At 41.8% G+C, this 1,130,692-nt stretch overlaps 10 protein-coding genes and 2 long non-coding RNA genes across 46 annotated transcripts; 6 read left to right on the top strand and 6 right to left on the bottom strand.

Moving 5' to 3' along the window:
• Window positions 1-19,367: 19,367 nt before the first annotated feature.
• On the top strand, window positions 19,368-66,692 carry ccdc117 (coiled-coil domain containing 117). 6 transcript variants are annotated; one of them, XM_072587189.1, is made up of 7 exons: window positions 19,368-19,482; window positions 20,698-20,814; window positions 39,388-39,747; window positions 46,138-46,185; window positions 55,158-55,412; window positions 57,335-57,472; window positions 65,521-66,692. In XM_072587189.1, exons 3-7 carry the CDS (start codon window positions 39,431-39,433, stop codon window positions 65,729-65,731), a joined length of 969 nt encoding a protein of 322 aa, XP_072443290.1. In that variant the 5' UTR covers window positions 19,368-19,482; window positions 20,698-20,814; window positions 39,388-39,430; the 3' UTR covers window positions 65,732-66,692. The 6 variants fall into 6 exon arrangements, with proteins under 6 accessions (XP_072443290.1, XP_072443286.1, XP_072443291.1 ...); XM_072587185.1 differs by having other exon boundaries at window positions 46,135-46,185; XM_072587190.1 differs by lacking the exon at window positions 65,521-66,692 and adding an exon at window positions 57,569-59,146 and having other exon boundaries at window positions 46,135-46,185.
• A 10,394-nt stretch (window positions 66,693-77,086) lies between these two features.
• LOC140487650 (uncharacterized) lies at window positions 77,087-111,717 on the bottom strand. The gene is made up of 13 exons (XM_072586934.1): window positions 111,604-111,717; window positions 106,736-106,906; window positions 106,107-106,226; window positions 101,885-102,055; window positions 98,851-98,952; window positions 97,609-97,791; window positions 95,261-95,392; window positions 94,687-94,922; window positions 92,947-93,085; window positions 89,464-89,645; window positions 82,753-82,828; window positions 78,164-78,385; window positions 77,087-77,614 (listed from the first exon to the last, which is right to left on the bottom strand). Exons 1-13 carry the CDS (start codon window positions 111,715-111,717, stop codon window positions 77,555-77,557), a joined length of 1,908 nt encoding a protein of 635 aa, XP_072443035.1. The 3' UTR covers window positions 77,087-77,554.
• A 1,369-nt stretch (window positions 111,718-113,086) lies between these two features.
• On the bottom strand, window positions 113,087-116,848 carry LOC140487696 (uncharacterized). The gene is made up of 3 exons (XR_011962868.1): window positions 116,780-116,848; window positions 115,155-115,320; window positions 113,087-113,181 (listed from the first exon to the last, which is right to left on the bottom strand). It is a non-coding gene; the product is annotated as an uncharacterized lncRNA (long non-coding RNA).
• Window positions 116,849-117,256: 408 nt separating this feature from the next.
• On the bottom strand, window positions 117,257-161,850 carry LOC140487649 (uncharacterized). Its single transcript, XM_072586933.1, has 6 exons — window positions 161,524-161,850; window positions 131,050-131,160; window positions 130,514-130,607; window positions 126,111-126,233; window positions 121,012-122,703; window positions 117,257-117,330 (listed from the first exon to the last, which is right to left on the bottom strand). Exons 1-6 carry the CDS (start codon window positions 161,848-161,850, stop codon window positions 117,257-117,259), a joined length of 2,421 nt encoding a protein of 806 aa, XP_072443034.1.
• Window positions 161,851-168,960: 7,110 nt separating this feature from the next.
• Window positions 168,961-500,548, bottom strand: osbp2b (oxysterol binding protein 2b). 14 transcript variants are annotated; one of them, XM_072587169.1, is made up of 16 exons: window positions 500,269-500,548; window positions 456,791-456,862; window positions 441,458-441,666; window positions 293,165-293,415; window positions 252,753-252,951; window positions 235,571-235,618; window positions 223,184-223,301; window positions 221,833-221,899; window positions 216,684-216,851; window positions 197,099-197,344; window positions 187,502-187,622; window positions 185,316-185,419; window positions 180,417-180,512; window positions 177,914-178,098; window positions 174,923-175,143; window positions 168,961-174,369 (listed from the first exon to the last, which is right to left on the bottom strand). In XM_072587169.1, exons 1-16 carry the CDS (start codon window positions 500,529-500,531, stop codon window positions 174,227-174,229), a joined length of 2,511 nt encoding a protein of 836 aa, XP_072443270.1. In that variant the 5' UTR covers window positions 500,532-500,548; the 3' UTR covers window positions 168,961-174,226. The 14 variants fall into 14 exon arrangements, with proteins under 14 accessions (XP_072443270.1, XP_072443271.1, XP_072443272.1 ...); XM_072587170.1 differs by having other exon boundaries at window positions 456,791-456,859; XM_072587171.1 differs by lacking the exon at window positions 235,571-235,618 and having other exon boundaries at window positions 500,269-500,547.
• Window positions 500,549-513,152: 12,604 nt separating this feature from the next.
• mzt2b (mitotic spindle organizing protein 2B) lies at window positions 513,153-544,727 on the top strand. 3 transcript variants are annotated; one of them, XM_072587166.1, is made up of 5 exons: window positions 513,153-513,496; window positions 515,797-516,038; window positions 520,563-520,711; window positions 530,478-530,660; window positions 543,200-544,727. In XM_072587166.1, exons 2-5 carry the CDS (start codon window positions 515,857-515,859, stop codon window positions 543,379-543,381), a joined length of 696 nt encoding a protein of 231 aa, XP_072443267.1. In that variant the 5' UTR covers window positions 513,153-513,496; window positions 515,797-515,856; the 3' UTR covers window positions 543,382-544,727. The 3 variants fall into 3 exon arrangements, with proteins under 3 accessions (XP_072443267.1, XP_072443268.1, XP_072443269.1); XM_072587167.1 differs by having other exon boundaries at window positions 513,157-513,494; window positions 530,478-530,609; XM_072587168.1 differs by lacking the exon at window positions 530,478-530,660 and having other exon boundaries at window positions 513,174-513,494.
• Window positions 544,728-551,922: 7,195 nt separating this feature from the next.
• LOC140487849 (uncharacterized) lies at window positions 551,923-712,117 on the top strand. Of its 6 annotated transcripts, XR_011962951.1 has the most exons (7): window positions 551,923-552,061; window positions 564,476-564,583; window positions 566,432-566,512; window positions 642,327-642,429; window positions 703,316-703,452; window positions 709,299-709,355; window positions 711,942-712,117. It is a non-coding gene; the product is annotated as an uncharacterized lncRNA (long non-coding RNA). The 6 variants fall into 6 exon arrangements; XR_011962954.1 differs by lacking the exons at window positions 703,316-703,452; window positions 709,299-709,355; window positions 711,942-712,117 and adding an exon at window positions 695,302-695,357; XR_011962953.1 differs by lacking the exons at window positions 642,327-642,429; window positions 703,316-703,452; window positions 709,299-709,355; window positions 711,942-712,117 and adding exons at window positions 577,751-577,826; window positions 589,964-590,063.
• Window positions 712,118-715,603: 3,486 nt separating this feature from the next.
• On the bottom strand, window positions 715,604-939,830 carry aifm3 (AIF family member 3). 6 transcript variants are annotated; one of them, XM_072587160.1, is made up of 23 exons: window positions 939,745-939,830; window positions 934,647-934,782; window positions 836,194-836,464; window positions 803,053-803,269; window positions 801,286-801,395; window positions 798,852-798,961; window positions 794,997-795,041; window positions 792,498-792,594; window positions 788,658-788,770; window positions 785,619-785,705; window positions 783,755-783,846; window positions 779,754-779,884; window positions 777,263-777,378; window positions 775,366-775,437; window positions 773,859-773,922; window positions 773,124-773,200; window positions 772,636-772,753; window positions 766,025-766,123; window positions 760,253-760,328; window positions 758,355-758,393; window positions 750,287-750,391; window positions 748,333-748,353; window positions 742,801-743,675 (listed from the first exon to the last, which is right to left on the bottom strand). In XM_072587160.1, exons 3-23 carry the CDS (start codon window positions 836,222-836,224, stop codon window positions 743,636-743,638), a joined length of 1,860 nt encoding a protein of 619 aa, XP_072443261.1. In that variant the 5' UTR covers window positions 836,225-836,464; window positions 934,647-934,782; window positions 939,745-939,830; the 3' UTR covers window positions 742,801-743,635. The 6 variants fall into 6 exon arrangements, with proteins under 6 accessions (XP_072443263.1, XP_072443261.1, XP_072443260.1 ...); XM_072587159.1 differs by lacking the exons at window positions 934,647-934,782; window positions 939,745-939,830 and adding an exon at window positions 870,004-870,287; XM_072587162.1 differs by lacking the exons at window positions 742,801-743,675; window positions 748,333-748,353; window positions 934,647-934,782; window positions 939,745-939,830 and adding exons at window positions 715,604-718,553; window positions 870,004-870,287.
• A 52,010-nt stretch (window positions 939,831-991,840) lies between these two features.
• On the top strand, window positions 991,841-1,052,490 carry lztr1 (leucine zipper like post translational regulator 1). Its single transcript, XM_072587158.1, has 21 exons — window positions 991,841-992,093; window positions 997,919-997,981; window positions 999,134-999,190; window positions 1,000,437-1,000,516; window positions 1,001,858-1,001,966; window positions 1,002,424-1,002,507; window positions 1,005,696-1,005,753; window positions 1,007,024-1,007,163; window positions 1,014,754-1,014,955; window positions 1,018,502-1,018,546; window positions 1,023,017-1,023,127; window positions 1,024,030-1,024,122; window positions 1,024,363-1,024,458; window positions 1,024,992-1,025,157; window positions 1,029,389-1,029,558; window positions 1,029,995-1,030,151; window positions 1,037,089-1,037,215; window positions 1,040,479-1,040,628; window positions 1,041,828-1,041,933; window positions 1,044,056-1,044,136; window positions 1,050,424-1,052,490. The coding sequence occupies exons 1-21, from the start codon at window positions 991,945-991,947 to the stop codon at window positions 1,050,538-1,050,540; spliced, it is 2,361 nt and encodes a 786-aa protein (XP_072443259.1). The 5' UTR covers window positions 991,841-991,944; the 3' UTR covers window positions 1,050,541-1,052,490.
• A 5,995-nt stretch (window positions 1,052,491-1,058,485) lies between these two features.
• LOC140487846 (uncharacterized) lies at window positions 1,058,486-1,075,778 on the top strand. 3 transcript variants are annotated; one of them, XM_072587154.1, is made up of 7 exons: window positions 1,058,486-1,058,778; window positions 1,063,304-1,063,532; window positions 1,064,414-1,064,537; window positions 1,068,196-1,068,425; window positions 1,068,770-1,068,846; window positions 1,070,941-1,071,057; window positions 1,073,634-1,075,778. In XM_072587154.1, the coding sequence occupies exons 2-7, from the start codon at window positions 1,063,311-1,063,313 to the stop codon at window positions 1,073,866-1,073,868; spliced, it is 1,005 nt and encodes a 334-aa protein (XP_072443255.1). In that variant the 5' UTR covers window positions 1,058,486-1,058,778; window positions 1,063,304-1,063,310; the 3' UTR covers window positions 1,073,869-1,075,778. The 3 variants fall into 3 exon arrangements, with proteins under 3 accessions (XP_072443255.1, XP_072443257.1, XP_072443256.1); XM_072587156.1 differs by lacking the exon at window positions 1,058,486-1,058,778 and adding an exon at window positions 1,058,826-1,060,014; XM_072587155.1 differs by lacking the exon at window positions 1,058,486-1,058,778 and adding an exon at window positions 1,060,030-1,062,016.
• Window positions 1,075,779-1,086,459: 10,681 nt separating this feature from the next.
• On the bottom strand, window positions 1,086,460-1,107,282 carry sirt4 (sirtuin 4). Of its 3 annotated transcripts, none has more exons than XM_072587151.1 (4): window positions 1,107,183-1,107,282; window positions 1,098,991-1,099,785; window positions 1,095,772-1,095,897; window positions 1,086,460-1,094,620 (listed from the first exon to the last, which is right to left on the bottom strand). In XM_072587151.1, exons 2-4 carry the CDS (start codon window positions 1,099,783-1,099,785, stop codon window positions 1,094,570-1,094,572), a joined length of 972 nt encoding a protein of 323 aa, XP_072443252.1. In that variant the 5' UTR covers window positions 1,107,183-1,107,282; the 3' UTR covers window positions 1,086,460-1,094,569. The 3 variants fall into 3 exon arrangements, with proteins under 3 accessions (XP_072443252.1, XP_072443253.1, XP_072443254.1); XM_072587152.1 differs by lacking the exon at window positions 1,107,183-1,107,282 and adding an exon at window positions 1,100,303-1,100,372; XM_072587153.1 differs by lacking the exon at window positions 1,107,183-1,107,282 and adding an exon at window positions 1,100,179-1,100,194.
• A 105-nt stretch (window positions 1,107,283-1,107,387) lies between these two features.
• Window positions 1,107,388-1,125,304, top strand: ctu1 (cytosolic thiouridylase subunit 1 homolog (S. pombe)). The gene is made up of 3 exons (XM_072587150.1): window positions 1,107,388-1,107,439; window positions 1,119,954-1,120,461; window positions 1,123,293-1,125,304. The coding sequence occupies exons 1-3, from the start codon at window positions 1,107,410-1,107,412 to the stop codon at window positions 1,123,820-1,123,822; spliced, it is 1,068 nt and encodes a 355-aa protein (XP_072443251.1). The 5' UTR covers window positions 1,107,388-1,107,409; the 3' UTR covers window positions 1,123,823-1,125,304.
• Window positions 1,125,305-1,130,692: the final 5,388 nt, after the last annotated feature.

Below are 1,130,692 nucleotides of genomic sequence, written 5' to 3'. Positions count from 1 at the left end.
GGTGGTCATATCTAGGAGGAGCAGAGATGCATGGAAATGCCATCAACAACCTAAATGTGGGAGTTCAGTGGCAATTGGCTTGCCACTCCCATTACGATGAAAACTGACTAAACTGCGATCCAATTAGCTGGTTGCTGAGCTTCTTGACCTACAGCAAACTTAGAAAGTGGAATCCCATATCACAAGATCAGGGGTCATCAGATTCTGGGTACTAAGTATCTTCAACCAAAGCCTAGTACTCATGGGATCCATGTCAAGGTGGTTATTTTGTTTCTTGCAGAGTAGAGTTTGGGGGGTCAGATGCAAGGACAGGAAGTGGCTTTCATGATATACCCTCTTATCCCCATCTGCGTTTCATATTAGGGCAAATGGAACTCCCCCAAAACCCAGCAGGCAGATTGCCCTATTTTCCCACTCGAGAAATCAGGCACTTTTCCTCCTTTGTTGGGAAAGCAGATAATTTGGGGTAGTGATGACTTGAGGCCCTTAGGTGACTACTAATTGATCACTTAAGGGCCTTAATCGCTGATGAATCAAGGAACTTCCCAATGGACCTTTTCTCTCCCAACACTGAAGTGATGAGAGGGATAAGTATCACCCCAGGGCTAACTTGCCCAATTATTTTGTCTTTTCGTCACCTCTCTCACCAGCTCCAGTGAGGGATAAAATCTGCTGAACTGAAACAACAGCTGATGGTACACAGTAGATTGACTAAACTTAGGATTGCAGTGAGAATGAAGGTCAAGTTTTCCACAAACTGAAGAGGTGAGGAATTATAATTGTGGCTTAGCAGAGGATATAGCAAACTGGGAATGTTATAATGCACCCTGTCTATTTAGTAGTCCTGTTTCTCAAACTTATCGATATGAAGGAAGATATCGGCTTCCATCTTTTTTTGTATATTTTTTGGTCACATGCCTAGAGTGTACTGTTAACACGTGATTATCAAAGTGTGGACTCAGCAAACACTGTGATATCCCCTTTGAGAGGTCACCCACTGTTACTATGCAATTTGAAATGAGTGGCAGGGAGTATGAATGACACTGAATGCAATTGAATATCTGCCATTAGGGAGAGAAGGCAGCATTACCAATCTATTCAACTTGAGAAGCATCACATTCTTGTTCATTGGTAACATCCACAGATGCTCACTTATCTGCAGGGAATCACTGGATAGCAATCAAAGAGGAAATTAAAGCAATAAAACAAGAGAATCTCAGAGAAGAGGTCGCTGGGCAGAACTGAACTCAACCATTTAAATACTTCCTTTCTGTCAACATCCATTATGAAAGGATTGATCATTTTCAGAGCAGGGCATTGCATACTTCATGCACTCACTGAGTTCCCCCAGGTTTTCATTAAGTGCAGCATCAAATCCAGGGATAGGAAATAGTGATTGGATGATAACAGATTGCACATGCTAGCCAAATAAATGTGCACTCAATTTCAGCAGGTCACTTTGGTTAGTTCTTTCCTGCGTATTTGGTGAATAACAGAGAATACACATTGTAACAGTGGGTGACCTCTAGAAAGGGGTATCCCAGTGTTTGCTGAGTCCCCACTTTGATAATCACAGATGTGTTAACTGTATGCTCTGGGTATGTGACCTAAAGAATGTACTAGGTAAGGAGGAAGCAGATCCCTTCTCTCATATCCAAAAGTTTGAATAACAGAACTATTCAACAGACAGGGTATATTATAATATTTCCAGTTCGTAATTCCCCTGCTGAGCCAATGTTATAACTCGTTGCCTCTTTAGCTTGTTTAAAAATAAAGCTGGACCTCCATTCTGACTGCTATCTTAAGTTTTAGTTTCAACAGATATAATAAGGACAAGTGTCTGAACTTTCTCTTTGCTAGTGGGGCATTTCCTTGATCAGGATCATATGATCTAGTTGCACAGCACAGATAAGTTCCCATTTATATTAACTGTCAACATCACTACTAAACATTACAGCAGGAGATCTCTCTATACTTAGTCTGCTACTTCTGTAATTTATGCTTTAGAATCACTGCACAGAGCAACCAGTAAGGTAGTCTGTACCCACTATCCTCACAAATGTCAACTCATTGATGATGACACAAGTCTATTGGCAATATTCTCCAGTGTATGTTAGTGGAATTAAAGATTCAGAAAGTCACAATCAAACTATTCTGTGCTTGAGTCAAATTATATCTTGAATAGTGTGTTTAGTCTGGTCACCAAGACACGCAGCAGATATTCAAGAAGTGGAGGCTGTCTACAGAGAAGGGCCATGAGTCTGACTGATAGTTCAGATCTCTAAGACGATGAATTCACATTTTTTCAGAAAGAATTTGTTTTACAGCCTTGAGAAAAAGACATTTTGAAATATCTAATCTTGTAAAAAGAAAATAATTTGTATTTATACTGCACCTTTCATGACCCCAGGACATCAGGACCTCTCAAAAAGTGCTTTATAGGCAATGAAGAAACATTGAAGTTCAGTGTCTGTTGTAATGGAGGAAATGTGACAACCAATTTGCTCACAGCAAGGATCCAATAAAACAGCAGTGTAATAATGAATGTAATGATAATCTGTTTTATTTAATGATGATATTTGAAGGATTGTTGGCTGGGATACTGTACAGATATCTCCTGCTCCTCCTCTTTGCTTATTGATTTTTTAAAAAATTTGCTCTGAAAGGTAAGATGGACTTCAGTTTAATGTCTCATCCAAAAGTTAGCAGTTCTGACATAACAGCAATTCTTTAATATGAGTAGCAGCCTAGATTTCCATCAAAGTATAGATGATACAGTGAAGGATTAAAAGAAAAATCTGGAAAACTAATTTAATTTGTTGAAGAATGTTGAGGGCCAGAACGTCAAGCTCATTAAAGATAAATTTAGATTTGTCTTCATATAATAGGTAACCAACAAATGGCATGGCCTCGCCGATGATAATAGAATATTTTAAATAATCTGTTTCAAAGCAGAGGAGTTCTCCTGGTGTCCTAATCAATGTTATCCTTCATCCAACACTTTAACGGTGGAATCTTATCTGAACACTGTGACCTATGGCAAGATGTGTGGCAGAATCAGGGAACAACTTCAGTGATGCCCGTCTTGATGTTGAGGTAATCGCTCTTCATAGAATCCCTATAGTATGGAAACAGGCCATTTGGCCCAACAAGTCCACACCAACCCTCCGAAGAGCCATTCTCCAACCCTATTACTCAACATTTACCCCTGACTAATGCACTTAACCTACACATCCCTGAACACTATGGGCAATTTAGCATGGCCAGTTCACCTAACCTGCATATCTTTGGACCATTGGAGGAAACTGGTGCACCCAGAGGAAACCCATGCAGACATGTGGAGAACATGCACACTCCACATAGACAGTTGCCTGAGTCTGAAATCAAACCCAGGTCCCTAGCGAATGCTAACCACTAAGCCACCATGCTGCCCTTTTCGCAAGTGGCACAGTGAGACACATCTAGGCAGTGATGAAATATCAATTGATGCTCATATTGATTTGATAAATGTCATGTAAATACCGCAACTTGCTTCATGAATATTCAACTCCCATCTTGGCAAACTTACTAAACAAGCTTGATGTTGGGAACACTCAACAAGGAAACCAAAGTAAGAATCTGGTGGATTCGGTTCACTGCTTGCTCTTAACAAATCTCCATGTTGAAAACTGGGCATCGATATCTTAGGGCATGCTTCATAGGCATCACCCATATGCACCCCACATCCAAGGACATTGGCATCTGATATTGCTAGACTCTAAGAACTCTCATGGCATATCTCCAGGTCACTTCTGCACTTCAATACTGTTTTGTGGACTGTACCAGCAACTATCATTATAATGCTGCAACAAGGATACCATTGTTCAGGGACACACACTCAGCTCATGGACTGAACTAGTCTGCATTTAACTCACTCTGACCCTACCTGGATACTCATAGAAACCCCGTCTTGCAAGATCTTGCCTTACCTTATTGTGCTTTGTCCTGTTAGCCAGATACCAGGTTCATATTACAGCTGCCTTGCCTTGCCATGCCATTTAGCACGGACACAAAGTCAGGAAGCTTGACTAGTTGTCAGCAGATCTCAGTCTTGTCAAGGGGGATAGCCTTCATTCAGGGGATCCCAGTGCAATACACTAAGGGAAACATCTGATATCAGTCCAGGTCCTGCTTGTGGCTGTCCGTATCCTCTCATGAGGGGTAAGGAGCAGAATGTTGGGCAGCTCATAAACTGTCTTGATTCATTCTGTCCTACATGTTGCTTTCAATCTGGAATGAGAGAGTGAGAGACAGAGAGAGAGAGAAAGGGGCAGATATTATGGGAGAGGAAAGTGGGTGGCACAGCTGTTACTTTTGGTACAGGTAGGGAGGATCCTGAGTCAGTGAGTAGACAATGCAGAGGGCATGCAGGGTTAGTAGTGTCGGGGTTTGGGTGTGTGAGAGCAAATAAGGAAAGAGATTGCAGACATTATTGAGAATTGTGGAACATGACCATTGATGAGAGGCATGTACAGTAACAGAGTGTGTGTGAGGTATTAGAGAGAAGATGGTCGAATATATCCTGGCAGACTTTGAAAACAGATTGAATTTTTTTTTCTCCCTTTAGTACTTCTCCAGATGGCTGAGTCCATTTGAACCTGGGTGGTAAACTTGGAACATGGTCTGCTATTGTAGCCTCCACGGCTGGTCCTGGGTTCAGGGGAAGTTCTGCATGAGCACCATCTCATCCAGCATGACCTCTAGGACCCTTCTCCGAGAGCAGGGCACTGACTTCACCCAGTCTGCCATGTCCAGGGCAAATGTCAGCAACGATGCAGGCAGCTCTGGACTGACTATGCTTATCCAGTGCTCTTAAACACAATGTAGGCACAAGGGATGCAGGTGAATTCTACGATATCTGGAGAGAGTCGAGATCTTCCGGAAATGCATGTGGCAAAATGAATGTGAGAGATACCATAGGGACCAGAGAGGTAATGATTGAGGTGAGTTTGATAAGATGGGGTGAGAGAGCTTAGATTAGAGTGGTGCTGGAAAAGCACAGCAAGTCAGGCAGCATCCGAGGAGCAGGAAAAATCGACGTTTAAGGCTAAAGCCCTTCATCAGGAATGGAGGCAGGGAGTTTCTGGGGTGGAGAGACACTGGAGGCTCCCTGCCTCCATTCCTGATGAAGGGCTTTTGCCCAAAACATCGATTTTCCTGCTCCTCAGATGCTGCCTGACCTGCTGTGCTTTTCCAGCACCACTCTAATCTGGATCTGGTTTCCAGCATCTGCAGTCCTCACTTTTGTCTAGGGTGAGAGAACTTGCCAGCCTTGTGATAACAAACTCACCAGGGAAAATAAAATTCAATGCAACACAGACTTAGTGAAGAAAAACTTAAGATTTAGACTTAGGAGCAGACAATCCAGTCAATGTCGCACTGATGTTTCTGGAAACTTGCTCTGTGCTAATTGGCTGCTGTGTTTCCTGCCTTACAACAGACTAGATTTCAAAAGGTATTTCATTGGCTGTAAAGAGCTAAAGATATCCTGATGTGAATATGTAAATATGTCCAACATCTTGCATGCCTTGTCTGCAAATGCAGTACATTGTACTGTCTTTCTTCTTTTGCCTTTGTTTAAACTAAAACGTGTGGTTCTTTGTTTTATTCATAAGTCTCGGAGAGCCTGCAGAAGGCAATTGTCACAAACACCAAAGTGGGAGAGTACCTGCCATTAGATATTCCTCTCACGTTATGGACATAGGGCTATCGTGGTGCTAAGTTAGTGACCCAACCTTTTAGCCAGGAAACCAAGCTCAAAGTCCCACGGTCTCCAGAGGTGTGTCATAACATGTCCGTACTTGTTTTTATTTAATTCTAGCACTTTGTGGATATAGGGCTTTGTGGTGCAGTGTCCCACTCTCTGAGTCAGGAGGCTTAAGGACAAGTGCCACTTACTCCAGAAGTGTGCAATGTCATGATTGAACAGAATGATTAGAAAAAAATCTATTCAGCACTGATGCAGTGGCAGTGCAACAAGTATGACATTACTCTGAAGTACAGCAAACAGAATCAAGCTGTAAGGTGACTGTAGTTATTGAGATTACTGAACTGAAACATTACAAATAACTTATAATGTTGATCTAATAGTTCAGTTAAAGCGTATCTCAGAAATATCAATAATTGTACATATGTACATCAATCAGAACATAAGAGCTCCCTGATAGCTATGTTAGCAAAAGGCAACAAGAAAACAAAGCATACTGAATAAAATGTTCCTGAGTCAGGTCCCATGCTGCGCTCAGTTTAGATGTTTGAACTCATATGATAGTTGGATAATTATAATTTCTCAGAGCTAAGGAGCACTAAATCTGTTCCAGTGCTATTCAATGTCCAATAATTCACACTAGAACATAATCAGGATAAGATCACATCAAACAATGGTGTGACCCACTGTAAATCAGCCTGTCGATGTTCACCATTCAGGCTCTCATAAAGATGGTTGTAACATATAAGACATGCCATTCAGTCTAACTGGTTTATGCTGGTTTTTATGCTCCATATAAGCATTATTCCATCCTATTTCATCTGATCCTATCACCATTATTTCGAATTCCTTTCTTTCTCATGTACAAACCTAGCTTCCCCTTGAATGCATCTGTTCAACTCCCTCAACTCCTCCATTTTGTACCAACTGTGGTTCCTTCTGAATACTTTCTCTCTACTTTATCAAAATTATTCGTAATATTGAAAATCTTTATCAAAACTCCACTTGACCTTCTCTTCTCTGAGGAGAACAAGTCTGGGTTCCCCAGTATCTTTATCCATGGTACCATTCTAAAATATCTGATACCAACTGTAAAGCTTTGACATTCTTCATGAAGAGTGTTGCAATACTTAGCTGAATCCTAGCCAGTGTTTTATAAGAGATTTAGAATAATTTATTTGTTTTTGTATACAAGGCCAAGAATCCCCAATTTTTTTAATTGTTTGCTTAACTTGACCTACTGTGCATATGCCCATGTTTTCTCCTGTAAAACTGTCGCATTTTGTTTATAGTATCCAGGGTGACCGATGATGCCAGATTTTCTCAGAATTTAGCTGCATGTACTGTGTCCCATTTGTGGGCCTTCTGGGACACCATTTGTCCCAATTCCTCAGGGCTCTAACTGAGTAGATGGCTTGGGATCTCCTCTTGCTACCTGCCCAACCCTCCTTTGGTTCTTGCATATGCGCACTCTTCTGCTACATGGTCCAAAGCTAGTGCAGTGCACATATGTTATCATAAACCACAAGGAAACAGAGGGAGTTCTGATAGGTACTCCCCTCTCTGAAAGTCGTCTGGCTTAAACAGGTGAGTGTTTTGTGTTCCAGCAGCAACAGCAGTATTCTGAGGTATGAATCTAGGTTTTTGGGTCCAGTACAGGCCTAAGGTCCAGGAGATATCTGGTGATGCTAGAGAGGGAGTCGTTGGAGGGTTATCAAACAGGCCTGATGGAAAAGTGCATTACTCCATGTCATTCTTCCCATTGAAAAGTATAATTTCACATTTCTCCACATTAAATACATCTTCAAAGTTTGGGAGAAGATTTGTAGCTCGGGTGCTCGTTGTTGTGGTTCTGTTTGCCGAGCTGGGAATTTGTCTTGCAAACGTTTTGTCCCCTGTCTAGGTGACATCCTCCGTGCTTGAGAGCCTCCTGTGAAGCGCTTCTGTGCTGTTTCCTCCGGCATTTATAGTGGCCTGTCTCTGCCGCTTTCGGCATTCATGCAGGAACCGGAGTTGTTCGTATGTGGCGCTTAGGCGGTTGGCACAGGATTCCCATTTCCTGGCTGTCTTAGCGTCTCTCGCCCGTAGGTGTTCAAAGTTTGGGAGAAGATTTGTAGCTCGGGTGCTCGTTGTTGTGATTCTGTTCGCCGAGCTGGGAATTAAATACATCTGTCATATGCCTACTCATTTAAGCACACTGTGTCTCTGAAGTTGGCTGCTTTCTTCCTCATTTTTTTTAACCATAAACCCAAGTGTTTCATCTGCAAACTTTGAAATTAAGCTCAGATTATTGATATATATCTAAAAGATCACAAGAAAATATAATTTTATAGACTATAGTTGAAAGAAATGGACATATGAATTGGGAGAAGTAGGCCACTTGGTACTTTGACTCTTCTCCATCATTCAGTAAGATCAGGATTGCTTTTTAATTAATCCATATTTCGTGGCTATCCCTCATAATCTTTCACTTCCTCACTGATCAAGAATTTATCTATCTTTGCTTTTAAAAATTTTAAAGACACTAACTTTTGAGGAAGAACATTGCAAAGATTTAAAACCATCCAAGGAAACAAAAATCCCATCTCTGACTTAAATGGACAACTCTATTTTTAAATAGTGACCCCTGGTCTAGATGCTTCCACAAGTAGAGACATCCTCTCCACAAATACATTGTTAAGGATCTTGTATGTTTCAATCAATTTTCTATTTCTCTTCTAAATTCCAGTGGATAACAAGTCTGGTCTGTCCAACGCATCTTCATAAATGACCTACCCATTCCAGTTATGAGCCGAGTGAACCTTCTTTGAATTGTTTCCAGTGCATTTACAAATCCATTAAATAAGGACACCAACACTAGATATACAGTACTCCAGATGTGTTCTTACCAATACCTTCTGTAATCGAAGTGTACTCATCCTATGTTTGTATCCAATTTAGAGTCAGAGATCTACAGCACGGAAACAGACCCTTCGGTCCAACCCGTCCATGCCGACCAGATATCCCAACCTAATCTAGTCCCACGTGCCAGCACCCGGCCCATATCCCTCCAAACCCTTCCTATTTACATACCCATTCAAATGCCTTTTAAATGTTGCAATTGTACCAGCTTCCTCTGACAGCTCATTCCATAGACGAACCACCCACTCCGTGAAAACGTTGCCCCTTAGGTCTCTTTTATATCTTTCCCCTCTCACCCTAAGCTTATGCCCTCTTGTTCTGGACTCCCCCACCCCAGGGAAAAGACTTTGTCTATTTATCCTATCAATGCCCTCAATTTTGTAAACCTTTATAAGGTCACCACTCAGCCTCCGATGCTCCAGGGAAAACAGCCCCAGCCTGTTCAGCCTCTCCCTATAGCTCAGATCCTCCAACCCTGGCAACATCCTTGTAAATCTTTTCTGAACCCTTTCAAGTTTCACAACATCTTTCCAATAGGAAGGAGACCAGAATTGCATGCAATATTCCAACAGTGGTCTAACCAATGTCCTATACAGCCGCAACATGACCTCCCAACTCCTGTACTCAATATGCTGACCGATAAAGGAAAGCATACCAAACGCCTTCTTCACTATCCTATCTACCTGTGACTTCACTTTCAAGGAGCTATGAACCTGCACTCCAAGGTCTCTTTGTTCAGCAACACTCCCTAGGACCTTACCATTAACTGTATAAGTCCTGCTAAGGTTTGCTTTCTCAAAATGCAGCACCTCGCAGTTAACTTTTCTCTTGTAATAAATTATATTCTGTTAGCTTTCCTTATTACTTGCTGAACGTGCATATTAACCTATCACAATTCATACATAAAGATAGCCAGATCCTTCTGAATGTAGGGGTTCTGTAACCTGCCAACAAAATGGACAATTTGACATTTTCCCACGTTGTAATCCATTTGCCAGATCATTACCAACACAGTTATCTGAATCTCGCTGTAGAGTCCATACATCCTTTTCACATCTTGCACTCCTAACTGTTTTTTGTCATTAACAAACTTAACAATAGGGCTAACAAAATAGGGCTCTTTGCTTTCAACTGCAGGAAGCTCCTCATTGCCAATCTTAAATAATTCTTAACTTTCTTGCTAATGTCCATGTTATTCAGAGGCTGGGAACATTCCACCCTGTTTCCTCAGGACAGCAGGGGTAGGGAATGGAGGAAAATCAATGTGCAATTAATTCACTGGATTAATTAGGTTGGTTTCAGGATATTGAATATTTAGTTAAAAATTTAAAGCAGTCCGTTTCCTTAAGCTTAGTGTTGCAGATGACCTTTTGTAATTCATCCTGAATTGTCTTTTGCTGAAGGTAAAAAAGACAAAACATTAAGCTACACAGGGAGATTAAGGAATGACAAGCAATCACATGTCAACAGCGGTGAAGCTGGAAAAGCACAGCAGGACAGACCGCATCTGAGGAAAGTCAATGTTTTGGGCTGAAACGCCTCTCCGAACAATCAAATGAGGTGTAGCAGAGATTAGATCCAGAGTAAAAACTCTCACTGTGCAACATCATCCTAGAGGAAATTTCAGCTCTCTCCTTGGCTTGGTAAAACCATAAATGAGTCATAGATCTACAGCACAGAAAAAGGCCCTTTGGCCCAATATGTCCATGCCAATCAGAAACCAATATCTAACTACAATATTTTTATTCCATTTTCCAGCATTTGGCCCATAGCCTTGTGTGCCTTGGCATTGAAAGGGCACTTCTAAATACTTCTTAAATGCTCTCAGGGTTTCTGCCTCTTCCATCCATACACTGAGTTCCAAATTCCCACACCTTCTGGTTAAAAAGACTTTTCCTCACATCTCTTGTAAATCTCATGCCATTTTCCTTAAATCTATACCCTCTAATCATTGATCCTAAAATAACTCCAGAGGCCAGTATCCCATCACTGGTACAGCTCTGGGTATCAAAATAGATTAGAGACAAAAAAAAACTGCAGGTGCTGGAATCCAAAATAGACAGACAGGAGGCTGGAGGACACTGCAGGCCCTGAAAAAGGGGCTTGGGCTCACGCTGTGTTCTTCCAGCTTCCTGCCTGTCTATTGAGTATCAAAATGCCAGACACTCCTATTTTTATCTGACAGGTAGAGCTCCCTGAATGGGACTGTTAATCTGGTCCAATTAGGGTACTCATTCCACCTGACCTCATTACAATCACTATGGATTCCCTCTGCCAAGGGGAAAGGTTTTGTCCAGTCTACCCTATCAATGCTCCTCATAATTTTATACAACTCAATCATCATCAGCTCTTCTTCCATGAGAGAACTTTTTTTTTAAATTCCCTAGATTACCAAGTCAGAATTTGTTTTGGTTGAAAGCATTTAGAAAGTGGTGTAATACGTGTCGGATTGAGAGCAGGAGAAACTTCTAAACACAGAGTGGTTGAGGTTATTGGTTTCACTATGAGAGCAAGTTTGGAGTCAGCCACATTGCTGTGTGTCTGGAGTCACATGGATGCCAAACCAGACAAGGACGTCAGATTACCCTCATGAAACATCATTCCCATGAAAAATGGGGAGGGGGTTTAAGTTAACAAAAAGGGAGTGGGGAGGGAGTGCTTAAGAAAACCAAAATGGGATCTTGGAGACTGCCTTTCTCCTGGTTCCCATGGCAACCCTCTGACTAATGAGAGCGAACCTGCCCTCATCTGAGGACTAAGATTAACAGGTAACTAACTGTTGTTGCTACATCTTCATGCCAGTGTTGATCCCATGAATCAGACTCTCTTCTCATAACATAGTAATGGTTTACAATTTAACCAGGTTAGGATTACAAAGAAGATTTGCATTCCAGATGCTTCTGAGCATGATTGATTTGTTTTGTTGCAAAAAAAACTTTGTTTACAAAACGTTTAAAACTACATTCCCACACATTTCAAATTCGACATTTCAGAAATCGCAATAAAACAGAACTGAAAATGCTGCATACTTAGGTGCTTCCATCCACTTGCCATATTTATTCTATGCATTCAGTGGCAATCGTACAACCTGGTTATGCATTCAGTGGTGGGCATACACATTGCATGGTTCTGTAAGTCACAAATCTCTTGGTGTACTATGGTGGAAAGGCCTTTCCCCACTGTGACTTTGCAGTGGCTGCCCCAAGCTACTGAGATTGCTCATTTGAAATGAGCTTTGGGCTGTGTTAACTCTGTCCGTTAAAAACTGGATTAATATCATGAATGGACTTCATGCTTATTGTATCCTGTGTGCAGACGACAAAGTTCTGAAGAAGGGCCATTGTACTGAAGGTGTAAACAATATTCTCTTTTCACAGCTGCTGCCAGATCTGCTGAGTTTATCCAGCAATTTCTGTTTGTTTTTGCAGTCTATGGATTATGTATGTTGATGGAATCTTTGGAGACATTGCAAAATTTCAAGGGCCTTGGTGTTACAGAACTTGCTTGACTCTGAGAGACAAATACTGGATTAGTGGTGCTGGAAGAGCACAGCAGTTCAGGCAGTATCCAACGAGCAGCGAAATCAACGTTTCGGGCAAAAGCCCTTCATCAGGAATAAAGGCAGTGAGCCTGAAGCATGGAGAGATAAACTAGAGGAGGGTGGGGGTGGGGAGAGAGTAGCATAGAGTACAATGGGTGAGTGGGGGAGGGGATGAAGGTGATAGGTCAAGGAGGAGAGGGTGGAGTGGATAGGTGGAAAAGAAGATAGGCAGGTCGGACAAGTCAAGGAGACAGTAACTGAGCTGGAAGTTTGAAACTAGGATGAGGTGGGGGAAGGGGAAATGAGGAAGCTGTTGAAGTCCACATTGATACCCTGGGGTTGAAGTGTTCCGAGGCGGAAGATGAGGCGTTCTTCCTCCAGGCGTCTGGTGGTGAGGGAGTGGCGGTGAAGGAGGCCCAGGACCTCCATGTCCTCGGCAGAGTGGGAGGGGGAGTTGAAATGTTGGGCCACGGGGCGGTTTGGTTGATTGGTGCGGGTGTCTCGGAGATGTTCCCTAAAGCGCTCTGCTAGGAGGCGCCCAGTCTCCCCAATGTAGAGGAGACCACATCGGGAGCAACGGATACAATAAATGATATTGGTGGATGTGCAGGTGAAACTTTGATGGATGTGGAAGGCTACTTTAGGGCCTTGGATAGAGGTGAGGGAGGAGGTGTGGGCACAGGTTTTACATTTCCTGCGGTGGCAGGGGAAAGTGCCAGAATGGGAGGGTGGGTCATAGGGGGGTGTGGACCTGACCAGGTAGTCACGGAGAGAACGGTCTTTGCGGAAGGCGGAAAGGGGTGGGGAGGGAAATATATCCCTGGTGGTGGGGTCTTTTTGGAGGTGGCGGAAATGTCGGTGGATGATTTGGTTGATGCAAAGGTTTGTAGGGTGGAAGGTGAGCACCAGGGGCGTTCTGTCCTTGTTATGGTTGGAGGGGTGGGGTCTGAGGGCGGAGGTGCGGGATGTGGACGAGATGCGTTGGAGGGCATCTTTAACCACATGGGAAGGGAAATTGCGGTCTCTAAAGAAGGAGGCCAAATGTCAGACACAAAGATGAAAGTCACTGCTAACCCTCCGCACTATTCAATTGCTCCTCATACACTTCCACTTTTATTTCCTGACAATCTGATGAAAATTCCAGTCTTCTGATTTTGTAATTGTGTAATTGTGGAGTCTTCTTCCTTCAGGTGGTTAATTTTATGTTTTAAGATTTACAAAATATTACTGTTCATTAGTTTTTCTGTTTAATCTAGTCTTTCTAGCTCTTTATTTTTCTTTCTGTATTTGGTTGGACTCTAATTCACCTCCCTTTTTATTTGTTATATCAGTTTTGTAAAAGGAGACTGCTGGTCCACTGTTCACTAAAACTCTGTGTCCTATTGCTGTCACTGCACCTTTCAGTTACTATTTTGAGCTGAAGAATTCAGAACTATCTTACAGCACCTGTTGCAAATGGCCTGTTCCAAAACATCTGATTCATTAATTCAATGTGCTGAAAGCATGTAGGTGCATCTCAGTAAGATCAAGTTTAAATCATATTTCAACATTTACAGGAACCCCATGCCCTTTTAAGTAATTTCCTTCCTCCATAATAAATGTGCACTATAATAGCAAAAATAAACACTCAAATTTGCTTTTGGTTTCCTTCCTTTCTGCTTGTGCCTTTCCTCAGAGGCAACAATGTTGTGCAAGGCTATTTGTGCCAAATTAATATGGTTTCAACTGTGAACAGTTGTTAAAGGAATAGTCAGTCAAAAAACAAGAGCATTGGATCCTAAAATCAGCACTAACTATCTGTTCTAAGGTTTAGCAGCATATTGGATGCCTTTAGATTATGCCATACAGTAAGTGATGTTTAAGCAACAAGTTGGTGTTCAACTATCTCAGTTATTCTGCATCAATTCCCTCTGCATCAATGTAAAAGGTTTGTCATAAATAAGTTATGTGAAACTAAAACTTTTACCAATAATATTCAGTCCTGATTTTGTTTCCACGCTATCAGAATATTACCCACTCTCTTTTCCACACTGCCTTCACACTCTTCACTGAAAAAAAAACTACACAACACAAATTTCTCTCTATTTGGTTTACTTTATCGCAGTTGTTTATTTCTACTTACTTCATCTGTGTCATTAAAATCATTTATTACTATTATCACCATATCCCTCAGTCTCCTCAAACTCTGAAGCTCACTGTTAAAGGCAATCTGGAACCCTGTGACTTGATATCCTGATCTGGTTCACTTGTGTTCAGCATTAAGGCAATGATTCATATTTGGAATAATTGTACTATGCTGTATCTTGTTGATGTACTCGAGGTATGGCTGACCCACATTCTGTAATAATCATACATGGTCTATTTCTCAGCTGTAGAAAAATCAATGCCATCCTGTTTCTTCAGAATGTCCCGTCAGGCACAAAGACAATGCAAGATCACAGCTGATCTGTTGTTCTGATTACCATAATTTTTGGCTTCCAGCTCCTTAACCAGAATTTCTGCACTGGCTTTAAGGTTGGCAGAGTTTTCACTGTATGTTTATAGTTGTACTATCTCTGCTGTGAATTTCTCCTTTACATTTGTTATGAGAATTGTGTCCTAAAGCTGATATATCTGTTATTATCTTCCTTCACATTAACAATTTTGCTGGCAACACTCATTATTGCTCTCTAACTGAGTAGAGCGATTTCCCAGTCAGGATTCTTAAGTACTTTACAGTTTTTTACTTCACTTTCTGCATTTTTGTTGGACTGAGAATGCAGTGGAGAACACATCAACTGGGTGTTGCTGACCTCTAATCTTCATTCATGATTTAGATTAGATTAGATGACTTACAGTGTGGAAACAGGCCCTTCGGCCCAACAAGTCCACACTGACCCTCCGAAGAGCACACAGACCCATTCCCCTACATTACTTAGATTAGATTGGATTACTTACAGTGTGGAAACACATTTAAGACACATTGTTTGGTACTAATTCTTCTGGGAAAGCATGTATTGCAAAGATCCTTTTCAGTGTTCTCATCAGAGTCTGCTGCAGGTGAATGAAGTCCTCACACTTCAATCCATCTTGAGTAATAGTCGACTAGAGCTAAATACATCTTCCCTCTAAAACCAAATAAATCTGTTGCTAGGCTTTTCCTTGGCCTTCCCAGAAATCTTGATTAATTAATTTATTCTGTAGGTATTTGGTTATGTATGACACGTTAGGCATGACAAAATCTAATCCTGTATGCCTTGGGAAATGCCTGGTCACCATACTGTTTTGTTCTTGCTCAACAATTTCTGATAACTAGATGTCTCCTGTGGAGTTTCTGTAAGATTTCTCTTCATATCGACTTTGGTATAACCATCCTTTGGCCATATGGCAATAAGTCTTCCATTATTTTCAATTTTTTTTTTCTCATTTTTTCATGGTACCTTTCTATTTTTTCCAGTCTCCTGGACTATATTTGAAACACTTTATCTACTGCACTGAGGACAATCCTTGAAAACAGAGCTCTCTGATCTTTGTGCACACCTTGTCAGGCTTATCAGCTGCAGGAATTTGTCTAAGTCTTCCTTTGGTTGTTAGTGGTTATTGCAGTAAAATAAGACTCTACACTGATAGGGCCTTAGTGTGATTGTTGAAACTGTCTTCCCTGCCACTGAGTTCTTTTTGGAGTTCTTTTCATTATCAAGCTCACTGCAATACAGTTTTTACGTATCAGTTGCCTCCTAACAAGGTGGAAAACTGAGAGACAGGATCAGCCTATATGATAGCTTGGAGATTATCTAGGGGACAACTGGAGAAGGGTATCACTTAAGGCTCCTTGGCATTCATTGGAAATGATGTAAGCATCTGTGTAAAAAGTGCTTGCAACTTCTCATACAATTAACATGAGTTGTCACCCAACCTGATCTATTGCATCGTTGCTCCCGCTGTGGTCTCCTCCGTACAGGGCTGAGAGAAACTGAAGACTGCAGATACTGGAGAGTCAGAGTCAGAGTCAAAGTGTGGTTCTGGAAAAGCACAGCAGGTCAGGCAGCATCCGAGGAGCAGGAGAGTCGATGTTTCGGGCATAAGCCCTTCATCAGGAACATTCAACATTCATCATTCCTGATGAAGGGCTTATGCCTGAGATGTCAATTCTCCTCCTCCTTGGATGCTATCTGACCTGTTGTGCTTTTCTAGTGCCACACTTTGACTCAGCTGTATATAAGGGAGATCAAACACAGACTTGGGCACCAGTTCATGGAGCATCTGCGCTCTGCATACATCAACCAACCCGACTTTCCAGTCGCCATCCATTTTAATTTCCCCTTCCACCCCCACCCCCAGCAACATGTCCATCCTTGGCCTCTTCCACTGTAAGAGTCGGGCCAATGTAAACTGGAGCATCAACACCTGATAATTTGCCTGGACAGCTTTCAGCCAAATGGCCTCCATGCTGGCTTCAGCAGCTTCAAAATCCCTCCATCCCCAGCCTTATCCCATGTCTGGCCCTACTTCTCCTCCTCACCTCCTTGACCTGACCCAACGAGTGCATCTTCCTACTCACCTATCCGGATATTCCAAGTACAAAAGGATACTCCAAGCAATAATAGATCTGAAATGCCAACTGCTATCATAACCATGGAACCCCAGTGCTATAACATTGACATCACTACTCTGCGTAATATCTGGTGGGTAGATGCATGTCAGCTCAAACAACAAGATGGCAGATGCACCTTTTTCTGGAAACGTTAATCTGAGAAAGAAAAGTGTAGGTTATTAGTCGGGGGTAAATACAGGATGGGGAATGGGTCTGGGTGGGTTACTCTTTGGAGGGTCAGTGTGGACTTGTTGGGCCAAAAGGCCGATTTCCACACTGTAGGTATTCTGATTCTAATTCTAAATCTAAAAGAAGAGACTCCATTGGGTTCTCTCAGCCAGCCTACTGTGTACTAAACAAGTTCCTTATAACCCTTGTCCATCATTCTGGATTAGTGGTGCTGGAAGAGCACAGCAGTTCAGGCAGCATCCAAGTAGCTTTGAAATCGACGTTTCAGGCAAAAGCCCTTCATCAGGAATAAAGGCAGTGACCTTAAGCATGGAGAGATAAGCTAGAGGAGGGCGGGGGTGGGGAGAAAGTAGCATAGAGTACAATGGGTGAGTGGGGGAGGGGATGAAGGTGATAGGTCAAGGAGGAGAGGGTGGAGTGGATAGGTGGAAAAGAAGATAGGCAGGTAGGACAAGTCCGGACAAGTTATGGGACAGTTACTGAGCTGGAAGTTTAGAACTAGGGTGAGGTGGGGGAAGGGGAAATGAGGAAACTGTTGAAGTCCACATTGATGCCTTGGGGTTGAAGTGTTCCGAGGCGGAAGATGAGGCGTTCTTCCTCCAGGCGTCTGGTGGTGAGGGAGCGGCGGTGAAGGAGGCCCAGGACCTCCATGTCCTCGGCAGAGTGGGAGGGAGAGTTGAAATGTTGGGCCACAGGGCGGTGTGGTTGATTGGTGCGGGTGTCCCAGAGATGTTCCCTAAAGCGCTCTGCTAGGAGGCGCCTAGTCTCCCCAATGTAGAGGAGGCCGCATCGGGAGCAACAGATACAATAAGTGATATTAGTGGATGTGCAGGTGAAACTTTGATGGATGTGGAAGACTCCTTTAGGGCCTTGGATAGAGGTGAGGGAGGAGGTGTGGGCACAGGTTTTACAGTTCCTGTGGTGGCAGGGGAAAGTGCCAGGATTGGAGGGTGGGTTGTTTGGGGGCGTGAACCTGACCAGGTAGTCGCGGAGGGAACGGTCTTTGCGGAAGGCGGAAAGGGGTGGGGAGGGAAATATATCCCTGGTAGTGGGGTCTGTTTGGAGGTGGCCGAAATGTCGGCGGATGATTTGGTTTATGCGAAGGTTGGTAGGATGGAAGGTGAGCACCCCCTTGTCCATCACCCTAATCCCCAGCAGCATCAGTCATCAATCCATATGCCCCAACTTTAGACGCAATGGATGTGGCCAAAGAGGAATTATTCAGTCTTGTTCACTTTTTAATCAGATGTCGAAAAGGTAGTCATGCTCATTATCCTTTGGTGATATCAATGCTAGAACTGGGACAGCCACAAAACTCTGTAATGCCATTCTGGAAAAGGAAGGAAGGCAAACGCCAGAGTCATCCTCCAAACAAAATGCCTCAAACATAGATTGGATTTCCTATAGAATAATTACTGCACATAAGTGGCTCAAAAGCACTTTGGGATATCCTGATTTCTTTTCATTCATTCATAGGATGTTGGTATTACTGTCCATCATTAGCTGCTCCTGAAAAAGTGACGGTAGTGTTAAACTTTCTTCTTGAACTGCTTGAGTCCATTTGGTGTAGGTACCATAGTAATGCTGTTAAGTAGGCAGCTCCAGAGTTTTGATTAAGTGATAGCGAAGAAACACTGATTACATTTCCAAGTGAGTGGCTTGGAGATGAATTTGCAGATGGTGGTGTTTTCGTGCATTGGCTGCCCTTGTCCTTCTAAATAATAGTGGCAATGGTTGTAAGGTGATATATAAGAAGCATTGAATTTCTGCAGTGAAATGCATTATACAAATGAAAGTCATTTTTATTCAGCTGATGTTGAATGTTTTCCAAAATTACTTATATCTGTAATTCTAGAAAAGCCAACTCCATTAAAGAAAATTTAACAGAACTGGATTCGCCAGACTTTTTGGTACACCATAAAAGTTTTGTGGGCAAATTGTAAATAATTGTGGGTTGCAATTGGTGAACTTTGTTGTCCCATGCTTGACTTTTTGATATTAAAAGTGAATTTTAAACTGATATTTTAAAAACTTAAACCACTTAGTTTTATTAATGTAAATAAACTAGACTTCACCAAGTGGTTTAAATTTTAAAAATGGATTTCAAGGAATTTGCCCTGGCTTAAAATAAATCTTAAATGAGATTTTGAAAAGAATATTTCTCACTCCATACACACATGTTTGGGCTCCTTTAAAAATTAAACTTAAATTTTAAAAGCTTCTTACAGACAGACAATCAGGCAGATGATCAAAGCCCAACCAAGCAGCCATTGTCAATGCCATCAGCGCTTTAAGTGTTACTTGTCACGCCGTCATGCGCCGATGTTGGCCTTTCCGCCCCTAAAAAAGATGGCGATTTTAGGGGGAGGGGAAGCGCCCCGCTGGCTTTGCTTCTGCGCGTGCGTGAGGCGCCCGATTGTTAGACTGCGTCTCGGTTTGTTGCCGCGGTGACGCCATGACGTGGCGGTGGAGGCGAAAACGGCGAGGCAGAGCGGGCGCGGAAAGGAACGTGACGGAACCTTGCACGTCCAGGTAGGTCAACAAAGTGAGTGAGTGAGAGAGGAAGGGGAGGAGGAGGAGGAGGAGGAGCTGAAAACGGAGGAGGGAGCGGGAGAAACAAACAAAACCCGCGAGGCGATGTCGTGGTGATTGGAGGTCGGTTAGTTGACCGTTGAGCCCTCGTGCTGGCTTCAGGGACTCTCGGGGACAGGCGCGCGGGAGTTGGGGGGGGGGGTCGTTGCTGCTCGCGCCTGTCCGCCCGCTCCCGCCGCGCGCCGCGCGCCCTCCTCCTCCTGCAGCTCCATCAGTTCGTCCATGTGTCCTCTGACATAGCCCGGTGTGTGTGTGTGTGTGTATATATTGGGGAGACAGGCGGCCTACTTCAGGGAACACCTCTGGGACACCCGGACCGACCAACCACCCCCCCCCCCCCCCCCCCGAGGACATGCAGGTCCTCGGCCTCCTCCACCGCCAGACCCTGACCACACGACGGCTGGAGGAAGAGCGCCTCATCTGCCGCCTAGGGACCCTCCAACCACCCGGGATGAATTTCTCCAGCTTCCTCACTTCCCCTCCCCAATCTCAGTCCAACCCCTCGAACTCAGCACCGCCTTCCTAACCTGCAATCTTCTTCCCCCCTCTTCCCCCCCCCCCCTCTCTTTCCCCCCCCCCCCCTCTCTCCCTCTCCCCCCCCCCCCCCCTCTCTCCCTCTCCCCCCCCCCCCCCCTCTCTCCCTCTCCCCCCCCCCCCCCCCTCTCTCTCCCCCCCCCTCTCTCCCCCCCCCACCGGCCTGTCACCCTCCTCCCACCCAACGTCCCTCCTCCCTACCTCAGCCCGCTGGGCCCACCCTGCTCCTTCCTGAAGCAGGGCTCATGCCTGAAACATTGACCCTCCTGCTCCTGCTGCTGCTGCTCGGATGCTGCCTGACCTGCTGCGCTTTTTGCAGCACCCCACTTCCAGCTCCTGCGTATGTCATGTAGATGTGTCCGAGCTGTCAGTGCAACCGTGAGTAATTAATACCGTGGACCAGCAACGATCTGAAACGATTATTTCGCGTGCGTCACGTTTTTGTCCCCCCCCCCCCCCCCCCTAGCGCGCTTGTAACGGGAGTGGCTGTGAATTTTCATCAGTTCCTTGGTGCATTCGTAAGAGATCTGCCCTCGGGCCGTTTTCTGGCGCACCGTAGGCAGAAGCCTGTCCACACTCTCGGCGATGTGACAGCCCAGCGTTTTTTTTGCATCCTGGCAGACTGCCCCCGGATGGAGCAGCCCGAGGTGTAAACCGGCCGTGGGTTATTGCAGTACCTTCCGGTCGCAGCGTTATAGATGGTCTTGTACCTGCTTTGACAGCGTAAGGGTCGAAAAGGTGAGAAACGTCTAGAACAGACAAAAGCCAAACGCCAGGAGGTGTCCACGGTGCCAGTGATAGGGCCATTTGTAACAAGTAGTTTACAAGGCCGTACTGATCCCATAGAGTATTAGAGGTCGGCAGCACGCCGTTTTTTATTTAAAATCACGTTTGATCATCTTTAAACCATTTTCTCGATGCTTTGACCCAAGAGGGACTGTTATGGATCAGTGTTTATGTCGGATAACTTGATTGTGTTGCAACTAATGCACATAATGTAGTCTCGCCTTTCAGAACGAGGGTCTTATATTCCTTATTTTTAAAAAATCTAACCAGCCTGTTTTTTAAAAAAAAATGTAACACCTCTGGTCCAGTTAGGAGTTGAGTATGAGCCTTCTGGTCCAAGGGTATGAACCTCCTGTGTTCTGCACATACTTGTAATGTTTAACGTTAACGTTGTAAATGTTTTATTATGAAGAATAGACCTCAAATCGATTGAAGTTCCATGTTACAGGGCAGAAACCCAATTAATAAGCCTATCGAGTATGCACCTCTGCACCAGGTAGTCAGTTATAAGGACAGGCTAGGAGGTTGAGAGGTGACCTTACAGAGGTTTATAAAATCATGATGTATAGATAAGGTGAATGGCAGTTGTCTTTTCCATAGGGTGGGGAATTTCAGAATGAGTGGGCTTATTTTTAAGGTGAGGCGAAAGGTTTAAAAAAGACATGAGTAAAATCTTTAGTGAGTCATAGAACAATATAGTGCAGAACAAGTCCTTCGGCCCTCTATGTTGTGCTGACCTGTGAACTATTCTCAGCTTGTCCCCTCTACACTATCCCATCATCATCCATGTGTTTATCCAAGGATTGTTGAAATCTCCGTAATATGGCTGAGTTGACTACATTACCAGGTAGGGCATTCCACTCCCTTACCACTCTCTGCATAAAGAATGTGCCTTGTGTGTGGTATGAACTGCCAGAGGAAGTGGTGGATGCAGGTACAATTATAACAACATCTAAAAGACATTTAGATAAGTACATGAATGAAAAATGTTTTGAGGAATATGGGAGTAGTTTAGTTTGGGATTATGGTTGGCAGGGACTGGTCGGACTGAATGGCCAGTTTCCATGCTGTGTCCCTAGACGCTAATCGAATTAGGTGCTGGGAGAGTGATTTGGCCCATCGGATCTTCTCCACTTAATAAGATCAAGGCTGATCTCTTTGTCTATATTCCTTGATAACTTTTAGTCTCATTCTGCAGCAGTGGTCCCCAATCTTTTGAAGCACAGAATCACTTTAGAATTTAAGTCTAACCCTAAAAAAAGACAATAGTAACTTTTTAGTGCTTTCTAAAGCTAAATAAAATAATTGTTTAATTTGTCAACCTCTCACCAAGTTTTGGTATGACACTTGTGACTACACGTTATCTACTAGTGCTTTAAAGACTGGATAATAGTTTGAGAATGCTAGTTGTATACTGTGCGTCAAGTAGATATCTGAAATGTAAGTGTGATACTTAGGCTTGATTATCTTCACATGGGCGAACAGCACCAAATAATTCAGAGAAACAGCAAAGTCAGCTTTTTTTTAAAAGTGAAGAATGGAAATAGGTGTTGTTCTGAGTCTGCGAAAATGACCTGACTTCTGATTCATCATATGTAATTATCTCCATATAACCCTTCTTTGTAAATTAAACACCTTATGGAATTTGGTAGCCAAACCACCACCATCTATTTTGAAGTAATGGACTTGAGACTAACATAATATTTTCCATTACATTTAAACCCAGAAATCCCCTGTTTTGAATTCCATTGCTAATTTCCTCAGGTGTGGATAGATGCTTTCTGGGTGAAACAATTTTTCTTTGTCTGGATGTCTTTTTTTTTCCCAGTACGTTCTCTGGACCTAGGAAGTATTGATTTATTTTTAAATTTAAGAGAATCACAAACTCAGTTTCAGTTTAAATGCACTCTCACCACTGGACATATGTGCTCAGTCTCTATCCTTTCAATGTAGTTTGCAGTTCTGATGTTATACCTGTAAATAACCTGAAGTTAAGCAACCACCTATTGTTTGAAAACTTGCTGCACTCTTCCTTGATTTTAATGAGTGACAGTTTCAGGCATCAGATCTTACCCCTAGACTGAGAGAGAGAATTGTTAGGAAGATGTCAGTCACATACCACAGGAGGTGGCAGTCTGGTGGGAGGAAGACAAAAAAAAAGTTTTTGCAGGACCTTCCCTCTACTTCAATGTGATGGATTAGTTCCCTGCAGGCAAAATTGAGTTAGTTAAGAAAGCAATTAATTGAGGTGATGAATGGCTGTTGCTTGAATTGAATTTACAATCTTAACTGTTTTTAATATGAGAAAAGTCCACAGTTTTGCTTGCTATTGATTGCTGGTGGATCATACAGTGGTAATTGACAGGAGGAGAAATTGGGATAATCTATGCAAAATCCAACAAAGGCTCCAGCTGTGACAGTAAGGCTGGTGCACGTGGATCCAAGATGGCGGCGACCCAGCAAGTCTGAGTCTACAGTGCTCCTCCCAAGACTTGGGCAAAGTGGGTCACCCACCCCCACCACACTCACCAAATCATTTAAAATAACTGTTTAATTTACTTAGTTGCTCAGTGTTGAATTTAAACAATTTAATCTTCAGCAAAAATGACCAAAGGGAGGGGAGCCCGCAGCTCTCAGCAAGCAGGAACCCCTCCCCCACCCTCTCCAGCTGCAGCAGAGGCAGCCGCCCCGGGGGACTTACCTACAGTGGCAAGCCTCATGGAAATGATCTCTAAACTCGATGCGAAGATCGACGCTTTCATTGAAGAATCCCGAAGTCGATGAGACTCACTCTCGGCCGCGCTGCAAAAGCACGACCGAGACATTAAAGAAATCGAGCGCCGAGTCGGAGGGGCGGAGCTAAAGGCCGCGACCTCTGAAACTACAGCGCAATCGGCCGTGGATCAGGTCCGGACTCTCGAACAGCGAGTCCGGACCTTAGAGAGTCATATTGATGACCTCGATAATCAAGGTCGTTGAAAAAATATTCGTTTGCTGGGCCTTCCTGAACGGGAAGAGGAAGGCCAGCTTACAGCGTTTCTCGACCAGTGGCTGCCACAGCTTTTAAATCTGGAGGCTGGATCAGGCCAGGTAAGGGTGGAATGGGCCTACCGGGTCGCAATACGCAGGCCTGGCTCGAACCAGTGCCCTCGCCTGGTCCTGTTCCGGCTGCAGAGCTATAGGGAGAAGCAGATACTCCTAGAAGCCTCTAGAAATCTTGGAAAAGATTCCCAAGCCATGATCTATAAAGGATCCAAGATCATGTTATTCCAGGACTTTTCCCCAGCTCTGGTCCGAAAGAGGAAGGCATTCGATGAGGCGAAGAAGTGTTTAAGGGACTTAAGTATTCAGTACTCCTTACGCTACCCAGCGACGCTACGCTTTAACCATGAAGGATCCGTGTATAACTTCGGATCGCCAGAAAAGGCTAAGGAATTTTTGGACTCTCTTAGATAAATTGTAAGAGACAATGGATGTTGGTTTGCCTTTCCCCCACTCCGGTTTATATCTTCCCCCCCCCCTTTTTTTTTCTTTTTTCTTACCTTACTGTTTAATATTATCTTGGGGGGGGGGGGGAGGAGGAGAGGGATTTATTTATTTATTTGTTCTCTATTTAACTCTGTGTGTGTGTGTATATCTTATTCTATTTTACCTCTGTCTCTAGGAGCAGGATTGTTTTTCCCTTGCTATTTTGTATTAATTATTTGCTGAGGTTGTAATTTTATAGTTATATATGTTTATACATGGTTTTAACATTACCAAATATATCCAGGTGTGGGTGGGGGTAGGGTGCTCACTGTTAACTCTAGCTTTGTATTATATCTGAATTCTCCTCATCCTATTGAGGAGCGCCTGGGTCAAGGGTGGCGCAGTGGTTGGGAGAGGACACAATGGACCTTTGGAAAGGAAGTGACGCCCCTTGGGAACAAGGGGGAAAATCTCCATTTAAATACGTTCTATACATTTTATTTTTTTTTTGTTATACTGTTGAGAGTGTATTAGAGAGCCTTTATTTTTGTGTATTTTATATGCTCTATGCTTGGGATGTTTTGGATAGGGTTTCCCCTCCCGAGGAGTCTTGGATTTGCCCGGATGATTATGGTTGATCAGTCGGTTAAGTGGTGCACCTGGAATGTCAAGGAGAGTAATTTGCCAGTCAAAAGGAAGAAAATATTATCAAATCTTAAGAAAGAAAGAGTTGATATAGCTCTCCTACAGGAGACACATCTGTTGGATAAAGAACATTTGAAATTACGACATGATGGATTTGATCAGGCCTTTATTTTTTCTTCTTTTAGCTCAAAAAGTAGGGGAGTTGTTATTCTTATTCGGAAGAATTTCCCAAAATCCTAAATCGGATAAAAGACGAATCTGGACGATATATTCTGATTAAAGCCCTTATAAATGGAGAAGGATATGGGATTTTAAATTTGTACTGCCTGCCCACCCCCCGGCACACCCCTTTAAATTTATAACGGAAGCCTTCTCAAAATTGATGGCTCTTGGTGCCCGTCATACAATTATAGGGAGAGACTTTAATTGTATTATGGATCCAGAAATAAATAGGATTCCCAAGAGTACTGCAGGAGTATCTCCCAGATCTAGACAATTGGTGGATCTGAACAAAGAATTAGGATTAGTAGATGTATGGAGATGTCTTCATCCACAGGGCAGAGATTTTTCTTTTTACTCCAATCCAGATAAATGCCATACCAGAATTGATATGTTTTTTGCCCCCTCGATTTTTTTTAAAATTCCATATCATCCTGTAAAATAGGTAGTATAGTAATTTCCTACCATGCTGCTGTATATATGGAAACCGAGGCGAGAAATAATGGGACATCCCCTTGGCATTGTCGTATGGACCCCTTCCTAATGAAAGACTGTAAATTTGTAAAGTACTTTTCTCGAGAATTTAAAACTTGTTTAGAAATTAATTTAGGTACAGCTAGCAACCCATCAATGATATGGGAGACCATCAAAGCTTATGCGTGAGATTTGATCATCTCCTACTCAGCGACCCAGAAAAAATTAAAGGGAGAACAACAGCGTCTGCTCGAAGCTCGCTTAAAAGCAGCTGAAACTGCATACGCTGACAGATCTTCTATTAAATTGCAAAGGATTCCGGCCCTTAGGACAGCTCTAAACACTACGCATACCCAAACGGCTAAGCGGGAAATATTATTTGCAAAACAAAGGTTATATGAATATATGGCGACAAACCGGATAGATACTTAGCAAAGAGAAAAGGCCCCTCAAACTATCACGTCTATCAAGGAAAGTACGGGTATTTTGACTCATCATAAAAAGATTAATGCAATCTTTAGAAAATTTTATTCTGATTTATATAAATCACAGGATTGTGAAGACAGGACCAGGAGGATGCAATCATTTTTTAAAAATTTGACCTTTCCGGGCCTAACTCCAGAACAGGTAGCGGTCTTAAATGCTCCCCTAACAGTCCAAGAAATACTTGACACAATCAGGCAACTTCAGAGCAGTAAGGCACCTGGCCCAGATGGTTTTCAAGCTGAATTCTATAAAGAATTTACAGAAATATTGGCTGGTCCACTTATGGGCATGTATAACTATGCATACAGTCAGGGCTGTCTCCCGCCTTCGCTGAAAGAGGCAAATATCTCTCTTACCCTTAAAGGAAAGGATCCAGAAGATTGTACATCATACAGACCAATATCCTTGCTAAATGTAGATTTTAAAATCCTTTCTAAAACGTTAGCATTGAGACTAGAAAGGGTACTGCCATATATCATAAAGGAGGATCAGACGGGGTGTATTAAGGGCCGTAGATCATCCAATAATATTAGAAGGGTTTTGAATATGATTCAAGCCTGCCATCAGGGAAAGATACCAGGAGCAGTACTTTCATTAGATGCGGAAAAGGCATTTGATAGGGTTGAATGGTCATATTTGTTTTACACATTGGAAAGGTGTTTACCAAATGGGTCCCAACATTGTATCGTGATCCCAAAGCAGTTGTGGTTACCAATGGATTAGGTTCGGATAGCTTCAGTGTGGGTCGGGGCTGCCGTCAGGGATGTCCTCTCTCGCCATTGTTATTTACGCTAATAGTTGAGCCACTAGCAGAAGCTATACGGGCTGATCCTAATATAATGGCCCTGAGGATTGGTACAGGTAAACATAAAATTACCCTGTATGCAGATGACATTCTTCTATTCCTCAGTAATCCTCTGATGTCAGTACCTCGCTTAATCCAAGTTATTAATACATTTAGCGCATTCTCAGGCTGTAAAATTCATTTCTCAAAATTGGAGGCTATGCCAATGAGTGGCCTTGCTATGATACCCCACTTAATGGATGGATCCCATTTTCCCTTTCCTTGGTCCCGGAGGGTTTCTTATATTTAGGCATTTTTATTACCCCAGTATTTGGTCAGTTGTATAAGGCTAACTTTGTGCATTTACTGGAAAGGATAAGGCAGGACCTCCAGCGATGGGGAGACCTTCCAATTTCCTGGCTGGGTAGAATAGCACTAATTAAAATGAATGTCCTGCCCCGTCTCCTATATCCTATGAGAATGCTTCCGGTGATGCTGCCGAGGCTGGCATTACGTAAATTATATGGCTGGTTGGGTTCCTTTATCTGGAATCATAGACGGCCCCTCATTAAGCTGAAGAAGCTACAGCTCCCACAGGCAAGGGGAGGATTGGACTTCCCAGATTTTAGGAAATATCAGTTAAGTTCCGTATTAAGTTACATAGCTGATTGGGTCTTGTTTGATCCGCAATCAATCTGGCTGGACATCGAGGCTTCTCAAGTAAAATGCCCACTTATTAACCTTTTTATTTTCAGACAAGAGGAAAATCATTACGGATTACTGTAAAAACCCTATAATACTAAATACAATTAAAGCTTGGAATATAATGCGGCAAAATGGGGGCAACTCACATAAAACATCCCCCTATGCGCCGATAGTGGGAGCATGGGGATTCCAACCGGGGTTTACAGACGCCACTTTTAAACTGGAGATCCAGGGGTATCTCATGTCTAGGGGACCTATTTAAAGGTGGGGTCTTGATGTCTTTTGAACAGCTGCGTCAGAAATTCGGATTACCTAATGGAGACCTCTATCAATACTTCCAAATTCGAGACTATATAAAGAAGAAGAATACGTAATTAGATAGTCTTTATAAATCAGATAGAGAATGTAGAGTACTACGACCAATGGGGGTATCCTCCATCAGTACTATTTCATTTACTACATGATGAAGTATCGGGACATATGGACAATCTGCTTAAAACATGGGATTAGGAATTGGGACTAGAAATCTCTATAGAAACGTGGAATGACATTTGGGAAAACGCCAGAAGAATCACCATCTGTAACAGAACTCAGGCTATCCAGATGAAGATACTTCGTAGGGCCCATATAGCACCAGATTGATTGGCAAAATTTAAGGCAGGGGCATCTCCAGTGTGTCCCAAATGTAAAATAGAGGTGGGCACTCTTGTACATTGTCTATGGACCTGTCATAAGATCCGCAGATATTGGACTAAAGTAGCAAGTACCCTGACAGAAATTTTAGGAACGGAAATTAAAGTGGACCCCGTATCTCTCCTTCTTGGGCTTTTTGAACTTATCCTCCCTGGACATGCATGGGAAGAGACTATTTTCTATTCTCTCTTTCTGTGCAAGGAAAAATATTTTGGTAAATTGGGTGGCTGAGGGCCCCCCTGGACTTTCAAATTGGCACAGATTAATTATGGAATGTATGCCCCTTGACTTCCTTACAAATATGATGCACTGAAAGACTGAATTATTTTATAAAATATGGCAGCCCTTCTTGAATTATATGAATACAGATATTTCGGCTATCCTAACAAGGGCTTCGATTTAATTGAGATTACGAACCTGGCTGGTCCGGGGCCCCTTGGGAGAGGAATCCCGCACGAGTACGGGTTTTGTTACATTTGATGTTAACACATTCCGAGCATGTATTTCACTATCCAATTTCTGTTATCTGCTGTTTTTTTTTCTCTTCCACTTATTTGAATAATGTAAGAGACTTAAATATACACTCTGGTTAGTTGTAGGTTAGATTAGTAGTTGAGTTTTGTTTATTTTTCTCAGTATTTTTCTTTTGTTAAATTTTGGTTATTATATATTTAAGATTTAATTGTATATGAATGTTTTTACTTGAGAGTTTTGTTTATTTTTGTAAACTTGTAAAAATGTTAAATTTCTAATAAAAATATCTATTTTAAAAAAAAAATGGTTGGTGCACATCATGTGATGGAAGCCAGATTCTTGAAATTGATTTTTTTTCAAGCACGTTTTGAATTTGCTTTAGACATCCTAACCCCTTGTGTTCTTTCAATAGACAATAGTGCAGGAGTAGGCCGTTCCGCCCTTCGAGCCTGCACCACCATTAAATATGATCATGGCTGATCATCCTTAATCAGTATCCTGTTCCTGCTTCATCTCCATAACCCTTGATTCCACTATCCCTGAGAGCTCTATCCCAACTCTTTTTCTTAAATAAATCCAGAGACTGGGCCTCCGCTGCCCTCTGGGGCAGAGCATTCCACACAGCCACCACACTCTGGGTGAAGAAGTTTCTCCTCATCTCTGTCCTAAATGGTCTACCCCGTATTTTTAAGCTGTGTCCTCTGGTTCAGCCTTCACCCGTCAGCGGAAACATGTTTCCTGCCACCAGTGTCCAATCCTTTAATAATCTTATATGTCTCAATCAGATCCCCTCTCAGTCTTCTAAACTCAAGGGTATACAAGCCCAGTCGCTCCAGTCTTTGCGTGTAAGATAATCCCGCCATTCCAGGAATTGCCCTCGTGAACCTATGCTGCACTCCCTCAATAGCCAGAATGTCTTTCCTCAACTTTTGGAGACCAGAACTGCACACAGTACTCCAGCTGTGGTCTCGCCAGGGCCATTTACAGCTGCAGAAGAACCTCTTTGCTTCTATACTCAATTCCTCTTGTTATGAAGGCCAGCATGCTATTAGCCTTCTTCACTACCTGCTGTACCTGCATGCTTACCTTCATTGACTGGTGGACAAGAACACCCAGATCTATCTGTACTGCCCCTTTACCTAAATTGATTCCATTTAGGTAGTGATCTGCCTTCCTGTTCTTGCCACCAAACTGGATAACCATTCATTTATCCACATTAAACTGCATCTGTCCACTCACCTAACTTGTCCAGGTCACCCTGTAATCTCCTAACATCCTTATCACATTTCACCCTGGCACCCAGCTTTGTATCATTAGCAAATTTGCTAATGTTATTGCTAATACCATCTTCTATATCATTAACATATATTGTAAAACATCTCCTTACAGAAAGATATATGATATGTCTTTAGTTACCTTCTTTTACAAACTGCTGGGTTGGTCATGCCAGTGGATCCATCAAAAGGTTGCAAGAAGCACTTACAGTATATCAGGTCCTGCTGTAGATGCTGAAAAATTCTGAAGACAAACATTTAACTCTCCTTGCTCCTGTGGAAGCGCTGAGTGACATGTTTTGGATTACCATTATTTTTCTATGCTTTTATAATCTTTGTGTGAAGAGTCAGCAGCCATTGTCATATAGCTTTAATTCCTCAACTGAGTGGTTTTTTTTTTTGTTTTTCAGAAATTGTAAACATGAAATGATGCTTTGCTGCAGGCCTTACTTTATACTGATTTAGGGACAAAAACTTGAACTTCCAAAACTCTGTTCAGTTCGTCAACTTTGTTTGTCTGAAGATTCTCTTGAATAGTATGCTATCCTAATGGTTGTACGGTGTCATTCCAAATTCACCTATCTACTTATCAATGTACTTCGGTGACATTTAATGCACTCATTACCTTTTTGCACTTGTGAACAGAAATTCTTTTCCCATTCTGCATAGGAATTGTTCAGTTTTGGTTTCTTTTTATATGGTCCAGGTTTGTCACTCATTGTTACTTTACCTTGCAATTAATGATGTCGCTGTGCTGTTGGCCACGCTGCAGATAGGCTTCAGGATCCACACTTCTGGAACACCCAGAATGTTACTGCTGCTTTCAAGTGTAGATGCTCAGCTCTGGTCATGATTTGTTTCTGCAACCCTGTTCAGCTTGCGTTGCATGGATATTGAATGTCAAATGCAGCTGCTTTCTCCAAATTTCTTCTTCTTCTTCCTGCGTCTACCTATTTAAATAAGTAGTTGAAGAAGAAAAGGCTGCAGAACGGCAAAGATTGGGCAGAGGTGTGGGACTAGCTGAGCTGCTCTTGTCGAAAGTCTGTATGGATGTGATGTAGCCTCTTCAGTCCTATATTTATAGTACTACAATATCACACATCATTTCCTAGTATAGTTCTTATTCATTTGTTTTGCATCCCACCACAAGCTTACTTTACCTTGCAAAACCAAAACCTGATACAACAAGCTGGCAAAGCCGGCGCTTTTCTGTAGCTGCTTGGCATTTGGCAGCAGAAATCATGTGGCAATGTGACGATCAACGTGCACATGGGTGTAGAACATAGAACATAGAACAAGACAGCACAGAACAGGCCCTTCGGCCCACGATGTTGTGCCGAACTTCTATCCTAGATTAAGCACCCATCCATGTACCTATCCAAATGCCGCTTAAAGGTCGCCAATGATTCTGACTCTACCACTCCCACGGGCAGCACATTCCATGCCCCCACCACTCTCTGGGTAAAGAACCCACCCCTGACATCTCCCCCATACCTTCCACCCTTCACCTTAAATTTATGTCCCCTTGTAACACTCTGTTGTACCCGGGGGAAAAGTTTCTGACTGTCTACTCTATCTATTCCTCTGATCATCTTATAAACCTCTATCAAGTCACCCCTCATCCTTCGCCGTTCCAACGAGAAAAGGCCGAGAACTCTCAACCTATCCTCGTACGACCTATTCTCCATTCCAGGCAACATCCTGGTAAATCTTCTCTGCACCCTCTCCAAAGCTTCCACATCTTTCCTAAAGTGAGGCGTCCAGAACTGCACACAGCACTCCAACTGTGGCCTAACCAAAGTCCTGTACAGCTGCAACATCACTTCACGACTCTTGAATTCAATCCCTCTCCTAATGAACGATAATACACCATAGGCCTTCTTACAAACTCTATCCACCTGAGTGGCAACTTTCAAAGATCTATGTACATAGACCCCAAGATCCCTCTGTTCCTCCACCTGACTAAGAACCCTACCATTAACCCTGTATTCCGCATTCTTATTTGTTCTTCCAAAATGGACAACCTCACACTTGGCAGGGTTGAATTCCATCTACCACTCCTCAGCCCAGCTCTGCATCATATCTAAGTCCCTTTGCAAACGACAAATGCCCTCCTCACTGTCCACAACTCCACCTATCTTCGTATCATCTGCAAATTTACTGACCCACCCTTCGACTCCCTCGTCCAAGTCATTAATAAAAATTACAAACAGCAGAGGACCCAGAACTGATCCCTGCGGAACTCCACTTGTAACTGGGCTCCAGGCTGAATATTTACCATCTACCACCACTCTCTGACTTCGACCGGTTAGCCAGTTTTCTATCCAATTGGCCAAATTTCCCTCTATCCCATGCCTCCTGACTTTTCGCATAAGCCTACCATGGGGAACCTTATCAAATGCCTTACTAAAATCCATGTACATGACATCCACTGCTCTACCCTCATCCACATGCTTGGTCACCTCCTCGAAGAATTCAATAAGACTTGTAAGGCAAGACCTACCCTTCACAAATCCGTGCTGGCTGTCCCTATTCAAGCAGTGTCTTTCCAGATACTCATAAATCCTATCCCTCAGTACCCTTTCCATTACTTTGCCTACCACAGAAGTAAGACTAACTGGCCTGTAATTCCCGGGGGTTATCCCTATTCCCTTTTTTGAACAGGGGCACAACATTCGCTACTCTCCAGTCCCCTGGTACCACCGCCGTTGACAGTGAAGACAAGAAGATCATTGCCAACGGTACTGCAATGTCCTCTCTTGCTTCCCACATAATCCTAGGATATATCCCGTCAGGCCCGGGTGACTTGTGTATCCTCAAGTTGTTCAAAATGTCCAACACATCTTCCTTCCTAACAAGTATCTCTTCTAGCTTAACAGTCCGTTTCACACTCTCCTCTTCAAAAATACGGTCCCTCTCGTTCGTAAATACTGAAGAGAAGTACTTGTTCAAGACCTCTCCTATCTCTTCCGACTCAATACACAGTCTCCCACTACTGTCCTTGATCGGACCTACCCTCGTTCTCGTCATTCTCAGGTTTCTCACATACGCATAAAATGCCTTGGGGTTATCCTTGATCTTATCCGCCAAGGATTTTTCATGCCCCCTCTTAGCTCTCCTAATCCCTTTCTTCAGGTCCCTCCTGGCTATCCTGTATCCCTCCACTGCTCTGTCTGAACCCTGTTTCCTCAACCTTATGTAAGCCTCCTTCTTCCTCTTTACTAGACATTCAACCTCCCTCGTCAACCAAGGCTCCCTCACACGACCATTTCTTTCCTGCCTGATAGGTACATACATATCAAGGACACGTCGTATCTGCTCCTTGAAAAAGTTCCACATTTCCACCACATCCTTCCCTGACAGCCTATGCTCCCAACGTATGCTCCTCAAATCCTGTCTTACAGCGTCGTAATTTCCCTTCCCCCAATTGTAAAATCTACCTTGTTGTGCGCACCTATCTCTCTCCATAACCAAGGTGAAAGTCACAGAATTGTGGTCACCATCACCAAAATGTTCACCCACTAACAAGTCCACCACTTGTCCAGGTTCATTACCGAGTACCAAATCCAATATGGCCTCCCCTCTGGTTGGACAATCTACATACTGCGTTAGAAAAGCTTCCTGGACACACTGCACAAACACCGCCCCATCCAATCTACTTGATCTAAAGAGCTTCCAATCAATATTTGGGAAGTTGAAGTCACCCATGACTACGTCCCTGTGGCTTCTGCACCTTTCCAAAATCTGTTTCCCAATCTGTTTCTCCACATCTCTGCTGCTATTGGGGGGCCTATAGTAAACACCCAACAAGGTGACTGCACTTTTCCTATTTCTGACTTCAGCCCATACTACCTCCAGAGGCAGATTCCCCTCAAACTTCCTTTCTGCAGCCATTATACCATTTCTAATTAGCAATGCCACCCCCCTCTTTTTTTACCACCCTCCCTAATCTTACTGAAACATCTGTAACCAGGAACCTCCAACAGCCATTCCTGTCCCTCATCTATCCACGTTTCCGTGATGGCTACAACATCGTAGTCCCAGGTACCGATCCACGCCTTAAGTTCACCCACCTTATTTCTGATATTCCTTGCGTTGAAGTATACGCACTTGAGCCCATCTCTGTGTCCGCAAGTATTCCCTGTCAGTGCTACTTTCTTCACAGCCTCCCTACAGTCTTGGGCATCCTGACACACAGCTAGCTTACTAGCTGGACTACAAGTCCGGATCCCATCCCCCTGCCAAATTAGTTTAAACCCCCCCCCCCCCCCCCCCCCCCCCGAAGAGTGCTAGCAAACCTACCCCCCCAGGATATTGGTGCCCTTCTGGTTCAGGTGCAACCCGTCCTGTTTGTACAGGTCCCACCTTCCCCAGAATGCAGTCCAATTGTCCAAATATCTGAAGCCCTCCCTCCTACACCATCCTTGCAGCCACGTGTTCAACTGCACTCTCTCCCTATTCTTTGCCTCACTGTCACGTGAGTGGCAGGTGGTGAGATAATTGTCAGAGATTGATTGACCAGGGCCGATTGCAACCTGCATGTTGGATATTGAGACTGCACAGCTTGCTCAGAATGTCTTTTGGTTTTGGAAGTCTTTTGAATCCTAAAAAGTACTCTGACTCTTTGATTTGTGACCTGGATTTGAACCTGTACTGCCACTTGACTAAATTGTGGCAGTTTTACAAATCTGATTTTCCACAATCCTTACTGCTTTTAGATGACAATTAGTTTTGTGTTAAAATGCATTGATCTGGCATCAATTGTCATTTGTCAAGGAGCAATTTATTGTTTGGTTGGGCTAGAATTTATTGCCCAGAGTGCCAGTTAAGAGTCAACCATATCTGGCCAGACCAGGTAAGAAAGGAAAATCTTGTGGCCATTGACAGTGGTTGCCATTAGGATAGATTTTACTTTTACTTTTTTATTAAATTGAAATTTTAGTTCATCTCATATGGTGAGATTTGAACCCATGTCTCCAGAACATTAGCCTAGGTTTCTGAATTACCAGTCCAATGGCATTACTACTGTATGATTATCTTCCCCCTAATTTTAATTCTGAAAGATCTTGATTCTGTTGTATTCATTCATGGGATGAGTGTCGCTGGCTAGACCAGTATTTATTGGCTCAGAGGCTAGATGAGAGTCAACTACATTGCTGAGAGTCTGGAGTCACAGACCAGGTAAGGGTGGCAGTTTCCTTCCATAAAGGACATTAGTGGACCGGATGACAATTGACTATGTTTTCATGGTCATCGTCAAACTCTTAATTCCAGATTTGTATTAAATTCAAATTCTACCAGCCAACCTGGTGGGATTCAAACCTGGTCACCCAGCTATTTACTTGGATCTCTGGCTTAACAGTCCAATAATAATACCACTAGGCCATTGTCTTCCCAAAGATATAATATTATAAATTTCCTAATATAGTTTCTTCTATTTATTCCTTTCATATCTTGAGAACTTGGATTAAATCATCCTTCCTTTTTCTGAATTCTCGCAAAGACTAATTTGTTAAGTCTGTCCTTGTAATTTAAAACTTGAAGTCTCAGTATCATTCTAAATCAATACTGTTCTTCCAAGGTCAGTTTATTTTGCTTAAGATCTGGTGTCCATGTGCTGTATCCTGCTCTATTTTCCTTATGTGTATAGTGACTGACCTACCATGTCCCCACATTAGGCAATACTGTTGGAAGTGGATTTCATTCACTTTTTAATCAAGTCAGTATTTTTGTGATTTTCTAATGTTAGCTTTATCTTAGCATAAAAGTTAGATATGTGGCTTTCTGTTGTATCATCTAAATTTAATAATGTAGACCTTTCATAGAATGTTGCTAATGTCCTGTATGTAGAATAAATGTCATTATACATACTGTCTCATGCTTCTCAGTCATTTTCTAACCTAATTAGTGTTTGACATCAAAACTGTGAGCCTCAACCTAAGTTAGTGGTGTTTTGTAAAATAGAAACTGCAATTTTATCAAATGTGTTTTGGAAATCCACATGTACAATTGATGTACATTCCCCAGTTCACTTTTTTTTTTCTCTCATTAGAAGCAGTGAATGAGACAATCTTTGGTCAAGTGTGGCCTACCATTTGCAAAACAGCGCTGGTCATCTCTGATCAACTGAAAACTTCAAATACTCAGCCACCCAATCCTTAAATATAAATCTACAACATGTTAGGGCGACTGGTCTATAATTCCGCAACTTGCCTTCTCATTTTAAATATTAGAAGAAGAATCTGTCCGGTGTGGAATCAGGCCCTTAGGTCCAATAAGTCCACACCTACCCTCCAAAGAGTAACCCACCCAAACCCATTTCCCTACCCTATTACTCGACATTTACCCCTGACTAATGCACCAAACCTACATATCTCTGAATGCCATGGACTGTTTAGCATGGCCAATTCACTTAACCTGCACATCTTTGGATTGTGGGAGGTAAGCAGAGCACCTGGAGTAAATGTGCAAACTCCACACAGCTAGTCGCTCAAAGCTAGAATCGAAATCAGGTACCTGGCGCTGTGAGGCAGTAGTACTAACCACTGAACCGCCTCAAATAGTGAGTCACATCTGCCATTTTCCAATGTATACCCAAGATAGTGTACCCAAGATAAAGGAATGTAGTAACTTTTGTCTGCTCCATTCAGATCCCTCCTGATTGAGCACCTCTATTAAATCTTTTCTCATCCTTCTGTTTCCTCCAGAAACAGACTGGCAAAGCTGGGACTATCTGTATAACTGAAGTTCTTTTAAAATGTTTTCTGTACCTTCAGATGCCTTTTTAGCCTTCCTAATATGTGGTGCTCAAAACCTGATTCTATTGTCAGCAACAATGAATAAATAGCTTGTATTTCTATAGTACCTCTAACATAAAATGTACCTATTAGCAGGTAGGTTGAAAATCAGGGGATTGTGACTTAAAATGATTGGAAAAAGCACCAGAGCCCTTTTGAGGTAAATCTCCATTCAGTCTGCAGTAACCTTGAAGTCCTGGTTGCCTGTCATTTTACTTTACTACCTTGCTGAACGCTGACTTCTCCTGAATTATTTCAATGTGAGCTCAAGGCACTTTCAGTTAGGCACTTTCCACCCTTATGCATTCAGTATAGAGTTTAGTAGTTTCAGATCATAACGTCTTTTTTTTTCCCTTTTATTTTGTTTCCTTTTTTCTTTGCATGTTTTGGATTTCCTTTTTGTTTCTCTAGTTTTTGGTTTTGGGTGGCAGCTTTTCCATCATTTTGCCACTCACATCTTTCCCGGCCATATTTATCCATCATGGTTCTCAGTATCAATCCTTTGATCATTTAGTTTATCCTTTTCTTTGGGACATGGACTTGAAATATTATTCCTTTCTCTGTAGTTGCTACCTAACCTGCAGAGTATTTTGGAATTTTCTGTTTTTGTTATTTATTTTGTGTGAATTTAATAGGCAAGTAACTCTGCTTTCTAATGTTGTGTAAGATGCACCAATGCTGAAAGGAAATTTTTCAGAAATGTTGAACACCTATGGTTAAGTAAGTGTTGAAGGCAGTGAATATTCATTTGGTTTCTGCCTCCGACTTAAAATGAAAAGTAAAAAGTGAATTGTGGTTGTAAGTATTGAGTTCCTGGAGCAATTCCTTTACAAATCCTGGCAATGTTTCTAAGAGATTATCAGGTCAAATTTGCCTAACCTTCATTAAAGAAAATGACTCCACATTTGGATTGAAAAGAATTTTATACCCTAAGTTAAAGTTTGCATTCTCAATTTTACTGCTTACAATTTCTGTCTGTGCCACACAGGACCAAGCACTCTTGAGTGGTACCTAATTCAATATCTTAACAGTCACTTGCTACATGACCAACTCGCTTGCAGTGTTGTGCACCACCTGCTAGATGTACCAAAGTAACTTTCCAAGGCTACTTTGATAACATCTTCCTGACCTGCAACCTCCATTGCCTAGAAGATTTAAGGACGTGGATGCTCACCACCTGCAAGTTCCCCTCCAACTTGGGGTCCTTCAATTAAGATCCTGGAAATCACTTCCTAACAGCACTGAGAGCTTATATATGCTCCCCACTTGCACCCCCATGGACTGCAGTGATTCAAGAATATACTTTAGGGCAATTTCCACTGGCCTGTAAATTCTGGCCTAGCTGGTGATGTCCACATCCTGTAAACAGATACTTTTATTTTGAAAAAGAAAATTAGCCTTGAAGGAACCTGTGTTGAATCATTGTGGCGATGCAATATCCTTTGTTTTTGAATGTCGATTGGTAAGGAAACATGTAGTTTGATTTTCATGAGCTGAACTTTTTTCATGCGTAAAGCAGATCTTTGTGGTAAGTGAAGAATGTGGAAGTCATCCTAGCTTTTGTGACAGTGTATTTTACCAGGGAATGGGCAAACAAATACAGCTAGCTGAAGAATTGTTTTTGGATGGTGTTGACTTGCCGAGTACTTTGTTTGGCATTCTTCTCATCAGAAATGAAGATAGGTGTTATTACTATTCTAGTTTTTGGGTGATATCTGTATTATCTAGCTGCTTAAATGCATCTGGAATTTTATGCTTTATATGTTCATGACCTGCAGCAAAATATTTACATATGTGATTCTAAACTTTTTTTGTGTGTACCCTTGTGATACCTTTAACCAGGCCTGTGCACCACATTTAATTCCATTCTTATTATTAAAATGTTGAGTTAAACCTTTCATTGTAAATAGTCTGAGCGGGACAGTGATGTTGCTGGGTGAAACTGCATTCACTGTTATTGCATTAAAGTTGATGATGTTGTATATGTCTTGATGGCATGAAAGTTCCTGGGACCTTGAGTCCTCGCACCTGTTTGAAGTGTGTCCATGCGTCCAGTCAATTTTGGTCTGGTATGGTGAGTTGTATTTAGGAAATCAGTGGCTACCAAACATATAAACATGCTTTATTAAATAATACAGCATAAAATGCTCATTTACAAGGCTGGTGATAAAATGTAAAGTCTAATGTGCACAACAATAAGCTACCAATTTTATAAACTGAACGAGATATAATTACTCTATGTAGCAGAAATGTGTTCAAGTTGTAAACCAAAAGTCTGCATCATTGAGCATCTTAATGCAGCAATACAACTTTTTTTAAAAATACATGAAAATGTAATGAATAGCTATGATTTATTAGCTGCTGTATAGATCTTGATTCATTAAATTAGAAAGATGTTCTAATGCATGGTTAACATCTCATTTAATATTTTAATTTGCTTTGTCTAAGACTCCTCATCAAAAAAGATTTCTTGTTTTTTTTTCTTACATTGGTTCTCCTCTTACAGGGACTTACCTTTTAAATAACTGAACTCTGTTGCATTGTCTGCTATGGTGATGGCACACAGCCTCTGTTACAACTCATTGACACCCTCTGGCAGGCAGCTGTTTCAGTCTCCCACACTGGAAGTATATGGGAAGAATGCATCATGTGCTGCAGCACGTATCCAGGATCCACTGTGCTGGCAGACAGACTGTTTTGTACCAGCATACTGTAATTCCACTACACATCTGGAAGAAAAAGGCTCTAAGCAGGGAGATGGAATAAGTGAAAGCATGGACACCAGTATGGAGTCTCCAGGATATAATCCAATGGTAAATGGAATGAGAACAACTACTACAAAATCTGAAGTGAAGCATCCTCCTTTGTGAGTATTAAAAATCCTATTACTATCACTGGCAAAAAGAATCTTGATTCTACCCATTTTTGGAGTAATGGGAGAAGATTTGAGTGCCTTCTGTGCCATAGCTAGTAGTTGAGGAAGAATAGTTATTTTGCAAGACTAAGGAAGTTCTGATGAGTTTTAATGTCTCTTTCTATATTACTATTGAAGCTGATTCCCAACACTGTGATGCAACAGCAGTGTTCTAATTAGATGTTTTAACATGTAGCTCGAAGGGGAGGTGGGGATTAGGAATTGAAATGGAGGTAGAATTTTATTGCCTTCTTCACACATTTGTTCAAGAACTTTCTGTACTTTGAGGTCGAAGTAAAAGTATTTTGAAATGGAAGAGTCTTTAATCTTTGACCTTCCTATTATGAGCTTGTCAGAAAGGATGGGGCTGTGCCCTCTCATTGTAACTTGTTTTATAAATGACTGTGTTTATGCCTTTGTTACTTCTAGATTTTATTATTTCTACATGTTCAAGGCTGTTTTTCTGCATTCCATACTCTGTAAACTTCTACCAAAACATTAATCTGTCATCTCTGTGCTCGTTATATTGGCTGTTCTTTAGTCTCTCATGGATGTCGGTGTCACTACTAATTTTCCTTGAACTGAGTGGCTTGATAAGCAATTTCAAAAAAATGGTTGAGAGTTACCCACATGATATGGATTGAAGTCGCATGCAGGTCAGACGGGGTAATGACATTTTCCATTCTTTTTAAGGGACATTAGTGAACCAGCTGGGGTTTTTGCATCTGTCATTTATAGTTGTCATTATTACTGAGATTAATCAGATATTCTACATAGTCATTGTTCAAATCAAATTTAAATTCACACATCTCGAGAGCATTTGCCTGGGCCTCTGGTTTACTGGTCCGGTGATATTGCCACGATTCCACTATCTCCCCTATTAGTCGAGCAGATCTTGATTTATAATTATTGCTGTGTTTTAAATCCCTCCAAAGGCCAAGTCTTTATCTGTCTCTAAGATGCTCAAAACTCTTATCTCCGTGCTCAACTAATTTGTTTTTATGCACCCAATTTGAATAGCTCCCCCATTAGAGGGGGAGGTGGGGGGCATTGTTAGTCCAGGACAGTATTACGGTTGCAGAAAAGACAATTGAGCATTCGTCTACTGAGGTAATATGAGCTGAGTTAGAAACTGGAATGGAGAGGTCACCCTGTTGGGAGTTTTCTGTAGGCCTCCGAGTAGTTCCACAGATATAGAGGAAAGGATAGTAAAAATTATACTCAATAGGAGCGTGAGTGACAGGGTAATTGTTGTGGGGGCTTTAATTTTTCAAATATTGAACAGGAATACTATCGTTCAAATATTTCAGATGGGTTAGTTTTTGTCCAGTGTGGAGGAGGGTTTCCTGACAATATGTAGACAGGCCAACAAGGGGCAAGGCCACATTATGTTTGGTACTAGGTAATGAGCCTGGCCAGATGTTCGATTTTGGAGGTAGATGAGCACTTTGGTGCTAGTGACCACAATTCAGTTATGTTTACTTTAGTGATGGAAAGAGATAGGTGTAGACCACAGGGCAAGAGTTATAGCTGGGAGGAAGGCAATTACGATGTGATTAGGCAAGATTTAGGATGCATAGAATGGGAAAGTAAACTGAAGGGGATGGGCACAATTGAAATGAAATATGGAGCTTGTTTAAGAAACAGCTACTGCAGATCCCTGGTAAGTATGTACCAGTCAGTCAGGCAGGGAGGAAGTTGTCGAGTGCAAGAGCTGTGATTTACTAAGGAAGTTGAATCTCTGGTCAAGAGGAAGAAGGCAGCTTATGTTAGAATGGAAGCACACTAGCTTTCGAAAGCTAGTGTGTTTCCAATTATACCTGTTGGACTATAACCTGGTGTGTGATTTTTAACTTTGTACACCCCAGTCCAACACCGGCATCTCCAAGTTATGTTAGAATGAGATGTGAAGGCTCAGTTAGGTGCTTGAGAGTTGCAAGTTAGCCAGGAAAGACATAAAGAGAGAATTAAGAACCACCAGGAGGGCACATCATAAGTCATTGGTGAATAGGATCAATGAAAACCCAAGGCTTTCTGCAGGTATATCAGGAATAAGATTAGGGTCAGTCCAAGATAGTAGTGGGAAGTTGTGTGTGGAGTCAGAGGAGATGGGGCAGTGCTAACTGAATATTTTTCATCAGTAGATGTGTGAATTTAAATTTGATTTGAACAATGACTATGTAGAATATCTGATTAATCTCAGTAATAATGATAACTATAAATGACAGATGCAAAAACCCCAGCTGGTTCACTAATGTCCCTTAAAAAGAACAGAAAATGTCATTACCCCGTCTGACCTGCATGCGACTTCAATCCATATCATGTGGGTAACTCTCACCTAGAAAAAGACAATGTTGTTGAGAATACTAAGATACAGGCTACTAGACTAGATAGGATTGAGGTTCACAAGGTGTTGGCAATCCTGGGAAGTGTAAAAATATGACCAGTCCCCTGGGCTGGATAGGAATTATCCTACGATTCTCTAGGAAGCCAAGGAGGAGATTGCCGAGCCTTTGGCTTTGTTCTTTATGTCGTCATTTTCTACAGGAATAGTGCCAGAAGACTGGAGGATAGCAAATGTTGTTCCCTTGTTCCAGAAAGGGAGTAGAAACAACCCTGGTAAGCATAGACCTGTGAGCCTTACTTCGGTTGCAGGTAAAATATTGGAAAGGGTTATAAGGATGGGATTTGTAATCATCTAGAAAGGAATAAGTTTATTTAGGGGTAGTCAACACGATTTTGTGAAGGGTAGATCATGCCTCACAAATATTATTGACTTCTTTGAGAAGGTGACCAAATAGGTGGATGAGGGTAAAGCAGTTGATGTGTATATGGATTTCATTAAGGCGTTTGATAAGATTCCCCACGATAGGCTATTGCACAAAATAGTCATGAGATTGATTTAGCAGTTTGGATCAGAAATTGGCTAGCTGAAAGAAGACAGGGTGGTGGTTGATGGGGAAATATTCATCCTGGAGTTCAGTTACTCATGGTGTAATGCAAGGGTCTGTTTGGGTCTACTGGTCATTTATAAAAATGACCTGGATGAGGGCATAGAAGGATGGGTTAGTCAATTTGCAGGTGACACCAAGGTCGGTCGATTTGTGGATAGGAACTAAGGATGTTGTAGGTTACAGAGGGACATAGATAAGCTGCAGAGCTGGGCTGAAAAGTGGCAAATGGTGATTCACTTTGGAAGGAGTAACAGGAATGCAGAGTATTGGGCTAATGGTAAGACACTTGGTAGTGTAGATGAGCAGGGAGATCTCTGTATCCATGTACATAGATCTGTGGAAGCTGCCGCCCAGGCTGATACGGTTGTTAAGAAGGCATACAGTGTGTTAGCTTTTATTGGTAGAGGGATTTAGTTTTGGAACCATGAGGTCATGCTGCAGCTGTCCAAATCTCTGGTGCAGCCGCACTTGGGAGTATTGCGTATAGATCTGGTCACCGCATTATAGGAAGGATGTGAAAGCTTTGAAAAGGTTTGAGGAGATTTACCAGGATGTTGCCTGGTATGGAGGGAAGGCCTTATGAGGAAAGGCTGAGGGACTTGAGGCTGTTTTCGTTAGGGGAAAGAAGGTTGAGAGGTGACCTAATTAAGACTTAAGATAATCAGGATTAGAAAGGGTGGACAGTGAGAGCCTTTTTACTTTGGTGATGGCTAGCACGAGGGGGCATAGTTTTAAGTTGAGTTGTGATAGATATAGGACATATGTCAGAGGTAGTTTTTTTACTCTGAATAGTGAGGGTGTGGAATGTACTGCCTGCATCAGTAGTAGACTCACCAACTTTAAGGGCATTTAAATGGTCATTGGGTAGACATATGGATGAAAATGGAATAGTGTAGGTTAGATGGGCTTCAGATTGGTTTCACAGGTAGGCGTGACATCAAGGGCCGAAGGGCCTGTACTGTGCTGTTATGTTTTATGCATTAGTTGTAGCCTCAAGCTATGGAGAGAGGCTTCAATTTCATTTCATTTCATCATCTGGCTGGTCAGGAATTTTTCCTGGACTAAATGCCTGCATTGGTGTATGTTGGAAGAATTCACAAGATTATGCTTGACCTGTTTGTTCATGTTTCCGGATCAAATGCTGGAGTGTGACTTAAACTTGGAGCTTCACTGTATCACACCACCAAAACCACTCCCCATTTGAGGAAAAAATTACAATATCTGAAAATTCCTTTTGTGAAAGTTAATTTTGTTCTTTTCTGACTAGAGTTCTGATATTTGACTGGCTATTAATGAGATTCGGTGCCTTTTCGCCAAGGACTCTTGTGTATCATCTTTTCTAAAATAGCAATTAATGCAGAAGTGATGGATATGGGCACAATTACAACATTTAAAAGATATTTGGATAAGTACATGAATTGGAAAGATTTAGAGGGATTTGAGCCAGAGCAGGCTGGTGAGACTAGTTTAGTTTGGGATTATGTTTGGCAAAGGATCTGTTTGCATGCTGTATGATTGTGACCTGCGTTGCATACTTATCATTTTGCTAATATATTCTTCCCTGATCATACTTCATATAAGTAACCGAGCTGCTTCTAAAACATTTGGGTTTTTGGGGTTGTCATTTGGGCAACACTGATAAAGCAGTATGTACTGTATTGCCCATCCCTTTTTGTCCAGAAGACATTAAAAACCAACTATCTGGAATTGGGCTGGAGTCAAACTTAGGCCAGAATGAACATGGGTGAGCAAGGTACTCTTTAATGGAGGATGTTCATTAGCTATTTATTGCAGAGTCAGTCTGGCAGATTTCACAGGGAAACCCTTGTGAAGCCCAAAGTGACTAGCTGTATTGAATTCGGTGTTATAACTTTCCTACTGACTTTTGGGTTGCTGGTTCAGTGTGATTGTTAAATTGTGGGGAAACGAAAGAGAGCCAAATGTTTGTGCTGTTTCTCTCATTTCTTTGCCCAAGAACCAGTTCTGCTTTGGGTGTACCCTGCTTCTCAGTGATTACAGGAGGGCAGTTTCATTGGTGCTGGATGTACTCCAGTACAGGCACGCAGTGGTAGTATCCTACCTGTTAATCTAGGTAAGAATTTTTTTTACAATTTATTCAACTACAGGAACCAAACTCCAATCTTGTTCTGCCTAATTACTTCTCTTGTGCTTCCCGAATCAGTTTGTTTGTAAGGAAACTTGATGTAAAGGAACCAGGCCAGAAAGTACTATTGCAAGAGTGGAGGTTGAGCATTGAATTTTTAAAAGATATATCAGATGTGGAGGCAAGGGCAGAAGCATTTAAAGAAATAGTTTTCAGAGAACAATTGAAGTGGTTTGGTTCTGCTAATAGTAAGCTAGATGTAGAATGCAAGACACCACTGTCAAAAAGGATTCTCTTAACATAAGTTAAACGACAGGGAAGGATTGCAGATACAAAACCAAGGCTTGTTGTCTGGGCAGTCAGATTCCTAGTGAGACCCTACCCATTTCGCCTCCACACTCTCAAGGCTGCAATTGACCCATATACCTGAAGTTAGTTATGGAAATTGGGTATTTTTGGACAGAGCTATTTAGGAAATCTACTTTCTTATTTGAATATCCTTTATTTAGGAAGAACTTTGAGTAATTTTGGCTTTCAAGCTTAAATATTGCTTTGACTTGGGTTGAACGGGTCATTTAGGAGGTTTAGTTGAAATGTAAGTCTAAATTTCAAGTGTATTTTTTTAACAAGTGAGACTTAACAGTCTGAACCTCCAACCTGAGCTACAAATCTTGTCTCAAATCACAAAGTGAGACTATTTCCTGTTTATGGTATCAGAAGCCAATATAACATACTTTACAACCTGTAGTCACTGAACCTTGCTGTGTCACTGGGATCAATGACTGTGTGCATGACACTGTTTATGATGTCAGTGGGATGGCATTATGTGACTGGGTTTGCTCCAGTCTGTTGCACTTAGAGATGCCATTTTTATGTACAGTGTGCTTCTTGGGTTATAAAAGTGCACAACTGCAGATATGCTATTCTGTGCCATAACCATTGCCTACTAATTTAAAATGGTATGCGTTTGACTAGTACTTGAAATCTACACCAGTGTGTTTATGCATTCGGCAGAAGGCGTCATGTTAGAATCCCAAAACTAAACTGTTTTTGAAGATTTTCAGGACTTGAGTTACCAATGGCATTTTGGAGTCTAAAAGAGTTCTACAACATCACGTTAGAATTTTATAGAAAAATCGTTTTTTTAAGCAGGTAGTAGCACTTCAGTGTAATTTTTGTACTTATAAAAGCAGCACTTAAAGTAGGCTGATATCATAACAGACAATTTTACTTTGCATGTTTTTTTTGTTCACCTAATCACCTGTTTCCCTTTTTAAACAGAAGGAATGAGTTTTTCAGGAGAAAGCACAAGCGGGAGCAGGAGGAAGCTGAGTGAGTATCTTCATTGGGCCTTATTTATTCTGCTTCCGGGGAATTGGAAATAGCACTGTTTGCAGTTTTTGATGGCAAATGGCATTCATTAAATTTTTATGCTTGCTGTTAACATTGCTTTATTGTAACATCGTTTACTGGAACATCTGGGATCTCGTGAATACTATGCTTTATTACACAAATCCTTGTCCAGTTTAAAACAAAACAACAAACGCTGCAGCAGGGAATAAGGTGAATTAGAGTCCAACTATTTCATATATTGATATGAATATGTTAAATTGGCAGAAAGAGACTTGAAGAGACTTACAAGGATTTTATTGCAAGTCATTGGTTTGGCACAAATTTTTTTCACCACTTTTCTTTTGGACTCCCTAATGTATGGAATAGCTGAGTTCTTGTCAATCTGCTTCCATGTGAGCCTTTCAAGGGACCTGCCTTTCTAACTCTGACAGGCTCCTTTTAAGGGAAAACATGTATGCACATAAGGAAGATAGGAAAATACACAATTTCAGATTCTCACTGTTATATAGTGACCTTGCATCATTTTTTAATATAGAGGCATTCGTTCAAGTCATCGACTATGGGTCTGTTTTACTATGATCTGCCCATTCAAACTTGGATGTTTCCTTCCTCTCCAGCATTTGCTTTAAACTGGCTATCTTTATTCTAAGACTTTTTTCACTTGCACTTTTTGGAGAGTGCACATTATTCCAGGAAGACTAAGTACCATTCTATTGATATTGTTCTTTCAGTCTATTCTTACATATTGTATTTTATAATAACATTTCTTCCTGGAATTTTAGGCACACCAAACACATTTCAACAACATTGACAGTTTGAATTTCAGTTGCTGATGTGTTTTATTTTTCGCTATTTTCTTTGCCTTCCATGCCAAGGAAATACTTACCTACTTTCTCACAAAAGTAGTATTGCAAATCATCCTGCACTGAAAAATCCATTGCTAAGATTATGCAGTATCTTCAAAAATATCAGTATCCATTTTGGTGTCACCCAAAGTTGAGAACTTCAATATACTTTTCTCTATTTTACTATCCTGTATATGTTCTCTATCTTTAGATTTTTCATAGCCAGACTACATTCCAGTACATCAAAGCTTGCATTTGGTGAGGTTATGTAGCTAACCAGTTTGAGATTTCGCAGGTATGCCATCTCCTGCTTTGGTTGCAGCCTCCTCTTTTTACCTAGATCTGGTAAGGCTTCACGTTTTCCTAACCAGGCATGTGGTGTAGAATTATGTTTTGACTTTCCCTACTTAATTCCCAAACCCATATATTTGAAAGCTCTAGGAGCTTGACTGTCAATTTTTAATTCCTTTGTGATTCAATTTATGGTCTTTAAAGTCATTGGTGCACCCCCCCTCCACTCACATACACGCACACAGTTGTGAAGATGCTTGAAAGTTTTCTATTATAATGCAAATGCCAGGTCTGTTAGTTTGAATGCCCTAACATTAATAGAAATGCCATTGCTGAAAAATATTGCACTATGAAACGTCATTAATCCATAAGAGTTTATGCAATTTCTAGAGCTTCCCCTTTGTTCCTGGTGCTTCCTCTTTTTGGGGTTATAAAATGCCCTTCTTGAGAAGGCTACTCTGCAGGAAGTCAGATTTGATATCAATAGAGTAACACCTCCAATAAAAGGTTGTTAAAATGGCTATAAAGATGTTCAAAATTACTTTCTCAGGAGAAACTATCCTAACACCATCCTTTTTTTTAATCACAAGCATTTCTCAAAGCGTTGAGCTACAACTCTAGCCTTAGCCTGTTGCAGCCATTTTGTTGGTACAGGTTCATTGGTTCGACAAAGTTGGTTGACCTTTATCTTCACTTTCAGAATATATTCTGAATTATTTCTTGTAACTCTTAGTTTAGCTTCTTTTAACCTATCTTCCATTCAACTAATAGCCAAAAGGGCTGTCTCATTATGGAGCGCTCTATCTTTGTGCATTGTCTGAGTAAGTTCTGTATTACACGTGTTACTTGGTTGCCTTTTAAAGCTGTGACTTCTTCTCATTGTGATTTCTCTGGACTACTTTCAGGATGTGTGCTTGAAATCCTATGTACTGTATACGACCTTTTTCTTCAAACCAGTACTGGAACAGCAATTTCTAGTTCTCTATTTATGTAACCCTTGCATGATGCTCAGCTTTTCTCCCTCATTTCAGGAGTTTAGCCTGTTTTTACATTTCCCCGTGACTTGCCTGCAGCTCCTACCCTCCAGTCATCTGACTCAGCTGACTGGTAAACTGTGTGTACGAACTTATTTCGGACAGTTGTTTAGTGAACACATTTGATTACCTTTTCATGTTCTTCAGTCTGTGCATGATGGGTATGTTTTTCCTGAGTTTTTGAGTACTACCCCTCTATCCAAATTGTAGACTTCATGGACATGTGAAGTATATGGTGCTTCATCATCAAGACCATCTCCCATGTTCTCAGCGTTTGAAAATTCATGGCTCATAACTACTCATGAGGGCTGCACCTCTTCATAGCCTGTTGTATTCTGGAAGTTTTTCTGTCATGACCGATAACCTTCCTTGGTCATCCCCATTCCATGTGTACTCCTCTGTTATTGTAAACTGCCAGTTGATCTGTTAAAGATGGGCTAAACGCATTAGCCTCATTCTCTTTTACCTTCATCCTTTTTGTTAAACTTTAAAAAATTGTATCCAGTAACTGAATTTCAAAATCATCTCCTTTTCATAACTCTTCTTTCTAGTTAATTCTATGGGCTTGAGGTTTAGTCACAGCAGAGCCAGGAAACAATTATGGATGTTTCTTTAAAACATTTTTCTTACATTGGTTGTTCTACCACTCTTGGTGAAGCCATGTTCTCAAACCTGCAAGATCATTTCCCAAACTAAAGTCAATCCTCTAGGGGAATTAATTTTATTGCTCCAACTAAACTTCTCCGTTTGCCAAGTCACTCTTTTTAATTCCTCTCTATGTAATGAGACTGGTTTGTAACTTCCAAATATATCTCCGATTAATGCTTCAGTACTTGTCATTTAAGGTTTTAAATTAACGTGAATGCTCTTCTGAATTTGTCCATGATCATCATTTCCTGTACATACTTAATTTCTGTATAACTTGAGTGATCTGAATCACTGATCCCAAAGCATTTCTTTCAGATTCCATAAATGTTTGATTAGCCTTTTTCTCTCCCTAAATTTTAATTGATAAGCTTCAGGTTTAAAGCTCACAAACATAAAGGATACCTCTTTGACAGTTTCCTACCCTACAGATTATTCTTCTGACAATTTAGTGCACACGATCATAGTTGTACCTGACTTAACGCTTATATTAAGTAGGTTCAAACATCTCTTGGCCACTTCGTCTACCCCACCCACCTTGAATGAGGTAAAATATCTTTTTGTATCTATACCTATTATATTTAGGCATGAACTGTAAACTCTTGGTTAAATTAAATCCCCCACTGGAATCAGAATCCTTATTCGAACTACTACCTTTTCTCTTCCCTGTTTATTTTCTTTTTTTTTTTTTGCTGACTCACTCTCTAATTTCCTTTTTAGAGTTCAAATCTTCTTAATAACGTTTCCTGCTGTATTTTTCTCTGCTTTACTTTTTCTACTTTGACTTTGCTTTTTCTTTGTCCAGTGTTTTTCATTTCTAACTGTATCCTAACTAATTCTAGCTGTGACATTCCAGTTTCATGTTTCCTTTTTCCACTTCTAAGTGTATAATCCCATGAAGCACTTCCTCTTGTACATTCCTGTTTTTATTTCTACCTTGAATTTAACTACTAACTCTCTCCGTTTAGTTTTGGTCAACATTTTAAAATTAATCTACTGTTATATCTTCCACTTCTGAAAAAAGGTCTTAGAAACATTCAAAGCCCGCTTCAAATTTCATGCAACAAACTTCGAGATAGAAGACCAGGAGTAGGCCATTCAGCCCCTTGAACCTGCTCTACTATTCAGTAAGATCATGGTTGATCTGTGACCTATTTTCATGCAGAACAGTTGATTTATGTCCAGAACCACTCCTTAGCTGTTACTTCTAATAAGAGAGACAGCTGTCTTGAATCCAGTGAATTCAAGTATCCTACCAAGGCCCCCCTGTTATGATCCCAGCTGGTGTTATTGCTGACTGAAATCTGACTTGATAGATCATATTTTGTTTTGGTGATCCATTAAAATATACGTGAGCAATTTTGCAGCTTTTGTCTTTGCAAAACAAATTTGCAAAAATCATGCTGTTTACTTAAATTCAAAGATTTATAAACCAGCAGTAAAAGTATAAACCCATTAATTCCAAAATGCTCCTTTTATAAATTGCAACAAAAAGCCATCCCTTGTAGGGTACTTGCACTGGAGAATTTTTCCAACAGCATGAATGGCTTAAGGTGACATTAACTGTTGGACTGGAAACTCTCCGCTTCCTCCTGGACCATAAACATATTCACCTTCAGATGAGTTCATGGTTTTATCTCAATATTTCTGGTTTGTGATTATTGCTAAGTCTTAATCCTGGGGTAAATTAGTTTTGCTACTTTCTCCCCATTTTGGGCACACTACTCTGTAAAGCAGTCTTCAACTAAAGACTTCACAGAACTGCCCAAAACAAAGTACAGCAAACTTTTTATTAACCAGAACCTATTGGACAAGGACAATGTCAGTTACATAAAATGTAGAACAATACAGCGAAGAACAGGCCCTTCGGTGCTCACTGTTGCGCCGACCTGTGAACTAATCTAAGAGCATCCCTCTACACTATCGCATCATCATCCATATGCTTATCAAAGGACTGTTTAACTGCCCCTAATGTGGCTGAGTTAACTATACTGGCAGGCAGGGCATTCCACACCCTTACCACTCTGAGTAAAGAACCTGTCTTTGACATCTTTTTTAAATCTATCACCCCTCAATTTTCAGTTATGCCCCCCTCATACAAGCCCACATCATCCTAGGAAAAAGATACTCTCTGTTCACCCTATCTAATCCTCTGATCCTCTTGTATGTCTCTATTAAATCCCCTCTTACCAACTTCCCTCCTCAGCCAAGTCCCTCAGCCTTTTCTCATAAGACCTTCCCTCCAGACCAGGCAACATCCTGGTAAATCTCCTTTGCACCTTTTCCAATGCTTCTACATCTTTCATGTAATGAGGTGACCAGAACTGTACGCAATATTCCAAGTGAAACCCACCAGCGTTTTGTATAGTTGTAGCATGGCATCACCGCTTCGGAACTCAATCTCTCTACCAATAAAACCTAACACACCGTATGCCTTCTTAACAGCACTATCAACCTGGGTGGCACCTTTCAGGAATCCAAGTACATGGACACCAAGATCCCCCTGCACATCCACACTACCAAGAATCAAGAGGTTCACATAATCAATGTAAAAACACCAAGTAACACACATCACTGTTATACTTTATTTACAGCATATATCACTTGAATAGTAATGCAACTTTGCCTTAAATAAAACTTACTGATAGCCTTCTCTCTCTCAACCTCAACTGACTACTTGGACATCACAGCAATTGCAATAACACAGTAAACATCTATTTCTGGTGTGTAAATTTTTTTTTGGTTTATTGGAAGTGCCAGTTAAAACAAAGTTTTGCTCTAAAAACTGGAGGTGGGGGGAAGGAATGTATTTCTTTAAGCTGTGGGTGTTTTCCTCAAGCTTTTTTAAAAAAAAATAGAAATTTCTAACAGACTTTTAAAGCACAATGATTTACAGTTTAGCAAAGTAGAACTTCCGTTAGTTGTTTTTAAAAAAAAACCATTAGTGTTGCCAAGTAGCTCTTGCAAACTGTTTCTTAAAATAAATCAGCATGCAGCAGAAATACTTAAATTTAAGTATTAACTTCAGAAACAAGGAAAACCCATATGTCACTGACCCCAAAAGCAAAATAAATGAGCTTAGAATATATTCCTACAAACACCTGCAAGGAATTTTCTTGCATGTAATACCCATGCCAATGCTGTTTGTAATTTGACAGTTTGACTGATCTGCCAGTATCTGTGCAACATCTCATCGGTGATTGTGTTTCCATCCTCTCAAGCTATTGCTGAAAGTAATATTTAAATTCTGTCACCTGTTCTGAAATTCTTCATTCACAAGTTCACTTCCATTATCCATTAATTTTGTTGCTCACCCAAAGCCTGTGACTTTGTTTACTCTGAAGCTTCCGTACTCATAGTTTATCACCATTTATATGCTAAACCTGTTTGCAGTATCTATAGAATGTAGTAGATAAGCATTCCATTTTAGTCTCATACCTTCAGATCCATGTCTACTGTTTCATTAAAATCTCAGTTAAATGGTGTCTTACAGTATTTAATACATAAATCATCTAATGCATAAAATCCCCCCACCCCCAAATGAGATGATGTTTACTCATCAATCAAATGTTGATATCCATATGCTGAATTAGGTGGCAAAAGAATGCTAGAAAACTCGCATCTTTGAAGCGAGAAACCGTTAAAGTTGCAGGTCTATTACGAGGTTATTGTAATCCAATTCAGTTTTAAAATACTTCATTGGAACTCCTGAAATATATTTTTACTATAACTGCACAATAGAACATTGTTTTAGATTTGTCTTATCAAATCAAGCTTTCATTCAGTCTTAAATATTGGTGTTTAGTAATGGAGGATCAGAAAATTGAAATGTTGTGAAAGCCTATCTTGGAAGTATACAGACTTAAAATTTGGTATAATTAAAATGCAAGAAATCATTTGTGTGGCAGGAAAGGCATGAGAAGAACGTTCAGCAAAGTTGCATTAGGTTAAGCCTTATGGGATTGGGTAATACATTTTGAATTGTTTCATGACAGGAAATGGAGTAAGAATAAATGGATCATTTACATACTGGCAGGTTGAAAGTAATGGGTTACTGCAGTTTTTGAATCATGAGTATTTACATTTTATATAGCTGATGTTGGCAACATTTTATTTATTGCCTTTTCTTCTTCTTCCTATCAAATGTATCACTTTTCCCAATTTAGTTTGGTCTGCTTAATGTGTCCCCCTTCACCAGTCTATGTCCTCTTGAAATCTGTCATTAACCTATCCGTTTACAATACTGAAGTTTTGTATCGTCTATAACATTTGAAATTATGCTCTGTTCACCCAAGTCTAGACCATTTATATAGATTAAGGAAAGAAATGAAATTAGTATTGATTCTGGAGAATCACCTTACTATCAATTTTTAAGGTGCCAGAAGAACAACCATTCCCCCATTCTGAAGTTCTTCATCCTGTGACTTCCTCCTTGTTCTAGCTTTGTAGACAATTCACTGTGGCAGTTTGTCAAATGTCTTTTGGAAATCGGCATCAATGGCATTCCCCTGAGCATCTAATGATCTAGCTTTTCTATTGTCTGTTCTTAATGAATTTGTTAGCCCAGCCAATATTTTGGCAACATGTTCCTCAGTAAAGTGCAAAGTATTGAGTTCCTTAGTAATGCATTCTGCCTTTATGCATAGGTCCTTATTCATTCTGTAAGTTCCTTATCCTATCTTGTAAAGATTTTCACTAATCTAGTCTATAGAAAATTTTTGCTATTCCTTTTGTACACCACCTGCTAATCTCTTCTTATACTTTCTGTTTGACTTTGATTTTTTGTTTGCATTTTTCTTCTGAATTTTTTTGTTTAATCATCCTGGTTCTCAGTTTGTATTGCAGACCTGATGTTTCTCTTATGCTTTATCTGCACCTTTTGAATAATTTTTCATTACTTGGGGAGCTATCACTTTCATTTTCCCTATTGAGTAATGTACTTAATTTTACTTTTTATGTTTAATGTTTTACGTTTGTTCAGTTTTACCTGTCAATTTTGCATAAGAACATAAATAGAGGAGAGATGGCATTTGAACCTGCTTCTGCATTTAATAAAATCATTGCTAAATAGATTGTGACCTTGACTCTGCTTTCTACCTGCCGCATCTCCCCATAATCGTTGACTCCCAGGTAGATCTAAAATCTGTTTATCATCGCTTTCAACGATATGGCTTCCAGGGCTCCCCAGATCAATGAATTCCAAAGATTAAAGTGCCTTTTGAGGCAAGGGATTTCTCATTTCAAGTCGTAAATAGGATGTTATCTCTCTTTTGGAGCTTTGCCTCATGGTTCACCCTCTGAGGCATAGCAGCAGCTTAGTATTATCTTATCAAATCTGCTCAGAATCTTGAATGTTTCAAAAAGATTTTCCTAACTTCTATGTTTCATTGTGTACTTGCCTAATCTTTCTCCTTAAAACAATACCTTTTAATTTCAGATTTAACCTGGTAACCCTTCTTTGAGCTGCCTTGAGTGCAAGTACAGAGGATCCTCAATTATCTGGCATTTGGTTATCCGAATTTCAGATGATCCAGCAAGATCACAAGGTCCCAATGCTTGGCTAAACTGGTTTCCAGCATTTGATTATCTGACATTCGATTAACAGAACAAAATACTCCCCACCCGAGTCCTTTGTATAATGGAGGTTTCTCTGTATATCTCTTGGCTTTCACCTCTGTACCTACACTGTGTAGGAGTGAGTTAGCTCAGTTGGCTGGGCATCTGGTTTGTGCAAAGTGATACTCTCTCGCGCTGTCTCTCGAGCATTTATTTATCAAGGAGTGCAGATGATCTGCACTAGACATCTGAACAGGATTCTTAATTCCTCTGTCTGCTTCCTAGCCCAAGTGAAGTGTGGTTAATTACCAATCTCCGAACTAATGTATTAGTTAAAATTGCAAACTTCGTACTTTAAAATTAATCATGAGGCTTGTTAAAGGCATTACCTGGCTACATTATTTAACCCATGCACCTTTCAAGTGTATTTTGGCCTCCCTGTTGGTGATTAGGAAGCCCTTAGTGGTTGTTAAGGATATATTTGCTTTACATAGGAATAAACTGAGTTATTCCTTAAAATAGTTTATCCTGTTGACATTTAAATATTTGTATCCCAGTGATATTTTGCTCTCTTTTCCAGTGCTCCTGCTAGGAAAAAACGTCTAACTGAGAAGATGCTTGACTGTCTGGTGACTCCAGTGAATGTGTCATGCAGCTCTTGGCCTTACACTTCCAACCCCCTGGAAAGTGGGATATCTGATGTTGCCTCCACTTCTTGGCAGATTGGGCCTAGCTCACAGGAATTTAGGGTTATTGAGAATGAAGCACCCTATGTGGAAATGAAACCTGATCCGAGCGAAGAGGGATTGCAGAAACTGAAGGAGATTGAAAATCGGTGGGAGTCTGAAATGCAATTTCTTCTGGATACCTTTGTTGATTTGAGAATATTATTGGTCTTCGGAATAGTTCCCATCTTCCCTACTTAATGTATATTTATGAAGTGGTATAATTTATTTGAGAAGGCGATTAAGAAATTGTATTTGGTGAACTGATCTCCTTGCACAATGAAGGAAATTGCATAAGTATTCGCTGACTTGTTAAAGCTATTAGTACGGTTAGCAAATTCCATAACTAAGGTGAAAATATGGGGCAAGTAATAATGAAAATCTTAATGAGTTTGGAGAAGAAGGTAGGTAGAAAAGTTGGAATGTTCATTAAAAGTAATGAACTGTAGTCTGAATTGATGATATTTGAGCATTTGTTAGCAATAATTGTGCTTTGGGCTGCTAACCATAGCTGTGTTTGATGCTAAGGGTTCGTTCTTTTAAGATGAGTTGACAGCAGTTAGTAAAGAATTAATGTTGATGTAAAAGGTTCTGAAAGCAAGTTGTCAAGTAAAATGGCCAATTATATTTTCTGAGGGGAACAAAGTAGTGATGTTGGTTGACACAAAGGAATTCACTGCACACAGAGCTGTCCCAGATATGCCAAAGTATTGTCCACTTCATTTCGTTATAAATCAAATGTTATATATTCCTAAATAGAGCTACAGCTGTGATGAGTCATAAGTACTGTATATATTTGTATAAAAGTCAAATTTTTTTAGACCATTTTGAAAGGTTCAATTTATAGGTCAACTATTCCACAGGCACTAGTTTTGAGGGGCTGAAATTCATCCAAATACCATATTATTAGCAGACGTCCATTTGATCTATCAACTAATCCCGGGAAATGAAGAAAAACACAATAAATTACAGTAAAGGTAATTACTGGATAAAAGCAAGATAAACAAGAATGAATTGCTGGTGGTAAATTTTTATTTATACATACCGGTACAAAAATTTAACATGTCAAACATTCATTGAAATCCTGCAAAATCGCACAGTTCAGCATCGTCATGGCCTGGTATAATGGCCCACTTAAAATGAAACCTTTATTAAATTTTTGAATGTGTAAGTGTCTTGAATTTCCCTGTCAAATTCTTCATTTCCCTCCCGTTTACTCTTGTATGTAATGGACCTCAGCAACATTAACAAAGTTGTCAAAAGAATTAAAGATATTGTAGCTAATACATCTCCCTTTTATTCAGGTATAAAAGCACAATTAAAATTATTAACTTTAAAAAAAATAATAACTTTTGTATAGTGAGCAAAGTGCTCTAAGTACCAATAGAATTGGTACAAGTCTGAATGAATGAATGAAAACATGCTTTAGTAAACCAAGTGGGCTAAGTAGAGTTATGAATGAATAGAGACACAATTTAGTAAACAAACAGCGCTGAGTAGAGTTACCAGTATGAATGAATGCAATTTCATTTAAGTGGGTTAATGGGAACATACAGGTTTCTTTTGTAAGAGGTTTATAATGTGATAAAATAGGTCAACGTTTACACGAGATATATGGAAAATACAAGCTTTTTCTGGCCAAAAATAAGGGGTTGACTCTTAAATGGGTAAATACAGTATATGTACTCCTGTGACTTTTTTAAATAACTTAGCAAGGCATCGTTCTCCATGTTGTGTGAGATCATTTTTATCTAGTTAGTACAGTTCTTGATGGTAATTAAGTTACTATTTGAATCAAGTAGGTCTTAGCCAAATTTAAAATTGAATTCAAAATGTTTAATAACCATAGAACTTTATTTCAGAAGTTACAGGTTTTCTGATCTCCATTCTCCTAGAAGTTATGGATGCTGCAGTACTGCAGGTAGACAAAGGAAGGCTATATAATTGCATTGAAGCCAGGTCTTTGAGAAGAATTCCCACTGAATCCTTTTATTCTTTCCTTCAGTAACCTGAATATTATTCTGCTTCCTAGGCTTGTTGAGGGAGACGATCCAGAAGGTGATGGAATTGAGGTTTCAGACATGCCAGTGCTAGTTTTATCTGATTCTCTACGAGAAGAACTGAGGCCTGGTCTGGAAGAAATTTTGCCTCGTAGAATAATGGAATCTCTGTAAGTGTGATTTCACCCCTGTAAGTGTGACCTTTTTCTGGAGGTGGGCAATCTTGTTGGGAATGTCTGTTTTCTTTCCCCCATTTCTCTTCACAGGAATCATGCACAGTTACATCAGTCCATCTGTTTACTTCATGCTAGCTATTTGGATAAGGGTTTAGGTGACCTTGTGGGTTCTGGCTGTAATCTTCTACAGGTTTTCACTTCCTGGGTGAGTTTTGTTTGGACCTTTCCATATGACACCGAATGGTTAGTATAATGAAATCTGCAAACTGCTTGACCTATGTCTTTCTAAGAAACTGAATTAAGATGGAATTAAAGATTTACTTTGGGTGTAACCCATACCTTGTTTTCTCTAAACATACAACAGAATCTAATGTAATATTAAGGGTTAAATATTAAATAATCTGGCAGTCAAGTTTGGAGGAAGGGAGAAAGATTGAATTTGTTTGAGAACAGCAAGTGCCTGAGAAACAGACATATTTCCACTTTGTGGAATGAGATATTATGCTGTCTGTACCAGTATTGAATAATTGGTTGCGAAATGCCACTCATAGACTGAGAAAAGTACTTAATTCTGTTTGTTCTATAAGTTGTCTTTTTTTTGTATCTACGTTTTCCTGAGTGAGCAATTTAGTGAACAGATCTGTCTGAAGTTTCACCCTTTTTATCACTGAAGGAATAATGATCAGTCTTGAGTTTATCAAAGCAAAATCACAAGAACAAAAGCATGAGTGAAATTTATTTTGTCTGCCTTGGCAATGTGATATTTGATTAATTCATCCTTTAAAAAAAGAAATGTTTTCCAAAGCATTTGAGAGTGAAGCTTTTAATTTCTATACCTTTGTTGTTATTGTATCTTCAGTTTAAGAATACTAAAAGAATGTGGTGAGAGGGGTGCTGACCCTAACTGAGTCATTAACTGTTACTGGCATTTCACACTACCATTCTTAACGATTGTTTCTCTGCACTTCTATTAAAGGAAAGCTGAGATTTAACAAAGAACCATATTTTTATTATATTTTAATGTGGTTGTTGTGATGATTCCAATTTCCTTTATCTAGTGCCGGTATGAAACTGTTTAGAAATACGTGTGGCTTTTTGCTTCAGTCCTTCATACCAGCTACAAAGTGGATGACTTCCCAGCATGAGTGATATGGAATTTGTCTTTTCGTCACTAATGCATCATTCTAGCTATGAAACCATTTGTAAAGCAGCATAACAAACTTTTACATACCATATCTGCACTTTCATCTTATCTCAAGAGGGTTGGAATATAAAAGCAGAGATGTACTACTAAGACCTTATAAAGCTCCATTTGGAGTAATGTGTCCAGTTTTGGTCCCCACACCTCAGGAAGGACATACTGGCACTGGAACGTGTCCAACGGAGATTCACACGGATGATCCCTGGAATGACAGGTCTAGCATATGAGGAACGGCTGAGGATACTGGGATTGTATTCGTTGGAGTTTAGAAGATTAAGGGGAGATCTAATAGAGACGTACAAAATAATACATGGCTTTGAAAAGGTGGATGCTAGGAAATTGTTTCTGTTAGGCGAGGAGACTAGGACCCGTGGGCGCAGCCTTAGAATTAGAGGGGGTCATTTCAGAACAGAAATGCGGAGACATTTCTTCAGCCAGAGAGTGGTGGGCCTGTGGAATTCATTGCCACGGAGTGCAGTGGAAGCCGGGATGCTAAATGTCTTCAAGGCCGAAATTTGATAGGTTCTTGTTGTCTAGAGGAATTAAGGGCTACGGGGAGAATGCTGGTAAGTGGAGCTGAAATGCCCATCAGCCATGATTGAATGGCGGAGTGGACTCGATGGGCCGAATGGCCTTACTTCCACTCCTATGTCTTATGGTCTTCATCTCTTGAAATTGCAGGATATTGAAGCTCTGCCTGTTGATAATACAATTTTTTTTGTAGGTGGAACCATTTCACAATTTCATGTATGCTGTAGATTTGGAGGTCCCAGTGTTGGACTGGGGTGAACAAAGTTAACAATCGCACGACACCAATGGGTTTATTTGGAAGCACTAGCTTTCAAAGCGCTGAGCAGAGCTCAGGATGGTTGGCTTACAGGAAAGTTTGAATTTGCAGCCATTGTCCTCCAAGATGGAACTGGTTGTGGGTTTGGAAGGAGTTGTTAAAGGCATGTTGGTGAATTTCTGTAGTGCATCTTGTAGATGGTATGCACAGTTGTTACTGAGCATCAGTGGTGGAAGGAGTGAAAGTGGTGCCAGTTAAGCGAGTTGCTGCTTTGTCCTGTATAGTGTCAAACTTGTTGAGTATTATTGGAACTGCAGTCAGCTAGGCAAGAGCAGATTGTTCGATCACACTCCTGACTTGTGCCTGGTGGACCGGCTTTAGGGAGTCGGGTGGTAAGTTACTTGCTGCAGTGTTCCTAGTCCCTGAAATAAAGCGAAGAACTGTGTGGAGCCGCAGAAAATGGGGGAGATACTAAACAAGTATTTTGCATCAGTATTTACTGTGGAAGAGGATATGGCCAGTAGTGCAATAAATGGTGACACTGTGCAAAATGTCCAGATTACAGAGGAGGAAGTGCTGGATGTCTTGGAAAGCATAAAGATACATAAATCCCCAGGACCTGATCAGGTGTACCCTAGAACTCTGTGGGAAGCTAGAGAAGTGATTGCTGGGCCTCTTGCTGAGATATTTGTATCATTGATAGTCACAGGTGACGTTCTGGAAGACTGGAGGTTGGCTAACAAGTTGCCACTGTTTTAAGAAGGGTAGTAAGGACAAGCCAGGGAACTATAGATCAGTGTGGGCAAGTTGTTGGAGGGAAACCTGAAGGACAGGATGTACATGTATTTGGAAAGGCAAGGACTGATTAGGGATAGTCAACATGGCTTTATGTGTGGGAAATCATGTCTCACAAACTTGATTGAGTTTTTTGAAGAAGTAACGAAGAGGATTAATAAGGGCAGAGCGATGGATGTGATCAATATGGACTTCACTAAGGCGTTTGACAAGGTTCCCCATGGGAGACTGATTAGCAAGGTTAGATCTCTCAGAATACAGGGAGAGCTAGCCCTTTGGATACAGAACTGACTCCAAGGTAGAAGACAGGAGGGTGGTGGTGGTGGTGGTGGACGGTTGTTTTTCAGATTTGGAGGCCTGTGACCATTGGAGTGCCACAAGGATTGGTGCTGGGTCCTCTACTTTTTGTCATTTACATAAATGATTTCGATGCGAGCATAAGAGATATGGTTAGTAAGTATGCAGATGACCCCAAAATTGGAGGTGTAGTGGACAGCGAAGAAGGTTACCTCCGATTACAACAGGATCTTGACCAGATGGGCCAATGGGCTGAGAAGTGGCAGATGGAGTTTAATTCAGATAAATGCAAGGTGCTGCATTTTGGGAAAGCAAATCTTAGCAGGAATTATACACTTAATGGTCAGGTGCTACAGAGTGTTGCTGAACAAGAGACCTTGCAGTGCAGGTTCATAACTCCTTGAAAGTGGAGTCGCAGGTAGACAGGATAATGAAGAAGGCGTTTGGTATGCTTTCCTTTATTGGTCAGAGTGTTGAGTACAGGAGTTGGGAGGTCATGTTGCAGCTGTACAGGATATTGGTTAGGCCAGTGTTGGAATATTGTGTGCAATTCTGGTCTTCTTTCTATCGGAAAGATTAGATTGGATTCCCTACAGTGTGGAAACAGGCCCTTCAGCCCAACCAGTCCACACCGACCCTCAGACTAACCTACACAGGCCCATTTCCCTCTGATTAACATACATAACACTATGGGCATTTTAACATGGCCAGTTCACCTGACCTGCACATCTTTGGACTGTGGGAGGAAACCGGAGCACCGTTGTGAAACTTGAAAGGGTTCAGAAAAGATTTACAAGGATGTTGCCAGGGTTGGAGGATTTGAGCTATGGGGAGAGGCTGAACAGGCTGAGGCTGTTTTCCTTGGAGTGTCGGAGGCTGAGGGGTGATCTTCTAGAGGTTTACAAAATTGAGGGGCATGGATAGGATAAATAGACAAAGTCTTTTCCCTGGGGTGGGGGGAGTCCAGATCTAGAGGGCATAGGTTTAGGGTGAGAGGGGAAAGATATAAAAAAGACCTAAAGAGGCAACCTTTCCACGTAGAGGGCGGTACGTGAATGGAATGAGTTACTTGTGGAAGTGCAGGAGGCTGGTACAATTTCAACATTTAAAAGGAAGTTGGATGGGTATATGAATAAAGTGTTTGAAGGAATGTGGGCTAGGTGCTGGTAGGTGGGACTAAATTGGGTTGGGATATCTGGTTGGCATGGACGGGTTGGACAAAGGGTCTGTTTCCGTGCTGAGCATCTGACTCTGAGATCTTGGAGATCTGCTGGTGGAACTAAACCAATGTCATAACTCCCTGCTTTCTTCCCACGGATGATAACGTTTCGAGTCCAGTCACTCTTCGTCAGAACTAACTCTGTTTTCTTCCACAGATGCTGCCATACTGTTGAGTTTCATTGGCAATTTGTTCTTGTTCCTAACCTTTGACCTGCTCTTGTTGCAATATTTGTGTGGTTAGTACAGTTTGGTTTCTGGTCAAATAGTTGTTGATTCTAGGGATTTCAATGATAATGCTACTGACTCTGATGATGATGGTTAGATTCTCTCTTGTTGGAAATGGTCATTGTCTAGTATTTGGATGCTGTGAATATTATTCGCCACTTTTCAACCCAAACCTAGATATTACCCAGGTCATGCTGCAATTGGATATGATCTGCCTTAGTATCTGAGGAGTTGAGAATTATAATGAATGTTGTGCAATCATCAGTGAACATCTGCACTTCTGATCTTAGGATGGAAGGAAGGTTATTGATGAAGTAGCTGAAGATGGTTGGATCTAGAATACTCCCCTGAAGAACTCATGCCATTACCACTGAATTTTACCAGGGCTCCTTGATGGCTACACTGGGTGACGTTTGGTCTTGATGTCAAGCGCAGTCACTGTCATCTTGCCTGTGGAATTCAGCTTTGATCATATTTGAACCAAGTCTGTAATGATATTGGGAGCTGAAGGGCCCTGGCAGAAACCAAACAGTATGTCACTGAGTAGGTATTTCTAAGCAAGTGCTGATAGCAATGCTGATGGTTTGGCAGTTTTGAAATTTTCCTGTTCTTTTTGTGTCCAGCACATACAATTTTTCAATTTCTGAGTAGATGCCAAAGCAACTGTAGTGGAACAACTTGGCTAGACGTGCGGCGAGTTCCAGAGCATAAGACCTCAGTATTATTGCTGGAACATTGTCAGGGCCCATAGTCTTAGCAGTATCCAGTGCCTTAAGCCATTTCATGATATCACATGGAGTTGAATTGGCTGAAGATTGGTACCTAAGATGCTTGGGACTTCTGGATCATCTACTTAGCACTTCTGGTTTGAAGATTGCTTTGAATGTTTCAGCCTTGCATTTTGCACTGGTGTGCTGTGTTCACCCATTGTTGAAGCTGAGGATGTTTTATAGTGCCTACTCCTCCAGTGTGTGGTTTTAATTGCCCATCACCATTCATAACTGAATGTGGCAGGACTGCAGAGCTTAGAGCTGGTCTGTTAATTGTGGATTTGCTTAGCTCTTATCACCTGTTGCACGTGCTTCTTGCCAAACAAGTAATTTTGTTTTGTAGTTTTGCCAGGTTGACAGCTCAGTTTTAGGTATGCCTTGTGCTGCTCGTGGCATGTTCTCCTATGTCTTCATTGAACCATAGAGCTGAATTCCAGAGGCAATATTGGTATAGTAGGGAATATGCCAGGCCATGAGTTGAAGGTTGTGTTGTAGTATGTTTTTCTTGCTTCTGATGGCCCATGGCACTTCATGGATGCCCAGTCTTTGAGTCACTTGATCTATTCTAATTCAGTCCCATTTTGTATAGTGATAGTACCACACAACATGATGCAAGGTATTCTCAATGTCAAGGCTGGACTTCACCACACAATCCTTAAGGAGATGGTCATTCTTCCTGATACTGCCATGGACATCTGCAGCAGGCAGATTGGTGAGGATAGATCAAGTATGTTCTTTCCTCAAAACTGGTGCAAATCCAGTCTAGCAGCAAGATCCATTTTGGAGTTTATTAGATTGGTCATTGTTCTGTGACAGAGCCACTCTGTGGTGGACATTGAAATCCTCCACTGAATGCATTCTGTGCTATTGCATTCTGCTTCTTCCAAATAGTGCTCTAACTCAGAGTATTGAAGTGGGGGTGATATGTGGTATGATAGGAGATTTATTTGTTTATGTCTGACCTGGTGCCATGAGACTTCATCGTATCTGAAGTCCGTGATGAGGATTCTTTGGGCAACTCGTTCTCGGTTCTTTACCATTGTGCTGCTACCGATTATTGGCTATATCTGAGCCCACTGGTATGGATGGTGATGGACATTATCTGTAGGGTATGATTCAGTGAATATGACTGTCAGACTGTTGCATGATTAGTCTGGGAGACAGTGCTCTCTATTTTGTCACTCCCCAAATGCAGGGTTGACAGGCTGTGATTACCATTGTCATTTCTTCTACCAGGGTAGATGCCAGGTGATCTATCAGGCTTCTTTCTTGTTGAAGATTTTCTAGCCATTGATACAAAATGAGTGGCTTGCTAGACCGTTTCAGAGGGCAGGTAAGTGTTGCCCACGTTGCTATGGGTCGGCAGTAAGGAAACTGCTGTCCTTCACTAAAATAAATTAATTAACCAGACATGCTGTGGTAGAATTTGAACTTGGGTCGCTGGATTAATAGTCTAGTAGTAATACCACAAGGACAAAACTTCCCCCTTTCTTGAACCACCAACTTTCAGTTAACAGCTGAATGTGCTGATCAGTTGTGCAACAGAGACCTGGGGCAGCATGGTGGCTCAGTGGTTAGCACTGCTGCCTCAGTGCCAGGGACCCAGATTCAATTCCAGTCTCCACTGCATTGCTGTGTAGAGTTTGCACGTTCTCCCTGTGTCTGCATTGGTTTCCACTGGGTTCGCTGGTTTCCTCTCGCAATCCAAAGATGTGCGGGTTAGGTGAATTGGCCATGCTAAATTGCCTGTAGTGTTCAGGGACGTGTTGGTTAGGTGCCAAGGATGTTGCGTCAAGAGTAAGTATAGGATAATGGGGGAGGGGAATGGGTCTGGGTGGGCCACTCTTCAGACGGTCAGTGTGGACTTGTTGGGCTGAAGGACCTGTTTCCACACAGTAGGGATTCTGATTTTTTTTTATTCCTGTACTTGTGTATTTACCATGCTCTTGATTGTCTTGTGGTAACCTGAGTCAAACTGTGGATTTCAGTTCTACCCCAGGACCTGATAGCCAGTGAAGGTGTGTTCATAATGCAGTCGGAGTTCTAGCATCAACCTATGAATCCTTCCAGAAGCAGGTTTTAAGTGTGGGTGAAACTCCTGGTTAGCCAGACGATGGAAGGAAAGTTGGAGTTTCTACTATCACCATCCATAGCTCCAAAAAACATGAATGTAAAGGTACACTTATCAAGGCAGCTCACTCACCGAGTGAACTGTAACACACGATCATCATCCCACATTCTTGTGATGCAAATACGAAATTGATTCAACTCCAAAGCAAGTAGGCATTGTTGAATGTAACCCTGGGCATGCTGTATCTATGGTGTATCACATTGAAATAATCTCTTGCTACTTGGAATATTCTTGGTGAGAATAACAGTGCATTTTGTGTAGATATCACAACACTGACTGTGGTGTTAGACTGTTACAATGACTGACTGGATTCTTGTGCTATGGTTTTAATTTAATCTCAACTGTCTAAATAAAGGTGAGAGTGAGACTGAAGCTTGCCTTTTCAGTTTGTTTAGGTTTTGCTTTTCTCAAATAACAGTTGAACTATTGGCATCTGTAGTGTCTGGTTGTAGTTCTATATGTAAGTTGCAATATCACCAGGAGTAAGTAGATCAGCATAAGAAGCTGAGGTTAAATTGAATACAGATCTTATTTGGGTTTGTTTTGGATTTAAAGATGCAAGCTGTCCTTGAGGTCTCTAATTATGTGCTTTTTTTTAAAAAAAAATCTTCTTAGGAATCGTCCATGTATGGAACTTGTTTTGTGGAGACCCCCGTGTGAGCCACTTTCTGATAAACTTGCAGCTTTACCGGAGCAAAGAAACTCCAAACATAAGCAGCCACAGTGCAACTCTGATGTGTACAACAAGAGCTCAAAATTGGATTCATCCTTAATGTGTGGTGATATGAATCCAACCAACACATCTGAAGAGGACATGGAGCTTTAGAAACAACTTGCAGGACAGACTTGTGGGGTAAAAGCATTCTGACTTGCAAAGTTTCTCCATGGGAAGGTGTGGAGTATTTTCTCCAAGTTTTAAAAAAACTTTTTAAAATGAGATTTTGGAAGTTTTGATGCCCCCATTGTTCTTGCATAAACCAAATTCTGAACATTGCTGCAGTTTTGTACAGTTTCTGTGTAGTGACTGCGTCTGGGGTATCCTTTCTATTTTTGTAAGCCTGTTCCTATTGCAGTCAATTGATCAAAGCTGTGAAGGAAGTAATCCGTCTTTCTAACAACTGATGTGGGTGCGGCAGTAAGTGCTCTAATTTATAATGCACCTAAGATGCCAATTGTTTTTGTTTCTATTTAATAGATGACAAGGTAGGAAATTTGGGAAAAGCTTTTCAAGAGTTGTGCATGAGATTTGTCGAGTGTATGGATATACATGGAAAGTATTTTGAACTGTTCTTGATGTTGAATGTAAATATTTTATGAATGACCTGTAATTCACTAGCCATGAACTCCTGATAAAAAATTGGTTTTCCTATGCTGTATCTGACAAATGGGAGGGAAAAAATACTAAAGAGAATCTTAATTGGAGTAAATGCAAAAAAACCCCTTAAGTTTTGTACTTCAGTTTCATTTGTACAAGCAACTTTTGCTAAACCAGTTACTTTTGAGCCTATTTCTTATAACAGCAATGGGAAACCTGAATGAAAAGTATCCTCTTTTTTTGTCCTGGCAAATGAAACTGGTAGCCTAATTTAATTTACGAGGACTTGCTTGTTGACGCTTTTTTGCTCAGAAAGTTTAGCATATAAGACACTGGTATTTCAAACCTATTAGTGAGGAATTGCTTTGAGCATTTAACTACCATTGTAAAGCTGATTTCACTGCTCCTAAAAACCAATAAGTGGATTTTTTTTTTGTTTTGCTTTGTGTCTCTCGGAAAATGGGGTCGGGGAGGGTGGGCCAATAGGTTGTTCAGCGCTTTAAGCTTGTTTTGTCATTCAGTTGAACATGGTTGATCTGTTCTCAACTTCGTTCAAATATTCTAACCTAATTCATTTTAGTTTTGGTTCAAAGCAAGTGGTTGTCTCTTTTGGGAACAATCTTTGCAGCTTTGAAATTAACGTAGCATTTGGTTGTCTATTTTGAATGTAGGATGTTGATGTGTTGGAGCATTGGAATAGGGTCTGCAGACCATGGAGGAAGGAGATTGTTGAACAGGTTACCATAATGCATGCCAACTGATATTTAGGTGTTGGATAACAGGGCGTGGAACTGGTATTTTCCTACTCTAATAGCAGTTAGGGGACACTGACACAGCATCAGGACTTTACAGCTTTTAACTATTTCCTAATTTAGCTTCAGTGTAACCGTGTAGAACCCCATTTACAACGATTAAAATGGTTGAAGTGAAGTGCCAAGATGTTAACAAATATCAAAATCCTAAAATAACACTGATGTAATGACCAAAATGCTGAACATCAAATGTAGTCAGCCAAAGTTTGTCATAAATTTAGTGTAACCTCTTTGCTTTTCATTTTTCTGAGATTTGAACTTTATGCTTTTTCTGTGATCTTACAAATCTGGCGATCACTTTCACTGACTTTCAGTATTTCTACAAAAATCCTTTTGTAGTACTCTATTTAGATTCCTATTTTTCAAATATGACCTCTCTCTTCCAAAATGTAATATCTTACACTTAACTGAAATGAATTTGTTAATTAAATATCTCTTCTGCAATATTTTCACTGTTGTGAAATGACTTCTTTTCAGAAATGATTATCTCTTTTAACACCACCAAGATATGATTAACTTAACAGGCTTAGAATTTTGGTTCCAAAGTTTAAATTGTTAATTTAATTTTAAATAAGCAATCCCAGCCCTGATCCTTGCAGGATTCCACCAGTTTGCTTTCTTCAAATTCTGAGGAACATTTTTTAAAATGCTGCACTCTTTTCTTTCTGTCTTGAAGCTGTACACCTAATCATTCATCTAGCTGCACCTTGATTCCTTGTGGTCTGTATTGATTTAGTCTATTATGTGGCACTTTAAAAAAGGCTGTTTGGAAAACTGGATATACTTCGTCTGTTGCATTAACACTGTGTACTCTGTCATGTTTTTAAATTATTTTTGAGGTTGGGGAATTTTCTGTTTCCCTTCTGAAATAGAATTATAATGTTAACTATTCAACAGTCCTCTTTTAAAAAAAAACAAGTGCATTTATTTACTGTGCAATAGTGCATTGGCTGTCTCATCAGTTTTTTAACATTCATTAATGATCAATCCATTTGGTTTTATCTTTTGACTGGTTAGTTTAATATCTTTCCTATCTTTTAAATGTAGTCATATTGTTTCTGTGCTTCTCTTGGTGACATGAACCAGATCTGTCCCCCTTCTGAATATTGAGGTAATCCATATTCCCCCCAAAATACTGTCATTACCTTTTTGAATTTATCTTGTCTGTCATTCAGTGAACCTGTTCCCATCCTGCCATTTCATTTTCATTTGTTTGCACATAGAGCATTTTACTGTTCTGCTTGAATTTAATTGCTCTTCTTTGCTTGCCTAATTTGTTCACTTTAGCTTATCTCTTGATACCTTCATATTTTCCCTTATGTTAGACTCCTCCACAAGAATAAACCTGATAAAATAACAATTCCTTACAGAATATCTGGTGCAATTCCCACCTTTTGAGAGACCAAGAAAGTAAATAGGATAGGTAAACTTCTGTAAATATGAAGCATGATGGCTATTAAAGATGTATTTATTTTGATACTAAATTGATACAACTCCAGGCTGCACAAGTTGAGGTGCATTTATTTGTAGCTTTATAATTGGATATTATTGGTAGTTTTTGTAGAAATGAGAAATTCAGCATTTTTTTGGGAACGTTTTATATAGGTGCTTGAAAATGATTGTTCTTTCATTTAACAATGGCAGAAGCAGTTGTTGAACCGGCCAAATTGTTTACTTGCCATGAAACTGCCCAACTAGTTGGTAAAAGGCAGCGTTTTCATATAGCTGACTTCAGGTTTAGTATGTTAGCTAACTACCTATAACAAATGATCTTGAGAAATTACTGTATTCTCCATGATTACTGCAGAATTGTTGAAGCAGACTTCTTTTTGAAGTTTGTATTTGGAAATGCCTGTTAATTTTATAACTCTTGGAATTCTCTACGTTTCTAAACATGTGACCGGATTTCCACTTAGTTAAGTCTATCTGAGTTTTTTTTTAAAACCTTTTAATCTGAAGATCTGTTAGTAAACAACCAATATGCCAAAGACGACAATTAGTTTAATTTTAAATAATTAATTGAAATTTGGCGTTTATTGAGGCTGATACTTAATGTGTAGTTCGGTATTTGTGAAAGGAACAATTATCTACCAAGGCTTTGTTGAAATGCTGCCATTAGGCAGTGCCGGTTATCATTAAAATGCACCATTGTGTGTAGCATTTTGATTGGTTTTTTTTCTGTGCTGTACAGTGGGTTTCTTTAGAGTTCAGAACCATAATGTACAAAGATTTTACTTTTCATGGTTAGTGTTTGCCTGATTTCTAATGCTGAATAAACTGCCTATAATTGGTGTACACTAGTGTCTATCTTCTGGCCCAGGCAGAACTGTGTAACTAAGATGTTCTTTTTGACATTTAGCAATTGCTGTTACAAACACTAGCATTAATATGAGCTAGATCAGAGTGAGGTTTGTGTGAGATTAAAACAAATGCCATATCAGGCCAACAATGATGCTAAATTAATCTGACAATTTAGCTTTGCCATTAAAGTACAGCATTTCAGCAAAATATTCAGAGTGTTTGCTCAACTAAAAACTACCATATAAAGATATCAAAATTGCAGAATTAACTCATTGTGTACACTGTATCCCACCTGAAACTACCCAAATTTCTGTTTTGGCTTTACCACCTGGCCTTCACACATTCTTGAAACAAATGTAATTCTACCTCTTTCACTTAATGTGTATACTTTGGAAATTCCATTTAAATGTCATTTTCTGTTAACATTTTACATATTTTATATTTAAATGTATATGCATGGATCAGACACAATTTAAATTACATCAGAGACTTTGCGAATGTTTTTAGTTTAATTGTAGTATTACTTGTTGACTTGGATCACACACATATACAAAACACATTACTGCAATTAAACTGAAGTTGCACTCCAAATCTGATATGATAATTTAGATTGTGTCTGATCCATGCATATACATTTAAATATAAAATGTTGACACAAAATGACATTTAACTGAATTTCCAAAGTATAATATGAGCCTTTTCAAATAGAAAATATGTTTTGATACTCAGCCACATAAGAGATTGAGAGGTGACCAAAAGCTTAATCAATGAGCTTTTTTGAAGGACCATCTTGACAAGAGGGGTAAGATAGAAATTTAGAATGGAAGCGACAAAACTTGGAACTCAAGGAACTGAATGCAAAGATAAAAACATAGCCTCAGGTTTTGTGACAATATCAAGAATTGGAGGAGTACAAGGATCGCTGAATGATGGAATGCTGGACAAAATTACAGTTAAGAACTGGAGAGGTTATAGAGAAAGTGGAGAGGTTATATTTGAAATCAAAAAGACTCGATGCAAGTAAGGATGTGGATGGTTGCGCTTTGGATGGGGAACAAAAGGTGGAGTGGAGGCCTGACTGGCAAACACTAAAGAAGTTGAACCTAGAGTTAACAAAGGCATACATGAGTCACCTAGCATCAAAAATCAAAAACAAGATGGGGAGTGTTACAACAACAAAGAACTACCTTACAGGGTAATATCTAAAATTAACATGGTTGTCATGCTAGGAGAAAGTGAGGACTGCAGATGCTAGAGTACCAGAGTTGAAAAATGTGGTACTGGAAAAACAGCAGGCCAGGCAGCATCCGAGGAGCAGGAGAATCGCCGTTTCGGGCATAAGCCCTTCTTCCTGTCATGCTGTCCTAAGTCTGTTGTACTTTTTTTTAAATCCTGGGATTCTGGCTTTGAGTTACAGTTGAGCCCTAGTATTTCTTCTGAATCAACAAGTGAGGAGACAGAAGGAAGTCCACCTGTCAAAAAACACCCCTCCATAAGACTACACAAATACAAAAGAGCTTTTCACATGAAAGGTGCACACTGATTATGAATTGCTTTTCAAAATTCACAAAGCTACATGTATTCGGTATGGTTCCTACTATGGATGACCTGTAGTATATTGCTGGACATATCACAAGATCCACCAGGCTGTTGACTAAGCTGTGATTTGATAATCCCTTTCGCCCATGCAACAAAAGTGTGAATGTCAGTCAAGAGAAAGCCATCTCCACCAAAGCATGCACTTCTTTACAATGGGCTGTTGATGCCATGGATTCGATCTAGTTCCTATGGGAAATGTATTGATTCCATTTGGCAAAAATTGGAGAAAGTTGCTAATAGTTGTGCAGCAGCTCTCAAGTTACTGGACTCATTGAAGTACTGGGACCAGTCTATGATTTCTTGAATCCCAAGCTCCATGTTTTTTTAAGTGTCTATGGACAGAAAGCAGAGTTAATGTTTTTGAGTCCAGTGTCACTTGTTCAAAACTTGCATTTACAAGGTAGTTTTTTGTAACTGTCAGAGGTCTCAAATGCTTACATTTCAAAAACCACTTAACTGGTTGTAGTTACTGTTGTAATGCAACTAATTTTTACTTGGCAAACTCCCAGAAATATTAATCACACTGACCAGAAACTGATGTTTGGGAATTGTAAGTGAACCCTTGTCAAGAGAACAAACCAAGATAGTTTCCTCTTTCAGACACATTAACTAAAAACCTTCCTCACTCGGTGGTATTGTTTGACTTGTCATATTTGTCTGTCAGCTATTAATCCAGACCAGTCACCTTATTGCAGAAGCTCACTAATATTTAGAAGTGCCTGTCAACAAACCTTGTCTCCTGGTTTAACCAGCTTATGGTCAGCCTCCTGATTCTCTATACTTTCCCTACACTTTTCCCACAACTAAACAAAGTGTTAACAGTCTCTTCATAAGGGCAAGTTATTTGACAGATTTTTAAGAACTGAAGACAAACAATCAGGACCTGATGGCCTTCTGCCAAAGTTTCAAAGGAAGTAGTTGCAGAGGAGGGGAACCATTGGTCAAAATATTTGAGAATATTTGGATTCTGATATGATTTCAGCAGAATAGCAGTTTTTTTAATGTGACACTCATGCTTAAGGGAAGGAAACAGAAAATGGGAAATGAACATCTGTCGTTGGGAAATGTCGTCCATTATTAAGGAACAAATGGCAGGACATTTAGAAAAACCAAATGCAATCAGTTGACATGATTTGTTTGAGTTCTTTAAGAATAGAATGAGCTGAGTTGATAAGGGGAAATGGTAGGTGTGGTGCATTTGAATTTCCAGAAGGCACATAAAATGTCACATTCTTAAGGCTGTTGCACAAGTTTTCAGGGTTTGAGAGGGGATAATGGATTGAAGTTTGGTTAACTCATAGAAGCAGGGTTAAATGCTCGTTTTCATTAGGAACAGCATAACTGTTGGAGTGCTGCAAAGATCAGTCCGAGGGCCTCGAGTATCCATTGTACCACAAGTGCTCTCTCATGAACGCTGTCTGAACTGCTGTGATCTCCAGCATTTTTTTTTTGTTTTCAGTACCACCAGACACCTTTTTTGTGTTCATATGTATAATAGTGGCTAGCAGGAAACCACAAACAAAAGATACTCAGCTAGCAGTGGTACACTATGCTGTGTGAACATTGCCAACCCTCAAATGTGTCAATGTTCCAATGCATTAAAATAGCTGGCACAGGATTGTGTCAGTCTGCCCTTACCATTGAAATTCTCCCAAAATTCAAGGTAATGCTGTTCATCCCATTTCTAAATTTTTGAGAACATACATAAACCAAGCAGTACAGTCAAGGTCAAGTCACCATAGGCTTACGAGATCATAGGACTGCTGTCTCATTGGAGAGAGAGATGACTACTGATTTAACCTGAGGATTATATCTCGGGCAAGGGGAGGGGTTGAGAAGAAGCATCCTTCATGATAATCTCAGCCGGAGGTGGGAATTGAAGCCACACTGTTTGCATCACACTGCTTTACAAAGCAGCCATCCCACAAACTGAGCCAAACCAACCCCCCACCCCCCCCCCCCCCCCCCCCCCACCCCCGCCCTCAAAAAGCAGTACTAGATTAGTACAAAAAAGTCTTTTGCTGTTCTACTTCTATACCAGTAGATGGTGCTTCTTACTTAGCATTCCAGCAGGTAGCATTCTAAACCTATACCCCCATTGGATTGTCACTAATACATTCGTTGCCTTAAAATCACCCTGTACACTTAGCCATTTTTTTTTGTTGTTTGTTTGAACCTCTGTCTGATGGAAGTGAAGTTTGGTCCAGAGTTATGAAGATGTGTGATTTGCCTAAAATGGTTACAGTTAAAAATCATAAACCTGTTAGGACTATAACCTGGTGTTATTTGGAAGCACTAGCTTTCAGAGCACTGCTCCTTCATCAGGTAGCTGTTGATCAGGTTCATAAGACAATTTATAGGAAAAGTTTACAATATCATGCAACTGAAATGGTATTTTGTACAAACTTATATTACTGTTAAGTCTTTCATTTTGTTTTAGAATGGGTTGTGGGTTTTGGTTAGCCAAGTTCAGAAACCTTGAGGATGGCCTCAACTGGGACCTTGGGTTCATGTCACAGTACAGGTGACCCCACTACAGTGTGTACTCTCTCACACATGCACTCTTGAATACTCGCGCTCACGCAGGCTGTGTCATACCCAAGCACATGCATTCCCCAAACTCTCACCCACACGCAGAACACTGTCACAGGCTTACACTCCCTCTCCATCTCCCTCCTCTTTCCCCCCCACCTCTCTTCTCCCCCCTCCTTCCCCCCCCCCCCCCCCCCCCCCCCAACCCACTCTCTCTTTCCCCCCCCCCCCCCCCACTCTCTCTTTCCCCCCCCCCCTCACACGTCTATAGGGTGAATATGCATTCGCAAGTACATTCTATTTTCCTTTTTAAAAAAAAACACTCAATCTGCAGGCGGTCAATCCATGTAATGTTTTAAAAGTTCCTACTTTCGAAATAGAACCAGTCTGACTCCGGATTGGGATACAGACTGACTCTAACCTCACACCTTTTAATGCATTGTCTGAGCTGAGATGTCAACTTTATAAAACTAAAGTTATCGAGAATGTGACTTAAAAGTTCTAGGATTTACATATTAATAACCTGAAACTTGCAATGCATTCTAAAAGATGAAAGACGATCAGCAATCTAGGTTTGTTCAATATATCATTTCAGTTTCATATCATCATTGAGATGAGCAGCAGTCCAACCCGTCCACACCGACCAGATATCCCAACCCAATCTAGTCCCACCTGGCTCATATCCCTCCAAACCCTTCCTATTCATATACCCATCCAAATGCCTTTTAAATGTTGCAATTGTACCAGACTCCTCCACTTCCTCTGGCAGCTCATTCCATACACTTACCACCCTCTGTATGAAAAGGTTGCTCCTTAGGTCTCTTTTATATCTTTCCCCTCTCACCCTAAACCTATGCCCTCTAGTTCTGGACTCCCCGATCCCAGGGAAAAGACTTTGTCTATTTATCCTATCCATGCCCCTCATGATTTTGTAAACCTGTATAAGTTCACCCCTCAGCCTCTGACACACCGTGGAAAACAGTGCCAGCCTGTTCAGCCTCTCCCTATAGCTCAAATCCTCCAACCCTGGCAACATCCTTGTAAATCTTTTCTGAACCCTTTCAAGTTTCACAACATTTTTCCAATAGGAAGGAGACCAGAATTGCACACACTATTCCAACAGTGGCCTACCAATATCATGTAAAGCCGCAACATGACCTCCCAACTCCTATACTCAGTACTCTGACCAACAAAATAAAGCATACTAAACGCCGCCTTCACTATGCTATCTACCTGTGACTCCACTTTCAAGGAGCTATGAACCTGTACTTCAAGGTCTCTTTGTTCAGCAACACTCCCTCGGACCTTACCATTAAGTGTAAATTTCATGACACTAATATTTTGCTATAAATTCTGTGTCTTATGATTCCTGGTCCACAGCTACCTGATGAAGCTAGTGATTCAAAATAAACCTGTTGGACTATAACCTGGTGTTTCAATTTTTAACTTTTTTTTTGTCTACCCAAAGTCCAACACTGGCTCCTCCGCATCATAAAATGGTTACAAGACAGGTAATAGAGTGGTTATTTGGTCTGTTGCTCTCAGGTAATATATTTCACACTCTAACATATTGCATCAAAAGGTTTATCTTTATGCTACTGTTGATTAGTTCAGTAATCATCTCAAACTGGTATCCTTTGGTTATCCACTCTTGCCCTAGAAGGAATTGTTCTTTGTTGTTTACTGTCCACACCAGTCATGATTTTGAGTACCTTTGTTAAATTTTCTATTATTGTCAAAGAAACGTTCCTTACCTGATTTCAACATAATTGAACTTTCTCGTCCCTAAAATCTTTCCTTCATCTCTAAACTAGTGTGCATTTCTGGAGACAACTCCAACTGAAGCCAAACCAGCCTTTTATGTAACTTTTTGCTTTCTCTGCCTGGTTATTATGAGATATGCCTTTTAATCACTTTTTGAAGGTGGCAGGACATATTGGAAATGATTTTCATGGGTCTGTCTTCCTGCATTCATTTAGAATTGTCGTCTTTCTATTGTGTCCCTTTATTCTTCCTATTGAAATGCATTGTTGCAAACTTTAAACTTCATTTCAAAACTGTCTGCCCATTTTCATTGCCTATGTCCTCTTGAAATCCATCACTTTCCTCCTCAGTTCATAATACATGGAAGATTTGTTTCTCTTGCAAATTGTACCCCTAATTTGGGTCATCAGTACAGAACAAGCAGTGGTCCTGGGACCAATCACTGGGAACTTCATTATATGCTTCCTTCCAGTGCAAAAGACACACATTCATTCACCGCTTGTTTTCTGTCTTTGTATCACTTTTTTTATTCCAAGGACTTCAAATCCACAATTTGGTACATTCATAAATTCCCTTTTGGAAAACCATGTACTTCACATTAGTTGAATTTTCTTCATCAAAATCTTGTATCTCATCAAAACATTCAACTAAAATTTTACTTTAATGTGACTTCCCCTAATGCACACTTGTCCAATAGATAATTTTGTCCTGGATTGATAGTTTCTAAAAGATTTCCCTCCAGAGATTAAACAACTGCTTGCAGTTGGTGAGTTTATCAATACCCCACTTTGAAGCAGGGTTTAAAATATGCAATTCTCCAGTTCTCTGTGCAGTACCACTCCCATTGACTAAATAGATTTAGATAATGCAGAATGTCCTTTTTGGTGTAGTTGCTCCTATTCCATCATTATATCTTCACCAGCAATGCTTTAGTAATCAGTAATCCTGCTTTGCTGTGAACAATGAGGAAATTTGTACTCTACCAACTGTTCGTTTTCCCCATTCCAAAGTCATTTTGAAGGTAAAAAGATTGAAATGATTATGGAAACAAGGTAGGTAAATGTCATTTAAAATATTTACTTGTGCAGAGACACTGGATGTGCAAAATTGCACGCTTCTGGTTTTCCCTTGACTCTTCTGACAATTTAATATTTAACCGGCTTGCCTTACTCTACCTCTGTCAACTCCCCTATAAAAAAAATTATTTTTCCCATTTTCCTTTTGTCCCACAAAATACTGTCACTGGTTTTGTCTTTCAGGTGCCACAGTGAGCATTTCTGGTGATTTCAATATCAGCCATGATTTAATGGTGGAGCAGACTTGATGAACAAATTGCCTACTTCTGCCCATATATCTTATGGATCTAATGGTAATTCTCCATTGCAGTTCACCTTCTCCTCATTTCACCAACCACCTTTTTCACTCCCTCAAGCGTTCCTACACATCTCACAGCTGTCTTGCTATCGACAGTGATTTTGTTACTTCCATTGTGTCTCTCTCACGCTCTCTCTCGCTCCTTCAGCGTTTAACTTATTTTCAAACGCTGGTATCAAATGCATTAGTATGTGGAGCCACAATCCCACTCTGCACTCCCCATATCCCTATCCCATTCCGCATTCCCCATATCCTTATCCTGACCTCATCCAATTCAAAACTCACCAGTAACTTTAACATATTAAAAGTGCTCAAATCAGTTTCAAAGCTTCAATTAATGCAAATGTAAGGCTTTTTCAATTTATATGTGAGCAGCAACATTCCCTTTTTTGCCAAGGCATAAACGACTCTTTTAAAAATAAAGAACATTTTAAAGGATATTAGTTATTAATTTGTGGAAAAAATTCCATGCATTGTTATACAAATACAGTAAGATGAAGCAAGCAAGATGGATTTCTACCTAAAGCATGCTGTCATGGGCTCATTATCCAACCTCAATTTAATTGGAGGTATGTAGATTTAGGAGGAAGGGGTGGTAGAAGGGAGATAAACAGTAAAATCAAAAATACTCATGGGACATCACATGTTTACATTATTCCAATTTTAATTCTACACAGAATGCTAAACACACAATTGGCACCATCCATACAATAACATTACATTTGCCTTTTCGTTGGACACACACAGCTATGTATACTCAAGTCAAGACATAATTCGTGTGCGCTACTGTCCAGTTTCTCAAAGTACGACTGTGCTGAGCTGCAGTGGTCTGTTCACCAAGAGTGAGAACTCTCTGAAACAAGATGACAGGTCTCATTCTACCATGGTTTGCTCTGTGGCCTCCTTTAATGGAAGACTTGGTCAAGCATACATCTTGAGTGATTATCAAATGTCACTTCCTGCTTTCCTCTCCCAGGGAGCAGGTTAACGATCTTTCCGGTGTTACCCGACTCTGAGGAGGAGAGGTGAACATGTAAAGGTTTTATTTCTTAACAACAGAATGGATAGATTGTGTGCAGTGACTGTTATCAGGGGAAAGTGAGGACCGGAGATCAGAGTTGTGTGGTGCTGGAAAAGCACAGCAAATCAGGTAGCCTCTGAGGAGCAGGAGAATCGACGTTTCAGGCAAAAACCCTTCATCAGGAAGGGCTTATCTTGTGAAGAAGGGCTTTTGCCTGAACCGTTGATTCTCCTGCTCCTCTGACACCGCCTGACCTGTGCTTTTCCAGCACCACAGTTTTGACGGTGATTGGCTGGCTCCCAAGTACGCACAGTATTGACATTGAGCATGATTTGAAATATTTAAATAGGAGCTTGATCCATGATTACCCAACAAATTAGAGGCAGGTAGAATTCCTCCTGCGCCAGCATCATTGCTCTCTATGCCAAGCTCTGAGTCCGTGCAGAACCCTACTCTTCATTTTCCCCTCATTAAACTTACTGTCTCACTATTTCTCTGCTGGTTCTGTAACTAAATAGATCTGCTCAGTAAACTACTCACTGTCTCTGTATACGAGCTGCCAGTCTTGGTATGGAGAATGCTCCCATCCTTCAGACTGGTACCACAGTAGATGTTGTTTTCTGCTCTGAGCTGTTTCACACGGCTCTGCAAGTGTTTTAGCAGCTTCAGTGTCCCAAAATCCTTCTGCTTGTAGGAGATCACTGCAGAGGAAGTCACTGATGTGGTAGAGGCAGACCACAAAGGAGAAGGTTCAATGTGTTCCTTTAAGGGAATACAAACAAGATGCAATAATTTATATTACGTGAGTAAGTATAATTTTGATTTAACTGCAGGGCAGATATGAACCTGTATCAAGGTCAATACGTGTGTGAGGCAGTGAACACTCATTTTACATGTTATTCATTCATTGGAATAGGGCATTGCTGACTGGGCCCACATTTATTGCCCATCCTTAATTGCCTTGGAGAGGTTGTGAGCTGCCATCTTGAACATGCTGCAGTCTTTGGGGTATATGGACACCCACAGTGCTGTTAGGAAGAGAGTTCCGGTATATTGACCCAGTGATGGAAAGGTCATTGGAACAGGTGTAGATGTTTGGACCTTGGATACCACCCTGAGGAACTCTTGCTTTGTGTGCTTCTTTTGGGGTTTTTTTTGTATTGGAAGGGGTAGAATTTTAAGTTGCATTGTAGTAGAAAATAAATACTCTTTCCTGTTCTGTTTGTTTGTTCATAATGAAACCTGGTCTTAATTACTTTTATCTGAATTACAGCTATTCAGGACAAGTTGGCATCTTGGTGATCCAGCTGGGATCTAAACAGCTTTGGGAGAGTTTGTGGAATGGTAGGACATGGTTATCAGCACTCAGTTTATCAGTAACCCAATTAAGTCATCAGAGTTGGAAGAGTCCATAGAGGTTTAAAAAAAATGTGAACGATATTTCAGCAGCTGAGATAAAAATCCGATGTTGTAGGGGTTAAGATGCCATCCTTAGTGATATAAATTGGAGGTTGGAAACTCATCTTTGGGACAGTTGTGATACTAAGGTTCTGAACAGACTGCATTACTTTCTCAATGGTCTTGAGATTAAGCCAACATTAGTAATTTGGCATTTGGATCCACCTGCAAAAACAATTGCATTGAATTTAATAGTATTTAGTTGGAGGAAAATTCTGTTCTTCTAGTACTGAATTTCAGATAAGCAATCTGATCATTTAGCAATAATAGAGTTGTCAAGAGAGACACAGCTGGGATGATTAGTAAATCTGTGAAAACTAACTGCTTGATGGGTTATACCCAAAATGTTGACTCCTCCACCTCCTGATGCTGCCTGGCTTGCTGTGTTCTTCCAGCCTCCTGCTTGTCTACTTTTGGATTCCAGCATCTGCAGTTTTTTTTTGTCTCTAACTCTGAATGATGGCGCCAAGGTCTGCAAGTAGATTGAATAAAACTGGAGGAAGACTAAGGATATATCCTGCAGAATGCCAAGGTAATGATGCAGGAACAGGAAGAGAAACTGTAACAAGTGTTTCTCTGACTATAATGATTAGAATTGGACCAGGTAAGAGCAGTCCCACACAGCTGGCTGACAGAAAAGGTAGTGCAGGAGATGGTGTGGTTAGCTATATCAAAGGCTGTAAACAAATCAAGAAGGACAAAGTGCTTTCATCCCAAATGACCTCCTTTGTCACTGCCACATAGGTAAATGTTGATAAGAGCTGTTTTTTGGTCCTGTTTGAGAGATGGAAATCTGCTTCAAACATAGAGTTTGACAAAGATGGGTAGGATTAACACAGTCAATAACTGGAGAGAAGAGTGTGCAGTTTTGCAAGGGTGAGGACTGGATTGACGACGACGGCGACTACGATCAAAGTGGATATCACATACTCTATTGGTTACCATGGCACTCGGAGGGCAAATTGATGGTCAAACAGATCTGTGTGAATAGGTTCAGGGGAACAGAGTTTCATAGAATAGAATGGAGTTGCATAGAATCCCTACAGTGTGGAAATAGGCCCTTCAGCCTAACAAGTCCACACTGACCCTCTGAAGAGTAACCCACCCAGACTCATTCCCCTACCCTATTATCCTATATTTACCTCTGACTAATGCACCTAACCTACACATCCCTGGACACTATGGGTAATTTAGCATAGCCAATTCACTTACCTGCACACCTTTTGAATTATGGGAGGAAACCAGAGCACCTGGAGGAAACCCACACAGACACTAGGAGAATGTGCACACTCCACATAGATAGTCACCCAAGGCTGGATTTGAACCAGTGTACCGCCCCCATAACAAGGTGGATTGCATGGATAAATGAGCAGAGGGAGGGCATACAGGGAAATAAGAAGGAACCAGAGAAAGATATGTCAGAAGGCTAGGTGGGGATGTGGAAGGATGAGGGTGTCAGATGTGATTGGACTGGGTGAGCTAATGGAATAAAGAGACACAGCAGAAACAACTCACCAGATTTTTTATTTTAGTGACAGAGGTCAACAAGTTCCTTGCACTTAATTGCTGGAGGTCGGGATGGAGGCAAGAAGGGTTTAACAAGCTGATTTGCAGTACACAAAAACCAGGGATTTCAGGATGGTCCTAAATAGTAACAGACTGTGGAATCAAAAGCCAGAAATCAGTGTAGATGGCTAAAACAGTTGTTTACTCTCTTTTCTAGTCTGATTCCCATCAGCTCAAGTGAGCTGAGATGAGGGTTATGCCAGAGGGAATGGTGAGAGAGTAATGGTTTTATTGAAGACTAGGGCTGGACCACGGTGGACATAAGACTATGGTCAAGCAAATCAGTTGCTGCAGAAATGTGCCGAGTAGGGGGAGACCAAAAGCTGGATATTTAGGAAGGGACACAGGAGAAACCAGCTTATGGATTAAATTGGCTTCAATAACAAAAGTAATTTTGAGGGTGTAGTTGACTTTGCTTTCACGTTAAGATGTTCAGTGGTGATTACAGGTTTGGACAGCATTCAGGCTTGAACTCCTAAGCAGTGATTAACACTAGCAATATAGTAGGAGTTTGGTAATAACTATCTCCCCTTGACAATTAGTAGCATCATAATCACTGAATTCCCCACCATGACCATTTGGGGGTTCTTCTATGGTAAGTACTTCCATCAACCACAGTGGCTGCAGTGAATAGCATATCCAAGATGTCTTGAATAGCAGCTTCCAAACTCATGATCTCTACCAACTAGAAGAACAAAGGTAGCAGGTGAATAGGAGTACTGTGATCTGTCAATTTCCATCCATATCTCTCACTGTTCAGATTGGGGAAATATCTCATCAATATTTTATTTAAATCCTGGAACTGCCTTTCTTCTCATCATTGTGGATGTACCCAGAGTGCGGTGGGTATGTCCCACTGAGAGATTCTACAAAGAGAATATCCCCTCACAAGACTCATTAAAATCTAAGTTTCAATGAAACCATCTATCATTCATGTAAACTCTAGAGCATTGGCCTGTTCAGTCTGTCTGTCCTCTGAGGACATTGCAGTACTCCAGAGGTGGAGCGGTGGTACTTATTAAGCATAACATGATGGAAATAAGAAACAAAGTGATGTTGTTTTCAGTAAGACAAATAAATCGACGTGGATCGGCATAAAAGACAAGTGCAAATAAAATACAAAAGAGGTCATCTCCAGACCATTTGACGTGGGAGGGATTCGAAGGAAAATAGATGATTTTGGGAAAAGAACCATAATGATCATATAAGATTTCAAATATCTGGAAATTAATTGGCAAAAAAATGGGCAAAGGGATAACAGAATAGAATACCCTACAACTGTGTACAAGACTTCTTTCTAGTTTTTCTAACCCAGCATCCAAGAAACTCTATAAGAAAAGGATTCCCCACTGCATACAGTCATGGGAATGAAGCAAAGCACAAATCAAGGACCATTGAGGCAATAGTGGCCATGATACATTGTTTATGTGCTGCTCAGTCTTTATCCTAAACATCGCTAAGATCAGGAGACTATATTTGGATAAAGTTGGTTTTGAAGTGTTGAGAATTTGATGAAGTAAAAAGAAGTGTGGAAAACCACCAGCAATATTTAAAACTATGCAACAGTGTCCAAGAAAGCAAGCAAGGAAAGAATCCATGAAAAGCAAGAATGAATTATAGAGACTGACATTTCAGCAAATCATGCCTGATTTAGCTAGTCACATCTGTATAAGTTGGCAGAATGTTGATTTAGCCTTTGATAAATAAATGAGACATAACTAAAGGAGAAGTAAATTAAAGACAAAAAAGAAAGTGTTTTAAGTAAAGGCTTAGAACAAACGATAGGAGGGGCTGCAATACAGGACAATACAAAGCGATTAGGAGAGAAATCAACAAATTGGAAGCCAAGGAACTAAGAAACTAACTACAAATGAGTAAATCCACTTGATGTTGGGCTCCAAATCCAATTTCTGCCACACTGCCAACACTAACTTTTGTGGCGTAAAACACCAGGGAATTGTATGGAAATGATACAAAAAGGTACAACATTGACTGTCACTGAATATTTTAAGGTTTCCAATAAGTGCAAGAAACCATCTAAACATACAATTTTGATGGTAGAAGTTAGGCAAATGGATTATGTTTAAGTGAAATTAAATGTTTACCAAAGGCAGGGGATGGATTTCATTTTTTTGCATTTCCATCTTCTTTTGACATTCATTTCTGTTTTTGTAGATCTTCCTGTAAAGACAAACTTTGGTTTGTTACCGTCGTCCCCGGAATATTGCAGGACAAGCATATCATGTCACTGAACAATCAAACACCCATATTCCAAACCTTTTGTCTTTATATGTTATTTTACCCTCGTAAAACTAAGGCATTTTTAAAAATAGGAGTGTTCCCTTCACTTACAACAATAACTTGCATTCACATACTTGATAAAATATCTCAAAAGTGCTTTATAGATACGTCAAACTAAATAATGAGCTTCAAAAAGGAGATGTTACACCAACTGTTGAAGATCTTGGTCAAAGAGAATACTGAAGACATAAGCAATAAGACACTTGTATAAATACTACGTTTTCCCCAGCTGCTAATTGCTCTGACAGAGTCACCAGACTCAAAAAATTAACTCCGCTTTCTTCCCACAGAGTCTGTGAGACCTGCTAAGTTTCTCCAGCAATTTATTTTTGTTTCAGATCTGCAATTCTTTGTTTTATTTTATTTGTTTTGAAATACTTGCAACAATCCTCATTTTTTTTTAAAAAAAACAGATTAGATTAGATTCCCTACAGTGTTTCTAACAGGCCCTTTGACCCAACAAGTCCACACAGACCTCCGAAGAGTAACCCACCCAAGCATATTCTACAACCCTGTATTTACCCCTGCCTAATGCACCTAACACTATGGGCAATTTAGCATAGCCAATTCACCTGACCTGCACATCTTTGGACTGAGAGGAAACCCACACAGACACTGGGAGAATGTCTGTGTGGAGTCTGCACAATCACCCAAGGCGGGAATCGAACCCAGGTCCCTGGTGCTGTGAGGCCGCAGTGCTCAAAAGTACAGAAAAATATACATTCCCCACCTTACCGTCCAACTGGAAGGTCACATCAGTGTCATCTTAGTCAAAGGCCTACATTAGAAGCTGCCACTATCCAAAAATAAATCATTTCTTTAAACAGCACTGAGCTAATGATATTCTGGATTTCTTTTAATGCCACTTTTCCATGTTCCTTTGCCTGTTGCTGTGCTTCCGTGCAGTACTACCCGAGTAGCTGCAATGTGGCTGCTGACTTTTAGTGGGTGAGACCACTGATGGTCTTGTAGTACAGTATCAAGAAGCTCTGTACATAAAAGACCATCTTGCCATTGGAGGTAGTAGTCTGAACTGGTTGGCTGAGAGACAACAGCAAGAGCAATGGCAGTGGTTGGAACATGAATACTGTCACCCTGATCATGCTCTCAACAGTGCCACAATTGCACCGTTTTTTTGTATAAGAGGCAGCAGCAGCTCTCTTTCAGTCCAGAAGATTCCATTTAACAACAGAAGGCCCTTAAGAGCTGAAGACGAGCTAGAATATGTGCTAACCTCTCCTGCTCTGCAGCTGCTGACAAACAGCCAGCTAGCCAGTAATGTAAATCATATTCATCTGCACACAGAAAACAGGAAAATAAGATGGCAGCACAAAATGTGCATGCTGCCTGCCTCAGGATAATCTCCATGCCTGAAAATGCATGCAAAATTTAGACCCAATTGTGTACTTCTTTTATATCAAAGCTGTTTTCTGAATGCGTCTAATTCGTAAAACATCTTTAAATATTCCAATTAGTCAACTCAGAATTTAAATCTACCTCGGTGGAATGAAGGTCAGACAATTTCTAAAGTGGTTGCGTGAATCTGTCTTCAACATTACCTGACAGGCAGTGAAGTTGAAATAATCTCCAAAGATTACTATTTCTGAGCTCCAGTTGCAATGTACTGTGAGGATCAAAATCTATCTGCTTTCAGACTAAATGGTGTCATTTCTAAAACAGTTGTTTTTCAGGCATACTGTGTACATGGATTTGATTACTCTCTCTTATATTAGACATCTTGATCTTTATGCTGTGTGTGAAGCCCCAACATAACTTGAGTACCTCCTTTTGAATGATTATGTGCAAACCCATAAGCAGAGTGCCCAGTCCACTGAACATTTCTTGCTGTGGACCTATCAGCTTTCTACAATAATCTGCCCTCGAAGTCAACTCTGCACAAGAACTAGTACTTCAAGTTCATTATGGCCCTTCATCAAAGTTCTGATCTGAAATGTTAACACTGTTTCCAAAGATACTGCTTGACCTGCTGAGTATTTCTAGAATTTTCTATTTTTATTTCCATTCTCCAACATCTGCAGTATTTTGCTTTTACTCAATAGGGTAGAATTCATCTTGATGAATATTGTAAAACGGGCAGGATCACATCAACTGCCTGTTATCCCCCAGTGCTCATTGGAATTTATTGGATCTGAATGTCACATGGGGAGTATAAAAAGGAGGCTTTGTGATCCTATTGAAGGTAAACCTCTAAACCGTAGAGGTCCTTAGAACAGAGGTAATTATGTGGAGGTGATCAAAACAATGAGGGGCTCTTGGTGCCAATCTCTGACATAATACTTCCAAGGATGAAATTAAATAACAGTGCATCTTAAGGGAAGCTGGGTTTGGAGTGACATAATTTCAACACCTAAAATGTAGCATTTTGATGGAGGAGCAGTAAGAAGCCACTGTTCTAAGTGGCAAAAGTGTCAGTACTCAGAGGATGTAGTTTTAAGCTGATTGACAAAGGAATGAGAGACAATATGAGAATATGTTTTATTACCTATTCAGTGGTGTCGAAAAGGGTGGTAGAAGCAGATTATTTTGTAACTTTCAAAATACGTTTACGGGGCTACATGAAAGAGTAAAAGAATGAGACTAATTGAATAACTCCATCAAAGAGTCAGCATAGATACAACAGGCCAAATGGTTTCTTTGTGTGCTATATTGGAAAAGCTGAAGTAGTCCTACTTAGAGATGGTTGGGAGGCATTTAGTAAAGATGTTCATAATCACTAAGGCCTGTTCAGAGTAGATAGAGTGAAACTTACTGGAAAGATGGAGTTTAATTTAGATAAATGTGAGGTGCTGCATTTTGGAAAGGCATATCAGGGCAGGACTTATACACTTAATGGTAAAGTCCTGGGGAGTGTTGCTGAACAAAGAAACCTTGGAGTGCAGGTTCATAGCTTGTTGAAAGTGGAGTCGTAGGTAGATAGGATAGCGAAGAAGGCATTTGGTATGCTTTCCTTTATTGGTCAGTGCATTGAGTATAGGACATTGGTTTAGCCACTTTTAGAGTATTGCATTTAATTCTGGTCTCTCTCCCTATAGGAAGAATGTTGTGAAACTTGAAAGGGTTCAGAAAAGATTTATGAGAATGTTGCCAGGGATGGAAGGTTTGAGCTATAGGGAGAAGTTGAATAGGCTAGGACTGTTTTCCCTGGAGCGTCGGAGGCTGAGGGGTGACTTATAGAGGTTTGCAAAATCATGATGGGTATGGATAGGATAAATAGACAAAATATTTTCCTATAGCTCAAACCTTCCATATCTGGCAACATCCTCATAAATCTTTTCTGAACCCTTTCAATAGAATAGCGAAGGCGGCGTTTGGAATATCTGGTCAGCATAGACTAGTTGGACCGAAGGGTCTGTTTCCGTGCTGTACATCTATATAACATGGACTTTATAGGACTGATCTGAATGTCATTTGCTGGGATGGATTAATGTTGCAATTATCTGAAGTTTCACCATATTCAGTGCTTTCCCGCTGGGAAATCAAAGGTTTACTTTAAAAGGAAACATTATGCCTCTCTCCAGTCCATTCTACTCACTTGCTTGTTAGATGGCTACAGCTCAGTATTATCGATAGACCACCTGGCTTTGACCTAGCCACCAGAAGCCACAATGCCAAGAATAACCCTGACTACTCTGCAAAGCCCTCCTTACTAGCATCTGGAGCCTAGTGCCAAAATTAGAAGCACTCTTTACAGACTTATCAAAACCTGGCATAGTCAAAATCAGAGAATCAAATCTTGCAGATAATGTCCCAGACACCACCACCATCCCTGCATATGTTCTGTCCCATCGGCAGGACTGACCCAGCACTGACCATAGAATAGAGTTGATAAACAGTTGGGAGGGAGTTGCCCTGGGAGTCCTCAACAGTGATGTTTCATGGTGTGAAGTCAAACATGGGCAAGGAAACCTCTCCCCCACATTTTCATTTACTCCTCAATGTTGAACTCACTTACAGTAAGCCCTGAGTGTGGCAAGGTTGCAGAATGTACTGTGTGGGAGATTTCCATGTCTATCAACAACCAGTAGCGCTACTGATTGAGCTGGTCGGGTCTTAAACAACATTGCTATTGTACTGGGTCTGTGGCAGGTGGTGAGGGAATTAACAAGAAGGACTAATGCATTGGCTGTTTCCATACCAATCTGCTTCATGTACTTCTGTCAGTATCCATAAGCATGACTAGTTTGCAGTTTATGGAGATGAAGTCCCATATTCACACTGTGAACAACCTCCATCATGTTGTGTAGCACTATCAACATGCTAAATAGGATAGACTTAGAATAAGGTCAAGATTAGAGTGATGCCAGAAAAAAACGTCAATTTTCCTGCTCCTTGGCTGCTACCTGACCTTGCTTTTCCACTTTCACCACTTTAATCTTGACTCTGATCTCCAGCAGCTGCAGTCCTCATTTTCACCCCCAGACTTAGAACAAACCTAGCAACTGAAGACTGGGCATCAGTGACTTACTGTGGGTCATCAATAGCAGCAGAATCAAACTCCAGCACAATCTGCAACCTTGTGGCCTGGCATATCCCCCACTCAATCATTACCATCAACCCAGGAATCAATCGAGTTCAATGAAGACTGCAGGAGGGTATGCCAGGAGCACGCCAGACATAAGTAAAAATGAGGTGTCAACCTGGTGAAGCTACCAAATAGGACTACTTGCAGCTAAACGGCATATACAACAAGTAATAAACAGAGCTAAGTGATCCCACAGCCAATGGATCAGATCTAAGCTCCACAGTCCTGCCACATCCACTCGTGAATAGTACTGGACAATTAAACAACTCACTGCAGGAGGAAGCTCCACAAATGTCCTCATCTTCAATGATGGAAGAGGCCAGCACATCAGACTTCCCAAAGCTTGTCCATTTGAATATTTAAATATTCCCCACTTGCCCGGATGAATGCACTTACAACAACACTCAAGAAGCTTGATACCATCCAAGACAAAGCAGCTTGCTTGATTGGCACGCACCAAAACCAAACAATCAAACCTATTACCGCGTACAGCAGGTGTGTCATCTATAAGGTGTACTGCAGTAAACCATCAAAGCCCCTGAGGCAGCACCATCCAAGCCCATGACGATCTGGAAGAACAAGAGCAGCAGATACATGGAATACCATCAGCTGCAAGTCTCCCTTCAAACCACTCATCATCCTGACTTAGAAATACATTGTTCCATTAGTGTCACTTGGTCAAAATCCTGGACCTCCCTCCAGAACAGCATTTGTGGGTCTAACAAACTGCATTAACTGGCAGGATGCTCATGAATTTGATTTCATTTAGTCAGGGGGGTCAAACATTTGTATTTATTTCTCCTTATATCTACAGTCACAGTTCCACTTAAAATAGGGGATGGGATTAGGTTTTTCTTTATTCCATTTTCACCTTTCTTCTTTAAGTTGCTTTTTGAAAGTTGAATAGTCTTTTTTACCAGTGTTTCCTCATCAGTCATTGCACACTAGACTTTAAACTAATGATCCATCTATCCACCATTCCAAGGATGTTGTTCTCGTATATCACTGACCAAGTTATATTGCTCAAAGCCTGACTAGTCAATTATAGTCGAGTGTGTGGTGCTGGAAAAGCACAGCCGGTCAGGCAGCATCCGAGGAGCAGGAGAATTGACGTTTTGGGCATAAGCCCTTCATCAGGAAGATCTGGGTGAAGAACTTATGCTCGAAACATCGATTCTCCTGCTCTCTCGATGCTGCCTGATCGGCTGTGCTTTTCCAGCACCACACTCTCGACTCTGATCTCCAACATCTGCAGTCCTCACTTTCTACCAGACAATTGTATAACTCCATCTTCTAGAGAGGAGGCTGTGAGAATTGGTTAAAAAAAAGCAAAATTCGACAGAGCGACTGGTGATATTCAAGGATGTGTTGAGATGGAGTAATGAGATACAAATGTAATTCTCCACCAGTTGAGTTCTCTGAGTTAGCTGCAATCCCACAAATAGTGGTTGAATCAGAAAGCCAACCAAGTCCTCTCTGGGAAAGTAAGAAGGAAAGTCAACTTGAGCTGTAGCTGTGTGTCACCTTCCATCTGATTCTAGATTAGAGTGGTGCTGGAAAAGCACAGCAGTTCACGCAGCATCTGAGGAGCAGGAAAATCAACGTTTTGTTTTCCTGCTCCTCGGATGCTGCCTGAACTGCTGTGCTTTTCCAGCACCATTCTAATCTAGAATCTGGTTTCCAGCATCCGCAGCCCTTATTTTTACCCACCTTCCATCTGATTCAAAAGACAGGACTTGAGTAGATGGATCTGTGGTTTCCTCATGCACAGAATTCCCCATCTCAGTCACCCTGTCAGAAGGAGATGCCAGATGACCTGAAGCACATCTTCACACAGACAAGAGTGAAGGCATTAGGAAAACAATTCCTTTGCTTCTTTTCAGAACTGGTAGAAACCTGGGACAACAATACCTCAGGAGGAGACTGTAAACACATTCTAGTCCACATTTAAAGAGCTGGAGAAGTCACATACTTTACATTCTGCTTCTCCTCAAACATGTGGGTATGTTTGCAGGCAGTCACATTGTCCCATTTGGTCATGGTCCTCTGGACTGCTGGTAACTCATTCGTCCTCTCCTGAAGTGTGTGTTCCTTTTCTCTCCCAGACTCAGTCAGTGGTGGCCTCTGTAGCTTGCTGACCTGCTTGGTATCATCCTGAGTAATGAACAATGCAGGAGAATTAGGCCCAAACAAGATTTCTGTTAAGTTATTACAAATTTCCAAAAGATCAACTTGTTAAATGTCTGTCATTAATATTTATAAGTTTCTTTCAATTTCTTTTCTCAGACTGAGTGTATTGTGAGCAACATGTTAACCTATATGGGAGGGGTCCCAAAACTAATAGTACAACTAGAAACTTTAGGCTTTTGTATTAGAATATAATCTGGAGACTGTCTCACATTTCCTGGGTTCTTGGAGTGATATGACGCTGCGATAGTTTAACTTTGCACAAAGAATTGGGTCCTAATTATAGAAACCAGTGAATTGTGTGTCAGTCACTCTTTGGAATTTACAATGAGTTCACAAAACTAATGAGTGCAAAAACGCAGGATAATTGCTCAGTATTTTCCAGCAAACTGAAACTTTGGAGAAACTTAGAACTACTAGAGGAGCTGGAACAGTTTAAGCTCAGTAAGTATGAGAGTCACAAGCTCTTGGCTTGAATTCCAATCCAGGGAGATGCACAAAATCCAGGTTAATACTCTCTGGGCGTACTGGGAGAGTGCTGCGGATCTGCAAGTGTCACCTCTCAGATGAAATATGAAATAGAGACCGTATTTGACATAAAACAATCCAGAAAATTATTTCTTGAAGACAAATAGAGAGGAGTTCATCTTGGTGCCCAGTCTAATATTCATCCCCCAGTCCACATTACAAAAAAAAGTGTTACATAGTTTGTGGAAGCTAGCTGTGCATAAATTTCCTGCTATGTTTTTGAAGGTAGAACAGCGACTACTTTTCAAAAGTAATTCATTGCCTAAAATCCATGTTTGGGGGGAATTTGTCTACGTCATAAAAGTTGCTCCATATGCAAGTTCTTTCTCTCCATTTCAAACCCAAGCCAATCCCAGAACCTGTTGGATACTGTGCTGAAATTCAATATTACATTGGAACATAAGAACAGGAGGAGGCCATCCAGCCCCTTGAGCCTGTTCCACCATTCAATTGGCTGACCTGTGGCCTAACTCCATAAACCTGCCTCTGGCCCACATCCCTTACTTATCTCTTGAAATACTACATTGCTCCACTCATTGACCAATAACCCAGGGTATGGGAATGCATGGAATCTTCAGGGTCAGCCTGATCTTGTGGGCACTGAAAGTGTCACCATAATCCAGTGAATAGTTGCTACTATTTAGTCTCTCATTCAAAATAGCAAAAAAATAGAAAGTTGGGTTTGCAATAAGGAGATCTGCAGAATAGAACCATGAATATACAGATGGTATGTCCGGTCTTAAAAACCTGACCTGTTCCTGGTAAAAGGAGGTTTTCACGACTGGGACTCCCTTATAAAGAACACATGTCCTCAGTGACAGCTGCTGACAAGGAAGTCAACTATTATTTCAGTGCTTTTAACTTCTGTGAGTGATGTCTTGACTTTCAGATGAGCTGTTAAATCAACGCCCCTCTTGTTTGCATAGGCGCAAAACGTCCTATACTAGATTAGATTAGATCCTCTACAGTGTGGAAACAGGTCCTTCGGCCAACCAGTCCACACCGACCCTCTGAAGAGTAACCCACCCAGACCCATTTCACTCTGAATGATCCACCTAACACTATGGGCAATTTAGCATGGCCAATTCGCCTAACCTGCGCATCTTTGGACTGTGGGAGGAAACCCACACAGACAGTCGCCTGAGGCTGGAATCGAACCTGGGTCCCTGGCCCTGTGAGTCACTGTGCCACCCCATACTAGTATTAAGAAATGAGCAGAGGAGAGATTCCCAGTGCCCTGCCCAGCTGAATTTCATCAACAAATATCACTGAAGAACAGATTATCTGGGTTATTATCACGTTGCTGCTTATGGGAGACTTATACCTAAATTGACTGCTGATTTTTTTTAAAAATTGCTTTCTCCCTTCAGATGGGGACATCGTTGATAAGGTCAGTGCTTGTTGACTATCCCCAATTGCTCTTGAGCTGAATGGCTTCCTAGGGCATTCCACAGGCCAGCTAAGAGTCACCCACATTGCTGCAGGTCTGGAGTCATGTGTAGGCCAGACCAGCTAAGGATGACAGATTGCCTTCCTTCAAGGGCATTAATGAACCAGATGGGTTTTATGGCAGTTGCTAACAGTGGCATGGTCACCATTATTGAGACCAGCTTTATATTTATCTGTCCCCCACGTATATCAGCCAGAGTCTCCGGATTACAAGTGAAATGATCTTATTACCGCACCACTATCTCCCCAAGTTTCCTGTATTTTAATTGAGATCCTTTTTGAAGAGTAATTAACTCATAAGTTGTTTTGAGATATCTTTAGGTGGAAGCCACTAAATAAATACAAACCTTTTTGCAAACATTCCAAAAGGTATAATACTTTTTCCCCCTGAAAACCTCTCAATTGGAAAAAAGTAACAAAAGTTCCAGCATGTGGGGATGGAGACTATCACCCTGTCACTCGATTGCACGTCACACAGATGAAACAAAATACTCAGATTGTTTCTGTTAAAAGTCAACATGTGCTTTTGCCCTTAAACTGTCCCTCTCCATTTCTGGCTCTGTTGCATCTTCTTTTAAGGATAGCGACATCACAACCAGCAATCAGAAGGTTCCAGTCTTCGTCCAACTAATGTCTTAAACAAGACATAATTCTCACCCCTTTTTTATTAAAAAAAATCTTTTTTAATTAACCTATTCAGAGATGTAATTACACACCTCTGGAGCAGTTGGAATTTAAACCCAACTCTCCTGGTTCATAGGTAAAGACACTCCTGCTGCACCATAAACACGACAAAGCCTCTCTTCCAGTCTGAAATGTATAATCAGTTCATGACTAATCTTCCAATTATAATAAAAATATTGCAATGGTTATGCTGATCACCCATCAAGCCCCTTATATTGTGCACAGATGCTAAACTGAACCGGCACCCTGTTTGATATCTCATGACAGTGGAAGTAAAAAAGTTAGGAAAGAGACGTAAAATAGGCTGGCGTTTCATGATCAATCATTTCACACACAGCCAAAACTCTACCATAATCACAAGTGCTATCCTCAGGCTAATGCCAGCAATCACCTTTAAACTGCAGCAATTTTAAAATGGCCAAACATCCACATTTGTTTATTGCTGCAAATATTTAAAAGGGTGAACTCAAACTCTTGAATCGCACAGGCACTTGAGTTTGTCTAAATGATATAAAGGCCATGTCTCAAATTTGCAACATTCTATGCAGGAATCCAGGGCTCCACGCTGCAGCTTACATAATATGGGTCTCATTGACGTGTGTGGTACCTTGTCCGCCTGGAGATGATGTACCATAAAGCGCTGGCTCTCTAGCTCCTGATGCAGCTCAACCACGAGTTGGCGCAGATCCTCGCTGGCTCTGCACAGTGCATGAATAGCGTCTCCTAAGGTCATTTGTGTCAGGCTCCTGCAAAATAACAAGGAGGTGGGTTTCACAGAATGGACGTTTGAGCAGATCCCCTTCTGGTGCAGTGAACCTGTCATATGAGGGTCTGTGGCCATTTGCTCACACTGATTGGACCCAAGATGTTGAAACAAGGCAAGGAACAGAAGAATAGCTGCTACCAAAACACACTGAAGATTCTCCTGGAAGTGGGCGAGGAGAAGTGAGGGAGAGAATCTGCTGACATTAATTAGGACTTACTTTCCATGTTCTAGCTATCTCTGACATTACACAGATTCTTTGGCTCATTGTCAGTGGTTCCTACAATGCAACCTGTCATCATTACATTGGGGTTTTAACATTCGTTGGGGTAAAAAAAGCACCCTTCAGAATTAATTTATCAGCCAATTGTTGCTTTTTTTTGAGATACAAGCAGAGCAGGAAAAGAAAGTAAATTTAAAAAATCAGTTAGAATTTTAGAGGAAAAAGAGTGGAAATAAATGCATTGGATAAAGCAAAATTAAATTAATACCAATCAATAGGGGATTGAGATCAACCAACATGAGGAAGCAGTTTGGGCAGAAGGAAACAGAGAAAACATTTTAATGTAGAAATTGCATTGAAGCGCTCCCAGGCACAACAATCCACCCCTTCATCCTCAGGAGGTGAAGGAAATTCAGCATGTCTCTAAAGGACCCTCACCAACTGTACAGATGCAGTGTAGAAAGCATTCTATCCGCAATCATCCCCGCTTGGTATGGCAACTGCTCTGCCCTGGACCATAAGAAACTACAGAGAGTTGTGAATACAACCCAGTCCATCACACAAGCCAACCTTCCATCCACTGACTCCATCCATATGTCTTGCTGCCTTAGAAAATCATTGGTGAAAGGAGGGTATAGGTAGAGAGGGACTGAATGGGTCTGTTGGAGGGGAAGAAGCTGAGGGCCTGAAGGCCATCCTTGTGGGGTATGGACATGTATAAGAACTGCACAACTGTACTGGCAGCTAACATCATCAAAAACCCCTCCCACTCGTTATTATCTTCTCCAACCTCGTCTGTCAGGCAGAAGATACAAAAGCTTAAACACACTTACCAACAGATTCAGGAACAGCTCCTTCCCCCTGTTATTAAACGTATGAATGGACCTCTCAAATTTCAAATCTAATGTTGATCTTGCTTTTTGTTGCACTTTCTTTGCAACTATAACTTTGTATTACTTGCTCCATTCAATCTCACTATGATCTTTGTATGGTATGATCTGCCTATAAAGCAGGCAAAACTAAAAACCTTTCACTGTACTTAGGTACATGTAACAATAATAAATCAAATCAAATCTCTTGTCAAACTTAAGGTGGAAGGTTAGATGGATTTGCAAAGTTGTTATTTCTATAATCTGTATTTTAGGTCTATGGGTCAGTATTGCTAGGAAAGAGTTTCTTGAAATTCTTCACAGGATGCAAATGACACTGGCTAAGCAGGATTTGTTGTCCATCCATAACTTCCCTGCAGGAAGCATCAGTGAGCTGGTTTTCTTGAACTACTGCAGTCAACATGAGATGGATATGGGAATGTGAGTGAATAAGTTGACTAGGGTTAACCATTGATGGTGTCAGTGACCTACCTCAGTTTACTGCAGGCTGGGCTTATAACTCTCCGCAGGGCTTGCATCTGTGTACTCTGTATTAACACTCGAATGCGTTCACATTCCACCTTCATCTCAGACACAAAGGACATCTCTGCCTGCTCCTCCTGCATTCTGGCTTCTTTCTCCTTGAGGGAAGCTTCATTGTTCTTGGCCCAAAGGATATGAAGCTCCTCCTCCATCTTTGAATTTCTCTCCATTTCTTTTTCTTTTCCCTAGGCTCACAACAGGAGGGAGAAGCTCAGGGCAATCCCAAAGAAAATATGAAACTTAACCAGTTTTGCACAATATTAATAATGAGAGAATAATGGAAACCATACTACCTTCTATTATACTAGTAAGGATCAGACTCAACCTTATCAGGGCTTAGGATTACTAATACTCTGGATAGACACCCATTAGCATTGATTAGACCCAACATTACTAGGGATTGGAGTCACTAATACTAAGAAATATAACAACATTACCATCAATCAGATTTAACTTTACCAGGGATCAAATGACAGATTATGGTTAACCATTCTCCTTAAAGCTGACAGTCTCCAATCCATACCAACTGAATCTCCTTCCTGAGCTGTTGGATCTCCTTTTCTTTTTCTTCAGTCATCTGAGTCTTCAGATCACTTATGGCCTGATCTGTCTTATGCTGGAGGGAGTGGCTGTGGACCTCCAGCTCCTGGATTCTCTGCCAATAAAACCACAATATCAGTGTCCAGAGGGAGTGCAGAAGCATATTGATCAGGTTCATCATGGGATACTTGATGTCCAAATTGCCACTTGCTTTAGCTATTTATAGTTGTCTTTCACCCACAAGTTATTCCTTCTCAAAAGGATTTCGGTTTTATGTTATTAATTAGCATCAAATCAATTGCACTGAGCAGTGGTTAGATACTGGCTCAACAATAGTATGGTCTCCTTCTGAAGTCTTTGATTTCTTCTTTACATGTAACCAAATGTTGTTTTATCTCCCATTGCTCCACCGTCATTGCTGGCTTCCCCAAATAATAGTTTGCAACAATTAAACAATCTCAGACCGCTAGGAATCTTAGTAGCCCACAGCCAGTAAACACTTTTCACCAGCTCCTCCCAAAGCTTAAACAGCTGACACCCATATCCAACAGGACAAACGTTATCTACAAGACACCCTACATGGACTGTGAAAAACACTACATAGGATAAACAGGAAGAAAACTGACCATATGAGTGCACAAACATCAGCTCGCCACTGCCAGACACGACCAGCACTCTCTCTCAATTCCAACGAAACAGACAACAAAGGACACAAATTCAACTGGGACCATGTAACCATCCTAGCACAGAGACACGCCAGAGAATTCCTTGAAGCTTGGTACTGCAACTGGAACTCAATCAAAAAGCATATTAAATTGAATCCCGTATACAAGCCCCTCAGGTACAAACCGGAAGTACCAGAAAACAGAGACACATAAATACCAGGCGGGATAGACGCTTCACCGGAGGCACACTGACCATGTCACCCAATGAGATGATGAAACGTCTGCAGAAAATCATATCAGCTCCGTAAACAAATCTACAACCTCATCCACAACCTGAGCTACAAATCTTTTCAAAAACTCTAAACTAAATCTGTCCTCGGTTTTAATTGTTGCAGCCTTGGGGGCTGCACCTTCAGTTGGCTTCATTCCAATCTCTAGAATACTCTCCCCTTGCATCCCTGACCCTCGATTTTGCTTTTCCCTTTGAGACTCTCCTTAAGATCTATTACTTTTCTTCTAATTACTCCCTTATGAGAGTCAGTGTAAAACCTTGCTTCGTAATGACCCATGAAGCATTCTGTAATGTTTCATTACATTAATATAAGTTGTTGTTGTCAATAACCTGATCTAGGAATGCTTGAAGTTGATGCTGGGTGCCTGATAAGGAAAAGGTGCATTCACAGGTCTTTACCAAAGAGCAACTCTTTGCAATGGGACGAGGTGAGTTGCTTCAACTGAGATATGGACATGACCTCATTCTGTTCTGCAATAACCATCCCATGATTACACCCCTCAGGTTGAGACCTTGGCTGGATCGAGATGTGTAAAATTAAACAGTCGTAGCCCAAAGGGTGGTTGCTTCTGATCATTGAGCTTGAAATGGAAAATTGACCTCCAATCATGTCCCTGAGCTTCCACTGAACTGTTTACAATCAGAAATTAGAGAAAGAGATAAATGATCCCACACTGTAGTCTGCTGACATCGTAAAAAATATAATATTTAACTAATGTTACAGGCATATTTTGCACATACATGGCGTTAAAAAGCCTGCTAAAAATTAAGGACATGATTACCATGACAACCATTATTGCACAGTGACTCTTTGAATCTGATAATGTGCTCTTGGAGCCTTAATGACAATAAGGGGAGTGTTTCACTGAAGTATCACAAGTCGATACAATATTTTCACACACAAAAGAAAATTATTTCTAAATCCTAGAATAACATTAATGCTTCCAAAGTTAAATCAGTGACTACACTTCTAACAGATTTAATTGGCTGTAATTTTAGAATAACAGAAGCCATGAGGCTACTATAAAAATGGTAACTCTTTCTTTATTGACACTTAAGAGACAAAATATTTTCATTGTGCAATTACTCATCCTCTAGAGTAGATCAGGCAAGTTGTCTCAAGAAAGAAAATGTTCTGTTTCCTTCAATGAGTGATGCTCTTTTACAGAGAGAAAATCTTATCCTTTGGAATTATGCTTAGACCCAGACATCATCTATTTTTAAGGAAAAAGCAACATAACTATGTCTTAGCCTTATTCATGAACATAACACTTCAATCCTCTTGTTTTTAAAACACCCGACTATCCAAGCCTTGCACAAATCAATTAATCTTTGGCATGCTGGCCGATTTGTTCTGCTAAGTTATGTGCTAACCTTCTGCAATTCGACTAATTTGTGTTGTAAGGCGAGTGAGTTTCTCCGTTCTTTCTCCAGGTCTTCGTTGGCCTGTTTAATGGCTCTCCCATTCACCTCTTCCAGAGACGGACCATGTTGTTGGAGCTGTTTTTTCAGATCTGCTTCCCAATTCTTGTTTTCAAGATCTAAGGCAATTGGAACCTGGAGATGCACATTCATGTGTGTAAATGTAAAAGCAATGTCAAGAGGGAAAAATAATGAACTGGTTAAATAAAGTCAGATTCAAAGGTGAAGTTCCACGTGGACAAACAGCCAGACTGCTCAATAAGGTTACATGGGTGAGGTATGAAGAGACGTGGGTGTTCTGGAAACAGCAGCTGGCACCTTTAGCACAGGAAGGTCAAATTAATTCAAGCACCAAAATGTGCAGAAATAGAAAATGGATTTAGACCTCTTTTGGAATATTGCGTCCAACTCTGGTCTCCCTGCTAATAGGAAAGATGTTGTGAAACTTGAAAAGGTTCAGAAAAGACAAGGATGTTGCCAAGGTTTGAGATTTTGAGCTATGCGGAGAGGCTGAACAGGCTGGGGCTAATTTCCCTGGAGCGTCGGAGGCTGAGGGGAGACCTTTTGGAAGTTTATAAAATCATGAGGGGCATGGATAAGGTAAATAGACAAAGTGTTTTCTCTGGGGTGGGGGAGTCCAGAACTAGAGGGCATAGGTTTAGGGTGAGAGGGAAAAGACTTAAAAGGGACTTAAGGGGTAACAGAGGGTAGTGCGTATATGGAATGAGCTGCCAGAGGAAATGGTGGAGGCTGGTACAATTATAACATTTAAAAGGCATCTGGCTGGGTAAATGAATAGGATAGGTTTAGAGAAATATGTGCCAAATGCTGGCAAATGGGACTGGAGTAATTTAGGATATCTGTTCGGCATGGACGAGTTGGACTGAAGGGTCTGTTTCCGTGCTGTACATCTCTGTTACTATATGACATTAAACACAGCTTGCTGAAGCACAGTAGTGAGAAGTGGATGGGGTGATGGTATACCTGTTACTGGCGGCTTTGGTTGTGTATGTGAAAGCTCTAGAAGGTTTCCCTTTCACCCAGGTGGCAAAATTGAAGACCTACCCTACTGAACACTCATTTCAGAACAGTTAGTCACTGTGTGTCCTTTATCTGAGGATACTCTTTACCTCTGGGCACTCACTAAAAGGTCTTCATTGCACAAGCATTGGACTAAATAAGGAAGTGCCTCACCGACTCCATTGCTTCCTGCTCCAGCTCCTCCCTCAGTTTCTTCATCGACTTTGCCTGACCCTGGTCCCGTTCTTGCAGGATCAAAGTTTCTTCATGCTTGTTCTGGGTAAAATAAAGTCACCATCAGCCACAAATACATTTAATAATCCTTCACCTCACTGGCTTCATTATTGAACCACAGTGAGTGAGACCTAACTGAAGGTGATTTATAAATATTTCATGCTTTTATTCAGTATTTCCCCATTAAAACAAAACACTTTATTGTGTATAGGTCTGAATGAGTTAATACTGTGGAGTACCTTCAGCACCACCCATTATGATGGTATCACATGGATTTGAGGGATGAACAGTCCAGGGTCTCAAAGGAGGGAAGACTGAGTGTCTAGTCCTTCTCAATGTCTCTGTGACAATGTCTTTGTTGCAGATCTCAGTGATCTGTAGCTGTTTGCTAATGAACTATATCCAATAAATTACAAGAGTTTCCTTGTCTGTCAAAGACAGTTTGTGATTCCTCTTTGGCCTCCTAATTTCATTTGTAAGCACCCCTCCCAGTCACTCTCTGTACTTCTAAAAAACTGCTCCCCCTCAACCTCCCCCCAATATTTGAGGCTCTGTACTTAACATAATCCTTTTTCTTTATCAAACTCTCAATAACCCTTGACACAGGGTTCCCTGCCCTTGCCTTTCATTCTCACAATATTTTTTTTTAAAGGCTCCCAACTTCCAAATGTAGACATACTTGTAAGTAGCTACCCCTGGTCTATGTTTATCTAATCCTCTAAAATGATATTGAAATTGGCCATCTCCCAGTTTAGACACTTAACCATAGCAGTATCCATATCCCTTGCTACATTGACATTGGAACTTGCAGAGATACGGTCAATGTCCCAAAATGTTCACTGGTTGATGTTCAACAACTTGACTGGCTTCATTCCCAAGAATTAGGTCCAGTACTGTCCCATTTCTAAAACGACTCTCCATGTACTGGCAGAAAACGCTCTTAGCTCACCTCGTCTAATCCTTTCACACCCAAGGCGATCCCAGATAATTGTTAACAAAGTTGAAATCCCTGATAATTATAACCTTATGCCTCTCACATCTGCTCCTGTATCTCTCTCTGACTGTTGGGAGGCCTGTAGTATAATCCCAGCAAAGTGATTACCACGTTTTTATTTCTAAGCTCATCCCAGATGTCCTCATTTGAAGAGCTTTCTAAGATATCCTCTCTCATTACAGCAGTGATTGTTTCGACCTCTCTTACATTCTTCCTCATTGTGCCTGAAGCCTCTACACACTGGAATGCTGAGCTATCAGTCTCGCCATTCCTTCAACCATGTCTCAGTGATTGCAACATTACTATATTTCCACCCGTAGGTTGCCCCTCTAAGCTCATCTGCCTTTCTAATCAGGCTCCTTTCATTAAAATAGATATAATTTCACTTTCTGATCCTCTTATGTGCCTTATCATGCCCATGTCCTCTCTAACTAATATTCCTTTTATATCCAATTGAACCTTGCTCCTGACTTTACATCTACTCTATGCCTTACCCCCTGCCAAATTAGTATCAAACTTTGCCAACAGCACAAGCAAACCTCCCAACCAATCACATTGGTTATAATTGCAATCGCCATGGTGACTAGAAATTGTCTCATTTCTAACAGATTTCTCAGGTATGATCCCCCCTTGATGAGGCTGTGCTGACTCAACCCTATTTTTACCACGTATTCCAAGTATTCCACAATCTCATCCTTAATAAAGGATTCTAAAATCCTTTATTGGTCAGGCTAACCGGCCTATAATTTCCTGCCTTATGCCTCCCGCCCTTCTTAAACAAGGGTGCAACATTAGCCATGTTCCAGTCCTTTGGGACACTCTCTGACTCTAGTGATCCGTGAACGATCACATCAATTCCTCCAGAATTTCCTCAGTTATCTCCTTCAGAACTATGGGGTGTGGTCCATCAAGCCTGGGTGATTCATTCACCTTCAGGCCTTTCAACTTCCCCAGCACCTTCTCCTCTCCCCCTGACTCTCTTGAAGGTCTTGTATGTTGCTGGTGTCTTTCACTGTGCAAATAGAGTACCTATGCATTTTCTTCATCATTCCCTATTACTACTTATCCAGCTTCATATTCCAGTAGTCCAATGTTCACTCTTAGCTCTCTCTTACCTTTATATATATATCAAAAAACTCTGACAATCTTCTTTAATATTACTAGCTAGCTTACTCCCATATTTCATCTTGTCCCCTCTTACAGCTTTTTTAGTTATTCTCCACTGGTTTTTAAGGGGTTCCCAGATAATGCTCTTGTGAAGAACCTACATTAAAGGCACTATGAAAAATATAAGGTATCACTGTCACTCCTCAACTTACATGGGGAGGATAAGGGAATATCCAGCACAATTGATGAGAACTGTACTAGCCCTCAGCACCATGCCAACCCTTGGGCATGAATTCTGAAAAGTTTTACTCTGGAGCAAGGTTCTCAGGAATTCTGTGCCACACTTCATAAATGCTTCAGCTCAGTGGGTCTTTGACGTGGTCTTCTTGGTGCAGTCAGACGTCTTTAAGGAAGGAAAGGCCTTTCATTTATAAAGCACCTTGCCATGGCTAGCAGAATAATCCCAAAATATTTCCTGAAGAACAAATTACTTTTAATTGCAGTCCCTACTGGTATGTGAGCAAAGCATGCTGCAATCCTACACAAAAAGCCCCATAACTGGCCATTCCTTCCCTTGCCGGTTACAGTTCTTTTGGTGAAGACTGGGAAATAGCTCAGCTCATCTTCATTGGCTCTTCAATATCCAGCTAAGCCACCGAAATAAGTGGCAGAACCTCATTTATATTGTGATAATGAGAATTTAATTGAGAGATTGGATATTGAGAGATTAATAATTGATGGCTGGGCAAAACAGAATGGAGCAGGAGTGTTTTTAAATGACATGCAAGCGAGCAATCACATATGACACAATCTGTATCATCACAGTTACAAGTTCACAGCACACTCAGCAGATAGTCTCGCCAGAACCATTACCTGCTCCCATTGCTTTCCCACATGCTCCTCTCTTAAAGTTTCTATGGCGGAGAGCTGGGCCTCTTTCTCTGTTCTCAATACCATCACCGTCTCCCTCAGCCTCAACTGCTCCAACTCCTTCTCGGAGAGGAGTTTCTCCAGGGCGCTGATCTTCAGGTTACGTTCTGTCAGCTGTGACAAAAGTTTATGAACACAGACTGAGTTGTTGGAGTTCGGGGTAGTTCTCTATCAAAATCGAAGAGAAGGAGAAACAGTGTCCTCAGTACAACAGGAAGGACTGCACTAAGAGCAATGTTAGTCATGACCTCATTTTGGCTTGTAACCTAAGCAATATTTTACTTGAGAGCCACCTTAAAGAAAGGTACAAACCATGTGCTAAAATCTATTCAGTGGTGGTCGTTTGTGATTGCCCATACCTAATTACTCTGAAGAAGATGGAGAGTTGTTTTCTTGAACTGCTGCAGTACATAGGGGATGGTTACATCGCAGACTTGTTAGGAAGCAAATTCCAGGATGTTGAATCAGCAATGTTGGAGGCAATATTGTTTTAAGTCAACATGGAACGTGGCTTGGAGGGGAACTTGGAAATGATGGTGCTCCCATACCTTCATTAATCTTGTCTTTCTAGGTGGTAGTGGTGAAGCTTTGGAAGGTGCTGTCGATGAAGAAATTCGCTGCAGCAAATCGTGTAGGTGGTACACATTGCTGCTAGTGTTGGTACCAATTAATTAGGCTGCTTTGCCCTGGACTTTGTCAATCTTTTTGAGTGTTGTTGGCACTGCACTCATTTAGGCAAAGGGTCAGTATTCCATTACACTCCTGACTGTGACTCTGAGGAGTTAGGAGGAGAGTTGCACAAAGAGTTTCTAGCCTCTGACCTGCTGCTGTACTAATCCGTACATATGGCTGGTCCAATTCAATTTCTGATCCATGGTGACCCCAGGATGTTGATAGTGGGGGGTTTCAGTGACATCAATTCAGTAATGATTTGGAGATGCTAGTGTTGGACTGGGGTGTACAAAGTTAAAAATCACACAACACCAGGTTATAGTCCAACAGGTTTAATTGGAAGCACTAGCTGTCAGAGCGCTTCTCCTTCATCCACTTGACAACCACCTGATGAAGGAGCAGCACTTCGAAAGCTAGTGTTTTGAATTAAACCTGTTGGACTACAACCTGGTGTTGAGAGTTTTAACTCAATTCAGTGATGACACACAAGTCTTTGCTTCCTATCACAAGACGAAAACAAGTCATGGGGGCCACTCAGTCCACCCGGTGTGATCCAAAAATCTCTCCAGAATGATTCCAACTCATTAGTCTAGCTGGAAGATTATTCTGAATGTTGTCCATATTTTCAGTTTCAAATTTTCCTCATGAAAGCTGTAGCCCTTATCTCTTTGATCCCAGTATAACTCAAAGTGACATTCCAGATTAACCTTAGCACTATATTTAATATCTTGTGTTATCTCCTATTCACCTGCAGAACATCAGTTATTCCTGCCTTTCAACTCCCCCTCCCACTCTGCCGAGGACATGGAGGTCCTGGGCCTCCTTCATCGCCGCTCCCTCACCACCAGACGCCTGGAGGAAGAATGTCTCATCTTCCGCCTCGGAACACTTCAACCCCAAGGCATCAATGTGGATTTCAACAGTTTCCTCATTTCCCCTTCCCCCACCTCACCCTAGTTCTAAACTTCCAGCTCAGTAACTGTCCCCATGACTTGTCCGGACTTGTCCTACCTGCCTATCTTCTTTTCCACCTATCCACTCCACCCTCTCCTCCTTGACCTATCACCTTCATCCCCTCCCTCACTCATCCATTGTACTCTATGCTACTTTCTCCCCACCCCAACCCTCCTCTAGCTTATCTCTCCACACTTCAGGCTCACTGCCTTTATTCCTGCTGAACGGCTTTTGCCCGAAACGTCGATTTTGAAGCTACTTGGATGCTGCCTGAACTGCTGTGCTCTTCCAGCACCACTAATCCAGAATCTGGTTTCCAGCATCTGCAGTCATTGTTTTTACCTCTTTATTCCTGCCTTTCCTCCAGCTCAATCTTTTGAAACTGGATCGGCTCTACAGCAGCTCCCTGGTTAGAATTTTACATTAAACAGTCTGTGGGAGTTGATGACCAAAGGCTAGTGATATAGATGAAGGCATTAAAAGTAATATTTGCAAATTTGCTGATGACACAAAGCTGGGTGGCAGGGTGAAATGTGAGGAGGATGTTATGAGAATACCAGGTGACTTGGACAGGCTAGGTGAGTGGACAGATGCATGGCAGATGCAGTTCAATGTGGATAAATGTGTGGTTATCCACTTTGGTGGCAAGAACAGGAGGCAGATTACTACCTAAATGGAGTCAAGTTAGGTAAAGGGGCAGTACAACGAGATCTAGGTGTTCTTGTACATCAGTCAATGAAAGCAAACATGCAGGTACAGCAGGCAGTGAAGAAAGCTAATAGCATACTGGCCTTCATAACAAGAGGAATTGAGTATAGGAGCAAAGAGGTCCTTCTGCAGCTGTACGGGGCCCTAGTGAGACCTAGAGTACTGTGTGCAGTTTTGATCTCCAAATTTGAGAAGGACATTCTGGCTATTGAGGGAGTGCAGCGTAAGTTCATGAGGTCAACTCCCGGAATGATGGGACTATCATATGTTGAAAGATTGAAGCTGGGCTTCTATACACTTGTGTTTAGAAGGATGAGAGAGGATGTGATTGAGACATATAAAATTATTAATGGATTGGACACTGTGGAGGCAGGAAGCATGTTTCCGCTGATGGGTGAGTCCAGAACCAGAGGAGATAGTTTAAAAATAAGGGGTAGGCCATTTAGAACAGAGTTGAGGAGATACTTCTTCACCCAGAGAGTGGGGGATATATGGAACGCTCTGCCCCAGAAGGCAGTGGAGGCCAAGTCTCTGGATATTTTCAAGAAAGCGATGGATAGAGCTCTTAGAGATAATGGAATAAAGGATTATGGGGGTAAGGCAGGAACAGGATGCTGATTGTGGATGATCAGCCATGATCATAATGAATGGTGGCGCTGGCTCGAAGGGCCAAATGGCCTACTGTTGCATCTATCGTCTATTGTCTATTGACTTGACAACTGAATAGAGGCAACAACAATACTGGGCGTTTTGATACAAACCATCAGTCATGCGGCTTCAGTGGGGAGATATATACATTCCAGCAAAAATTGGTGGTGGGGGGTGGGGATGGGGGCAGATATTTGCTGAAGGCCTTTAAAGTATCAGAGGGATTTGACAGATTGATACAGCAAACCATCTCCTCTGGTGGGGGTTTCAAGGAGGAGGAGGAGATGAACATTTTAGAACAAACCAGATCATACGTTGTCCACAGAAATCTGGAATTACCCATCCCAAAATGTTGCTGATTCTGGGGGGCAGTTAGGCCTAACAAAACTGACTTAAGATTTGGGTAAGTATACCAAAGGATGTAGAATCGACATGGATAGATGGAGTACAGACCAGCCCTGATCTAATTATATGGTGGAGTGGGTTTGAGAAGCTCGCTGTCCAGTCTTGGTCCTATTAAGTTGGCAGGGTGGCTCAGTGCTGCCTCACAGTGCCAGAGACTCCTGGGTACAATTCTTGTCTATGTGGAGTTTGCACATTCTCCCCGTGTCTGCGTGGGTTTCCTCTGGATGCTCCGGTTTTCTCCCACAGTCCAAAGATATGCAGGTTAGGTGAATTGGCCATGCTAAATTGCCCATAGTGTCCAGGAATGTGCAAAGTAGATGGGTTAGTCATGGGAAATGCAGGGTTACAGGGATAGGATGGGGGGTGGGTCTGGATGGGATGCCTTTTGGAGGGTTGGTGTGGAGCCATCTATGGGGATTTTATGGTTTGCTACGGTAGCCCTGGCTCCTCCTGACACCTTCTCAGTGAACAGCAGTTGAAGACACAGGCCAACATTGAATGCCTGCTCTGAGGTGTCCCACAGTGAATATAAATCTAGAAACACACAGAGCATTATGTTAAGGCTAATTATGGACTCGAGGAGGCCACAATGTATCAAGTCTGTATTGATCTGCATTAGGATAATCGTTGGTTTGGACTCAGTGTCCTCAAGAATACAAACAGAAACACACACTAACAAAGAGAGGAGATTGGTAAATAGTGGGTGTCACTCTCATGTGAGGGAGACACCAGCATTAATTCAGATTTACAGATATCATCTGAAGGAATCTATGCGCACCTCAACCTTCAGAATCCTCTTCAGTTCCCTGACCTGTGATTCCAGGCTGTCATTTTTCTCCAGTAACTGAGCGATCTTGGCTGTCCTCTGCTCCAATCTCACCTCAGACTCTTCGAGTTGCTGGAAAGGAGAAAGGAAGGAGAGGAGAGAGAGCAGAAATTCAGGGAGATGCTGCTAAATGGAGTTTGCCAGGACTGGGATAGACAACATTGAGATTCCAACCATCAGCTATATCTCTTCATTATCAAGTCTAGCAACTCCAAATCAGGTACAAAATAAAGTTCTCCTTGGACCACTACAAGAAATTGAGGATTTGCATGCAGCAGACTCACTGGCCTCTTCGTATGTAGATAATATTTTCCATTACAAAGTAGGAACTATCTAGGTGTAGATTGCTTAAACTGGTGTTGCACTTTGCCCTGTTGTTGTACTTACACTTGGCTCTGCTGCTTCCCTTTAACTCTACTCGTTTGGGTCTCCCACCCTCCCGTGCTTCCCCCCCCCCCCACCCCTTGCTCTGATATTGTGTTATTCCCCCTTTGCTTTCCACCCCAAACATCCTCCCCCCTCCCCATCACTCAGGCTTTTTTCTACCCGGCTCTTTCCACTCTTCTAGAAAGTTCCCCTACATGTTGCAGCTGTTTCATCCAGAATCTGGTGCTCCGCTGCTCTGTCAGTGAGTCACCCTTTGTGTTCCTGATCTTCCTGTCTGAATCTCGAGGCTCCTGGAAGGACAAGCTGCTATCCAGTGGTTGTAGATGGGCCCTCAAGTCATCTCGCTCCAGGGTGAGTGCTGAGATCTGAGACAGTCAGAACAGAGTCACAATGATATCAAAATGGTGCCAGGTTCAGGAGAAAGGAACTACAAGTGGAGAAGGGTCAACAAGTTGGGAAAGGGAAAGGTAGTGATGGTCCAAGAGCAGATCAACCTCAGTCTGCTTTAGAGATGTAAGAAAGAACAAAAGAAAACATGCGAGGAAGTAATATAATAAAACAAGTAGATAAAATGGTTTAAACAGTAGCTGGTATTCCAAGTTTTATTGTTCGGATCAAAGCATACAAGAACAAAAAGTAATCAGTAATTTATAGGCACGAATGGCTGTGATCCAACATCAGATCATCAACTGTGCCACGAACTGGTTAGGGACCAGCAGCCTCTATTTTTAAAGGAGAGAGTAGCTGGGATCCAGGGAACTTACTAAAAGAATAAATCCACAAGATTCCATGATTTTGAACAAATAACAAAACTTTACTATGTGAACAATAATACAGATCTTACTATAAATACACAACTTAATTCTAACGAACAGAATTAACATGTGGTGAACGTGGGTAATATATTGCAATTGAACATCCCATAGCACACAACAAATAGTAAACATGATCAAGGGAGATCCCACAGATTACTCCCTACTCCACCCAGAAATTAAAGACACGACAGATTCTCAAAATCTCATTAAATTTAACAAGGAATTACGATTCCTAACTTTTGCTGATCTGGCCTTGAAACTCCATCCAAAGAGACGTTCTGGAATGGGCTACCTCAGCAATTGCTCCTGTCCTGGGTTTGTGTTCCTCTTGGATTCTGAAAGCAGTAGCTCATAACTCCAGCTCTTCAGCAGCTAACTTTACAAGCGAAAAATTGCCATGGGGTTTTCGCTGAGCTCTAACTTGCTCAGTTGCATTAAGGAAACGCTGTTTGTGGCTTTTCAACTTCTACTCTCTGTTGCATTGGAGTATTAATGCTTGTAGGTTTCTTCTGAGCCCCTCACAGCCTCCCCCCGCCACCACAGAACCAGTTATTCTCTTGGTTCCTCAGTGCTGCTTTGGAGTCCTGACTCTAACAGTTAGCTGCTTACTAATTCCTAGAACTTCTTCCACTGTTCATTCTAACAGCACAGAACAATCCAAAGGCTCTCGACTCCTTCCCTATTGAACAGCTAAAAATCAGCAACCCTAATAATGGAATTATGTCTCTTGCTCCAAATACCTGTCACCCCAAAACGATTGTTCAGTGACCCCAAACTGTCAATACTGATCTATTAAAATCTTTGAAATAAGTATCAGGAATAAGGGTGATGATTTTAGAACATGGATCAGTACTTGGAACTACGATGTTGTGGCCATTATGGAGACTTGGGTATCACGGGGGCAGGAATGGTTGTTGGATGTTCCAGGATTTAGATGTTTCAAAAGGACTTGGGGGGAGGGGGAGGTAAAGGAGGTGGGGGAGTGGCATTGTTAATCAGGGATAGTATCACAGCTGCAGAAAGGGAGCTCGTTGAGGAGGGTTTATCAACAGAGTCAGTCTGGGTGGAAATCAGAAACAGGAAAGGAGCAGTCACTTTACTGGGAGGTTTCTACAGACCTCCCCCTCCCCCCCACAATAGCAACAGAGACGTGGAGGAGCAGATTGGGAGGCAGATTTTGGAGAAGGGAGAAGTAACAGGGTTGTTGTCATGGGTGACTTAAACTTCCCTAATGTTGATTGGAACTTCGTTAGTGCAACTAGTTTGGATGGATCAGTTTTTGTTAGGTGCGTCCAGGAAAGGTTCCTGACTCAATATGTAGATAGGTCGACTAGAGGGGAGGCCATATTGGATTTGGTGTTTGGCAATGAACCATTCCAGGTGTCAGATCTATCGGTGGGAGAGCATTGTGATGGTAGTGATCACAACTCCCTGACCTTTACAATACTCATGGAGAGGAATTGGAGCAGATGGTGTGGGAAAGTATTTAATTGTGGGAGGGGGAATTACAATACTATTAGGCAGGAACTGGGGCACCTACATTAGGAACAGATGTTCTCAAGGAAATGCACGACAGAGATGTGGAGGTTGTTTTGGAAGCACTTGCTGACAGTACTGGACAGGTTTGTCCCACTGAGGCAAGGAAGAAATGGTAGGGTGTAGGAACCTTGGGTGACAAGGGATGTGGAACATCTAGTCAAGAGGAAGAAGGAAGCTTACTTAAGGTTGTGAAATCAAGGATCAGACAGGGCTTCAGAGGGTTACATGGTAGCCAGGAAGGAACTGAAGAATGGACTTAGGAGAAATAGAAAGGGGCATAGAAAAGCTTTAGTGGGTAGTTTAAGGAAAACTCTAAGGCATTCTATACTTATGTGAGGAACAAGAGGATGGCCAGAGTGATGGTGGGGTGGGGGGGGGGGGGGGGCGGTCACGATCAGGGATAGTGGAGGGAACTCGTGCCTGGAGTCAGAGGAGGTAGGGAAGGGCCTTAATAAATACTTTGCTTCCGTATTCACTACTGAGAGGGACCTTGACGTTTTTGAGGACAGACTGATATGCTAAGAAGAAGGATGTGCTAAAAACTTTGAAAATCATAAGGATAGATAAATCCCCTCGGCCAGATGGGAGGGTGGCAAATGTTATTCCCTTGTTCAAGAAAGGGAATAGGGATAACCCTGGGAATTACAGACCAGTCAGTCACACATCTGTGACGGATAAGTATTGAAGAGGATTCTGAGAGACAGGATTTATGATTACTTGGAAAACCAAAGTTTGATTTGAAATAGTCAGCATGGGCTTTATGAGGGGCAGGTCATACCTCACAAAACTTATTGAATTATTTGTGGATGTGACAAAACATATTGATGAAGATAGAGCACTGGATCTGGTGTACATGGATTTTAGCAAAGCGTTTGATAAGGTTCCCATTGGTAGTTGCATTCAGAAAGTAAGGAGGTATGGGATACAGGGAAATGGCTATCTGGATATGGAATTGGCTGGAGCATAGAAGACAGAGGATGGTGGTAGATGGAAAGCATTCAGCCTGGAGCCTGGTGACCAGTTGTGTTCCGCAGGGATCAGTTCTGGGACCTCTGCTCTTTATGATTTTTATAAATGACTTGGATGAGAAAGTGGAAGCGTGGTCTAGTAAGTTTGCCAAAGACACAAAGGTTAGTGCAGTTGTGGATAGTGTGGAGGGCTGGTGAAGGTTGCAACGGGATATTAACAAGATGCAGAATTGGGTTGATAAGTGGCAGATGGAGTTCAACCTGGAAAAGTGTGAAGTGATTCACTTTGGAAGGTCAAATTTGAATGCAGAATACAGGGTTAAAGGCAGGATTCTTGGCAGTTTGCAGGAACAGCAGGACCTTGGGGTCCATGCCATAGATCCCTCAAAGTTGCCACCCAAGTTGATAGGGTTGTTAAGAAGATGTTTGGTGTGTTCGCTTTCATTAGCAGGGGGATTGAGTTTAAGAGCCGTGAGGTTATGTTGCAGCTCTGTCTAGCCCTGGTTAGACCATATTTGGAATATTGTGTTCAGTTCTGGTCACCTCATCATGGGAGGGTGCAGAGAGGGTGCAGAGGAAATTTACCAGGATGCTGCCTGGACTGGAGGGTGTGTCTTATGAAGAAACATTGAGAGGGCTAGGGCTTTTCTCACTGGAGCGAGGAATGATGAGAGGTGATTTGATAGAGGTGTATAAGATGATGAGGCATAGATAGAGTGAATAACCAGAGAATGTTTCCCCAGGGCAAAAATGGCTATCACAAGGGGGCATAATTTTAAGGTGACTGGAGGAAGGTTTAGGGGAGATATCAGAGGTAGGTTCTTTACACAGAGAGTGATGGGTGTGTGGAATGCACTGCCAGTGGTGGGAGTAGGGTCAGATACATTGGGAAATTTAAGTGACTCTTGGATAGGCACATGGAAGATAGTCCAATGAAGGGTATGTGAGTTAGTCTGACCTTAGAGTAGGATAAAAGATCAGCACAACATCGAGGGCCGAAGGGCCTGTACTGTGCTGTACTGTTCTATGTTCTATGTCGAGCCCCATTCTGATCAGGGCAGAGTTGAATACTGCCATTTAGTAACACCTCCTTCCAAGAATGTTAAAATCTCAAAGTTAGACCAATGCTGGATTCTAGTTAACTTTACGAAGGATGTCAAGGTTGTATAGACAACCCAGCAGATGTTTCCTGAGATCACCTGAAGGATAATAGATTTTAGTTATGAGGAGAGAGAGATATAGCAACCAGGGCTCTTTTAATCATATCAGAGAAGATGAAGAGACCTGGTGAAGATATACCAAACGTTATCTGCTTTGATGAAAGAAAGTAGGAAAAATTGCTTACACTGGTAGAGAGTTTGTAACAAAAAGAAATAATGATGATCAACAGCAAGACAGAAGGCAAGTTTATCAAGTGTTCAGATATGAATGCTCTGTCAGAAACAGTGATGGGTACAGAATCCAAAACAAAACTTTACAAAGACGAGAGGATAATTATTTGAAAGTAAAAATCTTCAAAACAGACTGAGGAAAGAAGAAGGCAATTATAAAAATGGACAGGTTTTTGAGAGATCTGGCATCGACAGTCTCCTGTGTGTAGTGAAGTTCTATAAGGCAAATTTTATCTTTTGTGCAATGTCAACAGAAGTACAGTGTGTTTTATATGTCAGAATCTGTATGCGGTGTTCAGGAAACAGAGATTTTCTGAAGGTCAAGCACCTCTTTCCACATCCTCCTCACCTGTGCATTCCTCTGTCTCAGTTCGCTGTGTTGTTTTAAGTCAAGTTCCATCTCGAGATCTTGCAATTCCTGCAGACAGCCATCTCGCTGAAATGCTGGCATAGCGAGCTCCATGCTGAGGTGCCAAGAGAGACAGAGACAGACAGACAGACAAGCAGAGAGGCTGGGTGCAATGTTTCTGATTGAAAGCTAACATCACAGCACTATGCTGCCCCAGAATTATCAGCTCTGATCTCCATCCTTTCTCAAGAACTCAAATCATACATTTCAGACAAGAGAAAATAGAAATCTCAAGGCAGACCGAATAACAAATAACAACATAGTCTCCACAGAGACTGCCATTAAGCTAATGGCTGCACCCTCTCAGCTGATGCTTGGACTCAATAGACAGAACTCTTGGCTCTGACTCTGAAGGTTGTTGGTTCAAGAGCCAGTCCAAAGATTTTTGGGATAAAATCGAACCTGACTCTCCACAGTCAGTAAGAGGTTTTACCTTTCAGATGAGACTTTAAATAGAAGTCCTATCTTCCCCCTCAGGGAAATCACAAAGGATCATGGTATTATTTTGGAAAAAGATCTAGACAGCTCTCCAGCTGGATCTTGGTTAAATCTTATCCCTCGATCTACATTACCTAAATGCAGATGACCTGGTTAGTATCACGTTGCTGGGTGTGGGTGCTTGCTGTGCACACAATGACTCCATATTCACAGACTCACAATATTTCTAAAGTGCTTCCCTGGTAGTAAACCACAATACCATCCTGTGGTTGTGTAAGGTCCTATGTCTTTCTTGTGACATGTGCTCCCTTGCAGATCCTGTATTTAGACAGACCAAAATGTTTGGTCTATAGACCACGTTTTGGTAGTATTCTCTCCACTGAGGTTCCAGTACAGATCAGGGAAGATAAGAGACAGCCATGTGGAGACTATGGGTATGTGATAGCTCCATATCCCTAACTCCAATGAGTATCGTGTTTGATTCGGGGGGATCAGAATGACAGTAGTCACGTCCTGCATCTGCTGCTCCTTCTCAGCAGTCTGATTCCACGACTTCCATCATTCTATCCATCAAGTGCCCCTACCAAAGAATCTTTGTTCAAAATGACTGGGGCAGAGAATGGAGAGCTATTGGAATTATTGTGTGGGAATGAGAAGGGATTTGTACCTTGGCAGTTGGTCAGCTGCCAATGAACTTTAACAACATGTAGATATCTCTTGAATCCCACGCGTGATTGTCATCTAGTCAGGTCAGGTTCCTGGTTTGGTGCATTAAACACAGGGTAAAGTCACCCATTTATAACGAGAACCTTCACTGCCTATAGATGAGGGCTTCAGGTCTTCTTCAAGAATAAACTCAGTCTCCGTTATCCATGAGGGAAAGGGGCACGGACAAAAATCATCACTGCACACCACCCCCATAAAGATGACGGTGTCTCTTTATGTCTTTGTCAGCTTGCACGCAACATGATCTCACCTGGTCTTGGGGACCTTGTTCTGTGTCTCTTGCTGTCGGGATTCCAGGGTCACTGAATCCTGTTGACCTTTCTCCACTGTTTCCTTCGAGGACTGGATGGCTTGCTGGGATCAGAAGACAAAGGAGTGACCACCATTAATGTCTGACCTCCCTGCATGCAGGAGCGATGGGCATACCTTGCTCAGTCAATGCAACTCGTCTCATGATTCATTTCATTTTCACCATTCTGTTACAGCTAACTGGGCAAGATCAGCACTTTGACACCAGTGATAGATTCTGTTAAAGTGGTCTGAAAGGACAATGCAGATGAAGCTGTCCACAGGTCACCAATCAGTTTGAGTGCACGACCTTTTTGTGTGTACCGGAATTGGAAAGGTCAGTTGAAGACTTAACACACGGTCCCCACTTTGGCTTGGCTCTGTTTTTGACAGTGAACTGGGGAAGGGGAACTGCAGTCTTGTTGAAATAGATAAGACTGGGGTGTCAAATTTAGGTTGATGTGGAATACTTACAATGGGGGTGGGGGGAGGAATGTGGACAGGGATAGAAAGAGTGAGAGAGTGAGGGGAAAGAACTATTCCTGATACTTTGTGGTTTGTGAACATGGACTTTCACCCCTCTGGAAAATGTTATCACTATGTGGTCATTCTGAGAAAATACACTGGAGAACACCTAGCAAGAACAGTGTTAGACCCTCACACATTGTAGCTTCATATCTAGAAACAGATCAAGTACTGTTTCCTTCCATATTGGGCTAAAACCTTAATGTTTCCTGAGAGAGGACTGGATAAATATTGGGAGAAAATGAACGTGCAAGGACATGGGGAGAAAACAGGAGATTAGCACGAGGAAATGACGCCCATTTAACGAGCCACTGCAGGCATGATGGGCTGAATGGCCTCCATCTATGATATATCACTTCTGTGATTCCTGTGTACAATATAGAAATGTCTTCACTTTTTATTATTTCCTCCTATATGAACCAACATGTGGATATTCAAGGATACATTAGGAAGTCAGTAGGTGCATTGATTCCAAATGTACTGCAGACGGCCAAATCGGAGATCTGGAGTTATTAATGAGATTGGTTTGTAAAAATCTCTAACTGCCACTACATTACTGAATTATTTCTCTCCTCTAATGAATAGATAGTTTGATTTGCCTGAAACAAAGAAGCTTTAAAATATCAGGAAAAATAATGACCTGTAACTTTCCTGAATTGCTTAGCAACCAAAGATTAATCTTAAACATTGCTGCCAGGGGCCCGGGCAAAATAAAAACATAAGAACATTAACATTCACAGATTGCATTTTGTAATTAAAAAGTTACCATGTTCAAAGTAGTCAGATTGTGTTGAGTTGGTGGCCCTAAAGCTGCTTCAACCTGGAACTTCTGCAGGAGGCCTCAGAACTAACAGCTTGCTTTCTAGTCACTGACCAGTTCAGAAGGGGTAATCTCGGAGGTCTACTGCCACACTAGCCTCCAACCTACCCAATGTCTTCTTAGCATAAGGCCCTCTCTGTTCCAGGCTGTGTTTAAGTTTGCCCTTCTTTGTATCTCCCAAAGCCAATATGCATGGCACCAGAGTGATAGATCAGCAACATGGTCCAATGCATGCCAATCCAACTCTGTGCATCCCTCAGTCTCACTCTCACAGTTCTGCCTCTTCCAGGTTCCTTTCAAAGCCTAAGTCTAACTCACAACATCTTGCAATGGCACACCCAGAGCTCTTTGCCATTCCCAGGTCATTGTTTTTGACCCTCCCTGATGACCAAGTGCCACTCCCACATTTGTGTCACTTCCAGGTTTCTGTCATTGCCATTCAGAAACTGCCTTCCAGAAGGTCAGAGGGAGTGACCCTGGTCAGTGATCTTCTCACTCTGATTTTTCCTAATCTACTCTTTTACACTGTGACACTCCCATAATTAACAATCTTCAATATGGAGGATTGCAGGGACAAAATCAAATCTTACTCTAGACAGTCTGCTGTGCCAGTGATCTATAAATTATTATAATAGACAGTGGTCATTCTTGAGACAGAATGAAGGAGTATATTTGAAAAGGAAATGTACAGCACCCTATAAAAGCTGGATATCTCAGGGGCTCTATTCCAGATCCACTTATGGTCTGACACTTGGGAACTCCATTTTGAAGGGCTGCTGGTCCTCCACTTGCTGCCTGGCTCCCTGAAGAATTGCTCGAAATCATTTTCATCCACAGTCAGGTTCTTGGCGCTCGAGTGCCTGGAACAACCAGAATATCCTCTCTCAGTACCACCGACGCAATTCACCATCATTACGGCACAAGCGGCTACCATTCAGCCCATTGAGTGCAAACCAACTTGGTAAGTCCTGCCAATACCCTACACCCACATTTAAGAGCTGCAGACAATTTCTGACAACACAACACGATCAAGGGAAATAACAGCAGAGTAGATCACAGACCCATGCTATTTCCTGGGGGAGGGAATGTCAGTGTTGAAGAAGTTTGAATTTTGACAAGGCAGATACTGCATTTTGAGATGCAAATTGACAACCTGGAATTGTTATTTCATCCAACAACTTGAATCTGTTCCAGATTTCTGGGGGGAGGCACATGTTAAGGATTAGTTAGGTGTGTCTACCCACAGTCAGTGGGGATTCTACTGCAGCTTATTTGTTTCTAGGATTTGGGTGACTCGAGTAAGGAAGCATTTGTTACCCGTTCCATCGAAATCAAGCATCTAATGTGGGACTATGACAGAGTCTTGCATCAGGTAGGGATGATAAGTGCCCTTCCTGAAGGGCATTATTATAATAGTTGTGTTGTTAATGACAATTCAGACTCTTTCAAAACCATTTTTGATCTGACCGGCTTTGAAAACAGAGACACCTGATTAACCTCAAACATTAAGCTTTTTTTGTTCTGCTATGAGGCAAATGCGTTAATCCAGAAGCATGATTTTAAAAAATTTCATGTTAATTTCATAGTCACAAATTTGTCTACTTTTTGAGAAAGAAGTTTTGTATTACTTTTGGCCACTAGTTTCAGAAATAAAGGCACTTGTGGATCATTGCAATGTGGGCTTGATACATGGTGAGGGGGTGGGGGGGGGGGGCAGCAAGGGCAATTGGGGGAGGGGGTGGGACCAATACAGCTGTCTCTAAAATTGTATAATCCATAAAACCCCAGAATGATACAGCATAAAGTTCACTCGGTGTCCCCATCTTGCAGCATAGCTCATCAGTAAGTACACATCATAACTACACGTCAGTCACAGTGAATACAGTTCATTGTAGGAGATCCCAACAACAGCAACTGCATTCCAATAATCAATGACTATACTCCACAATAGCACTTGCCACAGATGGAAGATGCAAAGTGCAGAGTATTGTGCTTTAAGCACCAGTATCCTCACTTTACAGAACTGAAGGCTGAATATTTCAATGAGATTGGAGTCATTCTATATGCAAAGTTAAAAATCACACAGCACCAGGTTATAGTCCGACAGGTTTATTTGGAAGCACTAGCTTGCAGAGCGCTGCTCCTTCATCAGGTGGTTGTGGAGTATAAGCATCTGATGAAGGAGCAGTGCTCCGAAAGCTAGTGCTTCCAAATAAATCTGTTGGACTATAACCTGGTATTGTGTGATTTTTAACTTTGTACACCCCAGTCCAACACCGGCATCTCCAAATCATTCAATATGCATTGTATCTCTCTGACCTGCCCAGCTCCTTCTGGAAATGGCAGCGTTTCTTCACAATATGACTCCCACTTACATTTGCATCAAGCTCTCCTGCAAAATAAGACATCAACAATGTTATAACAAGTAGTCCAGATGAGGAATTCATTGAATGCCTTCAGGAGAGCAGGCTATACCAGGCCTAGTTTTGAGCAATGAGATAGGATTTATTACTGAGCTCATAGTGAAAGTGCCTCGGGGTTGCAGCCATCATAATATGATTGAATTTTACATGCAGTTTAAGGGAGAGAAGTGTGTGTTAATGACCACTACTTTGAATTTAAACTTTCATGCCAATTGGGGGCATGAAAGTAGAGTCAGCAAAGATGAACTGGCAATTTAAGGGCGAAGTGAATATAGATGCAGAGGAAACGGTGAAGGGGATATCCTAGAAAGCGCAGAATAGATATATTCCAAGAATTAACTAAAATTCTAAGGGATGAGCCTGCCATCCATGGTTAACTGAAAAAGTCAAAGGTGGTATCAAACTCAAAGGCATTTAATTGTGTAAAGATAGGTGGCTGGTCAGAAGCTGGACAGAACATTAAAAAATTAGCAAATAATTTCTAATCGATTAATAAAGGAGGAAAAAAATTAGAAAATGAGAAAAAGTTAGTTAAAATATATAAACAAATTGGAAACATTTCTTCAGATATTTTAATAAAATCAGTTAACAAAGTAAGCGTTGGTCCTATAGAAAATGGATCTAGGCAAATCGTAATGGAGAATGAAGAGATGGCAGGCACACAGATAGACTGGAAATAGTTGTTGATCAGGAGTTGAAAGGGAGGGCAGAACTCAAAAAGTATCATTATTGGAGAAGTAGCACTGAGCAAATGTCTGAAATTGTGAATTGGCAATTCCCCAGATTGTAATGGATTTCATCTTAGGGTCTTAAACGTAGTAGCTAGTGAGATAAATGTGTTCGTTTTAATTTTCCAAAACTCCCTTGATTCAGGGACAGTCTCATTAGATTGGAAGATAGTGAATGTAACTCCTTTAGGGAGTCAGAAAGCAGGAAACTACAGGCCAGTTAGCTTAACATCTGTCAGAGAAACTGTGACAAGTTATTAGTAAAGACATCATAGCAAGGCACTTGGGAAAGTTAAAAGTAATCAAGCAGAGCCAACATGGTTTTGTCAAAGCAAAATCATGTTTATCTAATTTATTGCTTTTTTTTGAGCTAGTAACTTTTGTTGATTAAAGGGATCCAGTTAATGTGTTGTGTTTAGACTTCCAGAAGGCCTTTAATAAAGTGCAATATCAAAGATTATTGCAGAAAATAACAGCTTGTGCTGTAGGGGGTAACACATTGGGTGAAAAGAAGGTTGACTGCCTAACAGGACTAAGTGGGTCTTTTTCAGACTGGCAGGTTGTCATGAGTGGTGTGTTAAATGGTTTGGTGCTGGGGTCTCAACTCTTTACAACGTATATAAATGTTATGGATGAAATGATGAAGTATCTTTGCTCGATGCTGTAGACACAAAGATAGATAGGAAAGTGAGTTACAAAGAGGACATAAGGACCCTACAAAGGGGTATAGAGAGGTTACATAAGTGGGCAAAGATCAGGCAAATGGAGTACAATGTGACAATGTTATAAAATTGTCAATTTTGACAAAGAAAGAACAAGCATTTTATCTAAATGGTGAGAGATTACAGAGATCTGAGATGCAGAGGAATTTGAGTGTCTTAGTGGGTGAATCACAGAAGGCTAGTATGCAGGTACAGCAAGTAATCAGGAAAGCTAATAGAATGTAATGTTTTATTGTGAGGGGAATTTGAATGCAAGAACAAGGAGGTTATGCTTTGGTTAAAGAGAGCGCTGGAAAAGTTACATCTGGAGTACTGTACTGAAGGATTAACCTCCTTCCGTAACTATGGTGACCAGTACATTCCTGATGAACGGGGCTAATGCCTGAAACGCCAACTCTCCTGCTCCTCGCATGCTACCTGACCTGCTGTGCTTTTCCAGCACCACACTTTTTGACTCAGTATTGATCACCCTAGTTACGGAAGGATGTTAATACATTGGAAGCAGTTCAGAGCAGGTTTACTACATTAACATCTGGAATGAACTGATTGCTTTGTGAGGAAAGGCTAGATAGGCCAGGCCTGTATACTCTGAAGTTTAGAAGAGTCTGAGGTTACTTAAATGAAACACAAAAGATCATGAGGGGACTTGACCGGGTGGAGTTCAAAAGGATGTCTCCTCTTGTGGGAGAATCCAGAACTAGGGGTCACCCATTTAAAATAGAGATGAGAAACGTTTTTCTCTCAGAGAGTTGTGAGCCTTTGGAATTTCCTTCTCAAAAGGCAGTGTATGTGGAATCTTGAAATATTTATAAGGCAGATGTAGATAGGGGAATGAAAGATGATCAGGATTCTGCAGGAATGTGGAGTTGAGGTTCAAGTCAGATCAGTCACAATCTTATTGAATGGCAGGGCAGGTTTGAAAAAAATCTTCTCTTGTTCCTTGCTTGTATACTCTCTCAAAGACCATCTCAATGGTAACGGCTTCGTACAAAGAAACCAGGGTCGTCACTGCCTCGTTTGAGAACAAAACCCAGAAAAAGGCAGCAACACCCCAGCTGGATTTGTGCAAGTTGAACAAAGATAAGGTTTCAAAATAACAATCCTTTGTAAATCAAAAATTGGTAAGTTCCACTCTCTCTCCACAGACAGTGCCAGTTCAGCATACTTCTAACACTGTTTTCATTTTTGATTTCCAGCAGCTGTAGTGTGACTCCATTTTGGTGGCCAAATGCTCACATGCATTTGAGGGGATCAGAGATGGACACACCCAGTTTTATTATATGCCCATGCATTGGCAATGTAACGGACCTACAATATATCTTGTAGGGTCAGAACAGGAGTCTGAAATTGATAGGAAGGGAACATCGGCATCGTGACAAGAGCTGTTTTTAGCACTCATACATTTATCTGGTATCTTCCACAATTTCAGGACACTCCAAACTATTTTACAACTTATAATAGTCACTGTTTTATTCCTGATGAAGGGCTTTTGCCCAAAACGTCGATTTTACTGCTCCTCGGAAGCTGCCTGAACTGCTGTGTTCTTCCAGCACCACTAATCCAGAATCTGGTTTCCAGCATCTGCAGTCATTGTTTTTACCTAAGGTATAATCGTGACAACCAATTTGCACACAGTCCGGTCTCACAGACATTCATGTGATAATGGCCAGCTAATCTTCTACTTTAAGAGTCTGTCAAAGGATTAAAAGTGGCCAGGATAGCTGACTAACTTCCCAGCTCTTCATTGTGATGCCCCTGGATCTATTAGCCCCTTCAGTGGGATAGATAAGGTTTCAGTTTAGTGTCTCATTGGAGGTAGCACCATTGACCAAGATGTGGAGGAGCTGGTGTTGGACTGGGGTGGACAAAGTTAAAAATTACACAACACCAGGTTATAATCCAACAGGTTTATTTGGAAGCTCTAGCTTTCAGAATGCTGCTCCTTCATCAGGTGGTTGTGGAGGTTAAGATCTTATGAAGGAGCAGTGCTCCGAAAGCTAGTGCTTCCTGTTGGACTGTAACCCGATGTGTGATTTTTAACCATTGACCAATACAGTACTCGCTTTGTCCTGCACCAGAGTGTCAGCCTAGATTTTGTGCCTAAGTCTAGTTACTTCGATGTAATGTCCAGAAAGATGTTGTTACCTCATTATTTTCCCTCAGTTGGACCCAATCATTGGAAAATATGAATCATATAGGTGGTTATGGACAGCCAAGAGTGATTGACCACTGAAAGAGGTTGAGTAATGAATGCTGGATTAAATACTCAGTACAGTTTAATATTTTATGTTGAATGTTGCACAAGTAGTTGCAAAACAAAAGGGAGGTGAATGGCCTAGTGATATTATTACTGGACTGTTAAACCAGGAGAGCCAGGTCCTCAAGGCCTGGGTTCAAAACCCACCATGGCACATTGTGAAATTTGAATTCAATTTTTTTAAAACATCTGGAATTTAAGGGTATAATGATGACGATGAATCCATCCTCAATCATCGGAAAAATCCATCTGGTTCACTAATGTCCCTTAGGGAAGGAAACTACCATTATGTATGGCTCCAGATCCACAGCAATGTGGTTGACACTGAAACGTTCTCTGGACACAATTAGGGAATCAGTGATAAATGATGGCCTGGCCAGGAAGACCCTCATCCGTGAATTAAAACAAACTTGTAACTTGCCTGTTCTACGTGAAGTTGGTTTAACTCTGAAATTGCCCAGTCCATGGCTTCTCAGTTCTTCTCTGTAGGCACCATCCGTGTTGCTTCTCACATGTGTCCGTCTCACCTCAGTAACATTGATGGCGTCTGTCTGCTTGCCCTGTGACAAATACACCCTCCTCCTGGAATGGAATGCAGAGTGTGCAACGTCTGAGTCGTGACATGAAACCAGCTTACTGTCACAATCCCCTTTCCAGGCGTGACCCATTGACAAGGGCACAGATCCAGACAGACTGACTGCGGCGGCCTGGCAACCTTCACTCTCCAGAAACTGAGATTCAAAGGCAGAAGGAGCACTGGTTATTCGATGCCACTGGCCTGAAGTATTTGTTTTACCTGAATAGTTGAAACTGCCTGAAAGGTGTGCAGGTGAAGAACTGACAGACTGTGTACAGCAAGGGCCCAAAGTGGGTATCATGTGGCACGGTGAGGGGGTTCTGTTCATGTTCACTGTCACAGCATCTTGCTGGTTGTCCTCCAGTTTGGGCGACAGAGGCATGTCATTGGGGGTTGAGCTCTCCTGTTCCATTGGCCTCCAGTTACCAGTACCTTCTTTTGACAGGCCCTGGAGTTCAGGATTATGGCCTCCGCTGTGCCTCTCGGGACTCTCTGCCTGGCTTTTCTGTAGCCCCTTCATTTTTATACCAGTACTCGCAAGATTAGTTCCTCGATCCTCTTGGGTCAACACGCCTAGATCAGATACTGGGGAGCTGCTGGTCTCCAAACCATTCCCAGTCAATCGATTAGACTCCCTGCATTGATTTGCAACCTGGATTCTGTTCTTGGACAGAAAGGTCCTCCGCTGCAGTGATAGCTCTGACAAGTTGAATTGGCTGAGTTTTGAAATCCTGCCACCCAAAGACTCAACGCTCTCAGTTCTTCTGGTCAAGGCCTTAGAATTTGCCTGTTGTCTCCGAAGGGTCCCAGCCTGATCCCTGGTCCTTTGCAGGGCATGCTCTAAATCCTCCTGAAATTGTTGCACATCATTTACCCTCTGAGCTACTGAATTAACAGGCCCATCAACTCCCGCGCTACCCTGATCACATCGAGGAATGACATTTCCAACAGACTCATCCTGCTCTGCACCAGTCAGACTCTGAGCCAGGTGAATTCTTGCAGAGGTTTCTGTAACAACTCCACAACAGCCTTGCTTGGCCGTGCAGTCAAGCTGAGCACACTCCGTATTGCTCGCTTCCCGTCTGAATAGTCTCTGCTTCCAAGGACGGCCACAGACTTTCCTGGCCAGGTTTCCTGGTTGGGTGTTAGATTCAAGGCAGGCATACTCCAGAGAATGTTCACTGCAGGAAGCACTTCTGCTGACGAATGAGTTCTGTTCACTGTCTGGTTCTGCATCGAAGTTCAAAGCCGGATCTACCATACCCTCATGAAAACGCAAAGCAAAGTCTTCTGTCCGAATGCTGTCCACAGTGTTGGTGTCACTCTGATATTGTTGGAACTCCATGTGCTGTGGCCCCAGTAGTTGTTGCACTCTCCACTCATACTGGTCCTTTCTGGACTCACCACCTGCCGCTGCTCCTGGTCTCGCAAACTCAGTCAACGTTATATTGGACTGGCTTCTTCTGAAATCTGGACTTAGATTGAACATTGCTGTAACGTCCTGATCTTCACTTCGACTCAAGGCTCCTTCACATTCTGCAGTTGTGAGAAAACAATATGGTCAACTCGGGTTCAGTAGGAGGTCACATGACCCCCAACGCTTTCAGTCCCCCTCGCACAATGGGCAGAGTTCTCTAGATTTCAGAGTTCCTCTGATACCCTCTCCCAAATGGCCATTCTTCACCCAAGTATCAGGAGGACTGAAGCCAATATCATTCATCCTTGTCATAAATTTACTTTCAAGTCACCCATACCGTCTCTCTCCCTGATGATTGTCTGAGGCTGAATTTTGGAGTTCTACTTCATTCTGAAATGAGATTCTGACCATCACTAACAATATCAATTTCCACCCCTCTGCCATTGGTGACTTTGTCCCTGGTTCAACCCATCTGCTGCTGACACCCTTATCCATGTTGCTGTTCCCTCCAGCCTTGATTGTACAAACATACTCCAGGCTAGACCTCAGGGCCTTCCAGGCTTGAATATTTGAGATTGCTGGCAACTCTGTGTCCCAACTCACACTCGCTAATTCATCTCCTGCCCCTGTACATTTTAAAGTTTTAAATGTTTTAAATCCCTTCACGTTCTCTGTGGTAAATGCACTGATCCCAATTGAAACAGGGCAGATTGGCCAAGTCACATGTAGTATTGAGCTGCATGTGATGAACCTCACTCTAAACGACTACATTTCCTTCCAGGCCTGCTTTGCAAAGGCACATTCCAGAAAGGGGTGGATGCTAGTCTCTTCTTCACTACGACTGCTTTGACAGCAGTGCACAAAGGGGATGAGACTCCAGGCATGAAGGATCTGATAGCCAATGCTATTCCCATCACCAGCCAAGCTACGTTTCAGCATGACAGTGATGCTGGCTATGACCTTGGCCCCACCTAGAGTTTTGTGTGTTTGTGTGTTGGTATATTTTCAGTCTCCAATGAGGAAATCCATTTTATTGTGCCCATTTTGTACTGGGTAAGCCAGCAAGCTGTGAAAACGTAACATTCAGGGAACTTGGTGTTTCATAATTAGTTACATTCAATTTTGAGGATCCAAAGATAGAAGAACCCAAAATCCCAAATCATCTTCTCACTCCTTCTCGTCTATCTCTGTTTCTTCACTTTATGAGTCCTTCCTTTCCTTTGGTGTCTCCTCTCTTCCCTTCTCTCTCCCTCATCCTCCACTCCTCTACACGTACTGCTTTCCATTTCTCTCTGCCAGAGTCCATTGTCAACTCCCTCTTCTCCATATCATTCTGCTCCCTTCCTCCTTCTTTATTCCTCTAAACTCTCTCCCCATCACTATTCCTGCCAGCCATTCAGTTCTTCAGGGGGGTTTCTTTCATCCAAAGTTCTCCCTTCCTTTGTGGCATCTCTTTTCCCTGCTTCTCCTTGTTCCTGGTGGACGAAAGGTAGAACTGGAATACATCCTACCCTTCCCCAAGTTAACGCCCATCACCGATGACAACAAATAAGTGCCCAATTAATATACAACTCGCAGAGATATATAAATATCTCATGGTGGGATTAGCATCTCTATTGCTAAAGTTCTTTAAGTCCCCATCCCATGCCAGGGCTTACTGGTGCCAATATTTTCACACCTCTCCTTTGATAGAGAACCATGGAACTTCTGATCTAACAGCACTGTGAGAATACCTTGATCCTAGAGACAGCAGTGTCGGAAGATGGCGGCTGGTGACTGTGGGTAGATGAATGCTGCCTTTCCTGGGTCTAAGGGGCTATTTGGTTTACAGCAGCAGGAAAACAACCACTACTGAGTCTTGATAGGAAGAAACTCTTCTCTTATCGAGATATAGTATATTGCATGATAATCATTAGAGCCATAGAATCTCTACAGTGTGGAAGCAGGCCATTCAGCCCATCAAGTTCACACTGACCCTCCAAAAAGCAACCTACCCAGGCCCACTATCCTATCCCTGTAAACCTGCATTTCCCATGGCCAATCCACCTAGCCTGTACATCCATGGACACAATGGGCAGTTTAGAGGGCCAAGCCATTCAAAGTTTGGGAGAAGATTTGTAGCTCGGGTGCTCATTGCTGTGGTTCTGTTCGCCGAGCTGGGAATTTGTCTTGCAAATGTTTCGTCCCCTGTCTAGGTGACATCCTCAGTGCTTGGGAGCCTCCTGTGAAGCACTTCTGTGCTGTTTCCTCCGGCATTTATAGTGGCCTGTCTCTGCCGCTTCCGGTTGTCAGTTCGAGCTGTCCGCTGTAGTGGCCGGTATATTGGGTCCAGGTCGATGTGTTTGTTGATAGAGTCTGTGGATCAGTGCCATGCCTCTAGGAATTCCCTGGCTGTTCTCTGTTTGGCTTGCCCTATAATAGTAGTGTTGTCCCAGTCAAATTCATGTTGCTTGTCATCTGCTTGTGTGGCTATTAAGGATAACTGGTCGTGTCGTTTCGTGGCTAGTTGGTGTTCATGGATACGGATCAACTAGCCACCAACTAGCCATGAAACGATATGACCAGTTCTCCTTAGTAGCCACACACGCAGATGACAAGCAACATGAATTTGACTGGGACAACACTACCATTATAGGACAAGCCAACAGAGAACAGCCAGGGAATTCCTAGAGGCATGGCACTCATCCACAGATTCAATCAATAAGCACATCGACCTGGACCCAATATACCGGCCACTGCAGTGGACAGCTGGAACTGACAACCGGAAGTGGCAGAGACAGGCCACTATAAATGCCGGAGGAAAGATCACAGAAGCGCTTCACAGGAGGCTCCCAAGCACTGAGGATGTCACCTAGACAGGGGACGAAACGTTTGCAAGACAAATTCCCAGCTTGGCGAACAGAACCACAACAACGGCCAAGCCATGTAATGTACACATCTTTGGACTGTGGGAGGAAACTGAAGCACCTGCAGGAAACCCACGCAGACAGAGGAGAACATGCACATTCCATACAGATGTTTGAGGGTGGAATCGAACCCAGGTCTGTGGAGCTGCGAGGCAGCAGTGCTAACCATTGAGCCACTGTGCCATCACAAATTAGGTGCCAGGTACACCAACTAGTTGGAAGTGTCTTATGGTACAGTGATAATATCCTTGCCTCTGGGCCAGAAGTCCCACTTGCTCCAGAAATGTGTTGTAACATGCCTGAACAGGGTGATATCGATACTAACCAGCCAGATATTGGTACCAAGACCTCTGGGCAACATAGATGACATTTGTCACTGTGACGATCCACAGCTATTGTCCCAATTTCCCAAGACAGAATAATTTCATTGAGTTGAGGTTAATGCAGTGTCCAACATTAACCCTTTCAGACTAATTTCCTTAAATAACAATCACCACCTCCCCAGGAGTAACTAGGGTTGGGCAATAAATACTAATCTTGCCAGCAAAGCCCAAACCTAAGTAATAAATGGTTTAGAATTCCACAGCCCCTTCCCACTCAATGTAAATTTGTTTACCCACCTGAAGCACTGTTACCTTCTTGTCTAATGGAGATCAGCTCTTCTGTGTCTGACAGGGCATCAGTACCACTGGCACTACCCAATCCTGTATCTCGAGTGCCAGACTGGCTGGTATTCAAAGTTCCTTTAAAGTACAAACAAGGAAACAGCTAGAGAGCAGTATGAAACAATGATGACCACATCAGGTAAAGGTAAAATCACCAAAGTCCGACCAGACCACAGGCTGCTCCCTCATTACTGAAGGAATGGCTTAACCTGGGGGTCACCATCCCAGGTGAGGGATGAAATTGAGTCCATCAAGGTAACCTCAGCTGGTGTGGGAATCAAACCCACCTCATTGCATTGCAAACCAGCTGATCAGCTAACCAACCACCAACTTTGGAACAGCAAGCTGACTGAGTAGGCTAGTCCATCTCGGTCTGTTCTGTTACTTTGGTAGAATACAGCTTACCTCATTTACTGAGAGAGACATTGAGTGGAAGAGGCGATGGGGTATGTTGGAGATCTACAATCTGGATTAGTGTGCTAGAAGAGCACAGCAGTTCAGGCAGCATCCAAGTAGCTTCGAAATCGACGTTTCGGGCAAAAGCCCTTCATCAGGAATAAAGGCAGTGAGCCTGAAGCGTGGAGAGATAAGCTAGAGGAGGGTGGGGGTGGGGAGAGAGTAGCATAGAGTATAATGGGTGAGTGGGGGAGAAGATGAAGGTGATAGGTCAAGGAGGAGAGGGTGGAGTGGATAGGTGGAAAAGAAGATAGGCAGGTAGGACAAGTCCGGACAAGTCATGGGGACAGTGCTGAGCTGGAAGTTTCGAACTAGGGTGAGGTGGGGAAGGGGAAATGTGGAAACTGTTGAAGTCCACATTGATGCCTTGGGGTTGAAGTGTTCCGAGGCGGAAGATGAGGCATTCTTCCTCCAGGTGTCTGGGTGGTGAGGGAGCGGCGGTGAAGGAGGCCCAGGACCTCCATGTCCTCGGCAGAGTGGGAGGGGGAGTTGAAATGTTGGGCCACGGGGCGGTTTGGTTGATTGGTGCGGGTGTCCCAGAGATGTTCCCTAAAGCGCTCTGCTAGGAGGCACCCAGTCTCCCCAATGTAGAGGAGACCACATCGGGAGCAACGAATACAATAAATGATATTAGTGGATGTGCAAGTAAAACTTGATGGATGTGGAAGGCTCCTTTAGGACCTTGGATAGAGGTGAGGGAGGAGGTGTGGGCGCAGGTTTTACAGTTCCTGCGGTGGCAGGGGAAAGTGCCAGGATGGGACGGTGGGTTGTAGGGGGGCGTGGACCTGACCAGGTAGTCACGGAGGGAACGGTCTTTGTGGAATGCGGAAAGGGGTGGGGAGGGAAATATATCCCTGGTGGTGGGGTCTGTTTGGAGGTGGCGGAAATGTCGGTGGATGATTTGGTTTATGCGAAGATTGGTAGGGTGGAAGGTGAGCACCAGGGGCGTTCTGTCCTTGTTACGGTTGGAGGGGTGAGGTCTGAGGGCGGAGGTGCGGGATGTAGTCGAGATGCGTTGGAGGGCATCTTTAACCACGTGGGAAGGGAAATTGCGGTCTCTAAAGAAGGAGGCCATCTGGTGTGTTCTGTGGTGGAACTGGTCCTCCTGGGAGCAGATACGGCGGAGGCAGAGAAATTGGGAATACGGGATGGCATTTTTGCAAGAGATAGCATGGGAAAAGGTGTAATCCAGGTAGCTGTGGGAGTCGGTGGGTTTGTAAAAAATGTCAGTGTCAAGTCGGTCATCATTAGTGGAGATGGAGAGGTCCAGGAAGGGGAGGGAGGTGTCAGAGATGGTCCAAGTAAATTTAAGGTCAGGGTGGAATGTGTTGGTGAAGTTGATGAATTGCTCAACCTCCTCGCGGGAGCACGAGGTGGCGCCAATGCAGTCATCAATGTAGCGGAGGAAGAGGTGGGGAGTGGTGCCGCTGTAATTACGGAAGATCAACTGTTCTACGTAGCCAACAAAGAGACAGACAGAGCTGGGGCCCATACGTGTGACCATGGCTACCCCTTTGGTCTGGAGGAAGTGGGAGGATTCAAAGGAGAAATTGTTAAGGGTGAGGACCAGTTCGGCTAAACGAATGAGAGTGTCGGTGGAAGGGTACTGTTGGGGACGTCGGGAGAGAAAAAAAACGGAGGGCTTGGAGGCCCTGGTCATGGCGAATGGAGGTGTAGAGGGATTGGATATCCATGGTGAAGATGAGGCGTTGGGGGCCAGGGAAACGGAAGTCTTGGAGGAGGTGGAGGGCGTGGGTGGTGTCTCGAACGTATGTGGGGAGTTCCTGGGGGATCAAGCAGGGTGGGGGTGTGTGTGTGTGTGTGTGTGTGTGTTTTGCTATAGTAAAGTGTGTTGATCAGGGCGATACTGTTGATGTGGTGTACATAGGCTTCCAGAAGGCATTTGATCCAGATCCAGTCGAAAGTGAGCATATTTAGAGCTCATGGAACAAAGGGATGGTAACAACATTGACAGAAAATTGGCTGAGTAACAGAAACTAAGAAGAATGGTCAATGGATAATTGTTGAGCTGGGGAAGGTTTGTAGTGCAGTTCCCTAGGAGTGAGTCTGGGATCCATGTTTTTCCTGAGATATATTAATGGCCTAAAACATGATGGACAGGACACAATTTAAGATTTTCAGATGATACAAAACCTGGCAGCATTGAAAGCTGTAGGAAGTTAGTGTAGAACTACAAAAGAACATAGGTAAGTTGGTGAGATTGCAGTTGAAGTTTAATGTTGAAAGGTGTGAGGTGATACATTTTGGTAAAATGAACAAGGAGGGACATAATAAACTAAAGGGTATGACTTTAAAAGGGTCTAAGAGCAGAGGAACCTGAGAGTATATGTGCATAAGTTATTAAGGATGTAAGACAGGTTGAGGGAGCAGTTATTGCAGCATCCTAGGTATTTTAATAAAAGTGCGATAGAGCACAAAGGGCAGGGAGGTTATGTTAACTTGAAAACCACGCTACGTTAGACAATGAAATAAAACCAAGAATGACAGATGCTGTTGATTTGCTTTCTTGACTGTAGCATCCACCTGGATGGACCAGGACAGATCGTTGGTGATATGTACTCTAGGAACTTGAAGCTCTCGACACCTCCACCTCAGCACCACTGATGTGGAGAAGAGCTTGTCCTCCACCCCACTTCCTGAAGTCGATCATCATCAGCTCCATTGTTTTGCTGATTTGAGGGCGAGTTTGTCACCTTTACACCATGCCACTAAGCTCTCTATCTCCTTCCTGTACTCTGTCTCGGCGCTGTTTGACATCTGACCCACTACGGTTACTGTCATCAGTAAAATTGTAAATGGAGTTCCAGCTGAATTTGTGAGGGTATTAGAAGTACATTAGGGGGCTGATCATGGGACAGTGGTGTTGAGGATTATTGTTGAGGAGGTGTTGTCATTTATTATGACAGATTACTGTCTGCTGGTCAGGAAGTGGAGCATCCAGTTGCAGAGTGGGAAGCAGAGTCCTCAGTCTTGGAGTTTAGAGACAAGTTTGTTTGGAATTATGGTGTTGAACGCAGAGCTAAAGTCAATAGGTCGAAGCCTGACATAGCTATTCTTATTATCCAGGGATGAGTGTGGAACCAGGGAGATGGCATCTACCTGGATGTTAGACAAGTCCAGCCTCAGCTGGAGTATTGCGTTCAGTTATGTGCACCATATTTTAGGAAGGATGTGAAAGGCACTGAGGAATATGCAGTAGAGGTGCCCAAGAGTTGTTCCAGGGTTGAGGAATTTTAGTTTTGAAGATGGATGGGAGAATTTGGGACTGTTTTCCTTGGAAAAGAGAAGGCTGAGAGGAGATCTGATGCAAGTATTCAAAACAGTGAGGGGTCTGGGCTGAACTAATGGAGAGAACATGTTCCCATTTGTGAAGGGATTGAGAATGAGAAGACATGCAGTTAACAATAATTAGTCGAAGAAGCAAAAGTGATATGAGGAAAACCGTTTTCATGTAAATAAGTGGAGAGGGTCTCAAATGAAATGAGAGTATAATGAAGGCAGGATCCATGGAGGCATTCAGAAGGGAATTAGATGGTTATTTGAAAAGGAACAATATGCAGGGTTGTGGGTAGAAAGCAGGGGAATGACACTAAGTAAGATGCTCATTTAGAGAGCTGGCATGATAGGCTGAATGGCCTCCTTCAGCACTGTAACAATTCTGATATTACGCTATATAAATGCAGTTCTGTCATTTTCCTTCCACCCATATTGTCCACACTTTGCCCCAGGCATGTCAGCCACTGACTTGGTTGGCCCTTAGTAATGGAAGAACATTCTCAATATTAGAACTGTATTAAAACCACTGGGTGTTTTTTTTTCCCAGCCAATAAGACAAAGGTGTCACTCTAACAGCATAGTTAGAGACATGGGAAGATCCTCACCTGTCTTTCCTGAAGGTTTTGTTGTGCTCCTGAAGGGATCTCTCTTTGTCAGACTGCTAGCAGCTGGCCATCTGTGGTCAGTTAATACGGACACCTACATAAAAGGATCAAAGTCATCACCACTGTTCGAATCTCCGGGTTAAGTCGTTTCATCATTGCCATGACTTGCTCGTGAGGGAACACTGTGCCAGTCGGTTGGGTGGGGTTGGAGATTAGGTTCTGGTCAAGGGAATTCACACACAAAACACGTTCACAAACCATTGGGGAGTGGAGGGTTCTTCCTGAGAAGTTGGTTCACAGTAGAGAACAGTTCAGGCTGCACATGGCCTAGAAACGTTTGATGCTGACTGCTCACTGCAGGCCCCGAAATGAGTTTGGTAAAGAAACACACTATCCTGAATGGAGGTTATATTGAAAGGTCTAATTATCACCACTCCAGCCTGACTAAACCTAGGAAAGAACTCTCTGTTACCTGTCAGAGCAGTTTCGGATAAGGTATGACGACAAAGTGGAAGGGCCTTCAGTCTCTGATTTACCTGCAGTTGGCTTAGCTGAGCATCAATGGAGTCCATCAGATAGTCACAGTGGTCTTTCAGGGGCTGCAAGGCAGTTTCACTTTGAACATGACTCTCCACCTCCATCCTGCACTGGGGAAAATGGAAATTATTGCAAGTTGACTGTCTCTGCACTTGATTGATTATCTTGACCAATTTAAGAGACTGAGCTTTTTGGACAAATTAGATATTGCTGCAACCCTTTGAAAAAGGCCAAGGCTTCCCCTACAGCACAGAAACAGACCATTTAGCCCATCAAGTCCATACCGACCCTCTGAAGAGCATCCCACCCAGACCCATCTCTTACCCATGTAATCCTGCATTTCCCTTGGCCAATCCATCTAACCTGCACATCTTTGGACTGTGGGAGGAAACCCAGGGAGAATGAACAAACTCCATACAGACCATCACCTGAGGCTGGAATTGAACCTGAGTTCCTAGCGCTGTGAGGCAGCAGTGCTCACCACTGAGCCACCGTGCCACCCTAATAATTCAATCATCCTTTTCAACTCCTAAGATGTTTTAAAGTTAAATTTCTCTCACTTTCTTGGCTAGAAGAACACCTGGGGCCTAAAATTCAACAGAAAATCTCCCTTCATAATCTGTGGAACATTGTGAGCCAGAGAATAGCGTCAGACAAAGGGGTAAGGCCAAGGGGACCAGAATCATGCATTCAGGGTTGGGGACAATTGAGTGCTGCAAATCAGATGTTGTGGCATGAACTGAAAACAAAAACAATGAGAGCTGAATCAGTGAGACAACTCATTTCTGTCAAATATCAATCACTGTTGCAACCACACTTCAAATAGAGTTGGTTGTAATCTAAATAGAATGCTGCAGCTGTGGAATGGATAAAGAGAACAATTAAAATTATTAAAGAATTGGATCATCAAGGGCAACTTTGTAAATTGAGCATGATCTCACTGGGAAGCAGGTGTTTGAGAGGTTACTTAGATGTTGTTTGTGGAATTCTAAAGGGACTAAATGTGACAAGCTGTCTCACCCCATCCAGAACAGTAGAACGTGCTTGACGTAAATTCAAAAACTGACCTGCTGAAACCACATTTCCGTGTGACAGTCAATCGATGGAACAGATTCTCTGAGATGACACTGGAAACAGTTCTCATTCATTCATTCAAATTGCAATTTAGATCACTTTCTTTTCACAGATAACATTTTGGGCTAGATTTTAAAAATCAACCTGTTCACACATGTCCCTGGAGCAGGTGGGACTTGAACCTAGGCCTCCTGGCTAAGAGAAAGAGACACGACCACTGTACCGCAAGAGCAGCCAATATTTCAGGATACAGGAAAGCAGCAATTTGAGACATAATGTGGTAATTGTCACATGCTTAGGACAATCAGCCCAAGTCCCATCTGCTTCAGAAGTGTATTATAACATGCCTGAACAGATAGATTTTAAAAATCCCCAGAGCACTTTTGTCATGGAGATATACAGACCCTTCAGTCCAACTTGTCCATGCCGAGCAGTCATCCGAACCTAATCTAGTCCCATTTGCCAGCATTTGGCCCATATCCCTCTAAACCTCTCCTAATCATGTACTCACCTAAATGCCTTTTAAATGTTGCAATTGTACCAGCCTCCACCACATCCTCTGGCAGCTCATTCCATACACGTACCACCCTCTGTGTGAAAAAGTTGCCACTTCGGTCTCTTTTAAATCTTTCCCCTCTCACCCTAAACCTATGTCCTCTAGTTTGGACTCCCCTGCCCTGGGAAAAAGAAACTTTGACTATTCACCCTATCCATGCCCACTTCTATAAGGCCACCCTCAGCATCTGATTCTCCAGCGAAAATAGCCCCAGCTATAGCTCAAACCCTCCAACCCTGGCAACATTCTTGTAAATCTTTTCTGAACCCTTTAAAGTTTTACAACATCTTTCCTATATCAGGGAGACCAGAATTGTATGCAGTATTCCAAAGTGACCTAACCAATATCATGTACAGCTGCAACATGACCTTCCAACTCCTATACTCAATGCACTGACCAATAAAGGCGTGCGTACCAAACATCTTATAAACCTTCTGCTCCTGACAACACTGTAACAGACCAGAGTCAAGCACTAGTGCCGGGATGAAGTAAAATGGGATTATATTAAGCATTTGTGAAATTATACCAAAAGCGAAGTGCTGCAGATGCTGGAAATCTAAAACAAAGAAAACAGATGAAAATGGGTAAAGCAACATCCATGGACAGGGAAGCCGATTCACCTTTCAGCTCGGGGATCATCCATCAAACTGGAATTATGTAGAACAACTAATTAAAATGTAAACTTGTAATTAATTGATCTTAGTTAACAGCAGAGGTCAGCAGTAGCTGGTGATGGTCAGACAGGCGGTTCACTGGACTTTTAACCAGTTAATTAGCAGCAATCAGTCCAATAGCTCAGCAATCAACCCGGCTCAGTGTTTCTGGATTTTTTTGTTTGTGGGATTGTGGAGAGCTGGAATTCTTCAGGCAAGAGAGTGGTGATGAGTCCTTCCGACTTCAAATCAAATCACTGCTCTTCCTGAACCAGAATTAACATCTCATACATTGTATTGTTGAAAAAGAAGTACGTTTCAAGCTTCAAAATGTGTCACTTTTTCAGGAAAACTCAATTTCTGGATAGCGTCTCGTCTTCGAAATAGCAATAGAAACAATTTATTAAAAGAGTCCGTGGAGGGAGTGGGAGTCAACAACATTGGTTTTAGGGGAGTTTACTGTATGATTCCTGCTCCTGAAGAGATTCGTAGTTTTACAAGGCTATGCTATGAATTATGCAAATCTGGGTTAGATGGGCAGACTTTACCAAGTGAGTTGGAAAGTGAACATGTCACATGGCAATGTTGCAGTGCCCAGGTTCAGCCACAGGAGGGACGTGGTGAGCTATCCACCTCTGCTCTGTGATACTTTGGTCTCTGTTGTGAAGGCCCTTCCCCAGCTTTGTTTACCCACATCAGCATCCAGTACCGCCCGGGTGAGGTACACCATAGGTTAGAGGCAGAGAAAAACTTGTGAACCGAAAACAAAATACTGAACCTGTTAGAAATAGGAGGCAAGAATGTTGGAAATACTCAGGTTAAGGTAGCATCTAGGGAGAAGGAAAGAACTTACATTTACATAGCGCCTTTCATGTACTCATCTTGACCCAAAGGACGTCATAGCCTATAAAGTATTTTTGAAACAGGATTACCCTTGCAACGCACAGAAACTTTACACATTTCATACGCACGATAGAAAGCAATCAGGAAATTTATTTTACTGATATTGGTGAAGGAATAGATATTGGCCAGAAAAGGAAGATGGGGTTAATATTGCAGATGAGTGATGAGAGGAACTGAGCCTGCACTAAATAGACCAAAATAGCACTCAGCTTTGTAACACATCGACATTGTTTGCCAGGCTAGCCGGAAGAGCAGGAGACACCTTCAAAACGCTCACACAGTCAGAAAGAGCTGAATAGGCCAACTTCTGAGCTGGGCAAAAGTGAGGGCTGCAGATGCTGGAGATCAGAGTCAAGATTAGAGTGGTGCTGGAAAAGCATAGCAGGTCAAGCAGCATCTGAGAAACTCTGATGAAGGGCTTTTGCCCGAAACGTCGATTCTCCTGCTCCTCAGATGCTGCCTGACCTGCTGTGCTTTTCCAGCACCACTCTAAATCTTGACAGCTTCTGAGCTGTATAAACCAATTTCATCGAATGAAAGAAACCTGCTGGGAAAATAAAAGCGGCTGGGAACCCCTTGCTGGACAGTCAAAGCAACTCCTGAAATAAAACTCACCTCAATGGTGTGAGAAGTTATCTGCGGGAGATGTTACAGAAGTAAAAATTGCCGGAAAAACTCAGCATGTCTTGCAGCATCTGTGGTGCAATGCGTATCATCCAGTTAAGTCAGTCCCAGCTGTGTTTCTCTCTGACGCAGGTTGTAGGTAAGATCTTTACAATTATTCTAACAGCCTCTTTAAACAGTCCATCAGACCAGTATCCATTTTGGCAGAGGGTACCAGTTTTACCCCTAAGGGGGGATTTCTAGGATGGCCGACTGCCTTAACTCAGGCAGAAGTGAACCAGCATTTCATTACTGACTCCCTCACTGTCAGTAGCTTGGATATTATCACTGATCAGAAACTGAACTGGACTAGCCATATCAATACTGTTAGAAATATTTAAACCTTGTGAACATGAGTGCTTTAAGATAGTCACTCTCTATTTCTATTATCGATAGTCACAGGTGAGGTGCTGGAAGACTGGAGGTTGGCTAACATGATGCCACTGTTTAAGAAGGGTGGTAAAGATAAGCCAGGGAACTATAGACCAGTGAGCCTGACGTCGGTGATGGGCAAATTGTTGGAGGGAATCCTGAGGCACAGGACGTACATGTACTTGGAAAGGCAAGGACTGATTAGGGATAGTCAACATGGCTTTGTTCATGGGGAATCATGTCTCACAAACTTGATTGAGTTTTTTGGAGAAGTAACAAAGAGGATTGATGAGGGCAGAGCGGTGGATGTGATCTATATGGACTTCAGTCAGGTGTTCAACATGGACCTTACTGAATTCAGGTGGAACTCGCCATTTGGATACAGAACTGGCTCAAAGATAGAAGACAGAGGGTGGTGTTGGAGGGTTGTTTTTCAGACTGGAGGCCGGTGACCAGTGGAGTGCCACAAGGATCGGTGCTGGGTCCTCTACTTTTCGTCATTTATATAAATTATTTGGATGTGAGGTTAAGAGGTATAGTTAGCAAGTTTGCAGATGACACCAAAATTGGTGTAGTGGACAGCGAAGAAGGTTAGCTCAGATTACAACAGGATCTTGACCAGATGGGCCAATGGGCTGAGAAGTGGCAGATGGAGTTTAATTTAGATAAATGTGAGGTGCTGTATTTTGGGAAAGCAAATCTCAGCAGGACTTATACACTTAATGGTGAGGTCCTCAGGATTGTTGCTGAACAAAGAGACCTTGGAGTGCAGGTTCATAGCTCCTTGAATGTTTACTCACAGGTAGATAGGATAGTGAAGAAGGCATTTGGTATGTTTTCCTTTATTGGTCAGAGTATTGAGTACAGGAGTTGGGAGGTCATGTTGCAGCTGTACAGGATATTGGTTAGGCCACTTTTGGAATATTGCGTGCAATTCTGTTCTCTTACCTAAGGGGCATGGATAGGGTAAATAGACAAGGTCATTTCCCTGAGATGGGGGAGTCCAGAATTTGAGGGCATAGGTTTAGGGTGAGAGGGAAAAGATATAAAAGGGACCTAAGGGGCAACTTTTTCACACAGAGGGTGGTGTGCGTGTGGAGTGGGCTGCCAGAGGAAGTGGTGGAGGCAGGTTCAATTGCAACATTTAAAAGGCATTTGGATGAATATATGAATAAGAAGGGTTTGGAGGGTTATGGGCCGGGTGCTGGCAGGTGGGACTAGATTGGGTTGGGATATCTGGTCAGCATGGACGGGTTGGACCGAAGGGTCTGATTCCTTCCTGTACATCTCTATGACTCTCTCACTTAAACATGGGCAACTAAGAATGCTGGTCTTGATTGAATTTCAAATATGATTAAAAATAGGGAATGTTTTGTGTGTTGGTCCTAACAGCATGCCTGACAATTACATTATTGTTGAAAATGTGTTGCTGGAAAAGCGCAGCAGGTCAGGCAGCATCCAAGGAGCAGGAGAATCAACGTTTCGGGCATGAGCCCTTCTTCAGGAATTACATTATTGTATTTATCAAACTGGGGTGTTTCAATACCCACCAGATCAGTCACACAACCTCTCACTGTCCATGAATCTGGACCAGCCAAAACTCCGCATGTATCTGAACAACCATCAATTCTGTTTGCACGCTGCCCTTCTCAGGTTGTAGATTTGCTCGCTGAGCTAGTAGGTTTATTCTCAGACGTTTCATCACCATGCACGGTAACATCATCAATGAGCCTCCAGTGAAGTGCTGGTGTTCTGTCCTGCTTTCTATTTATGTGCCTTGGTCTGCTGTGGGGAGGGATATCACTTCCAGTTCTTTTTCTGAGAGGTTGGTAAATTGGGGGCCAAATCGATGTGTTTGCTAATGGAGTTCTGGTTTGAATGCCAGGCCTTTAGAAATTCCTGTGCATGTTTTTGTTTATCCTGTCCTGGGATGGATGTTTTGTCCCAGTCAAACTGCAGTCCCTGTTCGTTGCCCCTCTGATTGTTGACCTACTTGGCTCATGGGTCAACAATAATTTGCTTTTAAGACATTCATTCTCATGTTGAAATCGCTTCATGGTCTCACTACTTCCTCCCTGAAGCAGTAGTGTTGGTACCACACTGAACTCGGAATGCTGTGCGCCCATTTGTTATGCTCACTCTCAAGGGGAGTTATCTCTCCCTGTTAAGGTTCCAGATGGGATACTTCCAAACACTAAGCTTCTAGGTTAAGTGGGGGGAGGGGGTATTCAACTGGCTCCCCATCTTTATTGATTCGGCTCCTTGGTCACAACAAAGTTAATTTGAAAAAGGATCTCTCTGCTGGTGAATACCTTTTCCCAGACACAAATTAATTTGTTTTAAAAGGTTTTGTGAAGAAATAAAAATACAACAAACACACACAAAATTGAAATAAGAAGTGAGTCCGACAACACCAAATGTTAAAACGAAAGGTGCAACTCAATCTGTGAATTATTTGTACACTGTAGATAGTAGAACTTTATGGTTGATGTTAGAGCTAAGGTTTACGTTGGTAGATGAACAGTCAATTAAGATTCTCGACTTTTCAGGTTGCTTGAAATTATTTTGTCTTGGTTCCTTTTGACACTGGCTGGTTGGCAGCACCTAAATTGAAACACTTTTTCCTCTCTATACCTACAGTGCAGGGGTGTTTAACAGGTAATCACAAACTGAGGCCATTACAGCATACTCGTCTAAGCAGTACGACATAAAGCTAAGAGCAGACCAGGGTTGAAGCTTGTTTTTAACCCTGTATTTCCCTGGAAGGATAAACACAAACACGTCTGCAAGAGATGGCTCCCTGCTGAGATGGTTGAGTTGTTAGCCTCTCATTATCTATTCCTTTTTAATCTGCTTGAAATTTCCCTGACTCTGCAATTGAATCATACAGCACGGAAACAGACCTTTTGGTCTAACCAGTCCATGCCAACCATGTTCCCAAACTAAAAACTAGTCCCACCTGCCTACACTTGGCCCATATCCCTCCAAACCTTTCCTATTCATGAACTTATCTTCATGCCATACACAAACCACTTTGTGTAAAATAAAATTTACCCCATGTGCCCTTTTAAAATCTTTCTCCTCTCACTTTAAAAATGTGCCCCCTAATTTTGAACTCCCTCACCCTAGAGAAAAGACCCTTGTCATTCACCTTATCTACATCCTTTATGATTTTTATAAACCTCGATAAGGTTATCAATCCATGTCCTATGCTCTGGTGAAAAAAGTCCCAGTCTGTTTTATATCTCAAACCCTCCATTCCCAGCAACATTCTGATAAATCTTTTCTGACCCCTCTCCAGTTTAATAATATCCTGTTTATAACAGGGCAACCAGAACTGGGCCCAGTACTCCAGAAGAGACTTCACCAACATCCAGTGCCACCTCAACATGGCATCCCAACTTCTGTACTCAATCGTGTGAGTAATGAAGGCAAGTGTGCTAAAATGCCTTCTTACTCTGTCTATTCTACCTGTGACACAAATGTTAAAGAGCTATATACCTGAACCCCTACGTCTCTCTGTTCTACAACACTACTCAGGGCACCACCTTTATCTCCATAAGTCTGTCCAGGTGTGATATTCCAGAATTCCTCACAGACAGTCATTGAACTTATATCTGCAGTTGTTTAGATTGTATCAATACTCTTTAAAATAAAACACATGCTGTAATTAAAATGCTGATATGACCACGGGAAATACAGGGTAATGTATGGTAAGTGGTCATGACACGCTGAACCTGGGAATGGGAGTGCCATGTATTCATTGGCTTGAACCCAAATTCACATCAGTCAGTAAGGCTGAAGCCAAGACCCCTTTCTTTATGCACAGAATTTATTAACTACGCAGTTTTGGATACTTTCTAATCAACCTGTTCAGAGATGTCATTGCGCATTTTTCGGGAAAAGGTGGGACTTGAACCCTGGCCTTCTGGCTCAAAGATAGGGCCATTACCACTGCACCATAAGAGCTCTACTACTGAGCTTTACATTCTTTTGAATATCAACCAATTCAGAAATGTTATGACACATGAATGGAGCAGGTGAGACTTAACCCAGGCCTTCTGGCTCAGAGCTCGTGACACTATCACAGTGCCACAAGAACCTTTCCACTATTACACAGTTTTATATCTTTAATCTTATCTTTATTCAAACTACTCAATGTTACAGCTCCTTCCACAGGCCATTCCCAACTGTTCCCATGACCATAACCCAATTAATCAATTAAACTAATTACTTTTATATTTACATACTTACAATTTTAATTGACACCCTTTTTGTTAAAAAAAAACTTTTTTGTGACACACAAACCATTCTTAAACAAGACAAACGAAAATTATATACATGCTTGTCCATATGCTTTACTTTGTCTTATAATACAACTGATCAGAAACAAAATTATATATATTTCCCTATTCTGAATAATACAATCAGCCTCCCATATTAGTCTTTCTTTTATATTAAAAGATTATAACATGTTCAATCACAAAGCAACTCCAACAAAAATGGTTTTCATTTAGAAAAAAAAATCCGTATATCACCAGACATCCTTCATCAAGGAATTCCAAAACTTATTTTTAGAGCAAACATCTTTGTGAAACAATCTTAAAACTTTCAACAACCCCTTTTATCTTAGCAATCTCTTTTCTTCTATCATTTCCTTGACACTAGCACAGTCACTCTTTTTCTTGACAGGTTGGCATGGTGGCTCAGTGGTTAGCACTGCTGCCTCACAGTGCCAGGGACCCAGGTTTGATTCTAGCCTTGGGCAACTGTCTGTGTGGAGTTTGCACATTCTCCCTGTGTCTGCGCAGGTTTACTCCCCCAATCCAAAGATGTGTAAGCCAGGTGAATTGGCCATGCTAAATTGCCTGTAGTGTTAGGTGCATTAGTCAGGGGTAAATGTAGTGTGGGGGAATGGGTCTGGGTGGGTTACTTTTTGGAGGGTCAGTGTGGAATTGTTGGGCTGAAGGGCCTGTTTCCATACTGTCAGGAATCTAAACTAATCCTTTGACAAATATGCATTTTCCCAAAAGAAAAGTTATCCATATAACATGATATGGGCAAACACCTTCTCAGACTGCTCCAAGTTTGAGATTTTCTTGAGCATACTGGAACATAAATACATCCCTGCATCTAGCGTTTCTACTAACAGCAATGTTTCAGTAACTCAGGTACTTTTAACTATCCTTTCTATTTTCCTGGCTTTCCAAGTGGACAAGGTTTCTTATTGGTGGCATGGTGGCCTCAGTGGCTCGCACTGCTACCTCACAACACCAGGGTCCCAGGTTCGATTCCAGCCTCGGGTGACTGTGTGTATGGAGTTTGCACATTCTCCCTGTGTCTGCATGGGTTTCCTCCGGTTTCCTCCCACTGTGCAAAGATGTGCAGGTCAGGTAAATTGGCCATGTTAAATTGCCCGTAGTGTGAAGTGCATTAGTCAGAGGGAAATGGGTCTGGGTGGGTTACTCTTCAGAGGGTTGGTGTGGACTGGTTGGGCCGAAGGGCCTGTTTCCATACTGTAGGGAATCTAATCTAAGAATTGCAAAGCTTGCCAGTCTTGAATAGCCATCCAGAAGACTGGTAATGTGATGCATTGCTGAAAAAAAAATGACAGTTTCATACCTTCTGAGTTATCCAAGACAGGTAATCTGTGTGTGCATTTTTCTGAATTTATTTTATTTTAGATTCCTCAACAGCAGAGTGTTTCATTATATTACTCAATTTTAATAATCATACCTTGGACCTAGTCTAGTCTAAGTGCGCAGTTTAACTGCCCAGTTAAACCTCTCATCCTTCAAATCATCCTCCTATGAAGACCTTGTTTGATTTATTGAGATGCAGTTAACACTTTCCAAGAAAAACTGTTAATCCAAAGTCACTCTTGATTTATTCTAATTAAGTCTAACTCTTACATATTTAAAGGTCCTGAAAACCTGACTTGCAATCCAAAAGTTCACTTTTTATTTTACCTATCACACATCGTTCAAATTCCATAGAACACTCCCCACAGAAAATGACTGTTGTGCATCATAAATATGCCAGCCAGCTCTCTGTGATAGAATTAGAATATCATTGGATCTGCTTTAAGCTGAATGCAACTTGCAAGATGGACTTAACTGAGAAATGACACACTGAAAAAGCACAGTCGGTCAGGCAGCATCTGAGGAGCAGGAGAGTCGATGTTTCGGGCATCAGCCCTTCATCAGGAACGAGCTCATTTATGATAAAGGGCTTATGTCCGAAAGGTCGATTTTCCTGCTCCTCAGATGCTGCCTGACCGACTGTACTTTTTCAGCACCGCACTCTCGACTCTCTCCTTTCACAACCTGGTCTGCAGACTTGTCCACCATGTTCATGTTAAGTACAGGGTGCCTCATCGCTATCTATGACTTGTTCAGATTCTGTAAGTGTACAATCAGTGCCAACTCAATAGGGGGAATGCACCCAAACTGGCTGGCATTCTTTGAAATTCCTGGTTTTTTTCATTAATATCTACAAACTAACCCAGACACGTCTAGTTCTTGTGCCCTTTTTGGTTATATACCGTGCCCCCGGGTTAAATTTTATATCTGACATGAGGCTGCAAGGTTTGCTAAGTTTTCTGAAACCTGAGTCTTAATTAATGCCCTTTCTCCATTCAAGGCATTCAAGCGTTCAGACAAGTGAAGCTAATTGTCATCCCTTCTAAAGCCAGGGGATGATCATTCATTCCTGAAGGAATTCTTGGATTCCTCCCAAAAAACAATTAACATGGACTCTAGCCCACAAGCATTTGCAGTGAATTTGCACATGCTAGGGCAGATGTTAATCTACAGCTTGGTGGTTCCACTAGATTTTGTGAAATACTTCATCCATGACCACCCTATTTCTTTCACAATTATGAAAGGAACTCTCTACTGCTGCATTTAATTGCACAATGTTCATAACTAGCATTTAAGAGGGCATTGCATGCTTACTTGAAGAGAAAAACATTGTGCAAGGGTATGAGGAAAAAACAAAAGATTGGCACGAGGTAAAGACGCTCATTTAACAAGCTGGTGCAAGCTCAAATGACCTCCTGCTGGGCCATAACACTTCGTCATTATGTAAATAAAAACTGAAAGAATGCAGATGCTGTAAATCAGAAACAGAAATTGCTGGAAAAGCTCAGCAGGTCTGGTAGCATCTGTGGAGAGATATCAACGTTAACATTTTGGGTTGAGTGACCCTTCCACACACATCCCTAAATTCATCATGTCCCCTCTCCCAAACCCCCATTTTCAATTGGGAATTTAGACAATGCCCATCATCCATTTCTCCAGAACCCTGTCCACAATAACTCACTGTACTATATAATATTGTAGAGTCACTAAATATAGTCACCATTTCGACAAAATGGAAAATGAAAATAATTTTCCCTTATTTCATACCTTCAAGTCCATTGCTACAACTTTGTTAAAATATTCTACTTACAGAAGACTCACTATTAGCTATTATGTTGCCCCCCCCCTACATTCTTTACATATTACATACTTATTGTTGAGCTGTTCTATAACTGTGATGTATTCCTTATCCCTTACTCCTGCAACCTACAATGTGTTTTTTAATCTTAAAAAAAAGAATGGACAAACATCCAATTTAGCTTGAAAATAATTTTTTTATAAATTCCATTAAACTCCTATCTCCTAGTACCGATAATACTTCACAAATTGATTAGAAAGGTAGTCTTGTTTTAACAATACAATAACGTTTGTGGAACAGTAATTGTTTGTTTCAAAACATTCTCTGTTTCCCTCTTTACAGATGCTGCTCGGTCTGCTGAACGTCTCTAACACTTCATTTATGATTAGATTAGATTAGATTCCCTACAGTGTGGAAACAAGCCCTTCAGCCCAACAAGTCCACACCGACCCTTCGAAGAGTAACCCATCCAGACCCATTTCCCTCTGATTAATGCACCTAACACTACAGGCAATTTAGAATGGCCAATTCACCTGACCTACACATCTTTGGACTGTGGGAGGAAACCGGAGCACCCGGAGGAAACCCACGCAGACACGGGGAGAATGTGCAAACTCCACACAGACAGTCGCCCAAAGCTGGAATCGAGCTTGGGTCCCTGGCGCTGTGATTATATTACTGTTATCTGGATTTTGTAAACTGCAAATCCACTGTCTTTCATTTAGCCTTTTTACAGATGGTGTGCTCGTTCCTTTTTTTCATATTTTTAACTTTGTTTCTTTTACTACTCTATGCCTAGGTACCTTTGTACCTAAGAAGTCACTTTATGTGGGGATATTATATACTTTACACTGTACTCCTGTACTTCAGTACACATGATAAAAATAATCTAAATCTGAAAAATCTAAATCATTAACACTATGCCAGTGTTGATAATGTGATGTGCTCCAGATATTTTACAATTTTACTATTTGCAGTGATTTCAGTGCATTGTCAACATCCCCCTCCTTCCCTCCCCACCCCCACAAATGACGCAGGTTGAACCCTTAAATGTCTTAATGTTATTTTGGTCCATCTTATTCTAAGAATACAGTTACTGTTTTAAGATGTGCAGGTCAGGTGAATTGGCCATGCTAAAATTGCCCGTAGTGTTAGGGAAGGGGTAGATGTAGGGGTATGGGTGGGTTGCGCTTCGGCGGGGCGGTGTGGACTTGTTGGGCCGAAGGGCCTGTTTCCACACTGTAAGTAATCTAATCTAATCTAATCTAAGCAAACCGCTCTGCATGCTGTGAATGTACATTGACTGCCCAACACAGAAAGAGCATACAACTAAAACATTCCCAAATGGACTGATGATTCCTGCAAGTAGAACAATGCGCTCTTCCAGATTAGTACCATCATCTTCTCCTTACGAATCTTCCAGGTCACACGTCATTTCAAAGGCTCCATCTGCTGACATCAGTGTGCCTGTGTATTATCCCCGACTTGAATCCACATGTTCAAGGATGCTGCTGCAAACAAGTTGGGGAGGGGGAAAGATGCAGGGGATTTGATCTGTGGGGCGTGAAAGAGAGAGGTGAGGTGGGAGTGGGGAGAGGACCGGGGGAGAAGAGAGAGGGACAGATAGACACAGAGATAAGGGCAGAGGGAGAAGAGAGAGAGAGAGAGAGAGACAGAGAGAAAGGTAAGGTGGGGAAACAGACCAGGAGATAGGGGAGGGCCCCTTCCCATCCTCCCCTCTCTTTCAGGCCTCCATGTCCCACATCCTCACTATCTGCCTCTGAACCCTATTTCAATATTGTGCTTCATCTCTGCACATGTGCAGTGAAGACTCTGTGTATTATGTCATGTCATTATAGCATGTCTGGAATTGTGAGCCTGTGTACTTGCTTGTATTGGGGGACAATTTTGAAAACTTTGAGATTCCATTTCGGTCAATTCATTGTGAAAAAGTTTTGCAAGCTGCATCTTGAAACTTGAAAGGGTTCAGAAAAGATTTAAAAGAACGTCGCCCAGGGTTGGAGGATTTGAGCTATAGGGAGAGGTTGAACAGGCTGGGGCTGTTTTCCCTGGAGTGTCGGAGGCTGAGGAGTGACCTTATAGAGGTTTGTAAAATCATGAGGGCCATAGATAGGGTAAGTAGACAAAGTCGCTTTGCTGGGGTTGGGGAGTCCAGAACTAGAGGGCATAGGTTTAGGGTGAGAGGGGAAAGATATAAAAGAGACCTAAGGGGCAACTTTTTCACGCAGAGGGTGGTACGTGTATGGAATGAGCTGCCAGAGGAAGTGGTGGAGGCTGGTACAATTGCAACATTTAAAAGGCATCTGGATGGATATATGAATAGGAAGGGTTTGGAGGGATATGGGCTGGGTGCTGGCAGGTGGGAATAAATTGGGTTGGGATATCTGGTCAGCATGGACGAGTTGGACCGAAGGGTCTGTTTCCGTGCTGTACATCTCTATGACTCCAAATTGCAAGTTGGCCACACCCTGGACATTACTGGGGATTATTCTTCTGTTTATAGCTCCCCCATTCCTATCTTCCATTATAATAGCCAGGGATTTCTCTCTTAATTCTTTTTAGTTATGAAGCTTCTTTTTTATTGATGCTGTTGGCCTCTAAGTGGGTGATCCCATGTGGCTGTAGCTATTGAACTGGCGGTTGTTTGTGTCACTGTGGAACATCTCATTTGATCCATGATGGCTTCCCAGTATATATTTTTCAAGGTTTCTGATACCTCTTCCAAAATTACGTTTCTTTCTGAAAACCAAACTCCAGTTAATACCAGGGGTCTTTCCGTGTTCAATACCTTAGCAAAGTCCAACAATCTAAAGGCAATTGGTGAGTTGGAATGCCCAAGTAGAATTTTTACAATCTTGCATCTTGTCTGTCAAATTCCATTGTATATTCCTCTGAAGAATGCTGTTTGTAAATTTCTCAAAGCCTGACCATTCCTCATCTTTGTCACCAATGTTGCTATAAGTTTTACGCAGTGTCCAACTGTAGAGCCTCACACTCTAAGAACTTTACACCTGACGTTGTTTCTAATCCAAAGTAACAGTGTCAAGGCCGTAACTTGTTTTTTTTTAGCTTCTCTGTAATATCTATCCACTTAATTGTTGCACTGATCATAATGTTCAGCTGTCCAAACCATATCTGAGAAGTCATATCCTGACATTTTGCATTTGGTTTCATCTCCAATTTAATCTCAATGACAATCTTCTGTCTGAAGGCTCAGTGGTATTATCACTAGATTCTTATTCCCAGAGGCCCAGCTAATGTCCTCAGCACTGCTGTTTGAATCCGGCCATATTAGATGATGTGAATTGAATTCAATAAAAATCTAGAATTAGAGTTTAATGATGACCATGAAACCATCAGACAAACCTGTCTGGTTCACTAATGTGCTTTTGTGGAATCTGCCATCCCAACCCAGTCTGGCCTAGATGTGACTCCAGACCCACAGCAATGTGGTTGACTCTTGACTGGGTGATTATGGATGGGCAGTAAATACTGGCCTGGCTAACGACAACATGTCCCATGAAGGAATTTAAAAAGAAACCCATCCCCAACTCCCTTCCCCACCCAGGGAGGAAACCTGTTACTTATTTCCACACCTGATCCCTGAACCGCACTGATGTAGTTCACTCTTAACTGCTCTCTGAAATGTTCAGCAAGCTGCTCAGTTTTAGGTGAGTCACCACCGTTTTCTCAAGGACAAATCAGGGAGGGACAATAAATTCTTAATTGCAAATGCTGGCATCCAAGCACAAATATTATAAAGAGCCCTGGAGCCTTACCTGACAATTACTGGATCAAATTAAACAACAGAGACCAGAATAACTGCTGAGCAGGCAGGATCAAATTACCCATTCCTATCAAATTGTACTTTATTTTCCAAGAGGTCCAGAGGTCTGGTGCAATTCAATAATGTGAATAAATGAAGCAGTCAACTCCCAAGTTCAGAGCTAGAGAATACAAAGAGGTTCAAATCTTACAAGTGATGCCGGAAGTAAACATGGCCTGAAACCATTCAGAACACATCTGTCACTTTAAGAGAGCAGTGTTGAGCATGCAGTGACAAAAGGGATTTGGGTTATTAATGTAATGTGATATCACCATAGTTCCAGAGGGCCATAAAGTGTCTCATGAGAAAGACAGGGTGCTGGTAGAGCATGCCTTTCAGACCGGATGCCTGTGACCAGTGGTGTGCCTCAAGAATTAATGCTGGGTCTGCTACTTTTCGTCATTTACATAAATGATTAGAATATAAATGTAGGACGTATAGTTGGTAAGAAAGTTACCTCAGAGTATAATGGGAACTTGATCAGATGAGCCAATGGGCCAAGGATTGGCGGATGGAGTTTGATTTAGATAAATGCAAAGTGCTACATTTTGGAACGGCAAATCAGGGCAGGACTTAAACACTTAGTTGTAATGTCCTGGGGAGTATTGCTGAACAAAGAGACCTTGGAGTGCAGGTTCATAGTTCCTTGAAGGTGGAGTCGCAGGTAGGTAGGATAGTGAAGAAGGTGTTTGGTATGCTTTTCTTTATTGGTCGGAGTATTGAGTACAGGAGTTGGGAGGTCATGTTGCAGCTGTACAGGATATTGGTTAAGCCACTGTTAGAATATTGCATTTAATTCTGGTCTCCTTCCTATAGGAAGGATGTTGTGAAACTTGAAAGGGTTCAGAAAAGATTTACAAGGATGCTACCAGGGTTGGAGGATTTGAGCTATGGGGAGAGGCTGAATAGGCTGGGGCTATTTTCCCTGGAGCGTCGGAGACTGAGGGGTGACCTTATAGAGGTTTACAGAATCATGAGGCACTTGGATAGAGTAAATAAACAAGGTCTTTTTACTGAAGTGGGGGGAGTCTAAAATTAGAGGGCATAGGTTTCAGGTAAGAGGGGAAAGATATAAAAGAGACCTAAGGGGCAACGTTTCACTCAGAGGGTGGTACGTGTATGGAATCAGCTGCCAGAGGAAGTGGTGGAGGCTGGTAAATTACAGCATTTAAAAGGCATCTGGAGGGATATATGAATAGGAAGGATTCAGAGGGAGAGGGGCAAGTGCTGGCAAATGGGACTAGATTAGGTTCGGATATCTGGTCGGCATGGACAAGTTCGACTGAAGGTTCTTTTTCTATGCTGTATATCTCCGTGATTCTATGACTGGTAGTGAGTTTAATCTGAGGGTCACTGTGCCTCCTTCAAGGGGAGAGTTTAATCTGGGGGTCACTGTGCCTCCTTCAAGGGGAGAGTTTAATCTGGGGGTCACTGTGCCTCCTTCAAGGGGAGAGTTTAATCTGGGGGTCACTGTGCCTCCTTCAAGGGGAGAGTTTAATCTGGGGGTCACTGTGCCTCCTTCAAGGGGAGAGTTTAATCTGGGGGTCACCGTGCATCCTTCAAGGGGAGAGAGGTTAATCTGAGGGTCACCATGCATCCTTCAAGGGGAGAGTTCAATCTGAGGGTCACCATGCATCCTTCAAGGGGAGAGTTTAATCTGGGGGTCACCATGCAACCTTCAAGGGGTGAGTTTAATCTTGGGGTCACCATACAAAAGGGGAGAGTTTAATCTGGGGGTCACCATGTATCCTTCAAAGGGAGAGTTTAATCTGGGGGTCACCATGCATCCTTCAAGGGGAGAGTTTAATCTGGGGGTCACCATGCATCCTTCAAGGGGAGAGAGGTTAATCTGAGGGTCACCATGCATCCTTCAAGGGGAGAGTTTAATCTGGGGGTCACCATGTATCCTTCAAAGGGAGAGTTTAATCTGGGGGACACCATACATCCTTCAAGGGGAGAGTTTAATCTTGGGGTCACTATGCAAAAGGGGAGAGTTTAATCTGGGGGACACCACGCATCCTTCAAGGGGAGAGAGGTTAATCTGAGGGTCACCATGCATCCTTCACGGGGAGAGTTTAATCTTGGGGTCACAATACAAAAGGGGAGAGTTTAATCTGGGGGACACCACGCATCCTTCAAGGGGAGAGTTTAATCTGGAGGACACCACGCATCCTTCAAGGGGAGAGTTTAATCTGGAGGACACCACGCATCCTTCAAGGGGAGAGTTTAATCTGGGGGACACCATGCATCCTTCAAGGGGAGAGAGGTTAATCTGAGGGTCACCATGCATCCTTCACGGGGAGAGTTTAATCTGGGGGTCACCATGTATCCTTCAAGGGGAGAGTTTAATCTGGGGGTCACCATGCATCCTTCAAGGGGAGAGTTTAATCTGGGGGTCACCATGCATCCTTCAAGGAGAGAGTTTAATCTGGGGGTCACCATGCATCCTTCAAGGGGAGAGTTTAATCTGGGGGTCACCATGTATCCTTCAAGGAGAGAGTTTAATCTGGGGGACACCATACATCCTTCAAAGGGAGAGTTTAATCTGGGGGACATCATGCATCCTTCAAGGGGAGAATTTAATCTGGGGTCAACGTGCCTCCTTCAAGGGGAATGTAAAATCTGGGGGTCAATGTGCCTCCTTCAAGGGGAGAGTTTAATCTGAGGATCACTGTGCCTCCTTCAAAGGGAGAGTTTAATCTGGGGGACATCATGCATCCTTCAAGGGGAGAATTTAATCTGGGGTCAACGTGCCTCCTTCAAGGGGAGTGTTTAATCTGGGGGTCAACGTGCCTCCTTCAAGGGGAGAGTTTAATCTGAGGATCACTGTGCCTCCTTCAAAGGGAGAGTTTAATCTGGGGGTCACCATGCCTCTTTCAAGGGGAGAGTTTAATCTGGGAGTCACCATTCATCCTTCAAGGGGTGAGGATGAGAAGGCAGGACCTTTATGGTAACCTCAGCTGGTACAGGAACTGAACCTGTGCTGTTGGTGTCACTCTGCATTGCAATCCATCTCTCCAACCAATTGAGCGATTTGACTGCTCCCATTCCAGAGACTACCCATCAGAAGACTTGAAAAGAGATGGTAAAGCAAGTTATCAAGGAACAGAGTCAGGTCTGAAGAAGGTGAGCAAAGTGCTGAACTGGTTAAAAGTGAGCAATGATATTGAGGAGGACACCAGTCAGCAGTGTCCTTCAAAGAATATCAAACTGAGCAATCGCAAAAGCTAATCATGACAGACTAACCATGGATGAAATTTGCAGTAGACTTTACAATGATTATGTATTTCTAGTTATTTACTATTCAGACTACTGGGAGTTAGACCAGTTTACTCGAGTGAAATCACAGAGAGCACACTTCAGTCATCATGACATTTCCAATATGGTGAAGGTTGACAACAGCCCCAGTTCATGAGTGGAACGTTTAGACATGCCATAAATAATGGGAATTTCAGCTTCAAAACCTAATTGCTCCCGGTCAAATGGAGGCTTGAGACAGCAGTGAAAATTGCCAAAAAGAACCATCACAAAATCCACTGACCTATCATAAACATTCACAAGGCAATTTTAGATTGAAGTAACTTACTGAATTCATAGAAATCTGTTCAGTCAGGATCTAATGTCACACTGTACCAAGACTACTGTTCCACTAGCTGAAACAGGACTGCTGAAGCCAAACGTAGCAACAGAGGTGGGTGATAAGATCAACATTTCTATTGAAAGCTAAATGTCACTTAGAAAAATCAGCCAAGTCATTACCAGAATTGAGATGGACAGCGTTCAGTGAGCAAACATTCCACACACTTGAGAAAGACTAGTTAACTTGAAAATTCTATGATGAAGTTGCCACCTCCATTGTGAAAGGTGAAAGTGAATAACCACATCTATTGTTATAAAGACCTACGGGAGAAACTGCTCCTTCAACAACAAATTGCAGACAAGACATACTTGATTTCATCAACGAAAAAAGAACCAGAAGGAACATCAGTCCTGGAGGTGAACAAGTATGTCAAATCAGTAACAACACTCTCCAGAGCCATGCAAAAAGCCTACGCTAGACAAACAAGCAATCATGACTCATAGACATACTATTAAAATGGTAGAATACTAGAATCCCTACAGTGTGGAAAAGGCCCTTTGGCCAAACAAGTTCACACTGACACTCTGAAGAGTAACCCACCTAGACCTACTCCCTGACCATATATTTACCCCTGACTAATGCACCTAACACTGTGGGCAATTTAGCATGGCCAATTCAACTGATCTACACATCTTTTGGATTGTAGGAGGAAACCCACGCAGACATAGGGAGAACATGCAAACTCCACACAGTTACCTGAGGTTGGAATTGAACCTGAGGCCCTTGGGTTATGAGGCAGCAGTGCTAACCACTGAACCATTGTGTCACCCCCAACCTTTAAATGCTTTAAAAGTTGTGTATGAAACTCTGGACCTTTTTATCCTTAACAAGTTATATTGTTTGCAGGTATAGGTAACAGACAGAGAGGCAGGACTCAAGAAAACCTTTGAAGATGGTGAAAAAAGGGGTTGATGTATAAAAAATACTGGCAAATGGGTCCAGAGACAACATAATCTTTTTAAAAATGACTTGGACAAGTTTTGTTGCCGTTGTGTTGGCAAAGAACCTGCAGTCCCTGCAACAACAGTAAAATAACGTAGAGATTATAAGCTCCAAAAGAAAACTAAAGAATTACAACAGCCAGTTTGCACACACAAACCGCGAGGCGATTAATAACCGAATCTGCAATTTTTGGTGGTTCATGAATAAGTGTTGACCAATCCCTTGCTCAACTTCAAAAAATGTGAGGGGAATCTTATATATCCACTCTAGAGCACGAAAAGAGCCTTGGTTTAATGTGACATTCAGCATTCAGAATATGCCAAAGTGAGTGAAATAACTTTGAAGAACTGAACACAAAGTGCTGAACCCCAGCGGACCACAGCTTATCAAGATCACAAGATAAAAACAGCATTTTTAAAAATTGCCAAAAGTCATAAATCTCAATCAAGTTGGATTTTTTTAACAGAGCTGTCCCAAGCACCTATTTTATGTTCCAAGCCAAGTTCTAAGCTACTGATAACCTTTCAGTTCTAGTTCCACGTTCCCTGAACTGAAATACAACTACTAGCTTCTGTCTTGAACGGCTGTTGCCCAGGTAACCTGTACCACAAAAGCCTGAACAATAATCTGACATCGATCTCTCTTTGGGTCAACGGCGAACAACTCGTTTGCTGTTCATTTTGGGTTTTTGAAGTGTCGATTTCAAATGCGGTTACACAGAGCAATGCAAAAATGGCCAGAGCTTCCATTATCCCCCAGGTTAAAGAGGATTGGCTGTGTACAAAACCACCAAACTGCCAGTTGCATTGTTGATCAAATGTTCCAAACAGTGCGTAACAACTCAGAACACATGGCTTCAGGCACATGAAGGCAATGAAGGTGCCTTTATGCAAAGCTAAGTTCTCCTAAAAGGGACATTTTAAATATAAGTGCAAATCAATTGTGTGATTTTGATTGATATATGGGGTCCTGTACCTTAGTCAGCAGTCTCACTCCAGATACACAATTGATTTACAAAGTGTCTTAAAAATTGTCAACCTCATGTTCAAATTCCTAACCTTTGCGAACTTCCTACACACCAACCCCACTGCAAAAAGGCTTCCCTTCTGTCCAACTCCCTATCCTTTTTCTCACCATCGGTGGTAATTTCAGTTGTTGAGGTTGTAAACTATGGAAATTTCTCCCTTAAATCTACCTTTCTCCTCAACATCTACTTCTAAGACTACCTGAACTAATATTCCCTTATTTAGCTCACATCAAATTTTGTTTACTGTCTTAGTTTTTGTATTACCACATATTCACCTTTTCCCCCCGCCCCCTCCTGAACTCAAACTCTCTGAGGCCAAACAGTCTGTCCTCACGTTCATGCTCCCCCCTGCCGTTCCCACCTCAACCAGTTCCATACTCACCACAATGTGGGGCTCTTCTCCTTCCTCTGCCTTCATGCTTCCTTCTTTGACAAAGACTCGCACCCTCCCTCCCGTTCTCCCCCCTCCAACCTTCCTCTTCCACTTGGACACCTCCCCCCCCCCCCCCCCCCGCCAGCCTCTTACTCACCCTGGAACTCTTTCTTACTGAGTGCTGACATGACATCAGCAGCCTCAATTTCTCCATGCCCCTCACCTACTCCAATCTCACCCTCCTCTGAACATGCAGCACTCCCCTCTCTCCACATGTTTCACCATCAAACCCACTAACAGAAGGTGGGGCAGAGGTAGTCTGGAGGACAGACTTCTATGTTCCACAGGCCGTACGCCAGCTCTCCGACACCAGGCCCTACCTCCTCCTTGACCATGACCCCACTGTGACCCATCATGCCAAAATCACTCGCACTGTCTGTGACCTCATTGCCTCCAGTGATCTCCCCCCCCATTGCCTCCAACCTCATAGTCCCCCAGCCCTGCACTACCTCGTTCCACCTGCTCCCTAAGATCCACAAACCAAACGGGCTGCATGGTCTCAGCTCCTTCCTTCCCAACAGACCCATCCAGTCCCTCTCCACCCGTACCCTCGTCCGCCTCACTAAATTAGTCCTCACTCTCAATGATCTTTCCTTCAACTCTTCCCATTTCCTCCAAATTCAGGGGACAGCTATGAGCAGTCTCATGGGCCCTAGCTATGCTACCTCCTTGTTGGCTCTGTCAAACAGTCCCTCTTCAGTACCTACACAGTCACTGTGCCCCAACCCTTCCACCGCTACATCGATGACTGCATCGGTGCAGTGTCCTGCACTCAGGCTGAACTGAAGCAGTTCATCAACTTCACCCACAACTTCCACCCTGCCCTTACGTTCATTTGGTTCACCTCAGACACCTCCCTCCCCTTTCTTGTCCTCTCCATTTCTATTTCCAGCCACGGTTTAATGGACTGACATTTGCTATAAACCCATAGACTCTCATAATGATCTGGATTAGTGGTGCTGGAAGAGCACAGCAGTTCAGGCAGCATCCAACGAGCAGCGAAATCGACGTTTCGGGCAAAAGCCCTTCATCTTATTCCTGATGAAGGGCTTTTGCCCGAAATGTCAATTTCGCTGCTCGTTGGATGCTGCCTGAACTGCTGTGCTCTTCCAGCACCACTAATCCAGTATTTGCTTTCCAGCATCTGCAGTCATTGTTTTTACCTCATTTTTATCTCATAATGATCTGGTCTACATCTCCTCCAACCCCATATCCTGCGAAAATTCCATCCCATTTTCCCAATTCCTCTGTCTCTGATGCATCTGCTCTGATGAGATGTTCCACTCCCAAGTATCTCAAATGTCCACCTATTTTGAACAATGTGCTTTCCCCGCTCTGTCATCCAGACAGCCCTCCACTGCACCACCTCCATTTCCTGTTCCACTGCTCTACACCCGCCGCCCCCAATGCAATAATGTCAGAGTTCCCCTTGTCTTCACTTTCCACCCCACCAGTCTCCACATCCAAAGTATCATCCTCAAACACTTCAACTCCAACTAGACCCCACCACCAAGAATATCTTCCCCTCCCCACCCCTCTCTGCCTTCCACAAGGACCATTCCCTTCCTGACTCCTTGGTTCACACCACTCTCCCCACCCCCTTCCATCTCCCCCCTCCCCCAGTAGCTTTCCTTGCAACCATAAATGATGCAATACCTGCCGGCACACCCTCCATCCAGGGCTCCAAACAGTCCTTCCAGGTGAGATAGAGGTTCACCTGCCTCTCTTCCAACCTAGTTTACTGCATCAGGTGCTCCCGGTGTGGTCCTCTCTACATTGGGGAGACCGAATGTAAATGAAGAAAAGTTTTATCGAGCATCTCAGCTGGGCCTGCAATGGCCGATCTGACTTCCCTGTCACCGCCCATTTCATATCTGCTTCCTATTCCCTCTCTGACATGTCCACTCTCAGCCTCCTCCATTGCCACAGCAAATCCGACTGCAAATTGGAGGAACAACACCTCATCTTCCACCTGGGCAGCCTACAGCCTGGAGGCCTCAACAATGAGCTCTCCAATTTTGAATAAACTTCCCATCTATCCCCGCCTCCATCTCCAGCCCTGCCTCTTCACCGATCCCTCCTTCCAGCTACCACGTGGATTCATTCCTCCCACCAACCAACCAGGTCATATCCTCTACCTGTATTCATCTATCACCACTCTGCTCCTATAACCCTCCACCCTGCTTTATCTATAGCTTCCCCCTACCCCACCTCCATTCCTGAAGAAGGATAATCATCGACTTCTCGGCTTCCTGATGCTCCCTGGCTTGCTGTGAACCTGCAGTCCTTCATGGAGGAGGATGACTCTGTTCCCCTCTCAGGGTGAGTGACTCTGTAGGTGACTATACAGACCAGTGAGGCTTCTGCAGGCTGTGTTACACTTGGGGCAGGTGGTGGTCATGGGAAGGGATGGATGGGGTGTTAGTGACAGCGTACTCCTTTCACCTGGCATACACGTTTCCCCAACAGTGTGTCTTAGGGTTCCTGACACCTTCCTGGATATTCCTCTTTCACTTTGGACAGTCTTGGGCCAGTGATTCCCAGGTGGCTGTGGGAATGCCAAGCCTTTCCAGTGAGACCTTGAGGGCATCACTGAAGCACTTCCTCTGACTGTCATTTTAGATCTGGGACTAGAGCACCTGCTTGAGGAGTCTCATGTCATTTTGTTTTACATGGTTGTTTTACTATGGTAAAGAAACCATCCAAAGTTGCCATCAACTATTTAAAGTAAACCATTTCTAATTTTAAAAAGTTTCTTTTTAGATTAGGTTCTCTAATCTGGAAACAGGCCCTTTGGCCCAACAAGTCCACACCGACCCTCCGAAGAGTAACCCACCCAGACCCATTTCCCTCTGACTAATACACCTAACACTACGGCCAATTTAGCATGGCCAATTCATCCGACCTGCACATCTTTGGACTGTGAGAGGAAACCGGAGCACCTGGAGGAAACCCACACAGACACGGGGAGAATGTGCAAACTTCACACAGACAGTCACCCATGGCTGGAATTGAACCTTGGTCCCTGGCACTGTGGGGCACTATGCTGAGTAAGTCTGCCAATATTAAACAGACAAATATTAAATCACTTCTTCCTCTTTTCAATGCCCATCTGTCTGCTGTATACTTCAAATCTTTCCTCATAGCACAATCTTGACAACTGAAGTTGGGATTTACAATGGTTAGAACAGTAGGCAAATGTGTAAAACATCAGGACCATACTCTCATGTCAAGGACACTAAATTATCCAAAGACTATTTACTGGTGCCTCCTTATTAACTGTTGAGAGAAATACCAAGGAACGCGTAAAGGGCTTTGACTCTTATTGTTGCCACGATGGTATTAGTTTATATTGCTCTTTTACTGAGTCACCCTAATAACGGTGACACTTAAGTTGAAACTTGTGGTTAAATTGACATTCTGATGGTCAGCAAATATGCCCTGGAGAGGGAGCAAATGATACAGGTGCAAAGTACTGTGTTGGGAGAGCAGGATAGTGTATTGATTGGGAGTCAGTAATCAGTAATCACAGCAACCACAAATGAAATTACTGAAGAGTGTATTATCTATCCAAATCAAGGATAAGTGATCATTTTAGATGATCAGGGAGGAACTTGAAAAGGCCAGGGAGCATTGAGATTTTGTGATCCATTGCTGAAACTGGGAGGAGTGTCTGTGGAATGGTAAATAAGAGTTAGGACTAAAAAGATATGCCTTGTGCAAATTGTCATAGAGACAGATATCAGAACCATCATGTGGCTAGATTCCCTATTACCACTGCATTCCTATTCTGCTCCTCTGAGGAGCACTTTGGATTTCTAACTTTCTCCCTCTCCAGGACAAAGTTGCTGACCATCAGCATTTCAAATTGACAGCAAATTTCAACCGATGCATCACTTTTGTTAGATTTGAGAAAGAATGATTGTTTCGTATTAAACATTGACACAGGTACTGGAACACTAAAGAGTGATGCTGATGGGACAGGCACTACCTGAAATAGAATGGGACCAAGGTCCCCAGAGAAATTGTAGACAGATGGTTAAGACTTTAAACTACGAATATGGAAGGATCAAGAAACTAAACCTAATTATAAACAGGAAGGCAGAGTATAGACTAAACTAAACACAAACAAAAATGAGTGAGAATAAATATTTATTCTCAGGAGTGGAAAAAGATGATTGAAAATAATATAGACAGAGCAACAATCAAAATTAGCCAAGCTGTCTGCACAGTAATGTGCAAAGTGCCCATCATAAAACAAGGGAACTGGAGACAAAAATAAGATACACAAACCAGATATAATTTGTGCTGCTTTTTTATTTATCCTTTCATGGGATGAGAATGTAAATGATAAAGCCAGAATTTGTTATCAACAGTGGGCTATTCAAAAGGCAATATTGTGGTGGGTCTGAAGTTACATGTAGGCTCGGGAGTTGGTTAGAGACAAAAAAACTGCAGTTGTTGGTTTCCAAGGGAGACAAGCAGGAGGCTGGAAGAACATAGCAAACCAGGTCCTGAGGAAGGGTTACATCCAGGACATTGGCCTCTCCAACTGCTGATGCTGCCTGGCTTGTTGTGTTCTTCCAGCCTCCTATTTGCCTACCTTGGGAGTTGGTTAGCTCATTTGGCTGGCTAGCTGGTTGGTGATACAGAGTGATGCCATCAGCATGGGTTCAATTCCTGCACTGGCTAAGGTCACCATGAAGGCTCTGTCTTCTCAACCTCACCTCTTGCCTGAGCTGTGGTGACCCTCAGAGTTAAACCATCAACAGTCATTTCCCTCTCTGATGTGAGTGGACTATGGTCACTACACACGGAGGCCAGACCCAAAGACATTAATGAAGCAGATGGTTTTCTTTATGACAACTTGGATAATTTTATGAAACAACAGGTCAGGGAATTAAACAATTCAAGGTATAATATATCTAAAAAGGGGAAGTAAATTATTAAACAGCAATCTAGGTTTGATCAACATATTCTATCAGTTGCATGACACTATAATCTTTTCCTATAAATTCTGTGTCTTATGACCCTGCCTCACTAGTTACCTGATGAAGGAGCAGTGGTCTGAAAGCTTGTACTTCCAAATGAACCTGTTGGACTATAACCCTGGTGTTGTGTGATTTTTAGCTATATGATAAAGGCAGTATAAACATGTCATCAATGAAACATAAACAGAATTAATGTGAATAGAGATAAAATATGTTAAGATCAGTTTAATAATCATTCCTCCAGCGTCACTGATTCATATTCTTGGAACTTCCTCCTCAGTGGCACTCGGTCTACTTACACCCAGTGGGCTGCTGTTCGAGAAACCAGCTCACCACCAGCTTTCCAAGGGCTACTCGGAATAGACAATAAACATTGGCTCAGCCAGCAGCCCCCAAATCCCATGGATGAGTTTTTTTAAAAAATCAATTCATCTAAATAATGGAAAGGAAATGAAGGAAAAAATGTTCAAAACAATAAGATATAAGAAAGAAATAGAATAATAATTCTGGAAGACATCAAATTTCCCCAAATTATTTGTTCAGACGTTGTAGGTGAAAGGCAGAAGGGAATGGAGTTTCAGCAATGTATATAGGACTGTTCCTAATTCACTTGCAAGAAACCCAACAAGACAGGATGAGCTATTGGAGTCTAGGAATGGAAATGAATAAAAACAAGTAAAAAGATGTAGGGCAGTATGGTGGCTCAGTGGTTAACACTGCTGCCTCACAGCACCAGGGAGCTGGGTTCAATCCCAGCCTTGTCTGTGTGGAGTTTGCATATTCTCCCAGTGTCTGTGAGGGTTTTCTCCCACAGTCCAAAGGTGAATTGGCCATGCTAAATTGCTCATAGTGTTTGGTGCATTAGTCAGAGGGAAATGGGTGGGTTACTCTCTGGAGGGTTGATGTGAACATGTTGGGCCAAAGGGCCTGTTTTCACACTGTAGGGAATATTTAAAGAAAAAAGTTGAAGTAGGGGAACATGTAGGCAACAGTTACCATAATGCATAGGTTCTGAGATAATGATTGCAAGGGGCATAAACATAAAGAAAACAAAACAATGATTTGGAGAAAAGATAACATAGTAGTCTGACAATTGAACTTTGGAAAATAAAAAGGATAATATTGACAAGCAATACTGTAGAACAGCAATAGGAAACATTGGAGGTGTGTGGACAGTGAAGAAGGTTGCCTGAGATTACAACAGGATCTTGACCAGATGGGCCAATTGGCTGAGAAATGGCAGATGGAGTTTAATTCAGATAAATACGAGGTGCTGCATTTTGGGAAAGCAAATCTTAGCAGGACTTATACACTTAATGGTAAGGTCCTAGGGAGTGTTGCTGAACAGAGTGACCTTGGAGTGCAGGTTCATAGCTCCTTGAAAGTGGAGTTGCAGGTAGATAGGATAGTGAAGGCGGCGTTTGGTATGCTTTCCTTTATTGGTCAGAGTATTGAGTACAGGAGTTGGGAGGTCATGTTGCAGCTGTACAGGATATTGGTTAGGCCACTGTTGGAATATTGCATGCAAATCTGATCCTCCTATCAGAAGAATGCTGTGAAACTTGAAAGGGTTCATAAAAGATTTACAAGGATGTTGCCAGGGTTGGAGGATTTGAGCTATAGGGAGAGGCTGAACATACTGGGGCTGCTTTCCCTGGAGCATCGGAGGCTGAGGGGTGACTTTATAGAGGTTTATAAAATCATGAGGGGTATGGATTGATAAGTAGACAAAGTCAATTCGCTGGGGTTGGGGAGTCCAGACCTAGAGGTGAGAGGGGAAAGATATAAAAGGGACCTGAGGGGCAACGTTTTCATGCAGAGGGTGGTGCATGTATGGAATGAGCTGCCCAGAGGAAATGGTGGAGGCTAGTACGATTGCCTCCACCATATATTGGGTATATGAATAGGAAGGGTTTGGAGGGATATGGACTGGGTCTTGGCCGGTAGGAGTAGATTGGTTGGGATATCCAGTCGGCAGGAACAAGTTGGACCAAAGGATCTGTTTCCATGCTGTACATCTCTATAACCCTTACGACTCTACTTAAAAGAGTGTTCACCAACCATAAACCTTACATAGATATGGAAAGGACCCCAGAGAACTACAAATGCTGGAGCCTGTACAAAATATGGGAGATGAGTCAACACAATAATTACAGGCCAATCTGGGATGCAATGAATTTGCATCTGGAAAAAACATAAACACCACTCAGCATGGATTTGTTAGTTGAAAATCTTGTCTGACACAATTAGGTTCTTTGATTAAATATCAGAGAGGGTTGATGAAGATCATACAACATTTAAAAGGCATCTGGAAGAGTATATGACAAGGAAGGGTTTAACATGATTTGGGCCAAATGCTGGCAAAAGGGGCCAGATTAATTTAGCACGTCTGGTTGGCATGGAGATGTCGGCTCGAAGGGTCTGTTTCTGTGAAGTTCACCTCTATGACTCCACAATTCTATGTGGTTGAGATTGTGCAGATATTTTTAATCAACCCACTTGGATTTGGTGTCAGTGGGACTGGAACCAAACCTCCTGGCTCAAAGGTAAATCACTGTGCCACAAGAGATCTCAGATGGTTGACATTGTGGATCATGGCTTTTAAGTGCAGTTGATGAAATCCCACATATTACATGTGTTTTTAATGTCTTGTGGGATGTGGGCCAGCAGTTATTGTCCTTGAAGGTGGTGGTGAGCTGTCTACTTGCAAGGCCGTAGTCCCTGTCCTGTCAGTTGACCCACTAAGTTATTAGGGAGGGAATTCCAGAATTTTGACTTGGTGGCATTGAAGGATTGGGGATAGATTAATGGCAATAGTGAGTGGTTTGGAAAGAAACTTAAAGGTAGTGGCGTTAGACGTATCTACTGCCCCTTGCCTTTCTAGATAATACTGGTGATTGGTTTGGAAGGGGAATTTCTGCAATGCATCTGTGAATAATACACATTGATTACTGTTACTGTGAGTGGGTAGTGGAGGGACTGAATCATTGTGGATGCAATGCTAATCAAGCGGTCTGCTTTGTCCTGGATGGTGTCAAACCCATCCAGGACAAAGCAAAACGTGAGTAAAATTGAAACCCAAGTCTAAACGGGCAACGAGAGCTGGGATACAACACCAAGTGAGACAGAGATGTTCTTGTGGGAAGTTCTCAGACCAATAAATCTGACCACTGTTCTTTTTGATATATCCAAATTCCTCAGGCTGTGACCAAAGCAAACCAAGCATATCAGTAATCCACATGACACTTATTTCCGTTTATTTCCTTTCCTCGCCCAATCTTCTCTCACCCTTCTCTCCAATGCCTCTGTAATTTCTCACAGCTCTCTTTCCAATCGAGGCAGAGCTGCACCAGTTGAAGGACCTCTGTGACCCAGCTCGACCTCCAACGCTGGCCAGGAATAACACGATTTGTGCCACAAAGGCAAGAGGGAAATGCTCACTCAAGACTTTGACAACACTTTTGAAAAGGAGGATGCTAATGAGCAGAAGAATGACAATCGGTTTTCTAAATCACAGTCCACTTCCTACCCTCAAGGGATCGTTCACCCCTTTCTCCACGCGTTCGTCCGACAAGAAAAGGAACTTTTGAACCTTTAATCGTGGAACTATGAAACGTGCGAGTGAGTAAAGAGAATTTAATCGCTCCGAGCTCTCACCGGGGACGGTTGCTGTAGCCATTTAGAAAGCGCACCCTAGAAAACACAACCTGCATTTGGATGGCGCCGTCAACTTGGTAACCAACCAAGGGATGAGGGCTCATCAGTTCACAATCACTTTGGGCTGCAAATTTTGCAAAAAATAAAATCAAACTGTTCACACACAGGGCAAATGATAATTTTCCAATAATGCAAACCAATCCACTTCGTACAGAAACACAATCAGGAAACAAAAGTCGATGGAATTAGCTTCATTAATTTTGTTTTTTTTTTACCGTCCTTGTCAAACGACTGCGAACAATTTCCGAGTCCTTCCTTTTTCCCCAGTGGGTACTCACTCCGCTCTCCCTCAGCAGCTGGGAGCCACCGCGCGGCTGATTGACAGCTCCCAGGATGGTCGCCCAGTAACCAAAAGGACGCCGGAAGTCCCGGTCCCAGTCGCCAAGCAACAGGAGGACTCCGGAAGCAGCGGGCGGGAATTTTAGCGCCCAGTGAAGGGCGACAGAGAGAATCTGTAACCTCAGTTTTATCAAGTCCCTCGTACCTCTATCATCTCTTTGGGTAATCAATCCAATGTGAAGGAGGGATGCTGGAGGCAACATATGGTTTACCTGAGAATGAGATACTAAGTCCATCTGATACTCCAGAGAGTTACATGTCAAACATCAAAAGCAACAGTATTTGGACCCTGCATGATTCTGGATTCAATACCGAGTTCTCTAACTTTAGGGCTTGAGCTCTCCCATCATGTGCTTACCCCAACCCCAGCACACCAGGCCTTGTTATCACACACACACAGCCCATTGTTAGCCACTAACAGGCCCCATTAATAGCTATTCATTCTCCTAGTCAGATCCTTTGTTCGCCCAGCTGTTCTTCTCTGCGCTCTAGCCCCACCTGTCCTTTACTCCTTATTCCCTCCCGATCTTCTGCAGATAAACCACTATTTTCCTAGTTTTCCATCAGTTCTGACGAAGGGTCACTTGACCTGAAATGTTAACTTTGATTTCTCTCCACAGATGCTGCCAGACCTGCTGAGTTTTCTCAGCAATTCCATTTTTTTGGATCAAAAGTAACAGACAGAACTAAGCACTCCCAGAGTGATGACTGAAACAATCTATATCTATCCTTTGCCTCACCCAGTCAGGAATCTTGGTGGACAATCTAACAACGAAGAGGGGGATTAGTTTCCATGAATATCCCCATCAGTGATGGCAATGCTGCATGCAAGACCAATTTGAAACAATGGCAGTATGTTTGCAAATGTCAAATACATGATCTCACTGTGCCTTACCCCAAGGTCACCAATATCAAATACAGTATGGTCTAGCCAATTTAGTTCACTCCATGTGACATTAAGAAGCAGCTCAATTACAGGACAGAACAATGACTATGGATTTTTGCAATGTTCAGCAGTGGTGCATCCCAGAATTAGTCAGCCACAGGCAAAATATTCTAATTGAGATTTGCATTGGCATCTCGAGCCAATGTTCAGGTGTTCCCTGACCACAAAAATTGAGAACTTCTCCCACATGGAACATATATGATTAGATTACTTGGTGTGGAAACAGGCCCTTCAGCCCAACAAGTCCACACTGACCACCTGAAGAGCAACACACCCCAGACCCATTCCCCTACACCTAACACTACGGGCAATTTAGCATGTCCAATTCACCTGACCTGCACATCTTTGGACTGTGGAAGGAAACTGGAGCACCTGGAAGAAACCCAGGCAGACACGGGTAGAGTGTGCAAACTCCACACAGACAGTTGCCCAAGGCTGGAATTGAACCCAGGTCTCTGGTGCTGTGAGGCAGCAGTGCTAACCACTGTGCCACCATGCCACCCGGTGACCTTGACTTAAATCTTTCTCAGTGTCTAGTCCCTTCCCACTTACATCTTCAATCTTTCTGATGCTTTATGTCAGTTCCAAAACTTCCAGTTTAGCAGACTCCAGCTACCTTCTCTTCACCATGGATATGCAATCCTGCCACACGCCCATCACACATCAGGATGGTCTTGCGGCTCTCTGTTTCTCCCTGAAAATAACTCCAGAACCATACCCATCCGCCACCACTCTCCTCTGCCTGGCCTCACTTTGAACAACTTCTCCTTTAACAGCTGTCATGATCAAAGGTTTGACCATTGGCACCTGCATGGGCCCCAGTTATGCCTGTTTGCTTTCTTGTTCAATTCTACTAAGGTCCCTAGCCACTACTTTTTCTCTGGTACTTCAATTACATCATCAGCACTGCTTCTCTCATTTGGAATTGGAAAATTGATCAAGTTTGCTTCCGATTTCCACACTGTTCACCTTCACCTGGTCCTTCTCTTTCTCGACATCTGTTTCCATTTCTGGGCATAGGGCGCTGACTGACATGCACTAAAAGCTCACCAACTCCCACAGTTACCTGAACTATATCTCCTCACACCTGGCCTCCTGTAATGAATCCACTCCATTCTCCCAGGCTTTCCATCTCCATCATGTGTTCTGATGATATATCATCTGCAGGGGTCCTGAGAAATGTCCACCTTTTTCCTCAACTAAAGATTTCCCAGCAGCATGATTGACAGGACCCTAAGCCATGTTTGACCCATTCCCTGCACTGCTGCCCTCACCTCTTCTCTTCCTTCGCGTAACACTGATAGGACCCCCCTGGTTCTCACTTTCCACACCAACATACTCCACATCCAAAGGATCATGAACTGCCATTTCCAACACCTCCAACAAGATGCCATGACATGACACAAATTCCCCTCCCTTTCCTTGTCAGCATTTCATAAGGACTGATTCCCTCTGGGACATCCTGATTTACTCCTGGTCCACTTGCAACATGTTCCCCCCCCCCACCCCATGCAATTGCAGAAGGTGCAACATTTGCCATTTTGCCTCCTCCTTCCTCACTATTCAGGGCTCCAAATACACCTTCCAGGCGAACCTGCACTTCACTCAATCTTGTCTACCATATTTGCTGCTCACAATGTGGTTTCCTCTACAGGTGAAATGCAAACTGGGTGACTGCTTTGCAGAACATCTGTATAAAAAGGATTGAGATTCCAGGTGTCCTGTGCTTCCACACACTGTCTTCCTCGGCTCTGACATCTTTGTCTGGGTCCCATTGCAGAGCTCCATCAAGGCTTAGTGCAAGCTGAAAGGACAGCAGCTCATCTGCTTGGTGACTCTGTAGCTTTCAGGATTCAACAGAGATCAGTAATTTTACAGCCTTAACACTTGCTTCCATGTCCTTTAGTAACTCCCACAGCACAGACCATCATGAGATGGGCTGCTGTCAGCATTAACAACTTATTTTCAACTACTAATTGTCCCCATCAATAGCTTTTCTCCCTTTCTGGTTTACTTTCAACCATTCCTTTGTCTATTTTTCTTTCTGTCTCCGCCTTTTCCACTTCCCCCAACCCTCTATCATAGCATGTATATTTTTTCCTAGCTCCAATCAGTTCTGAAGAGGAGTCACTGGATTTGAAACATTAACTTTGCTTTCTCTCCACAGGTCCTGCCAGATCTGCTGAATCTCTAGTGGATATCAATCAGTACCCTATCCCCAGAAATGGAAACAGATGTCGAGAAAGAGAAGGATGGAGGCAAAGAAGGACCAGGTGAAGGTAGGAACAGTGTGGAAATTGGAAGCAAAATTGATCAGTTTTCCAATTCCAAATGAGAGAGGGAAGACGCACTGTGATGTCATTGATGTACCAGAGAAAGAGTTGTGGGTAGGGGCCTTAGTAGAATTTGAATAAGTGGTCAGGCATAACTGGGGGCCATGCAGGTCCCCACAGTCAAACCTTTGATCTGAAGAATGTGACAGGAGTTAAAGGACAAGTTCATCAGCATCTGCAGTTCTTCATTTTGTTAAATCTAGCAATTACTCTTGTATCAGCTTCCCCCAATCAACCACCGGGCAACTGACGGAAGGATTATCAATAATACCATCAAGTGACCACACACCAGCTTATTAAGACTTCATTCAGGCAACCTCGGCTCACTCTGCTCCAGACCTCATTGCAACTGAATGCCAAGAAACAGAAAACAGTTGACTTGATATCAAGGTACATTGAGTATCATCGAGGAGAAAGTGAGGACTGCAGATGCTGGAGATCAGAGCTGAAAATGTGTTGCTGGAAAAGCGCAGCAGGTCAGGCAGCATCCAAGGAGCAGGAGAATCGACGTTTCGGGCATCAGCCCTCCTGAAGAAGGGCTGATGCCCGAAATGTTGATTCTCGTGCTCCTTGGATGCTGCCTGACCTGCTGCGCTTTTCCAGCAACACATTTTCAACATTGAGTATCATAGCTAGGGGCCTGAAGGTCCAGATTCAAGTTCCAACTGCTCTCGAGATGTGTCAATATCATCTCTGAACAGGGTGTTTAGAAAATATTCTAGCAAATAGCTGCTATAAAACGATACTAGTGATGACCAAAATTGCCCCAGGACCACATTGCAGTTGTTCTGAGATCTGAGAATTCCTGCCTCAATGTCTAAACTCTCGCACATCAAGGTAATTTAATTTGGAAGCAGAGGACAGCTTGTGCTCGGAATGGGTCTGCTTCTTTGGGAGGGGAGATAACTGCACAATAAAACTAACTCAAAACAAATGTAAAAATGAAAGCTTACTGTGGTATTAGTCTTAGTACGTTGCACATAACATCCAATATTTATTAGTAAACACGTTACACCTTTTCAAATGGGTAGATGCTTAGACTTGTTTTGTCAAGAGCTACAGCAGGTAGAGCTTGCAATTGGTGACTTTTATTCATGGGTTTAGTGGCTCAGCAGTATATCCTGCAAAGCAAAACTGCTTGAGATTAACGAAAACAATCATTTACTCCCATTACAGTAAAAGCCACCTCCCAGACTGTTCCAGTGATAACAGGCAATAGTAGCAGTAAGATACTTGCAAATAGTCAGACATGTACAGCACGGAAACAGACCCTTCAGTCCAACGTGTCCATGCTAATCAGATATCCTAACCTAATCTAGTCCCACCTGCCTGCACCTGGTTCATATTTCTCTGAACCCTTCCTATTCATATACCCATCCAGATGCTTTTTAAATGCTGTAATTGTACCAGCCTTCACCACTTCCTCTGGCAGCTTATTCAATATACACACTACTCTCTGCATGAAAAAAATTGCCCCTTAGGTCCCTTTTAAATCTTTCCTCTCTTACCCTAAACCTATGCCGTCTACTTCTCCTCCCCCACCCCAGGGGAAAAAAAAGTATCTATTTACCCTATCCATGCCCCTCATGACTTTATAATCATGTCTTCTACCATCAAGCCAGTTCTGTATCCAAATGGCTAGTTCTCCCTATATTCCTTGAGATCTAACCTTGCCAGCCAGGCTCCCAAGAGGAACCTTGTCAAACGACTTACTGAAGTCCATATAGATCACCTCCACTGCTCTGCCCTCTTCAATCCTCTGTTACTTCTTAAAAAAGGTCGAGTTCACGAGACATGATTTCCCATGCACAGCTATGCTGACTATTCCTAATCAGTCCTTGCCTTTCCAAATACATGTAAGTCCTGTCCCTCAGGATTCCCTCTAACAACTTGCCCACCAACAATGTCAGGCTCACCAGTTTATAGTTCCCTGGCTTTTCCTTAGCACCTTTCTTAAATAGTGGCACCACGTTAGTCAACCTTCAGTCTTCTGGCACCTCATGTGTGACTAACAATGATGCAAATATCTCAGCAAGGGGCCCAGCAATCACTTCCCTAGCTTCCCACAGAGTTCTAGGGTTCACCCGATCAGGTCCTGGGGTTTATCCACTTTTATGCATTTCAAGACATTCAGCACCTTCTCCTCTGTAATATGGACATTTTTCAGGATGTCACCATCTTGTGTGGGGGCAGGGGGCAATCAATTTTTAAAAAAGGAAAAGCATTAATCTCGAATACAAGGTGGTGATCAATCCAGACCACCATGGACTGAGTATTCTAGAACACAGTAGGCAGTAACCAATCTAGAACCTGGTAGGACGTTCGCATTGGATGTCACATTCAATGATCATTTTGACTGGAGTTTCCTGGCAGCACTCGGTGTTCCAGCGTGCTGAGACAGCATTACGTACACAACCAGTGCCTGAATACTGAAAATTCAAATTTCTGTAATTAGAAACTAAATGATAGGAGAGAAATGTCACAAAGCACCAGTACAACAGTAGCTCTTTATTTCTGATATTATTTTATTTCTACGTTTTTGGCATTTTGTGTCATTAATCTCATAAGAAGGGTGTGTTCTGCTACCCTGTCAGTTCAATGTGGATTCTGATTGGTGCTGGTTAGTGGTGGAATATGCAAACGAGCAGGTGGGTGCACCCAAGAGCTAACATTTTATGCAAATAATTAATGTATGTAAATATATTCCTTTAAGCAATTCAAATTTACATAGAAAATAAGGAGCTTTGGCTACTTGCATAATTAAGCAGGTTATACAAGTATATGGGAAGAGCATGATTAACACTGAGCACTGGACATATCTTTGCACCACTGAAAATGCAAACTATTCTTTTGTGTGGTTGCAGTAAGCTAGGTTTTCTGCACATTTTCTATCATTGAATATTACAAAGTAGAATTAGAGAAAGGCATAATCACAATTGAGTTTTTCTGTACTAACATGGAGAATAAACTCAACTTAAAAATGGCACTCCCTTCATATTGCATACATGTCATAATATTTACTGTTCTGTTCAGACCCTGGTGGCAGTTTTCAGTGAGCACATGATCCAAGTGTTCCAAGGTAAGGCAACACTGATAATTCTTGCACAATCCACCAGAGTTTGTGGGTTTTGTCCCTAATTCCAGTCTTATCATGGTGGGAACACCACCCCAATATTAGCCCACCTAAATAAGTTTTAAAGTACAAGTCAAGGGAGCTGGGTATACCATCAATCCCACTGGATCCAATGCAAAGCATGACCAAGTTGCCTCAGAGTTCAACAGGTGGTCCAGCTGACACTTAGAATGAGACTTGGGGGTGCTGCTGGGTATTCTGAGGTCCAGATAAAAAAAATGTTAGTTAGATCTAGCATTGAGATAATGGTGTCACACTTTCAGGTAGCAGACTTTCACATCCTCTACAGCATACCTGCAACTCAACCTTTTTTTTTCAAAAACTACCAGATCCATTTGCAGCTTTTAGCTTGTTATTGGAGGTGAGGGGCTTACACGATTAACATATAGATTCTCAATGCAAGGTGTAAGTGAAATCACATCCACTAAAATGGAATTCACAGGTAATGTAATCTAAAATAACATTAATAGGAATAGCCTCTGAGTGAGAAGGCAAAAGTTCATTTCACCAGTTTTCATTGGAGGTAGAGGTAAACAGCGTTGTCCCAAGATGTGGTTTACTTGATTTCAATATGGCTCAATTGGCTTATTGTAATAGAGAACCAGATATCTCAATAGCCTGTCCAACTAGGTGGGCTTCTGTTTTAAGGGACGAATCAGTCCTGCCATTGTCCTATTCAATCCAGACTTGGCTAAAAAGGTATCGACTTTTCCATTGAAACACTCATGCATAATCTGAAGAGGATTCCCTAGTGTCAGCTTAAAAGTGAAGGTGCTGGATTTTATTCAACCCCCCCCCTTCCCACAGAAGGTATCTCATGTATTGAAGGCTTGGAACCTTTGCTGACAGTAATGTTGGACGTAGACATTGCTGAAAAGTAAGGATGCAAACCATAAGATGGTATCGGTCTGAGGATGGGAAATTTTCCATTGCTTTATTATCTCAGTAAAGCTCCTCCGCTTTGCATTGTTTGGGTGAGGACTTTATGCTTGTTCTTAACAAGCTACCAGGACTGTCTCAGATGTACAAAGATCCCAGTTGTCAATCTACAGCCTGTCCCATGCAGTTTTGATACAGTGCTTTATCCAGTCATGCATCGTTCAGAATCTAATGGCACCAAAGAGAACACTTCACAACATGGATTCAAATAGAGAAGCCCGGTGGCCTATTTTGTATCCCCTTTGCTCGTCATCTGAGCAAACAGTACAAACACCTAAAACATCAGTCTGAAATTATTTCAGCAAGGAAGAAATATTAGAGGCACCATTTGTGCCGGTCAGAAGGGAATAGGGAGAGGGTGGGGGAGGGTGAATGAAAGATATTGGAGATACGTATACAAACACACTCACCTCTTGACCAATCATAGAGTAGCATGGTTGGTATGAGGGTGAAGTGGGTGAAAGGGAGGGGATTTGCTGGTCACACCATGCTACCCTCCTGGCTGCAGAGGCAGTGACAGGCACCAGATGGGTACTGAAAAACAGCTGGGGGAAGGCAGCACCTTAACATATTGTAGTAGCAATCTATCAAAGCTTCCAGCTCCTCCCAGCAACTTCAATCATAATCAGATCTTGTCTTTCTCTTCATCTCTCGTTTCTCCTTCAAAGTAACCATGGATTCACTCAGGATAAACAGTGCTGTTTCAACATTATTGATATGCAAATCTTAGCAATATAAATATGGTAGTCAATCTCAAATGTAAACTACAGATCTATAAACCTTGATTTTTATGTTCTAACCTGTTTAAATAATGTAAATATATACACACATGGTCTATCTGGGTCCTTTTCTGCCCCAGAAGATATTCACAACAGGTGCCAACAAGATAATGCTTCCAACTCTCTAGCAATCAATCAGAAGTAACAAGTTATGCTTGTGCTGTGGCAAGTTCGATTCAGAACAAAATAATTTATTACAGATCAAATCCTGCTGCTGAAAGGGATATAAAGTGCTATGGGTACAGTGAAATCCAGATATACATATTTGCCAATTATTGAATCAGAGTCTGTCCCCATTAGTAAGGGATAGTTAGACTTTACTTATTACAAACAGAGGAATATTAAAAAGGGGCTACCTTGTTTGAGATTGCAGTTTCTTAGCTGCAAGTTTGAAGGTTCTGTGAAAGATTGCAGAAATGAATCACAGATTCCCCAGTCACAAAAGGGAGGAACATAGTCCTCTCCTCCAAGGCCTGACACTGCCTCTGAAGTTCTCAGCTGGATATGGGACCAAGTAGCAGGAGGTGACACATCCCTCTCTGACTTTCCCTCATCACTGGCTGGAGGCATCTGCTCTCCATTCAACTCTTCAAATCAACCAGCTGAGCTACCAGCAAGAGTACTGTCTGGAAAACTGCAGGTCACATCACAGTCCAAATGCACTCTACCCTTACAAGGAAACGTGATCATGGAAGAAGTGTTTGCGTTCCAGCCATCCCTGGATGTAAGCATATATTAGGATTCAACTGTATACATAATGCACAGAGGGCATAAGCACCTGGTTCAACAGGGGAAACAGCTCTGGGAGTTGGTCCTACTGTGCACTCAGATTCATTGGGGAATGACTTCATGAAAACTATCCAATTGTTCAGCACAGCAGAGATTATCAAGTCATTTGCACATTTTCAGCAGTTCATCTAGAAACTAGCAGTAAGTCTCCGGTGTGCTTCATTTAGTCTTTGTAAATTGTGACCAGTATAATAGATCGACTGAGTTAGGAAACTGTTTGGGATTTGTGAGGAAAGGTCAGGTTAACGCTGGGTCTAAACTATTCCAGAAGACACTGTGTTTGAAAGTATTTGCATTTGATGAGGTTCAAACAGCTTGAAGAAGGGCCAAGGGCTGACCTCCTGTTTGTGTTAAATTAGCTAAATGCTCTAAGAGCTTTCAATTACAACAAACAACACACCACCACTAATAAAGTGCCTTCAAGGTAGAAAAAAGTGCTTTCAAGAGGACAACAAACAGATGCTAAGTTGAAGAGACAGGTTGGCAGCGTTTAGGGTAAGCGAGAACAGAGAACAAGTGAGGAATTCAGAGACATAGTCAAGTGTGTATGTTTGTATAAGCTATTTTGGTGAGGTGTAGTTCGTGGGAAGAGGGAAAAGTATTCCAGAAGTAGGGCTGAAACTGTCAGAAAGTTCTATCACTGACAGTGGAATGGACAGCTCATGGAGAGGAACTAATAGGAGTGTCTGAAGAGATTTGAATCCCACACACATCTTATTAATCTTATTTCCCCGCCTAAGATGTCAATCCAGAAGGAAAATTAATGCTTGGACACATGATTAGAGAAACAGAATTGCAATAATTAAACTTAAACTGTCCAGCATTACCCTTTATAAAAATACCAATCTTGAACGTTATACTGAGGCAGCCACAGACCTATCAGTCTCCCTTCTCTGTCCTGTTAAAAACATCTGAACTGCTGTAAGGAGACAGTTTATGTGTCTGCATGTGACATTCTAATGAGGGATTTCACACAATGTAAGAGCCCTGTCTGTAATAGTAAAAGCTGCAGCTACAATTCACGAATATCACATCCCCAACAGGCTTTTCGTACGAAACACAGCAACACTGGAATCACAAGATCAATCAGGTAATTTGGGCAAGTTCTCTCTTCCACAGGAATTTCTGAGCCAACAAATAGCTGGCACTCCTACTGCAAGTCCTACTGCAGCACTGGAACCCAGCTCTGAATGGGTACTCGACATCAATTCTCCAAACGTCCTCCTCAGTAGATTCTGCCATCCCTGCATCTCAGATTGGGAGCCGAGAAGTAAAGTTACTATGCCACTCCTTATCCTCCGGCCTATGTAATAGTGATCCAACAAAGACTCGCTCACTAGGAGCTGCAAAGACTGCACTGTTGAATAAGCACAAGGTTCAGTAAACAGGAGCTTTGTCCAGTGCTGGAACACACTGGCCTTTAGCGGAGACATTTATGAATATTATGGGGGTGGGGAGAGCAGTGCGGATGGCATTTCTAAAGGTTGCGAACTAATTGGACAAAGAACTCTTCACCTAAATATATGTGATCTTTTTTAGTCACATGGTATTCATATTCCAGGAGTAGTACCCCAATTAGCTGATACCTCTGACGGGTAATCCAATCTGAGGAAGCTTGTGTACACAGCCTTACTCTTCACTGCCACTCTCTGCAATAACAAACAATAGGCCTGAACTGTTTGGGAGCTGAACAAAGAATTATAGATTGCACTGACCATTTCATTGGTTTCTGGCTGGTATTCTGTCAGCAGCCCTTGAATGCATCAGAGGCTGCTATCAGCCAACCTGCAGGGTTCTTGTTGGACACTAGGTTCCCATGGGTCTAAACAGTATTAGCACTTTATTCAACAGAATTGGTCATAAGTTGGGAAATGTGGCAGGTGGGGAAACTGAGGAAATGAACACTGAATTGGGAAATTGGTGTCTGTGCTGCGTTCTGCAAGGTTATCGGAGTGTCTGACAGTCACTTTCAGGAGAGATGTGCTCGGTTTTCCAAGTAGCTCTATTTCCTATTTGGAGATTGCGTGTTTCGTGTTCCTGCTCTTCTGATGCAAATCCACCTCACTGTCAGCACGGCCCTCTGTGGGACCGCACCAGCACAGTGAGAGGGTGCCGTGCGATCCCGGTGTGATCCACAAGCATCCACTCCAAGGTGAGAGACCACTTCCATTTTACATTAGACAATGCACCAGCCTTACATCCAGTCGCCAGCCATTACTCGGCCTTGAATCATACATCACATCAAGTTGGGATATAAACACAAGAAACATGATTTACAGAAAAATAACCCACAGGTGAACCAGGCCTGAAAGATCACGTTCTGAACCCCACCCAAGCTGGTTCCAAAAGTCTATTCCATGATCTCTACCCGCAATGGTGGGAGGATGCTAGGGAGCATGTTCTCCCAAAAGTACAGCCTGCCATGTAGTCGCACCAGTCCTGGGAACACTTTATGTAGTATGCTAAATAGCTAGTTTTTTACAAAGAGGTTGTACCTGCTCTTGGAAGGCACATTCTTTAATAGCCACTTAGAAACTAAATTTGACAATTAAAGGGCCCGGTATCAGAACAGCAAGAAGCGAGACAGAGATCCAGACCAAGCTCATGGTTTTGTCACCACACAGTGCTGTAAATCCTGGCAGCCATGCCTTATCCAGTCCTATGGATTAGAAGGGAGTGATATCAAGTTGCCAGGCAGCAGGCTTAACACTTAAAATGAAATGCTGATCTGAAATGGTTCCGTTTACCAGCAGCAAGACAGCAACCTGTTAAGTCAGAGACCCAGCTGATTGTGTTGGGAATTTGGACAGAAAGTGGGGCTAATCTGCTCAAGCTGGTGAAGTAGAGAATAACACTGATGTTGGATGATAAGTTAGGCTAAGTAATGCAGTGTGACAATCTGTGCAAATCTCTTAAATTTGCTGCTTGTAATGTGATTTGCTGCCTGCCTAATGCAATTACGCAACAAAGTACCAGAAGCATGACAATATGAGGTTCTAAGCAGATCTGAAAGACGACTTACTCAAACTAGACAGGGTTATGACATGGGACAACATTTACACTGGTATGATCTACACTTCACCCTCCATTCCTGACAGCCCTCTTGGCTGCTGATCCATTTTATGTCAGAGCCACTTGCTTTTACAAGTGCTGCCATCCTTGATGCCAAAGTCATCAGGACTAAACAAGCCCAACCTGCCTTCTGATACAGGATGAGAGCAATAAAATTCCTCAGCCAACTGGTTGGTGCTGTTCATTTGATTTAAACAGTGGACAAAAAAAAAGAATCTCTGGTTAGGGTAATGTGATAATGAAATATCATCTCCTTCGGGCCCAAATGTATGGATCACATGTAACACTTTGGCATTTTTTTTTGGGGGGGGAAGGGGGATTTGATTGTTAAAGTACTGGTGCTCATGCCCAATCCCTAAACAAACCACAGCTTTTGCAGTACTTCCCAGACACTTAACCTAACAGCGGTCTGTAGCTCTTCTGCAGTGTGTATCCATGGTGCTCTTTTGCATTAACGTTGTCTGTACCAGAAAGCTGCCCTGTGTTTCCACTGTTTTGAGTTCTGCAGTGGAGGCTTGCAGCACTCCTTTCCTCTCCCTCAGGTGAGCAGGGAGACTCCGAAGTCCACTGGGCCCAGGTCAACGGTGCTCAGAAGATATCTGGGCACATCTTCCAGTCCTGGGTGTCCTTGCACTCCCAGTAGCCACCTTTGTAAACAAACATGTCCTCTCCACTGATGGGGTCCTCTTTCTTCTCAAACCATACTGGTTGGTAGGGTTCATACTCACTGCCTGTAAAAGAAGGATCATGTATTGTGACAATGTCATGCACAATTTCAGGACATCCAACAAGGCCTTCACAGCCAATGAAACCGTTTTGAAATGACAGCCACTGTTATAACTAGGGAAACACAGCGTGCAATGTGTACAAAGCAGTATTCCCTGGACTCCCATCCTAGATATCTGTTCGAGTCTTCAAATCCAGTGACCTAAGAGTGATGCCACCTGAGTTAATGCTAAGACAGCAGAGGAAAGTACCTTTGTACACTCCCAGCAATAAGTCAATATTGCCAGCATGCCCTCTTTCCGTGGAGTGATATTTTCCTTCTCACATAACTACTTGAGGTTACAAGACTTCAGAATTATCTTCCTTTTCTGTGAGGATTATTGCATTTTTAAGTCTGACCTCTGGGGGAGATGCTAGTTTTCCTTGGCGGTCTACACGTTAAGGCTGAAGCTCTGGGGTCAGAGGTGAAAGTTCAGTGTTCTGAGACACCTCACCAGCACCACCTGGTGGTACTCCCAGTTGCAGCTGAGCCACAACAAGCACGCAGTCGATCCTCACCTTCCTCCGCAGCTGTGGCTGCCTCTGCCTCTCTCAAGCGCCGCACGGCTCTCTGCTTCTCCTCCAATCGCTGCTTTTCCACATTCGCCTCCTCCCAATCACCATTCTCCATCAGACGTTGATCCGGTCGCAAGCGACTGTCGGTTGGAGCAGTTCCGCTCTCCATTTCATTCAGGGTCAATGCCAGTTCAGAAAAGTAGTACATGTTTTCTGCATTTTCACTGCAATAGAAGAATTACCAATTATTGGGCATCTTAGCAGAGCAACCATATTTGTGTGGCCTTGGAAGAGGTTCTTGCATAGATTCAATTGAATGATTTAATGGGTTTTTGTTATGATCACAGGTTCTTTTATTGGACTTTTAACCCATTGATTGCACGAGGTTGAATGTGGTCTAGTTAAGGTATTTGCAGAAGAACTATTTTCTCTGGTGGAGAACATCAGAATAAGAGGGTGGATTTTTCAAATTCAAGATGAGCCATTCAGGATTACCATCAGGAAACGCTTCCTCAGACAAGGATGGTGAAATGCTGGAACTCACTGGGTCAGTTTAGAATCTTTATGACAGAGATCAATAGGCTTTTACTGATTTACTTTGTTGGGTATTGTGGGATACAGAGGAAAAATGAATTAATCGAGTCAAAGTATGAATTAGGAAATAATATTTAGGATTGAAATGAATGGTAGAGCAAGCTCAAAAGGACTGAATGGCATAATCTATTTCACATTCCCAGGGCTCTTCTAGGCCTGAAACCACAAGGTGCAGAATGTTGCGGTGCTGGTGTTACCTTACATGTCATTGTTACTTTTAATGACTTCACTTGTACATCATGATGATACGAAGGCTTTAAGGAGTACATTTTGTTTTTTTTTGTGAAGAAAGGCTCAGACAGAGGTACAGAGTGATCTGCTCAAAGCTAGTGAAGTAAACAGCTTGTGAGGCTTTGAGCATTTTAAAAAAAGTTGGAACAATAGAAGCAGCCTAGATGGGTGGGATCAAGCTCCTACAGAACCAGGAGTTTTAGTTTTAGCTTTCTGCAGTTGCTGGTGTTCGCTTCCTGTTGCTAGAATTGCATGGGAGACGACCTATTTGACTGAATTTGCTTTTGCCAAGGGTGTGTTTAAGGAATATTACTATACTGGAAGAGTTAATTAGTTGCAGCATATATAAAATTATTATTAAGCATTTTTATAAGCATTTTATTAAGCTAAGCCAATTTCTTTTATTTTTATTTTGTATTTTTACACTATAGTTAAAATAAAGTGTGTTTTGCTTAAAGTTGCATAGTTTGACCAATAGAATTGCATCTGGAATGCAATGCCTTAAACTTTACATTTAAAATAAGGTAGGTAGGTCTAGGCTATCGTTGCATTATATTTTGAGGGGGTTTAGTCCAGTACATGACAATATGAAGTACAGTCACAAAATTAATCTGCATTCATACATCATCTTTTGTTTTAGAGTTGATACGGAAAGAACAAAAAAATGAAAGAAAGAATGAACAGCAAGTCATGTGTGGGGGTTACGGGATGTGATTAAAGGCTTGGCTGCAGATGGTGCCACAATGAGGAGATTTGGGAAAGAATTCTGATATGTAAGCCAAACAGCTGACTACTATGGTGAAGGGAAGGATGGACAGAGTGGAAAGAGTAGGGTTTCAGGAGGGGTAAATGGTTGGATGACACTGTGGAAATAAGGTTGCCATGTAGTGATGGGATAGTCACGGTAGGCACAGGGAGACAGTAAACAGGGTTGAGCTGGATTTTGTGGATATCAGGGTAGATCCAGCTGAATTTTGAACAGGGTTCCAAATAATGAAGGGTAGAAAGTTGGAATGGAAAGTAAGATACTGGAGAAATAGAAATATACCAAAAGTCTACAAAAGTTACACTGCCACTAGGGACCAGGTGGAAATGGAGGCAAGCCAGAGTGGAGTAAGTGGTTTCAGTGATGAGTGGGATGTAGGCTTGGAGGTCTGTGGGCAACCTCACTCATGTGCATTGATAATCCACGGTTTCGTTTTCTCTGGACCGTCATCCAGATTCATGCATGATCAGGCAGTTTGAGATCCCGGGCCTCAGAATAGTGTTTCACAATAGATGGGTTGGGGGTTGGAGAGTGTGAGGGCAGTCATCGGGAGATGGAGTGATCAAGGTTGGGAGAACAATTTGGGATGACGTTACTCTCTCAGTAAAGGTTAAATGCTGCAATCTGACTGTTACATTGTCTGAAATAATATGATTAGGTACAAGAAATTCACCATACTGATCTACACAGCTTATAGGAATCTCCAACAGGGTGAACGGTTCACGATGCTTCACCTCTGTTGGATCTTTCATATAATTCTGCAAATGTCTCTGAAAAGATCATTTTGTGCATGGTTCAATAACAATGCACCATGGACGGACTCATGGACTGAGATGATGGCGATTAAGCAGGGAGGAATCAGCTGTCCTTTCCTGGGTCTGGCCTACATGTGACTCCAGACCCCCAGCAATGTGATTGACTCTTAACTGTCTTTTGGGTAACTAGGGATGGGCAATAAATGTTGGCCCAGGCTGTGACACCCTCATCCCATGCAAGAGTTAAAAGAAAATCATCATGCCTTATGTAAGTGAAAGAAAGGTTATGAAAGGGTTAATATCTCAGTAGAGAAGAGACTCTTTGGTGCTCAAGTAGAATTGGGAAGAAGTGGGTGAAGGGGTTAATCCCTTTTGGTGGAAACAGGTTCTGCAATGTCACGTTAGAATGTGTTACAAGCAAGTGCAAGGATTAATCTTCCCACTGATAAATCGGTTTAGTACAGGCTGTGTATATGGATCCAGGAGTAGACTTGCATCATAAAATCTAAAAGAATGAGGGAGGCCCTTTGATGGCTCCTGGAAAGAGGACAGAGTCATGCATGAGTGGTTAGTCTGTGACTGCAGCACAGTGTACTCGGCAGATCTACAATGTGCAGTGAGCTTGCAAAGTCAGCAGCTCATACTCACGGAAGTGCATACTTCCTCCACAGCATTTTGGGCGGCAGAGTCTGGTAGACTGTTTTCTGTTTGCCCTCGCAGCTGGTCCCATCTTGACTGCTCTCCACGACTTTTGCAAATTCCATCTTCTCATCCCATGTTCCCGACAAGATGTAAGTGGCTCTGCCTTCTGAGTCTGTCACCACACCGGTCACCTAATTGCACCAGGAGACCAAACGTCCTCTTATCACATTACAACAAACTTCCCCAAATTCAGAGAGAGGAGACATTTATTACATCAGTCTAGCCATCCCTCCACTCCCTATCATTATGTTTCATCATATTTCCCACTGCATTGAGTATGGAAAGAAAGCTTACAGAAGGTAGGGGTCACTGCACAGGGTGAAACTTTTCCAAATCCTATCTGCACCCAGTTCTAACTACAGCATATGCACAACTTTTCTTCTGTGCCACCTTGGACACCAACTTGCTCAGTGTTCCCGGTGTACCATCACAGTAGGTATCTCAGTGAACTTGGGCTGTGGCTATACCACTCAACACATTAAGCCTAATCAAAGTTCAACACAAACAAACACTCTCCGAGCCAAGCATTGTTTAGGTGAATAGAATAGATACATATAAGGAGAACGTAGATCAGCAAATGAAGGAGAAAGATATGGAAGGGTATTATGAAACCAGATAACCTTTTGTGGGAGGAGGTTCATATAGGATTTAAACATCGACCTTCCCAGTCATACGGAGAGGCCAGTATGTGTGCTGAAAATTGTTTTTAGTCTTATATTCAGCCTTTGTTTACTGCGCAGGCCCAGAAATTCCATGTGAAGTGGAAGAATCCCAAGAGACAAAGGGGCTAGTGGAGAAATGGGGCAGCCGACTGTCCTCTTGGGGCTCCACCAGGACCCTATTTAACGGAGACTCAAATTTTATATCATTGGCCATGAGCTCACTGCCCAAGTCAGTTGACAATTAGAAAGTATCAATTTTGAGTAGATTTTTGCTTTTCTGATTTTTGCTTAGTTGAGCTGTACACAAATGCAGCTTCCATTCAAGGCTAGCTACACTCTGCATATCTCTAAGTGAAACCCAGCTGATCCATGACTTGGGTCCATCATATTACTCTTCCGGGAACAATTAAACATATGTAATTTAGGCAACCACATGACTTAAATAAGTCTCCATGCCCTTCTTTTTGCTGAACTGTATATTGAACAGACCAGATGATGAAAGCAGATTACCAAAAAGAAATTTGGACAAAAGCTTGAAAACATTGCAGGATCTAAAGAGGAGAAGACTGAGACTAATTATATAGCTCTTTCAAAAGGTCAGTACAACATGATAGCTCGACGGAATCCGTTCAGCCTATGTGATTCTCTGAGCAGCCTTTAGCCACAGAGTGAGCAAGACAATCTCCCAAAATTTCTCCATATCCAATTAAAAACACCACGCTCTCTCTAGGAGGCAACAAACTGTCTCCAAACAGAGGGGGAAAGAGACAGCTAAATTTAACTGTAAATGGTGGACGGCACGGTGGCACAGTGGTTAGCACTGCTGCCTCACAGCGCCAGAGACCCGGGTTCAATTCCCGACTCAGGCAGCTGACTGTGTGGAGTTTACACATTCTCCCAGTGTTTGCGTGGGTTTCCTCCGGGTGCTCCTGTTTCCTCCCACAGTCCAAAGATGTGCAGGTCAGGTGAATTGGCCATGCTAAATTGCCTGTAGTGTTAGGTAAAAGGGGTAAATGTAGGGGAATGGGTGGGTTGCACTTCGGCGGGTTGGTGTGGACTTGTTGGACCAAAGGGCCTGTTTCCACACTAAGTAATCTAAAAAAAAGGTAAGGTTAAAATCTTAGAAATCCAGTTGAAATGAAAGCTAAATTTGTAGAGAGAGAAAACCTTCTCTGTTTTTAAGCAAGCTCTGTGGTAGGATCATGGGCTTAGACAAAGAGTATGTCGAGAAAGATGCAGTCTACAACTTTCAATAATGCACCTTTTATGGTAATGCATCATTTCTGGTGACAATTACCAAGGTTCTTAATGAAATAAAGACAAATTGCCGGTGAAATTCAGTAGCCCAGGAGAAGGGAGTGGAACAGGTCCCCTCACCAACATGAGCAACCCCTTGTCTTTGGCTCTGAGCCCCCTCACAAACTGTTCCATTTGCTCCTCCTTCCCTCTGACTACAGCATAAAAAACAGTTTTCCAACCCCTTTCATTCTGAGGTAGTGTTGTATTGCATTTATTCCTCTCTCACAAATCCTGCCTGACTTGCTGAGTTTCTCCAGCATCCTTTGTGTTTGTTTCAGACTTGCAGCATCCACAGTTTCTTAATTTTATTTGAAGATCCTTAACTAACTTAGGACAAAACCATTTCAGTATCCATGCACAAAGTTGCAAACAGCGGAAAGTTTAAAAACCCACTTTCATATAACAGTCACATCGAACAAAAAGTTCCTGGCATTTAGCCAACGCTTTTCCCAATAAAGTAGCGAGGCAGAATTGGAGGTGACACTCACCTTTCTGGCACATTCCCGCGAGAAGTAGCTGTAGGGACTGAATTTGAGTTGACACTTGTCCTTCGTCTGGTTATTTATGATTTCGATCTCGCCTGACTGAAGGATAGACAATATGGTTATACACAAGATGTGTAACAACCTTTTAACCATAAGTGTAATTGATTGATGTCCCACAGTTGAACGAGAACTGGATCTGATATACTAAGCTATCTAAAAGCATTTTTAATGATTAGTGATACAGATTTGCGGAAACCCTGCACTAGCTCAGTCTGCACAGAGGCCCTCACTTTATAAACTGGACTAATCCAATGTTTGTGCTTCTGCTGTCTGTAGGGTGGCTGAGGAGTCTATCTGGAAATGACAAAGCAAAGTCCCAGTCTTTTCCTTGAGCCTGGAAACCCATGAGCAAAGATGAACTTTGTCTTTTTTTTCATATTTGATTTCTGTTATTCATACAGGTGCCAGAGTCTGGGGACTTTTCACTGTATTTTTTGTAAAAAATACAAGTGACAATAAATTATTATTCTATTCTAGGATAACACTTGGATTTTAATGAACAAACCATCAAATTCCCACCTCTATGTATGTTTATGTGGAATGGCATTGATTATCAAAATTTTTAAAGCACTTCGTTCAGAAATAAATGGTAGAAAACGTCAGCCCAAACCACAGTTAGATTTCAATTTTGAATTGGCAAAAGGTGATAATTACTTAATTATTGTAACTGGAGCTGGTTTTGTGAACTGTTTTCTGAGTCTTCCTTCAAACTGTTCATAATTATTTCGTAATGAACTGGGGAACCATGACATGATGTTTCCTCTTTCCTCCACAGCCACCCTATATCCTGAAATCAGAGGGAAATACAGAACCGATAAAGGAAAAACAGTTTGGAATTACAACTCCTCTTCAACTTTGACCATGGAATGGTGTTATTGCTTTGGTTTACTAAGGAATGCTTATATCATCTCTTCTCAGGCGGCACGGTGGCACAGTGGCACAGTGGTTAGCACTGCTGCCTCACAGCGCCAGAGACCCGGGTTCAATTCCTGCCTCAGGCTGTGTGGAGTTTGCATGTTCTCCCCGTGTCTGCGTGGGTTTTCTCAGGGTGCTCCGGTTTCCTCCCACATTTCAAAGATGTGCAGGTCAGGTGAATTGGCCATGCTAAATTGCCCGTAGTGTTAGGTAAGGGGTAAATGTAGGGGTATGGGTGGGTTGCACTTCAGCGGGGTGGTGTGGACTTGTTGGGCCGAAGGGTCTGTTTCCACACTGTAAGTAATCTAATCTAATCTAATCTAATCTAATCTAATCAGGCCTCGAAGTGATATGAAGACCACACAATATTAACACAGTGCTAACTGAGATGTAGACTCTGCCCAAGACCAATCCCAATGCAATACCATTCCAGCAATGTACGCATGTGTGTTTTGTTCCCTTATTCTCCAAGCTCTGCTTCCCAAAGCCAGCAATTGTTGCTAGATTATTCTGCTTCGGAGTGGGATGGAAATCCCAAACAAACCCAAGCTCGTCCTCACCCAACATTCAAACAAACAACTACATGCCTCAAAAGTCTGAGAACGCAGGGGCCAGTTATAACATCTGTCATCTCTCCACGTAAGATTGCCTGGCCCAGAATAGACACTGCACTTTACTTAGGTCTACATGCTGCACATATAGCATTTGGGACATGATGTATTAGCCTGGTTTGCGATCTTTTCACAATAGGTGTATGTTGCAAGTTATGCATGGAAGATAGGAACAGCAGTAGATGATTCATTCCCCTAGATCTGTGCCATCATTCAATTAAGCCATGCTTTGTACTTGATTCATCCACCTTAGCTCTGCATCCCTTCATCTCCTACTGAACAAAATCGCTTCAAACTCAGTTTTGAATGCATAGTTCGATGAATTTTAAAGGTCTGCTACACAGTGATGTTCTTCTTGATCGGCCTAGCTCAATCTCTCTTTCCTGATCTCCCCCAGCAGAGGAACTAGTCTCTGTGGCGGTAAAATCCTTGCCACACTTTGTATACCTTAATCAGACCCCCCTCAATCTTCTATACTCAAGGGCTACAATCCAAGTTTATGTAATGTGTCCTTGTAAGTTCACCTTCTAAGTCCCAGTCACATGGAGTTGGCCCAATCCATTTCTCATGAGAATGACAACAACTGCATGCATGGCTACCTTTTTAGAAGTTTGCTGTCAGGATGAGAGCATCGTTGACAAGGCTAGCCTGAAGTCCCCATTCAAAAAGCCACCTTTTTGAACTAGTGTAGGTACAGCCAGAGTGCTGTTTGTGAGCGAGTCTCTGAATTTGACCCAACAACAGTGAAGGCATGTATAAACAAGTGAATTAGGAGAAATAGGTAATTTTCCCAACTAGCCTACTCTGCTATTCTATTCAATGAGATCATGGCTGATCTAATTGTGGTTCAACTCTACATTCCAACCTACCCCAATAACTCTGGACTAATCAGGAAGTCAATTTACCTCTGCTGTAAAGTGTTCAGTAACCTCACTACCATTCTCTGTAGCAGAATTCCAAAGACACTCAACTCTAAGAGAAAAATATCCCCTGCAAATTCTCCTCTTAAGTGGGAGGCCCATTATTTTTAAATTGTGCCCTCTCGTTCTAGTCTCTCCCACAAGGGGAGACATCCTTTCAGCATTTGCCCTGTCAAGTCTTGAACTGTAAGACAGTTCCAAAACAAGATGGTGTTTGTTTGCTGCCCTTGTTTTTCAGGTGGAAAACATTCTCAAACATTGTGGCAGTGTTCAACAAAATTTGCCACTCCTCAGATACTGAGGCAGCTCGTCAATATACAGAAAGACAACATACAGACTTGGGCTGTTAAGTTGCACAATGTTATACAAAGTACCACCCAAGGGCCAGGTAATGTTGTCAGGGTCCATAGCCTTTACAGCATCTAATGGCTTCAGCCATTTTGCGATAACATGTCGAGTGGTTCGAATTGGTTTAACTGGCAAATGCGATGTTGGGGATCTCAGGAACAAGGCCAGATAGATGATCCATTTAGCATTTCTGGCTGTACAAGTTCACAAATTCTCTAGCCTTGTCTTTTGCACTCATGTACAAAGCTCCCCCATCACTGAACCTTCTACTTGGGCTAATTGTTCAATTCAGGATGGCAGAATTTTAATACAACTTTTGGTTGTGAGATCTCCAGGTTTTGCATTCTGCTTTGGCTATTTAGAGTGCATGTAATCCTGTGCTGTATCTTATCCAGGTTGATCTGGGTGTATTTGATGCTGCTCTGAGCATGCCTTCCTGCACTCTGTTGAGCCAAGCTTGATGGTAATGGTAGAGTGAAGGGTATGTTGGACCTTTAGGATACAGATGGTAGTCGGCTACTGTTATGGACCAGACCAGACCCCCTCAAAAATAGTTTAAGAAGGTAGTCTACCCCCTAACTTTTTCTTATTTTAAAGGCAGATGTGGATATTCCAGGTGTGATGCAACTGGTCAAACTACTCAACTTTAAACAAAATATAAATTTATTTAAACACTACAGTTGAAACACGAACAAAAGAAAACTGAATTTAGAACAACTATTGGAAAACCTAACTGACCCAGCACAGCAATGTACTTAAGGAGCTGTTCCATTTCCCATAAACATACTCCTTGGCAATAGGTAAATCAAACACAGGTTCGTACAGGCAAGAGAGATTTCAGAGAGAAAAGTTAGTCAAGAATCATCTGCTGAAGCTTGAAACCTTTCTCTGGACTGCAACAGTTTCTCTGCTACAGCTAAACCAACAGCTTCTCACGGTTACAACTAAACCAAACTAAAAAAAAAACCTGAACTGGGAGAACTGGCCACTTCTTGCCATTGTTAAAGTAGACATTTCGGCACCTCTGCCTTTACGATGTGTCTTGAGAAAAACCAAGGACAAAATAACCATTTTGAAGTGACAGCATCATCAAAGCTATAACTCTACTGCTGGGGATGGTCCACTACACTTATTATCCGAATCTACTCGATTTAGCACAGTGATAGTGACAGACAACATGCTGAGGGCTACCTTCAGTGTGGAGAGGAATGTCCTCTCCAGAAGAATTGTATTGGGGGGTGGGGGGTGTGGTAGTGTTCTGTCACTCCTACCCGTATCACCACAGCCAGATGTATTTGTTATGCTATCAACCACTCTTATTGATGGGCATCGAGGTACCCAGTCAGAATATGTTCTAAGATTTTGGTAGCCTCAGTGCTTCTTGTAAGCGACAGACAACTATTCTAATTTTAGTACTAATCTCCAAATGTTAGAAGGACTCTATAGAGTCGCTTGGGCAATGTGTGCCTTTGTTGTCCCTCTGAAATGGCCAACTATGCCCAGTTTCATTCTTTTTGTACTTCTCTGCAGTGGAGTGATACCACTGAGTGAATTGCATTCACAGGGTAGATAAGAATCAACCACGTTGGTGTGGATTTGAAGTTAAATGTAGGCCAGACCAGGTAAGGGCAGCAGATTCCCATCCTTTTTGGACAGTGAACCAGATGGAGTTATGACAATCTGGTAATTTCTTGATCATTAACAAGACTACCTTTCATTTGAGATTTATGAATTAATTGAAGTTAAATTCCCCCCTTTGATCTCTTGCTTTCAGGACAACGGCCTGGCTCTCTGGATTACTCATTTGTACCATTACCACAACATTGCTTTTCTACCTGCAATAGCAGCGATTTCTCCTGCCTTTTCCCATTTCCATGATTCATTAATGGATGCACACAGAGGAAGTCTGATGATGATCCACTACTTTCCTAGGTCCAATGACCCTTTCTGTAGTTACTGCAACTTCCTCACATTTAACTCAATGAAATCAATTTCTGTTCTGAGCCACAAGAGTGTGTTTAAAAGTGTTTTATGCTGCTTAATCTGACCTGGTCAATCCATAGCTTGCCCACGATGATGTTGTGCACGGTGGAAGTGACCTTCCTCCACATATAGTGGTGACCCCCAGAGTTGAACTGTAAGTGAATAGCACCTGTAAACAACAAGAGGCAGCTGGAATCATTACAGACAGGAAACGGGGGGGGGGGGGGGGGGGGGGGGGTCTTCTTTCATTTGAGGATAATTCATACATTCTCTACATGTACATTCTAACCTCCATTGTACCAGACTGATGGCGGAGAACCTCAGTCAAGTGTTCAGACAGGAACGAGGTCTGGCTCCCGGACAATGCAGCTAGTCTACTTGCTTAAACATCAGTGAGGATGATCGGACACTAGTCACAGGACAGTCCCAAGGTGTTATGTGACTTTTTGCAAGAGTGAAATTGTGTTTGACTGAGAAAATGAGGTAGAGTGGATGTCAAACAGGTTTCAAATGAAAAACATGTTGAGATGTATTAATCCAGATGCAGCAAGACAATTAGAATAACACTAAATACAGAATACAAACTTCTGACAGCTAATTATCCTGCAATGTTAGCTCAACCTTCCATTTTCACAGATGCGACTTGATCCGCTGAAAGCTTTCAGCATTTCCCGGTTTTGTTAAACATGAACAAATGCTGACCATACTAGTATGGTTACCCAGTATGGTGATGAATCATCTGAAAACAAACCTTCCAGCTCAGCGAGCAAACTTACATCCAGAACTCAACCTGAGCTACAAATCTTCACAAAAATTCATTAAATGAATGCTTTTGTGCAGGGTGGAGGCAGGCAGGAAGGAATGATTTTTGGTATAAATTCCAATGAGTGCCTAATGCAACAGCTAACTTCATTTGTTTGTTTTCAAGCTGCAAACAACACCTTGTACCTTCTCCTCTTTTAAAACTGGGTCCATTTTTTCTCATTTTCAGACCACAGTACAAATAAAGAATGTGATTTTTTGCAAGCTCGTCAATTTTCAACCAGTAAAAGGATTGAAGAGTGCTTGGGTGAATAGGAGATACCCTGGGAATGATTAGAATATCCAGGAGACAAGAAAGAGATATCCAGAGAAACTCTCCACTCCACAGGAGGATCTGCATCCCACATATAACTGTGAAAAAAGGATTGTTGACAAAGCAATCATGCAATTTTTATTTTCCAGGACATAGGGCGGCATAGCGGCTCAAAGGGGTGGCACGGTGGCACAGTGGTTAGCACTGCTGCCTCACAGCACCAGGGACCCGGGTTCGACTCCTCAGGCAACTGACTATGCGGAGTTTGCACATTCCCCCAGTGTCTGTGTGAGTTTCGCCCGGGTGCTCCAGTTTCCTCCCACTGTCCAATGATGTGCAGGTTAGGTGAATTGGACATGCTAAATTGCCCGTAGTGTTAGGTGGATTAGTCAGGGGTAAATATAGGGCAGTGGGTTTCTCTTCGGCAGGTCGGTGTGGACTTGTTGGGCCGATGGGCCTGTTTCCACACTCTAGGTAATCTAAAAAATACAGCTTGCCAGACTGGGAGTGTGGCAAATTGGTGCGGCACTAAATAATTGTTTTGCATTGAAAGTATTTCAGAGACCTGAATGATCAGGATTAGAGGAAACAAAAAGACAAGTTTTAATTTTCTGTGGCTGCAGGCAAAAGTGTGGGACAAATGGAAGAGGAGCTTTTCTGCAGAGAGCAAACTCTCAAGTGAGAGGGGGCAATGGTTTGATACTCAGACCTTTGTCCTGACTGCTAATCACGATTAGCAATCTGCTGCCCACACTGAACTCAGTGGCAGATGCCTAGTGTTTGGAAGGCTTTTTGGTAATTTTGTGACAAGCCTTTTAAACCAAGTCCTTTGTATTGTAAGAGAATAGCTTTCCCCAGCAGGGTCTCACATGGACAAAGAACACTGAAAATCTCCTTCTTGATAGAAACAAAATAGAACGGTTACCATTTCATGAGAATTTGCCAAGCACAGCCCAATATAACAGGAATGCTGATCCTTAAATCATATTCACTCCCTAGCAGAAGAGCTATAACTAAGAAAATTTCACCGATAAACAGAGACCTCTCATTAAGTCTAACAAAACCTTGAGATGTGCTTCGGCAAGGGAGAATTCTTTTAATGCAAACAGTGTCCCTCAGTAATCCCACTCTTCCTGCTTGGAGGAGTATAATAGACTGCGTTGGTGAGAGCCTTACCTAGAGGCATGATGGAGAGGTACTTCCCACGGAATTTGCTAGCGACGGTGATTTCCTGCCATAGAGTCCAGCCGTATTTTGAATAAACATGGTGGGCAGCAGCAGGGGGATGGTGGCTCACCTGCAAACAGGAGACACACATACACCTGGGTCAGATCAAGAACAGATGCGACAGTATCGTAAGCAGGTTGTTCAGAGTTACACCACCTTAACATGGAGTACTTGACCTGCAGAGATTGAAGTAGGAAACAGCTACAGCACTGAAAACTATGGGGCAAATTAAACCTATTGGACCCTTTGGGAATCTGATAAGCTCGTTACAAAGCTGGATTTCCACTCCAGCCTGTTTTAATTTCCATTGAACTCAGTGACGTGTTGGGCAGGAAGTAATGTTCCACCCTGTCCCTTTGGAATTCCTGTCCAGTGAGTTAGTTTATAAAAGGGTCCCTGTTGATTTTAAGACCAGCAGGATTTTGACAAGCAATACCTTTGATGTGAGAGATATGGTAAGAGTCAGAGAGCTGTAAAGCACGGAAACAGACCCTTTGGTCCAACTTGTCCAGGCTGACCAGATATCCAAAACTAATTTAGTCCCATTGCCAGCATTTGGCCTATCTCCCTCTCAACCATTCCTGTTCATGCATGTAACCAGATGCCTTTTAAATGCTGTAATTACCATTACCTCCTTGGCAGCTCATTTTATACAGGCACGAACCTCTGCGTGAAAAAGTTGTCCCTTAAGTTCCTTTTAAATCTTGACCCTCTCACCTTAAACCTATTCCCTCTATTTTGGACTCCCTTACTCTGGGGAAAATACCGTGGCTTTTCATCCTATCCATCCCATCATGATTTTATAAACCTCTATGGTCACTCCTCAGCCTCTGACGCTCCAGGGAAAGTAGCCCAAGCCTTTCAGGCTCTCCCTATAGCTCAAACCCTTCATACCCTGGCAAAATACTTGTAAATCTTTTCTCAACCCTTTCAAGTTTCACAACATCTTTCCTATAGCATTGAGACCAGAATTGAATGCAGTATTCCAAAAGTGGCCTAACCAATGTCATGTACAGCTGCAGCATGACCTCTCAACTCCTATACTCAACGCTCTTACCAATAGAGACAAGTGTACTAAAGCTTTCTTCACTACCCTGTCCACCTGTGACTCTACTTTCAAGGAACAATGAACCTGCACCCCAAGGTCTCTTTATTTGACAACACTTTCTAGAACCTTACTATTATGGGTATAAGTTTTGCCCTGATTTGCCTTACCGAAATGTAAAACCTCTCATTTATCTAAGTTAAACTCCATGTCACGCTGACGAATGAAAATCCTTCCATTTTATATCAAGGCTCACAATCGAACATTCTTAAAAGGTCAGGCAGGGGATGAGATGGGACATTTTGCTTTTGTTTAACTCCAACCTTAGCAGATGCCCTTTTTCTGGAGATTTTAGATAGTGCTATGTTTTCACTTATTGCTTTGTCAGTAAAGTTTACGGCCTCACTGAATGCAGCAAGTGGCTCGTGATACATCAACCCGAGAGAACTGCGCCCTAAAACCAGCTGCATTGAATGCAATAGTACGGGACAGCAGGGAACCTCAGGAAGAAACAGTGAAGCAATAGTGATAGAAAAAACTCAGTGCATTGGAAATGGAAAGGGAGTGAGCAAGAGATGGCAATGGAAAGAGTGAGCGAGTGAAAGAGAGGTGGAGATACAAATGCAGAAAGGGCAGGAGATGGAGGGATAGACAGAAAGAGGCATATTGGAAGAAGCAGCGCTTATGGATTGCAGGAAAAGAAACAATGAGCAACTGGGGTCAAATGATTTGAGATGGAGGGACACACTGAGGATTGGAGTTGGAATAAAAGAGTGAAAAACTGGAATTGGAGGAATGGATATATAGAGCTACTAAAATTTAATGGATGGACTACAAAAGGAATGGAAGAGTTAACTGTAACTTGATAGAACAGAAATAGAAGATATGTTTATGATACACACAAGCTGGGGAGCTACATTCTTTGATAAAACTAGAAGGAACTTACCCCATTTAATGAGAAAGATATATTGGTTAAATTGAGGTGAAAAAGATGCCTTTGTATTTTGAAATTTACTCATCCAAAATAACCTAAATGAGAAAATACATTCTAATTTGTGCATGAACACGGAATACTCAAAGATGCATATTCATTAGCTGTACTCATTGAGGACAGTAATTATATGCTTTTCAATAGGATCTTATTTATAGATATGAAGATTCTGATTGCAACTTTCAGTGAAATGGTGCAGTAGGGAATATACATTACTAGTTTCTTAATACTCTGAGGTTAGCAGCCTATTTAGCCCCACAGATATACGTAATAACTAGGTCAATTAATGATTTGAAAACAGTCCCATTATTTTGATCATTTAATAACTGATGGGAAAACTGAGGTGGATTTATTGGTCATCCCTTTGTCAGTGTTTGGAAAATGTAACCTCAAGTCTCCTACCAATTGGAGCAGTGGCTGAGTTACTGTCCTCTTACCTGGAGTCGCAGTTGAGTTGCAGCAGAAATTACTGATGAATTTCTCTTCTGTCTACTGACCATATGGATCTCACATGAAACACATGTGGGCAGGCCCAGTGCAACACCTTGCAAGCGAGGACTGACCCCACAAAATTAGTGCAAGATATAACACAGCTTGTGTGGGGTCATCTGAAATGGTGATGGCTTTCTAAAGACGAGACTGAATAGAAGATTTTCTTGGTACGCGTACAAGTTAGAACTGGTTTGGGAGTGCTAGATGTGAGACTGTGTGCTTGAAATAAAGGAGGCTCTCTCATATCCTGGATAGTAACTGCCCTTAAAATGTTTGATCACATTTTCAAATAAAAGTTACACAAAAACATGTCCAATTATTTCAAGTAGATCCACCTCCTTCTCTCAGGTATGTATCAGACTGTACTGTCGATATTGAAAGCACTACTATTAAAAATCTGTATTTAGAATCACAGGACTGATTTAGAATCAAGAATGTTTTAAAGAATACTGGAATTAGTCAATATCTAAACACATCTCTCAGATACGTCGTCGAGTGACTTCCACTGAAATAGTCAACTGTTATTGCAGATAAATATGACAGGCATTTTACACAGTCCAAAGACCCATTCAATGAGATAGATGAGATTTTTGGCAACTTAAACGGTTGAAGGAGTGTTTATCAGGACACTAGGACAACTTTCTGGACTTTTTCAAATGATGTCACGGATTCCTGTTTTCCACCTGGCCTAATGGAATAGGTAAGCAGTGCCTCAATTTAATATCGGGGATGGTGTCTGTCAGAAAGCTAGTCCCTGTTTTTCTAAAAGCTACTCCTTGGCTCAAGGATATTTTTCAGTCGGGTAATAAACCGGGCCGGACTCCAATCAGTCGACAGAGATTAAAAGAATTTTGAGGCCTTTTGTTTATATGTAAGCAGATGAGACTTCAGGCCAAAGTGGTCATGCTTTAAAAGGTGACCTGTATAAAGAAAGGGGAGTGGTCAGCTCTCTAGCTAGCTGAGCTGAGCCAAGCAGTTTTAGTTTAGTCTTGAATTAGAAAGTTCAACAGGGAACCGTGTGGAAACTCTCTTTCTTTCTGACTTCAACTTCAAACTGTGCGCACGTGTTCCATTTATATTGGTTTTTAAAGGGAGTTTGGTTATTGGGACTGTTGGGAACAGCATAATTAAGTCTAGCTGGATAGGTTGAGTTCTGTAGGGTTTCTTTATTCTGGTCTGTGTGTTTCATTGTGTAATTTTGTGAATAAATTTTTTTGTCTGTTTTAAAATCTATTAGTCAACCTAGTTATCTTACTCTGGGTAATTTTCACTGTGCACTTACTGAAACAAATTGCAAAGTTATGTCTAGGCTTGCCTGCTTAAGAGTGTGTTTTAAGTGGTCTGGCCTAGTTCATAACATGTCACTCTCACAGTGAAATGTTCCTCTGGAGTGCCAAATCCTGGAATACATATCTCTGAATGGTTGGCAACATGTTAGTAACTGAACCATTGTAATAAGTTCATGAAACTCAGGTGAAGAGACAAATTCATAGTTAAAGAGGTGAGATGTTGTAGTTTAGTGACATCATGTTTTGCATTCTAATTGTTTGCAGATTGTAAAAGGAAGGGAAGGCTGAAGAAAACAGGGAGATCCATAATTATGATTGTGGGAAATATTGAGGTAGAAAGAGAGGGCCCAGTTTACCAAAACCAGGAATCATAAACAGGACCATGAGATTTAGGAGCAGATCAGTATGTAATTCAGCTCATTGAGGCTGATTCACTCAATAGGATCATGGCTGATCAGATTGTCTGCAACTCCACTTTCCTGCCTTATCCTCATATCCTCACCTGGCTCAAAGATCTGTCTGTCTCAACCTAGAATATACTTAATGACTCAGCCTTGACAATCTATGGTAAAACAATTCCACTGATTCATTACGCCTACTAAAAAAAGAAATCCTCGTCTGTCTTAAATGTGCTACTCTCTTACTCAAAGATTATGCCCTCTAATCCTAGATTCTCCCACAAAGGAAAACAACATCTACCCTGTCAAGGCCACTAAGAATCTTACATGTTTCAATAAGACCTCCATGCACTCTTCTAATTTCCATCTGTGGTCTGACTAGTGGCTAGTACAACTTTAGCAAGATCTCCCTATCTTTATGCTCCATTCCCTTTGAAATTAGGGACAAGAAATAAGCTCAACAGTCTACTTCCTTCCCAATTACCTGCTGAACCTGCATGCTAGCTTTTTGTGATTTATGCACAAGGACATCTAAATCTCTCTGTACTGTAGCTTTCTATAATCTCTTCCCATTCAATAATATTCATCTTTTCTACCTCCAAAGCACATAACTACATTTGTTTACACTGTATTCTGTCAAGTGTTTAACTACTCACTTAACCTGTAGACTCCTCCTGTCCTCCTTATCACTTGCCTTCCCACTTATTTCTGCTTCATCTCCAGACGTTGCAATAGTAGATTCACTTTTCTCTTCCAAGTTATTATTGTAAATAACTGTAGCCCAGCATTGATCCCTGTGGCACTCCATCAGGAACAGGTTACCATCCTGAAAACTCCTCAACAATCTTTGCTTTCTATTAGTTAGCCAATTCTCTATCTATGATATTACACTTTCCCCAGACACAACGTGCCTTTATGTCACCAAGTTGTCTTTTGTCTGGCATCTTATTAAATGCCTTTTAGATATCCAAATATATGACAAAGAATTTGTTAGACATGATTTCCCCTTCGTGAAGCCATGCGGATCTTTTATGTATTCCCAAATGTTCTCCTGTTACATCCTTTATAACAGACTCTTAACATTTTCCGAGGATGGATGTTAAGCCAACATGTCCACAGTTACCTGACTTTTGTCTCCTTTTTTGACTAAGGAAGCTATCACATTGGCAGTTTTCAACCTTCCAGCATTTTTCCCAAACTGCAAGAACTTGGAAGATTACTATCAGTGCATTATCTCTGTAGCTACTTCATTCATAATTCTATGATGCAGTCTATTAGGTCCAGGGAATGTATTTAATCCCATTAGTTTTCCTAGTACTTTGTCAATAGTTATTGTGTTTATTTCCTTGTTCTCCCCACCACCCACTTTAGCCATTGAGAGGTTTGTATCTTTGGGATGTTATTAATGTCCTCTAATATGGAGACCGATGCAAAGTACCAACTGACTCCTCTGCCTTTCTTGGTTTCCCATTACTATATCCCCAGCATTGTTCTTTATGAAGCCTGTTTTTACTTTGGTGTCTCCCTTCCTATAGTACATATTTAAAGAAGCTCTACCTGTTTGATCTTCTATCACTTGCTGGTTTGCCCTCAAAGTTAACATCCTCCCACTTTATTTTATTTGGCCATCTTTCATTACCTTTTTAAACTTTCCCAATCCTCTGGCTTACCACTAATTTTTGCCATATTCTTTTTCATTTTGATATTATCCTTAACTTTCCCAGTTAACTAGTTGGTTTATCCCCTTCTTAGTTTCCTTCTTTCTCACTGGGATATATTTGTAAAATCATAAAATATTTTGTTAAATGTCTTCCATTGTTCTTCAACCTACCTTTTTGCTAAATTTCTTCCTCAGTTCGTTCCAGCCAACTCAGCCTTTTAGGTTTAGCCAAGATGTTTCCAAACCAACTTTCTCACTCTCAAACTGAAAGCTAAGTTCTACAACGTTATGGTCACCACTCCCTCGGAAATCTCATGCTCTGAGAACATTTGTAAAAGCTGCCTGATTACAGATTGCCAGATTGCCAGATCCAAAATAGCTGACCCCTTGATGGATACAACAAAACTATTCCAGCAAACTGTCCGAAATACAGTGTGTGAATTCTTCCTCATGGCTAATTTGGCCAATTGATTTTCCCAGTCTACATGATGATTAAAGTATTGCCATTTCTACATGCCCTCATTATCTCCCAATTTATTCTCTGAAACAGTATAACTACTGTTAGGTGGTCTTTAAACTAAGTCATCAGCACCTTCTTCATCTTTTTATTTCTCACCTCTAAACCATATGGATTCTGTATAATCCAATACTAGATAATTATTTACTATTGCAGTTTTTCCAACCTATATTAACAAAGATACACTACAACACTTCCTTTTTACCCAACATTTTGAAAAGTTGCATACCTTTGAATATTTAGCTCCCAGCTTTGATCTCCTCATAACCTCATCTCAGTATTGGCTATAAGATCATACGCATTAAAGTCTATTCGTACCATTGATTAATTTTCTTATGAACACCATGTGCATTTATGAGTTACTATTTTTGACTTTTTACTACTTTTTAAATGTTTGTCCCTTGTCCCTTCCTGTTCCACTTTGGGCATCATCATCAAAAGAATTGCCCTGTAATGCTGCCATATCTTTTTGCTTTGTAAGCGCATATACTACCCCACTCCAGAATTGTCAGTTAATTTAAAGCCTTCTCTACAGCCCTAGGCATTCTGTTTAACAAGACAAGGGAAGGTTGTCCCAAAGGGACAGCTCCCTTCATGCCCAGTACTGGTGCTAGTAAGCAATGAACTGAAACCTATTCCTCCCACAGCAATTGTTCAACCCAATATTTAAACTCCATGGCTGTTTACCCTGAGCCACTTAGCCCATGGCTCAAATAATATTACTTTAGAGGTTCTACTTTCTAACTTAGCTCCAAATGGTTCAAAATCTTTCAGCAGAACCTCCTTTCTAGTTCCATCAATGTCATTGGTACTAATGTAGACAACAACTGGATCTTTCTCCTCCCACTTTAAGGTGCCCTTCAACCTTCAAGCAAACGTCCTTAACTCTGGCACTCAGCAGATGATGCATCCTTCAGGACCCATACTCAAGGCTGCATAAACCAGTAGCTATCTCCCTAATTATACTATTCCTTACCATGATTACACTTCTATTTCCTTTTCTCACTTGAATGGCTCTCTAGATCATGGTTCAGTGGTCAGTTTACTCAGTCTTTCTGCAGTTCCCACTCTTCATGCACACAGTTTGTATCAATCTGCCAACTGTTGGGACAACTGGAGAGACAGAGGACCCTGGACAGCTGCCCCTTGGGAACCCCAAAAACCCAAGGAGGAATTCAGGAGTAACATCTTCACACAGAAAATGATGAAAATGTGATTATTTGCTACCAAGAAATATTTTGGGCGCATGTATAGGTTTATTCATTAGGATACAGATAAGTACATGACAGAGATGGCAATAGAAGGATGTCATTATATAATTAATGATGTAGGCTGGGAAAAGGCTCATATGGAACATAAGCATAGAACATGTTAGGGCCAAGTGTTCTGTTTCTATGCTCTAAATTCATGTATTTCTTGATTCTGTCTGAAGCTCTTTAAACAATGCATTTAATCTAGTAATGAATCCATTTAGGACTAATTTCTTCCAGGAATTCTGCAGATGTGTAAAATGAGTTGGTCTTTAATCCCTTTCTTTAGTCTGGGCTTTACCAAAGGATATACTGTAAAGTTGAATTTACAACCGAATGGCTAATCAGAACCTGTGATTGTAGAGTTGTAGAGTTACATCTTCATTAGGAAACAGGAATGGGCTGCACCTAATTCTGCTACTTCTTCCAGCCTCTATCCCAGCCCCAAGCCTCCAACTCTGCATCGCCTTCTTGACCTGTCCATTGTTCTTTCCCACCTATCCGCTCCACCCTCCTCTCTGACATATCACCCTCTTCCCCCACCTTCATCTACCAACTGCATTCTCAGCTACTTCCCCCCCCAGCCCCAACACCGTCCCACTTTATCTCTCAGCTCCCCCCGCCTCATTCCTAATGAAAGGCTTATACCAGAAACGCCGATTCTCCTGCTCCTCGGATGCTGCCTGACCTGCTGTGCTTTTCCAGCACCACACTCTAGACTCTGATCTCCAGCATCTGCAGTCCTCACTTTCTCCTTGTGACCCTGACTTTGGCTACTTGATTATCGTTCCTCTTTTTAATTATACACTTGAGAAGAGACCACAGGTGATTTGGCCCTACATGGTGGAATGTGACCCTTCGTCTTCATGGAAGCCCACTGGAATGATGGCACAGAAGCAGAGTGGAGCTTAAGGCTAGGAACAAAGGTATTTAGTAAAACCACTAGAGAAGGCAGTTAAAGTCGCTGGTTTTAGGGAGCCGCTTACTAAAGTCTGGGATCAGGATCAGGAATGATGGTGACCAAATAGTGGAGGAAACCAAGCACAAGAAAACCTCTTTGGATACCATTCATTTGGTTTTGTTTCTTTCCTCAGTTTCTACCTCCCTATCACACATTGCTTAGGAGTTTGAGTGAAAGAGAGTCAGAGCCAACCCAATGCCTTCACAGTGACAACATTTCAGCAAGTTGTTACTGGATTGATCAGGAATAATGGTTGATTTTTGTTCCTGAACTCAGGACTATTAATGTTGCTGGCCCAGTTTCTGACTGCAACCAAGCGTTTATTCCAGGATGGTAGAAGATGAACTAGATGGAGTTTGTTGTTGTTGCCTTCTCTAGAAACAGCTATTTTAACCAGGTCAAAGATTGAATCTGGCACTAAGCCAGGTGGGCACACTGATCCTCCAGACCCCTAATGTCTTTCAAACAAATGGGATGACACAGTGGCTCAGTGGTTGGCACTGCTGCCTCACAGCACCAGGATTCAATTCCATCCTTGAACTGTGTGTGGAGTTTGCACGTTCTCCCCCTGTCTATGTGGGTTTCCTCCAGTTTCCTCCCACAGTCCAAAGATATGCAGGTTAGGTGGATTAACCATGCTAAATTGCTCAGTGTTCAAGGATATGCAGGCTGGTTGTATTAGCCCTGGGAAATACAGGGTTACAGGGATAGATGGGGATGGATCTGCATGGGGTGATCTTTGTGTGGAAAGGCCAAATGGCCTGTTTCCATACTGTGGGGATTCTATGATTTGAGAAAATCAGTTTGGAATTATAAAGCCTGTGTGGAAACCTGTCATCACACACACACACTGATTAATTTGATTGTCTGTAACTATGACACATTGTCTACACAAGGCTCAGCAGTTAAGCCAGTGAGTAACAACCCTCAGGAAACCCCTTACCTGCTCACACAGTGAGCGAAAGCCGCTCTCTTCTAGCCGGTCCAGCTCAAACGTCTCCCCAAGCAGAGGATTAAAAGGCTTGGCTATGCGATGTGTAGTTGTTGAATAGGAAGACACAGAGAATGCAGCCACATAGCACATCTGTTCTGCAGGATTTTCACATCTAGCTGCCTTGTCTAATAATTCGTGATACTCCAAGTCTTCAGTTAGTCTCTGAAGCATTGATAAAGGCTCATTGAAGTTAACCTGGAATCAATAAGAACACAAGTTCAATAAAATTAACAGTTATTTCAACTTTTAGAAGGTGCCTTTGCTTTGTGCATTTATTACTCTCTCTTGTTAAATGGAGATATTGACCCTTTTCAAATAAAATGCATTTGCACATCAGTTAAGATAGCAGACAATGGAATTATAATACAGACAGACATATTAATCACTCACATCATCACACCTAATCAGTTATAGGGTCTCACCAACAGCACCATGCAAATGAAAGATAGTGAATTTCTTCAAGGGTCCTCCCAATCACTAGTTGTAATTGCAACATAATAAAGGTGAAACGTCCTGTTTACACAAATTCTGCTAGGACTCTATTGATTTCCTGACTGCATTATGGCAGATCAAAATGACCGTTACAGAAATTCTTGGCTAAGACCCCACATCAATCTAGGATATCTATTCCTCTAACGTTAAGATATCACAGTTGCGCTGGCCCTGAAGAAGGTCCTTGTGTACTGAAAAGGGGAAGCTGGACACAAAATGTTCAGCTCCACACTGACACTAGTCTGTTGTTACACCTTAGAAGATATGAACCTTGAGTGAATGCCTATCCCAAAAGAATAGCACCTGAGGATGCAGCAACTCTCAAGCACTGCTCCAGGAATCAGCCTATATCAGGAATAGGACTGAACCCCATAGCTCCTTACCCACAGGTGATAGAGGTACCAACTGAGTGGTTATTCAGCCACAAAAGGACCAAAGTGGTGGATTCAATTTGTCCACAGAAGTGAACTTTTCAGTATAAGTTACTGAATATTGAAGGAGGGGAACATGGCTGATTATTTCCTCTGCCCTGACAATAGAGGTCACCAGTTATCCGCTGGCTGAGATTGGCATCAGACAAGAACTGGACCTTCCTCAGACCTGCACTGGGCATTATGTTTACCATGCATTTCGGAAACCCTAAAGCCATTAGCAGAGACACCAGAGTTGTTGATATTTATGATACTTACTCCCCCCAGGGCTATCTTCCCTTAACAACAAAGAATTAAGGGTGTTAGGTTAGATAAAATCAATGGCGAGTGTTCCCTGGTTACAGTGTCATCCTTGTTCCACTGTGGTTTCAGTCAAAGGATCCGCGTTTCGATATGGCTGATCAGCTTTCACACAAGACCACTCACTGCTCAATTACAGCAGACTGTCCAGTTAGACGTTCACATATTTACTCTGGTTTTAACAAAATTCTAGACCATTTCTCACTGCTATGAAATGAGTTCTGAAGGGATTGGAAATTACTTCAGAATTTTCTTGATAAACCTTGGAAAATTCTGAGTGATGGAATCCGTGATAAGGTTTTTCTAATCAACCTGCTCAGAGATGGAAGTATACATCTTTGGAGTAGCTGGGACTTGAACATAGGTCTCCTGGCTCAGAGACAGGGACACGGCCACTGAATGGTATTCCATGTGATGATATGGGTTTGGTATGAACAAGCATTACTCAAATTGTAAGCATTATTCTCATTACTGCAACTATTTTATATTATTTGAGTTGAGCAAAAGTACCATCCACAATTAATGACAGGCCAATTTCTTCCCTTAACTGTATGCAGCCAGTTTTAAACCTTGAATTAGAAGTGGGTTTATTGTCCTAGAATCTAGAAATTTGCTGAAGGTTTGAAGTGTTGAGGTAGATATGATAATTTTAAAAGAAAATCCTGGATTTATATAGTACCTTTCAAGATCTTCCAAAGAGCTCCACAGTTGATGGAAGTACTTTCCCCAAAGGAGTAATGTTGTAAAGAAGGAAACATACCAGCTAATTTGTGCACACAAAAATCCCATCAAAAGCAAAGTGGTAATTTGTTTTATTGCTATCACTTGTGTGATAACTGGTGACCAGGACATCAAAGGTAGCTCACCTCTTTTCGAATAGTGCCATACACCCAATTACTATAATTACATTCAAATGAAAGAGGTGGTTTAATATGGGGAATACATGTGGCAAGTACTTTACACAGAGGAAGGTAGGGGCCTGGAACGCGTTGTAGGCAGGGGTAGTAGAGGCAGGCACCGTAGATTCATTTAAGATGCGTCTGGACAGATGCACGAGTAGGTGGGGAGCAGATGCTTAGCAATTGGGCAATAGTTTGAGACAATGGATTTGGATCGGCTCAGGCTTGGAGGGCCAAAGGGTCTGTTCCTGGGCTGTAAATTTTCTTTATTCTTTGTAATATCTCATCCATAAAGTAAGGCTTCTGCAGCGATGTGGTGCACCTTCAGTACTGCATGTCGATCATGTGCTCAACTTTTCCATGACTAAACCTGATCAGAAATTCATGTGCTTGGAACTCCTTATACTTCATTTCAATTCAATTCAGCTCATTACTTTCGTTTTAATTTGCCATTCTCTCTGCGCTCTACAGCCCCTTTCTTTGTGAAAACAGCAGGTGGTGCTATTCGACGCCTTCGACCTTAATAGCTGAGAACATTATAAGGTTATTCCACAATACAGCTCAAGGATTAGGACAGAAAAGGTAGTGACGACAGGTCAAACTCAAAATGAAATCAGCAAGTTGGATGCAGTCTCTACATTTTGCATTTTACCTGATTGGCGCTTTCACAGCTTCATGCCTGTTTTAAAAAGGCAGATTGGGTTTCTGTGCTGGCACTAATCAAAAACAATTTTTATTTAATTGATATTGGTATCCCTGTATTATTTTTTGTCCATTAAAGAAAAGTCTGTGATCCAAAATTTTTTTAAAAATATAACAGGAGCAATAGATGGTCAGTCTGTGTATGTGCAGATGGATTCTCGGCCAAGTGTGCTGTGAAAGTGCAGATGAAGATTGTGGAGGGAGACACTGGTATAAATAATGGTCAGTGTGAGATAGTGGAATTGGGCCGGATTAATCCTTTTTTTTAACCCCTTCTCCCCACAATTAAACAGATAATCTTCAAACAACTACTATTTCTGCCACAAGAGACTGTTAATTAAATTACTTCCCATCTTCAGTACCATGCTGAGAGATAGACTGGAGATTTGTGGGTCATCTCAAAGTGTTGATTTTCTTTTTATTACTGCTAGTGTTCAATTTAATTTTTAAAGAAAAGTTGATGATAATAAGGCAGATTGGTAATACATTGGATTAGACCGATCAAGTCCTCTGACAATGGTTTCAAGTCAGATATCCATCTGATATTTAAAGACCACTAAACGTTGTAAGTTCAGAATGTACACATTGAAATTTCAATGATCTAGGTTCACATACATTTACTTAGTTTTGTGTCTGTCAGCTAAGGAGCAGCTAATTCTGAGCAGTAGCAGAAAGGGAGGACTGCAGATGCTGGAGATCAGAGTTGAGAATGTGGTGCTGGAAAAGCACAGTAGGTCAGACAGCATTCGAAGAGCAGGAGACCCTTCATCAGGAATGAGGCTTGTGGGCTGGGGAACTGAGAGATAAATGGGGAAGGGGAAAATGAGGAACCTGTTGAAATCCACATTAATCCCATGTGGTTGCAGAGTCCCAAGGCGGAATGAGGTGTTCTTCCTCAGGGGAAGAATGTGGATTTCAACAGTTTCCTCATTTCCCCTCCCCCAACATTATCACAGTCCCAAGCCTCCAACTCGACACCGCCCTCTTGACCTGTCCATCATCTTTCCCATCTATCTGCTCCACCCTCCTCTATCACCTTCACCTACCTATTGCATTCTCAGCTAGCTTCCCCCCAGCCCCACCCCCCTCCCATTTATCTCTCAGCCTACATGCCTTATTCCGGATGAGGGGCTTATGCCAGAAATAATCGACTCTCCTGCTCCTTGGATGCTGCCTGACCTGCTTTTCCAGCACCACACTTCAGATTCGAAGCAATAGACTTCTTGTACAAGGGTTAGCTTCTAGGAAATGGCAATCATGATCTAATAAAGTTTACCGTACTGGTTAAGAGAAATACGTGATAAAAGGGGCAAAATAATTGACGGGAAAAAAACAATTATGAAACAGAGAAAATGGAGAGAATTGAGTGCAATGTGAGAAATGATTTGTCAAAGGGATACAACAATGGTGGGTAATATTTAAAGGAGACATGAATAGATTTCAGGAGAAATAAGCAATAAGACCAAATGAGCCAAAAATGGGTTTCCATAAATAAGAGATGAGGTCAACACTGAACCTAAAGAAAGAAATATGTACCAACACACAAAAAACAAGGAGTAGAGGACAGAATATGATGACTTAGAAAAATGTTAAAGATAATCAAAGTGGAAGGTCAAAGTGATGTTCCTTATTTTGGATTCAGTGTTATTGGAACATTGTCGGAGATCAGGGTGGGAGAACTGGAAAGACAGGATCAAAAAAGTGTTTCTCCTGCCACTTGATCTGCTGAGTATTGCAAGCATTTTCTGTTTTTGGTTTATACTATTACATTTACCATCGCACTGTGTGTTGGGGAAAGATGTTAAAGAACAGTCTCATGTTCTGTGTTCAAAAGTATAATCACTCTTTATTTGAACATCACTGATCTCTCACAAGCTGAGCTAGAATTAAAGAGGGTGACTGGGCCCTATGTGAAAGCCAGATTTGGAGCAGTCTCTGGCCTCCCCCGCACATGTGGTAAAGAGCTCAAATAAAGATGGATTGTACTTCTGAAAACAGAACTCAGAGCGGCTCTTTGACATCTCTCCCCAACACACAGTGAGATGGTAAATGTAATAGTATAAACTAAATAACTGAAAATGCTGGCAAGTGGGAAGAGAAACAGATCTGATCCTATCCTTATAGTTTTCCCACTCTGACCTCTCTGAATGTTCCAATGACACTGAACCCAAACTGTGGAACAGCACCTTATCCTTCAATCTAGCATTTAACAATCTTCTGGATTCAAATGCTGCATTCAACAATTTTGACCTCTATTTTGTTTTTATTTGCAACGGGTAAAACAGGATTAATCTGCCACCATCTCATCGCCTCACAATGTCCTTCATGCAGACACGTGCATTCTCACAGTCCAGTCCACTCTTACAGTAAGGCAGCCTCACACTGACTGTTACTTACAGAGGTCGTTCTACTATAACACGGGTTTTGTCAACGCAAATTCACTTTAATGCGATTGACGAATGGGGGATGCTGTTCGAGTCGTCTGTAATGCGATTACATCACCAACACTAAGCACTGCTTCTCAAGCATGATTTTTCTACAACGTGGGGTTGCACATAAATGCAACCATCATGTTATAGGAGAACTGACTGTACCAAAGCCTTCTTGCACAGCCTTCATCTGCACTTTCCACACAGACTTTAGGCTTGGCCAAAAATCCATCTGCATATAAACAGACTGACCATTTATTGCTCACTGATATAAAAAGGTATATTTCAATCGCAGACCTTTCCTTAACGAAGAATAAATAAATACTAGGATACCTATATCAATGAAAAAAAAAACACTGGTTTGGTTTTACCTTTGCGATTTTCTCTTCCTTACTTTACAGCTAGCCGCTGTTTATCATGCTGCCACTCAATACAAATCTTTTGTTTCTTTATTTACCCCACTCCCCTTTACCAATCACTACCTCCTCTTTTGTCATTTAATCTCTCCTGCCTTTTACCCACCATATTGCCATCCTCCCAAATGTTTTAAGAATAAACAATATCCATATGTTGAAATAAGCATCAAAGTATTGAGATTTACAAGGGTTTATTGCAAATCTATAGTTTAAACAAATGTCAGTTTCTACCTTTCTCTCTGAACTCTTTCGCTGTTAGTAAGTTTTGAGAAGATTTGTAGCTCAGGTCGAGGTTCTGAAGGTAGGCTTGCTCGCTGAGCTGAAAAGTTCATTTTCAGATGTTTTGTCACCCTACTAGATAACATCTTCAGTGGGCATGCGGACAAAGCCTTCGCCCGGAAGCTCGCTGAAGATGTTCCCTAGTATGGTGATGAAACGTCTGAAAATGACCCTTCCAGCTCAGCGAACAAACCTACGTCCACTCTTTCCCTGGCCGGAAACCATATCCCCATTGGGAAAGAACTCAACTCCTTTCCATAGGAAGGAATCTGTTCAGATTATATTTATGGCACCATTCTAGAGCAGCTAGGACTTGGACCCAGGCTTTCTATCCCAGGGTCAAGGACACAACAGCCCTCAGAACTTAGCACCTGAAATTTTGACAGCAGTGTAGTTACTTTAATCAACCTGTTTGGACATGTTGTAACACACCGCTGGGGTAGGTGGGACTTAAACTCAGATCATCTGGGCCAGAGGTAGGGACAGTATCATTGTGCCACAAGAGCTAACTAAAAGGAAGCCTCTGTGCCATTGTCTATGTAGATATCATAAATGATAGAATTCCTACAGTATGGAAGCAGGCTAATCAGCCCATTGAGACCACACTGATCTGCCGAAAAGCACTGCACACAGAAGCACCCCAACCCTGTAAAGCTGCATTTCCAAATACAGTAGTGGAGTCCCATCTTTGATTAATTAAAGAATTAGAAGATGCTACATGAGGGCCATGTTAGAATCTCTCTGGATGGGAGGTGGCTTTCCTCAAAGACATTATGATCCTGCTTGTAATGTTTAAATCTGCTTCAGAGTTGACTAACAGCGTGTGAACACATTGACAGCATTGATCCTCTTGATTGTTATGTTAATCTGTCATCCCCAATGCTGTACTGTCACAGGGGAGATGGCGGCATTGTGGTAATGTCACTTGACAATAATCTAGACGCCCAGGCTGATGCTTTGTAGATATGGGTTCAAATCCCACCACAGCACATGGAATTTAAATTAGCTTCAGAGATGGTGACCATGACGACTATATTGATTGGTATAAAATCCAATCTGGCTCACAGATGTCCTTTAGATAAAAGAAAAAACGTAGACCAAATTGGTTAAGGATGATATGCAACTCCAGGTTCACTGCAATGTTGTTGACTCTTAACTTCCAAGGACAGCAAGGGACTGACAACAATTGCCTACGGCACTCACATCCTATGTAAGAATACAAGATGATTGGCGATTGAAGTGGAAATAATTACAAAATCTGTTCCTCCCATTTTGTCATCTAACAGGTTAAACACAACTCTCACACTCCAAGTGTTCTATGGCACAATGTAGCTTTGAGAGAAACTGCATCTTGGAACGCAAACCGATCAGAGTTGAAGCTTCCTCTCCAAACTGGCAGTGTCCCAGAAGCGGAGACATTAATTATTTCATGCTCACTATAAATAGCTGCCCCACTTTGCCTCAGTTTTCAGCAGCATTTTCACCTGCGCTTTCTTTGGAAACGCAACAACTCAGACATCCCATAAATAATTTCCTGAGATTTCTTTTTACATCACTGTCACTGCAAGTCTTATCAAAGGAAGGCTTCATTAAGTATACAATATGCGCATTACTCAGAAATAATGACAACGGGTTAAGGTTTTTGTGAATGTGGCAGCGATGGAAAGGAACACACAGATTGTTCCTGCCTCCATCCAGACTGTGATGCATTTCCCAAAGGATTCTCATTAACATCCCCGCCAGCTGCAGCATCGACCTGATTCCAAAAAGGATTTGTAGATTCTGGAGAATTACAGCAGAGGCACAGTACTAAACAACATTTCGCCTGCAACCATTTTATAATCCGAGATGGAATTGATTATTCTTAACACCGACAAGCCGATTAAACATGTAAAAAGAAACAGAAGGAGCTTAGGTTTGTGAGGTCTACCCTGAAAGTTTCTGAAACCTGTCTGAGGTGCTGAAGGAGCTGATTGTCCTTCAAAATTATGAGTACAGCCTAAACATTTCCTCATGATGCGCAATGTCAAATCAAGAGTATGTGAGGTACTCCAAAAATGCCTTTAAAAAAAAAGTTAATCCATTGAGTATGGACATTACAGACACGGGGGCATTTACTGCCTATCCCTAGTTGCCCTCAAAAAGATAATGGTGACCTGCTGCAGTTCATGAAGGCACTCCTCCAGTACTGTTAAGTAAGCAAATCCAAGATCTTGACCAGTGATGGACAAAGGAACAGGGATATATTTCCAAGTTGTGATGGAGTGTAACTGGCAGGTGAGTGTGTTCACAAATGCCTGCTGCCTTTGGGCTTCCAGGTGGTAGAGACTGTGGGTTTGAGAAGAATTATCAAAGCTGCTTTGGTAAGTCACCACAGCACATCTGTATAGACAGTACATATCCAAGCAATGCTGGATTCTTCTAGTCACTGGAAGGCCAAAAGGTCCAATGGACTCCACAATGACGTTTTTTACTGCTCAGGTCTGGGTATAAATCTAGCCTAACCCAATGGGACGAAGATTCCACTTGCTGGAGACAATAACCTTAACAGAGCCGTTTCAACCCTTCAAGTGGCAACACAGCAGAAACTGGCAGTATGATATTTATGCAGCATCTTTAATGCAGTAAAAGATGTAAAGGTATAGGAGCGTTATCAAGTAAAACGGAATATCAATCATCATAAAAAGATTAGCTCAGCTGCAAAGAGCATGTAAATGTTGGATGAGGGCTAGGGTGGGATTGGCTGTGATACACTCTGTCTAGGTATTTGCTTAGGGGACAACTTTAACCTAATCCACTTGCTATTATACTTACACATTCAGGCAAAACACCATTTTTACAACTGCTTTGATTTTATATTTTGGAGATCAGTGAAGTAATAGTGGACAGGATAAAAATGGTATTCCACCCAGCCTCCTGTTAGCCTACTCCAAGCAAAGTATCAAAAAAAAACTTGGTCAAAGATGTAGAATTGTGTCCTAAAAGAGGACAGAGATAGATTGAGAGGGGAGATGTTTAAAGAGGGGTTTTTAGAAGTTAAAGATCAGGAGGCTGAGAACATGACCACCACTAACCTTAAGTGGTCAGAATTTGAGGAAAGTACAAACCTGAGATTGTAGTGTTGGAAGAGGTAAGAATAAATGGGGAGGGAGGAGTGAGGCCACTGAAGAGTTTGAAGGTAGAATGAGAGTTAGAAAATCAAAACACAGGTAGGACAATATACAACTTTGAGTTGAGGGGCAATGGGTGAATATGATTAGGTGTATGTTAGAATATGGAGAGCTGACTTCCTGAATTGAGTCTCACAGACAAGGCAGCATGCCTGAGCACTTCAGCATCAAATCACTCCAGAGTACATACAAGGATAGTCTACCCAAATGGATAGGATGGGGTGAAGTCCCCAGACTGGGTAAGGAACATAGTGTTCAGTTTTAACCATACCAAGCAGAGAAAGGGCTACAGGGTTGATATTCCCGAAAGAGCTTGAACATCAAAATATTTTCAATGATTTGATCTTATTCGGATTCTCAACCGAAGATATTTTCCATAAATTGAGACTTAACCAGAAGCAGTCACAAAGCCACGCTCAAAGAGCAGGGTTTGATATTACTATGTCGTGGACGGAGTTAATGTCCTTTAAATCACAACTAGGATTGCTCTTTCATGAGGGCTTTCAACCTCTTAATTCTTAAAGATTAGAAAATCAAAGGAGTTTTACATTGATTTCTTTGATTGTCGTCTTCAGTCAGTAAATGACAACCCAGGGTCTTGTTATGCACCTCCTCCTCGAATAAGGCAGACAAAAAAAATTATTCAGTCATACCCCTTCTGAATTCTGTCTTGCTTTGTCTGATTCCTATGTAACACCGTAGATGCTTGGCAGACTCAGATTACCTCTCCTGCTGCTGCACACACTACCAGTTCATAGCATTTTGCAAAGATAGCAAAGGAACTGGCTGGTTCTGCAGGCATCCGTGATTTGCAATCCAACTTCATTACAGCTAATGGCTAAAGAGTTACACCCTGAAGAAGCAATTTTGCAGTCAAAACATCATGTTTCCATATTAAGATGGATGTGAGGAACATTCTCCTCTGGGACTGAACAGAACATTGGAGAAATGCACTCTGCTCAGCACAGAAAAATCTGTCACTAGAGTTAGGAACTGTTTGTAATTCTCACCAAGTTCCAATATTAAACGGAAACAGATCAGGAAAAAGAAGCACAGGTCATTCTGCTACAACACGCCTATCGTTAATGCAAATTTGCTATAATTCAATTGACGAATTGGGACACTGTTTCTTGAGCACAAACTTTTAAAGCGTATATTGGTTATAATGCGATTCCAGCCCCATTAAGTGCTGCTATTACATGATTTTCTTATAGCACAAGATTCCATGAGAACGGAACTACCGCGTTAAAGCAGAACCGACCATAGATGGAGAAAAGAGTCCGGTCAACCACAAGAAAGACAATGGAAGAGAAACTGGGAATGGTAGAGAGAGGCAGTGGCCAGCTTGTCAGGGAAAGAGGATTATACAGAGAGTAGAGCCAAAACAAAAATTGATCAAGACGCATAGAAAGACAAACAAAAGAAAGAAAAGGAGGGATGTGCAGAAGGAGAGAGAGGCAGGCCAAAAGAAAATCCTTATTCCGGATGAACGGCTCTTGTCAGAAACGTTGATTCTCCTGCTCCTTGGATGCTGCCTGATCTGCTGTGCTTTTCCAGCACCACACTTTTCGAATCTGATCTCCAGCATCTGCAGTCCTCCCGAAAAGAAAATCCAGGCAATGGGGGTCTAGCCAACCATCTGGAGAGCTTGCGAGAGCCTTGTTACCTCATTTGGGCAAGGCCCATGTATTATTCCAATCAGGCATGTCAGTGGCTTGAGTGGGGTCTTCCCTGGGATCGAGGAGCCATATTGCCCCTACAAACAAGAGCTGTCAGCAATTCAGAAACTGGCAGCTGTCCATTGCAGGCAGCTGACAGCACACACCCACACAACAGAGCACCAGATCACCAATGGACTCCAGGTCAGAATGCAGCTCATGGGAGTTAGGGTTTTCAGCAGAAAGGCTTTGGTCTGCCTGAAAGTCATTGATCTTCCAGAGCAAGGACGTGAACTTGACTGTGTTGAAGATTGGCACACTCCAAGGTACATTATTATATGCTTAAGCATGGGTTAAAGCTTGGGAAGCTGCTGCCAAGGTGCAATAGGGAAAGACCACTGTCTAATGATTTCCTGCCACAGTACAATGGAGGTCTGTTCAGTTATCAGACCCTCCCAGTGACCCATAAGAAAGAAATGCCTTTGGGTTGTTGGAACGGTCAGGAAAGTCAAACTCCAATGTTTGCTTGTTCTCAATATGCTAAGACTGTACAGAACTGAACTCCTTTAGTGACTATATATGTATATAAAGATTTTTATGAATAAGGTATATTTTGGAATTTAAAAAAAAGTGGGCTCTCTCAGCAGACTCCCTCCCTGCTTCCTGATGTCAGGCTTCTTCACCAGGCACTGAGAGCCTGACAATAGCGGAAACCTCAAGAAGCCCAACAGCAGACACAACAGTTTGCTTTTCGGGCTTCCTGGTTGGTGACTGCACCATTCACTAATGGTTGCAGCTGTCAAATTGACAATAATGTCTCACTTCAGGACCTCAGTTGGCAGCGGAATGCAGTCCATGAGCCCTTCTGCCCTGGATTTCAAATTAAGATAGATGCAGATTGGCAGCTGGGCCTCTTCCCCCAACTCCACGCATTATACGGAACCCCACCTCCCTCAGGACAGGGTATTAAATTACAACCAAACAAAGTGACAGAGATAAAGATTCACCTAGACAGATGTTGAAAATTGACAAGTGATCATATTGAGATAGTGAAAACCATAAAGGATTTGATAGGTTAGACAGAGGGAATCTTGGAGGGAGCACTCAGAAATAAGAAGCATAATCTTAAAATTAGAGCCAAAAAATAGGAGATCAGGATGCATTTACCTCACCAAATTGTGGCAATCTAGAACTTGCTCCCTTAAAAGGCTGCAAATATTAGGTCTATTTTTCAAGGTGAAGATGTTTTTTTTTAAACTGGTAACGTTAGCAAGGGAGATGAGGCAAAGACAGATAATTTGGCTTGGGATATCAATCACAGAAAGAGAAGGAGCTGGCATAGCTCCAAGACAACTGGATTAGGAACAGGAAGAGCGAGCCAACAGAAAACTTCTTGCTGGTGTCAAAACTGGAGATTTATCAATGTATATGGGCACATGTGCTGAAAGCTGTCCAATTTGTCTGAATGCAGCAGCAGTGCGGAATCTCACTAATCTCAATCAAGTCCCAATGTAGGAAGGGACCATTAGAAAGGTAACCAAACACATCAATAACTATACTAAGAACAGCCAGGGAATTCCTAGAGGCATGGCACTCATCCACAGATTCAATCAATACGCACATCAACCTGGACCCAATATACTGACCACTGCAGCGGACAGCTGGAACTAACAACTGGAAGCGGCAGATTCAAACCACTATAAATGGCGGAGGAAAGATCACAGAAGCGCTTCACAGGAGGCTCCTAAGCACTGAGGATGTCATCTAGACAGGGGACGAAATGTCTGCAACACAAATTCCCAGCTCGGCGAACAGAACCACAACAACTGTACCAACTGCAATTATTTTCATCATATTTTTTTGTTCATGTCTGCACTCCATCCTTTTCATTAGTGGAGAACAGGACCTCACCCTTTGAAAGATAGATTGATTGCTTTGATTGTCACGTGTACTGAAGTACAGTGAAAAGCTCTGTTTACAGGCAGTACAGACAGATCATAGTAAGCAAGGATGAACAGATCAAAAAGACTTAGAGGCATGAGGGTTATTTTGCACAGGCGTGCTCTAGGCGACATCAACATTAGCAAGATCAGCATTATTTGAGGTTAGAGAGTCCATTCATAGAGTCCTAATTACAGCAGGGAAGAAGCTATTCCTGAACCTGCTGGTGTGCCTGACGGAAGAGGTTGTAGGAGAACATTACTGGGGTGCAATGAGACTTTGATGATTTTGGCAGATTTTCTGTGGCAACGAGCAGTGTAAACGGAGACCATCAATGAGAGGTTGAGCTGCGCACACCACCTTCTGTAGTTTCTTACTGTCCTGGGCAGAGCAGTTGCCATACAAGGCTGTTATGCACCTGGACAGTATACTTTCAATGGAGCACCTGTAGATGTTGGTGAGGGTCCTTATGGACCTGCCAAATTCCCCGAGTCACCTGAGGAAGGAGAGACATTGTTGTGCTTTCTTGACCATCGCATCAACATGGGAAGTCCTGGACAGATTGTCAGATATCATCACTGAGGAACTTTATGCTCTCCCCCCTCTCAACCTCAGTTCCGGCAATGTAGATGGGGGTGTCTTCTCCTTCTTTCTTTCTGAAGAGAATGATCAGTTCTTCAGTGTTGCAGTCATTGAGAGAGAGGTGGTTCTGATTTCATCACATCATCAAGCCCTCCATCTCCCTTCTATATTTTGACTCGTCATTGTTAGATATCTGTCCTAATATGGTGGTGTCGTCAGACAATCCCTGCTTAAAAACCGGAGTCTGCTGTTAAATGGACACATATTTGATGCAAAGCAATTCAGACCAGGAAGGGATATGTTTGATCTTTGGTAAATTATTGCATCAGTTGACCTGAAGCTGAGGCAACAGGAGTCATGATAATAGATTTGGATGGTGGAATAATTCAGTGAAGCTTCCTGCTTTTATGATCTAGTGAGGTCTTCTAGCAAATACATGTATGTGCATATCATACTCAAGGACAGCATCAGACTTGGATACAATATCAAGCAGACTTCTCATATGCAGGGTTGTAGCTTTAAATTGGTTCAGGGTCCAGAACCTGGTGATACAGTTTAACACTGCCAGCCTTCATGCGATTTTCTCACATGATCCCATCCCAAAGACAATTTTCATGAGGCTGGCTTGATTGCCAGAGGGTAATGATGGTCAATTATGGGGCCTATTAATGTCCCATACCATTGCAACTGGGATTTGTAGTTGGAAATGCTCAAGTCAATGTGATGGGCTGAGGATTAGTGCCCAATCATTGGAGAGCCTCATACTTTTTCTGCAGAATCACTTGGTATTTCTGATTGGATGGCAAGCCTGCCCACTGAAGACTGGCTAAAGACTTTTAAAACCTGCTGAGCATACCTAAAATACAGCACATCTTGAATTACTGCCATACCCAGTTCCCTGTAGTAGTACCACTACAATAGAATATGTAAATATTCAAGGAACCAGGATATAAAGTAACATGTGACCAGGAGACAGCTGATGGTGTAGAAATTGTTGCTGAATCCTTGAGTAGGTTTGTCTGTTGAAGCATTCAGTAACATGCATGTTTATCAGTTGAAGTGTGCCAAAAACAAACCATTATAGTTTACTGGCCTAGTGTGTGACTGGTGAGTTTATGTAAAGGAACTTGGAAACACAACAGTTCCTCAACTCTTGTTGGGAAATTGTCGATTGGAATTTTAAAGATTTTTGCAAAGAAATGACCCACAGTGTGAAATGCCATTATGGAACAGAATGTCAGCAAGAATCAGATCCCTTCAGGGACTAGTGATCTCAGTAACAATGATAGGATCAAAATTGAAATTCAACATCCTCTCGATAATGGTTCTAATGGTGGAGAAATCAGTTCAATTCCCTCTCTCCCTTTCACCCAATGCAGCAACCTGAAGGACATTCCAAGTTCTCAACTGTTGTAGAAATAATGGCCTGAAAGTGCTAAAGCTGAAGACTGCCCTAAACTCCCCCAATCTGATAATGACAAAGAGTTGGGTGGGGAAAGGAAGGACATCTCAGGGATTCAAAATGCATAGATTTTTATCCGAGGACTCCCAACAGTGCCAGCAATCAAGTCTATCTTACTGATGTAACTTGCATTTGATTGCTCTGTTGCAACACATACCACCTTGTTTCAGATAATAGCCCATCTGACCGAATGGTTTTCCTCCACCATTCTACAGTAAATATACCCTCAAAAGCCAGTCAGAAGAGGAGGATCTTGGCAGCTATCTACCTAATAGGTATTGCCTGTTTATCCTCTGTTTGCGTCATAGACATGTACAGCATGGAAACAGACACTTTGGTCCAACTTGTCCATGCTGACCAGATAGCCCAACCTAATTAGCCAGCACTTGGCCCATATCCCTCCAAACCCTTCATATTCATATACCTATCCAGATGCCTTTGAAATGTTGCAATTGTACTAGCCTCCACCACTTCCTCTGGCAGCTCATTCCATACACGTACCACCCTCTGCATTAAAAAGTTGCCCCTTAGAGGTCCCTTTTATATCTTTCCCCTCTCACTGTAAACCTATGCTCTCTAGTTCTGGACTCCCCCACCTCAAGGAAAAGACTTTGATTATTTACCCTATCCATGCCCCTCATGATTTATAAACCTCTATGAGGTCACCCCCTTCAGCCTTCGATGCACCAGGGAAAACAACACCAGCCTATTTTGCCTCTCCCTATAGCTCAAATCCTCCAACCCTGAAAACATCCTTGTCAATCTTTTCTGAACCCTTTCAAGTTTCACAACATCCTACCGACAGGAAGGAGACTAGAAGTGCACGCAATATTCCAAAAGTGGCCTAACCAACATCCTGTACAGCTGCTACCTGACCTCCCAACTCCTATACTCAATGCTCTGACCAATACCAAACGCCTTCTTCACTATCTTATCTACCTGTGACTCTACTTTCAAGGAACTATGAACCTGCACTCCAAGGTCTTTGTTCAGCAACACTCCCTAGGATCTTACCATTAAGTATACATGTCCTGCTAAGATTTGCTTTCCCAAAATGCAGCACCTCTTATTTATCTAAATTAAACTCCATCTGTTTATTGGCCCATCTGCAAACCTACTAACTGTACCTCTTATGCTCACATCCAAATCATTTATATCACTGACGAAAAGTAGAGGACCCAGCACTGATCCTTGTGGCACTCCACTGGTCACAGGCCTCCAGTCTGAAAAACAACCCTCCAGCACCACCCTCTGTCTTCTACTTTTGAACCAAATGGTGTGTTTTCCCTGTATTTCAGGAGATCTAACCTTGCTCACCAGACTCACATGGGAACCTTGTTGAATGCCTTACTGAAGTCCATAAAGATCACATCTACCACTTTACCCATATCAATTCTTTGTTACTTTTTCAAAAAGCTCAATCAAGTTTGTGAGACATGATTTCCCACACACAAAGCCATGTTGATGATCCCTAATCAGTCCTTGCCTTTCCAAATATGTAAAAATCCAGTCCCTCAGGATTCCCTCCAACAACTTACCCATGACTGACATCAGGCTCACGGTCTATAGTTCCCTGGCTTGTCCTTACCACCTTTCTTAATTAATGGCACCATGTTAGCCAACCTCCAGTCTTCTGGCACCTTACCTGTGACTATCGAAGATAAAAATATCTCAGCAAGAGGCCCAGCAATCACTTCTCTAGCTTCCCACAGAGTTCTAAGGTACACCTGATCAGGTCCTGGGGATTTATCCACATATATGCATTTTCCTCCTCTGTAATACTGACATTTTTCAAGATGTCACCATGAATTTCATATCCTTTCATGTCCTTCTCCACAGTAAACACTGATGCAAAATACTTGTTTAGTATCTCCTCCATCTCCTGTGGCTCCACACAAAGGCTGCCTTGCTGATCTTTGAGGGGTCCTATTCACTCCTTAGTTACCCTTTTGTCCTTCATGTATTTATAAAAATCCTTTGGGTTCTCCTATTTTGTTTCTCCTTTGGTAACCCTATTAGCCAAAGCTATCTCATATCCCCTTTTTGCCTGTCTGATTTCCCCCTTAAGTATACTCCTACTGTCTTCATACTCTAAGGACTAAGGATTCACTTGATCTATCCTGTCTATACCTAACATATGCTTCCTTCTTTTTCTTAAAGAAACTCTCAATTTCTTTAGTCATCCAGCATTCCCTATACCTACTAGCCTTTCCTTTCACCCTCACAGGAATACACTTTCTCTGGATTCTCGTTATCTCATGTCTGAAGGCTTTCCATTTTCCAGCCGTCCTTTTACCTGTGAACATTTGGTCCTAACCAGCTTTTGAAAGTTCTTGCCTAATACAGTCAAAATTAGCCTTCCTCCAATTTTAAACTTCAACTGTTGGATCTGGTCTATCCTTTTCCATCACTATTTTAAAACATAGAATTATGGTCACTGGCCCCAAAGTGCTCCCCCACTGACACCTCAGTCACCTGCCCTGCCTTATTTCCCAAGAGTAGGTCAAGTTTCACACCTTCTCTAGTAGGTACGTCCACATACTGAATCAGAAAATTTTCTTGTACACATTTAACAAATTCCTCTCCATCTAAATCCTTAACACTATGGCAGTCCCAGTCTATGTTTGGAAAATTAAAATCCCCTACCATAACCATCCTATTATTCTTACAGATAACTGAAATCTCCTGGCAAATTTGTTTCCCTCTGACTATTAGAGTGTCTATAATATAATCCCACTAAGGTGATCACCCCTTTCTTACTTCTCAGCTACACCTAAATAACTTCCCTGGATGTACTTCCAGGAAATTCCTCCCTATGTACAGCTGTAATGTTATCCCTTATTGAAGGTAATGAGAAAGTCAGCAGATAGTGGAGTGATGAAAAAGAGATAGTTTCCTCAACAACTCTGGGCTCTTTGGACTTGTGATTTGTGATTCACTAAGTCATTGTTTAGTAATATATTTCATTCACAGACTCATTAATCTGTCCAATTCAGCCTCTGGAAGCAAGAGAACCTCGCAAAATGAACCTCTTATTACTTTGATATGACTAGCAATTAATTTTTTGTGACACGATAGAATGCTGAATGAGATAGTCTGCAGTTTGCAAGCAAAGAATTAGTGAAGGTGCAACAGAGCAGTCATTTGCTCAACGATTACAATGGCACTCGCTCGCTCAGCAATCTTTTCAGACCCATGTAATTCAGTCTGCCCGTCCAGCATACGCCACATACTGTACAGACAGAACGACGAGACCTGTAAAAACTATAAGAATTCACAAACATTTCCACAGAGAAGTAAATGGAAAAAGAAGCTGCTTTTCACTCAAGGGTGGCACAATAGCTCAGTGGTTAGCACGGTTGCCTCACAGCACCAGGTAAGCTGGGTTCGATTCCACCCTTGGGTGGCTGTCTGTGGAGTTTGCACATATTCCCCATGTCTCTTGTGGGTTTCCTCTGGGTGTTCTGGTTTCCTCCCACAGTTCAAAAGGTGTGAAGATTAGATAGTTTGGCCATGGTAAATTGCCCACAGTGTCCACTGATGTGGAGGCTAAGTGGATTGGCCATCATTAATGCGAGGTAATGGGGATAGGGTCTGGGTGGGATGCTCTTTGGATGGTTGGTGTTGGGTTGATGAGCTGAATGGACACCCTCCACATTCTATGATTCTTCAGTATCTGCCTACATCTGAAGGAAACCTCCCTCTGCTCTTCAGAAGCCCCCGCCACCCTAAGACCTAGCCAAATATGATGAAACCACCCCAGGTGGGCATCATTCATGACCTAACTCAGAAGCATCCCTGTTCCTCTGACACACAAGGCACCCGCCATTTCCAACTTCAGCAGCACCCCCGCCTCCACCACCCCATGCAGGATGCCCACCATGACCGAGCTCAGCATGGGAAGGAATGTTGCTGAGCCCAGCCACAACCTGCCATCCAGCTGGTCAGGAGGTGGGGGGAGAAAGGCCAAGGTACTGCAGCTAGCCAAGAAGCACAGGCCCCACCAAGGAATGGGCCCGTGCAGCCAACAAGTGGGGCCTGTGAAGACATCACTAAGCTCTGGCCCCACTATACATTTGGGAACAAGGAATGGCTTAAGCAGATGCTCTGAAGCCCAATGTTACAAAGTACTCATTGTGTCACTGGTGCAGACCTTAGGCTGCCCCGGCACTGCCACTATCTTGGAAGGACCATTGCAGGAGGTATAAGTAAGTAGAATTTCAATTGAATTATGTAATGGAAAAATATACTTTAAGCTGTTTAATTTACCACTGTAATAGTTGTTTAATTTAAAGTACTGCACTTCAGTTTGAAGTGTCTGGGTAGAATTTTTATTGTCTGCTAAGGAAGGGTCAACGGAACCTTACTTCAGTTTTATCATTGATCCCCACAGGAATCATCGCTTCACTTTAGGATTTTCACTTAAAGTTGAAATTTTCAGGGATGCAACTCCAACTTTAAGTGAGGACACCCTATGTATTAATACTTCTTTAGCCCCTATGGTTGAGTGGCCATTCTTCAAGAATTAGCCAAAGCAATAGGTATAAAATATTTGGACTGTGTAGTATTTGTGGCTAAGTCCAATTTGGGCCACATCCGACATTCAATCACACTCACTTCCCAACAAAAGTATATGACGTAGCAAGGACTAGGAATACAGCCTGGAACACTGTTCTGTATCATTTAGTCATTGATATGTTTCTGCCCACTCTTAGCTATGGGGGCAAAGGGCTGGGACTATGTCATTTTCAGGCAAAGAAATAAATTACTTACAGGCATGGGAATCTTCGATAGCTCCTTCCCAATGCAGTTTTTCATTATGCTCCAAAGGTTAATGCTGTAATTGGGCTTGTCTGGGATTTGATTCCGCCTCTTTCTGTAAGGCTTTGCCTCTCCTCTTGTTGATGCACTGAAGGAAGCTTGGTGCTGACACTCAAAAACCTGCAGGCAGAGGGACAGAATGACTAACAAGGGATAAGGAAAGTGTATTCAGGTGAATATGTACAGCATTAACAAAGCAGAGTTGCTACTGATACAAACAAAATGCAGTCTCAGGAACAGAAATTAGTCTTTCAGTGTTAAAGTGTAGGACCAAGCAAATTTGTATATATAGGTTCTAGTTTGATAAATTAATATTCCTACCACATAATCTACAGGATACAACATTCCTATTGGTTAAGGGCAAAGTGACATTGTCCACAGCTGTGGGTCACGGGGCTCAGTTTCATACTGGAAGTAATGGGTTATATTTCAACATTTGATATGAATTTTGGCTAGCTTATAAAAGATTCTCTCCGCAAAGGCAGATCGTTATTATTAAAGGAGCTTATTGATAACAACATAAACACCCAGCAAACAAATAAAATTGATGAGATTGATATTGCACAATTAGCAGCTCACTGGTATCAAAAGAAGAGCTGCTGTTTGAGACAATTACAATGAGTATTTATTACAGTAATAGGTATGTTAGAATGCTGGGCTTAATAGACTAAGGACAAGAGCTGTGCAATAATGATTGTCCAAGTGATAGGGGTGTTAGACGGAGGAATGCTGCACAGTGTACCCTTTATCTTGGTTCTGGAGAATTTGCTGGTCAACCTCTGGTATCATCCTGCTGTTAATCCCAGGCATGTACCTCCTCAGCTGTTCAATGCGCTGGTGAATCCAGTGTTCAATGTGATGAACAAATACAGCAGTATACAATGTTACATGTACGTTACAATGGTACTCTATTTCCAGGCACATTGAACAGACTAAGGCACACATTGTAGTCATCTTACATGGGAATAACATTTCTAAGACAAAATTTTAGTGAGAAACAATGAAGTCATTATTTTGCATTTCTCAAAGTTAAGGCAACTATTACTACAGTGTGATTTTTCTATATTCATGAATGGGATGTGGGTGTTGCTAGGTGGATCCCTTCAGTTCTTGTGGTATTGGGTCATTCACAGTGCTGTCAAGAAGAAAGTTCCAGGATTTTGATTCAGGGACTGAAGAAATGGCAGTACACTATAGTTCGAAGCCAAAGCAGAATGTAGCTTGGAGGGGAACTTGCATTAGTGGTGCTCCGATGCACCTGCTGGTCTTGTCTTTCCAGGTGGGAGAAGTCATGGGATTGGAAGACGCTTATGAGGAAGTCTAGGGTATATGGAAAATGGGAATAGTGTAATTCTGAAGCTATGCTCACTGCACTCACAGGTCCAGTTTCAGGGTCTTGGAAACTGCACCTAAAGACTCTGCAATGAAACCAAAGCAGCTGAAGTCAAATAATCCTGAGGGATGACATGCTGTGTACTTCGCAGTGAGTAAAACTCCGCAGCTCTTAATCAGAGGGTTTTGGATTAGTCTGCAGTCTTTCGAGCAGATGAAGCATGAAGGGTTTGAAATGCATGGAAATTAAAAAGGTGCAAATTGATACAAGATAGAACACTGCTGTCAGTCATTGGGATTCTGACTTTTTATAAAGAACCCTACACAGGATGCAGGGGTTGCTGGCAAGGACACCATTTGCTGGGCATCCCTAACTGTCCTTCAATTAACCAAGCCATTTTCAGAGGGCAGTTAAGAGTGAACCACACTGTTGTGGGTCTAGAGTCACATGCAGGCCAGACCAAGGACATCAGATTTCTGTCCTAAAAAGGCAACAGTGAAGCATATGGATTTTTATGACAATTGTTTCATGAGTCCCAGTAATGGTGCCATCTCATATTCCATACAATTAAACGGCAAATCCTTTACAGAGGAGCAAGAAAAAAAGTGAGGAAAAAAATCCACATTCTTGGACGTGGCTTCTTGGAGCATGCAGAGACTTGGTCATAAAAGGGAGAATAGTTATGGGGAGGTCACAATAAGGAGTTACAATAAGCTATCAAATTGACTGTGTTAAATTGTTGTATGATCTCATTGTAAAGGGAGCCACATTCAGCCAGGATCGTTTCACTTGCCTGGTATTCAGAATTCCAAGGACTGACAATAGTATAATTGATTTGTGATTTGTTAATCACCATGCATTTTACATCCTGCATAATTTGAGTCACAGAGATGCATAGCATGGAAACAGACCGTTCGGTCCACCTCGTCCATGCTCACCAGATATCCTGATCTAATCTAGTTCCATTTACCAGCATTAGGTCCATATCCCTCTAAACCCTTCCTATTCATATACCCATCCAGATGCCTTTTAAATATTGTAATTGTACCAGCCGCCACCACTTCCTCTGGCAGCTCACTCCATGGAGAAAGTGAGGACTGCAGATGCTGGAGATCAGAGCTGAAAATGTGTTGCTGGAAAAGCGCAGGTCAGGCAGCATCCAAGGAGCAGGAGAATCGACGTTTCGGGCTTGAGCCCTTCTTCAGGGATTGTTAATCACTGTGCATTTTACATCCTGCACAATTTGAGTCACAGAGATGCATAGCATGGAAACAGACCGTTGAACGTCGATTCTCCTGCTCCTTGGATGCTGCCTGACCTGCTACACTTTTCCAGCAACACATTTTCAGCTGATTCCATACACATACCACCCTTCGCATGAAGACGTTGCCCCTTAGGTCCCTTTTAAATCTTTCCCCTCTCACCCTAAACCTATGCCCTCTAGTTCTGGATGCCCCCAATGCAGGAAAAAAGATCTTGTCTATTTATCCTATCTATGCCCCTCATGATTGTATAAACCTCTATAAGGTCACCCCTCAGCCTCCAACGCTCCAGGGAAAATAGCCCCAGCCTGTTCAGCCTCTCCCTGTAGCTCAAAACCTCCAACCGTGACAACATCCTTGTAAATCTTTTCTGAATCCTTTCAAGTTTCACAACATCCTTCCGATAGGAGGGAGACCAGAATTGCGCACAATAATGTGGCCTAACCAATGTCCTGTACAGCTACAACATGACCTTCCACCTCTTGTACTCAATGCTCTGAACAAAAAAGGAAAGCATACCAAATGCCTTCTTCACTATCCTACCTACCTCAGACTCCTCTTTCAAGGAGCTATAAACCTGCACTCCAAGGTCTCTTTCTTCAGCAATACTCCTCAGGACCTTACCATTAAGTGTACAAGTCCTGCCCTGATTTGCCTTTCCAAAGTGCAGCACCTCACATTTATCTAAATTAAACTCCATCTGCCACACCTCGGTCCATCGCCCTATCTGATCCAGATCCCACTGTACTCTGAAGTAACCTTCTTTGCTGTCTTCTACACCTCCAATTTTGGTGTCATCTGCAAACTTGCTAACTATACCTCCTATATTCACATCCAACTCATTTATCTAAATGAAGACCCAGCACCGATCCTTGAGGCACTCCACTGGTCACAGGCCTCCAGTCTGAAGAGCAACCCTCCACCACTACCCTGTCTTCTACCTTTGAACCAGTTCAATATCCAAATGGCCAGTTCTTCATGTATTCCATGCTACCATGAGGAACCTTGTCGAACGCCTTACTCAAGTCCATATAGATCACATCCCTTGCTCTGTCCTCATCAATCCTCTTTGGTACTTCTTCAAAATAAAACTCAGTCAAGTTAGGGAGACATGATTTCCCACGCACAAAGCCATGTTGACTTGTCTAATCAGTCCTTGCCTTTCCAAATACCTGTAAATCCTGTCCCTTAGGATTCCCTCCAACAACTTGCTCACCACCGATGTCAGGCTCACTGGTCTATAGTTCCCTGGCTTGTCCTTACCACCTTTTTTAAACAGTGGCATCATGTTAGCCAACCTCCAGTCTTCCAGCATCTCAGCTGTGACTATCGATGATACAAATATCTCAGCAAGGGACCCAGCAATCACTTCCCTAGTTTCCCACAGAGTTTTAGGGTACACCTGATCAGGTCCTGAGGAGTTATCCACTTATGTGTTTCAAGACATTCAGCACTTCCTCTTCTGTAATATGGATATTTTTTTCAAGATGTCACCATCTATTTCTCCACATTCTCTATCTTCCATGTCCTTCTCCATAGTAAACACCAATGCAAAATACTCATTTAGTATCTCTCCCATGTCCTGCAGTTCCACAGATAGGCTGCCTTCCCGATCTTTGAGGTGCCCTATTCTCTCCCTAGGTACCCTTTTGTCCTTAATGTATTTATAAAGTCCCTTAGGATTCTCCTTAACCCTATTTGCCAAAGCTATCTCATGTCCCCTTTTTGCCTTCCTGATTTCCCTCAGGTATATTCCTACTGCCTTTATACTCAAAGAATTCACTCGATCTATCTTGTCTATATCTGACATTGGCTTCCTTCTTTTCCTTCACCAAACTCTCAATTTATCTGGTCATCCAGCATTCGCTATACCCAACAGCCTTGCCTTTCACCCTCACAGAAATACACTGTCTCTGGACTCTCATTATCTCATTTTAGAAGGCCATTTTTCAGCAATCACTTTACCTGCGAACATCTGCACCCGATCAGCTTTCGGAAGTTCTTGCCTTATATTGTCAAAGTTGGCGTTCCTCCAGTTTAGAACCTCAACTTTTAGATCAGGTCTATCCTTTTCCATCACTATTTTAAAACTAATAGAATTTTGATCGCTGGCCCCAAAGTGCTCCCCCACTGACACCTCAGTCACTTGCCCTGCCTTATTTCTCAAACGTAGGTCAAGTTTTGCGCCTTCTCTAGTAGGTTCATCTTCTAGAGACCCATTTAACAAGGACTCCAGTAAGTGGTCATCCAATGTTTCATGACCAACTAATGACCACCAACTTTTACCAGCCAACAGAGAGTAACATTGGATGGGACTTACAATGAGGGTGGGACCCAAACTCGTGAATCTGGGTGTATGCACATCATTGACTGAATAACTGTTGATTTAAGTCAGCTCTCAATTGGTGAAACTCCTCACTGGGAGTTTGGATTTGAAAAGTTTTCCCTTCTAATGTTTCCAGGGTGATGGGGGCTGCTGCAAGGAGGCCAGATAGCTTTTACTCACATGGTCATCCAGGTTCCAGGTTTCAGTCTGATCACTGCTGGTTCCACTGATATTACTTCCTGTACGCCTGCAAATAAACACAAGTCAAGAGATCTAAACACAGGAATGCCAGCATTTATACTCAGGGCTAAGCATAACATTAGTTCTTGGCACGTGGCTGATGCTGGAAAGGCAACATTTACCGTATATCTACTTGCTTGGGGGAGGGGGGTGCTACACAGAGAGACTGAAGTCATGCATAAACCAGAGGGTAGGAATGGGAGGATCCCTTCCCTGATCAACTGAGTTCAAGAGCTGCTTCAGGGGTTTAAGGGCCCAAAGTCAAAGGTGACATTCAAGAGAAATATTGTAGTTGCCACCTTTCAAGAGTAACATTAAGCCAAAGCCCCTCCTTGGTGCAGACCATGTGGCACTATTTCAACACCTAAACAGTATCAGATTGTTGATTGTGGGATCTTACTGTGGCCAAATTGGCTGCTGCATTTCCTGCATTATAATAGTACTGACTCCAAGAGAACTGCATTAGCTGTAAAGAGCTTTGGAAAAATCTGGAATATGAAAGATACTAATCTAAATGCAAGCTTTGCTTTTCTGAGGAAACATAGCAAGCATGCTCCTGAAAGGGGAGTTAATCCTTGCGGTGCTTCTGTGACCTGAATGAAAACACACCAATAGATTCATCACAGAACGAAGCTACTCAAGTGACCAAGATATTGTCTAAGAATGTTTTGGTCCATGCACCTGAAACATTCGGAAGCTCTGTTTTGATCTCAGCTGCTGTTGCTAGCCCAACCGGCTCTGGGTTTAGAATGAAAGCAATCAGGATTTCTGCTCCTAATCATGCAAAATGGTTTGGTTTGATTTCAGTGCAGTGATGGCTTTAGTTGTGATGCCCTCCAGGACTAAATAGCCTGTAAACACTCACTAAAGTTCACTCACAAAAATGACCATTCAGGATGTGATCCCCATCAAGAATTGACTTTCTTGGCACAGCAGAATCTGCAGCACAGCAGAGAAACTTGTTGTGAACTGGATGGTTTGCTCGTGTGTCAGTTTGATGTCACTGTGGGGCCTCAAGCCTGAGTGTAAAGTTGAGAACTTGCACAAAGTATTGGGAGTGCATTAATGTGTAGATATGACAACTGAAGATCTGTAGACAGGTTGAGAAAATGAACTTTGCATTAAAGAAATTTGTTCATCTTCAAATGTGTATGTTTATACATGGATAAGTTTCTAAATGTTTGCACATGTGCATGTGTTCCTGCTTGCAAGTACAGCCTTGACAGTGCAGTGTTTCATTCACATCGACCAGCTCTCTCCATTCCATCAATTCCCCAAAATGATCACTTGCCTGTGTTTTGTGGGATCGGTGGTTACTGTAATAAATTCTGGTGCATTCTCCATGGCATCGAAATATTCAGTCTCCTCATCTTCATCACTAGTTTCCCCTTTCACGTGACGCACTCTCGCTGCATTTAAATGCACATACATTAGAAAACAGTGGAAAATGCACACACTGCAATTTTCATTTTCCTTGATAACCATGTGCTGATTAAGTCAGTGGTGAGAACCAAATACCTTATTAACTCTGTCCACACTGCATCAATTGCTACACATGTTACAAGGAACACGGAGATGCTCCTATATAACCTCAGCCTCTGCAAATATTTCCTCTGTGGAATGTCAAATCAAAATGTACTGATAGCCTGGTGGGATTCTCCTCACCACAAGGTGGAAACCCCAGGGAATGAGGGAGAGTGCCTCTTTTCAACTAAACCTCCAAGGTTCAACCAACACTTTCTTTACTGAACTATCATTGCAACTTTGGTAAAATAATGTGGAGGGATTTCCCACAGGTGTAACAACACTTTGATAGAAAGGTAAGCAGAGATTCTTTAAAAACAGCAAACGGGTCTGGAAGGTCAACTCAACAACATCCCGCATCTCAGACTGGTTAGCAAGGTTATAGATACAGAACTTGCTCAAAGTTAGGAGACAGAGGGTGGTCAAAAATTGCTTTTCAGACTGGAGGTCTGTGACCTGTGGTGTACCACAAGAATCGGTGATGAGTCCACTGGTTCTTGTCATTGATATAAATGAATTGGATGTGAACATAGGAAGTATGGTTAGTAATTTTGCAGATGACACCAAAATTGGTGGTGTAGTGGACAGCCAAGAAGGTTACCTCAAGAGTACAACAGGACCTTGATCAGATGGGCCAGTGGGTCAAAGAGTGGCAAATATAGAGTTTAATTCCTATAAATGTGAGGTACTGCAGTTTGGAAAGGCAAATCAGGACTGGACTTATACACTTAATGGTAAGGTCCTAGGGAGTGTTGCTGAACAAAGATACCTTGCAGTGCAGGTTCATAGCTCCTTGAAAGTGGAGTTGCAGATAGACAGGATAGTGAAGGCGGCATTTGGTACGCTTTCCTTTATTGGTCTGAGCATCCAGTTTAGGAGTTGGGAGGTCATGTTGTGGCTGTACATGACACTGGTTAGGCCACTTTTGGAATACTGCATTCAATTCTGGTCCCCCTGTTATAGGAAGGATGTTGTGAAATTTGAAAGGCTTCAGAAAAGATTTACAAGGATGTTGCCAGGGTTAGGGGATTTGAGCTATAGAGAGGTTAAATAGGTTGGGACTATTTTCCCTGGAATATCGGAGGCGGAGGGTTGATCTTGTAGAAGTTTACAAAATCATGAGGGCATAGATAGGGTGAATAGTCAAGGTCTCTTCCCCAGGATAGCAGAGTCCAAAACTAGAGGACACAGGTTTAAGATGAGAAGGGCAAGATTTAAAAGGGACCCTAAGGGGTAACATTTTCATGCAGAGGGTGGTGCATGAATGGAATGAGCTGCCAGAGGAAGTAGTGGAGGCTGGTACAATTACAACATTTAAAAGGCATCTGGATGAATAGGAATGGTTTAGAAGGATATGGGCCAAATATTGGCAAATGAGACGAGATGAATTTAGGATATCTGGTTGGCATGGACAAGTTGGACCGAAGGGTCTGTTTCCATGCTGTACAGGTCTATGACTATCAAAGTGAGATAGACTGCAGGTCTTTAATTGTATTGCAATTAAACGTACTGTGATCGAAACTGATCAATTGAGTAAGCACCTCTAATGCTTCCTTCATAACATATCCATCTCAGTTGTTCATCCTCACTGCCTTTCCAAATGGAAATACCAACTTATTGCTGAGCTGTAAACAATGGCTTTCAGCTAGACTTGTGCACTGTTAATACACATCAGGAACAGAAACCATTTCTTATTCATTCATAAATAGGGCTGGAACATATGTCAGAATAAGGAATGACGCTTCAATTAAAGTTTAGGGCAGATTGAATGTGAGGAGCAATATGTCAGATTGATTAGTGTAACAACTATCCATTCTGCCTGATGAAAAAGAGCTCCAAGTGACCAAACGGAGTTGTCACAAAACAAAAATATCTCTGTATGGAATGAGTCACTGCCTGCAGTCCCTATAGGAATACGGTTCCCATCAATTATATACAACAGATGACTGTTAAAGTGGGTTATCTGGTCATTAACCCATTGCTATTTTTGGGAGGTTGCTGTGTGAAAACTGGTTGCCATATTACAATTATTCAAATAGAAGTTCAATTTGTCAAACATAACTTGCCAGTGGCACATTAAACAAAACATTATTTCAGCATATTTTTAAAACATAATAGTCAGATACATGACTAGTGATGGGAAACAGATGCCTTCAAAATCCAAACAGGGCTAAGGCAGGATCTATGATAGCCCCCTTACTATTTGCAGTCTTCTGGACAGTGGTTACTCATCGAAAAGATCAAATATCCTCTGGAGTCAGCAGTAAAATCCACCTAGATAGAAAACTTCCTAAACTGAGCCACCTCTGTGCCAAACTGACACCATAGATAGACATGGTCTACAATGTGCAGATGATGAGCTAGTGTTGCTCACTCTGCTCCACGGTTACAAAACACTCCTAATCTGTTCAATTCTGTAGACAAGAAATTTAGCCTGGCTTGGAACGTTGCCAAAACAAAACTCATATCAACTTCACTTGGTTAGCCAGATATTCTACCTCCCATTTATTCTGAGCACTGATTGATCCATACCAGTTCAGACTTTAAGAGTTTTTGAGGCGTACTGGCAGTGTCCCTACCTCAACCAGGAGGCCTGGGTTCAAGTCCCAGCTGCTCCAGAGGTGTGTAATAATTTCTGTGAACAGGTTGATTGAAAATATCTCCAGGTTTGGACTCGTCCAGCCTAATGTGCCTGAAGATGTATGGGTCAAGAATCAGTCTGTACAGCCGTATGAAGATAAACAGAAACCCACAACCCTCCGAGCTGACATCCTCCTCAGTCGAAAGGACATCCACAGACAATATGTGGACATTCAACATTCAGGTAGACTCCCTCTTCATAACACCATTTTATAGAATGGAACTTGACCTTTGTTGACAAGAAAACCCGTCCCAAACAGATCAGTTGCTTGAAATATTACAATGATTCATAGTGATTCAGAGATATTTAACCCAATGAATTCAAATAGATTGATGCAGCCAATGGCGTCTGGACTTCTCCCAGGAGTAGGCCCTTTACAACAACCTTACTGTTAGAATGAACATGTGATGACTTGTGCTTACATAGTGGTTAATCAGAGGTAACGGTTTTCCTCTAATCTGACCTAATGGTCACAGTCATAGCAATGTTCCATGGAGCCCTGGGCTCGGCTGCTTGCACTGGACTTCAGGAAGGCCCTTTTGTTCAGCATTTCTGATCCTTGTTCCATCATAGAATCCCTACAGTGTGGAAACAGGCCATTTGGCCCATTTAGTCCACACAAACCCTCTAAAAGAGACCGACCCCTTACCCTATTACGGTATTCCTGATGGCTAGTCCAACTGACCTACATAACCCTGGACCCAATGGATAATTTAGCATGTTCAAGCCACCTATCCTGCACACCTTTGGACTGTGGGAGGAAACTGGATCACTTGGAGGAAACCCACACAGACAGAATGTGCAAACTCCACACAGACAGTTGCCCAAGGCTAGAATCGAACCTGGGTCCCTGCACTATGAGACAGTGGTGCCAACCACTGAGCCTTCCCAGAGAAATCAATATAAAACACACCATAACTTACTACTGTCTGAAGAAGTAAAATAACCAGACCATTGTATAGCATCTTGTGGCAATGACAATAATCAATCATGGAGCCAATTCAGCACATCCCTGCCATTAAAAATGATTAATTTAAGGCTATCTGAGGAACCCTTTGGTTTGTCACCAAACAGGAAAGACATTTTGATTATTTAAGAATTGTGTTAGGGTGGGGCCATCCGATTTCCCCCACTTCCCAGTTTGCTATTTTCAGCATATTGGCAGCAATGCATTGGATCACATTTGTGGAGAATGGCCAAAGCCATTCTGTCCTTCTCCAAATCCACTTTCCAATATGGACTAAGAAACTATCACTGCATTCTAATGTAAAGCAGATCTTAGTATGAGACTCATTTAAGGGTTAGAATCTTCTGGTTAGAGCATGGTGCTAATAACACCAAGGTCATGGGTTCAATCCCTGCACTGACCAAGTGTAGTGCTGAGGTGGGCCAGCCAGCAAAGTTTGCAGTGCTGTGTCAGAGTTGGCGATTGCTTTAAAGTGGCGGCATGGTGGCACAGTGGTTAGCACTGCTGCCTCACAGCACCAGAGACCAGAGTTCAATTCCCACCTCACATTCTCCCAGAGTCTGTGGGAGCTTACTCCCACAATCCAAAAAGAGTGTGCAGGTTAGGTGAACTGGTAAATTGCCCGTAGTGTTAGGTGAAGGGGTAAATGTAGATGAATGGGTCTGGGTGGGTTGCGCTTCGGCAGGTCGGTGTTGACTTGTTGGGCTGAAGGGCCTGTTTCCACACTAAGTAATCTAATCTTCTGTAGCATTCCAATGAGATTCCAGCTGGTTGATGTACTCCAATCATGAAGTAGTCCTTGAGTCCAGAACTGTTCTGTTGATATTGATATATTGCACTGCCAAATAACTCTAATTGGGATTGTTAAAAGGCTGGCAGGAACATGTAAACTAAAATCTCTCATACAAGCTTACAGATTTGAAGAATGCTTTCTCCTGTAGCTATAAAAAGGGGGAAAGGAAGTTTACATTGTGAGCATTTGTTGACTGCTCCAATGAACTGTGTAACTAGAGGCTGTATAGCTAACGCAGCTGTGAATGTGATCAAATTCCATCAGACCAACATAAGAACTAAGAGCAGGAGAAGACAATTCAGCCCCTCCTGCTTGCTCCAAAAATTCAAAGCAATCACGACTGAACTCATCTTGGGCTTCAACTCCACTTTTCTGCCTGCTCCTCGTAACTCTTCAATTAATTACTAATTAAAAATTACTTTCCTCCTCCTCAAATTTACTTAATGTCCCAGGATCCACCGCACTCTGACTTAGTGACTTCCACAAATTCAAGACCCTGAGAGAAGTAATTTCTCCTCATCTCAGTTTTAAATATGCTACTCCTTATCCTAAAAATTATGACCTCTCATTCTAATTTGCCCTACAAACAGAAATATATTTGTTTGTCACCCCCCTTCATCCTTCTAAACATTAGACAGAATAGGCCTAAACTGCTCAATCTCTCTTCATAAGACAAACTCATCTCTGAGGAAGAAGTGGGTACTGCAGATGCTGGAGATTAGAGTCAAGATTAGAGTAGTGCTGGAGAAGCACAGCAGGTCAGGCAGCATTCAAGGAGCAGGAAAAATCGACGTTTTGGGCAAAAGCCGTTCATCAGGAATAAGGACTTTTGCCAAAACGTCGGTTCTTCCTGCTCTTCGGGTGCTGCCTGACCTGCTGTGCTTCTCCAGCACTACTCTAATCAAAACTCATCTCTGAAGTCAATCTAGTGAATCTCCTCTAAGCTGCCTGCAATACAACTATATCCCTCAAGTGAGGCAACCAAGAAGGCACCAAATAAAAGGTAGGATTAAGAAGAATGTCTACACAATCAAAAATGCTGTGAATTTGAATTGGTAAATTCAAAGCAATGAAAGATTTCTGCCTGAAGTTTATTGTGTCTCCCTCAACAATTTACTGTCTCTCTCCCCTCTCACACACACACACAAACCATCTGGCAATTACATATGCATGTACTCATCATCTCACCCAGTCTGACAACTGATCATTAAAAACAAACATATTACACTCGTGGAGGATATAAGAACACAAAGTATTATTAGGAGCAGTCCCTCTCTTCTGCTCTACCATTCTTGAACTCATGATTGATTAGCTTTAATCATTCAAGTTAAGGTAGATTAACTCTACTTTCCTGCCTTATCCCCATTGCCTTTGTCAATTCATGTTCAAAAACTTAACAGTGTTCAATGCACTTTATGACTAAATTTCCACTGCTCTCCAAATATATAATTACAAAAAACTTTGTAGAACAAATTTTCTTCAAGTTTCCTCAAATTATTTTAGTTTCAACAAGGTCACATTTCACTTGATAAAGGGCAGAGAATGTCAATTGGAGTGATCAGAATCAAAGTGAACTCATTAGAGTGTGAATTTATATTTAGGATTTCTGCAGGACATTCAATTCCTATCGACGACGTACACCCTCTGTTACCAGAGTTTCTGGTCATGCTTTTGTATCAACACTCATTATTGTGACTTGGAAGTCCAGTGCTCCTCTTTCAGAATTGATGGTAGCTAGGGAAAGGCTGTATCGGGAAAAGGGGAAAAGGAATATGCGATAGGTGGAGTCAGAGCTTAGAGGAAAAGAAAGGCAGTTAGGCAAAGGGATGGATAGTAGTAAGCCAGGAGAGAGAAGAACTGCTAACGGTGACAATAAATAGGTGAAAACGAGTTGGTTGTGCTAAAAGCAGCATACGTTATGAAAAGGCCTGTGGTGTGGGAGTGGGTAAAGGACCTGGAAGATGGTGTTCAGGTTCTAAAGTTATTAAACTTGATATTCTGTCCTGAAGGCTGCATAGTCCCCTGTGGAAAATGTGATTTTGTTCATCCAGCCTGCACTCCGCCTCACTGGAGCACTGCAGCAAGCCCGAGACAGAGGTTGGCCAGAGAACATGGTGGTGTGTTTAAGTGACAGGTAACCAGCAACTCAGTCATTTTGAGGCCAGAACTTGGCTGTTCCGCAAAGTGATCGACCAGCCTGCGTTTCATCTCTGCAGTGTAGAAAAGTGCAGCAAATACAGTAGATTAGATTGAGTGAAATAGTTGGATTATAATTCAGTAGACTAGGTTTAGATTGAGCTTCAGCTCAGCAGTAGATTAAATTATATTTCATGTGACAATATCTCATTCAATTTGCTGCATACATTCTTGAAAATTCTGCTTCTGGATATATTACATAATAAGACAACCATGAAGGTAATTATGATTTTGTGCTACTGGGGACTGTGGAAATGAATATTGGCAGAGGTGCACAGGGGTGGCTGTACACCTCCATTTTATACCTTTTTAAAAATTTATTCATGGGATGAGGGGGTCACTGGCAAGGCCAGCATTTATTGCCCAGCCCAGGGAGCAGTCAAGAGTCAACCACGTTATGGGTCTGGAATGAAGGGCTTATGCCAGAAATGTCGATTCTCTTGCTCCTCAGGTGCTACCTGACCTGCTGTGCTTTTCCAGCACCACACACTGACTCTGATCTCCAGTATCTGCAGGCCTCACTTTCTCTTTAGATTCTTAATTCAAATTCTTTTTGTTTGTATTCAAATTCCACCATCTGCCACGACAGGATTCAAACCCAGGTCCCCAGAACATTACCTGGGTCTCTGGATTAACGGTCCAGTGATAAGACCACTAGGCCATCACCTCCCCAATACCTAGCACCCAATTCCAAAATTACCCCCCATTGTGATAAAGGACAAATTGCTCCTGCATAGACTATGCAGGCATAACAAGCTCATAAATATTCTTTTCAATAACTAACATGTTCATTTTTAAAACAAAGCTTTGATAATTTATACTATTTTGTAATATTTCAGTAAAATTTTAACTGAAATACATTGGTTGGTTTGTAACACTTTAATCAGATTTTGGATTGTGCATTTTTAATATGTATTAGACACTGTCTATGTAATGCTGGAGTTATTTTGCTGTCACAATCCAAAGCTTCTGCCTTCACCCTGAATGACGATGAGTCACTCTGTATTCCAGACACGTACTTACAGCCTCCTGGACGCATGATGTGAAATCAAATGTCTTGCAAGTCATTTAGAGCACAGTACTCCCAAAGGAGGGGAGACTCTTCACCATCCACCTTCAATCTTTATGCCAAGAAGGACATTTTCAGCTCATTGTTAAACACCAATGACAGAATTTGATTGCCTGCTTCAGCTGATCCATTCTCTTGCTCACAAGTCAAAACACAGCCAATGATTTTCTAGAAAGCAGGCTACTGACCACTGTGTAGCCCCCTTTTTCTTGCACAGATTCTTCAATAATAACAACTCTGATGATTGCTGCTCTGTATTTATGGTTAAGACTCCTCCATCTCTCTCAATTTTTATCTTTCTAGTTTCATCTATAGTTTTTGGGAGCCATCTGCTTTTGCTTTTCATGTGTCCCCCAACTCCAACTCCAGCCCCAGTCTGTTTCAGGAGAGGTGAGGGCACATGTGATACAAATGCATCTCATCGCCAGATGTCTGTGCAGTGCAGAAAGTAAAGTTCCAATCTCTTCCTAACAGATTCCAGAGTCACGTAGGCCAATAATGGTCAGCCTGCCTCATTCTACTTTTCTGAAGATAGGAACAGGGAGTAAGCCACTTGACTGTAGTCTCTTTCTGCTATTTAATTAGATTATAGCTGATTGATATCTCAACTTCATTTCGCACACTAAATAGAAACATAAGAGTTAGCGTATATCATTCAGTCCATTGAATCTGCTTTTCCATTCAATTAGATTCTAGCTGATGATCCAGATCAATGCCTTTCTCCCCACATCCTTACATGCCTTTATACCGTTAGTATTTAGAAATCTATCAATCAATCTCTAGTTTAAATATACTCAATGACTGAATTTTCACAGTCCACTGTGGTATAGAATTTCAAATGTACCCAAATTGCTGGCTAAAAACAATACTCTTTATCATAATCCTAAGTGGCTTTCCCATATTGTTAAATTCCCATAAGTCCAAACGACTATGCCTAATCATGTTATTGTTGTCCAGGTCTCTATCTTTTCATAACAGACCCTAGCATTTTCCTTATTGCTGACGCAAGGCCAACAAGGTTTGCGATTCCCATTTTCTCTCTCCTTCCCTTCTTAAATTGTGGCGTGACATTAGCTACTTTCCGGTCGGCATACCATTCCATAATTTGTACAATTTTGGAAGAATAAGCACCTGTGTATCTACTGGCTCCACAATTACTTCTCTTAACACTCTGGGATGTAGAGTATCAGATACCACAGACTTATCAGCCTTTAGTTCCAGTAATTTCTTCAATCTTCTTGCTAATACTAAATGTCTTCAATTCCTCATCTCCCCCCCCCCCCCCCCCCCACAATCCCTCGGATTTTTAATTCTGGAAGATTTCCTACACAAAATTAAACCTTAATATACTATTCTACAAAACTATCCTTACCACACTCTAGAAACTCATCCACCACACCATGAGTGATCATTAGATTTATCCAGGCTATTTGCAGAATGAGGTGTCTCATGATTTTGAGTTACCAATTCAACATGATTCTCTAATCTCCCAGTTAATACCACACTGAAGTCCAGGAACTGAATATTTAAATATATTTGACATTTAGGAAGGAGGAGCTGAAGGAAAAGATGATATTAGTTCCAGTCCTGTTAAGATGTAACTTGTCCAATTTGTACAAGTCACACCAGTCCCAGAACAGATGCCAATGCCTCAGAAAACAAATGTCCTCCCACCTACAGCACTTCTCCAACCACATGTTCATTAGCGTGTGGAATAGGGTGTAATCCTGAGATTACTGTACCTGAAGTCATGCTTTTTCATTTCCTTCCTAACTCCTTAAAATCTGCTTCCAACACCACATCCCCATTCCTATCTATGTCATTAGCACCAATGTGGGCAGTCCAACCTCCCACAGAAGGTTGCCATGCAGTTCCTTCTTGGGATCCTTGATCCTGGGACCAGCAAGGCAACACACCATCTCTGAGTCATACTTTCTGCCTCAGAATCACCTATCTGTGGAATCCCTTGCCAGTGTTACTCTCCCACTCTTCTTCCTCCACTCCTGTGCAGTTAAGGCGCCCAGATTAACTTGGTCTGGTTGCATTCCTTTGAGAAATCATTGCCCTTCACCAGTATCCTAAGTGGAAAACTGCTTAGCAAGAAAGATACACTCAGGGGACCCCTGAATTGCCTGACTAGTTCTCTTAGACTACCAGCCAGTCACCCGTTCCTTCTCTGCCTGTACACTCCTAATCTACTATCCACATAGTTGTATGCCTTGCAAATGCTCAGCAGGACTCCAGCTGCTGCCTGACTCAGTGTTCCCCAACAGATGACCCTTCCCTGCAAATCCATTCAGTTGGACAAATGGCACATCTATGACTTCCCACATCCTGCAGGATATATATACATTCTACTTGACTGAGCTGACCAGCTAGACTCATGAATTTAAAAGCTATTGATTACAATTAGACTGGACAATTACTTGCCAAACAACTTCTCCCCCTGTACTAACAATGACCCCCTTGGCATCATGGTAGCCCACAAACCCACCAACACACTAAAACAGCAACTAATGAACTTGAAAGACCCTATATAGGCAACAAGCGAAACTAATATCTTTTACAAAATACTGTGCAAGAACTGTAACAAACACTACATTGGACAAACAGGCAGAAAACTAGCCACCAGGATACATGAACATCAACTAGGCACAAAGTGACATGAACCTCCCTCACTAGTATCCTTACATACAGATAACAAAGGACACCACTTTGACTGGGACAACACATCCATCCTAGGACAAGCCAAACAGAGAAATGCACGAGAATTCCTAGAAGCATGGCATTTCAACTGGAACTCTATCAACAAACAGAGTTAGACCCTATCTACCACCCCTGAGAAGAAGAACAGGAAATGACATCACCACAGGAAGTGACATCACTGACCCAAAGACACCCAAACATATAAATAGAAAGCAGGAATCATCAGCAGTGCTTCGCCCGGAGGCCCACTGAAGATGTTACCTAGTAGGGTGATGAAACGTCTGGAAATGAACCTTCCAGCTCAGCGAGCAATCACACATCCAGAACCTCAACCTGAGCTACAAATCTTCTCAAAACACGCTACTCCCTGACAGGCCCATAGTTTTTCAATAACTCCCTTAACATTTTCTTTAATCAGATTAAACACCTTCATTACAAACAATCCTTAATCTTCTATACTCAAGGAGATACACTCCTTGCCCATGAAATCTGTTCTTATAAATTAATGCATTTCACCCTGATATCATTCTGAATGTTAAACTGCAGACTCAGCTTTGCGCAAGTTACTATATGATTTACTGGTGTTTCAGTCAACATTTTGGATGTACGGGGTGCACATGTGTCATACGCAGGCAGACAGAGGGGGACAGGATGAACAGCAGAGCAACAGACAAATAGTGTTCCACATCACCTATGCAGCATTACTACACAGAATAGAATCTGTCCTTTTTGCAAGTTAAACATAAAAGTTATTCATTTGTTGTCAAGATCTGTCATCAAGTAGTCAACTGGCAGTAATCCTATCAAGATTAGATACCATCAGAAATCATGGGGCTATTTCATTGCACTCAATCAACTCTCAAATCATTTGCAAAGATATTCAAGTTGCTAAAAATCATCACTGCAGATAAGAGATAATCACCACAGGATTCCATGCCTAGCACATCCTCAAATTCAGTTCAAAAAAAGTGTCTATTATAACCAATGTCAGTTGTGCTAATTTAGGTGACGAAGAGGTGGGAGAACCATCAATTTGCATTTTATAATAATTATTGTCAAACTCTGCTGTACGATTAACACAAAATTACCCGGAGATTGGCAATGTAACTCAGAGGCCTGATTTGTTGGTCTCAAGTGTAACAGCATTACGGTATATTTTAATCAAAAAGCACTTAGCTGAGATAATTTATAGGCAGGAAATAATACTGTGAATATTTAAATATATATCAACTTGTATCTGACAAGAATGAAGTAAAGCTCAAACCTCCAAAAAAAGAGATACATTTCAGCATGAAAATGTCCAACTTTCTAAACTGATAAGCTAATTACAAACTGTCACACAGTTTTCAGGCTGTGTATAATCAGTTATGTTAATGAACAAGTTAGAATATTTATTACAAATTCTGTAACTCGGCATATTTAATCAAGCCTTTCCTCACGGCAGAGCTGTCATCACACATTCTGCATGCAGCATGATATATATTTGAATAAAACTGTAATGCATAGTGTGCTAAATGAGAGTTAAGATTTCCCCCCTGCACACTGAGTTCTAGACAAACCAGTATGTTAGACTGTTCTAAAGTTAATGCAAAATTAAGTATGAACTGACAACAAATGACACACAGGAAAAGACTGACTGATTTATCATCTCTCTCCAATACTTGGGGTGCATAAAGTATTGCAACTAGATGCTGTCTACCTCCCCACTAGCCTTAGACATTGACAACAACTCAAAATAAAAACCACACTGGCAACGTACACATTAACTGTTAATCCACCTACCTTTTATAGGATGTGATCTCTGCCCCAGCCAAGAACTGGTCCAGCTCCCTTGTGAAGGCGTGCAAAAGAAAGACTCTCATTCATTTTCTATTTTTCAAACTTAAAAAATCCCAAAGTGCTTTATAGCCCCTCAAGTACGGTTGTAGAAAGCACAGCAGACTTCCGTAGGTAGAAATGTGATAACGATGGCAACTGAGGGATAAACACTTGTCAGGATACCAGGAAAAAAAACCTCTACAATTCATTGAAATTGTTCCACGAGATCCTTTATATTCACCCGAGAGGGAAGGATGGTCTCAATATGACATTTCATCTGAAAGGTAGCGTCTCTGACAGAGCAGTATCAATCTGGACTGTATGCTCAAGCCTCTAAATTGGTGCTTGAATCCAAACCTGACTCAGAGGTGACATGCTGCCAATTGAACCACACCTACTTTAGAATAAAGTAGCACCTTGGCAAAATAGGATACATAAGAACAGAAAGAAGAGGCCATCTGGCCCCTCAATCCTGAGGTGCCATCTTGAGGAAGTGACAAAGATGATTCATGAGGATGGGGCAGTGGATGCTGTCTACATGGACTTCACTAAAGCATTTGATAAGGTCCCTCACAGAAAGCTAGTCCACGAGATTAAGTCACATGGGAATCATGGTGAGTTGGCAAGCTGGATTCAAATCGGAAGACAGTGGGTAGTTGTGGAGGGGCATTTTTCTGACTGCATCCAGTAGGGTTCCACAAAGATCAGTGTTGGATCTTTGTTGCTTGTAACATATATACACATGATCTGGATTAAAACATGTGGTCTGATTAGTAATTTTGCAGATGACATGAAAACTGGCAGAGTTGTAGATGGTGAGGAATGTTGTCAAAGGATATAATAGGATATAGATCAATTGGAAAGTTGGGCAGAGAAATGGCAAATGGAGATTAATCCAGACAAGTGTGAGGTGTTGCATGTGGGAGGTTGAAAACTCTAAATAGCAGGATCCTTAAGAGCACCGATAAACAGAGGGATTTTGGGTTCCAAGTCCATCGCTCTCTGGAAGTGGCAACACAAATGGATAAGGTGGCAAAGGCGACATATGGCATACTTCCCTTTATCGGTTGGGGCTATGAATATAAAAGTTGGCGATTCATGTTATAGCTGTATCAGCCTTTAATTAGACCACTTTTGGAGAAGTGTGAGCAGGTCTGATCACTACATTATAGGAAAGACTTGGATGCTTTGGAGGAAGTGCAAAGGAGGCCTGAATGGTAGTATATTAGCTATTAGGAGAGGTTAGACAAATTTGCATTGCTTTTGCTAGAGTGTAAGAGACTGAGGGATGTCCTAATAGAAGAACATAAAATTATGAGAGTATGGAATAGGGTGGATAGTCAATGTTTTTCCCAGGGTGGAAAAATCAAATACAAGGGGCATAGGTTTAAGGTGAGAGGGGAAAGGTTTAAAGGAAACATGCAAGAAAAGTTTTTTTTTTAAAACAGAGGGTGGTAGGTGACAGGAATGCCACAGGAACTGGTCGAAGCAGATATGCGAGCAATGTTTATGAGGCATTTAGACAGACACATGAACAAGCAGAGAATAGAGAGAGGTATACAGACCATGCGCAGGCAGATTGGATTAGTTAAGAATAGCATCATGGTAAACACATACGTGATTGGCCAAAGGGCCTGTTCCTGTATTTTACTGTTCTATGTAAATTCAGCTCTGGTAGGACTTGAACCCATGTTCCCACAGCCTTTGAAATATTAATCTGGTGTCATTGGCTATACTACTGTCCTTCCTCAATAGGTAACAGGCATCAAGAGAAGTTGAAGATGTTTGCAGAAAATGCTGAAAATAAACATGCTGATAACATAAAGGCAAGGTATAGTGGGACAATATGTATTTTGCATCCGTTATGATTGGAATAATTCTACAATTTTCTTTTAATTTTGTAGTCATTGTTTTCTTCCCAAAATTAATTTTCTTTGGATAAACTATAAGGATTGGATTATAAATAGTGATGTCTGTGAACTACATGGGTTAGTTCTTTATATTTCCACTGTAAAAACTGATCACAATCCACGTATAAATGAACCAGCCAGGCTAATCAATAGCAACTACATAGGAGGACAAATTAAACCTGGTAACCAAGTTCTCTCTCTCTCAAACTCACAGGCCCTTCAATCCCCTACGTCTGCTGAGCAAACAGTAACAGTCCTAAAGCTTTAGTGCTCTATATTTCACCAGGGACAGGTGTACTGTCACTTAGACTGAGACACGTTTCAGCCTCTTCAACCCTGCACAGCACCCTCCAGGAACTCTGATGAGTACCATGCCAAGAGCTAAGACAGCAAAAACCCTTTTCTTTCCAGAAATTCCTTAGTTTTCTCTCTATCATGCTTCTAACTCATACTGAAGGACATATCTGGTCAAGTGAGACTGCCACCAATTTAATGACACTGGCTGCCTGTCAATGTTAATATACCACCTATGACATCCTCAGCCTCGCAAGAATCACAAAGTAACTCTTGTTGTCAGAGAGCAACAACAGGACATTGCCGAGCCAGGACATCTCAATGTACAAATTGCTGTCATCCAGTCTGAGTGTCAGATCAGCTAACAGCTGCAGGCAGGGGCTCTCAGCCACATCCAAAAGTATTGCTGAAGGACACAGAATTCCCAATACTCCTTACAAACAAAAAGTACTGTGAATGCTGGAAATCTGAAATAAAAATAGAAAATGCTGCAGGCAGTTGCAAAGATGGAGTGGACAAGTATTCCTTGAGGAGGAGGCTGAAATTCAAAATCATACAGACTTTGGACAAAGGAGAAAATATTCTCATCTGTGAAGGGATCGTAAACCAAAGAGCACAGATTTAAAGTAAAAGAAGCAAACATAAATAAAAAAAAAGGAAAAAATTTTACATGGAGAGAAGTTAAGGTCTGGAATGTACTGCCTGAGTGTATTTAAGGAGACAGGTTCAATTGAAAGATGCAAAAGAGAATTAGACTGTCATCTGGAAAGGAAGAATATGTAGTTATACGGAGAGAAGGCTGGAGGACAGAGCTAAGTGATTTGCTCATTCAGAAAACCTGTCCAGACACATTGGACTAAATGGTTTCCTTCTGCCCTGTAACAACTGTGCAATCAGGTAGCCCATGTTGGGTGAGAAACGGAGTTAATTGTTCAGGTTGACGACCTTTCATCTGTAAAAAGGTTAAAAAAGATGAGATTTTACACTGTCTTTCATGATTTGTCTTCCACCTCCACTTTATAAAGGAGGCGTTACCCTCTCCTTTCTTCGATAACACAGCTAAGACGACATGGGGAATTGTTGGCTGGAGCTGACACCTTTTGCCCATGGGATCATGATTCCCCCCGCCCCTCATTTCATCTCCACCCACAGGTAAATGGCATAGGACTATACAAATGTAGGAAAGTCCCAATTGTGTTGTTTATTGATCTTACATTCGACAATAGTGTGGTTGTCATTGATGAGTCAGGTTGCCCAGAACCAGAAAGGTCAAAGTTTAGCCAGGGTTAGTACTCCTGGGGGTAGTTTTCTGATGGTCATTACCGGACTACATTTATTTGTAACATAAATTGGAAAACAAAGCAATTTTGGATGCTTAGTTATTTTTATAACTCCAATCAAATGTGGAACAGTGTGCTGTACACTGACTTGATGCACTTGAGCATACAACTTTTGCTGAAACTAAATTTAATACTTTGAGAGTCACGCTGGTACTAGGTGTCTTTGGATTGAGAAAAGTGAGAAACTTCCCAGTAACAGCTTTCACATTGATGTTAAGTAGCAGCTTTGTCATAGAGCTGAGAGCAAATTGGACTCAGACCTCAATAATCTGGAAACAAGTCAGATCTTGCTCTCTCCCACTTCCCTCCAAAGTGGAAAAGAAAAAAAACACTCAAGAGACCATACATAAAAAAAAACTTCAAACTGAAGCCAAGACCCAGGTCCAAGTGACAGGTTACCAAATTGAGGATCTCTGCAGTCAACATGATTTATTTGCTAGAAAACTTAAAGAATTGAGAGAAGGTCACCTCATTTCTCTGTGGTTTAGACACCTGATGCACAGATCTTGTCCCTTCTTAACCTGCATTTTCACAAAAACTGTGTTTGTCTCACCTGTAATGTTCATGCTAGATGTGAATGATTTCAATTTGATTAATGGCTGTTAAATGTACCGAGGTACAGTGCAAAGTGTTGTCTTATGTACTTTACAGGCAAACACAAGTGCATCAGGATAACAGAACAGAGTGTTCGATACAGTGTTACAGCTGCTGAGAAGGTGCACAGAGAGAGATCAACATTAAACGTTAAAGAGGTCCATTCAAACATCCGATAACCGCAGGGAAGCAGCTGTGCATGAATCTGTGCGGTAGGTGTTTACAAACTTTTATACCTTCTGTCTAAGGGAAGAGGGTGGAGTAGAGTATAACTGGGGTGGGAGGGATCTTTGATTGTGTTGGTTGCTTTACTAGTGCAGCAGGAAGTATAGATAGAGTCAATGGATGGAAGGCTGATTTGCACAATGGTCTGGACTGTTTTCACAACTCTCTGTAGTTTCTTTCATATGTGTTTGGATTTGAAGGGGGTTTAGTTTAACTTTGAATATTAGTAATTAATAATCTATTTTCCCACATGTTAGAGGATAAGTTTGTTCGAATAAGCTTTTGTGCCCTTTGGCATGAGCTTTATTTATATTAGATAGTGGTCAAAGACAGACAAATTAATTAAAATCAACACTAAAGTGGCCATTTTCTCTTTGGGATTACTTGTGGAATAGCTGTGCTCAATTTCCAACACAAACTTCCCATCAGGGTCATGACTGTTACTAATCGTACAGAACAGGTAGATGAGACTATGTGGATGAATTTCCTGCTTTGTGCCTTCATTGACTACAAATAAGTCTCTTGATCACTAACTGCTTACTCCTGTTGTAAGATGTCTTGGGAAGAGAGAAGTGGAGAAGACTGGCAAGAGTAATAACCCTGGTCTGCACTATCCTCATGGTTTCCTAGATAAAGGCAATGATCCCTCATCTATAATGAAACTCTGATAGTTTAGCACTAAATCATTAAGCTATATACAAAATTTCCTGATGCAGGTTCCATTCCCTTGGATCCATTCACACAAAGAACATTGTGTGTACAGCAGCTCACCAGTGTGATCATATCAGCAGCTGTTGGTCCCAGTTTTGCTTTGTCCTGTCCTCTATTCATCAGAAGAGGTAAGCTATTGAAAAACAATCTATTTTTCAGTTGTCACAGCAGAATTCAGGCCTAACACTGGTTAGCTGCTCATCCATCTCAGCACTGTCAGCAGGTCCTGATTGGATAATAATTGACCATTGATCAGATTGTCTTTCCTTCACAATTTCCAGTAATTTATATAATTAACAAGCAAAAGTGTTCAAAGAAAATGTAAAACAAAAAGCCACTGGACTTTGTCTCCAGTTGAGCTAATGTCAGGAAATTAACCTCCAATTCCTGGAGAATTCAATCTTGGGAGGGTTAGAAATCCTCAATTCACTGTAGGAAATGTACTGGGATAATGCAGCTTGGAAGGCATTAGATAAATTCTGTGGTTACTAAACCTGGTAAAAAGACACATCATGCTACCGCTTGAAGTGATATGCACTAAAAAGCAATGAACTGAAAATATAGAGCTCTCTGAATGGACCTGTCTTTATAGAGTTGCCCCTTCTGTTCATGGTTGAGTGTGTTGCTGGAAAAGCACAGCAGGTCAGGCAGCATCCAAGGAGCAGGAAAATTGACGTTTTGGGCCAGAGCCCTTCATCAAACTCTTTACCTTCTGTTCATGATGCTGCTGACAATGGTGGAGTTAACACTAACACAGGATGCTGACACTTGGTAACCAATGTGGCATTGGTCAAACTAAAAATCAACAATGCAAGGTCTCCTCAATATTTTAAGGGCTAGTTTGCAGTCAAAGTTAGAATGGTTACTCAGGGAGAAACCGAGAGTGCCAGCATTGCTTACATTTATAGCACTGTTGAATCAAAAGCAGGGTATAACCAATCATCCCCCAGTGCAACTGAAGGGAAAGAATTCGCTCATTGCTGGATAGCCACATTGGTCAGCCAAGCATTGCTCCCACTTCCAAAGAAGTTGCTTCCATAACTGCTACCTCACAGCACTAGGGACTCAGGTTCGATTCCAGACTCAGGCTCGATTCCAGACTCAGGCAACTATCTGTGTGGAGTCTGCACATTCTCCCTGTGCCTGCGTAGGTTTCCTCCAGGTGCTCCAGTTTCCTCCCACAGTCCAAAGATGTGCGGATTAGGTGAATTGGCCATGCTAAATTGCCCATTGTGTTCGGAGATGTGTAGGCTAGGTGCATTAGCTAGGGGAATGGGTCTGGATGGGATGCTTTCCGGAGGGTCGGTGTGGAACTGTCAGGCCAAAGGGCCTATTTCCACACTGTAGGGATTCTACACTTCTGTGATATGAGGGGCACATTTCCTCACTAACACACCCATTTTGAGAGATCAGAACTGGGGAGGAGCCTACTTCTTAATAGATGCCCCAATCCAATGGTGCAAGGTTATATTCAGGCACACTCCAGTATTTATTTATGGCTTTTTATCTATGAGGTAACCGGCTCAAGTTCTGACTGGTTATTGTCAGGAAGTTATCACAGACTAAACCCATTTCCTCCCGAGTCCCAAAGAAGAGTCACATCGTATTCAAAACGTTAGCTCAGCTTTTCTCTGTCCACAGATGTTGCCAACCTGCTGAGTTTTTCCAGCACTTTGTTTTCATTACCAATTCTGCCCTTCCAAACACATTCCAAGCAAAAGTGCTCTGATAACTTCAGTGGTGGGGACACATCTAGAACAATTCCAGGTCATTCTGCTGTAATATATGTTTTGTTAACGTGAATTCGCTATAACGTGATTGACGAATTAGGGTCACTGTTTCTAAAGAGTGAACTTTTAAAGTTCGATTACATCACCAACACTTTACGCACTGTTTCTAAAGCGAGGTTTTTCTATAATACAGGATTGCACAAGAGCACACAACCATCTCATTACAGAAGAACTACCTGTATTCAGGACAGAATTAGTAGCACATGGAAAAAGGTGGGTCGATTAGGAAGAGTCAGCATGGGTGTCTAAAGGGGAAATCGTGTATAACTAACTTGGAGTATTCTTTTTAAGAGGTAACAGAAAGGCTTGATGAGGGTAATATGTTGATCTGGTGCACATGGATTTCCAGAAGGCTTGAGAGGAAAGAAAGAAGTCATGTAATACAAAGGACAATAGAATGTGCATATAAAATTGGCTGAGTGATCGGAAACAGAGCAATGGTCAATTGGATAGTTTTCTGGCTAGAGAATGGTATGTACTGGAGGGCCTCACATGCATTGGTATTGGGACCCTTGCCTTTCCTGATATAGATCTTGGAGTGCAAGGGGAAATTTCAGAGTTCGCAGAAGAACTGTAAATTATGAGGACAGTGCAGAACTTCAAAATGTGATTAGACAACACGTCAGACATGTTGGTGTGAAAGATTCACCATCACAATAGCATGAAAGACTAGATAGGAGACTGGAATGGAATCCTAAAAGGGTAGGGAGTGGGAGTAACTGTAGCCAAGGTGGCTGAGGAAGTCAGTGGGCTTATAATCAAAATTAGTTGATAGCCTGGTGACAAACAGAGAAGTGAAGGAAAAGGAGGAATGATGCATCATGTGAAACTGACAGTAGGATCTAAATTGGAAGACAGGTTTCTGAAGCTTTCCAAATCAGGGTGAGAGCAGCATCACTATACCAGAAAATAAGTTAAAGCAGCACCCCCTCAAATCCCTGTCTCCATTATCTCACTCCACCCTCCTCAGACTGCACTGGAATAGGAGTGTTTCACACATTCCAGGACCCATTTGTGGAACACCTTTTATGTGAAGGAAATGAGAGGAGTGAAAAGAAAAACTGTTCAGTGAGGGAGCAAGTTTGATCAGATAGAGGTTGAGGGAAATTGTTTGAGCATCCACTCAAGGGCATTATGTTGAGGTTGTACAAGACATTGGTGAGGCTTCTTCTGGAATACTGTGTCCCGTTCTGGTTTCCCTGTTAGAGGAAGGAGATTATTAAGCTGGAGAGGATTCAGAAGAGATTTACCAGGATGTTGTCAGGAATGGAGGGCTTAAGTTATAAGGAGAGGCTGGGACCTTACATAAGTTTATAAAACCATGAGGGGTATAGGTAAGGTGAGTGGCAGGTGTCGTTTCCCTAGGATAGGAAACTTCAAGACTAGGGGGCATATTTTTAAGATGAGAAGTGAAAGATATAAAAACAAACATGAGGGACAGTTTCTTTTTTGTTTTACACAGAGTGGTTCATGTGTGGAAGTAACTTCCAGAGTAGTCGACATAGGTACAGTTACAGTTACAATGTTTAAAAAGACATTTAGGTAAGTACATGAATAAGAAATGCTTGGAGGGATATGGGCCATGTGCAGGTAGGTGGGACTAGTTTAGTTTGGGATAATGGTTGGTATGAACTGTTTGGGCTGAAGAGTCATGCAGCATGCAAACAGACCCGAAGAGATGGAGATCTCTCTCACCATCCTGGTGAGGACTGGAAGTTCAGTGATTGAACATCCATGGCAAAGAGAAGATGGCTTGGGCCAGAAAATTGGAAACTTTAAAGTGATGGAGGGCACCAGGAGATTTGCAGACATTGGCCGGGGGAGATTAGGCATGGGTAAGAACAAAAATAGAGCCAAGGTGGAAAGAAACCAGCTCAGAGGTGTATGCACAGGCTTAAACGACAGGTCTGGGGGCAGTCCTGCTTATGGATCTTGGCAAGAAAGTAGAAGGGAGTTCTATGGGGCTGGTGGTCTATGAAATGGGAAGCAGTGAAGGGGTGAGTCAGTGACTGTTCTGGAACAAATGGATTGAAATTCACTGCTGGGGTCATGGTCTGTTGGACTAGGAGACTGTTGGAGAGTTGCTGTTCAGCGCCTGCAAGGTAGAGGTTAATTTGCCAGATATCCACTTGTCAGCAGGTCTGATAACAAGGTGGGGGTTAGATACAAGAGATCAGAGTGCAGCAAGTTCAGAAAGTAACGAGTAAGAATGAGTGAGGAGAGTAGAGATATTTGGGGGTGGGGGTATGGATGCTTTTCCTTTCCTTTCTTTGTGTTTATTTTATGTTTTCAGTCAGGAGCACATTCAGTCTGGGTACATGTGCTGCTTGGCCTCTTCTCCTGTCCCGTCACCATTCCCTTTAGTTCTAAAGGGCTAACACTTCTTTCATTCATCCTCTCCAATCTTCCACCTATTACAGCTCTCCCCTTGCTGAAATGCGAACATCCCTAGATTTTCCTCGAGCTGACCTATAATGTGAAATCTAGTCCTCTCTCCACAGATAATGCCTGAGCTGTAGAGTACTTCCAACATTTCTGGCATTTCTTAGATTCCCAGCATCCATGGTATTCTGATATTTGATTTCTGCTGATTCTTTCATAGACCAGATCTTTTATTTCCACTGAACACACCGTGGGAATCACAGATTAGGTACATTCTAATAATAGCATGCAAATTCATCTGACATAATCACATATCAAATCATTATATTCGCTGAAGCTCTGTCTAATCAAGTACACTTGTATTACTGCAGCTTAAACGTCATAAAGGAATGGAAATATGACATAGATAGATACTACAGCTGAATTGAGCTGCTTCATTGCTTTCAAAGCTGAAGTGATTTATGCACATCATCTGGAAGTAGAGAATTATGGACAACAGACTGTGAACTAGTTTGTCATTGATTCTAACAGGTAATATATTGTTTCTGCTCCAAAAATAGATTTTTTAAGAGGCTTGGAGTTAGGTGAGAAATAAACGAGGACAGTGATAAGAGCTTGTAGGCAAATGGGATTGTGATATTTAACACCAGGGATTGTATTCGAACTGGAAATGGGAACAGTTACAATTCCCTATAAATTATCTTATTCATCACTGCTTCTTTCGCTCTGCACCCATCATCCCTCAACACTCACTTGCGTGCCAGCCCTCAATGACCACTCCAACCCCTGTCACAGTCTGACACAACCCAGGCTGAACCAACACCCAGCATATTACGTGCCCCATCACTCCTCCTGCCATATCACTGCCCCACATTCCCTGTACCTGACCTTCCCTGCACACGGTCACTCCCAGTGCACCATCAATGCCCTTCCCCTGATACCAAGCTACTCTCCCAACATATTCCCTGCAACCCATGAACCCCTTGACACTGTCTGCATCCATTCAAACCCTTAACACTCTGTATCCAGTGAGTTAATCCCTGCACCCTGTCACTCTGGACACCTTCCATTTTCAGTAAATCAGCCCTGGACATTCCCTGTGCATTGTCAGTACCTCAAATCTTCCTGCCCAGTCACTTCCTCTGACAGACTCCCTGCACCCAGTCACATTACTCCCTGTAACCATATATTACTCCTAATAGCCTGTGTCCAATTCTCCACCCTTGATAGATTCCCTGCTCCCAGTTATTCCCACCCTGACCGACTCCTACAACCAGATATCCCTCCATCCGACACGATGCCTTGTTACTGAAATAACTCCATGAAGGCCGGTATCCAATCACCAAGTCACCATTTATATATGCAAAGTACATGACACTGCATTCCAGACTATAACCACTCACTGTCTGAAAACATTTGCCCTCACATCTCCACTGCTATTTTTTTGTCATTTACTGTAAGTCAATGATCTCTGGAAACTGGATCCGTGTTCTACATGGTCTCCAAGACTGAGAAATGATCTAATTAAAAGCTACAAAACACTTCAAAAGGGATAAACAGGGTAGATACAGGGAAGATGTTAGTCCTGGCTGCCGAGTCTAGAATCAGGGGGCACAGTTTCAAAATAAGGGGAGGCCACTTAGAACTGAGTGAAGAGAATTTTGTATTACTCAAAGTATTGCAAATCTTGGACTTCTTGACCGAAGATGACAGTGGAGGTTAAGCCACTGACTATGTTTAAAGCAGGGAATGATAGATTTCTAATTGTCAATAATGTAAAAGCATTTGTGGATAAAATTGGAGATAAGAATGGAAATCGATGATCAACCATGAACATACCGAACGGCAGAGAAGACACAATGGGCTGAATGGCCTATTGCTGTAATTACGTTCATAACTTCCTTGTACTTTCTGCACTTTTATTCATAAAGCTTAGGACACTGTATGCTTTATAAACTGCTCCCTCAATCTGTTCAGCCTCCAACAATTTATGCACATACACATAGGCTGCTTTGCTCCTGTCCCACCTTTAGAATTCTTCTCTTTATTTCCTTCTGTGACGTGGAAAAAAAAAATCAAGTGGGGAGACAGGGAACGGGAATGCACCAGAGGTCAGAATCATAGAAATGCAAAATTTTCAGATCAAAAACGAAGTGGTTTAAGATCAAAATGAGATCGAGTGGGTATGAAGGTAGACATGAATGAAAGATCCAACTTCTGGGCTAAACAGGCCGGAGTTTTGGTTAATTAGGAAGGAAGTGGCTTGGGTGCAGCCGAGAAAATCAAGCACTGGGTTTCAACTGCATTTTATTTTTCCATCACACAATCTCTATCCATACACAGCATATATTATGATTGACATGAATAATTCTGAATCATGTAGGAAACTGCTGCACTTCCTTCCTCAAGAGCGCATCGTAGTAATATACTGCCTCAATTCTGCTGCGAGTTTTGGATCTAAATCGTAAGACTGCTAGAAACGGTGGAATGGTAGATTTTTTTTTAAACTGAGAACGATTGAGGGCATACTGAATTTGCTATCCGTTATAAATGCCTCTTGATCATAGCTATCAATGACTTTGACAGATTGCATCAGTTCTGAGTATCAGCTGCAGTTTCCAATTTTACTTGGATTTCTACAGAGATTTTCTTTCTTCAGAAAAGCAACACCAACCACTCCTATAACTAAGAATGTACAATACCTTGGTAAACAATAATGACCTGGAGATTAGAACAGAGATCCCTTAATTTGTATAAAGGCAAGATACTGCAGATGCTGGAAATCTGAAGTCAAACCAGAAGAAGCTAGAAATACTGTGGCAGAATCTGTGGATACAGAAAATAGGTTAACCTTTCTGGTCAATGGTTTCTAGTGAAAGGCCATCGGCCAGTGACAGTAACTCTGTTACAGCCCGATATCCTGTATATTTCCAACATTTTCTGTTTTTAATCCACATTGCTTGAAGCCTATGAAGATTACAGGACGTTTCATGTACCAGCACATATAATGCTACTCAATTTGAAAAGTGGATTGAGTGGACACTCATAAAACTCCCGCAGTTTTGAACTACAATACAAAGCACTACCACTCACATTATGCACACACCATGGGCAGACATTTATTGTGGGGAGATAGACTACAAGAATCAATTACAAATTCAGTCTTGACTTATTAAAGGCATCAACTATTTTGACCAATTCAGTACAGAGTTAAGTACCTACTCTGTACGGAGCAATTTTGTTGGATTTCATGTATATTCAGGTCTTCCCGCCATTTCAATCAGCTGCTCACACTTGCTTCAGTGGGGAGGACTTCAACAGTGAGATGCTCGATGCAGCTGCTAATATTTAGATGCAAATACCAGATGAAGACTTCCTGGGCTTTTGTGGTACAAGAGTAGAGTCCCTATCTTTAAGCATGAACGCCTCGGTTCAAGTCCCATTTGCTTCAGAAGTGTGTGGTAGAAGATAGAGGGTGGTGATGGAGGATTGCTTTTCACAGATGGTGGAGGCCTGTGACCAGCAGTGTGCCTCAAGAGTCGGTGCTGAGTTCACTGCTTTTCGTCATTTATATAAATGATTTGGATATGAACAAAGTAAGTTTGCAGATGACAGCAGAATTGGACGTGTAGTGGACAGCGAAGAAGGTTACCTCAGATTACAATGGGACAGTGATCACATGGGCCAAGGAGTGGCAAATGGAGTTTAATTTAGATAAATGAGAGGTACAGCAAATTGGATAGGCAAATCAGGGCTCAAGTCCTGGGAAGTGTTACTGAACAGAGACACCCTGGAGTGCAGGTATATAGTTCCTTGAAAGCGGAGTCTCAGGTAGATGGGATAGTGAAGAAGGCTTTAAGTTTGTTTTCCTTTATTGGTCAGAGTATTGAGTACAGGAATTGGGAGGTCTTGTCACGGCTGTACAGGGCATTGGTTAGGCCACTTTTGGAATATTGTGTGCAACTCTGGTCTCCCTTCTATAGAAAAGATGTTGTGAAACTTGAAAGGGTTCAGAAACGATCTACAAGGATATTGCCAGGGTAGGAGATTTTGAGCTAAAGGGAGAGGCTGAATAGGCTGGGGCTGTTTTCCCTGGAGCATCGGAGGCTGAGGGGTGACCTTATAGAGATTTATAAAATCATAAGGGGCATGATTAGATTACTTACAGTGTGAAAACAGGCCCTTCGGCCCAACAAGTCCACACCGACCCGCCAAGTGCACCCACCCAGACCCATTCCCTTACATTTACACCTGCACCTAACACTACGGGCAATTTAGCATGACCAATTCACCTAACCTGCACATTTTTGGACTGTGGGAGGAAACCCACGCAGACACGGGGAGAATGTGCAAACTCCACACACAGTCAATTGCCTGAGGCGGGAATTGAACCCGGGTCTCTGGCGCTGTGAGGCAGCAGTGCTAACCACTGTGACACCGTGCCGCCCACAAAGTCGGTTTAGAAACCACAACACTGCGATGGCCGGGAAGCGAACCCGGGTCAACCGCTTGGAAGGCAGCTATGCTCACCACGATATCACCATCACCCTAAAAGCATTGTGGAGAATGTGGGCATGAATTGGGTAAACAGACAAGGTCTTTAACCGGAGAGCATAGGTTTAGGGTGAGAGAGGAAAGATTTAAAAGGGACCTAAGGGGCGACGTTTTCAAATAATGGGTGGTGCATGTATGGAATGAGATGCCAGAGGAAGTGGTGGAGGCTTGTACAATTGCAGCATTTAAAAGTCATGTAGATGTGCATGTGTACAGGAAGGGTTTAGAGGGATATGGGCCAAGTGTTGGCAAATGGGACGAGATTAGTTTAGGATAACTGGTTGACATGGACTATTTGGACTGAAGGCTCTGTTTCCATGCTGCACATCTTTATGACACCATACCTGGGCAGATTGGTTAAAATATCCATGCAGAGAGCATCGTCAGTTTTGGAGAGGAGAGTTACTTAAAAAAGAAAGATTTTCTGGGAGGCAGTGTGTTGTAGGTAATAAGATGATAAGACATGGGAGTGGGAGTAAGGCCATTCGGCCCATTGAGTCCACTCCGTCATTTGATCATGGCTGATGGGCATTTCAACTTCACTTACCCGCACTCTCCCCATATCCCTTAATTCCTTGCAAGATCAAGAATTTATCAAACTCTACCTTGAAGACATTGAACATCCCGGCCTCCACTGCACTCTGCGGCAAAGAATTCCACAGGCCCACCACTCTCTGGCTGAAGAAATTCCGTTCTGAATTGACCCTTTCTAATTCTAAGGTCTAATGTCACCTGGTTAGTAAAGTATAAAACCAGGCTAATGCTATGGGGACATGGATTCAAATCCCACAATGGCAGATGGTGAAATTCACATTCAATATGCAAAACTTCTGGAAATAGACAGAGTTGAGCACTACAGAGGAGAAATGCTTATTCCCTCTCACCAACTCCATTTTAATTTAGTCCTCTCCCTCATTCCCTGTCTACTTTCCCTCACTTTTGTTGTCATTGCATTGCCTGGAGGGGCTTTGCATGTAACTGGTAATTGATTCAGGCGATTTACTGGTGATTAAAAAAAAGTGGGGTGTAAAAGAATCTATAGATATAAAAAAAAACCAAAGATAGGAAAAGAAACAAAAAAAAAGTGAAGGTAACTTTCTTTATACTTTCCATGCCTTAAGAAAGGCAGGTGGATACCGTGGGGTTGGGTTGCATTATTTCCCCACCTAACCCCATTTTAAATTAATCTCCTTCTCTCTTTCACTACCCTTTCCATTTGTTATTGTAAAGTAGTGCTTGTTTATTGTTTAAGTGTAGACTTCCTGTGCTTTGTTGTTTAAAATATTGGCCAAAATCATTAAATCTGCACATTAGGGCATAGAGATGGCACCCAGTCCATCACTTTCATGCTGGCTCTTGGAAAGAACAATCTAATTGGTCCCAATGGTCAGCAGTTTCCACATTGCCAAATCATTATTCCCCATCAAGGTGTTATCCAACTCCCTTTTCAATACTGTCAATGAATCTGTTTCCACCAATGCTTTCAGGAAGAGCAAGCAGACAAAATTCTCCAACCGCATGTCTGCTTCTTTTGATGATTACCATAAACTGTACCACTAATTGTTGATTCTTTGACGTTTTAATCATCATTTCTTTGACCAGAAGCAATCTCTCCTCATTTACTCCATTAAAACTCTTCGTGATTTTGATAATCTCCATTGAATCCCTTGTTACCTCTGCACACTGAAAACAGCCTCAACTATTGGCTGCATACAAATGAAGTTTTTCATTGTTGGTATCATTCTACTAAGATTGCCCAGCAACCTCTCCAAGGTCTTTGCATTCTTTCTACACTGCAGTACTCTGTCTTTCTACAGTACAGTTGGTTCTGCTATAACGTTTCTTCAATGTAAATTGGCTTTAATACTATTGAAGAATTTAGACAGTATTTGCAGAATGCGAACTTATCTTACCTGTATTGGCTGTAACGCGACTCCACCCGCATTAGCTTAAGTGGTGTGGCTATTGCACAATTTTATTATAACGCAAGGTCGCACGAGAATGGAACAATCGCGTTATATCAGAACCAACTGTATGTAACACCTCCTCCCCACCCCATAGTACATAACCATGTAATCCTACAAGACACAACTCTTGCCTTTTCATTTCTCCCTCTTCACTGTCCAAATTCCGAAACAGCAAATTACGCATCTTTTTTCAATCTAGTCTTTTGTAGATGCTGTTCACAATACTCTCTCCTCTACACTGGTAAGACTGGAAAGACTAGGTGACTATTTTGTGAAAAATCTCCATTCTGTCTACTAGAATAACCCTGACCTTGCAGTCACTTTCCATTTCAATACACTAACTTTGCTCAGATGCTGGTTTTGCAGAAAAAGCCTCTTGTGGCGTTCCAGTCAAGCCCAGCCCCAGCAATAGCACCTCATTCTCCACTCAGGCACTTTACAGTCTTCAGGATTTGACACTGAGTTCGGCAACTTCAGTCCAGAAATTCTGTTCTCCATTTTGATTATATCCCCTTCCCCCTCAGTGACTTGTCTTCTACAAAGAAAAAGGCATATTTGGGTTGAATTATTATTTTATTGGCAATTGCTGGAAACATCCTTTCAGAAGTTAGAAACTTGCAGGGAAAGACAAGTTCAGTGATCAGTCTGGTTGACTGGGAGAGGCTCAACATGGTGAAAATTGCGGGGGAAAGGGCAATAGCAGGTTTGCAATGCCATGAGCTGAATGGCCCCAGATTTCACATTCCCAGGCAAGCATTGTAAGCCCTTGCTAAAGTTTGCCTAAATTTTAATATTAAACAGGGAAACACAGCTTTTTGTTTTCATATCACTTTAGAGAGGCTTGTTGGTTTTTCTGTGGGGAGCTGGAATGGGTTAATGGGCACAACATTGACAAAAATGCACTCCCTCCACCACCAATGCTCAGTAGCAACAGTGCGTACTTTCCACAAGACGCATATCAGAAATTCACCAGAAATCCTCAAACAGCACCTTCCAAACGCATGACTGCTTCCATCTTGAAGGAGATGGGCAGTAGATACATGGAAACACCACCACCTGCAAATTCCCCTCCAAGCCACTCACCATCTATATTTGGAAACATATCACCCTTTTTTCCCCCCCAGTCACTGGGTCAAAATCTTGAAATTCAATCCCTTAGGGCATTGAGAGTCTACCTGTAGCGGTTCAGGACGTCAGCTTACCATCACCTTCTAAAGGGCAACGAGAGACGAGTAATAAATGCTGGCCAGCCAGCAAAACCGTCATCCCGTGAGTGAATAACAAAAGCTATTTGTGCAATGTCACTTTATCACGGATTACTCATTCATCATACATGTGGTATCTCAGGGCAATGACTACCTTTAACAATCCTGGCTTACCTTTACTAGCGCTGGAAACCTCTGTGGAGCTTGTTGGCAGTGCAGGTGCTCCACGGCAGGCACGCTCCAAGCTGTTATGCTGCTTGGCTAGTTGTTCAATAGTCTCCTCCAGGCGGATGCGTTGCTCACGCTCGTACTGCAAAGCACGCTGCCATTTGCGACTGTGGGTCTCTGCTAAATCCAGAAAATCACGGCAGGCCTGGGGACAGATGGCACCAGAAATGAGTAGTGGATTAGCAAGAGGATGATAAAAACCTCCACAACTTTCACCTCACTACCCACCCTCTCTGCAGAGCTAGTAAATGTCAGGTGACCGCAGGTAAGCTGACGACGACTTTCTCGTTGTTAACTGTGATGGATGGGCAACCATGGAGAGGATTTGTTTGTATATTTTTCAACAAATGCTGGGTGCACAGGAGATAGAACTGGCAGCTTGGGTCCTTGGCAACTGTACCATACTTTCAGCTCCAGATGCAAACACACACACACAGCTATGGGACTGGTGGAGGTGGTAGTGTATCTTTGGTGATAGACCCCTCCATGGGCTGATCGGCCTCTTCTGTACTGCATGGTTCTATGAAGTAGAAACTTATCCTTGTCCTTTAAACATACAGAAGGGCACTAGAATTAAACAATAGCACTCCCTGCCTCCCACCACACCCCTCACAGGAATCACGAGGTGTGTGGTGGGATGCTTGTTTATCCTGGTTCCATTGCAATTCCACAGCTTTCCCCTCAATATTATAGTGCAAGAATGCAACAATCTCTACAAGTTGTCAGGCCTCAATGCATCGTACTTCATTTATTTGTTCTCTAGATTTAGATCCTGCTCATCCTCTAAATACTGAGAAGGCTGTGTTGAACTCTTCAAACTGCTGTGGTGATGCTACTTCCCCACTGTTATTCAGAGAGACCCTAGAGATTAATCTGTTGACAAAAGAATGGTAAGCTGCATCCAAGACAGACCATTCTACAAAATCCATTTCAGACAAAGCTATTGGTCACCCCTCCCCCTCTCTGGGTCAGCAGCTACTTCCTTTCCCACTGCAAAGCAGGTTGTGACATCTTTGTATTTTTAAGAAGGTGCAGCTGAGCAACATCAGTCACCATGTAGAAGCTGACCTCAAGTTTGAAGATGATCCTACCAAAGGGACAAATGTTGCTGGTGAGGAGGAGGAAGGCAAAGACAGCAGTAATACTCTTAAAGACATCTCAGTACATCCACACTCTGCTCATTTGTATATTACTAGTTCCAGGGCAAAACAAAATCACATTCAGAGATTGATGCAAGGTGGTTTTCTATATGTTTGCCCACTTAACATAGACCAAGAGATTGGATTCTTAATTGAGATGGATGTCTTGAAATTTATCAACATTAACTGTGTACTTTGATATAAAATCTCAGACTTCTATTTGCAGTCTGGACACTACAATAACTTAGATTACTGTTAGACTATATGTATGTGGTTGACACGCTGACTGACCAGACTGAATGACTGATTGAGAGCAAGATGGACATGTTTTATGTTAGAGAAGCACACATTCTGATTTCATCCTGTTTTCTTAAAGCTATAGCCCCTTTCTGAGATCTCTGCCATTATACACTGACACAATGAATGGGGTACCATTCTGCTCTGGGAAGGCAATGTTCGATGTCAGGGCATTTCAACTACACAGTGCTCAACTGAACTAACAGTAAAATGGATGGCTGGCTTCCAATTAGTCACAGATGGGAAGGAAATTCATGGACAGTCTGCTGGGGTTTTGTCACTAGCTGCCAATATAATAGGCCATTCAGCCCACTGAGTCTGCTCCACCATTCAATGAAATCATGGCTGATCTGATAATCCTCAACTCCATTTTCTTGTCTTTTCCCCATTACCCTTGACTCCCTTACCTGATTAGAAATCGGTCTCCGTCTTGAAATTGCTTTACTGACCCAGTCTCAACTGCCCTCAGCGGTAAAGAATTCCACAGATTGGCTACCTTCAAAGAAATTCCTCTTCATCACTCTAAATACATGACCCCCCCCCACCTTCTTTGAGATTTGCCCATGGGTTCTAGAATCACTTCTAGAAGAAAAATGTCCATATCTACCCCGTCAGGTCCCCAAAGAATCCTGTATATTTTAATAAGATTGCCTCTCATTCTTTTAAATTCCAATGAGCACAGGCCCAACCTACATAACCTCTTCAGAAGACAGTTCCACCTTACTTTGTATCTGTCTAGTGAACCTTCTTTGAATTGCCTCCAATGTTAGCATATCTTCTCTCAGGATATCCCAAAGTAATTTCCAGCCAATTATTACTTCATTGAACTGCAATCCTTGTTAAACAGACACAACAGATAACTCTCAAGCAGCAAAAGGCAACAACAGCATACAAGGTAAATATACAGTTAAACAAAAGCAGAAAAATACAACATTGGTTGGAAACTCAAAATTAAAACGGAAAATGTTGGAAACTCTCAGCAAGTCTGGCAGATTCAGTAGAGAGAGAAAAAAAAGAGTTAACATTCCATGATGAAAGTTCATGGATCTGAAAAGTTAGACCCAGTTCTCTCTTTGTAGATGATGCCAAATCTGCTAAATGACCAGTGATCTCTTTATGATAGCATTTCTTGCAAGACAGATTTCGCTAGTTATTATTCCGATGCATCAAAGACTGGGCAATCTCTCCTAGCTACATTAACCAAACATAAAACATTTCCATCTAAATAAACTGCATCATTTGGGGGAAGAGCCCAAAACAAATTTGGAATATCACAACTTCTGCCATCTATTTATGTCAAATCCATGTTTACTGTTCCTTACAGATATTTCTATCCATGTGGCCAGGTCAGCGTCATGACAACTTTTGCAAGAAACAGCATGCAGTATCAATCGAGCTTTGCACAATTTGCCAATATGTAAACTCTGCACAGGGGGCAGCCAACTGTTAAACTGCAAAGGAAGAACTCTGAAATTTCACCGCCAAAGGTGAAGTTCAAACTCAACAACTTGTCCTATTCACTTGGGAACTAAGGCACTATTTGGACAAGACTCCAAAGATCCCAAGAGTTTACGAATCATCGCATTCCATGCAGAACTTGACGAGCTACTTGTACCTTTAGCCTGAAAGTCAGTTTGTGACACATTTGTCAAACACTTTAAAGAATATAACCAATACCATGTCAACTACTTTAGCTAAAGGCTGTTTCAATGAACCCAGGATTTTCTGAAGAAAGATTTCTTCAGCACCACTCAACACTATTATTGACTGGAAAATACTGGTGAAAGACCAGGCTGACTGTCAAAGGCATCTCCAAAGTAACAGAGTAGGAGAGAGGTAGATTAAAATACACTGATGATCAGACATGGCCTGCCCATAGATTATTAAGGAAGGAATGGAAGGAACAAAATATTCCATAGTTTTCAGGTTCAACTCAGAAACTGATGAGTTTTTCTCAAGAGTAGCAGCATTACCCAGATCAATAGGGATTGAGGTTTGATCTCAGAATCTCACTTTGCTGGTCTCAATGTTGGCGGTGGGAAGTGATAGGAATAATCTTGGCACTCCTGACTTTTGAAAAGTCACCAAGCTTCTTGTTGCTGGCACTATTCACAGATTCCAACTGGAAACATCTATAAAGTAGGTATTTGTTCACAAGCAATGCAGAAAGCTCATCACATTGTTGTGCATTTTTTATACTTGTATTGTCACCATGGCAAATCATACTCCAAATGTCAGCTCCCTTAAATGGTGCAAATGGCTGCACAGGGCAATTAGCAAGAAGCTCCAGTGGACAGTTTGTGTCAGTCCAGCTCAATTGGTTGGATGGCTGGTTTGCAAGGTAGAGTGATACAATAGACAATAGGTGCAGGAGTAGGCCATTCGGCCCTTCGAGCCAGCACCACCATTCATTACGATCATGGCTGATCATCCACAAATCAGTAACAAACAGCTTCAATTCAATTCCTGCCTTCTCAGCCTCCTCACTTGCCAGAGATGTGGTGACCCTCAAGGTGAAACTCTTCACCAGCTGTCTCACTAAATTTTTTTAGATTAGATTACTTACAGTGTGGAAACAGGCCCTTCGACCCAACAAGTCCACACCGACCTGCCGAAGCGCAACCCACCCAGACCCATTCCCCTAAAATTTACCCCTTCACCTAACACTTTGGGCAATTTAGCATGGCCAATTCACCTAACCTGCACATCTTTGGACTGTGGGAGGAAACCGAAGCACCCGGAGGAAACCCACACAGACACGGGGAGAATGTGCAAACTCCACATAGTCAGTCAGTTGTCTGAGGCGGGAATTGAACTCGGGTCTCTGGCACTGTGAGGCAGCAGTGCTAACCACTGTGCTGCCCATAAATGAGACAGCTGCCCCCTGGTGTTTATTTTGGTGGGTTAGTGGATGTGCAATCTTTTGTTTTTTTACCTTTCAGCTTTTACCAAACCACCCAGCCAGTACAGGTTAGCTGGATAACTAAAAGCACCATATGAGAAAATGAATTGTGTCAGTAGAATAATGATTGGACATGTCCAATGTCCAGGAAGGTTTTCAGTAACTGGCTGGGGAATTCACCTCGAGCAGAAAGAGGAATTTTCAGCACCAGTGACAGCGCCATGTTAAATTTCAGTTCATGCCTGTTGCACTTCTTTGACTACCATTATAAAGACATTAGTAATAGGTTTGCCCAAAAATAAATACACCATTTCCTGCCATCAAATATTCCCCTCTAAATCACAAACTGTTCCAATTTGGAAATATATCCCCACTCCTTCACTGTCACTGGGTTAAAATCCTGCATCTTCCTACCTAATGTCATTGTGGCTTTCCCTACACCCAATGGATGGCAGCAGTTTAAGAAGGCAGCTCACTACCACTTTCTCAGGGGCAATGTGGATAGACAATAAATATTGATCCAACCAGCACTGCCCACATCCCATGAATAGATCAAAAAAGTACTCCCATGTAGCTCGGCTGAATTGAGCTAGCAATTTGAAACCAGAAATATAAAACAATGTGCTACCTTCACACTCAAACATACTACGGCCTTTGATACTTTGCTGAGACCTGATTTTACTGATGCTCAATAAAATCTGACAACTGTCTCCTCAAGAGCAGTGGATCTTCAGAACAAACAGAACATTTCCAAATACTTAGCAGTGAAGAATTAATTCAACAGTATAATTCAAACAGGAAATATTGATTTTGCATTAAATCAATCATTTTGATTAATCAGCTTTGCATAATATGCTATTGGCTCTAGATGATGCATAATGATGATGCTATTGTAGCATTTGCAAAACAGGTATACATTAAAAGTTTAGGGCGGCATGGTGGCACAGTGGTTAGCACTGCTGCCTCAGTGCCAGAGACCTGGGTTCAATCGCCGCCACAGGCAACTATCTGTGTGGAGTTTGCACATTTTCCCGGTGTCTGCGTGGTGCTCCAGTTTCCTCCCACAGTCCAAAGATGTGCAGGTTAGACGAATTGGCCATTCTAAATTGCCTGTGGTTTTGGGTGAAGGGGTAAACGGTAAGGGAATGGGTCTGGGTGGGTTGCTCTTCGGAGGGTCAGTGTGGACTTGTTGGGCCGAAAGGCCTGTATCTACACCAAGTAATCCAAAACCATATTAACTGTACAATTTAAACCTTGACCAGAAATCTCAAAATGGAAGGAAGGAAGGAAGGTAACTGAGCCTGCTCCATCAAATTTGTCAACTAAGAGGAAAAGGACTGCAATCGGCAGTAATTTTGAGTTGAAAAAGGTTTAGTTCATCAGAATTCTGTATGTTGTAAGTGAAAGGAAAGGCATTTAGTCCATTGTGACCAATCATGTACGCTTAGATAAAGCTAGAATCCATACACAGGGTTGGTATTAGGCATTACAATTAGTGTGGGAGTAACAATTTTAAATGGGTTGGTTGACAGGCTAGTGCCAGATTGAGTTGTGAGTCATAAGGCCGTCGTCATTGAATTGCTCTGCACATCAGTTTAACATCAGTCAGTCACAGTGCTGCAGCCTCTGCTCCTCTCCTGACCCTCACTAACAAACCAGCTTATGGCTGTTAACAGAGATGACTTTCACATTACATTCCCTACAGTGTGGAAACAGGCCATTTGGCCCAACAAATCCACATTGACCATCCAAAGAGGAATCCACCCAGACCCATTTCCCTACATTTACCCCTAACTAATGCATCTAACATAATGGGCAATTTAGTGTGGCCAATCCATCTAACCTGCACATCCTTGGACTGTGGGAGGAAACCCACACAGACATGGAAAGAATGTGCAAACTCCACGCAGATAGTTAAATGTGCATACTCCACAGAAACAGTTAAAACAAAGTTTGATCACGAAGTGGATGATAGATTTTCATTCGACATCACAGTATACAAAACAACAGAATATGGTTCAATTCACCTTTCATTTAGTATGAAACAATCATGTCTATACACTTACTTGTCTTGTCAAATATTCTTCAGTTGTTGTCAAAATCATTGTTAAACAAGGAGACAAACTAATACTGGGCTGTTAACTTATTCCTGGTGTTGTGCGATTCCATCCACTGTCATTTAGATCCAAAACCATTGCTAATTTGTGACTTAATGAATGTAACTCTAAGCAATAGCTAACCTATCAAAATGGACCCCACTGTGTAATTATTCTCTGAGCTGAGCTACATCATTCATGACATTCAGAAACACAGTGATGTCAGCACTGAGAGAGACCCACTGCATACTGATGAACCACCGTCCCAAATTCACAGTGACAGGAAACTCAAGACTGCTGCAACCTTCCCTAAATTTTAATATAGATCATTACTGACTTGCTCAACATGAATGTAGTACATACACATTATATATTTCCTATATTGTCAAAAAAAACACCATTCCAAGCTACATCACAAAAGATGTAATCAGAAAATAATGGGCACAAAACCAAAGGAAAAGGCATCTGGATGGGTGAGTGGATGCTCGGTTAATGACACTTTAAACAGTCTTAGGAGAAAGAGGTAGGTGGACAAATGGATTTAGGAGGGCATTCTACAACTTGGAATCATTGAATGGTTACAGCACAGATAAAGGTCATTCGGCCCATCATGCCCATGTTAGATCTATACTAATAGACAACTCAGCTAGCCCCAGAAGCTGTTTCCCAGAAGCCTCCAGGGTCTAAACAGCTGACTATATTGTCACCAAGGATCAGGTGAAAGATCTGGTGGATTCATAACAGCCAGGGTAATGTTGACAGAAATATATTCAACATCATCTTCTCAAACACAACTGATGTCCCAAGTGCAGCATGCAGTTACCTTTTGTCTGTCGGCATACAATAGAAGAATTACATTCAGAAACAGGATGACTTTTTTTTTGCCATGCACATGGCAGAGACAAATTATTGACAAGACAAACACGTACTAACTTCTATAATGGACATGTTTGTCTTGTCAATAATTATAAAAGTTAGTACAAGACAAATACATACTAACTTTTATAATTAGACAATAACTTCTCAAAAAAAAACTCTTGCAATAATAAATCAATTGATAGCATATAGCATGTATCCACTGCCTAAATTCAACCTAGCAAAAAGTAAAGCTAGAGTTATCTCTACGTAAAGTGTTCAACATTTGGAATAGATTCTCTGAAACTGTAGAGGAAAAAGACCTAGGATTGCTTACAAAACAACCGACTGTTATGAGAAACAGTAAGGTTTGTTGGGATGAATGGGCCAAATGGCTTTTCTCATTGATAACAACCTTATAATATTGTGTATCTACATCTACATAAATTGGAATGCCATATGTCTAGATGCTAACTACCTTCTCTACACAATACATGATGCATTTTGTATGCATACATTGCTATTAAGAGAATTCATCTTTAATGACTCAGTGTGCTGTGTGTATACAATGTTGTGATTTTGACTGGCAATTAGTCTGCAGTGGGTCTGCAAACTGTACATATTAAAATCAGTTGGTTTGTTGCAACGTGTGTTTCAAATAAACTAATGCACAGTTAATCAATCCCCAGTGAGTGCTTAATTATTACACATTAACAATAATATGACATGGTGAATAGTGGTGGAAAACATCATGAAGAGAACTATCATGCTTGAACAGTTAGCAAGCAAGTTAATTTACAGGTGAAACACACGGTTGACGGTTTTAAATTGTGCTAAAGTACATGAAATAACCCTTGACATCTTTGTTTGCTGTAACAGAATGCTGAAAACCAGCTTGTTAATAAGCAGACAGGTTCCTATCAAGAAGCCTGTTTAAGTCACTTTAGAAAATGCAAGTGAGTAGCTTTCATGGTGGACAGACTGCAAGTAAGGAAAAAAGTCAAAATTATACTTTCAGCATGTCCATAGATTTCCTGAGACTAAACATTAAGACACAGCTTTGAAATGTTTAAGTAGTATTCTGGGTTATAGTTTCTGGATTCAGGTACTGGTGGAATCTGCAGGCAAGGACATTTTGTGAAGACTGAATTATCTTCCACTCTTCATCCCAGTTCAAAACATCACTCTCTGAGAGTGCACTATCTAGCAACTGAATAAACAAGGAGGAATTTTATGACAATAAAATGCTGGAAACAGCCAGCAGTTCAACCAGCATCTGTGAAGAGAAACCAAGTTAACAATTCCACACAACTGGTAAGACTTTTATAGATTTGTTGCAAAATGCCTAAAACTAAAAATAAATACACATATTAAATGTAATACATTCAAAACAAACAAAGTATTATTAAAAGGTCACACAACTAGAAGGCATCAGTTTAAGGTTAGAGGCGAAAGAATAAAAGGGAACCTGACAGGCAACTTTTTTTTCCACAGAGGGTGGTACACCTGTGGAACGAGCTGCCAGCGGAAGTGGTTGAGGTGGGTACATTAACAACATTTAAAAGGCATGTGGACAAATACATGGATTAAAAAAAGGTTTAGAAGGATATGGGCCAAGTGCAGGGAAATGAGTTTGGCATGGAGGGAGATAGCATGGACCAGGTTGGGCCAAAGGGCTGTCTCAGTGATGTAGGACTATTCAAACACCAAACTTTTTTAATCATGTAGCTCATTGAATTTGCAAGACAAATATTGTTCACTAGATGTCACTGGCCCCAGCCATCCATCACCATCTCATGCCCCATCATCTGCAGCCCTCCCCATATCGCACATTGCTGCCAGATGATGCCTGCTAAACTCAATTTCACAGTGAACTACAGTAAAGATTGCCACTTAAAATCTTCCATGGCTCTGCAACAATCATAATCAGTAGATAAAATAACTTTAGAGAGGCCAGTATCCCATTACCAAGTGACCCTTTCTTTACACATGAACAGTCCTTAACTTTAGTACTGCCTCAGACTGAGTCAGCTATCAGTATCTCTGACATTCCTTTTTTTTTCCCCTGATTTTTTTCTTTTATTTCCAGAACATTATCAACATACATTTGTGTTCTTCAGCCTCTGTAAGCATTGAAATACTCTTATGAAGCTAAGGATGCAAAGTGTGCTTCCCTCCCAGTGTCAAGGAAACTGCACTCAAAGGACTTTGTCAAGCTGCAGGTCGCAGAAAAGTCAGCCATCTACATTTGCTGTTGCCCAGGGGATAAATAGGAGAGAAGAGAAAGCTTACCAATACAATACATCATTACAGTCCAAGAAAAAATGAAATTTTCACTGTCCCACATGGTCAGAGTGGTTCAATGTGGGTAATTCAACCCAATCTTACAATACAAAGTGAGACAGACAAGTTACCTTCAAATTTTAACAATCTCACCATTCCTGCAATCGCTTCTGAAGTTAAGGTTTACTCTTATCAAGAATTAAAATAAAATCAGGCTTCTAATACATCAGACTTACAGCACGACTTGAGCTAGGGATAGTTCATGGCGTTTCAAAGTACAAATGGGAAATTGTTCTCCTCCAACACTAACATACCTCAACTTCATAAGTTCATTCACACATGCATATAAAATATAAAAAAGGGACAAACAAAATAAATCATTCTGTATTTATCTGACTGTAAGTCACCACAGATAAGTTGCTAGAGTGACTGTTAGGGGAGTTATTTACAGAGTTCTGCGACAGTCCATTTTGATCTCCAGTTGGGCCCCATGAAGTTTTACTAATTGGATTTGTACTTTGGCCCCCAGGGTCCTTCACATTGTTGGTTTCAGATTGCCATTTTTTTCTCCTAAGTCAAGTCCAGTAGCTGTACACATAAGCCACTGTGACATTCCTTTTTTTAAAATAAAAAAAAAATTGTTTTAAACCCCAACACTACCACCTAACTGCGCTAGTGCTTATTTTTTCCCCAGCACCCATGTTGTGTGTGTGCAGGTGTGAAACACAGTGAAAAACACAAGGTGCACGAATCTTTATTCGGTTTCCACCACCAGGAGGAAAGGAAACACCCGAGTGGACACTCCCTTTTTAGCTAATCACCCAGGGCTCCCTGATTGGGCCAGTTTAACAGCCCCAATTGGGGAATTCATTCTTTGAGATCCAACTGATGATCTTGTTAATCACTACAGAAGTAAGGGCATCTAAGGTAAAAAGGAGAATTACAAAATCCAAAAACAGGTGGTTTGAACTTGTCTAGAAATACTACAGAAAAAAAAATACGGTGGAACGAACTATTAACCTCCACTTGTAACGTTCTTTTCCCAAGGTTTCACACACAAGATGCAATTCACACACACCAACTTCTGCAACAGTTAAAGTTTAACAAAGCTTGTAGAAGCTAGGTGACCCCCTTCGGCCCTCTTCACAGGCAAGCAAAGTTGGGTCAACATGAGGCCTTGAACAAAGAAAGCACATCCCCTTTATACAGGTTGGTTGGCCATGCCTATAGATACTCTGGCCACTTCCCCCATAGTCACTCACAGTCACATGTTACCCCAGGTACAAGGGCAGGATGAGATCATCCTTGGAGATAATGCAAATGCTAATACTCTAATCCTGGGCAATCATTATACAGACGATTTCCTGACTCAGTGATTTCTCAAGACAATGCAGGTGTGACATACCTCTGGCCAGAAAGCATTTCTGGATGGAAGAGATTGAATGATAGTTTAAATTTGATAACAGTAGGGGGGGTAACAGCAAGTGGCTGTCTAAACGAAATGTAAATTAAATGCATAGTCATCTGCATTCTTCCATGATTGTTGTCCCCACCCAAAGACAGTGCAGTTTAACCCTTTAATATTACATTAATGTCCAGAGAGATATTCCCATTTAATCTTTTAACATTACACACCCAGATTATAATTTACACACGTGGTAGGACAGGGCAACATAGATTGTGTGTGTGAGATCTTCAAACAAGACAAAGGTCTGAAGGGCGCTGCAGCATACAGTACAGCTTGTGTTATTTCACTTCCAGAGTAATGTCTGAGGGCGGGTTGGGAGCACAGTCCCAACCTAGTTACCTAACTAGAGCCTCACTCCCTCTGCTGAGGACCAACCACAGGACAACATACAGGAGACTACAACAAGAAACACGAAGCTGGCAAAGATTGAGCAGACAGCTGGATTCTTTCACATCCCACATACATATCCTCCTGCCAATGAGGGATTGACTAAATCTTAGTGCCTGGAGTGTTGGATCACCCATTAAAATGGTTGCAGTAATGAGCAGACAGTCCACTGTAGCAGGTACTTTATCACCCAGTCATGATATTGCCAATAACCCCCATGAATTCATTCATTTGCTCTCACATTCATGTCATCACCTACCAAATGTCTATCCCAGTTCTTAGTCACACTAGTCTGTTTTGTTATATTGGGAGAAAGTGAGCACTGTAGAGCTGGAGATTAGGAGTTGAGAGTGTGGTGATAGAAAAGCACAGCAGGAGAATTGACGTTTTGAACATGAGCCCTTCGTCAGGAATGAGCCTCGGATGCTGCCTGAGCTGCTATGCTTTTCTAGTACCACAGTCTCAACTCCTCTTTTTCGTATTGCTGGAGTTTTCATCACATGACCTCCATCCTACAAATGGCCTCACACAACCAACCAATGTTTGCTTTGTTCATTTTTTTTTTGAAAAAAAAAGTATAAAGAAGAAAATGGGAAGGAAAGTCAGGTTTCATTTCAGACGTCAATGATATTTTTTGCAGCAGTGTCCAGGAGATTAATCTTTAATTCCTGGAGAAGGATTGATGATCTTATGATGAACTGAGAGAGTTCACACTGCTATCAGTTCTTGTTTGCTAAGCTCCAGGCTCTTAGTTAATTGAACTGCTTCTCCTTCCACATTTGGGAGGTGTTAAAACATTCACTTCAATATAACACTGCATGGAGAGAGCTAACACAGGCAGGAAGCAGACAATGTGCAAATATGCTGTGCAAAATCTATACCAGAGATGGCACTTAATTCTCAAATTCCTCAACTTACAAACAAACAACTGACAGCGAGAAAGTCAAATTGAAGTCAGTGAATTTTCCATCCTGCTCCCCAAAGACTCAAACATTCAGTTCATTTCTCACACGTGGTTACAGTATTGTCCAATTTTACACAGCCTCTGACCACACAGCCTGCTAAACAGGGGAATCATTATCTCTCAGGGTTTCTTCACCTGATTCCAAGCAGAGAGATTCATAGAAAGGCAGACTTAGCTATCATTGAACCTGTGAGATCCACATCATTTACCTAGAACACATTCTCCTCTCCCCTCGGAGAACTTTCCACGGCCTTCCCAGGGAGTCCGGATACAGAGAAAAGCCCGCTTTATACCCAGGGAGGAGCACAGGGACACCACAGCACTCACCTTGTCCTGCCCGCTGCGCTCTCAGTCAATTCCAAGTGGCAAAAGGCTGGCGGAACATTCAGCAGCGGAACAATCATGTGACCGAGTGCTCTAATTAAGCAGAAGTGTTGCCGTGTGACAGCGAGGAAAGATATTTCAGTCTCCTGTAAGCCATCTGTCGTGTCATTAGAAGTCTCTGACTGAGACGAACTGTCAGTGCGTGGGGGACAACACCATGTGAGAGAGACACAGACACAGGAAGCGCATTTTCAGCCTGGGGTTTGACTTCGGTCACTGCCTTCAAACCCCGTCGGTGCTAATAAACTGCGGGTTGTTTCCCCACTCCCGTGTTCATCTCCATCAATCCTCAGCAACAAGCTCATCTTCAGATGTGGGATTCCAGGCTGACATGTTCCCAGCCGAGATTCCACCCAGCCACAGTCAATTACAGGTGACCCACACTGTCATACCGCCAAACAGAGCACTGTAATGAATCCTGCACTTTAAACGGCACAAAATTGTGGCGAGATTTTCTTTCTCTGCACAAAGACTCTTTTTCGAGTAATACACTTTCCTTGAAAATACGTAATTTCTATCAAAACACAAGATGTGCCTTTCATATCAAATGGTAACTCGCCCCTTCCGTCTGCTCCCTATGTAGCCCAGTTCAGTCCCGGATTCTGGCGCCAGGATAAGGCAGTCAGGTTTCAGCAAAGTGCAGGTTCGGAGTTTCCTGCGGTCTGACATAACGTGGCGATTTAAACGATATATCTGATTACGCGGCGGTTACAGAGGTGTTCAGGAAAAAAAATCTTTGTGAAAACAAAGAACTTGCTTTTCAGGGTGCGAGCAGGTGGGACTAGATTGTGTTGGGATATCTGCTCGGCATGGACGAGTTGGACCGAAGGGTCTGTTTCAGTGTTGCACATCTCTATGGCGTACCAGAAATTTGTGCACTGCAAGCTGCTACACGTTTATATACACGACAATAATTCATGTGGTGATGAACTCTGGAATCGCTATAGCGTGGAAGCAGGCCATCCCTAGTATAAATACCTCCCTATTTCTCCCTTTTTTTTAAGCTTTGACAAAGGGTCAGTTAGAGTACAACGTCAGCTCTTTTCTCTCCTTACAGATGCTGCCAGACCTGCTGAGATTTTCCAGCATTTTCTCTTTTGGCCATTCGGCTCATCCAATTCCACACTGCCCCTCTGGAGACCATCAAACCCAGTCCCACCCCCTTACCCTGTCCCTGTAATCCTGCATTTTCCCTGAGGTAAAAACAACGACTGCAGATGCTGGAAACCAGATTCTGGATTAGTGGTGCTGGAAGAGCACAGCAGTTTCAGGTTCCTGATGAAGGGCTTTTGCCCAAAACGTTGATTTCAAAGCTCCTTGGATGCTGCCTGAACTGCTGTGCTCTTCCAGCACCACTAATCCGGAATCTGCATTTTCCCTGACTAACCCATCTAACCTGCACATCTTTGGGCTGTAGGAGGAAATCCATGCAGACACAGGGAGAATGTGCAAACTCCACACAGACACCTGAGGGTAGAATCCGAACCTGGCTCACTGGCACTGTGAGGCAGCATTGTGAACCACTGAGCCACCATGCTGTCAGGATCTATGTTTTATTGATATTAGTTGAGGTATAAATATTGACCAAGCCACTAAAGAAATGCCCTGCCCTTCTTCAAAATACTGTCATAGCAACCTTCACAGGAGTGATGGCTGGCACTTTGTCCTCAAATCTCTGAATTGGGCCTTAATAAGGCTGCACGTAAACTGGAGGAACAACACCTCATATTCCACCTCAGGAGCTCACAGCCCAAAGGCCTCAACATAGAGTTCACCAACTTCAAATTTTCCTCATCCCATAACCAGCTCTCCCTACCTCCTTGACCTGATATCGCTGTCCATCTTACTGTTCACCATATTCCTGATGAAGTGCTTTTACCCGAGATGTCGATTTTCCTGCTTTTCGGATGCTGTCTGACCTGCTGTGCTTTTCCAGCACCACTCTAATCTAGACTCTGATCTCCAGCATCTGCAGTACCCACTTTCGCCTACCCATGCCACCCTTCCCACTGACCAATCACAATAAACCCCTCCCTCCATCCAACTATCACCATCCACCTTTCCACCAGCCCTACACCCCTCCCTCTATTCGTTTCTGAGCTCACTTTCCCCCTCCCCAGTCCTGAACCAAAACGCTGACTTTCCTGCTCCTCTGATGCTGTCTGACCTGCTGCATTTTTCCAGCTCCATATTTCATTGATTCTGACTTCCAGCACCTGCATTCTTTAATAGCTGTAAATCCATAACTTCCTGACATTGTGCTACTGCTGAGCCACAGTGGACACCATTCAGTACACTGAGTCACATAATCCCTTTTGAATAGCGGGGTCATCCCTTGCTAGTGTTTTAGGTCGAATAGGCTTCACGATACAGTGAATCAATCCCTGGTGTCAGCAACTCTTGCTCTAGATTGTTTTGGGGGCGGCGGGATTGGGATACTGTGATCTGAGTGTGGGTCTTTTAGGCCATGAACTTTACATTTAACGAGACTCTGTTGTACAACATGAAGGAAGAAACTGTTCGTGCGTAGGTGAAAGCAGCAGCTGATTTTGTGCACAAGTCTCACAATGAGAGAAACAGTTTAGTTTTGGTGAGTGGGTGGTTGTCGAACAAATATCAAATTTAGGAAATCTTTCAAAATCTGTCTGAGCTAGCAGTTTGGGCCTTTGGTTGATGACTCATCCAAAAAGTGCCAGCTCCAGCAAGGCAACACTTCCTCAATATTGTACTGAAACATTAGCACAAGTTAAAAACTGAGGGCCAAGATTTCGAACTTATCAGTCAAAATAAGGGTACTGATACTTGACTCAAACTGACAAGCAGTGTTTTGGCTAGAGAGGCACAAATCTATCTAGTCTCCCCTTTCTAACCTCCTGCTAGGTTTTAAAATTAAACACAACCTTTAGTAACAGGAATCCATCCAGCTGTTTTAAAGTCTACCTGTACATTCTGTTCCACCACTCCTCCATAGTTATAGCATTCTAAACATAAAAGACACTGAAGAGTCAGAGAGTCATAGAGATGTACAGCATGGAAACAGACCTTTTGGTCCAACACGTCCATGCCGACCAGTTATCCCAACCCAATCTAGTTCCGCCTGCCAGCACCCGGCCCATATAACCTAAAAACCCCTCCTATTCATATTCCCATCCAAATGCCTCTTAAATGTTGCAATTGTACCAGCCTCCACCACTTCCTCTGGCAGCTCATTCCATACACGTACCACCTCTGTGTGAAAAAGTTGCCCCTTACATCTCTTTTATATCTTTCCCCTCACCCTAAACCTATGCCCTCTAGTTCTGGTCTCCCCCACCCCAGGGAAAAGACTTTGCCTACTTACCCTATCCATGCCCCTCATAATTGTGTAAACCTCTATAAGGTCACCCCTCATACTCCGACACTCCGGGGAAAACAACCCCAGTCTCTTCAGCCTCTCCCTATAGCTCAAATCCTCCAACCCTGGCAACATCCTTGTAAATCTTTTCTGAACCCTTTCAAGTTTCACAACATCTTTCCGATAGGAAGGAGACCAGAACTGCACGCAATATTCCAACAGTGGCCTAACCAATGTCCTGTACTCAATACTCTGACCGATAAAGGAAAGCATATCAAACGCCTTTTTCACTATCCTATCTACCTGTGACTCCACTTTCAAGGAGCTATGAACCTGCACTCCAAGGTCTCTTTGTTCAGCAACACTCCCTAGGACCTTACCATTAAGTGTATAAGTCCTGCTAAGATTTGCTTTCCCAAAATGCAGCACCTCACATTTATCTGAATTAAACTCCATCTGCCACTTCTCAGTCCATTGGCCCATCTGGTCAAGATCCTGTTGTAATCTGAGGTAACCCTCTTCTCTGTCCACTTAAATTCCTTGTTTTAGTTTGACACCCTGAAGCCCTTTCAGTCATTACCCAAACAGTGCTCAGGAGCATTCTTGCTTACATCAAAAAGTTAAGGTGTGCTGCCATAAAGTTTCAGCACATTTCTGAGCTGGCACGTCAGTGCAATGCTCGGACATATGCACCATCAGATCTGCCACCTTTTGGATGAGACATTAAATTGAGGCTTCGTCTGCTCTCTCAGAATGAAATAAAAGATTCCATGGTTCTGTTGAAAGAACAGCATGGGGGTTTTCCCATTGCCCTGACCAACACTTCTTCCTCAAGCATTGATAATCATATTGCTGGTTGTGGAAGCTGGCTACACACAAAACAGACTTGTCCCAATAGTAACTATGCACAAAACAAAACACTTATTGGTTGTCAGGCACTTCGGGACACCTTGTGGTTGTGAAAGAACTCATGTAAATGCAAGTTTCTCTTCACAGGTTACACACTGGAATATTAACATGTTCTGCAACCACATCAGAGAGTCTCCCTATATAGTGTCACATGCAATCCTCAAGTCCCAATTTGACACAGTGTAAAGATCCAAATCTAAAGTATTAATAACCATAAAGCGCATAAAGAAGTTGACATCTTTAAACTAGAGAACATCAAGTTTGGACAGATATTGCACTTCACTGTCTCTCGAAAGTGTTTAAGAATTTGTCAATATTCAGAGAAACAGAAATTTGTCTTGTTAGTGAAGTAATAAATTCTTGAAACACCCAATGGATCACTCAGCATCTAAGAGAGTATGATTGATTAACAATTGTTTCCAGTAAAGGAACAGTTTGGTGGCTCCCTCACTTATAAATAATACTTTCTTAAAAAAAGTTTTGGCACTGAACAGATCGTTCCAAACTAATGATTATTTATCACTCAAACTATTCAGAGAAGCAGCCGAAAACAATCGGCAATTGTTTGAGAAATACCTTGGCTTCCATTAATGCTTAAGAGAACTGACCCCACTTGATACACAATGGCAGAGCTAACACCAACCGAGATTTACATCCTCAATCAGCCATTATAATGGGCATACTTATTGATTTTTCAAAACAACTACTACCAGTCAGGTATCACATATGGAAGGTCACTGTGAGCCGATAGAAATACAGCAATTTAAATGACAGGGATTAGAGGTCACCATTAGCAATGTTGCCATTTTCTATAATGACTAATGGGGACAACACTAATCTCAGACACATCACTGCATGGGAGGTCAGTCTCTTGGGCAACTTTGCTGTTTATCCTTCATCAATGATGATTTAAAATTTTGCAACCCCCACGTAACAGTTCATGGACCAGTTCGACAGCATGTTATTCAAGGAAGCAGCTAACCTTCTCAAGAGCAATTAGAGATGAGTGATATTTTGTCTCCTTGCTAGCAATGCCAGCACTGCTGCCACAGAAATACATATGCAAAAAAATGCCTTCTGGGAGACAGGTAGTGTAACAGAAGAAAGGGAACGAAAAATTGCACCTTTTAAATCTTAACATTTTAATAGTATCTCATTGTGTATTTCAGGCAGAGATGAGAACTTGCTCCCAGAGCTGAGCAATGCTGTTGCTAACACTGAGCAGCTGTATGTGACTCACTTGCACTTGTTACTTTCCTTTTCTTACCCGACTAGAAATGCTGAGTCCTGCTTGCATCCATCTCGTACTCATCAGCAAGTCCATAAATCATGGAATACAGGGAAGTGTAGTCTCAAAACTTTCCATTCCAACTAGGACTCGGGGCAACACACTGCAAAACCTTATTTTTTATATACCTTCTTCATGATAAAAGAGAGAAGAGCTTGTCTTATCTGCAATGTCACAATCTCAATACAGAAGAGGGTGTATCAGGATTTCCTGCCTTGCTCACTAACATATGATGTCACATAGCCCTCTTGTTTCTGCCTGAATAGGAGTGACAGACAGCCCAAGTCAGTTAACCAGGGAAGCTAATGAATGCCGTGCCTATTGAAATAACAGCACTTCACTAATTCAAGATATTATCATCCAATTCAAGTGTGTAGGTCTCATAATGTAATAAACTGCATGTCTTCTGTCACCATCACAGGCTTCAATTTCATTTTTAGTTCTGGGCAAATCCAGATTACTTTTTAGCTGAATTTATATACTTTGATTGTTAGATTGACAATTATCAAATCTCATCTTCAAGTTGCAATAGTCTCTGGTATGTTTGCAGAGAACAGCACTAAACTGAGTTTCTCATAATGTATTCTGGTACATAGATAATCAACAAAAAGATCACCTCAATGATAACATTTCTCTCCTCAATCATCAAATTGCAATACTTCAGGTGCTACAGAACTTAATATTTTCTCCTTCTTTGCCACTTACCAGCATGGCACAGGTTAGCAAGATAGCATCCCCTCCATTATCCCTCTAATAGCATCAACACCATAAGTAAAACACAGTTGGACTTATATGCCCCTGTTGTATCTCACTGATACATATTTATCATGACATGGAAGCACTTTTGAGAATGATACTTCCAATTCTATTCCATACCATTCATTTGTACAGACCCCAAAAGTGAGATGACTGATCTGATAAACTGCTCTATGCATACACTTAGTAAGTGGAACAAAACTGCCTTACTTATTTTGCATGGGTCTCATGCAGCGAGCACAGCTTTTTTTGATATCAGAGTTGGATCTGAACCAAGATCCAGGGATGAAAGGACAATTTTAATCCAACAGTAAACAGAGAGCCAAGGGAAAGGTAAAACTATAAACTAAGGCAGCTACTGCTTGCTGTTACTGTGAGTGGACAAAGACTGATGTTTGACTGAAGCACTAGACAAAATGCAGACCAATGCTTTGGCAATAACAGACATTCCTTCACCAAAGGGGAGAAGAATGCAATACAGAATGAAGTATTAGCTACGCATTTCCAGTGGGACTGCAATAACAACATCCATTCTGCTGCAGTCAAGTGAAACCAAATTTTCTGTCATTCTCAGTTGCATAGGCCAAACTATAAAGTGAGTGCAAGTCATTATAAAAGGGCTGTGTGGTTTGGGTGTGAATGGAACGTAATCAATGAAGCCTTGAGGTATTAGGGTGGTTGACTGTAAAGAGAGAAAATAAAGTTCCTTCACAGAAATACAAATTAAGGAGATGTCTGCCATACCAGCAAAAGCTAAGCTTCAACTCAGCATCTACACTTCCACCTGAACCCTGTTGATGGGCTGTGTACAATGGACTCATTGTGATGGGAGCCCACATCTTTGTTCTATCTGAAACATTCCAAATCTGACAAAAGGTACCATCCCATTTGATAAGGGAATCAGTTATTAAGATCAGGTCCTCCCCCACCCTACTCTTGACTAATCCCAATCAGGTACCCTGTGGATAGCAGGAAGAATCCAGATCCATAATAGCTGAGGGCCATAGTGACCACCATTTCTAGACACAAGCTGTATAGACTGATCAATGTTCACCACACAGGTGGAGGCCAATTGTGCCTTCATGTCCATGCCAGTCAACCTAAATCTTACGATACTAATCCCATATTCCCACTCTTGGCCCATGGTCTATGGTAACACAAGTGAATACTGCTTACACCGTGGAACGATTTCTGATTCAACCACCATTTCAAGCAGCAAGATTCCACCACCCTCTGAGTGAAAAAGATTCTCAACTCTCTTCTTCACCTTCTACTTCTTACTGTAAATCTATGTCCCTCTGGTTATTAACTTCTCTACCAATAGAAGACATGCTTTTCTAACCCCTCCTCCTACCCAATCCAAACCCCACATAATCATATTAACCTCTATCGGGTCCTTTCTCAACCTTCACTGTATGTGGACTGGAGGCTTATAATCATTGTAGAATATTCAAACATATTATAATTAGGACCAAAAATGACTTCTGCAGAACTTTCTGCATTCATTTGTGTGATTCTTTGATGGAATGTGAGCATCACTGACAAGTCCTGCAGTCATTGGCCATCCCAATTGTGTATGTCCCTGGATATAGATATGCAGGAAATTTGAGAGCCTATACGGCTACAGATATTTCTGATCTGATTAAGGAATTCAAATGAACTAAACTATTCCCATTTACTTCACTGCACTAAATTCCAATGCTACATTGCAAGTTACTATAGCATCCATCACATGCAAAATGATGTCTCAATATTCTTTAAAACAAGTTGTGGAGGAGCCGGTGTTGGACTGGGTTGGATAAAGTTAAAAATCACACCCAGGTTATAGTCCAACAGGTTTATTTGGAAGCACTAGCTTTCAGAGCATTGTTCCTTCATCAGGTGGTTGCACTCTGAAAGCTAGTGCTTCCAAATAAACCTGTTGGACTATAACCTGGTGGTGTGTGATTTTTAACTTTAAAACAAGAGGAAAGTGATACAATGTCTATGGCAGAGAAATGGGAGAGGAGAAAACAGGAAGCTTACAGCAAAGTTAAAGAGGATGGAATTGAATGCACAATTCACATCCAGTCCCTATTTTACAGAATTCGAATAAACTAAATCCCTGTTGTCCTCTCGCATTGTTCGAAATTCCAGTGGCACTCACTAACATTTTCTTGCTTTCTCTGACTATACAGAGCTGTGAATTCAAATGACAAACGTTTCTCCATCATTTTGCTTTTGATGTTCAGTGACAGCAAGCAGCATCAATCCAAAATAGGGTTTCAGTCAGATTCAAGTTAAAACTCGACAAAATCCATTTTATGAAGGAGTTTCCTATTGCGTTTGTACAGTCCAAGTAAGCTGGCTGGATGATTTAAAGGGAAAGCAATTCACACAAAACTATTCTGAAACTATAGTTCACAAAAAGTCCACTTCAAGCAGAAATGTTCTTTGCAAGTTGAAAATAGCTTGATCAGGATTGAAGTGTAACTCTGTTTTGTGGAACAAACGCTGTTGGAGTGGATACAGGACGTGGATACAATGGAGCTGACTCAGTTGGAAGCTTTATTTAAGGAAGGATGTGGTGCTGGCATTGGAGAGGTTCAGAGGAGTTTACACAAATGATCCTGGGAATGAAGGGCTTGTCATATGAGGACCGGTTGAGGATTCTGGGTCTGTACTTGAGGGAGTTCAAAAGGAAGAGGGGGCATCTCATTGAAATGTATAGAATACTGAGAGGCCTAAAGAATGAGTGAACATGAAACCTTTGTTTGCACTGGTAGGAGCGACTAGGACCAGGGGGTAGAGCTCAGAGTGAAGAGATGACCCCTTAGAGGTGAGATGAGGAGGTATTTCTTCAGCCGGAGAGTGGTTACTCTGTCAAACATATTGCCGCAGAAGGCTGTGAAGCCAAGGCAGAGACAAATAGGTTCTTGATTGGTAAGGGGATCAAGGGTACAGGGAGAAGGCTGGAGAATGGGGTTGAGAAATATATCAGCCATGATTGAAAGGTGGAGGAGACTTGATGGGCTAAATGGCCTAAATCTGTTCCTATATCTTACCACCTTTATAAACAGAGCATGAAATAAAGTAGCAAAAATCTCACTCTAATAGAAAGTGGGCTGTCAGCTCTTAGAGGTTTGAAAATCTTTACAGAATCATGTGCTTTGCTGGTGTAAATTTGAGAAAGTCGCAGAAGTCCTGGTTTTAAAACAAAATGGGCTGAGTCAGCTTGGGTTAACGTACTAAAGTTTCACTTCCAAATACTGGATACAAGTAACTCACTTGATGCAACAGTCAGTTGATGACAATATGATGACATCTAACTAGCCTTTGCTCTAAATCCTTTTGCAATAATACATTGATTACAAAACAATTTATTTTCCTCTGCATGCTATTTCCACAGTAATAGTTAACACATGATGCTTTTATTGGGAGGGTCACTGGGCTTGAAATGTTTACTCTGATTTCTTTCTGAAAATGCTACCAGACCAGCTGAGTTTCTCTTGTCGCGATTTCTGTTTTTGTTTCAAGTTTCTATCTGAGATATTTTAATAAAGTCATTATCTAATAAATACAATGAAAAGGGTTTCAAATGGAAAATAAAAATGCAACTCAATGTCTGGCTTAAGTGCACAAACAAAAATGTAACATGAATGCATTACGAACAATCACTAGGTCACACTGGTTCCTTCCATAGTTTATAATGCCTCTCAGAAATTGGGTTCACAGGTCAAAGGTTGTGGTGAAGAGGAAATGTTAAGGTTTAAACTAGAAGAGCAGTCAAAGTCATCATTAGACAATGCCAGATTTGGGTATTGAAAGTGTGAGGATTGCAGGAGGAAGGGAGAGTGGAGTTCTAGAGCTTTCAGGCCTTGGACAAGCGTTAAAGTAGGAATTCTATACCATGTTACCATACACTCCCACTTGGAGACTAGTACTTCTCTCAAACCCCATTATCAAAAAGAAACGCAGTTCCGACTCACTCAGCTGCTAAAAGAAAACCTGTAAATCTTCTCTTTTGTGTTTATAGCCACCCCATTTTCCTGGTGACAATCCTTGATAATTAATCTGTCAGCAACAGTTCACAGTAACCAGAGAGAAGGAAAAGCATTACTGTTTAACCATTTCAGATGAGACAACCTCAACATCATTGAGCTTCATGACTATACCTTGACAAATTAATCCAGTTTTGTGTTAGGTTTGGTTTGTTTTCCCAGAAGTGGTCTGTTTTATGGATTATTAATGAAAAAACGCTCTGGTTGCTATGTGTAGTGACATCATAAATGCATTCCAAAATGAACATATTCATGATGTCGCCACACATGCTGATCAGAATGACCCCACACCCTCGACCATCTCAATGTCCAGCACAGTGACTCTATAAAGCCAAAACCTTTCATCATATCATACACACTTCATGATAAAGCAACGTAAGAATTCTAACAAGATGTTGGTGTCAGTTAGAAAAACATATATTTATAAATTATGAGAATGGAAAATGAACATTTGCACACTACTGCCTTGCTTTATTATGTGCTTGCTTTGAACTGGAAAGTCACAAGGTTCAAAAGAGAGTAAGATCCATTTGCTGTTTAGAAAAAAGGAGACTTTGGAAAGCAGTGTCCAGCAACTTTTACAGAGAGGAGAGGGTGGAGTTTTTTTTGCTTCAATGGTTGAGCACTTCAGACCTGAAAACCTGGAATAGATCTATACTGCCATTACTAAGCAAAGGCCCCTAGACTGGGATCATGAGTGTATACACTAGAAGGTGTTTGCACTAATGCAGTACTCTCTCTCTCAATTTGGAAGAGTCAGACCTTGGAGCTGAAAGCAGCACCCTCCACATTGCACTCTCAGTGAAGTACTTTGGAAAAAAAAAAGATAAAATTTCATATGTTAAAATCTCATCTGAATCTGAAATTTGATCTGAAAATTTTTTCATCATTTTGCGACAACAGTTATAAGAAACCAAAAGAACTGCGAGAAAGTCACCTCATTCTATCCTTTGAGGTTGTAATCTTAATTCAAAGAGTTTTCCCAGTTTTTCCATTCATAATTACTCTGTAGAGCTCTGTGCATGTCTTGCCCTGCCTGAGTACAAGCGTATCAGTATTTGGGATTAAGGGGAGAAATAGTTTAATTCATATATTAGCTTAGTTGATAACCAGTTTGCCACTTGTTTGAAGAATAAGTTTGCTTTGAACAAACCCAGATATTTTTTAGTTTATTGAAAAGCCTGGTGAAAGTTCTATTGTTCTAGTTAAGAATAATACATAAAAACAAACTGATCATTTTTCTGAGTGAATATGAACGATGGCTTATGGAATAATGAGGCCTGATTTCTAGTGCAGTCCTTCTGCCAGAACTCTAACATTTTGATAATATTATTTTTACAGTGATGTGCTTTAAAAAAGAAATTCCTGAAATAATTTTGCTTCACTACAGGAGGGGGAAGATTTGGAGATATACCACTTGTGCCGCTGACCTCTTGTCTGGAGTACGTACTGTTGCAAGTTCCACAATGTACAAGTTGATGTGTTCATTGGTTGTCAGCATCAGAAAATTCAACTGAACAAAATCCTCCCACTTTGGCTGATAAAGTAGGAAATGTAATTGGCATGTTGGCTTCAAATCTAATCCTCCTCTCTGACATTTGACAATGATGAAAGGAGGAGCCATTTATGAACATAAAATTGTAGCAGAGACAGGGTGTACTGGAGGCTGCTGCCACCAGCAATCAAGCCCAAAGATCAAGTATGATGGAGGCAGCAGTGGGGCTGTCAAATGGAAATATAACAGCAAAATGAAGGTTGTTTTGTAGTCACAACACAGTCCAATCATCAGCTCCTTCAGCTGCCCACAAGCACAGAAAGTGGGCTGGAAAAACCTGAAACTAACCCTTCCATTTCACACCAGGTCTGCACCAGGCTCAGACCGTATTTTGGTGCATCCAGGATCCCTCAAGTTAGAGTGGTGGGTTTGAAGGCCTGGCTCTTTTTTCCAGTTATCATTAATGTGACAGAAACACAAGGAGCAAACCAACTCTATATCCTTCTCAGGGAAAGTGAGACTGCAGATGCTGGAGATCAGAGTGTGGAGCTGGAAAAACACAGCAGGTCAGGCAGCATTCGAGGAGCAGGAGAATCAACATTTCAGGCATAAGGCCTTCATCAGGAATGAGGCTTGTGGGCCGTTGGTGGGGGGGGGGGCAGACGCTGAGAAATAAATGGGGGATGGGGCTGGGGGAGAGGTAACTGAGAATGCAATCGGTAGATGAAGGTGGGGGAGAAACTGACAGGTCGGATAGGAGGGTGGAGCGGATAGATGGGAAAGACAATGGACAGGTCAAGAAGGCAGTGCTGAGTTGGAGGCTTGGGACTGGGATAAGGTGGGGGAGGGGAAATGAGGAAACTGGTGAAACTCATTTCAGAGAACAACTCTGGGACACCCGGACGAACCACCCCACTGTCCTGTGACTGAACACTTCAACTCCCTGTCCCAATCCAACCAAGGACATGCAGGTCCTGGGCCAAATCCTAACCATCTGATACCTGGAGGAAGAACGCCTCATCTTCTGTCTTGGGACCCTGCAATCCCACAGGATTAATGGAGACTTCACCAGTTTCCTCATTTCTCTTCCCCCACCTTATCCCAGTCCCAAGCCTCCAACTTGGCACTGCCCTCTCGACCTGGTCATCGTCTTTCCCATCTATCCCCTCAACCCTCCTCTCCAACCAATCACCTTCATCTACTTATTGCATTCTCAGCTAACTTGCCCCCACCCCTACTCCCCCTCCCATTTACCTCTCAGACCCCCACCCCGGTCCACAAGACTCATCCCTGATGAAGGGCTTATGCCCAAAATGTCGACTCTCCTGCTCCTCGGATGCTGCCTGACCTGCTGTGCTTTTCCAGTGCCACACTCTTCAACTCTATACCCTTCTCGGTCAATTTCTGTCACGCACACACTTGGCAAGCTACATTTTGGCCACTTGTGTTTTACACTTGTTATTGTGTTGGAGTGTTGATCACTATATTTTGTTGAGTGAAAATATTGCACTTAACAGCTGCTACATAATGTTATACTATACAAGAAAGTGGCCGTCTCGCGGTCTGGGCTTCAAGTTGCTGAAAATTACACGTCTGAGTCAGGTTCCCTTGCTTGTGTATCGGGCCTCTGTTAGAAGGACATGATAGGCAGTGAGTGGCTCGAGATACATTTTGATATCAGTGGCCATTGTGAACTTCCCGTACATAACAACGACAAACTGATAATCGTCAGTGAGTGAATACCTGATCCGCGTGGACGTGCATATTTAGTCTGTTTGCAAACTGTTGCACACATGGTAAATTTAATAAATTACAGATTAGTCACACAGAGACAGCAGGACACTACCACCACCTGCAGGTTCCTCTTAAAGCTGCACACCATCCTGATTTGGAAATATATTGCTGTTCCTTCACAATCACCGGTCAAAATCCTGGAACACCATCCATAACAGGACTATTACATGTTGGCCCAGCCAGTGAAGCCTATATCTTCTAATTGCATTTTTCATAAAAGGTCCCCCCAGACAAAGAAAAATCCCACAACATTGAAAAATACAGTTGTAGAAGTCAGTAAAGTAAAATAATCTGACAACTGGTCAAAGCATATCCCATCTGTCCCATGGTGACTGTTAATTGCAGTGTTTTCACTTATACAAATGTAGTAATCAACAAAGGGATATCTACTCCAATAGAATAACAAACGCACAAATTAATGTGTTAATAAAATCTACTCCCGATCATTTATTTCACATAAGCTTCTTTCTAACCCATCTCAACAGTTTCATCTTTTCTCAATCTCACCATCAGCCTCACCTTCTCTCAAATGCATCTTCATCCTAACCTTCTCTCAAACCTAACTCCCGTCTCGCCTACTCTCAATCTCACCACCAGCCTCAACTTTGCTCATATACATTCCCCATCCTAACCCTCTCTGAAATTTACCCCCCAGTCTCACCTTCTCTCAATCTCACCAGAGCCTCACCCTCCCTCAATCTTATGCCCCGCTTCATCTACCCTCCATCTCACCACCGACCTCAGCCACTTGAGAACTAACTCACACTGATTCATCCCCTTTGGAAACATCATCCTCACTGCCTCACTCTCTTTAAACACCGCCCCCACTTCTCCAACCTCTCTATAATCCATACTGAGTGTACTACCTTTTCTGTAAACTATCTTGCTCCAACTCTATTCCTGAGCCATTATTATTAAACTGTTTCTATAATCTGAACTCCTCATGCAATACTATCTGAATTGCATAATTTTGGCTAAAATATCAGATAACTATTTGTCTTTTCTACTTGGACATTAAATATTACAACATCTCTACAAGCTGTCTTTCATTAAAACATCCCACTCTATAAATTGATACCTTGCTGTATCAGTTTCAATTTAATCTGTTCTGCAATGAAACACATCCATCTGATACAGCCACTGCAACATGCTTCCTAAAAACACATCCTTACTGTAATCTATAACTTACACTCACTCAAACTTCCTGTTGGTAGTCTAATCTCGTAGTCATACTTTCTCACATGATAAATTAACTGTGACCCGTTCCTCATAGCAAGAAGCTAATTTTCACTAATAAATCTCTGAAACTGACCGTGTGAGATAACAGACATTCTGGGTAGGATTTTCACACATGCTTCAACACCATGATAATGGGAAGGGATCAAATTAGAGAGTCCTTAGTTGCACATGCTGGCAGTAAAACAATCCCCTGCAGGGATTGAGAACATCCTAATTAGCCTCTATGCTTGCCATCCTATTAAGGCTGGTGGACAAGCTCCTGACACCTTCAGCCAAGTCCAGGGCTCTGGAGCCTTGGTAACATCAAAGGGTGAGCTATGTGTACCTGCGGCAGGCCAGGAACTGCAAGGGAGTCTCAACATGGAGGCTCCTTCGGTGGTCCCAATATGGAGGCTCCTTCGGTGGTCCCAATATGGAGGCTCCTTTGGTGGTCCCAACATGGCAGCTCCTTCGGTGGCCTCAACATGGAGGCTCCTTCGGTGGCCCCAAAATGGAGCTTCCTTTGGTGGCCACAACATGGAGGCTCCTTTGGTGGTTCCAACTCAGTAGCCTCAACGTGGAGGCTCCCTCGGCAGCCAACACAGAAATATGTTAGGGATGGAGAGGTAGCAAGATGGAATGGAAACATTTATCATGGATCGGACATAGCTGTAATTGCTGCCTCTCATCAGTGCAACACTGTCACTGGGGCACTGAGGCCCCAGCACGAATGGCTCCCTTGATCTTCCTCAGCAGAGAGGGAATTGTGTTTTATAAGCTGGTGCCTTGTGCAGGCAGTGGGGAGGCTGCTCCATGGGTTGGAAAGTTTGGCAATCCAATTTGCTGTATGGGCAGCAAATCATGTTAGCGGTCTGACAGTGGGGAAGCACCAGTGGTGTGAATCAGGCACCTTTCCCTATCCAAACTCTAAACCTGTATCCAGGGAAATGGAAAAATGCAGCTCTCCATGCTACTAGGACAGACCAACCACTTTTCAGGCAAACAGGAGGAGGAATTCAGTGGCAGGAAGTCTTAACTGGGAATCAGTTAAGTGATAATGGGGGACTCCTTGGATGTTGTAAGAAGGGAAAACTTGAGTGAATGAGGATCAAAGCTTCCTTTCAGTCCAGGAGCAGACCCTCTGATCCTCTGAACCTATGTAAAAATCTAAAACCAAATATAATTATCAACATCTCTTGGGTTCTCGTTGTAATCAATCCACCTTCCCAGTTCCCAAACAAAATGGTCCATGAGAGATATTGATATCAATATTGGGCCCTATTGCCTTCTTGTGGTTGTCCAGCTCAAAGAAGTAGGAAAACATTGGTTTCCCTGGTAAAAGTGGATGATCAACCTTTGGCATTGATCATCTGATTTTTAATATGAGGGACCTTTCAGAGATAAAAATGGTTTAAAAATAAAGAAGATGCTTACTTACAATAGCTTGCATGATCACCTGACCAGGCTGAGGCAAGCTTCACGAAACCATCAACAAACAAAAAACATTTTGAACTGAAACTACAATTTCATCAAAATGACTGAAACCGGTCACTCAGATAAGTAGTTTCTATTGGATTTATACCTTTTTGGATAAGTTTTACATATTAAGGATGAAAGATGCCTGAAGGTTATGTAGTTTGAGGGTGTGGGGGGCTGGGTTGGCAGGGGGGAGGACAATGAAGCTAGGCACAAGAATACACAACAGAATCATATTTTAGGGACTACTTTTGGGAGGGCAGAGAGAAGAATGATGAATTTGTAACAGCAGAACTGGAAGGATTTATCTTTTTCCCTCTCTCTCTTTTTTACCTTGAGCCTCTCAGCAGATAACACTTGCTGCAAAGCAAATCAGAGAAACATCCATGCACTGAAAACTCAAAGATATACACAAATATTGCTACGGTAGAGGGTAAACTAAACAACTGTGGTCTCACATTAAATCTGATATTTCAAGAACCTCAAGAAGCTTTTAAACTGCATATTCTTGATCTTTGTGAACCAAATGCTCCTCTCTCTTTTACACTTTATACTTGTTTCTGATGTCATATTCTATTATTTTTCTCAGTGTCAGTTAGCAATACTTTCCTTCACTTAAAAAAACTCCTTGCAATTAACTTCTTCAATTTTGAACTAGTGAACTGATTTTAATTAATCTTCTGAACTGTGATACCACAGGATGCTAAAAATCTTTGTTGTGGCCAAGCAAGTGGGGTTATGAAAAGGGAAGCCAATTGACCTCGCATCACCTGGTCAGAAAGCGTGATAGGAATGCAGCAAGATCATAGGCGATAAATAACTAGCCTAATCTTCTCCCCTTTTCAGACACTCCTCTAGCAGTCATTCTAGATCTCCAAGTCATCAATAAGAGCAGCACATTACCTTGCCATCACATTACCATCTGCCTCAGTTTCACTTTGATGAAAGCCTGATGGTGTATTCCCTCATACAGCTTCTGGCATAAAAATAGCATATCCTGGAAAATTTGCCCATGATTCCACAAGAGATGACAGAATTTGATTCTGTCTTTGAAACAGTCATAGAATCCCCACAGTGCGCAAAGAGGCTATTGAGCCCATTGAAATGCACGCAACCTCCATAAAGCATTCCACTCATACCCGTGCACCACCCCACCCTATTCAGATAATGTTTTGCTTTTTATTGCTTCTCCACTTTCTTCCTAACTAAATACATCACGTCTGAACTCACTGCTTTAAATCTCGCTTGGTACATGTCTGCCCATTCCATCTTTTTTTTGAAATCTATCACTATCCTTCTCACAATATCTTCAATCTTTTGCCATCTGCAAGTTTTGAAATTGTACCCAGTTCATCTAAGTGTAGCATATTAATATAGATAATAACAGAATAATACAATTTAATGCAACATCATATAATAATGACATACTATAAGTGAAACAGTAGTCCTAATACGGATGCCTCAGGAATGCCAGAATGTGTCTTCTTCCAAACCAAGAAAAAAATCGCTCACCATTAATCTTTTCCCCTGTCAGTCAGCCAACTTCTCATGCACGCTGCATTTTCCTTTTATTTCACAGGCATCAGCTTTGCTGAGAACCTGTTCTGTGGAACTTTATCAAGTTGCTAGATTTATCGTCAATGCCATGCTAGGTGGGGTCACAGTGACACACACTTAGAAACACAACATTGCGGCATTTCATCTCTGCAACGCTACAGAGCTGTGGCTGCCTGTCACAAAGATGGTGCTGCCCATGTGTTCACAGAACAGGGCCAAGGCAATCTTATGAGTGCAGGGCTGTCGCTGCCATGGGTGCGGTACTGACATGCCAGAGCGACACTCTCTGTGAATTCAGTGGCTGAACAACATGACCTTTCTCGATCAAACTCAGAATAAAGAGCCTTACTCAGAGCCACCCACTGCCTCTCAGAAAGCAGTGACCTGGGAACAGGAGCTGGAACAGGCTGTTCATAACTACCTATAATGAATATGTGCTTTGTTCAGGGTATGATGCTGGAACCACTGAAATAAATATTTTAGATGCAGCAGGAATACATATTTGATCTTCTAATTGCATTGTCTGAAGAATGCCCTTGGTCATTATTTCCCCAAATGACATATGCCCTCAGTGAAAAGCCTTGTCACTTCTCTAAAACTGCCCAGTTTTTGGATAGAGCTTACACAATAGGTTTCTACAAACAGAACTAACATTTTGGGTGCAGTGACTCTTCATCAGAACAAGTCATCAGACCAGAACATTAACTCTTCTTTCTCCCTACAGATGCTGCCAGACCTGCTGAGTTTCTCCAGCAATTTCTGTTTTTGTTGTAGATCTCCAGCATCTGCAGTTCTTTGTTTATCTGTCTTTCTTTTCTTCCTTATCTTTCCTAAGAATCATGCATTCAGGAATATTTAGCGCTTAGTCCTGGCCTTTTTTGAGCCAAGTTTCTGTTTTCACCAAAACATCATTCTCTCAAGTGGCTACTCATGCACGGAACTCACTAGCATTATTGAATCACACTCTTTGTGCTCATATGCACGCACTGTAAACCTAACTTACAATATTATTGCATTTCCTTTTACTCTGATCCTAATTAATGGCTTCTATTGCTTACTGTGGTGCTTTGTATCAGTCTCCTGTGCATCTTGTTTTTCTCTTTCGCATGTAATATCCTGATTCTATCATATTAATTTAAATCATCCTTAATAGAACTGGCAAGTATTTCTTACATCCTAACATTTCCTACATTCCCTAGAACTGGATCCACTGTCCCAGGATTCTTTTTTTCACACGATGTGAGTGTCACTGGCTAGGCCAGTATTTATTGCCCATCCCTAATTGCTCAGAGGGCAGGTTAACAGGCAACCACATTACCATGGTCTGAAGTCACATGTAGGCCAGACCAGATAAGGATGGTAGTTTCTTTCCCTAAAGGACATTAGTGAATCAAATGGGTTTTTTCTGACAATCGACAACAGATTCGTGGCCATCATTTAACTCTTAATTCCAGAATTCAAATTCCACCACCTGCCATGGATGGATTCTAATGTGGCTTCCCAGAACATTACCTGCATCTCAGGATTGACAGTCCAGCAATAATACCAGGCCATTGCCTCCCCCCTAAATCCATTCCCCTTGTTCACCACTCTTACAACACATTCAGTTGCAGCATCCTTCTGTTTCAGCGTTCACTAGTAAATGGCACTTCTAAAAATAATCCTACTGTAATTCACAGCTAGGCTTTCTCTTAGCTCCCTAAGTTGTGCCTACAGATCCTCCTCAATTTTTCTACAATGGTGCTAGTATTGAATCTCACACTTGAAATATTACTTCAGACTGTAGCTCAGAGTCAGAATATTCACACAGTGAGACTTTGAGTACAGTTGACCTGCAGGACAGAAAGCAGGGGTAACTCAGATAGCAACTCTGATTGGGTGTGTCACACTGAAACTAGGAGCAACAGCAGGCCATTCAGCCTTTTCAATCTGCTCCATGATTCAACACGATCATGGCTTATCCTCTATCTAATTGCCAAATGCCCACTTTCTCTCCATACTCCTTGATGCCTTTAATAAGTGAACATTTATCAATCTCTTTCTTGCATATACTCAGTGAGAGGCCTCCATAGCATTCTGTGGTAGAAAATTCCACAGACTGACTATCCCTCTGAGTGAAATGTTTCCATATCTCAGTTCTAAATGTCTGCCTCATATCTTGACACCACGACCCCTGATTCTAGACTTCCCAAACAATGGAAACATCCTCACTGCATCTGGTCACAATAGCCCTGTTAGAATTTTATACATTTCAATCAGGTCACTTCTCATTCTTCTGAAGTTTAGTGAATACATGGCCAGTCAAACCAAACTCTCCTCATAAGACCAGAGGGTGCTGAGACATCGCCCATTTGCATTCTGAGAGTGGGCTTTGTAGTCAGCACGGATGGTGAAGAATCTGGTGTCAAGGAATGGTCAGCCCCAAACATTAGACTAGTGGAGTGTTTCCAACCCTTTTTCCTCCTGTAAACAAAAAAAAAAACGAGAGGCAAGGTTCAGAGGAGAGGTGACAGAACATCATCAGAGGAAGGTCAGCAGTGAGATTTCCAGTGGGTAAAGGGGCTTGAGCCTAAACAGCTTCTGTTGGTAAGCAGCAGGTAAGTTTTGAGAAATTGTTATCGGGGCAGAGAGCACCAACAGTTTCAATTTATTATTAAAAGTATTTTACATTGTAAGGATTAATTAAGTTAAAAAGGGTAAGACATGGCAGGAGAGCTCCAAATTGTAGTCTGCTCCTCTTGCTTGGTGTGGGAAGCTGGGCACATTCCCAGGGCCTGGCACCTGCATGTGCGCAAGAAGTTTCTCCAGCTGCAGCTCCTGGAAGCCTGAGTTTCGGAGTTGGAAGGTGGAGAGTATTATGGATAGAAAGATGGTCATATCACAGACTCAGACTTTACAGGCAGGAAGGCAGGCTAAGCAGGCAGTGAAACATGCATTTCCTGTGGCTATTCCCCCCCCGCAAAACAGATTTGGATATTGTTGAGGGGGATAACAGCGGCAGCCAGATTCATGGCACCATGGTTGGTCTCTGCTGCAGAGGGAGGGAGAAATAGGCAAAGAAATGTCAAAGTTATAGGCGATTCAATCATAAGGGGAATAGACAGGTGTCAAAGTGGCCACAAATGAGAGTCCAGGATGGTGTGTTTCCTCCCTGGTATTAGGATCTTGGATGTTTCTGATTGCAGGGCATTCTGGAGGGGTAGGGTGAACAGCCAGTGGTCCTGGTACATGTTGATACTAATGACATAGGTTAAAAAAAACAGAATATAGACAATTAGGATGAAAGTTGAAATGTAGGACCTCAAATATTTTTTCTCAGGATTACTACCAGTCCCACGAGCTAGTCAGAGTAGAAACAGTAGGATATACAGGATGAACACGTGGCTGAAAAGATGGTGTGAGGGGGAGGGTTTTAGATTCATGGGGCATGAGGACCGGTTCTAAGGGAGGTGGGACCTGTACAAATGGATTGGTTACACCTGGGCAGGACCACAACTGATGTCCTTAGTGGGGGGTACTTGGTAGAGTAGTTGGGGAGTGTTTAAACTTGTGTAGTGGGGGATGGGAATCAGAAGAGTGGGGCAATAGATGCAGAAACTGAGGGAGAGATAGTACACATGGCAACCATAATTATAAGAACAAGACCAGGGAGGGAAATGCTTGTGAAACAATAGTGTGGGGTGTGTGTGTTGTGGGTTGGGGGGGGGGTGGAGTTTGGTGGCAGGCGTCTCTGAAATACACGTGTTTCAACATGAGATACATAATGGTCAAGGTAGATGAACTTAGGTCTTTGGTTAATACTTGGAACTATGACATTATAGTGATTACGAAGACATGTGTTATGAAGTTGAAGGTGTGTACTGTACCTTTAAGAAAGAGTGAATGTAGTTTTGCAGTGGGAGCTTACAGGCGCTTGTCATGTGAGTGACTAGCAGTATCAGCGTGTACTGGAAAATTGAAAACATGTAACATTTGGCTGTAAACTGATTCTTTTGACCACAATTTCAATCTCACCAATCAGTTTAAATTAAACCCCAGGTTATAAAAACCCAATTGGGTTTGAATTTATTGTTTTTGCCCTCGTCAAACCAATGATATTATCCAATGTTTAGGGTATGAAGAAACAGACAGTTTGAAAATCAGAGAGAGAGTAACCGCCAAAGAGAGAGACTGCCAATCAAAACTCTCTCTGTCAAAGATACCTTTTTCATATGAAACATCTTTGCAGCAAAAGACCAAAGATGACCCTGGGGAGTCTTCAGCCAGAGGAAGACAGACACCATAGACAACAGCTGCTGTTTGGTTTTGAAATTAAGTTGATGTAATTCTAATACGGGTGGTCATTGAAACAGCATATTGTTATAGAGTTGGAAGCAGTTATGAAAAAGAGGTGCTGAGAATTGTGAATAGTTGTTGTTTAATGTTCACTTTTAGAATCGAATAATCAATTGATATTTTTCCTTTAAATAGAGGCATTTGGAAATTCTCTGTCACTCATACCATAACAAGTTATGAGGCAGGGTCAGCTTTTCTGGGTGTTTGGTTTAATTAGCAGAAGGGTTCACTACTATGTCATAACACTTGGCTGAAAGAGGGACAGTATTGGCAGCTGAATGTCCCAGGATTTAGATGTTTCAGGTATGATGTAAAGGGATGTAAAAGGGGTGAGGGAGTTGTATTACTGGTAAAGGAATATCTCACAGCTGTACTGAGGGTAGATACATCAAAGGACTTGTGCAGTGAGACAATATGGGTAGAACTCAGGAATAGGAAAGGTGAAATCTCAATGCTGCGGGCATACCAAAGACCTCCCAACAGACCAGTGGGAGATAGAAGACATAATATATAGAAAGACTTTGGAAAGATGCGAAAACAGAAGGGTTGTAGTGGTAGGTGATTTTAAATTCCCCTGTACTGACTGGGACTCACTACATGCTCAGGGCTTGGATGGAGCAGAATTTGTAAGGACCATTCAGGAGGTTTTCTTGACACAGTATGTAAACAGTCCAACTCGGGAAGGAGTGATATTGGACCTGGTTTTGGGAAAGGAGCCTGGCCAGGTAAATGAAGTTCAGTGGGGGAGCATTTCGGGAAAAGTGACCATAATCCCGTGGGTTTTAAGATACTCATGGATAAGGATCACAGCAGTCCTTGGGTGAAGGTGTTAAATTGGGGGAAGGTGAACCACAACAATATTAAGCAGGAACTGGAGAATTTTGATTGGAGGCAGCTGTTGAAGGTAAATCTACAGAGGACATGTGGGAGCATTTCAAATGGCAGTTGATAAGAGTTCAGGAGTGGCATTTTGCTGGAAGAATGAAGGTTAGGTGTGGCAAATTACGTGAACCTTGGATGACCAGGGATGTTACGACCTTATTCAAAAAGAAAATGGAAGTATCCATAAGGTCTAAAAGGATGGAAAGTGATGAAGCCCTTTAAGTGTATAAGGAAAATAGGGAAGAACTTAAACAAGGAATTAGAAAGGCTAAAAGGGGCCGTGGAAATTAATTAGCAAACAAGACTAAGGAGAAGCCCAACACTTTTTATACATATATAAAAAGCAACAGGGCAACCAGGAAAGGATTGGCTCACTCAAGGACAAAGGAGGTGTCAGTATTCAACAAAGAGAAGGAATTGGCGGAGTAGGTGTCAAATTTTTAAGCCAAATTGCTATTAAAAAGAAACAGGTGTTGTACATCTTAGAAAGTATTAAGTAGATAAGTCCCCAGGTCCTGATCGGATCTATCCCAGAATATTGAGGGAGGCAAGAGAACAAATTGCTGGAATATTGACAAGACATTTTTGTATCCTCTTTGGCCATAGGTGAGGTCCCAAAGGACTGGAGAATAGCCAATGTTGTCCCATTATTTAAGAAGGGTAGCAACGAGAATCCAGGAAATTACTGGCCTGTGAGCCTCACGTCAGTGTTCGGGAAATTATTGGAAAAGATCCTCAGGGACAAGACTTATACACATTTAGAAGTAAATGTACTTATTAGCGATAGGCATCATGGCTTTGTGTGGGGGAGGTCATGCCTTACTAACTTGATCAAATGTTTTGAGGAGGTGACAAAGATGATTGATGAGGAAAAAACAGTTGATGTTGTCCACATGGACTTTAGTAAAGCTTTTAACAAGGTCCCTCATGGCAGACTGGTACAAAAGGTGAAGTCACCTGCTATCAGGGGTGAGCTGGCAAGACGGATACAGAACTTGCTTAGTCACAAGAGGCAGATGACAGCAGTGGAAGGATGCTTTTTGGAATGGAAGATTGTGGTGAGTGGTGTTCAATGGGGTTCGGTGCTGGGACCTCTGGGTCTACTTAAATGATTTGGAGGAAAACATGGCTGATTTAATTAGAAAGATACAAAGATTGGTGGAGTTGCAAATAGTGAAGAGACTTGTTAGACTTGTTACAGCAAAATATTGATCAATTGGCGGTATGGACAGAAAAATGTCAGATACACTTTAATCCAGACAAAAGTGAGGTGATGCATTTTGGAAGGTCAAGTACAGGTGGAAATTATACAGTAAATGGCAGAACCCTTCGGAACATTGATAGGCAGAGGAATCTGGATGTGAAAGTTCACAGCTTACTTAACATGGCAGAGCAGGTAGATAAGGCAGTAAAACAGGCTTATGGCATGCTTGCCTTCATTGGAATGGACAAGTATGAGGATAGACAAGTTATGCTGCAGCTTTATAGAACTTTAGCTAGGCCACACTTGGAATATTGCATACAGTTCTGGTCACCAAACAATCAGAAGGTTGTGGATGCTGCCTGGTATGGGGTATTTTCACCATGAAGAAAGGTTGGATAGACTGGGATTGTTTTCACTGGAACCCATGAGGTTGAGGAGTGACCTGAAAGAAGTTTATATGATTGTAAATGGCATGGATAGAGTTGGAAGCATGAGACTTTTTACCTAGGTTGGAGGGGTTCGGTGATTTTGAATGAGACATGCAAGGCAAGTTTTTCACACAAAGTGTGGTATGTGGAATGCACTGCCACACAAGGTGGTAGAAACAGACTCAATAGCAGCATTCAAGAAGCACCTGAACAAATACTTGAATAGGAAGGAAATAGAGGGACACAGATCCTGTAAGTGAAGACTGTTTTATAACATGGAAGGGCAAAATGTGTTGGCACAGGCTTGAGGGCTGAAGGGCCTGTTTCTGTGCTGCATTGTACTTTGTTCAAGACAGTCTTGCCATCCCGGTTATCAGCTTAGTGAACCTTTGCTGCACTCTATCTAGGCAAATATATTCTCTCTTAGATAGGGAGACCAAAACCGCACTCAATAGTCCAAGTACGGTCTCACTGAAACTGCATGTTCTAATGTGTAAAGTCACTTAAATAGAACCCACACTGGTGCTGACCCAGCCACTGACACTGTGGACTTCCATGGTGAGCGGATGGGGAGAGATCTTTCCAAACTCCCATCATAACATTAACAGGAGAACAACAATAATTCCACAATACAGTAAATGATGAAAAGTTGTAGTCTACATTGTTTCGCCAAGGGTCACCCACACAGCATCTGACAGGACAATCTGAGTAACATGCCCAGGCCTGTTAATCTTGGATACTTGGGTGGATTGTCGATCCTTGTCCCACCTAAACTGACTGCAGAAATCTGTTTCTGTATGTCAGTTACAAATTTGGGCAAAATTTTAGAGGAGACAGAAATCTCGGACTTCGACTCAGACTCTGCCAATTTCCTGCATGGTAATATCCGGGGCTCTGACAACAGTCCCTTAGCTATCGTGCCTGTTTGGCAAAGCACACTGCGGTAAAGAAAAGTCATTATAGCTGACGCCAAGGTCCCCCAACATCAAACTCACGTTAGTCAGATCCTACGGTTTGACATTGCCTATAGAATGACAGGGCTAGGGTTATAGTCGCATTCCAGACAGAAACTCAACGTTGACATGTCAGTGCAGTAACAAGGGAGTGCTGCAGTGTCAGAGCTGCTATCTTTCTGGTGAGACATTAAACCAAAACTCTATCAAATCTCTCAGAACAATGCAGATCCCATGGTACACAGCTGTAGAGGAGTTGGCGGAGTTATCCCCATTTTCCCGGTTATTTGTCCCTCAATCACCAATAAAACCGAGTGCTGAGTTAGTTTTGCCTGGATGTTTGTGGGATCCTGCTGTGCATAAATGGCTACTTCTGACATGAAATAGTCATGTGGGAAGCACTTCACTGGTTGTGAGCTAATCTGGCATGTGGAGGAGGTGAAAGGTGCCCTTTACAGCACCCATCACAGGCTCCATATTGAATAATGCAACCCAAGATCATAGCCACACACTGAAAGAGAAGACAAAACAGAAAGCATCAGAGAAACTCAGCACAGCTTGGCAGCATGTGTGGACAGATATACAGAGTTAACCTTTGGAGACTAAAAAAGACATCATATTGGATTTGAAACATTAACTCTGCTTTTCTTTCTCCACATACAGTACCAGATCTCCAGAATTTCTCCAGCATTCTCTGCTTTACCTTCAATTTTCCAGCATCCACAGTATTTTGCTTTCATTTTTTCTGTTTCAATACAGAATTCATCCTGTATGAGGGAAAAAATATTCACAGGCAATGCCACATAAACAAGTAATGCAAAAGGAGAGAATCTGAAACAGGTATAGTGTGAAAGTGGTGTGAAAAATTCCTCTCAATTAACAATCTCACAGCTGAAAGAATCATTTTGGATGCCTCCAATTATAGGCAAGTATTAGTAAGAGTGAAAGAATCTGAAAAAAATCATCATTTTAATTTATTTCAAAGAACTCAGAGGTGGACTGAGGCTCAGAAACAATAGCAGTGTTTTGATCAGGCTCCAAAACATCCACTCACTGTGTGATGCAGGCTCCAACCTACCAACTTCGTGATTAACCCTTACACAATGCATCAGATTATTGATGCAGGACACCTTCAGCCTGACTGAGAAAACAAAAAGAATCAAAAGGAGTACAAAAGATTCTCTTTGTTAGAACTCTAAATTCCAAATAAAGCTCTTCTAATCTCAAAACATGTCTCATACTGATGTGGTGAGCAATCAGAGACCACATTACTTTACCCGTGCCGATTGGTGGGCAGGATTAAACAGCCATGCACTATTGTGCAAAAAGTGTCTCCAAAATATTTCCATCACAAAGAACACAAATACAATTAGATATCCATGTGCTTCAGGTTATTATTACATCTCACTGTATTAATCACACGAAGCAAATCCAGAAAGGTCAAATAGCATTATTTGGTTGTTACAGTAATGAGCTCTAGGATACTTATATCATTATGAAAAGCATAATAAGCTGGCTGTCAGACATTAATAAAAGAGTTAGCCAGCATAAACATTGTCCAGGCTGCTCCATTTGTGCTAAACAGAGTGTGTGAGTAACACTTGCATTAGTTAGAAACACTTAATTTGGGAATGAGTTACTAATGTCCTGTTCACCTGAGTTTGTCAGCTCTGCCAAACTCACCAATTCCCTGCATGCACAAACTCTGTCAGTGCTCACGCAGCTAAAATGGTGAAGTCTTATCATTGTAATATTTCCCCATATACAGTTCAGATAAAGGAGTATATTACACCTTGTACAATTTAATTTGTTCACAACAGTTTTACATTTGACAGTGTTGCCTTTGTACAAATAAGTCTTTCATCCGAGGCAAAAAGCATTCACACTAGAGACATTAAAAAAAACTTTACTTACATTGATCATAGCATTGGAGGTGATGCGGAAGAGGGTTGCTCGCTCATTGACTGTTTTAATTTTTTCTCCGCTCTCATCTGGTAACTTTAAGTTCTCAAGCTCACTCAGAGACCTCTGAAGGGCTGCCCCGTGCTTCGAGATGAGTTCATTGCACTGGCTCAGGTCATCAAGCTTGCTGGCTAGGGTCCTCAGGGTGGTGTGCAGCTCACTCTTATCGGACTGCGAAGTTGGTTCCTCGTCACCCGAGTCATCTGTAGAAGAGGAACAATTTCACTGGTTACTGCACTGCCCTTACCACTCAAGGCACATGTAAAACAGGAACAAGAGACCGAACAGATAAGATTGGAACGACAGAACATTTGAGGGCAGTTGCTATCAAAATCTGGCTTGTGCAGGCTTCCCCTCTTTTTAGTCACTCATAACAAGCTTCCTTAAAAAGACAGGTCAATAAAACAGAGTCTGTTCAGTGTGTTGTCTCCCAGAGTATCTACCAGGTGAAAAGGTCCACAACCAACACAAGGATAACATTTACTTTTTTATCTTCATACTCTTTAATAAAATGTATCTGGAAAGTAAGTGAATCATACAGCTCAGAAAGAGGCTATTTAGCTCATCGTACCTGTTGAATGAGCTATCCAATGAAGCACAAACCCTAGTTCTTTCCCAAACACCTGAATTTTATTCTCCTTCACGTATTTATCTAATTCCCTTCTGCAAATTACTACTGAACTTTCTTTCAATATCCTCCCAGACAGTGTGTTCCAGGCCATAACTGTTAACTATATATTAATTGTGTTACATAATATACAGTTGAGAGCATTAATTAGGGTTTTACTTGACCACATACAAAGAGACACTCACTGAAAATGGGTATTGTGGAGTTTGGAGGTGTAGACTTAAAAGCTTTCAATCTGTAAATAAATGCAAGATTGAGTAAAGACTGGCTCCTATAGCATCTTTTAACCTGGCACCCTGAAATATAATAAAAATATGCCACATTTAAAAAGTTCACCTAACTCCCCTGTTTCTTTATTCCATCCAATCTGAATCCACCCCTGATCCTACTGACAATAGAAATAGTTTCGCCTAATTTCGTTCCTATACCTTATAGTCTTATTTACTTAAACTCTTCATGATTTTGAATTCCTGGAGTAAAATTCCCCATAATGTTTTCCATTCAAAGTCAAACAATCCCAGCTCATCTAATCCCCAAAAGACTGAAGTCCTTCACTTTACATTATGGTAAATCCGCTCTGCATCCTCCAATGTGCTTTGGCAGGATAGTGCAGCCCTTTTGAGGCTTACTGACAGAGGCTAAATGTTTTCACAATCTAAGGACCTAGTCCTCAGTAATTCAGTTTCTGCTCACACTGAAACAAGAAAACCAGAATTTACTTGACCTTTCCTTATTTTGGAGCAGCAGGCCTCTGCTGATCCTGATTCTGTTGGAATGATTGTGAATGTGCATGTAATGCAGTACAGTGAGGAACAGGGAAACAATCACAAAGCCAGAGCGACTATAAGATCCATTCTCAGTACTGTTTCTACATTGAATGAAGGCAACCTCTCAGCATTAACGCTGACACTAACACTCTTAAAGAATTTCCAGAATCCCTATGAGGGAGAATAGGAAGGCATTTCCAGCTGTTTACTTCAGCCGACAGCTGGCTGTACTACACACACAGATTTGTTTTGGCAATATCTCACTGCAGCAGGGAACAGCTGTTCCACAACAAAGGAGGTCAAGTCACCAGCATTTGTTGTACTTGTAATCAGAACCAAAATCTAATTTATGATGTTTGTTTGTCCATGAAAGCGAGAGAAAAAAAGAGTAAGAGTGGGCTGCTAACAATCCACATTTACAAGGTTGGATTTACCTTCACTTTTGAACAAAGCCAAGTTACTAGTTTAAATAAATGGAGCAGTATCATTTCATGAGCTGTGATATTTTGTATTTATGGAATATTCCAAAGTTCTCCTCAGTTAAAAAAAACTTGTCCCTATGCAAGAGTTTGCTGTGACTGCCTAACATCTAATAGCACTTTATAGCCAATGAACCAACTGTAAAGTGCAGTAACTGTTGTAAAACCATGACAGCCAAGATGTGCACAGCAAGTTCCCTTAAACAGCAATGTGATAATGACCAGTGATGTTGTATTTTTAGGACATTGCTTAAGGAATGAATATCGAACAGGACGCTGGGATTAACTCATTTCTGTTTAAAATAATGCAATGTGACCAGTTAGATCTACATGGCAGGGCAGCTGAAGCCTTAGTGCTGCAATGGAATGTCAACCTCGAATATTGTACTCAAGTCTCCACAGTGGGACATTAATACACAAACCTCTGACTCAGAGGTGAATATGCTTTCAATGGAGTCAAGTTCTGGTCTTTAGCCAGTTAAGGGAGGGTTCCTCCCTGTTCTAACCCAGATGTTCACTCATGATTATATTTAAACAGTTTCCAGGCACCTTAGATTACTTACAGCTTCCAGCACAGTCTATATTAGGTATATAGTCACACAACTGCAAGATATGATTACTGGGGAAGTGTACTCTGCTCGGCTAAAGAACGTTGTGAGCATATTGCAGTTTAAAAGTTGATTAAATAATGTGAAAATAACTGATAGCTCAAGTCTAATGACAAAGCTAGCATGGGGTATGCAAACACATTGCAATGATAACTTGAATTTGTAATAGGACATTTAATGTAATAAAGCACCCTATAGTATTTACAACATTGCGAATTCAATAAATGAACAGCTTAGTTTTTGGATAATTTCTCAACATGAGCATTAGCATCAATTCATTGTAATTTAAATGCACACGAAGAGAGCTTGTTGAATGTTGTGCCCTCTTTAAGGGCCAGCTCTGCACTAGGTCAAACATTGCTCACCAGGAGTAACCTACACAGTGCATGTGGTGGGAGGGAAAGGCAAAAGAAAAGCCTCTGAGGGAACACGGGTGCACAGTTTGGAAATAAAACCTCACATTCATAACAGTATTACCTCTTTTCATCATCACTTGTCTGATCGACGGTCATAGTGACGAGCTTCATTTTCTTTTTGGTGGTAGATGGAGTGGGAGGACTGACAGCGAGGACCAGAGGCCTGAGGGAAGGTTGGAGTGGGAGAAGTGACAGTGAGGACCAGAGGCCTGAAGGAAAGGTAAACTTAGAAAGATATAAAGGTTTACCTCGTGTATAGGCGGAGTGCACACTGAGCAGGAGCAGACACAGGAATGCTGGGAAATGAGGCTTTATTATTTGGTGGCTGCTTTACCCGAAACACTATTCAGGTAGTGTCTCCCACCTGTCCTTCTCCTCTAACCAATAAAACATTCTATGCACCGACTGATAATGTGACAGGTTTTTAAACAAGTTTTTCAATAGTCTTGTTGGGAATTTAGAATAATGGGAATGGAGGTTAGGGCAGCTGAATGTTCCTCCTGCAGAAATGTGGGAGGTAAGGGTCACCTCTAGTGTCCCTGCTGACTGCATCTGTGGAAAATACATCCAACTCCAGTTCCTTGAAAACTGCATTAGGGAACTGGAGCTGGATGAACTTCAGATCATTCAGGAGGCAGAGGGGGTTAGTGAGAGGAGTTACAGGGAGGTAATCACACCTCAGGTAAAAGAAGAAGGTAGATGCGTTACCATCAGGGGACGGAAAGGGAACCAGCAGGCAGTACAGGGATCCCCTGTGGCTGTTCCTTTCAACAACAAGTATACTGTTTTGGATACTACTGGGGGGGATGACTTACCAGGAGTAAGCAATGGGGCACAGGTGTCTGGCACAGAATCTGTCCCTGTTGCTCAGAAGGGATGGGGAAGAGGAGCAGAGCATTAGTCATTGGGGTCTCCATAGTTAGGGAGACAGATAGGAGGTTCTGTGGGAATGAGTGGGACTCACAGTTGCTTCCCAGGTGCCAGGGTGTGATGTCTCTGATTGTGTTTTTGGGATACTTGAGGGGGAGAGGGAGCAGCCCGAAGTCATGGTCCACAAAGGCACCAATGACATAGGTAGAAAGAGAGATGGGGACTTGGAGCAGAAATTCAGGGAGCTAGGGTGGAGGCTCAGAGCTAGAACAAACAGAGTTGTTATCTCTGGTTTGTTGCCCATGCCACATGCTAGCGAGGTGAGGAATACGGAGAGAGAGGAGTTGAATACGTGGCTACAGGGATGGTGCAGTTGGGAGGGTTTTAGATTCCTGGATAATTGGAGCTCTCTCTGGTGTCGGTGGGACCTCTACAAACAGGATGGTCTTCACCTGAACCAAAGAAGTACCAATATCCTGGGGGGGATATTTGCTAATGCTCTTCGAGTGGGTTTAAACTAATTCAGCAGGGGGATGGGAACCAAAATTGTAGTTCGAGTATATGGGAGGATAAGAATAATGAAGTCAGATCTAAGATTTCAAGATTGCAAGAAGTTGGTTTGAAGTGTGTCTACTTCAATGCCAGGAGCATCTGGAATAAGGGGGGTGAACTTGCAGCATGGGTTGGTACCTGGGATTTCAATGTTGTGGCCATTTCAGAGACATGGATAGAGAACTGAGAGAAATGGTTATTGCAGGGTCTGGGATTTAGATGCTTCAGTAAGAACAGGGAAGATGGTAAAAGAGGTGGGGGTGTGGCACTGTTAGTCAAGGACAGTATTACAGTTGCAGAAAGGAGGTTTGAGGACTCATCTACTCAGGTAGTGTGGGCTGAAATTAGAAACAGGAAAGGAGGTTACCTTGTTGGGAGTTTTTGATAGGTCTCCAAGCAGTTCCAGAGATATAGAGGAAAGGAGAGCAAAGATTATCCTCAATAGAAGCGACAGTGGCAGGGTAGTTGTTATGGGGTACTTTAACTTTCCAAATATTGACTGGAAATACTTTAGTTCAAGTGCTTCAGATGGGTCGGTTTTTGTCCAATGTGTGCAGGAGGGTTTCCTGACACAGTATGTAGACAGGCCAACAAGGGGCGAGGCCACATTAGATTTGGTACTGGGTAATGAACCCAGCCAGGTGTTAGATGTGGAGGTAGGTAAGCACTTTGATGATAGTGACCAAAATTCAATTATGTTTACTTTAGTGATGCAAAGGGATAGATATTTATCCAAGGCAAGAGTTATAGCTGGGGGAAAGGCAATTACTTTGTGATTAGGCAAAATTTAGGAAGCATAAGATGGGGAAGGAAACTGCAGGGGATGGGCACAATTGAAATGTGGAGCTTATTCAAGGTCAGGCTACTGCAGGTCCTTGATAAGTATGTACCGGTCAGGCAGGGAGGGAGTGGTCGAGTGTAGGAGCCATGGTTTACGAAGGAAGTTGAATCTCTTGTCAAGAGGAAGAAGAAGGCTTATGTTAGGATGAGCTGTGATGGCTCAGTTAGGTCACTTGAGAGTTATATGTTAGCTAGGAAGGATATAAAGAGAGAGCTAAGAAGAGCCAAGAGGGGACATGAGAAATCATTGGTGAATAGGATCAAGGAAAACCCTAAGGCTTTCTATAGCTGTATCAGGAATAAAAGAATGACTAAAGGAAGATTAGGGTCAATCAAGCATAGTAGTGGGAAGTTGTGCGTACAGCCTGAGGAGATAGGAGAAGTGCTAAATGAATACTTTTAGTCAGTATTCATACTAGAAAAAGGCTACTAGACTAGACGGGACTGAGGTGCACAAATCTGGAAAATGTAAAAATAGCTAAGTCCCCTGGGCCAGATGGGATGTATCCTACGATTCTCTGGGAAGCCAGGAGGAGATTGCCGAGCCTTTGGCGTTGATCTTTATGTCGTCATTGTCTACAGGAATAATGCCAGAAGACTGGAGGATAGCAAATGTTCCCTTGTTCAAGAAGGGGAGTGGAGACAACCTGGGTAAGTATAGACCAGTGAGCCTTACTTCAGTTGTGGGTAAAGTGTTGGAAAAGGTTATAAGAGATAGGATTTATAATCATCTAGAGAGGAATAAGTTGATTAGGGATAGTCAACATGGTTTTGTGAAGGGTAGGTCGTGACTCACAAACCTTTACTGAGTTCTTTGAGATGGTGACCAAACAGGTGGATGTGGTGTATATGGATTTCAGTAATGCGTTTCACGGTAGACTACTGCACAATATATGGAGGAATTGGATTGAGGGTGATTTAGCAGTTTGGATCAGAAATTGGCTAGCTGAAAGAAGACAGAGGGCAGTGGTTGATGGGAAATATTCATCCTGGAGTTTAGTTACTAGTGGGGTACCTCAAGAATCAGATTTGTGTCCACTGTTGGTTGTCATTTATATAAACTATCTGGATGAGGGCATTGGAGGATAAGTTAGTAAATTTGCAGATGACACTAAGGTCGATAGAGTTGTGAATAGTGACGAAGGATGTTGTAGGTTACAGAGAGACATAGATAAGCTGCAGAGCTGGGCCAAGAGGTGGCACATAGAGACTAATGCAGAAAAATGTGAGGTGATTTACTTTGGAAGGAGTAACAGGAATACAGAGTACTGGACTAATGGTAAGATTCTTAGTAGTGTGGATGGGCAGAGAGATCTCTGCGTCCATGCACATAGATCCTTGAAAGGTGCAAACCAGGTTGATAGGGTTGTTAAGAAGGCATATGGTGTGTTAGCTTTTATTGAGAGAGGGATTGAGTTTCAGACCAAAAGGTCATGCTGCAGCTGTACAAAACTCAGGTGCAGCTATATTTGAAGTATTGCATACAGTTCTGGTCACCACATTATTGGAAGGATGTGGAAGCTTTGGAAAAGGATCAGAGGAGATTTACTAGGATGTTGGCTAATATGGAGGGATGGTCTTTCGAGGAAAGGCTGAGGGACTTGAGGCTGTTTTCATTAGAGAGAAAAAGGTTGGGAGACAACTTAATTGAGACATATAAGATAATCAGAGGGTTGGGAAGGTTGGACAGTGAGAGCTTTTTCCCTTGGATGGTGATGGCTAGCATGAGGGGGGCATAGCTTTAAATTGAGGGATGATAGATATAGGTCAGATGTCAAATGTAGTTTCTTTACTCAGAGTAGTAGGGGTGTGGTACACACTGCCTGCAACAGTAGTAGACTCGCCAACTTTAAGGGCATTTAAATGGTCTTTGGACAGGCATATGGACAAGAATGGAATAGTGTAGGTTAGATGGGCTTCAGATTGATTCCACAGGTCGGCGCAACATTGAGGGCTGAAGGGCCTGTACTGCGCTGTAATGTTCTATGTTAAAGCAGCAGTGAACCTACAGAGGCCACCCATTCTTAGTGCTATACCATGTTCGATAGATGCAACTCTTTCCCTGACTTTTAACATAGCATTTACATCTTGTCAGTGTTCTATGTGGGGCCATCGCATGTTGTGAAGCCTTCAAACAATTAATAATGTTTGAGATTCAGATGAGGTTGAAAGATAGCATAGACTGCTTTGCAGAGTGAACCGCAGGCTCAATCAGTTACTGTATGTGTCTACCACCAACACCCCCATCCCCTGAAACATTCATGTCCCTTTCTTCCTTATACTCCCTGGCAATTCCCATCCAACAATTTCACTTCAGTCTTCATTTTTCAACATTATCTCCTGACTCCCTGGCCGAGTTACCTATGCCACTCATTGTGAAGTACTGTCATCCTAGTGAAGCCTGTAGTAATCCTGTATGTCCTCCGATGCACCATCATCTCTCATCCTTAGAGGCTGAGTTGCCCTTTCATCAGAAATGTTGTCCCCTTTGCATTCCAGCATGCTGCCGCCTATCTCCACTACTGACTTCCCTAAAACTGGACTGAGATTGGACGATGCCCCTGACTGATCCCGTGACTGACACAGTCCACATTGACTTGACTGAGGACTGATCACCATTGACTTGGAGACATGACAATTTGGTTGAAGCACATTTAGCATGTTTACTGAGTAAACTGCTGGCACATTTGGCACTTTGTGATAGTGATGTACAGCAACGTGGCCCACCCTTTCAGTTGATCACTGCTGGCAACTATGACCAGTTACTTGACTTTGTGTCTGTGCTAAAGGCAAAACAGAAGTAACCCTGAATGAGGCAGCACTGCACAAAAAGGTGGAGGCCCAGAAAGGAGCAGGCAGTCCGCTGGAGTCACCAGGTATCCACTCAGATTTTCATGTTGAGTTTCTTTTTTGCTACATCTGAATATAACAAACTCCAAAGAAATGAGGTGAAAATAGATAATACACCTCTTGCCATTCACCAGAAAGATTCGCATCTCGCTGTTAAACCATTGGGAAGGAAAATTAATCTTTTCTTGGTCTCACCATCAAAAATCGCACTTTTCTGATCTCATCATATTTTCTCAACTGACTCACCATCGCCAACATCATGCAGAGGCTGGGAAGATTCCACCCAAAAAGTACTGAATACAGTTTGGTTCTCCTTATGCAAGGAGGGATATACTTATACTGGAGGTAGTTCACAGAAAGTTTACAAGATTGACTCCAGGGTAAAAAAGTTGTCTCGCAAAAAATGGTCGGTCAAGCAGGTTTGGTCTGTTCTCACTGCAATTTCAAAGGATGAGAGATGATCTCATCAAAACATTATTCTGAAGGGGATTTGAAAGGGGGGGGGGGTTGTAAAATGCTGACAGAATGTTTCCACTAGTGGGGCAAACTAGAAATGGGGTTCACAGTTTAACAATAAGGGGTTTCCTATTTAAGATCGAGATGAGTTGTAATTTCTTCTTTCAGCTAATTTTTGATCCCAGAGATCAATGGAAGTTTGGTCATTAACACAGTAAAATTGTGAGAAATGGAATCACAGGGTCCCCGCCCACAAATGTATATTGAGCAGAGAGAATGAGAGTATATGGGTTTGAAGGAGACACAGTTTACATTTGCATACTAACTTTGCCTTGTGTTAAAATAATAATTTGCTTAAATTTATTTATGCATGAAAGCCAGTATGAGTTTCTTTTGTCCTAAATAGCTCTTACAATAGACCAGTCAACAGTCTTGGTGATTCAGTCGGTCATTTATATATTTTGTGATGACATTGCTGGTACAATTGCAACATTTAAAAGGCATCTGGATGGGTATATGAAAAGGAAGGGTTTGGAGGGAAATGGGCCAAGTGCTGGCAAATGGGACTAGATTAGGTTAGGATTTCTGGTCGGCATGGATAATTTAGACTGAAAGGTCTGTTTCTGTGCTGTACAGCTCTATGACTCTATATAGAGAAATGGGGCTTGGTTAGCAGCACACTCCTCCCATCAGTACCGTAACAGTGCACTGACTCCACTCTGACTGATGACTGTCATACAACAAGTATTGAGGAGTTTGACTATTCAAGCAATCCAGAATTTTGGCTTATCACAGACATCTTTCTCTCTGATTTCTTGTCCTTTTCATTGGTGTAGCTGTCAACTTTGCCATGACATGAGTTTCAGGTAATCAGATTTTCATTCATCGTGAATTCATTGTGCATTGAAGGCTGACCTCAACAGGTTTTTGATCCATAAGGGAGTCCTGTGCAATGAGGGTAGGGCTGGGCTGGTGAGGGAGGAAAATGGAGTTAAGATTGTAACCAGATCAACAACAATTCCATTGAATGATGCAGCAAGTTGGGAGATGGTAAGAAATAGGAGCAGGAATAGGTAATGTACAATACAACCATCGACAGTAGCAGTAATTAATCACAATCATGAAAGTCACACGTCAGCCAACAGCAGTTACTCCAGCATCATGGGGCTCCTACTGGCCTGTAAGCTTCTGACTCCCTCCCTTTCATGCTCATTTTCCTGCTTTGATGTTTGCTTGTTAAATACAGGGCACTCAGGCCATCTGCTAAAATTACACTATCCTGTCACCAGTGGGATGCCCAGGATGGTTTGAATGGACTCAGCCAATCTTCTACTTCCCATTGCTAAGATATCTGTCTATTCCTCATTGCCCCATGATAGGAACCTACCACTGCAGTAATCATGGCCGGTAAACTTGGGACCTTGTCTTTATTCTATCTTTTGATGTGGACATTGCTGGCAAGACTAGTATTTGTTGCCCATCCCTAACTGTCTCTTCAATTAAATGACCTAGAAGGTCATTTCAGAGAGCAGTCCTGTAGGTCCAGAATCACATGTAGGCCAAACCAGGTAAGGATGACAGAATACCTTCCCCAAAGGACAATGAAAGTGTTTCATGGTCACTCGTCACTCAGACTAGCTTTATATTACAAATGTACAGTAGCCGCAATAAAATTTCAACTCACGTCACTGAGAGCTTGGAGTCTAAGCTGTAGGATTACTATTCCAGAGACATTGGCATGGTGTCACCACCACCTCCCTGATACAATAGATCAAGGTGTAAAAATTATTGCACTCCATCAATAGCTGCTAACAACTTTATGGATATTAAGAGTGATGGGCTTTCAGCGCATTTTCACTCATCTCGAAGTAATACTCCCATGAACAAACAGTTAATATATCACTGCACCTAATTTTTTAAACGTTGAGTCTATGCACATAGCATTGGAGAAACCTCAATATCTACTGATGATGTGTTTTCATTTGCAACTTACAGAATTATTATAATAGTAGCTGTAACCAGTTCTGGTATCATCCTTGTGAAATTTGACTGCACAATGTCCAATGCTTCTGATGCCTTAAACAGCATGGAAACCAGAACAGTGTACTGGGGCTGGAACTAGGTTCTGTACAAGTTTTCCAGAATCAGTACTTATGAATGCTATGCTCCTAAATAAATCTTAATGTTTTGTTAGCATTTTAGTTGCTGTGTTGTCCTGTGTTGCTGCTTTTAATGGTATGGCCAATTTTACTCCTTGAGCCCTTCACTTTCCACCCTTTTCAGCTCCTTCCTTCCTAATTCACAAGCGACATTTCTGTTTTCCTATCACATTGGACTGCCTGAGATTTACCTAAAGTTAATTTGCCTCATTTTACAAATCTACAAGTCTTCAAATGTCTTTTTGTTTTGCGTTGGTTTCTTCCTCAGTATTAGCTATGTCCGACTGTGTTTCAAAAAAAAGATTTTTTTTTAGACTAGCTTCAGTGTGGAAACAAGCCCTTCGGCCCAACAAGTCCACACTGACCCTCCAAAGAGTAACCCACCCAGACCCATTTCCCTCTGACTAATGCATCTAACACCATGGACAATTTAGCGTGGCCAATTCACCTGGCCTGCACATCTTTGGACTGTGGGAGGAAACCGGAGCATCCGGAGGAAACCCATGCAGACACGGGGAGAATGTGCAAACTCCACACGGGCAGTCATCCGAGGTTGGAATCGAACCTGGGACCCTGCTGCTGTGAGGCAGCAGTGCTAACCACTGAGGCACCATGCCACCCCAAATTTTGTAGAATCTAAGCATCACCGTTAGCCCAGCATTTATTGCACACCACTAATTGCCCTTTAGAAAGAGGTAATGAGCTCCTCTCTTTAACTACTGCAGTCCTTCTGCTGTTAGGATGGAAATTCCAGGATCTTGATCCAGTGATATTGAAGGAACAGTGAGATATTTCCAAGTCAGGAAGATTTGTAACATGGAGGGGAACTTGCAGGAGGTGGTGCTTCCATGTATCTGCTGTCCTCATCCGTCTCGACTGCAGTCTAAGGTTTGCAAGGTGCTGTCGAAGAAACCTAGATGTCTTGCTGCAAGTCATCTTATATACAGTGCACACAGCTGCTACATTGCAGCAGTCACAGGGAAAGTGAATGTTTATGGCTGTGGATAGAACAACTGGACTGCTTTGTCCTGGATGGTATCTAGCTTCTTGAACAATAAGCCATACTCATCCATGTAAGAAGGGAGTACTCTATCACACTTCTGACTTGAGCTTTGTAATGGTAAATAGTCTTCAGAGAGTCAGAAGGTGAATTACTCATCTCAGAATTCCTAGTCTCTGAAAGCCATAGTATTTATAAGCTGGTTCAGTTCAGTTTCTGGTGAAGTCACCTCGAGGATGTATGATGTGAAATATTACTTGCTATTTACCAGTTCAAGCCTGAAGCTTGTCCAGGTTTGACTGCACATGGACAGAGACTGTTCAGTACCTGGGGTATGGTGCTGATAATTGTGCAATCATTGATGAACATGCACATATTTGACTTTCTGCTCAAGGTCAGGTCAGTGATGATGATGTGGTTCCAATACTGATCCATTTGTTTTCCATCTTCCTCTAATCTGAATATATTTCCTTTAAACCCAAACTCTTCTTCTAAACAATTTGCTATGCACTCAACTAGCTCGCTCCCTGATGCACATCCTAATCTTTGTCATGGCTTCACTACATGGCATTTTTGAAATGTACATTGCATCAGTGATTTTAAACATCTGTCAACCTAACACAGAGATTAAGGTTCACAGGGACCGAACCTCCACATACATTTATTTGCATATTGCATGAATTCACTGGTTGTTCCGGAGATAGATAGGATGAATGTGTGCAGATTAGGCAAATATTGCACATTAGGAATAACTCCTGTTTCTCTCATATTCTACAACTGAATATGTTAGCTCCTGTTCTGGCATTGCCTGTCCACTAGAATTACCCTGCCATCCCCAAAACAACGATTCATTTCTTGGACACTGCTGTGAGCAACGTAGAATACAAATGATGGGTCATGGAGCTACAGGCAAGAGGCGATGTCTCCAAGAAGGCTTCAAATTAGAGTCGGCAACTCTTTCGTTTTGTACAGACTGTAACCATCCAGCCAGAAGAAGCAACTCTAGGCTATCTGGTATCATACAACATAGGAATGACCCACCAATCAACAGGCAACTATTCTGTTTTTTGTTATTCATTCACAGGATTGTGGCTATCACTGGTCATTAGGCAGTTAAAAGACACACGTTGCATGGGTTTGAAGTCACACATTAGCCACGCCAGGTAAGGATAACAGTTTTCTTCCCTAGAGGACATGAGTAAATCAAGTGAGGTTTTGTCCCCAACACTTACCCCACTTCAACCCCCTTCCCACCCCACATCCCACCCCACCACAAAATCCACCAAAGACATGCAAGTTCTGGGCCTCCTCCACCGTCAAATCCTAGCTACCCAAGGCCTGGAGGAAGAACGCCTCATCTTCCACCTTGGGACCCCCTAACCACACAACATCAATGTTGATTTCACAAGCTTCCTCATCTCCCCTTCCCCCACCTCATACCAGATCCAACCCTCCAACTCAGCACTGCCCTCTTGAACTTCTCCCACCTGTCCATCTTCTTTCCCACCTATCCGTTCTGACCAATCACCATTATCCCCCACCTGCATCCACCGATCGCCTTTCTACTTACCTTCAGCTCCACCCCCCCCACGCCCACCCTTCCTCCTATTTATCTCTCAGCCCGCTTGGGCCCCGCCCACATTCCTGATGACGGGCTGATGCCCAAAACGTTGACTGTCCTGATCCTTCGATGTTGCCTGCCCAGCTGTGCTCTTCCAGCGCCACATGCTTTGTCCCAACAATCAGCATTAGTTTTGCAGTTATCATTCAGCTCTTAATTTTTATTTTTTAAAATTGATTCAAATTTAATTGGCAGGATTTGAACCCAAGTCTCCTGGTTAATAATCCAGCAAAAATACCACTAGGCCATTACCTCCCCCGCAGAAACAGACATTTGCTGCAGTCAAGATAAAGGTTTTTCAGACTGGAGGCCTGTGACCAGTGATCTGCCATCAGGATCAGTGCTGGGTCCAGTGTGTTTTGTCATTTGTGTAAATGACTTGGACGTGAACATAGGAGGTATAGTTAGTAAGTTTGCAGATGACACCAAAATTGGAGGTGTAGTGGACAGTGAAGATGGTTACCTCAGATTACAGTGGGATCTTGATCAGATGGGTCAATAGGCTGAGGAGTGGCAGATGCAGTTTAATTTAGATAAACGTAAAGTGCTGCATTTGGAAAGGCAAATCAGGGCAGGACTTAGACACCTAATTGTAAGGTCCTAGGGAGTGCTGCTGAATGAAGAGACCTTGGAGTGCAGATTCATAGCAGGTAGAGTCGCAGGTGGTTGGATAGTGAAAAAGGCATTTGGTATGCTTTCCTTTGCTGGTCAGAGCATTGGGTACACAAGTTGGGAGGACATGTTGTGGCTGTATAGGACATTGATTAGGCCACTTTTGGAATATTGTAATTTTGGTCTCCTTTCTATCAGAAGGATGTTATGAAACTTGAAAGGGTTCAGAAAAAATTTACAAGGATGTTGCCAGGTTTGGAGCGTTTGAGCTAGGGAGAGGCTGAATAGGCTGGGGCTGTTTTCTCTGGAGCGTGGGAGGCTGAAGGGTGATCTTATAGAGGTTTATAAAATCATGAGGGGCATGGATAAGGTAAATAGGCAAAGCTTTTTCCCTGAGGTGGGGTAGTCCAGAACTAGAGGGCATAGGTTTAGGGTGAGAGGGGAAAGATATAAAAGGGACCTAAGGGGCAATGTTTTCTTGCAGAGGGTAGTGCATGTATGGAAATGAGCTGCCAGGGGAAGTGGTGGAGGCTGGTACAATTGCAACATTTAAAAGGCATCTGGATGGGCATATGTACGGGAAGGGTTTAGAGGGATATGGGCCAAGTGCTGGCAAATGGTACTAGATTAGGTTAGGATATCTGGTCAGCTTGCTGAGTTGGACCAAAGGGTCTGTTTCTGCGCTGTACATCTCTGTGACTCTATGATTAAATGATTGTGTCAGAATTAGGACAGGAGAATGGGCATTTTACTTTCAGAGTAAAATGTGTGCTACTTCAGAATCACAGGCATAGTTTCAATTGTCAAGTTAATCAACAGAACAAATATGAAAATCATACTGTGATCTTGCAACATTGCAATCAAAGCCAAGCATCTTTTAAAGGAAATGTCATAAAAAATTAAATGACTGCCTTTGAAAATTTTAGTATTTCATGATAACAAATGGTACCCTGCATAATCGATGTCTGTGAACAGCTGAGCTTAGGATAAAATAGGCCCGACGTTTAAGGGGCAAAACATACATTCAGCTGCCACACAGCTGGTGGACCAAGGTTCAAGAATCTGTATAAAAGCAAAATACTGCAGGTTACTGCAAAAATACTGCAAAAGCAAAACACAAAACTCTGAAAAGACTAGTATGTCAGACATTTGACAAAATGTTACAAGCCGATATGTTAACTCTGTTTATTTGCCGCGAGGTGCGAGGGAGGAGCGAAGGACTTCTGGGAAGTCATAGATTTGTGTGGTTGCGTTACCCGAAACACTACGCGGGTAGTGTCTCCCACCCATCCTCCTCCTCTAACCAAAAAAAGGTTCTGTGTGCCAGATTGGTAAGGTAACGAGTTTATTTTTTATTCCTTATTTTTCAACAGTCTCTTTGGGAATTTAGAATAGTGGGAATGGAGGTTAGGGCAGTTGAATGTTCCTCCTGCAGAATGTGGGAGGTAAGGGTCACCTGTAGTGTCCCTGCTGACTACATCTGTGGGAAGTGCACCCAACTCCAGCTCCTCGAAAACCGCGTTAGGGAACTGGAGCTGGAGCTGGATGAACTTTGGATCATTCGGGAGGCAGAGAGAGTCTTTGAGAGGAGTTACAGGGAGATGGTCACTCCTCAGGTACAAGAAAAAGGCACATGGGTTACAGTCAGGGGATGGAAAGGGAACCGGCAGGTAGTGCAGGGATCCCTGTGGCCATTCCCCTCAACAATAAGTATTCCGTTTTGGATACTTTTGGGGGGTGGGGGGGACTTACTAGGGGAAAGCAGTGGGGCACAGGGCTCTGGCACAGAGTCTATCCCTGCTGCTCAGAAGGGAAGGGGGAAGAGAAGCAGAGCAGTAGTCATTGGGGACTCCATAGTTAGGGGGATAGATAGGAGGTTCTGTGGGAACGAGAGAGACTCACAGTTGGTGTGTTGCCTCCCAGGTGCCAGAGTTCATGATGTCTCTGATCGTATTTTTGGGATCCTTAAGGGGGAGGGGGAACAGCCCCAAGTTGTGGTCCACATAGGCACCAACGACATAGGTAGGAAGAGAGATGGGGATTTAAGGCAGAAATTCAGGGAACTAGGATGGAAGCTTAGAGCTAGGATGAACAGAGTTGTTGTCTCTGGTTTGTTGCCCGTGCCACATGCTAGTGAGGCAAGGATAGGGAGAGAGGGGAGTTGAACATGTGGCTACAGGGATGGTGCAGGAGGGAGGGTTTTGGATTCCTGGATAATTGGGGCTCTTTCTGGGGTAGGTGGGACCTCTACAAGCAGGATGGTCTTCATCTGAACCAGAGGGGTACCAATATCCTGGGGGGGAAATTTGCTAAGGCTATTGGGGCGGGATGCAGCAGGGGAATGGGAACCAAAATTGTAGTTCGAGTATAGAAAAGGTTGAGAGTAGGGAGGTCCAAAATCAAGTTTCAGGGACGCAAGATGCCACCGGCAAGCAAGAAGTTGGTTTGAAGTGTGTCTACTTCAATACCAGGAGCATCTGGAATAAGGTGGATGAACTTGCAGCATCGGTTGGTACCTGGGCCATTTCAGAGACATGGATAGAGCAGGGACAAGAATGGTTGTTGCAGGTTCCAGGACTCAGATGTTTCAGTAAGAACAGAGAAGATGGTAAAAGAGGGGGAGGTGTGGCATTGTTGGTCAAGGACAGTATTACAGTTGCAGAAAGGATGTTTTGGGGCTCGTCAACTGAGGTAGTATGGGCTGAGGTTAGAAACAGGAAAGGAGAGATCACCCTGTTGGGAGTTTTCTATAGTCCTCCGAATAGTTCTAGAGACGTAGAGGAAAGGATAGCAAAGATGATTCTCAATAGGAGTGAGAGAGACAGGGTAGTTGTCATAGGGGACTTCAACTTTCCAAATATTGACTGGGAACACTATAGTACGAGTACTATAGATGTGTCAGTTTTTGTCCAGTGTGTGCAGGAGGGCTTCCTGACACAGTATGTAGACAGACCAACAAGGGGTGAAGCCTTATTAAATTTGGTACTGAGTAATGAGCCCAGCCAGGTGTTAGACTTGGAAGTAGGTGAGCACTTTGGTGATAGCGATCACAATTCTGTTATGTTTACTTCAGTGATAGAAAGGGGTAGATGTATACCACTGGGCAAGAGTTACAGCTGGGGGAAAGGCAATTACGATGCGATTAGGCAAGATTTACAGAGCATAGGATGGGGAAGGAAACTGCAGGGGATGGCACATTAGAAATGTGGAGCTTATTCAAGGAAAAGCTCCTGTGTGTCCTAGATAAGTATGTACCTGTCAGGCAGGGAGGAAGCTGTAGAGCGTGGGAGCCGTGGTTTATGAAGGAAGTGGAATCTCTGGTCAAGAGGAAGAAGATGGCTTATGGTAGGATAAGATGTGAAGGCTCAGTTAGGGCACTTGAGGATTACAAGGTAGCCAGGAAAGACCTAAAGAGAGAGCTCAGAAGAGCCAGGAGGAGATACAACAACTCATTGGCGGATAGGATCAGGGTAAACCCACAGGCTTTCTATAGGTATTTAAGGAATAAAAGAATGACGAGAGTAAGATTAGGGCCAATCAAGGATAGTAATGTGAAGTTGTGTCTGGAGTCAGAGAAGATAAGGAAGCACTAAATGAATATTTTTCGACAGTATTCACTTTAGAAAATGACAATGTTGTCGAGGAGAATACTGAGATACAGGCTACTAGACTAGGTGGGATGGAGGTTCACAAGGAAGAGGTATTAGAAATCCTGCAGAGTTTGAAAACAGCTAAGTCCCCTGGGCCGGATGGGATTTATCCTAGAATCCTCTGGGAAGCCAGGGAGGAGATTGCTGAGCCTTTGGCATTGATCTTTATGTCATCATTGTCTACAGGAATAGTGCCAGAAGACTGGAGGATAGCAAATGTGGTTCCCCTGTTCAAGAAGAGGAGTAGAGACAACCCTGGTAATTATAGACCAGTGAGCCTTACTTCAGTTGTTGGTAAAGTGTTGGAAAAGGTTATAAGAGATAGGATTTACAATCATCTAGAAGAGAATAATTTGATTACGGACAGTCAGCACCTTTTTGTGAAGGGTAGGTCATGCCTTACAAATCTTATTGAGTTCTTTGAGAAGGTGACCAAACAGGTAGATGAGAGTAAACCGGTTGATGTGGTGTATATGGATTTCAGCAAGGCGTTCGATAAGGTTCCCCACAGTAGGCTATTGTACAAAATGCAGAGGAATGGGATTGTGGGAGATACAGCAGTTTGGATCAGTAGTTGGCTTGCTGAAAGAAGACAGAGGGTGGTGGTTGATGGAAATGTTCATCCTGGAGTCCAGTCACCAGTGTGTACCGCAAGGGTCAGTACTGGGTCCACTGCTGTTTGTCATTTTTAGAAATGACCTGGATGAGGGCGTAAAAGGGTGGGTTAGTAAATTTGCAGACAACACTAAGGTCAGTGGAGTTGTAGATAGTGATGAAGGATGTTGTAGGTTACAGAGAGACATAGATAAGCTGCAGAGCTGGGCTAAGAGGTGGCAAATGAGTTTAATGCGGACAAGTGTGTGGTAATTCACTTTGGTTGGAGTAACAGGAATGCAAAGTACTGGCTAATGATAAGATTCTTGGTAGTGTAGGTGAGCAGAGAGATCTCAGTGTCCATGTACACAGATCCTTGAAAGTTGCCACCCAGGTTGATAGGGTTGTTAAGAAGGCATACAGTGTTTTAGCTTTTATTAATAGAGGGATCGAGTTCTGGAACCATGAGGTTATGCTGCAGCTGTACAAAACTCTGGTGCGGCCACACTTGGAGTATTGTGTACAGTTCTGGTCACCGCATTATAAGAAGGATGTGCAAGCTTTGGAAACGGTGCAGAGGGGATTTACTAGGATGTTGCCTGGTATGGAGGGAAGGTCTTATGAGGAAAGGCTGGGGGACTTTAGGCTGTTTTCGTTAGAAAGAAGGTTGAGAGGTGACTTAATAGAGACGTATAAGATAATCAGAGGGTTAGATAGGGTGGACAGGGAGAGTCTTTTTCCAAGTATGGTGACGGCGAGCACGAGGGGGCAGAGGTTTAAATTGAGGGGTGATAGATATAGGACAGATGTCACAGGTAGTTTCTTTATTCAGAGAGTAGTAAAGGTATGGAATGCTTTGCCTGCAACGGTAGTAGATTCGCCAACTTTAAGTACATTCAAGTCATCATTGGACAGGCATATGGATGTACATGGAATAGTGTAGGTTAGATGGGCTTCAGATTGGTATGACAGGTCGGTGCAACATCGAGGGCCGAGGGGCCTGTACTGCGCTGTAATGTTCTATGTTCTATCTCTTGATTGACACTGCCTGCTTAGACAACCACTTCCAAAATTTACTCTTTATTTTCAAGCTTTTCCCAAAATGGATCAGGAATAACGCTGGTGTAAAAGGTGTATCAAAATAGTTGGTCAGGCACCTGTTATATAGCTGAACAAGTGTATGTTACCCTGTGCACAGAACAAACCTTGCATTCGTTATGGAAACTGAGTGCTCTCAAATTCAAATAACCAGCAATAAAGAGATGACAGGCTGTGGCCCTATTTCAGCATTTACAACATCCATGCTACTCTGAAAGTTTTCCAGAATCTTTGATTGCTAAGTTGAATCAGCTGTCTGCAATATTTACAATCAGCTGTTTAGTTGATGGATATGTTTCAAACTCAGTTTGTGCACATTCCAATCAGGAAATATTGAAGCATTTCTGGTGTGTTCCAGCACTTGCTTCACTGACTCTGTTACAGTGGATCAGCTCCAGTCCACAGAGGCCAGGAATGACAAATTTCACATTCCCTCTTTCTTGAGGATGGGCAACATAAGACACATCGATCCACAAACACCCTGTTCTTCCCACTCAATAACCCTGTCACTATCGCCTAAAGATTATGGGGCAGCTCAGTGACACAATTAGGGAGAATCTCCTGTTATAAATGTGCACATTTGCGAAATTACAACTTTAAAATGGTCATCTGCCAACTGGTGACTATGCACGGAAACTAAATTGAACAAAACAGGGAACGACTTGTTTTTCCATTTGGAAGAATCTAAAGTCAGTTGTAATATGTTCCAACCTAAATACAAAATTATTTGCATTATTTTTTTCTTCTCCTGGTATTTGTAAATCAATGACACATTTGGCACAGCCTAATAAACCATCCAATTACAAAATAATTTGTGGTTTGAGTATAAGACACATAGACAACAGTTGGTTTGCAGTGCGTTACATTGCACTCAAAGAACAATGTGGGTAAGCCGCAGTATTCAAGAAGCAGTTAGATCAGCCAGTCTATTTGTGCTACCAACACATATATTTTTAATCAAACTGTTCAGAGATGTTATTGCATACCCCTAAAGTAGGTGGAACATGAGCTCAGGCCATCTAGTCCAGAGGTAGGGACACTGCCACTGCACCATAGGAACCCTTGTCCAATCAATATCTTGGTATATGTGGATCAGGTGGTGGTCTGCCTCCAATGGACTGCATCAGAAATTTAGCTCCCCTTTCAGATTCAGGTGTTGAATGGATGCAGTTCAGGATTTCATGTTATTATATGTTTCTGGGGATTATTTCAAGACAATTGTTCACACTGAGTAGTGAGCTACACACTAGAACCTAAATCGAGGAATCTACATCTGAAACAATCCTTCTATAACTATGTAGGTGTAATTTTGCATTCTGTTTGTGTCATTTACTACAGTCTGCAGAAACACATCAAGGGATAACGGAACAGAAATACCGTAATTGTTTGAGAATCTGGTACATTGTGAAATTTATTGTTCAAAGTGGGTGAAAATTGTCTGTTCTTGCTATTTCTACTTCCTGATATCTCTTATCAATTTTGCAGTGATTGGAGGGAGTCAAGGTAAATAGTGACAGGAATGAGTTCGTTAATAACACTGTCAGGCTACCTAATGCACAAGGACTGCAGCGGTTCAGGAAGGCAGCTCACCACTACTCTTCTCAAGGGCAAGTATGGATGGGCAATAAATGCTGGTCCAATCAGAAATGCACACATCCCATTAATGAATAAAATAAAGTCCATTGTTATCTGAGGTCTTCAGACATTCATCCAAGACCACCAGTTCGATCAATGAATTTGACCATCATTTCTTCTGAGTTGAACATGATAAGCAGCACAGGGATTATCACCTGTCAACTGCAGAAGTCAGCCATGGAGGTTAGTTAAAAGGAGATTACTGATTTTCCATTAAGGACATTGCAATGTTAAACAAGATATGTTTTGTGGTGGAAAAATGATGGGCAAGTCAATGTACATTCTACTTCAACAGAAACAGATGCTAAATTATTCCTGCGCGTTCTTTAAATGGTTTTGTCTGTTGTCTGACATCTAATACCAGAAAGCCATAACATTTTTCCAAACACATACTGGAAAGGCCAAAGCCTAACCATAAGCTCAATTTTCTGGTGGCTTACTTTATCTTTGCTCTGTAGATAAGCAGGAGGTTTGAAGAACACAGCAAGCCAGGCAGTACCAGGAGGTGGAGAAGTTGACGTTTTGGGTGTAGCCCTTCTTACCCTTGAAGAAAGGTTACACCCAAAACATCGACTTCTCCACCTCCTGATGTCGCCTGGCTTGCTGTGTTCTTCCAGCCTCTTGCCTGTCTACTTTGGATTCCAGCATCTGCAGGTTTTTTCTTCTCTAACCTCTTTCAGCTTTGCTCTGGCAAATGTCTGATCCTGAATTTACTGATTTGCAACTTTGGTATCAGGTTTGAGTCCAAAGTCAGGGTTTTTACAAAGTCATTTTTGTGCCACAGCATTACATAGAATATACAGAACAGGAACAGGCTATTCAGCCCAACCAGTCCATTCCTGTACTTGTGCTCTACTTAGATATCCTCATACCTTCCCACATCTAACTATTAGCATAACCTTATTCCATTCACTCTCATATTTACCTCATCTGTTCTTCTACCATAGCAAGACATCTGTACACAGGTACTCATAGTCTGATCTATCCAAGGTTTGTTATTGGTTTAGCATAACCTCTCTACAATTCTAAACACCAAGAAAAATACCCTTGTGTGTGTTTTTTTTTCTGCAGGTTTTTGTGGCCTTATTCACCAACGTTTTCTACCTTTAGGAATATGTATTTATACTGTGAGATTCATTTGCTCCTGTAACTCAATTAGGCATTTATTTTCTATGCAATAGATGATGTCCTTGATTTTTCTACTCAATGCAATACCTCATACCTTAGTTGAAATTCAGTTCCCAATTATATGTATATTCTATATGTTTACTAACGTCTTCTAGTGCTTTGTTGCAATCTACCACAATGTTGACTATTTATCCTGATTTCGGGCATGAGCCCTTCTTCAGGCTCATGCCCAAAATGTCGATTCTCCTGCTCCTTGGATGCTGCCTGACCTGCTGCGCTTTTCCAGCAACACATTTTCAGCTCTGATCTCCAGCATCTGCAGTCCTCACTTTCGCCTATTTATCCTGATTTGTTGTCTTGCAGAAGTTTAGAGATTATGCTTTTGATTCCAAAATCTAAATTATTAATAGAAATTATGAACAAATATTGCCAGTGTTGATGCTTGTTGGACCCAACTTTCCTTCTTCTGCCACATCGAACAGATTGTTTTAGCTACACTCTGCTTTCAGTCTTGCAGGCAACCAGCTATCCATTCTTCTATTTGTCCCCTTTATCAGATACTCTGAACTTATTCATCAGTGTAAATGTGACTCCTTATCAAAGGCAATTTGAAAAGCTGAGGTAAATCATACCTGCTGCAAGTATCCTTGTGACTCTCGGTGTCACTGCTTTAAGTACACCAGTGATGTCGGTCAAACAAGACTCCCCTTTGTGAAATCTATGCTGATTATTTATTAAAGAAGTTATGATGAGCCCAGATAAAGCACTGGTTTGGTTTCAACTGGAATACAACACTTAGTTTTGGAGTACATGCTTTAAGGGAGGATATAAAAGTATTGGAAAGGGCATGGAGAAAATTCATGAGAATGACACCAATGCTGAGGAACTTCAAATTGTTGTTAGACAGTCCTAGCTTCTCCAGTCTATCTTGGAGAGGAGGTTCAATATCATGAGAAATCTGTGTAGATTGGGAGAAGAATGGAGAACCAGAGGACAAAGATTTAAGGTAACTGGCAAAAGAAACAATGGTGACATGAGGGAAAGGAATTTCACACAGCAGCAATAATTTGAAATGGGAACAGGATCATTATCTAAAAAGGAAGAATGTGCAGTGCTATGGGGAGAAGGTGGAGAAGTGGCATTAGCTGAATTGCTCCTTCAGAATCGCAGCAATGTCACATCAGACCAAATGGCCTCCTACATTGCTAGAACCATTCTATGTTCACAGTTTTGGTTTCTAGATTTTTAAAAATTCTTTTGTTGATAGCACTCCATTATTTCTCCCCCTGTCAGCTGGTTTACAGCATCCTTGGTATACTGTCTTTCTTCTAAAATATCAGTCTAGTATAATTCATCACCCAGACCTGTGGCACTACACTTTCTCACAAATTATTTACACACGTTCTCTAGAATATAGTGTTTCTGCAAGGCGTTCTTGAGATTTTCTTAATATGCAGAGTTACAATCGATCTGGATTAGACTTTCAAAAATAAATTTATCTTCATGACAGTTCCAATTTCAACAATTGTCATTACCATCTGATCCATCTCCCAGATATATGCATAAGCAAAATAATAAATATTTCTACCCCTTTGGTATTGTTGCCTTTGATTTTCCTCTGCCCATCACTGTTCCCATCAGATTTTCCTATTTTTATTAATTTTCCCATAAAATATTTGACTTTTTGTTTTACTGTCTTATCAATTTCATCCCATAGTTCAGCTTTGCCTTTCAAATTTATTTCTGCTTGATTCTCATCACTTTCAACATCTGACCCCTCCACCACCGACGGTCAGTAGCAGCAGTAAGTACCGTCTACAAGATGCACTGCAACAATTCACCAAGGCTCCTTAGACAGCACCTTCGCACAATCTCCACCACTTAAAAGGACTAGGGCAGCAGATACAGTGGAACACTACAACCCACACACCATTCTGACTTAGAAATATATCCTCATTCCTTCACAGTGGTTAGGTCAAGACCCTGGAACTTCTTCCCTAACAGCATTGTGTGTGTGGGCCTATACCACGTGTACTATAGCAGTTCAAGAAGGCAGCGCTCCACTGCCTTCTACGGGCAATAAACACTAAGCTAGCCAGTGATGTCCATATCCATTAATGAATAAGAAACCATCTTCTTGTAACCTCCATCAAGCTTTCTCCTATTGTCAACATACTTAATGTTTGCCTCTATCCTTACCTGTTTCCTTGTGTCTTTATTCATTCACTGTCTTGTCAGTGTGCTATTTGTTCTTGTTTTTTTAGTGCAATTTATTAGGCCTGAATGCTGGATACTATTTTATATGATTCTCACCTGTTCTACATCATTGCTTGCCTATATTGCTGTTGGTTTTATTTTTCCAAGTACCACTCTCGGTTCCTCAAAATCAGCTCTCCTCTGATCAATTCCCTGGGTCTCTCACAATGTTTATTGTTCAGTTCTTGGCACAGAAACAGCTATACATTCTGCCAGAGTAATGTGGAATTGAAACACTATGAGCTGTTAAATATGGATCCAATATTATCTCTTCCAAGTAGACTTCGTCTGCTAGTTTGTGTGAATATGGTAGCCTCAAGTGGTTAACATTTCCATGTAATTTTCAACATAACACATTGATGTATTTTGCATTTATTATCGTGAAATGCTACATTATAGTCACTAGTGCCCAAATGTCGACATTGCTCATTTCCTATTATTAGATCTAGTTGTGAATCTTTCCTCTTCGGGTCTGTCACGGGATTAGAAATAAGAGCATAAGGAACAGGGAGAGGGTAGGCCATCTAACCTATCAAGCCTGCTCCACCATTCAATAAGATTATGGTTGATCTTGTCATGGACTCAGCTCCACTTACCTGCCCACTCAACATAACCTTTAATGCCTTTACTGTTCAAAAATCTATCTTTGCCTTAAAAACATTCAACAAAGTAGCTTCAACTGTTTCACTGGGCAGGGAGTTCTACAGATTCACAATCCTTCCTCCTCAACTCAATCCTAAATCTGCTCCCCCTTATTTGGAGGTTAGGCTCCCTGGATCTAGTTTCATCCGCCAGTGGCAACAACTTCCCTGCTTCTATCTTATCTATTCCCCTGATAATTTAATATGTTTCTGTAAGATCCCCCATTATTCTTCTAAATTTCAATGAGTACAGTCCCAGTCTACTCGATCTCTCCTCATGAGCCAGCCCTCTCAACTCCAGAATCAACCCAGTGAACTTCCTCTGCACACCAGTCAGTGCCAGTACATCCTTTTTCAAGTAAGGAGATTAAAACTGTACATAGTACTCTATTGTGGCCACACCAGCACCCTACACAACTGTAGCATAACCTCCCTGTTTTTAAACTCCATCCATCGAATAATGAAGGACAATATTTAACTTGCCTTCTTGATTACCTGCTGTACCCGAAAACCAACTTTTTGTGAAAGGATTCCTGTATACAGTTCAAGGAACATCATTCTAAAGATGTCTACCCCCTTTTGACCTGTGAATTTGTGGCATCTGAACTTTCTCAATTATTCTTCTAAGTTTTCTAACGTCATTTGTTTGCTTATTTTTTTCTTCCACCTCCCTTCCATTATTAAGTAGGTTGCATATTTATGTGACTGTTCTGAAAAAAATAATCTCTATTGGAATACATTCTAAATACAGGTTTTACAGATGGCAGTGTCACTTTTACTGCTTTCAATATGCAATCTCTAATTAGTACAGCTACCCTACCCTTTTCACTTTAATGCTGCAATACTTAATTCCCAGTAACGTTCCTTTTCTTTTCAATAGCCACCTCTCATCAATCCCAGTTTACAGTTTCTTGCATCATATTATTGTCTCCAACTCTGTTGTTTTATTAGACCCTGCATTACTGTACAGTTTAACCTACTTCTAATAGTAATTCCTTTCATTTTATTTTTGAACATCATTTTACACCCTTGTTCTATAATGACTTACTCCCTGGCTATTTATATTCCCTTTGCTTATTTTAGTTATATTTAGCGTTGCTTAACTGCGTCGGAGATCCTTTCTTACATCTTATTAATTTAAAGCATTTGGCATTTTTCAATTTGTCTTTTTCACTGGACAGTGCTACAAACACAGTTCGTGGGGAGTGCAACTAGCAAACTGCCAATTTCTTCCTTCATAATATCACTTGATTTAACCTCTGCCTCAAGGGTACTGAAGGTGACTAATCTTGACATTAAGGCTGTTGTGAACATAGGAGGTATAGTTAGTAAGTTTTCTAGATGACACCAAAATTGGAGGTGTAGTGGACAGCGAAGAAGGTTACCACAGATTACAAAGGGATCTTATCAGATGACCCAATGGACTGAGAAGTGGCAGATGGAGTTTAATTTAGATAAATGTGAGGTGCTGCATTTAGGCAAGCAAATCAGAGCAGGACTTTTGTTTGGTATGCTTTCCTTTATTGGTCAAAGCATTGAGTACAGGAGTTGGGAGGTCATGTTGCGGCTGTACAAGACATTGGTTAGGCCGTTGTTGGAATATTGTGTGCAATTCTGGTCTCCCTCCTATCAGAAGGATGTTGTGAAACCTGAAAGGGTTCAGAAAAGAATTACAAGGATGTTGTCAGGGTAGGAGGATTTGAGCTATCGGGAGAGGTTGAATAGGTTGGGGCTGTTTTCCCTGGAACAGCGGAAGCTGAGGGGTGACCTTTATAGAGATTTATAAAATCATGAGGGGCATGGATAGGATAAATAGACAAAGTTTTTTTCCCCTGGGGAGAGTGAGTCCAGAACTAGAGGGCATAGGCTTAGGGTGAGAGGGGAAGATATAAAAGGGACCTAAGGGGCAACTTTTTCACACACAGGTTGGTACGTTTATGGAATGAATTGCAATATTTAAAAGGTATTGGATGGGTATATGAATAGGAAGGGTTTGGAGGGATATGGGCTGGGTGTTGGCAGGTGGGACTAGATTAGGTTGGGAGATCTGGTCAGCATGGATGAGTTGGCCGTAGGGCCTGTTTCTGTGCTGTATAACTATATAACTCTGAGTGTGGCATTAAGCAGCCCAAGTGAAACTGGAGTCAATGGGCATCAGGTGAAAAACTCTCCAGAGTTTGGAGTTGTACTCAACAGAAAGGAACATGCTAGTAGTCATTGGAGGTCAGTCATCTCAGTCTCAGGACAACACTGCAGAGGTTCCTCATGGTGTAGGCCCAACCATATTCAGATAGTCTTCAAAGACCTTCCTTTCATCGTAAGGTCAGAGATGGGGATGTTCATTGATGACTGCATAATATTCAACACCACTTGTAACTCCTCATGTACTGAAGCAACCTGTATCCAAATGCAGCTAGAGATTGCCACAGCATGCACAGGTTCAGATCCTGCCTAAGCTTTGCTGAAGAGATGGCTCTGAATATTTTCAGTAACATCTCTAATCATTCAAAGCATCTAAATATTCGAGAAGGATTTTCAATGTGCTTGACATTTCTGACAACCTCAGAGGAGAAATCCTGGATGCTTGGCAGATTATGGGGGGGATTAGCATGCCATTCAATTACACCTGAGCATTACAGCAAACTCGAGACTGCAGCACTGCACAGCCCCATAAGTTAACAACTAACCTTTACTTGCAATAACACAATCAACAATATTTAAAATCTGAGGAGCCTTTGAAAAAGTTTGAATTCTTGAATGCGCCATCTTGCTGAAGGTGAACATGATGCCAGAAAGCTGTTTAAGGACAATACGCATGAGATAGGGAGGAATGGGTGAAGATAAACAAATACGTACAGGTTCTGTCAGAAATGTGTCAACACTCCAAGATAACTTGCTTCCGCCCCCCCCCTCCCACCTCCATCTGCTTTTCATGCAGACATTTTAATGTTTTCTTTTCGGTCTATATGAAGCTTATCAGTACTGCATGCTAACAGCAGGGACAGAGTCAGACCAACAGCAAGCATGGAGTTGAGTATTACAAGCAGTTCAGCAGCATGTAGCTGTCACTACAAAGAACCAGCAGCCCAATTAGCCTCCTTTTCTCAGATACAACAGAGCAGGTTCAACACGTCAGCTCCAGGGAGACGCTGCCCGATGGAAATGACAACAGAATTCTAATACTAAGATGTTGTCTAGCTCACTCATTTTTCTGATCTTCAAACTTGTCCATCAGGAACATGTAGCCAACACAATTAATTGACAGTCCTGTGGTTGCAGTGTGTGCAATTTACCCTAGATGGACAGCAGTAACTCACCAAGGCTGTTTCAGCAGCAGCTGCAATACATGGAACTCCCACCTTAGAGGGAAACAGATATGTGGGAATCATGGAACGTTAACATCCTGACCTGGATATATATTGTTGTTCCTTCATTAACAGTGGAATAAAATACAGAAATTCCCTGGTATTGTTGTACAATCTTCACCTCACAGACTGCAATGGTTACTAAACTGTAATTTATTCCACATTTTCTGACCCACATTAAAACTGTTGATTGGCAAAAAGGTTGTCAGGAGCCAGAGAGTTAAAAAGGTTGCTATAGCGATACAGACCTTGCAGAGGAGGTTTATTTATAGAAAAAAAGCAAAGCTGTTTAATCCACATGGATCACTGCTTACTGTAAGTAGGTCACAATGCAAGTGTTGTCAGACAGACTGATTGAAGAATATCACCTGAGAATTTAAGTATCAACTCCCTTGGCTGAGGCGGGCTGATGTGGGTCTCTCAGTCACAGCAATAATTTGCTCCAGTAAGCATCCCTGCAAAGCCAGCAATTTCTTCCTATCCTATCTTAGAGGAGAGAGTTGCACATCGTATAAGTAATCCATAGGCCCAACCACTGCTGTGGGGACACAGGTTCAAAACCTGCCACATCTCTGATGGAATTTAAGTTCCATTAAATAACCAAAAATAAAAGAAATCTGGTCTCAGCAGTAGTGACCATTAGGTGATTTCATATAAAGAAGAACTAATTTGGCTCACGAATCCTCTTTCAGGAAGGAAATCTGCTATTCATATCTGGTCTGGTCTACATGTGGATCTAGGCATATAGCACTGTGGGCAACTCTGAACTGCTCTCAAAGACCATAACGTGCAGTTACAGATCACTGTATTTGCAACCTCCTGCTATCATGCTTCTACCTGGGCTGCATTTAGTTTATATTCTGGTCATTTATACTTTGTGGCTCATTGACACAAACTGTTTAAACAACATTGCTCTTAAAACACGAACAGGAACCCTTTTTTTCCAAGATAAAATTACATCACTAAGATTGAAAATACATCAGATTGTTGCAAAACTCTTTATATAGAAACTAAACAATTGAAGAATGTAAGAGTTTTAGAATCTTTATAATATTTAGTTGGTTGGACAATCCTTCTGTATTCTGTCATGGTAAAACCCTCTACAGAATTAGACTTCACACCTGATGTCTTCAGTTCATAGATGTATTGGGGGTCTTGTGTGTTGCTGGTATTATCTTTGTTTCCCTGAATATATTCTACACCTTTGTAGTCCACGTTTATGTGTGTTTTATGCACAATTGGTAAATTATACTCTCCGCTCAGCTGTTTCTGTTTCTCCTCACAGATACTAAAAGCTTCAATAAGTATATAAAAAGGAAAAGAACAGTGGAAGTAAATGTTAGCCCTTTAAGGTCGAAAACAAAGAGGTGATAATAGGAAACTTAGAAATGGCAGAGGTACTAAACCAATGTTTTGTCTCTGTTTTCAGAGTGGAAGATAATATCTTCCCAATAACTGCAGTTATCAGAGAGGAACTTGGTGAAATTACAATAACTAATCTCTTAGGCTTGATGGCCTGCATCCTAGGGTATTGAAAGAGGTTGCAGCAAAGGTAGTGGATACATTCTTTATGATTTTCCAAAAATCCCTGGATTCTGGAAAGGAACCAGCAGATTGGAAACATGGTAATGTGATACCCCTTTTCAAAAAAGGAGATATGCAAAAAGTGGGAAACTACAGACCAATTAGTTTGACCTCTATAGTGGGGAGGTTGCTGGAGTCAATCATAAAGAAGGAGATAACTGAACATCTAGAAAAACAAAGCTCAATTCACCAGTATCAGCACAGTTTCATTTCAGGCATATTGTGCTGGACAAACTTGGAGTTCTTTGAGGATGCGACCAGCAAAGTAGATAATGGGAATCTGGGGATATGGTATATTGAGACTTCCAGAAGGCATTTGACAAGATGCTGCATAAAAGACTAATCCAGAAGCTCAGATCTCAGAGGGGTCACCAGTATTTGCTTGGATAGAGGATTGGGTGACTGATAGAGGGTCAGAATATATGGGCCCTTCTCTGAATGGCAAACCATAACTAATGGAGTTCAGCAGGGTTCAGTTCGAGGATCTCAACTACTTACAATCTACATATTGATTCACAAACAGAGACAGAGTGTAACATGGCAAAGTTTGTGGACAATACTAAAAAAGTTGGGAAAGGCAGGCAGTGATGAAGAAGTAAAGAATTTACCAATAGATATTGATAGGCTAGGAGAACGGGCCAGATCTGGCAGCTGGTGTTTAACATAGATAAGTGCGAGGTTGTCCATTTTAACCAGAAAAATAAAAGGGCAAATTATATATAAAAGCAGATTCAAAGTGTGTCATTGCAGAGGAACCTGGACATCTTTGTGCATGAATGACAGAAAGTGTGTTTGCAGGTACAGCATATAAGAAAGACAAATGAAATCATGGCACTTATTGTAAAACAAATGGATGACAAAAGTAAAGGAGTGTTGTTATAATTAAATAAGGCCTTGGTGAGACCATGCCTGGAGTACGGTGTCCACTTCTGGTTTCCTCACTTGAGGAAGGATGTACTGGCACTGGAGGAAGTTCAGAGGTGTTCAACAGGTTGTTTCCAGGGCTGAAAGGGCTGATGAATAGCTTGGGCTTGTACCCACTGGCGTTCAGAAGAATGAGGGAGGATCTGTTTGAGGTATACAAAATGCTAAAGGGGATTACTTAGGTGGACATGGATCATATGTTCCTCCTTGTGGGACAGTCTTGAATAAGAGGTCATAGATACAGAGTGAGAGGAGGTCGGTTCAAAACTGAGATGAGGAGGAACTACTTCTCCCAGAGGGTAGTGAATCTGAGGAACTCACTGCCACAGAGCTAAGTGGGGGCAGAATCAATAACAGATTCAAGAAAGAAACAGATGCAAGATGTTCAAGGATGTTGCCAGGGTTGGAGGATTTGAGCTATAGGGAGAGGTACAATAGGTTGGGGCTGTTTTCCCTGGAGCGTCAGAGGCCGAGGGGTGACCTTATAGAGATTTACGAAATCATAAGGGGCATGGATATGGTAAATAGACAAGATCTTTTCCCTGGGGGGGTGGGAGTTCAGAACTAGAAGGCATAGGTTCAGGGTGAGAGGGTAAAGATATAAAAGGGACTGAAAGGACAATGTTTTCATGCAGAGAGGGGTGCGTGTATGGAATGAGCTGCCAGAGGAAGTGATGGAGGCTGGTACAATTGCAGCATTTAAAAAGGCATCTGGATGGGTACATGAATAGGAGCCCTTCATTCCTGATGAAGGGCTTTTGCCCGAAACGTCGATTTTCCTGCTCCTCAGATGCTGTCTAACCTGCTGTGCTTTTCCAGCACCACTCTAATCTAGACATGAATAGGAAGGGTTTAGAGGGATATGGGCAAAGTGCTGGAAATGGAACTAGATTAGGTTATGACAACTGGTCGGCGTGGACGAGCTGGACCGAAGGATCTGTTTCCATGCTTTATATTGCTATGACTCTATGATGAAAAGCAGGATAAAGAACTGTGGGAAGCAAGCAAGAAAGTGGAGTTAAGACAAGATCAGCCAGGGGAGTTAATAGCCTACTGATATTATTGCTGGATTGTTAACCCAGAGACCCAGGTTCAAAGCCAGGAGGTGGTAGAATTTGAATTCAATAAATATCTGGACTTAAGAATCTAACGATGACCATGAAACCATTGTTGACTGCAGGAATATCTGGTTCACTAAAGTCCTTCAGGTAAGAAAACTGCCATCCTTACCTAGTCTGGCTTACATGTCATTCCAGATCCACAGCCATATGGTTAACTGTTAACTATCTCTGGGCAATTAGAGTCATAGAGATGTACAGCACGGAAACAGACCCTTCGGTCCAACCCGTCCATGCTGACCAGATATCCCAACCTAATCTAGTCCCACCTGCCAGCACCCGGCCCATATCCCTCCAAACCCTTCCTATTCATATACCCATCTAAATGCCTCTTAAATGTCGCAATTGTACCAGCCTCCACCACATCCTCTAGCAGCTCAGCCAATACTTGTACCACCCTCTGCGTGAAAACGTTGCCCCTTATGTCTCTTTTATATCTTTCCCCTCACCCTAAACCTATGCCAGTAAAAATAATGACTGCAGATGCTGGAAAGCAAATACTGGATTAGTGGTGCTGGAAGAGCACAGCAGTTCAGGCAGCATCCAACGAGCAGCGGAATCGACGTTTCGGGCAAAAGCCCTTCATCAGGAATAAAGGCAGTGAGCCTGAAGCATGGAGAGATAAGCTAGAGGAGGGTGGGGGTGGGAAGAGAGTAGCATAGAGTACAATGGGTGAGTGGGGGAGGAGATGAAGGTGATAGGTCAAGGAGGAGAGGGTGGAGTGGATAGGTGGAAAAGGAGATAGGCAGGTCGGACAAGTCCGGACAAGTCAAGGAGACAGTGCTGAGCTGGAAGTTTGAAACTAGGATGAGGTGGGGGAAGGGGAAATGAGGAAGCTGTTGAAACCTATGCCCTCTAGTTCAGGACTCCCCCATCCCAAGGAGAAGACTTTGTCTATTTACCCTATCCATGCCCCTCATAATTGTGTAAACCTCTATAAGGTCACCCCTCAGCCTCCGACACTCTGGGGAAAACAGCCCCAGCCTGTTCAGCCTCTCCCTATAGCTTAAGTCCTCCAACCCTAGCAACATCCTTGTAAATCTTTTCTGGCCTCGAAGTGACGCCATCATCCCAAGAATGAATTTTTTAAAAATCATGTTAAATGGCAGATTGGGCTTGAAGGGCTGAACTGCCTACTCTTGCTCCTGCTCCTAATTCCGATGTTCTCCTCAATGTTGCTCTATTTAATAACGAACTTGTAGGGTCTAGGATCACTGCGCAATACTCTGGGGGCATTGCTCCCTCCAATTATGTTCTGTGCATAGATCTTCAAAGGTCAGTGTGTGTCATCGATTTCTGAAACCAGAAGTCAATGTGTGGGACCTCACTGGCTGTACGACTGCCTCACAATTTAGAGGACCACTGTCAGAAGTTACCAGGTTCGCTATGGAGATGTTTCTCACCTTCTGACCATGCTCTATGTAGATTATTTACCTGTCCTCATTTATGTGGTAGTCATGCATCATCTTCATTCACCCTTGTTTCTAAGATCACTTGGTCAGACTTGGCAGGGTTTATCTCACTTGTCTTCAAAGTAGGATCTCTTCTGGTGACAGCAAGTTCGCATCCATTTTGGAACTCAGTTAATAGAGACTTCTAATGTACTTTTAGCAGAAGATGCTGTAGTTGAGTTGTACTTGTCTGTAGCTGGAGACACATCATTTCCAGTCACTTGTGATTTGTTGCCATGGTGAAAGGTTTAAAGACGGTTATGTGTGGAATTCTGTGGTACAGAATACTGACTGAGCAAATGTTGCATACTCAATAGCTGGAGTGCGCTTGAGACAGACTTCTGGAACCAAACATAATTGTCATTTTCTATGAGGCATCCTCCTAATCCTTTCAGAGATGCATCAACATTTAGACAGTCTTCTTGCTTTGTTGCAGCACTGTAGGATACCAATCTTGTTTGAGGAATCTGAACATATTTGATGGTCCTCCTGCTGTACAAATGGTACTTCTTTCAAGTTTTCAGAATGACAATCCTTTGTCAGAAAAGTTTACAATCTATAGTGCTTCGCAATGAGCTGTTACCATCAGTGAATACATATTTTGGCCATACTCTTCTTTGATATTACCCATTATTGCATCGTTATTAGCAATATGTAAATGTCCAGGAATAACTCTCTATAATTCAGTCCATGTGCTGCTGGCACAGATCGAACAGAGCAACTGAAATGTATTCTCTAGAAGCAAAATCTTCCACTGGCATTCTGAAAGCTGTGATTTCTTGAGATTCCTTTGCCAAGTGAATGAACTAATATCCGTGTCTGGCACCTACCTTAGAAACAAATTTACATCATGTGAATTTGGCATTCAGTTCATCTGATGTCAGAGTTTTGTGTGCCATCTCGTTAGAGAAAGAATTAGACATCATGGGTCCAAACATATCCTGATTGTGCCATTTTTCTTTAACAAATATAATAGAACTACATTAATTTGTGTGGTGATCTACACAATGGAAACGGCCATTACATTCCATATTGTTCAGCTCATACTTAAGTTTCTCATGCACGTGAGCACTGCACTATCTGGGAGGGTTGACAAATGGAAGTGCAACGCAGCATCAGCATTGAAGTTTCCTCTGCCATCAAATCTGACTGGGTACAACTGTTGCAAGTCCTGGCTTAAGTTAATGAAAGTATTCTTGGCCTCTTCTGCTGCACTTGGAATCTTGGTGATCTCATGAATGGTCACAATACTGAGATCCATGCATGTAATACTGAGATCCATACCTACAGGTAATCAGCTTCTGCTGGTCTACTCGTGTCCACCAAGTAAAATATCTGTGGTTTCCACACAGAACTGCCAAGCTGCATTTCATCCTCAATGTACTAAAAGGTATCCCATTATATTCATTAATTTTGCTTTTGGAGGTTATATGGTCTGATTGGTAAGATGTTTGTCTTAGGCCCTGTCAACATTGACCAAAGAGTTTGTTTGCCAGTTTTTCTTAAGGATAGGACAATAAGAATGACACAAATTTCTAACTGTTTTAGCTTATCTACACATTGTGAATGTAAAAAGCTCATTAGCCTTCTGATTGAAGGCTTTTCCTCTTGGACTCTCCACCATGGTCAGTTTCTCATCTATGTGCTTGCTTTTTCTTTTTTTTTTGCAGATCTCTGCAACACTCCCTGTTGTCACTGCCAGCATGCTGGACCCTGATTGTTTGGTTGTGTCATAGTGTAGCCACTGGTTGTACCTTTCTTGCATAGGTGAGCCTAATTTCCTTTTGCACCACGAGTTGCTAACCTAACCTTTAATGCAGAAGTTTCATGATGGGTGCAACAGAGCACATTTCCCACACAATTTGCTAGCTTTCTGTATCTTAGTGACCGTGTAAGTACTGGTAACTACACCTGATGCATGCAAACGTTGTTGCCCGTATACAATGGCTTCATATTTTCTGCCATCTTTAATTAACATGTCAATATTGTGATCTTTCTTTGACTTCATGAGGCATTTTTGGAACCTTCAATGGGCTTTGAAGTTATAACCAGCTCCATTACCCACTCAGACATATTGGCCTCTCAAAAATCAAGTCAGTCTGTCTTCAGCCTTGTCACGGCATCTACTGACAAATGGTCAATTGATTCTTGTGGCTGTTGCCTCCAAAACATCAGCTCTATAAGATGAATTGTAAAGCTTTCTTTTACACTAACTGATTTTCCAAGGATATCTCATAAGTTGGCTGGATGTCGCTGGTCCTCTTGAGACAGGCCGGATAGTGCCACACCAAGGGAAGAGATTTCCAACACAGACCTTTTTAAAGTGTCATTGAGCCTATTAGTAATTGTGGCATTAAATGAACAGATCACCCATTCTATAAGATTTTGTTATAAAATTGATATTTCCCAAATACCTCTCAAAGCAGCCCCATATTCAGTCGAAACTACACCAGATCAAAATGGTGGTAAATCCTACTGAAATGGCATCTTTTTGCTGTGTTTTTCAAATTGTGTTCAGACATATGAGAGGGACATCTCAGTAGGGAGATATTAAATTACTTGTGTATCTTATTTGCATACTCATAAGTGTTAGTAACAAAACCTTATCTGTAATGAACCACAGTACATCATTCTCCACCTGCACGTCAACCCAGCCAAGATCCTTGCATACTGGCTCTGCATTTAAACATTGGCTCATGTCTATGCTAATCAGGGAGTTGATTAAAGTATTGTAAATTAAATATACTGAAGTGTTGGTAACCTCCAGTTGAACAGCTGCAAATGAATGTTCCAATGACTTGGCCAGATGCGTTTAGATACGAGAGAGGAAAGTGGCTGCTTACAACCTTCGACATTTTGAATTTGCATGGTATCTTTAACATTCGTTAACATGACAAATTGTGCCAAGTCACTTCACAGTAGAGCTATCAGAAGAAATGTTAGACTGAGATACATGAGCTATGATGACGGATGGCCAAACTATTAATCAATGAGGTAGATTTAAGATGCATTTTAAATCAGAAGTAATTCTACAGTACTGCCTTTGTGTGCAAAGTATGACACACGAAGCTATAGCTTAATATACCAGCACAATCTCATGTCCCATGAGATGCAATGTTTCATGTCAGCCTCTGGGTGTGTGTGTGTGTGTGTGTGTGTGTGTGTGTGTGTGTGTGTGTGTGTGTAGGAAAGATATAGATGTTTGAGATTAGAGGCAAGCAAACATTGCACCATGACCTTTAAGCAAGACACATTGGATCAGCCAGTCCTGTGCTGCCCTAGGCTTTGAATTGCTTGCATGATTACTGCAATCCAGAACTTAGTGATAGAATTCAAATAATAAGTGGCATTGAACTCATGCATACCAAACAGGATAAATTCTGCCCTGATCTAGGTCATGTTCATTTTGGGTGAATGCTACAAATCCATTCAGATTTGATCAAATCTTCTCCAATTTTTCCACTGCCATTTCTTTGCAGTTTAATCCTGGGAGATGACCAAAAAAAACCTAAATACTTATGAGTTACTTCGTTTCAAAATGGTTTCTTCCGCTATTACTAACAGATCCTAAAGTTAGTCCATGTTGATAAATTGCTTCCAAGCTACATACTTCAAGGAGAGCTGATGGCCTATAAAGCAGAATGTTTTCCTAGGAAGTACAGAAACTAACAACGTTTTTACTGAGCAAGGAAGAACTCAGCTTATCATCTGCTCTAATTAAAAGAATGCAAGTAAGTTTGCTTCAATGCAAATATCTGTACTTTTATATTAATAAAGCAGCACTGAAATAATGTACTTTAAATTCCCTATATTCATAGGCTGAAAAAGCATGTAAACCTTTGCTGGTTGATTTGAGCACATAGAAATGCCAACACATCCCCCGATGAGTTCCCTTCTCTACTATGCAATGGCAGATAAGGACCATGAACCTTGAAGCTAGTTGTTCCCACATTTAGTTGGTAACATCATGGCTTTATAAAAATACTCTATCTCTGTATCCATGCATTTCCCATGGCGAATCCACCTAACCTGCACACCTCTGGACTGCGAGAAGAAACCAGAGCATCTGGAGGAAACCCACGCAGACACAGGAAGAATGTGCAAACTCCACACAGACAGTCGCCTGAGGGTGGGATTGAAACTGGGTTCCCAACACTGAGGCAGCAGTGCTAACCACTGAGCCCACACTCTGTGTGAGCTGGAGCTCTCAGCAGTCTTCAGCATTGAGATAAGGATTCAAAAACAGTAGACAACAGAGAAAAAGATGAGTTTGCATCAAATCAAATTCAGGAAGAGAGTAGGAATGATTGGAATATAAGAAAGAGAGAGATAAAAAGAAGTTAAATAATTAAATTCAACATTTCTGAAGCCTCCAACCTGAATGGACGACATACAGGAATGGAATTGGGTAGTTTAAGTAGTTCCTATTCTGGGCCAGAGAGATTGATTGGCATTGCATTAACAAGGAATACTGCAGAAAAAAAACATACATTTTGTCAAAGTTTTTCATCTCGAGCTCTTTACTCAACAGGACAAGTCGCTAGAAATCCCAAAGACATTAAAGTGGAAGACAGACTGGACGCAAGAGAAATAAGAATTAAACATATCATTCGTTTTTGAGATGCCAATCAAATTTAATAGTGAACTCACTTTTCCTTTCAAAGAGACTGCGTGACCTTTAAGCATTCAACATTTTCTGCTTTCACTTTAAAACAGTAGAATTCACTCAGCAAATTTTGGAGCTTTGCCACACAAGATTAATTTCTTATTCCCATGGATTTGCTAGTTGTTTCCCACATTAATAACACTGAGCATCATTTCCACACAGTTATGATTCGAGCAAGCTCCAACCAAATGAAGCAGCAGAGGTAACAGTTTAAGAGCATTGTACAACCTTGATCTGGATGAAAGCTGTTTCTACAGCTAACAATGTTTAATCCTTTGTCCAGTTTCAAACTATATTTTAGGGAGCATTTGTGCTAAGTTTTTATGAAAAGTTACATTCTTATTGAGCTTTTATCATAGTACAGTTGCTCCACATAAGTCCACTTGATCATTTGCATTTATGCTGGAATTCTGTAAGAACAACTCAGCTCATTTCATTCCTCTACTCTTTTCTTGAGGTAACTATTAAACTTCCTTCTGAAGACTTTAATTGAAATTGCCTTTACCACATTTTCAGCTAATGCATTCCAGATCCTAACCACTTGCTGCATATAAATTCTTTCCCTCATGAACTTTTGGTTGTTTAGCCACTTATTTTGTATTGGTGCTCTCTGGTGCTGGACCCTTACAGCTATGGGAACGGTTTCTCCCTATCTGTGCAGATCCCTCTATTTTGAACACCTCTATTGAATCTCATTCTCAGCTTCTCCAAGAACAGCCACACTGAACTCTATTCAGCTTGTGAAGTCCCTCATCGCTGGAAACACTCATCTGATCTGCACCTCTCCAATGCCGTCACTAACTATTTCACGTGACTTTATAAAGCAGAAAATAGACAATTTGACTGTAAACTATGCATTTGCCTATTACAATCCTTTGTTGTTGCTTTCAGCAAACCTCCCTATATGCTTGCTGACAGGCATACAGAATAATACATCCCTTTTGACCATTATTATGGCTCATTTAAATCTCCCCTGCAAGAGACAAACACTTTGTTGCTGGTCTGGGAATTGTTTGGGTGTAAAGAGCTGACGAAGACCAGTAACTTTGTCTTCCAATTATTTATAATTGGCTCCTTCGGTATTACTGTGATGGGTAATGCAATTAGAGCGAAAGCTCTCGCCATTCAATACAGTGTGATACCTCATGGACAACGAGTTGCTCAATTTCCTTCCACTAAAAAAATAGCAGATCATAAAGGACAAAAGCATTTGGTTACATTCCTCAGGAAAACACTATCATAGAAAAATAATGATGTGCTGCCTTGCTCAGGAAGCACATGCAAAGGGGAGGCAAAATGCAGCTAAAGAACAAGCTCAGTTAGATAAACAAAGAGCTGTCCTCGAGGAATAAACTTTAACTTTAGTAAAATATCTAGTTTGCGCACGAGATTGAAAATACAGGAATAGATCAGAGGAATGCAAGTGAAACACACACAGGAGTGAGGGCTCCTCGATGGGGCCACAAAGGAACATAAGAAAAAGTGTAGATCATTTCGACATTTCAATCAGATCACGGCTGATCAGCTACTCCAGTGCCACTTTCTTGCATTGCCTCCATATCTCTTGATGTTGTTCGTCTTCAGAAGTCTATCAACTTCTTTCATGAAATGCACAATGACTGCTCTCTCACAGCCCTTGAGGGAGAGAGACGTCCACAGATTCACCATCCCGAGTAAAGAAAACCCCCTTCATGTCAGTCCTGATCTCCGGATAAGAGGAAGGTTATTTAAGTCTGCTGATTTTAGACTACTCAAAAAGTGGAAGCATTGACCTACATTCACTCTGCAAGTATTTAAAAAGTCTCCATGAAGTCAGCCCTCATTGCTTAAAACTCTAGAGAATAAGGTCTCAGTTTCCTCAAATCTCTCCCCATAAAACAATTCTGTCATCCCAGGATGAATGTACATTTGCAACTATTTTCCTACTCAGATAAGAGAGCTCAAACTGTCTGCATTACTTCAGGTGTGGTCTCATCAAGGCTGTATTGAACTGTTGTAAGACACCTTTTCTTGTGTACTCAAATTCCTTTGTGATAAAAGCCAATGTGCCATTTCCTAATTTTTTGCTGCACCTGCATGCTAATTTTAACAGACCCATGAACGGGGACACCCACAGTACCCACCCTTGGATCACCTAAGAAATATTCTATGCTTCGTTACTAAAGTGAATAACTTCACAATTATTCACAGTAAATTTGATCTGTTAAGTTCTCGCCCATTTGTACAGCCTGTCAAGTTCTCTTGAAGCCTCCTTGTCTCCTCCTCACAGCTTACATTCCTACCCAGTTAGTGTCTGAGCAAATTTTGGGAAATTACAATTGGTACCGATTTCTAAATCATTTATATGGATTGTGACACATATAGCTATGGACCAAGCACTGATCCTCGTGGCATCCAACTGGTAACGGCCTGCCATTCTAAGAATGATCACTTTATTCCAACATGATGCTTTCTATCTGTTAATTCATTCTTAATCCCACACCAGTATATTTGCCCCAAACCCATGTGCTCTCATCTTATTTTCTAACCTCTTGGGTTGAACCTCATCCAAGACGTTCTAAAATCCAAATAACCAGTTCTCTTTCATCAAGTAATATTCTCAAAAACTTCTAACATGTTTGTTAAAACAAAAACTTCCCCTTCATAAATACTGTTTGACTCTGCCTAACTTTACCATTCTTTTATAAATGTCCAATTATCACACCCTTTACAATGGATTCTAATGTTTTCCCTACTACCAATGTCAAGGTAACGTGTTTGTAGGACTCCATTCTCCCCTTTCCTCCTTTCTTAGATAATTAGGTTACATTTTTTTACTTTCCAGTCCACAAGCACCTTTCCAGAACCTGTATAATTCTGAATGGCATCCACTCTCTCTCCAGCAGTCTCCTTCGACACTCTGATGAAGCTCAGCTGATCTAAGGGATTTACCAAACTTAGCAAATTTACCAAACACAAGACAAGCTTGTGTAGATTCGAGACTGTTTACTTTGGAGATTTAATACTGTTTACTGAAGAGTCCAGTAAAGAGATTGGTCGAATTTGATAGAATTTAATTAAAGCACAATAGTAAAGTCTGATAAATAATATTTTGCTTTGATAAGGTGTTCAATAAAGCTCTCCTGAGTCTTGTCCCCTTTATCTATCTCACCATGTAATGCACTAGAGTTAAAAAGGGCTACTGAAAACAGGTTAAGGTTAGTCAGGGTTCATTTCCCCACTTTTCATTTTACGACACTAACCACCATGTGCCTGTACCACTCTCCACCCCACTATGCATTTCTGTGCCTCGCTCACTTTGTTTGTGTCTTTGTATTGCTCTCCAGTGTGTGTCCATACACAGCCTCTTGCAATAACATGGCTATGATGTTTGCCACAGTTAAAAACCCTTGAACACCCAGTGCACTAACTCCTGGAGGAAAGGATAAATAAAAATTGCTGGAGAAACTCTGCAGTTGTAGCAGCTTCTATGGAGAGAAAGCAGAGTTAACATTTTGAGTCCAGTGACCGTCCTTCATAAGTATCCTTTCTTTCAAGAAGGAAAAGGGGCAGTTTTTTCAGAGTGCATTTGTACCTACAAATCAGATTTTTTTAACCATCTCAAATGACAAACTTTAATCAAGTACATCCAATACCACTCAAATAATTCTAAGACTACATGGCTCTAATATAGTGCATGTAAATACCCACTGCAATACCCAAGACTGAGAGCTTTTGGTAAACTTCCATAATATCAGTATATAGCCAGTGTTAGCACCACAAGCTGCAAGTGAATGCAGTAGCTGCCTAAAGTCCCGATTCGTCCTCTGCTCCACCTATTTTCTGGCTTCTGCTGTTCAGCAGCTTCTTGTGAGCATGGCTAAGTGGGAAGTTAGTGCAGAAACATGACAAAATGTGTTCCCTACCATTAGAGTTCTATACTGGAAATGTACGGTCCAATGATATTTAATTAACTTTTACTGTTGATGGCATGTTTCAGTCAAATGATGGGGTTAGTTGATGTAAGAAACTCTCAGAGTGAGAGAGAATTAATCACTCAAATTGTATTCTAAGCCCATAAATAATGAGTGTGATGTTTGGAAGTCTGCCAAGATTAATGTTAACAACAACCTGTGTTAATTATTTGTGACGGCCTCTTTGTGTTATGAACGTGGCAGACTTACAGTTGATGAAGAGACTTCCAAATCTCCTACTCAAGTTTGTCCACAGACAACGGTGCAAGTGGGAAATCCCTGTCACTCTGTCTTCAAGCATGTTTCCCATGTTAGTTACCTCTGAGAAAAGGTTTTAGACCAGATACATTAGCTCAGTTTCCCTTTCCACAGTTTGTTAAATCTGCTGCATTCCAGCATTTTCCCTTTGTATCACTGTTTATCTGACATGCTCAGTCTGCCAAATAGGCTTCATCAAAATTAGTCTCCAAGCTCTATTAGGATCAAAGATATCATGACTCACTTGAGCCCCACTACTCCTGAGGTCACCACAAAAGTTACTGATTTACTCAAGATGTGGAGGTGTTAGACTGGGGTGGACAAAGTTAAAAATCACACAACACCAGGTTATAGTCCAACAGGTTTATTTACAAGAACTAGCTTTCGGAGTGCTGCTCCTTCATCAGGTATCTGTGGAGCAGAATCACAAGACACAGAATTTATAGCAAAGGATTGCAGTGTAATGCATTGAACATACCTAGACTGCTGTTAAGACTTTCATCTTTTAGAATGGGTTGCAGGTTTTGGTTCATTAATATGTAAATCCAAGTCACATTCTCGAGATAACTTAAAAAAATAACTTAAAACATCTCAGCTCAGACAATACCTTAAAGGTGTGAGGTTAGAGTCAGTCTGTATCCCAATCTTGATTCAGACTGGTTCTTTTTCCAAAGTAGGAATTTATAAAATAAGACATAGATTGACTGCCTGCAGATAAAGTGCTTTTTGAGCAAAATAGAACATATCTGCAAATACAATTCTGCAAATGCAAATGCACCCCATAGACTCATATGCTTGCATGTGTGCATGAGAGAGAGGGTGTGAGTGTGTGCATGACAAAGTGTTTGTTTGTATGTGTGCGTGCTTGCTAGAGTGCGTGCGTGAGTGTGACAGAGTATAAGCCTATGAGAGAGTGTGTGCAAGGGTGTGAGTGTGGGGGATGTGTGTGTGTGATTGTGTGAGTGTGTGAGTGAGTGAGGGAGAGGGAGAGGGAGACGGAGAGAGAACAATATGTACTATATACTGTAGTAGGGTCACCTGTAGCGTGACATGAACCCAAGGTCCTAGTTGAGGCCATCCTCACGCAAAACAATGGCCACACAGGGGTGTTACCTCCGAGTAGGGGAACACTTCAGCAGTCAGGCACATTCGGGCTCAGATCTTTGGGGGACCATCCTCCGAGGCAGACTTCGGGATACGCAACAATGCAGAATGGCTAAATAGAGGCTGGTAGCCAAGTTCGGTACCCAGGAGGATGGCCTGAACCGGGATCTTGGATTCATGTCGGGGAGGAAGTGAGGACTGCAGATGCTGGAGATCAAGGTCGAAAGAATGGTGCTGGAAAAGCACAGCAGATCAGGCAGCATCCGAGGAGCAGGAGAATTGATGTTTGGGGCAAAAGCCCTTCATCTGGAATGAGTCTTATGGGGCAGGGGACTGAGAGATAAATGGGAAGAATGTAGCTGAGAATGTAATAGGTAGATGAACGTGGGGGTGGGGAGGAAGGTAAAAGGTCGAGTGGAGGGTTGAGTGGAACCTTCCACCCCACTAACCACCAGATACATCGCACCATCTTCCACCAACTACCATCAGATCCCGCCACTAGGGATATATTTCCCTCCCTACTCCATCAGTGTTTTGGAGAGACCATTCCCTCCGCAACTCCCTTGTCAGATAATCGCCCCCACCTCCACACTCTCTACACCTTCTCTGCCACCGCAGAAAGTGCAAAACCTGTGCCCACACCACTCCCCTCACCTCCATCCAGGCGCCAAAGGACCCTTCCAGATCCGACAGAAATTTACCTGCACTTCCACAAATGTCATGTACTATATCTATTGCACCCGATGTGGTCTCCTCCACATCAGGGAGGCAGGACGCCAATTTGCAGATCATTTCAGAGAACATCTCTGGGACACCCACACCTACCAACCCTACCATCCCATGGCTGAACACTTCAACCCACCCTCCCACTTCACCAATACATGCAGGTCTTGGGCCTCTTCTATCGCCAAACCCTAACCTGACGCTTCGAGGAAGAACACCTCATCTACCGCCTTGGGACCATGCAACCACATGGGATAAATGTAGATTTCACCAGTTTTCTCATTTCCCCTCCCCCCACTTTATACCAGTCCTAAGCCTCCAACTCAGTACCGTCCTCTTAACCAGTCCATCATCCTTCCCATCGATCCACTCCACCCTCCTCTCTGATCTATCACCTTCTCCCCTACCCTCATCTAACTATTGCATTCTCAGCTACTTTTCCCCCAGTCCCAACCCCCTTCCAATTATCGCTCAGCTCCCTGGCCCACAAGCCTCATTACTGGTGAAGGGCTTATATCTGAAATGTTGATTCTCCTGCTCCTCGGATGCTGCCTGACCTGCTGTGCTTTTCCAATGCCAGTATCTCAATCTTGGGTTCATGTCACACTACATGTGACCCCACTAATCTACAACCCCACTATGTACTCTCACATAGACAAGCATACATACTCACATGCTCATGCAGGCCCTTTCTCACACACACGCACACCCACATACACACTCCCACAGGCTTATACTCCGTCACACTCATGCACACATTCTACCAAGCATTCTGCATTTGCAGATGCATTCTATTTTGCTCAAAAAGCACACAATCTGCAGGAAGTCAGTCAATGTGACAGCTTATAAATTGCTACTTTGGAAACAGAACTCAAGACTGGATACAGACAGAGTCTAACCTTACACCTTTAATGCATTGCCTGAACTGAGATGTCACTTTTTAAAAATTAAAACCTTTAGTTATTTTGAGAATATGACTTACCAGGTTTCTGTCCTTAAATCACTATTTATTTCAAATGAATCAATTCTAACTATAGGCTGGCAAAAGTATGAATTATCAACATATAACTCTGAGCTGAAATTCTAACTTGTTAAAACGTCTGTCCACGCAGAGACATACAGACAGGCAAAAATGTGTGTTACAGATGGAGAAAAAAAGATACCTAGGAACAGTTCAATAATACCAGGATTTGATGAGAAGTCTCTTTATCTTCCCAAAACCTTCTGTTCTCCAATCTCCTTCTTCCCAACTTCTTTCAGTCACACCGACACAGCATACAGCAACAAGTGAGGAATCATAATTGGCCATATTTCAGGTTTTAGTTATTTTACTGCACAGAGATGGAGAAAGAAACTTCTTCAGCTATCTGGAGGCATTCCCCATCCCAGACAAGGTGTTCACCTGCACAGGAACTAGGGATTTAACATCACGTTGATGACGCCTGGCAACTCCAACTGGTCATAAATGTGCAAACCAATCAGCAATCTGTGGTTGGGTGAATCTCACTCTATATACACATACCACCCATTTGATGCCACAGTGTCTTATCTTTCTTCAGCCACAAGCTTGAACAAAACTTAAATTTCTTAACCCCTCAATCTATCGTTGTTGCATCCACTAACGGTGACCCAGGTGGTCTCTTGGCCCGGTGTGGCGGTGTCTTGGTCTGGCCTGACGGTCAGTCGGTGTATGCATGGGTCCTGTCCGGAATATTCTGGAGGCAGCCGGAGGAGTTTGAGGAGGTGACAGCTTCAGCAGCAGCAGCAGCAGCAGCGATGGTATCACAGTCCAAAGTGGGAAGAGTGAGGGGTGAGGGAGAAGCCCCCCCTCTGGTATCTGTGGCAGTGCTATCAAAAACAGACAGCTGAGCACCCCCACCCCCCACCCCAGAGAGTGAGCTAAGCGGAGGACTTGTCAATGACTGTTGAACTTTTAACTTTATTCCTCTGTTTTTCAAGTTTATATTAAGAAGGCCTTTAATGTGAACTATTATTTTATTTTTCTCCTGATCTATGAAGGTAATACTCAGCTTATTAAAATTTTGTTTCTTTTACTACTTTGTACCCAAGTTTTTTAAAACTAATACCTTTGTACCCAAGATAGCACCGCATGTGGCGACATTATACACTTTACACTCCTGCATTTCAGTACGTGTGACAATACAGTCTAAATATAAATATTTTAAAAATGCTCTTTAAGACTCTTTGCAACATTTCAAAAACAATTGGATGGATATATTAATAGGAAGTTTTGGGAGGGATATGGGCCGGGTGCTGGCAGGTGGAACTAGATTGGGTCGGGATATCTGCTCGTAATGGATGGGTTGGACCGAAGGGTCTGTTTCCATGCTATACATCTCTATGACTCTATGACTCTTTCTTTGAGCAGGTTTTTGGTTTTCAGCAGGGTCTGAATATCTCCTAACATGACTCAATGCCATTACTGATAATGGTCCTGTAAAGCACTCAATGACTTTTTGTCACTTGTAAGGCAGTTTGGAGGCAAGTTTTGTTTTAGTTATGCCATCTTCAGAATTTGTTTCTATGGACAGCAAGTTCGTTCTGTTCATCTGGACTTTTCAAAATCATACCATTTATAGTACAGCTCAATTTCTGTCCATATTAAGCCTCTCAAAAGTGCATCACTTCACAGCTCATTGCAACAACTCCATCTGCTATGCTTCTGTTTGTTTCACTATCCCATCTCAGTCACCCTGAGGCCTATAACCATCATCGCTATTCCGCTGTTTTATTAGCTTCCTCATCATCTGGAAATTTTTAAATGCTGCTCTCTACACAGGAGTCTATATTTTATAGAGAATAATGGATCCAGAACTGGCCCTCAAGGGCCATTTGAGAGTTTGGAAAACATCCATTCTGAGCCACCACACTTTGTTTCCCATCACTGAACCAAACTTCATAACCATGACACCACTCTTCCTGTACTTCCACGGCTTACCACCTTCTTAATCAGCTTCCTGTGTGGCACTGCATCAAAGCTCTTTTTAAAATCTATACGTACAATAACTTTCTTGCCTAGCTCTACTTCCAGTTCTCTTTTACAATCTCACACTTATTGTTTTTAAACAGCAACTCAGTACGTGCAATATCCATGCTTAAATAATAAAGATAGGATTATTTGGGGAACATTCTAATTTATAAACAAGGTTAAAATGAAAATGTGCTGTTAGAAGGCAGTTTGGATAAGGAATACCTGTATAACATTAGTAATCCCCCAATACTCTAGTACTACTCCTGTATCCAATGAGGATTGAACAATTATGACCAATTGTTATTTTTACCTTTGGTTCTTTCAGCAATCTCACTTACATTCCATTTAGACCAGATGACCCAGCAACATTCACAAATGCCAATATCTTTGGGACATCTTCGTTATTTCAGTGTTGTTGAACATTTCCTTCCCTCTCTCAGTGTAACCTTCACATCACGCACTTTCTTTCTGAAGACAAATGCAAAGTACTTAATGAATAATGTTGCCATGTTCTCTGCCTCTGCATGAAAATTTCCATTTAGGTCTGAATAGGCTTAACACTCTAGCTGTTTATCATGTTGCAAGGGTCAATCCAGTGTTGCCTGCTAATCATTCGTTGTAACCTCTGGATCGCCTAGACTATTTTTTTTCAATTTCCCCAGTTCTATTCCTGCTTATTAACTGATTCTTGCTACCGATATTTGTCACAAGATTCCTCCCCTTTTTGTTTTCCACCTTCTTTCTTTTGCCACTAGGTCATATCAGTTTCAAATGCTTCACCTTTTTCCTTCCAAAGAAGCACAACTAATTTTTAGCTGAAAACCGTCTATTGCTCAATTACTGCTTTACTCTTCAATTGTTTTTTTTTTCAAATCTACCTTTACGTAGTATCTACAGAACTCAACAAAATTAGCTCTTCCCCAGATGAACATTTTTAGCTTTGATATTTTCTGATCTCTTTCCAGAATCACTTTAAGTCAAATTATATTGTGGCCACTGATAACAAAATTATCCTAATGGAAATATACTCCATTTGTTTGGCTCCATTTTCCAGAACCATATCCAACAAGCTTTACTACAAATAAGTTTTACCCCTTCCTAACTCTTAGTGCTATCTTTTTCTCAGAATATGGTAGAATAAAGTAAGAAATTATTTGGATGTGAACATAGGAGGTATCATTAGTACATTTGCAGATGACACCAAAATTGAAAGTGTAGTCGACAGCAAAGAAGGTTACCTCAGGTACAATGGGATCTTGATCAGATGGTCCAATGGGCTAAGGAGTGGAAGATGGAGTTTACTTTCGATAAATGTGAGGTGCTGCATTTTGGAAAGGCAAATCAGGGCAGGACTTCAGACACTTAATGGTAAGGTCCTGGGGATTTTGCTGAACAAAGATACCTTGGAGCGTAGGTTCATAGTTCCTTGAGAGAGGAATCACAGGTAGATAAGATAGTGAAAATGATGTTTGGTATGCTTTCCTTTATTGGTCAGAGCATTGAGTGTAGGAGTTGGGAGGTCATGTTGTGGCTGTGCAGGACATTGGTTAGGCCATTTTTGGAATATTGTGTGCAATTCTGGTCTCCCTCTTGTAGGAAGAATGTTGAGAAACTTGAAAGGGTTCAGAAAAGATTGAGAAGGATGTTGCCATGGTTAAAAAACTTGAGCTGTAGGCTGGGACTGTTTCCCCCCGGAGCTTCAGAGGCTGAGAGGTGACCTTATCAAGGTTTATAAAATCATAGGGACATGAATAGGATAAATAGATAAGGTATTTTACCTGGGGTGGGGGAGTTCAGAACTAGAGGACATGGGTCTAGGGTGAGGGGAAAAGATTTAAAAGGGACCTAAGGGGAAACTTTTTCACACAGAAGGTGGTGCAAGAAGAGAATGAGCTACCAGAGGAAGTGGTGGAGGCTGGTACAATTACAACATTTAAAAGGCATCTGGATGGATATATTAATAGCAAGGGTTTAGAGGGATGTGGGCCAAGTGCTGGCAAATGGGACTAGATTAATTAGGATATCTGGTTGGCATGGACGAGTAGGACCAAAGAGTCTGTTTCTCTATAGCTCTATGACTCTAAATACTTTTTTAAAAAAAAGAACAGGCACAATATTAGTCTCAACTTTCTAGTCCTCAACTCAAGCGAGAGATATTCAGTTCGAGAAACACCAACTGCATCAGTTCTATTTAGAATTACGTCATCCTTAATTGATGTGATCTTGCATCCTTCCCTTCATTATTTCTACTTCAGAATACTTAGCAACCACAAATACAATGAACCTCTTCCTCCTCCATACTTCTGTAAATGCGATTATATCATAATCCCAAGTCCCTGCAGCTGAACAACTTTATTAGTTATATTATGGAGGCTGACATAGATACAAAGCACCTCTGTCACTTCTGCTGCTTTTCTCAACCTGATTCGCAACAATTTTAATTTTTCTCTTTTCCTTCTGATATCATTTCTGCTACTTTTTTTGGTTTTCTTCCCCCATGTCAAATTATTTTAAATCCTATCTGTTTGAACTAATTAACCTCTAAGCAAGAGCGCTAGTCCCAACATTGTTCTGGCATAACCAGCCACCTCGCATTCGTATTTCTGAATTCCCTCATTTTTCAAGTGAATGTCTGGAATATTAATCTGTTTTTGCAATTCCATTTTAATACTCCACTTCACATGGGAAATTATCACCCCAGGACTGCATAGCACCAAATCCCCCAGGCAGTAACTATCCTGATCTTTTATTCCATTCCAAGACAGATATTTACAGCCATGTATAGTCACACTATAAACCCAAGTAGGATTGAACAATGCCCACCTAATCACACCTGAACCCTACATTGCTGCAAATGATTGGAATTAACTTGGCGCACTTTTATTTTGATGTGATTGTCTTCCACTCACAATATTTTGCTGCAGAAAATCCAATGATTCAAGAAAGTGGCTTATCACCATCTTCTCAAGTGTAGTAGTGTGAACAGAGATGCTCAAGACTTCATGAAAGATTAAGATGAACATAAATGTGTCTTTTTCAGTCCATACTATCTGAATGATGTGTAATGTAATGGCTGCACAATATTGTGCGTAATATGCTTTAATTTAGTGCTGCTATGCATCAGATTCGCAGATCAAAAGCTAGATCTGATATATTGTATCTGTTGCAAACCTCTGTTTGTGATGGTCAGACTGGAATCGGGTGACTCTGTTTCTGAATTCTTTATCATAGAGTTCACAACTCACTAAAGAATTATGTAAACATAACTGTGTTGTATGATTGAAAAAGCACTCACATTGGATTGTGTAACAAGATTTCATTACATACAAGGATTTGGCCACAATTAAACACTGACATTAAGTTGAAAGAAAATTGAGAGCAGTCCAAAGGAATTATTTGTCCTACTCTCTTTCGATGGAGTTACAGCTGTTCAGATTGCTTACATGCAGGTAGTACCTTCGTATCTTCAAAATGTCTAGAAATGTTCCCCAGATAATTAATTACTGTTTCAGTGTAGCCACTGGCAAGATGTAAACTGTGCACAAACTCGCAAAACTAGCAACATGAGAAACGACCAGCAATTCAGTTTTTTTTTAAAATGCTGTGAAACAATTCACTGATTTTTATGGAATAGTGCCCATCTGATGGGTAAGGCTTCAGTTAAAAATTTTTGATCTTAAAATACAAAAAAAATAGTATTTACAATAATCCAACTCAAAGGTGGAAGTGCTACCAATTGAGCTTAACTGAGACCAATATTTGATTTTGGCATTTTTTCATTTCTGCCTTGGCTTTGTGCTTGCTGTCCAATTAGATAACCCACTCAGCATTTATGCCAGGTACACCTTCCAGGCCTTTACAACATTTGGGTCACGCTTAATCTCCTTTTCTCTGGTAAATACTGATGAAGTTTGACAGTTTGGACATTACAGACTGGAAGTCCAAGTGAGCTTTGTAGAAGCCTGCAGCTTTCCTTAGAGTTGCTGGACACCTTACACTGGTGGCTTTCTTCAAGCTCTCTCTACTGCGTGAGTACATTATTTCAAGGAGGATGGTAAAACTTCATTCGCATCGCAAATGCTGCCTCATAAAGACATGTTTCTAAATGGGAAAAATAACTCACATTTACAGCTTGGGCTCTGGGTTTGGAAACAGTGTCACTGGGTAATCAAAGTAAAAGCTGAGAATTCAAATCGAGAAGAACAAAGAGCTTCATATGCACAGCTTGAAAAAAAGGTGTCTTCAAAGTACCTAGGTTAAATATCTAAATGTCTAATATTTGGATTACTCATGTCTCACGATCTCAGTGGTTGTCACTAAGCTTGAGTAAATACTTACTCTTTGATAAAATTCTAAAGCTTTGCTGCTGGTTGCATTTTAAATTGGAACACACACACAGAAAAAAACTGAGAAAAAAAAAAGAGGCTAAGCTAGCTCTCCAAATTCACTGTTCACTGGCCTCTCTGCAGAAACACCTTGTGTGACCATGGCAACTTGTGGGTGGTGGTATTTCTGTGCGTCTAACTCCTTTATTGTTCAATATGGAAGGGGTTGGGTTTAGAATCCTTGGTGAGTTCTACAAGGCATCATGCAGATGCTACAATTGCTGCCACTGTGCATCCATCAGTGATGGAGGGAGTGAATCCTTAAAATGGGATGCCAATCAAGCATTTTGATCAAGCTTATGTATATTTTCGGATATTTTTGGAGCTGCATCCATCCAGGCAAGTGAAGGCATTGCATCACAACTTTGATTTCAGCCTTGTAGATGACTGACCAGACACCAGAAGGTGAGCATTTTGTTATTGAGGGAGGCCTTTTCCAACTGAGGACAAAATGTCTGACCAAGTAATGGCTGATTTTCAGAACTCAAATTGGAACAATTTGTGACACAGCTTGCTTCTATAAACTCATTTAGTAACAGTTCCAAGCTAAATTGCCACCATATGTCCAAAGTTATCAGACGCACCCAGTGTCATTTCATCACAAACCTCCATCATAACCGAGTGCAGTGAAATGCAGTTGGAGGCATTTTGGAGTGCACCCTCTCATGATCCAGCGCGTTGGTTTCTTTTAGCACCATCTTCTGATGCCAAGCTGGGTAAACAGCAAAGATGTCAATGACAAAACATTACCTGGCCAACTGAGCAAAGCACATGAATGTATCATCACATGTCTACGTGCATTGTTACAGAATTGTTGCTCAGCACCAGCAAAGTGTTTCATATTGATTAAATAGAGAAAAACTAAAATTTATAAATTGTTAACCTGTTTAAGCATATTTATACAAGAAAAGATACTCACAATGTTTGACGGGTCTTGTGGAATGTTTATAAAATAAGAAGTGAAAGATTGAAAACATCAGATGGTAAAAGTACATTGCATATGAGAGACTGGATGCAACTGAACAATGCAACACTGCACAGCTGCGGTCACTTCAACCAGACACACCATGCTCCAGGTTACTTACACTTGTCAGACTGCACCCATTGTTATTGCATAAGTGACACACTGCATTCCCTACTCGCACAAAGCTGGTATTTGAAGCAGTATAAATCCACGTTTAAAATTATAATGCAGTGCTTCTGGATCAATTAAATGGGAAAAATGGTGGCAAATGTATTTTAATGCAGGCAAATGTGGAATCATTTTCCTTTTGCCTAAATTGGATAGGTTTAGATATATGGTGAAAGCATGGAAAAAACGGAGGAACAAAGAGGTTTGGGGGTCTAGTTGGAGACGTTATTAAGTGAACTGTAGCCAATAATCAAAAAAGGTGAATGGTTTGCTGGCCTTTATATCCAGATAACTGTTGTGGTTCTGTTCGCTGAGCTGGGAATTTGTGTTGCAGACGTTTTGTCCCCTGTCTAGGTGACATCCTCAGTGCTTGGGAGCCTCCTGTGAAGCGCTTCTGTGATCTTTCCTCCTAAATTTGTAGTGGTTTGAATCTGCCGCTTCCGGTTGTCAGTTCCAGCTGTCCGCTGCAGTGGTTGGTATATTGGGTCCAGGTTGATGTGCTTATTGATCCACAGATTCAATCAATAAGCACATCGATCTGGACCCAATATACTGACCACTGCAACGGACAGCTGGAACTGACAACCAGAAGCGGCAGATTCAAACCACTACAAATGCCGGAGGAAAGATCACAGAAGCGCTTCACAGGAGGCTCCCAGGCACTGAGGATGTCACCTAGACAGGGGACAAAACGTCTGCAACACAAATTCCCAGCTCGGCCAACAGAACTACAACAACCAGCACCCGAGCTACAAATCTTCTCACAAACTTTGAATCCAGATAACTAAAATGCATGTGCATTTAATTCATGCTACAGATATACAAAACATTGGTTAAAGCAACCCATGTTACACACCCAAAGATAACTGCATTTAAACAGAATTCAAGTCCACACTTTCATGTGAAATCTTTATTTTAGTTAGCTGCACTCCAAAAGACACACACCCCATTGATTACTAACTCCCCATATTTACATAAATAATTCATATCCAGTTAATTCTTAAATCAATATATCCACCAACAGTCCCCTTACTCTATTAGGTCTCAGGCATTCCTTCAGACAATATTACATGATATTAACCTGGAGTAACGTGTCCAATTGTGAGCACCAGACCTTAGGAAGTATGTATTGACCTTGCAGAGAGTGCAGTCCTGGTTAACTGGAATTATACCTGAGTTTCAAGGCTCCTGAAAGACAATGCACAAATGGGGATGTTTTCCTTCAGATTTAGATTGATAAGACTCATTTGATTGAAATTTTTTACGATACTAAGCAACCAGTTAGGTTACATTAACAAAAAGGATTCCCACTGGACTGGGGAGTCCAAGACTACCAGTTTTTCTTCATCTAATTACTTTAATGTAACTGAACATAAGGTGCTTCATGAAAGCATATCAGCACAGGGGGTGCAGTGGTGGTGGTGGGGGGGGGGGGGAGGGTGCTCAGCCTATCATGTTATCATTGCTCTCTGCACAGGGATTTGTCACTGTACTTCTTCTCTGAAGATAATGCTTCGAATTCTATTTTGAAAGCAATGATTGAATTTGCCTCCACCAGACCCTTGGGTAATGCATTAGAGATCCTAACTGCTCATTCCATGAAAATCTTTTCCTCGTGTCTCTATTACCTTTGTTTTGCAGTTTGGATCCCTCATGACTTTGAGCATCTCCATCAGATTTCTCCATATTCTGCTCTGCCCTACCTGGCTTTTGGTAGACTTTTTCTGCAACTTTAGAAAATGTGAAGTAATTTCAGAAGTGTTGTGTCCAAAGTTGAAGCTAAACCAGTGTTTTATACAGGTTTGTGCAGGTACACAATCCTTTATCCGAAATCCTTGGGGTCAGTTGTTTTTCGGAATTTGGAATTTTTCGGAATAAATGACATTTTCACAGTGAAATTTTAAAAATTGCTCGGCCATTTTAGAGCCAATGAGTCAATCACACTACTGTAGGTCTGGACTTACATGAGGGCCAAAACAGGTAAGGACAATAATTTCCTTCCCTCAAAAGGACATTAGTGAGAACTATAAAGAGGATAGTGTTAAACTTATGCAAGCTGGTGAAATGAATACATGAGTATCAGATGATGGTGTGATGACAACGTCTTTGGACAATGCTGTGGGGACACAAATCAAATCCCGCCACAGCAGCTGATAAAACTTCAAATTCAATTGATAATTGTGGACATTAGTGAACTGGATAAAGTTTTATAAAATCAGTGGTAATTTCAAGGTCACTATTACTAAAGCTTGCTTTTGATTCCACAATTATCAATTGAATTTGAAGTTTTATCAGCTGCTGTGGCGGGATTTGATTTGTGTCCCCACAGCATTGTCCAAAGACGTTGTCATCACACCATCATCTGATACTCATGTACTCATTTCACCAGCTTGCATAAGTTTAACACTATCCTCTTTATAGTTCTCAAATCATCCAAGTTTTCCATTATCAGCAAATTTTTAATGAGACTCATTCCTCTAAGTATAGGTCATTAATAAATAACAACAAAAGCAGGGCTCCTAATCCTGACATCTATGAAATTCCACTAGCCTGCTAAAAATAATGTTCATTACTATCTCAATTCCAGTCACTGAGCAATTTTGTATCCATGCTAGTGGCCCCTTTACTCCATCAGCTCTAACTTTGCTGACAATCCTCTTATGTGGCACTTTATCAATACCTTTTCATGATCCACATACATCACACTAGACACGGGCCTCCTTCATAAAGGCAGATGCAAAGTACTCATTCAATACCTCCCCTGTATTAACCACCCCAATTCCTTAATCAGTTCCATTTCTCCTTTTACTATTTGCATGCCTATAAACAATTTTGATTTGTTCTCGATCTTAGTTGCCAGCTCTTCTCAAAATCTCTATCATCAGTCTATCATCATGATGCATCTTATTTTCATAAACATTTTTATTGAAAAGAAAAAGATTTTTGGGGTTTTTTTTGGACAAAATTACAAAACTAATACAAAATAGTGTCACCACTTTACAATATAATAACAGCATCGATATAAATTAAGAAAACTAACTGCTAATTTACTCTGCAGACTACCAAAACACAAAGATATAAGAAAGAAGACACTACATATATAAAAAAAACTCCAGTATAGTACATAACTTACAACAAGAAAAAGAAAATAAAAAGGTAAATAAATAAGCATTCAAAATAGAATTATATCAAGATATAACAAGACCCGTATTTATTTGGGATTCTTCCTCCCAGGGGCCCCCAAACCAACAAACATCATCCTCATGGCTAAACAAAGGCTCTAGACAGTATGGCCGATACATCTGCGTCGGTGTAGTTCAAAAAGGGCTGCCATGTTCTATAAAATAGTTCTGTTTTTTTTGGTGCACCATATTCGTAAACAAGTTCAGGGGAATATGTTCCATAACTATCCTATGCCAATTTGAAAGTCTTGGGGTACTTTCCCATACCCAGCTTGCTAAAATGTCTTTTCTTGCACAAAAGGAGAGGATAGTAAACAGTTTGTTCCTGTATGCATCTAGAGAAGGAAGATTTGGAAAGCCCAAAAGGAGACACACTGGGTCCAACCCAATCTACATTCCCAAAATCTTTGCCAAGCATTCGTTACACTGTCCCAGTATCTACGAATCTTTACATGTCCACAAACAATGAGTTGAAGTACCAACTTCGATTTTACATTGAGAGCACATTGGAAAAGCTCCTGCCTTGAATTTTACAAGCCGCTCTGGTGCTATACGAGCCCTATGAAGTATAGTCCTAGTTCAGATAGAGATCTTCCTGGCATTTTCCCAGATATCCTCCCACATCTCTAAGGAGATTTCCATCCCTAATTCTTGAGTCCAGGTTTTACATAGCCATTCCATGTCCTTTGATACTTTATTACCTAGCGAGTGATAGAGAGTGCTGACCGAGGGTGCACCCATCGTCCGAAGCACTCTCCTTTACATGTCTGATTTGTAAGGATTAGTCATTAATGTCGTTTTTTTTGTACAAAGTCTCGTAATTGAAAATATCGAAAGAGATCCTTGCTAGGCAACCTGAACTTCTGGCGCAACTGTTCGAAGGACATCATGACCTCCCCATCAAACAGAACTCCAGCATCTTTAAAGCCTGGCTGAAATCCTAAAGTTCCCACTACAGGAGTAAAAGGGGAGGTTTTTTTTGTAAATTACCCGCACCCTGTCGTATCATCTCTCAGCTTTGATTGTGTTTAGTACAATCGGGTTTTACAATGATCCGTGATAATTCTATGATGCATTTTTTTTAAATGTTTCATCATACTCCCTCTTTTGTCATCCGGGGAGCTTTGCATTTGTTTTCCTTGCCTCTCTCTCTCATGGAAATGCACCTTGACTGAACCTAACTATCTGTCTCCTCATTGGAGGTTAGCCATTGTTACATTGGAATTTTACCAGCCTACCTTTGATTCCAATGTACTTGTGCCATTCTCACCCCATTGAAGTCAGTTCTCCCCAATTAGTTACTTTTGTTGGACATATTTTTCTTTAAAAACTGGGTTGCTTTTTTTTAATGTAGCTAGCCTAAACCAAATGCTACTATGATCACACATCCATAAATATTCCCCAACTGACACTTGACCCAGCCCATTCCCAGAACTAGATCCAGGAATTCATTCCTACTAAGTAGATTGGAAATACACTGACATTAAAAAATACTTCCTGAGCAAACTAACCTCCTCACCCAACCCACCCACTCAACAATTACCATCTGGTCTTTATATTAGGTTAATTGACATCATTCTCATTGTATCTAATTTATACTTCTTGCACCCCTATTTTTTTTTTCCATATTTGCTCCTCTATATTTCCTGCTAATAGGTAGCTTATAAAAATATGCAATAGTGCCATGGCATCACTGCTGTTTCTTAGCTGCAATTCAATACATTCTGTCCTTGGTCCCTTCTGGACAACCTCAGTGTCCTTCTCAGCCAGGTCTCCATTCACCACAAATTATTTTCATGTGTCTATCTGCACCAAAGCTTACTAACTTATTTATCGCACTCCATACATTCATCTGTATAAACAATAAGCTTAGGCCTTATTACATTTCCATTCACTCTGACCCCACCTCCTACTGGAGTGCCAAGTGTTTTGTCAGTTAGGCTTGTCAATTTTGGCCAAACAATACAGATGATGGCAGTACAGTTAGAAAAAGTATAGAGAGAACCAGAAGTAGCTTTGTGGAGATGAAAAATGTATTTAACAAGAAAAATCAAGAAAACAATCAATTGAGAAATTCAACTAATGTTCTCAGGGCCTCAGTTAGAATCCTGCCATGGCAGATAGTGAAACTGAATTCAATTTTAAAAATCTTATGATGGCTATGAAACCATTGCTGATTGTCAGAAAAAAAGTCTGGCTCACTAATGTCCTTCAGAGAAGGAAATCTGTCACTCTCACCTGATCTGGCCTATATTTGACTCCAGATATACAGTAACGTGATTTGACTCTCAGCTACCTTCTGAAATGGCCTCGCAAGCCACTCAGTTGTATCAATTGCTATGAACAACAAAGAGATGAATCTGGATGGACCATCTAGCAACAACCTTGGCAGCGGAAAAGACAATGGCAGAAATAGCCCTGTTGACCCTGCAAAATCCTCCAAACTAACATCTGGGGGCTAGTGTCAAAATTGGGAGAGCTGTCTCACAGACTAATTAAGCATCAGCCTGACACAGTCATACTCACAGAATCACACCTTACAATACCCCAGATACCACCATCACTAATGCTGGATGTGTGTGCCCTGTCCAATAGGCAAGACTGACCCAGCAGAGGTGGGAGCACTGTGGTATATAGTTGGGAGGGAGTTGCTCTGGCAGGCCTCAACATTGATGCCTGATGCCATGAAGTCTAATGGCTTCAGATTAAACACAGGGTGAACTTCCTGCCGATGACCACGTACCATCTTCTCTCGGCCCAGGAATTAGTACTCCCATATGTCAAACAATACTTGGAGGAACCACTGAGGATGGCAAGGGTGTAAAACATTCTCTGGGAAAATCAATGTCCAGCAGCAAGAGTAGATTGGCAACAGTACAACTGATTGAGCTGGCTGGGTCAGAAAGGGCATAGCTGCCAGACTGGATCTGTGGCAAGTGGTGAGGGAACCAACAAGAGGGGGATCATACTTGACTTCAGCTTACCAATCTGCTGGCTGCAGGCGAATCTGCCCGTGACAGTATCAATAAGAGTGACCACCATTCTTGTTGTGGAGAGAAACTTCCCCTCCTCACAATGAGAGTACCTACCATCATGTTGGGTGGTACTATCACTGTGCTAAATGGGTCAGACTTTGAACACCTTCTAGCAACTCAAGACTTGGCTTCCATAAGATACTGAGGGTCATTAATAGCAGCAGAACTGTACTCCAGGACAATCTGCAACTTCATAGCCTAGCACATTCCCCATTCAACCATTACAATCAAGTCAGGGGATCAACCCTGGTTCAATAGAGAGTGCAGGAGGACATGCCAAGAGCAGCACCAGGCATCCCTAAACATGAGGGGTCAATCTGATGAAGCTACCAAACAGGACTACTTGCTTGCCAAACACCAAGTGATAGACAGAGCTAAGCAATCCCACAACTAATGGATCAGACCCAAGTTCTGCAGTCTTGCCATATCCAGTCATGAATGCTGGTGGACAATTAAACAATTCATTAAACGAAGAGGCTCCACAAATATCCTCATCCTCATTAATTGAAAAGCCCAGCACATCTGTGCAAAAGATAAAGCTGAAGCATTTGCAGCAATCTTCAACCAGCAGTGTTGAGTGGATGATCCATCTCAGCCATCTTCAGTGGTACCAAAAATCACAGTTACAAGTGTTAAGCTAATTCAATTCACTTGCACGACATCATGAAATGGCTGGAGGTACAGGATACTGCAAAGCCTATGGGCCCAGTCAACATTCTGGCAATAGGACTGAAGACTTGTGCTCCACAACTTGCTGCTCCTCTAGCCAAGCTCTTCCAGTACTGTTACAACACTGGCATCTATCAACAGTGTACGAAGTTGCCCAAATATGTCATAGAGTCATGGAAACACACCCTTTGGTCCAACTCATCCATGCCGACCAGATATCTTAAATTAACATTGTCCCATTTTCCAGATTTGGCCCATATCCCACTAAATCCTTCTGATTCATATACCCATCCAGATGCCTTTTAAATGATGTAATTGTGTCAACCTCCACCACTTCCTCTGGCAACTCATTCCATACATGCACCACCCGCTGCATGAAAAGGTTCCGTCTTACATCACTTTTAAATCTTTCCCCTCTCACCCTAAACCTATGTCCTCTAGTTCTAGACTTTGGCTATTTACCATATCCATGCCCCTCATGATTATATAAACCTTTACAAGGTCACTCCTCAGCTTGCAACGCTCCAGGGAAAACAGCCCCAGCCTCTCCCTATAGCTCAAACTCTTCAAATCTGGCAACATCCTTGTAAATCTTTTCTGAAACCTTTCAAGTTTCACAACATCCATTCTATAGCAGGGAGACCAGAATTACACACAATATTGCAAAAGTGGCCTAACCAATGTCATGTACTGCCAAAAAAAACCCTCCCAACTCCTGTACTTCATACTCTAACCAATAAAGGAAAGCATACCAAACACCTTCTTCACTATCCTATCTACCCAAGCTTCCATTTTCAAGGAACTATGAACCTGCACTTCAAGGTCTCTTTATTCAGCAAAACTCCCCAGGACCTTACCATTAAGTGTACAAGTCCTGCCCTTATCTGCCTTTCCAAAATGCAGTACCTCACATTTATCGAAAGCAAACTCCATCTGCAACTCCTCAGCCCATTGGTCCATCTAATCAAGATCTCGTTGTAATCTGAGGTAACCTTCTTCGCTGTCCACTACACCTCCAATTTTGGTGTTAGCTGCAAATTTACTAACTATACCTCTTATGTTCATGACCAAATTATTTATATAAATGACAAAAAGCAGCAGACCCAGCATCAATCTTTGTGGCACGCCACTGGTCACAGGCCTCCAGTCTGAAAAACAATCGTCCACAACCACCCTCTGTTTTCTATCTTTGAGCTAGTTCTGCATACAAATGGCTAGCTCTCCTTGTATTCCATGTGACCTAACCTTGCTAACCAGTCTACCATGAGGAACCTTATCGAACACCTTAATGAAGTCCATATAGATCATCAATCCTCTTCGTTACTTCATCAAAAAACTCAAGCAAATTAGTGAGACATGATTTCCCATGCACATATTGACTATCCCTCATCAGTCCTTTCCAAATACAGGATTCCCTCCAACAATGTGCCCACCACTGATATCAGGCTTACTGGTCTACAGTTCCCTGGCTTTTCCTTACGATCTTTCTTAAACAGTAACACCACATTAGCCAACTTCCAATCTTCTGGCACCTCACGTGTGACGATCAATGATACAAATATCTCAGCAAGAGGCCCAACAATCACTTCACTAGCTTCCCACAGAGTTCTAGGGTACACCTGATTAGGTCCTGGAAATTTATCCACATTTATGCGTTTATCCTCCTTTGTAATATGGTTATTTTTCAAGATGTTGCCATCGATTGCCCCACATTCTCTATCTTCCATGTCCTTCTCCACAGTAAACACTGATGCAAAATATTCATTTAGTATCTCCCCCATCTCCCATGGTTCCACACATAGGCTGCCTTTCTGATCTTTGAGGGGCCCTATTCTTTTCCTTGTTACCCTTTTGTCCTTAATGTATTTATAAAATCGCTTGGGATTCTCCTTAACTCTATTTGCCAAAGCTATCCCATGTCCCATTTTTGCCCTCCTGATTTCCCTCATAAGTATACTCCTCCTGTCTTTATAGTCTTCCAAGGATTCACTGGATCTCTCCTGTCTATACCTAACATATTCTTCCTTCTTTTTCTTGACTAAAACATCAATTTATCTAATCATGCAGCATTCCCCACCCCTACCAGCCTTTCCTTTCACCCGAACAAGAATATATTTTCTCTGGATTGTTGTTATCTCATTTCTGAAGGCTTCCCATTTTCCAGCATAACAAATTCCTCTTCACATGCAAACATTTGCCTGCAATCAACTTTTGAAAGTTCTTGCCTAATACCATTAAATTTGGCCTTCCTCCAATTTGGAACTTCATCTTTTAGATCAGGTCTCTCCTTTTTCACCACTATTTTAAAATTAATAGAATTATGATCGCTGGCCCCAAAGTGCTCCCCCACTGATACCTCAGTCACCTGCCCTGCCTTATTTCCCAAGAGTAGGTCAAGTTTTGCACCTTCTCTAGTAGGTACATCCACATACTCAATCAAAAAAACTTTCTTGTAACACTTAACAAATTCCTCTCCATCTCAACCCATAACACTGTGGCAGTCCCAAGTCTATGTTTGGAAAGTTAAAATCCTTTACCATAATCACCCTATTATTCTTACAGATAACAGAGATCGCCTTACAAATTTGTTTCTCAATTTCCTGTTGACTATTAGGGTGTTTATAGCATAATCCAAAGAAGGTGATCATTCTTTTCTTATTTCACAGTTCCACACAAATAACTTCCCCGGACATATTCCCAGGAATTTCCTCCCAAAGTTCAGCCATAATATTATCCCTTATCAAAAACGTCACTCCCCTTTCTCTCTTGCCCCCCTTTCTATCCTTCCTGTAGCATTTGCATCCTGGAACATTAAGCTGCCAGTCCTGTCCATCCCTGAGACACATCTCTGTATTTGCTATATCCCAGTCCCATGTTCCTAAGCATGCCATGAGTTCGTCCAGCTTCCCTGTTAGGCCTCTTGCATTGAAATAAATGCAGTTTAATTTATCAGTCTTACCTTGTTCTCTACTTTGTCCCTGCCTGCCTTGACTGTTTGACTTGGCCCTTTTCCCAACTGTACCAGTCTAAGGCCAATCTATTTCCTCACTATATCCCCGGGTCTCCCCCCCCCCCGCCACCTTACTGGATTAAATTCTCCCGAGCAGCTCTAGCAAATTTCCCTGTCGTATATTAGTTCCCTTCCAATTCAGATGCAATCCATCTTTCTTGTACAGGTTACTCCTACCCCAGATGAGATTCCAATGATCCAAATATGTGAACTCTTCTCCCATACACCAGCTCCTCAGCCATGCATTCATCTGCTCTATCATTCTATTACTACCCTCACTAGCTCGTAGCACTGGGGTAATCCAGATATTGCTACCCTCAAGGACCTCCTTTTTAAATTCCTCCTAACTTCCTATATTGTCTCTTCAGAATCTCATCCTTTTCCCTTCCTGTCGTTACTTTCAATATGTTCAACCGCCTCCGGCTGATCTCTCAGCCCTTTGAGATTATTCTGTACTCTCTCTGAGATATCCTTGATCGTGGCACCAGGGAGGCAATACACCATTCTGGTTTCTCACTGTTGGACGCAGAAACGTCCGTCTGTATCTCTGAATAGAGTGTCCCAAACTCAGTTATCCAAACTTTAGATTATCCAAACAAAGTACTCCCCGCCCGTGTCGTTTGGATAATCGAGACTGTTCCGTATTCACAATGGTTTTTCTTCCTAATATTATTTTCTGGCTCCCACTCCCCGTCCAAGTTACTTTAAACCCTTCTAATTAGCATTCTGCTTTGCAGGGATTCTGGTTCTGTTCAGATGCAACCCTTTCACCATCCTATCATCCCTGGAAACTGTCCCAATGTATCGTAAAGTATAAATCCCTCCTTTATTCATCATTTCTCCAGTTCTGGTTTATCTACTCAAACCAAAAATGTAGTACTAGCAGCAGTTAACACTGCTGCCTCACAGCAACAGGGAGCCTGGTTCAATTACAACCTCGGGTGACTGTCTGAGGAGAGTTTGCACATTCTCCCCGTGTCTGCATGGTTTCCTCCAGGTTCTCCAATTTCCTCCCACAATCCAAAGATGTGCAGGTTAGGTGAATTGGTCAAGTTAAATTGGCCGTAGTGTGTAGGTTAGGTGAGTTAGGCAGGGGAAATGTAGAGTAATAGAGAATGGGTCTGGGTGTGTTACTCTTCGGAGGGGGGGTGTGGACTTGTTGGGCCAAATGGCCTGTTTCCACACTGTAGGGATTCTATGATAATTAGGACAGTACTGCTTTTGTGGTTCAGCTTACTAGTTTCATAAACACGTCTTCAGGATCACATCCTTTTTGTTGTGGTTCTGTTTGCCGAACTGGGAATTTGTCTTGCAAACATTTCGTTCCCTGTCTAGGTGACATCCTCAGTGCTTGGGAGCCTCCTGTGAAGCACTTCTGTGCTGTTTCCTCCGGTATTTATAGTGGCCTGTCTCTGCCACTTCCGGTTGTCAGTTCGAGCTGTCCATTGTAGTGGCCGGTATGTTGGGTCCAGGTCGATGTGTTTGTTGACCTGGACCCAATATACCGGCCACTACAGCGGACAGCTGGAACTGACAACCGGAAGCGGCAGAGACAGGCCACTATAAATACCGTAGGAAACAGCACAGAAGCGCTTCACAGGAGGCTCCCAAGCACTGAGGATGTCACCTAGACAGGGGACGAAATGTTTGCAAGACAATTCCCAGCTCGGCGAACAGAACCACAACAACGAGCACCCGAGCTACAAATCTTCTCCCAAACTTTGATCATGTCCTTTTTCCTAACAAAATGATTGGCACGATATGAATGGCAATTACTCAGTGTCAGAGGAAACCCACGCAGACACAGGGAGAACGTGCAAACTCCACACAGTTAGTCGCCTGAGGCGGGAAGTGAACCCGGGTCTCTGGCGCTATGAGGCAGCAGTGCTAACCACTGTGCCACCGTGTCCCCCACAAGGAGAATAAGATTTTCAAAGACAATGTGATACTCAACCAGGAGGCAATGTAGGTCAGAGCACAAGTGAAAAGGATGATAGGAATAGGGACACAGCAGCAAAGCTTTGGAATGACCTTGAGTTTACAAAGGGTGCAACGTGGGAGACTGGTCACAAGTGCATTAGAATATACAAGTCCTGAAGTAATAAAGTTTCAGATGAAGATTTCAGCAACAGATGGGCCCAGGCAGGAGCACAATTAGACAATGTGTCAAGGTGAAAGTAGGAAGCTTTAGTGATGACATGGATCAGTCAACAGCCTCAGGGGTCAGTGACACTAAGGTTGCAAAGACTGGTCCAGCTTCAGATAGTTTCCAGATTGAAGAACAGTGATGGTAGCTACATGGGGGAGATGCAAACAATGGCTTCTCTCCTCCCAACAACATAGTTGGAGAAAATATCTGTTTATCCTGTGCTAATGCTGGACAAACAATTTTGACAATTTAGACACTCTGGAGGGATCAAAGGAGGTTCAGCTGGTCACCTTCAGCATACATGTTAAAATTAACGTCAAGTGGAAAGGCATAGCTAAGAAAAAGGAACAAACCAAGCCCACGTTCTTGCAGGTCACCAGAGGTAACATCGTGGTAAAGCTTGTAGAGATGCCAATGCAAATGATAGTTAACTAAGATCTGATAGACAAGCGTACACTCAGGTGAATACAGTCCAAAGTGAATGACAGTAAAGAGGTGAAGGATATGGTCCACTTTACCAAGGACTAAAGAGAGGTTGAGAAGGATGAAAGGAATAGTTTACCTTCTGCACACACAGTCTCATAGGATGTTATTCTTATTTTGAATAAGAGCTATTTCAATAACATGGTGGGACAGAAACATAATTGAGAATTTCAAACATAGAGTTCCAGGAATGGTGACTACATATTGGAAGTTGACAACATGCTCATGGACTTTGAAGACAGCCAGTAATTTGCAAGGAATGTGGAATTAAGAGATTTTATTTTGAGGAGGGGGTAATAAAGGCAAGAAAGAACGAACAGTGAACATTAAAGATAACCTGGAAGTGGGGTGGAGTGGCACAGGGTAGAGTGGAGAAATTTATTGTCAGGTGTATCGTCACAAAACAAATTAAAGAAGTTCTTTAAGTCGCCATACCATGGCATCTGCATTAATGTCACAAGTCATAAAAAAGAAGAAAAAGCTAAAAATAAGGCATAGTTCATCTCAGATCAATTTCAGTTCGGGGAAAGCTCATTAAATGGACAAAATCTGGAATACCCGGAAGCCGCTGCTGAAGGAAACCTTTACGACGGGGCAAGACTGCCAAACCAAGACACTCCATCCAGGGCAAGGTGACCGATGCGGCAGGCCAACAACATCTCTCTGTCCCACTGAAATATCCTGAAGCCACCGATGAAGTCACCAATGCTGATACAAGACCTCCATGCTGGGCCAAGACTGCCTAACCAAGCTGAGGCTGCCCCTCTGGATGATTGCTGCCATAATAGGCTGAGATGACACACCAGGCCGAGACCGCCAGGCCAGCCCGAGACCGCCAGGCCAGGCCGAGACCGCCAGGCCAAGCCGAGACTGCCAGGCCAGGTCGAGACCGCCACGCCAGGCTGAGACCACCAACGTCAGGGTGAGATTAGCACGCCAGGCCGAGATCGCCACGCCATGTCGAGACCACCAACGTCAGGGCGAGATCACCACGCCAGGCCGAGACCACCAAAGTCAGGGCGAGATTACCACGCCAGGCTGAGACTGCCACGCTGAGCTGGAAGCCTCCTCGTTACTGGACCAGGGCCAGTGGAAGATACCTTCTGCTGAAGCCATTGAATGAGGTAAAATAATAAATGAAAATGTCTTTTTAAAAAAAAGCAGAGAAAAGGAAATAAGCAATATGGAGACAATAGATGAGCTCCGGGCACCTAAGCAGCCTGATTGCTCCGCTACTACTCCGCTGCCATCTTGGAATGGGAGGAGAGAGAGACAGAGAGGGAGCATGAGAGACAGAAAGCGTTTGATGTTGGTGGTTGACAGTTCAGTGGAAATAATGTGGAGGAAGCAGGAGTTAGGATAGTTGGACATGGTGTTCATACACCATGAAGAGAGATTTGAGAGAAAATGGAGTAATTAAGCGTTTAGATATAGGACAGGGAGAGCTTTAGAGGAAGTTTGGCCGAGCAAACTAGTGGAAGAAATGAAAATGGAGGAGGCTGCTGGTCAGACAGTCTAGTCTTCCTGGTAAAAATGTACTTCAGAAGTGAAAGTTAAAGAAAAAATGCTTCTGCATGGAAAGGGGGTTAGAAGCTGTAAACTTTCTTCTGCTTAAGGCAGTTGTAGATCAATTGAGATTTGTAATCTGTGATTAATATTAAGAAAAATGTCAAGACACGACAGGCACGGAGCATTGAATTCAACTGCTTATCAGCGGGATGTCTTTGTATGATGGAGCAGATTAGTGGGGCTAATGTTCTTAATGTAAGCTGGCATGGTGGCTCAGTGGTTAGCATCACTGTCTCACGCCAGGGATCAGGGTTTAATTCCAGTCTCAGATGATTATATGGAGCTTGCACATTCTCCCCAGGTCTGCAAGGGCCCTCTGGCTGCTTCAGTTTCCTTTCAAGGTGCAAAGATGTACAGGTGGATTGGCCATGGTAAATTGTCCATGGTGTCTAGCTATATGTGGGCTTGGTAGATTAACCATGGTGGGATGCTGTTTGGAAGGTCAGTATAGGCTCGATCGGCCAAATGGCCTCTTTCTGAAATGTAGGGATTCTATCATTTCAGAGGTATCCAGTCTCAGATCCCAGATCTTGAGTATCAGGCAATTATTTGACTGCAGTATGGAGGCAGACATCACAACTGAGCCTAGTCTTGGCCCCACTCATAGTTATACTGCTGGAGGTGTAAACAAAAATGGTGCTTCACATTTTGGGGTATATATAGTGATATATGTAAAAGTGCTGGATATCATGCTTACACTTTGGCCATCAAAATCTGAAAATCTAACACATTAACAATCAACCTGCAGGTTGCTCTTTGGAGGGTCAGTGTGGACTTGTTGGGCCGAAGGGTCTGTTTCCGTACTGTAGGGAATCTAGTCTAATTTTTTTTTTTAAATTCACATGCGCACCTAGTCACTGTCCTGGTCAGTTAAACCACCTCAAAAACTCTTAGATTAGCTCAAACTGCATTTTTCTTAAGATTCCCCTTTAAATGATAAATATTATTAGCAGATCCTTGTTGCTTCTGGTGAGAAAGTGTTGCACCACTTTTTTCCAAATCAACAAGGTGCTATCAATACACGACAAGGAAATATTACTGGAAAGAAGCAAACCGTGCCACATTCAAGAAATCTGCAACACTTGCATTCACGTTGCATTCACAGTGGTCGTGAACAAAGTGCTTTACAACCAAGGAAGCATGTTTTGAAGTATATTCACTGTTGCAGGAAATGTGGTAGTCAATCTGCACTTGGCACACCTACACAAAGAGCAATGTGATAAATGACCCAGATGATGTTTTTTGAGATGATGATTGATATTGGTCAGGGCACCTGCTTTTCTTCAACACGGTAAACTTAACATCGACCTGAGAAGGCTCTTGTGGTGCAGTGGTTCTACCTGAGGTGTGTAATAACATCTCAACAGGTTGGTTAGAACATTAACCTGAGCAGTAGATCAGGGATTGATTCAATGTCTCATCTGAAAAATGGCACCTCCAACCAAAAAAATACTGCCTCCGTACTGCACGGAGTGTCAGCCCCAATTATTATGTTCAAGACCTGAAGTGGGACTTGAACAGAGGTCTTTGTAATTCAGAGGCAAGTGTACTGCAAACCAAGCCACAGCTGATATATATTGCAGAAAGATATGAAATACATATTAAAATTTTAGCACTGATTAGTTTGTCCGCAAGTACCAATTTGAAGTTAGCAACTCTTTCCATAATGCAAATGAGCAGCACCAAGTTAAACTGTTTCTCTCCATTGATACCTGCTCAGTTGGACTGTCTATATATATTTACATAAGTGCAACTTTACCGTCACCTTTCTGAACACTTGAATGACAGCAAATGAACTAGTGAGACTTTGGCCCACATTTTTCTTGTATGAATGAAAGAAAGAGTGCATAACCAAAAATTGATGGCTGATTTAGGTCAAATGGGCCCACATTTACTGGCTATAGCATGTCTAAAACAGACTAGATAATTTAGGAGAAAGTGAGGACTGCAGATGCGAGAGATCACAGTCGAGAGTGGGCTGCTGGAAAAGCACAGCAGGTTAGGCATCATCTGAGGAGCAGGAGAATCAATGTTTTGGGCATTAGTATAGTCCAGTATAACTGCAAAGTTAATATGGTCTCATTTAATTTGACGTTAGCTGTGATGTTAAATTTGTTCCCAACTGGTAGTCTAGGGTACACGATCAGCGCAGAGTGTACCTATCTCAGGAGCCAAAGAGGCAGGCACCTGTCTGATAGTCAGGCAAGAGGATCATCTTCAAACAACAGGTCAGACAAATACCATCTCCGTGGATGAAATCATTGCATGGCTCAGGGAGAATATCGTTTCAATCAACAGACATACCACTTCAGGATAGGATGACATCAGGAACTGTGGCTGAGGTGACAGCAGGGATGGGTGAATTCAGAAACAGTGACTCCTGGAAGAGAGGTTCTGTTCCTACTGAGGATCCTAATGTCACCAGGTATTTAACTGTGAGACACTATGCACAGATCAAAAAAGGCACCACTATGAAGACATGGAAAGCTTCACTGGATCAACTGCTTTTGTTAATCCTTGTACCATTTCACTGCTTACGTTGACTGTTCTATGAGATTGGAAATGGATCATTACAAAAGCATTGACAGAGACCTTTCGTCAGCTCAATGGAATACTGAAGGAATGACAACCCAATGGAAATACATAATTGAGGTCAATAGACCAAATGAAACCAAATGGGACAGAGGTGAGCACAATGCTGGTTCTGGGAATTGGACCCAATCGCGTGCATTATAGTTTGAATCATCGCCGAACAACAATTATATATTACTGAATTTTCTTCCGATCCGGTCCCCATACCCCACAATTACAGTCGCGTGCAAGTTGCTGACCATGCAGTTTTGTTTTTGGTTAAAAGATGAGCCAGGCTGTGTGTGTTAAAAAGAAGCACTGCAAGGCCACTAACCCCTCTTCAGTTTACTCAGGCAGCCCGAGTGGCAGAACGAGCGTGCAGATCCCGTCTCCCAGCAGCTCCTGCCCTTCATCCCCACCCCGCCCCTCGCCTGGTTGTCCCGGGGAAGCGGAGCCGGGTTCGGTCCTCGATCAGTCACCGGTGCCACTCCTCAGCATCCATCCCGCTCGGCGGGGAATCTCTCTCTCTCACTTGCTTGTACATGCTGCTTTTCCACCCCCCCCACTCTCACTTAATGCAGCACTCCGGGCTTTCATACCACAATGCACTGCTGCTTACTCCATAGCCCGGGCCAGTTTAACTCCTCACCTCCCGAAATCAACACCGCCTTCACTGCATCCAGCACTCCTCCCCATTCCGCCACCTCTAAATGGATACACTTCACATCTTTCTCTGAAGGAGCTTCTCTAAAGAATCCCACTGAACCCATCACATTCAGATACAGGAGAGTGAGTGACATGCAGGAATCTAATCCAGGGATTCTGTGTAATTAATTTATGAATCTAACCGAGAGATTGGGATGGTGTATTACCGAATAATGAATACCTGGGAGTTTTATAAGCAGGAGGGTAACCCTCTGAAGAATTCAGATCGTTTATTTATAGGATAATGGACAGCTAGGAATGACACACCGGCAGGAATGAGATCTCAGAAACTGGCATGTGGAATGAGAAGTGGGAAAAAAACAAAGAAAATGTGCAGCCTGTAGAAAAATTATTGGTTGGGCCACAAAAGTAGCGTCATATAATCAGAGATCTGCAGTTTGGAAAAAAAAAGAGGCTCTTTGGTCTATTGCATCTGTCCCGGTCATAAACAACCATCTAACTATTCTAATCCAATTTTCCAGCACTTGGCCCAAAGTTTTGGTACCACAAGTACATATCATCCCTATAGTGTGGAAGCAGGCCATTCAGCTCATCGAGTCTACATTATCCTGCGCACAGCATCTCACTCAGACCCATTCCCCTACCCCTGCATTTCCCATGGCTAACCCACCAAGCCTGCACATCCCTGGACACTATGGGACAATTTAGCATGGCCAATCTGTTTAACCTACACATCTTTGGACTGTGGGAGGGAACCCACGCAGACAGTTGCCCAAGGCTGGTATCGAGCACAGGTCCTTGGAGCTGTGAGGCAGCAGTGCTATTCATAAATTCTTTTGCACTGTGTGAAGATTCCTGCCTTTACCATCCTTAAATGCAGTGTGTTCCAGATTCCCAATCAGGATGAAAATGTTTTTCCTCACATCACCTCGAAACCTCTTAAGTCTATGATCCCAGTCATTGATCCCTTCATCAATGGGGAAAGTTTCTTCCTGTCTATGCCCCTCAATTTTATCCACATCAATCATGTCCTTCCCCAGTCTCCTCTGCTCCAGGGAAAACAATCCCAGTCGGTCAAACCTCTCTTTATAACTAAACCATGCAATATCCTAGCAAATCTCCTCTGCATCCTCCCCAGTGCTATCATATCCCTCCTGCAATGTGGATTCCAGAGTTGCACACAGTGCTCCCGCTGTAGTCTAACCAAATGTCTTAAACTTTAAAGGACAGGTGTACATATACACCAAGGTTCCTCTGATCCTTGGTGCTTACCAGGGTTCTATCTTTCATCGTGGATTTCCTTGCTTTGTTTATCCTGTTCAAGTGTATCACCTCGCATTTATTCAGATTGTATGCTATTTGCCACAGACCAGCCCACCTGACCACCCTGCTACATCCTCTCCTGGTCTAAAGCTGTCCTCACTATTTACCACCTCACCAATTTTTGCATCATCTGCAAACTTACTGATCAATCCTCCCACAATCAAGTCTAATTCATTTATATAAACCACAAAAACAGCAAGGGCCCTAACTGAAACAAACAGTGAGAAGGTTTGGCAGCATCTGTGGAAAGAAAGTAAAGTTAACATTTCGGGTCCAGTGACCCTTCTTTAGAAATCCAACACTGACCCCTATAGAACCTCAATGGACACAGATTTCCAGTTGGATAAACACTCCTCAACCATCATCAGCTGCTTCCTGCTGCTCTGCAAAGTGTGGATCCAATTTGCCAAATTTCCTTGCATCCCGTGGGCTCTGACCTTTGCTGTCAGTCTCCCTTATCAAAAGCCTTGCCAAAGTCCAAGTGGACTACACCAAAAGCATAGCGTCCCCAGATTTGGAAAAGTAAGTTTAGGAAGACAATCAAGACAATGGAGAGAATTCACTAAGATGGCACCTGGAGTTTGGTACCAAGAAGAACTGGAGATGCTAACTGTTTCGCTCCACAGATGCTGTCAGACCTGCTGAGTTTCTCCAGTTCTATTTTAAATTTAGGAATTTACTTTAGAGCTTTATTTAGCATAGTATGGCCAAAAAAGGATTACTAAGGATTCAACTTAATAAGGTCCTGGGGAGTGTTGCTAAACAAAAAGACCTTGGAGTTCAGGTTCATAGCTCCTTGAAAGTGGAATCGCAGGGAGATAGGATCGTGAAGAAGGCATTTGATATGCTTTCCATTACTCGTCAGAGCATTGGATATGTGAGTTGGGAGGTCATGTTGCGGCTGTACAGGACACTGGTTAGGCCACTTTTGGAATATTATATACAATTCTGGTCTCCCTCCTAACAGAAGGATGTTGTAAAACTTGAAAGGGTTTGTTGCCAGGGTTGGAGGATGTGAGCTATAGAGAAAGTTTGAATCGGCTATGGCTATTTTCCCTGGAGCGTCGGAGGCTGAGGGGTGACCTTATAGTGGTTTATAAAATCATGAGGGGCATGGAGAGGATAAATAGTCAAGGTCTTTTTCCTGGGGTGGAGGAGTCCAGAACTAGTGGGCATAGGTTTAGGGTGAGAGGGAAAAAATTTAAAAGGGACCTAAGGGGCAACTTTTTCATGCAGAGGATAGTGAGTGTATGGAATGAGCTGCCAGAGGAAGTGGTGGAGGCTGGTATAATTATAACATTTAAAAGGCATCTGGATGGATATATGAATAGGAATTTTTTAGAGGAATATGGGCCAAGTGCTGGCAAATGGGACTGGATTAGGTTAGGATATCTGGTTGGCATGGATGAGTTGATCTGAAGGGACTGTTTCCGTGCTGTATATTTCAATGACTCTAACAGAAGGATTTGATAAACTAAATCGCAACTGATAAGTCAGTGAATAATGGAAAGCATTAAAGATTATTAGAAGGGAGAGGTCAGACAATTTTTATTTATATCAAGGTTATTGGACAGAAAATGGTGGAACAAATGGCCTTTAAAAAGGAAAGGGAAGATTTGAAAAATAATAAAGTTATCTGTCAATGTCTATCTATTTACCTATGTTCTATGGAGAGTAGGCAAGAGAATGAGATTAGGTTAAAAACTTGTTTTATGAGGAATGACTTGTCACATAGAGGTGCACAAGGACACATGGTGATCCAAAAAATGCAAATTAATTGCTGTGTCCTAGATTACAATGAGATGATGTGTTGAAGAACTAACCCTGCAAGTATAATACCAGGAATGGAAAATATAAATTTGGTTGTAGCTGTTCCTCAAATGTCAAAGACTGAACTATAACTTGTCAAAATAAATAACATAGTGAGACAGCAGATAGACTCACAATTCATGCTGAAGGACAGCAACACTGGCCTTCTTAGTTCAATCAGCTTGGTATCAACACCAGCCACAGTCAACCTGAGGCAACACTACACAAAACTGGCACCATGCATTCAAGGGCAAAAACAATAGAAGCATCAGAAAGACATTAGAACATGTTAAAAGGAAAGCAATAAAGATTGCATTTATATAGTACCTTTCATGAAGAAAGAACATCACAAAGCACTTTACAATCAATAAAATGTTACTGACGTGTAGTCACTGATTTAAAATGGGAAACACGATCGATATTTTCACACAGCAAGCTCCCAATAACAGCAATGAACTATCACTTGGTTTCTATACCCTGTAACTCATTAAAATCAGAGATATTCTAGTCACACATAGTGTGACAGGCATACTTTCAGAATTTGCTGATAAATTAAGGACCGTTCCTCCTTTGATGGTGTGAAAAGTTAAAGAAATATCCTGACAAACCATCAATGAATCTCAATGCTTTACTGATTGGATAGCTAGGAGAACACAAGTAATGGTGCTCAGGGACAGACATTCAGCTTGGCTGGTCGTTCTTGTCTATGGAACCAGTGACCAATCTACTCAGTAGCTGCAAAATCAATGTCAAGCTCACCCATTTTTTTTTGTTTAACCTACTTGTCTGACAATTCTCACTGCAGATTAATATAACATTTTTGTCTTTCACAGAAAACATTGCCAACCCTCTAGAATTGGCCTGAAGTCTTCAAGAATTGGAAACCAATTTCCAGAACACTGCTGTGTGCAAACTTGGAGAAAAAAAATACTAAAGGCCATTCAAAAACAAACTGCTATTTCCTTTGAACATTTCTTTTTGGCAAATATAAAAAAATATTGAAAATGGGAAAGAAAGGCCATTGTCTGACAGTCAACTGGTCAATGTGTCATCTTGCTTTTCAATAGGCGTAGGAATGCAGAGAGTCCCAAGGATGTTGAAGTGGAACATGGGGATACGTCAAGGTGATGAGACCTCCAGCAATCCATTTAACCACAGTTCGCAGATGTCAACAAACACACTAGATGGTCCAAGCTGTACTCAACCTAACTAGTCAGCCAATTTATTTTGCTGCATTCCAATGTAATACAAATATACTTTTACAGTGATTTGTAAAAGTTACATCATAAGTCACAGGTAGGCTGTAGTATTGTGTCCAATTTTAATTTTTGTTCATTCACAGGATGTGGGAATCACTGGCTAGGCCAGCATTTATTGTTCATCAATGGGAGGATAGTTAAGAGTTGTTGTTGTTGGTTTCGTGTCACATATAGGCCAGGCCAGTTAAGGGTGGTATATCCTTTCCTAAAGGACATTGTGAACTAAGTGGGGTTTTTCCCTGACAAATAAACAATGGTTTCACTGTTAGACGCTTAATTCCAAATCTGTCATGGGGCTGTAGCAGACTTTGAACCCAGGTCTCTGGATTAATAGCCTGGCAATAAAACTGCTAGGCCAAGATTATTTCAGAAGAATGCCAAGGCCTTTGAGATGAAACCAAAGAGACTTATCAGAACAAAAGGGATGAGGAGCTTCAATTATATTAAAAACTAGAGAAGTTCAAAATTACAACAAAGATTGGGAGAAACCATTTCCATTTGTAGGAGAATCAGTAACCAGAGAGAAGAGATTCAACATCATTGGCAAAAGACCAAGTAGGGAAAGGAGGAGTTTTCTTATGCTGTTTAAAAAACGTTAGCAGAACAGATTCAATTCCAACTGTGAATTTTACAAACACTGAAAAGGGAAATATTGCAGTGTGAAGGGGAATGAGGAAGACAGTGGCACTAAAGCTGCCTTAAATGATGGGCCAAATCACCACATTCTGTGCTACACTGTTCTATAAAATCCAAGCGTCTTAGTCAATAACAAAGCCATAATAAAGGACCCTATCTCTCGTTACAGTGAACTCTTTGGGTCCCTTATGAATTGGTGTCAAGCACAGCAGGAGCAGTCATCCAACTCAGGTCTATTCAATCATAATAAAAGAAATTGTGTAAGCAAATGGCTTTTGATGAGAAACTGATAAGATTATATTAAGCTGCTAATAGTGGAGAGGGAGTGAGTATAATTAAAAGTTGCAGTGTTTACCTTTGTCAGCAATGAACGTTGTTACAATTGTTCTTGTAATACAACCTTATGGAGATAAAAGGTAAACATACACATATAACTAGATATTTCGAATCTATCTGTTAAGAGATGTTATCACACACATCCAGAATAGATGGGACTTGAATCCAGACCTGCTGGTTTAAAGGTAGTGACACTACCACTGCACCACATGCATGTATCCATATATTTTCTAAGCAACTTGATCACAGATGTTACAACGCACCTCTGGAGCAGGTGGGATTTGAAGCCAGACCTCTTGGCCCAGAGAAAGGGACACAACACTGCATCACCAAAGAGCCCCCACATGTGTATGTCATTTAATAAAATCCTCTGATGGTCTTACATGTTTTTGAATGTGTAAACTAGATGCCTGTAAGTCTGCACTGGTTCCTTGGTAATAAATTCAGGTGTACTTCATCTAGTATTCCAGATAGTATCCTCTAAAAGGCTGGGCTTGGAACACAATGATAGTGCTTCTGACTCCAGACCAGATGGTCCAGTGTTCAAATCAAGGCAGACTTAGGAAGCTTTATCTCACCTCAATTTCAAAGGACTCTTGTGGTGCAGTGGTAGTGTCCCTACCCCTGAACCAAGAGACCCAGATTCAAGTCCCACTTAATCCACAGGTGTGTAGTAACATCTCTGAACAGATTGATTAGAAAAATAGGTTAAATTTTTAAAACCTCACCTAAGATGCTTTTGGAAATAATGAAGTCAACATGACTTTTATATAGCACCTTTCATTGCCTCCAGAACATTTCAAAGTGCTTTACAGCCAATTAAGTATATTTTTCTTAAAGGGTCGTCACTGATGTAGAAAACAGGGCAGTCAATCTGCACACAGCAATAAGATAATGTCCACTTAAATATTTTACTGATGGGGTCTGAGGTATAATATTGGCCTGAACGCAGCTCTGCTCATCTTCATTGTTTCTGGGATCTTTTACACTTATCCAGCAGAATAGTGGGTGTCTTAGTTTAATGTCCCTTCCAAAAGACAACTAAAACTGAATACACCTGGTGACAGAGGAGCCTGGGACAAGAATATATAGTCAGAAAAAAATCATTACAAGAGGTTCCTCAATCCCTCGGGAACTGGGACAGTCACAGAAAATTCAAGGATAGTACATTCACTCAGGGGGAAATTAAAAAAAAGAGGTATTTTGCATTCCCTTAGAAAATTTCAATATTTCTTAACTTTAATATAACACAAGAGGTGTGTCAATGAGTTTACCAGAACTGACTTGTGATGGAGTAATACACTCCTTTGGTCATTTTGCTTTCTACTTCATTAAATTTGTGAGCTACAAAACAATAAAATTCACAATGGAAGCTGTGAAACCACTGAGTCAAATGAACAAGAATTCGGTGGCACTGGGTAGGTACATTGCATTACATCAATGTCACTGAACACAGTGACATCATAGACAAGTGTATCCATGTATTATTGAAACATCGGTAGAATGTGTCGACAGGATAGATGTCAAGATGATGTTTCCACTGGTGGAGAAATCTCGAATTAGAGGTCATAGTTACAGAATAAGGAGACACACATTTAAAACTAAAATGTGAAGGAATTTATTCTCTCATGTGGCAGTGAATGTGTGGAATTTTATGCCCCGGTGTTGTGGCAGCTAGATTATGAGAAGTATTTAGGGAGGAGGTGGATTGTTTGAAATACTGGAGAGTTGAAAGCAATGATGAACTGGCACAAAAGAGGAGTTGAGGCCTACAGCAGGTCAGCCATGTTGTTTTAGAATGGTGAGGCAAGCTTGAGGAGCTGAATAGCCTACTCCTGCTCCTAGTTCTTATGCTTTTATTATATGTTGATGTAACAACATTGCATTAGAAAGTTAGAATGTCTTTTAGTACCTATCTCACGGATATGGATGCATTAATATTTGTTTATTCAATTGATAATCAGGCACTTCAGCAGTTCCTTGTCCTTAAGCTTGTTTTAGGGATATGGATAAATTACTATCATATTTTAAAAAAAAGCTTTATTGTAAGAATATAGGTCAATATGACCTGTAATCTGCTTTCATCACTTTCCAGGTAAATGTATTTGCTCCATGGAGATGGTGTCCTAGAGTGATGAATAACACATTCCTTATAACCATTTAGCATAACTTCTACCTTAGCCACCATCAAGTAGCAGGTGAAACACTGTCCTACTCCATCATTTGATTGCAGACTCCAATTAATGTCTCGCTTTGTGTTTCTTTTCTTTGTTTCTGTCAACTTCTTTACCTTACACTTTAGGAAAAGCTGAAAGATCACTTGAGCCTTAAAACTAAGTGCCATTCCTCTCCTTTAAACTGAATGTAGATGGATGAAAATTGCAATTCATATCAAATTGAATCCCATGTGCTCGAAGCTATATCAAGGGTATGTACAATTATATTGATGACCTTGCCAAAGGAAAGTTATAACTCTAAATATTTAGCTAGACTTATATTAGCTCATAACAATTCAACTAACACACAAGCATCACTCCAATCACATCATTCTTGAAACATCTACATGTAATTCAATACCAATTTAACATTTCACTCAAGATATATTCATTTCATTCAAAATTAACAAGCACAGAAGTGTTCATTATGCAAACTATAGAATGACTGTACAGGGGGAAGAAGGACTATGTTAGCCTATTACTCCTGAGAACATTGTTCCAAGTCTAGTTCCTATTAATAACAGCCTTTTACATGATAGGAAGACTCATGACTGAAGAACTCTCAGATAGAGAGAAATAGGTAGTTTTGACCCTTGGTGTGATTTAGAGTGCCAGCCAGAATGTTGTTGTCTATCTGATGTCAGGGTGAAAGACAGAAAACATCCTGTGGAAAAGGATGGGCAAACCTGATTTTCGCCCAAGTGAGGACCAACAACATTGGCAACATTTGAGGATCTGGAAAGAAGGTTTGAAAAGAAAATAAGGCAAGTATTCTTGAAAATACTATGAGAGATTATTTAAATGAAACTTGTAGTACTTAAAGGAATAGACATGATGGATGCAGTTAAAATGTTTCCATTTGAAGGGAGTCTAGAATCATGGGGCATAATTTGAAAATATGGAAGATCCCATTTAGCACCGAGATAAAGAGAAATGCTTTGACAAAGAGGGTTGTGAACCTTTTAAACTTTCTACCTCAGAGGGAGGTGGAGTCTCAGCATTTGAGAATGTTTACAAGGTAGAGATTGATAGATTTATGATGCCAAGATATTGGGAATAGTGTGGGTAAAACGGTTGATTAGCCATGATCATATTAAATAGCAGCAGACTTGATAGCCTGAATAGCCTGTTTCTATATATGTTCAATGAAGGAAGTATTCATTTCGTCTTACCCAATAGATAAAATTCATAATACAAGATGATATGAGCGAACACTTTAAAAAAAGTCTAATTAGAGACTGTGGCACATATAGACTGTGTTTGATTAGTTTATAGAAATGTTTTTGATAGAATCGCTGAGTAACAAGGGAGTGTAATATTTGATGCATATGTGGGTTCTCAGAGTTAAGATTTTAACTTACAACCCTTGTTATAAAAACTGAAATTTCCAGGGACTTGGGTGCAATTCATTTCAAGTGGGAACTGGAAGCAGACATTAACACAGTAGCAGCTAAACTAACATTCTCTTTCCTTTGAACCCTAAGAATTTTGATGCTTCTCCATTTGATTGAAGTTAACTACATTTATAATATAGAGGTCATACTTAACTGAGTGCCATGAATCTTTTTATAACAAGATTCTGGATTAAACTGTTTGTTTACTAAATGACTGCTGAGAGGAACTAATCTTATAACTTCAAACACTCTGGTAATATGAAGTAAATGAGTTCGTCGTCAGGACACTATGGAGTGAATTGCATACACTATAAGGCATCAAATAACTGGTATCATTAAAACTCTGTAACTGTTTAATAGTGAACATGGTTATGTATCCAGTTTGTTTATCTTCTTGTTAGTCTCCAAATGATCCTTTCCATTATAGTCCCAGATAAATGATGTATTTTGCATTGATAATTTAACACATCCCATTATCAAAACTTTCACTTACAGCCCACGATATGTGACATTCACCCTCACTCTGGCAACAGATATAATAAATTCAAAAGATATGAATTTGCATTAATCTCTAGATTTATAAGAGATGCCTTCAGGGCCCTCATGACTCAGTGGTAGGGTCCCTACCTCTGAACCAGAAGACTGTCAAGTTCCCCATCTGCTCCAGAAGAAGTTAAAACAGGTTTGAGCAGGTTGATTATATGTAACGATAAGGAATGCTTGTGTCTCTGTGGGAAGTTCATAAGCAAGTTCAGGGTTGGATTTTTTAACCACCTTCTGCAGAGATTTTGATCAATCTGGAGAAGGTTAGGAATAATAGTTAAGGAGGGATGAAGTTCACAACATTCACAAATTTCCCCATTTCCTGGTGGGTGAATCTATAATCATGACGTAGCCAAATTACATTTTGAGAGAAAGCAATGGTTTCCACCTTTCATCACTGCCCAGGTCTAGTTGGGGGTTATCTGTTTGGCCACAGCATTCCAAACTGGACTGAGTGGGACAATAAGTGTATTTTGGAAGAGACGATGCAAACCTTTTTATAAGTTGTCATGCACAGACCTCATCAGCAACAGAAGCAATTCATTAGAAAGAAGTGTGTCACCATCTCTATCTGCCAACACTGCCATAGATTCCACCCCCAGCCTTTTCCCTTCCTTCACTCACCAGCCATCCACCTTGGCTCTCATCCCCAGAATGGTGCAAACTTTCATTCTAGGACTGGTAAGGCACGCTGGCATGAGCTAAGAGGCCCCCTAATAAATGTGGAGGATCCCGAGACTGGAAATACTGCTGTAGTCACTGAGGCAGACCTAGAGCAGGCAAATTCTCAAGATACACTCTACCAGCAAAATCAAGCCTCCACCTCTGCTGATTTTATCTGATTGGCAATTAGGAACCACAAATGTCCTGTATTTCTGATACACATAAGTACAGGGCTCCTCTGCTGCAGTGGTATTGTTCCTACCTCTGTCCCAGAAGGCCTAGCTTTAAGGTCCACCTACTCCAGAGACATATCATAACATCTCTAAAAAGGGTAATAACAATCCCTATAAATATGTAAGAGCTACAGCACAGATCCCAAGTCACTTCGCTCAATTAGACAGTTTGGCACTTAACAACCTCAGAAGGAAATAATCAACACTAACTTGACTTAGTCCTACATTCCTTCAACTATTAAGCCTGGAAGAGAATTTTATAATTTTATCTTGCTCTCTGTTGAAGTCTCTTACTTATAATCTTCTATCGATGTAGCTACACTTTAAACTCCTCCACGAGCACAAATACCAGAAAGGAAAGCCAGTAAAACTGTTGAATACAGGCCCAACACATTGTTTCTTCTTCCATTATGACTAGCATATTAATTTCCAAACATTGCTGCTTTTTTCCATCTGGGTAGTTGGTTTCAGTTAACTATGTCCCATAATATGCATTGTTCTGGTTTTAAACAAAACTCAAGTCCATCCTTGCATTTTAGTATCATAGGATCATTATAGCATCAAACGTGTTTAAGACAGCATCCACCGAATCTATATTGTAGCTTATCTTAGACCCAGATAATACTAAACAAGAACTGTCCCAATATAATAACACTCCATAAACACACCCTTGACAAAGGCAAATTCAGTAAAATAGATTGTCTCACTTCGATTTCAGCAGCAGGAAGAGAACCCCAGTTTTTAGCTGTAGGAGAGAGAGAGAGAGAGAGAGAGAGAGAGAGAGAGGGAGAGGGAGAGGGAGAGGGAGAGGGAGAGGGGGAGAGGGAGAGGGAGAGGGAGAGGGAGAGGGAAGCTTTCACAATCTCAATAGCTACTAAAAGCTAAAAGTAAAATTCTGCTTCTGTGGGATCTTGACCCCACCCATTCAGGCTGCTTCTATTGTTCCAACTTTCAAAGCTCCAAGACCTCACAAGCTGTTTATTACCTTACTGACTTGAAGCAGACTGCTCAACCTCTCTTCAGTAAAAAAAGGACAAAATATACCTCTTAAAGCCATAGTATCACCACACTAATTATTAAGGCAATTCCTATCCTTATCACCATCCCTCAAGCTTCTCCAGTCGTCTCCCTAATATACCTTGTCAAAGCTTTCCTGAGATCCATATATATTACATCAACTCCATTTACCCGAATTTCCACATCTGTTACGTCTTCAGGAGATGTTACAGTCTGTATCTTTGTGGCCCCTACCTATGATTATATTTTATTTATCTAGATACAGAATAATTTTATCCTTAAATATTTCAAAACAAAAATTCCTTGTCACAGTATCAATCAATTTCAGTTGCAAAGGTAGCACTGAACCAACCTGAAGGGGCAGGTAATCCCCTAACTTCTACGACAATCTTGTCGCATAGTTGGTGTAGTCCAACATCAATGTTCTGGATGCCATCATGCTGGATCCACAGGTTACTCTGATGGCCTTATATAATGCTTATCGATATTGTCTTCCATTAAGAGAAATCTGGTTGACGAACAAAGACCGATATACAGGATGTCCTCAAAACTCAAAGCAGTGACAAAAAGTATGCCCAAAGTAGTGCTTCAACTGGACTGTTAATTGTATCTTAATTGAGTGTTTAATAATGTTCAGGTCATAGGGATTAATTTGTCAAAGCAGAGCATGTAGATGATAATTTTGATTGTTGATAAAAGTTTGTAATATCTATCTTTGTGAAGAAAAAACTGAAGTGGAAAATTTAGGTTTCGATTCTAATCTCAATCTTTTGACATTTTACAACAAAACTAGGTAATGCCAAACCTGAAGACTGGAGCAGGAAGGGAAGATGAAGGAAAGAGATGAGTTATACAGTTGAAATCCTGGGGGAAAAAATTGAAGTAGCATAGGAGATGGAATATTCAGTCAAGTTTGAAAAAAGGGAGGGAGAATAGTTGATAGTAAGATATATTAAGGAAAAGTAGAAGTAATGGGTTTTGGAGTATCGACTAAATAGAAACAAAGAAGTTATGAATCCAAACATTATTAGTTAATATTATATAACCCATCATCTCTAACACAGCCCTAAAACAAACAAGCTGGACTGTTCTTCCATGTACACAATTAACGTTGACAGAATTCAGAAAAATAAGACTTTGTGGGTTACAGCATCAAGTGGCCTCTATTTGGAATATTAATTGGCAGCAACACAAACACATACATCATTTCTTGTCTGATGCAGCAACAATAGCTTCCAATACAATCACTTTATACCCTCTGCCAATCCAGCTCTTCAGTAACTGTTATTTCCATAGTTGAAATTTCATTAAATCTGCAAGAATATTCTGGAAAAGGAAGGGATAGTTCTTGATGTCTGCATGCCCCAACATAAGCCATGCATTTCCAGCAGTGTAAAAAATCTCGAGTATAGTGTAGCATCAATCAAGGTCTGGAAACAATTTCACCTTATTTTATGAATTTTTAAATGGGTATCTCACAATAGACACAACTTTGATCCCAGCAGCGACAAACAATCACCTTTCACAAAATACTTGATTATTGCACCATGTAATGACTCTTCTAATTTCCCCATTCCCAATTCTGACCAATATTCTACTCACCCCTTTTCTTCAAAAAAAAGGCTTTCTGCTTTTGTGAGTTGCTCCTACATGTAGATTATACAGGACAACAATTTGGCTATGTAAACTACAAAGGGAAAAAGCGACAGGCTCTTTATGAAGCATCCGTTCTCTGCTAAGGATTACAAGAGGTCACTGCAACGAGACCATTTGTATTTTGAAAATGAGAGAGTATCAACAGCAGAAACTAAGCACATGTTGTGCAACTGGGACTCTGCATTACTAAAACTAGGCTAACAACAACCAGCTCCCTGTTTGAAGTGACACAAACATGCTTCCTGTTTATTAATATTCTGACATTTGTCCTCATTAAATACAAATGGCAAAGGGAGGTACATAACAATAAAGGTATCTAACCATATCCCTCAGTGAGATTAGTCTGAAAATAATTAAGCTATTCTTTCGTTCTTGGATTTAGGAGGTATTAATAATTCACATTTAGTTAGTTTTTTTTAACGTGGGGATTGGGGAAGGGTGCTAGTGGAAATAGAGGATTGGTGCTTCACACGTGTACTCTCTCCTTGATGTGCAAACTCTTGTGTTTTATTCGGTGAAGCATTTTAAAAAGATTGTTCATCCAGGGTGTGTGGGTGTCATAGGCTGGGCCAACATTTATAGCAGATCCCTCGTTGTCCATGAGAAGGTGGTAGTGAGGTGTCTTCCTGAACCTCTGCAGTCCAGTTAGTATACATACACCCACAATGAAGTAAGGGAGGGAGGTTCCAGGATGTTAACACAGCAACATTGAAGAAAGAGCAATATATTTCAGGTCAAGATGGTGAGTGCCTTGGAGGGAACTTGCAGGTGCTGTTCCCAAGTATCTGGTGCCCTTGACCTTCTCAATGGTCATTGATGGGTTTGGCAGGAGTCCTTTGTGAATTTCTGCACCTTGTAGATAGTATACTCTGTTGATATCGAGCATCAGTGGTGGAGGGAGTGAGTTTTTGTGGATGCAATGCCAGTTGTGGACTTGAAGGATTCTGAGCCTCTGACCTGCTCTTACAGCCATTGTATTTATATTGTGAGTCCAGTTCGGTTTGTGGACAATGGTAACTCCCAGGATGTTAATAGTGGGGGATACATTGATGGTATAACATCATTGAGTATCAAGGGGCAACGGTTAGATTCTCTAATGTTGGAGATGGCCATTACGTAAAACTTATGTGGCACAAATGGTATTTGCCACTTTTTAGCCCAAACCTGAAAACTGTCCAGATTCTGTTGCATTTGGACATAGCCTGTTTCAATACTCGAGGATTTGCAAATGGTGTTGAACATTTCACAATCATTGGTAAACATCCCCATTTCTGACTGTATAATGGAAAGCAGGTCATTGATAAAGCAACTTAAGATGGTTAGGTGAAGAACACTACTCCTGAGAGTTGTCCTTGAGCTGAGTTGACTGATCTCCAACAACCACCATCCTTTCTTCAGGTAAGACACTAACCAGAAGGGAGTCCCCCCCCATGCTACCACCCTCAACCCCGCCAATTCCCAATGACTCAAGTTTGCATGGGCTTCCTCATGCCACACTCAGTCAAATGCAATCTTGATGTCAAGAAAGTGCTGATTTTTTAAAAAAGATTTTTTTAACTTCTCGATGACTAAGACTAAAATCGTGAGTCAGGAAGGATAGTTTATTTTTATATACAAGGTGCAATTGAGAGCTTATTCTTTATGGGCTTAATGTCACTGAGGGCATTTAAGAGACACAGCGTGATGGTAGATTGAGAGAAGTGGTTACACAGCAGATAGATGGGTGATTGTCATGAAAGGTAAGAAGCTAGTTTAGAAGTCTCATGTGGCCACTCTGCTCTCAACCAGATATTCTATTTTAGATGGTAGGTTGAAAGAACCTTGGGTAACAAGGGATGTGGAGTATATAGTCAAAAGGAAGAAGGAAGCTTACTTAAGAGCAAGGAGGCAAGGATCAGACAGGGCTCTAGAGGGTTACAAGGTAGCCAGGAAGGAACTGAAGAATGGATTCAGGAGAACTCAAAGGCAGCATGGAAAAGCTTTAGCAAGTAGATTATGGAAAACTCCAAGGCATTCTACACTTACATGAGGAACAACAGGATAGCCAGTGTGAGGGTTGGGCCAATCACGGATAGTGGAGGGAACTTGCGCCTGGGGTTGGAGGTAGTAGGAAGTGACTTACCTTAATGAATATTTTGCTTCAGCATTCACTACTGAGAGGGACCTTGACATTTCTGAGGACAGACTGAAACAGACTGATATGCTTGAACAGGTTGATGTTAAGAATCAGGATATGCTGAAAATGTTGAAAAACGCAAGGATAGGTAAGTCCCCTGGGCCAACAGGATATATGCTAAGTTAGCACAGGAAGGTAGGGAAGAGATTGTTGTGCCTTTGGTGATGACCTTTGCATCCTCACTGTCCACTGGAGTAGCGCTAGATGATTGCAGGGTGGCAAATGTTATTCCCTTATTCAAGAAAGGGAATAGGGGTATTATTGGTAGGTAAATTGTGGTAGGTAAATTATTGGAGAGGACTCTGAGAGACAGGATTTATGATTACTTAGAAAACCGTAGTTTGATTAGAGATAGTCAGCATGGCTTTGTGAGGGCAGGTCATGCCTCACAAACGTTATTGAATTCTTTGAGGATGTGACAAAACACATTGATGAAGGTGGAGCAGTGGATCTGGTCATTACCTAGAACTTATGTGGCAAGGCATTTGATAAGGTTCCCCATGGTAAGGAGCAATGGGATACAGGGAAATTTGTCTGGGTATGGAATTGCTGGCCCATAGAAGACAAAGGGTGGTGATAGATGGAAAGCATTCAGCCTGAAGCTCGGTGACCAATGGTGTTCCGCAGGGATCGGTTCTGGGACCTCTGCTCTTTGTGATTTTTATAATGACTTGGATGAGAAAGTGGAAGGGTGGATTAGTAAGTTTGCCGATGACATAAAGGTTGGTGGAGTTGTGGATAGTGTGGAGGGCTGTTGTAGGTTACAATGGGACATTGACAGTATGCAGAACTGGGCTGATAAGTGGCAGATGGAGTTCAACCTGGAAAAGTGTGAAGTGACTTACTTTGAAAGATCAAATTTGAATGCAGAATACAGGGTTAAAGGTAGGATTTTTGGCAGTGTGGAGGAACAGAGGGATCTTGTGGTCCATGTCCACGTTGTTAAGAGGTGTACAAGATGATGAGATGCATAGATAGAGTGAATAACCAGAGACTTTTTCTCAGGGCGGAAATGGCTATCATGAGGGGGCATCTTACAGAAGGATAAAAGGTTGGCACAACATCAAGGGCCAAAGGGCCTGTACTGTGCTGAACTGTTCTAACTACTGTTAAAGGCGATAGTTTTTCAGAGGAAACTAGAAGTGGCAGCCAGATCTTGGGAACTAAGAATGTTAAGCAGGGTTTGTCAAGGTTTAAAAGAATTATTGTTATAGGATACTCTCAGGAGTGAATGTGAATCTAGAATAGAATGTTGCTTTCCTGATGCCAGGATTAAGTACATCTCAAAATGTTTGAAGCATCTTGTCAAAGAGGAGAATGAGATGTCGGAAGTTGGGGTTATACACATTGGTAGGAACAACGTAGTTAGGGCAAATGCCAGGCTTTGCAGGGTGAATATAAGAGGTTCGGCAGAAGATTTAAAAGAAAACCTAAAAAGTAGTAATCTCTGGGATACTCCCACTGCCAGGCTCTAATGAGAGAAAAGATAAAGGTATCGGTGAGATAAATCAATGGCTGAAGAGATGGTGCAATGTGCAGGCATACAGATTCTTGGATCATTTGGGATCTCTTCTGACATGGAAAGACCTATTGGAAAGGGATGGGTTTCATCTGACTTGGAAATATCTTGGCGGGGGGATTTGCTAATTTTATTTTGGGACCCTGTAAACTATTAGATATGTGGTGTAGGGGGCTCCTAAGTAGCAGTTAAAAGAGAAAGACAGATGAGGATGTTTCTGAATCAGAAAAGAGCAAGTTAGTTAGTAAGGACACACTGCAGCAAGTTAGAGAACGAGCTAACTGAAGAATTATACTACATTTATTTCATTCTGAGGGGTCTTACAAGCAAGGCTGATGAACTCAGGACATGTTTTGGATCACAGGACTGGGATATCATAGCTATTACAGAAACTTGGCTGAGGGAAGGACAGGACTGGCAGCTCAATGTTTCAGGTCTTAGATGTTATACAAAGGATAGAAAGGGAGGCAAGAGAGAAAGGGGAGTCGCATTTTTGATTAAGGAAAACATCATTACTGTAATTAGAGAGGATATTTCTGAGGGATCATCCAGTGAAAATGTATGGGTTGAAATTAGAAATAAAGAAGGGATGATCTTTTGAAGGGATGTACTATAGGCGCCCAATAGTCAGAGTGAAATTGTGGAGCAAATACACAGAGAGATCTCAGACATGTAAGAATAATAGGGTTGTAATCATAGGGGATTTTAATTTTCCAAATATTGACTAAGACTGCCATAATGTTAAAAGTTTGGATGGAGAGGAATTTGTTAAATATGTTCCAGAAAATTTTAGTTACCGATATGTAAACGTTCCCACTACAGAAGCAGCAGAACCTGACTGTCTCGAGAAAGACGGCAGAGCAAGTAACTGAAGTGTTACTAAGGGGAAGCTTTGGGGTTAGTGATCATAATCCTATTAGTTTTAAAATAGTTATGGACAAGGATAAGCCTTCCATAAAAATAAAAACTCTTAACCGGAATAAGGAAAATTTTAATGGTAGGAGTGAAAAACTTTCAAAAGTTGATTGGAGTAGACTGTACTTAGGTAAAATGGGAGCCTTTCAAATTGAGTAGCGAGATTTCAGAGGCATTATGTTCTTGTTGGAGTGAAAGGAAAGGCTGGTAATATTAAGGAACAATGGATGCATAAAGGTATTGAGGCTCTAGTCAAAAATATGAAAGAATCATATATCAGATATAGACAACTGGGATCAAATGAATCATTTTTTTAATATTCATTCACGGGATCAGGGCAAAGCTGCCAGGCCAGCATTTATTGCACATTCCTAATTGCCCATTGGGTAGTAAAGAGCCAACCACATTGCCGTGGGTCTGGAGTCAGATGTAGGTCAAACCAGGTAGGGATTTCTGAAGAAAGGTTATGCCCAAACTGTTGACTTCTCCACCTCCAGATACTGCCTGGCTTAGATTACATTAGATTCCCTACAGTGTGGAAACAGGCCCTTCGGCCCAACAAGTCCATACCAATCCTCCGAAGAGTAACCCACCCAAACCTATTTCCCTCTGACTAATGCACCTAACACTATAGGCAATTTAGCTTGGCCAATTCACCTGGCCTGCACATCTTTGGAGTGTGGGAGGAAACCAGAGCAAACCCACACAGACACAGAGAGAATGTGCAAACTCCACACAGACAGTCGCCCAAGGCTGGAATCAAACCTGGGTCCCTGGTGCTGTGAGGCAGCAGTGCTAACAACTGAGCCACCATGCCACCACGGCTTGCTGTGTTCTTCCAGCCTCCTGATTGTCTACCTTGGATTTCAGCATCTACAGTTTTTCTGGTCTCAGACCAGGTAAGGATGGCAGTTTCCTTCCCCAAAGTGAGCCAGATGGATTGAAGAGTTTACTTGAAGAGTATAGAGAGTGCGGGGGAATTAATAAAAGGGATTCACAAAAGGCAAAGAGGGGATATATGAGATAGACTTGGCAGAAAAGGTGAAGGATAATCCAAAGAGATTCCATAAGTACGTTAAGAGTAAAAGAGCAACTAGAGAGAGAGAGAGAGAGAGACAGAGAGAGAGGAGGGACCTTAAATATCAACAAGGCTGTCTGTGTGTTGAACCTGAGGAGATAGGAGAGGTATTCAATGAATATTTCCCATCAGCTTTTACTGTGGAGAATTTTGAAAACAGTTCACATTGCAGAACAGGAAATCTTGTAAAGTCTTACAAAATATGAAGGTGGATAAATCTCCAGTTCTTGATCAAGTGTATTCCAGGACATTATCAGAAGTTATAGAGGAAATTGAAGGGCCCCTAGCAGAAATATATGTGTCATCTATAACCATGGGAGAGGTGCCAGAGGACTGGAGGGTAGCTAATATTTAGCTAATAAAATAGTCTTTATTTAAGAAAGGCTATAAGGAGAAACGTGGGAACTATAGACATCGGTGATGGGCAAGTTGCTGGAGGTGATTCTGAAAGATAGTATTTACATGCATTCAGAGAGGCAAGGAATGATTAGAGATAGTCAGCATGGTTTTTGTGTGAGGAATATAGTGTCGCTCAACCTAGAGTGAGTTTTTTGAGGAAGTAACCAAAATGATTGATATGGGCAGAGAGGTAGATGTTGTTTACTTGGACTTTAGTAAAGTATTTGTTAATGTTCCACATGGTAGACTAATTAGTAATGTTAAATCATAAGGGATTCAGGGTGAGCTTGCCAACTGGATACCAAATTGGTCTTATGGCACGAGTCAGAGGATGGTGGTGGAAGTTGTTTTTCAGACTGGAGGCCTGTCACCAGCAGTGTTCCACAGAGCTCGGTACTGGGTCCATTTTTGTTTGTCATTTACATAAATGATTTAGATGAGAACATAGGAGGAGGATGGTTAGTAAGTTTGCGGATGATACCAAAATTGGTGGCATAGTGGAGAGTGAGGAAGGTTATCTAAGATTACGAAGAGATCTTGATCAATTGGGTCAACGGGCTGAGGAATAACAGATGGAGATTAATCTGGATAAAAGCGAGGTATTGCATTTTGGTAAAACAAACAAGGACAGGACTTATACAATTAGTGGTAGGGGCCTGGTAGTGTTGTAGAACAAAGAGACATCAGGGTTCAGGTACATAATTCTTTGAAATGTCCATCATGAATAGACAGGGGATATATTAACATAATATTTAGCATGCCTGCTTCATTGCTCTGACCTTTGAGTATAAGAGTTGGGACATCATGTTGAGGTTATATAGGACTTTGGTGAGGCCTCTTCTGGAATACTGTGTGCAATTCTGGTCGCCCTACTGTAGGAAAGATATTATCAAATTGGAGAGGATTCAGAAAAAGACTTTCCAGCACATTGCCAGGAGTGAGGGGTTTGAATTACAAAAACAGGCTGGGGCGTTTTTCACTGGAGCGAAACAGGTTTGAGGGGTGACCTCAGAGGTTTTATAAAATCATTTCAGGCATAGATAAGGTGACTAGCAAAGGTTTTTTTTCCCCCTAACATGGGGAGAGTTCACAACTTGTGTGCATATTTTGAATGTGAGAGGAGAAAGATTTAGAAAGAACAGGAGGGGCAGTTTTTTTTAAACAAAGAGTGGTTATTTTGTGGAATGAACTGCCAGAGGATGTGGTGAATGCAGGTACAATTACAATGTTTAAAAGATGTTTTGATGAATACATGAATAGGAAAGTTTTGGACAGATTTGGGATAAATGCAGGCAGGTGGCACTAGTTTAGTTTGGGAACATGGTTGGCATGGACTAAAGGGTCTGTTTCCATGCTGTATGACATTGACTCTATGACAGTTACTCTCACCTGACCTCCAGAATTCAGTTCTTCATTCATGTTTGAATCAAGGCTGTAGTGAAATTAGGAGTTGAATAGCTGTGGTTGAATTAGCAGGGACTGCTGTGCAAATACTTTTTGATAGCACTGTTATTGAAACCTGTCATCATTTTATCAATGAACTGATGGGGCAGCAATTGGGTTGATTTGTCCTACTTTTTGGTTAAAGGATATACCTGGGTAATTTTCCACATTGTTGTCAGATAGCATTTGGAAAAGCATGGCCTAATTAGGGAGTGTCAGCATGGCTTTGAGCAGGGCAGGTCATATCTTACTAATTTGATTGAATTTTTCGAGGAGGTGACAAAGATGATCGATGAGAGTAGAGCAGTGCATGTCGACTACATAGATTTTAGAAGGGCTTTTGACAAGGACCCTCATAGTAGGCTCATCTAAAGATTAAGATGTATGAGATCCACACTGACTTGGTGGTGTGGATTCAGAATTGGTTTGCTCATAGAAGGCGAAGGGTAATGGTGGAAGGTTATTTTTCAGACTGGAGGTCCGCGATTAGTGGTGTTCTGCAGGGATCCATACTGGGAGCTCTGATGTTGTGATATATACAAATGGCTTGGATGAAAATGTAGATGGATGGGTTAGTAAGCTTGCAGATGGTACAAAGATCGGTGGAATTGTGGAGAGTGGAGAAGGTTGTCATGTTACAGAGGGATATAGATCAGTTGCAGATATGGGCAGAGAAATGGCAGATGGAGTTTAATGCACGTAAGTGTGAGGTGCAGCAATTTGCGAGACCAAATGTTATGGAAAAGTTTACTGTTCATGGCAGGATCCTGAACAGCACTGCTGTACAGAGGGATGTTGGGATTCAAGTCCATAACTCCCTGAAATTGTCCACTCAAATAGATAGGGTGGTAAAGACCAAGGGCAGGCAGAAGGAAATAATTTTATTTGGCATCATGTTTGGCACAACGTCGTGGGCCAAACAGCCCATTTATGTGCTGTACAGTTCTGTGTTCTGTGTTCGAGAGGCTAGTTTTCTGGCTAGCGGTGTCGCATGTTCTGGAGCATATATCTTCAGTAAGATTGTCCAAATGGTGCAGCCAAACACCAGCTGACCAGTTATGTGGTGGTGACCAATTTCTCATTGAAACATTTCCCACAAAATTTAACATAGCATCGCGACAGTGTGGTAACAGGACTTTTGACCCAACAGGTCCACACTGACCTGCTGAAGAATAACCCACCCAGACCTGTTCCCCTACCTATTATCCTATATTTACCCAACTTACGCACCTAACCTTCACATCCCTGAACACTATGGCCTATTCGCCTAACATGCACATCTCTGCAGACCTTTGGAACATCTTACTTTCAAGTTCAAGGGCATGATTTTAAGTACTGTATGCGTATATTCCAACACTGGAATCTATACTGATGGTGGCCATATCCTCTGGCACACACAGTATTGACTGCTTAGATTAGCTATGGAGAAGTAAATGATATTCTGATGGTATTATCACTTGTCCATTCATCCAAGATCCAGAAAATGTTCTGAGGACCTTGGTACGACTCCCACCATGTCAGATGGTGGAGTCTGAATTCAACAATAATCTGGGAATAACAGTCTGACGATGGTCATGAAATCATTGCCATCTATCAGGAAAAATCCATCTAGTTCATTAACGTCCTTTAGGGAAGGAAATCAGCTCTCTGTACCTGGCCTATCGAGGGAAGGCACAGTGGCTCAGTGGTTAGCACTGGCTACCTCACAGCACAAGGGACCCAGGTTCGATTCCCGCTTCGGGCGACTGTCTGTGTGGAGTTTGCACATTCTGCGTGGGTTTCCTCCAGGTGCTCTGGTTTCCTCCCACAATCCAAAGGTGTGCAGGTCAGATGAATTGGCCATGCGAAGTTGCCCATAGTGTTAGGTGCATTAGTCAGGGGTAAATAATGGGTCTGGGTGGGTTATTCTTTGGATGGTCGGTGTGGACTTTTTGGGTCAAAAAGGGCCTGTTTCCACGCTGTAGGGAACCACAGTGTTGTGGGCAGCACGGTGGCACAGTGGTTAGCACTGCTGCCTCACAGCGCCGGAGACCCGGGTTCAATTCCCACCTCAGGCGACTGACTGTGTGGAGTTTGCACGTTCTCCCCGTGTCTGCGTGGGTTTCCTCCGGGTGCTCCGTGTTAGGTAAGGGGTAGATGTAGATGTAGATGTAGGGGTATGGGTGGGTTACGCTTCGGCGGGGCGGTGTGGACTTGTTGGGCCGAAGGGCCTGTTTCCACACTGTAAGTAATCTAATCTAATCTAATCTACATGTGACGCCAGACCCACAACACTGTGGTTGATTCCTAACTGCTCTCTGGGCAATTAGGAATGAGCAATAAATGCAAGTCTAGCTAGTAATGCCTACATCCCATGAATGAATTTTAAAAATGACTATAGAATTCATCTTTTCAAACTATATTGTAAAGAATAATTGCAATTATTTCTGTAGATTATATAATTCTTCCAAAATAGATATTAATTTTATAATTATTTTCTATTCTTGATGCAACATTAATCTATCTAAAATTAAATAACTCAATATTACAGTGCAAACAAAATTGGAAATTCAGGAATAAGTTGTACAGCAATGATAATTGCATGAATAATGATTATACCAGTGGGTGTTGACTCATCCATTACAGTGGAGGTGAAATGCTCTTTCAGTAACCCAACACTGCCTACAGAGCACTGATCCATGACACATGCTATTTACCAGTTCCTGATAATCATACTTCAGAATGTAGGCAATACAAATGCCTGTTTATTATGTGATTTCTACGGCCAACTGATCAGAAATAAGTTATCACTGTGCTTTTATTGGACAAGTTTGGAAATGGTCTAAAACAATGAACTGATTGAAACGTATAGGCTTATGAAAGGACTGGACACTCTGGCAGGAGGGAACATATTTCCGTTGATGGGGGAGTGCCAAACCAGAGGACACAACTTAAAAATACGGGGTAGACCATTTAGGACAGAGATGAGGAGAAACTACTTCACCCAGAGAGTGGTGGCTGTGTGGAATGCTCTGCCCCAGAGGGCAGTGGAGGCCCAGTCTCTGGATTCATTTAAGAAAGAATTGGATAGAGCTCTTAAAGATAGTGGAGTCAAGGGGTATGGAGATAAGGCTGGAACAGGATACTGATTAGGAATGATCAGCCATGATCATATTGAATGGCGGTGCAGGCTCGAAGGGCAGAATGGCCTACTCCTGCATCTATTGTCTATTGTCTATTGTATTGTCTATTGTCTAACTGCTGATGCTGGAGATCAGAAACAAACAAAAACAGAAATTGCTGGAGAAACTCTGTAGAACTGGCAGCATCAAAAGAAAGGTCACTTGTTAATTCTATTTTCTCTTCACAGATGCTGTCAGACCTGCTGAGTTTCTCCAGCAATTTCAGTTTTGGTTAGTAATTTTTTCTTGGCAAAAAGATTAAATGTTTATTCCAGGATCTCACAGCCTTCCTGTCACCTGGCAGTGGCAATTTATTCCAGAGGGAGTTTACTATAAAGAATTTTGCTATCAAGTAGTTCAGGGTGTAACACAAAGGTTTAGTTGCCAATCTAGTCTCATCTCCAGGAACCTGCTTATGCTGTCGGCTGAGGGAAGGGCAGTTCTAAAGAACCTACAAAATTGTAGGAAGCAAACGCAGCATTGTGACATTGATGTTTCTGCTCGACTAATTGCATTGTTTCCTACTCCAGAATTCAAGAATATTTAGTCCTGCTAGACTAGTAAATACTAATGATTTTTAGAAAGAAATTATAAATCATCTTTGAAAGGAGTTCCATACATCTAAATTTGTTAGCTTTCAGCAGTTGAAAGTTATTGAAGTTGTATTCTGTCTAAATAATAAGTGACTTTTTAAAAGTAATTATGAGCAGCTGCACTTATTTATCCTGGGAATGGAACCGGAGCCAAAAGAAAAAAAAACTGAGTCACTGCCACATCAACAAATGACACATCCCAGAGTCTCAAAGATGTAAGCAACAGAAGTTGCAGAAATTGAGCCAGCAATGAATAAGTGAATGCCAAATGGATATTTTTAAATATTTCCTCTCAAATTAAAATGGAATATTAAGAGTGCATGCTTTTATAGTCATATATCAAAACAGCACCATGACTTTTAGCATGAATAACTTAAGACTATGAGATATAGGAACAGAATTAGCACATCAGGTCTGCTTTGTCATTCGATCATGGCTCATATGTTTCTCAAACCCATTCTCCTTGCCTTATCCCCATATCCTTTATCCCCTTGCTAGTCAAAAATAGTTCTACAGAAGCAGCAACATCTTTCAATTGAATATCCAGCAAACCAACAGCTTCTGCATACCCTTCTGCCCAAGTCCTACCTCCAAATATTCAGGAGTGATGGTTATCAGGGGCTTCCTGGTGCTGCCAACTTGCTGGGCACATGAAACAGAGTGAATAGGCCATGATCCATCTTCAATAGTCAGCTTTATCTCTCTCTTCCACTCATATTCCACCTTCTTCCTCACCCAGCTTGCTCTATTGCTGACCCCCCCCCCCACCCCCCCACTTACTGATGCTAACCCCGACAAATCCCACTCGCTGCTGTAACCCACCACACACCTGAGTGGAATTTGCATTGACGCTATACAAACAACCCTTTTCCACCAGAGCAAAGCATGAGATAGAGACCTTTCAACAAATTTTAAACGATTCCAAGAAATTCAAGCACAATATGTTTTGTTAAAAATTAACTTTGTTTAAACTGCACAGGATTACCTATTTTAAAAGACATATAATATTTCACCGAACGTGGATATTGCCAATGGCAATACTTGCAGCTGAACCCCAAAGTGTAAGTGCACTAGCACAATATACAGTAGGTAACTCTCCACTTTGTATGACCCAATTCTTTCTAACCCGAAGTGTTTGATCGTGATAAGTGCAAAGAGTCTATCGAGCGCCTTCTGGTGGTCTATTTCAAAATACCCGTGATTTCTCCAACCAGCTCAGAACTGATCGCAAAAATTCTGAGCAAACTCCAAGAAAACGGAAGTGTAATTTCTCTCGCAATTGAATTCCGTTTGTTCCAAAAGCTTTGCTTCCCCTCAATAACTCCACGCTCTTTCTCTGGCTCGGTCCATTTAGACTTAAATACTGCCCCGTCTCCGAGTAGACTCGAACCTCTTGCGTTTCAAGAAAGGATACTTTCCTTCTGGCCCATGTTTTTCACAGCTTGGCTTCCATTCGATCACAGTCATCGCTTTTCAGAATGTTCCCCTCCGCTTGGTCCCAAACTGAACCTGACCCCGATGTCATTTTGGGACGGAAGGAATCAAATTCCTCCTCTTCCAACAACTCCGTCTCCTTACCTTTCTCAGTTTCACTTTCCGCCGATCCCCAGACCCGGCCGGATCCCTATTTCCTTGATTACCCCTCTCTCTCTCTCTCTCTCTGCTCACTCTTTCCAACCTTCGATGATGTCGCGGGGATCTTAAAATCGGCTTGAACGAAAATGCAAAAACAAAAGAAACTAAAATTTGACTTGTCGGAGCAAAACAAAAACCGGGGGCGTTGGGACAGTGGGAACAAAACCAGTTTGCACTGGCACTGAGGACAGCAGAGTTTAGGCATCTCAGTTTAAAAAAAAACACAAACAAGCCGAGGGATTATCAATCAGAAGGCTGCAATATCACTGCAGGAAACACCCAGGGGGGTAACTGAGTAGATGGGGTAGAGGGGGGAGTGGGAACCTGCACAGGGCGAGTCCGAGTCCCTGATTCACACCAGGGCAGCTCTCAGAGCCACTGCTGACCTTGCCAGCCCCTGAAGAGGCACGCTGCCGTCTGCTCAAGCTGCAAGCACAGGTGACCGAGAGATTTGCAGCACATCGCCGCCCGCCGGGAGCTTGGGCAGAGGCCGAGTCCTGGTGATCGGCAGAGCCTGGTTCCAGGAGACTGGGAGACTCCTGGCATTCCCACTGCGGAGAGGGGGGGAAACAGTAAGGATGCAGCCGTCTCCTTGGCTCGGGCGGAGGGGGGGAGGGGGGGGGGGGGGGTGGGAGTGCGGCTGGAGGTGGTCAGCTGAAGTCCCGGGCTCCTGCTCTGAGTCCACGTCCGACCCTGTCGCTGGCAGCTTCCCGGGGGGAGGGGGAAATGTCCTTGCCCATCAGTCGGTGCTCGCGGCCGCAGCAGAGACAGAGGGGGGAAAAATCCTCCCTCCACTCACTTGCCTCCTCCTTCACTCAGTCTGCAATGCAACAAAACCCCTGGGGCTTTCCAAACTTCCGTACTGACAAAGAAAGTGGTTTCCCCACAACTCCCACCTCCCCCCCCCCCCCCCCCCCCACATCATCATGTCTTCATCCCACCTCGCCTGGTTTCTCTCTCCCTTTCTGCCTACATTTTGTATCTCACACTGTCAGCCCAATTCTGAGGAAACGTTTACTCTGACTTCTCTGCACAGATGCTGCCGGAGCTGTTGAGTTTTTTTTTGCCGGCAGTTTCTGTTTTTTTTAATTGTTTCTGTTAGCCCGGGAGGTGTTTATAAAATCTGTACCGCTGCTGAGGTGGATGGGGGGGGGGGGGGAGGAACAGACACCGTTTTCGAGGCCACACCACAGGAACCTAGCCCACAGTCAGGGTCAGGTCCCACTGTAGCTTCTTCATGACTCGAGACATCTCCCCCCCCCCCCCCCACAACACACGCACCATCTCTACACCCTCCCCCCAAAACACACCGCCGAATATCCAATTGACTGGACAGATTGGGAAAAAAAAATACGGGAGATTTAGTGAAGGGGAAAAAAATCTGTGGAAAAGCACTTCTCGATTTAAATAAAATAAAACGAAACAAAGAGACGTGGAGTCACAGCTGCTCCTGAACAAGCTCATAACGGTGCAGTGTGACGGAAGGAATATGGTGTTTGTTTTGGTGAAGTAGCCGCGAATTTCCGCCAAAAGGACCGTGACCCCTGTTGTGAACTCGAGTTAGTTCAGAACCAAGGGATAAAATCCCGTTCCCGCAGAGGTGACGCAAACAGCTCGTTCACAGCACTCCGGGCGCTGACAGTCTGTGGTGTAGCTCTAATATAACTCTTCTTGGAGAAAGTGAGGACTGGAGATCAGCGTCCAGAGTGTGGTGCTGGAAAAGCACAGCCGGTCAGGCAGCATCCGAGGAGCAGGAGCACTCTTCTCCCCGCGTCCCCCCGGGACACACTGTCCCCGGGATCTTCCTGCAGCTCACTCACAATCTCCCTCTTGAGTTCCTGCTGCAATCTCACATTGCTCGGGTCTCACCCTCTCCCAGTGTTCTCTGACGCTTATTCAGGGGCCAACTGAAAATCCGATCCTATCCAGAAAAGCGGCCGGTGCTGCCCGCCCACAGCATCCCCGAGAGAAGCCAACACCACAGTTTCGTTTCACTGTCCCAGAGAGCGGTTATCGCCTCGCAGTCCCGGGGAGAAAACTGGAGGCGGTTCCTGTGACTCCACTGACCAACAGCGCGATCACTCGGCTCCACATTTCGGCAAAAAACACACACACATAAACGGAACAAACAGGCGGACACTTCTCAGCCCTCGGTAAAGAAGCGGGATCCGTTCGGGAGAACTGGATAGAAACTGCAGCACGTGAGAAAATGGGGCATTTGTTGCAGAGTTGCTGAGGAACGTGTTCTTGCCCACAACTGTTGCGGGAGCAGCAGGTAAAGGGCATGCAGACAGAAACAGTCGGGGGTAAGGAGGGAGGGAGGCGTGTGCTCAGCTACACAGTTAAAACTAATTGAAGAGAAAGGGTCACAAACCGGGAAAGTCAAACTAATTCGGCAGAAGGAGAAAAATACCACGCGTTTACTGCAACGAAACTGAGCAAACTGAATTTGTACCGAAGCACTCACCTTCCGAACAGCGGCACTCCGGCAACAGACTCTGAACTAAATCCCTCCGGCTCAGGGGCTGCGCAGGACCGTTTACATTTTACACACACCATCCAATAAAAACCACATCCAATAATAACACTACATTTTCATAGCTTGGCGGGAGGGGTGGGGGGAAGAGAGACTGAATAAAACAGAAAGCGGGGGGTAATAAATCACATTGTACTCTTTGACATCCAATACCGTTCCCAAGTGATATCTTCTGGCCAATTTTCCACACTTTCTTAAATTAAAATACACACACTAACACACAGTTCAGTTCTGAGAGGGTACATATTACAATTTGCAGGTGAAGTGCTCACAGCAGGCTTGTTCCACACTCAATCCTGACCGCCTTCTCTGTTCACAAGAGTGAAAATGCCTCTCTTTACTTCCAATCCACCCCGCACCTCTCTCCTGATTCACAACAACATCCTCCCATCTACAAACACGCGCGGCCGGAGCCACCTTCTCTCCTCCCTTTCCCAGCCCCTTGAATTCTCCAGCGCCAGTGGAATTGCTCCCGCGGTAGCGCCTCAGAGAGATCTATCTGTCTCTCTCTCTCCTAATTCACAGGCTGACACTTGGCCTCTGTCAGCTCCAGCAGCATCTCCCAGTAATACAGTGTGGAGATGAGTTTGAGCAGCATGCAACAATGTTCGCTCTGGGCAGTCACTTGAGGCAGCAACCGCTTTCAAACAAGCACTAACTCGGTAGACTGAGCAGAATTCTGGATTAGTGGTGCTGGAGGAGCACAGCAGTTCAGGCAGCATCAGAGGAACAGTAGGATGCTGCCTGAACTGCTGTACTCTTCCAGCACCACTAATCCAGAATCTGGTTTCCAGCATCAGCAGTCATTGTTTTTACCACAGTGAGCAGAACCCCATCCGCTCCCCCCGCCCCTCCACTCACTGTCCCCTTGAGCTGGCTGCAGCAGCGAACAGACTGTGGTCAAGCTCCTTGTCCAATGTACCTTTTCAAAACAAGCCTGAAGACCAGCGGTTTTTGTTCACGCTCAGTTCTGTGGTGCAGGATTGGATTATCTGCCAGCTGCTCCCAGGGAGGTACACGTAGATAAACATCTGGTGGAGATGGAGGAACATCAACTCCCTCTTTGGTCCGCCTGAAACTTGCTGCTAATGTAATGCAGAGAGTGTCCGGGATTGAATGTTGGAGACTGGCACATTCCAAGGTCAGCTTGGGACGGATGCCTCAGAGACACACTGGGGAAAGGTCGCTGTCTGTGGCCTTTCAACCACAGAATACCGAGGGTCTGGATGTCTGCCAGGAATTTAAATTGTGAAAATCAAGAATATTGATATAATAGAGGCACGCCAATATGGAGCATACTGCCTAGGGGAAAAAAAGGTGAATTTTATTGTACTTTCTCTAATTTTCACTTCGAAATGTTTTGCCCTCGGGGTTGTATGTCTGACATAAATTCTATATTGTAAATATTACGAATATCGTATTTAGGGATCTTAAGAGTGAAAACGAGCATATGGAAAATAAGGTTAAATGTTATTGCACTTTGTATTATTCAATTTGAAATGTGTTGTAATGTATTTTTACACACTTTTTGAATAAGGTATATCTTGTGTATACATTTAAAGTATCGATCATTTCAGAAAATGTTTAAGGAGACTTTACACGAGATGATGTAGAGTAGAGAGTGTTCTCCTGACTTCTGGAGATGGTCGACAGGCTTTAGGGAGTCAGAAGATGAGCAACTCACTGCATGACTTTAAGCCTCTGAACTGATCTTTGAGGGTGGGAGGTCAGTCAGGGGTGTATTGGAATTGGAAGGTGATAAAGATATGGACATTGATTTTCTGTATTTTCTAAAGTAGTTATCTCTCAATTGCTCCCAAATGCTGTATGCAGATGAGTACAGTACAGAAATAGGAAGATTACACAGATGAATGTGTGATTGGATAGAGGCAGCAGGGCGTAGTGGCTGGTAATGGGGCAGAGAAAGAAGTATAAGATCTTTGAGATGGAGAAGATATTGGATGGGCAGCTCAATTTAATATCAAAATAAGAATTTGAGAGACATGACCAACCAGCTGGATGGAGCCATGGCTACAAAGAATTTATACTTTTTAACCAATCTCCAGTTTATTATTAATAATACAGGTGTACAGTCAATGTAAGCTAAAGTAAGTAAAAAGTAACTAAATTAAGATAGGTAAAGTAACTTAGAAGTTTAAGTTTAGAGTATGGGAGGATTGATTGGTGCAGTGAAATGCCCAGCCTATGCTATGTGGAGAATTAAAGAAGTTTGTCATAACCCAGACGAACCCATGTGCAAGAAGTCTCATCAGCTAAAGAATCTTGGGCTCCAGGAATGCGAGCTGGAGCACTGGCTGGAGTCACTGAGGAGCATCCATGAAAGAGAGAACTAAGTAGATAGCACATTCAGGGAAGTGGTCACATGGTAAGATAGGAATGAAAGACCACCAGGCAGTCCAAGAAAAACAGACAAACAGTGCAGGAGACCCCATTTACTAACTGGTTTTCTGTTCTGGATATTAGTGAGGGCAATGGATTCTTGGAAGGGTGCAGCAAGAGCCAAGCTCATGGCACCACAGGTGGCTCAGATGTGCAGAAGAGGAGAGAAAGAGTGGAAGAGCAGTACTTACAGGGATGCTTTGGTTCAGGAACTTGCAGGGATGCTTTGGGCTTTTCTACATTTGTTAGTGTGACTCTGGTTTGTTGCCTCCCTGATACTGAAGAGGTCATAAGATGGCTGCAGCGCATTCTTCTGGGAAAAGGTGAATGCACCCAGAGGTTGTGATCCACATTGGTACTAACAATACAGGTAGAAAGGGAGATCTATGACTGCAATCAGAATTTAAGGAGCTAGGTAGAAATTTAGCAAACAGGACCTCTAAAATTGGGATCTCCTAATTGTTCCCAGTGGCATATGCAGATGAATACAGAAATGAGAAGATAAGACAAATGAACATGTAGCTGGACAGATTTAGATTTCAGGGACACTGCGATTGGCTCTGGGGAGATGGTAGCTGGAGAAGCCAGACAGGTTGCAAATGAACCGAGCCAGGACTAAGTTCCTTTCAGGGTGTTTTGCCAATGATTTGAAAGGGTTTGAATTAACTCAGATTGAAAATCAGGTTAGAATATTAGGAAATAATACCAGGATAAATGAAAGGCAGATACTATTAAAATAGAGAATAATAAGTTAATAGATAGAGTTGGAGTAATGGAGAAAGTGATGGTGTCTAAATCAGGGACTCATTGCATGAATGCACAATCATAGTTAATAATATTTGGGAGTTATAAGCACAGATTGCTTTGTGGGAGGGATTATGATGATGTGGTGATAAAGGAGATCTAGCTTAAGAAGGGGTATGTCTGGGTGTTGAATATTCCTGACTACAAAATGTTCAGGATTGATGGAAATGAGAAAAAAGGAGGAGGGGTGACCTTTTTGGTTAAGAAGACTATTGCAGTACTGGAGAAACAGTATGTTTCAGATGGTTCAAGTGCAGAATTAATTGAGATGCTGTTTGACGAATAGGAAGAGTGTAATTGTATTGCTTGATATAATGTACAGAGCCACCACCTAGTGGGAAGGATGTAGAACAACAAATCTGCAATGAAATTACAAACAGAAGTAAACATTATAGTTATAACGGGGGTATTTAATTTCACAGACATGGATTGGGACAGTGGTAACATAAGGTGCAGTGAAAGACAAGTGTTCCTAGAGAATTTCTTGTTGGACCAAGTTGTTGGGACAAGGTGTGCCAAGTAGATCGAGTATCAGTGATAGAATATTTAGCACATCATGATTACTGTATAATAATGTTTAGGGTAACTATGGAAAAGGATAATAGACAATCCAGAGTAAGAAAACCAACTTAATGGGAAAAGAATGAATCTGAGTGACATTGGGGAACATTGAGGGAAGAGTCATCATTGTATCATGAATTTTAGGTCAACCCAGAGTAAGAATGACCCTCTGGCAGAAAGCCAACTTGAACTGGGCAAGAGTGGAGTGGGTTTAATAGACTGGAGTCAGAAAAACAATAGCTAAACAATGGGTTACCTTCAAAGAGATTATTCAGGCACAGTAAAGGTACATTCCCTCAAAAGGGAAAGTTAGACAAACAAATCCAGAGCTTCCTGTATGACAAAGAAGGTAGAAATTAAGTTGAAGAAGAAAAGATGCATTGATGACAGATATCACATGGTAAATATAATTAAGAACCACATATGAGAAAAGATCGACAGCTAACATAAAGGGAAATTCCAAACCTATAAGCATTTCAGGAGTAAGTGGGCAAGTGATGGCGTAATGATACTATCGTCACTGTTACCTCTTCAAAAAGACAACTCCAGCAAGTTAATCAGACGGGATTTTCCCTGAACAAATCCATGCTGACTATTAATCCAGAGAACCAGGTAATATTCTGGGAGATTTGGGTTCAAATCCTGCCATGGTAGATGGTGGTATTTGAATTCAGTCAAACTCTGGAGTTAAGAGCTTAATGATGATCATTGTTGATTGTCAGGAGAAACCCATCTGGATCACTAATGTACTGTAGGGAAGGAAATATATACATGACTAGAGTCCCAGTAATGTGGTTGACTTTTAACCGCCCTTTGGGCTATTACAGATGGGCAATAAACACTGGTCCACCAGTGATATTTGCATTTTACAAGTGAATTTTTAAAAAGTTGGGTAAAGGAAATGTAAAAGACCATAAAGGGGACATACACAGAGGCATGGCTGAGGTGTTAAATGATTACTTTGCATCTGTTTTTACCTATGAGGCAGATGCTGACCAGGCCATGGTAATAGAGAAACTCAATCACTAGGTTCAAAATTGATAAAGAAGTATTGGATAAGCTGTCTATAATTAAAGTTGACAAAGTACTGGGACCAGATGAGGTGCATCCAAGGATATTGAAAGAAGTGAGTGGAAATGTAGAGGTACTAGCAATAATCATTCAATCTTTCCTGGATTCAGAGATGGTGCCAGAGGACTGGAGAATTGTGGACACGATGTCCATGTTCAATAAACACTGTAAAGATAGGCCCAGCAATTACAGTACAGGGCAGTCAGGTTTAACTTTGGTGGTGGGGAAACTTCTCGAAACAATTGTTCAGTAAAGAATTAATAGTCACATGGAAAAATGTGGGTGACTTTGGAGGAGTCAGCATGAATTTGTTCAGGGAAAATCATTTGACTAACTTGCTGGAGTTTTTGTTGAAGATACAATAGCGAGGATAATATCGAAATGGATATAACATTGGCCGAGTAACAGGAATTAAGAGTAACGGTTAATGTTATTTTTCAGGTTGGAGAAAAGTATTTAGTGGTCTGGAGTGGAATCTTTGCTTTTCTTGATATATATAAATGATATAAACTTTGGGGTAAGTGACAATTTCAAAGTTTGCAGATGACGCATATCTTGAGAATTATAAACAGAAGGGAAGATAGCAAAGAACTTCAGAAAGACATGTACAAGATGGTGGAGTGGAAGATGAAGTTTAATGGGGAGAAATGTGACGTGATATACTTGTACAAAAGAACATGGAAAGATGGCAGAAAATAAAAGGTATTATTCTGTGTGTAGGAACACAGAAACCTAGGTTTATATACGTATAAGTCATTAAAGGTGGCAGGACAGGCAAGCAGAGTTGTTAATAAAAAAAAATACAATATTCTAGATTTTATTAAAGGGACATAGAGTACAAAAGCAGGGAAGTTTGATGAACCTACATAGGACACGAGTAAAGCCTCAGTTCTGGGTGCCACACTTTAGGATGCGAATTCATTTGAGAGAACACTGTAGATGTGTATGAGAATAATTCCAGAGCTGAGAAACTTCAGGTACGAAGATAGATTGGCTACATTGGAACAGATTTGCTTTGAAATGAGAGGGCCAAAAGGAAATATGATAGAAGTTTGCAGAATCAAGAGCAGTCTGCACAGAGTAAATAAGCGGAAACTGTTCCTATTCGTGAAAAAAACAGAGAAGCAGACAACACAATTTTGGAATGTTTTGCAAAAGAAGCAAATAAAGTCATAGAGTCATAGAGATGTACAACATGGAAACAGATTCTTCCATCCAACCTGTCCATACCAACCAGATAACACTAACCTATTCTAATCCCACCTGCCAGCACTTTGGCCCATATCCCTCCAAACCTTTCCTATTCATATACCCATCCAGATGTCTTATAAAATTCTGTAATTGTACCAGCCTCCACCACTTCCTCTGGCAGCTCATTCCATACATACACACCCCCTGTGTGAAAACGTTGCCCCTTAGGTCCCTTTTATATCTTTCCCCTCTCACCCTAAACCTATGCCCTCTAGTTCTGGACTCCCCCACCCCAGGGAAAAGACTTTGTCTATTTATCCTATTCACGGCTCATGATTTTATAGGCCTCTATAATGTCAGGCCCCAGCCTGCAATGCTCCAGGGAAAACAGTCTATTCAGCCTCTCCCTGTAGCTCAAATCCTCCAACCCTGGCAACATCCTTGTAAACCTTTTCTGAACCCTTTCAAGTTTCACAACATCCTTCTGATAGGAAGGAGACCAGAATTGCATGCAATATTTCAAAATGGGCCTAACCAATGTCCTGTACAGCCGCAACATGACCTCTCAACTCCTGTACTCAATACTCTGACCAATAAAAGAAAGCATACCAAATGCCTTCCTCACCATCCTATGTACCTGCGACTCTAATTTCAAGGAACTATGAACCTGCACTCCAAGATCTCTTTGTTCAGCAACACTGCCCAGGACCTTATCATTAAATGTACAAGTCCTGCTCTGATTTGCTTTTCCAAAATGCAGCATCTCGCATTTATCTGAATTAAACTCCATCTGCCACTTCTCAGCCCATTGGCCCATCTGATCAAGATCCCATTGTTCTCTGAGGTTATCTTCTTTGCTGTCCACTACACCTCCAATTTTGGTGTCATCTGCAAACTTACTTCCTATACTATACATCCAAATCATTTATATAAATGACGAAAAGCAGTGGACCCAGCACTGATCCTTGTGGCACACCACTGGTCACAGGGTTGTAGTCTGAAAAGCAACCCTCGACCACAGCCCTCTGTCTTCTACCTTTGAGCCAGTTCTGTATCCAAATGGCTAGTTCTCCCCGTATTCCATGTGATCTAACCTTGCTCACCAGTCTCCCATGCGGAAAATGTTAGGTGTGAAAAAAAATCCTTTTCACTGAGCAAGTAGTGAAGGTTTGGAATGCCTAGAAATGTGGTGGAGTTAGGTTCAGTTGAGGCATTCAAGAGGGAGTTGGATGATTATTTAAATAGAAACAATATGCAGGGCTACAGCAAAAAGGCAGGGGATTGGCACTAATCGAAATGTTCAGAGAGCCAGTGCAGTCAAAATGAACCGACTGCCTCTTTCTGCACCATAACAAATCTGTGGTTCTCTGACAGATATAGCATTTATGGAAGGGGCAGAAGATGATGGCTTTAGTTTTCCCAATAATTTTCTGGAGAAAACTACATGTTATTCAAATATTGATAGTAGTATGGCATGGAGAGACAGCGATAAAGCTAAGTGACATATGAAAACTGACCTATGATTGTAGATGACAAAGCAATGTCTATCAGGAAGAAGAACAGTAGATCCATGGAGAGCTCCCAAATGTCACAAACATGGCTAGGAAGTGGAGCCATTGCTAGAACTTCCCAATCAGCTGGAAGTAAGTTTATCCATGCAATACCAAAACCTAAATGTAGAGGATAAAATAATTTGGGATTTGTGTGTAATTTTCTTCCACCAGCTGAGTGTGTTCTTACTCGAAAGAAAAGATGAGGATGATAATTTCTGTAGCTTCAGTTTCATTGTTGTCATTCACCTTTGAACAAATACTAATTCTACAGGAAAAGACACACTTATACATTAATGTGATTTTGTGATAGTAATAATTGCTTGCTTGTACGGATCTCAAACATTGCTAAAAGGAGACAAGCAGTCAAAGCTTTTCTTGCACTCATGAGGAGCAGAACCAAGAAACAGATTTGAAAAAAAGGACACTAGTTTTACAGCATGAGAATAAGAATCCAACTTGTTAGACATCATTAGCTCAGGACTGAGAGACAACCAATTTCCACTGGCCCTTCCCAGTCCCTGTCATAAGGCTCCCCAGCAGCTCCTCACTGCCAGCAATGACTTTCCTAACTACTCCTACAATCACAATCCTATCAGTATCAAGCATATGCCAAAAACAAGTCTCTGATTAAGAGCAGCTTTTCACAAATTCTACAAAGGGGGGACAGCTTTGTCATGTCAAAGATCGTGGTGCTAGAAAAGCACAGCCAGTCAGGCAGCAACCGAGGAGCAGGAGTTTGTCGACATTTCTGGTATAAGCCCTTCATCAGGAATTTTGTCACTTGTCTACAGAACCCACTACTATCAGCTATGGGTTGGGTGGAACACTGACAATTCTCTCTTCTATGCTGGGTCTAAGGGCCTGCCAATTAAAAATGGTAGAGAATGAACCATTAGTGAGCCTTATCAAGAAGGGTCAGTTGTTTTAACAGCAAGATATAGTTTACTACTCAATAGCAATGATAGGTACAAGTTACATTGCCCTATTAAACCTAATTTCTAAGACTATTAGGAGTTTCCATTCAAATTCCACTTTAATTTAGATCTCTCCCTCTCTCCCAATCCTTCCCTATTTTTGTTGTTATTGGCAGTGCTTGTAACCTGTTACAGGTATTTTAGTTGGTGAAGTAAGTAATTTGGTGTTGGATTTTCCAAAAAAAACACTATCAGGAGCCAGGAATAACCATGTCTCATTTGACAGCCAAGATTGTATAACATCCTTGGGTAGAGTGGAATCTAATGTCGTCTCCAACATTAACTATTTCAGAGCTATTTCATGATAGATCATAACTTTCCTTTGAGTGGGTGCTCTGTGATTTTATTATCCTGGGTACGTGGTAATGACAGTTATCTCTTGTCCCCGAGTGCCTGGGCCCAAAGCTGTTTGTCCTTTCCTGACAGGTATAACCTCACAATTGTAATATCATCTGAGTAAATCTTGTTTGCACCTTTTCCAGTGAATCTATCTTTTGAAAAGTCTATCAACCAAAAATGTAAATGGAATGGCGGTCTAACCAAGATTCAATCCAAGGTTTGTATAACTTCTACCTTTCAATCTATATACCTTTCAATCTATAATTCAGTTCTATTCTTGGATTTATAATGCTCTTGTAAAGGAACACTGCTGCATCAAAGTTATTGCCTCTGTTGCTGCCTGGAAGCATTCCCAGACAGGATCAGCAATAACCTTCTCTTGCTGTAGCAGTCAGCAGAAACATATTTCTCTTCAGAGTAAATAAGCAAACCTATCACGAGAAGGTTCTGATGAAAGAAAATAAAAATGAGGATTCCTGCAAAATTTTGATTTTTAAAATCTCGTATCATTTGCTCTTCTAAACCTGGTTTACTGCTTAACTGTTGTTCTTCGATGTTACTCCTTCAGACACATCACCTGCTTTGTACACTTTTTCAGAACCACTGCACTCTCCTATGTCTTCTTTCATCTTAAAAATCTCTCTCCAGTTGTACATTTGCGCTCTTTCTCTTGCATAACTTCAACTTGCCATTCTCTGCGTCTTCTTTATAAAGTGCCTTAAATTGTTCCCTCACACAAGAAGCCTTGTACAATTCAAACTGTTAAAATGAGACTGAACTTCCTCACACTGCTTTGGTCCACTAGTTACTCTTCAATGGAAAATTCATTCCCAGCAACAACTTGCAACAAGATAGTCCCTTTAACATGTGTAAGCTTCACAGCAATGAAATCAGAAAGCAACTGACATAATGGTATAAGGAGGCCATCACCATAATTATCACAAAAGGAGAGAGGTAGAGAAGTTTGGAGAGGGAGTTCCAGAACAAATCAGGGATGTGCTCAAGGCTATAATAAGAACACTGCAGATATCCTCAGGTTAGAAGATGTTACAGAGGAAGTGAGGGGCATAGTAATGTATAGCTTTGAAAACAAAGTGAGAATTTTCAAATTGAGCAATTGCCATGTGTTAGCAAGAGAATCAATTAAAACAAATCACCCTTATTGTGCTCTTAATTTGCATTTTATTTAGTGCTGGAAATTAACTTTCTCTCTTTACTGGCTCATTTTTCCATTTTATGCAGCAGGAGAACTATCAAATGCATGCACCTTCCCATCTTGTGAAAATTATCACACTATGCACTGGAAGCCTGTTTTTGTGATGGTGCTGTCTGTTTCTACAATGTTGTGCACACTGTTCTACCTTGTGATGTGCTGTGCAGTCCATTATTGTATAGCAAGCACTGAATCTGCTTTTCCCTGTGATGTACTGTGTGCTGATTTCCCTGTGTGCTTTTGGATCCGTGCTGACTTGCTTAACATTTCTTCCCAGAAGTCAAAGACACAGAGGATCCACTAGAGTTTATAATAACATTTTGTAACAAATAATGACCAAGCCATCCCACTATGTATTAATTAATACTCGATCTCTGCAAGCAAGATGATATGCCGTTTTACTAAGATAGGCTTTACATACCTTGGAGAATTCTGCAAGGTAGAATTATTTACCCAGGGAATGGGTAAAAGCTGAATAGTCAGAAAGGGAACAGGCAGGAGACCCGATTGCAACCCACTCTCTAAGCTAGTATTCAGTCCTAAACATTTACGTGAAAGATGGTTAATCTAGAGAGTACAATCAAAGCCAATCCATGGCACCACAAGTGGCTCAGCTGCCAGGGTAAAGGAAAATTGGATGAGCCATAATGACAGGTGATTTGATGGTGAGGGTAACAGATAGATATTTCTGCAGCCACAGGCATGAATTCAGACCCTGGGCCCAGGCTCATGGTCTACACTGGAACTAATAACACAAGTTGAAAAAGCAATATGGTCCTGCAATCAGAATTTAGGGAACTAGATATAAAATTAGCAAGATGGATTTCAAAAGTAATAATCCCCAGATGTCTCCCAGTGCTAGGTGTAAGTGAGTATGTAATTATAAGTAAGACAGATGAATGCATGGCTGGACGGTGGTCTAGGAGGAAGGGATTTAGATTTGTTTGGGTGCTCCGGTTTCCTCCCACAATCCAAAGATGTTCAGGTTAGGTGGATTGGCCATGCTAAATTGACCATAGTGTTCAGGGATGTGTAGGCTGGGTGTATTAGTCAGGGGTAAGTGTACAGTAGTAGGGTAGGGGAACGGGTCTGAATGGATTACTCTTCGGAGAGTCGGTGTGGCTCACCTGCAACACCTGTGCCACCACCCACCAACACAGGAGTCACCACTTCTGAAGTGCCATCTCTGAGCTGCTCGCCCCACCTTGCTGATGCTGGGTCCCATGCTGAACCCACACTCAACCGTAACCACGGGTCCCCGGTTCCACTGTCGCCTCAATGATGCCAGGTGTATCTGCTCCAGGTGTACATTGCTGCTGTCACTCCAGCCACTGCCTTGTTCAATGCTGAGAGTCCCTGCTATGGGCCTACTGCAGCCAGGAGTCCCTGGTTCCACTGCCAGGCTAGGCCGCTGCCTTGCCCAGAGTCCTGCCCCAGCCTCCGGTTGCTGTGAGGAGCCACCACTCTGTGCACAGCCTGCTCTCGTTGCTGTGGCAATGCTGCTGACAATCCGCCTGAAAAGGCTCCAAAGAAAATGAAAGAAAAAGAGAAGTAAAAAGAAAAGAAAGCAGACAAGAGTGGATGGGCCCTGGGCAAGAGGTTGCACACAGTCCTGTTACTCCACTGCCAACTTGGTTGAATCATTCTACATCACACTTGCATCGTCATTCTATATTATACTTAATAATCAGCTATTGGGTAGTACAGAACTTGAGTGTTATTGAAAGAAGAGAAATACTGTGGAAGGTCTTCATCATGCACTCACTAGTTGAGATTGATAAGATCACCAAATGTCAAAGGTGAACCACAATTTACAGGGCGACCCCCACATCCATGGAATCGTTTTCTGCGGTTTCAGTTACCTGCGGTTTACTGTAGACCAAACATATTAGAGGGAACCTTTCGGAATCAGGGACCGGGGGCTAGTGAGAAGGTAAATTTCCCATTTAAATGAATGAGTTCCCTCCTATCCGCGGTTTCGGGCTTCCGCAGTAGATCTTCCAAACATATCACTCACGGGTACGGGAAGAGGAATTGTGTTTCCGCATGATAAATGGTCACTGCAATCCATACATTACATGCTCAGTTTCACACTGTTAAGTCAACATGATGATTTTCACTTGTGACAAGAATATGACAATAATTTCAAATGCATCCATTCACAGCTGACCAATAAATAACCACGTTTATAGATTTCAGTGCATTTTCTAATTATTTGGTGTTTAATGAACAAATCAGGGCATTTTCATGCATTATAATTTAGATTTGATCAAGTAAACATCTGTACATTGAAACTCAGTTCATGAGAAAGGTGTAATTTGGCCACATCCCTAATTCTTCATATTTTAAAATGCAACCAAAACAACAACAGTGCAGTCTGTGTGTATGAGCGTGTGCACATGCCCTCCTTGGGGAATTTGATTAATCAAATAGTCTGGAACATTAGATTTTTCTGACTTGCATAAGTCAACTGTGTACTATCGGTTGCGAGGCAATCTTTCTTTGTTTTTGCTTGATGTTCAACCGTTCTACATAATTATTATATAACAGCCAGCAACAAAAGCATTCCCGACAAGACACCAAAAACTGTTATACAGCCTTTTCAGTCATGCATAGTTATAATTGTCAGGCCCAATCACACACTGGTACTGAGGAATAGAGTGCTAATTGATCCCTTGAGGTGGCAAAGTACATTGGTGGCATCCTTTCTCTAATTTCCCTGTTTTGCAAACTGCATATAACTCACAGCGTTGCCTTAAGGCCTCTATCTGCAGAATGCATCATAAAATGTGTTTAAGAAAACACAGAGAGCAGTCTATTATCAGTCACGTGTTCTGAGCGAGATGAAGCTAAGTTAGATCACGTACTGCCCTGGCCTAACCCTAATGTCAGGGATGTGCAAGAGGCCAAAAGTGGTACGGCACAGAGATCAGTGGGACGGAAGATGATTACAGAGCTGGGGAGATAAGCCAATGGTTCGATTTGAAACAAGGATGTGAATTGTGAAATTAAGGTGCTGCATAACCTCAAGATAGAGAACTCCAGGGTGATGATTGAATGCAATTTAGTGCAAGTTAGGAGGCAGCAGAAATTTGGACAAGCTTAGTTTATGAAGGGGGATCAGTCAGGTATTCCTTATTCATTCATGGGATGAGGGTGTTGCTGGCGAGGCCAGCATTTATTGTCCATTCCCAATTGCCCAGAGGGCAGTTAAGAGTCAGCTACATTGCTGTGGGTCTAGAGTCATATGTAGGCCAGAACAGGGAAGAATGGCAGTTTCCTTCCCGAAAGGACATTAATGAACCAGGTGGGTTTTTCCAACAATCAACAATAAATTCATGATCATCGTTAAGTCTCTTTATTCCAGATTTTTGTTGAATTCAAATCCCACCATCTGCTGTGGGATTCAAACTCGGGTCCCCAGAACATTACCCTAGGTTTCTGGATTAACAATCTAGAGATAATACCGCTAGGCAATCACTGCCCCCAGGTGTGTATTGGAATAATCAAGCCCAAAGGGAAAAAAGATATGAATGAGAATCTGAACAACTGAGTTGCTGCAGGAGCAGAGTTGGATGATGTTTCTAGGGAAATAGGTAGCCTTCGTAACTGTGCAGAAACTCATCTTGGGCTCAGATATGAAATTCAAATTGCAAACAATTTGTTCTACCCCAGAAATTTATTAGGATGCACTATGCAATTAATGACCAGGGAGTGGAATTTGTGGCATAGGCTCAAAACAATGGATTTAGCCTTCCCAACATTTATTTGGAGAAACCCCTGTACATCCAGCACTGGATATCAAACAAGCAGTCTGGTAATTTAGACAAAGTGGCAGGTTTAGGTGAGGTAGAGCTGAGGAGCGTCATCATACATGCAGAACTTCATATGGTGTTTTTAGATGCTACTGTGAAGAATCAGTACATAGATGAGAAATGAGGATCCTTGCAGATCTATCTTTGTCAAAACAGTGAAGCAGCTAAGTAAGCTTAGATTTGGGAACTTACAGAAATAAACAAGTCAACAAGATACAGCCCTTTGGACCTGAGAGATAAGAAAGGAGTTTCCCATTCAGCAGCTGCTTTATAAGAGACCTTGTGTTCTGAATGCATCATGAAATTATATTTTCACAAAAGTAAAAGCCAGATTTTTAATTAGTTAGCCCATAATAGTCACACATGATGTAAATGTCTCAAATTCCCACATTATCATAGATCCTGCGCACCAAGATTATCATCAGTTATGTGTTCCTGAGCGAGATGAAGCTAAGTTCGATCACATACTTCCCCTGGCCTAACCTAGTGTCCTGATATTTACACTGCCCAGCAAAAGTAATTGAATACCAGTGATAACAGCTGCTGTCAACATTCTGTATCTACTCTCAGTTGAATCAAATACTCCCGCAAAAAACGTAAGATACAAGAGTAATTTTGCACCTGGGAAAAGGACAACACATTATACCGAAACAGCACTGCAATAAAAGCATTCAAGAAGGCTCTGAATGTGGAGTAAGGTGAATATTTTCAATAGACTTAGTAAAAGAATTAACTATGAATCGATGCGAAATTTAAAACAATTTAGTTCTAATTCTAAAGTCATTAATCAAACATCTGGAGATGGCTGAGCTCAGGCCATCACCCTGAAAAACCTCTGCATTGAAGTCCTGAAACTGAGATGACTGACTTCCAATGACCACAACCATTTCCTTTGTTCTAAGTATTACTCCGACCAATAGACAGTCCACTTTCACTAGCTAAATATATATTGCAGCTCTCCTCCTTTCAGTTGAGTCCTTCCTCTCGATGATGCCATGGGTTGAACAGATAACACAAAGATTTGGATCAAATTCTACCTGTGACTCAATGCTAGAACACATGGAGGAGACATCTGTTGCGATAAAATTGGGCACACATCTAGGTTTTCAGTGGGGAATAACTTGTTGATGCTGCATTCAATTCAAATTGCCAACTCATGGAGAAAACCCTCTGCATGCTTCACTCTCCTCCAAGCCAAAAGTATCTTAAATACTGAAATAATTTACATCAATTTATAAAACATCAAGGTTATCAAACTCCACAATCTCCACTTCAAGTGTATCAAGTATTGCAGAAGCCATGGTGTATTTTGTAAATGAGTTAAAATATAGAGTAACCAATGACGATACAGTCTTGACTGTAATGCTTTCTGCTTTACAAAAAATTCCAGTCATGAGTTTATATCTTTTAACACCTAAGTGTAAGAAATTTGAAATTCTGGTTAGTATCAGTATTTATCTAATCTAATCTTGAGAAGTATGACTGCTACAAATGAAATCCTTGACTTTCAATTGAAAAGACTGCCTACGAAAACGCATGTTGTTTATGAAACCCATTAAGGATGGGTGTGTTTCAATAGAAGAGTTTTGCTTTTGGTCTGCAAGTCGCACTTAATTAAAATGGAGTTTAATAACTCGTTGAAAAATGGTTTGTTTTCAAATCTCTCCAGGCCTCGCTGCCTTCCATTTTTCTGACAAGATTCTGAGGTGAATGGGCTCATCTAACTTTGTCAAGTATCACTGATTTTGATTGCTTCCTGACTGGTTGCTGTACTATTCCAATTGCTTCCCTAAACCTCCCTACTTGTCTTCTTCTTGAAGATATTCCCTAAAATCTAGCTCTTTGATTCAGCTTTTGACCATATGTCATTTCTTATCTTATGTGGTTTTGTGTTACATTTTGCTTCATAACATCTCTTTAATGCATCTGGGGAGGCTTTACTTCATTAAATGACAAAAAATAAATACAAATTGAAGTGGAACTTTTGAAAATTAAAGTTTTATATTTAATCTGATAACTTAATTATCCATTTTCACCATCCTCTGTGTCCCTTCTCCCATATTCACTAACCTCTCTCCATCCATTTTATATGCATCATCCTCTTAAACCCTCCTATTCCCTGGTCATCAAACTGCTTATACCATTCTATCAAATTCCACATCAGAGAGTGAGGTGAATCTCAATGAAAATTAAGAAATTCAGAATCTCACACAATTCTAAGACAGAATGTTCAAAGGTATATTGAATCATTGTTTGAAAAGGAAAATTTTGCAGAGCTACAGGGAAGTGGCAGGAGAGCTGTAGTAAGTGAGTTACTCCTTCAGAGGGCCAGAGTACAGGCACAATGGGCCAATAGGCCTCCTCTATGCTCTAACAATTATGCTGTGAATAGATCTTGTGTTGTGAAATAAAGGAAATTATATTCTTGTATTGTCCTTTCTACTGGCAAAAACACAGCTTCTTCTCTTGTCCGAGATAATCCACCAACATCTGCTTTCGTTAAATCAAATAGGTTGACTTCATTGCTTTATCTTTTGAAGATTTTGTTCAGCTAAAGCAGACAACTGAAGGCTTTGACCTGCATCGCACCACAGCACGTGTAAATTGATGAGAAAATGGAAGAAGAAAAACTTGCATTTATATGGCCAGTGGAATTATCATTAGACTATTAATCAAGAAACTCAGCTAATGTTCTGGGGACGAAGGCTTGAATCCTGCCTTGGCAGATGATGCAATTGATTTCAATTTTAAAAATCTGGAATTAAGGATGTACTGATGACCAGGAAATCATTGTTGCCTGGTGGGAGAAACTCATCTGGCTCGCTAATATCCTTCAGGAAATTGAAACCTGCCATCCTTTCCTGGTCTGGTCTACATGTGACTCCAGACCCACAGCAACATGGCTGACTTCTAACTGCCTCCTGGAATGGCCTTGCAAGCCACTCAGTTGTATCAATCACTATGAAGTCTCAACAAAGAAATGAAACCAGATGGACTACCTGACAGAGTTAGATGCCGGAGAACACAACAGCAGAAACAGCCCTGTCAATCCTGCGAAGTCCTCCTTACTAATATCTGGGGACTAGTGTCAAAATTGGGAGAGCTGCCTCACAGACTCTGCATATCACAAAGTCCCATGGCTTCAGGGTAATTGGTGACAAGGAAAGCTGGAGGAAGCACTGAAGGTGATAAGGGCACAAAATGTACGCTGGGTGGGGAATTTCAATATTCACCATGAAAGGTAGTGTGGCAGAGCACTATTGATCAAGCTGGCTGGGTCCTAAAGGACATAGCTGCTAGACTGGGTCTGTGGCTGTGGTGAGGAAACCAACAATAGAGAAAAACATAGTTGACCTCATTCTTACCAATCTGTGGGCTGCAGATGGATCTGTCCATGACAGTATCGATAAGAGTGACCACTGCACAGTCCTTGTGGAGATGAAGTCTCACCTTCACATTGAGAATACCCTCCATCATGTTATGTAACACTATTGCCATGCTAAATGGGACAGACTTCAAACAGATCTGTTAACTCAAGACTCAGCATCTATAGGGTACCGTGGGCTATCAACAGCAGCAGAATTGTACTCCAGCACAATCTGTAATCTCATAGCCCGGCATATCCCCTGCTCAACCATTACGATCAAGCTGGGGATCAACCCTGGTTCCTTGGAGAGTGCAGGAGGGCATGCCAGGAGCAGCATCAAGCATACCAAAAATTGACTTGTCAACGTGGTGAAGCCACCAAACAGGACTAATTATATGCAAAACAGCATAAGCAGCAAGTGATCATTAGAGTTAAGCAATTCTGAAAGCAGTGGATCAGATCTAACTCTGCAGTCCTGCCAAACCCAGTCGTGAATGGTGATGGACAATTGAACATCTCACTGGAGGAGTAGGCTCCACCAATATCCACATCCTCAATGATGGAAGAGCCCAACATATCAGTGCAAAAGATAAGGCATTTGCAGCATTCTTTGCAAGAAGTGCCATGTAGATGATCCACCTAAGCCTCCTCCAGGAGCCCTGGCAAAACTGCAATCAGTGGGTATCAGCTGGCAAACTTTCTGGTGGTCAGTCATACCTGGCACATAGGAAGATGGTTGTGGTTGTTGGAGGTCAGTCACCATGTGGTGGCAAGGTGGCTCAATGGTTAACACTGCTGCCTCACAGCGCCAGGGACCCAGGTTCAATTCCAACCCCGGGCAACTGCCTGTGTGAAGGTTGCACATTCTCCCTGTGTCTATGTCAGGTTCCTCCCACAATCCAAAGATGTGCAGGTCAGGTGACTTGGCCATGCTAAATTGCCCATCGTGTTAGGTGCATTAGTCGGGGGTAAATGTGGGGAATGGGTCTGGGTGGGTTACTGTTCGGAGGTTCGGTGTGAACTTGTTGGGCCGAAGAGCCTGTTTCCATACCTGTACGGAATCTATTCTAATCTGTGGGAATTCACTGGGATAGTGTCAATCTTCAGCTGCATCATCAATGATCCACCCTCTATCATAAGGTCAAAAGTGTGTATGTTCACCAATGATCGCACAGCGTTCAGCACCATTCATGACTCCTCAGAGACTGAAGCTGTCCATGTACAAATGCATCAAAATCTGGACAATACCAAGGATTACACTGAAAAATGGCTAGTAACATTCGCACCACACAAGTACCAAGTAATGACCATTTTCAATAAGAGACAATTTAACTACCGCCCCTTGACATTCAATGGTTAGCATCACTGAATTCCCCCCGATTATTAACATCCTGGTCGTTACCACTGACCAGAAACTCAACTGGACTAACCACATAAACACAGTGGCTACAAGAGCAGTTCAGATGATAGGAAAACTGCAGTGAGTAGCTTGCTCCCGGACTCCCCAAAGCCTATCCACATCTGCAAGGCACAAGTCAGGAGTGTGGTGGAATACTCCCCATTGGCCTAGATGAGTGTCCCTCCAACAATACTCAAAAACCTTGACACCATCCAAGACAAAACAATCCTCTTTATTGGCACCACATTCACAATTGCTCTGCCCAGGACTGGAAGAAACAGATGTGAACACAGCTCATGCCATCATGCAAGCCAACCTACCATCCATTGACTCCATCTACACATCTCACTCCTTAGAAAGGCAGCCAACATCAAAGACCCCTCAAACCGCAGTTATTATCTCTTCCAGCCTTTCCCATTAGGCAGAAGATGCAAAAGCTTATTCACACATACCAACAAGTTCAAGAACAGCTTCTTCTCTGCTGTTATTTCTGAATGGACCTCTCAAATTTCAGATCTAACGTTGATCTTGCTTTTTCTGCACCTTCTTTGCAGCCATAACTTTGCATGCCTTACTCTGTTCAATCACCATTTGATCTTTGAATGTTAAGATCTGCTTGTACTGCGCACAAAACAGAACATTTCACTGTACCTAAGTACATGTGACAATAATAAATCAAATCAAAGCATCCACTCCCTCCACTGATGCTGAGTTGCAGGAATGTGTACAGTCCACAAGAGACACTGCATAAATTCACCAAGGATCCTTAGACAGCACCTTCCAAATCCATGACCACTTCCACCTAGAAGGACAAGGATAGAAAATACATACAAACACCTCAACTTTCAAGTTGCCCTTCAAACCACTCACCATCCTGACTTGGAAATATATCGCCATTCCTCCACTGTCACTGGGTCAAGATGCTGGAATTCCCTTCCTAAGGGCATTGTGGGTCAACTGAAGCAGCTGGACTGTATCAGTTCAAGAAAGCAGCTCACTACCACCTTCTCAAGGTCAACTAGGGAAGGGCAATAAACGCTGGCCAGCCATGGGCAGCCATATCCCATGAGTGAAAAAAATAGAGACCTTCCACAATTGCCAAACACTTCAAGGCACTCTCTGGCCAATTAAGTGCTTTTGACATTTAGATGTTGTTGCAATGTAGGAAATGTGACTGCTTTCGGCAAACCCCCACAAACAGCAATGTTGTAATATTCAGATAAGCTGTTTTGTGTTGTTGATTCAGACATAAATATTGAACAGGACACTGCAGATAATTTTATTTCTTTGTAATATCATCTTGCAATCTTTAATATGCAGCCAAGCAGGCAGATGGGAAACAGAATATGGGCAGCACGGTGGCACAATGGTTAGCACTGCTGCCTCACAGCACCAGAGACCCAGGTTCAATTCCCACCTCAGGCGACTGACTGTGTGGAGTTTGCACGTTCTCCCCGTGTCTGCATGGGTTTCCTCCGGATGCTCCGGTTTCCTCCCACAGTCCAAAGATGTGCAGGCCAGGTGAATTGGCCATGCTAAATTGCCTGTAGTGTTAGGTAAGGGGTAAATGTAGGGGTAGGGGTAGGGGTATGGGTGGGTTGCGCTTCGGTGGGTCGGTGTGGATTTGTTGGGCCGAAGGGCCTGTTTCCACACTGTAATGTAATCTAAAAAAAAATCTAAGTAGGCTATTCAGCCCCTCAAGCATGTTCCATCATTCAATCAGATCATGGTTCATCTTTGGTCAATACATACATATATCTGCCCTTAGCCAATATCCCTTAATACCTTTGTTTAACAAAAATTTATCTATTTCAGATTTAAAACTCAGCAACTGATCAGACATCCAGTGCTGTTTGTGGAAGAGAGTTCCAAACATCAACCACCCTTTGAGTGCTTCCTAACATCTCCCCTGAATGGTCTGCTCCTAATTTTTACACTATACCCCCTACTTCTAGAATCCCCAATCAGTGAAAATAGTATATTTTTATCTACCCTGTCTTTTCCTTTTAATAATATGAAGACTTTAACATTGGGCTGTGGTTTAATATCTCATCTGGAAGACAGCACCTTTGATAATGTAATATCAACCTTGATTTTGTGCTCAAACCCTGGAGTTGAACTTGAACCCAGAACCTTTTGTATCAGAAGGGAGAATGCTACTGACTAAACCACAGTTGAGATATAAACTATTCTGAGTGTGTCTTGACATGCAGGTAAAACATGACGTCTGCACTGTAAAGATCTATCTAGCTCAGCTTTCTATAACTGCTACTGATTGATGATGACTATTTGGAGAACAGAGATATAGATGACATTTATTTTGACAGCACAAGAAATTAGACTGCAAAGGGAAATAATCCAGGGAAGAGCTCAGTAAACTAAACTGTTTCATTCCTTTTTCTGCAGTTTCTCAAGTAGGATATATGACAAAGCAAACAATATCAATTTCTAATCTTTTTTTGACAGGTGAATAAAATAATAAACCTTAGATTTTCTTTTTAATTTCATTCATCTGGTTCACAAGAGTGAAATGTAGACATGAAGTTTAATGCCAAGAAACACAGATGCCAGTCAATCCATTGTCCTTGTGCCAGTTCTTTGAAAGACTTATTCAGTCAATACTATTCTTTTCCCAGAAGCTCTGTAACTTTTTCCATTTCAAGTATTATTATTGTTCAAAGGTTATGGGAAGCAGACAGAAACATAGATTTGAAATCACAACCAGTTTTGATTTCATCAGATAGTGGAGAAGGCTCAAAGGGTTGAAAGGCCTAAGTACAATGCTCCTATACTCACCATTCTTTCAGTCAGACTACCTGAGATCATAGCAACCTACTACATTAAAAAACTCGTCACATTGCCTTTGATTCTTTTGCCAATTATCTTAAAACCGTCTCCTCGTTACCAATCCTTCTGACTTACAGTGAGAAAGCTAACAACTTGAACAGCAGTTGACATCATTTAGCTCCATCTGAATCAATGATCTGGAAAGGGTAAAGCATAAACCAGCAAATGTACAAGAGTCTATTTCAATTGGTGTGAATGTGTCAATGTCTATTTTAACCGCACTGGTTTTTAGGGGATTTGAGAAACGCATTCTAGAGAGGTGGTTGGACCTGCAATTTGATTATGTAAATATGAGATTCCAATCCTGATATTTAGCCAGGCATTTGAGTTTAACATCAACCAACCAAAGTTCCTGGGGGTCAGGAAACCCAACAGCTTATAGGAGACCAGAGTAGCCAGTTCTCTTCCTCCTGATTGCTGGTTCAAACATTCACTCACCAATAACACCTGTCCTTCTCTTGGTTTTACGCTCTCCAGAATGCTGGTTAAACACAGCCCAATTAATTCTTTACTTGAAACTGAGGTGTGAGAGGTTTACAAAATATAATCATATCATGAGCAGACCCTGAAGGATTCTCTTCCCCCAACACTTTTGAAAAACTGTCTACAAATTTTCTCCTTCCCTGAACATTAATCACAGAAACATACAGCAAAGGTGGTGGTCATTCACTTCATTGTGCCTCACTCATACTCACATGGGAATGTGGGCAAGCCTGGGAACTAGCCATGCAGAGATATTGTGCTACTCCAGAATATGCTATTACAAACAGACATCTGAGATTGTGGTAGAGTTCTGGCTTGCCACCTGGCCATATCCTACAATTGCTGAGCAGCCAAGCATTATACAAAAAATCCCCACTGAATTTGTATTTGTGTCATTTCAGTAACAGACAATATACTTTCAATTGGAGTGGTGCAGGAAAAGCGACGTTTCGGGCAAAAGCCTTTCATCAGGAATAGAGACAGGGAGCCTCCATGGTGGAGAGATAAATGGGCGGGGGGAGGGGGGGCGGGGGTTGCTGGGGAGAAGGTAGCAAAGTGTACAATAGGTAAATAGGCCATTTATCCCTCTACCCTGGAGGCTCCCTGTCTCTATTCCTGATGAAGGGCTTTTGCCTGAAACGTCGATTTTCCTGCTCCTTGGATGCTGCCTGACCTACTGTGCTTTTCCAGCATCACTCTAATCTAAACTCTGGCTTCCAGCATCTGCAGTCCTCACTTTTGCCTAATATACTTTCAATGCCTGTTTTACACTTGGTAGCCATAACGTGGAGGTGCCAGTCTTGGACTGGGGTGGACAAGTTCAGAAGTCATAGGAAACTAGATTATAGTCCAACAAGCTTATTTAAAATCACAAGCTTTCGGAGCACTGCTGAAAGCTTATGATTTCAAACGAACATGTTGGACTATAATCTGGTGTCATGCGACTTCTAAGCTCATCACACTTGAGCAGAAAGTTGAAAATCCACCCCAATGTGTTCTAAAGATGGCTTTACATTTGGAATACTGGTCTGTTATCTTTCACATGTTGAATAATCTGAATGTTTCCAGCATTATCTGTTTGTCAATAACATTATGTTGTATACAAGCAGAAAAATAACAAAGGACGGTATATTTCTGTGCTGTTAATTCTGCATAACTCTAAAGTCTTCTGTCCTAAGTTTTTTTTCTATCAAATTAAAGACTATTGCAACATTATCCAAAAATATTAACCAATGCATTTATTAAATAAAATAATTTATTTCTGAAATTTTAATTTGGTCATTAAACTTTCTTTTCCCTCCAAGATCTGCAATTCCATAGACTTCTGAAATTTGCCAGCCTCATGTATAACCTTTGAGATGTCAGATCTCATGAGATCAAGTGCATCTATTCTGAAAACTGTGAAGAGCATTCAGCGCTCAAAGGTATAATTTTGTTCAAAGCAATTTCTACAATGCCATAGCTTCAAAAAAAAACTATATAGAAAATACCAGACCAGTTCAATCACCCGGGGATGTAAAATAAGGTTAAGACATTCAGAGTTAAAAAGGCTGTCCCGCGGAATTGTTTCACCCTAAACAAAGTAAACTTGCAGCAAAAGTTACTATGGAAGGTCAGATTGACTGAATTCAAAATGCAATTTGATGTTCCATTTTTTAAGGTTCCAACACACTTTCATCTGTGCCTTCAGTAGATACAATGACAGTACAAGCAACTATTACGCTCCACCTGTTAAAGCTATTCAACGACTGAGGGCATTCCCTTCCTGCTAGCACTCAACATTCACATCTGCACATTTTCTGAACTCCAATTGTATTTTCTCCTTTCCATCCTAGAGATACTAACAGCAACTTCAATGGCCTGTCACTTGAACTAACTTGGCGAATGTGAGGACTGCTGATGCTGGAGATTAGAGTCAGGATTAGAGTGGTGCTGGAAAAGCTCAGCAGGTCAGGCAGCATCCGAGGAGCAGGAAAATCAATGTTTTGGGCAGGAACGATTTTCCTGCTCCTCGGATGCTGCCTGACCTGCTGTGCTTTTCCAGCATCACTCTTTTCTTGTTTCAACTAACTTACTGAAGACAAACTATACCAGGAACATCCTGCTCTTTCATGCTTCAGAACTACATGCATGTTCAAAATTAAATACAAACAACTAGGACACTTAAACAATTCTCAAGTTTTATATTAACACTGCCAATCACCAACCCATCACAGAAACAGCAGAACCACAGAAAAATGTTACACAAAGAGGCCATTCAGCCCACAGTGTCTGAGCTGGCTAAATACACAAGGCATCCATTCTGATCTTATTTTGTACCTCACAGGTTCCAGCTCTTCAGGTTCCTCTTAAATAATTTGAGAGTTTTTGCCTCAAACACTAAAGTGGACAGTGAATTTGTAGATGTGAACAAAATTTTCCTTATGACTTCTCTAAACCTTCCATCAATCACCTTAAGTGTGTTCCCTGTGGGAAATTACCCCTCTACTAGGTGAAACAGGTCTTCCTCGTTATTCTGTACAACTCAAAACTGGTGTAAGACAGTACAACAGAGTCATCTGCTGAGATTCACAAAATTCATTGCACCTTTAGAATTGACATTAGTAACAAGTGTTTATTTCCTTTCCAATTTGGATAAAAACTGAAGACAGCTTTCACTATGAAGGATGGTAATTTAAAAGAGGTTCTTGTGATGCAATGAATGCTGTAAGCAGCTAACCAATCCTTAACTTGTCACTTCACTTCCGTTCTTCCCAATCCACCAAAGCGTCAGGTCAGATTTAAAGGACTACAAGGTCTATAGCAATTGTTACAACATGCAGTTTTGCAATGTGTGTTGATTTCAGACTCTCTTTTTAATTTAAACTATAATGAAGGGAACCATGGTTCCTCTCCTGCATCCTGCAGATAACGACTGAGGGTTGAAAGCTGAAGCAGCATTCAGGTTGTGGTGCTCCTTGGGTTTATCATTGACCAGAAACTTAACTGGATTCACTATATAAACACAGTGGCTACAAGACCACGCCAGAGGATAGGAATACTGCAGCGACTAACTAATCTCCTGACTCCCCAAAGTCTGTCCATCATCGACGAGGCACAAGTCAGGAGTGTGATGGAATACTCCCCATTTGCCTGGATGGGTGAAGCTCCAACAACACGCAAGAAGCTTGACACCACCCACAACAAAGCTTGATTGGTAACACGTCCACAAGCATTCAGTCTCTCCACCACCGATGCTCAGGAGCAGCAGCAAGTACTATCTAAAAATGCACTGCAGAAATTCGCCAAAGGTCCTTAGACATCATTGTCCAAAGCCCAACATCTTCTATCTAGAAGAGACATGGGCGGCAGATACATGATGACACCACCACCTGCAAGTTCCCCTCCAAGCCACTCACCAACCTGACTTGGAAATATATCGTCATTCCTTCACTGTCCCTGGTTACAAATCCTGGAATTCCCTCCCTAACAGCATTGTGGGTCAACCTACAGCGCATGGACTTCAGCAGTTCAAAAAGGCAGCTCACCAGCACCTTGTCAAGGATAACTAGGGACAGGGCGATATGTGAAGCCCTGTGTCTGACTAAATTAAAAAGAAATAAACAGCAAGGAACAGAATCTCATCTTCAGAGACAATCATCATCCTCTCCACCAGGGGTTTGGTTGAAAAACGAGATACGCGGCTTCTATGCTCTGTCTCAATCAAGGGTTTTCATATTAGAGACAACAACCATGACAGTGAGCAGTTCTTATCTCCCAAAAACCATTCTTGTCAGTCATCTGGACACGTAAACCCAACAGGAACACGAGAGTTCTCAAGGATGCAGACTTGCCTTTGCAATCTTGGTTTTAATTCAAACAATACAAGATCCTCTAATTCACACTCATAATTAATTTTACAACATGTTCTATATAGTACCACTCACACCATAAATCTGTCAGTGACAAACCAGAATTAACACGTTTCGTTGGTGTCCCCACAGTACGGCTTTTTGCTGTGCTGTGTCAACCAGGTGCACTATTTACAAAGACCATCTGTCTTTTCTTGATGATTTGTCCTGTTACTAAACCAGTTGTGCTTAAATGATTTTCTGGATTCATCTGCACTGCTAATAAGCAACTCAGTACTCTAATTCAGCAGTCAAATGCACAATCAGCAACATGCTCAATCCTCCAATATGAAGACACCTCCAAAGGTAATCTGGGAAGGTGAACTAATTATGGCAAAGTCAGGAGACATGTTGGCCCTGTCAAAATTAGTCCTCAAAATCATCTCAAAAGCAGAAATGACAAACATGTCAAAGGACATTCCCTGCCTAATCCTCAATGCCGTATGGAGAATGAGCTCTACAGCTTGTGAGGAAAGAGAAAGGGCAAGTTTAATTTGAAGGAAAATGGCACCAATAGATGGCTATCTTTAAAAAATTCCACCCTGATTCTATTCTGCAGATTTATGGAGTGAGTTTAAGCAATAATGAGGGTGATAAGGAGTGATAATCCCCATTAATTGGCAACATTATTTTCTTTCTTTAAATGATGCATTTTGACTTCCCTAACTTTGTCAGCTACCCATTTCTCTTAAAATGTTAACTCTTTGCAGGAGTACAGTTACTCAGGATTCGAATACCTTATCCAAATATTCACTGTTCAAATGAGAGTCGAAGCACTGTGATGTCTTTTACAAGATTATTTAATTGGTTGGGGAGAGTGCATCATTTTACCAACACTCATACAGATGTAACTTTACAAGGCATGGTCAATTAACATTTGGAACCGTGAACTTGAGCTCAAAAGCATGAGGTTAACTCTATAGTGCTTCCAATTATTGATCCAGTTAAGCAAAATATATGGAAGCAAAACTGGTATATTCCTGATTTATAGGGCTTCCCCTTCTCTTCCACATATTAGCGCCCAGGATATTGGACAACCATGTAGATGAAAAATTGAGGCCCTCAGTTTAATGCCTATTTGAAAGAGAACACTCAAACAGTGCAGAAGTCCCTCAGTAATGCCCCTAAGTGTCAGCTTAATTCAGTGCTGAAGTTTCTTGTGTGGGGTCCACACTTTCTGACTCAGAAATAATAAAACCATGACAAACACCAAGTGAGGTTAGTCCATTGACAAACAGCAATAAGACAAAAACATCTTCCATTCTCAGGGAAAACGAAACATATTAGAGAGATGATTGAATGCTGTGTTTCTTGTGCCTGTACACTTGGTTCTGCTATAATGTGGTAATTGCATTCTCGTGCAAGCACGTGTTATAAGAAAATAGTTTAATAGCAGCACTATTTAAATTAATCAGGCCAGAATCGCGTTATAACCAACACGCGCTTTACAAGTTGGCGCTTGAGAAACAGTTTCCCCAATTCATCAATAGTGTTATAGAGAATTTGCATTAATGAAAGGTGTATTATAGCAGAATGACATGTACTGGAATCAAAGTTGTCCAGTTGAACAGTTGCATATGAACTTATGAATGAGGAGGAGTGGACTATTTGGACCCTGAGCTTACTCCACCATTAGATAAGCTTTTCTTTCTTGACTACTCCCTAAACATTTTGGCAACCTTGTTAATCTAACTTTGCCTTAAAAATGTTCAAAGACCTGTCTCCACAGCTCCTTAGGAAAGAGAAAGAGAGTCAGAAGAACACAGTTCTGCATTGCCAGTACAAACACAAAACACAAAACTAATTTCAATTCTTTGATGTTGCCTCAATGTTATCTGATGGTCAGTGATGATGTGTCTGTAGTTCACTGGTTGCTCAGTTAGGTATAGATACGTAGAAAACAAGTGCAGGAGTAGGCCATTTCGCCCTTTGAGCCTGCACCACCATTCAATGAGATCATGGCTGATCATGGAATCTCAGTATCCTGTTCCCATCCTCTCCCTATACCCTTTCATGCCTTTAGCTGCTCCCCAGCTCCGTCTTGAATATATCTAACGAACTGGCCCCAATAGCTATCAGTGAGAGAGAATTCTACAGGTTCACAACTCTGAGGGAAGAAATTCTTCCTCATCTCAGTCCTGAATGGTTTACCCCTTATTCTTAGACTGTGATCCCTAGCTCTGGACTTCCCCAACATCGGCAACATTCATCCCACATCTAGCCTGTCCAGTCCCAACAGGATTTTATATGTTTCTGTAAAATCCCCTCTCATTCTTCTATCTTTCAGTGAGTACAAGGCCAGTCGATCTAGTCTGTCCTCACATGTCAGTCCTGCCATTTCAGGAATCAGTCTGATGAACCTTCGCTGGGCTCCCTCGATAACAAGAATGTCTTTCCTGAGACGAGGAGAGCAAAACTGCACATAATACTCAAAGTGTGCTCACCAAGGCCCTGTTTAATGGCAGCAAAACATCTTTATTCTGATACTCAAATCCTTTCACTATGAAGGCCAGCATGCCTTCGTTCACAGTGAGCTTTCCTCACTGCCTGCTGCACCTGCAATGCCAACCTTCAGCATCTATTCCACCATGACACCCAGGTCTCAGTGCACCTCACCTTTTCTTAAACTACCACTACTCAGATAATAAGCTATGTTCTCGTTTATTTTGACCAAAGTGGATAACTTCACATTTATCCACATTATACACATTTGCCAAGTATTTGCCCATTCAGCCAGTCTGTCCAAGTCACCCTGTAGCCTCTTAGCATCCACCTCACAGCACACACTACCACTAGATGCATTAGTCAGGGATAAATATAGGGTAGGGGAATGGGTCTGGGTGGGTTACTCTTCGGAGGGTCAGTGTGGACTTGTTGGGCCGACTTTCTAATTCTAATTCTAATTGATGAGGGCAAGGTGGTAGACACAGTCTATATGGATTTCTGTAAAGCCTTTGATAAGGTTCCACATGGTAGACAGCTCTGGAAGGTTAGATTGCATGGAATCCAAGGGGAGCTGGCAAATTGGACAATTGGCTTGATGGTAGGAAGCAGAGAGTAATAGTGGAAGATGGCTGTCGGACTGGAGATCTGTCACTAGTGGAGTGCCTCAGGGGTTGGTGCTGGGCCCACTGCTGTTTATTATCTATATCAATGATTTGGATGAGAGTGTACAAGGTATGATTAGTAAGTTTGCAGATGACACTAAAATAGGAGGTATTGTGGATAGTGAGGGAAGTTATCAGAAATTGTGGCAGGACTTTGATCAGTTGGGGAGGTCGGCCAAGAAATGGCAAATGGAATTTAATATAGATAAATGTGAGGTCTTGCATTTTGGAAAGTTAAATCAAGGTAGGAATTACATGGTAAATGATAGCGCCTTAAAGAGTATAACAGAACAGAGGGATCTTGGAGTTTCAAGTGCACAGTTCTTTGAAAGTGGAGTCACAGATAGACAGGGCAGTGAAGAAGGCTTTTGGCACACTGGTCTTCATCAATCAGGGCACTGAGTATAGAAGTTGGGAAGTTATGTTGCAGTTGTACAGGACTCATGGATCTGAGTTATAGAGAGAGGTTGGACAACTAGGACGTTTTTCTTTACAGTGTAGGAGACTAAGGGAGGATTTTATAGAAGTGTATAAGATCATAAGAGGCATGGATAGTGTGAATGCACTCAGTCTGGCTAAGTGGCTAAGGATGTGCACCTGGAATATTCAGGGGAGTCACTCATCTGTCAAGAGGAAGAAGGTACTTTCCAGCCTTAAAAAGGAGAGGGTGGATGTTGCCTTATTACAAGAAACACAATTGCATGATGCAGAGCATTTGAAGTTGCAACAGAATGGGTATGACTGGGTTTATTTTTCATCTTTCAATACAAGAAGTAGAGGGGTGGCCATTTTAGTTAGAAAGAATCTTCCATTTAAGTTATTAGAGTGCATTAAAGACACAAACAGGAGTTTTGTAATCCTTAAAGATTTGATACATGGGGAAGAATACGGAATCTTAAATGTTTACTGTCCCCCAGCCCACCCCCTTAATTTCTTGACAGACACACTTTCCAGACTGGTTAACCTTGCATATCATTGTAGAAGGGGATTTCAATTGTCTCATAGACAGATTGCCCAAAGACCCACTGATATCTTTTTTGCAATCTAAACAATTAAGGGATTTGTGTGCTAAATTGGGGTTGGTAGATGTTTGGATGCACCTTTACCCGACTGGCAGGGACTTCACGTTTGTGTTGAATCCACATAAATGCCATACCAGGATTGACCTTTTTCTGATCCCTGCAGCACATCTGGGCTCGGTGGTGTCATGTATAATTGGTAATATCACTATTTCCAATCACACCCCAGTGTACTTAATGGTTAAGAGTAAGGATACGGTGGTAGGCTTGAGGCATTAGCAACTGGACCTCTTCATCCTCAAGGATAGCAAGTTTATTGAAATCTTTTCTACTGAGGTCAGGGCATTCTTGGCTATTACTTCAGGCTCGGCCAGTAGCCAATCCATTCTTTGGAAAACAGCTAAAGCCTATGCCGGGGGTTGGTTATCTCCTCTTCAGCCAATAAGAAGTGACAGACTGGTGAGCAGCAAAGCTTGCTCGAGACACATCTGAAAGTAGCTGAAAGGCATACTTTAACAGGCCCTCGCTGGTTAAACTGCAGAGGATCACAGCGCTTTGGTCTACACTGAATTCCATGCTCACACAGACAACCAAGAGAGCTTACTTATGTAAGTCAAAGGCTGTTTGGGCATGGGGATAAGCTGGGCAAGTACCTAGCATTCCTTGCCAGGAAAAGGAGTGCCCCCTAAACCATTACTTCAGTCAGAGAGGACAATGGAAATTTGACCTATGATTGTAAAAGGATTTCGGAAATTTTACTCTGAATTATGTGAGAGTGGGCGGGTTAGGATGGAGTCCTTTTTTAAGAATTTGGGCCTTCTGGCAGTGAGCTCTGAACAAGAGTCTTTCCTCAATGCCCATTGTCAGAGCAAGAGGTCCAGGAGGCTGTGAGACAGCTCCAGACTGGCAAGCTGTCAGGTCCTGACTGGCTTCCCAGTGAGTTCTATAAGGAACCTATAAGTATATTGTCAGGGCTGAGGTTTAGTATGTTTAATGACACACACAGTCGTGGCCTCCTCCACCATCTCAAAGAAAGGCGAACGTCTGCCTCATACTTAAAAAGGGAACGCCCTGGAGGATTGTGCTTTCAATAGACCCATTTCACTCCTGAATGTTGACTTCAAAATTCTATCCAAGACTCTGGTATTAAGGCTAGAAACTGCACTGCCCTCTATCATTAAGGAGGACCAGATGGGTTCACAAAAGGTCACAGATCAATGGATAATGTCAGGAGATTATTTAACATGATCCAAGTTTGTCAACTGCAATTGATGCAGTGATTGGTGATCTCCTTAGATGCAGAAAAGGCATTTGACAGGGTCGAGTGACCATATCGTTTTCATACGCTGAAGCGGTTTGGCCAGGGAGTGATCTTCATCAGGTGGGTGGAGGCTTTGAATAGTGATCCTCTTGTTGCGGTCCTCACCAATGGTGTACAGTCAAGCAATTTTAATGTTTGTAGGGGCAGTTGACAGTGCTGTTCCTTGGCACCATTGCTCTTCACATTGGTGATCGAACCGCTGGCAGAGGCAATATGCAGGGATCCCAATATAACTGCTCCAGAAGTGGGGATGAAGTCATATAAGGTCACACTGTAATGTGGATGATGTTCTTGTCTTCTTATCAAATCCAACAGTCTCAGTGCCACACCTGATACAATGCATCAACTCATTTGGTGGCTTCTCAGATTATAACATCAATTTTGCAAAATCAGAGGCCATGCCCATGGGTGGTCTCCAGAGAGTGCCTGATCCTGAGGGTGGATCTCGGTTCCCCTTTAGATAGTCACAGGAGGGCTTTCTCTACTTCGGCATATTTATTACTCCCATTTTTGATCAGCTATTTAAAGTCAATTTTGCCCATTTATTTGTGGATGGGAGGCGCTTCCGATCTCTTGGTTAGATCAGATAGCCCTCAATAAAATGAACATTCTGCCTTGTTTGTTGTTTCCTATTCGAATGCTTCCTTCACTTTTTACTAAGCAAATATTTAGAAGACAGAACGGCTGGTTCAGTTCTTTTATCTGGTATAGCAAGTGAATTGACTAAAGTGAATTATTAAATTGACTAAAGTGCAGTTAGCGTAGAGACTGGGAGGAGTGGGCTTCCCAGATATCAGAAACTATCAGTTAAGCTCAATGCTGTCTTACGTGAATGATTGTGCCCAGGGGGACCCTCACTCACTTTGATTGGACATCAAAGCATCTCAGGCGAGATGCCTCCTTATTAGCCTGCTGTTCTTTGACAAAATGAGAACAGTTAAGGAATATTGCATAGCCCAATAGTCATCAATACTGTCAAGGTATGGAGGGCAATGCGTCAGGGTGAAGGCAATTTTGGAGGAGAAAGTGAGGACTGCAGATGCTGGAGATCAGAGCTGAAAATGTGTTGCTAGAAAAGCGCAGCAGGTCAGGCAGCATCAAGGAGCAGGAGAATCAACGTTTCGGGCATAAGCCCTTCTTCAGGAATTCCTGAAGAAGGGCTTATGCTCGAAACGTCAATTCTCCTGCTCCTTGGATGCTGCCTGACCTGCTGCGCTTTTCCAGCAACACATTTTCAGCTCTGAAGGCAATATTGCTAAAACATCTTTTTTGACACCCATAGTTAGTATGCTAGGCTCTCAGCCGGGGATGACGGACTCTGTGTTTAAACTATGGGCAGCTAGGGGCGTGTCTTGCCTGGGTGATTTATTTGAAGGGGAAGTGCTGACGTCTTTTGATCAGTCGGCTCAGAAATACTAATTGCCTCTTTCGTTTCTTTCAAATTTGAAATCTTATACAAAAAGAGACCACACTTCGAACTGATCCTAATAGGTCTGACATCGAGAAGAGGGTGTTGAGTGCTGAGGGTACATTATCTGTTAGTAACGCTTATCATCTATTGGGCGAGGGTCCCCCGGACGAGACTGAATGGCTCTGTAAGGTATAGGAGAGGAAGTTGGATGTGGAGATCTCGTCTGAAATATGGGAGGATACCTGGGAAAATGCAAGAAAGATCTCGATTTGCAACAGGACCAAAGCCTTGCAATTGAAGATTCTCCACAGAATCCATCTGGCCCGAGACTGTCTTACCAAATTTAAAGTGGGAGCATCTCCAATGTATCCTAAATGTAAAGTGAGGGAGGAGGCAGACTTACTCATGGTCTTTGGTCTTGCCACAGACTGTGGGCATACTGGAGCGCTGTGGTAGGCGAGATAAAGAAAGCCTTGGGGACGGAGGTGGAGATGGACCCAGTATCTCTTCCACTTAGCTTTCTTAATTCTCTTTCATTAGATGCACACACACAAAAAAAAAGGCTTTTCAGTATCCTCACATTTTGTGCCAGAAAGAACATTTTGTTAGGGTAGGTGTTGGAAAATCCCCCGGGGCTGGCATAAGCTAGTCGTGGAGCACATCCCCTTGGACTCTCTGATGAGTATGGTACATCATGAAACTGAGAATTCCTATAAGATGTGGCGGCCCTTTTTGGGCTATTTGCGTACAGATTTGTCCACCATACTAATAAGAGCCTTTTTATAGCCATGGCAATTCAAGCAATGGGTTTGGTATCCAGAGGGGTAGAACTACGAACCTATGAATATGTATAAACTTATTCACTCGATGATCAAGGTCTATTGCTTTGTTTTGTTGAGCTGTGTTACAGTTGTTATCATTATAATTATTGTTAACGTTAGTTATTAGTTAGTATTTATTTATATAATTAGCAGTTTTGTTTTTTAATAGTGGTTTGAATTGTTTGCTTTTGTATTTGTTGTAATATTCAAAAGAAAAAAAAAATTCTTCTTTTTAAATAAAAACATATTTTTAAAAAAGTCTCAAATTGCAATCCAGACTTTAAGGCACTGGCAGATAGTGTGTCACAGGTGTCAAAATGAGACTTGCTGAGTAAAAGAAAAAAAAGAAAAATCATACATACTTGGTTTTAGATTTATACAGCATTAGAAATGAAATGTTCTATATTTTCTTAGCAGTAGATCCTGGGTTACACAAATTCAAGTTTTAAAAGTTTGGAGATTATAGTTTGAATGGACTGTAGTTACAGTGTTGATTCTTAATTTTCTATTTGCTGACATTAAAAATGAGCTACTCAAAACGAAGCACAAAGTCAATAATGCGAATGAAGGCAGATGGTACACCATATTTATTTTTAGCAACATTGAATCACTTGGGTACTCTGTCCTGCTAAGGGCAATCTAGTCAAGCATCTAAGGCACAGCATAGCTGTGACATTGTCCTGGATGCTCTTCTGACAATATGTGATTATAACAGATGACAGCTTTCCCTGAGAGAGAATGTATCAGCAGTTCTGGATCAGTTATGGAGCAAGATTGCAATAACAGACCGAATGGAAAATATTGTAATAACAGGCTTACAAATCACTCCAGGGACAGAGAAATAGAAAACGGGGCTTGCCATTCAACTCTTGAATCTTCTGCAACATTCAATAAGACTGTGATGGATCATATCCTCAACTTCATTAATTCGCCTTTGCTCTGTGTCTTGCAAAGCTCTTACTAAACAAAAATCTATCAATGTTATAGAGTCATAGACACGTAGAGCACGGAAGCAGACCCTTCAGTCCAACTCATCCATGCTGACCAGATATCCTAAATTAATCTAGTCCAACTTGTCAGCATTTGGCCCATATCCCTCTAAACCCTTCCTATTCATATACCATTCCACATACCTTTTAAAATGTTGTAATTGTACCAGCCTCCACCACTTCACTCATTCCATTCACACACCATCCTCTGCGTGAAAAAGTTGCCCCTTAGGTCCCTTTTATATTTTCCCCTCTCACCCTGAACCTACACCCTCTAGTTCTGGACTGCCCCACCACAGATTAACGATTTTATCCAAAAATAAATTACGCTTTTGACTGACTTCTCCAGATCTGATATAGAGAAGAGGGTGCTGCATGCCAAGAGCACTCTCAGTGAGTACTCTCAATCATCTGTTGGGGAGATTGGTCCCTCAGATGATATGGAGTGACTATATGAGGTTTGGGGGAAGAGAGTTAGGAGTTGAGATCTCTTCTGAGGCATGGGAGGATATCTGTAAGAATGTGAAAAAGAATTTGATTTGTAACAAGACCCATGCCATGCAATTGAAGATTCTTCATAGGGTCCATCTGGCCCAGATTGTCTATCAAACTTTAAGGTGGGTGTACCTTCAATGTGTCTCTCGTGTAAAATAAATACTGGTACTCTCACTGATTGTCTGTGGTCCTGCCACAGGCTTTGTATGTACTGGAGTGCTGTGGCAGGAGTAACAGAGAGGGTCGTGGGGACAGAAGTGAAGATGGACTCTCTTCTCCTGGGTCTGCCCAGTTTATCTTCTTTAAGATACACATGGGAGAAAACTTTTTAATATTCTTAATTTTTATGCGAGGAAAAACATTTTGATGTGCTGGATGTCTGAAAACCCCCTGGGTCTGTCGGGCTGGCATAAGCTAATCATGGACCATATTCTCCTGGACTTTCTCACAAATATGGTGCACCAAAAAACAGAAATTTTTTATAACATATGGGCTGAAGGCTGCTGTTAACTTTGTATCCTCAACCTTTGTGAGACAGAAAATTCAATACTTAAACCCCCACTTGTGAAAAACAATGCTTCCTGAATAAACACCAGTTTTAATTTTAAGATTACATCACATTGCAATTGAACTTTTGCACCAGATGAAAGTTTTCCTTTATCTCTTCCATTGAACCCTTTTATAGTTTTAATATCTGGATTAGAATATTCATGAATCTTCCCCAGTTAAGGAAAATGAACCATGTTTATTTAACCTTGCCTCATAATTTAATTTTACAAGCCCTGGTATCCATCTGCTAAAGCTGCATTTCACATCCTTCAAGGCCAATGTATCCTTTCTGAGGTGTGATGTCTAGAACTGAATAAAGAGCTTCAGAAATGGTCTGAACAAATCTCTATAGCACTAAGGCATGATTTGCTTCCTTTTGGGTTTCATGTCCATTGACTTAAAGATCACTATTCCATCGCTTTCTTCATGGTCGTTTACATCCATCTATTAGCTTTTAATAATTTGAGAACAGACTCGTAAAGCTCTTTCATTTCTCCATCATCATTTTCATGTGCCTCAAACAAAAAAAGACAAAGAACCATCTCCATTTTATGACTGGAAAATGAATGTACAACACTTGATATTGTTGCATTGAAGTTGAGAGTTTGTCCAACCCCAACTCTGGACTTGGTTCAAAGATGGATTGAGGTGTACAATTATTAGCCAAAGCTTGGATGCTCATAACAAATGGAGGCAGAGGGTGGATTTGGACCAGAAAGTTCCCAAATCACCCTGGAAAATTCACATCATGAGGAAAGTTGCTCCTGCAAATGGAATGGAATTAAATAGTGAGGAGCTGCTTCTTCAATCATAGGGTATTTCTCTCCCAGTTTTGCTGCTGATAGGCTCAGCAAACCTAGGAGGCAACAGCAAGTGAATGGCGGAGCAGAAAGCTTTCAGCAAAGTCAGTACTGGAAATGTTGGAGTCACTGGGGGAAGCTGAGGTCTTGGAGGTTAAAAGCTGTGGGATGGGGCAAGGGAAAGGATGTGGAGGACTGCCGATAGTCACTATTGGCCAGGATTTGGGGCCTACTGCTGAAGCAGGAAGGGCCTTTTGCTAGATCTGGGAGTTCTGTCCACTGGGTCACAGATTGGTTATTAGCTGGAGGAGGGAGAAGTGAGCATGGGGCAAGGAGGAACAGTCCTTCAGGGTTTTGGATGAAGGAGGTAGTTTCATAGAAACAGGTACAAAGGTGGAGGCTGCAAAAGGTACGATGGGGAAGAATGCGGTTGTAGCAAGGGAGAAGGGGAGGAGGGTGCAGAGGGGGTTGATGGGAGAGGGAGGTTGTAAAAATGTCTGGGGTTGAGGTGGCTGAAGGAGGGTTATACTGGGAAAGGAAGATCACAAAAGAGTCAGAACAGTTTTAAACTGATTAATCAACAAAGAAGTGTTGAGCGAACTGGGATCCAATAAAATGTTGAATCACTGAAGTAATGAATTCCTTGCAAATCCCTAGATTAGAGCTATAAGTTCAGGAGCTACTAAACTTGGAAAAAAATGTGGTGATTCATATCTGACCATTACCAAAATTAAATCTCAGATTGAGGTCTAGCAGTGGGGTAGAGTAAATAGGATTGTAATTACTTGGTTAAAGTGCTCCAGTTTTGATTACATATAATTGACTTGCAATAACTATGAACTCATAGTCTGTGGAAGATGTTCTTAGGGTGATAGCTTTCCAAGTGTAGAAGTGTGGGTCTGTTATCTTCTGCCATTTTAAATTCTGCAGTGTCCAGCAAATTACCGCTTTCCTTGTGTGTTATGGCTTTAAAATTTAATGGAGAGTTGAATACATTGGTGAATTATTCTAATTTTGTTTGTGTGAGAGCCCAAATAACCCATCTGTCAGCACAAATACAGAAGATACTGTTCCTATGCGACAGTACTACTAATAAATGAGCTAGCCAGAATGAAATGTGGTCTCTGAAAAAGATCAAAGAGTAGCCAGGGAAAATCTCAGTTGGTGTCTGCGAGAAAGAATGGTTATTTTGACCACTGACATTTTTTAAACATGCTATAGGTTGGTAATTTCTAGAAGAAATTGCAGTAGAGACCCACTCACAAAAATATACAGCTGTAGGTGAACTAACAGTTGAATTTTATATTAATAATACACAGGAAAAGCTCTTGGCCATTCAGCAACTCAAGCCTGTCATATCATTTTATTAAATCAAGGTTGATCTGTAACTTAAATGAAACAAAAAACTGGGATTGCTGGAGATCTGAAACAATCAAAAATAGAAATTGCTGAAAAACACAGTAGGTCTGGCAACATCTGTGGGGAGGAAACACAGATTAGGGCAGCATGGTGGCTCAGTGGTTAGCACTGCTGCCTCACAGCACCAGGGTCCCAGGTTCGATTCCAACGTTGGGCAACTGTCTGTGTGGAGTTTGCACATTCTCCCAGTGTCTGCGTGGGTTTCCTCCCACAGTCTAAAGATGTGCAGGTCAGGTGAATTGGCCATGCTAAATTGCCCATAGTGTTAGGTGCATTAGTTAGTGGGACTGGGTGGGTTACTCTTCGGAGGATCGGTGTGGACTTGTTGGGCCGAAGGGCCGGTTTCTACACTGTAGAAAATCTAATTAAAAAAAACATTTTGGGTCCTGTGATCTTTCTTCAGAAATTCCCTCAGTGTGCTCCTCATGATAACATCTGCCCACTTACACTACCAACTGTATTGTATCATCTGCAAACTTGGAATTTGGTATACAGGATATAATTTTAAAGTCGCCAGTTTTGTCTTAACAAATGCTTTCTATCACCCTTAAACAGCCCATCGCTGTTACAGAAGTTATGCTCCCTTGTTATGGACTCATCCAACTGTACTGATGGCAGACTTCCCTACATCAGCATAAATTTCTGGACAGGCATCCCTGCCATCTTCACTTAGCTGGACAATCGTGCTTTACCTCGTACGAGGCTGGACTTCCATCCATCTCAAGGACGACCCCCTATGACAATGAAGCTACCAACCAATTAAAGGCCAGATGTTCTGTACATCACCAACACCAAGCAGGAATGGTGGCTACTACTAGTGTTGCATGTAGGTCAAGGAGACACTGTTCAGCAATGAACCCAGGCTTTTAAATCAGTCGGAGATGTTTCCTGGGGCAAGCCTGACAGACCCTAGCAGGTTGTGTGGGAGGCAAGTCGCGCAGGTGATGGGGACATACCCTTAAGATAGAGGGACTAAGAAGGGTGAGTCTCCACTTTCAGTGACCATCAGTCCCCAAGGATAATACTATTACACTATATGTTGGGTATAAGCCTCTCCCAAAGCCTAATATATGAGGGCGATGGTGGGATGAAGCCTATACTTCGCATTAATTACCTACTAAGAGCCTCAGTTGGGTCACAGGCAGCTAACCCACCCAATGTCTCCCCTACCACTTGTTAAGATAGTGGTCAGGACAGATGGACTGGCAGTGTGTATGCTGCTGCTGGCACACTGCTCTAATTCACAGGTTTAGCCATCTGTTTTCCTACTTATGGATGGCTTGCAAGGTTTGGTTCTCTATTTAATTCTCTATTCGGATTTCAACGGAATGGAAGTAATTTGACCTCACAAATCTAGCTCTCTAAATTTCAAAATTCAGAGCATCTGAAAGGATGATGCTGGCAACTTCCTAAAACCTGAGATAAGTTTATTTAAGTAAACCAAAAGGATGAACTTGGAGGCCATTCAGCTATTTTATCAATCTGCTGCAGCACTCAACATCCTTCCCCAATCGCCTGTGACACATGCTAAGCATGACTGCAAAGTTCTCCAAGGACAGTTCTCTTTTTCCCATTCCTTTGGTCTCCTCCTGCTTCACACACTCCTGTTTGGAAATAAAAGACTAAAAATTATTATTGCCTTGAAAATTTCTGTCCAGTCTATGCTGTACTGAAGACCTCTAGTGTCCAAAATGCTACGCTGCACAAAGCAATACAGCCCCAGATCCTTATTAAATGTCAGACGATCCTGTAACCAATCTGCAGTGTGGGCAAAATTAAAATAGAAGTTTGGAAAACTGCAGACCATAGGGTTAAAAGGACTGGTGGTAGCATGTTTATGAAATTAGCAAAGGAACAAAACACAGAAAATAGTAGTGAACAATATTTTTTGGATCGGGGAAAAAAAAGCATCATCTCTAAAAGTTGGTCTTCAGGCCACTGGTATTTTTCATATACGCTAGTGACTTTGAAATTACACCCTGTATACCAAATTCAAAGTTTGCAAATGGTACAATACTTAGAAAAGTAGTAACAATGTCTGCCTGCCTCATTGTTTGTGAGGAGCAGACAGAATTCAGTGCAGAACAACCTGAAAAACAGACGAGAGGGGAAGAGGAATGAATGGATAATAACACAGTCATGTACTGTGGAAAGCACAAATGGAGACAGTGGAATGAAGAGTGTGTCAATCAGCTAAGCAGTGCAGAGAAGGGTTAGCAAAGGAGGGACAGTAGATACTGCTCCTGTCTAAAGGTACTAGGTTAGCAAAACCTAGAAGGATAAGGAAATGTGGGAACTTCAAGACATTATGAAGCAAAAGGGAGATGCAGTGGCATAGTGGCAATGTCGCTGGATTAGTAATCCAAAACCCCAGGTTAATGATCTGAGAGCATGGGCTCGAAGCCTATTATGGCAGAATTCATTAAAAATCTGGAGTAGAAAACTAGCCCAGTGGTGACCATGATTTGTTGTAAAAGTCCATCTGGTTCACTACTGCCGTCTGCAATCATTACCTGGTCTGACCCACACGTAACTCCAGACCCACAACAACTTGACTAACTCTTAACTGAAAGATGGGCAATAAATATTGGGCCTAGCTTAGCAATGCCACATTCAACGTACAAATTAGAAAATAAAGATCGATCAACTGGTGTCCTCACCAGCAAATCGCAGATCAAGAATGGGTGATTCCACTCCACAAGCTCCTGCCTAATCAAACTGGCCTCAGCAGGAAGCAATGTTGGCTGCCGCTAATGCACCAGAGACCCAGGATTGGTGAGGAACTGAGTCCTCAGCTGAATGAAGGCAGAGTGGTGCTCAAACTCCATGGCATGGGCAGAGGGATGGTTTGTCCCTGAATTGGACTTGCTGACAATAAGGGCACCCCTTTATGCCCCAATACTCAAGACTTGCTTTTCAGGCTTTCTTGGCTGTGTACAAGCAGTGGGATGGGCTCTTCAGTGAGCATCAATCGCTTACTTAAAACCCTCAACCTGGCAGTGGACAGGGAGGTTTTGCCATCCTGGACTTAATTAGGGTAGAGGTAAAGGTAGCCGAGTTCCCACCAAAATGAGTGTCCCTGGTACCTCTGCCTCCAATCTCACTTTGAGAAATGGTATTAATTTCCACCCAAACCTTTTAGATTATTTTTCTTTATTTAAGCAATCTCAGTCTGGAGAGAGCTGTGTAAAGCTAAAAAGGTGTGCAAAAACTAGCCTGGGAATACAACAACAACCAACAAATGTAAAACACAAGACTAATTGGGAATTGCTTTTGCCAGTCCGCAGTTTTTGTCTAATTGACTCAGTATTTATTTCTAAAGTAATACTATCGCCTTGAAATCTACCTTTTATAACACCAGAAACTGTCAAAGAATAGCACAGCTTAGGAATAGACCCTTTGGCCCACCTTTCTAAACTAAAAACCTTCTGCTTCTATAAAGTCTGTATCCCTCTGTTTTCTACCTATTCACATATCTGTCAAGGTGCCTCTTACATGTTGCTAATGTATTCATTTCCACCACTTCCTCTGGCAGCACATTCTAGGCACTTACAACCCTCTGTACAAAAAAAAACTTGCCTCTCACATCTCCTTTAAACTTACCCCCTTTTACCTTAAACTTATGTCCCCTTTTGACAATTCTACCCTGGGAAAGAGACCCCAACTATTCATTTCATTGTATCCACGCCCCTCAATTTTGTAAACTTCTATCAGGTCTCTCCGCTTACTTCGACATTCAAGTGAAAACAAACCAAGTTTGTCTCATAACTAATACCAGGCACATCCTGGTAAACCATTCCTGTGCCCTCTCCAAAGCCTCCACATCTTTCTGGTAGTATGTAACCAAAACTGTACACAATATTCCAAATATGGCCTAAGTTCTATACAACTGGAACATAATTTGCCAATTTTTATACTCTCTGCCCTGACCAATGAAGGTATGCATACTATGTAGTTTCTTCACCACCTTATGTCTATGTTGATGCTACAAATGGGTCTGCCATTTACTTTATGATTCCCTCCTGCATTAGATCTTCCAAATGGATTACCCTACATTTGTCTGGATCAAACTCCATCTGCTATTTCTCCACCCAAATCTCCAGCCTATCTATATCCTGCTGTATTGTCTACCAATCCTTCTCACTATCTGCAGCTCCTCCAATCTTTGTGTCATCTGAAAATTACCTAAATCTTTCTCAAAATTATTTAAATACATTACAAACAACAGGCGTCCCAGCATCTATTCCTACAGAACACCACTGGTCACAGACCTTAACTCGGAAAAGCACTCTTCTTCTGCTACTTTGTCTTCTGTGATAAACCCAGTTTTGCAATCTTACCAGCTCATCGTGGATCCCATGTGACTTCACCTTTTGTATCAGACTGCCATAAAAGGACCTGCCCTCAATCACCCTGCCCTCAATCATTTTTGTCACTTCCTTAAAAAATGCAATCAAGTTTGTGAGACATGACAGCACAAAGTCATACTGTCGACTACCAACAGTTCCATATTTTTCCAAATGTGAGTAAATCCTAGTCCTCCTATTCTCCTCCAATAAATTTCCCTACCATTGACATAAAACTCTGGCCTCAAATTTCCTGGATTATCTGTTGCCTTCTTAAATAAAGGAAAAACATTGGCTATTCTCCAGTCCTCTGGGACCTCTCCTGTGACTAAAGACACATTGCATCTACCTATTCCTGCCCTATGGAACTCATTTCTTCCTACCTCGATTTGAGTTTTTATCCCGTTGTCCAATTCCTTCCCACTTACATCCACTATTCTTCTGAATTACTAGTTCATAGGCTCCAGCAGCCTCCTCTTCACTATGGACATGTAATCCCTTTACAAATCCACCCCCTATCAAGGTAGTCTCAGGAGGTCTTTGATTCTACCTGGAAAAATGGCCTAAATATCATTTCCACAGTTACCTGGACTCTGCATCCTCACACCCTGCCTCCATTCCATTCTCCCAGTTTCTCCATTAGCATCTGTTCTGCTAATGCCACTTTCCACAGGGGGCTTCAGAAATGTCCACCTTTTTCCTCAACCAAGGCTTGCCCACCACCGTGGTTAACAGCAGTGTTTGACCCATTTCCTGCACTTCTGTCCTCATCTCTTCTTTTGTTTACCACTAATCTTTGCAGCAGTGTATGTTTTTCCTTTGCTATCGTTACCTTCCCTGGAAAATTAGGGTTGGCTTCCCAGAATCCTTCTTCATCCCATTCTTCTCTAAGGCACAATCACCCCAGCCATGATAACTTTTGAGGTCAAGCTCTTTTTACCATTCACTGTTATTTCTTTCACCAAAACACCACTCTGACAACCTCTTGCAGCTGCATGTGCACCACATGTTTCAGTCCTCCACATGTCCGTGTGCCTGGCTCTACCCACCACAAAACTCACCAGATGTATCCCTTAAACCAACCAGTCCAAACACCCTAGACAGACAAAAACCTGAATGTCTGTCTATAATCAGCTGTTAATTGCCAATTCTCACAATTAATTGTACAAAATTGGTTAATTGTACAAACTTTTGGCAGGTTAAACACAGATAATCCACTGAGCCACACATTGCTTTATGTTACCAAGTGGCTGTCTAAAACAGATGCTCCACTATACACCTCTGATAGAAAGACCCTCAGTTATGCTTTGGCATCAAACATATATTGGCTGACAGTTTTGCAGTCAGATATTATCCATACCTCAGAATAGATATGATCAGCTTACAATGGCTACTTCGTTTAATTCAGCAGCCCCATTCTATTTTGATGAAACAGGGTGGATTTACATGAAAAAGGCAGTCAATTGCTACTTGAATGCCCAACAAAAGCCACGATAAGGTAAAAATTATATTCCTATTTTTAAATCTTGTTTCTACAACTGTAATTAGTCTTAAAAAGGACTTAATTGTTGAGCACGTGGGGAAGACCTCCAGTTAAGAATGGTGTCAGAGAAATACAATTTTGTTCTTATTTTGGGTAATTTCTTACAAAATATAAATTAGATTTTTTTCAAATGGATAGCTTTGTGGGTTTTCAGGGAATGTTGGCCTTTATTTCAAAGGGAATGAAATGTTAAAAATGGGGAGGTCTGCTAAAACTGTACAAGACAATAGTCATATCACAGCTGGAATAAGCCAAGCAATTTTGTTCGCCTTATCTCAGAGAAGATATACTGACATTGGAGGCAGTCCAGAGAAGGGTCACAGATGTGGTGGAACTGTGTGACAAGGAACGGTTGAGTAGGTTGGGTCTGTGCTCGTTGGAGTTTAGAAGAATGTGAATTGAAACACAAAAGTTTTTTAAGGGACTGACAGAGTATATGTGGAAAGATTATTCCTCCTTATGGGAGTGTCTTGGACCAGAGGGCATAACTTCGGAGTAAAGGGGTTGTCCAGTTAGGACAGAGATGAAAAGGAATTTATTTTCTGAGAATAGTGATTAGGTGGAAATCCTTATTGCAGAGGGCTGTAGAGATTGGATCATTAAATTGCAGCATTTAAAAAGCAAGGATGGGTATACGAATAGGAAGGGGTTTAGAGGGATATGGGCAAATTGCTGGCAAATGAGACTAGATTAGGTTAGGATATTTGGTCAGCATGGACGAGTTGGACTGAAGGATCTGTTTCAATGCTGTATATCTCTATGATTCTAAGGCTGAGAGAGACACATTTTTAATCAGTAAGGAAATCAAGGGTTATGGGGAAAAGGCAGTAGAGTGGAGGATCATCAGATCAGCCATGATCTCATTGAATGGTCAAGCACACTCAATGGGCTGAATAGCCTATTTCTACCCACATGTCTAATGGCGTTATGGTGTTTTTTCTCTCTCCCAAGTGCAGTTGCTTCTGGAGTCTGTGTTTCACATTTAAAAAGATAATCTTGCTCTTTTGAAAGCTGTGGAACAAAAAAAAAACCCTGGTTCCAGCAACCATTGTAAACTTATTGCTGGTACTGGATCTCACCAAACACAGAGTAAACTGTTAAGAAGAAGCTTAAATGATAACCATAAGACGATAAGACATGGGAGTGGAAGTAAGGCCATTCGGCCCATTGAGTCCACTCCGCCATTCAATCATGGCTGATGGGCATTTCAACTCCACTTACCCGCATTCTCCCCGTAGTCCTTAATTCCTCGAGACAACAAGAATCTATCAATCTCTGCCTTGAAGATATTTAGCGTCCCGGCCTCCACTGCACTCTGCGGCAATGAATTCCACAGGCCCACCACTCTCTGGCTGAAGAAATGTCTCCATATTTCTGTTCTGAATTTACCCCCTCTAATTCTAAGGCTGTGTCCACGGGTCCTAGTCTCCTCACCTAACGGAAACAATTTCCTAGCGTCCACCCTTTCCAAGCCATGTATTATCTTGTACGTCTCTATTAAGTCTCCCCTTAATCTTCTAAACTCCAATGGATACAATCCCAGGATCCTCAGCCGTTCCTCATATGTTAGACCTACCATTCCAGGGATCATCCGTGTGAATCTCCGCTGGACACATTCCAGTGCCAGTATGTCCTTCCTGAGGTGTGGGGACCAAAACTGGACACAGTACTCCAAATGGGGCCTAACCAGAGCTTTATAAAGTCTCAGTAGCACAATGGTGCTTTTATATTCCAACCCTCTTGAGATAAGTGACAACATTGCATTCGCTTTCTTAATCACAGACTCAACCTGTATGTTGACCTTTACAGAATCCTCGACTAGCACTCCCTGATCCCTTTGTACTTTGGCTTTATTAATTTTCTCACCGTTTAGAAAGTAGTCTGTGCTTTTATTCTTTTTGCCAAAGTGCAAGACCTCGCATTTGTTCACATTGAATTCCAGCCATTTCCTGGACCACTCTCCCAAACTGTCAAGATCCTTCTGCAGCCTCCCCACTTCCTCAGTACTACCTGCCTGTCCACCTAACTTCGTATCATCTGCAAACATCGCTAGAATGCCCCCAGTCCCTTCATCCAGATCATTAATATATAATGCGAACAACTGTGGCCCCAACACTGAACCCTGCAGGACACCGTACATCATCGGCTGCCATTCTGAAAAAGAACCTTTTATCCCAACTCTCTGCCTTCTGTCAGACAGCCAATCCTCAATCCATCCCAGTAGCTCACCTCGAACACCATGGGCCCTCACCTTGCTCAACAGCCTCCCGTGTGGCACCTTATCAAAGGCCTTTTGGAAGTCTAGATAGACCACATCCACTGGGTTTCCCTGGTCTAACCTACTTGTCACCTCTTCAAAGAATACAAATAGGTTTGTCAGGCATGTCCTCCCCTTACTAAATCCATGTTGACTTGTTCTAATCAGACTCTGCTCTTCTTAGAATTTAGAAACTTCATCCTTAATGATGGATTCCAGAATTTTACCAACAACCGAGGTTAGGCTAATTGGCCTATAATTTTCCATCTTTTGTCTTGTTAACATTAAAATTGTTCCTTAAAGATACAAAATCAATACTCTCAACCTTCCCAAACCTCTTCATTTCAATGCATGAACAAATACCCATACAGCTCCACTGTGCTTGACCTGTTTGCCCTCATGCAGGGGTATCTGCCTATTGCAACAACAGATTGATATTTACAATAATATGTTGTGTAGGATTCTTGCCTGAAACATGAACCAATTTCAAATAGATTGACTTTAAAAAAAAAGATATATCCTAGATAACCTGTCAACTTGAAGCTTTCTGGACCTGATCAATCGTGGAGCTGGAGAAAGCTCAGCAGGTCAGGATGAAAAGTTCCAACCTGAAACGTTGGCTCCCCACTCCTCTGATGTTGCTTGACCCGCTGTGCTTTTTCCAGCTCCAACTTTAACAATTCTGACTTTCCAGCATCTGCAGTTCTTGCTATCTCCAAGTACCTGATCAATTAGTCATTAGCAATCCAAAATTACTATTCAGGAATTTACCTTTCCCTGGACCAACATCCCTTCTCAGTCAATACCATCAAAAAAAAATCAATTGTTCATTCATCTCATTATTATTTGTGGGCTCTTTCTCTGCAGAAATTGCCAGAAGATTTGGCTCATATGGAACTTATTTCATTTCTTACATTGGATGTGAAACAGCTTCCGAAAGGCCTGATGTGGATAGGTGGCAGTTTGCGTGTATGTTCTCTCTTTCCAGCTCTATACACTTACTAGTATCCATGCATGCTCATGTGACCCTCCAAGTCATAATGTAACCTAACCACAGGCAATATTACTCTTTAATTGTTTATGCTTCCTGTGCATTACTGTCTCCTGATATCAAACAAGGAATGTTTGCTATAGCAAGCAGACCTACTGTGCCATGACAGTTTGGTGTGAATACAGTTTGTGTTCTAATAAAAATTCATACATTACAAACATACACCAAACCAAAAGAAAACTGTGCATAAATGTACATACACACATATATAAAATACATGTGTACATTTTTTGTGTATATATATCTACACACATATATAATAAGTGTCAAGCAAACATAGAGCAGAATGAACTCTCAAAATATTTATTTAACAATGCAAACTCAAGGAAAATGAAACAGAACAAAATTAAACACATGAATGACAATGAAGCACAGATTAATAGTCAAACAAAATGTACAAGAATAAAGCTGGAAAGAATAGTTTACAATACATAGGATCACACAATGAGCACATTTAACAACCTAGTACATAAAGAGAGCTGACTGTACACACTGGTTATAATCACCTATCTCCATTAGCCTCTACAATAAAGGATACAAAGCAACGCTGTTGTGCTATTTCTAGATGCCAATCATCATTTAGCATCCTACAATCAATCAGTCATTTATAAGTCAATTTGTTTATTTTTCATTTTCCTAGAAATGTGACAGCTTTTCTTGATGTGTACTTGCAATTTTTTTATGATTATCATTTTTATTTATATAAATCAAAGTTAACCAGTTACAAAGACCTTGTATCTCAGTATTACTTTAAGTGAATACAAATGATGTGTGAAATCTAAGTTGAGCATAAATTGCAGCATCCACTCTTCAAGGCTGCTACCTTATGAAAAGTAAACTGAACTTCTTTTTAAAGTGACCATCCTTCCCAGATGGATCCTTAACTAATTAATATCATAGAACCTAACACTGGGTTATTGTTATTTTATTTGTTCAAAATTAGGAGTTATTACTCAGCAGCAAAGTAGCACCATCTGGAGGTATCCTCAAATCATGGCAAGCTAGAGAATACTGGGGCACTGTTTCGAATCATTGTGCTCTAAATTTTTTAAAAAACTAAACCATCAACAAACATTTGACGTTCTTTCCCTAACATTATTACTGGCTAAATATATGTATTTCCATAACTTTTTTACGCTGAGAGGCCAAATTGATGGAACAAGAATTTCTAGTACAGGAGAAGTTTTGCAGGTTGGTAGCACCAGAGTCCAGATCCAATCAAGTGCAAAGCTTCTGATATACCTATGTCATCAAAGGATATTCAGCAAATAAAGAAGTATTTCATTCCTACTACACTATCATTTTCCTGTAACAACTTACAGCACATTTTTGATATTGTAATGTGACTGGCCATTAAGAGAGCCTATGTATATTCTGAGATAGCAATGAATTCTCAGGGTCAAAACTACCATCATAGCTTAAAATAATAGAAACAGGAGTTACTTGCAATGTCCAACAGCAAAGCTTTATTGCTGTCATTTTAATGCATTGGCTGCAAGTCAAAGTGTAGTCATTGTTTCCCTAAACTACATTCAAAGCGCTGGGCCACATACAAAGAAGAAATCAGAAGAAATCAATGACAAACTAGACACAGGTCAGATAACACATTACCATTTTAAAATTTAAATGCTGGCTTTGCTGATAACATAAACCTTAAATAATACATCACTTCCTTAAGATCTAGAAATGGGGGAAAAATTGAAGTATTTTTCAAAATATTGGATTGTTGGTGATTAGTTGACATATTTCAAGATACCACTCAAATTTTGAATTGTACCATCCAAAATTTCCTTATCTTCATCTCACGTATCCTCCTTTCTTTCGTACAATTCCAATAACTATTGAACCAGTGCCCATCCTCATTATCCAGAAAAATGCACTACAAATATGTAGATAGTGCTCTGATTTGGATAATCAGGTCAGTTTGCGCTCCAACCTCAGTCTGCAGCAGGTAACTGTAGAGTCACCTAATGTCACTTGGGCTGAGACTTGCCAACTCGACACAGATTAAACTTGAGACCCTTTACAAACTGACCACACTGCTTCCTTCATTATTCTCTACATATCGACTCAGATTTTGTGGTCAGTGGTGAAGCAACTGTTCCACATTCTATACACAATACAACAATTAATTTATATTGCCAAACACAGCTCACCTGCTGACAAGAGGGCAGTACACTCCTAGCAACCGTTGCTCAAAGTCAATGCTCATTTTCACATACTCTTGTTTGAAATGGTCACTCTCCGTTTACCAACCTCTGCCCTCTGCCTTTAGTTCAAATTCAGTTTACAAGGCAGGAAAATTCCTGCTTCAACTATTTAAACTCAAATGTACAGATTCAGTAAGCGATGCTATCATTCTCCGACCACAATATTAAATCCAGGTCCAGATTCATATTGGGCATGAATCAAAGCATTCACAAACCTTCACTCCTTTAATAGGACTTCCAGTTCACACGCACACACTCATGAAAACAAATTCTCTGAGTAACACATCACTTCACTTTACTGTAAAATTCTCAGTCAATAACCAGTAATCGTCTGTCAAAGACTATTGTGGAAGCATCACCACCAAAAGAATAAGATGATCTCACAGAGTGCTACGTTCCAAGATCACCGAGGGGTACACAATAAATTATACTTTTCCAGTGTTGCCTACATTTAAACTGAATAAAACCATTTCATTTGGCCACAATACTATTTTTCTTCATTCCATCACATTCCTTATTAATGGTTCTCGGCTCCTCTGATGCCAAATGTCAAAATAACAATTATAATGTAAAACATGATAACATGTTAAGCAGTGCTCCACAAATGCTACCTGACTGATTGTTCATCATCCGAATAGCTTTGGATTTGGCCAGTTCAAGTGCTGTCACCCAGTGTTGCCGCTCCACCTCAGAGCTTGCTTTCAGGTGGTATGTGCGTCCACTATCTGACAGCACAAAGGTGCAGGAGTCCTCAATGTCGATGTGGGTGGTTGCCAAGTTAATCGTTCCTCTGCACGTGTGCCCCATCTCTGCCTGGGTCCTGGAACAATATAAGTAAATATGGCACAGTGAATAATCTTACCAATGTTGCATGTGTGTCTAATCACTGATCATAACCTCCTTCAGGCATTCAAATATCCAGTAGCTCACTTATAACTGGCAGAATATATTGCAGAAACTTATTGATTCTTATGAAGGAAGCTTCATTACCTATGTTGTTCTACAAAATTGTCTTTGACTTTCTCATGACTCACACAGGGTAGCAATTCACAGGTTCAAGGCTCCTTCTCATACCGCCCTAATCGGTTTACTCTTCACAGGCAGCAAAAGCAAACTTCAAGTTCCCAATTCTGCTGGCCCTCATTCAATGCGCAAACAAACATTTTCTAGCATAACAAAATGAAGAGAAACAAAAGCCATATATGAACCAGGACTGCTAAAGAAAATAACATCATACCTAATACCATTTCACCCAACTCAGCTTAAAAAAAAATTGTTCGAACCAGAGACCAGATTGATTGCCAATTTCTTTTTAAATCAGTACAAGCAAAGGTATTAAAAGAACTACATAAAATAAGTGACAATTTATGTTTTATATAGAAAATTATGATTACTGATATAATTTGGTAAAATTTATTACATTACCAGCTCATTATTAAACTCTTGGAGCGGCAGCCACTTGCAGTGCTAGTGAAGCAGCTGTGTATGGGGTTCTGCACACTTCAAACAAACATCATCTGGACGTCAGCAGCAAACCAGCAGCCGGCCCTGGGACCATTATCCAACTGAGCTTCAAAGGTATTACCACAACAAAGGAAAATTGGGACCCAAGTTTGATGAGTTTGCAAAGCGCATGCAGAACTGATAAATTGGTCACATGACACCACACACTGAGGAAGCACAAGATTTTAAACTGCTTAGAGAGGGATTTATTTGCCTTCAAGAGTTCACTGGTGATACAAATGCAAGATAAATTTTTTATGCTTTTGCAGTGCCAACTACCGTGACCTGAATGTTAATACTGCATTGACATGGCTGTGTCAACCAATGAGTTGAAGGCAAGCAGAGAAAGGTTTCTGAAATTATGAAAATACAGGTCCATTCTGCCATAACATGACAGTTGCATTCCTCTGCAACCTCGTGCAATAGAAAATTGCATTATTGAATCATTATTGAAAATCACACCGTAGAAGATCAGTAAAAGAAAACCGCCATACCCATTGAGCAGAACGTTTCCGTTATCCAAACAAAATCTACAATTTGTCAATTGCGTTACAGGCAATTCACGCTGAAGAAATGCATGTTATAGCAGAATGACCCATAGTAAAAAAATAAGAATTCCCAAAATCATAATCCAGAACTGTAGCAAGGCCTGCTGATAAAAGCAAGATAATTTCTCCAGCAAAATGTTTCAAGAGGGAAGTATTCATATAATACAAGTTATATCTGTAAAATCCACCACTGAACACAGTGACTGATAGGAGGATTTCCCAATTGCATCCATTTAAACCTGGATTACGGCATCAATATATGCAGCTGAATATTAGTGAAACTTCTTGTTTTTGAATAAAGCACAAATGTCTCAAATTATGACATTCTTCTAAAGTATCACACAGTATTGCTTCACCTTAATGTGGATTAGAATCTCCTGCTGCACAACAACTTTGCCAAAGCTACTCAGTAACTGGTCAGTGTAATTTTCAAAAGGTACCATAGGAGCTTAGACGTAGTGATCTGTACATTAAAAAAAATTCTTTACTGTTGAGAAATTCCCATCGGCTCCTAACACAATAGCTCATGAAGAGGAACTTAGCAATGGAGACACTTCCTACTTCTAAGAGACTGAGAGTCAAGTCTAAAACGAATGTCAGTGTTAATTAAACAAACAAAAACTGCAATTTTGAAACAGTAATCATGCTTAGGATGCTATGGATAATCCTACAACAATGGGCTGAAGATAAAAGTCTCAGAGCACAAGTCATATATTACCTTTCCCAATAGTTTCATTGCAGTGGTAACAATGTAAATGTTGCAGCTGTTTTGCAAAGAATGGGTGGCAGCCACTAACTATTTCAAGATGATCAGTCACCAGCTGCTCTGCATTAGGATTATAACTGTACAAACTACTGTCTACTTAACAACCACCTAGAAACAGAGGTGGAGATGGAAGCTAACTAGTTACTTTGTGACCTTATTAAATATCAGGCAGTAATATGATATACAACATTCAATTATATCAGTCTCATGTGAACCACAACTGAGGTACAATCACTTGGATAATGATCACCTCAAGCATTCCTGAACTTTTAAGGCCTTTGTATATCCATTAAGTAATGGTCAAAGTAATCCAATATGATGACAATTCTTCAGTGTGCACAGGAGCTTTGCTGATCGTGCATCAGCTCAGATACCCACACTTCAAGTTTTCATCTCTGACTTGCACTTTGCAATATAGCAAAAACAGATGGTGCATTCAGGGACAGCAGGGGCAAGTCCTTGTGCAGGACAGGAGAAAGTTCAAGCTTTGCTCAACTTGGTGGCAATGTTGTGCTCCAGGGTACCATCAATGAGTAGAATATATCCTGAACAGCAGCACAGAAGGTGATGCATTGATAGACTTTTCAGTTGCGCAATGCAGGTTCCATAAAGATTGGAGAAGCACAAGCATAATGTGGTGCCACTGTTTAAGAAGGGTGGTAAGGACAAGCCAAGGAACTATAGACCAGTGAGCCTGACGTCGGTGGTGGGCATGTTGTTGGAGGGAATCCTGAGGGACAGGATGTACATGTATTTGGAAAGACAAGGACAGATTAAGGGATAGTCAACATGGTTGTGTGTGTGGGAAATCATATCTCACAAACTTGATTAAGTTTTTTGAAGAGGTAACAAAGAGGATTGATGAGGGCAGAGTGGTACATGTGATCTATATGGACTTCAGTAAGATGTTTGACAAGGATTCCCATGGGACACTGATTAGCAAGGTTAGATCTCACAGAATACAGGGAGAACTAGCCATTTGGATACAGAACTAGCTCAAAAGGTAGAAGACAGAGGGTGGTGGGGGAGGGTTGTTTTTCAGACTGGAGGCCTGTGACCAATGGAGGGCCACAAGGACCGGTGCTGGTTCCTCTACTTTTGTCATTTAAACAAATGATTTGGATGCGAGCATAAGAGATATGATTAGTAAGTTTGCAGATGACACCAAAATTGGAGGTGTGGTGGACAGTGAAGAAGGTTACCTCGGATTACAACAGGATCTTGATCAGGTGGGCCAATGGCTGAGAAGTGGCAGATCGAGTTTAATTCAGATAAATGCGAGGTGGTTGGGATATCTGGTCGGCATGGACAGGTTGGACCGAAGGGTCTGTTTCCATGTTGCATATCACTATGACTCTATGTGGCGTCCTTTGTGATGACGATTCTTCAACAGAAAAGTGGCCAGCTGCATGGAACATCAAACACAACCATACGAGTGCATCCGGACAATCACCAGTGGTTTGCATGCTAATGCCTTTGCAAATTGAATATGTTATACTCTAATCTTGCTTTTGCACTCCCTAATCAATTACAGAAAAGAGTTCTGAAGATTGTTGTTTCCAGTAAAGTGTGGCTAGTTAACACTTAATGAGAAAAGGAGACATGGAAGTAGGAACTTAATCTCACCTGTGGCCTCATGTGCAGCAGTGGAATGCAATGTTGGTAGTTTGGAGCCAACTACTAGATGTAATGTCAAAATCGCAGATATCAATCAACGTCAATGCCCAATACATAACAATTTTCAAACACAGATGTTCCTTCAGATTAAAATAAATTTCAGCCTTCACTGTTTTTGATGTAAAGTAGCAACCTTGATGCACACTTGGTCCAAAATGCCATGACCAGACTGAATGGACAACTAATTCAAATTAGTCCAGAAAAGTCAAAAGGTTAGGAAGCTGGAGCAATACTTGATGAAACTCACTAAACCAGTATATTTAGGATAATGATTAAGTCCTCATATGCCAACAAATGGGATAAGTAATCTGTGACACCTTCTGCTATCCAGTTACAGTTTGAATGAGTAACAGGTAAAAACTAAGGACTGCAGATGGTGGAAACCAGAGTCTAGATTAGAGTGGTGCTAGAAAAGCACAGCAGCTCAGGCAGCATCCGAGGAGCAGGAAAATCAACGTTTAGAACAAAAGCCCTTCCTGATGAAGGGCTTTTGCCCGAAACGTCAATTTTCCTGCTCCTCGGATGCTGCCTGACCTGCCGTGCTTTTCCAGCACCACTCTAATCTTGAATGAGAAACAATCCAGCAAGGTTCTAGAAATGCTATGTCTCTGTATATAGATAATAAAAGGGTCCTGTTCACTGTGTAAGAAGACCAAATAATCTCTATATCTGGACTGTCCCAGTAAGACCTCATGACATGATGGCAGTGGTTTAAAAAATAAGACACTTGCTCCTACAGCAATAGGAGTGGTACTCACCATTACCTTGAAAATGTAAAACAAAGGTGACTAGCAGGAGATATACTCCCACACAAACAGGACACCAGGTAAGTACAGACAAACCCTAACAGTGGGTAAAACACAGATGTGCTCCAGATACTGAAATGCAAAAGGTGGGGGGGGGGGAAAATGGGGAGAGGGAGGGAGGCGGCGAGGGGTCTTGGTATGCCTGCATCAAAAAGACACAGCAAATATAAACAACAGCTAAAGGCCTGCAATGCCAAATTGATCACCAGACCAAGCACCACAGGAGACTGACCACAGCATGGCTATGCTGTGCATTTGGTTTTAATCCATCTATCAACTTCACAGACCTTGCAAGGGCCCAGACAAACTGCCCAGCTGCCAAAAAGAGGGTCACAGAACTGAAACAGCACCATAGCAGAAACAGAACTGCAATAAAAGCTACCAAACACCATTTTACAGCTACTGAAAATGGCATGATGAAGCATTAGAGTCAGGAAAAGTCTTGCCCATACCCCAGAAAGCCACGATTGTAGTCATGGTGCTCCTCATTCATCAGAGATGCTGGTGTTTGGAATAGACAAGACAGAGAGAGAAATACACACTTCTGCAGCAAACTCCTGTTTATGGAGAAGTTAATGGCCAGGATAATCAATACTAATGTGCAGAAATTGCTTCCCAACAGAAGCCACCACACACACTTTATTCTGGACATAGGAACTACAATTAACGTGTTGTCAGATAACTCAGCTGTGGGAGTTTATCCTACAATCTTCATCTGTCAAATTATTCAGCCCATAAGATCTTTGGCAACAGGTCAGCTTCAGAAAACGATATGACACAAACACGAACTTCCCTATGATTGGCTATAATGCCTACTCAGAAGAAGAGCCTGCACCGTTCTCAAACTCATCCTTAAGCCAGTCACAGTTGTCAGCTAGATTGCCAGAAGTGAGTTTGAACAACAGCCCCACCGTCTCTTTACAGGCCTAAGGGGAAGTTTAATACTGTGTACAGCATCACATTCAACCAGATGTTAACTGTTTGTACACACCAGGAAGGTCTCACATCCATTAAGGATTGAGGTGAAGCTCAGGAAGCACCTTATTTCAAATGTCACATGTTACAAGCTGCTCAGCTGTGCTACTAGTCCCTAAACCAAATTGATCCTTTAGTACTGAACCCTTTCAATAAAGCAGTACAATGTAAAACACATTTAGTGACATGTGTGGAGGAGAATCTGTCTAAGCTTGCAAATAGCAGATGCTGGCAAATACTGTTGAATTAAAACTGTTAACCATATCGATAACACTTCATGGATTTATTCTTTCAATTGCCTGCTCATTGACATCACATTTGCAACAGATGATTTTTCGGCATCCAATACATTGAAAACTTGGAAGGTGTTTATGCTATGTGGACAAGACTTTCATCCACAGGTCCACTAAAACAAGTGACAATGGAAATATAGAGAATCTCGTGTTAGGTTACAGAATGCTGGGTCACTTCTAGTACCAAGTGTATCCAGACATCATCAAGTACCACTGATGGCATAATGCATTCATTAGCAAAATAGTGTCCAACTGCACCATCTGCACGACTCACAGAAGGCGCAGACAAAAATCACTTCTACCCTCCTCTTTTCCAACCTAGGCCTTGGGAATGAATTGATACTGAGCTTGGACTTCAGTGATGTTACTCATCACAGTCAACTATTATTCACAATTGATCACAGTATAGAATCTCATTAGCTGGAATGAGAAATAGTGGAATGTTGCAAGTCTGCTAAAACAACATATGTGAAAGCAATTGTGCCACAGAGTTTCATCTTCCTAATCATGCCAAATCTTGTCACCAAGACACAAAAGGGAAATTCAAGGCCTGGAGGAAGTGTAGAAGAACACCACACCTACTTGATGAAGGGCTTATGAAGAGCTGACATATTCCTGATGAAGGGCTTATGCCCAAAACATCGATTCTCCTGCTCCTTGGATACTGCCTGACCTGCTGTGCTTTTCAATCTTACCTAGCTATCCATTGTCAAATAGAGAATTAATTTAGGGCAAAGACTGGACAAATTCACATTGTTCAGCCTGTAAAAAGATGAGGGAAATGTACCATTGTGATAATGAAGTTGGTGAAACAAATGTAGAATTAATAAATCCGTGCTGAGCAAATTTTGGATGTAAATTAAAACACGTTTCCCTACACCGTATGGTCTTTAACTTTCTGACTAGTCTGCTACATGGGAATTTATCAAATGTCTTACTGTGATCTATGTAGTGGATATCCACAGCACCAACGTCATCAATTCCCCTTGTTACTTACTCAGAAAAAAATACAAAATACAAAGTAACTAAGTCAATATTTCTGTCTCAGGTACTTAAATGTATTGTGTATATAATTCTCATTAATACAATAGAGACCAGCAGTGTGGTAGGGAACAACATTTACTAAATGTGTGAGGATGGCACAGCCACGAAAGGTAACGTGCATTCCAGCAACATGATTTGTTTATAACGTTGCTGATGAATTAAGGAACGATATTTTCGAGAACGCTTACTTCTGCTTGCAATAACGCAATTCCAACATGATTGTTTAGTATGCTTCTTTCTGTGCATGCACTGATGTCAGTGAAATTTCTGCTCAGTCTATGCATGCACCGATCTTCATGCTGTTCTGTACATGCACCAGTGTCAGCTGCTGACAGAGCAGCTGTGAGAGGTACTGTACAGAGAGTAGTTTTCTGAGGGAGATACATTGAGCAGCTTCCTGTGAAAGGTACACTACTCCTAGGTTACCCGTTTTTTTTTGAAAAATTGGAGGGGCACAATGACAAGAACGTTAGCTGAAAGTATCCTAGTGATACAATTGCAGGTGGTGATACAAAAAGCTATCACACTGGAAGAGAAGCTAGACGTTATAAAGCATTTTGAGCATAAAGGAGAGAATATACTCACTTAACAGCAATGAGGGAGTCTACCTTAAATGTACTGTGTTAAATTTGCTTTTATTTTGTTGAGGAGTACGATTTATACCTTCATTCAGGTTGCACTACTTTTGTGTTAAACTTATAGGTGATTTTTGAGTGATTGTTGGTGATATTTTTTGCCAGTCTGCCCCATCCCATTTTTCCTATAGGCTCCATTATTTCTATTTAGCAATTTTATACTAAGCAAGGTTTTGCTGGAACACAACTACGATGTGAGAGGAGAACGAATTGGGAAAGCAAGTGCATCTCAGATACAACCAGCAACTTATTCATCAGCAAAGTGATGATGAGTATTACGATCAAGCCTTGCACAAAGTTCCCCATTCATTATGGTTCCAGGTGGAATGGGCAAGAAAAAGATGAACTGGCTCCCTTTCTTTGTTCACCCACCTTCAGTTTGTTGCAATAGTGTTAATATTAAAAAGGATCCCTTGGTACCTTGAACGTTTGTTTTAAAAAGAGTTAATTTAATGAGGCCTTCTACACACACACACACACACACACACACACACACACACACACACACACACAAAGGCAAGTCCAAAACAATAAGAGTTAAAACAAAATATAAATCAACCTCTAAATTGTTTCCAAAGGACAGATAGTTTAAGATGTGGCTATTAAAGTGGAAATTTATGGCATTGGTTTTGCAAGCCTCAGTTTTTCAAACATTGAGATTCTGTAGTTTTGATTAATTTAAACTGTAATTGAAGTCCAGCATTCAAGGTATATGATAGAGTCATTTTATTGTCCTGTTCCTCTTTAGTCTGGCTACTAGCTAGCTGAGAGAAAGACACTCTTTACCTGCAATACAGAAGTGACTAGGGGACAGTTGTTCAACTGACTTTCATAGCATGCTAATATGCAAACCTAGGCTGGTACACATGGAAACGTTTAGTCTTACTAGCCTATTCTAGTAGAGTTGAAATTGTATTTTTAACTCCAATCTTTGTGTATTCTTCAAATTGAGCTTGGGTCACAATCCATAAAGGTATGGCTTGCTGTTGAGCAGGGGCTAGTCAGCCCTCCATTATTCTTTCAGTCACACAAGATCACACTCCAATCTGTTAGAGCTTTCTTTCACATCTATAGGTGCTCCATTGCATTGGCACCACACAGAATCTTTTCCAGCCTGCCTTCGAAATTAACCCTGCCTTATTTCATCTCTGTCGCAGTCCACTTTTTTAAAAAAAAGTTGATAATTAAGGAAAGGGTGGATGTAGAGCTTAAGGTAGAGAACAGGATAGCTGGTTTAACTTTCTGATCACAAAATGACACGCAGAGACACAATGAGCTGAATGTTCATCACTGTGCGCTCAAATCGAGAGAGGTGCGTAAAGTCTCTGTGACTCTAGCATGAAATCCAGGCTGACATTCCAGTGCTGTATTGTCAGAGATGCTGGCTTTCATGTGCTCCAGTCCCACCTCAGGTGAATATATAAAAGAACCCAAGTGCTGTTCAAGACAAATCAGGAGATTTATTCCCAATTTCTTTGTCAAATTTTTCTCCTTAACTAACATAAATCAATCAAATTTGTTGATCATTATCACACTGTTGCCTGTAGGTCAGGTTAGTTGTGCATTTTCCTACAATAATGATTCCACTCCGCAAGGTACTTTGGGATTTGTAAATTACAATGCTTTAAGCATTGGATGATAATTTAAATAGGGCGGCACGGTGGCACAGTGGTTAGCACTGCTGCCTCACAGCGCCGGAGACCCGGGTTCAATTCCCGCCTCAGGCGACTGACTGCGTGGAGTTTGCACGTTCTCCCCGTGTCTGCGTGGGTTTCCTCCGGGTGCTCCGGTTTCCTCCCACAGTCCAAAGATGTGCAGGTCAGGTGAATTGGCCATGCTAAATTGCCCGTAGTGTTAGGTAAGGGGTCGATGTAGAGGTATGGGTGGGTACGCTTCGGCGGGGCGGTGTAGACTTGTTGGGCCGAAGGGCCTGTTTCCACACTGTAAGTAATCTAATCTAATCTAATATGCAAAGCTGGGAAAAAGCCTCGACAATGGCACTAAGTCATGCTGCTCCTTTGTTGAGCTGGTACAAATTCAATGTACCACTGTACCACATCTATGATCCTGTAGTATGTCCTCAAGTCATGAAAAATGATATATAAATGCAAGTTTATTCATTTTCTGTGCTGTCAATATGTATGGAATTTTGGAGAATCCCACCTCAGCAATGCCTAACAATCTTTTTTTTAAAAACAACTCCTAAACATTCATTAATTTTAAAAATGAAAACTGGTAAATTAGACCAAGAGAAGGATTACGAGAAGAGTACAGACAAATCACTGTGACTTGAGATTTAAAAAACTTTTAGATTAACAAGGTGAATAACTAAGGCATATTCATGCAAATGACTGTGCAACGGACACTTGTAAAATCCATAATAAACAAAGTTACACACCATCGCCAAGACCCTATGTTATTGGTGATAATCTCACCACGTTTCTGAGAATATCATGTGAGTACAGTTTGAATTGAATACAGAAGGTACATTTACAGATGATACTCAACTGATGTCAGTGCTGATGAGTGACATTGCTGCTACTGAGGAGAGCACAATAAGGAAGAAGCAACTCAGAGGTGTTATCACATCACCAAGTCACGCTTTATTTACACATGAACAGCCCTTAACTAAAGCACTGCCTCAGAGTCAGCTACCAGAGTTTCAGTATCTCTGACACTCACCGTTTTTATTTGGTCAGCCAGAGCTCCCTAATTGAACCAGATTAACAGTACAACCCCACCCTCCCCCGCCCAAGTCTGCAGACAAAGGCTGGTCCTTTTTCTCGAAGAGCCTCCTGGGGCATTTTAGCACCTGATCAGGTTCCTCCAACTTAGCATCCGATACAGGCAGCTTGTAACTCTTTTGCCAGGAGCATCCTGGTTGAATTTCATTCTCTTCTTCCAGAAGCAAAGGCATCAAGTCAGCTACATCCATCATGTCCATCTCCGATTCGGAGGACTCTACCACGCTTGATGGAGAAGGTGATTTCACAGGTTCCAGCAGCATTTATGAATTTTCCAAGGGGCAGGGCACACTTTAGAACCACCTGGTTTGTGAATTTTGTATAGTTCCCATGCTTATTTAGGACCGTCGCACCTACCCAAATTTTATACATCACTGCTCCTCACCTTGCGTCAACCATGCTTCTTACCTATGCAGGGCCATTTCCATGATTCTCAAACCAAACTTCGTCCCCTGTATCAAACTCTCTCGCTCTCAACTGGAGGAGTCCTGTGCCTGGCATTGGCATTCTTCATGCTGTTTCACCCTCCTCGCAGCTCTGGGAAGATCAGAAAGCTTGGTGGGGAGTCTTCTCTGCAGGAGCTACCCTGTAATTGTATGTATGTGAGGTGATCCTATAATCCAGTAAGAACCATGGCAGCTTGGTATTAAGTGAGGCAGTAGGCTGTTTCTTCAAGCCAGTCTTTAAAGTCTGGACTCCTCTTTCTGCCATACCATTGATGGGAGGTATGGAGCTGTCCTTATATGTTGAATGTATTGAACATTTAGAATATATATGTTGAATATATATTGAATGTTGAATATATTGAATTATATATTTAATATATGTTGAGCGTTGAATATCTTGAGTTATATATTGAATCCCATTCAATGTTTATGAAATAACCAAATTCCTGGCTGGTCAATGATGGCATGTTACCTGTAACCAACATTTCCAGGACTCCACTTGTTGAAAATGACTGCAAAGTTTTTCTGTCATCGACCCAGTGTTTGATGAATATCACAACCATTTTCAGTGGGCATCTCAAACTACTAAACAATATTGAACCCATGAAAGGATCTGTATAATCGACATTGAATAGTGTCCAAGGTTTACGCAGCCATTCCCACGGATATAGGGGAGCTGCTGGCAGTAATTTTTGTCCTTGTTGGCACCCTGGACACTTCCCCACCAATGCCACCAAGCCTAGCCACCAGTCACAACTTATAAAGTCATAAAGCATGAAAACAGACCCTCCGGTCCAACTAGTACATGCTGACCATGTATCCAAACTAAACTAGTCCTACCTGCCTGCATTTGGTCCAAATTACTCAACCATTCCTATACATGTGCTTATCCAAATGTCTTCTAAACGTTGTAACAGTACTTTCATCCACCACTTCCTCTGGCAGTTCATTCACACATGAACTACTGTGCAGCAAAACAGTTGCACCTGGTATCCTTTTTAAAACGTTGCCTCTCGTCTAAAAAATATGTCCCCTGGTTTTGAACTCCTCTAAGCTGGGAAAAAGACCCTGGCTATTCATCCTATCCATGCCCCTTAAGATTTTATAAACCTCCATGCGGTCACCCTTCAGCCTCAGACATTTCGGGGAAAGAAGCCCCAGCCTATTCAGCCTCTCCTTATAATTCAAACCCTCCAGTCCCCTTTAAAACAGACTAAGTACAGGTTTGTGGTCAGTGATTCTCACAAAGTTTTGTCCCTCAAAAAGGTATTGGTGGAACTTCCAAATATGACTAGGTAAAAACAATGACTGCAGATGCTGGAAACCAGATCCTAGAGTAGACTGGTGCTAGAAAAGCACAGCAGTTCAGGTAGCATCCGAGCAGGAACTCTGCCTGTATTATTGATGAAAGGCTTTTGCTCGAAACGTCAATTTTCCTGCTCCTCTGATACTGCCTGAACTGCTATGCTTTTCCAACACCACTCTACTCCAGAATCCAAATATGACTACCAATCTTTCTTTGTTTATCTAGGCATATTTATGCTCTGCCAAAGTCCAGCATGCATAAGTCCTCTACACTGGACCACCTCGGAGCTCATACAACCCCGATGCCATACAGGAAGGTATTGCATGTCAATACCAGATCATTCTTGGGATCATAGTGTGCCAACACCTTGGAGGATGATAGCTGTTTCGTTATTTCATTGAAATCTAGTGCTCATCTATATAACCATTTCCAAAGCTGACCTTTTTTTTTTAAAAGGAGTTGATGCAAAGGTGCCAGGATATGTATGACAGCTACCTGATGAAGGAGCAGTGCTCTGAAAGCTAGTGCTTCCAAATAAACCTGTTGGACTATAACCTGATGAGATTTTTTACTTTGTACACCGCAGTCCAACATCGGCACCACTACATCTAGGTTATCTTTCCATAATAATTTAACAGCCCAAGAAATGACCTAAGCTCCTGGACAGTTGTGGGAGCCGGGGCACCTTTGATCACTCTCACTTTATCTTCCAACGGGTGTAACCTGGCCTTGTCAACTCTGTAGTCCAAGTAGGTCATGTGGGGAGGGAAGGAGGGGCTGGAATATGCATTTTTCCCTTCATACTTGTCTTGGAAAAATATCTTAGGACCATGTCCAAGGTCTCCAAACATTCCCTACTAGTTTACTGTTATCAGGATATCATCTAGGTAAACAACAACCCGAGGTAGACATTGCAAAATGTTCTCCATCATCTGCTGAAAATGTTGGTTGACGATATCCCAAATTGTACTCTCTAATGGAGGTATGAGTCCTTATGCTTATTAATTGTAGCATATTTCTGGGAATCCTGGCCTAAATGCAAATAAGCATGCATCATGTCCAGGTTTGCAAATAAACCCTCCAACCAACGGATTGGGTATTTATCCAACTGTGTAAAATGGTTTACCATTTGTTTAAAATCCCCAAAACGTTAACCCAACCAGTCAGGCTCAAAATTCATTCAACTGGTGTTGCCCATTCTATGAACAGGACTAGTTTGGTGATCCCTTCATTTTCAAGCCTTTGATTTTTGCCTCTACTTTTGACCATAAGGCAAATGGCACTGGGCAGGCCTTGCAGAATCAGGGAATTGCTTCCTGGTCAACATTCAAGATGGCCTTGGCTCCTCCGATAGTCCCTAGACCGTCCTAGAAGATTTCTAGGTATTTAATTAGGACTTCATTCAGGCAGCCATTTTCTAATTGAAAAGTGTTGAACTAATCTAGGTAGATCTCTCTCAACCAATTTTGTCCCATCAAGCTTGAGCCCAAGCCTTTTACTACAATCATTGGTAACTGCTTTGCATAAGAGATCAGAACTGAAGTTGTACCCTTAATTTGAAAAGGTTCCCTTGTTTAGGTTCAGCCCAGCTGAACTCTTCTTCAAAAGAGAAGAGGTGGAATTCAAAGCGAACTTTATTAAAAACCGATTCAGTGATATGGCTATGGCAGTATCAACCTCCATTAGAACCGGATGACCATTTAACCAGACATTTATCTTGATTGGCTCTGACTTTGATGTTGCTAAAAAACATAACTCCTCCAAACCAGATGCAGGGTATGATCTCTTCTGGATAGCCACCTGTGATTTATCTTACTCAATTTGCTTCTAGTAGGACATTTTTGCTATCGTGAGTCTGCATACAGGCAGCAACTACAATGGCTTGCCAGCCAGGATCTTGAAGAACATTTTAACCATTTGGCCAAGGTTTGGCTTTGTTGTGGTTCACCCTAGAGTCCCTCTGATCATAGTAGGTCCTGAATGAGGCTAGGCAATTGCTTTCACTCAAATGGTATTCCCCAAGCTTAGTTAGACTGGCAAGAGTGTCCACTCCCAGAATACCCTACAATTCATATGTTCCAAATGCCCATGATAAAGCCAGTTGTACTGCCTGATTGAAATCCAGTTAGGTTTCAGCTAATATGCCTTTTGCATTGTTACATCATTAATCCCACATACTAGACAACCCCTAAACATCTCATTAAGGGTTAAACCAAATTCTCAAGCTTTTGCTAGTCATCTTAACCTGGTCAAAAAGCCCAATGTGAGGTCCTCTGGTTCTCGAATCACCAAGTAAAAGCTATGGTGACTCAGAATTAGAGGTGACTTGGGATCGTAATATTCCTTCTCTGTGTCAGTCAATTCCTGAAAAGAATCTCATTCCTCAGGAAAGCCAGACTCCTAATGACTGAAAAAGCTGCAGCTCTACAGGCCATCAGGAAAATTAGTCAATGCTTTTCATTTGCCACAATGTCATTTACTCAAAAATACAATGCATTCTTTCCACGTATTGGACTCAGCTCTTGACAACAGGGTTGAACTAATCAAACTTGCCGACAAAGGCATGATGTAAGTAAATGCTTACTCCAACTCAAAACAACTGTTGTGAGTGTGTTTCTTCAGGATCATGCTTTATCCTTGCTGCCACTGAAATAACCCCACAGAGGAGAGTATCCCAGCACCAAGTCACCAGAGTCAGCTACCAGAGTGTCAGTATCTCTGACACTCACTTTTTAATCTATCAGCCAGGGCTCCCTGATTGGACTAGATTACAGCCCCAATCAGGAAACTCCAATCCAATGAGATCTAGCTGGTTGACCTTGTTATAATCACAGTTGACTTTACATTTCCAACATCACCAAGACTCAATTCCTTGAGAGGCCCTGGAGAGACTGGAGCCTGGTATTGGTCACTGCAATAGTAAAGGGGAAGGAGGTGATTTGTGTGTCACACACCCCTAATTCTATCCCATAATCCCTGTATAAAAATCTCTTGCATGGAGCATTTCAACGACTATTGCTGTACAATCAAATACTCAAAAAAAAAGCATGCGCTCAAGCTGCTCAATAGTTCATGCGGAATAAAGGTTCTTCTTAACTAGGTACCAACATCAGTTCTGGAAGTGGTGCTGAGATTGCGGAGAATAAAAGTTAACAGTTATGAACCAGGGCTTCAGATTAGAAACAGAAATGATCTGCTCACCCCATTGCAAGTGTGCCTCCCATCGGCCCCCCTCCTGGATGAAGGCCGCTGCATGATGGTGAGCAGGTGCTGCTGAGGAATAAAGGAGGAAGAAAAGTCAGAGATTCAAATGAATTATAAAAAGAAATGTCCAACTCTTGCATGCAGAAAAGGACATGCAGTGTTTCAGTATGGAGTGAAATCACCAGCAAATACTCTGGACAGCAGGTAACTTGCAACTACTTTTCTTCCACCTCAGAGTAGTCTTTCTGAATGGGTTGTCTCTTCCACAATTTTATTCCTTCCTCCTCCTGAGCATCTGATACTAGGTATGGTAAAGTTCTATATCCACTGCTTTAAGTCAATGTTCAACTCACCATTAAGTATTAAATGTTGTTATATAGGCTTGAATCACAGCCAAGATACTTACCTTGGGTCAGCTTTACACACAGTTCATTGGAAATTATGGGCATCAATTTCCAGAAACTGGAAATCTCTGGCTTTCCTTTCTTGGTCCATGAATGCTGAAGTCAGATGTAGCATTTTACCACTGCTCTGACCAAGATTAGTTTGTTTAGTACAGATTAAAGGTTTACATGCTCTATATAGCTCAATCAATGACCCTTGTTCTAGAATCAAACATGCAATTAATTTTCACAACCTTTTGATTTTTATGACTACTTATTTATATTCCATGAACATTTGGAGAGGAAGTCTAAACTAAATACTAAGAGTAGTTCCCATCAGTTGATAAGCACCTTGGGATATTGGGTCAAGTTCAACAATTTCACATCATTACCACTGCTCCCATTTTTTTCCCCCCAGACAGCTGTGGTCAGCAATAAACCTGCAACTGCCATTATATCTCAAGACCATCTTTTAGTGTTATTGAGTCAATGACAAACAAGGAGACTTTCTTGATGTTTCCCATTCCATCCCCTTTTGCCTTGCATCAACAGTTCTTTTGTCATTTTATCACTCCTGCCTTCCATCCTCTATTTTATTTTTTACTCTCTTTTGTTCCTACTTCTGAACTAGTTTCAATCATTTCCCAAATCTTAACATTAACTGTTTACTTCTCCACTGCTATTGTCAGCCCTGCTGAGTACCTACAGTATTTTCAATTTTTATTTCTGATTTGTCATATCATGAACAATGCAATGATTATCTATTATCTAAATACATTTTTTTTTAAGATTCATTCATGAATTCTGGATGTCACTGGCTAAATCAGCAATAATTGCCCATCCCAAACTGCCCTTCAGAAGCTGATGGTGAACCATTTCTTGAAATGCTGCAGTCTTTCAAATGCAAGGATACACGCAACATTATTACAAATGATGTTCCAGAATTTTTATCCAGCAACAATGAAGGGGCAGCGATATAGTTCAAAGTAAAAGGATGGCATGTTGCTTGGATGGAAACTTGCAGTGATAAAGGAGAAAGAACAGTCAGAGACTCCCCCACCCCCTACATTGGTTAAATGCAGAAACATGATGGGGCCCTCAAGTTAGCATTCGTTGCCGACTTAACGACCTCAAATACCCATAGGCAAATGGGCTGCCTAACAACAGCAACTCTGCTGGTAATAATTGCTGTTGGGTCCCTTGCATCTGCTGTCATTGTCCTTCTAGGCAGTAGAGATCATAGGTTTAGAAACTGCACTGAGGGGAAACTCAGCAAGTTGTTACAGGGCATCTTGCAAGTTGGTGGTAGAGGGGGTGAATGTTCAAGGTGGTGAATTGGTGCCAATCAAGCAGGCTGTCTTACCCTAGAAGGTGCAAGCTTAGAGTGTTGTTGGAGCTGCACCTATCTGGGCAAATACCCATCAAAGGACTTATGCCCAAAACATTTATTCCCCCTGCTCCTTAAATGCTGCCTGACCTGCTGTGCCTTTCCAGCATCAAACTCTGCGACTCAAATACCCATCACACTCCTGACCTGTGTCTTATTGATGGTGGACATATTCTGGGAGGTTCAGCGTGAGTATTTGCTGCAGACGTTCCAGTCTTTGGCCTGCTCTTGTAGCAACAGTATTTAAAGTCAGTTCCTGTTCAATTTGTTAGTGGAGAATTCATTGATGGTAACGGCATCATGAGGCCATTGCATGCACTCATGGCTCAACTGTTACTTGTTTTTCAGGTCTTGCTGCATATGAACACAAGTTGCTTAAGTTTCTGAGGAGTCATGAATGGTGCAGAGGATTGTGTAATCACGAGCGGACAACCCACCACGGACCATATGACGGAGAGGTGGTCAGTGAGGAAGTAGTTAAAGATGGTTAGAACTAGGTCACTAGCCTGAGGGAGTTTTGCAGAGATGGAACTGAGATGATTAATCCACAACAACCACATCCATCTTCCTTTTTACTGGGTACGCAATAAAGACTCCCTCCCCCCAAATTCCCATTGATTCCAGTTTTGCTCCTTGATACTGTACTTAATTGAATGCTGCTTTGGCATATGGGGCAATCATTCTCACCCCACCCAAGTGGCCCTGGCAGAATCCACAATGAGTGTCAGCAGGATTTTGCTGAGCAAATGCTATGCGATAGCACTGTTGATGAACCATTCCCTCACTTTACTAATAATTAAGACTGAACTGAAATGTTCAGTAACATTTTTTCATTTGTTCTTACAATTTGGACATTGCTAATCAGATCAGCATTGGTTCCCCATTTTTAATTACCCAGATGGCAGTGAAGAATCAAACATATTTCTGTAGGTCTCGTATCCCATGCAAGTCAAACCAGGTAAGACTTTGGTTTTCGTCCCTCAGGGGGCAAATTAACTAGTTAGGTTTTCCAACAAATGGTTTTATCTAAGCAAAAGTGAGTACTGCAGATGCTGGAGATTAGAGTCAAGAATATGGTGCTGGAAAAGCACAGCAGGTCAGGCAGCATCTGATGAGCAGGAAAATCAATGTTTCAGGCAAAAGCCCTTCATCAGGAATGAGGCTGGGAGCCTTAGGGGTGAAGAGATAAATGGGAGGGGATGGGGCTGGGGGAAAAGGTAGCTGAGAGTGCAATAGGTGGATCGAGGTGGGGGGAAAGGTGATAGGCCAGAGAAGAGGGTGGAGCGGATAGGTGGGAAGGAAGATGGACAGATGGGACAGGTCATGAGGACGGTGCTGAGCTGGATGATTTGAACTGGGAACTGGGGGTGGGGAAATGAGGAAACTAGTGAAATCCACACTGATGCCCTGGGGTTGCAGGATCCTGATGCAGAAGAGGAGGCATTCTTTCTCCAGGTTGTTAGGTGGTGAGGGAGGCGGCCCAGGACCTGTATGTCCTCGGCAGAGCGGGAGTTGAAATGTTCGGCCATGGGGCAGTGGGGTTGCTTGGTGTGGTTGTTCCGGATGTGTTCTCTGAAGCGCTCTGCGAGTAGGCGTCCTGTCTCCCCAAAGTAGAGGAGACCACATCGGGAGGAACAGATACAGTAATCGATATGCGTGGAAGTGCAGGTGAAACTTTGATGAATGTGTAAGGCTCCTTTGGGGCTTTGGACGGAGGTGAGGAGGGAAGTGTGACCGCAGGTTTTGCAATTCTTGCGATGGCAGGGGCAGGGGCTGGGAGACAAAGGTGGGTTGTTGGCGGGGGGGGGGGCATGGACCTGACAAGGTAGTCATGGAGAGAACAGTCTTTACAGAAAGCGGATAGGGTGGTGGTGGTGGTTTTATCTGTCATGATGGGAGTTTAACACAATTTAATTGGGTCACTGGATTAATAATCATCAGGCGATAATACTATTAGGCTACTGCCCACTGTTCGGTTTCTAGTAAATAGTAACCCTCAGGATGTTTATAGTGGGGTATTCAGTAATATCTTTGAATGTCAAAAGGAAAAGGGCTGGCTTCTCTCTTGTTGGAGATCGTCATTATCCGGCACCTGAGTGGCACAAAGGTGACCGAACTGATGGATGAGGGTAAAGCGGTTGATGTGGTGTATATGGATTTCAGTAAGGCTTTTAATAAGGTTCCCTACAGTAGGCTATTGCACAAAATACAGAGGCATGGGATTGAGGGTGATTTAGTGGTTTGGATCAGAAATTGGCTGGAATTCAGGTACTATTGGTGTACCACAAGGATCTGTTTTGGGTCCACTGCTGTTTGTCATTTTTATAAATGAGATGGATGAGGGCAAAGAAGGCTGGGTTAGTAAATTTGCAGATGACACGAAGGTTGGTAGAGTTGTGGATAGTGACAAAGGATGTTGTAGGTTACAGAGGGACATAGAAAAGCTGCAGAGCTGGGCTGAGAGGTGGCAAATGGACTTTAAACCAGAAAAGTGTGAGGTGATTCACTTTGGAATGAGCGTACTGGGCTAATGGTAAGCTTCTTGGTAGTGTAGATGAGCAGAGAGATCTTGGTGTCCCAGTCTACAGATCCTTGAAAGTTGCCACCCAGGATGATAGGGTTGTTAAGGTAGCATTCGGTGTGTTAGCTTTTATTGGTAGAGGGATTGAGTTTCGGAACCATGAGATCATGTTGCAGCTGTACAAAACACTGGTGCGACCGCACTTGAAGTATCACATACAGTTCTGGTCACTGCATTATAGAAAGGATGTGGAAGCTTTGGAAAGGGTTCAGAGAAGATTTACTAGGATGTTGCCTGGTCTGGAGAGAAGGTCTTATGAGAAAAGGCTGAGGGACTTGAGGCTGTTTTTGTTAGAGAGAAGGTGAGAGGTGACTTAATTGAGACATAAGATAATCAGAAGGTTAGATAGGGTGGACAGCAAGAGCCTCTTTCTCTGGATGGTGATGGCTAACTAGAGGGGACAGAGCTTTAAATTGAGGAGCGATATATATAGGACAGATGTCAGAGGTAGTTTCTTTACTCAGAGTAGTAGGGGCTTGGAATGCACTGCCTGCAACAGTAGTAGACTCACCAACTTTAAAGACATTTAAATGGTCATTGGATAGGCATATGGACAAGAATGGAATAGTGTAGGTTAGATGGGCTTCACAGATCAGCACAACATCAAGGGCCAAAGGGCCTGTACTGTGCTGTAATGTTCTATATGTCACTTGTTGGCCCAAAGCTGAATATTATCCAGGTCTTGCTGTTTCAGTATTGGTTTGTGCTGCATTTGATATTGCATTGGTTGATTTTTGTTGCTTTCCCCCCCATTTCAGATATTCATGTTTAGTTTCACTTCTACTTTCAAAGTTGTTTTTGAGATCTCAGAGACTCTCCAACTGAAATGTTGACCTGTCTTTGCAAGCACTGTCCTCTGTTCAAATTTAAATTAACGATAAAGTTTTAATGTTTTTACTTGTATTACCCTTCCTTACTTTGTGCATCCTCTTGAGCCCTCTGATTTGTTTGTCACTCCCTCATGGACAGGGAGTTGAGAACTCTGCAGAGTTGCCAACCACCCAGACAGTTAGCAAGTGACACGCTACAAGCTCTGGTTATTCTTAATTATTTGCTGTTGCGCAATACAATATATATTTTATGTTCTTAAAGAAGGATTAATGTTGTCAAGTTCAGGATGAGACCAGTTGCATAACTAATATTTATTTGTTCAGTTTAAACTTTATTGCATCATAACATGTAATATTAACTCAGTTTATTTTAAACTGATTTTGTTCTTGAAATACCCTACATTTGAGCATAGTCTCAGAGTTTTACCAAAACACAGTCACATAAAATAGCTTACCTCTCGCATCATGCCAACTCCCAACAATTGAAAGAGGTTAGCCTCACAAATTTCCAAGTGGACATGGGGCTTTTTAAAAACTGTCTTATTTCAATGACAAGTAAACAAAATGTAGAGTGGGATTTAGCAGCGGTGAATAGCAAGGATAAGTTTTAGGAGAACTGAACTAATTGACATTGGCAGAGAGTTGGGTTCAGGAAGAACTGTTAAAAAGACAAATGATGGGTAGAGAGAGGGGTGATTACATTCTACCCACCTGACTACAGCAAATGGAGGTCAGCAGAAACAATCCAGAACAAATACATTAAAACAAAAAAAAAGCTAAATTTGAAGCCAGCACAAATTGGTGGAGGATGCATCCTTCAATCAAAACCCCACCACCACCAGTGAGATATACCCACTGGGATTTTCCAGTTTATTCCCATTTTTGAAATTAGTAATATTCAACCAGGTGTATTTGAAAGTCGGAATGCATCTAAAATCGATAAGTAACGTATACTCAACCCTTTAAAGCAAATGGGTAAACTCATAATAAATGGTCAGACCCACAGCATCAAACTTAATAAAATACTAATGTAATATTGCTAACATCTAACAGTGATTTTAAAAATCACGAGTTATCTACCTGCCTTCTCTTCCACTGGGTCCACATATACATTTAATCACAGTCTCTTCATCTGCTTTAAGCTACTGTGGATTATTTCTCAAATTTATGATCCAGATATTCTACCTCCAAACAGTTTTCAAAATCAAAAATCATTGTAAAATTTTCAATTTCATTCATGTCTAGAATGTTGAAAGCAGTCTTTCCTTTCTCTAACCATTTAGAAGCTTTTAAAACGTGACCCTAATGTCATTTAATCACATACTTTGTTTACTCTCTTCATTTTGGTGAAAATCTTCTACTGTGGTTATGTTTTACAATTAAAAAACACATTTTATCCTGATCAACTAGACATTGCATGTATTAACCAAGATTTGGACAGAAATGCTTTGTCTATGATCTTTCAATAAAGGTTCATTTCCTAATACATTGTGATGGATGTGCGCGCTTTGGATGGGAGTTGAAGTTAAATCATAGAGGAATTTAAATTGGATAAACCAATCAAGGTAACATTTAGACAAGCTAGAGATTCCGTATCAGGGCATAAGCAAGTTTATTTTATTACTTTAAACAATTGTGTGGTTAGACCAAGCCCTGTGCCTTTGAGATTTTGTTTCTTGTAAAATCCTAAAAGTCCAAGAACAACTGAAAGCAAGGGGGTGGGGCAGGCAGAAGAAATAAGAATGGGAACCACCTACAGATATTTAAGTATGTTGTTGAAGTATTAATATTAACATGAACACTAAAACTTTGAATGTCATCAGAAACAAATTTATTCATTTGGTGACTTGCATTTCATTCTTCTCTAGACATGGGTTCTTAAATTATGCACTGTATTGTCAGGCACTGCCATTTGCAATAAAACATTTAGCAGATTGACGCGGGGTATATCAGAGCATTGCCTGGATACAAGTCAATCCTTACATGCAAATTTATATTCCTTATCCAGCAGGGGAAATAATAAATGAGAGACTAATGTCGTCTCTCAGTCACAATCAATATGTGTCTTCTAACCTGCATGGGTATACCTCTGAAGAATTTTGGAAGGTACAGCGTAGTGTAAAAAAAGTCAAGCTGCACACAACCAACATTCCCTCCAAGTTGTGCACTTGTAGGTGTATTGTACAGTGCATACGTAGGCTGTACACACAGGAACATTACAGTAAACATTGGTTACGTTGCTCCTCTTCTTGCCCAGCCCTTCAACCTTTGTAGAGCAACACTCAGCTGGGATCAAGAGAACAGAAGCATGTTTGAAGTGGTGGGCAACCCCAAGCCAGAAATGAGTAAAACAAAAAGGTGGACAAGGTGTGGGACTACAGCAGAAGCATGAGCAAGACCAAGTTGTCAACTGAACATTTTTCCTTTCTCCTTCCACCTCCACATACAAATGGATGGTATTCATGTAGCTCAAAACTGGAAACTGAAGTCAATGACAAGGCCAGTTTGAAATATAGATGTGCTAAAGCATATACCATTTTCAACTTTTAATCAAGACAGTTGGTGAAAGTATGCTTATTACCCCAAGGTATCATTGAGAAAATGCTCCAAGTAACTTAAGGATGTAATACAAATTAAATACATTCTAACATGCCTGTGCATATAAACCACAATAGTATATAGTCAAGATGTTCCTCTGTTGCCAGACAGTTCCAAGAAAAATGTCAAGAGCAACTCCAAGAATTCTTCATTGCATTAATTAATCTGACAAAGGCATTTCACACAGTAAGTCTCAAGGTTCTAAATTATGCTCTTGAGATCTGGATGGCCAAAATTGAAGAAAATGTAGAATTCATGTAGATTATGTAGAATTCATAATTCTCCAAATGCTTCATGGCGGCCATATGACTGCCACCTTTCTTGAGTGGAAGATCTGAAACAGATGCCGCCTTAAATCAAGACGGAGGTTGAGCACGCTTGTAAGATTGTCCCCATGCTATTTAAAATCTACTTAACAGAGGCTATTTAAGTCAAAGATCAAATTTCCTCTGGTAAGCATTAAATACTGCCAAGATGGAAAGCTCTTCAATATCAGTTGCCTCCGTGCCAAAATAAAACTGATCATTGGATCTTCACTTTAGTTGACTGCTTTGTTGTTGACTGCATCAACTTAGAAATTACTCTCAATCTGTTCCAAGCTATGGAATGCAGATTTAGTCTAGTGACATTTTGGAACCATTTCTAAAATCCAGCAGATATGAGTTACAGATTTAACAAAAATTCAAACCAAGTCAATCATTTTTTAAAGCAAGCAACTGTGGATTCTATTTTATGGTGGCCTACTAACATAAAAAGGAAATACTAATGGAAGTTCTGCACCCACTATTAATACATTGGTGTTTGGACATAGTCAACAGGTTTGCTTCATTACTCAAATTTCTGAGCAACTGACTGACCTCTCTGTGACAAACTGGCCAAGATCAGATCCCATTGCTAACTGCCCAGTGTTGTATCACTGAACCATTACTCATCCACTAATTGTCAACAAGTATTGTTTACCACACCGCATTTTCAGTCTAAAAATAAAGCACATTCAAGACAATGGTGTTAGTGGTTTAACATTTTGAATGTGCACTACTGACAGAACAGAGGGAATGACTCCAGTCATGGATTTCAAAATACTAACTGAAGTACATTGAATCATTTAGTCAGTAACTTTTTGAATTAATGTAGAGTTCATTACAGTTACTACTGTACAAGTTGTCTTGTTGAACCTTGCATCAGAGGGGCCTGATGCAGCCGGACTCTAGTCAACAAGTGCAGCAGAGAGTTCTGCTCTTACAGAAACAAAACCATAACAGGAATAAGAGTAAGCCACTTGGCTCCTCAAGCCTGCTCTATCATTCAACAGGATCATAGCTAATCTAGCACTCATGTCTACCTTCCTGCAACTTCCCTGTAACTCCTGATCTCCCCCACTGATCAAAACTCTATCTCAGCGTTGAAATATAAAAAGGAGAACTCTGCTCCCAAGTCTGTGTGGCAAGGTGTTCCAAAGACACACAAACCTCAAAAGAGGAAACTTGTCCTCATCTCAATTGATGCTCCTTTATTCTGAGACTGTGCCCTCAAGTTATAGACTCTCTCATGTCAAGTCCCTTAAGAATTCCATATATTTCAATTAGATCGCCTGTTATTCTTCTAAACTCCAGTGAGTAGAGTCCCAACCTGTTTCGTCTTTGCTCATAAGACAATTCCTCCATACCAGGGATCATCCTCATGAACCTTCTCTGAACGGTCTTCAATGAAATTATGAAATTTCCTTAAATAATGGGACCAAAACTGCTCACATTGTTCTAGATGTGGTCTCACTAGCACCTTGTACAGTAGCAGTGAGACTTCCCTACTCTTATACTCCAATAAGGGTCAACATTCCATTAGTCTTTTGGATTATCTGCTGCATCTGTGTGCCAGCTTTTGAGTTTTGTCTACAAGTTCATTCAAGACAGTTTGTGTTGCAGCTTTCTGCAGTTTTTCCTCCCTCCCAAAGTGAACAACTTCACGTCTTCCCACATTATATTCCATTTCTTGGAATCCCTACAGTGTGGAAGCAGGCCATCCAGCTCATTGAGTCCACACCGACCCTCAGAAGAGCACTGCACCCAGACCCACTCCCCCTACCCTATCCCTACAAACCTATGACTAATCCATCTAGCTTGCATATCCCTGGACATTATGGACAATTTAGCATGGCCAATCTACATAACCTGCACATCTTTGGACTGTGGGAGGAAACTAGAGCACTTGGAGGAAACCCCATGCAGACACACGGAGAATGTGCAACTTCACACAGACAGGCGTCCAGGGGTGGAATTGAATGTGGGTCCCCAGGGTGGTGAGGCAGCACTTCTAACCACTGAGCCACAGCGCCACCCCAACTTTTTGCCCTCTTGCAACTTGTCCTTCCACCTATTTTTGTGCTGTCTGCAAATTTGACTTCCAATATAAGAAATATAGTTTGAAAGTGAGGTAGCCTTCAAATCTTTGGATCCTTCTATTTATTTTCCAAGTTAACTTCCAGATGCTTAGAGTGAGTAAGGAGATAAGAACAGTCACAGGTAGATAGGATAGTGAAGGCGGCATTTGGTATACTTTCCTTTATTGCTCCGAAGATTAGAGTACAGGAATTGGAGGGTCGTGTTCCAGCTGTCCAGGATGTTGGTTAGACCACTGTTGGAATATTACATGCAATTCTAGTCTCCTTCCTATCGAAAGGATGTAGTGAAACTTGAAAGGGTTCAAAAAAGATTTAAAAGGATGTTGACAGGGTTGGAGGATTTGAGCTATGTATAGAGGCCGAATAGGCTGGGGCTGTTTTCCCTGGAGCATCTGAGGGGTGACCTTGTAGAGGTTTGTAAAATCATGAGGGGCATGGATAGGATAAATAGACAAAGTCTTTTCCCTGGGGTCTGGGAGTCCAGAACTAGAGGGCATAGATTTAGGGTGAGAGGGGAAAGACATAAAAGGGACCTAGTGAGCAACTTTTTCACAGAGGGTGTCGCGTGTATGGAATGAGCTGCCAGAGAAAGTGGTGGAAGCTGGTATAATTGCAACATTTAAAAAGGCATCTGGATGGGTATATGAATAAGAAGGGTTTAGAGGGATATGGGCCAAGTGCTGGCAAATGGGATTAGATTAGGTGGAATATCTGGTCAGCATGGACGAACTGGACCGAAGGGTCTGTTTTCATGCTGTACATCTCTATGACTCCATGATTAGATCACCTGTTATTCTGAAATTGTGCCCTTGGCTCTAGATTCCTCTACGAGGGAGAATATTTCAGCATCTGTCCAACCAAGTCCCCTCCGTATCTAACAGGTTTCAATTGATAATGATAGTTACCATTGTCCCAGAGGACCATAAGGCTGCTTTCTCATTAAAGAGAGGGACAACGTGCAGTGCTTTAACCTCAGGATCAACGTATCTCATGCGTAAGGCAAAGTGTTTTTCAGTTTCTGTCCATTTATATAATAATTTTGCTTTTCTATTCTTCGTACAAAGTGGACAATCCTACATTTTCCTATATTACATCACATCTGCCAAATCTGTTCATTCACTTAATCTATATATGTCTTTGCAGACTCAGTTTCCTCTTTGCAACTTGCTTCCCTACCTATCTTTGTATAAACAGCAAATTTAGTTACAACATTCTTAGTACCCTTTTCAAAGAATTCAAGTGGTAAAGGAATTCATGAGAACATTTACTGAGAAACTATTTCTACCAACATAAGCCTTGGCACCTGAATAAGGGTTGGCAATCAGCCTTGCCTCTCACCAGCAAAGGCACATAAATCCTAAAGCCACACACTCCACAGCACACAGTCAACATGGCTGACACTCCCTCACATTTACAACCACAGTCTCTCAATCTAATTGCTGTATAACCATCACAAAAACACACTTAACCCATCTATCGCTACATCCCATCTAACCACTCTCCATAAGTCACTACTACACTGTTTCCAATGCCCACACGATACTCTCAGCTTGTCACTGTCCAGTATTGGACCATAAGATACAGGGAAGTAATCAAACAAAATCAAAAGACAAGTGATGGGTTTTATTGACGGAAAGCAAAAGGGAACACAAACAAAGCCAACTAAGGGTGAACACTGCTGCTATAATGCGATCCAAATTTTGGTATCAGGGCCAAAGATTATTTTGCAGTCAACAATTGCCTGCTTCACCCAGCTGTCCATCTATTGGAACAGGGGTCAGTGAGGTTCTGACTGGCCTGTAACACCCGACACAGTTGAGCTCAGTCAAGGACAAGGATATCATCCTCTGACTAATGAACCCCCCTCCTCTCCTCCAAAGATTGCTCCTGTTTCCCCAGTTCCTCAGTATCCAGCACATCGCCTCATTGCCGGCTCCAGTTGTGCAAGGCACAGCATGGCAGGATGATGTGGCACATTCTGTCTGGATAATACTTCCAAACTCCTGAATGGTCCAAGCAGAGGAACCACATCTTTACTCTGCTCCACCATGGCGCTGGATGAAGCATGGGCATCAGTCAGGGGTTACACAAAGGAGTCATGAGCCATGGTCACAGGGAGTAGCCTTGCCCCAGTAATCAGCCTTGAAAGGCATTCGGTCTCTCAAATACACCAGGTACAGGAGAGTGCTCCAGGATGTAGGAGTCATGGGGTAGTCTGCACACAACTCCAGTGATTACAGATTACCTGAATATAATGGAAAGCAACTTTGATGAAATCTGCATTGTTGTGACAGTACCACATGTGCACAGTCAATGGTATCCTGCCCCTGGGGTACGCCAACTATGTTCCCGAATCCTCCTGACCAAGCTGCAGTGTGGAACCTTGTCGCAGTTGGGGGTGTGTTCACCAAGATGGGAAGTTGATTTGCAAATGTTTCATCCCCTTTCTAGGTGATACCATCAGTGCTCTGAAGTCACCTGTGATGCAGTGTTGTACTGTGACTTCTGGAATTTATTTGTTTGTTCCTGCTGATTCCAGTTGGTGGTGCAGTGGTCGGTACACTGGGTCTAGGTCAATGTAGTTATTGATGGAGTCCATGGATGAGTGCCATACCTCTAGAAATTCTCTGGCTGTCCTGTGTTTGGCTTGTTCTATTATCAGTATTGTTCGAGTCAAATTTGTGCTCCTTGTCATCTGTGCGTATGGCTACCAGGGACAGCTTGTCATGGTGTTTTAGTGGCTAGTTGGTATTCATGGATGTGGATTGCTAGTTGTCTGCCTGTTTGTCCTATATAGTGTTTTGCGCGGTGTTTGTATATAATCTTGTAAATGACATTTGTCTTGCATATGATGAGCATTACACCTTTTGCTCTGGTGAGTTGTTGTCAGAGTATGGCTGTCACTTTATGGGCTGACATGAATCCCAGTGGTTGGAGAAGTCTGGCTGTTAGTTCCAAGACGTTTTTTGTCTTGGCAGAGCAAACTGAACCAATGTGACATTGTCCTGATGCATTTGTAGAAGCATGACAGAGATCACACACCAGGCACCCATCACTCCCTAGAAAAAGCCAGTTGCAAACTGAATATAGATGACCTCCACTGGACCCAAAAAATTAATTGTCTTTCCTCTTCACAGATGCTGTCAGACCTGTTGAGTTGCTCCAGAATTTGTTTTTGTTTCAGACATCAGATTATAGCCATGGATATGTATGGACCCAGTGTCACAACATACTTGCAAATTTATTGGTCATACATTAGCTAATACAATTTAGCACCTGAGTTTACTTGTATAATTGATTTAAAAATGATTAAACAACAGGCTGTGTTCAACATAGTGCATCACAGATGTTGTTCACTTTCAGAATTTGCCGCTGGATGTATTTCTCAGTGATGATGACGTCAGTCCAGGGAAGAAGAATAAAGGATCAAAGTTCTTTCTGGGGGCCTGTTCACATGCTCTATAGCTAAGGAACTATCACCTGATGAGGGAGCATCGCTCCAAAAGCTAATGTGCTTCCAATTAAACCTGTTGAACTATAACCTGGTGTTGTGTGACTTTTAACTTTGTACACCCCAGTCCAACACCGGCATCTCCAAATTATAGCTAAGGACACATTCACGTTTAGCTCTTATGCTAAAACAGACAGCACAGATTCACTTCACCTGTTTTTCATGAAAACATACGAAGTACTCGACAGTCAATGGCTCTTGTGAAGCTTCTCCAGCAAGAGTTGACAAGACCTGACAAGAAATTGGAACAAATGGGAGAAATTTTACAACAACTTGTATGTATGTAGATTCGGCAGGATGTTTAAAGTCGAGTGGGAAAGCAGGAGAGAGATTCCAGCAGCCTCACTGAAGCCATTTCTCCAGCATCACAAAACACGATCATGTGAAATCAGCTTAGCTGGTCTGGATATTGCACCCATAATCAGCTTCCAAAGGAGAATCTGTTTTCACAACTTCAGCATAATGTTTGACCCTCAGTGAACTGATAAAAAACATTTTAATAACATAATGGAAGCCTTATTGAAAAAGGGACAAATTGACATCAGTGCACAGAAGGATTTTGCTACTCACTGGACCACATTGGATGAGATGGTACAACAAGGCCATAGTCAAAAACTGACCACATAAAATTTCTGCTGCTGAGAAGCAACAAAAGCAGGAGAAAGTCCAGAACATTTCCTCACAAAAACTTTTGTGCCCTCTGCCCAAAGTCTTGTGGCGCCAGGATTGGTCTGTGGAGTCTTCCGAGGACACTCAAATTATGAAGGCTGGCAGACATTATCCTCATTAAAAAGGGGCTGACGCTGACAATGAACGCTGTAAACAAAAGGCCATTCAGTTACTGTTGAAACACAACTGAATGCCTGTTGCAAAAAAAACTTCAATCTTGTCTTTTTTTTTACAAGCAGCTGGAACAGTGACACAAAGAAATGAAAATACAAATAACAAAGATGGTTTGGCTATGTGATCAACATGAAATGGTTGAACTTTAATTTCTCAGTGTGCAAATGCAGTGTGATGTGATGTTAGTGTGTATTCCTCCAGATGTTTAAAACTAGCTTTATTACTGGTCTTTCGTTTTCCTAAAGCTGATGGGCGAACCAGAATCTTTTCAGACCTGAGCGAGTCTGTACGTTTCCTCCTCCATAGAACAAATCTCCGATGAGAACGCCTTTATTTTTGATCTCAGGTGAGCAAAGCTGAACAATTCTCCATCAGGTCTGGTAAGTAACATTTTATTTGTTCATGGGATGTAGGCATCACTGGCTAGATCAGCATTTATTGCCCATCCCTAATTGTCTCAAGGCTAGTTAATAGTCAACCACATTGAGGTGAGTCTGGAGTCACATATATGCCAAACCTGGTAAGGATGTTAGATTTCCTTCCGTATAAGGACCTCAGTGAACCAGAACCAGATGGGTCTGTCCAATTGACAATAGATTCTTGGTCATTAGACTCTTAACTCCTGATTTTTATTGAATTCAAATGCCATCATCTGCCATAGCGGGATTCAATATGGGTCCCCAGAACATTACCTGGGTCTCTGGATTAACAGTCCAGTGATATACCAATAGGTCACCACCTCCCCAGGTATTCATTACTGATATCAACAGATGACAAGAAGACACATGACTGCAATAAATGGCAGAGTGTCAACCCCAGACAAAATTTATTTGACCCCATTGTAGATTAGCTCTAAACATTGCCAAAACTATAGCTGTTTTATCCATGTTTGGTAAGTATGTGTAGGAACAATAACCTGACTGAGAACAGCAAACTGTAATCCTACCAAACCTACCCCCAACCAGACTTAGTGGCGAGATCTGGACAACATATGCTGAACAGTTTTCATCTTTGCTGTCTCAGGTTATCCTTGGAATCTCTTGATAAGACAAAGGCATCAACTCAGATCATGGAGAGTGCTAATTCCACTAGCAAACAGTCGTTGATAAGCCAATGACAAACGTTGACTTGGCCACATTCATTGAATGGATGATAGCCATATACCCAAAAATCTTCTTGCAAGGTGAATTGCCATTGATTCACAATCTTCTGGGTTTCCATACTTTCACCCCCAAAACATCTGCAAGGGACATATGAAACTGGCAGACACTGATTGTGTGAGACAATGGCCAACAGCACAGGCCTCTGGAGGTTGAGTGATTGGCATTGGTAGAATTAAGCCAAAACAAGAAAAAACTCAGCTGACTGGGAAGAGAAAAATTGAGGCTAGCAAATAATGCACTGTTTTCCTCTTTGGCAGAGTCTGCCGATCAAGAGTACTCCTAAATAGTACCAGATAATATTAACAACACAAAACATCTCACTTTATAGAATCACAATGCCTGGATAAGATTATCAATTGTTAACTGCTTCCCGGTATTTATTATCTATATAAATGGCATGGTCATAAATGGTCTGGACTCACACTGTCCTTTACACTTCTACTAGAATGTAAAACATCTACTTAACAATAATATTCAGTCTAAGCTAAGATGCACACAATGCAGGAACCTGAACAATTTAAAAAGGATCCAGCTATTCATTGATCTGGCAGAAGTTTAACCATAAAGCCATGGGTTCACATCCAGAATCTCAAGGCCAGGAAGCAAACCTATCTGACTTTAGGAATAAATAGACAGAGAAATGGGGGGGAAAAAAAAAAGTGCTGGAGCTACTCAGCAGGCCTGAGTTAATGTTTTGAGTTCAATAAGGCTCTTCATTGACAAGTCCATGTAATTTGCCTTCTATCCATTCAGATAGTTACATGCTAAAATGATGATAAGAATCAAATTGGTACCAATTAATCAACATGAGAGCCAGAAATGGTGAACGTCCCAGTGGTGCGGGATTTTGATATCTTAGATTCAAAGATATCTATCATCTAAACATGGAACAATTTTCAACAACCATGTTCTCATGTTACTCTTACTGTACCTGGAAATGGTAACTACTGGCTTTACTTCAGAGATCACTTGCCTTTGTGCAGCTTTTATGCAGAGAAAGATTTGCAGACAGTATTCTTCTGCCAAAACCAGAACAACTTTCTGGGACAGTACATTGTAATGGACCAGACCAAAGCCCCTCAAAATATATTAAGGTAGCCTCGATACTAACTTTTTCTTATTTTAAATATAAGTGTAAGGCATTGCATTCCAGATGCAATTCGATTGGTCAAACTACTTGACCTTAAGCAAAACACACTTTATTTTTATACTACAGTCAAAGTAAAAATAAAAAAAAAAGAGTCAGCTTAACTTTATTGGAATACTTAAAATAATATAGATATTAACTGCTCCAATATTGTAACATCCTGTAAACATGCCCTTGGAAAAAGGCAAGTTCGGTAAAATAGAGTGTTCACATGCAAGTCTAGCAGCAGGAAGAGAATCCCAATTTATACCTGTAATGGAGAGAGGAATAAGAGCTTCTACATCCAGCTTCAAGACCTCAGCAGCTGCTGAAAATTAAAACTAAAAACCCTGGTTCTGTGGGAGCTTGACCAATCAGGCTGCTTCTATTGTTCCAACTTAGGAAAAACAATCCCTAGGCCTCAAAAGCTGTTTATTGACTTTGAGCAGACCAATTGGCAGCTGTGTCTCAACCTTCCATCATAAAACAAAAGGATAAAATACATCTCTTAAAGTGATGGTATCATCACAGTATCAACACATTGTGCCATGGAGTAGAACGGCTCAGATTCATATTTGTAACCACAGCAAATCAAAACTCTAATCTCAAAGATCAGAAACATCATGAGTGGGAAGGCCTAAAAAAAAAGGTCTAGGTGTCAGGTCACCGTAGCCAATTGTTTGTGTCCCATTAGGTGAATGGACCAGAAAGAATTTACTGCTTGTTATGCCCAGACTAGCTCCACTACACAGAGAGCACTACAATCCATGTGAACAAAGAATGCTTTGTCTATGACTGAGCTTGCAATGTGTGGGTGGTACAGAGCACAGCGTTCTACTAGAGGTGAACATTTTACATTTTGGAATTCATTCCCAATGTACACAAGCTTACATCATCAATAAAGGATATAACCACCACACTTTTTAAGAAAAGAAAATACTTAATATCAAATGAGTTAGAACCCAGAATTCTTTTCCTTGATCAAAAGAAAGACAGGGACTTGAAGATGACCATGAGTTTAAAAAGTCAGGATGGAAATTCTACTCTGTACCAAGCCAGCACAGAATGCTTGATGCAGCACCCACCAGGTTCAATTGAAAAGGAGTGCTTTGTGAAAATTGTTCACAGTTCAACTGTTGGATGGATTTTTATATTTTTCATTACAAAAACATGCAATTAAAATACTGCTTTCTGTGGGTTTCATCAATATTCTTAAGTCCAAGATAATTTCTAGTCAACCTGTTTAGAGATGTTATTAAACATCTCTGGAGCAGTAGGACTTGAACCCAGTACTCCTTGATCTGAGAGGGGGGTATTACCACCAAACTACAAGAACCTTTCAACGAAACACTGAAATGGAAAGGACCGGCTTATTGTGTCAAAATCTGGAATTGAATCAGGAATCTTTAGATCATCATACTCATGCTCCCCCAATTTAGCCATTCTGGCTAATAGTTCTTGAATTCAAGAGATCACTTAACGGTCAGTTCCACCTGTCCCATAATTAGCACATCAGCATTTTACAGAGGAAGTGGCTGTTCATCTGGTGTAATACATATATATTTTGATGTGACAAAACAAAATGAACATTGAGAATAATGGAAAGCGGTGTCATAAAAAAAATCTTACAATTATAAATAATCAGGTTAATAAACTTTTCAGAAAATACTTGTTCAAGATGAGATTGATAAAGTGAGAGCTTCCAGGATGCAACTGAACACAACATTTCAGAATTGGTGCTTATAACAAAATATGGAAGAATGCTTGTCCTAACTTGCACAAGTTGAGGTTCCACCAATGAATGCTTAATTCATTTCTCTTGAAATTCTAGATCATTACTTTGGTGGAGGAACTAACTTATTTGAACTGGTTATCACCTCAGGCAAAATAAGAGACCAGATACCCTAAATTCATCAAGTCCCATTTGCCAGCACTTGGCCTAGATTCCTCTAAATCCTTCTTTATTCATATACCCATCCAGAACAACTGGAACCAGCAACCAGAAGCAATGGAAACGAAATTAAATAAATTTCGACCGACATGGTACAGCAGCACTGCACAGGAGGCTCCACAGCACCAAGGATGTCACCTAGAAAGGGAATGAAATGTCTGCAAACCAACTTCCCAGCTCGGCAAACACGCTAACAACTGCAACCGGTTACAAATCTTTACAAGACCTTGAAAATTAAGAGAGGATTTTTAGGTAAATGCATCGAGCATTTCTTTGTTGGTATTCCACTATATAAATCTTAAGGCTCCAATAAACCAAGTCCAATGGACACATAACACAGTAGCACAGTCTTCCTAAACTAAATCCCTCACATTAAAAAGGCCAGTACTCAATATCATAACCCATGCTAACTTAGTACATGCCACGTCTCAGATCATTAAAAGATAGCTTTGATCTTATTTCAGTCTATCTGCTTTTCAAAGTAGCTTTCGAGCAAAGACTAACTTAGAGACGACCTTCTTCCCTTGAAGAAATCACTTGCAAATAGAAAACAGAATTAATGAAATAGAAATTGCTGAGAAACTCAGGAGGTCTGGCAACATCTGTGGGGATGCAAGATACTATCATACTCAATGTGAGTGTGTGTATCTCAAAATTACAGAGAAAAGTGTTGAAAAAGGAATAGAAGAGGAGAACGAAAAGTATACTGTGCTTGTGTATTCCTGCATTTACAATGGGATACTCAAAATATTATCTGCTCTACCCTCTAACACTCTAACCTGCTGAGTTTTTCCAACATCCTTTGTTCTTTTACTTCCAATTTCTAGTAGCTGCAGTCTTTATTTCTTTTTTGAATATAACAAGTTGCATTTATGGAGCTAAGTTATAAATAGAATACTTTAGGATGAAAGATTTAAAGCAGGCAGACACAGATATGACCAAATTTCTAATATATACCAATGGCTGCAATCCCAGATCTTGATGAACTGCAGGAGCTCTGTGATGCTTCTATTACTTCATCCAAACTAACAATTATCAGTACCCAATATTAAACTGGATAGTTACAGAAATATCCATTTTTAAAAGGAGGAATAGTTTATATAAATGCAAGCAAGTACACTTATGTCTATACACAAGTCTGCTTTTAAAGTTTTTCACCCTGCCCACTGATCTATGGATAAATCTGCTACATGAAGTGGCAATAGAGCTATAGAGACTAAGATTGGTCTACATTTCATCTTTGACCTATTCTGAACTAATGGATATCAATCTTGGAGCTAAAATTTGAAGCACAGATAAGGAAGAGGAAAATTAGTCACAAGTGCCATTCTTATTGGCTGACTAATTAATGATGCTGCTACAAAATAAATGTATGATCCCTGGACAAGGACATGACTATTTCAACTGAAATGGTTTGGGATAATCATAATTTGGGTTCACACATTAACAAGGCCACTGGACAAAGAGAAGGAGGTATAACTGCAGAATGAAGCCATGCATTACAACTGTGCCACTTGAAAGGAATCCTTTTATTTATGGAATGTTGATATCACTGGCAAAGCTTGAATGTGTTGCCCATCCTGAAATTGTCCTTGAACAATTTGTCAGTGCAAGAGTACTGATGAAGGGCTTTTGCCCAAAACATTGGTTTTCCTGCTCCTTGGATGGTGTCTGACCTGCTGTGCTTTTCCAGCACCACTCTTACCTAGACTCTGGTTTCCAGCATCTGCAGTCCTTGTTTTTACCTAGTGCAAGAGCAGTTGACAGTCAACCACATGGTTGAGAGTTTGGAGTCTAATTTTGGCCTGACGAGGTAAGTACGACAGACTTTCTTCCCTAAAGGGCATCACTGAACCAGATGGGTTTCTACAATAATCTATAACAGTCTGTAATGGTGACCATGAGATCACTGTAAAATTTCTTAATTGAAGTGAAATTCCACCAACTGGCAGAGTGGAATATGAATTTGTGTCCCCAGGGCATTAGCCTGGGTTTCAGAGTTAGTAGTCCAGTGACATTATCACTGCACCATCATTTAATGTGGAGGGAAATGGGAGAAGAATATATATTTTATTTTGAAGAGATGCAAAACAGATTTGCTTTTTAAATTGACCCAGAATTGGCACAACACTGATCAGATTATTTATTGACTACCCTAAATTGTTTGTGCGCATTACAAGTCATCTATTGTGTGGAATTAAGTCCTATGTTTACCAGAATAAGCAGGGGCAGCAAACTCCTTTGCCATTAGAACTTTAATGAAACAGTTCACCTTTGACAATCCAGGAGTTTTAGTGATTATTAACCAGTGCTGGCCAAAAATGACAAGTATTTATGAAATTCAAATTTTGTAGTTAGATCTGTGGTATGCCTACCAAGCAATCAAATCCATTCTCATAAAGGATGAAGAAACAATGGAGAATTTCTTGTGAGTTGAGACCACTAATAACATCAATCATGACCCTATCAAATTGTAAAACAGGATCGAATGACTGAATGGCCTACTCAAGTAATATGTTCCTATGATTTTGGAAACAACAAGAGACTAACTGATGGAATTAATGATCAAGCATTGAAAGAGATGGCTGAAGATTAGTCCCTCTCTGTTAACCGTTCTTATTCTTGTTGATGTATGTTAACTATTCCTGTAGCTGAAAACAACAGTGGCAGTTGAATCTGCACTAACAGAAGCTTTTGAATCAGCAACTTGTTTACATTCTGCAAATAGAAGAGTCTATTATAAAGGATGAAATTACGGCACATCTGGATAGTAGTAACAGGATAGGACAGAGTCGGCATGGATTTATGAAGGGGAAATCATGCTTGACTAATCTTCTTAAATTTTTTTGAGGATGTAACTCTGAAGATGGACGAGGGAGATCCAGTAGATGTAGTGTACCTGAACTTTCAGAAAGCTTTTGATAAAGTCCCACATAGGAGGTTAGTGAGCAAAATTAAGGCGCATGGTATTGGGGGTAAGTACTAGATTGGATTGAAAATTGGTTGGCCGATAGGAAACAAAGGGCAGTGATAAACGGCTCCATTTTGGAATGGCAGGCAGTGACCAGTGGGGTACCGCAGGGATCCGTGCTGGGACTGCAGCTTTTTACAATATATGTAAATGATATAGAAGATGGTATCAGCAATAACATTATCAAATTTGCTGATGATACAAAGCTGGGTGGCAGGGTGAAATGTGACGAGAATGTTAGGAGATTACAGGGTAACCTGAACGTTGGGTGAGTGGGCAGATGCATGGCAGATGCAGTTTAACGTGGATAAATGTATGGTTATCCACTTTGGTGGCAAGAACAGGAAGGCAGATTACTACCTCAATGGAATCAATTTAGGTAAAGGGGCAGTACAGAGAGATCTGGGTGTTCTTGTACACCAGTCAATGAAGGCAAGCATGCAGGTACAGCAGGTAGTGAAGAAGGCTAATAGCATGCTGGCCTTCATAACAAGAGGAATTGAGTATAGAAGCAAAGAGGTGCTTCTGCAGCTGTACAGGGCCCTGGTGAGACCACACCTGGAGTACTGTGTGCAGTTCTGGTCTCCAAATTTGAGGAAAGACATTCTGGCTATTGAGGGAGTGCAGCATAGGTTCACGAGGTCAATTCCTGGAATGGCAGGATTACCTTACACTGAAAGACTGGAGCGACTGGGATATTCCCTCCTCCCAGCATCCACAGTGCAACCCCGTTCATTCCATTTTCAGAATTCTTGTTCAAGCCGAATCCTTCTGTCTGGCGCCTTATCCTCTCTAGATCTTTTTACTGAGAACTACCATCTCTCTCAATCTCTCTGCTCCTTTGGATCATTCTAACATTCTCATGTGGCTTTGTGGATTTGCAGCACTCGGTTCTCTCAAGTAATCCCTAATGTTACCATTAAGCCTCTGGTGAGGATAACTGCTAGGATTGTTGAGGTGTTCGGAGTGTAAATCAGAGGTAGAACATCACATCTTGAATACCTCTTCATTTCCTGGACCATGATCCCACCCTGAACATCAAGCCACTGTTTCCAAGACTGTCACTGACTGCATCTGCTCTAGCGATCTTCCCTCCATGACCATACAGCCTGCTGTTTCTTCTCTGATCCACAAATAACATTGTCCGTACCTCACAGGGCTGATTTTGCAACATGCTTTTTCCTTCCCTTATCTAGTCTCATTTCACGTACATATACAACTTCTAATGTTCCCATCACTTTAGAACATAGAACAGTACAGCACAGTACAGGCCCTTCAGCCCTTGATATTGTGCCAAATTTTATGCTACTCTAAGATCAGACTAATCTATCTTCCATGTGCCTATCCAAGAGTTTCTTAAATGTCCCTAATGTATCTGACTCTACAACAACTGCTAGCAGTACAATCACCACTCTGAGGAAGGAACTTACCTCTGATATCTCCCCTAAACTTTCCTCCAATTACCTTAAAATTATGCCCCCTCATGATAGACCTTTCTACCATGGGGAAAAAAAGATCTCTGTCCATCCACTCTGTTTGCTTCAATGAGAAGAGCCCTAGCTCCCTCAACCTAAGACATGCCCTCCAGTCCAGGCAGCATCCTGGTAAATATCCACTCTACCCTTTCTAAAGCTTCCACATCTTTCCTATAATGAGACGATCAGAACTGAACACAATATTCCAAGTGTGGTCTAACCAGGGCACTAAAGGCCTGCAGCAGAACATCGCAGCTCTTAAACTCAATCCCCCTGCTAATGAAAGCCAACAGACCATATGCCTTCTTGACAACCCTTCTAACTTGGGTGGCAACTTTGAGGGATCTATAGACATGGACTCCAAGATCCCTCTGTTCCTCCACACTGCCAAGAATCCTACATTTCACCCTGTATTCTGCATTCAAATTCGATCTTCCAAAGTGAATCACTTCATACTTTTCAAGGTTCAACTCCGTCTGCCCAATTCTGCATCCTGTCAATGTCCCACTGCAACCTACAACAACCACACTATCTACCACTCCAACAGCAAACTTACTAACCCACCCTTCTACTTCCTCATCCAAGTATCACAAAGAGCAGAGGTCCCAGAACTGATCCCTGCGGAACACCATTGGTCACCAAGCTCTACCTCCAACCATCCTCTATTTTCTATGCGTCAGTCAATTCTGAATCCAGACAGCCAAATTTCCCTGCATCCCATGCCTCCTTACTTTCTGAATGAGCCTTCCATGGGGAACCATAATCAAATGCCTTGCTAAAATCCATGTACACTACATCCACTACTCTCCTTCATCAATGCATTTTGTCAGATCTTTAAAGAATTCAATAAAGCTTGAGAGACATGACCTGCCCTTCCCAAAGCCATGCTGATTATCTCTAATCAAACTAATGGTTTTCAAAATAGTCATGGATTCGGTCTCAGAATCCTCGCCAATACTTTATCCACCATAGAAGTGAGATTGACTGGTATGCAATTCCCAGGATTATCCCTATTCTCTTTCTTGAAGGGAATAACAGTTGCCACCTTCCAATCATCTGGCACTACTCCAACAGACAATGAGCACACAAAGATCAAAGGCAGAGCAATCTCTTCCCTTTCTTCTTGTAGTAGCCTTGGGTATATCCTGTCTCAGCATCCTGTTTCTTTCTTAACATAAGCCTCTGAGCATATCAGTCTGTTTCATGCTTTCCTCAGTAACACCTTGCAGTTTTCTGGCTCCAATAACTTTGCCATGAACTTTCAAACACTGAACATCATCAACCCCTAATGGACCCTCCCAATTTCCTTGGAGATCCAGCCAATCCTCATCCATCATCAGCCTCCTCCACTTGGCTGAACTTGTCCTCTCATTGAATAATTTCTCCTTCAACTTCGGCACTGTGGTTAGCATTGCTGCCTCATAGCACCAGGGCACTGGGTTCAATTCCAGCCTTGGCCAACTGTCTGTGTGGAGTTTGCAGGTTCTCCCGGTGTCTGCACAGGTTTCCACCAGGTGCTCTGGTTTTCTCACAATCCAAAAGTGTGCAAATTAGTTGGATTAGCCATGGTAAATTGCTCTGCAGTGTCCAGGGATGTGCAGGCTGGTGGCTTAGTCATGGCAAATGCAGGATTATGAGGATAGGGTTGAGGACTGAGTCTGGTGGGATGCTCTTCAGAGGGCGAGTGCAGGCTCAATAGGCCGAATGGCTTCTTTCCACACTGTAGGCATTCAATGATTCTATGAACTCCATATGTCTTCCATATAAATTATGTTGCTACGTGAACCCATATGTGCTCTAGGTATTTTTTTTGAGGAAGGGTCACTTGACCTGAAACATTAACTCTGATGTCTCTCCACAGATGCTGCCAGACCTGCTGAGCTTTTCCAGCAACTTCTATTTGTGTGTGGGGATTCTAATTTTGTCTACCTTTCTGTGGAACATTGTTTACAGTCTCAATTAGATTTTCATTGTCACATTTTTCTTGTGCATAAGTGATTATATTGCTGACATTTTCTGCTCTCAATTCAAACTGGAAATTTTGCTTACAAATTCTATTCTTCCATCATGTTCAAATGTTCCACCTCTGACTCTTCTCTTTCTCAATTTCATGATCTCCATTCCTGGGGATAGACTATCTACCAACATTCATTATAAACCCACCAATTACCTCAGCTATTTTAACTACTAGCTTATCTCTCCACACTTCAGGCTCACTGCCTTTATTCCTGATGAAGGGCTTTTGCCCAAAACGTCGATTTCGAAGCTACTTGGATACTGCCTGAACTGCTGTGCTCTTCCAGCACCACTAATCCAGAATACAATTCATCACACGCTACCTCCTGTCAGGATTTTTTCCATTCTCAAACTTTCTATCGCTGTCATATCAGTTCTAATGATGCAATTGGTAATAACTGTTTTTCAGGTATGCCTTCCCTTTCTCCTCTATCAAAGATATCCCCTCTCCCTGGTTCACAGGTCTTTCAACAATATCCATCCTATTTCCCACCTGTTCTGTTTGCTTTCCACAGTCATGTTTGCCCTCCTTCCCCACCATCTCAGAACCACAAACCTTGTAACTTCCTAAACTCCCACTCTGATCTCTCTGCCCACAGCTTTTTATAATGTACCAATGACACACATGTTAGCTAAAGAAATATCACTTCATCTTTTGATTAAGCCTTCTGAACTTAATACTGGGTGCAACAACTTTAGATCATACCTTGCTAGATTTTATTTGCTTATCAAACTGGTGGCTGTTGGCAGTGATTCTGTATGTTCTTATTCACACCTCCTCTAGGTATCATTTGTTTCTTGTCCCACATCCATTTCACTTTTGCCGTGCACCATTTCTTTACTCGTGTAAGCACTCATGCTATGCATACAACCTCAGACTTTACCTTCTAGCCTATACTTCCCTGCCCCTTTTCTGGTCTCTGTACTTGTCCAAACTTTCACAAATATATACATTTTGCATTTCTGATTAAAATTGATGTGCAACATTATCCCTTCTCTCTCCACATGTTGCTGGATCTCGAAGTATTTTTAGGACATTGCGTTTTAATTTGAGATTTTCAGCATATCCTTTTGTTTAATATGATGAGAGTTTTCTGCTCTTCTTTAAATTCACAGCTTCATCATATTATATGTCTCTCCAAATGCAAAGCAATTCTTTAGTAACGCACCAGAACGTTGGCTTGAATTATCAAACTCAAATCCGGGAGTTGGACTTGAACCCGTAACCTTCTGATGCAGCTGCAAATAAGTGTTACTGAATGAATCATTCCTACATGGAAATTACTTAAAATTGCCAGTTTCCATTTATAGAAACATATTATCAAAGCACTATTTTTAAGCAGTTCCTTCACAACAACAGGTCAAACAGTATTCCAACTCACTTTTCTAAAGAAGAAATATGATATTTAACTCACCCATTCACACAGATGTGGCTCAGATCACAGTTAAACATGACTAATGATGTTTGAGAGAGGAAGGAGAAAGCAATTAAAAATCTGGAGTAAACAGTAGATCCATAATGGCTCCATAATTGTTGCAACACGCCAGCAAACAGCACCCACTCTTCGTTTTAATTCACCCGCTCAATCTCTGATATTTTACAAGTTGCTGGAAGTGTAAAATGAGAACACTAGTACATGCTACATGGCAGCTGGGATCCAAAAGGATTGTCTATCTTCTTCATCAGACTGGTGTGTAGTGAAATTAGCAGTACAAGATCCAAACAAACATTACAATGACCCAAGAGACTAATAACATTTAAAATGATATCAAAGTTCTAACTGACTGACCTAAAAGAATTGAAAAACAAGATTTCAAGTCTTACTGCGAGAAAATAAAACCTTAGCATACAACTAGTGCTAAAAATTACCGAAAATATCATCCCTGTAACAGACAAAAAAACCTCATTCCAGTTATACTTCACTTCATACAGAACTGTCATTTTTAACACAAATCCATCCAATCATTCTCCCAACTTCTAAACAGGTTCATTCATGAAGTTGTAATGCTGTACGAGCAAAAAGGTACGTTGCTCAGTTTCCTCTGAAGTTTTAAATTAACTACCAACAGTTTCGCCATCTCTCCTTCTCCAAGCCATACCAGGGTGAATCTTCTGGGGTCTTTCAGATTGCCAGATGAACCTTTGACTAGTGATAGTGTTCCTTTTCTCATTCTGCCTGACAGACTACAGAAAGGTAAAACACTCCTTCTCACGAAACACACTTGCCTCAAAGCCTCTTGCCTCAGTTTACTTCTCTATCACACTCACTCACTTGCTTTCTAACCAAAAAAACTTCAGAAAACAGAGAACCACCTATACAACATATTCAAGAAGAACGGATACTCAAAAAATACAGTCTGCAAGAACAAACCACGACAAGCAGACCAAACACAGCCAGAAACCCTAACCACCTTACCATACAATCAAAGAAGTTTCAGAAATGACAGCCAGACTACTAAGACCCCTCGGAATCCTAGTAGCACACAAACCCACCAACACTCTCAAACAAAAACTAACAAACTTAAAAGACCCAGTACAACCCGTGGACAAAACCAACTTCATCTACAAAATTCCATGCAAGGACTGCCACAAACACTACGTAGGACAAACAGGAAGAAAGTTAGCCACCAGGATACACGAACACCAGCTAGCCACAAAAAGACACGGCCCTCTCTCCCTTGTAGCCCTACACACGGATGAAAAAAAACACCATTTCAACTGGGACAACACATCTATCCTGGGACAGGCTAAGCAAAGACATGCCAGAGAATTCCTAGAGGCCTGGCACTCCAACCACAACGCCATAAACAAACACATTGTATCTAGATACAATCTATCAACCACTCAGAAAACAAACAGGAAATGACATCACCACAAACCCCAGGAACCCCATCCAGGAGAAAGATATAAATAGAAAGCAGGGGATAACAGCTTCGCTTCACTTGGAGGTTGCCACTGATGATGTTACCTAGCCAGGTAGTGAAACGTCTGGATATCAAACCTACAACCTAAACCTCAACCTGAGCTTCACAAACCTTGCAAACAACCCAAAAAATGTTTATCCACACTTATGCCAGCTCTCTTGCTTTTGTTTCAGGTGTGAACATTTTGGACCTCGCGCGGTGAGAGTCTCAACCAACCACCCCTATCACCATGGCAACTATATAACACAGACTGATTGTGAAGCAGAATTCAAAATAATATGACTCTCTTCACGACCCAATTTTACTTTGAATTGAAGAGACACTCCCAAAATAATCATCTTATATAACATTGCAGTGACAACAGCAAGTGGAACTTAAAATGATGCATTAAATGTCAAATCAGGTTTAGAAAGAAAAATAAAAAGCGACGGAAAGGAAGAATATTCAGGGAGGAAAAGAGACAAAAAGTTATTATGGACTTAATAAGTCAAATGGATCCCATCTACGTCATAATGCACTTGTGATGCTACAGCAAACTAAGAAGAATTTATTCAAAACAGTCAAACAATTAAATTTGAAAGAACAAAACACCGTACTTGTCATAGTTAAATTTGTGGGTCAAAGGAGTCAAGTGATAGCAATTAACATGTAAATAAAGTCACCATAGACCAACTGGACGATAGGGCTGTTCTCTCAGCGGTGGTTTTCAACGGTCATCGCAGGCAAGGGGAGGGGTTAAGGAAGAGTGTCCTTCATGGTAACTTCAGCCAGTGTGGGAATTGAATCTACACTGTTGGCAAAATTCTGCATCACAAACCAGCCATCCAGCCAACTTGAACTAACACATATCCTGCTCTTAAATTATACTTAGTCAGAAATGGACAACTTCAACCTTTTTGTCACAAGTTTACTTGTGCCTACCATACAAGTAAAGGAACTGTACAACAAGCAGTAAGTATAAATAGAGGTAGAAGTCAAGACACTGTTTTTGTGGAGTGGCACATTTTGACAGCAATGTTTCATTTTATGCATTTGACTGTGCATCTGCACTTGCCTGACATTGCACTTACACAGTAATAAAATAGTGAGCACTATCAGCCTCAAATTATTTTTGGTCATTGTTTTAGATATTCATCCTGGTCAAAATTGGAAATGGTCAACCGACCAAAACAAAAAGAGAGAGGGGAGGAAAACTTCAAAAAGGTAAACATAAAGAATTATATCATAGAATCTTTTCAGTGCGGAAGCAGGCCATACGGCCCATCGAGTCCACACTGGCCCTCCAAAGAGCATCCCAGTCGGACCCACCTGCTTACCCTATAACCCTGCTTTTCCCTTGGCTAACCCATCTCACCTGCACATTGCTGGATACTGTGGGGAAGCTTAGCACGGCTAAGTTACCTAACCTGCAAATCTTTGGACTGTCGGAAGAAACCAGAGCACCGGGGCGGAAACCCACACAGACACAGAGAGAATGTGTAAACTTGACATGGACTAAATAGGTCAAATGGATCTCTTCTGCATCATAAATGCATTTGGGATGCTACAGCAAAGTAAGAATAAATAATTTATTCAAAACACGCAAACAACTACAATTGAAAGAACAAAACACTATACTTGTCGTGGTTAAATTTGTGAGTCAAAGGGGTGGAACCAGACCTGGGTCCTTGGCACTGAGAGGCAGCAGCACTTATCACTGAGCCACCATGCCACCCCAAATAAATAAAACCCATTTGTGCAGAGATGCTCATTCAGTGCAGATTTTCAATATCCAGAATACATGAAATACCTCCCTGCACTTAAAGTAAAGCACGTATTTTTTAGTAGGGGTATGGTTCCACACACAAGCATGAGGTTGCCAGAATCAATGTATTTTAGGGGATCAAAGCTGACCCAGATTCACAACTTATCAAGGCTAGTGCACAGTTTCAGATATCCTGAAACTTGTAACAGAGACAAATAACAGTTAAACTACTATAGTTGCTAGGTGTAGGAAATGCTGGATAACTAGAGAAATTGAGGTTTTGGTTAAGAAAAAAGAAGAAAGTGTTTGTCAGGTATAGACAGAAGGGATCGAGTGAATTCTTAGAAGAGCATAAAGGCAAAAGGAGTACACTCAAGAGGAAAATCAGGAAAGCATAAAGGGGTCATGAGTTAGCTTTTGCAAGTAGAGTTAAGGAGAATCCAAAGTGTTATGAACTAGGCCAGATCACTCAAACATTAAGCTGGCAGCCCAGACTATACTTTGCAATTTGTTTAATAAGTGGACAGTGGAAACTACCCAGACTAAGTTAGCTAGGTTGACTTCTAGATTTTAAAACAGATAGAAATATATTCACAAAATTACACAATGAAACACAAAGAACCCCTACAGAACTCAGTCTATCCAAACTAGACTTAATTATGCTGTTCCAAATAATTAAAAACCAGTATAAATGGAACACATGGTAAAGAGAGAGAGAGAGAGAGAGAGAGAGAGACGATCGATTAGGCATGGTCAACACTGGAAATCATGACTCACTAACTTGATTGAGTTTTTTGAAGAAGTAACAAAGAGAGTTATGTGGGCAGAACAGTGGATGTGACATATATGGACTTCAGCAAGACATTTGACAAGGTTTCTCATGGAAACTTGGTTAGCAAGGTTAGATCACATGCAATACAGGGAAAACTAGCCATGCAGATACAGAACCAGCTTGAAGGTAGAAGACAGAGGGTGGTGTTGGAGGGTTGCTTTGCAGACTTGAGGCCTGTTACCAGTGGTGTGCCACAAGGGTTAGTGCTGGGTCCACTGCTTTTTGTCATTTACATAAATAATTTAGATGCGAACATAGGAAGAATAGATTTTCATATTAGAATCAGTCTGACCACTGTAGCACAGATGACTTCCTTGTGTGAGGCTAACACCTTCAATGCATTATCTGGGACAACATGACACCAATTATTAAAGTTCACTTGAGAATGTAACTTTTAAAAAACTTTTGCAATTTTCATATTAAAGAACTGAAACCAACACGGTTATTCTAAAAGATGAAAGACTTAAACAATCCAGGTCTTCTTCAATATATAATTTCAGTTGCATCACACTAAAATTTTTGCTATAAATTCTGTATCTTACAATCTTATTCTCCACAACCACCTGAAGCAGTAGTGCTCCGAAAGCTAGTGCTTCCAATTAAACCTGTTGGACTATAATCTGGTGTTGTGTGATTTTTAAATTTGTACACCCCAGTCCAACACCAGCTCCTCCAAATCATGAAGACTACAGGAGGAATACTTTGTAGGTTTGCAGATTGGAGGTATAGTGGACAATGAAGAAGGTTACCTCAGAGTACAATGGGATCTTGATCAGATAAGCCAATGGGCTGAGGAATGGCAGATGGAGTTTAATTTAGATAAATGTGAGATGCTGTACTTTGGAAAGGCAAATCAGGGCAGAACTTATACACTTAATGCTTAGATCCTGGGGAGTGTTGCTGAACAAAGAGCTTGGAGTGCAGGTTCATTGCTCCTTGAAAGTAAAGTCACAGGTGGATAGGATACTGAAGGAGGTGTTTGGTATACTTTCCTTTATTGGTCAGAGCATCAGGTATAGCAGCTGGGAGGTCATGTTGTGGCTATACAGGACATTGGTTAGGCCACTTTTGGAATACTGTGTGCAATTCCGTCTCCCTCCTTTCAGAAGGATGTTGTGAAACTTGAAAGGGTTCAGAAAAGATTTACAAGCATGTTGTCAGGACTGGAGGGTTTCAGCTATAGAGAGAGGCTGAATAGGCGGGGGCTGTTTTCCCTGGAGTGTGGGAGGCTGAGGAGTAACCTTATGGAAGCTTATTAAATCATGAGGGGTAAGGATAGGGTGGGGGAACCCAAAACTAGAGGGCATAGATTTAGGGTGAGAGGGAAAAATTTAAAAAAGGGACCCAAGGGGCAACCTTTTCACGTAAAGGATGGTTCATGTATGGAATGAGTTGCCGGAGTAAGTAGTGGATGCTGGTACAACATTTAGAAGGCATCTGGATGAGCATACAAATAGGAAGGGTTTAGAGGGATATGGGTGAAGTGCTGGCAAATGGGACTAGATTACGTTAGGATATCTGATCGGCATGGACAAGTTGGAATGAATGGTCTCTTTCTGTGCTGAAGATCTCTATGACTCTACTACAGGTGAAAAAACTTCTCAGTTAGTAGTTATGATATGGAATGTGTTACGGACCAGACCAGAACCCCCTTCAAAAGTATTATAAGGGGCAGGCTAAACCCTAACTTTTATATTTATTTAGAGGCAAATGTAAGGTGCCGTCTTCCAGATGTGATTTGATTGGTCCACCCCTAGGCTTTAACCAAAACATACTTGAAACTTAAAACAGTTAAAATACAAAAGAAGGTTGGCATAACCTCAACACTATTAAAATAATTAACAAGATAATGTATTATTAAACAATTAATCATCAACTGTTTCTTATAGGTAACATCCCATAAAGACGCTTTTTGGCAAAAATGCAATCCAGTCATCATTCTCATGTGTCGTCTTTCTCCAGCCTAGAAGAAAAAAACATTCTGTCCCTTTTGATTTTAAAGGGAAGCCTCACTGTCTAAGACTTCAGACTATCAGCCAGGAGCTCGAGTGTTTAGCTCAGGAGTTAGCAGAACTCTTCTCACTAACCATTTGGAGTACTGTGTCCAGTTTTGGTCCCCACACCTCAGGAAGGACATACTGGCACTGGAATGTGTCCAGCGGAGATTCACACGGATGATCCCTGGAATGACAGGTCTAGCATATGAGGAACGGCTGAGGATACTGGGATTGTATTCGTTGGAGTTTAGAAGATTAAGGGGAAATCTAATAGAGACGTACAAAATAATACATGGCTTGGAAAAGGTGGATGCTAGGAAATTGTTTCTGTTAGGAGAGGAGACTAGGACCCGTGGACGCAGCCTTAGAATTAGAGGGGGTCATTTCAGAACAGAAATGCGGAGACGTTTCTTCAGCCAGAGAGTGGTGGGCCTGTGGAATTCATTGCCACGGAGTGCAGTGGAAGCCGGGACGCTAAATGTCTTCAAGGCCGAGATTGATAGGTTCTTGTTGTCTAGAGGAATTAAGGGCTACGGGGAGAATGCTGGTAAGTGGAGCTGAAATGCGCATCAGCCATGATTGAATGGCGGAGTGGACTCGATGGGCCGAATGGCCTTACTTCCACTCCTATGTCTTATGGTCTTAAAAGCAAAACTAAAAGCGTTTCCGAGTCTCTATATGAGCCTTGACCATGCCAAGTAATGATTCTTTCGTCTCTTTGAAAAAAGCAAAACCATGGGGAATGCAAAAGCTATCTGAGGGAGACATTTCAGCACCACTGTGACCAAGAGACACATGACAGCACCAAGAGAAACAGGACAGATAACACCTCTCTTAAAGACACAGCACTGTCACAAATGCACTGCCTGGAAATCAGAGTTATAGAGATGTACACCAGGGAAACAGACCCTTCTGTCCAACCCGTCCATGCTGACCAGATATCCCAACCTAATCTAGTCCCACCTGCTAGCACCCAGCCTATATCCCTCCAAACCCCTCCTCTTCATATATCCATCTAGATGCCTTTTAAATGTTGCAATTGTACTAGCCTCCACCATTTCCTCTGGCAGCTCATTCCATACACTTATCACCCTCTGCGTGAAAAAGTTGCCCTTAAGATCTCTTTTATATCTTTCCCCTCTCACCCTAAACCTATGCCCTCTAGTTCTGGACTCCCCCGCCTCGGGAAAAGACTATTTATTCAATCCATGCCCCTCATGATTTTATAAATCTCTATAAACCTCAGCTCCGACACTCCAGGAAAAACAGCCCCAGCCTATTCAACGTCTCCCTATAGCTAAAATCCTCCAACCCTTGCAACTCTTTTCTGAACCCTTTCAAGTTTCAAAACATCCTTCCGATAGACCAGAATTGCATGCAATATTCAAACAGTGGCCTAACCAATGTTAGAAGTAGGGAGAACGAGATGGATTTCAAAACAAAGTGAAAAATTCAAAATTGAAGCAGGTGAACCAATAGCTGCTACAAAATCAGCAAAGGGGACAGTAGGTGAATGGGACTCAGTGCAAAATGAAGGCAACAGAACCTTTGTTGTGCAAAAGATTGGGTGTAAGTTGTGAAGCCCACTTGACAAACTCTGTTCCAAAAGTTCTTCGACCACCTCCTTAACTTAAAGCTGAAATGTTGACAGTCTCTCCCTCAACCACTAATTCTGGAAGTAAATTCCACAGGCTCAACTTGTTTTGAGAACGGGGTTCTTTGCTGCCAGTGATCTTGCATCGACAGCTTCTTGCTCTAGATCTCTCAACTTCTAGAAACAAACAGTTTGATTTTATCACGCATTATCCACATCATTATAATTTTAAAAATCCACTTTTTTCTAAGTCACTTCTCTCATTTGCATTTCTGACTAGACAGCACTAAAGCTGTGGTCCAGTGCAAAGTTCACCTGAAAACATTGAATTAATGTTTCAGAGGACAACATCTCAAGGCAGAGAGAGTCCCATCGGTCAAATGTTAAGCTGCCTATATTAACAGTTTACCTCAACAGAATACAATGTGTCAACTGCTTTAACTTTTTAAAATTTAATTTTTGTAATAATTGAAAGCAATTATTGTGGTGCTTCTAAAGAGCACCTAACCAGGCTACAGATTCTACAAGCAGATTCTTTTACCTTATTTATCACTATAATATCTCAATATTCTACATATGCCATCTTGAATACATAGGATGTAAAAAAAAGGCAACTTCATTAGAACTGCCTCTCATATTGTGGAAAAACTATAGGTTCAGAAAATGCCCACGAGACTCCAAAATCTTTGATCGATGACCATAATCCAAAGAATTGTGGCTGATTAAGAGGTCTGGCTGTCAGGAAACATGACCTTTCATGACCTTTTAAATTATACATATAGAGTACAAGACTGGCATGGTGCTCAGTAGTTAGCACTACTGTCCCACAGCGCCAGGGAACTGGGTTTAATTCCCCCCTCAGGCGGCTGTCTGACATTCTCCCCACGTCTGCTTGGGTTTCCTCCCACAATCCAAAGGTGTGCAAGAAAGGTGAATTGGCCATACTAAATTACCCATGGTGTTAGGTGTATTAATCAGGGGTAAATATAGGATGGGGAGAATCTTTCTGGGTGGGCTACTCTTTAGAGGGTTAGTATGGAATTGTTGAGCCAAATGGCCTGTTTCCATACTGTAATCTAATCACACTTTACAAGGTTTCAACACAGCACCATTTCTCAAGTGGCATGATATTCATATGATCTTACATCACTGATACTACAGACGCTCTTATTTACATATTAATGCTACACTTTCACATCACATCTTTCCACAGCCCTTTCCCCACCATCACGAAGTCTTTTGCTCTGTCCAATACAGGGCAGCACAATGGGTCAGTGGTTAGCACTGCTGCCTCACAGCACCAACGTCCCAGGTTCCATTTCAGCCTCGGGCGACTGTCTGTGTGGAGTTTGTACATTCCCCCTGTGTCTGCGTGGGTCTCCTCCGGGTGCTCCGGTTTCCTCCCACAGTCCAAAGATGTGCAGGCCAGGTGAATTGGCCATGCTAAATTGCCCGTAGTGTTAGGTGCATTAGTCAGAGGGAAATGGGTCTGGGTAGGTTACCCTTCGGAGGGTCGGTGTGGACTGGTTGGGCCGAAGGGCCTGTTTCCACACTGTAGGGAATCTAATCTAATCTAATAGATTTAGATTATCCAGCAGACATCTCAAATTACTTCATCAGTAAAACTACACTCAAAAGAAACTTCAGATTAATGCTGGACATACTTCATATATGAAATACTAATGTCAAACTGGCCAGTCACAGGACATGGGTGTGGGGTTGGAAAGGGAGAGAAAGTTAATTACTTTACATTGTCAACTCATTGGTTCTCTCATCAGATACGTGGGCGGCACAGTGGTTAGCACTGCTGCCTCACAGCACCAGAGACCCGGGTTCATTTCCCACCTGAGGTGACTGACTGTGTGGAATTTGCACATTCTTCCAGTGTCTGCTCGAGTTTCCTCCGGTTTCCTTCCACAGTCCCAAAATGCGCAGGTTAGGTGAATTGGCCATGCTAAATTGCCCATAGTGTTAGGTGAAGGGGTAAATGTAAGGGAATGGGTCTGGGTGGGTTGCGCTTCGGTGGGTCAGTGTGGACTTGTTGGGCCGAAGGGCCTGTTTCCACACTAAGTAAGCAAGGATTACTACCTGATGTACTCAGTGCACTGTGCTTTGTTCTTATTTTCAATTGTTGGCATCTGCCTATGTTTTATTTTTGTTTTAGAATTAATACAAAATTAAATTAATTATGGTTTAGAATGCAACCACAAATTCTCTCATCTGCATCAGGTCTTCACTAGAACAATCACCCTTGTGCTGTCTCCAATGTTTCTGTACTTGAAACATTTTTTCACATTTCCTTTAAATGATGTATTACAAATCATTTTGCTAACCCTGTGCTACATCCTTTGCCTTTTCCGCTCTATTGACTGCTGCAAGCAAAGCCTAACACATTCAGCTTTGATATCTGAATTATTAACGCAGATTAGAAACAGCAGAGCTCCAATAATTGATTCCAGTGTGACCTCAATTAACATCACACCAAGTTAGTCACTCATAAGCATTTGATGTTTTCATTTTGACCTTCCTTGGTTCTGGATTGACATCTATTCAGGCTTTGAATTTTCTTAGGTGGGCCCTTATTAACATACCCAATCTTCCTATTCCAAGACTTTTCTTTAACAGGTACAAGTTGCATGATTGTTTCTTTAATAAATAATATTCAATAACTCCTACAGAATGCACAATAAGGCACTTGCAGTAGAAGTAACAACTGTAGCAAGCCAGTTACTACAATAGCACAAGAGTATAATAAATGTTTTTCAAACATCTCCCTTTTCACATAAACAAATTGAATGCACTCTTATTTGCAGTTTCAACTTACACAAATTATCCCTTAAATATGTTCACAAAGAATACTTGCATTCATGAACAAAATTATGTTAATCTAGTTAGTTCCACATTTGTCAGTCTCTGCACACATAATGTACAGTGTTAAATCATGGTTTTCTAACGGATGTAATTTGCTATTCTTCTGGTATGCTTGTTCCTGGGGCAATGGTCCTTCTTTGGGGAGTGCAGAACCCACACTGAGTGGTGATACTGTGGTAACTGTTGTCGATCCATTTCCATTGCTGAGATTGATGTCATCCTGTGCTCTTTGCCAGGTGTGAATAGTCAATTGTGACAAGATAAAAACCTCATTTTCAAGGAAGTTTTCTCCAAGCATTGCCCATCCATTGCTCATCTGGATGGGATGTGTCATATGTGGCTCCTCAGCTGTCTTAGCTTAGTATTCATTAAAGCATTGCTGATGTGTTCCTCAGTCCTATTGCTCAAATGTTTTAATTAATTCTGTGGCTATTTAGTAGCTTTTCCACAAAGTGGAAAATATCCAAATTCTATCTTATATTGCCTCTGACTTACCCAGTAGCAGTATCTGGAAAATGCACAAATATTTTGACTCAAAGTTGTAGACCCTGTTTTAAAAAAAAAGTTTCTCACTGTTTCTTTCAGTAACAGTCTCTCTTATGACTTGAGCGTTCACACATTTTCATTTGCACCATTCCTGACACCATGTTTCAAGTGATGTGCATTTAGTGGTTCCCACAGACAGCTCACAAAAGGTACTTACAGAGGTAGAGGCCATATGATAATAGCAAGACAACTAGTACATTAAAGGATACAATTGGATTTCTCCAAACAGTGATAATATATTGTCCCTTCAACAATTTGTGTGCGCTGCTATATTGCAACAATTTACTTTTTACAAAAATGATTTGAGGAGAATGTTTACTGCATAAACATACATGATCCATATGCCAGAAAAACAAAACTGTAGTAGCAATTTTCAGTTCATTTTCATGAACGGTATTCAAATCAGGCCTCAGTAGAATGTAGCGAGCCAATACTACCAAGTTCGAACCTTTACAGGAAACAATAAAATCCTTTCCAGTTTAAATTTACTTAAGCAAGATAAAGTATTACATCTGGTTTGTTACAACTTCTATGAAAATTCTATTATTACATTAAAATAATTTGTTGATTATTTTAAGAACAAATTGTGATGAGAACAATGTAATATTGTTTCATGAGTTTGCTTCATGTATCTACTTCCCCACAGGAATTTTTCTTTAAAATTCCAACCTCAGACAAGCTCAAGTAATTTAATATCTGTCCTTTGGTTTTGCATTTAAATTGCTTAATTGCATATTACTTATCCATAAAAAATATGGATCATGTACAATCTCAATATCTTCTCCGACACAAATTCAGATTCATTTAAATATTCAGTCCATCACACAAAGCCTGGTGAATACCTGTTTTATGCAAGCAAAAGTATCCAGCTTGAGACTTTTTACTGTGGTCCAAATTTCTCCTTTAACTTGCTTCAGGCAACTAGTTAGTGAAGTACAGACCAGATATGAAACAGAGTGCCTGAGTTGAACAAGTAGAGACCAATATTAAGAGTGTGGTGCTGGAAAAGTACAGAAGGTTAGGGAGCATCCGAGGAGCAGGAGCATCGATGTTTTGGGCAAAAGCCCTTCATCAATTCCTGACAAAGGGCCTTTGCCCAGAACAATTCTCCTGGTCCTTGGATACTGCCTGCCTTGCTGTGCTTTTCCAGCAACCCCACTCTCAACTCTGATCTCCAGTATCTGTAGTCCTCACTTTCTAAGAGATCAATATTGAGCCTACCACACGACTGTTCAAATGTATTATAAATTAATTATTATTTTTTAATGAATTTTACATGGGAGGTGGGCATCATTGGCCAGATCAACATTAGCTACTCATCCCCAATTTTCCTTGAACTAGCACTGCCACATAAGACTTGTAAATTATCAATCATGCCTACTGTGAAGCTTCAAATAAAGCTCTTGTTCATTTATAATCCAGCTGCTCTGCCACATAGCATCAGGTGACATGCTGGCTCAGAACCAACAGACCCAGATACCGGAGAGGCTGTATACCCTTTGATTGAGATTGGTCTTCATGTTGGTAACTAAAGCTAGCACTGTTTCAGATGGCAGTTAAGAATCAACCACATCATGTGTGTCTGAAGTCACATGTAGACCAGACCAGGCAAGTACAAAATATTCATGAACAAGATGGATTTTTATGGCATTCAATCAATAATGGTTAGCAAGGTTACCATTATGGAGGCTAGTTGTATGTTCCAGGTTTATTAATGGAATTCAAATTCTATTACAGTGGAACCTGAACCAAGTTCCACGACATTAGTTAGGCTTCTGGATAACTAATCCAGTTTTTACCACTATGCCACCCTACCCCTGTACTGTGCTAAACTGCATCATAATGATATTTGATTAAATCAGCTAACTCAGGCATGATTGATAATTTACAAGTCTATGTGGCATTCTACGTGTACAAAGAATTGATGAAATTCAAAAGTACTTCAACCAATTCTTATGAAGAACACTGTCATGTTCTCACGTCAGGTAAAGCACACTTTATTTGCTTCTCTGAAATTCAGTGTCTGACGAAGTTTTCCCAGAATTTAAATAACTGTGGATAAATAAAACTGTAGATCTCTAAACCATTAGACTCATTGTTGAATGCAGACAACCTTCTTTTCTCAATCCAATAAGCAGTCCAGTTGCTCAATTTCTTATCAATCCCAATAATCCCACATCTTGAAACCCAGAGATGTGCAAAACATTCCAAAATCCTTTTTTTTCAAATTCCAAATAAAATGGACCAACAGAAAACTCCCTCAATACCTCCTCAAAGTATTCCAGTAGAATCAGAATGCATGGCTTAAAGACAACAAATCAAGTATTTATGCTTGTGAAGAAAAATATTATGGCACAGATCATGAAAGAGAGGACATTTCGAGTACTTCTATAAATTAGACTTCAGAGACCCTTTTTTTCACGCCTTTGGTGTCACTATCAATTAGTCAGCAACTCGTTCAATGCAGCTGCTGTGAAGCTTCAAATACAGCTTTTGTTCATTTATAATCCTGCTGCTCTGCCACACAGCATCAGTTGACACGCTGGCTCAGAACCAACAGATCCAGATACCTGAGGGAAGGCTGTATACCCTTTGATTGAGATTGGTCTTCATTTTGGTAATTAAAGATCTGTTTGAGCTAATGACTGGAGCACTGAAAGTGAGCTTTTATTGCTCTGCAGCATGATAAGGTACTGGGGGTAGGGGTGGGTTGGTTGACGAGAGGGTTTTCTGGTAATCCTAATTCAAACAAACTTCCACACCTCAAGTAATACAACAAAATGTTCTAGTTCAAATCAGTGGTTGGAGTGAGTGGTGAACAATTGAACTGTGAGGCTGTTTTTGGTAACACGTATGATACAATGTTTCATCCATATTTAATTCAAATGCATAACTAAATGGATTCCACTATATTTCTTCACACCATGGAATATCAAATATTGTAACAAAGTTCCCAGGAAGCACTACTGAGTCTAGAACTCTGCACTTAGTCACAGAGTCATAGAGATGCACAGCACGGACTCGTCCATGCCGACCAAATATCCTAAATTAACGTAGTCCCATTTGCGAGCACTTGGCTTTATCCCTCTAAACCCTTCCTATTTATATATACACATCTAGATGCCTTTGGAATGTTGTAATTGTACCAGCTTCCACCACTTCCTCTGGCAGCTTATTCCATACAGACACCATCCTTTGCATGAAAAATGTTGCCCCTAAGTTCCCTTTTAAATCTTTTCCCTCTCACCCTAAACCTATGCCCTATAGTTCTGGACTCCCCCAACCCAGGGAAAAGACTTTGTCCATTTACCCTATCCGTGCCCCTTGTGATTTTATAAACATCTATAAAGGTCACCCCTCAGGCTCCAATGCTCCAGAAAATAAAACAGTCCCAGTTTATTCAGCCTCTCCCTGTAGCTCAAACCTTCCAACCATGCTAACATCCTTGTCAATCTTTTCTGAACCTTTTTAATTTTCACAACATCCTTCTTACCTGTCCAAGAAGGAAACAAGCAAACAAACAAACAAATCCGAACTGGTGTTTGATGAGATCAAACGGATTTAACGGGGTTTATCTATCCAAGGTTTTATAAAGGATAGCTTTTAAATCTGTGCAGACTATTTAGGTATTGCCTGGGCATTCTTAAAATAAATACAGAAAAGTTCTAAAGTAATTCCCCATGACAAATACTGGACTATTTCAACATTACATTTGATAACCTTAAATTTGCAGCTACAATATAGGGCTTTATGCAACTTTTTAATAACATTAACATTTTTAATAACTCTATTTAACCCAAGTATTGCAGGGTGCATCATATGTGGTCACACATTTCATAAGTGATAACAGCAGGAATCTGGTGTCAGTTTGACCTTTAAGTAGTAACAGAGTAGCTAGAGCCAGTTGGATACACAAAAAGCATTGATACAGCTATCTATATCAAGCTGGCTAATGCAAAGACCAATACTCTTCAGCCTGTAAACTCAGCTACCAAATTGCCCGACAGGCATATTTTCCACAGTATTTAATTGCTTCTTAAAGAAGCTCAAGGTCATCCCACATATTTTATCTAAAATAATTTTTTTTGGGCTGTGGGCTTAGCTATAGCCAGCTTTAAATTCTCTACTTCTCACTGTTCTTGAGAAAGTGGTGCTAGGTCTTTGAGTTGCTACAGTCCACGTGCTAAAGGTATTCCTGCAGTGTATCTGGTTGGCATGAATGAATTGGACCGAAGGGTCTATTTCCGCGCTCACATGACTAGTTCCAAATTGTGTCCCTTTGTCTTTTGAAGTAACACATGATCTAATATTTCTTTATCATTTGAGCTCTATTAAATCATCTTTAATCATCTCTTCAATGGTAAGATGTCCAAATATCTTTATCTTTCCTACTAATTCTTCATCAAACATTGTGGATCATCTCCGAGTTCTTCATGAGAACACCTTTTTTGTGACTCCATGCTCAGAACTGAGCACAGGGCTCAAGGCAGGCTCTAGGCAGAGCAATACTGATGGAGTATAGGTCCTTCAAATGTATTCTTTTCCTTTTACTTTATAGTTCACCTTAGCTGGTTTTCAGATTGATGCTCCACATTGAATGAACATGGTGATTAAGTTGACGAAAACTCCTAGTTTTCTGTTAACTTAGGTTTTCTAAAAACATTTGCATAGTATGTATATCATCATTTTATTTCTCATATTCAGCAGTTTACACATTCCCAAAATATATTCTCAACTATGAATCATGAACATTCATGTTTTGTCCAATGATTTCTGGAACTTATACACTACAAAAAAAAACTTGAACTTCTAGTTTTGTTCTTTCTGACAATTCAAATTCTTTGCACTGAACTAGTTTCCAAATCATTAATGTAAGTTAACAACAACTGATTACTGGTAGCACCCCACACAAAACACAACAAGTATTTAGTCCTTCAAAGTATGAAACAGCATCTATGAACTCCATATATAATCCCAAATCCTCACTGCCACATGTAAAGTTGCAATGTATAATTCATACTAACATCTAGGTGTCAGCCTGAACACATCTGTGTGCCTGCCTGATGGTGCAATGTTTGTCTGTGAGCAAGTTTCAGTCTGACTCTGGATGCCAGTCTGTGGGTGAAGAATCTGGCTGTAGTTTCTGGGTGCCTATCTATGGATACAGAATCTGGGTGCTTGTCTGTGAAGTCATGTCATGGTGTCAGGCCGGGCAACTGTCTGTCGACATCAGGTGCGAGGTTGGTTGCCTATCATTGGGTGCAGCATCTGGGTGCATTGTTTGGGTGCAATGCCCAGGTGTAGTATCTAAATGCACTTCAGTGGGTCCCTGTCTGTAGGCAAAGCATCTGGCTGTAGTGGCTGGGTTACTGTCTGCGGTGCAGTATCTGGGTGCATGTCTGTGAATATCTGTCAAGTTGGCCACCTTTCTGTGGATGCTATATCTGGGTGCTGTATGTCAGCGCAATGGGTTGGGTGCCTGTCTATAGGTGCAGCATCTGGGTTCTTGTGTGTGCAGATAGTGTCTGGATACCAGACTTGGTGCCTGTCTGTAGGAGCAGCATCTGGGTGCCAGGCTTGATGCCTGTCTGTAGGAGCAGCATCTGGGTGCCAGGCTTGATGCCTGTTAATGGGAGCAGCATCTGGGTTCCTGTGTGTGCATACAGTGTCTGGATACCAGACTTGGTGCCTGTCTGTAGGAGCAGTATCTGGCTCCGGCTGCCCGTGACCTACCTGTAATAGGAGAGGAGCCCATTACTCAGCACAAACCAGCGGCGCTGGTAACCCTTCAGGTAGTTTGTCCATTTGTGCAGCCAGCCTTTGTGAGTGTCGCTGTTGGCAGGCGGAGAGAGCAGAGGCAGCGCCGGGCCGGAGGCCTCTCGCAGCGGCTCACTCATCGTGTGGGAGCGGAAGGCCGGAGCGGACAGAGACCAGTGATGACTATCGGAGGCCAGCCGCCCGCAGGAAGAGGGCACAAGAACAGCAGCCTTCCCCATGGAAGAGGCGGGACGTGGAGAGGGAGGCGGGCCATTAACCCGGAGCCGGCCATCAGCAGGTCCCTGCAGCTTCAAGATCACCTCACGCATGATGCACCTCAAACCTCCACCTCACAAATCACTGCCCAGAATAAAATAAACTCATCAACATTTGCTGATTAGCCATCCATCTTCAATGTTAGCATTCACTGACTAATAATCTAATACTAGCAATAATTATTTATATACCTTGCAGGATACCTGGGACGCCATCTTAAAGCGTTGCTGAAATTTCGGTTGTACAACAATTATTCGACAAGGGAGAGGGGGAGAAGGGTCACTTACAAATGGAAGCAGGATTTCTATTGGGACCACTAAAGAAACCCGTTCTGTATTTTAAACTTTGCGGGACTTCGTTCCTCACAGGTAATCTCTCTTTAATGGTGTGTGGAACACACACACACAGCCCACGTGACTATTTACGTAGACTCGAGGCCCCGCCCCTCCACGTGCTGCTCCAACTTTTTTTTGCCAAATGGTGTGAAAATCAGGAAGATTGGGGTGCTGGAGAAGCACAGCAGGTCAGGCAGCATCTGAGGAGCAGGGGAGTCAAAGTTTCGAGCACAAGCTCTTCATCAGGGCCAAGGGGGCTGAGAGATAAATGAGAAGGGTTGCAGTGGGGCTGGGGGCAAGGTAGCTGGGAATGCCATAGGTAGATGAAGGTGGGGGTGAAGGTGATAGGTCGGAGAGGAGGGTGGAGCGGATAGGTGGAAAGGAAGATGGACAGCGCCGAGTTGGAAGATTGGATCTGGGGTAGGATGGGGGAGGGGAAATGAGGAAACTGGTGAAATCCATGTTGATCCCCTGTGGTTAGAGGGTCCCAAGGAGGAAAATTAGGCTTTCTTCCTCCAGGGTCAGGTGGCTAGAGTTTGGCGGCGGAGGAGGCCCAGGACTAGCATGTCCTTGGCGGGAGGGGCAAGTTTTAAAGTGTTCGGCCACAGGGCGGTGGGGTTGTTTAGTGCATGTATCCTAGGGATGTTCTCTGAAACATTCTACAAGGTGGTGTCCTGTGTCCCCAGCGTACAGGATTAAGTTAAAAATCACTCAATACCAAGTTATAGTCCAACAGGTTTATTTGGAAGCACTGGCTTTTGAAGTGCTGCCTCTTCATCAGGAGACCACATCGACAGCAACAGACCATAGATGTTATATGTGAAAGTGCAGGTAAATCTCTGTCAGATGTAGAAGGATCCTTTGGGACCTTGGATGGAGGTGTGGGTACAGGTTTTGCATTTCTTGTGGAGGTAGGGAAGGTACTGGGAGTGGAGGGTGGGCTACTGGGGTGCTGTGGACATTACAAGGGAGCCGCAGAGGGAATGGTCTCACCAGAACGCAGATTGGGGTGGGGAAATATATCCCAGTGGTGAGGTTTGTTTTTAGGTGGCAGACCCACTGCCCTGTCGTCAAACACTTTAACTCCCCCTCCCACTCTGCCAAGGACATGCAAGTCTTGGGCATCCTCCACCGCCAAACTCAAGTAACCCAACACCTGGAGGAAGAATGCCTCATCTTCTGCCTTGAGATCCTCCAACCACACAGGATCAATGTGGATTTCACCAGTTTCCTCATTTCTCCTCCTCCCACCCTATCCCAGATCCAACATTTCAACTCGACACCTCCTTCTTGAACTGTCCTACCTGTCTATTTTCCTTCCCACCTACCTGCTGTACCCTTCTCTCTGACCTATCACCTTCAACCCCACCTTCCTTTACCTATTGCATTCCCAGCTACCTTCCCTCCCATTTATCTCTCAGCCCCCTTGGGTCACCCCCTCATTCCTGATGAAGAGCTTATGCTTGAAACAATGACTCTCCTGCTTCTCAGATACTGCCTGACCGGCTGTGCTTCTCCAGCATCAAATTCGTCAACTCTGATCTCCAGCATCTGCAGTTCTCACTTTCTCCAAGGTGAAAATTAGGCAGGACACCTGCCCCTGTGTCTAAACTGGGATAACGCATATTCCTGATGAAAGGCTTTTGCCCGAAACATCGATTTTCCTGCTCCTCAGATGCTACCTGACCTGCTGTGCTTTTCCAGCACCACTCTAATCTAGACTCTGATTTCCAGCATCTGCAGTCGTCACTTTTGCCAACGCAGAAAGAATGCTACTCATAATAAGTATACAGTTTTGGATACTGTTGTGGGGGACAATCTACCAGGGCTCTGTGGCTCAGAAAGGAAGGCATGAGAACAGGGGAGTAATAGTGATAGGAAATTCAATCTGAGAGGAACAGGCAGGAGAATCTGTGGTCACGAGTGAGACTCCCAGATAGTATATTGCCTCCAGGGTGCTAGGGTCAGGGATGTCTCAGATTGAGTCTACAAGATTCTTAAGGGGGAGGGGGAGCAGCCAGAAGTCACGGTACACATTGGTACCAATGACATAGGTAAGGAAAGGGATGAGGACCTGAAAAGAGAATATAGGACGTTAAGTTGCAAGCTAAAAAGCAGATGAGCAGAGTAGTAATCTTAGGATTGCTACTGGTGCCAAGGGCTAGTGAGGCTAGGAATAGAGATCCAATGCAGATGAACAAGTGGCTTCAGGGTGGTGTAGGAGGGAGGGCTTCAGATGTGTGGATCATTGGGATACCTTCTGGGGAAGGTGGGACCTGTACAAGAAGGATGGTTGCTCCTGAACTGGAGGGGCACCAATATCCTGGGCGGGAGGTTTTTTTCGAGTTCTTCAGGAGGGTTTAAACTAGATAGGCAGGGAGGTGGGAACCTGAGCTATGGATCAGATGAAGGAGTAGGTAGTGAATAGCTCGATACAGCGTGCAGAGAGACTGTGAAGAGGGATAGGCACTTGATAGAGCAAAGGTGCAGTCAGTGTGATGGGTTGAAGTGTGTCTGTTTTAATGCTAGAAGTATAAGGGCAACGAACTTACAGCATGGATTAGTATTTGGAATTATGATGTTATGGCCATTATGGAGAGTTGGATATCACAGAGGCAGGAATGGTTATTGGATGTTCCAGGGTTTAGATGTTTAGATCTGGGGGAGGGGGAGGGGGGGGGGAGGAGTGAAGAAGTAAAAGAGGCAGAGAGTTGCATTGGTAATCAGGAATAGTATCACTGCTGCAGAAAGGGAGGTAATCGAGGAGAGTTTGTCTACAGAGTCAGTATGGGTGAAAGTCAGAAACAGGAAAGAAGCAATCACTTTATTGGGAGTTTTCTACAGACCACCCAATAGCAACAGAGACATGGAAGAGCAGATTCCTAATATTGATTGGAACTCCCTGAGTTCAAATATTTTGGATGGAGCAGTTTTAGTCAGGTATGTGTATAGGAAGGTTTCCTGAATCAATAGTCAGATTGGCCAACTGGAGGGGAGGCCATATTGGTTTGGTACTTGGCAACAAACCAGGCTAGGTGTCAGATCTTTCAGTGGGAGAGCATTTCAGTGATAGTGATCACAACTGCCTGACCTTTACTATATTCATCAAGAGGGATAGGAGCAAACAGTTCAGGAAAGTACATAATTGGGAGAGAGGGAATTACAATACTATTAGGCAGGAACTGGGGTGCCTAAATTGAGAACAAATGTTCTCAGGGAAATGCACAACAGAGATGTGGAGGTTGTTTTGGAAGCACTTGCTGACAGTACTGGACAGGTTTGTTCCACTAAGGCAAGGAAGAGATGATAGGTTGAAAGAACCTTGGGTGACAAGGGATGTGGAACATCTAGTCAAGAGAAAGAAGGAAGCTTATTTAAGGTTGTGAAATCAAGAATCTGACAGGGCTTCAGAGGGTTACATGGTAGCCAGGAAGGAACTGAAGAATGAACTTAGGAGAGCTAGAAGGGGGGATGATAAAGGTAGGATTAAGGAAAATCCTAAAGCATTCTACACTTTTTGAGGAGCAAGAGGATGGCCAGAGAGGGTAGGGCTGATCGGGACAGTGGAAGGAACTTGTACCTGGAGTCGGAGGACGTATGAGAAGTCCTTAATGGATACTTAATGGATGTGGTGCACATGGATTTTAGCAAGGCGTTTGATAAGGTTCCCCATGGTAGGCTCATTCAGAAAGTAAGGAGGCATCAGATACAGGGAAATCTGCTGTCTGGATACATAATTGGCTGGCACATAGAAGACAGAGGGTGGTGGTAGATGGAAAGTATTCAGCCTGGAGCTCGGTGACCAGTGGTGTTCTTCAGGGATCGGCTCTGGGACCTCTGCTCTTTGTGATATTTGTAAATGACTTGGTTGAAGAAGTGAAAAGTGGGGTAATAAGTTTGCCGATGACACGAAGGTCAGTGGAGTTATGGATAGTGTGGAGTACTATTGTAGATTGCAATGGGACATTGACAAGATGCAGAACTGGGCTGATAAGTGGCAGATGGAGTTCAACCTGGAAAAGTGTGAAGTGATTCACTTTGGAAGATCGAATTTGAATGCAGAATACAGGGTTAAAGGTAGGATTCTTGGCAGTGTGGAGGAACAGAGTGATCTTGGGGTCCATGTCCATAGATTCGTCAAAGTTGCCACCCAAATTGATAGGGTTGTTTAGAGGGCGTACGGTCTGTTGGCTTTCATTAGCAGGGGGATTGAGTTTAAAAGCTGCGAGGTTATACTGCAACTCTGTAGAGTCCTGGTTAGACCATACTTGGAATATTTTGTTCAGTTCTGATTGCCTCATTATTGGAAAGATGTGGAAGCTTTAAAGAGAAGATTTACCAGGATGCTGCTTGGACTGGAGGGCATTTAGAAAGGTTTAGGGATCTATGACTTTTCTCATTAGAGCAAAGACAGAGGTGTACAAGATATTGAGAGGCATAGATAGACTGGATAGCCAGAGACATTGTAGAAATGTCTATCACGAGGGGACATAATTTTAAGGTAATTGGAGGAAGGTTTAGGGGAGATGTCAGAGATAGGTTCTTTACACAGAGAGTTGTGAGTGTGTGAAATGCACTGCCAGCAGTGGTAGTCAGATACATTAGTGACATTTAAGTGACTCTTGGATAGGCACATGGAAGATAAGTACAATGAAGGGTATGTAGGTTAGTTTGATCTTAGAGTATGATAAACATCTGGCACAACACCAAGGGCCGAAGAGCCTGTACTATGCTCTACTGTTCTATGTTCAAGTGTTCTCAAGTAATCTAGAGGTGTTCTTCAAAACTGTGGACACTGAGCTGGAATATATACTGACTAATAGTAATAGCATTTACTTATTACAATTCGTAACTCCCATTCGATTATATGATTAATTATTTAATTATTTTGTAATATTGGGGTAACCTTGTGTTCCTTTCTGATTATTTTATAAAACAATACAAAGGCCCACCAGACTATTTATTTGTCAAATGTAGCCTTTTTAAAAAAATAAACCAGCAAAGCTGACACTGGTTAAGCATCACCAGTTAAAAGGCAAATCCATTCAATCCCTCCTTAAGGAGTTGAAAACGTAAAATATAATTTAAAGAAGAAACTCATTATCTGTGCCAACTGGACTTCATATGTTGATATTCACACAACCTGTGAATATCAAAACCTTTCTATCCCATGTCCACATCATGATCATTGGTGTCCCCAAAGAGCTATCCATGGCCTCCTTCTATTTCTCATGGACAAGCTGCCTCTCGAAAAATGAAAAATGTCAGTTTCCAATTGTTCACTGACAACACCCAGCTCTACCTCACCACAATTACTCTCCTTTCTTTCTCTGTATTTAAGTTGTCACACTGCTAATCTGATATCCAGTATTAGTTGACCAGAAATGCCTTCCAGTTCAATGTTGCGAAGAACAAAGTCATTAGCCACTGACTCCATCCCTCTCACCGGAAACTGTTTTGAGCTGAATCAGACTGCTAATAACCTTGACCTTCTAAACACATGCTTTTTTTGGATGTGAACATAGGAGGTATGGCTAGTAAGTTCACAGATGACACAAAATTGGAGATGTAGTAGACATCAAAGATTACCTCAGTGTATAACAGGATTTGATCAGATGGGTCAATAGGCCAAGGAGTGGCAGATGGAGTTTAATCAAGATAAATGTGAGCTGCAGCATTTGCAAGAGTAAATCAGGGCAGGACTTATAAACTTAACGGTAAGGTCCTGGGGACTGTTGCTGAACAAAGAGACCTTGGAGTGCAAGTTCATAGTTCCTTGAAAGTGGAGTCACGGGTAGATAGGATAGTGAAGAAGGCATTTGGTATGCTTTCCTTTATCGGTGAGTGCATCAAGTATAGGATTTGGGAGGTCACGTTGCAGCTGTACAGGACATAGGTTAAGCCACTTTGGAATACTGGATGCAGTTCTAATCTCCCTGTTATAGGAAGGATATTGTGAAACTTGAAAGGGTTCAGAAAAGATTTACAAGGATGTTGCCAGGGTTGGACAGTTGGAGTGATCAGGAGTGGCTGAATTAGGCTGGGGCTACTTTGCCTGGAGCATCAGAGGCTGAGGGGTGAGCTTATAGAGGTTTATAAAATCATGAGGGGCATAGGTAGGGTAAATAGTCAAGGTCTTTTCCCTGGGGTGGGGGAGTCCAAAACTAGAGGGCATAGGTTTAGGGTGAGAGGGGATAGATTTAAAAGGGACCTAAGGGCAACATTTTCGTGCAGAGCGTGGTGCTCGTATGGAATGAGCTGCCAGAGAAAATAGTAGAGACTGGTACAATTGCAGTTTTAAAAGGCGTCTGGATGGATATATGAATAGGAATGTTTAAAGCGATCTGGGCCAAATGATGGCAAATGGGACGAGATTAATTTAGGATATCTGCTCGTCATAGACGAGGTGGACCAAAGGATCTGTTTCCCTGCTGTACAACTCTTATGACTTTATGGAACTTTGTGGTATTTGTCACCCCAGCAGTGTGTCGTGCCAAATAAGGATTTTTTAAAAGTAGTTTGCTGTACTAATCCTTCTTTGCTTTTGTTTTGCTTTGGGCCTATCTAATGATTAGTGGCAGATGATACAAAGGTAGAGGATGCACCACCATGGAGTTTCTAAAGGTGAGGCACTGTTCGGAGATAACAAGAAGCTTTATTGCACAATCTAAATGTCATAGACATAATTACTCAGATCTTATGGAGCTGGTAGAAATACATTCACTTATTCCAAAAGCTAGAGTAAAACTCCGTGTGTCCACCCACATTCTGTGTGTCACATCAGTGGAATTAGCGAAGCCAATATCACATGAATATTAACTTCTTCAGAACCATTGCCTTAAACAAAATCTCGCACCAATCTTTTCCTCCCCATTATACCATATTTAAAAAATACAAACGTAAAAAGCTATATATCACAATCCCATCCCACCCAACTCACTGACTTCACAAATATAGACAGTCTGGACTTTTCTGATTTTTCCCTGAATACACTCTCTTGGGACTTGAAAGAGTGGTAGATCCTTTGATTGAGGACAGTTAACCATGGTTCAGAGCTATGTATTGTCTCTTTGCTGGAGGATCTTTTAACTCTCAGATATCCTTTGTGCAGGCCATTGTTCCTTGTAGACATAATCATTGGTTCACTACTTTATCTGGACGATGTTTAATCTTGTGAACGTCTGCTGCAGAAGAACCCCTACTTCCATCAGAGAATGAAATGGAGCAGCTGTCTCAGTTGGAAGACCTTTAATCTCATGAATGCCCACCATGGTAGATGGCTTCTCTGTTGAAGTATTTTCTTACTGATGGTATCCTGGACTTCTGGATCTGGCAATTCCTCTCTCAATCAAAGAGGTAGTCTTAGTTTTTGTAGTATCGTCAATTCTTAAGACCAGGCAGTTTTTTTTTTCCATATGCAGTTGTATGTAGCTGATCTCCCTTTTGCGTTATTGATCAGGCTGTGTCTTCAATCATCTTCCGTGGTTGTTTGATTGGTGAACTAGACATTTTAAGATTCTCAGCTGTGTTCATGGAGTCTTAGAGTCATACAGCATGGAAACAGACCCTTCATTCCAACTCATCCATGCCGAACAGATATCCCAGATGTAACTTCCCATTTGCTTTCATTTGGCCCATCTCTCCAAACCCTTTCTATTAATATACCCATCCAAATGTCTTTTAAATGTTGTAATTGTATCAGCCTCTACCACTTCTTCTGGCAGCTCATTCCAAACATGCACCATTCTTTGTGTTAAAAAGTTACCCCTCAGGTCCCTTGTAAATCTTTTCTCTCTCACCTTAAATTTATGCCCTCTAGTTTTGGACTCCCTTATCTTTGGAAAAAGACTTTGACTATTCACTTTATCTATGTCCCTCGTAATTTTATAAACCTCTGTAAAATCACCCCCCAACCTCCAACACTTAAGGGCAAAAAGTCCCAGCCTTTTCAGCCTTTCCTTTTACTGAAACCCACCAATGTTGCTAAAAGCACTGTCTCTGTCATTGCCACTGACTGTGCTGTGGTATCAATTTGTTCTGCTCTCTGGATACCTTCAGGTTAAAGATTCAACAGTGAGCTCAGCAAGTTGTACCACTTGTTTGCATTTTTTGTTTCTTCTGGCAAATTTTGCTGAGTTTTATCTTTTAATTTGTCAGCAGTAATGACAGAAGTGGTTTTCAGTCCTGTGTAATTGCAGATTTCACAATGTGTTATGAGGTGTCCAAGCTCTTGTAAGATCTCTGGCCACCACACCACTGACCTGGACCTGGCTGCACACTTGACAATGCTTATGTATCCCCATTATATCATTTCCAAAGTATATTCCTGAAGGGAAACTGGAATAAGTAGTCTGCCAATGATTGAAAAATGCTGCTGGTGCTCAAGGTAAATTTTCTTGGCCAAATTGCTGGCCACACTTCAATATAATATGGTGAATAATCATACTGTCTTGGTCACCTCTTTGCTCTTGTCAAAATTGGTTGATTTTTCTCTTTAGGTTTTCTGGCCACTGTTCTTTCTTGGCTCTTCAAAACATTTATTTTATGCCATTGTATGTAATCTCATTAGATTCTCTCTTCTTTTTGGGTTCCACCATGAGTCTAATGAAATCTTCTACCAATTGTCCCTTGACTGGGTAGTCAGCCATAGTTTATTCTTAGATCAATTGTTTTGCAACTGCTTCTGTTGAAGTAGTTATCCTCTTGGGACCAGTGGGACTCATAACCTCTGAAGGGAATTGAGATCCAAAATGCACATTGGTTCAAACGTGAAGAATGTCGGGTTGAACTATGTAAACATTCTTTACTCTCTTAAACTCCTAGTGCTGGAATGCAACTTGCAACATTCTTATTTCCCTGACATTATTCCATGTGCACCATGTAGTCTCATCTCTGTGGGCTGTACCTTCTGCTTCATTGTCCACATCAACTGGTTGGATAAGATGCTGACCTTGGCAGTGGTATCAAGGTAAATTGGTTGGTGTGTCCATTCATAAATAAACAAGCTTTTTGTATCCTAGATTATTGAGATCATCACTTTCCCTGTAAACACCTTAGTTACCTTTTCTAAAAGAGATTATTGTAACAAAGTAAGGTCTCTGCCTGTGAAATGTGTTTTTCTACCACTGTGTGGTATTTCTGCACACTCATTTTGAACCAATGCTGTATCTGAAGAACATTTGCCTCCATGAAGTCCAATCTTATGTTCTGAATGGTTCATTTCTTACCTTCGATCTGCTAGTATTACATTTCTGTTTCTTCTAGTTGATTAATATCATTACTGTAAAGCTGTTTAAAATCTGTATTATTGCAATATTGCCTGTAATTTGCTGTTTCTTAAGTTTGTATTCTAGTATTTACAAATACTATTTTAAATTGATTCCTGTAGAGTTTGTGCAGCATTCCCTTTATTTTTTTGTCTTTCTTCACTATTATTATGTGACTGTATTAAATGCAATAAAGCTTTAAATTGTATTTTGGCCTTTATGAAGTAATTTACAGTTTAAGCTTTTCAAATCTTTTTCTTTGTGATACTGTATCTCAAAACTGCTTACTGGATTTTTCAAACCTTTCTCGGTTTACCTACATTTTAGTGATCAAAATGGTGGCTACGTGCATCTAAGACTTTTCTGCCCTCTCTGCCCAAGTTGGGGTTTTTTTACTCCTTCTTGTGGAAAATGCAAGTTTTTCTGCCTTTTGTAGTCTAAAACGCCAAGCACTTTCTTTGACACAGTTTTTAAAATAAAGTCTTTGTAAATCTTCTCACTGAAATTGTGGTTTACTTAGGGAGTCTCAGTCCTTTTAAACTACTCAATTTTTTTCTAACTTCCTTCTTCTGCTAGACTCTTTTAGTAGATTTCTTTAACTTCTTATCTGAAATAAATTGGGACGCTTTCCCAATTCTGTAATCCCAGTCAAAATTTTTTTTCTGGCTTTTTCACCGTTCCTTGCAGCTGTGCTTCATTGAGTCAACTGGTGATGGCAGCATTGCTCAATGAGAGAGGTGAGATCCCTCATCATACTCCCTTGGCCTTTTCTGTTTTGGCAACATTTCTCAAAGTTATTCCCTTCTCCCTTAGAAATCTCTACCTCCTAGAACCTTCAGTTGTTCTTTGCTGGGCCTCCTTTGCTATGAATTCTGTATTTTCTGCCTTTTCTCTCTCTTTACCCAATTCAAACTCTTGCCCCAAGAGTTTTTTTATTAATGAAATTTGAAGGCGGCATGGTGGCTCAGTGATTAGCACTGCTGCCTCACAGCGCCAGGGACCCAAGTTCAATTCCCACCTTGGGTGACTGTCTGTGTGGGTTTCCTCTGGGTGCTCCTGTTTCCTACCACAATCCAGGTTAGGTGAATTGGCCATACTAAATTGTCCCATAGCATTAGGTGCATTAGTTCATGGGTAAGTGTCAGAGAGGGGAATGGGTCTGGGTGGGTTACTCTTCAGAGAGTCAGTGTGCACCTGTTGAGCCTCAGGGCCTGTTTCCATACTACAGGCAATCAAAAAAAGGTTGGTGGCATGGTGACTCAGTGATTAGCACTGCTGCCTCACAGCGCTAGGGACCCGTGTTTGATTCCCACCTTGGGTGACTGTGCTGAGTTTGTACATTCTCCCTGTGTTTGCATGGGTTTCCTCCGGGTGGTCCAGTTTCCTCCCATAGTCCAAAGATGTGCAGGTTAGGTGAATTGACCATGCTAAATTACCCATAGTGTTTGGTACATTACTCAGGAGTGGTTGTGGCGGAATGGGTCTGGGTGGGTTGCTGTTCACAGGTTTGGTGTGGACTTGTTGGGCCGAAGGGCCTGTTTCCATACTGTAGGGAATCTAATCCAATTCTTCTGAATAAGGTCTTGCCTTTAGAGTGCTAAGCTTGCACTTTTACCGCTTCCATAGCTGCTGCTATCATTCGGTTAGTGTTTCAGTGCTCACAGTCTGTGCCTTCTTAAATCAGTAATACTCATAAAGAGATAAATTCATCAGTTTCGATTTTTTGTCTTCTGGATTTCTTCTCCTCGAATAGGAATCAGATCTACATCACCACAACCATGTGGTATCTTCCTGATATTTTGAGGTATTTGCCACCCAACCGATCACCACTTCTCAATATTACTTTTTCAAAAAGAAAATACATTTTCCCCACTGGGATAGAATTCCTTGTCTCCATTCACAGATTGTGTGACATCAGAGTTGGTGCAATCAATGTAACATGAAGATTAATCCTTCAAATTCTTACATTATACAACCCAGTTTGAAGGGCTTTTGCCCGAAACGTCGATTTCAAAGCTACTTGGATGCTGCCTGAACTGCTGTGCTCTTCCAGCACCACTAATCCAGAACCCAGTCAATGCCAATTTTTTTCTGCTAAACCTCAGAAAATGGTACTTTCATTAAACACCTGGAAGTAGTGTTAGGTGAAGGGGTAAATGTAGGGGAATGGGTCTGGGTGGGTTGCGCTTCGGGTCAGTGTGGACTTGTTGGGCCGAAGGGCCTGTTCTAATAACCAAAAAAAAACCAGCCCACAGGCTTCCCCCAATAAACAAAATATTGGATGGTACAGGATTCAAAACCTTTAGCTCATATGTGCTTTCATATCAAAAATTTATCAGCTGAACACAAATAAATTCCGTCGTACTCAAGCATTAAGTATTTCAGCATTGTTTTTCAGTGTTGAGGATCACCTGAATTTGGCATTTCCCATTATATACTTGGATGGACTGGTCTTTTATGGGTCCTGTTGAAAACACAAATCGTTCCCTGGGGGAAACAGCACGGCCGTTTTCTTTCTCAGTTAAAAACCACACTGCACCAAGTTATAGTCCAACCGGTTTATTTGGAAGCACTAGCTTTCGGAGCGATGCTCCTTCATCAGGTGGTTGTGAAGTATAAGATTGTAAGACACAGAATTTATAGCATTTATAACTCTGTACACCCCAGTCCAACACCAGCGTCTCCAAACCGTTTTCTTTCTCATATATTTATGAAGGAAGGAATAAATCAATTGCTTTCTCAAAATAAATATCAATGGTTCACTCCCACAGTTGGGGGGGGGAAATTAAAAAATAAATAAAACAACAGGAATGTCAAAACACTCTGCTCAAAAAAGAACAAAAAATGGTTATGAGAAATATAACCAACACAGGCGGTACTAACGATAACGTTCAAGATGTTGGAAATTCGATCATACCTCGCTTTAAAATATAGAAAGAATGAGATAAATGTAACAGTAGAGAGTCTGGTGGCCCAGCTCCTGCGGAGAGGGGTTTCCACAAAGGGGTGGAACTGTTGTGCGAGCACCCGGAGGAAGACGGCGTTGCACCCGCTTTGTGCCTCGACCCTGGGGCCGTTTGTGCGAGGCCGCAGTTTCCAGCCGGCGGCAGTGGGGGGAAGCGCAGGGCTGGTGGTTGCTAAGGGCCGGTGGGTTGCGGGGAAGGCGAGAACCAACCAAGGCCCGAAGGAGGACGGGGACCGGGGGCGGTGGTGGTCTCGGAGTCCGGCTGAACAGGCTGAAGGCAGCAGCGGCGGCGGCAGCAGCAGCAGCAGCTCGGTGTACATCCGAGGGAGGTCTCCTCACCGGCTGAATTATCTCTGTCTGGTGCAAGTGTTTAAATATTATATATTAATTCAACCTACTATTCATGTTAACTTGATTTAAAATATTTACCCGATTCTGCTCGAAAAGTAATAATCCGAAAGCAAAATGAGGCCGAGTATCGCAAATGTATCTCTACAGAGGCTGCCGAGTATCCCTATAACGTTTTTTTTAATGTCAATGATTCAGTTGATTTTAAATTCCTCAGAGTAAAGACTCTAATCATTTGGCTCTAGTTGGAGCACATTTTGTATTTTAACTCCAAGCAGTGGACCTCAATAGCAGACAAAACAAAACAATTTTCTCAACTGGGCTTCAATCAGTAGCAGAGTAGTGAAAGAACAATATTGTGGCAGTGCATATAGTAACCCAGAGACAGACATTAGCCATTGATTTGGAAAGCTCGTGTGCTTCCAATTAAACCTGTTGGACTATAACCTGGTGTTGTGTGATTTTTAAAATTAGCCATTGGACTTGTTCTGCCATTCAGCTTTACCATGAACTGATCTGTACCTCAATCTCATTTATCTGCCTTTGTCTCTTTTTGGGAGGAGAGTTCCAAATTTTTGCTGCTCTTTGTGAGGGACAATTTTGCTTTGTTTCCCTTAATTGTATAATCAGTGATCATAATAAAAATTATAACTTAAAGGTCATATTCTCTTGTTATGAGTTCTCCTACAAGTGGAACCAAATTGTTAAGCTATCAGTTAGCCACTAATATTTGTTTTATCAAATCACTTTATCATTTTTAAATAGCCCTTATGGGACCCCACAAGTTTGTTGAACCTGCTTTCAATTTCATGTTTTAAGCCCTGGTTTATCATTGCTGACTACATGTCATTAGAAAGAGCTCTTACATGATCCTTCCTATAAAATATGACATTCAATACATCTACAAATAAGTGAGAGTTAATTTTATGCAAAACTGTTATCATGTCTTAGACTTAATGTTAATACGGTAATGAAAGAGAAAGTATAGATACTCAGCTCCGACAGCATATCTAAGGAAAGCATAGGCAGAGTTGATGTTTCAGGTCAAATACCTTTTCAATGGAATTGGTGAAATGTTCAACCTGTTTCTCTTCTCTTTGCAAGTTCTCCTTGACCTGTTGAATATTTCCAACATTTTTTGGTTTTTATTTTGAGTTTCCAGCATCAGCTATATTTCATGAATGCAGTGATTTTGTAATGAATAATGCAAAATTTGTTCTTTAGTAAGTTTTCCATTAAACTACTTTGTTTCCATTAATTTTGTGAGAATGATGTAGTGTTTCTGTTTAGTAGGAAAAGCCAAAGCCATTGGAGAGGTACTGCATATTATATCAGGAAGAGAGAATGGGATTCAGTGATCATGATACTAATGCATCCTAATAGCTAATTATACAGCATAATGGTTACAACCAAGGTGAAGAATATGACCTCAAATTCTGGAACATACTTCAAGTTTTGAGAAGATTTGTAGTTCAGGTTGAGGTTCTGGATGTAGGTTTGCTCACTGAACTGGAAGACTTGTTTCCAAATGTTTTGTTACCATACTTAGTAACATCTGCAGTGAGCTTCCGAATGAAGCACTGGTGGTATAGCCCGCTTTCTGTTTATAATGTTTGTGTAGAACAGACTTTCCATAGGAGAATTGGACATGTAAATTAATAAAGAACTTCCCTAATTATATAAACATAAAAACGTTGATCAAAGTAACTGCAGGATATAAAATGGTTAAGATACTAATAAATTAATGTGACATGATTGAAACCATCTGTAACTAGACTCACTGCTGGTTGAGGTATGGTAACCATTTAGAGCATCATCTTATAGAGTGCAAGAGATACAGGTATTGTCTTGTTACTTCGAGTCCTGTGGGTCTATTGCATGGAAATAAGCCCTTTGGCTCAACTTTCCCATGCTGCCCTAGTTTCACAATAAACAAGTCCTATTTGCTCCATTATCCCTTCATACCTATCCCATCAATATACCTGTCTTAATGTTTCTTAATGATGAAATTGTACTCGCTTCCACCACTACCTCTGGCGGCCTGTTCAAAACACTTATGACTCTGTGTGGGAAGAATTGCCCCCTCTGGACCCTTTTGTATCTTCCCCCCCCCCCCCCCACCTCACCTTAAACTAATGCTGTCTAGTTTTAGAACTGCCTACCATGGGGAAAAGGTTTTGGCTATCTACCTTATCTATGCCTCTCATGATCTTATAGGCCTCTATAAGATCACCACTCAGTGTCCTACACTCCAGATGAAGAAAGTCCCAGTCTATCCAACCCCTCCTGATAACCTTAATTATGTCATCGACAGCCACGGGTGAAGTGCCCGAAGATCGGATTTCAGTTCAAAGGACCGTTCCAGTGATTACAGATGGCTGTACCACAGCAGGCTGTGAGTTCTGGCCTCGAGGCGCAGCAAACCCTCCTGGCCACAGTCAGTGGAAATGTACAGAAATACGCAGTCAAGAAGAAGAAGATTCTCAGTGCAGAAGAGCTAGAGTTGTATGAGCTAACGCAAGCTGCTGGTATTGTCATGGACCAGGAAGTCTTTAAGTAAGTCTGAAAATGATCACAAAGGTGAGAAATAACCCTGGAAATCTGAACTTAAAATTGGATAATGCTGGAATGGCTTTTTGACTTCAAATATGATTAAACTTTCCTGCAGGTTTTAATTGATTCTTCATAGCTTAGCAAATAATGCCTATCTGTGGAATGGTAAAATATGATGCCTATGAAGCAAATTATTTTCTCAAGCAATGATCATCTGGACCACAGTGCTGCTAAGATGCAGGCATTGCGAATTCTTATCTTTATAGGAACATAGGATCAGGGGTAGGCTATTCAGCCCCTTGAGCCTTTTCTGCCATTTAATGAGATGATGACTGATTTGTGACCTAACTCCAGTTACTTGCCTTTGATCCATATCCCTTAATACCTTTGCCGAACAAAATGATTTATCTCAGATTTATAACTGATAACTGATCCAGCACCAGTTGCCATTCATGGAATATTATCTCTTGAATAGGATTGTTTGAGCAAAGCCTTTGATAGTGCTCCTTCTGGTTGGTGAGGTTAAATCGCATGGGATCCAGGGAGAGCTAGCCAGTTGGATACAAAATTGGCTTGACATAGGATACAGAGAGTGATGGTAGTGTTGTTGTTCAGACTGGAGGCCTGTAACTAGCGATGTGCTGCAAGGATTGGTGCTGGGTCAACTGCTACTCATCATTTATGTAAATGATTTGGATAATGCTAAAATTGGCTGTGTAGTTCACAGTGAATAATGATATCTAAGAGTCAATAGGATCTTGATTAACTGAACCAGTGAGTTGAGGAATGGCTGATGGAGTTTAATTCAGAGAAGTGCAAGGTGTTGCACTTTGGTAAGACAAACCAGGATAGCACTTGTACAGTTCATGGTAGGCCCCTGGGGACTGTTGTTGAACAGAGAGACCTAGGGGTGCAGGTACATAGTTCCTTGAAAGTTGTATCACAGGCAGATAGGGTGGTGAAGAAGGCATTTACCTTTGCCTTCATCGGTTAGAGCATTGAGTACAGAAGTTGGGATGTCGCGTTACGGTTGTACAAGACATTGGTAAGGCCACCTTTAGAGTCTTGTGTATAATTCTCGTCACCCTGCTATAGGAAGGATGATATTAAACTGGATAGGGTGCAAAAAAGATTTACAATATTGTTACTGAGACAGGAGGGTTTGATTTATAAGGAGAGGCTGGATAGGCTGGGACTTGTTTCTCTGGAGCATAGGAGGATGAAGGGTGACCTTTATAGAAGTTTATAAAATCATGAGGGGCATAGATAAGGTTAATAGCTACAGTCTTTTCCCCAGGGGAGCCCAAAGATAGAGATGAGAGGGGAAAAATTTTAAAGGGATCTGAGGGGAAACTCTTTCACACAGAGGATGGTGAATGTATGTTATGAGCTGCCAGAGGATGTTATAGAGGTGGGTACAATTACAACATTTTAAAAGACATTTGGACAGTTATGTAGTTAGAAAAAGTTTCAAGGGATATGCACCAAATGTAGGCAAATGGGACTAGTTCAATTTAGCAAACCTGATCAGCATGGATACATTAGGCTGAAGGGCCTGCTTCCATGCTGTATGACTCTATTATAGAAAGTATGCAGTCAGTACAGTCAACATCCAATGAGCACAAGAATCGACCTTTTGGGCATAAGCCCTTCATCAGGAATTCCTGATGGAGGGCTTATGCCTGAAATGTCAATTCTCGTGCTCCTTGGATACTACCTGACCTGCTGTGCTTTTCCAGCACCACACTCTTGACTCTGATCTACAGCATCTGCAGTCCTCACTTTCTTCTAGTCAACGCAATCAACATATGCTGTGCTTCAGTTTTACATGCAGTTAGCCGTAGCTAAGTTTTAGCGCTCTCAGCTCTGAATCAGAAAGCCATGAGTTAAAATTCCTCTCCATAGGTTTGCAGGATTAATTCCAGAGATAAAGGTTTGTCCCAAGAGGAGACAGTGAGCAGTTTAGGCCTATACTTTTTAGAGTTTAGAAGAATGTGAGTAGATCTAATTTAGATATATGATGCTAAATGGGATTGACAAAGTAGACTTAGTAGATGTTTCTCTTTGTGGGCAATCTAGAACAAGAGATCATGGTTTTAGACTAAGGAACAGCAGATTTAAAAGGACTAAGAATTTTTTCTTTCAAAGTGTCATGAATCTGTGGAATTCACTACTGTAGAGAGTGGCGGATGCTGGGATATCGAATAAGTTCGAGGAGGAGATAGACAGTGTTTTAATTAGTAATGAGATAAGGGGAGTGGGCAGGAAGTTGGACTTCAGACCAAGATGAGATCAGCCACAATTGTATTAATTGGCTTTGAAGGATTGAGGGGTATAAATACCTACTCCTGCTCCTGGTTATTATATTTTTATAAATTGGAGCACATAATCTAGGCTGGCACTTCAATACATTTGTGAGCAGTAGATTTTTTTATTCACTCCCTCATGTATGCTCAACAGTTCAGATTACAGCTGATGTACATTTTGACTTCACTTTCCTGCCTTAGTTGCATAACATATTGTTAGCCTTGTATACCAAAAACCTCGTTTTTGACATTTTCAATTTATTTCAACTCTGGTGCTTTTTCGGATAGAGAATTTGCTTCCTGATACACCCTTGACCAACCTTCCTTGAATATTAACGTTATACCTTAAGTTATGTTCCGGATTAATCCACCAGTGAAAATCGGTTATCTTGAATACCTTCAGTAGCAGTGATTTGTACAGAAAGAGAAGTTATCTATCTCTCTTTGCCATTTCTGGGCTGCTTGTAACATTCTCTGTTTTCATTGTCATTCAACCCTGTAACCTTTTTGAATGCTACGGTTGTTCTTTCTCATTACTGTTTAATTTTTGTTGAAAGCTTATTTTTGAAATGTTAACCGATTTTGTATATTTTCAGAAACATTCATTTTCTTTTGCTATTTTGCCTTTTTATTATTTTGGATAAAGTGAGGACTGCAGATGTTAGAGACCAGAGTTGAGAGTATGCAACATTTAAGAGGCATTTGGATGGGTATAAGAATAGGAAGGGTTTGGAGAGATATGGGCCGGGTGCTGGCAGGTGGGACTAGACAGGTTTGACTGAAGGGTCTGTTTCCATGCTGTACATCTCTATGACTGTTGTTGTGGTTCTGTTCGCCGAGCTGGGAATTTGTCTTGCAAACGTTTCGTCCCCTGTCTAGATGACATCCTCAGTGCTTGGGAGCCTCCTGTGAAGCGCTTCTGTGCTGTTTCCTCCGGCATTTATAGTGGCCTGTCTCTGCCGCTTCCAGTTGTCAGTTCGAGCTGTCCTCTGTAGTGGCCGGTATATTGGGTCCAGGTCGATGTGTTTGTTGATAGTCTGTGGATGAGTGCCATGCCTCTAGGAATTCCCTGGCTGTTCTCTGTTTGGCTTGTCCTATAATGGTAGTGTTGTCCCAGTCGAATTCATGTTGCTTGTCGTCTGTGTGTGTGGCTACTAAGGATAGCTGGTCATGTCGTTTCGTGGCTAGTTGACAGCGGACAGCTCAAACTGACAACCGGAAGCGGCAGAGACAGGCCACTATAAATGCCGGAGGAAACAGCACAGAAGCGCTTCACAGGAGGCTCCCAAGCACTGAGGATGTCACCTAGACAGGGGACGAAACGTTTGCAAGACAGATTCCCAGCTCGGCGAACAGAACCACAACAACGAGCACCCGAGCTACAAATCTTCTCCCAAACATTGAATCTCTATGACTCTATGGTGCTGGAAAAACACAGCAGGTCAAGTAGCATCCGAGGAGCAGGAGAATTGATGTTTCGGTCATAAGCTCAGATTCCTGATGAATGATTTATACCCAAAACGTTGATTCTCCTGCTTCTCAGATGCTGCCTGATTGACTGTGCCCCCATTTTTTATTTTGGCTTAATGAGTGTTTGGCATGCACTTACCCTGTCATTAGACTAAATTTATAAGAAGTTCACATAAGCATTTTTGTCACTTAATGTAGCGTGCATTATCTAAAGACTCAGCCTACAAATCTGAGTTCTTTGTTTCTTTTTGAGCTCATTATTTGCGGTGCTGGATGGTGGAGGGATCGTGCAACATAAGTTGCATTTATTCTACAGTTCTCATGTCCAAACGTTTCTCCTGATTCAGCAGAAAGATGCATTTATCTTCCACACACTTCACTTCAGGGTTAATTTTTAAAAAGCTCCAGAGCTTGGTTTAGGTAATTTGTTTTGCCTCAATAACACCAGATTGAGTGATCTCAACCTTTCTTTAGATCAGTGGCCTAAACCTCCCAATCATTCACCTTGTCTTTGAACAATTTGATATCTCTTTGTCTTAAATGAGCATACAATTTTGGGGACATTTTGTGATTTATTTAAGTTACTCTTAATGCTTTTCAAGATTTTCCTGTACTGTAAACTGTACTGTTCATCCTTGTGATGTCCCTTGAGGTGACACTTCAAGCACGGCTCATTGATTTTGTGACTATCGTCTGCTGAGTGTTGGAAGGATCTTGTTCATCTCATGGCTTTCTGTTTCTCACCTGTCAGGATAATTGTGGATTTGTTGAAGATGAACGTGGCTCCATTGGCAGTTTTCCAGATGCTGAAAGCCATGTGCGCAGGACACCGAATTGCAGAGATGTCTTCAACTGAGACGCCATGCACAACAACACAGAGCAGCCTTGCAGACACCAGAGGTGAGAAACTAACAGCTGACTGACCAATGGAAGTAATGTCCCAATATCATTATCATTACATCTATATAGTGTATTTTGAGCTTCTAATTTCTCAAATCTTGTTATTCTTCCAGAGTTTGTGTGCTGCACAGAGGTGCTGTGTAAAGATTTTTAAATATTGGAGTTCTCAGTTATTAGCTGCTTTTCTCCAAACATGGACAATGTATTTCAAAGACCAATAGATTGAAAATACTTTCGCAATTGAAATCTTGAATTTCAAATGGGAACTTGTCAACTTTAGTATCTAAAGAGCATTTCAAAAAACTTTGTAGATAATCAAAAGTTCAAATCTGATAAGCTCAGTTTCTTGACCATTCTTTAATGCAAATGGACCTGGCTCATTGCCATAAATTCCATTTCCCTCACAAGGACAAGGTTCTCCAGTTTATTTCTAGAAATGATAAACAGCATAGTGAGATCCTGATCTTGGCCATGGTTTCAGAACAAGGATCTTCCATGAAGGGAGAGAGTTTGGTCGGTACTGTTGCACTTTGTCCGAAAGCTGATTCACTACAGGTTTTAAAGGTCAAAATAAAGCCATTTACAGGAGCCAGGAGCATACTATCTGCCATCTACTCAACTAGGAATGGTATGCCAAATAAAAAAAGAATTTAAGGTGAAATTAATGCAAGCTGGAAAAAAGCCTTGCTTTTTAAGGACTTGTCACATAGCGTTTCTCAGAATAAAATTAAATGCCTACTGAAATCCTGATGTTGAAACAAGAAACTTCCCCTATTATTCGTTTGAATGTTGTCACGAAACTCTGGGGCTGTAGCAAGACAAAAAAGAAACTTGTGTTTAAAAACCTTTGGAAAGAAGAAAGATGTCTGTATTAATGTACAGTATAAATTAGAGCAGTAAACCTTACTCTGACTAGCATATCGTAACTTCACATTCAGAAGTGATTGTCCTGTCTCAGTTACATATTTCTTTTGACTACTCAACCCATTGATTTCTGAAGAAAATCTGTTTAGCTCCTCTTCACTTACTTATAGTGATCTAGCCTCCACAACTCCTGAGTAGAAAATTTCAACCAGTAACCAACCTCTAACAGAAGAAATTCTTTTGTGTCTCAGTTGTAAATGTGTTTCCCCTATTTAGAGATTCTCCACTAGCGGAAACCTCTTCATAATATCTACTCTGTCAAGCCTCATACATCTTTGTATGTTCCATTAGATCACCCCTCATTCTTCTAAACTTAAGTAAATAAAGTTTAGCTGTCTTTGACAATCCTTTCAATCCAGGAATCAGCCTAATGAATCACTTGAGCTAGCTCCAATGCCCGTAAATCCTTTATTAAACATGGGGACAAAAACTACACAGTACTGCAGGTGTGGCCTCACCAACACCCTCTCTTGTTATAACAAGATACCTATTTTTATATTCTAACCTCTAGTAATAAAAGCCAAATTTCCATTTGCTTTCTTAATTACTTGTTGCACCTGCATGTTTTTGTTTCATCATATCAACAGTACTCAGATCCCTCTGTGTTATAACTTTTGGACTCTCTGTCTCCCTTACAATTCTTACAATCAAAGTGCATGACCTAACACTTTCCGGCATTAAAGTCTATCTGCAAGGTTTTTGGCCACTCGCTTAACTAACTTCTCTCTCCCTCTTTGCAGATTCTTTGTCTTCATTGCAACATGCCAGCCCATTTTATTTTGTATTGTTAGCAAATTTGGATGCATTACACTCTCCCTTCATCCAGGTTATTAACATAGTAAATTATTGAGGTTTTAGCACAGACCCTTTGAGCTATTCTTCTACTTCCAGTTTCCAATCTGAAAAAGACACATTAATCCTGATTCTGTCTTCTATATGTTAACTAATCTTCAATTGATGCTAGTACTTTACCTTCAATACTGTGAGCTCCTATCTTGTATTATTACCTTTTTATGTTGCATCTTATTGAATGTTTCTGTAAATCCTAATACATCATATCTTTCGGTTTTCCTTTATCAACTCTGTTTATTTGTTATAGCCTCAAAGAACTCTAAGAAAATTATAAACATGATTCTAGATCTCCGGCACCACCTCTGAACCCAAGTAAGGTTGAAAGATTATTGCCAGTGCCCTGAAATTTCTGCTCTCGTTTCCTTCATTACGCTTAATGCGTTTCGAACTTTAGGTATCAACAGCCGATCCAATATCTAATATCACTTCCATATCAATATTAAACCCAGTTACTAACTAAGTTTCCTCCTCTCTTACTATGGCCTGGTCAGGACAGACTATTAATTAAACTCCTCTTCGTTCATGTACAAGTCCACATTTTGTTCCCGAAATGGCCCTACCTCCTTTTTCCCCATCCTCTCATGTGCTTATAGAAGACTTTGGGATTTCTGTGTCAACTGTGAATCTTTTTTCTCTAATCCTAAAATTTTGAGATGGTGACACGGCTTGTTAGGTTAGAGTTTGAGAAGATGTTTCCATTTGTTTGGGAATCTCCAATTAGGGGACATAGTTCAAATAAAGAACACTGGTTTAAAACTGAAGTACAAATTTCACCTTCCGGAAGTTTTTTAATGCCTGGATCTCAGTTGTTAAGGCTAGATCACTAATAGTATTTAAAGAGGAGGAATATGCATTTTTCAAATGTCAAGAAGTTGAGGGCTACAATAATCTGGCATGAAAGCAGAGCTGAAGCTCGAGAAGCAGAACGGCTATGATCTTACAGAACGGCAGACAGACTTGATTAGAATGGCTTATTCGTGTTCTTATTTCTTATGTTCTTAATCCCTTCTCCCTTCTGACTGCCAGTATTCAGTTTGGTTCTCAATTACATTTACTATGTACCAACTGCCGTAAACATAGTTTTTCTTCTTTAATTTCATTTCTATCTCCTTTGATTATCCAGGAAGCTCTGGTTGGTTCTGCCTTTCCATTTTTAAGCCATATATCTTGGCTATGCATGAACAATCTCCTTTTTGAAGGTAGCTCATTGTACAGCTACTCTTTTGCCTACAAACCTTTGTTTCCAGTCTCATCTGGCCCAGTTCTATTCTTGGCTTATTGAAGTTGGCTCTCCAACAGTTGATTATCGGATTGATCAGAACTCAATTTTATGATGCCAGTGATCATTTGGTTGTCTTTTCTCCCTGCAAAATGTTCACTGAGTCATATTCATGGGCATAAATTACAGTCTGATACCTTGCTAAAGTATGCAGACCTAGGTAAGGAGTTTTGTAGCCAAAGCTGTCTCTGCCCTTTGCTAATATTTACCGAATTCACAAACACTTCCCATTAGGGGTGTATTAATAGTGATTGCAAGTAGGAATGATGACTTTTTCTGTATCTATTTGCATCCTCTCCCAGCCTGATTTAACTAATAATAGCACCCTTGATGCTCCTCTTAATTAGTTGAACGAACACAGACTGAGCATTTAAACCTAGAATCTTCCGATGGCTTAACTATATTTGATTAACTTACACTTACATAGTTTCAGTATAGGTAGAAACTTGTGACGTGTAGGACAGTTAAAATAGACTATGTGGTCATATGCCTGACTGAATAGACAGATTTTGTGATTGCTGTAGAAGTTTGGTAGAAGAATAGAACTGAAGTAGCTAAATGCTCCACCACACATAGTGGAAATGGAGGGAATAATTTGCAGAGTTAGATTGAAGAAAAAAATCAAAGAGTTCACAGATATACAGAACTAAAATTGTTTTGGGAGATGGGGAACCAGCATAATATAAGTGAGGATCTGATTGGTGAGCAGGCAAAAATTGTTAGGGTTGTTAGGGGGAAATTGAGTTATTTGGAGTTTGTGTAGAGTATAGATTGAAAAGGAGTTTCAATAATGCTTGAATTGAAATTGCGTAAGCATTGGGGCACATAGTAGTGTTGAGGTGGCCTTGGCTATAACCAGGAAGTGGGCTTTGGAACTTTACTTTGAAAAGTTGAGTGTAGAACAGTAAGAGTAAATAGCTTTTGGGAGTGTAGATACTACTTTGGAAGAAAGTCTAACTCATTTGTGATATTTTTTATTTCCCACTAATCCTTCAGGGTAACTTGCTTTTGGAGCTGTAAAATGTCATTTTCACTCAGGTGACTGCACACTTGTCTCTTGAGTCAAAAGGTTGAGGTTGAGTGACATTTCCTAGGATTTTGCACATTAAAACTCTTACTGTCTATTCCAGTAGTTCTGTTGGGCAAATTGTCCATTGGAACTATTTTTAAGAGGAGGCTGTTGCTCCCTCAGTGTCACCACAACAAATATGAATCTCTGATTCATCTTTATTATGGCATTTTGTTGTATTTGTAATGGCAACAGCCTGTGCACCACAGGATAGCTTGTATGCGTGGCCCATTGAGATATGTGATATGTTGAGTTTTAAAGTGCAAGTTTATTTCACATTGCATTGTTTGTGTAGTTCTGATATATCCTACTCTGTGGAGATCAAATATCAGTTCATATTGATTCCCAGAAATTAAGTAGTTCAGATTTTGAAGAGGTAAGCTGCAGCTTCCCACACAAATGCTCTGCCAGTCGCTTCAAAATAAGCCTGTCTTGCCACATCCGCTCTAAAAACCTAGGATCCTTCTACTTTGATGCAAAAGGTCCTTCCATTGTTATATGTGGATGTGCTGAAAGATCTCTTACTCTCAAAACACCAATGATTGGTTTGCTACAACTGCCATTATAATAATACATGTTTTGAGATATTTGGGCCTATAGATATTTGGATCATGAGCATAACATGGAAACGCTACAAATAAAATAATAAATTAGCATGGGATTTTGAAGAGGACATTTTGGAAGTGAGTTAATTCTTTTTTTCTTCCAGTTCTTTTCTAATCAGGTTATGATTAAAGTAATGTTCCAAAGTTCTGATTTCAGTGAATTTGATGCACTAAAAATGAAACAATCTATCCATCACAAGGAAGAAACATTTGGTAAAGTGCATCTTTTATTCTAGCTAATTGGCCATATCCTGCATTAAGAGCAATTCTTATTTCAATCTTAATATCACTTGGGTTGAAGTGGCATTTAACAATATAATTACAAGCTACCCTACAGATTCAGTTACCGGATGTTATACTGTTGCTATTTGTAAAAGCAACTTAGCACTTGGTGACTGGCAGCACAAATGGTGGGAACACCTCTGTAGTCATATTAATGGGTTGCTTTTTTTTTGTTACATGGTGGCTGCTGTGAGGAAATCTCTCAATTTATAATGATGAGATATCATCAACTTGAAACATCATCTTTGTTTCTTTGATAACAGATGTTGCCTAAATTAATTTCAGCATTTTCTGTTTTTTATTCACAGTGTATATTGATGGCCTTTAAACCAGTGTTAGAACCTGCTTTGTGCTTTAATTGCAAATAAAATCTGTTTATAAATTGTTAAAAGGGATTGTTCATTAGGACTAACATAGCAGTGAGGGTGGGGAAAACACCATGCATTCCTAAATTCAAATGGTAATGTTAAAATCAATGGGTGGTTGGAGTTATTCACTACTGTCAATGACCACTGCATTCTATTATATAAATGAATTCATAGCAGTAATGGCCCAGATTTTGTGCGCTCAACCTCTGCTGAGTAGTAACCTATTGGTAATGGGCAAGTTGTTGGAGGAAATCCTGAGGGATTTGGAAAGGCAAAGACTAATTAGGGATAGTCAGCATGACTTTGTGCGTGGGAAATCATGTCTCACAAAATTGATTGAACTTTTTGAATAAGTAACAAGAGGATTGATGAGGGCAGAGCAGTGGATGTGATCTATATGGCCTTCAGTAAGGCATTCGATAAGATTCCTCATGGGAGACTGATTAGCAAGATTAGATCTCATGGAATACAGGGAGAACTAGCTATTTGGAAGAAGAACTGGCTTGATGGTAGAAGACAGACGATGGTGGGAGAGGGTTGCTTTTCAGACTGGAAGCCTGTGATCCGTGGTGTGCCACAAGGTTCGATGCTGGGTCCACTACTTTTCATTATTGATATAAATGATTTGGATGTGAACATAGGAGGTATAATTTGTAAGTTTGCAGATGACACCAAAATTGGAAGTGTAGTGGACAGTGGAGAAGGTTACCTCCAATTAAACAGGATCTTGATCAGATGGGCCAATGGGCTGAGGAGTGGCAGATGGGGTTTATTTTCAATAAATGCAAGGTGTTGTATTTTGGAAATGCAAGTCAGAGGGCAGGAGTTATACACTTAATGGTAAGGTTAATGGGAGTGTTGCTGAACCAAGAGACTCTGGAGTGCAGGTTCATAGTTCCTTGAAAGCAGGTAGATAGAACAGTGAAGAGGGCATTTGGTAAGCTTTCCTTTATTGGTCAGAGCATTGAATATAGGAAGTGGAAGACCATGTTTCGGCTGTACAAGACCTTTGTTTGGCCACACTGGGAAAATTGCGTGCAATTCTGGTCGTCTTCCTATCGGAAGGTTGTTGTGAAACTTGAAAGGGTTTGGAAAAGATTTACAAGGATATTGCCAGGTTTAGACGATTTGAGCTATAACAAGAGGCTGAATAAGCTGGGACTGTTTTCCCTGGAGTGTCGGAGGCTGAGGGGTGACCATATAGAGGTCTATAACATCATGAGGAGCATGGATAGGACAGATAATATCTTTTCTCTGAGTTGTGGGAGTCCAGAACTAGAGGGCATAGGGTTATGATGAGAGGGAAAAGGTATAAAAGGGACATTAAGGGGCAACTTTTTCATACAGATGGTGGTGAGTGTATAGAATGAGCTGCCAGAGGAAGTGATGGAGACTGGTACAATTGCAGTATTTAAAAGGCATCTGAACAAAATAGGAAGGGTGTAGAGGGATGTGGCCTCATTCCTGATGAAGAGCACTTGCTCGAAACGTTGATTCTCCTGCTCCTCGGATGCTGCCTGACCTACTATGCTTTTCCAGCACCACACTTTTGACTTACAGGGATATGGGCCAAGTGCTGGCAAATGGGACTCTGTTAGGTCCGGATATCTGGTCAGCATGGATGAGTTGGACAAAGGGTCTGTTTTCGTGCTGTACATTTCTATAACTCTAGGACTCTTGTGCTTGCCAGGGAGAGAGAGAGAGACAGAATGTTGAATAGCTGGTCAGCCTTATTTATCAAAGGATCAGTTACAGAGGCCATGTGTCAATTTCATGTTTATTCATCATATTGAATAATCTACATTGGTCAGTGAGACTTCATGAAATCGGTGGAGAAGATGTTGGGTTTAAGACTTTTTTTTACCCCCATTTCTCTCTCTTTTTTTGTTTTCCCCCATCCCCCCCTGAAAACAAATGGTAATTTTCTTTTACCTTTTAAGGTTAAATTAGTGATAATGTCATCAGTTGTCTTTAAAAAAGCATCACTAAAAATATTCTTATTGGGTCTAATCAACTTCATGGAGACTTGAATGAAATCATGCTCTTTATACAATGCATGATAGATCCTATAGAGCACTGAGTTTGCAGAAGGTATTGTTGGTACCAGTGAATGCCACATGCTGCTGCTTGATGCTGCCAGAAACTGGCAAGACAGCAGAAGAGAGGCAGGCAACCAGAGCAATCCCCTCCCTCCCATGTGGGACGTTCCCTGAATTGCTGCTTCAGTCAGAACATATATTTGCACAGATAAAATTTTAACTTTAACTTGTCTTGCCAGAACTGTTCTCTTTTCTTTAAAATATAATTTAGTTTATTATCTCCTTGAAGGTCACTCTTGCAATTTTGTTATAATGTTTGGTTGGGTTTTCTCTGCCAGTAGGTCATGTTCACTTTGCAACAAGATAGTTGCTGTTTACAGTAGGAGCCTGTGTTTTAAAATGTAGGTCCAAACTTGGCTTTTACTTAAGATCTTGATGACCACACTGAGAAGGCACATGCATGTAAATGTCAAGTAAATAGGAAATTGATCTCAAATGATGATGCCAATGATCAGCTAGCCAACTGAGACTTGACAGTTAGACTTGCATGATTAACCACTTGGGTTCCTGAGAGCTGGCAGTTTCTATTGGACTGGACCCTATCGCATCTATATCGGCAGAATATATTGGACTGCTTTGTCCTTGTGATATAATCTCCATAACCACCTGAGGAAGGAGAAGCGCTCTGAAAGCTAGTGCTTCCAAATAAACCTGTTGGACTATAACCTGGTGTTGTGTGATTTTTAACTTCGTACACCCCAGTCCAACACCAGCACCTCCAAATCATAGTCTAAGAATGTACTTAAGGCAAATGTTTTTTAAGATAATTCTTAAAAGTTTATTTTTCTAACCAATCTGTTCAGAGATGTTATTACACAACTCTGGTGCAGGTGGAACTTTGAACACAGGCCTCCCAGTCAAAGGGTAGGGACACTACTACTATACCAGATTTGTATTGCACAGACCAAGTGGTCTGAACAATAATTCCTTATCATCTTATTGGAGCACAATGCCACACTAACGGCTCTTACCCTTTTGCTCCACAAATGTGCTGCTTGAATAAAGATCTTTGACCATCTTTGTACGTTGAAATATGCAGTGATGTGAATCATAGTGAGCAAAGGACCTTCAATTTATTTTTAATTATAATTATCAATGTATTTTAACACCTTTTCAGGATGATTACTCCCAACCAGGTTGACTTTTAAAAGCGTTAAATCAGTCATAATTTATTTTGGAAGGTTAACTACATAACAGCGTCATCTGTGAAAAGTCAATTCACTATTGAAAAAAAACACTTTCTGGATTGAGGTCTGTGCTTAGAGCTATTTCATAATGGGGACTTGGCCCTATACATTTCTAAAGAACTCATCAAATTCTTGTGAATTTTCCTACCAACTGAGTCTTGCTAATGAGCTATTGAATCCATGTCTTTATGTCCAATCTTTTGATGTTTTGTGAACATTAGAAGGGGCGTTGTAGCTTCTCACTGCTTGTACTAGTCTTTTTTTCCTTCCTCATTTTCCTTCACACCCATTCCCTTTCTTTGAACAGCTTGAAGTAAGACATAAATGTGTTGGACAGTAGTGATCTCTTAATAGAGGGCTGTAGAGCAACTCAGTATTGAATATGCTTCAACTTTTTTATAAATTGGAGAAGCGGTATTATGAAATTTGTATTTTTTTTAAGAGGGGAGATGACTTACATGTGATGGGAATGTTTTAGTGTATTGTCATCCACATAATATCATTGTTAAGCGTATTTTACAACATGACATGCTTTGCTTTAAATTTTACTTACATAGATCCATTTTAAATACTTTTTTGTAATATACTCCCAGAAACCAAACCCCAGTTATGCTATTGTGCAAAAGAAAATGTCAGCGTTGTGTAAACTTATGTTGCATATGTAATGTGAAGAGGAAGTCTTCTGTTGAGGTTCCTTTAAGAAAATAAAATCCTTTTGTTCAATCTATACATTAGCACATCTGAAAAGCTATTGGCTAATTACTAAATGTTAATTCTGTTCCTTTTACATTATTTATCAAGTAATTTTCACAGTCAGCTCCCCATGATATACATAATTAAAAAGCTTCCTAATAAAAAGTGAAAAAGGCAAAATCAAAATGAGGGTACATTAGAAACTCTCATTGCTTTTTCTTAAAGTGACTTTGATGATGACTCACTCTTTCAAAATTGTCATCTGTGGTTATACAACTTAAGTTAAAGCTAAACTGTTTCTTTGATAGATCACTTGAGTTCATATCTTTACAATGGGCTATGTTTCTGTGCCTCTTTCCATCTTGTGTTCCTTTTAATGTGTTTTCATCTCTCTCTTCTCTGAAATAGAGCATTCGTTTATCTCCGCAAAGAACAGTAAAATCCCAGCACTCTCCTTTTCCTCTGCCCTTCGATCTCCGAGACTAGCCACTAAGATTGTGGTCTACAACCCTGCTGATGCTTGCTCACCTCTCTCTCAAGGTCCCCCTGGTTCCTTCCAGTTTTCTTGCTGCCTGTTCTCACCCTTCTCAGGTTGCGTTTATTAGTTTATCTGCTGGGTTCCCGTACAGTCATTGATTGCATTAGGAACTAGATTACAAACTGAATGAATTTTAAAGAATGGAGCAGATTCCTTATACCTTGGGCCAGTGTCCAGAATTAGATTAGTTATCAAAACAGGATAAGAAATTTCTTCTGCCAGACTATTTCCTTTCAATTATACACTTGTGCAATTGACCGATACTAAGCCATTTGCTTTATAATTTTCCTAAATTATTAGCATATCACATTTACTTTTTAAATATTTTTTCAATTATTTTGCTTAGGTATATCTGTGTATATATTTTTTCAAATTCTCTAATTTCTAAAGGTATTTACATTCTGATGTCTTCAAAATAGAACCAAGAGTAGGACAATGAACAACTTTGGGTTTTATGGTCCTTAGCAACTTCTTTCAAGTGTGTTTCAGTGGATGAGCTGAGGCGGAGAGTCCTTGTATGTTGTTTGACTTTGACATGTTCAGCTGGGAGTACCTCATCTAATACAGATCAGGGATTGCATCTACAGTCATTCTGGTCTCTATTGCTTAGTATCACACTAAGTACTGTATTTACCCAGTAAACTATTTATTAGCTGGAGCATAATCTAATAAAGAAAGGAATTTTTAAAATATCTTTGAGTGTAAATCATATTGTCAAATCAGTCAGAACATATTACCAATGACCAGCCTAAAATTGAACCTGGTAAATGTTTTGTTTGTATCTGGGTGCAGTTTAAAATTTGTTTATCTTAGAATTTGGATGATTCCTTTTGTCCACCTGTATCTATTTTGCATAACTCCAAATTCACTCATGGCCCATGTTTCATGGTGGCAATGATAGTGAAACTGTTAGTGACCATTGTCATTATTACTCTGCAATTCTCAGCACTCAAATGCAGTGTAATCATATAGAAGTCTCTAAACTGAGAACTTGCACTGTCAGTTTTGAGGTAAAAACCATTTTTAAAATAAAACTTTTCAGGTCCTGATATCTGATTTGTGTAATTGTATAATGTTAAATTTTTTTCATTATGATTTAAAACAAAACATTAAAACTTTTTAAAAATTCTTTTAAGAAAGTACTTCAACTTAGACCTTAATTCCCATCATTTATCTGGCACAATGTAAAGTTTAATTGAAAATGACGGATAACCTATATTTTAATTGCTAGTTTGCTGTCGGAGAGAATACTCTAATATGATTGGCTGCTTTAGCTTGATTGAATCCGTAATTGCTAATTGCCTGCAGATCCCACTGGCTTCTTGTCAGATTCAAATGAATTGTCAGTCCTTCACTTGCTGCCACATTTAGGTCATGTAACTCCACCAGAACTTCAGTAAACTCTATAAGGGTAATCATTTGAGGGGCTTGAATATTTTTGTTATATGAATGTTACATTTAAGTGATTATGGCTATAGATTGCCAAAATGAATCTGAAAAACTGAAATCCAAAATGGAGTATGTTTTCAACAGTTATAATAGGGACGACATTGTTTAACTTAGGTCAGCTTCTGCAAATTAGGACTTGGATGACCAAGGATCATTGTATTGATATGTTTGGGAATACTCTGCACAGTAAACTCCAGAAGGTTTTGCTATCTTGATGCATTGCACATTGCAAGTGCTCAGATGCCAATGTCTCATTATTATTGTCCACCCTCTTTTCCCATCTTCTCTTCTTCCACCTTTTCCCAGCATGTGAATTGTAAAGTGTGCCATATCCCATTTTTGCAGAACACTGCCAGGACCATCAATATTCTGATACTAAAATTGAAGCATATTTAGTTATGTCTTTAGTTATTTAGGATGCTGTCTCCAGATCATGTTTTGAGGTTAAATATTAGGAGTTGTAAGATGCTTTTTAAAAAAGGAAATTTTATGGAAACTGTTGTCATTTTGTACAAAACTGATCCCGTCATATTTTACAATTAAGATTCATTAAGGTCAACTGTACCCAGTGATGGAATTTGGCCTTTTAATTACATAAAGTGATCAAGACTTTTTGTTTTTATGTGAAGAGTTTTTAATTTTTAAATTTTTTTTTCAGTATGTTTAACTTTTTATTAAGTCAGTGCCCATTATCAGATTTTGTAAATGCTGTATAATTGGATCAATGAGCCTCTTCATTGATCCTATTATACAGACGTGAACTCTCAAAGTGCTCCTATTGGGCCCAGATGCAAGGCCAACCCAGTGATATTAGTGTAGCAACTTTGTGCCGTGCAGTATTTTATTTGGTGAACTCTCATTGGTGGCTAGCATTTACTCTTCCAGTTGATCATCTGGTTGCATTATAACAACCTTTTTATTAATATTTGCAGCAAGCTATAATAGGTACAGTAAAGATGAGAATTTGAAAGGCAGTGTGAGCTCTAAAGTACAGTCATTCCTGCAATTCTGTCCAGGTATAGTTATTGTGGCTTGATTTTTGGCATGTGCTATTAATCTAAACTCCTCGCATTTGAAACAGTTGTATTTGTTTCACAAAATAATTAAGTCAATGTTTACTGGTAAGCCTGTGAATGATCAGACTAATAGCATGAAGATTTTAATATTCTTAATTGCTTAAATTTTTCAAGGAGAGTTTTTTTAAAGCCACGTTTGGCATTCTATATGTAATCACATTGCCCTAGCTAAGAATAACACCATAAGAAATTTTATTGATTCAATGCTGAACATCAAACTGATCCTATTGGCTGTTAAAGTCCATAACCAAAATAAGAGAGTGTCAGTAGAGCGCACCTACAACTGAATTCTGTTTAGATCTGGTCACAAAGCACTAAGGAGACACTCTAGCACTGGAGGAACTACAGAAAAGAGCCACAAGCTCAATGTCAGTGATTTAAAACTTGGCCTCGAGGAAGTATCTAATAGGTGGTCTTATAGATTTATGTTAGATACTTGGGGGCATATCAATTTGGATCACATAAGTAGGGATAATGAAACACCCATAACAAATCTACTTGGCCTTACCCTCTTCTTAGTCAAAAATAATGTGAGAGTAGTAACTACAAAGAATCCAGATAAGCAGTTGGGTTAAGGGAAAGAAGCATTAAAAGAAAATAACTTTTCTCGACAGGCCTGGTTATCACTACAAAGGGTTCCAAAGATACGCTCCAATAATCAGTGAAGTAGAGAGATTAAACAATGTGTGATCTCTGGTTCCTGGTGCGATCTGACTGTCTGAGAGGGGTGTGGGTTAAGAAGTAGTTGATCTAAGGGTTGGAATTTTCTAGGTCTCCAGATGTGTGGAAGCAATCTGTTGTGCACAAATATCCATATCATGAGAACTGACTCACTCATCCTAATGTACATTTTTAAAAAATATATTTGCAATGTAATTCAGTTAAAGCAATTAATGCCATTTGAAAGATGGAGTGGATTCTTGTTGTAATGTTTAGGTTAAAAGCATTGCTTACTGATTTAAGCCTTTAAGATAAAGTGTGAATGCAGAAAACTATTTGAAGATAGCCTATAACAAGCTTGAGGCAAAGTCATTCACTTAACCACCTCTGGAATTATTTGTATTCTGCTGCTTCATCTAATCGCCTGCTTGTTCACTACCTTTGATGCAATGCTGCCCAAGAGGCACTGTATTTGGAAACTGTCTCCAATTCTCATGTAGTAACATTGTAGATGTCCATAATGTGCTAGTGTGCTTTTGGAAATTGAGTTATTTACTGTGTGCAGGTGTAGAGTTAAGTTGAAGAGTGTTGGTAAAGTCAGGATGGTAACTGAGTAAATAGAAACTGCCATGTTGACCTTTGTTGACATTGCTTGGGGCCAGGATGACAAGAGGACCTGGATCTATAAAGCCGTTGTCATATTTGTGTTGATACTAAGGCTGTAAAGAAGCTTAAGTTTATCTGTTGGAGTGTCTTGTTCAAAGCAGTGCATATTTGAATGATTGGTGCTGGGAGTTCCTTTCTCAGTCCTACTTCCTTTTTATTCTGGTCCCTACCAAATGTGAATTTACCTGAAAATTGCCACATTGGTGGCTAATACTTTTGGTTTAACTAGTTGTGTTGTAGCATTAAATTATTTTATCACTGGTGCTGTGAGGAAAGTTGAAGACGTAATTCCTCTAACATTTCCTACAGGGCAAAAGTTACAATTGGCTTTTAAAAAAGTGCTTTGCGCAAGTGTGGAATCTCGGATTTCTGACATCTCAGATTAGCTTCCCAGTGGTCTCCTATATAGAGAAATTAATGACGCTTTAGAAATTGCATGTTTGAACTGCTTTCAAGATCTTGTTTGTCTTAAGAATTTTCAAGCGAGAGCCCAGAATTACACCAGATTGCTATGACCTAATGATCCTCGCATGAGATCACTGTCTTGTGGTCTTAAAACTTGTTGAATGTACAATTGAACTAACCCATCTTTGCTTCTGGAGAACTTGCAATTCTCCTGCTGAATTTTGTGGGTCAGTTTCCTCTTGGCCTAAATCTGTATAGGGAGTAATAGTGTTCAAAACATTGGTGCAACTGAAAATTGCTTATAAAGACAATCTGCTCATAGCATCATTGGTTCTACAGGATATTTTGGTCCCATCGACCCGCATTCCAGGTAAATCTATAGAATATAGTGCTCTTTATATTATGAAAATAGCTTTTCCCAAATATCACCATTTATTCTTTAATGATTTTTATTACTGCAGCTGAACAGATATTTACTGATCTCACCATTTGTTGCAGTGCCTGGATAATGACCACTGTAGAAATTTTGAAGTTGTTACCACAGTGTTGTATGTTTCTAGATTCAAATTGTGCAACTGATAAAGAGCATAGTGTTTTTCTAATGAATGTTGATTTGAAGCGTGGAATTTTCCAACCCTAAGATGTCTGCAGGTGTAAGGTATCGGTGATAAACTAATAAACTCCTGTGCTATTTATTCTGGACTATGTAGAGATATTAGTTGAATTAGCAGAAACGTTTTTAAGTGGTGTGCTGGGCTTGTATATGGAGTGATGCATGTCTGCTTGGCTGCTTTTACTTGGCTAGCATATGGGAATCTTGTGTATCAAAGGCATAATTCCACTCGGGCCACCAACTGAAAATAAACCTTTTCACTGAAGATGTTTGTTTCTTTTTTAATGCCTTATTGGGACAACCATTCAGTAAATTGATGGTAATAGTGTTGCTTCTAACAATATTTTAGGTGGTCCCTGATGAGTCCAAAGGAACACTTAACTAAGTATCTTGGACGATGTTTGGACTGATTGACATTCATTCTTTTTCTAAACCTAATTTTCCACTATTGCAATATATCTCTTTTGACTTTGGAGGAAGATACTTTCTGGCATATCAAAACTATTTCTATTGATCTACAGCAAAATAAATCACCTGACATACTTATAAGTAAGCAAATGCAGAATTCTCCTCGTACAGTCCTCGTGTCAGCCCAAGCTGCACAGAAATTTGATCTTGTGGTCCCCAGTTGGAAATCTAATGCTCTAGTTATCTTTTTAATTTCTTGTGTAATGTAATGTTATTAACCTCTGAAATTTTATATGCCATAAACAATATGTTCTTCAATTTTTAGCTAGGAATTTCTATGTTTCCCAAAGAATTATAAAACAAATACTGGGAAGCACTGTCCACTTGTTATTGTTAATCAACCTTTTCAGACATGACACACCTTTTGAGGAAAGTGGGTCTTGAACCAAGACTCCTGGCCTAGAGGTAGGAGCATTACCATGGCACCACATGACCCAAATGCTTGCTTGTAGAGTTCCTCTATTTATTGTCTATCTGTAATGGTCTTATCGATTCATCTGTCTAAACATTGAGTCAAGGACAGAACAAGCAGCATTTGGTCTACCTTTCAGTCATTGTTTTGTTCCTTTTTCTAGTTGTAACTATTCAAGCTTTCCCCAGTGAGAGGAATATCTGAAGCCTGAGGACTTAAAGCTGTATGTTAATTACTGACTGTAAGAGAATTTAAATTTGACAATAAAGAAAGTCTGCACTTTATTCATAATATTTTCCTTTGTTTGAAGACCCAAGCTAAAGCCGGCTGTAAACTATAGAGCTTGAGATTCTAAAATTTGAAACATATTGGTTGTTGCTCAGTGCTTAACACATCAGAAGCAATCCGGTTCCTCAGGAACTATTGTTTAAACCCTAATTCATTATTGATTCCTTACATGATTGCGAGGATCCTGACCCATTATCTCAAAATGATAAGATAATTTGCAGTAACTGACCATTCTGGTAGCAGAAGATTAGATGAATCTTTTGTTATGTGGAAATCCAAAGAAAATAAACTTTATTTGATTTGCTTTAGGAATTGTTTGATTTTTAAAAAAACCTTTCCCAAAGATAATTTGAGAAGCACTGTCCATGATGTGTAGATGTTGAGCTGAAGAAGCAGGTTCAAAGTGCTGAATAGTAGTTCTTCTGCTTATTTATGCTGTTTGACATCAAGGAAATAATACAAATAATAAATAAATAATGCAAATGCTATGCCTCTGAGTCTAGATCATTTCTGTACTTTATTAGAAGTGGTCAGTTATTCTATCTCCAGTTAACCATTTTTGAGCAAAGGACCAAGAAGTGGTTAGGTGTTCCTAATCAAACTTAACTCCATTTCTTTATTTTGCGTGCAATTTGCCTGCATCACTGAAGCTACAAAACATTGTGCACCATTTGTAACACACCTACAAGACTAGCCCAATGGTGTTAGCAATTAATACTTCAAGTCTAATTTCCCTTCTTGTCACCATTTATTTTAATATTTTAATGCTCATTTTTCAAACATTTGAGGTTGTCCTCGTTTCTTTACATCCCCCTGCCAAATAACAATTGTGAATTATACTGAACTGAGTGCTTTATTGCTACACATTGGTGGTGATTGTATTGCATTGCCAACCCAGACAGCTGGCCTATGAGAAGTGTGAGCTCCACAGCTATCAAGTTGTGCAAATGATCAAACACTGTCAGGTCCTATCTGTTATTTCCCCCATTCTATATCCCAAAGCTGGAGCACAAAAATGCATCAAGTAGATAAGTGTAGAAATAAAATATTGCTGGCTAACCCAAAAGAAAACCTATAAATAGGGACTGAAGAAGAGTCCTATCAGACTCGAAACGTTAACTCTGTTTCTCTCCACAGGTGCTGCCAGATCCTGAGTTTCTCCAGCATTCTATGTTTCAGATTCCAGCATCTGCAGTATTTTGCCTTTTAAGACTGTGTTTAATGTGTATGTAAATACAAGAATGTATAAGCTAATGTTGATGGTATTAACAGACTTTCAACAGACTTAGTAGTACCAGCATCAAATCTTTCTTTTCACAAAATTAAAACGTGCCAAATTAGTGAATAAGTGAGAGCCTAAATTTCATGGACTTTGAGTACTGTCAAGTCTGAACTGCTGCAGTTTGGTGTAGATAGACCCAGAAAGCCATTAGGGAGGGTGTTCCAGGATTTTGACTTAGCCAAATTGAAGGAACAGCAATGTATTTCGAAGTCAGGATGTTGAGTGGCTCGGAGAGGAAACTGCAGGCAATGGTGTTCTATGTATTTGTCTTCCTAGATGGTAGTAGTCACTTTCTTGCATGGCGCTTGGTCAATTTCTGCAGTGCGTCTTAAAGATGATATAGGCTGCTGCTTCTGAGCCTTGGTGGTGGAGGGAATGGATATCTGTCAAAGGGTGCCAATCAAGCCAGCAGCTTTGCCCTGGGTTGTGTCAAGCTTCTTGAGTTTTGTTGGAGCTGCACTCTTCAGGCAAGTGGGGAATAGTCCGTCACACTTGTGATTTGCAGATGGTGGACAGCCTTTGGGGGATGGTAAGTGAGTTACTCACAGGAATCCTAGATTCTAATCTGCTCTTTAGCTATATAAATTCTGTGGCTACATCAGTTCAGTTTCTGGTCAATAAATGTTGATAGTGGGGTATTTAGTGATGATCTTGCCATTGAATGTCGTGGAATTATAGTTATGTTCTCCCTTGTTGGAGATGGTCATTGCCAAGGCACTTGTGTAGCCTGAATGTTATTTGCTACTTGTTAACCCAAGCTTGGATATTGTCTAGGCCTGACTGCATCAGACCACAGACTGATTCCTTAACCAAGGAATCATGAATGGTACTGGACATTGTGCAGTCATCAGCAAACATCTTCACTTCTGACCTTATGATGGAGGGAAGGTTGTTACAACATGTTAGTGAACCCTTCTGCTAATTAAACCAAACACACAGAAAAGCTCACCTCTCCTCGTAATCTGTTAAAGTGTGAGTGACCGAGAACTACCCAAATTCCACTATTTAACAAAAATATCAATTTTATTTTTTAATGCTGAAAGTGAGCATTAAACAACAACTACTTACAACTCTAAGCTTCCTTTCTCTTAAAGATTTGTTATCAACCTCCCACTCGATAATAATGTACTGGTCAGTAAAGCCCTTATTAAATTTACAGCAGCTTAATTTTCAAAACCGGACAGCAGCTGTCTCTGGTGTCGATCTTCCTGTGTTTGTAGATCTTTCTGCATTTGTAGATCTTTCTGCAAACACCAGTCTTCTGCAAAGATTTTTCATATGGAAAAGGTACCTTTGACAGAGTATGGTGAATAGAAGTCTTTCAAATGGCAGATGGTGCTCTTTCGGCTAACTGTCCAAAATGCCTGCTTTTCTCTTTACACCAAACATCGGATCGTCTAATTGGTTCAATGTTGCCAAAACAGTAAAATTCAAATTCAATTGGATTTTAGTATTTTGGGAAATAATTTAAACTGGTTAAATTTGAACTGCCGTGAAAGCAACTGAGGTATCTCGGTTACAGCCAAATGTTACATCTTTCAATTCTCCAGCACACTCTGACTGCAAGTCAGTTACATGATAAGTACTAGCAAGCTTTTATCCTTTCTTAAAGGTACAGTACACTCCTCCTTCAACTTCATAACAAGGTCATTGATGAAGCGGCTGAAAATGATTGGCCCTAAGCCACTAACCTGAGGAACCCCTGCAGGGGTGTCCTGGAGCTAAGATGACTGATTTCCAACAGCCACAACCATCTTCCATTGTGCTGGGTATGACTCCAGCCTGCAGAGAATTTCCCCTAAGTCCCATTAACTCCAGTTTTTCTAGGACTCCTTGATAACACACTCTTAAAAGCAATCTTGAGAATTGTCACTCTCACCTTATGTCTAGGATTCATCTCTGATCTATGTTTGAATGAAGGCTGTAATGATGTCAGGAGCTGAGTAGCCCTGATGGAACATAACCAGCTTGCTGACATTCAGTTTATCAGTAAGCAGGTATTACTTTAGCAGCGTTGATGATACTTTCCATTGCATTAATAACAATCTAGTCTGATGGGACCGTTATCGGCCAGGTTGGATTTGCCAAGTTTTTAGTGTACAGGACATAGCTGTCAGTTTTCCACATTGTTGGGCAGATGTCAGTATTGTAGCTGCACTGGAAAGGCTTGGCTCAGGGGCACAGCAAGTTTGGAGCATATGTTAGAGCTTCCAGATGTTTCCTGATATCATTCAAATTGAATTGATTGAGGACTGTCATCTCTAAGTTTGGGGATCTCTCGAAGTGTTTAGGTGTCCCTGTTTTAAGATGATGAGCAATAATGTTTGCATTAATATTTTGTCTTGAACGCAAGTATTGTGAGGTATTTCAGAAGAAATGGATCCCAATTTTTTTCCATCTGAATGATGTCCAAATGCTTAATTAAGACGACTGCATGAGAACTGTGTTTTAGAACTGTTGTGCTCATATGGAAGGTAAACACTGAAATTTACTGGTCAGGTGGAATGGTCTGGTTTTGTATGTGTTTCTGTGTTTGGCAAGTTTCGCTAAGACAGAGAGAGGAGCTTGTAAAGTTCCTTCAGGCATGTTGTTACACTTCTCATGGGATAAGCACATTTAAAGAAACTTTATCTGATTATAAAGTTCAATACTTTTTTGGTGCAAAAGGCCTTTTTGTTAACCCGTATTATTGCTGCAGCAAACAGTGATAAATTGGGTAGTTGTATGTTAATTATCACTTTGACTTGGTAAGCGCCTAGATTTTTGATGAGACCTAAATGGAAAACTTGGATTAAAAATTCTAATCAAAGACTGTTCGGTTAATTATTATCACCATTACAACATTTAAAAAACATTTGGACAGGTACATGGTTATGAAGGATTTAGAGGGATATGAGCCATAAACAGGCAAATGGAATTAATTCAGTTTAGGAAACCTGGTCAGCGTGGACAAACTGGGCCAAAGAGCCTGTTTCCGTGCTGTAATTCTTTATGACTCTAGACCTAGATTGTGTAATTTTGTACGGAATGAGTTTCACTGTTCAACCTGAAAACAATAATGTAGCCACAACTTTGTGAGGCTGATAATGAATAAGCATTCTTGTTGAATTACAGATCTGTGTAGGCAACAGCCCAGGTGATTTACACAGTCTGTTCCTAAACCCGGTCTGTTCCATTAACACTCAAGTAATCATTATTGAATGAAGTTCTAATATGATTCCACTGGTGCCTGTTGTTGGAATAGATGCGCTTGTTACCTGTTGATTTATGAATTCCTATAATCTGACTTCCTATTTTGGCTGCTGGCAATGTGGCCGACCTGCTTGCTTTGTGCTGTAGTTTAGTGCTGTGGGTAATGGCAGGGGAAGCACAAGTAGGCTGCCAGTAGTTGGCTTCCACATTTCCCTTTTTTATTTGCTATGCTAAAAGCTGCTTTTCTAATTCACTTTATTTCCAGTTCTCTGAACGCATTGGACAATTGCTGGTGTTCCTGTGAGACCGAGAGGAAAGATGTCCATTATAAATAGTCTTTGTGGACAGGTGGGAATGAAATTAGGACCTCCAAAGAACAGGTGTACAAAAATCATAGTCACATTCAGGAATTAAGTACATTTAAACAACACAATGATGTCAAAAGTGCCTAAATCTTTTCAGCAGTAAAATTTTCAATGTTGACTGACCAATGTTGATTGTGTAAATAGTTTCTAAGCTAGTCATTAAATTTCCCCACAGAGCAGCATTGACTGTTTTATGCAGAAGATTCATTCTATCTGTGAACCTTCTGCTTTCACTCTCCTTGTGTAAGACAAGTACTAGCACAAGTTTTAGCCCTGCTTCTATTTGAGCCATGTGTGCTTTCAAATGAATGAACAGTTTTCACTATACAGCTTCCAAATGAAAGAATGTGTTCTACACATGTAATTTCTCAAGTTCTTAAATTAACCTTTCATTGGCTTACAGACTTAATTTACTTAATGCCCATCTTTGGTGAGAACAATTTCAGTTTATACCAGGAAGTAAGTAATTTTCTGCATCCGGAAGGGATGATTTACATCAGGATTTAAGGCTTTTGCTTTTGCAAATTCATTAGTAGTTTTGGGAAAGATTATCTGTTTGCTTAATCTCATCTCGGACAACTTTATCTCAGGCAGCAAAAGAAAACCCAGGCTCTACGCAGAGGGCAGGCTTACCCCACTATCCCTTACATGCTGATCTCCTAATCTTAACAGTGTAGCTATAGCAACCAGCAAACTCCTGTGTCCACCACTGTAGGAAGTGAGGTCTGCAGGATATCCTATCTTGGAGCTGCTTTACAATTTAGCACTGGTTATTTGCACAACTTTACAATTATGTCTTTTAGATCATGCAGAGGTTAAAAGATACACCACACTACTAATTCAGAGTTACTTGTTAAGTTTAACTAAATCATCATGCATCATCTTAAAACCCACATCACACCACCATTATCATCCCAAATCCAGCAACCCCTTTCAACAAAACAGGAAAAAGTAATCTTGGCTGTAAACATGTTAACTATTATCTTTGCTACTCTGGGAATCGCGAGCAGGGATTTAACTAGAAACAGTGATTTATTTCCATGCTTTCCATCCATATTTTGACTCATATTGTCTTCACCTGTAAAAGGAACTTTTCATTACTGTTCTTTCAGTTTTTCCTCTTTCTTCCCATTTGCCCTCCAAACTCCTCTCCTCATATTAGTCTGTGATTCCACAAATAATGGTTACCCTTCAGTACTTATGGACAGACATCCACCACCAAAAAGACACTGATCCCACAATGTGTTTGAGTAAGTGAATAACAGTTAAGAGCAAAGTACATGACAGTTTTTTTTTGTCCTGTCCTCTTAACTTCCCCCTCTGTGATATTAAGGTTAATTGTGATACCAGAACAACTATAAAGGTATACGCTAGGAGGCCAGGATTTCAACTGTCAGTAAAACCACTTTTTTAAATTGAATACGTTGCTTTCCTTTTGGCATCATTTTTGTTGGATTGAATCAAAACCACCAGTGGGTTGTTGTCCTCTCAACAAATAAACAGCATATTTACAGAGCAGCTAGTGCTCCATTTTCATATCAAACAGGGTATGTTAGTGTACTCTGACCCCATCTTTTCTTAGAGGAGCACCAGCAAAAAGGGACATATCACTTCTAGTTGCTTGTGATGATTTATTTTCTAGAATGTCCTGGATTATGAAACTGACTGCTGTTTTCTTCCCCCACCCTTCCTTACCTCCTTACTACTTTACCTCAGTGAGAAATAAATCCAACACTGCCATCAGTGGAGCACAGACACAGATGGAGCGAAGCACCAGCCGTGAAGGATCCAGCCAACGGGTGCCACGGCAGCCTAGTGCAACCAGAGTCCCCAAAGGCAGTGGTGCTGGGAAAACTACAGGAAGTAGCAGCAGCTCACAAACGACATCCAGTCAGTAGTCTGAAGAGTGTTTACCATCTGATATAAAGATGACAGCATTGCTGGGCAAGCCATGTTTAAAATGGGGTCCAAATCTGATTTTTGGTTTGTTTCCCTCGTCTGTTGACTATTTGGTAGCAAGTGAAGTCAACTGCCACTGGACTGGTGAGATCCCTTTGGATTTTTTATGTTGGTGCAAGTTTGCAGGAATAAACTTGGTTCTGTGACTGTCATCTTTCTCACTATATGTGAGATCTAGTAATTCAGGATTTTTCTTTCCTATTTTATATCTTGCTGCAAAAACACATCAGTTAAGAGGTGCTGTTAGAACTGAAAAACGCTGGCCAATATTGAGGTAAGTAAATTCCTATGCAAGTTCACCAGATGAAACTAGACAGATAGGTAGAGAACATATTTTCTGCTTCACCCTGGACATTAGTACTTTCCCTTAAGTGTGAAAATTACATTGAGGCAAGTCTTCTGGACTATTTCATAATAGGAGTGACCCATTCAGTTCTTAAAGCCTGCACTGCCACTGACTTAAATGAAGGTTGCTTTGTATGAATATCTACTTACCTTCAATTTTAAATGGAAAACAATAGGCAGTGAGCACCAAAATCATTATAGAATCCCTACAGTGTGGAAGCAAGCCATTCAGCTCATTGAGTCCACACTGAACCTTTAAGAGCACGCCTCTCAGACCCACCCTCCAACACTATACCTGTAACTCTGTGTTTCCCATGTCTAATCCAGTTAGCCTGCACATCCCTGGACATTGTGGGCAATTTAGTATTGCCAATCTACCTAACCTGCACATCATTGGACTGTGGGAGGAAACCTGAGCACCTGGGGAAAATCTATGTGTCCGTGGAGATAATGTGCAGACTTCACACAGACAGTTGCCTGAGGGTGGAATTGAACTTGTTTCCAGTTCTCTGAATGCTTTGGACAATTGCTGGTGTTCCTGGTCCTTTGTGCTGTGAAGCAGCAGTGCTAACCACTGAGCCACAGTGGTGCCCCATGTGCAATTAGTTGCCAAGCTCTTGGGGCTGAACAGTGAATGACTAAAGCTGAATCTTAATTTCCTATATTCTCCTATAAAACATCACTCTGTTAGCATGCAAATTCACAAGTTTCACTATGAGCATACATTGTCTTTAAATTGATAACTGCAACCCTGCTGCACCTCCACTGCTACCAATCAAAGGTTGATCATGACTTCCAGATTAGCAGATCTCTAGCGACTTACAGTAATCAGTTACCTGTTGGTATATAGTTAAAACAGTGCTTATGATGTACAACATATTTTGTGTGCATATATCTTCCAAAGGCGATACACGCTCCAAATAAACTACTTGTATTCTTATATTTTGGAAATGAATGGTTCTTATCATCTCATTTTAATAACTTCACAATTCCTTAAATGTCATTTTTACCAAAGTTCATGGTATCAAATTTAGAATCACTTTTTTTTTCTCCATGTAGCTTTCTACATGCTATGATTGTAACAAGCCTTTTGTGTTGATTTTGGTCTGTCGGTGAAGTGGGCAGTATGAAATAATCAATAAGATCTCAACATTAATACAAAGCCAAAATATGAAATAGAGACAGAAAATGCTGGATCCTAACATTGGTTTGTACTGCCAGAGCACATTTGTTTTTGCGATGATCTTTCACATTCCTGTATGCTCCTGTCGGAATTCTTCCGCTCTATGCAGTCTTACTTGAAACCTACATGAAGTATCGAGTTTTTGCATTTTCCATTTGGACTTCCTTTCTTCTCCATTAAGCCTATAGTGCCGTTAAGTGTGTTCAAGCCAGCTCTTCTTTTCTGGAGGTGATAGATTAATATGGTTCCCTAATAGGAGAAAGTGAGGACTGCAGATGCTGGAGATCAGAGCTGAAAATGTGTTGCTGGAAAAACGCAGCAGGTCAGGCAGCATCCAAGGAGCAGGAGCATTCATGAAGAAGGGCTCATGCCCGAAATATCGATTCTCCTGCTCCTTGGATGCTGCCTGACCTGCTGCGCTTTTTCAGCAACACAATTTCAGCATGGTTCCCTAATAATTGTCCATGTTAAATTGAGTGCATGATAGATTTACTTCAGTATGCAGATTATTAGTATATTCAAGGCCTTGTTAAGTTACTTATGAAATTCCTTTTAAATAATGTAAAATGTGATTGAATTATATTTTACCTCTGTATTTATCCTATCTTGAAGAAGTTTATTCCTCTATCATTCACTTCTGTGTGAACTAACCACCTCCCAGTATGTCACCTTCGTGACCTTCCTTTATTTGTGAGCTTCAACACTACACCACAGCGCAAACAAAAATTGAGCACACTCTGCTTAAGTTTTTTTATAGACAAGAAATTGCAAGTATTTGTGATCTGCACTTTCACCCCACCAAGCTCTTATGTCCAGCATCGAAGAGAAAATTCTACTCCATGGTTGATGGTTCCCTTCACTGTGGAGACATCATAGTTTAACTATGTTCAGTCTTCAGCCCAGGTACATAAAACACCTTGTTAGAAGCGATTTTGTTTTTTTAATTAGACCTGAAAGGCTTTGAGAATGTTTGTTTTTTTTTATTTCAAGGGGCTTCTATAAAATGATAATTACAATTGAACCATTTTTGAGGATCGGTACTGAAACATGCATTTGATTTTTTTTCTTCTCCCTCACCAGAAATGGTGTAGATTCTTAACTATTTACCTGGTTGAAATCTATTAGCCCACCATTGACCTGATGTCTGATTGTATATAGTGTTTGAAAGTTGAAATGTAAAATATAAAAAGATCTATGATTTACAAAGGGCGATATAATTTAAGGCTTAGAAAATAATCCTTTTGGGGAACTTGGCATTCAAGCAGGCTATGCCTCACAGAACAGAAATGATTTCATTTGATTGAAATTAGAAAAGACTAATGGAATTTTGAGCATATTGAAAACTAATGATGACTACATTTGTTAAATAAACTGATGGAATTAAATTTCTTTCATACATTCCACTGCAATAATTAGCATCCAACATCAAGCTTGGTTCGCTGAATTTGTTGTACCTACTGGAATTTTACATTATTTCTTCTTTGATATCGGAGACTGAAGCAACTTGTATTGATGTGACTGAGGAACTTACTATGCTAAATGGGGGGTTTGGTCTGATTTCAAAATCATTGGAACACTTTTTAACATCTATCAGAGGAGGCTGACCTACATCCTATTTATTTTGTTGCAGCTACTAGCCTAGTTAAATATAAGATCTAGGAGCAGGAGAAGGTAATTCATCCTCTTTGGTCTGCTCCATCATTTAATACCGCCATGGCTGACCTCACCTCTACTTTCCTGCTCATTATTCTCCTTAACCCTCCAAACCCATTACCAAATAAAATCTATCTATCCCTCAAAATTTACTCAATAGCCCAACATCCACCACATTCTAATGTAATGAATTTCACAGATTTTGAGAAGTAAATACTATAACTCAAGAAATGTAAAAACAGGCTGTATCAACACAATATTTTGTAGGTTAATATCTTGTTTCTGTCTTGTTTTATGATTTGGTCTATTAGAAGTCAATTGAGTCACAAGGAATCTAGCTAGTCCTAATATGTTCATGTTTTTGCAATGAAAAGCATTGGTCCTTGCTTGCTACTTAACATTAGTCTATGGATAAATACTTAAGAAAACTTGCTTTCTAGATATAAATGTTAAATATAGCTTTGTTAATCACTTAATAATTCTATAACATTTGCTTTGCTATCAGACCTGTTTTTAGTGGCATACATCCTTTGAGCTCAGGTTTTGGACAGCATTCCAGGACTTAGCACCTTTGAGGTTTTTTAGTATAACTGGATATTATTCAGCCATTGTATCTGTACAGGTCTTTCAATGCAGTAGTTGCGTTCCTATGTGAGACAGTGTTATAGAAAATTGCGCAACGTAAATAATGGGGCCTATGGGAAAAACTGGGTTATGGATGAACCGCCAAAAATATCAGTAAAAACAGTTAGCCTAACACAAATGATAGCACAGTCTAAGTCAATCTTTTACTCATTTTGTTAAAATATGATTTAATTTAACAATAACACTAAAATCGCTGACTACAGCACTGTACTTTTCACGAAGCAGAAAGCATGTGTTGATGGACCATGTGATGCCAATGCAGAAGTCCAGTTCTCCTCAAGATTTTCCCCCAATTTGTAATATAGTCTACATTTAGAAGAAACTTTAATTCCCAGTGTCAAGCTAACTTCCAAGGCATTCCTGTTCTAGCTGAATACATTGAATTTGCATTTTGCAGACAGAGGATCCTGAGGCTAGGTTTTGCTGTTCAGCTAGTGCTCGGGATGGAAATCGCATACAGTGAATGGGAGTTTGCTTTATTTAAAAAAAAAAGTCTGCAATTCACAATCACACTACAACCAAATCTCATTTAATAAATTCAGAGGAACCTCTATTGTCCAAATATCAATTATCTGAATTTCAGATTATCTGAAGAAGATCTCAACATCCTGATTAGAAAAATTACATTCCAACACTATTTACATCTTTTGTTTACAATGATTAAATTGCAATGACAGTCATTCTAAATCGAAGAGACTAGATTGAAAAAGCGAACGCACTACTTACAGATACCAACACTTACCAACAAGTGGCAATAGACCTGACCCCACAACTAGAGAACCGCATCACAGCCCTAATAAAAAAGCTTTAGAAATCTGGAGAATAAAATAAAACTGACTCCCAAAAAATGAAACCGACAGATCCAACACACCGTGCTTCTACGGATTACCCAAAGTTCACAAACCAGGAGCCCCCGCCCCCCCCCGGCTGCCTCAGACCCATAGTCTCGCTACCTGGAACACCAACTACAGATTGGTAAAGGAGCTACACTAAAACACTTCGTAGAAGACTCACATCACTCCATCCAAGAATTCCAGAAGACCAAAGACATTAAGATAGAAGAGGATAAAATAATGGTCTCCTTTGTTGTAACAGCCCTGTTTATATCAATTGACATTAACCTGGCCAAGGAAACACTGACTACACTATTAGAAGACCCAAAGACACGTACATCAAACACCACTTCTTCAGCAAGGACAGTATCGTCAAGCTAGTGGACCTATGCCTTACCACACACTTCAGCTTCAACAACAAAACCTACAGACAAACCAACGGAATACCCATGGAATCTCCGATAGCAGGGTTCTTAGCAGAGGCAGTAATGCAGAAACTCGAACAAACAGCTCTGCCAACCATCCAACCCAAACTTTGGGTCTGCTACGTGCATGACATCTTTGTCATCACTAAATGAAACAAATTAGAAGAAACCTTCAAGGCCATCAATAATACCCTTACTGGTATAAAATTCACTAAAGAGGAGGAAAACAACAACAAACTGCCATTCCTAGATGTCACAGTAGAGCAAACAGTCAATGGGGAACTTCAAACCAGCGTTTGCAGGAAAACAACACCTACGGACCAAATACAGAACTATAGAAACAATCATCCCAATATCCATAAACGAAGCTGCATCAGATCATTACTTCAACGAGCCAACACACACTGCAGCACAAACGAATTATGCAGAGCAGAGGAAAATTACCTATACCGTGTATTCAAAAAGAATGGGTACCCAATGAACACAGTCCGCCGATTTCTCAGCAACAAACAAGCAGACAAAACACATCCAGAAACCCTAGACACTCTCCCCGACATCAAAGACATCTCAGACCCCTTGGCATCATGGCAGCCCACAAACCCACCAACACACTAAAACAGCAGCTAATAAACTTGAAAGATCCTACACAGACAACAAGCAAAACTAAGGTCATTTACAAAATACCATGCAAGAACTGTAACAAACACTACATTGGACAAACAGGCATAAAACTAGCCACCAGGATACATGAACACCAACTACCCACAAAACGACATGACCCTCTCTGGCTAGTATCCTTACATACAGATAAGCAAGGATACCACTTTGACTAGGACAACACATCAATCCCAGGACAAGCCGAACAGAGACATGCACGAGAATTCCTAGAAGCATGGCATTCCAACTGAAACTCTTATCAATAAACACATCAAATTACAACCCATCTACCACTGTCTAAGAAAAAGAACAGGAAATGACATTGACCCAAAGAAAGGGGTCGATGGATGGGGCTCACTCGCAATGTGCTGATGACTAATCTGATTGGGGAGCAGATTTAGCAAGTGTTTGCTGTGTCAATCCCATTGAACTGATTAGGGTGTGGGGGAGGCATCAGCAATGCTGCAGGTCCCTTACACACAAGCATGTGTCTGCTCAGAAATAAACCCTGAGACACAGAGAGGGAGCAAGGCAGGCAGAGTAAGGAAAAAAAAGAAACTTCAGAAAACTCTGGGACCCAGAGGAGAGGCATTGAATCAATTAACCAAATAATCAATTATCCGACCAAAATAGTGCCCACTCATCTCGTCCGGATAATCGAGGTTCCTCTGTATTCATGCATTATAGGAGAACTACCTGTCTTGCATCCAAAAATTTATTCTACCTTCTTCCATCCTTTTTTTCCTTCAAATATTTATCTGTTTGCTTTAAATGATCTTTATCTTTTTCTGACAATATGTTCCATGCTTCCAACATTTTTAAAACAAAATCATATGACAGTTAATGACAATTGCCACTTTGTGGAAATTTTAGAATAATAGAATCCTGACAATGCAGAAAGAGGTAATTCAGCCCATTCAGACTACACTCTCCCTCCAAATGGCGTCACATCCAAACCCACCCCCAACCCATCCTTGTAACTCTGCATTGGGGTTTTACTATGCCCAAACCACCTAACTTGCACATCACTGGACACTAGGGGGCAATTTAGCATAGTCAATCCACCTTTGGACTGTGGGCAGAAACCGGAGCACAGAGCAGAAATCCACACAGACATGGGGAAAATATGCAAACTCCACACAGTTGCTCAAGGCTGGAATCAAACCTGGTCTCTGGTACCTTGAGGTAGCAGTGCTGACCATTGTCCCACCATACCACCAATTAAATTGATTTCATTGGCTCTGAAACCAGAGAAAGGACAAAAGTCTTTAAGCCCTTCATAATTTTAAAATATCCTATTAGATCACCACTGTGCATGAAAATAACTTGTTTCTCAGTTCTCTCCTTCAAACCAAATAGTTATATGAATAATTATAGTTTATCATCCCCATTACACTCTGGTGAGCCTACACTGTTTAAGCTTTGAGGTTTTAATGTCCTTTCGATAATAGGGCCACTAAAATGCTGCACTGTCATGTAATTATTATCTAGGTCAAACCTTCTATTACTATTAATTTTGGACCAATTGAAATGCTTCAATGCTATTTGATTGCTTATGTAGACAAGCAAGAGGCTAGAAGAACACAGCAAGGTGGAGAAGTCAATGTTTCGGGTGTAACTCTTCTTCAAGACTGGGGGTGGGTGTAAGGGGAGCTGTAGACGAAGGGGCAGCTGGTGAGGTAGATAGGAATAGGTGAACACAGAAACAGGATACAACCTGATTGGTCGATGGGAAGAATAGATCTGGTTGGTAGCTGGAAGGAAGAGTCAATCAGAGGAAATGGTGTGTTCTTCCAGCCTCCTGCTTGTCTTCCTTGGATTCCGGCATCTGCAGTTTTTTTGTCTCCAACCAAATTTGTTTGTTTATAGCTTTATTTAAATGCACAAATTCTATAAATTACATAATTCTCCAGAATTTTTCTCATCACATTTCATGTTTAATGATATGGCCAAAGCTAAAATGTATTGCCCCTTCCCAGACACCCATGAGAAGTTCATGGTGAGACCCTCTTGTATCACTAGCCCATGTGCTGAAGGTGTCTGTGAAGAAATGACAACCATATATGAAAAGGCTAGGCCTCTTGTGGTGTAGTAGCAACATCTGTACACTTGAGCCAGGAAGTCAATGTTGCCCCAGAGGTGTCCACAGTGTGGTGCTGGAAAAGCACAGCAGGTCAGGCAGCATCCAAGGAGGAAGGGAATCGACGATTCAGGTATAAGCTCTTCATCGCATTCCTGATGAAGGGCTTATGCCCAAAACGTCGACTCTCCTGCTCCTGGTATGCTGCCTGACCAGCTGTGCTTTTCCAGTACCGCACTCTCCTCTCTGATCTACAGCAATTGCAGTCCTCACTTTCTCCTGCCGCAGGGATGTGTTCCACCACATTCAAACAGGTTAATTGAAAGTATCTACATGTCAAAGGAGGGAATGCTATGCAACTTGCAGGGGAGTGTTCCTATTGCACCTGCTTTTACTTGTGGTGGCGATGGCTCAGGAACATGTGAAGTGTGTCCTTTCCAGAAATAAAACATTGAAGGTTCTTGGGACGCTTTCCTGCATGAATAACGCAGCGTGGATGCAGACTGATGCTGGGGGCTATTTGGAGTTGGATGCAATACCAGCCCAGCTGTTTGCAACATTCTGAGAGAACCAGGTGCTGCGCGCCCGTGCGCTCCATGTCAATAGGTCGCGCGACCCCGGCTGCTCGGAGCGCGCACGTTCCCCTGGGTTACGCGGCCGTGCGCGCCTCCTGTCACTGCAGTGCTCTTCGTACCGGGACCGGACGCCAACAGTCAGCGATACCGTTAAAATGCCGTGAGCGACTGGCGGATCCTCCAGGACTGGTCACCGGCTCCACAACCACCAGCCGGCAGCACGGTAACAGCAGCGTCCGGCCGATGAGTACACCCTCGCCCCACGCCGTCCCCTCGCCCGGCCCGGCCCAGCCCGGCCCAGCCCACTGAGTCCCGGGGCTGCTCGGAGCCCCGCCCCTGGGACAGCGGCACCGCCGGCCGCTGGGGGGCAGCAACTCAGGACAGGTCAGTGAGCAAGACTGACCAGGGCTTGGGGATCAGAGGGCAACAGGTCAGGGGTCAAGACTGACCAGGGCTTGAGGATCAGAGTGCATCAGGTCAGGGGTCAAGACTGACCAGGGCTTGGGGATCAGAGGGCAACAGGTCAGGGGTCAAGACCGACCAGGGCTTGGGGATCAGAGGGCAACAGGTCAGGGGTCAATCCAACCAGGGCTTGGGGATCAGAGGGCAACAGGTCAGAGGTCAAGACCGACCAGGGCTTGGGGATCAGAGGGCAACAGGTCAGGGGTCAATCCAACCAGGGCTTGGGGATCAGAGGGCAACAGGTCAGAGGTCAAGACCAACCAGGGCTTGGGGATCAGAGGGCAACAGGTCAGGGGTCAAAACTGACCAGGGCTTGGGGGTCAGAGGGCAACAGGTCGAAGTCAAGACCGACCAGGGCTTGGGAATCAGAGGGGCACCAGGTCAGATGTGAAGACTGACCAGGGCTTGAGGAACAGAGGGCAACAGGTCAGGGGTCATGACTGATCAGAACTTGGGGTCACAGCTCAATAGGTTGGGGGGAGGATTGACCAGGGCTTGGGGTCACATTGCAGTAGGTTAGGGGAAAGATTGATCAGGGCTTGGGGTCATTCAGGACAATAAGTCAGGGTCAAGACTGACCAGGACTTGGGGTCACAGCACAATAGGTCAGGGGGAAAGATTGACCAGGGCTTGGGGTCATTGAGGACAATAAGTCAGGCGGCAAGATTGACCAGGACATAAGGATCACTGAGGGCAAAAGGTCAGGTGGCATCACTGATCAGTGGAGGTCACTGAGGGAAATAGAGCTGGGGGCAAAACTTGCCACGATTTGAGGTCACTGAGAGTAAAGGTCAGTGGAGGGTGCAAGACTGACCAGGTTTTGGGGGTCAATGGGGGCAAGACCAACCAGCTTTTGATGGTCACTGAGAGGAAACAGCTCAGGAGATAACAATGACCAGATCTTGAGGTATAGGAGCAGAACTGAAGATAAGGGACCAACATTGACCAGTGTTTGGATCCCTAAGGTCAAGAAACACTAGAGCAGATCAGCAGACAGTAGACCAGAATGACAGCAATTTGGGAAATACAGAGCAGAGACCCATGTCAGAGGAGTCAAGACATTGTGAACAGTTGGCATAGTGTAGACAAAGAGGTAATACAGTCTGCAGCACATTTTTTAACCATCACGTAGTGATTAGTGAGGATCATTTCCGAGTCAATGGGCATGAGATCCACTCCTGGAATTTAAGCACAAAATCTCTGCTGAAATACCAGTGGAATCCTCCACAACTAAGCCATTCTGTTCATCGAGCCCACTATGTCATTCAATAAAACCATGGCTAATCTGACAGTACCCTGGACTCCCTTTTCATGCCTGTCTCCTTCATAATTCTCGAAGAGTTTAGTGCTGGAGAAGACAGCCGGTCAGGTAGCAACCGAGGAGAGGAGAGTCAATGTTTCGAGCATAAGCTCTTCATCACGTATGTGGGGGGGACCCAAAGGGGCTGAGAGATAAATGGGAGGGGGATGGAACTAGGGGAAAGGCAGCTGGGAATGCGATTGGTAGATGAAGGTGTGGGGTGATGGTGATAGGTCAGAGTAGAGGGTGGAGCAGATAGGTGGGAAGGAAGATGGACAGGAAGTACAGTTCAAGAGGGTGGTGCCGAGTTGGAAGGTTGGATATGGGATAGGGTGGGGGGGAGGAGAAATGAGGAAACTGGTGAAATCCACAATGATTCCGTGTGGTTGGAAGGGCCAAGGAGGAAGCTGAGGCGTTCTTCCTCCAGGCATCGAGTGGCTGGAGTTTAGCAGTGGAGGAGGCCCAGCACTTGCATGTCCTTGTCGGAGTGGGAGGGGTGTTAAAGTGTTCGGGCAGATGGGGGGAGGGCGCGGAGGTGGGGTTGTTTAGTGCATGTGCCCCAGAGATATGCTCTGAAATGCTCCGCAAGTTGGCGTCCTGTCTCTCCGATGTAGAAGAGAGCACACTGAGAGCAATAGACAAAGTAGATGACGTGTGTGGAAGTACAGATGCAGAAGGATCCTTTGGGGCCTTGGATGAAGGTGAGAGGGGAGGTGGCAGGGGAAGGCCGGGAGTGGAAGGTGGGTTGGTCGGGGGCGTGGACCTAACGAGGAAGTCGTGGAGGGAATGGTCTCTTCATAATGCAGGTAGGAGTGTGGAGGGAAATATATCCATGGGATAATGGGGTCTGTTTGTAGGCGGTGGAAATGGCAGAGGATGATGCATTGTATCTGGAGGTTAGTGACATGAAAGGTGAGGACCGAGGGCGGTTCTGTCCTTGTTGCGATTGGAGAGTGGGATTCAACTCGCGGACACTTCCTCCTACTGCCCCCTCAATCATGACCTTACCTTCCATCACCAAACCATCATAACCCAGACCATCCACAACCTCATCACCTCAGGGATCTCCTACCCACAGCCTTCAAGCTCATGGTCCAGGAACCCCAAACCGCCCGGTTCTACCTCCTATCCAAAATTCACAAACCTGACTGCCCCGGTCAACCCATCAACTCAGCATACTCCTGCCCCACCAAACTTATCTCTGCATACCTTGACACTGTCCTGTCTCCCTTTGTCCAGGAACTCCCCACATACATTTGGGACACCACCCACACCCTCCACCTCCTCCATGACTTTCATTTCCCTGGTCCCCAATGCCTCATCTTCACTATGGTCATCCATCCCCCATTATGAAGGCCTCCAAGTCCTCCGTTTCTTCCTCTCCTGCCGACCCAACCAGTACCCTTCCACCATCACACTCAACCAATTAGCTGATGTAGTCCTCAACAATTTTTCTTTCGAATCCTCCCAGTGCCTCCAGACCAAAGGGGTAGCCGTGGGCACCCACTTGGGTCTCAGCAATACCTGCCTCTTCGTCGGATATGTGGAACAGTCCATCTTCCGCAGCAACACCGGCACCATTCCCCACTTTTTCCTCCGCTACATTGATGACTGTATCAGTGCCACCTCATGCTCCCATGAGGAGGTAGAACAGTTCATCAACTTCACGAACACCTTCCACCTTGACCTCAAGTTTCACCTGGACCATCTTGGATAACACCCTCACCTTCCTGGACCTCTCCATCTCCATTTCCGGCGATCGACTTAACACTGAGATCGACTACAAACCCACTGACTCCCACAGTTATCTGGACTGCACCTCCTCCCACCTGCCTCCTGTAAAAATGCTATTCCTTATTCCCAATTCCTCCGCCATCCCAGAAGGTGTCCTTCTTCAAAGACTGCAATTTGCCCTCCCATGTGATTGACAATGCCTTCCAGTACACCTCCTTCACTTTCCACACCTCCACCCTTGGATCCCACCCCTCCAACCGCAACACGGATAGAACCCCCCCCCCCTCCCCCAGTCCTCACCTTCTACCCCACCAACCTCTGGATACATCACATCATCCTCTGCCATTTCTGCCACCTCCAAACAGACGCCACCATCAGGGATATATTTCCCTCCCCACACCTATTTGCGTTGCAGAGAGACCATGCCCTCCATGATTCCCTTGTTTGGTCGATGCCCCCAAGGTGCAAAACCTGTGACCACATCTTCCCCCCTCACCTTCATGCAAGGCTCCAAAGGATCCTTCAGCATATGAGAGAGATTTACTTGTACTTCCACACACATTATCTTCTGTGTCTGTTGGTCTCGATGTGGTCTCCTCGACATTGGGGAGACAGGATGCCAACTTGCAGTACGTTTCAGAGAACACCACTGGGACACATGCACAAAACAACCCTACCGCCGAACCCCCTTCCCTCTCCGCCAAGGACATGCAAGTGCTGGGCCTCCTCTGCCGCCAAACTCTAGCCACCAGTGCCTGGAGGAAGAAAGCCTCAGCTTCCTCCTTGGGACCCTCCAACTGCACGGAATCAATGTGTATTTCACCAGTTCCCTCATTTCCCCTTCTCCCCACTATGTCCCAGATCCAACCTTGCAACTGGGAACCGCCCTTTTGAATTGTCATACCTGTCCATCTTCCTTCCCACCTATCCACTCCACCCTCCTCTCCGACCTATCACCATCACTCCCCACTCCAGTCTACCTGTCACCTTCCCAGCTGCCTATCCCCAATCCCACCCCACTTCCATTTATCTCTCAGTCTCCTTGGGCCCCCACCCCACATGTTTGATGAAGAGCTTATACTCGAAACAGCGACTATCCTGCTCCTTGGATGCTGCCCGACCGGATATACTTTTCCAGCACCACACTCTTCGACTTTGATCTCCAGCATCTGCAGTCCTCATTTCCTCTATAGACCAAATATCTGTCTAGGTCAGCACTGAAGTCTGGGTGATTGCATGTAATTCATTGCTCCCTGTGGAAGAGAATTCCAAAGACTAATGACTCTGAGAAAAACAAACATTCTTCTCGTCATCTTAACTTGACAGCTTCCTTATTTTAAAGCCGTTCCGTAATTCTAGATTATGCCACAAGAGAAAACATCCTCTTAGTGTTTATCTTGTCAGTGTTCCATTGAATCTTATGTGGTTCAGCAAGATCACTTCTCGTACTTTGAAACTCCACTGATTGTAGGCTCAATCTTTCTTTGTGAAACAATCCCTTCAGCCCAGCAATCAGCTAGAGAACCTTCTCTGACTTATTTCCATTGCAAATACAACTTTCCTTAAGGCAACTAAAACTATGCATGGTACTCTAGGTTTGATCTTGCAATGTTCTGTGTGCATGTGGCAAGACTTCCCTAATTTTATATTCCATCCTTCTTACAATAAATGTCAATGTACCATCTGTCTTCTTAATTACTTGTTGCACTACACATTGTCTTTATGTAATTCTTGTGTGAGTATACCCGGATCCCATGTACCACAGCATTCAGCCTTTAAATAAATATTTTGCTTTTCTATTCTACTTTAGACAGCCATCTTTTTGCCTGCTCATTTAACCTATCGAAATCCATTTGTACCTACTTCCCAGTTTGTTTTCCTACCTAGCTTTATATCATTTGCAAATTTGGCAGCAATACAGACAGTTATTCAAGTTGTTAATATAGAATATACTGTAAATAGTTGAGACTCCACCAGTGATCCCCGTGGCACTGGGCAAATACACCACGTCCACTTGTTACCTTCTCAAAAGAATTGTTACACGTCAATGCAGACCTGAGGAATTAGAAAACCAGAACAGTCCTGAGGCAAGCGGTGTTTTTCAGCTGAAGACTCACCTGCCCTCAGTTAGATGTAGCAGGTCCCTGGCATAGAGAGAAGGGACATCTTCCCAGTGCCCTTGCTGATACTTATCCCTAACCACTATCGCTATCTTGTTATTTTCACATTGCTGTGTGTGGGACATTCCTTGTGTAAAATGTTTTCTATCTACATTACACTTCAAAAGCACTTGTTTACTTATAAAGCATTTTGGATATCCTAAAGTGTAGAAAGGCATTGGATAGATGCAAGACTTCCTTTTTGAGATACAGTATATTGAATTAAATGGAAATATTAAGATCCCTGATGTTCAGTGCTGTGTAATTCTGTAAAGGAGGTAAACAATCAGGATTAGACAGCCCTGCGTATGGTGCCAGTAGATAAAGTTCTACTTGTTTTAAGACTGTAACAATCTCATTTGGAATCAAATATTAAGAGAGGGAATGGGAACCTGGATGTGAGGGTCTGGATCAAATACAAAGAGTTACTGAAGATTACAAAACAAGCAAAGGTTTACCAAAGACACTGTCTGAAAGAGACATACAGGTGTCAGTGTGATTACTCTAGATGTGGTTTTAATTCCTCATTTATCTGAGTTTTGTTTGGATTGTCTGTTCTTGTGTTTTGTATATGGCAATGGGGTTCTGAAACAGGGCTGTGCAGCTTCAATGGCAGACTGGACGTAGGTGGCTACAGTGTCTCTGGTTTAGCAACATGCATTAACTTTGGATGCAAAATATTCTCTACCTGTTTGCTTATTTAAAAACCATTCACTGGTTTGTGTTCTTTATTTCCAAAATGTGGAGGTGCCTGTGTTGGACCAAGTCAGAAATCACACGACACCAGGTTATAGTCCAACAGGTTCATTTAAAATCACAAGCTTTCACCCTGCTGCTCCTTCATCAGGTGGAGTCACTCCAAACACTTGTGATTTCAAATAAACCTATTGGACGACAACCTGGTATTGTGTGACTTCTGACTTTATTTTCAAAGTTTGAATTTCAGCTTTTAACAATCTGCAGGTTTCTAACCAAACACTCCTGGTTGGAAAGCTTTGCAAGCTAAATTTTGCTACTCAAGTAACTGTGCTTTCCCTGAGTTGTTCTATCTGTCGTTTTTGGGGAGATATTATTGTTGCTTCTGATCCCAGTCATGTGTCCTTTGAACTGTTTGAACAATTTTTAATCTCTGGGTTTTCTGAACTAAAATCCACCCTTCATCATCCTGAATCAAAAACAAGCTAATGGATCTTCAAAGTTTTTCCCGCCTGTTGTAAACTTTTCACAGTCAAAACAATCTTCCATTAACACTTCAGGGGCTCCCTGCTCTCTAACACATACTGGATTAAGTCACTGTCTCGGAGAACTGTCTGACCTAGTGATGTTTATTTTTAAAAGGCTGTCACAAAAGTAGCCCACCCATCTGCGGCACGGTGGCTCAGTGGTTAACACTGCTGCCTCACAGCGCCAGGGACCCAGGTTCGATTCTGTCCTCGAGCGACTGTCTGTGTGGGGTTTGCACATTCTCCCTGTGTCTGCGTGGATTCTGCCGAGTACTCCAGTTTCCTTTCACAGTCCAAAGATGTGCAGGTTAGGTAAAATGACCATGCTAAATTACCCATAGTGTTTGCAGATTATGTAGGTTAGGTGCATTAACCATGGGAACTGCAGAATTACAGGGATTGGGTAGGGAATAGATCTGGGTGGGATGCTCTTCGGAGGGTTGGTGTGGACTTGTTGGGCCGAATGGCCTGTTTCCAAATTGTGGGGACTCTATTAAAAAAATCTGAATCCAAACAAAATGTTACACTGGTAGATTTTCATGATAAGACATGGAAGCAGTATCCAGTGGAGCATAGAGTCTGATATGGATTGATTGGTTTGCATGGTATATTTCTGTGATGTGTGTACTTGCTGATCCTCTGTTATTAGGTAACAGCATAGAATTTACAGCGTAGAAATAGAGCGTTCAGTCCAACTGTGTGGACTTACTTACTTCATCTTAACCAGTCAGCATATACTGTTCCTTTCTCCCTCACAAACGTATCTAGCATCTCCTTAAATTTATCTACTTTAGTTGATTTCGCTCTTCCATGATTCTGTTAACCTGAAGCGGTTATTCGGATTTGTGGAACTGATGACATTCACTGCATGTCCTTTGCAGCCAGTGTTTCCATAATACTGATGGTTCGGAGGAGAAAGAGGTGAAAAACACAAATGAGAATGGTCGTCCTGGAGGAAATTTTGATTGGGTCTACAAAAAGAAAGTAACAGAGGAGAAGCATCAGCAGGGTTTTGGCAAAGGGCCTGGCTGATTTCAGGGAGTAGAAAATAAGGAATACACAAAGGAACAGAAAGCATGATAACCTCTTGATTGGAGACAAAGAAGTCTCTGCCCTCCTTTCCCCGTGTCCCCTTATACCATTGCTGATCATCTCCCTGCTCCTCTGCTTCTTTTGCCACTCCTCACCCTTCTCCTGCTTCTCTCCTTCCTAGCTCCCACACCCTACGCCCCTGCCCTGTCTACTGCTGGCCAGGTTTCTTCATGGGATGGGAAAGTGAGCATTCCACCTTCTGCAGGCAATGCACTCTGGGTTTCAATTGAAAGGGATTATGACCTGCTGATTCAAGTCAAACTGATACTAAATTCACAGCCTCCCAGAGAGGGGGCACTAGGTGGCTGGTGTGAAGAGTGGAAATGCAGCATTTAGGCAAACAGGGTATCTCTGTTCTGAGATTAGGGTTAAGGCACACATACTCTGAAATCAAGCTCTCCAATTATTATTAAGTTCTGTGACATGAAATAGAAATTCCTGTTACATATGTTAATTTAAGCAATTATTATTTTAAAATAATACCTAAAGAAATTTTATAAAAATACATTTGCTAATAATGAAAATATTTCTGTAGCAGGTGACATTGTTCATCTCTATGTAAACTGTAGAGAGCTGTATGCTGACCTTACTCCAAAAAGCAGCTGTGACAACCTTGACATTAATGAGCACGGAAATAATTCGAGAAAGTGTATTTGGTTTGTTAACCTTCATTGGTGACTCATTTCCCCCATGTTATGCTGTGGCAAGTAATATTCACTCACAGTGAAAGTGAAAAGCTGTCTCTTTCACTAGTCTCTGTTGGTGTTCCTTCCTCTCCACATTGGAGGGTTGATGCCTTGGAGACAGGATGGTAGGAAGCAAACTGTGACATTACAGTGGGAACTCAGGAAAACAAATGCATTCACTGCAAAGTAACTGCGATAACCAGATGCTAAAGCCTGATGGAACTAGGTTTCTGCTGTTGGTGTTTTGTTTAGTGCTCTGCTTTTAAATGTTGCTGGCTCAGACACATTAAGAGTGCATCCAGTAAGAGTGGATTAAATTATTACTCAATTGTACTTAAAAGCTTTGAAATCGGAAGTGGTGGCTTGGCTTTCTTGAAAGCAAGTGTCAATCTGGCCTAGTTGGTGGTGCTGTCAGCTCTGAGTCAGAAGGGTGGAGACTCGCTCCACTGCTTGTCCACAGAATCTAAGTTGACAGGCCTGGTGCCATGCTGAGAGCAAGTGACATTATCTTGATGTATCCTCCTGCGGACTTAGATTTTCTACCCTGTCTATCTTGTAAGCATGAAAGATTATGTGGTTCATGCAAGGAAGAAGATCCCAGTAAAGGCCATTGAAGTTGCCTTACATGTTAGTTGTATCCTAGTTGGTAGTCCTGTTGTCTCTAACTCAAAGGATTATGGACTTGAGACTCAGTTCAGAGACTTGAGCAAATCTGTACTCACATATATGCAGCATTAAGGAAGTGCTGAAAACTCAGAGACGCCGTCTTTGGATTGAGATGTTAAACCAGCATCCTGTCTACCAATACAAGTGGATGAAAACGATCCGGTAGGGTAATTCAAGGTCATACAGTCAACTGGAGTCTTGCCAAACACAAAGAAATGTAGTTGTTGGAGGCCACTTATTTCAATCTTGGGACAACATTGTAGGAGGTCCTCAGTATAGTTACTTTTAATCAATCTGTTCAGACTTGTAATGACACATCCGTTGTGCAGGTGGGGGTTGAACCAATACCTTCTAGCCCAGAGATTAGGACACTACCACCGTGGCAGAAGAGCCCTACTGCACAACAAGAGTTCCTCAGAATATATATTTTTTTAATCGACCCATTCAGCGATGCTATTACTTACCTCTGAAACAGATGAGACTTGAACCCAGGCCTCCTGACTCAAAGATAGGGACATTATCATTGCACCACAAGAGCTGCTCACGAGTTCCTCAAGATCTTGTCTTAGGTCCAATCGTCTTCAAATGACTTTCTCCGCATCTGAAGGTGGTGATGCCCACTAATGATTGCCCAGTATTCAGTTCCATTCAGAACTGCTCAGTTACTGAAGTAGCTTCGGTTGCATGCAGCATGATGTGGACAACAGTCAAGCTTGAGGTGATAAGAAACAAGTAACATTTGTGCCATACGTGCCAGTCAATGATTCCCAGCAAAAGGGAATTTAATCATCTTCACTTCACGTTCAATAATATGATCCCTCACCACTGATACCCAGGGTCACCATTGGCCAGACGTTTAGTAGATTAGCTACAAGAGTAGGTACGCAATTGTGTTTTCTATAGTGATTATTTCACCGAAGTCTGTTCAGCATTTACAAGGCACAAGGCGGGATTGCAAGGTCATTAGCTCAACTGGAGTAATAGAATGGTTAGTTTCAAAATAAGACTCTACACTTGGTAAATCGGTTGTACAGAACCTAAGTATTGCTGAAAAATATTGCACATTTAGATAAGGCTTTTTCTCTTTCACTCATTGAGACAATTCTCAAGAATACCAAAATAAAAGGAAAACCAGAACCAACAGACAATGCTGGAGAAATTCAGCAGGTCTGACAACATCTGTAGTGAGACAAAAACAAATTTAATGTTTTGAGTCATTATGACCCTCCTTAAGAAAAAGAAAAACAATGATATTTATACTGTATGGGAGGACAATGCAGATTGGTTAACAAATGAAATCAGTGTTGCTATGGAGAATACGCCAGTTAATATGACTGACAATTACTTGCTAAGATTTGTTTATAGTTTGAACAGGGTGAGTTGATTCTGATTGGTCAAGCTATTGCCTTAAGAAATGAACCAGAGAATGAATGTTACCAATTTTGTTTCATTGAAACAAGTGCAGTGTGTGTAAATTATGATTCTTCTGTTGGACAACATTTACTACATAATCCTGAGAATGCAGAGAATTATGCTGACACCAATTACGATTGCCAGTCAGGCCTGTAGTAGGCTGCACTTGCATGTATTAATATGGTGTTCTTTGCAGATAGAACGAACATATACACATGTATTTTTTTTAGTAAAACAGGCAATCGTAACGTAAGTGCAGAAAAATCTCTTGTTTTATGTTGACAATGTATCATTGTCCTAAACTCTGAAGAATATCCTGTACTTCAACAATATAATATTCATATTTTCTCTTCTAGCTGTCTTTCAGATATACCTGAATTAGGTTATGTAATGAGAAATTTACCTTCTAGCATACAGACTGTAGTCGACTGAGTTTGTGTTTGATTTGGAGATGCCGGTGTTGGATTGGGGTGTACAAAAGTGAGATAACACTTTTTAGATTAGAATCAATCTAAACATCATGGCATAGACAGAGAACACAGGGGGCCAACACCTTCAACATATTGTCTAGCTATCACCATTGTTAACAGCTAACCCGAGAATGCAACCTTAAAAAAAGGTTTTGTGATTTACACATGAAAGAAGTGAAACTATCACTGTATTCTAACGGATGAAAGGCTTAACAGACAATCAGTTTTTTAGTGTATAATTTCAGTTACATCACACTGTAAATTTTTGCTATAAATTCTGTGTTACGATCGAGCCCTCTGCTATCACCTGTTGAAGGAGCGTCGCTCCGAAAGCTAGTGTGCTTCCAATTAAACCTGTTGGACTATAACCTGGTGTTGTGTGATTTTTGACTTTGAGTTTGTGTAGGACCTTGAAAGATGAGAGATTCTCATCTGAACAGTGTGGACTAGATTTAAACCCACATTCCAAGGACAAAAAGACAAATGGACCAGGACCAGCAATTGATTTGCCTCAGAAGGGATTGCTTGCATTTGTAGTCAACTTTTGAGTTTAAAGTAACAGTATAACTCATGTACTAGCCTCTTCAAATGACTTATTTCTGTTTTCACTAAGAGGAAACAAAACATCATTCCAGTAAGAGCTGTAAATCAAACTTGATCAACAAACTTGATGAAATTACAATCACTAGGGAAGTGGTACTGAGGAAACAGATAGAGGCATGGGCTGATAAATCCCTGGGATTGTGATGGATTTCTTCTTGGGGTCTTAGAGAAAGTAGTTAATAAGATAGGAAAGTTATATGACATAGGAGCAGCAATAGGCCGAAATACATTAGTGTTAATTTTGTAAAATACACTAGCTTCTGAAAATGTTTAAGTTGGCTGGAAGGTACTATCCAAGAAGAGAAGGAGTCGGAAAACAGGAAACTTTTGGCCACCTCTCATGGGCAGGGTGTTAGAACCAACCATCAAGGATGTCAATGGGCACTTAGAAAAACTCGAGGCAGTTAAGAGATGGCATGGCTTTGTATGATTAGATTAGATTAGATTACTTAACAGTGTGGAAACAGGCCCTTTGGCCCAACAAGTCCACACTGACCCTCTGAAGAGCAACCCACCCAGACCCATTCCCCTACATTTACCCCTTCACCTAACACTATGGGCAATTTAGCATGGCCAATTCACCTAACCTGCACATTTTTGGACTGTGGGAGGAAACCGAAACACACGGAGGAAACCCACGCAGACAGGGGGACAATGTGCAAAGTCCATACAGACAGTTGCCTGAGGCGTGAATTGAACCTGAGTCTCTGGTGCTGTGAGGCAGCAGTGCTAACCACTGAGCCACCGTTTGCAGTTTGAGGCACTAAGAATTGTTAATACCTTGAATTATTGGCAACAGTGTAATTGCTGTCTGTTTTATACTCCTTAGGGCTGTTGCAGACAAGGAGGAGCCTAACAGTACCACGGCTTCCTCCATGCAGATGAATGTTATGATAAAGGAAAGGCACGCCTCTGGCAAGACCCTATTCATCAATTGGTAAGATTCAGTGTGAAAGAAGTATCATATTCAACCAATTTATTAGCATTACTTGAATAAGTAACGTGCTGAGGATAAAAGGGAGCCTGTAGACATACTGTACTTGGATTTCCAGAAGTTGTTGGACAAGCTGCCACATAAAAGGTTTTTTTGTGCAAAGTAGGAGTTCATGTGTCTCAGGTTAGATTCTAGCATGGATTGAAGATTGGCTGGCTGGCAGAAATCAAAGTATGTATCAAAAGGTCTTTTTCTGTTTGGCAGGATGTGATAAATGGAGTCCTGCAACTGTGTGGTGGGTTGTCATCTTTTTACAATTATATCAACTATCATAGATTGGGGTAAAGCAGGCATGGTAGCTAAATTTGTAAACAGGTATAGATAGGTAGAAAAATGTGTTGTGAAGAGCATCTAAGAAAGATACAGATTGAGCAGGCAAAAATCTGGCAGATGGAGTTTAATGTAGGAAAATGTGTTGTTCATTTTGACTGGAAGAATTAAAAAGGAACAAAGTATTACTTAAAAATGACTGCAGAATTCCAACATTCTGAAGGATCAAAATGTTCAAGTGCATAAGATTCAAAACCTTAGTATGCAGGTACAGCAAGTAATCGTGATACTGTTCTTTATTGTGACCGGAATCGATTGTGAAAGTAAGAATGTTATTGTTTAGTTATACTTAGCTCTGGTGAGAACAAAGCTCATACTGGCACTGGGACACCCGCATCCACCAACCCCACCTGTGGCTGAACACTTCAACTCCCCCTGTCACTCAGCCAATGACATGCAGGTCCTGGGCCTCCTCCACCACCAAACCCATTACCAGCTGACACCTGGAGGAGGAACGCCTCATATTCCGCCTTGGGACCCTGCAACCACTTGGGATAAATGTGGATTTCAACAGCTTCCTCATCTCCCCACTCCACCCCACCCCCACATTATCCCAGTCCCAAGATTCCAAATCGGCACCGCCCTGCTGACCTGTCCATCACTGCCCCCTCTGACCTATCACCTTCTCTCTCACCTTTATTCACCTATCGCTTTCCCAGCTACCTCCCCCAAATCCCATTCCCCTCCCATTTATCTCTCAGCCCCGACCCACAAGTTTTATTCCTGATGAAGGGCTTATGCCAAACCGTGCATTCTCTAGCTCTTCGGATGCTGCCTGACCTGCTGTGCTTTTCCAGCACCTCATTCTCAACTCATACTGGTCCTGTTTTGGTCTCCTTGTTAAGGAAGGATGTATTGGAGGTGGTTCAAAGAAGATTTACTAGATTGAGTGGGTTGGCTGAGGAGGAAAAGTTGGAAGGCAAAGCTTGTTTTCATTGGAGTTGAAAAAGAAAGTGGTGATTTGAATCAAATCTATAAGATGTTGAATGATTTTGACAAGGTAGCATGAAAAGGATATTCGACGTTTGGGTGAGTCCAGAACCAGAGTACACTGTTTTAAGATTAATTTTCATCCCATCAGCACAGAGTTGAGAATATTTTTCTTTGAGAGGATTGTGTGAACTTGGAACTCTGCCTCAGAAGATGGTGAAGAGGTGTGTCATTAAATATTTTTAAGCCAGAAGTACGTAGATGCTTGTTAGACTTGGGAATCAAAGGTTATTGGAGACAAATAGAAATATAGAATTCAAAGTACAAATAGAACAGTCATGATCTTATTGGATGGCCAAGCAGGCTTGAAGGAGCAATTGGCTATTTTGACTCCTAATTTGCATGTTTGCATTGTCAAACATTCAGTGAAGGAAAGAGATAGTACGTATTACAGTTTGGGGTGCTAATAAGAGTTAATATCTTGAATTATTGCCAACAATATAATTGTTATCTATCCTGTACTCCTTGCAGATAAATATCAGCCTGGAAGTACTGCAGATGAATGTTATGGTAAAGGGAAGCCACTCCTCTGGCAAGAGCACGTTCTTCATGGTAAGAATGATTCCTCTCCAGTGTTGACACCTTTTATTTAAGCTGCAATTTTAATGTGGCATTACTTGCATTGCAGTGGGAGTCAAATATAAACAGCATTTGATTTTTTATGAAAGGGGCAAAATGCATTGTCCCTCAGGAGTGTTTCAGGAAATTCCCCAGTATGATTAATTTCCCTCAAGTGTCTTTCATTCCTCTAAGGTACTTATATAAACTTCATTTGGTGATGAGACATTGACAGTGAACTCACTTCCCTGTCTTTAAATTACTGGGCACCAATCATGACAGGTTTGAGGAAACTTGGGTGTTTCTTTCTTGCAGAGGTCTCTCATCCTTCCCCTGTCCCCACAACAGTTACTTGTTGGGCACAGCTGATCACTTCTAGAAATGGCCTTGGGCAAACTACATTATTGATTAAATTTAAACCTGCCCAGCAAGCAAAAATGTAATTGAATGTCTGCATACTCTCACCAGCATAATCTGACCTCAGTTATTTATATAGAGGTTTAGGAATCTAACCATGAAAGAAGTAACCTTTCCAGCACAATAATTTTAGCCATTTTAGAGATAAAGCAGTACCTCCATATTCTGTCCTCCACAAACTTAAGTTCATCAAAACATTTTCCTGCCCATTTCCTAATTTGCATCATGCCCCTTTCACCCATTACTTGTGCTCACTGATTTACATGTGCTCATCATCCAGCAACATTTTAACTTCAAAGTTCTCACTATTGTGTTCGAACTGCTCCATATCCTATCCCTTCCAAATTTCCGTATCCTCCAAGTCTCTGAGGTTTCTGTACTATGCCAACTCTGGTGATTTGTACATCTTTGATTTTCATCACTTCACCATTCAAACATCTAGGCCCTTAACCTTGGAATTCTCACTCTATTTCTCCCTGGAGATCTGGTCTGTCCTTTTTGAGCTTGCTCCTGAAAACCCATCTCCATAAGAAAACTTTTAGTCACCTCTCCTAATACCTTACTAGGTGGCTTGATTTCAAATTTTGTCTGATAAATTTTTTGAAGCAATTTTTAAAATCTATGTTGAAGGCGATTTGCAGATTTAAATTATTGTAGAGGCAAATCGGACACTAGGGTTTGTAAATTTTAATTGCATTCAAGAGTCCAAGGTGATCAACTAGAACTCCACATAAGTTATATCACAAAAAAATGTGATAGACTAAAAATTAATACATGTTATTCTTCAACTAGTGAGTTCCTTATCATGATTTCCTGTCAGGAGCAAGATCAGAGCAGGAAAAACAATGTGAGAGCATATTTGACTTTGTGTACCTCGAAAAGCTTAGTTCCGAAAAAATTAAAAACTTAAAGTAGATCTGATGCTATGCATGTAAAGTTCTAGAAGGAAATCAGGGATGAGGTAACAGAGTACCAAAGCACAGTTTTAGCAAGCAAGTCTAAAATCAGTCATGGGCAGTCTCTTGGAATCCATAATTCAGCATTAAGTTTTTAGGGAGGGCTAACAAAGCCAGTATTGGTTTGTTAGCAGAAGGTCACATTTCATAAAACCAAAAAGATGGCACAAACATTTATTTATCTTTGTGATCAGACAATAGACAATAGGTGCAGGAGTAGGCCATTCTGCCCTTCGAGCCTGCACCACCATTCAATATGATCATGGCTGATCATTCCTAATCAGTATCCTCTTCCTGCCTTATCTCCATAACCCTTGATTCCACTATCCTTGAGAGCTCTATCCAACTCTTTCTTAAATGAATCCAGAGACTGGGCCTCCACTGCCCTCTGGGGCAGAGCATTCCACACAGCCACCACTCTCTGGGTGAAGAAGTTTCTCCTCATCTCTGTCCTAAATGGTCTACCCCGTATTTTTAAGCTGTGTCCTCTGGTTCGGCACTCACCCATCAGCGGAAACATGTTTCCTGCTGCCAGAGTGTCCAATCCTTTCATAATCTTATATGTCTCAATCAGATCCCCTCTCAGTCTTCTAAACTCAAGGGTATACAAGCCCAGTCGCTCCAGTCTTTCAGTGTAAGGTAATCCCGCCATTCCAGGAATTGACCTCGTGAACCTACGCTGCATTCCCTCAATAGCCAGAATGTCTTTCCTCAAATTTGGAGACCAGAACTGCACATACTACTCCAGGTGTGATCTCACCAGGGTCCTGTACAGCTGCAGAAGCACCTCTTTGCTTCTATACTCAATTCCTCTTGTTATGAAGGCCAGCATGCTATTAGCCTTCTTCACTACCTGCTGTACCTGCATGCTTGCCTTCATTGACTGGTGTACAAGAACACCCAGATCTCTCTGTACTGCCCCTTTACCTAAATTGATTCCATTGAGGTAGTAATCTGCCTTCCTGTTCTTGCCACCAAAGTGGATAACCATACATTTATCCACATTAAACTGCATCTGCCATGCATCTGCCCGCTCACCTAATTTGTCCAGGTTATGCTGTAATCTCCTAACATCCTCATCACATTTCACCCTACCACCCAGCTTTGTATCATCAGCAAATTTGCTAATGTTATTGCTGATATCATCTTCTATATCATTAACATATATTGTAAGAAGCTGCGGTCCCAGCACGGATCCCTGTGGTACCCCACTGGTCACTGCCTGCCATTCCGAAATGGAGCCGTTCATCACTACCCTTTGTTTCCTATCAGCCAACCAATTTTCAATCCAATCTAGTACTTTGCCCCCAATACCATGCGCCCTAATTTTACTCACTAACCTCCTGTGTGGGACTTTATCAAAAGCTTTCTGAAAGTTCAGGTACACTACATCTACTGGATCTCCCTCGTCCATCTTCAGAGTTACATCCTCAAAAAATTCAAGAAGATTAGTCAAGCATGATTTCCCCATCATAAATCCATGCTGACTCTGTCCTATCCTGTTACTACTATCCAGATGTGCCGTAATTTCATCCTTTATAATAGACTCCAGCATCTTTCCCACCACTGAGGTCAGACTAACTGGTCTATAATTTCCTCCTTTCTCTCTCCCACCTTTCTGAAAAAGTGGTATAACATTAGCCACCCTGCAATCCTCAGGAACCGACCCAGAATCTATCGAACGCTGGAAAATAATCACCAACACATCCACGATTTCCCGAGCCACCTCCTTCAGTACCCTGGGATGTAGACCATCAGGCCCCGGAGACTTATCAACCTTCAGACCTAACAGTCTCTCCAACACCAAATCCTGGCAAATATAAATTCCCGTAAGTTCAGGTCCTTCAGCCACTGTTACCTAAGGGAGGTTGCTTGTGTCTTCCCCAGTGAACACAGATCTGAAGTACCCATTTAATACTTCTGCCATTTCTTTGTTTCCCGTAATATATTCCCCTGTTTCTGTCTTCAATGGCCCAATTTTAGTCCTAACCATTTTTTTGCCTTGCACATACCTAAAAAAGCTTTTACTGTCCTCCTTTATATTATTGGGCAGTTTACCTTCGTACCTCATTTTTCCTCTGCCTATTTCCTTCTTAGTAAGCCTCTGTTGCTCTTTAAAAGCTTCCCAGTCCTCAGTTTTCCCACTTATCTTTGCTATGTTATACTTTTTCTCTTTTAACTTTATATGTTTCTTAACTTCCCTCGTCAGCCACGGCCGCCCATGCCCCCTCCTGGGATCTTTCTTCCTTTTAGGAATGAACTGATCCTGCAACTTCTGCATTATACACAGAAATATCCGCCATTGTTCCTCCACGGTCATCCCTGCTAAGATGTTACACCAATGAACTTTGGCCAGCTCCTCCCTCATAGCTCCATAGTTCCCTTTATTCAACAGATATACTGTCACTTCCGACTGTACCCTCTCCCTCTCAAATTGCAGATTGAAGCTTAATGTATTATGGTCACTACTTCCCAATGACTCCTTCACTTCGAGGTCTCTGACCAATTCTGGTTCGTTACACAATACCAGATCCAGAATTGCCTTTTCTCTGGTCGGCTCCAGCACCAGCTGCTCTAAGAATCCATCTCTGAGGCACTCCACAAGGTCTCTTTCTTGAGGTCCAATACCATCCTGATTCTCCCAGTCTACCTGCATGTTAAAATCCCCCATAACAACTGTAGTAACATCTTTGCGACAGGCCAATTTCAGCTCCTGATTCAACTTGCATCCAACATCCAGACTACTGTTTGGGGGCCTGTAGATGACTCCCAAGAGGGTCTTTTTACCGTTAGTATTTCGCAGCTCTATCCACACTGACTCTACATCCCCTGACTCTAGGTCCCCCTGCGCAAGGGACTGTATATCCTCCCTTACCAACAAGGCCACCCCACCCCCTCTGCCCGTCAGTCTGTCCTTACGAATGCACGTGTAGCCTTGAATATTCATTTCCCAGGCCCTGTCCACTTGAAGCCACGTCTCAATTATCCCCACAATATCGTATCTGCCAATTTCCAAAAGAGCTTCAAGCTCATCCATCTTATTTCTAATGCTTCGTGCATTCATGTATAGTATTTTTATTTTGTTACTGCCCTCACCCTTCCAATCAACTCCTATTTCACTCAACCTTACAGCATGATCCCTTTCCAAGTTTTCTGCCTCATTGATAGAGTTGTCTTTCTTGACTTCTCTTGTTCTAACTTTCCCTTCAATTTCCTTTTTAAACATCCAGTTTGTCCCCTCCCCCCCGCTACTTAGTTTAAATGTAGCGGTGTTGCAGTAGAAAACCTGCCTGCCAGAATGCTGGTCCCTAACCTATTAAGGTGCAAACCGTCTCTCTTGCAGAATTTATGCTTGCCACAAAATATACCCCAGTGATCTAAGAACTTAAATCCTTGCTTCCTGCACCAGTTGCCCAGCCACACGTTCAAGTCCATTATCTCCCTGTTTCTGGCCTCACCAGCCCGAGGAACTGGAAGCAAAACTGAGATAACCACCTTGGACGTCTTGCTTTTCAGCCTTCTTCCTAGTTCTCTGAAGTCCCGCTGTAGTATGTTCCTCCTCTTCTTCCCGACATGTATCACCACCTCTGGCTCTTCACCTTCGTCCTTGAGGATTTCCTACACTCTGTCCGCGATGTCTTTCACCCTGGCACCAGGAAGGCAACACACCATCCTTAAATCCCGTCTGCTGCCACAAAAACCCCGGTCAGTTCCTCTCACGATGGAGTCCCCTATTACCACGGCTCTGTGCGATGTCCGACTCTTCCGCTCTGCCTCTGCACCAACGTTTGATTGACAGAGCTGGCCGCCTTGCGAACTGGCAGTGTCATCAGTCTCTACTGTTTCCAAAAGCTTCAACTTGTTCCTGACAGGTACTTCTCCCGGGGTCTCTTGCACCTGTCTCCTCTCTGCCTTCCTCATCGTCTGCTCTCTTTTGCTCTCTTCTGGTATGATTGGTATAATAACCTCGCTGAAGGTCTTGTCCAGAAAGATCTCGTTCTCTCAAGTTGGGTAAGTGATGTATCATAGGAGAAAGTGAGGACTGCAGATGCTGGAGATCAGAGCTGAAAATGTGTTGCTGGAAAAGCACAGCAGGTCAGGCAGCATCCAAGGAGCAGGAGAATCGATGTTTCGGGCATGAGTCCTTGTTCAGGAATGAGGAAAGTGTGCCAAGCAGACTAAGATAAAAGGTAGGGTGGAGGGACCTGGGGGAGGGGCGTTGGAAATGCGATAGGTGGAAGGAGGTTAAGGTGAGGGTGATAAGGTGAGAGTGATAGGCCGGAGTGGGGGTGGGGGCGGAGAGGTCAGGAAGAAGATTGCAGGTTAGGAAGGTGGTGCTGAGTTCGAGGGTTGGGACTGAGACAAGGTGTGGGGAGGGGAAATGAGGAAACTGGAGAAATCTGAGTTCATCCCTTGTGGTTGGAGGGTTCCTAAGCGAAAGATGAGGCACTCTTCCTCCAGGCGTCATGTTGCTAAGGTCTGGCGATGGAGGAGTCCAAGGACCTGCATGTCCTTGGTGGAGTTGGAGGGGGAGTTGAAGTGTTGAGCCACGGGGTGGTTGGGTTGGTTGGTCCGGGTGTCCCAGAGGTGTTCTCTGAAACGTTCCGCAAGTAGACGGCCTGTCTCCCCAATATAGAGGAGGCCACATCGGGTGTAGCGGATGCAGTAAATGATGCGTGTGGAGGTGCAGGTGAATTTGTGGCGGATATGGAAGGATCCCTTGGGGCCTTGGAGGGAAGTAAGTGGGGAGGTGTGGCGCAAGTTTTGCATTTCTTGTGGTTGCAGGGGGAGGTGCTGGGAGTGGAGGTTGGGTTGGTGGGGGTGTGGACCTGACAAGGGAGTCACGGAGGGAGTGGTCTTTTCGGAACACTGATAGGGGAGGGGGAGGGAAATATATCCCTGGTGGTGGGGTCCGTTTGGAGGTGGCAGAAATGACGACAGATGATACGATGAATATGGAGGTTGGTGGGGTGGTAGGTGAGGACCAGTGGGGTTCTGTCCTGGTGGCGATTGGAGGCGCGGGGCTCAAGGGCGGAGGAGCGGGAAGTGGAGGAGATGCGGTGGAGAGCATCATCGACCACGTCTGGGGGGAAATTGTGGTCTTTGAAGAAGGAGGCCATCTGGCTATGATGTATCATAGCCAAGATGGTCTCAGAACTGACCATTTCAATTACCTCCCGGATGTCTTATACAAATCATTGACTATTGGGAACAATTATTGATGTCTGTAAGATTTATCACAGGAAGCAACTTGGAAACAGTTCTTTTTGTTTGTCCCATTTTGGTTTAAAACAATGAGAAATAACCCCCCCTCCCCGATTCTTATACATTTCTGAGGGAACTTGACAGGGCTGATACTGAAAGGATGTTTCTCCCAATGGGAGAGAGTATCATGGGGGTACAGTATGAAACCAAGCGATCTCCTATTTATTTTGAAGGTGAGATTTATTTTATCTCTCAGAGGGTTGTTAGTTTGTGGAGTGCTCTTTCCCAGAGAGCAGTGGAAGCTGAGTCATTGTATATTTGTCATGCTTTGTGAGATAGATTCCTATCTAACAGGGGAGTCAAAGAGGGGAGTTCCTCTTGGGGCTGATTGACTTACTCCTGGTGACTTATGTTCTTATAATTAATCATCTTTTCTGATATTGTTACTTGAGGCTTTAAGTACATTTATTCAGTGAGGAGTCAAGCCATTCAGACCAGAAAAATGTCAGGTTCAACCTCTAGCCTGTGATGTGATTGGCTGAATTCAGATTGTTTTGGGGTACAATTCCTTGGCTGTATTCCACCTCATAGTACTCCACTCAGATAGTTTGTTAACATGCCTTTGCAGCCAAACCTGTTAAAATCGCCATTTGCATATTTTTCACCTGGATTGTGATCAAGGGAAGGAAACTAGTCATGGCTTCACTTTTCCCCAGCCTTAGAGTAACTGCAACCAATTACAACCAGCAGTGATCAACTGCAGTCTGCCTGTTGGCCAACCCAGAATAGACCAGAATCAAAGTTCTGTCTACAACATATTTCGGCTAAATGGCCTATAGTTTACATGTGATTCTATGTAAAACTTGGACCTTTACTAAATAACCTAAGATTACTATTTGTAAGGAATCCATTGTTTTTTTTGGTGAAATAATTCTCTTTTTATCATCTTACAAGAACCAAATTACTTTTATTCAGGGCAGACAGATTTGTTTTTGTGTGCTTTTCTTTTGAAGTCACTAACACCTACTTTCAAGCCTTTTGAAATCATGTTCTGCACCTTTATAGTTATGTTGAAAAGCACAGTTTGTGACTTTTAAGATGCAAGGATTTACTTTTGTTACAAGCAACCAGAGAAAAGGATATCTCACAATGAGTATAGGATCATTTTTACCATCAGCTCACCTTTGATTATATCTGACAAGTTTTGGCCACCCGCCACATCTGACCTTGTTTATGTCATACATCCGGCAAAATTATAAGTGCTATTATACAAGTCCCCAGATTGCTTCCCAAACATCTTGAAACAAATCTCACATTGCCTGCTGTTTAGACCATAAGACTATAAGACATAGGAGTGGAAGTAAGGCCATTCGGCCCATCGAGTCCACTGCGCCATTCAATCATGGATGATGGGCATTTCAACTCCACTTACCCGCATTCTCCCCGTCGCCCTTAATTCCTTGTGACATCAAGAATTTATCAATCTCTGCCTTGAAGACATTTAGCGTCCTGGCCTCCACTGCACTCTGTGGCAATAAATTCCACAGGCCCACCACTCTCTGGCTGAAGAAATGTCTCCGCATTTCTGTTCTGAATTTACCCCCTCTAATTCTAAGGCTGTGTCCACGGGTCCTAGTCTCCTCGCCTAACGGAAACAATTTTCTAGCATCCACCCTTTCCAAGCCATGTATTATCTTGTAAGTTTCTATTAGATCTCCTCTTAATCTTCTAAACTCTTTACCGACCTTATTGACCATGCTTTGTGCATTTACACATATACACTGTTAGCCTAATTTAGAACTTGAATTAATTCAGCTGTCAGCTATGGCTCAGTTGATAGTACCTTGAATCATAAGATTCTGAGTTCAAAGTCCGCTTCAAGGCTTGAGCACAAAAATCAACTCTGACACTCCAGTGCAATACTGAGGGAGTACTGTATTATGGCAAGGGCTATATTTCAAATAAGACAGTAAACTGAAGCCCTGTCTGTTTACTTGGCTGGATTTAAAGGATCTCATAGTACTATTTGGAAGGAGCTACCAGACTCCTGGTCAATATTTACCCCTCAATCAACATCAAAAACAGGCGTTGCGTCATTATCACATTGCTCATTATGGGTGTTTGCTTCACATAAATTGGCTGTCACATTCCCCTAGATCACGACAGTAAAAATACTATGTTGCGATGCCTGGTAGTCCTGGATAATGTTAGCAAACACACATCTTTTTTTTAACCTGTTGATGTGACCTAACTGATTTCTTGCCTGAATGTTTTCCGCTTCTTGCAATCCTCTGAGCGATTTGTTTAACCTTCCTACGTCCAATTTCCACTTCCCCTTCCAAATTACTTTAAACTTTTCCTGAAAACACTAGCAGGTGAGGGCATTGGTTCCAGCTCTGATCAGGTGTGATCCACTTGACCTTTATAGTCCAACCTCCCCTGAGAACTAGTCCCAGTGTTCTGGGCACCCAAAGCCCTCCCTCTTGCAACATCTATTCAGCTAGGTGTAGGTGTTCACACAGGGCTGTTAAATAGGGAACTCCAGGATTATGACCCAGTGACAATGATGGAGCAACAATGTACTTGCAAGTCAGGATACTGTGCGATTTGGAGATGGCCACAGTTTCCATGTGACCTTGTCTTGCGAGGAGGTACGGGGTAGGAGTTAGTCACTGGATAAATCTGCTGAGACCTGAGGTGACCCATGTTTTTGTTGTTATCCTGACAGAATTATTTTTGTCTGTTTTCATTGTTGATAACGGCGAGATGATCTTTTCATAAAATGATCCTGTGCTTTATGTCTAACCTTTGCCAATGATGAACAAAAAAGTAATTGTGGTCAGTTCTATTGATCAGCATCTGCCAGCAACATAAAGAGGAGGTCGTTTTGATCGTCGTTCAGTTGCTATGGCATTGGCTGACTCATCATTCTCTCTGCAGAGTAGAAACCAGACGATTCCAGCAAAGTGATAACTGGGTTTTGCTCTTTGTGAAAGACTTATTATTGCTAATAAAAGCTTTCATTTATCATCTTCCTGTGCTTATGTAAACTCAGAAAATTGGAATGTAGACAGGAAGTGGACGTGACATGCCTGCTGATAATTATACTGCATCATTTCTGGTACAAAGGATTCTTCCCCGATTTGATTTTTTGACATTGCTGTGGGGTACCTCAACATCTTATAATTAATTTCATCTGATCTGGCCGCACTTGTTCTGTACCAATATACTTCATTTATATTCCCCTCACAATGGCTCTCTCTTGGCTGTGCAATGGCCTCACTTCCATTCCTAATAACTTCTGCCTTCTTTCGCAGTGCTTCTAGATTTCAATTTCAGATGCAGAACATGCTCAAGGGGTGAATGAGGGCTGTAACAGTTGGAGCAACTGAAATTTACTCCGTTCTAGAACCTGAATGGTGCATTTTCATTATCACCATAGTAACAATATAAAAAAACTTCCAGACTGCTTGATGATATTCAGTATGCAATTTTCACCCCCCATCTTTTGTAGGTGGGCTGCCAGTTTTACAGGCAATGGAAGCCAACACAGCAGCCTGGAGTAAGAGGCAGAGGCAGCCACGATAGGGAGGGGAGCAGGTGAAATTGTCATCCTGTGGGCTTAAGATCGTAAAGTCGAGTTACATGAAATTTGAGTGGATTTGTTACCCGTGGAAGATGGGATAATGGGAAGTAAAAAGAAAATGGAAGAAGATCTGCAGCAATGTACAATTGGAACTGCCTCTAAGACATTGTGAGGCAAAATAAATATAGAGGAGAAAAGAGACCGTGAGAAAAATCATACAACATCGCGTGCGTGAGTGTGAAAGATAGGGAAGAGTGTGCATGTGAGAAAATCAGAATTTGAGAGAGAGAGAGAGAGATGGGGGTAAAGCATGTATGTGAGAAGGCCACAAAGTGTGTCAGGAACTGCAAGAAATCAGGAAGTCACTGTGAGGGGGTTCCTTGGTGTCTTCGATGTGGCAGATTGCAGTATGAAGGCACATCTTTGCTGAGGAAGAGATTAAACTCTATCCTCTGAAATACAAGTTGTGAAGATGGCAGAGAAAGGGAAGTAAACTATAAAGCAGCACACTGTTACTGTTTACTGGCTGTGTTGCTGGACAAATAATCCAGAGAACTGGCCTAATAATCCAAGGATGTGTGTTTATACCACATTGTGGGATCTGGGGAATTTAACCTCAGTTAACTAAATGAATCTGGATTAAAAAGATAGTACCGGTGGTAACCAAGCAACTACCAGATTTTAATAAATTAATTAACTTAGTTGATTTATATATTTTAGGGAAATAGATCGATTATCCTTATTGGGTATGCTTTACAACATGATTCCAGACGACAAAAATGTGATTGACTTTTAACTGTCTATGAAATGGTCTAGCAAGCTGTCCCAGGCCATCAAAAAAAAGAGCCAGCTCAAGGAACTTGAAGAAATACATTGTTATAAATAACCAATACACAGGAATTATTTTCAAGCTGCAATCTCTGTTTGTAGTTCTGATGACTGTTATAAACTACTCAAGCTTGCTTCATGCTTTACAACTTCATTTAATCCCTCAATTAAATTACAGCCTGTAACTCATTCCCAGTGATCCATTAATCTCTATGTAAACTGTCTGACCTTTCCTTGTAGCTTAGTGGAAAAAGGCATGATAAACCAGTGTACTCTGAAGACATTAAAAGCCAGAGGGTTCCAAGTTCATTACCAGGTCTGTACTATTGGCTTGTTTCAGTGATTGCAATTGAGGTTCTGCAAGTTCAGCTGTAATGCTTTTAAATGTTTTTATTTTCTGTGGGATATGAGTGACGCTAGCAATGTTAGCATTTGTTGTCTATCCCTTATTGTCCTCGAACTGAGTGGCTTTCTTGACCATTTCAGAGGGCAGTTAAGTGTCAACAGTGCTGAGAGGCTACAGTATTATGTTGGCCTTTCTTCCCTAAATGGCACTGCTAAACTAGGTGGGACATTAAAACAGTTCACAATGATCACACGATTGCCATTAGATGGGTTTTCATTCTAGACTTCTATTGAATTTATTAAATTCAAATGTCATCATCTGCTATGGTGGGATTCGAACCCTGGGGCCGCAGCAAACATTTCAATATCTGTTACTGAAATCTATGAGCTTCGACGAGGTAGTCCAAGTGCTGACTCATGGCTGCAGTGGCGGAGGTGTGTTTGGGTTCCCGGTGGGAGTCTGCATCCAGCACAGATTCATGGAAATGGTAGCAGAGGCAGGTTTGGGCCCAGATTGAGACCCGATGACATTGGCAGCATCTGCATCAGTGAGGTAGACCTGAGGCAGAGTCGGGTTTGGGCTGGTGCGGTACTTGGCAGGGTCAGTAGTGTCAACATTAGTGAGATCCAGCGAGGACTCATAGTGGCGGGAGCATCAGTGGAGGCAAGATGGTACCGAAGAGTGGAGATTTTTGTTCTAGCAGGGGTAGCACTAGGCCCATGGCAGATGACTTAACAAGAAGGACTGTAAACTTCTTGTAAATTAATGAACACTTTCTCATTATTTCTTTATTTTTCTGCCTTTATATTCTACGTTTTGCTTTATTTTTGTGTATTTTAGTGTGGCACCAGAAAGCAGCAGCACTATACACCACTTTTCACTGTATTTTGTAACAAAATCCATGTGACAATAAATAAATAAATAGTACATCAATAGGACATTAGCCTGGACCACTGGAGTACAAATCCAGTGACATTACCACGATGACACTGCTTTCTTATTTTAAGTGTTTAAAGGCTTGTTCTCACTCATTGTCAAGGTTTCCTAATATAGAATTCTGAAGAATTGGCTGAGATACTGCCAGTACTCATTGTACTGACTGTCTTTTTCCTCGTCCTTGCTCTGAGTTTTGGGTCACGGATTTCTATTAGGTTTGTCTTGCACTAGTTTGCTATTTCCTTCTCCAGGATGGCTGAGCAGGAATCTCTCCCAAACTTAGCACCTCCAATGACATGCATTGGGAATGATTTGCAGGCTGACAACCAAGCTGTTTCAATGACCAACAAGTCCTAGAGTGGGACACAAACCCGAAGTTCCTGACCCAGAGATAGGGAGGCTAGTCACTACAGCACAAGACCTCCATCTCCAGTACACTATACTCTCACAATAGTTTAGTGTTTTCAGGGCAGGAAGAAACTTTTTAACCTCCTGATTCTATGAGAGGAAAACCCTCTCTGGGACTTTTGTTTATACTCCAGTTCGTAATTTCTAGGTAATCTTTCGAAAAAGAAAGATGTCCATTTATACAGAACTTTTCACAACTTCAGGACATCTCAAAGTGCTTTACAACAGCGTAGTAGACCTGATGATACTATTGAAAATGTGTCAAGGAATTTGTGCACTGCAAATTATACTGTTAATGGTAGGGCCTTGGGTAGTGTTGTAGAACAGTGGGATCCAGGGGTTAAGGTACATAATTCTTTGAAGTTTGCATCACATGTAGACAGGGTGTTTAAAAAGGTGTTTAGAATGCTTGCCTTCATTACTGAACCCTTTGAGTATAGGAGTTGTGAAGTCATGTTAACATTGTACAGGACATTGGTGAGACCTTTTCTGGAGTTCTGTGTCCAGTTCTGTTATAGGAGAAGTATTATTAAGCTAGAGAGTGTTCAGAAGAGATTTAACAGGATGTTGCCCGGTATGGAAGGTTTGAGTTGTAAAGAAAGGCTGAATAGGCTGGGACTTCTTTCATTGGAGTGTAGGAGGTTGAGAAGCAACTCTATACAGCTTTATGAAATCATGAGGGGTATAGATAGATATTCCTGAAGAAGGGCTGATGCCCGAAACATCGATTCTCCTGTTCCTTGGATGTTGCCTGACCTGCTGCGCTTTTCCAGCAACACATTTTCAGTATAGATAGGGTGGTTGCCTTTCGCTAGCATGGGGGATTTCAAGACTTGGGAGCATCTTTTTAAGGTGAGAGGAGAGAGATTTAAAAGAGACATGAGGGACACATTTTTTACACAAAGGGTGGTTTGTGTGAGAATGAACTTCCAGAGGACTTGGTGGATGTGGATGTACGTAAATGGGAAAGGTTTGGAGGAATATGAGCCTGAGGGATATCAGGCAGGCAGGTCTACTTTGGTTTGGGATTATGTTTGGCATAGGCTGGTTAGACAGAAGGGTCTGTTTCTGTGTTGTGTAACTCTATGACTAACATGTTTCAGCAATGTTGTGTGATAAATATTGAAGGCTATCCTTCAAAATTGTTACCTGAGATTTTGAGATTTATTACACACCTCTGGAGCAGGTGGGACTTGAACCTAGGCCTTCAAGTCTGGAAGTAAGGACACCAGCACTGCACCTCAAGAGCCCTAAATATTCCTGTATATGTTCTCTGTGATAAGCATTTGCCAATGCTGACATGTGATATTAATTGTTAGAACGATTGCTGATTGTTTACCTAAGGTGAATGTCACAAAGTTGTTGAATCTGTCCGCAGTTGCAGGTTTTGGCCATGGAGTGTCACCCTGGGGCAGTCGATATTTTTGATACGGAGTACAGACAATGTCTGCAAATACAATCTGATTTTCTGATGCCTCAGAGACTCTCTGGACTGCCTTGTACCTCAATGCTCCCATGTTTATTAAGATTTTAATTATTGCTTCCCCACCATCCACTGCCTCAAACATTTGGTTGGCTGCTAGGAACATGGACTTGTCCTCCTGCAAATGGGAGCTCATCATTTGGCCATCAATAAACATCTCCACTCTCAGTCACCCTACCCCATCTCTTTCTCTCTCTCTCGATCATTCTCTCACCCAACAGGACATTAGCCTGGACCACTGGAGTACAAATCCAGTGACATTACCACAATGACACTGCTTTCTTATTTTAAGTGTTTAAAGGCTTGTTCTCACTCATTGTCAAGGTTTCCTAATATAGAATTCTGAAGAATTAGCTGAGATATTGCCAGTACTCATTGTACTGACTGTCTTTTTCCTCGTCCTTGCTCTGAGTTTTGGGTCACGGATTTCTATTAGGTTTGTATTGCACTAGTTTGCTATTTCCTTCTCCAGGATGGCTTACTTGCTTACATCTCTTACTTGCTCTCTCTTACTGTCCCTGACTTACCCTCTTGCCTGAATATTCTCATGTCTCTTACTCCCTTCCTTTGTATCTCACCATGCCTCTCCCCATTTTCTATCTCATCACATCTTTTCCTTACGTCTCTCTCTCTCTCTCTCACTACATCCCTTTGTCCTCACCTCTCTCCAATGTCTCTCCCCTCTGCTCTCTATCTCACTCCCTCCCTTCACTTCTCTTTCTCTCTTCTCCTCCTCTCTCACTCCCCTCTTTTCTCTCTCTCTCCACTTCTCTCTCTCTTTCTCTCCCTCTCCCTCCTTCTCTCTCTCTCTCTCTCCCCTCCCACCTCTCTGCCTTTCCCACCTCTTAAGGACATAGCTCATGGCACACAGCAAAGACATATACCAGTGAGGAAGAAGGATTTTAGAAAATGGATCAGCAAACTAAGGTTAACGAGGGAAGTTAAAGATAGCATCATATTGAAATTGGAAAAAACCTACAATCTAGCAAAGACTTAGTGGTAAACAAGAGGATTAGGAAAGTTTTTAAAACCAACAAAAGACAACCAACCAACAAAAAAAGGGATAAATAAACTTTGAAGATAAAGTTGGAAGAAGTATCAAGACAGACATCAAGAACTTATTTAATTACATAGAAAGAAAGAGAGAAGCCAAAGTGACCAGAGGCATCTTTGAATATGAGGCTGTGTAAATAATGGAAACCAGGACAGAATGGAGGAATTGAATACCTAAGTTATTTGCATCAGCCTTTACATTAAAAGAGAGTAATAACGTCCTAAAATTGCTAAATATTTGAAGGGGCAAAAGGAGAGGAAATAAACATAATAACCATAACTGAAGAAACAGTCCTAATGGAATTAGGATATTAAAGGTAGTAGTTACAGAGATAGTGAATGCACTGGCAGTAATCATTCAGGAATCGTTAGATTCTGGAAACATCCTAGAGTATTGAAAAACTGTCAATGTAACCTCTTTATTTGAAAGGGAAAGAGACAAAAAAAAAACTAAAGGCCAGTTAGCTTAATTCGTTTATTGGGAAAATGTTAGACTCTATTATAAAGGCTGTAATAGTCGAACATTTAGAACAACATAACATGACCCAACAGAATCATCATATCTTAATGGGAAAATTATGCTTGACAAATTTACTAGAATTCTTTGAGGAAGTTACAAACAGGGTAGATAAAGAAAAAGTGGTGGATAGAATTTGTTTGGTTTTTCAGAAAGTGTTTGGTAAGGTGCTACACATTAGGCTACTTAATAAGATAACAGTCCATGGTGTTGGAGGTAGTATATTAACACAGTTAATGGAAGATAAAGAGTTGGGTTTAGAGAGCTATTTTCAGGATGACAACCTGTAGTGAGTGGTATTCTGGGGGCTGTAATCAGTGCTGGGGGCTATAATTATTTACAATATATGCTAATGGCTTGTTGAGGGAACAGAATTTACTACAACCAACTTTGCAGATGGCACAAAAATTGACGGGAAGACAAGTAATGGGGATGACAAAGCATCTGCATAGGACTATAGACGGGTTAAGTGAGTGGACCAAAACTGGACAGGTGGAATAGAATGTGGAAGTGTGAGCTTATGCACTTCGGCAAGGAGAATAAAGGAGCTAAATATTATTTAAGTGAAGAAAGACTGCAAAAAATTACAGACCAGAGTCCTCATCCATGAATCAAATAATTCTGGTATCCAAGTTCATTGGATAATTGGAAAGGCAAATGGAATGATTAGATTAGATTACTTACAGTGTGGAAACAGGCCCTTCGGCCCAACAAGTCCACACCGACCCGCCGAAGCACGACCCACCCATACCCCTACATCTACCCCTTACCTAACACTATGGGCAATTTAGCATGGCCAATTCACCTGACCTGCACATCTTTGGACTGTGGGAGGAAACCGGAGCACCCGGAGGAAACCCACGCAGACACGGGGAGAACGTGCAAACTCCACACAGTCAGTCTCCTGAGGCGGGAATTGAACCCGGGTCTCTGGCGCTGTGAGGCAGCAGTGCTAACCACTGTGCCACCGTGCCGCCCACAAAGACTTTATTTCAAAGGGAATGAATTATAAAGGTACGGAGCTTTTGCCAAAGCTATACAAGGCACTAGTTAGATTGTAGCTGGAATACTGTAAACAGTTTTAGGCCCCTTATCTAAGGAAAGATGTACTGCCATTGAAGGCAGTCCAAAGAAGCTTCACCAGGCTGATACCGGGTATGGAAGGACTGTCTTCCGAGGAGAAATTGGGTAGATTGGTGTGCTCGTTGGAATATGGAGGAATGAGAGGTGATCTTATTGAAACACAAGATTCTTAGAGGACTTGACAAGATAGGTGCAGAAAGATTGTTTCCCCTTGTAAGAGATTCTAGGACCAGAGGGCTTAAACTTGGAATAAAGGCAGAGATGATGAGGAATTTCTTCTCTCAGAGTGTTGCGAATTTGTGGATTTCTTGACTGTAGAATGCTGTTGAGGCTGGGTCATTACATATATTCAAGGCTAACATAGGCAGATTTTAACTGTTAGGGAATCGAGGGTTATGGGGAAAAAAGCAGGAGTGTGGAGTTAAGGATTATCACATCTGGTATGAATGGCAGAACAGATTTGTTGGTCTGAATGGTCTACATTTATTCCTATGTGCTATGGTCCCTGACTCTCCCCACCTTTCTGTCTCTAACCCTTTTGTGCCATGCACCTCTCTCCCCTCAACTCTCTAGTCTGTACCCCCAGCTCTCTACTCTGTCTCTGTCCTCTTATTTTTCATTTTCCTGCTCTCTGTTTTTTCTCTCTTTCCTTTCTTCGCTCCTCTATTTCTTCCCTCTTAGCCTGTCTCTCTCCTACTCTCACTCTCTCTCTCCCTCCCTGCCCTTTGTATTTCCTGCTGTTTTCACCTACAGCACAATTTGAAAATACTGCATTTCTACAAAAGCTTGGAGGTAGTGAGGACCGCAGATGCTGGAAAGTCAGAATCGATAAAATGTGGAGCTGGAAAAAAGCACAGCAGGGCAAGCAGCATCAGAAGAGCAGAGGAGTCGACATTTCAGGTGGCACCCTTAATGAGTCCCCATGAACAGTTCTGCCCAAAAAGTTAACTCTCCTACACCTCTGATACTGTTTGTTCCAGCTCCACATTTCTATAAAAGCAGTTGACTTCCTTTATAGTGTTACTTTTGTTTTATTTCTCTGCAATGTGCCAGTGAGCCTAAGTGTCCCTCCATTAACTAATTGCAAGGATCATACATCTCTTTGTTTTATACATCAGTCATTTCAGTTTTCAGAATGTGTTTGTGGCACAGTGGGTATAAGCAGCTGCTACCAGACAGAACTTGTTCTTAAAATCCATAAATTTCACAGCACAATCCAACTGCATAAAATTACTTTTTTAAAGCTATCTATAAATACCATATTTCAGCAAAGTGATTCACGCCCACAGACATATGTGATTGTAATGTGTGTTAAGGCACTTTCTCATTGTACTGTGCATTGTAATTGAGAAGTCAGGATCCTACATCCAACTGTTTCCATTACTGGGTAGAAGTTCTCCAAGAATGTTTACCGATACTAACTCGTCTTTGGATTCCACTGAAACACTCTTCAGAACGTGGGTGGCACGGTGGCACAGTGGTTAGCACTGCTGCCTCACAGCGCCAGAGACCCGGGTTCAATTCCTGCCTCAGGTGACTGACAGTGTGGAGTTTGCACGTTCTCCTCGTGTCTGTGTGGGTTTCCTCCGGGTGCTCCAGTTTCTTCCCACAGTCCAAAGATATGCAGGTCAGATGAATTGGCTATGCTAAATTGTCCGTAGTGTTAGGTGAGGGGTACGGGTGGGTTGCGCTTCGGCGGGTCGGTGTGGACTTGTTGGGCCGAAGGGCCTGTTTCCACACTGTAAAAAGTAATCTAAACTCACTATAAAGTGGTGTTGCAGCTTAACCCAGGATATAAAGCTTGTGTGGTGCAGGGATTCTTTATAAAGAGAGAAGGAAATACAAGGCACAAGGAAATCCCACAGGTATTCAGAAAGAATGAGCTATCAGCACCACTAGAGTGTTGGGAGGAGGAAATTGGGTAAACTTTCACTTGATGTGATAGAGCAAAGTAGATGATACAAGAGTCAGCAGCTCGTTTTGTATGTGTGTGTGTGTCTCTCTCTCTCTCCCTCTATCTGTCCATTTTCTAATTTCTGTTGTAGTTTGCCGACCTGCTATTATCCAATTTACACCAATGCAGAAAGTTATAATCTACCTCAAGTGTGCTGGGTGATGTATTTTGAACATGGGATGATCAAGGGGGGAAGTTGAATGGATATTGACCATACAAATACTGATAAAATAAGGAGGGAAGCAACAGAAATAAAGGAGAGATAAGAGGATGATTGACAGAGGGTATATTTCCTCAGAAGAGAAGAGCATATTTAGGGACCATCTAGTTCTGATACCGATCAACAAGGGAGTTGGAAGGCAGGAAGATGGAGATACAGCCATGTTCTGACCAGCAATACTCTTGCTGTAGGTAGAGTAGGATTGATGGGCCAATTGGCCTGCACCTATTTCTTATGATTAAATAAGATCGTCACCAAGAAATCAAATAGGGAATTCGGACTAAACTTCTTCAACCAAAGAGTGGTGAGAATGGAACTTGCTACAAGAGGAAGTGGTTGTAATAAATACTACAGATACAATTAAGGGAAGCTAAACAAGTATATGATGTGAATAAATAGTAATGATGGTAGACTTGTATAAGAAAGATGGGAGTAGTTGATTTGGAGCACATCACTGACATTGACTGGTTGGGTTGAATGAATTGTTTATCCTACATAACTTGAATAATTGCATTTGGACTGCAGCACTTCAATATGGCAGCTCACTCTCAAGGGTAGCTAGGGCCAGGCAATAAATGTTAGCCAGCCAGTAATGCCCATGTCCCACAAATGAATAAACTTAAAAGAAAATGTTCAGGTCCTTTTGAACCTGATTTTCCAGACTTTCACTAGTACTGGGGGATTTTGTTTTGGTAATGGACATGGACAACAGATTTCGTATTGAAATTATTGAAAGAAAATCTCAAAGATTGGTCTAGTTTTCTTACAGTAAATGATAAAGAAACTGAGTGAATTGCATCAGTGAAATCAGCACACATCTTGAATGCAGTACTTGTAATAGGTCGAGGTCAACGTGAGGATGTGATTTATTTGCAGGAAATGAAGCAAAGGCAATTCAATTTGTTCTTTTTTCATATGGTACTGGATTTTCTTTAGCTACAACTTCAGGGTAGTATTCTTTATAGAGCATAAAATGTTCACTTTACCTCCCAGTTAGGTATGGACAAAGAACAGCAGCAAACTAACATAATTAAGACATTGCTAGTCTCAAAATACTGAAGCTATCGATTAAGAGCAGATTAAAATTGCAAACCCAGGCATTAGACTAGAATTTGCTAGATCAGGGAATCAAGCAGCATCTGCTCTGTAAGCTATAACAAAATTCTTTTTTTCGCTCAAAATTGTTGAAAATGCAAGCTCGTAACAAGCATTAACCAATCAGATATCAGAATTGAGAAATAAACACTGGGAGGACTGATGAGGAAGGAGTATTGGTCATCTAACACAATATCTCCTGATATAGCTCAGGGTCATTCATTGTTTATAATGCTCCTGTGAAGTGCTTTGGGGTTTTCATAGAATTTCTACAGTGTGGAAGCAGACCATTTGGCACAACAAGTCCACACTGACACCCTCTGAAGAGTATCCAACCCATTCCCCTTTCCTATCCTATTACTCTACATTTCCCCTGACTAATGCCTACACATCCCTGAACACTATGGGCAATTTAGTATGGCCAGTTCACCTACCATCTTCCTTATGTTAAAAATGCTGTGGTAATTATTGCATGATGTGAATAAGTGAATGTAAAATTCAGGAAGGAAAATATAGAGAAGGAAAGAAAAATTAGATTAAAAGAGAAAGGAGGAGAAGCACAAACATGAAAAGCAACCTAAAAGAAAGATTGATTTTAGTATGAGTGAAATTCTGCTTTTGTAATTGTTAATTTGCAGTGCTAGACATAGATTGGCAGTCATTAGCACTTAGGGGGTACTCATTGCTATAATTTTTCATATTCTCCTTCATTTAAGGGAGCTGTTGGTATACTGATAATGTCACTGGACTAGAATTCTGTATCCTCGGCTGTTTAATCTGGGGACACGGTTTTGAATCCCACTACAGATGATGGTTGAAACTTGAGCTCAAAATCTGAAATGAAAAGCCATCCTAATGGTCATCGCATAACCAATCTGGTTTACTAACATTCTTCAGAGAAGGAAATTTGTTGACCTTGACTGATCTGGCATAGATGCAGTTCCAGACTTGATTCTTGACTGCCATTTAAAATGCCCTATTGAGCCACTAGGTTGTATCATACTGCTATGATGCCTAAACCTAAGGACTGAAACCGGATTGCCACCTGGCAGTGATCTAGGCATAGAAGCAGCAATGTCAAATGCAGCCATGTCGATCCTGCAAAACCTACTTTCCAATATCCAGGGCCTGGGCCAATATTGGGAGAGCTGTACTGCAGACCAAACAAGCGACAGATTGACATAGTCATACACACAGAGTCATGTCTTACAGACAATATCCCAGACACCACCCTCATTATCTCCTCTGAGTTTGTTCTGTCACACAGGCAGGACAGCTCGGTAGTGTACAGTTGAGATGGAGTTGCCATGGGAGTCCTCAACATTGATTCTGGGTTCCATGAGGTCTGCTGTTCCCCTGCTATCAGTCTTCCCCCATCCCCCTTTAAGGTGAGGAATCAGCAATCCCTCCATATTGAACACTTGGAGGATGCACTGAGGATAGCAAAACCACGTAATAAATTCCAGTTTGGAGACTTCAATGTCCATCACCAAGAGTAGCTCCTAATGGACACATGTACTAAACTAGATCTGCAGCAAGTGGCGAGGGAATCAAGAACAAGGAGAAGTATGCTTGTCCCAGTCTTCACCAATCTATCTCTCGCAGATGCATCTGTTTATAAAAGGTTGAGGTGATCACCACACATTCATTGTGGAGACGAAGCCCCACCTTCACATTAGTGCTATCGCACTAGATGAGACAGATATTCAAACAGATCTAGCAACACAAAACTAGACATCCACTGTAGCCACCAGAGGCAGAATTATATTCAACTATAATTTGTAACCCCATGACCAAGCTATTCTCCATTTTACCATTTCTATCAAGGGATTAGCCAGCAGCACCTCATCGATGTCCAGTTTAGAGCTGCTAAATCTTTTCTAAATTTATCCCATTGAATGTAATGAGGAGATAGTTAAATTCTCTCATGTTGGAGATGGTCATTGTCTTGCACTAGTGTGGCATGAATGTTACCACTTCTCAGCCCAGACAGATGTTATTCAGGTCTTGCTGCTTCATAATCTGAAATATCATGAATGGTGCTGAACATTGTGCAATCAACAGTGAACGTCCTGATCCTGACTTGGGGGTGCAGGGGTCACTGATTAAGCAGCTGAAGAGTGCTGGGTTTAGGATACCTCCTTGAGGAGCTCCTGCAGGGATGTCCCGGAACTGAGATGTTTGATCCCAATAAACACAATTATCTTCTTTTGCGTTATGTATGACTCTAACTAGTTTTCCTTCAGATTACCATTGACTCCAATTTTACTAAGATTCCCTTGATGCTACATTCAGTCAGAATCTGCCTGTGGTAATTTACCAGGCCAGCTTTTAAAATTCAATTTTACAGCTTGCTAGATAGATGCTACTGTTGTGGATGTACTGGAACAACTACGCTAGAGATATGGTCAGTTCTGGAGAACAAGTATTCCATACAGTTGCTCAAATGTTGTCAGGGCATATAGCCTTTGCAGAATCAAGTGCCTTCAGCAGTTTCCTGATTTCAAATGGAGTAAGTTGAATTGGCTAATCTGACATCTATGATGCTATGAAATGGTTGGCTTTGGGCTAATAAGTGACGACGAGCATTTGTGCCTCACGAGTGCCAAGCATTAACCATCTCCAACAACTGTCTCCTCTCTCAATATTCAACAGCATTACCATTGTTGAATACTCCAGCATCAAGACTCTGGTAGTTGCCATTGGCCAAAAACCAAATTGGACAAGCCCATATAAAATTTGTGGCTACAAGAACAGGTTAACATTACAAACTCATCTCTTGACTTCGCAAAGTCTGTCCAGCATTTCCAAGGCATAAGTTAGAAGTTTGTTTGAATGCTAAACACTTGCCATGATGATTACAGCTTCAACAACGCTGAAGATTGTGCCATCCAAGACAAACTAGCCTACATGATTGGCACCAATCCATCACTGGCTTGGCACCACTCTCTCCATCACTGACACACTGTGACAATAGTTTGTATCATCGACAAGGTGCACTGCAGCAACTCGCCAAGGTTCCTCAATGTTACCATCCAAACCCACAAACCCGACCACCCATCAGAATAAAAGCAGTAGATTAATGGAAACACTGCTATCTGGGTAGGTTCCCCTCCAATCCACAAACTAGTCTGATTTGGATTTATATTGCTATCCCTTCACTGTTGCTGGATCAAAACCCTGAAACTCAACCCAAATAGCACCATGATTATACATTGACGAAAGCATATCAAATTGACTCTCATCACCTTTAGAATGGACAACAAATGTTGGCTTTTGAGAGATGCTCACATTCCATATACAAATTTTAAAAAATTCTATTCTACTTTGAGTTGAAAAAAAACTTTTCATCTTTCAGTTTTTCAGACTGGAGGCCTATGACCAGTGGAGTGCCACAAGGATCGGTACTACTTTTCGTCATTTATATAAATGATTTGGATGTGAGTGTAAGAAGTATGGTTGGTAAGTTTGACACCAAAATTGGAGGTGTAGTGGACAGCGAGGAAGGTTGCCTCAGATTACAATGGGATCTTGACCAGATGGGCCGATGAACTGAAGAGTCGCAGGTGGAGTTTAATCTAGTTAATTGCGAGGTGCTGCATTTTGGGAAAACAAATCTTAGCAGGACTTATACACTTAATGGTAAGGTCCGAGGGAGTGTTGCTGAACAAAGAGACCTTGGAGTGCAGGTTTATAGCTCTTTAAAAGTAGAGTAGCAGGTAGATAGGGTAGTGAAGAAGGCGTTTGGTATGCTTTCCTTCATTGGTCAGAATATTAAGTACAGGAGTTGAGATGTCATGTTGCGGTGTACAGGACATTGGTTAGGCCACATTTGGAATATTGGGTGCAATTCTGGTCTTCCTATCGGAGGGATGTTGTGAAAATTGAAAGGGTTCAGAAAAGAATCACAAGGATGTTGTCAGGGTTGGAAGATTTGAGCTATAGGGAGAGGTTGAATAGGCTGGGGCAGTTTTCCCTGGAGTGTTGGAGGTTGAAGGGTGACCTTATAGAAGTTTGTAAACTCATGAGGGACTTCAATAAGATAAACAGACAAAGTCTTTGGTGTGGGGGAGTTCAGAACTAGAGGGCATAGGTAGGATGAGAGAGGGAAGATATAAAAGAGACCTAAGGGGCAACTTTTTCACACAGAGGGTGGTATATGTATGGAATGAGCTGCCAGAGGAAGGGGTGGAGGCTAGTGCAACTGCAACACTTAAAAGGTATCTGGATGGGTATATGAATAGGAAGGGTTTAGAGGGAAATGGGCCAGGCGGTGGTAGGTAAGACTAGAATGGGTTGGGATATTAGGTCAGCATGGACGAGTTGGACCGCAGGGTCTGTTTCCATACTGTACATCTCTATGAGTCTATGACCCATGCCCATTTCCATCTCATTTCGTCTACTGCTGAAACCTGTCCTTGTTACCTTTATATTTATGGCTTGCTGCTCATCTTCCATCCTACTGAAAAGTCATACAGCTGGAAACAGACCCTTTGGTCCAACTAGTCCATGCCGATCATGTTCCTAAGCTAAACCAGTTCCACCTGCCTGCATTTGGCCTATATCCTTCCAAATCTTTCCCATTCGTGTACTTATTCAAATTTATATTAGACTTTGCAACTGTACCTGCATCTGCCACTTTCGCTGGCAGTTCATTCCACATACTAACCACTTTCTCTGTAAAACAAAAAGCTGCCCCTCTTGTCCTTTCTTAATCTTTATCCTCTCACCTTAAGAATATGCCTCCTAGTTTTGAACTGCCCCACCTTAAGGAAAAGACCTTGGCTATTCACCTTATCTTTGCCCCTCATGATCTATAAACCTCAATAAAGTCACCTCTCAACCTCCTACATTCCAGTGAAAAAAGTCCCAGTCTATCCAGCCTTCAGGTCTGGCTGCATCCTGGTAAATCTTTTCTGAACACACTCCAGTTTAATAATATCCTTCGTATAACAGGGCACCCAAAACTGCACACAGTATTCCAGAAGAGGCCTCACTAATGTCCTATACAACCTCAACATGACATCCCAACTCCTATACTCAAAGGTCTGAGCAACGAAGGCAAGCATACTAAATGTCTTCTTAACATCCTATCTACCTGTGATGCATGTTTCAAGGAATTATCTACCTGAACTCCTAGGTCCCCCTGTTCTACAACACTACCCAGGGCTCTACCATAAATTGTATAATTCCTGTCCTTGTTTCTTTTAACAAACTGTAATACCTTGCATTTATCCCAATTGAACTCCATCTGTTACTCCTCAGCCCATTGACCCAATTGATCAAGATCTCTTTGTAATCTTAGATAACCTTCTTTACTGTCCGCTATACTACCAATTTTGGTGTCATCCGCAAACGTACTAACCATCCTCCTATATTCTCATCTGAATCATTTATATAAATGACAAATAAAAGTGGACCCAATACCAATCCCAGTAGAACACCGCTGGTCAAATGCTTCCAGTCCGAGAAACACCTTCCACCACCATCTTCTGTCTGCTACTGTAAAGCTAAGTATCGTATTCAATTGGCAAGCTCACCCTGAAACCTATGTGATCTAACTTAACTCATCAGTCTACCATGTATAACCTTATCAAAGGCTTTACTAAAGTTCAAGTAAACAATGTCTAGTTGTCTGACCACATCAAGTTTTTTGGTTACTTCCTCAAAGAATTCAATCAAGTTTGTGAGACACGATTTCCATTGCACAAAAGCCATGCTGACTATCCCTAATCGTGCCTTGCCTTTCCAAATGCATGTAAATCCTATCTTTCGGAATCATCTCCAACAACTTACTCACCATCGATATAAGACTCGCAGGTCTGTAGTTCACAGGCTTCTCCTTGCAGCCTTTCTTAATTAAAGGCACAAAATTAGCCACCATCGAGCCCTTCAGCACCTCACTTGTGGTTATAGATGACACAAGTATTCCTGCTAGGGACCCTGCAATTTCCTCCCTAACTTCCAATATCATCCTTGGATACACTTGGTCAGGTCCTGGAGATTTATCCACCTTTATGTTTTCTAAGATCTCCAACACTACTACTTCTGTAATGTGGACTGTTTTCAAAACATTAATATTTATTTCCCTGAGTTCTCTAACCTCCATTTTGTTCTCTCCAGTATAATACTGATGCCAAATATTAATTTAATATCTCTCCCATCTCCTGAGGTTCAGGACAAAGACAACCTTGTTGATTTTTAAGGGGCCCTACTCTCTCTCTAGTTGCTCTTTTTCTCTTAATGTACTTGTAGAATCTCTTCGGATTATCCTTAACCTTACCTCTCAAGGCTTTCTAATATCCCATCTTTGCCTTCCTGATTTCCCTTTTAAGAATGCTTCTTTACATTCTTCAAGATATTCATTTGACCCCAGTTATCTAGTTGTGCGTTTGTCCTTGATTAGAACCTCTATACCTTTATTCATCCATTGTTCCCTAATCTTCCAGCCTTAGCTTTCACTCTATCGAGAACATAATGCTTCTGAACTCTCGTTGTCACGCTTTTGAAAGTTTACAACTTGTCAGTCATTCCTTTACCCGTGAACAGCCTACTCCATTCAGTTTTTAAAAGTTCTTGTTTCATAACAGTAAATTTGCCTTACTTCAGTTAAGAGCGTTATCTTTTATGGAAGGCTTATCCTTTTGCATAACTATTTTAAAACACATAGAATTATGATCACTAATCCCAAAGCTTTCCCCAATTAACCCTTCAGTCATTTGCCCTGCCTTATTTCCAAATGAGGTCAAGTTTTGCTCCTTCTCTAATAGGAACATTTGCATATCGCTAAAGAAAATTTTCTTGAACACATTTAACAAATTTCTCACCATCCAGACATTAACACTATCGCAGTCCTGGTCAATATTTGGAAAGTTAAAATCTCAATATTTGCTCGTCAATTTCCCTCTGACTTCTGGGGGGCTTACAGTACAATCCCATCAAGGTAATCATGCCTTTCTTATTTCTAATGTTAACCCTTATATTTTCACTGGACGATCCGTCAGAAGTGTCCTCTCTAATTACAGTAATGTTTTCCTTAATCAAAAACACCACCCCCCTTCCTCTCTCGCGTCCCACCCTATCCTTTCTATAGCATTTAAAATCCAGAACTTTGAGCTACCAGCCCTGTCCTTCACTTAGCCTCCAACTTTCTGCAATAATGTATCCAAACTCTATTTCCCATATCCCAACATATACCAGTTTCTGATCCCCCATCACCTCTGTCTGTCTATTTGGCAATGCCAAATGCTCATCCTTGTTTTGAAATCCCTCCATGATGCTGCCCTCCACATCTCTTTAACCTTTTTCAGTCCAACAACAATCTTCTCAAAATTCTACACTTTTTCCGTTCTGGCCTCGTCAGTATTTCTGATTTTAATGACTCCATTATTTCGAACTGTGCCTTCAGGTACTTAAGCGGAAACTCTGTAATTCCTTTCCTTCTGACACTCTGTTCTCTTCTATTAACTATCTCCATTTCTCTTTGACCACTCTTTTTGCTATTTGTTGTAATACTTTCTCATGTGGAATGATGTCAGAATTTATTTAATAATGCTACTGTGTAATATCTCATATTTAAAGTACTGCAGGGATTACATAAATGCAACTTGTTGGTCATTAAGTGGAAGCCCCAAGATGTGTTCTTTTAAAATGGCATCCATGAACTGTGCAAAAGCAAAGAACTAATTATAGAAAATGGCATGATATTCACATTCAGTGTCAGAAAACAAGCAAATCAAATTTACTTTTTAATGTTTACTTTTGAACATTGGAAAGGTTTCTTCAGTTCCTGTTTTTACGAGTTCTATTCAGTAACCTTTTTATTAATTTTCTCCACAAAGTCTTCTGCATTTTTGTGCATCCGATTTTTTTTCTTCGCATTGATTTTCTCCACGTTTTAATGTTTAAAGGAACGCTTCAGAAAGATGAAGTGGTTTTCATTTGGCAAAATAAATTACTTTAAGAGCCTTTCACTATAAGCAAGCCTTTAATATCTTCCAGGTTATGCAAGTTATATTCATGTCTTTTCCAAAGGTAGTTGAGGAAGGTAGAGGGGTTTTTGGCATTCTAAGGATAACAAGTTCTCAGATCTATAGAAAATATTTGGAGGTCAAATAGATGGAGTAGGAATTGCAGCAATAGCAGTCTGATGATGCCATTTACTGCTTGGAATATCGCATTCTACTGAGCTTTCGTACTCCGCAGTGCACCAAGCATGTGATGCTGAATATGCTTGGGCAATGTATTGATTCTAGACTGGTTGTTTCCCCAGGAGAATGATTGATAGATAGAGATCCCCATGTGCAGCATATTCTGGTGCACTCACAATGGACACCAAGTTAGGTGGCATCACAAATAATGTAGATTCAAGCAGAAAGTTGTAAATAGACATTGATCGATTAAGGGAGTGGACAAAACTGAGGGTCTTCGTAGCGAAATGCGAGGTCATCTGGCTTGGACCTAAGAGAGTTCAAAGTATGTTCTAAACAGTGAGTGTGAGAATATTGGTGTGTCTTATATTTAATTTCTGATAAAGACAAACAATATTGTAGGCAGAAACAAAAACAGAAATTGCTGTAAAGGCTGAGCAGGTGTGGCATCACCTCTGGAGAGAAATCAGGTCGAGTGACCTTCCCTCAGAACTGGTGACTTGGGTTCAGGTACAAAATTCTTTTGAAGTTTGCAACACATATAGGCAGGGTGCTTAAAAAGGCATTTAGAACCCTTCCCTCCCTTGCTCAGTCCTCTGAGTATAAGAATTGGGACATCATGTTGAGGTTGTACAGGATGTTGGTGAGGCCTCTTCTGGAGCACTGTGTCCAGTTCTGGGCACCCAGTTATAGGAAGGATATTATTAAAGTGGAAAGGGTTTAGAAGAGATTTGCCAGGATGTTGCTGGGTGTGGAAGGTTTGAGTCATAAAGAAAGGCTGGATAGGCTGTGACTTCTTTCACTGGAGTGTAGGAGGTTGAGAGACAACTTTATAGAAGTTTATAAAATAATGCGGAGTATAGGTAGAGTTAATGCTAGTTGTTTTTTCCCTAGGATCGGGGATTTCAAGACTAGGTAGCACACTTTTAAGGTGAGAGGAGAGAGATTCAAGACATGGGGGTGAATCTTTTACACCGTGGGTGATTTGTGTGTGCAATGAACTTTCTGAGGAAGTTGTGGATTTGGGTACAATTACAGCGTTTAAAAAACTCTTAGTGTGTGAATAGGAAAGGTTTGGAGGAATATGGGCTAGGATCAGGCAGGTGGGACTAGTTTAGTTTGGAATTATGTTCAGCATGGACTAATTGGACCAAAGTGTCTGTGTCCGTGCTATAAGACTCTATGACTCTACATTATTGTCTCTATTTGTATGAATTCTTTAATAGGCAAAGGACAGATCCTGCAGGAAGCTAGGAACTGACAAACATCAGAGATATTTGGAAATCCAACTGAGAAAATCACTAAGAGAAGCAGCTAGATGCAATGAATTAGTAAGAAATCTAATCACCGAATGATGCCATGTAGGCATCATTTTAGCCCAGCATATTGTTTTGTTAGATTCAACCACTGCTTTGCTCTTTCCCCAAAGCTTTTTTCTTTCCTTCAAATATTTATTCAGTTCTCTTTTGAATGTTACTATTTACTATTTTGTCCTGTCCCCTCTGGCTCTTTTAGGAGAAAGTGAGGACTGCAGATGCTGGAGATCAGTGTCGAGAGTGTGGTGCTGGAAAAGCACAGCAGGTCAGGCAGCATCCGAGGAGGAGAAGAATTGATGTTTCGGGCAAGAGCCCTTCATCAGGAATGAGGCTGAGGCTCTGGCTTTTTTGTCAATCCCCTACATTCTGCATTGTCTATCTAGCATGACTGGGAGAATGCAGAGAGGCCATTCAGAACAGAATAAGCTGTGAGGAGAAGTAGGAGGAAGGGGGCAATAGTCTAGATGGCATTTTTTTGCTTAGATTAAACATGAAGGACTGCTTCAAATTAGATACCAATAAGTGCACCCCAATTTCCTTACTCCCTGTAGTCTTTACCTTCCCTATGTCGCTGACAATCACATTGCTGTCTTGGGCATGTTGAAATACAAAGGCAACAAAATAAACAAGCTAAATGAAATCTAAAGGACAATCATGCCATATTGCATTGAAACTTAAACATTTTTTTTTGCCTGCCTTAATGCTCCTGTGTCATACTGCCCTGTTGGCTGCAGCATGGATGCTGGGAGACTGAGAGGGAGCCGTCAAGTTATTGTGGTCTCAGAATGCCCAGTTTCATCGACATCATTCCAGCATTAGTGGTCGGTGGAAATGCTGATATTTTATCATCACTTAAGCAGTTTAAAATGTGCAGTTAATAGATCTAGCAATAAAGCAAAGCTTTGGCTGAGACAACACTATAGCTCTTCCAATTTTGTCCGTGTTTTCTTGAGGTCGACCAAGTTGTGGTTGTGCTCCTACTCCCCTTCCAGAATCAGTTTTAGTTTTAATTTTTCTGTCGCAGTTGCTGGGTTTAGAAGCTGCAGAACACCTCCCACTGTTACTCTCTCTCTTTCTCTCTCAGAGTTTTCTCTTGATGTTTTTCCACATGGAGTGGAGAATTGCCTGTGAGACAATCTAGTTTACTAAATTTGCATTTGCCGAGGATGTGTTTATGGAATGTTACTGTATTGGAACATTTACTGTTTAGTAGTTAAGTAATCCATTATTCGCTTAAGTTTTCCAGTAAAGTTATTTCTTTTGTTGTATTTTAACTAAAGTATATGAATAAAGTGTGTTTTGCTTCAAGACTGGTAGTTTGACCAATTGAATTGCATCTAAAATAGGAAAAAGTTAGAGTCTAGGCTACCTTCTTAATATATTTTGAGTGGGTTTGGTCTGGTTCACAACAGCTGGCAGAACAATAAGTTGGAACTCTTGTTCAATTTTCCCATTCTGCCAAGTTGTCACTTTCCCATTAGACCATTGGAAAGAAAATTGTTCACTTACAAGCTTCTTAATGGCTAATTTGAGAGAGACACAGATAATTGATCTGTCTGCTAGCGGACAAAGCCAAATGATGCAGCTATATGATCATTCATGTGACATGCTGGAGAATGGCAGAAAACAGGATTGAACACGGAGAAATCTAAAGTCAGTAGGTGCAGACCAAACTCCATCAAGACCATCTCCAGGGGAACACTGCTGAGCACATTCTTGATAGACCTGCTAATATTGCATCTTACAAGTTACCAGCATCCTGATGTCATGTCCCAGAGTAGCCCAGCTATAACAAGAACCAGGTGACAGTCCAGACTTTTTTAAAATCAAAACACATTCAAGCAGTCACGCTTGTTTGTCCTGATAGAAGTCATTCATTTAGCTCTTTAGTTTATTAATGTATAGACAGTTTATATTTGTATATACATTTTGTGCACGGTGGCACAGTGGTTAGCACTGCTGCTTCACAGCGCCAGAGACCCGGGTTCAATTCCCGCCTCAGGCAATTGACTGTGTGGAGTTTGCACATTCTCCCCGTGTCTGCGTGGGTTTCCACCGGGTGCTCCGGTTTCCTCCCACAGTCCAAAGATGTGCAGGTCAGGTGAATTAGCCATGCTAAATTGCCTGTAGTGTTAGGTGAAGGGGTAAATGTAGAGGTGTATGGGTGGGTTGCGCTTCGGCAGGTCGGTGTGGACTTGTTGGGCCGAAGTGCCTGTTTCCACACTGTAAGTAATCTAATCTACTAGGACTGGCTTCACAATTCCATACTAGAATTCATCATTAAATTGCAGGAACCTAATATATAAATAGATTGTGTCAAAAATATGAAAATCTTTCATAAAGATCCAATATAATGTATTGATTGACTAAGCGTGAGGTAAAAGGGGTACACAAAAACATGAACAGCAACTGATTACGTGGAAAGTGCCCAACCAATTATTTCAGACATTGAATTAAACTCCGATAGTGAACCTCAAGCAGAATTTCAAAATGAGATTGTTTTCCTGTGTTTTGGTTTTGCTGCTTTTTATTTTTGGTAATGGGCAGCAAGTGACAATTGGGTGCTTTGGAGCAGCTTATATTTACTTTTGGATATTTTTCTGTCATGCATAAATCAGCACTTTAATTCAGTGGGAGTTATGGGAAAAGGATCTTGGTCCACTGGGATTCCATGTTTTATCTCAGCTGAGTTTGTTTTGCAACTCCATAATCCAATTGCGTAGCATCCCAATGGAAAGCACTCTTCTCCTCAACATGCTTCTAATTTACTTTTTAAATTTTCCAACTCCTCTTTATGTCTTCTCTCCATCAACCATTGTTTCCTGGCCAAGTTGACCTCTACTGCTCTTGCACACAATGGAATTTTATCCGGTTTGCAGAATTTTGTAATAACATCTATAAAACTTATAGACATGTGCCACAGTCTTGCGAGCAGACAACTGCCTTCTTTAACTTCATCCTTGATCTCCACAGACATCTCCATTAGCTTTCTAAGCAACTAGGTTAAAACCTTTCTGTTGTATCCTTTGCTTTTGATCCTTTGATTCAGTGTTTGCTTTTAGAGTAATCCTTTTTCGTTTCCTTAAAATACACCTCCTAAAACAAAATCTTTCAACACGGTGGCTCAGTGGTTAGCACTGCTGCCTCACAGCACCAGGGTCCTGGGTTCGATTTCCGCCTGTCTGTCTGGAGTTTGCACATTCTCCCCGTGTCTGCGTGGGTTTCCTCCGGGTGCTCCGGTTTCCTCCCACAATCTAAAGATATGCAGGTCAGGTGAATTAGCCATGCCAAATTGTCCATAGTGCCAGGTGTGTTAGTCAGGGGTTAATAGAGGGTAGGGGAATGGGTTTGGGTGGGTTTCTCTTTGGAGGGGCGGTGTGGACTTGTTGGGCTGAAGGGCCTGTTTCCACACTGTAGAGAATCTAATCAACCAGCAAATTAAATGAGGAGAAATGACATAAAGCTGGCTTGTTTTCCCTGGAATATGGAAGATTAAGAAGTGTCTTGATTGAGATCTTTAGGATTTTGGAGTGAACTGGTTAGGTAAGTTGGGAGAAACCTTGTCTGCTCACAGGGGAATCTTGGGAATGTCAGGAAACATTTCTTCACTCAAAGGGCCATAGAAGTATGGAACTTTCCCACAAAAAGCAGTAAATCCTAGTGCATTAATCATTTTAAATCTGTGATTAATAGAGTTTTGCTGGCAAAGGATATTAAGAGGTATGGAGCCAAGGCAGGAGAATGGAGCTAAGCATTTGAGAAGATCTCATTGGATGGTAGCAAGGGGCTGAATGATCTATTCTTGTCTTTCTGCTAAGAGTTCCAAAGCAGTTCAACATGTCGCTAGCCTTCCCATGTATGTGTCATTTGGGTGATGCCTTGGCCGTGCTTGTGAACTTATTTTCAAAAACTACACTATATTTGGAAAAGTCCTGTTGGGGTGGAGCCGAACTTTGCGCCTGCACGCTATCCATTGCAGCAAGTTGCATTTAGCCATCATGTAACAATATGTTGTTTAAGAATGCACAATAGGCTGTGTGCTTTTTAGCAAAGCTAATTCCCTGTTTCATAAGAAACCTCAATAGGTATCATTCTTGGTAGTGAACAAGGAATGGACTTTGAGCTCATAAGTGAGTGCAGGATTCTGATAGGTGAACTCTGAATTCTTAAACTTAACCCCTTCATGGAATTTTATGGCATGTGATAGGTATGAGCTCACTACCATCTCACTTTGTCATTAGCAACAATAGACCAGTCTGCTTTTCTCATAAGCCTTGAAACTGTTTTATTTTAGAGGTCTGTCTTTAGGAGTGAAAATTACGATGAAAGTGAGGTTGAAAGTACCTTCAGTGAATAAGGTGAGTGTGTACCTCATGGTAAACTGTTAAAATGCGTAAATAAGAGTATCAGGAGGTCAGCTGTTTAAGGCTGTGCAAGCCACATGGGCCAGAGAGATAACAGTTTTAATCTAATTCGTACTTTAGCTGATCCCAAATGGGATGGTGTTTAGTGGAGAGTAAGGGGAAATGCATGAGGGAAGCAGCAGCAAGTTTAAGTGTAGGGATCTCTCCATCTTGGTCTACTAGTGTAGAGAAACATACAGTTTACAGGTCTAACAATAAGAGATTCTTGTCTTGAACAAGCAGTTTATTGCATGTTGACAACCAGTTACAAGTCACATTGTTGTGACAGAAATTTTTATAGAGGCAATAAGTTAGATCTTATTCCTTCCTTACTCCCTAATCCTAAACTGTTTTGCACACAAGCCCATATGGCATCATCATCATCATAATAGATGGTGCATTGGATATTCTCAGTCAGTTTCATATCCATATCCAGTATATCCATCCTTTCATATCCATTAACAGGATACCCATAGTCCTAGGAAAACTGAAGTTGGTGCGAATTGGAAGGGAGGCACTTTCTGCTGGTTGGAGTTGCACCTGGCTCAAAGGAAGATGCTTGTGGTTGTGGGTGGTCAGTTGTCTCAGCTCTAGAGCACTTCTGCAGGACTGCATCAGAGTAGCATCCTGCACCTAACCATCTTAAGCTGTTTCATCTTCCCTCCATCATTAGGTTTGCTGCTGATTGTACAATGTACAGCACTGTTTGCAATTTCTCAAATATTGAAGCAGCCCATATCCGAATGCAGCAAGACCAAGACAATATCAGGGTTCGGCCTGACAAGTGGTAAATAACATTTGCACCAAATAAATGTGAAACAATGGCCAAAAGTAGAGAATCTAACCATTGCCCCTTGACATTTAATGCATTACAGCTTAGCGTTAAGTTCGAATAACCCTAGTGAGTTTGACCCTCCTATGTAAATTGCACCCAAGTCTCTTTCCCCTACTAGCAAAATGGAATCTGCTGGAAATGGAGGGCAGCACTTCTGCATCTATGTCCCACTGCTATTTTTAAAGGACCGTGGAATCTTCTTACTTCTGTGAAAATCCACTTTCAGTTCCTGGTACACTGCACAACAATCACGTATTATTCATTTGTTCTTTAAAACTGATTTAGGTAAAATTTTGAGTGCGCTGCAGTGCATCAGAAGATCAAGTAAATGGAACATTGATTGATAGATATGGATGTTTTAGCAACAGAGTTCAGTGCCAAATGCAATTAACTGTTGCACTGACCACCCTATGTGTCAGTGATTTTGTTAAAAATACCTAATATCAAGGGAGTTTTAGCTCTGATTGCTGTTACCAAAGTTTGCAATTACTTACAGTGCAGAGTACAGTCCTTTTTTTCAAGAACTTGCATTTATGTAGTGCCTTGTTTAACCTTATGATACCCTGAGGACTCTACTACCAGTGAAGTACCTTTGAAATGTAGTCATTGCTGTAATGTGGGAAACGTGGCAGTCAATTTACTCCCAGTGTCATGTCACAAACATCAACATCATATTGACCAGATAATTTGCTTACATAATGCTGTTTGATGGGGAGATCGCCACTCTTCTAAATGTTGCTCTTTGATCTTTCACATCTACCCCTCAGGGAATATGGGCTTGATGTAATCCACAAGATGGCATGTCTAGAAGTTCAGAACTCCCTCAGTACTGTCGCGGAACATTAGCCTAGATTTTGTGCTCAAGCCTTTAAGTGGTCCTTAAACTCACAAGTTTCTGTCTCACAGGTGAGAGTGCTACCACTCAATTGGAGCTGAAACCATAATACTGCACTAGCAAATAGCAACGCAGAATGCTGCCGTGAATGTAGGTGAATAATCCTGGAGGAGTGCTGATGGAAACTATCTTTAGCTTTATCCCATGAGGTGGAAGTGGATAACAGCAACTTGTGCCCATGAATTTGAACTTGACTAGGATCTGATTGCTTGTCCCATTTAGACTGTGTATGCCCTAGATAGAATTGAAATGTGGTGAAATGCTGAGAGGTATCACACAATGATACAACAGACTGTCTTGAGCTTTTGTATAGCTAATACTGATCTGATAATTACACACAGAAGAAATTTTGCTAATCTGACTTGAATACATTGCCCTCCCTGGATGAATGAAGAGACATCTACTTACATCTCTGAATTGGGTGGTTTATTGAGTTACAAACAGATCAACATCACTGGGAAGCAGGCAGGGGAAATGAGGTTTAAAAGAAGTCAAAAGATAGATATTGTCTATTTTACACTGTTGTTGCTATATCCCCACCTTTCCCTGTTTTTTAAAATTAATTCCACTGCAATGTTTAGTACATGCTGCAGGTCAATTGTTCAATGATAGGCTGTAGATCTGACAATGTGCAGTGTGTCTGGTTCTACAACATCTGACCCCACTGTCTTTTATCCAAAGGACTGCATTTTGACACTTTAATGAACTTGTCACTTGTCTGTCACTGAAAGTAGTTTGACAGGAATCCTGAATGGTTAATTCCTTCTTCTGTCAATTAGAGGCAATGGTGTGTCATTCATCATATTTAAAGTAGTGCAGGTATTGCAGACTATACACAGTTTCATCGCAAGACAGACTATATGTAGCACATGTTCCCTATAATTATTCTGCTATAGAGCAGTACAGAGTGTATGTGCGTGTGAGTTGGTATGTGTAGTCAATCTCTTTCCATTGCCACAATGCTTGCTTGCTAATACATGGAAAAAAACACTGTCTCTAGTGTTTCATTATTACAGTATTTCTATTGTTATCAAGCGGCTTGATCCATTAGTGGCCTATTAATTATTAAAGCTAGGGTTTTGCCTTGTCAGTGCTTGAGTTGTCTTTAAGTGACAATTCACAGAATATTCATTGACTTTCTCTTCATGTAATGCTGAAACCATGAGATTTGCAATTGTTAGACCCTAAACATTAAGCACATGCCACCAATCTAATTGGAAATTCTTGTGCAATGTTCATCAAATGGTCTACATTTGCGAGATGCCTTAACAAGTTGTGGCACTAATACCTGACTGGTTAGTTTGCCAAGATCTTGCACTGCAGTGGTCAGTCCACTACTGTTTACTTGGTTCAGTGTTGGTCATCAAACCACAATGAGTTTATGTGTGAAATAGCAAGAGTGGGTCAGTTGACTACATGACTAGAGAGTGGTGCAAAATCATGCCATTGATGGTCATTTAATCCCCATATCAGCTAAGGTTGTTTAACAAGGCCTACTTTCTTGCTTAGTCCCATGCTTGATGCAGAGTGTTGCCTGTTACTTTTATAACCGGGACCCTCTGTGTTACAGCATTCTATAGTCTGTCTGTTTCCATTTAAATGCTGTGTTCTGTTCATCCTGCCAAAGTGGACAACCTCACATTTCAAAATTATATTCCATCTGCTAAAGTTTTGCTTCGTCATCTATTACTTTATGAACTCTTTGTATCCTCCTCAAATGTTCCTTGCCTACTATCTTTGTATGACTGAAAAAAAGTTTAGTTTCAGTCAATCTCTTCCTCCAAATTATGAATGTAGACCTTTAATCATTGGGGCCAGCTCTGTTGGTTGTGGGATTCCACTACTTGCAGTTTGTCAAATTGAAAATGACCCACTCAAACCAATTTTCTGTTTCCTGTTGGTTAGCTAATCCTCTATATGCAATACTATATCATTCCCAATACTATGAGCTGTTATCTTGTGCACTATTTTTTGATGTGACATCTGACTGGCTGGCTTTTGGAAAACCCTTTATCCAACCTCTTTGTTATACCCTCAAGGAGCTGTAATAAATTTGTCAAACGCAATTTTCCTTTCATAAAACTACATTGACTATTACTGATTGTATTATAATTTTCCTCATATCCAGCTACCATTTCTTAATAATGGGTTCTAGTATTATCCCAATGTCAGATGTTAGGCTACTTACAGGCTTCCTGTTTCCTGTCCCCTTCATTTTTGAGTAGGGGTGTTTCATTTATGGTTTTTCCATTTTGCTGGGATCTTCCTAGAAGGACACATGGATTCAGATTTTTGGATCATTGGAATCGCTCCTTGGGTAGAAGAGGCCTATACAAGAGGGACAGCTTGCACTTGTACAGGAATAAGCTTCAATATCCTGGTGGGGAGATCTGCTGGAACTGCTCAGGGGTGGTTTTAAACTAATCTGGCAGGGGGTGGGAACCGAAGCAGCAGGGAGACAAGAGAGAAGGTTGAGGCTGGTACACAAATTAGAGACAGCAAGTTAAATAGTCAAAGCAGGCAAGAGCACAGCAGAGAACAAAGAAAGACTGATAATTAAACTGCATTCATTTCAACGCAAGAGGTAAGGCAGATGAACTCAGGGTGTGAATGGGAACATGGGACTGGGATACCAGGAGGGAGGAAGGGACAGGACTGACAGCTCAATTTTCCAGAGTATAGGTACTATAGGAAAGATAGCAGGGGAGGCAAGAGAGGAAGAGGATTGGCGTTTTTGATTAGAGAGATCATCATGGTAGTACTTGGAGAGGATAATCTTAGGGAACCATCTATTGAAGCTACATGGGTAGAACTGAGAAGTAAGAAGGGGGTGATCACTTTGATGGCATAGGCACGACCCCCCCACCCAAAGTCAGCAGAAAATTCAAGAGCAAATATGTAGGGAAATCGCAGATAGATATGAGAATAGTAGGGTAATAATAGTAGGGGATTTTAACTGTCCAAACTTAGATTGGGACTGTCATAGTGTTAAGGGCTTGTATTCAAGAAAACGTTCTCAATCAATATATAGATGGCCCTACTAGAGAAGGGACAAAGCTTGAACTCCACTTGGGAAATAAGGCAGGGCAAGTGACTGAGGTGTTAGTGGAGAAGCATGTTAGGACCACTGACCATTATATTAGTTTTAAAATAGTTATGGAAAAGGATAGGCGTGGTCCACAAGTCAAAGTTCTAAATTGGGGTAAGGCCAATTTTGATGGTATTAGATAGGAACTTTCAAAAGTTGATTTGGGGAGGTTGTTCAGGTAAATGGACATCTGGAAAGTGGAAGGCTTTCAAAAGTGAGATAATGAGAGTAGAGAGACAGAATGTTCTTTTTAGTGTGAAGGGCAAGGCTAGCATAAGTAGAGACACTGGATGACTAGAGGAATTGAGGTTCTGGTCAAAATAAAGAAGGAAGCATATGTTAGGTGTAGACAATTGGGATGAAGTGAATCCCCTGAGGGGTATAGGCTTGTAGGAGTACGTTTCAGAGAGAAATCAGGAGGGCAAAAAGGGGACATGAGATAGTTTTAGTAGGTAAGGTTAAGAAGAATCCAAAGAGATTCTGCAAGTATATGAAGGCCAAAAAGAGTAACTAGGGAGACAATAGGGCTCCTTAAAGATCAACAGGCCATCTATGGAACCACAGGAGATGGGTGAGATCCAAAACAAATATCGCATCAGTATTTACTGTGGAGAAAGATATGGAAGCTAGGAAACTAGGGAAGATAAATAGTGATGTCTTGAAACGAGTCCACATTACAGAAGAGGATGTGCTGGAGGCCTTAAAATGCAAAAAGATAGATAAATCCCCAGGACCTGATCAAGTGAATCCCAGGACATGGTCGTTGTGGCTATCCCTCGAGGTCGGGGATGATGGTCTTTGTTCTGTTGATCTATTTACAGGCTCTCAGGTGGCTTATGAGTCCAATCCTGGCTTTGAAAGTTCTTCTGCATTCAGGACAAGTAGTACCAGATGGCAGATTGGGCTTTGGTTGTTGCTGCCTCAATTGATTTCTCTTCTAATGCACATCTGTTGGCTTTGAAAGTTGCTGGTCCTTCTCAAATGATGGTTTGCCGAAGTTTCCTGCCCTTGGCATTGGTTTCCCAATTATTTATGTCAATGTTACATTCCTTCATGTTGGCTTTTAAAACATCTTTGAATCTCTTCTGTTGTCTGCCTGTTTATGTTTGCCTTCTTTAAGCTGCGAGTAGAAGGTTTGTTTTGGCAGACGTTTGTCTTTCATCCAAACAACATGACCGCTCCATCTTAGTTGTTTTTTGATGATGTAGGCTTCAGTGCTTGTTGTTTTTGCTTCATTCAGCATGCTGACATTGGTTTTTCTATCTTCCCAGCTGATATTCAAGATGTTTCAAAGGCAGCATTGATAGAACTTTTCAAGTGCCTTCAGATGTCGTTGGTATGTTCTCCAAGTATCTGATGCATACAGGCTTGTTGGGTCACCATTGCTTTGTACACTAACATTTTGGTGCCTGCCCAGATGTTGCAATCATGAAAGATTCTTGTTTGGAGGCGTCCAAAAGTTTTTCCAGCGCTTTTAAGACTATGTTGGATCTCATCATTAAGGTCGATATTGGAGGAGAGGTGACGGAAGCACGGAAGGTGGTCTGCGTTTTCCAGGGTTGTTTCGCCAAGTTGAATTGATGGTTCTATCCGATTTGTCTCAGTTAGTGATGGTTGATAGATGATCTGAGTCTTCTTGGAATTGATGGTAAATCCAAGTTTCATGCATGCACAGTTGAAGGCAGTCAGAGTCTGTTGTAGGTGATTTTCTCAGAGAGTTGCAACATGGTTGTCTCTGCATATTGGAAATCGAGAAGGAACTTTGGATGGGCAAGATTGAAAAGTCTGCCGTCTGTTCTGTACACTATTTTAATTGCTGGGGTAGGTCATCCTTGATTATGTGGATGACTTTTGCAGTAAAGATGGTGAAAAATGTTGGGGCGATCACGCATCCCTGTTTTACTCCTGATCTACTTTTAAAGATTCACAGATACTGTTGCTGACCATAAGTGTGGCAAGCATGTCATCAAGGAGTCGTCTCAGGATTTGAATGTACTTTTCAGGACATCCATAGGTGGATGGGACATCCCATAGGAGTTCCCTTGATACTGAGTCAAAGGCTTTGGTGAGGTCAATGAATGCCATATACAAAGGTTGAAGTTGTTCACAACATTTTTATTGTGGTTCTTGCATAGTGAAGATCATGTCGATTGTTCCACGTGATGATCTAAAACCGGCTTGTGTATCTGGAAGAATCTTTTCGGCTAAAGACTTGAGCTAATTGTTCATGGCGGGTGAGGATCTTTCCTGCTGTTGGTAACAGGGAAGTTCCACAATAGTTTCCGTGTTCAGATTGATCGCCTTTCCTTTTGTAGATGGTAATGATTGTTGAGTCTCTAAAGTCTGCTGGTGCATCTCCATTTATCCAGATCTTGATCTGTCAGCTTCTTAAGTAGGTTGTTTCAATTGGCAAAGCCTACACATGGATCCTCAGTTGTTCAGGATCAAGCCCTTTCCAGAAAAAGGTGTATTGACCTTAGTATTCCTTTAGTTTCCCTTCTCAAGCTCTGCGGGTCTGTCTCAGAGCAACTCATGTAGCTGTTCAATCAAAGTTGAATTTTTGGAGTTCCCTGGCAACAAAGGCAGTTCTCCTCTCTGGCCAGTCTGAGTTTGGGTTAACCATCAGAGTTTATATATTCCTGGTTCCAAGTTTCATAGTTCCATTTCTCAATGTTTTTCGACTGCATAATGGTGATCCCTCTTGATGTGACTTTCCAGACAGAATAGGGTGAAGCAGCCTATTTTTAGGTCACCTTTTCTAACCCCCTCCCAGTTCAGGGTGAGCAGAGTGGATCCTAAATAGGGCTGCTCAGACATGAATACTGCAATCGAAAACTTTCCTGCTTCTGTCTAAAGGTTGAGCGACTGAATGCAGTATTCATTGCTTTTGTGCTGGTTCTTAACTACAGAGGAACCTCAATTATCCAGCATTCGATTATCCGAATTTCGGATTATCTTGCAAGATTGCAAGTTCCTGTTGCTTGTCTAAACTATGTTATCCGGCATTCGCATCACATCGCCTGCTCCCGTCACCCTCCTCCAGTCGCCAAAAGACTTGAAGAAGTAGCCCACAGAGCGAAGATGCCTATGCGTGTATTTGTCTTACATGTACTTGATGTTGCACTCCAAGAAGCACACGATACTTCACAAATCAGCCAACTGATTCCAATGGCATGGAGACCAGGACGATCGGAGCGGATGGATTTGTTGCAGCCTTCATCTGCCTTTACAGCTGTTGAGTTCAAAGTAACTTCGTCCACCTGTTCCACATTTGATGTCTTGGTTGGATTGTTCTTTGTCAGGGACCTCCCCCTTGACCTTACCACCATGGTTGACCCTACCAGGAGCATAGCTTCAGATGGCATTGCTCACAAGATCTCAGGCTTCTCCACTACAACAAGGTGACAATCCACAGAGAGCTTGTAGGACGTTGTGGGAAACTAGGCAAGAAACTGTGGGGCCCCTAGCAGAGATACTTGTAGCATCGACAGCCACATGTGAGGTGTCAGAAGATGGAGGGCAGCTAATATTGTGCCATTATTTAAGAAGTTTGCAAGCAAAAGCCCAGGAACTATAGACCGGTGAGCTCAGCATCAGTGGTGGATACACTTTTGGAGGAGGTTCTGAGAGACAAGATTTACATGCATTTGGAAAGGCTGGGACTGATTAGGTATAGTCAACTTGCTTTATGCCAAAATCATATCTCACAAATTTGAGTTTTTTGAAGTGGTGATCAATAAGATAGATGAAGGCAGACAATATCTACAGGGACTTCAGTAAGGCCTTCAACCATCCTGCATTGTAGACTGGTTAGTAAGGTTAGATCACATGAGACCTAGTGAGAACTAGCCAATTGGATACAAAATTGGCTTGGCAGTAGGAGACAGAGGGTGGTGGTAGAGGGTTGTTGATCAGACTGGTGGCTTGTGACCAGTGGTGTGCCGCAAGGATTGGTGCTGGGTCTATTGTTGTTCGTCATTTATATAAGATTTGGATGAGAATAAAGGAAACATGATTAATAAGTTTGTGGATGATACCTAAATTGGTGGTACAATGGACAGCATGGAAGACTATCCAAGCCTACAATGAGATCCTGATCAACTAGGCTTAGTGGGCTGAGGAATGGCAGATGGAGTTTAATTTAGATAAATACAATGTTAGATTTTGGTAAGACAAACCAGAGCAGGATTTAAACAGTTAAAGGTAGGGCCCTGGGGCATGTTGTCAAACAGAGAGACCTAGGGGTGCAGGTTCATAGTTCCTTGAAAATGGCATGATAGGTAAACAGGGTGGTAAAGAAGGTGTTTGGAATGCTTGCCTTAGTTGGTCAAGAGCATTGAGTACAGGAGTTGGGACATCACGGTATGACTGTAGAAAACTTTAGTAAGGCCACATTTGGAATACTGCATACAATTCTGGTTGCTTTGCTATAGGAAGGTTGTTGTTAAACTGGAAAGGGTGCAAAAAAGTTTGCAAGGATTTTACCAAGGCTGGAGAGTTTGAGTTAATAAGAAGAGGCTGGATTGACTGGGACTTTTTCCCCTGGAGTGTAGGAGGCTGAGGGGTGACCTGATAGAAGTCTATAAAATCATGAGGGGCATAGATAAGGTGAGTAGGCAAAGTTGTGTTCCCTAGGAAGTGCAAAACTAGAGGGCATTGGTTTGGGGTGAGAGGGGAAAGATTTAAAAGGGACCTAAGGGGCAACTTTTTCATACAGTGTGTGATGCATATATGGAATGAACTGCCAGAGGAATTGGTAGAGGCAAGTTCAATTACAATATTTAAAAGGCATTTGGGCAGGTACATGGATGGGAAAGTTTTAGATGAAGATGAGCCAGATGCAGGCATACGGTACTTGTTCAGTCAACCTGGATGAATTGGGCTGAAGGGTCTGTTTCTGTGCTGTATGACTTTATGACTATGACTCTATAACCTAGGGAACTTTGAATATTTACACTAGCTACATCCAGTCTCTGCAGCCACTTCTTTTAAGATCTTACAATGAAGACTAACAGCTCAAGGGGCCTTTAGTTCCATCAATTTTCTCAGTACATTTTCTTGAATGATTGTGATTATTTAAACTATAATATGAAAAAATGTCAGGGCAGTAGGCCATTGAGACTGCTCTCTGAATGAGATCATGGCTGATCTGGTCATCTTCAACTCCACTTTTCTACCTTTGTCCCAACATTTGAGTGGGAGCAGCGGCCGAGGAAAAACGAACCCGGGAGACTACAGCTAAGGTAAGACAGTTTGTTTCAAAATTACTTACCTGTAGCGGGCAGCGGAAGTGAGGTTGGAGCGCATAGCTGGGCGGGAAGGCAAGTGATTAGTATTTGAGTGGGTGTGTTCTAGACCCCAGGTCCTACTTCCGTAGGGCCTCCTCTAACCTAACTTTAAAGTCCACAGGTTATTGACTCAGTGTTCTTGTTTTTGGAGACAGTGTACAGTCATGGCAGCGCAGGCGGTGGAATGTTCCTCCTGCAGGATGTTTGAGGTAGGGGTGACCACCGATACTCCTGCCGACTTCGTGTGCAGGAAATGCAGTCAGATCCTGATCCTCACCGAACGAGTTAGGGAACTGGAACTGGAGCTGGATGAGCTGAGGATTATTCGAGAGGCTGAGAGGGTGATCGATAGAAGCTACAGGGACATAGTTACGCCAGAGAACAGAGGTAGCTGGGTAACAGTTAGAGGTGGGAAGGGGAAGAAACAGGCAGTGCAGGGTTCCCCTGTGGTCGTTCCCCTAAAAAATAAGTATGCAGCTTTGGAAACTGTTGGGGGGGACAGCCTTGCAAGTGTAAGCTGCAGTGAAGGGGTCTGTGGCTCTGAGATTCAGAAGGGAAAGGGGGAGAAGAGGAGAGCGCTAGTTATAGGGGACTCTCTAGTTAGAGGGACGGACAGGCGGTTCTGTGGACATGGGCGAGACTCTCGGATGGTTTGTTGCCTCCCAGGTGCTAGGGTCCGAGACGTCTCGGACCGTGTCTTCAGAATCCTTAAGGGGGAGGGTGTGCAGCCAGAAGTCGTGGTACACATTGGCACCAACGACATAGGTAGGAAGAGGGGTGGGGAGGTCATTCAAGAGCTCAAGGAGTTAGGCTGGAAGCTAAAAGCTAGGACAGACAGAGTCGTCATCTCTGGGTTGTTGCTGGTGCCACGTGACAGAGAGGCAAAGAATAGGGAGAGAGTGCAGTTGAACACGTGGCTGCAAGGATGGTGTAGGAGGGAGGGCTTCAGATATTTGGACAATTGGACTGCATTCTGGGGAAGGTGGGACCTGTATAAACAGGACGGGTTGCACCTGAACCAGAAGGGCACCAATATCCTGGGGGGTAGGTTTGCTAGCACTCTTCGGGGGGGTTTAAACTAATTTGGCAGGGGGATGGGATCCGGACTTGTAGTCCAGCAAGTAAGCTAGCTGTGTGTCAGGATGTCCAAGACTGTAGGGAGGCTGTGGAGAAGGTAGCACTGACAGGGACTACTTGCGGACACAGAGATGGGCTCAAGTGTGTATACTTCAATGCAAGGAGTATCAGAAATAAGGTGGGTGAACTTAAGGCGTGGATCGGTACCTGGGACTACGATGTTGTGGCCATCACGGAAACATGGATAGATGAGGGACAGGAATGGCTGTTGGAGGTTCCTGGTTACAGATGTTTCAGTAAGATTAGGGAGGGTGGTAAAAAAGGAGGGGGGGTGGCATTGCTAATTAGAAATGGTATAACGGCTGCAGAAAGGAAGTTTGAGGGGGATCTGCCTCTGGAGGTAGTATGGGCTGAAGTCAGAAATAGGAAAGGTGCAGTCACCTTGTTGGGTGTTTATTATAGGCCCCCCAATAGCAGCAGAGATGTGGAGAAACAGATTGGGAAACAGATTTTGGAAAGGTGCAGAAGCCACAGGGTCGTAGTCATGGGCGACTTCAACTTCCCAAATATTGATTGGAAGCTCTTTAGATCAAGTAGATTGGATGGGGCGGTGTTTGTGCAGTGTGTCCAGGAAGCTTTTCTAACGCAGTATGTAGATTGTCCAACCAGAGGGGAGGCCATATTGGATTTGGTACTCGGTAATGAACCTGGACAAGTGGTGGGCTTGTTAGTGGGTGAACATTTTGGTGATGGCGACCACAATTCTGTGACTTTCACCTTGGTTATGGAGAGAGATAGGTGCGCACAACAAGGAAGTTTTTACAATTGGGGGAAGGGAAATTACGATGCTGTAAGACAGGATTTGAGGAGCATACGTTGGGAGCATAGGCTGTCAGGGAAGGATGTGGTGGAAATGTGGGACTTTTTCAAGGAGCAGATACGACGTGTCCTTGATATGTATGTACCTATCAGGCAGGAAAGAAATGGTCGTGTGAGGGAGCCTTGGTTGACGAGGGAGGTTGAATGTCTAGTAAAGAGGAAGAAGGAGGCTTACATAAGGTTGAGGAAACAGGGTTCAGACAGAGCAGTGGAGGGATACAGGATAGCCATGGAGGGACCTGAAGAAAGGGATTAGGAGAGCTAAGAGAGGGCATGAAAAATCCCTGGCGGATAGGATCAAGGATAACCCCAAGGCATTCTATGCGTATGTGAGAAACCTGAGAATGACGAGAACGAGGGTAGGTCCGATCAAGGACAGTGGTGGGAGACTGTGTATTGAGTCGGAAGAGATAGGAGAGGTCTTGAACAAGTACTTCTCTTCAGTATTTACGAATGAGAGGGACCGTATTGTTGAAGAGGAGAGTGTGAAACGGACTGATAAGCTAGAAGAGATACCTGTTAGGAAGGAAGATGTGTTGGATATTTTGAACAACTTGAGGATAGACAAGTCCCCCGGGCCTGACGGGATATATTCTAGGATTATGTGGGAAGCAAGAGAGGAAATTGCAGTACCGTTGGCAATGATCTTCTCGTCTTCACTGGCAACTGGGGTGGTACCAGGGGACTGGAGAGTAGCGAATGTTGTGCCCCTGTTCAAAAAAGGGAATAGGGATAACCCCGGGAATTACAGGCCAGTTAGTCTTACTTCTGTGGTAGGCAAAGTAATGGAAAGGGTACTGAGGGATAGGATTTACGAGTATCTGGAAAGACACTGCTTGATTAGGGACAGCCAGCACGGATTTGTGAAGGGTAGGTCTTGCCTTACAAGTCTTATTGAATTCTTTGAGGAGGTGACCAAGCATGTGGATGAGGGTAGAGCAGTGGATGTAGTGTACATGGATTTTAGTAAGGCATTTGATAAGGTTCCCCATGGTAGGCTTATGCGGAAAGTCAGGAGGCATGGGATAGAGGGAAATTTGGCCAATTGGATAGAAAACTGGCTAACCGGTCGAAGTCAGAGAGTGGTGGTAGATGGTAAATATTCAGCATGGAGTCCAGTTACAAGTGGAGTTCCGCAGGGATCAGTTCTGGGTCCTCTGCTGTTTGTAATTTTTATTAATGACTTAGAGGAGGGAGTCGAAGGGTGGGTCAGTAAATTTGCAGATGATACAAAGATAGGTGGAGTTGTGGACAGTGAGGAGGGCTGTTGTCGGCTGCAGAGGGACTTAGATATGATGCAGAGCTGGGCTGAGGAGTGGCAGATGGAGTTCAACCCTGCCAAGTGTGAGGTTGTCCATTTTGGAAGAACAAATAAGAATGCGGAATACAGGGTTAATGGTAGGGTTCTTGGTCAGGTGGAGGAACAGAGGGATCTTGGGGTCTATGTACATAGATCTTTGAAGGTTGCCACTCAGGTGGATAGAGTTTGTAAGAAGGCCTATGGAGTATTATCGTTCATTAGCAGAGGTATTGAATTCAAGAGTCGTGAGGTGATGTTGCAGCTGTACAGGACTTTGGTTAGGCCACATTTGGAGTACTGTGTGCAGTTCTGGTCGCCTCACTTTAGGAAAGATGTGGAAGCTTTGGAGAGGGTGCAGAGAAGATTTACCAGGATGTTGCCTGGAATGGAGAGTAGGTCGTACGAGGATAGGTTGAGAGTTCTCGGCCTTTTCTCGTTGGAACGGCGAAGGATGAGGGGTGACTTGATAGAGGTTTATAAGATGATCAGAGGAATAGATAGAGTAGACAGTCAGAAACTTTTTCCCCGGGTACAACAGAGTGTTACAAGGGGACATAAATTTAAGGTGAAGGGTGGAAGGTATAGGGGAGATGTCAGGGGTGGGTTCTTTACCCAGAGAGTGGTGGGGGCATGGAATGCGCTGCCCAAGGGAGTGGTAGAGTCAGATTCATTGGCGACCTTTAAGCGGCATTTGGATAGGTACATGGATGGGTGCTTAATCTAGGATAGAAGTTCAGCACAACATCGTGGGCCGAAGGGCCTGTTCTGTGCTGTATTGTTCTATGTTCTATGTTCTATGTTCTATGTTCTATCTCTATAACCCTTGATTCCCTTACTGAATAAATATTTCTCAGCCTTCAATATACTTAAAGTTGCTTCTTCCATTTTGTCTCTTGATTTCAGATTATTCCTTTTATACATTTCCTGTCTTCTACTGTAAAAACAGATCCAAAGTACTTGTTCAAAGTCTGCTATTCCTTGCTCCCCATGATTATTTCCACAATATCATTCTCTAAAGGATCAATATTTACTTCAACGACTTATACTTTTCTAAATAATTGTAAAAGCTTTTACTGTTTTATACTTTTTGCTAGTTTGCTGTTATCTTCTAATTTCTCCATCAATTGATTTTTGTCATCCTTTGCTGGTTTCTGAAATGTTCCTAATCTTCTAACCTAGCAGTAACTTTCAAAGCACTTTATGACTTATTTTTCAATCTAACACTGTTTCTAACATCCTTGATTAGCCATGGGTGATACTTCCATCTCATAGAGGCTTTTATTTTCTCACTGGAATAAATCTTTAAAAGGAGTGATGAAAAAGCTCCTTAAATGTCTATCATTTCTTCTCTACTGTCTTTTGTTTTTAACTGATTTTCCTGTTCTCTTTGGCCAATTCCATCTTTGTACCCTTGTAATTGCTTTTATTTAAGTTTAAGACTCTCATTTCAAATCACCATTTCCCTCCCTAGGACTACATCTGAAAATTCTCTTCCCAAGAGGATCCTCGATGACGAGGTCATTAGTAAATTCTGTCTTATTCCACATTATCAGGATTAAGATAGCCTATTCCTTGTTTGTTGCCAAATGTATTATTCTATGCACCGTACGTATTCATCTTCCAGACAAACTGTATCAATTTGGTTTGTCCAGTCTTTATGAAGATTAAAATCGCACATGGTAATTGGAATATCCTTCTCAGAAATCACCTTTTTTTTACAATTTACATTCTGTCCCACAGTGTAACCACTGTTAGTGGGCCTATAAACTACTCTCCCAGTGAGTTATTTTCTTTGTTATTGCACAATGCACGGTGGCTCAGTAGTTAGCACTGCTGCCTCACAGCCCCAGGGACCCGTATTCGATTCCAGCCTCGGGCGTCTGTCTGTGTGGAGTTTGCACATTCTCCCCATGTCTGCGTAGGTTTCACCGAGTGCTCCAGTTTCTTCCCACAATAGAAAGATGTGTAGGTTAGGTGAATTGGCCATGCTAAATTGCCCATAGTGTTCTGGAACATGTAGGTTAGGTGTATTGGTCAAAGGTAAATATAGGATAATAGGGTAGGGGAATGGGTCTGGGTGGGTTACACCAACAAGGTCGGTGTGGACTGGTTGGGCCCAAGGGCCTGTTTCCACACTGTAGTGATTCTGTGAAAATAATTCTATGTGTTGACCTTCTAAATCAAGATCATTTCTCACTCCTGGATCCATCTGTTATTAACAGAGCTACCCCACTGCTTAGTTTCTTTCTTTCTGTCCTTTCAAATATCAACTACTCAAATATTCAGGTCCAGACTCGGTATTCAAGGAACCATATCTCTCCAATGTCTACCCTCTCTTATTGATGCTTTCTATTTGATCTGATAATTAATCTGACTTGTTATGAATACTCTGTGTGTTTTAATTTTGAGTTTTTTAATTTTTTTAACCACTTTTCTCTGCTCTGATCTCATCTCCTGGTGTGCTTTAATGTTTATACACTTTCCTGCTGCTTGTCACTCTCTGGTAATCATTAACCATTCTGCTAGCCTGTACTATTACCCTCCCTTTAATTTTCCAAATCTCCTCTCTTGTGAAAGCTTCCATACCAACCCCCACCTCATTATTTAGGTTACCGTTCTCCCTACAACCCTAGTTGTACAATTGCCCAAGACACTGGTTTCAGCAGAGTTCAGGTGAGGCCCATCACTATTCAGTTCACTTGATATATCAATACCGAAGGAGGAAAGGTACTCTTAAATCACCTTCCAAGTAATAAGAACTTTATTTTTCAAATGCGAAAAAGCTATTATCTTTTTTTAGAAGCTATTGAGAAAGGTAATTAACCTATTTTGAACTCTGCTAATTATATTAGGTATGAGTAAACCACCTGTAGTTTTACAAATAGAGAATGAAAGAATCCAGATGAAACAGTTGACATGCAGACACAGCTTGGGACCCATACATTCAGTTCTTAATTTTAAATTTCTGATTCACATTCAATTGTCTCTATATATCATGGAGACTATCTGACCAAACTTGTTACACTCTTATTAAAACTTTGCCCACTGTCCGATTTACTTTCTGGAATTGTGAGAAAGGAAGTACCCAGCAAGCACAAATAGACAGTCATAACATCCTAGTGGGTTTCTGACCAATGATTAGATTGAGCATGCTGAGATTTTACTAAAAATTTCATATTACATTGCAAAGGCGTTGTTTTATAATTTATTGTGCCAAATTGCTTGACTTGCAGATTGAGAAATGAAACAGTTTTTGGCAATTCAGATGGCTTTGAAACTCGAATCGCCCTCAATGAATTGAAGAGGAAATGCCCACATAAACCAAGTGGCAATAACATGATGACAGGAAAGAAAATGCAGCAGATGGGAAATACATGTTTGATCAAATTTAGAAGTATAGATTGATTTTACTACTTTACTTCATATTTTCATTTAAATAAAATTAAATCTCAGTATGCTCAAAAACTCTGGACCATGTATAACATTTAACTAATTGAAGAGAATGTATTGCTTAGCCTAATTTCAGTTAAGATTGTTATCCTAAATTATACAACTTTGCAAAAAAAAGAGATCTTTGTTGATAATATAGCCTGCTGATCACCAGAGAAGGTCATTTACAGAAGTTACAATAAATCTGTTGAGTGAGAAAACTGTAAAACATCTCTCTTCTGTTTGCTATGTTGCTACTCTAACTGTATAAAAAGTGTTTGACCTTTTTATCAGAAATATTAAAAATAGTTCACTCCTTGAAAACAAATGTTTGTGCCTGAAATTTGGCACTGGCTGCAGAAGGCAAATGGCAGTAATTTTATTGAATCACGATAGAAGAATCACTCACGGAGGATTGACTTGTTTGTTTTACTGTAAGTGCAAGAAGCTAAGGTAGTATTTTAGTCTTTATTGCTGTGATCTTACTGTCTCCAACTGGATCCAACTTGTCTTGCATTCAATATAGCTCATGGCCCCATTTTCTTCCTTCTCATGAATCTCTAAGTCTACCACTTAATCAGCTTTCCAAAAAGATCCTCATGCTGATGCCCTGATGACTATGAGGTGCTGTCCTTGACTTTGAGCAGTGCTGAACAGGATGGTTCTACACATGCTCCTTGTTTCATTCAGTTTCGATTCGAACAACTATGGAAGTACCACTTTTCACTGCAGAGCCTAATGTGTTGTGGAAAGGAACCTGACCAGAGTGCCTGCTGCTGTGTCCTCCGTGCAAATTAACAATGCTTTGAAAGCTGTAATGGCTTTCCAGTGCCCACAGTTGAAATCAACATTGAAGAGTTCAATAGAACTATGACTTCAGAAATTAGGAAATAATATGGAGAGAGGAAGGGAGAAAATATATTCCCGCATGTTTTGTCTGTCCAATTCTGGACAATTTCCTTTTCAGCTTGCTATTGAAAGCTAGGGATTGGTAGTACAGGCACACCTTTTCAGTATATTGAGTGGATTTGACATGGTGAATCTCATGTTTTCTTGCGAAACTGACATTTCCACCATCCATTCAAAGGTCCAAAAATCACAAAACCAGCATTGTTTAACTGGAATTTTCTATTTGACTGAACATCCAGTGTCATTGGCATAAACATTACATTGAAAATGTGAGTGTTTTTATCTCAACTGGATGGCTCAGTTATTAAAGATAGTAGGTAAAAACATGGACTGCAGATGCTGGAAACCAGAGTCTAGATTAGAGTGGTGCTGGAAAAGCACAGCAGGTCAGGCAGCATCCGAGGAGCAGAAAAATCGACATTTCAGGCAAAAGCCCTTCATCAGGAATAGAGATAAAGATAGTAGTCATACATTTCTAGTTTGGGTATAATCATTGATCCAGTCCCGAATTGTGCTCAAAGGTGTACTATGTTAGGAAAGTTTTGTTTTTGTTCAAGTTTAAAATCTTTCAGTTTGCAAATTTTGAGAAGAAATTGCAATTAGAAGTATTTGTTGATATATGTAAGAGGGGAGGTCGAGTTCAGTTTTAGTTATACAGCTTTGATTAGATTTGTCATGATAACAAGCATTCTTAATTAAAGAGTCTAGCCCACCATTTGTGAATAATCTGATTATAAATAACTGAATATTAATTCTAAAACACAGTGCAGAAGCATATAGATTATTATTTATAACATTTTAATATGTCTAAACAGCCCCTTTCAGTGCCTTTGTAACAAAAAAGAAGTTTGAGTTTAAGAGACTTCTTGAATGGCCACAGGCATAATTAACAAGTTAACTTGATTGGGCAATGTGACTGATGTTATAAATGAAACCAAATCCCAACATAATGGGTGAAATTGTTCCAGCTCCTGAATGGCATGGGCAATGGAGAGTGCATTGAGATAATGTGGCAAGGTCAGAAAACTGAAATTCTCAGTGTTGAGAAAGTAAAGCCTCATTCTGCAACCAGGTTTTGAAAGGCAAGATGAGAGTCTCGCTAGTGAGCAGCGAGAGGCCTACCTGCATCCATTTGCATGCGTTAGCATTGTATTATTTTCTACTGTCACCTCATTGATGTGCAGTTTCCTATTCTCCCACCTGCCTTAATAGAAACTAGACAGTGACAGTTCTGAAAGTGTGTGTACCTGGTCACTGCAGCTCACACTTTACTCCACCAGACCTCCATCTTGGACAACTATCACCAATATCTCAAGGCACACTCCTTGAGCAACGACTATATGCAAACCACACACCCCCAGCCCATTCCATGGACGTTGGCATCAGACATGTACCAGCCTCACTGTACCCCTATTATACATTCTGATCCACTTAGAATGGTTCTGCTTGTCAGTGATGCAATTTAAAGTGCATCTGCAACTTCCATTCCAAAGTTTCTAACAAGTCACTTTGCACACAAGGACAGTACCCATTCTATTCCAGGGATGTTCAGATGAGCTGTGCCAGTAGTTTTGGTCAATGGTGACCAGCAGGATTTGATACTGAGGAATGCAGCAGTGATAGCACCAGTCCATAGGAGGCAGTTAGACTCTCATTTGTTGGAGATGGTTCTTGCCTGGTACTTGTGTTGCGTAAACATTACGTACCATTTAAACTCCAAGCCTGAATGTCATTCATGTTGTATTGCATTAGCATACAGACTGATTCAATGTTTGCAGAATTGCACATCACATTTAATACCTTGCAATCATTAGTGAACATTCCCACTTCTGATCATGTAATTAAAAGGAAGGCAGCAACAGCAAACAAAAAATTTGAATGAATATGTCAGTCTGTTTCTATAATCGGCAACATAATGAATATACCTCTAGACACTCCACAGAAGCATTGCAGTCAAAATATGAACTGAACCACATAGGGTAGATGACCAAAATTCTGGTTGTAGAAATAGGTTTTAGAATGTCCTAATAGAGGAAAGTAAGGAAGACAGGACCTGAAGATATTGATACAGCTTTGGGAGTAATTAAAATCCTTCCCTAAGGGTATTATGGATCCACCCGCATCACATGGACTGCAGCAGTTCATGAAGGCAGCTCACCACACCTTCTTAAGGGCAACTAGGGATGGGCAATAAGTTGCTGATGAGCCAGCAACACCCATGTTCCACAAGTGAATAAATTTTAAAAAAAGGCTGTTCAAGAGACCGGAGATGGAGAAGCACAGCTTTCTCAGACTGTTGAGGAACTGGATGAGATTGCAGAGATGGGGAGGGTGAGTCTATTTGCAAACAGGAATGCGAATTTTATAATCAGAGCAAACCAGTATAGGTCAGTGGGTACAGCAGTGAAAGGGGAACAGAGCTGTATGTGAGTTAGGATGAGCACAGCAGAGTTTTAGATAACTTCAAGTTTACAATGAAAATAAAATGTAAGAGGCCAGCCAAGAATGTTTGGGAATAGTCACATCTGGAAGTCAAGAAAGGTATGAATGCAAGTTTCTAAAATAGATGAGCTGAAATAGGGTAAAGTCGGTTAATGTCAGAGGGGGAAATAAATGCACTAAATGAAAATGTAAGTATGAGGTCAGGAGTTTATTTTGGGATCAGAAGTCACCAAGTCTCTTTTGATAACACCTTCTAAGCCTACGATGACTACTATCTAGAAGGACAAGGGCTTCAGCTATATGGGAACACCACAGCCTGTAAATTCAGCTCTAAGCCACTCACCAGCATGACTTAGAACTAGTTTGCTATGCTTTCAGTATCAGTGAGTCCAAATCCTGGAATTTCCACCATAACAGCATTATTGGTGTATCTATAGCACATGGCAGTAAAAGAAGGCAACACACCACCACCTCAGGTAGGGATGGACAATAAATGCTAGTTCAGCCTGTAATGTTCACACCCAATGAAAGATTTTTTTTAAATGAGGCACCAAAACTGGAATACACTGGCTTAGTTCAGGTTATTGCCAGGGAGCGGGATGGAGTCGGTAACTAGTGAAGTATGGAATAGGGAGTAAAAACATTGGTTTCAGCTTTTCCCAATACTTAATTGGAGGAAATTTCTACTGATCAGCTACCGAATGTTGGATAAGCAGTCAGATAATTTTGCAACAGTTATGACGAATTCCTGTTTTTTTTAGTTAAATGCTATTTGTGTTGCAGAAGCCAGCACTCACTGAACATTGTAACTTTCATGGATACGGACAGTTCCAAGGTTGTTACATTTGACTGTTCCAAAATAGTAGTTACATTCGATTCCACCTGGTAATAGAAACAGGACCTGTTACAAGGTTTCTCACTAGACAGAGATATTCACCCGCTATACTCCACAGCTAACATGGAGTCTGCTTCTCTCTCTCTTCCACATGCACTGCCTCCTCTGGCTGTCAGCTTTGAACTCTTCCAGTAACCCTTCAATGGTCCCAAATTTAAGTATTAGTATAGTAGATGAATATCTCTGTCTAGTGAGGGCTCAGGGAAACCATAGGGAGCTATGAAGGTTTTGGTAGAAGCATGTGCATGATTAATAATAAGGTAGCTGAAAATGTGTTGCTGGAAAAGCGCAGCAGGTCAGGCAGCATCCAAGGAACAGGAGAACCGACGTTTCGGGCATAAGCCCTTCTTCAGAAATGAAGAAGGGCTTATGCCCGAAACGTCGAATCTCCTGCTCCTTGGATGCTGCCTGACCTACTGCGCTTTTCCAGCAACACATTTTCAGCTCTGATCTCCAGCATCTGCAGTCCTCACTTTCTCCCCTAATAATAAGGTAGCTAAACTACACAGGTTCTGTTTAACTGGGACCATGGGAAGCAGTGTCTGAATAGGTTTGTGTAGAGAGGGCTCAACAAAGCTGTTGGAGTTGTGAAAGGCTCAAATGAAGTCTGTATACAATTACCATTATGGCAACTGAACTAACAGGTTGAGTGTAGTTGGAATGCTGTTAACTGCAAGAGCAGTTGAATGGTTCTGAGGGATGCCCTAAGAGTCGTGAAGGCCTTGAAAGGAGTTGGAGCACAATTAATTCAGTACAGGAGACCAACAATATTGGCTTTTTGCTACTTTTTTATTTGTTCATGTGATATCCGTATCTCTGGCTAGGCCAATATTTATTGCCCATTCCTAACTATCCTGGGGGAGCTCTGAGCAAAGTTGGAGTTCAGGAAAAATCCAGATTAGTACTGGCTTGTTAAAATGAACTGTTTGTGCAAGGAATGAATTATTCTTGTGAGTAGTTGTTGAACTACGTCCCTCTAAATGTTCGTGTGCAAGCAGCTGCTCTGAGGATCCGCATACGGAGAATGGTGTGCCAAAGCCGTTTGCAAAATTGATTTTGGTTCCAGAAGTTACTGCGAGTCAGCGACCTCAGAGATCCACGCAGAGAAATGGAAAATTAGTGGGAACGCTAGTGCTGGAGTGCAGTTTCCAAAACTCCATGGGAGCATAGTCACAGGAAAGACATGTACACCACCAAAACATGAGCAATTATTGAGGCAGTCTATGACAGACTGGCTTTGAAGGAGCTTCAAGGGCCGACCGTCAAAAATGAAGAATTATAAGCCCTTCTGATGTTTTAATGAGATGTGGCACCCACAGTGTCACTAACATCTGGGAGGATTGCTGAGAACTCCATGGGATTAGATTGATTTTATTTGCTATTTGATGTCCTCTGTTGGGTACTTGACTAATATGTCTGTTAGCTTGGGGCATGTCCTTTTAAATGATGTTATTGAGGGGCAGCATATCAGTGAGAATTGAAGTGGCTCTCGGAATGGAACTTATGGAATACCAGAGGTAATGGTGTAGAAGCAAAAAGAGAAACCACTGTCAGTGATTCTCTGGCTCTGATTGAATAGATAAGAATGGAAGCGCAGTTCTATCCATTGATGATAGTAGAGAGGCATTAGGAGAGGATAATGCAATCAACTGTGACAAAGGTTGCAGATATTTGAAGAAGGATGATGAAAAATTTACCTTTGCTACAGTCAGACAAGATTTTTTTTTTACAACCAAAACTGTTTTGGTACAGTGTCACAGGAGAAATCCTCATTTGAGGGTTCAAGGAGTTCCGGGCAAAATATGAATGAATTTGGAAAGCAACAACGCATTCAGGTACTTTAAAGTGAATATTTGGAGATGCAACAGCAGTTTACAATGATGGTAGTCTTAAGGATTCATTTTTTGAGGAGAAAGGTGAGGATGGCAGATTTAGAGAGAATATTTAACAATGTTGGCCAAGATGGGGACCAGGAAAGAGGTGTTAGGTAGCTAGCAGGTTAGTGGGAATAGGTTGAAAGAACATGAGGTGGGTATCAGGGACAAGATAAGTTCAGAGCACCTACAACAATATCTTGGAGCTCAGATGAATCAACAACCATAATCATCCTCTTTATGCTAAGTAAAACTCTAGCAAATGATGTGTTTTCCCTCTGACCCCTACTAATTTCATTTTACAAGGGTTCCTTGATGCCATACTCACCTCTGGAGTTCAGTTCTTTTGTCCATGTTTGAACCAAAACTGTAATTAAATGCACAGCTAAATGGTCCTCTTGGAACCCAAACTGAGTATTAGTTTTTGTTGAGTAAATGCTACATAATCACACTGTCACAGACACCTTCCATCACTTCCCTGATGATTGGGTGTAGATTGAAGGTGTATTAATTGGCAGGATTGGTTTTGCATTTTGTGGAAAGGACATACCTGGGCAATTTCAGAGATGTTTTTGGGACTCCATAGCCTTTGCTTATCCTTACAATAATTTTTTAATGTGAACTGCATCGGCTAAAGACTAACTTCTATAATGGTGATGACTGCTAGAGGATACAGAGGTAGCTAATTCACTTGATACATCTAGTTGTAGATGATTGAAAACTCTTATGCTTTATTTTTAGAACTCAAATGCTGGGCTCTGCCATCTTCTTTTGAAGTCAAAGGAAACTGTATGTGAAATTGCCTATTTTACGGTTGCAGCCTTTTTCCATTCCAACTCCATTTTTAATAATTTAATGAGCAGATGCTCCACTTGAGCAGCTTTTAAAATTTGCCAGTTTACAACTCTTCTGCCTTGAGAAGCAATCAAACCCAGCAATATGGTCCCTGATTTTTTCAATGCCTGTTCCAAAATATGTAATGTATAATATTTGCATCTGGCAACTTGTCAGGGTTTTGGTCACAGACAAACTGCACAGTTAAAACGTTTAACCTTGCTGAATAATTTACAATTTCATGTTCTACATTATTCAAGTCCATTACTTGTACGTGTTTGAAAGCTCTTCTGTGTACAAGATTGATTTATTTATTCAATAAAATTATGTACTGAGGCATCTGCATTTCTGATCAGTGCACCCAGACTACCACACAATTTATACATACATTCCATTCCAACTATTGAATACACTGCTATAAGGCACACCAAACCCTTCATCTATCTGTAGTTAAAGTTAACTTCCTTATGTGTCTTCTTCGTTGTTTATACATTCTTCAATTATGTAAATATTCTTTGGTGTTCATAGAAATGATTGCCTTTACTCTTCATACAATTTGTGTTGAATCCCAACTTTATGACTTCTTAACTGTTAATTAGTTATTTAACAGATCACTTCTATAACTTAATGAGTGCTAAATTGACTGCATATAATGATAATTAACATATATGAAGTGGTCATGTATTCTGAATTAAAAGCAGTCCCTTTGTTGTTTGTATTTTTCTAATCAACCAGTTCAGAGATGTTATAACACATATCTGAAGCAGGTGAATTTAAACCTGGGCCTCCTGGTTCAGAGGTAGGGGCACTACCACTGCAGCACAGGAGCTCCATCCCTTTGCTCCTAGTATATGCCTTGAAGTGGTGTCAGAAATGTAATTCTGATAAAGGTAATGATAAAGTAAGATACTGAATGATTCAGCCTTATGTCTGATTGTCAAAAGTATCTGATATGGGCAATTAAATTCTACCTTACTTGACTCAGCATCCTAGAAAATCTTAAGTCATTATTGAAAACAAGAATAAGTGATTCATTACAAAGATGTTAGAAAAGCTAAGACGCTAATGGAAGCTAGTTGTGCCTTATCAGGAACTGACTGATTACACTAATTCAAAGACAGCATAAAGAACAAGCCAATTTAACTCATGACGTTGATTCACTGCTGAAAAGTGACTACCATTTTTTTCTTATTCTTTATATTCTTCAGTCATGATGACTTTATAATGTTTTAGTTTTGTCATTTTGTAAAACTGAGCAAGTAGATGCAACTTGATGGAGAGGGAGTTAATGTGCAATAAGGAAAATACTGAGCTAATAGAGGGAAGTGCATATTATCATATGTAATGGAATAACAATTTGAGATTTTAAATTAGATTATCAACAGTATGGAGACAGGCCCTTCGGCCCAACATGTCCACACTGACCCTCCGAAAAGTAAACCACCCAGACCTATTCCCCCACCCTATATTTACCCCTGACTAATGCACCTAACACTATGTGCAATTTAGCATGACCAAACCACTTAACCTGCACATCTTTGGATTGTAGGAGGAAACCCATACAGACATAGGGAGAATGTGTAAACTCCACACAGACAATCACCCGAGGCAAGAGTTGAACCCGGGTTCCTGGTGCTGTGAGGCAACAGTGCTAACCACTGAGCCACTGTGCCGCCCCAAGTTGCAGATAAGAGGAAATGTAGAATAACTGATATGCAAAATTCTGCATCCTATGCATCAGTACAAATGCAGTGCTTTGATAATTCATTTCACTATTTTCCTCTGGTACATATATTCAGATCTGGGGCAAAACCATTATACGTTAGAGCTTAACCAATTTACAGATTCAAGGGTATGTTGTTAGTCACTGCTTCTACATTGCTGCTATGGGGCGGCATGGTGGCACAGTGGTTAGCACTGCTGCCTCATAGCACCAGAAACCCAGGTTCGATTCCAGCCTTAGGTGACTGTCTGTGTGGAGTTTGCACATTCTCCCCGTGTCTGAATGGGTTTCCTCCCACAGTCCAAAGGTGTGCAAGTTAGGTAAACTGGTCAAGCCAAATTGCTCATAGTGTTCAGGGAAGTGTAGGTTAGGTGCATTAGTCAGGGGAAATGTAGAGTAATAGGGAATGGGACTGGATGGGGTACTCTTCGGAGGGCCGGTGTGGACTTGTTGGGCTGAAGGGCCTGTTTCCATACTGTAGTAATTCTAATTCTAATTCTTATGGTTTTTTTTGCAACTTTGCTTAACCATCCAGGCTGATGCCATGTCCATTTGATCATCAGGTTTTCTAACAAACCTCTGTAAGCAGCCATCACACTGAACTGAGCATAAAATCACTGTTGCTGTCAATCCAAGTCTAGTTCTTCTATTCACTTTTATAAATGCTGTGCACACTGGTATTTGTTCAACCAGTGAGAAAATTTTAGTTACAGATGAATACGCACCAAGGATGTGTGTACAAAGTGAGATTTGGCCGGCAACAAGTAGCTGATTAAATATGAAATGAAGGAAAGAATCCAGTCGGATCCATTTTAGAACCATCGACATAAATATAACAACTATGTGATTCACTTCCAGGTGGTTGAATACCTTGTGGGTTTGAACAATGTAGTCAGATGTCTAAGGACCATCAGAAAGGGTGACACTGTCCTTTCCTTGCAGAAAAAAAACTGCCAGAAGCTTGAAGAAGTTACAGTCATTGTAAGTTCTGACTTTAAACCCATAATTCAGAGTCTTTACAATTTGTGAGTCAGTTGCAATGTGTCTTCTGGAAGCAAGTGAAATACCAGGAGAAGAGAGATCAAGGAGCAGCATGTCCAGACAAGCCAAAAGGATTATTTCACTGAATCCTGTGGGCAGGGACCATTGAACTGTCTTCTCAGTTTTTCCTTCCATACATTTTTGGTGTCTGTTGGCATGGTGTTAGAGTTTTAGCTAGTAGAGTTATATTTAAACAGTTCATGGTTATTTATCTGTATCTAGAATCTATTTGTTTGTTATAAATAGGAATACTGGTTAAGTACCGAAACTTGGTCCATTCTTTCTGTCAACCTGGGCTCCAAAAACATATAAATTGGGTAGTTTTTGTACTTTATTAAGATCTTGAACTTTTGTGATGACTTGAGGAATAGCAGGGCATGATTCACAGAGTGCTATCCCAGTGAATTGTGACATGTATATCATGGAGGAACAGAGTTATTTGGGCATTTTGGTCCAGGAGACTGTCACCTCCCTTCGACCTAATTCCACAGTTACAAGACACTTATTGCCTTTAAGAATGAGGACAGAGACTGCAGGAAAGGTGAACTATTTGACCATGGTTCAGAAGGCCATTGAAATATGTAGGTAAAAGAAAATGTGTTCGTAGTAAAAACTATTATAATTAGTGTGAAAGCTACTATTCTATTCTTGCAAGGTTTGTGAAGGTTTGTAGCTCAGGTTGAGGTTTAGGGTGTAGGTTTGCTCGCTGAGCTGTAGGTTTGATATCCAGATGTTTCATTACCTGGCTAGGTAACATCATCAGTGGTGACCTCCGACTGGGACAACTCATCTATCCTGGGACAGGCTAAGCAAAGACATGCCAGAGAATTCCTAGAGGCCTGGCACTCCAACCACAATGCCATAAACAAACACAGATCTAGATACCATCTATCAACCCCTCAGAAAGCGAACAGGAAATGACATCACCACAAACCCCAGGAACCCCATCCAGGAGAAAGATATAAATAGAAAGCAGGAAACAACAGCTTCGCTTCACTTGGAGGTCGCCACTGATGATGTTACCTAGCCAGGTAATGAAACGTCTGGATATCAAACCTACAGCTCAGCGAGCATACCTACACCCTAAACATTATTCTATTCTACCAGGATTGGGAGTATCCAAAGCTTTGTTGCTTGTTCAACATCAGGGTTACAGATATCTTTTACAGCTGAAAGATAACATGGAATTAGGGAAAAGATCGAGTTATTATGGTCCATTTCAGAACCATCAACATAAATATAACAAAAACTAAGGTTCTACTGAGATGTTTTGAGGAGCAAGAGTCCAAACTGATATCAAAATATGCAGGATGGCTAGACTGGTGCAAACTGGCATAGGTTCAATGTGAAAAGGAGCAACTGTTCCATCAGAATAGGCTCCTCTTGAACTGAAGAATTCTGAAGAAAAGTCATACTGGACTTGAAACATTCACTCTATTTCTCTCCTCAGAGATGCTGCCAGACCTGCTAAGTTTCTTCAGCACTTGATGATTTTATTCCTCTTGAACCAAGCCGGAACCATCTTCCTGGAGTGTCTAATAACTAGGGCTGTTGTTTGAACTTTAAACAAGAAATGAGTTGGGTTCCACCTTTGAGAAGTAATAAACATAGAGCTGTATAGTGACTTGGGTGATGATAGAGGGAAGTAGCAAGGAACAGAGAATTTCACAAGTCTCAGGATAAATGTTTGCCCACTCAGTACTGAGATGATGAGAAAATTCTCCACTCTGAGGATTGTGAATCTTTGGAATTCTCTACACAGAGGACTATCAGTGCTAGGTCATTGAGTATCCCCAGTTTTGGGATTGGTAGGTTTTTGAATTCGAAGGAATATGAGAGATAGGAATTAGTTGGCATTCAAGTCAAAGGTCAGCCATAGTGACAGAGCAGACTTAAGGGACTATGATTTACTCCTACTCCTTATTAAATGTTTAATTTCTCCTTTCTCACCAGCTGCTTCTCCAGTGCAGTTCCACCTATCTCTGATAACATCCCTGCCATCCACCCCTCGGTACTCACCCTACAAATGTTTAATGGAGTACAACTTCCTCTGTTGTTATATGAAGTTGTAGTTACAGTGTTTAAACCTTTCTCACGTAATCTCCGAGCTGCCTCCACATGGATTCGTATAACCATTTCCAGAATTTAATTATTATGCCTGTCTGATGTTTGCCAGCCTGTCTGATGACATCATGTAGGCTGACAGAGCCTATTTCAAATGACTTAACTCTATTGCCAGAAGATCATCTCTATGTAGCTTAATACCTCATGCAACTACATTAAAATATCAACAAATAATTTGATGAGAAATAAATGTGAAATAATCTGTTCATCATCTTACAAAATGTTATGTTGTACACACTGCACAATTTGTTTATATATAGTATACACAAATAACTACACATAATGTATGTTATATTTGTATTGTTATGGAATAAACTATGGAGTATGCAATGTAATACTATATGTTATTGTTGCTGAACTTATTCGTAGTGGACAGAGCAATTTTTAATATAACTTACTGATTGATAATGGCAAGAAAACACTATTAGCCATATTCTCAGAACAATCATCAAATATGCCCCTTTGAAGTCCTTCTTTCTGCTATTTAATTCTCTATTAATCCTTGCTGTAATAGCAAATAAAGGGATGAAGCTTTGATATAATGTCACAGCTGACTATAATTTCTAGGCTTCTATGGTTTGCACCACACAAAATGCCACGTAATTGCATATTGTTCAAATGGTCTTGGTCTGTCCCCATCTAGTTCCCTGAAGGTTACTCTGGTTAGGTGGATGGACGGAAATTTGCAAGTTTGGAGTGTAAATGTGGATTTCTTCACTTTTAAAGGAATAATAGGAAAGTAATGTACTATTGATATGCAGAAAGGAGTACAGAGGGGATTTGGATGAACTGATACACGAATCACTCAAAGTTAGTATGAATGTACATCAAGTGAGTAGGTAGACAAATGGGATGTGTCGTTTGTTGTGGGGGAAAGGAAATGTAAAAATAAGGAAGTTCTACTTTATCTGCACAAAATGTTGGTGAGACTACACCTCGAGTACAATCTACAGTTCTGGTTTCCTTATTTGAAAATGATAAAATTGCTTTAGAGCAGTTCAGGTAAGTTCACTCCAGTCATTCTAACGATCAAGAACATAGCGTAGGAGAGATTGAACAGATTGGGCCGATATTTGTTGAAATTTAGAAGAATGAGATGTGATCTTATTGAAAGGTGTAAGGTCTTGAGGGGACTGGATAGGTAATATAGAGAGGTTGTTTCCTGTTGTGGCTGAGACTTATACTAGAGGACATAGTTTAAGAATGAGAAGTTCTCCCTTCTAAGACAGAGATGGGGAGTTTCTTTTTCTCTTAAAGCATGGTATACAGTTGGAATTCTCTTCCCCAAAAAGTGAGGTTGAGTCTTTAGACTTAGAGCTGGATAGATATTTGATAGATAACCAAATTAGCCATGATCTTATTGACTGGTTGAACAGACCTGAAAGGCTAAATTGCCTACTTCTGCTCCTAATGAATTCTTCTAATTCAGTTTCTGTATGAATTCAAATCCCCCATATATCATACAAATATAAAAGGTATTGTCTTTAATTAGCTGCGCCTAATGAAGGAGTTAGTGAGATTGAGTAAAGCGCTGAAAAGCCAAACAAAAATGCCCCCAAAATTCTTTTAAAAACTGCCCTCAAAAAACCTCAAGAGCAGACTTTGAAAAAATTATTTTGAGCACTGCATGCTAATATGAAATGGGATGTGAGGAAATGGGATGTGAGGAGGCTTGTGTAGAACATAAATGCCGACACAAATTTGTTTGTTTATGAGCTATAAATTGTCTGCAGTAACATCATTGGAAGTATCCTGCTATATATTGTTAGTGAACAATTTGACCAGTTAGAGATCCTGAGATATCGCTGTGATCCTGTTGTTTCCTCAGACAGATTTTCCATTTATCATTAACTTCTGCTTTGAATTGCGAAGCCACTGCACGTAGCAGTTTGCTGAATGTGTCTGAATATCTAAGAGAAATTACGTTCACTGGATGCCCTTTATTCATTGATTTAGTTAGCTCCTTAAAGAATTATGAAGGACAACCTATTTATAAAATCATGCTGACTCATGCCTGCTGAGGCCTCCATTCTGTTTATACATTGGTAGGTAGAGTTCTAGTAACTCCACTTAGGGAATTAACACTGTTAGATTAAATGCTTAAATTTATCAGTTGATATGTTTCAACTTTTTAAAATTTATGGGATATATTTGCATCCTGCAGCTTGTGTTTGCAACCAGGTCATTATTGAACTTTAGTGCTTAATATTATGTATTATAATAGAGCAGTCTGGTTAAACAGACAACGCCCTTACTGTTGGAGAATATCAACCATTGGAGGGAGCTGAAGATTTTTTTAACTCATTCATGGGACATGGGCATCAACAGGCTAGGCCAACATTTATTTCCCATCCCTCGTCCTTAAGATGGTTGTAAGTTACTTTCTGAACTGCTGCAGTCCATTGCTGCAAGTAGATGCAGAGTCCTGTTAGAGAGGGAGTTTCAGATTGAAGGAGTGGCAATATGTTTCCAAGCCAGGAGAGTGGGTGGCTCAGATGGGACTTGTGGTAGTGGTGTTCCCATGTATCTGCTGCCCTTGTCCTTCCAGATGGATGGGTTTTCAGGTTGGAAGGTGCTATGTAAGGAGGCTTGGAGAATTTCTGTTGTGCGTCTTGTAGGTGCTGCTACTGAGTGTCAGTGACGGAGGAATGGGTGTGATGCTTTGTCCTGGATGGTGTCAAACTTCTTGAATGTTCTTGGAGCTATACTCATCCAGGTAAGTGGGGAATGTTCCAGCACACATCACACTCCTGACTTGTGCCCTGTAGATGACGGAGAAGCTTTGGGCAGTCAGGAGGTGAATTACTTCCAGCAGGATTCCTTGTCTCTGATTTGGTAAATCACAGAATAATAATTAAGAAAGACACACTTAGATTTTACAAGATTTTAGATTGCATAGAGAAAGGAAGTGTTATATTGGGGAGGAGTTTTACAGCTTGTGGTTTAGTCCTATGATGAATTCATGCTGTAACTGAAAGGATTTCGTGATGGAGAAGGAGAGTTGGGAGGGAGTGAGAAATATTGAGGGAAAAAATTGTGGTGTTGTTAAATATAAGAGAAACACTAATTGGTACAAGGCTATTTTGTATTGCGCCCAAAAGTCCTAGGGGAATTTAATGCTTTGGGATTTTCCATACCCCTCATTTTGCTTCAAAGTGTATACATTTTTATCCAACATGACCACCTCTAGAATGTGCCCATGATCTTTATTTAAAATTGACACGAGGAATTAATTGCAGACATTCACCAATTCTGATAAATTTATGTTAAAAAATTCCTACTGTAACATTGGTTATTCTGTAGCTCTGTGGCTACATTAGATATAGCTTAAAAATGAAATGGTATTGGTGTTTACATCGATTCATCTTTCTGCTTCACTTGTGCGTATTCTAAACTCACGTTGAGAGGTATTCACTGGTTTGCATGAGCCCCAATCCTCTGTGCTCTCTGATTTCATATACAGTATCTGCACAATCTTTTATTTATTACTCAACAATGCAACTGATGCACAAGTTACTTGAGAGGATGCAAGAAACCCAGGTTATCTTTATTCCCATAAATTAGTGCAAGGTTGCCTACACAGTTAACTCCTTGTCCCTAAAAGCTTATGCGATACTGCATGGCCTGCTTACATTTGGTCTATTTCCCTGTGGGTCTCTCCAAAATCTGTTGTTGCCTCAAGGCCAGATTCACATATGTGTGACCATAGTATTTGAATATAATTTACGCTCTACATCATGCTTTTTCCTTATTTGAAACTGACAAGGGGCAACTTCTTGGAGTTGATTCAACCTCCAAAGCACAAGATATTATAATTTTAAAGCTGTCTCAATCAGGCAGCACGGTGGCTCAGTGGTTAGCACTGCAGCCTCACAGCACCAGAGACCCGGGTTCGACTACAGCCTTGGTCTACTGTCTGTGTGGAGTTTCCTCTGGGTGCTCTAATTTTCTCCCACAATCCAAAAGATGTGTGGGTCAGGTGGATTGTCCTTGCTGAATTGCCCATAGTGTTAAGTGCATTGGGCAGAGGAAGTGGGTCTGGGTGGGTTACTCTTCGGAGGGTCGGTGTGGACTTGTTGAGCTGAAGGGCCTGTTTCCACACTGTAGGAAATCTAATTAATCCTTTAGTTGTTGCCACTTTTTGATGTAGTCTCCATGGGTAATTCTCCAGACTGGAATCCTTGGCATTAGGAGATCACAATGTGCTGAATCATGAGCATTTTTCTGAGGTAGAGTTAAGGCTCTCATTGCATATTGTTAAAATTGACTCTCAAGACAGATTTCATCATTCTAGTGGAATCAAAAGCAGCAGTTATGTTAAACTAATATAAAACCTTGTTAGACCACACTTGCTGTACTGTGTACTGTTCCAAACTTCATGTTATAAAACAGATAGAAGCAGTGAAAAAAGTGGTAAAAGATTTATGAGGACGTAAAAGGATAAAGTTATCAAGAAAAACCAAATTGCACCATTTTTCTGGAAAAATTATTGAACAGTCACCCGATGGATGTCTTTAATATTATAAAGAGGCTCGAGAAGATAGATGTAGGAAAATAGTTTTCACTTGTGAGGCTGTCCAAAACTAGAGACCATAGATATAAGACAGTTACTAATTAATTCAATAAGGAATTCAGAATAAACTTTTTTACTTAGAAAGTTGTTCGAAAATGGAGCTTACTGTCACACAGAGTGGTTGAAATGAATGGCATAGATTAATTTAAGTGTAAGATGTACAAGTAGAAGAGGAAGAAAAGATTGAAATATTTGCTAAAATGGAAAATTTCTTTGGAGCATTAACTCAACATGGACTTGTCAGTTGAATGGTCTGTTTCTGTATCATACATTCTATATAAAAACTGGGCTACTTGCTTTAGTGGTGCTGAACAAAATGTTAATGATCCTGTTATATTGTGTATGAGTCTAAGGTGAAGGTGGAGTCAGGAAACCTGTGGGATATTGAATATGTTAAGCTACAACTGGCGAGATTAAAAAAGTGTTTCCTAGATAATAATCCAAAAACAATTCTCTGTTAAATTCTCAATAGTGTGATTTCCTTATGAAAAGTCAATGCAGAACTGTTGGTTCAATATCTTTTGATGTTGACCAACGGTCATGATTAGATTAGATTAGATTCCCTACAGTGTGGAACCAGGCCTTTCAGCCCAACAAATCCACACCGACCCTTCGGAGAGTAACTCACCCAGACCCATTCCCTCTGACTAATGCACCTAACACTATGGGCAATTTTGATGACCTAAAACACTCATCATTTTCTCAGATCCAATGGGATGACTTGCATGACAAGCTGAAACTGCAAAGAGATATGGGAAGCACTTTAATTCAAGTGCTTGGAATTGACTTTTAGTTGTGAGGTGTAAGAAAATGTGCCCCCTTGTTAAAAGTGAAATATGATCTGGGTAAATTGAGTTAATGCAATTTTGCTCAGATGGCCGAAGAATTAGGAGAAAATGTAACTGGTGTGGGGCGTGCAATAACTGCCTCTCTTCTTACTATCTGAGGCCCAAGTACTCCTTCTAAGTGAAACAGCTATTTACTTGGACTTGTTCAATTTAGTATTCTGTATTTGATTCTATCAATGTAGTTTCCTCAGCAATGGGTAGACCAAACACAAATTAGGTGACCACTTGCAGAGCACCTCACCTCTGTCTACAAGTATGACCTTGAGCTTCCGATTGCTTGTCATTGCAGTTCTCCGCCCAACTCCCATGCTGACATTTATTTCAGTGTTCTAGTGAAGCTCATCACAAACTCAAACAACTCCTTAATCTTTCCATTAGCACTCATAACTTCAGGACTAAGCACTGAGCTCAAGAACTGTAAATCATAATTCCTCCCTTTATCTGGTTATGTCTGGCTTTTTTTGTCCCCTTTGTTTCTTTCCTTGTGTTTTTGCTGGATCAATTTTGACTTCTTTCTTTATCCTTTCATGTTGAATTCAGACGTTTGTTTTTTACATAGCAATTCACACCTCTTTGTTTCTTCACTGTATCCACCACCAAATCTTTCTGTTCCTTTGGCCCTTCCCCTTTCCAGTGGCTTATACTCTTAGATTTCTACTTTTCATCAGTTCTGACCAACGGTCATCAGTTTGTTTCTCTCCACGGATGCTGTGAGACTGCTAGGTATTGCCAGTTCTTTTCTGTTCTTAACATAAAGAGTTAATTATTTCTACTGGGATGACTCTCTGTTCAGCAGAGTACACGAAAGGGTTGATCCCTTTTTCTGGGAACTGAGGTTGGTGCTTACTAACTATGGAAAGACAGCCAGATGAAAGAGTTAATCCCCTCTGCTGGGAACACGCTTTCTGGTGACTTCCTGATGCCAGGAAGAGGTGAGAGGAATGCATTAAACCCTGCAGCCCGGAACAGCCTGTGCAATAGTTGGTTCTAGCTCATTAAAGGTAGGGTTAATATCCTGAGTCATGTCTGGCTACTGCTGCTGGCACAGGAATGCATCTCCCTTTTGATGAGGTTTTCCAGCTGAAGGATAAGCAGAACGATGTTGTGACTATGTACTGCTGCTGATGTGCAATCCGATAGCGAGGCCTCGAGACAGCTAAAAGAAGCAGTCTGTGTGTAATGTAATTACAGTGCTGACGAGGGCTGTGATGCAGGATTAGGTGCTATATACAGTACAGAAACTGCTCGACACTTCAGTAGCACTCCTGAGGCATAGGTGGGTGAAGATGCTGCTTATCTCGGTCAAGCGGATGCTTAACTTATTTCGAAATCTTTTTTAGTAACAGGATCACAGTGATTGCTTATTGATGGGAGCAGTTCTGCTGATTCGACCACCTTCAAAGCATGCGATGACTGGATTCACATAGAATTGTTTTATTTTAATAAGTCGGCTGCAGAGGACTATTTTTAAAAAGAAATTTTTTTTTAAAAACCCACCCCTCCCTGTTGCAGAGCAGTGCCACGCTATATCTTTATCCACATTTCTGACCTCACTTGGAGTTTCAAGGTAAGAGCTATCTTCACTGAGATGGGTGTGAACCCTTCAAACCCTTCAAACAAACCCCTTTTGAGATCTAAGAGGTTTTCTCTCAATCAGCAGGATTACAAAAGCATGTAATATATTCAAGGGTGCATTCATTGAAACTGTAATTGTATTTTGTTTAGTCAAGTGCATAATGAGAGGAGAGGATTGGAATGGGACAGGTGTTACAAGGGTAATATAATTTAAACATAATGTATGTACAGTGGGGTGAAGATGAACCAAGTAAGGCCAATGGGTGTTGACACCGATGGGTGTTTAGATTGTCAACTTCAGTTGCAGTGCCAGGTTCCCATCATAGTTCCTTGTCTTCCTAGCTAGATGCTCTGCATCTTATGGTTGGAAAAGTGATGGTTATGGTACTGTCTGCAGTAACAGTCTGCATCACAGGAATATTGACAGAGGGTTTCCGCCAGCATTGGGACCCATTTTACAGCAGAGCCACTCTCTATCATTTCATGGAATCTCAATAATAAATCCTGTCCTGCTTTTACAGCAGGTTCTTGACGTCCTGTGTTACTTCTCACTGTGAAAGCTATGACGATCTGTGATTTATTTTAAGCTCTGGCCCCTTTCAACTATGAAAGAAAGTTGACTCGATCAAAGTAGAAAGCACAATTGGAGAAAACAAATGTTGACCTCTGAAATTGAGGTAACACCTAGACTAGTTTGTTGACTTGGAAATTATGATGATGCAACTGAACAATCATAATCAGGTGTTTCAACCCACAGCTTAGGAGCAGCCATTTTGTATCAGAACTGTGGCATTGCAAATGAGGGACGAACAGCACCCCTCTTAATGAAGTCACTGGGTGTCAGGAAGTCATTTAAGGAGGAGTTTTAAACACATTGCTGTGTGTAGGCTGTCTCTAACAGTCAGTTTTAGGTAAAAGCTACAATAGCCAGGGTTAGCTGGCAGAATCTGCAATTACCTCCTTTTACAATGTTCTGCATTATGTGACATTTTGTTTCCCTTTCAGTAGTTATTATTAGAAGCATCAGCATATACTGGTACGTTTATTCCATTGCGCTCACTCTCAAACATTGTTCTTTCCTCTTCATAGTTTCTTCTGAATCATAAGTTACAAACAAAACCAGGTCGCTGTCAAAAATCTTAAAATGTGCAGACTACAGCTGCCCACATAATTTTAATCAGCTGTAGTTCTGAAGAGATCAGCGTTATTCATGGTATTGGAGCTAGAAGCAGTAAATAGTCATAATCTGCACACTGTTCTCATAAGAGTGACCTTGTGGGGTCAGATGGGGTAGGCTTTCATTTCAGCATTTTATTTAAAATGCCTGTTGGAGTAAAACAAATGCTTATTTAGAAGTGTTTCAGAAATTCATAACCATGTACAATATTTCCAACTGTAACTAATTGTTAAGTGGGAAAAGCTGGATTGAAAGGGTTAATGCATCGATGAGGAACATTTTGGGCAATCTCTCTCCGTTAGCTTAGAAGAGATGTGTTTAAAGATGTCAATTCTTGCCAAAATCATTGTTTCTAACCTTTACATTTAAAGCAGATAAACCCTTGATCACGAGGATAGAGAGGTAGAGACAAGTATGGAAGTCATTCCTTTAAATTGTTGAGAGTTATAGAATGACCCAACTGAATATGACAGTACCAGACATACAGTGACCCTACCCTCAAGTATTTTCCTGTAAAAACCAAGCCTGCGCAAGCACTCCAATGCAGCATTCAGGGATACTGCATTAACCACTGTGCGGCTCTTTTGAGGAAGCATTAAACCAAAATATTTCTAGTGGCTCTCATGGTGTTTTTAGAGCTAGATATTTATTTCAATCCTGGCCTACATTGGTTGCAGCACCTCAACTTTAACATTCTCATCCTGATGTTGCTATAGCTACTTGCAGTTCTACAATCCTCAAAATTTCTGTGTTCCTCCAATTCTTGCATGTTGTGCTTCCTCGAAGACCATCCCCACACTACTGGTGGTCTTGTCTTCGACTCTGGAATTCTCCCCTTGATCCTCTCCATCTCTCTGGCTCGCTTTAAGATGCACTTTAAAACCTATCTATCTCTCTAGGCTTTTAATCTTCTGTTCTTATCATTCTTTATGTGGCTCAATGTCAGATTTTGTTATAATGTTGATATGGGACATCTTGAAATGCTTTCCTACATGTGCTTGAAGAGTTGCTTCTGTTGTGGTACACTTTCTTGCAAGGAATTTTGTTTATACATAGGGGATGGTCAGTGACATAATGCTGCAACGATGCTTGTTACAATGTACATGTGAAAAGAAAGAACTTGATTTCTGTAACATTGTTGTCATCCTTGGGACACCTGAAACTAACAAATTCCTTTGGCATGGAGATGTTGTTGTTTTCAAGGCAAATACAGCACAGTAGAGACTCTACGAGTTGGTATGTTTGAAATGATGATTCAAGGTGTCCAGGGATTTACTTATGAGAACCATTCCCATTAAGTGCCCTGTCTCCACCACCTGTTGATGTGAAGCCTAGCAAGGATGTCAAATGTTGTATTCCAATTACCAACCAGGTCAAGGTCAGCAGTAAAGGTCGATTAACATAGTTAGCTGAGAATGCCACACCATCAGGGACTCGCCTTCAGATTTAAGTAGATGCGGCAGACTGCAGCTCTATTTATCACTGTGTCCCTGTCTTCTACTTCGATTCAAATAGAATTTTGACCATTTTCAGGGATGTTCGCTTAAAAGCCACTTAATATTGTGGTTAGTTTTTAAATTTGCAACTAATTGAGAAGGACACATTTCTATGAATATTATGAGAAAAATATATCAAAATGGCCATAATGCATTTCAATTTACTGTTTATTTTCAATTAACTTTGAAATTTTAATGTTGCCTGTTACATTACTATCTATGAGCCTGCTATCCAAATGCAGTGCAGCAAACTATGTTATTAGAGTAGGGATGAGATAGTCCAGTAACTTTATGTTCCTATAGTAACAGTCAGCTGCTGTCAATGCACACTCTTAATGTTAAGCATGGTAAAGGATATTATAATTTTTTTGTTTTTTAAACTTTAAAAATTCTTAAAGGAGGTCTATTCTAGATGCAGTGATGACTAATACCGCAAACACACCTCATCACAGTGACATGCTTTGTTCAGTTGGAGAGATATCAATAGATTGTGTGTTGTGTGTGTTGATCATTAATGTGCCTTCACTAAGCAGATTTCTTAAAATGATGTTTGGAAGGCAGAACAATCATAAAGAATAATCTAAATTATTTTTAAAATAACAACTAGCTAAAAAAGGATAGGAATTAAACTTCTTTAAAAAAACATTCAATTTGAACCTGGACAGAATGAAGATATTAATCTGAACAAACAAGAAAGGATTATAGTAAGTGAGATACTGAAAGGTCAGAGACAGTCATAGATAAATCATCTATGACTCTCTTTGACCTTCAGCCTCCCATGGCATAGGCCATAATGAATTAGATGTTAGGGTGCGTTAGGACCCTGGACCAAAATGCCAAATTTATGTTGCTGAATACTGGGAACTCTTTTTTTTAAAGTAGACAAAGTGTGAGATCAAGGGGAGAATAAATAAAGGGAATAAAGCAACAAGATTAAACAAACAAAAATAAGGTTTTCTACACAATGTTAGAACACTCATATTGTCTTCAATACATGTGCAACTTATATTTTAACACCCAGAACTAACATGTGGCAAATATGTGTGACAGACTCTGATCAAACACCCCAGTTTGCATCAAACACCCCAGTTTGCATCAAACACAAATATAATCAAGATAGATCCCACAGATTTACTGAGCTCTCTAAACCCAATTTGTGTAGGTCAGCAATACTGCTAATGGCAGCATTCCTTACATCCCTAGTGGGATCTGCTTCGGTCTCTTTCCCAACTGCTGGCAATCTTTGTATCTCTTCAGTGACGCTTAAACTGTCCTGAGTATCGTATTAGTCCCTCACCTATTGCTATGCAGAATTGAACAGTGCCACTTTGCAACTGTCTATTCCACGTATAGTAAATTTTCAACAATACTAGAAATGGATTTCAGCATAGGAGTTTTGCATTCTGGGCCTACTATGCTAGAAATTGATTTTCTCATTTTAAGAGATACTCCTCCTGTTATAGGGCATTTCTCTCTATCCACATTCTCTTCTCCTCCTGACTTCACTCTGATCTTTGCCAGTTTCCCAGAGCAGAATCCGTTCTCTCTGCTATATAGGATGCTCAGTTTGGCTTCCTCCTCCCTCCACCCTGGTGCATCTGTGCTTTTTCTACCTCTCCTGTCACCCCAATGCAATGTCACTTTTACTTTGTGCCTCTTGTCAGCCAGGTCCTCAAGCATTATCTCTGAATGCCCCTACCAACATTATCCCATTCCATCTCACCAAGACACTCTGTTTTCTCAACCAAGATAATTTCCCTCTTTCCCAACCTCGCCCCCACAGTTTCTGCATCTCTCCCCCTTTACTGTTGAGCAGCACCGCTGAGATCAATGAAGTAAGCTCACTGGCTGGAGATGAACTTCTTGCTGGAGCTATAGTGAGGTGTATCAGTGCTATTTCAGCACCTTTTGGTTGTTCCCCATCTAAATTATAATCTCCCTCAGTTTGCTATTATTGGCAAATCTACTCAAAGTTGTTCATATTCTTCACTTCTTTCCTCTCTCTGTTTATTCCAGCTCGTGTTTCTTCCCTCTACTTCCATTTCACCCATTTCCTTTCCCTTCACCTGTTCCTCACTCAATTCCTGCACAACTGTTCTTCTATTCTTTGGGTGGAATTTTTCAGATGTGATGGGTGGGGGGCAGGGTTCCCATCTGGTCACCCTGCAGAAGATTAGCTGGAGTTGGGCTTTTGGCCAGAGGACATCCCATCTCAGCCAGCTATCTGATTGGCTAGTAGCTCTGTAGTCACAAAAGCACAACCTGGAGCAGTGCCCAATGCTGGGAACACCAGCAGTCCCAGCAATCATCACAACAGACCAGGTAGGTACTGGGCGAGTGAGCTGAGTGGGGTTAGTGAGGAAGAAAGGAGTAAACCTAAGAAGGGAGGCTGCAGTTTGAGGTTTTTGGGGACTGGAGGGTGGGGGGCGGGGGGAATGCCTGATCCCAAATGGGTGGCATGGTGGCTTAGTGGTGAGCACTGCTGCCTCACAGCGCCAGGAACCCAGGTTTGATTCCCACCTCAGCAACTGTCGGTGTGGAGTTTGCACATTCTCGCAGTGTCGGCTTGGGTTTCCTCCAGGTGGTCCGGTTTCCTCCCACAATCCAAAGATGTGCAGGTTATGTGAATTGGTCATGCTAAATTGCCCATAGTATAGATTATTAGTCAGGGGTAAATGTAGGGTAGGGGAATGGGTCTGGGTAGGTTACTCTTCGGAGGTGTTTCCACACTGTAGGGATTCTAATTCTAATTCAAAGGGGGCTCCCACCTGAGGCCTGAACAGGATGATCAACTGGAGTTGAAAAGATTTACAAGGATGTCGTCAGGGTTGGTGGGTTTGTGCTGTAGGGAGAGGCTGAATAGGCTGGGGTTGTCATCCCTGTAGCATCGGAGGCTGAGAGGTGACCTTATGGAGGTTTGTAAAATCATGAGGGGCATGGATAAGATAAAGAGACAAGATCTTTTCCCTGGGGTGGGGGAATCCAGAACTGGAGGGCATAGGTTTAGGGCGAGAGGGAAAAAATTTAAAAGGGACTTAAAGGGCAACTTTTTCCACACAAAGGGTGATGCGTGTATGAAATGAGCTGCCAGAGGAAGTGGTGGAGTTGATAAAATTACAACATTTAAATGGGTATATGAATAGGAAGGGTATAGAGAGATATGGGACTAAGTTAATTTACTATATGAGGTTGGCATCTGGTTTGGACCGAAGGGTTTGTTTCCGTGCTGTACATCTCTATGCCTCTATCCCTAAACTTCTTCCTTGTGGGAAGAGGCCTTTGAGTGACCAATAATTGGCCTCTTTTGGGTCTCAACTGCATGGGCAGACTCCTTGCCCTCCATGTAAAGTTGCACTTGGGACAGGCAAGAAGGTCACTTGGGGATTTCACAGTCTTCTCCATACCCTGCCCCCAACCTCCATTTGGACCTGTAAAACTACCCCTTCAGTTTCTTTTTTGGCATTTATCTTTTCTTATTATTTAGTTTTTGCATCCCTTATTTGTCTCTGTAACTTTTCTTTGCTCTGTTTCTTATGACATTCTGCATTAGGAAAAGGATAGGACAGATGGCCGAAGAAAGAAGCACCAGGCTGAGGCAGCACATGTTTCACAGATGGAGGGAAGCACATTTGGAAACATCTGCGTCAAAGCAGGTAAAGCAGCAGCCTCAACATTGCACATGTCTTCATGTGATCTGTTAGATTTTAAGTAAATAAAAGTATAAAAGACTCTGAGATACTCTTCAGGGAACAGTTAGAAAGAGCCCTGCATGAAGGATGTTCTTCAAAATGCCGATAATACTCTGACAGCAACACCCAAAAAAGGTTTTAGAAAACATAGCAACACCCAAGAAAGGTTTCAGAAAACCATGAAATGTTGACTGTACCCTGCCTTGCAGCAGATCTGGAACAGGTCAAATCTATGTGATGTAACAGTCATATCTTTGTGATGTAACAGTCATATCTTTGTGATGTAACAGTCATATCTTTGTGATGTAATAGTCATATCTTTGTGATGTGATGGTCACACCAAAACTGCACCAAAGTGATTGGAAATGTGCACTTGGGGCAGTAGTTTGTGCTGTAACCCCAGTAAGAGAACTGGGTTCACAGCTTGCTGGTGATGTTAACTCCCTCACTCAGTACATTTCTGCTTTCGGGCTGGCAACTAGACAACCAGCTGCTGCTGCACAGAGTCCAAGGTTGTGTGCTGTTTGTTTTAACAGCCTTTAATCCTGGAACTATTCAGTATCAAAGGAGCATCTTCTGTCTCCTTCTGTTGCTGCATACTGTAACTGTTCACCAGATTTCATAAACCACCCTTACTGGGCAGGGAGTGCAAATCATATTTATGCTGTGCCTGCACTTCATGCTCCCTTTCCTCCTCAGGTGACTACTGTTCCCCACCCATTTGGCCTGGGACCAGGATACTGGGAAGGTGAAAGCAATACATCTGTAGCACTTGGCCTGGAAAATTTTATAAATTTAGACTGTGTAGAAGATTGACAATGGCAGCAGATCCTCACTCCCTCTTTTGTGGCGCTGTGATGTCTCTGTACCTTACGTCACTCTGAGGGCCCAATTTTACGATTCAAAAATAGCTATTGCCGGGTGCACCCATCCCTGCGATGGTCATTTTGACTGGGATCAGTTTAGGACCACTAGGGCTAGCCCCACTCATCAAACGAGCAGCAAATTAGATTCATTAAGAAACTTTTTAAAGGTAGGTAATGGAAACTGACTGGAATTTTCCCATTAGCCTACAGTTTCCTGATGGTTTAGTGCTGTTCATCTGCTTGAGGTGGGCAACCAGCAGCAGGCATGCCAACGCTCCAGGCCATTGGCCTGGGGTGGATTGCAGAGTGACAGCCAAATGCTGCCCTGTGGAGTGACTCCCTCACAGTCATCTTAACTTCCTCGAATTCCCATTTTGGTAGCCTGGCTGCTTTGTCTGCTGTTTAATTGAACTCTAAAGCATTACTTAAAGAGCACCTTCACATTAGGCACCATGTTCAGTTTACTTACCAGTCATTGCTGCTGGTTGTTCACCTGGAACAGACAGGCCATCCAGCTTCACAAACCAATCCGTTCCCTATAATTAGACAGGAACCTATCTCTGGGGAAAGTCAGATAGTGATGTGGTCAAAATTCCAATGTGTGACAGTTGATCCATGTGCAGTTTTGGGACCCAGAAATAATCCCAGTTCCTGTTCCCCATGGCCAATGCAGAACTTTATCTGTTCCCCCCCCCCCCCCCAACAATGCCACCATCACCTGCCTGCTTCCGACAGGGATAATCTCTGGAAAGGAGCCTTCCATATCCATCAAAGTTTCACCTGCCCTTCCACTCATGTCAATTACAGTATCCGTTCCTCCTCATGCAGGCCCCTCTACATTGGGAAGACAGGATGCCTACTCACAGAGCGCTTCAGACAATATCTCTGGGATGCCCACACCAATCAACCCCGCTGCCCTGTGGCCGAACACTTCAATTCCCTCTTCCACTCTGCCGAGGACATGCAGGTCCTGGGCCTCCTTCATCACCACTCCCTCACCACCTGACACCTGGAGGAAGAAAGCCTCATCTTCCATCTTGGGACCCTCCAACCCCAGGGCATCAATGTGGATTTCACCAGTTTCCTCATTTCCCCTCTCCCCCACCTTATCCCAGTTCCAATTTTCCAGCTCAGCACCGTCCTCATGACCTGTCCCACCTGCCAATCTCCCTTCCCACCTATCCGCTCCCCCCTCCCCTCCGACCTATCACCTTTACCCCCACCTCCATCCACCTATTGCACTCTCAGCTACCTTCTCTCCAGCCGCACACCCCTCCAAGTTATCTCTCCACCCCTAGGTTCCCAGCCTCATCCCTGATGAAGGGCTTTTGCCCAAAGCATGGATTTTCCTGCTCCTTGGATGCTGCCTGACCTGCTGTGCTTTTCCAGCACCATACTCTTGATTCTAATCTCCCGCATCTGCAGTACTCACTTGCACCTAGTTTCAGAATTTTGACCCAGCCAGGATGAAGGACTAATAATATAAATGCCAAATCAATATGGCGTGAAACTTGCAAAGGAACTAGTATATTTTCCTACAAGCTTCCTGTCCTGGGGCTTCCAGGTGATAGATGGCTGGAACTTAGGGATACTGCTGAAGTAGTTTTTAACAATCTGCTTTGGTGTAACTAATAGATAGCATGCATTGCTGCACTATATGCGGTAGTGGAGAGAACTAATGTTTAAGGTGTGAATGGGGTGCCAATAAAGTTGGTTGCTTGGATGTTTTCAAGCTTCTTCAATTTTGCTGGAGGTGCACTCATCCAATCAACTTGAGAGTATTCCATCGCATTCCTGACTTGTGCTTTGTGGATGGAAAGACTTTGAAGGGTAACATGGTGCATTACATACCCTAGAATATCCAGCATTTTTATACAACTACTCCAGTTAAGTTCATGGTAACCACCACCCCTTCCTGCCCTCAAGATCATTGATAGTAAAGGTTAGTGATGGTACTGTTGTTGAAGAGGATATGGTCCCTGCAGAACGTAAACCAAAATAACCAAATGTATTGAATGACTCTGAAGGAAGACATACCAATACAATTTTTGTAGCCTTTGCTTCAACACAAAGCAAAATCAATGTAAATTACACATGAATTAACAGGCAAATGATACTTCAAATGCACAGGTAGATTTCATTTAAAATCATCGATGTGAAAAAGATATGTCTTGCACATCCATAAGCAGCCAGGTCACCCCTTGCACAAATGTTGCATGCTATACAATTTGATGTTCTTTATTCGCACAAGGTAGTGAGGATTTCAATCCAACAATAGTTTCAACCTTCAAGTTTCACAGGTACAATTATCATCATCAAGAAACATTTCTAGGAATTCTGTCTCTCAAGCCACAGAATTTCAGACTTATAACTTGCCAGTATTCCTTTTCAACCTATCAACCAAAATACTCCGGCATCCGGCTCTTATACCTATCAAGTTACTCCAGTCATTTAGTTTGTCTCCAGCACCACCATATTTTTAACTTTTTGTAATTGTCTCTCTGCCTAATTTAATCAGATTATAGCTCATCTCTTTGCTTGTTATTCAGCTGTTGACACTTTACTCATACCATCTAACACTCTTGGTCACCTGCAGAGAATTATTTTTTGACATTCCATTCACACCAGTTGTATGGCCTGTTGATCTCTCTGTCCTTGATCTCTCTGTGTCCGTGCGCTCTTCTCTCTCACTTCACCTGACAAAGGGGCTATGCTCCAAAAGCTTGTGATTTCAAATAAACTTGTTGGACTATAACCTGGTGTCGTGTGACCCCTGACTTTGTCCACCCCAGTCCAACACTGGCACCTCCACATCAAAATACCCCAGTTCATGGTTTGATTACATATGGGAAACTCTCAGTCTTCTAGTATTGCTGAGTTATTCACAAAGCTTTCCAGATTTTAGATTATTTTTAACTAGCTTGGATAATATATACAAAAGTTACTTTTTCTGCCAGCATTCAGTACCTGCTGTAGGGTCACTCTGGCAGCTAAGTGTTTCAGGAATCAGTCAGTAGTGATGTTCACATAGCATTCTTGTTGATGCATGTTGTAATCCCCAGCCAGTATTTATTCTGTACTTCCCTACCTTTATTGCATCTTCCAATTGGTGTTGAACTTGGAATATTGATTCATTGCCAGAGGGAAGATTATTGGTCATAAATGAGGGCCGTGAGTAGTCAATATTTACATTACTAGGCCAAATGTCACTTCACCTGTGTTTCGACTCAGTTTGATTGCTGGCTAGGAGTCCACTCATCCATGTCAGACAGTTATTTGGCTAATCTATGGGGCAACCGTTCAAGTTATGACCTCAGACATTAACAAAAATAACGAGGGTAGGTGATGCCATTTTTGTGCCCACTGCCCAATATAGACGCTAGGCAATCCATTAGCTTTCTGTAATGATTGGAACCAGCTTGACCTTGTTGACAACAATGTCATTGATTGGCCCCAAGTTAACAATCCCAATCAGGAAAGCCCTGGCTGACTAACATAGAGATCAGAATCTCCTCAGTTCAGACGACTGGCTTTGAGTTGGCTAGCCATAGTCAGTGTACTTTTCACAAGTAAATAAAGGGTGGCTTAGTGATGGGATACCAGCCTCTGCAGTTATTTCAATTAATTAGTGGCTATCTCAAATTTATGACTTCAGTTTTAGAATCTGTGATAAGTGGGAACATTTTCTCTATGTCTTCATTGTCAAAAGCGTTCATCATTTAAAGGACATCTTTTAAAACAAAACCTACCCTTAAGGTTTAAATATTTGCAATCTCATTCAGACGGTCCATGGAAGCTCCAGGAAAATTGTATGATCTCCTTGTTTGCTATTTTTTCAAGGTGTCCACAGCTCAGCGACTGCTGTTACAGAAAACAAATTAGCACAGAGAGGAAAAAAAGTATAACCTGGAGACCAGATTCTCCTCAGTTTAGATGACTGACTCAGAGTTGGTTGGTCACAGCCAGTGTACTGTTGACAAGTAAATTAAAAGTGACTTAGTATTGAGATACTAGCCTCTCTGCAATTATTTCAGTGGTGATGTGAGAAATCAGATGTGCCTGAAGAACATTCACTTGCTACAGTCATCTTGGAGTTGGGGTGAGCGTTTCTAGCATCATGCCTTTATTTGGGAAGCTTGACTCATTTGATCCTGCCGTGGGAGACTGGGCCCAGTATGTGGAAAAAAATGCAATAATTTTTCCAGGCAAATGACATTGGGGCAGATGAAAAGCAACGAGTGATCCTTGTGACTGCTTGCAGAGCGGCAGCATTCTTGGTTATAAGGAGGTTAACTTTTTCAGGGACACCAAACACTTAAACCTTCTAAGAGTTGACAGAACTAGTTCAGGAATAGTATGATCCCAAATCTCCTGAAGTTCTGAGATGCTATTGGTTTTACTCAGCTGTTAGAGAAGCAGGGGAATCCGTTTCAGGATTTTTGACGAGGTTGAGACAACTGGCAAAGGCATGTGATTTTGGGTTAACACTGAATGAGGTGCTGAGAGATAGTTCGGTATGTGTGATTAATGATGTAACCATGCAGAAGTGCCTACTAGCTGAAATCCAACTGGCTTTCAAATAGGCACTACAACTAGCTTTGTTGTTAGAAAATGCAGTAAATGGAGTATGGGAGCTACAGGGCATCCCAATGGAATGCTGCCTCTAAGCAAGAAGGACAGTATCATTTGGGGCAAGGTTTAGTACTGAAACCATGCAAATAGGTGTAAGGCAAGTTTGACATAAGGTTACTTATAAAGTTCGGGAAGGTAATACGGTCCTGAACAAACACGTGTGTCACTTGAAAACTATTACCTTGCAAATGGAGCAGGAGCAAAACATACCTGCCCTTCAGAACAGCCAAAAGGCCTGACATAAAGCATAGGTTCTCTGTCTAGTGTCGTGCAAAACTCAGAGTCTGAGATGGATGCAGCCTTGATAACATTACCACCTGGAAGAAGAGGAGGAAATCCTGAGACACTTCGGACACAAGAGACAGACTACAGTCTGGTACACGGCACCTGTGTCAGAGTCCGACTCAGAAGAACTGTACTTGAGGCAAAAACATCGCAGGAAAAGTCATAAGCCAAAGACCTGCCAACATCCCTGGATTTAATGGGGGAGGGATGTAGTGATTGGAACCAGGTTGACATCACGAACTGCGTTGGTTGATATAATCAGGGGATGAGAATCTCCTTAGTTCAGGTGACTGACTCCGAGCTGGCTGGCTGGCCAGCCATAAGTAAGTAAAGGGTGACTTAGTGACAGTGCAGTTATTTCACTTTCTCATATAGTTTTGTATTGCATATTGATGCAACTGACTGACCTCTTAGGTCATTTCAGAGAACTGTTATGAGGCAGTCATATTGTGATTGCAGACCCCTAGCATAAAGGCCAAAGCAGGCAAGGACAGAGGGTTTTCTTCCCTAAAGGACAGATGACATTTCATGAGGAACAAAGGATTTCACGTTCGCCATTGTTAATAATGGCTCTTTATTCCAAATTTACTTATATTAGTGAATTCAGATTCACAAACTACCATAATGGCCTTCAAATTTTTGTCTCTAAATTATTAATACAGGCATCTGGAGTATTTGTCCGCCTCTGAATGAGTGAAAGATTTATTGTCACGTGTATCCAGGGTGATGGAGTGAAAAGTGTTACGTTGCCACAATCTGGTGCCATCTTAAGTTAAAAAAGAAAGTACTTAACTAGATTTCATTTTTATCGACCAGTGTCTCAAACACGCCTCCAGGCTTCTGCAGTATGTCTAGAAGGTTGGCCTCAAGGAGGGCCTGCTCCAGGGGACTGTGCTACCACACTCAAATGATTGACCTCTTTGTCAATGTTGAGTCTACAATCAATGTTACACTGAGAGACATCAATTCGAAGCAATGTTTTATTTTGGTTAGCAGATATGATTTGCTACTGTTTTTGGCAATACCTGCAACAGTTTAACCTGAATGCCAGACTATTATTTTTGTTGTGGCTAACCTCTACAGAGGGAACCTTCTCCTCAGAATTACTTTTCAAGAGGGAACTTGAATTCTCAGACCCTTGGGTAAACAGAATCTCTTCAGCATGTCTTATTGTGCCTCCTGTACTGCACCAGCAAATATGCAATTTAAATTATTTTAAACTATTGACTTGCCCAAGCAAAGGAGTTGATACTCAACATCAGTGACAAGCTGTTTTTATTGTTTCAATTCTTTTTCACTATGTTTCGATCCTCACTTTTATCTGGGGAGTATTTTAAATCATTCAGAACAAATTTAATTTGTGTACTGACCTTGTGAGGAGGTTCTGTGGGAGTGCTGAGTCACATAGTTGTGAAGCCAGCAGATGGTTGGCTTTCCTTAATTGTCAGTGGAAATCGTGTTATGTTCATTTCGACTGCCAAAAGCGATTGATCAGTGAGAGAAGCAGGTAATGATTTTTTTTGGGTCAGTCAAAGCTGAATCTATTTCGAATTGAGCTGAAGTTGAAGGATTTATGTTCCTTTTTATTTCATTCTAGGTTTACCTGCTATACTATTTTTATTTGAAAAAGATTGCCTAGAGATTCCTTTCTGCTTATTTAATTTCAGAAATCAGTATTGTGATATGGTTCATTGATATCTGTTTATTTCATAGTAAGCTGTTCTGCTAGAATTTGGTTCAAGCCAATCTCTCTCTCCCTCGCTGTGCTTCAAGTATGTTGGGTCAGGATTTACTGTAGCTGGTGAATAAATTTACCTACTGTTTGTTGGATTTGCCCTTTGCTTGTTAAGTTTTGTGACTGGACATTACTGAAATTTAAAGATTCAAATATCACAGGTGCCCATTACCCAGTACCTGTGAGATCAGGAAAAACAACTTGGTTTCTCATTAATCAATCAGGCTGTGAATAAACAACACAGAATCCAAAGCAGGAACTTTCAGTTGAAACAGTAAATACAGTGTCAAGTTAGAGTGAAGTAAAGAGAGAGAAATACACTTTCGATGAAGAGAAAGAGGGAGGGAAAAAAGCAAGGATAATAGAGTCATAGAGATGTACAGCACAGAAACAGACCCTTCAGTCCAACCCGTCCACGCCGACCAGATATCCCAACCTAATCTAGTCCCGCCTGCCAGCATCCTGCCCATATCCCTCAATAAATGTAAACAAAAATGCATTTCAGTTTTTAAAATGTTTTCAACAAATTAAGATCTAAAGGAATGCAACTGCACACTTGTAAAATTTAATTTAGTAATAGAGTTGCTCATATTTATCACATCCCTTTAAAAGGATGCTTAGAATTAAATGGATAAGTCTGAACTTTCTGAGGTGAGGTTAGTCCATATTTATGATGTCACAGCTTTGAATGCCAGATGGCACACAGCCGTTTTTGCACAGCTGATGAAGGAGCAGCACATTACGGACAGTGATACTTGAATTCATAAATGTAACTGTGCATCTGTCCTCACTTGAAGTTGAGTTGTTTGATTTGAACATAGGTTAGAAAATATTGCAAAAATAACAGAGATCTTGTCCAACTACGCTTTCCCCACAGGAGAGTGCTGTGGGCAATCAGTTCTGATTCATTATAGTATTAATGGCAAACAGTGCAAGTAAAATTTTGTACTGAATTATTTTTATTCAATGGGTTTTATCTGAGTTTAGCTTCAGGAGATAGATATTTGCAAAATATATGTGAAGTTGAAGTGTAGCGACATAGGAATGCAACCCCTTCTTTGCATTAGACAGTTTTAAATACCCTGAAAATCTGAGTTGAGTGTATTATTTCTTTTATCTAATATAACCTGACTGTCCATTTTAATTAAAATAATTTTCATTGGAATCAATAACACTGAAGTGACTCAACTTGTAAGGAATGTTAAATTACCCTCCGTGAGTGCATTAAATTATTTTAATTGTAATCACTTTTTCACACATTAACATGAACACATTAGTTCAATTTGTTGGTGGTCAGATTCATAACAACTAACAAAGTAGTCAAGCAAAATTTATTTGTACACATGGAGTGCATGAACGTTGATGATGGGAGTAATGTGACCATGAAATGCCCATTTTGTAGGATAGAATGTTTATGTTATTGAGATGGTAGAAGGCAATGACCCCATGGCTTCTTTGGCCAAAACAACAACTCTGAAATGAACAAAAGGCTCAGGTATTGAGTATTGAGCAAATAGTGTTCCTCTATACATGGAAACATTTATGAAGAAGAATTCCAATCAGAAGTAAAGTGACAATCGATGTGACTATCAATTATGTTACATTGATTTTTGTTTGGAGTCTGACTATTAGTAATTTTGATTTGCTTTGATTAACTGTGGAAGGTGCAGTATTAGTTTCACAAAGGTGGATTCATACATCAATAAACTATAAATGGAGCAAAAAGAGAGGTAGATATATTTTAGAAGCTAAAATAAACAAGACAAGGAGAACAAACAAAATTGTACCTGAGAAAAATGTTTATGATTATTGATATAAATATAGTCACACACAAGTTCAGCTGGCAAGGTATTTAACAATATATTCTTCATTAGGTAGTAATTATCACAAGAAATATTTTTATTATGCTCCTCATTTATATGTTTTCAAATGAAAGATTGATTTCAAATTAGCTGTGTTTGTCAAAGTATGCTTTTCACTGGGTGAGAAGAACAACCACTTAATTCAGGTGCACCACATTTAAGATTCATTTGTCCAAATTTTTTTCTCACTTCTGTTGTTGCATAAATTCAGAAATTAATTGTTAGATTACTTTTTAAGTAAATCCCTTTTGATTTATTCTTTTTGTGCAGCCTGGGGAAACTGGTAAAGTTCATTATCTCTAATCTGGAATGCTCAGGGATATGTTGAAAGGAAGTTGGTTAGAGTTGGATCATCCTCTAAGTGACTGCTTTCTTATGAGTGGAAACAGAATATAATAGCATGGGAATGCTCTGTGCCTTAAATCCACTGATCTAAAGTTGCAATTGAATTGGCTTCCCAAATCATTGGTCCTGATCCCATTCCAAATCTTTATCACTATAGAAATAACGATATGAATACCAGCAAGGTATCACAGACTGAGAGTGCATTGAGAAAAGTATTTTAGAGTCAGAGTCCCACAGCACAGAATCAGGTCCTTTGGCCCAAATTGGTCCATGCTGACCAAAAATCCAGGCACGCTAACCTCATTTCCCTGCGCTTGGCCCACATCCTTCTAAGGTAAAAACAATGACTGCAGATGCTGAAAACCAAATACTGGATTAGTGGTGCTGGAAGAGCACAGCATTTCAGACAGCATCCAACGAGCAGCGAAATCGACGTTTCGGGTAAAAGCCCTTCATCAGGAATAAAGGCAGTGAGCCTGAAGCGTGGAGAGATAAGCTAGAGGAGGGTGGGGGTGGGGAGAGAGTAGCATAGAGTACAATGGGTGAGTGGGGGAGGGGATGAAGGTGATAGGTCAAGGAGGAGAGGGTGGAGTGGATAGGTGGAAAAGAAGATAGGCAGGTCGGACAAGTCCGGACAAGTCAAGGAGACAGTTACTGAGCTGGAAGTTTGAAACTAGGATGAGCTGGGGGAAGGGGAAATGAGGAAGCTGTTGAAGTCCGCATTGATGCCCTGGGGTTGAAGTGTTCCGAGGCGGAAGATGAGGCGTTCTTCCTCCAGGCGTCTGGTGGTGAGGGAGCGGCGGTGAAGGAGGCCCAGGACCTCCATGTCCTCGGCAGAGTGGGAGGGGGAGTTGAAATGTTGGGCCACAGGGCGGTTTGGTTGATTGGTGTGGGTGTCTCGGAGATGTTCCCTAAAGCGCTCTGCTAGGAGGCGCCCAGTCTCCCCAATGTAGAGACCATATCGGGAGCAACGGATACAATAAATGATATTAGTGGATGTGCAGGTGAACTTTGATGGATGTGGAAGGCTCCTTTAGGGCCTTGGATAGAGGTGAGGGAGGAGGTGTGGGCACAGGTTTTACAGTTCCTCTACAAAATGTATACCTTTTTAGCTAGCTACATTTGTATAATTGCTGTGCCTCCACTACACGTCTCTCCTGTGTTCATGAGCAATACAGTTTTGTTTGAAAAAATTGTCATCTGATAGGGCAAAAGGGTGCATAAATAGAGTTAAGGTATAAATCAGCTAGCCATGTGGCAGGGCATGCTCAAGGGGCCGAATGGTTTATTGTTCCTATGTTCCTAAAAATGTCAGTTCACAGGAGATCATATGGCTCATGAAAATTGTTGACAGTTTCTTTTGAAGGCCAGAAGGTCATACAAGACTTTTAAAAGATTCTACAAACAACAACGAAAACCTCATAGAATTTCTTTGGCATTGATTTTGATCATTGTTTCACAGCCACGTCTTTTAAGACATAGTGTATACTGGTGGTGCAGCAACATTGACACTTATATATAATGTGCTTATCATATACATGTGCTTTTAACAGAAGGACAACAAACCCAGGAAAATGAGACCTCATTGCCCACCTCATTACTATACATGACAATGTGCACATGATGAATCGCTCATCGTGGGTGAGGATGAGGCAGTGATCCTGTCAGTATGAAGTCTAGCATGGCCTGCTGAATCATTTTGTGATTCTGACTTCATTGGGCTACCAATAAACATCTGTCATTAGTAGTAACTAGAGAATGCATCATGTTGCTTCCAGTACGATGCAACATAATTTATTCTGGGTGATCATGCATAGCAGCAAGCTGTCTGTGGATTGTCATTGACAAGCAAATGACACCAGTTGAATTGAAATTTAGGTTCTTGGGAGAACCTTGTAGAAATGTTGCATATCTACTTGCTCATGTGGGACATTACTACAACTATTGCAGATGGTTAAGCTAAGAAGAAAAAATAGAGTAGCTCACCTTGTATGATATAAGGAGATGGCTGCTGTGTTCATATCTTCATGACCTTGCCTTTATTATAGTTCTAGATGAGGCCGTCAAGTTATGTCTCAATCCCAAAACAGACAGCCAAATTTAGACAGTACTTTGTAATCAAATTTCCCTTTAATGCTCCTTGCGTAACCTGAACAGATAACAATGAAATGCTAGTTTTTGAAATTGAAAGTTGCATAGAATGTCTGGAACGTGTGACCATATGTGCATTGCTCTTGTTCTGAAAGATTGATTATCATTTTAGTGCAACAAGGCCAAATGTAACCCAACAAACTGGTTTATTTTACACTTAAGTAAGCAATGACAAACTAGATAATTTAGATGTCAGCCACGGTATCAGGACAGGCTTAGTGTTAGCACAGGGGCAGTGCATGGCTCAATGGTCAGCACTGCTGCCTCAAAGTGCCAGGGACCCGTTTGATTCTACCCTCTGGTGACTCTGGAGTTTATACATTCTCCCTGCGTCTGTGTGGTTTTCCACCGGGTGCTCTGGTTTCCTCCCACAGTCCAAAGATGTGCAGGTTAGATGGATCAATGGTGCTAAATTGCCTGAGTGTCCAGGGATGTGTAGCCACGGGTTGAAGGGATAGGATACAGGGTGTGTCTGGGTGGGATGCTCTTCAGAGGGTCAATGTGGACATGATGGGCTAAACAACCTGCCTCCACACTATAGGGATTCGATGATAACAGAATGTGTGAATTTGCATCTCATGCATTTCAGCAGGGAATTGAACTAATCGTAAGTTTATATTCCAGTGTGCATCGAGGGACGTGCCATCTTTTATCTGAAAGGTTAAACGAGAGCTGTGTCTCCCTTCACAACTGGACGTAACAAATTCTATGGCACTATTTCATAGAAGAACAGGGGCGTTCTGTCCTCTGTCCTGGCCAATATTTATCCTATAATCAACAAGTCAACAGATTAGCTTATATTTGTCTCATTGCTGTTTGTTTGACATCATTGTGTGTAAATTGGCTGCTGCATTGCTGACATTACTGAAGTGACCACATTTCAAAAAAAAGGAACCTAAATATCTGTAAAGTACTTTGAAATGTTCTGCGATTTCTTTTTACTTCATTGTCGTGATGTTTTAATGCTGTTGATTAGGCCAGCATTTATTGCCCTTTTTTTTTGATTAGATTAGATTACTTACAGTGTGGAAACAGGCCCTTCGGCCCAATAAGTCCACACTGCCCCGCCGAAGCGCAACCCACCCCTACATCTTCATCTACATCTACATCTACATCTACCCCTTACCTAACACTGCGGGCAATTTAGCATGGCCAATTCACCTAACCTGCACATCTTTGGACTGTGGGAGGAAACCGGAGCACCCGGAGGAAACCCACGCAGACACGGGGAGAATGTGCAAACTCCACACAGAGAGTCGCCTGAGGCGGGAATTGAACCCGGGTCTCTGGCGCTGTGATTGTCCTTGAGATGGTGGTTGTGAGACAGCTTCTTGAACTGCTGTAATCATGTGGGATAAGTCTTTCACATAAAGACAGGTTAGGTTAGGGTATCTGGTCAGCATCGATGAGTTGGACCGAAGGGTCTATTTCTGTGCTGTACATCTCTAACTCTAAGTACGCAATCCTGTTTGGAAGGAAGTTCCATGATTTTGATCCAGCAACCATGAAGCTATGTTAAAGTTTCAAGTCAGGATGGTCTGTGGTTTGTGGAAATTGCAGGTGGTAGTGCTCTGATACACCTGTTGCCCTTGTCATTCTCGGTGGTATAGGTTGTGGGTTTAGAATGTGTTGTTGAAAGAATCTTGTTCAACAGCTGTGATGCATCTTGTAAATGGTATAGATCGCTACTTGAAGTAAGTTGCAATCAATCGGGCTACTTTGTCCTAGATAATGTTGAGCTTTTTGAGTGTTGATAGAGCTGCACTCATCCAGTCAATTGGGAATTATGCCTTCACACTCCTGATTTTTTTTTCCCCTTGTATATGGTAGACTGATTTAAAGAATCAAATTAAGTAACCCGCCACAGAATTCCCAATCTCTGAACTGCTCCTGCAGTCTTGTCACTTATACAACTGATATAATTCATCTTCCAGTCAATGGTAACCCTCACGATGTTGGTAGTGGGGGATTCAGAGAAGGTGTGTCATTGAAGGTCAAGGAGAGATAGTCATTACCTGGCACTTAGATGGCACAAACAATACTTCCTGAATAAGGGCTTATGCCCGAAACGTTGATTCTCCTGCTCCTTGGATGCTGCCTGACCTGCTGCGCTTTTCCAGCAACACATTTTTCAGCAAACAATACTTGCCACTTGTCAACTCATCATGAATATTGCCCAGATTTTGTTACAGATAGACATAGACTGTTTTAGTTTGTAAGAAGCATGGCGAATGGTGCTGAACCTTGTTGCACAATCTACAAACACCACCACTTCTGACCTTGGAACGTCACTATGAAGCAACTGAAGATTATTGGGCCTAGGCAGGTCCTAAAGAATTTCTATAACAATGTCCTGCAACTGAGAGATTGACCTCCAGTTACCAAAACCATCTCCTTTTGTGATAGATATGACTCCAACTAAAGATTCTTCCGCCATGCCCATTTGGTTTTATAAGGCGTCCTTGATACCAGACTTAGTTAAATGTTGCCTTGATGTAAAACACAATCATTTGCATCTCACTGTTACTTTTTTTGAGTTCAACATTTTGGACCAAGTCTGCAATGAGTTCAGGAGCTGATAGGCCCTGGTGGAACCCAATCTGGGAGTCAGTAAGCAAGTAATTATTGGGTATGTTCTGCCTAAGTAAAATAATGTCATAGTAGTCCAATGGGACCAGAGAGCTGTTGTCTGATTAGAGAGAAGACAATTGGTGGTGGTTTAACCTGAGAGTCACCATACTTCAGGTGAGGGAAGAGGTTGAGAAAGAGGGTCCTTCATGGTGACCTCAGCCAGTGCTGGAATTGAACCCATGCTGTTGGCATTATTCTGCATTGCAAACTAGCCATCCAGCCAACTGAGCTACTGACCCGTCTGCTGAATATCACTGACTTCTTCCATCAGTTGGTTGATGATTGAACATAGACTGATGGGGCTGTAATCAGCCAGGTTGGATTTGTCCTGTTTTTCATATATAGGACATAGATAATTTTCCATATTGCTCGGTAGATGCCAAAGAGTTGTAGCTGTATGGACCAGTGTATAGGGATGCAAATAGCTCTGGATCACAAATTTCCTGTACAATTATGTTTGTCAGGATCCATAGCCTTTGCAATATGCAGTGCCTTCAGCTTTCCTGACATCATAAATAGTGAATAAATTGACTGAAGACTGGCTTCTAAGATGCTGTAAACTTCAAGAAGAGGCTGAGATGGTCAATCCAAAGGACACTTCTGGCTAACAGTGCTGAAGATGTTTCAGCCTTGCCCTTTCAACTGATGTGCTGGGTTTCTCCATGAACGATAGGTGGTTTTAATAGAGCTTCCTTCATTAGCTGTTGGATTGTCCACCATTCATGATTGTATCTGGCAGAGCTTAAATCTGATTGTGGGATTGCTTAGCTCTGTACCTCATATGTTGCTTCCATTGTTTGGTATGCTTGGGGTCATGTGTTGTAGCTTCACAAGATTGACATCCCATTTATAGGTTTGGTGCTGCTCCTAGCATGCCTCCCTGGACACTTATGTAAACCAGGGCTCAGCCACAAACCTGATTATATAGAGGTTGCTAAAGGTATTATGAAAATGGAAGTTATTATTTCTAATCTTGCTGTATTTGAAATGAATTTCTTTGTAATAATAAGTGTCAAAGAACTTGGTAAAATGCACCACACAATCCCTGTTTGCAAGTGAAATTATTTTCTCTATCCATTAAACTCTATCTTAAATCTTGACTCCTGTCTAATTCACTCCACTATTCTCATGTAAGCATCTGGAATTTGTTTTCCTATCTGGAAAGGAACCCAGTGACCACTGGCATGCTCCCTTCCTGAGAGACTAGCTAGTATGACTGCCTTTTAAAATAGCCACTGTCTCTTTGGGTGTAAACACATCAAACGCTGTGCCTGCTGTGTATAAATGCATGGACAATAACTGGTCTGGACAATCACAGGAACGTTTAGATGGACATGCATTGTTTACAACAGTTGTTATATCAAGACACTGTCTGAAATTGATAACATGTTTCTCATTGTTGTTCAGTGACTTTAACACCTTGTGAATGCAATTTCACATGAGAAGTTATTTTAAATATAAAATAGTATCAAAATTGTATTGGTGGCCAGACAGCCAAAATTTTTTGAAACGTAACACAGCAGACAAGAAGTGACTGGAAACATACAAGGCGTGCACCTAGAAACAAGGACAAAAGAACTGAAGAGTGGAAAAATTCATAGTTTCATGCAGGACAGAAAACCTATTATGCTTGTTTATTTTTTGATAAATCTATGCAATTAATTCCATTTTGTTTTTTCCCTAAAGCCCTATGAATGTTTTTCTCTTAAGTATGTATCTAATTCTGTTTTGAATGTGAGCCTTTAATCTGCTTCCATCACCCATGCAGGCAGTACATTTTAGATCACTGTGATTCAGTGTGAAAAACAGTTCCCTCATATCACTTCCAGCACTTTTTCCAATTATCTTCAATCTGTGTCCTCTGCTTTGTGCTCCACCTGCCACTAGCGATCATTTCTCCTTATTTACTCTACTTAAGATACTAATATTTTTTGAATGAATGTTACCTTCTTTTAATCCTATAATAGGAATATGGCTGCAACTTCTGCAGTCTTCCCTCATAACTGCAGTTCCTCATCCTTGGCACGATTCTAGAAAATCCTCTTCTGCACCTTTTCCAAGATCTTGACAACCTTCTGAATTAAACATGTCTAGAATTTGACACAGTACTGAGTGTTTTGTGAAGGTGTGTCTAACCCCCTTGTACTTTTATACACTATTCTTTAATTGATAGACCCAAGAGCCTCATGCTTTCTTAATAGCCTTCTCAGCTTGCCCTGTCACTTTCAAAGATTTGTGTTCGTACATCCCCCACCTTTCTGTTCCTCCATCTTTGATATTGCATCATTCAGTTCAGATTGTTTGTTTATCAACATTCTATCCAAAATGTATCACTTAATTACATCTGCAAAATATCTGTCCATTTACCCACATGTCAGTCCTTGTGAAGTCTGTTACTACCCACTTGAATAATAATTACTTTAAACGATTTCATATTATTTGTGTTGAAATGATGTCCTGTAATCGGAAACTCAAAAGCGCTGTGCTACCCTCTATTGCTTGCAAGACAAAGCTTTTCACTGTGCCTCGGTACATGTGACAACAGATTCAATTCAGTTCAATGCTCTGCTTCTGGATCCTTAGCGAACTAGGCATCATACTGCTGCTGTCCTTTTCCAAACGCTACTGAATTTTGTCCTAGAATAAAAACAAAGTTAAGGAGAAATTTCAGGGTCAGCAATATCTTTGGAGAGAGAAACAGAGTTAATATTTTGAGTCCAGTATGACTGTTCTTCAGAACTGCAGAGAGATGGGAAAGTGATGGGATTTATACTGAAGGAAGAAGTGGAGAGGAGCAAATTGAGCAGAAGGGACAGTTATAGGGTAAGAGAGGTTAGGTATCACCATTGTCACAGGACAAAAGGCAAAGGGACTGGTGATGGTTATAGAGAAGAGGGACAGCTCCAGAGTAGGTGTTAATGGCAGAATATAGAACAGGTGGCAGGGAAATAAAATGGAGGACAGAGTTCCTGTTTGAAACTGTTGAGCTTAATGTTGAGTCCAGTGGAGTGTACAGTGCCTAAAGGGATAGTGGTAGCCAATGTTTTATCTAAATTTTTGTTGTATATTTGCAGAATGCTGTGTAGTCTGAGCAGTGCAGTTAAACCTCAGCATTCATTTGAGCAAAAGTTTTGTATCAGTTTTTTTAGTGTATCTCTTAAATATTTAATTTTATGTATTTATATTATTTTACAGTATCAGGTATTCTGGACAAAATAAACAAAATTGTTTGCTCTGTGTGGAGCCTGCTTATTGGTGGTGCAAGGTTGTATAATATGCAACCAATAATGACACTAATTTCTTCAATCCTTTATTGCAGCTTTCTGCAACAATCTCTACCTGCTGTCCAATCAATATATACCACAACTAGGTTGATATTTGGTCCAGATGAAAATGTACAATTTAATTTGCATCAACTTGTCCACCTGATCTATTTCAAATCTATTTCTGGATTTAGATTTCATGGTGTTCATTTGGTTAAATGCAAACGTACAGTCAGCATGAGACCGAAGATGTTGCCTAAATGTCCAGAGGAATGAGCATTTCTTCAAACTGATCATTCTTTAGAGCATAGTCCACCAAATCACTGAATGTCTGAATGGAACCCCATCTTGACGTTTTCCACAAACACATATTTAAAATCCAGAGTATTGTTCACATATCTTTGGGCCCACATTTTCTTTGTGGTTTACCGTGAGAGTAGAACATTACAATATTGGTTGTTGAACACTGTCTTTTGGAAACTCATAATCCGTTGTCTTGGCGATTGCAGCCTAATTAAATGCATGTCACACCTGCAATTCATCTTCTGGAAAGCTGTTTTTCCACGTCCTCACATAGTTTTCCAGGAAGTTAAAAACATTAAGGGATTGCAGCAGAGTCCACATTGAGAGCAGTCAGCACCTTCTTAACTTCATCACTTTTGTGATGACTTTCACGTTGATGCTGAGTCTTCAGTTTATTAATCTTGGCCTTTGCAAATTGCACAGCTTCGATTGTTGTCAAACAGCCTGGAAGGGGTTTTAACACTGATACCAGTTCACCTCGAACATCATTCAGAGCTGTCAGTGCAACACAATGTGGCTTTTGTTCAGAAAATATTTGTTTATTGTGTTGTCCCACTTGCTCTGTGTATTACTTGATTAAGACATTATAGCTTCATATTGATGCACTCACTGCAATGTGTCTTGACAGCCACCTCACTTCATTTCAGAGATTGGAATGCCACTGCATCACTCTCTGTGACTTTGGTAAATTATTTGAATTGTCTTTTCTGCACGGTTGCCTGCTGATCATTGTGTACACAATCATGAGAAGTTATTTTTCAATATCTCATTTAATTAAGACCTGTTTCCAAGCATCATCTATTCCCAGGTGTTCTCTGTGAGCCACACAATGCCGTTCTGACAAATGTTTGATTTCACTCTGCCACTACCTCATTTTTCTTTCCAAGTCCAACAAGCTTTGTCTGATGTAAACCTCACCATCTTTTGTAAATCAAGGCCACTGTTAACATAAAATTGCTTGACTGTTGCCAAAATGGAGACACCGTTACAAGCAATTAAACTGTTACAAGTTTCAAAACTCCTACAGAGGCTCTTGCGAGCAAGTTCAGATTCTCATTGAAGATTGGTGTAGAAAATCAACATTTATTTTAACTGAAATGTCTATTACTTTTGTCCACGGCCAACGTATGAAAATGAGATTACTTAATGCACACATTGTAATTAAAGGCATAATTCTTGCTGCACCAGCTCTCAGTAATTGACGTATTCTTTGCAAAATCATTATGAATATTTTGCACAGAAAACATGGACGCACATGTGTCCATATCTTTCAGCATGTACACAGCTTTAAAGGTAATCTAGGAGGCAAGGGATGAACATTTGACTATAAAGCATGGTGTTCTGGAAAGAGACTTCAAAAGATCATCCTCTGCTATTTTTGCTACCGCCAGTTTGATGTCACTGCCACTAAACATATTTCCTCCCTGCCAGGCAGCATTCCAAAGGGACCATTACTCTCTGATACCCTAATCCACTCTTCTATTTACCCCAACACCTATGCTGCTCCGATGGCATCTTCACATGCGATCGCAGGAAATGTGAAACTTCCATTTTACCCTCTCCTCACTGTCGAAGACTCCAAACACTCCTTCCAGGTGAAGCAATGCTTTACTTGTCCTTCTTTCAATCTAGTCAACAGTATATGCTGCACACAATGCACACTCATCTACATTTGGGAGACCATAAGTGGGGATGGGGGGTCGGGGAGGGGGGTGACTGCTTTGTGAAACATCTCCACTCACTCTGAAGGCCAGTTGTTTGCCATTTTGATGCACCATCTTGCTCTCATGCTCATATTCCTGTCCTAGGTTTGCTACCGTGTTCTAGTGAAGTCCAACATAAGCTGGAGGAGCCACACCTTATTTTCTGTTGAGGGCAAGACAAAAAGCTTTGACAAAGTTTTTTTTTCAGTAATACTCAAAGTAACAAAATGATTTTAGATTGATTTCAGGTTATCTGCTAATCTGGCCTCATACTCTCTTATTCTTATTCTTATTTTAGGTTACCTCTGACGTTATAAATCCACCTTGGTTTTTGTGCCTCAGCAATCAACATTAGTTTTTAGTCTGATTTACACATGCACCCTAAGTTCATTCTAGACTGCTTTGCATTTTCCACTGTTTGCTTGCTCCTATTTCTAAACTGATCTTTATTTACAAACTGGGAGAAAGTGAGGACTGCAGATGCTGGAGATCGGAGCTTAAAAATGTGTTGCTGGAAAAGCGCAGCAAGTCAGGCAGCATCAAAGGAACAGGAGAATCGACATTTCGGGCATAAGCCCTTCTTATGCCCGAAACGTCGATTCTCCTGTTCCTTTGATGCTGCCTGACCTGCTGCACTTTTCCAGCAACACATTTTTAAGCTTTATTTACAAACCATCAAGTCCCTCCCAATCCCTATACTCACTGGTCTCTTTAGTGTTTTACCCCCTTGTCAAATTGATTTTAAACCAACCCCACCACCACAGTTAACCTGACAGCAAAGAACTTGGTCCCAGTTCTATTGAGGTCAACTTATCCAATTTAAAAAAGTTTCCCTGCCCAGAACTGATTACAATGTAGAAAAAGCCCAAAGTCCTATCTCCTACATCATTTTTCCAGCTATTCATTAACCTGTTTTATCCCATGTGCAAACTCAATAGCATATGGCTTGAGGCTGTTCAGAAATTACTACCTTTTGTGGCCCTACTTCTTAATTTCCTCCCTGTCGCCTGAAACTCTGGCCACAGAATCTCAACCCTTTCCTTCCTATCTTTTTGATTTGCGTATGGCCACAACTTCTGGATGTACACCTTTGCCCTTCTTCATCAAAATGTTATTTACACTTAGTTATGTCCTTTATGCTAACACCAGTAGGCAACCCATTGAGAGATGCATGTGGGCAATGCAAAAATGGCTGTTTATCCCTGAAATGGAGCCCTTAAGACTACTGCATTTCCACACATTGCTGCCACTTCAAGCACTCATTCGCCCCACAGTGGTTTGGCACACAAGAGCTCTCAGCAATGGTCTTGTGATCCTCATCGGTATTCAGAATAAAGTCAGATTGACAGCACCACAATTCAAAATGAAATGAAACAATTTCTGGGTTGAATTGCATTTTGTATTCTATGTATATAATTTAATAGCTGGCAACTAATTATTATTGTTATATAGTAAATGTAATGTCCCACCATTACTGTAGATCTACTATATTCAGCAGTTGTTGTGTTGCCATAGTCTTACCAGACCATTGGGGCTGCTCTCTCGTTAGAGAGAAGCGATTGGTGGTGAGGTCCACCTGACCTCAGGTGAGGGAAGAGGTTGAGAAGGAGAGTCCTTCATGGTAACCCCAAACTGGTGAAGGGAATTGAACCCATTCTCAATAAGGCACAATTTCTCTGCCACTTTTCTGAAATTTGGTCAGTAAAATGAAATGACTGGTTACATAACAATTGATTTCAAAATTTGAAGCATAATTCCAGCCTGGCTGAAAGCCATATTCTGTTCTAAATATTAATACTGTGACAGCTAATTCCTGAAAAATGTTCAGGATGAAATTTAATTTAATTTTTTTTTCTGTGGAATGCTTTCACTTTATCAATTTTTAGTAGGCCATTAGTCATAATTTAACCAAATCTCTGGATCAGTATGAATTCATCCAGCAACTGGTATTGCAGCAGCAGAGGATTATATTGAATTCAAAAACACTAGATTGGCTTGTATACAGTATTTCAAAATTTAAGATCTTAAGATTTAGAAATCTCACTTTCTTTAGAGATGAATATAAATCAAAATTTACACAAATGCAATTGGAGAGGGGAAGATTGTAGATGAGAAACGGCTCTAACAAGATTTTGCAACAAACCAACTAACTTCAGGCACACTGGAATCTCGTACCAGTAGGGAAAGATTTACCATACGACTAACTTGCATGCAGTGCCTGCATGGCACATTTATCTCAATAGATACTGTCGCTTACCAGATAATGCTATAATTTTAAGATGTTTTCCCAGAAGATTTCAGCTATTCTCTGTTTCAGACAAAGCTCTAGATTGAAGCTAGCTTGTTGGAATTTTTATCCTTGTGCATGTTGATCTGATAGTATTAATATAATTCCTAGGCACTGCCTTGGTTTCTGCGCTTCCTGCTGCACCATGATGTGTGGTCTATCAATTCTGTGGAGTCAATACTCTTGCCTTCTGCCAGTTTTAAGGATTTCCAGCTCAAGTATGCAATGAGCTAAATGCACATTTCCATTTGTCCTATCCCTTCAGGCATTGACAGTTGAGGTACAGCACAAATTAGTTGCAGAATCCAGATTCCCCTGATCAGTTGTGTCAAGTGTTTCACAATAAGCCCCAGGTTAGATAAAGAGCATTTCTCAACAACTTAACCTTAATCTTCTGAGCAGCATCTCCTTCTGCTCAACCATTGTTGTTGACATCTTTCACAAGTTGACTTGTGCTCCCCCTCGAGTAACATTGCAATATATTTTATGCTGTATATAGCTGGTACTTTGTTAAACTCAAACGTCATTTGGAACTGTATTGAGAGAGTCCGTTACGTTGGACCTTTTGCAGCCAACAGCGGTGGGAGATTTTCACCCATGAGTCAAAGTAGGACTTCAAACCTCTTTCAAAATTTTAATTCTTTCTGTCATCTCCAGAGGATTAGTTGTGAATGTAGTTTTAGGGTTTTAGTGTGAACGCCTCTTACTAACTATTAAGGGAATGGAAAGATATACTGTGACCTTTTCATAACATAATGATCCAGAACAAACCCATGAAGGTTGTAACCTTGGTCAAGCAATGAATATTCCATTCTTTTAGCTGCACCTGATTTAAGTATGGATCAGGTTCATACCACAGTTCTCCGAGGTTAAAGTTCCAAAGGATTTTAGTCATTATCTTAGGATGTCTCACTGATCATTTGTTATTTGACAGTATCTGTCATTCAACTCTTGGGTACCTCACTGATGTCTCAGGCAAACCTCACCTTCCTCTCTCTCTCTCTCTCTCTCTCTCTCTGCCCTCCCCCCACCACCATCACAACCATACACACACACACTTCTCAGACCATCTCTCAAGTTCCTTGTTATCGCAAGAAAGTTCCAACCTCTCAAAGTGCTCACCATACCTTGGTCTTTCAAATTGTTCCTTGCCCCTTGTTTTGACTTTCTTATTGTCTCAGATAATCCTGCTAGTCTTTTAGCAGACTATTCTTCCCTCCTTCAGGCCATCCATAAATTCTGTTATCTCACATGGCTTTCATTGGCCACCACTGAACTCCCACTGTTATCATTTTTTTTCCCAGGTTATTTCCCATTCTGGCATTCGTTCTGCAGTCTGCTTCCTTTGTACAGTAGTTCTGATCTTTGTAATTTTATCAGGAACTATCCCAACAACCTTTTCCCCACCATCAGAAGTATTTCTCCCATTTCTAGCAGTTCCTTTAAACCTCTTAATTCCATTAAGCAGTCTTTCGAGTCTTCCTCAATCTCTTACACCTCTTGATCCCATTAGTTTGGCTATGCAGTTGCATTGCCTCTGTTACCCTATTGTGCAGTCCCACAATTCAGAGTCATAGAGATCTACACAACAGAAAAAGGCCCTTCAGCCTCTCATAGTCCATGTGGATCAGAAACAAGCACCTAACTATTCTAATTCCATTTTCTAGCACTTGTTCAATAACTTTGTATGTCTTAGCATCACAATTGTATCTCTAAATACTTCTCAAATATAATGCAGATTTCTGTCTTTATCACCCTTACAGGCAGTGAGTTCCAGATTCCTATCACCACTGAGTGAAAATGTTCCTTCTCACACCATCTCTCAATCTCCTGGCCCTTAGCTGATATCTACAACCCTAATACCTCCATCAAGAAAAAGAAGTTTCTTCCTGTCTATCCTATGTCTGCCCCTCATAACTTAATACGACTCATTCCTGTCTCATCTGCTCTCAGGAAAAGAACCCCAGTCTGCCCAATTTTTTTTTCATAACTGAAACTCTCCAGTCCAGGCAACATCTTGGTAAATCTCCTCTGGGCCTTCTCCAGTACTATCACATTCTTCCCATGATGTGGACTCCAGCATTACACATTACTCTAGCTGTGGTCTAACAAATGTTTTATACAATTCCAGAATAGCCTCCCTGCTTTTAAACAGTACACCAAATGCATTCTTAACCACTTTATCCACCTGTCCTGATACCTTAAGGGAGCGGTGTACATGCATACCAAGGTCTCTCTGATCCTCTGTGCTTTCTTGGGTCCTATTGTTCATCAGTTTCCCTGAATCATGTGGGTAGCCCCTCTGCATATATTTCACTGGACCATTGTCTTTGTCTTTGTGTGAGGACATCTGGTTTTGCTGTGTGTAGCAACCCTGTTTTGTTTTTGACCAGAGGTTCCAGTTTAAAATTCCATTCCAAGGCTTGATGGTGGCTGAAGTGGGTTCATGACACAGCCAAAAGGCTGATCCTTCTAACATATCTATGATAGGTGCTAAGAGCAATTGAGACTCCCTCTGTGGTTACTGAGGCACAGTAACCCTCAAGGTACAGCTTCTGGTCTCAGGCTGAATTGCCTATTCCGAAAATAACCCTAAGTAAGCACTATGTATCTATAGAAGTGGGAAGTTTTCAAAGTCTATTCATGTATTTAAAAATATTGAACACATTTTGGAATTTTGTTTTGAAAGGCTACCAAAGCTTACTGTGCGTAAGCCTTGAAGGTGGAATTGAAGACAGCAGCTGCCCCCAATGAGGAATGTCTCCAAGCAATTATGGGAACTAGGCTGTGCCACACTCGTTCTTCACTGGCTAGCTTTACTGTTGTATTTTGGTAAAGCTGCCAGTTGAAGAGCTGTTGTGGGCAGCCATTTTATCACTGGCTTTTGGGAAGGATGAAACATACCATGTCAAGTGGTGAGAAGCTCTGACACCAGGTTTACTGAGGACAAGAAGTTTGAAGATGCAGTTTGATCATCAGGCACTTTGTTTAAGATGAAACAGTGCCATATGAAGAAACTGGCTTGACATTAGAACATCTATATATAAACCATTTCACACGGTTATTTTCATTGAAGTGACTTTTTTGGAAGGCAATTGATACACAAAACAGTCTTTGAACTAAACCTGCCATACTCACAAATTACTCATTTTAATATTGAAAAACAAAGTGGAGGAGCAGGGCTTATTGTGGAATCTGTAAAAGGATTTTAGGACTTCCAAAACATATTTCAATCCATCTAATTCATATTTGAGAATTTTTCTATATTTGCTGACACATTTGGCAGAACTTAATGTCTTCCCCAAAGCACATTTGGAGGCAGTTGTATATGCAATTGTTTGGGATGGTGCCCAGTGGAGAGGTCACCACTTTCTCACCTCAACCCGCTTGGGAGTGTGCTAGGAAGACTTGTGGGCAGCTGCCCCACTCCACTGCCGATTGAGTCCCTTTCGTGCCAATCAATGTCCATTTAAAGGTCTCATCTTCCACTCCCTGTATTCAAATAAGTGCAGGTGGGGCAGTTTCCATGGGAGAAGACGAAAGCAAACCCTTTTTGAGGTTGCCTGTAGGTTCCTCGTGGTGGACCTTCATTAAAGTCGCTCAGTGCTTGATAAAGGAATCACCCACCCTCTTATTGCTATTCCAATTCTCACCACCCTCCCCCACCACCAAATGCCCAGGACCCCCACCCAGTGTCGTAGTGGTAATGCCACTGGACTAGTAATTCAAAGGTTGAGGCAACTTCCTTAGGACATGGGTTCGAATCCTTCTATGGTAGTTGATGGAATTTAAATTGAGTTAACAACTTTTGGAATTAAAAGTTAGTCAAATGGTGACCATAAAACCATTGTTGGTTGACAAAAGCACATCTGGCTCACTATTATCTTTTAGGGAACAAAATTTGCCATCCTTACTTGGTCTGTCCTACATATGACTTCAGACCTATAACAACATGATTCTCTTATGTCTCTGAAATGACCTAACTCAATTGCATCAAACTACCTCTGTTCTTGACAATTGTAAGCCTGTTATTTTATGTACTCAGTAGTTGTGGGCATCACTGTCTGGGCCAGCATTTATTGCTCATCTTCCTTGCTGTAATGCCAGAAGCAACCAGCACGTTCATTGGCATTGCTGTCAGTGGTGAGCTACTGGCCTTTTGTTGGCCAGAACCTCTCAATTTCTGTCCTCAGGATCCTCAGTTCTGAGGCATCTCAGCAGTTGTCCACTTAAGCGCCTGTTCAGCACCTCATTTGGAAGGACTTCCCCAGAGGAGGCAACATGAATCTCCCACAGTTCTCCAGCCAGCACCCTGACACTTTCTTCAAGTACTCTCCATTATTTTTGTACCTGTATGGTCATGACAAAAGTTTTCTGCAGTGCTCTCATTGTTAGATGGCAGTGCTTTGCGTTGGATCATGTCAATACTTGTAGCGTATTTTCCCCGCACAGGAAATATTTGAAAAACATTGGGTTAAAAGAAAAATGGCAAGGTAATTGAGAAAATATGGACTAGGGAAAGCCAAGCTTAACTATTAAAGCTGAGGATTCCAGGTGAAAGTAGATACTGAGGGAACTTTGGAAATCCTGGGGAAAGAATGAATTAAGGTTAGCGGGTTATTAAAGACCAGATATTAGTAAATTATCAAAGTTAATATTTTTACTGTGTTTTGAGATACTAAAGACAGTGCCCTTGTATGTTACTCTTAAGTAGTAGAAAGGGGTAATGTTTTCACCCTGACAGATCAACAGGAAAAAGGACTATTTGGATAACTATCTGGAAAAACTGACAGGTACATTGGAACAAATGATTTTTGTGAGTTATGCAATTCTACATACACTGAATCCTTTACAGATCTATACTGGGGATTCAGCCTTTTAGTGTGGGCACAGGTAAAAGAATTGTGAGTTGTAGTTTTAGCTTAACTGGCAATACTTAGTAAGGTGGCATGGTAAATAATGCAAGTGGGAACAGACAGTTGCAAAGCGTCATTAATTGGTTATGTGAGTGAACAAAGCTTTGGCAGATGAAGTCTAATGTGGAAAAGACTGTCATTGACTTTTGACAAAGGAAAGACAAACTAGAGTACTTTGCAAATAGTGAGAATTCAGAATTATGCAGGAGTAGAGATTTGAAAGTTAATTAACCAAAATTGTTATAAGTTTGCAGGCAGGAACAGAAATAATTTTAAACTAATAAAAGGATGCCATTTTGTATACTACTGGGGCAACGACTTACCAAGGGTAAGCAATAGGGAAAAGGTCACTGGCACAGAGTCTGTCCCTGTTGCTTAGAAGGGAAGGGGGAAGAGGAGCAGAGCATTAGTCATTGGGGACTCCAAATTCAGGGGGACAGATAGGAGGTTCTGTGGGAATAAGACAGACTCACGGTTGGTGTGTTGCCTCCCAGGTGCCAGAGTTCATAATGTCTCTGATAGTGTTGTCGGGATCCTTGAGGGGGAGGGGGAGCAGCTCCAAGTTATGGTCCACATAGGCAACAACAACATAGGCAGGAAGAGAGATGGGGATTTAAAGCAGAAATTTAGGGAGCTATGATGGAAGCTTAGAGCTATAACAGAGTTGTTATCTCTGGTTTGTTGCCTGTGCCATATGCTAGCAAGGTGAGGAATAGGGAGAGAGAGGAGTTGAACACATGGCTACAGGGATGGTGCAGTAGGGAGGGCTTTGGATTCCTGGATAATTGGGGCTCTTTCTGGGGTAGGTGGGACCTCTACAAACAGGATGGTCTTCACCTGAACCAGAGGGGTACCAATATCCTGGGGGTGGGAGGGGGAGGGAATTTGCTAATGCTCTTCAGGTAGGTTTAAACTAATTCAGGAGGGGGATGGGAACCAAAATTGTAGTTCAAGTATGGGAGGATGAGAGTAGTGAATTCAGAACTAAGATTTCAAGATTGCAAGAAGTTGGTTTGAAGTATGTCTACTTCAATGCCAGGAGCATCCGGAATAAGGTGGGTGAACTTGCAGCATGGGTTGGTACCTGGGATTTCACTGTTGTGGCCATTTCAGAGACATGGATAGAGCAGGGACAGGAATGGTAATTGCAGGTTCCGGGATTTAGATGTTTCAGTAAGAACAGAGAAAATGGTAAAAGAGGGGGTGGTGTGGCACTGTTAGCCAAGGACAGTACTACGGTTGCAGAAGGAACGTTTGAGGAATCGTTTACTCAGTATGGGCTGAAATTAGAAACAGGAAAGGAGAAGTTACCTTTTTGGGAGTTTTCGATAGGCCTCCAAATAGTTTCAGAGATATAGAGGAAAGGATAGCAAAGATGATCCTCGATAGGAGCGAGAGTGGCAGGGGGACTTTAACTTTCCAAATATTGACTGGGAATACTATAATTCAAGTGCTTCAGATGGGTCAGTTTTTGTCCAACGTGTGCAGGAAGATTTCCTGTGACAGTATATAGACAGGGCAACAAGGGGCGAGGCCACATTAGATTCACTACTGGGTAATGAACACAGCCAGGTGTTAGATTTGGAGGTAGGTGAGCACTTTGGTGATAGTGACCACAATTCAGTTATATTTACTTCAGTGATGGAAGGGAATAGGTATATACCGCAGGGTAAGAGTTGTAGCTGGAGGAAAGACAATTACAATGTGATTAGGCAAGATTTAGGATGGGGAAGGAAATTGAAAGGGATGGACAACAATAGAAATGTGGAGCTTATTCAAGGACCAGTTACTGCGGGTCCTTGCTAAGTGTGTACCAGTCAGGATTAGAGGAAGTTGTTGAGCGTGGGAGCCATGGTTTACTAAGGAAATTGAATCTCTTGTCAAGAGGAAGAAGAAGGCTTACGTTAGGATGAGGTGTGATGGCTCAGTTAGGGCACTTGAGAGTTGCAAGTTAGCCAGGAAAGACCTAAAGAGAGAGCTAAGAAGAGCCAGGAGGGGACATCAGAAGTCATTGGCAGATAGGATCAAGGAAAACCTTTAAGCTTTCTATAGTTATATCAGGAATAAAAAATGACTAGAGTAAGATTAAGGCCAATCAAGGATAATAGTGGGAAGTTGTGGGTAGAGCCTGAGGAGATTGGGGAGTACTAAATGAATACTTTTCATCAGTATTCACACGAGGAGAAAAACAATGTGGTCAAGGAGAATACTGAGATACAGGCTACTAGACTAGATGGGATTGAGGTGCATAAGGATGAGGTGTTAGCAATCCTGGAAAGTGTGAAAATAGGTAAGTCCCCTGGGCCAGATGGGATTTATCCTAGGATTCTCTGGGAAGCCAGGGATGAGATTGCAAAGACTTTGGCTTTGATCTTTATGTCATCATTGTCTATGGGAATAGTGCCAGAAGACTGGAGGATAGCAAATGTTGTCCCCTTGTTCAAGAAGGGGAATAGAGACAACCCTGGAAATTATAGACCTATAAGTCTTACTTTGATTGTAGGTAAAATGTTGGAAAGGATTATAAAAGATAGGATTTATAATAATCGAGAGAGGAATAAGTTGATTAGGGATAGTCAACGTAGTTTTGTGAAGGGTAGGTCGTGCCTCACAAAACTTTATCAATTTCTTTGAGAAGGTGACCAAGCAGGTAGATGAGGGTAAAGCAGTTGATGTGATGTATAAGGATTTCAGTAAGGTGTTTGATAAGGTTCCCCATGGTATGCTATTGCACAAAATACCGAGAAATGGGATTGAGGGTGATTTAGCAGTTTGGATCAGAAATTGGCTAGCTGAAAGAAGACAGAGGGTGGTGGTTGATGGGAAATATTCATCCTGGAGTTCACTTACTATTGGGGTACTGCAAGGATCTGTTTTGCATCCACTGTTGTTTGTCATTTATATAAATGACCTGGATGAGGGCATAGAAAGATGGGTTAGTAAATTTGCAGGTGACACGAAGGTTGGTAGAGATGTGGATAGTGATGAAGAACGTTGTAGATTACAGAGAGACATAGATAAGCTGCAGAGTTGGGCTGAGAGGTGGCAAATGGAATTTAATGCAGAAAAGTGTGAGGTGATTCACTTTGACAGGAGTAACAGGAATGCAGAGTAATGGTAAGACTCTTGGTAGTGTAGATAGAGTCATAGAAATGTACAGCACGGAAACAGAACCTTTGGTCCAACTTCAGCACAGATAGCTTCCCTGCATGAGGCTAACACCTTCAATGCACTATCTGGGCCAACATGACACCAATTGTTGAAGTTCACCTGAGAAAGTACCCATCGGTCCAACCCGTCCATGCCGACCAGATATCCCAATCCAATCTAGTCCCACCTGCCAGCACCTGGCCCATATCCCTCCAAACCCTTCCTATACATATACCCATCCAGATGCCTTTTAAATGTTGCAATTGTACTAGCCTTCACCATTTCCTCTGGCAGCTCATTCCATACACATACCACCCTCTGTGTGAAAAAGTTGTTTCTTAGGTCTCTTTTATATCTTTCCCCTCTCACCCTCAACCTATGCCCTTTAATTCTGGACTCCCCCACCCCAGGGAAAAGACCTTGTTTATTCTATCCATACCTCTCATGGTTTGATAAACCTCTAAAGTCACCCCTCAGCCTCTGATGCTCCAGGGAAAACTGTCCTAGCCTATTCAGCCTCTCACTATAGCTCAAATCCTCCAACCCTGGCAACATCCTTGTAAATCTTTTCTGAACCCTTTCAAGTTTCACAACATCTTTCTGATAGGAAGGAGACCAGAATTGCACGCAATATTCCAACAGTGGCCTAACCAATGTCCTGTACAGCTGCAACATGACCTCTCAACTCCTGTACTCAATACTCTGACCAATAAATCCTCCAAGGTGGACTTCGGGACAGGCAGCAGAGGAAAGTGGCCGAGCAGAGGCTGATAGCTAAGTTCGGTACCCATAGGGAGGGCCCCAACCGGGACCTTCGGTTCATGTCACATTACAGGTGATCACCATTGCACTACACACACACACACACACACACACACACACACACAGAGATTCCTCAGTCTCTCAGCGGAGCAGGTAAGGGCTGTTTGGCAGTGGCTGCTTGAAGGCTCAGTGACGTTTGTTTAATGGTTTAAATTTGAAAGTTTTTTTAAAAAATAAAGCGTGGAGCGGACCCGGAAGCTGGTGTAGCACAAGCTTACCTGGGTAGGTTTATTTCCTATAAAGGTGCGCAGGAGAGGAACCCGAGGCACTACAGGGGTAGTGCCTCCCACCCGCCCTCCTGCTCTAACCTAAAAATAAGACCCGTTGTGGTAAGTAGGTAAGTGCTGCATTTTGCTTGTTCTGTTGTTTAGACCTAGTTTTTCTTTTAAAGGTTACTTTTAGAGGGATGGTCAGTGAAGGCAGTGCAATGTTCCTCTTGCAACATGTTTGAGGTAAGGGATGCCATGGTCGTCCCTGCTGATTACACTTGCAGGAAGTGCACCCATCTCCAGCTCCTCCAAGACCGTGTTAGGGAACTGGAGCTGGAGTTGAATGAACTTAGGATCATTCGGGAGGCAGAGGGGGTCATAGATTGGAGCTTTAGGGAAGTAGTAACTCCAAAGATTGCAGACAGATAGGTGACAGTGAGGGGGACTGGGAGGAAGCAGCCAGTCTAGGGACCCCCTGCGGCCGTTCCCCTCAAGAACAAGTATACCGTTTTGGATACTTGTTGGGGGGGGCGACTTACCAGGGGTAAGCAATGGGGTTCAGGCCTCTGGCACGGAGCCTGTCCCCGTTGCTCAGAAGGGAAGGGTGGAGAAGAGCAGAGCAATAGTTTTTGGGGACTCGATAGTTCGGGGCACAGATAGGCGGTTTTGTGGGGGCGAGAGAGACTCACGTTTGGTATGTTGCCTCCCAGGTGCAAGGGTACGTGATGTCTCTGATTGTGTTTTCCGGGTCCTTAAGGGGAAGGGGGAGCAGCCCGAAGTCGTGGTCCACATTGGCACCAACGACATAGGTAGGAGGAGGGCTGAGGATGTTAGGCAGACCTTCAGGGAGCTAGGTTGGAAGCTCAGAGTTAGAACAAACAGAGTTTGTTGTCTTTGGTTTGATACCCATGCCACGTGATTGAGAGTCGAGGAATAGGGAGAAAGAACAGTTAAATGCGTGGCTACAGGGATGGTGCAGGAGGGAGGGATTCCGGTATCTGGATAACTGGGGTTCTTTCTGGGAAAGGTGGGACCTATATAAACAGGATGGTCTACACCTGAACCTGAGGGGCACCTTGGGGGGAGGTTTGCTAGTGCTCTTTTGGGGGGTTTAAACTAACTCTGCAGGGGCATGGGAACCTAGACTGTAGCTTTAGGGTGTAGGGAGGTTAGGAACGTGGCATCAATCTCGAAGGAGGGTGCCTGTAAACAGGAAGGTGGCTTGAAGTGTGTATACTTCAATGCGAGAAGTATACGAAATAAGGTAGGTGAACTTGCAGCGTGGGTTGGTACCTGGGATTTCGATGTTGTGGCTATTACGGAGACATGGGTAGAACAGGGACAGGATTGGCTGTTGCAGGTTCCAGGGTTTAAATGTTTTAGTAGGGTCAGAGGTGGGGGTAAAAGAGGGGGAGGTGTGGCATTGCTTGTCAAAGATAGTATTACAGCGGTGCAAAGGACAATGGATGAAGACTCGCCATCTGAGGTAGTTTGGGCTGAGGTTAGAAATAGGAAAGGTGAGGTCACCCTGTTAGGAGTTTTCTACAGGCCTCCTAATAGTCCTAGAGATGTAGAAGAAAGGATTGCGAGGATGATTCAGGAGAAGAGTGAAAGTATGGGGTGGTTGTTATGGGGGACTTTAACTTTCCAGATATTGACTGGGAAAGCTATAGCTTGAGTACGTTAGATGGGTCGGTGTTTGTCCAATGTGTGCAGGAGGGTTTCCTGACACAGTATGTAGACAGGCCAACAAGAGGTGAGGCCATACTGGATTTGGTTCTGGGTAACAAACCAGGCCAGGTGTTAGAATTGGAGGTAGGTGAGCACTTTGGGGACAGTGACCACAATACGGTGACTTTTACTCTAGTGATGGAGAGGGATAAGTGTGCACTGCAGGGCAAGAGTTATAGCTGGGGGCAGGGAAATTATGATGCGGTGAGGCATGACTTAGGATGCGTGGCTTGGAAAAGTAGGCTTCAAGGGAAGGGCGCAATCGATATGTGGAGCTTGTTCAAGGTGCAACTATTGAGTGTCCTTGATGAGTATGTACCTGTCAGGCAGGGAGGAAAGGGTCGTGTCAGGGAGCCGTGGTTTAATAAGGAATTGGAATCCCTTGTTAAAGGGAAGAGGGTGGCCTATGTAAAGATGAGGCGTGAAGGTTCAATTGGGGCGATTGAGAGTTATAAGGTAGCCAGGAAGGATCTAAAGAGAGAGCTAAGAGCAGCAAGGAGGGGACATGAAAAGTCCTTCATTGGTAGGATTAGGGGAAACCCAAAGGCTTTCTATAGGTATGTCAGGAATAAAAGAATGACTAGGGTAGGAATAGGTCCATGCCCTTCCGAAACGTCGATTTCGCTGCTCGTTGGATGCTGCCTGAACTGCTGTGCTCTTCCAGCACCACTAATCCAGTATTTGGTTTTCAGCATCTGAAGTCATTGTTTTTACCTTAGGAATAGGTCCAGTCAAGGATAGTAGTGGGAAGTTGCGTGTGGAGGCTGAAGAGATTGGGGAGACACTGAATGAATACTTTTCGTCAGTATTCACTCAGGAATTGGACATTGTTGCCAATGTGAATATTGAGTCACAATTAATTAGAATGGATGGCTTTGAGGTATGTAGGGAAGAGGTGTTGGAAATTTCTGGAAAATAGATAAGTCCCCTGGGCCTGATGGCATTTATCCTAGGATTCTCTGGGAAGCAAGGGAGGAGATTGCAGAGCCATTGGCCTTGATTTTTATGTCCTCGTCTATAGGAATAGTGCCAGAAGACTGGAGGATAGCAAATGTGGTTCCCTTGTTCAAGAAGGGGAGTAGGGATAACCCTAGTAACTATAGGCTGGTGAGTCTCACTTCTGTTGTGGGCAAAGTCTTAGAGAGAATTGTAAGGGATAGGATTTATGAACATCTGGATAGGAATAAGGTGATCAAGGATAGTCAGCATGGTTTTGTGAAGAGCAGGTCGTGCCTCACAAACCGTATTGAATTCTTTGAGAAGGTGACTAAGGAGGTGGACGAGGGTAAAGCGGTAGATGTGGTGTATATGGATTTTAGTAAGGCGTTTGATAAAGTTCCCCATGGTAGGCTACTGCAAAAAATATGGAGGTATGGCATTGAGGGTGAGTTGGAGATTGGGATTAGGAGTTGGCTGGCTGGAAGAAGACACAGGGTAGTAGTTGATGGTAAAGGTTCATCTTGGAGTGCAGTTACTAGCGGTGTTCCGCAAAGATCTGTTTTGGGACCATTGCTGTTTGTCATTTTTATAAATGACCTGGAGGAGGGGCTAGAAGGTTGGGTGAGCAAGTTTGCAGATGATACGAAAGTCGGTGGAGTTGTTGACAGTGAGGAAGGATGTGGCAGGTTACAGCGGGATATAGATAAGCTGCAGAGCTGGGCAGAAAGGTGGCAAATGGAGTTCAATGTAGGTAAGTGTAAAGTGATTCACTTTGGTAAGAGTAACAAGAAGGTGGGGTACTGGGCTAATGGTCAGATACTTGGTAGTGTGGATGAGCAGAGGGATCTTGGTGTCCACGTACACAGATCTCTGAAAGCTGCCACCCAGGTAAATAGTGCTGTGAAGAAGGCATATGGTGTACTGGCTTTTATTGGTAGAGGAATTGAGTTCCGGAGTCCTGGGGTAATGTTGCAGTTGTGTAAGACTCTGGTGCGGCCGCATCTGGAGTATTGTATGTAGTTTTGGTCGCCATACTATAGGAAGGATGTGGAGGCACTGGAACGGGTGCAGAGGAGGTTTACCAGGATGTTGCCTGGTATGGTAGGAAGATCGTATGAGGAAAGGCTGAGGCACTTGGGGCTGTTTTCATTGGAGAAAAGAAGGTTTAGGGGCGACTTGATAGAGGTGTACAAGATGATTAGGGGTTTAGATAGGGTTGACCGTGAGACCCTTTTTCCACGTATGGAGTCAGCTATTACGAGAGGGCATAGCTTTAAATTAAGGGGTGGTAGGTATAGGACAGATGTTAGGGGTAGATTCTTTACTCAGCGAGTCGTGAGTTCATGGAATGCCCTGCCAGTAGCAGTGGTGGACTCTCCCTCTTTATGGGCATTTAAACGGGCATTGGATAGGCATATGGAGGATAGTGGGCTAGTGTAGCTTAGGTGGACTTGGATCGGCGCAACATCGAGGGCCAAAGGGTCTGTACTGCTCTGTATTTTTCTATGTTCTATGTTCTACACACACTCTCACATACACACAGACACAGGTACACACACACACACACACACACTTTCTCACACTCACAACCCCCACCCCAGGCAGACACACACACACAGCCAGACAAAGACCCACATGCACACATATATTTTGCGTGGTGAATTTGTACTTGCAGAGTTACATTGCACTTTGCTCAAAAACTGTATACATTCATGTAGAACTCTGAGCTCAAAAACTGCATGAATTTATGTAAAACTCTGTAATCTCACTTTTTAGATTAGAATCAATCTAAACATCAGGTCATAGACAGAGAACACAGGGGGCTAACACCTTCAACATATTGTCTAGCTATCACTATTGTTAACAGCTAACCCGAGGATGCCAATTTTAAAAAAGGCTTTGTGATTTACACATGAAAGAAGTGAAACTATCACTGTATTCTAACAGATGAAAGGCTTAACAGACAATCAATTTTTCAATGTATAATTTCAGTTACATCACACTGCAAATTTTTGCTATAAATTCTGTGTTACGATCAAGCCCTCCACAATCACCTGATGAAGGAGCGTCGCTCCGAAAGCTAGTGTGCTTCCAATTAAACCTGTTGGACTATAACCTGGTGTTGTGTGATTTTTAACTCTGACCAATAAAGGAAAGCATACCAAACGCTGCCTTCACTATCCTGTCTACCTGCGACTCCACTTTCTAGGAGCTATGAACCTGCACTCTAAGGTCTCTTTGTTCAGCAACACTCCCTCGGACCTTACCATTAAGTGTATAAGTCCTGCTAAGGTTTGCTTTCCCAAAATGCAGCACCTCGCATTTATCTGAATTAAACTCCATTTGTCACTTCTCAGCTCATTGGCCCATCTGATCAAGTTCCTGTTGTAATCTGAGGTAACCTTCTTTGCTGTCAACTCGGTGTCCAGGTATAAAGATCCTTGAAAGTTGCCACCCAGGTTGATAATTGTTAAGAAGGCATACTGGTGTGTTAGCTTTTATTGGTAGAGGGATTGAGTTTCGGAACCATGAGATCATGCAGTTGTACAAAATTCTGGTGCGGCCACATTTGGAATATTGCAAACAGTTCTGGTCACCGCATCATAGGAAGCATGTGGAAGCTTTGGGAAGGGTTCAGAGGAGATTTACTAGGATATTGCCTGGTATGGAGACAAGGTCTTACGAGGAAAGGCTGATGGACTGGAGACTGCTTTCATTAGAGAGAAAAAGATTGAGAGGCGACTTAATTGAGACATATAAGATAATCAGAGGGTTAGATAGGTTGGACAGTGAGACCCTTTTTCCTCAGATGGCCATGGCTAGCACGAGGGACATAGCTTTAAATTGAGGGGTGATAGATATAGGACAGATGTCAGAGGTAGTTTCTTTACTCAGACAATAGTAGGGGCATGAAACACACTCCCTGCAACAGTAATAGACTCGCCAACTTTAAGGGCATTTAAATGGTCATTGGATAGGCATGTAGATGAGAATGGAATAGTGTAGGTTAGATGGGCTTCAGATTGGTTTTACAGGTCAGCAGAACATCGAAGGCTGAAGGGCCTGTACTGCACTGTAATGTTCTATGTTCTAAGTATAACATTTTTATCTCAAAAGTGTTAATTTATTAAAGGGGATGATTGAAGGACTTGACAGGGTTCATAGAGAGAAAATATTTCCTTCATTGGGAGAATGTACAATCTGAGAGAACAGAAAAATAAGCTTGCCAGGAATATTTTTAAATCAACAAAAGAACAACGATCAGAAATTATGGCAGAAAGTACTTCTTTCTCCAGAGGGTGATGGAAATTCATAACACTGTCCATAAAAAAATATTGTTTTGGGCGTCAGGGCTTAATTGAAACCTTCAACACTGTGATTCATCATTTTATGTTAGGAAATGGAATTAAGGGTTACATAAGGTAGTGGATGAAGTTCAAATCAACCATGCTCAAATTGAATAGCTTAAGTGGTCTGAGGGACTAAATGGTCCACTTCTGCTCCTAGTCTCCATCTAAAATGACAGTGATATTATGGGCTACACTCATTGCACTGATTTTGTCAAACGAAGCATCATCTATAATAGCCTTTGTTCAACTGTTGATTTAAAAATGCAGTGAGAATTTATTTTGCTGTTGTCTTCCTGAAATCAATGGAAGTACGTCCTTCCAAATTGGATTGTTTTACCACTTGATGTGAAAGAATTGCGTGATGGGCTGGGCACTAGCTGTGGGTATTGAAACTGGTCCCATGACTCTGCTAGTGCTTCTCCACACTGACTACAATGATGGGGTAGCTGCTACTGATGACTAACTGTGATTTGTGTGATCTCTGACTGAATACCAGGACTTCATGAAGTGCCTAAGTGTTAGAAATGCTTATTAATTTGGATTATATATAAGTGATATGAACCGTTCAACCTCAAAGTCAATTTCAGTCTTTTGTACAGTCTCATTACTTTAGATTAGATTCCCTACAGTGTGGAAACAGGCTCTTTGGCCCAACAAGTCCACGCCAACTCTCCGAAGAGCAACCCACCTCGACCCATTCTCCTATATTTACCCCTGACTAGTCAACCTAACACTACAGGCAATTTAGCATGGCCAATTCACCTAACCTGCACACCTTCGGACTGTGGGGGGGAAACCGGAGCACCTGGAGGAAACCCAGGGAGAGTGTGCAAACTCCACACAGACAGTTGCCCAAGGTGGGAATTGAACCCAGGTCCCTGGCGCTGTGAGGCAGCAGTGCTAACCACAGAGCCACCGTGCCGCCGCTAAATTATTAGACCCATCTGATTGCCTCAATAAAATCCTACATACAAATCATCTGAATTACATTTTGGTTGCAACTAGTCTGGTGCCTATAGTGTTCTGGACACCCCTGATTCTCCCAATCGATAACTCCGGTCAGAACACCTGTATATATGATGGAATAATGTTGGATTTCTGCAAGCAACTCTTGAATGTTTAGTTTGAAAACAAAAGTTCTAAAACAAGAGTCACGTTCCCTTGCATTTCCACAGAAGGTTTTAGAAGTGCCTTTTATCAAAAAAAGCCCTTATCCATGCCAGTTTCCCATTTTGTTTGACAGTAAATTCTACACTTTCAGTAGAAGCTCTTCTCAATCCCTGATCCAGGACTCCTGTCGGTGGTCTCCTGTCCATTCAGTTACTGGTGGCTGAGCTTTCAACCAGTTTGTCTCACAATTTGGAACTTCGCCTTTCCTGAATGCTCCACTTCACTATATCCCTTCGTTTGAAGTCTTCCTCAAAATCTAACATTATGAGCATACCTTTGATCGCCTGTCCAAACTTCTCTTTTACTGCTCAATGTATATTCCTTCTCTGCAAAGCACCTTGGTATGTTTTTCTATGTTTACATTATTATAAACTGTTGATTTGCTTTTTTTTCCTGAAATGATTTACAAGGATGTTGCAAGGGTTAAAGGATTTGAGCTGTAGGGAGAGGCTGAATAGACTGGGGCTGTTTTCTTTGGAGTATCAGAGGCTGAGGGGTGACCTTATAGAGGGTAGTAAAATCATGAGGAACATGGATAGGATAAATAGATTTGGTCTTTTCCCTTGGGCAGGGCAGTTCAGAACTAGAGGGTGTAGGTTTAGGGTGGGAGGGGAAAGATTTAAAAGGGATCTAATGGGCAACTTTTTCACGCAGAGGGTAGTACGTGTATGGAATTAGCTGCCAGACGAAGTGGTAGTGGCAGCTACAATTAAAGCATTTAAACGGAATCTGGATAGAAAGGGTTTAGAGTGATATGGGCCAAGTGCTGGCAAATGGGACTAGATTAGTTCAGGATATCTGATCGGCATGGAGTTGGACCAATGAGAGAGTTTCAATGCTGTACATCTCTATGACTCTATGCTGTCCTGATACCTGTAGCTGAGAGACCAGATTTGTAGGGAACTTCTCAGCTGCAACCAGTTCTCCAGTAGCAGGTCACCACCAGTTAGCACATAATGCTCACTTGTTAATGTCCACAGCATTTCTTCCTTGACTGGGAATCTTTTAGACACTTGGAATCCTTCAACCGATGTGGCTGCAGCCAGGAGCTACTCGTTCCTGGTCACTAACTGGAGCTGTTTGAGCAGTTCCTAAAGCAGTCTGAACTGAGCTAATCGCAATAATCAGTGTAGCAGGGTCCAGAGATTAATTCAATGCAGTTTATGCTTTGTCATTCCTATAAATACACATGCACAGAATAATTAGAATTTATAGCATAGGAATGGACCATGTTGGTCCAATCTGTCACACAAGTCTTCTCCCACCCTAAATCTATCACCATATCACTTTGATTTTGGCTCCCTTTGTTTCAAATCAATCTATTCAGACATATAATGACACATCTGGAGCAGGTGGGATTTGAACCCAGGTCGCTTGGTGTAGTGGTAAGAACACAACCACTATGCCATTGGAGTGCCCCCCCTCAACCCCCACTGGCCCATCCTCACCCCCGGCCCTTTTTTCTTACATTCTTATCTAGCTTCTCCTTAAATATATTTACACTACTGACCTCAAATATTCCATGTTACGTGATGTGCATTCTTTCCAATTTCTTCATGGATTTATGAGTGACCTTATATTTATAGTCCCTAATCTGTGATTCCCCTCAAAAGGAAACAGTTTTTTTTCTGCATCTGCTCTAGGTTTGAAGATCATCTTTCACCTCTGAAGTTCCATATTAAGTTAACATAACTTGTCTGATTTTCAGAACGAACTTTTAATTAATTCTGACAGTATGTATCATGGGATATGCTGTTATTGTGTCCACCAGAATCCCTAAGACGCCTTGGTGGATTGATTGCAATCAATCCTCCTTACTACTATTCTAATTGGTGAAGGATGCTCACACAGTCTTCAGCAAAAGAGAGGCTCAGCTTTGATAAACAGGAAACTTAACTAAACATAGCAACTCTCAACTCCTCCATTCCTCAACCCCCTCACCCCAATTGTGGGCGGCACAGTGGCACAGTGGTTAGCACTGCTGCCTCACAGCGCCAGAGACCCAGGTTCAATTCCCGCCTCAGGCGACTGACTGTGTGGAGTTTGCACATTCTCCCCGTGTCTGTGTGGGTTGCCTCCAGTGCTCTGGTTTCCTCCCACAACCCAAAAATGTGCAGGTTAGGTGAATTGGCCATGATAAATTGCCCGTAGTGTTAGGTGAAGGGGTAAATGTAGGGGAATGGGTCTGGGTGGGTTCAGCGGGTCGGTGTGGACTTGTTGGGCCGAAGGGCCTGTTTCCACACTGTAAGTAATCTAATCTAGTTATTTTATATCTGAGGTACAACAGTGTCTTTTGTAAGAACTTAACCTGTACAGAAATATAAGTACATAGTGCTATCAGACTTAGCACTGAACTGATACTGTACTAGAATATTCTAATTAGCACATCCCAGGAACAGTCTTTTATATCCCATTAGTCAGAGCTCATCTTGTGATGTCAGTTTACATTTTCAGGTTTAAATACTTTTTGGAGCTGTAGTAGTTTGAGGATATACTGGGCAGCATCTGTAGGGCATCTACAATTTGCTTCATTCCTTAGGCTAATGCTGTTTTTTTTATCCATTTGTGTGACTTGGGCATCGCTGGCTGGCCAGCATTGATAGCCCATCCCTAGTTGCCCTTGAGAAGGAGGTGGTGAGCTGCCTTTTTGAATCACTGCAGTCCACTTGCTGTGGGATGACCCACAATGCCAGTAGGGAGGAATTCCAGGATTTTGTCCCAACAACTGTGAAGGAACGGTGGTATATTTCTAAGTCAGGATGGTGAGTGGCTTGGAGGGGAACTTGCAGGTGGTGGTGTTTCCAAGTACCTGCTAACATTGTCCTTCTAGATAGAAGTGGTCGTGGGTTTGGAAGGTGCTGTCTAAGGATCTTTGGTGAATTTCTGCAGTGCATCTTGTAGATAGTGTACACTGCTGCTACTGAACGTGGAGGTGGAGGGATTGAATGTTTGTAGATGTGGTGCCAATCAAGTGGGTTCCTTTGTCCTGGATGGTGTCAAACCTCTAGAGTGTTGTTGGAGCTGCACTCATCCAGACAAGTGGGAAGTATTCCATCACACTCCTGATTTGTGCCTTATAGATGGTGGATAGACTTAGGGGTGTCAGGAGGTGAGTTACTCGCTGTAGCATCCCTAGTCTGACCTGTTCTTGTAGCTACTGTGTTTATGTGGTGAGTCCAGTTGCATTTCTAGCCAATGATAACCCTAAGGATATTGATAGTTGGGGGATTCAGTGGGTAATATGGTTGACTATCAAGGGGCAGTGGTTAGAGTGTCTCGTATTGGTGATGGTCATTGTCTGGCATTTGTGTGGCACGAATGTTACTTGCCACTTGTCGGCCCAAGCCTGGATATTGTCCACATCTTGTTGCATTTGAGCACGGACTGGTTCACTATCTGAGGAGTCACGAATGGTCTGAACACTGCAATCATCAGCGAACATCCCCACTTCTGACTTTATGACAGACGGAAGTTTGTTGATGAAGCAGCTGAAGATTGTTGGGCCTAGGACACTACCCTGAGGGACTCCTGCAGAGATGTCCTGGAGCTGAGATGACTTACCCTCCACAACCGCAACCATCTTCCTTTGTGCCAGCTATGACTCTAACCAGCAGAGTATTTGCCCCCTGATACCCATTGATTCCAGTTTTGCCAGGGCTCCTTGATGCTCTTACTCGGTTAAATGCAGCCTTGATGTCAAGGGCTGTCCCTCTCTCTTCCCCTCTGGAATTCAGTTCTTTCGTCCATGTTTGAACCAAGGCTGTAATGAGATCAGGAGCTGAGTGACCCTGGCAGAAACCCAAACCTAGGTGTCACTGAGCAGGTTGTTACTGAGCAGATGCTGCTTGATAGCACTGTCGTTCCTTATCCAACAAGTGAAAATATTGTCAGTGGGCAATGACAGGAAACATCAATACAGACATTTCCCAGATTGAATGTATATGTGCTTCTGATGTATCCACTAACTCTGATCTGTTTTGTTTTTAATTCATTCTTGGGAAGTGGATGTCACTGACAAGACAGGCATTCATTGGCCATTATTAGTTACCCTTTAGAGAATAGTTACGGCCACGTTAGTAAATGACTGGAGTCATGTATAAGACAGACAGGAATGAGCACAGTTTTAGCTCTCGAAGGAAGTTTTCCTAAAGGACAGAAATGAACCAGTCATTTTTTTTTCTTCATAATGATCAGCTGCTTCACTGTTACTTCTACAGATACCAGCTTTTGTTTTCAGTTTGTAAGAAAAGAGAATTAAGTTTACAAAGTGCCATGATTTTAAACTCACTGGACCATTAGTCCAGATCAATTATGTAAAACCCAACAGAAGATTCCAGTTTGCTGACTGGCATCTTGCTAGTGGTAATTTGCAATTTAACATATTTTCCCTTTAAATTGACAGGAGTGTTTCTACTAAGAGCACTGCCAGAGGAAGGAATTCAACTGATTTGATTTCATAAACACCATAGAATTGGTGGATGGAGATTTGAACTATCCCTTAGTGTGAAAAAAGCTTTGTTTGGCTGGGTAAGGTGCTAGCCTTATTTAATTTGGCAAAGTCATCTAAAAGTAACGAGCTTGGTTTTGGGTGGATGTTTCAATGAATTGTCCTGTGTCTGGTAGCCACTGGTTCCTCTAAGTCAGGCAATAGCCATCTGAATACTGCTGGCCCAAAGGCTGTCTACTAATGGAAGGTTGTGCTAGATGATGTACGATCCTGCGGTCAGGTATGTGATCCACATGAACCTGGGACCTTTTTGCTCCCTGAAGTACTTTTGAGTATCTGGACATATCTGTGGTAAATAACATTCTTGGTTAATCTCGCAATCCCTTCATAAACAGGGGCACAGTAGAAGAGCAGGGAGATTTTGATGAACTTATGTAAGACACTGGTTAGACCTCAGCTAGAGGAGAGTGACCTTATAGAAATTTATAAAATCATGAGCATGGATAGGGTGAATATTCAAGGTCTTTTCACCAGGGCAGGGGAGTCCAAAACTGGAGGGCATAAGTTTAAGTTGAGAGGGGAAAGATTTAAACGGGATCTAAGGGTCAACATTTTCATGCAGAGGCTGATGTTTGTATGGAATGAACTGCCAGAGAAGGTGGTGAAGGCTGGTACAATTACAACATTTTAAATGGCATCTGGATAGGTACATAAATAGTAAGTGCTAATGAGATATGGGCTAAATGCTGGCAAATGGGACTAGATGAACTTAGGATATCTAGTTGACATAGATGAATTGGATCAAAGTGTGTTTCTGTGCTGTACATCTCTATGAATCTAGTTCTGATTGCTACACTTTAGGAAGGGTATAATTGAAAGAGGTTTATGAGAATGATTCCAAGGATGAGACATTTCAATTATAAGGGAAGATTGGAAAAGCTGAGACTGTTTTCCTTGGACAGAAGAAGGCTAAAAGGAGGTTTGATACAGGCTTTCAAGATCACAAGGTGTCTGGACTGAGTGGATAGAGAGAAACTTTTCCCACACATAATGGGAACCAGTCTTAGAGGGCACAGTCTTAGAGTGTTTTCCAAAAGAAGCAAATATGAAGGAAAAAAATGTTTTCATATAGTTAGGGTTTAGAGTGCATTGTCTGTAAATGTCAAGGCAGGTTCCATTGAGACATTTAAGAGGGTGTTGGACAAATACTTAAATAGAAGCAACTTGCAGGATTATGGGGAAAAGGCAGGAATATTGGCATTAAGTTAAACTACTGGTGCAAGCAAAACAGATTGAATGGCCTCTTTTCTCGGCTTAACAATTCCGAGATTCAAGGTTTTTCCAAGTTTCAACTTAAAATTTCCAAAATGTAATAATGTTGTGTATTTGGAGGGGATGAGGGGTATTTCCAGGGGGGAAGTTCGTGTGATGGAACTTCCAGGAATATACCCAACCATAGTTGGCCTGCTGCATAGCTAGATCTATCAAAGTAGGAAGATGTAGTTTGTGCTTGTTTACTACAAAAGTAACAAGCCGACTTTGAAACTGATGCAGATCCTTGGCTACACTATTTTCATCCCTTACATTAAATGAACATGTCAAAGGCATTAAAATGATGCAAGAGAGAGTCACTACAGCAATACAAGGGATGAAAGGATCAAGCTGTGAGGACTTCCAGAGAAAAAGAGTTCTCCTCATTAGAATAAAGAAGATTAGCAGGCTATCTGATAGAACTATTCAAAGTTATGAGAGATGTTGACAAGTTTAACCTATTACCACTGATTGATGAGCTAATCACTGGAATACAGATTTTAAACTGTCACAATAACAGTGAAAGAATGATCCAAATAAATAATGTCCACAGAGGTATGTAATATATGTCTAAGTATCATTAGAACGGAATCCAAAATTAAAGGAATTAAAAGGGCAATAAATAAATACTTGAAAATAGCATTATTGAAAAATAAGGAGATGAGTCAAAATTAATCGGCTTCTCAAAGAGATAATATAATTTGATGGGCTGAATTGCCTGCTTTTGTATGTAAAGCTCTGCATCTTCCATACTGAAGTTGAGAAAACAGCCTCCATTTGTTTTCCATTTCACTCCTGATCCAACACTAGTCTTTCACTGCAGTTAAATGGTTAGTCCCTGGCAATGCCACGTTACGAATGGCTGAGTGTTACTCCTCCCCCTGAAATCAGTCCACACAGATTCAGCCCAGGCTGCTGTTGTTGTTAGGCCATGTGAACAAAGTGAATTCATCTTTGTTTCCATTGTCAAGTCTCGTGCAAGCAGATATACATCATAGATGCTCATGTGTGGCCAGATGATGCACTTCTACAGGTCTCTGAGCAAAGCTAATGAAGCTGGAGAAAGTGAGGACTGCAGATGCTGGAGATCAGAGCTGAAAATGTGTTGCTGGAAAAGCGCAGCAGGGCAGGCAGCATCACAGGAGCAGGAGAATCGACGTTTCGGGCATGAGCCCTTCTTCAGTTTCCTGAAGAAGGGCTCATGCCCGAAACGTCGATTCTCCTGCTCCTTGGATGCTGCCTGACCTGCTGCGCTTTTCCAGCAACACATTTTCAGTAATGAAGCTGGTGGGACAACTTACTGACAGCTTGGTAGCCTATAAAATTTGGCCATAGTTTTCACAATCTTCCATCATGACATTACTGTAGAGAATGTTATGGATCAGACCGAACCCCCTCAAAATATATTAAGAAGATAGCCTAGACCCTAACTTTTTCTTATTTTAAAGGTAATTGTAAGATGTTGCCTTCCAGATTCAATTGGATTGATCAAACTACTCGACTTTAAGAAAAAAACGCTTAATTTTTACACTACACTTAACATATAGACAAAATAAAAAGAAAAGAATCGGCTAAGCTGTAACTATCAATGCTTAACAAAATTATTAACTACTACTACTAATTAATTGTTCCCATACAGTAACATCCGATAAGCACACCCTTGGAAAAGACAAATTCAGTAAAATAGATTGTCTCACCCGCAATTCTAGCAGCAGGAAGAGAAGCCCAGCTTTTGGCTGTAACTGAGAGAGAATAAGAGCTTCCACATCCAGCTCCAAGACCTCAGCAACTGCAGAAAGCTAAAACTAAAAATCCTGGTTCTGTGGAAGCTTGACCCCACCCATTCAGGCTGCTTCTATTATTCCAACTTTTATTTTTAAAAAACCCAAGTCCTCAAAATCTGTTTACTTTATTGGCTTTGAGCAGACTGTATCTCTGTCTCAACCTTTCATCATAAAAAAAGGACGAAATACATCTCTTAAAGCCGCAGTATCATCACAAACAACATGACTAGACATTTTCAGCAGCATTTAAGGCATGTCCTGGAGACTAATCAGTATTCTGATAAAAACATGCAAGATCCCTATAGAATGTCAGGATATTTCTTTAAGTTGTTTTGATTGAAATTGATTCTTTAATTATTTAAGCGTGTCTTTCCTTCCCCTGTGGATTCTGAATCAATTGAAATTTTCATGACTATAATTGACAGGCTTTTATTAGATAAATGCATTAAGCAATATTGTACAAATGTAGCTGAGCAAAATTGAGATACTAATCCCATTAGTGCAGGACAAGACTAGAGGAGCTGAATGGCTTGCTCCTGCGGCCAGTGGTATTGTGCAGTCTAGGTCTGACGTCCATAGGCAGCGCAAGTGAAGGGTCATGAGAAGTATCCAGCATTGATTGTACTGATCCAGATTGTGGAGGTGCAGTTACATACATATACAAAAGAAGTGACATAAAGGAAGAGGCAATGGCAATAGGGTGGAGAATTTTCAGACAAGAATTCCAGATTTAGGGCCAAAGCTGCAGAAGATGACCATGGAACAAAGAATTGGAGTAAAATAGATGTCTTGAAACTAAAAGGAGGTTGTAGACATGGGGAGCAGTGATTCCATGGTCAGATTTGAACACAAAGGTGAGAATTTTCAATATGTTGTTTGATCAAGAGCCAGTGTTGGTCAGTAAGTACAGGAAGGCAGGATGGCCACAGTTTGCACAGCCTGATGAGTTAGCTGATCCTGGGAAAACTGGCAGAGAAACAGGACAGTTTTGCCTCAGCATCCTTGGGCTCAGGAGAGGGAACCTTAAAACAACTTTCTTAGACTTGATTATTAAGCAGTGCTGCACCTGGAAGGGAGTGTGTTGGATGAGGACTGGATCAAACTGTGATATCTTCCATGGTGTGGTCCATTTATTGAGTTTGCGAATGAAGAATGGTAAATTGGATGGAATAACAGAGGGTGATCAACTACCCTAAACCTTCAAAATAGATGGGGGGGGGGGGAAGAATTTCTACTGAAGGAATGTTAATGAAGCTAACATTTTCACTGATTTAGAATCCTACTATCATGGAGCATATCCTGATCAGAGTATAAAGACCCTCTTTGTTTCAACTGACACAGTGAGGTTGAGGTTTGCCTGTTATGTGAGGCATGCTGAGCATGTAGCTACTTCATGGATTAAGTGCAGTGATGTTGTTCAGTTGAACTGGTTAGTTTTACTCTGTTTTCCATTGTACTGAGAGGAGAGCAGATTTATTGATCTCCTTATATGAGACCAACAGCAATTTAGGCTCCAGTGTTGTGGTAATCAGTGTCACGCATCAGCCTATCTGAGCTTTGCATCTGGTATTCAAAAATAATGGGAAAAAGGACAACTGCATTCTGGAATACAGAAATAGTGAGAAAGGGTTCAATCCCTGTTGTGGGAAGGGAGTATTGTTGGTGGCGATGACAATAAATTTTAAGCACCACTGTGATTGTGCTGAATTCCTTGAATAGATAATGTGTCAGCCATTCATTTCACAGTTTGTGCCTATGACAGTAAAATCAGAACATCACACTTTTTTTAGGTCATGGGGACATCTATATATACATAACACTTTTTAGTGCAGGGACCTAGCACACAACGATACATATCAACTTTCCACATTCTATCAAATGTATTCCCATTTACTTTGAGCTTAATTTGCCTGTTAGATAATAACACTGAGAATAATACAACACATTCCTTTTCAATATTATCCTATTTATATTATTAAAACCAAATAGGGGTCATCTTTATTTGCCTAATGAACATGGTTATAGTTTCATTCATTGATGTTTTTCTCTGATTTGTTGAGAAAGTATTGACGCAGATAGTTCAAGATGTCAGCAATTTAGACTCTACTGTAAATTGTCTACATTTCCACTTCAACAATATTAAATTAACATCTCAACCATCTACACCCTTAATTCAAATCTCCAAAAATCTATGATCTCACTGAAGAAGCACTCAGTCAGTATACCAACTATTCACTGCAGAAAATAAACACTTGGTCGAAATTCTCGCCACCCACATTCCCAAACAACAAGATTTGAGTTCTTCAAATGCCATCTACATCCTTGATGTAATTTAATGTTCAGGCCAGTAAAACTACTCTGCTGAGACACAGTGGGAATTTTACAAATAAATAAATCTTGAGATATCATGGTGGGGGAAATAAATACGACTGTTCCTGTAATGATGAGAAAGCTACCAATTACAGGAAACTGGTAATCAGACATGAGTTTGTTTGGTTCCCAAAGGATTCGATAAGACATTATTTGTACAAGTAGATGGTGGATTCAATGTTAAATGCTTGCTGAGCTTTGTGAGTCACACAGTCTTCTATCATTTTCACATGCTGACAAATTCCATTGTGTTAGTCAATTGGGAGGGATAAACACTTGATATTTCCTGAGAAACTTGTTCTCTCTCTCTCTCTCTTTGTCTTGTCTCTCTTTCTCTCTCTCTCTCTCTCTCTCTCTGTCTTGTCTCTGTCTCTCTCGTGCACACACACACACATACAAGTTTGAGGTGAAGTTGTATTTGCAGAATTATATTTACAGATACATTCTATTTTGCTCAAAAAATATGCAGTCAATCCATAAAATATTCTGTAAATTCTACTTTGGAAATAGACAAGTCTGAGTCAAGATCGGGATTCAGACAGACTCTGACCTCACACCTTTTAAGGCATTGTCTGAGCTGAGATGTCACCTTTTTTTTATAAAGCCTTAACTTATCTTTAGAATGTGACTTCAAAGAAATTCTGGGATTTACATATTAATGAACTGAAACCTTAAACCATTCTAAAAGATGAAAGACTTAACAACAACCGAGGTTTGTTAAATATATCGTTCTACTTGCATGACACTGTCATCTTTTGCTATAAATTCTGTGTCTTATGGTCCTACTCCACAATCACCTGAAGAAGGAGCGGCACTCCAAAAGTTAGTGCTTTTAAATAAACCTGTTGGACTATAACCTGGTGTTGTGTGATTTTTTTTTAAACCTTGTCCACCACAGTCCCACACTGGCTCCTTCACATCACCTCTCTCCTCTGTCTGTCTCTATCTCTGTCCTCCATCTCTCTTCCCTCTCTCCTCCCTCTCTCCTCTGTCTATCTGTCCCTCTCCCTCTCTCCTCAGTCTATCTGTCCCTCTCTCCTCCCCCTCTCTCCTCTGTCTGTCTGTCCCTTTCTCTCTCCCTCCCCCTCTCTCCTCTGTCAGTCTGTCCCTCTCCCCCTCTCTCCTCTGTCAGTCTGTCCCTCTCCCCCTCTCTCCTCTGTCTGTCTGTCCCTCTCCCCCTCTCTCCTCTGTCTGTCTGTCCCTCTCTCCTCTGTCTGTCTGTCCCTCTCCCCCTCTCTCCTCTGTCTCTTTGTGTGTGTCTATGGTGTCACTAGCTGACAGTTCACTGTTACCATGCAGGTGGCAATATTGCCATGGCCAGTCTGATCTGGCTGCAGTCAGATGTGTCAGACAGACCCCAAGTAAAAAAAAAAGTCCCACCGAGGATGAAGGTTTAAGGTGATGGGATGACATGTTTGAGGATTTCCCAACGCCAGCTTGCACCATTAAATCTGCCATGCTCCCTGATTGACATGGGCATCTCTCCTACTACAGGCAAAACAGGTCAAATATTGACAGCAGGATAAGGCTCTTGAGGTGGTTGGGCCACCTGATGCTTTCCTCATCTTCCACCCCAGAAAATCTCGTCCAGATCAGGAGCGGGAAGTCTTTCTCCAGACCTGCCAGTAGAGTAGGGTAAAATCCCGCCTCAGGAATGGAGCTCAGACTGCAAGGCAAGTGCTGTTAACTGAGCCAAATTGATGTTCCTGTGTCTCTGAGATGTAAATGAAGGACACTGATGCACTTAGACCTATAAGATATAGGGGTAGAATTAAGCCATTCAGCTCAACGACTGCTCCACCATTCAATCATGGATGATATCTCCCTCAACCCCATTCTCCTGCCTTCTCCCTGTAACCTTTGATCCCCTTACCAATCAAGATCCTATCAATCTGTCTTAAACGAACTCGATGACTTGGCCTCCACAGCCTTCTATGGAAGTGAGTTGAACAGATTCCACCACCCTCTGATTGAAATTACTTGGCATTGTCACTATTCTTTTAAACTTCCTTTTAATTGAATGTAGTTTCCGATTATTAAATTTAGTCATGCAGCAACTCGAGTTGAGATTGTGGATAGATGATGTTCTTTCAATCCTTTGCCAATGCCATTCTTGAGGCAGTCGTCAAAGAAGTACTTCAGAATAGGGTGATAATAACATGCATTCAAAGTTTCATTCCTTATTGTTCCGAGATTGATAGAACTTTGTCCAGAAAGGGTCTGAAGAGATACAGAACAATGGAGGCTAAGTAGAATTCTATTATAGATCAGCCATGATTTAATAAAATGGCAGATGAGACTTGTGGGATGAATGGCCAATTTCTGATCCTTGGTATTAGCTGCAGAAGGATATCATTCCAATCAGAAAGTGGAATACTTAGCCTGAAGGACTTATAGAACCTCATGTAGTTGAGTTAATGTTACTAAAGGTTCACGCATTAAATCAGATAATTATTCAGCATCAGCAGCCTGTACTAATTCAGTTCTTCTTCAAGGTCAATAACCCTTTCCAAACAGCAACACTCTTGGTGTCCTTACAGTTTACTGTTTAAACTGAAGTATTCATGGATTGATTGAAGTGAATTGAACAAAATGGTGGGTCATTAATATTAATCAGACTCTTTGTAAACTGAATGTTAGAACAGAGTCTAGATTAGAGTGGTGCTGGAAAAGCACAGCAGGTCAGGCAGCATCCGAGGAGCAGGAAAACCGACGTTTCGGGCAAAAGCCCTTCATCAGGAAAGCTGATGGTAAAGTTCCTTCCTTATGCATGCCTGATGCCAGGGTAAAGCTTCCTACATTCAAGTGGGACTCTCATGGTTATATCACCATTTAAAATGGGAACCCTGATACCAAGGGCTGCTGGTTTAACAATGGGTTCTAATGATAGGATTTGTATAGAGAAAATGACTCGAACGATGACATTCATTTTGTAAGAAAGGTACCTTACTATAGAAGTCCTTGTATAGAAAAGGAACAGGGTAGTGGCATTCCCTCCTTGAAAATTCCTACAATATCTTGTCTTGATGCAGTGTGTCTACCAGCTATAATCTGCAGAATGAGACAGGCTCCTAGCAGCCCACACAAATCTGTCTGACAACTGGCCTCAATTCAGTCTGCTGTTACACCAATTAATCTTTACCGGTGACATCTTGTAGCCTGAATTTTAATATCTGCTTCGATCTCTTGAACACTTCTGTTGCATGGGCAATAATTCTTGGTAGCCTATCTGGATCTCCCACCTGTTATAGTGGTGGAAGCAAGAAGTTGGCGGAGTATTAATCATGTCACCTCGCAAGTTGCAGATGAAAAAAACTGCAATGTACGGCAAGGCTGAGATTTAAAGCCGCTCTGTGCCTTTTCAAAATCAACTTTATTTCCCTTGGAATGTTTGCTGTCACCAAGTACTGCGAATTAAAACATTTTTCAACCAGGGCTCACAGCTCCCTCTGTGCTGACCCTTCAAGCTTACCAATTTCATAATCATAGAATTGATTTATGAGATGTAGACATCACTGCAACGCCAACATTTCCTGCACATCCCTTGTTGTCACTGAGAAGTGGTGATGACTGCGACTGTGTTTAATGCAGGAAGTGTCAGGATGTTGATGCAGCAAGAGTAAAGGATGCGTCAGACTAGTTCAAAACCAGGACGGTGGTGTGACTTGGTGGGGAACTTGAAAGTGGTGCTATCCCAACCATTTACAATATAGGAGGAAGTCATTCCATTCAGTAAAGTCCACATTTGCTCTTTCAAAAATTAATTCTGTTAGTTCACCACCTTCCGACATAACCTAGATGCTTCAGCTATTTAGTCAATTCCCTTCTGAAGGTTGCTATATGATTTGTATCTATCACCATATCAGGCATTGCAATTGGAATGTTAACCACATTTCCACGATCTGAAACCTTCTTGATTTTAAACACCTGCACCAAATCTATTCTTAGCCTTCACTGCTCAAATAAAAATGCCCCAACTTCTCCAGTCTACCTACATAACTGAATGCCTCAATCCTGGAACCATTTTAATGAGTCATTTCGCCAATCATTCTTAACCAACTTGTTCCCTGGGAAGAGTGGTGCTCAGATCTGTACACAGTCCTCCTGCTGGGATTGAATTGTGTTCTATATAAATTTTGCAGAGCTTCCTTTGTTGTGCTCAGTGATTGTAGGTTACAGTCAGATTGAAGGTAACGCTTTGAAGTACTTTATAAAGAGGTGAATTAAGATCAAGATATATTGAAAGCAACAAGTGATATTATAATGAATGCATCTTGTTTTAAATATCTCTGTATTGATTAGTTGTCAATTTAGGGCAAATGTTGCTAATCTCCTTTAAGAATCCCACACCAGAATTCATATAAATGAGCCAGGCAGAATGAATTCTACCTTCAAAATAAATGCTGGAGAAACTCACTGGAGAGAGAAACAGAGTGAATGTTTTGAGTCTGATTTGGGACTACTTCTGCATTTAAACTGTGCATGCATTTAGTCTGTGAGTCTACTTGATAATGCACTAAAAGAATAACTCTGTTGCTACCTATAACATATGACCTTGATATTGATTTTCGCAGTCAACACTTTTTGGAAGCAAGAAAAGAAGATCAGCATTAAAGTTTTGGCAGCAGACAGAAATCATTTGGAAATCATTGCACCAATGCTGATTTTCTTGATTGCAGAATTCTGATGGTCTGATACTGAAGTTATTACAGACGGTTGGATACATCCACAGAATTTTCATGCATTTACATATATATTTATATTAAAAGAACAGAGAAGCTTGCAATCAATACGTATCTGATCAAAGTTCTGATTTTTGACCTGTTGTCTTGATGGTGATAAAAAGTAGACTATTAATTTTCAAATTCCATCAACTGATTTTAATAGTTGGGACTGTAATTCTTTAAAATTGTTTTTGAAAAAAAAAATGATTTAGCATGGCCAGGAAAGGAAAGGTGACAAAAGATGACAGGGCAAAATCGCAGATGTGTTTAACAGATACCCTTTTGGTGAACTTAAAGGTGAACCAGAGGAGTTTTCAGACAGGCCAGAATAATACAAAGTTGAAGCTTCACATAGTGCAATAGCTATAGGGAAGTATACTAGAAGCTGAACATTCACCTGATAGCAGTCATGTTCCAGGGAAAGTAGAACAGGTTAGAACAACACCTATTTTGGATACACAGAGAAAAGGGAAGGAAACATGACCCAACTCAATTACAATGGTGATGCCGACCAGGGGCATACCTGGGAGATGAACAAAGAGTTAACCACTGGGAGATCAAATGAACAGAACTAAGTTTCAAACCTCAACCAATTTGTTTGGATTAATATTCAATGAGTATGTGGTGTTAGATACAAGTCTAGATACCCTGAAGGAGGAAAACATCAGATTGCCATTTGATGTCTAGTGCAATTTGATTGTACTAGACATCAAATTTGGAAAAGTGCCAGTATGCAGGACATGAATTCTGAAACTAGGCAGTGAAGGATTAAAGCTCCAAGCGATAGCACAGCTCGGGGTACAAGTCCAGCTGCCATTCCCAAAACAGGTTTTGAATCAGGTTAGAATGGAGACAGTGACTATGTGTGTGCTATTGTTGTAATTTCTGTTACATTATTTCATTCAACCTTGTAACAGAATGCCCAATGTAAGCAAAATGGAGAAATATTGTTTATGTCCTTTTCTTGTGGTGAGGAATGTTATGATAGTGTTTAAAAAGTAGACTATTGATTTTCAAATTCCATTATCTGATTTTAATACCTAGAGCCTTCAGGGACTAAAAACGTTTTAAAAAGGAAAAACATGGATGTAAAATGACCACATCAATTAGCTGACGACACAAGTTAGCTAGACTTCATGAAACCAACATAGATTAAATTTTAAAAATACAGTGCGCAGATTCCTCAAGAACAAACCACGACAAGCAGACCAAACACAGCCAGACACCCTAACCACCTTACCATACATCAAAAGAAGTTTCAGAAATGTCAGCCAGACTACTAAGACCCCTCGGAATCCTAGTAGCACACAAACCCACCAACACTCTCAAACAAAAACTAACAAACTTAAAAGACCCAGTACAACCCATGGACAAAACCAACGTCATCTATAAAATTCCATGCAAGGACTGCCACAAACACTACGTAGGACAGACAGGAAGAATGTTAGCCACCAGGATACACGAACACCAGCTAGCCACAAAAAGACACGACCCTCTCTTCCTCGTAGTCCTACACACAGATGAAAAAAAACGCCATTTCGACTGGGACAACACATCTATCCTGGGACAGGCTAAGCAAAGACATGCCAGAGAATTCCTAGAGGCCTGGCACTCCAACCACAACGCCATAAACAAACACATAGATCTAGATGCCATCTATCAACCCCTCAGAACCGGAAATGACATCGCCACAAACCCCAGGAATCCCATCCAGGAGAAAGAAATAAATAGAAAGCAGGAGACAACAGCTTCGCTTCACTTGGAGGTCACCACTGATGATGTTACCTAGCCAGGTAATGAAACGTCTGGATATCAAACCTATAGCTCAGCGAGCAAACCTACACCCTAAATAAAAATAAAATAATAGAATTGATAGAATAAACAAAATTGTCTGAACTGAAATTAGTATTATTCTTAACAGAAACTGAAAACAAGTCCAGTTGATCAGGTGTAAAAAAAAATCCTCTTATTTGATGTACATTTGTATGGTACTTTTCGCCTATTGAAGATTAAAAACATTGTCTATAATTATAAATTTGTAAACAAGGAATACACAACCAGTTATATTTCAAGGAGCTGCTTTTGGCAGAGCAGTGTACTGAAATGACCTGGAGAAAATTCTCTTTAACCTCTTCAAAAGAGAAAATGCCTGGTTACAGAGCTGATTAATTGAACTATTCAAACACCCAGAACTCAAAGAACAATGGAAACGTTGAATACTGCTGAGGATACAAGACACCAATTAAACAACCATGGACTCAGGCTAAAGCCTTTGCGTCTTAAGGACATATCAAGGACTTTATACGTATTTTTATCACTTTCCTTTTGATCTGTACACCATCCTTTTTCAGCTCTGTACCTCTTTGCGCATGTGCTTGATGCTGCATCTTCATTTTTTTAATGGAATCGGAGGTAATAAAATTACTCTTCCTTTTCACTCAAATAAACCTTATTGTTGGCTCCTTATTGTTTCTGGTGAACTAGTTAAGTACTTTGAAATTGGAAAGGTATTACCTAGTGCTAAAAGGAACATAAAACCTTTGATGCACCAACTGAAGAGATTAAAAAGAAAGATGCTGATTCATTCTTCATCACTGTTCATAACAGGCTTTATACTGAATCCTGTTTCAAATCCTATCTGGCATATTTGAGTTAGTACATTCATTCTAAAGTTCAATGTTTTTAAAGGGTGGCACGGTGGCTCAGTGATTAGCACCAGTGCCAGGGACCCGAGTTCAATTCCAGCCTCTACCAGTTTTAGTATGCTTCACTGTTTCAATGTATCTCAGACTTATTTGCTTCAGGTACTTATAAAGTACAAATAGACAAAGTTTCTGTATAAATGTATAGTTTCTCTATAAATAGAAATATCATGTTGCCAGAGAAATTTCAGAACTACTAATACATTTGTGGTTTGGAGAAGCCAGTGTTGGACCGGGGTGGACAAAGCTAAAGATCACACAACAGGTGTGTGATCCAACAGGTTTATTTGGAGTCACTAGCTTTTGAAGTGATGCTTATTCGTCACATTGTTGTGGAACAGGACCATAAGACTCAGAATTTATAGCAAAGGATTACAGTGTCATGTGGCTGAAAGTTATTAAACAAACTTAGATTAAGTCTTTCATCTTTCAGAATGGTTTTGCTAGTTTGGTTCATTAATATGTAAACCCCAGAATTCCTTTTAAGTCACATTCTCAAGATACCCTCAGGTTTTCTAACAAAATGTGTCATCTCAGCTCAGACAATGCATTAAGCGTGTGAGGTTAAAGTCTGTCTGTGTCCCTATCTTGAGTCAAACTGGTTCTATTTCTAAAGTGGGATTTACAGAATCTTACATGGATTGACTGTAAGTTATGCATTTTTTGAGCAAAATAAAATATAACTCTGCAAATACAAATTCACCATGTGTGCGTGGAGGAAAGACAAAGTGAGTGTGGGTGTGAGTGCATGTGAGAGAGTATGTGTAAGCTTGATAAGAATGTGTGAGAGTGTGGGGTGTGTATGTGTGAGCATATGAGAGAGAATCTGTGTTAGAGTGTGAGTATGTAAGAGTGTGTGTGAGAGTGTATAGTGCAATGGGGTCACCTGTAGTGTCACATGAACCTAAGATCCCAGTTGAGGCCCTCCCCATGGGTACTGAACTTGGCTATCAGCCTCTGCTCAGCCACTATACACTCACGTTCACTCTCTCTCTCTCTCTCTCTCTCTCTCTCTCTCTCACACACACACACACACACAGACCCTCTCTCATACACCCTTTCACAGACTTATACCCCATCACAGTCTCATACATACTTTACCAAGCTTACACACACTCTCACATGCACTCATACCCACACCCACACACTCATACACACACACTCAGTCTGTCTCTCCTGCACACGTGTATAAGTTTATGGGGTGAATTTGTATTTGTAGAATTATATTTTATTTTGCTCAAAAAATGCATAAGCTACACAATTCATGTAGGATTCTGTATATCCCACTTTAAAAATAGAACCAGTCTGACTCAAAATGGGGGCACAGACTTTAACCTCACATCTTTAATGCATTGTCTGAGCTGAGATGACACATTTTGTTAGAAAACCTGAAGTTATCTTGAGAATGTGACTTAAAAGGAATTCTGGGGTTTACATATTAATGAACCAAAACTAGCAAAAGCATTCTAAAAGCTGAAGTTCAGCAGCATGACACTGTAGCCTTTTACTATAAATTCTGTGTCTTAGGTCCTGCTCCAGAACCACCTGATGAAGAAGCAGCGCTTCAAAAGCTAGTGATTCCAAATAAATTTACTGGACTATAACCTGGTGTTGTGTGATTTTTAACCAATAACATGCCTTTCATTAAAGTGGTTTGAACTTGAACTGCTTGGAAAAATGCTAAAAAAATGTTTGCAAACCAAAATCCTAATGAATATATTTTGTTTAATTCTATGTAAGATTGTGATAGTAATGCATTTTAAAATTTTGTGTTACACTCGAAACGTTGACTTCTCCACCGCCTGATGCTGCCAGGCTTGCTGTGTTCTTCCAGCCTCCTGCTTGTCTACCTTGTGAGCAACAATGACAAGGCAGCAACTCAAGACGGTGCGGTGTATTTTTCTTAAGTAACTATAACTTGATTGCACTGTCAACATCAATTTAATCCCATACAAAATGCACTGCAGGAAAGAAGACAATAAAAAAAGGACAGGCCCCCTCAGGCCTGCTCTGCTATTCAGTAGGATCATCGCTAATCCAACGTTGCTCACATCCAGTGTCCGGCATTTGCCCTGTAACCCTTGATTCTCACACTGATCAAGAATCTGTCTATCTCAGCCTTTGATATACACAAGGATTCTAGCCCCACAGCATCCTGTGGCAAGGTGCTCCAAAGATTCGCAACCACCAGAGTAGAAATTCCTTCTCTCAATCTGAAATTAGTGCCCTTTTATTCTGAGACTATGCCCTCTGGCCCTAGACTCTCAGCATTGACCCTGTCAAGTCCCTTAGGAGTCCTGTATGTTTCAATCAACTCCAATGAATAGAGTCCCAACCTGTTTAGTCTTTGACCATAAGACAATTCCTGCAGGGATCGTCATCGTGAACCTTCTCTGAATTGCCTCCCAGGAAATGATATCTTTCCTTAAGTGAGGGTACCAACACTGCTCACAGTACTCCAGTGTTTTGTACAGTTACAAGTAATATTCCACCCTCTTGCTATAAAGGCCAACATCCAATAGCCTTCCTGATTACCTGCTGCATCTGTATGCTAGCTGCCTGTGTTTTGTTCACAAGTACCTCAAAATTCCTTTGAGTTGTAGCTTTCTGTAGGTTTTTTCCATTTAAATGATACTCTGTTATTTTGTTCTCCCTTTCAAAATGAACAATTTCACATTTTCTCATATTATATTTCATTTGCTAACATTTTGCCCACTTACTGTTTGTATCTCTGTGGCAACCTGCCTTTCCGCCTATTTTGTGTTGTCGGCAAATTTGGCAAAAGTACATTCGCTTCCTTCTTCAAAGTCATCAGTTGTGGTCCCAGCACTGATCCCTGTGGACTCCCCCTGATCACAGGTCACTAACCTGAAAATGAACCCTTTATCCCCACTCACTGTGACCTGCCCATTAGCCAATTCTCAATCCATGCCAATATACCTCCAACATTGAGGGGTCTTATCTGTTGATATAACCTTTTGTGAGGTACCTTGTCGAACACCTTCTGGAAGTCCAACTACAATGCATTTACTAGTTCCCCTCAATCTGCTGTGTTTGAGACTTCCTCGAAAAACTCTAATAAATGAATCAGGTACGATTTCCCTTTCATTTCCCCATGCTGACTCTGCTTGATTAAATTATGATTTTCCAAATGTGTTGCTATTACTTCCTTAATTGTTGATTCCAACAATAGATGTTAGACTAATGGGCTTATAATTACCTGCTTTTTACCTTCCTCCCTTTTTGAGAAGGTGCAATGTAATGTGAAATAATATTAAAGTCTAAGTTGTTCATGCACGCATTATTCAGGCTTAGAAGCTATTTCAGAGTAAAGTATAATGCATCTTAAAACTTAATTATATCCCTGAACGCTCCTGCTATAACCCCAGAGGTAAGAAGTGGTATCAGATATTTTAAGGTGATATGTTGAAAGTTTCTATGCTACTTAAATATATCATGTTAATACAGCAAGTTGTTTGTAAGTGTACAATGGGAGCAATTTAAGAACATTGTCTTGAGTTTCTTCAACTTTTCGTCCTGCATTATGGAATTTATAAATGAGCACTCTCAGTGTGCTTTTGTTTGCTGCTGCTCACCTTTAGAGAAGCTTATCAGTCTTTTTGAAATCACATCTCTGAGGAGTAGCTCTTTTGGTATCCCTATTTCCCATCTGTGTGAAATTACCCAAGTGCAGTAACATGCACGTTATCCAGCACCACATCAACTGGAATCTCTAATATTTCCCCTCCAATATCACTGCTACAATGTCAAATACCAATATTATCATTCTAAAGTTAAAATATTGAAGTATTTCCCCTCCGTGTTTATATTGAAAAGTGACAAGGGTGGAGAGACTGTAAGCTTTTGCGTGTTTTCATAGGATTTCTGTTATTGCCATGAACTGCAATGAGTTGACTAGTGTTTTTGCTCCCAGTGCATGCCATATCACACAAATTTACTTTAATTTGCTGGATTACGGCATTTCCTTTTATTCATTCAAACCAGCATTTATTGCCCATCCCTAATTGCCCAGAGGGCAGTTAAGAATCAACTATGTTGCTGTGGGTCTAGAGTTATATTTGGGCCAGACCAGGTAAGGCTGGTAGTTTCCTTCCCTAAAGGACATTAGTGAACCAGATGTGTTTATCTGACAATCAACAATGGATTCATGATCATCATTAGACTCTTAAATTAATTTTTTTAAAATTGTATTCAAATTCCACCATCTGCCATGTCAGGATTCGAACTTGGCTTCCCCAGAACATTACCTGGGTCTCAAGATTAACAGTCCAGCAGGACATTACTAGGCCATTGCCTCTCTTTAAATTCTAGTGCTATGGTTTTGTAACTGGGCCATACTCATTTTATTCAAGACTCTTGTTGCTGTCTGAGAAAGGAGACTTTAGTCCCATCAATCTGGACTGGATTCCACCCCAGTTGTTCAGATTCACTTTTCAGAGTCTTCCTGGGTTCCTAAGAGATGATCTTTAACTTTAGTGTGAGTGTTTTAAAACCAGTTAGATGTGATAGACTCTTTGTATTTGATACTAAGTATGTTGGTACAATGAATAAGGCGAGGGCTTGTTTATCTTTAAAATTTGAGACATTGAAATGCTTTTATCTGAAATTCTATGAGGAACAATATTTTCAAAAGTCAGAAATAAAAACCTGCTAATGGATGACCTGAGATGAAGCTGTTTCGAACAATAAGGTCAAGTTAACAGAATCTCTTACGGGGTCAAAGTGAAAGTGCTTACAGTTGTAACTGATAATTAATCTAGTGTCACACAAAGTGGGAAAAGAGCTATGAAGATGAGTCCATATGTTATAGTTGTTCTTTGGCAGTGAAGACAGTATGTATGAAGATATTTCAGACATAATGTGTCATTAATACAAAATGGTCAGTGTTAAATTCAATAGGAAAAGGAGAGAAAACCTCTTAGTTCACAACTGACTAGAAAGTGCAATTCACTACCACAAGGTATAGGTGAGGTAAATAGCATCGATTCATTTAAGAGGAAGCTCGGTAAGGAAGAGATAGAAGGTTCTAGAACTATTGTAGTGAATGGACTGTTCTATGTACCACCATACTTTACAGGCTAGGATAGATGAAGGATCTGCACTAACTTTTCATTTGTCTTTCTTGTTCCTCTATATTTCAGGTCATTAGCAGGAATCAGGTTGGTCAAATGTGGAAGAGCATTGAGAAAACAATTTAAAAAGATTGTACAAAACATTCTGAACGAGCCGGAGAAGAACTGCAGTTTGATCACAGAGAGGATTGCTAAGAAGCCAATAGGTACCTTTCTTTCACATGATGTTCCATGACTCAGTGGTATCATTGGCGTCTTATGTATTTCTGTTGTTCAGTTTCTGTCAGCCTTTGTTTTCTGCCTTTTTTTATCTTAAGGTGCAGAACAAACATGACAAGGCTAATTTCTGAGATCTGGGTTGCATAATGGTAATGTCATTGGAATCGTAATCCAGAATCTCAGGGTAATGCTATGAGGGCATGGGTAAAAATTATCGTGGCAGAAGTGGAATTTGAATTTGGTTAGTAAAATCAAGAAATGAAAACTAGGCTCGGTAATGGTGACCATGAAAATATTATCAACTGTCATAAAGATGCTTCTAATTCACTAACCTGCAATCTTTACCTACAGTAATGTGGTTGGCTCTAAAGTTACAGAGCAAACCACTTAGTTCAAGGGCAATAAATGTTGGCCTTGCTATTGACACCCACATCCCATGAAAGAAGTTTTTAAAAATCACTTAATTCTTACAGTGAAGGAAATGAAAGTGAATGAAATGAAACATGGTGCTTATTATGAGTGAATTAAGAGAATGTGAAATGTGCCATAATTGTGGCTTTCCATTGCAAAGTCCAAGAGGTTTGATTGGATAGCTCCTGGCATGGGGATGACTGCAATATGATCATGCTGTTTTAAGTGTAACCAGAGCTACCTCCGCTGTTCATTGGCTGTGTGCATCAGTTGGGAACCCAATGTCATGAATGGCTAGATCCTGCGTCCCTAAATGAAAATAAAAATAAAAATCATATACTGTACCTAAGAACTAAGCTATCTCAATCAGAGGACTGCAAAAAAGAAGAAACACCTACAATTTAGAGACTGATACAGTTCACACTTTAGAGGCTACAGAAGATGAAAGATCTGAAACACCAGTTGCACATGGCCAGGGGGAAAGGATAGCACAGGCATCATTCTCCTTATGGTGCTCCATTTCCAGAGGAAGCTCTGCCAGATTACCAGTACCTCAAAGCATCTTTTTTCAGCACATGATTTCAAGTGACCCAATAAACAAAGTAAAGACCAGCCAGATGCTATTCAAACTTTAGTCGAGTATAGGAAACATCCCAAGCACCTTAAAAAAATAATCCAGGACTAACCTGTAAATAAACCTTTCTCCTTACTGTCCAAGGCCCAAGACACTGGTGAAGCTGCAATTTACTGTACTATTTTCAGTCTAGTCTGCTGTATTTACTGCACGCAATGTGGTCTTCTCTATACTGGGGACACCAAATACAGAGTAGGTAATAGCTTTTCAAAACACCACCATTTTCTTTGCAAGTGTGATTCCAAACTATTGGTGCCCTGTCACTTAAATTCTTCACCTCATGCTGGCCCTTGGCTTTGTTCCAGTGAGATTCAATGCCAGCCCCAGGAAGAACACTTGTTCTTTAAGTTAGGCTATTTATAGCCTTCCAGGCCTTACACTAAATTCAACAATCCAGATCATAAACTGTACCCCTTGTTTTATTTGCTTTTCTGTTTGTTTTGGTTTATTTTTCTTTCAGACTGCTCCAGGCCCTTTCAAATACTCTTCTCCAGCATGTCACTGACATTCATTGCTGGCTTGTTCATTGAGCAGCCTGATGACTGACAGGTCTGTACAGAACCAGGAAGATTGTAAGTTCAACCACCAGCCAGAGCTCAGCTAGCTGATCTCAACAGAAATGCTCCGATTGATCTCATTGGCAGGGAGGCGAGAACAAACTCAGTCAGTGCTCTCCTGATCACGAACTAATGACCTCCATGAAAATGTGAATGTGGAATAGGCATTAATTGTGAAGCCCCATATGTAATTTATTAATTGACCTACAGTTACTGCTTCAGGATAGCAATGAAGAATCACCATTTGCTTGAAATAACGGATGCTTGCCATGATTTATTGAACTGTGTCCCATTGTGAATCTCAGCTTTCAAAAGATTTCAGGAAGACTGGCAAACTAGCATGAGTTGTGATTCCAAGAAAGGAAAGATCCCAGATATTGCTGTAAGCAACATAAGAAGGGATTTTTATCTCTTGCGTATTTTCTATTTGTTCGAGCCTCTGTCCTTTGATGGGCACTCAGCGATGATTGATCTAATCCACACCCCTCTTCATTGAACAAGTCAGAATTGCTCAACTCCCCATTGGTAGCAATTGCTGCCAATCATTAATGAAATAGGAGAAAGTGAGGACTGCAGATGCTGGAGATCGGAGCTTAAAAATGTGTTGCTGGAAAAGCACAGCAGGTCAGGCAGCATCAAAGGAGAAGGAGAATCGACGTTTCGGGCATAAGCCCTTCTTCAGGAATGAGGAGGGTGTGCCAAGCAAGCTAGGATAAAAGGTAGGGAGGAGGGACTTGGGGGTGGGGCATTGGGAATGCGATAGGTGGAAGGAGGTTAAGGTGAGGGTGATAGGCCGGAGAGGGGGTGGGGGCGGAGAGGTCAGGAAGAAGATTGCAGGTCAAGAAGGCGGTGCTGAGTCTGAGGGCTGGGACTGAGATAAATTGGGGTAGGGGAAATGAGGAAGCTGGAGAAATCCGCATTCATCCCCTGTGGCTGGAGGGACTCAGCACAGCCTTCTTGACCTGCAATCTTCTTCCCGACCTCTCCACCCCCACCCCCTCTCCAGCCTATCACCCTCACCTTAACCTCCTTCCACCTATCGCATTCCCAACGCCCCTCCCCCAAGTCTCTCCTCCCTACCTTTTATCCTAGCCTGCTTGGCACACCCTCCTCATTCCTGAAGAAGGGCTTATGCCCGAAACATCGATTCTCCTTCTCCTTTGATGCTGCCTGACCTGCTGCGCTTTTCCAGCAACACATTTTTAATCATGAATGAAACTTTAGCACCAAAGTCTGTACCACTGATGATGACTGGTCAACTGACAGCTAAGAGGCTAAATAGTGAAATTTAAAAAGAAACACAGAAAATGCTGGTACTGGTAATACTCAGCAGATCAGGCAGCATCTGTAGAGAAAATGTTTTAGGTCAGTGGCTGAATCCTGGTTGATTACATTCCCTGTCCCTCGTATGAATTTCACTCTTTGTTGCTCATGGATAACAGAGTTGGCAGTCAGAGTGGGTACCTGACAATGAATGCAAGCTGAACTCCTGGAACATTTTCAACTAGAGTTAACAACCCTAAAAGTAGCGCAAAAGGGAAGCGAGTTGGACTGGGGAAGCATTGGCCAGAACCTTTTTGAGCATCGGGTGGGACTGATATATGTGGGAGTTCTCCTCATAGCAGACTGTCCAGGAATAGCAGGGGGTCCTGGCACCCAATGATGGAGACAGGAAGCCCTGTCTTCTGAACTGAGAGGTTTTGACAAATGGAGAGCGCTATGCGATGCTAGTCTCCACCCACCTAATCCTAAACATCTCCAGCTTCGACTTGTACTTGTGAGAACGCTCTCTGTTGTCACACCTATGTCCCCGGATACTCTGATGTTAACCTCTTGTTTTGAATCCATCACCTTGCAGCCTTATTCAATCACCTTTGACTTTTCCTCCATCTGCCTCAAACCTCCCTCCATCTTCCTGAGCTGCCCTCTGTAACCCTGAATCTCCCCACAATCATGCTTCATCTCCAGTCTGCAGGTATTGATCAGTTCAGATCTGTGCAGTCCAGATTCCTCCCTCTGCCATCTACAAGCGACTGCCCAAGATCTTCCCTCCCTTGGTAAGCCAGCTGAATTCCTTCCTTCCTCTGCTACCACCCAATCTCAGCAGTCCAATGCCTACTTGCCTGTGGTTTCAGGAAAGTTTCCCAGGAGAAGAAAGGTGATTCCTGCTCAGTTCACAACTACCAAGAGAATTACTTCGTTTGCTGCATGTCACATCTAACCAGTCATAACTCTGAAGACATTTCCTGCAAAACTAATTTTACAGGTACAATTTAATCTGGCAAAATGGTGCTTTAATGAGATTATATAAAATGCTAATGCATTCAAAGTATGCCTGCTTGCCATTGAAAAGATCTGCAGCAACCTTAATACTTTCATCAGGAAGCTGACATTTCACCTTCTGGGCAATGATTGCCTTGGTTCTGACAGCCAATAGGGACAGGACTCCAGCCTTTTTTTTTGAATCATTGGCTTTATTACCAATTATATTATCACACTAAGTTTTGTACTCACCATTCTATCCAGACACATACTCCAGAAGCTGGGGAATCAGAGAATTCTGGCTGACTTCCTGACATGTACTGTCTGTATGTGGCACACTAAGACATTGCACAACTTCCTGTTCTACTTCAGTCAAGTCTGTGGCAAGGAATAGCTAACAGCTACAACAGTTAACCACAGCCACATGTCAAATACCAGTAATGGAGATCTCCTCAGATTGCCATAGACATGAAGGGAAAGTTTTCACTTGGTGGCTATTATTAGAGGAATGGGGACATTAGAAGAGTTTATGCTTTATATTGGACAAGAGGAAATCATCCCCTTCACCAGTTGAGTGTTCGGATTTTATTATGCAATAACACCGGCACTTGTGGGTGAGGGTCAATGCCCAGTGGCAATATGCTTCTTGCTGTAAAGCATTGCAAAAAAATTACAGCAGGTTCAGTTACTGCTTAGAGCTCAATTCCCTGCAGGGGTGAGTTCTTTATTTTGGAAGAACATGGAAATTGCTGCACAAATAAAGACCCCAGTTCACCTAGTTGGCTTGTTACTATCCAGGTGGTCACACACAGTCCAACAATATTGGCTGATTATAGCAGTTAGTCGGGGGGAGGGCAACATCATAATGAGAATATCATTGGATAAGTAATTCAGAGACTCTGGCTAATGCTCTGGGAACATGGGTTCAAATCTCATAATGACAGATGGTGAAATTTGAAATCAATGGTAATATCTGGAATTAAAAGCCACCCAATAGCAACCTTGTAACTAATGTTGATTCATTGTAAAATTCCATTTGGTTCACTTCCTTTTAGGGAAGGAAATCTTCCGTCCTTAACTGGTCTGCTGTACACGTGACTCCAGCCCCACAGCAATGTTGGTTGCTAATTGCTTCTAGCAAACTATTCAACTCACCGGGCAATTAGGGATGGGCAGCAAATGCTGGTCTAACCAGCAATGGCCATATCCCATGAATTAATGTTTTTAAAATGTCTTCAAATGCACAGTATACATAAATGTTGTCATTTTGTCACTAATGAGTTTCAAGACATCTGAATGTTCTTTCTGTGAAAACATTAAACTTGACTCGACCCTGTCCTGTATGTCCTCATGCTGCATGCTTGCAGCAGATCTGAGGGTTTCATTCAAAACTGTATGTCATTGATAGATGGATCTTGCATTGAGGCACAAAGGTCTGTTTAGTTCGAGGTGAGAAGAGGAATTGGCTATTCCACCACTCAAACCCAGGTTGTGTTTAGGTGTACTTAAGTTTGGACCATTTCCCGGTCTTTCCTCCATATTCTCAATATGCTGACCTAATGAAAACCTGCCTCAGTTTCGAATTTTACAATCTCTACCTCTTGTAGAGGGAGAGAATTGGACATTTCCTGACAACACCCCGAACGGCCAGTCTCTAATTTTCAAATCATTCTTACAAGGAGGATTGTTTTTCTCCCAGGGAGTCAGAATTCTGATCCTCAGAGATAGGGTCATTGATTAGTTTTAAGACTTGTTTGTACAGATTCTAGACTGTAAAGGGAGTCAAAGTTAACTTGATCAGACAGGAAAGTAGAGGTGAAAATCAAAGCAGATATAATCATACCAATTGGTAGCACAGGCTCAAGGGCCAAATTGCCAACTTTTGTCAATTTGTGTATTTGATACCTTACAAACTCGAGTAAATGTCAAACTCACACAAAAATGTTGATTCTTGTCTTTTGGACCCAAGATTCGTGGTTTTTCAATTACCTTGTGCTAAGTTTGGAAGGTCGGCCAAAACAATCTGGTGAGTTGTTTTCATAATTGTTTTTTTACTGCATAAGCGTTCAGAAATGAATACCCTGAGGCAGCAGCTCCTGGCTGAATTCAGGACCACGGTCAGCGACTGCTGAGGTTATGTCATTGTCGATAGTTCCCCAGAATTGGCATGGATTTCAATTCCTCAAAAACATTACTCACATCAAACTTACTATTTAACTAAATGTTTTGTCACAAAATCTCAACCTTTGCTCAGGTATACACAGTCTAATACCATAAGTTGTAGGATCACGTGTAGTGGTCTGTCATTGAGTCTACTCTGCCATTCAATGAAATCATGGCTGATCTGATAATCCTCAACTCCACTTTCTGGCCTTTTCCCCATAACCCTTGATTCATTCCTGATAAAAACAATCTGTCTCAGCTTTGAATGTAGTTAATGCCCCAGCTTCAACCGTGCTCTGCAGTGAAGAATTAATAGCATTATGTGTGGTACCTTATTGATCATATTATGGATATCCAAAAATATTACACACACTGGTCTCCTCTTGGCCTTCCTGCTTATTATCTTTAAATAAATTTGTCAGACTTTATTATCCTTTCGTGAAGCCATGCTGACTCTCTGTGCTTGTTATGTAATTTTAAGTGTTCTGCTATTACGTAGTTTCTTAATAGATTCTAATATTTTCTTAACTACAGATTTTAAGCTAACTGGCCTACACCATAGAATCATAGAATTCCTACAGTGTGAAAACAGGCCCTTTGGTCCAACAAGTTCACACCGACCCCAGCGAAGAGTAACACACCCAGACCTATTCCCTATTTTCCTACAATTACCCCTGACTAATGCACCAAACCTACACATCTCTGAACACTATGAGCAATTTAGCATGGCCAGTTCAAATAAGCTGCTCATCTTTGGATTGTGGGAGGAAACTGGAGCACCCGGAGGAAACCCACGCAGACACGGGAGAATGTGCAAACTCCAAATAGATGGTCGTGTGAAATTGGAATAGTTAGTTACCTTTGTGTTTTTTTAAATTTCTTTCCTTTTTGAAGAAATGTTACATTGACAGTTTTCCAATTCTCTGGGACTTTTCCAGAATGTAAGGATTCTTGGGCGATTACTACCATTGCATCCACCATCTCTGTTGCTATTTTCTTTAATATCCTAGAGTATAATCCATCAGGTCCAGGGATACCTATCAACCTTTGGCACCACTAGTTTTCCTAATACTTTACCCCTAGTCATACGTATGTTTAGTTTATCTCCTCCCCTTTTCATCTCGATTCATTTAGTAGTTTTGGAATGCCTTCAGCATCTTCTACCATTAAGAGTGATGCAAAGTATTTACATAACTCAACACATCAGCCATTTTCTGCTTCTCCCATTAGTCTCAAAGGGTCACTTTGGCCTATCTCTTCCTTTTTATGTATTTAAAGAAGCTCTTACCTCTGTTTGATACAACTTGCTAGTTTATATTCAATGTTTGCTTTCTCCCTCTTCATGTTTTGTTGGTTTTGTGGAACATTCTCAATCCTCAGCTTTTCCATTAATCTTTGCCACTTTGTGAATTTTCTTTCAATTTAGTATCATCACAATTCCCTTGGTAAACCACGATTTTGTCTTTCCCTCTCCTAGAATTGTTCTTCCTCATTCAGATATATCTTTGCTGTGAGTCATAAACTGCTTTCTTAAAAGTGTTTTCATTCTTCACCAAGCAACCTTCCTGCCAGATTCCTTTTCCAACCCACTCCAGTGGTTCCAGCACAGTTCAAGTGAAGCCTCTCCTAGCAGAACAGCTCCCTTCCACCCCAGTACTGGCACCAGTGTCCCACAAACTGAAACTCAATTCCTCCTACTTCAATCTATGAGCCCCACTTAACTCTTTTGATTCCTTTAGATGGAGGTATTTGGGTATTCTGAACATCTCAATCACAGTTTCTGTCCAACCCTATCAATCCCTCATCATCATACCACCCCGATTATATCATCCACTAATCTTCTCTACTCAGCCAATCTGTCCTTTCTGTAATGCAGTCTAATGCTAGAAGCTGAATGTCAGACCTCACATACAGTCTGCCAAACCTTAATACCACTGCAGAACTCAAAGGCATTTGAAACTGAATGAGAACATGGATCTAAACATTTTATGGCAGGGACAGTCTGAAATCATTTCCGATTTATTCCCTATGGACTTGCTTATAATGTTGGGCAGATGTTAAACTTGGATCATGGTTTTAACTGTGTTTTATCAAAAACTTACTTCAGATTTACTTGGTTTTCCGATTTACTTCCACTGACCTGACCAGATCCTGTGTGACAGCAAAATGATTGGTAAATATAATCATTTTGGGTGGCCTGGTTTGCAAAATTGAATTCCTCACACATTGAAGGATTTTAACGGGCATTAGGAAAGAAAAGGGCTAGTCCTTCAGGAATGATCTGCTCCAATTGGGACGCAGCCAACATCCCCATCCTAGTATGTTTTTATTTGCCCTGATAGCTATGAAGAATAACTGTTTTAAGTTGTCTTGTCAGATGATAGTTGAAACTGCACCTGCCAATATAGGGGTTTCCATTCTAATGTCCTCTTGTTCTCAAACTGAACAGGATGACTTCATAAGACCTTCTAAAAAGGTCATGAAGATTATTGACTGGGAAGAAACTGAGACCCGCCTACCATCTAGCAGTGTAGATAATGTATATCGGGAGAACGATAATCCAAAGTAAGATTATGAAGCTATCATTATCATTGTCAGATTTAATTTGACATTTTATAACTTGAGCATGAGAAGTTTATGTAAAGCATTCAATTAATTCTTTTAATACTGCTAATGAATTTAGTATTTTCAATTATATTAGTAAATTGAAACGTATTAACCAATAATGAAGGCATTGTGGTTCCTTCCAAGTCAGCACCAATGTTTGGTGCAAAAATAGTATTTTGTTTATTCATTGATGGAATGAGGATGTCACTGGCTAGGCCATCATTTATTGCCCAGAAGAGTCAACCACATTGCTGTGGGTCTGGAGTCACATGTAGGCCAGACCAGTAGTTTCCTTCCCTAAAGGGCATTAGTGAACCAGATGTGTTTTTCCTGACAATAAATTCATGGTCATCATTAGTCTCTTCATTCCAAATCTTCTTTTATTGAATTCCTACATCTGCCGTGGTAGGATTTGAACCCAGGTCCCCAGATTAATAGTCCAGTGATAATGTCACTAGGCCATCACCTTCCCAGTAGAATCGACATCAGAATCTACCAACTGAATGAACATTTTGCTTTCATATCGTGTAATGAAACTTATCATTTGCGCACATCTGAAAAATAAACATTCTATGTGCAGAATTTTAAACGTGTGTAACAAATGTGAGAGTGAGGCAAGTGGCGATCACTCCATAGCATCCCACTCCGCTAAGTGGCCTGCTGAGAATATGGACATTGTAACATTATTTTATGTAATGTCTGTGACAAAAAGTTCAAGAAACACCATGAGGTATTCAGCATGAAGAGGTTAGGAATACCAAAAGAAGAGTTACTTTACCTCAGAAGGTAGTTGATTTTTTAAAAAGTCAATCTTGTTAAAGCAAAGGTTACATTGTTTATGCAGCTTATGCCCAAAAAGAGTACTGTGATGTTAAAAATATAAATGTGAACATTGCTAAGGTATTTACAAGAAAAACAGATTTTGGATAAACATAAATTTAATAAAATTGTACATCTTAGGAGTGATGTGATCTCCAAGCATTTCCAATTCAGTGTCCAGTGTGATAATGTCAGAAACAGCTTCCAACAATGAAAGGACAAAAGAACAGGAAGAAGGAAAAGTTGATTCATCTGATAGTAGTGCAGTCCCACTTATGTCAGAAATTAAAAATGCTATTAATAGTCCAACAGATCCTTTCAGCTTCATCAACTCTACTGAGCAACTCATTGATAAAGCAAAACATCCAGACAGTGACATGCTGATTCAAACCTTAATTGAACAATTTATGCAAATATTATTCTACCCAGTCACGAAGCATTTGGGATAACAGACAACAAAATTAATGTAGAAACATCTACATGATACCATCTAATTATACAGGCATTGTTTAAAAACAGGCATCTTGTTCGGAAGATAATGGATGCATTAGATCAGATTAAGTACTCACTTGATATAAAAGAACTTGGAAATTAATGAGGAACAAACTATTCATTGTCGATAAGGCTGACATTGGATGATTTTTAAGGAGAGATCCAGTAAAGCTCAACAGTGGGAACAAATAGATTAAGGAGAGTTTAAAAAAAACAAACGGTTGATTGAGATAAAACTAGACAGAGCTAGGACCAAGGTATTGCTACATTACTACATTTGGAGAATGCCAATACTACCCTACTACTAAATTCCCTGTAACTTCTGTTGTGCCTGTGTGGACTTCTGAATTGTCTAAATTATATGTTTAAAGCAGAGCTGAAGCCATACAGCCAAGAGTGATGGCAAATTGTTTTCAGCTGTTGCTTGGCCATGCATTTATGCAGATTACAGGAAACCTTGCGTACGAACCAGAATATTTACCCTATGATTAAAGATTTGTATGATCCCTTATGCTATTCAAATATATTGAACTGTTTCAGGCCTTAAGGCAGATGACCTGGAAATTCTTAGAAATATTGATCATTTGTGGAGACCCATCATGATTGGTGTTACAACTGATGTGGGACCAGTGCATTGTCTCTAATTCCACTCATCCAAGCGTCACAATATAAATGTAATTGTTTTATCTGATTCCTGTCAAAACAATTGTATGCTTTTTCTATGTAAGATTTAAATGAAAAGAACCATCAATCAGGTTTCTTTAATAAACACAAAATTGATCATTTACTGTAAACCAAAATTTATTCAATGAAGATGCAAAAATGGTGAATACACTTGGTTTCAATATGGAAATACAAATGTATACATCTCAAATAATCTCAACCACATGTCCATTCACACAAAAAAAAAGGAAAAGTGGATTTGTTTCTGCAAAGATGCAAATTTAAGAAAAGCAATTTTCAAAGAATCCCTACAATGTGGAAACAGGCCATTTGGCCTAACAAGTCCATACTGACCCTCTGAAGAGTAACCCACCAAGACCCATTCCATTGCTCTACATTTCCCCTGACCAATGCACCTAACCTACACATCCCTGAACACTATGGGCAATTTAGCGTGGCCAATTCAACCTAACCTGCACATCTTTGGATTGTGGGAGGAAACCAGGGCACCTGGAGGAAACCCATGCAGACATGGGGAGAATGTTCAAACTCCACACAGACTGTCACCAGAGACTGGAATCAAACCCAGGTGCCTGATGCTGTGAAGCAGCAGTGCTAACCACTGAGCCACCATACTATCCAATAGAGCTAGGACCCAATGTATTGCCAATAAGTTTCAGTGTTGAAAGGTTACAAAAAAAAGGACACAGTTTGGCAAATTGGAATAGCTTTTGGTCTGGCATTCTCGAATGTGTAGAAGCGTGTCACCAACATAGGCAATATCTCTGTGATCATTGCAAATGCAGCTTGCTCAGGGAATAGGAAATAAGATGGCTTAGTGGATAGTGCTGCTGCCTCACAGTGGCGGGACCAGGGTTCGATTCCAGTCTCATGCAACTGTCCATGTGAAGTTTGCATATTCTCCCTGTGTCTGTTTGGGTTTCCTCTGGGTGCTCTGGTTTCCTCCCAACGATGTGCAGGCGAGATGGATTGGCCATACTACATTGCCCATAGTGTCCAGGCATGTGCAGACTAGGTGGGTTAGCCATGGCAATTAAAGGGATAAGTTAGGGAGTGGGTCTGGGTAGGATGCTCTTTGGAGGGGCAGAGTGGACTTAATGGGCTAAATGGCCTGCTTCCACACTGTAGGGATTCTATGAAACCAACCAAGAAAGCTTCTGAATTTGCTGCGAGGGAACAGCCTAGTTTCACAGAGCTAGGATCCAAGGTATTGCTACGTTACTACATTTGACCAATACTAATACTGCCCTATTACTAAGTTCCCTGTAACTTCTTCTGACTTTTCTAAAACAAAAAGCTGGATTGTCTCTCTCCATTAAGCTTTTTTTCAAAAATGAATTCAGATCCAGAGAACTTGAATCCATTCTTCACAATCCTTTCGAAGACATCTTTAAATTATTATTAAATATGATATATCTTAATAAATAGTTCAATTTTAAGAAGATTTTTTATCAACATATCACAAAAAATTGGCCATTGCTATTTACATAATCCTATGCACAAGACTTTATTGCAAGACCAGCTAAATGTATTGAAAACATTGACTTTACTGCAAATTTCCTTAAAATGCTGTGGAACTTGCAATTATGACCAATCAAGAGTGTGTGTGTGTGTGTGTGTGAGAGAGAGAGAGAGAGAGAGAGTGAGAGAGTGGGAGAGTGTGTTTGTGAGAGAGTGAGTGAGTGAGTATGTCTGTGTGTGTGAGGGAGAGAGAGAGTGTGTGTGTGCTTGTGTCTGTGTGTGAGTGTGTGTGTGTGTGCGTGTGTGTGAGGGATGTCACCTTTCAATTTGTTTTGATTGGATTGGTCATAAATTGATCCTTCAAGGTTTCTAAGTTTGTGTAATAAAATGAAAAAATGTTTTTGCAAATGCATACACAGACATGACAACTGTAATCATAGCAAATAAAGATAAAACAAGTCCAATTTTTGTGAGAACATTAAACAAACTTTGTCACTTTTTAACATATCATGGTTGATACTGTCTTACGTACATTAGAGCAAAAGGTGTAAACATCAACATTAACAATAACACAAGGCAATACCATCTATAACTTATTCAGGGATGTGGGCTTCGCTGCTGGGCTAGCATTAATTGTCCATTCCCTGATCACCCTGGAAAAAGTGGTGAGCCACCACCTTCAACTGCTGCACGCAATTTAGTGTAGATACAACTACACAGCTGTTCGGGAGGGAGTTCCAGGATTTTCATCCAATGACAGGATTAGCTTGGAGAGGAAGTTACAGATGTGGTGTTCCCATGAATTTGCTGGGCTTGACCATCTCGATGATAGTGATTGTGGATTTGGAAGTTGCTGAAGAAGGAACCTTTTCTGCTGTGCATCTTGTAGACTGTACACACTGCTGCTACTGAGTGTTGGATGGAGCGAATATTTGAGAGTGCAAGATCAGTCACACGAGCTCTTTGTCATGGATAGTGCCAAGCTGCTTGAATGTTGGAGTTGCACTCATCCATGCATTCGCGGAGTATTCCATCACACTCCTGAATTGTATCTTATGGATGGTAAATAAGCTCTGGGCAATCAGGAGGTCAGCTACTTCCTGTAAGGTTTGTTGCTTCTGACCTGTTCTTGCATGTATATGGTTGGTCCAGTTCAGTTTCTGATTAATAGTAACCCCCAAGATGTTCAGAGTTAGGGGATTCAGCAATGGTAATGCTCTTGGTTGTCAAGGGGCAATGGTTAGATTCTCTCATTGTGGAGATGTTTGTTGCCTGGCACTTGTGTGGTATGAATGTAAGTTCTCACTTGTCAACGTAAACCTGGATTTTGTCAGGTCTTGCTGCCTTTAGACAGAGGCTGCTTCAATATCTGAGGAATTGCAAATGCTGCTGAACAATATGCAGTTATCAGCAAACATACCCACTTCTGATATTATGATGGAGGGAAGATTATTAATGAAGCAGCTGAAGGTGACTGGGCTAAGGACAGTAATCTTAGGGATGCTGCAGAGATGTCCTGGAGCTGAGATGATTGACCACCGACAATCACAACTTGCTATGTACTTCTAATAGCGATGAATCCAACCAGTGGAAAGTTTTCCCCTTGACTGAAGGTCCCTAACATCAATACACTATTTAACCAAGACTAGTATCAAGGAGCCCAAGTAAAAATAGAGAAATTGGGAATCAGGGGAAAGTGCTGCTGTCAGATATTGATTGATAGCAATATGGATGACCCCTTCCATCACATTACTGGTGATTCAGAGTAAGGGGCTGATAGGTTAATGATTAACTGGGTTGGAAATTTTCCTGCTTTTTGTAGATAGTTCATATCTGGACAATTTTCCACATTGCCAGGTGATTTTTAGTGTTGTAGCTATAATGTAACAGCTTAGCTTGGGGCACATCAAGTTCTGGAGTGCAAGTCTTTAGTACTATTGCTAGAAGATTGTTTAGGTCCATAGCCTTTGCAGGATCCAGTGCCTGCAGCCTTTCTTAATATCACGGACAGTGAATTGAATTGGCTGAAGACTGGTATCTCTCATAGAGTCATAGAGATTACAGCACAGAATCAGACCCTTTGACTCTATGACTCTATGCCGACCAGATATCCTAAATTAATCTAGTCCCATTTACCAGCACTTGGCCCATATCCCTCTAAACCCTTACTATTCATATCCCCATCCAGATGCATTTTAAGTATAGTAATTGTCCCAGCCTCCACTACTTCCTCTGGCATACATGCACCACCTTCTGCATGGAAAAGTTGCCACTTACGTCCCTTTTAAGTCTTTCCCTTCTCACCCTAAACCTATGCCCTCTAATTCTAGACTCCCCCACCCCAGGGAGAAGACCTTGCCTATTTACCTTTTCCATGCCCCTCAAGATTTTATAAATCTCTGTTTAAGGTCATCCCTCAGCCTCAGACACTACAGGGAAAACACCCCCAGCCCATTTAGCCTCTCCCTATAGCTCAAACCCTCCAAACTTGGCAACATCTTTGTAAATCGTTTCTGAACCCTTTTCAAGTTTTACAACATCCATCCTATTGCAGGGAGACCACAATTGCACACAATATTCCAAAAATGGCCTAACCAATGTCCTGAACAGCTGCAACATGACCTCCCAACTCCTATACTCAATGCTCTGACTAATAAATGAAATCATACCAAATGCTTTCTTCACTATCCTATCTACCCACTATCGAGGAACTATGAACCTGCATTCCAAAGTCTCTTTGTTCAGCAATACTCCCCAGGACCTTACCATATTGGGGTCCTTGGAGGATGCCGAAATGGATTGTCCAATCGGCACTTCTGACTAAAGATTGTTACAAATGTTTCAGCCTTACCTTTTGCACTGATGTGCTGGACTCCCTCATCATTGAGGATGGAGGTATTTGTAGAGCCTTCTCTGCTCTCTGAGGGGTGACACGGTAGCTCAGTGGTTAGCACTGCTGCCTCACAGCACCAGGGACCTGGGTTCAATTCCTGCCTGCCTGTGTGGACAATATAACCTTGTGAAAGGAGCAGGATCATTATTCCTCCCATTGAAAAAAAGATCCATCAATATCGAAAGATGGCTTGTTTAAAACCCCTTAATCTTACACTTTTACACATAAACATTATATTGACTGTAAACATGCAAGATTACATTCTGTTTCAGTCTGTTTACTCCTGCCACCGAACACCTTCATTTCTTATCCACGTCTTGGCAAAGCGTCGGCAATCACATTTTCCTGTCCTGCCACATGCACATTTGTCAAATTGAATGGCTGTAATAACAAGCTGCATCTAAACAGTCTGGCATCTTTGTCCTTAAATTTCTCCGCAAACTTCAATAGGTTATGATCAATGTATATGTCTCAGATACATTAATGGTAACATAAACATTGAAATATTGTAATGCCAACACCAAGCTCAAAGTCTCCTTCTCAAGTGTTGAATATTTCTGCTGATGAATGTTCAGTTTTCTGGAGAAGTACCAAATAGGTCTTTCTATCTTCTTGTCGTCTTCATGTAAGAGCACAGCACCGACACCCACATCACTCTCATTGATAGCCACCTAGAATGGCTTGGCATAATTAGGTGTGGCAGTGGTTAACACAGCTTTCAGGCTGTCAAATGCCTTTTGACAGTCTGCTACACTGAAATTTCTTGCCTTTCTTTCATAACTCAGTGAGTGGAGCACCCATACTGCTAAAATTTGGTATGAATTTCTGACAAAATCTACTCAATCCCAGGAACTGTAGTATTGCTGTTTTTGTTGATTGTGTGGGAAATGCCCCAATTACCTTTGTTTTTGCATTCGGTGGGGTCATTTGTCCATGTCCAATAACATGGCCCAGGAACATGATTTGGGAAATTCACTCTTAGCCAGGTTTACCACCAAGCCACCCTCCCAAAGTTGATTGAACAATTCTGATAAATGTTACAAATGTTCCTTCCATGTGTGACTAAAAATCACCAGGTCATCAATATCTACGACACAATTGGGTAATTCGGTAATGGTACATTTTTCATTCCATACGGCATAACTTTAACTTGATACAGTCCATTCAATGTTCCGATAGCCAAAATTGTTTTCGCCTTCCTGATGAAGGTACTTGCCAGTATCCTTGTAGCAAGTCCAACCTAGAAATATAAGTTGCCTGTCCCACCTTTTCAACACAGTCTTCCAATCACAGAATCAGATATGCATCAGTCTTTGTAACGGCGTTGACTTTGCTGTAGTCCACACATAACTGTTGGGTACTATCTGCTTTTGGTATCATTACTGTGGGTGAGCTGCAGTCACTTTAACATTGATTATGCCATCCTGGAGCATTCTTTTGAATCTGTGGCAACTTTAGAGGGTTAAGCCGATAAGGGTGTTGCTTAATTGGAACAGCACCTCCTATATTTGCATCATACATAATTAGGTTAGTACTTCACAGCTTATTTCCACATCTCTCCAATAACTCTTTCAGGTGATTTTGATTTTCCTCTGGAAGGTAACTCAATAATTTATCCCAATTTTTGACAACCTCATCATTGTCCGATTTAATTTGAGGAATGTCCAATTAAGAATCCTCTGAACTTGGTTCTTCACTCTATGTTGTGACCAATAACACAGTCTCTTTGGTTTTTCCTTCTCTATCCACATACCTTTTGAGCATAGTCACATGACACAAACTGTGAGATTTACTTCTGTCCAGAGTCCTTATCACAAATAGTTCACCTCACTCATTTTACTTTCAACTTGATAAGGTCCACTAAACCTTGCTTTTAAAGATTCACCTAACACTGGAAATAACACTAACACCTTATCTCTGAAAGCAAAATTACGAGTTTTTGATTTCTTGTCTGCTTCCTGTTTTATTGTATGATGGGATACTTTTAGATGCTGTCTAACCAACTCCCCCTCTCTATTTAACCGCTCTTTAAAATCTACACATAGTCCAAATATGTGGTCTCTGAATTTTGACTTACCAACGTGACCTTAATCAATTTTAGCGGCCCTCTCAACTTCTTGCCCAAAAACTAATTCAAATTGACTGAATTTAGTCGATTCATTTGGTGCACCTCTGATTGCAAAAAGTACCAACGGAAATCCCTTATGTCAATCATCTGGATAGTCTTGACTATAAGCCCTCAAAATGATCTTTAATGTCCAATGCCACCTTTCTAGCCCTCCTCACAATTCTGAATGGTACGCAGTTGATTTAAACTGTTTTATTCCTAAACTGTCCTTAACTTCCTAGAATAATTTTGATGTGAAATTTGACCCTTGATCTGATTGTATCTCTGTGGGTAGTCCGTATCTGGTGAAAAATTCGGGTAACTCCTCTACAATCCTTTTAGCTGTGATATTGCGTAATGGACTGGCCTCTGGAAATCTAGTGAACACATCCATTATTATTAACAAATAGCGATTCCCACTTGTTGTTTCAAGTAGAGGTCCTACACAATCAATTAAGACGATTGTAAAAGGTTCCTCAAATGTAGGAAATGGAAGTAAAGGTGTGGGTTTTATTACTGCTTGTGATTTTCCAATTACCGGACATGTAACACATGTCTGGCAAAATTCATCTACATCCTCGTGCAGTCTAGTGCAGTTAAAAATGTTTTTGTATTATAGCTTGAAATTTTCTTACTCCTAAATGACCTCCTACTGGTAGTTCATGTGCTACCCGCAACACCCCTTTCTCGAACCCACTGGGAATATGACTGGATGAACGTCTGCCCATTTCCCATCTGCCTGAATATGTGATGGTCTCCATTTCCTCATCAAGACATCATTTTTAAGATAGTACAATTCAGGGGTACATTTGGATTCTTTTTCAGCATATGCCTTTTGATACAATTGGTTTAGTTTCTCACCTTTCTGCTGTAACTCAGTTAATTTCTCTGAACTAAAGCTGTCTATTTTGTCATCTATTTGCTCCTGTTTTGTGGCAGCCATTTTATCAAACAGGTTCTCTGCTAATTCCACTGCATCTTTCTTATCTGTACTCTTTGATCCCTCCTATTTCAACTGGTGCCTTTGTGACCTCGTTACCACACAGTCAGGAAAAATCCAAGGATATGTGTCTTTAATAGTGCAGTTGCCTAAGTTTCTACTGGCTTTTCAACCACAGTAGGGCACATGCCTACCTATGAACTAGCTTTATCGTTAGCAAGGACAAATTGTATTTCTGGAGCTGAGAGTTTGTCCAGTTCTCCTACCATGACCTCTCCACTCTTCTCTGGACTCTCTAACCTCAATTTACATAATTGAGCATTTCTTGTCTCACTGCGAATTCCTGTTACTAGTACCTTTTCTGGCAATAGTCCTTCGGAGATACATATCTCCTCATCGTTCAACATCACAGTCAAAGAGGATCCTGTATCTCTTAATATTGTAATCTCTTTACCTGCTGCTCCTGGCCTGTGTGAGTAAGCTTTACCTTCGCAGATATATGATTTAAGAAGGTCTGGCACTTCCTCCTTAATCAGCTTACACATTCTGGTACAGCTTTCTAGCCTTCACTGTGCTTTCCATTACCACTCCAATAAAACTCACTGGTTGTCCTGTTTTCCTACATCTGGCTTCCCAGTGCTTTTCTGACATACCAATGCTGTGATTTCATGTGGCCTACTTTACTGCAGTGAAAACACCGGAGCTTTTTAACTTCTCTTTCCCCTTCAAGGCTTTCCTTTTTACTCTGTGGGAAGTTATCCTTATGATCTTCATCACAATCTACCTTTCCCTTTCCACATGAGGATTTCTCTTTTCCCCAATTTCTATCCCTCACGGATTGAAATTGATGTTGGAAGCCAAACTTTATTTATGGACCAACACATAATCGTCAGCCATTTCAGCTGCTAATCTTGCCGTTTTAACTCTCTGCTCTTCCACATGAGTTCTCACTACTTCCTCTAAAATAATCATCTCTCTAAGAGCGTCATAGGTTTGCTCTTTCCTTATCTTTTGCCTGTAACTCAATTGAAGTTTAGCCAAGATCCTGATGACATTTCCAGCAAATTTAAATGCTGAGCTATTGCTGTAAATATCTCTCCTTTCCTCACAGAAAGAGGCAGCTCCAGCTCCAGTGTGTCTGCTAATTCCAGCATCTTAGCCTTAATCACCTTCTATAAAACCCTGAAAGTCACTTATTCCACCAGAAAACTCTTGGTGACTGACAGAGCCATTGGCATCCCAAGCACTGTTTAAACCAACTGCATTCAACATCCAGAACAAAGGATCTTAGCACCTACACTCATTTGCCTTTGAATCCAACAACCCTAATCCCAATTAGCAACTACAGAATAAATCCCGAATGGGCCCCAGTCTGTTATGGGCCAGGCCAGACCCCCCTCAAAACAGTTCAAGAAAGTAGCTTAGACCCTAACTTTGTGAGCTGTTTTGAGCAGGTATAACACAGCTATTCCAGGAGGGATGTAGCTGGTCAAACCACTTAGTCTTAAACAAAACAGAACACAAACAAAAGAGAGCACAATGCAGAATAACTTGATCTATCCAAAAATCCAACAGATGATCCCAATTTAATGATGCTGTTCCCAATACTTGCAACAATCCCCATAAACACCCCTTGGCACAAAAGGTAAAATCTAACAGAGTCTTACAGGAGAGAGGTCAGAGAGGGTCAGTGTAGACCTGCTTCTCTTGGGTGCAGCAGATTCACCACTGCTTTCAGTGAATTGTCAGACCAAACCAGTGAAAAGCTGACCTCGGAGAACTGGCCACTCCCCTTTCAAAGTACAAGTGTTTGTTTTAAATTTAAAAGCCTTTTGTTTGAGGTAGCATCTGTTAGCTATAATCAAACTGGCCCAGAAGCCCTTCAAATCTAGACTTTTCGGAACCTGTGTTTTTACGACCTCCTGAAAAAAACAGCCAAGGACAACATAACCTTGTTAAAGGAGCAGCATCATCACAATGCTGGTTCTGCATGCAGCAGTCTGTGCCCTGTTCATTCTGCAAACTGGATCCAATTCAAGCTATGAGAGTCCATCGCCCACCAAACCACACTACACTATACAGTTGTATCTTAGTATATCAGGGAGCTAAATGTGTGTCACCTATTGGACAAGATCATTACTTTTGCTGTTTTTATTTTATTTATGGCTCTTAATTATCAAGTTTCAAATGATAAAACAGCAACAGCTTGATTTATTATAACTTGAAACATCTTATCATGCAACCTAGAAACTAACCTAACCTAAAAACTCCAGATTGCAGACTAACTGCTGCAAGCGTTGATACTTGCAGTAATATGTATAAAACACTTCTGCTGGATTACGGTACTTGGAAGGCTTGATATACAATTTGCAAAAATGGCATATTAACATCAATGGAGCAGAAGAATGGATGTTTTAGACATAAGCTCTTCATTCCTGATGAAGGGCTTATGGCCAAAATGTCAATTCTCCTGCTCCTCAGATGCTGCCTGACCTGCTGTGCTTTTCCAACACCACACTCTCAACTATTAGCATCAATGCCCAATGTGAATTAACAGGGTATTAGCCATTTATTTGATTTGGTATATGGCTATAGGGTAAATGATTGCTCAGAACAGTGTCCAAGGATAAAAGTGATGTTTCTATCAAAGAGACCCAGCTATCTCAGGCTATTTCTTGACAACTGGACAGTGATACAGGCAAATTCACAATCTTTGACAATTTCTGTTTTTCTTTTTTTTAACTTTGGGAGCATGGATCAAGTATAGGCCACTAAATTAGGCCATGAATGATGTGTACCTTAACTCCAATTTACTCATCTTGGTTTCATATCCTCTAATACTTCACAAAAAGGTATCAAATTTAAAATTTCCAGTTGAACCATACCACTCACCCCTTACCATCAACAGCCTTTCGTGAAAATATGTTTTAGGTTTTCACTATACTTTGTGTGAATGTGTTTCTGCATACACACTGCTGAACATATTAGTGTGTCAGTTTTAAAGTTACACCTCCTCTTTGCCATCTGTTTGCCAGGTCTGTGAGTCCCAATAATCCTCTGATGCCTCACCCGTTGCTCATCTTGTTCAAACCCAGAATTCCATTATGGCAAGGTCAAGGCATTTAAACACGGCACTAATGCACAAGGTTAACTGCATGCATTATATTTCTCCTTTAAACTACAATGAATGAAGCTGTCTGAATCAGAAATGTTTGCTGTAAAATGCATAGCTATTTGTTAACTCTTAGTTGAGAATATGGATAATCCTATAATCTCCTTTACCCATCTCTGGTTTTACAGTAAGACAGCAAGGACCAGTTGTGAGAGAAGCTCTTCGACCAATGAATGCGGGACCTGAGTGTCACAGAATTCATACAGCACAGAAGGAGGCCATTTGGTCCATTGTGCCTGGACCAGCTCTTCAAATGTGCATCATTACCTAGTGCCAATCTCCTGCCTTTTCCCCCACACCCTTTCACACCATTTGTATCCAATGCCTCCCTGAATGCCTCAGTGGAACCTTTCTCCACCATGTTTCCAGGCAGTACATTGCATTCCTTATCTGCTTACTGTGAGAAAAAGTTTTTTTTTCTCACATCATCTTTGCTTCTTTTTCATATTACTTTATATAGACCCTCTTTTTCTTTTATATGGGCAGGGACAGCTCGTTCCTATCTCCACTATCTGCTTCACTCAGGATTTTGAAAACCTTCATCAAAGTCACTTCTCAGTTTTCTTGTCTCCAAGGTGAACGGGCACAACTTCTTCAATCTATCCTCATCACTGAAGTTTCGCATTCCTGGAGCCAATCTTGTAAATGGTTTCTGCATTCTCTCCAACACTGTCACATCTTCCCCACAATGAGATGTTCACAACACTGTCTTGGAATGCCAGTACAATTTCTATGTATTCTTTTCTTTAGATGTGCCTAACCCCTGTAAAGGAAGGAGAGGGGACAGAGGAGTGAAGGGAGAACTTTTATAGAAGAGATAATGAGATCAAAAAGTGGTAAATTGCAGTGAATAAAATGAAGAATTTTTTTTCTTTTACTCATTATAGGGATGTGGGCTTCACTGGCAAGGCCAGCATTGATTACCCATCCTGTGTTTCCCAGAGATGGAGGTGTTGTCTCCTCTTTTGTAGTAGTTTACGATTGAATGGATTATTAGGGCACATCAGAGAACAATTCAACTTTGTTGAAGTGGACCAGAATCAAATTTAAGTTAAGCCAGGTCAGAGGAAAATATTTCCTGCTTCAAAAGATGTGGGTGGCATGGTAGCTCAGCAGTTAGCACTGCTGCCTTACAGCACTAGGGACCCAGGTTAGATTCCAGTCTCAAGCGACTGTCTGTGTGGGTTCCCTCCGGGTGTTCCAGTTTCATCCCACAGTCAAAGATGTGCAGGTTAGATGGATCGACCATGCTAAATTGCCCAAAGTGTCCAAGGATGTGCAGGTTAGGTGGATTAGCCATGGTAAGTGAGGTGTTATGAGGATAAGGCAAAAGTGAGGACTGCAGATGCTGGAAACCAGAGTTGAAATCAGAGTGGTGCTGGAAAAGCACAGCAGTTCAGGCAGCATCAGAGGAACAGGAAAATCAACGTTTCGGGCAAAAGCCCTTCATCAGGAAGGTTATGGAGATAAGATGGAATTGGGACTGGGTTGGATGCTTTTCAGACGGTTGGTGCAGACTCAACAGGCCAAATGGCTTCTTTATAAACCGTAGAGATTCTATGATTAGTGAAACAGTTAGTCTCTTTTTAAGACAATCCAAAAGCTTCATGGTAATTTTTTTACAGCTATCAGGTCTATTACAGAATATTTTTAAGCTGAATTCAAATTCTCAAAGTGCTGTAATGGGGTAGAGTTTACAATTCTCTTAAAAAGATTGTAACTATGTTACCTTCCCAAAATGCCTAAATGTTAGTTAGGGCTGTAGGTTTATAGGAATATGGTACGGTGTCATTATCAGGAAAGGCTTGATCGTTCAGCAGCTGATATGTTGACCTTCTATTAAGGATGTCAAGTTGCAGGAACTGCCAAATCCACAGATTTGTTATGACTACTTTGTTGATTGTTTACTGTTTTATGTAACTACTATAGTGGTTTTAATCCCATTAGTCATTGATTTAGCTATTCAAGACAAGGTTTTAATATAAAATTTTAGTTTTAATTTTAATGCCATGTCATTAATCACAGCCCACCTGGAACAATGCTGAGTCAATGGGGCACCTGTTGTTCCCTGTAACTCCATTTACCGTTTCTGGGTCAAATTCATAAGCTTTGCAGATCACAAGGCAATGCAGAGAGCATAACTAATTAGATCACTTTTTCAAAGAGCCATCACTAACATAATCAACTAAATGGCTTTGTATTTTATAACTTTCTCCTTCTCCTTCTGAATTTTGTAGTGATTTTGAGGGTACCATTCACTTCTAAAAAGAAATTTTAGTTATTAACTGAAAGAATTATGCTACAAGTGTGTCATATTTTAACAAAAGCTTTTACTGTGTAAGAGTTAAGCAAATAAAGTACTATAAATTCAATGTTTCATATTGCATAAAAGTTTGTTTTAAGTCTGAAAGGCTCGATAGCACATCGTTTGTTCTGTTGTTATCTCTACCAAGGAGCTCTCCTGTGCTTTATGAGATCTTGAGGATTCCTTCACCTCATCTGCATTGAAACAAAGGTGTGCCACAGCTCTCAGAAATTCTCTTTGATTGCCCTCAGTATTCCGCTATTCACTGCATTGGGATTTTGTGGTACTCTTCCACTAGCATTCAGCTAAGCAACCCTTCAACACCTGATGATTGAGAACATCCTAGCGCAAACATGGACCTCTTCACTTCCTTGCTCAATGACTCCAAAATCTGATGACATTCTTTGGTTCTGATGATCTTTTTGCTTCTGGTCTGTAGCATCTGACAAATTCCATCTTTGTACCTTAAAGCTGTTCCTGGGCTACAACTTAACTGCTGCAGTCACCCTCTCTCTCTGCCTGTTTCCAAGCTGTTCCAGTCCCACACATAAAGTTGCCTAGTTTCTGTGAAAAAGTTCATAGGCAAACATAAAATCAAAAGTGTAGTTCCTGGACACTTATTCATAAAAACATAGAAATGTAAAACTAGGTGCAGATGTCAAACTTTTGGTCTTCACGCTAACTCTACCATTCAGTATCATCATCTCGGATGTTTTATCTCAATGTCATATTCCCGCTTTCTCTCCATATCCCTTGATGCTTTTAAAATTAAAAGGTTTATCTTTCTCAGTCTTGAGTATATTTATTGATTTGTCCTTCACAGCCATCTATAGTGGAGAATTCCATAGATTCACTATCCTTTGACTGAAGGCATTTTTCCTTATCTAAGTCCTAAATGGTCTACTTTGAACCCTGAGATGCTCTTCCCTGGTTCTAGACTCCCCTGGGAAAACATCCTCCTTGCATCTGGTCTGTTTGGCCATGTTAGAATTTTAGATGTTTCGTTCAGACTCATCTTTTCTTCTAATCTCTAGTGAAATTAGATTCAGTCGAATCATTCTTTCCTCATAGGATGTCCTGCCAATTTAGCTAAACAACTGTTTCCTGGTACTTTGTAAGAGGTGAACAAATGATCAGCATTCTATGCAGTTTCCTTGTTCGGTGCTTAATACTGGTTTTAGACCTACAGATCAAGGTCACCATTCATCACAATTTCTAAGCTCTGAATCTAGGTGAAACTTAGTGGCCTTTGCCTGGACTTATGCTGATATTGATAGACTTTTGTTAGGCAAAGTTGTAAAGGATTACACGATCAATGTGGGTAAATGGAGCTAATGTGTATTAGCCAATAGAGATGTACAGCATGGAAACAGACCCTTCGGTCCAACCCGTCCATGCCGACCAGATATCCAAACCCAATCTAGTCCCACTTGCCAGCACCCGGCCCATATCCCTCCAAACCCTTCCTATTCATATACCCATCCAAATGCCTCTTAAATGTTGCAATTGTACCAGCCTCCACCTCTTCTTCTGGCAGCTCATTCCATACACGTATCATCCTCTGTGTGAAAAAGTTGCCCCTTAGGTCTCTTTTATGTCTTTCCCCTCTCACCCTAAACCTATGCCCTCGAGTTCTGGACTCCCCCACCCCAGAGAAAAGACCTTGTTTATTTACCCTATCCATACCCCTCATGGTTTAATAAACCTCTGAGCTCACCCCTCAGCCTCCGACGCTCCAGGGAAAACAGCCTCAGCCTATTCAGCCTCTCCCTATACCTCAAATCCTCCAACCCTGGCAACATCCTTGTAAATCTTTTCTGAACCCTTTCAAGTTTCACAACATCTTTCCAATAGGAAGGAGACCAGAATTGCATGCAATATTCCGACAGCGGCCTAACCAATGTCCTGTACAGCTGCAACATGACCTCCCAACTCCTGTACTCAATACTCTGACCAATAAAGGAAAGCATACCAAACGCCTTCTTCACTATCCTATCTACCTGCGACTCCACTTTCAAGGAGCTATGAACCTGCACTCCAAGGTCTCTCTGTTCAGCAACACTCCCTAGGACCTTACCATTAAATGTATAAGTCCTCTTCAACAAAATGTCTCAACAATGATCAAGTTCTCTTCATGATGACACACAGACCTGAAATGTCTCAGATTCAGCTTGAGTTAGCTCATCTCAGCTGGGTTGTGATGGAGTGCTGCAGCAGTACCCTGAGCCAAAGCAGTCACCATTCCCACCCAGAGTTCAAGCAAAAGCCACAGGTCTAAGGAAGGGACGAGGTTAGACTGTGACCTGGGTCGAGAGTGTGGTGCTGAAAAAGCACAGGAGGTCAGGCAGCATCCGAGGAGCAGGAGAATCGACATTTCGGGCAAAAGCCCTGCTGAAGCCACCCTCGAAAAACCCCCAGCATTGCAAGTAAATTATGATGCTGAAATAATGAAAAGCTTGATGATTTGAGATCTCAATGATCCTAACAATTTTCTTTTTAGTAGGATTTATTTTTAAATCAAATCACATTCAATATTCATGACCTTTCACAAGAATGGGAAAAATGTGTTTGGTGCTAGCAATTTAGGCTCCTCTTCTGTTTCAGTTTAATTCTGCAGTATCCAGTCCAGTGAGGAATTACCAGTTCTGCCGGAAGAACAATAAGCACCTGATTGCAGACAACCCTTTATCCCCACCATAAGCAAGAGGACGTTCCTCTCCCTTTTCAGTGGACAAATGTCTTGTATGAACATTTAATTAAGGTACTCAAACTGTGAAGAGACTTTCTTACATTCAGTCCCTCCTTTGACTACTCAATTGAACTTGTACTACAGTTTTACTAATAAATGTTTTTTTTAACAAATATTGTGTGTTTGTCACTCATATTGTAGCTGATTGCATTCCAAATCTGTTAGAAACCCTACTATCTTATCTGTAAGGTATCAATGGAGAAAGTGAGGACTGCAGATGCTGGAGATCAGAGCTGAAAATGTGTTGCTGGAAAAGCGCAGCAGGTCAGGCAGCATCCAAGGAACAGGAGAAGGGCTGATGCCCGAAACGTCGATTCTCCTGCTCCTTGGATGCTGCCTGACCTGCTGCGCTTTTCCAGCAACACATTTTCAGCGTGTAAGGTATCAATATTGAGCAATGATTTTAGATTTGATAGAGGTGACTGTGTCAGGTGTATATGATTCAGCTAGCAAACTCAGTTCAAATTCGGACTGAGTGCGTCCATTTGCTGGAGAAGAAAATCTAAATCTTTAATTTGTACCAATCTAATTTAGTTTGTAGTTGGCATTAAACTGAAATCGATTGTTTAAATTCTGAAGGTGTGTGCCTTAAGTGTTTTTTTCCCCTGAATCTTGCAGTGAAATAACAAGTTCATTAAGAACCAGCTGAAACTGGATCCTGAGTCAGATTGACCCTTTGTGATGGAAGCATAGAGTAGTAGCCAACTTAATGTGACTAAGCACTGAAGTGTGGCTTAAAATACAATCCTGTAATTGAGTGTCTGATGGAGTTAAGTGGTGGAAGAACAGAGGTATTTGGTTGTTTTTTTTCTAATCAAAGCAGCTGATTGGTGAATACTTTCAGTAGTGCAAATAAGGTCTTTACTTTGTGCTTAGACCTCTAGCCTTTTGTGCCTCTATTCTTAAATATAGCTTGTTAGATATATTGGTGTAAAAACTAATATTTACAATCAAGAGTAAAGAGCAGGGATATTACAGTGAGGGAAGAGTGCTATGATAGACTTGAACAAATTTCAATTGAGAGGGTGGAGGAATTAGTGATTTTAGTGGGCTTAAAATTCAATTTGTCCCCAGGGTCAGGTGAAACGTATCCCAAGCTACTCTGGGAGGTGATTGCACTGACCCTAACAATCATTTGCAAATGGTCTTTGAACACAGCAGAGATACCAGAGGGTCAGGGGTCAGCTAATATGGTACCATTAATCAGGAAGGGTGATAGAGATGAACCAGAGAACTATAGGCCAGTGAGTCTAGCAACAGTCCTTGGGAAACTTTTGGAAAAAGAAAAAGGACAGAATTAATCTTTGCTTTAATTAATCGAGGATAGATCACGGCTTTGTCAGAGGGAGAACATGTCTGACAGGCTTTTGATAACATCTTACCTGGGAGACTGGTTAGGAAGGTAAGAGCCAGGGGATCCAGGATAACTGGGGAACTGGATGTAAATTTAGCTTGGAGGCAGAAGGTGGTAGTTGATGGGTGGTTTGTGACTTAATGACGGGATGTATCCAGTAGCATAAGACTTAGGAGCAGAAGTAGGTACTTTGGTCCATTGAGTCTGAACCACCTATCAATGAAAATGATTGATCTGATAATCCTTAACTTCACTTTTCTGTTTCTCCTTATAACCCTAGATTCCCATACTGATTAAAAATCTACCTGTCTTGAATAATGACCCAGCCTTGACAGTTCTCTGTGATAAAGAATTCCACTGAATCGCTAACCTCTGAGAGAACAAATTCCTCCTCATCTCTGTCTTAAATGGGCAACTCCTTATTCTGTAATTATGCAGTCTGGTCCTAGACTGTCGCCCAAGGGGAAACAACCTCTTCACATCTACTCTGTCAAGCTCCCCAAGAAACTTAAATGTTTCAATAAATATGGTCTGTCATTCTTTTAAACTCCAATGATGACAAGCGCAACCTACTCAACCGCTCCTCATAAAACAACAAAGCCTTCCATAACCAGGATCATGTACATATGAATGATCCAGATTAAGAATGTAGGAGGTATGATCAGTAAATTTACAAATGACATGAACATTGGTGGTGTGGTAAACAATGAAAGGCAAGCCTTAAACTCCAGGACAATATTGACAGGTTGGTCAGACAGGCACAACGGGTGGAAAGGCAGGTTGTGATAGGCATGTAAGCAGTTTACAGGGAATTACTGATAGGTTAAGTGGGCAAGAAGTTGGAAAATGGAATATAATGTGAGAAAATGTGAACTTGTTCATTTTGGAAGGAAGAAAAGAAGAATATCTATATGGAGAAAAGTTGCAACACAAAGGGACTTGGCAATAATTGTGAACAAAACATAAAGTTCACAAATAGGTGCAGCAGGTAATCAGGAAGGCTAATGGAATGTTGGCCCTTATTTCAAGGAGATGCACTATAAGAGTAGGAAAGTCTTACTGCAACTGTACCAGGTGCTGTTGAGACCACATGTAAGCAGCTTTAATTCCCTTATTTAAGGTAAGGTATCATAAGACCATAAATATAGGAGCAGAATTAGGCCATTTAGCCCATTGAGTCTGCTCCACCGTTCAATCATGGCTGATATGTTTCTCAACCCCATTCTCTAGCCTTCTCCCATGACCCTTGATCTCACTGGAGGCAGATCAGCGAAGGTTTGTTAGAATGCTGCCCGGGATGGAGGGATTGTCTCATGAGCAAAACAGGATGTGACTCTGCTCACTGGAATTTAGAAGAATGAGAGGTGATCTCACTGAAACAAATACAATTCTAAAGGGGATTGACAGGAAAAGTGCTGAGAGGAATTTTCCCCTCAGGGGAGAGTCTAGAACTACAAGGCATAGTCTCAGAATAAAGGGACACCAATTTAAGACTGAGATGAGGAGAGATTTCTTCTCTGAGGGTTGAGAGTCTTTGGGAATCCTTGCCATAGTAAGCTGTGAGAGCAGAGTCCTTAAATTTATTCAAAGCTGAGATAGATGAATTCTTGATTATTAGGGGAGATCAAGGGTTATAGGGAAAGGGCATGAAAGTAGAGGTGAGGAATGTTGGAGCAGCCATGATCCTATTGAATGGCAGAGCATGCTCAAGGGGCCAAATGGCCTTCTGTTCTTATCTCTTGAGATCTAACAGTGGCAAATTCTGATAAATATGTGGTGATGCATTTTAAGAGGAGTAACAAGGCTAGGGAGTACACGATGAATGGTAGGACCACAAGGAAATGCAGAGAATCAGAGGGACTTTGAATTGTATATCCACAGACCCTAGACGGCTTTAAGACTGGTAGATAACGTTGTTAAGAAGGCCTGAGGGATGCTTATTTTTATTAGTCAAGCGTTGAGTACAAGAGCAGGGAGGTTAGGATGGATGTGTTTAAGACATTAGTTAGACCATAGCTGGCGAACTATGTGCAATTCTAGTCACCATACTATAGGAAGGATGCGAACTAGTGTGGTTGCAGAGGAGATTGACCCAGGATGTTCCTTTGAATGGAGTAAATCAGCAATGAAGAGAGACTAGTTAGGTTCATTTTGTTTAGTGCAGAGAAGACTGAGAAGGGACCCAACTGAAGTGTCCAAAGATCTGAAACCGAAGTCTTTCAAAAGACATTTGAAATGCCAAAGCATGTATGACTATAGACAAAATGCTGAAATGTGGGATTCGAACAGATAATTCTTAATGATCATCGTGGACACAATCGGCTGAAGGGTGCCTTGCCATAAAACTCTATAACCGTAGCAATTAATAAATTAAATACAATATGATAGAGATGGCAGGCCAGGTGATGTATTGCTGCTGCAGCTTGTGGGAGTTGCTGGACACCAAGAGGATCTAAGGTGAATGTTTGTAGCTTGAGCAACTTCAAATGTATATTGAGGAGCTGGAGTCTTAGCTGCAGACCTTACATTAGATCAGAAAGGGGGAAAGTGAACAGCACACTCTGCTCCAGCAGACAGACACAGCTTGTTCTATGATCAGGGACAGGAGTGATGGCTGCGGGTGAGGCAGTTATAGGGACTCAGAGGTAGTATTTGGGGAGCTTCAGCTCCTTCATTCATCTAACAGTTACACGTTTCTTGCAAACCAGATGAGAGCAGGTACGGCAGACAGGATGAGTGAATTGACCACAGCACCTTCATACAGGGAGTTGTTCATGGGTAGTAGTTGTAGTTTCACAGATACATACTATTCTGTGCAGCTGTGAGCACACATCCTGAAGGCTGTGTTGCCTGCTCTGTGCCAAGGTAAAGGATATCTCCTCAAGGCTGGAGAAGAACTTTGAATGGGAAGGGAGGCAATCCAGTAGTTGTCATTCACCTTTGTGCCAACCACATTGGTAGGACTAATAAGGAGATTTTGCTGAAAGGTTTTGAGCAATAGGGGCGTAAATAACATAGAACATAGAACATAGAACAATACAGCACAGAACAGGTCCTTCGGCCCACGATGTTGTGCCGAACTTCTAACCTAGATTAAGCACCTATCCATGTACCTATCCAAATGCCGCTTAAAGGTCGCCAATGATTCTGACTCTACCACTCCCACGGGCAGCGCATTCCATGCCCCCACCACTCTCTGGGTAAAGAACCCACCCCTGACATCTCCCCTATACCTTCCACCCTTCACCTTAAATTTATGTCCCCTTGTAACACTCTGTTGTACCCGGGGAAAAAGTTTCTGACTGTCTACTCTATCTATTCCTCTGATCATCTTATAAACCTCTATCAAGTCACCCCTCATCCTTCGCCGTTCCAACGAGAAAAGGCCGAGAACTCTCAACCTATCCTCGTACGACCTACTCTCCATTCCAGGCAACATCCTGGTAAATCTTCTCTGCACCCTCTCCAAAGCTTCCACATCTTTCCTAAAGTGAGGCGACCAGAACTGCACACAGTACTCCAACTGTGGCCTAACCAAAGTCCTGTACAGCTGCAACATCACTTCACGACTCTTGAATTCAATCCCTCTGCTAATGAACGATAATAGACAATAGACAATAGACAATAGACAATAGATGCAGGAGTAGGCCATTCTGCCCTTCGAGCCTGCACCGCCATTCAATATGATCATGGCTGATCATTCCTAATTAGTATCCTGTTCCAGCCTTATCTCCATACCCCTTGACTCCACTATCTTTAAGAGCTCTATCCAATTCTTTCTTAAAAGAATCCAGAGACTGGGCCTCCACTGCCCTCTGGGGCAGAGCATTCCACACAGCCACCACTCTCTGTGTGAAGTAGTTTCTCCTCATCTCTGTCCTAAATGGTCTACCCCGTATTTTTAAGTTGTGTCCTCTGGTTCGGCACTCCCCCATCAACGGAAATATGTTCCCTCCTGCCAGAGTGTCCAGTCCTTTCATAAGCCTATACGTTTCAATCAGATCCCCTCTCAGTCTTCTAAACTCAAGGGTATACAAGCCCAGTCGCTTCAGTCTTTCCGTGTAAGGCAATCCTGCCATTCCAGGAATTGACCTCGTGAACCTACGCTGCACTCCCTCAATAGCCAGATAATACTCCATAGAACATAGAACAATACAGCACAGAACAGGCCCTTCGGCCCACGATGTTGTGCCGAACTTCTAACCTAGATTAAGCACCTATCCATGATTCTGACTCTACCACTCCCACTTCTAGGTTAGAAGTTCGGCACAACATCGTGGGCCGAAGGGCCTGTTCTGTGCTGTATTGTTCTATGTTCTATGGAGTATTATCTGGCTATTGAGGGAGTGCAGCGTAGGTTCACGAGGTCAATTCCTGGAATGGCAGGATTGCCTTACACGGAAAGACTGAAGCGACTGGGCTTGTATACCCTTGAGTTTAGAAGACTGAGAGGGGATCTGATTGAAACGTATAGGCTTATGAAAGGACTGGACACTCTGGCAGGAGGGAACATATTTCCGTTGATGGGGGAGTGCCGAACCAGAGGACACAACTTAAAAATACGGGGTAGACCATTTAGGACAGAGAATGCTCTGCCACTCAATAGCCAGATAATACTCCATAGGCCTTCTTACAAACTCTATCCACCTGAGTGGCAACCTTCAAAGATCTATGTACATAGACCCCAAGATCCCTCTGTTACTCCACCTGACTAAGAACCCTACCATTAACCCTGTATTCCGCATTCTTATTTGTTCTTCCAAAATGGACAACCTCACACTTGGCAGGGTTGAACTCCATCTGCCACTCCTCAGCCCAGCTCTGCATCATATCTAAGTCCCTCTGCAGCCGACAACAGCCCTCCTCACTGTCCACAACTCCACCTATCTTCGTATCATCTGCAAATTTACTGACCCACCCTTCGACTCCCTCATCTAAGTCATTAATAAAAATTACAAACAGCAGAGGACCCAGAACTGATCCCTGCGGAACTCCACTTGTAACTGGGCTCCAGGCTGAATATTTACCATCTACCACCACTCTCTGCCTTCGACCGGTTAGCCAGTTTTCTATCCAATTGGCCAAATTTCCCTCTATCCCATACCTCCTGACTTTCCACATAAGCCTACCATGGGGAACCTTATCAAATACCTTACTAAAATCCATGTACACGACATCCACTGCTCTACCCTCATCCACATGCTTGGTCACCTCCTCGAAGAATTAAATAAAAAGCAGAACCTCTAAGGTGACAATCACAGGATTATTACCTGAGACATGGACAAACTGGCATAGGGTAAATAAGGTCAAGGAGTAAAATGCATAGCTCAAAGATTGGCATGGGACAAATGAGTTCCAGTTTATGGGGCACTGGTACCAATACTGGGGTAGGAGCGAGCTATTCTGGTGGGATGGAGCTGTGCTGGCACTAGTATCCTATCGCGGTTGTAGAGAGGTATTTAAACTAAGTAGAGGGAGGATTCTGACAAGGGGATATGTAAGCTTACAAAGTAAAAAGACTTGACAGTATTGCAGGACAGCTATTTAGATACAGATTACCAGAGTGGAACAGGAAGGCAAATAGTATACAAACATAAAGTAAAACAGGAAAAAGGGTCAAAGGGTGAAAATGGCAAAAGGCAAAAATCAATTACTTCTTCCTGAAGTGCACACAGGGCTCAGAATACATCAGTCTTCATAGTAGAAGATACTCATAGCAAATAAATGCAATCACTTTCACTTGAGAAAAAGTACCAAAGAAACTAATGAGGCTAAAGGCTGATAACTAGCCTGGACCTGAAGAGATTACACCTGAATATGATTATTAGATCAGCCATGATCCCATTGAAGGCTGGAGTAAATTCAATGGGCCGAATGACCACTCTCTGCTCCTACACCTTTTGGGAATATGAGGAAGAACTATTTATATGACAAATGAACCTGTAACTCTCAGTCTGTGAAGGTAACGGATATGGAAATCACGAAAGATTTCAAAAGAAAATTGGATGGCGTTTTGAGCACAATAAACTACAGGGAGTGGGACAGTGGGACTGATTGAATTGCTGACAAAGAACCAGCACAGATTTCATAGACCAGCAATGATCCTGCTGTAGGAGTTTAGATTATCTCTGGTTAGAAAAATGGATGGCAGTTTTACTGAGCAGGTGAATGCAGGATGTCCCATTGTCAGTCGTACAACTTGGATCTTAAATGAGGATGTCATCTGGTGGATTTACGTTCAAAGACTAATGAATGTTCATTGTCTCTCTCCATCTTTCTGTGGAAGATTTTGGTTGACTTGGTATAAAGTGATGGCTGGCTGGAAGTAATTTTTGAGGAAGATTTATTTCAGGAGGTTTGGATTGTTTATATACAATGAATACCTGGCTGATTAATCATTGGATTTATATCTGAAACAGCAGTCCTCTGGCAGCGAGTTATAAACTAAGGTAACAGCAATTGCCTAAAACTGGGAGAACATTCTCCTACAGTTAGCTGAGTTCTGTTCTGCAATGTCTGTTATTGCAGTGGATTTGATTGGATGTACAATAGGGTCAATGGCATGTAAAGTCTCAAGATGAGTCAGCATTTTGTCTTCTGTCTTTGTCTGACATTCCCGTGTCTCATTATATCACTTAGGGCTGAGCCTGTTGAATTTTTGGAAGTATGGAATTTTTGTTGTTGACTGTAACTTGCTATCCTTGAGCTGTCAGCCACTATGCCAAGTATTTCTGATCTCCCTACCACCACCTCAGCCGACATGTCTAGACATTTACAGCCTAGAGGGCCAATTGCTTTTAAAAAAAACGGTTGATCCCAAGAGTTCAGATTTGCTCAAGGTTATCAAGAGCACATTCTTATCCTTTGCTGGTGGATTATGTGTTTTGTGGAATGTCTGCCTCTGATATTGTGATTGGCCAGAACTAAACAGCTCCACTGCTTTCACTGAACTGTGGTGCTTTGGTATCAGTCATGTCTCCAGCAGTAACACTCTCAATCCTGACTCAGCAGCTTGGATTCAAGACCCCCACTTCACTAGCCTGACCACATCATCTAGACAAACATTTCAGCACAGTGTTGTCAAGACTAGACATCTTCTGAATGAGAATTTTTAATCAAGCCCCCACCTAATCCTCTCAGGTAAACATATAGGCTGCTCTGTCATTCAGTAAAATCACAATGATCTGATAGGTGGCCTTATTGCCTACTCCTGTTACCCTTTACAGCCCTGGTTAGTCAAGAATTTATCTACATCTGCTTTTAAATATTCAGCAATCCTGCCTTCACCAACTCATACTCCATGAGAGATCTTCAATGGGAAACCCCTTATTTTAAATGTGAGGATTGGAAGAAAGACACATTTTGCTGAGGGTTCTCATCTTCCACTCATCAGGACCTTCACAAGAACTAAAAGGAAACAATATTTTGTACTGTATGAGAGGAGTATGCTGACTGATTCACAAATGATTCTGATTGGCAACCACATTGCCATGGACAACGCACCAGTTGGACGATGACTGACAGTTAACTGTCAAGTTTTTAATTTTTTGAAAATGTTTTTCCTAGTTCCAATCTCTCCCACAAGGGAACCATCCTTTCAACTGAGTCGAACAAGTTCTCAAAATATCTGTGTTGTAACATGAACAACTTTGACATGAAGAAGTGGCGGTTAGCATAAGTTGTGCAGAAATGTAAGACATTCATTAACGTAGGGTGTATTTCCATTGGAACCTGAGTTGAGAGAGGGATCTGGTGTTAATAGCAACAAGAATCAATTTTGAAGTTATCCATGTAGAATTTGCAAGAAGCTTTCCCCTTTCCCTTTGCATTTGTTTGAGTTCCACTGCCATCAAGCTATTCATCTGTGGTTTAACAATGTACTCTATAGCATCTAATTTTGATTCCAATTGGCAAGTGATCTGACTTTACTAACTAGAATCTTGTCAAAGGCTTTACTAAAGTCAAAGGAAGCACATTGGTGATGTATCTTGTGTGTAGTCACAGAGACTGTCTTTTGTGAGTCCTGTTAAAGTTGTTTCAGTGAGAGCAAATGCAAGGACCTTGGAGAGAGAAGGGAAGTTGAAAAGACGAAAGTTGGGTAGATTTTGAGATGAAGGAGTGCATTGCCAACATTAACTAGCATGGGGACATTAAGGGATGTAGAAATTGAGAGAACAAGAGGTGGTCTTTTGGACAAAATGGGCTGAGAGGCACAAGGGGAGATCTGAGAAACTCAGGACTGAATTTTTGTGGCCCTCCAGGAGCAGGGGTGGACAATGCCGAAAGGTTACGTGGCCAGCCAGTGTTCCAGCTTCCTGACCCAATTGCCAACACCTTGGATAAAATTAGTTTGAGGGCCAGCAAGAAATAGAATTGCTTGGCCCAATGTAACCCATAGGCTCATTTTAATTTTTGTGTCCCTGGGAATGATGGAAGTCATGAACAAGTTCCTTGTGATAAAGAAAAACAAAGAACTGTGGTTACTGGAAATCAGAAACTGAAATTGCTGGGGAAAAAGCTTAGCATGTCTGGCAGCATGTGTGGAGAGAAAGAAGAGTTAACATTTCAGATCCATTTATCCTTCTTGAGAACTCTGTTTTGTCACTGGACCTGAAACGTTAATTCTGCTTTCTCTCCACACACGCTGCCAGACCTGCTGAGTCCAGTAATTTCTGTTTCTGATTTCCAACAATATCTGTTTGTGTTGCTTGTGATAAATCCGATCTGTCCAATGGCTGGGCTTTGACCAACATGATGAGGGTGGCCCTTATTAAACATGTTGAGGACACACCAGGGCCCTTGAGAAGCCCCTTTCCCCTCTGGGACTTCAGTACAAATCCCTTAAACTCTTGTGGAATGACACAAACAATGTTGCATTGTTATCGGTGAGAATGGCCTCTTCAGACAATGTGGTGGTTGAACCACCTCAAACTCAGCAAATGAGGAGGCAATTGCTTGGCTACAGGGATTTTGAGATGAGAAAATAACTGTTGCATTTGTCAATCCCTTACATGCCATTTTCAATGTCTTAGGGAAGATATTTGGTAAAATTTCAGCTATTTCTTTACGACATAATACAGAACTGTAAATGAAATTGAATAGATATGGCTGAGTCAAAAATTTCAACTAAATTGGCTTTGTCCTAAAAAAAAAATTGCCCACCTCCCATAAGGTTGATGGGTGATTAAACTCACTAAGAGACTTGTTAAGGGTAGGGAATGGAGATCAACTGGGGATTCGGCTTGGGGACGGTGGTTAGTGGGGCAGGGGGAAGGGGGAGCTGATCAACTGCCTGTACAGCAGGCAGCAAGCTGGGGTGCCAACAGTCTGAGCAAGATCTGCAGATCCTTTCTGCCAACCCTGGTGATGGGCAGCTAAATGCTGCATTGTGGATGGGTTTCATCATCCCCCCCTCCCCTTTCTTTTTAATTCAAGTTGTTAACAAGTGCCAGAGGAGACATTATCATCTTGAAGCAGCCTCCCCATTCCTTTCCCTTGTTACCAGCTGGGATGCTTGCTCTGATTGGACCTCCTGCTTTGAGAACCAGCTTGAATTGACAGGGACCTGTCGCCATGTCACTAAAGGACTTGTTCATGGATAATCATTTTCCACTAGAGGAAAGACTGGAAAAGCTCTGGCTCTGCAGGGAACATATGGCCCATGTATTCAGGACCATACTGGGAAAGAGGGGTTTCTGGGTAGAGGTTTGACTTGGTGGGGCACCTTCTCATACATATTGAAGATGAGAAGCCAGAGGAGAGGGCTTTGAGGAGATGGTGAAGAAGGAAGCCAATTTATCTGATGGTGCTGAAGTAATGTGGGATAGGAAAGAAGATTATCTCAAAGGCACAATAAAAGATAAAAACTATAGTTCTTTTAACTTTTCTCAGCCAATATTCCAGAATTCTCATTGTAACACCATTGTGAGAGCAATTTCAACAGAACCTTTCCTGCTTCCATCCTTATACGTCCCGTTGTGAAGGATTGTATTGTCTTGAAGGGAAAGCCCACCAACACCATCATTTCTTGGCGATCAATGATGGGAATGAGATGTGGACCTGCCAACATCTTTAATATGTTGACAGTAATTTTAAAAGTGGCCTATGTGACTTGGATAGAACTGTCATGATGAAAGAGGATGGTTGAGATTATTTCAGACACAAGATCACTTAACAGATATAATTAGGTTTGTTGGGTGTTTTATGGTATCCTACATTGATATTGGTTCCTTTCACTTTGTTTTCCTGAAGTAAACTGGATGGAGACATTTCAACTTTAGTCCAAACACTTAGTTCTGAACCTGTTCCTGTTCATTATTCAAGGTTCTTACCCATACAGTAAGCCCAATTCATGCCAGTGGTGTGAACTAGCCAAGCTTGCAGATTGTCAATAATGTTATACTTTGAAGAACTCCTCAACTTGTTTGATAAGGTTGGAAAGTCCAGGAATTGAAAATGATTCTATTGTTTGAAGACACAGTCTGATCTGAGACTAGTTAGTTTGTAATTCTGTATTATCTAAGTAGCCCTGTATAAAACCATTGATGCATAATGAGATTCATTGTTGTGATTTGATTTATAAATATAATTGGGCCTGGAAATTATGACTTAGTCCTCCTGATTGCTCATTGACTGGCAGAAGATGCTAGGGAAAGGAATAGGTGGGGGGGCTAAAGGCATGTTCTGTAGTCACTCTAGGTTCCACTAGTCTCCTGTTGAAGCAAGTTTTAGTACTCAGGCCTGCATCAGGCCAGACCCATCTCTGAAGATGTACATGTAGGATATTAAGGCAGAAGTTCAGATGGTTTGCCATTTCTGCGTAACCAATGATACTGGTGATAGAAGCCTGATTGACAATCTCCACCATTTCAACCTCGGAGAAGCCTCTCCATGGGACTTGATATAACCATAACAGCAGCATAAACACAGGGGAGATTAGGAAGCTTTGGTCATCATTTTAACAAATTCTGTAGAGAGAAAACAACAAGGTATACTCTCATAATTCTTGGCCACGTCCCTAAACCTCTGCCAAACTGAATTTAGAAATGGAAACTGGACTTTATGGTTGAAAAGTGTAAATCCAGTGTTTGAAAATAGTCACCATTTCAATTATTATTGAAATGACCGGTTTATATATTGACTTACAAATGGCCAGCAAAACTGTCCTCAAAATGTCTCCATCATTGTAGTTACTTGGCTATAAGGATGTAATGACTCCAACCTTGCAGGAAGCTTTTTTGTGATAGTGATTCCAGTATTTGTCAGGTTTGTATCCCTCTTGCAGTGTCTGAGGAAACGGCTGGGTTAGGAAATTTAGGGTCTGAAGATGACCAATGATCTCCTGCTGTATCTTCAACCATTGATAAATCAATCAAAAATTACACTCTGCCCTCAAGTGTTCCCCAGGCAACTGGCTTCTCTCCTTTCTGTGGATAAGCAGAAAGGAGGATACAGTGAGCATCATTTGAGTTAAATCCAGCTAACCGTACTCCACCATATGATGTTGGTGTTAGCTGTGGTTCAGTGGTTTCTTACCTCTGAGGCTAAAGGTCATGTTCTCAAGTCCCTCTCCAGCAATTTAGGCAGATAATCCAAGCTGAGACTCTAGTGCAGTGATGATGCGATGATAGAGATGTCAAACTGAGGCTTTTGACTGCTCTCAAAGGCCACCCAAATCAGATTACCAACCCCCTGCCCCTCCAAATCATTACAAAATCGCAGATCATCCTTTGGCCACTCCTCCTTTTATTGTATCAGATGCTGAAGCATGTGATCAGGACCACCAGAGTTGGAAGCCAAAGAGACAGAACAGTCATTTGAGAGAACCAGAATTACTTTTTTTTTAACAAACGAAAAGTACATTTTCTCATTATTGCTGAAGACATTTAGCAGAAGCCACACCAGCCTTTTATTTTGTTGTTGAAGATCAATGTGAGAGTCTTGTCTGACTCATTCTGCGACTCCCCCTCCCTCAGAGCAGTGAGCTTCAGGAAGAGGTCTGGTCGATGGGAATGTGAGATGCAGGGAGTATGCCCACAGTCAGTCATTCCTGTCGCTGGACTGCAGGGTAAAGCATGCAGCAGGTGTGGCATCCAGCTATGAGCGGCGTGCATTGGTAAGGGCACAGGTTAGAAGGCCTGCTTTGCCCTTCGTTTCGGTTGGCACCTTTGCACAATGAGCTGCTTCGTTTGCATCCGACATTGAAAGGTAGATATCGTTCGGAACCTCACGCAGCCTGAAACTATGAGGAGCTGCGAGGCAGCCTCATCACTCACTGGGGCGGGGAGTGGAGGTGGGGGGCATTCCTGCTGTGTAAAATGGGAGCCAGAGCACCTTTTGGTCAACATGGCAGCAGCCTCCAAGACGGAGGGGGAGGGTTGATCACCGCCTTGTCCTAAAGAGCACGGCCTCCCCCCACCCCGCTCCACCATCCCCCCTCAGCACGACCTACTGCCGGTGACCTCGTGCCTCCTTGGAAAGGACTACCCAACTGAGCTGCTGAGGTCTGCTCTGAACCGCGGCGATGCCAATGGCCCAGGGCCCACTGGCGACTTCCTCCACTATGTACCTTTGCCAAAGAGCCAGGACATGTCACCCGTCCTGAAAGACAGAAGAGATCCCGCAGGTTGGTGTAGAGTTTACACAGTGTAATCATTGCTTTAAACCCAGCCAAAGGCTAATGTACGGGAAAGTCAGCAACCCAACAGGATTCAGGAATGAGTAATGATTTGGCTCAGATTTTATGAAGGACTGGTTTAATCTGGGGTGCACTCTCACCTCTGGGTTAGCAGATTCTGGGTTCAAGCCCCACTCCAGGAATCTGAACATATTCGAGACTGACACTCCAGCACAGTGCTGCATTGTCAGAGAGGATAACATGTTCAAGCAAGTTCTGTCCCCCCTCCCAGGAGAACATAAAACATTCCAGGGCACTCTCTGAATAAGTAATGGTTAGTCCTGCAGAGTCCCCAACAGTATAACTCCTTCAAACAACATCGCCAAAACAGGGGGCTGGGTGATTTCAAATTCCTCTTCATGTAAAATAGCTATGTCCAAATTGGTTGCCGTGTTTTCTACCTCAAAAGCACTTTTTATTTCTTATTTCCAAAAACACTTCCTTGGACTTGGTAAAACACTTTGGAAGAACTTGCAGTCAGGAATGATGCTGTATAAATGCAAGTCTTTCACATTTTATAAAATAAATATCTAGGCTCCCTTTATTAATGATCTCTATTACTTTTATTCTGCTTCGCATGTGCTGCACTTCAGATATAGAGTCAGAAAGATGTATAACATGGTAACAGACCTTTCAGTCCAACTTGTCCATGCCTTCCAAATATCCTAATCTGATCTAGTCCCATTTGCCAGCATTTGGACCATATCGTCTAAATCTTTCCTATTAATGTGCCCATCCAGATGTCTTTTGAAGGTTGTATTGGATCCAACTCCACCACTTCCTCTGGCAGCTCATTCCATACACTTAGCACCCTCTGCGTGAAAAAGTTGCTTCTCAAGTCACTTTTATATCTTTCCCCTGTTACCTCAAACCTATGCCCTCTAGTTTTGGACCCCCCTACCTTGGGGAAAGGATCTTGATGACTCATCCTGTTCATGTCCCTCATGATATTATAAACCTGTATAACGTCACCCCTCAGCCTTCAACGCTCCAGGGAAAATATCCTCAGCCTATTTAGCCTCTCCCTTAGCTCAAATCCTTCCAACCCTGGCAACATCCTTGTAAATCTTTTCTGAATTCTTTCAAGTTTCACATCATTCTTCTATAGCAGGGAGATTAGAATTAAATACTGTATTCTATATGGCTGAGTGAAGGTGGTTAAGACCCCAATCCGGAGTCCTAACCTTCTCTCTGCTCTGACCCTACACGGAGGCAGTTAATGGGGAACTACCTGGCCCTTGCTCAGACCTTGGTTGCAGTGCTATGAAAACCCAGTGGGTGAAGACTAACCCGAGGATGGAGGGAGCCTGTTACCCGTTTAGCCCCTGATAGCAATCGTCAGGCAAACCAGACACACTCCAGTGGGTTTGTGCAATCAGCACAAAGGTTGGAGTTACCTTGGCCAAGAATTTTAGCTTTTGAATCTCGGCCTGTTTCCTGCTGATTGTCACCAAACACACCATCTATTATTCCTAAACTAGGTTTAATCTGAAAACTTTTCACCTTGCTTTTCCTTTCCTGTAAGTGATGGATTGACATCTGCTCATGACAATAAACTACCCCTAAAAATCCAAGTGACAGGCTAAATTTACTTCCCTAACCACTGCTGCTGTATCCATTCTTTCTTTAAAGGGCCCAGAGGCTGGAGTGGTGTTGGTATCATGTGTCATCATTCGAATATAAAAGAATGAGAGGCAACCTTATTGAAACATATTAGATTTGCAGGGGACTTGACAGCTGTGATGTGGAAAGGTTGTTTCCCCTTGTGGGAGAGCTTAGGACTAGAGGGCATCATCACAGAAGAAGGAGCCACCCTTTTAAGACAGGGACAACGAGGAATTCCTTCTCTCAGGGGAGTGAATTCTTAACTGCAGAGGGTTGTTGACACAGGGTCATTAAGTGTATACAAGGCTGAGGTAGATTTTTAATCAGTAAGGGAATCAAGGGTGATGGGGAAAAGGCAGGAAACTCTAGTTGAGGTTTATCAGATCCACCACGATCTCACTGAGTGGCAGAATAGAGTTGATGGGTTGAACAGCCTACATCTGCTGCAAAGTTTTACGGGATTGAGGAAACCTAAGCAATAATGTGAAGGCAGTTTCGTTTTAAGAGCTGTATGGGTGTATTCATTGTTCTACTGGTGTTGTGTTAATGAGGGGTTACATTCACTGAGTATGATCCTTCTTGTTTCTGAAAGCACTGCACTTTACTTTCAGCTCTCGGTGAGTTTTATTGCTTGGTAACAATTCTAATAGTCTTGTTCTGATATCTCAGTGTGAACCCTTCAATCCCAAAGGCACAGATATCTGCTCAAAATCAGACAACCAGAGTAAAAAAAAATGGAAAACAAGACATAATGTTCTCCAAAATGTACAATCTGTTGAAACGATTAAACGTCTAGCCAAGAAAAAGCCCACCAACTGTTGACATCCAGTCAGATGGTCAGTTATTACTTAAAGGAGAAACATATGTCAAAGATTATGGCCAGATAAAATGTTTACAAATACACAAAAATCACAGGCAGGAAATACCAGCAAGTCCATCAAGCCTCCCCTGCACTCTTGATTACCCAGAAAATGTGATTTGATACTTCCTAACCCCAGTGACAGGCAATTTTCAGTAAAAAGAATCCTTCTGTATCATAGCTCTGAATGTATATCTCTCTCTGGTTTTTCTCCACATTTCAGTCTTTGAGCTCCATTTAAGCCCTGAGTCCCACTGCTTGCTCTGTCAAACCCATTCTGAATAAACTGCTGGAGACCAACTTTCATTCCTGGTCTCCATGTTAGCTGATATTGTTAAAGACACTATCTTTATGTGTTCTCTCTCTCTCTCTCTCTCCTTTCAATCAGCCCCTTCAAAATCAAACTACTAAAACCACCATTCTTGAAAACTACCATCATATTCCTAACCTCCCATTCCTTTCCAAAGTCCTTTAACGTGTTGTCACTTCCCAAATCCATGTCCATCTTTTCCGCAACTCGGTGTCTGAATCATTCCAATTCAAGTTTCTGTTCCTATGTCTGCGCTAAAGCTGAACTATCCGTCCTTGTTCTTCTTGACCCAGGACTGGCAGGGATCAGAACATGTGGTGCTGCTTTAACTTTAATTGTCCCACCACTGACGGCAGTGCCTTTAGCTTCTTGGGCATACGCTCTGGGGTTCCCTCCCTGTTTCAATAAATATTTCCACCTCTGATTCCTGCCTTAAGTCACTCCTTTCTGACCAAATCTGCTTTTTTGTGCCTTGGTATCAAATTGTATTCTTTTAAAATGGCTTGGAAAACGTTAGTATGTTAATGATGCTGCATAAATGTATATTGGGATCAGCTGTTATTGGGAGTGGCAAAACACAAGTTTAAAAAAAATAGGAATAGTAAGACCATATGAAATAGGGGCAGAATTAGGCCATTTGGCCCATTAAGTCTGATCTTCAATCATGGCTGATATGTTTCTCAACCCTATTCTCCTGCCTTCTCCCATAACCTTGGATCCCTTTATTAATCAAGAATCTATATCTCTCTGTCTTAAATACATTCAATGACATGGCCTCCACAACCCTCTGCAGCAATGGGTTCCACAGATTAACCGACCTCTGGTTGAAGAAATTCCTCCTCGTCTCAGTTCTAAAGGTTCATTCTGAGGCTGTGCCCTCACGTCCTAGTCTCTCCTACCAATGGAAACATCTTTTCCACATCCAATCTATCCAGGCCTCTCAGTATTCTGTAAGTTTCAATGAGATCCACCCCCTCTCATCCTTCTAAACTCCATCAAGTACAGACCCAGAGTTCTCAACCTAATATGACAAGCCTTCATCTCTGGGTTTATTCTTGTAAACCTCCTCTGGACCCCTCCAAGGCCTGCATATCCTTCCTGAGATACAGGGCTCAAAACTGCTCACAATATTTCAAATGTGGTCTGACCAAAGCCTTATACATCCTCAGCAGTACATCTCTGCTCCTGTATTTTAACCCTCTTGAAACGAATGCCAGCATTGCATTTGCCTTCCCAACCGCCAACTGAACTTACATGTTAACCTTAAGAGAATCCCAAACCAAGACTTCCAATTCCCCCCCGTGCTTCAAATTTATGAAGCTTTTCCCCATTCAGAAAATAGTCTACACCTCTATTCTTCTTACTAAAGTGTATAACCTCACACTGTATTCCAACTGTCACTTCTGTGCCACTGTCCTAACCTATGAAGTCCTTCCGCAGCCTCCCCGCTTCCACAACCTGTTTTTGTGTCAGCTGCAAACCTAGCAACAATGCCCAGGTCCTTTGTCCAGATCATTTAATATCTCACCTAAATAGTAGTCCAATACTGACCCCTGTGGAATTCCATTAATCACCAGCTGCCATCTTGAGAAAGACCCCTTTATCCCTACTCTCTGCCTTCTACCAGTCAGCCAATCTTCTATCGCTCTTTCCTCTAACAAGGGTGAAAATAATGTGGAGCATTCCTCTTCAACCCACCCTCCACCCCCCACACAAAAGTGAATGGAATGAATCCAAAAGATCTCAGATATCCCACTTATGTTAACAGGTAAATAGCTAATGGAGAACAAAACTCCCAAATACCTACCATTCGTGATGTACAAACATCCTTGAGATCGAGAGCAAAAGAGGAAAAGAGAGAGATACCCTTAGGTGAACATTGTGAGACTATGTACATAATTGTTGAACTACTTCACTAGTCCCCTGTGCACAGTCTGCATGCAAGCTGTAGCTGATAAAACATGACTTATGCATTTTGAAAATTGCAGTATACTATCAGTTCTTGTCTTCCCATGACAGGTATTACAGTAGAAGTGATAGGACGATGTCAGCAGTATTAATGGGTTTTGGTGAGGAGACCTCCCACAACGAACCATCTATTTTCAATCTTCTTTGTGAGGCAATTCTGAACAGAATGGTTAGAGACACTCTCAAAATTGAGTCAAGTGTTTTGATAATTCAGAAAGGAGGGGAGAAAAGGTAAACCTCTGTGGGGATACTGTTATATTGTAAAGCAGACCTTTCTTCTCTTTTGGGAAAGGGTAGAATGAGCAGTTTGATGCTCTGTAATTCCACTGCTCAAAGTGAATTAGCTCTTTCTCTTTCCCAGTATAGATGAACAGACATATGGATGTACAGTAGACTGGAAATGGAAGGTAGTCCATTCAAGCTGCCCTATACAATTATGGTCTGTCACACGCTTCATTCACTAGGATTCATGGAGTCAGCTAGGAGAGGCAGGGAAAAAGCAGATCGAAAAACCAAAGCTAACTGAGGAGTAAAGTGTCAAGAAATGTTATATCCTAAGCTCCCAGGCAAACCTCACTGCCTAAAAATGATATGCTTCTCATTGTAAGAAAATTCTCTGTGACAAAATACACCTTTAAGAGAGGTTTGTTCTGTCCTGTTTCTCTGGAAGCGGGTGTTATAAATGTCTGCCTGCTGTATGGAAAGCAGGTGAATAGCTTTGAGTCTGTTTTTAGACAAAAGAAGCGTGACTGGGTAGAGCCAGGCTCACACAAACCCAAGGCTTTAGTTCTGCTTTCAGTTGTTGAATTTGCGGTTATTGGAGTTGATGCAGCTCTCTTTCTGCTGCTGTAAAAAGCTGGCGGGCTCTGCCTGCTGCTAGATTCATGCTTTTGGGCTTTCCTTTCTCCTCGGCTGGACAAAATAGTAAGTGAGGGAAAGCCGTTTTGCTGAATTTGCCTTTACCAAGGGTGTGTTAATGAGATGCTGCTATATTGGAACAATTGATGATAATAGTTAAATAATATATTATTTTGTTAAATATTTCAATATTGTTAAACTTATACCAATTCTTCTATATTTGTTTGTACTTCAACTGTGGCTAAGAATAAAATGTGATTGGATTAAAGTCTAGTGGTTTGACCAATCAAATCACCTCTGGAATGCAGTGCCTTTAAATAGGATAAAAGTTAGGGTGTAGGCTATCACTTTGATATGTTTTGAGGGGGTTTGGCTTGGTCCATAACAGTGACACAGGAAAATCTCTCACACCATTCTGTTTTGCTTCTCTCCTGGCTTAGGATATTTTATAACAGGTGGAAGTAGGAAAATAAAAGTGAAAAATTTTTAAAAAGTGTCTGTCCAACTTGACCAAATTGGGACTACAAAATATGACTAAATTCAATCTCAGACAGGAAGCAATTTTGGACCAGAAATTAGTAATGGACATGGAAGATGCCTCCTTTATTTGAATATGATTTCTCAAGAGATGTCAATCTCCTATGCTAATCTTTTCCAGCAACATGGAGAGTGCTCACAACAAAGAATAATTAATATTTCAGTCCTGCTGTCTTTAACATGCTGATTGGTCTTGCATTGACTTATTCTAAAATGTGAGGGAAACTGTTCCACTACTAGGTTCAACATGAGATGAGTGATCATCCTAACTGTGCATATGTGCAACCTTCCCTACCTTACTGAAGTCCCTGCTCCTGTCACAACATGCAATGAGGGCAATATCTCACTGTATGGCCTACACACACACACACACACACCAGCCTACTAGTGACACTTACTCAACATCCCTTTTCTTGATTGTCCTTCCGGACTGCATGACCTCTGCTACTTTAGACACGATGGGGTCATAGTTCATGCTTGACACAGCAATTACCTCATCGCTCCTAGAGAACATGAACACAAAATAAAGTATCATTCTTTCAATTGTAAATATTTAGTTTGTGGAATTTTGCATTAGGTAGAGGGAAGATCAAAAATGCTACTAAAGAAGAAACAAGAGCCACCTCCAGTTATCTAAGCATGTCGCCCATCTACATAGGTTAACTTAAAAGGAGAGAAAAGATCAAAGCAGCAAAGTTAGTTCTGAAATTCATCCAGCTGAAAGTGAACTTGTTAAGTTTGGTCTTTGTCAGTATGGGAAATGGTTAAATTTTGGATCACAAAACCCTTATTCTTATCAGACACCAGTATTTGTATTCCAGAATTTTTTTTTGTTCAAGCGTTCAGATTATATCCCTAGATGTTGTCAATACGTTCTGTAAACATCTATCTTGACATTTGTGATTCATGCTAGAGGCACAGCAATAGATTTCACGACTTCACTGATTTTTTTTTATTCAACCTGTTAAGAGATGTTATGACATACCTCTGGAGCTGGTCAGATTTGAATCAGAACATCCTAGACTTTCAGAGTCAGGTACACTACCGCTGCACCACAATGGCCCTGAGTCGCCTATTTTTATCCTGATCTGTTTTGTGGTCACCTGAATGCATAGCCAGATCCATGTGTGCTGAGGGCTGTTGATTTGGGGGGGTGGAAGAATCAGGGGAGAATCATAGAATTCCTATAGTGCAGGAAGAAACCATTAAGCAGATCATGTCTGTATTGACCCTCTGAAAAGCTTCCCACCCTATCACTGTAACCCTGCATTTCCCATGACTGACCCACCTAGCTTGCACATTCCTGGACCGACAAGGCAACTTAGCATTGCTAGTCCATTTGTAGTCGATGGGAGGAAACTGGAGCCCCTGGAGGGAACCCACAAGAGAATGGCTGTGTGGAATTTGCACAGTCACCCAAGGCTGGAACTGAACCTGGGTCCTTGGTGCTCTGAGGTAGCAATGCTAACCACTGAGGTACACACCTCTGAAGTTGCTGTCTTTGGAGATCGTCTAGACCTTCAGCTCCCAGAAGCACAGGGCAGCCAGCGAGCTGAGTTATTTTTGCTGGCAGCTGAAACTATATAAGTCTTATAGTTTTGTAGATGTGGTGGGCAGTCACTGATTCGAGTGCAGCAGAATAATGATGCTCCCCTGTATTAGTAGTTGGTGCAGCAGTTTTACTGCTCAGTCTGTCAGGGAATAAATCAGGTCAAGCCAGCTGACAGGACATGGCAGGTATCCTTAATTGATTCTTTGCATCATTTCTGATGAAGGAAGTTTATAACTTTCATCTTCAATCTCTGGATCCAAACTGTTTGCCCACTTCTTAACCTCCAGCTCCCCTAGAGGGTTTTAGAATATATTAGGAAATCGATAGTGAGAAGATTATTGTTTATAATTAAGGTTTTTAAAAATTCACTCATGGGCTATTATTACCCATTCTTTCTTCTGCTTGAACTGAATGAGCTGCTAGGCATTCTAAGAGGGCAGTTAAGAGTCAACCACATTGCTGCAGGTCTGGAGTCATGTATAGGCCAGAACCAGGTAAACATAACCAATTTCTTTCCCTAAAGGATGTTAGTGAACCAAATGTAAACCAGGACTTTTTTCTATCTTTGGGAATGGGTAGGGTGAGTAGCTTGATGCTCTGTAATCCCACGTCTCATACTGTATTCGTGATTTCATCCTTCCCGTAATCAATGGTCTGATCACAGCCTCATGCAAAGTGCTTGAGAATGTGGGTGGAGCAAGTGACTGACTCCAAGAAGGTGTGGGCGGCACAATGGCACAGTGGTTAGCACTGTTGCCTCACAGCGCCAGAGATCCGGGTTCAATTCCCGCCTCAGGCGACTAACTGTGTGGAGTTTGCACGTTCTCCCCGTGTCTGCGTGGGTTTCCTCCGGGTACTCCGGTTTCCTCCCACAGTCCAAAGATGTGCAGGTCAGGTGAATTGGCCATGCTAAATTGCCCGTAGTGTTAGGTAAGGGGTAAATGTAGGGGTATGGGTGGGTTGCGCTTCGGCGGGGTGGTGTGGACTTGTTGGGCCGAAGGGCCTGTTTCCACACTGTAAGTAATCTAATCTAATCTAATCTAAAGGTTCTAGAAAGAACCATATTCCCTGCAGAGACAAGTGTGCATTGAAAGATATACAGCAACTAAACCCAAATACAATGGAGAACAGCAATTTAAGCTTTAAGTGCCAAGGGCAATTAATTTATATCAGATCAAGGTATCAATATGGATATGAAGCAAAGGCACAGTACTAGTCAACCTTGATCTATTTGAATGGTAGAGAAAGCTTAATGGCTTGAATGGTCTGTTCCTAAACTTCCTATGACTATTGAACCTGACGATGAGGCTATGCTCTGAAAGCCTGTGATTTCAAATAAACCTGTTGGACTTTAACTTGGTGTCATGTGACTTCTGACTTTGTCCACTCCAGTCCAAAATTGGCACCTCCACATCATTCCTATAATCCTACAGGAGGTGCAGATCCACATTGTTAATGTGGTTAATTCTGACTGGCAATAGATTGGGAAAAGGGAAGATGTGATGAGGCTTGGGAGACTTTTACACCAGTTGCTGAAATTAAGCAGACAAATGCAGTTGGTATGAAGAAGGCAAATGGTACGTTGGCCTTACTGTAGAGAGGATTTGCCGACAGGAGGAGGGATATTCTGCTGCAATTGTACAGAGCCTTGTCTGGAATATTGTGTCCAGTTTGGGTCTCCCCATCTGAGGAAGGATGTCCTAGCTATGGAGGGAACGCAACAAAGATTTCCCAGAGTGATTCCTGGGCTGGCAGGATTGATATATGAGGAGAGACCAGGGTCCCAGGTTCGATTCCAGCCTCGAGTGACTGTCTGTGTAGAGTTTGCACATTCTCCCCGTGTCTGCGTGGGTTTCCTCCGGGTGCTCCCACAGTCCAAAGATGTGCAGGTCAGGTTAATTGGCCTGGCTAAATTGCCCATAGTGTTGGGTGCATTAGTCAGAGGGAAATGGGTCTGGGTGGGTTACTCTTTGGAGGGTCGGTGTGGACTGGTTGGGCAGAAGGGCCTGTTTCCACACTGTAGGGAAATCTAATCTGTAGGGAATCTAATCAGTTCAAACTACGTTCACTGGAGTGAGGGGGATTTCATAGAATCTTATAAAATTCAGGGTAAATGCACAAAGGATGTTTCCAACAACTGGAAGTCCAGAACTACCCAGGGAATGGTGAGCCCAAAACATTGAATGTTTTCAAGATGGAGCTAGATAAAGTTCTTGTTGCTAAAGGGATCAAATTATACAGGGACAAAGAGGGAAGAGGGTACTGAATTTGGTGATCAGCCACGATCATATTGAGTGATGCGGCAAGTTCCTTTCAAGCCTTGTTTCTATTTTTTAATGTTTCAACATTTCTATTACAGATGACAGGAGTCTGAAAGGTAAAATCATTGGAAGAGTAAGGGGACACAATAGGCAGGAGCGGGAGGAGATTATTCAGTCCATCGAGCCTTCTCTCACATTCTGTACGGTCATAGCTGATCTCAAAAAAATGGGCAGACAATCTGATTCCATCTATTGGGAGAGTTAGGTTCAGTTGACCCTTTTGCATTTCGAAACAGCCACAGAATCTACCAACCATCTGCAGAGGCTTGGAAGGCCCATTAATATTTACTCCCTCTAGACTTTATCTTCTCATGGATGCCTTATAGGGGCAGCATGGTGGTTCAGTGATTAGCACTGCTGCCTCACAGTGCTAGGGACCTGGGATTGATTCAAGCCTCAGGCTACTGTCTGTGTGGGGTTTGCAAGTTCTCCCTGTGTCTACGTGGGTGTGCTCCGGTTTCCTCCCACAGTCCAAAGATATGCAGGTCGGGGAAGTGGCCATGCTAAATTGCCCATAGTGTTAGGTACATTAATCAGAGGGAAATGAGTCTGGGTGGGTTACTGTTCGGAGGGTCACTGTGGACCTGTTGGGCGAAATGGCCTGTTTCCACACTGTAGGGATTCTAATCTAATCTTATAGAATAATATTTCTAGATGTAGGTTTGCTCGCTAAGCTGGAAGCTTCATTTCCAGACGTTTTGTCACCATACTAGGTAACATCTTCAGTGGGCCTCCGGGTGAAGCACTGCTGATAATTCCTGCTTTCTATTTATATGTTTGAGTTTCTTTGGGTTGGTGGTGTGATTTCCTGTGGTGATGTTATTTCACAAACACTACATTGGATAAACAGACAGAAACCTCGCCATCAGGATACATGAACATCAACTAGCCACAAAGTGACATGACCCTCTCTCACTAGTATCCTTACATACAGATAAGGGAAGGACACCACTTCGACTGGGACAACACATCCATCCTAGGACAAGCCAAACAAAGACACGCACAAGAATTCCTAGAAGCATGGCATTCCAACCGGAACTCTATCAACCAACACATCGAGTTAGACTCCAACCACTACCCACTGAAAAAAAGAACAGGAAATGACATCACTGCAGGAAATGACATCACAACATGAAATGGCATCACCAACCCAAAGAAACCCAAACATATAAATAGAAAGCAGGAATTATTAGCAGTGCTTCACCCGGAGGCCCACTGAAGATGTTACCTAGTATGGTGACGAAACATCTGGAAATGAAGCTTGCAGCTCAGCGAGCAAACCTACATCCAGAACCTCAACCTCAGCTTCAAAATCCGCTAAGAATAATACTTATGTTGGAGTGTGTTATGTACAGGATACAGAGGACTCCCAGAATACCAACTCTTGTGAAGCAGCAAGTCTTTTTTATTGGATAACAGTGGCCAGTGTCATCAAGGATTTGGGAATAAGTTCAATTTTCATTGCTGGCTTTATAATTCAAGACAAAGCTGTTAACCTTTTCACTGCCAGAGTACTTGGCCACACACAGGAAGCAATGTGAGAGAGTTACTGATTATCTAGGTTTCATGTCAGTTAAATAATATGTTTTAAAAGTCAGGGATCATGCTCTGCATACGGCAAATTAAATAAGGTAAACAGAAAGCTGTCAATGTATATATATCTATACATATACACGTGTCCCTATATGTATATATATCAATGCCTCCTTTTTCTTCAGAGATTCATACATCAATACCCCTGCCCAATACCTCTATATAATAGTGCATGTCCCTATACATTAATACCTGTACACTACACAATTATACCTCAATGCCCACGTACCTAAACCTCCATACCATGCCTTATGCCTCCATATTTGTTCTTCATCACAGTGTATCCCAAACCTCTAACCATCTATAGTCATACTCTCTCTTTCACTAGTTACTTTAATATAACATATATCTTTAACTCCATACATCTACACACACGATGCTACATTTTTGTATATCTATAGGTTACAGTGTTCCCTGCTAACCTCCACCTATATGACCATCCCTCCAAAGCTCTATAGGTTGTGTTTCTAACACTATGATCCTGTATTTAAATGCCCCTACAGCTCTGGCATTGTATAGTGACCTATCAGCTCTACATTTGCATTCCTATGACATTATTTCATGGAACCATATAATTTTGCAGCACATGGTTGTAGATGGAAAGTATTCTGCCTGGAGGTCAGTGTTGAGTGGGGTCTCACAGGGCTCTGTTCTTGGGCCTCTGCTCTTTGTAGTTTTATAAATAACTTGGATGAGGAGGTTGAGGGGTGGGTTAGTAAATTTGCAGATGACACAAAGGTCGGAGGTGCCGTTTATAGTATTGAGGGCTATGGCAGGCTGCAGCATAACATAGATAGGATGCAGAGCTGGGCTGAGAAATGGCAGATGGAGTTCAACCTGGATAAATGCGAAGTGATGCATTTTGGAAGGTTGAACTCTAATGCTGAATATAGGATTAAAGACAGGATTCTTGACAGGGTGGAGGAACAGAGGGATCTTGGTGTTCAAGGACATAGATCGCTCAAAGTTGTCACCCAAGTGGATAGGATTGTTAAGAAAGTATATGGTGTTTTGGCTTTCATTAACAGAAGGATCAAGTTTAAGAGCCGCGACGTTTTACTATAGCTCTACAAGTCCCTGGTGAGACCACATTTGGAATATTGTGTCCAGTTCTGGTCGCGCTACTATAGGGAGGATACAAAAGCTTTAGAGAGGGTGTTACGAAGGTTTACCAGGATGCTGCCTGGACTGAAGGGCTTGCCTTATGAAGAGAGGTTGACTAAGATCGGGATTTCTCTCTGGAGAGAAAGAGGAAGAGAGGTGACCTGATCGAGGTATACAAGATAATGAGAGGCATGTATAGAGACTTTTCCCAGGACAGGATTGACTGGTACGAGGGGTCATAGTTTTCAGATATTAGAAGAAATGTATAGAGGGGGCGTCAGACGAGGTTCTTCATGCAGAGAGTTGCGAATGAATGGAATGCGTTGCCAGCGGTGATGGTGGAAACAGAGTCATTAGGCACATCTAAGTGACTGCTGGACATGCACATGGACAGCAGTGAATTGAGGGGTGCGCAGGTTAAGTTATTTTACATTAGGATTAATCCTCGGCACAACACCATGGGCCAAAGGGCCTGTTCTGTGCTGTACTTTTCTATGTTCTATGTTCTATAAGGAGGTCACTTAACCCTTGGTACCAATGCCAGCTCTTTGCAGGAACTACCAACTTATTGTCAATTCTTCTCTCTTACTTCACAGTCCTGCGATTTTCCTTTCCATCAGTCACTTGGGAAAATTTTTGTTGAATTTTCTTCCAGCACCATTTCAACAACACATCCCAGATCACAACAGCTCGCTGTATATAAAATAAATTGTCTGTTCCTATTCCAGTTATCTTAAAATTCGCTTATTATCTACATCCTTTCAAGGAAAAAAGGAAGTTTTTCTGGTGTCCTGGCCAATACCTGTCCCTGAACCAATATGATTAAAAATAGATTTCACAAGACATAGCAACATAGGGCTTAGTAGTAAGAGTAGGTCATTCGGCCCTTCAACGCTGATCTGGTTGTGGTGTCAACTCCATTTTCCTGCCTGCATGCTTTAACTCTTGCTTTACTCGTCTATCAAAACTCCAACTCAGTCTTGAATAAATTCAATGATCTATCCTCCACTGTTTAAAGGCAAAAAGAATTCCACAGACTATTAACCCTCTGAGAGAAAAAAATTATCTTCAACTCAATCTTAACAAGGGAGAATTCTTATTTTTAAACTGTTCTGGTATCTCCTACAAGAGGAAACATCTCCCAGTACCCATCCTGTTAGGTATTGTCAGGATCATCTAAATTTCAATAAGATCACTTTTCAGTCATCTGAACTTCAATGGTTAAGGCCCAAGCTTTCTTCACATGGTAAGGAATATACTGAATGAATTGTCTCTGAACTGCTTCTAATGCATTTATAACCTAGTTCATATAAGGAGACCAAACCTGTACACAGTGCTCCAGATATGGTCTCACCAAGCTGTCGTACACTACAAGACATGTTCCTGACTTGAATATCCAGTCCTCTTTGTAGTAAATGCCAACATGTCAAAGCGCTGCCTGATCACTTGCTGTACCTGCACAATAGCTGTCTAGACGTTTAGCTATTATCCTAATACTATTTGTGAGACATAATTGTGCACATATTGGCTGCTGCATTTCCCTGCTTTATAACAGAGACTGTGCATCAAAAGTGTTTCATTGACTGCGACATCCAGAGGTTGTGAAAGGTGCAATGTAAAAGCAAGATCTTCCTTTCTAACTGATCGAATATTAGTTTCCCACTAATGATTGATAAATCAGTTGGCATTTGAACTCCGTTGGAGAGAGATTTGCCAGTGTTGCAAGGCATTTGGCCCATACTGAGTGAATGGCCAGCAGTGGGTAGAGAAGAGGTTAAACTGGGCTATGCATATGTGAGTAGGAGTGGCTGTCAGCACCATGATTGTGAGAGACAGAGAGAAAAACTGTTGTTCGGATGGTTTGCACCACCAGTGAGCTCGATGCTCTGGTATTACCTCCAGGTCTGGATGCAGTTGTTCATTCCAGTAGCTTTCCTAAATTGTAAAATAATTTAAGTTTTAACACTGGACACACACACAAGCATTATTTCATATAGAAAGAAACACTTATAAAGAGTCAAATATGTCCATATAAAGCATTAGAGAGGTCCATTCTGCTTGGCTCAATGGATGATAAAAGATCTCTTAATATAATTTATCAAGCAGAATTATTGAGGTCCATTTTGTAATCATGATCCTGCTATCCTCTGCAATGGTGGTGTCCAACAATTTCTGTGAATCCTTTCCATGGAATTGTCTGTTATAAAATATGCTAAAAGTAGAAGGGACTTTCATTTTTGGCACAGCCCCCAAATAGGAAGTGCAGAAAGTCAGCATACTTCTCACCGTCTCAAGTTGTTCTGCATTAGGCACCACCCAAAGTCCATCCACTTCCATGAAAGCTTGGAAGGTTGAAAGGTGTGAGCCCCTAAAGTATCTCACTGTCTCATCATGGCTATCAACTAGTTTGCCCTCTCCCCACTCTCCACCTGCCTTCACAAAAATAATTTGGCTTGGGAACATTGCAAATGGTGTTTGCACCAATGCTTTTGGTCGCCCACCTGCATCAGTGAAAACCTAGCCCCAGAGAGGTTCCCTTCAGCCCCCCCAGTTAAATGATTTGATTGATGGGTCTTTGGATTTTTGCAGGGAACGGGGTCAGCATAAGATGGCAGATCAGTAGCCAGGTAGAGAGGGAGAGTGTAGCAAGTTCATTAATCTTGGGGAGAGCAAGTGAGCAGGTCAATTGTCAAATTTATAATGAATATTTCAGGCTCAGGGTGATTAAGGAAATGTCAAAGCTGATTAATCAGGTACTGGTTGTTCAAGAAATAAGGGGTAAGGCTCAATAGATGTTGCCAGAAATGATCCATTTGAGTGTTGAGTCCACTTTTGCTCCAACTGTAAATGGATGATTTAGCTTTGGAACAAGCTAGAAATGTGCTGATGAAACAACAGTGAAACAACAAGAAAGACAATAAAACATCAGGAAGACAAAGACAGGTCAGTGGAGTGTGCACAGACAGGTTAGTGCGAGCTGGAATTTAATGTGGATAAGTCTGAGGCAATGTATTATAGGAGGAAAGGAAGGTGTTGAGGGTGCATACAGCAGGGGTACCCTTATAATAGGCAACAGATCTTGTAACATCAGCTTTATACTATTGCCCCAAAACATCATGATGTTTAAGAGAAAAATGTTGAACCATGTGAGTGATGTACTGGTTACTGAATGTCCTGGATATTCCTGAGTCATCTTCTGACAAGGCTTTGTTTACTGGTGTTGGTATTGGCAGAGATCGGTGCAGAAAGCAAGATGCCTGAGGAACTTTGTCACTGTTGCTGAATAGAATTATCTTCAATATTCGAATGGTTTGTGGGTATATGGAACAACACCATGTTTGGATGTTGTTGTGCACCCACATTTCCCACATCGCTGAAGTGAGGTCAAAGGTCCATTGGGATAGCAGAAGTCAGTGGTCAGGTATTCCATTGCAGGAACAGACTGGATCATCATAGGATTCCTGTACCCTACCCCTACCTCAATGTTCTTCAATGGAGTCATTATAATTACTCAGAGACAGAATTGTTGCTTGCTCCTCATCAGCTACTAAAGTTAGAATGGCCACTCAATGTAGAAAGTCCTTTATCAAGTTGTCAGAGGAAAGAAAACGCAGTGTTTGATGATACTATGGTGATATTTTACCACCACATGTTGGGAAATTATTCTGGTTAATGCTTTGTTAGTCAAAACTCTCTGATAAATGATCAATTGATTCAGAGTTATCAGCGTAAAAACACCCTATCACATACAATAAAGTAACATGAATGAACTGCCAAAGAGGACAGTCACTTACTTGGTGTAGAAAGCCACAAACTTCCGCTCGTCCAGGTCACCCTGGATGATGACATCATCGAACCCTTCCCCGTGACCTGCAAGAACCAACGAATTGTAAAGACTGAAAGTTTTTCTAGATCAGAAAGATTAAGAAGTATGTTGATAAATGGCATGGATTCATTGTGTGGTACGTCACTCATTGAAGAAACTGGCTGATTTTTCTAATAATGATTATATGTTGCTTCTCCTGAAATCCATTTTGGAAAGGGTGATATGATAGGGTGCAAGGCTGGAGAGATTAAATATGATCATCTAAATTAGAAGCAGGAATAGGTCACAATCAGACCCTCCGGTCTGCTGCACCATTTGATATGATCAGAGCTAATCTAACTCTAATTTCCTGCTGACTCCCATAACCTTTGATTCCTTTGTTAGACAAGAATCTATTAAATGCTGCCTTACAACTGTTCAATGCTCTGCTTCGACCACTCATGTCCTTTCTGAAACAAGAGAGCAGAATTGCACACAGATGTGATCTCAGCAATGTCCTATACAGCTGTAGCAAAGCATCACTACTTTTAGCTTCCTTTCTCCTTGTAGTGAACAACAATGTTCTCTCTGCCTTCACTTTATTCAGTTATCAGCTTAAAGGCACCCTCACTCTATACAATAAAGCAACATAAATTAGCTGCCAAAGAAGACTTGCATATTAACTTTTGTAGATCCCAGATCTCTCTGTATCACAGTATTCTGCAAACTAAGTAAATCCTGTTTGTCTATTCTTCCTGCCAAAATGAACATGATCACATTTTCCCATTTTATCCTTCACCTACCAATTTAACTTATTTATATCTCTGCAAATTCTTTATGTCTTCTTCACAATTAACTCTCTTACCTATCTTGTGGCATTAGCAAATTTAGCAACCGTTCATATCTTCCACTGATGTGGATTATAAATAGTTGAGGTTCCAGCACTGGTCCCTGTGCACTCTATTTGTCACCTCTTGTCCAAATCAAAAATGACAATTTAACCCTACTCTCTGCTTTCAGTTAGCTAACCAATCTTCTATGTACACTAATATCTTCTCCCCTACACCATAAAATCTTTTTTTGTGTAATAACTTTTGATGTGGCTTCTTGTCAAATGTCTTCAGGAAATATACAAATACATGGATTCCACTTTATCCACATTGTTTATTACCTTCTTAAAGAATACTAATAAATTAGTCAAACACAATATCCCTTCCATATTTATATTAAGATTTCATAAGTGTTGTGTCATAACCTCCTTAATAAGAGATGCCAGATGTTTCCCATGACAGATGTTAAGCCAGCTGGTCTGTAGTTTTCTGATTTCCATCTCCCTCTTTAGGCTGAAGAAAGGAGTTACATTCACAATTTTCCAATCTCTGGGACATTACCAAAAGCTCTTGAATTTCAGAAAATTGAAACCAGTGTATTCAGTCTTTCAGCAATCATTTCTTTCAAGAGCCAAAGATGAAGTCCATTAGGACCTGGGAATATTGCCAGTCTTTAGTTCTAATAATTTTCTACATACTTTTTCCTTGGTGGTTATAATTGTTTTAAGCTCCTCCTTGTCTCTCCCCTCTTGATTTACAATTATTGCTCGAATGTCATTTGTCTACCATAGCAAAAACATATGCAAAATACCTGGTCCATTCACCTGCCATCTCTTTCCTTTCAATTAATAATTCAGCAGAATCACTTACTAGAAATCTGACACACACTTTAGTTACTCTTTTCCTTTTTACATACTGTAGAAACTTGTACTATTTGTTTTTATATTTAACTTAGTTTCCTCTCATGCTCTAATTTCTCCCCTTTGTTTAGCCAGTCTTTTTTTATATTATGTAATTGTCTGTTTTGCTACTAATCCTCACAGAACTGTATGCATTTTTTTCAATTCCATACTTCTAACTTTCTTAGTTAGCCAGGGTTGGTGTGTACTTCCGAGAATGTAGTTTTTCCCACTCGGATATATCCTTGCCAAGTATGAAGTAGCATCATAAACGTCTGCCATTGCATCTCTACTGACCTACCCCTTTACCCTAATTCCTGGTTTACATTAGCTAGCTCTGACTTCATACCCTCATTCTTGTCCTTATTTAAGTTTAAAACACTGGTCTTAGACACATACTTCTCACCCTCAAATGGAACATGAAATTCAATGTGATATGGTCACTGTTCCCTAGAGTTGTTTATAATATGAGCTCATTGATTTTTCCTGTGACCCACTTCTCTCCCTCAAAAGGAACAATTATTTTATGGTCACTGTTCCAAAGAGGTGCTTCTAATGTAAGCTCATTAATCATTCCTGTTCCATTGCATAGTACCAGGTCTAGAATAGCCTGCTCACTGTTTGATCCTAGAACTTGGTGCTCTATGAATTCATTCTCCAGATCATCTTTGCCAATCAACTACTTCACCAATCTACATCTAGATTAAGACCACCCATGATTATAGTCATACCCTTCTCACATTTCCCCACTATTTCTCCGACAAGCAGGAGAAGCATCATGGGCCATGACTTCTCTCCATGCCCTTGCCACCATTTAATCTGATCATGTGACCTAAAGCTTCCAGCACATGTAATTTTAATTCCCTGAGTTGGTCCCCTCTGTGCTCTTTGTCATCATCTATTTGCAGTGTTTCAGTGAGGCTTGAACAAATGCACCTTTTCTCACCTCAGCTGCCCATCTTGCGCAGTACCTTTACAGAATTTACATTTCTCTTTAACACAGGCAAGCTTGAGGGTCTGGAGGAATTTACCTTACGGATCCAGCCCTCCTTACCTCCTTTTAGCTGCCAGGTTTCCTGTGGCTATTCTGACTTGAATTAAAACAGGAAGTGTGTATAACTGAATGACAGATTCAGCTCCCAAGAGCCCATTAATCCCTATTTATAATCCCACGCCTATTACAAAAAATATGGGTGGACTGAAGGAGTTTGAGCACAGGTTTCAAATTTTTAATATTTTAATTTCACCCACTTCATCTAAAACAAATGTTTTTGAGGATTAAAAATAGCTTTCACATTGTGAAATCTCACAATGGTCAATCTTCAAAACACCTTTTCAAAAACCTGAACATCCTACTCACTGAGTTTCCTTCAACCACCCTTTAATTTTGGGGTCATCCTTTAACATCCTTTTGGGGCAGCACGGTGGCTCAGTGGTTAGCACTGTCACCTCCCAGTACCAGGGACCCAGGTTTGATTCCAGCCTCGGGCGACTGTGTGCGTGGAGTTTGCACATTCTCCCTGTGTCTGCGTGGGTTCCCTCCCATGAAGGGCTTTTGCCCGAAAACGTCAATTTTCCTCCTCCCCAGATGCTGCCTGACCTGCTGTGCTTTTCCAGCACCACTCCAATCTAAACTCAGGTCAGGTGAATTAGCCATGCTAAATTGCCCATAGTTCTAGGTGCATTAGTTAGTGGGAAATGGGTCTGGGTGAATTACTCTTTGGAGGGTCAGTGTGGACCGGTTGGGCCGAAGAGCCTGTTTCCACACTGTAGGTAATCTAATCTTAATTTATTTTCCTTCCACTTCACTTGGTTCTATCCCAGTTTAAATGATGTTCTTCTTTCCAGTTCTAATATATATTCAACAACTGTACCCTCTATGTAACAGACAGAGAGGGTCTGAAACATTGGTCTGGGTTTTGCATTGAGAACAACAGTAGAGCTAACGCAGCCATTATTGCTGCACCCTTCTCACAATTGCCCATTATTTCTTTCTGTTCTTCCTATTATTGCATATTAAATCAGACAATAACTGCCAGTGTCTGCACATCCATTATGAAACAGGGAAATCTGAAACTTGTAGCCTTGATTAACATGCTGCTCCACAGGCTGTGCTGTAACAGTACTAAGGTCATCAGCTTGACATTGCAATTATTGTAAGGTTGTGAAGTTGCTCTGCTTCTTTGCTTAACACAACAGACAATGATAATGCTTTCGATTGCATGTAAATGTTGAATGCAGTCATTCATAATTAATGCTGAAGCACCTCTCTAGCTGTGAAAACTTTATTTTACAAGTGTGGAATTTCACTCATTCCTTAGAACTTAGTATTGGAAAGTTGTTGAAATAATAAAGATTATTATTCTGTATCATTTCTTCTGATTTTTAAAAATAATTCGGGTTTGCTTCCCCCTTTTTATTTTGCTTCCTGTGCCTGATTTAAATCTAATGTATACTTACTGATTTAGAATCTGCTTGTCTCAATGGTATTCTTCGATTAGCTTGATTCAAAAGCCAACATTGCTTATCCTCCTCAACCATCTTGAAGATCTCCCATACAGGCCTCCAGTTACAGCATTAACACTCCAATTACAGTTGCCTGCAGCTGCAAAGCTTATGAAAATTGTTTGGGTAGCTCTCAGCTCAGAGATCTGTAAACTGAATCTCTTCACTGCTGACTGCAAACTCTAAGCCATTGACCTATCTACTCAGAGGCGAAAGGATCTTCTGTATGTTTCCTACATGTTCACTCTCAGTTACAAGTCATAGAGTCATACAGCACAGAAACAGACCCTTCAGTTCAACCAGTCTATGCTGACCGTAATCTCAAGCTAAACTAGTCCCACCTGTCTGCACTTGGCCCATATCTCTCCAAGTATTTCTTATTCATGTACTGATCTAAATGTATTTTAAACATTGTAACTGTACCTGCATGCATTATGTTCCTCTGGAAGTTCATTCCACACACAAACCACTCTGTGTAAAAACAATTGCCCTTCATGTCTTTTTAAAATCTTTCTCTTCTCATCTTTAAAAATATGCCCTCGAGTTTTGAAATCCCTACCATGTGAAAAGACACCTGCCATTCATGTTATCTATACCCCTCATTATACTGTAAACCTCCAAAAGGTCACCTCTCAAGCTCCTATGCTCCAGTGAAAAAAAGCCCAGCCTATCCAGCTTCTCCATAAAGTCAAAATGTCAGTTCCTGGCAAAATCTTGGTAAACTTATTCTGAACCCTCTCCAGCTTAATGATATCCCTCCTGTAATAGGGAGACCAGAACTGGACACAGTAATCCAGAAGAGACCTCACTAACTTCTTGTACAACCTCAACATAATGTCCCAACTCCTGTACTCAAAGCTCTGAACAGTGAAGGCATGCTAAATGCCTTCTTAACCACCTTATCTACATTTGAGGCAAACTTCAAAAAATTATGTACCTGGACCTCTAGATATCTCTGTTCTACAACACTACCCAAGGCCCTACTTTTAGTTGTATAACTCTTGCCTTTGTTTGCTTTACCAAAATGCAATACCTCACATTTATCCAAATTAAACTTCATCTGTCACTTTTCAGCCTATTGATTCAATTGATCAAAATCTCTTAATAATCTTAGATAACCTTCTTCACTTCTATTATACCACCAATCTTGGTGTCATCACACACTTACTAACTACACTTTCTATATTCCCATCTAAATCATTTATATAAATGACAAACAAAAGTGGACCCAGCTCTGATCTCTGTGGAACACCACTGGTTACTCGCTGTCTCCTGCCAGTAAGCCAATTTTCTATACAATTCGCAAACTCGCCCTGAATCCCACATGATCTAATTTACTAATTAGTCTACTGTGTGGAAACCTTACTATAATTTCCTGATCATTTATAAGAAGGAAAAGATAACTTATTGCTGTTGGAACTGCAATCTGATTTTGCTTCAGTGGAATTCTGAAATCCTTGCAATGGTTTGACATCCATCCAAACTATGCAAATATTCCTGAAAGGCAAAAAATTAGTGTGGCGTTACCTGCGTAGCGAATACTTTTCCCAAACATAGCAGTCCAGAAGAACGGCACTGTGTTAATCTCAATTCCTTTCCCCAGGATGTTGAGAGCAGCTATTCTACCTGGGAAGGACATAAACATAGGGACAATCAGTTAGTGCAAGACCATAAGAAATAGAAACAGGTGTTGGCCAATCAGCCTTTGAGTCTACTCCATGTATCATTAAGATCATTGATAATTTTCTTCTTTAACACAATTTTACTATACTATTCCTGTATCCCTTAATTTTTTTAATATTTACAAATCTATTAGTCTTGAACATACTCAATGACTGAACCCACACAATCAACTGGATTGGAGAATTCCAAAGATTCACCACGTACTGAGTGAAGAAACCCCTCCTCATCTCAGTCCTCAATAGCCAATCCTTTATTCTGAAGCCATGTCTCCTGGTTCCAGATACATCCAACGAGGTGATAACATTTTTTCTGCATCCACCCCATTGATCATTGCAAGGTTATCTCTCATTTTTCAAAATTCCAGAAATTGTAGGAATTAGTTTGGTGAACTTTCACTGCACTCCCGCCATGGATAAGGAAACCAAAACTGCCCACAATGCTCCTCTTCATAACTTACTACCCTACCTCTCTTTATATCTTCAGCAAACTTTGAATCTTACCTTTGGTCCCTTATCTAAATCATCCATATAAATTGTAAACAGTTGAGGATCCAGCACCGACTCCATGGTACATAATTCGCTACATCTTGCCAATCTGAAAATGATCCATTTACAACCACTTCCAGCTAATCTTCAATCCAATCCATTGGAACCCTCTACATTCACATTCACACTCGTCTGTTGGTAAAGAAATTTCTCTTGAATTTCCTATTGAACATATGAGTAGCTTGGAAGTAGTGAAGACTGCAGATGATGGAAAGTCAGAGCCAATAAAGTGTGGAGCAGGAAAAAGCGCAGCAGGTCAAGCAGATTCAGAGGAGCAGGGGAATCGATGTTTCAGTTCGGGACCTTTCTTCATGTCTGAGTAGCTACCTTAGATTTATGGCTTTTAGAAAATGCTGCTTCTACTTTATATCTATCCTATCAAACCGCCTCATTTTCTTAAATAGCTGTTAGATCACCCACTAAGCCACCTTCACGAGAGAACAGAGCCCCAACTAAATCTTTCATGCTATTTACAACCTCTCAGTTTTGCCATCATCATTATGAACCGACTTACATTTACACCAACATCTTGCAGGCCTTTTTTAAAATTTGGAAACTGGAACTGATCATAGTTTGCAGTTGTCAGCTGTAAGTATAATAGCAGTTTAGCATGATTTCATGTTTTTCAAACATACCTAGAAATTAACCCCAGTTCTTGGTTTTCTTGGTTATTGATTTATTACTTTCTACTACTTATTTTCATTTTTTTTACATTTAGATAATTTGTATTCCTAGATCCCATTCGGACTGTTATTATCCAACAATATGTTGTCTCTTTTTTCTTCCTACAAAAATGCACCTTCTCGTGTATATTCTCTTCCATTCTATGAGTTCCATGGTCAAAATCTTGTCCTTGGTTCATTGTCGGTTGATGGTTCATTCTGAGGAAGTTTCTTTGGCAGCTTCTTAATCAGTGGTGGTTTGTCATTGCCTTTCATTCGCAGGGTCAGGGTGACTATGTCAGCTGGAATGGGAATTGAATCTGCACTTTGGCAGGTTCTTTCTGGACCACAAGCTCGCTGTCTAAGCTCCCTCTCTCGTGTATGCATACAGACATGAATGTGTCAATTAACACTCATTCTGTAAATTTATTAATGTATTCAGGTACCTTGTTAAAAATTACACAACACCAGGTCATAGTCCAACAGGTTTATTTGGAAACACTAGCTTTCATAAACACTAGCACTGCTCCTTCATCAGGTGGTCGTGGAGTATAAGATCGTAAGACACAGAATTTATAGCAAAAGTTTGCAGTGAGATGCAACTGAAATTATATATTGAAAAAGATCTGGATTGTTTATTAAGTCTCTCCTCTTTTAGAATGACCATGTTGGTTTCAGTTCTTTCATATATAAATTCCAAAACTTTTTTAACTTACATTCTCAAGTGAACTTTAACAATAGGTGCCATGTCAGCTCAGATAATGCATTGAAGGTGGCAGGTGCCCTGTGTGAGGCTGTCTGTACCCCAATGTTCAGACTGATTCTATTTCTAAAAAGGGATTTTTGCCATTCTGTGGTCATTGTTTGTGAGTTTAGTTTGTGTTTCTGCTCAATGCCCCTGCTCATCAACACATGCTTGTAGAAGCAGCTGATGGTTGGTATGGAGAGCTGAGAACAGTCCTCACTTCTCTGGTGGCTCTAAGGGGCAGCTTTTCGAGTTCGCTTTATTATTCGATCATGACAGATCTAATTATAGGTTAACTGGATTTTCCTGCCTGTACCCTCGACTCCCCTGTCAATGCAGTCAATCAATCTTGGTTTTTTTTACATCAAGTTTCCTGTACTTTCAGTCTCGATTTTCAGGTCAATTGCCTTCATCTCTCCTCAATTACGTTTGACAGATCCAGTCTGCCTGGGTTGACCCCTCCAGGAGATTATGTGACCTTTGCAAGTTGGAGCAGTTTTGCTTTCTTACAGAAGTAAGAGAATGTTTTTTTTAACATCAGAGAGACAGCTGTATGAAATCTTTGGTTGACACTAGGGTCAGCTCAAATCATAAGAATTTAAATGACATTCAGTCTTGTTGAATCTAAATTTGAACTAGTTCTGACCTGAGCTGTATACTTTTGGCCCAATTCTTTTATGGGTTTCAAAGAGACATCTGTCCCTTTACTATTGTGTAACTTGGCACTAAAAAGGCTATTATCTCATTTACTCTCCATTTATGCTTTTGCCCCACAAAGCTACATACTCAGCCCCTATTAGACTCCCTATACACTCATGACTGTGTGGCCAAATTCAGCTCTAAGTCCACTTACAACTTTGCTGTTGACACCACAGTAATGGGTCGGATCTCAAACAATGGCAAGACAAAGTACAGGAAGGAGGTAGACATCTTAGTGGTGGCATGGTGTAAAGACAATCATCTCTCCCACAGTGTCAGCAAAATGAAGGGGCTAGTCATTGACTTCAGGAAGCAAAGAAGAGGGCACAGCCTGTCTGCATGAATGGTGCTGAGTTGGACATGGTCGAGTGCTTGAAGTTCATTGAAGTAAATATCACCAATGATCTATCCTGGTTCTTCCATGTTGATGCTACAGTCAAGAAAGCACATCAATGCCTCTACTTCCTCAGAAGGCTAAGGAAATTTGGCATGTCGACAATGACTCTTATCAATTTCTACAGATGTACCGTAGAAAGCATTCTATCTAGGTGCATCACAGTTTGGTATGGCAACTGCTGTGCCCAAGGCAGCAAGAATTTACAGAGGGTTGTGAACACAGCCCAGTCCATCATGAAAACCAACCAACCTTCCATTGACTCAGTCTACACTCCTGCTGCCTCAGGAAAGCAGACACACATCCAAAGACCCCTCCCATCCTGGTTATACTCTCTTCCATCCTCTTCCATTGGGCAGAAGATACAGAAATTTAAAAACATGTGCCAATGGATTTAAAAATAGCTCCCCCCCCCCCAAGCCCTTGCCGTTGTCAGACTTACGAATGGTCCTTTCATAATTAGATTTGATCTTTCTCTGCACCTTCTCTGTAGCTGTAACACTATATTCTGTATTCTGTTGTATTACCCTGTTGTACTTCTTTAACATCTGACTTGTCTGGTTAGCACGCAAAACAATACCTTTCACTGTATCTCAGTACATGTGGCAATAATAAGTCAAATCAAATTAAATCAAATCATTTGGACAGGGTGCACTCCTTGTGAAATATTAGCCAATCTAAGAATGTCTTCCCTTGATGACTCCCTCTGCAATTTTATCCAGCACAGAACCAGTCTTACAGACAAGGAAGATTTTGGATCTCTGCTTTGTGATTGTTGACAACTTTCCCATCCTGCCCAGCCTAACATCATGTGAACTTGTAGCTGCAAAAGCCAGACATTTACAGATTATGAGTAATTAGCAGCAGAATTTCATTTAAAGCAAGGCCACTGGGTACATAATCAAAGTAGGAATGCATGTTCTTTTGAACGCAGTGTTTGAATCGCCCACCTTACCAATCAGTTTGCAATTCCACGGTGACCACAGTATATAATTGCTTACGGTTATCAACCTGCTAACGTTAGTCTTTAATAAATAGTCTTTGCATGAAACATCATTATTTAGACGACAGCCTTTGCACATTATTCAGATGCTTATAAATATTTTACTATTGCTTTTTATATTATTTAATAATTACATTTTCTCGTCCAACTTTGTTTTTTCAATTACTTCTTGACCTCTTTTCTAACCTATTCATATTGCCTATTTATCATCCTCCTTTATTGTCTGTATTTATTGTGTGCCGTCTTCTTCAGTTTCAATTTTGTCCTTATCTCCCTTATTCATTCATGGGTTTCAGTGCTGAAGTGTTTGTTTTAATGTTTTTTTAAAGCCAAGTACAATTCTCCCAAACTCTATTAATCACTGTTTTCAAATTTCCCAATTTTCTCTGTTAACATCCTTCTCCAATTTTTCTTTCAAAGTTCCCACCTCATCTGTTCAAAATCAGCTTTATTTCCAATCTATTACATTAGTCTTTGTCTTCTATCTTTCCCAATTCTTATTTGAAATGAATGCTATTGCAAAGATATCACCCTCTCGTTCCTTCCCTTATCTTTTCTGGTTCATTTCCCCTTACCAAATCCAAAATGAATCATCCTTATCAGTGTTTGCAATCAATCTTTCTTTCTCCGTAACTGAGGATGCTAGCCCGTCATACATACGGACATATCAAACAGGAACAAAAAACAGACTATTCAGCTCCTTGAGTTTGTTTCACCACTCAGCAAGATCATGGCTAATCTGGCTGTGTTTTAAATTTGATATTCCTATTGAGCCCCAATAACCCCTGATTCCCATGTCTCACAAGAATCTATCCACCTCTGCCTTAAAAATATTTAATGACCCTGTCTTCTGAGGCAAAGAGTTCCAAAGTCACACAACCTTCTGAGAGAAATTCTCCTCATTCTCTGTCTTGAAGGAGAGAATCCTAATTTTAAAAAATGCCCCCTAATCCTGGACAGAGCCACCGGAGGAAGCATCTTTTCTGTGGCGACCTTACCAAGACCACTCAGGATCTTAAACACTTCAGTTAAGTTCTTCCATCATTGAATAACAACAGCAATGTCCATTCTTTCCTGCACTTCTGTCCTCACCTCTTCCAGTGCCTCCCAAAAGCCACCGTAATGTTTTCTTTATTCTTAATTTCCACACCACCAACCTCTACATTCAATGGATCCTCCTCTGGCATTTCTGCCACCCCCAGAATGATGTGGTCACCAAGTTTACCTCTCCCTACCCCCCAGCACTTTCACCTTTTACCCCTGTGACTATTACCCCTGTGATGCATAGCTTCATTTCACCATCATCCACAACATGCCCTCTCTCCTACCCATGGCACCTTCCCATGCAGATGTAACACTTGCCCCTTTATACTCCCCCACCTTTCCCACTGTGCAAACATTCCTTCCAGGTGCCATGGTGATTTACATTGCTTTCAATGTAGTATATTTAACGCCCCGCTGATGACAATATCTCCTTGATATAGGGAAGTTCAAATGATGATTGGGTGATAGCTTTGCACAGCACCCCCATTCAATTCACAAATGCGTCACCAATCTTCCAGTTACTTGTCATTTTACTAATGGTGATCTTCCCTGTTCAGAGTGTGGTCCAGGTGTAATCAAGTGCCCCACTGTAATATATTGCTTATTAACATTGACAGGAACCAAAGCAGAGGGAATGAATGAAATGAAAATATAATTAGCTCTATAATGGCTAATCTACTTCTCTAGATTAGTGGCAGGCAGAAAAATTATCCCCTCTCCTCATTGCCATCTTATTCACTCCATTCTCAAGCTCCATGTTTTACTGGCCCAGAAATTCTGGACAGTTTCTCCTCAATATATTATGAGTGATGTTCCTTTAAGAAACTCATCATACAGATAAGCCTGGATGTCATCACATGACCAAAGTCACTCTGCATTGTAGCACCCAAAGGATGTTCTTCTTTATTCTCTGTCCTAGTTGAACTGTAAATAAACCCATTAGAAATCTTCAAGTCCATGGAATTCGTGTACCTCATTCATGCTGCATTTAGATAGCACAAGCAAATATTTTCTTCCTCATCTCCCACTCCAATCTTGACTGGACATCAGCAGGATTCCCAAAAACCTGCTGACCTTCCATCATGATTATAGCAGGAAGAATCCTTGCAGAATTCTCAGCCATCCCCTTGCATCTTTTCATCATGGGAATGTCATAAGGATAGCAAAATAATAATTCTGTGTAGGATCTTCATTCACACAGTCTGTGAATGGTGTTGTTAACCATTTCTATAACTCCTCTGGTTAGTGACTGAATATGAAGCTCCATGCTGATGGATGTGGACAGGTAGCACCCACAGCACTAGGATGCAGAAAGGTCTCACTGCCCTCTTGCCCAACTGTGCCATTGGGGAGTGTCACTTACCGTGCATATGCGCCATCTGCCAGTGACCCACGTTCACCTTCTTATTGTTGCGAAAGGCCAGTGGGAAAGTAACAACATCACCAGCGGCAAAGACCCCAGGTACATTCGTTTGCATGAGCTGCAGGCACAAGAGAAGGGGAAAGCTTGTCAGCTTTCTTTCCAGTTTCCTATAGCATGATGCTAAGCTGTAAACAAGTCATTTTAATGAATTATTAGGAGGTGTGTGTTATCAGCAAAGCTGACTTTTTATCCCTTCCCTAGTCACCTGGAAAAGGTAGTGAGGCTTTGTCCTTAATAGAACTAGTTGATTTTATATTTTTTTGTTATTTTATGGGATGTGGATGTGCCTGACTGGACCAGTATTTATGACTCATCCCTGATTACCCTGGTGATGAAGAGTTGCCTTTTCCAGCCACTGCAATCCTTGGGGTGTAAGGGTGCAAATGTGTAACAAAACTCAAGCCACGTCTTTGTTGTATGCACATTACCTTGTTGACAGGAAGAAAGCCTTTCGAATCCATGTTGACGCCACTCTGTTTTAGGAATGATGTAGCTGGAACTACGCCTACAGGAGAAGATTAAGAAGCGTGATGCATGGGCTGAGATGATGCAGTAATGTACATGGCAAGTGCCCACACCCCAAAGTAGGGAATTTAATTAACCTTGTTTCAAATGACTGGCCAATAGCTGGGTTTTAGAGACCCAAAGAGAAAATCACTTTAATCACTAAGAAGTACTTTACACCAGTATATGTCAGATTGTGCAGTCTGTTCACTGTCTCGTCATCATAATATGTCCTTTCACTGATTGTCTCCTTCAGTCAGCATGAGACTATCCCATCATTATTTCACTGGGGTCACTACAACCTAACAAAACCTGAATCAATGTTACATGGTGGGGTCAGTCACCCATTTTACCGTGATTGCAGGGAATGGAGAGGAAAATCTGAACCCATTAGTTTGTTACTAGATGGACTAAGTTAAAGTCAACCTCCCCAAGGTTCTAGATGGCGCATTCTCTCTCCTTATGTCCCAGGTATATCTCAGGGCATTCTCACCATGAAAGGGGGTGGTTTCTGAATATATTACACCAAGAATTGCACATAGCTCCTGGCACAGCCACAGGGGAGGAGTGAGCTCATTGTCCTCACCCTGGACCAAGGCTAAACAGAGCATCTAAGCTGTTTAATTAGAAGCCCCTGTAATTCTAGGAAACACACTTACCAATTCCCACTATGCAAACATCTGCTCTTAGGATCTTCCCACTTTTCAGAACAACTTCTTTCACCTTTATTGAGATAAAACAGGAAGTGTCAGCAGTTAGACGTTTCATAATTGCAAACCACTCCAGGGAAAGGTTTGTGTTTTGGGGAATGTCAGATCTGTTTTTTTTCCCTCCATACCCAGTGTCATCGACAAACACCACCCTTGCCCACCCCCCACTCAGTGAAGACAGAATGGAGTGTGAGACTAATCTGTTCTCAGATCTCTGGTATTGAGCTGCTCTATAACCAGTGCTTCTTTATTCATGAGCCTATAGATGGTGTCTCCCCCTGTGCTGATCCAGCCGCACTGAGTGCCAGTTCACACTCATTCATTTGTCATGTTGTGCCTTCCCTCAGATGCCAGTCACACCGGGAACATCCCATTGTCTTCAGACTTAAACCTAATATCTCATACGGGCGTCTGACTTACAACTACTGCCAACCTTCCCATTGCTACCCTGGGATGCTGAGTGACATGATCACTGCCCCTGGTGAGTGTCAACTTACCTTCACCCCAAAGAACCACTGAGTTATAGTCATAGAGTCATACAGTAGGAAAATAGGCCATTCGGTCCAACCAATCCATGTTGACCATAATCTCAAACTAAACTAGTCCCACCTGCCTGCTCCTGCAAATTCCTCCAAACCTTTCCTATTCATGAACTTATCCAAATGTCTTTTAAACATTTCAAGTGTACCTGCATCCGTCACTTCCTCTGGCAGTTCATTTCACACACGAACCATTCTCTGTGTAAAACAGTTGCTCCTCTGATCTTAAAAAATACCCACTGGTTTTGAACTCCCCCACCCTTGGGAAAAGACCCTTATCATTCTCCTTATCCACAGCCTTTTGTAAACAACAATAAGGTGACCCCTCAATCTCCTATGCTCCAGTGAAAAGAAAGTCCTAGCCTTTTGTCTTTTTTTCATCACAAACCCTCCATTCCCAGCAACATCCAGGTAAATCTTTTCTGAACCGGCTCCAGTTTAATAATATCCTTCCTACTGTAGGATGACCAGAACTGCGCACAGTATTCCAGAAGAGGTCTCACCAACGTCCTGGAAAGCCTCAACATGACATCCCAACTCCTACACTCAAAGGTCTGAGCGACGAAGGCAGGTGTGTCCAAATACCTTCTTAACCACCCTGTGAGGCAATTTTATTGAATGATGTAGCGGAGCCCTTAGATGTCTCTGTGCTTTATTGCTCTGTGAATCAGCTGTCTCTCACCCAACAACCTGAGCGACACATCCACCAGAAAACATTGCAAACAGAGGCAATGCTAATTACAATAATGGACAGCTAACAATCAGGGGACAAAGCAGAGTTGGATGACCAACTAGGATCATATTGAATGGAGAAGCAGGCTCCAAGGGTTGAATGGCCTCCTCCTGCTCCTGTTTTCTACGTTGCTCTGTTAAAGGGGACCATTCTACAGCAACATCTTAATGCAACGTTTCAGTACCTTTCCATCCTGCCCCCGCAGCTCTGAGACCTCGTTCTGCAGGTAGAACTTCACACGATTGGTCTCAAACATCTGCATCAGAGAAAACAAATGCAGCCAGTGAGTAGAATCAATACGTGAGTAACATCATTGCTCATAGCTTGAAGGTCCAGATCAGTCACCCTCACGGAGGATCATGGGAGCTAACTGCTTACTTTATTCATTTGCAGGATAACTCTAGAACATGCTCTTTGGGAAATGACTTCGAACCTCACCTAGAGTGATCTGGAATAGCACGACCGGTGCCTTTTGAATTAATTTTAATAGTAGAGTTGGCAACATAGCTGTGCATGTTAAGCGTTACTCCCTTCACATTTCTGTCAAATGTTTTTAAGGCTTAAAGAGAAAACAACTTGTACAGAAACAACAATTTTCCTGACCTTCCAAAATGCTTTTCAGCCATTCAAATACTCCTGACATGTAATTACTGTTGTAACATGGTAATCATGGGAGCCAATCTGTGCACAGCAAGATCTCACCAATAGCAGCAATGTGAAACCTACACAACCATTGATTTTAGCCATGCTGTTTACGCAGTCACAAGGGGCATAGAAGAGCCAAAGTCGTTTCCCCAGGGTAGGGGAGTCCAAACCTAGAGGGCATAGGTGTAGGATGAGAGGGAAAAGGTTTCAAAGGGACCTAAGGGGCAGCTTTTTCATGCAGAGGGTGGTGCATGGATGGTATGAACCAGAGGAGGTGGAGGCTGGTACAATTACAACATTTAAACAACATTTGGATGGGTACATGGATATGAGAGGTTTGGAGGGATATTGCCCAAATGTAGGCAAATGGGATTAGTTCAGTTTCAGAAAAGTGGTCAATATGGACAAATTGGGTCGAAGGGCCTGTTTCTGTGCTGTATGACTCTATAAGAGGCAGAAAAAAAAAATGTCTTAATGTTCACCTGAGAGGGCTGCAGGGCCCCAATTGTAGATCCTGTCTGAAAGATGGTACCTCTGAGAATAGTGTTCCCTCAACATTGCACAGAAGTGCTGGTTATTAAGAGTGGGTCACAATTTCATTTTTGTTTATTCACTGGATTTGGCTGTCACTGGCTAGGTGGGCAATTATTGTCAATCCATAATTGAGAAGCTGGTGGTGAATGAGGATTTTTACCCAGTGACAGTACAGGAACAGTAATGTACCGTATATACTCAAGTGATAGTTGATCTCATGTAAAAGTCGACCTCCTATTTTTGGCCAAATAATCTGGAATTTTCCATATATCTCGGGTAAAAGTCAACCCTAGTTCTTCACAGATAACAGATCAATGCTGGTGAGTCAGTGTGCCAGCCGTCATGTCCCATTCCAGTCTTCCAGTTGTTCTGCTCCATTCCCAGTCTTCCAGTCCTGCTCTGGGTTTTCAGAATTACCATAATTTTTTTTTTCTTCATTCGCTCATAGATCAATTGGGCTACTTTTAATGATACGGCATGAATTTCAGCCCTCAAAAGTAGTATCCATGTAATAGTCAACCCCATAAATTTAACCTGAAAAAGTAGTGAAAAATAATCAACTATTACTCAAGTATTTATGGTAGTTCTAGATCATGACAGTGAGCGGCCTGTAGGGGAACTGGCAGGTAAGGGTATCCCCATGTATCCGCCAATCTCACTCTTACCATTGAATCATGCCTCCACCATTGACAGCCTTGTAAATCAATTAAGGCACAAACAAATTAACTGGGAATCATTTCATTAGCAAAACCAATCAAACTCTGTCCTTCAAGGTACCTTTCACTGCTGAGCATCTTGTCTGGTTCAGTCTACATGAAAATCTCTTTCTACAAGCAAGCTTCACCTGTGCCTTCAATGTGTGCTCATTGCTAATTATTTCTCCTTTGCCTTCTCTTGCTTACCTTCATGATTGATCGTCCAACCTTCTCTCCCAGCACCTTCCTGAAAGGAATGTTTTCGATCCCCACGACGGACACTGAGTGGGCTTTATCAGTGAGGTAGGCTGCTACTTCCATCCCTGAGGAGAACAAATCATTCTGTATTGCAATCTCCACTCTTGTCCTCAGATATAAAGTTTAACTTCCCTTGTACTTTACCAAAGCTGAATTCTTATTGAGTTTCTTTTTGAATTAACCAGGTTTGAGATGTTCCCTTGCCTTTGATTAATGTGACTTCACAACGTGTGCGGCAGACTGAATCAAGCCAGCATCGTCGCGATGGAGGTCTTCACATTGCTGTCTGTGAAGATGCACTGAGGACCAGGTTTGGGTGGCTGCTAGACCACAGTATGAACTGAACATGCTTTTCAGCATTAGTTGGCAATGGCACTCAGAGAGGTGGCAGATATGGTTTGAATAGGGTATGTGAACAGGTACCAAAATCATTATAGCACAGAATGAGGCCATTTGGTACATCACGCCTGTGCTAGCTCGGTCGGTCTCATTTTCCTGCTCTATCCCTATAGTCCAGCAAGCTTATTGCCTCAAGTACTTTCCATTCCCTTTCAAAATTGTTGTCTGCCCCTAACTTCCGCATCCCCTGTTGACAATGAATCCAGAGCGTTACCACTCGCTGAATGATACATTCTTCCTCATGTGTCACAGAGTCACTGTTTGTACTTTTCTTCAATCTCTCTGACTGTTCACTGCTTGCCACGTGGTTTCTGCATGTCAGGACAACAAACACAGACTGGGTGACCATTGGCAGAACACCTCAATTCAGTCTGCAAGCGTAAACCTGGTTGCTTGACATTTGAATTGAGCAGCTTGCTCTCACACTCACATCTCTGTGCTTAGTCTGCCGCAACATTCCAGTGAGGATCAACACAAGCTTGAGGAACAGGACCCCATCCCCTAATTGGCCACTTTACAGACTTGTGTCGAGAGTGCGGTGCTGGAAAGACACAGCAGGTCAGGCAGCATCTGAGGAGCAGCAGAATTGACGTCTCAGAGTTGACAAAACATTGATTCTCCTGCCCCTCAGATGCTGCCTGACCTGCTGTGTCTTTCCAGCACCAAACTCTCAACTCTGATCTTCAGCATGTGCAATCCTCACTTTCTCCTAGACTCAACATTGAGTTTGTTATGAACCAGACCAGAAGTAACTGAACAGAATAATAGATGCAGTACCTATTACTAATTAACTGTTCCATAAACACACCCGTCTGGTGAAAAAGAATATTCAGACACAGATTCTTACATGCAGTTCTCCAACCCAGGAGGGAGACACATCAAGAGTAAATTCAGTGAGAGTAGCAGCCAGGAGACATTCACTGAAGGTTCCAACTCTTTTGAGAGCCCAATAAGTTTTGCTTAAAGCTAAAACCTAAAAACCCAGGAATCCTGATCTATGAGAGTTGGCCACACCCATTCAGGCTGTTTCTTTAAAAAAAAGGTCTCCCAAGCTGTTTACTGTAGTTGTTCTGGTAGACTGCTCGCTGCCTCTGCCTTACAACTTCTCTTCAAAAAAACACCAGGAGGAAATAACTTCTTGGTCACAATATTGTGATTGACACAAGCTCAACAATTTCAGATCAAACCAGCCCCCATTTTGATTCTGTTTTCTGGACACATGTTGGCCTGAATCTTGTTCTTCATGTTTGTAGCATTCAGACTGAGCTGTTTGTGGTTCTGCTATTCACAGTGAATCTGAACAAATGCCTTGTTTCTTTCATGATCACTCTCTTTGCCTTTTTCTTTCACGGTTTGTTTGGTATTTAATCTCTCCCACCCTCCACCGTAACCCTGAGCTTCCCCTTTTCGTCTTCTCCATCACCATCCTTTCACACAAACATATGGATTAGGAGCAAAAGTAGGCCATTCTGCCCTTCAATCCTGTTCCAATGTTCAATAAGATCATGACTGTTTGTGTTTTAAATTCCACAATGTAAACCCCATCACATTTCTACCACCTTCAGTTCTGATGAATCATCATCATCTTTAACTTGAAACATTAGCTCTTTCTCTCTCCACAGACCTGCTGAGTATTTCTAGCACTTGCTGTTTTTATTTCACTGTGTTGTACTTAAACTGGAAGTGACAGATGGTATTGTGGGTAAGCTGGGAGGTGCATTTGAAGTTTGATTTGTGTGTTGCTTTTCTGAGCTAAAGTGCTGAATACCACTCTGCTTCAGACAGTGGCACTACTGAGCACGGTGATAACTGAGGTTTTTTTTTAACACAGTGAATCTATCATATCATTGCCATTTATAGCAACTCTAACAGTTAGTGTCAGAAGTGAAAGTTGTATATTCTAACTTTGCAAGTCCTGAATTTGAAACTGAAATTCCAATAAGCAGCAGTTTTAAATCGTGGACTGAAATACTCTCTGGGAAATATTGTAATAATTTTGTTCCTGACTGACTGGATGGCAGGATTATTCAAAAAGCCGTACCAATGAAGGAAGCTCCCACTATAACAGCGTTCCTGTCGTTGGCCAGTTTTGCGATGCAGTTTGCCTCCTCAGGTGTCCTGAGCTGGTATACGTTCTCCAAGTCTGCCCCTTGGCACTGAAGTGGTTTAGGTCTGAAACATAAAGAATGAGGCTGTGACTCTGGGGATGAGGCCTCCATGTTGCGAGAGAAGAGCAGGAAGGCAGGATTAAGCTGGGCAGATCTTTGCCAACTGGAATAGACAGGAGGGGCTGAATGGCCTCCTCTATTATCATGAAGTTTCTCTGATTTCTGTGGTGTCTTATGATGTTTCTGCATGGCCTCCCACTCTGTCTCCTCCATTCAAAGACACAAAGTCACACAGAAATCACACAGGGCAGACTATCCTCCCCCTTCGCAGATTCATCCTTGAGAATAAGGCAAAGATCAACCCATGTATCTCTCGTCCAACATCGGACAGCAGATTGTTGTTTTAAAAGTCGTTGGTTAGGCCTCAGCTCAAGATGATGTGTAGTTCCATTCGCCACAATGTAGGCCAATCGTGATCTTTAGAAGAATATGGTGGAAATTAACAATAAAAATACCAAGGATGAGGAACCCAACAATGTGCAGATGCTGGAGAAGCTGATGGTGTTGGTGAGATATAGTCAAGGCAACAAGCTGAAAGAGTAAATGAGGAGAACTGCTGTCCATTTGCATTTGAATTGGAAACTAGATTTGAGACTAAAGTTAATAAAACAAACAGGGTACAAGAAAATATTTTTTTTGAGCAGCTTGTCTTTACGATGGAAGTAAACTCAATAACATTCAAAGCAGAATTGGATAAATATTTGACAAGAAAACATTGCTGGGCCTTGGGGAAAGCACAAAAGGTAACTGATTGGCTAGGTCTAAGCATTGACAAGGACATAATGGGCCAAATGGCTTCCTTTGATGCTGTAAGACTCTTCTGGGGAGGGAGGGGAAGTACATTAACCTCCAGAGCAGGGAGTTGGGTCAAGTTGCAGTAAATAATTTTCAACCTTTGAATCATGAACCCAAGCTTCCAGTCATTTCCAATATTAATGCTGACAGGACAAGGATGGACAAAGAACTCACTGGCAGGAAGCAAATCAGTCCCTGAAACCTTCGTATGAGGCAGTGTGTCTTCAATTAATCAAAGTCTCTATTCATAAACACACCTGGACCAGGTTTCTCAAGCTTGGAAAAACCAGGAGATGAGAAAGTGCTGATCAGAGATCTCCCTGAGCTGCGTGGATGCATGCTCACATAACAGTCCAAATCGTATGAGGAAAGGCTGAGGCACTTGGGGCTGTTTTCATTGGAGAAAAGAAGGTTTAGGGGTGACTTAATAGAGGTGTACAAGATGATTAGGGGTTTAGATAGGGTTGACCGTGAGAACCTTTTTCCACGTATGGAGTCAGCTATTATGAGGGGGCATAGCTTTAAATTAAGGGGTGGTAGGTATAGGACAGATGTTAGGGGTAGGTTCTTTACTCAGCGAGTCGTGAGTTCATGGAATGCCCTGCCAGTAGCAGTGGTGGACTCTCCCTCTTTATGGGCATTTAAACGGGCATTGGATAGACATATGGAGGATAGTGGGCTAGTGTAGGTTAGGTGGGCTTGGATCAGTGCAACATCGAGGGCCAAAGGGCCTGTACTGCGCTGTATTCTTCCATGTTCTATGTAACATTATGGTAACAACCAAGTCTCAGAGCAGAGGCAGTTCCTTTCAGATTTGCACAAATGTGGCTGCTCAACATGCTTAGAAAGACTACATGGTGCAACATAAAGTTACCCAATCCAAATTGAAATAAAAAGGACATTGGCCCTGATCCATAACGCTATGATTTTTACAGCACTGCTTGTGGGCCAGGAGGACCAGGAGTGTTTACCACAAGCTCCGATGTAACTCCAAACCCTGCAATTGGACAATCATTGCCAACTTTGTCAACCCCTCCCCCACATCTGAACCACACTCTGTGATCACTGATCTCCCCAAGCTTCTCCGTCACCATCCATCCCAATCAGTTCGCTCTCTCCTCTCACAATCACAAAGCCATCCCTCCAATCACACTCTGCCACAACCTCCCCACAATCTCTACCACCTCCTCCTGGCCTTAAGCAAGTCTCCCCTGACTGGTAGGTTGCACTTTAGACTGACTTTCAGTTAGGGAATCTGGGCAAAAGGAATGAAGTGTGGACGTCAAACCTTGCATCTTTCAGTAACACGGTACCTCTGATTCCTGACAAACCCTTTCCACATCACTGACCCAATAAATTGAGGTGGTAGTGTAATATTTGTATGAATAAACAGAGGGGACAGTAATTTTGAAAGCAGACATTAGTGATTGGAGTCTGCAGTTGGTGTAAGGCTTGGTGTGGATGTACACTGTCTGTGATATCACTATCCCAACTCCCCACCAGCTCTGAGCAGCCAATCAAACATCACACTGATCGAAGCAGAATCTTAATTCTCACTCCATTGTGCCTTGTGTAACTGCTGCCAAGCCCAGGCCATACAATGAGAAAGTTGTAGAGTTTGAGAAGTTAGGAGTGAAGTATATAATTGGCCAGTCATAGAGTCATCAAGATCCTTCAATCCATCCTGTCCATGATGATCAGTTATCCCAATTTGATCTAGTTCCATTTGCCAGCATTTAGCCCATATCCTTCTAAATTCTTCCCATTCATATACCCATCCAGGCACTTTTTAAATGTTGTAATTTTACCAGCCTCCACCACTTCCTCTGGTAGTTCATTCCATATACACACCACCCTTTCTGTGAAAAGTTTGCCCCTCACCTTAAACCTGTGCCCTCTAGTTTTAGACTCCTCCACCCTAGGAAAAAGATCTTGGCTATTCACCCTATCCATGTCCCTCATGATTTTAGAATCCTCTATAAGTTCACCCCTCAGCCTCCAATGCTCCAGGGAAAATAGCCCCAGCCTTTTCAGCCTCTCTCTATAAATCAAACTCTCCAGTCCTGGCAATATCCTTGTAAGTTTTTTCTGCATCATCTCATGTTTAACAACATCCTTCCTGTGGAAGGGTGATTAGAATTGTAAACAGGATTTTAAAAGTTGCCTCACTAATGTGCTGTACAGCGGAACATAACGTCCTATACTCAATGTTCTGACCAATGAAGGCAAACGTGCTAAACGCCACCTTCACCAAGCTGAGAGTCCACTTTCAAGGAGCTATGCACTTGTACCCCTTGCTCACCACAAGTTATATACCTCTGTACAAATCCAAATGAAAGAAAAAGTAAACTCCTCAGCACCCTTCCCTCTCCCCAGCACATGACCAAATGGATTTGTAGCATATTTACTGAAGGGGATGGAAAAGGAAGGCTGAAAATACATATGGATGGCGTGCACTGCCACATTGAAATTACCTATAAGGCTGTAAGACAGAGGAGCAGAAGTAGTCCATTAAGCCCATCGAGTCTGCTCGTCCATTCAGTGAGATCATGGTGATCTAGTAATCCTCAACGACATATTCCTGCCTTATCCCTCTAACCCTTGATCCCCTTACTGATTAAAAATGTGTCTATCTCAGCCTTGAATATACTTAATGACCCAGCCTCGACATATCATTCTACAGATAGGGAATTCCTCAAACCAAATTATAGGGTATTGTTTTTGGCAGCCATTCTGCACCATCAACATCCCCATAAACATCGAGTATCTAGTTCACCAATATTTCATGGTGTTGATTGAGAGAGCAGCAAGTTCATTGCCACCACCGGTTGATTTGAACCACTCCTCCAAGCAGCTTTACTCCAATGACACAGCAACCTAAGTTTGGATAATGGGGTCAAGGTCCTGGGGCAAGGCCCCATTTCCTGTCACAGAGTGTTTTCAGAACAGTCAAGCTATCATTGGTGTATCAAGGAACGCTAGCTTTGTGCTCCATCTCCTGCTTTCTTCACTACACCCGCCCCACTCCACCACATGAGGTAAACGGGAAAAGCAAAATGTCAAAAAACCATAAACTCACCTGCTCCCAGTTGCGATCAGCAATTTGTTATACTCCATTTTGAGTCCATCTTTAAAGTGAACTACCTTACTCTTCACATCCACTGAGTGAACCTGCAACAAAGGACAGCTGAAGGTCAGTTTGGCGTACACTGTTACAAAGGGAACTACAACGTTCCTTTACAGCAAGGATCGGTTCCATGGTTTCACACCTTCTCCTTATATGGGTGCCCCACATGAGGTTTAAGAGCAGCTCCATAGGTCCCAGCATTTCAACTTATTCATAAGCGAGAGTTGGAACAGGAACTGACTTGCTTGTGATGCTACTGCAGCCAAATAGTTTGCTGATTGTCATGGTTCAGAAGGAAGGAATGGCTATTCAGGTGTCTCTGGAGCTCCAGGCCAGCACCTCTGGGAAAGGGATGGCAAGGGATGGCTTATTAAGTGGATGGTACTTTGCAGGAGGGGTATACTAAGAGTGAGAGTTTGAATATTATTAGAAGTGGAGACATATTGACAAAGCTTTTCATCTATGATCTGCTTGTACTGCTCACAAAACAAAGCTTTTCACTTTACCTAGGTACAAGTGACAACATTAAATCAAATCAAATCTTGTACAAGATGCAAGAACACCAAATCAAATTGTCACTACAATTTATACTGCAGGAAATAAAGTTGCTGATTGATTATTGAGTAATCTCTGATTGGCCAGGGACTCGTCACGTAGGGAAAGCACCAAGCAAAGAACATCAGTTTAGCTCATACTATGGCTCATTTACATGTGCTCGAAGTGACGTGTATTCATTTGCAGAAATCCCTTCTCTGCAACAACAGAAATACATTCAAGCCTTGTGCCTTTTTCAAAATATCTGAGAACTTTGGAACTTATAGTTCCCTGTTGTTCTCTCCATGGCAATGTCTCAGTGATCGGAGTTGACATGGCAACTAATTGACATTCTTTCCTCCTGTAGGTATAGATTACTAGGGCTTGATACTTGGCATTCTTGCACGGATCCTGATGAGTGCAAGGCAAAACCCTCAGCTACAAGTTCCTCCTTTCAGCAATACTCAAGGATGAGAGTACTTTCAGAACAGCAGGACATCTCGTTACAGTGGTCTATGAATGTATTTTATGAGAGCATATTACAAGCATTATTGTTAAAAAGAAGGTGGACATGATCTTTAAGAACCAAATCAAAATGATGATATCATGATGGCTGATGGTATTACCAGGGATTATTTAAAAAATGGGATGTTTGTGAAAGTGGACGCATGTTGTGAAAATGGTGAAGTGTTCCTGCGAATTGTAATGAGGGTGGAGGTTACATGTGAGAACTGTAATGAGGGTAGAGGATACAGATGAGAATACAATAAGGTTGAAGGATGTCTGAGGGTGGAGGATGTTACTGAAAACTCTAATGAAGGTGAAGGATATAACTGAGAATTTTAATGAGGTGAAGGATATAGATAAGAGTTGTAATGACGGTGTAGGATATAGCTGAGAATTGTAATGAGAGTGGAGGATATGGCTGAAAATTGTAATAACAGTGAAGGTTATGGCTGAGAACTGTAATGAGGGTGGAGGATATGGCTGAGAATTGTAATGAGGTGGAGAATATGGTTGAGAATTGTAATGAGGGTGGGGGATATGGCTGAGAATGGTAATGACGGTGGTGGATATGGCTGAGAATTGTAATGAGGGTGGAGGATATGGCTGAGAATTGTAATGAGGGTGAAGGTTATGGGCGAGAATTGTAATGAGGGTGGAGGATATAGCTGAGAATTGTAATGAGGGCAGAGAGTATTACTGAGTTTTATGCTGAGGAAGGACTACATTATCAGAAAGAAATGAAATGGTTGTTTGGTCAGCTCTGTTGTTCACTCACCTCCCTCTCTGTTTGCACCTCGATGTCATATTGGGATAAGAATTCTTTGGAACGTAGTGTTATCTGCTCAGCCTGACACTCGAGGGACTGAAAACACAGGAGACGGCTATGAACACTGTGACACAAACAAGCATTCAATCCCAATGGTGCAAAGCTCACTACTCCTCCCACAGACATGAGAGGTCCAGCCTTCCACAAGATGATGAATTACGTAATGTACAATTCTGATATCTTTCTTTGTTAAAACAAGATTTATAAAGAGCCATGGGAAAGACGCATATACAAAGTGACACTGTGCACTCACGCTGAACTTGATAATACTGCTCAAACTCTGTACTTTCACCATCTAGAATGACAAGCAGTAAGTGTATCAGCTGTAATTCCCTCTCCAAATGTTACACTATCCTAACTTAGACCCATATCAGTGCCCTTTCATTGTGGTTGAGTCGGAATCCTGGACTCCCTACACATTCAACAGGGAGACATTGTCTGCACTTGAGCACAAAAATGCACAGATTTAAAGTAAGCGTCATAAAGAAAAGTGTTTTTCATGCAGTGGTGGTTGAGGTCTGGAGTTTACAACCTGAGACTATGGTGGAGGCAGGTTCAATCAAAGGAATTACACTGTTATCTTATAAAGAAGAATGTGTAGTGCTATGCAGAGAATTATGTGAGTTGCCCATTTCTACAATCAGTGTGAACATGATGGGCCAAATGGCCTCTTTCTGCTCTGTAACAACTCTGTATTTCTGTCACCCAGTAGCACTCTATTGTGTACCTTCGGCACAGGGACTGCAGCATTTCAAGAAGAAAATGCACCAGCACTTTCTGAAGGGCCATAAAGAAATGGACAATAAATTTTAGATTCTTTGGTGACATTCATACCTCAAGGATGATTGTTTTGAAAATGCTAGCAGGTTTGGGTTTACTGCTTAAGTGGAGCGATGATCAGTCTGAGAGCCTAAAAGTTGAGTTCTCACTTTTGGTTCCAGTGGAAAAGGAGAGTGAGGAGCTTGGTCTCCCTGTCAGATAACCCCAGGTAAACCTCCTCTGTTTCCAGGCACACACCAAAAATCAGCAGTACAGCCCCCGGGCAAACAGTTACTCATCAGAATCACTATCAACTCAGCCTCTAAATCTCTGGCATGCTTTAGTTTGGAACCTGAGCTGAAACAACCAATAAGCTTTAATTCCACGGGTAGTTTCTGTTCTGATCCACTGGTCTCTCCTCTTGTGCCTCAGCTATAAGCTCATCTCAGCTTCCATTAAAAAGGCCTCAGCAACTTAGGATCCACATGGGACTAAGCTCCACCAAGATTCCTACTTCCCTTGAAAATTCCATGGGGATTAACCATGGGCAATTTAAAATCTCTGCCCAAATTCTGCTATGTCGTTTTCCTTTACTTTGATTTCAATTGAAACTCAGATGTAGTATATAATATGCAGCAAATGGTCGCTTTACACTATCACCTACGGTTAAAATGGCTCCCTTGGCACAGCCATCGAGTGAGAATTGGATTACAGGGCACCCAGTGGTATAGTAGTCAAGGGGGAATGCTCAGAGAATTTAGTTTCAGAACAAGGCTCTCCCATTTAAGATGGAAATGAGGAGGAATTTCACTTCTCAGAGTGCCAGGAATCTGTGGAGGTCTCTACCCTAGATAGTTTTGGAAGCTGCGTCACTGAATGTATTGAAGTCTGTGTTAGACAGAGCTTTGATCCACAAGGGAGGCTCAGATTTATGGGGAACAGACAGCAAAGTGGAAATCTGGCCAAGATTCAATCTTATTAAATAGGAATGAAGGCTCGATGGGCCACACAGCTTCCTCCTGTTGTTCTGTCTTATGTTCATAATCTGCTGGTATTTTCTGAGAGAGATAATGCATAAAGAAAGGCTCCTTGATAATATGGATGACCCAAGGCTGTGAGTTTCTATTCCGCAAAACTCTGTCACTTCCAGACAGGAGGAAATAAAAATAATAAAAAGAAGGGTAGCACGGTGGCTCAATGGTTAGCACCGTTGTCTCACAGCACCAGGGACCTGGGTTCAATCCCAATCTCAGGTGACTGTCTGTGTGGAGTTTGCACATTCTCCCTGTGTCTGCTTGGGTTTCCTCCAGGTGCTCCGGTTTCCTCCCACGGTCTAAAGATGTGCAGGTTAGGTGAATTGGCCAAGCTAAATTGCCCATAGCGTTCAGGGGTGTGTAGGTTAGGTGCATTAGTCAGGGGTGAATATAGAATATAGAGTTGCTCTTTGGAGAGTTGGTGCGGACCTGTTAGGCTGAAGGGCCTGTTTCCACACTGTGGGGATTCTAAGCTGTTCATAAAAAGGAATAAATGTGACAAGATGGAGGAATAACCAACACAATTCAGCCTTTATAAACGAGTTTAAATTAGCAGAGGGTGCAACTGGAGACCAATCCCCTGTCATCTTCTGTGACTGACTGTTAGTGCACTGCTTGGAATATGAGAATGAAATTGGACCATTCAGGCCCTCATGTCTATTCTGCTATTCAATGAGATCTGGAACTGCCTTACCATAGCTCCGGATCGCACAGAATGCTGATCTACTACAAGCCGAATCAACTCAGTCTTGAAAGTTCCAAATATCTCAGAATCCAGTGGCCTTTTGATGGAAGGGAGTTCTAGATTTCTAATTAAAATAGCTATACAGAAAAGTTCCAGCTCATATTTTATTATATCCTCCTTTCCTGCACTCCTACCCCAGACAAAATAGTTTCTGCCGAAGTAGCCTATCAAATCACTTTAGAACTTTAATTAGACCAGCCTCAACCTCAACCTTCAAGGGAATGCAGGCCACCCACTTCATTTAATCCTTTTTAATCCCAGACTCATTCTTGTGTATCTACACTGCACAGCCTCCTGGGTCAAAACATTCATCTCTTAGACTGTCACAGATTCTTGTCTGGAAATACCAGCTATCCAGCACAGTCCAGTATTCGCAAACAAGGGTTGGTTGTGTTTGTTCGCATGTGCCATCACATTAGGCTGGGGTGGGTTTTAGATACAGATACAAACCTTACTTAGTTTAGGTCTGTCGTAAGGCAGGTGTGTCTCCATGGTGCACATGACAATGCGTTCTGTGAAGCCTTCCTGTCTCAGTGTTTCTGCACAGACCAGTCCTGCAGGGCCTTAGAGAGGGGATTGAACAGAAACAAACAATTAGCTCCACTCACTGCCATGAACGAGATACTAGTAGCACCCACTAAGGGGAAGTGACAGTGTAATGGTAATGTGACTGGGCTAGCAATTGAGAGCCCCAGGCCTGGGGACATGAGTTCACATCCCACCGTGGTAGGCCACAAGATGTAAATTCAATAAAATCTAGAATAAAGGACTGGCCTACTGTAATCAATATTGTCCCCAAAAACAAAATCCTAGTTCACTCATGTCCTTTAGCCTCTCTTCCTGTCAGGGAAGGAAATCTGCCTATGTGTGATATGGGATATTGCTATAGGGTGCATATAGTTGACTCTTAACTGCCCTCTGGGCAATTAGGGATAGGTAATAAATCCTGACTTTGCCAGTGATACCCACATCCTGTGAATGAATTTAAAAACAGCTTGTCTTTATAGAGCACTTTTCACTTCATAAACTATAGCCTGGCATTTCACAAAAACACAGATGGAATCGGCACTAAACCAGCGAAGGAGGTTTTGGGACAGGAAATCAAATGTTGGTCAAAAGAGATAGATTTTAAGGAATGTTTTAAACAAGGTGAGAGACAGTGTGTGGTGAGGTTTAGGTAGGTGTTTATGAGTAAGATGGCTAAAGGCACTGCCACTTGTCAATGTAGGGCAATGGAAATTAACAAGGTTATTCATCAGGGATGCTAAGGTTTGAGGATGTTTGAGGCTCCAGTTGTATGGAGAGGTGAGGATGCAAAGTTTCTGAGAACTGTAAAACCAAGGTGATGGTCTACTGGGATCCAGTGTAGGTCAGGGTGAATGGGAATTGTTCCGAATTCAGAAACAGACAGCAGTTAGCAGCACTAACTTCCACGAACTCTGTTCTTGACATATTATTTATTTCCCTGGAAGCTCAGGTATGTCGTCCTCTTCATCAATTATGAAAACTGAAGTAATTATTCAAGAAGTCTGTCATTTGCTTATTTTAATTTTCAATATTACCCTGATCTCTTCTTAAGGATTCCATTAAACCCCAACTATACTTTTTTCCATTTGTAATAATCTCTGTAAGCTTATTTTTATATTTCCATTTTGCTTCTCAAGCCATCTTTACTCTTTCTTTGCTGTTTGTCATAATTCAGCTAGATTTACACTATTTTATGTTATCTCCTAATCTGTTTGCATAGAATCTACATTCTCTGCACTGCATGCTGTATTTTTCATAAGACAACTGGTCTGAATGTGACCCTATTACTCCTTGAATTACATTTAACTGATTGTTTCTCTTGTCATTCCTTGTCTCATGGGGCTTGTGCCTTGATTCAGTACAGAAAACATCCCAAATCTGTTTCCTTGATCGCGATAGATGCTCCCTGTGTTTTAATATTCTCATGGACAGAGACACTTTAGCACATTGATCTGAAGTCTGTTATCACACTGTGGCTTGTCTTTGATTCGAATATCAGCTATAGATCCAATGGTAACATTCTGTCCTTGAAGCTCTGGCCTCACTCTAGAGATTAAAATATAACCCCTTGGCTGATGCTACAGTGTATGGCTTCTGAGAATGTTGACAGCACATCTTTCAGATGAGACATTAAACTGAGGTCCTGCATGCAGATGTGGAAGATTCAGTGGCACTATTTTATAGAAAAACTTACCAATATTTATCTGTTGACCAACACATGAATAAATGTCCAAAGGTGTGCAGGTTAGCTGGGTTGGCAATGCTTAATTGTCCAGGGATGTGCAGCTTAGGTGGATTTGCCATTGGAAATGCAGGGCAACAGGGATAGGGTTGAGGGATGGGTCTGTGTGGGATGCTCTTCAAGGGTCGGTGTGGACTCGATAGGCCAAATAGCCTGCTTCCACACTGAAGGGTTTCTATGATTCAGTATGACCATATGAAATAAATAAAGGAGAAGGCCTTTCAGCTCTGCAAGCCTGTTCAGCCATTCACTAAGATCATGGCTGATTTGCTGGTGTTCAGAATTCCTCATTCCCATCTACCCCAAGAACCCTAGGTCCCTCTCCAATAAGAATCTGGCTAACCCGGCTTTAACACCATTCAGCCGCTTTGACTCCACCACGTTCTGAGTCAGAAACTTCCAAAAATTCAAACCCCCTCAATTAAAACAGTTCCTCATTTTTGTCCCTTAATTTTGAAATGGTGTGACTCAATCACACGGGGAAGCGTCTTTTCCATATCCACCTTTTCAAGAATTTTCCGAATCTTGTAAACTTCAATCAAATCATCCCCTCACTCTTCTCAACTCCAGTGAATACAAACCAAGTCTGTCTCATCTTTCCTCATAAGACAACCCATTCATACCAGGTATCAATCCAATAAACCTCCTCTGAACCACCTCCAAATGCATTGCTATCCTTCCTTTAATAAGGAGAGCATGAGAGATGTGGTGTCACCAATGATGTGTATAATTGAAGCATAACATCCTTACCTTTATGTTCAATCTCTCTCATAACGAAGGAAAACATCCCATTAGATTTCTTAATCACTTGCTGCTCCACAATCCTAACTACTTGTGACTCATCTGCTAGAACACTTCAATCCCTCTGCACCTCAGAATTCTGCAAATATTCTCCTTTTAAAAGTACTCTGTTTTTTCTTCCTGTCAAAGTGAACATTTTGTCACATTGTACTCCTCCTACCAGATATTTGCTCACCCACTCAACTATATTGATCTGCATCCTTGTTATGTCACCTATGCAGCCTATTCCATCCAATCTTGGTGTCTTCTGCAAATGTAGCCACCCTAGCTTTTATCCCCTCTTGCAACTCATTGATATAAGTTGTACAAGGTTGAGCCCCCATCACAGACTCCTAAAGGAACCTTTCATCATGTCCTCCCACTCTGAAAAAAAACATTTGGTGAAAGTTATCCTTCTACTTTTACAGTTTGATGGAACTGTTTCAGATACAAATGAATTTTGGGAAGTTGACAACAACGGATCCAATGCTTCATTAATTATCTTTTTTAAGACCTTGGGATGAAGTTCTTGTGGATCAGGAGATTTATCAACCCCTATCCATTTACTCAGTACTGCTTCCCTAAAGATTATAATTTCACCAGGTTCCTCTCTTCCTCCAAGCTGCTGAGTTACAGTTATCACTAGGATGGTTTGGATCAGTGAAGACAGAAGGACAACATTTATTAACTGCAAATGCTTTTTCTTTATTATCTCCCATTACTTCCCCATTCTCACCTTCCAGAGGACCAACACTCACCTTACCTACTATTTTCCTTTTTAAATACTTATAAAAAGTCTAGCTACCTGATTTCAAATTCCTGGCTAACTTCCTCTCATACTATAATTTCTTCCTCCTGATTAATAATGCTTAGTCATTCTCTACCCTTCTTTATATTCTAACCAGTCATTTGACCGGTCACTCACCTTTGCACAATTTATATACTTTCCCCCTAAATTCAATGTTCTCTTTAACATCCAAAAACCAGATTATATCTGGTCATTATTATATTGCCTTTTGTGGCACTTGCTGTGTTCCTGGTTAGCCAATGTCATACAGTTACAGCTGTTCAAAAAGTACTCAATTGGTCATGGGGGTTGGTCTTTGGAACTCTCTTAGATCATGAAGGGTGCTATATAAACGCAAATGTTTATTTTTTTTAAACTGAAGATCTCAATCCTTTCATTTTCCCCAACCCCACAATACACACACACACACACACACACACACTTGCACAGTTACCTGAGCCAATGATGAGCACACTGGTGTTGCTGAAGCTACTGTCACTCAGGGTTGCACACCTTGACATCCGTTTTACCCTCTTTTGTGACTGAAGAGCCTGGGAGCGAAAGGACAGATGACAAAATCACAATGGCAACAATTCTGGGATGGAGGGCTTCAGCTGGTTTTGTGCTGATCAGAGCCAACAATGTGGTGAGACAGTGCTGTGTATGAATCCAATCCCTATAGAAGAATCACGGAAGTGTTGTGGTGCAACAGTAAGCCATTCTGTATATGTACCAGCTCTCCAAATGAGTATGTCTCAGTGTCATTCTCCTGCCTTGCCCCCATAACCCTTGCACAATGTTTCTCTTCAAATAAGCATTCACTAACGTCTCAATTGAACCTACCTACATCATACTTCAGGGCAGTGCATTCCAGACCCTTTATACACATTCTGTCAGAATGCTTTCTCTCCAATTAACATTGCTTCTTTTACAAATCACTTTAAATCTGTGCCTTCTTGTAATCCCCTCGCAAACCAGAATAGTTTCTCCCTGTAGGTTCAGTCCAGTGCCCTTATGATTCTGAAAACTTTTATCAGATCTCCCGTTAGCTTTTTTTCTCTCCAAGGAGGACAGTTCCACACTCTCCAATCTATCCTCATCACTGAGATTCCTTATCCTTGGAACATTCCCATTAACCTCTTGCGCACACTCTCCAATCTATTCACATCCTTCCTACAGTGTGGCGACTAGAATTGTACACAGTACTCCAGCTGAGCTGTAACATGTGTCTTGTATAAGAAAACAATCCCACCAGAAACAGTCAGCTGTCAGTATTCTGAGCAATGCACCTTTTCTCCTCAAAACCCGGTATCACACAAAAAAAAACTCAATGAATAACACATCTGGTAACAGTGCAATTTGGACTGAGGGTTGAACTTTTATTGAAGGAACATTCAAAATCAAGATTTCAAATAGTTCTGGATTTCGATTGAGACCACAGCCTCTCAAATCAGTAACAGACTAAAGCAGCAAGTAACATGTCAAAAAAACAGAAGATATTGCAACCATTCAACAGGGTTGGAGAGATAAAGAGGGTTAACCTTTCAAGTTGCCCTTTCATCTCTTTTTTTCTCTTTTGAAATTCAAATTTCCCACATCTGCTGTGCAGAATGTTGCTTTTGGTCGGCGTTAGTGACACAGTGCAACCACTAGTGGGCATCACTGAGTCTGACAGTACAAGCAGCTTGGAGGTTTCAGCCCTACTGAAGCAAGGAGGAATTGAGGGGTGAAGGGGTTGAGGGTAGAGAGATTGAGAGATTGGGGGGTGGAAGTGTTGAGAGGTGAAAGAGTTAAGGAGTCAAGGAGTTGTGGAGTTAAAAGGGTGGAAGGATTGGGGTGAGGGGGTTGAGGAATGGAGGAGTTGAGAGTTGGAGGGGTTGAGGGGTTGAGGGATGGAAGGGTGAGGAGTTGGGGAATGGAAGAGTTGTGTGGTGGACCATAAGACCATAGAAGCAGAAATTAGACCATTCGGCCCATCGAATCTGCTCCCCAATTAAATCATGGCTGATAGGTTTTTCAATCCCATTTTCCAACTTAATTCCCATAACCTTTAATCCCCTTGGCAATCAAGAATTTATTGATCTCTATTTTAAATATACTCAATGAACTGGTCTCCACAGCCTTTTGCTGGAGGGTTGGAGAGTGGAGGAGTGGTGGAGGGATGGAGGAGTTGAGAGATTGAGCACTTAAGGAGTTGAGGGGCAGAGGGCTAGAGGTTCAACTCAGCCACAGCATAGTGTGGGAACAGGTGCTGCACAAATAGAACACCAACACTAAATTGGAAAAACCACTGCTTTATTCTGAATGGTGTGATTTCACCCCTCTCAAAGAGAAGAATACCCAATAACTTTTGGTCAGGTTAGTTGCAAGTAAAAGAGGAAAGCCATGTTGAACTCAAAACGTTAACTGTGTGTGTGTGTGTGTGTGTGTGTGTGTCTTTCTCTCCGTCCCTCCCTAGATGCTGCCAGACCTGCTGAGCTTCTCCATCACTTTCAGGTTTTGTTGCAGTTTTCCAGCTTCCTGAGTACTTTGCTTTTCTTTTAGGAGATTCCTCTACTAAGCGAGCTAGGGCCTGGGGTGTGCTATCTGAAAGAACAGTGGTGGAAGCAAGTTCAATGGGCACTCATTAAACAGGATTGGATAAATTCTTAAAAAAGAGAAAAATTATTGTGGAGAAAGAGTGAGGGGTGGGGCAAGGGTATACCTCTTTCAAAGGGCTGGTACAGATACCATGGACGAAATGGCTTTAGGCTATACTGTACAAATTGATGATCAGATGCAATGAGCTGGGATAGGTTTTGTTCTGAGGACCTGAGGGCACTCACTGTGAGGTGATCCCACACAAACCCAGTTGATGTATTCCAGTTAAAGGGTGGATTTTCATTTCAAGAATCTGAGCCTGGATTCACCCCAAGAACAAATCGAAGGACAAACTTCATAAAGACACTGTTACCTGTTTACTTGCTCGGACCATCACTTTCTCCTTTTCTATTTTGACCTGCGAAGATGAACAGAAGTGGTTAGAGTGTCTGCTTACATAACAAGCTAATATGGATGTGCAGTTACCCTAGACCCAGCAATACAGTGAGATCGCAGTCATGTTTGACAGTTTTACAATGACATTGGGTAAGTACACAAGGGAGAAAAGAGCAGAAGGACATGCCGGTGGAGTGAAGGGGTGCAAGGAAGGCTGGTGCGGAGATTAGCACTAACACAGACCATCTGCAACCAAAAGGTGAAAGCACAGAAGAGGCCCTTTGGTCCATCAGGTGTATACGACACCTATCTACATTAATCCAAAGTTCCAGCACTTGGCCCATTTACCTGATTATTTTGACACTACACGTGCTCATCCAGAAAACTTTTAAAGGTGGTGAGGTTTCCTGCCTCTACTGTCCTCCCAGGCAGCACATAATGCCAACATTGCCAACCAGTGCCTCTTTCAGTGCTGATGGTCAGGTGGTAACTAAGAGTTTACAACTGTGTAACGTAGCCCTAACCCACTATTGCTCGGAGTGGCTGGTTGTAAAGTTCCCTAGTGACCCATTCTGCCAAGAAGGACAGGGCACAGGCTCCCACGGTGAAGCTGGACCCTGAACAGTCCCGAACTCACTTTGTCAACAATGCCCCTGCACTGTCCACACCACTGCCCAGATATCCTGGGATTCCTGGCACCAGTACCAACTTTAAAAGGCCACTGTGCAATTGGTCAAGTGCTGCCAGTCCAGAGCTGCCTGGTGTGGCCCATAAGGAGGAATTGGTCTCCCGCTTTGTGGAGAAAGTGAGGACTGCAGATGCTGGAGATCAGAGCTGAAAATGTGTTGCTGGAAAAGCGCAGCAGGTCGGGCAGCATCCAAGGAGCTGGAGAATCGACGTTTTGGGCATCAGCCCTTCTTCAGGAAGGGCTTTTTCCTGAAGAAGGACTGATGCCCGAAACGTCGATTCTCCTGTTCCTTGGATGCTGCCTGACCTGCTGCGCTTTTCCAGCAACACATTTTCAGCTCCCGCTTTGTGGACAGGGTTCCTGGAAGTTCTGGTGGACAGGATGCTGCAGAGGAGGCCCACTCTCTACCCCCAGGACTGGCAGAGGAAGCTTGCTAGTTTAGTCTGACGTCACCAGCTGTCTCAATGTCCATCAGTGTATGGCACAGCATTCAAAGCTCCATCTTCCCTCTGCATCCTCACACTCCTTCTATCTCCGCTCCTGCACTCACCTGCCACCAAGAACCATGCTCCACCATTTTCACTATGTGCCTTCTCTCACTCAATCTTACTGTTCTAAATCCCACACACCACTAACCCTGCATGCCCTCTGGTCTGCCAATTCACTCACTTGGGGCACCTCACCATCTCTCTCCCACCTACACCAGCACTAACAGCTGTGCCACCCTCTTCTATCTCACTCAGTCCCTCTATTTGTCTCATTCCAGGAGTAAACAGCCAACAGTACGGTGAAGAGTGTGAAGATGGGCAGTGACTCCCTGATATTCAGCTCCTCCCCCCCACCCCCCACCAAGGACAGGGAAATGACCCTGTCCAGTGAGGATTGAGACTACTCGTGATGACTAAATCGCTTATGTTTCAAAACGAAATAAGAGTCATTGTCTACTGCTGTGCTACAGACCTTTTACTGCCGCTGTCCATGTACTGTTAACATTGCTGATCATTAACCCTTTATTTGTGAGAATGTCAGAGGATGTAGAGGTGATGAGTCAGACTTAGGGTCAGGGCTAGGGTCAGGGTTAGAGTTAGGGTTAGGCTCAGGGCTAGGGTTCGGGTCAGGGCTGGGGTCAGTGTTATGGTCAGGGTCAGGGTATGAGTTAGGGCTAGAGTCAGTGCTGGGGTTAGGATAAGGGCTAGGATCGGGGTCAGACCTAGGGTCAGGGTCAGGGCTAGGATCAGGTTTAGGGTTAGGGTCAGTGCTAAAATTAGGTTCAGGGCTAGGGTTAGTGTCAGGGTCGAGGTTAGGGTTAGGATTAGGGTTACGATTAGGGTCAGGATTAGCATTAGGTTCAAGGTCAGGGCTAGGGTTCGTTTCAGGATTAGGGTCAGAGTCAGAGTTAGGGTCAGGGTCACTTTCGGGTCAGGATTAGGGTTAGTGTCAGGGTCAGGGTCGGAGTTAGAGTCGGGATTAGAATTAGGATTAGGGTCAGGATTAGGTTAGGATTACCGTTAGGTTTAGGGTCATGGTTTGGGTTAGGGTCAGGGGTATGGTTAAAGCCAGGATTAGGATTAGGATCAATGTCAAGATCAGGGTTAAGATTGGGGTTGGGGTTAAGATCAGTGCCAGTGTCAGGGTTAGCCTCAAGTTTCGGGTTAGGGTTTGGATTACTGTTAGGGTTAGGGTTGGGTTAGGGTTAAGGTTAGAGTTCTGGTTAGCGTTAAGTCAGGGTCAGGGATGTAGTAGGAGGGAAAGGAAGAAGATAATCTTCTGAGAGCATAGAAATGCCATGTGTAATACTTCTTTGGAAATTCGTTCTTGTACTTGTAAATATATGTTCATGTTTCATCATCGTCTGTGAGAGTGAATGTCTGTGAGAGTGAATGTCTGTGAGAGTGAATGTCTGTCCAGGAACAGAGTCTCACAATCCTTAGCACTACACGAGGTTTCATTGTTCCAAGTGTGGAGGTAAACTGTGTCAACCTTGGAAGGTACTTGCGATTTTGGCAATTAGGGTGAATCTTTCCAGACAGCAATACAGTGGCTTGTGCATCGAAGCTGTCAATGGAATTGGTTCCTGATGCTGCTTGATGTGGTGAAGGGAGCCTGGGGCCAGGATCTGATTCCACTCAGTGAGCAAATGCCTCAGGTTCATATCCAGCAGGTAGGTGTCTTTTCCCTGTACTGTGTGGGATCGGAGGAGGAGGTGGGAGAGGTGTATGTTTGATGCTGTTGCCCTTTGAACGGCCTTTCATTGGACATAATTGAAGCCCCCACCCTCACCGACATAAACAAAACCAGAAATTGCTGGAAAAGCTCAGCAAATCTGGCAACATCTGTGGAGAGAAATCAAAGTTAACATTTTTTTCAGAACACATAGACATATCCCTGGTTCCCCAGGAACCAAAGAGCTGACCATGACCCACTCCCCGGATGGTAGAGATACAGGCACCCTGACCACCTCAACCTGACTGTGTCCAAGCCCCTGGACTATTACTGGAGGCTGCCCTTGACTTACTGTGCAGGGAGCCCTAGCTGAAGGGTGGGTGCCTTGACTTGATCGAGGACTATCCCCCTTAGACTTTGAGCCAGGCCGTTCAATTGAGGCACGGAGAGTATGGTTGCCAAGTAGGCTGCTGGTGTAGGTGTGGTGTAGGTGTGAGATTGATGTGGCACAGTACCTTACAACACCATGGCCAGTCATTGACTGATGACCACTGACAACCATGTCTAGCTGCCTGATAAAGAGTAAGTCAAGACAGGAGGACTGCAGGCTTCAGCTGAGGGGCCTAGAAACAAAAAGGCAAGACAAGGCAGAGATGCTGTGCCCAAGTAGGCTTAGAGGGAGTGAGTGATGAGACAACATCCTGAGATGCAGCACGGTCCAACCATGACTTGGCAGGTAAGAAAATGTGAAAGGTGCCAATGTGCTCCAATTTGCCATGCTAATGTGGCACCTGTCTGTTGCCAATGTCTGTAGATGGGGCGAGGGGGATATTGTGAGCAGTTGCTGCCTTTGGAATGTGCCCAGGTCAGTGACTGGCTACATCTGAGAAGCAATGGACAGTGCCAAGGTTGGGGCTGGGGGTGGGTGGGTGCGTGGGTGGTGTGGAGATCTTGTAGCAGCAGGGACACGGCAACAGTTACCTGAAACCTAGGTAGACTGTCCAGTCCAGGAAAGTCTTCGATATCCCCCGTTGCAACATTAAAACAGGCTCCATGCCAGGGGCACCGAACCCGCCCATTGGTCAGAACACCTGAGGATAGAAAGTCAAGCCACTTAGAATGAGTAAAATCACTGGCACAGTTACCACACAGAGGCTTTATTCTGTTTGTGATTGTCACCAATATGGATGCAATGGATAGTGGGAAATGTGGGTAATAAATCATTTCTGTCTTCTCATCCAGCTGGTTCGTGTGTCAGTGTATGTCCCTGCGCACCGCAGCCTGGACAAATGGGAAACATTCACTCTCATCTGAGTCTGTACAGCTGATGTGTACCTCGTTCTGTCAAATTATTCCTACTCTAGGCTTAGGCAGCATCCCTCACCCCTCTCTAATTGCTCTGAACAAGGTGGTGGTGACAGGAATGGTGTAAGTCCTTGCAGATTTTGACTCAGCGACAGTGAAGGATGAAGGACCCTGAATTGGGGATGGTGTGTGTCTTGGTGGGGAACTTGGCAGTTTGTGGTGTCCCCACACATCTGGAACTGAGGATGGTCTGGATGGGACAGCTTACTGTGCTACATTATAAGGTTTGGCAATTCACTGCAGTGCAACCTATGGGAGGTACACACTTCATCCTCCTGTTTGGCCGATGTTCACAAATGGGCCAACATTTCCAGTTTGTCAAGCAACAGACAGAAACAGGGTGCCTTCAATCATCATCAGCTTTAATCAGGAGAAAATTGAGGGCAGAACAGCAGCCATTTTCACTGTCACATCTTATGTATGGCATCTTAATGCCTCCTTCATTAAAACACTGCACAGGGACTGGCCACTATTGCTAAGAGCAGGCTCCCTAAGGTGAATCAACTAGGCAAAAGTGAGGACTGCAGATGCTGGAGATTAGAGTTGAGAGTGTGGTGCTGGAAAAGCACAGCAGGTCAGGTAGTATCCGAGGAACAGGAGAGTTGACGTTTTGGGCAAAAGCCTTTCATCAGGATTCCTGATCCAACATCCATAATTGTGGACCTGAACCCTGCATGGCCCCTCATGTCCTTTGCTTGTTAACTATTGTCCTCTGCCTCTTGAACCTGCATCAGTCAACAACTTGTTGGATGAGCTTTTTTCAACATACCCCATATAGTATTTGAGGTAGCATATGGGCATGGATAAATGATTGACCGGCTAAAGGGAAGTACAGAGTCGGCAGAAATGGGTCTTTTCTAGACTAACAGGATGACACACAGATCGGTGCTAGAGCCTAAATTGTTTATAATTTATATCCATGATTTGGTGAAGGGGAATGATAGTTAAGTTCACTGATGACAAAGCTAGGTAAGAAAATGCATTGTAAAGAAGACATAAGGAGTCTACAAAGAAACATGGATAGGTTAAGTGAGTGGGCAAATGGAGTATAATGTGGGAAAATGTGAAATTGTCCACTTTGGCACGATAAATAAGAGAGAAGCACATTATCTAAATCAGAGATTGTAGAACTCCAAGATGGGTATGCTGGGACATGAAATGCAAAAGGCTAGTCTGCAGATCCAGCAAGTAATTAGGAGATCTCATAAGAAGTTATCATTTATCAAAAAAGAAATTAAATACAAAGGTAGTGAGGTTTTGCTTCAGTTATACAAGGCCCTGGGGAGACCACATCTGGGGTACTATCAAGGTAAAGTCATCATAGTCCTACCAGATCATAGGGCTCATTAGTGAGAGAGGATTGGTGCTGTGTTTAAACTGAAGGTCACCACACCTCAGGCAAGGAGAGAGATTGAGAAGGAGATTCCTTCTTGGTCAATTTATTTAATACATTGGAGGCAAGTACAGAGAAGGTTAATGAGATGAATGCATGGAGTGGGCAGTTTGTTCTATGAGGAATGGTTGGACAGGTGGAGCTTAGATCTGTTGGATTTGTATAAAACATGTAAAATCCTGAAGTGATCCTGACAAGGTGAATATGGAGAGGATGTTTCCTCTTCTGGGAGAATCCAGAACGAGGAGTCACTGCTTAAAAAAACATGGGTCATCCATTTAAAACAGAGATGAGAGGAAATCCTTTCTAGAAAAGGGTTGTGGGTCTTTGGAACTCTGTTCCTGAAGCAGAGTCTTGGAGTATTTATTAAGGCCGAGGTAATTAGATTCTTGTTAATCTATTACCTGAATTTACTTTGTATGGTATGATTTGCCTGTACTGCACGCAAAACAAAACCTTTCACTGTACCTAGGTTTTGTGACAATAATAAAACAAATCAAATCTTGTTCAGCACGGGGGTAAGAGGTTACTGGGGTTAGGTAGGAATGTAGGTTGCTTTTACTATTGGATTAGTCACAATCTCATTGAATGTTAGAGCAGACTCAATGGGCTGAATAGTCTGAATTCATATGTTTGTATGTAACTCTGTCCACTAACCTTTTACCAGGGGAGCTCCATAATGGGGACATTTATGACCTATTGCACAGTATTCTCCTCTCTCTTTAATCAGCAGGGCCTTCCCACAGGCCACATCCACTTCTCGCATCCTGTGAGTGAAAAACACTTCATTCAATCACAGTCTAGTATTTTTAGGCTTTACTCACACTTTCCCAACCCTCACTCCACCCCACCTCACCCACAAGTAGGAACTCTCTGCAATTGGTACTGCCTGCCTGGTCCTGTAACTTGGTGACACAATGGAGGAGGTGTACCCTGTGAAACAGACTTCTGTGCCTCCTGTAATGTGCAAATGGTTCATCTTTAAAATCTCATTCAAATAGGTTTGACCATTTCTCCCCATTTCTGTAGCCTCTCCCAGCCCTGAAAACCCTCTGCGATTGCTGTCCATTCCCAATTGTGTATGAACAACCATCTCCACTGCCCTCCTCTGCTAGGTATTGTGACAGAGATTCACTTGCCTTTTGAAGTTGTGAAAGAGCTGCAATATGGCTATGTTCCTGTTGATGGCGCTGCTGGGTCACTTATGCCATTTTGCTGATTGACTCCTCAGAGTCGAGTCAGTTTCACTCTATTGGCAAAGCAGGTTGAATTAACCTGACAGTATGAGAAGGAAACACTGTTGTGTCCAAGGTTCACTTCCTTCTGACTATTTACCCGAGGTAGGTGCCAGTCATGCAGCAGGCTAAATTAGATGAGATTCCCTACAATGTGGAAACTGGCCCAATAAGTTCACACCGACTCTCTGGAGTGTAACCCACCCGGCCCCATTCCCCTACATATACCCATGACTAATGAACCTTACACTACAGGCAATTTAGCATGGCCAATTCACCTGACCTGCACATCTTAGGATTGTGGGAGGAAACCCACAGACACAGCGAGAATGTGCAAATGCCAGACAGTCAGTCAACCAAGTTGGGAATTGAACCCAGGTCCCTGGCGCTGTGAGGCCCCACTAGGTCACCGTGCTATCTCTAGTTTGGTACCACCAGCTATTCTATTTTGTAGGTTATTGACTGTCAGAGACTTAAGCTCAGTGTCAATTCAATTCAACAAACAGATTGAACCCTGAATTTCAGATTGAGGTCACTTGTTTGAAAACAGCCAATGACTGTGCAAAGGAAATCTCCTAGCTACTCTCTGACCTTGAGTAATGGCGTACATGAAACAATATTTCATTAAATGTAAGGAAACAGTAAGTAAACAAATGAGGGGGATATTTCATAGAAACCTGTAAAATTCTAACAGGACTAGACAGGGTAAAGGATGTTCTGGATGACTGGGGAGTCCAGGACCAGAAATCACAATCTAAGGATATGGGGTAGACCAGTTAGGACAGAGATGAGGAGAAATGTTTTCACCCAGAGGGTGGTGAGTCTGCGGAATTCTCTGCCACAAAAAGCAGTTGACGCCAAAACATTGAATGTTTTCAATGAAAAGTTAGATATAGTTCTCAGGGCTAGCGGGAAATCAAAGGCTCTGAGGAGGAAGTAGGAACAGGGACTATGTTGGATGATCAGGCATGATCATATTGAATGGTGGGGCAGGCTTGAGGGGCCAAATGGCCTCCTTTTCTCCTATTTTCTTTATTTCTATGTCTCTGTCGCACAAAGAATTGTCTGAAACGAGGGCTCCAACTGCAATCTGGGTCCTTTCGATGAACTAATTTAAGGTGGGTTCCCTGGTCCACTGTTAAGCCTGTCACACAGTAATCTCAGTTGTTGCTCAAGCCCTAATACTTACTGTCCATCCTGGAGCTCATTGACGTGACACACTGCTACCTCCACCATGTCCTTTGGATTCTGATAGAAGTCGACTGTGATGGGCCGCTCATCTATGTGCTTGGTGCTCCCATTGGCCTTGCACGTGGGCATGGGGCTGACTTTGCCATTGGGTGAAAGGCTTTCCTTCTCTTTCTCTTTCTCCTTGTCAGGAGCCATCACTTCAACTTTGACTTCAACTGAAAAATAGACAGTGACCACAAAGGAAGGATAAACCAGCAGAACGCTAAAACCATTGAGTCATACTATTTGATATAAGATTCACATGTCTTGCAAATACATCAATATGTATACTAGTATTGCAGCAAATTCCAGAATATTCCAAATCATAACTGAGCATGTTCAATCATTGACAGAATATGTTCCAAAAGTTTATATAGTCTTTAAAATGTTCGCTGATAAACTGTTTGCTGTGCCTGGAAGCTCACATAGTTTGCATTGTACATTAATATATTCTCATTGAAAACATAAAATGCTGAAAATGACAGCAGGTTAGACAGCATCCATGAGAGACAGCAAGTCAATATTTCGGGTCTAGATAGCTCTTCATCAGAGCTCACATCAGGTCTATGAAGAATCACCGAGACTCGAAATATTACCTTGCTCTCTCTCCATGGATGCTGATTGTCCTACTTTAATTTTCAGCATTTTGTGTTTTCAGTACAGATTCCAGCATCTGCAGTAATTTGCTCCTATATGTTTTCATTTACTTTACTTCCTCTTGCTGTAAAGGAACATCATCTCAAGGGCTAAGATTACAAAGGGAAGGACATTGTGCTTCGTTTGTACGGGGCCTTATTCCTGAACTTGGAGTTTGGCACCACACCACCACACCACACCACCACCACTACCACCACCACTACTACACTACCACACCACACCACCACACCACACCACCACATCACACCTCACCACGATACCTCACCACACCACACCACCACCACCACACCACACAAACCACACCACACACCACCACACCACACTACACCACCACACCACACCACACCACCACACCATTTACCACACACCACCACAACACCACACCACACCACCACACCACACCACACCACACCAGACCACCACCACAACACCACACCACACCACCACCACACCACACCACACCACACCACCACACCACCACCACACCACCACACCACACCACCACACCACACCGCCACACCACAGCACATCTCCTTCACCTAGAAATGGCTGCAATGTAAATTCACCAAAATGATAGCAGGTTAAATTTGTCGTAATGTCAGACCTACACTGTTGTCACTGACCAGCAACAGCCTTTATTGAACATGATTCTCTACAGAGGATGGTACAGGAGTTTGGAGGTCATATTGCGGCTATACAGGACATTGATTAGGCCACTGTTGGAATATTGCGATAATTTTCGTCTCCTTCCTATCAGAAAGATGTTGTGAAACCTGAAAGGGTTCAGAAAAGATCTACAAGGATGTTGCCAGGGTTGAAGGATTTGAGCTATAGGGAGAGTCTGAACTGGCTGGGGCTGTTTTCCCTGGAGCGACGGAGGCTGAGGGGTGACCTTATAGAGGTTTACAAAATTATGAGGGGCGTGGATAGGATAAATAGGCAAAATCTTTTCCCTGGGGTCAGGGAGTCCAGAACTAGAGGGCATAGCTTTAGGATGAGAGGGGAAAGATATAAAAGAGAACTAAGGGGCAACTTTTTCACACAGAGGGTGGTACGTGTATGGAATGAGCTGCCAGAGGAAGTGGTGGAGGCTGGTACAATTGCAACATTTAAGAGGCATTTGGATGGGGATATGAATAGGAAGGGTTTGGAGGGATATGGGCCGGGTGCTGGCAGGTGGGACTAGATTGGGTTGGGGTATCAGGTCGGCATGGAAGGGTTGGACCAAAGGGTCTGTTTCCATGCTGTACATCTCTATGACTCTAAGCGAGGACATCTCACCGGGAGCCCTGATGAATCAGGTGCCATCACCATGTGATCTGAGACCATGACAACAGCACTGTTCACACATGCTGTATTTATAACAAAGGTATACTTCCCTTGACTTTACAAAATTAGGAAAAACAGATTATATAAATCTGGATTGAATTACTTAGAAAATAAGATTGAGAGATGGTCTGATCACAGTATTTAATGTTAAAAGGATTTAATTGGGTAAACACAAAGAAATGACTTCTTCTGGTGGAACAATCTACAGCAAAGTGACCTAATTTTCTAATTAGACTGAGGTCATTCAGAAAGTACAAATGGTAATAGTACCCTGGAATTATTGTAGTCGTGGCATAGTGGTGATGTTACTGGATAAACAATCCAGCAGCCCAGCCAATGTTCTGAACAATTGGGTTCATGTTCCAGCACTGCGGCTAAGGGAACTTGAAATCATATCCAGCTGATCTCAACGATTATCAACTGGTGTAAAAATCCATCTGGTTCACTACTACCCTTTAGTGTAGGAACGTTTTCCCTCATTGCCTGGTCTGGAACACCTATAACTTCAGACCTAGGCTCTCCATGCAATGTGGTTGACTCCTAACCACCTTGTGAATCGATGGTTAGGGATTGGCAATAAATGGTGACCTTGACTATTGTGTTAACGTCCCGTGAATGAATTAACAAAAATAAAGACCATGGATGCTGAGACAATTCAAGACCGAGATTGGAAGATTTTCGTTAGTTCACAAAAGGCAGATGTTTGGAATTCAGGCACAGTTCAGCCATGGCTTAACTTTTCAGCTGTCCTAACTTCACATGCGATGCTTTATATGCAATCTCATGGGCATAACAATGAAGTTGTGGAGTTTTTTACAGCTTGAGCTAAGGAGCCCACATTAGTCCTACATCAGTGGTTGTCTATGAGTGTGAAAGTGTTCATACTGTTTGATTGAAAGTGTTCGTACTGTCTGAGTTCCACCCACAATGATGTCACCATGAGAACTAAAGAGAAGACTAACTAAGGATCATGAAGATGGTCGAGCTTGCCTCCTATCAGTGCCTGTAAGAATGTGTCTCATGTCACTGCAGCATGTAGATATTAGCAGAGGTGGAATAAGCTGTATCTTCTAGACACTTCTAGTTAAGGTGAGAAGGTGTCTATTCTCATCCACAGGAGAATATGTGGATCTGGAAACAAATATACCAACAATGTAGTGGTGATCAGCAGTGGTAAACTGCTCATGCACCTTGTGTGAAAATTATTAGTTGAGATCTGAGGATCTATTCAACCCCAGAGAACAAAACCCATCATTGAAGATTGCTTCAAAGAATTATGGAAAACCTTCCAGATCCACTTTCAAAACAGCTCTCTGGCAGAAGTGCAGGCTGCACCATGATACAGTGGTCAGTGGCAGGGACTCCCACTCTGAGTAAGAAGTCGATTATAAAGGATAAAATTACGACACATCTGGATAATAGTAACAGGATGGGTCAGAGTCAGCATGGATTTATGAAGGGGAAATCATGCTTGACTAATCTTCTGAAATTCTTTGAGGATGTAACTCTGAAGATGGACAAGGGAGATCCAGTAGATGTGGTTTACCTGGACTTTCAGAAAGCTTTTGATAAAGTCCCACATAGGAGGTTAGTGAGCAAAATTAGGGTGCATGGTATTGGGGGCAAAGTACTAACTTGGATTGAATGTCAGTTGGCTGATAGGAAACAAAGAGTAGTTACAAACAGCTCCATTTCAGAATGGCAGGCAGTGACCAGTGGGGTACCGCAGGGATCAGTACTAGGATCGCAGCTTTTTACAATATATGTTAATGATATAGAAGATGGTATTAGCAATAACATTAGCAAATTTGCTGATGATACTAAGCTGGGTGGCAGGGTGAAATGTGATGAGGATGTTAGGAGATTACATGGTGACTTGGACAAGTTAGGTGAGTGGTCAGATGCGTGGCAGATGCAGTTTAAATTGGATAAATGTATAGTTATTCACTTTGGTGGCAAGAACAGGAAGGCAGATTACTACCTAAATGGAATCAATTTAGGTAAAGGGACAGTACAGAGAGATCTGGGTGTTCTTGTACACCAGTCAATGATGGTAAGCATGCAGGTACAGCAGGTAGTGAAGAAGGCTAATAGCATGTTGGCCTTCATAACAAGAGGGATTGAGTATAGAAGCAAAGGGGCTCTACTGCAGCTGTACAAGGCCATGGTGAGACCACAGCTGGAGTACTGTGTGCAGTTCTGGTCTCCAAATTTGAGGAAAGACATTCTGGCTATTGAGGGAGTGCAGCGTAGGTTCACAAGGTCAATTCCTGGAATGGCAGGATTACCTTACACTGAAAGACTGGAGCGACTGGGCTTGTATACCCTTGAGTTTAGAAGACTGAGAGGGGATCTGATTGAGACATATAAGATTATTAAAGGTTTGGACACTCTGGTGGCAGGAAACATGTTTCCGCTGATGGGTGAGTGCCGAACCAGAGGACACAGCTTAAAAATATGGGATAGACCATTTAGGATAGAGATGAGGAGAAGCTTCTTCCCCCAGAGAGTGGTGTCTGTGTGGAATGCTCTGCCCCAGAGGGCAGTGGAGGCCCAGTCTCTGGATTCATTTAAGAAAGAGTTGGATAGAGCTCTCAAGGATAGTGAAATCAAGAGTTATGGAGATAAGGCAGGAACAGGATACTGATTAAGGATGATCAGCCATGAACATATTGAATGGTGGTGCAGGCTCGAAGGGCAGAATGGCCTACTCCTGCACCTATTGTCTATTGACTATTGAATACAGCCACTGAGTAAGCAGACTTTGGCGATTTTATACTTTTATAACATCGCCGGGCCAAAGGAAAACTTTAATTGGTGCAGTAATTTAGGCTGAAACAGCAAAATAACTTTCAGCTCAGTTAATACATAGATACCAACAGATTAGCAAAGCACAGAGATACCAAGGGCCAAGACAGGACTTGAAATCTGGGATCGATAAGTCAGCAGCCTCAAAAAACGCAGTAATTAGAAGCAGGTAAGTGTTGGGCAAGTTAAAATGTGAGCAGTTTTGGGTTAATAGGGAAACTTTCTAGGAAACTTCAATGAGGCTGTAAAGGCCACGATTCTTCCATTTCAGCTACAGTGGAGGCTTGCACAGTGCTAAGAAAGTAGTCATGGGATCATAGTTGGCCAGGTTGGATTTCTCCTGCTTTCTGTACACAGGACATACCTGGGCAATGTTCCACATTGTCAGGTAAACGCCAGTGCTGTAACTGTACTCGAAGCATTTGGCCACGGGAGCAGCATATTCTGATGTACAATTCTTTAATACTACGGCCGGCATGTTGTCAGGGCCCATGGCCTTTACAGTATCCAGCACCTCCAGCTATTTCTTAATATCATGTGGAGTGAATTGAATTGGCTGAAGACTGGGATCTGTGATGCTGGAGGAGGCAAAGATGGATCATCCACTTTGCACTCCTGGCTGAAGATTGCTGTGAATGCTTCAGGCTTATCGTTTGCTCTGATGTGCTTGGCTCGTCCAGCATTGGGATATTTGTGGAGTCTCCTCACCCAGTGAGTCATTTTATTGTTCACCACCATTTACAACTAACTGTGGCAGGACTGTGGAGCTTAGATCTGATCTAATGGTTGTGGCATCATTTAGTTCTTTCCATCACTTGCTGCTTCCACAGTGCAGGTAATCTTGTGTTGCAGCTTCACCAGGTATATTTTAGGTATGCCTGGTGCTGCTGTTGGTGTGCCCTTGTGCACTTTTCACCAAAACAATAACACAGGCAAAGAATGGTGTACTAAACATGTGATAATTGAATATTGGGAGGTGGTAGCACTGTGTTATTCTGACTGGACTATTAATCCAAAAACTAAGACTAATGTTCTGTTGTATCATCTATAGCCATGGGTAAAGTGCTGGAGGACTAGAAGGTGGCTAAGGTTGTGCCTTTATTTAAGAAAGGCAGTAAGGAGAAACCTTGGAGGGAACTATAGACTGGTGAGGCTGATATCAGTGGTGGGTAAGTTGTAGGAGGGTATTCTGAGAGATAGGATTTACATACATTTGGAGAGACAAGGACTGATTAGGCATAGTCAGCACAGCTTTATGTATGGAAAATCGTGTTTCATTAAGTCAATTGAGTTTTTTGAGGATGTCACCAAATGGATTTCTGAGGGCAGAGTTTAGAAGTTGTCTAAATGGACTCTGCTAAAGCCTTTAACAAGGTTCCACATGGCAGACTGGTTAGTGAAGTTGGATCACATGGGATTCAGGGTGAGCTTGCCAATTGCATACAAAATTGTCTTGACAGTAGGAGACAGAAGTTTGTTTTTTTTTTGGACTGGAGACTTATGACCAGCGGTGTTCCACAGGGATCAGTACAGGGTCCACTGTTGTTTGTCATTTCTATAAATGTTTTGGATGAGATCTCAGAAGGGGTGGTTAGTAAGTCTGCAGATGATATCAAAATTAGTGGTACAGTCATCAGTGAAGAAGGTTATCTAAGATGCTAAAGAGATCTTGATCAATTGGGCCAATGGACTGAGGGTTGGCAGAGTTTAATTTGGCTAAATGTGAGCTCTTGCATTTTAGTAAAGCAAAAAAGGGCAGGACTTCTACAGTTCATGGTCTGGCCTAGGTAGTGTTGTTGAACAGAGAGACCTAGGGGTTCAGGTATGTAGATATTTGAAAGTTGCAGCATAAATAGACAGGGTGGCTAAGAAGGCGCTTAGCACACTTGTTTTGGACATTGCTCTGACCAGTGAGTATAGGAGTTGGGACATCATGTTGAGGTTGTACAGGACATTGGTGAGGCCACTGTTACATTACATTTCTGGTCGCCCTGCTATAGGAAGGATAAAAAAGTGACATCTTGCAGTGGGTAAATCCATAAAACAACTCATTGAATTCTGGGTTGATGGCAGGAAGCAATAGTGTATAAAAAATGAAATGCATTGTTAACTATAATGTCATACCTGAGTTTGAGTACTGTACATAGAATTTGGTTCAACATTAAAACCATTAGCAAAGTTACAGCATGAAAAGAGGCTATTCAGTCCATTGTGTCTATGACTGCTGTATAAATGAGCAACCCTTCTAATCTCACTTTCCAGTACTTGTCATAGAGTCATACAGATGTACAGCACATCCTTCGGTCCAACTCGTCCATGCCGACCAGATATCCTAGCCTAATCTAGTCCCATTTGCCAGCACTTGGCCCATATCCCTCTCAACCCTTCCTATCCAGATGCCTTTTAAATGTTGTATTGTACCAGGCTCCACCAATTCCTCTGGCAGCTCGTTCCATACGCATACCACCCTCTGCAAGAAAAAGTTGCCCCTTAGGTTGCTTTTATATCTTTCCCCTCTCACCCTCTCATCCTCTACTTCTGGACTATCCCACCCCAGGGAAAAAACCTTGTCTATTTATCCTATCCATGCCCCTCATGATTTTATAAACCTCTACAAGATCACCCCTCAGCCTCCAAGGCTCTAGGAAAAACAGCCCTGCCCTATTCAGCCTCTCTCTATAGATCAAAACCACCAACCCTGACAGCATCCTTATAAATCTTTTCTGAACCCTATCCTTCCGATAGGAGGAAGACCATCCCTTGCAGGTTGCAATATTTCAGGTGCACATCAAGGTTCTTTGTAAATGAAGTGATGATTTCAACCTCAAACACCAAACTGGGGAGTGAATTATAATCATCCACCAATCTTTGGACAAAACAGAGTTTTCTTGTGCTCCCTTTAATCCTTCCACCATTCACTTTTAATCTGTGGTCCCTGATAATTGATCTCATTGCTAGCAGAAATAAGTCTTCCATGTCCAAGTCCAAGTCAGAAAACAGACAGTAAGCACGATGTGCCTTTGTCAGGATGTGATGAGTGGAGTTCTGAGTTCTGACACCTCAAACCGTTACAATTTATCAGTAGCTCAGATAAAAAGAATGAAGTCATGAACTCAATTCACAGACAACACCGAGATAGGTAGGAAAGTAGGTTACATCGAACACATATGGAAGTTGCAGATGGATAGAGACAGGTGGGTGAGTCAGGAAATATTTGGCAGAAGGGTTATAACATAGAAAAATGTGATGTCATTCACTTTGGCAGGAAGAATAAAAAAGCATAGCCTTCCTGAAATGGAGAAAAACTGCAGAATTCTGAGGTGCACACAGGTTTGCCTGTTTAGTGTGTTAGTCAGAAATGTTAGTGATTGGATACAGCACGCAATCAAGAAAGCCAATAGATTGTTATCCTTTATCACAGGACGAACTGCACATAAACGTAAGGCTGTCTTATTTCAGTTATACAAGACATTAGTGACAGCACATCTCAAACACTGTATATAGGTTTAGTCTCCTTATCTAAGGGAGGATGTAAATACATTGCAGGCAGTTCAAAAGGGATTTGTTAGATTAATACCTGGAATGAGTGGGTTGTGTTATGAAGGCTGGTTGTGAAGGCTGGGCTTGTTTTCACTGGAGATTTGAAGGATGAGGGGTGACTTGATTGAAGTGTACAAGATCTTGAATGGTCTTGACAAAGTGGATGTGGAAAGGATGTTTCTGCTTTTTGGTCAGTTTAGAACGAGGAGGCACTGTTATAAAACTAGGGGTCATTCTTTCAGCACAGAGATGAGGAGGGTTTTTTTTCTCTTAGAGGATTGTGCCTCAGAAAGTCGTGGAGGTAGGCACATTGAATGTTTCTTTCAGACAGAAATGGACAGATTCTTTTCAGGCAGGGGAACAAAGCATGTCCAGGGGTGAGATGAAAATGTGTGATTTGAGGCATAACCAGATCAGCCATGATCTTATTGAATGCAGAGCAAGCTTGAGAGGTCAAATGATTTACTTCTGGAGCTACTTTGTATGTTTGTAAGGCCTTGTACCCTTGATTAAACCATCACCAGTCACACTCCAAGATCTCTCATTTCCTCCACCCCTCCCATCATCCTCCTGTTTACTTTATATTCCCTTACTGTGTTTGCCCTTCCAAATGCATAACCTCACACCTCTCCAGATTGAATTCCACTTGCTAATTTTCTGCCCACTCAACCAAACCATTGATATTTTCCTGCAGTCTGTAACCATCCTCGGCATTATCAAATAAACGGTCAATTTTGATGTCATCTGTAAAGTTCCCAAACATGCCCCCACATTTATGCCTGAATCATCAACACACACCAATAACAGCAAGGGACCCTTGTGGAATGCCAATGTGATTGGAATTTCCAATCACAAAGACATCCATCAACCTTTCTTTTTTGACTTCTGCCACTGAGCCAATTTTGGTTCCAACTCACCACACTGCCCCATGTCCTAAGGGCTGTAATTTTTCTTAATATGGGACCTTGTCAAATGATTTGCTAAAATCCATGTGTACCTAGCATCCCCTGCATTACCCTTTTCAATCCTTGTTAGTTTCTCAAAAATTTTAATTGAATTAAAATTACCTTCCCTTAACAGAACCGTGCTGTCAGTCCCTGTTTAATCTGTGCTCCTATGAGTAACAGTTCATCCGATCTCTCAATATTGATCCTAGTAATTTGCCAATGACTGAGGTCAGACGCATTGGTGGAAAATTGTTTGGCTTATTCCTCATACAGACTTTTTGAATAATGGTATGATGTTTGTATATTTGCCTCACAAACCAACAAATCTTCAATCCTCAGAGCATCCAACATTTCCTCCCTGGCTTCCAGTAGCAGCCTATTCATCCCTGATGACGTATCTACCTTCAGGAGCTAATTCCATCCAGTATTTCCCTCTCATTCTGCTTATTTCATTGATTATGCAATGAAATTGCAAACAGGTCGGCTGCCGTACTTCCTACATCCCAACAGAATTTTAAAGGACATTTAAGCGACTCTTGGATAGGCACATGGATGATAGTAAAATATAGGGTATGTAGGTTAGTTTGATCTTAGAGTAAGATAAAAAAAGGTCAGCACAATATCGAGGGCCGAAGGGCCTGTACTGTGCTGTACTGTTCTATGATCTATGTTTCCATCATCCCTGTCCTTTACAAGACAGACAAAATGCTCCCTTAGAACCTTGTCCACATCTTTTGTATCCATGCACAAGCTATCACATACATCTGTAATAGTCCAACATTTTGCTTTAGCTCTTAATGTACTGAAGTGAATTCACTTCAATTGAATAGTTTATTGTCACATATATACAATATAAAATACGTTGAAACGTGTGTACCACCACCATGCACAGGCACCATTCATAATAACTTAAAACAAAAAATAAAGAAAGATAACTTTAAAGAGAGTCCAATGTTTCCTTCTCTGCTCCAGGCTGCACCAGTCCACACCATGTCATTATCAGGGGTCCAATCCACACAGAAGCACGAGTCTCGCTCCAGGCTTCACTGCTAATAAAAGATCTTTGGATTTTTCCTTCTTTTAATAGGAGTATTTTTTCACATCCTATCTTTGCTTTCCAAATTTCCCTTTTCACTTCACCTCTATTCTCCCTATACTCCTCCAAGCTTCCTAAAGTATTAATTTTTTTTGAGATTGTCATAAGCTCTACTTTTCTGCCTTATCTTACAAAGATGACATAGTCCGAGCAGATAATAGGGCTGCTCTGTCATTCGAGAGGGGCAACTAGTGGTGGTTTAATCTGAGGATCACCTTGTCTCGGGGAGGGTAAAGGTTGAGATTCCTTTGTTGTAACCTTAGGCCATGAGGGAATTGAACCCACACTATTAGCGTCACTCTGTGTTTTAAATCAACTATCCAGCCAACTGTGCCTCTGTCTGTAATTGAATAGTTACAGTATGGGTACAGTGAAATATGGACTGATTTAGAGAAGTAGAAATACAAACAGAGACTTGGAAAAATTGGTCTGCTGTTTGTTAGAGCAGAAATTGTCCCTTGTTAGAGGTGTTTGAAATTATGAAAGGATGGGATAGAATAGGTAGACGTTCTCTAATAGTCGAGGGTTCAGCTGGACATTAAACACCAACACTGACCAGTTGGTCTGAAAGACGTCTAATTCTAACTCTAATTTCTCAGTAAAGTCTGAAAATGGCAGTGTTCAACATGATCATAAAGGTTTCTATGTAATTGTAAAGTACCAATGTGTTCCCACATGATAATCTTGATATGAAACCATGCCGTTCAGCTTTAAGGTTGACGCAGAGAGGAGCCTGCTGTGCCTCACAGATGAACAAATCTGCTGACCAGTAAAAGTGAAGCTGCTGCAATCTGCTGTTCAGGATTTTACCCACTGTGTGAAATTTTAATTAGGAGAAATGGCAGAGCACGGTCACAGGACTTGAAGGGCCTTCAATCATTTTGCAGAGTTAGAAATCGCTGTTAGCCTGTTTTTTTTTAACGGTCTGTGCTGTACAGCGTGGAAAAGAGTCATTGCACAATAAATGGGGCCACTTGCATCTTTCAAATACGTGACCTGTCTTTGCTTTCCTTCAATCCATCAATTCCCTCATAAGTTGCTATTAATTCCAACCTCTTAGAAGGTAACAATGAAGTCAGCACAATCCAACATGAATTTCTCTCCTCCTGTGAGACTTCTGTTAAAATGCACGGTGTTTTTAGTCGCTTGAGCTGAGGTCTGAGTCTTTAGCTGGCTTTCTCTGTCTACCTGATTTTACTTATTGTTCAGTGAATGCAAATCCTTAAGTACAAGCAACATCTCAGCTCTGTTGCTGAATTTAAGATGTAGAGGGGACTCTGCGCTGTCAGTAATGTACAGGATTGTCTATGTGTTTGTCTGTGTGTCTCTGCGAGTGCACAGGGGTTTATACTGAGACCCCAGTGATGGAGGCTGGCTGCACAGCTTGTCCTGAACGTGTTTAGCTGCACTGTCACCACAGGAGTTCAAACCCTGCCATTCACCAGATGGCTTTTGTCACAAGACACTTGTTAGCGTGATTACATTCCTGTGAAACACCTTGGGCCATTTTTCCACATTAAAGATGCAATTTAAATACACGTTCTGGTTAATGAGATAAATTTCATCTCACTCTGACACTAATGAAAGTGATATGACCTCAAGGAGTCTCTTAGCATCAATTCCACTCTCAGGCGATTGCCTGTGTGGAGTTTGCACATTCTCCGCGTGTCTGCTTGGGTTTCCTCTGGGTGCTCTGGTTTCTTCCCACAGTCCAAAGTTTGGCCATGCTAAATGTCCAGGGACGTGTAGATTAGGTGGATTAGCCATGGGAAATACAGGGTTACAGGGACTTTAGATGGGATGCTCTTCCGAGCAAATCTGTACCGAGTCGGTATAGACTTGTTGGGCCAAATGGCCAACTTCCACACTGTAGGGATTCTATATGCAGGTTTGGTGGATTGGCCATGCTAAGTTGCCTCGTGATGACCAGGGCTATGCAGGCTAGGTGGATTAGACATGGCAAATGTGGAGTTACTGAGTCTGGGTGGGATGCTCTTCGGAGAACTGGTGCAGACATAGTGGGCTGAATGGCCTCTGTCTGCACTGTAGGGATTGTATGATTCTACTATTGCTTCATTCAGGCCTTTGTGAGGAAACTGTTGCACCACTGCCCGTGATGGGTGGATTTTCTCAACTCTGCTCCCCAGCACTAAGAAAGAAATAATTAATTGCATTTATTTAACATCTTTCATAACCTCCAGACATCCCAAGACATTTTATGGCCAATTAACTACTTTTGAAGTGCATGCAAAGCTGATTTACACACAGGAGGCTCACCCAGTTGAAAATTAGTTAATGACTAGATAATCTGTTATTGTGATTGAGGTGTAAATAATGACCAGAACGCCAGAGAACTCCCTCACTTCGAAGACCCAAGAGGACACACAGTAAGTAGATGGACAATATCTCATATTCCACTGAGAGACCCTGCAGCCTTCAGGGCTCAATATGGAGTTCAATAAATTTAGAATCTGAACACCTCATTCCACCCCACCCCAACACCCCTCGCCCTTTCATGACATGGGCTGCTTTCAGCACAGCCAACTCATTTTCACTACTTCATGGTCCCTATTATCAGCTTTACTCCTTCCCTGGTTTACCATAATCTGTCCCTTCATCTGCCTAATTATCTTTCTTCCTCTGAGTTTTGTCTCCACCTATTCACCTCCCACCTCCCACCACCCCGTCTTCAGCATATATACCAGCTTTATAGACCACCTTTCCCTAGCTGCTATCAGTTCTGAAGAAGGGTCACTGGACCCGAAACATTAACTCTGTTTTCTCTCCACAGATGCTGCCAGACCTGCTGAGTCTCTCCAGCAATTTCTGTTTTTATTTGAGGACTAGGTTATTTGAGGACCTTGGTTAACATCTCAGTTGAAAGACAGTGCTGCACTCTGACTGTGTCGCACCCCTTCAATGTTGCTGGTCAATATCAGCCTGGGTTTAAGTTTCTGAGGGGTGACCTGAGCCCAACAGCTCCTGTCTGTGGCAACAGTGCTGCCCAGGGTGATTCTAGTTACCTTGAGTAGCACAACATTGAAGCACAACATAAATGTTAGAGTGAGATGGACCTGAAGTGCTGAAAGTGTTGTTAACTTGTTAGTCTGTGGTGAAGAGCCTGTCCCTTTAATAGGGCTGAGTGACTGTGCACAATTATTTCTTGCCCTTATTCCCTGAATAAACACAAAGGGGATTCTTATAGCTCATTCTCGGATGCCTCTGCAGCTAAGAAGTTTGAAATTAAAGTATACAGTGGTAACTTTGTTCTGACTTCCTGGGCCATGCTGTGTTCAATAATCCCTCTCTGTAATCCTTCAAGCAACAAACCTTTTAGCTGCTGATTAGTTCTCCTTGGGTTACTGAGCAAGAACTGTCATCTGCTCCCACTATTCCTGTGACATGCCATCCACGTAGAATCCCTACAGTGTGGGACCAGGCCATTCGGCCCATCAAGTCCACACTGACTCTCTGAAGAGCCCCCATCCCGTACCCTATCATCCTGCATTTTCCATGGCTAACCCATCTAGCTTGCACATCCTGGTCACCATGGACAATTTAGCACAGCCAGTCCATCGAACTTGTACATCTTTGGACTGAGGAAGGAAACTGGAGCATCAGAAGAAACAGATGCATGCACGGAAAGAACATGCAAACTCCATACAGACAGTCACCAAACTCCCTGGTGCTGTTAGGCAGCAGGGCTAACCACTGAGCAATTGTGGCACAGCTTTCCATCTTGATTCCTCCTTTTCCTCTGAGTTCCAATTAGTAACACAATCATCCCAGAGACAGACAATTGTGCATTCAAGTTCCATTCTGGAAGATTTGGCTCAACACACTAGGCTGACACTCCAGTGCAGTACTGACAAAGTGCTGTTCTGTCAGAGCTTCTGTCTTTTGAGTGAGGTGTTAAACTGAGACCCTGACTGCCCTGTCAGTCATAGAATATAATCCTATGGTTCTATTCAGCAGACGAATATAGAATCATGCAGTATGGAAAAGGCTGTTCACCCCATCAAGTTGGTCACATCAAATTTGCACTAAATTTACACTAGTTTCACTTTCCAGAAGGGTGAAATAACTTTGAATGGCATTTCAAGAGCCTCATCCTTGTTCTGTTTAAAGAATATGAGGTTACCCACTCCAGAACAGATCTACCCAGTGTCTTGGGAGCGATATCTCTCCCTGAATCAATATCACAAGGTCAGATTAGGTCATATAAGGTGCTATATTAATGCAAATTTTCCTGTCTCATTTTTCTCTCCTCTGCAGTCACCACAGGAAATTTGCTGGGACAGAACTTTCACCTTTCCCTCATGGTCTGACACAAACTCTTGTTTAATCTTCAATGGGATGAACTGGCAAGGCTATTATTCACTGATGATCCCGGGCTGGTCTGGAACCGTGTAGCTTGCTGGGCAATTTCAGAGGGAAGTTAAGAATCGATGTTGCAGTGGGTCTGCAGTTACCATGTAGGCCTGACCAGGTAAGGATGGCAATGGACATTAGTGAACTAGATCAGTGATTGTTGTGCCCAGATCACTGTTTATTCTGAATGTATTAATTGAATTGGAAGTGTCATGATGGGATGTGAACCAGTGGTCACAGAGCAATATTTGAGTTCTTGGGATTATCCATCCAGTGACATTGCCACCTGCAGCACCATCTCCCCAAACTGCCAGGGAAAGTCCTCTTTTAAGTATTTTTAGCAACTTTGTGCTGATATTATTGTCTGTGCTTGGGAACTCCCCACTGTTGTCAATTGTGGGGGTGGGAATGACAGTGTCAGGAATTAGCAATTTATGTTCATTCACTTATGAAATGTGGGCATTGCTGGCTCTCCAGCATTTTATTGCCCGTACCTAGTTGCCCTTGAACTGGCTTCTGCAGTCCACATGCTGCAGGTTGACCCACAATGCCATTAGGAAGAGAATTACAGGACTTTTACCCAGCAACAGTGATGAAACACTCATATATTTCCACGTGAGGATGGTGAGTGGCTCGGAGGGGTACTTGGAGATGGTGTTCCCATGTATCTGCTGCCCTTGTCCTTCTAGATAAAAGTGATTGTGGGTTAGGAAGGTGCTGTCTGAGGAGCTTTGGTGAATTTCTGCAGTGCATCTTGTAGATAGTACACACTGCTGCTACTGAGTGTCAGTGTGGAGGGAGTGGGTGTTTGTGAACGTTGCGCCAATCAACCAGGCAGCTTTGTCCTGGATGGCGTCTACCTTCTTGAGTGTTGGGGCTGCATCCACCCAGGCAAGTGGAGAGGATTCCATCACACTCCTGACTTGTGTCTTGTAGATAGAAGACAGGCTTTGGGCAATTAGGGGGTGAGTTACTCGGTGCAGTATTCCTCACCTCTGACCTGATCTTATAGCCACTGTATTTATGTGATGATTCCAGCTGAGCTTCTCATCAGTGATAACCCCCAAGATGTTGATAGTGGGGAATTCAATGACAGTAACTCCGTTGAATGTCATGGGGAGGTCATTGGATTGTCTTTTATTGGGGTTTGTAATTGCTTGGCATTTGTGTGACACGAATGTTATTTGCCATTTGTCAGCACAAACCAGAATATTGTCCAGATCTTGTTGCATTTGAACATGGACTGCTTCACTACCTGAAGAGTCACAAATGGTGCTGAACATTGTACAAACATTGACGGATATCCCCACCTTATGATAGAGGGAAGGTTATTGTTGAAGCAGCTGAAGATGGTTTGGCCCAGGACATTGCCCTGAGGATCTTCTACAGAGGTGTCCTGGAGCTGAGATAACTGACTTCCAGCCAATCTCTGGAACTGCTGGAGTCAATGTGCTACAGGAATGTAAAGGGCCAGGTCCTCAAGAGGAAGACAATGCATTGATGTACTGGAAAGGAAGAGAAATTGCCTCAGTATTAATGCGACTTTTAAAAGTTGCGCCCTTTTATAGGGTGCTGGCTATGTCTTCTGCAGCAGCTAGTCTCAGCTGTTTCATGGTGGAGCAGCCAAAGGAGATGGCTCTGGGTGGGAAAGCAACCCTCAGGAGGGCTTCCAGCTGTTCAGAGACATGTGGAGCTTTTGCTGGTCAAAGCTAGGGTCTCAGATGATATGATTATTTATGATGCTGTGAGGGGGTGTAGAAACTAGTGTAGAAACCATAGGGCCTCCACCCCCGAGGACAAGAGTTAATGATCTCTCAAGGGTTCCCAAGAAAAGCCAAGGCACATCCACTATCATTGGTTCACTGCCTTTACACACATTCCCACATACTCAGCTCCTTCCCAGCCAGTGAGGTGGCACGGTGGCTCAGTGGTTAGCACTACTGCCTCACAGCACCAGGAGCCTGGGTTCGATTCCCGCCTCAGGTGACTGTCTGTGTGGAGTTTGCACATTCTCCCTGCGTCTATGTGGATTTCCTTCAGGTGCTCCAGTTTCCTCCCACAGTCCAAAGATGTGCAGGTGAATTGGCCATCACAAATTGCCCATAGTGTTAGGTGCATTAGTCAGGGGTAAATATAGGGTAGGAGAATGGGTCTGGGTGGGTTACTCTTCGGAGGGTCGGTGTGGACTTGATGAGCTGAAGGGCCTATTTCCACACTGTAGGGAATCTAATCTAATCACATTTGGGTGTCCTGATAAGTTACCTCTGTACAAACTAGCATTAGACCCATGGTGGCTCAGTGGTTAGCACTGCTGCCTCACAGCACAAGGGACCTCAGTTTGATTCCAGCCTCAGGCAATTGTCTGTGTAGCATTTACACCTTTTCCCTGTGTCTGCATGGTTATGCTCTGGTTTCTTCCTACAATCCACAGATGTGCAGGTTAGGTGGATTGGCCATGCTAAATTCCCCATAGTGACTAGGAATGTGTCAGTTAGGAGATGGGAAATGCAAGGTTACAGGGATAGGGTGGGTCTGGGTGAGATGCTCTTTGGAGGGTCGATGTGAACTTGATGGGCTGAATAGCCTGCTTCCACACTGTAGGGAATCGATGATGCTAGATACTGTTCTGGTATCCTCATTCTTTGCGACAAGATTTCCTGCGCGTTTTGAGATAGGGAAATAAGCTTTGTCTTTATTCCAAGGTGTTTATTGGAAAGATTGTATCTGACCACCAGTGTGAAAGCCAGTGGTTGGGTGAGGATGAAAATTTATCCCAAAGCATCTTCGACTGTTATTGTCATGAAACCCTTGTGCTCACGGGGGAAAGTATCCATAGCATTCAAAGCTTTCTGCATCATCTTCTTTCCTTCCAAAGGAATAGCTGGCTTATAACCAGCACTGAGGAACGCAACCAGAGAGGGAGCATTGTAACTAAAACCCTTCAGTTCGCATAAACACGGTTAGACAGGCAGGGGAGGTTCTAGAAGACAAGAGAACATCGGAAGTGAGATGGCAATAAAAGTTGGTCCAGGTTGTGAAATGCTCATCACTGGCTTTGGCAGCTTTATGTGTTTTTCCCATATTAAGCAAGGGCCTCATCAGATGAGAGAGTACCATTTTGTACTGGGTGGCTGAATAAATCCCACAGTGCTTTGGGTGGCTTACAGGAGGAAACCAGTCAATCCAATTACCATTCAAGCGCTCTCAGAACAGTATCTTCAGGCATGCTCAGAGCCACACTGTTACCCTTCATCACCTTCTGTAACCTGACACAACACAGCACCAGTTTACTCAGTTCCTCAGACAGGGTGAGGTAGTTGACTGCTGCCATTTTGTTGAGTTGAAACAGGTGCAGTGTATGTACATGTTCTTTCCATCCACAAAGATCAGGATCCCATCTAATAACAGATGTAGCTTCCAGCACATGCAGGTGTGCCACTCTGTAAGCCTGACTGACAGCCCTAAATGGGTTGAAAGTGTAATTCTTTGCACACTCAGGGCTATCCAGCAAATGTTGTCTGTGTGTGGAATTCATATCTAATGCTGGACATTGTGTTGCAAGTTTCGCAGTTGGTTGAGTATGGTCAGTCCCATGCTTGTGACCAGCCAAAGAGGGGTATTGTTTGCTATGATATACTAGTCTTTTGGACATACTGCCTCCCTACCTGGTTTCAGACCAACACTGACATTCATATACTCATTTGTGTGCTCGGCAGAACATCTTTTTGTCTTGATGGCAGCATCCTGTTATTAATTCAAATTTACTGATGCCACAAAGATAGAGTCATAGAGGCATACAGCACAAAAGCAGGCCCTTCGGCCCAACTCATCCATGCCGACCAGATTTCCTAAACTGGAAATTTAGGAAATTTCCTATCCATTTGTCCTACCAATGTACCTGTCCAAATGTCTTTGAAATGTTGTAATTTTACATGCCTCTACCACTTCCTCTGGCAACTCTTTCCATATCCTCTGTGTGAAAAAGTTGCCCCTCAGGTCCCTTTTAAATCTTTCCTCTCTCATCTTAAACCTAGGCCCACTAGATTTGGACTCCCCGTTCCTGGGGAAAAGGCCTTGGCTATTCATTTTATCTATGTCCCTCATGATTTTATAAACCTCTATAACGTTTATAAATCTCCATAAACCTCAGCCTCCTACATTCCAGGGAAAGGAAGGTCAGAACGGAAGCTCTCAAGGGTATATAAAGAGGTTATGAGGAGATGTACGTAAGTTAAGTGAGTGGGAAATTATTCGCAAAACAAGTATAATGTAGGAAAGTGTTGGCAGAAATAATTAGAGAGCATATTATTTGAATGGTGAGAGCTCTGAATTGCATGTATTGCAAAAGATACACAGATGTGGCATGTAAGTAGTAAAGTTAATGGAATATAATCATTCATCATGAGAGGAAGTTAATACAGAGGTAGGGAGGTTTCATTTCAGTTTAGTTGGGCACGGGTGAGATCATATCTGGAGTACTGTGTAAAGTATTGCTCACCTTATTGACAGAAGGATGTAAATGTGTTGGAGGTATTTCAGAGGTTTACCAGACTAATGCCTTCAGTGAGCCAGTTGGCTGATGAGAAACAGTTAGCCAGGCTAGACGTATATCTGATGGAGTTGAGAAGTGATACAGGTAACTTGATTGAAACATACAAGATCCCGAGGGGTTTTTGAAAGGGTAGATATGGAGACGATGTTTGCTCTTGTGGGAGAATCTAGAACTAGGAGTCGCTGTTTAATAATTTGGAGTAGCCAATTTAAAACAGAGAGTAGGTATCATAAAACCATACAGTAAAGAGACCCTTCAGCCCATCGGATCTGCAATGATTAAGCTATTCAAAATCTACTCTAGCCCTACTTTCCAAAATTTGGCCCTTAGCGTTGAATGTTATGGCTTTTCAAATGGTCACTCAAGTACTTTTTAAAGGTATGTCAGGTTTCCTGCCTCAGTTACTCTCCCAGGCAATGCATTCCAAATTCCCGCTGTACTCAGTGACAATCCAATGTCTCAAATCCCCACTAAACCTCCTGGCTTTCATCTTAAAATGATGCCCACTTGTTGTTGGACCTTCAACTCAGGGGAACAGCTACTTTCTATCTACCCTGTTCCTGCTCCTCATAATCTTAACCACCTTAATCAGGTCCCCTCTCAGCATTCTCTGCTTGAAAGAAAATAATCCTACCTTTTCCGTTTCTTCTCAAGCAGTATCCTGGTGAATCTCTTCTACAACCCCTCCATTACCATCACATCTTTCCTGTAGTGAGGTGACCAGAAGTGCACACAGTACTGCAGCTCTGGCCTAAAAATAGTTCTAACATAACCTCCCTGCTCTTATAATCTATAGCCACAACTGATAAAAACAATTGTCCTGTGTGCCTTAACCCACCATATTAACCTTGCTGCTGCTTACAAGGATCTGTGGTTAAGCATCCCAAGATCCCTGTGTTCCTCTGAACTTCCTAGTGTCCTGTCATTCATTGAGTACTCCCTGGTGTTGTTATTTCTTGCAAAATACATCATCTCTCACTTTTCAGTGTTACACTCCATCTGCCACTGATCTGACGATCTGACCAACCTGTCTATCTCCTCCTGTAACCTAACACCTCCATTCTCACTGTCAAGTGCCCAGCCAATCTTTGTGCCCAGTCATCTGCAAACCTACTTATTATCCTTCCCACATCTCACCAAATGGTTAATATCATGGACAGAAATAGACCCAGCACTGATCCCAGTGGGGGTGCCACAGGACACTGGCCTCCAGTCACACAAACAGCCTTCTACCACAACACCTCCACCCCCTAGGCCGATGTTGGTTCCGATTTGCCACATTGCCGTTGATCCCACATGATTTCTTTCTTTCTCTCAAAGAATTCTAAGTTTTTGGAGCTCTCATCCTGAGAAGATGATGGAAGCAATGTCATTGAATATTTTTAAAGCAGAAATAGATGGATTCTTGTGAAGTGAAGGTGTGAAAAGTCATTAGGGGTTATGCAGAAATGCAGATTTGAGGCTACAATCAGATCAGCCATGATCTTATTGAATGGCAGAACAGGTTTGAGGGGCTGAATAGAACAAAGAACAAAGAAAATTTACAGCCCAGGAACAGGCCCTTCCACCCTCCAAGCCTAAGCTGATCCAAATCCACTGTTTAAACCTGTCGCCCAATTCCTAAGCATCGGTATCCCTCTTCTCCCCATCTACTCATGCATCTGTCCAGATGCATCTTAAGTGAATCTTCTGTGCCTGCCTCTACTACCTCTACTACCTCTACTAGCAATGCGTTCCACCCTTTGTGAAAAGTACTTGCCGCATGTTCATATACATAGGGCCTTGTGCTTTGTAAAAAGAAAGAACATGAACATGCACAGTGCTTGTTTCAACTCAGTAAAATAGGTGACAGAAATTCTCTGGTTTATTTCTCAGGCCAATGCCCTAAGCAATCAGAATTAATCTGAGAGAAAGTGAGGACTGCAGATGCTGGAGACCAGAGTTGAAAAATGTGGTGCTGGAAAACACAGCAAGCCAGGCAGTATCCGAGGAGCAGAAGAATCAACGTTTCAGGCATAAGCCGTTCTTCAGGAATTATTCTGCCTGGTTTAAAATCTGAATGAAGTCTGGTTGGTAGTTAACTGTCAATTGTCATTAACTGCTGCACACTCCATGTCAAGGCTGCTACCAATCAGAATCCTCTTGCCAACCAATCACTCCTCTCAGGGTATATATCTGTACTGATGAGTACGAGATGAAGCACTTAGCGAATCAGGAGAGTTCTTATTGTATAAAACACTGAGCCCTACTGAGAATAAATTGTGGAAATGAGGAGACTTCCTGTTCCTTCACAGAGGCAGGGGAATGACCATCCTCAGCTAAGGAATTTAGGGACCTAGATCTTCAGTATTCATAAGAGCCAGTGTTCTTCTTATGTGTGGTTATTGACAGTATTTCCATGCACAGTGCCTGGTTGAAACCTTGGAGAAGTGGGAGGAATCCAGCTGCAGAAATTTGGAGACTGGAACTGTGTAGGAGATTTAAGACGAACAACACCAAAGGATTCTGCCTTCTGCATCTGCTGGCTCTACCTTGGGTGCTTTCAACAGGTAATATTCATAAAGATTCTCAGATCTAACTGTGGTAATTTAATCTGTGATGCCATGAACCACCAGCATCGTTGAGCTTTGTGTCCAGCCCCAGTACTCAGCTAGTAAATGTCACTGTTTCTCCACAGGATGGCCCTGATATTGTTTCCTTAAGGCCTCCAACGCTGATTGCATTAGAGGGAGTTTGAGTCACACACACACACACACACACACACACACACACACTTGAATTGCTTGTCATAAGCAGAGGAAGGCAATCAGAAGCCAGTTCCAATGGGACTGTTGTTTTGCTGAGACAGATGTTATATCTGGCTAACAAACCTTCAAGGAAACTACCCCAGTCATGGATCACTGAAGCTCAATCCATTTGGAAAGCTTCTATAGTTGACCTGATGCTTGATGAAGTAAGAAAGCTGATACAGAGGGTGTCAGGAATCTCCGTGGATAGCCTGAATGGGTGTTATGCAATCTTAGGGTGAAAAGTTTATGCAAAGTATACATGTTCTGAGTTCATTACTGTCTGTGTTTGGAACTTTCTAGAGTTTCCGATGTTGGCACAGGAACTTCCTTTGCTCTTGAAGGCACTGGGAAACTCTAACATATTGAACAGCTCATAACTGCACGTGGAACAACCTGGATAGCAGTTAGGCTGGACTGTCCGGTGGTAAATGAAATTTGCGCTCTGCAAGTGCCAGGCAATGACCATCTGCAAGAGAGAATCAAACCAAATCTCCCTTTGACACATTACATTGCAGAATCCCTCTACACCTAAAGCTTATCACTGACTAGAAAGTTAGCTGAGCCAGCCATTATAAGTTCTGTTTTAACAAGAGCAGCTTTGAGGTTGTGAATTTTGCAGCAAGTAACTTGTCTCTTGTCTCCTCCAAGCCTATCATCATGTACAAGGTTCACTTCAGGAGAGTGATGACTTACTCTTCACTTACCTAGTTTATCCCAGCAACCCTCAGGAAACTCAATGCCATCCATTACAAAACCGCCAACCTGACAGGCACCTCACCCACCAGTCATACAGTCATAGATATCTACAGCACAGAAAAAGGCCCTTTGGGGCCATCACATCCATGGTAGTCAAAAATCCCACTGACTGTGACTAGATGTTGGCTTTCCAAAGTCTGGGTGTTTTGTATATTTGCTTCTCTAGTTCTTTTTGTTTCCCGGGTTTCATTGAGAAGGAGGTGAGTAGAGTACCATAAGTCCAACCTCAGTCACTTTCTTGATCTAGATGGTTAACCACAGTCTGTCTCATGTTCCAGAGGCCACCAATGGTTTCTCCTGCTCCTTCACACACCTGTTTGTGCATATAACTGGGGTTTATGATGACGGGGCAGGGAAAGTTCCCAAATCAACCCCACATATGTTGCCTAGTAGCATCTAGAAATTCGAGGTAATGGGGATTTTGACTGGTACAGAAACTGTTGTTCTCTTGAAATGATCTTCCATCAGCAATCAGCAAATCCTTCCTGGGGTAAACAGAGATTTCCGTGCCACTGACAACCAGAACGATTTAAGTCAGACCGTCTGACTTGGGCTGTAAGCAATGATAAGTGTATGTGTGTGTGTGGCCTCCCCTTCTCATATCTCTGTCACATCCACTAATGGGTGCTCCAGTTTTGGCTTCTTACACGTTCTCCATTTCCTTCACCTTATCATTGGTGACTGTGTCTTCGGTTGGTGGAATTCTCTCCCCAAATCTCTTTGTCTCTTTTATCTTTTTCTCCATCTTTAAGACAATCTTCAAAACTTACTTCTTGGAGCAAGCTTTTATCATTAATCCTGTGATATCTTCCTATGCAGTCTCACATTTTGTTTGATTGTAGTTCTCTGAACTGCTTTTGCATGTTTTTTTTAATGACATTAAAGACGCCATATAAATGCAATTTAGAAGCATAGAACAATAAGAATGGGAGTGTGCCATTCGGCCTATCAAGCCCACTCTATCATTCCTTTCCACAACAAAAGATTGAGAGGGATCCCCATTGAATGTTCCATGCTCTCAGACCAAAGCTGTCTCTTTTAGAGTAAATATTAAAACCCATACCACAATGTCTGGGACATTAAACGGGTTACTAATCAGGAAAAGGAATACCAACTTTGTTAAGTTGGTTAAAAAGAAGGCCTCCTCCCAGCAGTAGGGGATGCAGTGGTTTCATGGTAATGACATTGGACCAATAATCCCGAATCTCTCGGCCAGTATTCTGGGGACATGGGTTTGAATCCCACCAGGGCTGATGATGAAATTGATTTCAGTACAATCTGGAATAAAACGATAGCCTCGCGGTGACCATGTTGGTTGTTGTTTGAAAACCTCTCTGGTTCACTCGTGTCCTTCCTTCAGGGAGAGAAACCGGCTGCTGTGCCCTTTCTGTGACTCAGGGCCATCAGCAATGTGGTTGACCCTTAACTGCCCTCCAGACAATTAGAAATGGGCAATAATTACTGGCAACGCCCACATCCATGAATGAATAAAAGAACAATAATCCTCTGATATGATTTTTGAAAGCTCAAGTTGATGAAGATGGAACTCTCCAGTTGTGACAATCATATTGGGAGGAATAAATTCCCTGTTGTTTTGTATATGTAGCTCTCATAAAATTATACGCTTGGCTGCAATGACTCTTACTTATACATATATGTGGCAGGGTGGATCAGTGTTTAGCATTGTTGCCTCATAGCACAATTCCACCCTCGGGTGACTGTTCTCTCTGTGTCTATGTGGGTTTCCTCTGGGAAATCCCACAATCCAAAGATGTGCAGGTTAGGTGGCTGGCCATGCTAAATTACCCATAGTGTTCATGGATGAGGAAGCTGGGTGAATTAGGCATACAAAGTGCAGGGTTACAGTGATTGGGTAATGGGTGTAGGTCAGGATGGGATGCTCTTCGGACAGTCAGTGTGGGCCAAATGGCCTGCTTCTACACTGTAGGGATTCTACCATTTAACTGTGAGATAGACCAGGAGGATTTTGTTATCCTTGGTCATGGTTGTTAATGTTGCAAATAATGTGTTACTGTGGTAACAAAGAGCAGATGACACTCAATGGGGAAGATTATGGGAGATTCTGAAGATCTTCTCATCTATAAAACACATTCACTTAATAATGGCTTCTCATGGCTTGTTAATTGAGAGGATTAGTTCACTGGTGGAACACACATACAATCAAACTACTAATGCACCAGGCTGCAGTTGTGAGACCACATCTGGTGTACTACATCCTGCTTTGGTCTCCCTACCTAAGAAAGGATATACTTGCCACAGAGGGAGTGCAGCAGAGGTTCAGAGTGTGAATGGGACCAGCATCGTATGAGGAGAGAATGGTTCAACAGAGACTGAATTCAGTAAAGTTTAGAAGGATCAGAGGGGATCTGATCGAAATGCATAAAATTCAACAGAGTTGGATGGACGAGAGACAGGAAGGATGTTTTCACTGCTGGGGGACATAGCCATTTAGGACTAAGCCATATATTCATACAGTCATAGAATTGTAAGAATGGAATCCAATTCATCCATGCCGACCAGATATCCTAAATTAATTTAGTCCCATTTGCCAGCATTTGGCCCATACCTCTCTAAACCTTTCCTACTCATATACCCATCCAAATGCCTTCTAAATGTTGTAATTGTATCCACGTCTACCACTCCATCTGGCAGCTAATTCCATACATGCACCACCTTCTGCGTGAAAAAGTTGCCTCTTAGGTCCCTTTTAAATTGTTCCCCTCTCACCTTAAAGCTATGCCCTCTAGTTTCAACTCCTTGCATATTTATCCTATCCATGCCCCTCAAGATTTTATAAACCTCTGTAAGGTCATCCCTCAGCCTCTGACGCTCCAGGGAAAACAGTCCCAACCTATTCAGCCTCTCCCTCTAACTCAAACCCTCCAACTCCGGCAACATCCATGTAAACCTTTTCTGTACCCTTTCAAGTTTCACTACATTCTTGTTATAGCAGAGATAAAGAAATTATTTTCCATCAAAGGATAGTATTCTTGGAAGACTATGGAAAACAAGTCAATGAATAGATTCAAGAAAGAGATAGATACGTCTTTAGATTTTAATTGCATCAAGGGGTGCGGGGATAAAGAAGGATTCTTTATGGCATTGGGATAGAGATCAGCCACAATCATATTGATTGGCGAAGTGAGCTCAAAGGACTGAATGGTATATTCCTGCTCTTGGTTTCTATATCTGTGTCTAGGCCTGACTTCAATCACTGTGGAGAAAGTGAGAACTGCAGATACTAGAGATCAGAGTCAAGAGTGTGGTGCTGGAAAAACACAGCAGGTCAGCCAGCATTCGAGAATCAATGTTTCGGGCAAAAGCCCGTCATCAGGAATCAGAATTCTCATTCCTGATGAAAGGCTTATGCCCGAAAAGTCGATTCTCTTGCTCCTCAGATGCTGCCTATGCCTGGCTGTGCTTTTCCAGCGCCACACTCTCGGCTTCAATCACTGTGGGGAACAATAACAAGCAGGGAACGTGCAGTACCAAAATCAGATGACTTATCATCTTTGACAAAAGGCTGCTTTTCTCAGGTCAGGCATTGACCTGAATTCTACAATTTTAAACACATCCCAGGTTGAGAAATGCTGGTGAAAACAAAGGTGGAAGATTATCTTAGCAAAGGACTTTGTACATAGCAAAGGACTCAGTCATCAGCTACTGGTATACACTATATCACTGCTGCACTCTGAAGAGTGCATTTGGTTTTAAGTAGCTGCAGTAAGACCCATAGGTCAGAAGGGGAAAGAATTTTTGATTTCTAAATCCAGCTAATAGCCATGAGCAAGTGGAATGAAATCTCTTTGAGGGAATTTAAAGTTTGAGGCACAGAGTTAATGGATTTGTCAAATCCTTCCAGAAAATGCAAATCGTTCCTCAGGGGGTAGGGGTGGGAGTTGTTGGCACAGCTTACAGCAACAAGATTGCATTATGGGATGCATTATTGAATACCGCATCCGCCTGGATTTTACAGGATAGCGGTTAATTGCTACTGGTGTGACATTCCCGTCTGCCAAGTTGTCCACTTTGAATGGAAAGAATGAATTCAGTGCAGTCTGACTGACTCACTGTTGCAGTTTTGTAAAATAGAAGTAAAACTTCTCAAACAAGATCACAAAATTCTGGAAATACTCCACAGTTCAGACAATGTTTCACATCAGTGCCCTTTCATTGAAAGCATGCTGAGCATTTCCAGCATGTTCTGCTTTTATTTCAGTTGGTTGGCATCTGCAATATTCTTCTTGTTTTAAATTAAGATTTCTCCCTTTACTCTGATCGTTAATGAATCGGATACCGTGGAAGTGTTGACTATCCATTTCCTTCTACACCACTGCACATCAAGAACACAAAGAGTGATGTTCCTGCAATTACTGTTTCGTTTGAATTTCCAAATTGAATTTCCAGTTAGTCACTGTGTGGTATACGAGTGTGTTTGTAAAATAGGAAGGTCAATCAGCTTCGATGACTATGGTGTGATTCAGAATTAAGCCAGTAGTGTGGGTTCAGTCCCCATACCAACTGTGGGAATAATGGAGGTACTGTCTCTTTACCCTGTAGAGTGGTTACTCTTATGTTATACATAACCCATTGTCTGTCTCTAATGGAGAGAGATGCCAGTGCTGTTTTTGCAATCTACAGCTCCTTTCAAAACCATTCATAAAAATTGAATTTGGTTATTGTTTCCTACAAAGTCATGAAGATCTTTGAATCATTAGGCTAGATCTTCAGGCACTGACACCACCTTCTGGTCAGTCTCCAGTTCCTCAAGGCAGCCAGGGTTAGTCTGGAGGTGGCCTCCTGCTGGCTGGTAGGGAATGCCACCCACCCTCTCTGTTCCTCCTCCCCTCCCCCACACCTGCCTTCACCCACTCCAGCTTTTAGATTCCATTCAACTTCCATCATTGGATGGTAAGCCAGGACACATGACAGCTCTTGGGAAGATCCCAGGGAATGGATTCCAGGGCAGAATCCTCTCCTCCTGAAGGTGATGAGTTTGACAATGGAAAAGCAACTTAATGAGATTGGTAGTGTTGTAGCAAAGCACAATGTAGTGATGCCCCTGGCACCAAGGCATCAAGGTTGCATTCAACAGAGTGTGGCATCAAGGAGCTCTAGCAAATATGGAATCCACAGGAATGGATGGAGCAAGCTCTCCATTGGTTGGTGTCATACCTGGCCGATAAAAAGATGGTTTTGGTTGTTGGAGGTCAATCATCCCACGTCCAGGACGTCTCTGCAGGAGTTCTTCAGAATAGTGTCCTGGGTCCAACCTTCTTCAGCTGCTTCAGCAATGACCTTCCCTCTACCATAAAGTTCGATGTTCACTAATGATTACATAATCAGCGCCATTTGCAAATCCTCAGATACTGAAGCAGTCCATTTTCAAATGCAACAAGGTCTGGACAAAATCCTGGCTTGGGCCGACAAGTGGAAAGCAATATTCACACCATACAAATGCCAAGCAATGACTATCTCCAAAAAGAGACAAGTTAACCATTGTCCTTTGAAATTCAATGGTGTTACCATCAATGAATGTCCCACTATTAACATCCTGGGTGTAGCTGTTGACCAGAAACTGAACTGAACTCGCCAAAAAACACAATGGCTACAAGAGCAGGTCGGAGGATAGGAATACGGCAGTGAGTAACTCACCTCCTGACACCCCAAAGCCTGTCCATTACCTACAAGGCACAAGTCAGGAATGTGAAGGAATACTCCCCATTTGCCTGGATGAGTACAGGTCCAACTTAACATCAACTAGGACAGAGCACTGACATGACTGGCTCCACATCCACAAACATCCACTCCCTCCACCACCTATGCTCAGTAGCAATAGTGTGTACTATCTACAGGATGCATTGCAGAAATTCTCCAGAGATACTCAGACAGCACCTTCCAAATCCATGACCACTTCCATCTAGAAGGACAAGGGCAGCAGATACATGGGAACACCAAAACCTATACATTCCTTTCCAAGCCACTCACCATCCTGACTTGGAAATATATCACTGTTTCTTTACTGTCGATGGATCAAAATCCTGGAATTCCCTCCCTAAGGGCATTGTGGGTCAACCCACAGCAGGTGGACTGCAATGATTCAAAAAGGCAGCTCACTCTCACCTTCTCAAGGGGCAACTAGAGATGGGCAATAAATGCTGGTCCAGCCAAGCACGCCCAAGTCCCATGAGTGAACGAAAAAGGAAGAATCAAACTAGACTCTGAAGTATTTTGGGGAGAAAGTGAGGACTGCAGATGCTGGAGATCAGAGCTGAAAATGTGTTGCTGGAAAAGCGCAGCAGGTCAGGCAGCATCCAAGGAGCAGGAGAATCGATGTTTCGGGCATGAGCCCTTCTTCAGGAATGAGGAAAGTGTGCCCAGCAGGCTAAGATAAAAGGTAGGGAGGAGGGACTTGGGGGAGGGGCGTTGGAAATGCGATAGGTGGAAGGAGGCTAAGGTGAGGGTGATAGGCCGGAGTGGGGGTGGGGGCAGAGAGGTCAGGAAGAAGATTGCAGGTTAGGGAGGTGGTGCTGAGTTCGAGGGTTGGGACTGAGACAAGGTGGGGGGAGGGGAAATGAGGAAACTGGAGAAATCTGAGTTTATCCCTTGTGATTGAAGGCGCTCTTCCTCCAGCCGTCATGTTGCTTTGGTCTGGCGATGGAGGAGTCCAAGGACCTGCATGTCCTTGGTGGAATGGGAGGGGGAGTTGAAGTGTTGAGCCATGGGGTGGTTGGGTTGGTTGGTCCGGGTGTCCCAGAGGTGTTCTCTGAAACGTTCCGCAAGTAGGCAGCCTGTCTCCCCAATATAGAGGAGGCCACATCGGGTGCAGCGGATGCAGTAAATGATGTGTGTGGAGGTGCAGGTGAATTAGTGGTAGATATGGAAGGATCCCTTGGAGCCTTGGAAGGAAGTAAGGGGGAGGTGTGGGCGCAAGTTTTGCATTTCTTGCGGTTGCAGGGGAAGGTGCCAGGAGTGGAGGTTGGGTTGGTGGGGGATGTGGACCTGACGAGGGAGTCACGGAGGGAGTGGTCTTTTCAGAAAACTGTTAGGGGAGGGGAGGGAAATATATCCCTGGTGGTGGGGCCCGTTTGGTGGTGGCGGAAATGACGACGGATGATACAATGTATATGGAGGTTGGTGGGGTGGTAGGTGAGGACCAGTGGGGTTCTGTCCTGGTGATGATTGGAGGGGCGGGGCTCAAGGGCGAAGGAGCAGGAAGTGGAGGAGATGTGGTGGAGGGCATCGTCGATCATGTCTAGGGGGATATTTGCGGTCTTTGAAGAAGGAGGCCATCTGGGTTGTACGGTATTGGAACTGGTCCTCCCAGGAGACAGAGGATGAACTCTATTTATGTAATTTCTTTTCATCTTTTTGTAACTCAAAATGACATTGGATTGTGGCAATAAAACACTTTTCACTGTATTTTTCTAGCTATATGTGACAATAAGAAACTCATAATACACAAAGTACTTTGTTCGAGATTCTCTGCTTTTGCTGAGTAGCTCTCCTTCCTTTGCACTTTAGTAGGCACCTGGATAATGAATGAGTGACTCCAGCTTAATTTTGCTTCCAGTGCTGAATCAACACCATTACTGGACCAAGCAATAACTCCTAAGTCTTCCACTGTCAGCACTTGAACCTGGCCCCAAATTTAGTGCATAAACAGTTCAGTTTGTGAGCCTGAATGGACAGTGGCTGCCAGTCACAGTACACAAATGAAGAGAAGTAAGGATATTGTATCTAGATCTTGTTCTAAAAAAAATACATTGAACTGAATTGGGTTTATTGTCACATATACTCAGCTGAGTACAGAGAAAAGCTTATAAGTCACCAGTTATGGGGCCATCTTAGGTACAATGAGACCTAGGTACAGAATCATATTGCATGGGCCTACATCTCTCACTGCACAATGGTCCTGAAATTCTGCTGGGGAATTTCCCAACCTTCTGCTGCAAGTCCAGCAGAAACTGAGGAGAAAATGGTCCAACTAGAAAGGGTCCTGATGTGATTTTGATTCATTCCCCACTAGCTTTACTTCACATAAGGACCAGCATAACCAGGTAACAGATCTGGAATTAAGTGCAATTAAGAGTCACGTATGTTAGCCATAAGTAGGATGTCTCATCCATAAGTGCTGATATTAACTGCAGTACCTGATACCTTCACCACCCCATGCAGCTACCTGACGACCTTTGACTTTTGTGAAGATTAATACAACACCATTTGATGCGTGTATCACTCCATATCAGGTTCAGAAAAAATTTGCTAGGTGGTGGCTGGGAATTGAGGGTTTGAGTTGTAATGAGAGGCTGGATAGTCTGGGACATTTTTCACCAGAGTGCAGGAGGTTAAGGGGTAACATTATAGATGGTTATAAAATAATGACGATGGGTACATGAATAGGAAAGATTTAGAGGGATATGGGCCAAATGCTGGCAAATGGCAGATTAATTTAGGATATTTGGTCAGCATGGACGAGTTGGACCGAAGGGTCTGCTTCCATTGTGTATGACTCTATGACTCTATGAGGGGTATAGATAAGGTGAATGGCAGGTGTCCTTTCCCTAGGGTAGGGGATTTCAAGACTAAGGAGTATATTTTTAAGGTGAGACATGAGGAACAATTTGTTTTACACAGAGGGTGGTTCGTGTGTGGAATGAAGTGCCAGAGGAAATGATAGATGCGGGTACAGTTACAAAGTTTAAAAGGCATTTAGATAATTACATGACTAGGAAGGGTTAAGAGGGATATGGGCCAAATGCAGACAAGTGAGACTAGTTTAGTTTGAGATTATGGTCGGCATGGACTGGCTGGACCGAAGGGTCTGTTTCCATGCAGTATAACTCTATGACTCTATAAGCTGGGCATTAAACCTTCTCGCCTGCATTGCTTGGTTCAGTAATTCCACCTGGTCAGCACATTATATGCATATCTGCAGCCTAGAAAGTGGATGAGGGCTTTATCTATTCACAAAACATTCCACCATTCCCCTTTTAACAGAAACACTCATCTGTTTATTTTAAATTGGTTGGCACTGTGAAATGTTAGATGACCACATTGAGCAGTCAATCAATAATACTGGCAGCAGTAATTTCTTAGTTTGTATCCTTGAACTTTACAAATTAATAAATCTGACCCAGCCAGCTCTCCAAATTATATCAGTTTTCATAATGTTAGTATAAAGGATGCAGAATATTGCACAGAAATGAAACAGGGTGGCACAGTAGCTGAGTAGGTATCGCTGTTGCCTCATAGAACCAGGGATCTGGGTTTGATCCCACCCTCGGGTAACTGTCTATGTGGAGTTTTCACATTCTCCCTGTGTGTACATGGATTTCCTCCCAAGATGTGCAGCTTAGGGTAGATTTGCTTTGCTAAATTGCCCATAGTGTCCAGGAATATATAAACTAGGTGGATTAGATTAGATTACTTACAGGGTGGAAACAGGCGCTTCGGCCCAACAAGTCCACACTGACCCTCTGAAGAGCAACCCACCCAGACCCATTCCCCTACATTTACCCCTTCACCTAACAACGGACAATTTAGCATGGCCAATTCACCTAACCTAACTGTAGGAGAAAACCGGAGCAAACCCACACAGACACGTGGAGAATGTGCAAACTCCACACAGACAGTTGCCTGAGACGGGAATTGAACCTGGGTCTCTAGCACTGTGAGGCAACAGTGCTAACCACTGTGCCACTATGCCACCGTGCCGCCCGATTAGACATGGGAAATGCAGTGTTACAGAGATAGGGTAGAGGGATGCTCTTTGGAGGGCCAGTATGGGCTCAATGGGCCAAATGCAGCCTGCTTCCACACTGTAGGGGTTCTCTGACTTTGCAAATGATTTCTTTTTAAAGGTGTCAAAATTGATTTTAGTCTTGATGAGTGTGATTATTCATGTGGAGAATCAAGCTGAATAAATAAAGTCAGTAACACAGTGCAGCTTTAAGCGTACTGAGAAATTGAGAGCTCTCATGATCAGTGAGAGAAATGTTTTTTTTAATAGGATTGTGTTGGAAGCTGTTGTGGAAATTTGGTGCTCTCAGGGATAAACAAGTTTTCAAAGGCTCCCTAAGCTGCAATGAGTATGGATGAAAGAGATTTAAAATTCCTCTGAGCTCCCCCCTCACTCAGCATGTTGACATACTTCAGTCAGAATTATTCAAAATGTATTGAACCCTCCTTAATTATGAGGAGAAATTAATGCAGCATTTGAAAGGGTAGTCACCTGGTTTTGGCTTTGAGAAACATCCTCCCATGACTGGGCCAAGCGAAAAGGTTGGCGCGTTGCTATAGAAACTGAGGAACAAAGAACCGCTGTATCTTGATGTGGCTGATGAGCAGCTGTTTCGAGCCACCGAGTGTTGTCTACGTCAGATGGAAGGTTGTTACAAGAAAGCCATGTTTGTAGGGCCCGTGCTTGTTAGATGTGGCTGTTCAGACAAATCCATGATAATGACCAATCCATGCTGGGCCAGTGAATGTCCACTTGTCACAGCCTAAGAAAAACACCAGTAACAAAGAGGAAATATTCATATTCTTTCTAAACTATTTTGCACAATAGCTAAACTGAAACCAAAGCATAAACACTCAACCCACATCCCAATATAGTTTCCTACAGTACTTTTGATATTTTTATTAACAACTAGTTTAGACACACTTCTGGTGGGACTTGAACTTTTGCCTTCTGCCTCAGAGATAGGGACACTACCACTGTGCCACAAGACAGCCTCCTTTATGTTTCTATATGCTGCATTTCCCTATTCATTCATGAAATATGGGCATTGCTGGCTGGGTCACTATCTCTTACCCATCCCTAATTGCCCTTGTGCAGGGGATGCCAGGCTGTTATCTTGAAACTCTGCAAGCCATGTTGAGAAAGAACAACCATATCACTTTGAGGGAGAGAGTTCCAGGATTTTGACCCAACGACACTGAAGAAATAGTGATATATGTCCAAATATGGATAGTGAATGGCTTGGAGGGGAACTTGCAGTTAGTGGCGTTCCCATGTATCTACTGCCCTTGTGATTCTAGGTGGAAAAAGTCATGGATTTGGAAGGTGATGACTAGGAGTCTTGGTGAGTTGTTGCAGTGCATCTTTGAGAAGGTGCACACTGCTACTACTGAGAATCAATGGTGGAGAGAGTGAGTGTTGAAGGTGTTAGATGGGGTGCCAATCAAATGGACTCCTTTATCCTGGATTGTGTCAAGCTGCTGGAGTGTTGTTGGAACTGTTGCATAGAGTGGTTGTATGTTTAACATCTCTGACAGCACAGCACTCCCTCAGTAATGCACTGGAATGTCATCCTGGATGTTGTGGTCAATTCTCTAGAGTGGGGCTGGGAACCTGCAACCATTTGAGCATACTACCATTGAGCCACAGTTCTGTAGTTCAAGAGTCATCTGCAACCCTTCCACCTCCACTTTTGACGCCTGGCAATGTGATTGGTTCACTATGCTTCTTTGTTCATGCTGTACTCATGGTGGAGTATAGACTAAAGCTTCAGAAAAATAGCTCAGATCTGAAATGTTTAACTGTGCTTCTCTCTCCACAGGAACTGCCTGACCTGTTGTGTATTTCCAGCTTCTTCTGCTTTTAATTCAAGTGTCTGTGCATCCCAGTATTTTGCTTTTGTTTTCCATTGAACCATTGGTTTTATTTTTGTTTCTCTTGCTGGCCTGTTTTCCTTTGGGCATAATCAGTGTCTGAGGATCGTGGTTAAACACAGACCCATCATCATTTCCTGCAGTGAATTGAAATTGATGGTGGTTCTTAGGAGCAAAATGGGTCAGATTACACATGATTGGCAGGTAATGGTTAGCACTATTGCTTCATTTTGAGGTTTGCACCATGTATCTGTTTGAAGGAAGGAGAAGCTACTCTACCTGTACGTTTGGCAGTTTATGTGTCTCATGTTGCTTAGCCTTGTATTACAGGGATATAGAGGGATATAGAGTCATAGAGATGTACAGCACAGAAACAGACCCTTTGGTCCAACTTGTCCATGCCATATATCGCAAATTAATCTACTCCCATTTGCCAGCATTTGGTCCATATCCCTCTAAACCCTTCCTGTTCATGTACCCAACTAGGTGCCTTTTAAATGTTGTCATGGTACCAGCCCCCACCACTTCCTCTGGCAGCTCATTCCATACACACATCACCCTCTGTGTGAAAAAGTTACCCCTTACGCCTCTTTTAAATCTTTCCCAATTTGAACTTACGTCCTCTAGATTGAACTCCCCTACCCTAAGGAAAAGACCTTGTCTATTCACCCTATCCATGTCCCTCATGGTTTTATAAATCTTTGTAAGGTCACCCCTCAGCTGTCGACACACCAGGAAAATTAGCCCCAGCCTATTCAGCCTCTCCCTATAGTTCAAACCCTCCATCCTTGCAAACTTCCTGTAAATCTTTTATGCACTCTTTCGAATTTAACAACATCTTTCCGGTAGCAGGGAGACCAGAACTCAATGTTGTATTCCAAGAGTGGCCTAATCAATGTCCTATACAGCTGCAACATAATGCCGCAACTCCTATACTCAATGCACTGCCCATGATATATGAAACAAGAGCAAAGATGTTCAACAAACAGTGCTAACTACAGAGACGGCTTGGGTGAGAGGAACACTGAAAGTCTTGAGGATATATTGAATACAAATAAATCATTAGAACATGGTTTGAACAGGAAACACTGCTGAAAATTGAAAAAAGACACAGTTTGAGAGCATTTGAAGAATGGATACAGCTAGAATATCTCTCGTCGCCTGATGTACAGGATTACACAGATTTCAGAGAGCTGTATAAACAATGTCTTGTCATAGGAAGTTACTGAAATGGCTAAGTGTGTTCAGAACCGCCAACAAGGAGACAATGGGGACTGCAGATGCTGGAGCAATCAAGAGTTTCAGATCCTGACCAAAAAGGTGACTCTTTTGCTTGTTGGATGCTACCTGACCTGCTGTACCTTTTCCAATGCCATGCCCCATTATCAGTGACAGACAAGTGTTTAGGAGTTTAATACTATGAGCTGTACCTGTTGTGTGTCTGTGAATTTGGAGCAGTCAGTGGATGCTGGTATTTCAATGCATGAAAGTAATTGTATTTTGTCGCCTCACTGTGGAAAGGGGTGGTAGTGTAACCTTATCTCTAACCCTATTGCAATGTATTCAGTGGATGAACAGTGTGTTAAGTGACCAGATCGTTTATTCTGGTGATGTTGATTGAGGGATAAATATTAGGAATAGCTTGCCTGTTCTTCTTCAAAATGGGATCTCATTAATCTTTATAAAATAGGTCAGCTGGCTGGCTCACCCTACCGTACCAAACCCTGAAATGGTCCCTATAACAGTGAGGGGTCAGTCATGGGTAAGACCCAACTCTGTGGAAATTAATTCATCCACCTCCACTGCCACTTGCTACTGGGAGTTGAAAGTAAGCAAGAATATGAAGGCCGTTTTCTCAACAAAGTTGGTGCAAGGACAGGAAGGAAGGGGTGTTGCTTCGTTGGACGACATGGGTGTATTGTGCATGCCCTAAAACCATAAGCCCTCCCCTTTGTACCTATCTGCCTGTCCTTGAAAACACACCACCTTGTCCACCTATCCCTCCACCCAACCGTTCCGTACAGTGCTCACTCCCTCTGCTGTCAAGACCCACTATCTCCAATGTCCATGGCACTTCTGTGTGAACTTCCTTCAGTTCACCATTCTCTTCTGACACCGTTGGCACTGCAGAAGCTGCCCACCAATCATAGCACAGGCCCAAATGACTCAATGTCTCCTCATAAGCCAATCCCTTTATACCTGCCTAGTGAACCTTCTCTGGTGTGCCCCCAATCCCAATCTTACCATCAATAAAAAGCCCAACTGTGCACAGTATTCCCATTGTGGTCTGACTAGTGTGCTGTATAGTTTTAGCAAAACCTCCCGATTGTGAAAATCCAATCCCTTTGAAATCGAAGCAAACACTCCATTTACCTTCCTATTTCTCGCTGAACGTGGATGATTCGTTTTTGAGATTCATAGATGAGGATTCCCAAATCCCTCAGTCCTGTAGTTTTCTGAAGACTTTCTCCTTTTAAATAATATTCAGCTCCTCTAACCTTCATGTCAAAGCACATACGGTCATAGAGTCTTAGAGATGTACAGCATGGAAACAGATTCTTCGGTTCAACTCACCCATCCTGACCAGATACCCCAACCTATTCTAGTCCCTCCAAACCCATATAACAATTCAGATATCTTTTAAATGTTACAATTGTAATAGCGTCAACCTTTAACACACATTTCCCCACATTTCATTCCATCTAACTTTTCACCCACTAGCCTTCCAACCTTTTATTGGGATAATCCAAAAATATCTCCCTTATGCCAGTTCTCCACCTTCTACTAGTCAGCTGTTCCTCTGTCCATGCTATTATATTATCTCCAACAGCATAGAGTCATAGAGATGTACAGCATGGAAACAGACCCTTCGGTCCAACCCGTCCATGCTGACCAGATATCCCAACCCAGTCTAGTCCCACCTGCCAGCACCTGGCCCATATCCCTCCAGTCATAAATCTGATTTGTAAACCAAGTTGGAACACAACACAGTACAATTGTATGTACTGGAAAACATTCACATGTTGGATCTTTAAAATGAATATTAATAAAGCCTGATATGAGATCTCATTCATAAATACAAGCATATGTAAGACAGATATGTGTTAATCAGGGATTGTCTGTAATTTAATGTGTGGCACAGATCCCATGGCTATGTTTTGAAGAAGACCAGCAAAGTTATTCCTGATATTCTGCTCAATATGTGTCCCTCGGGCAACATGACAAAACTAAACAATCGGGTCATGTGAGAGTTTGCTGAAGGCAAATTAGCTGCTGAAACAAAAACAGAAATTGCTGGAAAACCTAAACGGGGCTGGCAGCATGTGTGGAGAGAAATCAAAGTTAATGTTTCGGGTCCACTGACCTTTACTCAGAACTGCTGAGTTCCCGACACTGCAACAGTGACAACAGTTTTTAAAAAAGTATTTCATTGGCTGTAAGTGCTTTCAAATGGTCATTAACAAAAAAGAGTATAAATGCAGGGCTGTCTTTCTCTTTTCTTTGTTCAAGAACGTGGCTTTGATACCATGTTGTACCATGTTGTACCATGGCGTAGGTGGAATAATTTGCATTGTAATGTGTATGGAGGTTGGCATCAATGGTGTTAAATAGTGCTGATGCTACCAAATGACTGCGAGTCCCACCATTGTATCTGTTAGACTGCAGCATAGTGTGTGGGGCTGTGGCTATGAAGTATTTGACTCCTTATCATCACTGCAGGAAGTATCTGTGGAGTTGGCACCACCGTGAAGAGAGTGCAGGTAGTGTGCTGATGGGAAGACCTTTAGACTATGCATAAGCCTTTAACTTCTGTGTTTGATACAGCCAGCTCCTGCAGGGTTTTCACATGTGGTTGCCAACTCTCCAGGATGGGCCTGGAGTCCCCTGGAATAGAAAAGCGATCTCCTGGAAGTGGTCGTGGGAAACCCTGGAGAAAACCTACAGTGGTGATCACAAGAACCGTGTGAGTACCATTTTTTATATACTCTTGTTTTTTCTTCATAAAATTATCGCTGATAGGGCAAAGGCTTTCTGAAAGTTTGTGCTTTTGAAGTAATTGTGGATTAAGATCCAACAATTAAATCATCCACTTGAACATCGAAGAGTTTTTTTGTGGTTCCCAATTAACCTCAGAAAACAGTGAACCAGGAGGTAGACATGGAATCATAGAATCCCTACAGTGTGGAAGCAGGCCATTCGGCCCACCAAGACCACACCAACCCTCTGAAGACCATCCCATACAGACCAAACCCCTCTTCTTTTCCCTGTAACCATGCATTTCTCATGGCCAATCCACCTAATCTGCACATTGTTGGACTGTAGGAGGAAACTAGAGTACCTAGAGAAATCCAGGTAATTATAGACAGGTGGGCCTGATGTCAATGGTAGGGAAGATGCTGGAGAAGATACTGAGGGATAGGATCTATTTACATTTGGAAGAAAATGGGCTTATCAGTGATAGGCAGCATGGTTTTGTGCATGGAAGGTCATGTCTTACCAACTTAATAGAATTCTTTGAGTAAGTGACAAAGTTGGTTGATAAGGGAAGGGCTGTAGATGTCATATACATGGACTTCAGTAAGGCATTTGATAAGATTCCCCATGGTAGGCTGATGGAGAAAGTGGAGTCTCATGGGGTCAGGGTGCACTAGCTAGATGGATAGTGAACTGGCTAGGCAGCAGGAGACAGAGAGAAGTAGTGGAAGGGAGTTTCTCAAAATGGAGAACTGTGACAGTGGTGTTCCACAGGGATCCATATTGCGACCACTGTTGTTTGTGATATACATAAATGATCTGGAGGAAGGTACAGGTGGTCGGACTATCATGTTTGAAGATGACACTAAGGTTGGTGGAGTAGCAGATAGTGAAGGGGACTGTCAGAGACTGTAGCAGAATGTAGATAGATTGGAGAGTTGGGCGGAGAAATGGCAGATCGAGTTCAATCTGGCAAAAGCGAGGTGATGCATTTTGAAAGATCCCGTTCAAGAGTGAACTAGATGGTAAATGGATAAACTCTGGGGAAAATTGATATACAGAAAAATCTGGGTGGTCAGGTCCATTGTACCCTGAAGGTGGCAATGCAGGTCAATAGAGTGGTCAAGAAGGCAGTCAGCATGCTTTCCTTCATCGAAGGGGGTATTGAGTACAAGAATTGGCAAGTCATGTCATAGTCGTATCAGACTTTGGTTCGGCCATATTTGGAATACTGCGTACAGTTCTGCTCGCTACATTACGAGGAGGATGTGGATGCTTTGGAGAGGGTGCAGAGGAGATTCACCAGGATGTTGCCTAGTGTGATGGCACCAACTATGAAGAGAGGTTGAGTAAATTAAGATAATTTTCATTAGAAATACCGAGGTTGAGGATGGACCTGACTGAGGTCTATAAAATCATGAGAGGTATAGACAGGATAGATAGCAAGAAGCTTTTTCCCCGAATGGGAGATTCAATTACTAGGGGTCACAAGTTCAAGGTGAGAGGGAAAAAATTTAAGGGAGATATGTGTGGAAAGTTCTTTACACAAAGGGTGGTGGGTGCTTGGAATGTATTGCCAGCAGACGTGGTAGAGGTGGGCACAACAGCGTCATTTAAGGTGTATCTTGACAGATACATGAATGAGCAGGGAGCAAAGGGATACAGATCCTTAGAAAATAGGTGATGAGTTTAGATAGAGGATCGAAGGACCTGTTCCTGTGCTTTCTTTGTTATTTGTTCTTTAGAGGAAACCCACACAGATGGGAGAAAATGTGCAAACTCCACATAGGCAGTTCCCAAAGGTGGAATTGAAACCACGTCCCTAGCGCTGTCAGGCAACATATTGAACAGCCAAGACTGGGAGTGTGGAGACAGGGGCAATGGGAAACAGGAGTTCATGAGACAAAATCTCCTGGAAGACCTTCAACCAGAAATTGCAATCCAGATAAAATGAGCTTGGAATTCTCTATTCAGTTCTATGTAAGTGGTGGTTAACTGCACATTCCAGTGATCCTATGGGGTTGGTTGCTGTGGGGTGGTTGCTATGGGACATATCACATGATGAAGGAAAGCAGTGGGGTCATGTTTAACACTTGCTTCTAAAAAAGGTAATCCCCTATCTGATGGAATATTCCTACCCTGTACTGTAGCCTCTGCTTTGGCATTCAGATGCTAACAGATCTACCGGGTGTCCCTAGCACTTTCCCTGCCAATATTTCTGCTGGTATTTTGCGTTTTTTTTAATCATCTTGAAGAGTATTGAAATGTGCAAATGAGATACCAAAGACTCAGCTTTGCTGTTTGTCTCAATACAACTGCCATTCTACCTCCTTGAGGTCATTCAAAATTAGCTGCCTGTGCCCTTACACATACTAAGTACTGTTACCTATTACCATGTGTTTGCCTGTCTAAATTGGCTCCTGTTCAAGCAAAGCCTCATTTTAAGCTTCAGGCCCCTAGCTCCCCCCCTCCACCCCCCCACCCCATTTCTTCATGCTTCCTGAGAGAGCTATTGATGCCATATTGCTTTGATAGTCTGCTGATCGCCAAGTGTTGGCTAAGAGGTCACTGGGACACCTTATAGAACCATTGTGAGTAACAATGTTGGGTTTAAATATCATTATAAGTTGTCTTTCAAACTCAAAGCGCAACACCCTGTTGTAATCGACATTGCACTGTTACACAACTCATTGAGCACTTGAGATTGTCCCTGCCACGCAAACCAGATTTCAACACAACAACCAAAGATTACTTTGGAGTCAACCATTGCCTGCTCCAGCCAGATCTCATCTATTAGAACAAGGGGGTCAGTGAGGTTCTGTCTGGATTGTAACACCCGCCACAACTGTGCTCAGTTGCGGACAATGACAGCTTCCTCTGATGTCTTTGCCGTCCTCCTTCTCCTCTCCTCGGAAGACTGCTCCTGTTCCCCAGTTCCTCAGTATCCAGCACATCGCTGCATTGCCTGCTGTAATTGTGAAAGGCACAGCCTGGCAGGATGATGTGGCACATTCTCTCTGGACAATACTTCCAAACTCATGAATGGTCCAAGCAGAGGAACCACATCTTCAGCAGCCCTTTACTCTGCTCCACCATGGCGCAGGATGGGCATCTTTCAACCTGTGCTCTGCATCAGTCAGGGCTTACACAAAGGTGTCGTGAGCCATGGTCACGGGGAGTAGCCTTGTCCCAGTAACCAGCCTTGAAAGGCAGTCAGTCTCTCAAACCCAACAGGTACAGGAGAGTGCTCCAGGATGTTGGCATCACGGGGTAGTGGGCACACACTTCCAGGAAGTGGTAACAGTGATGACAGATCACCTGAACATGCAAGGAAAGAAATGATGGTGAATTCTGCAGCATTGTGACTTGGGTCTGTCAGTGTCGTGTGTGTCTGGTTAATGGTATCCTACACCTGGGGAAGCCAGCTATGTTCCTGAATCCTCCTGACCAAGGCTGCAGTGTGGAACCTTGTCTTGGGGGAGTGAACTGAACTGATGTGACCTTTCTCGGATGGAATCAGGCATTGTCCTGATGCACTAGTGGAAGCATGACTGAGAGATCATACACCCGGGCAGCCATCACTCCCTGAAAGGAGCTAGTTCCAACTGTGACCTCCCACTGCTGTAGCCCTCAGGTCCCACTGTAGTATCTGGCACCGGGTCCCAGGGCATGCATCGTGCTGCAGCTCACTCAGGTCAGAGGTGAGCACTAACATCTCAGAACAGACAGATTAGCAAATTAGTCTGGGTTGGGAACCTCTGGGCAGCCTACACATCCCACCATCCCTTCCCGGCTGCTTCTCTGCTACTTGGGCCTCCATTTTCACTGTGTCTGGTAGGCCACCACAGTGACCAGCAGCAAGCTCCATCACACTCAGTCAAAAGGACCAACTGTCGGGTGCAGAAGGACTGAAAGAGTCTCTTAGATCACAGACCTGCAAGTGAGGGCCAGGCACAGTGGATGTGGAAAGTGGGAGACAGGTTTGCACTGGGTGTCAGCAGGTTTAGTCCCCTGCAGAAGGTGCTGTGCTGGCTAAGGGATGCCCAACCTATACTCACTTCAATCACTGAAACTCACACAGCGTTCAGTACTTTGATTATGATGAAACACTCACACAGAACCCTTGGGAGGTGCATCAATTGTGTTGGCTTTCATCCAGCTGTAGCCCTGTTTATATTTTCCTAATCTGCCTGTTCTGAGATGTTAGTGCTCACCTCTGGAGCAGATGGGACTTTAATCTGACTCCCCAGCTCAGAGGTATGGACGCTCCCACTGGAGCTCCTGGCTAAGACCTATGGACATTATCTCTGTGACCCCTGGCTCAGAGGTACAGACATTACTACTGCCCCACAAAAGCGCTTTAGCACTGGTCTTTTACTTTTAAAAAAAATTCTAATCTATCTGTTCAGAGATGTTAGCCCTGGTTTGTATGTGAATTGTGCTTGTCACTGACAGTATCTATACTCCTCAACAGACAGCAACATCTCTCTTGACTTGAATGAGGCCCAGCTCCAGCAGTTTCTGCCCAGTCTATGTGGTTGAATGAAGAGTAGTGCATTTGCTACACAGGCAGCTGGCACATGCTGTCAATTTCAGATTGATGTCTCAGTGCCCTATCCAGCAAGATCATCCCCATGCACCCCCCCCACACCCCTAGGACATTCTATGTGTCTGCACCTAAAAGCCCCCTTTGAACAGCAAAGATGGGAGTTAATGGTTAGTTGGCTAACAGGCATGACCTGGCATGGCAAATCAATGCAATACAGCCATGCAGATAGGCACAAAATAAGTGAGTGTGAAGGAAGAAGCAGCCGTGAGGTGCAGTCTGGAACATTCTGTGAGCTGGACTTCTGCTCTTCCACGCAAAGTGCTCCTCGTTGCAGCTTCTCAATGCTGCTGTGCCCTGCAATGTATGCCTATGTCTTGTAAGCAGGCTGCCAGTGCATGAGGGAGGTGACAGGATGGTTGCAATGGGTTTGGAGATGCCTCTGTCCACAGACGATGGATGCATGTGATGGCAGTTGCTGCCCAGTGCCCAAGATAGAGGTTGTTGGCAGCAAGTGGGCATTGAATTCCCCCAGTTCCATGCTCTGATCTCCCCATCAAGTTTTCCCCAATGTTCAGTTTGTTGGTCAGAAAGAAGGGTTGATATCTCACCATTGCCTGGCAGGCATCTCGCTATGCCACCTCTGAATAGATGGAGTGGGATAATCTCAGTATCCAGATGGGCTTTGTCGCACTTAACACCCAATTCCACCACAGCATCTTGCTGTAGCTCACATTACTGAGACCCCTATGAAAGATGACACCCCTTATTTCAACATGCACGCAAATGGTGCATTAAGCAGACTCAGACAGGACATGGGATAGCAAGTCAGATTATTTAATTCTGTTATAGCCCTTTAGTAATTAACAGCCACTTTCAAATAGCTGGTCCGGAAATTCTCTCGCTGTCCCGACATAGCTTTGGGAGCCAAATGGAGAAAAAGCCAGTATATGCAGGATCTCCGCCTGAAGGATTTGCACTCCCTCGGAATCTAGAGAGGACTTCCTGGAGAGTATCATGGCCCATGGCCCCGGCAGCAATCTGCACAATATTGTGTCTGTTGTTCAAATGGACATCAGCTGTGTGAATGCGAGATGAGCCAAGTCACCCATTCACATGCAAATGTGCTGCGTTTGTCCAGATTCATGTCTTCCTGAGAGTTTCGCCGGAAGTTATGCAAATAAGTGCTTTGAGTTTGGAGAAAAATGATCCGACTGGAGTCTCTGAAGACAGTGAGATAAGCCACAGTTTCTGTGGCTGCTGAGGAATTAATTAAAAGCACGAGACGTGTTAAAATAAAACACTGGGAGGTGTCAGCACACCCTGCAAATACTATGCCATCGAAATGTACACTAACTTTATTCATCCATCTGCTTCACTTTAGGGAAGGAATATATTGACCTTGGCTACTTGTGACTCTTAACTGATGTCTGCAGTGGTCTAGAAAGCCAATTAAGAATGGGCAACAAATGAAGGCCTTGACAGTGATAACTACATCCCATGTAAGGGTTTCAAAATGGCCGACCATTGATTGCTCAGAAGTAATGAGCGTAAATCTTCAGAGCCTTCTGTCAATTAGACAGCATTAGCTTCATTTGTTCTCTTTGCTCCCAGGAGGTTTTAATACCGCCCTTAATAGACAGGCCTTGAAATACACTAGACATTCTTACAGTCTTCAGATAGAATGCTTCGAATCATACAGCATGGAAACAGACTCTTCGGTACAACCAATCCATGTCGACTATGTTCCCAAACTAAACTAGCCCTGCCTGCCTGCCCATATCCCTCCAAACATTTCCTATTCATGTACTTATCCAAATGACTTCTAACTGTACCTGCATCTATCACTTCCTCTGGAAGTCCATTCCACCACGAACCACTCTCTGTGTAAAAACGTTGCCCCTTTAATATGTTTCCCCCGCACTTTAGAAATATGCCCCCTAGTTTTAAAATCCCCCAACTCCAGGGAAAAGGCACCTGTCAGTCACCTTATCTATGCCCCTTATGATTTATAGACCTTAATAAGGTCATGTCTCGACCTCCTACATTCCAGTGAAGACTGTCCCAGTTGATCCAAACTCTCTTCATAACTCAAATCCTCCATTCCCGCCATTTTCCTGGTACATCTTGATCCCTGTCCCCCTGAAGTCTCACCAATCTCCACCCCTTCTCATTGATAGACAACATTCTGGTGGAATGAGCAGAATTTCAGAAGCTGGGGCTGCATGGTGACTCCTTCCTATTGACTCCTTCCTCCTCAAGAGATGCTACTCTTTCAGCTCTGAAACAATGCCAACTGCCCATTGGATTCGACAGAGACAGTCTGGCTGGCTATTCAGAGATCTATTGGAGCCAAGGGTCTGGGAAAGTGAAGGACTGAGTAGCAGAACAGGCGTGTAGAGAGGGGAGCAGCAATTGGAGGAGGTGAGGAAGAGAGCTCTGCTATCCTAGAAAGGCAGAAGAATTCTCTTTCGGTTGATGGTGCTGAATCTGAGACAGAATTCAGAGCTTTCAAAGCAGTGTTGCAACTCCTTGCCCTCACCCTCACCCTCCACCCCTACCTCTCAACCAATGCCACACCCTCCCCTACCTTCCCCTTTGTGGCCCTGCCTGTTCACACTCTGGGCTCACACCGATTTACTTCCTAATCAACCTATTCATAGATGTTATTGTACAACTCTGGATCAAGCCAGACCTCCTATCCCACACACTACCACTGTGCCACAAGAGGGCCCTCACAAGCCCTTCAGAACTGCACAGCCTGCAGATAATGAGGAAACCAGGTTGCACATTGAAATACGATAATGCAGACCACAGGCTGCTTGAATCCCGTACCCCCTGACCCCCAATTGCCTGGATCACTCTGAAGCCATCGCATAGGGCACCAGAGGGCACAGTGTCAACGTTCAGCTCTTGGTGCCAGTCAATCAGCAAGCAGCTGAGGAAAAGGAGCTAATGAATGAGTACACGGCACAGTGAACAGCTTTGCAATGGTGGATATAAGTATACATGCCAGCATTCCTATCCCAAGGTTTCCCAGCAAAACGCACCTCTGCAGTCAAACTCAGACTGGCACCTACACCACTGCAGTGGAACTCAGACTGGCACCTAAATCTTGCCACCTGGCTTAGCAGCAGGTCACTTTTACCCAATGTCTCACCACATACAGATCCCACCTCAAATCTATCCTTTTAATTATTCTGTGTCAACAGTTATTTGCCAGTTTAAAGCTGACCACCTTCCTCACCGCTGTCTCCATGGTGTTTTTCCACTATGTGTTGAGGAGACACCTCCTGGGTATCTGAAAGAAGAGAGTGAAAAGGCTAACGTTGTGCTTTTCAGAGTGTAGTGGGGATGTGAGACAGATTTGAACTATCTGCAGCTTGTAAACTATGCGATGAGAGAAGGAGCATTGTGTACGGGGGTCTTGCCAGCTGCAGTGGTTTTAGTTGTGCCCAGCAGCATCTCTGCTACAGATTGTGTCTGTCCCACTCCAGTTAGTTCCTGTTGCCTTCTCAGTTGCGCGCCACCTTTTCTAGCCAGACCGAGTGAAGTGTGTCAGTGAGCGTTGCTCACTGTATGTTTGAGGAATTTGTCATGGCTGAATAGTTGGCAGAGTGTGCAAGCTGTGAGATGTGGGTGTGAGGGTATGCTGGAGGACGAGAATGTCAGGTATGCATTCTGATTGAAAGAGCGATGGGGGTGTGTGGTAAATTGAGCAGGATAGAAGGTTAGTGCAGCTGATCAGATGTAGCATTCAGTGACCTCAGCTACTTGTGTGAGGTCAATGGATTTTCTGGCGTGTGGTGTCTAGGTCCTGTGGCTTTACACCTGTGAGAAGCCTCCCGAGACACCTCCCTGTGGACACAGGACATCTTTTCTCCTCTCTATCTTCTCCTCAATGTCTCTTGTGTCCATAAAGCTCACAGCTCACACCATGTGGTGTCATTTCTCATTGTGTCTTAATTTACAGTCACTTTCTGCATGCCTGCTGCATCCACGATGCACCTCGCATTTAAGGAATGCTTTTAAACAGGGCTGATCACGGTGTCCACTACTGAAACATTCAGCAAATCAACAGCCTGGTCACAAGTTAAGCTCTGGACCATATAGTAATTTTTAAAACCTTCCGGTATGTAAGTTGGGCATTCAGTATTGCCTCTTCGAAAGAATTATCAATTAGTCCCAATCACTTACTGTCTCCTCATATTTTTACTTCAGGAGTACACATATAGACTATACTCTAGATGTATTACCTGTGCAAGCTTATTTAGGGGAGGCAATGGCCTGGAAGGGATTATCACTGGACTGTTAATCCAGACACCCAGGTAATATACTGGGGACCTACATCTGAATCTTGCCAATGGCAGATGGTGGCACTTGAACTTAATGACAATAAAAATCTGGAATTAAGAATCTAGTGATGACCATGAATCTATGGTCGATTGTCAGGAAACACCCATCTGGGTCACTAATATCCTTTAAGGAAGGAAATGGCCATATTTGTCCGGTCAGACCTACATGTGACTCGAGACCCACAGCAATGTGGTTGACTCTTAACTGCCTTCTGGGCAATTAGAGATGGACAATGAATATTGGCCGAGCCAATCATGCTGCCATCCCATGAATAAATAGGAATAAAAATTATATTATTGTGATTTGTGTATTAACGTATTTATTTGCTTGACTTTGTCCGAGGAATACATTTGTTTGCCATTATATAAGACAAGGAGCATGGAATCAGTGGGTGATGTAATTGTTAACAGGGCATACACTTAATTAGAACCAGCTACTTGCCCAAGGTAACTATATCCAACAGCATGAGGAGCCCATGCTCTATTACAGGAACAAATAAAGTACATGCATCTATGGAATGTGAAAGAACTCAAAGAAACTAACAACATGTGCTTTTAAAAAGCACAGGTTCTTGCTTATTTCACCATCTCCCCAACCCACCACTCAAATACAGGCTAAGATATACCGAGAATGCCCATCCCAAGTGGAATGTCTCTCCCCTGGGGCAGCAGCGGCAGCATCAGAGAGGTCACAGGAAGAACATTGAAGAATGCAGAGTTGGAGTACATGGTGGGGCAATGGGTGAAGACCAACCTCATGAACTGCAGAAGCAATGATCAGCAGCAAACTGGGCAGAGGAATGAAGAAAGAAAGAATTTGGGATTTCCATCCCCAGCTCCCTGGGCTGTAAGAAGGTGAAGGAGATTGTCCAACTGATTATCAAACCCAACCAGATGCTCATTACCATTGAAATCATGAAAATCCGATGTTCCTTCTAACAGTCTGTGACAACACTATCACACCAATCTAACATTTAAGTAGCACCTTGCATGTCTTAAAATCCGATACAGCCCAATTCAATATTTAAGAGACACTATGGTGATTGCCTTTGTAATTAGATTCAGCAGCTGGTTTGTTCTCAGCAAGGCTCCAGTTACAGCAATGGGAGTGAGCAGTCAGCCTGCTTTCACTCCAGATGCTCCTCTTCTGTCCAGTCAGTTCTTTCTCTCTCCATCCGTTTGTGTTTTCAAAACAATTGAGCAAAAATACAACAGATACCCGAATGCCATCATTTTTCTCTCCATCGATCGGCCTATGGAGGTGAATTTGAGAGCAAGCAGTAGAATTGTCAGAAGCAGCGATAAATGACATAAACTCCCTACAGCATGTCAGCAGCTTTTCATTTATGATTCTCAGCAGATTGTGACGGAGTGAGAGATCTCCATATTCAACACCTTGTATTTACATCACTCCATTCACGCAACAAACTTTGACACAACAATATGTCTAATAAATTGATGAAAGCTTTTCTCAATTCAATTATGTTACAAAAGAACATGTTTAATATCTTTTTGCATTCAATCTTACTCACCTTGCTATAGAAACTGAACGTTATGTACTGCACTTAACATTCAAACTAAATTTAAATTATTAACTTGAAAGACATAAAGACTGCTTCCTGCTCTCACAAACCCAACCAGATATCCAGAACTACATATAGTAGGAGAAGACAATCCTGACTGTCCACTAAGGGTAATTAAACCCTCCCACCCAATCAGCAGTGGGTGTTCTGGGGGCAAATAAATTTAGCTAAACATGCAACTGTAAGACTAACATATTCCATGAACTACTCTCTTCCAACGCCCAAGCCTACAGCTCAAACTAACTAGTGGCTGTGGAGTAACTCTCAGATGGAGCTACTTTCTGCAAATTCAGCCAGGATCAGGAAGCATGGTCTAAAAATTACAACCAGTCCCTCAAAGTGAAATTAGGAAATAGTTCAACTATTCAATGGAACGTGTGTCAGTAAACCGGAACTCTCATTTGCAAATAGCAACAACTATTGTAAATCTTTAGTGTATTTTTCTTATCCAACAGTATGAAGAGATATGGTATGAATGTGGGTAAATAGAGTTAGGCTGCAGATCAGCCATGATCACAATGATCAAGTGGCTGAGTAGACTCCTCCTGTCCATTTGTTCCAATGCAGACAAGGTGGTCATTGATCCTGAGTCAGATTAGAAGCAGGATTCTGGGGTGAAAGGCCAGTGATTGATGTGTGACTCCATCCATGTACCTAAATTTATACAGGGAAGAACTGAATCTGAGCATCCTCAAATCCTCAAACATTGCCCAACTGCCGTTTGCCGAGCTTTAACAATTATATTTGAAGGGTGGAGGTCAGGACAGGCCCAGCAGAAACAAGAGCAGGAGTAGGGTGTTAGCCCTTGAACCTGCCCTGTAATTCAATAGGATCTGATACTCCTCACTTTCCACCCCTTTCCCTGTCACCCTTGTGTAGTGATTGGAACCAGGCAGATCCCGTTGATGTCAAGATCCTTGATTGGAGTTGGTAACCTGGGCCAATCAGGAAGCCCGAGCTAACCAATATAACCAGGGGAAGAAACCTCCTCCTCTGCTTTTGGCTGCACTTCAGTCCCACGCTCCTGATCTTCGGGCACCCGGTACGGAGGAGGGAGGGCAGGTCCGAGGACCTCCTCGTGGGTCTGCTCCTGGGCCTGGCCAAACTGGCCATCAACAGGTCCAGGCAGCGGGCCGTGGAGGGGGTCGTTAGGGCCGACTGCCTGCCCCTCTTCCGGGGTTACGTTAGAGCCCGGGTGTCCTTGGAGAAGGAGCACGCGGTGTCCACCGACACCCTGGAGTCGTTCAGGGAGAGGTGGGCGCCGCAGGGAGTGGAGTGCATCATTTCTCCCTCCAACTCTATTTTGATTTGATCCCTACCCTCCCCTTCACTGTTTTGATCACACAGCATTGCCCTGTGGTTTGAAGGGCAGTGCTTGTCACTGGCCACTCGGGTGTCTTTCCTATCTTCCTGGTGGTGGAATTGAATAAAGATTCGTGCACTTTGTGTCTTTTCACTGTGTCTCACACCTGCACACACACACCATGGGTGCTGGGGAATAAAAATAAGCACTACCGCACTTAGGAAAAAAAAAAGAAAAAAAAAAAAGAAAAAAAAAATAAAATCATGTCCTTGGCCCGGGTGTCCTTGGAGAAGGAGCACGCGGGTGTCCACTGACACCCTGGAGTTGTGACTGGCCACTTGTGTGTTTCCTTCCCTTCTGGAGAGAAAAAGAAAAAAAAAGAAAAAAGAAAAAAAAAAAAAAAAAAAATAACCAGGGGAAGAAACCTCCTCCTCTGCTTTTGGCTGCACTTCAGTCCCACGCTCCTGATCTTCGGGCACCCGGTACGGAGGAGGGAGGGCAGGTCCGAAGACCTCCTCGTGGGTCTGCTCCTGGGCCTGGCCAAACTGGCCATCAACAGGTCCAGGCAGCGGGCCGTGGAGGGGGTCGTTAGGGCCGACTGCCTGCCCCTTTTCCGCGGTTACGTTAGACCCCGGGTGTCCTTGGAGAAGGAGCACGCGGTGTTCACCAACACCCTGGAATTGTTCAGGGAGAGGTGGGCGCCGCAGGGAGTGGAGTGCATTATTTCCCCCTCCAACTCTATTTTGATTTAGCCCCTACCCTCCCCTTCACTGTTTTGATCACACAGCATTGCCCTTTGGTTTGAAGGGTAGTGCTTGTCACTGGCCACTCGGGTGTTTTCCTATCTTCCTGGTGGTGGAAATTGAATAAAGATTTGTGCACTTTGTGTCTCTCACTGTGTCTCACACCTGCAAAAAAAAGAAAAAAAAAGAAAAAAAAAATAACCAGGGGAAGAAACCTTCTCCTCTGCTTTTGGTTGCACTTCGGTCCCACGCTCCTGATCTTTGGGCACCCGGTACGGAGGGGGAAGGGCAGGTCTGAAGACCTCCTCATGGGTCTGCTCCTGGGCCTGGCCAAACTGGCCATCAACAGGAGGAGGCAGCGGGCTGTGGAGGGAGTCGTTAGGGCCGACTGCCTGCCCCTCTTCCGCAGTTACGTTAGGGCCCGGGTGTCCTTGGAGAAGGAGCACGCGGTGTCCACCAACACCCTGGAGTCGTTCAGGGAGAGGTGGGTGCCACAGGGAGTGGAGTGCATTATTTCTCCCTTCAACTCTATTTTGATTTAGTCCCTGCCCTCCCCTTCACTGTTTGATCACACAGCATTGCCCTTTGATGTGAAGGGCACTGGTTGTCACTGGCCTCTTGGGAGTTTCTTTTCTTCCTGGCGGTGGAAATTGAAGAAAGATTTGTACGCCTTGTGTCTTTCGCTGAAAAAAAGGAAAAAAAAATAACCAGGGGAAGGTGTGTAGGCCATCCTGATGCCAGTCGCCCCGACAGCCGGAAGGTGGGTAAGCCATTCTGAGCGCTGTCATCCCGAAAAGGGGTAATTGGGATGGGCTGTCCTTGAGGTGGTGGGAAGGTGTGTCAGAGCGGCCAAGAGCCAGAAGATGGGTAGGGGCAGGCCGAGATCCAGAAGGCTTGTGTTCTGCACTGTGCACCATTGTCTCAGGGAAGGGGACGGGCTGTCCTACAGGTGACCAGAAGGTGTGTCAGGGCAATCCACAGGCCAGATGGTAAATCGGGGTGGGTGAGATCCAGATGGTATGTAAGGGTAGACTGAGAGCTAGAAGATGGGTAGGCCGTCCTCAGTGCTGTCACCCCGGGCACGAACTGGGGTGGGCTGTCTTAGAGGTGGCCAGAAGGTGTGAAGGGCGGTTAGGAAAGCCAGAAGGTGGGTAGGCCATCCTGATCGCTGTTGTCCTGAGGGGATTAGGGAAGCAGGATGGGCTGTCCTAGAGGTGACAAGAAGGTGTGTCAGGGTGGACCAAGAGCTGGAAGGGGTATGGGGTGGGCTGCCTCAGAGTGGCTGGAAGGTGGGAGGGATGGGTGGGTGGGTGGCTTGCTGGTTGCTGGGGGCGCAGGGCTTGGGGGGGGTGGGGTCTGCATTCTATGCACTGTTTTTTAATCTAATTGGAATGTCTTGTGTGTATTTGTTACTGCTTCTTTTGTGATGACTGAAGGTGGGATTTCAGGTTTGTCCTCACTTCCCTGGTTGAGCCTGGCTTTGCAGCCCCCCTCCCTTGTAAGTTGCTGTTTCTCTGTGTACAGCTGTTAATGTTAATTGTTCGTAAACTGTATTGTTTAAATAAATAAATAAACAGGAAAAAAATATAACCAGAGGATTGTACTACCAATGTTTGGTGGCAGTGTGGGGGTTTATGTTTAGAAAAAAAATCTCTTCAGTTAAGGACTGACTCTGTGCTGGCTGGCCACAGGCAGTATATGTCCACATGTGAATAAAGGTGATTTGGTGATGGGAGACCAGCCTCTGCAGTTATTTCACCTACTGATCAAGAATCTATCTATCTCAGCCTTAAATATACACAAGGACTCTGTCCCCACAACTCCCTGTGGCAAGAGGTTCCAAAGACTCACAATCCTCTGAGAGTAGAAATTCCTCCTCCTCTCAGTCTTAAAATGGCACCCTTTATTCTGAGACTATTCCCTGTGGTCCTAGTCTCTCCCATGAGGAGAAACATCCTCTTGATATTAACCCTGTCAAGCCCCTTAAGAAACATTTTAATGACATTACTTTGTATTCTTTTAATTTTCACATTCTCTGAACAACGCCCAACCATCCTAAACTCACTCAATCTTCATCCTGTTCAATCGACCATCTCTCCCAGGTCACCATCGCTCAAACTTTGAAGGTAACAATGTGCCCAAAAGTTTCATCAATAATATCATCAGTGAGACACTCCAGTTAGAATCAGAAGCATAAATGGAGAATTTCTGAACATCTTGCATAAGGAAAGAAAAACATATTTTGGAATACTAAAATACAGGTCTTCAAGGCCTATGTACAAGTGGGTAAATGATCACAGATTAACTGAGAAGGTTGCACCCGGGCTTAAAATCTAATAGACCTCATGCAAGGACAAACAGACTGCCCATCACTGAGTACATCTATAATTCCTCACAGGCAAATCATTACTTGGTGTAATACAAACTGCCTTTCGTTTCACATGTTTGCAGCTGTCATTGACCAAGTGATTGAGTTGCAAAGGAATATTAATAACACGAAACAATACTAGATGGTGTCAAGATTGAAGGAGAATATCGTGGAAGAAAACAAACTGCATCTGAAAATAAGACATAGATCAAATAACCCATCTGAATAAATCAGATAAAGGTGCAACACAAAAATATATACATGTGTGTGCACATAGACTAAATGTACATTTATACTGATAGAATACTTTGTAAAGATAGAGGCATAATCCATTAATGTATACGGGAAACACTGCTATAACCTGTCTAGTAAGTGGATACAAATACCTTGGGGTGGAATTTCTGCCAGGAATGTTCTAAACGTCTGCTGCACCCTCAGTGGAGGATTAGTAAAACACTCTAGAGAAACAGCCAGTACCGTGAAGCAATGGAGAAATCCCAGAGAAGCTATGTGGAAATTACATTTTTTTAAATTAATTCATGTGATGTTGGTGTCAATGGTCAGGCCAGCATTTATTATCCACCTCTAACTTCCTACAGTACACGTAAGAGTCAGCTACATTGCTGTGGGTCTAGAGTCACATGTAGGACAAGAGATTTCTTTCCCAGAAGGGTTTTTACTGCACTTGGCAGCAATTACATTGATGCCATTTCACCAGCTTCATTGTTGAATTCAAATGTCATTACCTGGGATGGTGGGATTTGAACCCATGTCCCCAAGGGTTCTGGAATGCCTATCCAGTAACGCTACTTCATGGCCTCCCCATGTAACACTTGATTCCAGATTTTTAGTTAAATTCAAATTAGACCTTCTACAATGGTGAGATTTGGCCGCACGATGGCTAAGTGGTTAGCACTGCTGCCTCACAGAACCAGGGACCTGGGTTCAATTCCACCCTCGGGTAACTGTGTGGAGTTTGCATATTCTCCCCATGTCTGTATGGGTTTCCCCTGGGTGCTCCGGTTTCCTCCCACAGTCCAAAGATGTGCAAGTTAGGTGGATTGGCCATGCTAAATTGCCCCACAGTGTCCAGATTTGTTCAGGCTGGATGGATTAGCCATGACATATGCAGGGTAACGAGGTGGGGTGGATATGGATGTGATGCTTTTTGGAGGGTTGGTGTGGACTTGATGGGCTGAATGGCCTGCTTCAACACTGTAGGGATTCTATGGTTGAACCTAATAGCTTTGAAAGGTGGCACGTACGCCCAGGCCTCCTCAACCAGAGGTAGGGGACACTACCACTGCACTACAATAGTCCTTGGGATGAGCTTATATAAAGACCAGAATGCCTGATTAATGAGGGAATCATTAAAACTAATCAATTGGAAAAGGAGTTCCAACAAGATTTCAGCAAAAAAAATACGGATCATGCAAATCCATTCCTCACGTTAGCAAGATCAAACTTCACAAATTCCAACTGAAATAAAAAGAATAATGATCGAGGAAAATGTGTTTCTGTTGAGGTGAAATATTACAGTATAGTAGAACACTTTCATTTCTGCAATAGTGTGGAGGCTGGCTAATAAGTATGAGATCATTGTAAGAATCAATTATGTAGCTTAAAACTCAGAGTGTGCTTGAAATAGTTCCAACTCTGAAGAACTCTTGTCTTAAAACATTCACAAAGTAGAACACTTACAGCACCCATCATCCTAAAACTTAAGTCTTCAATCTAAAGGAATTAAAAGTCCTCGACAGGGTTAAAAGGTTTAAAACAAATAAATCCTTCAGGTTTGATAATACGTATCACGAAGTATTGAAAGAAGCTAAGGAGTCCATTTTACAGGTAGTGAGACAATGGGAAAATATTAATAAAGCTAGATTGCAAACTGCCTTCACAACCTTGTTCAGGAATGTAATTAACCAGAACAGAACAGATTTGTTATGGTCTGGAATGCATTGCCTGAAAAAAAAGGGGTGGAAATAAATTCAGAGATACCTTAAAAAGAGAATTGGTGTTGCTTTTAAAAGGGAGGGGGAAATGGAAGGATGATGGGAGATAGAGCAAGGCAGTTTTATAGAACTTTGATTAGGCCACACTCAGATTATTGCGTTCAATTCCAGACACCACATCACAGGAAGGATGTGGAGGCTTTGGAGAAGGTGCAGAAGGGTTTTACCAGGATGCTGCCTGGATTAGAGCGATAAGGAGAGGCTAGAAAAACTCAGATTGTTTTCCCTGGAACGGCAGAAGCTGAGGGGAGACCTGATAGAAGCCGATAAAATTATGTGATGCATAGAAAGGGTTGACGGTCACATTCTTTTTCCCAGAGTTGAAATCTAAAATTAGGGGGCTTTGCATTTAAGGTGAGAGGGGTAAAGTTCAAAGGAGATTTGAGGGGCAAGTTTAAGAAGCCAAGACACATAAATAAAAAGTGGGACATAACACTAGCGCTTCACCAAAAGTTCTCACGGATGATGTTACCTAGTCATGGCATCGAAACATCTGAAAACAAACCTTCCAGCTCAGCGAGCAAACTTACAACCTGAGGGATATATGCGTTCATCAAAAGAATTTGGAGAGAGGTTTGTCAGAGGTCTTGCCAGAGAGTGGTAGGAGTCTGGAACACACTGCCAAGGGTGGTGAATGGAGGCTGACACAATGGGGATGCTTAAGGGTCTTTTGGATAAGCACATGAATATGCAAGGAATAGAGGGATATGGATCACGGGCAGGCAGAAGGGAGTAGTTTAATTTGGCATCATGTTCAGCACAACATCATAGTCCGAAGGGCCTGTTCCTTTGCTGTACAAGTCTATGTTCTAAGTTTGACAAATCAATAGCTCATATAGAGAGTAATCACATGATTCAAAACAGTTAGAGGTATATGTATTCTCAAACTAGTGATTGTATTGCTGAGCATTAACAATTTCGCAAAGAATGTTATCATTGTTTAAGTTTTGGGGAAACTTAAGTTCTGAATAAAAGTCTCAGACAAAGACTTTTTTTTTCAAAGGTCTCTACATCAGTGTACTGAGTACCAGTGCCGAACTCATTGATAAATGAGCAAAGAGGGAAGTTAAACAATGAAGATTTTGAAGCTTCTGTAGGCTTCACTTTAAAGATCCAACCCCAGTGGAATAGAGAACAGAAAGTTAACTTCCTCTTTACTTCCCTTTCAGATTTATACATGTAGCGGTATTATTATTGTCAATTGGATTGATCAAACTAAAATAATTGTTTCCCAAACTCTGGCAAGACCTCTGACAAATTTCTCTCCAAATTCTTTTGATGAGCGCATATATCCCTCAGGTTGTAAGTTTGCTCGCTGAGCTGGAAGGTTTGTTTTCAGATGTTTCGATGCCATGACTAGGTAACATCATCCGTGAGAACTTTTGGTGAAGTGCTGGTGTTATGTCCCACTTTCTATTTATATGTCTTGGCTTCTTAAGGTGGGTGATGTCATTTCCAGTTCTTTTTCTCAGAGGATGGTAGCTGGGGTGCATATCGATGCTTTTATTGATGAAGTTCTGATTAGAATGCCAGGCCTGTAGGAATTCTCATGCATGTTCCTGTTTGGCTTGTCCTACGATGGGTGTGTTGTCCCAGTCAAAGTAGTGTCCTTGATTGTCTGTATGCAAGGATACTAATGATATCGGTCATGTCTTTTGGTGGCGAGATGATATTCAGGTATCCTGGTTGCTAGTTTTCTGCCTGTTTGTCCAATGTAGTGTTTGTTATAGTCCTTGTATGGTATTTTGTAAATGACATTTGTTTTGCTGGTTGTTTGTATAGGGTCCTTTAGGTTCATTAGCTGCTGTTTAAGTGTATTGGTGGGTTTGTGGGCTACCATGATGCCAAGAGGTCTGAGCAGTCTGGAAGTCATTTCAGAGATGTCTTTGATGTAAGGTAACGGGCTAGAGTTTCTGGGCACATTGTGTCTGATGTTGTTGTTGGGTTTGTTGTTGAGAAATCAATGGACTGTGTTGATTGGGTATCCATTTTTCCTGAATACACTGTATAGGTTTTTTTTCCAGCTGTTTATAGTTCCTGGGTGCTGCAGTGTGTTGTGGCTCATTGAAATAATGTCATAATGCAGCTCCGTTTGTGGGTGTTGGGATGATTGCTTCTGTAGTTAAGTATTTGGTCTTTGTGTGCTGGTTTTCTGCAGAGGCTGGTTTGAAGTTCTCCGTTAAATGTTTGTTCTACTGTGACATCTAGGAATGGGAGTCTGTTGTCGTTCTCCTTGTCGTTTGTGAATTTTATGCCAATCAGGGTATTGTTGATAGTCTCGGAGGTTTCCTCTAATTTGTTCCGTTTTGTAATCACGAAGGTGTCATCCACGTAGCAGACCCAACGTTTGGGTTGAATAGTTGGGAGAGCTATTTGCTCGAGTCTCTGCATTACTGCTTCTGCTATTAACAGTATCCTTACCAGAATACATGAACGTCAACTAGCCACTAAAAGACATGACTCACTATCACTAGTATCCTAACATACAGATGAGCAAGGACACTACTTTGACTGGGACAACACATCCATCGTAGGAGAATCTAAACAGGGACATGCATGGGAATTCCTAGAGGCCTAGCATTCTAACCAGAACTCCATCAATAAACACATCCATTTGCACCCCATCTACCATCCTCTGAGAAAAAGATATCACCCACCTTAAGAAACAAAGACAGATAAATAGAAAGTGCGACATAACACCAGCGTTTCACCAGAGGCTTTCACTGATGATGTTACCTTGTCATGGTGATGAAACATCTGAAAACAAACCTTCCAGCTCAATAAGCAAACTTACAACCAGAACCTCAACTGAGCTACGAATCTTCTCAAAAATTGCAAGAATATATCCCTCTTCCCATTGTTCAACTCTCTAATGTCTGACTCAGTGTATGCAGGAGATATGATGCAAAGAGCACAACTTTCTCCTTGGTCTGACAAGTGGGTCTGACGGACTGAGTGAGAAACAGGCTCTCATTCCCCACGGATTCCAATTAATGGGCAGAGGGCAGAATGTCTGTCCAATTAAAGATGGTCAGTGGGCTTTGGAAATGGGAAGGTCAATCTGCGGCCTTACAGCTTGAAAGTAGCTGCAGGTTGCACTGGAAGATGAGTAAGGGAGAGATACTTGAAAATTGCAACACTCTCTCCAATCTCCTTTAACATCTGACGTGAAAGATAGCTTTTGAAGCCAGGCCTGCTCCCAGCATCCGAATTTGCCTCTATTGCCTTTGGGAGCCTGGAGGCTTACTGGAAAATGCCAGTCAGCCTTTTTCAATTGACCTTAAGTAACCTTACGTCAGATCAGCTAACCACCATGTGTGATGAATAGCCCCTATCTTTCCTCCCCAAAAATCCCTCAGGGTGGGGGCAAGAGAGAGGCATGCGGGACAAGACACTATTTTTAGCATCAATCTGGACCTTGTCAGAGCTAAAATCTGAGTGCAAAAGTCTGCTTGTATTAACAATTCTGTCAGTCACACTTTGTGTGTCATACTTTGTACAAATTCTTAGTGCCTGGTTCACAATGCATTGGGTTGAGTCAAACCTCATCTCCCTGCAGAAGGACAAAATCAGAACTGAATTGCCAGGGAGATTTTGAATCACATTTAGACAGAGTCTGACGCGAGAAGGTTCATGTCACGACATAGTAAGGATACATGAAAGTGACAAATCACGGTTGAAGATAAAGCAAAAGCTAAAATCAATTAGATCAAAATATGTTTGCAATTTGTCCAGGCCTTTGTTATAAGTCTCCCACTACGGTTGCTACTTGCTACTGAAAATTAGTTTCACAATAAGGATATTAAGAGGTCAAGGTTTACAGTAAATTAATTAAATGTACCGTTATGATAGCATTTACTATGAATTAAATTCCTTTTATCAATATGGGAGATTTAAATCTTGTGTTCTTCCAGGTTCCCAAGGTCTTCCCAATTAGTGAATGAGACTCAGGGCATAGAACTACCACAGTGTGGTTAATTATGAGAAATAAAACCACTCAGGGAAATCACTTTTTCAATGTCACATTGTTCCTAACATTGCATTGCATTCATCAGAAGGTTTGCAATGGAAAGTGAGTCACTGACCTGGATCCTCATATCACCATTCAATTGTAACAGTTCTGTGAATGACCTCAGCCTACAATAGCTCCATGGAGGTGTCTATTGGAGCCATATTTTTAAAGGAACAAGCCAAGGTAGCAGCTACACATCACAACCACAGTCTATCTAGACCATGCCACAGTTTCTACTAAAGTTATAAATTTGAGTTTCCATGTTACTTAAACAATATGGTGAGGTTCCATTACTGTTCCCCTTAGTGCATTGACTATAGGAATTGGGATGCTCTGTGCAACTGTACAACAAATTGGTCAGGCCACTTTGGAATACTGCATTTAATTCTAGTCTCCTTGCTATAGGAAGGATGTTGTTAAATTTGAAAGGGTTTACAAGGATGTTGCTGAGGTTGGAGGGTTTGAGCTATAGAGAGAGGCTGAATAGGCTGGGTCTACTTCCCCTGGAGTGTTGCAGGCAGAGGGCTGACCTATAGAGGGGCATGGATAGGATGAATAGCCAAGGTCTTTTGCCGAGGATAGGGGAGTCCAAAGCGAGAGGGCACAGGTTTAAGGTGAGAGGGAAAGAGGTGGTGCATGTATGGAATGAGCTGGTACAACTACAACATTAAAAAGGCATCATGGTGGGTATATCAATAGCAAGGGTTTGGAGGGATGGACAAAATTCTGGCAAACGTGACTAGATTAATTTAGGATATCTGGTCCGCATGGATGAGTTGACCAAAGGGTCTGTTTCCAAGCTGTATAACTCCATGACTCGATGAAACTGAGCCACATATGGATGGGAAGGTGTGTGTTTGAAGAGATTGGTTCCATATATAAAAGGGGGTCAGAGATGCAGAGAGATTTAGAGAAGACATTTCAGAGCTGAGGGCCTAGGCAGGCGAAGGCCAATAGTATAATGATGAAATCAGGGATGTACAAGAGGCAGACAGAATTGGCCGATTTCAGAGATTGCAGAGGATTGCTGGAGGGTTTCATAGAGATAGTAATGGGCAAGGCTATTGGAGAAATTTGAAAACAAAAATGACTACACTTCAAGAACATTTCATTGGCTGTGAGATCTTTTGGGGCACTCTAGGGTCAGGAGCAATATTCCCTTTAAATGTTGTTATTGTGCACATCCTTTTGTTTGAATAAAAGCAAATTACTGCGGATGCTGGAATCTGAAACCAAAAGAGAAAATGCTGGAAAATCTCAGCAGGTCTGGCAGCATCTGTAAGGAGAGAAAAGAGCTGACGTTTCGAGTCTAACTGACCCTTTGTCAAAGCTTTGTTTGAGTATATGGTTCTATTATATTTTTTGCGTGTGTCTATACAGACATATTATTTATAAGAATACAAGGTGGGCATAATATCTTGCAGAGTGTTGCATAGTCACTCAGCTTAGCAAGAATATGGATCAATTATACATGTAGTAATGTGAGATCTACATTCTTGTGAGTGAACTGCAATAGGTTTAATTGAACAGAACTATATCAGGATGGTAAAAGAGAAAGTCAGACTTGGAGCCCTGCAGACTCAGCCTCCAGCTCCATGTGAACTGAGGTCACTATGACCTATACTGCAGTTCAGTGGCTGTACTTAGAGTAGAAGATACAATTCTCTCCATTCTGCATCTTCCCCCAAAGTTCTTTTACTGTACCTCTTTTTCCCATTATCATTCAGCCATGAACATTTAACACTGCTACTGCCCTTGCTGGAACCCCACGTATCTCTTGTGCTTCAGGGACTGATTTCCAGCAACACACCTGGTTCTCAGAGAGTTTGTAGGACGTGTGTATGTCCTTGACATTTCTCCAATGATTGGTCATTGGGCTGACCCCCAGCTCCCCTGCATTCAGCCCAGTGAAGCAGTTGAGGCTGCCTCATTGAATGTTTGTAAAGCAAAGATAGATAGATGTTTGAACATTAAAGGAATTAAGGTTTATGGTGAGCAGTTGGAATCCATGAATAACGGAGCAGGCTCAGATGGCCTATTCCTGCTCCTATTTCTTATATTCTTATGATCAACAATTTCAACACATTGTATATTTACAAGATCCACTTTGTACTTGAACATCTCTGCCTGTCTGGGTGGCTTCCTATTAGTTACTAGAAGTTGTTGCATTTTCCGTCGATGGGCCTTTGCTGCGGTTTGAAGTTTTTTTTTCTGTAAACACTCCACACTTACAGTGATGCTGTCTGTGCACCATTGCTATAATTTGTTGTATACAATTGGCTTCTGCCTGTGACTCTGTGGCTCCATCCAGCCTGATTGAAGTTTCAATTGTTTTCAGGTTCTGAGTCTGGTATGACCGCAGAGCTCTTGCTAACTCCATTGTTGCCAGCAGCTGAGACTTTGTGGTGACTTGACCGGCTGTAGCAATTTCTGAAGCAACACTTGCTTTCACTATAGACTGAACCAGCACAAGGCTACTTTCCCAGAGGTGATCTGACTATCTAAACTTCATTAACTAATGGTGACTTCTGTTGATGTTGCTGCAGGTTCTGTGGAATAAGTGAATCATTTTATTTATTCTTTACCTTCTTCAAGAGAGGACTGGTTCTGATTGAAAGAGACCATTGTGCGACTAGGAGCTGTGTCCCCTGACTCTGACAGTCCAGGAACATCTGAAATTTTAGTTTCAAATAAATGAGCGTCCTGTGGGCTGGTTTCATTCTCTGTAACTAAACCTGAAAAACCACACAATCATTTGGAATACCCTTGGGTGCTGGCCACCTCTTTCTTTTACCTTCTATTTCAGGTTTCTGTTTTGGGAGAAATGGTGGAAGATGGGCTTCTTCCCCAGCCTCCTCCAATGTCTTTGGTGTTTGCCAACCAAAGGCTATTTAAAACTTCACAAGCAGCTTCACTCAATAAAGAACTGAAAGGATTAGGAATTATTTATAAGGTCTCGCGATCTCCTTTTCACTGCAGCAAAATATAGCATGCATCTGGCTTCTTACTTTGATTCTTGTATCCTTCCAAGTCTCAAAGTGGGTCCCTAGTCTCATCCAAAGCATCTTAAAGGATCGAAAGCTCTGCTCCAGAATCCAATTTAAAATTAATTGTCTGCCATTTCTTTAACCTCTGTTTGCCAAAAGTCATCTTGCAGTCTATCATTTCATCCAAGAAGAATTCATTCATAGATTAATTCCAGAGATAAAAGATGCGGCTCACGAGGAGAGATTGAGCAGCTTCAGCCGATACTCCTTAGAGTTTACAAGAATAGAAAGAGGTCTAATTGAGGTTTATAAGATACTAATGGGATTGACAGAGTACACACAGCGGATATTTCTCCTTGCAAGGCAATCTTGAATGGGAGGTCAACGTTTTACCCTGGGAGCTGGCAGATTTAAACAGAGATGTGGATGAATTGCTTCTCTCAAAGGAAGTCATTACCTCAGAGAGCAGTGGGTTATGGGATACTGAATGAATTTGAGGAGGGAATAGATAGATTTTTAATTGGTAACAGGTTAAAAGTGAAACAACTCCTCATGGCCAGTATCTTATCACCAAGTCACCCTTTATTTACACATACATAGTACTGGACATTGGTCCAATTTCCTCAGAGTCAGCTCTCAGAGTAAGGAGAACCTCTGACACTCCTGTTTCTATCTGTCAGCCAAGGCTCCCAGATTCACAGCCCCAATCAGTGAACTCATATTCTATGAGGCCCATTTGACTGACCTAGTCACAGCCACAAAATGGTTATGGGGGTTGGGCAGAAAAGTGGAGTTGAGGCCAAGATGAGATCAGTCATGATTGTATTGAATGGCAGAGCAGAATTGCCAGGATTACCTGCGCCTGATCCTTGTTCTTATGTTCTTATCCATCCTTGCTTACGGTATTAACTTTTTGCCAGGTCTAACATAGGATTTCTTCTCAAACTCTAATGGAAGATGAATGCTTTAAAGGCATAATTCCTTAACGCATTTTCTTCTACAATACCTTGTTCCTTGAGAATGGTGTCTGCACTGTTGCTGATCACATGCAATACACTCTTGTCCCTTGTCTGGCTTCTTCTTGAGACCTGCTATTGCAACATAATATTGGCTGAACCGTTACCACTAACTTAGCTGATACACAGCCTCGTCAGCACCCTCCACCTCATCTAGAAGGTCAATTAAAGGGAAAGTTTTTCCCATTATCCAGACAATGAATTATTTCTTTGTTCTCATGCTACAGGGGTGTTCTCTCGAATAAGTCTCTTCCCGAGGTGTCTGGCATGTGGAAATTGATTGTTCACTGTAGCCTAGTGATTTCTTCCTGTTGCTAACCGTGGGTCCTGCCATGGGGACTTCCCCTACCCTTTCTCCACCTTTTGGGTGTTTTTTCCTGTTCTAAGGTTCAGTGCCGAGATGCGCCTTGAAGCTGATGTCTAGTTGGACACCACTTTTGCTGAACTTTACTTTGGCCATTTCCCTCCCTCTGGATTTGCAGTACTGAGTGGGGCTGGTGGTTTCCAGTCACTGGACTTCATATTAGGCTCTTACCATCTTCCTCTGATTCCAAGCTACCGTGGCCATTTCCACCAATGTGGGATTTACTTGTGAGTGAACTTGTGAGTAATAAAGAAGACTTTATTGAATAAAACTATGTAAACAAGATGATAAGAGATGATAGCTTACAAAGAGACGCACGTCAATGGTCCATAATGTCAACTTGTACATGAATGTCCTTTTGTACAGATTCAATAGTTATTCTTCCACTCATTTGTGGGACATGGGTGTTGCTAACTGGCCACCATTTATTACCCGTCCCTAGTTGCCCTTGAGAAGGTGGTGGCGAGCTAGCTTCTTGAACCATTGCTGTGAGTTGACCCACAATGCCAACTGAGAGGGAATTTCAGGTTTTTGAATCAGCGACAGTGAAGGAATGGTGATATATTTCCAAGTCAGGATGGTGAGTGGCTTGGAGGGGAACTTGAAGGTGGTGGTGTTCCCATGTATCTGCTGCCCATGTCCTTCTAGATTGTCCTAGGTTTGGAAGATACAGTCTGAGGATCATTGATGAATTTGGTGAATTTGGTAAAGATACAATTGCCTTCATTCTGTGCTTTCAATGAGCTAGCTCTTCACATCATTATTTGAATGGTTCAGTGACTATGCCCCTTTTTGTATTTACTCACTACGCCATCAGAGGGAGCTGTTTAACCTTTTTGTAACTTAATAATTCTTCAACCTCTGATAAAAACCCTCCGTTATTCTAACCCATTTAAAATAAAAGCTAACATTGCAAGCGGTCATTTGTAACAGATTCCTGGTGACTAATTTTACAGAGACAGCTTGACACATATGCCCAGTTTTTGCTGGGTGCATTGCATTGATTTTAAGTGAAAACAGAGGAGGTGAGGAAGCTGGCACAGTGTTTGTCAATTTTATTATGAGAAAACCATTCAAATCCAGACAATCCATATGGAATAAAAGTGTGATTTTTCACTGGGAATTTATTTCATTGATTTTGTCTCCTGACCAACAGTCACTTCATGTGGCTGATAACCAACAAAGTAATGAACAGCTCAGCTTTTCACTTATTCCTGTTCACTGCTCCCTCTGAGATTCTTGGTCCAAACACATTTAAGGATGTTTGGCAGGTTGTTGAATAATAACCCCTCGCTGTTGAAAAACATGTTCTCAGACCCAGAATTCTACACTTAACATCACCAGTGTCAATGTATTGAGCTCCTGCATTGTAAGTGACAGCCAGCTGTTGATATCCTCTTTATAGCACAGCATTATCCTCTTTGAAATTTATTGCCAAGTGCTCATTTACCTCAGTACAATACATTCAAATATCCTTGGAAATGGTACTTGGTCAAATTCCCAGCACCGATTCCCTTGTACCCACCAGGTTTAACCCTTTCTCCTTTCCTTTGGACAGGGTGTAATATCTGCAATCTGTAGCCACTGTTTCAATATATGCTTTTAGCTGTCTACACAATTCACTGCCAGGTTTCAACCATTTCATTCACCTCAATTGATTTATTGCCCGTGATTCAACTCACTGCTACTGTCTATTATTATTTGCCACTGCCATGTTTTTATTACCCTGCTATTTAATTCACTGTCAAGGGGCTGCTACTGACCATTTAACTGTGTGACATGTACAGCTGATGGCAGCTTCTTTGTCATGTCACCCATTGTCCTCCATGTAATTCATTGGCATTCCCTATCTCTAACTCACTTCCAAATGTTTATTATCCTTTCCATGTTTGCCTGCGCTCTAACCCAAATGATCATCTTTTAATCTCAGGATTAATATACTCCCTACTACTGCACATCTTCAATGTAACTTATTGTATGGACTTATTTTTCATGCAACTCATTACTTAATCATTCTGAAATTTCACCAGGGGTTCTGCTGATATTCAGTAATAAATTATTGTTTAATGTTTAATTGAGACCCTCTCAGAGTCTTATCTTGAAAGTCCCTTCAGCCCTCTTTGTAACGGAGAGGGTAGGGGGTGTGAGGTGGTTTGGAAAGATACCACAGTGTGAAGCAGTTATGAAACTGTGAAACAGCAACGAAAGTGGAGAGAAAAGACTGACTCAATCTTTGACAGCTGTCAGTCGCCATTCCTGCCTTTTCCTGTACAAATTTGCGTTCAGACTTATGGTTAAAGAGGGGTTTTCCACTGCTTGTCTTCCTACAACAGCAGTGACAGACTATAGACTTGCAGAATTGTTGCAGAACACGAGGACACCAGTTAGCCTGTCACCCAACAAAACAATTCACCTGGAGTCATCCCCTCTATCTCCTTCCAAGCTTGCACTAATCAACGAGGTCCTCTGGCTTATATCGCTTCCTCAAACAACATTGACTACAACACAGATTATCTGCTCTTTATAATATTGTTGGCTTTGTACTATTTTCTATACAACCTCAGCCCCACTAATGTCTGCCTTCATATGAGTTATCCACTTATCCCCTGTCATTGATGAATTACCCTTTGTCAGAGAAGTTTGTCAGCCACCAAAGGGTTAATGCAGATCTCAGAAAGTACAGGTCAGCTCTGTAACTCAATCATTTCAGGAGAGGAGCAATTCAAAAATACAACAGATCAGGTCCTGAAAATGCAATAATCGCCCATAGGATCCTGTTGACCACAAACTCTGAGCAGTAATTCATATGGGCCAAAAAGGTCAAATAGACAGTCAAGTCCAATTTAAGTTACACCCTGCGTTGTGCCTTTCAATATTACTAGCACTGTACTTCCAGTATAAGGCAAAACCTAAAGACAGACTGCTAGAGATTGCATGTTCAGTCAGGGTGACATATAGTTGTCAGATGCTCACAACACGGCAAATATTTATTTCAGAAATTCATGCTGCTCTTGCCTGCATGCAGACAGAAGCGAGCAAGGTGGGGTTTTTTTTGCCAACCAAGGTTTTAGGCATTTCTTCCTTAACAGAGGTCTGGGTCAGCCAGAACAGCTGAGAATGTTACCTGATTTCTGCAGGGATGCGGGCACAATGACGCTTACCTGGGCTCAAGCAGCTGATGCAGACTGATACTTCCCAGTGAGGTTTTGTGTTTTTTTTCTCTCTCAAACCGATCCAAGATACAGAATTCCTTTATCCTAGCTGTTGTAAATAATACAAATTAAAAAAAGGCTCTCCGTCTTCCTCTGCTCTGACTGGTTGTAAGCGTGTTTGCCAAGGAATTTCCTGAGTGGTAATCACATGAGTGCGAAGCCTCTGCAGCAGAGGCGAACTGAAAGAACCAGTGAGTGGATTGCAGCGGGGAGCTCTGGCAAGCAGCAACAGAACAGCATTGGTGAAGGGGCAGGATGCTAGCGCAGCACGGATTGAGAAACAGCCCTCCTCCTCTTCTCTGTCCCTCCCCCCGCACCCCCTCCACCTCTCTCTCTCTCTCGCTCTCTGTGAACACTGTCCTCAGGCAGGCTGACTCAGACTTTCTCCCCTACAGCCCCTGAGGTACTGCCTTCATCTAGCGCAAGTGAATCCTGTTTGTCATTTCTGAGATGGGAAATTCCCTTTATGTTTTCCAGTGCCTTCCACTCCTTCTTGTCGAGGACTCTGGGGAGGTTTGGAAAGAGACTGCACAGTTAGCAACAAAATGTTGGAGGGGAAGAGGATTTGAACCAGTCTTTGGCCACTGTCAGTCCTGCCTGTTTCCGTATGGATTTGCAGTCAGATTTATGATTGAAGGGAACTGGGGTCCCACAACAGCAGTGAGATGCCACAGAATCACAGAACTGTCATAGACTCACAGAGATGTACAGCACGAACAGACCCTTCGGTCCAACTCATCCACGCCCGAATTAATCTAGTCCTATTTCGCCCAAATCCCTCTAAACTTTTCCTATTCATGTACCCATCCAGGTGGCTTTTAAATGTTGCAATTGTAAAAGGAGCCCATCCAGCCTATCATATTAGTGCCAGCCCTCTGCTGCAACAATCCACCCGTTATCACTCCCTTGCCTACTCTCTCTGTCCTTTTTAGTAAATAATCCAATTCTCGCTTGAATGTCTGAATTGACCCTGCCTCCACCACACTCTGGGGCAGTACATCCCAGCTCCTGTCCATTCACTGCATGGAAAAGTACTGTCTCCACTGCTTCCTTTGCTAATTGCATTCAATATGTGCTCTCACTTTTTCAATTCTCCCACCAATGCCAACAGTTTCTCCCTCTCATTTTTTTTTGTCCAGACACCTCATGAATTGCACATCTCTGTCAAACCTTCTCTCAGCCTTCGCATCTCCAAGGGAAACAGTCTGAATTCTCTAATATATCCACGCAACCAAAGTTTCTTCTCCCCAGAGCCATTTTTTGTGAATGTTTTTTTTGCAGTCTCTCTAACTCCTTCACATCTTCTGTAAAATCTGGTTGAGAGTGTGGTGCTGGAACAGCACAGCAGATAAGGCAGCATCTGAGGAGCAGGAGAATCGATATTTTGGGCATACACCCTTCATCAGGAATGCGATGAAGGGCTTATGCTCGAAAAGTCGATTCTCCCGCTCCTCAGCTGCTGCCTGACCTGCTGTGCTTTTCCAGCACCACACTCTTGACTCTGATCTCCAGCATCTGCAGTCCTCACTTTCTCCCTGTAAAATCTGGTGCCCTGAACTAAACAGAATACTCCGGTTGAGGATGAACCAGTTTTTAACAGAAGTTGAACATACTTGCTCTTGTATTCGGTGCCAATATTAATAAAGTCTATGATATTAAGATGCTCTCTCAACCCGTATAGCCACCTTCAATGACTTATGCACATATTCACCCAGGTCCCTCTCTAACAACCCCCTTTAAAATTGCACTGTTTATTTTATCCTTCTACATTCTTCCGACTAAAGTAAATCATTTTGCATCACTCTACATCAGGGTTCAGTTGCCACCCATTTATCTACATCCTTTTGAAGTTCCACACAGTTTATAGTCGGAGGTCACAGTGCATCCAAGTTTCATATGACTTGCATGTTTTAAACTTGCACCCCAGACACCAACGAAAAGTCATTAATATTGATCAGGGAGACCAAGGGACCCAACACCATCCCCTGAAGAACTCCACAACAAACCTCCCCCCAGTCCAACACATATCCGTGATCCACTCTCTCTCTTGTCAGTCAGCCAATTCTCTATCCTTGTCATGACTGTCCTTTCATTATGAGGATTAGAACTGAGCTCACATGTCTCTTGTGTGGCGCTGTATCAGATGCCTTTTGGAAATCCATGTACAACACATCAACAGCATTCCCTTTATCCATCCTCAATTTGCCCTGAACAAATATATTTTGATTTTCTTTATTAAATCCATATTTGACCAAGGACCTATTAGAGTTGGCAATATCATTTCTAAAAGCTTATATGCTACCACAGATACACTGAATGGCCAGGACTTGTTGGGCTTATTTTGAACTAAACTGTAATATTTGCAATTCTCACACTCATTGGCACCATACCTTAAGGGAGTGGCTCCTCAATCCCCTTTCACTTCTCTCAGTATACTTGAATGCATCCTGTAACTGCTAAGTTAACAAGTTAATGATGACTCAGGGACAAATTGATAAATCCATCATGACCAATGTTTCCCACCACTACCACCATTATTACCACCAAATCTGGCAAGGCCCTGAATAAATCCATCAGTTTGTTCCTCCTGACCTGGAGTTGTGGCTGCCAGAGGTCCATCGATGTGTCCCGCAATTGTGAAATGATGGCTTGGCAACTACTAAAAAAAAAACAGAAGAAACCTTCAGAGGAAGCCTCCACCTTGAGGTGACGTCATCATTTCCACACTGGCAACACCCACCTGTTCCAGTGGAAGTGTGACTATTCACAATCTTCAACTTTCTGATTGGCCCATTCTACCTGCACAGCCTGACCCACCAACCCAAATTGGACAGAAATACTGGGATGGGGGCGAGCTGTTAATTCGCTGACTGAACGGTCACTTCCAGGAAGATTACACAGTCGAGCAGAACTTGAACACCATTGGGATAAGGACCCATACAACGCCTGGGTGTTGGAAAACGTTTGAAGGCAACACTCAGCCCTTCTTGTTTGCATTTGGAACTATCTCTATATGATAATCAGGTTTAAGTTAAAAATGGATTCAAACTCAGGTAAGAACTCGGGGACAATGTCCAGGATTTCCAAAAATGTTCAATGACATTGACAGAATAAATAAGTTGAAACTGTTCAGAACAGTCATTAACAAGAGGACATAAGTTTCAAGTGGGTGGTGTAAGATTCAGGGGAGGCATGAAGGAACCAATTGTTAACAGATGAAGTGTTAGGATCTGGAATACATTGTACAAAAAAATGAATACTTGGAATGGAAAGGATTACTGAGTTATGGTGAAAGGGCAGAGGATCAAGACCATACTCTGATATGATGGGCCAAATGGCTTTCATCTGGCTAGATCAGTCTATGTTTCTATCAGAGACTACAAAGAGAAAGGATATTTAGGAAAAGTCCAATATGATTACAGATAGTCACCTGGACACTGATAGCCAAAATAAATGGAGTCCGCATTTAGAGTGAAGAAAGGTAAAATGAAAAATATGGAAGAACATGTAAGGAAAAGCTTCCATTATATTAGCTCTTTAATAACTTCAGGATGTATCAAAGCACTTTAAAGCCAATAGTAATTCTCAAGTTGAGGAATAAGTACTGCCCATGATACCAGGGAGAACTCCCCTACTCCCTTTCTCCAAGCAGTATGGTGGCTCAGTGGATAGCCCTGCTCCCTCACAGTGCTAGGGACCCGGGTTTGATTCCACCCTCGGGCGACTGTCTGTGTGGAGTTTTCAGATTCTCATGTGCCTGCGTGGGTTTACACTAGATGGTCCAGTTGACGCTCACAGCCCAGGTTAGCTCTGCTAAATTGCCCATAGTGTCCAGGGATGTGCAGGCTAAGTAGATTAGCCATGGAAAATGCAGGTTATAGGGAGAGGGCAGGGGGTGGGTCTGGGTGGAAAGCTATTCGGAGGGTCAGCATAGACTTGATGGGCTGAATGGCCAGCTTCCACATTTTACAGATTCTATGGTTCCTCTTCAAATATCTATTACCCCTACCCGAGTGAGCAGATGAGACTTGCGTTTAACCTCTCAACTGAAAAATGACATCTCCATTTCTCTAATCTTGTACTGGAGTCTTGGCTCAGGTTCAGGCAAGGAAATCTGGATCTACAACCTGCTGAGTCAGGGGGAGAATGTGGTCCTCATTGCATCACAGCTAACACTGCGAATTAAACTGAGATTGGAGACAGTGCAACTAACCACTGGAATAAATGATAAAACGGAGCTTAGGAAAAAAGGGTGTGCAGATGACTCTTTCTGAGTGTTTGCCTTTCTCCTGTTTTAACCTGGGGAGCCAGGAATTCTGTCTGCATTAGAAATACTTTGGCACCCACACATATCAGCATTTTATAAACAGCCCAGAATGTATGAATTATTCAAAAAGCCCACTCTCATGCTGCATTGATGTTTCAATCTTTGCCCAGTACCTCAGCTCTCGTCATAATTACAATGCATCACTCTAGCCTGTACTGGAATAAATCTTATCAAGTCATGTGATATAACGACAAAAGCTTATCTCAAGCTGTTTCCCCAACTACTTCTTGCTGGTAAAACCTCTCATAATGAATGAATCCATTTGTATATATTGTATAAATTGCAATACATTAAGGAATCAATGCTCTTCAAGATTGAAACACCATTGCAGTTTGTGGCAACACTCCAACATTTTGATTACATAGTGCAGCTTTCAGCCCGTGTGTTAATCTGTGTATATTCTCCAGTCCAATATCCTTCAGCCTGAGGATTTACCGGACTCTATGACCAGAGTTCTAAAGTCATGGAGTTTTTCAGCACAGAAACAGGCCCTTCAGCCCAACTCATCCGTGCCGACCAGATGTCCTAAGTTAAAAATCACACAACACCAGGTTATAGTCCAACAGGTTTATAAACTGGTGTTGTGTGATTTTTAACTTTGTCCACCCCAGTCCAAGCACCTCCAAGTCATAAACTAATCTCGTCCCATTTGCCAGCATTTCACCCATATCCCTATAAACCGTTCTTGTATCCATCCAGATGCCTTTAAAATGTTGTGATTATGCCCACCTCCACCACTTCCTCTGGCAGTTCAATCCATACACACACCACCCTCTGTGTGAAAAGGTTGTCCCTTAGGTCCCTTTTACACCTTTGCCCTCTCACTTTAGACCTGTGCCTTTTCATTTTGGACTCACATATCATAGGAAAAAGACCTTGGCTACTTACTCGATCCATGCCCCTCAGGATTTTATAAACTTCTTTAAGGTCACCCCTCAGCCTCCAACGCTCCAGGGAAAATAACCCCGGCTTATTCAGCCTTTCCATGCAGATCAAACCCTCCAGCCTTGGCAACATCCTTGCAAATCTTTTCTGCATGCATTCAAGTTTAACAACATCTCTCCTGTAGCAGAGAGACCAGAATTGAATGCAATATTCCAAAAGTGGCCGAACCAATGGCCTGTACAACCGCAACATGATGTCCCAACGCCTTTACTCAAAACACTGTTTTAGAATTCATCACTAATACTCACCCAAGCAGTAAAATGATACATTAAACCAACAACAACTTGTATTTACACAGCGCCTTCAGTAAATACAATATCTCATAGCATTTGATAAGAGCATTTTCAACAGGATTTGACACTTATCCACATGAGGAGACATTAAAAGTTGAAATTAGTCAAAGAGGTAGGTTGTTGTAAGGAGCATCTAATGGAGAAATGAAAGAATGAGGAGGAGGGAGGGTCCAGAGGGAACTCCAGAGCTTGGGAATGAGCCAGATGTAGGAGTGGTCACCAGTGATGGAGAGATAATACCAAGGAGTGTGTACGAGAACAGATTTGGAGAAATTGTGATACCTTGGGGGAAATCGCAAACGGAGGTTATCGATAGATTTGAAGGCAACAATTGGAATTTTTAAATCAAGGCATTGCTTGACTGGGAATCAACTGATAGTTGAAGGGAAGTTGGGGTGAGTCATGTGAATAAGAAACAAAGGAAAGCCACTTGGCCCTTCAGCCTGCTCTGCCAATCAATAAGACCGTGGCTCATCTGACTTTAACCTCAATTCTACATTCCTGTATATCACAGATAATCTTTTGTCCCTTTGCTTTAAAAATATTTAAGGATTCTGCATCCACTGCCTTTTGAGGAAGGGAATTCCAAGGATTCAAAACATTCTGAGACTCTGAACAATGACTCCTAGTTCTAGATTCTCTCACAAGAGAAAACATGCTTTCTGTATCTCCCCAGTCATACATTTCAAATAAGTCATCTCTGATTGTTCTAAACTCTAGATTGTGTGGACCTTGCCTGTCTAGCCTTTCCTCATTAGGCTAGTATTAATCTAATGTGGCCAGACAGGCTGCTGAAAATGATGGATTTATGAAAAGTGGACAACAAATGAGACATTACACTTGAACTTGAATGGAACGGAATGGACATGAATGACATCCCCAGGACAATCAGAAACACCAAGTTGTTTACCAGACACAGGAGCACCTCACACCCTTGTTTGGAGAGGGCTACCTGACCTATGTGCGCCCAACACCTCTAGGAATGGATGCACAAGTACAATTCTGACATCAGCATGTCAACATCTGGTCGGGTCAAATCAATCAGAATGATCAAACCCTGATTAATCTATTGGTGGACATCAAAGACCCTCCCAAAAGGGCGTGAAGACTTCTAACAATCACCACAACACCACCCTCAGGAATGGTAACCCAGGACTAACCACTGTGAAGAGAAGACACCCCTGGGATCACTGGGAAAATAAGACCAGATGATCATTGCTATGTGGATCAAGACTAAGATCTAATGGGTTGGTATATGATCATCCAGAGTGAATTAAAGCACAAAATATTTGATTAGATTTATAGAGTACACTGTTAGTTTGTAGAGTATTTAATTATTATTATATTAATTGTGTTAAATATTCATGTAATATCATGTAATATTATCAAGATTCGACTCGCAATTTGTTTGCTGTGTGGCAAGCGCCATATTAGTAAACATTCTCAGAACTGATTCCAATGCATGAACATCCCTCCGTAACGACAGTGATGAGTACTGTACACAGTACTCCAGGTGTGGTCTCACCCATGCTCTGTATAGCTGAAGCATAACCTCCCTGCTCTTGCATTCGAATTCCCCTCACAATAAAACTGAACATTCTATTAGCATTGCTGATTACATGCTGAACCTGCACACGAGCGTTCTGCGAATGATGTACTAAGACACCTTTGCTTTGAGATCTCTGTAGCCTCTCACTGTTTCGATAATATGCTTTTTTAAAATTCTTTTTGCTAAAATGGACAATTTCACACTTGCCCACTCCTCACTTGCGTTTTGTATGTTATTAAGGATTCCTTGTAATTGTGGAATTAAAATTATAGCATTCCAAAATCAAAAGCACTGCATCTTTGAAAAGAAGAAAGCAAGAACTTAGATTGATTCAGCAGCTTCAGGATGTACCAACGCACCTTATCTTAAACACCAATGGTTGAAATGTAGAAAAGTTGCAGCAGGCATCACAAACCAAAAAATCTCCTGCGGTGGTGTTGTTGAGGGACAAATAACCTTTGATACTCAATATTATAACAATATTACATAGTAGATCTCACAAATAAGATAAAATAAAGCAGCTTTTAAAGATTAATCAGTCGTGAGTTTTATCTTTATTATGTTCCAGTTTGAACACATGCAATGTATTCATATACATTTCTGTCAGCAGTGTTTTAACACAGACATTAACCTGTTCAAAATGCATTCATGAGTGTAAAGAACACTAACAGAAACATATCTGACCATTACTGGCTGAATTTAATGGGTAGAAATAAATAAATTCAGTAACAGCATCAGAATTGAGAATGTCCAGGCACCTGTAGTCCTGAAATAATCACATTCTTTCTTCCTGGGTATCTTTCTGGGAATTGTACTGTGTCGAGAGGAGAAGCAGGTGCAGAGACTCTGGAGAGTTAGCAGGAGAGCAGAGGGAAGGGCATTGTATTCAAAGGGATTCTTACCTTCCCATCAGAAGATAAAGCAACATGGCTGCAGTTCTATGGCAAACAGTGCACTGAGGAGTACCAGTCAATGCCACATGAGGAGTACCAGTCAATGCCACATTCCCCTTGGCAGTCCATACCACCATGGGTCTGAACTCCATTGTTTCCACCACCTCCTTCCAATCTGCCACTGGGGATATCAATAACATCAATCATTGGCTGACGTTGACATGAAGTAGGTGACCCATTCCATGTTTCCTTCCTCTGCAGGTGAACAGCAACTGAAGGACCTGACTCAAGGCTTTGTACAGATTGCAGCCTTCATCCGAATCCAGGGAGTTGATGTCTAAACCTGTTCCTTTGCAGTCTCATTCAAACAACCCCTCTCCCTCCATGAATCGCAAAGATGGCCATTCTATTCATGTGTGACCACGAGTGGATCATCACCAGCAGCACATACTGGCGATCAGTCGTAGCCCTTTGGGCATTCCAGGTGAACATTCCAGGTTCCTATGCTTTTGTAGTTCATTTCCAATGCCCGTCCCAGTTTTCCATCCTCAACGCAACTATGCCTGCCCACAGCTATCAACTAATATTGCAGAATCCCCACAGGAACACAATCACAAGCAAAGAGTTAGCGTGGGTCATAATTTTTATGACTTACTCAAATACTTGCATGTTCATTATTACCCCAGTGTTGTGTTTGTCTCAAGTATTTTCTTCTCTGAGTGACCCTCAAAAGGCAGCTGCTCAAGAGAAGCTGTGATGTTCACAGTCAGTCTACTCAAGGAGCTCAATCCTAAAAGGCTTTCTGCTGCGGTAATACAGAGTGGCTCACTTTTTGGCATTGATTCAAAGTTTCAGGTAGTGCCAGATCTGCTATTATCATGACGAATGGTGTATTCTTTCCTTCCCTGCTACCAAACAGTGGATCACTCTTCCTGCAGATCAATAGGAGGCTAGCCTGCAGAATACCCAAAATCCTAATCAGTCCACCTCGCAGTTTGCTCAAACTGTTGGAGATGCTACAGCCTGCAGTCTGAAGGAGTTTGCTGCATGCTATTCCAGCGCTACAAACTCCAAGTGGCCTGAGGAATTTCGCTGCCTTATCTGCTCAGTTGGATTATGCTCCACAGTTGAATGTGGAGAGACAATCTCAAGCACTGCAACCCATCTCATATTGTCCTTTCAGTAGTTGAGAGTGAGCAGAGTGAATAACAGCAATGCAGCCTAGTGGCTAGTATATCCCCACTGTGTCAGGGTAACAGAAAGCATGAATTCATCTAAGAGAAGCCAAATTTCCTTCGAGCATATCCAACCTCCTTGTAACAATCAGGTGTATTTCATCCAGTTCATGTGAGCTAAGGGAGAACTCTCTGCACTGTCATGATTTGGAGCAACACTCTAAAAGCTAGTGCTTCCTGTTGGACTATAAGCTGGTGTTGTGTGATTTTTAACATCTGTACTGTGACATGTTATATTCAGAGAAATACCCATTCAACTAGAGAGCCAGGCAACCTGAGAACCACAAAGCAGGAGTAGCAATAGTTCAGCTCCTACCTGCCAACCAATAAGGAAACCAGCTGCAGTTCTTGCTACGGATCCATTACTCCCAATAGATGCAGAATAAAGATATTGCCTTTACAATTTTCAACAAGTAGGGTCACTGAATTATATATTGATGGATTTGCTTTATGGAGCGACATATCAGCTCAGATTTAATTCCCATGTGATAATGGAGGGAGGTATGCAACACTTTCCCAGCTTCGAGCGAAGTTCAGCCACTTTCCTCGTTATCACGGATCCGGTTTTATGGCTTTGAGAGTTAACCATTCACTCTTTATAGCCCCTGTAAAGGAGCAGGTTCACTGGACTCTCTGGTGTCAAGATCATGACAGGAAAGAAGGTGAGCAGATCTGGAGCAAAGCTCCAATTCGATTGGCTGGGATTGAGAGAACACACTTGGTTCACCAGGAGAAAACGTGATGAACGAAAGCAGGTTCAAGCACCCATAGAGTTTCAGTAGAGGACTTGGTCTTCAGAACTCCCCACCGGAGATGAAAGGCAGCTTGTTACAATCATCATTTGTTCTGCAAGTCCCTCATGCCCACTAACTACATATAATTTGAATGCTTTGACAATATTTTGATGTGGCATTCAATCTTGATGTACTGTTATAGATAAGCAGCAGAAAGGAGTGTATTGTATATTATAGTGCATAGCCTGTGCAATTGGGATGGGTGGGGCAGTCAATGTTCCAGGGTCAGATCAGTGAGAAGAGGGATTCTCATGGGATTCTAGTTTGTAGCCAAGATTATCCATACAAATATCTTTAGAGCAGATGAGGAGGTGTTTGTTTATCCATTTAGATTATGCAGAACCTCAGAAATCTATTGATCACTGTCCTCTAGTCAGTTAAAATGTTACTCAGCTTTGTCCCTCAAATTAACACCCTATTCATCACCCGAGAGTTCCTCTCCTGTGGCTCAGGCCCACTCTTGCTGCTTAGTCAGATAGTTCTGAAAACATATTTTGCTCTAGAGACTTGAGCACAAAATATCATCATCTTAAGATGCTGCATTAATGCGAACGTTTCATTTTCTTGATAGGATAGACACTGAGAGATTGTTTCCACGGCACAGTCTTGAGATAAGGGACTACTCAGACAGGACTGAGAAATGTAGGCATTCCTTCACACATGAATCCATGGAATTCTCTATCCTGGAGTGTGGTGGACCATTCATCATTTGATCTATTTAAGGCTGTGAAAACAGCCTGTTGATATCTCAGGAATGTGAGGAATTGTCTGCGAGGTGGATTTGAAATCCCTGAGAATAGTTATGATTGTATTGAATACAAAGCAGGTTTAATCCACAATATGATCTCCTCCCGCTTCGATCCTGTGTTCATATTCCTGTTTGTGGCAATTTGCTGCAGGCATCTGACAGGACAGACCTTCCATTCTGCCTTCCCTCCACCAATGGAGCTGCAGATAATGCCAGTGATCACTCACATTAGTTATTGCTGTGTGTTCCTGTCAGTATTATAGCCTGCAATCAAAAGCTTGCTTCTGTAAGTGGGGTGTGCAGAGTTTTCCCAGTGCTGTGGACAATAAACAATCTCCCTCACACACAGAATAACTGAAAACAGATCAGTTTCTCATTGTGGCATTGTTGGCTGTTGGACCCTGCTGTGTGGAAATTGGCTACATTACAACATTGAGCAGAATAGCTGGGTTGCAGATGGATGAGACATTAAAAAAAAGACTCACTATGTCGAACCCTTCTGATTTCACGAGAAGTGAATTGTGGAGCGAGTGAATGACTTGCTCAGGAGACAAGTTGACCACTCCAACCTTACAACGAATTTTTATTTTTTAAAACAAAGAGGATTCCGGAGCTTTGAGGATCCAGTTAAGGGTAGAAGGAGGTGAATAGGTGCATGAGGTAAATGGTTTTATGGCACTGCGTGTGGGCCAGGAGGAGGACTGGTGCTTTCAAAGCATCAACAAGCTTCCCTTGACTTTGTTGTCTCCTCAATCAAGTGGCTCCTGCAATATCAGCTACCCCCATGAGAAGCCCCATCATATCATTCACCCGGCGATATTTCTACCCTCCACAGCATCTGCATTCCCTTTGATGCCTTTATTAGAGTCTGCTTCTGTGATGCTTGTACCCCAAGGTTAGACCTGCACAATACCCATAGCCCATGTGATATCCACATCAGCTGCAGCCCCTAGAATGTCCGAAGCATGCACAAAGTCAAACATTGCCTGTGATATTAGTACTTCTGTCTATGTCAGACCCTCATGGTATCTGATGTATGTACCTGGCGTGGCATCCTGTTGACTCTGTGTGGCAGTCTCCTGCCCCTGTATGGTGGTCTCTTAGCCCGGTGTGGCAATGTCTTGTCCTGAGGTGGCAATCTCTCAGCCTGGCATGGTGGTCTCCAGGCCTGGCGTGGCCTCAGCGTGGAAGTCTGGCCTCAAAGTGAATCAAGGTGCAGCATACACTGGAGGTTAGGTGCCGACTGGAATAACTGCTATTCTAAACTTTCTCTATTTTCTAATTTATTCCTATGATCTGTTTTGCTGGATTCCTTTTTTTTATTTTGCTAATTCTTTTTGCTCTGACTATTCTTACTGAAGAATATGTACCTCAGCACCTTTGTACCTAAGAGTATAAGGCCATAAAACGTAGGGGCAGCAATTAGAGCATTCAGCCCATCAAATCTGCTCCACCTTTCAATCATGGCTGATAAGTTTCTCCAACCCATTCTCCCACTTTCTCCCCATAACCCCAATCCCCTTGATACTCAAGAACCTATCTATCTCAGTCTTAAATATACTTAATGACCTGGCCTTCACAGCCTTCTGTGGCAATGAATTCTATAGATTCCCCACTCTCTGGCTGAAGACGTTCCTCCTTATCTCCATTCTAAAAGATCTTCCCTTTACTCCAAAGCTGTGCCCTCAGGTCCTGATCTCTTCTACCAATGAAAACATCCTCCCAACATCTAATCTGTCCAGGCCATTCGGTATTCTGTATGCTTGAATTAAATCCCTCCTTATCCTTCTAAACTCCATTGAGTGTAGAACCAGAGTCCTCAAACATTCCTAAGATGGCGCTGTAAGTAGTGACTTGTAAACGTTTCATTGTATTCATGTGAGTACGTGTGACAATAAAGCTAATTCAATTCAATTCAATTCTATAAGGCAATGGGCCTTGATGGAAATTAAGAGCAAGGCCTGCTGATAAAATTGGCAGTGCATACCTTTCCTTCTCAAGTGGCTGACCAAAGATTTCTGCAGTCTCAGTCCTGCACTGTCTTTCAAGATCCCAATAAGTATGAGGGTTTCTATTCCCATTTTCTAGGCACTATTTGTAAACCTGAATTAAGCAATGAATTTTATTAAGTATTTTAGAATGCTTTCAGTGCACCAACAAAACCTTCGTTTTATTGATGAGCTATACATCTTGCAGAGCAGACAGCTACCATTACAGAATTTGCCTAATTTCTGTTTGATTCTATGAAGGTGCTGCACACGATCACACGAAATTACAGTAAGAGAGAATAAACACCCACCCTATTCTGCATTCTGCATGGAATTTGCCTGCTCCTCTGTCCTCACTCCAGTGTTAGAGCTGCAAATAAATATATTTCAACTCAAAACGAGGCATGGCAGTGTGGAGCTCTCTTTCACAAATGGAATGTAAAGCTGGATCCGTTGTTTAATCTTAAAGATGACAGTGATAGATCTTTATTTAGCAAAGATGGGGCAAAGGTGAGGATATGGAGTCAGGTCACATGGTCCCATTGATTGGAGTGGAACAGATTTGAGGAGCTAAATATGCCTACATTTATTTATATGTTATTTAAAAAAAAGGTCAAGAATGCCAAACCTTTTTGCCTTCTGGCGTGTGTTAAAGAATTATAGCACAAGGATACGGAGATCCAGCAGAAATTCCCATCAATTCCTGAATACGTCTTGACACTTTTTAAAAGTTTGTTCATGTGAGCAATGCTGGCAAAGTCAATATTTCTGCCTGTTTGTAACCGACCGAGGGAATGGGATGATGAGCTAACTTCTGGAACTGGTAAGACCCATGAAGGTATGTGGTGCAAGAACAGATAGTGCTATCAGGGAGTGAGTTCCAGAATTTTAATTCAGTGAGACTGAAGGAACAGCGGTATATTTCCAAGTCAGGAAGGTGAATGGTTTGGAGGAAAACTTGCAGGTGGTAGTGATGTGGCCCAGTATCTGTTGCCCTTGTCCCTCAAGGTAGTAGAGATCGAGGCATTGGAAGTTGCTGTCAAAGGAGGGATGTTGAGATGCTGCAGTGCATCTTGTAGATGGTACACATTGTTTTCAGTAGATGCTGTTATGACAGTCCATGTTGACGGTGGTGGAAAGGGTCCTGATCAAGTGGGCTTGCTTTATCTTGATATTGTCGAATGTCCTGAGTGCTGTTGGAGCCATACTCACTCAGGTAAAGTGTGTCATTCCCCACTGTGCATTTAGGGAATGGTCTTCTACACATGTCAGCTGATTCAGTTGTTATAAGTATGATACCAAATTGGATTTTTTTAAAAAATGATTACTAATTGGGATTTCCTTGACTCTTCATTGCAGAGACATCAGCACAAACTCTAGGCTGACACTTCGATGCAGAGCCGTTGGAGTGCTACTGTACCTGAGGTGCTGTCTTTCATAGGCAAAGTTACATTGAAGCCCATCTGCCTTCTCCTGGGGACAGAAAAGGTCACCTGGCACTAATTCACAGGATAACATGGGAATTCACCTCATGAAGCGGCCAATTTCCCTCAACCAACTGAAACAGGTGATCTGGTCAGAGGGTTTTGTTTGTCGGAGCTTGCTGTGCCTAAATTGGCTGCCGTCCACATGACTACAGTGACTGTGCTCAAAAAGTATCTCATTCGATGTCAACTATTTTCTGTGGGCCTGAAGGTTGTGAAAAGGCCTGGATAGATGTCAGGACTTTTCTCTCTTAAACCTTTAGGCTGCGTGACAGCAATCCAGCTTTGTGGTTCACATCAGCATGAAGTGACAGTATCTGAGGAGAGATGTCTGGGAACAGTGAGATCTCAGATGGTAGCCTCTCCCGCAGCCTGACTCACATAGTTCGGAGTTTGTACCATCTGCAGGATAACTCCAACAAGAAAAACAGGAAAGGCCGATGACCTGCTCTCACAGCCAAAAGGACTTCAGTTGAATGTTTCCACTCATTTGGGTTTTATTTCAGATTTCCAGCTTCAGAAATATCTGGTGTTTGCTGCAGGAGAGATCCAGCTTTTGTTTTACGGAGCAGGAACTGACATCTCATCTCCACATGCTGCTGCTCCCCATTCTATGTCTAATCTGACCAGTATATCCTTCAATCCCTTTCTTTATCAGGTATTTATCAAGCTGTTCCTTAAATGCAACTATATTCCCAACTTAACTGTAGTCAATTCCACATTCCTACAATTCTTTGAGTAGAGATGCTTTACCTTTATTCCCTATTGGATTTATTGGTGACTGTATCAATCCTGGGAGAAAGTGTGGACTACAGATGCTGGAGGTCAGAGTCGTGAGTCAGGTGCTGGAAAAGCACAGCAGGTCAGACGACATCTGAGGAGCAGGAGAATCAATGTTTTGGGCATAAGCTCTTGGTGAAGAGCTTATGCCCAAAATATCGATTCGCCTGCTCCTCAGCTGCTGCCTGACCTGCTGTGCTTTTCCAGCGCCCCACTCTCCACTATATCAATCTTGTATGGTTTTAGGAGGTTCGCAATTACAGTGACCTAATACAGGCAGTCGATAAATTACAAGTGATTATCTGACAGTTTATCGAGTTTGTTAAGGAGCAGCAATTGAGATATTGATACATTTAGTTAATTAGATAAAGAATGTATATAACCATGATAGTGGTTCACTGTTACCAGAGGATTGTTGGCGAGAAATGTCTTAGTCTCTTTAAACATGGTGGGGGTGCCAGCATCTTGCTGTCCAGTCGAGATGTTAGAGAACTCTTCCCTCAGTCTTTCTGCTCTTTGTCTGGTCCATCTTCTGCCTGAGGAAGGAGCGGGGGCTCCAAAAGCTTGCGGTTTCAAATAAACCTTTTGAACTACAACAGGTGTCATGTGGTCTTTGACTCTATCTGGAGAAGATAACTCTCTCAGGACTGACTCCTCCCTAACAAGGTCTGTTTGATGAGTATTTCTCTCTGCCTCTGAAGACTTGTTGTTATATCACCCTTCTAGGGATAGGTTACTTTCTCTGAATTGTCTGAATCCTTTTGACCCATGACTGTGGGACAACTCCACATAACGTCAGATGACCTTTATCCCTTGCCCACTTCCATTTGAAGGTTAGTTTTCATTCCTTCTAAGAACAAACTCTTTTCAGTTTCAATAAAAATAAATTGAGAGTAGGGTACTTTTGGCACGAGATGAGCTGCTAACACTAGTTCAATGGAGCATCGTGACCTCTGTGATTCTTTAACTCTTCCCTTTTGTTTTCCCATAGTTAAATACGGTTGTAACTGCTGTTGAACAAAATCTCATACTACTCAGCAAATTCTCGGAATATTCAGTTTTTTAGGGACCCCAATAACTAGCACCTGGAAATAATGGTACTTGTCAGAACCTATCTTTTTATACCAAGCCTTTTTTTTCAACGCTGTGACTCCTGGAAACATCTTCTCCCTGTCCCAAGCCTCTTCATAATTTTAAAAACTGCTATTACCTTTCAGCCAGCACTTTTCTGGAGAAAACAGCCCTGACCAATTGCCTTTTCAGCTAGTTACACCCTCCCCTTTCTGGTGGCAATTATTGTCAAGACGTGTAAAGATGTGGAAGGTTTAATTTTGAGAAGTGCGATGAGCAGCAGCCACTGAGATGATATTATACAGACTTGGGGGGAGAACAGCTTAGGGCCTCAAAGGATTGAGACTTATTAGCTGGGTCTTCCCCATAGTCTCCGTATAAGATTGATATCCTACAATATGGTGAGCAGTGGTGAAGGTGGCTTAGTCCAGAGATCTTAGCTACAGCAAAAAAATCAAGTTCCTATTTCAACAGGACAGCCATCTTAAACAAAAAAGGTCATGAGATTCCTCCAGAGATTAGAAAGAAGCAATCATCAGTTTAAGAATAAAAATACATTATCTTCAAAGGAAATCCAAGAGATCGAAAGGTTAAAGACACTCACACTATCAAAGTCATGATTTGGAGATGCTGGTGTTGGACTGGGGTGTACAAAGTTAAAGACCATACAACACCAGGTTATAGTTCAACAGGTTTAATTGGAAGCACACTAGCTTTCGGAGTGCCACTCCTTCATCGACCTGATGAAGACCCGTGCTCCGAAAGCTAGTGCTTCCAATTAAACCTGTTGGACTATAACCTGATGTTGTGTGATTTTTAACTATCAAAGTCAACAGTCTTCAGGAGATTGTAGGTTCATATCCTACCTGGCTCGGGGACAGTGCAGACTTTATGGGCGGCACGGTGGCACAGTGGTTAGCACTGCTGCCTCACAGTGCCAGAGACCCGGGTTCAATTCCCATCTCAGGCAACTCTCTGAGTGGAGTTTGCACATTCACCCCGTTTCCTCTGGGTGCTTTCTCCCACAAACCAAAAATGTGCAGGTTAGGTGAATTGGCCATGCTAGATTGCCCGTAGTGTTAGGTGAAGCGGTAAATGTAGGGGAATGGGTCTGGGTGGGTTGCGCTTCGGCGGGTCGGTGTGGACTTGTTGGGCCGAAGGGCCTGTTTCCACACTGTAAGTAATCTAATCTAATCAATCTTCAGGGTTTGAGGAGAATGTATTCTAGGAGAAAAATGAAACCTCTAGACCCCTCAATGTGTGGAGACATGAGAGATGGAGGGAGGTGATCGTCATCAAAATAATTATGTACACATATGTAGGAATATTCAAACTAGAAAAAAAACTTGAGGGGTGATAAGGTGTAAGGGTCTGGAAGAGTTAATGCCTTAAGCTGTATCCACTATGACAATGTCATACTAACTTGGTGGAGAATAGCCCAGGATCTTAAAGATCTGAGACCCTCCTCAGTCTCTGTAATTATGTCTATCATATTAATGTAACTTGCACACAGTTGCTATCGTGCAATAGCAACAAGACAAGACCTTCTTCTTGTTCGAGTACCAAGTGGTTTCCCTCAACCACACTGATCCCTATGTGGAAAGAGGATCATAAAACTATGAGACCCTGTAGAAACAGGCCTTGCAGCCCATCAGGTCCACACCAACTCTCCAAAGAGCATCCTACCCAGGACAACCCCCAGCCACCTCCTCAACCCAACCCCACATTTCCTATGGTTAACTCACCTAGACTGCACACTTTAGCATAGCCAATCCACCTATCCTGCACATCTTTGGACTGAAGGAAGAAATCAGGGAACCCAGAGGAAACCCACGCAGACACAGGGGGTATGTACAAACGCCACACAGTCAGTCTTCCATGTCTGGAATCGAATCCAGATCCCTGGCTCTGTGAGGCAGCAGTGCTAACCACTGAGCCACCACTTAGAAAGCTTTTGTATTCATCCATTCATCGGATATGGGCATTGCTGGTTGGACTAGCATTCATTACCCATCCCTGATTGTCCTTTTAATTGAGTGGCTCACCATCTTAGAGTCAGTCATATTGCTGTGGGTCTGGAGTCACATGTAGCTCAGACCAGGTAAGGAAGGCAGATTTCCATCCCTAAAGACCATTAATGAATCAGAAAGGCTTTTACTAAAATCAATAATGATTATGTGATCACCAGCTTTTAATTCCATATGTTCCCAGTAATGGTGGGATTTGAACATCAGTCTGGGTCTCTAGAATGCTATCTCACTGACTAAACCACTATGCCACCACCACAGCTGCACAGCTGCAATGTGCAATGGTGAAGATTTAGCTTAAAGTGTCAATGTTGTTGCCACTTTTTTGTTGTCTCTCCTATGCTTCTATATCCTGCCTTTGGAGACCAGCTCCGAACTGGCTTGTGATGGACCATACAAGGAACCAAATCTGTCTGAAGTGTCCTCCCATCCCCTGCTGCCTGGAAACAGAAACCACTGCACACCCCCATCCCCCCCAAAACGGTTTTCCAGTACAGAAGGTCACCATGGCCTGAGAGATTTGCACCCAGGCAGATACAAACACTGGTTCAGCAGTAGCTAAAGCTAACAAAGGCAACATGGCAGCACAGTGTTAAAAATGGGCTGATTGCGATAAAAAAAACCTGTCTGAAGAACTGTAATCTGAGGTGGGGCCCCCAATAAACCCACCCCCAGTGAAATCCATGATTGTTCAGTTATTCCAACAATTTACAGCTGAGGCCTTTATCCTGAAGTGGTTTTCTCTGTTAAGGTCAACTGACCCTGTACAGCACAATCTTCCTCAATGTTCAGCCGATACAATTACAGTTTTACTCAGGGATTAGAATTACTGCAGCATGGCCCACCAAATTCATATATTAGACAATAAAGCAGGCTGCATAGACTTATTCTAAATTTATTTCTGGCCATTTCTGACAATTATTTCTAACAATCATGCCAAACCTTTCCTGTTTCAACATAGTTAGAATTGCTTTGATCTACTTTGGTTTGGGTTATGTTTTTTAGAGGTTAATTTTAAGACTTAATTGTAAATAAGTCTTGAAATTGTAAATAAATAAATGAATAAATTGCTAATTGTAATTGTCAGGCTCAATGAACCATCTATTGGCAAGACAGGATTAGTTGATTTGATTTATTGTTGTCATGTGTTCCTTGATACAGAGAAAGGTTTTGTTTTGAGTGCAGTACAGGCAAATCATCACATACCAAGTACATTAGGGTAATAGAACAGGGCGAGGTATACAATGTTACGGCTGCAGAGAATGTGCACAAAGACCAAGATCAACATTAACTTTGAAATTTGATGAGGTTCATTCAGAAGTCTAATAACAATGAGGAAGAAGCTGTTCTTGAATCTGTTGGTACATGTGTGTAAGCTTTTGTATGGATGTATTGGCACACAGGAATAGGAGTAGACCTTTCAGCCTCTCAAGCCTATTCGACCATTCAAATAGATCAAAGCTGATTTGTATTTTAAATTCTTCATGGTTCTACCTGCTCCCAGATCTCTCGCATTGCCATTTGTGAGGCTGCCTATACCCATTTGGATGTTTTTGACAGTATCCAATGTTTAATGCTCATCAGCAACTTGTACAATTAATTGGCTGGATTTGCATTCCTCAGGCAAATAGGCAGAGTTGGTAAATTCCTCCCCTCACCAGCCTTCCCGCATGAAACACTGGCCCAAATGATGGGATATTCATTCTAGTGGGATAGAGTCATGTTTACAGACCCAGATTGGAGGTTGCTGAGTGCCAAAGCTGGTTAAAATGTCTGCCTAGGTTTTTGCAGTTTCCATAGCTCTATGAAAATGGCAAGCCAATCTATTTGGCCTCTGTTGAGCTTCAAGGCAAAAACCTGTAATTCCTCATGTTCTTCCTTGCTGGCCATGTGATAGTTTCTGCAGGTGTGCTGTAAGACAATACCATGTCAAACAATTTCAGAACATTAGCTAATCTTCTTGTTTGTATCCAGTCTAGATGGCACAAATAGGAGGCGAAACCCATGAAAGTAACAACCACAGGCATGAGTTCATGGGAACAGCAAATTGGTCAGTTTTGGTTAGTTATGTCCAGGATCAGGGGTTGGCTGAGGAGCTGTAATTCAGACATTAACAGTTCAGTTCAGTTACATTTCTAACGAAGGGAGCTATTTTCTGTAGTATTACTTATTTAAGTCTGAGGAGCTTAAGGGCCACTAAGTAAAATTGAATTGTTCACCTCAAAGATGTTCCATTGGAATCCTCGCGGGTCAGTTCAGACCTCAGTAACTTCTAAAATGGTGATGACCAAAAGGACATTAAAAGTGAATTAAAATAGCAACGCTTAAGAAAAATTATGGTTAAGGCTAGCATAGGGCGGCACGGTGGCACAGTGGTTAGCACTGCTGCCTCACAGCACCAGAGATCCGGGTTCAATTCCCGTCTCAGGCGACTGACTGTGTGGAGTTTGCACATTCTCCCCGTGTCTGCGTGGGTTTCCTCCGGGTGCTCCGGTTTCCTCCCACAGTCCAAAGATGTGCAGGTCAGGTGAATTGGTCATGCTAAATTGCCCGTAGTGTTAGGTAAGGGGTAGATGTAGATGTAGATGTAGGGGTATGGGTGGGTTACGCTTCGGCGGGGCGGTGTGGACTTGTTGGGCCGAAGGGCCTGTTTCCACACTGTAAGTAATCTAATCTAATCTAATAGGGTTAGATAATAGAATGATTAAATTATAGAATACATGAATTCTGTTATTTTCTTTCTGAAAATATTGATAATGCAACTTCTATTTGAAACATATCTGTGTTTTATCACGCTCATATACTTGCTTGCTCATCTTTTATTCAATAAATTCCATTTCGATTGCTAATAGCCTAAAGCATGGTCTGATGGGTTACTCTTATATTCTACAGACAGAAAATCTCCATGGAGACATGGAATTGATCCATTGGCTAAAATAATTAGTAGAAAAGCTTTTATGTCAGAGAAAATGTACCTGTACATCAGGGTTAGTGGATATCCTGTAAAGGCCATAGGAAGTTCAGACTTAACAATGATTTGTGCTCCATCTTCTGTCTCCATTGAACTTGCTGCTCCCATGAACTTGAGCCTGTATTATTTTACCCCCATGGGTTCTGCCTACCATGAGATCTCGGTATTGGGTGTCTATATTACATGCCTGAAGCTGCTCTACTTATCTAGACTGTCTCTACTCTGAGTCCATAGAACATAGAACTGTACAGCACAGATATGGGGTCTTCGGCCCACAATGCTGTGCACAACATGACACCGAATTAAACTAATCTCATTTGTCTGCTCATGGTCCATATCCTTCCATTCCTTACATGTTCATGTGCTTATCGAAAAGCCCCTTAAATACTCCTATCCTATCTGCCACCATCACCACACCTGGCAGCATGTTCTGGACCCCTAACACTCTCTGTGTAAATAGAACTTACCCCTCACACCTCCTTTGAACTTCCCCCTCCCCCCACCTTAAATGCATGCCCACTAATTTTAGACATTTCAACTCTTGAAAAATACTTTTACCTTCAACCCTATCTGTTTAATTCTACAGACTTCTGTCAAGTCTCCCCTCAGCCTCTACCGCTACAGAGAAAACAACCTGGGTTTTTCTAGCCTCTCCTTATACCTTATGCCCTCTAATCCAGGCAGCATCCTGGTAAACCTCTTCTGCACCCTCTCCAAAGCCTCCACATTCTTCCTGAATGTGGCGACCAGAACTTAACACAGTGGTCCACTGCATTTCTGTCTCCGCCTTATCTAAAAGGGAGGATCTGACTGTAAGCAGATCCTATAAATGCTTCATTTACATTCTAGAATACAAAATACTGATTACAACTCTCTAACATGTTTCATCTCTACTTAAAGTCTCAGTAACATTTTTGAATGAGTTGCCTCAGCACGTACATCAACATCATTAATATATTCATTCTCCTTAATGTGATAAAGTCTAAGTGAGAAGCTTCAAGAAAGTTATTCATTATTTTTATTCCATAGATTGAATCGCAAATTATGTGATTTTTGGAATTCTGTTGAAAACGGTGGCCTTTGAAGTGAACTAGCAATTTAAGGAGTCAGTGTTGTGATCGTTAAAGGACTCTGGAGCATAATTCACTATTGTCAGCCCATTTTAAAAGTCAGGAAAAAGGAGAAAGAGATGTGTGGTCTGTTGGTATTTGCCTTCTGTTGTATTAATCTGCTTGTCGTGGCATTTAGCTGCATTTTAAATAACTACAATTCATTTTACCTTCAATCACTTATCTCATTGTGTTCTGTGGTATCATGCTGCTTGCAAGTTTGCCTTTGAAAAAGTAGCAAATATTCTTCAAAAGCAAATGTACGGGGTGACATAAAGATGTAAAAGGTGCAAAGTAAATGTAAGTTCTTTCTTTGAACATGTAAGTTAGAATCATGAAACCCCTTCAGTCCAACAAGTCCCCATTGACCCTACAAAGAGTAACCCACCCAAACTCAATTGCCCCTGACTAATGCAGCTAACCTACACATCCCTGAACACTCTGGGCAACTTAGCATGGACAATCCACCTAACCTGCACACCTTTGGATTGTGGAAGGAAACCAGAGCATCCAGAGGGGACCCACGCAGACATAGGGAGAATATGCAAACTCCACACAGTCACCCAAACCTGGAATCACCCTGGCATTGCGAGACAGCAGTGCTAATCACTTTCCATATTATCCCCTTCCACCTTGCTTTCCTGATACTATCTGAGCTACACTTAAACATTTGATTTATATTTCATGTCCTTCTAGATTGTACTTGCTATTCTAGCCTGAAAATTCATGGGATCAGACCTGTTGCTCTTTACAATACTGTTTCTGAGGTATTATATTTTATGGTGTATCGACTCAAACTGAACTCAGTGTAATTTGTGATCTTATCCATGCACCATGAAACCTCAGCATAATGCCCCAGGAAAGAAATAAACTCTTTCAAGAAAGGAGGGAGGCAAAATAATGGGAAGTTATAGGCTAGTTAGCTGGACACCTGTCATCGGGAAGATGTTAGAAATTATCTTTAAAGAGATTATAACTGGTTCACTAATGCCATTTAGGGAAGGAAACTGTCATCCTTACCTGTTCTGGCCTACATGTGACTCCAGATCCTTAGCAATATGGTTGACTCTTAATTGCCTTCTGGGCAATTTGAAACTGGCCAAGCCACATATCATGTGTGAATTTAAAACAATGAACAAATTATATAGGAGGAGAATTCCAAGGGATCTAGGTGTTCTAGTGAACAAAACATGAGTGAAATAACTACACAGAGGCCAGGTCCTGTCACCAAATCACCCTTTATTTACTTGTGCACAGTACGCTGGCTGTAGCTAGCCAGCTCAGAGTCAAGCCACACTGAAGAGATTCTGATCTCCTGATTATATTGGTCAGCGAAGGCTTTCCTGACTGACCAAGGTTAATAACTCCAAACAAGAACATCATAGTTAATGAAGCCATGATGTGGAGGAGCCAGTGTTGGATTGGGGTGGACAAATTTAAAAATTACACAACACCAGGTTATAGTCCAACAGGTCTATTTGGAAGCACCAGCTTTCGGAGTGCTGCGCCTTCATCAAGTAACTGTGGAGCAGTAAATGGGTGTCTTACGATTTTGTTCCACAGCTACCCGATGAAGGAGCAGGAGTCCAAAATCTGGTACTTCCAAATAAACCTGTTGGACTGTAACCTGGTGTTGTATGATTTTTAACATAATTAATGAAATAATCCTGGTCCCAATCATGTTAGTATGCAGGTAAGCAAGCTGATTGAATACTATTACTGAAAGAAGAATGTATATCTTTCTGAGGCAGTTCAGAGGTGGTTTACAGGAAAGAGTAGGTTCCAAATGAGAAAATGTTGGACGAATGAGTCTGGCTTCACCGGAACTTGTAGATCGAGAGGGTGATTTGATTGAAGTTCAAAAGGTCCTGAATGGTTCTGTAGAAGATGAGCATGAAAAGGATGTTTACTCTAATGGATGAGTCCAGAACCAAGGGGGCACTGTTTTAAACATAGGAGTCACCTTTTTAGGAAAGGAATGGAGGGAATGTTTCTTCTCTCAGAGGGTTGTGTGACTTCAGAACTCGGCCACAGTAGGCAGTAAAGATGGGCTCATTGAATACATAAGAACATAGGAACTAGGAGCAGGAGTAGGCCATCTGGCCCCTTGAGCCTGCTCTGCCATTCAATAAGATCATGGCTGACCTCTTTGTGGACTCAGCTCCACTCACCCATCTGCTAACTATAACCCTTAATTCCTTCATTGTTCAAAAATCTATCTACCTTTGCCTTAAAAACATTCAATGAGGTAGCCTCAACTGCACCATTGGATAGGAAATTCCACAGATTCACAACCCTTTTGGTGAAGAAGCTCCTCCTCAGCTCAGTCCTAAATCCGCTCCCCCTTATTTTGAGTCTATGCCCCCTCGTTCTGGTTTCACCCATCAGAGGAAACATTCTCTCTGCTTCTATCTTATCTATCCCCATTATATGTTTCTATAAGATCCCCCCTCATTCTTCCAAATTCCACTGAGTTTTATCCCAGTTTACTCAATCTCTCCTCACCTCTGGAATCAACCTAGTGAAATTCCTCTGCACCCCCTCCAGTGCTAATACATCCTATCGCAAAACTGTACACAGTACTCCAGATGTAGCCTGTACCCTATACAGATGCAGTATAACCTCCCTGTTTTAAACTCCGTCCCTCTAGCAATGAAGGACAATATTCCATTTGCACATATAAAGGTAAATCAATTCTTGTCAGGCAAAGAATCGAACGGACATGATTGGGAGAGCAGCCTTGATGGATCGAATAGCCTAAGTCTGTTCCTAGTACATATGTTGTTATTTATTGGCTCAGCCACAGTATTAACATCAGAAGCTAAGATCCACACTGTATTCAGTTGCAGTTTGAACCAAATAGGCAGGAGAAGGATTAATGCCCAGGACAATGCGAAGGAGGAAAGAGGATTTATTTTATATGTAGCTAATCTTCAGTGGCTCAAACCTGCATTCCTTTTGTCCAGTCAAACCAGCAGGGCCGAAATTCACTGAGCAATTGAGATTCCCATTAATATTGGCTAAATATCTTTATTAAACATTCAACCTGACTGCTGTGCAAAGAAACAGAGGAAATGAGAACATTAAATCTTCAGATTCTTCTTAACTGAGAAAAAGTGATTTTCAGATGTTGCATCATTTCGTTTGTAAAATCGTAACACAAAAACAATGGTTGTCTTGAATACAAATCCTCCTTCTTAAACTCCCACCCCCACACTGTCCATTGACTTGAGTATAAAATATAGCCTTAGATTCCAGCAACTGAGCAATGCATTCAGAGGCAGACTCTTTCACATGAGGTTTTAGACAGAGTCCTTGTCTGTCCACCCAGCCAGATATAAGGTCTCATGGTACTGTTCTGATGAACAGGTTTATAAGGAGACGTTGAACAGGCTGGGAATTTTATCGCTAGAGTGTAGAAGACTGAGGGGTGACCTTATAGAGGTCAATCAAATCATGAGAGGCACAGAAAAGGTAGATTGCCGATAGCTATTCCCCATGGTAGGAGAGTCTAAAACTAGAGGGCATAGGTTTAAGCTGAGACAGGAGAGATAAAAAAGGCTCTGGAGGGGCAAGTTCTTCACACAGAGGGTGGTGAGTGTCTGGAACAGGCTGCCAGTGGGAGTGGTGGTGGAAGTGAGTACAATTTCATCACTTAAGAAACATTTAGACAAGTACATGGAGGGATATGGACCAAATACAGAGCAAATGGAACTCGGTTATTGTGAAAACAGATTGGCGTGGACAAGTTGGGCCAAATGGCTTGTTTCCATCCTGTAGACCTCCTTGACTCGATGAGAGTGTTAGAGTTCTCAACAATGGCCTCACCAATTATTATCTTTCCACTGAAATTATTTTTTTAAAAGAACAAGTTACTGTAATATATAGTATTGGGATCTAGCTGTGTACAAAGTGACCTTCCCTGATTTCTAAATTACACATTAATGTAACACATTAAAAATCAGAAATGCTTCGAAACAACTTCAGGTTATGACAAAGGCTTCTTTTATTGTAAAACTGCTGATAGTCATAAAGTTGTTGTGTCTCGCTTATCTACATAAAGAAACATCAACAGACATCTCAAAGCCACATTCCTCAATGCTCAGTCATTTCTCACACTCCATGTCTATTTCACAAAGACATCGAACCACTTCCAGTGGTTTAAGGACATTAGGAGGTCCTCAGGATACAAACCAAATACTGTACACCCTTTTGAACTAATCTGGGTTAGTAAAGTTCACATTAGAAGCTGCCTGAAAGGCCACATGTGTAATTGAGCCATGAAGCCAGAAAGGTGCCTAAAGTGTGGTTAATGAGGTCGGTGATCCCCAGATTCAGCAGTGTAATAGCTGATGCTATATCGCTGTGGTAAGAGCAAGAAAAGATCAGATCAGCCAAGGTTTCCACTTTCTGGGTTTGCAGTGCAGTGTTGGATTGTTGGCGCGTGTGTGTGAACAGTGGCTGAAGACAATGGCATCCAGTATCCTCAGTGTTGCTGACAATCTCGTCACACTGTGTGAATCATGACTACATCAGCAAGGTACCGACAATGGCTCATATCAATCAGGACATTCAGAAAGGAAGGGAAAATTCCTTTTATTTGAATGCCATACCTTATTCATAAGTAAGTAACTACAATAGACACTTCACAGAAAATGCAGAAAGCGCAGTGCAATTTTTGACATTCCACATTACAACTTCAATCCAGCTGCAACAAAAAAGACATTTTCTAATCATGAAAGGAAACTGTTTACATTCCCGTTAAAGCTATGAGCTGCCTGATGGATTTGTGGTCAAAGGTGGTGTTCTTTATTAATGTTTCCATGAGGTTCAGGTCCAACTACTTGGAGCATTCCACTGCAATGAAGCCAGTCCCACCTTTTGCTACAACTGGGACAGGTAGACCCTCAGTGCATAGCGACACTTGGTGTTTGCGTACCAAGAGTTTACAGACAGCTTGATGTAGCCGGCACGCAAAGGTCGCTATCAGGATGAGGACGACGTTGGGTACGTTCACCACCCTCCCCCCTCTTATCCAGAGCTTTGTACATGGAGTCCCCGTGGACACGGTCCACCTTAGACCTCCAGATGAAGTAGAAGGTGGCTCAAGTTCTGCAATGGGTCAGGTTTGGGGAATGGGCCAGACCTGTGCCATGTACGACACCGGCGAGAGTACCGCACACCTGAAGACCACCATTTTACCTGCAATGGAGAGGGGATGGTGCTCCCACTAGCCCATTTTCTGCTTCACCTTGGTGATATGCTCCTTTTAGCATCATATCCCAACCCTTCTAAACCATATTCCCAGCATCTCAGGTAACCTGTCCTGACAGTGAAGGGCATAAAGGATCAGTCAGCCTGATTCCCAAAGGACATGGCTTCGCTCTTGCTTTGATTTACCTCGGCTTCTGAGGCCAGTTCGAACTGGTCACGGATGAACGTGAGTCTGTGCACTGACAGTAGATCTGAGCAGGAAACAGCGACGTCACTCGAGTGCAGGGAGGCTCTGACCTGCAGGCCCCCATTGCCAGGAATAGTCACCCCTCTCAGGCTTGCATCCTTCCTGATGGACTCAGCAAAAAGTCTACACAAACCAAGAAAGAGTGGGCAGCCCTGCCTGACTCCAGATCAGATCGGGAAGCTTTCTGCTTCCCACCCATAGATTGAGACTGCACTGACAATGTTGGTGTAGCGTCGTTGGATTCAATTGCAAATTTGCTCACCAAAGCCCATTTTGGGAGCATGTCCCACATGTAGGTGTGCAACATCCTGTCAAAGGGCTTCACCTGGCCCAGGCTGATGAGGCAGGTGTCCACCCCCTCCTCCCCTACCCCCTCCCCCATCCTGCAGGTAGGCGATCGCATCCCTGAGGAGCACGGGGCCCTCAGAGATCATCCTGTGCGGTACAGCGCAGGTTTGGTCAGGGTGGATCACCGATTCCCAGAGCAAACCTGATCCTGTCGGTGGTGACCTTACACAGGATTCTGTAATCTGCATTCAGCCATGAGACTGATCACCAATTTCTAATTTCCTCTCACTTCCCCTTCCACTGGGTTTCCTCATGGGTTTGCACATGCTCCTTGCCAGCAGCATAATGCTGTCCACCTCCAGCAGGTCCTGGCCGAACAAGTCCCACAGAGCAAAATAGAACCCGGCTGGTAAGCCATTACCTCCGCGAGCTTTACTCTCCTCCAAGGACTCCTGGGCCTCGGTCAGCTCGTCCCAAGGTAACAGCTGGTCCAGCTTCTCCCAGGTGCTGTCGTCTAAGACCTCCATGATAGAGGACAGGAAGGACTGGGAGGCCTTGTTGTCTGTGGGCTTCATGTCATATAGAAAGGGAAATAAGTTAACTGAATGCGTGTATTGGATAGCATTTGGAAGACTGCTGCTATTCATTTGGAGAACAGTGATGCTGGAAGAAGTTCTCTAGAAATGGGGTTCCTCTGTAACAGTCACTTCTGAAACTCCTTTTCCAGATGAACTTGCAGAGAGCTACAAGCAAGTGTTCTCAGTGTAGAACAGATTAACTTGTGACCTTTAATAAACAGTATTTGATTACACAACAACACACAGCATTGTCTGGTTGACGGGGACACACATAACATGGAACTTCTGAGGAGTTGACCAAAAGTTGTCGTGGCCATTACAGAGAAACAAAGTCTCAGTTCAGGGAACCCAACACCGCTTATGTCAGCAGAGGAGTGTGAAATAACAACCGGTGCCAAATGAAGGCTACCGCTTGGTTTTCATCATTGAATAATCGCTGGGTTTTTCCACTATCAATATTTAAAGAGACAATATGCTGTTTTGGACATCAGTGGTGACAATTTTGTGCTGCAGAATAATGTCAAGTGGGATCTGCATGCATTCATTTGAGTTGTCATAGAATCGGCAGGTCTGTTCACATCTGTCTGAGGGTCACATTTGCAGGTTTCATAATGTTATATTCAAGAGAGGAAATTGATCAGCCAGGATCTTATTGAACAAGCTCTGATTTCATACAAATACATGCTGCTGCTCCTGTTTAGGGCCAGATTTGCTTCAGATCTGAGAGGAGAGAGATCATATTCTTATTGTCTGCATTCCTACGGGACTCCCTCACTTGGAATCCCGGAATGCAGACAGGAAAGGAAGCTGGCCGGTAGTTTTGTGGGAACAGAATTGAGTGAGTGCTGTGGATAAGATGAATGGAGTGGATCGCAGGTCCATCACCTGAAACCTGGGAGAGTGGGAGCTGTCCCTAAGGAGAGTTTAGGTCTGTATTTTCAAGCTGGAGAGGCAATCCCATTGAAGCATAAGAACATAAGGAATAAGAGCAGCAGTAGGCCATTCAGCCCTTTGAGTCTGCCCCACCATTCAATCATGATCTACCTGAATGCCATTTCCCTGCACTACTCTCAAGTCCCTTGATGTCTTTAATATGTCGAAATTTATAGATCTCTGTCTTGAACATACACATCACTGAGTCTCCACCGCCCTCTTGGACGAAGAATTCCAAAGATTCACCACGTCCTGAGTGAAGAAATTCTTCCACATTTCAATCCTAAATGGCTACCTCATATTCCGAGACTGTGCTACCTGGTTCTGGTGTGATTTTAGATCCTAAGACCATAAGACATAGGTGCAGAAATTAGGCCTTTCAGCCCATTGAGTCTGCTCTGCCATTCAATCATGGTGCTAGAAGAACACAGCAAGCCAGGCAGCATTAGGTGGTGGACAAGTCAATGCTTTGGGTGTAGCCTTCAGGACTGGGGGTGGGTGTTGGGGGGAACTGCAGATTAGGGGGTGGCGGGAGCAGGATGGTGTAAGTGGGGATGGGTGAAGACAGGTAGAGGATACAACCTGGATGGTCAATGGGAGGAATGAATCTGGTTGGTGGCAGGGAGCAGTGGAAGGGAGGAGGAGGGGCTGGGAAGGGAGTCAGGTGATGGAAAAGGAGGTTATTTGAAATTGGAGAACTCAATGTTGAGTCCATCGGGCTGTAGGCTGCCCAGGCAGAAGATGTTCCTCCAATTTGCAGTGTGGGTCATTGTGGTAATGGAGGAGGCCAAGGATGGCCATGTCAGAAAGGGAGTGGGATGGGGAATTGAAGTGGGCCGTGACTGGGAGTTCCGGCCGGCCCCTGTGGGCCCGGCTGTGATGCTCAGTGTACTGTTCCCTAAGTTTACATTCAGTCTCCCCAATGTAGAGAAGACCACCTGATGCAGTAAACTAGGTTGTAAGAGAGGCAGGTAAACCTCTGTCTCACTTGGAAGGACTGTTTGGGGTCCTGGATGGAGGGGAGGAGGGTAGCGTGCCAGCAGGTTTGCAGGGGAAGGTACCTGGGGTTCAGGGGCATTAGTGGGGAGACTGGCACAAACCAAAGACTGCGGAAGGCAGAGAGATTTGGGGACGGGAAGATGTTCTTGGTGGTGAGGTCTAGTTGGAGCTGATGGAAATGTTTAAGGATGATACGCTGGATGCAGAGAAGGGTGGGGTGGTAAGTGACGACAAGGGGTCCCTGTCTTTATTGTGTTGAGGAGGGGCAGTGTTAGAGCAGTGGAATGGGGAATGGAGGTGGTGTGGCAGAGGGCTGTCTGGATGACAGAGGGGAGGAAAGCATGTTGCTCAAAACAGGTGGACATCTGGGATTCTTGGGAGTGGAATGTCTCCTCATCTGCGGAGATGAGGTAGAGGCAGAGGAATTGGGAAAATGGGATGGAGTTCTTGCAGGATACTAGGTGGGAGGAGGTGTAGTGTAGGTAGTTATGGGAGCCTGTGGGGCTTTAGTAAACGTCCATCTGGAGACTGTCACTGGAGATGGAAATGGAGAGGTCAAGAAAGAGGAGGGAGGTGTCCGAGATGAACCAAGTCAATTTAAGGGTAGGGTGGAAGTTGTTGGTGAAGTCGATGAATTGCTCCAGTTTAGCATGGGTGCAGGACAATGTAACTGTGGAAGAGTTGGGGCACAGTGCCTGTGCAGGTACTGAAGACGGACTGTTTGACATAGTCAACAAAGAGGCAGGAGTAGCTAGGGCCCATGTGGGTGCCCATAGCCACCTCCTTGGTTTGGAGGAAATGGGAGGAGTTAAAGGAAAAGATATTAAGAGTGAGGACTAGTTCGGCTTCCCCCACCCCCCTCCTGTCATCCAGACAGTCCTCCACTACTACAAAGCCACCCCACTTCAAATGCAATAAAGTCAGAGCCCCCCAGTCCTCACCTACCACCCCACCAGTCTCCACATCCGACACATCATTCTTAAAAACTTCTGCCAACTCCAATTAGACCCCACCACCAAGAATATCTTCCCCTCCACGCTCCTCTCTGACTTCCGCAAGGACTGTTACCCTCGCCAGCCCGTGGTTTGTGCCACTCTCCCCACCGACACACCTGAACCCCCAGGTACCCTCCCCTGCAACTGGAAAAGATGCAAAACCTGCTGGCACACCACCCACCTCCCTTCAATCCAGAGCTCCTAACTCCTTCCAGGTGAGACAAAGGCTCACCTGCCTCTCTTCCAACCTAGTTTACTGCATCAGGTACTCCCAGTATGGTCTTCTCTACACCGGGGAATGGTTCACTGAGCGTCACAGCCACGTCCACAGGGGATGACCGGACCTCCCAGTCATTGCTCATTTTAAGTCCCCATCCCACTTCCTTTCTGACATGATCCTCTGTTGCCACAACGAGCCAAACCACAAATCGGAGGAACAACGCCTCATCTTCCGCCTGGACAGTTTACAGCATGGAGGACTCAACACTGACTTCTCCAATTTCAAATTACCTCCCTTCCTTTCCCCCATCTCCAATCCCAAACCCTCCCCTTCCCTTCCATTGCTCCCAGCCACCACATTCATTCCTCCCATTGACCATACAGGTCATACCCTCTGCCTGTCTTCAGCTGAACCCACTTCACAACCCTGCCTCTGCCACCCTCTTTCTTTGGAGCTCCCCCCAAACTCACCCCCCTGTCCTGAAGAAAGGTTACACCCGAAACGTTGACTTCTCCACCTCCTGATGCTGCCTGGCTTGCTGTGTTCTTCCAGCCTCCTGCTTGTCCACCTTGGGTTCCAGCATCTGCAGTTTTTTTGTCTCCCACCATTCAATCATGGCTGATAAGTTTCTCAAACCCATTCTCCTGCTTTCTCCCCATAACCTTTGATCCCATTGATACTCAAGAACTTATCTCTCTCAGTCTTAAATATACTCAATGACCTGGCTTCCATAGCCTTCTGTGACAATGAATTCCAGAGAGATTCACACTCTCTGGCTAAAGAAGATTTTCCTTATCTCTGTTCTAAAAAGGTCTTCCCTTTACTCTAAGACTGTGCCCTTGGGTCGTAGTCTCTCCTACCAATGAAAACATCTTCCCAACAGCTATTCTGTCCAGACCGTTCAATATTCTGTATGTTTGAATTAAATCCCCCCTTATCCTTCTAAACTCCATTGAGTATAGGCCAAGAGTCCTCAAACATTCCTCATATGTTAAGCTTTTCATTCCTGGGGCCATTCTCATAAATCTCCTCTGAAAACACTCTCAAAGGCTAGTATGTCCTTCCTGAGATATAGGGCCCAAAACTGTACACAATACTCCAAATGCGGTCTGACCAAAGCTTTAAAGAGCCTCAAAGTACATCCCTCCTTTTATGTTCAATTTTGTGTCCAGCAATTTGTTTTAGTTAATCTGGCAATGCTTTTGTTGCCTCCAGTCACATAGGAAACTGGGCATGGATACCATGGTATTGAAGAATCTGACAGATGTTATTACAATTAACAATGATATAGCAACATTACATTCCTCAGGCACATTGTATTCAAGCTAGTATGAAGCTACTAAGTTACACAGAGTAGCATCCTTCCTATAGTATGAACACCCGGTAAAATGGAATATGAGACTTCTATATCCTCTGCTCAAATACTATGATACAGTTCTGATATCATGAATATGTCTCTTAAAGGTATAGTGATGTACTGACTGTAAGTCATAACACAACATCTCCTTTCTTCCAAAAATAAAATTTTATCCTAACTAAATAAACACATATTGATAAATCGATAATTTTACAATAAGGTTTTTAAAAAGTGCTTTTAGAGTCATACAGTCATACAGAATGGAAATGAGCCCTTCGGTCCAACTAGTCCATGCCAAACATAATCCCAAACTTAACTAGTCTCATCTGCCCGCTCCTGGCCCATATCCCTCCAGACCTTTCCTATTCATATACTTATGTTAGTGCCTTTTAAATATTGTAACTGTGCCTGCATCCACCACTTCCTCAAGAAGTTCATTCCACAGACAAACCACCCTCTGTGTAAAACATTTGCCCCTCATGGCTCTTTTAGATCTCTCTCCTCTCCCCTTAAAGATATATCCCCAAGTCTTGAATTCCTATCCTAGGGAAAAGACTCCTACCATTAATCCTATCTCCACCCCTCATGATTTTATAAACTTCTATAAGGTCACCTTTCAACCTCCTAAACTCAAGATAAAAATAGTCCCAGCCTATCCAGCCATTCTTTATAACTCAAGCCTTCCATATCCACAACATCCTGGCATGTCTCTGCTGAACCCTCTCTCGCCTAATAATATCCTTCTTATAACAGGCAAAAATTCCAAATTTCAATGCAATGCTTTCAAGGTTGGGCAACTCAACCTGATCTGGTGATCATATACCCATCTGGAGAGGGACATACTGTTCTCTTTTGTACTTGTTTGACAGTTTGGTTATCTTGCTACTAGTTGCTGAATAATCACCATCAGCAGAGTGTTCTTCCTCACCCCCTTGATGCATGAGTGATGAGCCATACACTGGGCTAAGCTGATTCCAGTCCCTTTGCAAAGTAGCACCATGTTCAGTAATGATTTTGTATGATCTGAGGTGGTTATATATTCCAGACACTTTTACTGGTATCCTCCCAGTATATGTATTTAGATTTCTACATTACACTCTCTACCCAGTGCCTAGTTCTGTTATCTCTCTATCTGGTCACTCATTGTGTATCTCTTTCTTTCACTTCTATCTTTGAAGAAGAGCATCTTGCATTTTAAAAAGGTTAGATATTTGGCAAGGTTGTTCACACTTGCCTTCCCAGAATCATTTATGTTGGGATAACAATCCTTTCTCCATCAATGATGCACAAAAATGAAGCAACACAATCTTGCTTTGTTGCTTGATAATCAATTAATCATAGGTTCTAGAATGATTGAGCATGTACAGTGGGGTGATGATGTGAAAAGGGTCACTCCCCGTGAGTAAACTTGTCTTGCAATGAGATAAATACCTGTACTGTGATCCAATAGTGGACATCATTTGATCCTGATGCCAAATTAACTGAAATTGGCGCTCATCATATCAATGTTAAAAATCACACAACACCAGGTTATAGTCCAACAGGTTTAATTGGAAGCACTAGCTTTCGGAGCAATGCTCTTCATCAGGTCGATGAAGGAGTGGCACTCCGAAAGCTAGTGTGCTTCCAATTAAACCTGTTGAAGTGTAACCTGGTGTTGTGTGATTTTTAACTTTGTACACCTCAGTCCAACACTGACATCTCCAAATCATCATATCAATGGCTGTTGCACTGGTTCGATGCTAAGTGGTCAAACCATAGGAAACTTAGAGTGCAATCCATTACAAGGATGTCATCTTCGCTACAAAGTGCAAATAGATTCTATCAAGGAATGGATGAATATTGCGTGAATGTAAAGTCTCAATCCGCTGCTGAGGTTGATGTTTGGCATGTCTCACATGTATTCACAAGTCATTGCATATCCTGTTTCATCCCTGGTCAATATCCAGAGTCATGTGCTAGCCTTTTTGTGTGTTCAGTATCTCTGTGCCCCTGGTGTAACATGGCCATAATATTTTGACATAATGCTTTTAGTATCAGAATTTATTGCCCGTGAAATTGACTTGTTGTGAAATATCAAGTTCGCCTGACATTTATGGCCAAAATGAATAAATCTTCTCAGGTATTTCTTTATTACTGCCGGGTCATTCCTGGATAATGACCTTTTGTAACACTTGGAGCTCATCTTCAGCTGTTACCACATTGCAACTGTTCACCCAGGCTCTGCTCAAAGTATAACACATCAACCTTGGAAACAACTTAAACTTTGCAATCTGGAGCATCCCTGTGTGGGTCAAGAGGAATATCTTAGTCTTTTGTATGGGTTGGATAATCTGCTCGGTGTGTTAGTTCTCTTCATCCTGGTATCTGTCTTCTATCTCACTTCCAACTCTTTTCCTTGGACCTTGAACCAGTAAACACTGAATAAATAGTGGTGCACTAGTTAGAGCAGATCATTTCCAGTAGATTTTGATCTGTTTCAATGGTTTATTTCTTGACAAATGAATACACATAAAACTGCATGATGCTGAGTACAAGACCTAATGTCTTACATTCTACACAATAGTGGTGGAACTGTAAATGGTAGTAGACCATTAAATAAGTACATCACATAATTGAAGCAATGAACAGGAGGTGGAAGCTCTGCAAATAAATCAATTTTCAATGAGTCCAGAGTGTCACTACAAAATACGAAGCTAAAGCATTTGCAATAACCTCCAGAGGTCTCCAGCATCACGCATGCCACTGTCAGAGGTGCCTTGGTGAGCCTTACTGCAGGCAGAACACACACTGCTGCCACTGTGCAGGGGATAGGGAAGGTGATGCCAATTAAGAAGGCTGCTTTGTCCTGAATGGTGCCAAGTTATTGCAGTTGTCACTCACTCAGGCAAGTGGTGAATATTCCATCACACTTCTGAGTAGATGGTAGAAGGCTTTGGGAGACAGGAAATGAGTTAATCACTGTAGTATTCCTAGCCTTTGACCTGCTCTTGTAGCTACAACATCTATATGATAGATCGGTGGTAACCCCCAGGATGCTGATAGGGGTATTCAGCGATGCTAATGCCATTTGATGGCAAGAGCAATGGTCAGATTTTTCCATGATGTAAATGTTCATTGCCTGGCACTTGTGTGATGTAGTTGTTACTTGCTGCTTAGCAGCCCAAGACTGGACATTATCCATGTTGTGCTCCATACGGACAGGGACTGTGAGATGTCCCAAATGGTGCTGAGCATTATGCAATCATCAGCAAACATTCCTAATTCTGGCCTTATGATGAAGGAAGGTTATTGACAAAGCAGCTGAAGATAGTTGGGCTGAGGACACTACCCTGAGGAACTCCTCCAGAAGTGTTCTGGAGCTGAGATGTCTGACCTCCAACAACCACAATCATCTTCCGATGTGTCAGATGTGACTCCAACCAGTGGAGAAGTTCTTCTATTCCCACTGATTCCAGTTTAGCTAGGGCTCCTTGATACCGCACTCAATCAAATACAGCCATGATGTCAATTCAGCCAATTTGATTTACTCCATGTAACATATATAAACAGTTAGAGTTATAAACAGTAACTCACCTCACCTTCACAAAGCCAGTCTATCATCTACGCAGGAGTGTGATGGAATATTCCCCACTTGTTGGAAAGGCTCTAGGCCCTGAAACCATTCCAGCAACTGAAGACTTGTGCTCCAGAACTTGCTGCTTCCTAAGCCAGCTGTTCCAGTACGATTACAATACTGGAATCTATTTGACAATGTGTAAAGTTGTCCAGGTATATTGGTGCACAAAACGCAGCACAAATCCAATCTAACAAATTAGCTTCCCATCACTCTACACTTGATCATCAGCAAAGATTTAGGAGTCATCAACAGTGTTAGGTTTGGAAAATGTGTATTTCTGCGTTACATCTTGTCAATGGTACACACTGCTGCTACTGAGCAATGGTGGTGGAGGGAATAGATGCCAATGAATGTGGTGAAAATCAAGCGGCTGCTTTCTCCTGGATAGTGTCCAGCCTCTTGAGTGTTGTTAGAGTGACACCCATCCAGGTGAACGGGAAGTATTCCATCACTCTCTTGATTTGTGCCTTCTAGAAGATGGACAGGCTGTAGGAGATCAAGAGATGTGTTACTAGCCACAGTATTCCTAGCCTCTGACCTGCTCTTTTGGGCACTGTATTTAGTTGGCAAGTCCAGGTGAATTTGTGGTCAATGGTAATCCCAAGAATGTTGCAGTTGGGGAATTCATTGATGGCAATACCATTGAATGTCAAGGGATGGAGGTTAGATTGTCTCTTTAACTTGTTGAGTGTTTTTAAATCAAAGATGGATGGATTTTTGAACACTAAGGGAATTAAGGGTTATGGTGATCAGGAAGGTAAGTGGAGCAAAGTCCATGAAAAGATCAGCCATGATCTTGTTGAATGGAGGAGCAGGGTTGAAGGGCCAGATGACCTACTCTTGCTCCTATTTCTTATATTCTATGTTCTTATTGCAGATGGAATTTAAATCTGTTTAATCCACTTAAATTATAGTCTGCCTTTTGATTCTCCCTACCAAAGTGCAGGACCTCACACTTTCTTATGTTCAACTCCATCTATCAAATCTTTGGCCATTCACTCAGCCTAGCTAGACTGTATAATGTTGCCGATTCCTTATGTCCCCATTATAAAATGCCCTCCCCCCTAATTTTGTAATATCAGAAATGTAGATACATTACATTCTGCTCCCACGTTAATATAAATAGTAAATAATTGAGACCCTTGGACTGATCCCAGTGGCATTACTCTAGTATTGTCTTACCAATCCGTTAAAGACTCATTAATCCTAGCTCTGTCTTCTGCGTTTTTACCAAACCTCAATCTATGCTAGTAGTTTATCCACAAAAGTGGATACTTTTATAGCCCTTGAATGGCATTTGTCAGTACTCCTCCACAGAAAAGTGTGAGGTACTACCGACTCTATCAATACAGTCTTCCAGCTGTGGAATTAGGTCCCGGTCTGTCTTCGTGATGCCATTCACTTTTCTATAATCTATACAGAGTCTCGTCCAGTGATGGTGCTTTTGATTTGCTAAGGTTTTTATACTTCAAGCTCTTTTCTCCAGGTTCCTTCACATTTTTGGAGTAAACACGGAATACTGTTACACTAACTGCAAAGTCTCCTAGTTGCTAGTTAAGGGCAACAGGACATTGGTTAGGCCACTTTTGGAATACTATGTTTAATTCAGGACTCTCTTGTATAGGAAGGATGTTGTGAAACTTGAAAAGGTTCAGACAGCTGGGACTCAGGTAGGCCCATCAGCATGGACTCGGGTAGGCCCATCAGTGAGGACTCGAGTAGACCTAGCAGCGCGGACTCAAGTAGGCCCAGCAGCGTAGACTCGAGAAGGTGCAAGACCGCAGACTAGAGTAGACCCAACAGTGTAATTCAAGAATGCCCAATTGCACAGACTCAAGTAGGCGCAACAGCGTAGACTCAGGTAGGCCCAACAGCATGGACTCAGATAGGCCCAACAGCACGGACTCAGGTAGACCCAACAGCATGGACTTGGATAGGCCCAACTGCATGGACTCAGGTAGGCCCAACAGCATGGACTCGGATAGGCCCAACAGCATAGATTCAGGTAGGCCCAACAGCATGGACTCGGGTAGGCCCAACAGCATGGACTCAGGTAGGCCCAACAGCATGGACTTGGGTAGGCCCAATAGCATGGACTCAGGTAGGCCCAACTGCACGGACTCGGGTAGCCCCAACAGCATGAAATCAGGTAGACTAGGCAGTGCTGACTCGTGGCAGTAGCATCTGTAGTGAATTTGGGTTCCCGGCACTTCTGCATTGATGAGGCAGTCCTCGTGCTATTTAACGGCTGTTCCATTGGAGGTGAGTTTGGGTTCTTGGCAGCATTTGTGTCTAGCATAGATTAATGGAGGCAGTGGAGGAAGGGCTTTCTGAGACTCAACAGCATCAGCAGCGTCTGCATCGGTGAAGTGGCCCTGAAGCAGATTCATGGTGGCGGTGGAATCGGGTTTGGGATGTCAGAAGCAGTGGTAGTGTCAGCATTGGTGATGGCTCATAATGGCGAGGGCATTGGTAGAGGAGAGATGGTGCCGAAGAGTGACAACTTGTTTTCCAATGGTTGCAACATCTCTCTCTTTCTCTCTCTCTCTCTCCTCTCTCTCCTCTCTCTCTCTCTCTCTTTCCCTCTCTCCCTCTCTGTCTCCAATAAAGACTGAAGTCAGAAGAAAGCCAGTTATTTTCTCTCACCAGATCATGTCATAGAGTTGTATAGCTCGGAAAGAGACCCTTTGGTCCAACTCGTCCATGCTGACCAGGTATTCTAAATTACTCTAATCTCACTTGCCAGCATTTAGCCCATATCCTTCTGAACCCTTCTTATTCATATGCCCATCCAGCTGCCTTTAAAATGTTGTAATTGTACCAGCCTCCACCACTTCCTCTGGCAGCTTATTCCATATGCGCACTACCCTCTGTGTGAAAAAGTTGCCCCTTAGGTCCCTCTCAGATTTTCCTCTCTCCTTAAACTTCTGCCCTCTCGCTTTGGACTCCCCGATCCTGGAGAAAAGGCCTTGACTATTCACTCTATCCATCACTCTATTCATGATTTTATAAACCTCTATAAAGTCAACCCTCAATCTCTGACGCTCCAGGGAAAATAACCCCAGTCGTTTCTGAAGAAATCTTTTCAGCTGTAGGGCCTGCCTGAGTCCATGCTGTTGGGCTTACTCGAGTCTATGCTGCACCCACTCGAATCTACGCTAGCCTCGCTCACTGCCATCGATGCCGTCACCTCGAACAAGGTCTTCAACAAGAAATGGGTAAAATAAAAGAGTAAAGAAAAGGGAAAAGAGAGAGAAAAAAAGGTAAAGAAATGAAAAGTAGGCAGAGCAGAGAAGCCACAACCTCAAAAGTGCTACTCCGCCGCCATCTTACTGGAATGTATGTATCTTCTAGCTCGATTCTGGAATAGTAGGCAGGTTTGGTATTGGAGAACAAAATCTGATGGAGCTGCTAAGATTGGCCAGATCTGACTGATAAAAGCCATTGGGAATAAAGATCACTTTAACTTTCCTTCCTCTGGAGAACAAGTTATTTTGCACTTGGCTCCTTGACAGAGTAATTCTGAGATCCATAGTCCTTCGTCATGGGAAACTGATCGTGTATCCACTGCTATGCTGCAGACCCTGCCCTTTTCTTCTCATAGTATTGGGGCTAGGGATAGGGCTGGAAGCTTTAGTGTGAATTGCTAACATAAATCTTATTGTTAATTTGTAAGGTGTTAGAGTGGTGGAGGTAGGTACAATTACCATATTTAAAAGGCATCTGAAGCATATATGAATAGGAAAGGTTTACAGGAATATGGGCCAAATGCTGGCAAATGGAACTAGGTCAGTTTGGCATCTGATTGGTGCAGATGAGTTGGACTGAAGGGTCTGTTTCCGTGCTGTACGACTCTATAAGGTCATGGACCTAGGTAGTCCTTTCACCTCACCCTCAACCTGTTATTCAAGTCCTGGAAAGATTTTAACTTCAACGGAGGATGGCAAAGAGCCTATTACAGAAAGAGAAAATAGGAAGTGAATGTCAACTTGTTAGAGATATCACTCTAAAAACATTGTGTGAAAAGGAAGCAATTATTGAAAGTAAATCTAGGTCCCTTAAAGGAAGAAGCAGATGAAATTACAGTGAAGAGTAAAGAATTGGCAGAAATATTAAGCAATCAAATACAGAAATTGCTGGAGAAGCTCAGCAGGACTGGCAGCTTTTGTGAAGAGAGAAACAGAGTTCACATTTAAAATCCAATTTGACTCCTGCTCAAAACTGTATGAAGTTTTTTCAAGAGTTATGCTGGTCTCAAAACATAAACACTGTTTTTCTCCTCACAGATGCTGCCAGACCTGCTGAGTTTCTCCATAATTCTCTGTGTTTATTTCAGATTTCCAATATCGGCAGTATTTCGTTTTTGTATTAAACAAGCACTTTTTGTGTCAGAGTATCAGACTTAAAGCACATTCTGGCAGTGATAGAGATCCAAGAACCTATGGAAAATAAGGGATTTAATCATTATGAGTAAAGAAATAATGCTGGAGAAATCAGGTTAAAAGTTAACTAGCCCACGAATGCAATGGACTGCCCTCTAGGGTTTTAAAAGAGGTGGCTAAGCAGACAATGGAAGTATTGGCTTTGCCTTTCCAGCTTGGTCTACGTTTGAGAACAGTAGCTGTGGGTTGGAAGTTTGCAAACATAACTATTCTCGAATATGGGGGAAAGAGCAAACAGGGAATTGTAAACCAGTTAGCTCAATATCAGTTGAAAATGACATCTGCATTTATATAAATGTAAATAAAAGGTAGTCAACAGTGAAGTGAGTGAACCAGAAATAAAAAGAGTTCTGAGGCAAAGAAGGAAGGAGGGGTAAGCATAGGGTTTGAGAATCAGGAATCAAATGAAGTCAGTAAGAACTGAAATGATGGTGACTCACATTTGGTGTGCATGAGAACTGTAAGCTAAAGGTGAGCTTTAAAGAGGGTCTTTCTGGGGAGAGGGGGAGGGGCATTTTGATGAAGGTGTTCTAATGTGTGGAAATGAGGCAGCTGAAGGCAGAGTCAGAAATGTTGAGTCAAAGGGCGAAGATGTTCAGGAGTCACGGTCAGAAAAATCGAGGATTGAGGGAGAGGTATAGGGAGCAGCAACAGCAACTGGCAATACCATCAAGGTATTCAAACATAAGAATGAGAATTTAAAATGGTAGGCTTTGAGAATCAGGAACTAATGTAGCTGTTAGCTGTAGTAGCTTCACACCAGGGAACACACTTTCCAACTCAGGATATCAGATTATCCAACAATTGGATGGGGAGGCAATGGCTAGTGGTATTATCGCCAGGCTGTTAATCTAGGGATGTAAGTGATGTTCTGGACCGCAGCTTCAAATCCTGCCATGGCAAATGGTGGAATATGAATTCAATAAAAATCTGAAATTAGAAGTCTAACGATGACCATGCAGCCATTGCCGATTGTTGGAAAACCCATCTGGTTCACTAATGTCCTTTAAGGAAGGAGGCTGCCATATTTACTTGGTCTGGTGTACATGTGACTCCAGACTTACAGCAACATGGTTGACTCTTAATTGCACTCAGGACAAATAGGGATGGGCAATGGATGCTGACTTGGACAGAAATGACCTCATCTTGTGAATGAATTTTTTAAACCTGCAGGAGAGAATGATCAGGCAAAAGTGGACTCGTTAAATTTGAATGGAAAGTCACTGATCAATCAGTGGTAAGCATTCAAAAGTGAGATTCTATGGGCAGGATGTAGACACATCTTTACAGAGATAAAGGGGGGGATTCTAAATCTAGAGGCCCCAGTTATGCAGAAACATGCAGGGTCAAATAAAGCAGAAATGTTGAGCTTTTAACAACCTCAGAAAGGTAATACTACAGAAAGCTTAGAGGTCAATAGAAATTACAGGAGGGAAGTGAAAAAAGAATTTAGGAAAACTAAGAGTGGATACAGAAAAATTGCCTATTAAAACTAAAGAAAATCCAAACATGTCAGTATATAAAGAGTAAAAGGACGACTAAGGAAAGGGCTGGCCTGTCAGACATGTACATGGTAACTTGTGCATGGATGTAGAAGACATGCAATGAGTCTTCAGTGAGTATCTTGCCTCTGTCTTCACAAAGAAGAGGGATGATGCAGACATTGAGGAGGAATGTGAAATATTAGATAATATAAGCACAAGCACCGGAAGAATTGACCTCCTTCCAAGTAGATAAATCACCGGGGCTAGATGAGTTATACTCTAGTCTGTTAAAGGAAGCCAAGGAGGAAATAGTGATGGCCTGAGAATCATTTTCTAATCCTTACGAGATAGAGGCGAGGTACCAGAGGATCAGAGGCCTGCATACATTGTACTTTGTTTCAGAAAAACTCCAAGAGATAGGCCAAATAACTGTAGGCCGGTCAGTCTGATCTCTGTGGTGGGCATTTACTAGGGTCAACACTGCAAAATAGGATGAACTGTTACTAGAAAAGGCACAGATTGGCCAGAGATAGTCAACATGATTTGTTTAGGGTCGGCCATATCATACTAACTGAATTGTAGATATGTAAAAGTCAGATGTGTGTAATTTAGTGGATGTTGTTTGTCTGAATTTTAGGAAGGAATTTGACAATGTCCCAAATGGTAGACTGGTCAGAAAAATTACTGGAGAAAATGGTGCTATGAGAAAATCTGGAAACAAAGTGTAGACATCAATGGATTTGGTGGTTGAATGGACAGCAGTTTCCAGTGGTCAATGTTGGATCCTTTGCTTTTTGTGTTAATGATTTACACATAAAATGGAATGCACAATTGAGAAATTGGCAGAGAACACAAAAATTGCTGGATAGATGATAAAGAAGAGAATGGCAGATAACTGCAGGATGATACGATGGTTTGCGTTGAGTAGTTGGAAAAGTGGCAAATGGAATTCAATTTGGATGAGTGTGAGGTTAACACGAGGGCATTCACAATAAGCAGGAGAGTACTGAGGCGGGCTAGAGGAAGTGAGTGACATTGAAGTGCATGTCTCTGAGAGTGGCAGAACAGGTACAGAAGGTGAAAAAGAAGGTAAATAGGATGCTTTCCATCATTGGTTGAAGTACTGAACACAAGAAAATTGATGGAGAAAGTGAGGATTGCAAATGCTGGATATCAGAGCTGAAAATGTGTTGCTGGAAGAGCGCAGCAGGTCAGGCAGCATCCAAGGAGCAGGAGAATCGATGTTTCGGGCATGAGCCCTTCTTCAGGATTCCTGAAGAAGGGCTCATGCCCGAAACGTCGATTCTCCTGCTTCTTGGATGCTGCCTGACCTGCTTCGCTTTTCCAGCAACACATTTTCAGACAAGAGTATTGATGCAATGTTAGAACTGTTTGAGACTGGGCCACCACTGCAGGTTTGTATACAGAGCTGCTGACCACATTACAGAAAGGATATAATTAGTCAAGACAGAGAGGGTACAGAGGAGATTTACAACAATGTTGCCAGATCTTGACAATTGTAGCAATGAGGAAAGATTGAAAAGTGAGGGTTGTTTTCCTTCAACCAGAGGAAGAGTGACATCATCGAGGTGTATAAAATAAGGAGGGCCTTGGATAGAATGGAAAGGAAGACCTCCATCCCTAGCCAAGAGTTCACTTACCAGGGGACACAGATTTAAGGCACTCAATAGAAAGATTAGAGGGGATATTGGGTGACACAGTGGATAGCACTGCTGCCTCACAATGCCAAGGACCCATGTCCAATTCCAGCTTTGAGTTACTCTCTGTGCAGAGTTTGCATGGGTTCTCTCTGGTCTACGTGGGTTCCTTCCAGGTGCTCCTGTTTCTTCCCACCACCCAAAGATGTGCAGGTTAGGTGTATTGTCCATGCTATATTGCTCCATAGTGTCCAGGATGTACAGGCCAGGTGGATTAGCCATGGGAAATGCATGGTTACAGTGTTGGCATAGGGGTGAGGGGTAGTTTCTGGAATGCTCTTCAGAAGCTTGGTATGGACTCAATGGGCCAAATGGCGTCCATCTGCACTGTAGATGTTCTATGACATGAGAAAAATCTTTTTCACCCAGAGGGTAGTGAGTGACTGGAATTCACTGCCCAGATTAGTGGTTGAGGCTGAAACCTTGAACTGGATCTGTACTTGAAGCACTGGAGCCCGCGAGGTGACGGACCCATTCTGGTAAATGGGATTAGATTGGGCGGCTAGTTTATTTCACCATCACAGACATGATGGGCATCTTACTGCATTGTAGCATTCCTATGGAGAAGTGAACACCCATAATGGAGCCAGCAATTTACTACCCATTTAAAGTAATGAGCAAAGAAAATGAGACAGTGTCTATTGCTGCCTTTCACAGTCCTCCATTCACTCTGCTCTCCTGATCCAAAAGGGATGCACTGCCAGGAAACTGTGCTCCGCCAATCTCTCCCATCCACTACTAACACCTCATCCATAGACTCCTATCACATTGTGAGAGTTTGAGCCGTTTCCCTGCTGGCATCCTGCAGACTCACATTGAGCTTGCCTCTTTCAAAAGGGTTTTCTGACAGAATGTTTTCTTCAATAGGGGCTTGAATTAGATAGCAATTAATTTGATGAAAGCGCTCTGTGTTGTTTCTAAAGGTCAATGTGAAATCATTTTGTGCAGCCTCGGGCCAGTTCTTGCTGGGCATGGATCCAAAGAAGGAAACTGAGCCAATTTGGAACGATACTGAGCATTTTCTTGCTAAGAGATCCCAGAGGGATGACTGATCTGGGGACCTGCTCCATGAGGGCTGTTTTCTGAGACTGTATGTCAGGGGAAACTCTACCTCTGCATTGGTTTCAAATGTACATAATTAGTCACAGAAAATAGGGACCATCATAAATTCCTCGTAATAACCTTAGCAAATATTTTTGATTCAGGAAATAAACAATTGGCACATTTTAGTAGCTTCCAAACTGCATACACAACCAAAAAAGTGGTTAGCACTGCTACCTCACAGCATCAGGAACCTGGGTTAAATTCCAGCCTCGGGCGACTGTCTGTGTGGAGTTTGCACATTCTCCCTGTGCCTGTGTGGGTCTCCTCCTGGCGCTCAGGTTTCCTCCCACAATCCAAAGATGTGCAGGTTGAGTGAAGTGGCCATGCTAAATTGCCCATAGTGTTCAGGGAAGTCTAGGCTAGGTGCATTAGTCAGGGCAAATGGAGGGGAATGGGTGTGGGCGGGATACTCTTCAGCAGGTCAGTGTGGACTTGTTGGGCCAAATGGTCTGTTGCCACACTGTAGGGATTCTATGATAACTTCTATGAAAAGTGACTTTGCCCAGAATTTTTTATTTTGTTATATGAAGTTTGAAATGCAGTTTTTCCAGCCACCACAAGGGGCGTAAGTGCAGGTGTGGGCTGGTTAACCCTTTTTTCTTCAGCTGTCATGCTTTTAGGATCACAAATCCTTCTCTTGGAGCTTTCATAATTCAACGTATCTCACAATTAATCTCCCTCAACTTCAGCCAAAGAGAGTTAAACTCCAGGATATGTACATTAGGCCTAAAGAGTCCAAATATCACCCACCCCAAAGGTCTTTCAAGACTGTTAACTTCTCCTGATAGTCAACAACACAATTCTTTATTAACTTGATTGCACTTATCTGATACTCTGAGGGACAGGTGGTACTCCTCAGAAAATATTCCTCCACCCATTTCTGTGCTGTTTTGACTCTATGACACTAAAAAGAATAGGATTTGGGTTCACCGAATGTTTGATAGAGAAGAATAGATGAGTCAATTTAAATTTTAAGCAAATATATGAGATATATGGGTAGTACGGTGGCTCACAGCATCAAAGACCTTGGTTCAATTCCAGTCTCGGGTGACTGTCTGTGTGGAGTTTGCACATTCTCCCCATGTTACGTCCGGGTGCTCTGGTTTCCTCCGACAGTTCAAAGATTTGCAGTTAGGTGGATTGGCCACGTTGAATTGCCCATAGCATCTAGGGCTACATAGGCTAGGTGGATTAGCCCTGGGAAATGCAGGATTACAGGGACTAGGTGGGACACTCTTCGAAGGGCCAGTGTGGGTTGAATGGCCTGCTTCCACAATGTAGAGATTCTATGATATTATTTTAAGAAAGTGAGCAATTTTGGTAGCTATACAAAGAACATGTTTTGCAAAGGAAAATAATATGCTGAAAAGAGAAAATAACTGGCTCCTATTTCTATGAGAGTTTTCAAATTTCAACCTCCACTTCCTATGAATACCAGACTTTAAAAGAAAGTGAGGATATCCATCAAATATAACCATCCTATTACCTTGATCCCCAATAGTATGAGACCCGATAAGTTCAGGGTGTCTCTGATGTGAAGGTTTCTAATACCTGTGTCTCCTCAATGAATCTAATTATTTTGTTATGTTGCAATATTAATAATGATTTTTAGTGTTGCATTATTAAATGCTGGCACGGCAGAGACTCATTCGATCAATAACCATCCTTCTCTAATCATTATCCCGTATTAGGTGAGAGGGCCTTCATTGTAATTAGGTTGCACTCTCAATTTCCAAGAAATCCTTTTCAAATTTATATTTAAGAATCACATTGGTCAATCTGTTTGGTCAAGGTACACTTTCAGTAAGATATTAAGATTAGTGTGCTTTTATCAGATTGTGGTTTTGATTATTTGAACTAGCCTTGCAGATAAGTATGAACTATCATCCAAGGACTCCAAGGACAGTGGGAGTAAGCTTTGTCAGGAATTTCACAATGCTGTGAAGAGAGATGATCTTGCCATACTGGTAATTTTTGTCCTTAGGAAAATGCAACTAGCTGCATGCTTTGCTAAAAAGTAAAATTTATGTTAATTTCTCATGTACATCCATGGGTGGCTCAATGGATAGCACGACCATCTCACAATGCCAGGGGGCCAGATTAAATTCCAACCTGTTTGGAGTTTGCACATTCTCCCTGTGTCCATGTGGGTTTCCTCTGGGTGCTCCCATTTGCTCCCAAAGTCCAAAGATGTGCAGTTTAGGTGGATTGGACATGCTAAATTGCCTGCAGTGTTCAGGGATGTGCAGGTTGGGTGGATTTGTATTGGATTACACATGACAATGAAAGGATATTTCAATCTATTCTGATTAGCCATGGGAAATGCAGGGTTACAAGGATAGGGTAGTTCTGGGTGGGATACTCTTTGGATGGTTGGTGTCGACCTGATGAGGTAAGTGGCCTGTTTCCACATTGTAGGAATTCTATAATCCCATATATATTCATGCTTACTCATTTACACAAATAATCATAATAGACACATTCATTATGAGGGACTGTACCTATCTGAGTTGGTTTTTCACTAAAATCGCAGTGAGAAAACTAAGCAGGAGAACTTACTAATACACTTTTCTGCATTTTTGAATACATTATAACACTTTCTCTGGTGGCAAATTACACAATTGTGGTCACTTGAGTGGTTAATTTATTTTGTGGGACAGAGCCCTTTGATGTACCACTACATTAGAATATATCGACATCACAGTACAACACCTAACAGTGATATTTGGAGGTATGCAAACATTTTAATTTTACTTTTTAGAATGTTCCCTACCCCTCAGCAGACTTCTTACATCAGCTGTGTATTATCCTAGGAGGTACATTTCTTTCAGATTTGCAAAAAGATGACACAACATGATTTTCAGCTTTAAGATGAGGGTGGCATGGTGGCTCAATAGTTAGCACTGCTGCCTCACAGCACAAGGGTCCCAGTTCTGATTCCAGCCTCAGGTGACTGTCTGTGTGGAGTTTGCACATTGTCTCCGTGGGTTTCCTCCCACAGTCCAAAGACGTGCAGGTTAGGTGAATTGGCCATGCTAGATTGCCCATAGTGTTAGGTGCATGAGTCAGAGGGAAATGGGTTTGGCTGGGTTACTCGTCGGAGGGTTGGTTTGGGCTGAGGGGCCCGTTTCCACACTGTAGGGAATCTAATCTAAAAGATGTTTACTGTAATAAACAGACTAAAAGTATTTTTGTCAAGATGATAATTTTGTAGGCAAATTCTGTTTAAACTATGGAACATAATGTTTACCTTTTATTTTTAACTGAACTGAAAATATTACTCAACAAGTGTGCATTACGCTGTCCCTCACATCTACAATCAAATTGACAAAAGTGTTCTGGAAGATTAGTTTGTAGAATATTTTTATGATTGTTTCTTTCAGCAATACATTGTGAAAGGGGTAAGGGATACAACTAAATCAGCCAAAGTGTAAAGAAGCAGGGCTGGTTAGTAATGTCATAGGAAAAGGTTCTCTGCAAAATAGTGATCAAAATAGGATTGAATTCTACAGTAAGTTTGAAAGTGATGTACTGCAAATACAAACAACAAAATTGGCCTGGATTTTCCAATAGCCAGACAGCTGTTATGCCAGTGTAGATTGGAGGTGCGCCTCGGGATCCTTCAGAACCCCATTGTTACATACTCCTCGACACAATTCCTCTCGACTTGCAACTCTCCAAAAGATACTCACTTAAAAGGGAATGTGGAGGGTTCCAATGAAATTAAGTAAACTGTCACTCAGGTCAAATAGGAGGGTTCCTGAGTTGATTGAGAGCAGTTATACTCAATGGGCTTTAGGAGCTGGGTTTCTACTTACAGAACATTTAGAGAGGGGTGAGTGGAGTGATTGTAACAAGGTTAGCCAGATGGACCTCATAGAATAGGAGTACCCTGATTGGAGTTGTTAATCTGGTCCAATTAGGGTGTCCCAGCTGACAGATTAAAAATAGGAGTGGAGTGAGTTCACCACACATTACCACTCAGTGGGAATACCAACGAGTGAGTACGTGAATATCCTGGAAGAAGTCAGGCAAGTCACAAACTTAAGGTATAGTTGTCAGCTTTTAAATAGTGGATCATAAATGGGACAGATTTAGGTAAAGAATGAATGAATGAGGTCACAGACATTTTACTCAAAAGAGCACTGGTGCCTCACATGATGGGCTGAGTGGCCATCTCTATAATCACAAGCAAAGACCAATTGCAAGCACCTCAATAAATCAATCCTTGAGCAAAACATGCAGCCTGTATCCTGAGTATTTTTGATTTGACAAGGAGCTAAGAATGGTGTTAGTTTGTGTTTCCAATACCTGAGAAGTGCTGTCCTACGTCACTGTTACATTCTCCAGTCTTCTCCCCACCCACCTCTTTGTGTCTCTGCTTTGCTGCTTGAGGATGGTGCTGAGTGTTACGGTAAGGAGCTGACAGGATCCCATACGTGACCTGAAGGCCATTCTATGCCCATTTTTGCATTGCAAACCTTCCTGTGAATAAATGAAGCTTTGAGGGAAAAAAAATAGAAATGTTAGACACCCTGTTCACTCTGACAGCTGGCTCTGTGGAGTTACTTCAGTGAGCATCATGGGAACTGAAGTGCAATATCTCCCCCTCCAATATATTTTTGATGTATCTCCCTCCCTTTCTTTTATGTCTTGTTAAGGTTGCACTGCTGAAGAGCGATGGAGAGTGCCTATTATTTGTTTTTGTTTTGACTAGTTGATTGGGTGTTTAAAATAGAAAAACACTTATTAATATTAATTGATTGAGTGAGTTCGTGATGTGTTTTCAAACTAAAATAAAACTGGGCACTTCCCCTTCTGAACAGGGATAGTATCTAGAAGATACGGTGGCACAGTGGTTAGCACTGCTGCCTCACAGCACCAGAGACCCGGGTTCAATTCCCACCTGACTGTGTGGAGTTTGCACATTCTCCCCGTGTATGCGTGGGTTTCCTCCGGGTGCTCCGGTTTCCTCCCACAGTCCAAAGATGTGCAGGGCAGGTGAACTGGCCATGCTAAATTGTCCATAGCGTTAGGTAAGGGGTAGATGTAGGGGTATGGGTGGGTTGCACTTCGGCGGGGCGGTGTGGACTTGTTAGGCCAAAGGGCCTGTTTCCACACTGTTAGTAATCTAATCTAATAAAGGTCAAAGCTGGTGTTTGTGCTAAACAAGAGATTTTAAAAATATATAAATCTCTGAAAGTCTTTTGCTGTGTTTTTCAGCATATGTTAACATTTCTAGTCAATATCTTTTATCAGAATTCCAAACAGGAATGCCGACAGATTAATGTCTCAGCTTTTGCGATTCAAAACAAAGGGACATTGGTGCTGCTGATTAGGTTAAGTCTGTTTATAAGCATCTAGTGAGCATTGTGGAATTGCTCTCCCCTACTTAGGTGTCAATTTCATTTGGGTGTCAGTTATAGGATATCTCTGGCATCGAGAACAGTTAAGTCATCAAATAGCTCGAGTAGCCAATCAGCTTGAAGAATTCCCACAGATGGCACTGACTATCCATTACTTACCATTTTACGGACAACAAAACAAAGTTCTGGCCATAATAATGGAATTAAGGTATATGTTAAAATCTCATAAACGACCATTCAGTAATATGAAATAAAAGTTAACCTTGCTCAATGAAAATATCTTGAACCTTTATGATGAAATACAGAGAAGGGAATCCAGAAAAATGTGCTTTTCAGGCACTTAACAGTAACCAATGTTTCACAAGAATTTTAGTCACACATCAGTTTAAGTAGCTTTTACTGATAGAATAATAATTTAAAAAGAGATGTTCATGTCAGTCAATGATATCTGTGTTGATTGCTTCTGCAAACACTGTACCAGTGCACCTTTCAGTAGAACTGGGTATCCCCAGCAATGACTTCTGGATTTCTGAGTTGAATTGCATATGTACAAATGCTAGAAATTGCTGGTAGTTTTGCAGTTTTGAAACAAGGATGAATGCTGATTGCTTCACCTCCCCACAAACAGAAACATTTGTGTCGATGTCAAAGTCACTTGAGATCAATGTTGAAGATCTGTGCTAACAAACAGACATTGGGGCACCATCCCCATTATTATTCTTCATTACGGTTCATCAAAACTATGCCAACCTTTCGTCCCCTTCTGGAGCAACCTGCCCTGGTGAACATGAACATCTTGCCAAATTGCAAAGTACTCATAACACTGCACTGTAATGACCCACAGATTTGGCCCAAAATGCCAATTAGGGATGGACAATAAATGCCAGCCTTTCCAGTGATGCCCACAGCCCACGAAGCACACAATCACCACACAGGGTAACATCCACTCTAAGTAATTTCAACACAAGTTTTCAGTTGCCCCAATATCACGAAATAATTACAGACGAGGAGGACGATTGAGTCATCCAGAGAGATCCCGAGAGATCCGGGTGCAACCCAAAAGTATGATTCAATTGTTTCCAAACTGTTTTCTGATCCATTGCTTTGTTTATTCCACATTCTGCTCATTCATTAAGCGAATAATTTTCCTGATTTCAGTCCTAACTTTTATTGGTTTAAACCAGTTTTCAGCTTTCACATTTCAATGCATTTTGTTGATAAACGTTTGATGTATCCTGAAATATTATATCCCCCTATTGAATTACACTTCCCAGACTTTCCTTGTAATCTGGAGCCTAGAAACTGGGGATACACATTCGGGGTCTTCTCTGGACTGCATGTCATTTTTGATGATTGGAAATGGAAACAGTATTCAAAGTGTAATCTGACCAAAACTTTGTATATATTGATTGTTGACTGTTTTAAATTATATTGTATTGTTGAGGTTGTGTAGTCCAATATCCTATTAGATTTGTTGCCCTGCATTGACTGAATATGTTTCTTTTTTAGAAGTCTCCTAGGCTTCTTCCAAACCTGTTTCATGTTTCAGCTTTAATGGCTTCTCTTACTAAAAGTGAAAGCAGTTACAGCAGGGGTCACATAACTATGGAAAGTCATAGTGTACAACATCCTTACAATTGCATTTCTCCAGACATCCTCCTTACCATTAAAAAACAAAGAAATGCATGTGTCATCATTTGCAGCCTCAAGTTACTCAATATACATAGCTAATAAAGATAATTATCACTCATGAACAAAAACTGTTTGCTCATTCCAATCTAGACCACTTTTATCTGTCCCTTTACATGCATTTCATCTATCACCTCTAAAGTATTCAGCTCTTTTAATGGTACGTGCGTGAGTTGTTATTGGCTATTCTCTGATCATGAAGAAGAATAAAGGACCTTTGCAGGTCTGTGAGAGTGTTGTCCTGAGCTGCGGTTGGGCTGACTGTAGGTAGCGGCGCATGGCTGCAAGCGTGGAGCGGAGGAACCCGGAGGGAGGTCTGTTGCTGGAGGCTTCGGATTTGTTGTAGGTACTGGTTGTCCTGGTTGGGTCCAAATTTTGTTGGTCTGAACGTAGTCCGGAGTCCGTGCGGGGTCAGTCGGTTCCGTAGACGGGTGCTGAGGAAGGAGATGTGACTGTTGTAGCAAATCTGTTTGAGGACGTGGCTGAAGAGCTTCAGGGCAGAGGAGTTGACCTGGGGGATGCAGTGAGAGAGGGACTCACTGAGATCGTTGTAGAGGGAGGAGGAGAGCTTCTTCACGGAAGGCATCCTAGCAAGAGGATTCGCAGTAGGTTAAAATCAACTAGGAGAAAGTGAGGACTGCAGATGCTGGAGATCAGAGCTGAAAATGTGTTGCTGGAAAAGCGCAGCAGGTCAGGCAGCATCAAAGGAGAAGGAGAATCGATGTTTCGGGCATAAGCCCTTCTTCTGGAGAGCTTACGCCCGAAACGTCGATTCTCCTTCTCCTTTGATGCTGCCTGACCTGCTGCGCTTTTCCAGCAACTCATTTTTAAGCTCTGATCCCCAGCATCTGCAGTCCTCACTTTCGCCTATTCTCTGATCATTCCCGAGTTGATGTTTCATCTCCAATTCTGGGGAATGCAGTTCTGATTGGGTTTTTGTTCATAAAATAATTGTCCTTGCTGCATAAGCTTTCCTCTATGCTCTGTTTCATTGGCATCACATTGCAAGGTGCCTTCATTGCTGCAATTGCAGTACCTCAGTTCTGCCATTATCTTTTCTCGTAGTTTGATGCAAGTGAAAACTGCCCCTTTTTCTGTACCCCAATACCAAAGAACACCAAAGAGCACTGAGCTGGCTCAGAGGTTCACGCTCTGATGACAAATTAGGCAAGAATTTTGTTAAGTTGCTCACAAATTCAAGAAATTGTTGCACAGATTGGATATCAATTGGATTTGCGGTTTCTATTATAACTCTTAGTTTTATCAGAATCAAGGTGAAGTCATTTCTTTGCCAATGACTGACCTATCGACTTGACTCCAAGCATCTTCAAATGCATTGTTTCCTTGTTCAGCCTAATGTTTATCGAGTGAGCTCTCTGAAGCAGTCTCCTGACTCTATAGTCCATCATAGATCCACCTAGGTAAAACAGTGCATCATCCACGATACATGATCATACACAATCTACCTCAAAAGATCACTGACTATCTCATACTGTTTGTGTCGATACTCTCCTGGAGCCACGAAGAAGCCAAATATAATGTGCAGCCTCTCTACCTCCCAAATGATGGCCAGAAAACAGCCAAAACTTGCCTATGCAGAGACCTTTGCCTTAGCAGGACGTGGCATAATTTCTTCAATGGATGGCATGGTGTAATAAGATCTCTTCAAGTCTTTATTGAGATCCTATGGATTTATGCAAGTCATACATAGATAGGACGGTTAAGAAGGCGTTTAGCACATTTACGTGTACTGCTCAGTCCTTTGAGTATAGGGTTTGGTAAGTCATGTTGAGGCTGTACAGGACATTGGTGAGGCTTCTTCTGGAGTTTTGTGTCCAGTTTTGGTTGCCCAGTTATAGGAAGGATATTATTTAGCTAGAGAGGGTTCAGAGGAGATTTATCAGGATGTTGCTAAATATGGAAGGTTTGAGTTATTAGGAGAGGCTGGATAGGCTGAGACTTTTTCCACTGGAGTGTAGAAGGCTGAGAAGTGACTTTCTAGAGGTTTATAAAATTATTAGGGGTATAAGTAGAGCTAGTGGTACGTGTCTTTTCCCAGGGTAGGGATTTCAAGACTTGGGGGCATATTTTTAAGATGAGAAGAGAGAGATCTTAAAAAAGACATGAGGTGCAATTTTTTTAAACAGAAGGTGGTTGACCTGTAGAATGAATTTCCTCAAGAAGTGGTGGATGTGGGCATTTTTACAACGTTTAAAGGACATTTGGGTAAGTACATGAATAAGAAAGGTTTGGAGGGCTATGCGCTAGGAGCAGCCAGGTGGGACTAGATTAGTTTGAGATTATGGTCAGCGTGGACTGGTTGGACTGAAGGTCTGTTTCCATGCTGTATGATTCTATGGCTCTATAATCCAGGGCTTGTTTTCTCCAATACCATGCGGCTAATCCAGTCTATAGGGGTTGTCAGTTTCTCATCTATTCCTTTCATTTCCAGCCCTTCCATTTTGTCTTCCAAGCTGGGTTTGAGCAGATGTGCTCCTCACTGAGCTGGTCTAACATTCTCATTGACTTCAAACTGATATAAGCCAGGAAGATCCTTGGACCCACCTTTGTGTTCGTTGCAGTCTTGATGGGCCGAAGGGCCTTTTCTGTGCTGCATGAATCTGTGACTCAATGGTTTGTTGCACTGCAAAATGCTACAAATCTCTCTCTGGCAGTTACCAGCTCAGGTTTTAGGCTTGTTTCAGCTGAGGTGAGTGAAGTTTTCTTGATGCCCCCTCTCTGGAACGACAGATTTTGCTTCTTCCATTGTGTTGGGCTCTGACCTTCATTTGTCCTCTTCACATGACTATTATGCCACCACATAGCTTTGACCTTCCCTTTGAGGGCTTAATACCTGGGTCACCATTGAAGCCATTTGACACGGGCATGCAAATGTTTCACAGCGCACCGATATCTGTCTTTGAACTTACTGATGCCCTGCTTCTGCAGTCATCGGTCGAACAGTCATAAGCACGTTACACCAGATGTGCCAACCTTGTCTTTGTTGCAGACTCCTTCAGCTTTTAAAGATTGGATGCGAGCAGTTTTCTACCTACACTGTGCCAGTCCAGGCAGTCAACTGTTTCCAAACAACATAACCTCAGATAGATGTTTACCATTCATGCAGCTGACATATCAGCTTACAGAAGGACCGTGCAGAAATCCACAGACAGCAGTTTAAGCCACCTCAACATGTGGGCATCTAGGTGCAGGTTGTTAACATTCACTTACCCGTCACAGTCAAAGGACAGCAAAGCCATAGCAAATCCCAACTCACAATAGTGGCACGGGCAGGCGTCTGGCAATGCATGAGTGATTTGTATCTCCCTTCATCTTGTCTGTTACCTTCTGGTTCTTTGACCTGGTTTAAAACACAGACTGCCTTCATCATTTCAAACCTTAAGTAATGTCCATCACTGAGACTGCTGTCACCCATCCCCCATCACTCCTCTCCAAAGGATTGTGACCATTTCTAGATGCATTCATCTGCAGATTCATCAATGTTCACAAATTAACATTACCATGTCATAGAGTATGGAAACAGATCCTTAGGTCCAACTCGTCCACACTGACCAGGCTCCCCAAACTAAACTAATTCCATTTGACTGCATTTGGTCCATATCCCTCTAAACCTTCCCTATTCCTGTACCTGTTTGAATGTATTTTAAACTGTAATTGTACCTTCATCTCCTACTTCCTCTGGATGTTCATTCTCCAGACACACAACCCTCTGTCTGAAAAAGTTGCCTATCAAGACCCTTATAAATATTTCCCCTCTCATCTTAAACCTGTGTCCACATGTTTTGAACTCCCCAACCCAAGGGAAAAGACCTTTAATATTCACCATATCAATGCCCCTCATGATTTTACAAACCTCTATAAGGAAGTTAAGCCTGTAATTTACAAATCATGAGCAGTGGGAATGCTCTTTTGCTTTTGAATGAATGCACTTCTGGGCTTTATTTGTGATATTGAAAGGTTTGGATAATATTGTCTCTGTGGAAAGACTGAGGGATTCAGGAACGTCCATTACAGGAGTGTGGATCTGGGAGTCTGATAAAAGAAGGAGCTGTAGAGATGAATCTATGAAAAATTGGCATCTGAATGACTTTACAATAGGTGAGCTCAGGAGATGAGGAGAATGGAGGATAAATAGCAGTGTCCTGTAAAACAATGAAGATCAGAGAGTATAGTGATGTAAAACACTTTGTTGTGTGCAAATTCTACCAGTAATCTGCAAATATTTTCAGTTATACAGAGCATAGGTGAGACACATCTGGAATATTATGCACAGTATTGTTCTCCTTATTTTCAGAAGGATGTAAATGCATTGGAAGCAGTTAAGAGAAGGTTTACTAAACTAATATCTGGAATTATTTTGAGTAAAGGTTAGACAGGTGAGGCTTTTATCTGCTGGAGTTCAGAAGTGTTGAGTAAAGTGTATAAGATCTAGAAGGGGCCTGACAGAGTATAAGTGGAGAGGATATGTTCTCTTTTGGAAAAATCTGAAACTAGGGATCGCTGTTTAAAAAATAAGGGTTTAAAAAATAAGCCCACTCCCTTAACACTCACCGTCTGACAGTGCCCACACTCTCAACACTCACCGTCTGACAGTGCCCACACTCTCAACACTCACCGTCTGACAGTGCCCACACTCTCAACACTCACCGTCTGACAGTGCCCACACTCTCAACACTCACCGTCTGACAGTGCCCACACTCTCAACACTCACCGTCTGACAGTGCCCACACTCTCAACACTCACCGTCTGACAGTGCCCACACTCTCAACACTCACCGTCTGACAGTGCCCACACTCTCAACACTCACCGTCTGACAGTGCCCACACTCTCAAAACTCACCGTCTGACAGTGCCCACACTCTCAACACTCAAAACAGAAATGCAGAAAAATATTTTCTCACAGAGAGTCATGAGTCTTTGGAACTCTCTTCTGCAAAAGATGGAGGAAGCAGAGTCTTTGAATATTTTTAATGCAGAGGTGGATAGTTTCTTGTTAAGCAAGACACTGTAAGGTTGTCAGAGGTCGGTGGGGGGATACAAATTTTTAAATATAAACCAATCCAACCATGAGGAGCATAATGTGAACAGCTACGATCGTTTCCCCAGGGTAGAGGAGTCCAAAACTAAAGGTCCTAGGTTTACAGTGAGAGGGGAAAGATTTAGAAAGGACCTGAGGAGCAACCTTTTCACAGAGAGTGTGGGCATGTATGGAACAAGCTGCCGGACATTTAAATGCCAGACAGGTAAATGGTTAGGAAAGAATTAGAGGGATATGTGCCAAAAGCAGGTAAACAGTTCAGTTTTGGAAACCTGGTCGGCATGGACGTGTTGGGCTGAAGGGCCTGTTTTCCCTGCTGTATACTCTATGACTCTGTGGTCTCACGAAACGGTGGAGCAATCCCCAAGGACTGAAGGGCTTGCACCAGCTCCTTGTTTGCATGTTCATTCAGGGAACAGAGTTCCAATGTGTGTTGCTGCATTTGACTGTTCCATAATATTAGTTATAATCAACACAGACAAGACAGGGCGAGTTGAGAGGTTTTCATCAAGTTGGTCAGAACAGTTTAAGAGTTACTAAACAGTCAACTTAGTCAGTTGGCAATCACAGGAGAAGGCTATTAACTTCAGGCTGATGTTTCATCATGTAATTAGAGGCAATGAGAACAGACTCCACTCTGAAAAGATGCTATAATAGCAAGCTCTGGGTCATTAGGAATCAGAAGACATCTGAGTCCAGGGAGGCAGGAAATGCAGTTAAGTGTTGGGGTTAGGGGTTCAGGAAAGAACGTAGTTGTTGTGGAGGAAGCGTGGTGTCATCAATAGTTCCGTGTAGCTGAGAGTGAGGGTGAAGGAAACACACGAGCAGCATTTGCTTTGAGCAGCTGAGCAAAGTTACAGCTTTGAGGAATGCAGGAATAGTGCCAGCCTGTTGAAGTTAACTGTCTGCAAAAAGCTGAAACTGTGCCTGTGTGTAGATGCTGGAATCTGGTCTCCAGAATCCAGGGGAGCGCAGTTATACTTGAGAAAGTGAACGATCAGAATGTGTACAAAGTTAAAAATCACACAACACCAGGTTATAGTCCAACAGGTTTAATTAGAAGCACACTAGCTTTCGGAGCGACGCTCCTTCATCAGGTGATAGTGGAGGGCTCTCCACGATCAAGCCCGCCACAATCACCTGATGAAGGAGCGTCGCTCCGAAAGCTAGTGTGCTTCCAATTAAACCTGTTGAAGTGTAACCTGGTGTTGTGTGATTTTTAACTTTGTACACTCCAGTCCAACACCGGCATCTCCGAATCATATCAGAATGTGAGCAGTCAATGTGACAGCCTATAATGGAGTGACTTTTGACAGAGTTAGAAGACTCAGATTTTGGAAAAGAAGAAGTTGGAATCCCTCATAAAATTTGAATGACATTCGGTGGCCCAAAGTGCTATTAAGATCTGTGGAGGGGTGGTGGGGCAGCATGGTGGCTCAGTGGTTAGCACAGCTGCCTCACAGCACCAGGGACCCAGATTTGATTCCAGTCTCAGGTGACTGTCTGTGTGGAGTTTGCACATTCTCCCCGTGTCTGCATGGGTTTCCTCCGGGTGCTCCGGTTTCCTCCCACAGTCCAAAGATGTGCAGGTCAGGTGAATTGGCCGTGCTAAATTGCCCGTAGTGTTAAGTGCATTAGTCAGAGGGAAATGGGTCTGGGTGAGTTACTCTTCAGAGGGTTGGTGTAGACTTGTTAGGCGAAAGGGCCTGTTTCCACACTGTATGGAATCTAAAAAAAAATCCCCTCTGCACAGCCAATCTGATGTCCTGTATGTGGAGATCAGTGATGGCACTCCAACCAGGTCCAGAAGTGGCTGCCAGGTTCCCAGGTCTCGGAGGTCAATGCTAGCAACACAATTAGAGGGAGTGCTGGCTGGACAGGGTGTGTTACTGAGAAGTTCACAGAATCTGGCTTCACTAGATTTGCTAGGTGATTGCTGTGTAGGGTGTTCAATCAAGTGGTATCTGTTACTTATATTTACTTCAGTTTTATTCTAATTGGATGTTCGACTATAAGATATAGAGTCATAGAGATATACAGCACAGAAACAGACCTTTCAGTCCAACCCATCCGTGCCAACCTGATATCCTAAATTAATCTAAGAACAACAAAGAACAAAGAAAATTACAGAGTGGGCCATTCGGCCCTCCAAGCCTACACCAACCCAGATCCTCGGTCTAAATCTGTCGCCTACTTTCAAAGGATTTGTATCTCTTTGCTCCCTGCCCTAGGTCATCTTAAATGACCGAGGCTATCCTGTCCACCTCCACCACCTCCATTGGCAACGCGTTCCAGGCACCCAACACCTGCATAAAGAACTTTCCACACTTATCTCCCTTAAACTTTTCCCCTCTCATCTTGAACTCGTGATCCGTAGTAATTGAATCTCCCACTCTGAGATAAAGCATCTTGCTTTCCACCCTGGAAAAGCGCAGCAGGTCAGGCAGCATCCCAGGAGCAGAAGAATCGACGTTTCGGGCATAAGCCCTTCTTCCTGAAGAAGGTCTTATGCCCGAAACGTCGATTCTTCTGCTCCTGGGATGCTGCCTGACCAGCTGCACTTTTCCAGCAACACATTTTTCAGCTCTGATCTCCAGCATCTGCAGTCCTCACTTTCTCCTTGCTATCCACTCTGTCTCATGATTTTGTAGACCTTAATCAGGTCCCTCCTCAACCTCCGTCCTTCTAATGAAAATAATCCTAATCTACTTAACCCCTCTTTATAGTTAGCACCCTCCATACCCGGTATTATCCTGGTGAACCTCCTCTGCACCCTCTCCAAAGCATCCACATCCTTTTGGTAATGTGCCAAGCAGAACTGTATGCAGTGTTCCAAATGTAGCCGAACCAAAATCCTATACAACGGGTAACGTGACCTGCCAACTCTTGTATTCAATACCCCATCAGATGAAGGAAAGCATGCCATTTGCCTTCTTGATCACTCTATCGATCTGCATTGTCACCTTTAGGGAACAATGGACTTGAACACCCAGACCTCTCTGTACATCAATTTTCCACGGGCTTTTCCATTTACCATATGGTTTGCTCTTGATTCTGTTAAGATCCCAGCCATTTCCTCTCTCTCATCCCTCAGTAACCTGGGATAGATCCCATCCGGACCTGAGGACTTGTCCACCTTAATGCCTTTCAGAATAGCCAACACTGCCTCCCTCCTTATGCCGACTTGATCTAGAGTAATCAAACATCTATCCCGAACCTCAATATTCGTCATGTCTCTCTCCTCAGTGAATACCAATGCAAAATACTCGTTAAGAATCTCACCCATTTTCTCTGACTCCACGTATACCTTTTCTCATTTGTCCTTGAGTGGGCCAACCCTTTCTCTAGTTATCCTCTTGCTCCTTGTATACAAATCAAAGACTTTGGCATTTTTCTTAACTCTGTTTGCTAAAGATATTTCATGAGCCCTTTCAGCCCTCTTAATTCATCGTTTCATCTAGTCCCATTTGCCAGCACTTGGCCCATATCTCTCTAAACCCTTCCTATTCATAGTTAAAAATCACACAATACCAGGTTATAGTCCAACAGGTTTAATTTGAAGCACACTAGCTTTCGGAACGTCGCTCCTTCATCAGATGGTAGTGCTTCCAATTAAACCTGTTGGACTATAACCTGGTATTGTGTGATTTTTAACTTTGTACACCCCAGTCCAACACCAGCATCTCCAAATCATGACTTCCTATTCATAAACTCATCCAGATGCCTTTTAAATGTTGTAATTGTACCAGCCGCTACCACTTCCTCTGGTAGCTCATTCCATACACGCACCATCCTCTGTGTGAAAATGTTGCCCCTTTGGTCCCTCTTATATCTTTCCCCTCTCACCCTAAACCTATGTCCTCTAGTTCTGGGCTCCCCAAACCCAGGGAAAATACCTTGCCTATCGACCTTATCCATTCCCCTCATGATTTTATAAACTTCTATAAGGTCACCCCACAGTCACCACGCTCCAAGGAAAACAGCCCTAGCCTATTCTTGTATAGATATTGTAGATCATATGACTGTTCTCACTTTGTGCATTAATGTCTATTATTGGTTGTTCAAAACTGGGGAATATTGTGGCTTGGAGGTAATGGCATAATGGTATAATCTGTAGACTATTAATTCAAAGACCCAAGTAATGTTCTGGGGGCATATGTTTAAAACCTGCCATAGCAGATGGTGACATTTGAATTCAATAAATGTCTGCAGTTAAAAGTCTAATGATGATCATGAAACTATTGTTGATCATCAGAAGTCAAAATCCCATCCCTCTTTAGGGAAGGAAACTGCGATCCTTACCTAGTCTGGGCTACATGTGACTCCAGACCCACAGCAATGTGGTTGACTCTTAACTGCCCTCTAGCAATTAGGTATAGGCAATTAATACTGAGGTTAATCAATGATGCCCATATCCTGAAAACATCCGTGAAGGGTTTTCTTTTTAAAAAGTAAGATCAGAGAGTTCTTCAAGAACAGTGACCTCAATCCAGAAAGCAGGTGACTGCAGTCCCCTGTGGTGCTAATGGAAAGATGTTTGTACTGTTGGGTTTATGACAGGGAGAGTAATCACATGAGGATATCTAAGTAGGCTTATTAACTCAGTTCGGAAAGCACGAGGGTTAAATTTAGAAGCACGTTTAGTTTCTCTCCTAGAAAGTGTTCAGTGTAGTTTGATCTCAGTGGAGTGGATGTTTTGTGAATTTTCCAGAGCAGAATAGTTGGTTGGAAACTAACAGCTTATTAACACCGATAAAGTTTAGACTCTGTGAATAGCTCATATTAGCAGACTTGAGAAGGACTCATCAAATTCTATCTACAGTCTACAGTTTAAGAACCTGTAAGAAGTCACTGGAATAGGTACTTAAAGTGTCGAACTAAGGATGTCATTTCTCTGGACTTGAGTCGGTAAAAGAAAGTGTTGGAAAGCAGGTTGTAACTTTGTATTGTTGCGTGTTTAAGATCATACTTAGACAGTTTGTTTTGCTCTCATTTCTGTTTCGATGTTAAAGAGAATCATTGGAATATGCTCCAGCAAATAACCACCACATTAATTGACTAAACAAAAAAAAATCAAGCCAAGTTTCATTCCCGGACCTGATGTATCCTGCAGTACCAGCTACTGGGAGATAGCCTACTGCTAGTTCCAAAATAGTGGTCTTAAAGATGATGTGGAAGTGCTGGTGTTGGACTGGGGTGGACAAAGTCAGAAATCACACAACATCAGGTTACAGTTATTTGAAATCATAAGCTTTTGGAGCGCTGCTCCTTCGTCAGGTGGAGTCAGAGTTCTGAGGAAGGGTCACCAGACCCTAAACATTAACTTTGATTTCTCTTCACAGATGCTGCCAGACCTGCTGAGCTTTTCCAGCTATTTTTGCTTTTGTTGCCTGGCCATTGCTGTTTGTGAGAGCTTGCTGTGCATAAACTGGCTCTTATGTTTCCAACAGAACAGTGAGCACTTTTTAAAAGTGCTTCACCATCTGAAAAGCTTTTTGGAACATCCACTGTTCATGATAGACAATTATATAAATGCAAAGATTTTGTTTTCTCTTTTTCTTTCTTAAGAAAAGACCTTCCACCATCACAGGGAGGAATGTTAATTAAATGGGTGTGAAATGAGACCATGAATAATGAAACAATAATTATGATGGCTTGTTTTCTTAATTTTCCTTGTACAATATAAGCCAGGCCAGCAAAGCTTTTAGTTTAAGTAACTGTCAGTAGAATCTCAATTAAAACCTTCTAACTTGTATATGATTCTGATGAATTCTGGCCAATTCTGACCATTCTCTCCCACTGTGATACTTCAGCAGATCCTTTCCCATTCTTTGTCTGTTCCCACTGTATAGCTGTCCAGCCAATTTTGCAATCACCCTTGTTGTCTAGAATCGCGAAAGAAGACAACATCCACTTTGCATTACCCCAAACATTTCCAATTCTCCTTCAGTCAAAGCTGACCCACCACAACTGTCAGACAGAAGGTTCTGTCCACAAGGGTTAATAAATCCAGCAACCTGAAGGAAACATTAATGTGAAGTCACTTTTTTTGCAGCGCCATGAAAATTCTGCTGACAATTATCGCTATTTTTATATTGAGTGACAGCCCTGTTCAAACTTTGATAAATGTTCCCTTATGTTAATGTCACATTCCACACAATATTGGTTGTTTTGTTGTGCCATTGCCTGCAGGGTATCAATTACACTGTCTTCATCAACCAGTTTATCTTGTTCAGAAACAAGTGGCTTTAAGGAAAATAATTTGACTGCATTCCTGGACCTCAAATTTTTTTAACCCTTGTATTCCTATCCAAAGCTCTGACATAATTTAGCAAAATCAGCAGTTTAGCAGGCTTCTGAAAGATGTTTGGTTTTATGTTTAAAACCAGCAAATTATCATCCATTTTCCTTCACCAACACAAAGCGATGTAAACTGAGAGCATCCATGCATTAGTTTGCGAAAGAAAGGCACTTTTTTTTAGCTTTTTACTTTTGTTACAACATACACATTCCTCCATGCAAACAATGAGAACTGTGTACTTATGAATTGTTACAAATTATTACAGCAATCTATGTTGTCGCTGCAAGAAATATAATTTCACACTTCTGCCACTTGGAACTCATCCTTGACCTGCAAATGTCAAAATGTTGGAGAATCGAGCTTATTCAATGGAGAAAAAGGATGTTTAACTATGTCTCAATAGGAGCACAGCACATTTCAGTGAAGATGCTACTGAAATTTGGTGCCTCCTTATAGCTGTTTATAGCACCGTCATCTGAGGAATTAGAAGGTTCAGAACACATTTTGATTGACATTACACATCTTTTTTGCACATCTCTATTTTCTTGGACAGATTTGCAAAAGAGAAATAGATTCCTCCACCTTAATGAACAATTAACTTCACTTTGAACCAACAACTAACTTATAAGCCCCAAACTATCATGTAGCCAGCTGCAATAATAAGATACTGCCCATCCTGACCCAACTAATCACAGGTACACACCGAATAACAAACGATTTGGGGTATATACCACAAATAGAAGGCTTGTAGGAGGGAAAGCAGTACCTTTTTGCAACAAAGCAGAAAATGCTGGAAATGTTCAAAAGGTCAGGAGTTCGCATCTCCAATTGATGGATGGCCTCAGAAAGTAGCATGCACTGCTGTTCGTTGAATCCGGGATGTCTAGGAGATCTGAGTGGATCTGAAACAGGAAGAGGTGGAATTTCAGCTGGATAGCAGGTGGAATAAGTTGGAGTCAGAGATGGTGACTAAGGAAGGAGATGTGATACAGGAACGGTGGGTGGCACGGTGGCACAGTGGTTAGCACTGCTACCTCACAGCGCCTGAGACCCGGGTTCAATTCCTGCCTCAGGCGACTGACTGTGTGGAGTTTGCACATTCTCCCCGTGTCTGCGTGGGTTTCCTCCGGGTGCTCTGGTTTCCTCCCACAATCCAAAGATGTGCAGGTCAGGTGAATTGGCCTTGCTAAATTGCCTGTAGTGTTAGGTAAGGGGTAAATGTAGGGGTATGGGTGGGTTGCGCTTCGGCAGGTCGGTGTGGACTTGTTGGGTCGAAGGGCCTCTTTCCACACTGTAATGTAATCTAATCTAATCTAAAAAAGGAAGCAAGTTTTTGTAGGTACCCGATCAAACACAAAAGGAGAAATCAAAACCAAAGAGGTAAGCAAGATAAAAGGGCTATACAGAAATCCTATCTGAGAGAGGAGCACGGTTTTTTAAAAGTGGCCATTGTTGAATGGGAAGTGCCAATGAATTAAAGACAAATACAAAAGGTCCTCAGAATGAAATGTTAACTCTGCTTCTCTCCACAGATACTGCAGCAGAGTATTTCCTACATCCTCTTGTTTTCTTTCAGCTTTACACCAGCTGCAGCATTTTGCTTTTGTGTCTTTTGTCTTTTTCTGGATGACATGCCTGGTGCTGGGAGACTGGAACTGAATTGATCTCTGTGACAGTTTCAATACTCTGATACCTGAGCCAGACGGGCTTGCTGTGCACCGCTGAGCTGTTGATATTTTATCAGGCTTGGCCTGATTGAGGTTCTTCCAGTTCAATGTCCAAATGGGGTCAGAAACGTTAGACAGTCACTGAATTCAATAGAATATCCAGGAGAAATCTCTTTATCTCAGGCAAGCAACTTACTACCTCATAAAGTAGTTGAGACAAACAGTTTGATATATACATGAAGGTTATAGAATAAGGATATGAGGATAATGTTATAGTTATATGAAGTCAAGGGCTGCACTTTGAAGTGTAAAGATTAGCACAGACAAGTTGGACCAAATGTTCTGTTTACCTGCTGTGCAATCAATCTAATTATAGGTAGGCCAGTTCTAGCTGGACAAAATGCAGGAATTGGAGGTGCTGATGTTGGACTGGGGTGGACAAAGTTAAAAATCACACAACACCAGGTTATAGTCCAACGAGTTTATTTAGAAGCACTAGCTTTCAAAATGCTGCTTCTTCATCAGGTGGTTGTATCACAGAAGCAGCGCTTTGAAAGTTAGTGCTTCCAAATAAACTCGTTGGACTATAACCTGGTGTTGTGTGATTTTTAACAAAATGCAGGAACCTTACTCATACAATGCAGTGTTTTTAGCTGGGGAAACATTATTTGTGTTACTGAACACATGTAACCTGAATCTGAGCCTTACATATATGGGTCTACTTTCTCTAGATGTAAATAACCGGGATCTGTTGTTTTGATGTCTCCTTATCACTATTTGTGTAAATTTCTTTGTGGTTTGAACAGCATATATTTAAATAGAGAGCTGAGGTTTTATATGAGTTAGAAAGTTGGTGTATTTTAAACAAAGGTAAAAGCATGTCAGCCAGTTGACTGAGACAAACCATAATAACTATCAACATTATCTGAGCTTCTGGCTGAGATAATATTTCTGTTGCCATAACAAGTGTAAAAGATGCTTGTGCAAATGATATAATTCACATTCTGATGAATCGGAATTTTCCAATGGTGACAGATGATTCCAAAGGTGACAAACTTCAAAGGTATCGCACTTTGACATGTTCCGAGTTCATAAATCTTTTGCTTTTCATGTAATGACACTAGCTGAGTGTTTACAGTGACATGGGCAAGCAGATAATGACTTACAGGGAGGTTTTGGGAGCTGGGAAGGACTACAGTGGTGGTCATAGTGACAGGTGGATGCAGCAATAATTTCAGTCTGTTCCCGAATCATTTTGCCAGCTTAACATGTAGCTTTATTGAGATGAATGTGATTTTATGGTAGGCAATAGTTCATGTATCAAACATGATAAACATAGGTGCTAGGAAGTGAGGTATTCATTGTCTTTGAATGTCTTGCATTTAGTTTGATTGTTACCATTTAGAAGTTCACAACTGAACATTTTAAACTGAGATTGATAAATGTTTCTGAGGCAAGAAGATGAAGGATTATGGATCCAAGACAGAATTAAGATGTAGATTAGCAATTACCTAATTGGATGGAGTAACCTGGTCCAGGGACTGAAACAGCTACTCCTTTTGCAGTTGTTCAGTCTTAAAATCAACATCAATGCATATTTGACTCATAAGAACATAAACAGAATGTAATTTTTAAAAAGGCTATTTGTCCCGTTAAACTTCTTCCATAAAGTGGTTGAGTTTACCTTTGAATTAAGTAAAGCAGGTACATGTTGTGATTTTTTTCATGTCATCCAATTCAGAATGGAAAATGCAATTGTGAGTTATGAAGATTTTTCCCTGAGATTTACCTAGATCCAAAGATTACCTTCTCCTTCATTAAAATAGAGCATTCTGGGCGGTTTTAGCCTTTTTTGGGGGTGGGGGCTACTTGTAAAGAAATGCATCTGTGGGTGATTTCATACTCTGAATCTGCTCAGAAACACAAATCTTCACATGTACTAAGTTTGGGGTCTCAAGGAAGAGTGCAGAAGGGCATGCTAGGAGTAGCACCAGGTATATCGAAATAACCTGGTGAAGCCACAACCCACTTGTATGTCAGACGGCAGAAACAAACTACAGTAGACCTTACTAACCCATCCCACAACCAGCGGATCAGATGTAATCTCTGCAGTTCTGCCACTTTCAACCATCAAGTTTTGGTGGACAATTGAGCATCTAACAGGAGGTTGAGTCTCTATAAATATCCTCATCCTCAATGATAGGAAATCCCAGTACACCAGCATGAAAAACAAGACAGAAACTTTTCTGATCACCTTCAGTTAGTAAGGCCAAGTGAATGGTCTAGCTTGGCCTCCTCCAGCAGTACCCACCGTCATAAATCATCATGAGCCAGTTTGATACAACGCCACATGATATCAAGAAATGAGGATGCTGCAAAAGCTATGGACCCTGATAATATCCCAGCAATTGTATTGAAGACATGTGCTCCACAACTAATCATGCCATTACCCAAACTTTTCCTGTATAGCCATAATACCGGCATCTACCAGTAATATGGAAAACTGCCTTGAACATTCTGTACAGAAAAAGCTATAAGAATCCAATCTGGTCAATTACTTTCCATCAGTCTGCTCCTAATCATCCATAAAGTGATGGAAGGGACCATCAGTAAGTGCTGGCAAAGTGGCACTTGCTCAATGGTTACCTACTTACTGACACCCGGTTTGAGTTCCACCAGGGCCAATCAGCTGTTGACCTCATTATAGCCTTGGCTCAAAGATGGAAAAAAAAACAAGAATCCATAGATGAGGTGAGAATCCAGGCAGCATTTGACCAATTGTGGCATCAAGGAGCCCTTGCAAAACAAGATTGAAATGAAATCAGTTGGAAAGCTCTCTGCCGATTGGAGTTATACCTGGTACACAGGAAGGTTGTTGTGGGTGTCAGATTTCAATCATCTCAGCTCCAAGATATCTCCACAGGGGTTCCTCAGGGTAGTATCCAAGGTCCACAGTGAGTAACTCACCTTCTGGATCGTCAAAGGTTGCTCACCATCGACATGACACAAGTCAGGGATGTGAGGAATATTCCCCATTTGCTGATATGAGTGCTGCTCCAGCAGCACTCAAGAAACTTGACACCATCCAGGACAAAGTAACTGCTCTTTGGCATCCCATGCACAACCTTCAGCATCACTCCCGTCACTACTGAGCCACAGTTGCAGTACTGTGTGCCATCCACAAGGTGCACCGCAGCAAGTCTCTTTTGCTGGCACATTTAAAACGATCAACCTCTACCAACCAGAAGGACAAGGGCAGCAGATGCACAGGAGCGTTACCCTCTAAACCAAACCTCAATCCAATTTGGAACTATATTGGTGTTCCTTCCATGCTGCTGGTTCAAAAGGGGAGTATTCCCTTCCTAATAGTACAGCATATTTACAACCGATTGATTTCAATAGCTCAAAAAGGCAACTCGCCATCACCTTCTCAAGGGCAATTAGGGGTGGGGCAACAAATGATGGCCCAGCCAATGATGCCTACACCCCATGAATGATTTTTTTAAAAATCTCTACTTATATCAGTGAAATATGGGCAACCTATTGAAGCTAAAAGGAGAGGCTGTAGAGGTTCCACCTCAAGACTTCAATGAGTATTAGGCATCTCCAGGCAAAGCACGTAGTAAGCACATAGAACAAGGAAGCACATAGTAAGCAATGACCCCCTATGTGTTTGCCCCCTTGGTGACCCTTTTGGCTAAGTCATGTTGAGTCAAATGGACGATGGCTTAACTCCCAAAAACATGTGCCATAGTGAGATTGGCATTGGCACGAGACCAACAGGTCGTCCACAACTACAATTCGATAAGATGCCTAAATGAGCTTCCCTATGGTCAGGCTGGAAGATGGTGCATAGGATCCATGCCCAGGACCAGATGACTAGAGATGAGTAGACTAGCACAGAGCAGATAAAGCAGAGGATAAAAGAAATGGTCAGATGGCACGAGAAAAGAACCCACTGAAAGGAAAGATCATCAGTTGACCTTGGATCAACCCTATTCATTTGTGCCAGTTGTGGAAGACTATGCCATTCATTAACCCACCCCTACTGACACAACAGGCAACATGCAATCCAAAGGTGACATACACTCCAGGAACAGCCCATCCTCTCACGATGGATACCATCACAATTTTGATCACATTCCCTCTTAACCCATGTTGCCAGTTAACAATTGTAGTGATGAAAAATAATCTTACCTACTTTCTCTGAACAGAGAGCATGAAGAAAGAAGCTTTTACGGGGCAGTGCTTCTGTGAACCAGAATAGACCGGATCAACTATGAACGGAAAACAAAATGATTATATTTTCATTAAGAAATTCTGGGGGAAAGCTTTGCGGGACAACACCAAGGGGTAAGAGAGAAAATAAGATAAATTGAGATTGACACTACTGCAGGTTTGAGTAAAAGATCCTTTGCATATTTTTGTTTATTTAGGGATTCTATATTTGTTGTCATTTGCTCGAGATATTCCAGTTTTTTTCATGACATGTACTTTCGCCCTGTGGGGGTTATTATCGAGATTAGATCTCACCCTCATAAATGATGGTCAAAGTTTGTCATCTGACTTGTGTAATACTGTGACATGCAGCACAGACAAACATTCCTGGCATGTCACAGACTGATTAGAAGAAATTTGCTTGAAACTCAACATTTTTCAGGCAGTCAGCTTTCAAATGACAAGGTTTCATCCTTAACCAGTAGAGAAAGGAGCAGTTGATTTGTTTTGTTTTGATTATATTGGTGAGGGATCAATGATGGTCACGATACCATGGAAAATCCTCTGGTCTACCCTAGGTAAACAGAGTTGCAGTTCAATGTTTCATTGTAAGGATGACAACCTCTGCACTGTACTAAAGTGATATCCTGTGTTATGCGCTCAAGTTGTGGATTTTCTTCTTAATCATTCATGGAATGTAGTCATTCAACATTAGTGTCCCATCCCTAATTACCCAGAGGACAGTTAAGAGACAACACTGTTACTGTGGGCTTGGAGTCACATATTGGCGTGACAAGGTAAGGATGAGAGATTTCCTTCCCTAAAGGACTTCAGTAAACCAGATGATATTTCGTCACAATTAATGATGGCTATATGGTCACCACTGAACTAGCTTTGGATACCGGAATGTTTTATTGAATTCAAATTTCTCCAAATGGTGGGCTTTGAACTTATGTCCCCCAAACATTAACATTAACTGAGGCTTTATCCCACATCCTCCTGAAATAGACACAACAGCCCCATCAAATCACATAAACTGACACGTGACAGAAAACATTTGGAAATTTGGTGGTGAAAGTGAGCCAGCCTGAGGTAAATGAAGGAAAATAGGGAATTGTGATAAAAAACACTAGATCAGTACATTCGGAAGCAAACATAAGAGATGTTCCCTTTCTGTAAATGGTTTAATATTAGCTGCAGGTCTACAGTGTGGCTCAATGTTAGAGGCTTGATATTGGACTTGACAGCTACTGACAAATCCATACCCCTTTCATAAAAGCAAAATATTACAGATGTCAGAAATTTGGAATAAAAACAAAGTAATGAAAAAACCTCAGCAAGTCTGGCAGCATCTGTAAAGGACAACAGAGTTAGCATTTCACCTCTTTCACATTGACTTCCTCGTTCATACAGTTGCCATGTCAATCGCTATTCTACTATATGAGCATCTTGTGAACAAAGTTCGATCCATTGAGGGGCTATATGTTACTGTCTTTTCCATCAAATGGTTAACAGTTCAAAGTCGATGCAGAAAGATGATAAAGCTGGGTTGGACTTGCCAGCCAGAATCTGAATGACAGTTGGGTAGATGGGGGTGAGCTTTTTATTTTCAACTGCTTCATGCTTCTGGATTCCGGTGATTTATGAGCCGGGAGCAGGCAGATAGGGCTAGTTTAGTTTGGGATTATGGTCGGCATGGACTGGTTCATCCAAAGGGTCTGTTTCAGTGCTGTATGGCTCTACAATTCTATGATTCCATAACAGCAGGATTAGGATCCCCTACAGAGTGGAAGCAGGCCATTCAGCCCATTGAGTCCACACTGAACCTCTGAAGACCGTCCCACTCAGACCCACCCACCTACCCTATCACTGTAACCCTGCATTCCAATGTTAATATGCCATGCAACAGATTATTATGAGGACCCCTGATTTATAATGACTGTTGATAGTCTGTGCATTGGCAATTAATTTCTATAATTCTGTACCTTCTTGGTTAAAAATGTAAATCATCCAGCCTTGAATATTAATACATGTTGGTTTAATAGTCCAGTTCATCTTATGCACCTTTCAAAGTGAAGGATAAACATAAAGATGTGCAGGAAGAGATGTCACGTTGCTGGTAAGTGTAGAAAAGCACAGAAACACAGGAACAATGACCTTTAGCAATGCTGGAAACAAGTAGTTAGAGGCTTGTTAGAACTGAGCTATGGAATTCAAATCAGTTTCTGAGTTTTCTGTTGACTGGTTTGTAGAGATTCAATTGAACTCTAGGGGAGCATCATGTGTTCTATAAAACCTAACAATAGGGCGCTCTCTGGGGCTTGATGCAGAGGCTGGTCCAGTTGGGTACAGTATATCAGAACTGGAGAGGTAAATGGACCAGAGGAGAATTGGAAACAAATTCTCAGCATCTGTGAGTTCTAAGGAACGGCATCTCAATGTTGCAATGGGTCTGAGTGTTCTGGAAATGGGACGGCTTTGTAGATGTAGGAACAGGAGTAAGGGATTTGCTGAAGGTTTGGACTAGAGTTCTGGGATGCAGAAATATAGGGATGGCATGCTTGTGATGCTACTTAATGCGAAGCTTCCTGGCAACTTTCATCATATGATACAATCTGACTGAGCCACAACAGATCACTATTCCCAGCTTTTAATACACAACAGTGAGGGGTCTTCTGTTAGGCTTGTAACCCCGTGCTTGTAGATCTCTGAAGCTAGCAACTTCTCCACTTAACATTTGCTTGATTGAAACTGGATTCTAGCTTGATCAGGTGGGATGTCAAACTGAGTTTCTCCAAACAGATGCAATATATCATATAACGCATCAGCATGCAATGTGGAAAAACGTTCAAGGACTTCTTGAAGTGGCTTTCCACTTGGTTAATTAGCAATTTTGTGCCACCTTTGCTTAAAATGGGCATGACGTCTCTAGTTATAGAGTCATACAGCACATACAGGCCCTTCTGGCTAACTCATCTGTGCTGACCAGGTTACCCAATCTGAACTAATCCCATTTGCCAACACTTGGCCTATTTCCCTCTAAACCCTTCCTATTCATATATCCCTCCAGATGCCTTTTAAATGCTGTAATTGTACCAGCCTCCACCACTTTCTCTGGCAGCTCATTCCATACTTGCACCAACCTCTGTGTAAAAAGATTGCCCCTTATGTCCCTTTCAAGTCTTTCCCCTCTCACCTTAACCCTATTTCCTCTAGTTTTGGACTCCTCTGCCTGAGGACAAGACCTTGTCTATTCACCCTGTCCATGCCTCTCGTGATTTTATAAACCTCTATTAGGTCACCTCTCAGCCTCTGACACTCCAGGGAAAAAAGCCTCAGCCTAGCAAACCTCTCTCTACAGCTTTCCTGACCATACCCAGGCTTTAAAAATGTTAACTCTTGTTTCTCCCTCCAGAGTTGCTGCCGGACCTGCTGAGTTTCTCCAGCACCTTTCTCCAGCGCTTTGGCTCAGCAACTGACTGCAGCTTCTCAGAGTTGAACCTCCACCATTAAAGATGCATAAAGCCAAGTTTTGATTCTGCTTTCTGCTTTATTTGCTTGTTTGGAGTCTCCTTCATCAAGAGTATTGATCATTAATCCAGGAGAGTTGAGAAGATGCCAGAAACAGTTCAATTGCTTCATGCAATCCGCAGTTCAGCCTTTCCTTTTATGATTAACAAAGTTAGCATTGTTATGAGGCACTATGTACAGCTTTCTAAACAGAATCTGCACAAGGAAGAGACTAAAGTGAGAGAGAATCTCTACAGTCGACAATCACACTTGCTCATTCCTACAAACTTGTCCGATTTCAGGTACAGTGAATACTAGTCGATATGGATATAACATATTGCAAATTACCCGGGGGGAAATTTCATGGACTGAACCCATGGTGGCAAGCTAGAGATCAAGCCAAGCTGACAAACCTTCTGGTGACTTATCTCCCTATGTGGCTCAGTATTAAATTCCATCTGACTAGAACCCTGTGAGGTGTCTTGCGATGGTTTACTTCGTGAACCATGCTCTTTGAAACGTTATAACGAGTCTGTTTACCAATTTGCGAGAGTTCCTGTCAGGATGCCTCAAATCTTTCAGCTCCAAGGTGAGGTGCGATGAACTGGGTCCTCTGGTTATCCAGCCATCCCTTGGTTAGTCGTGACAAGGTTAATTTTAAAAGTCTCCCTTCCTGAATTGTGGTGGAGGTATGATGTCATTGCATGAACAAATAGATGTTGTAGAATGTTAATCATTGCGATTGAGAAAGGATCAACAGCAGAGTCTGTATGGTTGGATCACTCACCAGATCATCATTGGGGAAGATCTTTAGAGTCAAACATTCATAGAGATGTGTAGCAAGGAAACAGACACTTCAGTCCAACCCATCCATGCTGACCAGATATCCCAGACAGTCCTTACACCTTCCAGATATTGTAGACTCCAGACATACTCTTTTTTTGGTGATTCTTCAGGAGTTCAGCTGTCTTCTAGTTACAGGGAGAAACTGTATTTATTTTACTATGATTCCAAATGTTGCAAATGATTGCAACCATGTGATACAATCAAGCATTTTGTCCTGTGACCTTATTTCCACCAGCACTGAAATCAAGAGTACCACTATAACAATCCCAGGAATCTCAGGAATCCCAACTGGAAAGGAGCGTCATTTATTATTGAACAGTAAAATAGAGCCACTGCTCATTGCATCCATGGGTCTGTTTTTTTTCCCCCTCATTCTTTTCTCCTCTACCCAGAAGTGCTATTATGCACAACTGAATGACTTTCCCACATCAAAATTGTGACTCCTTTTGTAACTGGTAAACACATTAGTCTGCTTTATTTAATTTAGCCTATTTTTCTAATCAACTTGTTCAGTGATGTATTGTACACCTCTGCAGCAGGTGGGACTTGAACCCAGGCCACCCACTGCAGGCCATCACTGCGCCACAGGAGGGCCCCCTCAAGCACCAGGGCTCAGGTGATGAGTTCCAGCTCACAGACAATTGCCTGTTTCCAAGAAAACACATACTCAACAAGCTCCACAGGGGAGGCTTATTACTAATTCCTAAAGGACCTTAAAGGGGTTATCACAACTCCAAAATCATTTTGCTGAGGGTCTCATAGCCACTAGAGAGAAGAAATCAGCTCAACTAACCAGGCACATTCTCTACATACGACAAAGTCATGGTCTGAAGAGTGAATAGACAGTCTCCTAATTTGACTTATACTTTGCGCTGCACTTTTGTAAGCTATCTTCCCATTCAAAAAAACAAGGATCAGATGAGGTTTCAGATTGAAACAAGATGGTACTGTCAGGATCTGGGATATACTTCTTGAGATTGTGTTGGAGACAGGTTCGATTAAGGCTTTCAAGAGGGAATTGGAATATTATCTGAAAAGGAAGAGTGTGCAGAACTGTGCAGTGACACTAGATAACATGCTCCAATGGAGAGCTAGTATGGGCACTATGGGCTGAATGTCCTCCGAAATGTGCTCCGTCTGATACATTCAGAAAATTGCAGGTGTCAATCCCACCCACTGTTGAGTGACCTTACCAAAGTACCTTCACAAACTGCTCACTGCACAGGTCACTGGCCTTTAGTATCTGTCAAAAGCTATTGAAATGTTACGTACTGTTCCTGCACAGCTGAGTGATTAATTAACCTTTAAGCAGGCGATAAGGTCAAAAGTCATCACTGTGGGTTCTCTGCGAGCAGTTTCAGATTGGCTTCCTTGTGCAGAAGACAGGGTTGGGCTCAATAGCCACATAGAGAATTTACTGACATATTTTTTGCAATTTTGTTTCTCTTTTCAATTCGAGACAATACACCTTCCACATTTTGGAATCCAGCACCCTTGTTATTCTGGAAGCCAGTCTCGAGAAGATCTTTAGGAACGATTCGGATGGGGAAGGTGATTTTTCTTCCTTACATTCCACCGTCCCCCACTCCCTCTGCAAAGTTGGGAGCATGAGCACTCACCCACGTTCTTTGAAGAATAGTCACTTTTAAGTTAAGAAGAGATATACCGCACTCAAAATGTCAACTCTGGTCTCTCGCTACAGATATGTTGCCAAAACTGTTGAGTTCCTCCAGTATTCTCTTTGTCTTCCTGTTCCCTGTTTCTGCCTGGATTTCTGAGTTCTCTGCCCTGCTAGGAGAGAGAGCAGACAGTCGGCCATGCGAGGATTGGACCATGTGGAAGGATAATGGCAGCATTTGTCTAGGCTGACTGTGTGGAATGGATTGTGCGTGCAAAGATAAAGGGGGTGCCACTTAGGAGCAAGATGAGGAGGCATTTCTTGACTCAGAAGGTGGTGAATCTTCAGAATTCTCTACAACAGAAGGCTGCCGGAGATCAGTCTTTGAGAATGTTTAAAGCAAGGTTGATAGATTTTTAATTATTAAAGGTGTGAAGGGTTGCGCAGATAAAAGGCATTGAAGTGACTGACTGATTTACTTATTGTCACGTATCTCTGGTGACACTCCATGCCTACCGCAGCCAGGAGTCCGTGCTCCAGCCCTACCGCAGCCAGGGGGCCACACTCCAGGCCCACTGCAGCCAGGAGTCCGTGCTCCAGCCCTATTGCAGCCAGGGGTCAACGCTCCAGGCCTACAGCAGCCAGAAGGCCCCCTTCAGGCACCGACACCACCAATGTTGACAACCCACTGCTGCAGCTAGGAGTCCACGCTCCAGACCTACCACAGCCAGGGGTCCAAGATCCAGGCCTACTGCAGCCAGGAGTCCACACTTCAGGCCCTACCATAGCCAGGAGTCTACGCTCTGGCTCTCCACAGCCAGGGGTCCACGCTCTGGGCCTATCTCAGCCATGAGTCCACACTCAGGGCTTACTGTAGCCAGGACTCCACCTCCAGCCCTACCACAGCAGGAGACCATGCTCCGGGCCTACTGCAGCCAGGAGTCCATGCTCTGGGCCTACTGCAGCCAGAAGAGTACGCTCCAGGCCTACCACTGTCAGAAGTCCATGCTCTAGGCCTATTGCAGCCAGGAGTCCTAGCTTCAGCCCTACCGGAGCCAGGACTCAAAAGTCTGGGTTCTACTGTAGCAAAGAGTCCATACTGTGGGCCTTCCATAGCCAGGAGTCCCCGCTTTGAGCCTACAAAGCCAGGAGACCACACTCTGGCCTATAGCAGCCAGGGGTCCTTGTCAACACCACTCTGACCTCCCCACAACAACAGGAAGATGCAGAAAAGAGAAAGGAAAAAACACAAGAAAGACAGTGAGAGAGAAAAGTTGTGACAACCTGGAGCAGTCAGGCTCAGCCCGAACATTACCTGCTTCTTGTTCACTGGGAGATCCTGGGATGGGAATGAGCAGCTGCCACTAGAGACCTCCTGCACTCACCATTCTCCTGGCTTTAATCAGTCACAATTGTGTTTTATGATGGAGCAGACTTAACAGACTGATTGGCCTACTCCTACCCCTATGTTCCTGAGCTGAGGGTTAGGCTTAATGTGAGGAGGTGCTCTCGACAAGATATAGCTGATCTACAGATTAATGCTGGGACGTTAGAGAGTGAGGGTGAAAGTGCAGCACCAGTCACCTCACCTGCCCTCAAGAGATCACTGACTGTCTGGTGGCACTGAATCCAGGAGTGCACTCCTGCTGCTGACAGAGTCCGGACCTTTCAGCCCCAACTGTTCGAACAAGAAGCTGGCATCTTCCTCCTGTCCATGGGAAACCGTGTTCCTCTTCGGGCCCTCACAGCCTGAGGCAGGGTCTCTAGAGAAGAGTCAAAGAATCTCAAGAGGTGGTTTGTTCATACTGCAGCTGAGTCCAACAGCCCATCCCAGTGCCAATTAAGCTCTTGACTCAATATCACCCCTACCCCCACCACATCCCAATAACCCCAACAGCAGCCACAACCCTCCTGCAGTTCCCAAAAACCTCTACCCAGTGGGGTTAATTTTGCTTTTGGGTGATAGAGGCAAACAGGCAATGCCAGGTCAATTGAAAAACATTATTGATTAATTATATCAAATCAGTTGCCTGCTATTACATTTCCCTAGTAGATGCCTTGTTGTAGTTGTCCCCAGTCTCAAGCTTCCAAGTCGGCACCGCCTCCCTTGAATGGTCCTTCCTATCCATCTTCCTTCCTTCCCACCCATCCACTTCACCCTTCCCTCCGACCTATCATTTCCAGCTGCACCTTTATCTACCTACCACATTCCCAGCTACCTTCCCCCAGCCCCACCCCCCCCTCCCATTTATCTCTCAGCCCCCCCCCCCCCCCGGGCCCACAAGCTTCATTCCTGATGAAAGGCTAATGCCCGAAACGTTGATTCACCTGCTCCTAGGATACTGCCAGACCTGCTGTGCTTTTCCAGCGCCACACTCTCAACTCTGATCTCCAGCATCTGCAGTACTCACTTTCTCCTGTAGAGGCAGCGTCCCTACCTCTGGACAAGGAGACTGTGGTTCAAGTCCCACCTGCACAAGAGGTGTGCAGTCACATCTCTGAAGAGCTTAATTAGAAATTATCTGCCTCCACCTGGTTGTCAGTTCCACCAAAGTCAATAGAAATGAAAATCAGGACAGAGAGCAACTGTTCCAGTATTATTTACTGTACTTTACACTATCCCCCAATAATCCAAATTATCCCCAAGTGTTATCCTACTATGGAAGTAACAATTCCCCTGCCCCATGTATACAAAGGAAATGATTGCATTAGAATTGGCCAAAATGTATAAACACTCCAACCATTTGGGAAGGGGGTGCTCCAAACCCTACTGTGTGATTTGATTGTCTATGACCCAGGGCTTAAAATCACAATTCCCAACCAGAAACACATACAAAGTGGGATTGTCACATTTTTGACAAGTCACAGAAAAGAAACCTCCAATTGTTTTACTCCCAGCAACGTGTGGAGACAATAAGACCTTTCACCCAGCCTCTCGATATAGCCTTGTGGAGAGATTAAACTTTCCTTAGGGAATGCAGTTGTTGGCAAGGAATGACAATATAATATCGAGTCAAGGTTTTAGCTTTCCCAGTCAGCAATACTAAACCAAAGAAACACTAAAAAAAGAAATCCCTCTGGTACCAAATATTTTCCTTCCCAGTAGACAGCAGACCGTCAACAACAAATGCCTCGTAGAATTTTAACTCATTGCTTTCAATAAGCCAATTTCCTTATTGTAATAGAAAGGTTAGAAATGATCTATTTGTGAACTGATGTTTAGATTAAAAATTGAAGAGTGTGGCGCCGGAAAAGTACAGCCAGTCAGGCAGCACCTGAGGAACAGGAGAGTCGATGTTTCAAGCATAAGCCCTTCATCAGGAATGAGGGGGTGGTCCATGTATGCTGAGAGATAAATGAGAGGAGTTGGCATTGGGAAGGTAGCTGGGAATATAATAGGTAGATGACAGTGCGGGTGAAGGTGATAGATCGGAGAGGAGCGTGAAGTGGAGAGGTGGGAAGGAATATGGAGAGGTTGGACAGCTCAAGAGGGCCATGCTGAATTGGAAGGTTGGATCTGGGATAAGATGGTGGGAGGGGAAATGAGGAAACTGGTGAAATCCACATTGATTCCGTGTGGTTGGAGAGTCCCAAGGCAGAAGATGAAGTGTTCTTTCTCCAGGTGTCAGGTCATAGAGTCACAGAGATGTACAGCACGGAAATAGACCCTTCGGTCCGACCCGTCCATGCCAACCAGATATCCCAATCTAATCCCTCCAAACCCTTCCTATTTATATACCCATCCAAATGCCTCTTAAATGTTGCAATTGTACCAGCCTCCACCACTTCCTCTGGCAGCTCATTCCATACATGTACTACCCTCTGCGTGAAAAAGTTGCCCCGTAGGTCTCTTTTATATCTTTCCCCTTTCACCTTAAACCTATACCCTCTAGTTCTGGACTCCCTGACCCCTGGGAAAAGACTTTGCCTACTTATCCTATACATGCCCCTCATAATTTTGTAAACCTCTATAAGGTCACCCCTCAGCCTCCGACGTTCCAGGGAAAACAACCCCAGCCTCTTCAGCCTCTCCCTGTAGCTCAAATCCTCCAACCCTGGCAACATCCTTGTAAATCTTTTCTGAACCCTTTCAAGTTTCACAACATCTTTCCAATAGGAAGGAGACCAGAATTGCACGCAATATTCCAACAGTGGCCTAACCAATGTCCTGTAGAGCTGCAACATGACCTCCCAACTCCTGTACTCTATACTCTGACCAATAAAGGAAAGCATACCAAACGCCTTCTTCACTATCCTATCTACCTGCGACTCCACTTTCAAGGAGCTATGAACCTGCACTCCAAGGTCTCTTTGTTCAGCAACACTCCCTAGGACCTTACCATTAATTGTATAAGTCCTGCTAAGATTCGCTTTCCGAAACTTCAGCACCTTGCATTTATCTGAATTAAACTCCATCTGCCACTTCTCAGCCCATTGGCCCATCTGGTCAAGATCCTGTTGTAATCTAAGGTAACCCTCTTCGCTGTCCACTACACCTCCAATTTTGGTGTCATCTGCAAACTTACTAACCGTACCTCTTAAGCTCGTATCCAAATCATTTATGTAATTGACAAAAAGTAGAGGACCCAGCACCGATCATTGTGGCACTCCACTGGTCACAGGCCTCCAGTCTGAAAAACAACCCTCCACCATCACCCTCTGTCTTCTACCTTTGAGCCAGTTCTCTATCCAAATGGCTAGTTCTCCCTGTATTCTGTGGAGATCTCACCTTGCTAATCAGTCTCCCACAGGGAACCTTGTCGAACGCCTTACTGAAGTCCATATAGATCACATCCACTGCTCTGCCCTCATCAATCCTCTTTGTTACTTCTTCAAAAAATTCAATCAAGTTTGTGAGACATGATTTCCCACACACAAAACCATGTTGACTATCCCTAATCAGACCTTGCCTTTCCAAATACAAGTACATCCTGTCCCTCAGGATTCCCTCCAACAACTTGCCCACCACTGGTGTCAGGCTCACTGGTCCATAGTTCCCTGGCTTGTCTTTACCACCCTTCTTAAACAGTGGCACCACGTTAGCCAACCTCCAGTCATCCGGCACCTCACCTGTGACTATCGATGATACAAATATCTCAGCAAGAGGCCCAGCAATCACTTCTCTAGCTTCCCACAGAGTTCTCGGGTACACCTGATCAGGTCCTGGGGATTTATCCACCTTTACCTGTTTCAAGACATCCAGAACTTCCTCCTCTGTAATCTGGACATTTTGCAAGATGTCACCATCTATTTCCCTACATTCTATATCTTTCATATCCTTTTCCACAGTAAATACTGACGCAAAATACTCATTTAGTATCTCCCCTATTTTTTTGTGGCTCCACACAAAGACCGCCTTGCTGATTTTTGAGGGGCCCTATTCTCTCCCTAGTTACCCTTTTGTCCTTAATGTATTTGTAAAAACTCTTTGGATTCTCCTTAATTCTATTTGCCAAAGCTATCTCATATCTCCTTTTTGCTCTCCTGATTTCCCTCTTAAGTATACTCCTACTTCCTTTATATTCTTCTGAGAATTTACTCGATCTATCCTGTCTACACCTTACATATGCTTCCTTTATTTTCTTAACCAAACCCTCAATTTCTTTAGTCATCCAGCATTCCCTATATCGACCAGCCTTTCCTTTCACCCTAATAGGAATATACTTTCTCTGGATTCTTGTTATCTAATTTCTGAAGACTTCCCATTTTCCAGCCATCCCTTTACCTGCAAAAATCTGCCCCCAATCAGCTTTCGAAAGTTCTTGCCTAAAACTATCAAAATTGGCCTTTCTCCAATTTAGAACTTCAACTTTTACATTTCGTCTATCCTTTTCCATCATTATTTTAAATCTAATAGAGTTATGGTCGCTGACCCCAAAGTGCTCCCCGACTGACACCTCAGTCACCTGCCCTGCCTTATTTCCCAAGGGTAGGTCAAGATTTGCACCTTCCCTAGTAGGTACATCCACATACTGAATCAGAAAGTTGTCTTGTACACACTTAACAAGTTCCTCTCCATCTAAACCCTTAACTCTATAGCAGTCCCAGTCTATGTTTGGAAAGTTAAAATCCCCAACCATAACCACCCTATTATTCTTACAGATAGCTGAGATCTCCTTACAAGTTTGTTTCTCAATTTTCCTCTGACTATTAGGGGGGTCTATAGTACAATCGCAATAAGGTTATCATCCCTTTCTTATTTCTCAGTTCCACCCAAATAACTTCCCTGGATGTATTTCCAGGAATATCTTCCCTCAGCACAGCTGTAATGCTATCCCTTATCAAAAATGCTACTCCCCCTCCTCTCTTGCCTCCCTTTCTATCCTTCATGTAGCATTTGTATCCTGGAACATTAAGCTACCAGTCCTGCCCATCCCTGAGCCATGTTTCTATAATTACTATAATATCCCAGTCCCATATTCCTAACCATGCCCTGAGTTCATCTGCCTTCCCTGTTAGGCCCCTTGCATTGAAATAAATGCAGTTTAATTTATTAGTCCTACCTTGTCCCTGCCTGCCCTGACTGTTTGACTCGCTTCTGTTCTCAACTGTACCAGTCTCAGATTGATCTCTTTCCTCACTATCTCCTCGGGTCCCACCCTCCCCAACACCCCCCCACCCCCCGCCCCCCCTTACTAGTTTAAATCGTCCCGAGCAATTCTTGCAAATTTCCCTGCCAGTATGTTAGTTCTCTTCCAATTTAGGTACAATCTGTCCTTCTTGTACAGGTCACTTCTACCCCAAAAGAGATTCCAATGATCCAAAAATGTGAATCCTTCCTCCATACACCAGCTCATCAGCCATGCATTCATCTGCTGTATTCTCCTATTCCTGCCCTCACTAGCTCGTAGCACCGGGAGTAATCCAGATATTACTACTCTCGAGGACCTCCTTTTTAACTTTCTGCCTAACTCTTTGTAATCTCCCTTGAGAATCTCAACCTTTTCCCTTCCTATGTCATTGGTTCCAATGTGGACAATGACCTCTTGCTGGCCCCTCTTCCCCCGTGAGAACATTCTGCATCCTTTCTGAGCCATCCTTGATCCTGGCACCAGGGAAGCAACACACCATTCTGCTTTTGCTAGAATTTGGCAGTGGAGGAGGCCCAGAGCATGCATGTCCTTGGCAGAGTGGGAGGGGAAGATAAAGTGTTCAGCCACAGGGTGGTGGGGTTGCTTAGTGAGTGTGTCCCAGGGATGTTCTCTGTAATGTTCCGCAAGTAGGCACCCTGTCTCCAATATACAGGGGACCACACTGAAAGCAACAAACACAATAGATGACGTGTGTGGAAAAACAAGTAAATCTCTATCAGCTGAGGAAGGACCCTTTAGGGTCTTGGATTAAGATGAGAGAGGAGGTGTGGGCGCAGGTTTTGCACTTCTTGATGTGGCAGGGGAAGGTCCCGGGAGCGCCAGCTGTTGCTCCCATCAAGGGGGTTGACCAGCTCAAGAACTTCATGAACACCTTCCACCCTGACCTCAAGTTCACCTGGACCACCTCAAATATTTGCTTCCCCTTCCTGGACCTCTCCATCTCCATTTCCAGTGACCAACTCAACACAGACATCTACTTCAAACCCACCGACTCCCACAGCTACCTGGACTGCACCTCCTCCCACCCTGCCTCCTGTAAAAATGCTATCCCTTATTCCCAATTCCTCCTCCTCCGCTGCATCTGCTATCAGAAGGACTAATTCCACCATAGAACAGCCCATGTAGTCTCCTTCATCAAAGACCACTATTTCCCCTCCCATGTGATCAACAATGACCTCCAGCACATCTCCTCCACTTTCTGCACCTCTGCCCTCGAACCCCACCTCTCTAACCTCAACAAGGTCAGAACCACCCTGGTCCTCACCTTCCATACCAACAATCTCCGGATACATCACATCATCTTCTGCCATTTCCGCCACCATTTTCACAAACAGACCCCACCACCATGGATTTATTGCCCTCCCCACCCCTATCTGCATTCCAGAGAGACCATTCCACGCCCCCCCCCTCCAACCAACCCACCCTCCACTCCTGGCGCCTTCCCCTGCCACCCCAAAAAGTGCAAAACCTGTGCCCACACTTCCCCCACTCACCTCCGTCCAAGGCCCCAATCTGACAGAGGTATACCTGTACTTCCACACACATCATCTATTGTGTCCGTTGCTCTCAATGTGGACTCCTCTACATTGCAGAGACAGGATACCAACTTGTGGAACATTTCAGAGAACATCTCCAGGACACGCACTAAACAACCCCACCACCCTGTGGCCGAACACTTCAACTCCCCTTCCCACTCTGCCGAGGATATGCAAGTCCTGAGCCTCCTCCACCGCCAAACCCTAACCACCTGACACCTGGAGGAAGAAAGTCTCATCTTTCACCGTCGGACCTTCCAACCACATGGGATCAATGTAGAAATCACCAGTTTCCTCATTTCCCCTCCCCCAACCTTATGCCAGATCCAACCTTCCAACTCAGCACTGTCCTCTTGAACCGTCCTACCTGTCCATCTTCCTTCCCACCTATCCGCTCCACCCTCCTCTCCAACCCATCACCTTCACCCCCACCTTCATCTACCTATCGCATTCCCAGTGACCTTCCTCCCAGCCCCATCACCCCTCCCATTTATCTCTCAGCCCCCTTGGGCCACTCCCTCATTGCTGATGAAGAGCTTATGCTCGAAACGTCAACTCTCCTGCTCCTCCGATGCTGCCTGAACCCCCCGACTATGCTTTTCTAGCACCATATGTTTTGACTTGATCTCCACCATCTGCAGTCCTCACTTTCTGCTGCTGTTTAGAACAGAGCTAGAAACTCAAACCTGGGCATCAACAAGATCTTGTGGGCCATCAGCAGCAGAATTGTCTTCAACCACATGTGATGGCCCAGAATATCTTCCACTCTAACATTATCATTAGGAATCAGCTTGACTTCAATGAAGAATACAGGAGAAGATGCCTGGAGCAGCAGCAGGTATAGGTAAAACAGAGCTGTCTGTAGTAAAGGGATTTAGGACCCCGAAGTAACCGATTTATGATGTCACAGAGTTGTTACTCACTGGGCACAAGTAGCACATGGTGGGCAGAGTCAGTTGTGAATGATAAGATGAGTTTGGAGAGAGAAAACACGTGCAGAGAAAACTGTGAAATGGAGTGACTAGCCTCAGGTAATAGAGTTTATGGAACAGTCTTTTAAAAATGTACAGTCAGATTAGAGCCCCATATATCTGATTACCATGTATTGCAGTTTTTAATCTGAATAGGTAATAAGTAATTATTGAAGTGTCATAGTGTTATAGAGTCAGAAAGCACACAGACAGAGCCTTCAGTTCATCTAATCCATGCTGAACATAATCCCAACCTAATGCAGTCCCACCTGCCTGCTCCTGGCCCCTGTCCCTCCAAACGTTTCCTATTCATGTACTTATCGAAATGTCTTTTAAATGTTCTAATTGTACACACATCCAGCACTTCCTCAGGAAGTTCACTCCACATGCAAATTACCCTCTGTGTAAAAAAAACTGAAATGATTGCATTGGAATTGGCCAGAATGTATAAACACACCAACCATTTGGGAAGAGGGAGTTCCAAACCCTACTGTGTTATTTAGTGGTCTGTGACCCGAGGCTTAAAACCAGAATTAGATTCATAGAGTCATAAAAATGTACAGCACGGAAACCCTTCGGTCCACAAGCATGTCTTTTTTAACTCTCTCTCCTCTCACCTTAAAATTATGCCCCCTAATCTTGAAATCCCCCATCCAAGGAAAAGACAACTACCATTATCCTTATCAACCCCTCATTATTTTATAAACTTCTATCAGGTCACCTCTCAACCTCCTACACTCCACTGAAAAAGTCCCAGCTTATCCAACCTTTCTTTATAAATCAGACCTTCCATAGCCGGCAACATCCTGGTAAATCTCTTCTTTGTTTATATAATATATCTTTATTAAGAAAAAATAGATTTTTAAATATTACAACAAATACAAAACAATGCAATTCAAAACAGTACAAAAATAGTACAAAACTAAACTCAAATAATTTTTAAAAATTCCCTAGCCCACCCTCCTATACGAATGTATAAACATATATAGAGAAGTAAAAAAATTTTTAAAAACCTAAATTAGCTATTTAACTAATGAAATAAATACCTAACAACAAACAAATAAATAGTAATAACTCAGCCCAGCCAAACAAAACACTCATACATTCACAGCTCCTCCTCCCTAGATATTGGACTCCTGAAACACAATCGTTACAACTATACAAAAGCCCTTGTTAGTGTGGCAGATAAATCTGTGTCTAGGTATTTCAAAAAGGGTTGCCATGTCTTGTAAAAGTTCTCAGTTTTGTGGTGTACCATATTTGTGAGAAAATCCAGGGGAATATGCTCCATAACAATCTTCCGCCAACCCGACAGGCCTGGGGGGTTTTCTGATATCCATCCTAGCAAGATATTCTTCCTTGCACAGAATGTAAGAATATTGAAAAGTTTTGCCTTATGAGAGTCTGCAGGAAGTACAATGGGTAGGCCCAAAAGGAGCGAAATAGGGTCCTTCTCCACCCCTACACGTAAAATCCTCTCCATTGCACCCACCACAGCGTTCCAATATGTTGGAAGCCTGTCACAAGACCAAAGACAATGGGTAAGAGTACCCGTACAGACCTTGCACTTGGGGCATGCTGAAGATACCCCTGGTTTAAATTTTGACAAACGGTCTGGGGCTAAGTGGACCCTGTGGAGAATCTTCAACTGTCAAGCATGGGTCCTGTTGTAAATTGATATCTTCCTTGCATTCTCCTAAATATCCTCCCATGCCTCTGAAGAAACTTCAACACCCAGCTCTCTTTCCCACATCTTGCAGAGTCGATCAGACTCATCTGAGGTAGCACCCCCCAATTGGTGATATAGAGTACTGACAGAGAGTGTACTCTTAGCCCTTAGTACCCCTCTTCCTCTGTCCGATTTGTAGGGATCAGTCAAAAGTGTGGTCCTTTTTTGAATAAAATCCTAACTTGAAAAAACGAAAGAGGTCTCTATTAGGTAACTCGTATTTCCGTACTAACTGATCGAAGGACATCATTACATCTCCCTCAAATAAATCACCCATGCAAGATATACCCCTAGTTGCCCAACGTTTAATTCCTGAATCTATCATACCTGGTTGAAAACTCGGCATACCCACTAAAGGTGCAAACAAAGATGTTTTGCCAATATTACCTTCCCTCTGCCGAATTGCCCTCCATGCTTTAACAGTATTGATGACTATTGGGTTATGGCAATATTCCCTAACTGTCCTCACCTTGTCCAAAAACAGCAAACTGGTAAGGGGGCACCTTGACTGGGAGACTTCGATATCTAGCCATATTGAAAGAGGGTCCCCACAAACCCAATCACTTACGTAGGTCAAAAGCGAGCTTAATTGGTAATTTTGAATGTCCGGAAGGTCTACTCCCCCCAATCTGTGAGGCAACTGCAGTTTGGCTAATTTAATGAGGGGCCGTTTATGGTGCCAGATAAAGGAGCTGAACCAACTGTTCAATCTCCTGACTGTTTGTTTATTGAAAATCAGGGGGAGTATCTGTAAAGGGTATAGCAAACGAGGGAGAACATTCATCTTAATAAGCGCTATCCGACCCAACCATGAGACTGGAAGTGCCTCCCATCTTTGGAGATCTTGTTTAATTTTTTCAAATAATTGAGTAAAATTGGCTTTGAACAGCCAATCCAGAACTGGAGTAATGAATATGCCCAAATACACAAAACCCCCCTGTGACCACCCAAATGGGAATCTATAGTCACTCTTTCATAAGACCACCCATAGGCATAGCCTCTGATTTAGTAAAATTAATCTTATACCATGAAAAAGCGCCAAATCAGGTAAGGCACTGAGACTGCTGGATTTGTCAAGAAAATTAGAACGTCATCCGCATACAGCGAGATCTTATGCAACTTTGACCCCACTTCTGGAGCTGATATATTGACATCCCCACGAATGGCCTCTGCCAACTGTTCTGCCCCTCCTCACAATTCTCAGACTGATATAACTTAGAGTAGAATCTCTGGAACACCACATTAATCTTTTTAGAATTACATGTTAGGTTCCCAGACCCTTCCCTAATCGCTGTCATGGTTTGTGGGGCACTTCTCTTTCTGGCAAGATATGCTAAGTATTTGTCTGGCTTGTCACCATGCTCGTATAACCTTTGCTTTGCAAAAGCCAGCTCCTTCTTTGCCGTCTGCGTGAGCACAGAATTTAGTGCAGACCGCAGTGCCGTAATCCTCTGTAGTTTGACCAACGAGAGTCGGTCAAAATAGGCCTTCTTGGCTGCCTTCAACCGTGCTTCAAGGAGACGTTGCTGCTCACCCTTCTGTCGCTCCCTACTTGTGGAATATGAAATAACTAACCCTCTGGCATAAGCTTTGGCAGTTTCCCAGAGAACAGATGAACTATCAACTGAGCCTATGTTGATGTCTAGGAATGCCCAAAATTCCCAAGAGAAATACTCCACAAACTTGCTGTCCATGAGAATAAAGGGGTCCATTCGCCTGTACCTTGAATCCACTGTAACATCCGTAATTTTAACCATGAGGTACACTGGAGCATGATCAGAGATGGCAATATTACCAATCGTACAGGATGCCACCAGATCCAGGGTTACCGCAGGGGTCAGAAAAAAAAAATCAATCCTCATGTGACATCTGTGTGAATTGGAGAAAAATATGAAATCCCTACCCTGTAGCGTGGAGACACCTCCAGACGTCCACCAATCCTAATTCCCCACAAAAACCCAATAACTGTTTAGTTTGTGAGGAGGGTATTGAGGGACCTTTAGGCAACCTGTCTACGTGGGGTCCATGAGGCAGTTAAAATCTCCCCCTATAATGATGTGCCAAGACTAGAGACTTATCAGTTTAGAAGAAGCATCTACCAAGAATTTAAGAGGATGAGCTGGGGGACAATAAACATTTAAAATGCCATATTTGTCCCCATTTATCAAGGCTTTAAGAATTACAAACCTCATGTATGTGTCTTTAACAAATTCCAACAATTTAAATGCGAGATTTTTCTTAACCAATATAGCCACTTCCCTACTTCTGGTATTAAGTAATGAAAAATAAACTCGGTCAAAGCCACTCTGCTCTAATTTCAGGTGCTCCTTGTCATCCAAATGTGTCTCCTGTAACAAAGCAATATCCACCTTCTCCTTTCTAAGACTCAAGAGTACCTTCTTCCTCTTAATTGGTGAGTGACTTCCCTTGATATTCCAGGTACACCATTTAATCAAATCATTAGCCATAATCTTCTGCAATTACATTTAAATTCCAGAGAGGAGGAACCCGAACCACAAATTGCTGAGCTTGAGTGTCGCATGATCCACCAAATATAAAAACTACATAAACTAAAACCACTACATTTAATAAACATACAAAATTATTAAAAATAAAAAACAACAAAAGCCAGAAAACAAACCAACATATAAAGCGCCAATAGCGCTGAGTAGGGGAACTCACCCCCTGCCAGGAAGGGGCAACTACCCATCCCGAACTGCCCATAAATAGGCATCTAACCATTTCAACCACCTTCACTTCTCCCAGCTAAGGCCGCATCGCAAGCACAAGCTAAAAAGAATAAACACCCCATAGAATATCAATATGAATAAAAAAAATTCTTTTATAAAAAAAAGGGGAATAAATACTCCACCCATCCTTTGGTACGTCCTAACTTAGAAATTTAAAATGTGCATCTTAACCACCACCAGACATAGTTTGAACCAAATTATTATCAATAGAGGTTAAAAAAAAGGGGAAAAACAAAGCTCCAACCAGATTTCCTCCATTTCTTTTACAAAATGATAAACTCATACCCAAGCAATGATATTTATACAAACTACGATTGTTTAAATTAGGTTACTTTGTCCACAAAGTCTCTTGCCTTCTCCGATGTGTCAAGGAGATGCATGGATCCATCTAAAGTGATCAGAAGCACTGCCGGATATCTCAGGGAGTACTGAATCCCAAGCTCCTTCAACCTTCTCTTGACACCATCATATGATTTTCGTTTCTGGATCACCGCCGCTGAAAAGTCCTGAAAAAACATGATCTTAGACCCCTCGTAAATTAGGGCCTTTGGATCCTTCCCCTGGCGTCTGGAAGCCTCCATGACTCTTTCCTTATCCCAGTAATGATGGAACCGCACCAGGAAAGGACGAGGGCGTTGCCCCAGACCTGACCTCCGTGCTGTGACCCGGTGAGCCCTCTCTTTCTTCAATACTCTCATGCCAGTCTTCAAGTCAAGGAATTTCGGAAGCCAATCTTCAACAAATTCCGCAGGCCACTCACTTTCCTTATCTTCAGGCGGACCGATGATCCGAATGTTTTTTCTCCTGCCCCTGTTTTAAAGATGCCCCTGCCCTTGGTCACGCAAATTATGAACCTGCATCTTCAGGGCTTGGATCTCTTCCTTGAATGAACTGGCATCAGCTTCCACCACTGTGACCTTGTGCTCCACCTCATCCATCCTCTTCTCCAGGTCTCCCAGCTGCTGCTCATGCTTCTGCAGCATGAAAGAGGCACTGGAGCCAGCTTCTCTTCAATCTGTTTGCCCAACATCTTGCGAGATTTCGAGAGCTGGTTCACCAGGCTCTGGCGAGTAACCGGCTCCGAGGCTGCTGCAGGCTGAGCTGCAGGCCTGGCCTCAGATGCTCCTCCTCCCTTTTTAGGCATTTCTGGACAGCTGAGAATACAGGTCAGTCAATTTTTAAATGTTTCTTGGAGCTCCACAATCTTTCCAACACCCCAAGAAATCCTGATGACCTGGGTTGGGTGGGCTAAAGGACCGTCCTGCTCCTGCTGTGATGCGAAGCTCTGCAGTGTGACCTTCTCAGATTACCGCCATCTTAGATTCCCCTGTAAATCTCTTCTTAATCCTGTCCAGCTTTATAATATCCTTACTGTAACTGAGCAACCAGAACTGGACACTGTAAGTGGCCTCTCCAATGTCCAGTACCACCTCAACATGACATCCTCACTCCTATACTCAAAAGACAGAGCAATGAAGGCAAGCATGCTAAACACCTTCTTAACCACCATGTCTATATGTGACACATACTTCAAAGAATTATGTACCTGAACTACTTAAGCTTGAAGACAGTACTTGACCTTGTCTTCATCTTGAACAGTTTGTCTTGAATCCAAACTCACAGGTGTGACCTCATGGGCCTGACAAAAGAGTGGCAGCCAGGTAAAAATTACAGCACTAGACTTTAGCATGGCATATGTGCAATAGAGTGAAGCAATATGATATAATAGGTCAGATAAGCTCTGCAGTCCTACCATGTCCAGTCGAGATTGGTGGTGAACAATTAAACAGCTCACTGGAGAAGAGGGGGGTGAACATGGGCTGAAACAAGGTTGGCCTTCCATGATACAAAGGAGGTGGTTAGGGCCTGGTAGCTGGAAGAGGTTAAAGATGGCACTGGAAGAGCTGTAGGTGTAGGCTGATAGAGACACTGGACTAAAGGAGAAACAGAGCAGAAGTGAGATGAAAAGCAACAGGTCATGGGGCAGAAACTGCTTGAGTTGACGATTCTCCTGAGATCTTGCACTTCATGGACGTCCAATTGTGCTTTGCAATACAATCATTCAAGTGCCAAAGGAAATAGGCTGAATCTGTGTTCCTTTGCCTTCAGAACTAGCTAGCAACGCCATGTGAGCATGTCAATCTGACCGGCTACTTCCAAAAATGTTTCACACTTCCCTTAAGTCACTTAGTTTTCCCCTCTCTGAGGAACAAGCCTGCCTTTGGTATGGTCACAGTGCTTCTTTTGCTTATTTCATAAATAATGCTATTTTTTCTACAGATGCTTTGTCACTTCAAATCTCTGGATTGTCAGGAATTTGTTGACTTCAAACAAGAAATTCGAGTTTACGAAGACAACAGCGCATGAAGGATTGTAAGACAGTAATGAATGGGAAGCAGGGACAGCACATTTTTTTTCTCTCTGACATCTGGTTTCATGTCCAGCCTAGACAAAGGAGACAAAAGAAATGCTTCTTCATAATACAGTACCGTGAATACAGTACACAAGATTGGAGGAAGGACAAGTGAAATGCTGCTTCACCTGGAAAGAGTGTCTTGGCCCTTAGATGTTGAGCAGGGAGGAGGTGAAAGGGCAAGTGTTGCACCTTCTGCAGCTTCATGGAAAAGTGCTGTGGGAAGATGGGGTGGTGTTTGTGGTCACGAATGGACTAAGGCTATGTATTTGTTGCGCCCAATGTGTACATTGGTGAATTCAAACACAAACTGGATGACCATTTTACAGAAGACCTCCAGTACGTGCGCAAGGACAAACCCTACCTTCCTATAGCCAGTCATTCTAACACAGTGTCCTGCTCACATGCCCACTTGCCTGTCCTCAGCATGCTGCAATGCTCCAGTGAATCACAGCGCAACAGCTTCAGATTTGGCATTTTACAACCTTCTGGACTTAATATTGAGTTAAACACATTCAAATTGTGAACCAACTCCTTCCCTTTCTTTTAGCTTTACTTGTTACTTTCTCTGTCACCATGTCCTCTCTCCCCTCCCCCCACTCCAGTGGGTCTGCCTGTTTTTTTCCAGTCTGGCAGTTAGACACACCATTGTTCTGTCCTTCTCACATTGCAATCACATCATCTGAACTATCAACATCCTTTCTCTCCCAGCACTCCCACTATTGCATAAATGATGTCTTATCCACAGTTGCCATCAGCTCGAAAGAAGTCATCCAGTCTTGAAACGTTAGCTTGCTTTCTTTCCATGGATGCTGCCTGACCTGCTGTGATCTCCAGCAATTTTTGTTTTCACTCTAAACTCTTACAAGTTCAATATATCTCTTCTGTACCCTCTCTAATGCTTAATATCCTTGCAAAATATGATAAATTGTTGCAATATTTCAGCCAAGGCCTAGCCAATGATTCATAAAAACTTTACATATTTTCCTTGCCTTTGTAATTAATTTCTCTCTTAATAAAGACAAGATTCCATATGTTTCTTTTCACAACCTTCTCAACTTTTCTACAAAAAAAGGTATCCTCCTCAGTGACTGGCTCCTTCTGAAACCTCTTCTCTAGTGAAACTTGTTTCAAATTGTTCTCTGTTTTAGAACATTGTCCTCCGCCTCCACAAAATAATATTTTTAATCCTTAATCATCTCCATCTTTGTTTGGACTATTTTGTTTAAATATTTGTGTGTTTATAAATTATTGTTACATTCCCATTTATGTTAAAATAAAGTCACCATCATTCCACTCTCTTATTAGAGACAAATAGGTGGTTGTCAGTTTAACCTGAGGGTCACCACACTTCAGGTGAGGGGAGAGATTGAGAAGGACAGTCCTTCAGGGCCAGTGCTGAAATCAAAGCCACAATGTTGGTAATACTCAGTATCACAAATCATTTATCCACTCAACTGAGCTAATTGACACAATCATTTGATTGTTTTTATCTCTGTACTTTCTATTTACAGCTTAGTTTTCTAATGAATCTTACAACTATGTCTCATTTCAAACTTGACATCTTGCATTTTCTAGCATTGAATACCCTTCCATTGCTCCTCATGGAAATGTCTTTATTCCCTACCTGGATAATTGCTTCATTTTTCAATTTTACGTCCTGATTTTTAATTTCAATCAACTTAGCTCAGGTCTCTTTTCAATCACTAAAGCTGGTGCTTTACCACTTCAGTACTTTTATGCTTGATTGAACATTGTCCTTTTCTATATCTATTTCAAATCAAACATTATTATGATCATTGGTTCCCAAATGTTCTCTGACATGCTCCATTTGGCCCATTTCATTCTCCACCCCAAAAACAGCTTCGATTTCACGTTAGCTTGAAAACATGCTGAATCAAGACAGATTGTTTACATATATTTCAGAGTTTATCCCTTTCTTTGTCCTTTCAATTGTTATCCAAGTCTATGGCAAAATAGTGGAAATCTGGAGTTTGTGTATCTTTCCATAAATTTCCTGAAACTTTGTTCCTCTGTCATCTTCCCATTATTTGGTTAGCATCAACATGCGTCAGCATCATAACTTCTCTATTGTTCTTTAATGCTCACCATATAGACTCTCAATGGCCCCTCAAACACATCAATTCACTCTAATGCTGTAAAATCACTCGCAGGTTTCTTGTGGGGCGGTTGGTAGTGTCCCTACTTCTGAGCTAGACATGCCTTGTTTGAGAACCACTCCAAGACTTGATGACCAAAGCAGGTGTGCTAATGTTCTGGTCTAACAGTTTGAGTGTGAGGTGCAAATCTTTTCAATATGCCTACAGCAGGTAATAACAGCACAAGATTCTGCTGCTCAGCTAAAAGCCCACATGTGGTAGCTGTGAAACATCAGTGGTGATGCCACAGGCTGCACTCTGCAACAAGTGTCCTCCTCACTTTAAATTCTACTAGAAGAAGAATAGCTCTTGCTAAACCTCCTATCTTTCATTCTGTAGACATGAGCTTATCAAAAACTTGGATACTAACTTGCACAAGGTCACGTTCGCCATCAACACTGTACTGTCTGCCTGGCTCCCAGTCTGCCAATGCATTGATTTTAAAATCCTCATCCTTACTTTCAATCCCGGTCATGGACTTGCTGCTAAGTCTGACCCATTCTCCAACTCTACCATTCCCTGAGATTTCTGTGCCTCTCCAATTTGGGTCTTTTGCTTACACAATTTTAACCCTTTCGTAGGCAGCTGTGCTTTAAGCACAAGGGCTCAAACTCTGGAATGTCATCCTTAACCTCGATACTTCTCTCTCTATTTCTCTCTCCTACCTAAAGGCGGTCCTCAAATCTGACCTCTGACCAAGATTTGACCTGTCCTCATATCCTGTAATGTGGTTTGGTGTTAAGTTACTCCCCTGAATGCCTTTGGGACTTTAAAGTTATTGTATAAATTCTACTTATTTATGTAGTGTTATTATTGTCCGCTGGTCCACAAATGCCTTAATTTAAAAATAATCATCCCTGTTTTCAAATCCCTCCAAGGTCTTGCCCCTCTCTATCTCCAAAATCTCTAGGTGTGATTCCTCCAAGAACCACAATTCCTCCAACTTGGGCCTCATTTGTGCCTCCCCACCATTGGTAGCCATGCCTTTCACTTTTCAGGTGATGATTTCACCATCTAAACCTATTCACCCTACTCTTTCCTCCTCCTTCTTTATTATGCTTCTTAAAAGCCAGCCCTGAATTCACCTGTCCTCTTAATTCATGGTGTTGCTTGGTGTGATGTAATGTATAGTTGGCAGAGTGGCTCAGTGATCAGTATTGATGCCTTACAGCCCCAGGGACCTGGGTCTTATTCCACCCTCAGGTGACTGTGTGGAGCTTGAGCGCTCTTCCTGTGCCATTGGTTTCCTCCCACATGTCCAAAGATGTGCAGGTTAGGTGGATTGGCCCTGCTAAATTGACCCATTGTGTCCTGGGTTGTACAAGCTAGCCAGGGTAAATGCAAGGTCAGGGAAGGAGTGCTGGGATGCTCTTTGGACGGTCAATGCAGATGTAATGGGCTGAATGATTTCTTTCTGCCCTGTAAGGATGCAATGTATGATGAGATTCATGGAGGTGGTGGAGGAGATGAGTTTGAGGCCAGTACAAGATTCGGCAGCATCACCAGTGGCTGCATCAGTGAGGTGGATCTGAAGTGCCCTCATTGGCGGAGTCAATTTGGGCCAGTTTGGTACCAAGTGGCATTGGTGGTGTCTGCATTGGTTAGGTCCAGCAAGGACTCACATTGGCGACTTTTGTTCCAGTGATGGCATGGTGAAAGGGGACGTGTACCCAGCCACCAGGCCCATGACCCATAAAGGAGCTCTTAAGAAAAAGGACTATAAAGGTGGAAACTTTTTTAAAATTTTGTCATTTTTCTACCTTTGTATTCTATGTTTTCATTTATTTTTGTGTTTTCGGATGGCGCCAGAGACTGGTGAAACTATACAACACTTCTCACTTTATTTTGTAACAAGTTATACATGACAATAAATCAATCAAATCCAACACTCCTGTGAAGAGTCTGGTGGGGGAGGGGTGTTCTCTTAAAATGAAGAAAAGAAAGTTGTCATTGCCTATCTGGCAGCGATGAAAATTGGAAAATCAGATGTGCCTCAAAAACAACATAAGGTATATTCCAAGTGAGGATGCTGGAGGTTATTACTAGGGGGTGCTTATTTGTCAGGGATTGTAGCCAAGTATGATAGAATCGGAAGAGTGCTCAGTCCTAGCATTGTCAACGTTTCCCCTTTGAAATCTGTTGCTCAAAGACAGGAACGTGCAAGTGAGATTTCCACAAGTGAGAGCTGGTACTCGATAGAAATGTCATAGAGTCATAGAGATGTACAGCACGGAAACAGGCCCTTCGGTCCTACCTGTCCATGCCGACCAGATATCCCAACCCAATCTAGTCTCACCTGCCAGCACCCGGCCCATATCCCTCCAAACCCTTCCTATTCATATACCCATCCAAATGCCTCTTAAAATGGTAGCTCATTCCATACACGTACCAACCTCTGTGTGAAAAAGTTGCCCCTTAGGTCTCTTTTATATCTTTCCCCTCTCACCCTAAATCTATGTCCTCTAGTTCTGGACTCGCCGACCCCAGGGAAAAGACTTTGTCTATTTACCCTATCCATGCCCCTCGTAATTTTGTAAACCACTATAAGGTCACCCCTCATCTTCCGACGCTCCAGGGAAAACAGCCCCAGCCTGTTCAGCCTTTCCCTATAGCTCAAATCCTCCAACCCTGGCAACATCCTTGTGAATCTTTTCTGAACCCTTTCAAGTTTCACATCTTCTGTGTTGTTGCAATCCCATCACCGATGTATCAGAGCGCTGAGGATCAGTCATCACCCTGCAGTAAAAGACTGTCAATTGCATCTCCAGAAATCGCTTTATTTAAAAACACACACCATCACTGTTAAAAGTGAAGTCTCTCTTCTTTGCAGAAATCTCTGGTGCAAGTGATTGCTCGTTTTGCCCTTTAAAGAGTAATTTTTCTTTGAAAAAAAAATCAAATAATTGGCCTCAAATAAGTAGATTAAACTTCTGACTGGCGGTGAGTCCCAGAGAAGGTCTGTTCCCAACTCCCAGCCCTGTGCAGTCGCCTGCCATCCTCAGACAGGCTATTTCCAGCTGCTCAGTCTAAAAATGGAAGCAAAGTGAATGGAACTTTGGGCCATAAATCGTGGGAAAGGATTGCAAATAGAACAGCTTTGCGATCAGAAACTATATACAGTCCCGACCATGAAAAATGTGTTGTCTGATAACAACTTTTGAGATGCTACAGATCTTGGTGAAACAGGCTTACTACAGTTTGCCCCGAGTCAGATCTGCCATATTTAAGCATGTATTTCCTGATTGACTAGGCCCCAGCTAGCAATGGGCTCAGTACCTATCCTTGGGACTGAAGGTACAGTGGTTACATCCACAGGATATGAAACACAGCAGCCCATCGAATCCACTCCTCCACTCAACAAGATCATCTCAGTTTCACTTTCCCCACATTATCCCCATATTCCTTGACTCCTTTGGTGTCCAAAATCACAGTCATATGATAAATCATGGCCCCCTTTGGAATAGAGAATACCAAAAATTAATAACAGTCCAAGAGAAGAAACATCCCCTCATCGCTGTCCTAAATGATTGACTCCTTAACCTAGGGGAAACAAAGTCTGAGTTTGTAAAAGTCTTGAAGACGTTTTATATGTTCAGATGAGATCCATTTTCATTTTTCCAAACTGCAGGGAATCCTTTCTATTCAACTCCCTTTAGCAATACAGGAACCAAATTAGTGAACCTTCATTCATTGCGTCTAACATAAGCATATCCTTTCTCATAAAGAATGGATGTAATCCAGGTGTGATTGCATAGGGGATAAAAATTGGACCGCACTAATTGTTGAACTTGATGGTCATAATTCTAAACCTGTCTACACTCATTGTGGTGGAGGTAGGCCGAATATATGTTCCATGATGCCCATAACCCAGCAGGGTTTGGTATTCCCCAGACTGCTAGCCACCTCTACAAACACCACTGAACAAAACATCATTAAGACAGAGATAGGCAGATTATTCATCAGTAAAGAAATTAAGGGCTATGGGGAAAAGACAAGGAGAGCGGAGTTGAGGATTATCAGATCAGCCATGATCTCATTGAATAGCAGAACAGTCTCAATGGGCTGTAAGGCTTACTCCTGCTCCTATGTCTTATCCCATTGTACTTTTACATGCTTTGTGTAGTCCGCCTTCTGTCCTCTTACAGGGAAGGTGCATTAAACTCACAGGAAGCTTCGGAACATGATTGCAGCAATTGGAAGCAAGGACAATGAAACACTAAGGTAAAGAGACAGTCCAAGGGCCATACTAAGGATCTGGAGGCCTTAGTGGTGGAGGTGGATATGAGGAGAAACAGCCAGGAAACCCTCAAGTTCACTAATGTCATTTAGGGAGGGGCATTTGCCATCCTTACCTGTTCTGATCTACATGTGACTCCAGACCCATGGTAATGTGGTTAACTCATATCTGCCCTCTGGATACTTAGGGATGGGCAATAAATACTGGCATGGCCAGGGATGCCTGCATCACATGAATGAAAAAAAAATCACCTTCAGAAGTGAGTGGCAAGGAAGTTAATTCCTGGTTTTTGTCTCCAACGACCTGGTCACAGTACTCCAGAAAATGACCTCACGTGGATGGTCAATGTCAAGAAAATGTATCTGCTATTACTACTGTAAATGCGCCTCAACCCCATCTCAGAACTTATACCCAATGTTATCCATCTCATTCTCACCGACATCAGCCTTATATCTATCTCTGGCTGCCTCTATAAGCCTCCAGGGTAAAAACAATGACTGCAGACACTGGAAATCAGATTCTGGATTAGTGGTGCTGGAAGAGCACAGCAGTTCAGGCAGCATCTCCTTGGAGATAGGGAGAGGGGAAATGAGGAAACTGGTGAAATCAACATTGATGCCGTGTGATTGGAGGGTCCCAAGGTGGAAGATGAGGCATTCTTCCTCCAGGCATCGGGTGGTTAGGATTTGGCGGTGGAGGAAGCCCAGGACTTGCACGTCCTTGGCGGAGTCGGGGGGGGGGGGGGGGGGGGTGGTTAATGTGGTCAACCACAGGATGGTGGGGTTGTTCCTGGAGATATTCTCTGAAATGTTCCAGAACCCCACCACCCTGTGACCAATCACTTCAACTCCCCCTCCCACTCTGTCAAGGACATGCAAGTCCGGGGCTTCCTCCACTGCCAAATCCTAACTACCTGATGCCTGCAGGAAGAACGCCTCATCTTCTGCCGTGGGTCCTCCAACAACACACATCAGTATTGATTTCATCAGTTTCCTCATTTCCCTTCCCCCACCTCATCCCATATTCAATTCTCCAACTCAGCACCACCCTCTTGAACTGTCCTACCTATCAATCTTCCTTCCTACCTAACCGCTCCACTCTCCGCTCCAACCTATCACCATCACCCCCCAAATTCATCTACCTATCACCTTCCAAGCTACCTTCCCCCAGCCCCACCCCCTCTTATATATCTCTCCCCCTTGGCCCTCCCACATTCCTGATGAAGGGCTTATGCCTGAAACATCCACTCTCCTGCTCCTCAGATGCTGCTTGATCAGCTGTACTTTTCCAGCTCCACTCCAGCATCTGCAGTCCTCACTTTCTCCAAGTCAAATTATGCCTCCAGTGATCTCACTTAAACACCTCAGTTGGGCAGTAAATAGGAGAATGCTGGTTGAGCAGGAACAGCAATATACAGGTTGCATTGATTGACCTTACAGTCACTGTCAAGTAGCACGGAGAAGTCTAGCTGCTAGTTGGCAGAGGGCATCGAGCAGGAATATCCCTCTCGATGTCCGCTGCTCCGTCTTTCTGGAGTCCCAGAGGTTCTGTAACTGTAGTCATCTTCCTGTTGTGTCCTATGAATGGAATGGTCACTGTGCCCTTACCCAGTAAAGAAATGTTTTCTGACAAAATGTCAAATTTCCCAAAAATATTTCCAGAATATTCAAAACTACCTTACCTGAAGGTTGTATGCCTTTCTAAAGCCCTCCTGCCTAGCCCCTTCTATGGCTGGATGGTTGACATTGGTTAGCAATGAGCCAGTGTATGGATGGGCCTGCACGGTCCTAAATTGAGTTAGGATTAGTTAGTTAAGTTAGAATTAGGCCAGATGGGTCATATCATCCAATAGGCTGTCAATGACATCACACTAGCTATAACCGAGCTGTTTCCAACATAGGTACCCATGTCAGTGTGCTTTTAGGTCGGACCCTTGCGATGTCTGAGGGGATTGTGAAGCCCTAAGGAGGAGGGGTATTGGGGGTTGGGGGGAGGTAAGGTCTGCTCCCTTGTTAACAGCAAGTTGAGCTGAAGGATAACCAGCACCTTGAACACAGAGGGTGCACCCCACATTAGTTAGAAGACAGCTGCCTGGGTTTCTTATGGTCGAAGCATTCATTAAGTCAGCAACCCACAATGCAAAGAATATTCAACACCTTGAAGAACATTTCCAAGTTGAGAGTGCATTGAAGTTCTTCTAACACAGGCTGATGGAATATCATGGCAGCAACAGACACTTAAATCTCCATCGCGTGCATTCTCACATGGAAGCCCTGCTTGCCCCAGGTATGCCCCTCGACCTGTTGAGCAACCTCACGAAGCAACTCACATTCCTGCAAAACACACCTTTCACATTCCAAACAAACCTTTCAATGTTGCTGGGTAGGACTGAGAAACACAAAAACCTCACATCAGCAGCTTTTTGCGTGTTTTATTTTCTTGCCCTATTCTCTTGTAAGGACAGAAACCAGTTGCGTATCAAGGACAGAGCTTAGCAAACAGTCAGCATTGAATGATCACTTAATGGTTGCATGGAAAGAACTTAAAGACAGACAAAAGCAATATCTTGAATTTATATAGGACGTTGCAAATCCTCAGCACATCTCAAAGCCCTTCTTAGCCAAAAGTACTTCTTCCAAAGTAAGCAAATGCAGGAACCAATAACTGCACAGTCAGATTCACCAGAGGAGGCACGGTGGCTCACAGTGCCAGGGATCTGGGTTCGATTCCAGCCTCGGGTGACTGTCTGTGTGGAGTATGCACATTCTTCCATTGTCTGTGTGGGTTTCCTCTGGGTGCTCAGATTTCCTCTCACAGTCCAAAGATGTGCAGGTTAGATCAATTGGTCATGCTAAATTGCCCATAGGGACATGTAGGTTAGGTGCATTAGTCAGGGGCAAATATAGGATTGGGGACTGGGTCTGGGTGGGTTACTCTTCAGAGGATCAGTGTGGACTTGTTGGGCCGAAAGGCCTGTTTCCATACTGTAGGGATTCTTAAAAAAAAAGCAATGCCATATCCACTCAGAAAACCTTTTGTAAGTATTACAGATAGAATCATACAGCACGGCAACAGATCCTTCAGTCCATCTCATCTGTATCAACTAGATATCTGAAACTGATTGGCCCATATCCCTCTGAGCTCTTCCTATTCATGTCGCCATTCAGATGCCTTTTAAATGATAAAAATAACATGATACCAGGGTTATAGTCCAACAGGTTTGTTTGGAAGTAGAAGCTTTCAGAAGGCTTTGTCAGGTAATTAGTGGGGCAGGATACATAGGACACAGAATTTATACTAAAAGATCAAAGTGTCATACAACTGATGGCATGTATTAGACAAACTGAGATGGCTGTTAAGTCTTTAATCACTTAGAATGGGCATGCAGGTTTCAACTGATTAATGTATAATTCACAGAATTTCTTTCAAGTCACGGCCCTGTGATAACTTAAGGTTTTATCAGTGTAAAAAAAAGATGACATCTCAGCTAAGACAATGCATTAAAGGTGCAAGGTTAAAGTCTGTCTATATCCTAAAAGCAAGAAGTGAAAGTGTAAGGAAGGTCTTGGCAAAGTGTTCATCCTCATCGATAATGAGTTGCAGGCTGTGAAGATCATGGTATGGTTTCTCCACTCCCGGGATGTACGGACAACAAAGGACATACTTTCGGTTGTATCCCGTATCTATCTCCTGAGGAGGTTATTACGGTTTTTTGCTGTGGCACGTCAGAACTGTCAATGGATGAGTACAGCATCATATCCCATTTTTATGAGGGCATCCTTTAGCACATTCTGGTGTCTATCAAGTTCCTCCTCATCCAAGCAGATCCTCTGGGTGCGTAAGGCTTCTCCATAGGGGATGACTGTTCTGATATGTTTAGGGTGAAAGCTAGAGAAGTGCAGAATCGTGAGATTATCTGTGGGTTTGAAGGACAGTGAGTGCTGAGGTGCCCATCCTTGATGGAGATGCATGTGTCCAAGAATGAGACAGATACTAAAGAGTAATCCATGGTAAGTCTGATGGTGGGATGATATCACAGCGTAACTCCTCGCCATGGGTCAGAGGAAGAAAATGTCATCTATGCATCTGGTGTATAGTATTGGTCAGAGATACTATGTATCAAAGAAGCCTTGTTCAACTTGTGCATGAAAATGTTGGCATAGTGTGTTGCAAATTTGGTCCCCATGGTTGTTCCATGTGTCTGGATGAAGAACTGGTTGTCGGAGGTGACGGCGTTGTGGTGAAGGATGAAGCAAATGACTTGTAGGATGGTGCCTGGAGATTGGCAGTTGTTGGTGTTGAATACTGAGGCTGTTGCTCTGATGCTGTTATCATGCAGGACGCTGATGTAGAGTTCTGAAACATCCACTGCGACAAGGAATGTTCCTGTTTCAACTGGTCTGTGGGTGCTTCGTTTCTGTAAGAAATCTGGAGTGTTGATACAAAAGCTGGGGGCCCCACGTACAATGGGTTTCAGGATGCCCTCAACATAGCCGGAGAGGTTGTCACACAGGGTCACATTGTCTAATACAATGGGACATCCGAGTGTTGTAGCTATGTGTATCTTTGGAAGGCAGTAGAAGTCCCCTGCGTGAGAATTATGTGGGATGAGAGTGCATAGGGTAATGTGAAGGACTCGATCGCAAGTCTTGATCAATCTGCTTAGTTCACGCATGTAGTTGGTCAGTCTGGCTGGTAGTTGCCTGTAGTATTCATAGGTGTTCACTTGTTGGTACACAGCCTCACAGTAGTCCGTTCTATTCTGTATGGTGATGGCTTCTCCTCTGTCTGCTGATTTGATGATAACGTGGTGATTGATTTTGAGAGTATGGATGGCGTTGCGCTGTGATCAGGTGATGTTTTGAGCTATCTTGTGGGTGCGGCTGATGAATCTGACATTTACACAATCCCTGACGGTTTGAGCATACATGTCAAGTCCAGGGCATCGGCCCTCCAGAGGGGTCCAAATCAACTCCTCCTTTGGTTGCTCCACCACGCATCCTTCAGACGACTTTTCCGGTTTGTCAGTTGTCTCATTGGGTTCACTGCTGACATTTTGGATGAATTTGTCTGTGTCTGCCACAAGCCCAATTTCAGTGGTGGAGCAGAAATTGAGCCCTCAGCTGAGAATTTCGATTTCATCCAGTTGAAGGGTGTGGTCTGATAAGTTGACGATTGATTTCCCAGTAGTGGTCCCATTTTCAACTGTGGTGCCAATGGAGACTTGGCTACTGCTGGTAGTGATGCCAAGTTTCTCCAGTTTCTTGTTCTTGGTGTGCATGTCCGTGGTGTAGCTCTGTCGCCTCGTTTGCTTGGCGGTTTCTTGTGACTTTACTGCTGTAACTTGAATGCATGCTGGGAGTATGGACTCTCTGGAGATTTCAAGGTTATGGTGCCTGCTCTCGAGTTGGTGTACGAGATGATTAGGAGTTTGCGAGAGGTGTGATGGCAAAGTCTCTCAGTGTAATCCGTGTTGTAGGTCGATTTGATTGGGTTCGTGATCAATAGTCCTTTTGGGATCTTTCTTGCTTTCTTGCATTTCTGCACATAATCTTTAGGCAGTCAGTAAACATGACATTTTATAAATTCCTATTTTGGAAATAAAACCAGTCTGACTCCAGGCTGGGACTCTAAACTCACACCTTTTTTGCATTGTCTGAGCTGAGATGTCACCTTTTTTAATATACTGATAAAACCTTAAGTTACCTCAGGGCTGTGACTCAAAAAAGATTCTGGATTTACATATTAATTAAACAAAACCTACATCCCCATTCTAAGTGATTAAAGACTTAACAGATTTGATTAGGTTTGTCTAATATGTCATATGATCCTGCCCCATTAGCTACCTGACAAAGGAGCAGCACTCTAAAAGCTTGTACTTTTAAATAAACTTTTTGGAATATAACCCTAGTGTCATGTCATTTTTAATTTTTCCACCCTAGTTCAAAACCGACACCTCCACATTATGGTTTTTAAATGTTGTAATTGTACCAGCCTTCACCACTTCCTCTGGCAACTCATTTCATGCGCACACCACTCTCTGCATAAAAAAAAACTACCCCTTAGGTCCTTTTTAAATCTTTCCCCATGTAAGCTGTGAGAAATCAACAATTTCAATTTCCAACTTCAATTTATACATACCCTTTGTTGCCTGAAGTCAACAATTAAGGCATTTCACTGTGATCAACAAAACCTGTCAACAAGTCACATCATGAAAGATGATGGCCTTGTGGTATTATTGTTGGGACTGTTAATCCAGAGAACCAGGTAATATTCTGGGACCTAGGTTCAAATCCTGCAATCAGCAACCAGTGGAATTTGAATTCAATACACAAGAATTTGGAATTAAGAGTCTAATGATGACCATGAATCAAATGTCAGAAAGACCAATCTGTTTCACTAATGCCCTTTAGAGAAGGAAACTGTCATCCTTACCTGCCTGGCCTATATATGTCTCCAGACCCATGGTAATGTGGTTGACTCTTAACTGCTAGATGGGCAATAAATGCTGGCCTAGCCAGTGATGCCCACTTCCCATGAATAGATTTTGAAATATTGCAGCAGAAAAACAAAAGCTTGGGTCAAAGAGATCAGCTTTATAGAGTAAGGAAGGATAGGAAAGTAGAGAGACAAATAGATTTAATGGGAAAATTCCAGCACTTTGGGCCTTGGCTGTGAAAGATAGCACACAGCAAAGTCAGGGTGTATATGTGACCAGAATTGGGGTTTTATAGTCAAGAGGAGGTTACAGAAATTGGAATTCCAGACATACCAGAGTCATATCAGACTTGAAACGTTAACTCTATTTCTCTCTCCACAGGTGCTGTCAGATCTGTTGAGTTTCTCCAGCGTTCTCTTTATTTGCTTTAGAATTCCTCTGCTGCTCTTTAAGTAACCCAATGGGATGTTTTACACTGACTCGAGAGAGAGTAACAAAATCTCTACCTAATTACTTATTAAAAGCATGGCACTTTGTATGTTCAAGTTCTGGATAGGAGCTATGATGAGAAGTGATCCATCTCTTTCTCATTCTAACATTGAATAGCTAAATATTTTTATTCATTCCTGGGCTTTGGACGTCACTGGCTAGCCCAGCATTTATTATCCATCCTTAATTGCCCAGAGAGCAGTTATGAGTCAACCACATTGCTGTGGTCTGGAGTTGCATATAGGTTGAACAAGGTAAGGATGGCGGTTTCCTTCCCTACAGGACATGAGTGAACCAGATGGGTTTTTTCCTGATTATCAACAGGGGATTCATGATCATCATTAGTCTTTTATTTCCAGAACTTTATTGAATTCAAATTCCACCATCTGCCATGTTGGGATTTAAACCCAGATCCCCAGAACATTATCTGAGTCTCTGGATTTGCGTCTGGAGGCCATCACCTCCCCCTAAGTGTCATGTGATATCCAAATTTTTGACACCAGTTGTTTAGTTCAAAGATCTTGTGGTTGACCTCTCACCAGATTATGTTTCCATGGAGTTGATATGCATGTTTATCTTGGGCCCAAGTGAAATCCAAACCTGATCAGTGAAATGGAATAAAGTAAAAAAATCAACACCACTGAAGAACTATTAATTATATAACAATCATTTATTTTCTAACATTCCACACCCAATGTTGTCCTTACCACGTGCCATTGCCATGTATCCGATGGATATGCCGGTTGATATTCAGGGCTGTGGAGGGGATGACACTGTTACACATCTCCTTCTGGAATGTGCCCCTGCAAAGGAAGTTGGGGAAAGATGCAGTGGTTTTTGTCGAGGTTCATCCTGAGCAGCTCTGTGACACAGCACTCTGTGCTCTGCAGTCTCTTCCCCAGGACGCACATTGACATTAATATCAAATGCACCATAGAGGACCATTGATAAAAGATGCTCTTTGGTCTGCCTGAAACTTATTGGTCTTCCAGAACAAGAAGCTGATATCGACTGAGTGTTGCACACTGGCACATTCCAAGATCTAGGACTATGTGCTGATGGACACACTCAAGCTTGGGGAAGGTACTACCAAGGCGCAATGTGGAAAGACCATTGTCCAAGGTCTTTCTGCTGAAGTTAAATGGGGGTCCGTTCAGTTATCAGGCCATCCTGGTACCTCAATTATATGCAAACATAATCTTACATGAGTAAGAGATGCCTTTGGTTTATTTATTGGCCAGCAGCCAACTCCAATGTTTGTTCTGTTTTCTTCATATGCTATTGTACAAAACCGAACTGCTTTAGTAACTATATATGTATTTTTAAATGAGAAAAGTATATTTTTGAAATAAAAAATATCTTGTTATAAACACACCTTCCTTGACCATCAAGTCCTGGGATGGGATTCAACATGTAGCTTGTGAATCAGAAGCAGGGACGCTGCCAACTGAACCGTAAGACCTCTGACCTTATTTGTTCATTATTATTTATGCATTTAAATGCAAAGAAGGCAAACCATTAACATCCTCAGGGCGATATTTTCATTTTGAATGTTTTGTGCTTTAATTGCTGGAAATCTAGGGTAAATGTTAACTGGAGACAGATTAAAAATTACATCTTTTGGGCCAAAAATCTCGAGACTGACTTTAACACAACACAACAGCAACTTTTGCACACACAATGTCAACATTTACACATGTGAATACAATAGTTCTGCTTATGTCAAATTGCCAATTAATGCGTTAAACCTCCAACTTCCTAAGTAGCATAGGCCTCTTAATTATCATAGGCAAACATTTTGTTTACCTTTCTCAAGTCAATTAATATTCTATTTTTTGCAAATATCTCATTTATTTCTGTTGAGGTGTAGGTCTTAAAATGCTATGTTATTTTCAGAAATCCTGCCATGTTAAATAGTGGCTAGCACATCTTGCTAACCTCACAGACAAAGCACATGCATTTATATTCTGTCTTTCGTGAACAACAGATGTCATAAAGTATTTTTTTAAACCTAATGAAGAGTAGTAACTACTATAAATTGGAAATTCAGCAAGCAATTTATCCACAGCAGTTCCCATAAACAACATGTGAACAGATATTATGTTTATACGTTATTGATTCTTGGACAATACTGGGGCTCAGATAAGTCTGTATTCTTCTTTAAAATAAAGTAAGCTTAGATTAGATTACTTACAGCGTGGAAACAGGCCTTTCGGCCCAACAAGTTCACACCGACCCGCCGAAGCGCACCCACCCACACCCATACCTACATTTACCCTGCACCTAACACTATGGGCAATTTAGCATAGCCAATTCACCTAATCTGCACATTTTTGGACTGTGGGAGGAAACCGGAGCACCCGGAGGAAACCCATGCAGACACGGGGAGAATGTGCAAACTCCACACAGTCAGTCGCCTGAGGCGGGAATTGAACCCGGGTCTCCGGTGCTGTGAGGCAGCAGTGCTAACCACTGTGCCACTGTGCCGCCCACACGGTGGCACAGTGGTTAGCACTGACAGCGCCGGAGACCCGGGTTCAATTCCCGCCTCAGGCGACTGACTGTGTGGAGTTTGCACGTTCTCCCCGTGTCTGCGTGGGTTTCCTCCGGGTGCTCCCGTTTCCTCCCACAGTCCAAAGATGTACAGGTCAGGTGTATTGGCCATGCTAAATTGCCCGTAGTGTTAGGTAAGGGGTAAATGTAGGGGTATGGGTGGGTTGCGCTTCGGCGGGTCGGTGTGGGCTTGTTGGGCCGAAGGACCTGTTTCCACACTGTAATGTAATCTAAAAAAAAGTAACATAAGATTTGAACACATAGACAGTCCAAAGATCATGAAGCAATGATTCTTTATTTTACTGATATCAGGTCATTTCAAACATGCAGGCAAAATTAAGGTTAAATATGGAAGTTTCCACATAGAATTAAGCCTGTTGTTTATACTTGGTTGATGAATTATTCTGTTTGTCTGTCTAATCCTTTTCCCCAACAGTCTTCCTTCCCCCAAAGATACCCTTTCTTTCAGAGAGCATCTGCTTGGCTGCTCCCTGCGACCTCCCTCATTTCTGCCACCTGCTGCTGGAGGTTCCATTATAAAAGGGCTATAGGATATTTTACAATTAGTGGACAGGGCACTCCATTGAACATTCATTCAGAAGATAGCATCTCTGACAATATGGCACTCTCTCTATACCATCCTGTAATGTTACCATCAGATTTTATGCTCAAATGCTGCAGTGGGATTGAACCACAGGTTTTGAACACAAGGTTGACAACATTACATCCTGAACCACACCCCAATTGGAGCATAAGCAGTTTTTTTGTTGGCTTTGCAATGGGGAAATCACTGTCATTGACTGAATAAGGACCTGCACCCACAGTAAATCTGTCCCCACTGCTCTCCTGTGGCTATGAAAGGAGTGTACACATATAACTTTTATAGCACTGGATCATTTCTATGTAATATCAATCAGAATGCAAGTGGAACCTGTGTGCATCAATTGACAAACATTTCAATATGTGAGGAGTTCAGCCACTTTCACATCATTAGCAAGACCTTAGCGAAATAAAGGCCATTTGGTTACAAGAGGTTTCTGCCTCTCCCAGCATCCAGGATGTAACAATTAGCACCCCTATTCCTTCGTGAGCTCCTACCACTAACCTCTTCAGCTTCCTTAATAGGTGGCAGGCAGTGTGTAGAATGTATAGGACATTGATTCAGCACCGCAATACAAGGTTAGCTGAAAGCTATCAAATACTTTTACCTTTTGTCATGCAGGTTACGGAAGTTTCAGAAAAGGGAATAGTTGGTGTATTACTTACCTGACCCAATCAGATTATTGTACATTTTATAGCAATATTTTGCAGTTTTCTGGTGTTACGTATCAGACCAAACCTCCTTAAAATATTCAGAAGATAGTCTAGATCCTAGCTTTTTCTTATATTAAAGATAAATGTAAGGTGTTGCACTCCAGATGCAATTTAATAGGTCAAACAACTGAATTTTAAGCAAAACACACTTTATTAATTCACTATAGTTAAAATACAACAAAAGAAAGAAGACATTAGAATGACAACTCTGTTGGAAAATATAAGAATAATTGATACGGTAACTATTACTAATTAGCTGTTCCAATATAGTAACATCCCCTAAAACACCCTTGGCAAAAGGCAAATTCAGACACAAATTATCTCACATGTAACTCTCATAGAAGGCAGAAAACACCTAACCCCCCCCACCCCCCCACCGTCCTCCCACCACCACTCCAGCTTATGGCTATAACCATGAGAGGGAAAAACTAGCTTCCATCTCTTCAAGATCCCAATAGCAACTGTTGAAAGCTAAACTAAAGATCCTGGTTTTGTGGGAGTTTGGCCACACCCATTCAGGCTGCTTCTATTGTTCCAACTTTAAACAAATAACTCCAAGGCCTCACAAGCTGTTTACTCCAGTAGCTCTGGTAGACTGTTTATCACCTCTGCCTTAAAACCTCTCTTCAAAAGTAGTTAATAATGAGCAACTAGAGCCATTAAGATCAGCAGCACAATGAGGTCCTTCAGTCCATCATATCTACACTGGTAAAAGCAACCATCATACAATCCAATTTTGTAACTAATTAAAACCTTTATAAAATTGGAAGCCTAGCTACCTGTCAGCAAACTCAGAGAATCAAATCTCCAATTTATCTTCTACAACATAGAACATTACAGTGTAGTACAAGTCCTTTGGCCCTCTATGTTGTGCTGACCTGAATACCTTATCTAGCTGCTGCTGTTGTCAGCCAGACTTTGACTTGAGAAAGAGTGTTCTTACTTCCAAAGCCTCCCACATCTGTGTTACTCTTATTTTATATTAATTGGCAATTCCAATGAAAACCAATGTGTTATTTAGCTGACTAGTCTGAAGTGCAGTTGCAGACTCACTATGTAAAAATTCTGGGCTTTGGATTTTTCAAAGTTTGATTTAGTTGTTAACTCAAACTTTCATTGACTTGAGTAGATTTACTGCAAAAGCTCCACAGCAAGGTGGACCAAGTTGTTTGAAGCTATGTGAACCTACTCAAAAGACAGTATTAATTTAAACTTAGAATAACTGCTGCACAAAAGGGAGCCATTGCGAGGGAGGCAATGGCCTAGACATATTATCACTGGACTATTAATCCAGAGACCTAGGCAATGTTCTGAGGACCTGGGTTCAAATCCTACCATGGTAGAATTTGAATTCAAATAAACATCTGGAAATAATGATGACCACAAATCCATTGTTGGAAAAACCCATCAGGTTCCTTTTAGGAAAGGAAACTGCTGTCCTTACCTTTTAGCTTTCAACAGTTGCTATTAGGATCCGAAGTTACATTTTCCTTCTCATGGTTACAGCCATAAGCTGGGGGGTTTTCTGCCTCTGGGAGTTGCATGTGAGACAATCTGTCTCTGATTTTGCCTTTTGCTAAGGGTGTTTTTATGGGATGTTACTACATTGGAAGAGCTAATTAGTAATAGTTACTGTATCAATTATTCTGCTACGCTTTCCAACAGAGTTGTTATTCTAATGCCTTCTTTCTTTCCCCCATGTGTGACTCTTGACCCACAGCAATGTGGTTGACCCTTTCATGCCCTCTGGGAAATAAATGCTGGTCTAGCCTGTGACACCTCACCCTGTGAATAAATAAACAAAACAAAGTCGGCCAACTGTGCTATTCTCTTCAAGACTTTCTCTTCTTGAATGACTATCCACCCTTTTTCCTGAGCCAGCATTTATTTCCCTTTCTTAGCCAATTCTCCTTTAAAATCAATGGCTGAATTGTCTTTCTACACATTTTCAGGCAGTACCATTCCAGATCCTGAGCGTAAGTTGGCATTCTACTGTCTCAGAAAACAAGGTATGGCACCATGTTTATCAAGCTATGTGTTAAACATTGCCTGGGGAAGTTCAGAAGCCCACTCTGATTTAGTAGTCTCTGCTGCATTTACTGTAGAGAAAGACAATGGTCTGAAAAGGTGCTTCAGATCTTAACCACTCATTCTTCATCATGCTGTTGCACCTTTTATAAATAACTCTAAATCAATGTTCTTGGGTTCTGCCAGTGGAAACCATTATTTTTACCTACTCTGTCTAGACCCTTCATGATTTTGAAAATCTATATTGAAACTCCTCAAAGTTTTCTCTCAGTTAAGAAGCTGTTTCTACAGTGCATGCATGTAAGTGAGCTCTCTCAAATGGCCTTTCTGGAGACATGCTTTTAAAGCTTCTATGTCTCAATCCTTGTCATCCCTCCTAAAGTGACGTTGCTAGAACTGAACACAATATTCCTGTTGAACCCAAACTAGTGTTCTCTAAATATTAATCATAATTTGTTTGTTTTTGTACCTTTGCCCATTTGCCTTTTTAACCACTTTCAAAACTGTCCTGCCACTTTCAACCAAATGTATGCATATAACCCTGGGTTCCCTGATCTTGCACTTATTTAGAAATGTTTTATTGCCTCACTTTATTCTTCCTATCAAAATGTATCACTGCACACTCTGCATCAGTGTCATGAGTCTGGACTTTTAGTTAATTCTGCATAGAATTCCATATGTTTATTGATTCGATTTAAACCTGTGACCTTGACTATTAGCCTGGGCCGAGAGTGTGGTGATGGAAAAGCACAGTAGGTCTGGCAGCATTCGAGGAACAGGAGAATCAACATTTCTGGCAAGAGCCCTTCATCAGAAATGAGGCTTGTGAGCCGAGGGGGTAGGGAGATAAATGGGAGGGGGGTGGGGCTGGGGGCAAGGTAGCTGAGAGTGCGAATAGGTAGACGAAGGTGAGGGCAATGGTGATAGGTCAGACAGGAGAGTGGAGCGGATAGGTGGGAAGGAAGATGGACAGGTGGGACAGGTCATGAGGGCAGTGCCGAGTTGGAAGGGTGGAACTGCGATAAAGTGGGGGGAGGGGAAACTGGTGAAGTCCACATTGATGGTCCAAAGTCAGATTACTAAAATTACCACTACATCCCCTTCTCCCCTGTCCTGCCAATGTCCTATTGAACTTTATTATTATCCTTCATCCAGTTTACAATGCAGCATTCCCAAAATTTAAAATTGTCTTGTCTACACACAGATGATGATCATTAGCATCAAGAAGAGAACTGGTCTTAGTCCAATTCCTAGAGAACTCCAATTCTCTTCCTGTCTGAAGAGCAGCCATTACCCAATCCTCTCTGTTCAGTCAACTTTCCTTCCATGTTGTCACTGTCCATTTTAATCCAAAGGCTTCAGCTTTGCTGTCAAGCCTATTATGAGGCACTTTATCAAATGAATACCTTCTGGTAGTTCATGAACACTACATGAACCACATTTCCCTCACCAACCCTTGTGATTAGATTAGATTTGATTTATTATTGTCACAAGTACCTAAGTACAGTGAAACGTTTTGTTTTGCATGCAGTACAGGTGGATCATAACATACGAACATCATAGGGCGTTTGAATAGAGTGAGGAATACAAAGCTACAGAAATAATTGTAAGAAATGTGAGAATATAATCCACAGTAGAGAGCTCACAAAAAGTCACCCTGTGTCAACACCATTTTGGTTATTTCTGATTCTAAATCGAAACAGTCTTATAAGTTTTATATCTGGTCATTATGTCATGGAATGGGTTAAAAGTGTTAAGTTATGAGGCTATTATTCACTTCAATGCTGTAGTTAATGTGGAGATATAACTGAAGGGTTTAAGATGGCTAAAGACATTAAAGACTAAATAGAGAAGCACTATATTTTCTGGTGACAGAATCCAAAATAAAAGCACATAATCTTAAAATTGGTATTCGACAATCCAGGAATTATGTCAGGAAAGTCACTTCTTCTCACAAATAAACACTCAAAAGAAAAGTTTTGTTTAGGTTAATTGAAAGTTTCCGATCGCGATCAACAGATGTTTGTCGGGCAAGGCTAATGTAATGAAGGTGGAGAGATGGAGCTAAGTAGAACTGGGTTCAGTAAAATAGAAGATTTTGCTAAATGTGCTGCCGGTTTATTTTGACTGAGTTGCTGAATGAATGGCTCGATGGTTGTCAAACTAAATGGTGGGTCAGGCTCAAATGGGGCACTGGACTTCACCTGTCCCAATGGGAGATCAAACAGGTTTGAGAGAATCAATGAAAGCTCCAGGCAAAGGTGCTGCTAAATGGTCAACTAGAATTAGAGTCATAGAGATGTACAACATGGAAACAGACCCTTCACTCCAACTCGTCCATGCCGACCAGGTATCCCAAACCCTTTCTATTCATGTATCCACCCAGATGCCTTTTAAATGTTGCAATTGTACTAGCCTCCACCACTTCATTCCAAAATGCAGCATCTCATATTTATCTAAATTAAACTCAATCTGCCACTCCTCAGTCCATTGGCACATCTGTCTCATTCCATACTTTCCAAAGGCCTCACTTCAAGTATTTTTCAATGGTTATGAAGCCACAGAATCATCCCATTAAATGATGGTTTGTATTCAATGTTCTATGCTGTACTACCAAATGTTTCCATGATCTGATTGAATTAAAGTTCCTTCTCTATTCTGCTTGGTTTATAGTGGGCAACGTGCTTTAAAACTAAATTACCAAGTATAAAGGCAAATAGACAGTATTCTTCCTCAAGGCAGAGAATCTCATTCAAGGCTCAATCTGACCTGATTTTCTTCTTTTTGAAACAAGCCCCATTTCTTCAATTATAAACACCACTTGTTTGCTAAAGAATGTTTATCTTCAGTTAAAAATATCTCAGCAAAAAAAAAGTTAGTAAACAGTTTTTCGATGGCCGTTGAGACAGCAACTCAGTCAAAACAAGTTGGGAGCATATTTAACAAAAACATCTATTTTTCACAACCCACTTCAGCTGTAAAATGTACTATTGCCTCAAGGTTATTTCCGCAGTCTTTGTTCAAAGATGGTCTGTGCATTTTAAAATGTGTATAGGAAGGATATTATCAAACTAGAGATGGTTCAGAAGAGATTTATCAGGATGTTGCCGAGTATGAAGGGCTTGAGTTATAAAGAAGGACTGGATAATCTGGGACTATTTACTGCAGATGTTGGAATCTTACTGAAAACAACAAATGCTGGAGATCCCATGGGTCAGACAGCATCCATGGAGAGAGAGCAAGCTAATATTTCGAGTTTAGATGATTCTTCATTAGAGCTCTGATGAAGAGTCATCTAGACCTGAAATGTTAGCTTGCGCTCCCTGGAGAGGCTGTGACATTTTTCAGGGTGAAAGTGAGGACTGCAGACGCTGGAGATCAGAGTCAAGATTAGAGTGGTGCTGGAAAAGCACAGCAGGTCAGGCAGCATTCAAGGAACAGGAAAATTGACATTTCAGGCAAAAGCCCTTCACTAGGAATGGTTTTTTTTCACTGGAGCGTAGGAGGTTGAGAAGCTCATTAAATCATGAGGAGTATAGTGTTAATGATTGGTGTTTTTTCCCTAGGATGGTGAATTTCAAGACTAGGGGGGGTATTTTTAATAAAAACCAAAAGAACTAAGGATACTGTAAATCAGAAACAAAATCAGACGTTAATGGAAAAGCTCAGCAGGTCTGGCAGCATCTGTGAACAGCTAACATTTTGGGTCCAGTGACCCTTCCTCAAAACCGATGGCAGCTGGAAACGATGGAGTGCAGAGGATGGGAGGAACAAGATAAGGAGTAAGTGATAGGCAGGGATAGAGAACAAAGAGAATGAAGAACAGTTGGACAGGCAAAGGAATGTATAACAATCTGGCTAGTAGAGTGAATGTCTGTTAATGGGAACTGTTAGTGGCTAACAACAGTTAAAAATCATACAACACCAGGTTACAGTCCAACAGGTTTATGTGGAAGTACAAGCTTTCGGAGCACCGTTCCTTCGTCAGGTAACTAATGGGTCTTAGGCATAATTTATAGCAAAAGATCAAAGTGTCATGTAACTGATGTGATTTATTGAACAAACTACTGATCTTTTACTATAAATTCTGTGTCCCTGCCCCACTAGCTACCTGACGAAGTAGCAGCACCCCAAACGCTGGTACTTCCAAATAAACCTGTTGGACTATAACCTGGTGTTGTGTGATTTTTACCTTTGTTCACTCCAGTCCAACACCGGCATCTCTAAATCATGGATATAATAGTGTACAAAGTTAAAAATCACACAACACCAGGTTATAGTCCAACAGGGTTAATTGGAAGCACACTAGCTATCGGAGCGCCACTCCCTCATCAGGTGATTGTGGAGGACACAATTGTAAGGCGCAGAATTTATAGCAAAAATTTACAATGTGATGTAACTGAAATTATACATTGAAAAATAACTTGATTGTCTGCTGAATCTTTCATCTGCTCAAATACCATGATAGTTTCGGCAGACTATGTGATAACAAGGCCTGGTGTGTGGGGTTCACTCTGATTTCTCTTCACAGATGCTGCTACGTCTGCTGAGCTTTTCCAGCAACTTCTGTTTTTGTTTGTGGCATATTTTAAAGATGAGAGGAGAGAGGTTTAAAAAAGACATGAAGGGCAAATGTTTTACATAAAGGGTGTTTCACACATGGAGTGAACTTCCTGAGGAACTGGTGAATGCGGGCACAGTTACAATGTTTAAAAGACACTTGAATAAGTACAAGAATAGGAAAGGTTTGAGGGGATTTGGGCCAGGAGCAGGCAATGGGGATTAGTTTAGTTTGGGATTATGTTTGGCATGAACTGGTTGGACCTAAGGGTCTGTTTCCATGCTGTATGCCTCAACGTCACATAAATGGAGCTGTTTAATAACCTTCAGCTTATAGATTCGATCCTTTGTCAGCATTTTGATTTTTTCTATACATACTGTGTCAAATTCTAACAAACATATTTTTAAAAACTGCTTCCGAAGTGATGGCACACTCATTGCTCTCACACACCTCCAAGTACCAGTAAGGATATGTTTTGGGTTGAGAACATTTTCTCAAAGTACATTGCAGTGCAATGGAAAATAAATCCTATAAGGAGGAGATAAATGGGAACACATTCTAACATAGAAAACAGGAGCAGGAGAGCATTCAGCATGAGTATTGCTCATCATCCTACTCAGTCCCCTGTTCCAACTTTCTCCCCATACCCTTTGATCCCTTTAGCCCTAAGAACTGTATTTAAGTCCTTCTTGAAAATATTCAGTGCTTTTTGCCTCAACTGCTTTCTGTGGCAGAAACTTCCAATGGTTCACTATTCTCTGTGTGAGGAGATTTCTTCTCGTCTCAGTCTGAAATATCCTACCCACATCCTTCAACGATTATTCATTCATTTAACTTCTAGGAGATGGGATAAGATTGAAGGAATGAGTTCCAGTGGAATTTTAAATAGGTACAAAGGAGTGCAGATGTTCAAAAAAGGGAACAGTTTTGTTCACTGGACAGCTACTCAATGGGGATTGAAAAGGTTGATTCACTGGAAACAGGATTGACTCAGAGATTAAATGTATGTGATGAAAGTGGAGGGAAGAGATTGCATTTCTTCAAAGCGACAGTATAAGCTATGTTTCTAACAGTTCAACTTGGCTTGATCAAATAGTTCCTGTGCCCTTTGTACATGTGTGCCACCTTGTGGTCAACATTTGGCAACTTCACTAACATCTGTCCATCAGTCTCAAAGACCAGATATATACGATGGAACTGCAAATGGACGCTATCCTTTCAGAAGAGTCACTCAGATGTGTTTCAATGTGAAAGAAACAAAGCTATATTACCACAATCAATTTTCTACGCCCTCGAGTGATGTGGGCAAGTTTGGGAAAAATACGACAAATAGGGTTTAAACCATGGGTTTTGAATCTCGCTAATGAGCAGTATCTGCCCTTTTCCCATGCCTCATCATCTCATTATTAATTCATCGCACTTATTCCTACGCGGCTCCCGATTCTCCTCTCCTGGCCCTGAGAAACTAATCAACGCCAAATCCCGACGTGAAGGTCGGAACAAATACCTGGTCGCAGCGGCTTGCTGCTTGATTCTTGGGGCCTTCAGACAACGTCACCATCACTGCAATGCCCCTGAATGCTCCCTGGACAATGTGCTTTTCCATCTTTCATCCAAACGACTGGGCCTAACCACAACATTTAGGCCTGTTTTCAGACCAACTCACACACCCATTCAACCGTTCAGGACTTTGTGTTGGAGCTCAGGCATTGACTCAAATGTTTCTGCAAAGTCACACACACAGGCACACATGCATCTCATGTGTCTAAGGAGAGTACATCTTATCGGCTGTTGGTTTGCCTTCTCAGCACTGAAGTAAACTCATAAATTATTGTTTCTCTTGTGCAATTAACAACTCTCCCATCATCATTTCCTATTACTTGTGTATGGTGTTATGCCTATGGTTTTACCTGAGGTAGAGACAGACTGCTCCATCATCTGCTCTCAATGAGCAAGATTCCAAGGCTGACATCCTCTGGATTTTGGAGACCATGAAAGGACTTTGCTATTGGGATAGGGTGCAACATGTGTGACTCTGACTGAGGGGCAAGGCAAGGAATGAGACGTATGCACTTTGTGGAATGTCCAAACTTCCCTATCCCGTCTCGCTCTTCCTTCTGATATTTCACCTGCAATGTAATCTGAGCCAACATATGTTTGATTATCTGCCAATCCCAAAGTTCCCACAGAGCGTCACTAAATTCTACAGGCACCAGTGCAAAGACCCTAGACATCATGACATTCATTCTAGTAATTTGTCCTATATTACCTGGAGTTTTGAAGAATGAAAAGTTATCTACAGAGGAAACTCGATTATCCGGTATTCAGTTATCCGAATATTGGATTATCCGGCAAGATCGCAATGTCCTGATCCTCGGCTAAACTATGTTATCCGGCATTCAATTAACCGAAAGAAATACTCCCCGCCCATGCCCTTTGGATAATCAAGGTTCCACTGTAATTGAAACACAAAGTTCTTGAGGGTAACTCGAGAAGATGTACCCCTCTCACTGTAATCCCTTCTGTTTTCAGTAGCCCCCATCTTTTTATTCCTAATGTGAGGATGTTGTCACTAGAAAGGTTATATTGTCCTTGGTTATTCGGAAGAGGGCGTAAAGGCACAGGTGCCAAAGTGTCAATTTTAACTTTAACAATGGAAGGGCAGTGGCCAATTCTCCCTGTTCAGGTTTTTTCTAGTTTGTTTTAGCTGTGGCAGTTACCAATTGTGTGAGTCCAGGGGAGTTGCAAACTTCAGTAAAGAACTCCTCTGACATTTTTCAGAGATTTCTCTCTGGATGTTGCTCCCTCCTACCTGAAAGAATTTGCGTTTGAATTTATCTTTTTGCCAAGGGTTTTTTTTTAATGGGATGTTACTGCATTGGAACAGTTAATTAGTAATAGTTACTGCATCAGGTCGGTTAAGTTTTCAAATGGTTGTTATTATAAATTCCACTTTGTTTTTTTTGTGTTTCAACTGTAGTATTTAAATATATTGTTTTGCTTACACTTGCATCACACCTGGAACACCTATTTCACATCTGCCTTTAAATAAGAAAACATTACAGTCTCGGCTACCTTCTTGAAATATTTTGAGGGAATCTGGTCTAGTCCATAACACTTATGTGCTAGCGTAGCCTTCAGCCATCTGAGGAAAAGGGTGTTCGATGATAACAACAGTAGCTCCAACACCAATATCATTGTTTACAGAGCTTGGTTGGTTCCCGCCCTCCAATATGGATCAGAGATGTGGACTACCTACAGCAGACACCTCAAGTGCTGGAGCAGTACCACCAACGCTATCTGTGCAAGATCCTGCGAATCCGCTGGGAAGAAAGATGCACCAATACCAGCGTCCTCGACCAGGCCAACATCCCCAGCATCAAAGCACTGATCAACCTTAATCATCTACGATGGACTGGGTACATCATCCACATAACTGACACGAGACTCCCCGAGCAGCTCTGGAACAGCCGGCAAGCCCCATGTGGACAGAGGAAACACTTCAGACATCTCCTCAAGGCTACACTGGTGAAGTGTGGTATTCCCACCGATGCCTGGGAATCACTAGCCCAAGACCATCTAAAGTGGAGGAGGAGCTTCCAGGAAAGAATTCAGCACCTCCAAACTTGCTGTCAGGAAAAAACAGAAGCCAGGTGAGAATAGCCAAAGACAGCACTACTACACCAAACCCCACTCACCCCTCCCCATAACCACCTTCTGCCACAAGTATAGAAGAGCCTGCGGTAGCTGTACTGGTCTGTGCAGCCATCTACAGACTCACCCTGAGAGTGGAAGAGAGTCATCCTCATCTGTGAGGGATTGCCAATGAGAATGATCACTCCTATACATCTTCTCTCCTGCATCTCTCAAACAGCTTCCTCTCTCCTATCTGCCTCTCTTTCCGGTCTGTTCCGCACTGTAGTCTCCTCTCTCCAATACTCTACTTTGTCTAGTACCTCCTAACTCCAGTCCTTCCTCCCAATAATGCATCCCATCTCTCCATTCTCCCCACCCACCAATTCACTATTCCCTCCTTTCTAAGCCCTACCACCCCTGCTCTCCAGTTGCCCCCCCCCCCCTATCTCCAGCTAGGTTGGGCACGTGTAGCAAATCTGAAATGGAAACATTGGACAGTGAACAACAGAACCCTGGGAGGGTGTTCTACATATGAAGAGCTAATGTTTGGTGTTAAGAATGCTTCTGAAGAGAAATTTTAAACAGTGAGAGGATCTGGTGGCTGAAAGATTTTATACCAGAAAATAAAAATTATTTCTGCCCGACAATGAAACTGACAAGAAACATTGTTAAACTCTATTCTTGGAGCAGAAAGTGACGCCCAACTTCATTTGTCCCCAATAACAAAGGTTGGAGGCACTGTACACTGTAAAAGTTGTGGGCCTTACCAACATTCCAGCAATAAAACTGAAGATTTGCGCTCCAAAACTTGCCACTCCCCGAGCCTAGTTCTTTCATTACAGTTGAACAATATGGAAAATTGCTTGTCCTTTACACAAAAAGTAGGACAAATCCAACCTAGCCAATTATCCCACCCCAATAGTCTACTCTCGGCCTTCAGCAAATTATGGAAGGTATCATTAACATTGCAATCAAGCAGTACCTGCTCAGCGATACCCTGTTCAGGTTCCACCAGAGCCATTCAGCTCCTGACCACATTACAGCCTTGGTTCAAACATGGACATGGGTGCTGAATTGCAGATGTGAGGTGAGAATGACAGCCCTTGATATCAAGGCCATATTAAACTGATGTGGCATCAAGGAGCCCTAGCAAAATTGGAATCAATCGGTACCAGGGAGCAAACTCTCCGCTCATTGGAGTCAGTCTTGACACATTGGAAGATGGTTGTGGTTGTTGGAGGTCAGTCACATCAGCTCCAGGACATCTCAGGAAAGGCCCAACCACCTTCAGCTGCTTCACCAATGACCTTCCCTCCATCATTAGGTCAGAAGCAGGGATATTTGCTGATGACTGTACAATATTCAGCACCATTTGTGACTCCTCAGATACTGAAGCCATCTATATTTAAATACAACAAGATTTGGACAATATCCAGGCTTGAGCTGACAAGTGGCAAGTAACATTCATGCCACACAGTGACGATCTCCAAAAAGACACGATCTGACCACCGTGACTTGACATTCAATGGGGTTACCATCACTGAATTCCTCACTATTAACATCCTGGGATTGATCAGAAACTCAATTGTTCACCATTTAAATATGGTGGTTACAAGAGCAGGTCAGAGGTTGGGAATCTTGAAGTGAGTAACTCACCCCCTGACCATACAAGCCCACCTTAAAAGGCACAAGTCAGGAATGTGATGGAATACTCCCAAATGCCTGGATGGGTGCACCTCCAAAAACACTCAAGAAGCTTGACACTATCCAGGACAGAGCAGTCACATGACTGGCACCACATCCACAAGCATCCAATCCCTCCATCACAGACTCTCATTAGCAGCAGTGTGTAATATGTACAAGATGCACTGCAGAAATTCAAAATCCTTGGACAACACCTTCCAAACCCCAGCCACTTCCATCTAAAATCACAAGGGCAGCAAGGACATGGGAATAACACTATTTGAAAGTTCCCTTCCGAGGCACTCACCATCCTAACTTGGAAATATATTGACTCTCCTTTACTGTCATCTGGTCAAAATCCTGGAATTCCCTCCCTAAGGGCATTGTGGCACATGGACTGCAGCAGTTCAAGAAGGCAATTCATCACCACCTTCTGAAAGGCAACTAGAGATGGGCAATAAATGCTGGCTAAAGGGTAAAAACAAGGACTGCAGATGCTGGAAACCAGAGTCTAGATTAGAGTGGTGCTGGAAAAGCACAGTAGGTCAGGCAGCATTCGAGGAGCAGGAAAATCGATGTTTCGGGCAAAAACCCTTCATCAGGAATAGACCAGCCAGTGATGCCCATGCCCTACGAATGAATAAATTGCTGCAAAAGCTCAGCAGGCCTGACAGCATCTGTGGAGAGAAAACAGAGTTTACCAATTCGGTTCCAGCGACTCTTCTTCAGAACATTGCTCTCCAGCAATTTCTGTTTTGTTTCAGATTTCCAGTGTCCACAGTTGGTTTGGTTCATTCATTCATCCCCATGTGCCACCATTCGCAGGAGGCAGGGTGACGTCACAGTCCCCTCTGGGAGTTGTAGTTCCACCTCCGAAACGGGTGAGGACGCTGTCGGCGCGGGGTGTTACGGGAGTTGTAGTCTTTGTCCGTGACCTCTTCCCATTGTTTCACGGGGTCGGCGTCACTGGGAACATCATCTCCCGGCGTGCGCCGCGGTGGAAGGCCCAGGCCGGGGCGGTTGGATTTCGGCTTTCAGCCCTGATGTCTTTTTGAGGCGGGGTGGCTGCATCGGAAGTGGCGGCGTCCAAGCTGGATGCTGTTCTCTCCGGGGCCATGGAAGGGAAGTCGAAAGTGGCCCCGAGCGTGGATTTCGACCACAGTTGCTCGGACAGTGTCGAGTATTTGACGCTGAATTTCGGACCTTTCGAGACGGTGCACCGCTGGAGGAGGCTGCCGCCCTGCGATGAGTTTGTTGGGGCCAGGTAAACAAAACCTCTGCAGGGGGGAAGGGGGCTACGATCCACTCCGACCCACTCAATGACTAATTCTTCCACCTATCCATCCCCTTCGTATACCGCTTTCCAGAGGCACCCTCTCACCTTAAGCTCTTCTGGTCCCTCACAAACAATTCCCTCCTCTCTCCTTCAAATCATTCGTCTCATTTAAAGACCTTCCTGCTCAAGTGATTTATCAATAACCTCAGAGAAACCCCCTATTTTTTGCTCACATGAGACTTGTTTGTCATTATCTGAACCAAACACTTATTGCCCATCTCTAATTCCCCTGGCGAAGGTGGTGGTGAGCTGCTTTCTTTCACCACTGCAGTAACCCATTATTATGAAAAATTGCCCAACTATGCAAAAAGCATGACAACTCCAACCACAGTAGTTACAGCCTGACCAGTATACTCTCCATCAGTAAAAGTGATGGAAGGGAGTTGCAACAACTTGCTCATTGACACTCAGTTTGGGTTCTGCCAGAGCTGTTCAACTCCCAATCTCATTATAGACAAAAGAGCTGGACTACAGAGAAGAGATTTGGAGATGCTCGTGTTGAACTGGGGTATACAAAGTTAAAAATCACACAACAACAGGTTATAGTGCAACAGGTTTAATTGGAAGCACTAGCTTTCAGAACTCTGTCCCTCATCAGGTGATTGTGGAGTACACGATTGTTAAGACACACAATACTTTTGCTTACAATCGTGTACTCCACAACCACCTGATGAAGGAGCAACGTTTCGAAAGCTAGTGCCTCCAATTAAACCTGTTAGACTATAACCTGGTGTTGTGTGATTTTTAGCTTTGTACAGAGAAGAGGTGAGAGTGACTGCCATAGATATGTTTGATTGTGGCCTTGTTTGATTGTGGCAGCAAGGAATGATGGCAAAACTAGAGTTGAAAGGAATTAGGGGAAAGCTGGCCACTGGTTGGAGTCATACTTTGTGCAAAGTAAGATGGTTGGAGGCCAGTAATCTCAGCTCCAGGAAATCAGTGCAGGAATTCCATAGGATTGCTTCCTTGGTCAGATTGTTTCATTGATGACCATCCCTCCATCATAAGATCAGAAGTGGCGATGTGCAGTCATCAGCGAGCAATGTTCAGCGCCATTCATGACTTCTCAGATATTTTCATTGAATTCAAATTTCACCATCTGCCATGAGATTCAAACTGTCATGTCCCAGAGATTGGGATTCTAGACTGCCAGTCAAATGACATTATCACTATGCTACTACTGAACCTGTCCATGTTCAAGTGCAACAAGACCTGGGCAATATCCAAATTTGAGTTGACAACTAGCAAAAGTGTTCATACTATGTAAATGCCAGGCATTGAGCATCTCCAACAAGAGAGAGTCTAACCATTGCCCCTTTAATGACATTACTATCAATGTCCTGGGAATTACGATTGACCAGAAACTGAACTGGAGTAACCGTTTAAGTACTGTGGCTAAAAGAGCAGGCCAGAGCTAGGAATCTTGCAACGAGTAACTTACCTTCTGACTCCTCCCCAAAGCACATGTGTGGAATGTGATGAGATACGCCGTGCTTGCCTGGATGAGTACAGTTCCATCAACACTCAAGAAACTTGACACCATCCAGGATAAAGCAGTTCACTTGATTGGCACCACATTCACAATATTCATTCCTTATACTGCCTAAGCTCAGTGTGCCAACCATATGATGCAAAAATCCGCCAAGACTGCTTGGTTGGCACCTTACAACCTCACAATCACTACCATCTCGAAGGACAGGGCAGCAGATACATGGGAATACCATCACCTGCAAGTTCCGTTCCCTTCCCTTCCCTTCCTCACCATCCTGACTTGGAAATATATCACCATTCCTTCATTGTCACTGGCTTAAAATCTTGGAATTTCCTCCTTAAAGGGTGCAGAGACAGAAAATGGAATTCAGTGCTTCAAGAAGGCAGTTCACCACCATCGTTTCAAGCATGATCAACTCTTCTCACTTAATTCTCCAGGGCCAGATATAATGCCACCATGAGAAAAGCTATTTTGAAGATTCATGTCCTTACCCCTCAGTCTCTGCATTTGCTGTACAGAAGAAGGCATTTTTATGTTAATGTGCATGTTGCACAATTAAGTTAAAGGGGCAATGAATTTAAATAAATTACCTTTTCTGTCAAGCAAGAATTACAAGGGTATTTTAATGGTCTCAGCATAGGTGTCTGCATGAGTCTCATTCTGCTAATCTGACAAAGTTGCATTTATATATACTCCCTGTTTTCAGCCAGCTAAGTAATTTTTTCTATCTGCATTGATATGTCACCCCTACATCATGTCACCCCTTTATCTTTCTACAATATCTTATCAAAAGCCTCCTGGGAAATCCAAATATAGAACATCTCCTTTGACAACAGCACTTGTTACTCCTTCAGAGAAAGCTAATTAATTGGTAAAGTATGATTTCCCTTTCACAAATCCATGCTGACATCTCCCAATTACCCTGTGGTTTTCAAAGTGCCCAGCGATGACGTCTTTCAGTGATCTAGCACCTTCCCCACAACAGATGCCAAGCTAACTGGCTTAAAGTTTATAGTTTTCTGTCTCCCTTCATGAATAGAAGGATTGTATTTGCTACTTTCCAGTCTGATGGAATCTTTTTTGATCTTGGGATTTTTGGAAAATTAGCACCGACCCACCAGATATGTCACCAGACATCTCTTGTAAGACCTTGGTATGAAATCCATCTGGACTCTGATTTGCCAGCCTGCAGGTTTATCAGTTTGCTTAGTACCAGTTCCCTTGTTACTGTAATTTTACTCAGATCGCCTCTCCCTTCCATTTTACAGACATTCCAGGTATTCCTGGAATTTTTTATACCTCCACAGTGAAGACTGAAGCATTGCAGTTGCAATTTCCTTATTATCCACTCTAAATTCCTCATTCCACTCCCTGGAGGACTTACCCTCACTTTAGTTGTTATTTTCTTTGTAGGTACTTGGAGCATAGGTCAGTCATCTCAGCCTTTAGGATATCTGTGCAGGAGATCCTCAGGGTATTGTCCTAGGCCTAAACTAAAACCTCTTGCCTCTACATGGTCTATATCTCTCTATTCCCTAACTATTCATATATCCGTCAAGATGCCTCATAAACATTGCTGTTATATCTGTATCCACGATTTCTGGCAGTGCATTTCAGGCACTTGCCACTCTCTCTAAAAAGACTTGCCTCTCCCAACACCTTTAAACTTACCCCCAGTTATGTTAAACCTATGTCCCCGAGTAATTGACATTTTTACCCTGGGAAAAAATCTTCAACTATCTATTATATCTATGCCTCTACAATTTTGTAAGCTTCTACCAGATCACCCTTTGTTCAAGTGAAAACAAACCAAATTTGTCCTGGTAAACTGTTCCTGTACCCTTGCCAAAGCCACCACATCCTTCTAGTAATGTGGCAACCAGAACTGTACATAATGTTCCAAATGTAGCATAACTAAAGGTCTGTACAACTGCAACATGACTTGCCAATTTTTATACCCCATACCCCAAACAATGAAGGTGGGAAAGCTATATCCCTTCTTGACTACCTTATCTACTTGTGTTGCCACTTTCAGGGAACTGTGGATCTGTACACTTTGTATGTTGATGCTACTAAGGGTTCTGACATTTGCTGTATACTGTCCTCCTACACTAGATCTTCGAAAATGCATCACCTTGCATTTGTCTGGATTAAACTCCATCTGTCATTTCTCCTCCCAAGTTTCCAGCTTGTCCATATCCTGCTGTATCCCCTGGCAATCCACCTGACTATCTATAGCTCCCTGATCTTTATGTCATCTGCAAACTTACTCATCAGCTGCCTGCATTCTCCTCCATGACAGCAAACTTTGTTTTAACTGGCACACTGAATAAAATGGCAAAAATTACATCCCACAAATACTGGAAATTTATATTTTGTGATCTCCCTGATGTCCACATAGTTGAAGGTCTGAGTGAGAAGGCTGTCTGCCGGTATGTTTTATTTAAGGCAAAGTTGCATTATTATTGAAGTGATTTATGCTGTAAAAGTATAACAGTGATGTGTATATCCCCTGTATTACATTTCTATTACTTAGTTTGTTTTTGCATTGATTGTGTGTACCACTTGATCAACCAGAGTATTTGATCAAACTGGTCGCAAAGGTGCTAGTTAATAAAAAGTTTGCTGTATTATAAATAGCTGGGGTCTCAGCACTGATTCTAGCAGGGCACCACTGGTCACAGATCTCCAGTCAGAAAAGTACTCTTCCACTGCTCTCTGTTTTCTATGGCGAAGCCAGTTCTGCATGCATCTTACCAGCTCACCACAGATACCATGTGACTTCACCTTTTGTATAAGCCTGCCACGAGGGACCTTGTTAAAGCCCGCAACTGGTGGGTCCTTCCTTTCAAATTTTTACTAATGGTAAGAATACATTTACACTGAGTATTCTGAAATGTCCCCTTAAACATATTTGTCTGCATCTCTATTGATCTGTTTTCAGAGTGAAGAGGCATCATATTGGACTAGAAATGTTAATTCTATTTCTCTCTCCACAGATGCTGCCAGATTTGTTGAATTTCTGCAGCATGTTGTTTTTATTGCACTGGCATTTTATTTGCTATGTTATAAATGCATTCAGATACAGTGCCTTTAGATTTTGTTTGCTGTGGTATCTGTTATTGATTGTTGGTGCATTCTTAGGCTTTTTTTCTGGCTGTCTCATCCTGCCATTTTCTGACCTTCATTTCCCATTTAATGTTTTGCTCTCTCACTTTGTCTCTACTCTTTGGTAAATCACATGTTTCTACATTTGATCCCTCATCCTCATTGTTTAATTAAAGCACACTGCTTTTCTAGGTTTTGTAAGAACACTGGTCCCAGCACTGTTCAGGTGTTGAATGTCCCAAGGGTACAACCCCCACTTCTGTCACTACTGGTGCCAGACCCTCGTGAACCAGAACCCACTTCTCTCACTGAAGTTCTTTTGCATGTACCGTATTCATCTGTTTATGTACCCTGTGCCAATTTGTGTGTGGCTCAGGTAATAATCCAGACATTATAACCCTTGTAGTTTGACTTTATAACTTAATACCCTAGTTCTTCATACTTTCTATACAGAATCTTGTTTCTGGTTCTCTCTGTTTACTTGGGCCATGACAATTGGATAATCCCCTTCTCACTAAAAGGTTCCTCTCTAGCCTTGAACAGATGCCTCAAAGTGTAGTACTGGGCAGGGGACAGCTGTCAGAACTCCTGCTTTTTGCTGCCGAGAATGCTGTCAGTCCCCTTCACTGTACTGTCCCCTATTGGCACAATGCCCCTTGTTGCTCCTCTGTCCCATCTGGATGTCATGTTGTACCACAATGCCATAGTCACTTTACACATTCTCCCTTCAGCCCCTGCTCTCACTCCAAACAAACTGACAGAACTTCAGACCTATTGGACAATTGCAAAGGCTGAGACTCCTGAACTCGTGCGCACCTGTCCTGTGAGTCGTCTTCCTCACTTGCAGTCATATCCTCAATGGTCCCTGACCACTGGCCAAATCAGAAAACCCTATCCTAAATTGTGTGACTGCCTCCTGGTGCAAAGGGTCTAGGTAACTTCTTCCCCATATCTGATTTGTTAATGTCTACTGTTTAACTTTCATCTTGTAAACTCTGAGCCAATTGCAGATGTGTTTGCCCTGAATCTCAGTGGTATCTAGGGATTCTTGAAGCCTTGACACATCACCTGTGCTGCCAGCGTTAATGAGTTTTAATTAATTGTTTAGTTATGTTATTCACTAATGATGTTCTTGTTTTCTCTTTGTCTTCAGACGAAGCAAGCATACTGTTGTAGCCTATAAGGATGCAATATATGTGTTTGGAGGGGACAACGGGTATGTGCTGAACTCATCCTATTAAGGAAAATGAGAACATTTTAAAAATGCACCACGTAAATATCAGAACAGTTTTACCACCAAAAACAGTCACTGTTAAGTGTTTTAATGGCCATCCAATGGAACGTGTCATGATTATAGACCTAGTGAGCAGGGTATCATTTGGTACAGTGACATGCATTATACTTGTTATTGTGCTTTACAGAGCTGAGCAAGGAAGTTTGAGACTCTTGCAAGTGTTTTTAAAATAGATGATTGAGTATTAATTATTGTGGTTAAAGCATGTTATTGCAGTACTTTATTAGAATAAAAATCATGGAACTTGAGTAAATTTGTGCTAAGTTCCTTGATTTTGTTGAACTACGTTATGAATGTTAACTGCCAGGTTATCATCAGACATTTGCAGACCAGTTATTGTATAGGCTGCATGGAGAATAAAACTTACTTTCACTTACATGCGGTAATTGTATAGCAAGGCCACTAAGTGTTTTTTTTGTACTGTCTGAAAGAGATTGTATAGTTTTGATTTCTCCTCTGGGTTTGCACATATTCAGTATTGTCGAATTTGGTGTATCCTAAACTTAGTGCAGTTATAGCAGATTTCACCCCGTCAATTAGGCTTGCCTTCAAACCCAGTACTAAATTAGCTTTTAGAAACGTTTAGTGCTGAAGACTGTTTCATTGGCACAAATAAGGCATATGTTAGTGTGCTTAGCTACTGAATAAAATCAAATAATCCCTTTCTGTCGAGATTAAATGTAACAATTTGACTTTTCCATAACTGTAACAAGAACATGAATGACCTACTCGTGCATACTCCCAAAGTATAATGGAATATTGCAGGGTGCAAAGGACTTCAGAATAGGATGGGCTTGTATCATTTTGAAATACTTTGTGATCAGCATTGGAAATCAAGTAATTGTCAATAAAAGCCAACTTGGTAATTGAATAGTTTGGTAAGGATACTATCATCACTCGTGGACTGCTAAGCAGATCCTGGCACAGTTCAATATTGATTTTCATACGGACTTGAAACAAATATGCGTGAAAGACATTGCTTAAGTTGAGATTGTGGACAGAGGACAAACCTGGGGAAAACAAATTGGACTACCATGTTAAATGACCTTTCAATCTTCTTTTCTTTCTCCACAGGAAGAATATGTTAAATGACCTGTTAAGATTTGATGTGAAGGATTGTTCTTGGTGCAGGTTGGTACAGCAATGTTATCCATTTATAGACCACCTTAGTAGAATAGGTGTGTATTAGAATGGAGTTTCATACCTTAAACAAGATACCTAGGGACTCCATTATCATAGTGTCTGTGAATGGAGAAGGTTAAGGATGCATATATTGCAGTAAGGATGTCTAATATATCCAACGATTCAGGATTGACAATCAGCACAAATTTCTAGATGTTGAAGAGATCTCTGCCTGCTACTGCCCCCTCTGCTCCAGTTTTAAAGATTCACTATCTCCTCAAGCTCTTTCTTGATTTCTAGAGGGTGTTAATAAAATTTGGTGTATTGAAATAAAATCTTTACCAACACAAAGATGGTTTCTGGTTGAGGGTATTTTTGCAAACTAAGATCTGTGTTCAGTCATGCACTTAAGGAAGATAGCATTCCTTCATTGTTCATGTGATGTAACAAAGGTTCACCTGAAATGAAAACAGAATGTGCTGGAGAAACTCAGCAGGTCTGCTGGAACTCCAGAGTTTTGAAGAAGAGTCATACTGGACTCTGAGATGCTGCTCGTCCTTTTGAATTCTCCAGCCTTTTCTGTTTCACGTTCAGATTTTGAGCAGCTGCAGTATTTTACTTTAATTTGAAAATTCACCAGACCTGTTCCCAGGATGGCGGGGTTGTTCTGTAATGCGAGATTGGGCAAACTGGGTTAGCAGTGTGGAGGCTAATCATTTGCATATGCTGAAGGTATATTGAGTGATAGATTTCTGATTTCCAGTGGAATGCAGGATTATGTGGAACAGTGGTGAAAAGGTGTTTGATCAGCTTTGAATGGCAAGGCGGGCTTGATGGCTAAATGACCTACTCTTGTTCCTGTGGGGGGACATGTCATACTGTCAGTGAGGTCTGGTCACCCTTAAACTGTGCAAATGGACACTTTGATAATAGCCCATTAACTACAAGTAATCTGAACACCAGCTTTTGGTGTTTGACTGAATTTAAGGTTTTGTTCAAAGTGTTCAGTGCTTAACAACTTATTCGTAATTTTCAACTGTTGTTCCACCGTCCAGAGGCCCACTGAAGATGTTACCTAGTATGGTGACGAAACGTCTGAAAACGAACCTTCCAGTTCAGCGAGTTATTTCACTATGTGTAATTCAAAAGCTTAGCTACTCTACAGCCAACTTTATCCTTGCTGATTTTGGTTTTAAGAAGAGCATTTCATAAAATGGACGATAAATGTTGATTTATTTCTGACTTTCTTCATCAGGGCTTTCACAACAGGATCCCCACCTGCACCTAGATACCATCATTCAGCTGTGGTGTACGGAAGCAGCATGTTTGTGTTCGGTAAGTCCTGTTAATGGAGATTCTATGGGTAAGGTTCTGGGGATTTGTGAAATTTTGCTTTTGCATAACTTTCAACATGAAGTTTGGATTATGAAGATTAAATATGGCATGTACCTGTTCTAAAACTAGAAAATATAATTGCATTAATCTGAGGCCTGTTGCTTCACCTTTCCCTCTTCCTTTCTTCTTCATACCTTCTCCAGCTTTAGAAAATGGAACTGTTCATCGACCAGTGGAAAATAATTGTGGCACATCTGTATTATTGTTATTAAAATACTAACTTTCCCAGTCTATGATCTGTCCTTGCCCACAGGCTACTGGTTTGTTATGTATGTTTTCCTCCTTGTGACAATGCCTCCAAATAAGACCTTTACATTTTGATCCTGATTTAAATCTTCTGCACAGTAGGATTCTAGGAATATGTTGTTGCAGACCACAGCCTGATATTTTTTCAATGTTACAAGGTCTGGATTAATAATGGATCTTCAATAAAGACAGCAGTGAATTGAAAGCAGTAGTTACCTTCTACAACAGTTACATTAACTGTTGGTCTACACTTAATTTTAACAGAAGAATCGAAAGCTGCTGTGCTTTGCTTTCCACAAAAACAATTGTCAGTGGGACAGTGAAGGGCAATCTGAATCTTGCATTCACTAAACCAGCTTCCTGAAGTAGTGATTTCTGATCAATGTTTTTGTGCATTTCAGTAAATGTTGCAGCCTTAGTGTGAGGCAGTGAGCTAATTTCTTAGTATTGAATGGAGAATTACTCAACAGGGACACTTGCTGTACTGAAATTTGCATCAAATCAGTATCAAATGTTGCAGCACCCAAGAATGACTTGTCTATACCTTCTGCCAAGAAAGTATCTTAAATTATGTTTCTTTCGTTTTTAATACAATTAGATTAACTCATTGTAAAGGAGACAAGGATTTGTACAGTTAAAGTGCTTCCGTTATAAAGTGCTTTTTAGAATGTATTTGTCAAGTACTTTGAAATTGAAATGTGGAGAAATGCTGTAAGGGTAAATATTGACTGAGAGAATTCACTTGCTTTTCTTCAAATAGTGTTTTGGCTATTGAGCTTCAATTTAATCTTTCATTTAAAATAAACACTTCTGACAATGCTGTACTCTCTACTACACTGAAGTAGTAACTAACGTGTTCAAAGTTTTGGTGTTGGTCTGGATGCTGAAGCAAGAGCGCTTTTACTAAGCCAACAATATTTATATTCTGCACCCATTTCAAAAAGTACTGCAGTCAAAAAGAGGAAGAAATATTCTGCTGTAGGTAGAGGTGCCCTGCAATTCAACAGTGATTTTGAGTTACCTCTTCCTGTATAGGTGGCTACACTGGAGACATTTATTCCAACTCCAACCTGCAGAACAAGAATGATCTGTTTGAGTACAAGTTTGCCACAGGCCAATGGACAGAATGGAAAGTAGAGGGCAGGTAATTTTTGCTGATCATTTTGATGAAGAATATTTAGCATCAAAGTATGAGTTATGGGATTGGGTGATGTGATATAATCAAGCTCTGTCCTATGCTGTAATAATGAAGTTTTTAGTAAATCTCAAGTAACCTTTAATTGATCAAATCTGTCATCTGAAAATGTGCAGATGTGATTAACGATTTTACCTCTCCAATAACTTAATGATGTCATATAACTTTAACCAAATTTAATGTGTAATTTTCAAAAATAACAAGTGTAATGTATGGATCATTTAAGGTTGTTTTATTAAGCCTTTCCATTTCTTAATTTCAACTGTAACTGGACCCACTGTAACCCACTGATATGGACTCATTACTGGATAAATATATATTTCATTCTTGTTAGTTCATGCTTCCTGTCCTTTGCTAATTTACTATCTGGAAATTCTTCAGCTGCAAAATGTATTTTTTAATATAGATTGCCAGTTGCAAGGTCAGCACATGGAGCCACGGTTTATAGCGATAAACTCTGGATATTTGCAGGCTACGATGGTAATGCCAGGTAATGTAAGATCAGTTTCTTAAAGTGCTGTCTTGTTTGTTTTGTGATCTTGTTACTGTATGCACTGAAACCAGACTTTATTTAACTGTCAAATTGCCTTCAGTTTCCAGACTGGCTAGTAAAATCTGGTAAAATATATCAAATACATCTGCCAGGAGTTTGCTTGGGTTTGGTATTCAAATAGAGGCCTGGACAATATCAGCAGTGAGCTAATAAGTGGAAAGTAACAAGTGCTGGGGTAATGACCATTTGCGCCAAGTGAGAATCTAACCATCTCTCCTGGGAATCATGATTGATTGACCAGAAATTTAACATGGCCAACTAAATCAATACTGTACCTACAAGAGCAGTTCAGACATTGGGAATTCTGCTGCAGATATCTTGCCTCCTGACTCCCAAAGCCTGTTCACCACCTAAGAAATAGGAAAAGTAGAATCCATATTTTCTTTGAGGTGGTAGAGATTGCAAGCTTTGAGAACACTGTCGAAGAAACCTTGGTGAGTTGTTGATGTGCATCTTGTAGATGATACGCTGTTGCTACTGTGCCCCAGCAGTAGAAAGATTACATTTGAAGTTAGCAGTTTGTCTTGGATGTGCTGACCTTCTCCAGTGCTGATGGAGCTATACCAATAATCGCCACTTGTCTTGATGTGTAAAGAGAAAGCAGCTTATTTCACTGACGTTCAATCTGCCAACTTAAAATGTATTTTTTCCACTGTTGATGCACAGTAGCAACAATGCTTGCCATCTACAAAATGCATAGTAGCAACTCTCCAAAGGTTCTTGGACAGCAACTTCAAAACCTGCAATTTCTACCACCCAAAAGAAAAAAGGGACATCTTCTCTTTCTTAGGCAGTCCCTCAGGATTGAGGATAATTGCTTCTACCCCAGTTTGATGAGTTCTGAGGTAGCTGGTAAGTCCAATGTGCAGGTCAGGTAGTGGCAAAGAACTGTTTGAAGAAAATATGCTTTGCAAGGCGATGGATGAGAGGATACTTTTTTTAAAACGTGTATATAAATTGTGAATTATATTTTTAAAAAGTCACCCCAAGCACTTGATTGCAGCACAGTGGCAAACAGATAAAGAAAATCATTTCAGGTGTATTTCTCACAATGAGACGGAGTATAAGAGATGCACAACTGTGTAGTTATTCAATCAAGTGGCTCTGGAATTCATTCTCTAGAAGAGTGATAAAAGTGGAGCCAATGGCATGTCTCATCTATTCCTTGATTTTGCAGTTTCTCTTCTCTAACTTATATACTAAACAGAATGTAGAACCTGCAAACATGTTGATCTTTGCAGCTTCAGGAGCCACACCTTTATGAAATATAATGGTCTGAAGGCAGTGATTCATTTCATTCATCCCTAGTTTTGAGAATCTAAAGCACAGAATTTGTGGTGAAGTAGGTGGTGGTAAAGCAGGGCTAGTACATAATTAATGCAGTAACTGTTGGCTATCTAGTCTTTTTTTAAAAAGAAAAAGCTGTTGTCCTGAGTAGATTAATGACTTGACTTTTTTTGGAATATTTTGATACATTGGTGAGTATAAAAGAATTAAATGTCAGTGTCATTGCTTCTTTTGCCTTTACCCACCGCATACATGACTGCCCCCTTACATTGCCAATGAAGATTGTGGGAGGTCTGGGATGTTTGTCAGACTTTTTTATGTTCAAGGTTTGAAAAGTCCTTAAAACTTTAGTGCTGTTTGTATGCAAACATAAAAGCAATCGAGGACTTTTTAAAAAACTAGTCCCTCCTAGTAAGAAGTCTGCTTGGTATCTAACTTTTTGAATACCTTGAATCATTTCATTTTCCTCTCCTGTATCTCAAAGATTATTCCAAACTTTCATTTGCCCGAGTAAAGGAGTTCTTGATATTTAAGTTTTACATTCTTTCATTGATTTTAGTACTCTACTCTAGCTTTCTTGTCTCTCTTTTAAAATAGTATTCTGACTGATGTCCCCTCTGCCTCCATAACCACCTTTTCAGTTCTCTATTTTTTCTGGACTCATTTTCCTTGCATTTTGAATCAGTCTCCTTAATGTCTGTGCTTTTGTTATCCAAAACTAAGTACGCATAGTATAATTTGACCATATAGTTTGGAAGTTTAGCGTAACCTCTATAAACTGCATCTGCACAAACTAATGTGATGTATGTCAATTAAAATAGATATTTTGATTACAGAAAACAAAATGACTGCAAATTCTAAAAAAAAAAGTACAAACATAGATGGTTGGAATCATTGAGTAGGTAGCTGTGAAGAGAGGTGGATCAGGTTAATAGAGTCATGGAGATATACAGCACAGAAATAGACTTAGTTCAACTCGTCCATGCCAACCAGATATCCTCAATGTTTGGATTATTGACTACTTATCACTTGTTAACCATACCACCTTCTCTCTACAACTGCTGCCTAACCTGCTGAATGTTTCTTTGTTTTTATATACATGATATTACAGTTGCATTCATTAAGTACATAATTTTTGCGAGCAACAATATTCCAGGTATTGAATGCAGGATTTGAGTCCGGGATGATGTGGGGACAGACAGCAAAGTGGAGCTGAGACCACAATCAAATCAGCCACAACATTCCTGATTATTGAAGCAGACTGAAAGAACTGAATGGTCTCTTACTCCTCCGAAATCCCATGTTTTTATGATCGAGTCATACAGCACGGAAACAGACCCTTCAGTTCAACTCGCCCATGCAGTCCAGATATCCCAGTCTGACCTCATCCATTTACCATAACTCATTAGTAGCTTTTATTCTTGTTTGATCCAACACATTTATGTTTGTCTCTTTACTGCCACTTAACAATTTTTAACCTGTATGTGGTATATTTCACCATTAATTTGTGACTTATTTTTTCCCATGTATCATGTTCAATTTATTCTTCTTCCCACTTAATTGCCTCCTTCGTTTTGGGGGTTTCATTTATTTGGCTATGACTCAGTTACATTTATTCAACACTATTGGTACTTCCACAAACTTGTAGCTGTACTACCCAGTTTGTTTCCTCTAGTTCATGCTTATTAAAATGGAAAACAAATTTAATATGTTGTAATCCTGAATTTTTACTCAAATTAACAGTTGACACAATGATGATTTGAAGCTTATTTTGGATTAGCAAGGTATGTTAACAGCACTGTCAAAAATTAAATTTACTTTTGTTTGTATTCTCTCAGGCTGAATGACATGTGGACCATTGGCCTGCAGGACAGAGAGATGGCATGCTGGGATGAGGTAAAAAGTTTCAAATGTAGCACTAGACTGGAAATAAAATCACGTGGTTTGAGAAGAAAAGACAAAGTACAATGAACCCCGTCGAATATATATTTTTCATGTTTAATTTTGAAATAAATTCCTTTCCCTTTATAAATGGGAATGAACTAGTATTTTTGTCTGGAAGTGTAGCGATCTGATGTATTTGAAAGCAAATGTATACGTAATGTTTTACCATAAGAGCAGACCGAGGCGAAGGTAGCTTTTATCACTTGCTTTTATAGGACATATCACAAGCAAAATTCTTTAATTATACATTTTATGGTGTTTTTCTCCCTTTCTCCTTCCCTTCTGTATGGCAATGTGGTGTCACGGAAACCAGCTGCTATTGAGTACCTGGGCCATGAGACCTTTTTTCATGCTTTTACTGAAAGTGTGGATGAGCTGTTTGATGCCAAGGGATATCTTGTGGAATCTGAGCTACTCAACTGAATTAAGGACAAGTTGTCTTTCTCTTATTGTGTCCTACAAACCTTTATTCTCAGTGCAATAAATACTACTTGATTCAAATTTCTCACGCTTGGAGATTTCTCCCATCATGTTCAAGGGACATCTGATGGCTTATCACGACAGCTACATTCCATCTAAATGGCTGTATTAAATGATTAGTGTGGTGCCTATATAGATGCTGTTTGTTTGTCAGTTTTGACTTTGTTAGGTGATCAGTTGATTATAAAGAATTGGATTCCACCTAGTTTTACTGAGTAAATGCAGTGGTGTGTGTGTGCGTTGGCAGGGCCACCTGCTGTACATTAGAATTAATGGAGAACTGAGAATGCTTTGTAAACAACGGGGTAATCAACTCTTTAGTTCCTGGAAACTTGCGAAGGAAACTGTTGTTATTAAATGATATTCTTGACCCAGTGACCAACTTAATCCTTTTATCGAATTAGGAAGTTTTCAACTTTCAGGAGGTGTAGCTAACTTCAATCACCCTTCAATGTTTTGGAATGGGCAGGAGATGGCAACACTTTGCCAGTGTTGCCCACATCCCATGCAAGAATCAAGAAAACTCATGCCACTGAGCAAATAAAAGACAGCAGGTTACTCACATCAAGATTATAAAGGAGGCAGTAGTGTTTCGAGTTATAATTAGAGTTTTTATAAAGAGGAAAATGGAAAGATGATCTGATGAGAGACAATAGTTTATAATGCTGGCAGAATTTGGGAGTACAAAACAGTGCAGTAAGCTGTAATCTCAAAATATCAACATTGCCTGTTTGTTTTTTAGATCGAGCAGAGTGGAGAGATCCCTCCTTCTTGCTGTAACTTTCCTGTGGCTGTCTGCAAGGACAAGATGTTTGTTTTCTCAGGACAGAGTGGAGCAAAGATCACCAATAATCTTTTTCAGTTTGAATTCAAGGAAAAAGTGTACGTGTTTAATATTTATTCTTTCTAATCATTCTTATCCTTAATAAATGAGTGAAATTGTTATTATGTTGCCAGAGGTTTTGAGGAAAGGAAACTGGGGTCAGGAAAGATGTGATTTAGGGATTTAGGAGGAACTCTCTTGTTTTCTCTTTAAACCTTGATGTCGAGGTTCTCTGTCTTCCTCAGCACATTTAATGCTGGTCATTTGGGAGTTGTGAAAATGAAATGTAAAAATGTTTTTTATTGAATATAAGAAATTATTATATATTTTTAAAAGCTTTGTCACCTGACATGAATGTATGATTATAATTTGGCAATTCTTGATGGAGGATCTTTGCCTTCTAATTGCTCTATCAGGCTGCACTCTGATAAAGTCATACAGGTATACAGCATGTAAACAGGCCGTTGGACCCAACTTGTCCATGCCGCCTTGTTTTCACAATTGATCGAGTCCCATTTGTCTGTGTTCGGTCCATATTCATCCATACCTATCCCATCCATGTACCTGTATAACTATTTCTTGAATGACAAAATTGTACTCTCCTCCACTTCTAGCAGCCCATTCCAGACACTCACCAGCCTCTATGTTCAAAACTTGCCCATCTGCACCCTTTTGTATCTCTCACCTTAAACCTGTACCCTCTAATGTTAGACTCCCCTAACATTGAGAAAAGCTGCAGACTATCGACTTTATCTATGTCTCTCATGATTTTATAGGCCTCTCGTGATTTTATAGACCTCCATAAGGTCACCCCTCGGTCTCCTAGACTCCAGGGACAAAACTCCCATCCTCTCTTTATAACTCAAACCTTCCAGACCAGGTAGCATCCTAGTAAATCTTTTTCTCATGTGCTTCTTAAAGACTAGAATGCCTGCACTTGCATTGCCAATGCTGAAGTGGCTTGAGAACAAGTAATATGAAGAATAGACTGCTCCCTTCAGCACAGAGCAGTGCAGCGAAGTAATAGCTTACCACCCCAGTTGCTCCCCCTCAATATTTGGTGTTATTTACAAGATGACCTGAATCAGCTACCTTCCATCACTTGGAATAACCAGTATTTTCCATGTAACTGAAGTTATGACTATTACCAGATCGTACACAAGAGCTGGAGCTCATTACATGTTTTACAGCAGTTCGAGAGGAGAAAGTTTTACTTTGCTCCATCAATATTATTTTATGTGGCTATTCTAAATAAGGCTAGAACTTTTTTGGCACAAAGTTGGTCGAACCCAATGCCAGTTGTGATCTAACTTTGATTTTTATTAAGATGATGAGGTGTCTCATGTTGCTTAGTTCTGAAGAGACTGACAGTCTGGCATACTTTTTATGACCATTTACTAGGTAATCCTGCAGTTGCAATTTTTCTAATGGACATTTCTGCACATAATGTTGAGACTTGGCAAACCCCAAGGAAAACTGTTTGAAATACACAATATATAAGGAAATATCGACTCAGAACATTATCTTAATTTGTTTTATTTAGGGCCGTATGCAGAAGGACAAATATAAATGTGAAGGTTATCTAGTTGTATTTTGCTGCATCTGTGCCATCTGCTGAATTTTCCTTTAGCATTTAAATGAACACCTTGGGAGTTTGCATATAACTTGATAGGACAATGATGGACTATTCCCTTATCAAAGACAATGCAGCAAGTCTGACTTCCTGTTCAAAATCTAGATTTAAGCCTATCCTTCTCACTGTATGATTCTAAGCTTCTTAGGTGAGACCACACCTGGAGTATTATGTACCATTTTTGTTTCCTTTTCTGAGGAAGGGTGCTCTGGTAAGAGTTTCCCAGACTGATAGGAGGACTGATGCATGAAAACAGACTGGATCAGTCAGGACAGTATTCAGTATAGTTTCGAAGAATAAGGGAAGATCTTGTAGAAAACTATAAAATTCGAACAGGGGAACCTTGCTTATCCGAACGAGATGGGCAGCCACTATTTCATTTGGATAATCATTTATTCGGTTAGTCGATTAAATGCCTTTCCTCTGGGACTCAGTTTTTAAAAATGTGCTCCCCATTCAGGAGGTAAGGCAGCAACACAGCGTGCGGGACCCTGCATCCCAACACCATCTGACACCGTCCCCAACACCCCCCAACACCGTCCAACACCGCCTGCCCCCGTCCCCCATCCCCGTCCAACACCGCCCGCCCTGCCGCCCAACCCTGTCCAACACTGCCCATCCCCGTTCCCCCCCGTCCCCATTTCCCCCCAAGCCTGGACAACACCGCCCGCCCCAGTTCCTCCCTAATCCCGTCCAGTACCGCCTGCCCACCTAACCCCACCCAACCCGTCCCCCCAACCCCAACCCCATCCAACACCGCCCACACCCGTTCTCCCCCCCCCCAACCCCGTCCAACACCGCCCGCCCCCGTCCAACACCGCCCTCGCCCCACCCAACCCCGTCCAACACAGCCCTCGCCCCCCCCACACCAAACCCCATCCAACACCGCCTCTGCCCCCAAAACCCCGTCCAACACCAAACCCCTCAATGCCATGTCCACCCCCACCTGCCCCCAACCCCTAACCTCATCCAACACTGCCCCCTGCCTGCCCCAGCCCCCTTTCCAGGGCAGCCGGACTAGACACCAACAACAAGACTGCTGCTGCAGCTGCCTTTGTGTGGTAAGTCTCCAGATAGCACGTGTCCACGCTCACACGCATACACAGCCCCACACAACTTTTTACTGCAACTTTTTTGTCAAGTTCCACCTTTGCCCTGTACAAGATAATTTTGGAGAGATTATCTGGGGAAGAGCAGATTTAAGGTACACCCTCTGTAGAGCTCCAGGGAAAGTGTGGGAAGAGAGCGGGAGGGCGTGCAGTCATTTGGAGACCATGCCTGTTTAATCACTGTAAACAAAAGAAGCGATGAATGTTGGAAACACGTCTTTGATGTAATGTTTCTATCGGGACCTCGAGATCTCCTTCGGATAATCAGAGTTTCGGATAATTGGTGTTCGGATAATTGAGGTTCCTCAGTATATGGTAAATGCAGGTAGGATCTTCCTGATGACTAGTGAGTTCAGAACCAAGGTCATAGTCTAAGGATATGGTAGATCATTAAGAGCTGAGATGAGGAGAAATTGCTTCACCAATAGAGGTGAGTCTGTGGAATTATGTGTTGCAGAAAACAGTTGAAGCCAAAGCATTGTACGTTTTCAAGGAGTTAGATATAGTTCTTCAGGCTAAAAGGCTGAAAGTATATGGGGAGAATCTGGGAACAGGATATTGAGTTGAATGATCAGGCATGATCATGTTGAATGCGGGAGCAGGTTCAAAGGCAAATGTATTTCCTGTGGTTCTACAGATGTTTAAAACTGAGATGACGAGAAACCAGTCCTCTCAGGGGGTTGTCAAACTCTGACTCACTCTGGGGCAGTGAGTTCCAATCAACAGATTCAAAAAGAAATAGATATATTTCTGATGAAAAGCAGGATAAAGTGCTTTGGGGAGAAGGGAAGAGAGTGGAGTTGAGACCAGGATAAGATCAGCCATGATCATGTTAAATGGCTGAGTGGATTTGAAGGGTTGAAATGCCTGCTCCCAATCCTAATGCCTATGTTTCTATGTGTTGGTATAAATGGGCACTGCATATAATGAATTACAAACTGCAGGCACTTCCCCCTCACACAAAATGGTCCTTCGTGTACAGTCTGTCTGCATACGTCCAGGCACAAACAATGCCATGTCAAAAATTGTGTTTCTCGCATTTGAGTCTTAAAGATGGAAATTGTATTCTTTAGTTCAAAGTATTTAGCAAAATATATAACCTCAACATTCTTTTTCATTATTCATTCGTGGATTTTTGTGTCCTGGCAAAAGCATTGTTAAAAACCCCATCTTTGATTACCCTTGGGAAGATGGTGGTCAGGTCCTGACAACTGACTAGCTTGCTAGGAGGTATTTGAGGGCCACATATATTGCTTGGTTTGGAGTCACGCATAGGCCAGGCCAAGTAAGAAATGCAGATTTCCTTCTCTAAGGTCTTCAGTTAACTGTGTGTTTTTAGGAAGATTTGGTCACCATTTACTGAAACTAAATTATTTATTCCAGATGTATTTAAATTAAATTCATTATCGGGGATGAGTGAGTTTAAACTCCTGTCTTTGGCTCATTAGTCTGGGCTTGTGGATTGTATGGAGTGACTGGTGTAAATGTCTCAAAAAATCTTGCAACGTGAAATAAGTGAACTATAAAATGTGATATGCCTTGAAATCACATTCCAATTCCTTAGTAATTAATTGTTTGCTTGCAGCTAGCTGTTTATGATTAGGGGGAATGTGTTGGGTTTCGGATTGTCTACCAAAATACCATACAATCTTGTTAATGAAAACTAGCTGACAATTCAAGTGGCAACCAGCCTGTCAGTGTTGATCTAAATAGTTTGATTAGATTACTTAGTGTGGAAACAGGCCCTTCGGCCCAACAAGTCCACACCGACCCTCCGAAGAGTAACCAATCTAGACCCATTCCCCTATATTTACCCCTTCACCTAACAGTACAGGCAATTTAGCATGGCCAACTCTCCTGACCTGCACATCTTTGTGATGTGGGAGGAAACTGGAGCATCCGGAGGAAACCCACACAGACACAGGGAGAATGTGCAAACTCCACACAGAGTTGCTCGAGGTGGGAATTGAACCTGGGTCTCTGGCGCTGTGAGGCAGCATTGCTAACCACTGGCACCGTGCTGCCCCAGTACAGGGCTTAGCTCCTTTACCAAGATGGCATCTGGCAGTAAATTTGGGTGAAGATGACATTTCAGCTTGTCGTTGTCTTGCCAAAAGAGCCACAGACAATCGCCCACTAAGTTTTATCTTGTTAAGCAAGTGAGCCTTTCATCAAAGTAGAATATTTTTAAATGCACAAATACTTGACAGAAATTCAAGTAAAGGGAGAGTGATTTTTCAGTGTTGGACAGTTTTTAGTGGTTAATTTTTAAAATGGATCAGATGTGGATGTTATAGTAGGGGACATAAAACTTTCATCATTTGATGGAATATATATGATGGATATAACTGAGATAACATTGTGTGCATCAAAGTAATAATCTCTTTGTGATGACTTAATTAAACTCTAGTTTTCATCAAAGATGAGCACCAAAAGTGGCATTTAAGAATGAATCTGTGTATAATTAAGTTAATTCATTAAAAGCTGAAGAAACAACCTGATAGAAAAACAATGCAATCAGAGTGTAGCCAATAACCTTGAGGAAAAGGACGTGGATACCTCATAGAGGACAGGCAAGTCACAAGTCTCACAAAGCCCTGATTATGGTCATTGCAGCTGGAACCCAGCATGGAAGGACCATTACCAACCATTAGTAAAGTTCAATTCTTGATTGTTCTAATTCAATTCTTTTTTGAAGTAGAGTCTCTCATTATCCTTGCGATTACATTTTCATTCAGATAATTAGATACTTTTAAGAACATAAGAACTAGGAGCAGGAGTAGACAATTTAGTCCCTCGATCCTGCTACGCCATGTAACACGATGATGGCTGATGTCATCTTGGCCTCTACTCCGCTTCCCTGCCCACTTCCCATAACACTTTATCCCATTACTAATTAAAATCCTGTCTATCACCTCTTCGAATTTATTCAGTATCCTGGCATCCTCTGCACTCTGAAGTAATGAATGCTACAGATTAATAACACTTTGCGAAAAGTAATTCCTTCTCATCTCAGTTTTAAATCTGCCACCTCTTAGCCCATAACCTCTTATTCTAAATTGCCCAACAAGGGGAAACATCTGTTCTATATCTACTTTGTCAATCCCCCTTAGCATTCTGTATGTATGTACGGGAACTGTATGCAGGCCTCACTAATGCCTTGCGCATTTGCAAAAGCACTTCCTTCCTTCCTTTTGTGCTCCACTCCTTTAGTAATAAAAGCCAAAATTCCATTTGCCAACCTTATTACCTGATGTCCTTGCATACTAGTTTTCTATGATTCATGCACAAGGACCCCAATCTCCCTCTGCATTGAGGCATTTTAAAGTATCTCTCCATTTTGATAAGTTGTCATATTAATTTTTCTCGTAGAAAGTGAGGACTGCAGATGCTGGAGACCAGAGTCGAGAGCGTGGTGCTGGATAAGCAAGGCAGGTCAGGCAACATCCGAGGAGCAGGAGAATCTACGTTTCAGGCAAGAGCTCTTCATCCTGATGAAGGGCTTATGCCCGAAACATTGATTCTCAAACTCCTTGGATGCTGCCTGACCTGCTGTGCTTGTCCAACACCATACTCTCTCTCTCAATTTTTCTGGCCAAAATGGATAACCTCATTCATCCATGTTAAACTCCATCTGCCAAATTTTGTTCATTCACCTGACCCATCCATATCCATTTGTAAATTATTTTGTTGCAGGTTTATTTGCTACCTGTTATAGTATCACCAGCAAATTTGGTAAATGTACACACTTCCCAGCGTCTAAGTCATTAATATAGATTGTAAATAATTGGGCCCCAAGACAGAAACCCTGTGGCACCCCACTAATTACACCTTGTTTAGTGGAAAAAGGCACATTTATTCCGACTCTGTGCTTTCTGTTGGTTAGCCAGTCTATCCAAGCTCATAAACCCAGTCTATATCTTGTGTATTGACCTTTTGTCATATGCATTCTGGTAGTTACTACATCTAAAGGTTGCCCAGTATCCACTTTGCTTGTTACACCTTCAAAGAACTTGAGCAAATTAGTCAAACATAATTTACCCTTCCAAAAACCATGCTGCGCTGATAGATGTGTTTTGACTTTCCACATATCCTATTACTACTTCCATTCCTATTTAGTATTGGGATAGTTTCAGTGTGAAATCCGAAGTCAGAATTGATTTAGTCCCTCTGCCATTTCTAATGGACCAGCGTTCACTTTAACAACTCTTCCTTAATTTTGTTATCAGCTTCCATGTTTTGTGCTCAGTTCTGAGGAAAGGTCACTCAACCTGAAACAGTAACTCTGATTTCTCTTCACAGATGCTGCCAGACTTGCTGAGCTTTTCGAGAAATTTCTGTTTTTGTTTCTGATTTATAACATCCACAGTTGGTTTCTATGATTGTTGCATAAGGCGGAATGTATGATACAAAGTAAATTTTATAAACGTATTGATTCATCATAGAGTTGTACAGTACAGAAACAGACCCCTTGGTCCAACTCTCCATACCAACAATTCTAAATTAATCTAATCCTTCCATTGAAATTTTGTTTTGCTGTTTTATGTTATTATAAGGGTTCAAAATATTATATTTAATGTTGGACTTATTTGTCATTATTGTATAAGAGTATTGTGAAAGTACTCAAATAAAATTCACTTTGGAGAATGTTGAATTTGTCGATATTTTTATATTAGTGTGTTCAGACACATTATGACACATGTTTGGGGCAGGTGGAATTTGAACCCAGTGGGAATTGAACCCAGAACATTTGGACTGGAGGAAGAAACAGTACCGCTGTGCCACAGGAGCCTAATTTGAAATTGTATACTGGCTGATACAACTTGTATAGCTTTAGATTGTTTTCATTAAAATTTTTATAATTTCATACAATTCATTATTTAACTTTGATTTGTGTTGTCATGCAGTTGGACAAGAATTCCCACTGAGCACTTACTCAGAGGTTCCCCTGCCCCACCTCAAAGAAGATATGGCCACACCATGGTTGCGTTTGACCGACATCTCTATGTGTTTGGTGGCGCTGCAGATAACACATTGCCTAATGAGTTACATTGCTATGATGTAGATTCACAGACATGGGAGGTTATTCAGCCCAGCCCAGACAGTGAGGTGAGTAGAGAAGTGTATTCTTATTTAACATGCATGTAGATTTATATTTTCAGTTATTTTCAAATGAAATAAGATTCAGGCAATATTAATTGTCTAGTTGTCTGTTTGCAGCACAATCTTCTGCTGCTCCCATACCCCAAAAACTCCTTTTGGGGATGTCACTTTTTTTTTGATGAGTCCTTCAAATATAAAAGCTTTGTGGTAACTCTTGGCCTGTCTTCAGCAAGGTCGATTTTGATTCAGTGATAATGATTCATGTAGTTAATTCATATTGCTTCATTATGTATTATTGAAAATGTTGATAAGCATTAAAGTCAGTGTGTCTTGCAATGGTTGAAGGCCTGTTAAAATCTGTTTGATTGCACAGATATATCTAGCTAAAGGACATTCTCATTTTGTAAATTAGAAGCGCAGGACCTAAATTGAGGTATCTTTGATGGATATATTTATAAAATGCCAAAAGGTTGTCTAAATACCCCTCATAGTATCACTATACATTAGCTGTCATGTAGTTTAAGACAACAGAGGAAATTTCATTTTGTATATTGTAGAATGTACATCTGCACAAAAATTATCAAAATAATTTTAATGTTGATTATTTTTATTTGTTAGTAAGTCTCTTCAATTACTTCATTCTGTGAAAAGTTTGCTCACTGCTATCTTAGTAAAAAGATAATATATTAATTGTGAGCCAAACAATTGTTCACGTCTGAACAAGAGCTAAAGTGCAGGTAGCAACCATCCTGTCATGTTACTTAAAGATCGAATTTACTTTGAAATGTAATTTTTCTCATATTCATGATTATGTTGTTTGATCAAACAGCTATCTGTTCAGTGGGGTGGGTATTCCTGAGTGTTCCTGAGGGGAGTTATTGGAAGGGAGTGAGTATTATGCAGACAGTGGAGCCTGCATTTATATTTTGAAGTTAAAAGAGAAAATATAGTAAATATGCAAGTACTTTTTTTTTTGTTTCATTCGCTTGTGGGATATGGGCATTGCTGGCTGGCCAGCATTTATTGCCTGTCCCTAGTTGCCCTTTAGAAGTTGTGGTGAGTTGCCATTTTAAACTGCTGCAGTCAGCATGCTATAGACTCTCAATGTCCACAGAGGAAATTCCAGGATTTTGACCCAGCGACAGTGAAGGAATGGCCATATATTTCCAAGTCAAGATGGTGAGTGCCTTCAAGGGAAACTTGCAGGTGGTAGTATTCCTATGTATCTGCTCTCTTCCCCTTCTAGATGGAAGCGGTCATGTGTCAGGAGGTGCTGACTAAGGATCTTTAGTGAATTTCTGTAGTGCACCTTGCAGATAGTACTCACTGCTGCTACTAAGTGTTGACGGTAGAGGGAATGGATGCTTGTAGTTGTGATGCTAGTCAAGTGAACTACTTCGTCCTGGCTGGTGTCAAGTTTCAGAATTGGAGCTGCATCTATCCATGCAAGTGGAGAGTGCTCCATCACACTTCTCTTAAGGCTTTGGGGAGTCAGGAGGTGACTTACTTGTCAAGTATTCCTAGCTTCTGATCTGCTCTGGTAGCAACTGTATTTATGTGGTTAGTCCAGTTGAGTTTGTTGCTAGTGATAACGCCTAGATGTTGATAGCAGGGGATTCAGCGATGGCAACAACATTGAATGTCAGGGGATGGTGGTTAGATTATCTCTTTTTGGAGCTCTTCATTGCCTGGCATATGTGTGATGGGAGTGTTACTTGCCACTTGTCAGCCCAAGTCTGGATATTGTCTGGATTTGTTACATTTAAATGTGTACTGCTTCAGTATCTGAGGAGTCACAAATGTTGCTGAACATGGTGCAGTCATTGGTGAACATCCCCAGTTCTGACCTTATGATGGAGGAAAGGCCATTGATGAAGCTGCTGAAGATGGTTGGACCTAGGACAGTGCCCTGACGAACTCCTGCAGAAGTGTCCTGGAGTTGAAATGACTGACCTCCAACAACCACAACCATCTGCCTATGTGCCAGGTGTGATTCCAACAGCAAAGAGTTTGCCCGATTCCCATTGATTTCCTGTTTTGCTCCGGCTTCTTAATGCCACACTCAGTCAAATGCAGTCTTGATGTGAAGGCCTGTCACTCTTGCTTCACCTCTGGAATTCACCTCTTTTGTCCATGTTTGAATCAAGGCTGTAATGAAGTCAAAAGCTGAATGGCTCTGTTGGAACCTAAACTGGGCATCACTGAGCAGGTTATTGCTGAGCAGGTGTTGCTTCATGGAATCGTAGAATCCCTACAGAGTAGGGACAGTCCATTAGGCCCAACAAGTCTACATCAACTCTCCAAAGAGTAAACCACCCAGACCCATTCTCCTACCCTATTCCTCTACATTTACCCCTAACTAATGCATCTAACCTACACATCCCTGAACACCATGGGCAATTTAGCATGATCAAACCACGCTGCGTGCACATCTTTGGACTGTGGGAGGAACCCAGAGTGCCCAGAAGAAACCTACACAGACACTGGGAGAATGTGCAAACTCCACACAGATGGTAGCCTGAGCCTGGAATCGAACCCGGTTACCTGGTGCTGTGAGGCAACAATGCTAACCACTGAGACACTGTGCCGCACATTAATAGCACTGTTGATGCCACCTTCCATCACTTTACTTGAGGGTTGACTGATGGGGTGGTAATTGTCCAGGATGGATTTGTCCTGCTTTTTCTATATAGGACATACCTGGGCAATTTTTGCATTGTCACGTAGAAGTCAGTGTTGTTACTGTACTGGGAGAGCTTAGCCAGGGGCATGGTAGGTTCTGGAGCACAAGTCTTCAGAGCGATTGCTGGAATGTTGTCAGGCCCCATAATCTTTGCAGTATCTAGTGCCTCCAACCATTTTTTGATAGCATGTGATGTGACTCAAATTGCTTGAAGATTAGTATCTCTAATGTTGGGGACTATTGGAGGAGTCCAAGATGGATCACTTGGCACTTCTGGCTGAAGATTGCTGTAAATGTTTCAGCCTTATCTTATGCACTGATGTTGGGCTCTTCCATCTTTGAGGATATTTATGGAGCAGCGTCCTCCTGTAAGTTGACACCCATGAAAAGAAGGAAACAGATTATGGCTTCAAGTGCATCACAACCTGACTTTCACTTTGTGGATGATGTTGCATCTCTATTTAACAGGTTTTTTTAAAACTTATGAGCTAGCTTTCCCATCCCATTTCACAGCACGGGACGTGATGATCTAATTGTCCAAATAGCAAAACTCAATGTCACTTAGTGTTCCAATCAGCAGAATGTTTAGTCTAGTAAAGTAGAAACTCTTTGCTATAAAGTCAAGCCTGAGCACTTGTGTATTTTATGCTGTAAGGTTAGAGAGATAAGCATTGTAGTTGAAAATGAATATTTCACCATATACAAGTCGTTTTGGCCCACACAGCCCGTAAAAGTATTTATGGTCCACACATTATCTCCTATTCAATCGACCTATTCGATTTAACATGATCCTGTGCGTTATGTCACTTTATATGCATTCCATTATGATTTTGTAACGTCATCTTTATTTTATTGTCTTCAACATTTAGGGAAGCAACTTGTACACAGAGGCAACTTATGATCCTGATTTTATGGTAAGTTGCTTGTTCTGGCAGTGTTGCAATTCATGCCTCTGTAAAATGCTGAATTTGTGGAGCTGACTTACAGTTTTTAAGGAAATTAAAGGTTTGACTTTTCACAATGTATTCCATGTTTCCCATGGGTTAAGGAAGCTTCTTTACTCGCTCATTAGTTGCAAGTATTGTTTTTCTTCACCCGGTATTTCCTCTGGAGGAGAAAGAACAACTATTATCTGTACACAGAACTTTAAAACCATTGTTATGTGTTGCCACCCTCATTAGCCGTACACCTTCTCTTGAAAATGAAGAGACAGCAATCTTGGAAATTTGTTTGTTTTGGCAGAAGTCTCAGGCATAATGTGTAGTCACAGTACAGAATGTTTCTTGAGAGTCTTTAGGTTCAAGATAATGATCTTCTTTCAGTTCATTTATTGTGGTGAAGCAGGCACTGTAACTCTGAATGACTATTAAAAAAGTCTGACACTTTTCATGCAGGAAATAACTTCAGTGTTTTTGTGAAATTTCCGAGTTTGATGGTGCATTGAATGGAGGAGGGAAACTGAATTTGGGTGTAAACTGGCATTTGTTTTCTGGAGTGTTTCTATCAAAAAGGTGTAATGTTCTGTTAGTGCATATGAGGCTGAAATGTTTATTGCAACTGTACATTTGCTTATACTTTGACTGCATTTGTGTTTGTTTTCGGGTAAATTAATGCTGTCTCTGTATCAGAATTTGAGTTGGGAGCCAATTCTGCTCGCTTCAAAGCAAAAGATGAGCTGAAACATTGAATTACTTCAAAAACTTGAATTTCAGACCGCAGGCACCAGTGATACTGCGGATGTGGATTTCACCAGGGCCATGCCTTGTCAAAGGATTTTCAATGTATGCTGAAATGGGGAAATTATGACCTATTTGGCATATTTAACATATGGCACACAATAAAAAGGCAACAGTTCTTGTGCAGATTACTGTGTATTTCTTCATGCAAATCAGTAATGACATGAATTCAAGTAAATTATAATGCAGATATCAGCTGAATAGTATTTTCACTGCTGTAGGTCTACAGATTATTTTACTGAGCTAAATTTTAAAGCAAGAGGAATAAAGTTGACAAGACATTGTTATTTTAGCTTATCGTTGTCTTCTCGCACAGTTTAAGGTTAATTGCTGAATGTAACTGCCAAACACAACAGTTAGCAATGTACTTTATAAACATTGAACTCTCAATTTGTAATCTGAACAAAGTGCTGCAAATCTGGGAATAAGATTTTTGCTCTAATATGATTCATTTGGATTTAATTTGTTCTGAAGTATTAAAGCTTCACATTTTACAAAACCATGAACAAAAACTTCACCTTTTACAAAATCCAAGCTGTTAGAAATGCCGATTTTAATTTTGGTAAATTTGTAACTTTAATTATGGAATGGCAGAATTAGTGGATGGAATTAGTTAATGGATTTTTAATATGTAGAGTCATTTGTTTGTTTCATTCCATATACATGTATACCTAGTATGTAATCCAGAAGCCTGCTATACAGTGCATGTCAATCAGTTCTGAAGCATCTGTTTGGAAAATATTCTTAATAGGTTAAGAGGTTAACTTACAGTTGGAATTTTTCTATTAATGCAGAAAACTCCACGTGACCCTTAATCCACTTGGACTTTAACTGGTGAATGATTGTCTAGCTATCAGTGGTGGAATTTGGATAAATTATTTTTAATTTATTCATGGAAGATGGGTGTCCCTGCCAAGATTGGCATTTGTTGCTCACCTCTTATTCACCTTAAAGTGGTGGTGAGCACTATGTTGTGTAGATACCGCCACAATGTTTATGGGGTTGGGTGATGTCAAGATTTTGACCCCAATAACAGTGAATGCATGGCTATCCAGTTCCGAGTATGTAATTGTAGAACAATGTTTAGATTTTTCTGTTTCCATCAGTATGCTGCAGCATGCTCACATGCAACAGCGTTTGCAGGTTTGGAAAGTACTATTGTAGGGGCCTTGGTGCTTGCTACAGTGCATCATCTAGGTGGTCCACACTGATGCTAGATGAAAACAGTGAATGTTTAAGGTAGTGGCTGGGTTCTGATCGAGCAGGCTGCTTTGTCATGGATATTTTTGAGTTTTTGATTTGTTCTGGAGCAACGCTCATCAAAGCAATGCAGAGTATTCCATCGCACTGCATCTTCTGATACCTTTCCACCCACAATGACAGAGAAAATAATAACACCCGGGGATGTAAACCCAGATTCTATGATGTTTCTTGATGCTCTTTTATGAGCACTTAAAGGGGTAAAGAATTCCAAATTGAGGAGTGTTTCCAGTTTGTCTGTTTTGATTAATTAGCCATTATATTTAGACAAAGAATTAAAAGCCAGTTGAACTCTTCCTGCAGCTGCAGTAACTTTCTCAAAGAAATGTGGCGTTGATTTTTGACTACATCAGTTACAATATTATGCTACAGTTCAGATACCTTACTGGCTACATGAGAATTCATTTGCAGCATTCTGGCACTATCCAGTGGTAGTGAAGAGTTACTGCACTTGCATTATCACTGGGAGAATCCACATTTCACCATTACACAGTATTCATTCAAAGTGGTTGAAGGCTTTGACTCCAGCACGTTGGAAGCATTGTTGGATGGTGTCCTGAATGTTTTACTGTACTGTTTTCCTGGTACTGTAGAAACAAGCATAACAAGTTTGCATACAATGTTATCCCTGGGTTAAAAATAATTTCCTAGTTGAGAGGGCAGACTTGTAGCAATTCTGCTTTCTCAGCTACCTGCCAGAAGCAGAGCGACGACAATCTGGGTGATGCTATCATCCACATTTTCTCTTGGTGTTTTTGGCTAAATGCTAAATCTTTTTCAAACAATTAGAGACATAGTCATACAGCACGGAAATAGAACCTTTTGTTCCAATTAGTCCATGCTAAACATAATCCCAAGCTAAACTAGTCTCACCTGCCAGTTTCTGGCCCATATCCCTCCAATTCTTTCCTATTCAGATACTTATTCAAATGTCTTTTAAACTTTATTTTTGTATCTACGTCCATCTCTTCCTCAAAGTTCATTTCACATGTGAACCACTCTCTCTATGTTAAAAAAAAACTTGCCCCTCATATCTTTTTTAAATCTTTCTCCTCTCACCTTTAAAAATGGTCTTGAAATCCCCCTACCTAGGGAAAAGACAACTACCACTAACACTATCATGTAGCCTCATTATTTTATGAACTTCTGTACAGTCATCTCTCAAACTCCAATGTTCCAGTGGAAAAAGTCCCAAAGACAATTGTGATCTAATGCTTATGCCCTAATAACGTGTTGCTCTATCTCTTGCAATTAGGCACAGACCTTTTGCTTCCCATTTGATGTTCTACTTAATATTATTTGTATTTTTCTAATCATCTGGGGCTTGGTAAAGAAGTTTTCCAGTTAGCATTTACAAGGAGCAGTTACATACGTGAGCAGTTTGTTTCCTGGAGTTTAGAAGATTATTGAATGATTTGATCAAAGTTTCCAAGACACTGGGTTTGGTTGAGAAAAGTATTTCCATTGCTCAGGAACTTTATGACTAGGGCCATTCATAGTTGAAAGATTACAGCTTGTCCCCCACGAGTGTAAAAGTATTTTTCCACACAAAGGGTAAAAAAAGACTTTCTGCACAGAGCAATTGATGCTCACTCAGTTAAATCTAAAGTTGATAGATTCTTGTTCACTAAATGCTGTTGAATGTGTGCATAGGCAATTTTATGATGTTAACTCAACAAATCAGCCATGATCTAAATGAGTGGCATAACTGGGGGCTAAATCCTCTATTCCTGTTCCCATGCTATTTGCAACCAAATGAGTTACTTCAAAATCATACAGTGGCATCTTTTATGTACACCAGGGAGGACAAATAGAGTATGTGTTAACTGGAGCTTGCTTATAGGGGAAAAAGTAATCTGGATGAGTGACAGTAATTTGTGTCCCATGTGCTCGCTTAATCCTCGCCACTTACCCATTTGGTGACACTCTAATAGGATCAAGTGCTGGAGGTAACATACTGCATCAAATGTGAAAAGCAGTAGCGAAGGAGAGAGGGGGAAAACAATAATTTTCCATGTCTATGTTCACAATGGAGAAAAATGTAAAGCTATTTATGCAATAGAGATTAGAGTTGATGTAAGGAGTAGTACAAAGAGATATTAAAATGGTTTCAATCTGTGTTATATCCAATACATTTGGGAGTGCTTAATGTAATTGAGTAAGGAAAGCATGAACTAACTGAACTTCTCATTTACCTGATTTGGTAGCACTTCATATTCATAACGGATGCATAAGATTAAAGTTTTTGATTCTATTTGCAGCAATGATTTCCATTTGTTATCTCTTCTATCTTCCTGGTAAATATTTCTCTGCAAAAGTGGAAGAAAAGTAAAGTAGAGAAGTAAAGTTACTTCAGTCCTGAAATACTTTCATGCTTTGAATTCTCAGATGCCCAGTGGAAGACTTTTCCATGCTGCAGCAGTTATTTCAGATGCTATGTATATCTTTGGTGGGACAGTGGACAACAATGTGAGAAGTGGAGAGATGTATCGGTTTCAGGTAAGCAGTGCATTAGCCACTTATCTAATTACCCATGCACTTATGTGCATTGGGGTCCTATTTTTATGAAACTAGTGGTTGGCAGTAAAAGTTGAAGAATTATGTTTTTAGAAATAAGTGTTAAATTTTATCTTAAATTATAAAAGCGACAATGATGATATTTAGATATATTCAGTCTGTAGTTGCTGATGAAATTGATGGTTAATAGGATAACACCCATATCTTAGAAAATAAGCAACAAGATGCATCCGATGATCAAAGGAATCTAAGAATGCAGGTGATCAAATAATTAAAAAGCTATACCACTGATCAGTGACTTTAAAAACAGATAAAGCATTGGAACTTATTTCTAAGAATGAAACTCAAAATAGTGAGATTACTTTACACTTAAATAGCACCTATCTCAGGCCTTATGTGGACATTGTTCTGGTCTCCATGAGCAATATCAGAACTGAGAATTCACAGCTATCAGAAAAGATTGAATAGGGTTTTTTTTTCCTTTTCTAGTCAAAGGTTATAAATGGCTTGGAGAGGGCAGATGTGGAGATCATAAACAGAATATAGGTATATTCCAGCAGGGAAATAAGAAATTTTACTTGTTCAGAGAATGGTTAGAAAGTAAAACTTGATACCATGGGAAGTAATACAAATAATAGGCATGAGTTTCAAAAGTACATTAAAATAAAAGCAAAGTACTGTGGATACTGGAGATTTGAAGTAAAAACAAAAAGTGCTGCAGAAGTTCACCAGGTCTGGCATCATCTGCAGAGAGAGAAACAGAGTTAATGCCTCGAGTCTAATGTGGCCTGTTTTTGTTTTGCGTATTTTATATAATTCTTTGCCTTCTCGGTATGGAGCATCTGTATATCTTACATATTCAAATCTCTACCTATCAATTCCAGTTTTCCTGTTATCCAAAATGCACTTTACATGAAGACTATGGGAGACTGTGGGAGAACAGGCAGTTCTGTGATGTGGAATTCATCCTGGGAGAGGTAACCACTGTGAATCTTGTTTGATACCAACATTTTCAGCAATGTTGGCATTTGGTTCATGAGGGAAAGACTGCTTTAAAAGCAAGTTTAAGTGATTCAAAGTGTGAGCATTGACTTTTTAACTCTAGATCCTGGTGTGATCCAGTGCATCAGATGATTCTTCAATGGCTTTTATCATCAGTTGAGGTCCCATGACCCTGGTTGGTGATTATCCAATTTTTTTTTCTGATCTGATACCAGAAAGAAGAGAGAGTTAAAGGACATATAGCAATGGTCACAGCTCGAAGCAAATGGTTAAGAAAGAAGATTACCCAGGCCAGAGATTGGCTAAAGCAGGTATGTAGTCTGAATTAATTAAAATATTATAGTACTCTTTCAAAGCCATTATTGTTCTAAATGTTCTGAAGACTTGACCAATTGAAAGTGAGGAGTCCAGGTGTCTGGAACATATGTTAAACTGTGACTAATCCTGAAATTAAGAGGAGGAGAGAGGGAATTGGATAGTGTGCAAAACTGGCTGCTAAATCACTGAGGCTATGTCACTTTACTTGAGTCAGTCAATCTCTGTCTCTCCGTCCTTCCCAAGCACATTCTGCTTCTATCTTTTTCAGTTTTTTTTCTACACCGTTTAGATATTGCTAGAGTTTGACTCCATTCAGAGCCTTTTGAGGAATGTCTTGCAACAATTCTACCCTGTAAATACAAAAAGACATGGTACATTTTTTTGTCATCTTGCTGTTACTGGGAAAATTTTGTGAACATTTTCTGATTGTAACCAGTTTCTTCTGTTACAGTGAATTTGACTGATTTAATGTTTTCCCACGTTATATATTATATATATATATTATATATATATATTTGTCCATCAGAAAGCTAAGCAGGAAACTGCAGTTGGAGAAGAAATAGCAAGCACTAACCCGAAACCAGCAAGTTCCCCACTTCAACTGGAGGTGGTGATCCGTGAGGCTGAGGCACAACCATTTGAGATCCTGATGCAGTTTCTGTACACAGACAAAATCAAGTACCCACGGAAAGGTATTGTTTAATTTTTATAATGCTGCCTAACTTGGTGAGCGTTTCAACCATTGTTTGCACATGTTAATCCTTTGGTTGATTTGATTCATTTCATTGTGAAAAAGCTGTCAGTTTGGCATACTTAAATCTTCCACCATTTTTACAATAATTAAATTCCTTGAGTGACTAAATAAATCTGAGAAACTGAGCTGTGCTGGCACATATCTGTAAAATAAATCTGACATATAATAAATTCCAAGAAAGGCTCGTTGAATATGTTTGTGTAGTTTCTCTAATGTCTCACCAATCTTATTTAAACAGAACATAATTCTAAACTTGCCTGCGGTGGAGCATGTAAATGACTGGATGGAGGTGGGGGTAAAGGTGATAGGTCAGAGAGGAGGGTGGGAAGGAAGATTGACAGGTGGGACAGCTTATGAGGACAGTGCTGAACTGGAAGGTTGGAACTGGGGTAAATTGGGGGGGAGGGGGGAAATTAGGAAACTGAAGAAGTCCACATTGATGCCCTGGGGTTGAAGGGTCCTGAGGCGGAAAATATGCTGTTCTTTCTCCAGGTGTCAGGTGGTGAGGGAGTGGCAATGGAGGAGGCCTAGGACCTGCATGTCCTCAGCAGAGTGGGATGGGGAGTTGAAATGTTCAGCCAGGGGCGATGGGGTTGGTTGGTGCAGGTGTACCGGAGATGTTCTCTAAAGCGCTCTGTGAGAAAGTGTCCAGTCTCCCCAATGTAGAGGAGGCCGCATCGGGAGCAACGGATACTATAAATGACGTGTGGAAGTGCAGGTGAAACTTTTATGGATGTGGAAGGCTCCTTTGGGGCCTTGGACGGAGTTAAGGTGGGAGGTGTGGGCACAGGTTTTGCAATTTCTGCAATGGCAGGGGAAAATGCCGGGGGTGGGAGGGTGGCTTGTTAGGGAGTGTGGACCTAACCAGGTAGTTACGGAGGGAACTGTCTTTGCGTGAAGCGGATGGGTGGTGATAGGGTCCGTTTATAGGTGGCGGAAATGTTGGAGGATGTGATTTATGCGGAGGTTGGTGGGTGGAAGGAGAGGACCAGGGGGTTTCTGTCCTTGTTGCATCAGAAGAGTAGGTTTCGAGGGCAGAGGTGTGGGACGTGGATGATACATTGGAGAGCATCTTCAACTATGTGGGAGGGGAAATTTCAGTCTTTAAAGTAGGAGGCCATCTGGTGTGTTCTGTGGTGGAACAGGTCCTCCTGGGAGCAGATGTGGCGGAGGCGGAGGAATTGGGAATATGAGATAGTACTTTTACCTCCTGCATCCCGTATTGGAGTTTTTTTAAATAAAAGGCTTCCTATGATTGCTGGAGAGATTCTGACTTGATCTGGTTCAGTTGGATGAAAGTTTGCTGAGAACAACCTATCCAGCTATTTTCTGGAAAGAAAATGGTCTTTGGAGTTCAGGGTGAAACTAACTTGCTCTTTTGAAAGAGTGATTCAAAGAACGTCTGAACATTGTATTTCCTGAGCAAGCTAAGATTTTAGAGGCAACTTTTTGTGGTAAGTGGACTGACCACCTGTGATGGGCATCGAGTCATAGACTTTGTAAACATCATCCACTTCATCTTTTTGCCTTTTAAAAATTGCCTATTGGCAAAAGTACTTTTTTTGTCAGAAAGTCAATCTCAGAAAAACATCTGAAGAAATACCTTTAGACACAAAACATTAATTCAGAGTTTCTCCAGCATTCTCTGTTTTTTATTTCTGATTTCAGCATCAGCGGTATTTTGTTTTCTCCGGGAAAAAATATCTGCTTCTGTCCTTTTTTGAACAGCATTTATGTTTCTACATTACTGGCTTATATTTTAACCAATTATTGTATCTTTATTGATTAATAATAGTGTTTGAATAATAATTTTGATAAATCATTATTAAGGAACCTAGTTGATAGACTTTGGTGTTTTAAACCTGATGAAGGTAAGATTATGAATTGGCCTTCTGGGTAACTGGAAAAAAGTTTTAATTTTTTTTGTTGTAATGTGTGGAGTAGTGAAATTAGTGTGATAGTGGGACCCCTCCTGCCTCAATTGTAACAATATTTGTAAGCAATGTACAAGATTCCTCCAGTTTCAGCTCTAGCTATGTCCTGTGGAACCGCAGGAGAGATCCACCAGAGGTAACAGCACTGTGGTGCCATATATGTTCAGGAGGAAGTGGCTCTGGGAGTCCACAACATTGACTCTTCATCCTTTTATGCCTCATAGAAAGGAGTAGGCCATTCAAACTTCAAGCCTGCTACACAATTCAGTATAGTCGTGGCTAATTATTGAACCCCATATCCTGTTCCCATTTGTTCCCTATACGCTTTGATCCCTTCAGCCCTTAAAATTATATCTAAGGTCTCTTAAAAACACTTAATATTTTGTCCTCAGTCTCTTTCTGAGGCAGAGACTTCCACAGAATTCCTCATCTCAGTTCTTAATGGCCTTCTCCATATCCTTAAGCTGTGTGACCCTTAGTTCCCCAGTCATTGGGGGCATCTGTCCTGCATTTACCATGTTTAGTCCTGTTAGAATGAAATGAAAATTTCTATGAAATGCCGCCTCATTATTCTAAATTCCAGTAATCATAGGAGTTATCATATGTGAGTCCTGCCATTCCAGGAATGAGTCTGGTAAACCTTTGTTGCACTCACTCCATAGCTTTCCTCAGATACGCAGACAAAAACTGCACACACAACTCCAGGTGTGGTCTCACAAAGCCCTATGCAGTTCCTGTACTTGAATCCTGTCACTATGAAGGCCAACATAATCATTTGACTTCTTCACCACTGGCTGCACTTGCATGCTTACTTTCAATGACTGGCAAAAGGCTGGAAGAACACAGGAAGCCAGGAGCATCAAGAGGTGCAAAAGTCAACGTTTCGAGTATAATCCTCCTTTAGGACTGGGGGTGGGTGGGGGGGGGAAGTGCAAATAAAGGAGGAGGCAGGGGCAAAGTGGGGATGGGTGAAGACAGGTAGAGGGTACAACCTGGTTGGTCAATTGGAAGAGTGAATCCAGTTAGTGGCAGAGAGCAGTGGAAGGGAGGGTGCGGGGCTAGGAAGGGAGATAGGGGATGTGGAAGAAGGTTATTTGAAATTGGAGAATTCACTGTTGAGCCGTCCGGGCTGTAGGCTGCCCAGGTGGAAGATGAGGTGTTGTTTCTCCAATAGGAGCTGTAGTTTTTCTTTTGGCAATGGAGGAGGCCGAGGATGGTCAAGTCGGAAAGGGAGCGGTTGGGGGAATTGAAATTTGTGGTGACCAGGACGTCCCTGTAGGCCTGGCTGTGATGCTCGGCGAACCGCTCCCTAAGTTTATGTTCGATTTCCCTGATGCAGATGACCACATTGGGAGCAATTGATGCACTAAACTAGGTTGGAGAGAGAATGGTTAGAATCGTGCTGGAAAAACACAGCAGGTCAGGCAGCATCCGACGAGCAGGAAAATCAATGTTTCGGGCAAAAGCCCTTCATCAGGAATGAGGCTGGGAGCCTCAGGGGTGAAGAGATAAATAGGAGGGGGTGTGGAGCTGGGTGGAAGGTGGTAGCTGAGAGTGCTGGAGGTGGGAGGAAAGGTGATAGGTTGGAGAGGAGGATGGAGCGGATAGATAGGAAGGAAGATGGACAGATGGGACAGGTCATGAGGATGGTGCTGAGCTGGAAGGTTGGAACTGGGGTAAGGTGGAGGGAGGGGAAATGAGCAAACCAGTGAAGTTCACATTGATGCCATGGGGTTGGAGGACAACTTAATCTCCTGGATGCATGCCTTCAAAAAATCCCAATCTCTTCCCCAAATTATAGATTTCTTTTATCCTGTTGCTTTCTCCTACACTTCTGTACAGCAAAGCCTGCTGGGAATAGGGGATGAAAATGAAAGGGAAAGAAGCTGCTGTTCTGTGTACTTTAGATAAGTATCGCTGCTTTAAGTAATCTCATTTCAGTGGGTCATTCCATGTGCACATCATGGGTTGACTACCTTACAAAGCATAGTGTTATAGTTTCCAACTCCTTTAACTGATGCCAAAACTGTTCTTAATTATTTTGAAAGGAATATTGGGTGAATGTCCCACTCCTCAAAATGAGCAATGGTGGCAGCGCTTGGAATTTGACTCTGCTTTCTTCTTTCCTGTTAACATTCAGCACTTCCATATTAGAAATGGTGTGGGCTAAGCATCATGTCTAATTCCTGAATAGTATTTTCATGTTTGAAATGCTTAGTCTTCTTTGTCATGTAGGTCATGTACAGGATGTCTTGCTGATAATGGATGTTTATAAGCTTGCCTTGAGCTTTCATTTGGCTCGGCTAGAACAACTGTGCCTACAGTACATTGAGGCTTCCGTAGACCTTCAGAATGTTCTCACTGTATGTGAGAATGCCAACAAATTACAACTGGACCAATTAAAGGTATGTACGCCATATCAAGAGGACAAAATGACCAAATACCTTTAACTAAGAATGCTGTTCTTATTGATCCTATGACAGAGAGCTAATCTCTTCCACCACACATTGCTTTCTGTTTGAGCTACTTGGCTAATCCAATTGAGGAATTAGTACCATCTCTTCTGAACAAGCTGAATTCTAATAGCTGAACTAGAGACTTCTTGATGATAGCACTTGCTGCCATAAGTAGAAAGGTATCCCATTCCTAAATGCTGATTTCATTTTCCTTGAATGTGTAGCATGCACCTTCTGGAGCAGTTCTGTTCTTACAGTTGGTAATAATAATGGGGCAGCTTTAGAAGTGGAAGTAAATGATGGTCCCCACTCATTCACCAAAATTCACACAAAATGAAAGAGTTTTGAGAGCAACTGGAATAATTTTAGTTCTTCTCTGTTTCAGGAATACTGTCTAAATTTTGTGGTCAAAGAATCGCACTTCAACCAAGTGATAATGACCAAAGAGTTTGAGTGTCTTTCCCCCTGTTTAATTGTAGAGATTGTAAGAAGAAAGCATCAACCTCCGACACGGGTAAATTCCGATCAGCCTGTTGATATAGGTAATTTGTGTGAAATGAATATTACTCATACAGAATAAATTCTTGTACAAATTTAAGGCAAATATACTTTTCTTAAGTAAAAACAGAAATTGCTGGAAAATCTCAGTGGGTCTGGCAGCAAATATGGAGAGAAATCAGAGTTAACATTTCAGGTCCAGTAACCATTCTTTAGAGTTCTAAAGAAGAGTCACTGGAGCTGAAATGTTAACTGATTTCTCTCTGCAGATGCTGCCAGACTGAAATTTTCCAGCTATTTCTATTTTTGTTTCTGATTTTATGTTTCTTGATTTGGTTAACCACTTTTGTGAAGATCTCTAAAACATTCCCAAACTACTGCCTTCTGATATCTACTGATATAAATGAGCTGTTTATTTTGCAATGGGAAGGTAGTTCTCAGTATTTCTTCCTAAAGGTTTAATTAGTGTCAGAAACGCGACTTTGGTTGGATGGATTAGACTAACACACAAGTTTGGCCCCAGACAGACCTTTAACCACTCCTTTATCTGTCCAACTATGTTTTTCTCTCTCTTTGGGCTCTATCTCCACCTATCGTTTACTCGCCACCCCAACCCCACCGCATCTTCTGTATAATAGCGAATCTTTTACTCGCGAGGATCAGTTTTGAAGAAGGGTCACTGGACCCATAAAGTTAACTCTGATTTTTCTCCACAGATGCTGCCAGACCTGTTGAGCTTTTCCAGCAATTTCTGTTTTGTTTTGAATAGGTTGAGATTCTTTTCACTAGAAAATCAAAGATTGAGAGGTTCACTAATAGAGGTCTTCAGGATAATGAAAGAGTTTGATAGGGTCAGCAATGTGTGGGAGTGCCTAAATGTTACTGGGAAAGACAAGAATAAGTATAAGCAGTAATCACTAAGAAATTTAAGAGAATAGCTTTACCTAGAGAGTGGTTAAATTGTGATAATTGTTACCAAAAGGAATAATTGAGTTGAATATATTAATGCATTCAAGGAGTAGCCAAACACGCACATGAGGAAAAATAAACATATGTGTTGATGGTCTAGGTTAACAAGAGTAGGAGGAGGCTGATATGGTGCATTAACACCAGCATAGATCTGTAAATTTGAATGGCTTCCTTATGTGCTGTAATTACTGCCTTAGACCGTGGACTATCAGATGACTTCACTTTTTGGCATTAAAATTTGAAAGTATGGAAGAATGTTGCAGGGGGACTTGGATAAACTGCAGAATTAGGCTGAGAAGTGGTAAATGGAGTTCAATGCAGATAAATGTGAGGTGATTCACTTTGGGAAGAATAACAGGAAGGCAGAATACTGGGTCAATGGAAAGATTCTTGGTAGTGTGGATGTGCAGAAGGATCTTGGAGTCCGTTAAGAAGGTGTGTTAGGTTTTATTGGTAGAGGAATTGAGTTCCAGAGCCATAATGTCATGCTGCAACTATACGAAACACTGGTGCGGCCGGACTTGGAATATTGTGTACAGTTCTGGTCACCCCATTACAGGAATGTTGTGGATGCATTGGAAAAGGTGCAGAGGAGATTTACCAGGATGTTGCCTGGTCTGGAGGGAAGGTCATATGAGGAAAGGCTGAGGGTCTTGGGTCTGTTCTCATTGGAAAGATGAAGGCTAAGAGGGAATTTGATAGAGACGTACAAGATGATCAGAGGATTAGACAGAGTAGACAGTGAAAGTTTGTTTCCTAGGATGATGACGTCAGCTTGTACGAGGCGTCATAGCTACAAATTAAGGAGTGATTGATATAAGACAGATCTCAGAGGCAGATTCTTTACGCAGAGAGTGGTAAGGGTGTGGAATGCACTGCCTGCCAATGTAGTTAACTCAGCCACATTAGGGAGATTTTAAACAATCCTTGAATAAGCGCATGGATGATGTTGGGGTAGTGTAGGGGGATGTGCTTAGATTAATTCACAGGTCGACGCAATATCAAGGGCCAAAGAGCCTGTTCTGCGCTGTATTGTTCTATGTTCTAAACTTGGTGTTTAGGCTTAGACTTGGCATATATGTTGATCCTGCTTTTCTTCAAAAAGAATGTAGTACTTGAATTTGGAGTTGACCTCTATTTTCACCTCAAATGCATGTTTTACTCACCTTATAAGCAGGCATATGGAATCAAGTCAGTGATATGAACTGCATTGAAAATGTGTTGCTGGAAAAGCGCAACAGGTCAGGCAGCATCCAAGGAACAGGAGAATCGACGTTTCGGGCATCAGCTCTTCTCCTGTTCCTTGGATGCTGCCTGACCTGCTGCGCTTTTCCAGCAACACATTTTCAGCTCTGATCTCCAGCATCTGCAGTCCTCACTTTCTCCTCCATATGGACTGCATTGCCAAAATGATAAGTAGGGATTTAAGATACACCCAGCAAGGCAGATGAACAGAATGGACCTTCTGGCATAATAAAATTAAGTATGAAGCTGGTGTCAAGCTAAAAAGCATAACATTTGCTTAGTCATCAAATAACCATGCTACTGCAGGGTTGTGAAAAACAGATGCAGAAATGGAAACAGAAAGAACTACATTAAAGTAGATTACCAAGACCAAACAATGAGAACGTGTACAGTACGCACTTAAGTGAATCAAAACCAACTAAGCCCAACAAAGATTTATGAGCAGCAGCTAGTTGATGTAGCCCTTTATGGAATTAAGGTGTTGCAGCAGAAGACCAAGATGAGCTACAACCCAGTGTTCTGAAGGAGATAGTTGAAGAGATAGTGGAGGCATTAGTGGTGATCTTTCAAGAATCACTTGAGTCAGGAAGGGTGCCGGAAGACTGGAAAATTGCTTATGTCAAACCCACCTCACCCCATGAAGGAAGTAAGGCAAACGTTGTGACACTATAGGCCAATTAGCCTGATCTCAGTCATAGATAAGATTTTGAAGTCCATTGTGAAGGATGAGATTTCTGAATACTTGGAAGTGCATGGTATAATAGGGCAAAGTCAGCATGGTTTCATCAAGGGAAGGTGATGCCTGACAAATTTGTTACAATTCTTTGAGGAAGAGCAGGTTAGACCAAGGAGAGCCAATGGATGTTATCTGCCAGGATAGTCCATTCAATCAGGTTCCCTTTTATTCTTTCCCCTGTAACACCCAACTGATGCCTTCTCATCCTTGATTCCCCAACTTTGGGAAAAAGACTAAGTACATTCACTTTATCCATGCCTCTCATGATCTTATACACTCCTATAAGACCCCCCCTCAGTCTCCTACACTCTAAAGAAAACAGTTCTAGTTTGTCCAACCTCTCCCTATAACTCACAACCTTGAGTCCTGGCAACATCCATGTAAATTTCTTATGCACTCTGTCCAATTTAATAACATGCTTCCTATAGCAATAATTGGATGTATTAGAATGTATGAAGGTGGATAAATCTCCTGGTCCTGACCAACTGTATCCAAGAACGCTAAGAGGCTAGAGAAGGAATTGTGAGAGCCCTGGCTGATATTTTTGCATCATCGCTAGCCGCAGGTGAGGTCCAGGAAGACTGGGGGGTAACAAATGTTGTGCCCTTATTCAAGAAGGGCTGCAAAGAAAATCCTGGGAACTATAGCCCAGTAAACCTAACATCTGTGGTAGGTACGTTACTTGAGAAGATTCTGAGATAAGATAAACCTGCATTTGGCAAAACAGCATTTGATTATGAATAGTCAGTTTGGCTTTGTGGAGATCGTGCCTCACAAATTTGTTAAAGGTCTTCAATAAAATGTCCAGGAAGGTTGACAAGGGCTGACCAGTAGACACAGTCTATATTGATTTCAGTATGACCTTCAATAGGTTTCCACATGGTAGGCTGCTCTGGAAGGTTAGATCGCATGGGATCCATTAGGGAGCTGGAAAAGTGGATACGCAATTGGCTTGATGGTATGAAACAGAGGTAATAGTGGGAGGATGCTTGCCTTTGGACTGCAAGCCTTTGACTAGTGGAGTGCATCTGGGTCAGTGCTGGGCCCATTGATGTCCATTATCTATATCAGTGAGTTGTATGAGAATGTACAAAGCATGATTAGTAAGTTTGCAGATGACATTAAAATAGGCAGTATCGCAGAAAGTGAGGAAGGTTATCAGAAATTGCAGCAGGAACTTGATCAGCTGGACCAAGAAATGGCAAATAAAGTTTAATATAGATATTAAGCTATATTAACTATATCAAAATAAATGCCAACCTCTAAGTTTATCTTAATAATATCCTGGATTAGGACTCCAAAATCCTTTTGCATTTTGGAAAATCAAATCAAGGCCGGGGTCTCATACTGAATGGTAGGGCCTTAAGGAGTGTGGTAGGACAGAGAGATCTTGGAGTTCAGGTGTATGGTTCTCTGAAAGTGGAGTCAGAAGAAGGCTTTTGGCACACTGGCCTTCATTAGTCAGGGCATTGAGTATAGAAGTTGGGAAGTTATGTTGCAATTGTGTAGGATGTTGGTGAGGCCGCACTTGGAGTATTGTGTTCAGTTTTGTCACACTGCTGTAGGATGTTATTAAATTAGAAAGAGTGCAGAAGAAATTTACATGGATGTTGCCAGGAGTCAAGGTTGTGAGTTATAGGGAGAGGTTGGACAAACTAGGACTGTTTTCTTTAGAGCATAGAAGACTGAGGGGGGATCTTATAGGAGTGTATAAGATCATGAGAGATATGGATAGGGTGAATGCAATTAGTCTTTTTCCCAGGGTTGGGGAATCGAGGATGAGAAGACATCAGTTCAGTGTTAGAGGGGAAAGAATAAAAGGAAACTTGAGTGGCAACGTTTTTTACACAGAAGGTGACACGTATATGGAATGAGCTGCCAGTGGAAGTGGTTGAGTCGAATACATTAACAACACTTAAAAGGCACAGATACATGGAGAGGAAAGGTTTAGAAGGATAAGGGCCAAGTGCAGGAAAATGGGGTTAGCGTTGATGGGCATTTTGGTCGGTGTGGACCAGTTTGTGCCAAAGAGCTTGTCTCTGTGTCTGACTTCCAGAAAGCCTTTAATAAGGTGCCACACAGGAGGCTGCTGAGTAAGATAAGGGCCCATGGTGTTAGAGGCAAGGCACTAGCATGGATAGAAATTTGGCTGTCTGGTAGAAAGCAGAGAGTGGGGATAAAAGGGTCCTTCTCAATATGGAGGCCGATGACTAGTGGTGTTCCACAAGAGTCAGTGTTGGGACCACAACTTTTCACTTTATACATTAATGATCTAGATGAAGGAACTGAGGGCATTCTGACTAAGTTTGCAGATGATACAAAGATAGGTGGAAGGACAGGTAGTATTGTGGATGTGGGGATGCTGCAGAAAGATTTCAGACAAGTTAGGCAAGTGGGCAAAGAAGTGGCAGATGGAAAACAATGTGGGAAGGTGTGATACAGGAAATACAGAGGCTATGGGGAGAAAATTCAGAAATTGGAAGTGCAAAAGGATTTTGGAGTCCTAATCCAGGATATTGTTAAGATAAACTTAGAGGTTGGCATTTATTTTGAGAGGATATAAAAGCAGGGATGTACTTCTGAGAATTTGTAAAGCTCCGGTCAGACCACATTTCAAGATTGTGAGCAATTTTAGCCCCCATTTCTCAGGAAGGCTATACTGGCCCTAGAATGGATTCAGAGGAGCTCCACGAGAATGATCCAAGGAATTGAAGGCTTAACATATGAGGAACATTTTGAGCTCTCTGCAGTTTAGAAGGGTAAGGGAGGATATAATTGAAACTTACAGAATACTGAATAGCCAAGACAGATGTTTCCATTGGCAGGAGAGATGAGGACCCGAGGGCACCACCTTGCAGTAAAGGGAAGACCCTTTAGAATGGTGATAAGGAGAAACTTCTTCAGCCAGAGACTGGTGAATCTGTGGAATTCATTGCCACTAAAGGCTGTGGAGACCAAGTCGTTGAGTATATTTAAGACTGAGATAGATAGGTTCTTGATTGTCAAGGAGATCAAAGGTTACGGGGCACAAGCGAGAGAATAGGGTTGAGAAACTTATCCGCCATGATTGAATGGCAGAGTCGATTGGCCTGATTTCTGCTCCTATATCTTATGGTCTAAAATAACTCAGATACTGAAAGACCTTATTGCCAGAATGACCAGTTTGTTATCAGAAACGACAAAAACTTATCTCTCCCTCAGAACAATCAGCAATATGGATGAAGTGTCTATGAATTTGGCAACTAACTTGTGGACTGGAAAAGTTCAAAAATAGTGCTAAAGTTTTATTGTAAACCATGAGAAGATGAGATTAATGGCAGTACTAGCTTGCGTGCTCAAAAGTAATTTTCAAATATAAAGCATGCCTAAAATCAAGTTCTCTGCTGGACCTTTTGTGCATGACTATGACCAGAATTGGATGGATGCGAATGGAATGAAGTTATGAATTGATAACATGTGGAATATGTATTCTGGTGGCCCAAACATGGAGCGTGAATTATTGGCATTAAATACCTTCTGATACCATATAACAAATAAGGTCACTAAGCACCTGTAAAGAAATGATACCCAAATTGATGTTATGTGAGGGACTGTAATGTCTGTATTTCAACCTTGGATATGTGCATCAGCAGCCCATTCAGAAATAATGTTCATGCTGAATTGAATATATGGGTGGTTGGCAAAAGACGTTCGCAAAATGTTGGAAATACCACTTGATATTTTGTATGCTTTCATCAAACTATGGACTGCTATCAATGCACATGTTGTTATCAGATCATTTACATTTTATACGAGATGTGTAAGTCAACCCATTTTTTAGAAGACTTTTTCAAAGCTTCAGGGGTTGACTTGAATGCTGTGGTAGACAGTGTGTATTAGTTATGCCAATGTACATCAGGAAACTTCTTTATGGTATCCCAGTGATTTATGAAATACACTGTCAATCAAAGAGAATTTTAAAAGTTTTATTTGCTGCAATTCACCAGTAGGACAAATATTACTTCTAACCACTTGTTTTACTTTACTGTTAGGCACATCTTTGGTTCAGGATATGAAGAACTATCTGGAAGGAGCTGGCATGGAATTCTGTGATATAACCCTACTGTTAGATGGTCATCCCAGGCCAGCCCACAAAGCAATCCTAGCTGCCCGCTCCAGGTCAGTGACAAATGAAAGATTAACCCCTCCATTCATTGCTTTGCAGCTGACTGCTGGATTTTCTCTTCGTAACCGTTAAATGATGCTCAGAGCAGATGCTCATTGGATATGTCTTAGCATATATATATGCTATAACTTACTCACTACTCTCTGTGAGGCATGATATTTTAACCGGTATGTTTCTCCAGAAGAAAGACAAAACTTAAGATAGATAGTTAGATCTTCACTCCTGGGCTCAATTCTCCTTCCCTATTTATCTCCTTTTACAAAATTCTTTGTCACATGCATTCATATTTAATTAGGAACTTTTTCACTACCTTGTTTATCAAATGTCTCCACAATTCAGTGGGATTATATAAATGATAAATTTCAATATACTGTTGTAATTGGAAGTGCGGACCCACGAGGCAGTTGCTCAATTAAGTTCCATTAGGCATTTCCTGCTTCCAGGACCCTCCTCTGAACTAGGGTCAGAGACTTTAGACTTTGATTAGGAATTACTTGAACAGTTAGCAGAAAATGTTAGTCAGATCAAAAGCTAGTCTAATATCTGGGTAACTAGACACTCTGCGCCCAGCAACTATGACCCCTTGCAACTATACAGTTATTCGTTGAACTGTCCAACTATCCTCATGGGCCAACCCAAATGCCACTCTTCCCACTCACTCCACCAACCCCTTCGTATTTGCCTCCTTTGCCCATCTACTCCCTACCCTATTTCCTCCCTCACCCATTCATTAATGTTCAAAGACTAGAAAGTCCAACTTTAGGAAGATTGCTCAAATAATAAGAACATGTATTTAAGAAATGATCACCTTTTGGACGAAGGGTACCTTGATTGCTAAATCAACAAAATCTGCAATTTGTGTACTTAGTAACAAATGAAAATGAGTGGAGGAGTGAGGAGCAGGAAACATTCTATTGTTTCAGTATGCCAATAGAAGACAGCTTCCATACATCCAATAATTCATTTGAACAATATTTTTGTGTTCAAAAAAAAACAGCATAAGTCAAATACCAAGAACTGCTGAAATAGTTATGGCTCTGGTTACCATACGTGACTTTTTTTCCACTGAAGTCACTCCGGTTCGGGGTAGTCAGTTTTTAAAGAGTCACCAGTACAGATTTCTTTTATCTTACTTTCTTCAATAAAGAACATTGTCCTGTTCTTCGGTACTCCAGTGTCATGCAGGTCACAATTTTAAAGCCTGCAACTGCAAGCCTTTCCTGTGGGTGAAGGTTAGCTTATCCAAAGCTCAAGCAGGTCATAGGTGCTTTAAGACTCAAAAAACAGGTTAATAGGCAATGTTAGAAATCCGGTAAAATTTCTAAATGGCTGGTGACTTATACTAGAATCTCACTACAACTAATTAAATAGGGGGCAGTGTTGGTGACTTTTATTAGTTTATCAACAATAAGAGGGTGTAGTGCAGGACACGTTTTGCCCATGCTATGTTCCGGAAGCTTGAGTGGGGTTCAAATAGATTTCTGACAAGTTGAAAGAGAGACTTCAGAGAAAAGCTTCCTTTATGGTATCCCAAGCATGGAGTTGTTTCTGAAGCATCGGTATGAAATGATGAGGACCATGACTGAAGCAGATGTGGGACGCTGAACAATTTATTTTTGTAATTTGGGACTGAAGTGGCACACATTATATAAATGTACACGCATAATGGCACAGACTTGCATACCTTTCATTATTTTGTGTTTATTTTTAAATCTGTGAAGCTCATATAAAAGAAACTGTGTTGGACAATGTGGTTGTTTGTTACTGAGCAGTAATGATCTCAGCCTGAATCTCCATTCTTTCCCAGCAATGTGTTGCCAACCTGGCCAAGCAGCTACAATGATTGAGTGAGAGTCCAATACGTACAGATTTATAAACAACCAAATGGAGATCCACTAAAATAAAATTGCAGTTAACTGTGAGCTTTAAAATGTTGTCATAAAATCCCAATTCTCTTAAATATACATATTATACATAACTTGCCTCCCTTTATTAGTGATTTTACCTTTTAAAATTACTTTAAACTGAACTCACAAAGATGGTTGGATTGCTGTGCAGTGCAGTTGGTCTTGAAGTTGACAACGATAGCAGCCACAGTAGCGGGGTGTATCACCTTCCGTGTACCCTGTGTCCCTGAGGAAAGCTCGGCTGAAATATTCGAGGCGGCACAGTGGCTCAGGGGTTAGCACTGCTGTCTCATAGCACCAGGGACCCAGGTTCGATTCCAGCCTTGTGCAAACCCCACACAGTCACCCATTCTCCTCTGGGTGGTACAGTTTCTTCCCAAAGTCCAAAAATATGCAGGTTAGGGAGATTGGTCATGCTAAATTGCTCATTGTGCCCAGGTTAGTGCAGGCTAAGTGGGTTAACCATGGTAAATGTGTTATTATAGGCTAGGGGCTGGGTCTTGGTGGGATGCTGTTTGGAGGGTCGGTACAAACATGATGGGCTTAATGGCCTGCTTCCACACTGTAAGGATTATATTATACGTTTAGGAACACACTGTTAAAGCATAACTAACACACAATTCAGATTTAATAAAGTTGTCAAAATTAGCCATTTTGTATTCTCAATGACAGTTAAAACATTTGAGTTTTATAAATAATTAAACAGCAAGTTAAAACAAAGCAAGCTAGCAGGTTGGTTTTGATTTATTTATTGTATTATATGAGAGACTTCTGACCCGATAGTAAATAGACAATAGAAAATAGGTGCAGGGGTAGGCCATTCTACCCTTCGAGCCTGCACCACCATTCAATATGGTGTTTGGCTGATCATTCCTAATCAGTATCCTCTTCCTGCCTTATCTCCATAACCCTTGATTCCACAATCCTTGAGATTTCTATCCAACTCTTTCTTAAATGAATCCAGAGACTGGGCCTCCACTGCCCTCTGGGGCAGAGCATTCCACACAGCCACCACTCTCTGGGTGAAGAAGTTTCTCCTCATCTCTGTCCTAAATGGTCTACCCCGTATTTTTAAGCTGTGTCCTCTGGTTCGGCACTCACCCATCAGCGGAATCATGTTTCCTGCCTCCAATCCTTTAATAATCTTTATATGTCTCAATCAGATCCCCTCTCAGTCTTCTAAACTCAAGGGTATACAAGCCCAGTCACTCCAGTCTTTCAGCGTAAGGTAGTCCCGCCATTCCAGAAATTGACCTCGTGAACCTACGCTGCACTCGCTCAATAGCCAGAATAAATGCAGTTATGTGATCTTGTTTTATTTATTGTTTCCTGTTTCTGATGTTTTGTAGTTATTTTGAAGCTATGTTCCGATCTTTCATGCCTGAAGATGGACAAGTTAATATCTCCATTGGTGAAATGGTGCCAAGTCGACAAGCTTTCGAGTCACTTCTTCGATATGTGTACTATGGTGAAGTCAACATGCCTCCAGAGGATTCATTGTATCCTTCTTTACTTAGTCAGGAAAAGACGATGGTACTCTGCTTGCACTTCGAACAAAGCGAAAAAACCTATGCTCTATCATGCTATGTTGAGAGTTCATACCTGTAAATGACTGCACAGCAATCTTGCTGTTTTAGTCATGTTCTTAAAGGCTGAGACCAGTGGAAGCTGCTTTTTTCCCCCAAAAAATCATGAGGAAAATTAGTGTAAGCTGGAACGTGCGTCACTTTGAGCAGTCCAACCTGTTCCACTTTGACTTGGAAATAATCTGAGATAAGAGTAATTGAATAAGAATTAAAAGAGTCAGATTTTAAAAAAACATTGCAGAATTGTGAACCTTCCTGCCTTCTGCCATTTCATTCTGATCAAATGAAGAGGGCACTCCGAGTGCATGCCTCTACCACACTGCTGACTCAGTGTTAATTTGCAGCTGTTCCTTGAAGTTTATCCTTTCCTGGTTGATGCTTTGTGGTTTGGGATTTTGTTGCCACAGCCTCTGATACACACAGTTACCTTCAAGGCTGTCTTCACCTGTTGCATCATCCTGAGGGAGATGTTGCAAGAGCTCAGTCAATGTCAAAATTCCTGAGTGTCTCTCTCTAATGCTTCCTTTGACCACCATGAAAGCCTGAACCCATTCAGCTTTTGATTGCCGCTGTTGAGGTTACAAAGCTATTCATTGTTGCTGACTTCAGTAAGGAGTTGATGCAAAGTATGAAGAATTGGAAGGGTTCATGGGTTTTAAAATGGGGTAGTTACTGGTAAAGAAAGAATACTTTCAATTTTCTGCGTAGTAAAATCTCAATTTGAACTTCTCTGAGAGAGACTAGGTGGACATCCTGCAAGGAGTCAATGACCAGGTGGAGTGGGTTATCTCCTTATCTCTCCTAATGACAAATTGCAAATGGCTGTTAACAGAGGCCTCCAAAAGAGGCTAACAGCTGGGACCGGTGCCAGGAAGAAGAATGAGTATAAGAGGATAACTGATTGGGTAATCACTTTGTGTAATTGGGAGCACGATGGTATGAATAATGTTAAGTGTTGACAGGCATCCTTTTGCCTTGCAATTGCCTGACTTGCTGTGTAGTTGAAGTAACACAAATGGCTGTGCATGCATGCAACTTTGAAAAGTTTCTTTTGTACAGCAATGAATCCCGAGTGCATTGTGCGCGATAGGTTTCTTTGACGAGTCTACCAGATATTTGTTTTCAGCACCGTACTATTATGGCTTCACAAACAACAGACTGCAAGCATATTGTAAGCAGAACCTGGAGATGAATGTAACAGTGGAAAATGTTCTGCAGGTAGTTTGTCTTTTCTGCTTTCACTGTATTCTATCACATCCTGATCAGACAATTGTACAACTTTAGATGAAAATTTAATTGGATATTTTTGTTGAGAATATTGCAAATGAGCAGTGTTCTTACCATCTCATTGGGCATGTAATTTAGAACTTTGTCTCTTTATTTTAGAGAATAATAGCTATTTGTGTCTACTAGCAGTTCTCCTATCTATCCTGCCATTGCAAGGTGTGTGAAGGTTTGTAGCTCACGTTGAGGTTTAGGATGTAGGTTTGCTCGCTGAGCTGTGGGTTTGATATCCAGACGTTTCATTACCTGGCTAGGGTAACATCATCAGTGGCGACCTCCAAATGAAGCTTCACTTGGAGGTCGCCACTGATGATGTTACCTAGCCAGGTAATGAAACGTCTAGATATCAAACCAAAAGCTCAGCAAGCAAACCTACACCCTATCCTGCCATTATCAAGCTTGTCTTGTCTTTGAACCTCCTCCTTTCTTGCTGCTCCTCTCACTAAAGTGCTGATTGTTTTAGTTTCCCTTCCTGATGTCTGGGCTAAGCTGAAAAATGTGTTGCTGGAAAAGCACAACAGATCAGGCAGCATTCGAAGAGCAAGAGAATCGACGTTTCAGATTCCTGAAGAAGGGTTTATGCCCGAAACGTCGATTCTCCTGCTCCTTGGATGCTGCCTGACCTGCTGCGCTTTTCCAGCAACACATTTTTCAGCTCTGATCTCCAGCATCTGCAGTTCTCACTTTCTCCTAGTTAATGTCTGGACTAACTCTTGTTTTAAATGGTTTCTTCTCCTAAGCTTTTGTCCCCTTACCCAAGCAGCTGTCAAAACTCGTTTCTCCAAAACATTGACTCTCAAGCCTTCTGTCCATGTAAACATCTGCCCATTTTCCAACCTTTCTTTCTTAAGAAGTCCTGGAATGTGTTACCATGTAATCCTTTGCCCATTCCTCTTGAAGTTCTTTTTAATCTCACGAATCAGGTTTTCATATACACTACAGCACTAAAATAGCCCGAACAAAAGCCATGAACAATATTTTTGATACCTGTGACAAAGGGACCTGTACGTTTTTCCTTCCTTTAAGTATCTGAAGTCTGTCCTGGGTGACCACTTCAGCTAATTTGAAGCCCCTCCTCCATTACCCAGTTCATTGTGTCTACTTTTGATTGGCTCCCCTTTTTTCTCTTTTTCTCCAAATTTTAGCCTCTCACTATCACTTCAGAATTCTGCAAGGATCTATCCTTAAGTCCATTTACTAAATTCTTCCCCTTGACAAGATTGTTCATATGTACTTGTGCCATCTACTTCTAATTCCGTTGTTTTTCTTGAACCTTTCGGTGTCTCTCTTGTCAGGCTGCTTATCAGGCATCTGTTTGGGAAGAGTTATAATTTAGGGAAGATTGCAGTGATCATTTTTAGCCCCTTCCAATCATTTCCAATTTCCATGTCACTGACTTCACCAAACTCAATTTCTACCGTTCACATCCAATTGCATTTCTTTTGTCACAAGCACTGCCTACTTCGACTTTAGCCACCTCGACTCCATTCCAAAGTTTTGATGTTTGACAACTGTCCTGATGCTTTTAAAAAAAAAGCTTTCCATCCTTTGTAAAATACAGGGCTTATCTAAATCATTGGTGCCCAAATCTGGTCTTGCTCAGTGTATTCCCATATGCTGTCAGTTCTCAACTGGGTCAAGTTTTTAATTCTTGCTCTTGCTTAAATTAGTTAATTGCCTCGATACTCCCTTTTTCTACTGCTTCAATTGATCTCGCAATAACCACTACCATCACCAAACTGTCTGTCCTCAGTTTTGTTTTAGTCTCTTGTCCATCGCCTTCTAACTTTGTTACATTGGTCTGCCTTCAGCTGCACAGATCCTCTGCTTTGCAATTCTCTCCTTTCACTTGTCTGCTTTTAGTACTCTTTTTGGGACATCCTTGCATCCCACGTCTCTAAATATCATTTTGGTTATCGCTGCTTTAACGCATCCTTTGTCCTCTCTGCTTTTTGAATGTGCTGGGTCGTGCTCTGGATGTTTTCCTACATTCAGGAACTGTATGAAATCACAAATAATCCCATAACTATTCTAAACGGTTTTCTTGTTTCTTCAGATTCTGGAAGCAGCTGATAAGACTCAGGCTTTAGATATGAAGAAACACTGTCTCCACATCATTGTACATCATTTCACCAAGGTAGGTAGGACTCTGTTTGGCTCAGTGAGAGTCTGTTGTCCTTTTATACCATCTTGGTTGTAGGAGCAAAAAGCCTGTCCTTCCAGTTCTGGACAGACTGTGATCTGCCGCCTTGGACAAATCTGCAATAGAATGTCACAATGAGTTGAAAATAATCTGGCAAAAAGTGTGTCACCACTTTAATTGTTGTGTACTTTACCTTGTGTTCATAATATGGCTTTGCATTTGTTCCCTAACTTTTATCCTCCTCCTTCCTGCTATGCTTGTCTGACTGCTAGCGCAGAATCAATTGTTGAAACTTCCTATCTCAATATTGGCAAAACATGAAGCCTTTAGTTTTCACAGATGTGCATCTGGCACTCATTTACCTGAATATCTGTAGCTGCTTGGTTTGAGTCCAACTGTGCCTGATCGCAATCTATCAACATCAGCACCTTCAAGTTCCAGATGTTGGAGTAATAGAATCCCTATAGTGCAGAAAGAAGCCATTTGGCTCATGGAGTTTGCACTGACCCTCCAGAAAGCAAGGTTATCCCTATAACCCTGCATTAACTATGGCTAACTCACCTAACCTGCACATCCCTGGACACTTTCGGCAATCTAGCATGGCCAGTCCGCCTAACCTGCACACCTTTGGACTGTGGGAGGAAACCGGAACATCTGGAGGAAACCCAGATTTGGGGAGAATATGGGCAGAAACGCCACACAGACAGTCAACTTGGGTTACAATCGAACCTAGGTCCCTGGCGCTGTGAGATGGCAGTGCAAGCCACTTGCTGCGACATATTGCTTGCATGTCTTACCCCTTCTTCCTACCCCACCTCCTTACTTACATGCACAACCAAATACTGTTTCCATATGCTGCTGTAAAATCCAGATTCCTATTCAGCTCACGGAATATTTCTCTATTATGGATCTTGCCACTTTGTGGCTGAATACTTTTTCACATATTTGTCATCCTCTGTGACTTTGGTGTCTCTTTTGAATCAACTCCAAGGCTTTTGGAAACAAATCCTTCCCAACTCAGCTGTCCTTGCATGGGGAAAGGATAATTTTAGAGAAGGAATTAGTGCTTAGGTTGCTAAAAAATACATTCGTGCAGCTCCTTCAAGCAAAACTAGCCAAATACAAGTTGCCTCCAAGTTATTGTATATGTTTTGAGTATGGCCTAGGAGACGAACTGAAGGCATTTAGTATTCACAAATATAAATGTGTATTGGACAAAACATCAAACATCAGTTACTTTTCTATACATTGAACAACAAAGATGTTACTCTGACACTTTTTGGGGTCTTGAATCAGTCATTTTCCCAGAAAGTTTCACAACACCAACCAAAAACTTCCATCTGGGTTGCCCCCTACCAGTAGTCTTGATTTTTATTTCCTCTAATAGATGTGCCTTTACAACAATTCACATGGAGTGCCCTACTGTAGTGATGTTTCCCATTCCAAGACAGGTCTAAAGCGATAAAGCACTCTTTTTTTTTTTTCCCAAGTTTTTCCTTCTTATAGGAAATGTCCCCAGTGTTTTGTGCCCAGCTCAAGTCTACTGGACACTACATCTACTCCAGCAGTTGTTCTGAAATTGTACATTTGCCATTCTTATTGACTTTTCTTATTTGTTTCTGATCTCAGTCCCAAATAGTTTGAGTTGAAATTGAGAGTTGACAGTTTGCAGGAGCTTGAGTTCTGTTGCACAGTAGCAGTACATTAGAACTCCTCCTCACTTTGTTCCTATTCTCCAGAAAGAGGAGACATCAAAGATGCTTAATACTGAAAGCGAAACCTGCTTCAGTTTATTCCACGTAGTGCAGCCATAATACTAATGTTTGCATCCAAGACAGTGTTTTGAGAAAGTGGATTTGAAAATTGAGATGAGTATTTCATTCAGAAGTAGAGGAGCCACTTTGTGATTGTTCCAGATATAAGCCAAGGGTCAGTGAAGGTATTATCCCACTATTGTGAAAAGCTGAAATTATAATGCAATTATTTAGAATTCAGTTTATTTACATGGAATTTATTTTTTGTTAATTTGAAGTTCATACAAAATATGTTTGAGGGTATGATAAACACATTTGTTGCAAATGCCAACAGTATTCAGCACCAAACTTTTACAAACAGTGGAATTTACCTAGTATTCTCTTTTAAATAGTCATTTGGTGGTAAGAACTTGAGTACTGCTGAAAAAGATATGTTGAAGCACATCCGGATACATTGAGATTAGGGGATAACCAACATTTACGCTGCATGGGAGGGGAGCGCTGACTGTTTGGCAAGTGGGTGCTCATTTATGGAGGCATTGCCATGGAAAATATACCCATTAATGTTGTTTGGTAGTTATTCCAAATTTAAATCTGGCTGATAGGTCAGGACAATTCTCTGAGAAACGGACCAATGATTTGCTGTTACCTTGCTGACTGTCAATTGGCATTAATGGGTACATTCTCAAGGCAGCACTGCTACCAGTCAGAATCTACTTGCCAACTATTCCGCATTCTCCCGTTATTCAGTGTAAATGGTGAGTTTTTCCCCTTGACTTTGTTCTTGAAAAATATTCTGATGGGTTCAAGATGAAAAGATCTGATGAGGCATATCTTAGTTTTAGCAATACCCAAGTATTTTTTTTCTTGTTCTTATCTCTGTTCAGAGGACCTCATTGGATCAATGTGATTAAATGTATAATAGGTTTTTCTGCCCATCAGTATCATATGGGATTGTGATATTTGCACATTAATGTGAAACAAACACAACTTATTAAAACTTCAAGATACAAGTATTTTTTTCATGACCATACCATCTTTGAATTTTTGAAGGCTTAAACATCTTTTTTTTAAGTTGTTGACATGTTATGAAGACGTATACTTGACTGATAGAAACCTTTGAATGTTTGAGCCAAACTATTTGATTTTACAGCATTGTAATTTGCCACAGGGAAAATGTATCTGATTTCATTGGCACCTCTCTTCTAAGATTGATGAATGTAACTTGCTTGTTTAATCTGATGTTGGTGCAGTTGTTGACATCCTATTTCAAAGTGAAACATATTTTTGACGTGTTATTTGTTCTTCTCTGTCACTTGCTGTGCAATTTTCCAACAGAAGCACTTCAACTGCAAGGTGCACAGCCTGCTCCATCACAGCACATTTGGTTTAAGTGAAATAAGGAAGTGAACATAATGTATTTAAATGCCCTCATTTTTGTTCTTTAACGCTAAGGCAAATCAGTGTCCTTGCTCTCGAATGCTTCTGCTCAGATTGTGTCTTATGAATTGGGAATAGAGTTCAAAAGGTTATTTAAGAACTCTGAGAGAATATTGAGCACATTGGGGAAAATTTGAGGTTAGATAACTGGGTAGCAAGAAACAGGTTTTAAAAGTATTCTATTTCATTATACTGAAAAAAAGGATAACATCAGTGAACCATGGACAATGTACAATATCCATGCTCTTACTGGTCTCAAACCCCGCTACATCCCTCTCACCATGCAAACTACAACGCTTTCTTCTCCAAAGTCCTTGAATCTGTTTGAAACCTGTGCCCATCATTTCTGAACATCACAGGCAGAATTTCAATCTTGGATGTGGGAACATGAGTTAGGACTGCTCTTGTGTCCTCAACCCACTCTGCAGTAAGGTTGGGGGCAGAAGCCATCATTTATCTCTAATTTTGACATCCTTTAATTAACATGGAGGCAAGTTCCTTGCCCGGCTATGGATGATGGATGCAGCCTCTGACCTGGAGGGCCAATCAGAGGAACTCCTGTCTGCATATAAAGGAAGTAACTGGGAGGGCATTCCAATGAGAAGGTGCCCAGTCAGCCATTTTTGAAGGCTTTTGTTAAAAAGAAAAGCCAAAAGCTTGCCAAGCCACTGTAATATAGTGTTCCATGGATGGAGGTAGTTTCCACTACAGGGGTGGTCTTTGACTGCATCCTTACCAGGCACATCTGACACCCTGGCCTGTTCCCAATACTAGCAGGGCTCAAATTCAGCTCATGTTTAAATTCCTCTGGTCCGATTTCCACCCCTTTGCAATGTTGAAACGACCCTCATCAATGTCACAAATTGCATCTCTTTGTGATCTGTAAGTAGCCTTTGAAATGGTTGATCACAGTATCTCCTCCTTTATCATTTTTACCTTTGTCATAACTTAAGAAAAATCAACAAAGGCTTCTCTTCCTACAACATTAGCTCTGAAATCCTCATAGTATCTATCCTTGATCACCTCTTCTCATCTACATACTGCCCATTGGTGATATAATCCAAAAACACATTAGATTCTACATTTATGCTGTGATGTCACAACTCTACCTTAGTACCAGCTCACCTGGCCTCCTCCACTTCCTATGATTTATCATACAGCTTGTCTGATTCTGGGTATACAGGCATTGGTAATTAAATGTTTAAAGGCCAGCATCATTACCCTTGGTTCCCAAGTGAACTCTGTTTCCAAACCACTGACTCTATCCCATCATCTAGCAATCTGCCACTAAACAATCCTGACGTTTCAATTTTAGAATTCTCCTCTTCTTTCAGAACTCCATAGTTTCATTCCTCCCTGTTTCTAACTTCTTTCAACTCTGCAACCTCCGAGATCTCTGCACTTATCCAATTCTGGCCTCTTGCACAATCTGTATTTCAATATTCCATTATTGACGACCATTACATCAATCACCCAGACTCTTGACTCTAGAATTCCACTCACTAAACATATCTGCCTCTCTAATTCTGTCCTCATTTTAAGACACTTCATAATGCCACCTTTTTGATCTTCATAAAGCCACTTCTTTTGTCACCTGTGCTAATATCCCTTTGTTCAGTATCAAGTTCTGTTTGATAACACTTCTGTAAAGCACCTTGGGATGTTTTACTACTTTAAAAGTGCAATATAATTTAAAGTTGTTGGCCACAAATATTTACAGCAACATCCTGGCACTGATTTCTGATGCTGTTCAGTAGTTCATTTTGTTGTGTTGTAAATAAACATTGTGCCTTGTTAAACAAATTGTGTATGTAATAAATTTGAAACAAAAATGACACCAACAAAATACTGTATTGAATCTTTCAGAAACTTTACAATTGTGTGACTACTGTGCAAATGCAGCTTTGGAATTGACTTGCACTCCTGCAGCGAATGCATCAGTAGGAGTTCATGTGTTACCATTCTGTAGTACAGGTGACAACACCATTTAGACACATCAACAAGCTATCAGATTCTCTAAGATTTTATTCCATAGTTTATTTTCCTTGAATTAAAGCTCTCCTAACAATAAACAATTTGAAGGATACACAGTAGCCTGTCATTCAAGTCTGTGAAAATGTTTCTTCTGGATAATAGTTATTTATGCAGTTGCCATGATGCTAAACTAGTGAGCTGCCCCCACTTTCTTGTTGCATCACTAATTCGTATGAAACAGAAATTTGTTCAAGAATAAATTACTTTGGAGAAATCAGTAAGATTTTCTTCTGGAAATGTGACAAGGCAAGAATTTTCCTTAAGTTTGAATGTTCAACTAGTTTCATCCTAATCCAGTCATTGATTATTGCTTGTTCATATTTGCTACACAAAATCATGATTTCAATTCCTTAATTTTTTTATGACCAATGGAATTCTTTACCTAAAAGTAAGCTACATCTTGATGTATGACTGCTTCTCTCTGTGGAGTGCCCATATAACCTCTGTCTTGGTTTGTTTATTTACATGGAGTGAGAAGAAAGCTGACAAAACACATCTGCATTGAATTGTCAGGAAGGAATTTCTTGTTGGCATTGTAACTGATGCCAGCCTGTCACCTTTCATTTTGCACAGAATAGTTTTCTAATAGAGGCTCCAAGGGAAATGCAGAACATCAGTCTGAATAACAGAGTGATCATAACATTCTGCTCTTACCACTAATGCGTTTGGTAAGATTGGGAAAAATTGTTTCAATCAGGTCAATCAACAACCATTAAACTTTGACAAACTCTACAAATAATTTCTCCATCCATTTGGAGGGTCATATTTACTATAATTCCTGTCATACTGTCAGGCAGAATGAGAAAAATTTGGGAGAGGTACTGAGATCTTCTCTGACATTGGCCAATTTCTTTGTTTTACTTTGGTATGTTACACTGATGTATATGTGAGATATAATCCATTATAGTTCATTGTCCCATCTGGTATCTCATGTAGTAGTACTTGAGGAGTGGGTATATACTGATGTTGTTTAAAAGATTATTTCAGTTTTAATTTTTGCTAAGTGCCCCGCTTGTTTTCTAATTTCTTAAATCAATTTCTTTCTTCCCTAAGGTCTCCAAGTTGCCCAACCTACGATCCCTAAGTCAAGCACTACTTCTAGACATCATCGAGTCATTAGCTAATCATATTTCAGACAAGCAGTGTGCAGAGCTGGGCTCAGATATGTGACAATTAATCTTAAATATTAATTCTCAAATTGTTTTAGAAACTTTGCTCTCTTGTGATTCAAATTTGTAGTATTTATTATAAATATTTAAATAAAATTATTTTAAGTAGGACCATTAGATATTTGGTTCAAGAATTTAAAGTTAGCGTTTGAGTCAGGTCTTTAGCTCGAGATAATAGCTGGAGAAATAAACTAAGTGTCCCACCTTTTTGTTTGCTGGTTCGAACGCTATAAAGGTGCAAGTAGCTACTGTTTTAAGAAAAATAAAATGACATGGAGAAATTATCATCCTTCACTTGTAAAAGGATTGACACAATTCAGTCATGAAATTTAAAAAGAACAAACCTCCTTTAGCACTTTTTAAGTTCTGTGTTACAAAGTCATTATTTCACTTGCTCATATGTATTCTTATCTTCTCCTTTTTTCTCTACTTCTAAAATTATTCTAAAAGAAATTTCTAAAATTAGAATGAATAAGACTGACATTCCAAGGTACATTCAAATGTCGTAGAGGTATCAGTTCCAATGCCTAGTAGTTTTGAGTTTCTAGTTCACTGCTTATTGTCATGCGATTATCTGAAGATACAAACCGATTCCAGGGTTTAAACTGAAGCACTTTCAACAATGTCAACAAGAATATTAGTTGATTAATACTGTGCAAATAGTCTTGCTTAATTGGATCTGATGTCAAAAAATGCCACTTGGTTCTCACGAGACTTCTCGATTGGCAACCTTTTGTACAAAACTTGAATGAGCCATGACATTCATTATCATGACTGTTGTAACAATGTTTACAGGAATTGTATAAATATGTGTTCATATGTAATATGACGACTGGTGTTCTGACAGTAAAATAGCATGATTTCATTAACTTCATTAATTTTACACTTGTAAAAATCTGAAAACAGGATCATTAATGTGGATTAGGTTGGAGATTGCACCTTCTCTCCTGGCAGCAAATTGCATTGAATTGTTTCCTGGTTTTTATTTCTATTGCTGTTGTGCATTGCATCTTGGTCATGATCAGGAAGTTTAATACAAAGCACCATTTTACTATTGAATATGCTAAAAATTGTACAAAGGTGTCTTATAACCCATCCTGTCTTATAACCCACTGTCAAGGATCCTTAACTTTTATAAATATGTAAATAAACACTTGAGCAAATCATTCAATAAGTTATACCACCTGCAGCACGTTTTGCTTGTCTGAAGTTAACTAAAATTTCCAAGGTTTAAATCACCAAAAGCAGTCTTTGTCACCCTTGGATTGGGAATAACTAGATGTTCTGAGTTGGTTATTATTTACATTGGGGTTGGTTAGTTCAGTTGGGCGAATAGCCAGTTTGTAATGGATCGTGATCACAGTAGCACAGATCCAGTTCCCGTAGTGGCTGAGCCTACCATGAAATTACACTCCTCCTTAAACCTTCCCCTTGCCTGAGGCATAGTGATCCTCAGATTAAACTAGCACAGGCCTTATGGTCTGGTAAACTACAGTAACTTTACCTTTCTTATTTACATTCTTTTGCTTTGTTTCTGAATTTACAATTTGTTATAATTGCATTATGTAATTGAAAGTCAGGCTTTAAATTGAATGAAGAAAGGTCCGTTGCTGCAATCCTACAAACACATGGTCACAATAGCTGTGTCACTGAATAAGTGACCATGCCTCCCTAACACTTGATTGCTGCAAAACTCATCACTCTTTGGAGGTGAGGGAGGAAGGAGCTGAGACTAAGACAAATGTTTTCTGAAATATATTCACTGAAGTGATCAAAATTCACTTTTATATTTGCTTTATATGTTACAAAATGTTTAATTGCGTAACTGTAATAAAATTATGAAGATGTATCCTGTAACCTGCACATATTAATGTTGCATTATTCTGTTTTTGTGCTTTGTGTTAGCCCTGTCATGTGGTAATCCTATAACTATAAATGAAGCTGTCATCAACTTCTATTTAATTGTGTTTCTTTTGGAATTGCACAACGATAAATTAGAAATATAATAGTGTACTCTGCAGAGCAGTAAAACCATGGGGCTGACCACATAATGGCATACCTTTATGAAGCAATGAATAGAACAAAAGATTAGCCAATAATTTGAGGCAAAAATACACATGCTTTTATTGCAATGATGTTTAGTCTACAGTTATGATTCTCCATATGGTCTTATGTCAGCTGTACCTTTTGAGATATAGACCATGCAGAAGCCAGGTTCTTTCCAAAACAGTGTGAAGAAATAAGGTCGAATTATCCTGGATTGCTGTCACATGGAAACAGATGACAATGATAGAGGACAGGAATACTCTGCACATTTTCAGGTAGAAACCCTTTTATTTCAAATATCTAGATTACAAATTGATAATTTATAACGATGGGATCCTCAGTTGTGTGTGACTGAACAAAGAATGAACAACTAGTATTTGTGACTTAAGTAGAGTTTACTAAGTAAAATGTTATATATACTTAACAAAAAGAGGTGAAGCCTTTGCGTGAGATTACCATCAGTCAAGGCCTCACGAATACTTGAATGTTGCTAATTGTATGATAGAAAATGTACAGCACATCAGCAATGGTGAAAATGTGCCAGTGAAGCTTAAGATATAACCTTCTATCCTTAATTCTGACTCTCATTATTTAATAAGATGATGATCTGAAGTGACCCCTTTCATTGTTTATGGATGAAGGTCAAGTAATGTCATTCTACCTCTGTAACATGAGTTATATAGGCTGAGACAAATGTCCATCTCAGTTTTTTTTGGCCCACGAGTTATATTCTATTGTGAACAAATAACGCATCCTTTAAGGTAGAGAGCAACTTTACAAACTATGTAATATCCCCTTATCAATAGTACAACTTGTAAGCATTTTACACAAAACCTGTTTACCTACTTCTATGGTACCAAAGCAATTAAGAACATGTTAGAGTAATTCCTAGCATACTTTCAGTAAAATAATATTTGAAAAATAGTGTTGTACCCTACAGATGTGGTTGATAGACCAATGTAATTGCAATTGCAAACCTGAGTCTAATTGAAATTCATGATAGTTCTTATTTAAATGTATGGTGTCATATTAAGCTCAAGCTGCGGAGTTCAAACCTTCTGCCCATATTGACAAAAAAAAAATTACACTCAGTGTAATTTTTTTAAAAAGGTTAGTTTGAAATTGACAAACTTTCATCTTGACAATTGCTGTGAAAGTTCACAGCCTGTTTTGACTGTTAACTGTGATGCTCAGCAAACATATCTTCAAACTGTACAATTTAAAAAGGTAGCTGAAAAATGTGTTGCTGGAAAAGCGTAGCAGGTCAAGCAGCATCCAAGGAGCAGGAGAATCAATGTTTCAGGCACAAGCCCTTCTTCAGGAATTCAGAAACGTCAATTCTCATGCTCCTTGGATGCTGACTGACCTGCTGCGCTTTTCCAGCAACACATTTTTCAGCTCTGATCTCCAGCACCTGCGGTCCTCACTTTCTCCCAATTTAAAAAGGTAGCCAAACTAAAGTCTCAAAGGATTACTTCAAACTAACATAGAACCCTGAAGATTTGTAACATTACAAGTCAACATATTAAGTGTCTGAATTTACAGTACTAATGTCTGCCTGTTAATTTACAACACTTTGGAAATTCCCTATTGAAACAACAATGCTACCATCACTAGCATTCCAAAGCAGGGGTTGCGACATTGCTAATGTGTGGCATAGATGGTGTATCATAAATCATTAGTTTTATCAGAGACAGGAATCCATGAAGGAGACAGGTGAGTGGAAGGAATATAAAACAGTAAACACAATAATTTCTCCATCTTGAAGTGATGGGATTTACAAGTTCCAAATTCCAGCAGATTTGGATCTCTATACAAGGTTCAGTGTTGTGCTTCAGGTGAAGTGAACCTGCACCACTTGGACTGCTGCCATCAGTTGGCTGGATGGCTAGTTTAGATGCAGAATGATGCCAACAGCATAGGTTCAATTCCCACAGCACTTGAGGTCCTGCTTAACCACTCTCTTCACCTGAGGCATGTAATGTTTCAGGTTAAATCACCACTAGTTATCACTTTCTAATGAGAGAAGCACTCCTATGGTCCTCTGGGACTATGGCAACTTTACCTTTAATAGGACAAGCATATGTCCTGGATGGCAACAAATTCAAAAGTAATATTTCATAGTGGTATGTTTATGGTTTGAATAAGAAGTCACAAACAGCATTGCTTGGCACAGATGTAGATGTTGGCATTTCAATTCCAGTTAAAGGAGCAACAGAATCAAATCACTGTCTTTAAATTCAGGTACAAATTGTTGAAATTTGTTGATGATTTATGGAGAAAAAAGCAATAGGCAGATTACTCTCCTGTTTGGAAATAACTTATTGAAGATATGTATTGTGACCTTTGAGGAAAAAACACATGAGCATCTATTGACGGTACTCGATAGGGATTGAAGATATTTAAAGTGTAAACATGGAAACATTCATCCTAATTAACAGTAATCCAAAAATTGTTTCATTTATGTTTGTGGAACCATTTTGTGTTTAGTCTTGCTGTGTTACAGTACAGATAACTGCATTTCAAAAGTAATTATCTAGATATTGATGTGGACCACAAATACAAAATTTCAGACAACATAAAACTGTAAGAATTCTATACATAGAACATTCCAGCGCAGTACAGGCCCTTTGGCCCTCAATGTTGCACCAGCTTGTGGAACCAAACTGCAGCCTATCTCCTACACTATTCCATTTTCATCCATATGTTTATCCAATGATCATTTAAATGCCCTTAAAGTTGGCGAGTCTATGACTGTTGCAGGTAGTACAATCCACGCCCCTACTACTGAGTAAAGAAACTACTTCTGACATCTGTCCTATATCTATCACCCCTCAATTTATAGCTATGTCTCCTCGTGCTAGCCATCACCATCCAAGGAAAAAGGCTCTCTCAATCCATCCTATCTAACCGTCTGATTATCTTGTATGTCTCAAGTAACCTCTCAACTTTCTCTCTAACGAAAACAGCCTCCAGTCCCTAAGCCTTTCTTCTTAAGATCTTCTCTCCATACCAGGCAACATAGTAAATCTCCTCTAAATCCTTCCCAAAGCTTCCACATCCTTCCTATAATGCTGTGAGCAGAACTGTATGCAATACTCAAATTGCGGCCACACCAGTGTTTTGTACAGCTGCAGCATGACCTGGTGGCTCTGAAACTCAACCCCTCTACCAATTAAAGCTAACACACCGTATGACACCTTGACAACCCTATCAACCTGAGTGGCAACTTTCTGGGATCTATGTGCATGGGCACCGAGATCTCTGTTCATGTACACTACCAAGAATCTTATCATTAGCCCAGTACTCTTTATTCCTATTGCTCCTTCCAAAGTGAATCATCTCACTTTTCCACATTAAACTTCATTTGCCATCTCTCAGCACAGCTCTGCAGCTTATCTGTGTCCCTCTGTAACCTCCAACATCCTTCAACACTATCCACAACTCTAATGACCTTTGTGTCATCTGTAAATTTACTAATCCATTCTTCTACGCCCTCACACTTATAAAAATGACAAATGGCAGTGTCCCCAAAGCAGATCCTTGCAATACACCACAAGTAACTGAACTCCAGGCTGAACGTTTCCCATAAACCACCACCCTCTGTTTTCTTTCAGCTAGCCAATTTCTGATTCAAATCGCTAAATCACCCTCAATCCCATGCCTCTGTATTTTGTGTAATACCCTACCGTAGGGAACTTTATCAAATGACTTACTGATATCCATATATACCACATCAACCACTTTACCCTCATCCACCTGTTTGGTCACCTTATCAAAGAACTCAATAAGGTTTGTGAGGCACGAACAACCCTTCACAAATCCGTGTTGACTATACCTAATCAACTTATTCCTTTCTAGATGATTATAAATCCTATCTCTCATACCTTTTCCAATCCTTTACCCACAACCAAGGCAAGGCTCACTGGTCTATAATTAACAGGGTGGTCTCTACTCTTTCTTGAAGGGGACAACATTTGCTATCCTCAAGTCTTCTGCAACTGTTCCTAACACTGTACTGTGAAGAGGACAGTATAGAACTGGAAAGGTCATAGACAAGTTGGTGGATAAGTGGCTGATGAGTTTTAATGCAGAAAAGTGAGATTATGCATTTTAGTAAGAAGAAAATTGAAGGAAAATACAAAATAGGGGAAACAATTCTGGTGGGGGTGCAGGAGCAGGGAGACCCACTTGCTGGTGAATATATCATTGAAGGTGGTGGCACAGGTGGAAGACTAAGTACAGCATACAGTATTCTCAGCCTTATTAATAGGAGCAGAGTACATGAGGAACGGGGGTGGGGGGTGCAATGTGGATCTTGTAAATTTGTTAGATCACGTTTTAGGAAAGATGTGAATGCTTTGGAGAGAGTGCAGAAGCAACTTACATGAATGGTTCTAGGATAGATTGAAGGAATTGGGACTCCTTGGAGATAAAGCTAGACGGAGGTTTTCAAATCCTGAGTGGGGCTGTATAGAGTAGATAACGGGGAACTGTTCACACTTTTAAAAGGAACAATAATTAGCACACACTTAAACTGATTTGCAAAATAAGGGTGGTATGAGAAAAAATACTCACAGTAATCACAGACCATTATTAAGAGTATGAGCAGCTCTACATGGATATCTAGTAGAAACCGATTCAATTAAAGCATTCAAAAGTATTGGGTGATTGATGTTTAAAAGATATGGGGGAGGGGGGAGACTAGGTGGTAATGCTCATTTGTTTAATGTTAAAAATCTTACGATACCAGTTTAAAATCACAACAACAGGTTATAGTCCAACACGCTTAATTGGAAGCACACTAGCTTTCGGAGCATCGCTCCTTCATCGGGTGGTAGTGAAGGGCTCAACCCGAACACAGAATTTATAGCAAAAATTTAGTATGATGTAACTGAAATTATACATTGAAAAATTGATTGTCTGTTAAACCTTTCATCTGTTAGAATACCGTGATAGTTTCACTTCTTTCATGTGTAAATTACAAAACCTTTTTTTAAAAAAAGTTGCATTCAAGGGTTAGCTATCACCATTGTTAACAGCTAACCCAAGAATGCAACTTTTGTAAATTTTTGCTATAAATTCTGTGTGTTAGAATTGAACCCTCCACTACCACCCGATGAAGGAGCATCGCTCCGAAAGCTAGTGTGCTTCCAATTAAACCTGTTGGACTATAAACTGGTGTTGTGAGATTTTTAACTTTGTACATCCCAGTCCAACACCGGCATCTCCAACTCATAGTCCAACAGGTTTATCTGGTTTTCTGAGCATTGCTCCTCGTGAGGTAGCTAGTGGGGTAGGATCATAGGACCTACGCTGATGTGATACATCGGTGTAGCATCATCTGTACAGAGAGAGACTGTTAATGGTCCCATGCTTTGGAGATGCTGGTGTTGGGCCTGGGTGTACGAAGTTAAAAAAATCTCACAACACCCGCTTATAGTCCAACAAGTTTATGAGGAGCAGCGCTCCGAAAGCGAGTGCTTCCAAATAAACCTGTTGGGCTAAAACCTGGTGTTGTGTGAAAACGAACCTTCCACCGACCTCCAGAACTTCAACCTGAGCTACAAATCTTCTCTAAACTCGCTATAACCTGGTGTTGTGTGATTTTTTTAATTTAATGTTTACAGGTCAGGTGAATTGGCTATGCTAAATTGCCCGTAGTGTTAGGTAAAAGGGGTAAATGTAGGGGAATGGGTGGGTTACGCTTCGGCGGGTCGGTGTAGATTTGTTGGGCCGAAGGGCCTGTTTCCACACTGTAATGTAATGTAACCTAAAAAAGGTGGTGACCACTCTGTGAGAGAGGGGCGGGGCAGTTTGACCTCACCAAGATGGCCGGCCGGTGGGGTCCACGCCCCGCATTGAGGACCTCACCACAAACCGTTTTTCTATTGGTGGGTGTGTTTCTGTCCAACTATGATTGGTCCGTCGGTTTTCTAATCAAATCCTATTGATTTGTTGTGTGAGGCGGGAGATTTGATTCTGGGCTTTGAAGAAAACGGAAAAAGGTTCGAGAACGTCCGAGTGAGAGAAGAGCCCGGGGCCTTGTCCGAGTGGGAGGAGAGCCCGAGGCCCGGGGCCTTGTCCGAGAGGGAGGAGAGCCCGGGGCCTTGTCCGAGCGGGAGGAGAGCCCGGGGCCTTGTCCGAGCGGGAGGAGAGCCCGAGGCCCGGGGCCTTGTCGCTCCCTATTGAGGTGATGACCGGACCTGTCCTGGGGGGTCGGTGAAGCTGGTGGCGATCAGGCCCCTGACTTCCTGTTTGGTCGGGCCGGTTGTGATAGTAACCGCTTTGAGGAGTTTTCTCACCACAGCAGAGAAAGCCAGAAAGTGCCTGTGTGCTCCAGAAATGTAATCCTGATACTATCCTCAGGATGACTCGGAACGCCACTGTTTGAGCTGTGATATATTTATCTGTGCCTTGCTGTGTACTTATGCAGCAAAGCTTCTGAATTGAAATATCTGCAAGAGCACATACAGTTACAGCGTTATCACGCATGCAGACCAATAAGGTCATGATTGAAACCGAAAGAACTGCGGACGGTGTAAACTAGAAACAGCTGGAAAAGCTCAACAGGTCTGAAAGCATCTGTGCAGAGAAATTAGAATTAACGTTTCGGCTCCAGTTCTGATTCAGGACCACCAGCCCCGAAACGTTAACTCTTGATTTCTCTTCAAAGATCATGATTGATCTGCTTGTAGCCGCAAATCCACCTTCCCGTTTACCCCAAAATCCTTTCAGCCATTTCTTGTCAAAAATTAATTTATCTCAGCCTTAAAATATTCAAGATTCTGCTTTTCAGGAAGAAATTTTCAAAAACTCAAAATCCTCTGAAAGAAATTTTAAAGAGCACCGAATTTCTGTTTTAAATCGGTCGCTCCTATTTATTTTTAAAACAGTGACTGCTCCCCACCCTGCCATAAAGAGGAAGCATCTGCTCTGTCAAGACTTGAGGATTTTCTATGTTTTGATCAAATCACCACTTGTTCTTCTAAACTTCAGTGGATGCAAGCCTAACTTATCCAACCTTTTCTTGTAAACAACTCTCCTGTGCCAGGTGCCATAATCGTCTGAATTGTCTGCTCTGCATTTATATTCTTCCATAAATAACCAGGCCAATCCTGTGCAGAGTACTTCAGATATGGTTTTACCAGATACTTATCTAACTGAAGCAGAACCTCCCTGTTTTTGTATTCAGTTCTCCCATGATAAATAATGATATTGTATTAACTTTTGTAATTGCTTGCTGGACCTACGCATTAGCTTTTTCCGATTCATGCATGTTGCAGCTGTACAAGACATCGATGAGGCCACTTTTAGAATTCTGCATTCAATTCTGGTCTCCCTACTACAGGAAAGATGTTGTGAAATTTGAAAGGTTCAGAAAAGATTTACAAGGCTGTTGCTGGGATTGGAGAGTTTGAGCAACAAGGTGAGACTAACTAGGCTGTGGCACTTTTTGTTTTACCTTGGAGCATCAGAGGCTAAGGGGTGACCTTACAGAGGTTTACAAAATCATGGATAGGGTGAATAGCCAAAGTCTTTTTCCCAGAATAAGGGAATCCAAAACTAGAAGGCATATGTTTAAGGTGAGAGAGGAAGGTTTAAGTGGGACCAGAGGGGCAACTTTTTCATGCAGAGAATCGTGTGTATATTGGAACATACTGCCAGAGGAGGCAGGGACAATTACAACATTTAAAAGGCATCTGAGTTGGGTACATGAATAGGAACGGTTCAGAGGGATATGGACCAAATGCTGGCAAATGGCACTCTGTCAGATTGGAAAGTCTGGTCAACATAGAGGAATTGGACCGAAAGATCTGTTTCTGAGCTGTATGATTCCATGCATACGGGCACCAAGATCACTCTGCAATCTCTCGCTGTTTAGCTAACCTTTTAAATTCTTTCTGTCAAAATAGACTATTTCATGTTTTCCCACATTATTCTTCATTTGCCACATCTTTACCTGGTCGCTTAACATATCAATATCTTTCTGTAACTCCTTTTGTCTGAAATTTGGTTTCCTACCTATCTTTGTATAGTTAGCAAATTTGGTACCATACCATTTATACCTTCCTGTAAATAACTTGTATAAATTGTAAACAGTTGAGATCATTCTTTTGGCACATCACTTGCTACATCTTCCCAACCTGAAAAAGATTAATTTGCAGCTATTCTCTGCTTCCTGTTGGCATGGCAAATTTCTTTTCATGTCACTTGTTACTACCAACAGCGTGAGCTTTGATTTTCTATGATCACTTTTGTTGCAGCACCTGATTAAATGCTTTCGAGAAATCTAAGTACCTTATATCCTCTAGTTCTCTTATCCACAGCACTTGTTACAACTTCAGAGAACTCCAATACATTGGTGAAGCAGTACTTCCCTTTCACAAAACCATGTCGATTCTGCCTAAATATCTTTAAACTTTCCAAGTGCTCTGCTATAACTTATTTAATAACAATTTCTAACATTCTCTTGATGACAGGCGTTATACTAACTGGCCTGTAGTTTCCTGCTTTCTGCCACCCTCCCTTTTTGAATAAAGGAGTTATATTCACTCTTTCAAACTAGTGGGACTGTCCTTGAATCAAGGGAGTTTTGAATAATGAAAATGAATACATAAACTATCCTGCTAGCTAATTCTTTTAAAATCCTAGAGTAAAGACCATCAGAACCTGAGCACATACACGCCCACAGTCCCAATAATTTACTCAGTATCACTTCTCTGATGATTGTGATTTATCTGTGTTCTTCATTCCCTTCCATTTCCTGATTTATTGCTGCTTCTGAGATGTTACTTGTATCCTCTATAGTGAAGGCAGATATTTTCCATTATTAATTCTCCAGTCTGACTTTCTGTAGCACCAAAGCTTACATTGTTAACTCTCCTTTTTAAAATATTTACAGAAACTATATGCAGTGTATCCCATATAGAAACACTGAAAAAGAACTTGACTACTGATTTTGCTGCTCCAGGAAAGAAATTACTGTTGAAAACTTTCAAGTAATCTTGCAGTCTTATTTTTCCTGTCATCCTTCAGGAGGAAGCCTGGGTTAGCAGCAAGGTGAATCTGATATTGAGTCAGAATCCTTATTTGACATAAGCTGGCAGTGATGGAAGGTATTTCATCTCACTGATGTCTGTTTAGTTCATTCTGAGTATAAAGGGTATGTAGTTGCTGGTGTCTTCCATTTTGTAAGATTATGCTTTTGAGTCATGATGGTCATATCTGTGTTAACCATCACTGTGTGACCCAGGAGTCCGCTCTTGATTGGCATTCTATGTTGCAGAGGCAGACAGTAAGTTAAGGAGATGCTAGATTCATTGACAGTACATTTTCTCTTGCCAGCTAATCTTCCCATTTCAGATTGCCTCTTCTAATGTGCCACCAGTCAGCCTTCAGAGGTCATAGCCATCAGAACTGCCTTCCAGGTGCCTTTTGTTTTCTTGACTCTTAATTCTATCTAAGATCTCTCTTGAGATTCTGAAGTACCTCCAGCATTTGCAAAGCCTGCATTATAAACCTGAATTTGTCAACATACAATCCCAGTTAAACGTTTTTAATCTTAATTTTAATTTAAAATCCCATCCTTCCTTCTACATTTTTAATATTAAACTTTGCAACTTCGTGAATATATGTTCTCACCATTTGAATTGTTGTGATATTTTATGTCTTGCAAACAATGTCATGGTTTATTACTGGTAACCCTGTGTGCTCCCAAGTATGCATTGCTCAGACATGTTTAGTTTAATTTGAAATCTCAATTACTATTTTCCTAGTCAAGGGAATTCAGTCTACAACATAAAGTTTATTGTTCTACCCTTTTTTGGCATTGGTAAATCAAATTGTGCAGTCCAGCATAAGTGTTTTGATTATCACTCTGTTAACAACTTGGAATAACTTCAATAAATTACATTTTACAAAGTTTCCACACTCTCTCTGCCTGCATTCCATCCACCTATATTGTCTTCAACTTCGATCAAATTTGTTCATAATTCCAACTAATCAAGAACCTGTTACCCAAGGGCTTGCCCACACAAAAGACCTGCTAACCTGTCACTTTTGTGGTCACTCATATGTACAAGCTTCCATCACGTTGCCCCTCAGATCTGATGGCACTTTTTTTTTCTGGCCACAAGTTGAAATCTACACCTTTAGTTCTTTTGATGGTTGTTTCTTTGCCCCTCAGTTGGAGATTGATCTTTCAGCCACCACGTTCCCTTTCAAATTTTCTTCCAAAATAGCTTTTGATTTTTGCCTTCAGAAACTTCCCGGATGTCTATCCTTGACTTAGCCTTGGTCTCCTCTGAATCCCCTTATTTTCTGTATGAAAGCTCTTCTGTTTGTTCCATTACTGACCACATAGCAGTCCCTATTCCCCTTTATAAATGCTCTGAGACTTGCTTTGTACCAGCAAACAATGAGACACATTTTGCCACTTTCATCTGAATAACTGTTTCACACGTAAAGGTCAGAGTTCTGCAATTTGTGGGAGTAATTTCACTCCATGTATAAAGAAGTCACGACAGAATGGTGAATCTTTGCCCATACTGTCTCCAACCCCCACCCCACTACAACAAAATCTGTTCTAGTCTAATGTGTTGGCATGCTTCTCAATTTTATCATCTGGCCAAACGATATCCTATAAAAGAGAAATGTGTATCTGTGCTTGAGTAAAATAAATTGATAAGTAAATCATGTTTGTTTTCCTGATCCAGAGTTGAGATGGAAACGCTAGAGGAATTTGATCAAGAATATCCTATGAGCAAGATGTTCTGTAGACGCTTAACCAAAGAAGAATTTGAGTCCGAAGCCCTGACCTATACAGAAAAAGCACTGCAAGACTTATTTCGCACTATGGATCAGAACCCATCACAGTGTGAGAGAGTGGTGCGCAAACGAAAACAGGCTGAACTTGAAAAAGCTGGGTTGAAATCCTTTATTAAGGTACTATAAGCCTACAAACTAGGTGGCACGGTGGCTCAGTGGTTAGCACTGCTGCCTCACAGCACCAAGGACCCGGAATCAATTCTAGCCTCGGGCGACTATGGAGTTTGCACATTCTCCCCATGTCTGCGTGGGTTTCCTCTGGGTGTTCCAGTTTCCTCTGACAGTCCAAAGGTGTGCAGGTTAGGTGAATTGGCTATGCTCAATTTCACATAGTGTTCAGGGATGTACAGATTAGGTGCATTAGTTATGGGAAATGTAGAGTAATAGGGTAAGGGAATGGGACTGGGTGGGACACTCGTCAGAGAGTTGGTGTGGACTTGTTGGGCCGAAGGGCCTGTTTCCATACTGTAGGGATTCTACTCTATGGTTCATCTTTTACCAAAATGCAAGTTGTTTTATCCGGTCTTCAATTTTGGTTGATTTTGCTGCCAGTGATGAGTCAAGTTATTTCATGCAACACTAATCGATGTGTAGCAGCCAATTGCAAGAACACAGACACCTATTTCAGATTACTTAGAAGTGGGATGAATTGCTAGAAAACGCAAGACGTTTGTAGGGCTAGATGTTATCAGTAGCTTCCTTCCCTGTTATTGCAGTTTATGCTATTTACTGTTAGGTGGAGCTGTGGACTAGGGAAGCAACTGATATGAGAGCACGATTATATATAAAAGAACATTTTAAGAACAAGGGTTTGCTGAGGTCATGCTGTCAAAGCCAGATGTTGAGTCCAGATTTGTTTTGACATTATTGCATAAAATTTAGCTGCTCCCTTTGTGTGTCGATGTGCAAAAAATAAAAGCTAAACTGTTACCTTTAAAGCACCAAATTTTGAGTCTGGTCAAGACAATGTTTGGTACATATGAGCATTATCTTTGCAGGCTAAATTTTTCACAGCTGTAGATGGTCGGCTGAACCGCTGCAATGCTGTTGGATTGGATGAATTACAAGAAAGACTCCAAAACATGAAGGACGAGATGAGAAAAGTTCACGTGTATGCTTGTGGTAAGACCACCATTTTTAAAACAGACCCAAACATACAATTGGTGCTGGTTGAATGAGGAGTTGGATAGGCAATTATGAGGCAACTGCTGTGTGTTTTGAGGTGGTGTGAGTGGTTTCTCTTGCATTTGACATTTCGACTTGTTACTTGTTCATTTGAAATCGACAAGTTCTAACTGTGCGATCCAACTACTGTATGTGGTAATGAGGAATTTGTGAACGTGGGAGCACAGCTGAGTTAGCATGCTGTAGGTTATCTTGGACTGCAATATTACCCAGAAGGTATTCTTTTGTGGACCAAGCATGCAGCTATTTGGTCCAGACAGATATCCAGAATGCAGAGGTGTGGGATGTTTGTCACAACAGTGCTGGTTTTCAGTTTAGAAGTGAGTAGAGTAATATTTAGAATGATTTTCTGAATGTTATATATAGCCATGTTTTTATTGAATATTTGTACAGTCCATATCAATTTGAGGAGGTCTTTTGGTTTAATGGATAGTGCCACTTTCTCTGAGCAGGATTTGTAGACCCTGGAATGATGTTGCCCAAATCCCATCCTTGTAAATCTTTTCTGAACCCTTTCAAGTTTCACAACATCCTTTGGACAGGAGGGAGACCAGAATTGCATGCAATATTCCAAAAGTGGCCTAACCAATGTCCTGTACACTTGCAGTATGACCTCCCAACTCTAATAATCAGTGCTGTGACATTAAAGGAAAGCACACCAAATGCCTTCTGCCTATGACTTCACTTTTAAGGTCTCTTTGTTCAGCCACACTTTCTAGGACCTTACCATTAAGTATATAAGTCCTGCTCTGATTTGCCTTTCCAAAATGCAGCACCTCACATTTATCTAGATTAAACTCCATCTGCCACTCCCCAGCCCATTGGCCTGCCTGATCAAGATCCCATTGTACTCTCAGGTAATCTTCTTTGCTGTCCACTGCACCTCCAATTTTGATATCATCTGCAAACTTTTATGCGCTTCAAGACATCCAGCAGCACCACTTCTGTAATATGGACATTTTTCAGATGTCACCATCTGTTTCCCCACATTCTATATTGTCCATGTCCTTCTCCACAGTAAACACTGATGCAAAATACTTGTTTAGAGTCTGCCCCATCTCCTGTGGCTACACAATAGGCTGCCTTGCTTGATCTTTGAGGGGCCCTGTTCTCTCCCTTGTTACCCTTTTGACCCTAATGTATTTGTAAAATACCTTTGGATTCTCCTTGATTCTATTTGCTAAAGCTATCTCATATTCCATTTTGGCTCGGCTGATTTCCCTATTAAGTATACTCCTCCTGCCTTTATACTCTTCTAAGGATTCACTTGATCTATCCTGTCTATACCTGACACATGCTTGCTTTTTCTTAACCAAAACCACAATTTCTTTAGTCATCCAACATTCCCTACACCTACCAGCCATTCCTTTCACCCCAACAGGAATAAACTGTCTCTGGAATCTTGTTATCTCATTCATGAAGGCTTCCCATTTTCCAGCCGTCCCATTACGTGCCTAATACCGTCAAAATTGTCCTTCCTCCAATTTAGAACTTCAACTTTTAGATCTGGTCTATCCTTTACCATCACTATTTTAAAGCTAATAGAATTATGGTCGCCAACCACAAAGTTCTCCCCCACTGATACCTCAGTCACCTGCCCTGCCTTATTTCCCAAGAGTAGGTCAGGTTTTGCACCTTCTCTATTACGTACATCCACATGCGGAATCAGAAAATGTTCTTGTACAAACCTAACAAATTCCTCTCCATCTAAACCCTTAACACTATGGCAGTCCCAGTCCATGTTTGGAAAGTTAAAATCCCCTACCATAACCACCCTATTATTCTTACAGATAACTGAGACCTCCTTACAAATTTGTTTCTCAATTTCCTGCTGACTATTTGGGGGTCTATTATACAATCCCAATAAAGTGATCATCCCTTTCTTATCAGTTACACCAAAATATCTTCCCTGGATGTATTCCGAGGAATATCCTCCCTAAGTACAGTAGTAATGCTATCTTTTTATCAAAAACACCACTCCCCTTATTCTCAGCACCCCCTCCCTAACCATTTGTATCCTGGAACATTAAGCTGACAATTCCTGAGCCACGTTTCTGTAATTGCTATGATATCCCAGTCCCATGTTCCTAACCATGCCCTGCGTTCATCTGCCTTCCCTGTCAAGCTTCCTGCATTGAAGTAATGCAGTTTACTTTATCAGTCCTACCTTGTTCTCTGTTTTGTTCCTGCCTGCCCTGACTGTTTGACTCTCTCTTTTTCCCAACTTCTTCATTAGAACTTGGAAAGGTTAGGAAGAGGGTGGAAGCAGAACAGAAAAAGGAAGGTCTGAATGGATGAAGAGAAGAAAATAGGTTAAATAACAGAAGGTTAATCGTACAGGCTAAATGAGTGGTAATCGTACAAATGAAACCAAAGATGTCACTGGAGGAGTTATGAATGACAGAAGAGTTGTAAAAAGATCGAATACAATTTTCTTTTTGCCTTTGAATGAATGTTAAATCTGAACTGTGTCCAGTGTCAAATCTTACTGTTTTAGTTAATCTTACCTCCAGTTCAAGATGATTCAATAGGTTTTGTGAGTGAGAGTGCAGTAAAGTAGAAAATCCTATTCCATGTGATTATTTTAAGCATTGTTGGCTATATGTTATATTACACCTATTGTAACTGTGTTCTCTTCCCTCAATCTCAATTAAATTATTGCATTTTGGAGAGATCTTGTATTTGGGAAGAGATTTCTTGCTTGCCTCTTGGTGAGCAAGTGTCATTTGCTAATTGCAAAGTGGTGGGGTTGGTGTTGATAGCGATAAAGGAGCTAGGCGAGGTTGGATATATCATATCACTTGCTGTTATTAGTGGATTTGCCAGGTTTTGCATCATCTTTTGCTCTGCACTGCAGGGAATGGAAACAAAGGAAATATTGAAACACTTCTTCAAGTAGTACACTAGTTTAACAGCCTGCACTATTTCAAACTTGGCTTGTTCCAACTTGGACACATTTCCAAAATGCAGAGTTTTGTAGCTTGCAATATCATAAATTGTAGTTAATTTGGCTTCAACGTTGATGCAGTTTGAAACATTTTTTTGCCATTGGACATTAACAAGAGTAGTACTAAGATAATTAGTCACCAAAATGTGTAGTTTCCTGGTATGATATGCTGCTAGTACAGACTTGATTTCATTTTTTCTTAGATTTTTATAGTACCTTGGCATATCTTCTGAAACGTTAAAAAAAAAAGTAGCCATTACAAATGAGTATACTAATTAGGAGCAGGAGTAAGCAATTCCACCCTTTTAGTCTGCTTTGCCATTCAATACGATTCTGATTGATTTGATTGAAGCCTCAACTCCACTTTTCTACCGTCTCCCAATAATTATTGACTCCATAATTGTTCAAGAATCTAGCTACGTCTACCTTAAGAATATGTAATGACCTTCAGCATTTGGCAAGAATTTAGAAGAATTTTGTCATGATTAAATCTGACTTTCTGATTAAATCTGTATGATGTAAGACACTTGGGGAAAGAAATAGTCCATTGCTGTGCTGGTTTCAGTTTGTGTTCTATGGAAATCAAGCTGCCCACATAACATGGTTCATTTAAGATTTTGTGTTCTTTGTTACATTTGTGCTTTCTAGAGGCTAAAGGAAGTGCACAAAGGACCTCCAAGCGACTAGCTGAAAAGAGACGGAGGGGGCAGGGTGAGGTTTCTACCAGTGAAGATTCTACACTACCTTCTGTCACTGCCATTCCACCACCTCCACCACCACCACCACCTCCACCTCCACCTCCACCACCACCACCTCTTCCAGGTCCCAGTAATCCAGCTCTTAAAACTCCTCTGAAAGACGAGTGGAATCGTCACACAGTAAGTAATCAGCTTCAAAGGAAGTATGGCTAGAGGATAAGCTGGATACCTACTTGTTTGTGGGCACTGCTGACTGCTCGGCTTCAGAAAGAAAATATCACCGAATGAAAGGTGCAAGGGAGATCAGCGTACAAATTCAGATGGAGAAAGGAAGGTCTGGGTTTTTCACTTATAAAAGATAAGAAAGAATTGTATCTGGATAACGTCTCTTACAACTTCAGTAAGCCTCTGTGCACTTTACAAATGCACAAAGTATTTTTGAAAGTGTAGTCACTGTTGTAACGTAGGGAATGATGCAGCTGACTGGAGTAATGGAAATTTGAGGTCTGTATTCTATCTTGCAGAGTGAAGCAAAGGTTTTGGCAACTCCAGCTCTGTTGGAGAGCTATGGACTGGCCAGACTCAACCGACGCTGTAAAAGGTGAGGAGATGGGATTTTTAAAATTTGAAGCATACTGTTTAAAATTTAGAATTTAATCCTGACTTTTGATAGCATTTCTCAATCCTGCTCAGTCTGCCTGGTGGTTAGATATGTTAGTTTGTTGTGTAATAAATGCGGGCATCTAGTATTTTTGACTGAGAGCTGCACCCTGGATCCCACTTCCTTATAATCTCAACTGGGTGTGACAGTAAGGTTGTGGGTGCTGCTGGTGATGGAGAAAGAAGATATCATCAAATGGAAAGTAGGAGGGAGCTTGGTATACAAAGTTGTGAGGTAAAAGAAAGCCATACACCTTACAGTTTGTGAACTGTATAGGTGTGCACAACACGGCATTGACAACTTTACTCTTGTGTCCCGCCTCAGGCGACTGACTGTGTGGAGTTTGCACGTTCTCCCCGTGTCTGCGTGGGTTTCCTCCGGGTGCTCCAGTTTCCTCCCACAGTCCAAAGATGTGCAGGTCAGGTGAATTGGCCATGCTAAATTGCCCGTAGTGTTAGGTAAGGGGTAGATGTAGATGTAGATGTAGGGGTATGGGTGGGTTGCGCTTCGGCGGGGCGGTGTGGACTTGTTGGGCCGAAGGGCCTGTTTCCATACTGTAGGTAATCTAATATAAAAAAAACTATGTGCAGCATTTATTATCTCCATATTTTCCAGATATCAAGTAAGACATCTTGGTACTCTATTTTGGGTTCAATAGGCAATAAGGTGGTTGTTTTAGTGAAAGGATTTCGGGAAGGTTACAGAAAGGAAAATAGATTCAGTTTCTTCTTTGCTCTGTGGTTTTAAAACATTGTATTAAGTATTCAACAGTCTGAATAAGTATTATCCTAAAATAGAAGGACAAAACTCCTTGAAAAGATTTGAGGGTGTGGTTACATGTGGTTAGATCTACTTTGCAAGCATGTCAACTTATTTGAGATCAAACGTTCCAGTGTTAACCGAGAAAAAAGGATATAAGGAAGAATATAGTATATGGCGAGGCAATAGCCTAGTGAGTTCTGCTATAACAAGTGTTTCTTCAATGCAAATTAGCTTTAGCGTGATTGAAGAATTTCGACCGTTATTTGTAGAACGCGATGTTTTCTTACCTGTATTGGTTAGAACTTAATTCCAGCCCCATTAGTTTAAATGTCACAGCTACTGTGCGATTTTCTTATAATGAGAGATTGCACGGGAATGCAACTATCGCGTTATATCAGAATAGACTGCACTATCGCTGGACTGTTATTCTGTTCTGGGGAGCAGGTATCAAATCTCATCATCGAAATTGGTGAAATTTGAATTCAATAAAAAGTCTGGAATTAAGAGTTTAATGACCATGAATCCATTGATTATCAGGCCCTTTAGGCAGGGAAACTGCCATCCTTACCTGGTCTAAACTCTACACCCCCAGCAATGTAATTGACTCTTAACTGCACTCTGGGCAATCAGTGCCAGCATAGCCTCATCCTATGAATGAATTTTAAAAAAGAACTGATGTGTTTGCCTAAATATGTATACCACTTGTTACTGTACATTCTATATATTAGTTACTGCTTCAAAATGGACTCTTAGGCCACGGTGTGATATGAACTCTTTAATGCATTTAAAGGTTATATTAATCTGCTTCTTGATTTGGTTTTTCTAGTGAGATCTCAAAAAATTTTCTTCTGGAATTTACCATTGATAATAAATAGAGGCAGTTCCACAATGTAACACAGACTAAAATTCCCAATACCATAAATGAGGTCTAAGTTCACATAATAAGGATGATTAAGACTTTAACTGAGCAGTTATTTGGGAGTACTGGGTAGAAATTCATTGGAGGGCGAAGGAAGTGCAGCACAAAATGTTCATTCATTTTCATTTGGGCTAACACACACATTGTTGAAGAAACTTTACTCTTATGTCTGGCAAGTCTGGAAATTCTTGCTACAGACACTGGTAGTCTAAATAGGAAAGGTACCACTCTCGTGTACAAAACAAAAAAACCTAAATCTAGATTTTGCAAATGAATTCAATCACACTTCTTTCATTGATCACGATCTGCTTTTAATCTCTTCATGAATTTCCTTATAAGTGATGTGTATCTAGTATTGCAGATCTGAGAGCTCCTGAGAATGACAAAAGCACTGAATCCATCCAAAATATCTACTCTGAACTGCTGTCTGCAAACCATTTCAAGAGACTTCGTTCAACAGGCATCCATCGGTATGTCGAAAGCTTTGTTAAAGTGTCTACCTGCAGAAGTGATCTGACAGTTTTTACTGTTTTTCTAATTAATGATTCTGAGAAGGTATTTTCAGAAGTCGTTTCTCAGGAAATAAATCCAAGATTTTCAGGGCATTCCCAATGCTGTATGCTTGATATTTACATCTCCATTTTATCTGCTATGTAGAAAGGACTAAATTCTTGCACATCACTATGCTGTTTGTCTCCATAGAGAGATGTTTGTTGTTTTTTGTTTCTGATGTGAACCAGAGTTCACTTCGAAGGAGAAGGTCACAAAGATTTAGGAAAGATACAAATAAAGCTAAATTGTTTGAGAAAGTCATAAATGGAGTCGGGTAACATCAAACATAATATAATGCTCCAGTTTAAGAAGGGAGGGAGGTAGAAGACAGGAAACCTACGCCAGTCACTTGACCTCAGTCATTGGTAAGATTTTAGAGGTCATTGAGGATGAGATTACAGCATGACAAAATAGGACTGAATCAGCACAACTTTGTTAAAGGGAGGTCATGCCTGACAAATCTGTTAGAATTCTTTGAGGAGATAATGAGCACGTTAGACAAAGGAGAGCCAGTGGACGTGATCTATTTGGACTTCCAGAGGCCTTTGACAAGATGCTACATGAGCCTAAGTAAGATAAGAGCCCATGGTGTTAAAGGTACGGTGTTGGCATGGATAGAGGATTGGTTGCCTGGCAGAGTAGGGAAAGGGTCTTTTTCAGGATGGCAGTCACTGACGAGTAGAGTTTGTGTTGGGACCACAACTATTCACATTGTACATTAATGATCTAGATGAAGGAACTGAGGGCATTGTTACTACGTTTGTAGATGACTCCAAGATAGGTAGAGGAGCAGGTTAGTGTTGAGGAAACAGGGAGGCGACAGATAGGAGGGTGGGCACAGAAGTGGCAGGTGGAATACAGTGCGGGAAAGTCGTAAGTTACACACACTTTTGGAAGAAAGAATAGAGGCATAGTCTATTTTCTAAGTGGGGAAAGGCTTTGGAAATTAGAAACACAGGGACTTGGGAGTCCTAGTTCAGGATTCCCTTAAGGTTAACATACAGGTTCATTTGGCAGTCAGGAAGGCAAACATTAGCATCCATTTCATGAGTGCTAGAATACAAGAGCAGGAATCTAATGCTGAGGCTGTATAAGCTTAGACCTTATTTGGAATATTGAGCAGTTTTGGGCTCCATATCCAAGGAAGGATGTGCTGGCATTGGAGGGGATCCAAAGCAGAACTACAAGAATGATCCTGGAGATGAAGGGTTTGTCATGAAAAGCAGTTGAGGACTTCTGGGTCTTAGCTGAATTTAGAAGGATGAGGGGGAATCTGATTGAAACTTACAGAATAATGAGAGGCCTGGATAGCACGGACGTGAAGATGTTTGCACTCGTAGGGAGAGACTAGGATCTGAGGGCATTGCTTCAAAGTGAAAGGGTGTCCCTTTAGAACTGTAATGAGGAGGAATTTCTTCAGCCCGAGGGTGGTGAATCTGTGGAACTCGTTGCCACAGAGGGCTGCGTAGGCCAAATCACTATTTAAGACAACGGTAGGTAGATACTTTATTTGGTAAGTGGATCGAGGCTTATTGGGAGGAGGACGTGAATGGGGTTGAGAAATATATCAGCCACGGTTGAATGGCAGAGTAGACTCGATGGGCCAAATGGCCCAATTCTGCTGCTGTGCGTTATGGTTTAAAAGAACACTTCCACCTAAGTAAACAAGCATCATGCACAGTGGGTTGTCAGATCATTCCCAATGCTTAAATGCTGCACAATTTTCTGTAATTTCAAAGTTGTTTGCTGTTAACAAAACTAGATCTTAATACTTTCATTTAGGTTTGTGATTGTTGGTTATTCTTGATGAAAATGAGGAACATTTGCAGGTTGATTGAGTATGCACTTTTGTGACATAATCTTAAAGCAGTGTTTAGTATTTGACAGTTTTATCTTTTCAGTGTTGTAAGAATTGCTAAACATTGATCTAAATGTACATAAGAAACAGTTCAAAGTGTCTGCTTTAATGTGGAACACTCCATCTGCAACACCTCCAATAATCACCTTTTGCTTCAGTTCCTACTACATTATACCAACAGTACTGCATATCATTATCAAGATTGTGCATTTAATTTCTAAAATGAAGTGCTCTAGCATTAAAAAAAACAGAAGTGCTGATGAAACTCAGGTCTGGTAGCATCTGTGGAGATGGAAACATAGTTAACATTGCAAATTGAATATGACTTGAGTTCTGAAGAAGACTTACAGGACACCAAATGTTAACTCTGTTTCTCTCTCCAGCAATGTTGTGGGGCCTGCTGAGTGTCTCCAGCACTTTGCTTTCATTGATTTCCAGCTTCTGTAAAACTTTATCTTTAATCTCGCAGTAAATTCATTTTGTTATATATTGGAAAATTAACCAACTAAACTCCACTTGGTTAACCTGCCTGTTGATCTCACAAAGTTAACATTTTAATGTCATTCTTTAGTAACAAAAATGATAAAATGCTTATGTTTGTACTAAAGAGCAATCTCCTACCTGCTCTTTTTGTAGATCTCCAGGTGGAACACCATCCAAAGTCCCTAAAAGCCAGCAAGCACAGGAAGGGAAAATGTGTTCTCCTGCATCTGCCTTTAATACAACATTGTTGAATAAATTTCGCAACACAAAGAGTCCGATTGAGAGTGCTCCGCGATCACCATCCAGCAGTGACAGTGAGAGCTCTGGATTTGCCACACCTCCAGGAAGCCCATGTGAGAGAGAGAGAGAGAGAGAAACTCTAACTTAACTCCCAAGAGTGACTGAAATCTCTGGCTCAGACTCTTTCTTAAGAAAGGGTTTTAACTTACAAATGTTTGACCTTGATCAAATATTGACGTAAAGAAGATGTGATCTGATCAGCAGAGTAATAAGTGTTTCTGATCCAAAACTAAATTTTGGAAAAAGAATCTCTACTTTTTAAACAGACAACCAAAATAATTTCATTCACTTGTTCCTATCTGCACCTCCATTTTTTTCAACTCTGTTTGAAAAACTCAAAATTAACAAGTTTGTGGGACAATCTCTTTACATTATTGCACTTTACCTAATTCAATACTTGCATTGTTTGAGAGTTCCACCTTCTTTGAGGTAACTGGGTACAAATCACTTTAACATTAGGAACATCTTAGATGTGGCATCCCACGATTACCCAGAAATGTACAGGTTGAAGAAAATGTTTTTATTTTTAATTGAGAATAGTGTACTTCCAAACGTATTTTGCAAAGTCAATCACCGTGCTGCTGTGTTTTAAATAGCATGGAACCTTGACAAATTTGAAAAGCACTGGTTTCACAATATGAAGAGCTCCTATTAGCCTTAACTTCTGCAATCCTTTTGCATGAACTCAGAAGAATGTGATGCAAATTGTGCCCCCATACTGCTTAGTAACATCATTTAATATTTTCCTTCTGTTTACCTACAGAAATGATAAAAATTTCTATAACATATTGTAGGTATAAGCTATTAACCATGCATAAATTCAGTAGGTCCATTTCTTGTTTCTCTGACTTACTGTAATTTTTGGAATAACGTTTCCATGCTTTTGTAAACAAAACAAATGAGGTTTTTATGCAGTGATGATACCAGAAGTGCTATTTTTCTGTTCACAGCTTTTCAAACTAAAGAGGGCTAATCTGTAACTATTTGCATATTTATCTGAAGTTCTGATTTGCTGGATTGTGTTTGATAGGTGCAACATAAATTAGGGTATTAATTTGTAACTGGGAAGCATCTAATACGTGAAAACAAAGGCATTCTCCCAGGACCTGTGCTGTCTGTAATTGTTAAACAGCAACGAGGCTATTGGAACAGGATAATTCAAGGCACTTATTGTCCACTTATAGTTCATGCCTTGGCGAGCAGACTAACCCATTCCATTTCTTGTTTCAGTCTCAAAGGTGCTTCTTAGATGTTCTCTTTCACTGTTTGCCTTGAAAAACTCTTGGGAATAAGGCAAAAATTTCTAAAGGATTTATACATCTCAGCTGTTGCCTTTGAGATAGGTTCTATAAAAGGTCTTGCGCAGTTGCCTTTTGTATTAAGCAATATATTAAATCAGGGATAAATGTAGATGTTTTTAGAAGGATTTACAAATGGGTTGTGGATTTTCTAAGCAAGCTTTAATGACTTTTATTCTGGGGGCTTATGCCAAAGTGTTTATTTTAAATGAATGGATAAAATCCTGCTTTATATTCTGCAGTCTTGCATTTCATTTAATCATCGAACAAAAATCGTTATTTTAACATTATATATATTTGAATTAGTTAGACTTCTGTGCAGCAGTGTACAGTTTTTAATGTACATATGATATGCACTCTGCACTATCGCAGTATTGAGAGTTCACTTGTTTTGGTCATAGACCTATGTACTATAGAACTGTTTCACCACCTCCATCATATTTCAAAGATTGCTCAGTTTTTTTTTAACATAACAGAATCTCCAGGAGCAGGTGGTGACAATGATGGAGGGCAGCTGCAGCACTCTAATACACCCTCTCCAGAAAAGGTGTCTTTGGGGGACGAAGAAGCAGAGACTGGATTCCTCACCCCAGTGTAAACTGCAGGCTTCATTCCATGTAAATAGTGTAAATACTTTCTTGTTTCTCCTTGATTTCACTTGTAATGCATGATGCCAGTCAAATAAAGGAGCCCTACTTCATGATTTTGTCATGTGTTTAAATTTTATGTTTCTAGGGTAGTCAGTAAGGTTTCACAGAACAGGCATCAAGTCAAAACAGACGAGGTTGGAAAGGTACCTGACCAAAATGTGGAGGAGAGTGGTTACATCAAGCCGTCTCTATCCATCCTGCAATCATACTTCTCACAGTTTGGAGTTTCTGACCCAAACAATGCACCAGTGAAAGTAAGGAAGTTGAGAATAACCATGTTGGGGTCAAATGTGTTGAGAGATAGCTAGGCCTCCTTGGAAAGCATGTATGTTGAGCAGTCCATTGTGATCAATAGATGGGACACAGGATCAATTTGCGTGTACAGTACCTGAGCACTGCTTGAGTCACAGGGAATCAGGCTGATTGTCTATTTAGCCTGCCCCACACCATCACTGTTCTTGAAGGCTGATTGTAATTAGTCAACATCAGACTTTGCTAGATTATCTTGTGTCACATGTAGCAGAGCTCTAATTGGTGTGATTCTGAGTGGGGGTGACCATGTTACTGTGGGAGAAAGTGGTAGGATATCCGTGCTGATTGCTAAGTTTAAACAACAAAAATGTTTACCTCCAACCTAGAACATTCATAGGTGTCCTTAAACATGCCACTGTCATGGACATTGCTGAGTTGCAGGAGATCCACACAAGGCATCCTGCATCTACTCTCAGAAAATACAAAGTAACTTTCAATAAATATGATAACATTGAATATTATGACCTAGTAACCCACAGGATTGTGAGTAAAGATGACCGTTTAATAAAGGTTCCACTCCAGAGGATCCCACCTCCTCACAGGAGGAGGCCAGGACTACCAGCAGAAGTCTGCAATGAGGTGTCATCTGATAGTCCAGTACATGTGCCTCCCCCATAGTCCTTGTAAGGAGAAAAATGTAGAAGTGAAGATTTGTGTCAATTACCTGGCACAAGGCAAACATTCATAAAGATACTTACCATCTCCCTAGGATTGAGGAAGCTTGCAAATTTTCAAAGGTGCAAAAAGTATTTCCGAGCTCTTAATGTGGTTCACAATTATAACCAGTTGCAAATTGTTGAACAAGACATTGAAAAGGTGGCAATCCATACAGGGACTTAACAAATACATGAGAATTCTGTGTTCAGCAATGCCTGTGCCACCTACATGCATGTGATGATTGAAACTTTTGACGACCTTTATTTCCAGTCCCCTTCATTTTTCTAAAAAATGTACTCATTTTCAGTTTGACATTTGAGGATACCCTAGCAAGACTAGGCACTCTTAGCTTGCTTGTCACTTTTTTAACTTGGAAAGTCAAATTAAAGCCAACTTCTCGGGACAAAAGTACAGTACCTTGGACATTTGGTTACCAAGGAAGGCATTACTCCTGATAATGAGAAATTTCCAAACAGTACAAAAGTGACCCCAGCCTAGTTGGAAAGAGATCAAGCTGGTTTCAATAAAAGTTTGTGCAAGGCTGTGCGCAACAAGCTGCCCCACTCCTTAATTTCCCTAGGAAATTGCAGAATGCTGAAGGAGTGGTTGGGCAAGAATATATGAGGCATGATGCTTCACTGAGCTTTACAGGAAATTGGGCCCCAGCATCTGAAGACTCATTTTTCATCTTCAAGCAGAAGTTTGTCTCATCACCTGTCCTTAGCTACCCAGAGTTTGAACTCCTTTTCACATCCGAAACCGCCTCCATTTTTCTTGCCCTGGGAGCGGTGCTGTTACAGGCTCAAAGGTAGAAAGGAATGATTATCATGTATGCTAGTCAGTCTCAAGCCAAATGACAGGAAAATGGAGAATTATTCCAGTTTGAAGTTCAAACTACCAGCTTTGAGGTGAGCTGTTTCCCAGAAATTCAGAGATGTTCTTGATGGTAGTGAGCTTGAAGTTTTTACAGAAAACATCCCCCTCTTTAATACATCCACTAAGCTGGGAATGATATGGACACTGAACCCGTGCAATTTTGATTCTGTATCCAGTACAGGTCAGGCAGAAGTAATGCAAATACTGATGCCTTTAGAAGCCTGACCGGGGAGAAAACCCATCCCTGGTCAGCTGGACAAAGTAGAACCTCAGACAGCTTTGTCTGATTGATGTGGAGTTCAGAAGACTACACGTAACTGGGAGACCCAACATTGACAAACCCAGCCTGAGACATGGAAACTATTGCAGTTCTGGAAGAAAATCAGGGGGAGGATGGATTACTCTTTCAGCTTGTTTAGACAAGGGGAGAGAGATGAAGCAACTTATCCTTCTCGACAGCCTAAAGTGTTAAGCGTTGGTATCAGCTGAGCAGAGGAGCTTGAGCAATTGTGCTGGTAACTCCAACAATAGATGGTGTTAGAAAAGACAGTTGACCTGAATAGACAATGATGGTTACTGACCCAGGATGGCTGCTCACATTAATGACCACTGTTAAAATTGTGAGCGGTTCGGTTCACTATGAGACTCTAGAGGCTTTTGTAATGGATTTTATGGTTCTTGACCCCAATAGTAATAGGATTGAGCTCGTTCTCGTACACATGGATCTCTTCACCATGTTCACACAGGCCATTCCCAACAATATCCAAAATGCCTGTAGCCACAAAGTTAATATGTGCTAGGTTTTGTCTGTTTTGGTCATTGTCCATGTTGGATTCATAGGGGGTGCAACCTTGAGAGCAAGATCTTACAGGAGCTTTGCAAAGTCTATGCATAGCCAAAACCCACAGATCGTGATTACCAAGAGGGTAATGGTCAATGTGAACAATTGAACCAAACTCTGCATGACCATTTGCACACCTTGCGTCTTGACAGGAAACAAAAGTGGCCTGAATATCTTCTGGATTATGCCTGCAATAGCTTCCCACACTCAGCCATATGGGAGGTGGTAGCATCACGGCATGGTGGCACAGTGGTTAGCACTGCTGCCTCACAGCGCCAGAGACCCGGGTTCAATTCCCGCCTCAGGCGACTGACTGTGTGGAGTTTGCACTTTCTCCCCGTGTCTGCGTGGGTTTCCTCCGGATGCTCCGGTTTCCTCCCACAGTCCAAAGATGTGCAGGTCAGGTGAATTGGCTATGCTAAATTGCCCATAGTGTTAGGTAAGGGGTAAATGTCGGGGTATGGGTGGGTTGCGCTTCGGCGGGTCGGTGTGGACTTGTTGGGCACTGCAAAATAATCTAATCATTGCATTTGTAACCCAGAACCACAGGTTAAAATTCTGGAGGCAGGGTTTCAAATCCCACCATGGTGGGAGGTGAAATGTAATTTCAATTAAAGAATCTGGGAGGTGGGTGGAGAAAGTTAGCCTCATGGTGATTGTTGTGGAAGCCACCTGATTGAACTAATGACCTCGGGAAGGAAATTTGCCAACCTTATCTACATGTAATGCTAGACTCTCAGCAACATGGCTGACTCTAAACAGCCCTCTGTGCAATTAGAATTGGATAATAGATATCAGCAACAGTATCTAGTGAGCGAACATAAAAAATAAAAATTGTCTACACTATGTCTTCTTTGGAAGATACCCAGTCCTTCCCATGGATCAATTGTGAGAGGATCTCCACAACAGGTGTCAAGGGTGAGGAGAAGGCAGCTAAAGCAGGCAAACAGACCCTCTCTGGAAAAAGGATATTTTGGGTAAGGAAATTTTGTGGGATGAAGGGGCAAAGGATTCTTCAGCTCCAATGTAAACTAAGCCTTTATTGTAAATTCTTCCTTGTTGAAAGATAAAACTGTCCTTACCTGCTTATGTTTGCAGCTTTGAAGTGAGATCTGAGTAGTATTCACAAGTCCACTGCCCCTTGACATTCAGTTGTATTACCATCACTAAGTCCCTCACTTTTACCATCCTGGAGTTACCTATGATCAGAAGCTCAACTGGACTCACTATATAAATGCAGTGACTAAAAATCTAAGTCTGAGGCTAAGAATACTGCAGTAAATAATTCATCTCCTGACTCCCCAAAGCTTGTCCTATCATCTACAAGGCACAAGTCAGGAGTGTGATGGAAAACTCCCCACTTGGCAGGATGATTGTCTAGATATATGGAATAACCCTAATGGTCCCTTCAGCGGAAGTTGCAAAGCATAATTTTTATTGATAAATGATTGATCTGTTCTTCATAGTAAAATTATTTTGTTTAATGTTACTATTATTGTAGAATTCTCATTTTATTCCAAAATGTTGGGTTTTTTAAATTATTCTTTTATGGGTGAGAGTGCTGCTGGCAAAGTCAGAATTCATTGCCATCCTTAATCATCCTTTGAGAAGGTGGTGGTGGTGATCAACAGTTGCAGTCTAGCTGGGTGTGGGTACTTTCATGGTGCTGTAAGCATGTTCTCGTACACGTGGATCTCCCAGGAAGGCAATCCTAGGAATTTGACTGAACAACAGCGGAGGATTAGTGACACGTTTGAAAACAAAAGTATGGTGTGAGACTTGGATAAGAACTTGCAGCTAATAGAAATAGTAGCACCTCATTAATTTTGAAGCAAAAATAGTTCTTTTGAGGGAAAAAATGCACATGGAGTATATTTTGTGGACTTCACAATGAATAACAGCAAGGTTGACAGAATAGTCTGTGCACTTACAGATTGAAATTTGTTGTGGAGTATTTTAAATCAACACTCAATGCAAGGTTCTAGTCAATATTTCAGTCTTTATTTCACTGATGGGAAGACAAGTGCTTTACATACCCTGCATATAAATTACTAAATCACATTTTCATTCATTTACCACATTAAAAGGTAAAACAATGGCTTTGATCAATAGGAGCCTGTCTATATCTATGATTTGCAGCATAACAACATCTGTCATCTCAAGATTATACACCATTCTGGTCACCAACGGCCGACTTGTTGATTACTTGAAGAACATGTAAAAATGTACAAATTTGAGAGTAAATTTCAATACTAATAGGTTACAAAACATACATTTTGTAATGTATGATTGACTCAACTCCGCAAAAATGTAGTGAAGACCTGAGCCATACAGATTGAGAAGCATTCCTGGAAGTAACTTATCTCAACCTTAATAAAAGTTTGAGAAATAGAATTTGTCTGTCTGTGAGGCAGAAGAAATTAGCTCAGATTGCCATTGAGAGATCCTGCTGTGAAGTGAATGTACATCTCCTGACAACACAGCTTAGTCAATGATTTTTGTAAAATAAATCTTAGATTCCTGTTCCTTTTGCTGAATTACAAGTTATGTTGGACACAACAGGTACATGCACAGAACAGTTCAGCTTTTTCACATACAGTCTGCATGTTAAAATGCATAATGAAAACCAGACCAGGAAACGTATTGGGTTTTTTTAAAATCAGCTTATTTAACTTCTGAATAAAATGTATGTTAACTTCCATTTAATATTTACACTAGTTGTTGTGGTTCTGTTTGCCGAGCTGGGAATTTGTGTTGCAAACGTTTCGTCCCCTGTCTAGGTGACATCCTCAGTGCTTGGGAGCCTCCTGTGAAGCGATTCTGTGATGTTTCCTCCAGCATTTATAGTGATTTGTACCTGCTGCTTCCAGTTGTCAGTTCCAGCTGTCCGCTGCAGTGGCCGGTATATTGGATCCAGGTCGATGTATTTGTGATAGAAACTGTGGATGAGTGCCATGCCTCTAGGAATTCCCTGGCTGTTCTCTGTTTGGCTTGCCCGATAATAGTAGTGTTGTCCCAGTCGAATTCATGTTGCTTGTCATCTGCGTGTGTGGCTATTAAGGATAGCTGGTCATGTCGTTTCGTGGCTAGTTGGTGGCTAGTTGATCCGTATCCATGAACACCAACTAGCCACGAAACGACACGACCAGCTATCCTTAATAGCCACACACGCAGATGACAAGCAACATGAATTCGACTGGGACAACACTACTATTATCGGGCAAGCCAAACAGAGAACAGCCAGGGAATTCCTAGAGGCATGGCACTCATCCACAGTTTCTATCACAAATACATCGACCTGGATCCAATATACCGCCCACTGCAGCGGACAGCTGGAACTGACAACTGGAAGCCGCAGAGACAGGCCACTATAAATGCCGGAGGAAAGATCACAGAAGCGCTTCACAGGAGGCTCCCAAGCACTGAGGATGTCACCTAGACAGGGGACGAAACGTTTGCAACACAAATTCCCAGCTCGGCGAACAGAACCACAACAACGAGCACCCGAGCTACAAATCTTCTCCCAAACATTTACACTAGTCCTAGGAAGTTTAGAGATTATAACCACAGTCAATCAATTACTCTTCACTAAACAATCCTGTCTGGAATGTGAGAAAACTGTAGAATTATTACATACTAAACATAGCTACTGATGATTGAAATAGCTTTTAACGCTAGATTGCCCAGTAACTAATTTGAGTTTTATTGTTAAGAAAGGCCTGATCATTGTTAACTTCCTTTATGCAGTTGGAGGCCTTGTATGTTGAAAATCATGTGATTTGTTTTAAAGGTGGATTATGGACTACATATCTTTTCTTCCTGTAAAATGAAAAGGAGATTTCCAATGGTTTGATAGTGATTGCACTCAATTTCTCAACATGCTAGTATATAGAAGTTGCTGATAAAAACCCACAGATCCTAGCAATACCAGAAATGTCACATTTTCTGTATACACTCACCACCTAGCCCTGTAGATCTTGAGGTTTTTTTAAAAAAATATTTCTCTGCCACTGCTAAAGGTCCATCTGACAGCATTTGTCATAGCATGTTTTGAGATGATTTGTAGTTTAGGTTGAGGTTTTGGACGGAGGATTGCTCGCTGAGCTACAAGGTTAATTTCCGGATGTTTCAATACCTTACTAGGTAACATCTTCAGTGGGCCTCAGGCGAAGCAATGCTGAAAAGTCCTGCTTTCTATTTATATGTTTAGGTTTCTTTGGGTTGGTGATGTCATTTCCTGAGGTGAAGTCACTTCCTGTTCCTTTTCTCAGGGGGTGCCAGATGGGGTCTAACTCGATGTGTTTGTTGATAGAGTTCCAGTTGGAATGCCATGCTTCTAGGAATTCTTGTGCGTGTCTTTGTTTGGCTTGTCCTAGGATGGATATGTTGTCCCTGTCGAAGTGGTGTCCTTTCTCATCCGTGTGTGAGGATACTAGTGATAGAGGGGTGTTAATGTTGATTGAAGTAAACAGGGCTGTTACATCAAAGGATACCATTATTTCATCCTCTTCTATCTTAGTGTCTTTGATGGTCTTCTGGAATTCTTGAGTGGAGTGGATGGAATGGCGTGAGCTTCTACGAAGTATTTTAGTCTTTCGTTTAGCTCCTTGGCTAATCTGTAAATTGGTGTTTCCAGGCAGTGAGACTATGGGTCTGAGGGGGGCTCCCGTTTTGTGAATTTGGAATAATCCATAGAAGCATGGTGTGTTGGATCCATCTGGTTTCATTTTTTGGAAGTCGGTCTTATTTATTTGTCCAGATTTCTGAAGTTCTTTTGAGTAGGGCTATGAATCGGTTGTCTAGTTGGGGGGGGGGGTTGGGTCTATCGCCACTTGTTGGTAAGTGTTGGTATCTGTAAGTAGTGCGTTTGCTTTTTCAAATGATTTGTAGCTCGGGTTGTGGATTCGTTCGCTGAGCTGATGTGTTTTCAATGAGTATGGAAGATGTGAAAATTCGGAATAACAAAGGAGCTCACAAGAGATTAAGTGACAAATTGATGATCATTTTTGTCACAGAAACATTAACCTGGCCAAAGAAACACTGACTACACTATTAGAAGACCCAAAGACCCAAGACCCAAACACCACTAACTTCATCAACAAGGAGAATACCATCAAGCTAGTGGACATATGCCTTACCACCCACTTCACCTTCAACAACAAAACCTACAGACAAACCAATGGAACACCTATGGGATCTCTGATATCAGGGTTCTTAGCAGAGGCAGTAATGCAGAGACTTGTGCAAACAGCTCTGCCAACCGTCCAACCCAAACTCTGGGTCCGCTACGTGGATTACATCTTTGTCATCACTAAATAAAACAAGTTAGAGGAAACCTTCGAGACCATCAATAATACCCTTACTGGCATAAAATTCACTAAAGAGGAGGAAAACAACAACAAACTGCCATTCCTAGATGTCGCCGTAGAGCAAACAGCCAATGGGGAACTTCAAACCAAAGTCTGTCGGAAAACAACACATACAGACCAAATATTGAATTACAGAAGCAATCATCCCAACACCCACAAACAAAGCTGCATCAGAACATTATTTCAACGAGCCAACACACACTGCAGCACAGGGGAACAACAAACAAGCAGACAAAACACATCAAGAAACCCTAGCCACTTTCCCCTACATCAAAGACACCTCGGAAATGATTGCCAGACTACTCAGACCCCTTGGCATCATGGTAACCCACAAACCCACCAACACACTATAACAGCAGCTAATGAATTTGAAAGACTCTATACAGACAATGAGCAAAACTAATGTCATTTACAAAATACCATGCAAGGACTGTAACAAACACTACATTGGACAAACAGGCAGAAAACTAGCCACCAGGATACATGAATACCAACTTGCCACAAAAAGACATGACCCTCTCTCATGTAAATATATGGCTTACTTGAAAAACAGAAGGCTGGCTGTGACTGTGAATGTATTCAGCATTCAGAAGCCTGTGGAGACGCTGTGTAACCCACGCAGGGGACGGTCATGTGACATTCCGTTTCGCGCCCGGAAGAGTGTGAGGCAGTCACGTGATGCTCCGTTTCACGGGCAAAAGAAGGTCACGTAGGGTCGGACATCCGGGAATGCGAGGAGGCAGGGAATGGAGTCAGATCAACAGCCAATTAGAAGATAATTCTACCTCAGTGTTCATATGACGTTTTTTAAGGTATAAAAGACTGGGGCAGGGACAGAACGAGGTCTTACTTTTTGAACTGGCACACTTAGTAGTTTGTCAGGGACAAAAAGGTTTAGACTCAGAGCTCTGAATGCTTTGTCCACTTACTGTTTAAAATAAATTAAGAGTGTGAGACTGAATATCTTCTCCTATTGCTTCATTTAAAAGAACACGCAGGACTGGGCTCACACATAGAAGAAAGTAAGCTGGTAGATTGAGCCAAAGTCCAACAATTTGGTGACCCCGATGTGATGAAGACGGAGAAGTGACGGAAAAGAGAGAAAAATAGAAACAATGGATAACTGATGTCTGATGACAACAACAAGCGGCGCCGCATGAAAAAGGTGAGCAGACGCCTGTTTATATCGAAGTTCTGCAATTGGAAATACTAAACTGATTGTTGTCATTATACTGCAAGTGTCCTAGTAATAGTAAGTGGATAAAGTATTGATATAGTACGTACAGGTTTAAAGTCCCGTAGGGTTAGAGTCCCCGTAAAAGCAACAAAGTTTGGTACGTTCGGGTTTAAAGTCCCATGGGTCTAGAGTCCTCATAAAAGCAACAAGGTACGCATGTCTGAGGAGGTTTAAAGTCCATTGAGCAGGATCTCAAAAGCAATGCTCACAAATTTTGGTTTATGATTGATTGTAAATTTTAAGAATTATATTGGGGAATGTAAATAGGGTGGTATAAATGCCAATAGTGTTTTGAAGACAGAGACGGTGGTGTTTGGGTGAGAGAGAGTCGGTAGTGGAAACCTAACAGTGACAACGAAACTGCTGACAAATCTCGCTGAAAGGGTCAGTTGTTTGGGTGTACTCCATCCAAACTGACTAGCCACCGGATTTGTCTCTGATTGGGTTGGTTGCTCGGTTATATTTATATCTAAACCAACTGACTACTGGACGGGAGGATTAAAACAAAAATACATAAAATGGAAGGGGAGTTTGATCAGGAGTGTGAAGAATACGGAGGATGTTCTTCCGATTTAATGTTGCCCGTAAAACAGCAGTGGGGTAAAGCCAAAAGTCAGTTAGTCAGTGGGCTTGCAAAGAACAAACAAAAAACAATGATGGAGAAATATGATAAGATTTGAGAGGAATTACAGAAACAGGGCAAAGTCCCTAAAGATGAGGAGAGGAAGAAATTATCACTGTTTTTGGGAAAAGCAGAAGAGCAAGCTAAATTAGAAGTCGAAGAGCACATGAAGGGAAAGAAAGGGTCAATATTAGTTAGAAGAAAGTGGACAAAAGAAGATGAGGAGAAAGAAGTGAGGAGGATTCATCTGCACAACATGACGTTAGCCTGTATGGCGGTAGAAACATTACAAAAGAGAGTAGGTGGTACCTCTACAATAGAATTGACAAAGGAGACAGAAAAGGCAGGACCATCTGCGCCATTATATCCTAAATTGCCTGTGGTACAATCACTGCCCCCATATCCTGTAATACAAATGCCACTTATGTATGTTCAAGAAGGGGTGTTAGATGTGCAAGAAGTAGGAACAAGAGAGTATTATGTAGTAAAACAGAGACTGGCGGAAGCTGTAGAAGAAAGTATCAGAAAAGTAGAAAAATTAACACTAGAAGTTGATCAGAGGGTTAAGGAAGCAGAGGAGGCAAATAGGGTGATAATGACGCACAGTAGAAACAAAGAACAGCCAAAACAGGGGAGATGTTTAGCAGTACAGGAGCCAGAGGCTCATTCAACACTGTATAGTGCTGAGAATGAAAAGAGGGGAAGATTACATGATTCAGGTCAGTTATTGGATAATGGGTTCTCAGACAGAAGACGGAGAGATTTGAGGGAAGAACGGGATAGAGAGAAATTGGATGGGGGGGGGGGGGGGGGGGGGGATCTAAAAATAGTACAGATATTGAGGACGAAGAATCCCTGACAGACGATGATCCAAATATCTACCCAGTCACTTTGAAAGGCTCACTCACAATGCATACCGAACATGGCCCTTCACTGAAGTCCCTACCTAAACCAAGTTACAACCTGCGTCAAAGAGACACATTACGACAACATATAAAGTATCAGCACCACCGAATGCCATTGATTTACAAAGGCTCTTATCTGGGGAATGTTTATCACATATACTGATATGAACTGCATCCTGGTTAAAATGCCCCCACCCATGGAGGGAGGTGGGCCCTGGATGACTAAATTTTCCCAATATACATTAGGCCACAAGTTAGCTATGGGTGACTGGAGAGCATTGTTGGGTAAGGAATTGAGTATGTGGGAAATACAGCAGATTGAAGCGTCTGCGGGGACCACCTTATTACCTGATTCAGACCCATTTGCGCAGCATGCCACCTGTGTGGGAAGGGCAATGAGGGAGAGATTCCCGATTCCACCAGGAGCGATGCACTCACTCACCTTCACAATGAAGGAGGGTGAGGATATGTCTGCCTTTTTGGCTAGGTGTAAGGGCACGTGGACAGATACTGCGGGGAACCATCCAGGGTCAGGTCAGCTACAGATCATGTTATTTAGGAATGCCGTTATCACAGGGATGCCTAAGGAAGTAAAAGAGGCAATGGAGAGTAATCCTGACATCCCAGGTTGTTCTACAGAACAGTGGGAGAAACACTTGACGCACCACATGAAGCGTTACAGGACGAAACAAGATGAAGATAAACAGAGCAATGAGTCAGCTCAAGTGCAGTTGTTGAAGTTACAGCTCGATGAGGCTAGGAGGAAGGCTAATGATACAAGGAAGGCCTCCCAAAAGACGACTAAACAGATGGTTCAGCGGCCGTCGCCACAAAATAACCCGCCGAGTTTAAACCCAACACCTGATTGGATGCCACCCTACCCCCAATATGGGAGCGGGCCTATAGGCGTTCCAGGAGGAATACGTGGTAGAGGAAGGGGTCGCAGGGGATTCAGAGGTCAGCCACCCAACACCTGTTTTGAATGTGGCCAATCCAAGCATTGGAGAAGAAATTGTCCAATGTTGTGGGGACCCCAGGGAGGCCAGGGATTGATCCGAGGACAGTATGTCTGCTCAAGTCAGCCTCCTTTTCAACAGGCTGCTCAGCCTTACCAAGTCCCAAATGCAGCTGCAGCCCCGGTGCAAGGACAGTACCCACAGACTATGCCGGAAGGGCAGGGGTACGAAGATTGACAGGGCCCGAGAACCCAGGGGCATGTGGGGTTGGCAGACCCCTATATGCAAATGAGGGTAATGGACAAGAATCTGTCTTTTTTGGTTGACACGGGTGCAAGATTTTCTACCGTCACTTGTGATATACCTCGGTTACATATGTCATCCTCCAGCGTCCAGTTAGTAGGGTTCTTGGGTAAACCAGAAAATCTGCCTTTGACATCGCCACTGATCACATCAGTGGCCGGACAGACCTTTCGTCACCAGTATATTTTATCACCTGCATGCCCCGTGAATTTAATGGGACGTGACTTGCTGGTGAGATGCGGGGTCTCGGTTCGGTGCGGACCAGACGGACTGGTAGTGACCTTTCCAAATGGCTATTCCATCAACTGTTCTATGACAATGATTCACTCTGGATCCCAAATGATGCTATCACCGGACACATCACCAATGGCAGACGGACAGTGGGCAGATATATACTGGGGACTCCTCGAACCCGAAAACGGGCAGAACAATGGCATACAGTCTTTATACAACCAATGGCGACCCTGGGTTCAGATGCTGCACCCCTATGCTCCTCCTGCAGATCCCCTTCATGTTACCTTATATTATGATAGAGATGATAATGAAATTTATCAGTATGCATTCTATCAGCACCTAGAAGGGACTCAATGGGATATTTCCTCCAGTTGCATTCTACTCGGAAAAGAAGGTGTGGCGGGTGTTGTTGAATTAACTGCAGAACAGTTGGAATGGTATGAGATGTCTGATGAAGCTATACCTCATGTCACATTGGCCGTGCATGCTGACTATCAGGCCAAGGATCTAGGACCTACGTCCAAACGCTTGATGGTGCTAACGGACTAGGTGTGGACTCAGTTACCCGGTTTACAATATTCACCATCAGAGGAAGCCTATAGAATTATGTACAGGACAACTGATAAGGTACTGCTGGAACATAGGCAGATTGAAAGGTTTCATGGTAGAGAGAAGACAGACCATCCACAGGCTGCAGCGATGCTTGACACTTTACCAGATACCTTGTGGTCAGCAGGTTCAATGGACGTTGGTCACTGCAAACACGTCACACCAATCACATTCGATTTGATTGACCACACTCCGATTTGGCAGAGACAATATTCACACAAACCAGAGGCTGAAGCCGGCATCGCCGACACAATTGAAGGATTGTTAGCAGCAGGGGTGCTAGAACCCTCCCAGTCAGCCTGGAACACTCCTATCTTACCTGTAGAGAAGCAGAATACAGGTAAATATAGGATGGCACATGATCTTAGATGGATCAATAGTGTTGTCTCTACTCCAACAGTTCCAGTCCCAAACCCTTACACTGCGATGTCCGTGCTGACCCCTGACCATAAGTAGTTCTCGTGCATTGATCTGGCCAACGCGTTCTTCTGTTTGCCCCTAGCTGATCATCCGAGGGACATTTTTTCGTTTACCTACAGAGGCCAACAATTACGTTATACAAGGGTCCCTCAAGGGTTTATTTTGTCGCCGGGGGTGTTTAATCAGGTACTGAAACAGCAGCTGAAGGATCTGATGCTCCCACAGGGGGTGGTATTGATCCAGTATGTGGATGACATTCTTTTGGCAGCACCCGATCATGTTTCTTGTTTGGAAGCCACCAAGTCGTTGCTGTTTCACCTGTATAGTGTCGGTTTCAAAGTTTCACGGGTTAAATTGCAATGCTGCAGACAAACTGTGTCTTTTCTGGGTAGAATTATTTCTGCTAAGGGAACAGGTGTGTCTCCGTCCCATAGATCCTCCATTCTACATCATACCAAACCAGTCACGGTAAGAGACATGCTCTCATTTCTTGGGTTGGCAGGGTACAGTAGACCATTCGTTGCATCATATGGGGAGCTCACTTTCCCTCTCAGGGCCATGGTAAATGAGCAAGGCATGAGAAATTTGTCGGCCCATTTGCAGTGGACCACGGAGGCAGACGAAAGTTTCATATCTCTTAAACAGGCACGAACGCGGGCTGCTGATTTGGCGGTCCCAGATTACAAAGAACCATTTTTCCCTCGCTATTTCTGACAAATTACACACAATAAATGTTCTTTTTCAGAAAAAAGGGGTAGGCAGGCAGGTGCTGATGTATGTAAGTGTTACCCTTGACCCAATAGAGGACAGACACCCACCACGTACAAGACATGCAGCAGGGGTAGCAAAAATTCTCCAAAAGGTAGCACATTTGTCATGGGCCATTCACTAATGGTACTGACGACACATAGTATAGTGGCCTATGTGAACTTTACAATGACGTCGCTGCGGCAAACCAGTTAGAGAAAATCCTGAATGCACCACATATAACTTTTACACATGAAGGAATCAACATAGCTGACAACATGGGAGAAGGAGAGCCACACGTGTGAGGAAAGGATACCGAGAGACGTCAAAGTTAGAGCAGACTTACAGGCAATTCCACTAGTAGACCCAGAAGAAGGGCTGTTCACAGATGGTTGCTGTTACAGACATCCAACTGAAGGGCTTAAAGCAGCCGATGCAGTGGTGCGACAGACAAGTGAGGGATTTGAGGAAGTGTTGACAGGATAAGTGACAGGCAAAGAATCAGCCCAGTTGGCTGAACTAAGGCAATGATAGCTGCGTTAGAATGGTTAGAGGGAAAAAGAGTAAATATCCATACTGACTCTGCATATGTGGCAGGGGCTATACAGGTAGAACTTAGTCAATAGATCAGGCAGGATTCTTAACAGCACAAAAACCCCAATTAAACATGAAAAAGATATGAAAAGATTAGCGGAGGCCCTAATGAAACCTGCAGAAGTGGCGGTGGTCAAGTGTAGAGGACATGATAAAGCAGATACAGTGGTAGCGAAGGGCAATCAGGAAGCCGACTCAGCAGCAAAGAAAGCAGCAGGGTATACAGCACAGTATATAATGATGCAAACAGAGAAAACAGTGCATGACCTGCTGCCTGCCTGCGATGCAAATATGTTAATCAAAGAGCAGCAGAAAGCCTCTCCTCATGAACTGACAGTTTGAAGAGAGAGAGGGGCCACAGAGTCAGAAGGGATTTGGAGGTCACCGGATGGTAGACCAGTCCTGCCCCCAGGTTTGATAGCTTCCATGCTCCAGGAAGCTCATGGGTTGACACATTGTGGAAAAACACAGATGCAGAGGTATCTGACACATTGCTGGCATCCATTCTTGCCAGCAATGATTGAAAATTATATCAGGGAATATAAAACGTGTACAGAATACAATGTGAGACCAACAGTTAAACCACACGAGGGAAAATTCCCTCTCCCAAGAATGCCAGGTCAGGAAATAGTGATTGACTACACTGACATGATAGAGAGAGTAAACGGATACCGGTACTTTTTGGTAGCAGTGGATGCATACACTGGTTGGCCAGAAGCTATACCTGCGAAAAAGGAAGACGCAAAGATAGTGATCAAATTCTTGATAAACCAATACATTCCAACGCATGGGTTTCCAAAGAGAGTCAGGTCAGATAATGGCACACATTTCAAGAACAAAGACCTGCAAGAAGCTGAAGCAGCTTTAGGACTGAAACATGCGTTTGGGACAGTGTATCATCCTCAGTCACAGGGAAAAGTGGAAAGAATGAATCGGTCCATAAAAGAAAAAATAGGAAAAGTGTGTATCCAAACAAAGTCAAGCTGAGTGGATGCCCTACCTTTAGCTTTAATGTCCATTAGGAGCTCAGTAAACTCTATTACAGGGTTCACTCTGTATGAGCTAACAACAGGGCAGCAGTTCCCGGGACCAGGAGCGAGAATACAGATCTTGGAGGGAGGAGGAGCCTCTCTAAGGTACAAATCTTGCTATGACCAACTAACAGCTCTGGTGTCAGCTTTCTCCAAACAGGTTGGATCGGAAAAGGGGGAACTACAGACTCAGATACCATCTACCACAGACTGGGTCCTGCTGATGGTCATCAAACGGAAGTGGTCGGAGCCAAGGTGGACAGGACCTTATAAAGGTGGTGGAAAGAACATCTCATGCTGTCAGATTATAGGGGAAAGGAGAAAGCTGGGACCATTGGAGCCAGTGTGCAGCTACGGAACCGCCAACGAGAACTCTAGAACAAATAAGAACAGAAAAAGAGTAGAAGGGTCTTAAACTTTTAATGTTTGCAGGAAGAAGGTTCTGGAAAAAGGGGTGAGAGGTTCTCAAGATTTCCAAGCAAAGTTGTGTAAAGGATATAATGTCTATCTTTGTAAGCAGCCCACATTACTTTAGGCTGTGGGGGTTGGGAGTCTTTGCTATTGTTTTATGTATAAGTGTTATGCCGCTGTTAATAGGAATATTAACCACGAGGGACAAACACACAGGCGAGGGAGGAAGTTCCAGGAACAAAAGATCAACAGGACAAGAGGTGGATAAATGTTTAAGGGAGACGAGGAGCCAGGTACACATCAGACACGATAGAAATCATGGTACAACATAACAGTTTGATTTTTGCAAAGTAATTGATTGTGGCCAAGATACAGGGAGCTGGAGGGACTATGATGTATATCTTTGCTTCTATGCCATTTACTATGACCCATGCCTGTCGTGGGATAATGTATTAACATGGACTAGGGTGCGATGGACCCCCAAGAGGTCGTCACCTTCGGATAATAGATGGAACATTCGAGACCATGTGAGCCTGACAAAGGGGCAACTCGATCATTCTTCAGAGCTAAAAAAATCCACTTTTGTTAACCCTGACAAAATTTGATATTAATCTTAGTCCAAAAGAGGTACAGATTTACTGTGAGAGTGATGACAGAAGCTTTTATCTTGTAATAGGTGTAGATCAATCTGGAGTGGATACCATGGGATTATTGAAGGTAACCTTAGCGGACCCTCCTATGAGCCAGCCACAAACTGAAAATACAAGTATGGAGGTAGAACCAAGTTCAGGAGTTGTGGTAATAGACCACAACAACCTTACGAGAAGGGATATTATTAAATTAGCTACCGGGTATGGGGATAAGAACTTATGGCTGGACTGGATGACAGCGACAGCGACTTCAATGAATATGAGTAATTGCGTCACGTGTTCTTCAGCAAGGCCAACCCTATTTACTACCCCAGCCCCACTGTTTCCTAATATAGACCCAATAGGATTTCACTGCATGATGGCCCTCACTATGCAGGCGGACACTCCAAATTGTACCACATTATGTACTGTTTTCCCACCTGTAATGAATTCCACGTTACCTCCAGTGTTTACACCAAGGGCCAACAGTTACACGTGTTTTGTTCGAAGGTCTAATATAATCTTGGGAGACATGCCTGCTGACTGGTGTCAGGATACAATTAATGTAACCGGCTGGCAGAATGCTAGCACAATGGTGTGGACCAGAGCTGATCTTTTTTGGTACTGTGGAGATAGAACACTGCATATTAGTCTACCTCCAGATTGGTCTGGAACCTGTGCAATGGTCAGGTTAGGGGTACCCTTATTTCTTTTAGGAGAACGACAACAGGGAATAAATCCGTATACGCGAATTCGCAGGGATTTGTTTGATGTCACATCTGGCTCAACCACATACATAGATGCAATAGGTGTTCCCCGCAGTGTACCTGATGAATATAAATTGGCAGACCAGATAGCAGCAGGATTTGAGAATCTGTTTTATTCCCAGTTACACCGAATAAAAACGTTGACCGAATTAATTATGTACATTACAATGTACTTAGGCTAGCTAATAGAACTAGAGATGCGGTGGTGGGACTCTCTGAACAATTGGCAGCGACCTTATTGATGACAGTACAAAATAGAATGGCCTTAGATATGTTGTTAGCAGAAAAGGGGGGAGTGTGCTCTATGTTTGGGGACCAATGTTGTACGTTTATCCCCAATAATACGACACCTGATGGCTCGGTAACTAGAGCCCTGGAAGGACCAAGAACCTTGTCTGAAGAAATACATGAACATTCTGGTATTGACAGCCCTTTAGGAGGTATTATTGACTCATGGTTTGGGAAATGGAAAGGATTAATTGCCTCTGTGTTTATGTCCCTCGGTGGTATGATTATTGTGTTAGTGTTGTGCGGATGTTGTTGTATTCCCTGTATTAGATCTTTGTTAAACAGGGTAATTATTACAGCAATTGAAGGGAAGGCTCCCCCGCCCTACCAGATGTCACAGATGGAGACAGAAACCATTGCTTGGCAAGAGGGGAAGACTATGCATCGGAGAGCGAATGTGATGTATAGAACTGGTTGGTTGGTTGGTCTCATTTTTATGAGACCAAAAGGGGGAACTTGTAAATATATGGCTTACTTGAAAAACAGAAGGCTGGCTGCGACTGTGAATGTATTCAGCATTCAGAAGCCTATGGAGACGCTGTGTAACCCACGCAGGGGACGGTCACGTGACGTTCTGTTTCGCGCCCCGAAAGAGTGCGAGGCGGTCACGTGATGCTCCGTTTCGCGGGCCGAGGAGGTCACGTGATGCTCCGTTTCACGGGCAAAAGAAGGTCACGTGGGGTCGGACATCCGGGAATTCAAGGAGGTGGGGAATGGAGTCAGATCAACAGCCAATTAGAAGATAATTCTACCTCAGTGTTCATATGACGTTTTTTATTGTATAAAAGACTGGGGCAGGGACAGAACGAGGTCTTACTTTTTGAACTGGCACACTTGGTAGTTTGTCAGGGACAAAAAGGTTTAGACTCAGAGCTCTGAATGCTTTGTCCACTTACTGTTTAAAATAAATTAAGAGTGTGAGACTGAATATCTTCTCCTATTACTTCACTTAAAAGAACACGCAGGACTGGGCTCACACATAGAAGAAAGTAAGCTGGTAGATTGAGCCAAAGTCCAACACTCACTGGTATCCTCACATACGGATGAGGAAGGACACCACTTCGACTGGGACAATACATCCAACCTAGGACAAGCCAAACACAGACACATACAAGAATTCTTAGAAGCATGGCATTCCAACCAGAATTCTATCAAAAAACACATTAAGTTATACCCCATCTACCACCCCTTGAGAAAAGGAACAGGAAGTGACTTTACCACAGGAAATCACATCACCATAGGAAATGGCATCACCAATCCAAACATATAAATAGAAAGCAGGAATTTTCAGCATGCTTTGCCTGAAACCCACTGAAGATGTTACCTAGTAAGGTAATGCAATGTCTGGAAATGAACCTTGTAGCTCAGCGAGCAAACCTACGTCCAAAAGCATTTGTCATGTTCAAATGGAGTGTTTAATGAGGCCAGTCTTGTGAAGTTTTGTTCTGGTAAGTAAATGTATTCCACCAAGTGGACATGATTAGATTACTTACAGTGTGGAAACAGGCCCTTTGGTCCAACAAGTCCACACCAACCCTCTGAAGAGGGACCCACCCAGACCCCTTCACCTAACACTACTGGCAATTTAGTGTGGCCAATTCACCTAACCTGCACATTTTTGGACTGTGGGAAGAAACTGGAGCACCTGGAGGAAACCCACACAGATCACGGGGAGAATGTGCAAACTCCACACAGACAGTTGCCTGAGGCGGGAATTGAACCCAGGTGCTGTGAGGCAGCAGTGCTAACCACTGTGCCACCGTGCTGCCCAAAACATGGTGTACTGTGATTTCATCCTGCTGCATTTTAACTTGCTATAACTATCATATTTCACCTGAGGTAAGTCTTTCAAGTGTATGGAATACTCCAGAACCTCAGATTATTGTATTTGTATGCCAAATTAGATGTATATGAATATTAAATATTGAGCTTTACAGGTGAGCTTGCTTGTTAGCATACACAGTCAAAGAAAGAAAGACTCATTAAACTTGTTTTGATGAGTCTTATTTATGACTGTTATACTATTGAACCCTCTACCCGTTTCCATCAGCCCCAAATTTTATTTTATGGAAAAACCCTAATGGTTCCTTCAGGAGACGTTGTGGAGCATATTCCTATTGATAAATGATGGATCTATTCTGCATAGTAAAACTATTTTGTTAAATGTTACCATTAGTGTGTCACTTATTAGTTTGCAACAATAGCCTCTCAAAGGTGAAGAATACGGGACAGCACCTCTCCACATCGAGCATTGATTTTCAGACTGGCCAGTGCATCTGCTCTAGTAACCCCAATATTTAGTAATGCGATTGGTATCTTCATCTCATATGCCGCAATGATGAACCTATATCCAGAATATACCTATTTATGAGAAAAAAATATAAATCAGCAATATTAGTTTATAAATCATCCAGATATTTATGTGAAATGTGAATGAGTTCAACCTAAAAGCTGGGATTGAGCAGTATAAGCAAATCTCTGTTCTTATCTCCTGGACCCATTATTATAAAATATTAACGTGCCAAAAGAGATCATTCAACCTTTTTGAAAGAACTAAACAATTAGTCTCACTCTGCTGCTCTTTCCCAACGCCCCAAATGTTTGTTTCGAGTTTTGTTCCCTTTTGACCTAGATTGATTAGATTAGATTCCCTACAGTATGAAAACAGGCCCTTTGGCCCAACCAGTCCAGACTGACCCTCTGAAGAGCAACCCATCCAGACCCATTTCTCTCTGACTAATCACCTAGCACAATGAGCAATTTAGCCAGGCCAATTCACCTGACCTGCACATCTTTGTGACAGTGGGAGGAAACCGGAGCACCCGGAGGAAACGCAAGCAGACACTGGGAGAATGTGCAAACTCCACACAGACAGTCACCTGAGGCTGGAATCGAACCTGGGATCCTGGTGCTGTGAGGCAGCAGTGCTAACCACTAAGCCACCATGCCACCTCCACCACTCTTACCAACCATGAGTAATAATAACAATTCTATGTTTTTAAAAATATGCACATCTCTGCTTGGATCTTCTGCCAATTACCTTAAATCTGTAAGTCCCTCATTCTAGTTTATCTTGTAGTAAATCTCTTCAACACTTTAAGGCCTTGACATTCTTCCTAAAATATGGTGTCCAGAATTGGTATAATAATTCAACTGAGGCTTAAGCAGTGATCTATAACAGTTTAGCATTACAATTAGATTTCTTGCTTACAGGTTAGACTGCATAATTACCAGCGGGGTACACTGTTCCAGGCAAGTGTCCATTTTATGCAATTGTTCTCAAATTGGTGGAGCTTTACAGTAAGGTTTGTGTTTTGATACAGGATTTGGGTGTGTGTGTGTGTATGTGCCTGTGTGCACACCTGTGTGTGCGTGTGTTGTAAGGTAGGGATTCCTATGTGTGAGGTCATAAACTCCCCCTTCTCCAAGGGAGGCATGACAGCTCTCAACTCACTGGTTGCTTGTGACCAAACAATAAGGAGTAGGCACTGAGCCCAAAATAGTTTAACCTCAAAGTACTTAGCCTGAGCAAAACAGGAGCTGATTATTGTGTAAAGAGGACAGAAGCTGCTAATTGTGTATTAGGGAGGAGGAAGGGGGGGGGGGGGGGGGGGGGGGGGGGGGGGGGTTGCCTGATTATCGTACATGAGGGAGAGGATACAGAAAAGGGGCTAATTACGATATATTTGAGGAAAAGAGGCTGATAACTATATTTGCGGGGGTGCGGGGATGAAGACGGCAGAAGAGCTGCTAATTGCAACTGTGGGTAGGATGATTACTGTGCTAATCAGTGAGTGAGGCTAATTACTGAGAGTGGGAATGGTAGAGTGGCTGATTACTGGGAGAGGAGAGATCAGAGAGAATTATTACTATGTTGTGGGTTTGGTTGAAATCCACATAAGAACATGAAGTGTTAATTTTTTTTACAGAATAGTACATTAAAAGCACTTCCACATTTATGATGTATCATTCATTGTATCTTGATCTATAGTAATGTGAACTGAATATTACAATGTTTTTTGCTGTTTTCTGGGGTCATGTTAATTTTAAAGAAAATAACTAGTTTTTATCATCATCTGCCGTAGAATTACATTGGTGTTAAGTGTGCAAAGTTTAAGAAAATAGTTAATGCTCCAAAACAGAATACTGTTTATTTTTGGTTTCTATTTATATTCATGGAAATATTTCATGTTATGTAAACAGTTTCAGAAAGCTGTGAATGGATACAAGTATTTGATAATCCCAGGGGAGCAGGAATCTCAGTGAGACATGCAATGAAGCCTCAGCATTCACTGTGCATTTGTGCCCAGACAGTTATAAACAGCAACAGGGAAATCAGCAAATGTATTTCACGATGAGAGTCAATAGGACATGTTTGAACTATCTAAAATTTTGAAAGCCAAGTACAAGATGCAATGAAATTCAACAAAATAAATGTCGAAATTTCAGAGATTGTTTCCACTGGCTGGGGAGTGCAAACATAAGAGTATACTTTCAAACCCAGGGGCTGATCAATTAAGACTGAGATGAGGCCACTTCACTTAGTGTGAATCATTGGTATTCTTTATCCCAGAGAATTGTGACTCCCGTAGCATTCAAACTATTTAAGGCTTCGATAGATGAATTCTTCATCTTTCAAGGAATCAAGGGATAAGGGGAAATGGGCAAGTGCTGAAGCCATGATTGTACTGAATGTCAGAGCAAACTCAGGCCACATGGTCATCTGCTCTTTCTACTTCTTGTGTCTATGTCACAAACTGGGCAGTCATGACCGTACATCAGTTTGTGTGTTACAGAAAGACAGAAACAATCTGAATTTACATTTTCCATGAGTAACTTGGGCAAAATGAATCTTGAACCAGGACAAAATATTAAGGGGGCACATGACTTTGTCAGTTTAGCAATTTTAACTGATTATCCTAATATAACAATTGGAAACCCAACTCCAAAAATGTTATTATTATTCTTCCATTAAATTCCATTATCTGAAGTTGTTCCCACTAACATTAAGATGTTCATAGAATCCCTGCAGTGTGGAAGCAGGCCATTCAGCCCATCCAGACCATACTGACCCTCCAAAGAGCATCACACCCCAGCCTACCTTATCCCTGTAGCCTTGCATTTCCCATGGATAATCCACCAGCCTGCACATTCCTGGACACTATGGGTAATTTAGCATGGCCAATTTGCCTAATCTGCACATCTTTGGACTGAGAGGAAACCCACGAAGACACTGGGAGAATGTACAAACTCCACACAAACAGTCACCCAAAGGGGGGAATCATACCCAGGTCCCTGGCACGGTGAGGCAGTACTAACCACTGACCCCAATGAGTCTGCACTGTTCTACTTTGAATTTAGTTAACAAGGAAGTAGCTCTTTAAGCCTGTGAAATTCAGACAAGACAAACCAGGGCTTCCCTAATGTAAAGTCTTTAATAATTGATCCTCTTACCTGTAGAGAAGAACCAGCCACCAAAACAGCATCTGATTCAGCCACCCGCTCATAAACAAAATTCACTTTCTCCTTATTCACGGTGTCTCCAAAAAAGGTGACATCAGGTTTCAGGATACCACCACAACTCTCACATGAAGGAACGATAAAATGTTTAACTTGATCGTCAGTGAGGAAAACATCTCCATCTGGAGCTATTCCATGTGCTTCTCCAGTCCAGCCAGGATTCAGAGCTCTGAATTTTTCTTGAAGATGACCCCTAGGTGTTACAGCTCCACACCCAAGACAGATCACCCTGTGAGAACAGCCGTGAAGCTCAGTCATGTGTTGGCTTCCTGCCTTTGCATGTAAAGCATCAACATTTTGAGTCACCAGCCAGCAAACCTTCCCCAGTTTCTCCCATTGACTGAAAACATTATGTGCCACATTTGGCTGATGAGAACTAAATTGTGGCCAACCGACATAATTCCGTGCCCAGTATCTCTGCCTGCCCTTAACACTGCGAATAAATTCAGAGTGCTGAATGGGGCGCCTTGCTGTCCTTGCATAGAGACCTACACCTTCTGAACGATAATCTGGAATACCAGACTCTGTTGATACTCCTGCTCCAGTCAGCACAAACAGCTTCTTGGACTGATGTACAAACTCCTGAAGTTCCTTCAACTCGATTGAATCCAAAGGTGTGCTTGAAGGAACAAATGCTAAATTGGAAGCAGTGACTGAACTGTAGTTCCTGCAGATCCATTTCAGAAACAGGCATTTCTCAGCAACTGCGAATACAGACATCAGCTGCATCTAGGAATAAACACAATCATCTATAATATAATCAGAAACCATACGTTAGGAAAACAATTTAGAAACACGTCCTACTAAAACATATGATGTGGAGAAGCCATTATTGGACTGGGGTGGACAAAGTCAAAAATCACTGGACACCTAGTTATAGTCCAACAGGTTTATTTGAAACCGCAAGTCTTCGGAGACCCCGCTCCTTCTTCAGGCGCAAAGACCGACTGTATCTATTCCTGAAGGAAGGCTATTCTCTGCAGGTAGGGATCCACACAAATCACTTTATACCTCTCTGGTTGCTCACTTTTACTACCACAGTTCAAATTTCAATCCTTTAACCTAACGTGGTCTGGGAGGGTGAAGATTTGCTTGTAGACTATAAACGTAACGAGAAAGTACCTTTCTAACACCATCATGGAACCATGAAAATAGCAAGTTTGATTCAGCGCCGACTTTTACTTCCCAAATTGACAGTTTCAGAGTAGATGACAGTTACCGTTCAGACGGTGTCCTGCAACCTTACCTTATCGAGCTGAGTTCCACAGCTGACAGGACAAACCAAATGCTACCGAGCGGCTATGGGCTGCCGCTATTGGTCAAACGGTTCCGATTACATAAAGTTGGTCACACGTGATCTGATATCACGTGATTTAGGTGTAAGGTTCGATCACTGAATAAATTTGCTGCAAATGGGGAGGTCTGTCTTAACGCTGAGGAAGGGCAGTCGGACCCAATCCGGTGTTAAAGATGCTTCCTAACCGAGAATTCCTGATCAGGAAGGACCTGAATAACGCTCAATTTACACTTATAGAGTTATTTGTTCCGACAATAAAGGGAAGTGTGGAGAGAAGAGAGACAAACAAACACAGTTTCAGGTTTCATTACTGTTGGAAATGTTAGATATTTTTAGAGTTCTTGAGAAGATTTGTAGCTCGGGTTGTAGATTCGTTCGCCGAGCCGGTGTGTTTTCAATGAATACGGAAGATGTGAAATTTCGGAATAAAAAAGGGGGTCTACGATGGGTTGGAAATCACAAGAGATTAAGTGACAAATGGATAATCATTTTTGCCACAGTAATAAGCCTTTCTACCCACTGGGTTCACGCTGGCTTCCTGTGGAGCTGCTGCAAAGCAAAAGTGTGGAGTTTACACATTCTTCTCGTGGGTTTCATCCGGGTGTTCCGGTTTCGCCCCACAATCCAAAAATGTGTAGAAAAGGTGAATTGGCAATGCTAAATGGCCCACAGTGTCAAGGGATGTGTAAGGTAGGTGCATTAGTCAGGGGTAAATGTAGAGTCTAGATTAGAGTGGTGCTGGAAAAGCACTGCAGGTCAGGCAGCATCGGAGGAGCAGGAAGATCGACGATTCGGGCAAAAGCCCTAATAGGATAGGAGAATGGGTCTTGGTAGGTTACTGTTTGGAAAGTTGTTGTGGACTTGTTGGACCAAATAGTCTGTTTCCACACTGTAAGGATTCTATGAAAAGGAGTTGGTAATAGTCAGAAGACATTGAGATTTAAGTAGGAATAAGCAAGTTGATAGCTAATAGCTGTTGTCTGAAAGAAATTGGGTTAGAGATGGGGGGGAATCTGAAATTGTTGAACTCAATATTGGCTCCAAATGGCTGTTAAATATTTAAGGGGGGGGGACAAGAAGGATGAGGCACAGTCATGGCCATACATCGAGCTTGAATGGAACAATGGAGGAGGCTGAGATGGGAGTAAGGCACAGAAGACCATAAGACATAGGAGCAGAAGTCAGCCTTTGAGTCTGTTCTGTCATTTAGTGTGATCATAGCTGATTTGTTCATTTTCCTGCCTTTTGCTTAGCTACTGATTCCCTTACTGATTAAAAGTCTGTCAATCTCAGCCTTGAATACACTTGAAGACCCAGCATGAACAGCCCTCTGTGGTAAAGAATTCTACAGATTCATAGAACCTCTATGGAATTCCTCCTCATCTGTCCAACTTACTCCAAGATTATGCCCTCTGGTCTTGACTTTACCACAAGGAGAAACGACCTTTCTAAATCTACCCTGTCAGGTGTCTTAAACTTGAATTAGCAATAGTTTGTAATATGTGCCATATGTTTGTCAGGAAGGTTACTTTCTTTGCTAGTGGAACAGGCATGTGGAGTCTTGCTTCACAAAAGAATGCATTTGGGCTTCTGTGCAGTCAGATTTCTAATGAGTGAATAGAATAAAGTACTGAGTCAGGTGATGATTGCACTGTGTGGTAAAGAATTCCACAGATTTAATGATCCTCAGAAGAAATTCTCCTCATGTCTTAAATGTGCAACCCCTTATTCTGAGATTATGCCCTCTGGTCCTAGACCACCCCATTCCCCCCAAGGGTGAAACATTACTTGCATTCGACAAGGAGGATGTTTTCAGAATCTTGTATACTTCAATAAGCTCAATATTTCAAACTACTGTCCTTAAGTCAGTCCCTCCTGGTATCTGGTATCAGCCTAGTGAAACCTTCACTGGATTGCCTTCAATGCAAATGTATCTTACCTTAGATAAAGGGGGTCCAATGTTTGCAATATTTCAGCTGAAGTCTGACTGATGCCTTGTGCAGTTTTAGCAAAGCCTGCCTACTTTTACATCCCTTTCTCTCTGAAATAATGGCCAATATCCTATTTGCCTTTCCATTACCCACTGAACATGGATGTTGGCTTTTTGAGATTCATGGATGTGAACTGCCAAATTCCTGTGTTCTGTACTTCCTCCATTTAAATAACATTCAGTTCTTCTCTTCTACTGTGAAGACTAACAGTTTTTATTTGACTCCTCTGCCATTTCCTGCTTCTCCAAGATCATTTCCAAAGCCTCATTCTGTGTTCAAGTTGACTTCTCTCTTCCTTTTTTATATATTTAAAGAAGCTCTTGCCATCCTCAAAGTTTATATTCTTCTTATTTTCTTTGTTTGTTTATCTTTAAAACTTGTCCAATCTTCTGGCTTACTATTAATCTTTGCCAAGTATGTTTTCTTTTTCCTTTCAATTTGATGCTACAGTTAACTTCCCCAATTAACCAGGATTAGTTTATTCCCTCCTTAGAATCCTTCTTACTCACTGGAGTAGGTCTTTGTTGTGAGCCATATACTATTTTCTTAAATATCTACCATTGATCCTCAATTGTTTTGCTACTATTCTGGCCAACTCTGCTCTCATTCCTTTCGAATTACCCTTATTTAGAAGATTGTTTTTGACCCAAGTTGCTCCCTCTTAAACAAAACACTCAATTCTACCATGTAATGGTCACTGTTTCCAAGTGAATCTTTTACTCTGACATTTTTATTAAGCCTGCCTCATTCCACTTCACCAGATCCAAAATAGCCTTGATCGCTGATTGTTTCCACAATATATTGTTTTAGTTAACTGTCCCAAATATATCCTATAAATTATTCCTCATGGTTTTCTCTGCCAATCTGTCTAATCCAATCTATAAGAAGATTAAATTCATATTATTAATATACTACCTTTGTTACGTGCCTTCATTATCTCCTTATTTATACTTTCCCACCATATAGCTACTGTTAGGGGTCTATAGACTACTCCTGGCGGAGTTCCTGCATTTTTCATTTATTACCTCAAGCCATATGGATTCTGCATATTCTGAGTCAAGATCATTTTTTGCTATCATATTTATTCCATCCCTTACCAATAATGCTACCTCACCAACCTTTCCTTTCTGTATGTCCTTTTCAAAAGTGACATATTATTAAATATTTGTTTCCCAGATGTAAGCTCCTTGGAACCATGTCTTTGTAACAGCAATAAGATGACATCTATTAACCTGTATTTATGCGGTTAATTCATTTTTATGAATACACATATTCAAGTAAAGAGCCTTAATTTTGTCTTATGCTATTGTTTCCTCTTTTGACCCTATTTATTGCTGTATATTTGTTTTGTATCCTTCATTCCTTCCTGTTTTGCTCTGGGTTCTGTTATTCAATTTGGACAGATAGGAGGCCGGAAGAACACAGCAGGCCAGGTAGCAAAAAGAGATGGAGAAGTCAACATTTCAGGTATTAACCCTTCCCTAGGACTAGATGCAGGAGCTACAGAAAACGTTATTCAAATAGCTGCCCTGAATTCTGCCATATCCTCTTACTGTGTCATTCTACACTTTCCATCTCCTGAATCCTCACCCTTATTAGTTGGTTTAAAGGCCTCTCTACAGTCCTAATTATTTGATTTGTCAGGATACTGGACTCAGCACAGTTCAAGTAAAGTGGCAGTATCCAAGAAACAGGAGAATCGACGTTTCGGGCATAAGCCCATCATCAGTAACAAGGCTTGTGGACCAAGGGGGTTTAGAGATAAATAGGAGGGGTGTGGGGCTGGGGGAGGTACCTGAGAGAGCAATGGGTAGATGAAAGTGGGGGTGAAGGTGTTTGGTTAGAGAGGATAGTTGGGAAGGAAGATGGACAGGTAGGACAGGTCAAGAGGGCGGTGCTGAGTTAGAAGGTTGGATCTTGGATAAGGTGGGGAGGGGAAATGGGGAAACTGGTTATTGATCCCAAGGCAGGAAGATGAGGCATTCTTCCTCCAGGCAGCAGGTGGTAAGGATTTCGCAATGGAGGCGGCTGAGGACCTGTATGTCCTTGGGGGAGTGGGAGGGGGAGTTAGTGTTCGGCCATGGGGCAGTGGGGTTGTTTTGTGCGTGTGTCCTGGAGATGTTCTCTGAAGCGTTCCGCAAGTAGGCGTCCTGTCTCCCCAGTGTACAGTGGACTGTATCAGGAACAACGGACACAGCAACTGACATGTGTGGAAGTGCAGGTAAATCTCTGATGTGGAAGGCTCTTTTGGGGCCTTGGACAAAGGAATAAGGGGAAGGTGTAAGAGCGCCTCACTTGCCGCTTTGTGACCCTCCAACCATATGGGATTCATGTGGATTTCACCAGTCTCCTCATTTTCTGCCCCCCCCCCCCATCCCAGATCCAACCTTCCAACTCAGCACCGCCCTCTTGACCTGTCCATCTTCCTTCCCATCTATCTGCTCCACCCTCCTCTCCGACATCATCTTCTCCCTCACCTTCATCTACTTATCGCACTCTCAGCTACCTTCTCCCCAACACCCCCACCCTCCCATTTATCTCTCAGCCCACTTGGCCCACAGGCCTCATTCCTGATGAAGAGCTTATGCCTGAAACGTCAATTTTCCTGCTCCTGAGATGCTGCCTGACCAGCTGTGCTTTTCCAGCACGACACTCTCGTCTCTGATCTGCAGTCCTCACTTTCTCCACAGTTCAAGCGAAGCCCATCCTACCATATCAGCTCCCTTCATTCCCAAAACTGATGGCATTTCACCCACATGTTTAACTCCTTGACTTTATTCACCCTATGCTAGTTTGCTTGTGGCTCAGGTAATAATCCAGAGATTACTACTTTGGAGATCCTGCTTTTGAACTTAGCTCCTTGAATTGAGCAAAACCTCTATTCTAGTCTCACCAATATGATTGGTACTAACATGGACAATAACTACTGGATCCCTCCCCTCCCAAAGTGTTCTTCTGCCCTGAGATATCCTTATCCCTGGTACAAGGCAGGCAACACAGCCTTCAGGACTCCTATTCATAGTTGCACATAACAGTATCTACCCTCCTAATTATACTGTAACTTATAACAACCACATTCCTATTTCCTTTCCTTTTTCCTGGAATGGCTCCCTGTACTAAGTTCAGAGTCAAAAAGTGTGGTACTGAAAAAGCATAGCCACGTCGGCAGCATCCAAGGAAGAGTCAACGTTTCAAGCCAAAGCGCTTCATTCCTGATGAAGAACTTATGCTCGAAATGTTGACTCTCCTGCTCCTCAGATACTGCCTGACTGGCTGTGCTTTTGCAATGCCACACTTTTTGACTCTGATCTCCAGCATCTGCAGCCCTCACTTTTTCCCATTACCAAATTGCCATGGTGAGTTTGCTCATGTTCTCTACAGTCCCCAGTCTTGTTTGCAGGAAGCTTCTAACTGTTAGACAATTGCAGGAGCAGAGGTTCCTCAATTTTAACCCCTTGGGTCCTCATACCAGTCTAATTAGCAATCACACCCTCCTGTCCCTAATCATATAATCACAAATTCTACTCACCAATCAGCTTCTTTCCTCGCATTCATATTCCAGTTTGTTCATGACACACTCCGGCATTGGTCTCACTACAGGTACACCTCTCAGTCTATACCTCATTTCCCAATCACTGCTTGTTCTGGAATGTTTACTTCTTGTAGTAACCCAAATTAAGGCACTTCTTCTCAATTTTGCACCAAATTTACACTTTGAATCAAATTCAAATAGTTGTCAGACAGAAATCACTTGGCCTTCATCTCCATCAGCTGATGTCCTATCTGCTGCAGTTCCCCACAAACTATGCTCCTTACAACTACAAGATGACAATTAAAGTTACTGTAATATTGGAGCAACACTACTGTTGGTACTGTTACCTACTGTTACCTCAATCTGTCTGGTCTTCCTATTGTAAAGGAAGCTGTATCATCAGGAGATAAAACAGTAAATTGTAGTATTTTTCCAAATCACCTAGTTCAGATATGGTATTACAAACCTCTAGAGCATGTGGGATTTAAAGCCAGGTCTCCTGACACAGAGATACCACTGCGCAACAAGAATCTTAACTGTAAATTGGGATATTTTCTAGTCAATCTATTCAATTATGTTATTACACACAGGTGGGACTTCAATCTGGGTCTTCTGGCTCAGAGGGATACTACCACTATTCTACAAGAACCCTTAACAGAAAATTGGAAGTACAAGTAAATTGCTTGATGAGTGGGAAGGAAGGAGGTAAAGCACAGGTGTTATACTAAGTGCTGTTTATGATGAGGCAGTGAAGCTGTTTTCAGGAGGATCCATAATTATAAATTAATAAAGGAAAGAGAAAGTGTATTTGATGGGAGAATTAAACTCTAAGAAATGGCACAAGAGAAAATTTTTAGTTATCTTCTCTTTTCCCCTGCACCATGACCCTTGACTTCCTACTCCATTCTACTTTGTTGTCTGTCATTCCTGAATCATGTTGGGTTCTCTTCGTCACCTTCCAAACCTCCAGTCTCCATCATATCACCAATTCCAGATCATTAACCCCTGCCCCCACAAACTATTGGCATTCAATTACCATTCACACCTGTTCCAGCATCCCCCGCCTCCCACCGCTGTTCCTTTTGATTTTTAATTACTTCTGTCTTCCACCACATCACAGAACTTCTCTTTTGTTTTAAACTGTAACTGTTTCCAGCTCGAATGAAAGACCATCTAAGTTATTATTGTAGAGATGTAATGTTAACGTTTTGTCCCTCCACGCGTGCAGCCAAACTAGAATATCTTCAATACTTTCATTAACATTCTTTTTGAGATGCGGAGGACCCGTAATGTTTTGTTTGTGTACCTTTTCAGTTACGGGGACCGAGTGAAGGATGTCTCCCGTCCGCCGTCATTGATGATCCCTGTGGGTTGAGCCGGTCTCGCTGCTGCCATGGAAACACTACAGATCCCATCGTGCCTCGCGGGTGACAATGCTCTGCTACTATTGGTTGGCTCGACGCATCGCGTGAGGCACGTGATGTGGCGCTGACCAATCGGAAGGCTGAAGAGCCAGCCGTCAGACGGCCTGCTATGTTAGGCGGTGGACGCGGGTCCTCTCAGGTACGGAGTCATGAATTAGTCAATAAGATTGAAATGTCTGTCAGGGAGCCTTTGCAGGCCGGGGTTCCCTCCTGATAATTAAGTGATGGCGAGAGGTTGTGTTGGGCGGGGTGGAGACTGTGAGCCCGCTGATCCGGGTGTGACAGCGTGTGGGTGAAATGTTAGCGGCGAGACTGAAGGTGTTAGGCCTCTACTGCCTTATAACTCCATGACCTGCTCCCTGTTGTCCGGGGTATTGATGGACTTCCCTCTGCCGCTGGTACATTGAATTAGTTACAAGGAAGTAGGTTACCCTAGCCAGCAGAAAGTTGTTGGAAATCTGGCTAGGTTCTAGCTTTAGCAGCTGCAACTTCATAAATCACTGCTTGGGCCTCAGCTGAAGCGTTGGGATACTTCAGGAAACATGAGCAGGCCTTAAAAAGGGGGTAGAGTTAGTTTGTCAGGATTTTTAACAGGCATGAGAGGCTTCAGTTGTGTGAAGATGGAACAGTCCCGAAGGGAGGAGTGGTCAGTGTAGGACTGAGAGTAGGAGAAAGTGAGGACTGCAGATGCTGGAGATCAGAGTCGAAGAGTGTGGTGCTGGGAAAGCACAGCAGGTCAGGCAGTATCCGAAGAGCAGGAGAGTCGACGTTCTGTGCATGAGCTCTTCATCAGGAATCTAGGACTGGGGTCTACGTCTGTAGGACTGAGTGATGTCCTTAAATGCCATGATATATAGGTCCTGATGTTGGACTGGGGTGGGTGAAGTTTAAAAATCACACAACATCAGGTTATGGTCCAACTGGTTTATTTGGAAGTACAGGCTTTGAGTGCTGCTCCTTCGTCAAGTAGCTGTGAAAGCTTGTACTTCCAAATAAACTGGTTGGACTATATAACCTGGTGTTATGTGATTTTTAACTTTGTTTTACCGACTGCACGTATTTAAGCACAGATTAAATGAGTTTGTGCAGCTTGAACTGAAAATAACAAATGCTGGAGATCACTGAGTCAGACAGCATTCATGGAGAGAGTCTCGATGACTCTTCAGAGCTGATTGGCGGGTATGATGTATTGATCTCAGATTTGACTGCAAGGCAATTGGGGCTGAGACCTAACTATCTGGGTATGAGCCCTCCCCACGCTGAGTGATGATGTCACTTCCGCCCACATCATGGCCACTCCCACAGCCACTTCCGGCCCTCACATCATCGCTGATGCCACATGCTCAGTGACTCCCGCCACCCCTACTGCCATGATCACCACCACTTCCGCCTCCACCAGCGCCACTCACGTGCATTCTGCTGACACGCCCCCCCACAGACCCCACTGTCACTATCCCCACACCCCAGAACCCCGAGGGCAACATCACCCCAGCTCATGCCTCCACCCCCATTCCCCCCACCATCACACCCGCTCCAGGTACTGGCTCCAACCCCACTCCCAGCTCCACACCCGCACCAGATCCCAGCTCCCGGCCCTGCCGAGTTTTCACCATCCCTCCAGACCTCCCACTCACTGAGGACGAACGATCAGTCCTCAGCAAAGGACTCCCCTTCATCCCCCTCCGTCCACGCATCAATGAATTTAATACAAGACGTGACATCGAACAATTCTTCCGTCGCCTCCGCCTCCGAGCTTACTTTCACAATCAGGACTCCCGCCCACCTTCCGAAGACCCCTTCGCCCACCTCCAACACACTGCATCTACCTGGACACCCCGCGCTGGCCTATTACCTGCCCTCGACCTCTTCATTTCCAACTGCCGCCGGGACATTAACCGCCTCAACCTGTCGTCCCCCCTCCCCCACTCCAACCTCTCACCCTCACAACGCGCAGCCCTCCAATCCCTCTGCTCCAATCCCAACCTCACCATTAAGCCAGCGGATAAAGGGGGCGCAGTGGTAGTCTGGCGCACTGACCTCTACACCGCTGAAGCCAAATGCCAACTCGAGGACACCTCTTCCTACTGCTCCCTCGACCATGACCCCACCCCCCATCACCAAACCATCATCTCCCAGACCATACAGAACCTCATCACCTCAGGAGATCTCCCACCCACAGCTTCCAACCTCATAGTCCGGGAACCCCGCACTGCCCGGTTCTACCTCCTTCCCAAGATCCACAAGCCTGACCACCCTGGCCGACCCATTGTCTCAGCATGCTCCTGCCCCACTGAACTCATCTCTACCTACCTTGACACTGTCCTATCCCCCCTAGTCCAGGAACTCCCCACATACGTTCGAGACACCACCCACGCCCTCCACCTCCTCCAAGACTTCCGTTTCCCCGGCCCCCAACGCCTTATCTTCACCATGGATATCCAATCCCTCTACACCTCCATTCGCCATGACCAGGGCCTCCAAGCCCTCCGTTTTTTCCTCTCCAGACGTCCCCAACAGTACCCTTCCACTGACACACTCATTCGTTTGGCCGAACTGGTCCTCACCCTTAACAATTTCTCCTTTGAGTCCTCCCACTTCCTCCAGACCAAAGGCGTAGCCATGGGCACACGTATGGGCCCCAGCTATGCCTGTCTCTTTGTTGGCTATGTAGAACAGTTGATCTTCCGTAATTACACCGGCACCACTCCCCACCTCTTCCTCCGCTACATTGATGACTGCATTGGCGCCACCTCGTGCTCCCGCGAGGAGGTTGAGCAATTCATCAACTTCACCAACACATTCCACCCTGACCTTAAATTTACCTGGACTATCTCTGACACCTTGCTCCCCTTCCTGGACCTCTCCATCTCCATTAGTGACGACCGACTTGACACTGACATTTTTTACAAACCCACTGACTCCCATAGCTACCTGGATTACACCTCTTCCCACCCTATCTCTTGCAAAAATGCCATCCCGTATTCCCAATTTCTCTGCCTCCGCCGTATCTGCTCCCAGGAGGACCAGTTCCACCATAGGACACACCAGATGGCCTCCTCCTTTAGAGACCGCAATTTCCCTTCCCACGTGGTTAAAGATGCCCTCCAACGCATGTCTACATCCCGCACCTCCGCCCTCAGACCCCACCCCTCCAACCGTAACAAGGACAGAACGCCCCTGGTGCTCACCTTCCACCCTACAAACCTTCGCATCAACCAAATCATCCACCGACATTTCCGCCACCTCCAAAAAGACCCCACCACCAGGGATATATTTCCCTCCCCACCCCTTTCTGACTTCCGCAAAGACCGTTGCCTCCGTGACTACCTGGTCAGGTCCACACACCCCTACGACCCACCCTCCCATTCTGGCACTTTCCCCTGCCACCGCAGGAACTGTAAAACCTGTGCCCACACCTCCTCCCTCACCTCTATCCAAGGCCCTAAAGGAGCCTTCCACATCCATCAGAGTTTCACCTGCACATCCACCAATATCATTTATTGTATCCGTTGCTCCCGATGTGGTCTCCTCTACATTGGGGAGACTGGGCGCCTCCTAGCAGAGCGCTTTAGGGAACATCTCCGAGACACCCGACCCAATCAACCAAACCGCCCCGTGGCCCAACATTTCAACTCCCCCTCCCACTCTGCCGAGGACATGGAGGTCCTGGGCCTCCTTCACCGCCGCTCCCTCACCACCAGACGCCTGGAGGAAGAACGCCTCATCTTCCGCCTCGGAACACTTCAACCCCAGGGCATCAATGTGGACTTCAACAGCTTCCTCATTTCCCCTTCCCCCACCTCATCCTAGTTTCAAACTTCCAGCTCAGTTACTGTCTCCTTGACTTGTCCGACCTGCCTATCTTCTTTTCCACCTATCCACTCCACCCTCTCCTCCTTGACCTATCACCTTCATCTCCTCCCCCACTCACCCATTGTACTCTATGCTACTCTCTCCCCACCCCCACCCTCCTCTAGCTTATCTCTCCATGCTTCAGGCTCACTGCCTTTATTCCTGATGAAGGGCTTTTGCCCGAAACGTTGATTTCGCTGCTCATTGGATGCTGCCTGAACTGCTGTGCTCTTCCAGCACCACTAATCCAGTATTTGGTTTTCAGCATCTGCAGTCATTGTTTTTACCTCTATGAGCCCATGGTGTTAGGGGTGAGGTACTGGCATGGATAGAAGATTAGCTGACTGGCAGAGGGTTGAGATGAAGGAATTTCTTGTAGGATTGTAGCCAGTAACCAGTGGAATTCTACAGGGATTAGTGTTGGGACCACAATGATTCATCTTATACATTAAAGATCTTGATGAAGAAACTGAGGACATTGCTGCTAAGTTTGCAGATGACACAAAAGATGGAGGGATAAGTAATGTTGAGGAAATGGGAAGCTGCAGAGGGTATTGGACATGCTCGATGAGTGGGCAGCAAAATTGCTAATGGAATGCAATGTGGAAAAGTGTGAAATTATACATTTTGTCTGGAAAAATGGTGAAAAGTTTTGTAAATCTGAAACACCAAAGGAATGTAGGTGTCCTAGTTCAGGATTCTCTTAACATGCAGTTTCAGTTGGTAGTCAGCATGTCGAAAGCAATATCGACATTCATTTCAAGAGGGCTAGAAGATTAGACCAGACATGTATTGCTGAGGCTATTTAAGGCTATGACCAGATATTTGGAATATTGTGAGCAGTTTGAGCTCCATATCTAAGGGAAGATGTGCTGACATTGGAAGGAGTCCAGAGGAAATTTGAGAATGATCCAGGGTATGAAGGGTTTGTCATACAAGGTGCAGTTGAGGAATCTGGATCTGTACTCAGTGGAGTTTAGAAGGGAGTTGTGGGATCTGATTGAAACTCACAGGATACTGCGAGGCCTAGATAGAATGGATGTGGGGAGGATGTTTCCCCTAGTAGCAGAGACTAGAACCAGGGGACACAGCTGCTTGCAACAGAATTCAGAAGGTAAACTATTAAAAGTTGTCAGAATTAATAGAGGAGAAAAGCACAGTAGCAGTTCTGTCAAGTGGGTCAATAACCGAAGGTCCTTGACTAGGCTAAGGGAAATGTTTACCTTATGGATTCCATATTCCAACAGCTGTATCAGTAAGGTGATATGAGCTCATTCTGTACATAAATTTTGAAGATGTTGCATATATCCTTGAGAATGAGCTTGCAGGATTGTAGACAAACATGCAGTGACAGAACAGGCCAAATGACCACCTATACTGCACATTGCAGCAATTCTAATGTAAATATTGCATATATGTCAACTGTTCGACCTTGGTATTCCTTTATTGCACAAGCCTTCTCCAATATTATTGCCTCTTCTCACTTCATCCTGTCAATTCCCTTCTAGCACTGATCTGAAAGATAACAGTTTGATCTTTTGTACAGTCTATTGTACAGCCTTAATTCAATAGCCATCCTTAATGCATTCTATCACCAGTACTGGACATTTCTCCTGAACCTCTTTTCTGATAGATTATTGAAGGCCTCCTGAGGTTCCGTGTATATTGACTAAATTTGCAGGACTTTTGATGGTGAATTTGTCAGCATTTGCTCTTGTTATCCCTCTGACTGCAACTTTAAGACTGGGTGCAGAATCACACAGAAAGCCGAATAATGCTGTCTGTTATTCATTGCTCAATCAAATGCTGCACTGAAAAGTAGTCTCCCATCCCACTGAGACGACAAGTGGCAAAATTGGTTAATCTAGCAAATGCATTACTCCTTTGCTGTCAAAACCTTCTGTTCAAGAAAATGTTGAGCTGTGTTCAGTGAACACTGGGCTTTAATCAATTATCTAAGTAATAACTGCTAATGAATATGAATTACAATAATTTCTAAATTTTATTTAGGTGTCCATGACTCATCAGTTTCTGAATTCACCCAATCTTTTGCTTGGCTATATTGACTCATGGTAGACTGGTTAGCAAAGTTAGATCACATGAAATACAGGAAGAACTAGCTAATTGGATACAGAACTGGCTGGAAAGTAGAAGACAGAGGGTGATGGTGACAGAACCCTGTGACCAGCAGTGTGCTACAAGGATCGGTGCTGGGTCCACTGCTTTTCGTCATTTATATAAATGTTTTGGATGTGAACCTAGTGGGTATGGATAGTAAGTTGCAGGTGACACCCAAATTACAGTTGTAGTGGACAGCAAAAAAAGGTACCTCAGAGTAAAGGGGGATCAGATGGGCCAATGGGCCGAGGAGTGGCAGATGGAGTTTAATTTAGATAATGTGAGGTGCAGCATTTTGGAAAGGCAAATCAGAGCAGGACTTGAACACTTAATGGTAAGGTCCTGCGGCGTGTTGCTGAACAAAGAGACCTTGGAGTGCAGGTGCATAGTTCCTTGAAAGTGGAGTCACAGCTAGATAGGGTAGTGAAGAAGGTATTTAGTATGCTATTCTCTATTGGTCAGAACATTGAATATAGGAGTTGGGAGGTCATGTTGCATCTGTGCAGGACATTGGTTAGGCCACTTTTGGAATATTGTGTGTAATTCTGGTTTCTCTCCTATAGGAAGGATGTTGTGAAACTTGGAAGAGTTTAGAAAAGATTTACAAGGATGTTGCCAGGTTTGGAGGGTTTGAGCTATAGGGAGAGGCTGAATAGGCTGGGACTGTTTTCCCTCAAGGATTGGAGGCTGAGGGGTGACCTCAGAGGTTTATAAAATGGGATAGGGTAAATAGACAAGGTCTTTTCCATTGAGTGGGCGAGTTCAGAAGTAGAGGGCATAGGATTAGGGTGAGAGGGAAAAGATTTAAAAGGGACCTCTAGCACCTTTTTCACACAAACAGTGGTGTGTGTATGGAATTTGTCACTAAAGGAAGTGGTGGAGACTGGTACAATTAGAACATTTAAAAGGATAGGTATATGAATAGGAAGGGTTTAGAGGGATATGGGCCAAGTGCTGGCAAATGGGACTAGATTAATTTGGGATATCTGGTTGGCATGGATGGATTGGACTAAAGTGATAGAATATTGGGGAAGCAATAGTTAAAATTTTGCTGAAACAATGATCTACCATAAATTTTAAAATGTGTCTGTGTCTGTACAGGCTGAAGGCTGAAGGCTGCAGCTGGGGCTTGGACTGCTTCCACTATTCAATGGAGCATTGTTAACTGCACTACTTATCAGCAAATGACTCGTGAAAAGTATGGGTTAAGAGATATGAGGGCTCTGAACTGTACTGCTTTTCTGCTATACTCAGGTCTAATGAGAGTCCATCAAGTGAGAGCTTGACTGTTACTCTGGTGTTGACTCCTGACCTCTTGCTGGCTAAGCTAAAATAAAGAGGTTAATGAAACTATTGTGTGGTCCAGAACTTAGAAATAGACCCTTCTGTTGACTCTATGCTGTACATCTCTCTGTAAAACCTATTGAAATGTGTTTTGATGATGAGTATTTTTGTTGCCAATTAGTTTTGACAATTCTTTCACATGATTGATTGCTCTGACAGCCTGATGATATCACTACAGCTCGGTATCAGGAATTCCTATTAAACATCAATTCATTCAAACGCACATTATAAGTTAAACCACAGAGATCCTTTCTTCATCACTGACCACTGAATTCAGCCTTTAAATCCACTGCATTCCCCTCGACTATTCTTTATTTCTTAAAAGAATTCCTTTTTGAAATCCATCCTGATTTTTGAATCATATTTTCAATCACCAGGTATTTTGTTACCTAATCTTTCAGTATTGATTCTACATTCATCTCACCTACTTCCTTAGACAGACTCTCAGGAATAAGGTTGACTTGCTTCCACTCTGGTTCACTGAATTCTGTATGATCAGTTTTAAGTGTGATCTGCAGACTTGACAATATGCAAGACAGGCGGTCAGTTGAGTGAGATGGCTGGTTTGCAAAGCAGAGTGACGCTAACAGCACAGGTTCAGTTCCCACGCTGGCAGAGGTCACCACAAAGTTCCTACCTTCTCAACCTCATCCCTTGCTTGAGATGAGGTGACCCTCAGGTTAAACGCGCCACTAGTCATCTCTAATTAGAGAATAGTGTTGTGGTTGTCCAGGACTATGGTGACTACTGCTATGCTTGAAGGTTGTGATGGATGACTTATTGATCTGATTCGAGTGCTCTCTGGACATCACAACTTTTCCTTCGTTTATTGCTGGTGAAGTCTCTCAATGTGATTGGTGTCTCCCAGAACTTTATTTTTTCTTTGGTTGACCACGAGCCAGGGATTTCCATGAGTCACTGAGAATCAAAGATCTATCCTACCACTGATAAGGTAACTGGTCACAATTGTAAAGAGTATGTTGAGGGTATAAAAATGTGAGTTCAATTACTAGCCTAGTAACCCCGAAGCCCACAACACAAGCCTTTCAAAGTGATTGTGTAATTCTGCTAAGACTTGCAATTTTATTCCCATACTTCAGTACATATGACAATGAAATCTATTTCTAACTCTTAGAGCGAGCTTAAGACCCATTGATAACACACTGGCAAAGTCAGAAAATTGTGACCTTAAACTTCTATGAACTTGATGCAAGCTGGGTTGACATTTTATAATAGTACAGTCATTTGCTAATGGTCTTTGATATGCTTTGGGGCATTTTCATACTTGATTGGTGCCTTATAATGCAAGTTGTTCTGCATTGTCAGAGATGCCACCTATTTGATAATGCAAATATATTCATAACATGTATCAAGGCAATGATGGTGAAGGTTTAATCATATTTGGTGATGAATTTTCATATTCACTTTCTGGGCAGAAATCCAGTAGAGTGGATCAAGTACAAAACTTTTCATAGGCTATGTTTTCATTCCATTAATTTTAAAGTTAAGTGTATAAGTCCACTGGAGGCAACTCAAAGGAAGTTTGCTAGATTGATAGCTGAAATATGTGGATTGCCTGAAGAGGAAAGGTTGGACAGACTAGACTTGTTTCCACTTGTTTAGAAGAGTGAGTGGTAACCTGATTGAAAAATAAATGATTCTGAATGACTGTGATATGGTGGATTTGGAAAGGATGTTTTGTATGTGGGGAATCCAGAACTAGAGTGCACTGGTTACAAAATAGGGCACCCCCTTTGAAGACAGACAAGTCTTTGTTCTGATGACTTTTTGGACATTCGGCCATAGAACGGAAATGAGGGTCATTGAATATTTTTACGGCAGAGGTGGATAGATTCTGGGTAGGCATGGGAATCAAAGGTTATTAGGTAGATGGGAGTGTGAAATTCAAAACGGTTCTATTAGTTATGATCTTATTGAATAGTCTTCACCCTTAACAACTTTTCCTTTTGAATCCTCTCGCTTCCACAAACCAGAGAGTACCTGCATGGGTCCGAGCTATGTCTGCCTCTTTGTAGGATACGTAGAACTGTCTCTCTTCCATGGCTACACAAGCACAGTCCCCCACCTTGTCCTCCATTATATTAATGACTCCCATGAGGAACCCGAACAGTTCATCAACTTTTACCCACATCTCCCTCCTCTTCCTAGACACCTCAGTCTCCACCTCTGGCAATGGTCTTAGCACCAATATCTATTTCAGACCCCCAACCCACCTTGACTCCCCCCTTCTTTCCCCAACCCTCCCACAAAAATGCCATCTCATAATCCCAACTACCCTGTCTCCAGGATGAGCAATTCCACTCCAAAACATCCCAGATGTCCTCCTAAATCAAGTACCATAATTTCCTCTCAACCACATCTCCTCCACCTCCCAAGCCTCTGCCCTCAAATGCCCCACCACCACAAGGACAGAGTCCCCTGGTCATCATGTTCCACCCCACTAATCTCCAAATCTAATGCATCATCCTCTGCGATTTTTGCCACCTGCAGTTTGACCCCACCACTGATAAGATATTTCCTTCCCTGCCCCATCTGCTTTCTGTAGGGGCCGTTCCCTCTGCGACTCCCTCTTGAGTTCTACATTCCCCACCAACCCCTCCTCCAAATCTAGAATCTTCTCCTACAGCCGCAGGAGCTGCAAAACCTGTCGACACACTTCTCCTCTTACCTCCATCCAATGCCCCAAAGAATCATTCCAAGTCCGGCATTTCTTCTAACCGGATTCACTCTATCCATTGCTCCTGATGTGGTCTCCTCTATTTCGGAGAGACAGAGTGTAAACTCAGGGATCAGTTCAGGGAACATCAATGGTCCACATGTTCCAATTAAACCCACCTTCAGGTTGCCAGCCATTTCAACTCTCCCAACTACATGTACATCCTGGGCCGCCTCCACCATTAAAATAAGGCCACACCCAAACTGAAGGAAGCACCCCTAATCTTCTGCCTTGGGAGCTTACAACCATATGGCCTCAACTTGGAATTCAGCACCTTCCAAACCACCCTACCCCCCCCACCTCATCCCAGATCCAGCCCTCCCATTCCATCCCACCTCCTTGATTTGACCTAACCTATCCATCTTCCTTCCTACCTATTCACTCCACTCTTTCCACTGACCAAACACAATCACCTACCTACATCCACCTATCGGCATCCCACCTATCCTTCCCCACTCTCTCCTCTATATATTTCTCTGTCCCCTTACTACTTCCCAGTCCCAATGAAGGGTCCAGCCTGAAATGTCGATTCTCTTGCTCCTCTGATGCTGCTTGACCTGCTGTGCTTTTTCCAGCTCCACATTTTCTTGACTCTTATTGATTGCAGAGCAGACTCAACAGACTGAATAGCCTACCCCTGATCCTATTTTCTATGTAGGTGGGTCCTAATGAGAACTTGCAACTGTCAGGCAGAGAAGTTGAAAATCCATTTGTCCTGTCAAATCCAATTGGTTTGTATCTGTAACAGAGAGAGGAATGCATGTTCTTTTGGAATAATATGGCTTCTAAGGTTACTGCAGAGGTTCAGTACAACGAGGTTTGCATTGTCAATAAACTACTTTGCTTGTGTCTAAGTTGGTTAAGACAATTTAAACAGAAATACACATAGTTTTGGCATATTCCTAATGCCATTCAATGTTAGTGTTTTCCATGTCCTATAGTGCTCTCTGTTCTGTGACCTTCTTAGCAGCATAGAATCTTACTTGACAGAAGGAGGCCATTGTGACTGTTTGTGCCTGTGCTGCCTCTTTGAAAGGAACCTCAATTTATTCCATCCTTGGTTTTTTCCTCATAACCCTGTAAGTTAATCTTTTTCATGTGCGTGTCCAGCTGGCCTTTGGGAGTATGTTACTGACCTTAACATACTGTTGAATTGTAATTACATCTCTGTAGAAGCTGGCTGCGTCAACTTTTCTACAGCTGTGATTATACTTCAAAATACTTTAACTGTTTATGAAATGCTTTGTGACAACCTGAGTAGTTCAACAGGAAGTTACTGCAATCACAAGGGAAGTTAATTGATCAAAGCCTGCAATTTGTTTAACATAAAACATGGGGGGTCACTAGAAATTTCCTTGACCACTCTGTTTATTTCCTGGTTCTGTTAAACTTAACATGTACCTTTCATTCTTGAAGCCTTGCAAAATGCTTGTCACCTGTACCTATAGAAATACAAAGGGAAACAGTTATTCTTGCAACTGCAAGCTACTCTTGGTAACAGGTTTCACCACACAACCATTGCATACTGTGAAGTGAAGCTTGGTGGGTTTTCCCAAGCAAACACTTAACTGTGGGAGTCATCAGGTATCGAGACGGTTGCAATAATGGTCTCAGATTCTGGATATGAATGTTGCATCTGCAATTAGCCCCTCCAGAGGACTGAGGAAAAAAAACATTGTCTCATGATTTTCAGGTGTAATACATGATACAAGTTTGGATTTGGCTTTGCCACTTTTTAATCCTTTCTCTGCCCGTTTGTAAGGTTTTTCCAGCAATCATGGAAATTATTAAAAACATCCATCATTTTGTGAGCCCGACTTTTACTATACAATTGTTCTCGTTTTTGTAAATATGCAATGTAATCAAGTGAGTGCTGGAGTCTTTTATTGTCCCAACTGGCGCAATCCTTTTGATTGTGAAAGCTATGCAAGGCATGAAAACTGGTTTGCATGGCTAAAGAATTCAGTCAATAAACTGTGGAACTGGAAAATGAACAGCTGGTCAAGCAGCATCACAGGAGCAGGTTGGGACCTTTCATAAGGATTCAGAAACAATCCATGCCTTCTGTGTAAATATGTTGCTGTTGAAAAGTATATACTGCATGGTAGGAACAAGACTGAAGTCTGAACGTAGTAACATATCAGAAGATTACTGCTTCTAGCCCCAATAGTAAACATGTACAGAATCTAGGCTGATACTCCACAATGCAACTAGAATGCTTTCCTTTGAGTACTATCTTTCAGGTAGAAGTTAATGAAGCATCTTAAACATTGACACAATCAATTGAAGTCCGTAAATATGAGGAATAAACCTTGTGCTCTTAATTCCTGTGGATCAGTTTCTAGGGATAGATAGATTATTCTGCATTGTCATTTTGCTTCTCTAATCTGATGTTTAATAAATAAATTGATACCAGTCTCGGTTTGTCAAATTCCTGCTAATCGTACTGTGTTTTTAAAAACCTTTTTTGAATAGTCTAAGTAATGAAAAGGATATATAACAAAAGGACGCATTTTATTGTAAACTTATGCAAATGTTCAGACCATATTGAAATTTTTTGTGATCTTCAGGACATGTATTTTCATTCTGTTTGTTCTTTCAGATCGGCTCCATCATGCCAGTTCCTTGCAGTAGCTGTGACAAGAAGCCAGCAGTCCTCAGGCGGCCCAAAACAGGCCACTCCCTTTGTAAAGAGTGCTTTTTCTGGGCCTTTGAAGAGGAAGTTCATCAGACAATTATATCTGCTGAGCTTTTCCAGAAGGGGGAGACTGTCGGGATTGGTGCTTCTGGTGGGAAAGACTCAACTGTTCTGGCTCATGTTCTGAAAGTTTTAAATGAGCGTTACGATTATGGGTTAAATCTAATGCTGCTCTCTGTGGACGAAGGCATCAGTGGTTATCGTGACGATTCTTTGGAGACAGTAAAGAGAAACCAGCAACAATATGATCTGCCTCTTAAAATTGTTTCCTATGAAGAGCTGTATGGTTGGACAATGGATCAGATTGTAAAGAAAGTTGGTTTGAAAAATAACTGCACGTTCTGTGGTGTCTTCAGACGGCAAGCTCTTGATAGAGGAGCTATGATGCTGAACGTAGATAAGGTTTGCACAGGTAATACAGCATTGACTTTACATTTCAGTTTTTTGTTTACCAGTTGTATAAATAACTTGAAATTTTTTTATTGTAGAGCTTATTTTCCCGAGCATCCGCGCGCGCGTGTGTGTGTGTGTGTGTGTGTAGGTGATGGACACAGTGAAAAACACCAGTTGTGTAAATATTTTTCCACCACCAGGAAAAATACCCATGTGACCAAGGAGCCAGTTAAGACTTCATATTCATTTGGACTCATTTATGCAAATTTATATGCATGGTACATTGACTTCTAAATCTCCACCGGTACCAATCCAGTAGTTGCATACTCAGCCCATTTCATCTCCAGCATGAGATTTTCAACAAATGCTCTATCACCATGTGTAAGTGTCAATATCTTGGGATAGTTCACACTTCACGTATTACAAAAGCGACTTTTTCCTTTTCTGTGTGCTTAAGGCATTATAATTTTATTTATCTTGGATGATCTGGACCTTTATAAGGTGGTCTGTTCTTTTTTGCATGTATCATATTATGTTAAGTACTAGGAACTCTGTAATAGAATCCTTACAGCATGGAAGCAGGCCATTTGACCTATTGAGTCCACACCAACCCTCTGAAGAACATCCCACCCAGATCCCCCCCCCACACACACACACCACCCCCATGACACTATTCCTGTAACCCTGCATTTCCCTTGATTAATCCTCCTAGTCTGTATATCCCTAGGCACTATGGTCAATCCACCTAACACGTACGTCAATGGACTGGGAGGAAACTGGAGCACCTGGAGAAAACCCACGCAGAAGTGGGGAGAATGTGCAAAGTCCACACAAACACTCGTCCGAGGGTGGAATCCAATCCGGGTCCCTGGCACTGTGCGGCAGCAGTGCTAATCACTGAGCCATCATGCTGCCCTATCAAGTGGTTTAATATAAGGCCTCCACTTGCCCTTCACCTCTATAACACTTGTTCCCTGGTTTCCCATGATAGAAGGATAAACTGACCATTGGATAATTTCTGATGTACATCCCTGTCATTCTATATTGGACCTTTCAACAGTCGTAATTTTTGGCAACAACAGCCTGTGGTTATGTCATACCTCTAACTTAATAAAATGTTCCCTAAGACATTGTGATTTTTCAAATTTGCTAGATTCTAAAACTGACCTAGTGGGCTAGAAAGTAATAAATGTAATACTACTAGTCAAAAGGAAAAGGACAGAGATTGCAGGCTGAGTAGTTGTGTAAATGTTAGAATCTATTGTTAGGAAAGTAATAAGAAACTCAGAAAATGATCTGATTAGGTACAGCCAGCATGATTTTGAAAGATGGAAATAGTTTTTGACAAATCTAGATTTTAAATTTTAGAAGATATAACTAGTAAAATGGATAAGGACAAACCTTCCTTAGCAATTGTAGTATATTTGAATTTTGTAAAGACCTTTAACAAAATGCTACATAGTTTACTACATATGATATGGGTTCATATTAATTACACTATTAGCTCAGATCGAGGACTAAATGAATAGCGATAAGCAGATTGTTTTCAGTTTGGCAACCTGTTACTAATGGGGATTGCAAAGATCAGTGCTTGTGCCCCAGTTACTTACAATTCACATTCTTACTTTTAGAAGGGACAGTGTAATGGATCCAAATTTGCTGACAATATAAAGCTGGATGAAAAGGAAGCTCTGAGGAAGGCATACTTTGCAAAGGAATATAGAAGAAGCAAGTGAGCAAAAACAAAAAATGACAGTTGGAGTGAAATGAGGTTTTTCTTTTGCTAGGAAGATTAGATTAAAAGATTATTAGTGAGAAAGTGTTAAACATCATCAGTGTTCAGGGAGATTTGAGTATTTTTGTTCAAAACACAAAGTTAACACATGGCAAGCAATTAGGAAGGTAAATGGTAGATATTTTGAATTAACCTATGGCAGATATGTTGTACCAAACCTCTTGAACAAGTGGATCTTGAACTCAGACCTTCTGTTTCAGAGATGTGGACGTTACCACTGTGCTGCAAGGCATGTAGGTAAATAAGATCTTGGCTTTTATACAAGGGGGTTGAAGTACAGTCGTAAGGAAGGTTTGCTGCAATTGTACAAGGAATGCCATCTGCAGTTGTGGTCTCCATACCTAAGGAAAATGTAAAAACATAGTAAGTTAACAGAATAAGTGGGAAAGTTTTTGGGGGGAAAAAAGGTTTTTTGCTATATTTGCTGGTTTTTACAAGACCAAAATAAGTTTTGATAAGTAAGTTGCATAACCAGAAATATCTTGAAACGTACGTAGAATGGACATCATTCATGTTATTTGAGGTATTATGAATAAGTCCAGTGAATCCAGCACATAATTTATATGCTTTAAAATGATTTGAAGAGACAGTATTGAAAAAGGCATTTACTATAAACTCTTGATATTTAAGAATGTGAGATTTCAAAAAAAAAATCCATATAAATTTGCCTTTATTTGGCAGAAGGCAGTGGCCAGACCGCGAAGACATTTACAAGGACATGGGGAAAGGCAGCAGAAGCACTCATGAGAGCATAGTTTAATAATACATTAGTAGCAGGAAGGTGAGAGCTGAAGTATGATTTGTTTTAGACAACCACTAGAATAAGCACACCACCTAGACCTAGTATTATAGGTCAGGACAACACTGGGAAAGGCTGTCAAAAGCTAACTTTATATTGTGCCAGTTAGGTTGAGTTGTTTGAATGATCTCAGCTTAGACCCCAGCTGGGTGATATGGACTCCTGTTGTGATGCTGCACAGTGACCGGTCTGTAATTCGTGAATGTACCTGCATCTGCGTGTGTAAAATTTAATGACATCCTCCCTTTTCTACCAGGTCACAATGCCGATGATGTTGCTGAGACTGTACTGATGAACTTCCTGCGTGGAGATATTGCTCGACTTCGCCGCTGTACTTCAATTATCACAGGTAGTGAGGGAGCCATCCCTCGCTGCAAGCCACTCAAATATGCCTATGAGAAAGAGATAGTGCTGTATGCTTATTTTAAGAAACTGGACTACTTCTCTACAGAATGCGTGTATTCCCCGAATGCATACAGGGGCTACGCTCGTGCTTTCTTGAAAGATCTGGAATCTATCCGGACCAGTGCCATCATGGATGTGATTCACTCTGGTGAGAACCTGTCTGTAAAGGAGGATGTGAAGATGCCCACGCAGGGAACCTGTACCCGTTGTGGTTACATTTCCAGTCAGCAGCTGTGCAAGGCATGTGCTCTGCTAGAGGGACTAAACCGTGGGCTCCCTAAACTTGGCATTGGTAAACAATACAAATTACATAACCGCCTGCTGAAAAAGGATCCGCTGACTGAGGAACAGCAGAAGAAACTCGGAGCTGTAACTTTCTAAGTGCACACGTCATTTTTAAATTCTGCAGACTATGTGGCTGAGGCTGGTATTCAAGTGTTAACTAGTCCATTTCCAGTGGGTTTGCAACATGGATACTGGACCTAAATTCCATCGTCATGTGCACTGTTTAAAGCCAGCAAACTTTTAACCACCAAATATTCCCTCCATCTATTGTGCTAATGTCAGCCATGTTTTGAATGTTATAAAGTTCTAATTTTTTTACAAAAATGAGCAGGTTAATATTTGGAGGGTTATGAAACCTAATGCTAAAAGACACCACCGTTCTAGTCCCTCATAAACATAGCTGAAACTGATTGTCGTTACTGATTCTCCTGAGGCCACAGAAATTCTTAAGAGGAGTATTTGATGAAAACCTTGTGCAATAGCTGATCAGCAAAATGTAATATATATATTCTGCACCCCAGGATAAAGAAATTATTTTAAATGTGACTTTTATGCAAGTTTTTGATTGTTGAGAAAAATAGCTTGCACCCAGGCTGATGAGAAGAAAATCTCCCTTTCTAGTTGAAAGCATCTGCTACATGAAAGAAATTTAAATAGTCCTAACTTTGTCCTTATGTATGCCTAGAGTACAAAACCCTACTGATTTCAATCTCCTGAAGCTTAAAGTTTTGAAATTCCTAGTAGGAGGTGGAAAATCTGCAAAAGTACATTTGAGGTGTCAGGGGAGAAAAGGAAGGAAGAATTAGACTGTCCGTTTTTGACACAATAAGGGAGCATCATTCTATGTTGTACCTGAAGCAATCTTGGCATGCTCGGTGCAAACATTTCTTGATTTTTAAAGAAAAAAATGGCAGTTGGTCGCACTGATCTGTGTTGATGTGGGCAATCTTGTACTCAGAGGATCTGAATCATGGATCAAATTTGGTTTGGGAAGATGATAAAGTAAGATTACATCCAGGCCACCCTGACATGTGGCCTAGTTGTTACTTAGAGCAGCTTGACTGGCTGACAACCCAGCTACACAATGTGGAATCACAGAAGCAATAAGTACTGAATATTTTAGCCTTTCAGATTCTACATTCATTCCAGAATCCCTCTTGTTCACACCCTTTTTACTGGATGCTGCCAGAGATGTGTGCAACCTCTGACTAAAACTGTGTATAGTCCCTGCTCAATCAGATAGTTGGGTAAATTGAATTAATGACCATAATCCATTTTTAGGTGACATCAACAGATTTTTAAAAAACAATTTAAGTTTTTGCTCTCATTAGAAATAACTGCTTTTAATATTTTAACTGAGTTCCAGGAAAGTAGGAGGAAGGGATTCCAATGATTGAAGCAGTGATTTGCAATGATGTTTCCATGAAACACTGCCTTGCGACACAGCCCAGCGTGACTGCACTCAAAACACCTGTGTTTAACTCCGTTGGAGATGATACAAATCATTCCATTTAGTTTTATATTTATTATCATGAGCTTCTGGATTTGTTTTAATAAAACAACTATGGTTATTGATAATGACGTAATTTATTTTGTACAAATACTGAGTTTCAGTAAGACCAGTGCTGTTCTTGGTGCGCAAAAATCAACCGTCTCAGAATCTGCCTCATGCTTTTCACTGGATTAGGAAATGGGAAAAACATCACAGGTGTTGGTTGTATATTGGCTTTTCCTCTGAGCTTGGAGTAGGCAAGAGGGCCCTTTCCTGCCTCAGCTGTAGCTAACCCGGACATGCTAAGTGCTGATGCATTTATGGGAAATTAATTAAAACTCTATTCCCTGTACTGACATATGTTACCTTCACAAAATTCATTGTGTATAAAGTAAAATAAGCCTGTGATTGATTGCAGAAGCTTTCTGAATGCAAAGGAGAGCAAACTGTGCCAAAGTAAACTCTTCAGTTAAAATTTATTTGGTCCTGATGTGTTAGGATTTGACTTTAAAAGTTTTTATTGAAACTTTATCTTACTATGACAACAGTCTGAGCCATGATGAACAGCCTTGAGACATTTTCATCTTTTTCTTTTGGATAGTATTATCTATCATCCTGGCACTAGCTTCAATTCACTCAGGTCTGACATGGTTTGTGATTTTCTTTTTTTCTGCTGGAGGGGGGGAAAAGCATCAAAAGTGTTACTCATTTTATTTGAGAAGTTTTTTAAAAAAAAGTTTTTTCTGCAGCTTTAGGAAATATTTGCTTTTAACATTTAGATACTTTCTGCCTTTAGGGTTTTCAGAAATTGCAGAAGCCATTTTGATTTAATCAACATTTATGTGAAGTACAGATAATGTTTCATCTTGACAATGTTGTATGGAAAGGAAAATAAGCTTCAGACCTTGTTCAGGCTACATGGCAATATTGTCTTGAGTGGAAAGGGTAGCAGATGGGTAAAGAACACAAGTCTTGTGAAAAGCATTCATTTCCCCACGGGGACAAAATTGACAAGGTGGCGCCATCTGGAGCATTGAGCTCAAGTTACTGTTCACTCTGAAGTTCAATAAGTCCTGATGTAGCACTGTAAGATTCAGATAATTGTGTCAGTGACAGTTGTAAGAAAGAAAGAAAGCACAGCTTCTCCACATTTTGGGATTGATGCTTGGCTAAGCAGAGTTAGATATTGCTGTGCAGTGTTCTTGACGCTGATCAGTTTAGTGTCCACCTCTGATCCATGGCCACTATAACTGTGGCAGGGTTTACCACATATCATCTTCAAGAAAATTGGTGATGGCCTGTATAGGTAGTTGAACGTCTTGTAGATCAGATGTGGGTAATTCCATGTCCATAAGACTTACCACAGTTCACATTTTGGCCCCTATTCCCATGGATGTTGAGAATAGCCTCATAGTATGAGGACAACAGTTCAAATCAAAATGTAGATTAGCTGTTGATTTTGGATGAAACTCATCTTCTACATAACAACAGATTTCCCTCCACCATATCAGGTCTCCAATCTTTTACCTATGATTATTTATTGCAGTTTTAATATATTTGTTTATGTTAATATAGGTTTAATATACTATGCAGTAGAACCTTATGCTATTTAATATTCATGTTGTTCAGTTATTTTTGCTTTCTTTTAAAAAATTGATACTTGATCCAGTTCCATTACTTGCATCATTCAGTGCCCTGGGGATAGATTTTTAATAGCCGTTGGAACACAAAGCTGGCATTGTTTTTTTTTAAACTCCGCTGCTGTTCTAGAAACTAGAGCCTGGCTCTGAAGAGGAGTCACCGGAACTGAAACATTAACTCTGCTTTCTTCCCACAAATGCTGCTGGACCTGCTGAGTTTCTCCAGCAGTTTCTGTTTTTGGTGTTTTTAACCATGATGACTCTGATCATTATTCCATGTTCTTCAATTTTGTTAAACAACCTTTGTGGTATTTAGTCAAACATTTTCTTAAGATTCTTGTAGACAACATCCTTTACATTCCCCTCTGTTACTTCATCAGAAATTCTTTAGTCACCTCTTTCAAGATTGTGCTAGATCTCCTTAAGTCACGGAATCCCTCTGGATGCCTGTTAATGTTATCATTTTCACCACTGATATGCAGTTACCGGGAATGGCTTTAAGGTCTTGCTGGAGTAAGGGTGCTATTTTTCAACTTTCCAATCTTTTGATGCATTGTCTGTATCTTAGAAAATAATGTCAAATGTTCACATTATCTCCACCCACGCCTCCCTGAGCAGACTGGACACAAGGTATCTGGACCAGCTGACTTATTCACTCAAAGTATTGCCTGTCTTCCCAAAGCATTAAAGTAATACATCAATTTTCACCCTTTCCTTTAACTATATTGTCTCAATTTCTATCAATCTTCTGTCAAAATTTGGCAGGATCACCCTGACACTTACTGAGCATTACTGTTAATAGAGAGGTCTTGTAGCACACAGGATAGTATCCTGCTTCTAAGCCAGAAGGTCCAGCTTTAAGTCCCACTGCAGGATTTGATGATCCCACAGTTGCCTTCATAACATGACCACAGGTTGGTAAACAACCTGAAAATCCTTCCAAGCCACTTGTAGCAGAGAATGGAAAAGTCTCCTGTTCAATCGCACTCAATGCAGAGTGGTGCCCTTCTGCAAAAGATTTTCTCTCATCTTCTTGAACGTAGCCCTCCACCAATATACTTTTGTAATGGAGAAGGGCAAGGAAAAATCCAACAAAACCTTATGACACGATGACCAATCTAAACCAGGCGTTCTTCCCGACACTATGGCCACCTCATTCACCAGCACCAGATCCAGCAAACCCTCCCTTCTAGTTATGCTAAGGATTAATGAAGGAGGTTCTGAGCACATTTAAGCTTTCTTTTTAACATAATCCTGATGGACAGTAGACAGTTGAAATTCCCAACAGCGTTTCTCTGCAGGTCTTGCATGTCTGTAATGATGTATCAGCATGTTTGGTTCACTCACTCTCGCTAAATAGAAGCTTGTAGAATACTTCCATTTAAGTGAACATACCCTTTCTGTTTTTCAACTTCAACTAAATGGATTCAGTTATTCCCCCTCAACAATGTCCTAATACTAGTATGTCTTCATCAATTAATACTGGTCAACCACCATTTGTTCCTTCTCCATATTTATGAATACTTCATATCTATTTAAATACCTCATTATTTATAAGCCTTGTTTCCATGATTGTTATCACATCATATTCTGACACAGCTTTTTGTGTTTTTAGCTGACTAACTTTATTCATCATAGTTGGTACATTTACATAGATACATTGTAAACCTGACTGTGTTCCTGTAATCCTTTTTAGTCTGCCACCTAATATCAAACTGCTTCCTTGTTCCAGCTTTTATTCACCTTGTGTCTCTTTTCTGCTTTGATATGGTGATGCCCACTCCTTGTCAGCTTAGTTTAAACTCCTCCTAAGCACGATGGTAAATTTCCCCACAGTGGCATTGGTCCCATACTTGTTGAATTAATAGTCTTCCTTTCCGAATAAATGCCTCCTGCTCCAGAACTAATTCCAATCCTCCAAAATCGGAAGCTCTCCCTTCTCATTCTCTGATATTGGTGTGTGTCATTGGGAGTAATCCTGAGATTACTATTTCTCAGAGAGGAAGTTGAAAAACAAGATCTCAAACACCCAAAATGTCTGTCTCAGGGCCTCAATAACTGTCCTCTTTGTGTCTTTGGTAGTGTCGGCTAATTCCCATCCCAATAGAATATCCAACCCTCTCTGTAATGGTCTTTAACTTTACACATTGAGGCAAGGTATCATGTGAGCCTCATGAGAGTTACAGAAGTCTAGTCACACTTCGTGGGTTCTTACTCCCACCAGTCTCCAATACTGAATATTAGCTTGAGTGTGTCATTCACCCTGAAGCCCCCTACACATCTTGTCTCCTCTTGCTTTCCAGATGAGCCACTCATCCACTATCCTGAGCACAGTGCCTGTGAGATGCCCATGAGCTGGGGCATTGAGTCTGGGAAACGCTCAGCCTCTTTAATTCTCTGCAGTGACTCCAGCTTCCTTTAGACCTCTTAAATCTGGAGCTTGTGCCCAAGCAGTTAGAAATGCTTCTAACACGTATGCTTCCTTAAGATCCTGACATAAGCAAGCACGTTTTTGGGGCTATAAACTGCAACAGCAATTTGATTGCTTTAACTTGAATACCAGGAGCAGTTTGTGACTTAAAAAGAATGGAAATTGTTGTGCTGACACAAAATCAAATTAATGAAATTCTGTCTGACAACAGGCTTCTGTTCAACGGTTGAACTTAAGAGTATTAAAAGCAGTAAGTGCCAGGGCAGCAGAGGCGATGGGAAATTTCCAAACCCTGCAGCCAAAATGTATTCAGCTCTTTCCTCCTCTTTTCCATGTGAGACAAAAACAAGGTAGCATAAAAGATTTAAAACGCAACAGACAGAGGTCCACCTTATCAACCACCGAGTTGAAGAATGACCACTGTGTAGACAACTGCATATGTAATCATTACAAAAATCAAAAGGATTATGAAGAAATAACCTTCCCCCTTGAGAGCTGGACTTTGCAATTTTGCTTACACTGTCTACATTCTTTTTTTTCCACCCAATGTGTCAGCCATTTATCTTTTGTCTATCTTAATTGTGATTGAATGTTAAAAATCTCACAACACCAGCAGGTTATAGTCCAACAGGTTTAATTGGAAGCACACTAAACCTGTTGGACTATAACCTGGTGTTGTGTGATTTTTTAACTTTATACACCCCAGTCCAACACCGGCATCTCCAAATCGTGATTGAATGTGTGTGTGTATATTTGGAGTATTGAAGGGGTATAATTTAAGGTGCATAAATTATAAATTCTCTACACTTAAGGTCAATATTTTACAATTATTAATTTTTAAAATAATTATGAATGGTTTTGGTCATCAGTCGGGTATTTTGGTGGCCTCGCTGACATTTTATACATTGACCATGTTCCTACTTGGTGCAGGAATTGTAGACCACAGGTCTCAGCTGCGTAATAGCTCACTACAATACATAACATCTAAATAAAATGTGTTAATCAGTAAAGTACTTTAAATCTCAAACTAATCTCAGTTTTGTTCCAATAATATTTTACTGCATGGAGAAGGTACAGTATATTCTTAAAGCAGCTTCTAATTAGAGGAGACTCTCATTTTCCATATCTTCTTCCTCCTCCCCCCTCCCATCCCCTCATTCCGTGAGCCATTTTTGACCAGCTAATTTATGACAGTTGAAGGCTCCCTAACAGGGTACAGTTCAATGGAAGGCCAGGCGGCTCGGGTTGCACAGAGGTCTCCCGTTATCTCTCACTCAAGAATCCAGCTGAATTCCTACCTTTATCTTTTGAATCACGACGTTGAGTAAATGGGGAAGCAAGCCAATGTTTGTTTGCCTGTTCAGCAAATCAAACAGATAGACAGCTGCGGACAGAAGAGGGGC

This window comes from Chiloscyllium punctatum, chromosome 17 (assembly GCF_047496795.1).
Source record: "Chiloscyllium punctatum isolate Juve2018m chromosome 17, sChiPun1.3, whole genome shotgun sequence".
NCBI classification, from domain to species: Eukaryota; Metazoa; Chordata; class Chondrichthyes; order Orectolobiformes; family Hemiscylliidae; genus Chiloscyllium; species Chiloscyllium punctatum.
Note: the sequence above shows the minus strand (reverse complement) of the source record. Positions and strands in the feature narration are given on the sequence as shown.

Bases quoted from the DNA above. Each gene is read 5' to 3' on its own strand.
- osbp2b (XM_072587169.1), bottom strand. From the start codon at position 500,531: ATGGGGAAGGCTGCTGTTCTTGTGCCCTCTTCCTGCGGGCGGCTGGCC. The intron at 216,852-221,832 runs GTGAGTAAAAGC...CTCTGCCTGCAG, and splicing joins CCTGGAACCTGGATGACCAT to GTTTTTGAGTGTCAGCACCA. The intron at 175,144-177,913 runs GTGAGTATGAGC...CTTCTATTGCAG, and splicing joins TGGAGGAAGTATGCACTTCC to TGAAAATGCAGAAAACATGT.
- sirt4 (XM_072587151.1), bottom strand. From the start codon at position 1,099,785: ATGCAGCTGATGTCTGTATTCGCAGTTGCTGAGAAATGCCTGTTTCTG. The intron at 1,095,898-1,098,990 runs GTAAGAGGATCA...TCTCATAAATAG, and splicing joins TGGCTGGTTCTTCTCTACAG to GTATATTCTGGATATAGGTT. The intron at 1,094,621-1,095,771 runs GTGCTGTCCCGT...GGCTTGTCCTAG, and splicing joins TCAATGCTCGATGTGGAGAG to GTTGGATGTATTGTCCCAGT.
- LOC140487846 (XM_072587154.1), top strand. From the start codon at position 1,063,311: ATGGAAACGCTAGAGGAATTTGATCAAGAATATCCTATGAGCAAGATG. The intron at 1,064,538-1,068,195 runs GTAAGACCACCA...TGTGCTTTCTAG, and splicing joins AGTTCACGTGTATGCTTGTG to AGGCTAAAGGAAGTGCACAA. The intron at 1,068,847-1,070,940 runs GTGAGGAGATGG...ATGTGTATCTAG, and splicing joins CTCAACCGACGCTGTAAAAG to TATTGCAGATCTGAGAGCTC.
- LOC140487650 (XM_072586934.1), bottom strand. From the start codon at position 111,717: ATGGAGCTCGCTATGCCAGCATTTCAGCGAGATGGCTGTCTGCAGGAA. The intron at 102,056-106,106 runs GTGCGCATAGAT...CTTTTGTCACAG, and splicing joins AGAGGATTCTGAAGGTTGAG to CTGACAGAACGTAACCTGAA. The intron at 77,615-78,163 runs GTGAGTAGTTTA...TCTCCTCCTCAG, and splicing joins GCAGCTCGTATACAGAGACA to AGTCGGGTAACACCGGAAAG.
- lztr1 (XM_072587158.1), top strand. From the start codon at position 991,945: ATGGAAGGGAAGTCGAAAGTGGCCCCGAGCGTGGATTTCGACCACAGT. The intron at 1,002,508-1,005,695 runs GTAATGTAAGAT...GTATTCTCTCAG, and splicing joins GGCTACGATGGTAATGCCAG to GCTGAATGACATGTGGACCA. The intron at 1,014,956-1,018,501 runs GTGAGTAGAGAA...TTCAACATTTAG, and splicing joins AGCCCAGCCCAGACAGTGAG to GGAAGCAACTTGTACACAGA.
- aifm3 (XM_072587160.1), bottom strand. From the start codon at position 836,224: ATGGGAGGATGTTTCTCAAAGCCAAAACCAG. The intron at 795,042-798,851 runs GTAACTGTTGCC...TCATCTTCGCAG, and splicing joins ACAGTCTACCTAGGTTTCAG to GTCAAAATAGAAAAGGAGAA. The intron at 758,394-760,252 runs GTAAGTGACTGT...TTTACAATTTAG, and splicing joins TTTGTGGCTTTCTACACCAA to GAAAGCTACTGGAATGAACA.
- mzt2b (XM_072587166.1), top strand. From the start codon at position 515,857: ATGGCTGTACCACAGCAGGCTGTGAGTTCTGGCCTCGAGGCGCAGCAA. The intron at 520,712-530,477 runs GTGAGAAACTAA...TCTCTGAAATAG, and splicing joins CAGCCTTGCAGACACCAGAG to AGCATTCGTTTATCTCCGCA. The intron at 530,661-543,199 runs GTTGCGTTTATT...ACTTTACCTCAG, and splicing joins CCTGTTCTCACCCTTCTCAG to TGAGAAATAAATCCAACACT.
- ctu1 (XM_072587150.1), top strand. From the start codon at position 1,107,410: ATGTTAGGCGGTGGACGCGGGTCCTCTCAG. The intron at 1,107,440-1,119,953 runs GTACGGAGTCAT...TTGTTCTTTCAG, and splicing joins GTGGACGCGGGTCCTCTCAG to ATCGGCTCCATCATGCCAGT. The intron at 1,120,462-1,123,292 runs GTAATACAGCAT...CTTTTCTACCAG, and splicing joins CGTAGATAAGGTTTGCACAG to GTCACAATGCCGATGATGTT.
- ccdc117 (XM_072587186.1), top strand. From the start codon at position 39,431: ATGGTGATGGCACACAGCCTCTGTTACAACTCATTGACACCCTCTGGC. The intron at 55,413-57,334 runs GTGGGAGTCTGA...TCTGCTTCCTAG, and splicing joins CTGAAGGAGATTGAAAATCG to GCTTGTTGAGGGAGACGATC. The intron at 57,473-65,520 runs GTAAGTGTGATT...AAATCTTCTTAG, and splicing joins CGTAGAATAATGGAATCTCT to GAATCGTCCATGTATGGAAC.
- LOC140487649 (XM_072586933.1), bottom strand. From the start codon at position 161,850: ATGTTGCCTCCAGCATCCCTCCTTCACATTGGATTGATTACCCAAAGA. The intron at 131,161-161,523 runs GTAAAAAAAAAA...CATTTTCCCCAG, and splicing joins GCAGTCGTTTGACAAGGACG to TGCAGGATGGAGGTGGAGAG. The intron at 130,608-131,049 runs GTAAATCAGAGA...CCTTTTATGTAG, and splicing joins CTCAGCTAAGCCAACTGCAG to GTGTCCGTATTAACTGACCA.